The following is a 1,153,433-nucleotide window of genomic DNA, read 5'->3' as shown; positions in this document are numbered from 1 at the left end:
GAAAACACCTACAAATACAAACCCAAAACAATTAAGAAAATGGTAATTGGAACACACATGTCAATAATCGCCTTAAATGTAAATGGATTAAATGCTCCAACCAAAAGACACAGACTGGCTGAATGGATACAAAAACAAGACCCTTCTATATGCTGCCTACAAGAAACCCACTTCAGACCAAGGGATACATATAGACTGAAAGGAAAGGGATGGAAAAAGATATTCCATGCAAATGGAAGTCAAAAGAAAGCTGGAGTAGCAATACTCATATCAGACAAATTGGACTTGAAAGTAAAGACTATTAAAAGAGACAAGGAAGGGCACTACATAATGATCAAGGGATCCATTCAAGAAGAACATATCACAATGGTAAATATCTATGCCCCCAATATAGGAGCACCTCAATACATAAGGCAAATGCTAACAGCTATAAAAGGGGACATCGACAGTAACACAATTATAGTGGGAGACTTGAACACCCCACTTACAGCAATGGACAGATCATCCAAACAGAAAATAAATAAAGACACACAAGCTTTAAATGACACATTAGACCATCTTGACTTAATTGATATTTATAGGACATTCCATCCAAAAACGACAGACTACACTTTCTTCTCAAGTGCACACGGAACATTTTCCAGGATAGATCACATCTTGGGTCACAAATCAAACCTCAGCAAATTCAAGAAAATTGAAATCATATCAAGCATCTTCTCAGACCACAACGCCATGAGACTAGATATCAGTTACGGGAAAAAAAATGCAAAAAATACAAACACATGGAGGCTAAACAATTCACTCTTAAACAACCAAGGAATCACTACAGAAATCAAAGAGGAAATCAAAAAGTATCTAGAAACAAATGACAACGAAAACACAACAACCCAAAACCTATGGGACGCAGCAAAAGCAGTTCTAAGAGGGAAGTTTATAGCAATACAGTCCTACCTTAAGAAACAAGAAAATGATCGAATAAACAACCTAACCTTACACCTCAAACAACTAGAGAAAGAAGAACAAAGAAACCCCAAAGTGAGCAGAAGGAAAGAAATCATACAGATCAGAGCAGAAATAAATGAAAAAGAAAGGAAAGAAACCATAAGAAAAATAAATAAAACTAAAAGCTGGTTCTTTGAGAAGATTAACAAAATTGATAAACCATTAGCCAGACTCATCAAGAAAAAAAGGGAGAAGATGCAAATCAACAGAATTAGAAATGAAAAAGGAGAAGTCACAACGGACACCTCAGAAATACAAAAGATCATGAGAGACTACTACAAGCAACTATATGCCAATCAATTGGATAACCTGGAAGAAATGGATACATTCTTAGAAAAATACAATCTTCCAAGACTGAACCAGGAAGAAATAGAAACCATGAACAGAGCAATCACAAGGACAGAAATTGAGGCAGTGATTAAAAATCTCCCAACACACAAAAGCCCAGGACCAGATGGATTCACAGGCGAATTCTATCAAACATTTCGAGAAGAGTTAACACCTATCCTTCTCAAACTCTTCCAAAATATTGCAGAAGGCGGAGCACTCCCAAACTCATTCTACGAGGCTACCATCACCCTGATACCAAAACCAGGCAAAGATGTCACAATAAAAGAAAACTACAGACCAATATCACTGATGAATATAGATGCAAAAATCCTCAACAAAATACTAGCTAACAGACTGCAACAGCACATTAAAAAAATCATACACCACGATCAAGTGGGGTTTATCCCTGGGATGCAAGGATTCTTCAATATACGCAAATCAATCAACGTGATACATCATATCAACAAATTGAAGGATAAAAACCATATGATCATTTCAATAGATGCAGAAAAAGCTTTTGACAAAGTTCAACATCCATTTATGATAAAAGCTCTCCAGAAAATGGGCATAGAAGGAAATTACCTCAACATCATAAAAGCCATATATGACAAACCAAAAGCCAACATTGTTCTCAATGGAGAAAAAGTGGAAGAATTCCCTCTAAGAACAGGAACAAGACAAGGGTGTCCACTCTCACCACTGTTATTCAACATAGTTTTGGAAGTGTTAGCCACAGCAATCAGAGAAGAAAAAGAAATTAAAGGAATCCAAATTGGAAAAGAAGAAGTAAAATTATCACTCTTTGCAGATGACATGATACTATATATAGAAAACCCTAAAGACTCTACCAGAAAACTGCTAGCACTCATTGATGAGTTTAGTAAAGTAGCAGGATACAAAATTAATGCACAGAAATCTCTTGCATTCCTATACACTAACAACAGAAGAGCAGAAAGAGAAATTAAGGAAACTCTCCCATTCACCATTGCAACCAAAAGAATAAAATACCTAGGAAGAAACCTGCCTAAGGAGGCAAAAGATCTGTATGCAGAAAACTTTAAGACATTGATGAAAGAAATCAAAGATGACACAAACAGATGGAGGGACATACCATGTTCCTGGATTGGAAGAATCAACATCGTGAAAATGACTGTACTACCCAAAGCAATTTACAGATTCAATGCAATCCCGATCAGATTACCAATGGCATTTTTCACAGAACTAGAGCAAGAAATCTTACGATTTGTATGGAAACGCAAAAGACCCCGAATAGCCAAAGCAATCTTGAGAAGGAAAAATGGAGTTGGTGGAATCAGGCTTCCTGACTTCAAACTATACTACAAGGCCATAGTGATCAAGACAGTATGGTACTGGCACAAAAATAGAAAGGAAGATCAATGGAACAGAATAGAGAACTCAGAAGTAAGCCCAAACACATATGGGCACCTTATCTTTGACAAAGGAGGCACGAGTATACAATGGAAAAAAGACAGCCTCTTCAATAAGTGGTGCTGGGAAAATTGGACAGCAACATGTAAAAGAATGAAATTAGAACACTTCCTAACACCATACACAAAAATAAACTCCAAATGGATTAAAGACCTACATGTAAGGCCAGACACTAGAAAACTCCTAGAGGAAAACATAGGCAGAACACTCTTTGACATACATCAAAGCAACATCCTTTTTGACCCACCTCCTAGAATCATGGAAATAAAATCAAGAATAAACGAATGGGACCTCATGAAACTTAAAAGCTTTTGCACAGCAAAAGAAACCATAAACAAGACTAAAAGGCAACCCTCAGAATGGGAAAAAATAATTGCCTATGAAACAATGGACAAAGGATTAACCTCCAAAATATACAAGCAGCTCATGCAGCTTCATACCAAAAAAGCAAATAACCCAATCCACAAATGGGCAGAAGACCTAAATAGACATTTCTCCAAAGAAGACATACAGATGGCCAACACACACATGAAAAGATGCTCAACATCACTCATCATCAGAGAAATGCAAGTCAAAGCCACAATGAGGTATCACCTCACACCAATCAGAATGGCCATCATCACAAAGTCTGGAAACAACAAATGTTGGAGAGGGTGTGGAGAAAAGGGAACTCTCCTGCACTGTTGGTGGGACTGTAAGTTGGTACAGCCACTGTGGAAAACAATTTGGAGGTTCCTTAAAAAACTACAAATAGAACTACCATATGATCCAGTAATCCCACTCCTGGGCATATACCCAAAGAAAACCATAATCCCAAAAGAAACCTGTACCATAATGTGTATTGCAGCACTCTTTACAATAGCCAGGACATGGAAGCAACCTAAATGCCCATCAACAAATGAATGGATACAGAAGATGTGGCATATATATACAATGGAATATTACTCAGCTATAAAAAGGGATGAGATGGAGCTATATGTAATGAGGTGGATAGAATTACAATCTGTCATACAGAGTGAAGTAAGTCAGAAAGAGAAAGACAAATATTGTATGCTAACTCACATATACGGAATCTAAAAATGGTACTGATGAACTCAGTGACAAGAACAGGGAAGCAGATACAGAGAATGGACTGGAGAACTCGAGGTATGGGAGGGGGCGGGGGGTGAAGGGGAAACTGAGAAGAAGCGAGAGAGTAGCACAGACATATATATACTACCAACTGTAAAATAGTCAGTGGGAAGTTGTTGTATAACAAAGGGAGTCCAACTCGAGGATGGAAGATGCCTTAGAGGACTGGGGCAGGGAGGGTGGGGGGGAATCGAGGGGGGGGGCGTCAAGGAAGGGAGGGAATATGGGGATATGTGTATAAAAACAGTTGATTGAACCTGGTGTACCCCCAAAAAAATAAAATAAAATAATAAAAAAAAAGAAGCAAAGCACAAAAGAATACAAAAAAAATTCTCCAGTTCATTAAAACACTATCAATGTGATAGTTATTAGAAACTTAAAAGTGGTAAGGAGGTGTTTTAGATGAATTTCTTTTAAAATTTTTTCGAAGAATAGGACCATAAAGAGTTGCAAAAATACTTAATTTCTTGATATGAAAATAAAAAAATACAAAGTAACAACAAATCACTCATTTGTGATTTGCTATTTTTGAATGCTATAAGATAAAGAGTAAAAGCTCCCCCATGCCTACTTATCCAATTCCTCCTACAGAGGTAGCCACTGTTCACAGACTAATAGGCTTCCTTCCAGACTTTTTTCTACACTGGTACAAGTATTGCAGTTAGTAACTTAATTAAAGACATAATGCCATATACCTTATATTATAACCTGCTCTTTTTTTTTTAAACAGTTTAGCCTGGGCATATTTTCATATACATAAGTGTATCTCAATCTGATTAAATGTCCTATACTCTTCCCTGGTATGGATACACCATAATTATTTAAACCAGCCTGAATGAGAGTCGAATTTTAGGTGATCTCATCTATCCTTAAACCTCTTTCTGTTATTCCTTTACTGTACTTTGCAGCCTTGGCCAACGAACTTAGCTTTTTCAAATAATCATTCAAATAATCACTTTAAACAATCATTCAGAAAATTATTTTAGGTATAGTTTTAATTTTCATTCTTAAAACATCAAATGGATAATAAGCCAAACAAAATCTTTAAAGACAGGAATAATATTCTAAGCATCCTTGAACCTCATGGTCCCGAAGAGAATTTAATGTATTTTTCTAAAGAAGAAAGGGAAGGAAGGAGGAAAAATGAAAGGTGGTTTGGGTTTTCTGTTTCTGTTATAGCTACTGTCCTTGTAAGTATGAGGAGAAAGAGCACCACATAAGATGAGAGGGTGTAGAGAGCTCTGTGCAGGTTGGTGCTGTGCACCGGGGTGGGAGGCATGTCTGCTCATCCCTGGGAGGGGATCCGGAGCAGCGAGGCATTTAGCAGAAGGTAGGATTGAGAAACCACTTGTACTTTCAGAGGCCACTGGCCACCAGGTGCCATATGGCTGCTTCCTTGTTGTGAATTCCCTGAACTCCAGGCATTCCAGTATTCAAATGTCAGAACAGAACAGTTTTCAAAGCCAAACAGGAATTTTATTTGGATTACCCATCATATCAGTCTCTTCTGTTAGCTTTGATGATTCAGAGGGAATGCATGTATTAAATTAACAAGTATTAAGAACTTTGGATGTCTGTAACCTTTTCGTTAGCTAGTACATAACACACCTCTATAATTCTTGCTGTGATGTGTTTCTAACACTTGAGCGAGAGCAAAAATGAAGTGCATATGTGTTCTCTGATTAAAGAAGCAGAACCCCCATTTGCTGTAAGCAGAAGGGGCAGTGAAGTGAAGAAGAAAAGGAGGGGCATTTGGACAATGTGCCGAAGTGGTGGGAGAGGGAGTGGGGGGAGAATGTCAGCCTCGTGCCTTATTATGTGACTGGACCATCAAGAAAACCTGAACAAGAAGCCCTGAGTCTACAGGACCTTTTCAGTCTGCTCCTCAAGGCCAAATTGTTCACTTTCCCAATTCCTGGGTCCCAATCCCAGGTTCCTAAGTTTGGATCCAGTGTCCTCCCTGGACCTAACAGCTGTGGCCATGAACAGGGAATATTTGCTAAGAAAGAGATTCAGGCTGGATAGCAATAATGCAGCTCTCTTGGGGACAGAGTTTGATGCCATCAGAAGAAAGGGACAAACATGGAATGTGGCCTTTCCAAGGCATCTTAGAAAGAAGCTTGTACAAAGAGTTTCTACCCTGTCTGGGTAGGGTGACACAGCCCACTGAGCTGCTCAACCAGAGCAGCCAAGCTGTCTCTATGGGCCCCCCCTACCAAACCTAGCTTCGGCTTCCTTTAGTTTCTGTAATGGGCTTTGGCCCAGAAGAATAACATTCATCTTTCTTGGATGCTGGTATTATTAGCCACTGTGAAAAGTCTAGCTGACTGATTTCTCCAGAGCCTTCTTTCCCATGTATTAAATAAGCATTTGGATCCCATCTTTAGGCATCATCCTCTCCCCTTCCTTCTGTGTAAGCAGAGCTATAGCTAGTTGTCCAGCGTATAGGCAAAAACACCTGACTCATCTCATTGCACCTTTAGGACAACTGAAGCTCAGGCTTCAAACTGTCCTGCTTGCTCAGATCTTCTAAATTGGACATTTCTAATTCTGGAATCAGCAGCAAGGGGACATAGGGACAGGCCATCTTATTGTATTTTTGTTTTCTTAATTTGGAGTCAAGCCATCAAGGTTGCAATTATGAGAACACAGACTCTTCAGTCAGCTAAATTATATTTCCTCAAGAGCCTCATCAATGCCCTTAAAAAGGCAACAGTACAGCCTGGTACATACCACCCAAAATATTACATACAGAAGTTTACCATAAAACAAAGATGAGTCCTGCATGCCTATGAGAAGAAAGAAGCTGACTCAAGATCCAGGTTAGCCAGGCAATTACTGGGCATTTGCAAAGCAGAAGCAGAGATGTGACCAAAAAAAAAAAAAAAAAAATTAGTATTCAGAAGATGTACCGCAGCATGACTTTGCAATAGAAATAAAACATACCTGGATTTTTTGCCCCAAATCTGCTCCATCGTTTTGTGGCACTGGGTACCTTCAGTCTTCCTTTGGGAAAGCCACTTCTTTCCCACTTCCATGTCATTTTTGAGATAAAGCTGATTTCACACGCAGGACACAAGAACGGAACATGTGGTCCAGACTAGCTTTGTCACCTTATTCCATCCTGCTTGCTACCAGTGGTTTCAAAATGAGCTCATGACCCAAGGCAGGTCCCCCAGAGCCAAGAAGATACTACCTGAGGACTTCTATTTGAGCCCTCAGAAAAGCAGACTCTCCCAACTGCTGAATAAGGAAAAAGTAATGTAAATAAACTGAGGACCAAACCAGTTCTGAGGAAGCAGAGTCAAGAGATGGATCCAGGTATTTGAGCCCTGAATCAAGCTATACTTAGAGAAGGACTAACCCTGGATTTGTCAGTTTACATAAAGCAACAAATTTCCCTTTAATATAAGCTAATACACCAATGGCAGAAGAGGAAGTCCTATCAAGATTGGCATTTTTCAATTCAATAAGTATTACCTGAAAGACCTTTCTTACCCAAGCTTCTCTGCTTCTCATTTAAATTCTTTCTTAAATAGCCAATAACATTTCAATAACTCCTTGAATTAATCTGTGACTCTCCTAGGCCACCCAATGAGGCACTTGAGTATATTCAGTGTGTGTAGAGGTCTCTCAAAGTGAAATCTGAATATATATCCCAATTTCATCTAGCATGCCTATGTACTTGGAACATACACTGCAGTAACTGAGAGTGAACTCTGTGAAATGCTAAGTGCCTATTTATTACCTACCCACGTACCTTTTAAGAAAAACTTGAAGCCAATTTTGGTCTTCTCAACCCTTATCCCATTTGCTATGGCCATTGTAAATTTGTTAGTGCAATCATGTCTTCGATGTTATAGTAACAGACTAGATTAGAAGACAGATAAGTGATTTAGTTGCTAACTTCATATGTAGCCTAGTGGGAAATCTACCCAATAGTGTTATTTTATAACTAGAGGCAAAAAGCTGTCCTGGTTAAATCTATTCTTTGGGAAAATATAAATTCCATAGCGTAAAAGATGACTAATTTGAAGTGGTTCAACCAAACCATGATAAATTGCTTTGCAAGTTCTGCCTGTTGTCCATCTCAGTCTCAAAGGAAGTGAGGCATTTAGTCTGTCCATCTTCCAAGTCTACTACTTGTCCCCTTGTTTTCTTATAAAAATATTACATTTATGAGTGTAATTTATATGAGTATAGTATCAGTGTCTGGTCAGGAAGAAAGGAAACCATATGAAGTATTTCAACTAAAAAAAATTAATGTCAGAGTTTGGTTAAAAACATGTTATGGAAGAGAAAAGGTGAAAAGGGAATGTTGAGGTGACACTGAGATAGTTTTTGCAGGAAACAGCTACCACATCTTAGGAGGTCAACAATGGGAAGAGACTGGAGTTAACAGACGTTAGACACTTGAGGAAGAAACCATGTGGAGTTGGAACGAGACCTCTGAGAAGGGCTGCAGCCTAGCTGGTTCTATTGTCTGTGACATGATGAAGTTGGTTCTGAGATTGCTGAGGGAAATAAAAAAGCTGGAGCCTGGGAATAGTCCCCCGCTGCCAAGGCGAAGAGCCCTTGCCAGGGCAATGCTGGCAGGAAGAGCAAGCACATAGGAAAGGGCAAGTCCTCTCTCCCTTCCAGTCTCCTAGGGTCCCCTATTGATGGAGCCCAGAGGGAACCAGCTGGTAAAGGATGAATGTGGTGTGCAGAATTCCAGTTTCTGCATCACAAAGAAAAATATAGAACAGTGGTCTTGGAGCTGAGAGGCCATTACTTAATACTTGGTGCGTGATCATGCTTTTAACTCTAAAGGATTTGACCAATGCTATTATTCATATTAAATTAAGAATATGATATGTAAGCCAGGTGTCTGTCACTAGGGAATCCACTGGCCATTCAGTCTTCTGGGGATATTTTTTTCTTTAAGATTTTTTATAAAATGGTAAGGATGGAGGTTGGAGTTTTAACACATCTTACATACTGTGTGTCTGATACCCAGGGACTTCAAATTTTCTACAAAACTAAGGGGCTTTATTTTCCTGTTCACCTCTAATTCCAATTTTCTGTTTTTACTGAACCCTTCTTCTCACTGAAGTCTCACTTGAGGATGTATTTTATTTTCTCTGCCTTGCATTCCTCAATAAGGAATGGGACCGTTTCTCCTTAAACCCCCAAAGGAACACTAACAAAAAACAGTTATTATCAAAGGTTTGGAAGAAATGAGGAGTTATTATATGATAAACAACTAAAAATTATATATTAGATGTCTTTTTTTATAACAGCTCCTCAGTAGCTTCATCCATATGGAATTCCTTTCTGACCTTATTTCTTTTTGAAGGGCTCTCCCAACAAACTTCTGGCCCTCTGCCTCTTCCCGTTTTCTTTATTTCCTTATATTTTTACTGCTTCCCTCCTGGGATTCCCCTGAAAATTCAAAGTTCTTTATTATTTATTATTTTCAATAAATCAGCTCTTTATCCTCACTGCCATTTCTCCTTCTAGACCATACTCTTGGGAAGTCTTCACTTTTTATACTCAACTTCTTTGAAGGTTTGTTATTCTGCCCTGAGATTATTAGATTAATATTGTTATTTCTTGGGAAGAAGAACCAACTGCAGTTTCTTTCTTTCTTTCTTCTTTCCTTCCTTCTTTCCCTTTCTTTCTTTTCTTTCTTTCTTTCTTTCTTTCTTTCTTTCTTTCTTTCTTTCTTTCTTTCTTTCTTTCTTTTCCTTCCTTCCTTCCTTCCTTCCTTCCTTCCTTCCTTCCTTCCTTCCTATCTTCCTTCCTTTCTTCCTACCTTCCTTCCTTCCTCTCTCTCTATTTTTAATCTTTTTATTTTGAAATAATTATAGATTCACATGCAGTTGTAAGAACTAATACAGATAGATTCTAGTACCTTTACCTAATTTCCTCCAATGCTAACCTCTTGCAAACCTGTAGTACAATATCTTAATCAGGATATTGTCATAATGCAGAACATTTTCATCACCACAAGGATCTTTAATGTTGCCCTTTCATAACCACACCAGTTCCCTCCCACCCTGACTTCCTCTATACTCCTGACAACCATTAACCTGTTCTTCATTTTTATAATCATGTCATTTGAAGACCATTATATATAAATGGAATCAAACTATAACTATTTGGAATTGACTTTTATCACTCAGAGTGGTTTTAATTTGCATTTCTTTTACGGCTAATGATGTTGAACACCTTGTCATGTGCTTATTTGCCATCTGTGTATCTTATTTGGAAAAATATCTTCATGTCTTTTGCTCATGTTCTTACTGGAAGTTTTGCTTTTTGCTTTATTGGCTGTTGAGTTTTCAGAGGTCTTTATATAATCTAGATACTAGTCCTTTGTTGAATATGTGATTTTCAAATGTATTCTACTTCTCCCTAGTTTGTCTCTTTATCTCCTTAACAGAATCTATTGTGAAGTAAGATTTTTAAATTTTGATAAAGTCCAATTTATCAGTTTTTCCTTTTATAGATCATGCTTTTGGTTTCAAGTCTAAGAATTATTTGCCTAGGTATAAACCCTAAAGATTTTCTCCTGTGTTTTAATTCTGAAAGTTTTATGATTTACATTTATGACCATGATCCATTTTCACTTAATATTTGTAGATGGTGTGAGCCTTAGGGCAAGGTTTATTTATTTGTTTGCCTGGATGTGTCCAATTGCTGTCTCCTTCAACTCCATGTCAGGTATAGATGAGGCAAAAAGAAAACTCAAGAACTCACTGCTCTGTAGCTCCTCAGGTCCTAAGTCCCTGGATGGTCTGTTTTATTGCTGCCTTTCAGAGTTTTCTTGCATTTGTTTTAGGTATAATTATAGGATTTTAAGTTGTACTTAGTGAAAGGAATAGGAAAAAGTATGTCTATTGCATCTTCCCAGAGGTGGAAGTCCTTTGCCATTTTTTAAAATTGCATTTTTTTTTACTTTGTAGGTTAATTTTTGGTACCTACCAGGTATTAAATACTATCCCTTGCAGATAATCTAGCATCATTGTTTGTGATTGAGTGTCTTTAGAGTCACCCAGTTTCCAGCCAAACCCAACTTAAACTATGAATTGTCTTTGAATGAGCTGTCATGATGAACCTAGACAGATTCTTGCCCTGAGAGGACTCTGACTTCAGATGTGGGGGTTAATTATTTGGTGGACAGAAATTAATTATTTGCTGGAAATAGCACCTTCCAATACTCTTTCTCCTGTGTCTTTTTGGTACCTCCTCTGTCCCCACCCCAATCACAGAAATGACCTAATGGCTCAAACTGCCCCAGAGTTTCTAGTCCTCTGGCCACAGCATTTGGTTCATAGAGGGGAATGAAACTTAAATTCATCACAGTTTCGTCTGGGTTTTATCTGGATGGGGCTAGATGGGCCATTTTCTTTTCTCTCTGGTCAGGAGACGTAAAAACTGAAAAATAGGTATGCACATCCCCATATGAGGTGAAATCAACTAAGAGGGCACCAGTTTATTGAAATCATCCCTCTATTCAGTTCACTTTTCCAGTGCCTCATAAGATAAGCATCCATGTCCTTCATTTTCATATCCCAAGCACTGAGCACCTGGTTAGTGCTTAGCAAGTGTAGAATGAATGAATGAATAAAGGAATAAACACTTCTAAGTATTGCCTGTAAGACAATGCTGTCAGAAAATGGTGTGAGGAAAACAAAAAAAGACTTCAAACATTCCCTATTTTTAATTACTGAGGATTACTGAATCCAGCTGAAGAGCATGATTCATTACTGTTTGGGTGCTGTTATGCTGCTAGTTTTGCCCTGCTCTTCTTCCCTTCTGTGTCACCGTGGGAGTAAAGCTCAAGGTCAGACACTGAGAGACACAGACTTCCCCTTACCTGTCAGCAGAAAGAAGTCCTGCTCTCAGAATCATCTCCAAAGGGAATACTGTTTTTACCTCTGTCTCTCGCTTGCTCTTTGTCTGGGTAGCTGATGGCTGCTGGCAGTCCTGACTCTATTCCTGTGGCATTATAGCTTCCTCACCAAGAAAATGGTGCACAACCTGATTTTGTTAAGTTGCTGGCTGCAATGATATTTCACCTTGTAAACAATCTCTTCACTTCCTGATAGTTTTGCTTACCATGAGCTGTGCCTGATATAGGAGCTTGGAAAAATCACATAATCAACAGCTTCTCAAACTTTAAGGAGAATTACCCATGGATCTTATTAAATTAAATTCCATGTATTTTCTAGTAGGTCTGGGGTGGAGCCTGAAATATTGCATTTCTAACAAGTTCCCAGCTGATGTGGCTGCTTTACCCACGTAACTTTGAATAGGAAAGACATGCCATTTTGAGCCTCAGTGTTCTTTTTATTTTTTAAGCTCTTTATTGGAATGTAATTGCTTTACACCGTTGTGCCAGTTTTTACTGTACAACAAAGTGAATCAGCTGTATTTATACATATATCCGCATATCCCCTCCCTCCCATGATTCTCTCCTACCCTCCCTATCCCAGCCCTCTAAGTCATCACCCATCACTGAGTTGATCTCCCTGTGTTATACAGCAGCTTGCCCCGTCCTCAAGTCCAATCGCCACATCTGCATTTTTATTCTTGCCCTGTCATGAGCCTCAGTGTTCTTAATTGTAAACCTGGAAGAATTAACCTCTACTCTGATGACTTCCCAGGGTTATAAGAATTGAGATACATAATTTAAATAAAAGGTTTTTAGGATCTACAACTCATTATATAAACCTAAAGTTTATGCCCTTGTGATGACCTTAGCTCAACCATTCTCAACATCAAGAGTCACCCCAAGTGGAAATATAAATGTTAAGACTTGGGCAATGAATGAAAGACCCAGTGACTCAAAATAAACTTCCCTTCTGGCACTGGTTCCTAAAATTCTCAACTGTATTATGATTTATAATAGAATATTTAGACTGGAAGGAACATTAGGGAGTGTCTACAGGAGTGGATTTCAAAACTAGCCAAAGGTCAGAATGATCTGAAAATTTCTGAAAGTACAAGGACACATCCTGGAGCCACCCACAAATCGAAACTGGAGAAATGTCCACAAATCCGTGTCAAGTGTATCTTCCAGATGATTCTGATGCAGTCATTCTCATACTCAAATCTTAGATCCATTGAGCTCTAACTCTGTCATTTTGCAAATGGAAGGACCAAGACCTGCTGAGCAGTCTGTCCCTTTCTCCTGTTGCCTCAAGACAGGGAATCTGGGGAATAGTTCCATAGTGGTGCTCTAACAAATCAGAAAGCTGGAATGGGGAATTCTCATCTAGGACAGAAGAAAGTTCCCAAATTAATATCATAAACAAAGCCAAGTCTATTCACAGCAGCCAAGATCTAAAAAATCAAAGAAAGAAAGATTGAACTCTCCGAACAGGGACAAAATCAGAGATAATGGACTTGTGTCCACATCCAGTATCTTTCCCATTTTGGATGTGTCTCTGACTCAAATTATGGAAACTGAACAGCCAGACACTACCTTTTCCCTGGGTGCTAAGGTGCAGGCCATGGTCTATACTAAGCAAATCAGATTCTCCTGCCCAAGATATCAAATCTCAAATAAGTAAGGCAAAGGCAAATGGATGATTAGAACAATTTTTATTGCAGTGGTGGGAGCTAAAAGTGACAAAATCAGCACCCTCGCCAGACTGTTCTCCATCAAGGTGATCTTCCTGTTTCTGGATTCTGTAGAGCTGCTTTGATTCTTATTTGGTTGTCTAGTCTGGTCCTTCAGCCTCTTAGCTGGTCTGTAAGCCCCCAATATACTTTGAATAAATTCTCCAGTACTTAAAAAGTCACAGCCAATCTCTGTGGCTTGCAACTGAATGCACTCTGATGGATCGAGCAGATATTAAAACCATGGTGTTAAAACAGGAATCCACCACCATGGAGATGAAAGTAAGTTGAACATGGTAGAAACAAACGGAGATGTGAGTGAGACACAGGTTCTGACTAATAACCTATGAGAGGTGATTCAGTGGTTAAGAATCCGCCTGTCAATGCAGGGGACATGAGTTTGATCCCTGGGCCAGGAAGATCCCACATGCTGCGGAGCAACTAAGCCTGTGCGCCACAACTACTGAGCCTGCGCTCTAGAGCCCGCGAGCCACAGCTGCTGAAGCTCCCACGCCTAGAGCCCATGCTCTGCAACCAGAGAAGCCACCTCAATGAGAAGCCCGTGCACTGCAATGAAGAGTAGCCCCCACTTGCCTCAACTAGAGAAAGCCCACGCTCAGCAACAAAGATCCAACACAGCCAATAAATAAATAAAATAAATAAATTTATATAAAAAATAAATAACCTTTGAGAGTTACTGGTGTTACAGCTGGATTTATGCGTGGATCATACCTGGCTAGATTATTTGTCTTTTAAAAAGAGAGAGGATTTGCACTCAAAACATCTTACTGCCTATGCTTGATGCTTAGATTTCCCTCTTTCGATGTCATCTCAGGTCACCACCACCCTATCCATTTATTCAGCAAACATACATCAAGGCCTTCCCTGTGCTAAGGCTTCGTGCTAAGCTCTGAGAAACAAAAAAGAAGAGGCAAGATCCAGTCTCTTCACAAGCGCTCCATCTAGTGAAATATACATGTACATAATCATGGTTACAGAAACAAGTGCTGTATTAGGTGTTCGCACAACGTAAGAGGAATCACCGTGCCTAGGGGATTTGGGAGAGGTCAGAGAGAGGATAAGTCATTTAATTTAGATCCTAGAGAATGAGTAAATATTTTTTAAGTGGAGAGGATGGAGGATGAGGCTGATATTTCAGACAGAGGACACTAAACGTACCCTACATTAAAGGCATGAACGTTTTGAAGAGCAGTAAGTTTAAGGACAAGAAGGAAGTTCTACAGGGTTATGTAGAGGATGTGAATCAGTCTACAAACTCAAGTAGGCAAAATTGTAACATTTTTCTATGTGTGAATTCATTGTCTGTTTTGATTTCCTATTCAGCCAATTGGTAGAAATGAAATCTCAAATTCCGTCTCCCGCTTATACTCTTGGCTTGGATATAAGTTCTTGAGATTTATACAGTGTTAACCCACAATGGGGAGAGGCACTGGTCTGTTCCTATGAGCTCTTCCATCTTTGGTCCCTGCAGGTCCCTACTGGGTCCTCCTCTTCCCTAAAGGCTACTCTTTTCTCTCTGTCGCTTCTGTTCTCATCTCTAGTACACAGAAAATGTGTGGTTCCTTCCACCCCAGGCCACTGTGGGGCCTGAGGAATCACAGGAGGATTCTATGAAGGCCTCTATTTGGATTACTTACATAGCCTCTTTTACTCTACCCCTCCCATGAAGTAGAAAGTGATGAAAATGCAGGGTCTTCCTGGGTCCCCAGACTCTGCCTAAGGGGTCAGAGGCACCGGTCCTCTCACACTTAGATGGCCAAACCTATGTGAGCGTTCTCTTGTCCCCCATGTCTGAGGACTGCTACCTTAGTGGGTGTTTTTCTGTTTGTTGTTTTATTTTGGTTTGGTTTGGTTTTCTTGTTTCTTCTGTTTTATTTGAAGGAAAGGGCATTAGAGAAGAACAGAGGGGTGAAAAATACATCTGACAAATCACTCACTTCTTTTTTAAATATTTATTTATTATTTATTTTGGCTCTGCTGGGTCTTAGTTGTGGCACATGGGATCTTCATTGCAGCATGTGGGCTCTTAGTTGCTACATGTGGGCTTTATACTTGCAGCATGTGAACTCAGTTGTGGCACGCATGCAGGATCTAGTTCCCAACCAGGAATCGAACCCAGGTCCCCTGCATTGGGAGCGTGGAGTGTTACCCACTGGGCCACCAGGGAAGTCCCCACTCACTTCTGTATCACTTTTTTCATTTCCTTGAATTATGTGCAGCCTGTTTTTTTTTCTCTCTCCTGCATCCTGCTGTAATGATTCTCTCTTTTTGCAGCATTGAATATCTCTGATCCAGCTAGCCAAAAACAGGAGGGTCACAGGGTATCTGGAAGACACATGAGTAAACTTTAAGAATCTTATCTGCTATAGTTATAAATTACTAACGATTCCTCAAAACTTGATACACATCATGAATTACTATGTTTCTACATCATATGTGGTCTTTTTTTTTTTTTTAATTATTTTTTGGGGGGTACACCAGGTTCAATCATCTGTTTTTATACACATATGCCCGTATTCCCTCCCTTCCTTGACTCCCCCCACTGCAATCCCCCCCCACCCTCCCCGCCCCAGTCCTCTAAGGCACCTTCCATCCTCGAGTTGGACTCCCTTTGTTATACAACAAATTCCCACTGACTATTTTACAGTTGGTAGTATATATATGTCTGTGCTACTCTTGCTTCGTCTCAGTTTCCCCTTCACCCCCTGCCCCCTCCCATACCTCGAGTCCTCCAGTCCATTCTCTGTATCTGCATCCTTGTTCTTGTCACTGAGTTCATCAGTACCATTTTTAGATTCCGTATATGTGAGTTAGCATACAATATTTGTCCTTCTCTTTCTGACTTACTTCACTCTGTATGACAGACTCTAGGTCTATCCACCTCATTACATATAGCTCCATCTCATCCCTTTTTATAGTTGAGTAATATTCCATGGTATATATATGCCACATCTTCTGTATCCATTCATTTGTTGATGGGCATTTAGGTTGCTTCCATGTCCTGGCTATTGTAAAGAGTGCTGCAATAAACATTATGGTACAAGTTTCTTTTGGGATTATGGTTTTCTTTGGGTATATGCCCAGGAGTGGGGTTACTGGATCATATGGTAGTTCTATTTGTAGTTTTTTAAGGAACCTCCAAATTGTTTTCCACAGTGGCTGTACCAACTTACAGTCCCACCAACAGTGCAGGAGAGTTCCCTTTTCTCCACACCCTCTCCAACATTTGTGGTTTCCAGATTTTGTGATGATGGCCATTCTGACTGGTGTGAGGTGATACCTCATTGTGGCTTTGACTTGCATTTCTCTGATGATGAGTGATGTTGAGCATCTTTTCATGTGTGTGTTGGCCATCTGTATGTCTTCTTTGGAGAAATGTCTATTTAGGTCTTCTGCCCATTTGTGGATTGGGTTATTTGCTTTTTTGGTATGAAGCTGCATGAGCTGCTTGTATATTTTGGAGGTTAATCCTTTGTCCATTGTTTCATAGGCAATTATTTTTTCCCATTCTGAGGGTTGCCTTTTAGTCTTGTTTATGGTTTCTTTTGCTGTGCAAAAGCTTTTAAGTTTCATGAGGTCCCATTCGTTTATTCTTGATTTTATTTCCATGATTCTAGGAGGTGGGTCAAAAAGGATCTTGCTTTGATGGATGTCATAGAGTGTTCTGCCTATGTTTCCCTCTAGGAGTTTTCTAGTGTCTGGCCTTACATGTAGGTCTTTAATCCATTTGGAGTTTCTTTTTGTGTATGGTGTTAGGAAGTGTTCTCATTTCATTCTTTGACATGTTGCTGTCCAATTTTCCCAGCACCACTTATTGAAGAGGCTGTCTTTTTTCCATTGTATATTCGTGCCTCCTTTGTCAAAGATAAGGTGCCCATATGTGTTTGGGCTTAATTCTGAGTTCTCTATTCTATTCCATTGATCTTCCTTTCTATTTTTGTGCCAGTACCATACTGTCTTGATCACTATGGCCTTGTAGTATAGTTTGAAGTCAGGAAGCCTGATTCCACCAACTCCATTTTTCCTTCTCAAGATTGCTTTGGCTGTTCGGGGTCTTTTGCGTTTCCATACAAATCGTAAGATTTCTTGCTCTAGTTCTGTGAAAAATGCCATTGGTAATTTGATCGGGATTGCATTGAATCTGTAAATTGCTTTGGGTAGTACAGACATTTCCACGATGTTGATTCTTCCAATCCAGGAACATGGTATGTCCCTCCATCTGTTTGTGTCGTCTTTGATTTCTTTCATCAGTGTCTTAAAGTTTTCTGCATACAGATCTTTTGCCTCCTTAGGCAGGTTTCTTCCTAGGTATTTTATTCTTTTGGTTGCAATGGTGAATGGGAGAGTTTCCTTAATTTCTCTTTCTGCTCTTCCGTTGTTCATGTATAGGAATGCAGGAGATTTCTGTGCATTAATTTTGTATCCTGCTACTTTACTAAACTCATCAATGAGTGCTAGCAGTTTTCTGGTAGAGTCTTTAGGGTTTTCTATATATAATATCATGTCATCTGCAAAGAGTGACAATTTTACTTCTTCTTTTCCAATTTGGATTCCTTTGATTTCTTTTTCTTCTCTGATTGCTGTGGCTAACACTTCCAAAACTATGTTGAATAATAGTGGTGAGAGTGGACACCCTTGTCTTGCTCCTGTTCTTAGAGGGAATTCTTCCAGTTTTTCCCCATTGAGAACAATGTTGGCTTTTGGTTTTTCATATATGGCTTTTATTATGTTGAGGTGATTTCCTTCTATGCCTATTTTCTGGAGAGCTTTTATCATAAATGGATGTTGAACTTTGTCAAAAGCTTTTTCTGCATCTATTGAAATGATCATATGGTTTTTATCCTTCAAGTTGTTGATATGATGTATCACATTGATTGATTTGCGTATATTGAAGAATCCTTGCATCCCAGGGATAAACCCCACTTGATCATGGTGTATGATTTTTTTAATGTGCTGTTGGAGTCTGTTAGCTAGTATTTTGTTGAGGATTTTTGCATCTATATTCATCAGTGATATTGGTCTGTAATTTTCTTTTTTTGTGACATCTTTGCCTGGTTTTGGTATCAGGGTGATGGTAGCCTCGTAGAATGAGTTTGGGAGTGTTCCACCTTCTGCAATATTTTGGAAGAGTTTGAGAAGGATAGGTGTTAACTCTTCTCGAAATGTTTGATAGAATTCGCCCGTGAACCCATCTGGTCCTGGGCTTTTGTGTGTTGGGAGATTTTTAATCACTGCCTCAATTTCCGTCCTTGTGATTGGTCTGTTCATGGTTTCTATTTCTTCCTGGTTCAGTCTTGGAAGATTGTATTTTTCTAAGAATGTATCCATTTCTTCCAGGTTATCCAATTGATTGGCATATAGTTGCTTGTAGTAGTCTCTCATGATGTTTTGTATTTCTGAGGTGTCCGTTGTGACTTCTCCTTTTTCATTTCTAATTCTGTTGATTTGCATCTTCTCCCTTTTTTTCTTGATGAGTCTGGCTAATGGTTTATCAATTTTGTTAATCTTCTCAAAGAACCAGCTTTTAGTTTTATTTATTTTTCTTATGGTTTCTTTCCTTTCTTTTTCATTTATTTCTGCTCTGATCTGTATGATTTCTTTCCTTCTGCTCACTTTGGGGTTTCTTTGTTCTTCTTTCTCTAGTTGTTTGAGGTGTAAGGTTAGGTTGTTTATTCGATCATTTTCTTGTTTCTTAAGGTAGGACTGTATTGCTATAAACTTCCCTCTTAGAACTGCTTTTGCTGCCTCCCATAGGTTTTGGGTTGTTGTGTTTTCGTTGTCATTTGTTTCTAGATATTTTTTGATTTCCTCTTTGATTTCTGTAGTGATTCCTTGGTTGTTTAGGAGTGAATTGTTTAGCCTCCATGTGTTTGTGTTTTTTGCAGTTTTTTTCCCGTAACTGATATCTAGTCTCATGGCGTTGTGGTCTGAGAAGATGCTCGATATGATTTCAATTTTCTTGAATTTGCTGAGGTTTGATTTGTGACCCAAGATGTAATCTATCCTGGAAAATGTTCCGTGTGCACTTGAGAAGAAAGTGTAGTCTGTCGTTTTTGGATGGAATGTCCTATAAATATCAATGAAGTCGAGATGGTCTAATGTGTCATTTAAAGCTTGTGTGTCTTTATTTAATTTCTGTTTGGATGATCTGTCCATTGCTGTAAGTGGGGTGTTCAAGTCTCCCGCTATAATTGTGTTACTGTCGATGTCCCCTTTTAGGGCTGTGAGCATTTGCCTTATGTATTGAGGTGCTCCTATATTGGGGGCATAGATATTTACCATTGTGATATGTTCTTCTTGAATGGATCCCTTGATCATTATGTAGTGTCCTTCCTTGTCTCTTGTAATAGTCTTTACTTTCAAGTCTAATTTGTCGGATATGAGTATTGCTACTCCAGCTTTCTTTTGACTTCCATTTGCATGGAATATCTTTTTCCATCCCTTTCCTTTCAGTCTATATGTATCCCTTGGTCTGAAGTGGGTTTCTTGTAGGCAGCATATAGAAGGGTCTTGTTTTTGTATCCATTCAGCCAGTCTGTGTCTTTTGATTGGAGCATTTAATCCATTTACATTTAAAGTGATTATTGACATGTGTGTTTCGATTACCATTTTCTTAATTGTTTTGGGTTTGTATTTATAGGTGTTTTCCTTTTCTTGTGTTTCCTACTTAGAGAAGTTCCTTTAGCACTTGTTGTAAGGCTGGTTTGGTGGTGCTGAATTCTCTTAACTTTTGCTTGTCTGGAAAGCTTTTGATTTCTCCTTCAAATCTGAATGAGATTCTTGCTGGGTAGAGTATTCTTGGCTGTAGGTTTCTCTCTTTCAGGACTTTCAGTATATCCTGCCATTCCCTTCTGGCCTGCAGAGTTTCTGTAGAAAGGTCAGCTGTTATCCTGATGGGTTTTCCCTTCTATGTTGTTTGTTGCTTTTCTCTTGCTGCTTTTAATATTTTTTCTTTGTGTTTAATTGTCGTTAGTTTGATTAATATGTGCCTTGGTGTATTTCTCCTTGGGTTTATTCTATATGGGACTCTCTGTGCTTCTTGGACTTGGTGAATTATTTCCTTTCCCATGTTGGGGAAGTTTTCCACTAGAACCTCTTCAAATATTTTCTCAGACCCTTTCTTGTTTTCTTCTTCTTCTGGGATGCCTATAATTCGAATGTTGGTACGCTTAATGTTATCACTGAGGTCTCTGAGACTGTCTTCTAATCTTTTTATTCTTTTTTCTTTTTCCTGCTCTGTGGCGTTTATTTCCCCCATTCTATCTTCCAACTCACTTATTCGTTCTTCTGCCTCAGTCATTCTGCTGGTTAGAGCATCTAGAGTATTTTTCATTTCAGTTCTTTTGTTATCCATTGCTGTTTGTTTTTCTGAGTTCTTATGAACTGTTTCTTGTACTTTCACTATTTTGTTATCGAGATTTTGTATCATTTTTACTATCATTACTCTAAATTCTTTTTCAGGCATTTTTCCTATTTCCTCCTCATTTATTTGGTCTTGTGGGTTTTTTTTCCTGCTCCTTTGCCTGCATGGTGTTTCTTTGTTTCCTCATGGTTGTCCAACCTTTTGGGGTTGCTTGTCCTGGCGATAGAGGTGTTTATAGAAGACTGTCCAAGCCTCAGACTAATGTCCAAGTGTTGGATTAAACGAATATTACATCTAGGAAACACATACATGTATAAGACACACAATTACTGAATCTGTTAGGACATAAGGCTCTAGGAAGACCTGACAGAACCCCAGTGTGCTATCAGATATTCAAAGAGAAACCCAGCAGAAATTGACAACTGAAACAGAACAAATCAGAGACAAAAGCAAAAGCAAACAAACAAACAAATAACACCTTACACATACAAATATTAATCCAGGGAGATTTTGTAAGCTAGGATCAAATATAGAAAAGAGCCAGAGTACCACCAGAGAGAATGGAGATTCTCAGAATGTAATTAGACAACTGTACTAAGAACTAAGATAAAGACAAAAGCCTAATATTAAATACCAAGGCAGTGCGTCATCTGGAGAATAGAGCAAGGAGTCTGAGCAGACCGATAGTGTTGCTTATAAGTATGTTAAGATAAAATAAACTTAAAAAGGCTGGAAGAAAGGGGAACAGAAGAGCATAATGTGGTTGGAAATATGCAAATAAAAAGAAAGGAATAGAAATGTATAAAAGATAGGGATGAAAGGAAAGTATGAGAGATATATTGTCCGTACTACCAAAAACTTAGCTAGATATAGAAGTATATAAAAAGGCAAAAAAAAAAAAAAAAAAAGAATAAAAAATATCTTTAAAAAATTATGTTATAAAACTTGTAGATCCCTTAGGGCTAAGATCGTATTTAATAAAGAAAAAAAAAAAAGAGAGAGAGAGAGAAAAAGAAAAAGAAGAAAAAAAAAAATCCAGAACTAATCCCAGAATGGACCAGTTCAATAGGTATTGATACTACTATTTCTGTTTCCTTAGCGTCTCAGCTGTAAGTGTCCTTCTCCTTGTCTTGGGTTTTTTTGCATTATTCTGTGACCAGCAGAGGTTCCTTTATTGTTCATCTGTAAGCGTTGGTGCGTGGGGAGGGAGGGTACAATAGTGCCTCCTTCTCCTGGGAGTGAGTGAGCAGTGGCGCACTGTTGTTACAGTCGGGCTTGGAGGTGCCTGTTGCAGAGGGATGCTGGTGGCTTAGGCGTAAACAGAAAGTCTTAGAGTTGGGCCTCTCTCAGGGGTTTTTTTTTTTTTTTTTTTCTCTCCGCAGCCTCCCTGCTGCTGGCATTGCAAGGGGTTTTAATCTAGCCCCGCCCAAGCGCCCGAGGGTGCTTGTTATCCCTGAGCACCTTAGTTGGCCCACAGGGCATCTCTCCACTGCCTGTTGCAGAGGCGCGGAAAGAGAGAGAGAGGCTACGCGCGTGGCTCCTCCCCCCCGCCCGTGAGCCTGCAGCCTCCAGCCGCCATCATGGCCGGGCAGCTCTCAGGGACGGGCACTCCTCTCCGCGGACCTCCTCCCTCCTGTCCTCTCGGTCCGTCACCCTACCGGCAACAATGTTTCTCAACCTGAACCAGCTCTCTGGTTTCCCACTCCTGGAGCCTCTGTTCAGCCGCGGATCGATGTCTCGGTCCGGGAACACTGAGCTGCGCTGCGGACCCTCCGTATGTTTCTCACTCCCTCCCGTCTGCCACAGCTCCGCCGCTTCACCCTCTTTGAGCCGTCCTAGATGCCTCCCTACCGGCTATGTCAGGCTCCCTGCGGTCCTTTCTGGTGTCCGAGGCCGTCTGCTGGTGTTCAGCTGGTTCTCTGTGGGAATGACTGCGTCCTTCCGTGCATTCCCAATGCATCTGTGGAGAGGGATGCACTCCACGTCTCTCTACTTCGCCGCCATGTTTTCTCTCTCCATATGTGGTCTTAAAGTGTACATATTAAAATAAAAAAGTATTCATGATATTTCATTGATTAAAAACAGAAGGTTACAAAGCTATAATGTACAGCATGGTTCCATTTTTAAGTATAAGTATTTTGGGAAAAAACAGGAATAATTTACACCACTTTGCTGGTTTTCTCTGGAAAATAGAATTTAAAATGATTTTTAATTTTCTGATTTTTGTATTGTATATGATTATCATCTGTGTTTTCTACCTTTTTTTTTTTTTTTTTACAATTAGCATTCCTTTAGGGTTATTTTTTAAGTCATAAACACTAAAATTTTAGTTCTACTGAAGTATATTTACAAAGGTGGGCAGTGGCCAACTGTGCAGGACTTTGAATGGCACTCTGAAGTATATGGAATTTAATGTATCAATGAAAGAATAAAGTTTTAAAGCAGGTCAGTAACAGTTAAAAACTGTAGCTTCCAAACATTCACTTTGACAGCGGGGTGGTCCGTGGATGAGGGGGTAGAAAACAGAGAGAGGGAGAACGGTAACAAAGTGAGTGCAGAGGCTGCCTTGAGAAACAGTGGTAAGGAAGGAAGTGGCAGGAGGCTTGAAGACAAGGGGAGGGAGGGGAGAAGAGACAAGGACGCCCCCTGTGAGCAGCCATGCAGCTCATTTCCTTCGCAGCCCAGCCAGAAGAGTAGATGTTAGAACTGGAAAGGTCTTAGAATTCAGCCAGCTCAAGCCATTTGTATTTTAGATGAAACAAAGGAGACAGAAAGAAACAGTCGCTCACCTAAGGTTGTAACAGCATAGATGAAACTAAACCAAGTTTTCTGCATCTAAATGTAGAAGCTACTCTACTCAGCATCCTCCATGAGATAAAGAATGCAACTGAATAAAGATGTTAAGTTCATTTCTATTGAAAATCTCTGATGTGGCAGGCACTAATTCCAGGCTCTTTATAATTTATTATTTCTAATTCTCACAATCACCGTACTCTGTAGGTAGAATAATCTCCACTTCACAGAGGGGAAAGAGAAAATCTAACTTCACAGAGAGATAAAATAACTTGTGCAAGTTCACACAGGTAGTATATGGTAAATCTGGAATTTACACCCTGACTGGTCTGAGTTCATGAGCATTCACAGCTGAATAGTAGGGGGATGCATACAAACTGACCAGATGTCTTAGAGGACTGAATCGCTCCCTCCAAGACTCCAGCAGTGCCCTACCAGGTGAAGGCTTGGGCAGGGGAAGAATGTTTAAGTGCTTCTCAGCACCATGATCAGTTTTTCAGCTCTCTGGTGATAGACTGTCCCCTCCAAGCCATGCGGGCCAGCCTGGGTTCTTCCTCGATGTATGAGCACACCTAGAGTTCAGTCCATTTTTTAAAAAAACCACAGCTATTCCTACAGAGCCTCCGACACCCAGATTGATGTATGTATTATAGAGAGTTTTTTTAGGGAGGGTTAGCACCTAATGGTATTGGCAAAATCAGACTTGACTAATATCTTCTCCACAGCCCCTGTGCATGTGCATATACAAACACACACACACTTATGTGTGCACTCGCATTGCATGTGTACACACGCACGCACACACACATATACACACACATTAACATGCACATGCACCCACACTGGAGTTCAGCCTAAGCCCTCAGCTATAGAGGAGCTGGCAGAGTCCTCAAATGCTATTGAGAAATCTGTCTCTTTCTATATAAAATATTAATTTAGCTCTTCGTCTATGAGAGTAGGGGGCATCGCTTCCACAAGGTAATGCCCTGACACGCCTGAGGCAGGTAAAGCCATCTAACTCTCCCCCACTTGGCTTCTTCAGTCTCTGGAATATGTGTTCAGTCACCTGGGCACCTGGGTTCTCAGAAATCCTGCCTATAGCCATCCCTATGGTCTGTCCTTCTGAGGATGGGACTTCTTGGGTCCCTTGCTCCATATGCCAGGGTGTAGACCCATGCTGGTCCCTAATGTAACTCTCACCAGTCGCTGGCTACCTGAGAAAAACACAGTAAACACAAGTAGTTAATTTTTCATAACTAAAATATATTCAATTTAAAGGGTTATTTTTTCCTCCTGGGATTATATCATTTTTGTTGTTAAAAGATCTTTTTCTTTGTGAAATGATAATGATAGTAGATAGCATTTGTTTTTCAAAATATCTTTGCATTGCAAAAGAAATAGCTAACCCTCTCTCAGTTCTCCATGAAAATAATAGTCTATGAAATACAAAAATCTGAGAACCAGGGTCTCACCTATTGAGGAAGAGGAGAAGGAGAAGGAGGAAGAGGAAACTTTAGAGACCATGCATTAGTTTAGCAGGGCTACGTCTGGTAAAATACTAGGGAGGAGGCCGGAGAAGGAAGGGCAAGATATTGATTGAGAAAATGCTGTTTTCAGTGCTGTGATAGCACCTCTTCATTATCTCAGTTTATTCTTCCAGAGACTTCTAAGGAAGGTAGTATTATCTCTGTTTTAAAGAGAAGTAAACTAACATTCAGAATTTAAATGAGTTGACTAGGGTGACACAACTGATAGACTATAAGACATAACTTGTACCCAAGTCCAATGTCCTGATTTTTCTCCCCTAAAGTCTGTGACACTGTCAAGTACAACCCCGTTAAGTTTCAATGGTTCTGGCTGAATGACACACCACAGTGTTCGTGTATTGCTACAATATGTGACAAGAACATTATGATATAACCCCTTTATTTATATTGGAATCACTCTGGGTTGAGGACATTGAACAGCTTTGAAAATCCCATCAACTATAATTTACCCTGCTTTTTTGACACCCGTGTCGTTCGTTGTTTTTCTTAACTCCAAGGAATGAGTCCTTAATTGGATCTGTCTTCACCACCGCCAGAGTCAATTAAAGGGGATATTTCAGAGGAAAAAAGTCACCAATTAGAATGCACAGAGACATGGAATATTCCTAGGTATGAAATGCCACAAATAAATTTCATTCTAATTGTTCATAATCACAGTTTAGAGACCTCCAGAGGATGAGAGCTCTGAGCATTTAGAATCCCTAAATCTAGGTTAGGAGATCTGTGTCTTTGACATCAATTCTCATTTAATGAAATGACTGCATTTGCATAGTGCTGTTTTGCTGAAAAGAGAACTGTGGCATTATGAAGTAAGATTTATTTTGCATACTGAAAAGGGAAAAGGGTAGGTCTCCTAAGAGATGTAGAGTAGCTCTAATAATACTAAATGCAAGGGAATTTATACATTCAAATATTCACTTATTGAGTTACTCATTCAACAAACTTAGGGTAGATCAAATTGAGAGATTATGCCATTATGTTATTTCGGAGCCCAATTAAAGGACAACTGATTTAATTTGGAGTTGGGGGATTGTCAGGGGAGGTTACCTTGGGGAAGGTAACAGCTAATCTGAGCACTAAACAATAAGAGTCAGTTATAATGGGGGAGGCATTTCCAGCTAAGGAAGTAGAGTGGATAAATGTAGAGAGGTGAGGACCGCATATTGTGGAAACTCAAACTAATTGGTTATGACACAAGTCAGAGCTGGGCTAAATGTGAGGAGCACCCAGGGCAAGTGGTAATGTGGTGTCCCTTTAAGAACATGCTTCTCACCTATTTAGTGGTGATAGGGAGAAAAAAAGATTTTCAATTAATAAACCATTCATATCTCTTTTTGTATTAAAAATAAGACATTTATATATAAGGATGCAATAAAATATTTTCTTTTATATGGACTCAACAGTAAGAACTTTTTCTCCATTCAAGGATATTATTTAATTTGATAATAGCAATACCAGTAGTTATTTGTCCTTGTTACACAAGGAATGATAGGAACCTGAATTAACTGCCACCGTATTTTCTCATTTATTCTGGTTATGTTTAATAACACTGTATATATTAGGTATATATCAAGTTTCCAGGTGTTTTTCTCCCCTTGACCGTAGTATAGACTTTCCCCCTTGGAAAGATGACTTTGCTGCCCTTAATTAGAACTATTATAGATTCCCTCTTTAGGACTCATCTTCAAGCATTAAGCTGCAAGAAAAAGATAATGGACTTTGGAGTCTTGCTCTGACACCTGTGGGGCCTTCAGCAAGTTATTCAACTTCCTGAGCATTAGCTCTTACATCTAAAAATAGAGACAATGTCTCTCATAAGGTTTTTTGAGGTTAACTGGAAGGACGTCTATAAAATCATCTAACATCATGGAAAGTAAATTTTAGCTCTCTTCCTTCTTTATACACTTAATAAAATATCCAATCTTCTTAATTTCCCTTTTTTATGTCAAAAGTAACAAGGCTCAATTATATTCAGCGAATATGGTTTTGAATGATTTTTCACCTGTTCCAAAAATTAAATACACACACAAAACAAGATAGTAACTTCTGGCTATGAGACTGATCCCAGAAAGTAGTTCCCAAATTGCACAGTGCCATGACATCATCTTTTGAAATCTGTACACTACCTGTCTAGGGGTCTATAATGAAGTCCAGTTCCCATTTGAATGATTGATTCTGGCACATTTATGGAAAAGTTAGTCATGGTACCTTCATTCAGGTTCCTCTTCAGTCCCCGTTGAAGTTGCACTTCATAAAGATTGGAGGAAGGATATGGTGAAATCAGGAAAGAGGGTAACTGGCCCATTCGGTAACTGAAATCTTAATTCCATGTTTCCAATGTGCTTATTCATCTCTTACTCCTTTACCTATCCTGCAGCATAGGACAGGCCTCTTTATTATCTCTCAAACTCTTGAGCTTTCCAATCTGGGAATTCATGTATCCATTTAGAATGGGCATAAATGACCTCAAATGCAGCCAGCAGGAAATTTTGGGGAATTTTTTTGAAGCTAAAGGTAGCACTGTTTCAAAGTACAGAAAACTTCTTAGAGTCATTTTAGCAACCAAGCAGGGCTTTGTTTCTGATTTTCAGCTGGTCTCTCTGTTACGTTGGTCTCTCTACCATTCTCCTACTCTCTTCCTCTCTGTTCATCTTCTTAACCCTCTGCCTTCTTCAGAACATTGTATTTTTCCCCCCACCCTACAGAGGACACCGGAGGCAGAGAGTGGTCCGAGAGGAATACACACAAATAAGACAATGGGTCATGCACGCACATCAGAAATCACAGGTGAGAGGCACGGTCACTGTATCCTGGGCATTGTGGAGACCAAGCTCACCAATATTGGAGAGTTCAGGGAATGGAAGCGGCTGCATTTGAACTGGACTTCTAGGATTTTTTCCTTTTTTATAATGTTTGCCTAATTATTACAAAAGCCCATGCTCATTGATAAACATTTGGAAAATGCAGGTGAATATATAAATAGGAAACGAAAACTATCATAAACTCACTGGTCTCAGATAATCATTGTATTTCTGTGTCCTCATCATATGTAATAAATATCTTCTAATGTGTTAAATATTTTTCAAAAATATGATTTTAATATCAACAAAGTTGTTCATTATATAGATATATCATTCTTTATTTAAACAGACTTCCTAATGATTAACTCATTTATTCATCCAACAAACATTTACTGTGTGACCATTATGTGTAAGACATTGTTCTAGAGACTGGAGGTATAACAGCAAACAAGATAAACAAAGTCGCATTCCTTGTGGAATTTTCATCCTCTTGAAACTGGACAGAACTGAGCAGCCCCCCACCCCCCAAGTACCAAGGCCCCTACATGTCCTCTGCCTCTTGTTTGTAGAAAAGCTGAAATCTCCCAGGCCTCCCTGAGTCACAAAAGAGCAGGCTCAGGCATTAATGATTAGGACAGTAGAGTCACAGAATCTTTCAATGTCTGATGCACTTTCCTGAGTTGTCTTACAGACACCATAACTGCCACCAGAGGGGAAAAGCTAACTGCATGGTGACCAGACTATGGCCATGACATAAGCTACTCTGTCTTGAGCGATACTGAATCTATGGCTTGCACAATTCCAAGAGCTGGCCTTAACCAGCCTATTGTCCATCACTACATCAGCCAAGGAACTTAGAGACAGTGAGAGTCTGGAGAGTGCATCTCCTGTGCACTTACTCAAGGCACACAGGGTGCCTGACAGAATGCAGATGGTTGCCTCGTGATAAGCAAAACCTCCCCAAGGGGCCGCCAAGCCAATAGCAGCTCCAATATCTGCCAAGATGAGGCCAATTGCCCTTTTGTCCCAGGGGTGAGAAATGTTATAGATAATAATACTTAGGTCTGTTTGGTTACTCACTTGGCCTATCCTACACTGTTCCTTACACAGGGCATTTTCTATACAAGGAAAGGCCACAGCTTATCCTGGAAATGGGAAAGAGGGATTGAGGCTGTTTTGACAAGGTGGTGAATTTATATCTAGACCACAAAAGGAATAGGTATCCAAGAGGGGGCCATGCTTGACATACTGTCATAGAATTGAACCAATTTTGTAGAGAGTTTGCCCATGAAGGGGTTCCCTTACATTTTGGGGAGAGAGGCCCACCATTATAAGAGGGTGCATGAGATGTGGGGGTTTCCCCATAGGCTTGGGGGGGGCCGTATATTATGCACCAAGCAATTGATGTTTTCCCTGACCAGCAAGTACATGTTCCTTCTGGGCCTTGAAGAAAAAAAAAAAAAAAGAACTGGCCTTAAGAGAATGGGATTAACACTTTGCTCATAATACTCTATATATTTGTGGGCATCAAAATAATTGTAGCTTGTTCTGCCCATATACGTAAGTGGGCAACTAAAATTGTCAGGAAAGAGAAGCTTCAAACCCATGTTGACATCTTCCACTCTGAGAATACGGCGCCTTATGTCATCACAAAGTTACAGAAGATGGACCTTGGTCCGTAATCCCATAGGCATGGAATGGTGTTGAACAGTGGGGATTCTGTAAGCAGCTTTTTGCAGTAAAGAGCTCTCTGCAGGAGGCCACTTTTGTCTTATCACTTTAGCAAAGCTGTATTTTAACTAACCTCCTGCCCGAGCATACCTTTCAAATCTTTTGCTCACACAAAGTCTTGCCTAACCTGTTGGTTCTTTCCTTAGGTCAAAGAATTAGAAATGAAGAATAAGTAATTAACAGGTGACCAGACCTTTCCCCCAGCTTCGGTTTCAGTCATCTTGCAAACAAACTGTGTGAACACGATAGTATCTAAGGAAAGATTACAACAAGTCAACAAGTCTACATGTATTGGGAGATGGCAACGAATCTGACCCCCATCTCAATGATTAACTGAGATTATTTCCCCTTTTCCCTTTAAAATCTTTCATGGATGAGAAGAATATTTGGAGTTGGTTTTGGGACACAAGACCGTCTTCTCCCCAGGATGCCAGCTTTCTGATTAAAACAACCTTTCTGATTCTACCAGCCCTTGCCTCTTGAGTACTGACTTTCAAGTTGTGAGCAGCCACACCCGAGTTCAGTAACACTCTGGAGAGGAAAAGAGTAAGTAAGAAAAGATACATGTGTGCATGTGTGTGTGGGGGTGTGTGTGTGTGTGTGTGTGTGTGAGGTAGTGATAAATGTATGAAGAAAAAGTAGAGCAGGGTAGAGATTAGAGAGTGATGGGATATAGAATCTTTACAATTTTTCAGTATTTCAGGAATTCAAAAGTGCTGCAGCCTCTATTTTTATATATGCAATTTTATGTACCTATATTATTTATTGCCATAAAATAAACATCTGGATCTAGAATATCTGCTCCTACCAATAGTAAATGAAAATACCTGCATTATGCCTTCCTGAACAATACTACATTTCTTTTTAAATCTTTGCCAATTTTTTAGGCCTCAAATAAAATTACTTTGCTTTAGTATTTTATTCATCTTGTTATTTATTAGACTGAATCCTTTTCTTAGCAATTTGTATTTCTTATTTTTAATTCATTTGCCTGCAGCAGTGGACAGCTTGATAACATATCTTTGTATTGGCTTTCCTCCTTTCCCATTTCTCTCTCCCTGACCTTCATTCCCCTTCTCTGGAATCTCTTCTAAAACAAGGTCTTTGCATCCAAATCTCTGTCACAGACATGGGCTTTTGTGAAAATCCAAGCTAAGAAGGCCTGCAACCTTCTTCTTTGATCTCTGTGCCCCTCTTCCCACTACTACAGACTTTCCTTGGCAATCAGAGAAAGTGAACCCCAAACGAGAGCCTGCATAGCCAGGCTCTCTGCAATGTAGCAATACACCTAGAATACTGTATTCTCCTATTCCTCGTGTCTGATGTGGTTTGTGAAGGAAGTAGAAAGCAGAGAGTAGAGATGTCCTTGACTTTGTTAACTTGAAGACTACAGAAAACATTCTTTTTCCAAGAGGTGGAAAACTGCAGGCAGAAAAATAGGGACCAAAAAGAATTTTTGATGTCAAGACAGATGGAACTAGCTGCCATAAAGAGCAATATTCTTCAAAAGGGTCTGCATTTGCTCTTTGTAAAGATAAGGCTGCATTTCTGCTCTGCCAGAGTGGATGGCATATGCAAATCCTTTTTAACACCCCTTCTTGAGGAAGGCTGCTTATTGCTTTTATGTTTGTTTCCGTAAATTGATTAGCCAGGAACTTGCTTGTTTATACCCCAAATAAGACAATAGAAAATTGTAATTATATTTCACTGATGGACCACAGTTTCTGCCCTGAAGAACATAACAAAAGGATGGAAACACCCCTCCTCCCTTGGAACTGAGAGAGCTGTGCTTCAGGCTGTTGGCAAGATGTCTGTTATGCACACTCCACCAACCATCAAATGGGCCCTAAGATTAAGATTCCAATCTCCAGGCTGAGGGCCAAAGCCACATGGTAATTGCAGCATGTTGCTTGGAGTTGAATTTGATAAGGAATTAATGACATGTGAAACATTCTAACTAATTTTGAGTGTCTCCTGTTTCATTGTGATTAAAAGAATCAAAATGCATTCTGACTTGAGAGTGGATGTAGCCTAAATTGGGCAACCCTCCATCATCCTGAAAAACACAGTGAGGTAAGGAATTATAATTTTTATTTGAGAAACTGGGGAAAGGGAATCTCAAAGAAGAAATGATCTTCCCAAGGTCACATTCTTTACAGGTAGCAGAACTGGCATTCATGCTCCTAACTGCCTGACTCTTCAACACTGTGCTACCTATCCCATCTCACATAGTATTTGTGGAGTGCTTACTATGTGCAGGGTGTTCTACTATATGTTTCCATGTGTACCCATGGTTTCAGGTCAGAATACCCACAGCTCCTAAATTTGAACAGGGCACCTGTTCACCCAGCTCATAGGTTTATTTCTATGCTTCCCACCAGGTGTGGTCCAGGTTCTCAGTAAGGGACTATGAGTAGTAGTAAAATGTGCCACAGCTGCTCAAGTGGCCAATAGTAAAATGTACAAATTTTGCGTCACTTTCTTAGAAGAAAATGCTGTCCTATTTACTCTCTCTCTTTCCCTTTTCCCTCAGGCAGGAGCCTGATACTGTGTCATGGAGCCCAGGTCAACCACACAGACAAGACAACGTCTTAGGAGATAGCAGAGGATCAAGACAGATGGATCCTGAGTCTTTCGATGACTTCATAGAACAGAACCACCAACTCACTCTGGACCACCCTCCTGCCTCTGGGCTACTATGCAGGCAGAAATAAAGAGTCTCTTATACAAAACACTTTATTTAGGGGTCTCTTCATTAATATAGCTTAGCCTGTAAGCTGAATAGTAAAACTCCAAGGAGCTTGGTACACTTATAAAAGAAAAACTGGAATCAAGGATATTAAGCAATTTGTCAAAGTTCACATAGCTAGGAAGAGGCAGATCTGGGATTTAAACCAAAATCTTTTGTCCATTTTCAGAGCTTTTTCATCAAACTGTTAATTGACTTAGAAAAGTGCTTCTCAAAGTTTAGCAGACATTGGATCCTCCTGCAAAACTCGTTATGATACAGAGTCCTTCCGCAGACATTTGGATCAGGAGGTCTTGGCCCAGCCTAAGAATGTGCAATTCTAACAAGCTCCCGTGATGCTGAGATTTCCTGTCCGGGGGCCATGGCTTCTGTAGCACTGACAGCCCACTCTTTAAACAAGGATGGTAGACAAAAGAATTAGAGAAATTGGATTTTAATTAGGATATTAAGGTATTTAAGTTCAGAAGGCAGAAGCCTTGGGCAACATGACTAAAAGCAAGAGGAGAAAGAACTGAATAATGAGGACAGTGCTAAGAATCGTGATAAAAGCCAGCATTTATTGTGTGCCAGGCACTGTTTTAAATACTGCATGCATAGCAGACTCAACCTTGCATAAACTCTATGAGGTAATTTAAAAATTGCCTCTCATATACGAGGAAACTGAGGATGCAAGATGAGTTCCTGTGGTCACACAGTTATTATGTGTTCAAACTGGGAGTGCGAGCATACATTTGTCTGACTTCTGAACTGGGATTCCGCTTAATCTTTCAATTTTACTACTTCCATATTTGTTGCGGTGCCCAGTTTCAGAATCACAGCCCTCTGGTGCTTATTATAAAGCGAACATTACTCATAAAGGGGCACCTGAGGTGTATGCCCTAACTCATTTCTCTGGAGAAGCTGTAGTCTAATCTTGTATTGATCCAGACCAGCCAAAATACACCCTGGATTTCTCCATGCTTTAGTTTTGTCCATTTGTCACAGGGTGGTCCCTTGTAGATACGTTGTAAGAACTGAAGTTGGTGTGTGGAAACAGGCTCAGTTAATGGGAGAATTACTAGCATTAAGAAGCAAAGTTCCAAGGAAGTGAACAAAGACACATCTACTCCTAAATAGAGGTAAAAATCACTTTATACTGAAGGGAGGTAGAAGACAATCTTAAACTCAATTTCCTAATACTTCAAGGTCAGTGTCTCTTTCCAAGCTGGGGCCCGTCAGAATAAAATCACATTTCCCAGGGAATTCCCTAGCGGTTAAGACTCTGTGTTTCCAAGGCAGGGGGCAAGGGTTCAATCGCTAGTTGGAGAACTGAGATCCCACATACTGTGTGGAGCAGCCAAAAATAAAAATAAACATTTCCAGAAGTTTGAATTCCAAAGATCAGAAAAATTAAAATAATTTAAAAAAATCACATTTCCAAGCACATCTGACCCCCTTTTGCCTCCTCCAAAACTTCATGGCACTTGTGGTCCTGGTCCTCCTTTCAGACAAAACAGCTGAAGCAATCATGTGGAGAGCACTCTAATCCCAGGCAGAGTCAGAGCTGTGGAGACTTAGTAGAGATTGTCTTGTCTGATAATGTGAAGTTTTCTGAGGACTAACTTCAGTACCTCAGGACCCTGCTGAATGCTCCTTAAAAATAACAAGTTTAAGGAGAGAGGTGTACTCCACACAGAGTTGATGAAGTGATTAACAGAGGCATTCTGAGCTGCTGTTGGTTGGAGGACATGAGGATGTGCAAGAGTAGTTCCTAAGAGGTGTCACAGCTGCTCATGTGGCCAGCCTTGCAAGCAGCATGTTGGAGCCAACCCTAGAGGCTGATGGCGTTTACCCCTCAACATCAGGACACAGTGGACCCTTCTGAGGTCCAAATCTGGAACCAGAGACAAGTCCAAATGGATATGATTTTCTCCTAAACATCCAATCCTTCCTTTTTATACATAACTCTGTATGTTCTTAAGAGAATGATGGTTCTGTGACCTGAAAACCCTGGGAACCAGGCCTCGGGGCTGAAAGGAGCTGAAGCATTGCTGCCAAGGGGTGAAGAATCACCACCAGGTAAAAATAGACCAAATACTACACTATTTGGAGCTGTCTTTACCTCTTCAAGAGAAAACATGGCACTGGCTGTCTGAACAGTAGAGCCGCAAATGTTGTGAGGATGTGGAGAAAAGGGAACCTTCATATGCTGTTGGTGGGCATATAAACCGGTGCAGCCAGTGTGGAAAACAGTTTGGAGGTTTCTCGAAAAACTAAAAATAGAACTACCATATGATTCAGCGATTCCACTCCTGGGTATACATCCAAAGACACCAAACACACTAATTCAAAAAGATAAGTGTACCCCAATGTTTATAGCAGCATTGTCTACAATTGCTAAGATATTAAGCAACGTGTCCATCAACAGATGAATGGATAAAGAAGATGTGATATATGTATATCTATATATGTATAGATATATATATAGACAATGGAATATTACTCAGCCATGAAAAAGAATGAAATTTTGCCATTTGCAACAACATGGATGGACTTGGAGGGCATTATACTCAGTGAAATAAGTCAGACAGAGAAAGACAAATACTGTGTGATATCAGTTATATGTGGAATCTAAAACATATGAAAACTAGTGACCATAACAAAAAAGAAGTAGACTCACGGATATAGAGGAAAAACTAGTGGTTACCAATAGGGAGAGGGAAGGGGGAGGCGCAATATAGGGGTAGGAGAGTAAGAAGTACAAACTATTAGGTATAATATAAACTACAAGGATATATCATGCAACACAGGGAATGTAGCCAATATTTTACAATAACTGTAAATAGAGTATAACCTTTAAAACTTGTGAATTGCTGTATTGTACACTTGTAACATATAATATTGTACAGCAACAATACTTCAATAAAAATAAAATAAACAGTAGGGTCACATTATTTATTTCAGATTTAAACCTTGATTTTTTCCCAAGAAGACATGAGGTTTAGTAAAAATATGGTGCAAAATGAGACAATGAGTATAGAAGGAGACCAAGATCTCAGTAAGAAAGAAGAAATTTCAATTCAGAAAACTTTCATATTAGTCCTGATTGTTTGATCTTAGCCAAGAATGTTATCTGTCTAAGTGTCTATATCCATAATTCATAAAAAGGAGTTAAACAAGTACCCATTTTAAAAGGTTGTTAGTAGGATTAAGTTACAAAATGAAGATGAAAATCTTTCTAAGTTGATTTATTTCTCACAATCCTCTCATCTTTGAACCTAGAGTACACAAAGAAAGTCTTAAGATGTCAACTTAAGGCTTAAGATCTTTGAGGTTGGTGAAACCTCAACTTGAGAAGCCTAGTTAAGTGTGAACCTTTGCAGAGACGCACTCCATGTATCTTCTTACTTTCCCATCTCAACTTCTTGTTTGCCATGGTGTCATAAGACTGCTCCTTGGGATGAGCTCTCTGCATCCACATTATTTCTCTGAAAGAAACGTTCCATTTTGGTTCAGCTGAACTCATCTCTGCTTTCCTGAGCACCCATTGAAAAGTTGCTCAACATATCTATACCTCTCACAAACTGTGTTAGTTTTTATCTAGCTGCTGTAACAAATTACCGTAAACTTAATGGCTTGAAACAAAGCCCATTTACTACAGTTTTGTAGGTCAAAAGTCTAAATGAGCTCAAATGGTTTCTCTGTTCCAGTCCTACAAGGCCAAAATCAAGGTGTATTCCTTTATGGAGACTCTAGAGGAGAATCTATTTTCAACCTCATTCAGGTTGTTGGAAAAATTCAGTTCCATGTGGTTGTAGGACTGTGGTCTCCCCACTTCCCTGCTGGTTGGTGCCTAGAGGTCATGCTTAGCATTCTTAGCTTCAAGAGGTCATCTGCTTGGCATGTGGCTTACTTCAAAGCCAGCACTGCTGAGTTGAATCTTTCTTACTCTTCAAATCTCTCTACCTCTCTCCTCTTTGCCTTCCTTTTCTGCCACACCTCTCTGATTCCAGCAGGAGAAATTTCTGTAATTTTAAGGGCTCAAGTGATTAGGTTGGGCCCACCCAATAAACCAGGATAATCTCCTTATTTTAAGGTCTTTAGCTTTAATTATATCTTCAAAATTCCTTGACATCAATGACTAGATTAGTGTTTGATTAAATAAACAGGAGAATGGAATTTGGGGGGAGAGTATCTTTTGGAAGTAACACAGAGAAACCACACAGAGGTTTCCATTGTCATCCCCCTCCAAGTTTTGCCAGAACTTAACAGTTTCTCACTGGTCATCAGTTCCCTCTTTCCTGTAATGAAATAAAAGACCTAAGAACAACCTGTTCTGCCCTTTCCTTAAGCAAGTGCAAACCAGGACGATGACTTTCATCTTGGAATGAAGGAGTAGTGAAAAAGTAACCTGTTTTTTAAAACCCTGCTTTGTCATGTACTACCTGGAGTTCTAAACCTATCCACAGTTCCTTTCTTTCATCTGTAAAATGGGACTCAAAAAAGTAGCTATCTCTCAGGGCTGCAATGAAGATTAAGATGAGGCTACCAATATAAAAGCACTTGATATAATATAGAGCTATGTGTAAATGACAATGTTTACTATTATACCTATTTAGAATAATTTGATGTAAATAGCACAGAATAGCATGGGAACATATTAGTGTGATAATAACTGTACAAAATATTAATAATTTGATTTCCCACACTCACACATATATATACACACATGCATACAAAAACACATGGACATGCACCCAAAACAGAAAAAAATGTGCCCATAGATCCATCAGTTTGGATACTTCCTTGATCTCTCAGACTGGCCTGAGAAACAGCTCCTAACCTGAAATCTTGATATACTAGTTATTCATGATGAGCTGTGGGATAGGGCACTCAGAATATATGTGAGGATTCCTGTTGCCTGTAATACAACATATGCAGTACTGGGAAACCTCACATTCTGCAAAATTATGTGCTAAAATAATAAGACAATGGAAAACATAGGAGTGAAGTAGACCACCCAGTATCTATATAACATTTTAACTAGAGCTCTAACAGGAAAATGATGAAAATTTTAACAAAGATATGAGCAAAACCAGCCTGTTAAATTCCTAATACATAAAGAAATATTACTGTTGGACTTCTTAGGTGGTGCAGTGCTTAAGAATCTGTCTGCCAATGCAGGGGACACGGGTTCGAGCCCTGCTCTGGGAAGATTCCACATGCCACAGAGCAACTAAGCCTGTGCGCCACAACTATTGAGCCTGTGCTCTGGAGCCCATGAGCCACAACTATTGAGCCCATGTGCTGCAACTATTGAAGCCCACGCATCTAGAGCCTATGCTCTGCAGCAAGAGAAGCCACTACAATGAGGAGCCCATGCACCACCATGAAGAGTAGCCCCTGCTCTCAGCAACTAGAGAAAGCACCTGTGCAGCAATGAAGACCCAACGCAGCCAATAAATAAATAAAATTAATTAATTATTTAATTAAAAAAAATTATTGTTAAATATAAGACCCCAAAAATGAAGGTAACTTGATAGAAACAAATTTAAGTAAAGGTAGAGGCTGCTAGGTTTGGAGATAAGGGCCAAACATACAAAAATCAGAAGTAACTGTATAATAAGAACGTCTGAGACAGAGCATGTAGCTAGAACAAGCCAAGATGAAGCTCAGCTCAGGTTTATATATCCATTATCTATTGTTATAAAACAAACACCAAATGTAGTAGCTTAAGACACAACAATTTATTACTTCTAGTGAGTCTACAGGTCAGCTGAGTGGTTTTAATGAGCTGGGCCAGACTTGGCTGATCTCAGCTAGACTCATTTGTGCATCTTGATCAGTTAACAGGTCAGCAATAGCCTGACTGACTTAAGAAGACCTCAGATGAGATAACTCTTCTCTGCTTCAAGTGATTTTTCATTTTTCAGTAGGTTAGTGTAGGTTTGTTCACATGAAGTTCACATTGTTTTAAGAGAACAAATGGAATTGTGCAAGGCCTCTTGAGGCCTAGGCTTAGAACTGGCCTTTGTTACTTCTGCCACCATTAATTTGCTAAAGCAAGTCAGGAAGTCATTCCAGAATCAAGAGGTGTGGAACTAGACTTCTGTTCATGATGGTAGGAGCTACAAAATACAAAAAGACATTGCAAAGGTATGGATACAGGATGAGAGGTGATGGAGAATTGGGTTCATTTTTTTGCAACCAATAAATCAACAAGTAACTAGCCTGGGTACCACATTATATTCTTTTATCTGGATTCAGCTATGGCCACTAGGTGGTATAAAATACTAATGAGCTAGAAAAAAAATTTATCACATATGAAAAAAATGTTATTTCTACATTTTGTTGGCACTATTCCTTTATTTAGAATCACATATGGACTAATTCAGATTACAAAAACATATGTTGTAGCAGAACAGACCACCAAAATTTGTAAATGATGTATTTTACTAAAACACACTTCAGGGAAGTTTCAAGGTTATCCATATATTAAGAGCCGTCTCTCTCACTTGCATTCCAATATGTTTCCTTGACTTGGGAACAAACGTGAATTTACCTCTAGAGCAGAGTTTCCCATCCTCAGCACCGCTGATGTTTTTGACCAGATAGCTTTTTGTAGTGTGGGATTGTTCTGTGTGTTGCAGGATGTTTATCAGCATCCTCCACCTCTACCACTAACATGCTTCCCAGCTTATGAAAACCAAAAATGTCTCCAGACACTGCCAAGTGTCCCCTGGGATAGGTGGGAGTAGGACGCACAATCCCCCCCCCCGTTGAGAACCACTGGACTAATAGCATCAGGAAATGTACATAACCCACAGCCTGTTGTAAATATGTCACAACTACGTGTCAGTTTCTGGAAGTGTGTCCTCAGGTAAATACCATCCATTCATGTGTCACAAAAATGAAAAATTGAGGATCACTGTCTGTGAGAAAAGAATGAGTGTTTTTAGAGGAGAATAATGGTTCTCCTCTCTGTATATTACCTTCCATAGAGGGAACACTACTCATACCCCTGGCCTTTCTCCATACTCTTACTCTTAACTGATGACTGAGTTTGGAAGACAAATTAATGATGTGTTCCCAGATCCTCTCCATCTTCTTTACCCTTGAGAGCAAATGGTTCACCTTTTCTGCTCTACTCTTCCAGGGGTTAGGGTTTAGAGTGGCAGGCTTTACCCCCCAGGGGGTAGGATGGAGGAGTGAATGCTAAAACAAAAGGTGTTGTAATGTAGTGCATTGGTCAGGATAATTGGTAAATAGATAGTGAAATTTGGTTTGGGGTAAAATACTTGTAACATGACTAAGCATTTCAGTATAGTCAAGGCACATGACTTCAGTGGCCTACAGGAAACAACGTAGCTGGTTTTTATCGTTGTTTGGTTAACTTTTACCTATTTAACAGAGGAAGATGGCATTAGACCTTAAGCAATTGCATGTAGAATTTTGTCCATTATGGGATATTACAGCTTAAGGCAGCTTTGTCCCCAGGCAAGTGGCTTTTTTTTTTTTTTTAATAGAAACAACTGAAGGTGCTATGTCTGAAGGAATGAGGCTTATTTCTCTCTCGCCCCATCCAGAGTGCTAAGTCTTGAGCTGCATGACTGGGGGACAGTGCGTGACTCGGAGAATAACAGCCAGGGCTCCGATTATATAAAGGACGCAGATCCTACTAACTGCATCACAGACTCCTTCGAGAGGCCTGTCAAGGAGCCACTGGGATGCCTTGCCCATGGACCCCCTAAACCGCTTACAGGAACCTGTGGAGTTCTGCAAGCTTCATCCATACGCCGCCTACCCATAGCTGGCTCCCTAAGTGCACTCCCAAAGGTGAGGAGAGCAAGCTTTGATAAATGGATAGTGAACATGTGCAGAATGCCTGCTGGAATCTGCGTGCCTGGGAGAGACCACAACAAGCATTTAGCAACATCCTCGGGAAAGCAAAATGGAGGTTGTCGGCACCCAGCATGATATGTTGCAGGATCAAGAGAAGGCATACAATAGATCCATGAAAAGATGCTCAACATCACTAATCATCAGGGAATGCAAATCAAAACTGCAATGAGATACCACCTCACACTTTTTAGAATAGCTATTATCAAAAAGACAAGAGATAGCAAGTGTTGGTGAGGATATGGAGAAAAGGGAACCCTTCTACACTGTTGGTGGGAGTGTAAATTGGGATAGCCACTATGGAAAACAGTATGGAGTTTCCTCAAAAAATTAAAAATAGAACTACTGTACAATATAGTAATCCCACTTCTGGTACATATCCAAAGGAAATAAAATCAGGTTCTCAAAGAGATATCTTTAATCTGAGGTTCATTGTAGCATGATTCACAACAGGCAAGATATGGAAACAACCAAAGTGCCTATGAATGAATGGATAAGGAAGATGTATAAATATATATAATATGTATTTTCTACACACACACACACACACACACACACACACACACAATAGAGTACTCAGCCATAGAAAGAAGGATATCCATGTTTTGTGACAACATGGATGAAACTATGTTGCTTTGTGAAATAAAGCACATTATACTATGTGAAATAAGTCGGGCAGAGAAAGACAGATGCTGCATGATATCCTTTATGTATGGAATTTTTAAAAGCGAAACTCATAGAAACAGAGGTTAGAATAGTGGTTGCCAGAGGCTGGGAGTGAGAGAAATGGGGAGACGTTGGTCAAAAGGTATTGTTTCAGTGTAGAGATAAGTAAGTTCTGGGGATCTAATGCACAGCCCGGGGACAATAGTTACCAATACTGTGTTACATAGTTGAAAGGTGCTAAGGGAGTAGATCTTAAATGTTCTTAACACACACACACACACACACACACACACACACACGGGTAATTATGGAGGTGTTAACCCCATGGTGGTAATCATTTTGCAATACAGTGTACCAAATCACCATAATGTACATCTTAAACTTATGCAATGTTTTATGTCAATTATATCTCAATAAAACTGGAACAGAAAACAGATTCAAAGTGAGAAGACGGGGAAGTGGCAGGGAAAATAGGCTCACACAGAGAACAGATGAACAGAGCTCAACGAGAGGAAAGTGAGTGTGACACTCCACTTGGGAGCCAAGCTTAAGGGGGCACCAAAAATCTCAATAATCTAGATAAATAACATTTCAGTGCAATGCTTTAAAAATCAAAATTCAAAAAAAAAAATCCATGATGAACAAAATATCAAAGTTTAAAAAAAAAAAAAACCAGGGTCCAGCCTTCTACTTGTACAGCACTGCCTCACTCGCCTCATCCTAACCCTGGTCCTGGTGAATTCTATCTTTATTTAAAATTCTGATATATCTTTGTTCATCACAGAATTTTTTGCATTAATTTTGATTCTTAAAAATATTGCATTAAAACATTAGTTATCCTGATTCCTGAATTTATTGATGCCCTCTTACATTTTACACCTGAGGTAAGTGCCCCATGTATCTTACCTGGGTCCCAGCCCTGGACTAAGTTCCAGCTGTAGCCAGACCGTACACTTGCACTGTCATTTTAGAAAAGTCATTTCATGTTATTTATTTAATTCTATAAAGTAGAAGACTTAGCTTTGATGATTTCCAACATCCCTTCTAGCTCTGACATTCTCCAGATGGTCTGGGAGGGCACTGGAGAAGGAGCCTTAGAGAGCTGGGGCATTGTATGTCTATGTACGTGTAATCAAGCTGAAACTTGCAGGGGAAGCAGAGCTGATGGGTGAAGAGGGAGAGAGTTGAAAGCTAACAGTTGATTCCAGATGCCACTACTGAGTTCCTTACATTTAGGGCTTTGATTTTACTTTGCTTCCTAGATGCCGTGACAAACATTAAGCTGGTGTGAGATGGCAAAGGACAGAATGTGTCCCTGAGCAGCAGCTAAATGTCACTCTCGAGCCCTGGTATTTGAAACACAAACAGAGCACCCAAGTATAGGAAGTCACGACTGCTCTCGAGTGGGTGCTAAAAAGGCTCATTTTACATCTAGGGCCCCATTCCAACAGGGCAGCCCTCAGCATTGCACAAAGTTCTTCAACAGTGTCTCACTCCAGTGACGTTTCCTGCCTGGTTATGGGTTTGGTTTTTCAGTTGACTAGATTTCAAGCTATTGAAAAGCAATCAGGGAACAAGGACTAGGTCCCAGAGCTGAGCTACAGTAAATTTAATTGGCTATGAGATGCTCCGACTGAGAAGAGAGGCAGGAAGGCCAGCTCCAGAATGCTGATGTGTTGATGTAGCTGTAATGAGGCAGGAAGAACATTGCTTCAAGGGTGCTTCCAAATGGGTTTATTTTGTTGAAATAAAGTCAGGAAAGGCAGGACAGAGCCCTGCAAATTGTGTTTTCAGGCTTGGAAATGGTAACAGCTACCACTAATATGCATCTGAGAATCAGAGGAAACCTGCACTAATGTGCATCTCAGAGTGTGCTGGCAAGTGACCCCTGTCCCTATCACATCTGCTCAGTTTTTCTCTCCTGCTGCTTCCACACTTGCCTGTGTGACAAGGTAACATAAACATAATATGTTTAAGTAAGATAATTGGAAGCTAATGGCTTCTTCTTGTATCAGGTTTAAAGACATAAAAATGAAAGGCAAGAGACATTTGAGGGAAACAAAGGTGTAACCAGGTTCTACTGTGTGGAGGAGTGAATGTGGGAATTGCATCTATTGGAGAAGTGAGCTTGAATAAAACTTTTAAAGGGCTGCTCTTTAATTATACCCTCTTTGCTCCTCACAGTCTTACTTTTACTCTTTGAAAAACAATGTTATTTTGGTTGAATGTGGTAGCTTGAACATCAATGTTCGTTGCCACTCCATCTTGAAGTCACAGAAAAATGTCTATGAAAGGTTTTTCGTTTGTTTGTTTTAAAATTTTTATTGGGGTATAATTGATTTACAATGTTGTGCTGCTTTCAGGTGTACAGCAAAATGAATCTGTTATATATATAAATATATCCACTTTTTTTTAAATTTTTTTCCCCATATAGGCCACTACAGAGTATTGAGTAGAGTTCCCTGCGCTATACAGTAGGTCCTTATGAGTTATCTATTTTATATTGGGCTGGCCAAAAGGTTCGTTGAGGTTTGTCTGTACCACCTTATGGAAAAACCTGAACGAACTTTTTGGCCAACCCAATATATAGTAATGTGTATGAGTCAATCCCAATCTTCTAATTTATACCCCCCCTTACCCCCCAGTAACCATAAGTTTATTTTCTACATCTGTGACTCTATTTCTGTTTTATAGATGAGTTCATATATAGCCTTTTTTTAGATTCCATATATAAGTGATATCATACATTTGTTTTTCTCTTACTTCACTCAGTATGACAATCTCTAGGTCCATCCATGTTGCTGTAAATGGCATTATTTGGTCCAAAGGTTTTTAAAAAGATATTTTAAAAGAAGGCAACAGCTCACCTCAATTGACCACACAATTTTGGAAGACAGAAATTATTAGATGCATGAATAGTTATTGATGTAGCAATACAAAGAATACTGAAACTTCCCTGCAGGGGAAATGCAAGTGAGAAAGATATTCACATCTCAGCACGAGAGAGCGTATTGGAAATCGGAGGGTGCAGTTGTCTCTGACAACTAGGGAATAGTATAGAGCTGAAAGTAAAAGGTTTCGTTGAAAATATTTATGATACCCCTCACTCCCGGCCTCCTCCCTTAGCCTACATAGCCAGGTGACTATACTGGTTCTATGCTTGCTTCAAGAAGACAGAAACTTGGGTTTCTTTTCACATTAACAGATTTAGGGAACTCCTCTTTGAGGTGACTAGCCAGCTTACAAAAATAGACCTACACCTACTGGCATCTGGAGGTCCCTCAATAAAAGAGCCAGTTCCTCCAATCAATCCCCTTCTGGTGAGTTACATCATTCAACAATTTCCACCCTTGCTGCAGAGTTTCCAAACAACTTTTTGAATGACTCTTACCTATACCTTTGATGTAGCCTCTAAAATGAATCAGAGGTCAAAATAAATATGACAATAAAAAAGAAAAAGAAATACCAAGGAAAGAAAAGATAGGGAGCTAAATAGACATGCAAACAACCAATCAATACTATTCCCTGGGAAATGAGAAAAGATATTTCATCCATTAAAGAACAGGATACTATCGTAATTATCAGAGAAAAAGGAAGAACTTCAGTTCTCCAACTTCTGGCCAGGAATGAGTAACTGTATAAGATTTGCTCACCTGCTGGAAACAACTATGAAACTAGAAAAACAAATGAAGCACCTCTTTGTAGGAAGTGGACTATTGGCAGCTTAGTACTGTGATCTTTGAGATAAGAGAAGCAGAAGGAGAGCCCATGTTTGCCCAAGCTTTGAATCTGGAGGTGCCCTCCTGTCCATGGTGATGGGAGGTAGCCACCAAGCAAAGTGTGGCCGTCTTGCTAAGTTAAACAACCAGAGATTGGAGAAGAGGGCTCTTAAAGTGGTAGAATTTGGAAACAGTCTACCAGAGGGGAGGAAGCCGTAGAGCAGAGGGTCATATCCAGATTTTCTGTGTGGTTCTTCCCCTTAGACTGTCAAAGACTGGCTGCATGTGTGAAAGGTGAGACCCTGTGAGTCCCAGAAGAGAGAAACTGTTGCAGGACTGAGACCTAAATGAAACTCCCAGAGGTCATGCACGGCTGGAATATTCTGGAGAACCAATTCAGGCTAAAGTGAAGGAGGCTTGGTGAGCACCATGCTTTTCAGGAGACCTCAGAAATGCACTACCTTAGGAGTGGGACGTGTGCCCTAGAACTAATAACAAAATTGAAATAAACCCCTCCCAAATGAAGAGTAAACCCAAGTCTGATGTGGTCAGTAAAATCCATCATTAATGTAAGTGTGCTACAAGGGGAAAAGAAAACCCATTTTTTTAAAAGCAGACAACAACATTCAGCATCCCTACAATGTATTATCAACAGCGTCAAACATAATATAAAAATATGCTAGATAGTCAAAGAAGCAGCAAAATCAATCCGTAGTCAAGCAAGAAAATAGAAGTCAATAGACATAGATATCAAGATTATACAGTTATTAGAATTAGCAGAAAATAGCCTTTAAAACAAGCTACTGTAAATACTTTCATGGACTTAAAGATGACTATGATGAGAGAACACATGCAGAAGCTGAGCAGAAAAAAATGGAAGCAAACCAAAAAAAAAAAAGAAAGAAAAAAGGAATGACACAGAAACTTTAGAACTGAAAAACCATATATCCGGAAGGAGAAAGTCATATACTGGGCTTAACAGCAGGTTTGATATTGCAAAATAAAGGGTCAGGAACTTAAAAACAGATTAGTAAAAATTCCCCAACCTTAAGAACAAAGGGAAAAAAATAACAAAAAATGAACAAAACCTTAGTAGAGAAAGCCCAGTTCCATCTTCAAGAGATACCTCTTTATTTTGATTCAGTGTTTCACACTTATACCCACAGTCCCATTTAATCCTCACGATAACCCTGTAAGTACCATTCTTTCTATTTTGTAAATGAGAAAATTGAGAGCAAAAATTGTGACTTGGCCAAGTTCCAAGGCAGAATTTAAGTCCAGATGTTGAGAATCTCATCCTTTTTACTTTCCTTATGGTTTCCTCTTAGGTGCCAGATCCCCATTCTTTAGCAGCTTCTATTCCCCGTCTGTGTATCTAGCATTTCCAAACATCAGAACCTACTCTTCCTATCTGGAGGGCTGCGCAAGAGAGCCCAGAATCAACTACGAATCCTATCTACCTCCACCTTCCCAGCAATTTATTTCCCTGGCACTTATTTATTAAGAATAAAGTTGTCAGAGACAATTAAGGAGACATGTGGGTAATCTGACAGTCTATTCCAGACTGATTTCTGTGTGAGAAAGTATTAAATGGTCCTGCAATCCTGTTTCACCTTCATGTAACTTAACTAGGGTAAGACAGATGTAGCTCCCACTTAATAAGGCACTATATTAAAAGCTTATATTGCATACATTATTAATTTTCATTTTAGCATTAATTTTATGGTAGGCACATTGCCAGATGCAAGAAACACCACAGTGTATAAGATAATGCCCCTGCTTTCATTAAAATATATAGTCTCATTCAACCTAATTGAATCTTCAAAATAGGCTCATCTCTATCAGGGGGTATTATTATTCCTGTTTTACAGATTCATAACTGAGCCTTGCAGACGCTTGACCAGCTTAAAGTGATATAGATAGTAAATAAATGTTGCACCCCAAATGCAAATCCAGCTGTATCTGATTCAAAAACAGGTGCTCTTCAAGGATCATAACACCTGGGGAATCTGAGCAACCACACTGGGAGGGAACTTGAGTGGCCAAGGTTTGCCTGGAAATGGAAAACCGTTCTTCTCTCCACTGGAACACCAGCTGTGCAGCATTTTCCCCCATGTGACCCTGCTACTGTGCATTTCTCCTTCAAAATGTCAATCAGTGCGACAAAGAAGTTGAGTTATCAAATTCGGAATGTTGGTCTCAGCAATGCAGTTTTCTGACATATTAAAGGGACTAAGCATAAAATATGTTTTAAACCCTCATATCTGATCCAAAAGTAATTTTTCCGTTGGTTTAAGATGTTTTGGGAGGAAAGCCACTTAATCAATTTAGCTGTAAAACACAGTTCGATGTTAACACTGTCAGTAAAAAACTTTCATGTCAAAAAAAAAACACAAAAAACAGGTGCTCTTAAGAACTCTCCTTGTTGCTGATCTCAAAAAGAAGACGAAAATGACAAAATAGCCAGAAGATTTTAATGTATAAATTGGGGTGGGAATGCAGCTGGGTTAGTCTTAATAATAATCACCTTAGCCAGTGTCTACTGGGTGCTTTTCTAGGTTTTTTATACACATTGTTTCATATAGCCCTTCAAAATAACTTCATGGTGTAGACATTACAGTTCTCATCTATAGATTGGAAAACCATGGTTCAGAGGGGTTCAGCAAGTTTTCTCAAAGTCACATAGTAGATAACTAGCACAGCTGGGATTCAAGCATAGGCCTGTCCAACTCCAAATCTTTTGTTCTTTAAAAAGACACACTGTCTTATGAATAAGAGACTTTGCTTTGAAAACTTTGCCCCGTTCATGCTTAGTCCTGCTTGTCCAGGTCACAAGTGCCACAGGGCACACTCTTTCTTTCGCTGCCTTTCCACAGTTCCCTTCCATAAGGAGTCTCAAACAGTGAGAAATTCACCTGAGAGAAGTGAGACAGCACTGGCTTTGCAATCGGAGATTCCCACCCTAATCCTAGTCCTGCCACTACTTTGGTCTAGTGGCTTTCCCTTCCTGAGCCTCATGAGTTTTCCAGTCCAAAAATCTGGGCACCAAGAGGTCTGGAGCAGGTGCAGAGAAACCCTTAGACTGTGACCTACTGCTTTAAGAAGCTGATGGTCAGCCAGGAGCGCCTCACTCCTTAATTGAGGCAAGAACAGAAAGGGTTACCATGTTGTCCAGATCCTTGGAAGGGCACTGAGGGGGGCACATTTCAGCATCTGTGTCAAGAGGTGGGACCAGCAGCAAGGGAAGCTGCCACATCTGCAGGGAAGGAACTGGGACCAGGACTGTGGGTAAAGAACAGGGAGGACAGCGGTAAGAAACAAGCATGGTAGGAGCCTTGGGTCTTACTGGGTTTATCCTGCTAAGGTTTCTGTTAAAAATGTTCTTCCAAATAGACATTTCTCCAAAGAAGCCACAAAGATGGCAGAGAAGCATGTGAAAAGATGCTCAACATCGCTAATTATTAGAAAAATGCAAATCAAAACTACTGTGAGATATCACCTCACACCACTCAGAATGGCCACCATCAAAATGTCTACAAACAATAAATGCTGAAGAGGGTGTGGAGGAAAGGGAACCCTCCTGCACTGTTGGTGGGAATGTAAACTGGTACAGCCACTATGGAGAACAGTATGGAGGTTCCTTGAGAACTAAAAATAGAGCTACTATATAATCCAGCAATCCCACTCCTGGTCCAGAGAAAAACATGGTTCGAAAGGATACAGGCACCCCAATGTTCACTGCAGCACTGTTTATAATAGCCAAGACATGGAGCAACCTAAACATCCATTGACAGAGGAATAGATAAAGAAGATGCGGTATATATATACACAATGGAATATTACTCAGCCATCAAAAAAAATGAAATAGTGCCATTTGCAACAACATGGATGGACTTGGAGAATGAACTTATGGTTACCGGGGAAAGGGGGAAGGAGAGTGATAGATTGGTAGTTTGGGACTGACATGTACACACTGCTATACTTAAGATGGATAACCAACAAGGACCTACTATATAGCACAGGGAATTCTGCTCAATATTCTGTAATAACCTAAATGGGAAAAGAACTTGAAAAAGAATAGATACTCATATATGTATAACTGACTCACTTTGCTATACATCTGAAACCAATACAACATGGTTAATCTAAAAAAAATAAACATAAGTAAATAAAATAGTGTTTGGAAGCCCGGACTGCCAGCTTATCTGGCAGTGTATTTTTCAGGCTGGGAACTTGAGGGGAGAATAATTAACAGATCCCCCAAAATAATCTGTGTCCTTCATCACATGGACCCAGGCCCTAACACGGGAATGATACACAAGGCAAATCTCAACCAGCCAGGTAGGAAGCAATAACTTTCTGAAAACTCCTTTGTGTTGAAAAAGTGATTATTTTACTTTACTTTTAATGAATTAACTATTTTACTTAGTATAGTTCCCCCACTCTACTTTCTGCCTTTCCTCTGTGGCCAGTGGGTGTTGGAAGAAGAAAGCCAAATCTGATCAAAGCAACGTTGCTCCACTAGGCTATTGGAAGCATCTGATTTTTTGAAAACTCAGAGGCGAATCTTTTTTCAGTATGTACAACTTTCAAATAATTTCAAAGGACCAAATACACAGAAAGTTGAATATTGTATTACAAGGAAGGTCCCCTCTGAACTCCCAAAACACACACACCGTAAAGTTCTCAGGGCCTCAGTTTCCTTACTTGTAAAGTGAGGTGCTCCAGACAAATCTTATATCTAAGGTTCTTTCTAGTTCTGACACTCTGTACGTCTGTTAATGTGTTGGAGTTCATTTACCTCAGAATACCTGTAGATAATAAACTTTCACACAGTACCAAAAATAACCCACAAGGAAATCTTAAATTGTTATCTAATCTCAGGTACCTTTGAGAATGTGAGTTAGGAACAGGGATAGAAAATTGGAACCAAGAAACAACAGCCCTGATATTAATTGTCTTTGCTTATCAGTCTAAAGCAGGGCTGAGGAAAGCATACTTTATTTGCTTTAGTTCATCAATTTCTTTTGTTTAGTGCAAGTGCATGTTCAACGGTGTAAAAATGGATATTGTTTTATTTTCTACTAATAACATCAAGGATGTGTCTTGACGGTTGCTTTTTTGCTTCTGTTGTTTTCCACCATTTAGAATGACTGGAACAAAAGGAAAGGAACTGCTTACGAACGACTAAGAGCATGAAAAGCAATGCTGGGATTCTGTTCTACCTGACTCAAAACCTAAGCATGCAGAGATTGATGCTTGTCTACAAAATGCTGCAGTGAAACACTAAGAAAGGAGCCCAGAACAGTTAGGATGGTGAGCTGTGAAATCAGTCAAAGAGGGACTCATCCAAGGTGCTGGGGCTGAGATGGTAAAAAGAAATGATGCACGGCCAAGTCCTAGTCTCCAAGAGTCTCTGGAGCTTATGGTTTTCTAATGGGGGCCTCGTGTGTTTGCCCTGCCCTGCTAACACCCCGGGCTGGGATGGAATAGCTATCTATCAAGGCCATGTAATAAAGACCTGATAGAAAGCAGACACATTGAGATTAAAATCAATACCATGGGTAAAGTGCATAATACAGTGCCCTTTTCCTACGCTACATAGCTGTGCGCAATAAATAATACCAGAATAGCAGCAGCAACAGTGGCAGTAATAAAAGCAGTCATATTAGAAGTGGTGATTGGAGCAGTCATTGCTATCATCACGCCATTATTAAGTAAGTGGTAAGTGCACATCTGGGGGCAATCTCTTCCCTCTGTCTTGCTCTTTGGTATCAGTGGTCGAGGAGGACAGGCGCTCCACGAGAAGATACGAAGGGGGTTGGAGTCTGGATGCCACGTCTCACAGCAACTGTTTACACACACTGTCTTATTTCTCTACTGCTGCGGTAGGTAGTTTGAACTCTGTTACAGATGAGGATGCTGAGGGTCGGAAAGTTGAAATAAACATTCTACAAATTCACACAGTTACTACACGGTACAAGTTAGTATGAAAACCCAGATACGCTTGGCCCCATCATCGGCTTCACGGTTCCCCCTCATCTATATCCTCAAATTACAGGCATGGAAATGACCCATCTGCTATTCACTTTACCACACCACATTGCTATTAGGTGGGTATTATTATCCCCTTCTAAGACAGTGGTCCCCAACCTTTTAGGCACTAGGGATCTGTTTTGTGGAAGAGAATATTTCCAAGGATGGGGTGGGGGGAAGGGGTGTGTGGTTCAGGCGGTAAGGCAGGTGATGGGGAGCAGCAGGTGAAGCTTTGCTCACAGGACTGCCACTCACCTCCTGCTGTGCAGCGCAGTTCCCAACAGGCCTGCATGGGTACTGGTCCATGGCCCAGGGGTTGGGGACCCACTGTCTTAGAAGGGGGTTAAAAGCCCCACAACTGAAGTTCTGATTTCACTGCTCCATTATCCTCAAGGCATCCGCACTCTGTTTGTAGCAAATTCTGTGGGTGGGGGTGGTCATCCCACATCTGCCCGCCCCAAACCCCTTACCTAGCCTGCAGACAAAGCTGGCTCTATACGCTGCCAAATATGTGGTTTCCGGAGGATTATTCCTCCGTTCTTTGGCGTCCTGCTGGGCTTTATTGCATGCATCGCGACTGGAGTGAGGGGAGGAGGGGACACTTTGGAGCCTCTGATGCGCAGCAATGAGCCGGGTGGCAGGGACCAGGGTCACGGGAGACACAGCCATCAGGGCCAGCGGGACCGCAGGGTTCCTGTGGGAAGGAAGACAGACAGGTACGGCAAGCTCTGGAAAGTTCCAAAGAGCCAGCATCCAGGGATTCCTGACAGTAAAAATGACAATCGAAGCAAACTAGTAATCAATAATAGGTCAACCTTAAAATCAAAGTGGCAGGTTGCACCCAGTTGCCTATACTTCTTGACACATTTTTGTCAGTTATAAATTCTCCCTGCAATGTTAACTCTGGGTAAGAATTTTAATTGCTATTGTTTTTCTTAAGAAACACATGGCTGGCTAGATCGTGGGCAATTCCTCAGCCATCTGACAAGGTATACAGAGTGGGAAAGAGGAAGCTTCAGATGCTCGCTGTCTCATGCCATCTCCAATGTGCTGAGTTAACTAGGGAAGCAGCCCTACATGGGAAGACTCGGGTTCCCAGATGCTCAGGGAATCATCTATACATGTCAGCCCATCGGGCAAGGTACTGTAGTGTCAGATTGTTTGCTTTCAATCCCAGCCCTACCAACGACTCACTGTGACCCTGGGCAAGTCAATTAAATTCCCAGCCCCTCTTGGTCAGTACAATATGGTTTTCTGTGAGGCTGAAATGAGATAATCATGCTGGCAAAGCACTTAGCACATAATGAGTGATCAATGGGTGTTAGCTATTATTTTGATCATTGCCCTGCAGGGGTTCAGGATATGAAAGTGTGTTAATCACGCCATTGTGGTGATTTGGATGTTTATTAGATCTATTAAGAGGGAAGCATCTCAAGAAGGAGTGGAGAGTAGGTTATGAAAGCATCTATCAAGTCAAAGCTAATATTGCTTCTTCCTATAAAGACAGTATCCAATCCTTCTAAAAGGTCCCTTGTGGGCTATTGCTTGTCCCCAAGCTGTTGGTTTGGTTAAAATAATGTCTTGAGTCTTTAAAAAAATGTTTCTGGCTGGAAACATTGGGGCCTTTGTCTGAGGCAATGTGAAGATTTGTTCCTTTCGTCGTCCACCTCCGCTGCAGGCCAGGTATTAGAACCACTGCTGGCTACTTGTGAGTTCTGAGCTTGTGGATCAGAGAGGGCAATCCAGCTACCGCTCAGCATCATCCCTCCACCCCCAACAGAAGCCTCTGTCTTCACCTAATATTTTGGCCACTCGGAGTCTTTGTGTAGGAAAAAGGAGCTTTGATTTCTGTACCTGAACTGCCAGCCAAGGGTCAGCTTCTTTTGCCTATTCAGTAGCTGACAGGATTCTGGTAGCAAGGAAGGCTAACTCATTTTGTAGCTACCCACACTTTCACTGCCCCAGTGGGCTGCAGACTGTGGTGGAAAGTCCACTATATAGAAGAGTTCAAAGACCCATGCTCCAGGCTGTGCATCCTTAGAATAATTGTTTTAACTTTCTGGACCTCAGCTTTCTCATCTGTAATATTAGAACGAGAAAACCTGCTTCAATAGGGTAGTGAAGACCCATGTTAGATAACAGAGATGAAAGTACCTGCCCTAAGAACCTACTCAGATGCCCGTGGATCCAATGAAAATAGTAGCAATAATTGATATGAAGATATTTTTTGCTCATAGTGAAAGGAAACATCTTCTCATTAACTCTTCCTGGGGAACAGAGTGAGGGATACAATTTTTCCCTCCCAGCTAAAGATCCATCCTGCTTCCTAACAGGGCTTTGTGAGTCCATGGTCATTTTCACCTTCACCTCCCAGAGATGCCACAAGGGGGAGCACTTGCCCTTCTGGATGTGCCCTGGGCTCCATTGCTAATCTATCACCATTTCCTGGTGTGAAATGTTTGCTTCCTTAAAAGCCCATAGACACAGGAAGAATAAAGAGAGACCTAAACTGGGCGAGAAAAACACCATGGTCTTACCTTGTACGGCCACTCTCTTGCTAAAGTAAGTCACCTACACTCTTCTATATCTCATTTTTCCTTATTTGTAAAATTCATTGAAAACTTGCAAAGTGCTAATCTAGGTAATGATGATTCAGAAATGAAAATATTTAATCCTTGCCTTCAAAGAATCCACAGTATCAGTGGTTAAACAGACTTGCAAACCAACAGTTACAAAGTGATAAATGCTACTAAGGAATAAGCTTCAAGGAAGAAGCCCCTAGGGTTTGTTAAGAATCAGAAAAAAAAAACAAAACTTCACAGACAAGGCAAAACAACTTCAAATTTGAAGGAGAAGCAGCAGTTTGGTAGGTGAGAAAACAAAGATGGGTACTGCAGGCAGAGAGGGTAAAATAAAGACCCACGGACATGAGAGAGGAAAGGTTGGTTAGCTCAGGACACATTTGGGGTAGAATCAGGATTCTTACCCTTTGATCCATGAATACTTCTTTATGTATGACATTGTATATATGTGCTTCTCATCATATTCTCAAACTGGTTGGTGATAAGGAGAATATATAATATACATGTACATATGAAGACATACATACTTATATAGAAAGCAAGGGAGTTATATAATCTCTCGGTTTGTATAACCAGCTCTATCATTCCATAGTATTTATTTACAATAAAGAAATTGTGCATTTAAAACTATGCCTGTCTCAAGAGCATCTATATCCAAGTCCTTTCTTATAATGCAACAATTCTTAATCTATTGGTTAACTGTTACATACCCACATATTATATTGGCTCCTTTCCAACCTCCCTTGAAATCTGCGTTTGTTCCAGGACTCCTGCTTCCAACAATCTTGGGCAGTTTTGACACTAACTCTACATGTTGCCCAGACCCTTTTTTTTTTTTTTCATTGTTTTTTCTATATTAAAACTAAATTGGCCAATGAGTTTTAAAAATATGGCTGGACAGGGACTTCCCTGATGGTGCAATGGTTAAGAATCTACCTGCCAACGCAGGGAACACGGGTTCAGGCCCTGGTCTGGAAAGATACCACATGCTGCAGAGTAACTAAGCCTGTGCGTCACAACTACTGAGCCCACGTGCTACAACTACTGAAGCTTGAGCACCTAGAGCCCGTGTTCTGCAACAAGAGACGCCACCGCACTGAGAAGCCCATGCACCACAACGAAGAGGAGCCCCTGCTTGCCACAACTAGAGGAAGCCTGTGCTCTGCAATGAAGACCCAACACAGCCAAAAATAAATAAATAAATAATAAATCTTTAAAAAAAAAAAAACACAGCCCGTGCCCTCCCCCCAAAACCCAAAAACAAACAAAAATATGGCTAAGCAGTGGAGGGGAAGGTGACAATTCCACGTGATTTCCTCCTTTCTCAAATCTTCACATCTTCTATCGCCTGCCTTCCCTCAGCTAATAATCTTGCTACTTACTTCAGGGAGAAAAATGGAAGCACGGAGAAGAGGACTTTCCCATGCTGCCTCCACATCCCTGCCGTCCACGTGCATCTGCTGGCCCTCCTGTTATTATCTAAAGTCAGCTCCTCCACTTAGCACCAAATCCCCTCCTTCTCATATAAAGATATTTCTCTAGCATTGTCCATTCTTTTTCTGTTTCATCATTTTTTCTCTCTACTGGATTTCTTCCACTACCATTCAAGCAGTGAAATATCTCTGATCTTAAAAGAAAATCCTCCCTTTAAGCTCACATCCCTCTTCTATGATCACCCCATTTCTGTTTTCCTTTATAGCAAAATTCCTTAAAAGAGTTGTCTATATATATAAATTCTCTCCATTGCCTCACCTCTGTTTCTCATCTGTACCTGCTCCAAACGGATGTCTGTCCCTAGCAGAAACCAGATACAGTCACAAATTCTCAGCTTTCACATTTTTTCGTTCAACGGCAATATTGTCATACTCAACCATTCCCATTTACTGAAGCACTTTCTTCATTTTAAACAGACAGTACATTTTCCCATTTTCCTTCCTACCTCACTGGCCACTCTTTTTCTATCAATATTTCCTTTGTTGGATTATTTTTATCTTCTCCATCTCTAAATGATGGAGTGCTCTACAATTCATGCCTTGTTCCTCTTCTCTCTTCTCTAACCACATTATACTCACTCCCTGGATAGCTTCCATAAATCATCTGGGACACTTTCTATTCAGTAATGTTTCCAAATTTATATGAGTAGCTTGGACTTTGCCTTGAATTTCAGAATCATGTGTCCAAATGGTTCTTGACACCTTTGCTTGGATGACTAACAGTTATTTTTAATTCCTCACCTACACTACCACCCACAAACCTGCTCCATGCCCAGTTTTTTCCATCTTTGTAAATGGTACCACTATTCCCCAAGTTGCACAGACCAAATACCTTATAGTCATCCACAACTTCTCTTTTTTCTTTCATGGAAATACACATCCAATCTGCCAGCACATCCTCCCAGCTTCCCTTTTGAAATATACCCAGAATCCAACCTCTTTTTTCCATCTCTACTACCACCAACTTGCTCTAAGGCATGACATCTCTTACCTGGTCCCCTGCCATAGGTTTCTAACTCTTCTGTTTCCATTCTTTCCTCCCTAATCCAGAGCAACCAGTGTAAAATGTTTAAAATATAAATTGTATGATGTCATTCCCTGCTAGTAACACTCAAAAGGCTTCCCTCTAAAGTCCTTATAATGATCTACCAGGAAAAGTCTAGCCCCTACATTCTTCTCTGCACTCATTTTCTACCACATCCCCAGCTCCCACTCCTATTCCTTGAATACCCCCAAACATGCTCCTGCCTCAGTTTCTTTATGTTACAGCCTCGTCTACTAGCAATGTTTTCACCAATTAGTTATGACACTGTCCTTCACTTCATTTAGTCTTTGTCCAAATGTAACGCTGAGCACCTTCTGTGATCTATTAAAATAGTAGCCCAATTTTCTCTTTTTTTATCCTAGAATTATCCATACCTGATATTAACATAAATATATTTGTATGTTTGTGATCTGTCCCCTTCAAACACACAGTTCTTTAGAGGAGGGATTTCTCTCTGACTCACCACTGTATACCCATTCTCAGAACAGTGCCCAGTACCTGATTATCATTTAGTACATTTATATCCAATAAATACAAAAGAGCAGTGGTAAATGAGTCTTTGTGACAACCCGCAGATAGATAGGTCTTGTCCAAAAAGGAACTCTCACTGAAGCTACTGACAAGGACCATTTCATTTGTCTCTGGCCATTTGTATCCAGAGTATGTGAAATTTTCATAGGGTAAGTAAAATCTACCTAGATGAAATAATGTGTTGGGCAGAAAATTAGTCTTTAAACTTGGAGAAAGCAATAATTTTCAATAAAGCAGACACCATGGTATGAATCTTTAATAATACTATTAATAATGGTGATATTGATTTCTACTGAGTGCTCATTATACGTTACATGCTATTTTAAGTGATTTCTATGTATGACCTTAGGTAACATTACCTCAGAACATTACCATGAGCAAGGTACTTTTAAGTTCTCTATTTGACAGGTGAAGAATAAAAGAGCAATGGATATCACAAAACTAGTAAGTTGCAAAAACAGGTTTTGAGCTAGGGGTCTCAATTATTCTGTGATTCTTTTTCTTCTGTGTAATGCTGACAAAATCAGAAATCTCAGGAGAATACTCCTTATTCTAAGCCGTTTTACCAATCGTTATGAATCTGTCATCACTCACCTAATTGTATTTTTAAATGAATAAATATTTTCTATTTACAGAGACTTCAAGTATTTACATATTCATGTTCATTCATTTAAACAATAGATAATAGATAGATAGATGATAGAATGAGAGCGAGGAAAAGAAGTATTTTGCTTTGTGAAAGAACTTGTAAAAAGAGTGAAAAGGAAAACTACATACTGAAGAAAATATTTTAAACCATGCATATAACAAAGGACTTATATCTAGGATATATGCAAAAAATTCCTCAAAATTCAACAGTAAAAAGCCAAACCATCTAAGTAGAAAATGGGTAAAAGATATGAACAGTGATGTTCCATCAAAAAAGATACACAGAAAATTAGCACATGAAAATAGGTACAATATCATTAACCACTGGTGAAATGCAAATTAAAACCACAAGATACCTTACTACGTATCTATCTAATGGGTAAATTTTTTAAAAGACAGCACCAAATACTTACAAGCATGAAAAAAACTGGATCACACAAACATTACTGTTGGGAATGTAAAAATGATACAGCCACTCTTGAAAATAATTCAGCAGTTGCTTGTAAAATTAAACATGCAGCTAATATAACCTAGCAATTGTGCTCTTGGGCATTTATGCTATAGAATAAAAGCTTACGTTCACACAAAAATCTGTATGTAAACATTCACAACAGCAATGTGTAATAGCCCAAAACCAGAAACAACCCAACAATCTTCAATTGACAAATATCTAAACAAACAGTGGTACATTGATACTGTGAACTATTACTCAGCAATAAGAAAAAACAGATTATTGATGAATCTCAAGGGGAATGTGTTGAGTGAAAAAAGCCAATCCAAAAAAGGTTACATACCATTGGAAAACAGTCTGGAGTTTCCTCAAAAAGCTAAAAATAGACTTGCCATATGATCCAGAAATCCCACTCCTGAGCATATATCCAGACAAAACTAAAATTCAAAAAGATACATGCGCCCTTATGTTCATAGCAGCACTATTCACAATAGCCAAGACATGGAAACAACCTAAATGTCCATTGACAGATGAATAGATAAAGAAGATGTGGTACACATATACCAAAGGAACACTACTCAGCCATAAAAGAGAACAAAATAATGCCATCTGCAGTAACACAGATTATCATACTCAGTAAAGTAATTCAGAAAGAGAAAGACAAATACCATATGATATCACTTCTATGTGGAATCTAAAATATGACACAAATGAACTTATCTACAAAATAGAAACGGACTTGCAGACATAGAGAATAGACTTGTGGTTGCCAAGGGAAGGGGCAGTGGGGGAGGGATGGGTTGGAAGTTTGGGGTTAGCAGATGCAAACTATTATACATAGAATGGATAAAAGCAAGGTCCTACTGTATAGCACAGGGAATATCCTGTGATAAACCATAATGGAAAAGAATATTAAAAAGTATGTATACATACATATATATATAACTGAATCACTTTGCTGTACCACAGAAATTAACACAACATTGTAAATCAACTATACTTCAATAAAAAATTTTTTTTTAAATTTAAAAGGTACATACTGTATGATTCCACTTATATAACATTATTGAAAAGAGAAAATTATAAACATGGTGGGCAGATGGCGATTGCCAGGAGTCAGGGGGTGGAGGAGGTAGGTGTGGTTATAAAAAGGCAACAGGAGAGATCCTTGTAGTCACAGAACTGTTCTGTGCCTTGACTGTAATGATGGATACACAAATGTGACATAATAAAATTGTACAGAACTAAAGACACGCACACACACAAACACGAGTACATGTAAAACTGGAAATAGCTGAATAAAATCCTGTGGATTATATCAATGTTAATTTTCCACTGGGGACACTGGGTAAAGGGTACACCAGGACTTCCCTGGTAGCACAGTGGTTAAGAATCCTCCTGCCAACGCAGGGGACATGGGTTCGAGCCCTGGGCCAGGAACATCCCACACGCCACAGAGCAATTAAGCCCATGAACCGCAGCTACTGAGCCTGCATGTGGTAACTACTGAAGCCTGTGTACTTAGAGCCTGTGCTCCACAACAGGAGAAACCACTGCACTGAAAAGCTCGCGCACTTCAACGAAGAGTAGCCCCTGCTCACCATAACTAGAGAAAGCTCCAGCACAGTAATGAAGACCCAATGCAACAACAAAAAAAAAAAAAAAAAAAAAAAAAAAGGTACATCAGATCTCTCAGTGTTACATTTTACAAGTTCAAATTGAATCTGACAACATATAAAATGGGTAATAAATCATGAACAAGTGAGTTTTATACCAGAAATGAAAGGTTGGTTTAACGTCCAAAAATTAATCAATATATTTTACTATACAAATAGAATATCTTCTCAATATATGCTCAATATTTGCAAAAATTATTTGACAAAACTCAATATGCATGCACTATTTTTAAAAAACTTTCAGCAAACTAGAAATAGAAAGGAAGCTTCCTCAAACTGTTAAAGAGCACCTACAAAAAACCTACATCTATTATCATTATTACTGATATGATTGCAATAAAAATATTTTGGAATTAATTAGCAAATTCCAAGTCCATTTAGAAAGAGTAAGTTCAGTATACAAAAATCAATTGTATTTGTATATACAGGCATTGAACAACTGGAAAATGAATGCCCAAACCAGTGGTCTTGTAAAATGTCTCACAATATAGATTTGCCTGATTTGTTGCCTTGATATTTAATTCAAGTTAATATTTTTGACAACCATATGAATATCTTATTCCCCTATTAACTTTCACCCAATGGTTTTAGCACCCTTTGATTTCTCTGAATCAGTTATGACAGTGGTGTTTGCAAAATGGTGTTTTACGAACTTCCACGTTTATTAGCTGGCATTCTGTAAAGAATTGTTTTCTATCCTTTTTATTAGAGTATTACTACTGACTCATTTTTAGCAGTAGCAGTGGTATCAATGGATTTTAATCCATTACTACTTTTATTCTTTCTTATATATTTTTTGTTTTATTGTAACATTTTATAGTTAAGTATTACAGTCATACGCCAGAGTACACAAAATTTAAATATACAGATCAATGAAGTTTTGCAAATTATGCACAGACAAGTAAATACCACTCAAATCAACATAAAGATTACTAGTAGCCTCCAGAAGTCTTCTCATGGTCCTGCCCAGTCTTCATCCAATCAAAAATGTACCCTCTATTCTGAATTCTATCATGGTAATTGTGTTTGGCTCATTTTTTCACTTAACATAGATGGAATCATAAAGAGCTACTCTTTTGTGTTTGAATGTTTCTACCAACATTGTATCTGTAAGATTCATCCATGTTGCCACATGTAGCAGGAAATCATTGTTTTTGACACTACAAATTATTTATTCATTTCACTATTGTTGGAGACCTAGGTTGTTTCTAATGTGAGGTAATTTTGCCTCATGCTGCTATAAACATTCTTTTTAATGCCATTGGTGTGTGTAAGTTCTCTTAAGATTATACACCTAGGAGTAGAACCATAGGTCATGGGATATGCATGTGTTTAGCATTGGTAAATACTGAGGAATAGTTTCACAGTGGTTGTACCAATGTTATACTTTGATCAGCTGTGTATGAAACTCTTGATATGTATCCTCAATTTGTGACCCTTTTCTTTTTTCTTACTCTCTACCACAATAAGATATTTCAAGTTCATTTTGGACTTACTCTGCTAAAGGCATGAATTCAGTTATATTACCAAGGATCCCAGGTTCTTTTTGGTGATGAACGCTGTTTAGAAGCCATGATCTGGGAGGAAATGTGACATTGCTTCTGGCCCTTTCTGTGGCTTAATTACATATATTTAATCATCCCTACTAGTAAAAATTTACATCTAACACCATAGTGCTGTTCCCTTACCTTTCCCATTCCAGATTTACCCATTTGTTTTGTCCCACAGCACATAGTTTCAAAATATCTAAACTAATATGACTACCAACAAAACTTAGTAAAGTTCAAGATATCTTCATATTTCTTTTTTTTTCTTAGCACATGCTTTATTAAGGGTCTACATTCAAAATAATATGATCTAGTTACTTGCATTAATTTTTTTCTATGTGGATATGTTATCAATTGATATACAGATAAGCTCGTTTCTCTTTTGTGTTGAATTTGAAAATACATCAGTGAAGACAAATGTATGATTATTTGCTTCAGAACTATCAGCATGATAACTTATACTAATAGATTTTCTACTACTTGGTCAACCTTTGATTCCCAGAATAAATATCACTGGGCCATGGTGACACATTTTCTAAATATATTATTGGAAGGTTCCAGTCTTTTGCCCTTGTATATTGTGTTGTTTGCCTTCTTATTAGAGAATTGTAAGAATGTCACTCATAAAGATACTAAGAAAATCACTAAGATACATAAAATATATGGTGAAATTATATACAAATTGTATTATATCCATAAGATTGAATATTGGGGTGTTTGTTTACATAGAGAGAGAGAGAATATAAAATATTTTCTGCCAATCTATGACTTGCTCTTTTATTTTAATAATGGTACTTTTTGAAGAGCCTCGCCTGAAACTCTGCCTCTCTATCCCACTATCTCTGCTCTTTTCAGTTATGTAACACAAGAAATTTCCCTCTATGTAAAGCCAGCGTGATCTGGGTTTCTGCCAAGCAGAAAGAAGCCTCAGTAATGCCTAGTGATCTCAAGGCAATCTATCAAAAGCTTTCCTTGTGTCAAGATGTCAAATCAACAAAAATATTTAGTATTGCCATTTGGGAACTCAACTCAGAGTAGTGAAGTAGTTGGTTCCAGATCATACAGCAATTGCAACATTGACTTTTATTCTTCTCTGGGAAGCAGATGGTATTTTTCACCCATAATGTTCATTTCCCATAAATATGATATTCTTTCTAAGCTATTTCAATTTTCTTTATTAATTTAGATGTATGTCTCAACTCCCAACAAGATTGTGAATTCATTAGTACCACAATACATTTCACCACACTTGTAAGTACTGAAAAAAAATTCCGAGTACCCTAAACTTGTTCCTTTTCTGGTGTTCTATCAAAAAGAGTCACCAATTTTTACTCAGTTTTCCCTGTCAGCAATTTGGGAATCACTTCCTTCCCTTTATACATTTTAATCAATTAAACACCAAGCCCTGCCAATTGTTTATCTCAAAAATCTGTTATTCTCCATCCGCACTATTGTTTATTTAGTCCAGACACATCATTTTTTGCTTACTTCTTTTCACTTTGTTTTCTGGATTTTAGTGGGTGAAAGATTAAAGTCACATCCAAGACATCCTCTCCATTGCAATCAGCAGTACTTTCCACAAATCTATTTCATTAATTTATTTATTTACTATATGCAGGCACTCTGCTATGCTTTCTTGTTGTTAAGTTGAAAAAGGAAGAGCTCCCGGCTTTACTTTTATAAGTAGGGTAGACAAATTTAGAAAAAAACATAAGAAGTAAAAAAAAAAAACCATGAATCAATTTATTTGGGAGCACATAAATAAGGGTGAATTTTTGAGCTGAACTTTAAAGGACGAGAATAAATTTGTTTTTGTGTGTATTCCTTTGTTTTTTAGTTGGAACCAACTATATGTTCTGGGGGTGCCCCCTATACGTACTGCGTGGGCCCTTCTGTCGTGGCAGGGCTGACTACTGTTGATAGCTGGGTTCCCCCCCAACCCAGCACCCAGTTGTCTGCGAGTTCCTACCTAGGGCAGAGGCTGCTGGTCCACTGGTGAGCGTGACTGTGTCCAGGTATGGCTGGCTGCTTGGCAGGTGGGGTCCAAGAGCTGCTGCCAGCCTGCTGGTAGGTGGGTATGCCCTTGGCCCTAATCAGCTAGAGGGAGGACTCCAAAATGGTGCTTGCCAGCTTCAGTGACCTCATGTAGAACAAGTACCCAAGATTGGCTGTCACCAGCATCTATGTCCCCAGCGGGAGTCCCAGTTGCCTCCTGCCTTTCCAGGAGGGTCTTCAAGATAAGTAAGTGGGTCTGACCCAGGATCCTTTCAAATTATTGTCTCCGTGCTGGGACCCAGAGGGTGTGAGATTGTGTTTATCCTTTAAAGAGCAGAGTCTCCCTTTCCTACCGCCCTGTAGCTCTCTTGTACACAAGCCCTGCTAACCTTCAAAGCTAGATGGGCTGGGGGCTCATCTTCCTGCTGCAGGACCCCGGAGCTGGGCAGCCTGATGTGGGACTCAGAGCCCTCACTCCTAGGGGAGAGTCTCTGCAATTGTGATTCTTCTCCTGTTTTGAGGTTGCCTACCCAGGGATGTGGGTCTTAACTGTACTGCATCTCCGCCCCTCCTATCCGTTTTGTTGTGGTTCTTTCTTTACGTCTTTAGTTGTGGAAAATCTCTTCTACTCATCTTCAGGTTGTTCTCATAGACAGTTGCTATGTAAATAGTTGTAATTTTGGAGTGCTCATGGGAGGAGGTAAAGTCAGGGTCTTACTACTCCACCATTTTGGCCACCCCCCTATCTATTATTTGTGTATTTAGAATTTAAGACATGAAACTAGAACACTTTGATCACTAAAATTTTTCTTTTGTATGACTGTAGAGATTATTTGAGACTTAAGCAAGAAAACTCACCATTTAAAAAATTCAGTTTCTTTTTTATAGTGGAGCAGCAAAGCATCATAAATCAGATCTAATTATTTGGCAGAAACTGACTTAACAGGTCCCCTGGGAAACTAGTAATCAAATAGGCACCTAATACCTTAAATAAGCAGAACTCTGGTATGGGGAGAGTGCAGAAAAATGTGCACAGGGACTTGGGAACCTCCAGAAAGGAAGAGATTAAGATCCCAATCTATTTCTATTTGAAGTTCAATGTTATTTCCTTTTTACCCCTGAACTGATTATGGTCCACAAAAGACCCCCTGCCAGAGGAAAGGACCTGAAGGGGAGGGTTCAGGAGGGAGGGAGGAGCCTGGCTGGCTACTGAGGCTCAAGAGTAGGGCCTAAATGGAAATAAGAATGGGCATGTGGCCGACACTGGACACCCCTTCTTATCCCAGAGGAGAACTTTAGGCACAATGGCCGTGCCTTCAAAATAAACTAAAGAACTCTGACCCTCTAAATCCAACCCTGAGCATCTCTGGATGAAGGGCATGCTCATGGGAGGGTGATCCGGACCAGCAACAATGTCTGCTGCAGTCGATCTGGAAACACTCAGTAGCACAGCACTAGTTATCAACTGCACCATTTAGCAGCAAAAGAAAGCAGTCAAAAAGCTAGCATCTGCCTGCGGCCAGGTCTAATTCTTGAGTTCCCTTTTAGCCTAGAAGCAGGACTGGTCAGTCTGGGATGAAAAATTCCCCAGAGGGTTCTTAGACAATTATTGGGTATTGAGACAGCCCTAAAAGAGATACTCTAAAATCCTTGTTATATTAGTTTGTTGGATTGTCATAACGAAGTATCACAGACTGGATGGCTTAAACAACCAAAATGTATTTTCTCACAGTTCTGAAGGCTATAAGTCCAAGATCGGGATGTCAACAGAGCTGTTTTTCTCTGAGGCCTCTCTCCTTGGCTTGTGGATGGCCATCTTCTCCCTGTGTCTTCATATGGCCTTCCCTCTGTGTGTGTCTGTATCCTAATCTCCTCTTCTTATAAAGACACCAGTCATATTGGATTCTGAACCACCCATAGGACCTTATTTTAACTTTATTACCTCTTTAAAGACTCTATCTCCAAACAGTCATATTCTGCTGAAGTACTTGGGATTAGGGCTTCAATATGTAAATTTTGTGGGGGCGCAATTCAGTCTATAACATTTGCCAAGTTGAACAAATAGAGATTTGAGTGAATCTGAATGATAAAAAGATATAACTTTTGGTATATCTAAAAGTTATTGTTAAAGCAATACCCATCAGCCACCAATTTTATCATATCTAATACTACACTTGCTTCAGAACTTTTTGTTGAAAAGATAAATATAGAAGACACAATTGGGGCTCCCTGTGAGTTCTTCTCCATTCCCATTCACATCTGTGCCTCCACAGAAGCCATCAATATTTATCCCCAAAACATTTCTATGGATGCTTTTATTCTTATGTTGTAACCTTACCTGTACTCTAAGCTGGTGAAGTAGAAGACACCATTAGATCTGCTTAATATTCTCATATAAATGTCAACTTCAGACTAAATTCTCCACTCCCTAGCACGGCAGAGTCCTTAAAGACTGGTCCTCACCTGCCTTTCCAGTCCCACTCACTGCCACTCCCCTACACAATGGTAAGCTGAGCAAGTCATTTGCACTCATATATTTCCTTCCCTTGCACGTGTTCTTCTCTTTGCCTTGGTTGACCTTACCTCTTGGCATCTGGTTTCATGCCCCTCATTTATACTCTTGTATCATTGAATAATGCCTCTGCCACAACCAATACACATTATATCTGATTAAAACTGTACGTTTTCTTGTATGTTTTACCCAAAGGATTCAGAGTGCCTTGAATATGAGGAGTGAACCTTTCATAATTTAATGTTTAGAGCTTGGCACATGGAATATTATTAGCTCAACTAAGATTTGTTAAATGGATGTTGAATTAAATGAATTAATTTGCTGCTGATAATTTTGATTGTAATACACCTTGGTGACCCATGCTTATGCCATGAAATTGAGAACAATTTTAGTTTTTTTTTTATTGAAGTATAATTGCTTTACAATGTTGTGTTAGTTTCTGCTGTACAATGAAGTGAATCAGCTATATGTATACATATATCCCCTCCCTCTTGGACCTCCCTTCCACCCTCCATCCCTCATACCACCCACCTAGGTCATCACACAGCACCGGGCTGAGCTCCCTGTGCTATACAGCAGGTTCCCACTAGCTGCCTATTTTACACATGGTAGTGTATTTATGTCGCACCTAATCTCCCAATTCATCCCACCTTCTCCTGGCCCCACTGTCTCCACACGTCCATTACCTACATCTGTGTCTCTATTCCTACCCTGCAAATAGTTTCATCTGTACCATTTTTCTGGATTCCACGTGTATGTGTTAATATACGATATTTGTTTTTCTCTTTCTGACTTACTTCACTCTGTATGACAGACTAATAAATCTGAAAATAATGTGTTTCCAAGTTCCCATTCCAACAACAGAAGCAGCACCTACATAAGGAAAAAAGATAAATGTACTTTGCAAAAGCTGTTTCTCCTATTGAGAGTTTCACGACACCACCTCCTTCCTTCTGTGGCTGTGGTGTGTGTGGATGACAGGTTCCAGGCTCCCTGAGTGCAGCCTTCACTTGACACCTGACAGCTCGGTCCCTCCCTGATCCTGCTGGGAACTGTTACAAGCCAGCAGGTGGCAGGGACTTTTTATTCCTGTCTTATTAAGATGGAGAACCCAATTTTGGAAATGAAAGCCACTAAAACCCGTAACTCAGGGAAGGGAGTGGGGGCTTAGGGGAGACGTATAATAGACCCTTCAAACAAATTGAAAAGCTAGTCCAGGTTCTAAAATTTTAAAGTCCTTTTCATCACATCTATGTTCAATATCTGTCTCTTCTCAAGGAAAAAAAATATCTCTATCAAATCCTAGGTCATAGGCGTCCCAGGAGAAGGCAAATGTCAGCTTCTTCCCAGGTAACAAAGTCTCCCAGCTATAGCTCTCTCTGCCTGGCAGACAGCCCCCAACCCTCTCCTTACTAAGTTGAGCAGCCACTTTCTGCACACAGCCTTGCTCCATCACCAGTGTTCATTGCTTCCTTGGGATGTGTTGAGAAGCTGGGGCGGGAGAAGCCTGGCAGTATCCCGAAGAGAGTCCTGAGGGCTCTCTTCCTGCACTCATTACCCGTCTCGGACACGAGCAGCCTCCAGGTTTCCTTGGAACACCCCACATTGGTCCTGCCAGAGGATGGCACTGTGGGAAACCTTCTCTCCTGAATGATATAACTGGAGGTTAATTTCCAGGCACAGTGTCTGGGGAAGCCAGGGAGTATACACGGGGGACTGGTAATTCCCAGGCAGGTCCCTGTCTGCTCCTCGCCCTAATTAGTGGGAGTAGACAGAAGCCATCTAGGTTGGCAGACCTGCGGGGATACTGGCTGCCTGCAGCGTCATCACTAGAGAGCAAGTTACAGGAGAGAGTCAAGACCACATGGGGCAGTTTTGCCTGGAAGGAAGAAAGAGCTCAGGGAAATAGGACACTCGAGTGGTCTTCTTTTGTGGTCCTCAGAATGCCTGACCAAGGGCGCAGGACTTATTACATGGTGAGTAACTATCACCTGTCCCGGCTCAGAAGCTATGGACAGAAATGTTTCTACAGAAGGTAATGTAAGAAAATTCAACTTAATAAAGCAATAGCTAAGTCTGGGTAGCAATAAGCACTTGAAACACAAGTAACATGCGTTTTTAAATAAAAGCTCTCCCACCACACACACACACACAATAAGCAGTAAGAAAATTTCTTTTTTTTATTTGGAAAAGAGGAAGCCTGTGCAAAAGTGACATATCTGAGAGACACTGACTGACGCTAAAGAGATCAGAAATCATCTAATAGGACCATCTCTCTGAGACATGTCTACACCTGAATGTATATTGTTCAAGGATTGTTTTGACTCTCTCATGATCCTGCCTGTTTCCTCAAATAGATGATGATGCTCCTAGCCAGATCAGTTTTTATCTCACCCACTTGTGTGTAGTCTATGGTGTCTAATAAAGTGACAGGCATAAAGAAGGTGCTAAATCAGTGTTTCCAGAAAGGAAGGAAAGAGGGGGAGAAGGCAGCACTGGCAGGATGGAGGCTGGAAAGGAGATAAGGGTGAAAATAGATAAGGGATGTCTCAGGGTTTTCCGGAATTATAGAAAAATCCACCCTCTGGGCCAAAATATAGCTTAAAAAATTTTTTTTCATTCCAATAGATACAAAATGTTCAGAGGCCATGAAGCTAAAAAGCGTTCAACAGTTTTTGCACACAGCTCTTATTCTCCAATCAAATTCAATGATCAAACAATATTTGGTTACATTCTGCACTGCTTTTTACATTCTTCTGCCTGAAGCTGCCCATATTCAATAAATAAAGCTCTTGGGCCCAGAAGCAAATAAGCAGACATTCTAAACAAAGGACTTCAAACAGGGCATTTGAATATGTTTTTCAGCTTTTTCCAAGGTAGATGTGCAAATAGCAAAAGGAATGACAGCACTGGACTTGATCCACCTGCCTAAAACCAATGGTCTACCCTTTACGTAAGTGTCCTTTTTTCTTATAAATAGGACAGATTGCAGCATGGTCAGTGCTAGCAAATACCATACCCATGAGAGAGGTTTATCCCTTGATAAACCCCTGTTTTTGTTCCCCAAAACAATAAGGAAAGAAGAAGCTAAGACAGGGACTCAGAAGTTCTCAATCCTAATATTTTCTCTTCCATTAATTTTGAGGGAAACATGGAAAACCTTTATGTATCTAATTCTATAGCATCCTTATCTAAGTCTCCTCCCGCCCCCATCTCTCTCTCTTTCTCTCTTTCTCTGGAACATGAATGTATACATGCCCGCTCATGTGCACACACACATGCACACACAAACATGCGTACTTTCCCCTGGAGGATGAAAGAAAGGAAAAGAACACACTGAATCATTCCTGGAAAGTCTGCAAAGTTAATTTTATTTTCGAGCACTTAAAGATTTACTAGGAAGAATAATGTGACAGAATTGCTTTTTTAAACTTTACTATTTTTTTTCTCTAGAATTTACTTCCTTGGCCCATCTCTTGCCTCTGACCTTGCTCATTATAGCAATGTAAGAAGAGTCTTCTTTGGTTCTGGTTCTAGTTAAGATGGAGTAAGTACCCTTCACCTTGTCTCTCCCACTACAGACAACTATGAAACTTGGACAAGATGCATAGAGAAGATGCTTTGGGACCTTGAAAGATAAATGATAGCAGACAGGCTGAGGAAGAAGATCAGAATTCAAAGTGCCATCAAACTGTGGTATTTACCATTTGTTTTCCCACCAGTCTTCCTGCCACTTGTTGCTAGATGGAGGCACAAGTGTAGAAACACACAGCAGAGCAGGGCTGGAATTAAGGTGAGAGGAGTGAGGCAAGGTTATAAAGTGCAGAGCCAGATCCTGTCTTTAGTTAAAATTGTAATATTTCACTCCTTAAGAATTTTTACATTAATTTGGATTTTTTAATGATACATTACATGTTTATCTATCTTTATCACTGATTTTTGGTGCCCCCTTAAATTTTGCAGTTGTGGCATGTAGCTCCATTGTTTCCCCCTAGTCCTGGCCCTGTAGTAAGGTGGGGTACCTAAAACCCCAGCATTCTGGCTGGAGGACCAGAAAAGTGAGCCCCAGGAAGCTGGAAACTGCAAAGGAGATGAATAGAGAGGAGCTCAGGAAAGTGACCCCATGAAAATTGTATATAAACTCCTGGTCGAAACCCCAAGCTGTGCAGGTATAGCTCTGATGCTAACCAGCAAACCAAAGTCTTTAGTATTGAACCAAGATACACCACTGCCCAGGCCACAGACTGGCCACTAGGTGTAGCACACAGGACAGGCAGAAGCAAAGGCTTTGAAAATTTAACTGACGTGAGACTCACAGATGGACAGTCCCACAGAAGGCGGAATTGACTTGCAGCCCGAACCTACTTGAAACAAAATATCAACTTTCTTTATAGTATTGAAATAGGATACAAACCTATTTAAAAATTAGGCAGCATATGAAGAACGAAGAAAATCTTCACTTACATTGGAAAAGACAATCAACAGGTGCGAAGGCCAAAATGACAGAGATGTTGGAATTATCTGACAGTCTTTCAAGCAGCTATTATAAAATGGTCCAACAAACAATAATGAATACTCCTGAAACAAATGAATATAAGGTCTCAGCAAAGAATTAAAGGATATAAGGAGGAACTAAACAGACATCTCATAGCTAGAAAAAATACAGTAACAGAAATAAAGAATTCACTATACCTTGAATTCACACAATGTTATATGTCAATTATATTTCAATAAAGCTTGAAAAAATTTTAAAAAGTTCACTAGTTAGACTCAACAGTGCAATAGAAACGAATTGAGGAGAACAGAGAAAAAAGTCAGAAAACTTAAAGATAAACAGAAATAACCCAGTTTGAACAACAAATATTGAAAAAAAGAAAGAGAAAAAACAAACCAGTCTCAGAGGACTGTAGGACAATAAAAAAGGTCTAATATTTGTGTCACCAGAGTCCCAGCCAGTGATGAGAAAAAGTTTGGTGCTGAAAAAAATAGTTGATGAAATAATAGCTAAAAATGTGCAAATTTTTTGATGTACAGCTCTACAAATTTTAATGCATGTATGGAATCATATAACCACTATTGCAAACTGGATTTCAAACTTAGGTCTCCTTTACTCAAAAATTTATTCAGATCCTGTTCATGTGCTTCACCAGGTCTGCATCTGAACTTTCCAAAAAGATACTTTCTTTTTTAAAATGTCAAGGGAAGGGTATGATTTGGCCCTTGTAATTTCCTCCATTCTCAAAAGTTCCTGACACCAATCTATCAATGGTGCATTAACAACTATGCTCCGGGCAGTTTCCCTCAAAGCCAGTTTTTTTAATAGATGAAAATATCCAGTGGCCTGAAAGAAATTGAGGCCACCCTTCTGAAAATCAGGATGGCATGCTTTCAGTGTGTGGGGTCTCTTTACTTGCTGGATGTTTAGCTGACAAAAAAAGAAAAGGACGGGGAGGTTAATGTGAATATTATATGTCTCCACTACCACCTCTGAGAGATCCATCATGCAAACATGGAAGTCACCAGGCAGCGGTGTCCGGTGAGAAAAGTGGATCTTCACTCACCACAATGGTAAAGAAAAGAGAATTTAAAACCAAATGAGATCAGGAGGTTGGGGCCATGAGACCAAGCCTGAGAATTTAAATGAGTTTTATCAAAAGCTTTAATGACACAGAGGTTTGCCAAGGACAAATAGCCAATTTAGTTTTCAACCAGGTGTACAGTTAGAGAATGCTTAAGCATTTTCTTTCCACAGCAAAGCCACTGGTCAAGAAAAAGAAAAAAATCTGAATGAATGACTGAGATGAAAAAAGCATTCTTGTTTATGTCATTGCTTCTCATAGAGCAAGTATCCTATACTATGTGGTATAGTATAAAGTGCACCCACTTTGAAATCAGAACTCTTCGTAAATCTCACATCTCCCATTGTATGTGGGCAGGTCATTATACCTCTGTCTTGACCTCACTTTCATAAACTGTGGTGAATGAAGATATAATATGGTTTCACATGACTGCTGGGAGAATTAATGCATGTAAAGTGTCTTGCACAAACCAGGCTGTGTCTCTGAGAGCCTGGGTATTTAGAAGGAAGCACTTTGCTTGCATTTGGAGTGGCAGTAATGTTCGTTGAAAGGCCTTCCAGCTTCATCATGTTCTGTAAGGCTTGAAGAACCAGGCCAGGATAAAACCAGATCTCTTTGAATTAACTATTATCACTGGGTAGTTTGCTGCATTCCAACAGCCTCCAAGCTTTATATATTAGATGGAGAAATAAAATACATAATACTTCAACTTTCTGGCTTTGAAACACCTCAGTGAAGCAAGTAGGTCACCTGGAATATCAGTATGAATTTTAGAAAAAACCAAAAGGGTAATAACTATCATCCAAGAATGCCTCAAATACAGTTTGAAGCCTAAAAACCCTATTGATAGTTCAGCTCAAATAGGATTCACTGAACACCTACTGGATATGACATGTTCTCTGCCCTCTAGCTGCTAAAGCATACCTGGGCAGACAGAAATCTCACTGGACATCCTTGTGTGATAAATCTGGTAATGGAAAGATATACAAAGAACAGAAGGAACATAAAGGAGGATGCTAACTTTGTTCAGGAGGACAGGTATGCTTCCTGAACACAAAGATAGATAGGGTTTCTTTTATTGAAATATGGTGAATTTACAAGGTTGTGTTAGTTTCAAGTGTACAGCAAAGTAATTCAGTTATACATACATACATACATATATATACACATATATGTATGTGTGTATATATATATATATTCTTTTTCAGATTCTTTTCCATTATAGGTTATTGCAAGATACTGAGTATAGTTCCCTGTGCTATACAGTAGGTCCTTTTTGTATACCTATTTCATATATAGTAGTATGTATATGTTAACCCTAAACTCCTAATTTATCTCTCCCAACCCTGCCCTCATCACTATCCACTTTGGTAACCATAAGTTTGTTTTCTATGTCTGTGAGTCTATTTCTGTTTTGTAAATAAGTTCTTTTGTATCATTTTTTTAGATTCCACATGTAAGTGATATCATATATTTGTCTTTCTGTGTCAGACTTAATTCACTTAGTATGATAATCTCTAGGTCCATCCATGTTGCTGCAAATGGCATTATTTCATTCTTTTTAATGGCTGAGGAATATTCCATTGTATATATGTATCAATACCACATCTTCTTTATCCATTCATCTGTTGATGAACACTTAGGTTGCTTCCATATCCTGGCTATTGTATATAATGTTGCTATGAACATTGGAGTACATGAATCTTTTCAAATTAGAGTTTTCTCCAGATATATACCCGGGAGTGGGATTGCAGGATCATATGGCAACTTTATTTTAGTTTTTTAAGGAACCTCCATACTATTCTCCATGGTGACTGCACCAATTTACATTCCCACCAACATTGTAGGTGAGCTCCTTTTTCTCCTTATCCTCTCCAGCATTTATTATTTGTAGACTTTTTAATAATGGCCCTTCTGACTGGTGTGAGGTGATACCTCATTGTAGTTTTGATTTTCGTTTTTCTAATAATTAGCAATATTGAGCATCTTTTCATGTGCCTATTGGCCATCTGTATGTCTTCTTTGGAGAAATGTCTATCTAAGTCTTCTGCCCATTCTTTGATTGGGTTGTTTGTTTTATATTAAGCTATATGAGCTGTTTAATTAATCTCTTGTCAGTAGTACCATTTGTGAATATTTTCTCCCAGTCCATAGGTTTTTCAGGTTGGAGCTGGGAACATATTTTCCAGGCAGGGGGAACAGTTTGTGCAAAGGCAGGGAACCAAGTGATTTCAGGGAGTTATCAGATCTCCTTAGGTTTATCATGTTCCCAGAATAGAATAGTTGGAATGAGAATCTTTTGCCTTGAATCAGGATTGTCTAATTCTAAATTTCACCCAAGTGACATAATGTAAAGAATAATTTGTAGCAAAAGACCTAGACTGGCCATTTAATCTTGGACAAATCACTCTGACCGTTGGTTTCTTCATCTATGAAATGGGTTAAAGATCATTGCTACTTCATATGACTGTGAGTGATTTGCTGATATGAAAGCATTCTTTAAACTGTAAATCTCTATAGATATTTATTACTATGGATATTACCTTAGATGTGATCATTTATAAATCATCCATATTAGATTAATTTTAAATAGCTATATTTATAAAGCAACAGATACACAGTGCCCAGAATAACCTTAATATATAGGATATGATTATCACTAAAATATTCTAAGAATTGAGATAGGTATGAAACAATGTTTTTACGAATCTCTTTCAAAATGGTTAATAACTACGATGAGAGAAATCAGTCACGTTAGGACTTTCCGTCTAACAAAGTGTGGGGAAATGCTTTAGCATGAAAAAACATTGTTACGGTATAGAAAGAAAAGCACTGCCAAAAAGAGTGAGAAGATGCTGGAATACAAGGTTTATTTAAAAAACATAATAATTAGAATGAGAATATAAAGAAGTCTGTGGAGTGGGAAAACTTCATCAATGGATTGTGAGGAATAAGAAGGAAAAACCATGCAGCTTCCCTGGGAAGAACAAAGGACAGTGGCAGTTGAACAAAGCAGAAAACCTTCAGAGTGAGAAATCTGACGTTCAGACTGTAGCAACTTGGAAGAGGAGGCGCCAGAAATTTTGAAGGAAGGAACTACTGCAGTGAGCCAATAAAGAAAGGGCTTGGATGATCTCATAATGAGTACTAACCTATTTGTTTCTGTTTCGCTTTGTTTTGAAGACCCTTGTACTTCTTAGGTGCCGTCTCAGAACTTTCATCACTTTTATCTCTTTTTTGTGTATGCGTGTGGAGAAGGGCAGCTTATGTGTAACAATTGTCTTTAAGAACACTGCACAGTATTTTTTCTAGCTTTCCTCTGGATTGGAACTTCCTGAAAAGGCTTGTAAATCATCTGATAAGATAATCAAGGAGAGATAAAATATTTAATTAATCAATTAACTCTTTCATTCTCTTCACCAATCAACCCTCCTTTATACCAGGCACTTGGCTGGGTGCTGTAAATACAAGGGTGACTGAGAGCCACAGCCTCTGCCTTCAGGATGCTTCCAGAGAAGGGGTGGGGAGATGGCCTGCTAAACTGGCAATCACAGGAATTTCATAGCTGCTCTGATAGGAGACATACAGTGTTATAAGAATCGATTGGCACAAATTTTGTGTTTAGTTTGGGGTGGGGAAGAGTTGGGGAGAGGATTGTAGGCAAGGCCTCCTGGGTTAAATGCAGTTCTAAATGGTAAATTTTTAAAATTCAAAACACTGAATGTGTACCTAAAATGTTCATGCTGATTTGGGAAACATAGAAACTACCAAATCTAATACAGTAACATTAACTTCAGTTTTGTGTTTCTACCCAGTGAATAGTGAATGAATGTTACTGCCTTCTATGGGCCAGGCCCAGGGTATACAACAAGGAACAGACTGACCTGAGCTAAAATGTAGCTGATCTAAAATCTCCATGCACATCTGGAGAGAAACCTCAACCAAGAAGAACACTGATCACAGCTTAGAGGTGGAAACATTCTCTTCCTGGGAACGAGCATGCTCAGAACATAAGCTTGGAAACAGCCTGAGAAGACACTTGGCCCATTCCTCTGCCTGCACCAAGGACACAAAGCTTCAACCAGGTATTCCTGGGTGGATTTTGCTTTCCCACTTCCCAAACCACATATAAAGCACAGATACTCACTGTGAAGCCTCATTAGACCTAGAAAGCCTTAATGCCTGAGGGAAATAACATGTTTGAAGACGGAGCTAGGTTGAAACCTTGGCCTCAGAACTTCGCACCTGTGTAGCCCTAAGCACATGCCTGACTTCCCTGAGCTTCACTTTCATCATCTCTCTAAAGATGGGGGGAAGCACAGCTGTCCTTTGGGGTTGTGATGAGGATTCAGTAGCTACAGAAGAGCACATCATGCAGGGTTCAATAACTGCTGTTTCCTTTTGCTTCAAAATGCTGTCCAATTGCCAATGTCTCTATTTAAACTTTCTTAATTTCCCTTGGCAAAGTATGAAGCTCTCCTCTGTGTTTCCATCATAACTTGAAAGCAATTTTATAAAAATTAAATTTGCATGTTCTCCCCCTAAGCTATGAACTCCTTGAGGGTAGGAAATATGTCTTCTGCTTAGCCCCTATCCTGGTTCAGTGCTTGGAACCTTTTACCTGCTCTTCACCTTCACCCTCTGCATGAGGATTACCATGACTCTTCCCATCAACAGGAGATGGAAACATCAGGAAGTCGGGGAATGCCTTGGAGCATCCTCTCAAATGGAAAATATTACTTGGCAAATCTCTGCCTCAGCCAGAGGTTTTTACCTGCAGTGCTAGGTCCTATAAATTTTTGGCAGCCAAAACAAAGAAGCAAATGTGAATGTTTACATGATTCAGTGTGCAAAAGAGGAAGGCAAACTGAAGGCATTAGGAAAAGCACAATCATCTCTGATATTAAAACCAGAGAATCATTTCTCTGGGGCCTCACACAGAGGACTCTGTTAAATGTAATTAACAATGCCCACAAGAGCATCTTTGCTGTAAATACAACGCACAACAAAAAGGCCGTAACCATGAAATCTAGGGGCATTCCCGCTGGTCATTTGCAATCTAGAAATAGATTTTACGCTACCCAGAGGAACAAATGGACAGTATTATCTTTAGACAGTCCTGCATAAACATCATTTTCTCAGAGCCAATTTGATAAGCACAGAGCATCTGTGACTTTGAGGACCAGCTCCCTGAATAGTATAGCAGCAGCATTGCGTGGGGGTTAAGAATTCATACTTACCCAACTGCTTCCTATTAATTCTGCAACCTTGGGCAAATCACTTACCCTCCCTGAGCCTCAAAAATGGGATCTATATCATAGGGTTGTTGTAAGCACAAAATAAAATGCATGAGAAGCGCTTAGCTGAATGTGGGAGACATGGTAGGCATTTAATAAGTGTTAGTTATTAACGCATGCTTTGAAGGGAAAAATCATTAAGTCTCCTAACTAGTCACTTCCTTCAGTTGAATTTGGTTGTATTTCTCTGACTTACAATTTCTATTCGTTTCTAATAGAGGTTTCCTTCCAGCGCCTCTGCTAATGTGAGGAAATGAATCCACTTGATTTTGCAATTACGCCTTTTATGTGAAAACTTAAGCCTCACTTCTTGAAAGTGGCATTATCTTTCAGGAATGTTCCTGAAATGGTCATGAGTCATGCAGCTCAAAGGCTTCCACACAGGCCATATACCCCTCGTGGGAGGAGGCTGCCTTGGTCTCTGCCCAGAGTGTTCGCCTCAGGGTTCAGAGTCAAATGTTACTAGACTCACTCAGGAGTGTTCTGTTTCAGGGTTTCTGCAGGGCCATTCAGAAATCATTTATTGAACAGATGGCATCCTTGCTCACAGGGGCCATGGACAGGCTCCTTGGCTCCTATTTCACACGTACTTCAACATTTTCTAAAATATAATTTATTTCAAAAGAGCTTTTTGATCCTCCCTTAAAAATGGAACTCCTCCTTCCTGTTTGAAACCTCAAATGAATGTTAAGTATTTGGCCCAGTGGTCCCTCCAACGTCTCATCTATCTGGGTTGGTCTCATTCCACTGCAGACCCCTGAGCAGAGCTCTGATGCATAGAAAATGTGTTCCACCCGCAAAACCGTCCCACAGCTGGTCCAGGTGCCACAGGTATCAGTGAATCCCTGAAGTCACGTCGTTTTTGTCAGCAAGTCTGGACACAACTGGACACACGCCGGACACACAGACTGGACACATGGTTGATGTATCTCCAAGAGCCTGGCCTGGCTAACACCCACTAGCATTGGGCCTGAGCCTGAAGACTGGCCAGTGAATTGCAGTGGGCACACACGTGCTACCCACCCCGCACCCAAGGCTGTGCCCTGATTCTCTGGATGTTCCCAGTCTCCTTGGAGGTTTTAGCCTCACTATAATAATCTTGGTAAAAGTAAGCCTCTGTGATTCTATGCAATCAATTAGGCAAACATTGAATTGTGGGGATACTCACTGAGCTCAGCAAATGAACGGAATCGACATCTTCTCTGCTAGTGTTTTGGCATGCTTCAGCTTCTCTTAAAGTGGTCTGTCTTTGAGAGGCAAAGGCAAAAGTTATTCAGAGGAGCCACAAAAGGGAGAAAGCACAATATTCATTTTCCTTCTCTTTCTGTGAACACGCTTTTGATCAGGACCACCCTACTTTCTGTCTCCAAAGAACAGCCAGATCCCTGAGTCTTATTAAGATCCAAAGATCTCTGGGTCTGACAGATAAAGACAAATATCATACAATATCACTTATATGTGGAATCTAAAAACAGGTACACATGAACTTACCTACAAGACAGAAATAGAGTTACAGATGTAGAAGACAAACTTATGGTTAACAGGGGATAAGGGGGAAGATGTATTGGGAGATTAGGATTGACATATGCACACTACTATATATAAAGTAGATAACTAATAAGGACCTACTATATAGCACAGGGAACTCTACTCACTACTATGCAATGGCCTATATGGGAAAAGAATTTTAAAAAGAAAGAATATATGTATATGTATAACTGATTCACTTTGCTGTACACCTGAAACTAACAGAACATTGTAAATCAATTATAATGAAAATTTTTTAAAAATACAAAGATGTCTGGGTCCCATTAAAAAAGAATTTCTGCTTCCATCTACCTTTCTGGATCTAGATTCTATAACATTTCACAGCAGACAGAACTTTGGGAGTGCAGAGAAGTCAAGCAACTTGCCCAAGTCTACAAAGCAAGAGAACAACTGAGTTGGGACTGAAACTTAGCTCTGACTCCAAAGCTGTATTTTTCTGTTATACCAGGGTTTCTCAACCTTGGCACTATTAACACTTGGGGGCCAGATAATTATTTGTTGTTGGCATGTCCTACATATTTTAGGATGTTTAGCAGTATCCTGGACCTATAGCAGCCAGCTGCCAGTAGCACTCTTCACTTGTGGCAGCCAAAATTTTCTCTAGACATTGCTCAATGTCCCCGCATTAAAAACCACTGCCCTGCAATAGACTAAGGGAAACCATTTATCCAATCTAACCAGTCCTTCCTCCTGAAAAATTATTGAAAAATCAAATTACATAAGGCACTATGTTAGGGACCGTACTGCTGCAAAGAAGCCTGAAGAATTTACCTTTATGGAGCTTAATAAAAAGGCTCTCGCATCCAGGAAAAGATGTTGGGATTGCTTGTGGGGAGGGGAGGGAGCTACTAAAGAATTGTGTTTTATTCACTGATCCGTCCAGCATTATCAATACCCTGTAGTGATGTGATGATCACATGGGTAGTAATAGTCACAGTTATAACAACAAACTTGTGATAGTGAGATTGCAAACGAGGAAGCTGAAACCGAGAGGAATAACGTAGCCTGCCTCAGATCTGGCGGCCGTGAGGGGGAAAGGCCAGGATGGGCATTCAGTTCTGTCTGGTGCAGACCAGCATGCACGGGATCACCAAGGGCGGACAGTCACAGATGCTGCAAGAGACCTGAGGGCTAGCGGCTGGCAGAAGCTTCCGAGGTAAAATGAAAATAGCAAATTAAGCATGAGTTGCAGCGCTGAGTAAAATGAGAATATTACTCATACATATTTGGAAAAGACATCCCAGATGTCTAGAGATATTAGCCTGCTTGTGTACAATAAATGAAGACATTGCATTGTTTAATAAGCATTTAAGAATCAAATTTCAATATGTGTTCGCCTTAAAAAGAGGGCTGCTTGTAACTCGTCACATTTAACTGAGGCAAATTAGGAACACTGGGGCAATGGAAAGACACATTTTTTTTTAAACCATAAACCTAATTGCCCACAGGAAAAGACTCAAATGATGTAATATTTTATCTTAGCTTGCTCATACACTGAATCCACTCTGGAGTTTTTTCTGCCCTTTGTGTCTACAAGACATTTCTGCAGGCTCTGGAGAACTGCTGTGAATGGTTCAGCACAGGTGTGAGGCCTGATGTCCCCTCCTGTGACGACTAGCAGCACAGGAGGAAGGCCTGCCAAGCCCCTCCACTGGGAGCCCATCTGGCATCACACAGAACCCTCACAGGGAGAGTAAACGATCAGGCTCACTCTGCTGTCATCTTCATATGGCTGTAAGTCTTCATTTTAGTGACTGCAGGATGGCTTGCTTCAGTCCACTCTAAGACAGGGCCTTTTTTTTTGGGGGGGGGGTTGGAATTTTTATAGTTTCGGTGAGGAGAAGATCTTTTTTCATCAATTAAATAGATATCATAAAAAGTGTGTACTGGGAAAAATGACATGAAAGTATATAACAGATTTGAGAAATAGTTCTAATACACATGATAGAAAAGGACCTGAGGGTTTTTTTTAATAAATTTATTTATTTATTTATTTAATTTATTTATTGGCTGTGTTGGGTCTTCGTTGCTACACACGGGCTTTTTCTAGTTGCTGCGAGCGGGGGCTACTCTTCATTGTGGTGCGCAGGCTCCTCATTGTAGTGGCTTCTCTTGTTGTGGAGCATGGGCCCTAGGCGCGTGGGCTCCAATAGTGTGGCACATGGGCTCAATAGTTGTGGCACACGGGCTTAGTTGCTGCAGGGCATGTGGAATCTTCCCAGAGCAGGGCTCGAACCCGTGTCTCCTGCATTGGCAGGTGGATTCTTTACCACTGCACCACCTAGGAAGTCCAGGACCTGAGGTTTTAATATATAAAGAGCTTTCATAAATCAAGGAGACACAGATCATTAACTCAACAATAACAAGACAAAGTGTACAAGAAGGCATTTCACGTAAAGAAATGCAATTGGCCAATAAATATAAGAAAAACATGTTCACTGTCACAAATTGTAAACATTAAAATGAGATACATTTTCTACTTATTATCTTGCTATAAATATATAGCAAGAGGTAAAGAGAGAAAAGATGGCGGCGAAGTAGAGAGACGTGGAGTGCATCCCTCTCCACAGATGCATTGGGAATGCACGGAAGGACGCAGTCATTCCCACAGAGAACCAGCTGAACACCAGCAGACGGCCTCAGACACCAGAAAGGACTGCGGGGAGCCCGACATAGCCGGTAGGGAGGCATCTACGAGGGCTCAAAGAGGGTGAAGCGGCGGACCTGTGGCAGACGGGAGGGAGTGAGAAACATACGGAGGGTCTGCAGCGCAGCTCAGCGTTCCCGGACCCAGAGGCGGATCTGCGGCTGAACGGAGGGTCCAGGAGCGGGAGCGTGGGAACCGGAGAGCTGATTCAGGGTGAGAAACATTGTTGCCAGTAGGGTGACGGACTGAGAGGACAGGAGGGAGGAGGTCCGTGGAGAGGAGTGCCCGTCCCTGAGAGCTGCCCGGCCATGATGGCGGCTGGAGGCTGCAGGCTCATGGGCGGGGGGGGGGGAGGAGCCGCGCACGTAGCCTCTCTCTTTCCGTGCCTCTGCAACAGGCAGTGGAGAGACGCCCTGCGGGCCATCTAAGGCGCTCAGGGATAACAAGCACCCTCAGGCGCTCAGGCGGGGCTAGATTAAAACCCCTTGCAATGCCAGCAGCAAGGAGGCTGACGAGAGAAAAAAAAAACAAAACAACAACAGCAACAAAAAAAAAAAAACCCGAGAGAGGCCCAACTCTAAGACTTTCTGTTTACACCTGAGCCACCTGCGTCCCTCTGCAACAGGCACCTCCAAGCCCAACTGAAACAACAGTGTGCCACTGCTCACTCACTCCCAGGAGAAGGAGCCATTATTGTACCCTCTCCCTCCCCACACACCGACGCTTACAGACGAACAATAAAGGAACCTCTGCTGGTCACAGAATAATGCAAAAAAACCCAAGGCAAGGAGAAGGACACTTACAGCTGAGACGGTAAGGAAACAGAAATAGTAGTATCAATACCTATTGAACTGGTCCATTCTGGGATCAGTTCTGGATTTTTTTTTTTCTTTTTCTTTTTCTCTCTCTTTTTTTTTTTTTCTTTGTTAAATACGATCTTAGCCCTAAGGGATCTACAAGTTTTATAACATAATTTTTTAATGATATTTTTTATTCTTTTTTTTTTTTCTTTTTTGCCTTTTTATATACTTCTATATCTAGCTAAGTTTTTGGTAGTATGGACAATATATCTCTCATACATTCCTTTCATCCCTATCTTTTATACATTTCTATTCCTTTCTTTTTATTTGCATATTTCCAACCACATTACGCTCTTCTGTTCCCCTTTCTTCCAGCCATTTGAAGTTTATTTTATCTTAACATATGTATAAGCAACACTATCGGTCTGCTCAGACTCCTTGCTTTATTCTCCAGATGACGCACTGCCTTGGTATTTAATATTAGGCTTTTGTCTTTATCTTAGTTCTTAGTACAGTTGTCTAATTACATTCTGAGAATCTCCATTCTCTCTGGTGGTACTCCAGCTCTTTTCTATATTTGATCCTAGCTTACAAAATCTCCCTGGATTAATGTTTGTATGTGTAAGGTGTTATTTGTTTGTTTGTTTGCTTTTGCTTTTGTCTCTGATTTGTTCTGTTTCAGTTGTCAATTTCTGTTGGGTTTCTCTTTGAATATCTGATAGCACACTGGGGTTCTGTCAGGTCTTTCTAGAGCCTTATGTCCTAACGGATTCAGTAATTGTGTGTCTTATACATGTATGTGTTTCCTAGACTTAATATTCGTTTAATCCAATACTTGGACATTAGTCTGAGGCTTGGACAGTCTTCTATAAACACCTCTATCGCCAGGACAAGCAACCCCAAAAGTTTGCACAACCATGAGGAAACAAAGAAACACCATGCAGGCAAAGGAGCAGGAAAAAAACCCACAAGACCAAATAAATGAGGAGGAAATAGGAAAAATGCCTGAAAAAGAATTTAGAGTCATGATAGTAAAAATGATACAAAATCTCAATAACAAAATAGAGAAAGTACAAGAAACAGTTCATAAGAACTCAGAAAAACAAACAGCAATGGATAACAAAATAACTGAAATGAAAAATACTCTAGATGCTATAACCAGCAGAATGACTGAGGCAGAAGAACGAATAAGTGAGTTGGAAGATAGAATGGGGGAAATAACTGCCACAGAGCAGGAAAAAGAAAAAATAATAAAAATATTAGAAGACAGTCTCAGAGACCTCAGTGATAACATTAAGCGTACCAACATTCGAATTATAGGCATCCCAGAAGAAGAAGAAAACAAGAAAGGGTCTGAGAAAATATTTGAAGAGGTTCTAGTGGAAAACTTCCCCTACATGGGAAAGGAAATAATTCACCAAGTCCAAGAAGCACAGAGAGTCCCATACAGAATAAACCCAAGGAGAAATACACCAAGGCACATATTAATCAAACTAACGACAAATAAACACAAAGAAAAAATATTAAAAGCAGCAAGAGAAAAGCAACAAACAACATATAAGGGAAAACCCATCAGGATAACAGCTGACCTTTCTACAGAAACTCTGCAGGCCAGAAGGGAATGGCAGGATATCCTGAAAGTCCTGAAAGAGAGAAACCTACAGCCAAGAATACTCTACCCAGCAAGAATCTCATTCAGATTCCATGGAGAAATCCAAAGCTTTCCAAACAAGCAAAAGTTAAGAGAATTCAGCACCACCAAACCAGCCTTACAACAAGTGCTAAAGGAACTTCTCTAAGTAGGAAACACAAGAAAAGGAAAACACCTACAAATACAAACCCAAAACAATTAAGAAAATGGTAATCGAAACACACATGTCAATAATCACTTTAAATGTAAATGGATTAAATGCTCCAACCAAAAGACACAGACTGGCTGAATGGATACAAAAACAAGACCCTTCTATATGCTGCCTACAAGAAACCCACTTCAGACCAAGGGATACATATAGACTGAAAGGAAAGGGATGGAAAAAGATATTCCATGCAAATGGAAGTCAAAAGAAAGCTAGAGTAGCAATACTCATATCAGACAGATTAGACTTGAAAGTAAAGACTATTAAAAGAGACAAGGAAGGACACTACCTAATGATAAAGGGATCCATTCAAGAAGAACATATCACAATGGTAAATATCTATGCCCCCAATATAGGAGCACCTCAATACATAAGGCAAATGCTCACAGCCCTAAAAGGGGACATCGACAGTAACACAATAATAGTGGGAGACTTGAACACCCCACTTACAGCAATGGACAGATCATCCAAACAGAAATTAAATAAAGACACACAAGCTTTAAATGACACATTAAACCATCTCGACTTCATTGATACTTATAGGACATTCCATCCAAAAACGACAGACTACACTTTCTTCTCAAGTGCACATGGAACATTTTCCAGGATAGATCACATCTTGGGTCACAAATCAAACCTCAGCAAATTCAAGAAAATTGAAATCATATCAAGCATCTTCTCAGACCACAATGCCATGAGACTAGATATCAATTACAGGAAAAAAACTGCAAAAAATACAAACACATGGAGGCTAAACAATTCACTCCTAAACAACCAAGGAATCACTACAGAAATCAAAGAGGAAATCAAAAAATATCTAGAAACAAATGACAATGAAAACACAACAACCCAAAACCTATGGGAGGCAGCAAAAGCAGTTCTAAGAGGGAAGTTTATAGCAATACAGTCCTACCTTAAGAAACAAGAAAATGATCGAATAAACAACCTAACCTTACACCTCAAACAACTAGAGAAAGAAGAACAAAGAAACCCCAAAGTGAGCAGAAGGAAAGAAATCATACAGATCAGAGCAGAAATAAATGAAAAAGAAAGGAAAGAAACCATAAGAAAAATAAATAAAACTAAAAGCTGGTTCTTTGAGAAGATTAACAAAATTGATAAACCATTAGCCAGACTCATCAAGAAAAAAAGGGAGAAGATGCAAATCAACAGAATTAGAAATGAAAAAGGAGAAGTCACAACGGACACCTCAGAAATACAAAACATCATGAGAGACTACTACAAGCAACTATATGCCAATCAATTGGATGACCTGGAAGAAATGGATACATTCTTTGAAAAATACAATCTTCCAAGACTGAACCAGGAAGAAATAGAAACCATGAACAGACCAATCACAAGTACAGAAATTGAGGCAGTGATTAAAAATCTCCCAACACACAAAAGCCCAGGACCAGATGGGTTCACGGGCGAATTCTATCAAACATTTCGAGAAGAGTTAACACCTATCCTTCTCAAACTCTTCCAAAATATTGCAGAAGGAGGAACACTCCCAAACTCATTCTACGAGGCTACCATCACCCTGATACCAAAACCAGTCAAAGATGTCACACAAAAAAAGAAAACTACAGACCAATATCACTGATGAATATAGATGCAGAAATCCTCAACAAAAGACTAGCTAACAGACTGCAACAGCACATTAAAAAAATCATACACCATGATCAAGTGGGGTTTATCCCTGGGATGCAAGGATTCTTCAATATACACAAATCAATCAATGTGATACATCATATCAACAAATTGAAGGATAAAAACCATATGATCATTTCAATAGATGCAGAAAAAGCTTTTGACAAAGTTCAACATCCATTTATGATAAAAACTCTCCAGAAAATGGGCATAGACGGAAATTACCTCAAGATAATAAAAGCCATATATGAAAAACCAAAAGCCAACATCGTTCTCAATGGGGAAAAACTGGTAGAATTCCCTCTAAGAACAGGAACAAGACAAGGGCGTCCACTCTCACCACTATTATTCAACATAGTTTTGGAAGTTTTAGCCACAGCAATCAGAGAAGAAAAAGAAATCAAAGGAATCCAAATTGGAAACGAAGAAGTAAAATTGTCACTCTTTGCAGATGACATGATATTATATATAGAAAACCCTAAAGACTCTACCAGAAAACCGCTCGCACTCATTGATGAGTTTAGTAAAGTAGCAGGATACAAAATTAATGCCCAGAAATCTCTTGCATTCCTATACACTAACAACGGAAGAGCAGAAAAAGAAATTAAGGAAACTCTCCCATTCACCATTGCAAGCAAAAGGATAAAATACCTAGGAATAAACCTGCCTAAGGAGGAAAAAGATCTGTATGCAGAAAACTTTAAGACATTCCTGAAAGAAATCAAAGATGACACAAACAGATGGAGGGACATACCATGTTCCTGGATTGGAAGAATCAACATCGTGAAAATGTCTGTACTACCCAAAGCAATTTACAGATTCAATGCAATCCCGGTCATATTACCAATGGCATTTTTCACAGAACTAGAGCAAGAAATCTTACGATTTGTATGGAATCGCAAAAGACCCCGAATAGCCAAAGCAATCTTGAGAAGGAAAAATGGAGTTGGTGGAATCAGGCTTCCTGACTTCAAACTATACTACAAGGCCATAGTGATCAAGACAGTATGGTACTGGCACAAAAATAGAAAGGAAGATCAATGGAATAGAATAGAGAACTCAGAAGTAAGCCCAAACACATATGGGCACCTTCTCTTTGACAAAGGAGGCACGAATATACAATGGAAAAAAGACAGCCTCTTCAATAAGTGGTGCTGGGAAAATTGGACAGCAACATGTAAAAGAATGAAATTCGAACACTTCCTAACACCATACACAAAAATAAACTCCAAATGGATTAAAGACCTACATGTAAGGCCAGACACTAGAAAACTCCTAGAGGAAAACATAGGCAGAACACTCTTTGACATACATCAAAGCAACATCCTTTTTGACCCACCTCCTAGAATCAGGGAAATAAAATCAAGAATAAACAAATGGGACCTCATGAAACTTAAAAGCTTTTGCGCAGTGAAAGAAACCATAAACAAGACTAAAAGGCAACCCTCAGAATGGGAAAAAATAATTGCCTATGAAACAACGGACAAAGGATTAACCTCCAAAATATACAAGCAGCTCATGAAGCTTAATACCAAAAAAGCAAGTAACCCAATCCACAAATGGGCAGAAGACCTAAATAGACATTTCTCCAAAGAAGACATACAGATGGCCAACAAACACATGAAAAGATGCTCAACATCACTCATCATCAGAGAAATGCAAGTCAAAGCCACAATGAGGTATCACCTCACACCAGTCAGAATGGCCATCATCACAAAATCTGGAAACCACAAATGTTGGAGAGGGTGTGGAGAAAAGGGAACTCTCCTGCACTGTTGGTGGGAGTGTAAGTTGGTACAGCCACTATGGAAAACAATTTGGAGGTTCCTTAAAAAACTACAAATAGAACTACCATATGATCCAGTAATCCCACTCCTGGGCATATACCCAAAGAAAACCATAATCCCAAAAGAAACTTGTACCATAATGTTTATTGCAGCACTACTTACAATAGCCAGGACATGGAAGCAACCTAAATGCCCATCAACAAATGAATGGATACAGAAGATATGGCATATATATACAATGGAATATTACTCAGCTATAAAAAGGGATGAGGTGGAGCTATATGTAATGAGGTGGATAGAACTACAATCTGTCATACAGAGTGAAGTAAGTCAGAAAGAGAAGGACAAATATTGTATGCTAACTCACATATACGGAATCTAAAAATGGTACTGATGAGCTCAATGACAAGAACAAGGATGCAGATACAGAGAACGGACTGGAGAACTCGAGGTATGGGAGGGGGCTGGGGGTGAAGGGGAAACTGAGACGAAGCGAGAGAGTAACACAGACATATATATACCACCAACTGTAAAATAGTCAGTGGGAAGTTGTTGTAAAACAAAGGGAGTCCAACTCGAGGATGGAAGATGCCTTTGAGGACTGGGGCGGGGAGGGTGGGGGGGGGGTTGGGGGGGGGGCGTCAAGGAAGGGAGGGAAGATGGGGATATGTGTATAAAAATGGATGATTGAACCTGGTGTACCCCCCCAAAAAATAAATAAATAAATAAATAAATAAATAAATAAAAAAATAGTGAAGCCTCATAGGGTTGCTGTGAGGATTGAGTATATGAAGTGCTTTGCGTTAATGCTAGGTTCCAGAGGGTGAACCACGAATGTTATAGCACAATAAGACATTTCTTAGATTATGTCTATCATGACACAATGGGAAAATGTCCCTTTGATTTGATCAATTATCCTTTTGAAAATTTACAAAATTTTCAAATTTTGTAAATTTGAAAATTTACATTTCAGGTTCAGTTTTCAGTACCTTTTTATGGGCATTTTAATGGGAAGTCAGGAGGAGAAGTATTAAGCAAGGTGGTTGTAAATTTAAAAGCTGCTGCCTCATTTAAGGAAGAAATAACCCTGAAGTGACCTAAGCCCCTCACAGGAATGGCAGACTGCTTTGTTTTGTAATCACCGAAGCAGCCAGGGACCTTTGCTGACATTTCTGATTTGGAAATTTAAACATACGCTTTCTAACAGACAGTGAGATAACAGGTTTACTTGATTGATAAAGTCCCATCTTAGAGAGATTCCTGACTCCTTGCTGCCTCACTGCACAGCAGACATGGGCAGCAGCTTTCATACCAGAGAACTTATTGAGCTACTATTTGAATATGCTGCCTTGGTTATTGCCACCAAAATAGTACTCTCAAAATGCTTGGAAATGCATGCTGATAAGGGAGAGAAACTGATTCCACTGGATGTACCCTGAGTCTCATCCTTCTACCTAAACATTTTGGAACAGGTATGTTTTCTCTCTAGAGTTTTGTGTAATTCATATCAAAATAAGAAGTCGGATATTTTTAAGCATGTTGCTCTGTCTTAGTCTGTGTGATACGGTTACAAAGGATAAAATCATACAGTTTGAACGGCAAAACATGGCAGGATGACCCAGTCTCCCTGGAGGAAGTGGAGCCTTTAGGTTAAATTTCTGGGCTGTGCACTTAAACGTACCTGGATTTGACCTCATTACAGCCACCAGTAAATGTGAAATTGAAGAAATTACCTGAACATTGAGGTCCTCAGCTTTTTCATCTGAAAAAGTAGATGTAAAAATTTCTACTCCATGGGATATTTTTAAGAAGATTAATTTTTCCTCTCAATTTTTCATTGCAATATAATTTGTCTTCTATGAAATAGCCATATTTAATGTGTACAGCTGATGAGTTTTTCAAATGTGTATAAATTTCCATCAAGATATAGCACATTTTTATTACTTCAGAAAGTTCCTAAAAAAAAAAAAAAAATGGAGAAGAAGAAGAAATTTCCTTTGGGCTCCTTTTCAGTTAATTCCTGCCTGCCCCACCCCAAAGGCAACCACCATACTGATTTCTTTCATTATGTTAATTTTGCCTTTAGGAGGACTAACTTTGAAATAAAATAATGTATATTAAGTGCTTAAAATATTTTTGAGTATCTAATAAGTATTCAAAAAGTTGTGCCAATTATTATTATTAATATTTCTACACAAAGTTATGGTTCGGATGACATGCATAGAAGATGCTAGAAGAGAAAGATCCAAATTGACAGGGGATGAATTGTATCTAAAAATTAAGAAAAGGGGAAGGAGAAAACTTGGAATAAATATCTAAAAGCAGGGTAGTCTTTAACATTCATTGAATGCCTTCTAAATTCTGTGCCAAGAGTTTGCCATTTAATTTTCACAGTACTCTAAGATAGACAGTACTCCTCCGTCCGCCTGTTAACAAATGAGGAAATAGAGGCTCAGGGAAGTTAGGTAGCTTCCTAATATCACAAAGCACTGCTAAGTAATAGGGCTGGAGTTCAAGCCTCTGCCCAACGCTAGAGCTATACTTGTTCTCATAGACCACTGTGATCCCTATATTAAAGACATATATAAAGGGAAAAGAAAATAACATGGTTTTAAAACGGCAACGTATTAACCTTTGTGCTTTTCACACATTATCTCATCTAATCTTCAGAGAGGTTATTTCCATCCCCTTCCCCACTTTACTTTCGAGGAATCAGAGTAAAAATTTTAGCCTAACTTCAAATGACGGTATCTTCCCATTGTTTATCAAAAGAAAGAAGACTGGGTTAAATCAGGTCCCAAGTCTCCCAAAACACTCAAAAAAGGGCCAAATGAAATCTCAATATTTAGATTGGGGGTTAAAGAATGTAATCCAAAATTAAGTTGGAAAACATGGTATGATGTTAGATTTAGACAGAATACGCTTACTCATTGTATACACATTTTAAGCCATTGGTAAGTGTGAATAAAATATCTAAGTGTTGCTAACTGAGTCATATTTACTTCGGGTAATATATTTATACTCTGAGTGTTTTGTAGCTATTTAAAAATTTTGATATTTCTTTTATATATAGAGGCATCATCTGATCTTGTGATACAAAAACAATGCAATCAATAACTGAACAACTTATATAACCTTAAGGAACCTCGTATTAAACAGTAAAATTTAAGGCTAGGATGCAAACTAGGATTGAAACAGAGAATTAGGGATTTCCAGACCCTATAAGATGTCATTATATTTAAGCCATAAGTTTCTTCCTTTTCTTTCAACTAATATTTGAACAAAGCCAAATATTAGTTGAATGAAAACCAATACAGTGACATTTTTTAAAATAAAAGTCAAAAAAATTTTTAAAGCTATTATAGAAATACATGGACCCACATCAGCACTTTATATTATTATAAGCTTCCCCTAAAATGGCAAGTCAACTTTTTCAATCAGGCTGTGCTAAACAAAATATCGCTATCTATATCAAGGAATTATAAAATCAATAAATTGGGGGGACCAATTGAAGTCAAAGCACCTTTGACTCTGGCACCAATTCATTATAATTTGATGAAAATAAATCTATTAAGGCAATTTCCTCAGTTCACATAAGGATCTCTTGAGTAGGACACTAGGAGGCAACATGGACCCAACCCATATAAAAAAACTTCCCAGAAATTAAAAGTATATCCTTCTTTATATGACAGGCAATGTTTTCCTAAGTTTTAATATCACCTGAGAAAAAGAGATAGAGGGAGAGAACTAAAAAAAACAAAAAACAAAAAAACCCTGAAGATTGAGATCAAGAATGACATACCAACATACCACCCATTCACCATTGCAACAAAAAGAATAAAATACCTAGGAATAAACCTAACTAAGGAGGTAAAAGACCTGTACTCAGAAAACTAAAAGACACTAATGAAAGAAATCAAAGATGACACAAACAGATGGAGGGACATATCATGTTCTTGGATTGGAAGAATCAACATTGTGAAAATGACTATACTACCCAAAGCAATCTACAGATTCAATGTAACCCCTATCAAATTACCAATGGCATTTTTCACAGAACTAGAACAAAAAATCCTAAAATTTGAATGGAGACACAAAAGACCCCAAATAGCCAAAGCAAGCTTGAGGGAAAAAAATGGACTGGAGGAATCAGACTCCCTGACCTCAGACTATACTAAAAAGCTACAGTAATCAAGACAATATGGTCCTGGCACAAAAACAGAAATATAGATCAATGGAACATGATAGAAAGCCAATAGATAAACTATGGTGAACTAATCTATGACAAAGGAAGCAAAGATATACAATGGAGAACAGGCAGCCTCTTCAATAAGTGTTGCTGGGAAAACTGGACAGCTACATGTAAAAGGATGAAATTAGAACACTCCTTAATACCATACACAAAAATAAATTCAAAATGGATTAAAGACATAAATGTAAGGTCAGACACTATAAAACTCCTAGAGGAAAACATAGAAAGAACACTCTTTACATAAATCACAGCAAGATTTTTTTGACCCACCTCCTAGAGTAATGGAAATAAAAACAAAAATAAACAAGTGAGACCTAATGAAACAAAATCTTCTGCACAGCAAAGGAAGCTATAAACAAGAAGAAAAGACAGCCCTCAGGATGGGAGAAAATATTTGCAAACAAATCAACAGACAAAGGATTAATCTCCAAATATATAAACAGATCATGCAGCTCAATATCAAAAAAACAAACAAACAACCCAATCCAAAAATGGGCAGAAGACCTAAATAGGCATTTCTCCAAAGAAGACATATGGATGGCCAAGAGGCACATGAAAAGCTGTTCAACATCACTAATTATTAGAGAAATGCAAATCAAAAATATAATGAGGTATCACCTCACACTGGTTAGAATGGGCATCATCAAAAAATCTAGAAACAATTAATGCTGGAGAGAGTGTGGAGAAACCTCTTTCACTGTTAGTGGGAATGTAAATTGATACAGCCACTATGGAGAACAGTATGGAAGTTCCTTGCAAAACTAAAAATAGAATTACCATATGACCCAGCAATCCCACTCCTGGGCATATACCCAGAGAAAGCCATAATTCAAAAAGACACATGCACCCCAGTGTTCATTAAAGCACTACTTACAATAGCCAGGTCATGGAGGCAACCTAAATGTCCATCAACAGCTGAATGGATAAAAAAGATGTGGTACATATATACAATGGAATATTACTCAGCCATGAAAAGGAAAGAAATTGGGTAATTTGTAGAAACATGGATGGACCTAGAAACTATCATACAGAGTGAAGTAAGTCAGAAAGAGAAAAACAAATATCATATTGTAACACGTATACGTGAATCTAGAAAAATGGCACAGATCAACCGCTTTGAAAGGCCGAAATAGAGACACAGGTATAGAGAACAAACAAAAATATGGACACCAAGCAGGGAGAGTGGGGGGGGGGGGTTGTGGTAGGATGAACTGGGAGATTGGGATTGCCATATATACATTACTAATAAGAAAAAATATATCAAATTGTACACTTTAAATATATGCAGTTTATTGTATGTCAGTTATATCTCAATAAAAGTTCTTAAAAGAAAAAAAACAAGAAAAAAACAACAAAAAAAAGAATGACATACCAGTCATCTCTGCTTACCAGACATCAGGACATCAAGATGAGTACAATGGACAAAAATTCCACTTTTACTCTGGATGGAGAAAGCTGAAAAAGAATGTTCTTCCCATGCAAACAACAAGAAAAAAACAAGCAATATACAAAATTATAATTTCTCTCGAGGCCATCAGAGAACTGAGGTTTCAAGACAGTAAGACCTGGATTGAATTTCAAAGAGTGATAAGCTCCTTCAAGGAGAGACAGGACACACAAACTATGTCACTATTATAGAACACTGGAGGAAGAAGTGGCTGCCATAAAACTGGTAAGAAAACTTCAGCTAAAATTTAAATGAATTTTTCAAGGCCAAATGTGGGCTAGCATGAAAAGTTTAAAATAACTGGGAGCTCAAAAGACTCAAGAAGAGTTCACAAGTGCACACTCCAAAGCTCTTTCTCATGGGCCTTGACTATGTGCTCAGAAGAAAGAAGGAAGTAGGCAGGAGAGTGGAAACAGCCCTGCTAGGTAGTGCAGGCATGCAAGTCCCAATCGGTGCCACTGAAAAATAAGCACGAAACCTTTCTTGTCTTCCAGGACATGTCCCCCACAGAAGGCAAAAGCTTTAAATCATTGAGAGAGGGGTAGGAAAAAAGTTTTCATCCATCCATCCATACATATACACACAATCCCCCTGGGCTCAGGCAGAGATATACTACTCCTTAGAGAGGGATAAAGCAAAATCCATCTGCCCGTGGTAGAGGGATGGAAAACCTTCAAGTGCACAAGGCCTGACAAGACTTGCTGCTCCTGGAACAGTGGCAGAAGAAAACACCATCTAACCTTGGGAAAGGGGCAGGGGATTCTCTAGGGCTTAGGATCCTGCACCAATACAAAGCAGATTTCTGCCACCCCTGCAGGAGCAGCAGGAAACCCTCTGCATCCAAGACAAACCACAAATGAATGAGTCCTAGGAAGTTTACTATGTCATTAGGAAAGCAATTGTGAATCACACGACAGGCAGTTCCTTGTCAAAATGGTTCACATGTGAGGTAGTTTGGCTTAGTGGTTGAGAGGAAATTTAATCTTGAATTTCTGCTTTTTCTCTCAATAACTGAGTGGCCTCTGCATGTCTCAATAACTGTATTTGTAAAATGGGAATAGTTATTCCACATCATGGTATTGATAGAAATTAAAAGAGATTATGTATATAAAGTTCTTGGAATGCTTCTGGGTATGCATTAAATGTTAACAAAAATGGTAAATATTATTGTTAATATAGATATAAACAAAATGTTGATTTGTAAAAAAATAAGTCACTATATTAATCTCCTAAATCCTGAATCCCATGCTCAGTTTTCTACAAATTTCTTTAAAGTGCTTTAATTATAGACATTTTACTTGTTGAATTTTACTTCCATGCATTAGACTTGAATTTTGAGGTGCAATGGACTAGCTAATGGTGGGGCAGTGCTCTTGACAAGAGAAACTTAAAAAAAAAAAACACAATAAAATATAGAAAATGTCCGTTAGAAAGCTTCTGATGCAACTAGAACTAAAGGGACTGAAATTCTGGAAAGAAAAAGCCTCAATCACATGGACTCATCCTCTTTTACTTCCTTTATCCTGGGGAACATTCGTTGATTCTGGGCACAGACAGGAGGCTCACAATTCAGGCTTTGAATCTGTGGAGGGCGCAGAGGAACCAGCAAGGTATTTGGAGGAGACTTGAGAGGCTTCGAACCGACTTCCAACTTTCCCCTTGAGACTTGTGCTGAATACCAGGCTACATGGAACAGAAGCGATGACCCACGTGAAAAGTGTCTGAATTGCTGAGCAGGGGATTTCAGTAGTCTCAAAAACAGAAATGAGATTTCTGTACTCACAAGGAGGAAGAGTGAAAAATATATCAGGCTCCAAGCTGAAAATCCTGGGGAGAACCAGGGATAAATTATTAACCCCTAATGAGCTGCAACCCAGCCTTTCCTTAGAACTGCCCGTGATTGGATTAAGACCCCCACCCTAACTGCCTAGAAAGAAAAAGGTGAAAGATAACATCATCTGGAGTCTCTGTATTTTTTAATAGGCAATCAGAATTCTTTAAAAATTAATAAGACCAACCAAGTACAGTCTGCATAACTAAAAACAATAGAATAATTAAATCAGAGAGCAGAACCAGATCCACAAGTCATTCAGCTGCTGGAGTGAGGTAATGGGAACTTTACTATGATTAGCACGACTCAGGAAGAGAAAAGGAATGACAAAAAGATTAAAATTTTAGCTAAAAACTGATCTTATGAAAGACAATCAAATAAAAATTCTAGAATTGGCATATATAATATCTGAAATTAAATTGATTGGATTAAATTGAAATTTACAAAATAGAACTGATAAGACACATTCCTTTTCATTTGTTTGCAGTAAAATTGTGGTACTGGCCCTATAATGAATGATGATGCACTAACATTTTCCCCTTTCAGTGTCCTTCCTCCCAGCCTCCATGTCTCAGGCTTTGATATTAATTCAAAAATAAACACAGCCTCTGTGCCATATATAAAAGGCCCAGGCTGGGTGACTGCAGGTGGAAAGAGCAGCTGAGAGTTCAAGAGAAAAGATTGATAAGGCCTGGTTAATACCCTCAGAGGAGACCACTGTATAATGAAGAACCCCAGAATACACATTAGAAATTCAAGAGAGTGGCTTCTAGTCCAAGCTTCTTTTTAACTAGCTGTGAGACCTTAGGAAAGACTTTTTTCTCTAGACTTCCATTTCATTTTGTGTAAAACAAGACAGTGACCCAAATATCTATGTCTAAGATCCCTTCCAATTTTGAGATTTAAAGCAAATTCAGCCGATAAGACAATGTTCAGATATCTCCAATTTAATTGTAGGAGAATCTACTCATGGTTTTCTTAAAGATGTTATAAAATCAAGTTTCTTGAGGTATAACTTACTTAAAACACATTTCATCCATTTTAAGTATATAGTTTCATCCTTCTTGACAAATAATACATAAGTTATACATATTGAGTTCCCAATTCCCAATGCATCTATCATGCATAAAGCAGCTATGAACATCAGTGTACAATTTTTGCCTAGACATGTTTTATTCATTTGGGGTATATACCTTGATCTAAGATATCTGGTTCATGTAACAGCTGTACATTAAACTTTATGAAAAACCCTCCAAACTGTTTTCCAAAGTAGCTGTAACATTTTGCGTCTCAGCCAGCAATATACAAGAATTCCTGTCACTCCATATGCTCTCCGACACATTCATGTGGTTTTAATTAGCATTTTCTTAATAACTAGTGATATTAACTATCTTTTCATGTACTTATATGCCATATGTATATCTTTGATGAGATAAATGGCTGTTAAAATCTCTAACTCAATTTTTTCATTTTTAATTGAACTTTGTACTGAGATCATTATAGATTCAAATACAGTTGTCAGAAATAATATATAGTGATCCCTTGTAAAATTTGCTCAGTTTCTGACAACGGTAGCAGCTTGCGAAGCTGTAGTTAATGGCACAACCAGCATATTGACATTCATATATCCACCAATCTTATTCAGATTTGCTCTTTTTTATGTGTGTATGTGTTTGTGAAATTCTGTACAGTTACATCGCTGGTGCAGGTTTGTGTATCCATCACCCCTGTTGCCCTTTTATAATCACTCCTGCCTCCCCCACCTCCACCTCTCCCATGCCTGTGCCTAACCCTTAGCAACCACTAATCTGTCCTCCATAACTTTCTAAAAGTTATATAATTGGAGAATTCCCTGGCAGTCCAGTGGTTAGGACTCTGCATTCTAACTGCCAAGGGCCTGGGTTCAATCCCTGGTCAGAAAACAAAGATCCCACAAGCCAAAAATAAAATAAATAAAATAAAAGATATAAAAGTTATATAATTGGAATCATATGTAACCTTATGTAATTGACTTTTTTTTAAAGCTCTTTATTGGAATATAATTGCTTTACACTCTTGTGCCAGCTTATGAGGTGCACCAAAGTGAATCAGTTGTATTTATACACATATCCCCATATCCCCTCCCTCCTGCGACTCCCCCCCACCCTCCCTGTCCCAGCCCTCCAAGGCTGTAATTGACTTTTTCACTTAGCATGTTCCCTGAAGATCCATCCAAACAGTTGTGTTTCAATAGTTTGTTCCTTTTAATTGTTGAATAGTATTCCATGGTATGGCTAGTTAAACACTCACCTAAAGGACATCTGGGTTGATACCAGATTTTGGCTATTGCAAATAAGGCTGCTATGAACATTTGTGTATACAGGGGCACTGGTAGAGAAATACCACTGCACTCCTTTCCCACCAAGAGACACCAGCTGACCTGGACTGATGAAACCCCTTCCACCTCCTCAGGCAACGTCAGCAGGGTTTCTGTCATCTGTGCACAGCACTACATCTTACAGAGTGTTTTCTCTATAAGACATTTTTTGTCACAAACTCGCTTTGCTTCCTCTCCACTCTTGCCTCACATCCTTTGCAAAAATTATCTGAAAATAGATAATGGTCTAAAAATAAAAGCTAAAACTCCAAGTAAACATAGAAAAACACTTTTATGAACTTGGGTTATGCAAACATTTCTTAGGCTACAAAACATACGAAACATAAAAGAAAAAATAATAAATTGATCTTCAAGTAAATTGAAAACTTTTACTCTTCCAAAAACACTATAAATAATGTGAAAAAGCAAGCCATGTATTAGGAGAAAATATTTGCAATTCATAAAAGTGATAAAGGACTTGTGTTTAGAGAATTTCAAGCATTCTTACAACTCCCAAAGTCAGAATACAAACAATTAAAAATTGGGCCAAATCAGGGCAGCAAGAGGAACAAAAAAAAGAAACAGTTACAGCAAGGACCCAACCCAGGAGGTTTCTTTTACCTCATTGGCCCAAGATTATCCTCTCCCACCTAGAGAAAATGTCTCCATCTCCATCTCGAAAGGAATAGGCAGGTGATCACTGGAGCTTGAGTTTGCTCCATTAGCTCCATTGGTATATCCAAGTGGTATATGGTCATCTTGTTGTCCATTTTCTCCCATATTCATTTATCTCCTGGGCTAGTGTTCTATGCACCCTCATAACCCGAGGGAGGAGGGAAATAAGGAGAGTACTCCCTTTTCAGAAGTGCTCCCTTTTCTATTCCATTAACTCCTTTTCTCTATTTTTGCAACATTTCCCTGAAACAGCATCCCCTTAAGCCACAAGAGAGGGGCGGCCTCTGAGGGCATGGAGGCTGCTTATGCAATGAGTCCCAGCTCTAGGGGTTACCCTCAGTGGGGGCTTAGTCTCTCAGGCAAAATCAGGTGCTGGCATAGTCTTTTCAACAATTGATACTTGGACAACTGGACATCCACAGGCAAGAGAATGAAGCTGGGTGACGTCCTCAATCATACTCTAAAATTAACTGAAAATATATGATAGATCTAGACATCAGAGCTAAAAGTATAAACACTCAGGAAAAAAAATAGCTTTGATGTTTACATTGTGGCTACGTATGAGTGTCCTTTTCTGTGTGGAATACCCAGTGAAGTATGTAAGGGTGACCGGGCATCAGGCTGGCAACAAAAACCCAAATGGTTCAGGAAAAAACTCTTTGTATTGTTCTTATAACTCTCCTGTATATTTAAGATTATTTCCAATTTTTAAAAAATCCTAAAATATACATTAAAAGTCTCTAGAAATTTTTAAAAAAAGAAGAAAAATAATAGGAATAAGTCTTCAGAACTCTGGGTTAGGCCAGGCTTTCTTAGATAGGAGGTCAACTACATCAGAGAGAAAAGAAACAATAAAGAAATCAGATGTCCTCAAAACAAAAAACTTTTATGCTTCAAAGGATGCCATCCAGAAAGTAAACAGAAAACCCATACAATAGGAGAAAATGTTTACAAATCATATATCTAAGGGATTTATATATAGAATTATATAAAGATCTCATTTACAATTAAATAATAAGACAAGGGGCCCAATTTAAAATGGACAAATGATCTGAATAGATATTTCCTTCAAGAAAGATATACAAATGGCCAATAAACACATGAAGATACTTAATATTCTTAGAAATCAGTTAAAGGCAAACCAAAAAAGCAATGAGTTACCAATTCTCGTCCACTAAAGAAGCTATAATCAAAAAGAGAGACAGTAAGAACTGTTGATGAGGATGTTGAGAAATTGGAAGGCTCATACACTGCTGGTGGGAATGTAAAGTGGTACAGCCAGGTTGGAAAAGAATTTGGAAGTACCTCAAAAAGTTAAATGTAAAGTTGCTATATGAACCAGAAATTCCACTCCTAGGGTATATATCCAAGAGAACTGAAAACATATGTTCACAAAAAAACTTGTGCATGAATGCTAAGTGAAGAAGGCAGTCACAAAAGACAACATATTGTATGCTTCAATTTATAAAAATGTCTGGAATAGGCAAATACAGATAGAAGGTAGATTAGTGGTTGCTAGGGAATGGGGAGGAGGGTAGCAAGTGGGAGTTACTGCTGATGGTTATGGGGTTTGTCTCAGGGGTTAGGACAGAGTTCTAAAGCTGATTGCAGTCATCTTCAGACAACTTTGTGGATATACAGAAAAACATTTAATGATACACTTTAAAAAAACATATCTGCTGCAAATTTATACACTCACAGCCATTATTCTTGCTGATCGAGGCCCTTACCGATTCTTACTTGGATTATTATAACAACATCCTAACTTGTTTTCCACCTCTAGTGCTGCTTTCAATCCATCTTCCGTAAGACAGTCAGAAGCTTTCTAAAATCTAGACCTTGTGGTCACGTCTTTGTTTGAAACCAATAGTGACTCCAACTGCTTACAGCATAAGGCATCCTTACCATGGTTTCAACTCATGTTTCAGACCCAGCGTGACAGCGTCTATATTACTTACACAGTAAGTGCCCTGCCAATTAAGTCTCCCCTCACATTTCACTTCATTTTCATACACTTTCTATCTCTGCCAGATGCCCTAACCTCTTTATCTGGCTTGAAAGATACTCTTATCCTTCAAAGGGTGTCTTGCTACCTCACCAAGAAGTTTTCTCTAACTCCAACTCCCTCCACTCTTATGTTATTGCTTCCGTGTCTAGTTGATCACATAGAACATGGTTTTAATGATCTGTTTTCTATCCCTTCCATAGTCATAAGCCTGGGGAAGCAGAATCTTTCTTTTATTACGTGTTGACACCTCCACTCTCTGACACATTGGAGGACTCAATAAAGACCAAGTGAATGAGTGAATGAATGAAGCCAGCTTGAGTGTTTTTCCAACATACCACTATTCTCCCCTATTCCTAGAAAGACACAAAACTTCCCAAACTACTCTCTCCCTCCTTATTTAAAGATTGTATTCTGTGGCTCGCTACCACTTTTTTTTTTTTTTGCCATGATCAAAAGTTTTATTTTTTGACACACAATATATTGCATATATTTAAAGTGTACAATTTGATATTTTTTTCTTATTAGTAATGTATATATGGCAATCCCAATCTCCCAGTTCATCCCCTCCCAACACGCCCCCCCCAGCTTTCCCCACTTGGTGTCCATATGTATATTCTCTACATCTGTGTCTCTATTTCTGCCTTGCAAATGGGTTGATTTGTACCATTTTTCTATATTCTGCATATATGTGTTAATATAGAATACTTGTTTTTCTCTTTCCTACTCACTTCACTCTGTATGACAGTCTTTAGATCTATCCATGTCTCTACAAATGACCCAATTTTGTTCTTTTTTAAGACTGAGTAATGTTCCATTGTATATATGTACCACATCTTTATCCATTCATCTGTTGATGGACATTTAGGGTGCTTCCATGACCTGGCCATTGTAAGCAGTGTTGCAATGAACATTGGAGTGCATGCGTCTTTTTGAATTATGGTATGCTCTAGGTATATGCCCAGGAGTGGGATTGCTGGGTCATATGGTAACTCTATTTGTAGTTTTGCAAGGAAACTCCATACTGATCTCCATAGTGGCTGTATCAATTTACATTCCCACTAACAGTGCAAGAGAGTTCCCTTTTCTCCACACCCTCTTCAGCATTTACTGTTTGTAGATTTTCTGATGATACCCATTCTAACCAGTGTGAGGTGATACCTCATTATATTTTTGATTTGCATTTCTCTAATAATTAGTGATGTTGAACAGATTTTCATGTGCCTCTTGGCCATCCGTATGTCTTCTTTGGAGAAATGCCTATTTAGATCTTCTGCCCATTTTTGGATTGGGTTGTTTGTTTGTTTGTTTGTTTGTTTTGATATTGAGCTGCATGATCTGTTTATATATTTTGGAGATTAATCCTTTGTTGATTTGTTTGCAAATATTTTCTCCCATTCTGAGGGTTGTCTTTTCGTCTTGCTTATAGTTTCCTTTGCTGTGTCACCACCACTTTCTAATTACACCTGTGCTATAATCTTTTTGTGATTTCAGTAGGCACATGGATTAATTTTCTAGTATCATGGACCTCATCCTCTTTAATGACCTTGTTTCTCTACCTACCTCAGCCACTCACCTCTGAGGTCTGCCCTAGCCCTGCCTTTACCAGTAACGAGTCTCACTTTCCATAAACAACTCTACAGACCCCATCTATACCTATAATACCAGCTCCTTACTGTCCCTAACTCCTCACATCTTTACTTTCCCCCCTACCCACTTAAACTCCATTGTCAATTACTATATTAACCCTCTTACCTGCACCCTCATTTCCATTGCCCCTCTTTTCCTCTGTTATACTTTCTCATTAAATCACCAATTCAGGTTGAATCTAAATCTCTTCCGACTTGAACCTGAACCTGCATAGCAGAATGTGACTGGGAAAAAGACGCAACTGTACTTTCTGATCTCATTTTAAATTCATAACCACCAACTTCAAATGAGTTCTCTGTGCTGGCAGGCAATTATATATTTTTTTCATTGTCATCTTCCTTCCTCCTTAGATTATTTCACTCCTTTTCATTTCTCCTCAAACCTTCCTCCACTGCCACCCTGATTGAAGCCAGCTTCATCACTTCCTTGGATCATCACAGTGGTCTCCTACCTGGTCTCACTGCTGTTATCTTCTTCTCCATTCAGCACCCAGATGGCTCTCCTTAAGATGTAATTAGATCATGCCATTTTTCTCAATACTACCTAATCGCTCCCTATTTTATTCCAATTAAAAGTAAAAAGTATGACATCATCTCCCTCCACAGTTCCTTTCTTACCTCATATGCTACTCTTCTCCCTTTGCTCAGTGTCTTCAAGTCACACTGGCCTCTGAGGTTTTTTCAGACACTCCAAGTATGTGCAAATCTTAGTGCCTTTGCATTTCCTATTCTTTCTGTTGGGAATTTTATTCTCTCAGACATTTTCATGGCTTAGTTTCTCTTAGAAACTCTGCTTAGATCTCTGCTCAATTGTTGCCTCATCTAGAAGACTTTTAATTTACAAACTAATTTACAAATGGAAATCCAGCAGACATTCTCTCTCTCTCTTATGCGTCCTTATATTTCTCTGTGAAACTCATTAACTTCTAGCATATCATATACTTATTTGCATATTGTTCATTATTAACTGTTAGAATGCAACCTCCATGATAACAGAGACTTTGCTTTACTCACCGCTTTATCTACAGCAACTTCATACTGTTGACAATTTGTTGAATCAATAAATTGCATTTGAAGAAAGAATTCTATTACAACAAAAATAATAAAGGAGGAAAGTGAGGAAAGAAGGAAGGAAGGAAGGAAGAGAAGAAGGGAAGGAGGAAGGAAGAAGCACTGTTTTTGAAAAAAAAGTTTCTGTACATAGAACAAATTGTCCTATTATTTGGGGTGACAGTGTATATATAATTTGATATCAAGTTTTAAAATTTTTTAAAAAGAAAAGAAAAATGTATATACATAGAAAATAGTCCAGAAATACCATATACACACACATACACACACACACATATATATATATACCCAAATATCAACAGAGTATATCTTTCAGTAGTGTGAATAGGATGAAGGTGGTTTTTGGGGGGAGGGGTCTGTTCTTTTTGTCTGGCATTCTGTATTTTTTAAATTAAAAAAAAGAACTTTACCTGTGAAAATTTTTAAACAGAAAAAATTTTTTAAAAAAATAAGACACAAGAAAGAAAAAAAGAGACCTGGATCCCCTTATTTTAAAAATTCATTTTCTATACAGAAACCTCAAATACTGGACTGTCTAAATTAAAGCAGACATGGTTTTACACATAAAGAAGACTTTTCTTTCTATTTCCATTTCCATGGCTTTCCAGGCTATCCTTTAATACCCCCATGAAGTGGCTGTCACTCTATAGGGATCAGAGTGTTTCAGGTTGAAGTCCAGATGCACAGCTTGGGCAAACTCAATCAGACAATTAGCATACTTTCAGCACCTACTTGATTGTGAGCTAAGAACAGAAGAAACACAGCACTCTGTACCCCCAAAGACCTTACAAACTGTTGGGAAAAAAACCCCGAGTCTGTATTTGGAAAGTAAAACAATCTTTTTTTTTTTTTTTTGGCAAACACATATTGCTTTATTTAGTGTTTCTCTAGATTGCATAAAACAATCTTTGATTGTGAATAACATATATGCCTTGTTCTGCAGGAACACAGAGAAATAAGTAACCAAGAAAGCAGAACAGAACCCTCCACAGGGCACAGGTAGGATGCTTCAGGGTTGCTCTGACCCCTCGCAGTGCTGAGGGCTGTATGGTGGCCTCAGCTTTGTCACTCATAAAGGTAGAGTGGGGATGTGATGAGCACACCAGGACCAAATCCATTAAATGGTACACAAAGGATTTGAGTTTCTTCATCCTTTCATCCCCTCTGTTGGCTCTACATTTTCATAACCAACCTGTACCATATCCAAATTTAAGGAAATTCCTACGCTAACAGAAGGCCTGAATAATTAGAAAAGGATGGATGGGCTTCTGAAGGAGGAGAAGAAGTTCTGAGTATGTTTCTGAGTAACTGATAATTATGTTTAAGTCTCAGAGCCTCAGTTTTCTTATCAGTGAAATAAGTGGTCTTCATATGATCCAGCAATTCCACTTCCCAGAATATATCCTGAGAAAATGAAAACACTAACTGGAAATGATATCTGCACATCTGTTTCATAGTGGGCATTATTCACAGTAGCCAAGACATAGAAACAATGTACGTGCCCATCAATGGATGAATGGATAAAGAAGGGCTTCAGTGGTTGCAGCATGTGGGCTCAGTAGTTGTGGCTCACGGGCCATAGAGTGCAGGCTCAGTAATTGTGGCACACGGGCTTAGTTGCTCCGCGGCATGTGGGATCTTCCCAGACCAGGGTTCAAACCCGTGTCCCCTGCATTGGCAGGTGGATTCTTAACCACTGAGCCACCAGGGAAGCCCCCTCCCTGACTTCTTAGAAATTTGGTGTACAGCAAACCAGGCAAGAGCACAATGAAAGAGAGAGCAGGATGGAATAGGGGGGCTGTTATGAAGGAGATAAGGCAGTGTACCAGAAAGACTCTATGTTAAGTGTCAGAACTGGATTTGAACGCATTTTTACTTTTGTGTGACCTCATGCACGTTATTAACCTCTTTAAGACTTTGTTCCTATATTTGTCAACTGTGAATTTAAATCTACATTGAAAATTTGCAATGCCAATGAAGTAAACTAATGTGAGTTGAATGGCTGGTACCCAATGGAAGGAGGAGATAAGATTAGTGGAATAGTGGAAATGCAGCTTTTAGCCATTATTCTATATCTTAGCTAGTTGCATGAACTCGCATATGTCACTGAACCTCCTTGAATTTCAATTTCATCTGTAAAATGAATGAATTAAACCTAGGTCGGATAAAAACCTAAAGACATTTTCACTCTATGTTTTTACAGCAGCCTAGTTTGGGTGCAGGATGTGTAAAGAAGGCTTGATTTTCTATTTTTACTAATGTCTCACAAAAACACCTCTGGGACACAACAAAAGAATCAAACCCAAGGCCAGGGCTGTTAGCATACTTTTTAGCTGACCTCAGTAGGCTGTTCCTATTAGAATTCTGACTTAGCAGTTAATGACTAAGGGCATCCTATGTACTGTATTTATTTCTGGTATCTCCATCAATGTCCTCGAGAACAGAATAGACCCCTATATTGTTTAAAAACAGTCCATCTTCAATTTGTTTCTTCTTAAAAGGCATGATACTGAAGAAAAAAACAGATTGTAAGAAAATAGATTCTTTGTAGAGAAGTTAATCCTATCCTAAATCTTTCTTATTGTTGTTGTTTTTAATTGAGCATAGAAATTAAAATGCTTCTTTATGTGTTTGTTTTGTTTCAAACAAAGCTCTTTAATCATTTCTATTTGTTTTAATGATTATTAAAAACCAAATAGAATTATATCTGATCTAAAAAAAATCAAACCCAATCTCGATAGAATAAGAAATTGTCTAAGCAATTTTCTCTTACGCAAACTGATTATGTGTAATATATAAAATGCAATAAAATGAAAAATAGACTCTAGGATTAAAATGAAGTACCTGGTTTGTTTATTAAATATATAGTGACTTTTATGCTCTAGAGTTCAAGGAAATCTTTTTCCTTGTTCTATTATTTTGTTTTTCAATTTTCACAGAATTCATTACCTCCTCTTGAGTCTCTCAAGGTTTTTGTGTGTGTGACATTCCACAAATCACATGAAGGAAGGGGGAAAGAGAACTTCAATTGGACACAAGTGGGAATTCTGTTTAAATCACGTTAACAATCCATTGCCATCAGTTAGAATCTCCTAAGCAGAGTAAACTAATCAAACATGTAAGCATAGATGAATTAAAAGACAAAACAGGGGCACGTGTGCAGGTACACATACACATACACACATATACACACACATACACCTCACAAACACAGAGTTCCCATCTAGGAAGCTTAAGGAATGGAAGCACATGTTAAGAGATGCCAGATGAGCCTCCCCCAACACTTGGAGTGCTTGACATTCTTTTAGAACAAGAGTGTTGGTATCTAATCGCTCTAAATCTAAATATATTGTTGCCACAGAACAGACCCTTGACACATAGTGTCACGGTATGACTTTTGCCTTGTGATAATTTGAATTTTAATTCATATCAGAATAATAATAGTTAACATTTCCTTAGTTCAAGGTTTCAGGGACTCTACTTCAAATAGATTCTCTCATTCGATCCATTCAGCAACTCCATGATTAGGAATTTTATTCTTACTGTTTTATTAGAAAGTAAAAATACTTTCTAATAAAAGGTAAAAAACCCACCCTATCCTCTAACCCAAATCCCCAAATACGAGGATAGCACAGTACTGACAGATATCATAAACTCTGATTTAAGGTCAAAGTAAATTGAAAAGCATTTATGGAATGTCTCTTTTATGGGAGGCTAACATTCTTCTGAGGGAATGAAAGATAGCAAAGAGGATAATGAGATGGTGTGTAAACAAAAAATAAGAAAATATTATAAGAAAGTACTTTAAAATGGCATGTTAAAATTATAATTCATAGCCGATAGTCCTCGATATGCCATATTTTATGTTCCACCAATGCAATATATTGAAGAACCTGGTTCCCTTTTTAATCAAAATAGAAGAATAAATATTTCGAGGGGGCAACTGTCAAGTCTGTATTTATTCTGTTATTAGAGTTCTAGTTTATGCAAAGTTAAGGTATGAACAACCTCAGTAGTTTGGGGAAATACATTTTATTGCCATGGATTAAAAACAAACTAAGATAATTCAGTAGTCAAAATTGTAATGGCACTTTTGGTAGCATAGAGATACTATAACACTAATATAAAACACAAAGATGACTTGCTAATTTTAGCATTATTGATATTATGGGCAAGCAGGTTTTGCAAGAGCGTGCAGGTTTCATATTTCAAGTAGACAAAATAGTTCTTAGGAAATCTTGTTTTCTCTTAAATTTATTTTTATTTACTGCCATAACACTATTAGACTATTAGAGAACAAGCTGATCTCTTTCAAGGGTATTGCAGAAGAGGGGGAGAGAAGAGACTCACATTTGAATTTAATCTGATCTCCAATTGAAAGTGACATTGGTGTAATCTGACATCATGTTTTTGGAGTCTGCAAACCTTCCCCTTATTTTCATATATTTACCACCCTTCCCCCAAACACTTTGGAAGACCTTCTGCAGGATCTGCTGTTTGTGCGTATAAATAGGAGATATGATCATATCTTATTGTGCTCTCTGGATATTTCAAAACATCACTGATGAGAGTAGAAATTGGTACATGCTTTCCAAACATAATTTTAAGATTGCTTTAAAATTTTGCTTAACTTTTGATCCAGCAATTTCACTCTTAGGAATTTATTCTAAGGAACTAACATACGTGTGCATAAAAATTTATGTTTGTAGCACTATTTAAAGGCAAAGCTACTGACAATAACTTAAATGTCCATCATTAATGGTTTGGTTAAAAAAACACATGACATAAGTACAACAGAATTTTTATTCATCTTCAAAATTTATGCTATACAGAATATTTAATGAACTTAGGAGTATTTATTACCAATAATTAAGAGAAAAAATTGAGGACACAAAACATCATATTCAAAACAATTCCATGTAGGCAGAGCAAAAGGCTAGTTACTCTGGGTAGTGGAATCATTCATGACTTTTATATTAGTTTTACTTATTTTCCATAATACATATGTTTAATATTCATTATAAGAGACAATATGTTATAAAGAGATTGCTATCTTTCATACTGCAAAAAATGTTTTGACTCCCATGGACACAAGCTTGCTAATGTTTTCAACAGCTGGTTATCAGGTGACTGGTAAAGAAATTTAATAATATATATATAATTCTGTTATTTAAATTATATGATTTATAGTCATATTTTTAATAACATTATTAGATTTCTATTTCTGCCCATACAGAAATAATTGGACACTGACAATTATAATTCCCATGAGATTCAGAGAAAATAGAATGAAGTAAATTGCAGTGGTTAACCTGGGGATCATGGAGAAGTAAGAAAATAACAACAGCAAACATCTGCACTGGGACTTCCTAGGTGGCGCAGTGGTTAAGAATCCACCTGCCAATGCAGGGAACACAAGTTCAATCCCTACCCCAGGAAAATTCCACATGCCGTGGAGCAACTAAGCCCATGTGCCACAACTATTGAGGCTGTGTGCCGCAACTACTGAGGCCTGCATGGCTAGAGACTGTTCTCCGCAACAAGAGAACTCACTGCAATGAGGAGCCCGCGCACTACAATGAAGAGTAGCCCCTGCTTGCTGCAACTAGAGAAAGCCCATGTGCAGCATCGAAGACCCAACGCAGCCAATTAATTAATTAATTAAAAAAAAAAACACAAAGAAACAAACAAAAAAATCTGCACTTACTATGTGCCAGACATGTTTTTCTACAAGTGGAGCACTCAGAACTCTGCCTGGTACAGAGTAAATGTCATGTAAACATCTGACACAGCTATTGTTGCTGTTGTTATTTTTTCATTGAGTCTTTACAAGAAAGAACATTCAAGTATGGTACTATTATGATCTCAACTTTAAAGATTAGAAAAAGTAGAGGGTTACCAGAACACATGGTAGAGTTTACCAGACAACTTGAAGAGTCTCAACAGAATAGAATTTTTTCCCTTTGTCCTAAAAATACTTGGGTAGGTGATTCAAGATTCATGTGGCAAGTCAACATTGTCCAGGACCTGGAATCCTTCTATCTTTTTACTCTTCTCTTCTCTGTAAGAGGCTTCCATTTTGGAATTCAAGGTGACTGCTCCATCTCCCCACTTCATGTCTACATTCTGGAGATGAAGGGAAAAACACATTCTTTTCTTTGAAAGACAACACTCAGAAGTTACCTACGTAATTTCTGTTGATTTTATATGGGACAAATTTTTATCACATGGCCATGCCCACCTAAGAGTGGCTGGAAAATGTATTTAACTGAATGTTCAAATGCCCAGCAAAAATATATATATTCTCATGGAAGAAGGAGAGAAAGTTATTAGGTGGTGTCTTAGTCCATTTGCACTGCTATAACAAAAATATCATAAAATGGGTAGCTTATAAACATTTATTTCTCACAGTTTTGGAGGTTGGGAAGTCCAAGATAATGGTGCCATCAAAAACGGCATCTGCAGAGAATGGACTGGAGAACTCGAGGTATGGGGGGGGGGGCGGGGGGTGAAGGGGAAGCTGAGACGAAGTGAGAGAATAGCACAGACATATATATAGTACCAACTGTTAAATAGATAGTCAGTGGGAAGTTGTTGTATAACAAAGGGAGTCCAACTCGAGGATGGAAGATGCCTTAGAGGACTGGGATGGGGAGGGTGGGGGGGGAGTTGAGGGAGGGAGGGAATATAGGGACATGTGTATAAAAACAGATGATTGAACTTGGTGTACCCCCCAAAAAAAATAATAATAAAAAAACAAACAAAAAAAAAACGGCATCTGGTGAGAGCCCATTTCCTCACTGATGGCCGACATCTCACTGCAAGCTCACAAGCTAGAAAGGGCAACGGCTCTCTCTCAGGCCTGTATTATAAGACCTATAATGCCATTCATGAGGGCTCTGCCCTCCTTGATATACTCACCATCCAAAGTCCCTCGCCTCCAAATGCCATTGCCTTGGAGGTCAGGATTTCAACATATGAATTTTGGAGGGACAAAAACAAGCAGTCTCTGCCGCAGAGAGGTTAAGTAGATTGCTCAAGGGCACATGAATATTGAGTCATAAGACTGGAATTTGAATGTAAGTAATATCATTTCAGAACCAAAGCATTCAAACTTCATGCTCTTGAACTTCCTCTCAAGTGGACCAGTTAAGTCAAATGGGCATGATGATACAGGTAGGCAAACTCCTCAGGCAGACACCCAGCAAGCATTTAGGGCACTATTTCTCTACTTTCCTGAGCACATGCCCTTTCAATCAATTACGTTATCCCTCTCTTCTCTTTGCTCTTCTCTTTCACAAACACACACCAGATTCTGATAAGTCCTTCTCCCAACATCCTCTCTACTTCTCTGTATCACTCCCATCTTCCTGGCCCTTCCCATTGCAAATCCACTCTGTGAATCCACAAGGATTTTTAAGTCTTCTGAGATTCCTATTATAAAAATACTAGATATTTTAGTTTTCCAAATATAAAATTTTTGATTAAATACTTTTCCTACCATCACCATCTTTTTGAGGTTTTAAGGCATAGCCCATTCTCTCTTCTACCCTTGATGATGACTGATTTAGGGAATCTAATATTTACTGAGTATCTAAGTGTTTACTGAATACTAAACAGCAGGATCTAAGTTGTATTGATCCTGCTGTTTAGTGCTTTTTATAATATTTCTTTAAATCCCCTGGCATTATTTTGAGGTAAATATCATTATTTTTTTTTTTATTGACTACCATTTTATTGTTTAGTTTCATCATCCTTTGTTTCAAGTTCCTCCTTTTTTCTTCCAATATCATTATTTTTATATGATAGGTGAATTAATTAAGACTCTGAGAGGTACAACAACTTGCACAAACTTACCACTAATAAAAGACGGGACAAGCACTTGAAATCTCATGTGGCAGAAACAAGGCTACATGCTTACTCTTCATTGCATTTTTCTCTAGTGCATTCCCAGCTGCTCTTACAAATAGATGGAGTCTTCTGATTAAGTTATGGTCAGTCCACTGTGGGCAAATGTGATATATACAATGTACAGGATTGGCTTGAAAGCATGGTCCTCGATCATTTCTCGATCTATTATGTTCTCTCATTCCCATTTTCGCATCTAGAAACAAAGGAGTCTGATCTGATGGAGCTGCACAAGGGAAGAAGTCGAAATAGTTGAATTTCTGCATATAGAAGAATAGCCTTGTAGAGTCACCAGACCATGATTTCAATGAGAAGTCATGTTTATTATATGTCATTGACATTTTAGAGTTTTTTGTTCCCACAGTTATCATGTCTTACCCTAATTAATACACTATGCCAGTTATCAATGTACTACCTCAGTGCTCCAAATCTACCCTCTTTTCCTTGTTTTTTGATTCTAGAGCTGGATGTTGTAAATGTTTCTCCTTCAACAGCCATCATAATGTAAGGCTTTGTCAGTGGAGGGATATACTGCAGGAGGGATAGGATTCGGTGCCTGGAATCAGTGCTTTTCTTCTTGCTTGTATGGTGTGCTGCCAGAGGGCACCTTCCTTATCAGCAGACAGGTTTTTTTGCCAGAAAGCATTGGCAATGATGGAGAGCAGGTGGTACACTCCTTCCAGTGAGTTTCAGTGGTATCCCAGCAAGCAACTTCCCAGCGAGTGGATTCTTGTTCACCAGCCCCGGCATGAGGCACCCAAGTGAACTTCACCATCCAACGGGTCTCAGCAATTCCTTCTCCATCAAGGTCTGAATCGCAGTCCAAGGCAAGAGGTGGGAAGCGGGGAGGCTCTACTAAATGTTTTTCTTCTTTGGATGCTCTTCCCCAGCCACAGAAGTGGTGGCTTTATTCATGTATTCTTTAGGGTTCTTTTTAACTTTCTTTTTAATTAATCCCTTTTCACTAACTAATAATTCCTTACATTAAATGTTCCTTGTGCAATTTACTGTATGATGGCTATCTCTTTACTGAACCTTGACTGATACACACACAAAATAAATATACAATTTTAAAAATTGTTGCCATCTAAACCATGGTCATATGAAAATATGGTCACATAGAATCATGGTGAAACCAAGTCGTTTAAGTCAGCCAGTCTTGAGTTTGAGTGCTGGCTCTGTCACTTGCTAGCTATGTGACCTGGGGAGAGTCTCTGAATATCTCTGACCTCTAAAACTGGGTTGACTGTCATCTGTAAAATTGGGTTAATAATGATCTTGTGGTGTTGCTATAAAGAATACGTAGCATATATACTGTAGTGGGCACAAAGTAGGTACTAAATAAATAGTATTTAAATAATAATTTACTATGAGAGTTTTTCAGTCCATGTGGTTTAGCATTATTTCATTTACTTGTCATATTCAAGTGATTTTGTCTGCACACCCCACCCCGGCCCCGCCATATACTTCCTGTGGTTCTTTGTGTACTTATGTCCAAACTAAGCATTTCTGAATGTAGCTTAACCTTTGTCCTCTCATTTTTTTCCCTTTGCCAAAGGGGATAGCTGAATATCACTTTTCTTAAAATTAACCAGGATTTAAGTCATTTATCAAATTCCTTCTCATGCTTCTTTTGGGAGAGTCCATGATCCCACACTATTTTGCATTTTCACACGATTTTTATTTTCCATGTTTTTTGGACCTTCTCAGTATTCTCTCTCTCTCTCTCTAAAATAGAGATTCTCAGATCTTGCTTTATGGAATTTTAAGAATAACTATCCCCTGATTCTCGACTGCAAACACCATCTAGTTAAAACATTTTTTCAAATTTATTTTTTTTGAGGTACAGTTGATTTACAATGTTTCAGGTATATATATATATTCTTAATATATATATAAAAATATAATGGAACTGAGCAATAAATACAAACATTTATTATAATAGTAAAATAAAAATGAAGACTGTTATGTAGTAGAAACAGAAACAACCTTTTCTTGACCTATAATGGTACATATATTTTCTTTTTCAGATTCTTTTCCATTATAGGTTATTACAAGATAACAACTATATGAGGGTGAGTCAAAAATTATCCACATTCTGGCTGTAGAATTTATTTTGATTAACTTTTAGAAAAAACAAATACATCATTTTTTGACATAATCTCCTTGCTTTTCAATACACTTTGTCCATCTGTCAACAAGCTTTTGTATTCCCTCATTAAAAAATGTTTTAGGCTGAGCTGTGAGCCACAAATGCACCATGGTCTTCAACTCTTCATCAGAAGTGAATCTTCATCCTCACAGGGCTGCCTTCAGGGAACCAAACAGGTGAAAGTCTGATGGAGCAAGATCAGGACTATAGGGAGGATGCTTTAATGCCTCAAAACGAAGTATTTTCAGAGTGTAGATGGTGTGGGTAGAAGTGTGCGGATGTGCATTGTCATGCAAGATCACTATGCTCTTGGATAGCAGTCCTCTTCTTTAGTGCAAATCACAAGTGGGGCATCCATATTTGCTCACACCACAGTTACAAATGAACTGATGTAACACATTCACACCTACACAGCAGTGACTGGGGAGACAGTAGCCTTGAACAGAAAGTGCTGATAAGACAGTGTGGCTAACAGAAGTTTTAATATAACCGGAGTGCAGATAATTTTTGACTCACGCTTGTAGTTCCCTGTGCCGTACAGTAGGCCTTTGTTATTGTCCTGTATATTTTATATATAGTGGTGTGTATCTGTTAAACCCAAATTCCTAATTTAAATTAGAAATTTTTTAAAGATAGCATTTTTATATTGATTTTTAAACATTAATTTAAATACTGCATGTAGTATGGTATGCCTATTAGAACTTCCTCTATAGTAAGTTCACAATGTCATCTATTTCTGGAAAATATGCTTTATTTTTAATCTATAAGCCTCTTGTCACTGCTTACCTGTTTATTTGGGGGATTCTGACTGTTTAGTTACTATTAGCATAAAATATTGTCTTCCATCAGTAATGTCTTTACATATTTCCCTACTAGTAGATTATTTGAAATAAAGCCTCCAAAGCTTATAAAAACATTTTTAAGTGGGAGCTATCATTGTAAGTAAACTTTACAGACCTCAGGGAACCCTCATGTACTCTTGGTGGGAGTGTACATTGGTGTAGCTACTATGGAAAACAGTATGTAGATTCCTCAAAAAATTAAGAATAGAACTACCATATGATTCAGCTAGTTAACTTCTGGGTATTTACCTAATGACCATGAGAACACTAATTTGAAAATATACCTTCCCTCTCATGTTCATCATAGCATTATTTACTATAGCTAAGAGACAGAAACAACTTAAGTGCCCATCAATGGAAGAATAAATAAAGATGTGGGATAGATATATATATATAATGAATACTAATCAGCCATCACAAGGAGGAAAATCTTGCCATTTGCAACAACATGGATAGACCTTGTGGGTATTATGCTAAGCGAAATAAATCAGATGGGGAAGTACAAGCACAGTATGATTTTACTTGTATGTGAAATCTAAAAATAATTAAAAATAAATGAATAAAACAAACAAACACAGAAAACATAATAGTGGTTATCAGAGAGGAGGGTGGCGGGAGGGCGTGGGTAAAGGGGTCAACTGTATGATGATAAACGGAAACTAACCTTTTGGTGGTGAGCACGCTGCAGTGCATACAGAAGTAACAATATAACATTGTATACATAAAACTTATATAATGTTATAAACCAATAAAAATGGTTTAAAAAACATGGACCTTGAGGACCACGTACACAGATACATGGGTACAACTCTAGCTCCACTTTTAATTGTGTGGCTGTATATCCCATCTAAGTCTTATGGGTTTTCTTCACTTCTCCCTGCTCTCCTCTCTCTCAAGCTTGCCTCTTCATCTCTCTGTGTATTGGTATGTGCTCATCTAACTGCCACATGTCACATGGGGTAAGAAAATTATGGCCATTTCCCGTGGCCCCCTTTCCTGAAGCATTGGTGGGGATGGGGGAGGCACGAGAGAGGACTCTGAAAGCTTCAGCTGGATCACAAGCTCATCTCTGGATCTGTCACTTGAGCAGAAAGGAATGAGATCCTTTGATTAGGGGGCCAAAAAGGCAGATTCATTGACTAGAAACCCTGCCAGAATCACATAATACATGTGGATATTGTTTTTTATCATTCTGTTTTCTTATCTATAAAATGTAAAATCACTCTCCCCCCAATAAGGTGGTAGTGATAATGAAATGACATTATGTTTGAAAAATATAATATAGAACTGAGCAATAAATAACTATTAACATTATAATAGTAAAATAAAAATGAAGACTATCATGTAGTAGAAACAGAAACAACCTTCTTTTCTTGATCTATAATGGTATCTTTTGCCTCTCCTGTTAACCCACCCCCTCTCCCCAAGGAAAGAGCAAATTTAAAGAGCAGGGTCCCATGACTTTTATTCCTCACGTTTCCATGACAACAACTATCACAGAGAAAGGAAAGAAACTAACATATAGTAAGCACTATGCATTCTAGTAGAGACCTTGACATGTGATCTACTTAAATGCACCAAATACAGCCACTTGCTCAGAGCAGTCGTTTGATAGCTGTTTGTTCAGTGAATGCAAATTGATTGATGTTACACATCTGGCATAAGGTAACTTCTTAAAAATTCAGTTCAAGACAAAAACAGAACACATTGTATTGCATTACAAGTAATAGAAACTCTTTGATATTTCACATTTTAAAAAAAAGACTTTCATCAGGTTTCTCTACGCTCTTTTGAAAGAAATTTTTCTCCTAATAGAAAGCATAATCTGGGCGAGTTGGAATTTAGAATTCCAGAGTCTTATGTACTACCATTACAGCTTCAGTGAATACATTGCACTTAGCAACATACTAAAGCCTGTGCCTGAAGATTAGTATTCTGAAAACCTATCACACTGAACAAAATAAGTTGGTTTGTTGAAATGGTAAATTCCAGACTCATCAATGCAGTGACATACTGTGTATATGCTTCTCAGAGGCATTTGCTCTCATCGTTGAGAGTTACTTTGGCATGGTACATCAGCACTTCTGACCTGTTTATTGGGATTTCTCATGCACTTTTCTTTTACAGTATTGGAGAGTTCTTTGGTACTTGGGGATCCCATAATTCCAAGAGTATTTTCAGACAGAAAAAGCTGAGATGCAGTGAATTTAAACCCATGTATAATGCTAGTTCCAGCAACAGAGTGCATGTTATGAATGGAGAAGTGATGACTAAGTAGGCAGATGACAATAATGGATAAATGATTCCTAGGATTCTTTCCTATGGAATAACACCAGGACTATACTCTATAGTGGGGCTAGTATATTGCAATGGGAGAAAGAAGAACCTCATACTGCTTTCTCCTATGGCCCCACTTTTTTCTTGTCACAGCTTTATTCCTATTTATTTGCGTGCTACACATTTCACCCATTTAAAGTATACCAGCATTAGGCCGCTGGGTTGGAATCCTTGCTTTGCCAGTTAGTTTCTGCATGAGTTTTGCCAAGTTGCTCAATATCTCTGTACTGCAGTTTCTTCATATATACAATGAGGAAATGAGTGCTTTTGTGTAGAGTTGTTGAGAGAATTGAAGGACATAATAAAAGTAAAGATACACATCAGTGATCGTCCCATGGTATGTGTTCTATAAATAATAGTTGATATAGCACTATAATGCAGCATGTTTGATGATTGAACCAATCAAGATCTGTGCAAACTGGGGAAAAAAATTGGTCTTACCTACAAAGGTCGACAAGACTGTAAGGCTGTGACATGGTGCTGATCTTTAAAGAATGGGTGGGTTTCCAGGCAAAGAAAAGAAAAGAATATCACACATAGCAGGAAGAGCTAGCTGAACAAAATAGTCTAAAATGGCTAGATCCCAGTGTTCCAGGAAGAAGATGGTAGGAACACATATTCTATTTCCTTAAATACAGTTGGAACTGCAGTCCCCGCATTTATCTTAGTTTGAGCCTTTGACTTCTCTCGACACATGGTGAATTGTTTACATGTTTGAGTCCCCTACCTAATCCTAACACCTTAAGATCTGACACCATGACTTAGTCATTTATATCTCCACAACAGGGCCTAGCCAAGTTCTCAGAATCAGTCATTGTTCAATAAATATTTGTCAAGGGAGTGAAGGAATCAATGAACCCATAAGTATTCATTTTGAAGACTGTATACAATAACAATTTTCTGTAATAGGTAAGAGTTAGAAGATACTTAGTTCTGATCTTACCATACATATCTTAGACATCACATCACAGTGCATGTTTGGAAAGAAAAACCGTGGTAATGAGAGCTATTGTGTGGATGCTCAGGTGTTTCAAGAGCAACCGGCAATCGTAACTCAATAAACAATGAAAATCTCTGAATTGGGAGGTGATCTTTGGAAGCACTGGTAGAGGAGTAAAGAATTGAGACAGGGAAGGAAAGGAAACCAAAAAGGGTATAATAATGAGCAGGTTACCACCATGTGAAACTTTGCCTCAGTTCTGCTGGGGACCTCTGAGAGAGTGAAAAGAGCAAGCTCAGATTTATCCCCCCTGAGGGCTGAGGAAGCTGGAGTATTTATCTACCAGTTTATGTCAGTCTCAGATGAGGATGCTCCTGGAGGTGTTAACTCTGTAGCACTCTAGCCTGTCCAGCATGTAAGACAAATATGTTTCATGCACCCAGAGAACATTTAAAGGCAGAGTTGGGGGGTATTGCAGAGGATTGCAATGGAGGCCGTACGCTGAAGGCATACGGACACTTCCTTTGCTATGGTCTACCATAGTCCACACCTTGCACTACCCAGATTCATTCACTCTGCAGGTTAAGTTCATTCCGTCCTTCCATGGATTTTTCAGGAGGTCACTTGTTATAATTTCAAGAGAGAGAGCGAGAGAGAGAAGAAAGAGAGAACTTACAACAGGTGCCTTGTAGTCTCGACTGTTGTAGTTAATCTTGAAATCACAATTGACATTCATCGTTTCCCTCCTTTATTACTGCCATTCCCTCGACCAACCTGCTTCTGGTCTAGGTTCATTGCGTGATGCAGTAACTCAGACTTTTATCCCTGAGAGAGTGAGTCCCTGGTTACTTGTCCTCATCAAGGTGTTGTTGCTGCAATTGCCCTTTCAGTTCTCACCAGGGACGCATCAACAGGCAGGCCAGTGAGTTGCATGATTTCCAGACATACTCCTCCCTGCTCCATTATTTAGCAGCAACCCTATGTCCTCCTCATAATCAGGATGAATTACCCCTGTCTGTATGGTAACTGCCTTCTCTGAGTGCTGGCCTGTGGGCATAAGAGTCAAGAAGAATCAGGCAGCCACTGAAGCTGTATGTTTACTATGTCTCCTGGTTGACATATCAAGGCTTCTTAACTCTGCAGAAACTGAAGCTGTAAAAAGGGAAAGACCATATTCTTTTTCTTTTTTTAAAATTTATTTTATTGAAGTATAGTTGATTTACAATGTGGTATTAATTTCTGCTGTACAGCAAAATGATTCAGAGATATATATATATATATTCTTTTTCATATTCTTTTCCATTATTGTTTAGCACAGAATATTGAATATAGTTCCCTGGGCTATACAGTAGGACAAGAAGCCCACTTTCTTTTTTTTTAATTTATTTTTATTGGGATATAGTTGTTTTACAATGTTGCGTTAGTTTCTACTGTACAGCAAAGTGGAGTTCCCTATGCTCTACCAGCAGGTTCTTATTAGTTATCTCTTTTATACATATTAGTGTATATATGTCAGTCCCAATCCTTCTTGAGTGGATTGTTCAAAGGGCTAGTGGAAGTCTTCACTCCTACTTCCACCTTTTGATGCTAGCTATCCAGGACTCAGCACGACATATACTACCATCATTTACTAGTACAACCACATCTTGAACTTTAACCATGTAGGGTGTCATTCCCAGCAAAACCCAACAACATATCTACAACCACAAACCTGGTCTACAGAGAACAACTGCCACTGAGCTTCTCACTAAAGCTGGCATCCCTCTTTTAGGGACACTCCTTATTGCTTTAGTGAAGGGAGTGTCTTCGGGGCTCTCCTGGGGAACATAATCAGCCAATAGTTTCTCTGACATTACAAAATAAGTACATTATAACATGCCCACCTCTCTGAGACCTTGGAACTCTTCTCCAATGTTTTGCCAGGGTAGTTCTGGCATCTCCACATCATTTATTTTAGGCCAACATCGTTTCCAAGCTTCAAAGAGCTATTCCACTAGCACATTGGGATCAGCTCCAGGTATACTCGCCAGAATGTTAAAAATCAACTCATGAAAGAGTGCTCTCACACAAATAGATTGTTATCTGGTCTTACAGTCTGTCCTCCCTGATCCAGCATATCAAGACCAATTCGTCAGAAATGTTCTCCAGATTCCTACTAGCAGTTATTAGCCAGGTTCTGTAGTTCATTTGATTAATAATCCATTTCATCCTGCAAAGATCATACTTTTCCACTCAAGTCATACTGAGACTTGATCCTAATTATTTGTCCAGAAGCAGTAAGGGGAGATGGGAGCAGAACTTAAGAAGGGAAATATCACCTTATAAAATATCCTACTGAGGTGAGGCTTTAACATGGTAATTGACTGTTCTCCCACTGGAAAGTGTAAGGGCCTCTTTTTCTGGAGCAGAGTTTCAGAAGATTCACCGGATTCAAGACTCTTAAGAGCATCTACCCAAATATCTCCTTCTATGTTTCAGTGTCTGACTTTTTCCCCATAAAGATCCCGATTTTAGGGAGAAGACTTGCTAGCTCTGTGAATCTGGCCTCCTTTACAGATCTACTTTTCCTAAAGTCAAATCTTATGCCTGATTTTCAGCACGGTCTATCCTGTAGCTGAAGGAAATGAGGGTCATTTTGATCGTTGCTTGGAGGTCTTTAAACTTTTACACCAAATCTTGAGTTGAGTATTGGCTGATCCAAGTCTGTAATTTTTTTGCCTACGGAGTTTTATGGAAGTTAACTAACTCTGCAATCTTATGTCTTTCCAACCCAAGAGCAATATGATTCCACTTCCATCTGTATTCTATCCCAATCCAGCTGATAAGAGGTTTAGTAATCATGGTGCTATCGTCTGCCCGACATTATCCACTAGCAAGGAGGTCCCTGCTACCACTTAGGTAGTGAATCATTCAATTCAAAAGCTGATACTGAGTACCGGCTTCCTGAACAAACTCTGTCTCAACTAACTTAGGCTGGGTTTGGCTTCCCCCGTAAGACCCTGAAATAAGGACTTGAATGAAACTAGTTTATTTGGAAAGTGACCTAAGAAGTACCAGTAAAGGAGTGGGGAAGTGAGGAAAGAAGGAAAGAAAGCCAATAAAGGATGAGGCAGGTGGGAAGGTTTCCCCTGTGGGAACCAAGGGTTATTAACCTCACTGGGGATGTCTGAGAGGCTGCATAGAGCATGCCTCATAACCGGTCTTCCTGAGAGACAAAGAACCAAAAGTATTTATCCCCCAGTCCCTGTTATCATTGGTTGAGGGCTGCTCTGGAGACATTAACTCTCTGGCTTGTCTGCCTCATGGGTCAAGGGCTCCAGAGGCCAGAGAATGCCCTTAGGGAAAGGGTCACAAACACAATAATAGGAATCTGAGTGGTTGGCATTTATGGAAACAATGAATGCCAAGAGAACACGGGTAGGACACCCAAAAACATCTGTTACAAAGCTCCTGTGAGTGTATTATGAATATTAACGAAAAACCGTGCCTTTAAATAGTAGTAGCTACCTGCAGCATACCTGCACCACAGCCATTGTGTAAAGCAAGATATCACCACGCATATTTTAGTTGTTTCTCTGTATATTGATTGGCTTGGCACCTTTCCTGACCAGAACATATGAGGATATATTCCTCTGCTTAACCAAAAATGTGTATATGCATTGCTTACTTTCTTGGCCTAAATGCCAATATGAACTGTAGATACAGATGCATTGGACTCATCTCAGTTTTAATAGTACCATTCCTTTAAGTGCATATTTCACATCTCTCTTTTGAAATTAAATTTTAGAAATGGGTCATGAGAACTATGGACACACAGTCAAAAAAAAGTTCAGAATACTAAGAAACTTAAAGCACTTTCAGAAATAAGGAAACAGCATCTTTTAATGTTTTATTTTCACTTGTGAAAATATATATAATATATATTACACGTACAGAGAGTCCCACAGCTTGAGTCAGAGAAAGCTAACAGAAAAGCACATACAAGGGCAGTCTTTTCATAAAGTTTTCAGTTAAACCACAATTCAGGGCATGGCAAGTGACAATAAAAGCAACAAAAGCACAGGAAGCCTGTGTACACGACTCTGAAGAGCTAAATCGGAGACAACTCTGGGTCTGTTGAGAGTGGAGGTCATCTCTGGAGAAAGTACCGTTTCTACTTAATAGGCCTGTCAGACCAGCAGAGGATGTATTGAAATCTGGACAAAGACACCAGGGGCAAAGTGAAAGCCAGTGCTTAACTTGACAGCTAGTGTGCCTTTCTCTTTCAGACCTGAGGCCTTGGCAGATTCCAAGAAGCAGATAACAGGACCAACTCTGGCCCTGAAGAATTATGGTCAGGTACAAGACAGAATTTTGTAACAGACTTAATATTTTAAAAGCTTGTAAACACTGTGCTGATGCTAGGAAAAACGTATAAAGAACATTTGCTATTTCTCTTAGAGGAAAGATACAGGCATAGATCTTTGGCTTGCCCCAGGTGCAGCCCTGACATTTACCCAAAATGGTAAGAATTAAGACACAATTCGTGAGATGACTGAGTTGTTTCCATCATGTGCCAGCACAGGAGCCTACTAGGATTTGGCACAGCTAGAGCAGCTGACAACCCTGGGAGATGTGAGATGGGGCTTCACGATGTCAGGCTGAATGGACTCCATCAGGTCACACTCGTTCGCAAGTATATGTTTCACCAGGCATCTGGAGGCTTCATCAATGTTGATATTTTCCTAAGGGGAAGAAACCAGCTTTTATTACTCAATATTCTAGAATGATGCTATAGCAAGAGACTTATATGAGACAAAAGGGCAGTATTTAGATATCTTTTCCTAAACTCTTTCCATGCATCCTCTTTCTGTTCCCCTCACTCTCATTTATTCCTTCAGAGAAATTTACTTTTTAGTCCTTCACAAAAGTATGAAACTATTTACTTATTTTATCACTTAGGAGGAATAGTGTTTGGTGGGCTCAGTTAGTAGACTGAATTTAAATTAGAGGGCAATTTTCTTATTTTTACATACTCTCACACTATAGCATAATATTGTAGAAGACATATAAGTCTTCAATCTAAATTAGGTTCATAATTGCACCCTGCCACATACTACCTTTGTGACCTTGATATGAAATAGGAATAAGATCCCCTTCGTAGCAGCTGTTAGTGGTTTCACAAGTATTTCTGGCTCTCTGCCTTCCAGTCAAATGGTAAAAGTGAACTACTCTGACCTCTCTGGAGTTAGGCATGGACACGTGACTTACATGGGACAATGAAATGGGAGGATAAATGATGTGTCTCACTTTCACTTTCGTATAGAAGCAATAAAAGCCAATGCTCAATTCACAGTGTTCTTTTCTCCCTGCTTCTGCAAGCATGGAAAGCAGAGAGATGGAAATTCTCTTAGCCTAGGTCTATGAATGAGGTTCATGAAGAGCCAAGTATCCTATAATGATACATGTAGGATGACCGAAAATTATGACTTTGTTGCTTTAAGCCACTGAGACTTGGGGTTGTTTCCTACGGTGACACTACTTAGACAATCCAGATGGACATAACTCTTCAAAGATAAATATGAAATAAGAAATATGAATCTAGTTTCAACAATGAAGTAAGCTTCGGGACTTGCCTGGTGGTGCAGTAGTTAAGAATCTGCCTGCCAATGCCGAGGACACGGGTTCGAGCCCTGATCCAGTTAGATCCCACATGCTGCAGAGCAACCAAGCCTGTGCACCACAACTACTGAGCCTACCCTCTAGAGCCTGCGAGCCACAACTATTGATCCCATGTGCCACAACTACTGATGCCTGCACGCCTAGAGCCTGTGCTCCACAATAAGAGAAGCCACCGCAATGAGAAGCCCGCACACCTCAATTAAGAGTAGCCCCCACTTGCCACAACCAGAGAAAGCCCATGTGCAGCAATGAAGACCCAGTGAAGCCAATAAATAAATAAGTTTTAAAAAATAGAGAAATACTGCTTTAAAAAAAAATGCATGAAGTAAGCTTCAACTTGAAGAAAATATGGAGCAAACATTTGAATCTAAAATATATTGTTTATTCAGTAACTACAGATTAAGTTGCCTTTGCTAATCAGAAAATTGAGAAATACAGAATATTTACTACTAATACACTAAACAAAAAAAAACTTTGATCTCTAGTAAAGTCAAATTGGACTGTCTTTATCACAATTTGTAGAACTTCTCTGATGTGTTTCCTTATATTCGATGTAAAGAGATAAGGACTTTGTCAAATTGTTTTGCTACAAGGCCTTGTTGTCCAATCTGAAATGTAACTACTTATCCCTAATTTTCGTGTGTATGTCAAAGTTGTTGACTTATTTTGAGATCATTGCATGAAATCATATTACATGGAAAATGTAAGAAGTTGCGATGGTTTCCAAATTGTATCTGTGGCTAATGCCATTAAGTGTAAATATTCATTAGCACATTTCCTATCATTCAAGCCCAACCCTGAGTTCACTTGCTATGAAAGCTTAACGGAATTTTTCAAGTTCCAGAAACAACAAATCTCTCCCATTTACAGAGCCTTAATAAATATTCCTCTGAGGGTTTCTAAATCTAAAACAAGTTGCAGTTCTGGTTGCTTTTTTGTTTGTTTGTGATGTTGTTATTGGTATTACTGGTTTTTATACCAGACCATTCATGTCTCTGAGCTTCCCTTTCCTCATCTACATGACAGTCTTGATGATAATACTTACCTAATAAAAAATTGCTTTTCTTTATGGGATATAGGGGTCATTGGTGCTTTCACTGTTCTGGGCCCTTTATATACATAATCTTATTTAAACCCATTTAAAGCCCTAGAGGCAACGATTAGTTTTTTGTTTGTTCTTATTTATTTTGTTGTTATTGTTGGGGTGCAGGTGGGAGTGACATTTCTCCTTTCAGCTCAAGTACCTGCCTCATGCCACGGAAGCCAGTTCATAGAGAGTAACCGTACTTTTGCCCTCTTCCCTGCTGGGTGTTACTGTGCCTTTAAGTCACTGCCCAAGCTCACCATGCCTTCTGTCACTCTTCTTCCTTCTAATATCATGCCCAGGGGCCATACTTAAACTGCCTGCTCTCTGTAGGCAGTAATCTGACGTAGGCAGAGTCTGGGTCTTTGGGACAGACCCAGATCTATGCTTTGCTCTCGAGTCCAGCCACCTGTTTATGTGATCCATTAGAAGTCTTGTCCATGGTCCTCCATTGCCTCCTATTCAAAGAAAATAGAAAAGTGTAGCCTCACTTAGCCTCCCAGGCTTTGGCCTCATGGGGCAGCACATCTCACTAAAGAAGCTCTACATTTGGGTGGTCTGAAGGTGCTTTCCTAGCCATTAATAAACAAATACTTTGGTTCTCATTTGGCTATTGCTTGTGTGTTAGGGAAGGAGCAACAACATTCCACCCCAAATACCAAACATGGAACATCATCATATCTGTTTACAGGTAAAAATAAAACTTTTAGTTTAGAGAGATTAAGACACTTCCCCTGCAAGAACATGCAGCAGATGTGTTTTTTTTTTTTTTTTTTTTTTTTTTATTATTATTTTATTTTATTTTTTTTGGGGGGTACACCAGGTTCAATCAACTGTTTTTATACACATATCCCCATATTCCCTCCCTTCCTTGATGCCCCCCCCTCGATTCCCCCCCACCCTCCCTGCCCCAGTCCTCTAAGGCATCTTCCATCCTCGAGTTGGACTCCCTTTGTTATACAACAACTTCCCACTGACTATTTTACAGTTGGTAGTATATATATGTCTGTACTACTCTCCCGCTTCTTCTCAGTTTCCCCTTCACCCCCCGCCCCCTCCCATACCTCGAGTTCTCCAGTCCATTCCCTGTATCCAGCAGATGTGTTTGAGGGCCACAACTCACACCCAGCTGTTTCTAACATCAAAACCTGGCTCCTACCAAGCTTTATTCCTTTTCAAGACTGTTTTGAAAATCAAGAGCAATAACAAAAGTTCTTACAATGGTGTTAGGCCTAGTGGGTGCAAAATAAATCTTAGTTCCTTCCTCTTTCATGAAGCAAGTTTTAAGCATTAAAAAGGGCCCTCCTTCATATACAATGTAAGTTAGATTTGATAGTAGAATTTTTTAAACCTCCACTCATATATTAACATGCCAGTTAAATAGGGTTTTCTTTCATTAATGTGCAAATTGGCAAAATCTACTAATGAGGAGAGGGAAATGTGGACAAATGAATGAAAATCCATCATCTTTATGAGAAAAACAACTAAAACTTAAGCCCAATTAGTGGCAGCCTACCAGGATTATTTTAGTAAAAGATAAGATGATGCTGGTGAAATTGTGACCTTGAACACATCGAGTAAAGGCTAGCTGGTGTCAGGACTATGGCAGGAGATTATAGAGGATGGGGCTCTAGACCAAGCAAACCATCAGAGCCAAGCAGTAGCTGTACCGCTTTTACATCATATACAGCAACAGGGTAGCAGTTCATGATGACCGAGCCATAGTCATTCAATCTATATTATTTAGATTCTCACTAAGTATGAGGCATACAAAGATGAAGAGGACAAGATAAGCTCTGTCTTTGACTGAGCTTGTGCAAGGTAAACAGCAGAGGTATAACAAGGTTGGAAAGGGCATCTGGAGCCAGATTACTATAGAGCCTTGAATGCTAAATTGGCCTATAGATAGAGTCACTGAGGTTTTTTTGCAAGTCAAATGTCAATAAACATGATCCGATACAAATGCATTACTAGACAAAACTGCATGGATCCTTAGCACTCTTTTTAATTACTTAATCTTTTAGTGAGCACTTCGAAAATACCTATCATGTGTACCTTGGTGTTGGTTGCCATAGCATACCTACTTTATTTTATTTTATTTTATTTATTTTTTATTTTTTGGCACACGGGCTTAGTTGCTCCGCGGCATGTGGGATCTTCCTGGAGCAGGGATCGAACTCATGTCCTCTGCATTGGCAGGCAGACTCCCAACCACTGGGATCTTCCTGGAGCAGGGATCGAACTCATGTCCTCCGCATTGGCAGGCAGACTCCCAACCACTGCACTCCCAACCTAGGAAGCCCAAACATACCTATTTTAGATTGGACCTTTTAAGAGGAAGCCAGGAAAAGGAGCAACCACTTAATACTGACCATATGCTTTCTACAAAAGGGCACAACGTATAACGTCTAGTGCACAGGTCTGAGGCCAAACTCTTATCTCAGCTCCCACTTTCTGGTTTGTGTGACACTAGAAAAATCATTTCAACCATTCTGCACCTTAGTTTCCTCATCTGTAAAAAATGCATCAAGAGATCAACTTTACAGGTGCTTGTACGTTAATACATGTTAATACTTAGAATATGTGAGTCACTCCGAACAGTGAAGGGGATAGGGCACGTACTTGATAAATATTATCTACACATTCTCCTCATTTAATCATCAGGAAAACATGATAATATGTATATTCTGTTCCTTCATTTTGCAGCTGAGGAAACTGAGATTGAGAAGGGGTAAGTGGCTGGCCCCCAGACACACACTGGTCAGTGGTAGGGCCAAGTGTGACTCCAGGGAGAATAGTAAACATGAATTTGCCATGATATTTACTATACATTCACTACAAAAAGGCAAGATGTATAGTGTTTAGGGCATAGCCTTAGAGCCAGACCCTTATCCCAAGTGCCCCTGAATACTTCCACAAAATAAATAAAGGAACACAGTAAGGGCAGGGCATGTGTTTCCAGCATTAAAAGAGTAAGAAGTTGCAGTCAGGGCCTCAGGCAAGGCTGCTCCTCCTTGCTGGTCCTTCTGTCTTTCTGTACACCACTGAAGTCACAGCCAAGGCCTAGACTAGGAGAAAGAATAGCAATACAGAACTAACTTCCCTCTCCCCTTCTGTGCAAGATGAGCATGAATCATCAAACCCTGCCTGATAAAACTATAGGTTCAGACCTTTTGGGCAATTATACTGCAGTATAATTGATTGTGCTACTTGGCAGCCAAGTGGACACAGCCAAGTCCACATTTTCTAGGTGATTGTTACAAAGCAGAGCTGCTGCTGTAAGTGCAAAATACCACCTGGGGATTTTTATTGACATTTATTCTAGAGATTTGTAACAACACCTCCAAGAGCATTTTTTGCTGTAAAGCTAAATTATACATCCTATGACTTACAAGACACATACACTTAGACTGAATCTGACTGTGATTTCTTTACATGGTTGCAATATGACAAGATGGTCTATTGTGCAGATGAGTTTAGGCTGATGTGTGCTTGTCTTTATGTCTCTGCTCAGAATCTTTTCGTTTATATCAATAAGTGTGCCTGAGAAACAGGCTTAAAATGCCTACCAAAGCATTTTAGTAAAAACAAATGGTAGTAACTATCAGAGTATTATTGAGTGTCAACTCCATGCTGGGCACATAGCTGGTGCTTTACTTATGAGGTATTGTTCACACCCAATCCTCACAAAAATTATTAAAGAATAATAATAGCCACTTTAGAGACAGCAGTATCAAGCAGTATCAGCAGTATTTTGTCTTGCGGAACTGAAAACCACAGCCACAGAAACATAGACAAAAATGAAAAAGCAGAGGACTTTGTACCAGATGAAGGAACAAGCTAAATCCCCAGAAAAACAATTAAATGAAGAGGAGACAGGCACCCTTCCAGAGAAAGAATTCAGAATAATGATGGTGAAGATGATCCAGGACTTTGAAAAAAGACTTCATGCAAAGATCAAAAAGTTTACAAAAGACCTAGAAGAATTAAAGAGCAAACAAACAGATATATGCAACACAATAACTGAAATGAAGAATACACTAGAAGGAACCAACAGCAGATTAATTGAGGCAGAAGGGCGAATAAGTGACCTGGACAGAGTGGTGATAATCACTGATGCAGAAAAGAATAAGGCAAAAAGAATGAAAAGAACTGAAGACAGCCTAAGAGACCTCTGGGACTATGTTAAACGCACCAACATTCACATTATAGGGGTCCCAGAAGGAGAAGAGAGAGAGAAAGGACCTGAGAAAATATTGGAAGAGATTATACTTGAAAACTTGCCTAATATGGGCAAGGAAATAGCTACCCAAGTCCAGGAAGCACAGAGAGTCCCAGGCAGGATAAACCCAAGGAGAAACACGCCAAGACATATGGTAGTCAAACTGACAAAAATTAAAGACAGAGTAAAGTTATTAAAAGCAACAAGGGAAACAGGACAAATAACATTACAAGGGAACTCCCATAAGGGTAACAGCTGATTTCTCAGCAGAAACTCTGCAAGCCAGAAGGGAGTGGCATGATATATTTCAAGTGATGAAAGGGAAGAACCTACAACCAAGAATACTCTACCCAGCAAGGCTCTCATTCAGATTCGAGGGATAAATCAAAAGCTTTACAGACAAGCAACAGCTAAGAGAATTCAGCACCACCAAATCAGCCCTACAACAAAAGCTAAAGGAACTTCTCTAAGTGGGAAAGATAAGAGAAGAAAAGGACCTACAAAAACAAAATCAAAACAATTAAGAAAATGGTAATGGGAACATACATATCGATAATTACCTTGAATGTAAATGGACTAAATGCCCCAACCAAAAGACTCAGACTGGCTGAATGGATACAAAAACAAGACCCATATATATGCTGTCTCCAAGAGACCCACTTCAGACCTAGGCACACATACAGACTGAAAGTGAGGGGATGGAAAAAGATATTCTATGCAAATGAAAATCAAAAGAAAGCTGGAGTAGCAATACTCATATCAGATAAAATAGACTTTAAAACAAAAAATGTTACAAGAGACAAGAAAGGACATTACAGAAAGATCAAGGGATCAATCCAAGAAGAGATAATCATTATAAATATATATGCACCCAATATAGGAGCACCTTAATACATAAGGCAAATGCTAACAACTATGAAAGAGGAAATGCAAGGCAGAAATAGAGACACAGATGTAGAGAACAAACATATGGACACCAAGTGGGGAGGAATGAATTGGGAGATTGGGATACCAAATTGTACACTCTAAATATATGCTGTTTATTGTCTGTTAACTGTATCTCAATAAAAGTTCTTAAAAATAAAAAATAAAAAAAAATAATAAAAGTAACTAGGGACCAAAAAAAAAAAAAAAAAAAGAACTAATAGCCATTTTAAAAAAAATTTTTTTAGGAATAGAAAAGAGTTTTATTTGAGCCAATCTGAGGACTATAAAGGAGACAGCCTCTCAGATAGTTCTGAAGAGGTATTCCAAAGAAGCATGGTTTTCTTTCTTTTTTTTTTTAAGAACTTTTATTGAGATATAATTGACATACAGTAAATTGCATATATTTAAAGTGTACATTTGATATTTTTTTCTCATTAGTAATGTATATATCGCAATCCTAATCTCCCAATTCATCTCATATTTTAAAGGTGAGGAAACTTTAACCTTTAACAAGGTTAAGTAACTTAACCAGAGCAGAAAAAGATCTTGGTCAACCTGTCATTCCAACCAAGATCAGTCTAACTCCACTTTCCATCCTGCTCCCAGATATTACGTGACTGTATCTTCAAGGATTAAAACAGATATTAACATAGTTTTATTTGTAAATCAGTAGTTCTCAATCTTGGCTGCGTATTCAAGTCACTCGGAGAGTTCAAACAAATCTGTTCCCAGGGCCCGCTTCCCGGACATCAGTCTGGGATGAAGTCCAGTGTGGGCATTTTTTAAAAGCTTTTCCACTGCTTTAAAACATGCATCCAGATCTGAGACACACTCATATAATTCAGAATGCCTTTAAAGATGCTGCTTTTTATTTCAGTTGTGAACTCTCTGGAAATAACATTTAATACAGTGATTTTAAGCTGTGGTAATTCTGATCTTCCCAGAGAGGAAAGCTTATAAATCTATCTGAGGTCTTGGGTATGTGTCAGTTTTTTAATTAGCTCTTCAGAACGTCTGTCTGGTGGCAAATGACTTCATCTCTGACCCCCAGTGCCAGAGAGCAAAAACACCCTAGCAGAAAACCTTTACATCTGCCTAGTTAGAAGCCGGCAGAGAATTCATCTTCGCCTAATCTTTCCAAATACATCAACCTCCAACATAACACCAAGTGTACCAGAAGCGCTGAGGTTAGGGCACTAAATTCCTCAGCCCTGTGAAATTTTAATTAGAGCAGATGGCCCACCAGATAATAACACCAGTGTAAGAAGTCTTACACAGAATATGTGTTTTGAAAATACCTTCTGTAAGAAGATTCAGCGCTTGTTTATGGAGCACATAAGTGCCAAACTTTTTGCTAGCTCTACTTCACTATAGTTCAAGTTTAATATGGGGCAAGCACAGTGGACACCTGTATTTTTGTCTGTATAGCACTTTTTTCCTCACTCATTCCCCATATCACTCCTTTTCTCCTTTGGGTAACTGCTTCCTCCCACTGCAATCATGAGCTTCTACTGGGCCATGTCCAAATTGAGCCCTATATCTCAGACATTGTTCTCAGAAGTTGGCATTTCATTTAATCTTCACCATAAAGCAGAGGTGGGAGGTATTTCCCTCATTTGACAGAACAGAAAAGTGAGGTTCAGAGAAGCTAATGACATACTCAAGGCCTCAGTGACAGGAAGGGACAAAATCTGGCTTCCAATCCAATCCTCAGAGGTTCTATATTTTCTCTTTGGCCAACAGTCTGTAAGTGCCCAAGCAAAGGTCTACCTAAAGCCCATGGTTTTGCACTTTGCCACATGTCCTCCATGAAAGGAAGACAGACGTGAAGAGTGTGATTCAGACAAACCAGGTCCTAATGATGTCCTATTATCTGAAAGTTATCAGACTTTAGTCTATCTAACGGGCACTAGGAAGGATGGGGGAGCCATATTATCACTGATTTCAACACAGGATAGAGTCCCATTGTCAGCGTGGAGATATGGGGGAAGAGATGAAAGTTCACAAATAAAATCAGCTCCAAAGACTGTGTCCCTCTGACAAGGCCTCCTCCATCCCCACCACTGCCCTAGCTCAGTCCTTGTCCTTTATGCACTAGATGTCAAAGTCCATCTCACACCTCTATAGTCCCAGGGCCTCCTACCTTACAGCTCTCTTCTTTTATCTCCCTCCCCCACTCTAGCAGCATCTGGAAACCCACTTCAGCCATAGAGCATCTCCAAGCTCAGAGAGAACCACCTAGTATGAAAGAGGGAGGGAAATCACACATCGCTAATTCAACCTGCTATCTTTGATGCATCAGGAAATTAAGGCAACAGAAAAGGAAAGTGTCGTGCCTGGCATTGCACAGGCTACCTCTTAGTTCTTGCTGCTTGCACAACTCTTTGTTTTCAGAAACATTATCTCTTCGGAGTAGCCATCTCTCAGCACTGTGAAAAGTATCTTCAGTGCTCCCTGGCACTTTCTCCCCATCTGGCACTTTCTCTACCATTGAGTCATAACTGCCTGTTGTCTGTGTCCTTAAAGACAGGGATTGTATCTTATTACATTGGTGTTTCTGGCTCCAGTACAGTGCTTCATGTATAAGACATCTCTAAATGATGTTACCAAAATTAGCTGATAGCTGTTGATAACTTTTTATAGGCCAGGTACCTTTTAAGTACCTTAACTGTATTAACTAAGTCAACCATGAAAACTCAGGTGAGGAAACTGAGGTATACAGAGATTAAATTTTTTTCCCAGGGTCACACAGCCAACAAGCCAAACTTTCAGCACCTGATTCTCTAGCCCATGCTCAGCCACTGCTTCTACAATCCCAGAAAGTTCCAGTGCTATTAAATGGCAAAACCAGACTGAAGCCCAGAGCTCCTGGTCTTAACCTACTGTGTCATACTGCTCTCTACAAATGTTTGCTGAAGGAATGAAGACTCAGGTCTCCTAACTTGATGGCACTCAAAAATCAGTTTTGAAAAGAGAATATAGAATAAACATAAGAGTAAAAACTATCATTTAGCCTGACTTAATAAACCCTATTAATAAAGACGTAAAAGCCTTCAGTGAAAATATTTTCTCATTCATCAATTTGAAAAGATAAATGGCCCACTGGACACAAAATATTAATAGTAATAATTGCTAACATTTATTGAACACTTACTATGGAGCCCTCACTCAGGTCTTATGCATGTACGCGTCATATATAATCTCATTTAACCTTAGTACACCATAGGAGGTGGGTATACTATTAGCCTATTTTACAGATTAGAAAACTGAGACACATAGGATAAGCTACTTAGCCACAGTATTGGCTGAACTTAATCCAAAGTCATATTTATGGAATGCTATGAGCAGAAAGGATGTTTTACAATTCATTTCTATTGTAATTAAATGCTTTCATTCTGACATCTTTATGTGCCAAGTCCAAGAATTGAGACTAGAACATTGTTGTCCCAGGAAGTAATGGAAAGAGTATGAGCTTTAGGGTCAAGCTTTGAACCTTGGTCTTGCCACTTACTGCTGGACAAAGGGCAAGTTCAAATCCTGAGCCTCCTCTGCTTAATCTGTAAAATGAGGCTAATGTCAGCTACACGTCACAGGGTACATGTTAGAATTAAATGATACACACAGATGAAGCACCTAGACATTACATATAGGTCCTCAGATGAATACGTGCTCCCTTCTTGTGCCTGCTTCTCTTCACCTTCTCCCTTTAAGTCATTCTTCAGTGATCACCTCTCCTAAGAAGTTGCCTCTAACTCCCCTAGGCTGAGACAAGCACCCCTCTATTTGGGCACCTATCAATGGTCAATATGTGATGGCTTGTTTGTCTGTATCTGCATGGCATTGGGGGTTCCTTGGGGCCTTACTACTGTAGCCTAGTGTCTAGCACAGTGCCTGCAGGCAGTAGGCACTGGAAGATATTGGGTAAATGATGAACAAATGAATGAATGAACAAATGAATGAATGAACCAATCAGGGAGGCCCTGAGAAGAGTCACAAGTTCAGGTTTCAGCCTGAAAATAATTTCAGATGTGGGTGATTTCTTCAGGGAATGAGAAAGAAAACATATTCACAACAGAATTTACTTCACAAGTCAAACTGCATGTTCTTATCTTGTTTTCCAGCTATGATTTGACACCATTCCTTTTAGGTAAAATGAAGGAAGACTGACTGAACCAGTTTATAAAAACTGAGCTGAACTTCTAAAGGCTTTGCAATAGAGTGGACCTACATTGGAGTATTGATTTAGGTCTTTTAAAAATAATTCTTCACATCTTGGGCTTCCTAGGTGGCGCAGTGGTTAAGAACCCACCTGCCAATGCAGAGGTCACGGGTTCGATCCCAGCTCCAGGAAGATCCCACATGCCGCGGAGCAACTAAGCCCATGTGCCAAAAAAAAAAAATAAATAATAATTCTTCACATCTTGTTGCTTCAAAAACTATTTCAGGTGGCTTATGCTATTTAATAACTAGTTGAACTTAGACAAATACTTAATTTTTCTGGGCCTCACCTACAATTTAGAGAGAATAACACCCACTTGAGAGAACTACCAGGATTAGAAATGTCTTATTGGGGCAAAAGTAGAAGCTGGGTAACATTATGTATTTTTATGACTCTATATTACACATAATTATTTTAATATCATCTTTTCCTCCTAAGAACTTTTATGAAACAGAATGAAAGGTCAATTCTACCTTAACAACTTTAGTTTACCTTTTCTTTATATATGATCCTTTTGGCCAGCCCTCAACTAACTATTTAGTAGATAGTTTGAAATCCTTGCTCTTTCAGATAGTATCGTCGACTGAAAAGTTGAGAATTATTTTGTATTTGCAGACAAAACTGAGGACTTAAGCCCAAGACAGAGCCTCTCAGATAGCTCTGAGGGACTGTTCTGAAGAGGTAAGGGAGGAGCCTGGATACATAGGAAGTTTTGCAACAAAGACCAGGTGTCAGAACATCAAAAGATTACTGTTTGTTAAAGAAAACCAGATATCTCAAGTTAAAGAATTTAGCATTTTTCTATGTATGGGAAGATGCAAGGACCTGGACTCACTGAAATTATTCCTTTGATATGCACCTCAGCTGTCAGGGGCCAGTATCCTGTGCTTTCTCACCATGAGTCTCCTCAGGATGGACCATCACAGGTGGCTGCAGTGCCTGACTGCTACATGGTGGGCAGCCTGTTTCTATCCTGAGGTCCCTCAGGGCTCACTGTTTGGGCAGTTATAATGTGATGGCTTGATAGCTGCAACATCCTTTGTTTACTGATACAGCAGGCAACATTCTGCCACCATTGTTAGAATAATGATATCGTGGGTGAAAACATACAGAAACAAGAATTATGAGTAAAAGTGAATGTGTTGATAAAACGGAGGTTCCTTAAAAAACTAAAAATAGAATTACCATATGACCCAGCAATCCCACTACTGGGCATATTCCCAGAAAAAAAATGTAATTCAAAAAGACACATTCACCCCAATGTTCACTGCAGCACTATTTACAATAGCCAGGACACAGAAGCAACCTAAATGTCCGTCAGCATACGAATGGATAAAGAAGATGTGGTACGTATATACAATGGAATATTACTCAACCATAAAAAGGAACGAAATTGGGTCATTTGTAGAGACATGGATAGACCTATAGACTGTCATACAGAGTGAAGTAAGTCAGAAAGAGAAAAACAAATATGGTATATTAACACACATATACGCAGACTATAGAAATCAACCAGTTTGCAAGGCAGAAATAGAGACACAGATGTAGAGAACAAACATATGGACACTGAGGGAGTAAAGGGGGGGTTGGGGTGGGATGAACTGGGAGATTGGGAGTGCCATATATATATTAATATGTATAAAACAGGTGACTAATAAGAAAAAATATCAAATTGTATGCTTTAAATATATGCAGTTTATTGTATGCCAATTATATCTCAATAAAACTCTTTTTAAAAGAAAAAAGGATAAAATTAAACAAATCCATCTTTTACTCACCTTTTTGTATTTGGAATGTCCACGATGCTAGCTAGCTACCAGAACTCTGACCCCAACCCTAAAATCTATGTCTGCTCCTCCGTACTAACCCCTGCTGTCTAACTCCTAAATTCCTCAGTCAGATACCAAGTCATCCTTAACCTGGGCAACCTTCCCGAGGCAGCACTTTGCGGTGCTGCATAATTTTCTTCTTCCTGATGTGGAATAACACTATCCTTTTCTTCATTCTACAAACTTGTATTGGAAAAAAAAGGAGGAGATACATCAATGAAGTTCCTATCATGTAATATTGAAATATCATGTAACTAAATGAAATAATTCATTATTCAGCAAATAATCACTGAGCACTTTCCGTGGACCAGGCACTATTCATCAAAGTCCTTACACTCTGCACTTTCATACACTATGAAGTTAGCCATGCTTTGATTATCTTATTAGCCTAGGCCTCTTCTTCCTCTACTTTGAGATGATGATGGTGATACACTCCTTTCTCACAAGCATGCTGACATTTCACCCTGAGTCAGGCCCCGTGTAATCTCCTCTCTGATCACATGCCTCCATTCTCTTCTCATGGCAATTGTCTTCCACACTCCTGCCAAACTGTCCCCTGAATACTCTCATTAAAGTGTAGTGATGGTCATACCTTGTCCCCATTTCCAGCGCAAAAAAACTTTGTTGGCTCACCTTGCCTACTCAGAATCAATGCAGACCACTACACTGAGGGCCAACCAGCACGACTGACCACAACTTCACTCTTCTGTCTCATCTCCATGGGCTCTCCTTACCTGGCTAGGTTTCAGCTGAACCAAGCCGCAGGCCAGTCCCTCAATGTGCTTTGCTTGGGTTATTCTTACTCCATCTCTATCTGCAGGTCCCCTGCCCATCTAGAGCAAACACATCTCACTTGGAAGTATTCATCTGCTGACATCTACCTGATTTACAAGGATTTCATTTTATTGTGCTGTGAATTTTTGGGTGAAATTCAGGTACATTTCCCAGTTTTAGAATCTTCTAGTCATTTTGAATTTTTATTGCTTGTGTATTTGTTTATTGAAGAGGAAAGGTGCAGTAGAAAGACTCAGAACTATCCTAGCTCTGCCAGTGCTAGCTGGGAAACCTCAGAGAAGTCACCGTAATCTCTCTCTAAGCCTGTTTCTTTATGTATAATCTGTGATAAAAAATAATGCCAACTTCACATATGTATAATCTGTGATAAACAATAATGTCAATTTCACAAGGTCATTGTGAATGTGTGCAGAATGAGATGAGATATTTGAAAGAACTCAGCAAACTGTCCTGAAAAGAGAATACAACACTTCGGACATAATACAACATTGCATATTATTATTAAGTTTTATATGAGAATGTTTGGAGGGACAAACATCCTTCTTTGTTAAAGCAAGATATCTCAAAGCGAGTTCTGAAGTTTCATAACACAGTACAGCAAAAAAATAAAGCATCTTATGGTTAAATAATTTTAGGACTGTTAGGTTAAAAATAATTCAAGATGTTTCTTTATCACAGGATTCCTCAGAATCCTAGATCACAGAATATGGCATGTGATTGAACTTCTTGCATTCAATGGAGAAGAAGTTTAACATCACTGAGGGAGGACGTGAGAGAAACCAAAGCAACAGGGCAGAACTGCAAGCAGAAGAGAAAGACCTGCAACAGTAACATGAGAGTCAAGAAAAGGCAGGTTCAGGTTGGGAAGCGAGGCTTGGAAAGAAGAAAGCCGTTGCTCTTTCCGCCTCCCATCTCCAAGCAGAGAACGAGTATGCAGTGTTTCATAAACTTATCTGATCACAGAACACGGATCTCACGCTCTGTCTCACCGAGCTGGTGTTCCCCTTTGCATAATTCAGCAGCTTTTGATCAGGAGCAATGGTGGGAAAAATGGGAGTGGTTGTGGATGGCAGTCGTGGAGGGGGGTGGATGGAGACACTTACTGATTTTGTATTATATTTGTGGTTTTTTCAATCCTTACCTAGATAGTACTACCTCCATTTTTGCCTTTCTCCATTTTTCTGAGCCTTTCCTGAAATGAAGTCCATGTGTTTTCTATTTTTGTTTTTGTTTCAACATGACTTTAACAGACCAGAGTGAGATCATGCTCATAACAAAACTGTAAACACTGGGCCTGGTTGGTAATGACAAGGTCCTGACATTATCCCCTCTGCTGAGTCTTCTCTGACCAACGCCCCACCCCAACCCGGGCTAGGTAGGGTGGGCAGCTCTCTTAGGTGCTTCCAGGGCAGTTCCCTATAGTAACTGTAATCATGCACGATTGCAATGACTCCTAGAAATTTACCTTCTCACCAGAGAGTAACATTCTTGCAATCAGAAGTGGCACACACTCTTATGCACTCCTAGGATTAGGGCCTGTCGGCACCTACGTGCTCAACAAGGAAATTATGAATGAACTGGCTGGTGAAAGGGAAAGAAAAATGGACTAATACCAATTAAAAATCACAAAAAATACTGTGAGCTGCTCTGTGTTGAAATCCATTATCGGTAAATTTCCTTAAACTCAGGACAGCTTTAGACAGAGAATTAAGGGACCTGGGTCCTAGCCTTGATGGTGCTACAAATTAGCTCAGCCATTATAAACAGATCAAGTCTTCTCTCTGGCAACAGTTTCAACAGGAGTAGAAGGAGAGAATTCATACTCTGCCTTTTTGCAAACAGGACTGAAAGTGACTCTTGAGACTATCTCCAGCTCTCGACTAATGTAGTTAAACTCATGAGAGTCCTAAGAATAATGCTCCTTTAATGGGAAAGATTTTTCAAATTGAAACTATAAGTTTGAGACGTTTATTTAACCAGTCATTTACTAGAACGGGTGTGCTCCATCTACATGATTACCCATAAGTTTTGGTTGCAAAAACCAGAAACTCATTGAATTGCCTAGGTCCTCCGGAAGGTAGCACCCAGGAATAACAGAATTGCTGAAAGATTCAGGCCACACCAAGAACCTTAGGAAATCAAATTAGACTCTCAAATACCATCAAGTCAACTTCATTTTCTCTATCTGCCCAGCAGCTTTTTGCATATAAAAAAGGGAGATAGCTGCCAGCAGCCTCTGGGCTTATAGCCTCATAGCTTCGCCACCCAAGAGAAAAGGCCTCCTACCCTCAAACTCAGTTGGAGGAATCCCGGGGAAGAACATGATGAGTTTGGCTTCGGTCACATGTTCACACTTGAGACTAAAGCAATTTTGAGTCCAGGAGAGAAGTGGTACTAGGAGGGACCCCATTTAGGTCATGTGGACACTACTGGCCAATTACTGTTATTTCAGAGCATAATACATAGGAGACAGAAACTAACATTTGGATAACCTGTAGGGAGGGCTGAAGGAGAATGGCTGGGGGTAAGAGCACAAAACTGGCCATGGAGGAATCACTGCAAAAATCAGGAAACTCTCAGTGGTATATACTATTATCCTTTTATGCACAATTGCAGTCATCTACATCAATGCAGATGTAAGCATTAACATTTTAGACAGATGTAAGCAATGTATGACTTAGAAATAGAAAAATATTTTCCCACAAAGTTGTGCATTATCAAACAGATACGTATCTAGTGGCATCTGATAACTTCAACGTATGCGGAATAAGTGGACAGTTGAGGCTCTTATATTGGACATACAAAAGGAGAAAAGCAGGGACTTCCCTGGTGGTGCAGTGGTTAAGAATCTACCTGCCAATGCAGGGCACATGGGTTTGAGCCCTGCACGGGGAAGATCCCACATGCCGCAGAACACCTACGCCTGTGCGCCACAACTACTGAGCCCACGTGTCACAACTACTGAAGCCTGTGCACCTAGAGCCTGTGCTCCGCAGCAAGAGAAGCCACTGCACTGAGAAGCCCGCACACCACAACGAAGAGTAGCCCCTGCTAGCAGCAACTAGAGGAAGCCTGCATGCGGCAATAAAGACCCAACGCAGCCAAAAATAATAAGTAAATAAATAAATAAATAAATAAATTTATTAACAAAAAGAAAGAGAGAGAAAAGCAAAGTTGAAACCTAAATGCCCTAGCAAGAAGTACCTCTTCAGAAAGGCACAAAGTAACTGCTTAACAATTTTTCTGGCGGAGAAAAAGGGACCAAAAGAGGCCTCTTGGAGCTTAAAACTTAACCTTAGTTCTGATTTTCTGATTGTTTTTTATTAGAACTCTACTAAATTCAAAAGGACAATAACTTTTCCAGATAAAGGATGCTTCTGCTTCAAATGTAAACTTTAAAAATATTGACTTTGTTCCTGAGAACCACCTAAGATATATTACATGCTTTCCTGCATCATAAAATATTATTCAGAAGACAACTTAGTTCTTTTTGCTGACCCTGGGTACTTTTTACTTTTGTTCTCTTCCTCCTGCTGCTGGTATTGTGTATATGTAGCCATAGGTCTGTAGCTGAAAATACAATTCTGTGGGTGACACTTTAAGGATAAATATGGCTTAAAAATGGATAAGATGGAATTCTTTTTAATAAATATACATTTCTGACTAGAAAAGAAACAGACCAAATGTTAACAGTGAAATCAATTGGTGGTGTGATTACAGACCACTTTAATCTTCTATTTTATAATTCTGATTATTTCCTAAGTTCTTCATAAGGAGTATGTATTTCTTAATATTCACATGCAAAGGTGCAGAACAAAGAAAGTGAGTGATTAATTTTGAACCATGACTAGTGTAAGAAGTCCTAATATCTTTGTTTTACCCCTGAAGCCCATATAACAGGAAGGAAAGAGAACATCTATAAATATTTCATGAACTACGAAAATAGAAATATATGAGAACAAATGGAAAATTATATAGGTTTTCCTCACAGATGAAAAACTATCCATAAGACTGGGTCTAGTAAAAATAAGGACAGGGAGATCAGGAACAGAAGCTCTAACTATATACTCACGAGTAACTCAATGAAGAAGAAAGAGGAAAAAGATCTTAAAAAAACAGTGTGACTACAGGAATATCTCAGGTAAGATCGGGTTTAAAAATAACATGTATAAAAGATAGAAGGAGAAGGGAAGTGAACTCAGAACAGATTCAAGGGTGGTCTGAACTCATCCAAATTGGGTCAGGAAGCTCAAACCAAGTCTAAGGACATGCGCACAGAAAAGTGCTAAAGGCAGAAAAAGACAGTATTGGGGTTTATTCAGAGCAAAGTATTATCACAAAGGGACAGACTAATGCTTGAAGGATGTGGTATGAGGCCAATATAGATGACACAGAGAAGGCAGAGCTAACAACAAACTAACTTTGTTTTCTTCTGAAGTAAAGATTTCAGAGTGAACGATCCGAAGACTGCCTTTAGCATCTTAGGTTTGTGTAATTCCCCCTATAATGTCCTGTGGACAAGGTGGCTATAGATTGGCTCCAAAGTAAAACTGGGTGAATTTAATTATCGCAAATGGTGTTTGAGGATTACTAATTATTTAATTACGTTAAACAAAAAGTTTCTAAGGTAGTGGTACAAAGCTCAAACCTCTGACCTCATGAAGAATTAATCTCATTTTTTTATCAGAAGTTTGGTGGAAGTCATAAAAGGCATACTTAGCAATTTTTTGTTAGATATAAAGATAAGAAGCAGACTGACTCGATGATGAAACTGGGATTTTAGAGTGTTCTTATACGGATACGAACACTGCTATTCATGGTTGGAAAGTATAAATTAGTTCATCATTTTGGAAAGAAGATATGAAGTTATGTAATTAAGAACTATAAAAACATCCATTCCCTTCGATCCAGTAGTTCTACTAAGAATAAAGCCTAATAAAATAATCTTAAATGTATAAAATATTTTATGTAAAAGTACTCATCATGACATTTATAATAGTGAAAGCTGAAAGCTACCCAAATGTAGAGTTAATTACAAGGGATTAATTATGAGATATTATAGTGTACCTTTATGATGGAACATTATTCAGTTACTAAATTATATTTACAAAGAGTTTACCATGAAAAATGCTCATGATAAATTTAAAAGCTGTATATAATATGATATAGTTAAGAAATATGACAATGTTAACAGTGATTAATCTTGTGTGGGAGTTTTTTATGATTTTTTTTCATTATTAACTTCCATTTTCCCTAAACTAGACAAGATTTGTTTTCTCTATTTGGCATTTGCATTCATGCCCTGACTATTCTATTTATGTAATACACAACATCTCTTCTTCCTTTCCAACAGAATCCTGATTGTGTATGGGTAGCCAAAACTTGATTTTCCTGGTTTCCTCGTGCTAAGGGTAGTTGTGGCTAATGAAATATAAGCGAAAGTCAACTGGATGGGGCTTCTAGTAAAACTTATTTTCTGAACTTCAAAAAAGAGGGAGAGGGCAGACTCAGTTGTTACATGCCTTTTGCTCTTAGACTTTCCAGAAAACTTGTTACTGCTTGGAAACCATTACGGCAAGTAGAAGTCTAAGCTGTCCCCAAGATTTCCACCTCCTGGGGTATGTGACCACTGAGTGTAGATGGGACCTGCAAACATGAGGACTAGTCACTCCCTCGATTATGTTATCATATATAAGACTCCACAGTAGCCAAACGGAAAGAGAGTCTCCTTCTGCCCTGTTGTGAAAGGCCATGTGGCTAGGAACTGAGGTCAGCCTCTAGAACCTGAGAGCAACCCCCAGACAACAGCCAGCTGCCATTGTTTTTAGAGTCTCTTTCAAATTTAGATGGACATAATCCTAACTGAAATTCACACTTTACTTTGATAAGCAAAATAATAGATTAAAAGCAAAACTGGCATCATAGACTGAAACCTCAGAATAAAATTTAATAGACATTAAAACAAAATCTGACTCAGATTCAAATTATCAATAACTTAAATGCTTAAGACCTTATTTGACAATCTATTATTTGCAAAACAAGGGGGACTTTTACATGACCATGAATATGGCACATGTCAACAGTTTGATCCAACTGTTAAAAGAAATTAGTACAGTACAATACTATCTAAAATAGAAATGTGACTTAGACAAGGAAAGTTAAAGCCTCATTATACCATGATTCTACATCTGGTATGTTGTCAACAGATCTGGTCTCTACATTAAAAAAAGGCATATGAATAGATTACAGAATATCCAGGTAGGAGAACCAGATGCTAAGTGTTCTTAAAGCCATTTCACATGAACAATAGGCAGGAGCTCTTAACAAAGAGAAGTCTTACAAAAGAGTGAAAAATCTTTCTGTGCTGGGGACTTGTGAGAGCCAAATAAGAAAGCAGATGTTGGAAACATTCTAAATTTGAAATTACTATACAAATGTTAAATATTATCATTTTGAACATTCTTTGCAAATAACAGAAGCAGACTTTCAATCTACACGATGAACTTAATTTACAAGGTTTCTAAATATTTTGGCCCTTTCATAGATCTGAAACAACTTTGCATAATTGCTCTTAGAAGTTAGGTTTAAATATCTCCAACCAGTCTAAAACCTAGTGAAAGCCACGCTCCAATCATATCCTAGGCACCTCTGACCTATGTTAGAACTACCAGTGACTTAAAAGAAAGTGTACTGTTGACAGCATAGAGTCCTAGCTAATCTCCTGCTTCCAACCTTTCCTACTATAATCCAAGCTCAATATAACCACCAGAATGACTGTTTAAATCAAATCATATCTCTGATCACACACAAAGTCTTCCCATCTCACTCAGAGCAAAACCCAAAGTTGTTACAACGCTCTGCAGACTGAACAGGATCCCATCACCTCATACCTCATCTCTGTCATCCTAGTAAAGCACAGCTATCAGTTCCTGCCACAGTGCTTCACCCATGCTACCGCCTCTTCCTGGACCATTCCCCTCCCAGGCATCTATATGACTCAATACTCTCCCTCTTTCAAATCTTTAACTTTAAAAATACCCGAGTGAAACCTTCTCTGGTCAGCTGTCTAACACTGCTCTCCTCTCTGTGAATTCCTCCCTACGTGCCACGCATACATGCCACTCAAGCTCTACACTCCTTCCCTGCGTAATGACCTCCCTAGCACTTAGCTCCACCAGACAAACTATGCATTGCACTTATTTATCTTTCTATTACCTGTCTCCACCACTACAGTGCAGGCTCCAAGAAGGCAAAGATTTTATCTATTCTGTCCAGATATAGCCCTGCTGCCTAACACAGTGTCTGCCACATGGAGGAGAGGTACTCAATGATTCTTTAAAGAATGAATAAATGAAACCATAAAATGAGTTAGACAATAAGATGATTTTGAAGTGCTCTCCAAATCTAATTTTCCTGTGTTTCCATGCAACAGTAGAAGATATAATGACATGATAACTGGGGAGCTGAGTATGGGTTTCTATTACAGTGGTAACACAAGACCTCTTTAGACTTTGCTAATTTGAATTTACTGCTCACATATGTCCTTCTTTACAAAAATCTAAAACATAAGAACTACACTTATAACCAGATAAAACAGACAGTGATAATTCTCTCTCCAAAGGAACTCTTCCTTTCCAAAGGGACTCACCCAGGGAGAGCTGCCATAATGAGCCCCTTGAGGTAGCATTTAAAAAACGGGATTGACACACGTTTCAGAAACACACTGTGCAGATGATACTAGGCACCCAGTGCTGACAGCCTTTCTTTCATTTTGGAAACCCTGGAGAACATGAAAGCTAAATCACTGGGCTAATGGGTCACCAAAATTGTGCCTACATTAGAAAATTCAAAGTGCTCCAAGAATTGGAAAAGTTCTCAACAGAACTTCCTTCCCCCGAAGCAACCTGTGACAGGCGAATTTATTCTCAAAAGATGACTCCACTTCATTGAGTTCAAAGACATGGATTTACAGCTCTTGATTTTTCTGTCAGTGGCTTTGCTACATTATTCCTGGAACAATCTAATCACTTCAGAATAGCCCTGGACACGTCAGGCTAACCTCATCTTTGAGCAGCGCCCCAGCATGTTAGGTCAGTGAGCAGACTGCTGAGGAGCGGCTCGGGCCGCTTCCCACTTATATCTAACGGGCTATTGATTTTCCCTCCTCAATCCTAGCAAGTTCTCCCAAGAAATCAATACCTCACTAATCAATGAAGCAGACAGAGACGAAACAAGGCCTTGGAAGGGCAGGGCTGTCACCCACAAATCTAAGGGCTCTTCGAAGATGGCACACAAAACACATCGAAGAAGGTAAAGGACCACAAAACAGGGACAAACAAAACCAACACTGAAAAAATGAAGGGACATGAGGGAGAAAGCAAACATGTCTCAGTAATAAAACCCTTCCTGAAACAAGGAAGCAACCCCTTCCAGAAGGTTCTGACAATGGTTTTGAGAGAGGAGACAGAGCCTTTGCCCATGGTTTTTCTTTTATTTATTTTGTGTGTGTGTGCGACATTGGATTTATTTGGCAATGGTTTCTTAGATATGACACTAAAAACACAAATGACAAAAGAAAAGACAAATTGGACTTTATATAAATTAAGTACTTTCATGCTTCAAAGGACACTATTAATAAAGTGAAAAGACAACCTACAGAATGGGAGATATTATTTTCAAATCATATATGTGATAAGGGTCTAGTATTCTGAATAGCTAAAGAACTCCTTTTTTTTTTTTTTTTTTTTTTGGTTTTTCTTTTAGAAGTAGAAAGCTGGGATAGAAAGCACCAGGTAGATCGGAATCAATCAATCAGAACTGAGTTTAAATCCTAGCTCTGACATTCCTTTGGGTAAGTGACTTAAATATTGCTGTACTTTAGTTTCCACATTATAAAATGAAGATAAGATAACCTTAATTTTAAAAGAAATTGTAATGAATTAAATTATATAATGACTAAGATTGAGTCAGAAATAAACAATTAACAAAAGGTCAGAGACCATGGGCACCTTCCAGTTAAAGATGGCAGACTGAGGAAATATATTTACTTCCTTCCTTTACCAAAACTCTGAAAAAAATGATTTCAAAGAAAGCAAAATATTTCAAATGGAATCTCGGGAATTAAACGAATGAGAAAATGTGCACCAGCATTCAAGAGATTTCAACACATTTTTGGAAATCTGAAAGTAATGGAGAGTAGTAGTGGATTTACTAGGATGTACAAAGCATGGTCTAAAGCAGGGGTCCCCAACCCCCGCGATTTAATGCCTGATGATCTGAGGTTGAGCTGATGTAATAATAATAGAAATAAAGTGCACAATAAATGTAATGCATTTGAATCATCCAGAAACCAATCCCCCACCTCCATTCATAGAAAAATTATCTTCCATGAAACTGGTCCCTGGTGCCACAAAAGTTGGGGACCACTAGTCTAAGGGGTATGTAGAGGCAGACATGGACAATCAGAGAGCTCGATAATTCCCACAGAATCCAAAAAAGTCTCAAGGCTCAAATATTGGGAATGGTTGAAATCAGGAGGACCAGTTGAACGTCAGAATGGGAAATGTCAACCACACCCCTTCCTCACACCTCCATGTAGAATACCAGCAGCTATTCATCGGCACCCCAAGTCAAATACTGGTTTATGTTCTCGATAAACCAAAGAGAAAAAACTTGACACTGAAGAGATACCAACTAATTTCCCCATGTAAGTGGTGTGGGATTGAAAAAAGAATTAATTAAAAGTCTGTCAATATGGCAGCTGGGCTATTACTTTTCCCCTCACAGAACTCTCTCATCTTCAACCCCTCGCAGAAGAAAAGAGTTCTATTCAGAAAATACGTCTGAGAACTGATATGTGGAAGATTCCACAAACTACTGAACTAAAGTGAAACCCCCTAGTCAATAATCAACACAGCCACTAATCAGCAAGCTGACTTATACACACAGAGCTTAGTATCTGCTATTTTTTTTTAGAACTTTTATTGAGATATAGTTAACAGACAATAAACTGCATATATTTAGAGTGTACAATTTGGTATTCCAATCTCCCAGTTCGTTCCCCCGCAATCCTCCCCGCTTTCCCCACTTGGTGTCCATATGTGTGTTCTCTACATCTGTGTCTCTATTTCTGCCTTGCAAATGGGTTGATTTGTACCATTTTTCTATAGTCTGCATATACGTGTTAATATACAATATTTGTTTTTTCTCTTTCCAACTCACTTCACTCTGTATGACAGTCTCTAGGTCCATCCATGTTTCTACAAATGTCCCAGTTTCATAGTTTTTTACAGCTGAGTAATATTCCATTGTATATATGTACCACATCTTCTTTAACCATTCATCTGTTGATGGACATTTAGGTTGCTTCCGTGACCTGGCTATTGTAAGTAGTGCTGCAATAAACATTGGAGTGCATGTGTCTTTTTGAATTATGGTGTGCTCTGGGTATATGCCCAGTAGTGGGATTGCTGGGTCATATGGTAACTTTACTTTCAGTTTTGCAAGGAACCTCCATACTGTTCTCCATAGTGGCTGTATCAATTTACATTCCCACCAATAGTGCAAGAGAGTTCCCTTTTCTCCACACCCTCTCCAGCATTTACCGTTTGTAGATTTTCTGATGATACCCATTCTAACCAGTGTGAGGTGATACCTCATTGTAGTTTTGATTTGCATTTCTCTCATAATTAGTGATGTTGAACAGCTTTGCATGTGCCTCTTGGCCATCTGTATGTCTTCTTTGAAGAAATGCCTATTTAGATCTTCTGCCCATTTTTGGATTGGGTTGTTTGCTTTTTTGATATTGAGCTGGATAAACTGTTTATATATTTTGGAGATTAATCCTTTGACTGTTGGTTCGTGTGCAAATACTTTCTCCCATCCTGAGGGTTGTCTTTTTGTCTGTCTTATAGTTTCCATTGCTGCGCAGAAGCTTTGAAGTTTGATTAGGTCCACTTATTTATTCTTGTTTTTATTTCCATTACAATGGGGGTGGATCAAAAAATATCTCGCTGTGATTTATGGCGAAGAGTGTTCTTCCTATGTTTTCCTTTAGGAGTTTTATAGTGTCTGGCCTTACATTTAGGTCTTGAATCCATTTGGAGTTTATTTTTATGTACGGTGTTAAGGAGTGTTCTAATTTCATTCTTTTACACGTAGCTGTCCAGTTTTCCCAGCACCACTTATTGAAGAGGCTGCCTTTTCTCCATTGTATATCCTTGCCTCCTTTGTCATAGATTAGTTGACCATAGTTTATCTCTGGGCTTTCTATCCTGTTCCATTGATCTATATTTCTGTTTTTGTGCCAGTACCACACTGTCTTCATCACTGTAGCCTTGTAGTATAGCCTGAAGTCAGGAAGCCTGATTCCACCAACTCCATCTTTCCTTCTCAAGATTGCTTTGGCTATTCAAGGTCTTTTGCGTTCCCATACAAATTGTAAAATTTCTTGTTCTAGTTCTATGAAAAATGCCATTGGTAATTTGATAGGGATTGCATTGAATCTGTAAATTGCTTTGGGTAGGATAGTCATTTTCACAATGCTGATTCTTCCAATCCAAGAATATGGTATGTCCCTCCATCTGTTTGTGTCATCTTTGATTTCTTTCATTAATGTCTCATAATTTTCTGAGTACAGGTCTTTTACCTCCTTGGTTATGTTTATTCCTAGGTATTTGATTCTTTTGGTTGCAATGGTGAATGGGATTGTTTCCTTAATTTCTTTTTCTGATCTTTCATTGTTAGTGTATAGAAATGCAAGCGATTTCTGTGTGTTAATTTTGTATCCTGCAAATTTACCAAATGCACTGATTAGCTCAAGTAGTTTTCTGGTGGCATCTTTAGGATTTTCTACGTATAGTATCATGTCATCTGCAAACAGTGCCAGTTTGACTTCTTTTCCAATTTGGATTCCTTTTATTTCTTTTTCTTCTCTGGTTGCTGTGGCCAGGACTTCCAAAACTATGTTGAATAGTAGTGGTGAGAGTGGACATCTTTGTCTTTTTCCTGATCTTAGAGGGAATGCTTTCAGTTTTTCACCATTGAGAAGGATGTTTGCTGTAGGTTTGTCATATATGGCCTTTATCATGTTGAGGTATGTTCCCTCTATGCCCGCCTTCTGGAGAGTTTTTATCATAAATGGGTGTTGAATTTTGTCAAAAGCTTTTTCTGCATCTATTGAGATGATTATGTGGGTTTTATCCTTCAATTTGTTAATATGGTGTATCACATTGACTGATTTGCATATATGGAAGAATCCTTGCATTCCAAGGATAAACCTCACTTGACCATGGTGTATGATCCTTTTAATGTGTTGTTGGATTCTGTTGGCTAGTATTTTGTTGAGGATTTTTGCATCTAAATTCATCAGTGATACTGGTCTGTAATTTTCTTTTTTTGTAGTATCTTTGTCTGGTTTTGGTATCAGGGTGATGGTGGCCTCATAGAATGAGTTTGGGAGTGTTCCTTCATCTGCAATTTTTTTGAAGAGCTTGAGAAGGATGGGTGTTAACTCTTCTCTAAATGTTTGATAAAATTCACATGTGAATCCATCTGGTTCTGGACTTTTGTTTGTTGGGCGATTTTTAACCACAGTTTCAATTTCATTACTTGTGATTGGTCTGTTTGTATTTTCTATTTCTTCCTGATTCAGTCTTGGAAGATTATACCTTTCTAAGAATCTGTCCATTTCATCCAGGTTGTCCATTTTATTGGCATATAGTCGCTGGTAGTAATCTCTTATGGCGCTTTTTATTTCTGCAGTGTCCCTTGGAACTTCTCCTGTTTCATTTCTAATTTTATTGACTTGAGTTCTCTCCCTCTTTTCTTGATGAGTCTTTGCTAGAGGTTTATCAACTTTATTTATCTTCTCAAAGAACCAGCTTTTAGTTTTATTGATTTTTGTTATTGTTTTCTTTGTTTCTATTTCATTTATTTCTGCTCTGATCTTTATGATTTCTCTCCGTCTACTCACTTTGGGTTTTGTTTGCTCTTCTTTCTCTAGTTTCTTTAGGTGTAAGGTTAGATTGTTTATTTGGAATTTTTCTTGTTTCTTGAGGTAGGATTGTATTGCTATAATCTTCCCTCTTATAACTGCCTTTGCTGCATCCCATAGGTTTTGGATCATTGTGTTTTCATTGTCATTTGTCTCCAGGTATTTTTTGATTTCCTCTTTGATTTCTCCAGTGATCTCTTGGTTATTTAGTAACATATGGTTTAGCCTCCATGTGTTTGTGTTTTTTACAGTTTTTTTTCCTGTAATTGATTTCTAATCTCATAGCGTTGTGGTCAGTAAAGATGCTTGATATGATTTCAATTTTCTTGAATTTACCAAGGCTTGATTTATGACCCAAAATGTGATCTCTCCTGGAGAATGTTCCATATGCACTTGAGAAGAATGTGTAATCTGCTGTTTTTTGGATGGAATGTGTAATCTGCTATTTTTGGATGGAATAATAGATACCTATAGGTATCTATTAAAACAAGCTGATTTATTGTGTCATTTAAAGCTTGTGTTTCCTTCTTAAATTTCTGTGTGGATGATCTGTCCATGGGTGTAAGTGGGGTGTTAAAGTCCCCCACTATGATTGTGGTACTGCCAATTTCCTCTTTCATAGTTGTTAGCATTTGCCTTATGTATGGAGGTGTTCCTATATTGGGTGCATATGTATTTATAATTGTTATCACTTCTTCCTGGATTGATCCCTTCATCTTTATGTAATGTCCTTTCTTGTCTCTTGTAACATTTTTTATTTTAAAGTCTATTTTATCTGATATGAGTATCACTGCTCCTGGTTTCTTTTGATTTCCATTTGCATGGAATATCTTTTTCCATCCCCTCACTTTCCGTCTGTATGTGTGCCTAGGTCTGAAGTGGGTCTCTTGTAGACAGCATATATATGGCTCTTATTTTTGTATCTATTCAGCCAGTCTGTGTCTTTTGGTTGGGGCATTTAGTCCATTTACATTCAAGGTCATTGTCGATATGTATGTTCCTATTACCATTTTCTTAATTGTTTTGTTTTGGTTTTTGTAGGTCTTTTTCTTCTCTTATGTTTCCCGCTTAAAGAAGTTCCTTTAGCTTTTGTTGAGGGGTGATTTGGTGGTGCTGAATTCTCTTAGCTGTTGCTTGTCTGGAAAGCTTTTGATTTCTCTGTCGAATCTGAATGAGATCCTTGCTGGGTAGAGTATTCTTGGTTGTAGGTTCTTCCCTTTCATCACTTGAAATATATCATGCCACTCCCTTCTGGCTTGCAGAGTTTCTGCTGAGAAATCAGCTGTTACCCTTATGGGAGTTCCCTTGTAATGTTATTTGTCCTGTTTCCCTTGTTGCTTTTAATAAATTTTCTCTGTCTTTAATTTTTGTCAATTTGACTACTCTATGTCTTGGCGTGTTTCTCCTTGAGTTTATCCTGCCTGGGACTCTCTGTGCTTCCTGGACTTGGGTAGCTACTTCCTTTCCCATGTTAGGCAAGTTTTCAAGTATAATCTCTTCCAATATTTTCTCAGGTCCTTTCTCTCTCTCTCTTCTCCTTCTGGGACCCCTATAATGCGAATGTTGGTGCATTTAACATTGTCCCAGAGGTCTCTTAGGCTGTCTTCAGTTCTTTTCATTCTTTTTGCCTTATTCTTTTCTGCATCAGTGATTTTCACCATTCTGTCTTCCAGGTCTCTTATTCGCCCTTCTGCCACAGCTAATCTGCTGTTGGTTCCTTCTAGTGTATTCTTCATTTCAGTTATTGTGTTGCATATATCTGTTTGTTTGCTCTTTAATTCTTCTAGGTCTTTGGTAAACTTTTTGATCTTTGCACCCAGTCTTTTTTCAAAGTCCTGGATCATCTTCACCATCATTATTCTGAATTCTTTTTCTGGAAGGGTGCCTATCTCTGCTTTATTTAGTTGTTTTTCTGGGGTTTTATCCTGTCCCTTCATCTGGTACAAAGTCTTCTGCTTTTTCATTTTCTCTATCTTGCTGTGGCTGTGCTTTTCAGTTCCACAAGACAAAATACTGCTGATACTGCTCGATACTGCTGTCTGCCCTCTTGTGGAGGAAGCTATCTCAGTATTATTCTCAATAGTAAGTCTCTGTGATTTGTATTGACAATTTTCTGATGACTAATAAAGCTAGGTAATTGCAGTAGTGACACATTCTTACTTAGATATCTTAGAATAAGGATGATATTTTTCTTTCTCTGTCTGGCTTACTTCACTTAGGATGATCATCTTTAGGTCCATCTATGTTGCTGCAAATGGCATTATTTCATTCTTTTTATGGCTGAGTAATATTCCATTGTGTGTATATATATACATACATACATATATATACCACATCTTCTTTATCCATTCATCTGCTGATGGACACTTAGGTTGCTTCCATGTCTCGTCTATTGTACATAGTGCAACATTGTAAATCAACTATATTTCAATAAAAATTTTTTAAAAGATGAAAAGCCTTGACCTTGCTTTTTAAAACACCCATGGATTCTTGAAGGTAGCTTCCTTATGCCCCTCTGCACAGAAATGTTAAAAAGGAGCTCCTCCCAGTGGTCTCCTTGGATCTTTCTTTGGGGAATCTTGGCCTTGGTCACTCAGATCAAATATCAAGGAAGCTGCTTCATTCTCAGGTAGAGGCAGCACCATCTCCTTCACGTGCTCTCATAGCTGATAGAACCACCAGTTCTAATTGAACTTCCTACTGTATTGTAATTATTGTTTTACATGGGCTTTCTTCCAGGAGACTGAGAACTTCTTAATGGGAAGAAAGTGTGCCCTTTTCCACCAGTGCCTCAGTGCTTAGCAAAGTGCCTACCTTAATACATAGTAGGTATTCAAGGAATATACCAGGAATGAATGAATGAGTGAGTGAACAAAGTCTAATACAATGCATCTCAACCAGTGTGCACATCAAAATTACCAAAGGACTGTCTTCCAAAGACATACACTCTATGCCCCTGCAGACATCTCTGAGAGTAGGGCCAAGGCATCTGCAATGCACTTTAACAAGCTGCTCAGGTGTTCCTGATGTACAACTCTGTTCAAGAATCACATCATTGGCTAGAGTTCTCGATTAGATCTGAAGTCTAGGCCTAGTTTCTGCAATGAAAACCATTGAACTTTGGAACTTTATTAGTTAAAAAAAAGGGCTAAAATGATATTGTGTGGGGCTGAAATGACAGCTGCTAAAACAAATGAGAAGTACATGTAAAACAAGATTATGAGAATTTCAATGAGGAGAAACTGCTAAATTCTGGTTCTGGGGTGTGAAGGAGGAATACGCTGGCTAATAAAATCCACAGGCTGATGGTAGATTCTTGCGGGATGCTATGTGAAATTGCCAAGCAAAGAACCCTGCAGTTCCCAGTTTGGGCCCAAAGCACCAAGGGGGGCTGCCTTCCTCATCTTCATTTTTCTTCTCTACTTCCCCCTTCACACTGCAGGGCATTCTAATCTCCCTGTTGTGCAAAGTGTCTAGAGAGCTTTCCGGATGAAAGGAGTTACATAATGTGGAGTCCTCCTGGGAAATACAGCAGTAAATTAATTTTTATGCTTCTGCACAGTTCTCTAAGGACAGAAATACCCCACAGGGGGAGGGAAAAGTATAATACAGTAAAAGAATCTTCTGAATAAATGCTTGAAAAGCAGTGCTGCAAACCATTCTGTTCCATCCAATAAATATTGACCATGTGATCGTGTACAACCCAAGGTGCTGGCAGGTAACCAGGAGGATTTCACAGTGCAGTGCAGGGACCAAGCCCATAAGAAAGAAGTTTAGGGGACTTCCCTGGTGGCGAAGTGGTTAAGAATCCACCTGCCAACGTATGGGGCACAGGTTCGAGCCCTGATCCGGTTAGATCCCACATGCTGCGGAGCAACTAAGTCCATGTGCCACAACTACTGAGCCTGTGCTCTAGAGCCCATGAGCCACAACTACTGAGCCCAGGTGCCACAACTACTGAAGCCCGAGTGCCTAGAGCCTGTGCTCTGCAACAAGGGAAGCCACTGCAATGAGAAGCCCATATACCGTGGTGAAGAGTAGCCCCTGCTGGTCACAACTAGAGAAAGCCCACGTGCAGCAACAAAGACCCAATGCAGCCAAAAATTTAAAAAAATTAAAAATTGAAAAAAAAGTTTTAAAAAAGAAAGACGTTTAGTATGTGTGGTGAGAGATAGGAGAGACTACCTGAGAGCCAGTAACAGATAATGCTTGAGCTGAGTCCTGAAGGAAGAATGAAAGACAGGTGAATAACTGTAGGAAGCATGTTCCAAGAAGGGGGAATTCCAAGATGGGAACTTCATGCAGTTTAGTATCACCAGCGGAGGGATGAAGTAGCCAGGAACGGAGCCTAGAGGCAGAGAGGAGCCTCACTACAGGGATTTCTCTGCTCAGGAACTTGAGGTTTGTAAAGGATGAGTAACCTGGTTCTGTGGGTGTATGCATCAGATGTGTGGGTGGATGTGAGGTCTCCCAACCACATGATCTGATTTGCAGACAAGCTAATAAATTCAGTTTCCAACATACTGGATTTGAAGAGTTGTCTAGGTGAGATCCAGGCAAAGGTCCAGAGGGACATGGAAGTCTGAAGTTTGGGAAAGAAGTCACAGCTGCAGGTAGAGATCCAGGAAGAAATCTGACTCTAGAAGCAGAGTCGGGTTGTATTTAATTTTCCTTGAGTCTGGGAATGGGAACCACGGTCTAATAGTGAAGACCAGAGCCCATGTTCTGTCATGGCCTGCACCCCACTGCACCCAGGCAGGATTTTCATTCCCAAAGGCACTAGGATTCTACTTGCTTTTCCCATCCTCCTTCACCTACCCTTTTCCATACAGCTCACCTCTGCTGCAGATTAAGCTCACGATAGGATAGAACCTCAGTCGTATTCTCCCCTCCTTGAAATTCTGAAAGATAGGCCTTTTTTCCTTAAAAGATTTTTACAGAAAGAATCATGATGGGAAACTAGGACAGGATTTATAAAAAGTGTAAACATGGAAATCTTACAAAGATTTCAAATTCTCCCTGCCTCTAATTTTGGCTCCCTTTCTTAGACAGCACCAGGAAACTCATCAAGTCCTTCTGAACTCTTCTTCTGTCCTTTAGAATAGAGCTTATACCTCCTTCCCTTCAGTCTCGAATCTTCCTCTAGCTCAGCATTTTCTTGCTCTTGGTTCCTGTTTCCAGATCATGCAGAAGTACAACACACTCCCAGGGGCAACATCTCTCAATATACACAGTAATCCTCAAAGGGGATGGGTGGGCAGCAGTGTACTACCAACAGAGGCATTTTGCAAAAATCTCAGGAGACAGTTTTGTTTGAAAAAGCTCTCTGCACCCTTCTTCCTGATTCTGATGCTCTACGCCAACAAAGAATTCCTGCTCTAGTTGAATAGAACTTTTTCTCCAGGAATCCCTTACCTCTAACACATTTTTCTAAAGATACCATTAGAGAGGAATTAAGCAACAGAAGGCACATGGGCTGGCTCTAGAACAGGGTCCATGCTTCAGTGGGCAGGATTGCCTGGGAAGCCTCTGAACCTGTGAGCAATTTTTGTACGTGTGTATTTTTTTTAGAGAGACCAGTCATTTATTGCATACTCATCTTCCAGGCATTACATGCTTATTAACATTGATTCTTATAACAACCCCATAAAGTAATTATCCTCATTTTTCGTATGAGAAGTGGAGGCTCAACATGATTAATGGTTTGGCCCAAAGCCACACAGCTTTGGGTCCAAGGCCAGAGCCTGACCTCTGTCTGCGTGGCATCCAAGCCCACACTCGCCATGCTCTCGCAAAGTGCCCCTCCATGCTTCTCAGGGCCCTTTCTCAGGTTCAGAAATCCATGGTGATCTTACAGCCTGGGTCCAGCTGAGAAAAGTGTTATTTTTCTTGGATCAGAAAGATACAATCACTCAGAGAGAATCACACCTTGCCTCATCTCTCTAAGCAATGCCCATCCAACAGAAGAGAGGGCTGAACCACGTCATGTAAGCCAGCCCAACAGATAGCCATCTCCTAGCTGGTGTCAGACATGTAGGTGGGAGAGAGGAAGTCCTTTAAGGAAGTCTGTAGAGGCTGTTATGGTGTGGGTAGGAAGAGAACAAAGATGTGGAAAATCTGGAATTTCCTAAGGCAAAGACCAGAGAAGGATATTCAAGGCAGAAGGAACTGCATGTGAAAAGGCATGGAGGTGAGTACTGGAAATGCTAGAATTCAGAGATTAAACTAGTAGGTGTGTGGAGAATAGAGAAGGCAAAACTCTGCCACATGTCAGACCATGTCCCTTAGTGTCAAGCCCTCAGGCAGAGAATCCTTAATAGACTAAAGAGGCCTGAACTCAAAGACTCAACAGTTTCTTTTTTTGTTTGTTTGTTATTATTTGTTTATGTCTTTATTTAAAATTATATCTTTGTCATTGTAAAAGCAATATAATCAGTTAAAAAAAAAAAAAAAAGGAAACCAGAAACATGAAAACAAAATCACCTACAATCCCACAATTGTCATCACTTGGCACCTATTTGATTTTTCTTAAAACAAGTCAACTAACTAACAGGAACTTTTATTCAATTAGTACTTTTTCCTTAGAGGATTTAGAATATTCTAACATAAAGCATGACATCTGGGGTTTCTTAGCCTCAGTACTATTGACGTCTTGGGCCAAATCCTTCTTTGGGGAAAGGGGAGTTGGGAGGGTGTGTGCTGTGCACTGCAGGATGTTATCAGCATCCCTGGCCTCTACCCATTTGATGTCAGTAGCACCCTCTTCTCCCCAATCAGTTATGACAACTGAAAATAGTTCTAGACATTGGCAAAATCACCTGTTAAGAACCACAATTAAATAATACGAAAAACAATCATTGAACAAAAATATGCCTGTGCTTTATTGGGCCTGGTCTTTTCTGGAGGAGGGGAGAGGTCTGTCCTGATACTCTCTGAAAACAGAGATTCCTTGCAGGTTTGTTCTCATGAATCTCCAGAGGTAGAAGATGTTTGGAAAGTGAGGTGTCTTATCTTTGAGCCCATTGATGATTAATTCCTAAAGACTCCCTACTGTTATATCCAAGGGTTTTTCTCCCTTTCCTCTCTCACACCCAGTGCTGGACGTATCTGGACAAAATAACATGAACAAAGAATGGCAGCTGCCTCTGCCTCGTACAGTCTATATAAAGGGTATATCATGACAAGAGCACAGAGATGAGGGAAAGAAAGGTGGTTGGCAATGTACATGTGAGAAAAGGCCCCTTCATCATTCACTCCCTTCCATAATTCCAGATAAATTGCTCTACTTTGTGCATTTCCTGAAAGATCTATTTACATGTCTATGTATCTGTCATTAGACTTTAAACTTTTAGAGACCAGACTACATTTTACTTATCTATCTATCTATCCCAATCCCTGGCCAACCATGTATCAGTTGCTCCATAAATAGTATTGTATAATAAGGTCAGATTGGAAAAGGCTATACGATAGTGCAGTGTGGTGGTTGGGTGTACGATTAGCACATATGGCTTGAAATCTCAACTTTACTGCCTACCAACTATGAGATCTTTAGTTAATCACTTATGTTCTCCAACTTAAACTGTAGTCCCCTCGTCCATGAAACAAGAATAATGAAAGTACTTACAAAACAGTTTCAAGAATGAGCTATCGCATGTAAAGCCATGAACACAAAAGAGAAGCTAATGTTATTGTAAGACATCAGTGGCAAACTTTAATGAGTAACGGGCCAGATTAGATGCTAAATAGTTCAGGCTTTGAAAGCCATCAGGCCTCTGTTGCAACCACTCAGCTCCGCAGTTGCCATGGAAAAGCAGCCATAGATAACATGTGCACCAGTGAGCATGGTTGTGTTCTGATGACACTTTATTTACTATATAGAGGCAGGCCACATTCGGCCCACAGGTCATTGTTTGCTAAGTCCTGTTTTCAGGTGTCTAAATTTGAATCAAGAAGTAGAGCCTAAAGAAGATTCTTGAACTACTGTGACGAAATCAAAGTGATTTTTTGGGTAGGTTGAGGTTTTAGCACCATGCTACACAGACTACCACAAGCGAGGTCTGTAGAGTATTACCACTGTCTAAGCTCGAGACAGGAAGGACCTGTGTTGCAGGGAATGAAAATGTGAACCACACAGGAGAGGATGACAAGTGCAACTCCTTGCCTCCTGCACACCAAGCTATGGTTTTAGCCTCTCAGGGTCTGTTTCTATTTTCCTACAACGTCTCAGTCATCGTTGAATCTCATATTATCTAGGAAATTATTAGCATAGACCTAGAAAACATCTGGAAAACTAATTAGCTAAAGATAAAAATTAAAATGTTATTCTTCATTTATACTGATTCTTAAGCAGATGAGTTGCTTGAGTTTTAGACTCTTGTACTTAAGCTACTCCCGGTTTCAAGAAAGGATTCCATTTTTTGTGCAGAGCATTAAGAATCTGTCAGAAATGAGGATGCAAATCATACTACAGACTAGTGGTCCTTATATGAAATGATCATGACTGTTAACCATTGCCACCATCTCCTGTAATGATGCCTTCTAACTTTGCTCTGGTGTTGGATTTTTAGATTGGGCCTTTCCTTTCATGTTCCTAAGTACAACCAGCTCTAAGCAGATTAGCTGAAAGTACAGGGTTACATGCGCTGTATCCCAGCTAAGTCAGGGGAGGCACATCCTGAAACTTCATCCGAAGTCTTTGGGGACGGGTGCCTAAAATGTGGCATATCTACTTCCCATGGGGAATTCTGGCATTTTAAGAAGAACAGACACCTAATAGCATGCTCTGAATCCAGAAAAGCTTAATACTCTTTGTTCACAGCACAGACCTGAATAGTCATTCAGTACAAATTGTGTTGCATCAATGAAGGCACCAGTGACTATCAAGAATTTTTTCATGGATTGACATTTAAAAAGTAGGAATAACCAGAGAGAGCCTACTACCCAACCTAAAAATGAAAGGATTTTTAAAAGATGTCCTTTATTCGATTCATTAAAAATTGAATTAACTGTCTACCCATACTCAAGCGCAATTAGCTATGCATTTCCAATTTGTATACATGCATTATATTTCTAAGTGCATATTTTCTGAAAGCCTATAAAAATAAATGATGTGTGATCCTACCATTCAAGCAGCTTCTAGAAAACTAGCCACTTAACTGCTCCATATTTCAGCTTCAGAGTAATCAAAAAATAATAATAATAATGAAAAAAGCTCACTAAACAATGAAATACAGAAAACTTTCCCTTCTAGATAACTCTAGGCCAACATTTCCTAAGCATGTTCTATTAGTTTGTTAAGTGTTCTATGTGGCCAAAAACATTTACAAACTACTGCATGGTGTAGTCCTCTTTTGGAGGAGAGAGTGAAAAAACCATCATATGTATGACACACCATCATTTTAGAAATCCACACTGACTAGAGGACATACCTTGATTTTGAAATGTTAACATAGGAAGGAACAAAAATCACAAGTTAGAATCAAAGAAATAAGGTAGTAACTATATGCTTTTAAGGAAATCACCTGTCTTAACTTTTTTTTTAAATGATAACAATAATAATCATCTATTCCACAGGATCATGCTAAGGACTGAATGAGTCATACACATGAAAATTTCTGCATAAAGTTAACATAGAGCAAAGAGCAAGAAACATAGACATTTTTATTCCTGGAGATTCAGAACCCACATAGGTTATCAAAGGCCCGAGAAGTCCTACAGCAAGAGGAACAGTGAAGCTGGTTTTCTCCAATGCATTTGACCATGTATGTTAATTCTGATTCTCAGTTGCAAGATTCAGAAGCTGATGCTGGCTAAACATGAAATCATGTATTCAAGAGGTGTTGGGTAGCTTGCAGAATTACTCACTAGGCAACAGAAACAGTAGTCTAGAGAAACCAGATTGAGCCTAAGCTTCCAGAAACTCAGATCCCACATAGAACAGGCGTGATGAGGACACTCCTGCCAGTGACCACTGAGCACTGGGTTCTGTAATCTGCAAAGCTCCGAGGAACTCAGTTTGAATGCAACTATTCCTGGGGCCAGCAGTGATCCTGTTTCCATGTCAAGCATAGGACTCAACAAACGCCACTGTCTCCCAAGGATGGAGGTCGGTTCTGCCACCACCCTCCCCAGAAAAGAAAAAAAATGGGTTCTGCATTGCACCTTCTTCCTCTAGTTGCTCACTTATGAATCAGCATGTATGTGGAATCCAGGTCACATGCCTGTTCCCTAGCTGCAAAGAAAACAAAAGAAGAAAGTTTTATGGGCGCCTCCTGGGAACGTGAACCTCTCATGGCTAGAAGTTCCTCAAAGATGGCAAATGTGTTTAACCATTACTGAAAACCCAAAACACATGAAAAATATCCACTATACTGAAACTAATAACTTTTTGTAGAGAACATTAGTGGGTATGTTCCTTCTCTTAGCAGGACACACACCAACATTTTTCTTTTTAGCTTCAGGGAAGAGACTAAAATTCAATAGAGTTTAATGTTAGAAAGGTTCTTCTAGGGCACCCATTGATCTTAGAACATTCTGAGATAGAGGGCGGGCTTAAAAGTCACTATACATAGGATAAGAAACAGACAAGGAAATCCGCCAGGAGCAGGGCGAGGTGGAAGTCACATGGACAGAGGGCACTGCAGTTCTCTCTGTGATAATTGTTCTTGCCACTACTTGGGTAGATCCTACTTGCCCCATTACTTCTCATTTACGCAGGCCTTTTCCTGGTGTCCTGTTTCCGAACACAACCACATGAGAACTACCACAGCATAAGAACAGGGTGGAGCAGCCTGGGAAGGGCTGAGATATAGAAACAGACCCTTCCTCTGAGTCCATCTATGGTGTGCATCAAAGCCAGGTACAGATGGTGACACCCAGACCAGCAGATGGGCTATGGGACAGGTGACAGAGATAATGTGGCATGTGCGTGTGATGGGATCAGACATAACACATCCAGGGACCTATGTACATCATGTCACTTAATCACACAACAACTCTGAAAGGTAGTTGGATGTGGCCATAGAGTGAATCCAAAGGCAGTAGCTGGTAGAGATTCAGGCCATGGGCACCAAGAGAGCACCAGGTAAATAGGCCAGAAGGTTGTGGGGCCCCATCAGCCATTGAGATGGGCCTAGAGGACAGGATTCTCAGTCTTGGGAACACACTAACAAGAGCAGGCCAGGGCCCTCATTCTAAATAGATGAATCTACCAAGCATATTATAAAGACTTAGCTTGGGCACAGGAATGCATAAAAGAGCCATTATTAGAGTTAAAGTATGATGTGGACAGTGAGACAGATGTATCAGAGCTCCTGATCTACAGGTTGACCATGTAAATTAAATTACAGACTAAAATAATTATGCTAGGACCACAGGCATAAACAAGGAATGTTCCAGAAAATGGGACATATGATCACCCCAGTTATATATTTCCTGGCCCTAGTGAATCCCCAGGCAGAATTCCACTAAACACAGCTAAGAAAAAGAAAGAATGCAAACTAAAGAAAACCTGACTTAGGAGAGATTTTTTTTCTTTCCTTTCCTTTAGTTTTTAATATTCAAAGAGATGATGTGAAAAACCAGAGATGCTAGCATACATTTACTTTTTAATTTTTCTCTCTTAATTCACTTCCAAAGGCTACCATGATTATTCCAGGAACAGCACAAGGCATGAAAATTCTTGTGGAAAGTTTCTTTAGAAGATTGAAGAGCAAAAGGGTAAATTTCCCTCAGCAGTAGGGTCAGCAGCCAGAAGGAGGCTGGTCTCAGTGACAAACGTCTCCAACACCCCGCTCGTTTCAGCTTCAGGCATGGCCAAGCCGATGGTGATACCCACAGGATTTCTGCCGGATGTGGCCATGAGCACAAAGCCAGAGGTTGTGGACTTTGGCTCATCAGGAGTTTTGGAAACGTAATAAAAAGGAAATCAGATGTTTATCACCAGACTGATTATGATGTCACTCAAGAGGACTCTCATAGTTAGGAGATTAACTTTCTATGAGAAAGATCTTTATGGGAAATGTTCCCAGATCCCAAAGGTAATCAACGAATGAATTGGTAGCTGTCTCCAAATACTGCCATCTTAGCTTCAGGCAGACAGTTTGATCTGGGCCTCTGTTTTGTACATGCTGAAACGCTATCCTCAGAATGTAAGCAGAGTTTTATCTGAGATCTTTTTTCAAAAAAGACTTTTTGAACAGTTTGACACTCCAGCTTGTCAACGCTGCAGTATTGTTCCCGTGCATCTAGGTGTCGACTTCGAATACTAACCTGGCACTGGGAAGCCATTTTCATTATTAAGACATTCAGAAGGACAATTTCAATAGCAGTATGTTTGGAGGAAAGATAGATGTGGGTTCTAGCTTTTACAATGAGGCCTTGTACCCTTTTGGTCATATTAGCAGTTCAGTGCACTTCAGCCTTGTGAAATTCCCTCCACCCTCTCTCCATACAAAGCTTCTCTTCAAAGTTTACACTTGCAGGGATTTAGAGGATTAGAAATCCAGTATCTAAGTACGTGGTGGGTCAACCAGGCCTTAAGTTAATGAACATTATGCCCTTAAGCAAAGTTTGACACTGTAATTGTGCAAGGAATGTCAGAGTGAGGTGAAAGAAAATGTCCAGAACATCCTTTTTCCCACAAATAATTTCAACTCTCCCCACAAATTCATAGGTGTCTTCCTTCCTTTTATTTTCCTGTTAGCACTTATTGGCTATCTAAACCCCCCCCCCCCATATTTTACTTATGTTTTGTTGTTATTGTTACACATGATGTCAGGATTCTATTTTGTAAATTTCTTTATTCCCAGTGCCTGGTACATAGCAGGTGTTCCATAATATTTGTTGAATGAATGAATGAATGAATGAATGATGGAAGACTCCCTTCCTCATATAAATATGAGTCATTCAATGGATGGACCTAGAGATTGTCATACTGAGTGAAATAAGTCAGAGAAAGACAAATGTCATATGATGTCACTTATATATGGAATCTTAAAAAATGGTACAAATGAGCCTACTTACAAAACAAGAATAGAATCACAGACGTACAAACATAACTTGTGGTTACCAAGGGGGAATGAGGGGGGATAAACTGGGAGATTGGGATTGATATATACACACTACTATATATGAAATAGATAACTAATAAGAACCTACTGTATAGCACACGGAACTCTACTCAATACTCTGTAATGACCTATATGGGAATAAAATCTAAAAAAGAGTGGATATATGTATATGTATAACTGAATCACTCTGCTCTACAGCAGAAACTAACACAACACTGTAAATCACCTATACTCCAATAAAAATTAATTAAAAAATAAAAAAGTCATTCTATACAGATTGCTCTCCAGATATAAGGTAACTAACTGAGAAAAGGAGTTCTCCAAAATTCTACTCTTTTACTCCTGTGCCTGGAGGCTTCAAAGTATGGGTCTAACGAATAGGTAAATGGATGAATTCATCCACATTTTGGAATTTTTTTAAAAAACCAGACCAACATCCAAGAATCAGACTATTAAAATGTAATATTTCTTAAATTTCTATAACTTCATCATATCTGCAAATGTTGCTTGCTAATCTCTCTTTACAACAATAAATTCTTCAAACAAACAAACTAAAAAGGTTCAGTGACAGCCAGGAAGTAGAAAATGACAGATACTGTGTCCTGAATCAAAGGGAAAAAATCCTAAAAAATAGGGGAAACAAAGAATTTTAAAAGGAAAGAAGGGGGAAAACACATAACCACACTGGGGCCTCAAGAAGGAAAAGGAGGAATGAGAAGTAAAAATTTCTAAACATAAGGCCAACTTAGAGGCAGCACTGAGAAAAGGCAGGCACTGAGACTCTCCATGAAATGATTGAAACAAGAGAGCATCCCAACTAAGACAGAATAAGAAGTACCATCACCTTTTCCTTCCTCTCCATCATCTCCCACCTCAAGTTGTGGCTTACTCCTGCTGGTGGTTATACTTTAGAGATATTCTCATATCAGGTTTTTCTTTGTAATCTCTAAAACCTTTGATAACCTTAATTCAAGGCTTTGTCATTTTCCCATAAGAATGCAGTAACTACCATGTGACTTTGTCTCCAGGTTTACCTGCCTCCAATCGACCTCTCCATAGTCCCCAGGGCAAATGTGACCCATCTAATCTCTTGTGTAAAACTGGTCAGAGGCTCCTCCCCAGCCTATCTGAATGATGTCCATTCAAGCTATAGTTTCCAACCATTCTCTAATGATGTGCTCAAATATTCACAACACGCCTAAATGTGAATTCCACAAGTGCAGAGACAATGCTTATCTTATTCACAGCTGAATCCCAAACAACTAGCACAGTGCCTGTGTTCCACAACTACTTAATATGTGTGTTACACACACAAATAAGTGGGAAAATTGTGATATACAACTATGCAGAATGCAATCGTAACATGTAAAACATACACACACACACACATATACGTACACAGAAAACATCAGAAAAATATAGCAAACCATTTACTTTTTAATTTATGCTTTTTAAAAATTTTTCAAAATTTATGATGAAAGTATTTTTCTCTCTGATACTGAGATACAAAAATATAAACAGAGAAAAAGGGGAGTAGAGCAAAACTTGGGCCCCTGACATGTTAGATAGCAGCGTGGGGCATAACAGGAAGTGCAAAGCCCTCCCCACGCCACACTGGATTCTGCATCGTCCAGCCCTGACTCTGCCCCTGCTTCCTGCTACTCTTCTGCGACCCAGGAGAGTGAGCAGGGCCAAGCCACACTATGTTCTTCACATCTGTATTTGCCGTCTACTCTTTCACCCCACGCTTTCAGAATTCGCAATGTGCTAGTTCTGTGTTCTTGCCATCTTTTCATTTCTAGGTCAAAGCACAATTCCTGGTATACAGAAGAACATAATAAGTGTTGCTGGAGTAAACGAATTAATATTTGAATAAAGCAGTGACCCTGGATGTGTGGCCCACTTCTTTCCTTGATTCTAAAATCATACTCACCTAACAGGGTTGTCGTGAGGAGTAAATGAGAAAATGCACAGAAAACATGCCTGACACATAATAAGCACTCAACAAACGAACACGGTTGTTAAGTACTATCAGTGTGGTGGCGTACAAGTTGCTTTACTGCCTAAGCCACAGTCATCTTAAAATGTGGATAACTGTTCCACTCATCCCCTTGAAATGAGAAAGAGCTTAAAGCAGTTTGGGAACTATAAATCACCAAACCAACACACACTATTATCGTGATCATAAGGACGATGATTACATGCCATTTTCTTTGTGCATCTTGCCTACAATAAGTTTATCCTTTAAGGTCACATTACCTTTGCTGATGTTTCAAACCATCCTACGAAACCATGCTCCTTGCAGAACTGGTCCATCTTGAGGCCATTGTTCATGAGCACATCCTTCCCCTGGTCACATTTGTTGGCCAACAAAACCACTGACACTGGTTTGCCATTAGGGAGACTTAACTTTGAGTCCAAATCATTTTTCCACTTTGTCACTGCTTCAAATGTAGCTGGCCTGGTGACATCGAAGACAATAAAAGCACCCATAGCTTCTCGGTAATAGACCCTTGTCATGTTTCCAAATCTTTCTTGACCTATGACCAAAAAGAAACAGAAATGAAAAATTCATTACAGCTGTAAACTGAATCACATATGGGAACCTAATAAGGCCTCATATGAGCAGATCACTCAGTAAAGTGCTTCATTGTTCATCTTTAAAGGATGAACTAAATACACAGTCAGGCAGCTCCGTTTTGATCTTTGAGTCCCGAGGAGATTCATTCATTTAATAAACATTTATTGAAATGTCTGTGTACCATGTAACATTCCAGAACTGTGGTAATATAGTATCCCACTAGCCACATATTGCTACTTCAGTTTAAATTAATTAAAACTAAATAAAATTTAAAATTCAGTTCTTCAGTCACACTAGCTAGCTACATTTCAAATGTTCAATAACCACATGTGGTTAGTGGCTACAGTATTAGACACTCCAAGATAGAACATTTCCATTATCGTAGAATGTTCTATTGGGCAACATTGTTCTAAATTCTTGGGATACAATAATTAAAATATGAAAATCCCTACCATCATGGAGCTCAGATTTTAGTGGGATGATAGATTAGTATGTTACAAAGGCATCCACAGTCAACTCCAATCAGGGGTAATAGTAATAGGTAGCATTTATTGTATGCTCACTAACCATCAGAGATGTGGCTTCCATAAATTATCATGAAGGTGCAATTATTAGCCCCATTTTAAAGTGAGAAAATTGAGACCAAGAGAGGCTAAGTAACTTGTTCAAATTATACAGATGGTAAGCTTAAGAAGTTACAATTCAAATTTGAGCTTTTTGAATCCAGAGCCCATAATCATTTACCAACACTGAATACCCTCAACTACTAAACCACAACCGTATACTATCTCTCCCCCAGGTTTATATACCAGGGGTGTCCCATTCAACTCAGTTGAGCAGATAACAGATACTTATACATTGATGCCAGTCTCTGAGCTACATGCTAGGAATACGACAGTGAACTAGATGGCCTATACCCTTAACTAGCCTACAATCCATTAGATAATGAAAGCCCTCTGACGAAGGAACGAATGAATGGAAGGAAGAAACAAAGAAACAAAGAAATGGATTGGTCTTATTTAGACCAATCAGCTAGAATCAGTTTTGCTCTGATTCTTAATTTTCTAAATGAATACAGGCACATTTCTTAAACACACTAAGTTTAGCCTTCCTCACCTGAAAAATGCCAGTAATAATATGTACCTCACAGGGTTGTTATGTGGATGAAATGAATTAACACATGTAAAGCATCCAGCACAGTTCCTTACAACTAGTTGGTACTTGAGTTTTCCCTCCTTTCTTCAGCATGTTAAACATTATGAAAGACGATATGACAAAGGTAGTGAAATCAGAGTTCTAGACAGAGTTTAGGAAAGAAAATTACAGGTATTTGAGCTGATCAACAAAAATGAACAAAATCCTATTGCTTGTAACTCTATCCTCCAGTAGCTGCTAAAGATAGGAGCTATCGAAGACTGGGTTGATGTTTTCTGAATTCAAAACTCCAGAAGTGTATGACCAGACAAAGTTCTTTTATTCTGCTTTGAGAATTTCTTTGTGTTCAGAGTCTTAAAAAGTTTTAGAAATTAAAACAAAGTTAAGTGTGTATTGCATAAGCCTACTTATCTTAAAAAAAGGCCGAAATTGGCATGTATCTAGGAACATCTAGGTCAACATACGTCTAAGGACACTTTACACTTAAGTTTGAGCTCAAGGTTTTGTGATGGTGAGTTTAAATTCAAGTTACCAAATTCTTTTGTAGGTCATGTTCACACTGGCATTAGCACTGCGGATTGCAAGAGGAAATGATCCATAAGCACTTAATGGAAATGTATGAAGGTCAAGGCTTCCTATCCTAGTGTGTGAGCCTGTGTGTCAGGGCCAGCACATATCCATCCTAAAATATTTCTTACATGAGTTATACCAGCATTTAAAAAAATGTCCCATAGTCATCTAGTCAATGAAAGAAAGTGGTATAATACTGCTCACATGACACAAAACCCACAGATTAGCTTTCATTTTTCTTGATGAGTTCTAAATTTCTTTTTTTCTTCTTTTTTCTTTTTTTTTTTTTTAAGTTCCTTATGCATACAGTGATTTCCTTTGAGCAGGGTGGCCTTGACATTTCAGGAAGATAGGAGAAAAAGGTTCTCTGTTGTCATTCAGAATTCTGAAGGCCTCTAGGCTTTGTAAAGATGTCTTATGATCCCTTTCAGGGAAATAATCAGATGAAGGGCAAAGTCATGGGTTATTCAATAATCTGCTTGTCCAGGAGTTTTCATAGTACTGTAAGGCAGCCCTCAAGAAGAAAGATTTTACATTTCAAATACATGGCAAAGGGTCATTTTTAAGACTATGCAAAAAAGCACACTATAGGCTTACACTTTCATAGGGATTGTGTGTCTGTGTGTTTGAGTTTGTGAGGGTATGTGTGTCAGGTCAGAAACAAGAAGAAAAAGGTTTGTTTCTAGAAAGAAAAGACCTTTGTATATTGAGGTCACTGGGCCAGGAGACTTGGAAAGTTTGTATTTTTGGCATTCCAGCAAGAGGTCACATTCAGACCAGGGTCTTTCCAGCACTCGTTTTATCCTGCCTTCATCAGCTGACAGCCCTCTCTGCTGTTTCTTAAGAAAAGAATGAGAACCCTGTGACTCTTAGTGCCTACATATGGACATAGTAGAGACTTGATGAATCTATCATAAGTGATTTACTTCTTAAAAAAAGACTATAGTTCAAAAAATGCCATTGGGGTTAAATCACTCATTCAACACATATTTCTTGAATAGTTAATATGGCCCAGGTCCTGTGCTTGTGCTGCAGATACAGAATTTCTGTCCTCGAGAACTTCTAAACTAAGAAGTTTAGATGCACGGACCAAAAGTGACCCAGTTCACCATGTAGGTCCCCATTTCTCGTAGTCTTTAAACACATTCTATAGCCATGTAGACGTGGCTCATGATTCAGTTTTCAGCCTCAAGGGATGGTAAACCACAAAGCAATCAACTGAATCACAAAAGTTAGTACAATGGTTGTGGTAATAATGTGGATAACTTTCCACAGAAGGCACTAAATTGAAGGATGGGAACACAGGGCATCTTCATTTTAATCCCTCTTTACCACGCAGCCTTAGACAACTATATTTCTGTCCCTGAGACTCAGTTTTCTCATCTGTAAAATGAGGTTGTTCTGGATGATCTCTACAGCCCCTTTCTGTTTTCATGCCTTCTACCCCTATGATACCACCATTAAGTCAACATCTGGTCCTCTGTTCCAAATGCCTGAAATGGCCCATTTGGTGTCATGGACTCAGCTAAAAACATATGCCAGCAACACAGCCGTAGTGTGTATTTAATGATATTTTTCACTTGGTAGTTAGATGCTCTCAGTGGGCATAACCAAGCAGTGAATCTTCTAGACAGGCATAAAAACAAGAGGATTTTCTATTAACCAACTAGCTCTGTGACCTCACATTAGCCTCTTCAACATTCTGAGCCTCAGTTTCCTCACTGGTAAAAAAAAATGAGCTGGCTAGGATCCCTAAACTAAAGTCATTATTGCCCCGGCAGCCCTCTTTGATCAACCTCCCCAACACGCAAACATCCGGCTCTCCACCTGCCATTGCTCCTGTGCTCCCCGTGCTGGTTCACAGAATCACCACCCACTCTGTCACCCAGAGTGGTACCTTCCAACTCCTTCCCCCTCCCCATATCCAAAGGGTCTCCAACAGCCTACTAACACTTCTAGTCCAAAAGGGAATCTTGACTCTGCCCCCTCATCTCCATCAGCACTGCCACTGCTCCAGTTCAGGCCCCCATTGCGCCTCATCTGGACCCCTGAAAGCTCTTAACTGGGGCTCTCAGCATCTCAGCTTTTGTCACTCCTGCTTTCCCTTAAAATAAATATAAATATAACACAGGTCTTTAGACAGTTGCCATTCTGGCGGCATAAGAAATCACCCAATGGGTGATGGAAGGAAATGAAATGAAATGAAACCACTACCTTGAAGAGATATCTGCACACCCATATTCTTTGCAGTATTACTGACAATAGCCAAGACACGGAAGCAACCTAAATGGATGAAGAAGATGTGGTACAGTCATCCCTCAGTACCCGCAGGAGATTGGTTCCAAGACCCACTAAAGATACAAAAATCTGCGGGTGGTCAAGTCCCTTATAAAATGCCCTAGTACACCCCCCCCCCCATATCTGTGGATGTGGAACCTGCAGATACGGAGGACCAACTGTACGCATGTACAACAGAATGTTACTCAGTCATAAAAAAGAAGGAAATCCTGTCTTTTGCAACAACATGGGCAAATGCTATAAGAGCATTATGTTAGGGAAATAAGTCAGAGGAAGAAAAATACTGTACGATCTCACTTACATGAGGAATCTAAAATAAGCCATAAACAGTCAAAAATTCATTAAAACCCAGAGAGTGGAACAGTAGTTGCCAGAAGCTAGGGGATGGGAGAAATGGGGAGATGTTAGTCAAAGGGCATAAACTTCCAGCTGTAAGATGAATAAACTCTGGGAATCTGATGTACAGCCTGGCAACTGTAGTCCACAATACTGTATTACATAATAGAAAGTTGCTGAATGAGTAAGTCTTATACGTTCCCACAGTTACAAAAAGGCAATTAGGTGACGTGATAAAGATGTTAACTAACCTCATTGCGGGAATGATTTCACAGTGTACACACATATCAAATCATCATGTTGTACACCTTAGACTTACACAAAGTTATATGTCAATTCTATCTCAATAGAGCTAGGGGGAAAAAGAAAGCATCTGAGGTATTTATAGAAAACCCATTCCAGGGGCATCCTTCTCAGAGATTCCTTTGGTATTGGTTTCGTGCGGGGCCCAGGAAACTGTTTTTAAAGCCCTCCTTGGGAGAAGTCTTAAAACTTCTATCAGAATCCACTTTCAAAATGTAAATATTACCATGATTGTCTGCCATTTTAGCCCTTCAATGACTCTTACATTATACTTTTATGAAGACTACACATTTGGAGCCTTTGGCTCCAACCACCCTTCCAAATTCTTCTCCTATCCCTTCCTTCCAAGTGCTCCATGGTCAAGCCACACTGGACAACTTGTCCTTCCTAAAACACATCCTTCATTACTCCCTGGCTTTTCTTGCCTTTTTGCAGCTCTATTCCCAAAGCCTGAACTGCTTCCGCATCTCCCCTCTCACCTTCAGTCAAATCCTAGTAGCCTATCGTTGTGCCCTGAAATCTCACACATCCTGCCAGCTGGAACCGTGGCTCCCTTTTTCACGACCCCACAGCATTTTCTTTATCCTATTCCATTCACACTTATCATGTTGTGTCTTCATACTTCTGTCACCAATTTGGCACTGGAAAAACCTGGAAAACAGGTTGGTTGCGTTTTAATGTTGTAAATCTGAGGCATATTTCTCCACTTTGGGGATATGGTAAGAGCTTATGATACTATAGCAAAAACAAACTGAAATTAAGTTTCCTCCTTCCTCTAAAATACATTATCTTGTACCCGTGAGCCAGTGTCACATATTAATGCACTTAATCTATATTCCACTCTTGTTTTCAGTAAGTAATCAATAAGTGTTCACCGACAGAGAAAATTAACCTTATTCTAACAGGGTTATGTGCATATCTGTTGCAAGTAGAGTTTTAGACTGGAATGTTATGTTTTTGTAATCACTCTCATCCTCTTAAGAAATAATCCCTTGGAATCAGTTTATTCTATTCCAAATAAATAGTTTTTTGGGTCATGGCACAATCAGTAGAGCTAAAAGAACCACGAAGGCATGCTCTTTATTTCTAGAGAGTAATGATATGAAAAGCAGGAAAATAAAACCAAAAGTAAATATGAGTTTTAAACAAGGATCTGGAGGTAAAAAAAAAACTATCCAATTGCTTTGATGATCAAATGGTCACTGAACTTATAATGGCATAAGCTGGTTTTGAAGGCTCAGGGAAACCCACAGACTAGGATCAGACTCAGGCTGAATCCTGGTAAGCAAGGTTTTCTCCATCTTTTAAGAGCCCATCTGACCCTCCGGCAGTGGTTCTAAAACTTTGTCATCTTCTCTCCTCACTTCTTTGCTCCACTAAACCAGTGACAGAAGTGTCAATTGATCACCATTTTTCCAAGTCACCCAGGCTTCTAGTCTTAAATTAACCTTGTGTATTCTTCTCCTACAAAACTGCCAACCTCTCTCCTCGGCCAGAACCAAGTTTCTGCAGCCCCATGACAAACACTGCCCTGTACCCAGTAAGCGTTCAATAAGGACTCCTTGCTGAGTGAAGGAACAACCCCTAATTCTATAGTCCCTCCCAATATTACTCGCAGGCTTAACAGGTCTTTAAGAGTCATCTTATGCCATGTTTCTGGTATTCATCACTTTCTTTCCATTCCCACTGAAATCACTTTAGTCAGGTTGCCTCATCTCACCTCACCTCTTCCAGTCATCTAACAAAAAAATTTGAATGCCTGTTAATTTTCAGGTACTAGAATCATGCAACTAGAAAACCCAGAAACTAGGAAAAAAAAAAAAACAATTAAAAATTGTTGCCCTTATGAAGCTTACATTCTAGTAAAAAAAAGATAAATAGTAAACAAAGAAGCAAGATACATATAATACTACATTATCTGGTGAAACGTGCTATGTAGAAAACAAAAGCAGGAAAGGAGAAACTGGTATGCAGGAGGTGAGGGCAAAGTTAAGCAGGATGGATAGGGAAGGCTCACTGAGAAGGTATTATTTGAGTAAAGACTAAAAAGAGGTAAAGGAGCAGTCCATGTGGATGTTTAGGAGACTAGGGCTTTAGACAGAGGGAGTGGCAAGCATGAGGGTGAATCAAAAATTATCTGCACTCTGGTTATATTACAACGTCTGTAAATTCTACAGCCAGGTGCAGACAATTTTTGACTCCCCCTCATACAAAGATGGTGAGGCACAGATGTGTCTGGCAAGTGTGTGGAGAACAACAAGGAGACTGCTGGCTGGAGAGGGCTGAGCAAGGGGAAGAGTAGCCTGCAATGAGGCAGGCAGATCACAGGATCCAGACTGTAGACAATTCCAGGCCATTATACTGATGCTGCCGTTTATTCTGGATGAAAGAGGAAGGCACTGAAGGATTGTGAGCAGATGAGAAACAAGAACTGACAGAAGTAAATGGATAACTCTGGCTTTTGCATCGAGGAAACAGGAGTCAAAGTTGGAAGTGGGGAAAGCATAATCCAGGCAAGAGTTGATGATGCGGATCACAATCAGTGGTAAGGATGGTCCAGACTGGTTGTTTTCTAGATACATTTGGAGACAGAGAAGATAGGTGGGCCATAAATTAGGAGATGATTCAAGCATGACTCCCAAGCTTTTGACTTGAATTATTGAAGGCATGGAGTTGCCATTAGCTGAGATGGTGTAGGCTTTTGGAGGGACAGGTTTTGTAGAAGTAGACTGAGATTTTGACTTGTTAGGTTTCAGATGTCTGTTACACAGGTATGTCAAGTAGGCAGCCAGATATATGAATCTGAACTTCCAGGGTGGGGAGTCAGGGCTGGAGATTGACCTTGTATTTTAATTTCTGTACACCTCTGCCAGATTCACCATCCAAAGTCCTGTTTTCACGTACTTAAACCCACTACTGCCTAAAACAGATGCCAAAATTTGGAGGTTGGGCTGCTAACATGTTATGTGACCCACACAAGATTTAAAGCAGTTTGAACTATTTCCCAACTGTTATAAATTGGAAGATAAATACAAATATTAGAATGTCTTGAAAACTCGGAATATTCAGAAATCCAGGGTCTACATTAGATGAATAATGTTGTCAAGTTCATTTGAGCTGATCAGTACCAAACACAATCTTAAAGAAAAAGAAAATTGGCTGAGATACCATTCCTTTCACATTGTTAGATATCACAAAAACACTACCTTCAATTTATTTTTTTAAAAGATTCGTATTTCTCTTTGTTTAAGATTTATTTATTATTTATTTATTTGTTTGTTTAGTTTTGGCTGCATTGGGTCTTCGTTGCTGTGCAAGGGCTTTCTCTAGCTGTGGCGAGTGGTGGCTGCTCTTCATTGCGGTGCGCAGGCTTCTCTTTGCATGGCTTCTCTTGTTGCGGAGCACGGGCTCTAGGCACACGGACCCAGTAGTTGTGGCTCATGGGCTCTAGAGCACAGGCTCAGTAGTTGTGGCTCACGGGCTTAGTTGCTCCACGGCACGTAGGATCTTCCCAGCCCAGGGATTGAACTCGTGTCCTCAGCATTGGCAGGCAGATTCTTAAGCACTGTGCCACCAGAGAAGTCCCACAGCCTTAAATTTAAATGTATGTATCTATATCCATTTTATTAAAATAATTCTAACAAAATATTTGGAATTCAATGAAATTTATATAGTTTTATTTTAAAATAAATCATTGCTATTGATCCAGTTTCCTTATTGTAAGTTTCTTATAGATGGTTACATAGGATTCCATGATTGTTTCTTTGCATCAAAATACTCTTTAACACACTTGGCCTCATTCCTATACACATATCTAGCTCTAAGTGAGGTTTTGTGGAGAAAGGAAATGGGAGCTAGGATTAAGGGGAAGTTTTGTACCTATTTCCTAGAGACACAGGAAGCAGTATCTTGGGTGGTTCAGAAATAAGAACAGATTTTTCAGAGAGGACCTTCAAAGATGAACAAGTGTTTGCCAGGTAGAGAAAAGAGTTTATTTATTTTACCCTCTGGGCTCCTGTGGGATTTTTAAGGTTGCACACCTTGATCTACAAGTTAAAGGCTAATCCTCAGACTGAGGTCAGGGTCCTGCCCCAAACTATGCCTCGCTAGCCTCTGCTAAATTCTGCCTCTTGCTTTCATTCACCCTCATTCCATGGTACTCCCATCCTCACTGGAACATACCCTGTCTCTGATTCTCTGCCTAACCAAATCCTACCTACTCTTCAAAGTTGTACCAAGCCCTACCTTCTAATAGCTGTTTCTGACTACTAGGCCTGGGGCTCAATTCTTATCTCTGCTATACTCACATGGGGCTGACAATGTATCACTTGCTCCTCCATTCAATCAGGCCCTGCTTTGTACTGCTTTTTAAATTCTGCAGACCTCTGCAGACGGTGTCCTCACCGTGGACTCCTCGAGCCCACTGTTGAATTCCTCTAATACTGTCCCCTATCTCTCCACAGCACATGCACTCTGAGAGGCTCTTCGTCTGTGCTCACGATGGACTTGGGAAATAGAATTTAACTGGTAATACAGGTACTCTTTACATAATAAAGTAGCAATTAATATTGATTTCTTATTTACGAGAGGGAGCCCCAGCAGGGAGAGGAGTGGACTGAATAAAGCAAGACCTCTAATCCAGTTCATTTACTTTCCATGCCTACTAAACTCCTGCTCTTTCTTAAAATCCACTCTGAAAAACATCTGTCCCCAGTTCAGAACTGCCTCTCCACAATTTCTTTAGTTCCCCTATAAACAATGGCTCTCAATTCATCTTACCACTGGTTGTCACGTCTTATAGGCAAGTCTTGTCTCTATTTAACAAGAAGGTAGAGCCAGATGCAATGTATTGAACTAAGGTAAAGTGTGCAGAGAATAGGATGACATAAAAAGTAACAGTTGGTTTCTTAGGGTCCATAAGCAATAGTATTATAGAAAGCAAGGGTGGCTGGGTTATAGTGATCTATTTTTATATTAAATTTCAAAAATATTCTCATTAAATTCTGAATTTATATTTAAATTTAAAGGAGTGTGTGTGTGTGTGTGTGTGTGTGTGTGTGTGTATGAAAATGAGTATCCCAGTATTTCGGGAGGTTTTTTTTTTCAGAATAATTTTTGACTAGGGCCTGACACAACTCAGTTTAAATGAAATAATTCACTTGGATAGAGAAAAAACAAGATCATCTAGTAATGCAAATATCCAATATTGGATGCAGGGAGGGAATGAAACCACGCCACAGAAGAGAGGTTGGCAAGAATCAAGATAGAAGGATCAGCATCTCATGTTTTTAATTAAACCAATTACCACCTAAACAAATACCTAGCAAACAACCTAAAAATACATCCACTGAATTACAAGCTCAAATGTATTAAATAAAAAGCTCTCTTTGAATTACTCAGCATTTGAAACATCACCTCTAAGTAACCTTTAAAGATACTTTTATAAATAACTCACAAGGGGCCCTGGAGTCTCAGGGTTTCACTCTTAAAGAATTTCCAGATTCCTTCAGAGGTAAAATTCCCCAAATGTGTGCCAAGGTGCTCTGAGGTGCCTCAGTGAACTCACAGGGGTTCAACAGGATAGTTTTAAATTTCAAGGCAAACACCGTGATGCTCAAGATCAATCAGACACCTCGGGAACTACTAGCTAGAGGCAGCTCACAATTTTAACATCAGATTGTGCTACATTCCCTTCGATGTGATCGTATCTTTTTGAAGCTGGGGCTTTTGCAGTCTGTGTGATAAAAAGCAAGAGTCATGTGAAAATCAATGAGAAACAGGAAATGAGGATGGTGGTGTCCATTCTAAGATGCTATTCCATGGCCCAAAGCAATGTGTATACCAATAATAAGTAATTATCGTTATTAAAAATGAGATAAAAATCATTTTCTTTTAATTTATGTTTTCCATTTTTTCCAAACAGCTATTAAGTCCTTAGACAATAATACTTATTAAATTGTTTGGTGCTAACTACTTAATAAACAGAGCGTTTAGGTATTTCTATTGGCTTAGAGGCACCATGAAAAAATTACTTTGACACTAAAATTTCTGTGAACTGAGGAAGTTTGAGAACCTCTGCTGTAGCCTCTCGAGTCTAGTCTGGAAGATTGTTTTCTCTAAGTTTAAAACATACAGATACACACACACACACACACACACCCCTCTACCGCCATACAAGACATTTTTTATTCCAATAACATCAAGCATCATAGCCATTCTTATCTTTAATTTTCAAACTAGAGACTGTGTCCCTTAGGCACTGTGGTTTTCCTGTCTAAAAGTGGTATATTAGTACAGTTCTTCTTAAGCCCAACCAACCACATGGTCCAAGCAATGATGTGTGCAAAGAATTCAGCTCATTCAATTCTTAGCTCTACCCAAAGTAGAAAGGTTAAAAATAATAAATATTCCTTTAAAATAAATAATGTGCATCTTCCAAATGCAACTTAATCCATGATATGTGAAAACTGTTGCATTGTTATATTACACAGCAGGAAACAGCAGAGTGGAGTGGTTAGAATAGAATTTATCACCAGACAGATCTCACTTCATATCCCAGCACCATCTCTTACTGTCTGTGTGAATTTTGAAAAGTTTTGTGTGTTTATCTGTTTTCTAGCCCGTGTAAGCATAGTGCTCTCCTCTCTATGATGGGGTTGGTAACAGCACCTACCAGATCAGTTTCTTGTGAGCAGTAAATTAAATGAGACATAAAAATGCACAGCACCATGCCTGACACCCAATAAATGGTGGCTATTGCGGGGGGAAACAGTCCCCCCAACAAGTAATTTAAATCAATTTGTTTTCAACTTCACTCTACAAATTAAACTGAAATATATTTGAATCCCTCACACTACAGATAATTTCTTTGTCTCCAATAGGCTGAGGAGGTACACAAGAAGCTAAGTTTTCCATTGCTCTTCCTGAGAGAGCAGATTTATGCAAGGCTGATGAGGAAGAAAGATTAAATAATGTATCAGGATAACAGACTACGAAAAATAGCGACTCAGGGCAAAAATTTATAATTCTGATTTCTCCCAGACATTTGAAATGATTGACTAACCTCTTCCTGAACTCTTTTCCCTTTGCATCCCAAACCTGCTTTTGCTTCGTCGTCCTCCTCCACAGCACTTTCTCCTTCTCCACTTCTTTGCTAACTCCACAGTCATCTCATTAAATTGTGGGACAAATAACTGCAGCAAGCTCTGCTAAAAATCAGAAAAGATACCTGGAGAGGTACAGTGTAACTCTAAAAAACTGCTAAAGGGAGACGGCCAGAAGGGAGTGAAGTTGTGTGGAATTCAGAGACGGTCAGAAGGGAGTGAAGTTGTGTGGGATTCAAGGGAGGAGGAAGTTACCCCTGGAAGAAGAGAATTAGGGAAGTCTTTTAGAGGAGTTGCCCTTTCAGGTGGGTCTTAAACATCAGGTAGGATTTGGATACGTTGAAATAAAGGGAAGGGCATGTGAACCAGCAAGAAGGGCAGGAGCAAAGGCACAGAGGCAATAAACACAGGGTGTGAATAAGGAAGAGCAAGGAGTCCAAATAGCCACATGTGAAGCTTCATAACGGAGCACTGGGGGAAATACATGAGGCATGTCATTTGAAGCCAAACTGTGGGTGGCTTTGGTTCACCCCAATGCCATACCACCATCCTCTCTCTTTACTGCAGGAACTCCCATGGCGGGGGCCTACTAAATTCATTTATTTTCGTGCCCCAGTACTTAAGACAACACCAAGACACCTCGTGTTAAAAAAGAAGTTTTTAATTCTTCAAGTCCCATCATTAACAAACCAGAGAAGTCTGCTTTCTGGTTCTAGTTCTACCGCTAACTAGCTCTCTGAGAAACTAATACGAACTTCCTTTCAGAGCATAGCTTCCTCAGCTGTAAAATGATGGATTTGGTTTGATGAGCCCTCAAGGTTTTAATTGTGTGAAAATTACCTTCATTACTTCATCCAATCTATTCAAAAATCATAAAGAAAAACATTTTTGTCATTTGACCTCCAAATGAATGACATTTCATTCTGAATTACAAAGATTTTGTTAAATGAAGAAACAGTTTTTAAGAATGGTCTTTAAGGTCACTCCCCAGTTTTTTGTTGTTGGTGGTGGGTTTTTGTTTTTTTTTTAATTTTATTTATTTATTTATTTACTGGCTGCATTAGGTCTCTGTTGCTGCACGCAGGCTTTCTCTAGTTGCGGCTAGCAGGGGCTACTTTCGTTGCAGTGCACAGGCTTCTCATTGCGGTGGCTTCTCTTGTTGCAGAGCACCAGCTCTAGGCAGGCGGGCTTCAGTAGCTATGGCATGTGGGCTCAACAGTTGTGGCTCATGGGCTCTAGAGCACAGGCACAGTAGTTGTGGCGCACGGGCTTATTTGGTCCGCAGCATGTGGGATCTTCCCAGGCCAGGGCTTGAACCCACGTCCCCTACATTGGCAGGCGGATTCTTAACCACTGCACCACCAGGGAAGTCCCAACTCCCCAGTTTTTATGGTGAAAAATAAAATATAATGCCACCTTAGGAAAAGTGATTTCTCTATCGATTCTAAAATGTATGCATTTTTCATGTGTTAATGTTTATAAAATTATGAAGTCTTTCAAGCGTGAAAAAAAAATTTATTTTGTTCATAAACAAAAAGTTTCTTTTGTTTGTTGAATAAATGTTTAGGGCAATGATGAAATAGTTGACTGAAACTTTTTGTCGAATAAATACTTATTAATCACTCACTAATACCAAGTACTAGGGTTACAGTTGGGAGGAAAAAGCATTTCAGTGCAGTAGTAGAGGACTTCTAATCTGGAATAAGCATGGGATATTATGGGAGCAGATAAACAGTATCTTTCTCTGTCACATGGACCCAAAAGAGACTTCCTGAAGGAGGGTGAGATAGGTGAGTAACAAAGGACCCATAGGAGCTAAGTAAAGAAGAGGGAAAGTATAGTTAGCCAGAGGCAACTGTATGAGCCACAGTATAAAGGAAAATGTAGCTGAACTGAAGCCACTATAAGATATCCAGAATGGTGAAGAATCATAGGTATGAGAGATGGGACTGGAATGGGTGACTGAGGCCAGATCACGAAAGGCCTTGAATTTCACGCTAAAATGTTTAGCCTTTCATTCTGAAAGTGATGAGGGTCCACTGAAGGACGCCAAAGTGGAGAATACTTAACTGGAGAACGATGCCGTGTTGAAAAACCTCCCCTCTGTAGATTACAAGCTAATGGGTGGGAAAGCTGGAGGAAGGGAGGAGCACTGGGATGATGCTCCAGTAGTTCAGCTAAGTTGTGAGGAAGACACGGCCACTGAAAGGAGGGATAAGACAGTTATTTTCCAAGGTAGAAAGGATAGGATCTGATTAATACCTGAGAATAGAAAACTAAAGGAATGGTGAATCATGAATTTCAAAACCTGAGTTATTTTCAATGAGTAATTTAAGATCATATAACTTCTCAACCAAGTTCTCAGACAGCTGAAAAAAATTAGTGGAACTCAAGAATTTGAAACCCAGGCTTGAGTCTGAGACTTGACTTTGCAAGGTTGATGGAGATGACTCTAGTACACCCACCTAGAAGATGAGGGTCCTCCCTTGACAGAATAAACCTGATTTCCACCCCAGGAGCAGTAAGGCCACCATATCCATCTGGGAATGTCCATCCCAGAATCAAAGAGAGTAAAAAAATGAAAAGGGTTCTCAATGGTTTGAACGCTCAGCAGGATTTGCCAAAGTTAATTCTCAGAAGACGGAGCAATCGGGCTCTAAACCTATCACAAGACAACTGTCTTCAAAATTTTTTCAGGTGAGCAATGACTCTAATATCAACCCTACTGGCTATTTAACACTAAATCATTTTTATTGAGCAACGACAATGTGCTAGGCACCATGTTCTACTTACCCTTGGCCCAGTTTCCTCACCCATAAAACTAGAAATAATATGAGCCATTTGCCAGAATTATTGTGCTGTTTGAACTGCAAAGTTTATTTTGATAAATTTATAAATGTAAGAAATTATCACTCAACCATTGGCTTAGCAAATACATCCTTTCCTAATTTGTCCGCTGTTCCCTCTCACCCCTCCCTCCACACACTGTAATCTCCAGGAAGGCTGCACTACCCACAGCCCTCACCACGTCTCCTCACCTCCACATCACGGCTACAGCAAGGGCCATGGTTTGACCTTCTTTAGCACCTGATGTTTCTCCTTCAGGGCACTTATCAAAACATTCAGTAAATATCTTCACGATTACCTTCAAATATCTTTAGACTCCACCAGAATATCAGATTCCATACCAATGTCCATTTCATGCCCCCTAAAACACTATGCTTATCAAGTGAATGAATAATTTTTCCCAGGCAAGATCTTACTCCTCTCAAATCCTGAGGTTTTAAAATGACTTTTCAGTGAAATGCAATAAAATCAAACAAAATATTTAAGTACCATTTTGACTCTCAATGAGCATAACTGTGTTCTGACAAGGACACAATGGGACAGATCCTGGGTTTCCTTTTGACCTGGTCAGGCCTCAAAGACTCCACTTACTTCTTACTTTCTAGGACCCCATGAACTCCTCCCTCAAAAGCTCTGTAACTTAGAATCTGTCCTCCTTCTAGTCATCATCCCTCCAATCCCAACCACTTTAACTCTTTTCACCATGATGTTTATAATCTATAAACAATGGGGAACCACCAAAGTGATGCTCTGGGAAGATAAACTTGACCTTAGTACATATAAGAACTGGTGGAGGAAGAGATTAGAACTAGCCATGTGGCTCTGACAGCAGGACAGGTAAGTAATAATAGTACTGTCCCTGGTTTAGGGCAGTGACAGGAGAAAAATAATCATTAACTGGCCTGGAGATTGATAGCATGTAAGGCTCAAAGGAGAAGGAGAAAATATGACAGAGGTTTCAAGTCTTAGTGACTGGGTAAAAGGTAGTATAGTTCACATAAACTAGGAAGACCAGTATGTGGAGAGATATGTCTAATTAAGATTTACAAATAGCATCATTTACTACTTTCATTAAGAAGGGTAATGTTTGTATTCCTTTCTTGTTGTACTGTTGTTTTCTTTTGTATTTTCCATTTTTGCTACATTAAGTATATATTACTTTATACATAGAAAAAACAACAATCTTGTTTTTTTATGCAACTTAGCTGTGACATATTGATCTTGCAATATTTGTCAGTTATCATAAAGGTTATGTCCAGCAGGAAGACGAAATTGTATGCCTGAAGCTTGTGAGAAGGCAAGGTTATAAGCACCGTTTGGGAGTCATCAGCATAGAGTTTAAAGCCATGGGAATGCACGAGCTCCCCAGGAGAAGGAGACAGAATTAAAGAGGACCAGAGGATGAACTTCCATCTCCAGTTGTATGGCCCTGAAGTCCCTCACAGGGGGTTACTGGTGCTAGGTAAGAGCACAGGAAATATCACACTAGCTAGAGGCCTTTTCAGCCTGATCATGCTTAATCTCAGAGAATGAATGGATGTGGTGCAGACAGGACCCTCTCTGCATCACCAGAGTATTTTGGAGTTACCTGTATCAATACCCTTTACTTACCATTACAGTGATTTGCTATTGTGCTGTCATGCCCACTAAGCGTGAACGTTTTGAGGTCAGGAATCAAGTCTTATTCAATTCTTTAGCCTTCTTTGTTTCCCCCTCACCTAACACAGTGCCTAACACATACCAGACATTTAATATACACATTTGCTGAAGACACCAATCACACACACAGGAGCTGCTCCCCACATTCCCTCCTTCTCTCAAAAGACTTAGCTTCCCTTAGCCAGGCTGCTATGTGCCCGCCTGTCAGAACTAGTCCTCTAAACCCTAGATGAGGGGACTTGTCCCACAGGCCTAGTGCCCCTGCGTCTGTGAAGCACGAAGATTCTAATGACCTCCCTGCAAGAAGCCCTGAAGTGTGTTCCCCGCCCATCCCTCACCTCACTTGGAAAGTTCACTGTTTTTTTCAGTGTACATACTGTTTACTTGCAAGCACACAGCATGTTAATCCACATGGTATTTAGAAAATCTATAATTAGCCAGGCTAGAAACAAGGCAATAAACTACCCACCAGAAAATGGCCCAGACTTGCCATGCATTTTTATTTTTTTGCCTGACACAGTGGTTGCCAAATTTACCTCTTTCTCATTTTTAGATCTATTGCATGGATATTTAAAACGCTTCTTCTAAAACTTCCTGGAGAATTAGTCTTTTAGAAATAGATATTGAAGAGATGATCAATTCCAAACCCTTCCCTCGGTTGAATTTCACAATGCAGAAACACCTTATAAACACTAAAACAACACACCACTATGACCCAGATGAATCTCACAGCCACTGACATGGGGAGTCAGCGTCTCTGGGCTCCTGACTCTAGACCCAGGCTACGTCTTGCTGTCACTCGGCCTGTTGGGTAGTTGAGTATTCCAATGCTTCTTTGTCACACAGCTTAGATGGGGAAAGTTAACATAGATGTGCCCTGCAGGGAAATATTTTTCTTATAAGCTGGATCTTGTTTTAACTATTTAGGGGAATTCATTATTTAGGAGAGTCTTGCAATGAAACTTTCACATGAGGAAGAAGCACGCTCTAAATTACCTGCCAACTTAATTTATTTTCTACTGTATTTCTTAAATCTGGAATTGGGCTTTCTGATGAGCACCTGACGTGGTCATTTCTCTCATGTATATGCATGAAAAATGAAGTTAAAGAAACCTGCTCTTCCTATTCTCCCTTGCCACATGCGAGCTCTTGTGACCTTGGGTCTCTGATTCTTGATCTAATATAAAATAGGTTTAATACCACCTGCTCTGACAATACCCTCAGCAATGCTGGGAAGATCAAGCAGGAAAATGTACGTGAAAGTAGTTTGTAATAACAATTAAAACAACAAGAGTAATAGCTCACCTCCAGAATGTGTCAGGCACCGCTTCACATGAGTTAGCTCATTTCATTCTTTTAACTCTAAGATACAGGGTCTGCTATTGTCCCCAGTTTTTAGACAGGAAACCAAGGCATAGAAGTTAAGCAACTTGCACAAGTCACAAAGGTAGTAAGTAAAGAAGTTGGAATACGCTGCCACGTACTAACTGGACACAGTGAGACGATATTAGAGCTGATGGAGACTGCCAGAGATAACACAGCATGAAGATGTGATATCACAGGAAAACGAAACAATTGCCATTTTAAAGATGGAGCAACTCAGGTCCAGCAAGGCTTCATGATTTTCCCAATGTCAAGTATTACAGCTTTAGAATACCCATAATTTATAGCATATTTATTAGAATACATCTAAAGTATTCTATTTTCAAACTGTGGGAAGTAGAGCAAAGCTGTTAGGAACCGAGGTGCTGGGTTCAACGGCCAAGTTTTAAGTTCCAGCACTACCATTTAACAAACTATTTTACTGAGAAACTAAAAATTAAATATGCACTGACAATTGTAAGAATAAAGGCCTAAAAGATGTTAGCTACTGTTACTATCACTGTCCTAATTCCTGTAGCTGGTTCCCAAAGTACATCAAGAGGTCTAGCCAAAATTGTGTAGTTCTCTTTGAAAGTGCTAATGGAGTAATCATAGCATCAGGATTTGGAGAGGAGTAGGAAGGGAGAGTCTCAAGTGTGAACTTTTCTTTCTTTCTTTTTTTTCTTTTAATAATTCTATAAAGTGAAAAAACCCTATAAGCAAGAATCAAATTTTCAGAAATAGATTTCCATTCCATTTTCTTCCACTCCCTGCACAGTGGTACTGATTAACGTCCAAAAACATATTAGAAATAGAAGAGAGAAGGCAAGGATAACCGATCTACTAAAGAAGCCGTGCCCTTAAAGAGGACTGCCTTTCCAAGGCTCCTCAGATTTACACAAACTTATTTACACAAAATTCTGCAACTATAGCCTCCACAGCAACTTCAGAACTGAACCATGGCGCAGGAGGTATTTCTAAGCTTGGGAATGAAATTGCCCACGACAGCACGTTATAATATGGATAGAGCTGAAAAATGGTGCTGGATGTTTTGGAATAAATTATATGTGCTCATCATTTACTAGGAATTATCCTTGAATAAGGTTTAATTAGCACATTTATCATGTCCTTCTTGCCTAGCATTTATATATGCTCAATAAAAAAATGGTAGCTAGTGTAACAACAATACGTGCAGCTCTCCTAGGTGTAAGTACTAATGGGTTTAGCTAGCACTTGCTAGTTGTTCATCTCGTTTGCTCCTTTGTTGGGAGAAAGCATTCTGTATATTTACAGATAAGGAAGCTGAGACTAGGAAGTTAGGGAACTTGCCTAAAATTGCCCAGGTCATATGAGGTCAAACCAAGATTCAGAAGGATGCAGTTGGACTCTGGAATTCAGGCTCTTCATCTGTATACCCTACTATTGTCCCTGTTAGGTGAGGACACTGAGACCCACAGACTTTATGTAACATGCCTGAGGTTGCATCACTATTTGCTTTTCACATAAAAATCTAAATTGCAGCTGCATCCCCTTCCAAACAGTAAGCTAATTCTAAACCTGGGTCCTAGAGACTTTGATGCAGCTGGAAGAGTTGTCAGATGCTAAAACAAGCAGCAGCAAAGTGCACAGACTCACAGTGGATTTTCTAGATATAAAGCCCAATCAGATAGTGACTGATGATATCTTCTGGTCTCTTATAACTCCTGTACTACTAGAGATGCTAAAGACGACACCAAAGGCCTGAATCTGTTCACGTGCCAAGAGTTTTATCATAAGACCTGGCAGCTCATGATTAAAGAGGCACTGGAGTCCCCAGAACCAGAAATGCCCTTTCGAAAATTTTCCACATTTGTTCTCGTTTCAAGCCATGATAAAGAGTTTCCAATCAAATGCACCAGCTAAAATGATTATATTTTCTGAAAGAGAAGTGGCCAGTTTGGCTTCAGCACTTATAAAGGTTCCTAGTGCCACAGACTATGAAATAGGCAGAGGTGAAGTGACTGTCTGAAGGGGTTCACAGGGAATCCCAGAGGATCTTAGAACTTCTGAGCAGGAAGTTTTCCCGAGCTGTCAATTGTCCAACCACTCTCCACCTTAGCAAGGATGCAGCTGAGCTGAAGGGACTTGTCTGGAGCCACTGAGCAGCTTAGTGAGTGGCAGAGCCAGGATCTGTACTGAGGGGTTGGACGTGCCCAGGTTGCCAACAGCCTGGGTCCAAGGACTCACTCTTTATACCCCCATCTTAGACTGAAGGCCTAACTTCTGGTCCACACCCTAGGAATCAAAGTCTGATTTCAATTATGGTAAAGATGCTTCTCATTTTCCAAATCTCTCAGTAAAAACTTCAGGGACAGATCAAGAAATCTGTGGCTAATGTCATAGATTTTGAAACAAAAGTGGCCCTGAAATATATTCTCAATCTCCTTTTCACAGACGACAGAGAGCCAGAGAGAGAGAGAGAGAAATAATACTTTAACCCCAATACATACACAGAAAGGTCCTCAGCTTTCTCCAACTTGCTGACTGAAGGGTAGAAAAGGGGGTGGCAAAAGCTGGAATAAAGTGAGCGATTGGAAACAGGAATTGGGAAACTCCTGGAGCCTGGAACTCTCCCGGTTCCCGCTGTGAACCGGTCTAGGGACTTCCCCTCGGTGGCCCGGGCACGGAAGGGAAGGCAGGACACTCAGGGCCGCGTCACCGGCAGGACGGTCCGTGCCCAAAAAATGAGTTGGAGACCAAGAACTGAAAGCAGCTCTCGATAGTCTCCCTCTGGGTCCCCGGGGAGGCCCGCGCTGGGTCGAGAGATCCCAGGGGAGGCTGTGGGAGGGAAATAAAGCGCCAGCCCCAAAGCGCCAGTGAATGCGCTTGAAATTTCGGCGCGCGCAAGAGAAACTGTTTTCTTTGAAACCAAGTTTCCAGCCCACCAGGAAAAGTCTTGCGGCTCAGCGCTCTAGAGATCTGGGTCTCCCATTTGGCCGCAAGTCGCTGCCCGGGGACTGGAGAACCGCTGCGAGGCGCTCCCGCCCCCATCCCCTCCGCCGCTGCTCACCTGCGATGTCCCAGAGCTGCAGGCGAACCACGGTCTCCGGGTCCCAGTGGAGCACCTTGAGCGCGAAGTCCACGCCGATGGTGGCCCGGTAGTGCGAGGAGAAGTTCTGGTGCACGTAGCGCTTGATGATGCTGGTCTTGCCCACGCCCAGGTCGCCGATCACCAGCAGCTTGTACAGGTGCTCCTTCTGCGCGACCTGCATCCTGGCGGCCCGCCCGCCGCGCGGTGCAGTGCAGTGCGGGCCGGGGACGCGCAGCCGGGGCCTGGGCGGGAGAGACTCGGGGAGCGCGAGTGCGGGCGCGAGGGAGCCGCGGCTGCAGGGCGGGACGCGACAGGGGCGAAGGGCGGAACTCCTCCTCAGCCGCCTGCAGAAACGCCCAGACAGGAGCCCAGGGGGTAATCCTCCTTCCTACCCCGCACCGCGCGGCCTTGGAGAGAGATGGAGACCGGAGCGATTCCCCGGGCCCCGGAAAGTGAGGGGCTCACGTGCAAAGGCCTTTTGCAGAAGTTACTCCTAGAGCACTTTACCGTTTCCGAAGTGCTCTTCTCGCCTGTGATCTTGGCCACAGAGCTTGAAGGTGTGGATCTTATGTTCCAAGTTTTGCGAGCGAGAGCGTCAAAAAAAAATTAAGTGAATTGCGAAGACGGTAGTAACAAGCCTGGCTGAACACAGGGCTCTTGAGGTCATGGGACCCGCCACCACCCCATGTGGCAGAGAGAGAGTGGAGGCAGAGGCGCGGATAATACAATTTCAGGAGGCAGAACAGCTGGATTTGGGTGCGGCACGCCCTGGTTTTTCGAGGTGAGTGACCTTGTGCAAGACATTTGGGCTGTCCCAGCCTCCTTTCTTCCCTGACGTGGTCATGGTAATCCTGACCTATCACCAGCCAGGGAGTGTGAACACCGAGCACTCTCACACCTATTCAAGTAGCAATGATCTCACCAGGAGGATAATTGGGCTGTAAACACTGAGGGCATCCATGGCTTTTAGCCTCGGCCCAGCAGCATTGGAAGACAGCTTAAACAACTAGTCAGATTATTTTATGTGATAACAGCAAGCATCTATCCGGCACTTGCTATGTGTGGGGTTTTATACATATGTCACCTAATCATCCCAGCAGTCTTAAAAATAGATACTATTATTCTTCCCATTTTTACAAATGAGGAAACCAAGGCCTAGATATTTTAAGGAACGTACCTGGGTCAAACAGCAAACAGCTAGTGAGGAAAAAGCCAGATTCGAACTTAAGTCCTCCAGTATCAAAGAGGTTTTTTTTTCTTTTATTCTTTTAACAAATATATATTTGTGCTTGGGATGATAAGCCGTAACACAAAGATTCCTGGTCTCACAAGTTTTACCTTCTTGTGAGTAGAGACAGACAAGACAAATGAAAAATAAACCCAATTTGTAATATATTAGTTGGTTTCTACTCACACAGGGACACACCAGGCAGGTTATATCTAATAAACGGGCCAAGTGTTCTACCTGCTTAGAGCACTGACCAACACTGTGGTTTGGGGAGAAGAGTATTGGGAAGGGGGCAGATCATGGACCTGAGGTGTCTAAGCCATTCTGAGAGCCTGCAAAATTAGGGGTGATGGCAAAATAAGACCCCACTAGATCCACAATCCTGGGTCTGTAGATCTGAAAGACAAGCTTGGTCTGGGCAAAAAGCTAATGGTGTTAACAGTAGAATAAAATAAAAAAATAAAGATGAGAGTACAAAACAAGGACATAAAAACAAAGATAAAAAAGAAAATCACCAAATCCAAAAGGTGGTTCCTTGTAAAGCATAACAAATTGACAAACACCTAGCAATACTGATAAAGACCTAATTTGAGAAAACACAACTTGTCAGTATCAATTCCTACAGACATAAAAAATGAATGAAAATGTGTTACGAATGGCTTTATGTGAATACATTTGGAAATTTAAGCAACATGGGCAAATTCCTTGAAAAACACAACTAACAACCTCCCCCCACCCAAATGGAAAAACTAGATCATTTATTCTACATTGCTTAGAGATTGGGTCTGTATTTTAAAATGAATTTAAAACAATAAAGCTTTCAAGAGTTTAAAAGAAAAAAAAGAAAAGAAGCTAATGGTGGTAGAAGCAAAGAGGCGGTGGAAGTTTGAGACATCATGTGAGCCAGTTCTCAACGCTATGCCTGATCCAACTTCCTCACAGGCCCCAGCGTGTTTTCCCAGCCGGGTCTGGCTGAGTCATCCACACTCTCACCAAGTCTCTTCTAATCAGGAGCCTGTTGGAGCATCAAACATTTAGATTTACTGTGTGAGGCAGGCAGACCAAAATTCAGGTTTTCCGGGACCTGACGGTTATACCCTTGGGGGGAGGGGCTCTTTAAGCAAAAGAATGAAAAATTAAGGACCGGGTCCTGAAGCTTCAGCTTCCCTTCCCTGCCTCTCCAGGCACAGTGGTCAGCCATGGTGAGAGAATTCCCTGGCTAGGCAGGAAGTACTCCAGTTTGTTTCCAGAGTCATTCATTTAGGTCCCATGACAATTCTTCACAGTGGGAAGAAATGACTCTCGGTTTATAATTTTTAAATCTTGTAGACTAAAATGGCTTGGTGAGCACCCCAGGCTATCAGTTCGGTAAGATCCTGAAAGACCCTGAGGAAAATGAGGGAGATGGGTTGCAGGATCTCTGGAGAGTACTTCTGACCCTAAAACATCAGAATTCTGGGCCTTCTAGACATCTTCCAGCAAGAGTGACACCCCAGCCTTCTAACCACCCACACCATGGCACCATTACCCGAGAGGTGGAGTTTTCTATCCTGCACTCCATCCCCCAGCCAGCCCCACTTAAGGAGATTTGGGAGAAAGGCTGTGGAAGGGCCATTTCAAAACAAACATTATGCCATAGTTCCCTTCTGGTTTTGTGCCTCTGTTCTCTCTCCAGCTGCTGTATATTTCTCCCCCTGCGCCAAGATAAGGGCTCTCCAAGCATATTTTTTTGGAAGGCAAACCTTTCTGTGCTCCCTTGCTTTCCTTTGAACTGATTTCCTTTACTCAGAACTAGGTTGCAAATAGGAAGCCAGCTAGGTGGGGATAGAATATAAACTAGTTTCAGGCTAGAGCTTCTTTAGATGAAAAGGGCAGTAGCAAACAGGTAGACCATCCTTGTAGCAAACAGGGAGACCATCCTTGTTTCCTATTCTCCCTCTACCCCCAGATTATGAGGCTTCATAAGAACCCATCTGTCTCAACTTGAGACTGCATCTGCCTCAGACTGTACACAAGGATGTCCAGCTTTATCCTGAGAAGCCGGCTCTCCTCCTCTCCAGAGAGCAGGACTTGGGGTTGTGCCATGTGGCTCCTTCTCCCAGCAGCTGCCCTGCCCCATGGAAACCTGCTTCCTGCAGTAACTCTCAAAGCATCTCTGGGAATGTTTTGACAGTCTTACTTTCAAATTGCTAAACCACAGCACACCGTCCCCTGAAGAACAGGAAGGTAGGTGACTCAAGTCAATTAAAGGTGTATGAGACCACAAAGTTTCAGAATTCAAGGATGAATGGTATTCCAGAAAGCACAGAGTCAGATTTCTCTAAGGCTCCATTCCCTTGTTGTCCAGCTTGGGGACATATTCTCGCACATATTAAGTGGAAAAACTAATTTAAATGATTGGAAATTTCTTTGCAGACATAAACTTGAAACCCTCATGTTTTCCTTCCAGGCCTTCTGTATTACTTGAGCCCCTATGAAGTTACCTTATTTGCTTTCAACAATAAGAGAGCCAAAAGGAGTTATTCATTAGCTTGTGCGGTTCTTAATTATTACTCTGAAGAAACACTTAAATGACCGTAAGATAGGGTGCCAGATACTCTGTTGTAGGACAGGTAAGGTAATTTTTTCTTAGATTAATGCGATCTTCAAAGAGGTGAACTTTACTCTGAAAAGGCCTATAAGAGGAGACCATAAATTTTTATCATCCAAACCAAGACTCTTAAGAGTGAAAAGAGGCACTATTAATAATTACACCAAACCACAGGAACAAGCCAGGGCTGTCCTAAAGAATGTTCATTCCTGAAGCAGAGGGTTAGAGTTCTCAAATGAGATCTACAACTGAGAGTGGCATTTGAAAAATCTCCTAAATCACTGTTTTAATAAATAGTTCTGCCAAGTTAAGGCTGCAGCTCATTTCTCTGTTATCTTCAAGGAGTTCCCCTTTTATCCTGTAGGTTTGTCTAAAACCTGTGCTAACTTGCAATGGGAGTTACATCCAGTACTGATTCAGGGGTGCAGCAGTTGTCTGGAAGTACACAACACTTTTTAGATTATTTGGAAAGCGGCCAAGATGGATTCTGTATGGGAAGTGCTTGAAATGAGCACATTTCAGTCTACAGGAATTTTGATGTTTGACTTTTTCACCAGAAAGAAAAGCTATAAGAGGATATTTATGGATTACCATCAGAAAATGATTGCAGGTGAGTTTCTGAACCCTTCCATTAGTCTGGACCAAGAAAACCAGATTATGCCCTAAATCATTTTCAGCAGTAGATTTATTAATGACTAAAATTATGTACCATAGCTGCAGACATCAGGTTAGTGTTGGAGAGACGCGGTAAGTTAGGGCTCATTTTCCTCCTAACCCACCCAACATGAATGAGTGGAAATGAGCTATGGAATGGGCAAAAGGCAAGAATTTAGAAGAATATGGAGCAAAATGATTCTATATGAACTGAGAGTTTCTGCCTCTTTGTACTGGATGCCTACAATAGGCCAAGCCCCTTATCTTGGTTAATTTGTTTAACCCTCACAACCACCCTGTTAGTATATACCCCCACTTTATAATGAGGGAAATGAGATTCAAAGAATTTAAATAATTTGCCCAAAAGTGACAGAATGAAAATTATAACTCCTAATTCCTAAATCCCTGCTTTTCCTACTCCACCACACTCCTTTAGCATATGATAAAATCCAGGCCCAGGCTTCTACTCCAGCTTGGTTTCTGCAAAGCTACCATATATTCAGGCTGTAAGGAAAGGGGCTGACTGTATATTTTACAAAGGCCTAAGTATGTAGGGAAATATCTAAGAAAGGAGGAAAAGAAAAATGTATGATTCAAAGATAAAAGGATGTATCTCACACTCATTCAACAACTCAAGCAAGAAGACAGCTCAAGGAAAGATGGCATGCTATTCGTTTGTGGGAGTGACCTTACCCAGCATGTGTAGAGAGGATAAACCTAGGAGCCTACCTCTGTTACTCTCAGAGAAGTCAACAGCTTAATAATACTGAGGTTCTCCTGTGAGTGAGCCTTTCATTCTTAACGAGTGAGGACACAGGGACTGGTATGGCCTCGCTCAGAGGACAGCTCAAGAAAGTTACTGACACACCATCAGGGTTCAGGCAAGAAATATTTTATGCATAAAGCACTGTGACAGAATTTTTTGAGGGTCAGGGTCAGGAGTGGGGTCTCATTTACTGACAGAAATATGTAAAATATAAGCCCCGGTCATCAAACTGTCGGCATGCTGGTTAGAGTCACGGCATACACACACGTGGCCCTCTACCTTCTTCCCAGACCCCTTCACTGGCTTCACCCCTTCCTTGCTGCCTGCCACTCCAGAGGGCAACGCTCCACCCTTGGGACTCTGACTTTCCCTGCTTGAGCTCATCCACTCCTGCGACGAGAGAGCAAACCAGGCTAGAGAATAAACTCAGCAATCAGACAGGCTTATTTGATTTCACATTCAGGGTCAACCAGTAACCAGGTGTAATACCTTAGTAAAGTACTCTAACTTCTGTAGGCCTGTCCCTTCGTGTAGAAAATGAGACTAATAATGTCTACCTCCTAGAGCTGTCAGAAGCCTCAAGGAAGTAATGCAGTGAAAGGTTCAGCATATGGCCCAGGATATGCACTGAAGAGAAAGTGCTGTTCAACTGTCAAGTGTCTGCTGATGATTTCTGTATTTGTTCTTGAAACCCCAACCTCACTCCTGTATTCTGCACCCTTCTTCCAACTGCCCTTTGGGCATTTCTACCAGGCTCTCTGGAGGACATCTCAAATGCAACATGAGCAAAGCTGAAGTCATTATCTACCCTAACAGACTTGTTCCCTTTCCTGTATTCCTGGTGTTAGTCATCGGTCCCACCCTCCCCAAAGTCTACCAAGCCTGGAAACTCGGTCACACTTGACTCCTCCCTCTTTATTGCCACACATCGTAGCAACCTGAGTCTTCTGATCCTATCTCAGATCCCTTAGTGCATTTCTTCTACTCCATAAAAGTACTATTAGAACGTAGAGGTGAATATCTAGTCATATTATTGTGGGCAAAGGATTTTTAAGCATTATGCAAAAGGCAAAAATCATAAAGGAGAAAACATTTTTCACTGATGTTATGAAAAACCCAAACAAAATTTTTGGCCAACCTATGTATATATATACACACACATTATATATGTGTGTGTGTATATATATATATATGAAATCACCAGAAGCAAGACAAACAGCAAATCCAGAGTCGGGGAGATTATTGCCTGTTTTAAATACCTGACATTTAAGACAGGCAAAAAAGGAATATACCATACACACACACACACACACACACACACACACAGAGAGAGGACTCTTGTAAATTATTTTAAAATATCCAAATAGATAAAGGAACAGGGATATGAATAAACAATTGACCACACACAAAGCTAATAACAATCTAAAAAATACTTTTCACAGTAATAGAAGTAGAAAAGTTAAACAATAACGCGATACCATTTTTCACGTTTCAAACTGACAAATATGTTTTAATACTAATAATATCCAATATCAATGAGGATGCAAAGAAATGGACACTATCATGGTCCTGGGGGGACTAAAATTTAGAAAAAGCTGTTAGAAATTTGGTTGTATGTATCAAAAGCCTTAAAAATGTATGTGCCCCTTGACCTAAAAATTCTGTTTATAGGAATTTATGATAATCTATCATTGGAGAGAGAGAGGTTTATAAAAATTTAACTTCATAACTGCATATTACAATGTTGCTTATCACAGAAAACAACAGGCACTTTCTAAATATGTATCAGGTTTAATATTACAACATTATAAAAATGTGATGGTGTATTATACAAACTTTATAAATGATGTTTAAGAAAAATATTGAAATCACCTGAAAAGATATTCACAATGTTTTTTCATAGCACTTTAAAATTGGAAAAACATTACAAAATTATACCCAATTTGGCATAAAATACATAATTTCCATTATGCAAACACAGACATACACTCATGAAGATGTAGAAAATCATACACCAATATGTTATCAGAGATGATCTCTGGATAATGAAATTACTGCTTTGTTTTATATATTTTTCTACTTTTCTATATTTCTCATTTTATTTTTACAGGGAACATTATTGTTTTCAAAAGAAGAAAACAAATTTAAAAAAAAAAGTGTACCAAATGAATCTTAAAGGAGCATTCCCAGAAATCATCATAATGACTTTTTCTAGGTCTCTCCAGTAGGTACAGAGCATCAGTGTTTTAGGTTTCAGTAGTTGTCCAGCCAACCTTTTCTCATCCTAATTGCACTTATCTTATCAGTGCTGAGAGGTGTGCCTACCCAAGAAAACCAAAGCACCATTTCACGGGCAGCATAATCAGGCTGACACTCCAGAACCTCACACGAGGTCCCCACGCTGTCCTGGAGTGACTGCCACAGTAGCCCAGGCTTAGCTCACAAGAAACTGACTGACAGAAGCCTTCACCACAAAGTCCATATGCCTGAAAGGAAACTGATCGTCTTCCCCCAAAGATGTGGCGCTCCCAAACCTTGATGTCATTTTGCCTCCTTCCTGCTTGTGCCTTCTTTTCCACTCTGACACCAATTTTCTGATTCTTTCCTGCAGAATGTCTCCCATTCATCCTGTCCTATTCATTTCAGTCCTTCTTGACATCTCATCAAGTAGCTGTTTCCTAAGGATATCTCTCTGACTCCATTTTCCCTGCTTGGGAAACCTCTGAACTTATGTGTGAGAGAAATACAGTCTATCTTACTTAACCCTTTGTGGGTTTTTTATCGGAGTGCAGTTGATTTACACTATTGTGTTCTTTCTGCCGTACAGCAAAGTAAATGTTATACATATACATGTATGCACTCTTTTAGATTCTTTTCCCACATGTGCTGTTACAGAGTATTGAGTAGAGTTCCCTGTGCTATATAGTATGTTGTCTTTATCTGTTATCTATTTTATTTATAGTAGTGCATATGTGTCGATCCCAGTCTCCCAATTTATCTCTTCTCCTTTTCCCCCATGGTAACCATAAAATTGTTTCCCACACCTGTAACTCTACTACTGTTTTGTAGATAAATTCCTCTGTACCATTTTTTTTTAGATTCCTCATATAAGCGATATCATACAATATTTGTCCTTCTCCCTCTGACTTACTTCATTCAGTATGACAATCTCTAGGTCCATTCATATTGCTGCAAATGGCATTATTTCTTTCTTTTTTATGGCTAATATTCCATTGCACATATGTACCACATCTTCCTTATCCATTCCTGTGTCAACGGACATTTAGGTTGTTTCCATGTCCTGGCTATTGTAAATAGTGCTGCAGTGAACATTGGAGTGCATGTATCTTTTTGAATTATGCTTTTCTCTGGGTACATGCCCAATAGCGGGATTGCTGGATCATATAATACTTCTATTTTTACTTTTTTAAGGAACCTCCATACTGTTCTCTGTAGTGTCTATACCAATTTGTATTCACACCAACAGTGTAGGAGGGTTCCCTTTTCTCCAAAATGTCTCCATCATTTTTGCTTGTAGATTTTTTGATGATGGCAATTCTGACTGGTACCAGCACAAAAACAGAAATAGAGATCAATGGAACAATAAAGAAAGTCTAAAGATAAATCCACACACCCATAGCCACCTAACCTATGACAAAGGAGGCAAGAATATACAGTGGAAAAAAAGACAGTCTCTTCAATAAGTCATGCTGGGAAAACTGGACAGCTACATGTAAAAGAATGAAATCAGAACACTCCCTAACACCATATGCAAAAATAAACTCAAAGTAGACTAAAGACCTAAATGCAAGGCCAGATACTATAGAGCTGTTAGAGGAAAACATAGGCAGAACACTCTCTGAAGTAAATCTCAGCAAGATCTATTTCAACCCACCTCCTAGAGTAAAGAAAATAAAAACAAAAATAAACAAATGGAACCTAATTAAACTCAAAAGCTTTTGCACAGCAAAGGAAACCATAACCAAACGAAAAGACAACCCACAGAATGGGAGAAAATATTTGTAAACAAAGCGACTGACAAGGGATTAATCTCCAAAATATACAAATAGTTCATGCAGCTCAATATCAAAAAGACAAACAACCCAATCAAAAAATGGGCAGAAGGCCTAAATAGACATTTCTCCAAAGAAGACATGCAGATGGCCAAAAAGCACATGAAAAGATGCTCAATCACTAATTATTAGAAAAATGCAAATCAAAACTACAATGAGGTATCACCCTTTGTTGATTTCCCTTTTCTGTTCTATGCAGCCAAAGCAAATCCTGAATGATAAACTTCCCTGAATTAGACAGGAAGAGGTCATCTACCTCCCAAGCATGCCTATATAATAGCAATTTATATATATGCCGTCTCACTGGTCTATGTCCTATCAGCACTGTTTTTGTAGATTTCTTCCCAGTCTATACCCTACAAATTCTATGCCCTACCAGCAACTGGCACAGCCCCTGCCATGCCCCACCTATGGGCTCAAGACGTGTTCTGTCATTTAGACTAGGCTGCATTAAATGTCCTGACTGTCACAGACACTCAGTAAATGTTTTAATGACAATGGAAAATATGAACTTTGTGAAACCGTGTCTTATGTTACAGCCAATCACTTTGAGTCCTGGATGCTATATGCTGCCTGTTTTTTTTTTTTTCTGCAAGGAACTTGAGCATTGCTGCCAGCTTCTGCAGAAAGCAATGGGAAGGGGCCAGGGGTCCAAAGTCTGCTGGACTGGAAGTTTTAAGGACTATGTTTCATTTGTGACTCTCCTACTAACTCCCAAGTCAGCCTGGTCACTTCATCTCACGCCCCTGCAACTTCCTTTGAATAGCTTCTCTAAATTGTTCAGACCTTCTCAAAGATCACCTGGCCATATGCATTGAGTCTTAAATATAGGCATAGTTATCCAACAAATAGTAAATGCCATTTAAACAATTATTCCACTTGTAAGAATCCATCCTAAAGAAATAATCAGTCTTTCAAAGATTTATGTATGCACTAGCTATTTAATGCAGCACTATTTTTAGTAGCAATCTGAACACCAATCAATAGAAAATTGGTTAAAAAGACAAAGTCATATCCATAAAATTTAATATTTATATCCATTAAACATCATGTTTACGAAGAATTTTTAGAACCATGTAATGTTTAGTATATAATATTATCTTGGAAAAAGCAAAATATAAAATTACATATGAATCATAAATATGTATATATACATATATATGTATATGTGTGTATATATATGTATATACATATATATATATGTATATGTATATTTTCATCCCTATTTTGCAAACATATATGCATGATTATACATATAGCTGTGAGGAAACAACAAAATATTAATGATAGACTTATTGGTAATTTTTCTTCTTTATGCTTTTCTAAATTCTCTACAATATACATATACTGACTAAAAATTGGTGAAAATTAATGCATTATTATTTTGGAAGTCTTTTAGGATTTACTATTTATTTTTATTTACTTTTGGCCTTTTGAAATTTTACATAACATATCTTTGTTTAAGTCACTAAGTAATTTCTGACACCTAGATACTCATGCACTTGATTTTCCAGAGGCACTTTTGCATTATTTCTTAGACAGCTTTTTTCTGCCTTTTCCTAACTAATCTAACTCTAGACCAGCATTCTTAAAATTTTTTAAATTACTATTTTGTTATTATTGTCTCATTATTCTACTTTCTGGAAGATTTCTGCAGCTTGCTTTGCCCAGTCTTCCATTGAGAGTATTTTATTGTTACTAGATTTCCAAGAGATGTTTAGGTCTATTTACCTCCTTTTTTAAAGAAATGTGACAGCTTCCCTAAAACATAAATATACAGCTTGATCAATGAAGTTGATTTTTGATAGCAATCTCATAGCAGCTTCCTGAAAATTATTCGAAAATTTTCTATCCAGCACTTCCCATCCCCTAGTGCACCACATTGAAAGTGTTTAAATAGCACTGGAATTGTAGGTTGCCTATGGATTTGCAATCCCTAACATGCCCAGGCCTTAAAAATAACCTAGGTGTTTTGGGAAACAGATAATAAATGGCCTTTGGGGAGCAGGAATTCTTAAACTGCATTACTGTTGGAAGACCCTTTCATTGAGCTAAACTCAACTTGGGGCAAGCTGGGAGGCAGAGAGAAGTGCCTTGTTTCTGCTATCCCCAATAATCCCTGCCCCCACCTCCCATCTAATGACCATCTTTATTTCAGAAAGTTGGGTTAGGAAGAACTCAAAGGAAAGATAGAACATGTGGCAATGAGGAAAGATGGGAGTTTGTTTTTTTGTTGTTCTTCTTACCGAAAAATAAAAAGCTCTTAGCTCTGGTCTGTTTAGACTCAAGTCTACCCATTTAAGGTGTTTGGAAATATCTTTCTGTTGACCTGATCTTTGCCAGCAGCAAGGTTCCTGAGTCAGAAGCCATACTGACTGGTGCCAGCCTCCTTTGGCCAGTGCACCTTGGAGAAGAGATGCTTATCTAGACAGCTGGGATCATCTTCCCCAGGTAAGGCATAATGTTGCACAAATTGACCTATGTTATAGGGAGTAGAGACACAAGGAGGATCAGAGGCCTCCCAAACTTTTGCATTAGACTTCTTGAAGCTGATAATCCCATGATAAACTTTGCAAAACTGGCACCAGGACCTCCAGAAGCCTCAGGAAGATCAGGGCCAAACGCATCTGAAACTCCAGGCCCCACAGGACAAGTGTTTACAGCAGTGGAAGGTTTTTTGCTGCTGCTTCCTCCATTTGATGAAATAATACTTCAGTCAAACCTTTACCACTGACTTATTAAAGATGAATTCCTCCAAGGTAATTCAATCTGGGTATATGGTCTTGATAAACACATCTCCCAACAGTCTCAGCTGTTCTGGGATAAAGTTTGTGCATTTTCAGTGAGCACACCTTGGCTTTGCTGACTTGAGATCCTTCAGGAATGCAGTAGTTCAATCAGCTGAATCCTCTGAACCAGGAACTCCTGAGTCACTCTTGGCACCTCAGTTTATATATTGTTGTTGTTATTTTAATAAAAGGTTTTACAGTTTGTTAATTCTCTTCCATTTAGGAAAATTTTACATTGTCAGGAACTCTTCTTGAGTCATTTTTAAAGCAGTAACCTTGAAAAATATCCATCAGACAAGCAAGGTCCTGAAGCTTCCGTATCTCCGGCCCCATCGGGGTCGTAGCCTCTCTGCTTCATGGCCCAGTCTTCCAGCTGCTGGTATGCAAGGCTGGCATTCTTTCCTGCTAAAACAGACTCCTGAGGCTCAGCCTGGGGGATTAGACAGCCCCTTGCCCTCCAAAGAAACGGGCCAAATAAATAATAATTGAAGATGAAAGGGATTTTCACAGTTTCAACTAAGGCTAAGAAGATTACATGTATTCTAACCCTAATCACAGAGGTAGCTTTATTGCATCTGGGTTCACAGTGAGGTCACAAGTCAGTGGCAGTAAATAGAGGCCTTGGAAGAGTAAGAATTATGTATCAGTGTGCATTGTCTGCTGTTTGCTAATTAGCTAGTGCTGCCTGGCATTTATTATACAGAGAAGTTAGCAGAACTAGGAAAAACAAGATTTGGAACACTGGGCTGACAAGCATTAAAAAGGTTATAATTGCAGGTCCCAGTAAGGGAAGTAATGGTTATGTTGGCTGAGAGAAGGAAATATATATAGCAGATCCCTGGGGCATAGTAAGTTGGGAGGCCAATTGTACCACTTAACGTTGCATTCACGATTCTTCAAATTCCACTGAAAAAAGACAAATTGCTGGCTCTAGTCTCAGCTCTATAACTCGCCTGGAGTGTGACCTTGAGTTGTCAGTGGATTTTTCTGAGCTTCAGATCCTTTAGCAGTAAAATGTGATGAATATTATCATCCTCCCTTGTTGTAAAATTAAATCAGATAAATGACTAAGCAATTGTTTAGGAAATTGAAGAGATCACTGCACAAAAGGAAGTTATGATTTCTTATTACTCCTCTTGCCATACTATAAGAGGAAAAGAACTCTGCTATAAGACTGAATATCAATACTTTACTGTAAGACTAAATATAAGGTTTATATCAATACTATAGGGCCAAAAGAACTCTGTAGCTCATACTATAAGGACAAAAGAATTCAACTTCCTCTTAGAAAGCATCACTGAACATTGACAACCAGAAGTGATTTCCCAACCCCTCTAAGTCTAAAACACATGCTGCTTTTGCATCAAGCAGACCTGAGTTTGAATTGTGGCTCTGCCACTCACTACCTGAATAATCATGAGGAAGTAACTTAACAATGTGTCTTAGAGATTTTTTCATGTATATATCCAGTCTGTAATCCAAGCCCATTCTTTTTAATGGCTGACTAGTACCATTATTCCCATTTATTTGTGAAGAAACTCATGTTGAGAGGCTAGATCCCTTTTCCAAAGGTATAATACATGTAAATTCTTGAATTGGGATTTAAACTCAGAACCATCTAGATCTGAAGTACTCATCCTTTCCATTAAACAATGATGCAAAATCAAAAGTTCAGAACTCAGAGTAGACATTGGTAAGTGCAGGCAGAGGATACTGGTTCAGTTTGGCCGTGGAGCCAAATTGCCTCAGTTCATTCTGGTGTTGCCATTTATTAGCTGTGTGACCATGGGCAAGATACTTAACTTCTCTGTGCCTCAGTTTCTTCCCCTGTAAGATGGAGATAAAAATAATGCTACCTTGTAGGGTTGTTCTAAGTACTAAGTTAATGCATGTAAAGTACATAGAGTAGGTGCTCAAAAAATATGAACTATTATTGCTTAATATTAATAATTTTCTGAACTTCTCTTCACCAATCTATAACATACTCTTGTCCACTTTATGAAGGAACAAAATGTAATTAACAAAAAGAAAATTTATTTTTGGAAAGTTACTAGTAGGTCATAAATGCTTCTTCTAATATGAATATTAAATGTTGAATTTTCATTCACCACTCTGAGACAAATAGTAGCTATTTTTCTTTTTTTATTATACACTCACATAGGTGCATTTGCAGAAAGTCTGGCAAATATAGAAAGTAGAAAAATTAATCAGCCATAACTTCATCATCTAACACATCACTGCCAACATTATATTGCATGTTATTTTATTATTAATTTCCATTTTCAGAATGTATATGTAATATATAGATATATAAAATACAGTTGTAACAACACTATATGTGTACCTTGATTTCTTAATTCTACTTGTTTACATAATGGGGATTTCCTTCATTTCAAACATTATGAAATATATTTTTCCAATTATAAACCATTGTCCCTTAAAAGTGTATCTAAGATGAAGCTTAGCAAATTATCACTTTTCAACCCAAGTAGAGCTTGTAAAGTATAACATCACTAGAGTCTTAATGAGTTTTTTTCTTATTTTTAACATATTATGTAGGAGGTGATATATCATAGGAAATGGGATGTTAACAAAATATCATTTCCTTTTCAAAAGATAATAAAACATCTGCTTTTTTTTTTCAAAATTAAATATGGAGTAATAAAAATAGCCTTCTTGAGCTATATAAATTATCTTACATATAGTTTGGGAGTTCATCCAAAATGTGAATTTTACAAAAACTCAATGTGGTCTTCAAACATAATTTTTAGCACATGCAAATTTTCTGCATCTAATTATGCTTAGTACTTAGCGCTCTTTATCTTGAGTGCATCAAAGCATTTCACACATTTTAATAAAGACTCAAAGTTTTTTTTAATTAAAGATTTAACTTGGGGTGATATTCAACAAATAAATTATACAAATATATCCTTTATGTAATATATGATAATATATGATAAACAATTTCTAGAGCACTAAAATGAATACTCTGTTTCTACAGCAAATGGAATCAAACAAACCTATCTATTTTCATTATTCACCCATTATAATTATTTATTAAAATGAAATAGATCCAAAAAGTAATTTTTTATCAAGTATGGTCAATTAGACAAATAAACAGCTTTAGAAACTTTACTAAATCCTCATGCTTCTCTGTCTTCCATTATATTGTTTTGCCTTGCCATTTTTTCTAGTTTTTAGCCCTCTGTGATTATTATTTTGGATGTCTAGTTGCTCTCTATGGTAACACCTCTGTGAGATGTCTGGAAAGTAGCAATAGACATCATCCCAGTTGGACAGTGATGTGTTACTTTTAGAATCAGAAGAAAAAACTATCCCTGCAGCAGTCTATGAAGGAAAGGAAGTACGAATCTCATAAGGGTTTTTTTTTATTTATAGTCTTGATTAGACATTTAAAGGGCATATAGTCTGGAGTATTTGTGCTGAGGAGTATCTGTTGGGATTTCAGTTTAATCTTGGAGGATGGAAATTTAGCTATTAGCATGTTTACCTGGAAAAGGTAGTTAGGAACTTAGGGCATTGGAAAAGAAGGAAGGAAAACAGAAAATGAAGAAGAGAAGAAGAGAAGGTAAAAGAAAATAGATGGAAGGTGAGAGAGAAGAAAAAAAAGAGGAAAAGGGATCATTTATTATACTCCTACTCATTTCACTAACACTGTGTCATTTAGCTATTAATCTGACCTTGAAATAACAGTATTAGCCACATTTTTACAGTGAAGAAATTCAAGCACAGAAAAGGATACCTTAATTTCATGATCAACACAGTTTGTAAGTAATTAAATTAGAATATAAACTCAGTAGTATCTGACTTCGAAGCCTATATTGTTTCCCTTAATATTACAGTACCATTCAAGAAATTGCCTGAATGCTCTATGAGCTTTTCTCCTTCCTGATTTATGGAAGTTGCTCAATCAGGCTTTTTTCTAGCACACTGCAGAGTCTGACATACAGTAGCCATTCAGTAAATACCTGTTGACTGAATCGATGAATGAACGAATGATTCCCAAAAGCAGAAAAAGGAAATGGGAAAATGAGCTTCTCTTCTTATAAAGGAAACAAAGGGATGCAGACACCAGAAAGCGAGAGCTATGCTCAGCTCTATTTTGGCCTTGGAAAGTAAGGTAGTTTGAATTTAGTTTAAGACATGAGTTCAAATTGGGTATCATCAAGAAGTGTGGTTAGGACTCAGCTGATCTCTCAGCTGAAAAACATGGAGTCAAGTTTGAACCAGAGACTAATCTGTGGATTTTCTTCTCCTCTAGGGAAGTTCAAAGATGTTGCCATAGATACTGAGGCCTTAGTGGAACATCACACACCACATTCCTGTTACGAGATTAACTCTCAAATAAACTTGAATTCCAAGGGTTCCTTCAAACCTGGAATTAGCTTGCCCCCAAACTCTCATCTTATGTATTTCAAAGCCTCATCCCTTGGACCAAGCTGAATCTCCCAGGATGCAAGCCTGATACATTAGATGCTTTATTGAGAACCCAAGCATTAAACATTCTGACTGTGTTTTACACAAATAGATAACAAGAAGAATGCATCGGGGGTGTTTGGTTTGTTAGATGATGTTAATGGAAAATTCACCTAGCAACTGTTTTAATTACAATATTTGGTATACCAAATAGTAGAATATCCAAATAAAACCCTTCAGCAATAAAAAGAATGCTAGCTAACACTGTTGAAAAATCTAGTGATATAGTGACACTTGACTGAGTAGCTCAAGGATATCAAGAATCCCATTTTTCCAATCTTCTTACTCTACTTTCCACAGCATTGGTTTCTGTGCAGAAACTGGTTAGCTGCTCACCAAATATTTTACCTCTTTCTCCTGATCATGCAAGTGGACTGTATGATTTCCTAGCCTTCCTTACAGTTGGGTATGGTCATGTGACTGAGTTCTGGCCAAGAAGAAGTGGCAAAAATGTAATAGCTTATGAAAGGAGAAAGCATACAGAATCACGCATGGGCTACACATGGAAGAAGTCATGAACCAATACTAAAGATATCTTGACCACATATGCCTCAACACGTACAGGCTCCACAATTTCATGAACAGAAAAGAAGTATGAAATCTATGCAACCTCTGAGATAGGACCACTCCCAGACTAATTCCAGCTGTCACCATAAAAGATCAGGGAGGATAATTAATAGGAAAGCACCTCCCAGAGGGAGGAGTCAGGGTCTGCAGAACACAAAAGGTGAAAAGTTCTTTTCAGAAAGCAGAAGTCTAATGAAGGAACCTCCCCCATTTGTTAGGGGAGAGGGGCCTCCTCGTGCCTGCCTGACAGAACATTCATCATTGCTATGGGCCACTGAGCGCAGTGGAATCCCACCCTTTTCTTTGTCTGAACGGAAGTTTGAGCTGTAGCTAACCCATCTCTGCTACAATACTTTTTTTGGGTGGGCATGGGGGAGAAAATAATTTATTTTTTTTGTTTCGTATGCTGCCAGATAAGGAGAGGTGATATTCAGACTCAATGGAGAAGGAAGAGCATCCCAGAAGATCATAAATACCTGGACGGCTGTCTCCCTTGACACAGAATGTGTCTTCTCTTATGTGGAAGGAAGAGTAAAATGGGTATTTGGTGGCCATAAAAGTGCAGGGTGGCAGAAACTGGCTAGCCATTCACCAAAAACCCTTTTCTTTTTCAGTATGACTAAAATTTTCCATTAGATTTTCAGTCAGATGTGGCCATGTGATCGACATCTGGCCAGGGAGATGTCACAGACATGAACAGCCCCTTTCAGATTTGACTCATAAAAATCACCTACATGTGATCCTTCATGCTCTTTCTCTTTCCATGGCTTGATGGAAAAAAACACAGAGATCTTGCAAGCTTTGTGTTGCAAATGGAGGAGCCACGAGATGTAAGAAGACTGGGCACTTCCGCTTCTAACTGGGATGAAGTTAAGAGACTAGATTTAACCTCCTTCTTGAAATAATCAATTGATTGGACAAAATATTTGAAACAATAGTTTTCAAGGCATTGGTCATAGACATGAGGCAGTGAAGAACAGCGATCACTGAGAAACTGGAAACAAGATAAGCTCCTACAACCATCCAGAGAGAGGTTCTGGGACATGGTTCAGGGAGTGAGACTTCAGGCAGGGCCCAGCACACTGTCTGGAGGAGGAGTCAGAGATCTGAGTCTGGGTGTACCAAGGCAGCTAGAGTTCACAGGATAAAGTACTATAAATGACAGATCTGCACAAAGAGAGAGACTTTGGGAGACATGCAAAGGTACTGCTTGAGTGTTCCGCAAAGTACTGATCAGCTAGTGTGAGGAAACTACTTGGGCCTGGAAAAAGAATGTTCTAGAAGGAGCAGTACCTGGAGCTCACACAGGGCTGAAATCAATGTCTCTTCTCACCAGCTGTGCTGAAAAAACCTCATAATTCATGGCGTATTAGGTAGAGTTTTCAGAAGGGTCTTGTCTCAGCAGTGGGATTAAATTAGCCTGAAACTAAATGCTCTCTAATTCTTCCTAACAAATATTAAAAGTAATCCCAAAAGGATAAAACTGTTTCTAACATAACACCATCCCAGAACAAAGCTCAACAATGTTTATAAGAACACAGAAACCTTGTTGGCTGCTGGCAATTTTTGATTGGATGTCAGCAATAAAAAACTTAGACTTGATGTAAGTTAGGAACAAACCTGTATTGTATTTGAGCCATTTCTGTGTGTTTGTATGTTATATACTAATATAGTTTCCTATTGGGACTGGTCCCAAGATCTCATGGTCATATGACAGTAACCTGCATTAACTAAGCCTATATCTTTCTTATGCATGTCCAATGGGACCCAGTGTCTTTTTTAGTAGCTTCCAAGGAAGAAAAAGAATTTTATTTCCCAAAGCCTCCATTAATGTATCCTTATATTTAATTAATCTAAATTGATTCATGTTACAATATTTAAGTGAATGATGGTCGATGCCACCATAGACAATTGTGCATGTTACACCTTGAACAGGGGCACTCCACCAGGGGAAGAAATGGGGGTTCAAAACCAGCATGTGCCCTGTTTACCAAACTGTGCAATCTGCTGCTGGGCTGCATTCACTTGGAGAAGAGGGCACCTTTCTTTCATTTGCACAAAGCTGCCACACAGTCTTGTGTAGACCCTGATCCTGGTGATCAAGCAGGGAGACTCTAGTAGGAAAAGGGAAGAGAACTAAATGCTAGCCAGGAATCAGGGGAGCCAGAAAATGACTACAACAACCTTGGTGACATGATTGTTAGTACAGCTATCATTTCATTTGCTATATTTCAATTTATCTTTTCAGGTATCCTAAATGAAAGGAATCTCACTTATCTGAAATCTTATACAATTACATCTTATAAAACTCTCTTAGAGAGAGAGTTACCTTTAATTATAATTAATTGCATGCATGTAACAAGTAAGGGATGCAATACAGAGAGAGCCACGGATTGGAGGACTATGTGTTGAGACTCTTGTAGGACTAAATGGAGACACAGAATTCTTTTGACCAACACAGGAAAAGCTGGTTTAAGGAGAAAGCATTATATTTTGAGTGGAAAATTCTTAGGTGGCGAATGCAACTATGCTATCTTTCCTTTTCTCAAGACAAGAAATAAAGTGATATCTTCAGCATACAGTGTGTTATATCCAACAAAGACCAAGAGTGAGAAAATATCTTGATGGTTATAGTACTCAAGCAAGTTTCCTAGACACTTCTAAGATGCAGCAGTAAAGTCTCATTAAATCTGGGAGACGAAGCACAGGAGAAAACGGGTCATCTAGAGAACCAAATTAAAAATTAATTCTGTGCCCTGATCTGCTTTTGGATTTATAATCAGTTTGGTGCTGTGACAGCTGTAAGTTGTCATAGCATCATGTTAACAGGTCATGTTGAACTCACACTGATCTGTCCCCAAACAGTCAGTTCAAGTTGCAAGCAGATATATTAGGCAGATCATTTGTTTCTACATACCAACTTACATGAGTTCACTGGTAGTAGTTATAGTAGTAAATATAAAATGAAGAAAAAATTTTAAATGGTCCTTTAAATTTTCCGGTATTGTACTTTACAATGCAACATTAATTTAATTGACCCACTAAAATAATGTTTTGGTGGTTATAAAATTTTTTCTATTAAAAATGAAATTAAAGTGATAGTGAAAAATACCCAACAAATAGTCTGAGCAGTTCAAAAGAACAAAATCAAGCACACAGAAAGTAAAACATATAGCTAACCACCAAAGACCTACTGTATAGCACAGGGAACTATACTGAATATTTTGTAGTAACCTATAAGGGAAAAGAATCGGAAAAAGAATATGTGTGTGTGTGTGTGTGTGTGTGTGTGTGTGTGTGTATAAAACTAAATCACTGTGCTATACACCTGAAACTAACATGACATTGTAAATCAACTATACTTCAATAAAAAGAAAAGAAAACATACAGAAAGTAAAACAGAAAAAAAGCAAATGCGTGTTTGTACAATTAAATTCAAAACTGGCATTTAAATTTCAAAATCTATCACATTTAATTAATATTTTAATTCTAATAAAATAAGTCCTACATTTACGTATATAATCTATAAATGTGTTTTGGTGTTTTAGTTCTAGAACATGTATATTCATTGCAGCACTATTTATAGGGTTTCCATAAGATCTTACGGAAAAACCCAAAGGAAATTTTAGGCCAATCCTATACAAGATATAGAAGCAACCTAAGTGTCTATCCATAGATGAATGGATAAAGAAGATATGAGATATATATATATACACACACACAACAGAATATTACCCAGACATTAAAAAGAATGAAATATTTCCATTTGCAACAACATGGATGGACCTGGAGGGTATTGTGCTAAGTGAACTAAATCAGAGAGAGAAAAACTCATAGAGTATGATTTCACTTATATGTGGAATCTAAAAAACAATACAAACACACAAAATAGGAACAGCCTCTTAGAGAACAAACTGGTGGTTGCCAGAGGGGAGGGAGTTGGGAGTTGGAAGAAATAGGTGAAGGGGATTAAGAGGTACAAACTTACAGGTATAAAACAAGTAGGCGTGGGGATGTAACATACACATAGGGAATACAGTCAATAATGTTGTAAGAATTTTGCATGGTGACAGATGGTAACTGGTCTTATTGCAGTGATCATAATGTTAAAAATATTAACTCACTCTGTTATAGACTGGAAACTTATATAATATTGTATGTTTAATTATAAATCAATTAAAAAAAAACAATGGGAAACATAAGGTTTATTAATAAAGAGTGCTGGGGGAAAAAAATCTGAAGATTATGCCCAGTGCACTGTTCTAATTCTTCCCCTTTCTTTCCCAAACAGAATGCAAACGAGGGAGACATGACATTTAGTCAATCCATTCTGATCTATGTTTTAAAAGCAAGTCATTCCTAGGAAATTTTACTTGCCATTAAGTTAATAATATGTTAGATTGGTAATTTTTTCAGTATTGGTTGAGGACAGAGAAACATAGCAATATATACCAATCCACTCCCCTCAAGATTTTAAAGGGATTCAAACTACCGATGCAGATTTTTTTCAAACAATGTGACTAAAAAGCCTCCTCCTGAGCTGAGGTTGAAGGATGAGAGAAATACTGAAGGAAAGTATCAATAGTTGAGAATGCTATAATATTTTTTTCCTCACCCCTTGCTCTTAGATGAAGGAAAAGGTATACTTCTCCTTACTTCAGGCATATTGAGAAAGGTTTTAAGAAACCACCGCTAGGGACTTCCTAGGTGGCGCAGTGGGTAAGAATCTGCCTGCCACTGCAGGGGACACGGGTTCGATCCCTGCCCCAGGAAGATCCCACATGCTGCAGAGCAACAAAGCCCATGCACCACAACTATTGAGCCTGTGCTCTAGAGCCCGTGAGCCACAACTGTTGAGCCCATGTGCCACAACTACTGAAGCCTATGCACCTGGAGCCTGTGCTCTGTAACAAGAGAGGCCACCGCAATGAGAAGCCCACGCACCGCAAGGAAGAGTAACCCCTGCTCGCCGGAACTAGAGAAAGTCCGTGTGCAGCAATGAAGACCCAACACAGACAATAAAATAAATAAATTAATTAAAAAAAAAAAAAAAAGAGAAACCACCGCTGAGAAATCTAAAATGAATAGGCTGTGACTATTGTCCTAGTGCCAGAATGAAGCGCAGTAACTACATTGGGGAGCAGCTGAGTTCCCACTGATGACAGGTGAAGATGTATATTTGTCAAGAACCCAACAAAGACTGTGTAGTAGAGAGGCAATCTGAACATTTAAAAAAAAATAAACTGTCCAACAGTCAGCCTCATTATAAATGTGTTTATTAGATTCATAAAGAAAAGGGTAGGGATCATTAGCGGACAGCCAAGATGAAGACAAGGCCAACATCAAGAGTGTGGAAATTAAACGTCCCTCACAGGAAAATCTCTGAGGAACTTACAAATGTACTCCCTGAGAGGGAAAAGAAGTCACTGAATATCTACCATGCCCAGAGAGCACTAGCTCCTGATTACAGCCATTCAGTTAAAGCCTGGTATTTTCTGAATGTGACCTCTTTGTTCTTTCCCTATGCCAATCCTAGCCTCCAGAATCATAGCTAGTGAAAAGAAGCCCATCATGCTTCCTATCCCATATCTGGCTTCTCACCATGATGGAGGTGCAGGATGGAAAGAGGAAAACTTTAGTTTCAAATGGATTTCATAGTTCTATTTTTTTCAGACTAGACATTTCAATGACCAGAATGGGATTGTTCTTGGAACTAAAGTGATGCTTTATTACCTGGGAATGACTGGGATAGTCTTAAGACACCATCTAGTTTTCAGGTGGAGCAGGTAAGAAAACAGCTTCATAGGAGTTGTATGAATTGATATCAGTTGTGGGGAGATGCTTGACGTGTCACAGACAAGCTAGATGCTGATCAATTCCATTTCCTCTTCCAGGGAACACAAGAAAAGGAATCTTCAGCTTCTGTTGTAGTTGGGTTGGGGTCATATGACTGGTATCTGGCCAATAAAATGTGAATGGAGATATACTATTATGTACCCCTAGCTATAAACCACTCCAATGATTCCCAATCTAATTTTTTCCTGACCTTATGCCTAGAAATGAGGGCAACTATGTGTGAGGGAAATCATGCTGCATGATAGGAAATCAGCACCACCTCAAGATCTCCAGCAGATCACCTGACCCTAGGCAGACTGTAATACGAGCAAAATATAAACCTGAATTTTTTTTTAATCCACTGTGATTTGAGTTTGTTTTCCTCAGCAGCTAGAATTAATTATCCTGATGAATACACAGCCTAATTCTCTTTCCACAAAATTTTGAAAATATCAGCAATTATATGCTGATATTATCAGCATATTCACAACTGATTGTGATTAATCAATGAATGGTAACAGTAAGTACAGAATGATTTCCTTAGAGAACCAAGTATCCAAGAGTCTCTCTCCCTAAAGCCAGATGTGACTTGCAGAAATCTGTCCTTTGGTGAACAGATTATAACTATGTCATAAAGTGGTTGTGTGGAGAGAGGAGCAGAATTCGTCAATCAGGTGTCCATGGGAATGGGTAAGACCACCTAAGAATTTTAAACCCTATCTAATCCTAAAACAAGGTTACTCCTGGTTTCTCAGTGGAAAGAAGAAATTATGACTTCTGGTTGGATTAATCAGAAAAGAATTTGGTTAAGCATAAATTTGAGCTTGACCTGGAGAGGTGGGTAGGATCTGATTAGACTAAGAAGAAGAGAGAGGGTATTCCTGGAGGGAAGCGCAGCCCCAAAATGGCTGCAGATACAGGATGAGTGTGTTGCTAGGATAAAAAATGGACCAATCTAGGACTTCCCTGGTGCTCCAGCAGTAAAGAATCCACCTTGCAATGCAGGGAATGTGGGTTCGATCCCTGGTTGGGGAACTAAGATCCCACATGCCACAGCACAACTAAGCCCAGCCCGCAGGCCACAACTGAGCTTGCCCACCTCAACTAGAGAGGCTGCATGCCACAAACTACAGAGCCCATGCACTCTGGAACCCACGTGCCATAATTACAGAGCGCAGGAGCCCTGGAGCCTGCACACTACAACTAGAGAGAAGCCTGTGTGCCACAACGAAAGATCCCATGTGCAGCAGCTAAGACCCGACACAGACAAAAAAAAAAAAAAAAAGAAAGAAAAAGAAAACAAGAAAATGGATCAGTCATTCAAGATGATAGATTCCTATATTTGGACCACAGACATTAAGGGTAAAAAAGATGAAAAGGGATACAGGAGAATTTTTTTTTTGGGGGGGTACACCAGGTTCAATCATCTGTTTTTATACACATATCCCCGTATTCCCTCCCTTCCTTGACTCCCCCCCCTCGAGTCCCCCCCACCCTCCCTGCCCCAGTCCTCTAAGGCATCTTCCATCCTCGAGTTGGACTCCCTTTGTTATACAACAACTTCCCACTGACTATTTTACAGTTGGTAGTATATATAAGTCTGTGCTACTCTCTCGCTTCGTCTCAGTTTCCCCTTCACCCCCCGCCCCCTCCCATACCTCGAGTTCTCCAGTCCATTCTCTGTATCTGCTTCCTTGTTCTTGTCACTGAGTTCATCAGTACCATTTTTAGATTCCGTATATGTGAGGTAGCATACAATATTTGTCCTTCTCTTTCTGACTTACTTCACTCTGTATGACAGATTGTAGTTCTATCCACCTCATAACATATAGCTCCATCTCATCCCTTTTTATAGCTGAGTAATATTCCATTGTATATATATGCCATATCTTCTGTATCCATTCATTTGTTGATGGGCATTTAGGTTGCTTCCATGTCCTGGCTACTGTAAAGAGTGCTGCAATAAACATTATGGTACAAGTTTCTTTTGGGATTATGGTTTTCTTTGGGTATATGCCCAGTAGTGGGATTACTGGATCATATGGTAGTTCTATGTGTAGTTTTTTAAGGAACCTCCAAATTGTTTTCCATAGTGGCTGTACCAATTTACAGTCCCACCAGCAGTGCAGGAGAGTTCCCTTTTCTCCACACCCTCTCCAACATTTGTGGTTTCCAGATTTTGTGATGATGGCCATTCTGATTGGTGTGAGGTGATACCTCATTGTGGCTTTGACTTGCATTTCTCTGATGATGAGTGATGTTGAGCATCTTTTCATGTGTTTGTTGGCCATCTGTATGTCTTCTTTGGAGAAATGTCTATTTAGGTCTTCTGCCCATTTGTGGATTGGGTTATTTGCTTTTTTGGTATTAAGCTTCATGAGCTGCTTGTATATTTTGGAGGTTAATCCTTTGTCCGTTGTTTCATAGGCAATTATTTTTTCCCATTCTGAGGGTTGCCTTTTAGTCTTGTTTATGGTTTCTTTTGCTGTGCAAAAGTTTTGAAGTTTCATGAGGTCCCATTTGTTTATTCTTGATTTTATTTCCATGATTCTAGGAGGTGGGTCAAAAAGGATCTTGCTTTGATGGATGTCATAGAGTGTTCTGCCTATGTTTTCCTCTAGGAGTTTTATAGTGTCTGGCCTTACATGTAGGTCTTTAATCCATTTGGAGTTTATTTTTGTGTATGGTGTTAGGAAGTGTTCTTATTTCATTCTTTTACATGTAGCTGTCCAATTTTCCCAGCACCACTTATTGAAGAGGCTGTCTTTTTTCCATTGTATATTCTGCCTCCTTTGTCAAAGATAAGGTGCCCATATGTGTTTGGGCTTACTTCTGAGTTCTCTATTCTATTCCATTGATCTTCCTTTCTATTTTTGTGCCAGTACCATACTGTCTTGATCACTATGGCCTTGTAGTATAGTTTGAAGTCAGGAAGCCTGATTCCACCAACTCCATTTTTCCTTCTCAAGATTGCTTTGGCTATTCGGGGTCTTTTGCGTTTCCATACAAATCGTAAGATTTCTTGCTCTAGTTCTGTGAAAAATGCCATTGGTAATATGACCGGGATTGCATTGAATCTGTAAATTGCTTTGGGTAGTACAGTCATTTTCACTATGTTGATTCTTCCAATCCAGGAACATGGTATATCCTTCCATCTGTTTGTGTCGTCTTTGATTTCTTTCATCAATGTCTTAAAGTTTTCTGCATACAGATCTTTTGCCTCCTTAGGCAGGTTGATTCCTAGGTATTTTATTCTTTTTGTTGCAATGGTGAATGGGAGAGTTTCCTTAATTTCTCTTTCTGCTCTTCCGTTGTTAGTGTATAGGAATGCAAGAGATTTCTGTGCATTAATTTTGTATCCTGCTACTTTACTAAACTCATCAATGAGTGCTAGCAGTTTTCTGGTAGAGTCTTTAGGGTTTTCTATATATAATATCATGTCATCTGCAAAGAGTGACAATTTTACTTCTTCTTTTCCAATTTGGATTCCTTTGATTTCTTTTTCTTCTCTGATTGCTGTGGCTAAAACTTCCAAAACTATGTTGAATAATAGTGGTGAGAGTGGACACCCTTGTCTTGTTCCTGTTCTTAGAGGGAATTCTTCCAGTTTTTCCCCATTGAGAACAATGTTGGTTTTTGGTTTTTCATATATGGCTTTTATTATGTTGAGGTAATTTCCTTCTATGCCCATTTTCTGGAGAGCTTTTATCATAAATGGATGTTGAACTTTGTCAAAAGCTTTTTCTGCATCTATTGAGATGATCATATGGTTTTTATCCTTCAAGTTGTTGATATGATGTATCACGTTGATTGATTTGCGTATATTGAAGAATCCTTGCATCCCAGGGATAAACCCCACTTGATCATGGTGTATGACTTTTTTAATGTGCTGTTGGAGTCTGTTAGCTAGTATTTTATTGAGGATTTTTGCATCTATATTCATCAGTGATATTGGTCTGTAGTTTTCTTTTTTTGTGACATCTTTGCCTGGTTTTGGTATCAGGGTGATGGTGGCCTCGTAGAATGAGTTTGGGAGTGTTCCACCTTCTGCAATATTTTGGAAGAGTTTGAGAAGGATAGGTGTTAGCTCTTCTCGAAATGTTTGATAGAATTCGCCCATGAACGCATCTGGTCCTGGGCTTTTGTGTGTTGGGAGCTTTTTAATCACTGCCTCAATTTCCGTACTTGTGATTGGTCTGTTCATGGTTTCTATTTCTTCCTGGTTCAGTCTTGGAAGATTGTATTTTTCTAAGAATGTATCCATTTCTTCCAGGTTATCCAATTTATTGGCATATAGTTGCTTGTAGTAGTCTCTCATGATCTTTTGTATTTCTGAGGTGTCCGTTGTTACTTCTCCTTTTTCATTTCTAATTCTGTTGATTTGCATCTTCTCCCTTTTTTTCTTGATGAGTCTGACTAATGGTTTATCAATTTTGTTAATCTTCTCAAAGAACCAGCTTTTAGTTTTATTTATTTATTTATTTTTCTTATGGTTTCTTTCCTTTCTTTTTCATTTATTTCTGCTCTGATCTTTATGATTTCTTTCCTTCTGCTCACTTTGGGGTTTCTTTGTTCTTCTTTCTCTAGTTGTTTGAGGTGTAAGGTTAGGTTGTTTATTCGATCATTTTCTTGTTTCTTAAGGTAGGACTGTATCGCTATCAACTTCCCTCTTAGAACTGCTTTTGCTGCGTACCATAGGTTTTGGGTTGTTGTGTTTTCGTTGTCATTTGTTTCTAGATATTTTTTGATTTCCTCTTTGATTTCTTCAGTGATTCCTTGGTTGTTTAAGAGTGAATTGTTTAGCCTCCATGTGTTTGTATTTTTTTGCAGTTTTTTCCTGTAATTGATATCTAGTCTCATGGCGTTGTGGTCTGAGAAGATGCTTGATATGATTTCAATTTTCTTGAATTTGCTGAGGTTTGATTTGTGACTCAAGATGTGATCTATCCTGGAAAATGTTCCGTGTGCACTTGAGAAGAAAGTGTAGTCTGTCGTTTTTGGATAGAATGTCCTATAAATATCAATGAAGTCGAGATGGTCTAATGTGTCATTTAAAGCTTGTGTGTCTTTATTGATTTTCTGTTTGGATGATCTGTCCATTGATGTAAGTGGGGTGTTCAAGTCTCCCACTATAATTGTGTTACTGTCGATGTCCCCTTTTATAGCTGTTAGCATTTGCCTTATGTATTGAGGTGCTCCTATATTGGGGGCATAGATATTTACCATTGTGATATGTTCCTCTTGAATGGATCCCTTGATCATTATGTAGTGTCCTTCCTTGTCTCTTGTAATAGTCTTTACTTTCAAGTCTAATTTGTCTGATATGAGTATTGCTACTCCAGCTTTCTTTTGACTTCCATTTGCATGGAATATCTTTTTCCATCCCTTCACTTTCAGTCTATATGTATCCCTTGGTCTGAAGTGGGTTTCTTGTAGGCAGCATATGTAAGGGTCTTGTTTTTGTATCCATTCAGCCAGTCTGTGTCTTTTGGTTGGAGCATTTAATCCATTTACATTTAAAGTGATTATTGACATGTGTGTTCCAATTACCATTTTCTGAATTGTTTTGGGTTTGTATTTGTAGGTGTTTTCCTTTTCTTGTGTTTCCTACTTAGAGAAGTTCCTTTAGCACTTGTTGTAAGGCTGATTTGGTGGTGCTGAATTCTCTTCACTTTTGCTTGTCTGGAAAGCTTTTGATTTCTCCCTCAAATCTGAATGAGATTCTTGCTGGGTAGAGTATTCTTGGCTGTAGGTTTCTCTCTTTCAGGACTTTCAGGATATCCTGCCATTCCATTCTGGCCTGCAGAGTTTCTGTAGAAAGGTCAGCTGTTATCCTTATGGGTTTGCCCTTATATGTTGTTTGTTGCTTTTCTCTTGCTGCTTTTAATATTTTTCCTTTGTGTTTAATTGTCGTTAGTTTGATTAATATGTGCCTTGGTGTATTTCTCCTTGGGTTTATTCTGTATGGGACTCTCTGTGCTTCTTGGACTTGGTTAATTATTTCCTTTCCCATGTTGGGGAAGTTTTCCACTAGAACCTCTTCAAATATTTTCTCAGACCCTTTCTTGTTTTCTTCTTCTTCTGGGATGCCTATAATTCGAATGTTGGTACATTTAAGGTTATCACTGAGGTCTCTGAGACTGTCTTCCATTCTTTTTATTCTTTTTTCTTTTTCCTGCTCTGTGGCATTTATTTCCCCTATTCTATCTTCCAACTCACTTATTCGTTCTTCTGCCTCAGTCATTCTGCTGGTTATAGCATCTAGAGTATTTTTAATTTCAGATATTTTGTTATCCATTGCTGTTTGTTTTCTGAGTTCTTATGAACTGTTTCTTGTACTTTCTCTAATTTGTTATCGAGATTTTGTATCATTTTTACTATCATGACTCTAAATTCTTTTTCAGGCATTTTTCCTATTTCCTCCTCATTTATTTGGTCTTGTGGGTTTTTTTCCTGCTCCTTTGCCTGCATGGTGTTTCTTTGTTTCCTCATGGTTGTCCAAAGTTTTGGGGTTGCTTGTCCTGGCAATAGAGGTGTTTATAGAAGACTGTCCAAGCCTCAGACTAACGTCCAAGTGTTGGGTTAAATGAATATTAAGTCTAGGAAACACATACATGTATAAGACACACAATTACTGAATCCGTTAGGACATAAGGCTCTAGAAAGACCTGACAGAACCCCAGTGTGCTATCAGATATTCAAAGAGAAACCCAGCAGAAATTGACAACTGAAACAGAACAAATCAGAGACAAAAGCAAAAGCAAACAAACAACGAATAACACCCTACACATACAAACATCAATCCAGGGAGATTTTGTAAACTAGGATCAAATATAGAAAAGAGCTGGAGTACCACCAGAGAGACTGGAGATTCTCAGAATGTAATTAGACAACTGTACTAAGAACTAAGATAAAGACAAAAGCCTAATATTAAATACCAAGGCAGTGCATCATCTGGAGAATAGAGCAAGGAATCTGAGCAGACCAATAGTGTTGCTTATAAGTATGTTAAGATAAAATAAACTTAAAAAGGCTGGAAGAAAGGGGAACAGAAGAGTGTAATGTGGTTGGAAATATGCAAATAAAAAGAAAGGAATAGAAATGTACAAAAGATAGGGATGAAAGGAAAGTATGAGAGATATTTTATCCGTACTACCAAAAACTTAGCTAGATATAGAAGTATATAAAAAGGCAAAAAAAAAAAAAAAAAAGAATAAAAAATATCATTAAAAAATTATGTTATAAAACTTGTAGATCCCTTAGGGCTAAGATCGTATTTAATAAATCAAAAAAAAAAAAAAAGAGAGAGAGAGAGAAAGAAAAAAAAAAAAAAATCCAGAACTGATCCCAGAATGGACCAGTTCAATAGGTATTGATACTACTATTTCTGTTTCCTTAGCGTCTCAGCTGTAAGTGTCCTTCTCCTTGCCTTGGGTTTTTTTTGCGTTATTCTGTGACCAGCAGAGGTTCCTTTATTGTTCGTCTGTAAGCCTCGGTGTGTGGAAAGGGAGAGGGTACAATAATGGCTCCTTCTCCTGGGAGTGAGTGAGCAGTGGCACACTGTTGTTTCAGTCAGGCTTGGAGGTGCCTGTTGCAGAGGGCGCTGGTGGCTCAGGCGTAAACAGAAAGTCTTAGAGTTGGGCCTCTCTCGGGGTTTTTTCTTTTTGATGCTGTTGTTTTTTTTTTTTTTTTTCTCTTGGCAGCCTCCCTGCTGCTGGCGTTGCAAGGGGTTTTAATCTAGCCCCGCCCGAGCGCCTGAGGGTGCTTGTTATCCCTGAGCGCCTTAGGTGGCCCGCAGGGCATCTCTCCACTGCCTGTTGCAGAGGGGAGGAAAGAGAGGGAGAGGCTACACGCGCGGCTCCTCCCCCCCGCCTGTGAGCCTGCAGCCTCCAGCCGCCATCATGGCCGTGCAGCTCTCAGGGATGGGCACTCCTCTCCGCGGACCTCCTCCCTCCTGTCCTCTCGGTCCGTCACCCTACCGGCAACAACGTTTCTCACCCTGAACCAGCTCTCCGGTTCCCACGCTCCCGCTCCTGGACCCTCCGTTCAGCCGCGGATCGATGTCTTGGTCCGGGAACGCTGAGCTGCGCTGCGGACCCTCCGTATGTTTCTCACTCCCTCCCGTCTGCCACAGCTCCACCGCTTCACCCTCTTTGAGCCGTGGTAGATGCCTCCCTACCGGCTATGTCAGGCTCCCCACAGCCCTTTCTGGTGTCCGAGGCCGTCTGCTGGTGTTCAGCTGGTTCTCTGTGGGAATTACTGCGTCCTTCCGTGCATTCCCAATGCATCTGTGGAGAGGGATGCACTCCACGTCTCTCTACTTCGCCGCCATCTTTTCCCAGGAGAATTTTTAATAAAAGAATAATAAGATAGCATAACTATTAGATGATTCCCAGGGAAAATGTATTGAAAGATTACCATGTGCCAGTTACTGTACTAGGTTGTTTGTATTTCATTTAATTCTTAAATCCAGTGAGGTATGGACTTTTATTAGTTTCATTTTATAGGTGAGGAAACTGAGGCAGAGGAAAAGCAAGTAACTTGACTTCAGGTCGTAAGTATAGTAAATACGATATCCAGAATTGAGACTCAAGTAGTCTGACTCTAGTAACTGCTTTTAATCACTATACTATATTTTAAAAATAAGAGAGTGAATGTTGGAGGCAGTGAGGAGTAGTGGAAAGAGCTTTGACATTCAAATCATAATCATTGTGGCTTGAGTCCTTTCTCTGTTATATGAAGTCTTGAGCACATGAAACTTTCTGAGTCTAAATATTTTTTAATAGAGATGATACCACCTACCTTTATTTTTTAAATAAAGAGAACTCTGGTATAAAGGGTAATGTATATAGCACATAGAGCACAGTAGGTGGTTCAGTACACAGTAGGTCTTACAATAGTGCAATGTTGTATGGGGTGGAAAGAAGACTGTGTATTTAAAGTTAAGATATTTTTTATTTTGCAGTTAAATAACAGCGATGAGCTTGTCTAGAAAGTGCCTAGCAAATACTCAGTGGTTAAAGTCAGTTTAATAAACAACAAGGTCCTGCTGTACAGCACAGGAAACTATATTCAATATCTTGTGATAAACTATTATGGAAAAGACTATGAAAAGAATATATTATAATATGTATAACTGAATTACTTTGCTGTGCAGCAGAAATTAACACAATGTTGAAAATCAACTATACTTTTAATAAAATTTAAAAAAATAAAAAATAAAGTCAATTTAATCTGAATCTGATTTGGGGGTGCTAGTGGGGCATTCAAGGGGCACCGCCTGATGACATCTACAGATATATGACCGGAGCGTGTGATAAAGGTGAGTTTTGAAACAACAGCCACCTATATAATGTGCTAATTGGGTTCTTAACAATGGATGAGATTCGTGAGAAAGAGGTGTAAAGTGAGAACACTAGGGACTGTTAGGTTGTGGGAGATGAAATGGATCCAGGAAGGAGTGATTAGAGAAACAGTAACTGTGTTTTGTTATGCTTAAATTAAAAAAAGACTTTTTGCCCTTCTTAAAAAGAAATGGGCTCTAATCGGAATTGTCTCTTACCTGGATTACCTTGTGTCATGAATAGAAAGATTTCTGAAGATGAAATATTTGTCACAGACAATGCACAATGTGGGTTCACATGTGGGTAATATTTTTTAATTGCATTTTTAAATTAAAAGTTGTCTTTTTCTTTCCTTGAAAATAATTGGTAATTTAGAAATGTTGTTATTGATTCTCACTTGTTATCATGCAGACACTTTAAACTGTTTCTTGCATTTCTATTGGACTGTTTTGTTTTTTTTTCCAGAATAGCACACAAAAAAATAGTCCTTTCCCAGGGAGAGTTTGACTGCCTTCTCTTTTCAATTTCTAATTTCTATTGCATTTTTTTCAAAGTAATCTTTCTGCTATTTATTCAACAACCAAACGTTTGTCAAACACCTACTAGATGGAAGGCACTCTGGTCGGCTCCCTGGGGTTTACAAAAATAAATTTAAAAACAGTCACTGTCTTTAAGGCCTGTGCATCTCAGTGAAGAAGAAAGATATTTATACAGAAACTATGCATATAAATGACAACTTAACAGGCCTTAATATTCACACTATGTGAAAAAAATCTTCAAGGGGGCTAAGGGTGCATCACTGAGCTGTAAAGATATTTAAGATCAAGAGAGGTAGAAATGAGCAGTGGGGAGGAGGAAGCATTGCCTAAAAATGTGAGTAATTATAAAGAGGTAAATTTTGAGATTTTATAGTTCTGGTTTGCACAAAACTAATGTATAATTTTGATGTGCTGCATTAACTAAATATCAAAGAACCTACATCGTCCCTCTTCCTTTTGATTTTTTATTTAACCATATTAAGCAGTCTAGCTTATGTAAAAATTTTAAGACAAGTAGTCGTAACTTTCCATAATCATCCTATTGTTTGAAATATACCTACTCAGGTGTAATTCTAAAGTTCACACTAGTATGTAAAGGAAATTTTATCTTGGGTCTGTCCAATCTGTCACCTACTCAAAAGGCAGGAAGAGATTCCTTTATTGTAAATCCATTGACCACAAGAATCTAACCCATTCATGAATCCTCAAAGTACCATAAGTAAACTGCTAGTAACTAGCAGTTTATTTACGGTGCTTTCAGGATTGCTATCTACAAAATAAATTAAGGTTTTATCAGATGACTAACACACTGCGGGGATAAACCAGTCCTCAGAGTGTCACAGACATTTAAGGGTTTGTTATCATGGGAATATAGCAGAGGGAAAATAGCCCATTGTACACATTTTGTTAAATCCTAGCTTCTTTCACTTATTATCATAACTGTCACTTCTTGAGAGCAAAGCTTAGAGAAATCTATCTCTACCATGTTTTGCATTATCATTACTATAGTTTTTCATAATGTATGCTGCCAAGAAGAAGTAATCATTTGTTGGATAAGAGCTTCAGGTTCTAATTCATTTAAAAAAAAAAAGACAGACTTCTTATGAGACTGACTCAGTCATATTTTAATAACAAGAATAATAATAGAATTTATTGAATACTAATGATGTATCAGATACTGAGCTAGACATTTTATCACCCATCAAGTTTGCAAGCATCATGGTATAATGAAAAGAGCTCATGTTTTAGGGTCAGGTAAGTTTGAGTTCAAAACTGACTTTTGCTTCTTAACCATCTGGGTGTACCTTGAACAAGTTGCATATCCTCTTTGATTCTCATTCCCTTATTGTTAAAAAAGATACCGAAATATCTAACAGATATTATATGTGTAAAGTGCTCTTCTAAAGCACTTGACACACAGTGTGCACTCAATAAATTTACAAGCCTAACAGTAGGTACACAAAATTTATCCATGCTTTGAATAACACTGTCCTGATATTTCTCACCATGTGGCCTTAGTGCCACCAGTTAGAGGACAGACTATAAATGACTTTTACAAAAAAAGCTAGATTTTGGTACACATTAATGTTGAATCAAAAGATAGAAATCATTGTTAACATTTACAATGTCTTGGTTACAGATGAAAAACTAAGTCAGGTGACCTGCAGCTTGCCTTTGGATCTCCATGGTAGCTTCACATATATAAAAATTAATTTTTTCCACCAGCCCTCTGCATTTTCTTCACCATCCCTCAGCTGCAGTTTGAAGATCACTAGTAACATTATTTTCTTTAGCGCCTCTGATGTTCCAGACACTCATAAGACATACCTCAACCTTTCCTGCCAGACATGAATAAAGCTTTGAAATCAATGACAGTTTTTACAGAACTTTTTTGAAAACCATCCCATGATGAGCAATTAATAACTTGTCTCTTGACTGGGGCTTGCGTGCAATTAGTGCTAACATTTTATGGCCATTTTTGAGTGTTTTTGCTTTTGATCTGGATCTATCCGAGTATGTTTAAAAATCTCCCAATAATGTTTCATAGTGTTCTGTGTAGAGGGAGACCTTGCACATCATTCATTAGCTACGTAGTTAAAAAATTATTTTCTAATCACTTTTTGCTGGTATATAAAATGCAAATTGACATTTGTATGCTGAATTTACTAAATTCACTTGCTAATTCTTATAGATTATCTGGAGGTCCTTTCGGATTTTCCACATGTTATCCACAAATAATGTTATCCACAAATAATGACAGTTACTTCTTCCTTTCCAATACTCACGCCATTTGTTCTAACTGGATCTCCAGTATATTGTTAAACAAAAAAGGTGATAGTGGGTATCTTAATCTTGTTCCTCATCTCATGGTGCAAACTTCAGAGATTTTATCATTAACTGTGAAATATACAGCGAAGATTTGGTAGATGTTCTTTAACATATCAAAGAAGTTTCTATTTCTAGTATGCTACAAGTTTATAACCTGAATGCACGTTGAGAGGTATTTATGCTTTTATCTGCAACTATTGAGATTATCATATGATTTTCTCCTTTATTTTCTAAATATAGTGAATTTATTGATTTTTGAATATTGAAACAATCTAAAATAAACCCACCGTAATCTCACTTGATTCAGTTATCAGCTAATAAAATTTAGGATTTTTGCATCTATGTTTATGAGAGATATTAACCTATAATATTGCTTTCTTATAATGTCCGTATCAGGTTTTGTTATCAAGATTATACTAGCCTAGTAAAATTGGAAGTGTTCCCTCTTTTTCTATTCTCTAATAAAATTTAGAAGAGATTGGTGTCATTTTTTTCCTTTGTGGAAGGTTTTTATTTTCAGACACGTATCTTTACTAGATATAGAACTATTCAATTTTTATAATACATCTTGTGTATGTTACAATAAATTGCATTTTAAAGTAACTTACTCTTACTCATTTTATCAAAATTTCACTATTTGTTAGCAAATGTCTTTCATTATTTCTACAATTTTAATTTCTCTCATATCTAGTAATTATGCCCTCATTTTCATACCTGACATTATTTGTGCTCACATTTAATCTTCATAACAATTCTATGTAGTGAGTATTATTATTTCTCACGTTTACAAAGGAATAAAGTAATCTCAAAGAGCTAAAAAGCTGCCCATGTTTAATTAGCTAGAAAGCACAGAGCTAAGACTCAAAGCAAGGTCTGTAGCCTCAAAAACACATATTCTTTACAAACACATCACACTTATTTCAAACATACATTGTAGTTATGGCTATGCTGATTTCTGTCCTTTCAGGAAAAAAAAATGCATAAAGGTGCAGGACTTTTGTCCAAGCAAATGGAACAGGAAAATGATAAATGTACTTTCCTCAGTCTCTGAACACTTACACAGTTGACATCAGTGCTGTGAATCATTTTCCACTTAACATGTGCCGTTATATGCTCTTCAATTTCTCTGAAGAGCTCCTCCCATCCTATTAGAAAATGCTGAATTATTCTTTAAGCATCAGCTTCTATTCTGTGAAGGGTTTTTTCTATTCTATTCTTCTACAGTATTCTGTGTGTTTGATTTCATGAAGGATTCCTTAACTCTCCCAACAAAATAGATGTCTCTGTTGTATTACCACTGTAGTTACTGAAAAAAAAAAAAAAAAAAAACCTCTATTAGCTCATATTTATATATAATATTGTGAATGTGTTTATAAACATCTGCCTCTTCTACTGAATTATCACTCTCTTGAGGATAAGGTGTCCTGCATCTTTCTGTAATAACAAAGGAGGTGCATGGTGAAAACGTCTTCATTATTTCATAAGACTAATTATTTATACATGCTTTTCTCACCTTCCCTAAGAACTTTTCTCTCAAGGAATCTACTACAGCAGAACTTTGCTTGTCATGTACTACCTGTGTTCTCTACATATGGAATTTCTCAAAAGTAAGAACAGTTTAAACCAGTTTCATTATTTGAGGCTGCAGTTCTAATTATTTTAAATAATGATACTGATACAGGACTACAAAAATTGAATCACATTGTAAATGTTTACATTTAATTAATGCTTAAACATGCATTCACAAACTCAATAGCTGTCTATATTATCTCAATCAAAGATAATAGCAAAGTCTAAATTTGATCTAAATTTGAGGTTTTACTAAATGTGAAGGTAAAAATAAGTATTTTGCCTTCTCCCCTTCTTCTTACCACTCCCCTCAATTCTCCCCTGTTATACTAATTACTAAAATAGTGTGTAATGGGCAAACCAAAACTAACTGAGGCACCTCCCTGAAGCCCTGCGAAAACCAGGTAGAATTTAGAGCTGCAATATGGGGCAAAGCCACTAGGTGGAGCCCTATAAAATCTATGGTAATCTCCTGCCCATTATTAAACACTTCAGCCCCCAGGAAGCTGATGCTAGAACAGTGGAAAGCAACAAACCAACCCTTTCATTTTCACAGAGGGGGAATCTGGGGACCAATCAGGGAAAGAACGAACCTAGGTCACACATTCACATTAGTGAAACCGAGCAGGACCCTGTGGGGCCCTCCCAGATACAAATCCCTTCCATATCCCGTCTCTGTTTTGTAGAAAAGCTGTAGTCTCTCAGGCATCCCCTGAGTCACAAAAGAGTAGGCTCAAGCAATTAATGGTTAGGACAAGAGAGTCACAGAATCTTTAGTTCCTCCCTGAAGGACAGAGATAACAGTGTCCGATGCACATTCATTCCTGAGTTGTTTTGCAGATGCTATAACCACAGCCAGAGGGAAAAAGCTAACAGTACGATGACCAGACTGAAGCTATGATGTAAGCTGCTGCATCTTGAGCAGTACTGAATCTAGGACTTGCAGAATTCCAGGAACTGGCCTCAAGGAAATGGGAACAAACAGACCCTGGAGTTGAAGACTGACTGTGCTTAAAACAATCGAGACGACACTGATCAGACCACCATGTGACCAGTTTCAGAAGGCTTGTCAGAGCTGACTGTGCTGTTCTGCACACCCCTGAAACTTCCCACTTTTCCCTATAAAACCCTTGTCCCTCTAACCGGCAAGGGGGAGATACTTTGGGGGACAACAGTCCGCCATCACCCCACGTTACCAGCTTGCTGAATAAAGCATCTTTCTTTTTCCACCACCCCTTGTCTCTCAACATTGACTTTTTTTTTTAAATCAAGAAATGTTTTTATTTTTGTGTTTTTTGTTGTTGTTGTTGTTTTCCTTTTTTTTTTTTTCTTTTTTTTTTCCACCTCCCTCCCGTGACTCCTTCCCACCCTCCCTCAACATTGGCTTTTGAGGGATGAGCAGCTGAAGCTGAGCTGGGTTCTGGCTCTGGCTGGTAACAGTAGTAGAAACCCCAAATCAGCACCCAGAGTCTGCATTGCGTGGGTCTTTGCATTTGCAACAGTAATTATTTTGCCACTAGAGTTATGAACGGAAAAGGTGTACAGCTTAAATAAAAACAGGATACGTACCTAATCAATCTTCTTAGCAGCAAAGCAAAGCAGTATTGACACAGCGTTAATTAACTTGTGTTTTGGAGTCACATACATTTATACAAAGGAAGTGCGCTTCGTGGTCAGTGCCTGCAACAGTGTGCATTAGAATGAAGGTATCTATGCTTCTTTCTACTGCATAAATCAAAGGGACCTTATATTACTGTTCTGCTTCAACTGTGGGAAGGGGTTTGGGCAGAGTGAGTGGAAAGGACTGCCTGTAGCTTTTCCACTGACAAACTGTGTGGTCTCAGAGGCAAGTTTCCTCCCAACTTGTTTCCGTGGGGGGACATGGTGCAGGCTGCTTTGCTAATGGGCAAATCAGAACAAGAAGTCATGTGGATTTGGGAGAAGATGGTTCCAAGGCACAACTGATCATCTAAGGTCATCATTGGTAGCTTCTCCACCCCTTCAGTCTTTTTACGTCCCTTTTCCCACGCCTGTCCTCATTCTATCCCTCTGTCCTAGAAGGGAATGTGGCAAACAAACCACAATTACATGCAGCGATCTGCGAAATGGAAATAATACAATAGGGATGATTGTGACATTAGAAAAACGATGATTCAAATGTCTAAAAAACTCTCTGGCATATACACAACAGTGTTAAAAAAAAAAAAAGGTTGCTATTTCTATGTTGCTTCATTCCTCTCAGATATGTTTACAGTTAAAGAGAAACCAAAGTGAAAATATCTTATCTCTATAACGGAAGAGATCAGGTCTTCCGACAGAGAGCTTTTGTGTCAGTTAAATATTTATACATAATGTGTAATAGCTACTCTAATTAGAGATGCTCCAATCCTCCATACGTGAGGATTAATTAGGCTCTGGTACCTTCATTTTTAAAATGTGTAAATTGAAAGTAAAAAGTAAATCGGAAATTTCCTATAACATTTCAGAGAGGATAACATGCAAAGCAGGTTAGTGCTCCCACACTTTGTTAGTGTCATTCCATATTGCTAAAAACATTTGAGAAACATTTTTGTAATCTAGTAAAATTAAAATGTAGACAATAACAAAGTACTTACTTATTCTGGGCACTGTTTCAATTGCTATATATAAGGATTATTTTGCTTATTTACCACAACCAAATTTGTGAGTTAGGTAGCATTATCCCAATATTTCAGAAGAAAATGCCAAGACAACAACAAAAACAAATTGTGTCACAGGTAAATGTCAGAGTTGGAATTTGGCATTTGGTCTGTTTGGCTCCAAAACCTGTGCTCCTAACAACCACACACTTAGGTTCATTATTTGTTTCCTTGGACCCAAAGCTAAGAAAATTAACTATGGAAGAAGCTATTTGCATATAAGGGTTTATTTATAATAGTGAAAAGTTAAAAGCCAAATAAAGTTCATACAGTGGAAAACAATAGCAAATAGAGTAAATTATGAAGTGACATATCCCTTCATAATTTATATATATATGTAAATATATATATGTATATATATCCTATATCCTTATAGATAAAAACATGAAAATGCTTATGGTATAATAACTTTTTTAAAGTATGATATAAATCTATACTAATTCTTTTTGAAAATGTCTTGTATTTATTTCCGTTTGGGAGAGAAAGAGAACAAATGTCAAGTTTTTAATGTATGGCATATACTAGAATAAGAAAGTAAACATAATAAGCTCATTCTGATCAGCAAGTTCTAATTATGAGAATATTTTAGTTCCTAGTATTACTAAGCTTTGTCTCACCAAGCATGTGAGATAATGATAATTATGTCCTTGTTTTTGATAAGTAGATTTTAGAAATAATAAAGCCTGTAAGAATAAAGCCTGGGCTACTGATGTCCCTACATGGGAACCTAAGCAAGAGAAGAGCGGGCCCCCCTACCTGTGATGACAAGGTGGAAGGTGAGACCTGGAGAAGCAGTACTGCAGCAGTGCACCCCCTGCTTATTTAAAGGATACACTGAAATCTGACCACTTAGCTTCTCCTTTAAGAACATCGAGTAAAGAGCGTTCCATATGGTGAAATCATGAACTAAAAATTCATGGTAATATCACACCCATTATGAGTTATATCCACTCCAAAGGGTAATCCCAGGACCTTGAGAAGACCCTCATTTTGAATTTTCTAGCAACAGATATAAAAAAACAAGACAGGAAAAAAATACACAAACTTGTTACCGGAAAAGTAATTATAGAATAAGATCATCAGTGATGTGTGTGTGTGTGTATGTATACCTCTTTCCCTTGTTTTGTTTTCCATATGGAGTGACAATGCTTTAAAACTTTCTTAAAAGGAAGAGCATTAAAGAGACTGGAGAGCAGTTAATGCAAAAGGATCTAAGAATCTTGAAAAACACAGCAACTTATCTTTATATTCCAGATAAGTCTGAGACCATTTTTCTTCCCTCTGTTTCCATCCTCAGACTCTAGAGCTCTGACATCACACACACAGAGAGGGAGAGAGAAAGAGAGAGAGACTGCCACATTTCCTACCTTCTAAAATCAGCTCTCCTCCTCCTGGGTTCCCTCTTGCTATGGATCTGTTCTGTCAGTGAACTATCTCTCCCCCACCATTCCCCTCCTCGACTTCTACACTTTTTTTTAATCAAAGTATAGTTGATTTACAGTGCTGTGCCAATCTCTCTGCAACAAAGTGACTCAGTTATACACATATAGACATTTTTATATTCTTTTCTATTATGTTTATCAGAGGATATTGAATATAGTTCCCTGTACTATACAGTAGGAGCTTGTTGTTTATCCATCCTACATATCCATGCTTCTACACTTCTTTCCTCACACTTAATATTCTAGTAATTTGGATCCACATGCATTTTTCCAAACACAGCAGAATGTTCAGTAACTCTGTGCCTTCCTATGAACCTCACCTCTGAAAAATCCTCTCTTCTTCCTCACCCCAAACTACACATTCTTCAGGTGACCTCTTCCCCTTAAAGTGTTCCCTACATCACACTCTCTCTCCCCACATGTGAGAGCCTACCCCATAGGGTCTAAAAAAACAAAACAACAACCACAAAAAAAAACTAGTAATGAACACAGATTCTTGAGCTTGTCTTACAGAACAGCAGATAAAGAAACAACTTGTTGAAATCCCCCCTGCTTCTAACACAAGACTGGCTCAAACCAGTGGGAGCCAATATGGCTGATCAAAATTTGGGCAGATTAAACCCGCTTGTCTGATTGGTGACCCTTTGATATTGAGACAGGCTGGAACCTGGGACCTGGGACCCGGGACCCTTTGCTGCAGTGCTTGCACCTGGACAAGTGTATCTTCAAGGAACAAAATACAAAGAAACTATATAAGGAACTAAGAATAACTGGGTGCACGTGCAGTTGGGACAAATTGTGGACAACAAGATACAAAAAGAAGCACACAACACCGCCAAAGTGGTGTGCAAACCACCTAGGCCACCCCTCTGGCCCAACCCCTGGATGCACCCCTATCCTAACCTTATATAAGGACCCAGCTCACACACCTCCCCCACCCCCACCCCCCACCCCAGCAAGCAAGCAGGGATCCTATTGTTTGTTCTCGCTCCCCCAGCCCCTCCACCCGGGTTGCAGTAGAAGCCCCAGTAAAGTCTTGCATGAATTTCTTGTCTGGCCTCTGATCAACTTCTATCGATTAAGGAGGCCAAGAACCCCGGTAACAATATTATAGCCCAAATTTCCGCCTCATGCTTCATACCAACTGCCTGGAATTTGCACATGAAGAGAAAGGAAACCTGTTGGGCCTGTGCATAAGAATTTAGCACTTTCTCAGCCTTTGTAATCACCACTCCCTCAAGACCCCAGAACCCAGTCCTTAAATATCCACCTCAGCTTGCCATCTGGGAGACAGATTTGAGAGTTTTGCTTCCCATCTCCTTGCTTGGCTGCCCTGCAATAAAGCCTTTTTCTTCCTGCAAAAGACTATTGTCTCCGTATCTGGCATCGCTTTGTGGGGGGAGGGGGCGGGCGGTAGGGGGAGCAAAAAAAACTCTGCTCAATTCAGTAACACGAGTTGCCTGTTTCATCCTTAGAACCCAGTACTGTCAGAAGCCCAGTAGAGTCTCCATTTTATAATATAACTTTATTTATCTATCTTTTCCCTTGGACTATGAGATCTTTAAAAGCAGGAATTCTTGGTTGACGTTATAACTTCACATCCCAGCACAAAACAGATGTTCAGTATTAGTAGTGACGATGATGATGATGGATGGCTGAACTGAGGAATAAATGGAAGGCTGTACACCAACGGGAAGTAAGATGTTTGAAATTCCACCAACCAGAAATCTACTCTGGAGCCTGGGGTGGCTGGTGTGCAAACCCTCTGTCCTGTTTTCCTTTGCTGTGGATCCACCTGGGTTGGCTGCTCCAACGGAGTCTGCAGCCCTGCCTTACTGAAGTGGGGGAAGACTGGAGGTTGCTTAGTGTACCGAAAAGCCACACGATGTCAGAAACTAGCAGTCTTGGATTCTGCTTCTCAGAGGAATCCTGCCCTAAATTCTTAAGCAAAATTCCTTCTGTTTTAAATTAGCCTGGGATCTTCTGCAAGTCTGTAATTTTCCTGAGAAAATTCTGCTTCTTCAGCTACAGTGAGAATAGTAAGTCCCGTCTGTATTTATTTCCACGTTCTGTGGTTAGGAAGATGCTGGAACCGGAGGACTGGCTGGGAGAGGAGGATGCGGCTGGCCCTGCCCCACCTGGAAACACAGGGGAGCAGAAGCGAGCGCAGGGTGGCGGCAGCGGCAGGAGTAGAGCCCAGCAGGGGATGCTGGGCAGCCTCAGGCGACAGGCCCTGCTCTCTGCACCGCGCCTCCTGCAAGTCCTGTGGCCCTGAGCTGCCGCCAGATAGGTGATCAAGTGTGCCGCTGCCACTTGAACGAGGTGTCTGTCGTGAAAAAAAGGTTGGCTCCGGGAGCACGGTGACTCCATCGTGACCTGGAGGAGCAGAACTTCCTGCCCGTGATGGCTCCTCGCTAGATGGAAGGAACACCCGAGGCCCCGACCAGACACTGCCTCCTCTCAACAACGTCTCCGTCGCAGAACGTCCCTGATGAAGACCAGGAGACCGGGCCCAACACCTTTGTCACACGCTGCCTGCAGGGGACCACAGTCATCGAGAGGACCTTCTACGTGGACTCTCCAGAGGGAGGTGACTCTCTCCGCCCTTTGAGAGCTTCCAAGCCCAGTGTGAGAAGGGGGGCAGATGGACAGATTCCCCTGGATCCCTACTTAGGAGTTTCCCGTCTCAGCCCTTCTGCGAGCTGGAAAGAGCAGGGCTTCTCACGGACCCGGCTCTGCGTTCTCAGACTGCAGGGTTCCAGGGAATCCTGGGCGGAGCTTGTTGACAGTACGGAGCTGGGGAGGGGCCTCTGCCTGTCTGGGGATCTGCAGCGGGTCAGTGGCTGCATTTTTAATGAGTATCTTCATTGATTTTGAGACAGGTTGCCCAGAGAATCAGTTTTTAAAAGATTAATTTAATAATTAGAAGAGATGGCATAGAATCACTTAGTTCAAAAATCAAATAGTATAAGGAGGTGTCTGGTGAAAGCTTTGCTCTCACTTCTGCCTCATATGCTCTCAGCCCCGAGTTAACTGCTGTTCTTCCGTGTCTCTGAAGAGTTTCTTCACGCATGGACAGACTCACTCAGGTCCTTTTGGGTTCTACTCTCCTTGTTTTTCACTTTTGCACAAAAGGTGGCATTGTATGCAAACTGTTCTGAACTTGCTTTTTTCACTTATGTGATCCAGGGGAATCTTTCTGCTTCAATATATAGAGAACTGCTGCTGTTTTTTTTTTTTTTTTTTTTTTTCAGTAGCTGCACATGTATGTCCCCAAGTTTGCTTAGCAGTTATTTATTAATGGTGACTGGGGTTGTTTCCAAACAATGTCACAGTGAAGTATTGAGTTTACCAAAAAGTTCCTTCGGTTTTTAAGTAAAAACAAAAGACACATTTTTCATTTTCATAAATTATTTTATTGAACAATGTATTTGCCGTTTTGTTCCACTATCTTCTGCCATTTTCCAGGCAAACTCATAATTCCATCTTCCCAAAATTTCTTATCTTTTTGAGCAAAGGACTGTTCTAGACTTATAGTGAATTGAAATTTTTCCCATTAAGAGAATTTGGTCAACACCTAAATAAATGGAAATCCGAAGGTGCAATGTCCAGTGAATACAGCGGATGAATCAGAACTTCCCAGTCAAGCTCTCACAGTTTTTGCCTGGTCATCAAAGAAACATGTGGTCTTGCATTATCCTGATGAAGGATTATGCGTTTTCTGTTGACTCATTCCAGATACTTTTCGTCAAGTGCTGCTTTCAGTTGGTCTAATTGGGAGCAGTACTTATTGGAATTAATTGTTTTGTTTTCCAGAAGGAGCTCATAATAGAGGACTCTCTTCCAATCCCATCATATACACAATGTCACCTTCTTTGGATGAAGACCAGACTTTGGTGTGGTTGGTGGTGATTCATTTCACTTGCCCCGTGATCTCTTCCATTCCACATTATTGTACAGTATCCACTTTTCATTGCCCGTCACAATTTGTTTCAAAAACGGAATGTTTTCATTACGTTTCAGTAGGGAATCACATGTGGAAATAGTGTCAAGAAGATTAACTTCTGTGGAACCCAAACATCAAAGCGATTCATATAACCAAGCTGATGCAAATGATTTTCATTTCTTGATTTGGATATTTTGAGTATGTCAGCTATCTCCCATGTGGTATAATGTTGATTGTTCTCAATTAATGTCTTGATTTGATCACTATCAACTTCAACTGTCTAGCTAACTGTGGAGCATCTTCCAGAGAGAAATCTCCAGCACGAAACTTCACAAACCACTTTTGACACGTTCGACCCGTCACAGCACCTTCTTCATACACTGCACAAATATTTTTCTTTTGCGTTTCAATTGCATTTTTACCTTTCTTGAAATAATAAAGTATGATATACCAAAAATGTTGCTTTTTTCTTCCATCTTCAATATTAAAACGACTACACAAAAATTCACGAGTTTTGATAATTTTTTTAAAAATGCATACTGATGTGACAGCTGTCACAACACAATCTAACAAAATTGTTTCAAATGAAGTTAAAGACACTAAGCTTTACCAGAACATCTTACGGAAAAAAATGAACAAACTTTTTGCCCACCCAATATGTTGCGCTTATCTCACTTGACATATGTGCAGGTAAACCTGTAAGATGAATTCTTAGACGTAGGTTTCTGGATCACAGGGAATATGCATTTGTAATTTTGAGAAATGTTTCTATTAGGTCATGTCTAAGAGTGTTCTCACAGCCTTGTTTTCAAATGTTGGGTTTTTTACCAATCTGATCAGTGGAAAAGGGCATCTCAAGGCAGTTTTGGCTTTTCTTTCTGTGGGTGAGTTTGAGTGTCTTTTCATATGTTCAAAGGCCATGTCAGTTTCTGTACTGTCTGTTCATATCCTTCGTCTATTTTTCTATTGGACAGTTGGTCTTTTTCTTGTTTATTTTTGAAAGCTCTTTATATATTAGGGAGCTTAACCCTTTGTAATGAGTGGTGAATATTTTTTCCCCCACTTTGTCCCTTTGGACCTGACTTTGAGAAACACTCTCTTAGCTTATCTGTGAGATGAGGATTCAGCTAACCCTCTGGAGAACCCTAAAACAGTGCTGTTCAAAAGGACTTTCTGCCATGATAGTAATGTTTAATATCTGTGGTGTCTAAAAGGGTAGCCACTATTTACATGTGCTTGTAGAGCATTTGAAATGTAGCTAGTATGACTGAGAAATGGAACTTTTATTTTATTTAATTAACTTATATTTAAACAGCCACATATGGCTAGTGGCTGCTCTCTTGGACAGTACATTTCTAGACCATATACAAAACAATATCACATAAACTGTGTTGCCACAATCTATACTGTAATTATTGTTACCTACCTTCCTAAGGTTGAAAATATACTTGCCCCACCAAGGGGAACAGAATTACCATATCAAGGCAGCTAGCTGTTAGTCAGCTGAAAACCGGGGGCCAAAACATGGACTGCCAGTGAAAGCAAATTGAGACCTGTAAGTGCATAGGACCTGAGTGTTGGGCTGAGTTTTGAAGAATGGGTGTGAGTTGACCATGGAGATAGGAAACAGAAAGCAACTCTAGGAAAAGGGACCAGGATATACAAAGGCCAGGAGGTGAGACAGCTCATCTTCTAGGAACCACAGAGGGTTCTGCATCACTAAAGAAGCAAAGGGCCAGGAACCTTGGAAGAGGGGAAGTGGAAGCCTTGACACTGGAGAACTCAGCCAGGGACTGGACTCCAGATGGAGATCTCCACAGGGCTTGGCAAGCCATGAAGCAACTGGGGTTTGTCACAGGATTGCCAAAAGATTCAGGAGGTGATAAACCAGAAATCCTTGATGCAGCAGTACCTGGTACACAGTTTGCAAGCCTGGAAAAGCAGCAGTGGGGAGCCAGAAAAGCTTTTTAGCAGGGAAGAGACCTGCTTTGGTTTCCATTATAGTAAGATACCATGCTCTTCAGTGAAGGAAGAATTCCTTTCCTAAGACATGGGAGCAGGGAGGAGGGAGGGCTGAAGTGCCCCTACCTTCCCGTTTCTCTTAGCAACTCCTGCTGCCACTGGAGAGAAATCTGCTGCATCTTATCTGAGACCAAACTCCAGATTTCTGACCTTAACCCAAGGGGAGATGTGAGCCAGAAACCTAGCAAGAGAGATGCCACTCTGCTCTCCTTGCTGTCTTCTTTGCCCTGCCCCACACAGGCCTGAGGCAGTAGGCTGCTCCTGAGCCTGGGGAGAGGTGGGAGTGGGGGTGGGAGCAGAGGCCACACTGGTGACGGGTCCTTGCCCGGATGCTGCAGCGGCCTCCTCACTGGGCTCCCAGCAGCTTCTCCTGCCTTCCCCAGATGATGCTCCCCAGGGCAGCTAGAGCGATTCCTCCACCCCAGTCCCTGCAAATTTGTTTCAGATGTACAGAAAAGTTGAAAGAATAGTATAATAAATAAAAGTGCAAATCCCCTATATACCAACTCAACATCTGCTATGTTTATCTCATCTGACTCTATTTTATGCTGAACCTTGAACTTCTGTTCATACTTTCAACACTTTCCTCCCTAACACTTCAACAGGCATTTCCTAAGAATGAGGATTTTCTCCTACAGAATCACAGCGTCATTATCACACCTGAGATTATTTACAATATAGATTTACTAAATATCCTCTCCATATCCATGTCATACTTGAATTTACCCAATTGTCCTCAAAATGTTATTTTTCACACCAGGATTCATTCAAGATGCATGTTGTCTCTTTGGCCAATTTTAACCTATTTCAGCCCTTTGGTCTTTTTTTTTCCTCTCAGGACGTTGACTTTTTCTTTTTTTTTTCTTTTAATGAGCCAGGCTAGCTATCTTAGAGAATGTTCCACACTCCTATTAGGTGCTTTTTACTTTTTCCCACATGCCTATATTTCCTGTAAACCAGAAATTAGGTTTGGAGCCAAGCTGGTAAACTGCGACCTGATCTCCTGTTTTTACAAGTAACGTTTTATTGGAACACAGCCACGCCCATTTGTTTACAAATTGTCTATGGCTACTTTTGTTTTGCCCTACTATAGCAGAGTTGAATGGTTGTGACACAGACTATGTGGCCTGCAAAACCTGAAATATTCACTGTTTTATCCTTTACTGGAGAAGTCTGAAGACCCCTGATTTTGGCAGGTATATTTAACAGTGCATCACATTAGTGTGATCTTTTAAATGTAAATTTTATCATGGAATTTCTCTGCTGAGAGCTCTGGCTGGCTTTTAGTCCCCCTTGGAGTAAACTCCAAAGCTTGTATCGTATCCTACAAAGCCTACATGATCTGGCCTGCTCTCCAGAAGCATTTTCTCTGACTACTTCCCTCACTTGAGGCACACTGGTCTCCTCGCTGTTCCTTAAACATGCCAAGCACACTTCTACCTTAGGACCTTTGCATTTGCTGTTACCTTTGCTTAGAACCCTCTCCCCCAAATATCACTATGGTTCTGACCTTGAACTTCATGAGGGCTCTGCTCAAATGCCACCTTTTCAGAGTGTCCTGCCCTGCTCCCCATGACTCTGTTACCCTTACCCTGCTTTCATTTTCTTTCTTTTTTTTTTTCAATTGGGGTATAGTTGCTTTACAATGTTCTGTTAGTTTCTGCTGTACAGCCAAGTGAATGAACTATATGTATACATATATCCCCTCTTTTTTGAATTTCCTCCCAATTTAGGTCACCACAGAGCACTGAGTAGAGTTCCCTGTGCTATACAGTAGATTCTCATTAGTTATCTATTTTATACATATTAGTGTATATATGTCAATCCCAATCTCCCAATTCATCCCACCCTCCCCCTTTGGTGTCCATACATTTGTTCTCAACATCTGTGTCTCTATTTCTGCCTTGCAAATAGGTTCATCTGTACCATTCTTCTAGATTCCACATATATGCATTAATATATGATATTTGTTTTTCTCTTTCTGACTTACTTCACTCTGCCCCTATCTACCACGTGTGAGATTTTCTATGTATTTATTTGTGCTGGGAACATAAACAGTAACTGTTTGTTGAATGAATAAAAGAATAATTAAAACTATAAAAAGAAAAGGTGTTGCACTTGAGAGGGCGTGTGAACAATGACGTATGATGCAGATTTAAAGGACTGTTATTAAGTGTTCTTTCTCTTCTTATATATGCAATCCTGGGTTTTTCCTCTGCTCAGTTCTTGTTTCTGTCTTTGTTTTTTAACTTCAGCTCTAGCACATCCATCTCAGGATCCTGGGAATTCCACAGGATGAGTTGAAGAGGAGGCAGGGTGTGTTTTGGAAAGAACACGGACATTTGATTCAGAACATCTGTGTAGAAATCTCAGCTTCATTATTTACCCAACATTCTTGCTCCTCAGTTTTCTCATGGAAATGAGAAATATCACTGCCTTTATTACAGTTTCGATGTGAAAATTAAATATTATAATATAAGGATATAGCATATCCGCTCCTTGTCCATACATAGGAGGTACTTGCTAGATTGGAGCCCTGAATGGGGAGGAGACTTCAAGGGTCACACACACCCAAATCCTAGTGGCAAAAACTCCAGTTGCCTGAGTTAAAAAGTAATAATAATAATAGTAATAACAAATTAACCTTGACTCACTGCAGAAAATTAACCAAAATTTACTGAGAAATATAGGAAGGGTCAGTCCTACTCCTTGCATTTGAGAACTGATTGTTTCCTAACATTCACGAATGACATCGATAATCTTTGCCATATTTGAGTATTGTCTGTACTATTATTTTATTAATTAAATTTTGGTTGTTACCTAGCCTTATCATCCATGAAATCACAAGTTTATTATGCTGGTTAAATTTGCTCTAATACGCATGAATATAAATATTTTGTCTAAAACATAACAATAGAGAGCGTGCTCCCCCTCCCCCAAAAAAAGGTGTGTACCACCTAATGGTTTAGAGAATTTCGGCTTTGCAAGTTTCTTCCTGCAAATGCTTTTACCCTTAAGCCTTGCTCTCCATTCTCTCATTAATTGCATCTAAAATAACCACAGGAAGTAACATAACCTTATGTCCTGAAGTGTATAAAACCAATTTTAAAATCTCTACTTCAGGACTTCCCTGGTGGCACAGTGGATAAGAATCTGCCTGCAAATACAGTGGACAAGGGTTCGAGCCCTGGTCTGGGAAGATCCCACATGCCTAAGAGAAACTAAGCCCATGCGCCACAACTCCTGAGCCTGCGATCTAGAGCCCGAGGGCCACAACTACTGAGCCCACGCACTGCAACTACTAAAGCCCGAGTGCCTGGAGCCCGTGCTGTGCTCTGCAACAAAAGAAACCACCACAATACAAGAGTAGCCCCTGCTCCCACAACTAGAGAAAGCCCGTGCACAGCAACAAAGACTCAATGCAGCCAATAATAAAATTAATTAATTATTTTTAATTACAAAAAAAATCTCTATTACACAAAGAGTAAGCTTTTGCTTCCTGAGAATTTCAAAATTCTTTTATATAGGAGTGTTTCCAGTTCAAGCAAGAACTTGGTAGATAACTCAGATCTATAGGAATTTAATAGAGTAGATGCCTGAAGGGTAGAAATTTATCTCATGTGTATGTGCATTTAAAGCCACCTACACGCTGTGCATATTAATTTAATTACTAATTCATCTACTAGTTAATTAAACCAAAAGTTTCAATGCAGTGTGAGGGATAACAGAGGCTTGTGCAGAGCAGCCTGGGGTGCCAAGCAAAGGTATCCTACTCATCTGGTTGGGGGGACCCTCGGTGAGAGGGAGGATCCTTATTTAATTTCCCTATATCCTTTTTATCTCTGTTATTTGTTCCATTTCCAGAACCTCAGTTCAGACCCTTAGTAATTAAGGAAATCAGTTTCCTAAGTGGCTTCCCTGCCTCTAGCTCAGTTTATTGCCTCCCACCCTGTACACAACTGCCATGTAATCCTCCGTTTATTCACTGGATAAATATGTACTGAGCTCCTGCTACTTGCCAAGCAATGCTCTAGACCTCTGATCATGTTCCTAAACCCTCGCCATGGCCTTCCTGTTAGAGTTTACATCCCTTAGTTTGGCATTCAGGGCTCATGTTTATCTGGGCCCTGCTCGCCTCCTGACCAGTCCTTTTCCAGCATCTTGTACCCCAGCCCTACTGCACTGCTTGCTTTCTCCAGGGTACCCTGTGTTCACCGTCCTCACAGCCTTTGATTAAATACTTATCTTTCTTTGCCTGGCTTTCTCCCCTGGGCCTATTCTAAACTCACCTCTTCTGGGAAAAGGAGACTGGAATGGATGGACTCTCCAAAGGCTACTGTCACTGATCCCCAGTGGGTAGGTGACCCCTCAATGCATCCTTTGCAGGAAGTCGCAAATGCCAATCAAACAGACCTGTGCTCCGTATGACAGAGCAGAAACTTTACTCCTTGAACAGGGAGTGGAGAAGGGAGAGCTCTGCTCTAAAAATACCTGTTCCCAAAGGGAGGGGAGAAAGGGAATTTTAAAGGAGTAGGATGCAGTTGTGTCAGCAGGGCAAGGAAAGGGGCGGATTTTCAGGGTCAGCCTGGAGTAGCTGGGGCCTGCACAGTCTCCCAGGCTTCTTTGCCCACAGCATGAATTATTCCTGACAGAATACAAAAACCCACCTTGAGCTGACATCTTAGCATGGTAATCAGGCAAAGGCAACTTGCAGACACCTCCAGGCCCCATCTGTGCAGGCGAGTTCCTGTGGGCCAGTCAGAGCCGGGTCAGGGCCGTTGACCACTGCACAGCTCTTAAAGAACAGCTGCAAAAGGTCTCTGTCAAATACCAGGTGGCTTTGCAACAAACATCAAGGCAAAGATCCTTTGGCTCATAGAGGCTGATATGGGTGACAGCATCTACACTGATATTCTTTTAAACAAGCAAACAAAAAATAGTTTATATTACGTATGTTTACACACACACACACTCAATCCGCCAAAATGAAAGACACATTACAAGATTATCTAGCCATTTTTAAATAGTAAAAGTGGATATTTTTTATCTTTCCATATTCATGTAATTTCAAAAATGTTCTTTGATGATTATCTATTTACTTTCCTAATGAGAAAAAAAACATTTGTTTTTAAATAAAGAAAAGTGGAAGAGAGAGCAGAAGCAAGGAAGGAAGAAGGATAAAAAGGCAGATCTAGAAGCACTGCATACATTTCAGAATGCTAAATAACTTACCGAGCTTGCTTTTTTTCTTGTGTAATAAAAATCACCCATATGTCTCCCATTTATAGCCAAACTCAGTTAATTACAGCATTGTTTGTGGTTGCTTCTGGGCAGGATCAATACAGGTAATTAAATCTTTTACAGTCTTTAGAAAGTTACTCTCATTCTTTGTGAAACATCAATATCAGATGCAACGTGCATAAGGAAGGAACCGTGGTAAGTAACCTGAATGAATAACATGATGCCAAGGTCAGTGGAGTGAAAAACTGAGGCAATTAGAAAGATAACTCAGTCACAGTTTTTTGTCCCTGCATAACCAGGAGCAATAATTTCTATCAGAATTATTTAGAAAGAAGTCTCAATTCTGAGGCTTAACAAAGCCAAGTGCAGTAAAGAATCATGCACTCTTAGAGCTAGATGAACCCTTAGGAGTTGTCAAACTTTGTTCTAGAAATGAAAGCCTTTTTTTAAAATCAGCTCATAAATAGAAGCTTGATACTGTAAGCTTTGGGTAGTATGCAGAAAGAGCAAGAGTTATAAACTTAAACAAACCTGGGCTTGAATTCCAGTTCCATCCTTGCGCCAAGTAACTTGACCTGAACTTCTGCTTGCTTGTGAATAGAATAAGGATAATTAACATTGACTTCAAAGATTGGTTGTGAGAACAAATGAAATACAGCCTGGATATGGAGGGTGGTATTAGTAAGTGGGGACTGTAGTTTGTCAGTCCTCTCTAAACTAAATACTACGGAAATGAGTTTGCCCCTTGGAAATTAAAATTAGGGCTGACATATGCAAAAATCACTGAACAAGTCTGAATAATTTACAGTCCAGCAAACCTGGTCCTGTCTGATTGAATTTATTAACATTTGAAGAAAGAATGTGAGGTTCAGAAGGAGGAGTTGAGAATCTCAGAGGCATTCCATTTGTAAACATTTTCCAGAGGATTTTCACATTTAATCAATAATCTCCATGTCCTATTCATGAGGGGAGCCCCAGTGTGGAAAGGTTGGAGGGATTTTCTGCCAAGGAGTTTGAGATTGCTGTTTGCCTAGGCACTGTCACCCTTACTTGCAGATGTGGGTATCAGGATGTCTGAAACTAATGCCTTTAGACCTTGGGTGCCTCTGGCTCCCTTTGTCCTGATTCCATGCCATTCATATAACCTCTGATGTTTATTTGGAATCCCATATAGGTCAGCCTCTGGCAACAGTATGCAGTGGTCACTTGAAGGTTGAGAATTCCAATCCCTGTGGCCATTATTTCTTATGGTAAATTCATCAGATGGTATTTAAGTTTTACCCCTCTGTTCTATGAGCTTACTCAATATGACCCTGCCTAAGAGATGAATTTGCTCTTTGTGCTGACAAGATCAACAAGGCCTCAGATTGGGGAAAATTCACCAAGGCAATAAGTGTCCCCTAGTGAGGGAGGCTCTTAGAGGCTGACTGCCAGCCTTCTTTGATGGCAAACTCAACATCACTTTATGGCTAGGTTAAATATTGAATATTTTTTAGTTTTAGTTTCTGTATTAGTCACTCATGAACTATTCATTACCTCGCTTTTCTATCCCAAGGAGTTGTCTTTGGCTGGATACTCGCTGAAGTAGTCTCTGAGACAGATACTTGTGTGCAGATAATATATTTGGGAGGTGGTCCTGGGAAGCAGCAATAGAAAAGTGGGGGCAGGAGACAGGAAATGGAAGAAAGCCAGTAAAGTTTATAATATTAAGCAAGTTGATGTTGAGGGCAACTAGGGCCCCTTCCCAATGGGGACTCAGGGAGACATGAAGGGCATGGCGCACAGGTACCCACCTCCCCATCCTCGTGGGCAAAGAGGAGGTACGTTTACCCCCTCATTCCCATCTCTCTCTCGCTGACGGCTGTTCCCTGGTGAATCACCTCACGGCACTTCTGGCTGTTGGGGTCTGGAACCTAGGGAATACTTTCAGGTGGCAATCGCAAGGGTTTTCGGTAGGACTGTGTAGGTACGTGCTAGATAGGGGAGCACCAGAGAGGGGTGAGGGTGATGCCTGGGGCAACCAATGGTATCTGCTGTAGGAGGTGGGTCATGAAAGAATAAAGCACTACTGATACTCTCACATGCTTATAATGACTAGACATCATTCTAAATGCTAATCCAGGGGCTTCCTAGGTGGCGCAGTGGTTGAGAATCTGCCTGCTAATGCAGGGGACACGGGTTCATTCCCTGCTCCAGGAAGATCCCACGTGCCCCAGAGCAACTAAGCCCGTGCGCCACAACTATTGAGCCTGCGCTTTAGAGCCTGTGAGCCACAACTATTGAGCCCATGTGCTGCAACTACTGAAGCCCATACGCCTAGAGCCCGTGCTCCGCACCAAGAGAAGCCACGGCAATGAGGAGCACGCGCACCACAAAGAAGAGTAGCCCCCTCTCACCGCAACTAAAGAAAGCCCACGCACAGCAAAAAGGAGACCCAACACAGCCAATAAAATAAATAAATAAATTAAAAATAAAAATTCAAAAAAAAGCTAATCCAGTTCACCCAGAATGATAAAAGCCATGCAAGACTCACCTCTGTGGTTTTGGATTTGGCTCTCCAAAAAGCACCAGGAAGGAAGGAAGTGAAAGCAAATCTGCTACTGATTTCCACTTCACATTGTGATTTTTTTTTCCCGCACCTAATGATGAAACACTTTATTCTGCATCAAGGTATCTAGAAAATGAAGCTGCATTTGGGGCACATTACACATCAGGAACGATCCATATGCAATGAGCACAAAACTCAATTACGGAATTATTTCCTAGTTCTTACCAGATACTCCATTTCCAATGCCTCACTGAAAGTAAAACATAATTGACCATGGTAAAAGGCCAACAGTGAAATATGACAGCAGCTATAAATGCAGCACCTCTGTAAAAACAAACAAAACAAAACAAAAACAATTAGAAAATTCAAATGCTGAGAAAGATCTCTGACCTTAAGCAGATGACCAGAAGTGATGACTGAAATGATGCCTAGCGATTTATTCCCCCAAGCAATGCGGAATCACCATGCTACAACCTTGCCTTATATTAGCATTCCACTTTAATGTCTGGCATACACCAAAGCATTGGGGGGGTCTGTCAGCTGACCCCAGGATAATTCAGGCAAGCGTGATAGGTTTAGAACACAAGTCCAAACTTCTCAGTATTCAAAGTGGAAGTAACATCACATTTGTTTAAATGTTTCTGTTTTCTTTAAGATCTACTAAAGACTTCCCCTACTTATTCAAATGCATAGGAAATCCAATATCAGTTAATTGGAAGACTATTGGTGTGGGCCCCTTTCTCTCTTCCGCTGTGCAATACAAGAACACTGCAGGGCAGGAGAGAGGGAGGGCTTATGCGGGTCTGAGATGGTGTCTAGCAGGCATCGCAATCTGGAGTCTGGAGTCGGGAAAAGCAAGACCATTGTATGCCTGTCTCTGCGGTCCTTGCTCCTTGCAGCTGTGCAGTGCCCTGAAGGAGTAGTGAATCCCCTTCCTCTTCTGATCCAAGCCGTAGCAGAGTGTCCTTGTCCAGCGCTCTGCTCAGGAGGGAAGCTCTCTGGGGACTCCAGGACCTCAAAGCTAAACTGAACCCCAGTGCTTCTTCACACAGTGGTCTGAGGTCACAAGGCCCAGACCTGAGCTGCATTCTCCCTGCCCTTTTCTCCAAGATCCTACTGGCTACGGGTATCTCAACCTACCCCCAACCCACAAACTAAAAGTCAAAAGTGCTCTTCACTCTCCTGTTTTTTGGACAAGAAAGCCCAGTTACTACCCTGGAACTAGAATCTTCTTCCTTGGTTATTTTCAACTTCCCTTTTCTGGCCTATCAATAGGCATATATACATAAACGTGAACTCAGAGAGAAGTAGGGAAAGTGACTTGTGACAAGGGGGTTGGAAGTGTAACACACAGCTCCGAAGTTACTACTACTAGAAAGCACAGCAGGTATCTAAGGCATCTGAGTTGTTACAAGCAACAGAAATAAAATTTCCATCCTAGAATTCCACCAGAAAATTTCAGGAGTTATAATTGTTTACTCAAATGGGTTTCTGATAAAACAGTCCTTGCCTTGATTTCATTGGCTGTCACTCTCATTTCATAGGCATCTGATTTCAAGCAGTCTTTAAGTCCCAGACTGGTCCCCCAACCCCGCGTCTCATGAGCAAAGATTACCTTAGTCAGACTTTACCATTCATGTGATAGTTAGAGACACAAAGAATTCACAAAGGTTTTTCTTTTAGGTGTTACTGCTTTGACGTGTACATTGCATTCCCCCAAATCCTCTGTTGAGCTCACTTTGATTCACCTACAGTGCAGTGGGTGATACTTCTGTTGATGGTTCTAGGATCATTTCAGGATTCTCAATGGAGGCTTTTTGGCTCTCTGAGAAAAAATTATATATGCATGACAGAAATATTTAATGTTTGTTTAGTATGATTATTTTCAAATCTCAGGGAAGATTTGCTAAAGGAGTTTGTTAAAAATGTAGATCACACCTGAGATTCTAATTCAATAGGTCTGGTATGGGCCTCAGGAATCTCTATTTGTAATAATGACTTTCAGAAGCAGGGAGTTACAGAAAGATACACTTCCTGTAAAACACTTATTTGATATCATCTACATGTCAGACAATTTGCTAAAGGCTTCACAGGCCTTATTTTATCAAACCATCACATCGGTGCTACCATAAAAAATATTACTAGGCTCATTTTATAGGTGAGTAAATGGGGGCTGAAAAGGAGAAATTAAAACTCAGGGTCTTAAACAGGTATGGGTTAGCTCGGAGATTCAAATTAAATTATACATTTACGTGGTTGCAAAACCCTAACTCTTTCAATTATGTTACATTATAAAATAAATTCTGGTGTTAAGGATATTTCAATTCTACCAAAAATGGCAATTCCCTACTAATACTTTTTTGCGCCACTCAGGTTTGTGGGATCTTAGTTCCCTGACCAGGGATCGAATCCGGGTCCTCAGCAATGAAAGTGCTGAGTCCTAACCATTCAACCAGGGAGTTCCCTACTAATACTTCTTAAGTTAAAAATTAATCTCTTCTGGGACTTCCCTGGTGGTACAGTGGTTAAGAATCCGCCTGCCAATGCAGGGGACACAGGTTCAATCCCTGGTCCAGGAAGATCCCACATTCCGCACAACTACTGAGGCTGTGCTCTAGAGCCTGTGAGCCACAGCTACTGAGTCCATGCACATAGAGTCCATGCTCTGCAACAAGAGAAGCCACCGCACTGAGAAGCCTGCACACCGCAACGAAGAATAGCCCCCACTCGCTGCAACTAGAGAAAGCCAGCTCAAAGCAACAAAAACCCAACACAGCCAATAAATAAATAAATAACCAGTTCTTTAGTCATAATTTATGAATTAATCACGTAAAGTAGGTTATGCCATGATAACAAACAACCCTTGGAGAGTAGTGACAACACAGATTCCTTTCACTTATGTTCCTTGCTCATCTTTAGTTGTGCTGGAGGTTCTGTTCTATGGTGTCTTCACTTGGACAAAAAGTGGCAGAACCACTACCATCTGGAATGTCACTGCTTCCTGTGGCAGGAGAGGGAAGTAAAGCAAAAAGGCACCAGCTCTTCTGCTCCCATTTTATTAGCCAAAGCAAGTGGCATGGCCATGCCTAACATTAAGAGGGTAGGGAAGTCTATTCTGCCTTGTGTTTAGAAGGCAGAGAGCTGGAAATATTTGTGAACAGCACAAAGAGTTGCAGGTAGAGTTGGAAACTACCAGACTTGGAGAAAGAAGATCTGAGTTCAAATTGTGACTTCAAGATGTTACTAACACTGTGATTTAACCAAGTGAATAAATTTCAGTTCTCCATTTCCTAAATGGATAGGAAAATACTTACACCTATGGTTGCTGTTAAAATCAAATAAAACTAAATACATACATTCAAACAATTTAGTGCCTGAAGCATAATAGGCGCTCTCACTAAAACTAATAGAATTAGAAATAATCACTTTGCTGACTACAGTTACATATCCACATACCAACGATGTTTCAGATTTACAGAGTTGTTATTTTATTTGCATGTTTAAATTCAGAGATGGTGTCTAATGAAACTTGGGAAATCATTGTGTAGGGAGAATTGAAGGCAGTTAACTTGCTAGTGTGAGAAGCTGTCATAGGCTGGATTCCTCAGTACATAGACTCCAGGGTAAAGCCTTGTTTGTGGGAGTGGCACCTGCAAAGGGATGAGGGAAGTTGGACTGGACAAGAAGAAAAGTTGACTTGTGATGCAATATCAATAGAATGTCTGCCTGGGAGATGGGGAGTTGAGATGTCCCTTCAGGGATGTTCTGGATGGCAGCAAGGGAGGCAGGCCTGACTTTGGGCCAGGTTATGCCCTTAGAGGGCAATTTCTGGAGAGGGACTTAAGTAAGAGCCCTAACCAGGCAACACGCATTGCAGCCGGGGAAACTGGGGGACTGAGGGCTTCAGACCTGGACTGAGGGGTCTAAGTAACATACCATGGGATCCACCCTTAAAAGTAAACCCTGGAAATGGAACAGGCTATAAAACCGGAAGACCCCAAAGACTCTTGTCATTATTTCTCATTAAATCATGCTTCCACTTGAACAGTACAGTTAGGTGAGGTATTTAATGTTTAATATTCTAATATATAAACAATGAACTTGATACGAAAGACATCACTGGCGTAGAACCTGCACTCTTTTTCTCTTGCTTCTCTGTTGTCCTCATCCAGGAATAATTGGCCTCCCAGGGACTACTATTGGAATGTTAGGTCTAATGCCAAAAAGGAATTTATTCTCATGACAATCACCTCAGAAAGAGTTCCTAGAAGGCAAAAATCCTTGTTCGGCTTATTTCTACCTTGGTTGAAATACTTTCTAGACTTGTACTTCCTAGACCGAATATCAGATTTCCCCAGAACTCCTTAGGGATGTTTCTGCGAAGCATGAAGAGACACAAGATAAAGATGATACATCTTATGGACCATGGACGTGATTGGTGACAGGGGAGGGAGCAGGCTTAATAATTTAATGATTTTTTGATTAAAAAAGCATATATATATTAAGCACACCTATCCTTTAAATGAGATGTAAAGCAGCATTTAAATCTATTTAGAGCATTCAAACCACATAGATACAAGTTCGTTCTGCCATGCCTTTAAGGGGGCTTCACTGGAAAAGGTTGAGAAGCCTACGCTAAACCTTTACAGTTTTCCCACTTTTGGCTGTTCATTCTTTCAAGTTTCATAGTTTCTATACTGAAGGACATACCTCTAGCAATTGTTCCCTTGAGAAATAGAAAGGAGCCTTATTATTTCTGCAGAGCACTAAAGGTGAATGACAATGTGTCTTACCCTTCCGTGTTAGCAAGCCCAGTGGCACTCCATAGAGATAGGAAGAACCCCTCATCTCTAAACATCTTCCAAAATAGGATCATGGTGGAAGGTAAGTGAGAATAAGATGTGAAATAGTATTTATCAAGAATTTTCCACAAACCAAAAATCTTTTCACAAAGTTTATCCCTGTAATCCAATTTTCAAGAAGTGTTTATTTTTTTTCTTTAAGAACTTTTAAGATACAATTGACATACAATAAACTGCATATAAAGAGTACCATTTGATATATTTTTCTTGTTAGTAATATATATATGGCAATCCCAATCTCCCAATTCATTCCCCCCCCCCCACCTCCTTGCTTTCCCCACTTGGTGTCTATATGTTTGTTCTCTATATCTGTGTCTTCAAGAAGTATTTATTATCCCAATCTGATGAATGAAGAATCTGAGGCTTAAAGAAGTTAAGATAATAGGAAAGCATTTAAACTTAACTTTGCTGGTCTTCAAAGCTACAGCTCATTTATCCATGTACAAGCTATTGGCCAAAATATTAAATTCTTTTCACTAATATAGGAGAAGTCCTGTAATATAGAAAAAAGTGCCTGGGCTTTGGGATCAGGTAGATGTTTAGATCCTGGTTCTATTGTGTACTAACTCTATGACATTTGGAAAGGACAGAATATTTTTGAACCTCAGATATTTTATCTGGAAAATGCAAAATACCAGAGCTGAGTTGCTAGGATAAGAGTAATATATAAACGCACAGCAGAAATCAAATAAGTAATAGTAATTTTGTTAAATATTGTATTTGAGACACCTAAAATAATCTAGGAGATTCCAGATCCAGCTTTATATAATTCCTTGAATGATGAATTCAGTGAATATGTCTAAATGAATATGCCACTTCTTCCCAGTCTACTTAGAAAGAAACCTAGTGGAGTCTTGGCAGTCACTCAGGGACCCTGGGCAGGGGAAGGGAACATTCTGACTCAGGGGCCCCCGTCTGTGTAATTCAGTCTGGCCTGAAATGCTTACATTTCTCGCAGGCAGCTGCTGAGAATGTTCATCAAATATCCTCCTTTAGTGTTTTTTTTTTAAAGAAGTCTTGGTAATAATAGTCCCAGTATGCAGTGGCTGTTTTTTCCTTTTTTTTTTTTTTTTAATCTTCCTCTTTTACCTGACCCATTTTTGCATGGGATATTTTCTCCACCAATTGAGCTAGTTTTAATTAAAGTTGATAATTCTGGGATGCCTTCCACTTGCTCCCTGATGAATGTGATATAAATGGACACAATAAACAGACCATCTAATATTGATAGAATCTACAGCTGCATCTGCTAATTAGGGCCAATAAAGGCTTTCGGGGCAAGGGTTCCCATGTGACATTTGTTTAATTAAAGCCTTTGTCTGCCCAACTCAGAAGGGGGAAAAATGTTCCACTTAAAATGTACTGAAAACAAACATAGCCTTTAGAATGCAGAACATTCCATAATAGTCTCTTCCAGGCTCCCAGAAGAAAACTTTCAGGTCAAAATAATATTTTTTCTTGATAATACATACAATGTTGTTTTAATTAAACCAGATAATTTATTCTATTTCCCAATGCACATGTATACATAGAAGTAGATCTGGCCAATAAGCTCTAAGCGGGGAGTAGGTTCAGAGACAAGTCAGGAAGGATTCGAGCAGGGATCACGGGCCTACTGGCAAATTGTTTGTCTCGTATATTACCCTATGAGTGATAAGCTGGCCTTGACCAACTGTAAAAACGTTTTCTCTCAGTAAAAGGCTGAGTTATCTACTGTGGATTTTTAGTCACCTGTTATAGGTCAAGGAATAAGATGTATTGTATTAGGATGACACAGGAAGTGTGAGATTGGGAGAGACAGGAAATGTGGATTTCAGTCCTGACTTTGCCACGAATGTAGAAAATTATTCTTTAAGTCTTAGTTGCTTTATGTTGAGAAATGGAAGTGTTTATATTTAGGGAGGACTTGATTTCAAGACTTTCTTGCTTCAATTTCTTTGATTACACTTTCTTTGAGGGGATTTTTCCAAATGTGGTTCATATGAATTGTCAGTTTTTAAATAATTAAAATACAAAAGCTTATATTAGCAAAAAATTGGTAAATTGTTCTTTTATGATATATCCCATAGGGTTTTTATTAGGTTGCTTTTAATTCACTATGAAGAATTTAGATGATCAATGAATTATAGATACAAGGAATGAATAAATGGAAAGTATTGGCTATTAGAACCCTAGCTAAGGGGGAAAAATGTGATCTTTTTGCTGCGTAAGTAGAAGTCTCCAATCTATACGACTGTCCCTAGTTCATGATTTAGTTCTGTGTTTGGCTAAAAACAAGAAATACCACAGTGTCTTGATTCAAAGATTCACGTTATTCCTTTTCCACATTTTAATGTTTCTGAAATCAAGACACTTCTCAAAATCAAAGCCAAAAGGGCTAAGCCTAACTTGTAACATAGTTGTCATTGTCTATATGTGCACAAATTTAGCTCTGTGTGTGTATGTGTGTGACAGGAGGTAACTTTTTATCTGACACTCATTTAAGTTTAGTTACTTGCACTATACCATGGGTTAAATTTCAACTTTTGAATTTGTAACCCTAATTGTTACTAAATATGCCTTCAAAAATATTACACTAGGAAGCAATAATGCGGAAAAAAAAACAATTATTATGAATGTTGACACTTTCTTCTCATACATAGGTCAATAACTAAAAAGTAGCAGATTTTTCAACTTTCTCAGGGCAGCTAATGAAACACTGAAAGCTAGGAGAGATTGATCTGATCAGATCACATATGTGAAGGACTCTAATTTAGTGCCAGAAATCCATCTTTCTAAACTTTCTTTTCTCTTTCCTTTCCTTCTTTTCTTTCCCTCCTTCCTTGCCTCCCTCTCTACTTCCTTCCGTCTTCCTTTTTAAAATAAGTGACTTTAGTCTTAATATCGTCACATTATTAAAAATGTAATACATGTATAAAATTTCAAAGAAAGTAAAACACAGTATCTCATCACTCAAAAACAATGATCAGTAATATTAGTAGTATCATTCCAGAATTATCTATATATATATATGTACAGATAAAAAGATCAATAAAGATAGATTTAAAATGCTAAAGTATGTGGGTTGAGTTATGCATATTTTCCTTAATTTAATGTATTAAGTTTACTTTTAATTTAACAGAAAAAATGAAATAAGGCAAAATGCTTAGTCTACACACAAATGTTTCCTTGCTCTGTCAGCTGAGAAGACCTAGAAGCAAGGCTGTTACAGTTGCAACAACACACCTCACACCCAGATCTTGGTTTCTAAAACCATTCTCTAATAAAAGGAACCAGGGCTCCTTAGGGAAATGACTGATTCTAGATTTGGGGCAGGAAATATACAAGGTGATCCTAGAGCATTTTGTAGTGCCAGAAAGTAAGAAAGTGTTCCAAAAAACCCGACAATGATGGGGTATATTAAAGGGATACAGGAGCCACCTGAAAGGGTTTCAGTGGCCCAAGCTGAAATGATTTAAGCAACAAAATAAGTAACATAGTATTGGATTATAACCTAACTTATAAGATAAATATCCATTCACCATGCTGATTATACATAGAGAAATAGATGATTGCTAGATAGATAAGGAGTACAAACAATTCTCCTCTGCAGAAGAACTCTAAATAATTTTTTAAGCTCTTTATTGGAATATAATTGCTTTACACTGTTGTGCCAGTTTTTGCTGTACAACAAAGTGAATCAGCTGTATTTAAGGAATGAAACTGAGATATCTGTAGTGAGGTGGATGGACCTAGAGTCCGTCATACAGAGCTAAGTAAGCCAGAAAGAGAAAAACAGATACTGTATGCCAACTTATATATATGGAATCTAAAAAAATGGTATTGATGAACCCAGTGACAGGGCAAGAATAAATAATTTATGTACATACTTCACCCTCAAAAAGGTGAAACATAACTCCCAACTCTTTTGTTTTTCAATAAATAAATATTTATTTAGAGTGAAACTCATCTCCATACCTGAAATTTATCTCCTCCCATTTTCATAACTCCTAGATCTTGAGTGTGAGTTGTGTGCAGTACTTCCCTCTGAGGAGTAAAGTATAAGAAGTGGTAAGAAGAATAAGTTGCAGTGGAGAGACCTGACAACCATGACCTCAGCCAGGCAATTAAAGTTAACAGCGGTAAATCATGTTGACAGTAAGGACCCTTGTTTTATGTGATGAAAATGGCACATTACCCTTGGGATCTTTCTATCCAAAACCGATAACCTCAGTCTCACCATGAAAATACATCAAATATATCCCAGCTGAGGAACATTCTATGAAATACCTGACCTGTACTCATCAAAACTGTCAAGGTCATCAAAAACAAGGGAAGTCTGAGAAACTGTCAGAGACAAGGTGGGCCTATGATCACGAAATGTAATGTGGTATCCTGGATGGGATATCACGTTAGAAAAAGACATTGGGTAAAAATTAAGGAATTTTAGCCAAGGAATTAAAGTGTGAACTTTAGTTAATAACAATTATCTATATTGACAAATGTACCATACCAGTATAAGATGGTAATAACAGGGAAACTGGCTGTGGGGGTAGATGAGAATGCTCTGTATTATCTTCACGATTTTTACATAAATCTATAACTGTTCTAAAGGGGAAAAGGTTATTTTTTTTAAATTAGGTGCACCAAGGGAATTATTGTATTTTAAAACTCTTTCTGTATCCCAGAGATATTTCCTAAAATATATTTCTATTTACTACATGTGCACTTAATGCTGAGAAGTTAGGGTCATGGTTTTTAAAGTATTTTTTCAACTTCAGAATTTCCATTAACTGCCATCTGTGACAGGTGAGAAATTAGTTTGATTATATATAATTCCTTCTTCTTTTCTTCTGTCCCATTTATTTATACTTATGTCATTATATTTAAATTATTTGGGGAATTCCCTGGTGGTCCAGTAGTTAAGACTCTGGCTTTCACCTCCAAGGGCCTGAGTTTGATCCCTGGCCAAGGAGCTAAGATCTCACAAGCCACAAGCCCCAAAATATAAAATAAATAAAAAATAAAATAAAATATTTTATGTTTATAATATATAAATTCTGTCCTATAACAATAGCTGCTATAGACGTTTAACTTTAGTTCTATATTTAAATAATTCAGTGCTAGCATTTTTATTCCTTTCTTTTTTTATTTGAGATTTTTATTTAAAATACATCTGTGGATACTCTGGATTGTATTATCAAGTAGATTTTTTTTTGCTTTACAATAACAACTCATAGATTTTATATTTCCTGAGATCTGGGATGCTTGAAAATATCTATGCATACTTTTATGTATGAAGGAAGCACAGCTAGGGATGAAGTTGTGTTGTACTTTTATCTATATTTTTTATCTATGTGTTTTTAATGCAAATCATATGTATGTGTGTGTTGCATTAAAAAATAAGCTTATATTAAGTGTTTTCTTAACTGACTCTGTTAGCCTATTTGTATCTGTATAACAAAATAACATCACCTTTTTCAGTATCACAGTCTGAGTAAGACTTTTTACCTTTAGAATTCAAAAATCATATTGAATCAATTTTGTTCATTTGGCGTTTATATACATATGCATAGAAAAGAGAACTAGAAGAAGGGAAGAGATAAAATAAAATGGGTGACATGAGAGGAAAGGGAAATGTCAAAAGGGCATGACTTCGTTTTGAGCCACCAACAATTATTTAAGAAATTAATATCCAGTTTAGAATGTGACTTTCCATGCAGAAGTCTAGATCTTAACTGTTTTCCAGACCTAAAATTTGAGAACACTTTGTATGGGATCAAGCAGAACAAGGGTTTATCATGGGAATTAGTGGATGGGGAATGTAAGTTTGGTAAATATTGACAGAACATTTACAGTTACACCGCTCATCATCCTTGCCAACCTGGAGAGCAGCCTCAGTGCCCTGGGTACCCTGGGCTTGTTCTAGCATCATCGTGATTCTCTCTGAGACCTTATCAATTCTGTGTATTCACCTCAGCATTTATCTCACCAACAGCATGTGGCCCGCCTACTAGGCATGTGAATTAGTCATGTAGCAAAATATTCCAGGGAGATAGAAATAAAACTTCACGTCTAGAAGGGAAGGCTGCGAATCCACTCGGAATAAGTTTTCAATATTATGGGTTGATCTTTTTTCAGTAGCAACTGCTAGATGTATAAATATAAAGTGATGAGACTGCTATCATCCATTGAATTAAGTGATGAAAGATGGATAAGATCTCTCGAGGTTCAGAATAGGCTGTCCCTTTAAGTGCCCTTTGGTATACGGAGCTGGCATCTGTCTCTTGTCCTCCCTACAACAAAACCAATTCCTTGTTCAAAGACCATCTATCACACCAACTCTGAGACTTTAATCCTATGAATTCTCCCATACATTAGCAGTTAGGACTTTGTAATTTACATGGAAAAAGTCACTTATTATAAGGACACAGGGTAACTTCAGAGAAATTTTAGTGCTGCTGTGTCTCTAGAAGATATTGGAACCAAGATTAGAAAACTAAATGGCCTGTCTCTTAGCTCCTATCAACAGATATTCTCATTCTCTCTCTCTTTCTCTCTCTCTCTCATTTGATGTCCTGTGCTTGCATCGTCAAATTCATACGAAGGGATTCCTTGCTCTGTAGAATTGGAATAATACATGATGAAGAGAATACAGGTATGATGATGATGATGATGTTTATGATGATGAAGTACTTACTTCCTAGCGTCTGAAAACCAGAATAATACTTCTCCGCAGGATTGTTATGAATATTGGGCAAAATTATGCATGGAGAAACCCAGAAAAGTCCCTGACACGTACTAAATTAAAAGTCAAGTAAGGATCCAGACACCAAGGACTTTGCATTCTGTGTCAATGTTATAGTTACCATTCATTAAACACTGAGTGTGTGCCAGGCACTTTCTGAACAGATTTGGGTAAATTAGCTTCTGTAATACTCTTGACAAATGTAGGAGGTGGATGCTATCATTATCTCATTTTCCAGGCGAGGAAACTGAAAGTACAGGGCGATGAGTAGATATGTAGAGCCTAGAACTGAAGCTAACCGGTCTGACTTAAGGGTCTGTGCTCCTGACCTCTGCGACGCTGACTCTCAGCTTGAATTTTAACCCAAAGAGAGTGGTAATCTTGTGAAGCTTTTACCCAGCGCAGTTTTAGAAACAACGTGAGACAGATCTGGTTTTTATTAGGATCACTCAGGTGATAAAATAGAGAAATACTTCATCATACAAAGGTTAGCTCTTAGTATTGCTAGTAAAGTGAAGCATAAACTTTACTGTGCAAAAAACAAAAACAAAAGGAAATAGATGAGGCTCAAAATAACCCAGATGAATACCTAACAGCCCTGAAACCATTTGATGATTTTAAAGAGTTCAGAACAAGGTCAACCTACATGCCGATTTTTCAAAAAGCATAGTTTTCCCTCTTTTGTCTCTCGTGAGGCAAAATCTAGCTTAATGGCAAGACTAAGAATTTTTGAGTTACGGATCGCATGTCAAGCCTTGGGATAAAACAGCTTCAGATTCATGAAGAGATCAGTCAGGTCTCCAGCATTTCCAGGATCAGATTGTGAGGGAGCTCCAGAAGGATACGCAAGGACTGATTTAAATTTCTCCAAAGCACAGGCGTGCAGAGGAAGCATCCAGGTGCTGCAAGTTCTACACCTTCACAATTGTAACTGGAGGAAAACCTCATCAACGCAAAATGTTTCATCTTCCTATCAGGCACAGCCCCAGTTTCCATCTGTAAGTTGATGATAAAAACGTCCAGTTTCTCTTGGCAATTGGCCTTTACATCTCAATTTCTCTTCTCTCTCTTTCTCTCACACACACATACACACATGTGCATATATGTACATGTACATATACATGTGTATACATTTAAATACACATCCATGCGTACTTTAGTGATTAATTTTCCTTTGATATACTGTGTAAGTCTGCTCAGGATCTACCTCTATAAGTAGTAGATTCAGAACACTAAGAAATAATAGCCTTTTTATTTCTAGTAACCCTAGTCTGTTTCATAATATTTCAGGCTGTCTTTGCTTTTACAGGACATGAAGGCATTACTGTTCTGGTCACAAGAAAAAAGAAGTCCATATTCTCCCTCCTTGGCAACCAGCCTCTTTTTCAGAGGTGGGGCTGTGATCTGATCACTTCCCCTGCCTACATTTCCAGATGTTATTATGTGGAATATTACAGAACATCTAGATGACCTCTAAATATATCCCAAACCTTTACACTTCGGAATGTCTGTGTAGTAATCACAGCTCAACATGAGGTTATATAGCAATTATTCCCCACAAATTCATTACCACGACCCAGAAATAAAGCATGACTAAGGCACTTCATGCATGTGCGTGAGGCAAGGCAGAGAGATGTATTACCCACGACAAAGGAACTATGGGGATACTAGCATTTTTGCTCTTTATTAAATTCTGTAGTCATGTTTGGAACAAATCATCCCAGGGTATCTTTGATTATCACAAAGACCTGCCTTGTAGAAGGTTCTCCTTCTTTGCCCTTATTTACTAATATCCAGCACAACAAAAGAATTCTGTTTCCGCTTCAAATTCAAGGACATGATATGACAGAGTGATTTTTTAGTTTATTTCACTGTTTCTCTCCAAAACAATAGCTGGATTTAAGCACAGATGAAATTAAACAGTAATTTGAAGATGTATAATTAGTACATGGGACTATTCATATTAATCAACCAACAAATATTTTTTGAGCACCAGCTATGTGACAACAATTGTGTTAAGTATCATCTGAGTTCTATGTTTTCTTAGAATGTAGAAAGTTGTGGAGAATGTTGCTTCCACTCTAATAATGAAACCTAGCTGGATAACATACAAAACCATAAAAGTTTTTTAGTCTATTAGAGAACTGAGGGCACAAATTAACCTTGAACTGAAATGCACAACATGACAAGCCTCCCTGATGAGAGAAAGGAGTTGCCTTTGGCAGGGCAGTAAGAGGAAGAGAAAGCTGCCATACGTAGGAGTAAGAAGAAAGTAGATGGAATTTCAATTAATTTTTAAATTCTGAGGCACAAAAATCTCCACATTTACCCACCGGCTCTTTCTCTTGGGTCTTTACTGAGAGCTCACAAGAAACATTGGGGACAGCTTGATTTTAGACTTTGAAATAGTTAATGTACCTCTGCACATTTACCTTGGATTCTTATGCATTGGATTCTTACAAGAGCCTATGATGGTTTTGTCGTGTGTGTAAATGTTATTTATTTAGCATAGACATTAAAGATAACTTGCTGGAAAAAAAAAAAGAAACACTGGGGACAGAGAAGAGGATATAAAAGAGACTATGGTGCAAGTGTGCATGGCTACGTAGGTCTGATGGTGAAGAAAGACAATTGAGAGAAGGCTTCTGCATCCCAGGCACTGAGATCTGAGAGGTGGCATTCTATCACTGGAGGAAGGGCAGGAGTGCTGCAGGAGATCACCTCTCCTAAGAGATAGGTGCATAGGGTATACCTAAGTCTACAGAAGAGCAAGAAACTGTCCAGCACTCCAGGCCCCATAGTAATTATGAGAAACATCAGTCTACTCCTGGGGAATTTGAAGACTGTCATGCCTAGAATATAACTAAAGCAATAATAAGACCTAGATCACCCAAAGCAGGCAGCTAAGAAGGAACAGGGGGATATACAGCAGATGGGATAAGTAGAAACTAAACAACAAGATAGCAGACTTGGGAGACTTAAATCCAACCATTTCAATACCTATATTAAGTGTAAATGAATTCAATACACTAAGAAAAATTCAAGAATTGTCAGGCTGGATTTTAAAATGACCCAAGTATATATTGTTTACAAGTAGCACATAAAAACACCAAGTTAAATGAAAAATATATAAAATAACGTATTCTTCAAACACTAAACATAGGAAGTTGGATTGACTTCTGATGCAAATGTTGCCCACCTGATAACATGTTGCTATAGGAATCAATCAATCTTTCCCTTTTGACATATCTGTATCCCTGAATAAGACATCTTAAACCTCCATTTCTCAGCTAATGTCATGCTTTATTTGCTACACTTTCTATTTTTCACTGAACAGTATCCATGTATTTTTCTGATTGTTTATTATAAACCTAATGCTATGAAACATCTAAATTCATCAAGTACATCAAAGTCCACAATCTCATTAGGGAAACATAATACAGAAACAGATAATAAGTGTTAAAAGATTTGGTAAGGTATAGATATTTGGAAAAAGATGTCTGACAAAGATGAAAGTAAGACAGACAATTAATTGACGATATCCACAGCCCCGTAATTGGTCTCCATGTTTCCAGTCTTCCCTTCCTCTTAAACTTTCCTTAACAACAAGTGAAAGTATTATCAAAGTAAAGATCTGATTATATTCTTTCCCTGCTCAGAATCTTTTTCCCCAGTGATCCCAACCTCACCAGCAGGTGGGTCTATTTAGTATTAAGATCCATTAAATGTGGAGTGAAACCCAGGCCCAAAGCTGCAGCCTTTCCTCCTCTCCAGAACCTGGAACACTCTCCTAGGTTGTACCCCTCCCTCCAGCCTCCCGCCTGGAGTTCTGGCCCATTTTTCTGGGTCCAGATATCCTGCTTATCTATTATTTCATTGGGTCCTGACACTATGCCTATTTGCTTCATCCAGGCACTAACTGGGAATCTTTTGCCAAAATTTAGAACATGTTACTGCTCCCCTTGGTGCCCAGGAGGCTCCTGCCGCCATGTTCCATCAACTGTCGAAGATGCCCCCTTAAATATCAACGCTGCCTAGACCACATCACCATGGTTCATTGGAATTTATATATTGGACTGTTGCTTCCCTTTATTCCATGCCAACCCACCTCTGAGGTCCTAGATTCTGTTACAAGCATGGGTTTATAATACTGTTCCCTCTGACTTTTAATCAACTTCTAATCTCCCTTCTCCAAGAAAAAGAACAGGTGTGATAAGAAGCAATATGCACAAGATTGAAATAAGCCAGAATTTCAATTATCAAACGGAAAGACAGTGAATTAATGCTGTTGGCTTTTAATGTAGGGTAGACAGGCTATGTTCTTGTCTCAGAACAAAGACCCCATTTGGAGGTCCCAAGGCATTAAATGATATGAGGATATGGCTTAAAGGATGGTGAACTTACAGAGGTGGGGAATCCTGGTTAAAATAAATATCTAGGGAAAAAGAACATGGGTGATCCTAATGTGTGGCACCAGGACATATTTATTTATGGGCACATTTATAGACAACCAAGCCCGAACCTGTTTTATAATAACAGATCAATCATGGGTAGGATAATTACTTTCAAAAATAGTGTAAAAATACTAATGCTAAGGAAAGCATAAATAATTTTCCAAGTCATTATTGGCGAAAAGTGGTGTATAATTTTCTGTCAGGTACAGTTAAAGAGAGAATTACTAACTTTATGCCTGATACTTTGCATTTCAGAAAATAAACATTGAAAAGAATGTGGCAAAATAGAGAGTAAGCTTAAGTCTAAAGCTATGACCTTAAGTACTGGTTCTTACAAATACTGTGAGCCAGGCTTTTGGTCTCATGGAAACTCAGTGGGTTTTTTGGTTTGTTTTTGTTTTTTTAATAAATTTATTTATTTATTTATTTATTTATTTATTTATTTATTGGCTGTGTTGGGTCTTCATTGCTGCATGCAGGCTTTCTCTAGTTGCAGAGAATGGGGGCTATTCTCTGTTGCGGTGCACAGGCTTCTGATTGCAGTAGCTTCTCTTGTTGCAGAGCACAGGCTCTAGGCATGTGGGCTTTAGTAGTTGTGGCATGTGGGTTCAATAGTTGTGGCTCACGGGATCTAGAGCGCAGGCTCTGTAGTTGTAGCACATGGCTCAGTAGCTCCGAGGCATGTGGGATCTTCCCGGACCAGGGCTCGAACCCATGTCCCCTCCATTGGCAGGCAGATTCTTAACCACTGTGCCACCAGGGAAGCCCAAAATCTAAGTTTTTATACCTGTAAAATAGACTGTTAAAACCTATCCTATTGCAGGGATTATTTTGAAGAACAATATAAACAGTAGACTTCCATTCAAAAGGTTGTTATTTTGTCTAATATTATGGCCATTTGGACAGGCACGGTAATTCAATCAGGTTAACACAATGTTTCACTTTTGACATGTAAATGGTCATTAAGTGTTTTAAATCCTTTTTTAACACAGGAGATCGGAAGATCAGCTTTCAAGTCCAGAGTTTTGGGCAGAGACCAAGATAATCCAGCTGCCAGCTACAAAGTACTGCAGCAAGTGCCAGAAACACTACTCATTTTTCCATGGGAAAATATTTCTGCCAAACCAAGTCTTTGGGGTTTTTATAGTTCTTTCCCATATGTCCCTATGAAAATGTTATTTTTCATATCTCATTTTTGAATGGGGCTGTCAGGATAACAAGTATCAACTGTTTCCCAGGCCTGGGAAATTGATGCCGTTAAACTGAACTTACAGAAGAGGAGTATTTTAGAGAATCCTGTGAGTTATGTCTGGAGGGTATGGACAGCACAAATTAAAATAAGCACAGGTGTCTGGCCTCGAGTTTACAGTTGGCACATCAGGTCTGCTTCTGCATAGATAGCTCCCAGACAAACATTCCAGAACCGGCATCAGCGCCTTCTGGGGACAACAATTAGGAACATATTTAACAACCAATCACGTTATAACTGATTAGGAAATGCCATTTTCACTCTCAGTCATCCCCACCCCATGGCCAGAGTAGAAAAAGAGGCAGGTTTGTTAAAAGCAGACAACATTGCTGAATTTCCAAGCAACCAGGATCGAATATGGTCTGGGGAGAAATTCAGAGTTCTGATCTGATATGCACAGGTCCTTGCCTTTTTCAAGATTGTACAGGAACATCATTTTTCCTGTTCTTATATTATCATCCTGTGGGCTAGCAGAGACTCTGAGAGATTGAAATGTTGGAATAAACAGGTCTGAGTTTCTGAGAACTGTTATGAAACTTTTAATAAATGAAAATGCCTGGGTAGTTATATGGTTAGACTTTGTTATTTGATAGAAAATACCTTCAAGGAATTCAGGCTTCCATAAAAATAATGCTTTAAAGAAATATTGATGGCAGTTACTATAAACAGACACACCTGTTTTGACTTTACATTTCCCATGTTTGAAACACCACACTAAGCCACTTGCATCCTACTTAGGAGTTTCAGATAGAAAACTGTTTTCCTCACAATATTTGTCACTCAACTTCCATGTACTCCCATCAGCCAAGAAAATTTTGCTGAGTTTAAATTTCTGTAGTCTGCATTATAAAAACTACAGGTTTATTGAATTTGCATTTTTATACTACTAGCCTGTCCACCTGGAAATACTCGTGAGCTATGGGACGCCATTAAAGATTTTAAGCAGAAATATGACATTGTCCACATTGCTGAGGTGAGGATTGGAAGAGAGCATGGCTGGAAGTAGAGAGGTATGCTAAGGGAATATAGCAGTGACACGTTACAGATTATGATAGCTTAAGGTTGATGTGCGAAGAGACAGATTTAATAGGTAGTTGGAAATTAGAACTGGTAGGATGTCCCAACTAACTGAATGTTGTGGGTGAGGAAGAAGAGTAAATCAATGATAATACCTAGCTTTCTGATTTTGGAAACTTGGTAAATGAGGGTGCCAGTAACTAAAAGGATAGAAATTAGCTTGCTTTGGGGATGGGAAAAAGATGATGTATTCGGATTTGTACATTTTGCACTGGCTAATGAGACATGTACCATAATTTTAAACCCTAGTGGGAAGTGAGATATCTGGTTTAAAGTTATGGTAGGCGTCTTTATGATGGCCCCAGTGATCTCCGTCTCCTGGGATTCAAGCATTCTGTAATACTCTTTCCTTGAGTAATTTGCTTCTGACCAATAGAATATGGGAACATTGAGGAGATACCTCTTCTATGAATAGGTTACAAAGATTGTGAATCCTATCTTGCTAGTACACCCCTCTATTGCTATCATAGCTTGCACACTTAGATGAACAACCATCTTATTGGAGAAGCCCATGTGGCAAGGCACCGAGGGTGGTCTCTGGTCAATAGACAGTAAGGAACTGAGGTCTTTAATCCAAGAACCTCCAAGGAACTGAAGGGAGTGAATACTGAATACTGCCTACTAGAGGAGTGAGCCTTCCCCAGGTGAGCCTTCAGGTGAGACTGCAGACAATAGGCTGACACCTTGATAGCAGCCTTGTGAGAGGCCACGAAGCACAGAATCCAGTGAGACTGCACCTGGATTCCAGACCCACAGCAGTTGTAAGATAATAAATGTGTGTTGGTTTAAACTACTGTGGAATATTACTCAGCCGTAAAAAGGAATGAACTTGAGTTATTTGTAGTGAGATGGATGGACATAGAGTCTATCATACAGAGCAAAGTAAGCCAGAAAGAGAAAATAAACTACTGAGTCTTTGGGTTATGAGTTATGCTGCAACTAGATAACTAATACATGAGCTCTGGAGATACAGGATAGATTTAGGATTCATCAGCACATAGATGATATGTATTGACTGTGAAAAAGCTCAACTTGAGATAATATGTAGTGACGGAGAAAAGAGAATTGTTTAGAGGCTGGAGGAATCGTAAAATTAAGGAATGGGTGGAGCACCAGGAGCCTGAAAAGGGAACTGCAAAGAAATCGTTAGAGATCTGAAAGCTGAGAGGGGCAAGGCTAAGGAAGGCATGACTGAATATCAAATGCTGAGATAAAGACAGAAGACTGCTTCTAGTAACAAGGTGTTTTTTTGCTTACCTTGACGTGAACAACTTCAAGGAAGTGACCTGGTGGAAGTTAGATTTCATTAGATTAAGGAGAAAACACAAAGCGAGAAGGTGAAAAAAAAAAAAAAAAAAAAGCTTCCTTGAAGAAGCTTAGCTGTTAAAAGAAGGAAAGAATAATGTGATATTTGCTGTAGGGTGAAAAGTTGGTGGCTTTTTTATGAGGAGAAACTTGCATATATTTATGTGATGAGGGCTTCTTGGCCATGCAAATTTTGATTACATTTTCTGTTATTTATAACATAGCTGTTATAACAAAACCAATAAAGGAAATAACGTTAGCCATTCATAATCCCTCTGCCCTTTGAAGGTGCTTACATGTCCATTTCCATTTTATGTAACAAAACACAGTATTATTTTTCTAGGTACTATAACATAAACATTTCTTAATGTTGTTATATTGGTGGCACAGTTATTTTTAATACTGTATAATATATTGTCAAGCTTGTGTACTATAAATGACCTATTTCCTATTTCTTGGATCTCTAGGTTGTTTCCAACTTTTTAAAACTGTAAATAATGTTGTGATTAATCATGCAAAGTTGCTCCAAAACAAAAACAGAGAGGCTCCCCCTAAGAGATGTTTTCTGGAGGCTTGCCAAAGCCAGCACTCTTCATGCTAAAGGGCTCTGAGCTAAATTCAATAAAAATTTATGCAAAAATTGCAGAAGCCAATTTATTTTTTTATTATCCCAAACTTCAAAAGCTCAATAGGTAGGCAGTTCAAATATACAGAAATAAATCCTTGAGTGCACAGAGTAACTTTAAACTTTCTGCGAACCCAAATGTGTTCTGTGAACCATCCTGCATTGATGTCTTTTCTACCAACATCCCAAGGTACATGGAATACTGCAGAGAAGCCCTCAGTCATCTTTCTTCTTTAATTAATTAATTAATTTTATATTGGAAAGAAGTTACTGTCCTTATCACTCCAAGTAAAAGAATCCACTCTCCCATGGAGGACTGAAAGTACCACCAGAAAATATCTTCCATTTGAGGTTAGAGTTATTGTCGCAAATCTGCTAAATATTAGGTTTGCCAAATCCTTCCTGAAAATAGCTATCACATTTCTGGTGAGACACTTGTTGAAATGAAAAGCTTTCCCTGCTTTTGCAGTGGTCAGCAGAGATACAACATGTTTAAGATAGAGTATGTCATTCCTTTCTCACCGTTCCTCTCCTGGCTTAACCTCTGTCTCTGAGACCACCCTTCTTTTATTTATCCTGGTTTAAGATGCTGAAGGCATCTTTCTCTCGGGGCTTGAGCAAGTATAATAGTTACCTACAAGAGGACAAAGAAAAATAAAACGGACCAGGACCTGAAAAATCAACACACCACGAGGAATTACACAGGAAGGACATCTTGAGGGAGGAAGTATAGAGTACTTAAGAGCTGTGATTCTACAACCTAGAGACCTGGGTTCAAATCCCAGTAAAATGCTCTTTGTAAGCAAAAATAACACAAACTATCTTCTTTTTATCCTTATCTTGATCAAATGTTTGGTGGGTTGGAATATTGTGTTCATCTTCTACGGCAGAATTTTCTCACACACAAGGGCCTCTCATTATTATTCTACCTTCCCATTTGCCTCCCTCCTCCTTTTTTAAAATAAGGATTCATCCAATTTCTGATCCATCAATGAGACCCATCCTTATTATAAAACTACGTATTTAATAAGTTTCTATGGGAACGTATTGTATCAGTGGGCTCCTACTGGGTGGGGCCTACTGCAGAATGGGCTCAGCCTGTCGTCTTGAAACTGAGGGACAGTGCCCTTGTCTTGTCTAGCAACCTCAATTTGACCCCACTCCCTGGGCCTTGCCTGTCTTTTACTAAGCCTCTTGATTCTTCAAATTTCAGCTCAAGTTCTGCAAGCTTCTGAGATAACTTTAGCCCTCAGAATTCTCTCCCTCCTCCAGTCTATCACATATATTTGGTGGTGGGGAAGAAAGTGTAAAGGAGTTGGCATGTTACAGTGCAGACTTTTTCAACCTTGGCACTGTTGACATTTGGGGCTGGATAATTCTTCGTTGTGGAATGCATCTCCTCCCCCAGTGTGACAACCCAAATGTCTACAAACATTGCCCGATATCCCACGAGGGACAAAAATCACTTCTGGTGGAGCACTACTGTTGAAGCATGATTCCCATGTATCAGGTGATGCACTGGACTCTGTACAAACTTTATTCACAGCCACATCCTACTTTTCTACCTTTATCTTCTTTTTGCTTCAGTTTACTCACTTATTTCTAACTTGTTTTGTACTGCATCTTTATCTTTGTAAACCTTTTTTTCTTTTTTCTTTTTTTACAGAACAGGTCATATGTAAACATGCATGGTTTCTTGGAAACCTTGCCACAACCCTTGAATGTAGACATTGGCATCACGTTTTTAAAAAAATTGTTTGTTTGTTTGTTTGTTTTTAAGGGTGAGGGAGCAGCAGGGAATGCTTAAATTCAGAGGTCAACTTCAGATGCTCAAAATCCATAGACAAACCCCGGCCGCCACTTGCCTCCCAGCACACACACCTCGCACCGGCAGCGTCGGTGTCTCCAGCCCTGGCTCTGGCCGCACTGCCCTTGGCATCACCTTTTAACAAGTGAACACTAAAGACTAGACATCTATGTTAAACAACTGGACTAAGGTCTAAATAACAAATATTGGAGGAGCAAAGATTGTCTGATGCCAGTGTCCATGATATCTTTAGGACTATTTTGTTTACTTTCTCTCCGTAGACCCATCCTTGTTACTCTGCAAAATTTTAGTTTGCAGAACTGGGATTCTGTCTACCGTCTCTTGGGAATACTGTGCATTTCTTATGGTGGCATAGAAATAGTTATATAAAGGGAAAACAGGCTTTACTTTTAGCTCTCCAGAAACCCCACAAATGAGAGAATGAGGGGTATAAAAATCTGATACTAAAAGCATTCATTTTCTATCATTTATCTTATACTTCACTTGAAACTATTCAATACTTTTGAAGCTGCAGAAAATACATTACAGGAAAAAAACAAATCATCTCAATGATTACTTTAATGCACAGCCATAGCTTCCTGGCATTTCCCTTATTTCCTCAGGGGAAGGCTCTTTCTCCAACTTATTTCGTTTCGATTGATTGCTAGGATTTCAATCTCTTTAGAACTTTTGCATTAGAGAAAGAAACAAGTCTGCTTTCTTCCCCCTCAACATGGGGAGTTTGGAGTTTATCACAGTCTTTCCTTATTTAATTACCTATAGAATTGAATTTCAAAAAACAAATTGCTTTTTAAGACAGCAAGTTCAAAATCAAAGTATATCAGCACTGCATCCTCAAAATCAGAAAAGTAGAGGTTAAATTTCTTCTGCTAGCTCTTCAAAAGCATGTGGGGAAAAGGGATCTTAATAAATGGACTTCTGAAAGGAAAAAAGAAGACACCAACAAAGGCATGTGTTGCATGATCTGTCCAAGAGCTAGTTTATCTCCTGCAATTTTGGTTTGCTATCATCAAGAGGACTTTGTGCAGTGCAGCCATATGTCTGCTGAGATTTCAATTATTTTACAGTCCAGGCGATTTTAGGCAAATCCACTTTTAATCAGAACTACTGTTCAATGAGGTCAGTATTTTACAGCTAATGAAACTAACAGCAAACCAACCCACAACCAACCTACAATTTCAAGTCCATGTACTTCCCATCAGAGCTGAAGAATTTGTTATGTCTAAAGCTCTCCTGTCTTGGTCAGGAAGTTTCTACTTAAATGTAAGCCAAAAATAAGTCTTTATTACAGCTAAGAAATATAAATATTAATATCACCATATTTAGAGGAAAACTGTTAGATTGAACTTCCCAAAACACCATGCATCGATTAGAGGGCTTAGAGCACTTGCCACCAAGAGTTCAGAATAGGATTTCTGAGAACTGGGAAGGATCTTAGAAATGATTTTACAGAATGAGGTCAGGTTGTCTCATAACATTTATATTTCTTTCTCCATTTTTCTTAATTGGGAGGCAGCAGGTACAGTAGAAAGTTCTTGACACACTGGGGTCTAGATTTATCTTTAATAGCTGGAACCCCAGGCATGTTATTTCACCTCACTAAACCCATTTTTATTTTAATGACAGAGGTTGGGTAGATGACCTTCCAGCTCTATTCTTATGTGACTCTGTTATGCTTATCCTAATAGGAAAATCCTGATTAGCAAAATCAAATTGTTACAACATAAGCTTAACCTTTAGTCTTTTTTGCTCCAGAGTTACTTGCTCTCAGCTGGGGCCTGATTTTCATCTCTGCTGTAGTCATCTAAACCTGATCACCTCTCACACTTACTCTTTCCACACAGGCAGCAGCAGAGGCAGTGATGTGGTGGGTGATAGAAAAACCTCTGTACCAGAGAATCAAAATCGTCTCCCTAATTCATAAAGCTTTCGAAGATTTTTCTCTGTGGGTTTCTTTGTGCCATGTTCCTCTCTTGGTTCTTTTCTGCCTTTAAAAAAAGTCTCCGAAGCCCCTCCTGTACCCTCTTAGAGCAGACTAGAGCTTGTTGATTAATAGAATATATCTTAGCTGCTTCCTCATAGCAAAAGATTATTTTACAACTTGAATTGGGAAAAAGATGACTCAAACAGTAACTAATACTTATATATTCCTTACTGTATTCCACGCACTTGTTGTACGTACTTTCCATATATGGAGGTGTTTAATCCTCAGAGCTCTGGGAAGCAGATACATATATCCTTTACCATCCAAATCTACTCAGTTCCGGAGGTCAGTGGTTAGAAGTCAGGGTTCAGTGAGCAAGTTTGAGTGACCAGGAAACTTCATTATCTGAATTTACATTAGTTGACCCCCTCAGGATGGGGTAAAGTCTTACTTTGATTAAGCAAATAAATGTCATTCAAAAGGGCAAACCCATTTGTTTCCTTTATTTTAACAGCAAGAGTTTAGGGAGAGTTCAGACAGTGATAGATATTTATCCCATTATCCCCATTTTACAGATAAGGAAATGGAAGCATAGGTAAGTTAAGTAAATTGCCCAAGGTCTCATGGCTTGTGTAGCAAGGGGAGAAATCTTTCCCAGGCACTAAGGCACCAGGGTCAGGACCATGCTTGTGCTAGATGGCCCAGCTAAATTTGTGGCCAGTGGTATTATCCATACACATTACCATTGTAGCTTTTCTAGGAATATCTTTGGGGAGGTTAGCCAGAGTATCCAACCCATTTTTTTTTCCAGAGCTCATTTTCTCAACAGACTTTGATGATTATGTTGTTAGCACCAATACAAACAAGTCTTAGATAATGACACTTGCTACTTCTTGTACAGCTTAACAGTCAACTAGGTGGCTTGAGGAACCATGATGTTCTTCAGTCAACATCTTGAATGAATTTCACCACTGTGGATGAAATGGCAATCTTTTTCTTGCAGAGCAATAGGATAAGCAGACCTCCCACAGCAGAAAAATGCAAGTTGAAGGGCAGTGTAACTTGAGCTCTCTGGGCAATCCTGCTTGCACCTCTGAAAACAGGGCCTTTTCAAACCATTGCTTGTCCTCGACTAATCATGCTTGTAAGACCCGCTTCCCATTGCCAGTTACGTTAACACCTATTTAGTCCTTCAGTATTTCCTAAAGTATTTAGTGAATGATATGAGCAACAATTTTCCCTCAGAGCTCAGCCAGGGCCCTCATGAAATTGTCCAAACGCATGGGGGCTCTTCACCTTCAGGACTTGCTCTCACATGTGTCAGCTGACGGCTGTCCAAGTAAAAACCAGAGGATGAGCGCCTACTTACAGGGTAAAGAAAACCTTAGCTACGAAAAGGACAGGTAGTATCTTTATAAATTTTAGTGGAAAATAAATTCCTGCTTGATTTCAAAGTTTATTCACACTTTCATGTAGCAAAAAGGCTAGGCATAAGGCAGGGTTATTACATTCCATGTAGGCTGGTGCAGCCGCTATGGAGAACAGTATGGAGGTGCCTTAAAACACTCAAAATGGAACTACCATATGACCCAGCAGTCCCACTCCTGGGCATATATCCAGAGGAAACCATAGTCCAAAAAGAAACATGTACCACAATATTCATCACAGCACAATTTACAATAGCCAGGACATGGAAGCAACCTAAATGCCCATCAACAGATGAATGCATAAAGAAGATGTGGCACATATATACAATGGAATATTACTCAGCCATAAAAAGGAATGAAATGGAGTTATCTGTAGTGAGGTGGATGGACCTAGAGTCTGTCATACAGAACGAAGTAAGCCAGAAAGAGAAAAACAAATACCATATGCTAACTCATATATACGGAATCTTAAAAAAGAAAAAGGTACTGATAAACCCAGTGGCAGGGCAAGAATAAAGTTGGAGATGTAGAGAACGGACTTGACGGGGGAAGGGGCAAAGGCGAAGCTGGGACGAAGTGAGAGAGTGACATATATATACAACCAAATGTAAAATAGATAGCTAGTGGGAAGTTGCGGCATAACATAGGGAGATCAATTTGATGATGGGTGATGACTTAGAGGACTGGGATAGGGAGGGTGGGAGGGAGTCGTGGGAGGGAGGGCATATGGAAATATATGTATAAATACTGCTGATTCACTTTGGTGTACAGGAAAAAACTGGCACAACAGTGTAAAGTAATTAGATTCCAATAAAGGGCTTAAAAAATAATTATTATTACATTCTATCAGTGACAGTAACAAAGAAAATACACCTCCTTGGAGGCCTTCCAGATAAGGACTCTGGCTATGCCTTCCATTCAGAGTGTCTACTTCTTTGCCATCATGTGGTAAAAAGGTCACAGGTATGTGGCCATAGTACTAGTAGGCCCAGGAAGCCACAGTCTAAATACAAGGCAAACTCCTGGAATAACACTTCAGTTTAAGAGTAAAAATGTCATTGTCGTGAACTGCAACACAAAAAGTACATGTGGTTTAAGATAAAACTCTGAGACTTAATGTGTCAATGTGAAATTCCAACTATGCACCTAGTGTCCCTGGTGATTTTGGATACTCTGGTGGAAAGTGTAGAGGTTCAGTGTCTAAGGCACTCAAGGAGAATCAGACTTAGAAAATCTAGGTTCTAATCAAGATTCTTCATTTACCAGCTGTGTGATCTTGGATGAGTCACTAGCCCCCTGTATAAGTCTTGGTTTCTCTTTCTGGTTAGGAGGAACTTAGTCTGCATGATCTCTAGGGTCCCTTTCAGCTCTAAAAGGCTTGTGGTTCTTGTTTATGGTTTAGAGCTCTGATAATCTGCCTAATCTATCATTCCTAATGGAACCTATCTGTTTACTCAGCGTGGAGGTTTCCTATCTCTGTGAAACATCCCTTGGAGATTCCAAAGATCTGACCAGAACTAAACTGCTAATATTCCACTAATTAGGCTATTACTGCTCAACCAATGAAGGCTAACCAATACTTTCAAATGCAAGATATACCATAAGAAGGTTTAACCAATATCCAGACTCTTATCAAAACTCCTGTTTCTTTTCTTTAGAATCTCTGGCTCATCAAATATCCAGGAGATAATTTCAGGGTTCACCAGACATTAACTGAGTGTACCCTCTATTGTAAATGTTCATAATTGTGCTGTTTTTAGTTGAAATACCCTGAAATAATTTTCCTTTTTAAAGTACTTACATAAGTGAGACAAGTAAATACAACTGAAGGAGTCAAGAGTACAAATTCTCTTAAGCACATACATAAATTCCATAATACGTATCACTTGAATAGTTACAAAATTTTTTTTTAAATTTAATAATCACTGCCATATTTTCTCATGATTTTTACAATTTAAAAATAAGCCTGTGTGTTCACACTGATTTTTAAAAATACAGCATCTGTTTGAATCACAAATGATTAGCAAAATTCATTACTTCATAGTTCACCATTATTCATAAAAACCTCATTTAACTGAGCACTCAGAAAAAAGCAGGCTGGTGTTCGATGGGAAAGTATATTAAAATCAAGGGCAGTTTTAATTTTAAAGGCACAAATCTCCATAGGAATCTATTTGTAATTGTTTGAAATAGCAGTAGCAATAGTGTAAAAGTCTCCAGTCCGTGAATGCCAGTTTCCTTTCATGACGGATGGTGGTCGGTATGAAATGCTGAGAGGTACACCCTACAATTTAGGAATCGGTGTGGCCGCCAGTGCTATGCTTTCAATTGCACACTCATCGGTTCCTCTGCGGATCCGGAAGTAACCATCCTCACCCCAGGCAGTGCCCCAGCTGTTTTTAACAATCCAGTAATCCAGTCCAGAGGCCAAGTCAGTGCCATAGCCCACCAGCAGGACAGCGTGATTGGTCAGCTCAAAAGGGTTGAAAGGGTCTCTCAGACCAGTGTGGTGGTAGATCCCCTCGTGGTAGTGGAGGAAGTCATCGTAGACTTCAAAGGCAACTGACATGGGCCCATTATGGACCAGCTCAAGCTTCATGAGGGCTTCATTGCAGCCCCCATAGAAACCTCCCACGTAGTGGTACTCGGAGGAGTAGTAACGGAAGCAGTCCTCTTTCAGTTTGCATGGAGAATCTGTGCCTGTGTAGGGGAAGCAGGCCTCCTCCACCAGCCCAAAATCTTGGGCATACTTTCCTGCAATGAGGTATGGGAAGCCACCTGCACAGCCTGAGGAAGAACACACAGAGTTATTACCCTCTATTAGGAAGGGGTACAAGAGAAACTGTCCCATTGCATATTGTTTTTTTCTACTCCATTAATTATTCTTTATTTTTTAATTTTTTTATTCTTTTTCCATTAATTATTCTTTATGTCACCCCTAGAAGTTGTCCTTAGCTTAAATACCACCTCATTCATCCATCCATCAGCCATCTAGCTAACCATTCTCTCATCCCCGTGTACTTGACAGACATTTATTTGGCACCTGATGCGGAAGGTAGCTTCATGGTTAAGTGGGAGGCTCTGAAGCCTGACTATGTAGGTTCAAATCCAAAACTGTGTTAGGAATTTAATTTCTCTGTACCTCTGTTTACTTATCTGTAAAATATGGATAGCAATAGCATCTTCCCTGTAGGATTAATTACTTCATGTAAAAGCAATAAAAGTTCGCTATTATTACCATTATTAGTCAGATACTTTCTCAAGAAAGTCTTCTCTGACCACCTCTTGCAGAAAAGTCTAAATCAGGTCCCCATATCCTTCCTCCAGTCCTAGATATTACAGGCATATCTCAGAGACACTGCAGGTTCAGTTCCAGACCACCACAATAAGGCAAAGATCACAATAAAGAAAATCACACAAATGTTCTGACTTCCCAGTGTATATAAAAGTTATGTTCACAGTCTACTGTAGCCTGTTAAGTGTGCATTTTGTCTAAAAAACAATATACACATCTTATTTTAAAAATTCTTTATTGCTAAAGAAAAATGCTAACCATCACCAGAGCATTCAGGGAGTCATAATCTTTTCGCTGGGTGGAGGGCTGGAAATACTTTGAGAATTACCAAAAGGTAACAAAGAGACACAAAGTGAGCAAATGCTGTTGGAAAAATGGCACTGATAGACTTGCTTGATGCAGGCTGCCACAAACCTTCAATTTGTAAAAAAAAAAAAAAAGCCACACTGTATCTGAGAAGCTCAATAAAATGAGGTATGCCTGTATACACATCTGTAACCCTTTTTCTTCACTGTTCTTATAATTATTTAATTTCTGTTTTCCTCACTTAACTGTAAGCTTCATGAAGGTAAGGACTCTCTTGATACTTCAGAGTCCCCAGGGCCCTTGGTCACAATGTCGGTGTTCAATAAGTATTTCAGAAAGAATGAAAGGCTCACCGACAAATAGTCATTCACCAGCAGTTTCACTGGTGAACGGAGAAACTTTTAGTGGCCAAATCTGGGGTTGACAGCAGAAAACTTTAAAATGAGAATGTTTCTCCCTGAATCAACAGCAGCTGGTCTTTCTACACATCTCATGTATAGCCTGTTCTGAAAGCCTAAGTACAAAATTTTAAATCCTTCTAGAGAGAAACCAGGGTTCATGTGATTTTAATAAGAATTAGGTTTCAGAGTGAGAGCTTATTTGGAACTGAAACTCCTGCTTACGAGCTGGGTGGCCTTCAAAATACTGTAGAACAACTTCATGTCTGTTCCTTGTCTATAAATAGGATAATAGTTACGCTTTCAGGGTTTGAGCACTGTTGGGTAATGCATGTAAGAGGCTCCCAAGAGCCAGTGCTCATTCAAAATATAGCAATTATCGACATGCTGCTGGATGGTGCAGTGGATTCCACGAGAAACCACTCAATAATAAGCGATAGGACCAGAACTTGCACCCAGGTTTTCTGACAGCAGACATTGTGCTCTTTCTACTATCCCAACAATGGCAAACTACACACGGGGAAAACAGTGCCTGAAATACAGCACGTACCTTGAGCATACTGGCTACAAGACACAACCTCCTGAGGACTGAGGATCGGGGTCTGGGTATTGTTGGTTAGTATACGGATTCTTGCCTCCATCATCCCCATAGAAGCAAACGAGTAGCAGCTTCCACAAGACCCTGGTGATGGAAAAGAAAGACATATTAACCCAGGAGACCTTTGATGCACTCAAAAAGAATCACAGAAAGCCTGAGTGTGTGACACACACTTATATATTTACATTGAGTGTTGCTGCTTTTGTTCACAAGGATCAGCAAAATGAAGAAGATTTAATCAATAAATGCTATTGACCTTACAGGCAAACATTAAGATTTCAGTTTTTTCACCAAAAGGCAAACATTACTATATGGGGCTTTCCTTGAGAATATTTTGGGAGGAAAAAAAAAAAGAAGAAGAAGAAAACTCCTAACTTCTGCAAAGCATTTGACAGTATTCTTAATAATGAAGAAATGATTTATGCCTGCAACATTCTGAGCCATCAGGTTTGAGAGAAAATTATGGAGGGATACATGAGCTGAGCTTTTAAGTATCTCCAGAGAAGCATTTTCTAAAGCAACTCGTTGGGTAGAATTAACCCTAAGAATGGCTCAGGTATGGGTGTATTACAGTAGAGAGCTGGATTCAACCAAGGTCAAGGAGACAAAATACAACAAAGTCAAAGAAGGTATGAGAGAAATTGTAATGACAGATATGGTATTTAAGGTGGCCAATAAGGAAGTAAAGATATAAGGCAGATGGAGGTAGTGAAATGGAAAATAAATTGAAAAGTCGCTGGATGGAGGTAGGGGAGAAGGAAAAAGAAAACAGCTTTATTTAATACCTGAATGCTCTGGCAAGGACACAATAAATTTACTTAAGAAGCCTATGTTAGGAATATAGTTGCTGCTTCAAGAGAAGAAAAAATATTGTGTTATGAGCTAATTTATATAAAAATATTATTTTTTATCTGTTTCTTCGATATGTGTGAGTAGAAGAAATAAATCCATAGAATAAAATATGGCATGTATGTAACAAAACTGGGATTTCCACTTGTTACATTTCTAGAAAAAAGTGAATATAATTTTAATATATCTATTATGATATAGCCTCTTTCACCTCTGCCACTGATACAAATTCTACATGGAGATATGCTTGTACCAAATCCAAGACATTTGGATTAAATGAAGTTGATATGTTATTCAATTTACTATTAGTTACCAAATTATTTGAATGGTAAGCACTCCCTTATGCACATAAAATAAGATGAATGAATAGATAATATTACATTCTAAAGAACTCATCCTACATAAAGAGAATGCTGCCTTTGTTCTCTTTAATAAGTCTGAATTTAGTAAGTCAGTGACCGTCTTCCTCAGAAAAGTATTAAGAAGAACATTATACATTAAAAATATGAGGGGCACTGTTTTTCTCTTCTCCAGGTAACTGTTCATTCCTGTCCCTCCCTGAGTATAAAGAAAAGCCAGGATGCTCTATGCTCAGCCTCCAACATTCTAAAGTCTCCTTGAATTACGTAATACTGTTTTCCTCAAACTAAATTGTGAATTTCCTTGAGTGTTTACAGGAAATCTGTTTTCTTCAGCGTAATGCCTGATGCAATGAAGGAACTCAGTACATCTTTGTAGAAAGAAGAGTCAAATTATGAACAAGTGGATACATATTTACATCCAGGAAAGAAGGTTATTTCAATGGCAACACTTAATATTTACTTTTAGTCTATTAGAGCCCTATCACCCTTTAACTGACTGCTACAATTTTGGGATGGTTCCCAAAATTCTCCCCATAAACAGATTTATCCATACTGCTTTCGCTACTGAGGGATCACCTCAATTATGAGGATTAGAAGAGAAATATTTGGAAGGGGGCCTTGCAATTCATCCAGTGCACAACCTACTCACTTGGTAATACATACACAGAGATTCAAAAACCAGCACTGACCTGTCCAAAGTCACAAAACTAAAGGATGTCAGGTGCTAGCATCTAAATATCTCCTAATGCAGAGTACTTTTTCCATTTATAGATCTCTATCTACTTCAAAGAATTTTCACATTTCCTTTCCCTGTCTTCTAGTTACTAGATAGACCAAAATTAACGAATAGATTTTGTTTTCAAAACCACCCAAATGATAGTATCCTTAGGACTCTTCTTTCAAATGATGTCAAAGAACCAGATGAGTGACCATAAACAACTAAGGCCAGTGTTCCTTTCTTGAGACATCAGGGTCTTTCAATAAATAACATCACAAGAGTCTAGAAATGGCCCCAACTTGGCCATTTAGCATTCTTGGCCCGTGGCAGCCACAGAAATAATCTCTCTTGCTATTAACTATTAAACCCTCATCATCTGACCACCCAGCATGGCAGGAGGGACAGGCCACATGTACATTCAAGAGCTCAGAATGTGCTTTGTTAACAGAGAAATCACAGGAATGAGAAAAGGAGATAACCTGCCTCAAGTCCTTGATGTTCCCAGAAGGTCAGCTGCCAAGGTAATTAAAGCCAGGATTCTTTTTTCCCCTTCCCTCCCACCCTGTCCCTCAGCTATGTGACTCTGGGCAAGTCACTTGACCTTTCTGGCATTTCTTTTCAGCTTGTGTGTAAAAGGAATAGGGTGGAGCGATTTAAGGCCCCTGCCTTCCAGTTTTAGTATAAACAGTAGTTAGAACAAGACTTCAATGACCTAGATTTTAAAGTTAGGAGAACCCTCTGCATTTCCTAATTAATGTGACCTGAAGGACACTCCCCTTCTCTCTTGAAGATACAATAATAAATAAAGACAGCGCAGCTGGGAGAACAGAGAAAGTCCATCCCTTCCAACTTCCTAGCTCTCTTGCCCCTCACACATCAAAGTAAATCTTAGCTATGTGGCTAGTACTTAGAGACCTTAGCAAGCGGAAAGGAAGAACTTGCCCATCCACCCTCCGTATTTTTGTTCCCATTAACCTTGATTTGCTCTCTGGATGGAGAAAAGTTGTAAATTCCCTTAACTGTGGGTAATTTTGAATTCTAGGTTATATAGAACACTGGTGTATTTCAATTAGTGGAAATTTCCAAGTAGCCCAGTTAGTGGGAAGAGAAAATAATTTTTCTGAGCCTAAAGTACAGAAAACCAAGAGGAAGTCAAAAGAGGAACCACCAAGTACATTATTTTCTCAGACACTTGACAAGATACTACAGATGAGGGATCAATTTAAAATCAATTAATCTTTCAAAGCCCTCTGTTTTTAAATTGCCCATGTCTGTATAAACTGTATTTATAACACTCAAAGAATATGGAATACCAGAGATGACAATAGCTTTTACCAAGCTACGAGAAAATCACGGTCAAAGGATCTGGCTCTAGAAAGTCTAATTTCCTTCCCCTGAATTATTATCTCATCACTATTCAATCATATGTTTTGGGAAGTGAGTAGAACTAAACATTTCTTTCAACCTTCTCCTAATGAATTTTAAAAATGCCCTATTAAAGCAGTTATCATATTGTATTTTAATGTTTTGCTTGCAGGTCTTGCTAAACTGTAGTCTCTAGGATGAGGACCATGTCATATTAGTCTTTATATCCTTAGCCATTAAACAGAAATTCCTAGCATGTTAGATACTCTATAAACACTGCAACACAGTGGAAACAATCATGTGCCGAGCCCTCAATAATCAACACCTGGCATGCAGTATTTAATTCTCTTCCATAAGGATAGGAAACCTATTTGATGACAGAATAAATTTTAATCCTCTCTTAACATCAAATTGTTAATTGATTTTCCATTCATTTCTCAATTACCTTCAGATTTCTCTCATTTCCAATCCCCTCTTGCCAGAGAAGCCGTCCCCAGAAAAGAAAAGGTAGGGATGAGTTTCAGGACCCGCACTTTCTCTAGAGGCAAAGAGTCCCAGAATAAATGGTACAAAGGAAAGACAAAGAGATGAGACCTCTGGTGTCAGATGAGGGACAGGAACCCTGCTGCTCTAAGACCTGCTCAAAGCTCCATACATTCAGAACACTTTGTAAGAATTCAGTGAGGATGAATTGAAGGGTTGGTGGTGAATGCTGAGAAGTGAGAGAGGCTGATTATCACTGAACTTTCAGGAAAGGGGAAGGACACTTTATTTTTGGGTGTTGTTAATTTATAATTCTCTCAGGAGACACTAATCAGACTGTTTCCGGACAGCAAATACTACACCCACCTTATAGTAACAAATCAGTCATGTGCACTATAATTATCTTCAAAATGAGCTTCGAAGTAACAAAACCTGAGTCATATAAATGACTGGCCAATCACTGTTGGCTAAAATTTAAGCTAAGATAATTTGCTATCAAGTGCCATTAGAGGAAAAGTTATTAAAGCTACTCAATTCTGAAAACAACTGAAAAATGCAATTATAGTGATAATTCTGGTAAACCTGGGCTCTGCCTCCAGGCCACCATTCAGGAAGGTGAGTTAATACTTACCGTTATGTGTTATATCCTGATGTAAAGTTAATGGAAAGGTCCTTACACAGCCCAGAAAATCTACTTTACCAGAAAAAAATGTAACCATTCATTTTCTGTGCTCCTATAGTAATTAAAGACTAAATGATGGGGGAGGGAGACGGGGGTAGAGTGGGTGGACAAGTAGTAAAGAAGGATTCCAGCCTCAAGAAGATATGGTATATATACACAATGGAATGTTACTCAACCATAAGAAAAGAATGAAATAAGGCCATGGATGGACTTAGAGACTATCATACTAAGTAAATCAGAGAAAGACAAATATATGATATCACTTACACATAGAATCTAAAGAAATGATACAAATGAACTTATTTACAAAACAGAAAGACTCACAGAGGTAGAAAACAAACTTATGGTTACCAAAGGGGAATGGGGCAGGGGGAGGGATAAATTAGGAGTTTGAGATTAACAGACACACATTACTATACATAAAACTGATAAACAAGGACCTACTGTGTAGCATAGGGAACTATATTCAATATCTTGTAATAGACTATAATGGAAAAGAATCTGGAAAAGAATATATATATAAACTGAATCACTTTGCTGTACACCTGAAACTAATACAACATTGTAAATCAACTATACTTCAATTAAAAAAAAGATTCTAGCAAATCACTTGCAGAAGGAAGACAGGAAGACCAATTTTAGTTGCATGCAGTTCCTTGTTTCTACACAAGTCTCTGTGACTAGGAGGACAAATGAGTTTGGCTTATATATCACTCTGATTTCATTAGCTACCTGGAACATATACTGAGAAGGATACTGAAGAAATGCTGAGCTCAGCTGGAGGGATTATCTATTACCCAAGTCTGTCATGGATACAAAAGGAAGAAGGGAGTATTCACTGGCTACATAGTTTCCATTTCTTTACTAAAGTGGATCATACCTATTTCATCTCCCTATCCCCAGAATCTGAGAGCCTGGCACATAGTAAATGTTCAATAAATATTTCAGAATGAATTAATTAAAAAAAAATCAGACTTTTTCTTACCTTGGTTTCGAACAGGGGTAACAAAATTGGTACCACGAACATTTCTCCAGTCCCAGGATACCGGCAGATGCATAAGCTTTTTCTGTATTTCAGCAGTTATTGGTGCAGGTTTGGGCCTAGGATGGAAATAGACATTTGACATCAATATATATTCTTTCCTTTGAGGATGATTCCCTAACCTCTAATTCCATGATTTCAACCACCTGGCTGGCTAGGATGTAGATTCAGACCCAAAGAGCATTGGTCCATCAGTGTTTCAATGTGTCTATTATACAAAAATGTGTCTATTATACAGTGTGTCAATTATACAACTAAGTTGTATAAATTACCCATTTCTTTTTCAGGAGCTAGTAATTTTCCCATGTGAAACAATATTGGTGTTGTATATTGCTGTTGCTATTTTTAGTAGGCCTAATTAGCTGCATTCTCTTACTTTTAACAGATTTTGCCCAAGAAAGTAGAGGTGGGAAATTAAAGATGGCCTGCATAAGATTTAAAGAAAACAGAGGAATTACTGATGTTTAACTCTGGTGATGGTGGCGATGGTAGCTGTAAAAGAAGTGAAGGACAGAAATAAAAGATCTAAGCAGGACTGGGCAAACTAGCTCCATCAACAGATGAAAGACACAATGATGGCTACAAATGGCTTCACCACTTACCAGCTTGTGACATTTCATCAAAGAACTTAGCATCACAAAGCTATAATCACCTCCTATTGAGACGGGTATAATCATGCCCACCTCAAAGGACTGTTATGAAAATTCAATGTCATGATTAACGAGTGCTTGAAACATTGCCTTGTCTCTGATAAGTCCTTAGTAAGTTATTAAGCTGTTATGACCACCAGCACCACCACGAGCACCACCACCATGCACGTCATTAAGACTGAATGTGCTGCTGATACTTTTAAAGCAGGCAATGGAAGTGTTAACCCTTTCTTCCCTTCAGCGTGTAAGGCAGTGTTCACCACCAATGCACACACGGGTGAAACGAAAGCCACGTAGCAACTGAAGCTGAGTGGTGTGCAAATGAAGACAGGGAAAGGGGAGTTAGGGAGATGCAGAAGTGAGAATTATTGATACAAACATCACAGGCACACTATACATTACTGGCTCTTCTGGGTCCAGATTCTTTTAAGTGTCCGGAGAAAGCTCTGGACTCAGAGAGATGTCCATAAATAATACATTCTTTTGCAATTTCAGCAAATTTCAGTTTCTAAACCTCAGGTTAAGAATCTCTGTTTCTATTATGTCACTGGATTCTTTCAACAGATCTAATTTATATACACAAACGCTACTGAAAACCAGGCAGCTGCAATGTCTGCTTCACCATTTGTCACTTCACTGAACTCTTATCTCATCTTCAATCTTCTATGGAGATTTATTAGTCTTAAAAGCAGGGCTTCATCAAGCTATTTCTCCTCTAAAACCAAGGAGGCTGGGTGGAGGAAGAAGGGATTCAAGCACAAGAGTTCTTCAGAAATATGGTACCCGACACGTGGCAAAGCAGCCTGTCAGAGGCTCATCCTTCCAGACAGGAGCCCTGGTCTCCCTAGGTTCCAATGCTGACCCCACCTCCTCTGGGTGCTCCTTTCAATTGTCACTGAACAGGTCTCAACTTCCTGTCTCACACAGATACAGGATGGCTCTTTCACTTTAGTGAATCTGAGAAGGGACATGATATTCTCCCATTCCCAATTTTGACTAACTAGAGCATCTCATAGACTAGTCAGTCCTCAGAATACACCTTGAGAACCATTTTGTACGATTCTTTTGAGATAGATGTAGAACTGTGAGAGAGATCACATACTCTACTAAATCCAGCTACAGTTTTGAAGGAATAAAAGAAATCTACCAAATTCCTGACTATATAAATTCAAAGAAGGATATAATTTTCTGTAAGAAATACACCATGGGGTATATAAAGTAAAGATGGGAAATGCCACTTCTGGCTGAAGGTAGCAGAGGTATATTGATACATATGGAACATTTTTTGCTGGACCTTAAGACAGAGAAAGGATTTTGAGACTTTTACAGGTGGCAAATTTGACAGTTTTTATAGGCAAGTTCAGGAGTATCTGAGGCAAAGAGTGTCAGGAATGGAGGTAAATGAAAGACTTCAGTAATTTTTTGTCATATTATTTGAAAGCAGGTCAAGGTAGTAAATATAGTTATCGTCAAATTTAGATGGCTTTTTGATTACCAGGCTAAATTTATTCATTAGACAATTGGTAGTAACCCAATCATAGCTGGCTATAGGAAGATGTAACTGATAGTATTTCATAGAATGGCTAAGGATGGGGACATGGAGGGGAAGAGACCAAAGAGACAGAAGGCAGGAAGCTGATCCAAGCCCTAAGCCAAAGTGTAGAAAATGGAAAGAGAGTAAAAGAAGTGGCAGATGCTGTGAAAGCAAAACCTATAAATAGGACTTGGAGAACATCAGAGTGTATGTGAATAGGAGAGGGAGATGGTCAGAGAAAAGATAACATAAAAAGTCTAAGTTGGGATGACCAATTAAAATGGTGCGAAACCCAGGGAGTAGGATATCAACCGACACAAATGTCTCCACTAGTGATAAAGAGATGTGCTTTATTACCTTGGAATTCTCCGGCTGTGGCCACCACCTCTCCTAATCATCTCTTTCAGGGTAAGAGTCTCATATTCCATGTATGTAGTTGCAGTCCAAGACTTCTGAATGGCATTAATAGCTTTCACAAAGTTGTGGTTATATTTGTAGAGCCTATTAGAATACCTGCCAACAAAAGTAAGATAGCTTCAGATATACTCTTTACTGATGTAAACAGATCCCATTAAAAAAAGCACTCATACTGTGGGCCTGAGTGGAAAGTGGCATAATCTTTCAGGAAGGCAACTGCATATAACAATCTCTATATCTCTACATCTACAGCCTAGAATTGGAATGTGTCCTATGAAAATAAAAGTTCAAGTGAACTAAGGTGTATGTATAAGGATGTTCAGTGAAACATTTTTATACTAGTGACAGATTATAAACATAAATGTTCTAAGATAAAGGATAGATTAAATAAACAATGGTACTTCATTTGCTATATGGTTTATTCAGTAAATGTCTGGAGGATTATTTAGTGATATGGAAGAATGTTCACACTATATTGAACAAAAAACCAGAATATCAAAGTTTATACAGAATTAATCAATTTCTGTGAAAGTGTACATTTATATTTATACCATAAGTACATATAACCATGGTTATCTCTGAGTGGTGACATGGCATCCTCACCTTTCCCCCACCCTCTACAATTTCTACAATGTACCTTTTAAACTTTGTAATAATTTAAAAAAGGGGAGGGGGGAAGGACAGCAAAATTGTACACTATATACATAGCATGGCGAGCATTACAGCCACATGATGGAAAAAAAAATTGTTCCATATGAACATTTGGTTTATATCCTTGTTACTCAAATTTGGTTCTTGAGCCAGTATCAGCAGAAGCACCTGGAAGCTTGCTAGAAATACAGACTCTTAAGTATCTGATCTAGGCCACCTGAATCAGAATCTGCATTTTTTTTTTTTTTTTTAATTAACAAGATCCCCAGATGATTCACAGCAACATTAAAATCTGAGAGGCACTGGTTTACCTGATGCCAAATACTTGGGTACAGATGTAAACAAGTCTAACACACAAAGAGCATGTTTACAAAGCAAAAAAGAACTGAGGGAGTTGATTACTCATTTAACGTAAACATGCATCTCACTTATGTGCCAAGTGGCAGGAATTACAGAAGTCACCATGCTATTTCTACTAAAAAAGATTCTGTGACTTAAGTGTGACTCACTATCCAACTCCTTCATTAACATTCAATTATGCAAAGCAAGATATACCTAACATGAGTAACATCTTAGGCATGTTGTGAACTTTTCTTGCTCTAACTTAGCTATTTTGATACAGTCAAAAAACCGGGGAGCACTGAAAATAATAAAAATGTGCAACCACACTGACAATGTTTTAATGTTTTTATCAAAGTCCCTTCCCACTTGTTGCAAAGTGTGAAACCAGAGAGGTACCTTTATTAAGTAGATGATAAAACTGCCTGTGTTCTATTTCTGACAACACTGACACACAACAAAAACCAGTTACAGCTGTTGTTTCTTAAGACACGGGAGCACATTTTAAACTGTAAATGTCTTTCTTGAAATCAGATCATTAAGAGCTGACAGAGACCTTGACAGCAATTTAGGCCCAAATGCTTAATTTACAAGTGAGGCAACACAGATCCTGAGCACTCCGGTTAGAAGCTTCTTCACTACATGAGGCAATGTTTGAAATGTCAGAAAAGTACATGGTACACAGTATATCCTAAATGGCAGGGTGAAAAGCGAACCGCTTCATGGTAAATGTGTTGCTCAAGGATCAAGCCAAGCAAAGCAATTTAAAAGCCAAGTTCGAAATGAAGGGGATGAATTTGTCTAAATCTTGGGGAGTACTTCCCCAAACAAGTGCAATTTGTCCTCTTTGAATTCATGGTCCCCCACCTTCTCTGCTGCAGAGTCATTCACTGCCAGTGTGGCCTGGCTTTGGATCATTTGTTCATGTACACTTTCAGTGGACTTCACAACTAAATAAAACAGAAAATTTGCTGCCAATAATATTTAACTCTTTCTTCCAAACTAATAAAGTCTGAAATCTCCTGTGTGGTTCACAGGTACTTAAATTGTACCTAACTTAACAAAAACATTAACTGCATGTTATACACTGAACTGTGTCTTCTCCAAATTCATGTGTTCAAGTCCTAACCTCCAGTACATCAGAATGTGACTGTATTCAGAGATAAGGCCTTTAAAGGGGACATTAAAGTTAAATGAGGTCACATGTGTGGGCCCGAATCCAATATGACTAGTGTACTTATAAGAAATGGAGATTAGAACATAGGATGACCACGTAGAGACAACAGTGAGCTGCCATCTGCAAGCCAGGGACAGTGGCCTTAGAAGAAACCAAATCTGCTGACGCCTTGATCTTGTACTTACAGCCTCCAGAACTGTGAGAAAATAAATTTCTGTTGCTTAAACCATTCAGTCTGTGGTACTCTGTTACAGCAGCCCCAGCAAACTAATACACTACATAAACGCTAAGAACTTTAATTTCAGTTATTTATTGCCATGTTTAAAACTGTGTTCAATTAGCATCACATATTTGTCACAACATAAACATATGTATCTACAAGTATTATGTAACAATTATTACATGGCAATAACACAATGATTTTCCTGTATAAGTCACTGCAATTCTGTGGTCCTTTATATAAATACTCTTTAAAGTACCTTGGTCCATTACTTCTGAAGTACTTTGATAAAATACTTTCTTCTCTGTTATATCACTCAATGTATTTTTCCAGTAAAGTTGTACATAACATGGCTTATGTTTCTAAGACAAATAAAATTTATATATTCAAATTAAATTTTCCAAGAATTAATATAGACACATACTTATACATATGATAAAAAACTAAATGTATCTTTCATTTAAGACAACTTACTTTTCCTGGAGACTCTCAAGGTGTGCTGTGTTCACGTTCACATTCTCAAAGGTATTTCCCTTCTTCTTTCCAGTGAAACAAGCCCAGTTCCTGCCCAGCACATCATGCACCCAGCCAGTCATGGTCTCATGGCAGTAACTGGTTACCTTGCCACCCTCTTCTTTATACTGCAATCAAATAAGAAAAGGAAAAGCCAAGTGAATGTGCGTCCCTCTTTCAGGTCCGTTTCCTTGTCTCCCATTCACAGTAAAGATGCCCCTTTTACGTTGCATCTTAGGGACCAGCCTCTGCCAACCAAAACAAAAACTGAGAGGTTTCAGTTTGCAAACTATTCCAGAAAAGGAAGAGAAAGCAACTTTTCTATGATTAGCATCATTGATCACCAAGCAAAACTTACACAACAAACACTTCTGGGGAATGAAAGGCAGGGAAAGAAACTAACATTTTTAGAGCACCTGCCCCACTCCAGGCATTTTACAAAAGTTACCTCATTTAATCCTCACAGTAATCCTCCTCCTATGAGGAGACAGGCACCAATAACCCCATTTTAGTGGTGAGTAAGTGGAGGTTCAGCTCAGAGAGGATAAGTAGCACCTACTTAAGGTAACAGAGCTATGAAATGGCAGCAACAAAATTCTGCTCAGTTTGTCAGACTATACTTTTCCACCCAGAGAAGATGCTTTCCAGCAAAATAAAAGAACCACTGGTGAAAATTTTCCAAAGAATTTTTTTTCTTTTGTTAATCTCCCAACTTACTAGCATATTCTAATCATGAGGGAGTTAAAGTAACCTGATTATTGATTATTCTCTCCACTTTCCTTCACTAATATGGCCCGTTGTCTTATGTCAGTGTTAATATTGAGAAATAACTAGAATTGACCCTTGAACAATGCAGGGGCACCGACACTCCACAGTCGAAAATCCACACGTAACTTTACCGTCAGCCATTCCTATCCTGGGTCCTGCTTCCAAGGAATCAACCAACCTCAGCTCATGTAGTACTGAAGTGTGTATTTATTGAAAAAAACTCTGTGTATAAGTGGACCCGCATAGTTCAAACCCATGTGGTTCAAGGGTTAACTGTATAAAGTGATAGATCTAGGATCTGAACTCAGATGCTTTGGCTCCAGAGCCTAAAAAATATAACATGTCCTCATGGAGGAAGGATATATAATCCAGAATGAGAGTGGAGAACATGGGAGGAAGAAAGGAAAAAAGTGCACGCTATATTTCCTTAAGAAGGGACTTGGATACAGCTGATTTCAGGCATTGACTTAATTTAATGGAACAGAAGCAAAAAGCAGTCAAAGACAACACAAACCAGCACAGCAGGTGGCTGTGTTTCAATGCTTTTCTTTACAACAGTACACGGTTGGTTTTGGCCCTAAAGATGTAGTTTGTGGACTCAATCTAATACAATGGATGCTACTTTACCTGTTCTCAGGGGGTGGCAAACTTCTTTTAAATAAGGGCCAAACAGTAAATATTTTAAGCCTTGCAGGTTTTAAGGCCTCTGTCACTATCACTCAGCTCTGCCATTGCAGTGTGAACGGCACACAGGAAATACATAAATGAATGAACTAAGAGGGTGAGTCAAAAATTATCCACACTCTGGCTGGAGAATTTATAGAAGTTTTAGTATATCTGGAGTGCGGATTATTTTTGACTCACCCCTGTCCGTACATTGGGCTCCAATAAAACTTCATTTACAAAAACAGACCTATAGTCTGCAAACCCCAAGTTTAAAGCAATGTGTAGCCTAAACGACACTTAAAGGTAAAACGACCTTACTGCATCTGACACTGAATTCAAATCATATTCAGGCATATGGTTAAACATGCATGGTCTTAGAATTCAAAAGAGCTAGGTCTGAATCCTGGCATGCACTGCCCACTAAGCTACACAGGATGTTACTACGGGCTACTCACAGGTACATTTTGCTTCTGTCCTGGTGGTTCATCATACCGTGAAGCCTGTCTCCCTACCTCTGGCTAAGAATATCTCCACTAGCATGAGTTTGGCTCACCACTCCTCCTGTCCCTGACAAAGCCCCAACTCAGGATACAGGAACATTGAAATAAAGGCCCAGGATATGACTGGGCTTGCAACACTGGAGGGAATGTTGTGTAAGAAGGTTAATAAAGTTTATATTTATTATGCCAAACTAACTGAAACTATTATTTTTTAAATTATTTTTATTTTATTTATTTTGGGGGGCTGCATTGGGTCTATTGCTGCACATGGGCTTTCTCTAGTTGGGGTGAGTGGGGGCTACTCTTTGTTGTGGTGTGCAGGCCCTAGAACGAGCAGGCTTCAGTAGTTACGGTGTGTGGGCTCAGTAGTTGTGGCGCATGGGCTTAACTGCTCAGTGGCATGTGACATGTTCCAGGACCAGGGCTGGAACCCGTGTCCCCTGCATTGGCAGGTGGATTCTTAACCACTGTGCCACCAGGGAAGTCCCTGAAACTACTATTTTTATAGATCAAAAACTGTCTAATATTGGTAACCTCATATGATGCAGACAGGCCAGGTGGGGTTTGGCCACTGCTCTCCCCTCCACTGCTGCTATATTAGAAAGCAGTCTGACAAGGCTTTAAGAGTTTTTCAGAGCTACTTTGTAGAAATTGTCAAATACACATTAAAAAAAAGGGGGGGGCTAAACAAAGGAAGATGTTCATTACAGTAGAAGAGGCTGGGGAAGGCTGCTTGCTTTTATAAATACAGTGTTACTGGAACACAGCCCGGCCCACTTGTTTATAGTATTAAATATCTTGTCCCTGGCTACTTTGGTGCTACAGCAGCAGGACTGAGGAGCTCTTACAGAGACCAAAAGGATCACAAAGCCTGACCCTGTAAGAAAAAATCTGCTGACCTCTCTGTATAGAACAATAAAAAAAAGAAAACCTGGGAATTCCCTGGCAGTCCAGTGGTTAGAACTCCACGCTCTTATAGCCAAGGGCCCAGATTCGATCCCTGTTGGGGGAACTAAAATCCCACAAACTGAGTGGTGCAGCCAAAAAAAAAAAAAAAAAAAAAAAAGGAAAGAAAGAAATAAAAACAACCTTTGATGTATTAAGTGGAAAAAATTACAAGATAATACTTAAGTGGAATGCAAATAAATTTTTTATGAAATATGGTTTGTAAAAAAATGAACGGTAAAAATGGTCTTTGGGTGGGATTTTCTTGGTTATTTACAAAATGAAGATAGTTATGTAAATTTGGTGAAATTCGCCACTTTAAAAAATATTCCTATTTCCTAAAAATGAGAAACATAGCCTACAAAGTCCTAGAAGAGAACATCTACAAGGGATGGTCCAGATGATGCTAGAGGCTAACTTTGATCTGTCTAGGATTATGAGTACACTTCCTAAAAGAAACCATTATTTATATGACCTATGTTATATTTTGCTACGCTCTTTCAGTTATTTATCAAGTACTTACAGGTCACATGATATTTCCCAGGCATCATGCTAGGTGCTCAGCACACACACACATATGTACTGATGTAGCCCTGAAGATGCTGGGAATTCAACAAAATAAACTAACATGGAAATACTGTGGTTATTTATTTGAAACCAAGTCATGTGGTTCAGCAAATTAACCATGCTTGAAAAAGCCTGGGAAATTTCCCCATCTAAGCAGAAATTTAGATCACAGATGAAATGACTTTCCCAACATACCAAAAGAGTTAGGGGCATTCAAGTTAGAAGAAATGGGCCCCATGTTTCTCATCAGTGTGGTTTTTGTTCACCCAGTTGGCATAACTAGTCATAGTTATAAGCGTGATGGCTAACAGTAAATGAACTTCCCCTGTGAGGGAAAGGCTGCCTTGTTATTTAGATTGGGGGGGGAGGGAATCACTGAAGCATGACCAATTATGCTAAAGACCCTTACCATTCGTATTTGTTCAATGAATTCTATACGCTTTATCATCAATACTACAGAACTACAAGACCTTAACATTTACCTATCACATCATACTTTAGAAACATTTTACAGATTACTCATAAATCTTAGAGGTTCAAGAGAACATAAAGATAATACAGTTTTGGGGGACAAAAAAAAGAGACCTAAAGGAGATGCTTGAATTAAAATTTATAACCAAGCGTTCTTCCAAAATACTATGCATCATTTCTTCATACACTTTGCCTTCTCACAAAGTGCGAGAGAAATAAATACACAGGTAAATCGCCAAAAACACTGAGAAGCCATACAGGAAAGGCTTAATCAATTTGCAAAGGGATTTCACCTATATCATGTGAGCCTCACAATGATTCCTTGGGATAACAGGCATTATTTTTCTCATGGGAAAAAAAGAAGTGACTTTGCAAAGTTAAATAGAGAAGAGAGAATTAAAATATGAGTTCAAAGGTTGTAAGAATCATTGCTTTATTCATTATTTCCTTAAAAAAAAGTTGGAAACTGACTGTCATGAGTCAGATCCAGATTGTTGTCCAAGACCCTTTTTAAGGGTCACCTAAATTCTCCAGTAGCCCTAATTGTGTTTCCCACTCTTCAGGTATCTATGTTGTCTTGGCTAGTTTAGTCTATTTACTTTTTTTGTCAAGGGTTTTTGATACAGAGCAGAGGTAAAGGACGTGGTCTGCAGGCCTGACTACCTAGATTGGATCCAGCTCTGCCACTTACTGGCTGTGTGATCCTGAGCAAGTTACTTACCCTCCCTGTACTTTAAATGTCCTCATCTATAAAATTAGGATGATGATAACAGACTCAACCTCACAGGTTGTATTTTATATATACTAATCCATTTAATTTTCACAGAAGCCTGTGAGGGTTGTTCTTTCCACATAACCACTGTGAGAACAGCATTTTTTGTTTATTTATTAACTAGGACACTGGCACTAGAAAACAACTGGTTATTCAATGAGTGAATAAATAAATGAATAATAGAAAGAACAACAAATGCCAAGTCCTATTTAAACAACACAAGAAACTCAGAAAAGTTTACAATTAAAATAAGTGTGATACTTTTATAATTAAAAGAAGTGGGTCAGAGACACCCAAGTTCTGACTTCTAGTATTACTTCAGAAATGTCAATTTTCCTCTCCAAACCTCAGCTTCCCTACCTGTAAATTTAAGTTGACCTGAAAGTTCCAAAATATCTCTGCAAGTTTCCTAACTGCACAGTCTTTACATCTGTGGATTTCTTATTTATTATTGACAAAGCCAAGTGAATAATTTAGACATACTCCCTACTTATATAGAATATTTATATATTCTAAGTAATCTTAAATGATTCTAAAAAACTACAACTGTTTTTACTGAAGCAAATTACTAAGAGATGCTATCCATTCATGTACCATTTCTTATACATTAAATTGATGTAATTATTTTCCATAAAAAATTTTTATTTTATTTTCTTCTGTAGTTTTCCCAATCTAAAATAAATTGGTCTTCTTTTGGAACCTGAAATTATCTTATGAAAGGTAGGAGAGGGCTGTAATACCACTGTGCAGTACAGCTACTACTTAGTAGAAAAGAGAAGCTAAGTACTCAGTACCTTAATTTGAGAGGACCACACACTGTGGCCCCCATTATTTTCTTGATATGAATGTTCTCAATGTTTCTGTCATTTTCCTGCTATCGTAAAATACATCTTATGTGATTTCTGACATTATTACCAATTAAGAAGCTGAAGTTTTGGCCACACTATCCAGCTTGAAATGTAGCCAAATTTTTTTCCAAGGGTTTTCATTTATTTTATTTCTATAAACATCAGTCTCTGAATGCTGCCTTGCACAGATGGGATAATTTAAGTCTCTATTCATTTATGCCAACTTCTATTGCAACAAATAGATAATTGCATAAAATCTGAAGACATTCCAAACCCTAGCACTTAACTTTAGAAAACTACTAGGATTCAGTAACTATCCATTTGCTTCTTCAAAATTAGCGTTGGGTTGCCAAACATTCTCACAACTATGCTCCTTCAATTTCCCATGCATTTTATCAATTATCCAATTCCATCCAATTACCTAGAAATATTAACCAATTGAAAACGTTGGGATATTTTAGAACTTAAGTTATTTATCCTGGATCTCTTTCTCAACTACTTTTTGACACTAAGGGGGGAAAAAATCACCTATACCTTTTGTTCCAATGTTTTCCTGATTATACTTAGCAAATATCTGAATACTTCCTTTAGGTAATGCACTGGCTATGAGAAAAATACACTTTAGTAAAAAGGACTTTGCCCTTTAAATCTCTCTTCTGCCACTTATCATTTATGTAACCTTGAGACAGTCACAACTAAGGAGCCTCAATTTCTTCGGCTGATAACGGGAATGATATCTACTTCACTGCATTCCTATCAAGGATAAAGATGAAATTGAAGTTTGAAGCATATAAATAGTTATAAAACACTGAACAAGTAACGATATAAACACTGCCACCTGTTACCACGGGGGATACAAAGCTGTTTAAGACTTTATTCATGCCGTGAAAGAACTTATACTCTAGCCCAAACTGTCAACTGAGCAGTTGTTAATAGGTTTTATCCTGTCAAAATGAGAAGACAGTCCATTAAAATATTTGAAAGAAAAGCTTATAACTTCTATCATATTTGTAATATAGAAATAAAACTGAAAACCAGCTTCCACTATTATTTAATATACAAAGCAACGCCGATACCCCCACTCAGTTCCAATGTCAGATGTTCACCTGTCACATGCCATGTGCTGCCTATAAGATGGTTAGGACACAACACATTCTCCTCCACATGTGCCTACTTAAGCTCACTCGCTTATGCACACTCTGATGTAATTAAGCTAACACACAAAATGAACAAGCGGCTTAAAATAATACTTGCAAAGAAATCAGGATTTGCAAATACTAATGATGTAAATATTAAGAAAATAACCAAGCTTACATTTGCCCTATCCCTGGGATGAATTTTTGAAAACAGATATTTTGAAATGGTCCCATCACTGTGGTATTCACTTTTTAATGTTTCATCAATAAAGCAAATGTCTCCATTTTAAAAGTTGTCCATTAAATTGTCATCATTTAATACCAAACAGCATTTAACATCATTTAAACACCAAGAAGTAATTCTTCTAAACTCTACCTGTGACACTTTCATACTTTTAACAAAATGTGTCAAAACTAAAATTCTTTACTTAAAAGATTTTATTTAGAAAATTGTTTCCAAATGTTGAAAACTGGCAGTTAATAAAAATGATGGGTAACAGAAATCCAAATCCTTACATTGCTTTTGGCAACAGAATCACGATAATGAAACAGAGTTTTACATTGTTTCCAAAGACTATCATCATGAAATACATTTTGGCAGGACATGTTTTTGTGACAATAAACAAATCAAATATTATTCAATCTTTTAAGATTATTTCATGTTTGATAGCAAACATATTAGTATAGTAGTGTGTGTATATAACTTTTTAAATGTATGTATACATACTGTGGAATACATAATAAAAAATTTCGACATCTAGATCTAATCCATCAATATCATTCACCGTTTCAGAGAAGAATACCCGGCATGAAGTTAAATGGTTTGATGATACATCATACATGCAAAGAGATTACATTCCAGCAATACTGAAGAACAAACAGTGCTCGTTCAATTTTTTGCCCTTTGTTTACCATACATGTCTACATAAGTGCGGATTAACTGCTTCCATCTGCTGTCAGGTCTGGAGTGTGAATGAAGCCATCAGATGGCAACCAAGGTTGATCTCAAAGGCATATTTCCCTAAATTGATATTTTCTCCAACCCAACCAAGAGTGTCACATCTTACCTGAGAAACAAACTTCCCTGTGTCAGTTTCAAGAATTAGCTCCAGTTTTATGCCCACTAACCAGACTTAACCATTTATTTTAAAAGTTGAATTTAAATGAATTGTGAAACTGCCAGGAAATTGTTGCAGTGGTTGCACTGAATAACCTCCAGCATTTTACTGAAGGGACTGGCAATTACATTCACATGTGAAAACGGAGGGTCATAAACTTCTTTCCAGGGCTGAAAAAAATGTTCCTTTTAAACCAAAACATACGTTCCAGAACTAGTTAAGAAAACAGCTATTTGTCACTCAGCAAGGTAGCCAAAGTTCCTTGGCCCATTCCTCACTTACTTGCTCATAAATGCTTACATCGTAAGGTCGGAAGAAATCCTAGAGTTCATTGACTCGAACCTTTAGCCGGTGCTTCTCATGGGGTGGGGCGTGACCCCACAGCATCCTAGGCTAGTCTGAGTCCTTGATTACCCAGGCTTCAGGGAACCACTGCAGTCACAGATAAAGCTATTTCCCCTGACAGCTAATTTACTTTGTAGTAATTCTGAAAGTTAGAACTTTATGATTTTTAACTCTGAGCTTTATCCTAGCCTCTACAGTTTCACACAAAAATTAAAATATAATAAATAAGCAGAATAAAATGTTAACGTCTCATCTGTTTTCTACAAAGTCATTCAACAAATATGGCCTGAGGGTCCACCACAGCTTCCAAGGACACAAAGGTAAAAATACTTTCAGAAATACAGGAAAACAACAGAACACAATGATATATTATTCAATTTTCTTTTCTTTTACAAATATTTATTGAAGGCCTATTGTTTACCACATATTGAACTATACATAAGAAATAAAATGGTCAGTAATACATAGATGATCACTGCCTCAAGGAGTTTAAAGACCAGAGGAAAGGACAAACAGGCAGTTACAACAGAGAATGCTGAACAGTAATCTATGATGGGGCCTTCTAACACCTACACCTGCAATATGTACCCAAGTCTTCTCCTGCATAATCAAAACAAACATTTAGATGCAAAGTTACTCAAAGAAACAGGGTAAAAAACCATATACACTGGTTGCTTTGTCAGTATTTACAACCGGACAATCAGTTTGAAAATATACATTTATAGAGCCCTGGAGGCATGTAACCTGATTTTTTTGTTTAGAACAGAGGACCAAAAATATAAACATAGCACCATTGCTGATTTGTGCTTCTAGAACCCTATAGAATTAATTCTTTGTAAGCTGGCATTACTTCTGAAGTCTTTTAAAATACAAGAGAAATGTGGATGATTTCCAAACTAAAGTTGCAGCAAGATAAAGTTCTACATGCAGTAGCTGCTGAAGATACATGGATTTTCAGTCTGGAAGAAGATGACACACTATCAAGTCATTCCATTTACAGCAGTTAGTACTACCAGGGCAGAGATACCTACAAAGTACAATTGGAACCAACACAATGGCATTCCTCCCACTAATGGAGAGAGTTGGGGAATTTCACAGAGGAGGCATCAAGATCCTGAGTGATAAAGAATTACCGGGATGGAAGAAAGTACCCAGGTAGTAGTCGGATGTACTGTTACTTAGTTTTTATAAGATTCAACCTTCGCAGAACAGCAGATGGGTGCCTCTCAAGTGATATAAATGATTATCTGAACCAATAAAGTAATGATGACAACCTACTATCTAGAGAAAGACTCCTCCACTCAAGGAGCAATTCAAGGGATGCAGAAAAGTCCTCCCAGACTGTATGAATTAGGTGTAGCTACTCGGTTTGCCTAGGCTGATGTTTAATCAGTTCTAAACAACCAAGGAGGAAACTAGTTCATTGTTCAGCAGGAAAGAACTAAAAGATAGCAATCAGTCTGAACAATAGTGTAATGAAGTAAATTTGGCAAGGGTACTTGGCTTGAAGTTTACAAAACTCTCCTTCAATTTGGAGAACAACAAAGGGAAGGAGAAAGTAAATTTTTGTCTTGAATAAAGGGACTCGGCTTTAGGAAAGAGAGTAGCCTCTTGTGGTAAGGACATCTAAGCTTTAAGCCAACTCTTCTAAAATTTCAACAAGAGCCAATGCAGTGCACTGAACTAACACTGGTGATGCTTACAGACTGGGATTCTCCAGAAAATCTGCCCAAATGTGACTTCACGTACCGATGCTTCTTTGTGAAACAAACTTGACATATAGCCCATATCATTTTACAATTAAAAGCTGTGTGAGCTTAAGCACTGTATGAGACTAATTTTCCCTACCTGAAAATGGAAGCTACTAATATCTACTTCACAGGATTTTTGTAAGGTAAAGCATGTCAAATTCTCAGCACAAGGCTGGCACCTAATTTTAAAAAACACCAAAAAATAAAAAAGTATTAATCATACTGTCTTTCTGGACATGGGTACTATGGCAAAAAGGGACTCTTCAGCAGTTTGGCTTACCTCAGAAAATCCTCTCCCCCAAACATGTCCTCCCTGGGACTATCTTCCCACCCATAATGTATCTGTGCATCTCAAGATATTCTGAAGCCTCATTTTCATCTGAAAATAGGTGTTGGGGTTCCTCAAGGTAATTAGAGAAAGAGAAGGCACTTGGGAAGATCATTTAACTGTGAGTAAAATCTGCACTGTGAACGAAATAAAACAAATAATTCAAGTCCTGAGCAGTTTGAAAAAATCATTTCAACAGAAGAGTATTCAGAAGAGAAAAAATCTTGTGTTGCATATTGTTCCTTTTATTCACCTAAGACTTCCAGGTTTTTTTTCTTTTTCCTGCTTGGTCTTTGGTTGTTCACATTCCAAAATGGCGGTTGCTGCTTTCCAAGGAATTGTTCAGGAGGGCAGCTACCGTGGAGGTAGGTTATCAGGACTCCTTTGCACATTACATGCACATAAAGACTCCAGAAGGGACTGTAGCTGCCAGAGGCCTCTGCTAGCTGTTAGAGGTAGGTAGGTCCACTGCTGCATGCTGCTCTGTCTCTTAGCCCCAAAGTCTGTTTTTGGCTGTGGTTTTAAAAGAGCCCCTCAACAGATGCTCTATTTAATAACTAAAAGACAATAAAAACTAGAGTTACAAGCCAACAAGGATCATACCGTCTCTTAAAAAATGTTTAAGCATATTAATTTCTTTAAGTGGAAAAAAAAAATACCAGTACTTAGTATTTCGGATGCTGGTATTTTTTTTTTAACACTATTTAAGACATTCACAAAAAGCTGCCATTCTCAAAAGCTGAATGCTCAAGCAACACGTACTGTGCATGCAGCCAACATGCTCAAGAAGCACATGCAGAGGCATTTTAAATTAAACGCTACTGAATAAGCCTAATAGTTTTTGAAATGTAATTAAGAAACAGGCTCATCTAGCAACTGAGATATAATAACATGCATACCTTACAAATTCTAAATGTAGGCTTAATGTTACTTTCATCGATATTTCTAGGTACAAGGCTATTTATCCCATTTACAAAGCAAATACTAGGGTCTGTCTTTTCTACTGGTAGAAGCATCTCCCTAATTAAGAGGAAGAATGAGAGTTTTAAGACAGAATTTTGTAAACTGCATTCTGAGAATACCTTATTTTTGTAAGGAAAAAATGGAAAACTTATTTTGGAAAACCTTCCTATTAAATCTCCTTTCTCAGCTATCTCCATATAGTATATTAAAGATTCTGAGAAGTTCTGAAAAGAAACTATTTAAGGCAGCTTACACTTATTCAACTACCAGAAACAAATTCAGAAGAAAGAGCTTATTGGTTTCAGCTTTAATTTTCACTTTGATCTGTTATTAGCGGCTGCCTAGAACAACCTTTAAAGCTTAACAAGATGAAGTGACACAACTTATGAGCAATTCCTTCCTGGCAGATGTGTGGGCCACTGCTGGTGCATTAACCAGTTTGAAAAAATGCTGATACAGGATAAGGCTATGGTGCTTTCAACACTTGCCCCAGTTCCCTTTTTCATATCTCACTTCCTTACTTAAGAGCTAAGTAAAAGAGGAAGGGAAAGGGGAAAAACTGTTATATAAAATGCAAGGGAGCGTAAGTCCCTATCAGCTTTTTCTCTCTAACCACCCATTTTTGCATCAAAATTTTAGACATCTAAATTTATGGATCCAAGGAGAGCAATGACTTAAACATCTGTTCTTAAAGTGTGAGGAGAATGTACAGAGTGAAAAAAAGATCCTCTTCTTCCTAGCCAATTGTTTGTTCTAAGAAGAAACCAGTTTAAAAAAAGATGGGTGATGTCTCATAGGGATGAGTGACAGGTATGTCAATTTCTCTGAAAGGGCCACCTTTTCTACTGGAAGACAGAACTAAATGCGATGGCCTCACATGGGTTCCTCTTGAGTCTTTTTAGGAAAAGAATGAGCAACCTCAGGCAGCGTAGCTACTTCAACGATGTGAACTGAATTTGAGCCAACCTTTCCTTAACTGGGTCTTTATTTTTTTGGTTTCATGTCCATTTATGTTAAGAGCATCATGCTTGAGAGAGCTAATTTGATGTGTGCAAACAGAACATACTGAAGTGAAAATAGTGCAGGCAGGTGAGAAGTAGCAAATAAGCAGGCTCAAGCAAGAAATCTATAAGAAAACCACAATCTCTCTGTTCTCCATCTGCCTCTCCCTGATGAATAAACAAACATTAATATGCATAAGCCACCAAGGAGGAGGGAAGCTTGCTTTTAATAAGAAAGTTAAAAATATTTCAATGGAGCTCACCCAGTTTGTTCCTCAGATGTGGCATATCATATATCCCCACAGTTCCCAGCTGCATGAAAAACTGACTGATAAAATCAGTGACATCCTACGAAGGGTTTACAATGGAAAACTGAGTCATTACGTTGAGATTAAGCATCATCATAAAAGAAAACAAATAGCTAGATGTGTTAAGTGCTAAACTTCTGATTCTTTTCCTCAATTTAAACACTTAAAAGGAAACATCAAGTTAGTTTTTGAAAAAGAGACAAACTCCTCACCTTGGTGTACTGAATCTATATTAAAACAGATAAATCTATCCCAATAACAAATATTTCGGAAGTTGAATTGTTATACCCTACAAATGAACCCAGAAGGCACAATGGCAAAGTCGCATGACTCCCAAATCCTTTACTGTAGGAACACATGATTGACATTTCTAACTGTTGTGACAAGCTTGAAATTCACAAGTCACTAGCACACAAAATGGGCAAATAAATGCTCTGGTAAGGATTTCCCAACACACTGCTCTTATTTTGAGTACCAATCTGCTTTAGAAATGCTCAGTGTGTTTTTAGCTTACAGTTCTACTATGACTGGTAGGTCCCAAACAAAAACTCAGTTAGAAATCAGTGAAGTTTGCTTAACTATCACCAAATAAAAATTTCAGCCATGATGAGTCTACTTTCCCTTCTGTGCATCTTCTTCAGCCCTTGAGTAGCTTAAACTTCAAAATAAATTCTGAGTTCTTTCTCTAGTGCTCCCTTTAACAGCCTCAGAGAAAGTAAAATGAGAAACAGTAAAGGGTTAGAAAGCCTATTCACTTGAGGGTATTCTTTGAAGCTGTTTGTTTCATACTACTTCCTTCCTTTGGCAATCTGGTAGAGGATGGTGTAGAGGAGCTTGGTAGATGCTCATGGTAAAAAATGAACAAAGTACATAAAAGTATAAAGAAGAAAAAATAATCACTTACCCACCCATCACAGTCAGCCATAATCAAACACCCTCTATTTTGTTCTGTAACATTGTGTGTTTTTATAGAAGAGGCTGGTTGTTTTTCATCAGCAGGTACTTTTAAGAGGTGCAAATTTATTGGAGTATGCCAATTATAATCAAAAGGTACTGGTATTAAAATTTGATATGCAGATGGTCTTCTATTTTGGCCAGCACTTTAAAGGAAAATTGAATTTGAATGTCTCTAGGAAAGTTTCCATTTTGCCATAGGTTGAATTACTCCTTACTGTTTTACATGAAGTTGCTTCAAATGCTTAGGTATCTGCCTTGGTGAGCCCTAAATTCATTGGGCCCCCAAAGTGTTCTGATAACTGAATCTATGCTAGAAGTTGAGAAGAAAAAAATGTCTTTCAAAAATATAAACCTAGTGCTTCCTGCCTAACTCAAACTATGTATATAAACTTTTGGTGTCAAGATTTCCTTCCAAGCTTTTATCTAGCTTGAAGTCATATGTTAAAAAAAATAAAAAAGATCACTCCACTCCCAATTTCTTAGGCAGTTAAAACCAAGTAAGAAAAGGCCTAAGAACCTCAAATCATGAAAAATTCTGCTTATTTTCCAGGCGAGGCCTGAATAAGGAGAGCTTAATAAAGCAACTTCCTAGCAATACAAGTGGTACTACAATTGCTCCAAAGTTGAAACGCAGGGAGAATGATATGGAAGCTGTCTGTTTTGTTGAACTGCAGGCTAATGTGGCAGAACAGAAGGTGGAGCAGAAACCTAACAGAATACTTTGCATGTATCACTTGCTCAGCAAATTAGCAGGAACCACTCTAAGAAACAATCTCATGAAAGCATATCTGAGGAGGGCAGAAGGAAATAAGTGGTAGGGTCTGGTATGAGTTAGTGGAGAGATCTGGAAATGCAACTAATTTGTAGAATAACAATGGAGGGTATAAATGGCAAAAATTTGTCAGATATTTCTGCAATAGCAGTAGGTTGAGTGGATTATGATGTAGTTTACATAAGACACAAACTTGAATAGTAAAATACTGCTTATATTTTGATAATTTAAAAAAAATAATTTTCATTTAAAAGATACTTCTAAAATCTGTAGGAAAAAATCTCACATGCTTTCTTCATTAAACAGGTGAGCTTTCTTGAGGTACACACCCAGCATGGATTCCCCAGCATATACCGTAGGAAATACCCTGCATCTTACGGTAAAATCCAGCAAGCCTTTTGTGTTAACAAGTGTCATGTCCTGTTAAAGTCAACTCTACTTTATCATTTTTCTTAAATTTGTTAAATTCTGCTACTCCCCATTACTTTTTCAGTTGTATTTGCTAAAAGAACGTAGCATTTCCTCATTCTGCAAAACACGTTTCTCTACAACTACTTGATTATGTTAAGAGAAATTTTAAAACCAAGTATCTTGCCTATGTTCTGTTCTGCTTACTGGAATTATGATCCTTATCTACTGACCGGAGTGGCTGATTTTTCAGGAGGAAAAGAAAACATGGTCCTGATAATGGTTCTGGTCAAATGGACACTTTAAAAAATATATGGAAATCAGTAGCAGAAGAACACTCTTCTTACTTTTATTCCTAATAAGAGAACACAACAGTGTATATACACTGACCCTTCCCACATATGGTTGGGAACACTTAGAACCTCATTTGGCTTTAAAAAGTCTTTACTGACCTGCGACTAATGTTCTGAGGCTACAGAAAAATACCAAATCTGCTTAAACTGTGATTTAAAAAAAACAGAATTGACCCTTTAACAAAGGAACAACGCAAGGTTTGGGGCATCAACCCTCCAAGTAGTTGAAAACCCACGTATAATTTATAGCCAGTCCTCCACATACAGGGTTCCACCTCTAAGGAATCAATCAACCTTGGGTCCCCAACTGCAGATTCAACTAACCTCAGATCATGTAGTACTACAGTATTTACTATTGAAAAAAAAAAAAATCTCTGTATAAGTGGACCTATGCAGTTCAAATGTGGGTTGTTCAAGAGTCAACTTTACAAAGAGGTGTTCCGATTCCTCATTCAGCTACCAGCCATTCCCCCGTCCCCACCATCTCCGGACTTCTATTCAAGCTGAGAGTAGACAAATCCATGAGAAAATATTAACAGAGGGAAACTGCCCTTGCCTATTTCTGATTATGTCTCAAGTAATTAATGGAGTCATGAGAAGTTGCAACACCAGTTTCTCCAATTCCACAGATGTGAAGAATGACAGGTCTTCTAAGCCTAAGGGGTAAAACTATTTACTCATCTATTTACATATTACACCCTATCTTGTACTTAAATAACATATGCAACCTACTTCTCAACTGAATTCTACTTCATTTTCATGTTTTAAACAAAATCGATTATTTTGTATCAAAAAAAGGAGGGGGGAGGAAGAGGAGGGGAAAAGGAAGGGCAAGAGGAAAAAGGGGAGGAGGGAGAAGGGTACATGGTAACAACCATCTTGAATATTTCCTTCCTTGTGCATCAGTTCCATAGGTAAGTGACTCCCAACCTGAAGGCAAAGAATTTTTGAAGGACTGTAACAGAGTACCTACAAAAGCCCTAGGCTCATCAATATGCAGACTAAGAATTATATTCGGATAAAATCACATTTACTGTAATATATTACAATGTTTAAAACTTGTACAGATACTGTTATGACTTTAAAGAATGCATAGTATCTAGGGGTGATATTTAAAAATATTTAGTAACTCATCAAGCATGGGCTTCAACTAATAAAACAGACTGCTGGCCCTCAATGGCCAGCATGGATGGACTGGTTCCCACCAGCCAAATATCAGACAGCCAACCCAGGTGCCAGGTGAGGGGAGACAACTTTCCCTGTCTCTTTTCTTTCTCCATAGTAAGAAGGGGTCCTTACAGTAAAAAAAGAAAAAAAAAAAAAAAAAAAAAGGATTGGGCATTATTATTCTAAGAAATTTGGTTGACTCTGATGTTAACAACATATCCTAGTTAGTGATTATGTCACAACCCACACGAGGAATCACAATAAATTTAGAACTTACAGTCTTTTGCTGGTGCTTTGTCTTTCGTCATCTTTAACAGAATCATTCCCTCAGTTTCCCACGAATTCCTACAATTGGCCAACTCTTACTAGATGTTTAAAGGCTATTGACACTATTCCATGAAAAGCTCTGTCTTTATTTATTTATGCTTTATGATAAGAAACAGCTAGTCTCAGGCTTGTGGATCCAATCTAGTTAAACCATTTAATACTCTGCTAATAGGAAACATTCCAACTTCAGAAGGATATCTGGGATGGACTGCAATTTGTGCTCAACTATTTTACCCTAGAGTGTGCCTGCAATTAGAAGCAATGTGTAAGACTACATGAATGGACAACAGTTTTTCCCTAGTGAGAGAAGAAAACAAGCCGGGCTGGCTAGGCTACCTTTTACTTTAATAAACCCAAAGACTAACTCCAAGGCTCTCCATCTCTTTGTCTTAGTTTAGTCAAATAAGTCATTCACGTTAACATATTTAGTACATTATACTACTTCAATGAGTCATTTAGGTCAATTTCTCAGAGCTAACAAACAATAAGAGGGACAGTAGAATAACCTCAAGATAATAATAATAACCCTATCTTTCCTACAGATTCAGTACAAAGCCAAGTGACTAAGGCAACAATTAGAAATAAAGGTGTGGTAATGAAGAAAATAAATTAAGAATTTAGTCATACTTACCAAAATGTAAACTTAAATACAGATGGATCGTACATACTCAAACAAAGATCAGGTATGTTTCTTTTAAACCTACTAAAGCCATAATTTTAAATAAAGTGGCAAAAGTACATCATCTAATCTCTCTTCAGAAAATGGGTATCAATTCTGGTTATCTTCTTAATCTAAAGTTAAAATACTGAGGGTCTCCTCATTAGAAGAGTTTCAGATATAAAATCATTGAAAATATGAATGCATATCTCAACAAAACTAACCTTAAAAAAGGCAAACCACTTGTAGTCATTCAACACAATCTCAAAGCCTTGATTGTAAATAATGGTGAAATAGCCAGAATTGCCAAAGTCATCATAAGCTGTGTCCAACTTCTTAAGGTGCACCACTGCTTTTTTTTCTGGTGGTCCTAAAGAAAAGAAAACGCATAAAAAAGGAAAATGATTTGGACTTCAGCGGGAGGTAAAAACTCTTCTATAATTTCCATTATTTTTAAGCTGCTTTCCCTTCATGCTACTGAATTTGGGTGGATCTGGCTTGTGAAGGTATCAGAGTCTCTGTTTTGCTGCCTCCCTCTGTGTAATCCCAGAGATGTCTCAGGCAAACCTGTGAAGCAAAGTCTCAAAAGACACGTCACATAGCCCAACAGGCAGAGAGACCCCCAAAAGTACAGCCACTACCTTCCCAGAGCATCCAAACACTGAAGAAATTTTTCCACTGAAGAAAAGGAGAAATGAGAGATGTTGAAAATGACAGGCAGAAATGGGGAAAAGACAAAATGGTAGTTAAGAAATTTAAATATAAAAAGGCCTGCTATCAGATCATAAGAAGAAAGGAAATGATCTCTTCAGAGAAGAAATGGGTTATTTTTCCTCTAAATGGCTATACAGTTCAGAACCTTGGAATCTGAATCCTTCCAAAGCATATGGCAAACTCAAGCTTTTTACCCTATACAGCTAATTTATGCTAGTAGGAACTAAACTTTTAACCTTCAGAAAATGGGGACTCAGATCTGTGGGTGTTTTTAATGATTCGATTAAAGCCCAAGGTATGATATCTAGGCAGAGGCTGCCTGAAAAGGGTTCTGCTGTGTCCAATCTGGAGGTTTCGACACTCTGGACAATTTTTCCATGTTTCAGATTAATGCTCAGAAATAGGAGATTCCCATGTGACAGAAAAGTGCAAATCCTGATCTCCCTTCTGCTTTGGACCTCCAAGTTCAACTTTTAAAGGAGTGAATGGTTATAATGCCCAGTACCATGAAATGCCATACAGTCATTTGGAGTTGGACAGTTGAGTAAGTCTGTTCAGTGACACATAAAAACCTGGCAATCTCTCTTCTGTTAACAAGGAAATTGCAATTGAGAGCTTCACTCATTCTGCACAAGCCAGGGTGGTAAGGGTTTGGGCAGAACAAGAGTGCCTCTCCTGACCCAAGACTGTGTGTTTTTTTCTTCTCCCTTCACTAAATTCTTTGTTCTTGGGATGGCCATGTTATCTGAGGGCATATAGAATGTTCTAGGGTGTTCAACACTAGATATTTATTGAGAGCCTTCCATGAGCGAGGCATTGCGCTTGGCTCTGGGCATTTCAAAATATAACTATTGGCCTAAAAGCCATTAAAAAAAAAAAAAGAAACTTTTATATACTACTGAGACAACCTGGGACCCTTTGCCACAGAGCTTGCACCTGGACAAATCTCTCCCCGAGCCACAAAATACAAAGAAACTATATGGGACTAAAAATAACTGCCTGCATACACAAATGGGACAAATTATGGATAAAAAGATAAGAAAGACCAAAAAACTCAACTGCCACTTCTGAAGAGCCCAGAGCAAAAACTGGGTGTTGGGAGCAAAAGCAATGTACTGAGAATTCCTCCTGCAGTCAAAACCCCCAGAGGGGTGGGCAAAACACCTAAGCCACCCCTCAGACCCCTGGACACACCCCTACCCTCACCCCCTATAGAGAACAAGCTCGCCCAGCGCCCCCCTCCCCGCCCCGTAAAGCAAGCAAGCAAGTGAGCAAGCAAGGGAACCTGATCCTTGTTCTTGCTCCCCGCTGCTGCAGCACGGGCCCCAATAAAGCCTTGCTTGAATTTCTTGTCAGACCTCTAGTCAATTTCTGTTGCTTGCGGAAGGCCAAAAACCCTGGTCGGTATCACCACCCCCCTCCCCCACCCCCCTATAATACATGAAAATGTGTAGTGCTACCAGAAGCATCAACACATGTCCAAAGCAAAATCGCTGCGCGTAAGGGCTCTTTCCCACAACCTAATAAAAGGAGAAAACTTCACTTGGTATATTCTCAAGAGTCTTTGAGCTCATTTTTCACTGGCATAAATAAAATACTGCAGATTGCCAGGGAGATAAGACAGCACTGTCTCAACTCTCTTCCAAACCAAACAAGCCAAAAATCCAGGAGGAAGAAAAAGTTCTTGCAAAAAGTGCTGGGGGTCCGGGAATAACCAAGACCACGTGGAGTCAGATGTTCTCAGCAGCTCCACTTTGCGTCGCTGCCCTGGAGCGGGAGAGGGCACCCCCACGGACCCCCAAGTCCAGCCAGGTCGTCCCGGCCTCCCGCTGGCGGGGTCGCTGCGGGCAGACGGGCTCAGGCACCGAAGGGAAGGAGCCCCCGGCAGGCACAGGGAGGAAGCGGGTGCCAGGGCGCCGGCGGCTTACCCATAACCGAGCAGTTGACATCGCGCTGAGACCCGCTGGGGCCCACCTGGAAGACCCAGGTGCCCAGCAGCTCAGGGTAGGTGCAGTTGGCGGGAGTGTCGCAGTGTACGCTGCCGGCGCCGAAGAGGAGCAGCAGAAGGGCGGCGAGCAGCGAGCCGGGCCGGGGACCCATGCTGGCAGGGCCCGGAGCAGAGGCGGGGGAGGGACGGGAGCCGAAGCACTGCGGGCGGGGACTGAGGCCACCGCGGCCCTGCGCGCGCCTTAAAATAGTCAGAGGGGCCGGAAACCCGCGACCCGGCGGGGGCGGGGTCTCGCGGCGGCGGCGGCGGCGGCGGCGGGGTGGGGGTGGGGTGGCTGGGCGCCCGGCAGTGGCGCCGCCCCTCAGGTGGGGGCCCTGGAGCGCGCACCCGTCACCTGGCGGCCGGGGGACCTCTGGCCCAGGCAGCCCAGTGCCCGGTTCGGTTGCCGAGGGACACCTCGGAAGAGGACAGCGCAGCCACAGCTGGTCCGTGCGTGCCCCGCAGTGCGCACCTGGGGAAGTAGCGGAGAGAGAGAGACCTAGAGGAAGAGAGAGAGAGGTGAGGGGGACGGAGAGTAAAGGTCTGAGAGAGACCGGGAGAAACGAGCTGGCGGAGGCGGGGGTGAGTGGGGGGGCCGGCACCCAATGTGGGAAAAAGGCCCAGAGAAGGCGGTCTAACTAGCGGAGCTTTCTTTCACGTGCTGGTCTATCCCACTTAGTCCTCACTCAGTTGACGGTTTTCCTCAGAACTCGTTTACGTGCGACCCCCAGCCACCTCAGCTGTGTGAGAACTGCTCTTCCTTCCGTTTTCCTAAACTTTCACTACCTTTTTTTTTTTGCTGTGTTTTGTTGGTTTCCTGTTAATGTTGCTTGCCTGTTATGCACAGGAGAATTCAGTTGTAGTGCAAACTTGCAGTTTTTATGTATTAGGGGTTTTTCCCCCCTGCTAACTTTTTAGCATTTACGCGCTTGCGCGCGCACACACACACACACACACACACACACACACACACACACACACACACACACACACACACACACACACACACACACACACACACACACACACACACACACACACAAACATGCACACGCAGTAAAGCTCTTGTTAAACAGCTGAGAAGCAGGAGGCCCAGAGAGAGGAAGTAACTTGCCCAGGATGAGGAAGGGAGCTGGTGGGAGAGAGCTGGTCTTAGGAGCGGGTTGCACGGTGCCAATCTGATCATCAGTAATTTTTAGGTAGCACTATTTGCAGGTCCCTCCTTGTTCAGTTTAATTATCATCCTCTTCTGTGAGAGCTCCTCTATCTTTCCTGGCTGTTGGAAGTTGGGGCTGCTTTGGTGCACAGAGCCTTTTAGGTGTCAGGCCCTGTGCAACATCAAAGACAAGAGGTGAACAAGACAGACTTTCCTGTGTCCCTGCCCTCTAGCACACGTGCATTTTGCCCTCATCACACTGGTTACAAATAAATTCTTGTATGTCCACCTTTTCCACCAGATTCTAAGCATTCGAAGGGAGCAAGTCCACATTATTCACCTTTGTCTTCCTAGATTCTGGCTTGAAGATACTTAGGAAGTGTTCTGGGGTGCTAAAATAAATGCAGTTAGTAAATTTATCTTGGTTTCCAGGCCTGAAAGCCAATTTTGATTTGGCAAAAGAAGTTGCCCTTGAAAGCTCATAAATGAAAATGCTCTCTAATGTAATCACAAACTGCAAAGCAAGTGTGGGGCCAATACCCTACGTCTAGGTTTTATTGCCCTTTACTTAGGATGAAAAGCTGCAGCATATAATTAAGCTAGCACACTTACAGTTTAGAGACACACTGACAGAGTAACATTGCCTTCCTAATCTCTGGGAAAGTGTGTCATTGGTTGTTAAAACGTTAAAACTTTTACTAGAGCAGCAATTTTGAAGAGTTGAACAGTCAAGTTGGAAATTTCTTTGAGGGTGTAATCAAAGCAGCACAAACAGTTATGAAGAAAATTGAAAACACATGTCTATCCAATGAACAAACATAATAGAATAGGATCTTGGAGACCTCTCAATCTAATGGATTCATTTTACTATTGAGAAATAAAGATCCAGAGATAATAATAACTTGATGAATGTCACATTGCCCGTTACTGAGATTTAGGAATAAACGTCAGGTACTTTGAATTTCAATTTAGTTTAGTTCCACTAATCTAATAATTCCCAAACTATTACTAGCCCTCTCTCCATTAGGAGGGAGAAAAATTAGTGATTCTCAAATTGATCAGACCCAAAGTTTTATTTTTATAACAAATGTTTTCTAGAGACCTTTTGCTATTTGCTATTTTGAAATGAAATTCATATATAAGCTACTTACTTAAAAAAGAAAAAGAAAATACCAAATAATACAAAAGACAAATAAAAAGATATTTTAAAAAATAAAATAAAAACAAAAAAACTCACTAAGACCATGAAAAGTAAGAAAAAAGGGTGTAAATATTGAGTAAAAAAAGATACTTTAGATAAAGCTCTTATACAAACATATTTCATTATCTAAAATGCTCATGTATGAATGTACTGGAAAGTAGAATAAGACATTCAGATACTTGCACTTTATGTCTATATGTAAGGTTGTAGAATCACAATAAAATTGATCAGTACCTTTTTTCTGAGAACAGAAATTATTTCAGTGAGTTATAACTCAAATACCCCTTAGTCCAATGAATTCATTTTACTATTGGGAAATGAAGATCCAGAGATAAATATAACTTGATGAATGTCACCATTGCCTTATCAGATGGTCATTCAAATATCACACCTCTGTTATTAATGTTAGAAAACTCTTGGTCAAGTTCCCAGCAGAACAGAGTACATTCCTGTTGATTTATCTAGAAGTTGCATTCCTGAAAATCTGGCATATTTGAAATGATATAGAATGAAAGTCAGTTTATATGCAAACCAGAATTTGGTACTAGGCTCAGATCATTATAAGTTCGTTTATAGAGAAGCAGCATTGCTTAGCAGTAGTTCTCAAACAGTGGTCCCAGGACCAAAAAGACAAGCAGCATATGCATCTCCTTGGAATTTACTAGAAATGCACATTCCTGACCCCCACCCCATACCTACTGAATCAAGTCCCTACAATCTATATTTTAACAATCCCCTTTCAGAGGATCCTGACGCAGCTACAGCTTGAGAATCAGTGGCTTAGAGATGAACAGCAAGGAATGTTTTGCCAAAAGATTTATGTTATGCTGAAAGACAACTTTCGGTTTTAAGTTCAGAGGATTCACCAGCAAAATAACCACCCCACACTTCAGTCAGCAAGAAATTAGGAAATTTATTATATTAGTAGTAGTTTACAGTATAAGGACAAGCATATACATATGTATGTATATATACATCGTCAATTTGGGAGCATTTACATCGCCACATATGTTACTAGTTTGAGAAAACGTTCATCAAATTGAGAGAACAAGCAACATATCAACCTGGGAGAATTTGCATCACCACGTTGGGAGAACAAGCAATATATAAAGAAATAGAAGCGCATACATCACCAGTTTGGGAGAACTTCATCCAGATCCAAGCAATGCTGGGAAGTCCCTGGAACAGCAATCTGGAGTCCCAGTTGGGAAGGTCCTGGGCAGTGCGTCCACCCCACGAGTGAGACTTCAGAGTGCCTCTCAAAGGAGTCCTGCTTTTATCGCCAGGCTGCAAGCTGATAATCATCAGCTTACCTGTAAATGTGCACCTCTTCCTGTTATGTTAAATGCTTGTATTTCTAATCGTAAGTCTCAGACTGTTTGCTGATCCCTCGGAACTGGCCAGATTCCCAGGGCCCAAGAAGCTGCCAGACTTACTTCTTTTGCTGGTTCTCAAGACCTGCAGGACTTAACTCCCTTCTTTCTGACTTGCTCCCTTCCTTACCTGTTGGTTCTCAAAACCTACTTTCCTTGACTACACTGGACAGCAATTTGGCATGTAACTCTTTTCAGGGTCTGTGTTCAGTCAAAGGACTATTATTGCCTCTGAAGCCTGAGCAAGACCACTTTTATTAACTTCCCTAACAAGGACTTGTATCACACTGCCTAGGTTTAAAGCATGGCTCTGCTGCTCACTCATCTATAACTTGTGCATAATTTTTATAGACCTATGACTACCTCATCCAGTTGTGAGAAGACTAAATGAGTTCATACAGATTCTACAGAGAACTGACTATATTTTTTACTGTGTATATTTCTACTAGAAAACTTTCCTTATTAATTAGACAGTAGATTCCAAATCCTATTCTCCATGGTAATCCTAGCACCCTGAATAATTTCTGGCACACAGTAAGTTCTCTCATATTTGCTGAATGAATGAATAGTATCATGGACATAAGTATTTCTATATTTCATGGTATTTGGCAAGGAACATCATGATTCCCATATTCCCTGCCTTGTGGATAAGTCTGAAAGCCACTGTTCAGGAATGCATATCAAAACAAAGATCAAAGAAATAGAGAAAAAACTTGACATGTCACTATAGAATGCCATTTGGTATTGTGTACACCTCTGTCATTGGTAGACTAACAACCATAATAATCTAATTTATTTAGGACTTTACATTTTACCGAGGTAATTCAAATATATCATCTCATTTTGTTATTACACAGTTGTCTGAGAAAGATATTACCTAATTTCTATTTTATTGGAGATAAAACTGAGGTTAAGAGAGTTTATTAGGGAGTAATGCCTGTGAAAGAGAAAGTAGACAGGGAAGAGGAATGGGAAGGGAAAGTCTACAATATAGTTCTGACCTCTATGAAGAGAAGGAAGGAGGATCTGAGAGAAACTCAGGACTACTACTCTGAGATAGTGTAGCAGGGAACTGTGGTGCAATGACACCCATACAGGAGCTTGGCATGGGCAAAAATGCCCAGGCCCTACGATCAATTCCTGTGATCGATCCATGCAGCACTTACTAAGTCATTGGCCTGGACAGGAAAGCTGAGGTGGTTCCTAAGTCACCACAGCTGGAGTCTGTTAGCAAACTGCACTCCCATGACAGTTTCTTTCTTGAAGAGAAACGGGAGCAATGTACCACCATGGTGGCTACAATGGGACGCTTCTGTTTGAAATAAGAGGTTGATCCACAAGCGTAAAAAGAGGGTTAAACTGTTAGTTCAGGTCTTGTGATGTCCCAAGTACTGTACTTTGTTTCTGTTCCTCTGATCTCCTAGGCAGATGTCAAAACTCTCTCTTCTGTGACCTCATGTTCCTGTGTTCACAATTCACTGTAATTATTTGATTGACTGCCTTTTCCACTAGAGTCCATGCTTCTTGAGAGTGGGACTACATTATGTTTGTACCTCAAGGTTTTTGTCAGAGTTAGCCAATATTTACTCATTCATCCTCTCAATAAAATTTATGAGAGAAAGGAAGGCAGGCAGGAAGATGGGTGGGAAGGAAGCTCATCATCATTTGTACAGTACATTCACATATTATATCAATTTGATAGTAATCTCTCATATAGTATTACTGCCATTTTACAGATAAGAAAACTGGGGCTCAGAAAGGATAAGTGACTTTTCTGTGGTCAAACTGGTAGTGAGTATAGATCTGATAACCAAAAAAAGACTTCTGTTTTTAAGTTAGATTGTTAGAATGTCATTAAGCAAGTGAAGTTTTGTCTTCTTCTTGATAGAGTCAGATATAAAATTACGAGAAAGAAAAGTTCTACAGAAGATGCATGTTGAGGCAGCTGTGAAACTTGGAATTACGGAAATAATCTCTACTATTTGATCCCATTCTCACTTCACTATTTCCTTCTGTTAAATAAACCATGTTTTCGAAACAAAAATTCTGAGAAGCATTACTTTTTATTGATACACCCAGATTATCCTATAGGGCTCACAGAGTAAGAGCAATCCTAAAAAGCCAATAAACCTAAGGAATGTCTCCACTTTGCTCCTTGTCTACCAACACCACTCTGGTCCAATAGGCTATCATTTCTTGCTGGTCAACCAAAATTACCTTCTAATTTCATCCACTTTTTCTTGAATTTCATGTAAAAGCCAGGAACCTAATTGTCATCCTTGAGTCTTCCTCCCCACTGCCACCCTGCCCCCAAGCTGATCAGCCAGTGTATCATACTGAGTCTCCTCTCACCATTGTTATTTTTTATTCAGATGTGAACCATATCAAGGTACTCCCAATAATGACAAGTGGAATACTTCCCAATTGGTTGCCTTTTGTATCATCTTTGAATAAAATTCTACAAGACCCTACACAATATGCCCAGCTTATCCCTTCATCCTCCCATTTGTCCCAGAAACCCTTGTCTTCTGTTGATCCTCAAACCCTCTAGATTCCTTGTCTCCATTACCTTCGCTATCCTCTCTGCTTGCAATAATTTGCTCAGTTTTTCCCATGACTGATAATTCTCACTGTATGAAATTCTCACTGAAAAATATTTTATCTCCTCAGAAAGGCTTCCTCTAGCCATGCTATCTGAAATGACCTTCTTTAGCTATTTATTTTATTGGTACTCTGTTTATTTCTATATAACAATTATAAATGCCTATAATTTTTGCACTTCCTTGTTTATTATGTATCTGCTCCACTGGAACAGAAGCTATATGAGTTTTGGGCCTTGCCTGTCTTGTTCACCACTGTATCATCAGGACATAGTAGATGCTCAGTAAATATTTATTAAATGTTGATTGAAAGACCTTACTCTCCAACTTTAAGAATCAGGTTTATTGGAAGCAAATTTTCATGGGGCAAATGTTAAATCACTAGATGATACATTTCATGTTTCTCATCTCATACTGTTCACTTTCAGAGATATTCAGCTAGTATAAGGGATCAACTTTCCGGCCCCAGCAGCATCTGGAATTTTAAGTTTATATGCCTGTGTGGATTAGTTTGTAAGTTGTAGAAGTTGACCTAGAACCACTTCATATGCTATCAGGAAGTCAAGTTATAAACACATGTTGGACAATAGGAAAGCTAAACCATGTCTTAGCATTTTATTTTCACAGTTTTGCAGTTCAATTTGACTTCCCTTCTTTCTATAGGTTATTGCTGAAAGGAAAACATGAAGTCAAACAAGGTAAATTCTACAATAGCAAACTGTAGAGAGTTCTGGCATGAAAAGAACAAAACTAGAACAGGGGGACTGATTTAAAGGTTAAGACTATCATTTTCTCCAAATTGAGAAAGGGAATTCCTTTTCTAAGAATCACATTACTTACCCAGGTAATGTGTGTTAATATTTCATTTTAATAAGTTGAAAATAAGCTGACTTATTATTTATTATTACTTTTTACTTATTTAATTAACAAGATCACATTGATTTATGCATTTCTCTCATTTTTTAAACAAAGCTTAGAATTTAAAAATAGTTAAATACATAAATAAATAACTTTAATTCAGACACAGTTAAGGTAACAACTTGAGTAAAAAAGCCTTCAAATTTATCATCATTTTCCTTTGTTCCTAATCCTTTTTTATCCCTTCTACTTAACCATATTTATGTTTTTATTATATGAGATAATATTCAATAAATTACATTAAATATATTTTGCCATTGTGCTACAGATTTTTTCCCCCTACCTCCCCTTTTTCTTTCCATCTAATCCCTGCCAAGCAAGGCAACCTATGTTCCCAACCTATATACTTCCAAATTTTTTATTAAAATTACCCAACCATTTATAAATATGCACAAGAAGCAGGGCACATAATGTCTAGATCCAGAATGCCATGGTTTGAATCCTTCTTACTACCTGTGTGAGTTTAGAAAAACTATTTTCTCTAACTTAGTTTCCTTGTTAGAAAAACTGGGATAATAATAGGACCTACCTCATAGGGTTGTAGTGAAGCTTTGACTGAGTTAATATGTGAAATACTTAGAACAATGCTGTCACCTAGTTTTCATTCTTGCTTTCACTCTTGTCAACCTTATTTCACTCAGTGAAATTCTTTCATTCTGAAAAATACATAACAGAGATCTCTTCATATCAAGAAACTCAATTCAGGGACTTCCCTGGTGGTGCAGTGGTTAAGAATCCACCTGCCAATGCAGAGGACATGGGTTCAAGCCCTGGTTTGGGAAGATCCCACATGCTGCAGAGCAACTAAGCCTGTGCACCACAACTACTAAGCCTGCGCTCTAGAGCCCACAAGCCACAGCTACTGAGCCTGAGTGCCACAACTACTGAAGCCTGCATGCCTAGAGCCCAGCTCTGCAACAAGAGAAGCCACCACAATGAGAAGCCTGCACACCGCAATGAAGAGTAGCCCCTGCTTGCCACAACTAGAGAAAGCCCATGCACAGTGACCCAATGCAGCCAAAAATAAATTAAAAAAAAAAAAAGTTACTTATGGAAAAAAAAAATTGAATTCATTTTAAGGAAAACAGCTGCATGGTACTGCTAAAAAGAAAACCACAGGTCCAAAATGGCATCACATGTGCTAAAAGCCCGTGATACCAAACCTAGATTTAACAACTAACTTAATTGCTGTTTTGACTTTCCCCCTAGATGTAATCTTAATTAACCAGTTTGAAATTTTCTGGTAATCTGGGCTGTCTCCAGCCTACTCCTCAGAGGAAGAAAAGGTAGTTAGCATGATAAAACTCTTGCCAGTCCCTGCCCTCCAAAAAACATGTCCTAGCCCAAAATAACCATTTTGTTTTGCTTTGTTTTGTTTTGTTTTGCTAGTGAGTTTCTTGCCCCACCCTCCTTTCTATAAAAGCCTTCCATTTTGTGCCACTTCCCAGAGCTCTCTTCTATTTACTAGATGTGTTGCTACCAGATTCATGAATCCTTAAATAAAGCCAATCTCGTCTTCACATTTACTTGGTTTGTAGCAGGAAAGGGGACCCCTTCCAGGGCCCAAGTGTGGCTCTTGTCTAACACTCAGAAATGAATTGTTCAAGGAGACAAATGTGCTGACAAAGCAAGAGACTTTATTGGAAAGGGGCTCCCCACAGAGCAGCAGGATGAGGAAACCCAGAGGAACTGCTCTGTCACATGGCTCAAAGTCAGGTTTTATGGTAATGGGGTTAGTGTCTGGATTGTCTGGTCAGTCATCTTGCTTGGCCCATATTTGGTCTGACTTAGGGTCCTTCTTGGTGGCGTGTGCATCTCTTAGCCAAGATGGATCCCAGCACGAGAAGGAATCTGGGAGGCTGGTCATCTCCTCCCTCTTTTGGCCCCTCTGGAATTCTCCCATTTAGTTTTTGATGGCAGCACCAGATTCCTTATCAGAAGCTCCTGTTGTGAGACAACTCAGGCAAGCAGGCCTTGGCAAGAAGGGTGGTTTCCATTAACAGTTCTGTAACAGGTTGAATTTTGTTTTTAAACAATACTTAAGGCATGTAACAAATCTATTTAACTATTATTACATGGGCATTTGGGTTGTTTCCAGGTATTTTAGCATTATTATTTTTTGCCATTGCAAACAATATTGCAATAAGAATTTTTAAACATATATCCTTTCTATAGCTGCTTTTCTTTCCATAGGAAAGTGATATCCATGTCCCTTCCTTATAAGCTTAATTTCTTTCCTGAGTTGTTTTAAATCTTTTAAGTTGTAAATTTAAATATTGATATTTTTAGTTGCTTTAAATTCGTTGAAATATTTTAAATAATTGTCATTTAGTTTTAAATTTGTATCTTGGAAGCACCTAAGGTCTGCTGTTATATATGGTATCATATAGGTCTTTTTCTTTAGGCAATGGTAACAGTGCTGTTTATAAAATAAACCTTATTTTCCCTCTAAATTTAAACACCAAGTTTGAATATATTCAGTGTCTATAAGTACTGGAATATTTTGTTTTGTTTTGTTTTACTGATTGATTTTAAAGCAAATTCACCTCCTATTCTTTTTCATATTTTTCTCAGCTCCCACTTGTATAAATATTATAATCACTATTTGTTTAAAAATTTTTTATCACTTTCAAAATTGTATGCTTTTGCTACCCCCCTACTATTTTTTAACTTAATGGAGCATTCAATTAATTAAATTTGGAATATTACTTTCAAGTAACCAATTTTGGATATATTCATCCATTTGAATATTTTTGTTTATTTTTTAACTGATTTCATCTTTTATTTGGAATAATTTTTTTGTTCTTTATTTGGTTCATTTTATTTTTCTTTTCTTAATTTGTTAATATGAGTACTTAGCACCTAATTGTCAGTCTTTTCCTTTAATATAAATGTGTATTAGGCTCAAAGTTTTCTTCTGAGACAAACTTTAACTGTATCCCACAAGTTATTACATGACATACGTTTTCTACCTTTGTAATTTAAGAAGTTTATAATTTAGGTTTGATTTCCAGTTGATTCCATAGATTATTTAGGAGTCCATTTCTTATTTTAACTAGTTATATTTAATTTCTTTTTCTTTTTAATAGATTGTATTCTAAGAATATGGCATGTATAATATCAGCATTTAAAATTTTATTAATAATGTCTTTCTGGCTTAATGTATGACTGAGTTTTATAAAAGACACATTAAAAAATTATGTTTTCTCTACTCAAAAGAACTTAGATATACACTCAAAGTGATTGTCTCTCTATGACCATGCTTAATTTTTTATCTATTACATCTTTGAATTCTAAGATTGATTAAAATATCTTAATGCAACTTTATTCTACTAAACTTCTTAGTTACCTCATCATTTGTTCTTAATATTTTAGTTGCTTTGTTATTTGGTAAGCATGTAAGCGTATTATATCTACTTTGAAACCTACATTTTTTGCCTATTCATAGATGTCCCACAATGGCCCTCTCCTCTAGAAATTCTACCTAAGCCTGCAACCTCAAAAGTACCTTCTAAGACTTGCCTCTCCTGGATGTTGTCTTGTTCCAAGACAGAGTTTAGAGGGAGGGAATGCTTGAAATGCAAATTCACATTGCTAATAGGTGCTTTAGGCTTTTCATTTCTAATATATTTTTTTCCTTCCTGATTTTTATGATTTTAACAGGCCTTCTCAATAGTGTAGAATACAGAATACTAACGAGTATTAGCAGTAAACTAAGAAGAACAGAATTGAATGAAAAGTGAGAACATGGAAAGAGACAAAGTGTGCAGGTATAATTACTTTTTGTGATAACAATTACCATTTATTGAATATCTTTGGCTGATTCCCTTTGGCTGATTCCCAAATTATGTCTGAGTCTGTCCCAGTGCCCAGTTCTTTCCACTGTACCACACTACCTTACTTGAATGCAGACTTGAGAAGATATTCTGAATAAATAGTTGTCCATAAATAAAAACCATAGTACTTCTTTAACCACAAAACTGTATTTATTTAATAAATATTTATTCAACCTGGTACTAGTGTTGCAGGCACTAAGTAAGAGGAGAGGATGGTAGAGTAGGTGTTTTTGGAAGAAAGTAAAGACAAATGGAGACATGTATTTCACATACCTGTGGGATATCAGAATGGAGAGATCTAGTAATAAGTTGGAAATATTGCTGTCGGACTCAGGGAAGGGGTCAGTCATGCAGATTAATAAAACAGATATTTATTGGGCATCTACTCTATTTAGGGCATACACAGGCAATGAGAATAGCTACAAGGGTATTCAGACTACTTTAGGTATTGGCTGAATACACTTTTTATTAGTCCTCACCAAATAAATGAGAATTGACATAGGAGTAGAGATCACCCAAAACATGCCCATAGAACACAGGGGAAAGTAGGGGGAAGAGACTGAAGGCAGCTTAACAATTAGCAAAATGTAAGGGCTAAGCTAAAGAACAGGAGTTCATGAAGGAAAAAATTGAGAGAATCAGAAGGAGGACCAAGAAAGTTAATGCTATTTTGGAAGCAAGAAAGAGGAAATTTTGAGTCTAAAATTTAATGAATGAGTTTTTGCTTCAACCATCCCTAAGTTAGGACCAATTTTAGCTTCTATTTCCAGGACCACATGCCAAATTGGTGTTTTATTTCTTGGGTTCAGGGCAAAGACCCCAGCTCTTTGTGGAACTGATCAGAAACCTGGAGTTGACAGTCCTGAAATCCTATAGAGAACTGAGAGCTACCTGAAACTGCAGCATGGCCATTCCTGATGGACGTTACTTCAGGCCCTGGCTCATATTTTGTGGTTCTAAGATATAGATTGAGTAGCATCTTGAAGCTGTCCTGTTCCACTATACCACACTGTGGCACATGCTGAGAGTTGCCTTAAAAAACAAATTTCTCATATCGAGCTATTATTTGCATATCCTTATAAAAGGATGGAGACACATTACCAGAGTTTGAACTTTCTAGTTGCTTAGAACCTGAATAAAAAGGAATTATTGTGCCACGTGTGAATTTTTTTTATTGATTTATCTTTGAAAAACTTAGGCTGTAGGCAACAGACCTATTGCATAATCACAGAAGCTAATAAAAAAAAAACTCATTTGCACATGATTCACATGACATGTCTCAAAGTCAAAAAGAGTATAATTTCATTTCCTGTACAATGTTAAGTTCAACATTCTGGCTCCCTAGAAGACAAGGCAATTGTTCCCTCTATGGTTATAATTCCTGATTTGGTTCAGCTGAATCCATTAATAGGGAAATAATTGTTTCAGAGGTATTATGATACATCTCTGCAGAGACTGTAATATATTTAGAGAATCTCTGTGATTATCTCTAATTGAGATCTCAATTTGCATGAGATGTTATTTTTAATGATAAAAATATTCAAAAATTTTCTGAAGCATTGATTGTATTAGAAAAAGTATCTGCTAGAAGCCAGGAAAGCTGGGTTACAATTATATCTGTGCCACTAACTCACATGGTGATCTTGAGATCAATTCAAACTATCCCTGTGATTCTTGCCTTGAAACTTCACTGGATTGTTACGAAATTTGAAAAAGATGAATTGACTCAGGAAATATTTAGTAGATGCTTAGTGTGTATTGAGCTCTGTTCTAGCCCCAGAGATTCAGTGGAGAACCTGCCAAATGAGATTGCCGCTTTCCTGGAGCTTAAATTCCAGCCAGGAATAAAAATATTAAGCAGTTACATGTGGATAAACATCACAAAGGGAGGTATGGGATGTAATGGTAGTGGGTGGTAGTTTGGGAATCAGGAAAGAATTCTTTGAGAAAATGACATGTAAGCTGAGATCTGCAGGGTAAGAGCTGTATATGTCAACATTCTGTGTAGAAGGGAAAACATATAGAAAGGCTGGAAGAATTTAAGAAAGTATGAAAAGTTCAGAATAGCTGTCATGATGACTGATGGAGAAGAAATGAGAGATAAATAGTTATGAACATTTATTTTTGTGACATGGCTAGTGAGAATGTAAATTGGTTCAAACATTTTGGAAAGTATTTTGGTAACGTGAGATAAGAATCTCAAAAAATATTTCTAGCCTTTGATTCCACAGTTTCATATCTGGATATCTATCCTGCTAAAAATAATATGAAATACAGAAAAATTTAATAACAAAGATGTTGAAGTGCGTCTGTAACAGGAAAATCAGGAAAAAATGACTATACAGAGATGAGCGAAAATATTGTGCGTGCAAATTAGGAAATACATTCAGCTAATAAAAGTCTGTTTATGAAAAGTTTGTAATAATATTTTAAAACATGTTATAATTTATTTTATAGTACTAAAAGAAAGAAGCAGGGGCCGTGCAGGGGTGGGTCCAGGTAAATACAGCTCACACCGTGGATCTGGATCACAACTGAGGAACTCTCAGATGAGGATATCCTGATCTTATGCAGGGGTTACTGGCAAATCAGCCTCACCTCTCCTCCAAAGAAAGATGTTATCTTTATTATCTGGAATGTCTCCAGGAAGAAGAGGGAATTGTCTCATCTTTACTATCCTGGTCAGCAAGTAAATCTGTTCTTTGACCTCTAGGAAGACACTATTTCCAGCTTCCAAGGCTTTCTGCTAAAGGAAAAATCTTGAAAAGATGATCTATCAAGATGTGTAGAAATGCCATGGAGAATTGTCTCCTCAAAGCGCTTATTTTTATTATTTTTATCATTTTAACTGATAATAATTCTTAGTGTTGTTTTAGCAAGGATTATTATAATGAGCACATAATATTCATAGTCGCGTGAAAAATGGCAAGTTGACTACATAGTGACTCAGGGTTTCCTCCCCATAAGTGTTAGCCAATCTAGGGAAGTTTCTGCCCTAATTAACTGTAACAACGTCTCTGGGCTCCATTTTCTATTAAATGGCAGTTCAGGACTAGTGGGCTATCTAATCTCTAGTTTGTTTTAAATTCTGTCATGTGATTATTCCATATGTGTGTGGCGGGGGAGGGACACCCATAACTTAGTGAATAAAAACAGATTTAAATCACTTTATTTGAAGGAATTTGTCCAGTTATAAACTTGATAGTATATAGTTAATCAAGTGATCTAGTACATTATCAGTGTGCAGAAAGACCTCTATAAATAGATTTTAAAATAAAACTCAAGTAGTTTTTATGCACATATTAATTCCACAGACTATTTCCATAACAAAAACAGAGCTGTGATTTTAGAGATAGATGTTAACAAGATGTGATAATTAAAGATTACTGTAAACGTAAACATATAAGAACAAGCAAGAAACTAGAAAGCTGAAAAATATGCAGCTTATTATTTTCTCCATTCAGACCTAAGTATGATTTTTCTCAGTTTGTAAGTTGTTATATAAAGAATTTGGTCTCAATGTTCTATTGTGGAAAGAACACTACCATTAGAAAACTAAACATTGGCATCCGCTTACAAGTTGTATTATCTTGGGGAATTTCTCTGAGGTTTAGATATTCTTATTATAAAACAAAGACAGTTTTACCATAAAGAGCTGCTATTAGGGTCACATGTGATGATCTGTGTGAAAGTGCTTTTAAACTGTGAGATCTACAGTAGGAATATAAAGATTTATTACTATTAAATTGTATTAAATGGTGCTAATACACAGAATTATCTTATAAGGGATGTGTGAGGGGAAAGAGAAAAGCTGAGTAGTACACCTTGGGCAAAGGGAAAAATTAGGCAAAGAGGTATGAAAGTTCCTATTTTGTTTGTAAAAAGTTTCTGTGTGATAAGAAAAGAGCTTAGCTTCTTGGTAGCAATTTCCCTACGAGTTTATCAATGATGTCTGAAATTTCACTTGTATTTCACTTGTGATTAATTCCAAGCGCTTTCTGTTATACCAACTATACTTAATCATTCCTCCTGCTGTACAACTGCTTTGTAAGGTACCTGCTTCTACTACAGGGTTCATTTAATTCATTTGTTTGTCTGTGTCCCCAAGCATGCTCCTAGGGTTTGGCTTGGGGTGGAGGAGGGGCTGTAGCTAGTACTATACAGGCTTGGACTGGGCTTTAATAAAGGGTTATTGAATTGAATTGCCCCTGGTTAATATGCAAACACTTCTGAGAACTACAACAAAACATGCCTAAATCATAATCTCTCCACTCATAAAATTTAAAAATCACTTCTGATTTCACTGTTGACTAACATTATTTTTCCTCTTCAACCCCTTAGTGATACTAGGAAGAGGGGTGAAAAGGAGAGTCAGAGTTTGGTAAAGTGCGGAGAGAAGATCATAGCAGGAGAGCCCTCAAGAGTGGGAGGTTTCCTGAGAGCTACATAGGAGAAAAGGGGAAACGGAGCAAACTAAACAACATCCACCTTCCTCATATTTCTTCCAAGAATCTGCCTTCCCTGCCTTCAACAAACTCATGTTCTTAAAAAAAAAGAACTGTATTACTATGATTTCCAAATACAAATCACATGAAGTGATTTTACGGAATGTAGGGAGAAAAATGCATCGATATGCATGTAAATAGGTACTATGTCTCAAATTCATATGCATGGCTCTTTTTCATATGTATGTATTAATAGGTCCTGTTGTGATTAATAAGATACAAATTAGTATGAGGCAATTTATAGAAATATTTAGTCAAAATATATTCTTTAGCAACTAACTCTAAAGGCAGGGCTAATAAGATAGAGGTGAAATAAATGGAGGTTGTCAGTGACACTTTAAAAATTATTTAAAGTGGTTATGTTATATTTGAAAAGGTGGAAAGGACTACTGCATATCATCTTTGAGAAGCAACTTTTGGTATTCTCTGCCCAGGAGACAGGAAAACCAGATTTCAGACGAAATTTAACTACTATCTATCTAGCTGGAGATCTTGGGCAAGTCACTCTGCCTCACTGGCTCTGCCTTGTTCTGTGTGAATCAAGTGTGGCTTAGGATAATCAGGAAAGAGTATTTTGTAACCATGAAAGTCTCTGAATTAGATTTAGGAATGTTAATTCCCTCTATAAAGACATCAAAATTACAGCCATTTGAAATTTTGTTATTCAAATTTCAGCACAAATAGGATAGTACCTGCTAATTTAGGTACTTTGCATTAATTTTTAAAGGATGCAATCCTCATAAAAACCTGAAATGTGTAACAACGTACACATTACCACCCTGCATAAAAACAGCCCCCAGCTTGTAAGTCCTGGTAAGCGTTCAACCCAGGTCAGTGTCCAATCTCCATGCTCTTTCATTACACCACATGCCTTATGCACCCAAATTTTTATTGTATAAAAATAAAAGTAAACTTTCCTATCCTCCAAGACGGGAAAAATCTAACATTATTGTGAGCTTCTATTTCCCTCGGCATATTATCCCTTAAGAAACTGTAACGATTTAAGAAATATTTCTATTGTTTAACAAGTATCTCTTTCACACAGAAAACTTCAAAACAGTCTGGCAGAGCTCCCCAAACCACAAGATCTCTCACCTTTTGGACTTTTTGGTAAGTGGTGTCGTTTTTAACTTCCTTTGTTTTGAAATGGGAGCAACTACCACCCCAGTAGATCCCATAGCTCACAGGGGTGTACTGTGGCCCTTAGGGGTGCTGAGCAGCTCTGGAAGGTGCAGTAATGATCCAAAGGAAGAGTAAACTGACCCTGGAGTGGCTTTAAGAAAAGAGGAAATGGTTTCTTAGGTGCTGACAAAACGCTCGCATGCCCAGTCCAAATACATATGCCACCCAAACCCAGTAAGACTTTCCCTTTAACTTATTTTTCTCTTTTGCTTCACCTTTTGTACAAATGAAGGGTTTGAAAGAAAAAAGTAGGATGTTTATATATGGGAAAAGATTTTAAATTTTCGTGTTGCTTTCTTTCTCTCTAAAAGTAGAAAATTGGACTGTTTATTCTTTCAGTTTTGGTATGCTGAAATCACAGTTTTAAATTTAGAAGTTTATTTTGGTTAGTAATTTCTAAAACATTTTAAAACATTTTACATTTTTAGGGATAGACAGAAACAGGCTTATTTCTTCCAAGCACAGAAAGCATCAAGCATCTGTTATTTCTTTCTGACGAATTAATACAGCCCTGTAGGTTATTATGTTTTAAGAGTTGTCTACTTGAATGAAAACATCAGCATCTTTGAAATGGAGTGAGGAAAACGGGGCGGGGTGGGGAGGTGGTCTAACCCAAAGAAAATGTAACCAGATAAGAGAAAAACAATGCAGGAACTGTTTTCGATTACCTTTGCTAAATAATTAATAAAAAATAACTGGATAAAAGAATTATGGTTTAGGAACTATTTTACCATTGTTATGTTTGCTAATAACCCAAACATGTTCACCAGCTTTGCATCTGTCTCTCCCCATTCTAACAAGTTTCCCAGAATTTATCAGTCTGTGTGTTTAGCCCTGTCCACCTTTGCTCTTCATTCGATCCACCTGCCCTTATGCCCAAACCTCTGCTGAAGAAAAGGAAAAAGGGAAAGAAGAATTCTAATAATCTTTCTCCCCAGCTTTTGAGGACTAAGTCACAACTGTTTTATCCTGCAGTATCCCCATTAGCTAGCAATTACCTAATCAGTGGATGAACTGACATCTCTTCAACCTGAAGTATCTGAAACATTGGTAGAAGCTTCCTTCCTCCCAGTAGAAAACTGAGAGCTCAGTCCAGTCCTCAACTTTCTATTTTTGGGCTGAGATACTTGTTTTCAAGCACAGGAGGGTTTCTCTGCTTCTAGGGGAGGAATAAGGGCAAAGCTAGCTCTTGCTATAATTGTCAAATTGAATCTTTTCTGCTCCCCTTTGGACTTTCCTTTACTCCCCAGCTGTAAATGATTTATTTCTCCCGGGAAAAGACTTAACATTTAACAGTGCTCTTTAGTGATTTCATTTCAAACTTCCTTTTGAACAGATATGTGTTCTTCATTAATAGTGAAAGAAAATCCAATAGAAAAATGAACTAGGGATATGAATTAGCAGTTTAAGTGAAATAAAAATATTTTAATTTTTACCAATTAATTCAAAATGCATATTAAAATGAGATATCAATTTTTGCCTATAATGGTGATAAAATTGTAATAAATAGACTGATCACATCCACTTCAGGTGAAGATGTAGGAAAATAGGTACCCTGCTGCATTATTGATGAGCACAACAATGGAAATAGCCGTTCTTAAGAGCAATTGACAACATTGGTAAGGATTTTAAGTACATGTAGTGCTTTGACACTGCAATTCCATGGGTTGTTGGTTCATTATAGTGTTGCTTAGAATAATGAAATGGTGAGTAATGGAAGAGTGATTAAGTAAAGTAAGGAAAATGCATACTATGGACATGTTTGGAGCTGTTCCAAAAAGAATGATAGAGCTTTATGTATAGAGATAGAAAGGTGGACATAATGCATGATATGAAAACAAGTCACCTGGTAAAATCATACATATAATTTCATGTTTGTATATACAAAGAAATAAATTGTCTGAGATAACCAGAAAGCTCTTAACAATGGTTGCTTTGAGGTAGAGGGATGGGGAGGCTGAGATGCACGCACTGCAGTCTTCCAAATGAGGACTATCTCTAATATTCTATGAGGCAATGGTTTTTATCACGCCAATTTTTATATTGTAAACTCAAAGAAAACGTTTAAAATTTCAACCTTAATGCATTTAAGGTAATTTAAAAAATTTCTCTGTTTCTTTATTTGCCCCCTCATATATTATTTGAATACTTTATCTATGCCATGAACTTTGCCAAACTACAGTGTATATGCAATTACACATCACTCATGCACACGTGCGCGCGCACACACACACACCCCTCTGCTCTCATAGAGCTAACAGACTGTGCGCATATGTGTTTTTCTTCACTCTTGCGTAGAACTCATACCTGCTATTATTTTTCCTAACATATTTTATTACCTAATTTAATAATTATTATTTTGAATGTTCCATCAAAGAGAAGTCCCAAAATGGACATAATTATTGTCCTATAGGTGAACATTTAGCATATATATACTCTTTCTCAGTGAATGGTCTAACACAGGGAGACCCTAGAAGGGAAACAGTTGCATTGATACTTTTCACTTCTTGTGTCTCTCCTACTAACCAAACACCTTGCATGTATACCTACTTTCATTCTTCCAATAACACTACAGTATTAGTATCCTTATAGTACCAATGAGAAAAGTAAGTGCAGAGAAATTTTGTAAGGAGGATTTGATTCACTACTACTTTAAAAAAAAAACTCCTTGTAAATTACTTCTTTCAATTCAGGAACTTGATGAATGATTGTACAATCATTACGTTTAATCCTCCAAAAGCTCCGGTTGGATACATATCTCAAATTTATATTTGAGGAAATTCAGAGAAAATAAAGTATCAAGTTTGCATTAGGGACTGACTTGACAGGCTGTTAGCAAGGGTGTTAAGCAACACTCGTGAGTGATGTCATCTCACTGTGGTAGTAGATGCATCCCCGTCCGCTCGTGAGTGACGTCATCTCACTGTGGTAGTAGACGCGTCCCCGTCCACTCGTGAGTGATGTCATCTCACTGTGGTAGTAGACGCGTCCCCGTCCACTCGTGAGTGACGTCATCTCACTGTGGTAGTAGACGCGTCCCCGTCCACTCGTGAGTGATGTCATCTCACTGTGGTAGTAGACGCGTCCCCATCCAAGTACAGGGGTCAGGCGGGGATGAACTCCCTGTTGCCAGTTTTCCTTGATTGCTGTTACCACAACACTGGGCATTCTCAGTTGGTTCTCCTTAGGTAGGATCAAGTTGTTCTTCCTCCCTCATACGTCCCCAAATTTCCCTTTACATTTTGGTAGTAACCAGAAGGATGAAAAGAACACAGGACCAGACATTGCTGAGGTACTTAATGTGAGGGGAGCAAAGGCAAAGAGGAGGCATTAGTTTAATGGAGAGGCTGAGATCACCTCTAAATAGAAGTTTCCATTCCTTACACAAAGCATCACACATTCTGCCTCTGAAAAACTCCTCAATGAAGAACAGTTTTCTCCCCTGCCCAGAGGCCATAGCCTGGAATGTGTGGTCTTTCTCCTTCTCTTCTGCAGAATCCGTGGTTTTTGTTTTTTGGGGATTTTGTTTTGTTTTGTTTTGTTTTTTAGTCTACCAAAGAGGGTTCAAAACTGCTTCCCCACAGCATCTGGAATCTTGGAGTTCAAACTGTGCATTATTAAAGGACAGGCTTGTCACTTATTTCACTTCTGCCTAAGGATATTAAGTTAATATTAAGTTATGCCAACCTACTTTACTCCTCCAGAGACAGGAGAGTAGTGGTTAGGGGCATAGAAATCAAAAGATTTTAATTACAATCACCAGTCTGCTCCTGATTAGATTTTGGCAATGTATTACACCTCTAAGCTAGTTTTTGTAAAATGACAAAGCTATTATTATATTTTTCATAAAATTGTTGTGAATATTGTGTGGCTACCTTGCATAGGGGGCTGTCATCACCATCACCAATCATCATCACCATCGTTATTATTTTATACATCTAAAAACCTTAATAGCTTCCATGTTAGGTAATACCGTCCATTCTTTCTGATCCCAGGCTTGAACTTTTCAACTGTGAGTCGTTTCTCATCTCCCCTGACTTCCTTGTGAGGGCCTCCAGTTCACCAAAAAACAAAAAACAAAAACAAACTAAGGCATTAAGAATCCTATTCACGTTTTGATTTTTTTCTACACTTCTACATATACACCAGACAGAGGTACACATTTATTTATATCTTGAGGGAGAGGGTTTTACAACATCATCTTTATTGTAGGTACTTTTCCACATATTTGAGGACTTATACAGCCTCTTTGTCTTTCAATTCAATAAAGCCTCCCTAGTTATGGAAAACTGGCAATAAAGTTAAGCTTATTTAAGATGTATTTAATTCTTTAAGAAAAGCAGTTTAGTTTTTGTTTATAATCACAAGTTTATTAATAGTCTTGATCTAAGTTCTTTAGAAAATTATTTTGATGAATATATATATAATTTATAACTCATGAAGCAAAACCCTTTTTATGCGTCAAATCATGTCACTGTAAAATTATTTAAATTATTCTTGCGCTGATATATTGTCACTCAATAACTATCTTGCATATTAATAAGTCAAACCTGTAGAAAAATGGAGAAAGACTATGTACAGCCACTTACTAAAAGAAATATAATCAATAACACTTTTTAAATGCTTACAATTTGAATAAAAACATAAAATGTAAAATGAGACCTTATTAAATTTATTATATTGCCCAATATATAAAAGATCTATAATATCCAGTGTTAGCTGTTTTGAGTGGCACTATCCAGTAGAACCTTCTGTGATGATTGAAATGGTCTATATCTGTGATGTCTAATACGGTAGCCACTAACCATAGGTGGTTACTGATCACTTTAAATATGGCTAGTGTGACTTAGAATTGAATTTTTAATTCTATTTAATTTAAATTTAAGCAACTACATGTGGCTAGTGCCTCCCCTGTAGGACAGCACAGGTAGCAACATGGGCAGTCCATTAAACCTTTTGAGGTATTATAAATTCATATACCTGTTTTGGAGAGTGATTTGGAAAAATCAAAATTTAAAAGGCAGACACAATGCTAAGAGTAGTGATTATGAGCATGTGAATGAAAGTGTGCAAACATAGTCAAATAACATTTATTACAGTGTAATTTTTAAGAGTTGATAGAAACCCAGTTAAATGTCCATTAATTTAAAAATAGTTTGTTTATGTTTATATTATATTTATATTATATGTTCAAACTGTATAGTTTTATAGTCATTTATAAAAGTGTATGTCAGATTTGCAAATATTAACTTGACAATCCATGAGAGTCTGTTGAATTAAAAAATAGATAGCTAAAAATATGCATGGTGTGGCAAAATTATTTCTAAGAGAAAAAAATATATGTGGATATGTTTGTCTATGCATAGAAAAATATATGGTAATATATTAAAGCAAGTGTCATTGGTACTTTTCAATGGGAAGTTGGTTAGGCAACTAATGTGTTGCTTGAATATTCTAAAAACGTTTTCTTTTTGAAATAAGAAAATCTAAGGAGAAATATTAATTTTATTTTATGCACTCAAATTATGCAAAATTTGTATGCTATCTTTTTAAGATTTTACAATTCTATAGGGAACATAAACATGAAAAATAATACATTTATTAACAGTTGTGAAACTTGGGATGTTGACTTCACCAAGATAAGAAAGGGAGAGGATATATGACTGTGTATTTACTCCTGATTTGTAGAGCTAGTGTCGCTCAGGGTAGTTGTGATCTTTGTGCAGATGTGTGAGTGAAAGATTATTGTGGAATCAGCTATCTTTGAATGCCAAAATCATGTGATATTTATCCTGCATATAAACCATGGGGGTTGCTAACTAATCCTAGCCTTTTTCTGATTGGGATCTCCTATTTTAAGCTTTGGGTTATCACAGGACTTGGATCAAAGCGGAAGAAGCTCTTTCTAAAACATAAACTTGATCTCACTCAGTCTTTGACTTACAGAAACTTTGGAAGTCTCCACACAGCTTATGGAATATTATCAAGTTCATACTCCTTAGCAGCTTATGCGAAGACTTCCGTGACCTGATCCCAATTTTATTTTTCCTCCTTTATCTTGTAATGCTTCCCCATCCTCTTCCCTTTTGCAGCAGACTACTCATTCATTCCTGACATATGCCAACCACTCTCAAACCTTCATGCCTTTTTTCAGGCAATTTTTCTCAAAAATACCCTTAATCATACCCTCTGTTTTACCTACCCGCTGAACTCAAGCCCTAGATTAATACCACCTCTTTGAATGTCTCCTTGCTCCTCCTAGGCAGAACTAATCTCTGCCATGCTCTCTGTTTCCCAAAACTCTCTGTAATTACTTCTATCCTAAATTAGGTATAATGTTTGCACATTAAATTAGATAATTATTTGCATTATCCATTACCATTTCCCCTCTCAATGACGTGTTCCTCAGGCTGGTATCATGTCTTATTCATCTCTGTATGAGGTAATGCATGGATGACCTGGCAAGCAGTAAGCTCTTGATATAGGGAACTAGTATTTTGTTCTTTATACTCTTAGTACCTCCTCAAATGTATATTACAGATTTGGTATTTAATTGATTTTGCTCAAATTAATGAATTCCTATAGAACCTACTTTAAAGATTTATCTATCAACTAAGCCCTGGCTAAAAACAGTACTATCACATTGCTTACCTATGCTTTTGTGAATTCTAAAAGTTTTTATCTTCTCTGCTTTTAGCTTATCATTATTGCTTATTGTCTTTATATCTTCATTTAATTTGCTCATTCGTTGCAGAACCATTTATGGAACCTCTGTTATGAACAAGACAGGTTGCTGGGCACTGGGCATACAGAAATAAAACAGAAATCATTCCTGCCCTCATGAAGTTTTAGAATATAGCAGAAAAAATGTAAAAGATCTATAATATCCAGTATTAGCTGTTTTGAGTGGCACTATCCAATAGAAAAAATAGACATTAAATAAAAGATTATATAATTCAATAACCTGCTATGTAGGAAACAGAGTGTAATGAATGCTGGTAAAAAGGGATTGTAACTCTCTAAGGAACTAAGGAGCTAAGGAACATTTTCTTGAGGAAGTGATATTTAGACTGACATCCAAAGAATGGATATGAATTAGGTAGAAAAAAATAGTCAGGGATAGTGGGAGAGGTGGGAGAATGAGAATGTTGATGAAAATTTAGTCAATAGAATCTAAGAAAGAAATGGAAAATTTTATTAGAGCCAACCTGAGGATTATAACCTAAGAAACAGTCTTTCATAAAGCTCCAAGGACTGTTTCAGAGAGGTAAAACAGGAGGCCAGTATACGTGTGATTTTTGGCAGTGGGGTACATGCAATCACGCACTCATTTTGGTAGAAGGTTACTGCTATTCACGAGGAACAGATATCTTAGTTAATGGTTTTAGTGCTTTTTTCTAAATATGGGAAAATGCAAGACACTAGGTTCATAAAATTTTCTTCTGAAAACGTCCAACTATCTGAGGGCCAGCTCTGTCAGTTTCCCAGAGCACAAAGTGTCTCATCCTGATTCGCCCTGAATTCCTTTCAGGATGTGCTGTAGGTCAGCGACTGCAGTGGCTAATGACTTGATTTTTGTAGAACTAGATAGTGGCAACATTCTTTATTTTATAATTCTTCTCCCTTTCAGTCTTAATTTTGACGAAGATTTGGGAGGCAGTTCATGACCAATTTGTGCCACTGCACTAAGAATGCTCATCCCTAGGTCAAGAGAGGATTTCATTGATAGGCCACTCAATGTGCTATTATTGGACTAGGCTCTGTTAACAGTAACCAAAAGCCTCTGGACCACCTGTCTTACTAGTCTGTTATGGTCCAGAAAATGGTTCACTCTTCTTGCTTCTTCCTACATCTTAGAGTTACACTACGATTATTGATCTTATAGAACTTTGTATTTGATCAGTCGTTTAAAGTACCCAATCATCGTTAATTTTATCTGAGGCTCAGTCGCACATTTCATAATGCAAGAAATAATAATCTTATAAAACAGGTAGAATACAAGTAATATAGCTAGTGTTACTTTATATAATTACTGTATATAATAGTATTACTTATTAATGTCATAAGTAAGTATTAATAAGGTCATAAGTAAGTATTTAAGCTAAGAGTTTTCATTAGGTACAGCCCAGTATTTCCCCAGGTTGTCTGGCCAGTCTATTCTGCACCAATTGCTATCTTCAAGGGAAATGATATACTGGCATTGTACATAAAGTTCACCAAAGATGTATGCACACAAAATGAGTGATGGGTCACTGTGACCCCTTACAGGACTGAGAAAGAAATGTTATCTTCTAAGTAGATACGTGGCTGGTGCCAGAAGAAAAGTTGATCTTTATGGTCGAGCAGGTATTTCTGCCATTGAGGAGGTCTGGTTAATGCTTCATGCCAATGCACACTGCACACTAGAGGGGAAGGAGGTGGTCCAGATAGGCAGAGTAAATTTCATGTTTAAATTTTTCTTGTCTTACCTTAAAATATGAATTTTTATTTCATCCAGAAGACGGGGGGAGAATTTCAGACAAAGGGAATAAAATCAAAAAAGTAGATCCTGAGTGAAAAGAAGACAGTATGTTTTATGGAGTCAAGTTGTTCTATAATGAGCATAACTCCAGTTCTCACTGGTGGTGAAATTCCTGGCCTTTGCTCAGTATTCTTGGACCCTAATCTTCCTTTCCAAACATATCACTGAATATTTTCTTTAAAATATATACCTCAACCCCCAAGAGCTATGCCATTTACTCATATTCTTCTCTCTATTCAGAATATCCCTTTCTCTCTCTCCATGTTCAAATTCTACCCACCCTTCAAGAGCCAGTTCAAATCCTGAGGTTCTTCCTTATCCAGCTTCACTAGCAACAGTGATTTCTTCCTCTCCATCATTTCTATGGATTTCTTTCTCTCCATTATTTCCTTTATCTGTGCCTGCTATGTATATATACATATATATATATATATATAATACACACACATATATATATATCTGCCAAATGAGCTCTAGTATAATGCCTTGTGCAAGGTACATATTTCATATAATTTTCTTGAATAAAATGACTTTTAATGTGACTTAATGGGCCATGGATGAGACTGATGAAATAATTAGGATGGGGCATCAAAAGGCCACACAGTTCCAAAGTGAAACTATTTAGTGAAACTTTAGTCAGGGGTTGGGTATACATTTATCATGTTTGTCAGGTTTGCTTGCAATCTCTCTAAAGAAGGAATCGTGAAGAAATCAATACATTTCCTATAACCACTCTAGGAGATGAAGAGAATAAACTTTATAGCCTAATACTTCAGTATTTCTCTACCACTATACATACATACATCATGACAAAGACATTTATTTCTATTAGTTTTTACATTAAAACCCTAAAACTAACTTTTCAGGTTTTCCCCACTTGGTGCCTTCAAAAGTCTGTTTTGTTGAAGCTGTAACCCTGCTCTCTCCTTGTATAAGCTTCACACAATTCTAAGGAATAAGTATGATCTTCTCCCTTTGGTTCTGAGGTCTAAGGAGGCATGGGTTATGAAACCTACCTATTTCTTCTGAGTCTACTTGAAAGAGCTGATTCAACCATGGTCTTCCCCTTAAAGCGTCAGTACCATCCCTCTAACACAAAACTCTATTTTCCTTTGGGCAAACTGGGCATATACATAGTTTCTGATTTCAAAGCTGTGGAAATAAAATAACTATGTAGTTCAGGGGCCTGGACTAGTTAATTATGACCTTGTCTAGTAAAGACATGATGTTTTCAAGGTTTGGTGTCTGCAGAAGTTCCTTTGCTATGCATAGAGAGAAAAACTAATCTATGGTCACAGAATGAACCGCTAAGCTTGGCTTGCCACCTTGTAGATGTGAGTCTTTGGTAACAAGGTTGCAAAACAGGAAAACCATTGACAGTGGATCAGGAGGCTAATCTTCATGAGGGAGGGATGTAGAATATTCAAAGTGAGGAAGAACCTTCCTCCCAGACTTTCTCTCTCAAAGATAGGAAATTGTGTGCCAAGATATTTCCATCTCTCTTTGAATACAGGGCAATCAACAAATCAGGAATGAAAAGAGTGTGAATGGGGCAAGCATGATTGAAGTAATCCCACTGAATTCACTGAAATTACCCTAACAGCCACCGTTTAAGGAGTCCAGCTGATTGATGCTGATTCCTTAGGGATTCAGTCATCGGAGTCATAGGAGTACCTAAAAAAACAAAACAGAACAAAACAAAACAATAACCTTATCTCCACTAGGGAGGATACTTCATATAACCATGAGAACAGGAAATATGTTGCCCTTAGGTTCAGATTATATCAAATGGTTTATATTGTCATCTAAACTGATTCTGAACCAGTCAACTTTGCTCTCTCCTGCTTGCAAGTTCTGTAGCTTTCTCTGCAGGATTAGTCACATTTGCTTTTACGGTTCTGCAGCTTTTTCCTGAACCAGAACTAGGGATATCTTAATGCCAGAGAAGAGAGAGATAATTTCACTGTAACATTGTGCTATTTTTTAAAAATTTCCAAGAATTTTATGCACATTATCAAATGTGAGTGAAATGTGAGGTTTGCTCATGCTTTGCTTGTGGTGTTTGTTTAGAGATGGAAATGTGGAGGAAGAAGGTCTTGGAATCCACAGCACTCTGAAAGAACATCTGTTCACTTGTCTGACTTCTCCCGAATCTGTACAGTCCTCCAGAGCAGGATACATACTTGCACTTGCTCCTGTATTCCCAATGCCTTTCTTAGTGTCTGGTGCAACAGTGAATGTTACTAGAAAAAATAAACTGTACAGAAGATGAAGACAGGTGATAGACTTTGAGATGTCTTGCAGAACATAAAAGACCTAAAGGGGATAAGAATCTCATCTGTTAGTTTCTTAAGAGTGGACAATTGGAGTGGACTTCAGAGTGGTCTTCTCTGTATTAGCCATAGACAGCAGAGTCCAGAGTCAGGACCAGCAAGAGTTTGTTCATGAAAAAAGATTTGTTTCAAGGGTCTAATGCTTTTTAAAACTATCATCAAGGCTTATGTAGCAGCACCATCTGCTAATGTGAGTGAAGTATTTTGAGAAGATTGAGAGGAAGTCAGTGTTAGCATGTGATGATTATCATTCATTTCAAAGTAGACACATTAGGCCGTGCATTTTCTAGCACTGCAGACTCATTTGCTCTGTGTAGCTTTCTCTAACCTTCTCCCCAGTTGGGAAGACATAATTCTTCTGTGTTAGGATAGCACTTTGTATATCCCTTGTCATAGCACTGCTAGACTTATACATATTTCACTTGCACTAAATCCAGATCCTTGATGGAAGGGGAAGTGGAAAGGAAACTAAGGGTTAATTGAGTTATTATTCTGTCAGAAATAATACTAGATTTTTAAAATACTCTATATTTTGTTTTAATCATTTAATTATATAGGTACTGTTCCCCCATTTTTCAGATGAAAAAAATAAAGAGAGGTTAACAGGAAACTGACCAGTAGTCAGTGGTGTTTCCAAGTTTCCTAGATCTTACTGACGGCAGTCATTATTTTTTCTAAATAGTTCATATATCTCAGGAAACATAATGGGGGTGCCCTCCTTGTTACTCATTGACACTCGATAACCCTTTTCCACTTGTTTTTTCCCCAAAGCACAAGCTCTCAAATGTCAATTAATAAATGTAAAAGGGATGATGAAATTAGAAAAATTTGTGAACACAATAGTAGTGAAAATTTCAGGCAAGAATCATCAACTGATGCTAAAACTAGTGGATGAGGATTTCTGCTTAGGATGTAGAAAGTGGCAAGCAAATGTCAGTACTGTCTTAACAATGAGAAAAAGTTAGGTAATCTACAAAATCATGCATTTTCTTGAAACCATAGGAGAGCTGAGACTGCAAGGTAAACCAACTGAATTCCAATGAATGGCATATGCCTCTGAGAAGAGATGAGACTAAAGAACACTTTCCTCTCTGTCAGAACATTAAAAGAAAGTATTGCTGTCATCAAAGCAGGTAAAGAAATCAGCAACCAAATACTTAAAATCAATGTATAGGATAGCTTATCAGTTTAGAATGACTGCGAGAATCTAGACACAAGGAGAGTTCACCGTAACTCATAAGTTCTATTCCATAGGCCACCAGAGGTGTTCCTGTGTAAGATAGGGTGCAAAGCTGAAGTAGCACAGGGACGCCTCGGTGAAACTGATGTGCAGGTGTTCAGTTAGTGATTGGTTGTTATCGGGGAAAGTTGCAAATTGCCACTCACTTCCCTGGAAACCTGTCTCATATAAAACAATTCTTAAGCCATCAGGTGAGGGGCAGTATCCCCTCTGATGCTTAGGGCCCAGGAAGAGGTCCTCTTCTTACAATAAAGTGATGTAAAAGCTATCTGTTCCCAAGGAAAAATAGGAAATTCTCCCATTCCTGTGAACCAAGAAAAAAATCCTCTCCTTCTGGGAGAAGGGTAGAATTAGAAGACCTCTGCCTCTGGGAAATGTGAAAGAAAAACTCCTGGACCCTGGTTCCTAGACTGATACAGAGTTCGGCTACTGCTTGGATATGGGTGGGAAACTCTTTCCTGCCCAAGACCCAACATGATTCAAACAAACAAACAAACAAACAACAACAACAACAACAAAGTGGAGGGGAGCAGGGATGCTGAAAAATCATGGCTCCAAGGCCAGGCATATAGAGCCTGCCTTAGATGGAAGCATGAAGTTTATTCATGATAATTAATCATAGTAATGGTATTCTATGTTATGATCCTTTTCTAATCACTTAATTCACATGATGCTATGTGGCCAAGTTGTAAGCCTTGATTGTGATTTTCAGAATCCATTAGACATGCAGAAGTTACATCCAGGGTCTGTAATCACACTGGCCCACCCTCAGTCGACCCACTCTACCCACACAACACCAGCTCTAACAAGCCTTCTAGATATCAAACGTTACATCTTCTGTGAGGAGGTCTTTCCTTATCACCCTAGGCTGTATTAACTTTTCCCTCTATTCTAGAAAATGACAATGTTTATCACATTGCACTGTAATGTCATTAATTGTGCAAAGCTAAGGCTGATCCCAAGCTTATACATTTACAAGCTCTAGTATTCAAACACTATCTCACCACAAAAACAGAGTACCTTCTGACTCTTGTAAAATTCTTATCCCCATTAAACTCATTTAGAACCACATGTAAGCTGAGAAATAAAGACAAAATATATTTCTCTTCTTAGCATTTTCATTTTGATTTCTTTGGGATCATAAAATAAGCTGGGCTTCCTTTTGTGTCTGGTTTTCACTACTCTGGACAAACTGAAATAACATTACTTTGTCCAAATAAATAATGCTGCTAGCTTACAAAATGAGAATATACTTTTTATACTGGTTGGATATTGATATCCCTATCCAGAAAACTGCCTACTATAGCATGACAACAAGATATATGGAAACAAAAAGTCTAAAAACAGATTGCTTGGAACAAATAGACTTGGAACAGAAGCAAATGTTGTTGGCTCAGATTGCCGGGTATTTTATTTAGACCAATGTTTCACAAACTCTGTCTGTGTTTCTCAGGCTGATAATAGGTTTCCCCTGAAATGAATAATTTCCTGGTGAAATGTATTGGGGAAATGATGCACAGTGTGATTTACAACACAAATTAACAATTTCAAAGTTTTTGAGAAGTCCTACGGAAAAGAAATCCATTATACTTAAACACCTCTCAGATCACTAACATTTTCAGATCAATTTGGGAAATTTTGATTTCAACTATTTTTACAATTCTTCCTAGGCATGTTTTCCGTTCGTAAATCAATACTGTGTCTGGTTGCATAGTACTGAGTCCACTGTAGCTAATGCAAAGAGAAAGAAATTTACTAATGTGTATTAAGTGACTTACAGAAATCTGGAAACAAATAATGTAACAGACTGTAGGCTGAACTTTCAACAATGATTCCCAAAGCTTCAGCATAGAACTGTACCTCAGAACTTGCCTTGTGGTCCACTGGTTAGGGCTCCACGCTTCCACTGTCGGGGGCGTGGGTTTAATCCCTGGCCCGGGAACTAAGATCCCATATGCAAAAAAAAAAAAACACCAAAAAAAAAAAAGAACTGTACCTCGACATGCTGCTGCTTTCATCATGATCAGGAATCTTCCTGTTAAATCAAGAAGCTGCTGCTACAGCCTATTACGTAGCCTCCCTACTCTGCTGTGAGTCACGTCAGCAGAACGAATCCCGCACCCCTGGCCTTTCTCCCATTATGTTAACCCAATTTAAATTCAGGTGTCAAGCTTGTGCATCTGATTGGTGAAACATAAAAATATGCAGAATCTTAGCTTCAAGGGAATCTGGAAAAAGTGATTTTCAGTGATTTTCAGTTCAGGCTATTGTTGATTAGCCTCAACAATACTAGGAGGTGATTGAAGCAGCTGTTGAGAGAGTCAATCCTCAGTATCTCAGGCACCATTGCTGTTTTCTCCCAGCACACATTACATTGCAAAGTAATAGGGTTTCTGATGATGCTATGGGATGAAATAATAACAAAAAAAATTTTAAGAGCTAATTTTATAAAGGAAGGAACTACTATTATTACCAGTGTCTAGTTCCTTGGTTGTCTGCCACATTTCCCTACTGAAAATTACACCTTTGCCCTTTGTACATAATTTACCATGCAGAAGTACTGTGTGTCTATGTAAACATCACATTTTTCCTCAAATTATACCTGCTAGCTTTAGCATCTATTGATATATTTTGCCCAAATCAATTATTGTTATGATGGTTGACAAGTTGTAATTTTTGATTCCATCATTCCTTATACATTCACTTGGTGGCTTTCTACTGTAAGGAAAAACTTTCATTATCCCTTTGTATATTTATGTATTTTATTTATATCAGGGAAGACTCATGGATTCTTTATTCAAGCATTATAAACCTTTGCTGTCATTATTTTAATGTTTCAATTTTTCTAGATTTGGCCAAGAGGAGCCACTTAAAGCTGACCCCCATGTCCTTTTGACATGTCCTATCATTCTTTAGGAACCTCATTTTTGTCACCAGTACATGTTCTAGGAACATCTTGGCGTTTCCCTTACTCGATTCTAAAGCCAGCCCATTTCTCCCATGAGCACTTATTCCATTTAGTGAAGGATGGTATTTACAGGCCAAGATATAGGCTATTGTTTTTTGCTTAAAAATAATACCCATTAAGTAGCAGATGACATGAAAACAAATTGATATTATGTTGTTCCTGGAACATCAGAGGTCCTCAATAAAAATCTATTGAATGAATAAGAAAACAATTTTTAAAGTAGATTTTAATAAGTAGTCTGAATTTGGCAATTTTATCCCAAACTCCATTATTTCTGCTCTGCCTAAGTCATCCTGCAACTGCTGACAGGACAAGTTTAATTTTCCTGAATTTTATATCTAGATCTATCGCTCAGCTATTCAAATATACTCTCTTATTGTCTCTTGCATTTAGTCTAAACCCTTTTGTTCTGATGATAAGGCCTAAGACTCTAGTTCATGTGTAAGCATCCGTGCATCTACGTCATCTATTAATCATGTTCCAATGAAAATTTACCAATAACCAAGAATGTGTTTCTCTACCTGTTTCTTTCTTACACTGTTCCAGTGCTTGAAAACTTACCCACCCTACAAAACATGTTACTCATTCGTGACACTTTCCCTGATTTTCCCTGACTTGAAATGATTTACACATTTTTCAGACTCATCAGATGCTGATTGATTTATCTGTAATTGTCTCTTCTCTCACACTCATTTCATATCAGAAGCATACTAGTAGATTCATACTGCTTTTTTTTTTTTTGGCCATGCCACACAGCACACAGGATCTTAGTTACCTGACTGGGGATCGAACCCATGTCTGCTCCAGTGGAAGCAAGGGGTCAACCACTGGACCACCAAGGAAGTCCCAATTTGTACTGCTTTTGTAGATAACATTTAGACAGATTGACCACTTACTATTTTCTGGGAGTACGCATTATACTATCACTTAGCACCAGCTTCTCATCTTTGGGGGAGGGGGGAGGGGAATCCATTATTTGAAAATGATGAAAGTATACATTTTATCATCAGAATGTTTTAACATCTATGAAATATAGTAAACATAACAAAGATATGGTCTTATATTGCTTCACTCCTAAGATGTGGAAAGATGTACTTACACCAGTTACAAATGAAGCAATTGTAAAAACTGACATGAATTGTCCATCATATTACTTACAGGTGGTGGACCTAGTTCTCACTATCTAGACAATCTAGCTTCTAGTCATATGACTTAGTCCCATAGCAGGCTACTTCTCGAATACTTACAATAAGCAGACAAAACCATTAATGCCCATTAAATGAGGTGTGGAAGGAGTGAATAATGCCATGCTCTAGAACCTGCCCATTAAATGAGGTGTGGAAGGAGTGAATAATGCCAGGCTCTAGAACCTGCCTACTTACATCTATCTAGAGAAGGCATAGAGATTGTTAGATGATCTTGCAGCAGTGTTGGTACAACATATGGGCTTCACATAGAACTTCATATGCTGGATCCATCCTGGCCATGTTTAAGGGTATAAATAACCAGTGGGGATTAGCTTTGCAGCTCAAACTCACATCCTATAGAAAGCCTTTTCTAAAACCCCTAGACTGGCCTATATGCCCCTTTGTCTGGGCTCCATAGTACACTCTTTTATCTTTATACTTGTACTGATGGTGTTGCATTATTTTTGCTTTCCAGAGAATGTATGAACACCTTCCTTAGAGATGGATTACCTCTTATTTTTCATGGTGCTAAATATATAGAAGGCACAAGATAAATATTTGTTAAATTAACGTCTTTGTGATGTAAAAAGGTATATATACATCAATATATATACATCACTGCTTAGTGATTAAGAAAAATAGCTATAGCTATAATGTTTGCCATGATTTAGCTAGCACATTGTTTTCTAAGCATCAGTGTTTCCAAAATATTAGATTTGTTTTAAGAGGAATTAGTTTTTTAAAATTTACCCTTTGTGTGAAACACCAAAGCCTGTTAAACTACGTATGAAATATTATGAAATGTTATGTATTACTAGATACGATATTAAATGAGTTTGGCAAGTTCAAGTAATTTTTGTCACACTGGAGAATGCTTATACTTCTAAAAGAATCCTTGAGTATTTCCAGGATTTGTCTTGATTATAGTAAAGGCCAAATGCAATGATTAAGAGAAGCAAAATAGTGTGATGGGATGCTTTCTCATCATTTTAAAGCCAGAAAAGCCTTTTAATGGAATACTGCATAGAGGCCAAATACAGAAAATATATCTGTAGCTCCATTCTGCTCAGCTTGAAGTGGGAGTGGGGAGAGATTCAATACGAAGATCCCCTTCTACCTCCTTTCCATTTACACACACACATACACACACACACACACACACACACACACACACACACACACACACACACACACACACACACACACACACCCCCCTGAAGCTCAAGGAAACTGCAGTGCCCTGCATGAGACACATTGAAAATACCTGTGCACTAGAAGGAACCATTAACAGGACATCAGGGACCTGGATAAATAACAGCCTTTTTACCAGGATATTCATGTTCTTAATTTTTAAAAGTTCTCTGGGTGATTCCTATATTTAGTCAGACTTAGGGATCACTAGATACATACTCTTAAGGTCTCCTTAAAATTTATGACTTTATTATTTCTTCCCCAAATCTTTCATTTTTCTTTTTTCTTCCTCATTAACTTCTTTCTTACTCTTCTCTCCACTTTATTTTTTTTCTTTTCTTCCCTTTCTCTTCCTTTCCTTCCTTTCTCTTCCTGAATAATTCAGTTCAAAGGCATTAGGTGGGGCCAATAGTAGGTGTCTGCCATGGGAGGAAGGCCACCGTGGCACAGAATGGGGAGTCAGAGCTTGGGCGGGTGGCGTGGGTAAGAAGGGAAGAGGCAGGGGCGAAGTTCAGTATATATGTGGCTTTGGTGAAAGGGAAAAACATTCAATCAACACATGTTGTTTACTAAGAAGGTGACTGCTAGTCACGAGGAGCAGTCGTCACCATGAAGGATTTTAGTGTTTTTTTAGATATGAAGAGATACAGGAATTGGGCCCATAAAGTTGGCTCCTGAAAATATCTAACTATCTAAAGACCTGTTCTGCCAATTTTTCAGAGTGCCTTATTTCAGCCTCCACCCTGAACACCTTTCAGGGGGGCGTTGACAGTCAGCAGCTGACTAAACAGGATTTAATCTTTGTAGAGGTAGATGGCAAATGCCAATGGTGAGTGCCAATTGTCGCTGACAAAGGGAAAGTACAAAATGATGCTGGAATAAATATCTTGTTCTGACAGAAAGAAAGAAGTGCCCAAGGAGTGATGGAGACATGTCAAAATGTTGCAGAAGTCAGCTAAAATGGGCTCCCACAGGCCAAATCTGGGACAGCGTAAGCATCAGAATAAACAATGGTAGTAATGGAAGAAAACCCATTGAATTAAATAGGAACCTATGAGTGTAGTGTAAATCCTGACAAGTTTTTATCTTTTTTGTAATGCACATGCCTGTCTTAAGCTTTAATTTCTGAGGCATCCATTTCAAAGAGACGTTCCCGTCACAGGATACAATAAATGTTAATTAATTATGAAAGATTTCCTTTTAGTGCATATTGTTTTATTTCACTATTTTGTAAAATATAGGATTGCTAATGCTTTGTCAAGTTCTTCACGTGTTTTATCTCTTCTTGAAAAATTCCACTGCATTGAAATATTTCATGATATAAACATTCTTTCCATCAGTTTTAGTCAGTTTAATGTTGATTTTCTGTTCTATAATAATTTTTATATAAAAATATTTTTTATATAAAATCTGAATTATCAACATGCCTTATCTGTAAAGTGTTTGTCTTGGGAACAGGTCTTGTTGAGTTGGAGGCCATTAAATCAATCAGAGCAAAGGTGTATTGTGATGTTGGCCGGTGCATCACACAGCTCTCTTTTCTCAGGTTGTCCCCTTCACTGAGGACCTGCAGGTTGGATTATCATCCAGGATCTTGACAGATAACTTAAAACCCCAAAACAAAGTTGTTTGTCTCCAGTCCACTGGCGTTCCTGGTAGTAAGTTATCATTCTTACAACTCAGTGGTGTGCTACTCAAGGACCACTGTCTCTGTGTTCCTTCTGGAAACTGAGTGAATCGTTCTGGGCTAGCAGTGAAGATTGAAGATTCCTAACAAATAAAGTGTTACCTATTATTCTCAAATGATACCTACAATTCAAGGTGAGCTATAACTCCCACAGCACTTTCCTGCTTTCTCTGTGTCCTGAGTAGACCCTGGTTTTCTAGGACCACCTATCCAGAGCTCAACTTATAGGAATAGTACTGGTAAAATCCTGGCGGTAATGTAATTCAATCCCAGTGAATTCAATCAAACAAACCTGTGGAGTGTCTATTATAAATACGGTACTCTGGAGGATTATAAAGATGAAAAAGGATCTTGGCGGCGTAGCGATGAGGCTGCGACCGGGAGGCTGGTGACTGGCGAGGAGGAGAAGAAGGAGGCGGGTGGCGGCGTCCTGAACAGGCTTAAGGCGCGGCTGCAGGCACCCCAGCAAGCGGCCCACGACGGCACCGGGGCAGCGGTCACGGCTCTGGTACGTCCTGCGCCTCCGCCGGGTCACTGAGAATTATTTATGTAAACCCAAAGACAACGTGTACAGTATCGATTTCACCCGCTTCAAAATTCGAGATTTGGAGACAAAGACAGTGCTTTTTGAGGTTGCCAAACCTTGCATTTCAGACCAGGAGGAGGAGGAGGAGGAGGCAGGCGGAGAGGTGGATGTCAGCGCGGGCCGGTTTGTGTGCTATCTGTTCACATCGGCATTTCTCCGCCTCCGCACCAGTGGGTGCCCCGGTGGAGTTCACGGGGGGAGACAAACCTGTGTCAAACTTAGCAATGGTTGAGCGGCACTATTTCCGGGAACGCCTGCTGAAAAACTTTGATTTCAGCTTCTGCATCCCCAGCCGTAGGAACACTTGTGAACATATCAATGAGTTTCCCCAGCTTTCTGAGGATGTCGTTCATCTGATGATTGAAAATCCCTATGAGACCCGTTCTGACAGCTTCTACTTTGTTGACAACAAGCTGACAATGCACAACAAGGCTGACTATGCCTATAAGGGGGGCCAGTAGCTGCTGGCAGGAGCGGACGGGGAGGTGCTTTGCTGCAGCCCAAGGTCCTGGCGCACAGAGGTGGTTGAAGCTGCTGTCAACACACATCTAGAACCTGGCCCCAGGAAGCCAAGGCCGGGGTGGCAGTTTCCTGTGCTCCAAGAGAGCTGCCAAGCAGTGCAGTGTTTCTCTTCCCCAGTATTTTTTCTTCCCTTCTCTCCCTGCCCCTTAGGTCGCAGAGGTACTACAGGAAAACTTAGGATAAGACTCCTGGAATCCAGATAAAGAAATAAAGTTTATTTTCATGTAGTCATGGCTCCTCCGGGTTGTCCTGATGAGGCTGGGTCTCTCAGGGCACAGCTATGCCAGGCAGAGAAGGCTCTCCTGTAGGCTTAGGGACGATGTGGGAAGCCAAGACTCCTCCCTCGCCTGCGGGGTCGCCATCAGCACACTCTGACCTCAGCCTGTGCATCCTCCTAAAGCAGCTGGAGAGGACCTTGAAAGGGGGTGGAGGGAAGAGGTGGTGCCGAGAGTGGAGGCACTAGGATGGGCGAGACTGCCAAGCTGAAGGAGCCGTCTTACGCGGGAGCCATTTTTCTGTCCGACGTCCAGGACCCTCAGCCGTCTTCTCGGGGTTCCGCTGAGGTTTCAGCCTGGCGGTGCCTTCCCATTCTCCTTCCACGGGAAAGATGAGCTTGTTCTGCTTCTCCTGGCTCCTAACTTTTGAGTTTCTCCCGAAACAGAATGTGACAGTTTTGCTCTTGGAACTGTAGTATGTCTCAGGGCCAGAGCAGGCCTCATTGTTTGGTTTTTTATTCCTAGGCTTCTTGTGGGGAGATTTGATAAGACATATATATATACTACCAACTGTAAAATAGATAGCCAGTGGGAAGTTGTTGTATAACAAAGGGAGTCCAACTTGAGGATGGAAGATGCCTTAGAGGACTGGGGCAGGGAGGGTGGGGGGGACTCGAGGGAGGGTGGGGGGGGAGTCGAGGGAGGGAGGGAATACGGGGATATGTGTATAAAAACAGATGATTGAACCTGGTGTACCCCCCAAAAAATAAATAAATAAATAAAATTAAAAAAAAAAAAAGATGAAACATTTACGATTTCAAAAAAAAAAAAAAAAAAATCAGTGGCGCTTGCAGCATGTGTGATGTGTGTCTAGACTTCTCATCATATAGTCAGGCTCCTGGCATTAATCTGGCTCAAGTCCTACCTACTTTTGCACTGAAGTAGTTCCTGGAACCATCCTGGCAGGTCAGACCTAAGTAATGTGTATTCTGGTCCTTTAGGCTGTCAGTTGGAATGGTTTTGGGTGTTGGGAAAGGGAGGAATTGGCTGAGGTGGCCTGTCAGAGAGACGTGTTCTCAGAAGAGCATCCTCACACATCCCTCAGGCCCTCATTGGATGGACTCTCCCCGCCTCAGCTCCCTACCGTTGTCTGACTGTGTGGGTGGATTTAGGTGCTCAGGCCAAACTCCTGACCCTCTGATAAGACTGTTGCTGTGGCCAGGGTTTAGCATTGGTAGAAAGGTCGCAGTGGGAAGGGCCCAGGTACATGGTATCCATGACAGGAGAGCTGTCTCCCTAGGTGCTTGGGAGAAAGGCTGGTTGGGGCCCAGGAGAGAAGGGCCAGCGCTTTGCCACAGGTGTCCCTGTGCTTTCACTGACCAGTGTTGCTCCCTGTTTGAATTCTAGAGCGTGAGTGGCCTTGAACCTTGGTCAAGTGCTTTGTGCCAGGCCAGAGTCTGGGCTGTGCCAGATACTGGCAGCTTTCTCACTGAGAAAACCCTGGTTAGCCCTGTGTGCTGGCACTGGCTCAACCCCCGAGGGAGGAAGAGAGCGAGCTCCCTTCAGGGTGGGCTACTCACCCCCAGACCGGGTGAATCCCAGAACGGGAGTGGGCTGCCAGTCCAGGTGCCTTACGTGTGGCCCCATCTCCTATGCTGCCAGACAGACAGCAGCCCTGCCTCTTCACCTTCTCTTTCTCACTGGGGCTCCTTCAACAGATTTGTGTTCACTGAGCTTCAGAATAACCCCTTTTTCTCTGTGATAGAAGCTCAGTCAGGAGAGCTTTTCTACTATTTGATGCTTAATTATTATCTAGGATGTGGTTTCTGGAGCTGCCTAGAGCTGTACTCAGTAGAGCATGTCTTGGAAATGTGTCCCAGGCAGACCACGTCTGGTACGCTAGTGGGCTGTCTCTCACTTGCAGTGTTAGCTGTTGCAGGGAAGAGGGCCAGGAGGGCAGAGGAGACAGGCATTCTGGCTTGAACAGTGCTGTAGCCTCTTCACAAGAGCTTGCCTTAGTCTCACTGGAGACCATTTTGAGGCCAAGTGCTTGGTCTGTGCCCAACAACATGGGGATTTGCTGTCTTCCTCTCCTGAAGATCTGGTGTTCTGGACCTGGGACTCTGGGTTCTTGTGTCTAGCTACTCAGGAAATCTTGAGAAGCATTACCACTCTGGGATGTTAACTAGGGTTCGTCTGAAATTCAAGCTTTTGTACTCGAATTAGAAGTCATAGTTTCTCTGTATGTAGCTGCACTTATCAGAGGTTGAATCAGGAGGCCATGTTGTTAAGGGATCTGGACTGTTGGTAGCAGTTACCTGTGGGCGATACAATGCGAGGGAAAAACCTACCTGCCCGGGGAGACCGTGCCCTCTGTTCAGAGCTGGTACCTGAGAGGCAGCTCCTGAAGGGAGCACATTCCAGCAGACTGGCAGGCGCTGGGGGGCCTGCTGCCTCCACCCCTCCTTCTCCTGTCTTGCTCTTGTCCCTCTGCCCTGGAGTCTCCTGGGAGAGCGCCTCTCTTTTCCTGTGGAGCCTTTGGGCTAAGATATCCTTTTAGCTTCTGCAGAGAAGATCCTGGTTTATGTTATCCTATGTTTTAAAGAATAAACAGAGGACATAACTAAAAGTAGTTCTGGGATAAAGTAGGTCATCCTCTCCTCACGTGTTAGCTCAGAGCTATCTTGCAGGAAAAGCAGTTTTCAGGGCCACGTAGGTCTTCCTGAAGACACCCAGTCTCTGGGCCATCCGATCCTCACATGGGGGCAGCGATTTGGGGATGTTGGGGCTATCTGTAGACTGGGGATTCTTGATGTGTCAGTAGCTTGTTTTTTCAGTTGAAGTGGGACTCATTTCTGGAATGGACTTAATAGGCTGTGTCTAATGTACTAATTGGGTGAATCTTGCTTTAGTGTGTCTTGCCAGCCTTGATATGCTCCCAGGGTAGTCTTTTTTGTCTCTGTAAAGTCACTTTCTTCTGGTGGCCATTGTCACTATGATGTCATTGAAGTTGGGGAATGGAGACAGTTCTCAGAATCACAGCACAGACTCGTCTGTGCATGGGGATCCCTAATGCAGAGAGTTGCTGCTGTACCTGGTGTAGGAGCCTAATCGTTGAATCATGATTTCTCAACATTCCATGTCAGAGAACATCTTAGGCACAAGAAGGATCTGGTGGAGGTGGATTTACCCCTTGTTGTACAAAGGATCATGTAAAGTCATTGAACTTGTGAAAGTCTATTTTTTTCCCTGTATACCTATTTTTCACAGAATATAAGAAATGTTAATGACTGATCTGTCCTTCCTCCCCTTTCCTCTTCACCTAAGATCCTCGTTTCAGTTTGTACTGGCTTTGTGTCCAAAGTAAACTGGGTGACTTATTTGTATAAAATGTTAGTTTGCCAAAAGAGACCGTAATAAAAGATTTTCACAGTAAAAAAAAAAAAAAAAAAAAGATGAAAAAGACAACATCACCTTTTATGAACAGATAATTGAACGCATTTTCCCTTTTTGCAACCCCTGTCCTTAGCCCAGTAACTGGCAGGACGCTCCATAAATGTTTTTTTAATGAATTTTTAAAAAGCACATTGAGCAATAGCAAGAGGCAGAGCTCTTTCATAAATGTGTTCCTCAAGAAATGAGGCTAAGTTGTTTATAATTATTTTGAATAAAATGGAACCACAATTTCAGAATGCTAAAACAAGTCAAATAATTTTTGTTTTTTAAATTCCTCATGGAGAAAATACTTAACCGTGTTTAAATGTCGTGTACATTGCTTTCAATTCTCTGCTGAAAGTAGCTTTATTTTGCACACGAGCCATTTAGATACTTGAACTGGCATATCTTCTTTGGAAAAGGAAGCAGAAATTAAATTTGCCCCCAAGTCAAAGTCCGCAGGCAAGACTACATACAGGATGCTCAAAGTTAAGTACACTTGGCCCTCCACATCCGCAGGTCCCGTACCCATCGGTTCAACCAGCAAAACCAACAGACGTGGTTGGTTGAATCCGAGATGAGGAACTGGCAGATACTGGGGGCCAAGTGTACTATGCCGTTTTATATTGATATAAGGGACTTGAGAATCCACAGATTTAGGTATCCTCAGAGGTATGGGAGGATGTTCTGGAATTAATTCCCCCCAGATACCAAGGGACGACTGTAATCAGGTAGATCACTTTTCATCACCTCTCCTAAGGCAGAAATGTTGATCTTCAAACTCTGTTAGTTCATTCAGGATGGTGTCTGTCTATATTCTCTGAAGGAATCATTCAAAAGTAACTAAAGATGATTTTCAGACAAGAAGATGTCCCCTTGGAGTTTTGGAAAGATCTCTATCCCTGTCTGCCTGTCTGTGTTTTTATCTATCTATATCATCTATCTATCTATCATCTTTATCTATCTGTCTGTCTGTCTGTCTATCTATCTATCTATCTATCTATCTATCTATCTATCTATCTATCTTTCTATCATCAATCATCTATCTATCTGGTTTTGTGTGGAGTGTTGAAGATAGGGATAGTCTTCAGGTCCATAAATTGGAAGGTGTTCATCATGTTCATTCCATTGTAGACCTCTATTTGCTTCCTTTTGCTGTTTCCTGAGAGAGATGCAAATCTCTCAGCTATTTTTCAGGACAAGAAAATAATTTAATTCCTTCTTATTGAGAGAGCAAGAGGAATGTTGGCTCCTTCATATAGTTTCTTTCCACGTGTCTAGGATGTTCACCTTGTTGAACTGGAGTGATTTCAAGATTTAAGAATATGTGTGTTTTGGGACTTCCCTGGTGGTCCAGTGGTTAAGACTCTGCACTTCCTCTTCAGGGGGCATGGGTTTGATCCCTGGTCAGGGAACTAAGATCCCACATGCCATAGACAAAAAAAAAAAAAAAATTATGTGTTTTGATACAGCATGGTCACTAATGTAAGCCAGTTATTAGGCTGAATCATATAAAATTTTCATTTTTACAGGTCAAAACTGTCAAATTTTAGCAATTTTCTGTTGGGCCACTGTTTCGATCACCTCCTACTCACCCTGTTGGTGAGGGAGGGATTCCCCTACCCTAAGTAAAACAAGATGATCAAAGACAGGACAACCCAATTCTGGACAAATAAGATTGACAGCTTTTTATTAGTCACATAGACTCACAGCCAGGGAAGCAGGACATTACTGGCCATGTAGGGCTATAAGGATTGTATTTGGGAGGAGAGTGAATAAGTGGGGGTGGTGGGGGGTAGGCTTTATAGTAACTAGTGGGTGAGGGGCTCCTTGGTTCCTATAGGAGAATGTAACTGGTTAGGTTGAATAATTCCATAGATTGACAGGGAACAGAGTAGCAAGGCTGAGGTAGAGTGCAGCTGGTCCAGCAGACAAGGGAGCTAGCTGAGTGAGGAGACTTTCCTGCTGGGCAGGAGACATATCTGGTGAGAAGAGGGGAACTGTTAGAACTTTGGGACTCTATGAGCCATATCAAGGCAGCAAATAAAAACTTTTAGGTATTATAATACTTCAACCTGACTTCAAGAGGCATTCAATTGGAAAAGAAAAAGGTGCTGTATTCTATTGGTGGAGAAAATTTAGTTGTGTTATGTTCATATCTTCGCAATGTTAACTGTCAGTATCTATGATTTTCTGATTATATGGTGAGATAGTTGCTGCTAGTCGTCTACTCAATATTGGCTCTTTTCCTCTTCCTTACTAACATAACCTCAATCTTATTCAGGACAACAATGTACTCAGAAAATTTGATGTCACATCCTCCATTTTATTTCTGGTAGCCTGGCCAAGAAGCTATTACCAGGAGGCTACTGCGTGGATTTTTCAGAAAATCAGTGTTTCCTTGATAAAATGTAACAAATTTATCTGGCATACATCTTTTGTTCTAGGTATCCTTGTCTGTTTCCTTCCTTGCTCTCTGGCATGAAGGTGCAATGTCTAGAAACAGAGAATCATGACCATAAGAATGATGTAACTTATGTATACATGTGAAAAATTTCAGGAGTTAGTATAGCATAATTTAAATCTTGATTTCCACTTACAGACTTAGCTACATGAAAACATTATGTAAACTTTAAGGGTCTCAGTTTTCTTACCATGTAATTTTCAAGGTCACTGTGAAGATTGTATCTTAAAACACTGATTCATTTATTTAAAAATGTTTATTGTTTCAAGCCCTTACGACACAAGAGTATGAAAAAAATGAATATGGAAATGCTTTCTAAAGAGTTTCTAGTGAGGGAAGTCTGTACCTTAAAAAAAAAAAGAGCAACATCCTGGGTTACAAATCATTATGAAGTATAAGGTGTGAGTGGCAGTATACGAAGACATGTTATTAATGGAGACAAAATAGACAGTCAAGAAAATTTTGCTTCTTTCCTTCATCATTAAGCTTTTCAAAATAGTTATTTATACTTGTCTCCATTCTTTACCCTCCCATTCACTTCCCAATCCATTTTAATGTCTTCCCCATTTCTACTTTGTCACTGCATGGAAACAGCACTTATACTCACCAATGACCTCCATGTCTCTACAAAGAATGTACTTTTTTTGGCACCTGGTATTAATTATCTCTTCAACATCATTTGACCCAATTAAATTCTCCCTCTTTCCTGAAAGACCCCCTTCTCTTCTGTGACCCCACACTCCTCTAGTTTTCCTCCTTACCTCTTTGTCAGCCTTGCCAACTCATCCTTCTTTACTTTCCATCATATGTTGAAATTCCTCGGAGTTGGACCCAAGGTCACTTTCTCTTTTCTTTCTATATTCTTGATGATATTATCCATCCCTTGGGGTCAATAAATATTTATGTGTTAGTAATTCCAAATTTATATCTCCAGCCAAGATTTCTCCTTTGAGATACAGACTCAAATCCTGACAAATCCCTGCTATCGCATGAAAAATTGTAGTTAAAATCTGACTTGTTTTTAACTTCCCAGCAGGGGAACGCTCTTTTTTTGTTTGAGGAAATTAAGAGGGATAGCCCTTGTCCCACAATAGAAGTTTAAAATTCGAAATCCTTGCTTTCCCATATTTCCTTGCCATGAGAACATGGGGACACGACACAGGATCCATCAATCAGATGTACCTGCCACAGACTTTTACTGGAGAACTGGTGACATAATGAATTGAAATTTGTGAGACATTTCCTCTGGCCTTGGTGTGAAGGAAAAAATGATCTAGCAGCTGTGGTGGAGTTGGTGACAGGACTCACTGTTCAGAGCTCACAGGTTCAGGGGTGCATGCTACAGTATCTACAGCTGGATTCTCATTGGACCAGTTCTATGGCAAAATTCTGGCCACTGTTCCTGAGTCTATATTCATGGACCTGGCTCTGTACCAAAGTGGTGATCCTGTGAGCCACTAGATAACATTTCTTTTTCTTTTAAACTCTTGACTGAAACATAAGATTGATACAGACAAGTGAACAAATCCTAAGTGTATAGGCTTAATGAATGATTGTAAACTAAAAAGCAATGAATATGTAATCAACACCCCCAGAAGCATCCTTTATGTCTGCTTCCTTTCACAGCCTCTTGTGAAGGTAACCATAACCCTGACTTCTAAAACCAAAGATCTGAACTTTATATGAATAGTTTCACACAGTATACAGTTCTTGTTGTCTGGCTTCTTTCATGTAACATTATGTTCTTGGGATTTATCCAGTTTTTCAGGTAGTTGTAGATTTATTTGTTCTTATTGGTTTATATTTACCATCAGGTGAAAACACACAATTTATTAATCCATTTTCCTATACCCATGTAAGTAGTTCCCAGAGAGGGGCTCTCTCCACTATTATTTACAACAATATTGTTCTGAACATTCCTATTTTTGTCTTTTGGTGAAAATATGTATGCAATCCAATTGGTTACATATTTAAGAGTTGAATTGCTGGGTCATAGGGCTTTTGAATGTCTAGTTTTAAATATTAGGTACAGTATTTCCAAAAAGTTCTCTAAAGTGATTATAACAATTTACTCTTCTGCTAAAGTGTATAAGGATCCCAGTTCCTATGTACTCTAATCAACATCGGGTATTTTCTGGCATTTTCATCTTAGCCACTTTCCTGACCAGGTAGTAGTGTTGAACTAATTTTAGTTTGAATTTCTTTGATAAACAATTGTCTTAGTTCAGGCTGCTATAACAAAGATACTATAAACTGTGTGGCTGAAATGACATTTATTTCTCATAGTTTTGGAGGGTAAGTCTGAGATCAAGGCTTTGCAGATGCAGTGTTTAAGAAGGGCCCACTTCCTGTCTTCTGGACAGCCACCTTCTCCCTGTAGCCTCACATGGCTGAGAGAGAGAGGAAGCAAGGTCTTTCTTGTCTCTTCTTATAAGGGCACTAAGCCCATCATGAGGGCTCCACCCTAATGACCCAATCACCTCCTAAAGGCCTCATCTCCAAATACTATCACGTTGAGGATTAGGGCTTCAACAAATGAATTAGGTTGGGACATAAACATTCGATTCCTAGCAACAGTGAAATTGAGCATCTTTTTATGTGTGTATTTTTGATTTGGATAGCTTCTTCTCTGAACTGCTTATTCAAGTCCGTGATCATTCCTCTCTTGAGAGCTCTGCCTTTTTCATTAACTTGTAGATGTTCTCGTATATTCTGGATATATTGCTTTGTTAACATATGTAGTTTAAATATTTGTAAGTTGTCTTATGTTTTCTGAATATGATTCCTTTGAGATATATACATATATAAGATATTTTGTCTCAATCCGTGGGTTGCTTTTACCTTTCATTCTCTCAATGATGTCTTTTGATGATGAAAAATTTTGAAGGAGAGAATTTTCAAATTATCAGATTATTCTGTATGTTCAGTACTTTTTGTGTCCTATTTAAGAAATCATCGCCTACAAGTTCATGTATATTTTTTCCATATTTTCTTTCAAAGATTTTTTTCCCCAGTGAGTTATTTTCTGTATAAATCAGACAAAGCTTGTTTACTTTGCTTGCAATTAAGAATCCTGATATTTATAATCACTAGATGTCCCAAAAGCACCCCAAATTCATCAAAAATATAACAGAATTTGTTCTGTCTTCAAAAACTAGGTCACTGCCTGTATTATCTGTAAAAGCATATGAAAGCCAGAAATCTAGGAATTATCCTTGATAGCTCCCTCTTTCTCAGTTACAATATTCAATCTGTCACCATATTAATTATCTATTGCTGTGTAACAAATTAATGGTTTAAAACAACAGTAACCATTTGTTGTCTCACAATTTCTGTCATTCAAGGATTCAGATATGACTTGGCTGGGCAATTCTGGCTTGGGGACCCTCTTAAGGATGTAGTCAGATGTTAGCTGAGTCTGCATGGATCTGAAGGCTTGACTGGGGCAGAAAGATCTGCTTTGAAGTTGGCTCATTCACATGGTTTGCAAGTTGATCCTAATTGTTGATGTGAGGCCCTAATTTTTCTCCATGTTGGCCTCTTCAAAGTGCTGCTTGAGGGTACTCATGACATGGCTGCTGGCTTTCCCCGGGATGAGTGATCTGAGACACCAAAGCAGAAGTTGCGATGCCTTTTATGATCTAACCTCAGTAGTCATACATTGACACTTTGTAACATTCTATTGGTTATACTGGTCAGTCTGATTCAATATGGGAGTAGCCTATACAAGAGCATGAATACGAGGATGTGAGGTTCATCGGGAACCATCTTGGAGGCGACTACAACAATCATTGTCTTCCTTCTTTTCTTTTCTTTTCTTTTTTTTTTTTTTCAAGTGAGAACGCTAGGCCTTCGTTACAAATAGAGTTGACTGCTTAGGGCCCCCTCCCCAATCTTTTCTAACCTCTTCTTTCAATACATCCCTCCGGGGCAGGTCACTAGACCATTAGGGAAGAGGAATCTGGGGAGAGTGAAAAGGAGCAATGCTTTCTCCAAAGTCCTCTTGAACAACCATCGAGTCCTCCTGGCTTCAGTTGAGAATCTTCTGGTGGAAGGGGTGGGAGATTTAGCTCTTATCTTCAAGGTCCTCCATGTCTACATCTTGGGGGGGTTGATCTTCTCTTTCGATTTGGGCTGTGGTTCACTAGTCCTGGCTGGCTTGGTGGGGGTCTTCCACTTCCATGACTACTTTCTCTTTCTGGGCAAGCAGGATAGACTGGAGTTGTTTTCTGCACTTTTTCCCAAACAGAGTAATGTTGGCACGTGCACTGGACGCCCGCTTCTTGAGGTGATGCTGTATGATCAGCCCTTCGTCTATCACAGCCCTGACCACCCCGTGCTTCAGTCACCACTCCTGGTTCAACACCCGCCGTGGCTTGAACAGTTTCTTCTTCAGCTCTGTTCATGGCCAGTTGATTTTTCCACCCAGAGTACCCATGGCTGGGCTGCCAAGCCCCTCTCTATTTTCAATGAGAAATGTCTCTCAACTCTGCCACCACTATGGTTCAAGGAACCATTGTTTATCTCTTGCCTAATATCTCATATCCTCTCTGGACCTCCTCATATATCTTCTTCTCAGCAGCAACCAGAGTGATTTTTTTCAAAAGATAATCTGAACATGCTAGTCCTCTGCATGTATTCCAAAATAATATAATATAATATAATATAATATAATATAATATAATATAATATATAATCAGTGGTGTAAATACTTCCCAGTAGTTTTTTTTTCTCCCCAATAGTTTTAAGAAAATGTCTAAAACCACTGAAAGACATGCTGAGTCTTCCATCATCTGGTTCTTGCTCTACTTACTATACTGTTGCCTCACTAGGCCTCTTTCAGTCACTCTCATATTAGACACACATTCAACTTTTGAGCTCCTTCTCAGAATACTCTACCCCCTCCCCTTTCTTACTTGACTAACTGCTAATCATTCTTAGATACCCAGTTTAAATGCTGTTTTCTTAAAGTTTTTTTCTAAGTCCTCAAACTAAATTTGACCTCACTGTTATTCTCTCTCATAGCATATGATATCTTTCTACCAGAGTTCTTATTTTAGTACATAATTACTTAGGTATTTAAGTAACTATTTAATTACTATCTCTTCTACTAAAGTACTGTGAAAATAGGAACCATATCTGTTTTGCACCCCTTAAGGAAACACCTATCTCACAGGAAGTCAGTGAATACTTTTGATTCGTTTTGAATGGGTGGAAGAATGGATGAATGGATGAGAGTGACTGAGTACCTAAAAGGGCAGATGAGCAGAGAGCCTTAAATCTTGGGACAGGACCAAGGGTTATAGATTTAGTTGGCCATCTTTTCCCAAGATGACTGGTTTCAGAATTTCTTTTACGGACGTGTATGTGTCTGGTGAGTGGTAGAGAGGGTGGGGAATTGCACTCTGGCCAATAGGTATAATCTGCAAAGCAACTCTTACCATGCCTCATATATAGTAGGTGCTTAATATATCATTGTTATTATTGAAGGATTGCCAGTGCATACATGTAAAAGACTGAGCACTCGGCAGACGCATTTTGGTCCTAAATGTGTTATTGTTAATTATCAGAATCTGTTTTAGTTTAGTTACGTTATTTTTTAAAGATTTATTTATTATTTTATTTGTTTTATTTTTGGCTACATTGGGTCTTCATTGCTGCTTGTGGGCTTTCTCTAGTTGTGGTGAGCTGGGGCTGCTCTTCGTTATGGTGCACGGGCTTCTCAGTGCAGTGGCTTCTCTTGTTGTGGAGCACGGGCTCTAGGTCCATGGGCTTCAGTAGTTGTGGCACATGGGCTTAGTTGCTCTGCAGCATGTGGGATCTTCCTGACCCAGGGATTGAACCTGTGAACCCTGAATTGGCAGGTGGATTCTTAACCACTGTGCCACCAGGGAAATCCCTGTTTTAGTTTAATTAAGTTAGGTAAACATTTTTGATACTCTTGCATTTTGTTTAACTATGGAAGTCCTTACAGTAGGCAGGGGATCTTTAAGCCTGAAAAGACTCTGTCTCCTCCAATCTGTATTTAATCAGAAGCAACCTAGATTTCATGTTAGTTTAATACTGTACAGAATAAAATGACAATGATAGAAATATTTTCAACTAGGACCATAACATGAACTCTTAAAAAAAAAAATCACTTCAGGTCTTCAAAAAAATGAGGGCATGAAAAATTTTAATTGTCTTTATTCTTTATTTGAGCCCCAGTGTTTAATTCCATGTGGTAACTTTGTAACTTTTAGTTTCTTAGAAACACATAAGGAACAGCAGCCTCAAAGGTATAAATCAACTTCCTAAAAAGCGAATTTGGAAACAAGATCTATACAAAGATGAACATTACATACAATGCAAAAAGTTGGCATATATATTTTTTCCAGCTTCACTTATGATGGAAAAAAAATCTGTGTGTCTGAAATACACAAAACATGGTAAAGACCACTTATTTTGCTGTTGACCCTCAATTTCTGAATCTTTCATCAAGTTTCTCTCCTGTTTACGTGCATAATTCATCACATGCTGAAGTTTCTCACTGTTTGCTTGAACCGGATGCCCATGGGGCTTTCCTGAAGTATTTAGGAAAAAAGGAGCAGTTACAGAATTGTATTTGGCTCTATCAAGCAATTTTTTGGTGGAAAATGACCAATAATTTTAATTTCTCTCAATAGGCAATCATTCTGCCTCACTTTTTGGGAAGTAAAGCAGTAAAAAAGAAGTAGTTATGAACTGGACTCTTCATGGTAACTGGAAAACACAACATTTTAACTTCAATTTTATTCTACTTTATAATAATAATCCTCTGTATTTGTGTAATGATAGAGTTCATATAGTACTTCCATGTTTACTGAGATATATTTTGTGCTTGCTTATTCAGGATTCTTTCTTGTTAAAAAAGAATTTCTGTGTTTTTCTTATACTTAACACATTAGCTTAAGTCTTTTCACCATCTCCTTCTGGGATGAGAATCTCAGAACTTTTCTGATGAGAACACATTTATTGGATGTGTGTCATGAGTACATGTGCTCAGTACAATTAAGAATTCACTCACACACACACACACACACACACACAAGAAAAAGCATCTGCTCATGATCCAGAATCCAATAGAAAGAGAGGACAAGTACATATACACCAACAACAAAAGGGAAATGTGGTAATAGGTGAAAGGATTATAAAAATGCAAAAGAAGTTCTGAGCAGAAGAGAAATTTTCATTTAGGATTCCTGAGTATCTATTATACACTAGATACTTTGCACTTTTATATACTAGGTTTGAATAGTTACCATTGTTATGTAAACTAACTCTTATTTCCATTTTGCCAATGAATGAAGATCAAGATTAAAATAAATAAATGGAAGATCTAGAATCAAAGGGCATGTCTATGGCCCAGGCATTTGGTTATGATGGAAAAGCTTCCCAGAGAAGTGTCCTTTGAACTAAGCTGAGCCTAAAAGAATGAATAGGATCTTGAATAGACAAAGAAAAGATCAGAGGAAACCAACTATCTGAACACAAGCGTAAATCAGACGACAGGCAGCTGGATGGATCTCTGTAGAGGGAGTGAACTCAAGCACAAAGGTGAGCTCTTGATACAGAGCTGAGAGTTGATGGGGAACATGAACACTAATGTACAACTGAGAATGATGCCAAGAATAAGATAAAAAGGAAGACTGGGCACTAAGTGCGAAGGAGGTTAAGAAGGTGGGGGCATGAACCAACTTTCAGGAGGAGAAAAGAGAGATGAAGATATGTAATACATCATGTCACTGTATGAACTGATCTTGAAAAATTCCCATGTCTCTGTTTTTATCTTATACTGAAAAATATTCTGGTACCTGACTTTTGCCTTCTGTATCAGAGACTGAAAATGGTCAGCAATAGCTTTATTATCCTTATCTCCAGGACTTATTATTTCTCTATTCGTTTCCTCTGACAATTAGATGAAACAAATGATAAACCTCTGGCCAGTGAAATTTAAGTGGAAGTGGCTCATTAAAGTCTCCCATGTCTAATCCTAGCACTTTTTACTGTATCCACTGGATGAATGAAGAGAACTTCAAAGACCTGCAAGAGAGGCACGATAAAAGGATCTTGGGTGCCTGAGTGACTGTGTGGAGCAGAGACCATCATTGACCTACACATCAATGTCAAGTGAAAAACAAACTATTTTGAGGTAAGTCACTAGAATTCGGGGATTATTTCTTTCAGCAGTTATCCCACCCTGATATGCCTGGCTGAATAATTTGTGATGATCATTGTTTCTGACTGGGACCCCAATTGTCCACTGCTATTCCCAACAGACTGAACAGTGTTGGAGAAATTGTGCAGCCTTGTTGAATAATGCCTCAACAGGGCCCCCAGTGTTGCCATAGAATCCTTCTGTGTTCTGCTGGTCCTGAAGTGTTTTCATTCCTTTCATGGCCTGATGTAAAGTCCCATCTTTCTCCTTAGGATCTTCCTGCTCCTGCTCTCAGCAAATGAATTAGCTGTCTCGTCTTTAGTTAAGTGCTTATTCAAAAATCATGACCGTTTTTGGTTTTTTCATATTAACTTAAGTAGTTCTCTTTATGTATTAGAGATATAAGACCATTGTGGATATGAGATAGAAAATGGCTAAAATTTTAAAAGACAAGCTAAACCAAAAGTTGGCAAAGATGTGGAAAAACTGGAACTCTCATATACTCTTCGTGGGAATGTAGAATGGTACAATCACTTTGTAAAACTGGCAATTTTTTAAAAAGTTCATCTATCGTATAATCCAGACATTGTACTCCTGGGTAGTTACTCAAAGGTCAAAGAGGAAATCCCCAATAGTATTATGGCCAAGAAGGGGTCTTTGACTGTGGATTTTCTGTGGTTTGTGGTGGGGAGTGACATATAAACATTTTTCTCTATTTTTTCCCTTGAAATCTTCAGTAAGATCTATGTCAGTCACTAGTTATTGTATGTAAGTTGCTTTTTTTAATAAAAAGACTGCTGATACTTTGATTAGAATAGCAACATCTATTGACCTCTTACCTTAGTTCAAGTACTAGTCTATGCACATTCACATATGTTATCTTTTTCAAATCTTACAGTCATCTTGAACAGTAATTATTATTCCCCTTTTTACAGATTAAAAACCATGTGCCCCCATACTGAAACTAAAATGAAACAGATAACAGCAGAAAACTTGCTAAGAATAACATGTTGGAAGATCCCAACACTTGCCCTCTGCCCTCCAATTAAAGACAAAGCTGCTTATTTTTACCTCTCCTTGGAACTTTGATCATATTTTTATTTCTATTCTTGACCAGTCAGTCTCCAGTTAAGTATTAGTGAGAACCTACTGTGGGCTAGGCTTCAGGTTAAAAAAAAAAAGGTGGGGGGGGGATAAGACATGGTGTCTACACTCAGTGCTTTAAAGAAGATGAAGACTAAAAGATACTCCCTGGATGTCTATAGTGAAAGTCAAGACAGTGCCCAAAGAAACACAGTGGAAGGGTATTGATGGTGTGAGAGAAGCAAGTCTTTCCAGAGGAAGTGACACTTGAGCTGACTCATAAAGATATGCAGATGCAGAAGAAAGGTAGGGGACAGGGGCAGCGAGCCACTTCTAGTAGAGGGACTAGATGGTACAAAGGCATTGAAACGAGGAATCACAGACTCATCAGAGAGTAGCAGGTAGTTCAGAATGGCTGGAGCCTGCCACAGAGATCAATGCATGGGGCCCAGGAATGAGCCTGGGGAGTAGCAACAGAGGGTATGACCCCCTGAGAAACTACTCTCATGCCTAGCAAACAACTGGACCCCACACTAAACTCAGTCTCCAGGACTCTACCCACTGGAATTTTCCAACCATTTTTTTCCCTCTTAGATGTATAATGTAGAGCTCAGTACTCTGATTTTCATTTCTTTTTAATAAGCTTATACTCATTTTAAATCATAGAACAAATGATTTCATGGGGCAGGACTTCTTATGTGGACAAGGATTGGTAATATAACTGATTTTGTACACTATTTTGCAGGTTCTTTAATGTGATTTGATCACCTTCTCCAGGAATGAGTAGGCCCTAGAGGCTCTAGAGGACAAAACTTACACTAAAAATACTTACCTATTGAACTGACAAATTAAATGGCAGTTTATTTGTTTATAACACAGGAATGCCTCTCCATTAGCCAGAATACCAGATCTGGACGTGCTGAGTAATGGGAATATCATTTAGTGAAGAATGACTCCATGTGGCAATGGGCACTTCCTTGTATTATTTCAATTACTTGTCACCACAACTCAGTGATGTAGTTCTTACTTTATGCCAATTTTATAAATGAAGAATTTAAATGAGAAACATTAAATGATCTACCTTGATCTCGTAGCTAATAAGTTTTGGAGCTTAGATTCAAATCTAATGCTTTGATTTCTACCCCATCCAGTGGGCAGAGTGTACCCACACTGGCTGGAAAAGAAATGATTACGATGATGATTATTTAATTAAGATAATTATAATTTATTGGATGTTTACTTTGTGCCAAATACTTTCACATGCATTATCTTATGTAACCTTAACAACTCTATTAAGTGAGAAACTATTTCCATTTTAGCAATGAGGAAACCGATGTTGAAAGGTTTAAATAACTTTTCTAACCTTCAAACCTGGTTAATTGGTGGGGCAGGTATTCAAAGCAGGTCTCCCTGCCCACAAAGTACTTCTTACTGCCAGTCAAATAATGATAAGAATATTTGATGAATGAGAGTCAGAATGAAGATAATTTGTTAGTTGATAGAATATCCCACCTAGGATGTGGTAGAGGATAGAAAACCACTGAAGGGAATTCTCATAGTAGGGACTGATCATGTGTCTTCATAACTTGATGATGCAATAGACATTGAATATTTAATACTATTATGTTTTTGTTTTTGCTAATAATTCTTATTAGTCACAAAAAGCTTCTGTCACTTTGTTCATGATAGAGTATACATTATAATTTTCATTCACAATATAATGTCTCACCTTTTTCTGAGGATAAATTTTAGGAACTGGAAAAGAAATGAAGTGTCTCAAACCTGACAAAAAACAATTACCTTTTGATAATATACTTGAGCAATCTTTCATTACTAATTGGTAGTATATCTGATTAACCTCCAGGTCAGTGAAATTAGAGTTTAGCCTGCAAAATGGATATATGTATGACAGTCTTACAAATTCAAACCCTTTAAACAATCTTGGGACTAGATCAATAAACTTTTTTTAGAATTCCTTTCTAGCATCTAGACTAACAACCTCATCAAGACAATGTTTTTGTTTTGTTTTGTTTTATTTCTATCAATATAAAGATTCTCTTTGTGGACATGAGATTTGAACAGGCTTTCTTTGAAGTTAGTGCCCTTGTGCCAAGTTTGAAATAAATCTAGACCTTTGCTCAAAATCAATGCATCTGAAAACTTGTCTTTAACATTCTTTTGTCTCTTGAACCTGGACTCCTTGAGAAGTGTTTATTTCTTTCCACTATAGCCCATCTAGTATAAGGTGGGATGCAAATGAACGTGCTTTCTAAATGTCAGTTGAATAAATGAACATTTGAATGAATTTACCAACTGTGGACTTTTTTATTTTTACATTGCTTATTTTTTGGAAAGATATCCCAAGTGAGCTTTCTCATCCATTTATTTTTATTCCTTTGCAAAAAGTGTCCTTTGCGACCCCTTCACCAGATCTTGCAGGCATGTCCTATCCTTTCTGGCTTGGAATTTTCCAGGCTCTGGTATTTCCTCACTGGTCTGGGACACTGCACCTCCCCCCACTGCCAACTCCTGCCCTCCTCCCACAATCAATTCACATCATCTTTGACAATAGAGTTTCCAAACCCCCTTCTACTATGCACGATTTTTTTCTCCCTTCAACTTGAAAAGAATGGTAAAAATTTAGGCAACTTAAGAGAATACTTAAAACAAAAGAGAAGTAGTGGAAGGTCAAGAAAAGGTCACTACAGTTAGCAAGAAGAGTGTGACTCATTAAAAAACAAAACCACATAAACTGACAATAAAACAAATCAGAAAAAAAATCAAGAGAACATTTTGGGTGGCATTCTCATCACCTGTAGCATAGCAGAGCTACAGGTGACAAGAATGGGAAGTTAATCAGAAAAGACTACTTAAGAGGTGAAGAAATTCGCATGGTTCCTGGAGGGAGGTCTATACCTGCTTTTCCCTGGCTGGCTCTGTGACTTTTCTGTGCACATAACCCTCATTTCTTAAATAAGGATATTGGATCAAATGATATGTTAGATCCTTTCCAACTCTAACATTTTATTGAGGGCCAGAATTTTCTAGCAGATTAAATGGATACTTATTTTTTCAGTCCCATATGTATATTTAGTCTCACATAATTTGATTGCTCTTTGTATTTTCTTCCGTATTTAACCCACATTTATTGAGTGGCTGCCTGGTATTTGAACAGTGTTTTAGGCAGCGGGCATACAAGATGGGGAAGATAAATCACTGCTATCCACCTTACAGGCTGGGTGACCACAGCTTTATAAACAACAACAGGGCAATTGGAGCAGAAGCGATGGCTAGGGGAGGGAGGCAGAGATGGAGAGGAAACGAAAAGGACAAGGGCAAGAGAAAACATTTTATAATTTCCTGAGATACAAGTAAGGCCACCACTTAAAAAAAAACAACAACAGTAAAACCCGGTTATGACTTTTACTTTTACTCCTTCATTTTATGAGGATGGTTAGTGCTGACTGTATGACTGTGGCTACTTAGAAGGTTAATGAGGGATTCACTGGACTTTCCACATTGCCTATAAAGGGGATGGTTGATTTTTGTTTTATTGGTGTGGTCACTACCGAGCCTGGCCTATAGATTTGTGTTAACTGCACAGTGGCTGCTTGGAGATCTTCAAGGTTGCTCAGTGATTCTTCACAGAGTTTGATGCTGACATGAACATTTGAATTGCAGATGGCAACCCTGAGAATAGAAGATCCTAGAACTGGTTGGGGCCCTGCAAGTGGGCATAAGTGTGTGAAGCAGGTGGGCACCTGACACTGGCTAGTGGTATAGTTAGCAATTAACCAGAAAGAGCATGCTTCACCCCCAAATCTTCAAATCCTTCTTTCTCTGCCCACCTCCCACCTTTGAACCGTATGCCTGAAAACAGCACAGGCAGTCTACGTCTCACATTGAGATCTCTGATGGCCAAGAGACTTCTCCCCTGCAGTGTGACTTTTCATCTCCAGTGCCTGGTCCAGTACCTGGCACACGGTCATCTTTAACCAAAGAAGCCATTTTTCTTGTCACCGTTGTTGCTTACTTCTGTTTATCCCCCCTTTGTTGGACAAAGGTATTTAAGTGGGTCAAATGTTAAATATCATTAGGATGATTAAACAATGCAGGGAATTTAAAGCCAAATGTATGTAATTAGTCAAAGTTTTTTTTTTAACATTTTTGAATTAAAATAGTACTTATAGAATACAGAAATACAAAAAAATTCATATAGAAAAATGCACATAGATGCACAAACTGAGCATGCTGACATCAAGAAACACTGTCATAAGCGTCATGGACTGAGGAGCTTAGAGCTTCTCTCTAAAGATGATTTTTAATACCAGTTGGCAGTGTCTGCCTTCTAGAGTCATCTTCAGTATAGATCTGAATTATTTTATTTATCTTCTCCATCAGGCTGTGAAAAACATTAGTCAGGGACTGGTCTTTTTCTCCTTGTATCCATGTCACTATTTCAGCAGCTCATGGTAGGTTTCCATAGGAATTTGTTGAGCTGTGAGTTAACTGAAAGTACCCAGAGCCCAGACATCTAGCTAATGAGGAGCCCCAGAAAAATCCCATTTTCAGGTCACATCTTAGTTTCTGATTTTATTTCTCAGATTTAGCTCTTTAGATGTACTTAGAGCTCTCAGAAACAAGGCACATTCTGAATTTAGTCTCTCTGGTTGAACTTTAAAATATTGGAGTGGAAGAGTGATGGTAGCAAAAGGGGTTAATTAGCATTTTGTGTACATTAGATAACACAGCTGCTTCTAATTCAATGACCAACATCAGAAGTTCTCTGGAAATATGTTCCATGGAAATTCCCATTTCTGCTTACTTAAGTGGGTTGCTGAGACTTAGGTAAGCAAGTTGCATCACTGGGGAAAAAAAGGAGACAAGTACCAATGAAGAAATTACACTTGAGTGCTTTGTGGTTTGCCAAATAGCTCTGGGAAAATCAGGGCACGATCAGAGCTTTCTGGCAAGTAGCCACTCTATTCATTTCCCTGTCTTTCTTTGACTGGATTGTAGCACAAATTTTGGTACGTAGCTATTTCCTTTGCAGAGCTCTGATTAATTCAAATTATCCTTATGCTAGTCCTGTTGAAATGCTCCTGAGCACCAACTGCAAGAGATCAGGCTCTTTTACAAGATGGGGATCCAGCAAGCTGTGAAGAAAGGGTGCACTAGTCAGTCTGGAAACATCTGTAGGAGTAACCAGATGTTTTAATTAGAGGAGAATCGCAGGCTGAGTGAATGACAGAAAAGGATAAAAGAGTGGATGACTCACCTCTGAGCAGATGAGAACACGGATACTTGCAGATTTTCCCTTTTTTAAACACTGTGGTTGGATCAGGTGTCTGAAATCATCTCCCTCATGCCCTATATTTTTTGAAAGCTTTTTTTGTTTTGGATTAAATTTCTTGATTCATGGGTCCTACTCAAGGATGACAGTCTTTGCCTAGCAGATTTCTGGTGCCTGGATTGGAAGAATCAGAGCAAGGCCATCCCTCTATGTAGGCTGATGCTGTGGTAGTGTGATTTCAAGGAAACCAGGAAAGCCCTCGCTGACATTTTTCTCTCCCTGAAGTTCCTAATCTCACCATGCAGAATTCCTTTTTTCATCAAAAATCAGTCAATATTTCAAACTCGGTTTTAAAATGCAAATCCTGGTACAAGGATTAAAAAGTAAATTTCTGTCTGAATCTCTTAGGAAGCAAATAAGAGGCCTGGGAAAAAGCCGAAGTAACGTGTGTCATTGTTTCTTGAGAATGCAGCGCACTGGGATCTTCTCTGATTCCAGAAATTTGAAATTCTAGCAGAGAACCAAAAAAAGAAATGCATTTGAGGTAGATAAGAAGAAGTAAAAAGGGCTCAGAAAGTGAAGGAGGTAAATAGAGAAGGTCAGCTTTGGATTATGAACTGATGATTTGACCTTTTTGAGCCTCAGTTTCTTCATCTGTAAATCAGAACCAATAAGATTTTTCAGAAAATTTTGGGCAATGATCAGAAGAGACTCTCTTTCTTTTGCCAGACTTATTAATTAGCTAATTAATTTGTTCTTTTTATAAAACAGTGTAGCATTTGGAATTTTAAGAGATGTATATCATCAGAAGAATCTTCAGATATCTGTTATGTTTGTTTCTTGGCCTTCCCCTTGTGAGAATTCTTTATTTTTTTTCCGAAAGCATATTGCAAGGATATTCTTATCTTAAGTTGGGGACTAAAGTCTGCCCAGTTTTTAGTTCACGGACATGATTTGATCAGTACTTTGAAATGACAAGACGATTTCATGGTTTTATTCTTTCCTCGTTAATTAAGTAATTTGGGGGTGACACCTTTTTTGATATTGTACTCTAGATTTACTCCCACTAATGACAGTTGATCAAATTCAAATTTTTCCCAAAAAGGGAGGATGGTTTCATGTCAAGTGTCCATCAGTCTTGGCCCTACACGCCTCTAGGAACAGCTCAGGGTCATGCACATTGCATCTCTAGGTTGAGAAGAGAGACATTATACTGTGTGTGAAGTGCCTAACAGAGAGACTACATCCGATATGTATTCAGAACAATTTACATAATAAACAATTTTGAGAGTTGCTTTCCTAGATTTTTTGGCACCACTGTATTTCATGCTATGAAATTGATTGATTGTCCCCCTTCACTGATTGAATAAATAAAACATGAGCTGACAGAAAATTCAAATTTCAAGACACATTATATGCGTTTCTGTGGACACCCAGAAGTGCTGTTACTACTGAATTATTAGTATGTTGGATATTAGCATATTATTGCCCAGCTTAAAACAAAACAAAACAAAACTGAGTGATTCACTGACTAGGGACATTGGGATGTCATAATTTTTATTCATTCCTGGTTGGCATGGAGTCAAGTCCATGTACTAATTTAGACTTTTTCTGAAGCCAGTTTTCAGTCTCTACCACCTCTTGAAGCAATGAGTTTCAGAAGCTTGCTTCCTAGTATGTGGAATAGGTCTGCTCTTCTTCTTCCTCCTCCCCCTTTTCCTCCTCCTTTTTCTTCTTCTTGCAGTGAAATTAACTCTCAAGCTTAAAGCAGCATTTTCTAGAGCTGACAGATTAAAATTTCCAAGTTATGTTACCCATGAATACAATCAGATTTGGGGAGTATCGTAAGCATCCTGGTTGTCATCCTCTCCAGGCTATTCACAAACATTTCATTTCTTGTCATTTCTGTCATATAGAAAAATTATACTCCCCACCTACTTTAATATTGGACATAGTCACGTGATTTACTTTTCCCAATGAAATCTGAATGAAAGTGGCATATGGCCACTTCTGAGCAGAAATTTTAAGAGCCATGCTCAACTTGCCCCATCTTTTTCCCTGCCAAAGTAATTGTTGAAGATTAAGCCCTTATCAGTGTGGGTCCCTGAGCAACTAGTATGAGCAGTGCTGACAGGTGCTGGAAATGTACAGTGAAAAGAGAAGTCAGCTGTTAAGCCACGGATGTTCAGAGGTTGGTTGTTACTGGAGCATAATCTAGCCTATTGTAATAAAATATAATCACCTTATAGGTTCCTAGTCTTCTGAAAAAGTTTCTAATGATAGTCTTCAAGTCAATGCAAACACATGCCATATATTGATTATAAAATCTTCTTATACTTGTGGCTGGTGAAATCCTGGCTTGAATCCCTTTGCTTTTCACCACCACCATTAGAACCAGCATTACCAATGATATACTTAACAGTAAATTACAGACTCTTAAAGTTAGGGGATAAAATAAGTTATCTTTCCAACAGTCTTATTTCAGAAATGAGAAAACTCAGATTTTCCAAAGACAAGAGATTTATCTGGGAGCATCCAGGTAGGTTTCTTTTTCATTTACTTGTGATATTTTTCTAGATCCTTGTACTCTGTAACTCATTCCATTCATTCACTTTTTAAAGTTAAATTTTACAAAGTGAATATTTGCTGATTAACAAAAGAACCAAGATTAGTCTTAATAATTTTTGCTAGAGATCAGTGCTATTTCTAAGTGTGTTCCTTTGCTACGGCTGCCATAACAAAATACCACACAGACTGGGTGACTTATGCAGAAATTCATTCTCTCATAGTTGTGGAGGCTGGAAGTCCTCAAGCTGTTGGCAGGGTTGGTTTCTTCTGAAGCCCCTCTCCTTGGTGTGCAGATTGTTATTTGTGTGGGTGTCCTCATATGGTCTTTCCTCTGTGCACGTGCGCCCCTGGTGTCTCTTTGTGTGTCCAAGTTTTCTTATAAAGGACACCAGTCAGATAGATTATGACCACCCTCAAAGCCTCTTTTTACCTTAATCAGTTCTTTAAAGGTCTTATCTCCAAATACAGTCACATTTTGAGGTACTAGGGGTAAGAGCTTCAACATATCAGTTGTGGGGTGGGGACAAAGTTCAGCTGATAACACTAAGATATGACAAATTGAAAGCATTTTAACAAAATAAAACAAAACTTGTGGTTCGAATTCCGTTGCAGTCATTGGCAGCAGTGATGTTCATGGAGTATAAAGCAGTAGAGTTTGGCATAAAATATCTACAAGACTTTAATATTATTTGCCCATCTTATAAAAGATATTTAATCCCAGTGCCTAGACTATATCCAGCTTCGCATAGCTGACCACTCAGATGCTTGTGCTAAGTCATCCACAAACTGTAAGACTGACCACATCTCTGAAGGGAGATTCTTCCAGATGCCAAATCGAAGCAATTGTGTCGAATAATCTCACTCCCACGAAGGATAGTCATAATAACTGCTTTTCTCTTTCTTCTTCCCTCCCCTCCCTTTTCTTTTCTTCCATAAAGCTCCTGTGGGTACACTGCCAGCGTCATTTTCCTATGCTAGGAACTGAGTTTTGGTAAGCCAAAACCCTGCCCTGCAGAGCCTCACGTCTAGGAGAGGAGACAGACAAGTAACTGCATGATTATAATATGGAGTAATATGTAAATTGCTTCAGACTCTGTAAAAACATTGAGGAAGATTTCCTAAGTCACAATTAGTGGTGGGGGAAGAATCTCAAACCTTCCATTTCTACAACTCTTTTTTCTTTTTGAAGGGTATTCCACCATTCTATCCCAGGAGATACAGCATATAGTACGAGGCACAACTACAAAGCGTGGAACTAATGTTCTAACTAATGAACTGGGAAACAGGCTGCAAAAGAAGATTGTCCCTTTAAAGCCACCCTTGAGAGGCTTTGCATTAATTCCAAAGATGCTGCCTTTCATTAAAGCATTTTGGAATTTATATTTGGTCAGACTGTGAACTCGTCTAGAGCAGGACAAAGATTAATTTAACATATGGTGTGTGATTAAGGTTTATAGAACAAGTAAATTAATCCAGAGACAGAGGCAGATTTTAAATATCATGACTGGTGGGTAACACTTGTTCCTGGGTGTTTTGGGTGTCTAGAGAGTTAAGACTTCCAGATTCAACAAAATCATGATCTATATTTGGAGTTCACAGTGAGGCATGGCTGTATAATAACAGAACTGGATTTCTTGCAAACCAGCTGCAAAGGAAAGCAGAAGGAAGGTAAGAAGAAAAGAAAGCAGGGTTTGATGAATAGTAATGTCATCCTTAAATGTGAAGAGTGCTCGGTGTAATGTAGGAGGAGATTGCTGTATAAAACCACAAGTACTTTCTAAGAAAAGCAGATTGTATTAGAGGTGTAATTTCTCCTGAGAACAAAAGCACCATCCCAAGTTTACTCAGACCCTGTAGGATTTTGAATAAGCAAAAGTAACCTAGAGCTGAATTTTGGGACTGGGACTGGAGAGGACCACATTATTCTGAACAGTGTAAAAAGAATCTGGAGTTCCTAGGAGCAAGCCAGGGGGCCTACCTGGAAGGAGAAGGGAGTGGGAGAGTGGGAAGGGTAGATGAACACCCCCAAGATGAAGAATAAGCAGATGACACCACTGTGTCCTGGGGCCAAAGGACAAAGGTGGACTGGTCCAAGTGGGTCATGAGTTCTCACAGGGATTTGGTTCTTTGCCCCTTACACTGTTGTTACAAGTATGAGAATGCTACCAACATCATTTCATTGTTGGTACTTTTTAAGATCAAGGAAGAGATTTGAAATTCTATACCTGGGTCAAAGTGGTGTGAATCGGAGGCATTACACAAGGAAGATGAAGTAATCCTTAAACAGAGCTGATTTGTGGGAACAAGAACTCAGAGCTAGAAGTGACAGTGGAAACGTAAGTCCTCCAGGGATTCACAGAACTCTTAGAAACGGCTTTGATTGTGGCATGGGAGTTCTGAGCAGTCTTAGTTCAAGGAGTAGCATTACTCCAGTTGACATATGGGTATTATGTCAAAGATAGCCTTAGACAGGTCTTTTTTTTTTTTTTTTTAAAGGAGAACACTTGATTTAAACAAACAGAACTATAAACCCTCCCTTTAATCATTTTGTTTATTTTGTACAATTTGTTTGCGAGGATCTGTGGTACAATTTGATCCTGGTAAGGAATGTGATGTTATCTGCAGAAAAAATGGGGCAAGTTAGACATAAAATCTGAGCACCTCAGTTTTGATTATAGAAAGGTGATCCTAAAGTTTTTTGTCCCAGAAATTTCCTCCTCTTCTTTCTTTCTTTTGCTTTATTAAGAAAATTTCCCACCCAGCTACTGCCACTGTTACAGAGTTGATCATAGTGTTTGCTGATTGTTGGGACCCCATTGTAGTCTCTAAAAAAGTCCATTTTAGCACATGTAGAATTTTAGAGAATTTATATCTTTACATACACTTTCATATCCCTTTAGGTTATGAGCTACTTGAGGGCAGAGAATATGTCTTATTTATTTCTGTTTACTCTGAACCTATTGTTTATATCAAGCATTCAGTAAATGTCTATTGTATTAATGAATGAATTAGTAGTTAAATGTATATATGGATAAATAAATAATTAGTATCTATGTTCCTAGAATTTATAATCTAAATATAGGAAATTTTAAATAACAAAGTTCAAGTGAGGGTTCAAATCAAACTGAAACTTTTCAATGCTCAAAAGGAGTTTTGCTGGACTTCTTTCTTAGAGACTGTTTCAGTTTGCTTGTTTTAAGTGTAATTCATTTCCATGTCTTTTCCCTAGAATTTCTGTAAGCCACTACCATCACCTCCAACCCCCATCCAAAAAAAAAAACCCAAAACAAACAAAAAAAAACCCTTTTCTCTGAGAAACAAAAGACGAAATAAGTGAAGTTGGTTTGCATGCCATAATGAATTTTTAGGATGAAAGAATAACCTGGAATCACTTTCACTTGCACTCAGCTGAACCATTTTTCAGTCTACATAACCCGCTACCTAATTACAGGCTTGAAATATGGTTAGGAATGGAACAAAATCCAAAGAACCAATTACATCCCCAATCACAGTTACTGGCAACTTGTTCAGCAGCTGGTGAGGATAAAGAGGAAGTTGCTAAACCAGAAGATGCAATCAGTCTGTTCATCATGTGAGGGGATGATCATAAGCTTTCTTATTGCTATTCTCGCAGAGGCTCTGTATTACTCAAATGGAGAAAAGGATCCTCTTTAAAGAGATCAAAGTTGATGTCCGTGTGTATATCTGAACCGTGGGGAAGGATTGTTGGAAAAAAACTAGAAGCATCAATTTGCCCTGTTTCTGGCTTCTGAGACCCGTTTTGAAAGCTGGCCAGCAGGAGTCGACTATTGTTGCTTTGCGGGTCGACCAGAACACAGTCTGTTACTGGAGAAAAAGCAGTACATGTGGGAGGGAGCTTAGCACTCTTTGGTGGGCCTTGGATTGTTACTGCACAACAGAGGACCCAGACAAAAGGAAACTAGCTAGATTTGACTGCTTATTCAAAAAAGCAGAATGCTTGATTTGAACAAACAACGATGTTGTTCTTTCCTTAAATCCTTCTGTTTATTTTCTACAGTTTGTTTCCAAGGATCTGTGGTAAAATTTGATCCTGGTGAGGGAGGTGATGTCATGTGAGCTGAAAAAAAAATAAGGCTTATATTAAGAAATCATTTTAAGACTGAAAAGAAATGTGGGCTGGAAGAAGGAAGGGATGTGGCTTAGTGGCAAGGAGAAAAGAGGATGTGTTAGGTGAGAGGCATGTGACATGTGAAATCCTACGAGCCAGAGGGCCTGTTTGGGATGGGAAGGCAAGGCTGTCTGTGTAGAGAGCAAGACCAGGAAACCACTATGGGGGAGGGGGCAATTACAGCCCTGGGCAGGAGACAGATGGAGCCTCTAAAATCCAAGGTCAGAGCCACAGACATTGATTTCATTTGTTGGTTTGATAACTGGGGGTGCCTGTGCACATCTAAAAATGGTATAACATGATGCTTCTAACAAGTTCTCCACCCCGGCTATATATTGCAATTACTTTTAAATGAGCAAGGCCCTGATATTATATAAAGCTCTCTAGACAATTTTAATGTGCTACATGATAGAGAAAGCACGCACTTCAATCTTGTAAATGCCCCCCAATAATGTTTCTCTACTTCTTTTGCTCTAATGACAATCTGTAGCGTAGTCACCTGTTGGTACATCTGCCTCCCGAAACAGTGGTTTTCTAATCTAAGGTGCATAGGAATTTCCAGGGTATCTTGTAAAAGAATTTTGAAAAGACAGATTTTGACTTTGTAAATCTGGGGTGGGACTCGAATGTCAACATTCTAACAAGTTCCCAGATGCTGCCTCTTCCAGCCCTTTGAACACACTGTGAGGAACAAGGCCTTAAACTCTACCTGTTCAGAGCCTTGTTCTCACTTCAGTTTTGGTGTCATAGTTCACAGTCCAGGCTTTGGATTCAGACCACGTTGGCTTCTACCTTGTATTAGCTGATTGACTCTGGACAAGTTTATTAAGCTTACTACTAGTTTCTTCACCTATGACAAGAGAAACACTAGGGAATTCCCTGGTGATCCAGTGGTTAGGACTCTGAGCTCTCACTGCCGAGGGCCTGGGTTCAATCTCTGGTTGGGAAACTAAGATGTCGCAAGCCACACGGCCAAAAAAGAAAAAGAGAGAGAAATAAAGAATAAATCAAGCTAGTGTTTTCTGATTTCTGTTGTATAAGTGCATCCACTATGGCCAATTTCAAGCTACCAATGTGACATCACTCAACAAGGAGTTAGAAAGAGAAGTGCACATCAATAAATAGTGTTTCCACCACAGAGATACAATCAATGACAATAATCTTGAGAGAAAAGATAAGAGAAAATAGGAGTACAATAAATAGGAAGTGACAAGCCTGATTACTACATTTTAAAGATAAAATTTATTTGATTATAAATATCTATTTTTTAAAAACATTGATGTTTAGCAGCTGGATTGCAAAATGTCTGACTATTTAATGATAGGTACTTGTTAGTTGATACAAGCTGGCTCCAGCACATCACTGACTTGTGAAATACAGTAAGTCCGCTACATACGAACCTTCAAGTTGTGAACTTTCAAAGATGCAAACGTGCATTTGTGTGTCCAATCACGTAAGTTAGTTCTATTTGAGGCACTGTTAGTTTTTGAGGCACAGGACCAGAACGTAGAACGATACACGAACAACCTACACGAAGATTGCAGCAGCCGTTCAGAATGTAATCCAGTGCTACCGTGTCATCTCTGACAAGAAAAAAAAGAGCTACTACCCAGACATCATTGGATCGTTTTTTCAAGAGGGTAGATAGAATTGAATCCAGCATAGGAACCAGAACCTGTGCCATTGATGTCAGGCGTGAGTGAAACTTCAGCTTGCCCTCCATCTCCTATTGCTGACAATCCTTCAGCTCTACCATCTCCCATCTCCTCTCCCTCTTCCAATCAGTAACTCTTATATCTCACTCACTGGATGCCAGCCCCTATATGCCAGCTGTTGTACTGTATTACTGTACTCTTCAAGGTAATGTGCTGTAAGATTAAGAATGTTTTCTTTATTTTTTGTGGTTTTTTTAATGTATTATTTGTGCAGAAAGTATTATAAACCTATTACAGTATAGTACTATATAGCCAATTTTGTTAGTTGTGTACCTTGGCTAACTTTGTTGGACTTACTAACAAATGTGTGCTCAGAATGGAGCTCGTTTGTATATAGGGAACTTACTGTAGATGCAGTCACTGCCCTCATGAAGCTTAAAGCCCAGAAATGAATGGGCATGGGTCCTATAAGGACACTAAGCCAAGTTTGGAGTGATCAGTGGGATAGGCAGAAATTTGACCACCATGACCTTCACCTTTTCATGTTATATCTGTAAATATTTTATGTTACGTGGTAAAGGGCCTTTGCAGAGCTAATTGGGTTTATAAAGTAGATGACTGGAAATTTGCTGGCAGTCCAGTGGCTAGGATACTTTCACTGTTGGGGGCCCAGGTTCAATCCCTGGTCAGGGAACTAAGATCCCGTAAGCCACACAGCAAGACCCGAGAAATAAAAAATAAAGCAGATGATCTTAAGGTAGAGGTTAGCCTTGATTATCCAAGTGTGTGTGATGTAATCACATGAACGGTTAATACAGAAGAGGGAGGCAGATGCAGAAACCAGAGAGGTTCAAAGCACCAGAAAGATTTGATGCAATGTTGTTGGTTTGAAGAGGAAGGGAACCATGTAACAAGGAAATGGCAACCACTGTTCTCTAACCACCAGGAACTGAATTCTGCCAATAACCAGTAAGTTTGGAAGAGGAACCTCAGCTGAAGATGAGAACCTATACCCTGGCCAATACCTTGATTTTAGACCAGTAAGACCTTAAGAAGGGAACCCAGCCACACCATGCCAGACATCTAACCTAGAGAACCAGTGAGATTTGTATAAAGCTGCTACCTATGTGGTAATTTGCTACACATCAACAGAAAACTAATACAGTCAGAAAAGAAGGGATCAAAGTAATAGTTACTAAAGAAGAGCAGAGGAAGAATGTGCTAGCACTTTCAGGGTTTGGAATGTACAAGAAGAAGAGAAATGAGACATAAAGATGGAGAGAAGTGGGTCCGGTCATGAAGAGCCTTTTAAGCCAGGAGAACATTTTGAACATTTTCCAAGAGCAGAGGGAACCAGTAAATTGTTGAACATCATCAGTTTGCGTTTCTGGAGAATGATGAAAGTGGCATAGACTGGAAGCAGGCATTTCGGATCTCCTGCCTTGTCAGGTCAGGCAAGCATGGTGAGGAGGACAAAGAGTGGATGGAGGATGCCTGACCCTGGATACTGACCATCACCTGCTTGTTTGTTGTTTCTCACCCCTACTCCTCAGTCAGTTCAAGAGTTACTTACTTAGCACCAGCTATGTGCCAGGCGCCACACCAGGGACACCGAGCTCTCAGACCTCAGCAGGGATCTTGTTGCTGCTCTTTCTTTTTCAGAAGTCATGTGGAGTAAGATAAATACAGTTTATGGATTCCCACAACCAGTTCTGCCACTTATTAAGCGCACAAGCTGGGGCAAGTCACTTAACCTTTCTGAGTTTCCCTTTCCCGATTTGTAAATAACTATTATAGCTACTTCAGAAAGCTACCGTGGTAGTCAAACATAAAGTATATAAAGACTTTAAAAGTCATAAATGCCTTATTCGAATGATTCCTGACATTCTTCTGTTTGTCTCTCTATCTTCCATGTGCTCTAGTTGTTCTCATATTCTTTTTTCTCTCTCCTTTCATCATTTTCTTTATTAAATTAGTTCAACAAACAATTCTTGAGAGCCTATTCTATTCACTCATCTAAGCATCTCTCTGTATTTGTTTTATACACACACATTTCAACCCCTCATGGAGCTTACTCTCTGAACACTTAAGGGTTTGTAACAAAGCTCATGATGTAATTTCAGGTGGAAAATAAGAGTGATCACAGAATATGTTAGATTGGCAAGCAGGTGCTTTAGTGTATATGTGTGTGCTGTGTGAGAGGGAACAAGAGAGAAAAAAATATGAATCTATGCATAGAGGCAAAGATTGGAAAATATACCTCAGAATGTTAGTAGACTATCTCTAGATGCTTTCATTTGGCTTCCTTTTCATATTTTCCTGTATGTTCCAAATTTTCTGCAATAAATACATTTTATACATATTGGTAGTAAAGTAGCCCAACACATTTTAAGAAAAATATAAAGTGACAAGTGGTATGAATGTGTTATTCACAGGATGTTATGGGAGTGGATGTTTCTGAACTAAATAACGCCTGGGTAGAATCTCCGTGCTTAGCTTTCAGGGATAAAAAGTTCTTTAGGAAAGAACTTAGGGAATGACATCCCAGGAGAAGGACCCAGGGTGTGTAGAGCATGGAGTGGTCAAGAAACAATGTCTCGTGTGCAATTCTTGTCACCTGATGTGTGCCTTGTGTTGGACCAAGAGATGGAAATCGAATGCCATGCTATGGGTCTTAGCTTTTATCCTTTAAGTACAGAGGCATTTAAGCAGAGGATTCATTATAGTCAGACCTTCATTTTCTATAGATTACGGTGGTGGCAGTATGAAATGCATAGAATAAAGAGGTTAGAGGCAGACAGGTCACATGGAGATTTGTCAGGATGCTAGTGTCCAAGTAAAAGATGATAAAGTTCTGCACCAGGACCATACAGCGAGAATGGAGAGAAATATTTTAGAGATAATTAAGAACTATTTAAGGCTTATTTCCCATTCTGCCTATGTCACACTATACTTCTAAATTAGCAAGACTACAACTCATATAGGGGAGTATACTTAGGTGCCTACATAATATGCCTGCATGATTTTCCAGCTGGACGAAGAGTGCCAAAGAGCATGGGAGAGCCAAGACCCAAAGACCTTGGAGATTGCATAATTTGGCTTAGGCCTCACTTCTGCAGGCCCAGGGTTAGGAAAGGCTGCCCTCTGGCCCAGAGCAAAGCTGTGGAGAGATGGGAAACAGCAATGAGCCTGAGAGAGACTCCAGAGGGGGACCCCACCGGCCTTAATGGCAGACAAGACCAGATGAGCAACTGTGGTCACATGGGTGGTCAAAGAACAGGCTGTGCAGATATGTGACTTGGGAAGGGAGAGAAGGAGTTGTTTTTTGTTGTTGTTGTTTGTTTTGGGGGGATTTTTTGAGTCATGTTTAGTTTTTGTAACAGCAGAATTTCCAACTGGCATAAAGACCATCAGGAATGAAGAGAGAAAGCAAAGAGACTGAGTGTGTGAGAACAGGATGTCAGGGCAAGTTTACTGGCAGCTAGACACAGCTTGGCCGTCCATGCTAAGGAAGGACATAGGAACAGGGAAGAATAAATTCCCACATGCTGTTTGGCCCATGTTTTACCTCATCCAAGTTCTGCTTTATGTTTGCACCAAGTGAGTAAATGCTTTCCTGGTGTAATTTTGAAGTTTTCTCTTAAACCCTTCTTTCTGATCATATTCATGGGAAGTGTCTAAAATCCTCCAAGTGAGGGACAAATCTTCCATAAACAGAGTGAATATTGGTATTGAAATCCAAAGCAAGACATAAGTGATCTCAGCCTTCCTGCTAATGGGCTGGATGTGGGCAGAGACAAGAGAAGCCCTAAAACAAGGAGTCAGGAACACAGGGAGGCTTTGGGGTAGAATGCGAAGAGCCTGGGTTCAGAGGTCTGAAGCACTGACATCTGCCCCCTGAAGTCATGGCCAGAGAGGGTCACAGCATCTTTTCTTTGAAGGGCTCTCTGAGCTCTGCCGCTTGGGGAAGTCAAACCTCTGGTCAGACCTGAAGGAGCTGGACAGCTGCAGGTACTGTAACCTATAAGGTTCTTTCCATTTGTACATTTAGATTTCATGGACCAGGAGGTCTGAAAATAACTATTATTTGGAGCGTTTGCAGGAAATTAGAGAAACCTGCAAGAGTGAGCTTTGTGCAACAGGATAACAGAGGATTTAAACTGAACCAGCACAGAAAGCCACAGGTAAAAATCAGAGGAATGCAATTTTTTTTTTTTTTCCGTGAGGCCTGTTCTGAATTTCAAAGGGATGTGCCCCTCTGTAGCCCTACATTAAAGTATATTTAGGATTTGGGAGGGTGGTGTCTTTGTGCGTTTATTTCTTTTAACTCAAGCGAGAATTCTTTCTTAGTCGAAAAGTCCCAAAGCACAGGAAATATAATGAGGTGGCAGTGGGCTGTGGGGGTGGGGTGACACAGAGTTGTTTTTGGCCCCAAAGTCTTCAGATTGGCCACCAGGAAATAACCTGTCACATGACCTCCAGGAACCTAAAGACTTAAGGAATCACTTTTCTGAGAAGACTTGCCTAGCAAACACCTCGCCCACAGCTTCCTCTTGCCAGCACGTCCTAAAGGAGCTCACTGTTAGAAAGACAAGAGCATCTACCTTGATCTCCCTCACCCCACCCTCCAGAGTGGGCCAGAGAAGCCAGTAATTTCCTTTACTCTTCGGCAAGCAGCTCTCTCTTTTGGTAAACTCTCCCTCAAAAACTTTTTTTTTCTTTTGGTTTATTACCATTTTCCTAATCCCTTACCCTTAACAGATTTTCTTTTAAAAATAAAATTATTGCCTGTGAAATACAATGAAGCCTACTGGTTAGATCCACAGGGATATACAATAACATTTCTCTTGCCTTTTCTTTCTCTCGCTTTCCTTCTTTCTTTCTTTTTCTTTCTTTCTTTCTTTCTTTTTCTTTCTTTCTTTCTTTCTTTCTTTCTTTCTTTCTTTCTTTCTTTCTTTCTCTCTCTCTCTCTCTCTCTCTCTCTCTTTCTTTCTTTCTTTCTTTCTTTCTTTCGTGTTTATTTGGGCTACACTTCTGTTAGCTAGGTCTTTTTCTGGGAGTGGCTGAAATTGCCTGAGGGAGGGTGTGTGGGTGAAGTAAGAAAACCAGTCAGAGTAGGATTCCTGCATTGATGAGCAGGTAAAACTATGTGTGTTTGTGTGTGTGTGTGTGTGTGTGTGTGTGTGTGTGTGTCTAACCCTGATGTAGAAAAAGTTAATTATCATATTTCCAATTGTTTAAAGCAGAATAGATGATTCACTGAATAATTTTAAAATCGAATTTTGATCCTCCATTTGAAATTTCCCCAGAACACAGGCTTTGGGTCCAGTTCCTACATTGCCTCTAAGGGTCCCAGTTTGTGAAATCCGCAGATTACCTCCCCTCCCCCTCCTCCCCCCTTGCCTCTTTCCTACGTGAAAGGTTAGACTATTAGACTAACTTTTTGAGAATGACAGCTAGCGGGCAAAATGTACCCCTTTACTTCTCTGGGTTAAAAGCAAATTCTGAGATCTTTCTCTATGTCAAAATGACACCTATATTTTAAAACACAGACAACATACTTTCTTCATCATGAAGCTTTCTCTAATTCTTCCAAACCAAAAAATAGATTTAAAAAAATATGTAAGACTTTCCTAAACTTCCAAAGAGCATTTAAGTGTACATAGTTAAATTTCATTAATCTATGATGAGAATTTGGTGTATGTCAGGTGCTAGGTTAAGCGTTTTACATGTATTAATATTGTAGGTAAATGCAACTTTTATCTCCATTTTGTATCTGAGCAGAGATTAGGTGACCTGCCCAGGGCCACTGTTAATGGTGGAGCCATTTATTTGCTGTATTGATAGATAGTACTCCATCATTTGCTGATGTTTTTACTATGTTTTACCTACCTTTTTGCTTGCAACAATAATTAACATTTCTAAAAGGACTAACATTTTACCCATTCATCAGCTCATTAATGTCAAAAATACTTTTGTGATGTTGTTATTACTATTTTCGATAGTAAATCAATGAGTTTGATTCCCCACATTCCATAGGAAGTATGTGGCAGAGCCCAAATTGGGTCAGGTAATTTGATTACAGGGGTCTGTGCAATCAGAAGAGGAGTTGGATAAAGAAGGTGGTGATGGAAGGGAGGAACATGATGGAAGGAATGAGATACGGGGGAGAGTACTCCTGATGAAAGAAATAGTGTGCACATAGGACAGAGAGAAACACAGCAGGGTTGGAGAGGCCGTGGGTGGGAGTTAGGCACTCCTGGAATGCACTGGTACAGCAGGACTGGAATGCATACTGCCTCTGGAGGTTAGAGCAACTGCTTCTCAATGTACTCACCTCCCAACAACATGTTAAAAATAATTTATGTTCAAAGTGCCTACCAAGGATCTTGCTTCAGAAATAAATGGATGGAGAAGAGTATTCTGGTTACTGTGCTGTGTAAGAAACTGCCCCAAAGGTAATGACTTAAAATGACAGTTATTTTATTTTGTTTACAGATTGTGTAGGTCAAGAACTCATACAGGAGTGATGAGGAAGCCTGTCACACATCTGTGGCCTAAGGCTATCTCCCATTGAGTGTAGAATCTGTCTTGTGGTGGACCGCTTGGTCTGTGAAGTGTGTGTGGGGCAAGCCAGGGGCGCGTAAGAGTCTTCTCGGAGGCAGACTTCCTCCTCTGCTTACCTTGGTCCAGCCCATTCAGCTGGGCCTGGCATGAGCTTCCAGTTGCAGAACTGCTGCTTCGCACCAAGTGGTTTGTCTGGGCCCTTACTCTCACTCTAAACAAGCTTTTATGAATGGACTTTTGTGAATGGACTGATCTCCTGAGGCCACAGTGGCCCCTCTTGACTACATTTCTATCCTGTTTGCCCTCATCCTCTTTCCTTCAGCTCAGAACTAAGCCTGAGTTGAGATGCCCTGACACTTTCACAGGACCTAGAGCCTGTATCCTTGTTAGATTCCTGAGAGTTCTCAAACTTCTTGGTTTTTTTCTTCTCTTCTATCACACCAGCATAATTTGAAGAAGCTTATCAAGGATGAGAGTAGAACCATGTCTTATAGGTTTCTTTTTAAATTTTTACTTAAAAATAATTTACTTATTTTTTGAATATGCAATGCATTCACATAGATCAGAATTCTAAGATGAAAGTAAATAAATAATTAGGATCCCTCCCACATTGTCATGTGTCTCATAAACCTCTCCAATTTTTCTAGTACAGGATCTCAAAATAGTCACTGAATTTTAACAGTCAAGTTCCTAGCCAAGTACACTTAGCACATGAGATGGATTTCTGTGAAGATAATGAAACTTAAAAATCAGGGCCCCTTCCTTGCTTGGGCCCTGTCTTAGCCTGTTCAGGCTGCTATAACTGACTACCGTAGACTGGGTGACTTATAAACAACAGAAATTTCTCATAGTTCTGGACGCTAAAATGTCTGAAACTGAGGTGCCTACAGGTTTGATGTCTGCTAAGATCCTGCATCCTGGTTCACAGCTGTCTTCACTATGTCCTTACCTACGGCAGGGGGAAGGGAACTCTCTGGAGTCTCTTTTATAAAGGCACTAATCCCATTCATGCAGGCTCCACCCTAATGACCTCATCACCTTCCAAAGGTGCCACTTCCTAACACCGTTATATTGGGAGTTAGGATTTAGCATATGAATTTTGGGAGCCATAAACATTCAGTTTATAGCAGGCCCCTTCCAGGTTGTCTTCTAGGAGCATTATTAATATGTTGATATGCCTTGTAAAATTTGCAGTCATAATACATTTTAACCACATCAGTAAAGTCTGTTACATCTTTTAACTCCAGAACCTGCAGGGCCAGAGTTATTTGCTATATAAAAGTGCTCTATATATGGCACAAGGGATTGGACATATATATGGGGGAAGCACTATAGTGGTAGAAGAAAGTCTATTAATGAGAATATTATGTTATTTTTCTGGATTTTGTGATGGTTGTAGTATCTGTCAGCACTTTAACATTCATAATTTTACCCATTTCTTTTGCCATTTTGTAAACACTTTGTTACACATTTTTTATTTGTCATTTTGTGTCCTTTTTACTTAGGTGCCCCAAATTTAAAGAACTTTTGGTCCCACAAAATATTGATCCTCTCCTATATAAATAGCCCAGCAGGTGTCTCACTGCTTTGTTTACTGTGGTTTGCCTGTCTGTCCAGTGTGAATGGCCACACAATAGAAGAATGGGCTGTTTCTCACTATACAGTCTTGGCACTTTCTTGGCCTTTTGTCCATGTCACCAGATCACAACCTCCATCATTACTGTTGATAGCAAGAGATTAAAATACAACCATTAAAAGTCATCTTGGCTATACCAATGCCCGAGTTAATGAGTTGAGAGAGGAAAAGAACAAAAGGGAGAAACCTAAAGGCAAGGTGAGGTGGGGGGTGGGAGACAGCTTCTCCTTTTCTGCCCTTTCTCCAAACACTTCCCTAGTTTTATTTCCCATTTGCTCAGCCATGTGTGCTCACTTTACCTTGAGAGGTGACTGTTAGACATGCACAAGGGAAGAACATGAAGGCCTCCAGATAAAGTAGATACTGACAGGACACACAGAGTCAGAGTCATTTGTTTTCTTTGACAGGGCTTTACCAGGCTGGATGGAAGAAGAAAAGACCATCAGTAAAGCAAATGGCTCAAATGGAGTTATAAATCAACTCTGTACTCTTCAGGGGATTTTTTCAACTCAAGACGTCCAATTCAGGACCTTATGGCTTTTTCTTTTCTTTTGCTTACATGGAAAAATAACAGTTAATGTTGTTAACTATCCCAAGGCAGAAGAGTATTATTAAAAAAAAATACAATATTATTGATTTCTCAAGACACCATCAGATATTTTAAGATTTAGATTTAATAAAACATAATATGATTTCTTTTATGGGATTTTTATGTTTTCCCAATCTTTATCACCCTTGTGTGTTTCATATTTCAAAATGAGAGTATCCTACTAAGATCAGTTGAAAGGATCCTGATCCAAGTTATAAAAGCCCACGGCCTTTATAGCCACACCGTCATTTTCCCCCAGTTATCTCTTTCTGTAAGCAGATAGGGTAGGGGGTCCCTGGAGAAAGAACCAGACATGGCTTTCTTGACATCAGAGAAGGCATTTTTGGTTTAAGCCTTTTTGTAATCTAAGCCCGGCCACAATGCTTGATCTTGAACAGGTCTCAATAAATGATCTTAAGGGGACAAAAGAATGCAGAAACAAAGGGCTGTTACCAGGCTAGAAAAATAACAAGAGCAAAGATAATATATCAGTTGTAAAGACTCCCAGTTCTCTTTCAATGGTAAAGACTAGCCTGAAGCACTGTCTTGAGCAGTTTTGCAGAGTTGAAATTCCAACAACCAGATCAGCTGGAATCTAAGGGAGGATGATGTTGACATTTTCTGACCATCTTGACTTCAATCAACTAAAGCTTGGACTCTGCCTACCATCCAAGCCCCTTCATGAATATGCATGTATCAATAGCTTAAACTTCCCCAATTTTGCTGTTTAGAGAGACACTGCTTTGGGAAAGGTCCCCGGTGTTCTCCTTACTCGCAGCAAATAACTCCTTCCTTCTCCCACAATTTGGCTTGGTATGTCTTTTGGCGACAGCACTAAGAGGCTAACCTAGTTTTCAGGTAACATTTCTACATGATTGAGCCTAATTTATACTTATTCATATTTTTCTATATACACAGCGTTTATTATATATACACAGTATTATGTGATACATTGTATAAGAGGAAAGATTGGAGTAGCAGGGATTCCTAAGCTGGTTTGGGAAGAGGGTGAAGAAAACTTAGAAAGTCGTCTGAACTTGACTTTAAAACTTTTAAAGAAGGACCATGTCTGTTTCTTGTCTACTCTCTACCTAGCGCATAGGAGTTATTCTCGTTGGCAAAATGATGTGGAAGCGGAAAAAAGAAATTGTTTTAGGTAGAAATAATAGATGTCTTCAAGGAGGAGGAAGAATGTATTAACATTTACTTTTTATTGAGGCCCTAAAATGTGCTAAAAATGCTCTATGAGTAGGATTGAAGATAAGTTTGAGGAGTAATTATGTCCACATCTGCAGCTTCACAGTTTTCAGTTGTATTCAAAAGGAGGTCATTTACTTGGAAAGAACCAGGTAGTTGGCAACATAATTGGGCTACAGCTGAAGCCCTCAAACCTCTAAACTACAATTTGTATGAAGAAATAAATTCCCTTTTTTATTTAAGTCGGTTTCTGTTATTTGCAACTAAAAGCAGCTGAGCTTTATGTCAGATAAGATAAAGGTTAAAAGCAGAAAAAGTGACAAGTTCTCCCTGTTGCCCTCTAAAGTAGTCTAAAGAATAAGGGCAATAGTAACACCACCTTGGAACTTGTTAGAAAAGCAAATTCTTGGGCCCCATCCCAAACCTACTAAATCTCCGGGGTGCACCCAGGGATCCTTAACGAGCTTTTCCAGGTGACTTTCAGCATGCTGAAATTTGAGAACCAGTGCAGTCCGGAGAGTCTCCTTATTTGAATTTCTAACAAGTCACAGGTGTTGCTGATGCCCTTGGACGGCAGACCAGCTTTTGAGTAGCACCTCTGAAATAGTCTGTTTCCTGAGTGGACGATGAGGTCAACACTTCAGAGCTCTGAGGGATGCAAGTTTTTCTCCTCCTCAGAGGTAAGCTCTAACTAATTGTGAACTAATTCAAGTTGGAGTCTTTCCAAAGAAGAGGTGAAACAGCTGGTAGAATATTTCTTTTCAGTGATAAAGAAAAGTGTATCCTTTTGTTACCGGAAGTGGGGTCCGGCTGCTGGATGCTCTAAAGCCAGTAAAGAGGCAAAAGGTGAGGAGGGCGGATTCATGTCCAAAGGCCAACTCCTCCGCTGACAGCCAGTGGGCAGGAGCTTTTAAAGGGGAGTTTAGGGGTGTATAGGTGGAGGGAGGAGGCTACAGGCAGAAATAGCACAGTCAGCTCTGATAGTCATCTTGAAATTGATAATGCAGTGGTCTGATCAGCGTCATCCTGATTGTTTTAAGTACAGTGATCTTCAGTTCCAGGGTCAGTTTGTTTCCCCATTTTTTGAGGCCAGTTCTCAGAATTGTGGCAGCTTATGTCATGGCTACAGTCTGGGCATCATGTAGTTAATTTTTTCCACCTGGTAGGGGTTTCAGTATCTACAAAACAGCTCAAAGGATATGACTCAGAATGTTATCTATAGCCTGTGATGAGGAAGTAAAGGTCCTTGACTTTGCTTAACGACCAAATTATTATTTTGTTTTGTTTGACTGCTTTCCTTTGTTTCTGCATTTTCTCATTTCCCTGATTAAACTTATTCTTTTTTTTTTTAAATAAATTTATTTATTTATTTTTGGGTAGGTTGGGTCTTCATTGCTGTGAGCGGGCTTTCTCTAGTTGCAGCGAGCCAGGCTACTCTTCATTGCGGTGCATGGGCTTCTCATTGCAGTGGCTTCTCTTGTTGTCAAGCACCGGCTCTAGGTGCATGGGCTTCAGTAGTTGTGGCTCATGGGCTCTAGAGCACAGGCTCAGTAGTTGTGGCGTATGGGCTTAGTTGCTCAGTGGCATGTGGGATCTTCCTGAGACAGGAGACAGATGGGCCCCCAGGGCAAACAGTCTGCTTTCTTCCCTGTGGACTGATACTCTGAGGCAGGAATAAAGGGACAATTGCGAGAGGAGACTGGGCCCTGCCCAGATAGAAGATAAGAGACCACATATTCCTCATTCTCAAAGTCAGCAGACCTCCCCCGACCACACATGCACAGAAAGGCTCCTTGGAGATCAAAAGGGGAGTGATGCCATGTGGCCAAACCTACCCATAGGCCTCTTCAGTGGAATCCATCTTGGCTAAGAGATGCACACACACTTGGGAAAATCCTGAGATACACCAAATGTGGACTTTGAACCAGGCGAATCAGAATGATTGGTCAAAGGTAACACGGAAGAAATGCCCCATATAAGTGATTTAAATTGCCGCAAGGGCATGACTCTCTCTGAGCCCTCGCTTGTGTCTATCCACACGTATTCTGCTCCTTTTTTTTCCCTAATAAATACGTTACTTGTTTCACTAAGTTCTGTCTTTGTGGGAATTCTTTTCTGCAAAGCTGTAGGGCCAGGCCCTTGTCACTGGCCACAGGTCTAGTGACTAGTGCTCTCACCACCACTACGCGACCTCAGTCACTGACCGGAAGCTGAAACCCCGCTTCAAGCTGCTGTGGGCCGAGGCTACCCGAAGTCATTCCTACCTGAAATCATTCCTGGACCAGGGATCAAACACGTATCCCCTGCATTGGCAGGCAGATTCTTAACCACTGTGACACCAGGGAAGTCACTAAACATTCTTTGGCTCAGGTTTTTGTACAGATGAAAGACAGGCTGAAGCCTTGGGCGGGAAGGTGGGAGGGGGGAAGGACCATAGGGTCCTCCTTCATTTCATTATAGATTCTTTGGCTATTAGCAACAGTGTAGGTCTCTAACGATTTTAAATTAGGAAAGGGTGTTGTGGAAGTCTTCTGCATAGTTCACAGATAGAGGAATCAGTGCAGCTTATAGCAGCAGCAATATGTGACCCTACTTTTTAGTGCTGCCACTGGAATAATCAGTTACAACTATCTTGTGCTCTTGTGTGTCTTCACACAAGTGTATAAGCGTGTCATTCCCAGTAGAAAAAGACAGATTGACCTAGCTTTGGTCCCCATGATCACCCATGTGTTCAGGAGAGCAGGGAGCTACGTGAATGGCAGACTTGTAAAAATCACATGGAAGGAGCAGGTGAGATACTGTTCTTCCAAAGGAAGAGTTGCAGGACATACAAAAACACAGAAGTCCATGATAATGTTTCTAATACAGACAAGTGAAGAAAAAGAGGCATGTATGGAATTAAAGATTATATAAGGAAGCCAAAAGCTGAGTTACACGTGTAGACAAAAAAAAATGCCTCCTGCCACATCAGTAAACAAAGGATGTTGAGGCCATCAAGCCATCAGCCATGCAACTACCCCCAACTGTGCACCCTGAGGGGATTCAGGATGAAGAAAAACAGGATACTGGCCCCAGATTGTTAGGGTGCTTATCAAAGGAATGATTTCAGGGAGCCCAGACTCTTACATCTTCCCATACATAGAAAAGTGCTAAATTCATTAACTTGAGATGTCTGATTTTCTTAAATTAGCAGTAATCTTTTGATGTTCAACTACCTGTTTTTTTTGTTTGTTTGTTTGAATTCCTATATATCCTTGCTCCTCCTTTGGAGTAGTCCCTCGATGCTATCTGAGAGGCTGTCTTCTGGGCATAAGTCCTCAACAAGTTCGCTGAATAAAACATAATTACATTGTGTATTTTGTTTCAGTTGACATGAGAGTGAAATTTGAGAATCTGTAATACTGATCTAATGGGGTGTATATACTTAATAAGCAACAAAAATTATTAAAGAGCATATGATAGCTACTGTGTATTCATGGCAGCTGTGAGGTTTGTTTTGCATAGAGCAGAGTTTCTCAGTACCAGTACAATTTATATTTATTCTCTGTGCATTGTAAGGTGTTTAGCAGCATCCTTGGCCTCTACTCATAAGATGACAGTAGCACTCCTAGCTCCACTTATGACAATCACAAATGTCTCTAGACATTGCCAAATGTCCCCTAGATCAAAATTGCACTTGGTTTAGAACTGACTTAGAGATTTCAGATCTTTTGGAAAGACATGATCCAGTAAGCATGATTTTCTAGCACTATTGGGAAAAGGAAAGCTTGACATTGATCACAGGAGGCATGGGTAACTTGGCATGGCTGTTGGTACCTTCCCACTGATTCATTTAGATGCAGATGAATGTAAACATCTTTATCATTTAGGAGATGTCTTGTTTTTCCCAAAGCATGTATTGTGTAAGGGAAGGATAGCTTTAGCAAGATGGCTAACCATTTCTTGCTCTAGCTGACTTATACCAGGATTAAAGACATTTGAAAATAGAATTCTTTCTGAAGTGTTGGGTAGGAAGTTAAAGGAAGTAAAGGGACTACGGATCCTAGGTGGTATTTTCAACATATTTTTCTATCCGTAAGATTTTAGAAGAGAAAAACTGTCTTGAAGTTGAACATTTGGCTATACAGATGGTGTTGGCAATCATTTGGATTTTTGGACAATAGCTTAAGATACTGGAATAATGGCCTCTTGGATAATGTAGCCTTTCTCACCAAAGGGGGAACATTTGTTTGTATGGAATAGAAACAAAGGGTAGTCTGCATCAGAATTATTGCCTCAAATACTAATTCCTGGGCCCTACCATAAACCTCCTGAGCCCATTAGGAAAAGGGGATTGGAAGTCATTGAATTTGCAGCTCTAAATTCATTCTACAGGTGCTTGTTATGTACTGTGAGCTTTGAGAATTTATGGTCTACTAGATAGTTTATCTGTCAATTAAACAGCACCAAACCAGGGAGAGAGTGAGTGAAAATACATGGAGATAAAGTGAAGAAAGGAAAATATATCAAATATCTGCTAATTCTTAAAAATATAATAATAATAAACAGGATAAGAGTACGTATACCTATATATTAAGTTATGAAATTGAGATATTAATCTTTTAAGGATTACTGAGACTTGCTGTGTTGAAACTTGAAATCGTAATATGGTGATTTAAGTGTGAGCCTTATTATTATTTTTTTAATGCATCTTTTAAGCTGGGATTTGGAGTTATGTATATCAGGAGTGTATACATTGTGGAAATCTGCCCATTAGACTTTAGAGTCCATTTCCATAAGGATGGCAGGAGAGAAACACAGGTGTATCATAGTGGGTACCCATTCTAAGCATAAGCAACCAGCTACAGAAATGAACAACACATCCTAACCAAGACAGGACACAAAGCCAACATGTAACATCTGCCAAAACACTCCTTTGGCTCAAAGAAGAGTTTCTGACAAATTCTTTACTGTCTATTACTGTCTGGAGAAGAAAAAGTGTCTCAGGGAACTGATATTTTGGGCCTCAACACATAGGGAAAGGAAAGAGATTGGCCTTTGGGTAGAAGCTGCCATGTTTGTTAGTTGATCTCAAAGCCAGAGGAAGGAAGACTGAGCATAGTCTGAAGTTTGCTTTAAGAAGTAGATTTCAAGAAGTTCAGAGAAAAAAATAGTCATGACACAGCACCATGAAACATCTGGAAGGGAAGTCTACTAGAAAGATTGCAAAGCTCTCCAAAGAAACAATTCACATTGTATGGTTACAAGTGGCCTCAGTGAAGAACAGGACACAATTTAAAAAATCAGTGGCATTGTACAGAGTGCTGAAGTGACCAGATTTTGTTTAAAGTCGTATGTGTGTGGCAGAATAATTTATTGGACTATTAATTTTGTTCGCTTCTTGTTTTCTCATCTCCCAGTTCAAAAAAAAAAAAAAAATCAGGCTAATTCATTTCCTCATAAGTTTCTCTAAATTGGGAAAGAGAAGCTATGGTTCTTCTTTATTCTCATGGTCCATTGTCTCACGTCCAACTAATGACCTCCCTCCAGGAAGTTCCCCAGACTATAGAAAGAATGCTTGTGTGGTGCAGCTAAAGAACGTGGATAGCGACCATTGTCCTTACCCAAATTTGTAAGGATGCCTATGTCCCAGGAAATCAGCAGGGTGGGATTTCAGGTCAACGAGCATCTCAGAAGTCAACAGTATGAGCTGATAAACAAAAACCAGAGGGACATTCCTAATACTCTGGTGCCCTACATTGGAACCTTTGCACAAACTTTGATAGAAGAATAAAGAACTCTGATAAGAAGTTATATTGAATTTCCCAACATGTACTAGCTGTGTGACACTTGGAAACTTAATCAGCTTGTTTGTGTTCAGCAGCTGCTGCTTCTGTAAAATAAGTATAGTGTCTCGAAAAAGATGGCAGCGAAGTAGAGGGACGTGGAATGCATCCCTCTCCACAGATGCATTGGGAATGCACCGAAGGACGCAATATTTCCCACAGAGAACCGGCTGAACACCAGCAGACGGCCTCGGACACCAGAAAGGACCGCAAGGAGCCCAACATAACTGGTAGGGAAGCATCTACGATGGCTCAAAGAGGATGAAGCGGTGGAGCCGTGGCAGACAGGAGGGAGTGAGAAACATACGGAGGGTCCGCAATGCAGCTCAGCGTTCCTGGACCGAGACATCAATTCACAGCTGAACAGAGGGTTCAGGAGTGGGAGCATGGGAACCAGGGAGCTGGTTCAGGGTGAGAAAAATTGTTGCCAGTCAGGTGATGGACCGAGAGGACAGGAGGGAAGAGGTCCGCGGTGAGGAGTGCCTGCCCCTGAGAGCTGCCCGGCCATGATGGCGGCTGGATGCTGCAGGCTCACCGGCAGTGGGGAGGAGCCGTGGGCATAGCCTCTCTCTCTCTTTCCCCGCCTCTGCAACAGGCAGTGGAGAGACGCCCTGTGGGCCACCTAAGGTGCTCAGGGATAACAAGCACCCTCAGGCACTCAGGCAGGGCTAGATTAAAACCCCTTGTAACGCCTGCAGCAGGGAGGCTGCCGAGGAAAAGAAAAAAAAAAAACCCAAGAGAGGCCCAACTCTGAGACTTTCTGTTTACACCTGAGTCACCAGCGTCCCTCTGCAACAGGCACCTCCAAGCCCGACTGAAACAACAGTGCACCACTGCTCACTCACTCCCAGGGGAAGGAGCCACTATTGTACCCTCTCCCTCCCCACACACTGACGCTTACAGACGAACAATAAAGGAACCTCTGCTGGTCACAGAATAATGCCAAAAAACCCAAGGCGAGGAGAAGGACACTTACAGCTGAGACTCTAAGGAAACAGAAATACTAGTATCAATCCTATTGAACTGGTCCATTCTGGGATCAGTTCTGGATTTTTTTGTTCTCTCTTTTTTTTTTTCTTTATTAATTAAGATCTTAGTCCTAAGGGATCTACAAGTTTTATAACATAATTTTTTAATGATATTTTTTATTCTATTTTTATTTTTTTGCCTTTTTATATACTTCTATATCTAGCTAAGTTTTTGGTAGTATGGACAATATATCTTTCATACTTTCCTTTCATCCCTATCTTTTATACATTTCTATTCCTTTCTTTTGTTTGCATATTTCCAATCACACTACACTCTTCTGTTCCCCTTTCTTTCAGCCATTTTTAGTTTATTTTATCTTAACGTAATTATAAGCAACACTATCAATCTGCTCAGACTCCTTGCTCTATTCTCCAGATGACGCACCACCTTGGTATTTAATATTAGCTTTTTGTCTTTATCTTAGTTCTTAGTACAATTGTATAATTTCATCTGAGAATCTCCATTCTGTCTGGTGGTAGGTACTCTAGCTCTTTTCTATATTTCATCCTAGCTTACAAAATCTCCCTGGATTAGTGTTTGTATGTGTAAGGTGTTATTTGTTTGTTTGTTTGCTTTTGCTTTTGTCTCTGATTTGTTCTGTTTCAGTTGTCAATTTCTGTTGGGTTTCTCTTTGAATATCTGATAGCACACTGGAGTTCTGTCAGGTCTTTCCAGAGCCTTATGTCCTAATGGATTCAGTAATTGTGTGTCTTATACATGTATGTGTTTCCTAGACTTAGTATTTGTTTAATCCAATACTTGGACGTTAGTCTGAGGCTTGGACAGTCTTCTATAAACACCTCTATTGCCAGGACAAGCAACCCCAAAAGGTTGGGCAACCATGAGGAAACAAAGAAACACCATGCAGGCAAAGGAGCAGGAAAAAAACCCACAAGACCAAATAAATGAGGAGGAAATAGGAAAAATGCCTGAAAAAGAATTCAGAGTAATGATAGTAAAAATGATACAAAATCTCGATAACAAAATAGTGAAAGTACAAGAAACAGTTCATAAGAACTCAGAAAAACAAACAGCAATGGATAACAAAATAACTGAAATGAAAAATACTCTAGATGCTATAACCAGCAGAATGACTGAGGCAGAAGAACGAATAAGTTAGTTGGAAGACAGAATGGGGGAAATAAACACCACAGAGCAGGAAAAAGAAAAAAGAATGAAAAGAATAGAAGACAGTCTCAGAGACCTCAGTGATAACATTAAGCATACCAACATTCGAATTATAGGCATCCCAGAAGAAGAAGAAAACAAGAAAGGGTCTGAGAAAATATTTGAAGAGGTTATAGGGGAAAACTTCCTCAACATGGGAAAGGAAATAATGAACCAAGTCCAAGAAGCACAGAGAGTCCCATACAGAATAAACCCAAGGAGAAATACACCAAGGCACATATTAATCAAACTAACGACAATTAAACACAAAGAAAAAATATTAAAAACAGCAAGAGAAAAGTGACAAATAACATATAAGGGAAAACCCATAAGGATAACAGCTGACCTTTCTACAGAAACTCTGCAGGCCAGAAGGGAATGGCAGGATCTACTGAAAGTCCTGAAAGAGAGAAACCTACAGCCAAGAATACTCTACCCAGCAAGAATCTCATTCAGATTTGAGGGAGAAATCAAAAGCTTTCCAGACAAGCAAAAGTTCAGAGAATTCAGCACCACCAAACCAGCCTTACAACAAGTGCTAAAGGAACTTCTCTAAGTAGGACACACAAGAAAAGGAAAACACCTACAAATACAAACCCAAAACAATTAAGAAAATGGTAATTGGAACACATATGTCAATAATCACCTTAAATGTAAATGGATTAAATGTTCCAACCAAAAGACACAGGCTGGCTGAATGGATACAAAAACAAGACTCTTCTATATGCTGCCTACAAGAAACCCACTTCAGACCAAGGGATACATATAGACTGAAAGGAAAGGGATGGAAAAAGATATTCCATGCAAATGGAAGTCAAAAGAAAGCTGGAGTAGCAATACTCATAGCAGCCAAATTAGACTTGAAAATAAAAACTATTAAAAGAGACAAGGAAGGACACTACATAATGATCAAGGGATCCATTCAAGAAGAACATATCACAATGGTAAATATCTATGCCCCCAACATAGGAACACCTCAATACATAAGGCAAATGCTCACAGCTATAAAAGGGGACATCAACAGGAACACAATAATAGTGGGAGACTTGAACACCCCACTTACATCAATGGACAGATCATCCAAACAGAAAATAAATAAAGACACACAAGCTTTAAATGACACATTAGACCATCTCGACTTCATTGATATTTATAGGACATTCCATCCAAAAATAACAGAATACACCTTCTTCTCAAGTGCACATGGAACATTTTCCAGGATAGATCACATCTTGGGTCACAAATCAAGCCTCAGCAAATTCAAGAAAATTGAAATCATATCAAGCATCTTCTCAGACCACAACGCCATGAGACTGGATATCAGTTACAGGAAAAAAAACTGTAAAAAATACAAACACATGGAGGCTAAACAATTCACTCCTAAACAACCAAGGAATCACTAAAGAAATCAAAGAGGAAATCAAAAAATATCTGGAAACAAACGACAATGAAAACACAACAACCCAAAACCTTTGGGATGCAGCAAAAGCAGTTCTAAGAGGGAAGTTGATAGCGATACAGTCCTACCTTAAGAAACAAGAAAATTATCGAATAAACAACCTAAGCTTACACCTAAAACAATTAGAAAAAGAAAAAGAAGGAAACCCCAAAGTGAGCAGAAGGAAAGAAATCATAAAGATCAGAGCAGAAATAAATGAAAAAGAAAGGAAGGAAGCAATAGCAAAGATCAATAAAACTAAAAGCTGGTTCTTTGAGATTAACAAAATTGATAAACCATTAGCCAGACTCATCAAGAAAAAAAGGGAGAAGATGCAAATCAACAGAATTAGAAATGAAAAAGGAGAAGTCACAACGGACACCTCAGAAATACAAAAGATCATGAGAGACTACTACAAGCAACTATATGCCAATCAATTGGATAACCTGGAAGAAATGGATAAATTCTTAGAAAAATACAATCTTCCAAGACTGAACCAGGAAGAAATAGGAACTATGAACACACCAATCACAAGTACAGAAATTGAGGCAGTGATTAAAAATCTTCCAACACACGAAAGCCCAGGACCAGATGGATTCATGGGTGAATTCTATCAAACATTTAGAGAAGAGCTAACACCTATCCTTCTCAAACTCTTCCAAAATATTGCAGAAGGTGGAACACTCCCAAACTCATTCTACGAGGCCACCATCACCCTGATACCAAAACCAGACAAAGATGTCACAAAAAAAGAAAATTACAGACCAAAATCACTGATGAATATAGATGCAAAAATCCTCAATAAAATACTAGCTAACAGAATCCAACAGCACATTAAAAAAATCATACAGCATGATCAAGTGGGGTTTATCCCTGGGATGCAAGGATTCTTCAATATAAGCAAATCAATCAATGTGATACATCATATCAACAACTTGAAGGATAAAAACCGTATGATCATCTCAATAGATGCAGAAAAAGCTTTTGACAAAGTTCAACATCCATTTATGATAAAAGCTCTCCAGAAAATGGGCATAGAAGGAAATTACCTCAACATAATAAAAGCCATATATGAGAAACCAAAAGCCAACATCGTTCTAAGTGGGGAAAAACTGGAAGAATTCCCTCTAAGAACAGGAACAAGACAAGGGTGTCCACTCTCACCATTATTATTCAACATAGTTTTGGAAGTTTTAGCCACAGCAATCAGAGAAGAAAAAGAAATCAAAGGAATCCAAATTGGAAAAGAAGAAGTAAAATTGTCACTCTTTGCAGATGACATGATATTATACATAGAAAACCCTAAAGACTCTACCAGAAAACTGCTAGCACTCATTGATGAGTTCAGTAAAGTAGCAGGATACAAAATTAATGCACAGAAATCTCTTGCATTCCTATACACTAACAACAGAAGAGCAGAAAGAGAAATTAAGGAAACTCTCCCATTCACCATTGCAACCAAAAGAATAAAATACCTAGGAAGAAACCTGCCTAAGGAGGCAAAACATCTGTATGCAGAAAACTTTAAGACATTGCTGAAAGAAATCAAAGATGACACAAACAGATGGAGGGACATACCATGTTCCTGGATTGGAAGAATCAACATTGTGAAAATGACTGTACTACCCAAAGCAATTTACAGATTCAATGCAATCCCGATCAAATTACCAATGGCATTTTTCACAGAACTAGAGCAAGAAATCTTATGATTTGTATGGATACGCAAAAGACCCCAAATAGCCAAAGCAATCTTGAGAAGGAAAAATGGAGTTGATGGAATCAGCCTTCCTGACTTCAAACTATACTACAAGGCCATAGTGATCAAGACAGTATGGTACTGGCACAAAAATAGAAAGGAAGATCAATGGAATAGAATGGAGAACTCAGAAGTAAGCCCAAACACATATGGGCACCTTATCTTTGACAAAGGAGGCAAGAATATACAATGGAAAAAAGACAGCCTCTTCAATAAGTGGTGCTGGGAAAATTGGACAGCAACATGTAAAAGAATGAAATGAGAACACTTCCTAACACCATACACAAAAATAAACTCCAAATGGATGAAAGACCTACATGTAAGGCCAGACACTATAAAACTCCTAGAGGAAAACATAGGCAGAACACTCTGTGACATCCATCAAAGCAGGATCCTTTTGGACCCACCTCCTAGAATCATGGACCTAAAATCAAGAATAAACAAATGGGACCTCATGAAACTTAAAAGCTTTTGCACAGCAAAAGAAATCATAAACAAGACTAGAAGGCAACCCTCAGAATGGGAAAAAATAGTTGCCTATGAAACAATGGACAAAGGATTAACCTCCAAAATATACAAGCAGCTCATGCAGCTTAATACCAAAAAAGCAAATAACCCAATCCACAAATGGGCAGAAGACCTAAATAGACATTTCTCCAAAGAAGACATACAGATGGCCAACAAACACATGAAAAGATGCTCAACATCACTAATCATCAGAGAAATGCAAGTCAAAGCCACAATGAATTATCACCTCACATCAATCAGAATGGCCATCTTCACAAAATCTGGAAACCACAAATGTTGGAGAGGGTGTGGAGAAAAGGGAACTCTCATGCACTGTTGATGGGAATGTAAATTGGTACAGCCACTATGGAAAACAATTTGGAGGTTCCTTAAAAAACTACAAATAGAACTACCATATGATCCAGTCATCCCACTCCTGTGCATATACCCAAAGAAAACCATAATCCCAAAAGAAACATGTACCATAATGTTTATTGCAGCACTATTTACAATAGCCAGGTCATGGAAGCAACCTAAATGCCCATCAACAAATGAATGGATAAAGAAGATGTGGCATATACAATGGAATATTACTCAGGTATAAAAAGGGATGAGATGGAGCTATATGTAATGAGGTGGATAGACCTAGAGTCTGTCATACAGAGTGAAGTAAGTCAGAAAGAGAAGGACACATATTGTATGCTAACTCACATATACGGAATCTAAAAATGGTGCTGATGAACTCAGTGACAAGAACAAGGATGCAGATGCAGAGAATGGACTGGAGAACTCGAGGTTTGGTGGTAGCGGGGGGTGAAGGGGAAGCTGAGACGAAGCGAGCGAGTAGCACAGACATATATATACTACCAACTGTAAAATAGTCAGTGGGAAGTTGTTGTATAACAAAGGGAGTCCAACTCGAGGATGGAAGATGCCTTAGAGGACTGGGACGGGGAGGGTGGGGGGACTCGAGGGAGGTTGGGGGGGAGTTGAGGGCGGGAGGGAATATGGGGATATGTGTATAAAAACAGATGATTGAACTTGGTGTACCCCCCCCCAAAAAAAATAAATAAAAGGATAGTGTATCTCATAAGGTAGTAGAGAGGATTAAATGAGACAATGTAAATATAGTGGCACCAGTGTCAGAGATGTAATAGGGACTAATAGTGTTGATAATTCTCCATCTTTCTCAAATTAAAAAATGTTATTGAGATTTATAGCTGGGCTGACAACAAGAGGACTATTTGGAAGCCTACAAAAAAGAACTCAGTCCACTTAGGTCCCTTTCTCCACCAGTGAAGGACTTTAAGGTATATTTTCTTGAAAAATGAAAACAGAGAAGCTATGGATTTGGGGACACTGAGCGAAGAGGTGACGCTCTGTACTTAAAACAGTGATCAAGTTAAAGTCTACATATAGGAATTAAGATTTCCTATCCTAGTTCCCTTTGTCGATCTAGCTTCAAAAGTAGCTAGGCTTATATATCCCTGATAGATCTAAGGCTAGAGGATTCTTCTGCAGAGGAAAACAAAGCATTAACTGACACAGAAAAAAAGACCTACATGTATTGAAATTTGGAGAAGCCAAACATAAAAGACTGGAATACTTTCCAGTTAATTTAGAGTGATATATGTCAGTCAAGCGGTAAATATGTACACAGTACTTCCAAAATAAAAGCGAGAAACCAAAATAAAAAGTGAAAAAGAAAAGTGGTTCATACTTAGAAGAAAGCAAGCATCCATGTTTTGAATTGTCAGTGTAGAGGACAAGCCTTTAGCAGCCAGAAGTGATCTCTAACTGACAGTCAGGAAAGAAGCAGGGACCTTGGTCCTATGGCTTCAAGGAACTGCATCTGCCAACAATCTGATTGAATTTTAAAGTGGATTCTTCACCAGGGCTTCAGTTCTGTCTTATGTGACCCTAAGTGGAGGAATCATTCAAATTCACCCAGACTTTTGATCTACGGAGCTCTGATATAACAAATGGGAGTTGTGTTAAGCCACCAAGTTTCTTATATTTATTTATGGCAGGAAAGAAAACTAAGATATTGGGATAAAAATTCATTAAAAAAGAAACATATCAATAAAATGATTATACCTCTGCAGTCCTATTACTGTACTTAACTCAGTATATTATGATTAATTTTATTTATATGTGTACCCCATCCTAGACTATAAATTCCTTGAAGGCAGGAACTTTGCTATCTTTCTTTTCCTAATGCTAAATGTAGGGTTTATACTTAAAAAAAATGTTCACTATTATTTGAGATAATTTATTTTAATGTAAAATTGAGAGTCAATGTCGAAAGACTGTTGAGCCAGTGAATATCTCTAAGAGATTATAAAACATGGGATTTATAGTTCCACCACTGTATAAACTTTTTAAAAAAAGTTTTAAGTAAGTGGGAATAAATTTACTATCTATAGAATAGTAAATATCTGTCTATCTAAATATTAGCTATGTCTCATATCTCTAAATTAGAGAAGAATCTCTAACATTTTATCATGTAAGAAAAAAGTATTTCTATAAGGTGAATACTTTTTTTTTTTTTGCATCAAGAAGATTTGGGATACAATCATAAATTTAAAAAAATGGAATAAAAAAATCTTTTCTTTTATCCTGCCCGTCCACCTTGGGGAAAATAATCCAGGCTTTTTCACTTCTAGCCAATTCCAGAGGCTAGAAGTCTGAAATCAAGGTATTGGCAGGGCCACGCCACCTCTGAAACCTGTACAGGAATCCTTCCTTGCCTGCTCCTAACTTCTGATTATTTGTTGGCAACCTTTGGCTTTCTTTGCCTTGTAGATACGTCACTCCAGGCCTTCGTCTTGACATGGTGTTCTCCCTGTGTTTGTTTACATTTTCTCTCTGTGAATGTCCATCTCTGTGTCCAAATTTCCCCTTTTTATAAGGACACTGGTCATATTATATTGGGGCTCACCTTACTTTATCTTGACTACCTCTGTTAAGATCCTACTTCCAAATAAGGTCACATAATTAGGCACTGGGGGATAGGTCTTCAAGCATACCTGTTTGCAGGAACACAATTTAACCCACAACACAGTGGAAAGACATGGTCCTTGTTAATGTCAAGGGGTCATAGCACTAATCTTAGTACCACATTTTCTCTTGATTTCTCTGTTGTGTGAGACATTTTATTACCATATGGTTGAAGCCACTTTTAGATAGGTAGTCTGTTACTTTTAGCTGAAATCACTTTAACTGACACACATACCTTAGTCTTTTAATTTTTGTTATAGCACCAAAATATATTATACAGAATAATGGAAGATTTGAGTTGTGAGCCCAGATCTATCTGGCTCCAAAGCTAGAGCATTTAATCATTCTCCTATATTGCCTCATTCATTCATTCAAATATGACTCCATCTATCCTTTATAATTCCAGCTTAGTACAATAACTTTTATCCCAGTAGAAACCTAATAAATACATGCAGAATTGAAATTACTTAAAATGAATCCTTCTTCACAGTGAAATATTCTCATCCCAGAAAGACAATAGAGCAGTGAAAAAAACCATCAATCTAAGATTTTTGATATTCATGTCTTTTGAAGTGCTTTTTCTCCCTAAATCCAGCTTTCTAGATGTGTAGCCTCTCATCCCAAGGGAGGTATTATTGCAATATAAGCAGTACTAGATCCAACTCCAGCTCCCTTTACTGTTTACTCAGCCCCACCCAAGGCAGGCTAAGTCATCTTTCTCTGGGAGGCAGCTTAAAGCCGTTACTGTAAGTCAATGCGGTGCCAGATGCAAGTTGGTATCTATCCCATATCTTTAGAATTTTGATCCAAAGTCCTGTAGCTTCCTCATCATTTTCTTCTATGCAAGTCTCCCTCTAATGGGTAGAGGAAAAGAACGTTTTTGACATAACTGTTTTAAATCAGAAGAAAACATTCCCTGAGGTTATTCGAAGTCAGAAAAATAAAAATATTTAATATAGAACTCTATTTTAGTCCTTTGGGTTCAATCAGTGAGAAAGCTGAGTGTCTTTAATGGGTCCTGGTCTCTCTCTCCTACATTTAGTGTATTGAATAAGTCATATCCTTACTAGAAACTTACATTCTAGTGTGGACACAGCCATATTAACAAATAATAATAGTATGTAATAAGTGATATCTCTTAGGTATGTACAAATCCTATTGAGGCACAGAGAAGGAATAATGAACTGTGTCAGGGCCTGTAGAAGGGTACACTTAGCTTTTGAAATCTATGCCATGCCTTTATTTATTTATTTATTTATTTTGATTTTTGGCTGCATTGAGTCTTCCTTGCCCTATGTGGGCTTTCCCTAGTTGTGGCAAGTGAAGGCTACTCTTCATTGTGGTGCCCAGGCTTCTCATTGCGGTGGTTTCTCTTGTTGTAGAGCACAGGCTCTAGGTGCATGGGCTCCAGTAGTTGTGGCATGCGGGCTTAGTAGTTGTGGTGAGTGGACTCTAGAGCGCAGGCTCAATAGTTGCGGCACACAGGCTTAGTTGCTCTGCGACATCATGCCATGTCTTAGTGTTTGAAAAATAGTTTGTTAAGCAGAAGAAAACAAAACAAAACGAAGTCGGCTCCAGAGTGGGGACAGCATGAGCAAAGTCTTGCGGAAGAGCAGAGCGTTTTTCAGTATCTTCTTTCGCTGAAGGAGGCTAGCACAGATGGGGGCAAGCAGCAGGAGTTGAGGCTGGAAAGGGGTGCTATGTGGAGCCCCTCCTGCCTCCCTTACATTTTCTCTCTGTCCCACAACAGACAGGTGGTAGCATGTAAATGAAGAGCTCTACTCTCACACAACTGTCCAGCAGCTTCCTTGCTACCTATTCTTTGTACTAGTTCTATGTGTTCTGCTTCAGTTCCTTCTAATTTCATGCTTTCTCCCCTCGACCCTTCAAATTTGACACTAGGCATTTTTACTAGCTTCTACACACCCTCTTTTGTACATGACTCCTCTCCTCTCTCCCAAGAACATTTCTGAGAGTACTTCAGATAAGCACAACTCCCAGTCCTTGCAGGTTTCTTCCTTAGCCTTGCCGCTGGTGGAACTTCCTGGAAGCCAAAAGGCTTTGTGCAACACGCTAAGAAGTTTGGATTTTATTTTGAGGCTAATGGTGAACATTTTATGATTTGTAAACAAAGGAGTGACATAAGCAGATTTGTATTTTGGGAAGTATTTCTCTGCTTATGTATCAGAGAAGGACATACCTGACTCCATACTGGAACTATTCCTTCAGCTGTAACCCTTGTGCTCAGTTGCCTGTGCTTAGTCATGCTGGCTAAGAATGACAAGAAGAATGCTGCCTATAGCCTAAAATATACGTGATAGTCCATTCTCAAGACTCTGACCTATAACACTTTTCCTTTCATATAGAGATAAAAAGTTGCAGAACAGAGAGGGACATTTGTCTTGTTGCTTTACAGTAACATTGTGACCAGACCTCTGGTAGATAGCTATAAGAACAAAGGATTCCTACACCCAGAAGTTTACAACAACCGACTACCCCCTCTTCCCCTTTTTGTATAAAAGAAGGCTGAATTCTAACTCAGGTAAGATGGTTCTTTAGATCACTAGTCCACCATCTTCTTGATCTGCTGGCTTTCCCAATAAAGTCACTATTCCTTGCCCCAACACCTCGTCTTTCAATTTATGGGCCTAATGTGCAGCGAGCCTTATGAGCTTGGACTCGGTAGCAGTTGCAGTATAGAAACAAACTGAAAGATGATAAGAAGAGAGGCAGGAAAACCCATGGGGAAGTTTGTGATGGTTGAGGCAATGAATAGTGATGGGTATCTGATCAAAGGAAACAGGGAGATGGATTCAAGAGTCAGTCAGTAGGTACAATGTCATGTTACCACCCGTCACCATAGTCAACTTAGGTCAATTTCCTCTTTTATTTCTTAAAAGGACCTCCCAATTCCTACATATTTACTCTTGTTTTATCCCTTAAATTCCTCTCCCCAACTAAAATAAACAAGCAATTATTAATCCACAGAAATAAACTTTTAGGGCTGGCTTTGGCATTATTTAAGGCAATTCTCTCATTCATGACAAAATGGAGGTCACATGGTAAGAGGCCACACAAAGAGTTGTTCTCCCGCGCTCTAATCCACTTTTCATGCCATTACACAAGGACTTTTGTTTTTGCTTCCACTCCTTATTTTCACTTATGTAAATTCTCAAACAGAAGTACACATCACTCCCACATTCTGCATTCTTTCTCCAGGGAGTAGGTAGGGTTGGAGAGGTATTGGAAAAGGGACACAAAATCCATCTATAAGCAGCAGTGACACTGCTTACCCACTGAGTTCCATCCCTAAGTCACTGGGCTGTAGAACTCTCTCCTGCCTCTTGTTAGGTTCTGCACTATAGTCCTGCCTGCTTCCAGCCCAGTGGTTATGCCTCCCCTTGGAAAGCTCACACTTTTGTTTGTTTGGGGATGGCATTAAATGGAATGTCACCCCAGTGCCACCTTTGTGGCTTTCCATCAGCATCGTCCATTAAGTACAGCCAAGTGAGTGTCTGATGGACTGTGTGAAAGAGGCAATTCCCCAATTATAAGGAACTTCAATGGTTTAACAGCCCCAAACCCTGTCATACATTTCTACTGAAGGAAGATATTGCTTTTCAGCTTGTCACAGAGTGTGATTTCTTTGGTATAATAGCTTTCTGTACTTCAGTGTTTACCTTTAAAAGCCCACCTGCTACTTCCATATCACTGGCAGCTGTTGTTAAATTAAATTAAATTTCTAAGTAAAATAAACAGCTCGTCTTTGGGGGATCCAGGCCTAAGAGTTTTGTGAATGTCAAATTACTTTTTCTGGGTTCACTCCAGGAAGACTTCACTTCTTTTCATCCACCTCTATAGCTAATTCCAGAGTATGAAGACGTCCCAGAGTTCTGGAGTGAACCTATATTCTCTACATTCCATTGTCCTTGGTGCACTTTAGCATTTCTGTAATCTCTCCCATAAAGAAAAAAATTCCCCCAGCCCCCCCTTTTTTTCTTCCAGGAGGCTTTCTCCTTTGTACGAAATGAAATACACCTTCACAAATGTCTCAGTAAATAGTATTTCTCTTTCACAGCTGAATACTTTTACAGTTTTTTTTTTTTTAAAGCAAACATTGTCAGCTACAGCACATTACTAAGCTTTATGATTTGGAAGGGACTTTCAAGGTTCCATTGTCTGATATTTTGCAAAGCAAATCATACTGCAGAGTCAGTGGCCACCATCCACCAAGTGGAATATAGAATATGTGTCAGGAAGAAGGGATGTTTGAGCCTCACACTCCCACAGAGATGAATGGTGAGAGGAATAGTCCCAAAAGGGTAAACAATTTGCTGTGCTGGTCAGTGGATCAGTGGGATGGAAAACAGACCTAATTTGCAGATGAGGAAAATGGGACACAGAGAGAGTAAAGACTTGCACAAGGTCGCACAGCTAGCCATTGCCATTTGAAGATGCAACCCTGAGGCTATTGTTTATGCTCTGTGTACATTAAAACATAGCTGCTATTTGCCCATTATTTAGATCAAATGAGACCTTGTCAGTAAAGAAAGATGGAATCTGCCTTTCTTTCCTTAAAAGGAAACCAAACAAACAGCTATTAGAGTCTGAGAGGTCTAAGTTTGAATTCTTATTTCTCCACTGTATGACTTGGGAATATATGCTGTAGTTTTCTAAGCTTCAATGGTAATACTAACAGTACATGTACACCATAAGTATTCAATGATAAGTGCATGCAAACTTTTTTGCTGAAGCCTGACAGCATGCTCAATAAAAGTTGTCATTATTATTAAGATTTAAAATATTATATGTAATTTGCCTGTGACAGTGCAAAGTAAATAGGTACTAGATGACTGTGAGTCTTTTCCTCATTTTATCTGTCTTATAAGATAGAAGACTTCCATTGCTTCCATTTCATTCTTAGGGTCCTCAACAAACCCTTCTTTTCTGCTCTCACATTGGGATGACCAAAAAGCAATCTTAACTGCAGACTCTGAAATTCCCTTGAGAGTCATTAGTAATGAGGAGTGCCATCATTTCCTACCAATCGACCATGACATTTTCCTAAAATGTAATCAAATATCATCATTCTGACAAAACATTGCCAGATGCCTACACTGTCTTCTAATAATGTAATCAATTATCTTTATAACCACATTTCTGTCAGATATGAACATAAAATTTAAAATGCTTGGCAGGCATATTTTTACTAATTTGTCATCTTGAACTCATCTCTCACTAAGTCTTATTGATCATGCCTTGAGCTCCTTCCCTTCAGTGCCATTGTTATAGTGTTTTTAAGTCAGTGTTCATTTTTCCTTTACTCCAGTGATTCTCCCTGGAAATCAGGCCTTCCCACTGCTACCAGAGTGGTCTTCCTTAAACACAATGATGATCTCATCATCCCTTACTTCACACTCTTCAGTGACTCAAAATGGATAGTCCCACTGTCCACACCCAATGATTCACTTTGGGGTAAAAATCAACACCCTATATGAAGACTAACCCCTTATGTCTGTAAGCTGGCCCATGGCCACCTCTACAGACAGTTTGTTTCTTATCACTTTTTCTGACATCTGCATTCGCATCTATCCCCCAACACCTCCACACTGTTGCAAATTACATTTTATCTGTCTGAAATGCTCTTTTTACCACTCTGTTTGTACCTGTTCTCCCGTCGTCACTTTTGTCTTCTTATTTCACTCCTTTCATTCTTCACATTTTAAAAGCATCACTATGGTAGGCAGAATGATGGCTCTCCAAAGATGCTCAACTACTAATCCCTGAAAACTATTACGACAGGAATACCCTGGAGATATTGTGGATTCCATTCCGGACCATCGCAGTAGAGTAAATATCTCAATAAAGTGCATCATACAAATTTTTTGGTTTCCCAGTGCATATAAAAGTTATGTTTACACTACACTGTAGTCTATTAAGTGCATTATGGCATTATGTCTAATAAAGGTACATACCTTAATTTCAAAATGTTTTATTGGTAAAAGTATGCTAAGCATTATATGAAAAAACACAGAGTTGCAAGCCATTATTTTGTAAAAAGCAAAGTATCTGCAAAGTGCAATAAAATGAAGTTAGACTATGTCTGTGATTGTTAATTTTATGTGTCAGGCCAGATATTTGGTCAAATATTATTTTATATATGTAAAGGTATTTTTTTTTAACATGAGATTGACATTTAAATCAGTAGACTTTGATTACCGTCTATAATATGAATAGGCCTTTATAGAAAACAAAACTGACATCCACCAGTAAAGAAAGAAAAAAATTATGTATATAATATATATTCACACATATGTATATGTATGTGTGTGTGTGTATACACATATATGTCTTTACATATATATATATGTACACATATATGTATACATATATACATATATATGTGTGTGTATATATATATATCTTACTGGTTTTCTCTCTCTGGAAAACCTTCAGTAATACACTATGTTACCTGAGCTGACAAAGCAAAAGGAATTTGGTGATTAAGTTAAGGATCTTGTGATAGAAGGATTACCCTAGATCATCCAGGTACGTCTAGTACAATCACAAGGGAGGCAGGAGTGACAGAGTCAAGGAGAAGTTGAAGATGCTACCTGGCTGACTTTGAAGATGGAAGAAGGGGTAACTAGCTAAGAATTTGAGAGGATCCTATTAGCTGTGAAAGGCAAAGAGACAGATTCTTCCCTAGAGTCTCCAGGGGAATTCAGCCCTCCCAATACCATGATTTTAATCAAATGAAATCTATTTCAGATTTCTGATGCCCAGAACTATAAGATAATAAATGTGTATGTTTTAAATCACTCTTTGTCACATTTTGTTATAGCAGCAATAGGAAGTTAATACAGATTTTGGTACATGGAAGCTGGGTGCTGCTAGGTAAATACATAAAATATAGAAGTAGTTTTGCAGTTGGGCAGTAGGCAGAAGATGAAAGAATTTTGAGGCACATGATAGAAAATATCTACATTGCCTTAAACAGACTGTTAGTATAAATGTGGACATTAATGATTCTTCTAGTCAGGACTCAGAATTAAGTGAAAATCATGGTAAAGGAAACCTGTATTAGTGAACACACAAATCATTATAAATGGACTGCTGGTGGAAATATGAGCATTAAAGATATTGCTGATGAAAGATCAGGAGAAAATGAGGCTCATGTTATTGAAAACTGGATGAAAGAAAAGTCTTGTTATATAGTGGCAGAAAACTTAGCTGAATTGTATCCTACAGCTACGGGGAAAGCAGAACCTGTAAACAATGAAATTGGATATTTACCCAAGTACCTTTCCAAGCAAAAGATTGATGGCATGACCTGGTTCCTTCATGTTGCTTAGTAAAATAAAAGAAGGAAGAAATGGATTGAGGGAAGAACTGTTAAGCAAAAAGGAAAAAGGACTTCATGATTTGGAATATTCTTAACCTATCCAGATTGCACACAATGCAATAATTAGAAGATTCACTGTTAGAAATATTTAACAACACCAAAATAAAAAAATTTTAAATGAGTACAAACTTCTGTAAGGAACACAGAGTAAAATGCAGGGAATAAAACCAAGTATATCACTTGTTACAGCAAATGTGAGATGACTCTTCTCTTATGGAAATATAGAGCAATGGGGAAAAGACATCTTTTTCAATAAATGCTTTGGACAATTGAGTATTCATTCATAGGGAAATAAATAAAATTGGATACTTCCCACACATGAAACAAATGCATTTACTTTGGATAGTGTGTAGACCTAAATAAAAAATGAAAATCTATAATGCTTTCAGAAAATCACATGAGAAAATATCACCACCTAGTATTAAGGAAAAATTGCTTAAGCAAAACAAAAAAGAAAATAAATAACCACATGATGAAAGATTGTCATCTTAAGGAAAGTGAAAAAAGAAAAAAAGAAATGTGCAACACATATACTTGGCCAAGGTCTTGCCCGAGAGTATTTAAAAATATCTGAAAAAAAACGGACAAATAAGACAGGAAACTCAAAAGAATATTAATCAAAAACTTTGAACTATTATTTCCTTCTATAAGTAGGAAATCCAAATCATCAATAAATATTAAAAAAAAAAAACACAGTTGTATCAGTTCTCAGGAAAGAAAAATTACACTGCACCACTACACTGGAGTGGTAAACAAAAATAGAAAAGTCTGAGAATACTAAGTGTTATCAAGGATGTCAACCAAAAGATACTCTTAGTCACTGTTGGTTGTATTGTAAATTGACCCAATTATACAAGAAAATGGTTTGGCATTATAATAGTAAAGGTGAAGATGTACATGATCTATGATGTGGTCATTTCACTCATGCTATATATCCTAAAAACCCATGCATATGTGCACTGGATACTTAGATATTTATATCAGCCTGTTCACAGTGGGCAAAACTAGAAAGAAAAAGGCCATCAACAGGAGAATGGATAAGTTGTAGTGTATTCATAAAAGAGAATTCTATAGTTTGAAAATAGACTTGGGCTACATGAAAGAACATGAATGAATCTTACAAATATACTGCTGGAAAAAAAAAGGAGCAATACATGAAACAATGTATATAGTATAATTCAAAACTAGGTATGCTATTTCCAACTTAAGGGTGGTAACCATGCCCTGCCTTGGAGAGTACACTATTCCTCGCAATTTTAGTACACCCTACTTGCAAATTTGCAAATAATCTCTTGTAAACTCTTCTTAAAATTTGTAATTTATGTATGCCATCTCTGTTGGATTCCTCTCTGGTTCAACTCTTGAAATTATGGCATATTTAGTTTGGAAATACTGCTGTAGCTGACTGTATTTTCCAAAATCAGTCACAAAAACCTTCCCATCATACATGCTCTTCCTACAATGTGATATTCTTCCCAGAGGTAGGTGAAATTTATGTTCTCTCCTTTTGAAACTGGCTTGGCTTGTGACAGCTAATTGATGCTGTATGGCATCTGAAGCTAGGTCAAAAAAGGTGACACAGCTTCCTCCATATTCTCTTGGGGATTTACTTCCTGCAACTCAGTCACTATGCATGAGAAAGCCCAATCAGCCATACAGAGTGGTCATTTTAGGTGTTTGTATGTAGGAATGAGGTTTGCTAGCTGATAGTTAGCAAAATCCACCACCTGTGTGAGTAAATAATCATTCAGATGGCTCTAGATCTCACTTGCTGAGTCACCCCTAGTCATTGAGCCTTGCCATCCAAGGCCCTCGACATATAGAGTAGAAACAATCTACTCTTGCAGTAACATTTCTGAATCCCTGACCCACAGCATCAATGACTATAATAAGATGGTAGATGCTTTATGTCACTAGGTTTGGGGTTATTACAAAGCAAAAGAGTAACTAGAAGAGGGAGACAGTTCAACATGACAGAGTAGGAGGACATGCACTCACTCCCTCTTGCAAGAGCAATGGAATTACAGCTAACTGCTGAACAGTCATCAGCAGAAAGACACTGGAACTCACCAAAAAAGACACCCCATATCCAGAGACAAAGGAGAAGCTGCAATGAGACAGTAGGAAGGGTGCAATCGTGTTAAAATCAAGTCCCATAAATGCTGGGTGGGTGACTCACAAACTGGAGAACAGTTATACTACAGAAGTCCACCCACTAAAGTGAGGGTTCTGAGCCCCACGTCAGGCTTCCCAACCTGGAGGTTCAGCAATGGGAGGAGGAATCCCCAGAGAATCAGACTTTGAAAGCCAGCAGAATTTGATTGCAGGACCTCCACACGACTGGGAGAAACAGAGACTCCACTCTTGGAGGGCACACAAAAATAGTGTGCTCACCAGGACCCAGGGGGAAAGAGCAGTGACCCCATAGGAGACTGAACCAGACCTACCTGCTGGTGTTGGAGGGTTGCCTGCAGAGGTGGGGGGCAGCTGTGGTTCACCGAGGGGACAGGGACACTGGTAGCAGGGGTTCTGGGAAGTGCTCGTTAGCATGAGCCCTCCCAGAGTCCTCCATTAGCCCCACCAAAGAGCCTGTAACCTCCAGTGCTGGGTAGCCTCAGAGCAAACAACTAACAGGTTGGGAACACAGCCCCATCCATTGGCAGACAAGTAGATTAATGTCTTACTGAGCTACGCCCACCCATCCCAACCCACCATCAGTCCCTCCCATCAGGAAGCATGTAGAAGCCTCCTAGATAACTTCCTCCACAAGAGGGCAGACAGCAGTATCAGCAGTTTTTTGTTCTGTGGAACTGAAAACCACAGCCATAGAAAGATAGAGAAAATGAAAAGGCAGAGGACTTTGTACCAGATGAAGGGACAAGATAAAACCTGAGAAAAACAACTAAATGAAAAGGAGATAGGCACCCTTCCAGAAAAAGAATTCAGAATAGTGATGGTGAAGATGATCCAGGACTTTGAAAAAAGACTGGATGCAAAGATCAAAAAGTTGCAAGGAAAGCTTACCAAAGACCTAGAAGAATTAAAGAACAAACAAACAGAGATATGCAACACAATAACTAAAATGAAAAATACACTAGAAGGAATCAATAGCAGATTAACTGAGGCAGAAGGGTGAGTAAGTGACCTGGAAGACAGAATGGTGATAATTACTGATGTGGAAAAGAATAAAGAAAAAAGAACGAAAAGAACTGAAGACAGCCTAAGAGACCTCTGGGACAATGTCAAATGCACAAACATTCGCATTATAGGGGTCCCAGAAGGAGAAGAGAGAGAGAAAGGACCTGAGAAAATATTGGAAGAGATTATAGTTGAAAACTTGCCTAACATGGGAAAGGAAACAGCCACCCAAGTGCAGGAAGCATAGAGAGTCCCAGGCAGGATAAACCCAAGGAGAAACACGCCAAGACATAGAGTAGTCAAACTGACAAAAATTAAAGACAGAGAAAAGTTATTAGAAACAACAAGAGAAAAATGACAAATAACATACAAGGGAACTCCCTAAGACTAACAGCTGATTTCTCAGCAGAAACTCTGCAAGCCAGAAGGGAGTGGCATGATATATTTAAAGTGATGAAAGGGAAGAACCTACAACCAAGAATACTCTACCCACCAAGGATCTCATTCAGACTAAATGGAGAAATCAAAAGCTTTACAGACAAGCAACAGCTAAGAGAATTCAGCACCACCAAACCAGCCCTACAACAAATGCTAAAGGAACTTCTCTAAGTGAGAATCATAAGAGAAGAAAAGGACCTACAAAAACAAAAACAAAACAATTAAGAAAATGGTAATAAGCACATATATATTGATAATTACCTTGAATGTAAATGGACTAAATGCACCAACCAAAAGACACAGACTGGCTGAATGAATACAAGAACAAGACCCATATATATGCTGTCTATAAGAGAGCCACTTCAGGGCTTCCTAGGTGGTTCAGTGGTTGACAATCCACGCACCAATGCAGGGGACACGGGTTCGATCCCTGCTCCAGGAAGATCCCACATGCCGCAAAGCAACTAAGCCTATGTGCCACAGCTATTGAGCCTGCACTTTAGAGCCCATGATCCACAACAATTGAGCCCATGTACTGCAACTGCTGAAGCCTATGCACCTAGAGCCTGTGCTCCGCAACAAGAGAAGCCACAGCAATGAGGAGCACGCGCACCACAACGAAGAGTAGCCCCCACTCACCACAACTAAAAAGAAAGCCTGCACACAGCAAAAAAGACCCAACATAGCCAATTAAATAAATAAATAAGTAAATAATTAAATAAATAAATAAGTAAAAGAGAGCCACTTCAGACCTAGGGACACATACACATTGAAAGTGAGGGGATGCAAAAAGATATTCCATGCGAATGGAAATCAAAAGAAAGCTGGAGTAGCAATACTCAGATAAAATAGACTTTAAAATAAAAAATGTTACAGGAGACAAGAAAGGACACTATATAAAGAACAAGGGATCAATCCAAGAAGAAGAGATAACAAGTATAAATCTATATTCACCCAATATAGGAACACCTCTTTACACAAGGCAAATGCTAACAACAATGAAAGAGGAAATTGACAGTAACACAATCATAGTGGGGAAATTTAACACCCCACTCAGACCAATGGACAGATCATCCAGATAGAAAATTAATAAGGAAACACAAGCTTTAAATGATGCAATAAACCATCTTGATTTAATAGATATCTATAGGACATTACATCCAAAAACAGCAGATTGCACATTCTTCTCAATGGCACATGGAACATTTTCCAGGATATATCACATTTTGTGTAAAAAATCAAGACTTGGTTAATTTAAGAAAATTAAAATCATATGAAGCATCTTTTCTGACTACAACACTATGAGATTAGAAATCAAAAAACTGTAAAAAACACAAACACATGGATGCTAAACTATATGCTACTAAATAACCAAGAGATCACTGAAGAAATCAAAGAGGAAATCAAAAAATATCTGGAGACAAATGACAATGAAAACACAACAATCCAAAACCTATGGGATTCAGCAAAAGCAGTTCTAAGAGGGAAGTTTATAGCAATACAATCCTACCTCAAGAAACAAGAAAATTCCCCAATAAACAATCTAACCCTACATGTAAAGAAACTCGAGAAAGAAGAGCAAACAAAACCCAGAGTTAGGAGACAGAGAGAAATCATAAAGATTGGAGCAGAAATAAATGAAACAGAAACAAAGAAAACAATAGCAAAAATCAATGAAACTAAAAGCTGTTTCTTTGAGAAGATTAATAAATTGATAAACCTCTAGCAAGACTCATGAAGAAAAAGAGAGAGAGGACTCAAATCAATAAAATTAGAAATGAAACAGGAGTTTCAGGAAATTACAATGGATACCACAGAAATAAAAAGCTCCGTAAGAGACTACTACAAGCAACTATATGCCAATAAAATGGACAAACTGAATGAAATGGACAGATTCTTAGAAAGGTATAACCTTCCAAGACTGAATCAGGAAGAAACAGAAAATGTGAACAGACCAATCACAAGTAATGAAATTGAAACTGTGATTAAAAATCTTCCAAGAAACAGAAGTCCAGGATCCGATGGATTCACAGGTGAATTTTATCAAACATTTAGAGAAGAGCTAACACCCACTTTTCTAAAGCTCTTCCAAAAATTTGCAGAGGAAGGAACACTCCCAAACTCATTATCACCCTGATACCAAAACCAGATAAAAATACTACAAAAAAAAAAAGAAAATTACAGACCAATGTCACTGATGAATTTAGAGGCAAAAATCCCCAACAAAATACTAGCCAGCAGAATCCAACAACACATTAAAAGGATCATAAACCATGATCAAGTGGGGTTTATCCCTGGGATGCAAGGATTCTTCAATATATGCAAATCAATCAATGCAGTACAGCATATGAACAAATTGAAGGATAAAAACCACATGATCATCTCAATAGATGCAGAAAAAGCCTTTGACAAAATTCAGCACCCATTCATGATAAAAACTCTCCAGAAGGTGGGCATAGAGGGAAACTACCTCAACATAATAAAGGCCATATATGACAAACCACAGCAAACATCCTTCTCAGTGGTGAAAAACTGAAAGCATTCCCTCTAAGATCAGAAACAAGACAATGATGTCCACTTTCGTCACTACTATTCAACATAATTTTGGAAGTCCTGGCCACAGCAGTCACAGAAGAAAAAGATATAAAAGGAATCCAAAGTGGAAAAGAAGAAGTAAAACTGTCACAGATGACATGATACTATACATAGTCAGTCCTAAAGATGCCACCAGAAAACTACTTGAGCTAATCAATGAATCTGGTAAAGTTGCAGGATACAAAATTAACACACAGAAATCTCTTGCATTTCTCTACACTAACAATGAAAGATCCAAAAGAAATTAAGGAAACAATCCCATTCACCATTGCAACCAAAAGAATAAAATACCTAGGAATAAACCTAACCAAGGAGGCAAAAGACTTGTACTCAGAAAACTATAAGACACTAATGAAAGAAATCAAAGACGACACATGTTGTCTTTGGACATACCATGTTCTTGGATTGGAAGAATCAACATTGTGAAAATGACTACAGTACCCAAAGCAATTTACAGGTTCAATGCAATCCCGATCAAATTACTAATGACATTTTTCACAGAACTAGAACAAGAAATTTTACAATTTGTATGGAAACACAAAAGACCCCGAATAGCCAAAGCAATATTAAGAAGGAAAGACGGAGTTGGTAGAATCAGGCTTCCTGACTTCAAACTATACTACAAGGCTACAGTGATCAAGACAGTATGGTACTGGCACAAAAACAGAAATACAGATCAATGGAACAGGACAGAAAGCCCAGAAATAAACTATGGTCAACTAATCTATGACAAAGGAGGCAAGGATATACAATGGAGATAAGGCAGCCTCTTCAATAAGTGGTGCTGGGAAAACTGGACAGTTACATGTGAAAGAATGAAATTAGAACACTCTTTAACACCATACACAAAAATAAACTCCAAATGGATTAAAGACCTAAATGTAAGGCCAGTCACTATAAAACTCCTAGAGGAAAACATGGGAAGAACACTCTTTGACATAAATCACAGCAAGATCTTTTTTGATCCACTCCCTAGAGTAACGGAAATAAAAACAAAAATAAGTGGGACCTGATGAAACTTCAAGGCTTCTACACAGCAAAGGAAACTATAAGCAAGATGAAAAGACAACCCTCAGAATGAGAGAAAATATTTGCAAATGAATCAACAAAGGATTAATCTCCAAAATATATAAACAGTTCATCCAGCTCAATATCAAAAAAGCATACAACCCAATCCAAAAATGGGCAGAAGACCTAAATAGCATTTCTCCAAAGAAGACATATGGATGGCCAAGAGGCACATGAAAAGCTGCTCAATATCACTAAATATTAGAGAAATGCAAATCAAAACTACAATGAAGTATCACCTCACACTGGTCAGAATGGGCATCATCAGAAAATCTATAAATAATAAATGCTGGAGAGGGTGTGGAGAAAAGGGAATGCTCTTGTACTGTTGGTGGGAGTGTAAATTGATACAGCCACCGTGGAGAACAGTATGGAGGTTCCTTGCAAAACTAAAAATAGAGTTATCATATGATCCAGCAATTGCACTCCTGGGCATATACCCAGAGAACACCATAATTCAAAAAGACACATGCACTCCAATGTTCATTGCAGCACTATTTATAATAGCCAGGACGTGGAAGCAACCTAAATGTCCATCAACAGATGAATGGATAAAAAAGATGTGGTACATATATACAGTGGAATATTACTCAGCTGTAAAAAGCAATGAAACTGGGACATTTGTAGAGACATGGATGGACCTAGAGACTCTCATACAGAATGAAGTAGTCAGAAAGAAAAACAAATATCGTGTAACAAATATATTAACACATATATGCAGACTATAGAAAAATGGTACAAATCAACTGGTTTGCAAAGCAGAAATAGAGACACAGTTGTAGAGAACAAACATATGGACACCCAGTGGGGAAAGCGGGGAGGGATGGGGGGGGGATGAATTGGAAGATTGAGATTGCCATGTATACATTACTATTAAGAAAAAAAATACCAAATTGTACACTCTAAATACATGCAGGTTATTGTATGTTAACTGTATCTCAATAAAAGTTCTTTCAAAAAAAAAAGAGATTTGGGTACCAGAATTTGTGTACTAATGTAACAAAAACCTAAAACAGTGATCATTAACTTTTTGTAAAATTTATTTATTTATTTATTTATTTATTTAATTACTGACTGTGTTGGGTCTTCGTTGCTGTGCCTGGGCTTTCTCTAGTGGTGGCTAGCAGGGGCTACTCTTCATCACGTGCATGGGCTTCTCGTTGTGGTGGCTTCTCTTGTTGCGGAGCACAGGCTCTAGGCATGCCTGCTTCAGTAGTTGCAGTGCACAGGCTCAGTAGTTGTGGCTCGTGGGCTTAGTTGCTCTGAGACATGTGGAATCCTCCTGGACCAGAGATCGAACCCATGTCCTCTGCCTTGGCAGGTGGATTCTCCAGCACTGCATCACCAGGGAGGTCCCAGTGATCTTTAAGTTTGGAATTATGCAGGGAGTGAGAGTCAGAGGGCCTCAAAAAGAGTGTTTGTGGGACTTCCCTGGTGGCGTGGATAAGACTCCACACTCCCAGTGCAGGGCCCTGGTTTGATTCCTGGTCAAGGAACTATATCCCACATGCATGCTGCAATTAAGAGTTCGAATGCCACAACTAAGGAGCCAGCAAGCCGCAACTGAGATTTGGCACAACCAAATAAATAAATACATATTCATTTTTAAAAAGAGTATTAGTGAAGCTCACAGTTTTGAGGCCATCAGTGAAGGTCTGAAGGAAAGTAAGTAATGTTTATTGGTAGTTGGAGGAAAGGGGATCCTTGTTACTTAGTAGTGGAGAGTTTAGCAACACTGTCACCTTGCATCATTATGGAAAATTAGATACATACCAAATGAACTCTATGATGTAGTCATGGAGATTTCCAGGAAGACTATTGAAAGCACCACCTGGCTTTCTCTCAGTGCCATAATAAATGTGAGAGGAGACAGATGAGCTAAAGGAAAAAAAGAAAGAAAGTTAAATCTAAAGGAATCAGGGCTTGCTGGGTTCAAAAATATAACTGCATCTCATTCCCAGCTTCTCCAGATGTTGAACAATTCTGAATTTAAGAAATGGCTTCTAGTCAAATCAAAATTAGGGAGGACTGTGAGATCATTTGTTAAGACACCAAAAATATGTAAGGCAGTGTTTCATAGAAACTTTCAGAGAGACAAAAATTCATCTGAAAGAAAGTGCTTTGAAAATTGTCTCCAATAGGATTTGTAGACCCTCTGTGGTTAAGAATTTTTCCCAAGTTTTTGTTTTTTGACTCCTTTATTATGTGAAACTGATTCATGCTCTTTTAAAGATGTTTTCCTCATTGATAACTGTACATGTTCTTTACCTGAACCATAAATTTTAAAAAGAACATGAGTGGCATCCTGAGAGAAATAATAAATGCCTAGTACTTTCAATTATTAATGATAAAACTTTTGAGTGTCATTTGTATCCAAACTTTATGTTGCTAGTGATAATAAGTCAATCACATTTTTGGTTAAAATAATATATTAGTTTTTCTTCCCCCAAATACAAATTAAATTGTCTTTATTTTTTACTAACTTCATGTCACCAAAAGATAGTCCAGACTTTTCTAAATTTTGCACAGTATCAGAAAAATGTCTGGACTGTAACTCCTTATTAATGTCATTTTTTTCTCTCCTATACATTCAGAGGATTAATCTAAACTCAGAAGTATTAGTCGCAGCATAATTCAAGGATAGTGATGGATTGGAGCTTCACTTAAGGCACAAAGTGTTTCATAAACAATCTTTGGAGCAGCCTTGAGACTAATCATGATTTAGGCCAACTGGAAGGCAGTGCTGAGTATTTCACAGATGCCACCATGATGGAAATCCAATCCCCAAGCAGTCTCTGGCATCCTAATGAAAATCAGTGTAAACCAAAGAAATCATAGTTTATTATTAATTAACTTTGCTGCGTATCTCAAGTATGATTACATTAGTTACCAAGTGATATGAACAAATTTCAATTAAAAACAAAACAGTGTGGCCATTTCAGTACTGAAATGGTAAAATGAATTTTTGAGAACTTCAAAACCAAAATAGTATAAGGGTGGAAGCAGGTAGCCTTAGGTGGCTATTTTGAGTCCAGGCAAATAAGACAGGAAATGTATTCTATGTGAGATGCCTGGTAAGTGTTATAGAGAAAAGGAAGCAGGAGTGCTGGGAGACATTGAGTTTGGGGTTTCTTTTTCATACAGGATAGTCAGGGAAGGCTTCCAAAAAACAGTCATTAACAGTCATTCTTTTGTGATAATTTATAGAGCTGTAAACTCATAGTGTGTGCACTTCCCTACGTGTGTTTGTTATACTTCAAAAATGCTTTTAAACATTTAGTCGCCACCAACAATGTTTCATATGTTTCCTTGTTTTAAAAATTTACTTAAAACAAAATTCATAACTTTGGAGTTATTTTTATGGTTTATGTTGATCCTGTGGACTGGAAAGGACATTATCTGAAATAATATATCTAGTTTTATTATTTATGACAGGGAAATGGTATTATTGAGAACGTTGAAAATTGTATTAAATCTTTGTGCAGAGGGTACAGTATATGCTAAAGGGAAAGATGGGAGTTTCAGCCAAGATTCTGAAATTTTCCAGATGTTTCAGTTGGCACTATCTCCAAATGAAAGTATCTCTAGATCATGCAATAATTAGGTAAATCATTTCAATCATCTTTTTCAGTAAACTTTATATTTACTCCTAGTCAACACATAAACCAAGGAGGATTAAATATGTCTGAGGGTTTAGAAATTGGAAATTGGAAGAATATGTACGTAAGCCAAATTGACGGCTCCTTGTGCTCCAGCTGGAGAAGTGGTTTGGAGATGGTATCAGCCCTTGGATATTCAATTTGCTGAAAGTTATGAAATGGAAGTCATTAAAACTTTGAAAAATAAATTTTAAGCTAAATTTGGCTTTTCTAAATGCTATTTTCACAATATGCTAATTTTTTCTTCACCAAAAAGAAACATATCAATAATAAACCCCATAGATTAGTTCAGTAAACAGTTAAAGTAATTGAATGTATAAATCAAGATAAAGAATTCACGAAGGAGATGTGAAACTCTAGAAATGAAGAAGCATTACATACCATTTGAAACAAAACAAAGTAACAATTCCTAGAGGCTTATATTGATTAATATGAAAATGTGTTTGTAAGATGAGGAACGTGAAAGACATAACAAAATTTTGTATTTCTTTTAATTTATTGAGTTCTCAAAGTTGGCTCAATGATATCTGTAAAGCTCTTGAGTTATTAGTAAAATATAATTTAATAAAATTGAGGCAACTAATTAAATATGATATTCTAATAAATAATCTTCGTTACTTAGCATAATCTAATAAATGATTTTCTTCACTTAGTCAAAAGTAGAGAGATTGAATATATTAAAATCTCAGGTAGTATGAAAGGTAGTAAAAATTTTTTTTGAAAATGAGGAAACCATATATAAAAATATTACATGGAACTCTTTGGCCAAAAAACCCCCAAACTTTCAAATCTAGAAGAAATAGATAATTTCCAAACAAAATATGCTACAAAAATGACCCTCCCCCATATGTCACTTGAATCAATCAGTTTTCAAGAAGAGATGTGAATAAGATGCGTCATTTTATGCCTTAGAGGACTGGGGTGGGGAGGGTGGGGGGGACTTGGGGGGGGGAGTCAATGAAGGGAGGGAATACGGGGATATGTGTATAAAAACAGATGATTGAACTTGGTGTACCCCCCCAAAAATAATAAATAAATAAATAAAAAAAGATGAATTATGTGCTTATACAATTATATATAAAATAAAAAACAAACAAACAAACAAAAACAAACAATAGGACTAGAAGGTTTTGTAGCTAACATCTAAGTTTAAAATATACATAATTCCAATGGTCAGTAGTTACGGATCATTGAAAAGAAGGATAATGCCCCGGTTCATTTATTTATTTGTTTGTTTGTTTGGCTGCTGGTTGCAGCACATGGGATCTTCGTTGAGGCATGTGGGATCTTTCGTTGCGGCACACAGGCTTCTTTCTAGTTGTGGTGCGTGGGGCTTTTTTCTCTTTGGTTGTGGTGCGTGGGCTCCAGGGCACATGGGCTCTGTAGTTGTGGTGCACAGGTTCCAGAGCGCATGGACTCTGTAGTTTGTGGCACATGGGCTCCCTCCTTGAGACAAATGAGTTCAGTAGTTGTGGTGCAGGGGCTTAGTGGCCCCTGGCATGGGGAATCTTAGTTCCCTGGCCAGGGATCAAACCCATGTCTCTGCATTGGAAGGCAGATTCTTTACCACTGGACCACCAGGCAAGTCACCAGGGATCCTTTTAACTGTGAGTATTGGAAAACCTCACTATGGTGGGTAAACATAAATGCTATGTTAGCCTCAAAACAAGCATGTCCAAGTCAGGGGATTGCTGGCCTTAGTTCTATAGATTAGAAAGTTCAAACCAACAACTCTCCTATTCCATGGCTTTTCCCTCAAGACAGCTCCTGAACTTCCAGCCTCCAAGGGTTAAAGTGTGATGAAGGTTAAAAGGGGCAAGGGTGCATCTAAACTAGACTTCTGTTTATATCTCCTGGGCCAGTGTGATACAACTGCTCCTCACTAGAAAGAGTGGGAAATTGAGTAGGTAGTTTTTAGAGCCTCCACGGTAGAAACAGGCAAGAAATTAAGATTATCCAAGTCAGTCTCTTGTAACTGCTACATAAGCATAAGTAGAGAAACTGCTTAAAATCTTATAATGTATGGCAAAGTGGTATTTGACGGAAGAGATATTCTGGTGAAGGAAACTGAACATTTTAAAAAAGGGACAAAACCAAATTATGTAAAATGTCTAGTGTAAAAATTGAGAGAGCGTTGGGAACATTTGATACCTAACTATAATATGTTCATAAAAATCTGTCACAGAATTAGATTTCAGATATCTTAACTAAAACTAAGAATTGGGCAGGGAGTTACTATGGGCTGATGTATACACAGATGCTTGGAGTCTCCTTAAGACTGACACTCACCCCCAGAGCTTGCTGGTGCCCTGCCACCTACTCTGCTCTCAGTTCATATGTGGTTCCTGCCAAGTCTGTCTGCTCTTGAATACATCCAGTCTCTTCATTTTGATGGCGACTTCAAACCAGTCAGGATATGAGCAGTTGAAGCCCCCGAGTGCTCCTCCTTCTGCCGCTCTAATTTAGATCCCAAGGGAAAAAGAGCTGATGATACTATGAAATTGAAGTAGAGTTTATTGATCATGTACACGAATACTGGATTCAAATGGATATGAATTTGACCCTCTTCCCAGTGAATTGTTAGCTGTGTAGTCTTAGGTAAAAAGTTTAACCTCCCCAGAATTTAAGACACCACCCCTGCAAAATATCTCCTACACAGAGCAATGGGAGTTAAGCATTCACCTATTGGTTGACATATGGTAACTGGCTGTTACATTTTAGCTGTAAGTATTATTACTAGATGATTTTTATGAACAACTAGAAAGTAATTTGTTAGGGATTTTCTCGTGGCATAGTTTAAACCATTCAGTCATTTATTCAGCATCTTCAACTGTGCTAGAAACTTTGGGACTTACCAGGAATATGGACCTAACAGTTTATCACAAGTATTAATTTAAATAATACATACAATGACCCGAAGGTAATTTTCTCTCTACACAGAAAGAAGCTGAAAATCAGATCAGCTAAGTTCCTTTTCCCAAACTAAAAGATCAAAGGTAGGATTACGCTTCTATATTCTAAGTACACTACTTTTTCTTGAGAAGTTTTGAAAGGTGGTTGTGCATCAGAGTTCCCTGGGGGGCTTTTTTATTCTTTCTTTAAAGCAGAGATAGCTGAGGCCAACTCACAAAGTTTTCTGATTCAGTGACTTTGAGAACTACCATAATACCTTTACTGTCCAATAGCTTGGCCACTAGTCACATGTGGTTACTTCCATTTGAATTAAAATCAAAATAAAGTTTAAATTCAGTTCCTCGGTCACACTGGCTACATTTGAAGTGCTCAATAACTACATACAACAACTGGTTATTGTACCACTCAGATTATAGAATATTACTATCATCACAGAAAGTTCTGTTGGACAGAACTGCTGGTCTGTCTATTCTGTTCCCTGGAATCTCATAGTCAGCCTAACTGGGTAGAAAGGAAGAATTTTTGCTGCCATATACTTACATGGGGGCAGCACAATGAGTTACTCCTCAAAAACTTGGAAATAAGATTTTCCTCTGAAGAGAAGCCTGCAGAATCAAGGCCAGCTTGATCCTATCACAGAAATGAAAGATCTGGTGGAAGTGCTTCCCCAGTCAGTGGACTTAACTATAAGATGCTTGATTATAATACCATACTAATGATGGACTTTTAGAATGGTGTTTGATCAGTCACTAAAGATTAGTAAAGAAGAATCACAGAGGTAAGCTTTGGGCCATGACCATCAAAGTACCACCTAAGTACCATCTAAGTACTTCACCAAGTCAAGACCTTCTTTATTATGAGACTCCTGCAGCAGGTTAGTATATAATGTCATACTTTGATACTTTGCGTTCCTCATATTTTTAATTCCATATATTAAAATTATCAATATATGACATTATTAATATCTGTCTCCTTGTGAAAATCTGCCAGAAGAGAGAATATAATGGAATTTCTACTTCAAGTGTTTAATTCTCATTAATTATCATGTCTTGTTATAAATTAGAACATTGGAATTCTGGTCTTTTTCCTGTTTTATTCACTTGTGTATATGAGTCAGCCACTGAGAAATGAATCTGTTCCCCTGTGCTGAGCCTGCAAGGCTGAGGTCCAGACCTTGAGGCATAGTAAGTTAAACACACCACAGTGACAGTGAAACTGTGAGGTTTTTTGGTACCTAGGCCTGCCCTGTTTGGCACAGACACCAATGACCCACCAGTGACCTGGTCCCTGCATGTGTTAGCAAAACTGATCAGCAGACTACGAAATAATTTCTGCCTGCAATATCTCACTTATTTTCATCACAGAATCACAAAAAAATTTTAGTGTAATTTGATATGAGGAAATTTGAAGTTCAGAGAAATACAAAGATTTGACCAAAGTCATGAAATTAGTCGGAGAGCGTAAGCAAACACCCAGTTTTTCTAAGTCCTAGCTAAGTACTTTTTCCATCATTTCCTTCTCATTCTGTCAGAACTGAACAACTAGCCACAACGCCATCATACCGGAATTCTGCAGCCTTCAAAATTTGTCCTGGAAATTAACTTTTAACTGATTTATCAAGTTCATTTAATCATCACAGTGCAGTTTGGCTTATTATTTCTCTGATGACAGTGCAATAGAATCCTCTGATATGTCTGTGGTTTGATTGCATTGAGGCTCATTAAGTAAAGAATTTGTCATTGTTTTATGCAATCCAGTCAGAAAATCATCACTTGGAAATTACACTACAGGCTAGTCGAGTGTCATAAACATGGTATCATTCATATTTCTTGGAGGGAATAACAGACCATTTTAAGTTGTGTGTCAAATGATCCTTGTTATTCAGGACCAATGTTAAAATTGTATTCCTGCCATGCATGTTAGACACCTCTAATATATATTTATTGGATGGATGCATGCACTCTCTCTTTATACATAGAATTTTCTACTGATTACATCCCAAGCTGAAAATCATTCCTCATGATATATGAGGCTCATGACTTCAAAATCTACACCTCTCCTTAGGTTCTTGAGTCTGCTCTAGAGTGCAGGCTCAATAGTTTCTCCGCAGCATGTGGGAATTTTCCTGGAGTGGGGCTCAAACCCGTGTCTCCTGCACTGACAGGTGGATTCTTATCCACTGTGCCACCTAGGAAGTCCCTTGAGTCCCATATTCTTGTTTCAAGTGTCCAGCTGCATATTTCATGTGAATAGCCTTTCCATACCTTAAAATTCACCTAGCATGAATCAGACATCATTCACGGCCCGCATCTATAAACCTGCTTCCCCTTGTTCCTACCTCTCTTTGTAGTATCTTCTCAGTAACCTGAAATAGAAATGTTGGAGTCATCTTTACTTTCCTTATCTCATGGCATCAAAAATTTCCCCTAAATGCCCCACCTACTCTATCTCTGAAATGTCTCTTTCATTGATCACACCTTTATATGACTTCTGCCGAATACACATAGTGCTTTCTATCCACAAACCTTAACACATTTAACCCTCAGGAGATCCCCATGAAGGTAGGTGATAGTATTATCCTTGTTTGTCAAAAGAAGCCATGCTTTTAAGGACTGACTGTGCTGGGGGCACCTCTGCTGCCTGCCCATCCCAGTGCTTCTAATACCAGGTTCTGCAATCTCCCAGCTGGTCTTTCTGCATCTAGTAACTCTCTTCTTTCAAACCACTTAAAAAAGGACAGGGGCAAGAGAAATTCTTTTAACTTCATTATTTTATCTTCATTCCACTTAAAATCTTCAAAAACATTCATCACCTACCCCCCTCCTTCCCACTCTCACAATTTCCCCAATTTACCAATTTCCTCCATAAGATGATCCCCACCTCCTCATTGTCACCTTCCTCTAAGTAGCCTTTACACCAGTCTTACCAGTGTCTTCTGCCCTGTCTCAGTGCCCATATTGGTGCTGTTCCCTGCTTCTCTAATGCCTTTATCTGCATCCTGCCACATGTGCAACCCTACCAGTTCTCTAAAGCCATGGTATCTTTTAAAGCTTTCCTTGGAAATCTCTTGATTCCCGAATGAAGTGATCTCCCCACCTTCTCTCTTTGTCTTTCTGTCTCTTTCTCTCTCATTCTGAGAGGTGCGGGAAGATGGGGACCCATAAAACTGGAAAGAAAATTTCGAGGCATAATGTGCAAGAAGTTTGGAACATCAGCATTAGGTAGGTCACCTACTTCAAACTCCTTATTTTATAGGTAAAGACCTTTAAAAGGTATGAGAGAAAGGGACTTGTGATGAAGTGATAGAAATTGCTGACTCTGATTTCAGCGTATTTAATCAGTACTATTAACAAGCCTCATCCATACATACAATGAAATGCTAAGCAGACACTAAACATGGCAATAAAACTTGGAAAGATATCCATGGAAACTTGCAAAGAAATTAATAAAATGTATGTTACATGTGTTTGATTCCATTTATAAACAATTATGTGTGTATATGTGCGTGTGTGAGAGCACGTGCATGAGTGGGAGACAGAGAAGATAAATGTGTGCACACGAATGTTCATCAAAAGGCTAACAATGTTTGGGGACTTCCCTGGTGGTCCAGTGGCTAAAAGTCTCTGTGCTCCCAATGCAGGGGGTCTGGGTTCAATCCCTGGTCAGGGAACTAGATCCCACATACTGCAACTAAGAGTTTACATGCTGCAACTAAAGATCCTGCATGCTGCAACAAAGATCCTGTGAGCCCGTAACTAAGAACTGATGCAGTCAAATAAATAAATAAATAAACTATTAAAACAAACAAAAATGCTAACAATGTTTATGTTTAGATGATATTTTTCTACTTAATCTTGGTATCACAAGATATTTACAGCAAGAATGCATTATTGCTTATGATCAGTAAAAACACAAAAGGGCTGAATTGATATTTAGAAAAGAAAAGCAAATGACTTCCTCTAAATGTTTGCTTGGGAGATACAACAAAGATTTTCCTAGAGAATGCCTATCATTTTGTTTCCTTTTAAAGTTTCCATTTAATGATATTTTCAGGAAGAACTGTACAGCCAGGTAGTATAGACAGAACTAAGTAGTTGCCCTGCTCCTTTAAAATTCAACTTTAGCTAAATTAATGAAGTTGTTTTAGTAGCTTTACTCACAGTTAAAAAAGAAAGAGCGCTATTTCCAATAAAACATCTTTTATTCCTGAGGTATTCTGTGACCATATTAGCCAAGAGGGTTGAAGATCTTTTCCATGTTTTTTTTTTTAAACAGTTGTGTGACATTTTCATAAGAAATTTAAAAATACTGGCAAAGGAGACGTTAATGGACTGAAGGGTCACGTTTAAATGAGGCCCATTTAAAGGTCACTGTCTACTTAGGGCATAGACAGTGAGACCAGGCACACTATAACTGTGGACAGCATTCCTGATTGCCTCACTATCCATATTTCACTGAGTCACTGATTGCTCCTCATTACAGGGAAATGAGGATTCTACTCAAACAAGATGTTTAACATTTTGAGAGCAACAGATAATTTTCTTTTTCATAAGCACGTTCTTTGATTGTTTGTCCTGGTTCCCACAGACAGTACACATACTTCTGCCCAGTCTCAGCATCTGTCCCACCCCCTTTGCACAGCCCATGCCAGTCTGCTTACCACAACTCCATGTAATTTTAATTTGGGCAGCATCTGTTATTTCACGTGGCTGTAGCAGTGCCACGTGGTAAAGAGACCATGGGCCTTGGAGCCAGACAGACCTGGACTTGTGCCTTGGTCCTACTCATTGCCAAGTGGCCTTGGATAAGATGCTTAACTTCTTTGAGCCTCAATTTCTTCATGTGAAAATGGGAGAAATGCTAAACCCTGGTTGTTGTGAGAATTTAGTGAATCAGTGAATGTTTTTATAAAGTTCTTCACAATGACTGGCATACTGTAGATTCTCTATAATATGTAGCTATTAAGAATCTAACTAAAACCACTCTGGCTTCTCCCCTGAGTGATGCCACAGTGTTTCTCTGTAGTCTTTTAAAAAATTTTTATTTATTTATATATTTTTAATTAATTAATTTATTTACTTCTTGGCTGAATTGGATCTTCGTCGCTGCACGTGGGCTTTTCTCCAGTTGTGGCAAGCAGGTGCTACTCTTCATTGTGGTGCGTGGGCTTCTCATTGCAGGGGCTTCTCTTGTTCTCTGTAGTCTTTTCTGTAGTAAAATGAATCATTTGGATTTTAAAAGCATTTAATTTTACAGAAGATATCTGCATGCAGAATGTTACTACAGTAAGTCTTAAAAACATCTCCATTTAACAGATAATAATATTGAGGTTCAAAATGTTAAGCCTTAGGTAGGAAGAGGGGAGATTAGTAATAAAACTGAGGTATTGAGAAATGAAGACAAATTTTCCTTATAGCACATCCATACCGCCTCCCTGCTTTTAACTGGTAATTTACAGTGATGGCCACAAATCTTGAGTGAGGTTGGCCAGACAAGCACAATTACCTCCTTACATTTGAAATATATATAAACTTAAGTCTCTACTATATGTCAAGCATACTACTTGGAATTTGCACAAACATCATAATTTGTAATCTGGGTTGCAACTCTCTGGGATAGGAATCATCTTCACTTTACAGATAGGGTCAATTGACTTGCCCATGGGCATGCCATCACTAAGTGTTAGTTGAATAAAAAATGTTTGGAAAATATTGGGTCCAATGGGCCATAGGCCCTAACAAACTCTAAACTTCTAGGTTTCTTTTCCCTCAAGACAATGTTCATGTGAGATTCTTCTAACTTTTTTTTCTTTTACTTTCAATATTTTTTTTCACATGAAAAAATTGGAAGTATTTTAAGTGTACTATATAGAAAACCGACCAAGAAATTAATTTGGGTTAATGGAATTATTAAAGTAATTTCTTATGAAGAATTTATTGGTATTTGTATAATTCTCATTTAAATGTTTGTACTCATTAACACAGAATAGAAGTGCCCTTAGCATCATAATAGGGCAAAATAACAAGATTATAGTAGTGGGACAGAAATAGCTACTATTTCTCCAGCACAGAGGAAGCTTTTGATTAATGATCTTTGAATAAGCAAAGGAATATTTAAACAGTATGATTTTATTAATCAATTTCTAGCTATACAATCCACTAATTGAAATTGTGTGTGTGTGTGTGTGCGTGCGCACAATGAAATATTATTCAGCCTTAAAAAAAGAAAGAAATCCTGCAGCAACATTTGCAGCAACATGGATAAACCTGGAGGACATTTGGCTAAGTGAAATAAGTCAGGCAGAAAAATAAATACTGCATGATCTCACCTATGTATGGAACTTAAAAGAGCTGAACTCCTAAAGGCAAAAAGTAGAATGATGGTTGCCAGGGGTTGGGGTGTGAGAAATACCAGGAGATGTTGATCTTAAGTGTTCTCACCACACACACAAGATCATAACTATGTGAGGTTGTGGATGTGTTAATTAGTTTGATTATTGTAATCATTTCACAATGTTTTACATATGTCAAAACACCATATTGTATACCTTAAATATATACAATTCTTATGTGTCAAGTATACCTCTATAAAGCTGGACCAAAAACATTAGAAAATCTAATTGTATATTAAATATTGCATATTTGATATATGGGATTCTTTACCTTTGGAACTAAAACATTTTCATCATTTCTGAGTAGAAAACTAAGCAAATCAAGAGAGTGCTAAACTAAACAGCAATAAGAATGATCTGTAAATATTCCAAGCACATGAATGAATATCACAGACACAGTGTTGACTGACAGAAGCCAGACACAACTAGTATAAATTGTGTTATTCAATTTATATAAGTTACAGAAAGAGGAGATCTAGAATGTGAGAAGTCGAGAGAGTGTTAATATTTAGGAGAGGCAGAGACTAAAGGGAAGCATGAGGTAGGCTTCTAGGGTGTTGGTTACACAACTGTGTGTTCAGCCTACATTCTGATATGTACTTTTTAATGTATTTATTAAAAGTACATAAATATATCTGTACATAAATAGTACAAAAATTTCTAGAAACCCATGTTCTTGAAACCATAAAGCTGACGCTCATTGGCTATTAATTTGTTCAAATATGGTCAGACGTATTTTAGCTTGGGACCTCCCTTGGGTTGGCCTTTGAAACAACACAACCGTAGGAATCAAGTCAGGATGGGTCTCTGTGGGTACCAGTAAAAAAGAGAGGACTCTGAAATGCCTACAGGGAATATGAGCATAAAGGTGCCTTCTGCAGAGGCTCTGTGTTCAAGGAGCTGTTGGCGGGGAAGGGCATTCAGTGGTGAAGCTGAAGGTGAGGATGCAGTCAGCGGCTACCAGCAGGACCAGATTTGAGAGTGAATTGGGCTGATCCCAGGCACCGGCTAATACGAGTCAAAGAAACAGCATCAAAGGGAATGAGAGCTCAAGCTTACCTGCAATATCAGGAAAAATTACTCTAACTCAATGAGCCTCGTATACATCTTTTCTAAAGTGGGAATAGTAGCATGGTGGTGTTGGGGGGGTTACGTGAGATAACTACGTAAAGTGCACAGCATAGTGTCTAGCAGGTAGTTAATGATGATTCTCCCCCTTCCCCCATTTCTGCACTTTGGATTTTGAAATAAAGATTTCATGTAAATATTCGGAATCAAGACACAAGTGTTTTCCAGGCAGCAGCAAGAATACGACAAGAAAGTACAGAGAAGTGGTGAGACAGCCTGTGCAGGGAATACAGACGAAGAATAAGGATTTTGGTTGGGGTTGGGCTGTGGGGGGCATCAGGTTGTAAAGTTTGGACTTTGTGTTTTAGGCCTTGATGAGCTGCTAACAGAGTTGCAGTGAATGGATGTACTCAAGATGGATTAAGATTGGGAAGCACCTGAGGATGGAGAGACTGCAATGGATAGAGATACTTCTCTCACTCTAAGGATGGGGTTGAATCTGAGTGAGGACTGACTGTAAAGTGAAACATAATCATTTCCCAAGCTGCCCTGACTTTATGGACTCCACTTGAGAGACATCATCAAAAATCTGACATAAGCAGGATTGAATTGTCCCTCTTTCAACCAGATTTATCTGGTGCCAGCCACAGCCTAGCTCTCATGGTTTCCAAGTTCTGTTTGGGTTAAAATTATTCTGTACATGGGGTTGCGGGGGTGGGGCAGTGGTGTGCGAAGGGGAAGTTGGGACGAAGTCAGAGAGTAGCATAGACATAGATACACTACCAAATGTAAAATAGATAGCTAGTGGGAAGTTGCTGTATAACCAAGGGAGATCAACTCGATGATGGGTGATGCCTTAGAGGGCCAGGACAGGGAGGATGGGAGGGAGTTGCGGGAGGGAGGGGATATGGGGATATATGTATAAATACAGCTGATTCACTTTGGTGTACCTCTAAAGCTGGTACAAGAGTGTAGAGCAATTATATTCCAATAAAGAGCTTAAAAAATTAAAAAAAATAAAATTACTCTGTTCAAAGAGTAAAATTCTATTGACAATGAACTTTGGGGGAATCCCAACACATAGCCCTTGTTGTCCCCAGACACTGCCTCTGGGACAGATTTTCTGAGTTAGGGTCTCTGTGAAGACACTTGACTGACTTTCTGTTGGAAAACAAGAGTTTTGCAACAGAGATCAGAAGGAACATGGCACTGCAGTCTTCTACTTTGGTCAAAGAAAGAGGCTTAGGAGTTGAAAACCTTTGGGGGCAAGAAAGGTAGTATTTTGGCAGTGAGTAATATACTTTTAATTTTATTTTTTCTAGTAAGTTGGCTCAAATGAACTTTTCTGCTCTAATCTGTATGCATGCCCTTGGTGCTGTACTCTTGGAGCACACCTTACCCTCTGGGTGAGTAACAAATATTGCCTTTGGGGTGGGGTGAAATGAGGCTGGCATTCATCCTAGGTAACTGGGCATTGTTCCCCAACCCTCTCACCTGCTCAGCCAAAGCCATTAACTCAGTGTGATGGCCTCTGCTGAAAGGAGCCCGGGTTAGTAAATCAATGTGCCCATGAAAGAATTGTGCATTCTAAAGGAAACAGCCAGCTGTCCCACACCACATAGGAACACTTTTCAACTTGGGGACAGCCATCCTCTTAACAAGGACTTCTAAGCGCAGTCTTGTCATTCACTAAAAATGTGAAGAAGACTGATGTTAAACCTGTTTCTTTTCTCTGTGTCCACTGGAAATCAGGTCCTAGAAGTGAGTTAGGAAAAAACAGAAAGGAACAAGAAAAGAAATGCCCTGACCATGTATTAACAGAGTTATAATCGAGGCTTTAAGTGTTTACTCTTTTCTGTTAGCATCACATCACATTTAGGAAGATGCCCAAACACATTCTTTCTTCCAATTCCTCAGTCTCTGACCTGTCTACCACCTCCAGTTATGGCAGGAAGACCTCAGAAGATCACTGATTTATTCTCTCCTGTTTTCTTCCTTTAGAATATCCCTCATGTCAGTCCTTTCCTCTCTCTGTGCTCTGCCAACAACCTGGACAAGGGTCTCAATAATTCATACCTAGTCTGTGGCCATTTTCTTCTGGCTGGTTTCTCTACCTCCTGGCTGTACATCTCAGCTCAATTAATCTTCTTTAAATGCCAATTTCATCATGACATTTCTTAATGTAAGCACCTTTAATAGTTTTCACTTTCATAAAAGTCCATTGTTCGGCTTTCAAGCCTCTCCATATTACTTGGCCTCATCTCAATTTTGCATCTTCTACTTTCTCTAACATAGCTCTCCATTGATCTGTTCATAAAGAATGTATGGGGCTTCCTAGGTGGTGCAGTGGTTAAGAATCCGCCTGCCAATGCAGTGGACACGAGTTCGATTCCTGCTCCAGGAAGATCCCACATGCCGCGGAGCAACTAAGCCCGTGCGCCACAACTATTGAGCATGCACTTTAGAGCCTGTGAGCCACAACTATTGAGCCCATGTGCTGCAACTACTGAAGCCCACATGCCTAGAGCCCGTGCTCCACAACAAGAGAAGCCATAGCAATGAGGAGCCCGCGCACAACAACAAAGAGTAGCCCCCACTCACCACAACTGAAGAAAGCCCGCGCACGGCAAAAAAGACCCAATACAACCAATAAAATAGATAAAATAAATAAATAAATAAATTTATTAAAAAAAAAAAAAAGAATGTATGGAGAACACTTTCACACCTGTACATCACAGCACAGGATCTGCCTCATTAGAGAAGTTCAACTTAATACCTGTTGCATAAATGAAACTATGAATCAAAGAAACCTCCCCTTACCCACTCTTTCCTACATGGAATGGCCTTTTCATATCTCTTTCCAAATGTAGCAATACTTCCAGGACTAGGGCATGTCCAAACTCCCTTAGGAAGCCTTCTCCTACTACTCTGTTCATTTGGCTTCATTTTCTCCAAATTTTTATGGCATCTGCTATCTTTGCTGCACCATAAACTGTTTCAGTAGTCACTAATTTCTCTTTTAATTCTGTTTTATTATTTGTTTAGATACTCTGATATTTCAAAAGAAAGCTCAAATTTTGTGAAGAAAAATTATCTGCCTTGTGCTTTCTACCTTTACATAAATGCACAATTAGTCAGGGCTAGGGAATGGTGTTAGACAGTTTAGTGTGTTTACCAGCCACAAACTTTTCTAGTAGAATGTCCTTTGCCCACAGTCCTGGCTAAGGGAACACTGGGCACACCTTGAATATCTGCTTGGGAAACAGCTGATTAGGCCAGGGTCAACACCTGGATCAAAGTTTGGCCATCCAAACTGCTGCAGAAAGATAAGCTGAAGTTTAAATTTGGTTCATCCTTACCAATGAATTAAATTAGTTAAATGCAAAAAAGAAAGAGGCAAACTGTGCCCACAGTCACATTAGTGGTGGGCCTTCTGGTCAACACTCTTGCCCTTTTCTCAGAGCTCAAGTCAAGCGGTACTGCAGGGCCTGTACATCATTCTTTGAGCCCCACTGTATCATGACAACACCCTCGCCCTTTTCTCTTAATTTGGTAACTCTCCTATAAATAAAAGCTTCTTGATTAGTCTTTTTCAAGAGAGCATGTTCCTTTGGGAAGTGGCGGAGATTCTCCTCCCCTCCTGGCTTCCTGCCATGGTCCTTTGGCTCTTTGCTCCTTGAGTCAGTCACTCTTACCATTTTTCTCATGCTTTCCTTTTCTTTTGCCACGGGACGTTACTCTGTAACTAGAACTGAGTGAGACAGAGGTCCCAAAGAAGCAATAAATTATGCAAAATATTATGATTCATGAAACTGAGTGAATCCAAAATTTCTGATGGAGGCATCAAAATGTTTATCACCAAAGCTAAACACAATGTTTCCCAAAAGACTCCCATGGAATAATTTTAACCAAAATTGAAAACATTTCTTTCCTACTACTACCAAAATAGGACAACACCAGCGTACGAAAAACTTGCATAAACAAAGATCCAAATACTCAATCACATTTCATTTGTTTGATCCTCTGACCACAGCACTGTTTTCTGGTATTAAAATGAGGTGCTTGAGAATAATAACAATCTCTTACATTTGAGTCATGCTTTATAGATTACTAAGTATTTTCACATCCATGTTAGGAGTTGTTGAGAACATGGCCTCAAAAGCTGTATTCCATTGCTTACAGCTGTATACTTGAGCAAGTTTTTCTTCTCTCTGTTTCTTGGTTTCTCCATTTTTGAAATGGGAATAAATCAGCTCCTATCTCACAGGATTAATGAAAGAGTTAAGTCAATAATACACAAAGGACTTAAAATAGTGCTTATGCATGATAAGTACTTTACTTGCCTTGGCTATACCAGGAGGAGGAGGATGAGTTACTCTCTCTGGCCCTCACCATCACCCTGTGAGATAGGCTGGGCAAAGGTAATTATGGATACTTTACTTTTGAGGAAATCAACACCCAGAGAGAACAAATGATTTGTTGTTAATGGTATTTGTATAAAACAGATCTAAAATAAGGCCTTTGAAATTTCAAGTCCAAGGATGTTGGATGATAGAAAATTTTGGAACTCTGTATACAATTTACAGTGATTGTCAAGGAATAAAACACCTCATGTACAGAGATGGTCTCTCAAGCAGCTGTGTTAGTAGCCTTCCCAGCCCCCAATGACTAAACCACAGTTGAGTGTGCAATCATAGTTCAATTAGAATTCTTTTGCTAGGAATTTGGAGTCTAGAAAGAGGGAGTAAAAGTAAGAATAAAATAGAGAGAGAAAGAGTCAGAGACCCACTGTGGCTAAAACTCAGCCATGTGAACTTGGAAACTATGGGCAGCCATGTTCCTGCAGTATCACCACTCCCCCAGGTGGCTGTAAATGATGAGGACCACTTTATTCTCTATTGGTAGCCCTTCCTGAGCGTTGGCTGTATTCCTTTGGGGAAGGGGAGTATTCTGTGAGACAAAAATTAGCTGTGCCAAAGAAATGTTGACTAGTGATTAAGAGCACAGACTCTGGTCTGGGCTGTTTGGATTCAGACCTTACCTCTACCACTTACTGCTATGTGACTGGTTAAGAGCTCTGGTGTCACTTTCCTCGTCTGTAAAATGGGGATGAAAACAGTCCCCAGCTCATCAATACCATTATGGGGAGAAAATGAGATAACTATAATGCTTTCAGAGTTGCACCTGGCACTGTAAATGCTCAATAACTGTTAGCTGTTACTCTGCTTATAACAAATTCCCCTTTGAAGTTTATGCCAGGTCAAAATGACCAGCAACTAAAGTGGTTTAGGACGTCATCATCTTCCAAACAATCCAACTTGAAAATGAGAGTCATCTGCCTTCTCTTTTCCTTTAATTTTCCAAATCTAATCAGTTACTATGTCCTACCAATTCTAGCACTGTGATGCTTTGCTACTGTCCTCTACACAGCCTCACTTCATCACAAGCCTTGTTAGATCACGGATGTGTCTATCTGTCTTTTACGCTCCAGAGAGGTCATTGTAGTCACAGAACAGCATCGTTGAATGGGGCTGATCTGCCATATCTGAGCAACAAGTGACCATGGTAGGTAGGAAATGTGCTCTCCTGTTCCCCACAATCTCCACGTAGAGAGTAGTGTCTAAGCTTACTAATCTAGAGTCAGAATCCCTTTAGGATCTGGCCCCTACACAGCATTCAGTTCTCAATTTCCAGTGCCTGCTTGGCATCACTTACACTCTACCTTCTTTGGGCTGATTATTCACTTTCCTTAAATCTATGTATTGATAGTTCTTCCCTAGCTTGATAACTTTTCCCCTCTGGAATCTTTCCTGCCTGTAATAATCCTATTTATTCCCTAAGCCTGAATCACAAGCTTTGTCTTCCAAGAAGCTTTCAGTATGTCCAAGGCTGACTGATGATCCTTCCACTGTGCACCCACCTCTCATAAACCCTCATCATGTCCTTTCTTAATTCTGTTGGTACAGTGGTTACTTCCATACACCTTTCTCCAGCATTAAGCTACACTGTAAGCTTAATGAGACAGCTAAGCCATCCTCTCCTCCAGGAAGCCTTCCCTGACCCCCTCTTCTAGGTTATCTCCCCTCATCCACTCTCCCTTAGTACCCTGCACACAGTTACAGCACAGGCTTTTTGTGAGTGTTCTGGACAACCTCTGCTCACATGTTCACTTCTCTAAATTATAAGCTCTCTAAGGGCAGGAACTATATTTTCACCTTTGTAAACCTATCCTTAGTTCAATGCCTGGCACATATTGCTACCTCTCTCTGTTTGCTGATTTAACTGAATTTGAGGGGAAAGATCCTCTCTAGGTCAACTTTGCTTCTCTTTATTCATCTCAATGAACATTTGTAGGGTCCTTAGAGCAGCGGTTCCCAGAGTCTCCCAGTAAGCAGTATCAGTGTCACCTGATACATTTACTGATTAGAGATGTAAATTTTCAAGTCTTATGCCAGACCTATTGAAACAGAAACTGGGGGGATGAGGCACAGCAATTAATGCTTTGACAAGTCCTCCAGGTGATTCTGCTGCCCACTCAAGTTTGAGAGCTACTGCTATAGTGTTTATAACAGCCGCCACAAACATAATTTCCATACATGACTTTGCCTAAGAGTAGCCCCAATATCAGGTTAAGCTAACTTACCTGAGAGGGCAGGGTACAGAAAGTGTCAGGGGTTATTTTGATATAGATAGTGTTTTCCAGGAGGCAATGTATATCATCCCAAACTAAAGAGAAGAGAGTCAGAGTAGAATCCACAAGTACACCTTAGGTCAAAGGCTAGGAAAAATTAAATTAATCATTGAATTAAAAAGAATTAGATACAAAATCAGAAGACTCAGAAGCAAACAGCAGGGGGAAACTGAGGAAAAGGTAGGGGGTAAGTAAAGCCAATTATCTAGAATCTACATAACACAGGACAAATGCTTTTCATAGTGACCCTGATTGATCACAGTTGACTATGGATAGATCCATAAGGTGTGTAAAGTTTGTATGGTTATGACTATTTTCGTACTTTATAGATAAGGAAACTGAGGTTCAGAGTGAAGGCTAGAGTAAGTACAAAATCAGAGAGAGAGTGTTAAGCAGACCTACAGGCCGAGTATCACTATAAAACCCAGGTTCTTTCCTCTCTGTCCCACTGCCTCTTGTTTGCCAATAAATAACTATGGATTCAAATTGAACGACCTCCAGAAAAAAGAGCGTCCTTGTCCTTAGAGAGAGCTACTTTCTCAGAAGGCTACTCTGTGGGAAGTCTGCATTACATCCCTCAGCATGAGGTTGATTATATATCATCCTACCGTTTCCTACTTTTTATGTATTTATGGCCTCATTTTCTTGACTTGCTAAAAGATAAGAGTAATGGTATCCATCTGAATGTCATATGTCATAAAAATTCTTTCAATTAGGAAGTGACCTTTATTGCAGATGATATCAAAATAATCATTCAACAAATATTTATTCTGTGCCAACTGTGTGGTAGAGTCTAAAATTACAGTGATAAGTTGATAGACAAATCAACACAAACAACAAATTTCAATAGTGTGAAAGATTGAAAGTAAGAGAATAGTAGTGGTCATGTGGCTGATTTTTAACTCCATTCCACTCTAAATGCTTTGTCTTGAGGCAAAAATGGCAATAACTATAATCCCATTCCTATTCCAATCAAGGTTTGAGGAACTGATGTGAGCTGTCAAACCCATGAGCTGTAGGGGAAGTCAGCTATGGGCTCTGGGGAAGGCTTATCTGCCAGTAAGAGGGTGATCTATGAAGACACATTCCCTTTCTTTCTCTGGTCACGGGCATATCTAGTTGTCAAACCTAGCACTGCTGAAGCCATCTTACTACTTATCCAAGGATAAAGTTCTCAGAGAGGAAGACGGCTCCTCAGAGAACCAGAGTCACAATCCTGGTACCAGTCTTCACTCTGGATGTTTTGTTAGTTAAGATCATGCATTTCCTTGCAGTGTAAGCCATGTGCAGTTGACACTTTCCAGTATTTGCATCTGGCAGTATCCTAATGGACAAGGGGATAGAGAGCTATGGCAGGAGGTGGGGAAATTATATGGAAAGATGTTTAAGAATCTCATTGGCTTGATTTGGCCTGGGAAAGGGATTGGAGTCATTTCAATTATTGCCTCAAAGCTAAGTATTTAGGGTAGAATGAGATTGAACTCAGATCATTGGCACTCAATATATACATTCTGCTTTGATTATTGGGGAAATAAATGGCCTATGGAGTTTGACAGTAACTGTTTCTATTTTTGAAAAATGAATTATATCTAGCCTTTTTGTATACAAATAGATTCCTTTCTATTTCTTTTTCTATATGTTTCTGGGCATTCATGTGGGGTCACTTGTCTACCTTGTCACATCATTAGTGTCATATTTGATAGTATCCCATTGATTTTGTCACAGTGCAAAGGTCAGTAAAAAATAATAATAAAAGGAGAGTGATACTCAGTAATCCTTAAACCACCCAAAATATTCCTTTACACAGATTTCCAATAGACTACATCAGAATCAACTGGATTCTGTAACAAATACGGATTTTTTTTAGTTCCATCCCTAGAGATTCTGGTTCCATATTTGTAGGAGTTAGTTTATGTGGACATAGTTTCTTTTTTCTCCCTCCCTCTCCCTCCTTTCTTTCTTTCTCTCCCTCTCTCTCCTTTCCCTCTTCCTTCCTTCCTTCCTTCCTTCCTTCCTTCCTCCCTCCCTCCCTTCCTGCCTTCCCTCCCTTCCCCTCCCCTCACTCCCCTCCCCTTCCTTCCCTCCCCTCCCCTTCCTCCTCTCCCCGCTCTCTCTCTGGCTCTCTTCCCACCAGCTAATTCTGACTAATAGACAGATTCTGAAAATGAATCATGTATTATGCACCTATTATATGGTAGGCACTAGGTGTAGAGGGAGGATACAGCTATGAATGAGACAGATCCTGATTTCATGACAATTAAAGACAGTAGTTTCTTTAAAGTCATAATTTCAAGACAGCTCCAATCCTGGGAGAAATCCTAGCTGTAGAATAGACCCTTGTGATTCATAAGGGATGAATTCAGAGATTTTCACAAATTTCCAAAGACTTGAAGAGAGAATAACGAAATCAGAGTGAGGAAGGCTCATTCACTAGCTAAATAACGGAGACCTTCAAGTGTGTCAGGGAATAGTTGAAATCAAGACAGTCAAATTTGTGAATGAAAAGTTTCTATTACATTCACAGTAAGAGTTTGTCATTGCCTCATTTCTCTAGTATCTGTTCTCTGAGTACCATGCAACAACCCCATTCAAGACATGGATAACTCTACAATTGCAATTTTCCCATTTGTTTGTATAATAATTTGGTTAATTTATATTTATCACTCTACTAGATGATCCACGAGGGTGGCAACTGACATGTTTCCTGTTCACTCTCACATCCATAGTGAATAGCACCATACTTCACGCATAGTAAATAACCAAAAACCATTTGTTGAATGGATGAGTGAATGAACGAGTATTACTTTTGTCCTAGCCATCATACTAAAGCATTTACATTCTAAAGGATTTTAGGGCACTTTCAGGGAGACCCCTTGGGAAACTTCATGCTTCTTATGATAAATCTAGCATTACCATTATTTCTGGAAGTCTACAGAGCTTGTTGTGCATTTTGTTAGATAAATATCTTCAGTGGAAGTACATATTTATAATTTAAGACTGGACTTTATTTAAAGAAAGAGTCTAAGTTCATGCTTGATTAAATATTTGAAAAAAATAAAAACATTTACACTAGATATTTTGGTCTGAATTCTTGTGTAAATAGTCACTGCCAAAATTCTTTTTTAGAGATGCTGTGTATTTTATTTTCCCACCCTCAGTGGGACCTGTTTAATTATCTTTTGCCTAACATTAAGATTTATCATTTAAATATGTTTGCTTACTGTGTTAGAAATTATTACTGATCATTGTAATGTGCAATTCTTTTATTTCTCATAAAATTCAACTTTCCTATTTGTCTTTTGTATTTCTTTTAATTTTTTAAAATAATCAAATATATTGATTTTTTCCCCTCTGTGATCTCTTCTTTGCTTCTAAGCTTAGAAAATCCTCTTTTATCTCACAATTAAATCATCATTTTTTTCTGTTTTAAAATTTCAATTAATTTACATTTAACACTTTAATTGTACTTAAATATAGAATCGTGTTTGATGTTTTCATAATTCCCTAGTTTCAGTTTTTACTTGCTCTATTTTTGGGGTATGTATACATGTATGTGTGTGTGTGTGTGTGTGTTGTATGCACATTTCTTCTTTATTTAACCTTATAATATGAAGTTGCTGCTTTGGAAAAAGAGCCTTTCTTTTTCATTTTTCATATTTTTTCTCTGGCAGGGAAGCTATTTATTTCTGTTATCTTTTATCCTGTTTCCAGTGGGTCTTAAGGTTCTAATACCACTTCCACAGTGTGAGAGTGACTTTGAAAGGAAAGCTGAGGACAAGAACAAGTTTGGTTTGTTTGAATCTCATGTATGAGTGTTTATTAAAGATGAAGAGATCATTTTCTCCTGTGGAGATACCTGACTTGGAGAAAAGATTGGCTGTAGATTGGCAAGTGTTCCCTGCTAGACTGTAGGGAAGGTCTTTGGTTTTGGTTTATAGAGATGAAAAGAAGAGATAATTTAATTAAATCACCTAATTTTTAGATATAGAGAACCCCAAGCTTAAAGGCAAACAAGATAATATATCTGACAATACCTAGTACAATGCCTGGCACATAAAAAGTGTCAGTAGATACTAGTTTGCTTCTCCTATGCCAAATATAAAAGCAAAATATATATATATATATATATATATATTTGAGATCCTATAGCATAGATTCAAGAAAATTGGCCTTAGAAACATATTGCCAGGTGACTAATTTCTGCTCAATACTCACTAGCTGTGTAATGTCAGGTAAATTACATAACCTCTTTGTATCTGGTTTCCTAAATCTAAAATGAGAATCTAATTCTATAGCATTTTGGGTTATGTTTGGCAGACAAAAAGAAAATCCAAAACTATAGTGGTTTATTTATTTCTTTTGTAAAAGAATTACAGAGGGAGACCATCCAGGGAATATATAGTGTCTTCTAGCATCAGGAACCAAGCTTATTTCTATTCTGCATCCTTAGCAAGTAGCTTCCATCTTTAAAGTCATCTTAGAGTCCAAGACAGCTGCTAGAGCTCCATTCATTTTGTGTACATTCTGTGCATCGAGAACCCAAAATCAAATTGGGGCTCTTTCTAAGTACAAAGGAGAGAATTGCTATGGTGTAGGAATCTGATGGTATCTGCCACATAACTCTTTTGCAGGGCTGGTGGGATAATTAAACAGGATAACGTTTGTAAGATTTCAAGGGCAATACTTGGGACATAGGAGTTGAGTATATAAGTGGTACTTACTAGTGACCAATATTACAAAGCAAGTTAGTCACAGAGTCAAGACCTGCATTAGGTTTCCAGATCTTTCCTACTGTTCATTTCTCATATGTTAATTATATATCAATGAGTAAAGTGTGTTAGAGTACTTAGAGGTTTCCACCACTTACTAATGCATGGGTTTTTAATGGGGTAAATTTCTGCCTGGTCCTCTCTCTCAAGTCCCAGAGGTTTGCAGATTCAGAAACCTAATTTTGTCTCTCAGAACAGACTCACAGTAAACAATCCCACATAGACTAATGTGTAGTTACTAGGCTGACAATTTATTAATGTACACTGAGAAATATAACTTCCAAAGGAAAGAACAGCATAATCTTTGGTCCACAAATTTATTCCCTCTGGTGACCTAAGCCTAAACCAAATTTTTCCCCACCTCCAAGAGAAAGAAAATAAAATGAACTTCAATTGGAAAATTGCATTCTCTACCTAGGTTACCTTCTCTCTTGTGTCATGCTGAGTCATATTGATGACTTTCTACATGTACTTTTTCCTTTTATTTATTTTTCCTCTATCATTTGTAGCCCTCTTTTTCCCTTAAAAATCTATTAAAGTTCAACCCTAAGTTAGTTATTGCCAAACTTTGCTGATCATTTAATGCTGAATCTTATACCTAGTCTTGGCTCAAGACCTTAATCTGAATTAATCTTAATTTATACTTAATCTGAATTTCTAGGGACTTTTCAGAGAAGCAGCTCAGGAATCCAGGTATTAAAACCTACCCCAGATGATTCTGCTGAACGATTCTCCCTGACCTGCTTTTGGGAATTGCTGGTCTAGTCTACAGCCTTCAACGTCCTAATAGAGTCAGTGAATTGAAGTGAGACTGGGGGCAGGGGGAAAGCAAAGATCTCTTTGAGAGGATATTTTATCCTGCAGGAAATTGTGGTCTTCTCTCATCACCCTTTAATCCCCACTACAAAATTCTGAAGGAGCTTTTCCCTACTCGCCTTGAGAATTAATATTATAATGAGTCACTGTTACTAATTTTGTCTTCAAGGAAGTGACAATCTATCAGGACTTAGCCGACTTACTTAGTAGTTTAAGGTGGGGAAAATTATTTATAAGCTGAGAAGGAGAAATTTTGATGGGGAAGGGGAAGGAACAACCACTCTTGGCTGAATAGATTAGGTAAGGACCCAGGAAGGCACAGTTATATAAAGTCAGCCTTGGCCAGTCGGTGGGATTTTGACAAGTGACAAATGAGAAATAGCAGTCCAGGCCAAGGGAACACCACACACCTAGACACAGAGGCCTTGCATTGTAGCATGGTCTCTTTGGGGCTTAGACCAGAGGTCAACTCTGTTCCTTCCCTTGACTATAAAGTGATTCCCCTGAGCTTTAGAGGATTCCATGTGGGTGCCAGATGTTGCCTATATTGAAAGGTTCGTTTCTGAACATTGAGAGCCTCTTCTAAAGTCCTGTCTTGTAAACTAGCAAAGGAATAATAACAGATAGGAAACTGGCTTGAGATCTGTCCAAGCTCCACAGGAGGTTAAAGGTTTCATTGCCTCTTAGTTAGTCTTCAGAGATCAAAAATTATGCTAACATATATGTTCTGATTCATTAGTAAGATAGCTTTAAAGGTATAAAAAGACCTTGAAGGCTATTGTATTTCAGTTTCTATTCTTAGTAATATGGGAGAATCCCAGAAGGTTTTGAGCAAAGAGTATCAAGACTTGTATTGAAAGAAATTGCTCTGGCTAGTGTACTAAAAAAAATTGGGGCGGGGGGTGGGGAAGGGAGGGAAGGGGAGGCAGAGAGGCATAGGTGCAGGCAGAGACCTGTTGGAAGGCTATTGCTGAAGTTCAGACCAGAGATGATGGAAGTAGATTGGTATGAAGTGTTCTGATTCTGTATGTATTTTGAATGTAGATCAAATGACAGTTATGAAGGCATAAAAGAGGAAGGAAGGAAGGAAAGAGAGGAATCAAGGGTGCAGTTTTTGGCTGAGCAATTATAAGAATGGAGTTGACAGCCGATTGAGCAGAAACATTTCAGCATTTTAATGCCTACTATAACAGCTAACGGCTAATCATTTTATAGTTCTTTACAATGACAAGGGGCATTTGTATATTACATTATCATCTAAGCACCTTGAGATAGGTTTGGCTTTTCCTACTTTACAGAAAATATATTAAATTAATTGGCCTAAGATCTCAAACTCACAGCTAGTTGGTGATGGGACTTGAATTTTAACCCAGGTATGTTGGACCCAAATCCAGGTCACAGTCTGTCTGTTTGCCTTTCAATTTGCTGTTTATCCAATGTTTACTCAGATTAAAAGTACTTCTGCTTGCACGCTGTTTTCTCATACTCCAGCCTACAGAACCAAAGCAGCTGACAGCTAACACCATTCTGGGAGATGCAGAAGCAGGGGGAAAGGTGAGAGAGAGAAATGCTTAACTGCACGACTTTGTTTCTCTACGAAATTGACACATTTAGCCACACACATTTGTGACCTGAAAGTGCAACTTCTTTTGCAAATTGCCAAGATATAGCAAGAGTTCAGTTAAAAGGAGGAGGCAATGGATGTTCTGCCACAGAGGTAACCCTTACAGCAAGACTGAAAGTTAGAAGACCTAGTTCAAGTTTTAGCACTTTAGCATATTAGCTGTCTGATCACGTTCCTGTCAAAAAGCTGATGCAAGTTTTGTTTAGAATGGGATTGTATATTATTAAAATTAATCATAATAACTAGCAACTCATGAATGACATTGATCACAAACATTATTTTGCTTTAGCCGCCACTAATCCTGCAAAGGAGGGTATCTTCCTGATGAGAACTCTGAGGCTCTTAGTAAGCAGTGTTAGTAAACACAAGTGAGGATGTGTTAAGCCCATTGCTCTTTGTAGAAAACGTGTCACACTTTCTCCTCTGAAAAACTTGAGCCAACCCTCTCTTTCATTTGCAAGAATTTTGGCTACAGTTCATGAACTCTTGACCTATTGAAAACGCTAAAATAAAAATGTTAGCCAAAAACTTGCTAAGCTGTATCCTTTCCCTCTTCTTCCTCTCTTCCCATTCTTTGTCTAGACACAATTTGTCACTTGAGTCAGAGCCAGACATCTGGCAAGGTGAGTTTATATTGAGTTGCTTGCCTGGTTCAGATAGTTGCATGTTTCTCAGCACTCTGAATGTCCCTCTGGTTGCTGTGCATGTAACTTCCTGAGTAGCAGTGCTGGCAAAACTGCCTTCAGTTAATCACAGTGGCCCTGGGAGGGCAAGATGGGGTATGATGGAATAGTCTTGAAAGAAGATCGTTTTTCCTTAGTTTACAGATGCTATCCCATGCAGCCTTGCCTATCTGTTGGCAGAACAAATGTTTAGCATATTGTCCACAGATGGATTATGTTTGCAGTGGCTACAATCCCTTGACCAGGGCATCTGAGCCAGAAGTGTGTCAGACTCATCTCTGGAGAATGCTGAGGGAAACACTGCTATATACCATGTCTCACCCCTTTGCTGCTGGTGTCTTCTAAATTAGCAATTGCATAAGAGCATATGATATTCTCTAGTTAAGAAAAAGTGAGAAGTCATCTGGGACCATCCTAAATTATTCTCTCTAGGAAAGAAGCTGGAAGAAAGAAAGATTTTCAAAACTTATTCCAATATTCTAAAATCATTTGCATCTGAGTGCCTTTATGACCTTGGCCTGCCAGCTGCTCTGTTCTGCTTCTCCAGAATCCCATCCATTTATGATTGTCAAGCCACCTGTCACCATGGTAAGCAGGAGAGAGGCTGCAGCGAGAGGGCAAATTAGATGTGAATGTCTTTGTGGGCTTCTCTGTCGTTGGAAGCTAATGCAATTACATGTTGAGCAAGTAGAGGATCCAAAGCAAAGAGAATCAGTGTGCTGGAGCAGAAAGCCTCTGGACAGGGAGCTAGGAAGTAGGTTCCAGTCTAATTCACAGGGGCATTTGTATGGATTAAATGCCATTACGTATGTTCCATGTCCAGTTATAGCCACATAGCAGATGCTCAATCTTTCCCTTTCTTGGTCCTTGTTCATGAACTAATTGCAGCATTGGACACATCAGCAACACTCTGCAACAACATCTCTAGTGGAAAAATTGCTGGGTGATGGAAAGAGTGCATACTTAGGCACTATGTTGCCAAGCACTCTGCTGGGTGTCTAACAATAATTATTTCATTTCATCCTTATACCAACATTTGTGTTTAGGTTATCATCATGAGACAAATGAGACATCCAAGGCTCTGAGAACTTTAATAATTTGCCCAAAGTCATGCAAACTTTAAATTGACAGAGTTGGGTTTGTGGGCTCCAATATCAAGGCCAATGAGAGAAATAGAAATAACGCTTCTCAAATTTTTCCTCATGGAAGACGCACATGAACACATGAGGTTGTTTCAAATCTTCTGTTTTATCTTTGAAATTCATACAGATTTATTTGCATTCTACCTACAATGTTTGTGTGATTGTTTTATTACAAAATGAATGCTTTATAGTCGTGTTTATTTTCCGGTTCTATGTATCCCCTTTCCATGTTAGTTCCTAGACAGCATGCACATCCAGAGAGGTGGTAATAGTAAATTTTAGCAGGCGGTGTCTGTGGTCCCTCCTAATTTTGATGATTTAGAGGTTTAACTAATTGCACTGGTTATCAGACAGTTAGGATTATATAGATGAAAAGTTATCAGGGTTACTTGGAAATGTAACGCCATCTTAATGCAAGGACAATCGGTTCAAGTGTTGTTTAAGGGGGCAGTCTCCCTAGGCTGTTGCAGGGAACCAGCTATCAGAGTTGACTGATGACCCTCTGCTGAGTAAGTGTATATCATACAGTCAACTGCCATAGTTTTAGGCGGCCCATCTGAGATGCATGGGCAGCTTTAAATAGGGGAAATATGACATTGTCCAGCTCCCAAAGGCCACAGCAACTTTCAGGTGACCCTCTCCTACACTGCAGGTCTTACCCATTCCCTAAACCCTTTCTCCTCTTACCCCTGTGTTCTAGGGGTCATGGCCACGTCCTACTGTTACTAGTCCCTACCAATCCCTAGTTAGTTGCCTAGCCCTGCTCATGGCTTTGAAAATATTTCCTTTAGTGATACCTTTTCAATTACCTTTTTGCACTGGTCACTTGTTAGTTGCTGAGATCCTAGCTTTTTCTCTTTCCTGAGCTCTACCCCTATTGTCCACTCCTTACTGGACATGTTGACTGTAGCCTCACAGTCATCTCAGCTCCCAAACAGAACTCATCACAAACCTGCTCCTCCCAATGTGTTGCCCGACTCAGTAATAGATGCTACTTTCTATTAATTACCACCCCAGACACCCAGGTGTCTTCCTTATCCTCTCCATCTCACTTCACCCAGGCAGTCACTAATTTAGATCAATTCTCCTTCATAAGGCTTCCTAAAGTTACCATGTCTTCACCATCTGCACAGTTCCTGTTCTCGTTATTTGTCAAGTAGATTGCCTCCTAATGGATCCATCTGTCTGTCCCTAGCTCTTCTTCGCCATTGCTTTTCCATTGTCTTCTCTCCTCAGAATCATATATTACAAAAAACAAAACAAAACAAACCTGTCCATACCAATTACCTATAAAACCTTCAATAGCTTATTATCACCTTAAAGATAAAGTTTAAATCCCTTAACAAAGCATGTAAGCCCATCTTTCTTCCTTTCCTCCCTCCCTTCCTCCATCCCTCTGTCCCTCCCTTCCTTTTCTTTTTTCTTTTCTTTTCCTTTTTCTTTTTTTTAACCTTCTTAGCTATTTTCCTGATATTTTCTCATAAGCACTCTATACTGAGTACTATCAAATCCCTTCATGTTTATCATAGATGGTTGAACTTCACACTCATGCATTTGTACATGCTATTTCCTTTGCCAAGAATATCCACTGCATAGTAGTCCTTCAAGTCCTACCTCCAGCATCACCTTCTCTAGGAAAGTTTCCCAGATAACCACAACCCCCACAACTTGTTTGGGAGCATCTTAAGGATTCCAGGGGCCCATATCCTTCAGGTGATGGCATGTCCCAGGGCAAGGTGCTCTGTTCTGCTGGATGAAATGCCATTACACTCACAGTGATATGTAATCTCATAACAGTCCTTAGAATTAAAAAATCATAATTATTAGGTAGTAAATGATTAAGAAGTAGTTTTAAGTTAGATAATTTAATTTTGTTCTTTATGTATTACGTAATAATTACATATTATATAGCAGGATTTGTTCTTATCTTCAATTTGTTTGTTATCTTCATTAATATATGTTTTACAGCTCTAGTCTAGACTTCTTTCTTGAGTTCTAAACTCTAATACCCAACTATCTTCCTTAACAGACATCTCAGACTCAACATGTCCTGATCCTTCCTCCAAAATCTGCTCTAACTGCACCTTTCCTAACTCAGTTAAGGACAGCTCCATCCTGGCCAAAAACCTTCACCATTTTCTACTCCTCTTTCTTTAAAGTTCCACATCCAGTCCATCAGCAAATCTTGATGAGTCTGTCTGATACACATACACAAATTATGACCACTTCTTATGGCCTCCACTGCCACCACCATGGTCTATAAGTCACTCGCATTTTGCCCGTTTATTGCAATAGCTTCTTACCAACCTCCCTGCCTCTAACTTTGCCTCTTAACAATTTATTCCAGGGCTTCCAGACAGCTCCTCTTACAAAAAACCAGATGTTTTTCTTTTGCTCAAAACCTTCAACATAAAAGCCAATTTCCTCCTATTATCTTCCAAGGCTCTGTATGAGTTGACTCTGGGCTTACTGAAATCAGCTCCTACTACCCTATTCAAGGCTCAGTCTCTTTTCAGCCACAGTATACTCGTTGCAGTTCCTAACATTTCCAGACTTACTTCCTCCTCAGGATCTTTGCATTTGCTGTTCCCTCTGCCTGCCGTATTCTTTCCCCAGGTATGCTCGTGATTTGCTTCTGCACCTCCTTCAAGTCTTTGCTCATATATCACTTAGAAGTAGCATCTTTCCTGATAAACGTATTTAAAATTACTCCCCTTTCCTGAATTTATGTCTCCTTTACCCACTTTATTTTTCTCCATAGCACTTATCATTTTATAATATACACTAGAGTTTCCTTTTTAATTTTTGTGTTTTTTTATCTCTTCCACCAACACATATATATTCATGCACATGATAAAAACTAAGGTCCATGTAAACATAATTTTTGTTTTGTTCATTGCTGGACCCCCCAGAATCTAGAAAAGTGCCCAGCACATAGCAGACACCCATTAAGTATTTGTTGTGTGAATAAATTATATATAAAGGCAAATTTCAATTATTTTCTGTTTATCAGAAAGCTTCTTAAAATTTACTCTAAATTATATTTGGAATAAAAATCATGTTATGGTGACAAACAAGACTTGGGATTACTTCATGTGTAGTTTAGATATCGAATGTAACTTAAAGGTAGGTTAAAATGACACTACATATTATGGCAAAAACACCTTGCTTTCATGATCTGATGTTAGGAAGTATATTTGGAGTTTAAAAGATCAAATTGTTTATATTTATAATATTCATGATTTGTTTCTAAATTAAAACAGACATGTTTATGTTTAAACCAATGTTAAGTTGAAAAAGAGTCAAAAGCAACTCGATGCCTAATAGTGTAGTAGCCTGAATGAAGGTTTAATGAAGCCACACATTTCATTCTTAGCCGCAAATCCCCTCCTACGTTTCTTAGTGTCTGTGGCATTTTTGTGACTTCCCAAAATTTACTAGAGTAAATTTTTGTGCCAAAATGAGTGAGGCTCTTGGCGGCCCCTGGACTTTCCCCACCTCCCAACATGGGAGAATTGTGAAACTTTCCACAAGAAAATTGCCTCCCTGGTCCTCCCATCCTTCTCCTGGGGTCTGTTATTCTGGGTTTGACTCATGACCATGAGGTATTCTGTAAGGGCCCTGATAGGCTCACTCCATCTCCTGTCCAGCCCATTTTGGTTAGACTATGTCATTGTGAGGCCACCAGCCCTTTCACTTGAATTCTGTAACTCTCTCCCTGGCCTACTTTTAGGTGGCATCCAGACAGTACTGTTGCCCTCTGCATTGGTGGTTTTCTGTGAAAATGGCAGTAAACAGGTTCAGTTTTGCACTGGCCCTGAGGAAATCGGTTTGGAGTTTATATGGGCAAGAGGGAGGGATGAGAGCATTTAGAGAACTGAGAATGAATTTTTTTTTTTTGGTTTCAACATTTTCTTTGTATTACTAATAAGCACAGTAAAAACAAACAAAACAATTTTTCTGAACAATTGACAAGGCGGTGGAAGTGGAGCGGAAGAAGGCGTGGACCTTTCTCAGGTTGACCTACCGTGGTGTGGCCCTTGACCGGCTGGCTGCTGGACCTGTCGACGAGCAGCCAGTGCAGCCATACTGCACCCAGAGGCGGTCGGTACCTGAAGGAGACTGCAGAGGAGGCAGCACTTCCTGCCTAAGGGCCCACACAAGGCCAAGAAGGAGACGCCACCCATGGAGAACCCAGAGGTGGTGAAGGTGCACCTGCAGGGTGTGATCATCCTGTGGGAGACGGTGGGTGGCGTCGTGGGTGTCCACAACGAGAGACATTCAACTGGTGGAAATCAAGCCTGAGATGATCCACACTACCTGATCCAGCTCTCCATCACCTATGGGCCTGTGGACCACAGTTGGCTTGGCATTGGGGCCACCCATTCCTTCCCTTTCATCCCCTTCAAATAAAGTCACAGACTTTTTTAAAAATAAACAATTAGAAAGGTACTCTCTAGGAGGGTCTTAGGCAACATGGATTTAAATATTTAATTCTTTTTTAGTTATTCACAATGGCCAAGATGTGGAAACAACATATATGTCCATCAGTGGATGAATGGATAAAGAAAATGTGGTGTATAAATACAATGGAATATTATGCAGCCTAAAAAAGAAGAAAATCCTGCCATATGCAACAAACTGGATAAACCTTGAAGACACTATGCTTAGTGAAATAAGCCAGTCACACAAGGACAATATTGCATGATTCCACTTATATGAGGTATCTCAAATAGTCTAACTCATAGAAGCAGAGAGTGGAATGGTGATTGCCTGGGGCAGGAGTTAGAGGGAAATGGGGAGTTTCTATTCAATGGGTATAAAGTTTCAGTTATACAAGATGAATTAAGTTCCAGAGACCTGCTCTACAAAGTTGTTGCCTGCAGTTAGCAATTTTGTATTGTACACTTAAAAACTTTTTAGGAGTGTGGATCTCATGGTAAGTGTTATTACCACAATAAAAAGAAAAGAGAGACAGAGAAATTAAAATGGATGTTTATACTTCATGAAGGCCCTAGAATAACTGAAAATCTTGGAAACATTGATCGAAGACAACTGTTTCAGCTTATAGGAGAAAAAAGAAGATCTATAGAAGGGGGCTTATCTGAGTGGAGGAGGCTACAGAACTGAAGGAGGTGCTTGACTAAAGTCATATACAATGTAGTTTATATATTTCTAAAGTCCTTTCTTTTTTTTCCTTCCCAGTTTTAAATATCCTGATTCCAATGCCATGCCTTTGTTACATTCTCTGCATTTTCTGTTGTTATTGAGTATTATTTATTTACTTTTATTAATTACTAACCATAGGTGCTTTACTAATTCACTTTTTCATTTCATCTAATTTGATTGTAAATGTCGATATCAAGTTTGTTCTTACATTTAGTTCTGATATCTGCTACAGCAAACAGTTGTGTGCATGTGTGTGATCATGAATAATTAGGACCCTTCTGAGTTCTGAACAGTTGAATTTATTTGTGTTGTTAGACAAAGATACATATATGCTCAGGAATAAAAGCAGAATAATCAATTTTACATAGATGTATGATTACATGTATTTTGTATTTTATATAGTATATTTTTAAATAAATTTATTTATTATTTATTTATTTATTGGCTGTGTTGGGCCTTTGTTGCTGCGCACGGGCTTTCTCTAGTTCCGGCAAGTGGGGGCTACTCTTCATTGTGGTGTGTGGGCTCCTCATTGCCTTGGCTTCTCTTATTGTGGAGCACAGGCTCTAAGCACATGGGCTTCAGTAGCTGTGGCACATAGGCTCAGTAGTTGTGGCTCACGGGCTCTAAAGCGCAGGCTCAATAGTTGTGGCGCACAGGGTTAGTTGCTCTGCGGCATGTGGGATCTTCCTGGAGCAGGGCTCGTACCCATGTACCCTGCATTGGCAGGCGGATTCTTAACCATTGCACCACCTAGGAAGCCCCTATATAGTAGTCTATTAGATCTAAATATCTATCACTGCTATTACTACGACAATGACTAGTACTGCTATTAAAGCAGCTAGGATTGAAGGAACATACTCCATGTGCACAATACTGTGTACTTCATGTACATTTTCTCACTTAAGCCTCCCTAGGAGCCTAGTTATTAAACTAATGCTACTTCCCTGAACATTCCATGCATTTTCTTGTGTCAGTGTATGGGCCGTTCCCTGGGCCTCAGTGTTTTCTCTCCTGTATCCATCCGGTCAGCGTGTACTGACCATTTAAAATTCTATTGTTTGGAAATCTTTTAGGGAAGTGTGCCAAGATGTTTTTCTCACCTACATTCTTCCCCTTTACTTCCTCTTTGTCAAGCACACTTTACTGTATTTTTCACAATTAAAAAATTATTATTATATCTTTAACTTTTCCTACTAGTTTAACAGATTTTATGATGCTCTTGAACAACCCATGACAAGAAATTGCTTGCCTAAAGTCATGTAGCTCATCTAGTTATTTTTGCCTTTTCACATCATTACATTTAGCATTTTATTTTTAATCTTAATATTTTATTTTTAATATTTTAATATTTTATTTTTTGATTGTTTTAGATTTTATAGGCTGATGAATCTGCTGATGGTAGATTTACTTGTTTCTTCAAAGTATTAATATCTAGTTTCTTTTTCTTGACTTAGAGTTTTATCTAGGACACCAAATACCATGTTAAATAGTAGCGATTTAGAGTAGGCCTATGTGCTGGTTTGACCAGAACAGTGCAGGTTTAAGCAGTTGTCCCAAGTAAATCCACTGTCTCAATACAACTGATGCTTGCACTTTAACTCAGAAAATGTGTTGTTTGAGACAAAAATTTCATTGTCACTTTAGATTTGTGCATATATGGAATACATCTTTCTTTCTTGATTTAATGGGAATCTTTCTGATATTTTTCTATTAGTATCATGTTGGCCGTAGGTTTTTAAAATTTTTTTTTAAGCCCTTTATTGGAATATAATTGCTTTACACTGTTGTGCCAGTTTTTGCTGTACAACAAAGTGAATCAGCTGCACCTACACATATATCCCCATATCCCCTCCCTCCCGCAACTCCTTCCCACCTTCCCTATCCCAGCCCTCTAAGTCATCACCCATCATCGAGTTGATCTCCCTGTGTTATGCAGCAGCTTCCCTCTAGCTATCCATTTTACCTTTGGTAGTATATATATGTCTGTGCTACTCTCTCACTTCCTCCCAGCTTCCCCTTGACCCGGGCTCCCACCCCATGTCCTCAAGTCCGTTCTCTGCATCTGCATCTTTATTCTTGCCCTGTCACTGGGTTCATCCGTACCATTTTTTTAGATTCCATGTACATGAGTTAGCATATGGTATTTGTTTTCCTCTTTCTGGCTTACTTCACTCTGTATGACAATCTCTAGGTCCATCCACCTCACTACAAATAACTCATTTTCGTTCCTTTTTATGGCTGAATAATATTCCATTGTATATATGTGCCACATCTTCTTTATCCATTCATCTGTTGATGGGCATTTAGGTTGCTTCCATGTCCTGGCTATTGTAAATAGTGCTGCGATGAATATTGTGGTACATGTTTCTTTTTGGATTATGGTTTTCTCTGGGTATATGCCCAGTAGTGGGATTGCTGGGTCATATGGTAGTTCTATTTTTAGTTTTTTAAGGAACCTCCATACATAGTGGCTGTACCAATTTACATTCCCACCAACAGTGCAGGAGTGTTCCCTTTTCTCCACACCCTCTCCAGCATTTATTGTTCCTAGATTTTTTGATGATGGCCATTCTTACCGGTGTGAGGTGACACCTAATTGTGGCTTTGACTTGCATTTCTCTAATGATTAGTGATGCTGAGTATCTTTTCATGTGTTTGTTGGCCACCTGCATGTCTTCTATGGAGAAATGTCTATTTAGGTCTTCTGCCCACTTGTGGATTGGGTTATTTGCTTTTTTGGTATTAAGCTGAATGAGCTGCTTGTCTATTTGGGAGATTAATCCTTTGCCCATTGCTTCGTTGGCAAATTTTTTCTCCCATTCTGAGGGTTGTCTTCTTGTCTTGTTTATGGTTTCTTTCACTGTGCAAAAGCTTTTAAGTTTCATGAGGTCGCATTTGTTTATTCTTGATTTTATTTCCATTGTTCTAGGAGGTGGGTCAAAAAGGATCTTGCTTTGATGTATGTCATAGAGTGTTCTGCCTATGTTTTCCTCTAGGAGTTTGATAGTGTCTGGCCTTACATGTAGGTCTTTAATCTATTTTGAGTTTATTTTTGTGTATGGTGTTAGGAAGTGTTCTAGTTTCATTCTTTTACATGTAGCTGTCCAATTTCCCCAGCACCACTTATTGAAGAGGCTTTTTTCCATTATATATTCTTGCCTCCTCTGTCAAAGGTAAGGTGCCCATATGTGCATGGGTTTATCTCTGGGCTCCCTATTCTGTTCCATTGATCTATATTTCTGTTTTTGTGCCAGTACCCTACTGTCTTGATCACTGTAGTCTTTTTGTATAGTTTGAAGTCAGGGAGGCTGATTCTACCAGCTGTGTCTTTCCTTCTCAAGATTGCTTTGGCTATTCAGGGTCTTTTGCATTTCCATACAAATCGTAAGATTTCTTGTTTTAGTTCTGTGAAAAATGCCATTGGTAATTTGATAGGAATTGCATGGAATCTGTAAATTGGGCCATAAGGTTTTTGTTTTTTTTTTAATTTTTATTTTTTATTTTTTTTGGGGGTACACCATGTTCAATCAACTGTTTTTATACACATATCCCCGTATTCCCTCCCTTCCTTGACGCCCCCCCCTCGAGTCCCCCCCACCCTCCCTGCCCCAGTCCTCTAAGGCATCTTCCATCCTCGAGTTGGACTCCCTTTGTTATACAACAACTTCCCACTGACTATTTTACAGTTGGTAGTATATATATGTCTGTGCTACTCTCTCGCTTCTTCTCAGTTTCCCCTTCACCCCCCGCCCCCTCCCATACCTCGAGTTCTCCAGTCCATTCTCTGTATCTGCTTCCTTGTTCTTGTCACTGAGTTCATCAGTACCATTTTTAGATTCCGTATATGTGAGTTAGCATACAATATTTGTCCTTCTCTTTCTGACTTACTTCACTCTGTATGACAGATTGTAGTTCTATCCACCTCATTACATATAGCTCCATCTCATCCCTTTTTATAGCTGAGTAATATTCCATTGTATATATATGCCACATCTTCTGTATCCATTCATTTGTTGATGGGCATTTAGGTTGCTTCCATGTCCTGGCTATTGTAAAGAGTGCTGCAATAAACATTATGGTACAAGTTTCTTTTGGGATTATGGTTTTTTTTGGGTATATGCCCAGGAGTGGGATTACTGGATCATATGGTAGTTCTATTTGTAGTTTTTTAAGGAACCTCCAAATTGTTTTCCATAGTGGCTGTACCAACTTACAGTCCCACCAACAGTGCAGGAGAGTTCCCTTTTCTCCACACCCTCTCCAACATTTGTTGTTTCCAGACTTTGTGATGATGGCCATTCTGATGGGTGTGAGGTGATACCTCATTGTGGCTTTGACTTGCATTTCTCTGATGATTAGTGATGTGGAGCATCTTTTCATGTGTTTGTTGGCCATCTGGGGCCATAAGTTTTTAATAGAATTTTTTCATCTTGAGAAATTTTCCTTTTAGTTAATTTGTTTTATTTTACTAGGGAATTGATGTTTACTTTTATCAAATGTTTCTATCTTATCTACTGTGTACATTAGATTTTTCTTTTAATATATTAATGTAGTAAACTATATTAATCAATTTCCCGATATTGAACAGCACTTAAAATCCTTGGGTAGACTATATTTAGTCATGAAGTAATATTAGTTTATTAAATTTCATGATTTGATGTATGAATAGTTTATCTGGGATTTTAAAATCGATGTTTATGGTAATAGATTATAACTTTCTTTATGTCCTTCCTTGTCTGATTTTTGTACCAACGTTATAAAAGTCTCATAAAATGAGCTATAGATATTTCCATGTACTTCCATGATGAAATTCTCCTAAAATGTTTAGGCGTATGCCACTTGGAGTTAAATATTTTTAAATTCCCTTTCATGATATTCTATCATTATTGGTTTATCTGCATTTTCTACTTGTATTTGTTTCAATTTGATAATTTGTATTTTCCTAGAATATTATTTCATCTATATTTTCAAATTTATTAGTACAAAGTTTTACCTATTGCTTTCTTTCATGTGTCTTGTATGTGTGTAGCTATGACTCTTTTCTCACAGTATTGTCTCTTTTACTTTTTGTTTTTGGTTTCTCTTTTACTTGATTAAACTTGATAAATATTTGTCAATGTGTTGGTCTTTTCAAATTAAAAGGCTGTTTTTAATGATCACTTCTAATTTTTCATTAGATGTTTGTTTTCTTGTTTTAATTTCAATTTAATCAATGCTATTTATATTTTCTTTTTTTATTGTTTATTTTTCAACATCAACTGAATGTTTAGTTTATTTTTAGTCTACTTTTTGTTGTTTACATTTAGAGTTAAATGTTTTCTTTAGAGTACTGTATGCAGGGTTTTCACTAAGTTCATTTCTATATAAGATATAATTTTTCAGTTGTTTTCCTCTTTAGTCCAAAAATGCTCTTAGAAGAGAGATAACAGTATTTCTTTTGGATATAATTTTTTTTCAATTTCCAAATTTTATGATTTTTTAGTCGGTGAATGTAACCTTTGTGATTTTTGCCTTTTGGAATGTGTTAAAGTCCCTTTTGTGGTCTCAAATTCAAGGTTTATGAATGTTTCATGGATGATGAAAAGAATGTCTATTCTCTGTTTAATATGAACAAAGCTCTAAATAAATTTGATTATTTATGGTTATGTTACTCAATTCCTCTAAATTTTATTTTATTTTATTTTTATTTTTTGGCTTCTTGATGTATTTGTGATTTAAGTATGTTAAAGAGGTCCACTATGATTGTGTTATTTGTGTATATATGTGTGTTTCTATTAATCTTTACTTTGTATGTTTTTTTAAAGCACTCATATTTGTCTAACTCCTGAGTAGACGTTCATCAATTTAAAATATCCCTTTGGGCCATTTTAATAAATTTAATTTTGAATTACTTCTTGTCAGACATTAATATTCCTATACCCACCTTTGTTTATTTTGCATTTGCCTCTCTCAGTGTTTTGCATATACCAGGGCTGGATTAACTGATGGTGCTGGTTCAGCAAATAACATCACTCAGTAACAAAACTGCATTATTCTTTTTCAGGGCCTCTCAGCTTTCTTTAATTTATTCAGGCTTTTTAATCTGTTTATTAGCCTAGTCATTATTACTTGCATTTTTCTTGGGTTCCTCACCCCCACCTTTGTCAATTAGAAATGGTTATATCTCAGTCTTCTCTTATGTCTTAAAAATTGAATTTGGGGCTTTTTGTTAGCATGCAAAGAGCAAGAAAGCATTTTTGCTCTTATATGGACAGAAGGGAATTAGGATAGTTCCCTGATTTTGTTGCTGATTTATGCTGGATTATTAGAGTGGGTATTTGTATTCCCAGAATAAGACATTTCCCGTCTGCATACATTTAGATTGTTTCATGCATCCTTGAAGAGGTGGGTGAAGGCACTAGGGCTAATGATGTGATTTGAACTCTTTAGAGAGAGAAAGTATATGACAGAGAGTACCACAAAATACAGGGAGGTAAAAGATGGAAATCATTATTTTGAACATGCAGGAGTAGAAATGCATTAGTATGGTACATATGTTGCATGGGCCCATGTAATTTTGATTACTTAAGTACGTTAGAAAAAAGATGAAAAAGTTTCTAAAAGAACTGCTGGATAATATTCCAATAGCCTTCCACTGCTCTCGGAACACAGTTCACTGGCAAATTAACATCTACTAATGCTACTATCTCACATGTTGCTTCGTCCAAGGCTGTTGGGAGTTAAGGAAACCATCCAACATGTTGATTGAAAAAAAGAAAAAGAAAATCCACAGCTTGACCCCTGGGAGTAAAGTTAAGGTGCTGGTAGAGCTCTGAGAAATCAGAAAATAGGAGGAAAGTGGATAATAAAATGTAGCAAGGCTTTCCATGTTTCAGTAGAGTGGCTCTGAAAGTGATGGTATTAATCCATGTCTTCTCTGAAATCCTTAGGAGATCATCACGGAAATAGCAATTAATTTTCAAGACTGAAGGAAAAAGTGTCTACAAATTATAAATTTTATATCATAGCATTTCCAAAATTCATTCTAAAGTTTGACTCTGAGGAGACTACTCATAAAAAAAAAACTACTTTCAGGGTTAACGCATATTAGCATATTTAAAGAAGAGTGGCAAGTTCTGAGGTGAAGGCAGCCATTAAACTTGGAGTTATTACGACTTCCAAACTTCTAAAACTCTAAAAATGTTTATTTTATGAAACACCTATTATTATTGAGCAGTTCAGAAAAGACAATTTACTATATTAAATTATAATTTTCATGGACATATCAGTCATATAATTTATTATATAACATTTATCCTGTTATAGACACACACTAGTTATGTAAGGCTTTGTTTTATGTCAATGAGTAAAAATACAAGTTATATATAAATAAGCCAAATGTGTCTGATATATATACAACATAACTAGCCTATTTGTATAAATGTTCATACAAAAAGACATGTCATGACAAAAATAAATGTGTTAGGTCTGAAGTAAAAGCTAATTTAAAAATATTTATTCTTGTAGAGGTTAAACTAAGTTTTCCTGTAATACTTCTTGTTTAGGTGTCTAAACATCGCCAGAGAAGCTGAGTCTTTTATTTTCCTGTTTTTTTTTTCTTAATTTTGCTAATTATTTCTTTTTTAAATTTAAAAAAATTTTTTATTTATTTTTATTTTTTATTTATTGACTGCATTGGGTCTTCGTTGCTGCATGCAGGCTTTCTGTAGTTGCAGAGAGTGGGGGCTACTCTTCATTGCAGCGCGCGGGCTTCTTATTGCCAGTGGCTTCTCTTGTTGCGGAGCCTGGACTCTAGGCACGTAGGCTTCAGTAGTTGGGACGTGGACTCAACAGTTAGGGCGCGTGGGCTCTAGAGCGCAGGCTCAGTATTTGTGGCGCATGGGCTTAGTTGTTCCACGGCATGTGGGATCTTACTGCACCAGGGCTTGAACCTGTGTCTCCTGCATTGGCAGGCAGATTCTTAATCACTGCACCATCAGGGAAGCCCTGGTTTCTCTTAATATCAACTATTCAGTTTAGTGCAGGGGGATTCCCAGTGTGTACAGACCGAGCAGATCCGTACTTGGTATTAGCAAACTGCTCTCAGAGGACACCTTTGCTTTTAAATATATTGTCTACTATTAAGACATGTTTGATTTTAGGAATATTCCTGTCTTCCTTCAAAATATCTGCTAGCTTCTGATCTGGGGAGTACAGTGGAAGGTGGGTTTGAAAGCTTGACCTGCATTGTCTGCTGGGGTCAGAGGGTTATCCGCAGAGTCAGGGGGGCAGCTGTGGCCCACGGAGAGGACGGGGACACTAGGGGGGTGGGGGTGGGGGCTCGGGAAGTGCTCATTCCAGAGAGGCTGAGCCTTTAGGTATTTTCTTAGAATTTATCTACTGAAATTATTCTTAAAAAATAATGTACTTGCTGATTCTGAATTTCAAAATACTTTGAGAAAAGAATGTAATTACTATGCTTTTGTTTAAGGAGATTATTTCATTAATGTAATTCTATTTACCTACCTACCTGGCTACCATAAAAAAAAGCAAATGTTTGAGAAACTATTTTCAAAAACTGATCACTTATGTACAGTATAACCAAAAAATTGGCCAGCATTCAGCATAGACTATAACAGAAGAAAAGCATTCTTTCTCTGGTGTTTCTGATCAATTTACTAACTCATCCTAGATGGACAGTTCCAAGATTGTCTGTGAGTTCAAACCTCAATAGGCTTTGTCCCCAGTGACATATGCTTTAAGTTGACAAGAATTTGTTTCAGCTCCACAAGTAATTTTGGACTTAACATACATAAGATGCCTGCTGGATATTAACTGTATGATGAATACCATGTTGCCACTAACAGCTATCACCTGTTAAACATTTACCACCTACCAGGAATGCTGGAAATGAAGTAAATCTCACAGCTTATTGTAATTCACATCTGCATTTAAATAACGAGGAACTGAGTTATAGAAAAGTCAAGGTAATTTATCCAAGATCACACAGGACAAGGTGATAGAGCCTGACTTTTAATTCTATTTAATACTATTTTTATTGCATCAGCTGGTTTTATCTGGCCTTCCATGGTTTTACGGAGTCCTACAAAACTCTTTTGATCTTAAATAGATAATGTATGTAGAATAGATAACTCACTTCAACCTCAAGTTTATATAACCATATGCTCATTTGGATTACTTCAGAACAGAAGACATTGAATTAGAGAGTCTGACAAGAAAAATGGCTTTCTTTTTTAAGTTCAAACATAGTTTGTATCAACTTATATATGTGTAAGTCTATATATATATATATATATATATAAAATGTGTACAAATAATACAATGTGGGGAAGCAGACAGAAGCTATATTTTAAAACGTACATTTTCTCTTCCATACATCATTCATCTAGTCTACATTATGCTTTTATGTTTTAGTTAATTTGTGTTCAGGGAATGTAAATTTGCTTAAGAATCTATCAAAGTAAAAAGTGATTTGACAAGTAATTTTTTTTTCTGGCAAAATTATATCCACATGCCCATTTTTACACACACATACATACACATACAAACATATACAGATGGACTCAAAAGTAAAATATTTGTATTGATGTGTATGTTTGTATACATATACAGACACATATACACACACACACACACACATAATCTATATTATTTTTGTGATATTATGTCTATCAACACAGATAATTGTGGAACTAAACCTGTGGAACTATACCTATACTTTGTATTGGTATTTGCAGACACACAAAAAACTTACATTCCCTACATGCTTCCTTATTTTAATGTAAGTATTTATTTATATCTTAAAAAGTATTTATAGATGCCTTTGGGGACAGCATCTCTGGTTGGTTTGTGGTTGGTTTATATTTTTATTTTAATCTATTGTCCACAGGCTGCTTTGTAAACTCCATAACTCAAATGTGTAGATCATTAAGAATTTAAGCTGAATTAATAGTATGGCTCTTTGGGTCACAGGAAACACTGTTAAGACAACAATCTAAACATTTAAGGGGAAGAATCTTAAAGACATATCATAATTTCTTTTTTAATATTTTTCAAAAAGTAACTGACTTCACAAACACCAGCTCTAACATGATTTAGACAACTGAGAAACAGGCAAGTGTATTTTAAAATACTAAAATAAACCACATTTATACAAGTACAAAGCAAAACAATGCTGATAAAAATGTTAAACTTTATGAAAAAAATCATTTGCAATTCACATCAAAATAATTTAACATTCTCTATCATTTTAATAGCACAAGCTGCAACAACAGAAAAAAACAAAACAAAACATACGCGCACACTGTTTTAAAACCAAATCAGTTAAAGTGCAGAAGAAAGTAAGTACAAGCACTTGTAGCCCACACAAATCTTTTAGGATTGGCACCATCTCTCTAAAATATCTATATTCTATATAGATTTCTAATTACAACACCACCAGCAGCTGCCATTGAATTCTAGAAATACACACAATATACATAGTATATTTGTTCACATTGGGAAGATCAGTGAAATTCAGCCAATTATTTTATACATGCCTCATTCTTCAACAGATAGTAGAGCATTTCACAGGACTTAGACCTTCTTTAAAGAGAATTCCGACTTATCTTTATGCTTTTCACTGATCTGTATTTTTTCACAGTATAAAATTGTAAATGGTAACTATGGAGATTCTGACAGCTTGAGGGTTATTAATAAGCTGTGGCTAAATGTGAACTCAGGTAATACCTTTGAAGTCCCCAAAACATGTACATTTTGCTGGGAGACGCACAGGAAATGTTTTTTTTTTTTTCCTTAAAAAGTGTTTAATTCCTGGTTTGGAAGTCACAGAACTGCAGCAGAGCCATTACACAATTCATGGACAGTCAAAAATAGCTCCTAATCTTCCTGATCACATGCTGGTAACAGCAGAAACTTGGGAAGGACTGTTACTAACAAGGATTAGCACATTTGGGGTGGGGGTGGGGTTGCTTTTTTTTCTTTGCTTCATTCAAATCTCATATGGTTTTCCTTTCCACATTCCCTTTCTGTTCCCCACCCCTACCCCAGAGGGATCGTTCTCGTTCTTCCCGAGGCAGATAAGGTCTTCTCAGGCTGCCCCCACTCCTTCCCACAACAGAAGAATGGGAGTGCTTGGATAGTCCATATAACTTGATCAAACCAGGTCTTCTTTTTTTTTCATCCTGGGACCAAACTGTCCTTTAGGATCACTTTTCTGAACCTTAGCATTTCACTGTACTTTCCCCTTCCTTTTAGTCATGCTGGTCCCAACTGAGTTATATCACTGGGCACCAGGAACAGACTGTTTTCAAGGAAATTCAATGAAAATAGGTACTCAAATGAATTGTGAAGTTCATATCCTAGCCCTAGAATGAATATTCAGTTCCTTTGTATTGTAGATTTATTACTTGGAACCTGGTATTAGAATTGGCAAAGAGACAGAGTTAGCATCATTCCAAAATAAAAGATCCCAAGAATGCATTACTAATAATATTATATATTATACAATGTATTGAATGAAGTGGGAAAGGGTTATATAAATACACAGAAAAATACATCTTGTTCTCCTCTAATTGGATAAATTATTTTTCTTATTACGGTTGTCATTTCACATGGAATTATCAGATGGCTATTTGCATTAAATTTTAATTTCTAATGAATTTTCTCATAAGGTAGTATACTTTTAAAAGAAATATGTTACTAAAAAATTAGAAAAGGAATTTGATCATGGAGAAAGTTTTAAAAATGTTCTCTTGGTCAACACAGTGAAACTTGTACTTGAGAATACAGTGGAAACCAACATAAGGGATTTATGAAACAAATTTTAAAACTTAGAGCATACTTAGAAAGGTTTCAATGCCTAAGAAATCAAGACAGTAATCCCCAGGTGAATGTCACCCTTTTGATGAGAATCCAGGGATATTAATACTTCAAAATATTTACATTTGTTTTTCAAGTAGAGGCAGACATTTGCTTTCAATGAAACCATAAAACTTAGCTAGATTCACTGTTTCAAGAATCTTATTATAATATTTGGGATCAAGGGGCTCTGATGATGCTATTTTCAAATCTTCATGGGAGGTTTGATTTTAAAAATTTTATATTTTAGTAAATTAATTTTAGCTTTTAATGTTTTATATTGGGAGATTTGATTTAATATAATTTAATATAAGAACAGTTATCAGCAAAGTAAAGTGGAGTGGAATATTTAACTTTTAAAAGTGGAGAATGATAAATTATGTTAATTGATATATTTCCATTTCTCAATTCCTTTTTTTAAGTAGATGTGAAATAAAAAATACCAAAATAAGAATATTGAGCTAAAGGAAAAAGGTTTTTATTTATTTTTCTCTCTGCTAAAAATATACTTCTGCCTCACAGCAAATCTTTTTCATAAGGCTGTCTTTAGTATAAGGCTGGGTCAACTGAACTTTAAATTTATAGGACACCTCCTCCTTTTATTACTATCCTTATTTAAAAATCAAAAACATTTGGCACCTGAGGATAGCTGCAATGGGAGGAAGAAAGAGATGACTGGATGCAGGTCTTGAGCTATGAATTCTACCTATATGAGCCTATCAAAGCACAAGTGTTTCTATTATAACTTTAAATCTCTTTTCTGCAGTTTTTAAAAAGTGACAGTATGAAGTGCACAAAATTATATTAATAATTATTTTAAAAAGAAAAATATTAATAATTGCTTTGCCTCTTTTTGGAATGGCTAAGAAAGACTATGTGATTTATATTCATTAAGGTTCCTCTGTTTTAGTTTTCTGTATTGCTTTGAAAAATCTACATTTGTCATAGTTCATAGCTGCCCTGTTTAAGCAGCCAAGAAAAGTTAAAATCACTGCTCACTGGCATAGCTAAATCTCTGCTAAGCCGACTTGACACAGTTTAAAATTTCCAGTGTATTAAGATTGTGTTAATTTTTTGAACAACAGTCCCTCCAATCATGACAATGTCTTCATCGGGTCTATGGACCGTTCTTCCAGTGGTGGGGCTTGAAAAGAACAGAGGAGCTCTTTGTGCATCAGGTTCTCAAAAGAAAGGTATGAAGAAGCCCAAATGCATATTTTAAATATTTTAGCTGGCAATGCATTCATAATGAGGAGTGGCCACATTTCATGAAAGAGATAACCAAGCTGGAGCTCAAGAATTATTATTATTATTATAAAGAGAATTTCCAGCTACACAACGCACCCCAGTGAGGGAATTACAAAACAGTATTCCAGAAAATATTTTTTGCTACTCCAGTATTGATTGGCAACATGGTGAAATAGTCAAGAAATCTTCCACTGGTTTTCTTGGTTAATGGAGGTGAATTGAAATAACTAGGTGGAATCCAGGATGCAGGCTTTTGGAAGAGGGTGTCACAACCAAATTGGAGAGGAAAGTCTGGTAAAAGCCCTACATACGTCAGCGCAGCCCTCATCAATGCAGTTGTGTGTTGTGTATGGGACACACTCACATCAACGCCTCAGTAAACACTGGGCCCAAGTACTGCTTTCCAAGGTCTTTAAAGGAAAGAAAAAAGAAAAAAAAAAAAAAAAAAATAAGAGGAAGAGAAAGGTTGATGTTTTGGTCCCAGATTTTGAGTTTGTTAGAAAATGTACATTCATGTTTGGTGAATCAAAGGATCTTCTGGAAAAAGAATTAAAGTAAACAAACAAAACTTTTTTTTTTTTTTTTACAGTTGCTTATTAACTATGCCTTTCCCCCTGCGTTATGCTGTTTCACACTCATTGCTTCCCTAGAGCAAAGCACTTGGTATGTAACTGTTTCAACAGACTCTTTGTCAGCCCTCAAGAATAGAAGCAGTGTTTCTTAAAAGCCCGTGTTTTCTAAGGCCACGAGAAGAAAATCTGCCAGAAGATTTGTAGTTGGTGTCTGCGTCGGTTGCTGTTAAATAGCACTATTAATCTCTTGTTTCCATTACAGGTGTACTTGGTGTCTTCCACCTCGGGTCTTCACCAGCTGACTAGGTTTGTCCCTGTGTCTGCGGGAACACCGGAGGCCTTGGCTCCGTTCGGGAATCCAGCGTGCTTTCCAAGGGCATTCACAAGGACGAGGAGCTCTGAGTGTAATCTCTTATGATAAGTGTGTCGTATTTGGGAGACGATGGGATGCAGAGGGCCGACTCGGACACTGGCGAGTTGGGGGTGGTGCTCCCCGAGTCCACCGAGTCTCTGAAGGGGGACGGCGGGGTGAGTGCCACCAGCTCCTCCAGGTCTGGCTTGCAGGCCGCAGCCTCGGGCCCGGCCACCGCCGTAGGCTCCCGGGCGGCGCCCCCCGCCGGCGGGGCCGCAGCCGCGGGCTGAGCGCCGCCCGTGACCTCGATGGCGGGCAGCGGCTGGATCTCGGCGAACGTGGTCATGGTCGTGGGCAGCTGGATCTCTTTGGGGATCAGGTAGGACGAGCAGAGCGGGGCGCCCGCGCCGGGGCCCGGGGCCGCGGTGGACAGCATCATGGAGTTGAGCTCGCTGATGTTGGCCGTGAAGCGGGTCACCACGCTGCTGATCTGCTCCATGAGCGAGCCCTGCGACGAGCTGCTGCGCGCCGCCGGCTCCGAGTGCAGCGACGGCACGTCGTCGTCCGTGCGGCCGGCCGAGCCCGCGTGCTGGCTCAGCGTGCTGATGGGCGACGGCGAGCGCGGCCGCGCGGCCGCGGGGAAGTGCTCCTCGGCCTCCACCACGTCGTACAGCGCCTTGGGGCTGGCGTCCGGGGGCTCGGGCCCGCCGCCGCCCGCGCCCCCCGCGCCGCCCGCGCCGCCGCCCGCGCCCAGGCCGCGGCTCTCCGTGCTCTTGGGGAAGGGCTTGATGACGGCCGTTTGGTTGGGGCTCTCTTTCTTGTTGATGTGGATGGACAGCCGCTGCCACAGGTGCTGCCCCCGGCTGCTCTTCTCGTTCTGCGCCCACGTGACGGATTTGCCATTGGAGCTGCGGAGGGAAGAGAGACAAGAGGTGACTCCGCGAGGTCCCCCCCTCCCCGAGAGCTTCCCCCCGGTGGCGGGTGGGGGGTGGCTGTGGAACTCGGACGCTGGCGAGTTGGGGGGGGGGCGGTTTTCTTGTCTCAGGAAATGAGGCATCAAAGGACACTAGGGAAAGAGATCTTGGAAGTGGCTTTCGCTTGCTTGTTTTGAGTTCAAAGCTGCTTTCTTGTACCTGGCCTTCCGTTCATCATGACCAGGAAGGTGTGACAAAGGGAATATCAGTAAGGGTAGAGGGCTATGGGGATTCTGCAATAGTTCTGACCCCACGGGTGAGTGCAACAGCTGGTTAGGCTGCAAACTTAGAAGCGAGGGCTTGCAGTGTTGTGGTTGTGTGTAGACGTGGTTGTGTGTAGACGTGCGTGGTACAGGGCAAGGGCTTCCCAAAGCTGGCAGCCTCTGAAAGGAAACGGAGGCTCAATGCAGTTATCAGAGGGGAGGGAAGGGGTAGGAGTTTGGGGTTACCAGGAAGTAGATAGTGGTTCCAGATCAGTTTTTATTCCACAGGCCAATGGTTGGTGCATTTAATTAGGGATTAAGAACTCCTGAACATGGTTTTACTTAGTCTGGCATATCTGGTGGAAAATACAAATTCGATAAACATGTACACTAATTTATAATTAACTAGAACTTTTCTACTTAGTAGAAACTTTCCTCACACGTTTATTTTCAGGCCTAAAACTTGAGTATCAATTCTGTGAGGGAGCCTACAGTATTATTGTGTTTGGCACCTAGCATACTGCTTTCAGATTAGGATCTTGATGAGTGTTGTCTGCCTGACATGGTTTTTTAGGGCCTTTCTCCCTCTTCCTGAAATCTGAAATCTGGTGAAACTGAAAACTGAAATCTGCTCTGGTGGAGAAAGCCTCTAACGAGGCTAAGGCCTCAGCCTCTCAGCCTGACTGTACCTTCCTTACCTCTAAAAATGACACGGTAGCCTCTGGAACTACACACTCTCTATCAAGAGCCTCACCTATGGTCAGGTGATGTGCTGTGACCTTCAGGAATGTTATGTGGAGAAATCCTGGTGTGATTTCCCATCACAAAGGAATGCAAGGTCTCTGTAACTAGGCAGTCTGTTATGTCCAGACAGTTCTGTTGTAGGTGCTGTGACGGGGAGATAGCCTTTGGCAGTCACTGAACAAAGGCTTTGACCACCCAATTTTACCATCTCAGCTGGTGGTTATTGAACTTAATTGTGCATAGGACTCACCTGGGGCATTTATCAAATACCTGGGCAAGACCCCGGGAGATTCTGATTGTCCAGATTGGGTTCCACGGATCTATGCATTTTACAAGCACTCTGCCCCTGCTGCCTGAAGTGATTCTGAGAAGTTCTAACGAGAAGTTATCCTTTCTCTCTGGGTTCCCATTGCTCCCTTGGCCTCCTTGCTGGAGGCCGACCTTGCCTTTATCAGGCAAAGGGCTGAGTTGTGTTTGGAGCCCACCTGCCTTGGGACTGCCGATTGCGACTGCAACTTTGAGAGCCTCTCTCGCTTGAAATGTCCACTCCCTTGATAAGAGACCACTGTTTCTGCAGCCCCTATAACATGCTTCCTGCGTCTTTTCCACACCGCTTCCTGTGTTTTCATCTGTCCCTTTCCACTTTTTGGTCTTCTTTTCGCTGCTCCTTCCACTGAAATCTCATTCCATTTAATCTACCCAGTATATTGCAACCTGGTGTCCTTCAAAATTCTGAAATGTGAGATGTCTTCCACCCCCCACTCCTTTTCCTGAGAACAGGGAACAAATTATTTCCAGGTTTGGAGGTTTCTGTGCGTTCCCAGTAGCAGAAGGGGCCCTGCCAACCTGTTAACTTTCCAGAGAGTTTCAGGATTTGTTTTTGTTTTTACATTAACCTGATCTGCCACCTTTTATGTTTTCAGTGCATTACTTGTTTTTTCTTCCCAAGTGTCCAATAGCTTCTGGAACATGGCACAGAAAAAAATGGGCCAGATGATTTATGGGATTTGACTGGGAAGATGGTTGCCAGCAACCCCATTTCTCTCCTAAGGGCAGGATAAGAAACAGACATGTCCGTTAAGGAGGGGCAATTAGTCTTTCAGGTAAAGAGACCACTTTTAATACAAAGCATAAGCTAGAAACTAGAAGTATAACTGGATTTATTCTACCAAGCTCTAGGAACGTTCTTGCTCCCAGCTCAGAGGGGTTTTGATGGAATATAACTTTAACAGCGACAGTCATTGGAATCACATGTAGCCAGGCTCCAAAACATGATAGCATATTGAAAAACTTTTGGGTGAATGTGTGAGAAGGAAACTATCCTAACCAAGCAATCTGCACAAAGTACTGTCATCTTGCCTGGCCAGGTCTTTGCTCAGTGTCACAGGGTCTATGGTCACATGGGTGAGAGAGAACCAGACAATCTTAATAACAATGCAAATGAACACAGGATTACAGATCTGAGCACTTCATTTCTTGGGTCATGGAGTATTTTTTTCCTCCAAAGTAAATGGGAATTCTTAAGAAAAAACTGACCTACGACAGTAGTCTGTTAGTGTAATGTTGTTTCCATGAAGACAGAGACCTTATCTATCTCGTTCATTGGCGCACAGCAAGATCTTAATAAGTGTCTGATGGATGAATAGGATTCTTAAGCCAACAGGGATGTTGTGTGGTGTCCTGGAAAGTGCAGTGGACAAAGGATCCTAAAATCTGCATTCTAATTCTGGATCTGCCATTCTAGATGCTTGGAAAAGAATTATTATTATTATTTTAAGCCTTAAGCCTCAGTAAAAAAACAGATAGTATATCATTTAGTGAAGATAGTTGTGAGGATTAAAGGAGACAATGAAAGTGAAAGGTTCCGGTAAGGAGAAGGTATCTAAGATGTTATTTTTTTTTTGCATTCTATGTGAATACTAAGTTTCAAGAAACAAAAATAACATACTACAATTGGCCCTCCCTATCTGCAGATTCGCACCCACGGATTCAACCCAAAGCAGTCAGGTCTAAGGTTCGTTGAATCTGCAGATGCGAAACCTGAGAATACTGAGGACCGACTGTGTTCATTGTACTATGCAGTTTTACATAAGGGACTTGAGCAACTTGGGCTTTGGTCTCTGCTGGGGCTTGGCTTGTGGAATCAATGCCCAAGGGATCCCAAGGGCCGACTGTACCCAGTGCTGTTATGAGCTCTGGTTGAGGAACAGAGAATTCAGTGCAAAGTAAATATTTATGGTAAGGCCATAACATATTTTTGGTTGTTCCTCCTTAATCTCACCGACTGTACCCAGCTTTGGCGTTACATAGGGTTTTATCTGCGATGTCTTTTACTCACCCTATGCTGTCTCCTTGGGTGATCACCTCTACTCCCCTAAATTCAACGTTATTCCACTTGCAGAGTTTACCTCTTCCTGCTCTTTCATTGTGCTCCCTCCTCTGCCTTTTCCTTCCTTTTTGCCTAAGTACACCCCTATCTCTTTTTTTCTTTTTTTTTTTTTAAATGTTTTTGGACTCTACCTTAGTTGCTTTTTCTTAAAGGAAGCTTTCCTGACCCCATCCCGACTGAGTTAGATTCCCAGAGTTCCTGCCTTAGGCACTGAATAACTTTTTGTTGTTTGTGCATCTCCTCTGCTGGGTGGAGCGTTTTGAAGGCAGAGGCAGAGGGGTCTTCGTTCCCTGTGATATCCACAATACCCAGTGCATTGCCTGCTCAGTAATATTTTTCGCTAAAAGTTGAGTGAATAAATGCATTCCATTTTAAAAAAATTCATACTAATTGTTTTTCTGTTAGAATTAAGTTTTAAAAATAATTCAATATGAATGAAATTCTATTTCTTTTGTCTTGTAGGTCCACCTGCTTCTTGTATAACTCACTGTCATCATTAGTACTCAGTGTGTACAGATAAAAGATACTTCACAAACCAAGTACAAAAACACAAATCTTGATATTTATCATGAAAAACACAAAGGAAGTGTTGATTTCTTTTTTGTAGTTCGTATATATCTGTTTTAGTGAAACTTCTCAGTGATGAAAGCTTATTGAGGCAGAATGAGTAGGGGACCGAGAATGTGGCTCCAAGATCTGGCCCCGATTGATGTTGGACAAATCACTTAATACCTTTGAACCTCTTGGCTTATTGGTAAAAAAAAAAAAAAACAAAAAAAAAAAACTGAGAAGATGAACTACCCTTCCTCACCTCACATGATTTCTGGGAGGAACCAAAAGGGTGCTATACAGTAGGGCACTTTATAAAGCATAGCACCTCTGCGAGGGGTTATCACCATTAAACCTTCCATTCAATGGAGGTAAAATGTTTTTTATTAGTATTTAGACTAATTTTTTTTTCTTTTTTCTTTTTTTAGCATCAGAATTATACATTTGTCCTAGGGCCTGAGGTAAGAAAGAGGAACAAACTTTTCCTTACTGGTCTATAGCACTTCACCTTCCCCAGCTAATATTTTGGGCATTAGAAGAGGAGGAAGAGGAAAGAGGATTGGAGGAAGAGGCGGAAATAATGGTTTGCTACATCTGGGAAGGAGGACAAACTGGCCAAAAAAAGAAAACAAAACAAGAACCTTGCTCTTGCAGGCACCATTAACCCTTCTGCCATGTATATAATACTGTGTAGTCTAATGTTCTCTTTTTTATGATGGTTCTTTATTTCTGGAAAAACAAAAACAGTAACAAAATTCATCACTTCAATAATGTTATTGGAGGGTTAGGTTTTTTTGTTTGTTTGCTTTTTGTTTACATTTTGGGTCTGCCAAAATGACACCTTCTACCTTTATTCTCAGAAGTTTGTTTTCCCTCTTCTTCTCTTCCATGTGGGACACTTAAATAATTTATTCATTTCAGGCGTGCTCTGAATGTCAGCTCAGTGACCTCTCCCAGTTTCTCTATTCACCTGCCAAAACCTGCAGGAATTAGAGCATACTGCCATGGCACACCATCCTGAGGCAGCAAAGGCTAGTAAAGAGTTTGACTGTCAAAAAAGTCCATGGGATTTAGAATATTTGTGTTCATTTTAAATGGCTGCTAAATGGTCTACGTGGTTTTTTCTCTCAGAACTCGTTTAGGGTTTTATTAACAGCATATAAGCAATTAAGATTCTCAGAATATTTCACTGAATTTAAATAAAACAAGGCCCTTATCCTCTCTTTTGTTACATGGTTTAGTAATACCTTCCTAAGTTGCACAGTTTCAGGGCAGAAGAAAAATCAAATATATCCTATGAAAATCAAAAAATTCTTTTTGTGAAAAAATTATCTTCATTACTAAACCTCTCTTGCTTATGATTTTGAATTGAGCGGTAGCCAGGAGAAAGATATAGTAAGATTATGAGCTTCCTAATATAAAAATGTATTTAAAAAATACAAAAACCTTATAACATCATTAGCAAATATGTCTTTGGAAGGACATCAGACAATATTAGGTCAATAAAATAATTTTATGAATTAAGAATATTATAAACAGAAAATTTGCAATTGTAGTTCCATTTTCTGCACATTTTAACAAACTTAAAAATCAATCTATTTTGCTTTCAGTAATTTGTTTTAAACTACAGAGAATGGAAATATAGTCTTTAAAAGCACCTGGTAGGTGCCCTAGTTGTGAGGAGATGCGAACTCCGCATCTTCCCACTTTGCCATCTTGACTCCTCCTCCTAGTTTTTAAAAAATACTGAGGAATCTGATATTGTTTATATTCAGACATTCTAAATTAGGTGGCAGAATTTCTTTCTGAGCCTTGTCTAAAACCTGACATCTTGATTTTGATAATTACACTGAGAAACACACCATAATATATAAGAAAGTGGCAGTATCATCTATATAAATTTACCCTGTTTTTCCAAAACAGGATGTAAATAGCTATCTTGCTGTCAAAAACAATTTAAATGGCCAGGATGATGTATGCATTAGAGATGCACGTATAGAGGGAAACACTTGAGTAAATGGAAATGAAGTCAAGGACTAAATTACGTGATAGAGACATAATAATCAAAGCAACACCACTTGTTTTCATAGTGCTTTATAAAGCAGTTTTAGGAACACTGATTGTCAGAGGTTGATAGGATCAGTCTCTATGCTTCCAAAAATGAGAAAACTGAGGCTTAGTGAGATTAGGTGATTTACCCAAGGTTACACAGAAAATGGCAAAGTGGCAAGATAGTTTTCATTTCCATTTTCCATGACAGTACAGTGTCCATATTTGCTTTATGAAGTGAGCTTTCCTTATTCAGTGGAAGAGAGGCCTCAGATATTATCTGGTGATTATATGCGTTTTTAAGTAGATAAGTTATTAGTAATTTGATTTGTATTTTCTCTTACCCTGTATCTCTTTACTTCTTAATCTTGAGACTGCAATATATTTTGCAGTCTCCAGAAAACACCCTGCATCTATCTTTGGTTGCTAACTCAAATAGCACAGGTTGATTGAGCTCCTGTATGTGTTAAGGATAATGACTGGATGCCTTGATGATGAAAGCACTTGAAGCTTACAACCACATAGATTAATATTACAAGGCAATTTCAGCCCTTTTTTTTTTCCATGCTGTGATTTAACAAAAGACAGTTGTCCTGTGTATAGCACACTTATTTTCTCTCTGACTTATTATGGAATACCAGTAAATGAGAGTGGTGTAATTTCAGGGATAACCTTAAATCTGCCCTATTTTGAAAATTTTGGTATTTCCACTAGTATTGGTAGTAAGTAATTTGTGGTACCTTTGCCAGTGATTTTGATTCATCAGTGCTTTTTGATATTGTGGCTGGGAATTATTGATGTAAGAGACTTCCCTCAGAGAGGGTATAATTGCTTTCAAGAGAGGATAGTTATAGAAGAAGGCTAACAGTATGAGTTACAGTATTCTCATAGAGGTTGTTTTTCTTTTCGGTAGGACCTTGAAATGTCCAACCAGATGGACAGGAGGAAGGATGCTAAACATGAGGTGAGTGAGGGATGGTGGAGCTGGGAACAAGCAGTCAGTTCATTGAGTTCTTAGAGGGTACAGATCACAAGGGATTCAAAACTTCACAAGAAGAAGAAACCATTTCCAGTGGGAGGGCGTTGGCCTGGGAATGTTGCCTGCCTACAGGAGACAGATTGCATCTAGGCCTTGAATAATTAGTATGTTATGGCAAAATCCAAAAAAGAGAGTGCTAAGACTTGCTCTCCAGGAAGGAGAACAGTGACAGAAGTCCAGGAATCCACAGAGAATTTTCCAAGAAAGAATCCGTAGTCCAGTTTGACTGTGTGGGGTTAGAGTAAGAAGTGAAGGCATCAGAAGGTCGAGTTTCGACTTTTGTCTGCTGTAAAAATTCTTCCTGGCCACCCCTGACCTACAAGAATCTCTTTTCATCACTTTCTTTTGCTACTAACTTATTAGTAATCAACCTTGGACTTCTTATTAGTGTCTGAAATAGATGGGTGGTCTATTTAGACCAGAGAGATGGTCTGATTATTAGATGCATATGTAATCTACATGCTTGATCAATCAATAAATGAATATATAAAGAAATACCCATGGCTTTTCTGTGTTATTCTCCAACTGTAAGAATTCTCTGTTGTTATTTAATATTTTATGCATTTGATCTTCTTTCTCGAGCTCAACAAAAACAATTGAATACAGGAAACATGCAGGCCATAATCTTCTTTAAACCTTCACCACAGCTTCATCCATTGACCTTATTCCTTGTCTGGCCCCAGTCCTGGTCGTACTTCAGGAAAATATTCACGCCTAATTAGTATTTAAGTTAATTAGTCCCTCAGGCAGTGAGGAACCAAGATTGACACAAGCAATAGTGGTACCCAGGGTAGATTTAAGAGCTTGTTTTAATAGTGCGGGGATACTGTGTTAAGATGCTAACAGCTGTGGCCCAAATGAGCATGGAAAGGAACATACTGATATGAAAACTATTGTGAAATAAAGACATTTGTCCTTGCACATTGGGCTTTTCTTGTTAGTGTTAGAGGAATTCGGAGAAAACGTTGCTCACGGGGGAGAGAAGTTTCAAGGAAGGATTTGCAAATAAAGTGAAGCTTACCGAGGTCTTAAAGCCTGGAGAATGTTAAAATAACATGGGTAAACAAAATCCAATTAATATGCATCTTGCATATATGGCAAATAAACTAATTCCACATAGTTAATCCTGCGAAACCCTTCAACAACCCCGTGGTGGACTTTCGCCTCTCTTTTAAGTAGCTGGAGCGGGAACGTGGCTGCATGCTTCTAAGATAATTCTCCCAGAGGACATCTCTTAGTAGGAATTTAGTCCCTAATAAAATGCTAGCAGGAGGAGAACCATTCAGCCCTATTTTAACTTCTCTTTGGCCTAATAGCAGCAGGAGGAGGCCTTTTCAGAAAGTTCCACATCCATTCAGAGTGGGTTATTAAAGTGCCTGATGGTATAGTGTTGCTGCTACTTCCCGCAGGTTCTTATAAAGAGGAAACACCCAGCAAAGGACACGCAGGAGAGTGTGCCAAGCAGAGGCAGCCTGCTGGATCATCACAGAGTTTTCTTTCTCAAGTGAAGCCATTTCTTTCAATCCATAATTCGGTAACCTGGACTCAAAACTAAACTCCTCCTCATACTGAAATATAAGTTCTAGGCTTAGTTGAGGTGCTTCAACTAAGATTAGAATATTTCTTTTTTTCCAAAACAGGAAATGATTTTTTTTCCCCCAGCAATCACTAGAATGCCCAGACTGCAACTGAGTAAGGAGAGAACAAAAGAAGACACAGCTGTTTTGTGCCTGTGGCTGAAGCAGCCAGAAGACTTTGTAGAAGAATCCAGCTTGATTTAAACCTTGAATAAAACATGGGATTGGGATTGATGGCAAAGGAGAATCTTGGAATGATAATAGCTCCCATTTGAATAGAACTTTCCACTTCACGAGGTGTTTTCACCTATAGTATTATATTTGACCTCCACAACAGCTGTTTGACATAGCACTTATCGAATGCATTTTTAATGATGTGTTTATAGGTATGTTCCTGTACTAAATCTGGAACACTCCAAGGGCAGCAACTACATGCATCTTCTGTGCTTAGTGTGGTACCTGGTGCAGAGTAGGTGAGCTGGGAGTGTCAAGGAAATGAAGTAAATTCTTTCACCATGAATGCTTGGTATAGACGGGTAATATTAACCTTTATTATAAAGGCAAAAACTGAGGTTTATGGAACTTAGAACTACGCTGTCAAAAGGCAGAACAGTGCCTCAAATATGACCCTAAATCCAGATCACTGCCACCATGCAATATCGTCTCTGTGCTGAGGGCCAACATGCACCTTGAACTGACAAGACATACCTTTGAGGAGCAGCAAGGGAAACAGCAGTGCCCAAGTTTGTGTCCATAAATGACCTGATGATAATTTCCAGAGCTTTGTATCACCCTTCACCTGACCATTGCAGAGATGACTCCTGAGGGACTGTAGGGTAAGAAAATGTCCCTGGAATTTTATAATGGTTGCTGAAAAAATTATTTCTGTTTAGACATGATTCCTCTTGACCTTAGTTGAAGTACATCAGCTAACACATGTAACTTAAATCTTATGTATGAAGGGTGCTGCAGTTTCAACGCTTGAATCCTGGTTAGACAGTACTACTAACATGCTTATTATGTATACAAAGCTCCTCATTTAAGAACAATTTTTAGATTATTTTTTCTTATTGCATAACATGGGCATATGCCACAGATGTGAGGCACTAAGTCAGTTCCAGTTCCATTCTCTTTGCGATACTTCACATGCTTCATGATATATCTTTGCATCCTTTCTTCTCTCCCTCCCTCCCTCCCTCCTTCTTTCTTACCTCTCTTCCTCCCTCTCTCCCTTCCTTGTAGTATGGTAAGGATACTTAAAATGAGACCTACCCTCTTATATTTTTTAGTGTACATTACAGTATTATCACTTCACATCTGTTAGGATAATTATTAATCAAAAACAACTCACAAAGGATAACAAGTGTTGGTGAGGATGTGGAGAAATTGGAACCCTTGTGCACTGTTGGTGGGAATGTAAAATGTGTAACATCTGTGGAAAACAGTATGGAAGTTCCTTAAAAAATTGAAAACAGACTGCCATCTGATCCAGCAATCCCAGTTCTGGGTATATATCCAAAAGAAAAATTGAAATCAGGATCTCAAAGAGGTGTTAGCATTCCCATATTCATTGCAGCATTATTCACTGTAGCCTAAAGGTTCATTGATGGATAAAGAAAATGTGTCCCTTCTGAAGAGACATTTTTCCAAAGAAGACATACAAATGGCCAACAGGTACATGAAAAAGTGCTCAGCATCACTAATCATCAGGCAAATGCAAATCAAAACCACAAAGATACCACCTCACACCTGTTAGAGTGGCTACTTTCAAAAAGGGAAGATAAAACAAGTGTTGGCAAGGATGTGGAGAAAAGGGAACCCTTGCACACTTTGGTGGAAATATAAATTGTTGCAGCCACTGTGAAGAAGAGTTTGGAGGTTCCTCAAAAAAGTAAAAATCATACTACCATATGAATCCAGCAGTTCCACTGCTGCATTTTTATCCAAAAGAAATGAAATCAATATCTTGCGCCCCATCTTTGTTGCAGCATTATTTACAATAGCCAAGATATGGAAGCGACCTGAGTCCATTGGTGGACAAATGGATAAAGAAAATGTGGATAAAGAAAATATCGTTCAGCCTTGAAAAAGAAGGAAATCCTGCCATTTGTGACAACGAGGATGAAACGAGGGCATTAAGTGAAATAAAGAAAGACAAATACTGTATGATTTCATATGTACCATGGAAAGGAAAAATATCTTGTTTATAATGTTCTTGTAAGAATTTCATGTATAACATTTGTGAAGGAACTACCACAGTGTCAGATGCATAGTAATTACAGTAATGGCAGCAATTGTTATTATTAGTCTTATTTGTTTTAGAACATCTCTAAATATGTTAGAACACTAATTTGAAGTTGACTTTGGGGAGGAATGAAGAGGACTACTGCAGGCATCCTAACCTATCACCCAGCAACCAGCTGGCTTCTGCTGTGCTGCAAAGGCAGAAACTTTCTCTTCTGTGGACTCTGAATTTTTATCATTATATAGCATCCTTCTTTATCTTTCTTTATGGCCTCTGTTTTAAGGTCTGTTTTGTTTGATGTGAATATTGGGACCCTCGCTTTTTTGTCATTTCCATTTGCATGAAATATCTTTTTCCATCCCCTCACTTTCAATCTGTGTGTGTCCTTTGCCCTAAAGTGGGTCTACAAGAGTAGGCAGCATATTGTAGGCTCTTGTTTTTTAAATCCAGTCTGCCTCTCTATGTCTTTTGATTGGAGCATTTTATGGACTGTGAATTTTATGTAACTGTGTGCCTAGCCATTTCTGAACATTCAATTCAGGTTTATTATTATTTAGTTTCTGTTACTCTTAATTCTGTTTGCTGGCATAGGTTATTGTTTATGATATTAAATGAGGAGTTAACCTGATAAATAATTGTTTTATGGGGGAGGGGTTCCATACTGCATTGCAGTGATCTCTTTTTCTGACTCTGTTTCCCAATAGACAGTTGATTTTCAAGGGTGTTACTCTTGACTTGGTTATCCATTTATCTCCAGAGTTTTGTCAGTGCTGGGCTCATAGAAGGTGTTTAATAAATGATCATTACATAGAGGAAGAAATAATTGAATGAATGAAAGGCAAAAGACTCCTTACACAGATATCACATTTTGGGGTTACTTTCAAATCTGAGTTCCTTACTCATTTAATAATGACCATTATGACATCAGTGTTACCAGATTCTCTAAGGTATTATTGAACAGTTATACCTACTAAAATTAGATGCTGCATCTACCAGGTGAAAATCAGTTACTCAACTGATTGGGGGTTGATCTTTCTCATAATTGATATCATGACGTAGCAACAGTAAAAATAACCCCGTACCACCCTCCTTCCTTCAAGCAGTGAATGGGGGCTTTAGGTCTATGTCATTTGATTAAGAGGGCCCTTTCTCAGAGAGAGACTGGGAGACTCAATGTCTGTGCCTCTCCTTCATGGGTATAACATGAGCACATCAGAATGCAGACTCCAGGGAGCACGGGGTTGGAATCCCGCTGCTGAGACAGGCCATAATAACGTCCACTGTTGAGGATTTAGCCGTTCCTGAGAGTGGACCATCTCGGTATGAACTCCCACATAACAAGGCTTAGAGAATTTCTGGTTCTTAGAGCACCTCCCTGTTTAGGACTCTCTTTCACTTTTCCTGCAATCAGGAAGACTCTGCTCTGAAACACATTTAGATTGTCCACTGTGAAAATATGAAAAGATGACAAGTTATGCAATAGTCAGACAGAAAGAAAAAGAATATTCATATAAATGGAAAACAGGGACGTAGTATTTCTGGAAGCTAGAGTGTTACGGATACATACAATGTTCCTGTTCCTTTGCAAGTATGGGGGTGGGTGGAGGGAGGAGGGAGATGTGAGGGGGTGTCTCTAAGGCCCTGCCAATGTTGTAGATAAGGTCATGCTGTTCTGCTGCTATGACTGCATGCCTTGTAAAACTCCTTCTCTCCTGCCAGGCAACGTGGCTTTGCAAGAATCTCCCCAGGCATGAATTCAGAGGGTCTGGTCCCTTCTGTAGTTTCATCATAGCAAACAAATGAAAAAAAAAAAAAAAAAAAAAAGGCAAATGAGATGCAGGGAGACACTCCTAGTTTTCTGTGGTTGTTGGAGCTTCCCTTAGCCCCTCCCTGAGACTGGTTGTTTGGCAATGGCCACAGAAGCAGCCCAGATGTTTGCAGAGTAAATACGATGCTTGACTGTGACTCTGGGAACAACTTAGGGTGAGGGGGAGTGGATAAGAAAGTGGGCCTTAACAACTGATACTAAAATATCTATAAAAGTCTCAGTTATTCTTTTCGCAGTCCTTCCATTCAGTTCTAGAGCAAGCAAATTGGGATTAACTACTCTAACTTCTTATTTAGAAAGAGTTTACATTCAGTTGTCTCTTCTCTGATATCTTAATATTTTTCCCTTAATATTCATTTTAAACTTATTTCTTCTGGATAAATACTTTGTGTGTGTGTGTGTGTGTGTGTGTGTATTCATATAAACAAATAACAGGACTCCTCCCATACACTCTCTCTCTCTTTATCAGTTTTTACTTGATGCTAAAGAAATGGGAAGAAAAAGTAGGAAGGGAAGATCATTTGTTTCTACTTAACTCTGCTTATGTGTGGGGCTGAGGTGTTTGCTCCCACAGAACTGTCTTTACTACAGCATGCACTGTTCCCCTGTGCCTACCAGGACATATCAGTGTAATAAGCTTTGCTGTTACCTTGGCTATATCAAAACAAATGCTAAATGGTATCTTACTGTTATAGGGAAACTTAGACCATTCCAGTGCAGACACATTGAGTGGCTACCTTTGTAGATCTGGACCTGACCCAAGGAAGCTGGGTTCCCCTTACTCACTGTCTCCTGTCTGCCCCCCACCCCCATCCCGTTCTCAATCTGGACGACCTTGAGCAAATCTAATCGCTAGGCTGATCAGATCTCAGAGTTCCAAGCACTGACTAAACACTCTCAAGGATACCGCATGAAAGAATTGAGCCCTGATGTTTGCCATGAATAGCTCCACGTCATCTCCTACACAAATGGATTATTTCCAAATATCGATTATGGACTGACTAAATCTGAATGGCCTTGGAAACTTGTTATATTACAGATTCCTAGGTTGTGTTGCCCAAGATTTTGCCTTCGGACGTTTGATAGGCAGCTGAATTTGCTATGTTTGGGAACTCCAGTCTGAGACAGTGCCTCAGATCAGAAGTCATTTTGGACAGAGGTTCTGAGCTCATTTGATGTGTCATTTTCACCTTGTCCTGCCAACTCTGATGCTGTCTGAATGATTTTCAAGTAGAGGAATTGTGGCACTTAGTCATACCTGAATGGAAGGAAACTAGGAGCCCCAGGAGCGGTCTGTTGAGTTACCCCCTCACAAAATGATCCACTGAGGCTTATCTTCCAGACACACTGAGATCCAGAGATAGCTGTATAAAGGGATTGTGGGCATGAGGCTGTCAGATACACCAGCGTGTACACACGTGCCTGCACGTGCACACATCTCTCACTGCTTTGTCTCTGGGAGCCACGGATGAAGTTGGCCAGGCTCTGGGCCAGGGCCACTGTGAATGATGGCTCAGGCTGTACACTGCACAGTTGAGGGCACCATTTTCACAGACTGTGATATGAATATCTGCCCCCTCCCCCAATTGTGCAGTGTCCTTGTAGAGAGTTGGACATTATTTTGAAAACCAGAAGGAACCCATTACTGTGGAATCAAACAGTATTTGGGGGTGAAAGTTCACTGGATTAGATTCTCTTCTTGCTCTGCAGTGGGATCTCAGGCTCTGCTCTCAGCACATGGGCACACGTATGTACACACTGTACTTTGAGCACTTCCCTTTTCCTTTAATCCAGGCTGATTTGTGACAGCTTCCCTTCCACACTTCTGTACCACAGCTGGATTGGGAAATGCCACAACACATTAGAGGTGGGGAGTCAGTTCATGGGGGACAGTTTCCCAACCCAGGGCTCCTCCAGCGTTCTGAAACTGCTTAACGCCAGCCTTGGCGGTCTTTATCTCCAGAGCCCTTTTCTTGAAACCCAGTCCCATGCAATAAAGCACGTTTATTTCATGCAACACAGCTCAGTCGAGGCTTATAGTTCCAGCTGCCCCAGTTTCCTGGGCACAGCTCGGTTGGGAGGGCCTGGTATGATGGAACATGCACAGCGCAGCGACAGCGGGTGTTCACCACCAAACACAGAGAAGGAAGGGAGCTGCAAAGCTGTGGTAGCTAGAGGAGGACTAGCTTTCCTGATTTCAGTTCGCAAGAAGCGTCTGGCCTCTACAGTTCCCTCGTTTGGCCTGGCATTTGCCCTTGGCTGTGAGACGACGTTTCTTTCAAAGTAAGTCGGATGAATTCCCAGGCTTGTGGGATCAGGGCTGGAGTCTCCCCTCCATTGCTTTCCTTCCCTCAAAACCAGTCCTAGGCTTTTGTGTTTGTTTTGGTTAAGCGATTGGATAGTCCTGAAGTGTGAATTTCCTCCAATCTCTTCCACTTTGCAAACTCCACAGAAGCATTTGACCAGTAAGTTAAAACCCACAGGGGCACTGACTGTGAGCTAAGCCTTCAGACATGCAAAGCGCACAACCCTGGGGAACAGCAGCGTCCGGGACAGGAGGCTCCCATCATTTCACATGAGGATGGCGTGGGTTTTTGCAAATCAAACACACATGGAAACCGAGAGGTGGCCCAGGTTGGACACACTGCCTGGGAGGCACGGTTGAGTGAGGACCCAGACCGGGGAGCCACCTGTTCCTGTAGCTTGCGTACATTTAGTTCACACCACCTCAGGCCACTCACAATTTTGCTTACCTGCTCACTGTTGCTCTCCCACCATTCCCCATACTCCCTTTGGGGGTGAAACACTCTATTTCCGACTTGTGCTGGGCCAGTCTCCTGTCTTTGTACCTGGTGAGCATGAACAAGGACAGGAGCAAACAGAAAGATGTGATTGTGTGCGTCACTGGCCGGGCTGAGGGAGGGCTGGGGCTGCGAAGGGGGGCCCCACGCCCGAACGGTGCTCCTGCTTTCACTGCGGTGGCTGACCTCTGGTGCTGTAGATGGTTGTGATGGTATATGGATAACACGGGGGCCATTTTGTCACTTCTTGGTTAAGCCCTATGTGATCTACCCTTTTACATTGCCTATTGACCATATTTAATCGTCAGTGGCAAAAGGAATGTAATTCATAGCATCTGAGAAAAAGATGAATGTCTGTCAGTAAATTAGAATTTATTTAGTGTTTACGATGTGCCAGACACGGTGCTGGAATTTGACCTGAACGTAGTGCTGGCAACAACTCGTGGCAGAGCCTCTGTTATATCCATTTTACTGAAGCAGAAACCTCAGGTTATAAGGATTAAGTAGATCAAGGATTTTGAACACAGGAATCTAAGTTTAGAACCTTCACTTTTAGCGATTATAATGTGTTTGCCTTCTAGTTTCAAAAGTCATTCTTATCATTAATGAACCTTCATTGAGTGGTACTGTGTCTGAGCATTATATTAGAGACTGGTGATACCAAAACAAAAGAGATGTTCCTTGGATGTTAGAGGTTTATATAACCATTAAGCTGAAGTGTGACAGTCAGTATTGGGCTGCCTGCATTGTGGAGGGTGCCTCCAACGGCTTTTATATCAGAGTTGGCAGTTCACCACACCCGAAAGGTACTAGAAGTTTCATCTAAAATAAGTTATGAGATTTCCAACATTGGTCTGCTACATGGTGCATCAGGATGAACCCTTATATCTGCATGAAAGTTTTCAGAGCCAACCTGCTTTCTCAGAAATAATCTCTTTTTTTTTTTCATTCATCAGTTTAAGCCTGTGGGGTAAAGAGGCACTGTTATCCCTATTTGCCAAATGAGGAAGCTAAGACTTACTTAACTGACTTGACCAAAATCACAAGCCTGGTCAGTAGAGAATAATAGTCAGTAGAGCTTGCAAGGGTCCAAGACTCTTAAGGCTTATTACCTTTATTGCCTTTTCCCTTCTAAGTCTGCAGTCTGATCTGGTGCCACTTCATCCACGTCCCTGGTATGCAGCAGGCAGTGATAAAGTGACTATCAGAATCCTTGTTTACCCCTGATATAGTTACTTTTTTAAAAAGTTTCTTTTCCTGCTGTCTCAAAATTAATGTTAAATAAAACAAAAGGCAGCAAAATTAATATGATTACTTGTCCTGGGAGAAAGGGCTTCCTCGTAACTTTGTTTTCTCTTCTAAGATGTTAAAAGTATTTAGTATTTGAGTGAAAGTGAAATGGCTCATTAAATCAAGCAAAATGGATTACCTTCTTCAGTAGACATTAGTTGAGCATCTATTAAATTCTAGGCAGTGGGCTTTGTCCTGGGGATAGAGAAATAAATAATCCATGGGTCCTGCCTCATAGAGCTCATGGTCTCACGGGGGAAGGAAGGGGAGAAGACAGTGGGTACACAGTAACCTTAAGTCTAGGCCATAAAGAAGAGAGGAAAAGAACTTAAAAACTTTCTTCGAGAAGGTAAAGCATTAGACCAAACCAGGTTGAGTAGACTTTATTTCACCAAAGAAAACACCTTAGAAGGGGATCCCTTGTGAAGTACCAGTCATCGAAGAACATTCCACATTTCAATAGAAAATACTTTGTATTTATTTGTGAATTGGATTGCATAGCTAGAATGCTGCTCTAGAGCTTAAATTAAAAGAATGTTAATATGAATAGAATTGTAGCATTATTCATGGTTCCTTACAAAGAGGTCATTAAAATATTTTTGAATATCTTCTGTTAGGCTCATTTAAGTTAATTTAAATCTTTTCATAGATAATTTAGGACATCTGCACTCTTCATGCTCAAAAGCTCATCTCTCTGTCTTTCTCACATGTATACACACACACACACACACACACACACACTCTGCCAGGTGCCCCTGCTTATGAAACAGATCCCAAACATCCTATCCTCTCATAACCCAGTCTCTTTTGGTAAAAGATTTTACAAAACAAAGTAAAAAATACAAATCCCAATTTATTCCAATAAAGCAAGAGATATATTAGACTTGTTTGGAACTTTCAAATAGTTCTCGTATTCAAAGTAAGGTGAAAAATGTCATTTACAGATTGGGAAGCTCATCTTTGCTTTTGGATGGGACCCCTCTTCCTGTCTATAACTATAATTACAGCTTAACTGTGTTTACCAGATACTTAAATGGATCACATTTTCATTTGTTCACTTATTCTTTATTCCATTCACCAATAATGTACTGTTTAAAGTAGCTAATAATGCTTTTAGCGTCTCTGCTGCAGATGTATAATTCTTTCCATTTGGGCTTATTTGAGAAATACAGAACTGTCAATTGAAAGTTTTTCAGAATTTATAGCTAATATCGGTGAAAATTACTTCTCTTATATAATGAATTCATATATCTTTTAGGTACTTATTAAAACAGATATACGCTCACGTATGCGCACACGTACCTACATACTTATGAGGTACTGTTTCACATGCTTTACAAATAATAACTCAGTTTTCAAATAAAATGCTTTGTAATTATATTCGAGGTCATGATAGAAATAATAATAATAATAACAGAATATTGAATGTTCCAAGTTCTTTTTGGTATATTATCTTCACTTCTTAAAGCTTCCCTACAAAGTAGGTGCTGTTATCCTCATTCCAAAGAGGCAGGCATTGAGGATCAGTGTCAGTAAGCCCACGCTCACACGGCTTATGAGTGAGGAACCCAGGATTAGAAAATGTGCCTCTCTGATTCCAAAGCTAATCTTATTTCCCTTCAACTTCCACGTAAGTAACAGTGTCAGTACTTTTAGAACCAAAGCTATGGGAAGACTTATTGTTTACCTTTTCTCTTCTTGGCCCCATTTTCCAAATAAGCAACAGAGTTAATAAGGGTGGCCAGTGGAGGATCTGGTGTAGGATTTTAACTTGTGTTCCCTCATTTGGGTTTCTATAGATGCACTACATATGTTTAATTTACACCATGCAAACCATTGACTGAACACTCCATGTGCAAGGCGCTGTGGTAAGGAACACATGGGTAACTCTATGCCGCTGATAAGTTCACAGCCTGGAGTGGGAGGATGAAATGTAAACAGATAAGTTTTAAACAATGTGAGAAGTTTTATTATAGGAACCAATACAAGAAGGACTCCTTACCCACACTAGAATGGCAGGAAAAACTTCAATGAGGTACAATCCTAGGGTAAATCTTGAAAGATGAGTAGGAATGCAGTGTGAAAAGATGGGTAGGCAGGTGGAAGAAAAGTCAAGAGCAAACAGCATGGTGTATATGGGAAAGCAGTGCTTGGTATTTTTTTTTACTGTAATCAAGTGTAAATAAGACACGGTAAAATGCGCAGTGTGGATGGAGAGGATATAAAAGTATATAAAGGGTAGCTTGTAGATGAATTTATACTAGCTTGTGAGATTCCACTGTGAGATCTCAAGGCCAAGCAAAACACGTGATTAGAGCTGACATTTAGATAAAATACTATGGACTTGAGGGCACAGAACTAGAGATAGACCATTCTATTGCAGTAATTCATATGAGAGATGATAAGATAATTCTTTGGGGTAGTGGTAATGTGAAGGAAAACTAGAGAACAGTTTCAAAAATATTTAGGAGGTAGAATGAGTAGGATTACTGATGAGTTTAAGAGAGAGAAGTGTAGAATGCTACCTCAGTTACTGCCTTGGGTTGGTGCACTTAACTAAGTTAAGAAAATAGAGGAGAAGGAATATATTTGGAGGAAGAAAGAAAAAACTTCATTTTGGAATATTGGGTTTGAGATGCTGGTAGAACTTACAATTGGACAAATTCAGTAGGCACGGGTTTAAGAATCCAGAAGTTAGGGGACTGTTATATCCTTGGGAGCCATCAGCATACAGATGATTGCAAATTCCACAAGAATGGTTGAAAGTGCCCACCTGTGGGGTGGTGGAGGGAAGGGAATTACTGACTTGCTCATTCTACCTGTTCAAGAACTTCTGTAACACTGTTAATGTAAGCAATCCCTCTAAACATTTTCTGAGTATGTTGTATATGCTAGATACTGAATTCAGGTTTCTTCAATGTGCTATTTTTTTTTTTTTCCTTTACAGTCTCCAGACTTGTAGATCTGTGCTCAATATAGCTTTGACACTGGTTTCTGGGCCATAACATTAGCATGAAAAACTGTCAAAATAGTTTTAAAAGACTTAAGAATGATTTGTTCTGAAATTAGCTTTGGTTGCCTTCTATGAAGATTTTTTGTTGGTTATTTTTGTGCCTCCTTTGTGCAGGAAGCTCTAGTTCCTCTTTACTCAGTTCTACAAGAGCCCAGTTCAACTGGTGAATTTAAAAGATATGGAGGGGGACTTCTTAGGTGGCGCAATGGTTAAGAATCCGCCTGCCAATGCAGGGGACACAGGTTTGATCCCTGCTCTAGGAAGATCCCACATGCTGTGGAGCAACTAAGCCCAACTAAGCCCATGCGCCACAACTAGCAACAGACCCAACACAGCCAATAAATTAATTAAAAAAAGAGAAGAAGATATGGAGGTAATCACTCAGGATAGGATAGTAAATGTAATTTCTCCATATTGATTTGAATAAGAAATTTCCATTTCTTTCCTCCCTCTCCCCCATCTCTACCAATATCTGTTAGACATTGGATTACTGAAATTTCTCTAGAGGCTATGTGGTCCAGAATGGATAAATGAGTCCAGAATGAGATGAAAGACCAGAATAAAATGAATAAATCCAAAGAAAAATGTGTATTTTAGGTGAAATAGCAGGTGTTGTGGGGATGATGCCTGAAGCTAGAAGGAGAAGAGAGAGTTTGATATTAGAAATAAGGACTCTTTATGGGAGGGAGATTGAGGCAATACATTCATCAGAGGTAGGATGGCTAAAATGATAATTCTAATTGCATTAGCATTTAATCATTGCAGTTGAGAATTGATCCTATGGTGATGGTTTCCCCTTTATATCAGCACTAAAATAACCCAGAACGATAGCAGAACTTGGGGTAAACAAATTCTTTGCCCAGAAGTTGGCAGTTGAATAGTAATTTTAAACAAGGTTGAAACAGGGATAACTAGAGCCTCAAAGAAGGCGGTTTTTCACTTTTACATTTCTGTATGACAAGTGGAGTATGTCTGGAAACAGCATGGAGTTGCTGACCTCCAGCCCTGTGCCCGGAGGAACGTGTGACGTGGCAGGATAAGTAACCTTCTGTGAAAGGGCTAAGGGGGAAGGGATGTCCTTAGGAGAGAACTGGGTTTTAAGATAAAATATAGTAAGTGGAGTGTTTAGTGAAGAGGTTGAAGATGATGGAGGCGCTTTATCAAGAAATAGGAATTACAGGCAGAGCCTTCAAATAGTTTGAAAGGGAAAAGTGCACTGGGTGAAACAGACCAATACATGTAAGTGGAATTTCCCAAAACAATACTGTTTCTGAGATGATAGGAAGATTCCATGGTGCATTCTCTCACCTTCCCCTAATGTCAAGCACAAAGATTTTCCATCATCCATGAGTGAGGAGGCTCAGGAAACAAGTGCTGTTGTGGGAGGATATCCCATGGCATATTTGGAGGGATGTTTTCTGATAGATAGTGTAGACTCCCTGAGAATGTGGTTAAGATGAGGGGGAAAACAGCATTGACATCCTAGAGATCTTAGTAGTAGAGAGAAGGGACAGAAAAGGAGAAGGCTGAAGATGCCAGAGGCACATTTCCCTGACTCCACAGTTTAGTCAAGGCCTTGTCCCGCTCAAGATTTTTTCTTTCCAGTAGATAAAATTATCTTGAGAAATAATTTTCTTTTACCAACTTCTCTCCCATGCTGACTCACTCTATGCCCCATACTCCACTCCTTGTAGGAGCGTTGAGCTAATTCTTTTGAACTCGTAACAACACCCAGCTTGTTTTCTACTCCCACACTAGGTATCATTCAGTTTAGTGAAAACCACAGGGAGATATTTTCTCCTATGTGTAGAAACCATTGTACACATATTTTATTCTATCATCCTTTTAAATATTTAGAGGAAAAAAAATCCAACATGGTCTCTATTAGAAGTCAATGATAGGAAGATGGAAAATGTTGGAAGTTTCATGTGTGTTTTCTGTGTAGATTCAATGTGGAATGGACACCAATAGGCAGGAGAGAAGGACTGGGGAGATAGTGTGTAGGAGGGTGTTTTTTAAGGAAATCTCTCATTTAAACCATTATAAGTGCATCCCATTTACAAAGTAAATTTAAATCCTCTTTTTCCTCAACTACTTTCTGTTATTCAGAGTAGAAGTATGGTATGAGCAGAGATAAATGATATGGAAGGAAAGAGTCTTTTTGGCCAATAAAGTGCAGAAAAACAAAAGTTATTGAAGTAGTTATAGAACAAATCATTCTGAATGTCACAGAAAACCTAATAGGTGATTTTCATACCATAATTGCTGTTAAGATTAAACATAAACCTGGAAAACTAGAGAACTGAAAAAAAAGATGATGAGTGAATAAAACTTGTGAATGAATACAGGGATGAAGACATGAATTAAATGGAAAGGTAACTTGAGGGGTTATCAAATCTCCAAAGGGCTTTTTTGTTATTGTTGTTGTTTGTTTTGCTTGGTTTTGTTTTGCTTTTATTAAGTGGAAACTGAAGCAACTTTGTAGACTTAGGTCTTTGTAGACCAAGGAAGAGAGAAAAACAGATGTTTAGGGAAAGGGAATACCTAATGTAGAATTTGAGATAAAATAATTACAGAAAAGAAGGAGAAAAGAACACACCTTTTTTCACTAATACTTCATAATTAACCAATTGGTGTATACTGCAGGCTTCATCTTCAAAACATAGCCAGAGTCTGACCATTTCTTACCACCTCCTCTATTTACTACCCTGGTCCAAGCCACTATCTTTTTTTTTTTTTTAAAGCTCTTTATTGGAGTATAATTGTTTTACACACTTGTGCCAGTTTCTGCTGCACAATAAAGTGAATTCAGCTGTATTTGTACACATATCCCCATATCCCCTCCCTCCCGTGGCTCCTTGCCACCCTCCCTATCGCACCCCTCTAAGTTGAGTGGATCTCCCTGTGTTATGCAGCAGCTTCCCACTAGCTATCTGTTTTACATTTGGTAGCATATATATGTCAGTGCTACTCTCTCACTTCATCCCAGCTTCCCCTTTGCCCACCCCGCCATGTCCTCAAGTCCGTTCTCTACATCTGTGTCTTTATTCTTGCCCTGTCACTTGGTTCATCAGTACCATTTTTTTAGATTCCATATATATGAGTTAGCATACGGTATTTGTTTTTCTCTTTCTGGCTTACTTTGCTCTGTATGACAATCTCTAGGTCCATCCACTTCACTACAAATAACTCAATTTCATTCCTTTTTATGGCTGAGTAATATTCCATTGTATATATGTGCCACATCTTCTTTATCCATTCATCTGTTGATGGGCATTTAGGTTGCTTCCATATCCTGGCTATTGTAAATAGTGCTGCAGTGAACATTGTGGTACATGTTTCTTTTTGGATTATGGTTTTCTCAGGGTGGTAGTTCTATTTTTAGTTTTTTAAGGAACCTCCATACTGTTTTCCATAGTGGCTGTACCAATTTACATTCCTAACAATAGTGCAGGAAGGTTCCCAAGCCACTATCCCCTTTTACTATGAACATTATAATAGCTTCCCAAACTGGTCCTGCTTCTGTCCTTCCTAACATCTCCCCGCTCCAGCCCAACCAAACCAAATCCAATCTCCACACAGCAACCAGAATAATCCTATCAATACAAATATCTTTTTTTTTTTTTTTAAAAAACAACATACATTTCTTTTCTTATAGTTCTGGAGGTCAGACATCTGAGATGAGGCTCATGGGGCCAAATCCAGGTGTCGGCAGGGCTGGTTCCTTCTGAGGGCTCCAAAGGAGAATCCACTGCATGCCTCTCCCAGCTCCTAGAGGCTGCCAGCATCCCACGGCTTGTGGCCCCTGTTTGCATCACTCCCACCTCTTGCTTCCTTCTCATCTGCTCCTGCTAAATATCTCTTTATATCACTTCTCTGCTCAACCCATTTCCCTGAGTAAATCTAAATTTCTTATAATGGTTTACAAAGTTCTATACAGTCTTCTCCCTCCTCTATATTTCTCTGATCCTGTAACTTACTGTTTTTTGCCTTCCCCACTTCGTTTTGCTTGAAGACACCAGGCATCCTCCCACCAAAGTGCTGTTTGGTTTGGTCACTTCCTCTGCCTTCAGTGCTTTCCCACAAAATATCCTGAGATCACCTCTTTTAAATCTTTTCTCAAATGTTACTTTCTCAATATAGCCTGCCATGACCACCCTGTTTAAAAATGCAACTGTGACCTCACTCTTCCTGCTCTTCCTACCATTTCCTGCTTTTATCTTATCCAACATAATTTATATTTTACTTATTTGTTTTACTTACTGTCTGATTTTCCCAGTAGAATCTTCAAAAGAATGTGAGCTCTATGAAGCCAAGGATATTAGATTGTTTTCTTCACTGACATCTTTCCAGTGCCTGTGACATTGCTGAGCTTATTACAGGTGATTATATGTGTTGTGAATACATGCATAAATGAATGAATAAAAGGAGAACCATGTTATGGGAAAATGTTCAGGTGGGAAAGAGGAGAGATTAGCAAGCTCATGATAAACAATGTTAGATCTCTCCAAGTTGGAATGATAATCAATGAGAGGAGAATGGGTGGAATTTGAGGTTTGTGAAAGTATGGGTGGAAAAGTGAAACAGCCACTTTGGGCAGGAAGCTTATGGAGTAAGCAAAAAATATAGGAAAAATGATTGGCAGGTAAAACACAGAAGGTTGTACAAAAGATCCAACACAGAAGGTTGTTAAAAAAAGTATTTGCCTCTCTTTCACATAGCCCCATTCTTCATACCAAGCCATCTCATTCTTACATTTGGGAGTTAGATGCTGATTAGACTAAGATGATAATGGTAACTCTTTTACTTATCAGTTTCAGCCACTGATCACGAGAGAGCGTATTCTGGAGATTTCTAATGAATTTTTTAGTCTTATCAAGAAAACACTGGAAAACATAGGTCCTTTTTTGCTGTGGACAGTTGTTTGGATGTGATACTTGACAGTATTACAACCATGGTGCAGATATGAGAGAAGTTAAGCCAACATTCCCAAAAAATGGTGGCGTGGAAGATTTAAAGAACGCAGGTCCTAGACAATGTCTCTGAGCCACTGAATTAGCCTCTTTAACCTCAGAACTTCTTTTTATGTGAGATTGGTTTCCTTATGATGTAAGCCATTCTGAATTTGGTTTTAGATTCTCTGATGCCAGCATCCTCCTACCTCTTACCTTGCTTCATTACTTTCTCTACCAAGGCTGAGTCCAAGAATTTCTAAAGTTGTTTATAGCATTTACTTATGTTTAGGTATTTATAAAGGGGTGTGTGTGTGTGTATTTATGAAAACCCTAAAGTAGCAGTTGCTACCAAGTACTTTATCTTACGTAACCATTTGTATTCTTTTAAATACTATTCCTTTTTTATACATATTATTGTATGTAAAAAGTGAGAGTCTTCATAGAGTTAGATTTGTATAGAAAAAAAGAAAGAGGAAGATAGACTGGGTAAAACACCTTATTATGTTCTCAATAATCCACATTTAGAGAGTGCCTAAACAATTTGCCCTTATAGCTATGGTACAAACACTGCTGTTCAGTTATCAGAAGCTATGCTAATTATAGTCATAACTAGTGCAATATTGTGATTTATAAGATTTTAGATGACCAGAATATATTTTTCATATACATATGGTCTTTCTCCACTGTTCCTGGCTCACAGCTCTAAAAACTCTCGAAATTTCCTAAGTATTGAGGGTGATAAATGTGTCTTCTCTGATGTTAATGAGGTGACTTTTGGAACTCGTATGAGGATGGCGCCTGGTTACCCGCGGACCCAACCATGTGATTAGAGGGTTAGAACTTTTAGTCCCACACTTTTGACCTCCAGGGAAGGGAAAGGGGCTGGAGATGGATTTCAGTCACCAATGGTCAATGATTTAATCAAGCATACCTATGTAATGAAGCCTCCATAAAAACCCAAAGGACAGATTTGGGAACTTCCAGGTTGGTGAACTGTAGAGATGTTCACAGTGCAGTGCCTGGAGGGGGCGTGGAAGCTCTAGGTCTCTTCCCACATACCTTGCCCTATTCATCTCTTCCACCTGGCTGTTCTGAATTCTATCCTTTTGCAATAAATCGGTGATCTGGTAAGTACAATGTTTCTCTGAGTTCTGTAAGCCACTCTAGTAAACTTATCCAAGCCGAGGAGGGGATCGTAGGAACCTCTGATTAATAGCCAGCCGGTCAGAAAGACAGGTAACAACTTGGACTTGGGACTGGCTCTGATGTCCAAGGAAGGGGTCATGGAAACCTCCAATCTGTAGCTGGTTGGTGACAGCTGTGGGGGAGGGCAAACTTGTGGGACTGAACCCTTAACTTGTGGGATCTGATGTTATCTTCAGGTGGATAGTGTCAGAATTGAGTGGAGCTGTCGGACACCCAGTTAGTGTTCAAAGAATTGCTTGTTGGTGTGGGGGCACCCCCCCCCCAATAATTAGAACGGAGTCCAAGAATCCAGAGTGACCAGTTACTGTCTGTTCAGTGCTGTGTTCTCAAACTGATTAACTAGTGGGAACTATCACAGGTCTAAGCACGTATAAGGACTTAGATAACGTTTTTGATCACATATGTGTGCAGAATTGGTATTGGCTGGCATGGATTTGCCAACCATTTCCTTTAATTACCTTTCATGTCACTAGACTAGAAAAGTGTCAAGAAAAACAAAGAAGAGACAAATGAAGAAAACAAAGCTTAGTGTCCCTATGTACTTATCCATTACCTAGTCAGTTACAGATCCACATAAAAGTGGTCCTGGCTTTCCTCAGTGATGATTTTGGAATTCTCTTCCAGGCACCATCCTGTTTGAGCCGATTATAGCAAATTTAGGAGCCAGTTTTTATTTCTCAGTTCTCCCCTTCCCTTTGCCTCCCTGGCTTTGGACAGGATGTTTCTGCCTTTAGTTTTCAATCTTGACTTTGGTCTAGTCACTGTCCCCATTTTCCTCCTGTACCAGTACAACCTTTATAACAGCTCTGGGCACACTCAGACTTGTTCCCGTGTTGTTTTCTCAAACACCAGGCTAGACCTCAGCTTTTGGACTCCAGGCAAAGTTCGGATCGAACACCTACCCTAGGTGATATCTTTAGCGATCACCCAGAAACACAGTTTCTAATTTTAAAATATATGAGGCAGAGTGCACACACTGCATTTTATTTTTCAGATTTATTGCCACATTACCCTTAGGATCATCCTAACTTTGAATCCTGACAGTGATAAAGTAAGGAGAGAAACTATGATATATATATTTGAATAGCATTTAAAATATTGCAGAAAGCTTTTCCTATATCATTTAATTTTCTTAACAAACTAAGTACTTATTATTCAGATAAGGAATCTATGGCTCAGAAAGCTTCACAGTCTAGCCAAGGCCCCGTAAATGGTAAGTCACAGCAATGGGGCTAAAAACCAGATGTCTTACCTCCACATATCATGCTCCTTATTAACGCCTCACCTTTTTCTTCATTTTATGCTGGGAAAAAACCCTTATCTAAATAATCTGATAACGCATTTGAGAGACTGAAAAGGTCACACATGAAAGTAACAGTGTGTACTTAGTAGAGTTAGGTTCTGAGCACAATATAAACTATTTTTTCAAAGGTCAGATTTGACTACACAGTGGCCAAACGGAATCGGTCATCCTCCAGGCCCCTGCCATTCCTTAGACACGAGTTTGCGTACAAAGGAATACACAGAAGGCTGAAGGCTATAAGAGAGGCATCGCTGAGAAGAAGATCAGTGTTACTGTGTGGGATACTGTGTGATAGCAGAAGACAGGCAGGATGAAGTGGCAGGCTATTTCACCCACTCTAAGGTGTTACGAAGAGTGCTGAAGGAAAGCGCAAGTCATCCTTTCAAGTCAAAATGATCAAAGGAGGATTCTAGATGTAAGCAGAAGCAAAGTTCTTATGAGTGACTCTTCAGTTCAGAGAAGAGTAAGGCCAAGTTTAGTTCATTATCACAAAGTAATATTGCAAAGGAATTCCCTACTTCAGTCTCCTCCTGCTGACCTCTATGTGCCCATACAGAAGTAAATATATTAGAGTGGTTTACTACATGTTCCGGCAGATCTTGTGGTCTCCATGTGCAGAAAAACAGGATTTGCCCAGGCTTGAAACGTCAGGTTGATTCATTCAAAGATTTCAGATTAAAAACAAAAACTGAGCACGATTAATAGGCCCAGAAAATAATGTCAGAAATGAATTTACGTTGCGAAAGTATTTGAAAAGCTGCCAGGGAACATAGTGCTCTATCCTCTATAACATAAAAGGAACGTAGGAGTTGACAGGTGAGGAAGCAAGGTAAATAGCAATTAAAATGTAAAGAGTCAGCTATATTGACCCAGTAATTCTATTCAGAGGAATTTATCCTAAAGAAATAATTCAACCGAAGCTCAAAGGCATCTGTGCAAAGATTTTTCCTTTCAGTGATATATAAAATGGCAAAAACTATACAAAACAAGAACAAACAAACCACTAGAGAACAGTTTAATAAATTACAGCATAGCAATAGTATGGAAATATGTTAAATTTTGTATTGAGTAAAGCCTTTCATTTAGCTTGCAGAGAATTCCCAAAGGATGTATTTTAATCTCACTTATGATGAGAACTTGTTTTCAGATGTGAATCATCTTAAGTCGTTGCCTTTTCATTGTGTACTTTCCTTCGACATTGCTGTTTGTTTCACAATCAGTAGAAACTCAGGAAGGTACAGATTTTAAAACTAATTCCAAAGTGCTTTTCAGGCTTACACAACATCCTCAATAGGGAAAACTTTTCGGGGCCGGGGGCGGGGGGGCAAACTGTTGACCAGAAGGAGGGTCTCCATAGGAGAACAGGATCAGCTGAAAGAAACACTGCTGTAGCATTAATTTAAAATTGCTGGTTGCTATCTTAGGGTTGAGGAATTTTCAAACAAAATAATTTATTCTTCTTAAGACAGATGAGTAGTTTTCCAGCAGGAATTTTTCCTAACATTTTTGGGCACGGAAACGGGAAAAGCTTTGGAGTCAGGCCAAGGCGGGTAATCATGACAGTGAGAGCCAGTATTTACTGAGCACTTGGAATAGACCAGACACATTCTATACCCAAGTGTACTGACTTAATCATTGCAACAGCCCTTTGAACTAGGTACTTCTATTATCCCTATTTTACAAATGAGGAAGTAGGTACTTCTATTATCCCTATTTTACAAGTGAGGAAGAACTAGGACACAGGGATATTAAGTAACTTGCCCAAGGTTACTGGATTAGTTAACTGTGACGCATAGTATCACTAAAATTCTGGTTAGAAACACTAACTGGGCCCTTTGTTGGGCTATTCTGTCTTTAAATTTTAAATGGCTTAAGGTACACAGGAACTGTGCTATTTTTCAAACCCTTTCATCTTTTTCCTGATCTCCTGGCTAGAGCTGCTGCCTTTGCTCTATTTTGACGCTTACTACCCTAGAAGATTGGAAGCCTGATCCCTTTTCAGTGTTGACCTCGATTACAATTTGCCCCATTAACAACTAGGTTTTCTCCACCTGAGGTCCATTGGAGTCCACACCTCAGTGCTTCTCTATGGAAGCAGATTTGCTCTGAAGCTAATAGACAATCGGGGCCTCTCACTCACAGCGGTCTCTTGTAGGGCCCTGTTCCTACTTTTGTATTCATATTTTTCAACCTTTTTCTTAAATAGAACTCCACCCCGCCCAACAACTGCATGAACTTAAAGTCTCCCAAAACTTGAATCTATCTCATCTTCCCAGAGTTTGCCTCCATTTCATAAGGATATCATCAACTAGCTGTGTTATGTTAGGAGACCTGCTGATGCTTTCTGAGTTTCCTTATCTGCAAAACGGAAATGTTGGGGACCAGGTTAGGTAATTTATGTAAAATTCTTGATCTTAGTCATTCTAATAACTTCTATGTCCAGGCAGGTTTTCCCCAGACAGTTCTGATAAAAAATATTTTGTCCTGTTTTCTCCACACGTCCCCTAATACTTATGAAACCATGAGTCCTCGCATGGGATATGACCTGTATCATCTCCATTAAATCTTGCGGGTCAATGACTCCTTGATTTTTAGCAGCATCCAGACCTGTCTCACGTGCTCCCACGTACCCTAACTTAGGCTGCTGTGATTCAGGCTGGATCTGAGAATCATCTGGAGACAGATGGTGTTCTCTTTATTTTATCTCAGCCTGTTGCCACTGTTAATCTCAAATAGAACCCTATTCTCTTCCTTCACACCTTCATTTCAAATTATAACTAGATATTAGTTTGCTTACTAGTTTATGATCTATCTTTCTCATTAGCCTGTAAACTTCATGGGAGCAAGGGCACATCTGTTCTTTTCACAAACACCTAGCATAGGGCCTGGCATTTAGTTGCAACTCAGCAAATGCTTTTTTGCATGCATGCAGCCATGAAGATGGTAAGATGGTAAAAGCAAGAACGTTTATTGGAGGTGAGGCAGTAATATTTATCCAAACCTGACTCCCTCTAAACTGGCTCTCCCCTTCTGTTGTACACAGACGGTCATTCACCAGTTCTTCTTATCTCAACATTGTCGTTCTGTTAGTCAGCCTCCTTTCTTGGTCTAGTCCTCTTCCTTCACCTTGGCTATTCTCATCTCACATCCACACACACAACTTTTCCTCCTTTTTTCTATTCCTCTTCCCCTTGACTACTGAGGAACGCATAAAGTGTTTCCAAATATTGCAAAAAATCTTAGTTCCCATTTCTCTCAGGTTTTAAAATCAATTGATTTTGATACGACCAAGATGAGGTGGTGGTGGTCGAGGCAGGTTGGGGAGTTCCTGGTCACTGTACCTATGCGAGGGGTGAGGGCTGGGGAGGGCGTGCTTACTGGGGCAGTTACAGCTGCCTAAGAGTGGGAATGGCACTCAAAGAGGGGGAAGCAGTCTCAGCAAGTCCTGGGTCTCCCGGGTTGTGCTCTTACACAAGCTTCAAGACAACCATCTCCACTCCATTATACTGGACACAAGGTATTAATCACAGGTCTGTGGCTAGGAACTGCCTGTCCACTTTCCTTCTATTCTTCATCCCACTGTTTTAACAGTCTCATTTAATAAAGGGAATTATATTTCTCCCGGTCTTAGGATAATGTCTTATGGTTTATTATAATCACATATAATTACAACAGAGTCATTGACTAATTTTGCCATTTCTAAGCAGATTCCTCATTGTTCAGTGTTTATCACAATAAATGTAAAGTGACATTTAATTTTATAATGGTAGGTAACCAAAGAAACACTACATAAAAATGATGCTATAGAGTCTTATCTTTAGTGTTTTAGCCTCTTGTGTTTCTTCAGTACTTGTTATGTATGAGATACTGAACTAGGAGTTGCACGGTGATCTAGAAATCCAGGAGTTTATAATGATAGAATGTCATAAAATAATGTATACAGTTATACAACATCATGTATCCTACATGTATATACATATATACGCATACTACACATATACACACACATATGTCTATGTAATCATAGACAAATACACACATATAGGTAGATATACAATAGTTCTCCAAGTTTTTCTAAATGCATTGGGCTTGCTTGAGATAGGCAATACGTCATGGTAATTGTGTATACTGGCTTCGTAGTGAATCAGCATGGGTTTGATTCCAAGCAGTACCACTTGCTGTATGATTTTGGGTAACATAATTTTTCTTAAATTTCATCTTTGAATAATGAGAGCAGTGCTACTTAACTCACAACATTGATGTTTTACATGGATTTTAGTATTTATCTTCATAAAAACATAATGAGGTTGATACTATTATCGTCCCCATTTTACAGATAAAGAAACTGAGTCCCAGTGGTTAAATGACTTGCTCAAACTCACATGGTCAGAGGGGGGAAAGTCAGACACATATCTGGGCTGTTGAACTGTAACACTTGTACTCTAGAGTGGTTAGATGAAAGAAAATAACTGAAATTGCCAAAGGGATGACTAAAAGAGAAAATAAAATTCAATTAAAAAAAATCAAAGAGAAGCCAAAGAATAGGAAAAGAAGGAGAAAGAGCAAACATATGTGCCAGGCACTGTTAGGAGTTTTATACATTGTCTCAAACATCCTTACAACCCTGGGGAGGGGTGGTGAGCTTTTTAAAAAGAGAACTATAGTTCACATAGCTGTTGAATGTTGATGTTGAAATTCAATCTAGGTCCTTCTGATTATAAATAATATACCCAGACACATATTGTGCACCTAGATATGTAGCATAGTGCTTGATTCTGTAGTTAGCATTAAGAAAATACATTTCACAGCCTCTGAGCTCAAGGAGCTTAGAATCTAATGGGGATGACATGGGTGCTGTAAACAAGAAGAGAACACTGCACTCATGGTGAAGAGGACCACACCCATTGTGTGGGTGGCTAGGGTGGGAAAGAGCCTAGAACTAAAATGGAAAATATCATGGTGGACCTTGAACTTCACCTGGCCTGAGAGACTGAAGCTTGGCACACTGTGCACAGTTTTGTTGAATGCGTAAGTGATAAGAAGAATTAGTTAACTGAAAAGACATAGTTCTTTTTCTGTTACCTTTCCTCTTCACACAGGACCTAGTAGAACCGAAGGGCTTAGCTTTCCCCTTTATCCCCAAAGAGAAGGCAGGATCCGGAGAGGGGAGGAGGGGGAAACCAATAGGGGCAAGCTCCCTGTCTTGCTAATTAATGCCAGCTCAGAGACCACATTTGTATCTCAATGCCCACAACAGTGACTGGAGCCTGGTAGGGCTCAGTGAAGAAATGAGCTGAATGAAAGAATAAATGGATGAGAAAAAAAGATGGATAGTTTCAGGGAAGACCTACAGATATCAGAGGGGAGAGAAAAACAACATGACAACCAGGATCCATAGCATCATGCTATCCTTTCCTTGGGGCCTTTCCCTTCCCCTCTCATGTGACTGTTTCCTTTTCTGTGCCCCTGCAGACCCCCCTACAAAGACTGAAACCTCCTACAACTCTCTACTGACATTATTTCCTTACACCTCTGGCGCTACTACGGGGAGAGGAGTTCTCTAGGGAAAGGAAGGTATTGTATTCATCGTTATATCTCTAGTGCCTAAAATATCATCTAGCTCAGCAGACATCATGATGAGTAATAGATTCTCAGAAAGAGTACCTAATTATTATTGTTGTTTGGGTAATAAACATTACTGGGTAGAGAACCTTGCTTTGCCGTGACTGACGTCTGCCCAACTCTCTTCTTCCTAACTTGTTTTTGTTGCCGGGTATACAGCTTACGTCTTTCTCTCTCTTATATTACCGACTCCCTTTAATTCACTAAGTTTAATTTTGAATCCATTCTCCATGAAAGTGTGTATTGCCCCCTTGTGTCTCCTTTAGTGAATCTGTCCGTGAACCCCTTTTTGGCCTTTCTGCCCCCTCCTGTGGGGCTCTGCTGCCCTCTAGGGGGCCTTGTTCATCACATACTTCTCAGGACCCAGTCTGATCTGCACTAGGCGGCACAGTCCTTGGTTGGGATTGCTGTGCTGGGGGCAGGCTGCCAGCCCCAGAGGCTCCTGTGCCTGCTCCTGCAGCCCCCAGTTTATAAACTTGTGGCTGTATAGTGAAATGGGTTTAGGAATATGAACCTGGGGCAGAAGCAAGCAAGGAGGCTGTCCAGAACTGAAACCCATCACAACTGGAGGTTTTGAAGAGGCTGCCATGGGGTCTCAGTGCTCTTGGGGCCAACAGGATCCTCAGTTGTGAGTATCCCGCCTGCACTTGGTAGTTTGCATATTATGTCAGAGTTTATTCTATGGAATCCAGTATCTGACTAATGAGAATGTTCTACCTGACAAGTGAACGATGATTTCCATCTTTGCCTGGGCCTCTGAGATATAAAGAACTTCCTCAAAGAGCTGGGGCCTCAGTGGTTTTTTGTAAAAGCTGAAACCAACATCTGGTTACCATATCCAATGGTGATGTCTCTTAACTCTATCTGATTTGACTTCTCTGTAACATGGGGACTACTGATTACTCCTTCATGTATGGGTCATTCTTTTCACTTTCGTGTTATCACTTATATCTAAGTCTCAGATGTACTTAATACTAATATTCAGGAATTCTTTGTCTATTTATCAGACTTTCCTTTATCTAGTCCGTGGGCTCTGACCTTTGCTCTCACAAACTGTATTTCAAACCCCAAACTCTCTTGATCTGCAGGCCAGTGTTTTTAGAAGCATCTTGGATTTGTTCACTTAGATGACTCTTAGGATTCTCAAATTTAAAAATTCCAAAACGAAGCTCATTTTTCTTCAGACTTTCTCTCCTTTACCTTACCGTCCTTGGTCCCCAATTTCTGCTCATTTAGTCTGATTATCATCAAATGCAAATGGCTCTCCTAACCCTTTTATTTTAATGTATATCCTGGATTTCTCTGAGCTCATCGGGCATAGTATTGACATCTCCAAAACTTCACACTTGATTTTGTCTTTCAAGCTTCTCCTCCTCAAGTCTGAATTACACGGGTCCCAATCCTCCTGTTTATACAGGCCAAAAAGCTAGCACTCAGCTTTAATTTTTCTCTTTCCTTCACATACAACATAACAATGACTAAATCCCATCGTTATACTTTCTACTTGCAACCATCATGATCTCTTACCTATCCCGTCACAGGGGACTTCTAGCTAATTTCTCCTGTCTCTTCTTTCCGCTCCACATTCTATTCTGTGTAAACCAGAGTGATCTCTTTAACATATTAATCTCATCATTGTAACTTCTCGAACCTGCCAAAGCATCCCATCATATTCAGGACAAAGTACAAAATTCGTACCTTACCTCATCTGATCTCCAAGTGCCAGTCTATATTTTTCTCTCACCATCCTCTCACTGTCTTATTTTACTCCACACACAGTGGACTTTGCTTGTCCGCTAAAATGGCAATCCGGCTCCTGCCTCAACATCTTCTTACCTGCTGTTCCCTCTGCCTGGAATACTTACTCTCCACCTCCCCGATCTTTTTGTATCTTATTTTCTCACTTCAATTTGTTCTCTTTTCAACTGACTCAGAGAGGCCGTTATGACACCATAACTAAACATGTCTAAAATCACTCCCTATCCGGCCCACTCTAGTTCTTCACCTTTCTTAAAAGAGCAGTTATACCTCCATGGAGTTGTAGTAAGTATTTGTTTACTTTTTATTGTCGTTCTCTCTGACTGCCGTTGAAATTCTGTGAGGGTTGAGATTTTGTTGCCTTTAACACTTTATCCTCAAAGAGAGAACAGATCCTGGTACACAGCACATTCTCAGTGAATAATTGCTGGAGGTAGTGGTGAACAAAGTCAGGGGATTGAAATGTATTCCAGGTCCTCTGTCACGTAAGTTTTGCTTGATCTTCAATGGGAGTATACACGTACACACACACACACACACGTATATATGAAATATACACATATGATGTATTATGTTTTAGTACTTTTATTGCAGTAGAATAGTTAGCCTAATGCAGTTTGGCTGTCATTTGTCTAAATAAAACTTTCCTGCTTTTAGCAAGATGTTTGTATAAAAACTATAGCATTCAAAACTAAGACAGAATTTCTTCTGTGGACTATGGAAAATTCATAAAAATTGAAGATATGGAAGAAATTAAAATTTTTTATTACAGAGATAAGACATCACACATTATAATAACTATATGAACACACATATGTATCTCCATCTAAGCGAATGGTGAAGACATTAATAATGGGCTATATATGTTTAGAGCTTCTGTGGGCTACATGGTGAATAATGTCTTAATAAAGGGCATAAGCTGGATCCAGTAAGATGAGTGAGGATGAATTAATTTCATGGTCAGTAAATAAGTTCTAGAAGCAACAGTGTACAAGGAGTGTCTGGGGGCCGTGTGTGAGGCAGCGTGATTTATGCAGAAGATTAAAGCTCAGGAGGAGAGTGAAGCAAGGCTGAAAAGGTAAGAAAGATAATCTGAAGACATTCTGAAGAGCCTCGAATTGTCAGTAGTGTATTTTGTAACATGTAGGAACTGAGGAGGCACTGACTGTTTTTGAGATGGTCAGATGTATTGGATTTATCACTATTGCAGTAATTCAGAAGTACAGAGATAAGGTATCGGGTTTGTATAGCAGTTTTGGAAGTAAAAATGAGGATAAAAGTGTTTTAAAAAACATTTAAAATAACATGTAATATCTCTATAGCATCTAATCTCTAATTATGTTTAAGTTGAGAACAAGGACAGATTAAGCATGGCTAACTCTTTGATGGCAGGAAGTAACGTTTGTTACATTTAACAGAAACGCAGGAAAAAAACCTTTATAGAAGAATCTATAAAATAAAAGTGATTTTTAGGTATGTTGAGGTTGAGATCATGCCAGGTATGAAGATGGCAGTATCCGATTGCCATTCGGATACTCACAACCAGAGCTCAAGGAAGAATATCTGAGACTTGAAAGTACAATGATGGCTGAGTTCTCCGAAGAACAGAGCACACAGAGAAAGGAGCCAGGGACCACGGATTGACCTTAGTGAACACGGAGAGCTATGAGACGGGAAGTAGCCCCAAACAGCCCTAAACTCTGAACATTTGTGTCTGTTATTATCTCTTGCTGGAACTTCTTCCCCCACCTAATCAACTCAAACACTTCTACTTGTCTTTCTTTTCAATGTTACCTCCTTTGTGAGTTTGTTTAGTGTATCACTGAGAGTTGAAATTCTATAACTGATTCTCCCTTTGCAGATCAATGGGATTTTTTTCCAGCTAAGGAGTGATGGAGGATGTAATAAGGCCCAGCACAGGGAGCATGAGGAGTTGCCTGGCAGTCATGGGTTCACATCAGCTCAGTCACAAACTAAGTGTACAAGCTTAAAAAAACTATCTCATCTCTGGGAATCGGTACAGATTAACATATTACATGTAAGGTGCTTGTTCTCTTGTATGTGTGTATGTGTTGGGGAAATTGGGAGGCATGCCAGACAAATGGTGGGGAAGGGGTTACAAATGACTCAGGAAAGATAGAGAACTCATCTTAACCAAGCAGTTAGAGAAAAGGAAATTCCATCTTTACTAAGGGAAGAGATTTAAGGGAGGAGAAACAATTGTTAATTCACAGAATTATGCCTGTGACATACTCTTTTCTGGTATGTTCTGCAAGAGATATGACTTGCATGCCCCAGATATGGTGTAGCTAGGCCAAGCAGGACTAAGGCAAATAAAAGGAACATTTCTGGAAACAGAACTCTGAAAAAAATGCTTGGTTTACCCTACCATCCAACCATTTATATCAATTAATCAAAAACATTTAAATCAAATTCAAGTAGTAACAAATGAGACCACCAACATCACATGAAAATTAAAATTCACTGTAATCACAGCATTCAAGAATATCAATTCATTATACAAAGGGAGTGTTTTAGACGCAATTCATCAAAATCATCCAGACAGTCTTTTATAGCTCCACAAATATACTTCAATTATTGCAGAGCCAAACCATTTAATTAATCATTTCAAAGCATTTCTCTTCCCCCAGAATTAAACACCTGAAACGTACCATTCATAACACTATAACCCACCAGATCTAAATCTTCTTAGCTTTTGCTTTCTTCATGCCCAGTGAGAGACAGAAGTACATTTAAGTATATTATTAGGCAGTGGTAGAGCAAGACTTGAAAAGTTGACTTATGCTCTTGGAAAATGAACTACCATTGAGTGCTGATTCACCATTAGGGAAGGAACTAGGTCTTCACCAGAGACTAGAGAAGTGAATTTTTGCTGCTTACTCAATGTGTATTTACTGGAGAGCTTGTTAAAAAAGGCACTGTGTTAGTTGCTGGTGAAGGAGACATAGAAGGCAATGCCTACATGAAACTTACAGTCTAGCAGGGAGAAAGACACACAAACTAACAGAATAATATAACTTGAAGGGTTCTGTGTGAGGAGGTCCAGAAAATCCAGGGGAAATACAGTTTATAAAAGAGCTGTTATATTTGGGTTAGAAACTGGAGGGTAAGAAGATGTTTTCTAGGTAAAAGGAAAAGAGATAAATGCGGATATTAGTAGAGGCAGAAGGAATAGAATGCACCCAGCAGGAGTATGCCAAACAAAGAAATGGCTGAGGCATGGAGTATTTGGGAAACTGTGCTGTCTGGCATTGCTAGGATATGTGATGTGTGTTTGGAGGAGCACTCGTTGGAGGTGGGGGAGCGTTGGGGGATTGGTGGAGCAGATTGGTGGCTGGGCCTCAGGTTGAGAGGGTCAGGTCTTCAAGGGCCAGGTTAAAGGGCTTTGTGAGCCGTGTGACGGATTTTTTGATTTTTATATTTTAAGGTGTGTACACCTACTTATTTGAAGGCTGGGTAATGTGATCAAATTTGTACTTTCGGAAGATAACTCTGGCAGCTGTTGTGACAGGGTGTACATCAATAATAGAGATTTAGGACATTTTGTCAGTAGTTCAGACAGTAGGTGACAGGGCCCTGATCCAGAATAGTATCATTGAGAATGCAAAAGATAAGGTAAAATAAGTAGGGAAAATGGTTGAGGCACGTGAAGAGTCAGGAATGACACAGGGGCTGGGCAGGTAGGTTGAAGGTGTAGCTTTTATATAGGGAGGAAATGTAAGAGGAAGAAGAACCTTCAATGATAACTTCTCTCTCTCTCTTTTTTTTTTTGAGAAGTTTTCATTTTATGCAATGTCGATTTTTTTTATATGCAAGGTAATTCCAAAGTTTCCGTTGGTGCAATAAGTATTAAGTATTAATATTGCAGAAATATATACTCTGAGATAGTGCAACAGATCCGTTTTTAAGGCAATGAGAATTCTACATGGTTTCTGACAAGTTCTTGCACTCAGCACTTTCACAAGTGATGATGAAATCATTATTTAATTTCTTGGTCAAAATAATACTTTCCTCTGATGACCTCTCTTACATGTTGTAATTATCCAGGATGTCAAATACACTTAATTCTAAAAGTTTGACTAAATTATTTGCATAAAGTAGGTGCTTAAGAAGTGTCTGGTGAATTTCAACTGTATCTAGTGACAGGGCAAGAATAAGGATGCAGATGCAGAGAATGGACTGGAGGACACGGGGTTGGGGGGGCGGGGGGGGCGAAGGGGAATCTGGGATGAAGTGAGAGAGTAGCATAGACATATATACACCACCAATTGTTAAATAGATAGCTAGTGGGAAGTTGCTCTATAACAAAGGGAGATCAACTGGATGATGGGTGATGCCTTAGAGGGCCAGGACAGGGAGGGGGGGAGGGAGTCACGGGAGGGAGGGGATATGGGGATATATGTATAAATAGAGCTGATTCACTTTGGTGTACCTCAAAAGCTGGTACAAGAGTGTAAAGCAATTATATTCTAATAAAGAGCTTAAAAAATAAATAAAAGAAAAAATAAAAGAAGGAACAGAAAGAAAAAGAAATCTTCAACATCTCAAACAGTTTTAAATTGACAACTTTAGAAATAGCCTTCATTTGAGGAAAGGGGATAAAAGAAATCATAAAAAATTAATCATAACCGAGAAAAATGAAACCATGTACTTAATCTGAATCTGCCTTTAGGAAACATATCCCTTTCCTGTAGTAATTTAGTTCAAGTCAGTGCTGTCTGCCTTATGCAGACATTTTAGCCAAGAAACTGAAATGTCCTTCTCATGTGTACTTGCTCTGATGACCAAGCCAGATTGGCTTTGGGCCTTAACTGGATTATAGCTCAGCAGAGTGCTCTAGACAGTGGCTCTAGGACTCACAGAAAGAGAAAGTAGTAAGGGCATTGGATAGCAAAAGAAAATGGGGCAATGAATAATCATTTAGTTTATCAAGGAAGTTAAACAGGAGGATATCCAACCTAAATCAAATTAGAGTGATGGTGACACTTTCTCCAGTCTTTCTCAATCCTGACCTTTTGCTGATTCCTACAAGCTCTTTACTACCCTTTCAAATACAGTCTTAGTGTTTATAATTTCTGATGTGGAAGGCCACGGACTGCTTGGATTAGAATTTAAGGTCCAAAGTCTTTCCAGATATCTGTCCTTGGGCAACTGGCTTTACTGCACAGTCAATTCACTCATTTATAAAATGACGCCACTAATGCTGCCTACTTCACAGGGTTGTCTTAAGGATTCAGTGAATGTTTATGAGGCAGTGATAATGGTGCCTGCCACACTGTAAATGTTCAATAAAAGTAAGCTATCGTCAACATCATCATCATTGTGGTTATTGTTTTTTCTACATCCTACACTTCACCTTCTCTTTTCTAGGTTCTGCCTGTTTAAACTTTTGGCTGGAGTGCCTACAAGCTTGATTTTATTTTATTTTATTTTTTTATAACCTTATTATTATTTTTATAAATTTATTTATTTATTTTATTTACTTATTGGCTGTGTTGGGTCTTCCTTGCTGCACACGGGCTTTCTCTAGTTGCTGTGAGTGGGGGCAACTCTTCATTGTGGTGCGTGGGCTCCTCATTGTAGTGGCTTCTCTTGTTGTGGAGCATGGGCTCTAGAGCACAGGCTCAATAGTTGTGGCTCATGGGCTTAGTTGCTCCATGGCACGTGGAATCTTCCCAATGCAGGGCTTGAACCTGTGTCCCTGCATTGGCAGGTGGATTCTTAACCACTGTGCCACCAGGGAAGTCCTACAAGCTTGATTTCAAATTCAGCTTGATTTTAAATCCCATCCTTGATGTCCTTTCTCATCCCCCTCCCACCAGTAGACCCCCAACCGCATCGCACTTGCACTGAGCCCCAGATATAAAACGCTGTGGAATCTGACTTATTAATTTTCACTGAAGTAACAGGCTACTTGCCCCTTCACTATGCTTTGTTCCTCTCCAGAAATGGTGTAACTAAGCATGTGGCTTCTCATTCAGAAGGTCAAGCTTTAGAGAAAGCCTTAAATTTTAGTGCATTTTAAGGCTAAAGACCTTAACTGCAACAACTGAGTTCCAACCCTGGGTCAGCCACTCACCACTTGGGCCACGTCATCTCTCTAACCCTCATCAGTATAATGGGCACAGTGACTCTTCTCAGCAGGGTCGTTGTAAGAAATGAATTGGATGAAATAAAGAGCACTGATGGGCACTTGGTGCATCCTCAGTAAATGGAAGATCTTGATGGTAGTCAGTTTGATTCCTGTAGATATAACACTGGAAACATGACCTATTGGATTTGAAAGGCATTTCTGGTGGCAAAAGTGAGTGGCGGGAGAATATTTAGGCAAGGCTCCTCTATGATATATGAGAATAATATGTAATAAAAAGCTAGCATCCATATTCTAGGGAGTGATAATGATTTTTCCCAGCTGTATATGCCGTGCCATTTTTAGGGGTATCGAAATATGATAACAACAACGAGAAAACCAACAAGTTTGTATTAGGAATCTTCTTCAGTTGGTGCAGCTGGGAATCAGCACACCTACTGTTAGTGCTGCTTCTGCAAAAGTTTGCCTCCGGCTGTCTGTACAAGCCCACAGTGGCCATTCTCTTATCACTGCTACGTAAGTTGAGAGCATCTGGAACGGAAACACTCTCTTCCACCGGAGATGCCCAGAGACCTCCGCCTGCCACCTGGTGGCAGGAGAGGGACTTAGTCCGCTGACTGCTGGGGCTAGGGGTGTGGGTTATGGGACAAGGAAAGGGGGAAAGAAGGGGAGAGTCTGTAAACAGTTGACACATAGAGTCTGATCCTTCACTAGCATCACTAAAGATGGTTAGAAGTGCCCTGGAGTTTAAAGGCTGTCTGCTCCTTTCAGCCCACAGCTTGCGCTCTGTCTGGCACCATTCTCCCTGGAGAAGCAGTCACAATGCAGTGTCTGCACAGTGAATACAATTAAACGAAAGCCTCTGGAAATGTCCAAGGGGAAATTAGATAACATGTGCTTTGATGCAGGGATTTGGAGTTTGAAGGTGAAAGAGACAGGCAAGACATCAGAAGTCTGCATCTGCTCAGCTCCTGTTCGGCACATTAACATTCTGCTGATGTGTCTTTGCAAGTTCCTCACTGAAGTCAATTTGCTCACTTTTTCTCAAGTATCATCAGATATTTCAAACATCCTTTAGATTAAAACAAGTCCTAAAGTTAGACTCCTGTTGTGAGTGGAGGTTGGAATCGATTTTTTCTTATATTTTCGTTAGTTAACTATTGAAAGGGAAAAGTGCTTGCTGGTCCATCTGAACTGGAACATTTGGTTCTCATTTCGCTGTCCTGGCAGCCACTAAGTCTGTGCCTGGAGGAGGAAAGCCTACTCGTGCCCTGGTCCATTCTTCAGCGAGGGGCTGCACACTTGGCTGTACCCAGGGGCTGGATAGTCCCTGAGAGACGTGCCTGCGGTTCACTCTGAACTCAGACTCCTTCTCATTTCCCTCAGATGTTCCTTCCTCCCTCTCTCCCCCCGCAGTGTCACAGTGTGTCTGTCTGAGTCAGAACACACTATCCAGTGTGCCAGACTGTCACCAGCGAGTCAAGTGGACCCTGCTTCCCTCGGGATCCAGAGTGAAGTGGACAAGACATGATCTAGGGAGAAGTTGAGATGGATGTTGCAGCACAGTGGGGCCCTTTTATACTTTGAGGAATGAAAGTAGGGCCTCAGTAGGGCTTGATCTCCTTTTTATCTCCTGTGCGACCACGATGACAATTTACTGAGGAGTTCCTGTTCAGAGCCAACCTAGGGACGCATAAGAAAATGTTCTTGCCTCAGTGATCTCTGGTAGAGTATGTGTATATGTGTGTGTGAGACGTCTGACCAGAGTAAAACCTTGGAGAATGTCATGGAACCTCACAGAAGTTTTGTGTGGAGAAGACCAAAATCTCCCCCTTTCTGCCTGAGGCAAGATATCTTTTCGGGAGTGCTGTGGTCAGTGCTTGTGCTCCAGATCTTACAGAGGGTATATGTTTTCTATTGCTCCTGTAATGAATGACCACAAACTTAGTGACTTAAAACAATACACATGTATTATTTTACAGTTCTGTAGATCGGAAGTCCAAAATAGCTTTCATTGGGCTAAAATCATGGTGTTAGCAGGGCCTCACTCCTGAAGCTCTCGGGGACGATGCATTTGCTTGCTTTTTGTAGCTTCTAGAGGCTGCCTTGACCTCTAGACCCTTCCTCCATCTTCTAAGTCAGCAGAGCAGCGTCTTCAGATCTCTCTCTGACTCTGACATCCCTGCCTTCCTCTTATAAGGACCCTTGCGATTACATTGGGCCCACTTGGATGATCCAGGGCAATCTCTTCTCAAGAGCCTTAACACAGGCACATCCTCCAAGTCCCTTTGCCGTGGAAGGCAACATGCTCATAGGTTCCAGGGAGTGGGATGCTACCATGTTGAGGGGTCGTTATTCTGCCTGCCACAGAGGACATCCATGCTGCCGCTGTACCATTCCCTCACCTCCTTTGTTCTACCCATGCCATCTAAGACTGAAGAAAGTGTCTTTGCTTGCTTGCTTTTGTTGTTATGGCAATATTATGTGATGATCGCATACTGAAATTGTGGCCAATTTGTATCCCAAGGCCTTTTCACATCTCCCGTGAGTTAACCACATCCCCCCCTGCCCCCACTTGGCACTGATGCAATTATGTATTTGGACTTGAATGTAGAAGAGTGATGCCTGATCTCCTGATTGCACATTGGCTTTAGGAAGGAAGGTGTGTACTGCCCCACAGCTGAAAGGGAAGAGGGCAGAAGCACATTTTAGAGTCATCTCGGAGACTGCTATGGAATTTTACCAGATGAGCAGAGTTGGAAGTATGCTTAATACTCCAACCAATAGCAAGCCTCTTGTAATAGCAGTTTTCTAATCTCACCCCTAGGTAAGATAATGGGCAGGCCATGCCCTAGAGTTGAGTGAGTCTACAAAGCAAAAGTCCTAATATGGGGCAAACAGGAAGGAGGAACAATCACCCGTTTGATATATCTTCCTTTTCAGAGCTTATCAGTCATGCTGTTGTGGAGAAAAACATGGTGTTTAGACTCAGGGGATCTTGGGTGTGAATCCCACCTGTTTCCCTAACAGTTGTGCAGTCTTGGAGAAATCAATGAACCTCTCTGTGCTTCAGTTTTCTCACTTTTAAAACAAAATAATAATCGTATCTAATTCACATGGTGGTTGTGAGCTTAGCATATGGAAATTTGTGGTTTTCAAAGTATGAGGCCTGCGTCAGCAGCACATTAATCAATATTAACCAGTATTTCCTCTCTTAGGTGGTTGGGAATTGCTTCACAAATTCGGGTTGTAATTTTCCTCATCTTCCCTGGGAGCTTCATTAGGATTTCACCACATTTTGTTTTCAGTTATTGTTTGTTTCTCTGAAGAGCAAGGTCAGTGACAGATCTGTTTGTTTACCAAGTCATGGTCTCTCTTTTTCTTTCCAACTAAGAAAGCCACATGAATAACAAATTAGAGAAAATCGTGTTATTAGTTGGCATTTTTGGCTCTGCGATTCTAGCTCCGCAGAGAGTCGCGTTCTCTGGCAGCTCCCACCATTCAGGGTATCGGTTGTGTTGCCTCAGAGCCAGGCCGGGCAGCAAGCTTATGCTTGTGAGGGGGAGGGATTTTGTAACTCTTTCCTTCTGTTGCTTTTTTGTTTTGTTTTGTTTTATGTTTCTTTTGTTTTGCTAAACGTAAGTGAACAGTGTGAGCACACACTTGCCTCACCAAGGAGAGCTCCATATTATGTTATGTATAAAATCTACCATGGTGATTCGTCATCTTGTTTCTATACAATAGGTGAAATGGAGCCGTATGTTCTAGGTCAAGTTGAAAGTCAAAAATGTTTTTTTCATGAAGAAATATAAATGCACTACCAAAACTGCAAGGAGAATGAGAAAAATGGCTAAAACCTAAATCACCTGTAAACTCTGAGGAAAGCCTGACTTCTAAAAAGTAGTTTAATGGAAACTTCTTAACCTACTACCTAAGAGTATGATGGAAATTTGGAGGGCAAGGGCCCCCAGGATATAGCACTGATTTACTAGTAATTCAGGCCAGATTTCCAAGGTCAAATGTCTTATTTCAGTAACTTTCCTGAAGAATGATGTTATGGAACCTCCTCATATTACGTCCCCAGGACTGTGTGTGGGGTCAATAGGAGCTGAGATGACCCCACGATCAGGGGTCACATCTCATGAACCCGGACTGTGGGCCATCCCCTATGTAATGCTCACAATGACCCTGTGAGTGTAATACAGGGAGTGATGTGTACCATTGTCCTCACCGGCCAGAGGCTCTGCGAGGTCAGTGTTTGTCTAAGATGCCAGCTTGGACGTGGCGGAGCCAGGACTGGAACCCACGTCCTTGCCGCCCAGGCTTCCTTCCCCACACCACACTGTTTCTGCCAGGTTGGAACATAAGCGGCACCGACAGGCTGCCTTGTTCCATGACGTCACCTCGACTGGTCTGTCTGTGTACCAAAAAAAAAGTCACCTTTGGGGTCATTTCCCTGGGTATAAAATCAGAATCAAAATATGAATATTTTATGTGGCAGGAATACATTCACCATGAGCTTACTTATGAACAACAACAACAATAAAATGGGATACATGGTCGAGAAAAATGAATCTGTCAGGAAGGCAATATTAGAATGAAAGAAAGCTATGGAAACCTACGGACCTGGGTGTGAATCCGAAATTTACTACTTATTAAATATGCCCTAAATTAAAGTAGCTTAACCTCTACGCCTCTCACTATTTTTTCTTACCTGTGGATGGGGGTGATGCTTTCTATTATACAACATTGTGTGAAGACCCAATGAGATAGTATATATCAAAGTACCTGGCACAGTCTCTGTAAAAAGTAGTTGCACAATAAGTGTTAACTACATAAAGGATGAAGCAGGTCACTAATAATCATTATTGTAAAAGCACAAAGGAATCTGTCTGTTCTCCAGCAGGGAGAAAGGGTGAGGACATCTTAAGTTTTGCCTAAGGATAGGTGGGGAGGCGTCAAGTTCGTGTTGGAAGGTGGCTGTGAGTGTGAGGAAATGAGATATTTGAAGTGGGTGTTAAACAAAGAGGTTATTGAAAGGAAATTGAGAGAGCTGGGAGGTGGTCAGCAGACAGCTCCTCAGGCTAAACCTCTCCAGCCCATTTCCTGTCACCTGTTGACCCACGTTTTACACACTCTCATTCCCTGCACACACCAGTTGGATCATACCTCTGGGCTGTCATTCACAGTCTTCCCCAGAACAGTGTACCCCTTGGTTCTCACCTGGCTCGCTGCATCTTCCATCCTTTGTGATTCAACCCAGGTGTCACCTGCCCAGGAAGCCTTCCTGAAACCTCCAGATTGGACAAAGTCCCCTTTTTAGTGACCTCTGCCTCCCCTGTGCATTCTTTCCTTTATTACTCCATATGCTAGAAAAATTAATGATTTGTATATGGGTTGGCTTTCCCCACTTCTCTGTGAGCTCCTAAGGGCAGGGCTTGTGTCTTATTTGTCTTTGTAGTCCTAGAATTCAGCCGTGTTCCTAGTATAAAGGGATTAGTTTAAAAACTCTGGTTGGAATTAAACTGGACAGGACCAAGGTGGGAAACATTAGGATTCTTTGTCTGTTTCATGAGATTGTATATGAAATTAGACAGCAAAAATAAAAAAAAAAGGATGTGGAGGAAGAAATTATTATTATTATTATTATTATTATTATTATTATTATTATTATACAGGGAAGTAGTGTAAATCCTCATAATCCTAGTTATAATAAGTAGTAAAAATGGGTCAGTCAGAATTTTTTCCTTACAAGAAAAATCTGTATAGATATTTAAAAATCGCCACTCATAGAAAAGATTTCAGGCAGCCCTTAAAGTTCAAATTTTATCTCAAAGACTTCCATGTATATTATTCATAAACAGCATAAAAGTAAATCATATCAGGCTCAGCTGAAGGTATGACTGTGTTGAGAAAGTACGGTGTATAAAGAATCAGTTTTCAGGGAAACTCCTTGAAAGACAGTCGTTCTCCACACTAGGGGTCCTGGTCTGTGGCCAGTTAGGACCCGGGACACACAGCAGGAGGTGAGCAGTGGGCTAGCGAGTGACGCTCCATCTGCCGCTCCCCATCACTCCCCACTGCTCGCATTACCACCTGAACCATCGCACCCCTCCACCCCCAACATCCATGGAAAAATTGTCTTCCACGAAACCCATCCCTGGTGCCAAAACGGTTGGGGACCACTGCTTCACACCCTTTCAATCTGTTTTTCACAGTTCAGGCCATAATGTATAAGAGCTGGAATGGGGAACATCTGTTTAATGGTTACCCGCTTGGGCTCTGAAACCAGCCTTGCTTCTAATTCTGCCTCTTCTACTTACTTTGGACTCAAGCAAGTAAATTTGCCACTGCCTGCCTCAGTTTCCTCATCTATAAAATGAGGATTTAAAAGAGTTAATACTTGTAAGGGGTTTAAGTAGTGCCTGGCCCGTAGCAAGTGCTCAAAAAATATAATTATTCACTATCTTTAGTCCTTCTTTGTTCATTGTCAAATGCCAATGTATCAGTAGCTCAAGCATCATTATTTATGTATCCATCTGTCCGTCCATCCATCCATCCACTTAACAAATAGTTTTCAGTGCTGATTATGTGTCTGGTATACTGTGTTGGGTGCAAGTGGCACAGAAAATTGTGTTTAGTAAATTCATGGTATAGTGTGTGTGTGTGTGTACATGTGCACACATGTGGGTGAGTAAGGGAGTCTTACAGTTAAGCAGGTAATTATAACAAACTTGATAAACGCTCTATAGGGAGAAGCACATGCTCATCTAGACCATAAAGAGAGGGACCAGATGGTCAGGACAGGCTTTCCAATAGAAGTGATATTGAAAATGAGTATGAGTTGGCCAAGTAAGAGTTGAAGCTAAGTGGGGCAGGTATATTTTATACCAAAGTAGCCACCTTGATAGAGGCTTGAAAGCAAGAAAATTGTGAGTGGGTCGGTATGGAAAGTCAAGCAGGGAGTGACTAGATGCAAGGCTGGCCAGGGAAGGAGTTGTTATACCATCAGGGGCCTTTCCTGCCAGGTAATGAGAGTTTGGCTCTATCCTGCCATAGCCAGTGGAGAAGCCCTGAAGACATCTTAGCAGAAATTAAAATGTTTAGATAGTTTCTATCATTTGAATTGGTTCCTTTGGAAAGTTTTGCTAATTCCCAACGTGTAGAATTTACTGCTCTACCTTTGGGTCCCTCTGCTCCCCCGAAGACCCCATCACGGCCCTGTTATTGAACTTACTTGTTTTTAATTCTGTCTCAGGAGACAGAAAGCACCTCAAAGACTATTTTTTATTTATCTTTTTATCCCTAGAATCTATAACAGTGCTTGGCACAGAATAGGCACTTAATAGAGGCTTGATTTAAAAAAAAAAAAGGTTCGATTTTGGGAAAATGTATTCCTTCTTATATTTTAGAGCAAAGCATTATCAGCTAAAATCCGGGCAGTCAAGTCAGTGAAGTGAGTGGCAGTGTGAGCCCTAAAAGCTGCTGCCCACCAGACTCATCATCCATCTGTCACGGAGCACTGCAAGTGTCGGCGCTATACTCGGCATTGAGGGAGATATTTTTTAAATTGAAGTGTAGTTGATTTACAATATCGTGTTAGTTTCAGGTGTACAGCACAGTGATACAGTTATATATATATGTGTGTGTGTGTGTGTGTATGTTCCTTTTCAGATTCTTTTCCCTTAATAGGTTATTACAAAATATTGAGTGGAGTTCCCTGTGCTATATAGTAGGTGCTTGTTGGTTATCTAGTTTATATATAGTAGTGTGTATATGTTAATCCAGATGCTTTTAAGATCTCATTAGGTAGTTGTGAAATTACTGCTTGCATACACAAAACACACATCCCCAGGACCTAGCACAATGCCTGGCGATGTTCAGCTCTCAGTAAATGTTTGTGAATAAATAATAAATGAAGAAGGCGCGAGGAAGGTGTGCTAAATGTTCTGAGTCCAGATGAAGGAAAATCTGTGACATAGTTTAATCTCATAGGGTTTTACTGAGGAACCTGGGCCTTGGAAGATACAAAAGATCTGGAGAGAAAGAAGGAGGAGGCAGAGGAGTCTAAAGAGGGAGAAATAGCAAGAGCATCACTTCATAAAGACTAATCACCGCTTAATGAAATCTAAGCAACTGGAAATCATCAAAGCTCTGATAATAGTTGGGTATATTGGAATTCACACAAGAGAGCCAATTTTCCAGGCAAACTGTCATGTGGGCAATGGCTGTGAAAGGGCTAGCAGTTGCTTTAGCAAATAGCCTAAGTGGGCCTTCACGACAATGTTAATTAAAGCAAAGTTAATTAGTTAATTAAAACAAAAGTAGCACATGATAGTTTCTAAAATTAAGGTGGAGACAATGCTCATGTTTCTGCCACCTGACTAGAATCCCTGGGAAGGGTTTTACCTTCTGCGAAAATTTATAATTTAGGGCTATAGGCTTCTGTCATTCATTTAGCCATGAAAGGCTCACTGCTTCTCAGAACCTCAGCCCCATGACCCTGGAAATTCTAAATACCGTAGAGCCAGAACTTTAGACTCATCAAATTCAGTGCTTTATTTAGGTCAGAACTGGTTTTATGTTCATTTGTCAATTTGGAGCTGAAGTGAAGGCCCTAAACGGAAGCATGGCATTTTCTGCCTGACAATGATTTGATGCTGCACCACATCATGCGGGAAAATTAGTGTCTAAAACCAAAATGTTAATCACAGGGACCTCTATACATTGATGGCATAAATAGTACGTTTCTATATAAAAAAAATCTATAGTGACTCACTCCCTTTAAAATAAAAATCTCCCCTTGCTATTTCAGTGAATTGAATGACTGACTCCAGGCACTTTTCTTTTTTGTGCTCTAGGGTGAGCCTATTTAATTTCTCGGAAAACTGCTCGATCTGTTAGAATTAGCTCTCTTCTTCCCTTAGGTGCTCAGAGAACAAAAGTGATTCTCTCTCCATAATCAGAGGTGGAATTGGTTCTTTCTAGCCCCCTTCTCACTGAAGATGTGAGCTATTCTTCAGGCCCCCAGAAATATTTCTTCTCTTTTCGCTATGATGATGGTTTCCAAAGAGAATCACCCTTGTAGTATCACTTCTCCAGAAAATTCAGAGAGTAGCTTGAAAAAGCAGTGTTGTGTTTAGTAAGGTTGGGAAAAGATGGAAGAGAATTAACACATGGATGATTGGCTTATACACTGCAAGACTTCTGTGTTTATCTCCAGTAAAAGAATAGTCAGAGTTTTGTCAAGCTTGTTTGACCAAGTAACCTTTTTTCAAGGAGCAATTTGTGAAACTAGCTTTCCAAAGAATACATTATGAGAAGTGCTCTGCTCTGATGCTAAGGCCTGAGTTAAAAATTGCTCCATAACTTACTAGTCATGAGACAGAGGACAGGTGTTCTAACCATGCTGGACCACAAACCCTCATTTGAAAGATGGGAATGATCATTGCTTCTACTTTCAGTATTTCGTGACCACTAAACAATTCTATTAGTATTACTACTACCACTAAAACTACTAGGTACTGTCACTTTTCAAGGTAGACACTATTCATTGGTATATCCAACAAGCACTTGACACCTTCCTCCCTTCCAGTCTCCATTACAGAAGTTGTAAAAGCTAAATGCATGCTTTCCAATACTCTTTTGCATCCAGGGGGAACTATATGAGACAGTTTGGGCCGATAAGACATAAAGGCAATTCTTAGGGGACTCTGAGAAGACTATTGTTTTCCGTCATAAAGGGGTGCAATGCAGGGAGCTCTTGTGCATCCATCAGTGAAAGGCCTAGAGAACAGCAGAGATGTTGGCTCTGGCATCGCTGAGCCCTGGGGGAATGCCAGGAGCAGTTTATCTGCATATTTCTTCTAACATAAGGAAAATGAAATGCAAACAAGGCATATAAGTCTCTGAAAAGCAGGTTTACTTGCAGCTGGTAGGCAGACTTACCTACCATTTATTGAGTGCTTTCTATGTGCTGTTAGAAAACATTTAACACTTATCAATCCAATTACTTCTCACAACAGGTGTCATTATCTACCATTTCACAGGTAAGGAAACAGACTGAAGTACCTTGTTCAAATTCACAGAGTATGTACTAACTTTTGGAAATATAATCACTATAACCTCAGAAGTTATGTTTTTCACTCTAAATTATGCAATTAGTGTCCTCTTTAAAATGGAGCCCTTGGCATCTGCCATGAGATGTAGAAGGGACATGGATAACCCTTTTGAGAAACAGGGCCCAAACTCAATCTGGATTTACAGCAGCCTGCTTCACCATACACTAGATGGACAGGAACAGAACCAGGCTAGGCCCAGCAGAGCAGCTGCTTCTCCCCAAAGACCTACATCCAAAGATTTAAATTATGTATTTAAGCTCACTCTAGATCCCAATAGATGGGCTTACTGGCATATTACAGAATTCAAGCCTGATAAGCACAACTAATGAAGGTAACTTAGACCAGAATATGAAAATATTAGGAGCACCCAAGCTAACTTGTTCCCCATTAATTAAGCCCCAGTGTGAAAGGCAATGTGATATACACTGGCATTTATAAAACTATAAACTAAAAGGAGAGCTAAATCCGTACATAAGCAGTTATATCTTATGTACGAACATCTTACATATGAACATCTTGATTTTGGATCACAGAGAAGGAATACTTAGTTTGAGAGCTCATGGGAGGTATAGAGGAATTTTAGTTTGGATCTAATTTATTTCTTAGAATTACAGCTTCAAAGCGGGGCACAGCTATTGGATGTATGTGATGCAAGGGTATTATAGCTTTCTCGGGACTTTCTTCTTCTCTATGTCAAAAGCAGGTTACAGCCTGAATATCTTAATGGCAAAAGGAAGTCTCTATATAATCAGAGTATAGCCTATCTTAGCTTTAATCATATAGGTAGACCAGCATTTGCCAAGACCGCACACAGAAAAGTTAACAATTGCCAAAGGTCTCTCTGTACCTTATTTGATATTCTAATACCCAGGTATACTGACTACAAAATCCAATCATTAAGAACTACATGACCCTGTAGGGAAAACAAGTTAAAATATTGCCCCAAATGCTAAGAATTCCTATTTTCTATTGGCATTATCAGAGAATTTTGTTGCTTATGTTGCCCCTTTATTTGCTAAATTAGAAATGAAATAGTTGAAGATAGTAATCTAATGTTACTAGAGGAATATTAGAATTATAGCAAAAGCATCAGACCAATGAGGGGATTAAGGATCCTATACTTGAGCAGAAATTGATGACCACAGGAATGCAGGGGATGTTTGTAATGCAGATCACTGCAGGCCTTGTTTATGGTTTCCTTTGCTGTAAAAAAGCTTTTCAGTTTAATTAGGTCCCATTTGTTTATTTTTGTTTTTATTTTCATTACTCTAGGCAGTGGGTTGCTGTGATTTATGTCAGAGTGTTCTGCCTATATTTTCCTCTAAGAGTTTTATAGTATCCAGACTTACATTTAGGTCTTTAATCCATTTTGATTTTATTTTTGTGTTATGATGTTAGGGAGTGTTCTAATTTCATTCTTTTACATGTAGCTGTCCACTTTTCCCAGCATGACTTATTGAAGAAACTGTCTTTTTTTCATTGTATATTTGTGCCTCCTTTGTCATAGATTAGGTGGCCATATGTGTGTGGATTTATCTCTAGACTTCCTATTTGTTCCATTGATCTCTATTTCTGTTTTTGTGCCAGTACCATACTGATTACTGTGGCTTTGTAGTATAGTCTGAAGTCAGAGAGCCTGATTACTCCAGCTTTGTTTTTCTTTCTTAAAATTGCTTTTGCTATTCTGGGTCTTTTGTGTTCCGTGCAAAAGACAATCAGAATGGGAGAAAATATTTGCAAATGAAGCAACTGACAAGGGATTAATCTCCAAAATATACAGACAGCTCATGCAGCTCAATATCAAAGAATCAAACAACCCAATCAAAAAATGGGCAGAAGACCTCAACAGACATTTCTCCAAAGAAGACATGTAGATAGCCAACAAACACATGAAAAGATGCTCAGCATCACTAATTATTAGAGAAATGAAAATCAAAACTACAATGAGGTATCACCTCACACCAGTCAGAATGGCCATCATCAAAAAATCTACAAACAATAAATTCTGGGGAGGTTGTGAAGAAAAGGGAACCCTCCTGCACTGTTGGTGGGAATGTAAACTGGTACAGCCACTGTGAAGAACAGTATGGAGGTTCCTTAAAAAACCAAAAATAGAGCTACTGTATGACCCAGCAATCCCACTCGTAGGCATATATCTGGAGAAAACCATAATTCAAAAGGACACATGCACCACAGTGTTCATGGCAGGACATGGAAGCAACCTAAATGTCCATCGACAGATGAATGGATAAAGATGTGGTACATATATACAATGGAATATTACTCAGCCATAAAGAGGACCAAAATAGTGCCATTTGCAGAGACACGGATGGACCTAAAGATTGTCATACAGAGTGAAGTAAGTCAGAAAGAAAAACAAGTTATTGTATAATATCACTTATATGTGGAATCTAGAAAAATCGTGAGCTTATTTGTAAAGCAGAAAGAGTCACAGATGTAGAGAACAAACTTATGGTTACCAAAGGGGAAGGAGGGGGTGGATGAATTGGGAGATTGGGATTGACATATATACACTACTATGTATAAAATAGATAACTAATGCGAACCTACTGTGTAGCACAGGGAACTCTACTCAATGCTCTGTGGTGACCTAAATGGGAAGGAAATCTAAAAAAGAGTGGATATATGTATACATATAACTAATTCACTTTGCTGTACAGCAGAAACTAACACAACATGGTAAAGCAACTGTTCTCCAGTAAAAATTAATTAAAACAAAAAACAACTGATCACTGTAGGCTTAGTCTTATGAAAGTTAGTAGAACCACTAGGGGGCAGTAGTGTGCACACTTGAAGAAGACAAGCAGAAAATAGCTACCACATTACTACCTTTCCACTCCATTCATTCAGCAAACATTCCAACGGATGATTATTGAGTGTCTTCTTTGTGTCAGGCACCCTTCTCAGTACTTCTAGGCCATGGAGGCACAATGATGAACAAAGCAGACAAGGCCTCCACTCCAAGCTCACTCTGCTTAGATTGGGACAAAGGGTGTACTCTACAGAACAGCAAGGAGCTGGACAGTGTAAAAATGGAGGTGCTCTAGAAAGCCTAGGCTATATAATCAATAGATCTATAGGTCTGTTCTGCTTTTTATGATGCCCTCTTTGTTATTAAGATCGTCCTTGTTGCATACTTGACACAGGGACTTTCAGGTGTGGAAAAAGACTGACAGTTGTTAACTTAGTTGATAATAATAGCAAACACTTAAGAAATACTTACTGTGTGGCATACAGTTACATGTATTTACTCATTTAGTCTTACAGCCACTGTAGGTAATATGTATTTCATTAACTCCATTCATCAGAGGAGGAAATAGAGGCACAGAGAGGTTAAGTGATTTGCCTATGGTTATATAGCTGGTTAAGTGCTGCTGCCCAGGTCACTGGGATGTTTAATCCCAGTGCTGCCCAACTCTGCACTCTGCTACCTCCAGTAAAGTGTCTACTGTGTGCTTGGCCTTTGCACACATTATTTCTTTCACTCTTGACCATCCTATGAGGTAGGTGATATAATCGCAGTTTGGCAGATGAAGAAACTAAAGCTCAGAGAGAAGAAATGGCAGTGCCAATGTTCAAACTCTGGGCAAGCTGGCTACAAGGCCAGTGCTCTTCACCATTGCTCCACGTTCTCTCAAAGGAGCCTGCCCTGGTGAGTTTTGGGGGTGTTTAGCCACAGACTCATGATTCCGTCCCTCTAGCAACTGGTGTGTTTTATCTATCAGGATGCCCTGGAAATTTTATTTGAAGAGAGAGTTTAAAGAAAGGCTGATAAAATAAAAGTTTGGAAAAATAAATTTTCTTAGGCAAAATAAAAGGCTGATCTTGCAGAAGCTGCAGAAAAAGAATGTTTTAGAAGTCAGGAAGGGAGATGGAAAATATGCCTGCAGTTAGATATATGGAAGGTATTCTGTGTATAGACCATGACATTGCCAGGATTTATTGAAGAAGTAGGAGGTTATTTTTCCCAAGGTTTACAATTTGGTTGAATACCTTGCACAGTGTACATGGAAAGAGATGAGAGACAGGAATCAGAAAAGAGTTGAAAGAGGCAAGTTAATAATGCAAATGAATTGGGGCATGCGGATAAACTCCAAGTATCTTGTGAGTCCTTTTTGGTCCTCAGCAGACACAGTACCTTTACCATCACCCGTAATTCACGCTTTGAAGAATTAGGGCAGATAGGAAAGTAGGACTTTTCAGGCAGGCTAAATGAGGGTATAAGAGAATTGTTTAAGGATTAGTATTTTATATTAGCTATTTATCTTCCATTTGAAAAATATTTATCTTCCACTTATTTATCTAAATTTTAGGAAAATTCTCAAATCTCTGTAGTTTGCAGATTGATGTTCCGACTAGCTATTTTGATGTGTTCTCCTAAATATTATTCCAAGTAACAATCTATGTAGCCTTTTTAATACCTCCAAATTTGTTCTCAGGCCACTGATAAGATGATCTTTGTCTTTTGAAGTGCCTCAGGGGGCATTTACCACATAAGAAGGTCCCCCACAAGGGGGGATATAATTGGCTGTTGGCTTCAGATTCTTTTTAGATGGCAGTTGGCCAACAACTGCTACCTGGGATACTGACCTTGGTGGATGGGAGGGGACTATGGGCCACAGAAAAAGTGGGAAACTGGCTGGTTGTTTAGAAAGATTATATGCAAAGTCTATTTGTTGTTTTGTCCCTTTCAGCTGCTTAGACATTTTCCAAAAAGTTCAAGTTGCCCATTAAGAAAGAAAATATAAATTCTACATTCTACAAGAATGTAGGAGAAAGGTTCAGGCACATGTAAGTGCAGTCATATGTGTAAGGCTCTTGGCACTCTGCTCTCAGAATAATCTTTGTTAACACTAATCTTCTCTAGTCTATTCTGGTGAATTAGAATTTAGTCCACAGTGTATCTCTGTCGCCTCAGGACCTGGAGGTCTTTGCCTTGTCTCAGTGACTTAGCTGTGCTCTCCCTGTCCTTCTGACTTCGCTTCCCTTTTGTTGTAAGTCTTTGCTTTTTTTCTTTATCTCAACTTTTATGTTTCTAGCCTTAGACTAAGTCACTAGGCCCCTATCCAATTTACTCCACAAAAACCATTCAATGCACATACCCAAGGCCCTTTGCCAGCACCCTACCTCCCCTAGTTTCAGTCAGTTAGGCATTTCCCACTTAAAAGACCCAGGAAGCAAATGCCACTGCCTCAGCCACAACACCCCCATGGCTTTTACCTTAGAGTTTCCCCAGAGGAGCCCCTCCTCTTCCACAGGTTGACCAGGCTGCTGGATCTGCTGGCCGCTGAGGAGGACTTGCCATCCCCCACGTGCATGCGCACCACCGTGGACGTGGTGAAGGCGCTGCGCACATTTCTCTCCGGTTTGGCCAGGATGATGTACACCTTCGGCACAAACATGCAGCCGAGCGCCACGGTGGCGCTGAGGCTGACTGAGAAACACATGGTGATGATTTTGTAGTTGCTGCCAAAGTAGATGGGCACAAAGGCCAGCCATATAATGCAGGTGGTGTACATCGTGAAGGCGATATACTTGGCCTCGTTGAAGTTAGCTGGAACATTTCTGGTCTTGAAAGCATAGAAGGTACAGCTCAAAATCAGCAATCCATTGTATCCGAGAGGAGTGACAACTCCTAGGTTGGTGGTGTTACAAATCAGGTAGACTTCTCGAATGCTTGGGTAGTCGTGCATTATATCGGGAGGCTCCATGATAAAGAGGGCGACGATGATGCCCAGCTGGATGCAGATGAGAATGAAAGCAATCACTAGCTGGGCACAGGCACTCATGAATCTGGGCTTTTTGGTACAGATCTTCTTCTTGCTGCCAGCCAGGATCCTTGCAATACGATTGGTCTTGGTTACAAGGGCTGAATAGCTCATGGCTGGGGAGAGACCGATGCCTATTCTCTGAAGGTAGCAGTAAATCTGTTTGGGCTTTGCAATGAGGCAGAAGGTACATAAGTAGCCCAGGCAGATGCCAGCAAGGATAATGTAGCAGAGTTCCCTGCTCGAGGACTTGACTACTGGTGTATCACGGTAAATGATGAAGACTGCGGTAACAAACAGGGTGGCCAGCAGGCCGAGGCAGGCAAACGCCACAGCTGCAATGGGCTCAGGGTCACCCCAGCGAAGATACTGCACTGGGATCAAGTCACAACCTGCAGAGACACAGACACACATTGACAAAGAAGGAAGACATACTGACTTGGGTCACTTGTGCCTAAGTTATACGCAGGTGATTATGACCCTTTCAGTGTGTCTCCAGCCTCCCCGTCTAATCTCAGTATCCTATACTACTCCTTCTTCATATATTCCGTCATAAAATACTTATCTTTAGATTATCAAATACATACTCTGTGATAGGAGCTGTTCTAGGTTCTGAAAACAAAATGGTGAAGAACTTATTCCCTGCCTTCAAAAAAAAAAAAAAAAATTGGTGGGGGTAAGGAGGACTTTTAAAGAATTACTTACAGGTGGGATAAGAGCCATGAAGAAATAGAGCATGGACCTTGACTCAGTCTGTGGAAGCAGTAAAGCCTCCTTCAACAGGAATTAACCAATGCAAGTATTGTGGTTTGGCTGAGTTTGTACATTTGGTAGGTTTGGCAAACAGAAATTAATTGTAAGGAAAGAGCTAGGGGACACTGGAGGCATGAAAGGAGGTCACATACGGTAATGTGACGAGTGGCCTAAGATAAGTCTGGGACGTAGGCAAGAGGGGATCTTGCAGGGCATTAGAGTCTTAGATCATTGGGAAGTCATTGAAGGGATCTATGTAGAGTAGAGGAATCATGTGGTCAGATTTGTGTGTGTGTTTTAAACATTATTTTGGTTGCTGTGTGGATTTTGGATGAGATAAATGTATGGAGAGATTTGAGAATTTGCTGAAGCAATATAGACTGTATAAATGGATGTGGGGGTATGTGAAAGGTAAAGGCATCAAGGATGACCAACATTGCTCCTTGAATCCATTGCAGAAAACCATGCCAATTTGGCATCATTTGGGTTATGTGCCTTCTTTTTAAATTCCCCCAGGACAGTGATTCTCAAACTTGGCTACACACTAGATTCAAATATCTTTAAAAAATACTGTGGCCTGGGTTTCACTGCCAGAATTTCTGATTTCATTGGCCTGGGCATCAGGATTTTTAAAAGGCACTCCAAGTGCTTCTAAATGTGTAGCCAGAGTTGAGAACCATTGCTCTGAAGGATCATTCCTGTCAATTAGATTTTTAAAATAGAATTGGGATAGCTTTATTGAGTGAGTAGGAAAGGAATTAAGCAATCTGGAGCATTGGACACTTCAGCAGTGTGGCAGAGATTACTGTCTGCCTGCAAATATCCATTCTCCCCTTTATCCTCAGCAACAGGTGTCCATTTCATTTGGGGTGGTAAAGGATGCAGGTAAAAGGCTACATTTGCCAGCAACCTTTGCTGTCAGATGTGCCATGTGATTAGGTTTTAGGTAGAAAGATGTAAGCAGAGAACTCCTTCGAGGAAAATGATTCATCTTGGAAAGTACCTTTTTTGCCCTTCCTGGCTTTCTCCTTCTGTTGACTGGACTATACACGTGATGGCTGGAGCTCTAGCAGTTACCTTGGACTATAAGGTAACATTACAGTCAGAAAACATGTTCTGGGCTTTGAAGACAAAAATATAGGGAGCCTGAGTCCCTGTTAACCATGGAACCACTGAGTAGCTCTGGACTGTGTTTGTCATATTTACCTTGTTTAAACTATTTTTATTTCCCCGATATATGCAGCCAAACCAAATCCTAATTGATATAGCTGTAACTTCCTATATCTCATGGTCAAGGGTGTTGTAGTAAGTGGCTTTGAATGTCAGTGGTTACTAGGAGGTAAGGGAGGCAACAGTAATAGTATGTGATGATGGTGTAGGGGAGCAGAATTTGCCACCCCAGAATATGTCTCTTTGACATTAATTACTTTAAGCTGGTTATTTTCTAAGAAACAGCAGACAGGGGAAGAACACTGAAAACCAAGGAGGAGAGACACCCTTTTGTAAGAAATATTTGCATTCATAAGGGAAATCTCCATTTGGAAGGGCATTTCTCTCACTGTACAGAAGAGGAGGATGACCAAATCTCTAGAAATTCTTATCAGTGGAGAAGGCAAAGACTGAAATCTGCGTAACAACCTTTACGCTGACTGTGCTTTTCCTCCCCTAGCTGACTATCTCCACCCTCTACATCCTCTCTTGTCATTAGCTGAGGATGGTATTTATGGTGAGGGCTTTGGCCATTTTGGTGAGTTACTCATTTTTCTTGAGTCTCTCCCATGTTTACAGGTTGTTAGATTCTTTGATTTCTCTTCTTAATGCCAGGTGTCAATTTAATACTCTTAATGTCAGCCAGAAGAACCTAGAAGGGTAGAGGAAAATTTTTCCTCCCTGACAATGACAAAGAAACATGTGGTTCTTTCAAAATATGTCTAAGGGCAGCTCTGTTGTAGAAAGGAATGGAAACATTCTTTTTTCATTCTCTTATTTCTGCCTTGGTTTTTTCTTCAAGATCTTAGGTTTCAAATAGTATTTTTAGTTTATTGTAAGATTCATTACAGGTTTATTAGGATTAGTGAGTTAGCCTAGGATCCTCAGCACACTTTACAAAAGAGTTTCTGTGGGAACATATATGCTTGGTTTAAAAACCTGTGCTTTTAACTTTAAAAAATGTATATGTGTTATTTTGTATAGTGTATGGGATTATAAATAACGCATATCTCATTGCTAATGAATATACCTGTATCCATATTTTTAGGCACCTGTGTTCATATATGCTGCTTATTATGTAGGAAATCAACTCCCGAGACTTTAGTATACCAGAAGGTTTCGTTTCATATTTACAGATTTGTTTTTCATAGTGACTATTTTACAAGAAAATAGGGACTAATCATTCCTATCTTTAGTCTTCCATGATAACTTATTTATAACACTGATATGACAATTAAATTTATTATCTACTGTAGTTAATTCTGTAGGGGTCTGCTTCCCCTGCTACTAAACATCCATAGTAATTTGTTGATATAGGAAAGATGTTATGTGGTACATGAGGCAGGAATCCTTTCAGTAGCTAAAGAGAATCACCTGAAAAAATATATAAATATTTAAGGACTTTCACTTTACTTCCTTTTTTCCCCCTTGCTGTTCTGCTAAATCTTAACTGCTTTTATCTAATGTAATCAGCACCCTAATTACTAAATGTTTTCCATATGATAACATTCACCACTATTTTTATGTCAAATATATTCTTGAACTCTTCATGTGCAACCTATTAACATCATGTGTGAAACTAGAGAAATCTCCATTAGATATATGTGTTGGGAGAAATGTGTATGAGATGCCTCTGATGTGATTATTTTCACAAATTTGCCAGAATTTATATATTCAAATGAATGTTTTTTCATTTAACGTGAACCACTCAAAGACTTTATGTTTAGTTTAATGATGCTGCCATTGCACAAAATACTTATGAAACTATTCTCTTGGAATAGCAAATTGGATTCTGATTAGACTGTTATAATCATTGAATCTTATAATTGGATAAGATTTCAGAGTTTCCAAAAATGGATGTGCTTCACAATCACTTGGAGAGTCTACAAAAGTACAATTCAAGAGTCTAAACTCAGGACATTTTGAATCAGTACATTTGGGGTGGGACAAAGGAATTTTACTTTGAATGAGCAAGCTCAATGACTGTACAACTGGTCCTTGGTTGGCAGCCCAACCTTAGAGATTATCAGGCTGACTTCTTATCCAGTGTGTGAATGTCTTATATGACGATTCCTAGATGCAATCACCCTAACCCTAATCTAAGGCTTTCCATGAGCTATGTTGTCTCAAGGCCAGGACTAATAGTGGGGGAAGATAGATTGGAAAGACGGGAGGTCTGGATGGCAGGTAGAGACTGGAGGTAAATAAAATGGTTACAAGGCTGTCACAATAGGACAGTGTAGGGATGATAGGGCAATAACTAGAAGCCACTGTCCTGAGAATATTCAGCTGGTAAAGACATTTCAGAGCTGGAACTGAAAGAAATGATGAGGTAGACAGATGGCAGAGTCAAAAGAGAAGCTTCTAACCAAGCTGACAGCCAGTGCTGTTAGCTAAGATGTGGGCTGTTGGAAGAAAAGGACCACATTTTATAGGAATGATATCTAGTTCCAGTTTGGACATATGTTTGAAATGTTTATGATGATTACAGCAGATAGAAGCAGAAGCTTAGAAGAGACATCAGAGTAAAAATTATAGCTTTAGGAATCATCAGTTTATAGGTGGAAATAAGATATGGAAGTAAATGTAATCAACAAGGAAATTCATGGATATAGATGAGAGCAGAGCCTGGAAGTCTGGTGTGACACTGACCTTAAGGCATGGCAGAGGAAGGGGGTGTGTCAGGGAAGACATAACCTAGATCAGCTAGAAGGAAGGAAGGGTGTCAAAAGCCAAAGGAAAATGATTAAATGGATGGCCCACCATACCCTCTTCTAACAATATCACTTCAGTTTTTCTTTTTCTTTTTCTTTTTTTTTTTAAATCCTTATCCAAAGAGCTTGCACAAAGCTTTGAGCTGCAGTTTTCCAGATATCTCTCCTTGTGGCATATCACTCTCTTATATTTTCCCCCTTTGCTACTTTTAGATCTATATCCTTTGAACAAGGGGTGGTATCCTCCATTGCTGTATTCCTATCATGGAACAAGTTCTATCAAATCTCAGACTCTTGAGATACTGCTAATCTGATTATGATATAAGCTTAATTCTCATTAATTAAGCTACCCCTACTTTGCATTGGTTTACAGATATCTGAATGCCCTGTTATTCTTCCTAAATCTCTTCCTTATTTTTTTCTGTGAATTAGGGCCTTTTCTGCATTGATGGTTTTCTTTTTATCCCCGTTTCATTCTTAGTGTAATGGTTAATTATTAGAAGTACTCGATGTACTGGTAAGTTACAACTGGAAGAATATGTAGAAGTTAACTGAGAATTTATATAATATACATTTTATAGTTTTATTATAATCAATTTAGCATATGCTTTTTATATTTTAGATTAAAGAATCTTGATTGTATTGGTGAAGTTCCCTCCTAACAAGCATATTAGAGTTTCTTAGAAGATGCGCAATATTATATTCCTTTCTGGAAATGCACACGAGGCATAAATTATAAAATCAAGGCCTGTTTTCTGATGACATCTATCTAGGTGGCTGTCCACGTCTCACTTTCCTCCCCTTTCATGCTTGATCCATATTCTGATTCTCCAGTATAATCCATCCTTTCATAGCTTGAGGTGACATACATTGAAAACACAACAGTTTTTTTCTTTTCCATTATAATTTATTACAAGATGTTGAATATAGTTCCCTGTGCTATATGTAGGCCCTTGTTGTTTCTCTGTTTCATATCTAGTAGTGTGTATCTGCTAATCCCAAACTCCTAATTTATCCCTCCCCCACCCCCTCCCCCCTTTGGTGACTATAAGTTTGTTTTCTATGTCTGTGAGTCTGTTTCTGTTTTGTAAATAAGTTCATTTGTACCACTTTTTAGATTCCCTATAAGTGATGTCATATATTTGCTTTTCTCTATTTGACTTTCTTCACTTAGTATGATCATCTTTAGGTTCATCTATGTTGCTGCAAATGGCATTATTTCATTTTTTAATGGCTGAGTAATATTCCATTATATATGACACATACACACACACACGTATACATATATCACATCTTCTTTTATCCATTCATCTGTTGATGGACATCTAGGTTACTTCCATGTCTTGGTTATTGTAAATAGTGCTGCTGTGAATACTGGGGTGCATGTATCTTTTTGAATTAGAGTTTTCTCTGAATATATGCCCAGGAGTGGGATTGCTGGATCATATGGTAGTTCTAGTTTTAGTTTTTTAAGGAGCCTCCATACTGTTTCCCCTAGTGGCTGCACCAGTTTATATTCTCACCAACAGTGCAGTGAGACCATCTTCACACCCTCTCCAGCAGAAAACACAACAATTATTTTTAAAGGGAAAGTAAGCTGCCAAAACTGTATTATCCACATTATCCTATGATCCCACTACTGTGCTTCTTGTATGTCTAATGGGAGATGGACGGCTCACTGATTTCCTGGACACCTAAAAATGATATGACTGCTTAGCAGTAACTGGTACTCATGCTTACTGTTTGGGTATTAGTCGTGCAGGATTAATATTCCTGTAGCTAATACTTCTTAGACTGTTGCATTTTCAAACCCTCTTCCAAGTGTCTGTTCAGGCATGAGGAATGGGGAGTCAGAGATCCTGGGACAGTTGCCTGATGTTCTGTAAGTTGACTAGGCAGGAACTCCTTAACAAACTCCACATTTCCTGTATAATTTTGGAGGAAAGGAAGTTGCAGCTGAGAATCTTTGAGAGTCAGATATATGTGTCCTCTGCTGCCGGTCAGGCCATTTCAGGTATACAGAACTCATCCGGGGCTGTTGTGGAACTCTCCTGTGATACATAAACAGCAGATCTGCCTAGAGCACCAGGTGTCGACTGGGGACTAACAGCATCACCAGGTTTCATTCTGTTCCACCAACACACCATGTGTCTGCCTTTCCTTCTTTCTTTATGTGTCTGGATTTGGATCTCTAGGGTGTTGGTTTGAGGTAGTAGAGTGATGTATACTCAGTTCTTTCTGCATTGTTCATAACCCTGTTCATTTAATATTTTCTCTTCACTTAGCCTAAGCTAAAGTTTTTCATTACTCCCATACTTGAGAAGAATTGGAAGTGATTGTGTGTGTGTGTGTTATATTTAAGTACCTTATTTTTCTTTGTAGTACTTACTACAATTTTAATCTATTCTGTGCGTGTGTGAGAGAGAAAGAAAGGTCATATTGTTTAGGTCTATCTTCCTTACTTCACTATAAGCACCCTGATGTCAGAGACTTTGCCTCTTTTGCTCACGAATGGAACCCTGGTACTGAGCACAGTGCCTCACTCATGTGGTTAGCGTAGCAATTTACAAATTAGTATATGGACTGTGTAATCAACGTGTATAATTCTCATTCTGGTGTATGGATCAAGTCATTCTCAGCAAACCTTTTTGTTGCTTTTAGGAAGACCTAAGTTGCAGAACTGTTTGTACTGTTATAGGTAGAAATCTAAATTCAGTGCATTATACCTGAATTTTAGAATCAGGATTCGGAACCAGAGAGGGCAAAACTAAGGAAGCACCTTCACGCTTCCTTCTGCATAGAGGTGTGACATGTGTCACATTAGAAGTATCCCTGGTACTAACTTGGCAGTGATCGATGTTTGTGACTGATTAATCTAATTCTCAGTAATTCATTGGATCTGGGAATTATGAGTAGCAGAAAGAGAGAGGCAGTAACAGAAGTCATTCTTTAACAAGTGTCATTTACTATAGAGTTCACATACAGTGTTCCCAAAAAGGCTGTTAATTGCAACATTTTTTACTTGAGCCCAGAACAGAAAGCCCCCCAAGTCTTCTTCAGGGAAGGCATATTCTAGAGTTGATTGATTTTACCATTACCTTAGCATGAAACAAAACATAACCATGATCGCGTCATCAAATAAAAATTTAGTCTCTCTCCAAAATGTTTGGTAGGTTTTATGGAAACTGCCTCAATGGGAAGCCACTTTATTCCTGTTTATGCCAGCATTAAAAAAAAAAAAAAAAGAGCAGAAACTAACATTTATTGAATGTCTACTAAATGTCAGGTGTTATCCTAGATATTTGAGGTAATCTTCATAATAAACAAGTGAGGTAGGTATTATTAACTCTGTTTCACAGAGGAACGATATGAGGTTTAATGTAACTTGCGGGGCTGAGATTAAAGCCCTGTGAAAGTTTTGATTGATGAGCTGATTGACTTCTGTTACATCAGGGGAGACAAACTGATCAAAGTGTTCCTTTCAAAGGGGCCCTGAGGTTACTTAATAGGAAGGAGAATCATGAATAATGAGCCATGTCTGCCATGGGCAAGGAGGGGCTAGTAGTGGCATAAGTATTGGATATTTGTTATCCTGACATAAATCCATGCTCCCTTCTGAGAAATCTCATTGGTTCAAATCCTTCAGCAAGGTTCTCATCCTGGCTTATATGTCCTGAGGGTTGCTAGCCAGACACTGATTGGTAAGTTATTACTTTTGTGTCCCTAAAATTTTCTAGTGTGGAAATTTTTTTCTGAATGCGCACCAAGTACCTATAGCACACAAGAACAAGGATTCATTGTAGGACATTCCTAGCATTGCCATATAGGGACTCACAGCCACACATTTACCACTGGACCCAGCCTATTTCACGCTCTTCAAGGTTTATTACATATTTTTTTGTTTTAGATTCCCTTAATAAAATTTCCTCAGAGAGCTGACAAGTCAGGGCTGTAGTTTTTATTTTGCTTTTTTTTTTATTGGTTACATTTTATAGGGGAATTTGAAATTGTATGCAACGCTTAATTTCATAATTAGGCATAAAGAATGATTTAGCAGTTCTGCAGAGTGCTAAGGGGAAGGATTATCACAGATGCACATTTGTAGGGAACAGCTTTGAAAAATATAACTTCCGGTCATACTGCAGATGAATAAGAGAGGAAAAACACAGCCCGTGAATTTAAATAATGAAATGTGCTGACTGAAATACTTTGCTCCATTTTTACTTTTCCCCTCTCCTCTCACTAGCTAATTCCTTACTCTTTCATTTTCCGGCTCCTCTTTGAGGACGGCTTTTCTGATTCCCGGAGCCTGAGTGACAGGTTCCTCCCATGTGGTCAAACAGATCCCCGTGCCTGTGCCTATCATAGCGCTTGCACAACATTTTTTTTGCACATAATAGCACAATTATTATGTCATAGTGAGCTTGCTTGTCTGGCTCATGTAATAGACAGAGAGCAAATTGAGAGCAGGAGACTTTGCCTTTTGCTCTGCTGTGCCAAGCACAGTAGCTGGCACATGACAGGCAGTTAAACAGGTTGAATGAATGAATGATTATGTCAATGGAGAAGAGAACAACTGAGGAATAAGGAGCCGTGCACTTCATTTTCAGCTTGCACACGAATATTTCCTGTGAATACGAGACTCTTCCTCTATGTATTTGTGTCTTCATTTTTCTATACATAAGATAGAAATAATGTAGAACTCCCTTCCCTGTAATGAGCGCTTTAATTTGGAGAAAGCCTTATAGAAAAATTTGCACGTAAGAAATTAAAGACTGATTACCTGAAAAGCAGCAGTGAAGCAATTTCTCAGGACTGAGAAAATAAAACTATTCTTGCATTTTACTAGAACAAAACATTAAAGTCATCACTTTAAAACCAATAGATGATCAGTGGAATTCAACACACATGATTTGAGCTATAATGAGTGTTTTATAATTAATTTCTATTAACTTCTATTAGTTTCCTGACCTGCCAGACTCTTTTTGGAGTCCCTTTCCTCTGGTTTTAGTCAGTCTTTTTTTTTTTCTTTTTTTCTTTTTTTTCAGATAATCTGCATAGTAAAAAGCATTTTCCTCCTGTGGTTGGTCTTCCATCCAAATGTTCAAAGGCTTTCTTTTGGGTTTTGTGACTCAGAGTTCTCACAGCTACTCTAGGGCCCACGGTACTCCTATGTTCCCACAGACCCTGTGACATAGTCTTGATCTTTTTGCTTTGAGATACACCAGACTGTTCTAGGGCTTGGGTTTATATTACCTTTCCTAAGGTTGGTTGCAAAATTCTGTGCACATGCTACTATGGATTTTACCTTCTGTTTCTCCTCCCAGACTACTAGTTTCTGAATTTTAAGTATTATAATAGTGTAAGGATTCCTCAGTGAGCTACTGATATATATTTAAGTAATGACAATGCTCATGTTTATTGTAAAAAGAAAATTTGAGAACAAATCACACACATGAAAGTATACAAGGGAAAAGATGAATGCTTTGTCCTACCTGTTAAAGAGACTGAAAATTATTCACCAAGCAAAGCTAGAGCAGCGGTCCCCAACCTTTTTGGCACCAGGGACCAGTTTCGTGGGTGAGGGGCATGGTTCAGGCAGTAAGGTGAGCGATGAGGAGTGATGGGAGCAGCAGATGAAGCTTTGCTCCCCTTGCCTGTGGCTCACCTCCTGCTGTGCAGCCTGGTTCCTAACAGGCTGCGCATCTGTAGTAGTCTGTGGCCTGGGGGTCAGGGATCCCTGAGCTAGAGCATTGCACCCCCTTCTTACAGTTCAGTTCACATTATTGAGCACCTACTCTGTCCAAGGCCCTGGGCCCGCACTCGTGGCTACACAAAGGCAATTGTTTATCCCTTTAAAATAGTATACTGGTCAAATGCTCAGGCTCCATGACTGCTCTGCTGGGCACTGAGCACTGGGCTCTGCACACTTATTCCTTCTTTAAGACTCACAGCCTTCTATGAGGTGGGCACCATTGTTTCATGCATTCTCAGTTAAGGAAACCAAGGTAGGATCGGAACTGGGGAGCATTTGAAGTGAAAGGAACCATAGGAGGAGAAGGAGAGAAAAGGGGGAAAAAAGAAGAAAAGTAAAGGAAGCAGCCCAAATGCACAAGTCAGATGTGCAGAGGAATCCCTGTACAGCACAGTAATAGAATGTCACGAGAGAATTATAATATTTCTGGGAATTACTAACGAGAGTTCAGATGGGAAATCGGTAAAAGCTTTAGGAGGGAAGATAATACCTTCCTGCCTACATCTCAAGGATTAGAATGAGGACCATATATAAAATAACATATGGCTTGAACAGTGGCGTGATAATTATGAAGTGAGAAAAAGAGATGTATATATGTAAAACAGTATGGAGTCAACATCTGCTAAATTGCCTGTGTTTTATTAGATTGTGCTGTGTTTTTCTGGGGAAAGCTAGGCCAGTTTTATCTTTGAGGCCTGTTTATAAACACACAGCTCCAAGTAAATGGTATACATTGTCTTAAGTTGCTTGTAAGTACAAGACAGCACATATGCTCTCTGAATTTTTCACTTGACTTAATGTGATTTTTTTAAGAGGTGGCAAGATAGACATTTCTCTGCTTCATATTACTCATATAATATACCAGAGCTTTATGAAGCATTTTCTAAGTGAGTTAGATAATGTTGTGGTAGGCACTGTGTTATATAATGTTTTATGTTCTTGGGGGGAAATGTGATAATTTATTTTGGCCAAGCTATATTTATCAAAAACTGAAATCAATGAAACCACATTGTTTTCTTCAGTTTGGTTATATCAGAGTGATTTTTGACCACGATGACACTGTTTTTAGCCAGATCACAAATTTATCATTGTGAAGAGGAACATAATGTACATTTTTCATTGCTCGGTTTCTGGCAAGATGCAGGTTTATGTTCTCTCTGAGGACCTGTTTTGAGAGGTTCCACTGAGAGAGGGCATTTTAGCATTTATTTTTCCTGGAGGAAATGGTGTTTACATTTATAAGGATACCATCTTTTCGACTCATCTGGTGGGTTAAACAAATTTATAAGTTAATGAGAAATGAGAAATTGGAATAGTAAGAAGGCATTTTACAATTTATCAATATATGAGCGCTGGCACCTCATTGAAAAAAAGTATTTTTCTTTTCAGCATTAACTAAAACAACTTCATCAAGGTCATTGTTTGAAAAGGACCGCTGCACAAAATTTTTCACTGGATTTCAAAGATTCTTTTAGAGAGAACCAACAATTCATGGCCATTTCCACATTGCCTGCAGCATCCTATCAAGGATAAAGCATGAGTTTTACAGGAAGACTTTTACCCTGAGGCTTGAGCCTTACCCCTGCTACTTACTGTGTGACCACAAGCATGGATATTTTACATTTTCAACCTCAGTTTTTTGTATAATGGAGATAATGATTCCAATCTTTCTAGATAAGGAGACCTTTCAGTAAAGGGAAGATTAGCTGGCAGAACAGGAAGTTCCTATTATAGTGGGTGACAGGCGCTCAATACACGGGGATTTGTTTCCTTTCTTCTATTCTGTAATTTATTTCTTAGCAAATATTTATTGAGTGTCTGCGGTGTTCTAGAAGCTTGTTATTCCCCAGTGGACAAAACATGCAAAAATCCCCTACCTTTTAGCTTGTATTCCAATTGGGGAGACTGACAATATATGATTAGAAAAAATTCACACATTAATTATAATAGAATAAAAGGTTATATATGAAGTGGGGAAGATATGAGGTAGAAGAGGGTAAAGGTGGACAATTTGTAGTACTAAACAAGTTGGTCAAGGTAGACATATGAGCAAGGACTTGAAGGAGGCAAGGATAATAGTAGTATGGGTGTCTGGGGTGGAGCATTCCAGGCAAAGAGAACAGCTAGGGCCATGACCCTACGATAAGAGCCTTTCAGGTATTTTAACAGAAGAACAAAAGGACCAATGTGTTGGGGGATAGAGGGAGATGAAGTGAAGGAGAAAGTAGTCCAGATGTATAACAAAGGGCCAGGTCATATAGAACAGAAATGCAACTTTGAATGAGAGGAAACTATTGTAGGTTCTTAGACAATGGAATAACATGATTTGGCTTACTTTGTAAAAAGGTATCTCTGCCTGGGCTGTTGAGAATGGGCTGTAGGTAGGGGCAAGGGCAGAATCAGGAAGATTAGTTAGGAGGTTATTTCACTGTAAAGGTGATTAATCATGATTACTAGGACCAGGATCTTATAAGGGAGGTAGTGAGAAGTGGTAAACTTTTGTATTTGAAGGAAGAGTCAATGGAATTCCTGACCAATTGACTAAAGGATATGAGAAAATTCAAAAGATGATTCCAAAGTTATTGGCCTGAGCTTTTGAAAGAATGGATTTGCCATCAGGTGAAATATAGAATGCTAAGGATAGAGCAGCCTTGGGGATCAGGAAGGTAAAGAGCTGGATTTCAGTTTTGGAAATCTAGAATGAAATATCTGTTGCACACTCAAATAAATATGTCAAGTAGGCAGTTGAATATTCAACTCTGGAGATTGGATGAGAAGTCTGGGCGACATAGTTAAATTCAGAATTTTTCAGTGTATAACTGAGAACGAGTAAGATCACCAGTGAAGTGAATGTAGATAGAAAAGAGGATGAAGATTGAGCCCTGGGACACTCCAAAACTCTATCCTTAGTTTTATTTCAAACACATAGTTAGATAGAAATTTAAAAATACTGAAAGCAATAGATGCTAGATTCTACTAAGAAGGTTAATTTTATTTCTTGTCATTGAGGAAAATAGGAAAAGTGGATAATGATGCCATTATTATCCACTGAAGCCAGAAAAACTTTTGATCAGGGACAGTGATTAAAAAAAGATGGAAGAAAAAAAAAGAATTCAATTTCAAGCATAAGAGGAATAAAACATCGGTCAGTAATAGATTTCAGTCTGGAATGGAAGACAAAAATAGATGCATGTATTAAAATATGTTAATTTTAAGGTTCACATAATATGTTTTTAATGTACTCTGGCAAACTGGAAACAACCAACATTAACAGAAAATAACAAATGTGGTTAGTTTATGCATCCAGTTGTTAACGTACAAGCAATGATTATTGTACTTCTTGTCATGTGTGCATTTATAATGAAATAACAACAAAATAAGTTAATCTAAAAAACAAGTAAAGAGTGGGCACTGTAGTTGAATTTCTCTAAAAGAAATAAATGGGAAACAGCAAGAAATCAAAAAAAAGAAAAAAAAAGATGGCAGATGCCTTTTACAATAGTATTGTTATGGCTCATGACTGTCTTTCTGGAGTTTCCAAATCACATTAACCTTGTGTAATCCATTCATTTAGAATTAGAAAGCTAAGAAGATAGCCTAAGTGGGACTTCCCTGGTGGTCCAGTGGATAAGATTCTGAGCTCCCAATGCAGGGGACCTGGGTTCGATGATCCCTGGTCTGGGAACTAGATCCCACATGCTGAAACTAAAAGCCCACACGCCACAACTAAGAAGTCCGCTAGGAAATCCGAATGCATAACTAAAGATCATGCATGATGCAACGAAGATCCCATGTGCCGCAACTAAGACCCAGTGCAGCCAAAAATAGATAGATAGATATTTTAGAAATGAAGATAATCTAAGTGACTTTAAAAGAGATGTTTATAGTGAGTGGTAAGTTAGTTCAACAAATGCAAATTCATTGCCTATTCTGTGCCATTCACTGGGCTAGACAGTCATTGACTTAGAGGATCTTATTTCCAAATGCGAAGACATTCAATAGAGGTTGGAATTTCTTCCAAATTTTCTCACTTATTTATTGTTTTATTTTTATTTTTTTTAATATTTTATGCTTTGTTTTTGTTTTTTTTTAATTTATTTTATTGGCTGTGTTGGGTCTTTTATTTTGCTGTGCGTGGGCTTTCTTTTTAGTTGCGGTGAATGGGGGCTACTCTTCGTTGTGGTGCGCAGGCTCCTCATTGCCGTGGCTTCTCTTGTTGCAGAGCACGGGCTCTAGGTGCATGGGCTTCAGTAGTTGCAGCACATGGACTCAATAGTTGTGGCTCACGGGCTTTAAAGTGCAGGCTCAATAGTTGTGGCACATGGGCTTAGTTGCTCCGCAGCATGTGGGATCTTCCTGGAGCAGGGATCGAACCCATGTCCCCTGCATTGGCAGGTGGATTCTCAACCACTGCTCCACCTAGGAAGCCCTCTCATTTATTTTTAAATCAGTCTGTCTATCTCTATATTCATTTCTCATCACTATACTTAAACTTAATTAACACGAGTGATAATCATTAATACAATTGAACTGTTAACAGGTAGCAAACAATTTGTGTGCTATTATAACCTCTCTAATAATTCTATGAACTAGTTACTTCTATTACCTCCATTTTATGTAAGAGGAAGTTGAAGCTCAGAGAAGAAATTTATTTTTGCTTAAAGTCACACAGTGAGTCATTGGTGGAGTGTGGATTTCAACATGAATGTGTCTGACTCCAACCCTTTTGATTTAAACCACTATGTTATTGGAAGATAATAGAGATGAATTGTTCCAGACGTGTCTCACATGCAGCCAAAAATCTCAGCTGTATTTTTTTACACTACATTTGTCATAAATTTCACCTTCCTTAGATAGTATTGGCGAGTCTATGTAACAAATATAAGGAAAATCTAGAAAGTGCTTAGGGACCTGGGAATTCTGCTGTTGAACAAAGTAGTCACTTTCTTTTGCAGCTGGTCACCATTATGATGATTCGTCTTTAGAAAAGGATGATTTCCATAAATAGGCTTTGATAGGAAAGTGAATGTCAAATAGTGATTCACTAGCCTCAAAATAGCTTGGTTATTTTGGAAAAAATATTTTGCATATATATTCCTTAGATATATTCCTTAGGGTTTTTTTTTCTCCTTGAAAATTCTTTCCCCTTTTACTTGATTAACTTCTCATTTTGACCTGCATTAATTCCATTCCCTCCCAGAAGGTGCCATTGAACTTCCAAGACCGGGTTAATTTTCTCTCCTCAGTGTAATCAGTGTTTACTCTCATGCTAGCACTTTCTTTCCTTCCTCCTTCGTTCTTTCCCTTTGTTGGTCTATTCATTCATTCTTTCTTTCCCTTATTCCTCCTCTCTCTTATTATTTTATTGGACAAACATTAAATCAGTTTCAACTATATCCCTGGCATACTTAATGTATTGAAATTGCTCTTTATTTGTGTGTGTGTCTGCCCAGGCTCTGGGATACTCGAGGGTAGGAATTGTGGCTCCATGATCACTGTATGTTCGGTGCTTTGTTTGAACTATGTTGGAGCTATTTGCTAATAAGTACTTCTATCCTTTGTGCCACCAGTGCACAGTTCAATTATTGTATGTACCATACGTTATACTCTTAATGCAATTACTTGTCAGCCTTCTCCTACTGTGGACGTTTGATTGCATAGAAATGGAAGGTCAAACATGTTCCATTTGTATATTTATCAATAGAACCTAGCACAATGTTGAAAACAATGTAGAAACTTGATTAAAAAAAAAACTTTTGCTGAATGAATGAGTGATAGGATAACCAGCTTGGATAGCATGTGTTCCTATTCAGATTATCTAACCTAGAAGCCAAGAAAATTAGAGGTCGCCATTATGAAAACCTGTTCCTTTTAAAATATTAACAGAAACTATTTATTACAATTGTAATAATAAAAAATAAACATGTCTCATCTAAACTCATAACAGATTTCCCCTGAGGAATAAGAAACACATAATAAATGGAAAAGGTTTTTTTTACCCTCTCCTCATCCACAGTGAATTGTAATAATCAAATAGGCAGCACTTTTTACACACATTTGAAATGAAAAACATCAGAGCAACCTGGAGATAATTAACATGTGGCCAGCTTGAAAGCTGAATTTTTTTCCTCTTTTTATAATTTCCTGAAAATATGGGGATACAAAATGTGATTGTGAAGAACGGCATGTGGTGTAGCGTAAAATGGGGGAGTCACAGTGCCTGGGCTTGATTTTCCACTAGTGTTGTGACCTCGAGCAATAGACTCTTCCTGGGTCTTAATTAATTCAACTGTGAAAAAATAATATCTACCTCTTTGGATTCAAAAGGATAATGCTTAAGATAGTTAAAGATATTGGTGATGGAAAGCAATTCTCCCCATTTTTATTTACTTATTTATTAAAAGGTAAAAAAAAGTCCCAAGAAAAGTGGGACAAACTGAGGAACGCAAACGAAGGAAGTATTTGTAAGAAGAGAGTAACTCAGATGCCGGAGTTGTAAAACTTGTCAGTGGTTCTGCCTCCTTGGAGCTCATCCTCCATTCCCTCCTAGGTTCCCACCAACTCCCTTTTGTTTGACTCTGTTCTCATTTTTTCCCCTGAAGTGAAGATATAAAGGTTCCAACCTCCAAAGCAATTAGGTAACTTAGGGAACCAAAAGAACTTCCTAGAGAATGTTCCTATTGACATTAAAATGTTGATCAGCGCCACCCTCCTTCCATTTTACAGCTTTGGAGTTGAAATAAATAAGATACATTTCTTTACCAGTGAAAAGCAGAAAATCATTCTAACTTTCTATCATAAAGCTTCCCACTGAGTTACTTTTTGAAAGCTGTGTTGTTTTTGCTTTTTCCTTTTACTTGGGTTTGTTGGAAGGTTGCCAGAGTTGGCAAACCTACGTGAAAGGGTTTCCATGGCTTTGGCTTTGGACTGGGCAGCTAAAGATCTGCTACTTATAACCCATCCCAAATTCTTTGAGAGAAAACAAATGAAAGATTCTTTCTAGGACAATTTGTGCGTGTATCTAGTGGGGAATGGTGTGCAGTGAAAAAGTTGTCTTGGCAGAAGCCTGTAGGGAATTCTCTGAGTGCCTAGCCAAACTGTTTCCTTCTAGTATTTTTGCCTCCTTCCTCTTTCAAACCAGACCACATTGCAGTAATAGTCTTCTCTCAGGGAAACAGTGACCGCCTCCTGTTGATTTTAATTTCTGATCTCTTCATTGCCCTCTATTCCCACTACATCATCACAGTCCAGATCACCAATAGATACACATTGTGACTTGTGAAGTTTCCTTACTGTTGTTTTCTCACTTCCTTCCTTTAAAGTCCCCAATTTAGTCTTTATTTTAAAATTTTACCTTTTGGTATTCAGTATTTAAGTAGCTCAAATCATATGAAGTATTTTAAATTATAAAACTTTTAAATATGCAGGGAAGTATAGAACAAACATAAAAATCCAGATTTAACAAATGTTGATATTTTGTCATATTTGATTCAAATTACAGATATACACACACACAGCTTACAGATATAATTGAAACCTCTCTTGTAAATCCTACCTGACTCCCTCCCGATGAAACCATCATTCTGAAATCAGTATCCTTTCTACTCATGTTTTTAAACAATATTCACACTTTACATTATGACTGTATGAATAATATTTATAAAGTAGTCCATCATGATTGTATTTCCTTTTCTTATTCAATTTTTGGATATTCCTGGAGATAGTAATTGCCTTGTTTAAAACTGCTCTCTCTGCTAGAATGTAAACATCATAAGGGCAGAGAATTTTATGTTTTTGTCAGAAAAATATTTTCATCACTTAGAACATTGCCTGGGACATAGGAAGTTCTAGTTACATATTTGTTGAATGAATGACTAGATGACTGAATGAATCAACAACGGCTTTTAGTTTCCCTTAGGATAAACTTTAAAGTAGTTACTATGGCTTACAAAGCTCTGCAAGAGTTGGCCTTTGCTTGGCTTGCTGGTCTCAGTCCCCTGCACACCCCTATGCTCCCAGTTCCTCCTCAATTTCTGTATTCTATGTCCAAAACACTCCTCTCTTTCCTTTGAATTTGGCCAACTCCCATCTTTAATTCTTGCATGTACGTAGTTCATTGAAGAGGCAATTTTAAATCTTATCTAAGTAGCTTCCACTGATACAGGCTCCTACACCATTCTGGTCTTCTGTGTTAACACTCAGCATCTTATTATTATTAGGTTGGCCAAAAAGTTCATTCAGGTTTTTCCAGACGATGTTATGGAGAAACCTGAATGAACTTTTTGGCCAACCCAATACTTGTCAATATTTAGGATGATAATCATTTTGAGGACAGGGGTCCTGGGTATCCTGTTCACTGCTAACATGGATACCTGAAGGTTGTTAGAGAGAGAATAACTACTTGCGTTCCCTAATGAAAATAATTTGAATTAGGAATATTATTATGTTCTGCCCTCATCCTCTATTTAAAGTCTTCTTTCTTTCTTTCCTTCCTGATTTTCATGCCAGGTTTTCTTTCTTTCTCTTCTTAATTCCAGGTTCCTGGTTCCTGCCAATTTATGATGACTAATAAAAAATATGGTTTAAAATTTATTTTAATGCATTTATTGATGAAAATACATTCTCATAATATTCAATATTATATGCATATATGTGTGTGTGTACAAAAAAGTAACCCACAATCTCACTACCCATGAATATTTTTTCTTAACAGTCGGTAACGTTTTCAGACATCTTTCTGTGAATATATACAAGTAAATGGCTAAATATAATATAGATATTAATGTCAGTTGATTGACACTCCTAGTTGTTTTTCTAAACAATTATTCAATTCTAAGATCTCTAACTTGTGCTAACAATCTTCTAGAGTTGTGTTGTGTATAAATGAATTAACATTTATAAGGTGCTTCAAAGAGTTCCTGGCACACAGGAAACATTATGTATGTGTTAGTTGCCATTATCACAATGAGGGCACTGACCCAAAGTGACCTGAGCCGTCATGTTACAGGCTGAAGTGGGGTAACTGTAAGCCAAGTGGGTAGAAGAAAGACTTACAGTATCCTCTGAAGCCAGTCCCAAGCAGCTCTGTGGCGGCATTGGAGTAGCTGAAGCCATCAGAGCAGTCTTCTAGCTTAGCTAGCAGTGCCAAGTGCCAAGTTACTTTGAATCTGAGTCAATGAGACAGGGCTGCAAACAGCTCTTCGGGAAAGTGCTGTAGATCTTAATTAAAGGTTAAACTTCACATAATATCAGTGTGGAGACCTTTCCAGGTTTGGTATTTATTCTCCCGTTTCCCCTCCCACTTTCTTCTCCCTGCCCCCACATATACAAACACACACTTCCATATATGCATGTAGCCAGAGGAAAATCATTTCATTCTTCTGTTTGAAAAACTTCACTGGACCCATGCTGTCAGTAGGATAAGGTCCAAACTCCTTAGTTAAAGGCTTTCTTCAGAGGATGGCCCTAATACTTACTTCCATCTTCATTTGTAACACTCACCATCATTTACTGCAGATTGACACATGTTTACTGAGTGCCTGCTCTGTGTCAGGCATTGTGTTAGATGCTAGGAATGCAGATATGACTGAGACACGGTTATGTCCTTGAGAAACTAATGATTCAGTAGGGGAGGCAGATAAGGATATAGGCCATTAAAATCCAGTTTGAAAATGATGTAAAGAGGGAAGCAGAATTTGCTTTAGAAATGCAGAATAGCAGACTTATTAGTCTAAGTACAACAAAGAAGGTATCATAGAGAAGGTGACATCTGGGCTGAGAATGGAAGGCAAGCAGGAGTTATTCGGGTAAACAAAGAGGAGTAAGTGCATTCCAGGCAGGGAAGGTAACACATGTATGGACATGGAGGAATAAAATAGCATTGTGTGCAGATGAGAATTGTAAGCAGCCCTTGATACTAAGATGTAAAATGAGAATTATAGAGTGGTGGTGATTGAAATTAGAAAGATCATAGGAGGGTGAGGGAGAGAGGGAATTTCGTATGCCGTGTTGAAAAGTTTGGATATATCCCGTAAAGATGTGAAAACACTGGTAAGTGTTGAGCCATGAAATAAAAGAGACAAATCTGTATTTTGGATACATTATCAAGTAGCAAAATAAAAAACAGACTTAGAGGCATGGGGCATAAATTTGGGAGTAGGGAAGTAAACTGGGAAATTACTGCCATAGTCAAGTGTGAGTGATAACTTAGTCAAGGGAAGAGTTGCACAAATAAATGGAGAGGAGAGGACGGATAAGAATATTTAGCAATGCAAACAGGCAGACTTGCTAAGTGACGAGATATGGGTGGCCGGGAAGAGGAAAGGGTTTAGATGGCTCACTTCTTTTGGTTTGGGGAAATTAGGAGAATGATGGCGCCATTCATAGCCTCAGTGCTGCATACTCTTTCCCGTGTGATCTTCTTCACTTTTTTAAAAAGTGAGCTTAAAGATTATGCTTCAGGGCTGAACATTCTCTAATTTCTCCAGGGTTAGGGGTGCCCTTCTCCATTTTTCCATAATATTTTGCTCGGTCCTGACGCACGACACTTGGTCTACTGCATGATTACTTGTATACATGCTTTTTTCCCACTAGATTATAAGTTTCTTGGGAATTTAAACTAAATTTTATATTTCCAGTTTCTATTACATTTTCTGGCACAAACTAAGGCCCTAATTTGTTAAATTAATTCATACTTGAAAATCTCAAAGACATCTCAAGCTGATCTTGTCTAAAACCAAACTATTGATGGTTATCAAAGAATGCATTTATTTCTTTAGTCCTCAAGGCAGGAAATTTGGCAGCCTCATTTAATATCTATTGGAACCAATTCATCTGTATGTCCTGTTGATTCTACTCCAGGGTATATCTGAAATCTTCCAGTGCACTGTGTAGCCCAAGACATCAAGTACTCTTGGTGCCTACAGTGGCAACCTGCAGGAACCACCCCACCTATCTCCCTGCTTCCACTTCCCATTCCTCTCCACACTGTTCTGTCTCACAGCAACCAGAATGATATTTTAAATATATACATCCAATCGTGTTTTCTTCTTCTTCTACACTCCCTGCAGAGGTTTCTCATTGTGCTTAGTATTAAACACTCAAATCCAAAACCTGTTCTACAAGGCTGTATATGAACTAGCCCCTGCTACCTTTCTGATCTCTTCTGACATCATTTTTCCAGTGGCTTATCCATAAACAAGCCTTCACATGTGCTCTTGCCTCAGCAAGAAATGCCCTTGTCATCACTTTCTGCTAGCTATTTTTTGTATTTATCATTTAGGTCTCAGCTAATTTTCACTTCTTCAGAGAGATCTTTTATGACCACAAATTTAAATTATGTCTCCCCTAATATTTTCACTTGTTTTTTTTTACTGTTGTTCCTTTACTTCATACTGCTTAACACAATTTGTCCATGCCTCTGTGTGTGTGTGTGTGTGTGTGTGTGTGTGTGTGTGAGAGAGAGAGAGAGAGAGAAAGAGAGAGAGAGAAAGAAGAGAGAGAAATGTTTCTTTCCTAACAGGATGGTAAATTATATAAGAGAATCATGTCTGTTTTTTAACCCCAATTTCTCCAGCACCTATTATAGTGCAGATAATAACAATCAAATACTTTTCTGTGGAATGAATGAAAAAGTAGACTATGTCCATTGTGATAGTTTTATAAAGCATAGGACAAAAAATTACATCTGTATATTGACGTTCAAGGTGCTTAGCCATGTAGATGGTTGAATCTGTGAAATAGTTTTTCAATTTAATGATAATCCGTATTGCAATTAGAAATAAGGTAAAGAAATAGTATAAAGGAAGAGATCACCAGTACTGCTCTTCATTTCCCTTGCAAGAGAACCGATCATATTTTTTTTCTTTCTTACATATTTTATTGTGTGTGTTTGTATGTGTGTGTGTGCTTTAGTTCATCTGTTTAACTAAATTTATTAAAGACTTTGTGTTCAGCACTGACTTGGCTCTGGGGACACCAGGATGTATAAGTATCAGAGAGCTCATCATCTAATGGTGAAAATAGGGTTCAAATGCTAACCCAAGGTAGTTGGGTGTTTTATTAAATCATACTTTTTAATTTTTTTTAAGCAAAGGAGAGTCTTCTGCCTAAATATCAATCACTGAAAACAAATTCTTAATGTGAGCTAGTCTCAAAAGGCCCAGAATCACAGGATTTTTAGAACTGGGCTTTTGGAATAAGCTAATACAACTACCACGGATAACATCTTGTCCTATGAGGGATCGAGTCTAACACTGATGATGTTATAATCTTCTAGCCTCTAGGAGTTTGTACTTAATCCATCTTAATTGTAAAACCACTAGATGACCTGACATACCATATGGTGGGCCCTCTGCCTGGAATGTCTTCTTATTTTCCTGGAAAACTTAGTTTCATAGGTCCCCTCCTCATACTCCATGTCCACAAATCTGTGTCCTTTATTTTATTGTAATCACATTTTTACTTTTTGCCTCTCTTATTAACTTCTTGACACTAGAAGGCATATCTTTATTTTCATATCTTTATTTCAGTGGTAGGCAAATAGGCAAGTAATTTGCATTTAATAACTGTTTATTGAATAAATTTGAAGGAAAGATGGAAGGTATCCTATTCTGTTTGCATACTGTAAAGATTAGAAATAGCTATGACATATCATCTTGAGAACACAATGACAATAATTCCTTAACATTGTTGGAGAAAAAAACTCTTAAACCAAAATATCACAGAAACAAACAAAAAACCTGCAAATCCCCCAGAGCCAAGCAGAGATGAGTCTTGCCCTGTGTTGACATTATTTGAAAACTCATTAGTTGGAGGTTTCTGGTTTAGATTAAGGAAAAACACTAAGAGAAACAAAGAGTTTTAGACCAAATTCTACCTGATTCTGTGCTACCTTTCTTGGATGTGTCATGTCATATTTTAGTCTCTTCCTGGCTAATACTTCTCCCTCTCCACCCCAAATCACAGTTACCTGGGCCTTGCTTAAGAACTCCAGGGGGTATCCTGAAGATGGGCTGAACATGCACAATAGAAAACCTAAGGATTCTGATCTAGTTTGGGAGTGAGGGCAGGAATATAGGCTGATTTCTCCCTGAAAGCTAAAGATTTTCATGGTTAGCCTAGGTGCTGGGAGGGCATCTGTTCATAAGGGAATTCTTCATTGCATTAACATTTCCACCAAGATGAGAAATGCTTGGAGATGTGACCCCCTTCTCCCAGGTCTGTGTCCTTTTTGAGTTGATTTTGGGGGGATGTACCTATGCTGACATTGTAATACATGTACCTGTAAGGTCATCAGTGGGCCAGGACCCCAGCTGGCATGCCTTGCAGGTGTACTCATCAAAGACATACTCATTCTCTTTACAAGGTGTGCAGGTCCAACAGCAGCTAACTTCTCCCTTCCGGATCACCTAAGGCAAATATTTAAAATTTTGATTATTTTCTCACACAGATAAAAATCCAGCAATCCTTTATTCTGATGTACTGCTTTACAGAGCAGAAAGGGGCTTTCACATAAATTATTTCAAATGTTTTTGGATAGTCAGTATAAGTATTAATATTATTTTATGATTAAAGAAAACAGGCTGAGTTTAAGCAACCAGCCCAACATCATAAAATTGGTTGGTGACAGGGTCAAGAATAAAATTAAGTGCAAATCTGGATAAGTAGCTTTAGATACCTGTATTAATTAAGTGTCTGTGTTTCTGTTCACATGTACATTTCTGTATGTGTGTATGTAACTGAATTTTTCCCAGGTTTGTGCCTCTCTTTGCTTCAAATTAAGAACTTTTGCTCTCTGAATTTACCTTGGCGTCCCTCCACTAGTTAAATAATTGTTAGCAAAAAAACCCTCATTGTATATCTGCTGAAGTTCAAAAATCTATCAATATTGTTAAAAATAATTAGGAATTTGTTTTGAATTAAAAGGCAGAAGATGACGTTTTTTTCTGGAGATCACTTCTTGGACTGTTTCTACTAAAAATCTCGTTCAGTAATTCAGCCCATTCCTTCCTATTCTAGTAGTTTTGATTTGCTTGGGATGAAGATGGATAAGGTCACTGAGACTATTATATACCTCTTCATCTGTTTGATTTTTTTAAGGCAATGGAAAATAATTGAAATAATTTAACCGTTGAAAGAGTCCCAGATGTTACTCTTTAGAAATGGATGCCTTTAATTTTTTTCCACCACTGGTGCATGAATAGCCTCTGTGGAATAGAGATAGCATTCATTAAACATTCCTATAAATAATTAAATCGTGATTAATAATCAGACGCAACAGTGATTACACTTTATGTTCCTTGTCTTAGATGCTGACTCTATTAATGACCTTTGATAATAATGTCTAGATATCTATAGCCAAATACAATTGTACGCTGGCACCCCTTTCTTCTGTTTTGTACTGTCCCGTGTGCTGACTATTGACACTGTAATAATACAAGTAGGAGATGATGACAAAAGGGCCTGAAACATCCTTTCCCTAAAATAACCACATAAATGAGGCAAAATTGCTAATTAGACCTGCTTAATCTACCTAAAGCATTCTTCATAATAATATTGACTGTTTGCTGGTGATTTAGGGCATGCCATATGGTGTCGTCTCATTGAAACACTGGAACAGCTCTGTATAAGGTAGCTGGTTTTATTTTATTCATTTTTTTAGGGAAGAAAACTAAGGCTTAGTGAGTTCACATAACGTGGGTAAATGAGGGATCAAATGAAGTGCCTGTTGGACTTCAAGGCCATGCTTATGAATACTGAGCCTTATTGGTCTATATAAAAATAGAGTTCATGATATTTTGAAAGATGTGGAGGAAAAAATACTGGCTTGGAAATCAAGAGGCACCAAGGTTCTAGTCTTACTTATACCCGTAAATAATTGTGCAGCCTTGAGCAGTCTCCCAGCTGATCCCGTTTCATCCAACCAAGGCTAATGCTTTTAAAATAATACCTGCCTTTATAGAGTTTCCTGAGGATAGAATAGAATATCACGATGATTTTGTAAACTGTAAAACACTTAAAAAATAATAACTATTTTATTAGTAATATATATATGTAAATAGACATATAGAGACGTGAATTGCATTTTCAAGGGTAATTTCAACCACACTTGGTAAAACTCTCATTGGACTAGATTTTGTAATGCAAAGAGGCACATTTCAAACGCTAAAGGATTCTTTCTTAGCAGCCTGGCAAGCAAAAGCAGTTGCATTTTCCTTTTAGAAATGTGCTGACTTTCTGTGATTCAATTCTCATTGCTTTGTAAATTTCAGTTTTTTTACCAGAATAAGTTCATGTCCTTTGCCAAGATTAATTCCAATATTACAGTCTTTTTTTGGAATAAATAGTGACAACTTAATGTCTTCTTCTGATCATTCGGAACTGATTTGTTTTACTTTTTTTCCCTTGTTATATATGTTCTGTTTCACACTCATTTTGAATACAAGAGGTGGTGACAATTCTCTTTCAGACTAGTTTCCATTCCTTTTGAACACCCTGGAAGTAGTGGTGCTTTCTTTATGAATAACAATATGTAACATATTTGAACCTTTGCCAGACTAAGTGTCCTTTCATGAACACTAAGTTAACAGATCTGAACAATGTGGAGAGGTGTTGATATCATTAGTGAAGTTGTTCAGTGACCTTTTTAAACCATATCAAGAAAAGGTAGTCAATTGTATATTTAATGGAATGAAAATGCGATCTAGTTAGGAAAATAGAATTTGGGATTAAAAAAAGACTATATAAACATTATAACAAATTAACTAGTATTGAAAATATGATAATAGGGAGTTAAATTCTTCCATTGGGTAAGTTATTCCCAGGAGAAGGGGCTAGAAAAGTATATATAAGGAAATCTCTTGAAACAGACATTCAACATTTTGAAGTTACAGGTTCAAACTGTATTGCTATGAAGGGTCAAAACAGACAACTTCCATGTCATAATTTATACAGGCTAATCTTTCTATGGGAAGAACTAGAAATTGTGAACAATTGATATTCGAAGTGAGTCTAAAAAGAATTTCACATGAAGAGTTTAATTGCAAGGTGATTGGCCAAGATGCAGACTGTCACTGAATATTAAGCGTTGACAACATTTTTCTGCAAAGGACCAGGTAGTAAATATTTTAGGCTTTGTGGTTAATAGCCAGGGCTGATTGAGGCTACCTCTATAATGCTTCTTTCAAATACCTCCCCTACCCCCTTTCCATTCTCACCGTTTCTTCCATAATTCAGGGCTCTTGTCACCACTATCACAGTGTCCTTCTAACTTGTCTCTTCTTTCTTTATTCATGTTTCATAACTCTACTCATGAATCTTCACCTATTATATGTCAGCATCTTGGTCAAAATTATTCTTAGACTCCTGGTTAATAAAAATTAAGTTCAACCTTTTTTAGTATGGCATCCAAAACTCTCCACAAATGTGGCTTCAATCTATCATTGCAACTTTCTCTTTTACCATTTAGAGCAATGCACCCTAGATTATTCACTGTTATTCCAGAACAGTCTGACCACTTCTGTACCTTTCTTGTTATTATTCCCTCTACATGAACGATCATTTCCCTACATCTATCTCTGAAATCATATCCATTTTTCATGGATCAATGTATGCCATTTTATTCAGAAGAAATCTGTCTATGAACTTATTTAGCTACCTTTTCTCTTTCTTAATGAAGTCATCACATTTTGCATGACGTTACTTATCTGTGCCCATGATATTTTTCCTCATTTAGACCATAAATCTTCTGAGAGTAAATGTGTCTTACTTATTTTTGCACCATTGATGTAAACTTTTACATAAGTAGGAGTTTGGTAAATATTTGTTAAGTTAATTAGAAATCGATGTGATTTCCAACTGTGAACTATTTATTCCCAGGAAGCATGTCTTTAAAGGCTTATATGAGTAGAAAGGGTGTGGACATGACTCATCAATAGGTTCAGCCAGTTTGACTACTAAGACCATTGTGGGTTTAACTAGGTATCATAAGGAATTAATGAGAAAAGAATTTTAAAAAATTTTCAGACATTAGAAGCTTACAGTGGAAAAGGCAAAACAAATATCTAAACTGGTTAAAAACAGTCAATGGTAATGAATACTTTGAATTCACAACAAAAATTAAAGAAACACAGACTCCATTTTACCTTTATCTGGCCTTTCTCACATGGTTCACTGCACACGGATCTGATGATGTGGCTTTTCTTGGACCATACTTCATCATCATCCATTTTTAATTCTCCATTGTCCCAGCTTCCAACATTGATATAATCAAAATAATCTTTTCCCATTTCCTTGAAATTCATTATTTCATACCTTAGGAACAAGAATATAATAATTATTCAGCTAAAATATAAATATTCAGCTATGAAAAAGCAATAGATTTCTGTCCACCAAAATGTACCTATTGTCATATTAGTGACACTGGGATTTTCCATGACAGTACACTCAGAATAACAAAAAGCCTGTCTGTTTCACTTTCTCTTCAGAGACCTTTTTTTTTTTAAACTTTCAAGCTTACACCTGAAATAGAAAATAATCCCATGTGAGAAGGTGAGTTGACCACAGCATGATGAAAGACAGTTTTGGAATAACTTCAAGAAGTTTAAACAAGTACCACTTTTAGGCTTCTTAAAAAGATAGCAAAGTTTTCATCTCCACTCAAATAAAATGATAAATTTTCCTTTGCTAACCAAGTGCGAAATTTGGTAAATCTTTAATCTCATCTTCAGCTTTAGGAAAGATGGAGGTAAAGTGGGTAGGACCTGGTTTTACCTTTCTTATTTTACCCTTTATCAATGGCTGAACTCATTGTATAAAGATGCTTTCAGGAATGATGTTTAAAATAATTCTGAAAATTGATAGCTTCTAAAGCACCTCATGCAATGTAAAAATGCTGGAAGATACTAGTACCTCATGAATTCACAGCCTTTATCATCTAGTGTTCTTATTTTGAGTATGGGGATAGAGATGTACAGAGGGAAAATTAATGTGGTTATTTACAAGATTTTTCTTATATATGAGAACATTTCCAGACAAACATTTCTGAAATAATTTTCCAATCTGAGGACACTAGACATATCTGTAGGTATGTCTTAGGTATACAATGTCTTCATATAGTACCCTTCGCTTTTACTTCCCAGGACTTATAGATTGGTAGCTGGGCTCTAATAAATGCCTCCTCCAACCTCCATGCCCAGCATATTTAGCTATCTGAAAAGTGATACGTATGGAAAACTTTCTAGCTTTTGGGTTCAAGTGACCAGATTACCATACTCAGCCCAATGCTCAGTACAGAAATGCTAAGCACAAACCTAACATCAATCTGTTTGGATCTACATTGTAAAATGATACTATTCTGTTTTCACTCCCAATCACATTTTTTACTGTTTTTTTTTTTCCCCAGAATGTTAACTTATTCTTAAGTTTGGTTAGCTGTTCAGTGGTTTAAGGATTATCCTACAGTGTTTCATTTGCAGTCAGTAACAATTCTGGGTAACTGTCTAAATTCCACTTCTAAATCAGAGGTACCAATCTGTGGGATACAGAACTGAGTCTTACACCTTTCCACTCTGTCACAGATATCCAGTGGCTACTAAGCATGCATTGAGTTGAGACAATAAATAGAACACAGAGAACTGAGGTAAAAAGAACTCATGTGTTATGGCATTGGTTACTTCAAATTGGCTACATGGGCTCCTAAGGCTTCAAAAGGTGACTGCCTCTGAGCAAATGACCTTTGAACATTCTAGGCTAGGAGAAAGAAAGAAATGTCAGTGTCAGAAAGTCTTTTTCTTTGCTGCTACTGATTTGAAGAGATATGAAGAGGGTTTCATTGCTCACCCCTAAATGAGCCATCAACCCATTTCTACCAATTGTTAACTTTGACGAGGTCTAATCCAAACTGTTAATTGTACAGATAACAGACCTGAAGCTTTAGTGAGGTAATGAGGGATAGATTGGAAAGTATGCAAGTCTACACTCAGCCTTAATACTTCAAGTCTGCTGTTGGTTGTTTTCCATTAGACTACTCCAGATACACTTAACAGAGCTAAGAGATCAACTTTCACTGCTTAACTATTGCAGAAATCTGTTTTATATTGGAGAAATGGTAAAAAGTCAAGGGATCCAATTTTTGAAAAATAAATATGAAAACGCTATAGAATGGAAAATGTCATATTTGACAGGGAAGTGATTTTGAGAAAAGTTAAACCTTATTTTTGGTTCAAACCAATCAACCTACTTTTAATTTATTAGAGATACTGAATCTTCCCTTTGGAATTAGCCCTTAGATTTATGGTAATTATTTCTTACCTACCAGACAACTACAGAGATATTATCACTAGTGGTTGTAGCTGTGAAAATACAACATTATTGTAAAAATTTTTAGTAGCAGTACATTAAAAAAAGAACTAGCTAAGAATAATTCTCCATAAAAGAAGACTCCTCCCTTCTCTTGTCAATTGATATGAATTCTTTTAGAGATAGGATATAGATTTTATTCTCCATCACAAGTGAGAGTGAGTGTTTGAAAAATACTCTCACTTGTGATGGAGAATAAAATTTTAGGTAAGAATTAAATTTTAGGTAAGAATTAAAGCACATAATGGCTTTTTCTGCAGTTGTCACTCATTGTTTAATTCTCTCTCATTCTCACTCTTGCTCTCTTGGCCTCTCTCACTGGGCACCTTGGTTTCTCCATCTCTGCTCCTGACCCTTCTCTCTCATCACTAAGTGTGGGTTTGTGTAATCTGCCTTCTTTAATATCTCTTCCTTCTTTCACCTTTCTCTCTGCCTCCCCACATCTGTGTCTTCCTTAACAGGTCACAGTTCAGGGTTGAAATATACTGAAAATTTGTTCAAATGAAGTTCCTACAGCATTCAAAAACAAACAAACAAACAAACAAACAAACCCCCCCAAACCAAAACCAAAACCAACAGATAAAATGTACTGTAACCAAACAGAAAAAAAGTTCTATTAAAGCATGAAATAGAAACTAGAAGGCAGGGTTCAGTTGAAAGAAATAACTTTCTAAGTGGTGATAACTCTGAAAATTAGAGAAGCCTTCCTCAGAAGATAGCCAAGGGGCTGAAGCAAGGTTGTTGTCAGGGGAACTGAAATGTCATTTTGGGGGAGGGATTGTGGAGAGTATTAGATTTACATGACCCTTAAGGTCCTCTCAGTCTACAGTCCTGAGGCTAAGGTGTTTTTTTAAGTCTTTCTGTGGACAAAGACACATATTAAGAATCTGTGTGCAAATCCAGCTCAGTATCTGCAAATTTCTAGTGTTCCAGCCTTATTTTCTACTTGTCACATCTGTTTTTGTCCATCTTTTCCTCTTTTCCAGCCTTATTTTGTATTAACCAATTTTTTTTAATGTTTTCCTCTCTTGACTTTTTAGCTTTTCCTCTTGTATTAAATTTTAGTTGCTCAAGGGATTTAATAGACATTCTTAATTTATTTTATTCTACTTAAAGTAATATTGTGACACAATGTAAAATATAAGAAACTTGCTCCTCTACAATATTATACCCCATTCTTTTATGCCACGTTGTCAAAAGTTTTACATTCCCATATTTATAAAACCCACAATATAATGTTAACATTTTTGCCTTAAATAGTCAGTTGTACTTAGTTTGACGTTGACTCTCCATGTTTCCTCTGCTCATTTATGGTCAGTCCCAGGCAGCAGTTAGGCCTCTTAAACCTTAGTTGTTAGTGGACTCTCTCTATATCTATCAGGGGTCAGAAAACTTTTGCTATAAAGGGACAGACAGTAAATATTTTAGGCCTCTGTTGAAACTACTCAACACTGTTAGTATACCGTGAAATAGCCGTAGATGGTATCTAAATAAATGAGAGAGACCATGTTTCAATAAAACTTTATTTACAAAAACAGATAGCAGACCTGATTTGGCCCCTAGACCATAGTTTGCCAGCCTGTGATCTATCCCACTGAAGGTAAATAGTGAAGGTCCATATTTCTTATCTATAATCCTAAAATCCTTAGAGCTCTGAAAACTATATTTTCATAACTCACTTGGCAGCAAAACATGACCCATTCTGAACTCATCTAGTGACAGAACTTGACCCTTACTGTCATGAGACTATTTATACTCTATCACACTTCCTGTGAATATTCATATGTTTTGCTGTAGAAATATGAATGCGTTGTTTAAGAAGTGTGCTCCACAGTATGCTGGAGGCATTATATGACTGTATACTTTTGTAAAAGCAAAAATTCAGAATTCTGTTAACACACTTGGTCCAAGGGTTTTGTTAAAAGACTTGTGTACTGATAGTAGTCTGATTATGTGAGGCTTAAAAACAATGATTAAATCTGACTCTCTCACAGTCCCTAGGTATGTGTGCCAGAGTAAGCTGTCACCTCTCCCAGCTTCCTCTGTGACACTAGCATTTTAGGGGAACCCCTAATCACCCTAGTCTCCTCTGGTTCCTTGCCCAGGTCGGAATGCCTCTGATTCAGCTGAGCTGCAACTTTTACTCTAGAGAAATCATAACATAGTGCCTGTAAATATATTTCTAGGAGAATAGTGGCTTTTTGATTTTGATACTGTAATTGGCAGGCTGTTACTGTACAGAGTTAGGAGTTGAAGCCCACAAGACTGAGTTAGAATCTTGACTCTGTCATGTATTAGACTGTGTCTTTGGACAATTCATTTAACCTCTGTAAGCCTTGGCTGGAAAAGAAAATGATAATATTACTTACCATGTAGGATTCAAATATAGAGGATTTAGCTAAATATTTGGCTCAGAACACACACTTGGTAAATATTAGTTATAATTACTTTGTAACTATAACTGGATTAATTGAAAAAACAGAAAAGTTGCAAACTACCTTTTCCTGAGTTTGGCTTATGCCCTCAGAGGCTGATTCTGATAATTTATTCGTGGGTTAATGTAATACCCAACCTTAGTTATACATGAAAAGTCTCTGAACAACTGTGAATTCCCAGAAATTGTTTGAAAAATTTTATGGATATTGTCTTTGAGGGAATATGTATAAATTTCATCTAAGTCTTAAAGAGATTCATGTTCCCCAAATGATTAAGAACCAATGTCCTAAATGTACCCCCATCCCAGCATATTTGGAGGACTGTGAATGAGACAGCGATGTTCGGATCTGTTAAGGTTTCCCACTAGAATAGCACTGAGCCATCTGAGCCATTTCCTCACTGTCTGGTTTGTGGAACTGGCTTGGGTACATGACATGAAAACTATTTGTACTGATGGAGCTGCAGTCAACAAAGTCCATGAACAAATCCCACGCTGATATCAGTGCTCTAGGGAGGCACACAGGAATAATAAATCCACGTGAAGATATCAGAGCCTAGGCCTTGACCTGAGCCTAAAGACTAAGCTCATTCACTGACCTGCCTAAGAAGCCTTACAGCAAATGTGAAGTTCTCTTTGGCCCTGGGAAAATGCTTACATTCCTGCCCCTATCCCCATGAATATACTGAATAGCCAAAAAGTAGAAAACAATATATGAAAAATCTTATCTTGACAAACAGCTTGCTTGGAGCAGTATTCTTCAACTCTCTAGAACAGAGAAAATATTCAGCTTTCCTCTTGGCTACAAGACTCGGAACTGCTGTCACTTAAAAGTTCAGCTCGTGAGACAGTAGCAGCTGCATTAGGGACAGACTCCAGCTCACATCAGGAATATGGAAACAAGCTAGAGTAAGGTGGCTTGTATAGTGTGTGGGCATGTGGCGTGTGAGTCACGGAGGGACTCATGAGACCTTCTCTTGGCAGGATCAGCTGCAAACAGAGTATAAAAACACCCTCTCCAAGCACACCTGTCAAGCAAAAGCTGTTGCTGGAAAAATACCAGGGATTTTACAGTGGGCGACCAAAGGACCCTGATTGCCCTAATGGAGGGCAGATTGAAGACCCAGCCCTGCTACAAGTTAGAATATCATTTCAATGACATTATCCCTCACAGATTAAAAGTCTCATGTGAAGAGTCACTTAAGAATTTAGAGTCTGAGCTAGATGTGAATGTTGGTAAGTTCTAGGTACTTAATGACTTCCCTGGAGCCTGACCTATAATTATGAGTAAGTTCATATTTCTCAGGTTTCTCTCTATAAATAATGAAAGGTAAAATTTCAGAGAAAAAGGCAATTTAGTCCTTGAGAAGGGAAAAAGTTTTCCAGCTGGAGGATACTAAAATAAAATGTGACTTGTAACTTACTATAGGTACAGAAAACAGTATAACTCCTCAGCCCTGTTTCTGGATTACCAGAAATGGAATTGTTCCTATTTCAGAATAGTTCTGTGACCTAAGAAGAGATCAGAATACATGGAATAACATGGCAAACATGTACAGGGAAACCATAGAGCTGGCTTTTAATTATCTATGGTAATGTGAGGCTCCTGCCTCTACATTTGGGTCTCTGAAATGTGGTGATGGTTCCAAGAGCATGTTTTAGACATCAGCATTAATATCTTTTCCTGGCTACAGGAAATGGGGCTTCCCCTCTCTGACTTTACTCACTTTGTGATGTCAGAACTAGCCAGACATGGCCAGGAAGGCTAGATCACCACAAAGGAGAGAAGCAGGCTAAAGGATCAAGAGATAGCTTGATCAGGCTCTATTGTCCAGAGGAGAATTGTAACAATACCTTCCTGGAGAGTCTCCGTTCTCATCAAATAGGATCATGTCTCCAGAAACCCCAGTAAAATTTGTTTTCATCAGGGAGTCCAAAAGTTTCCGTCCATCAATTGGCTTCATGGCATCACAAAGGCCCGCATAGCCCGGACAGAGGGACGTCTGCATGTTGTGGAGCCCGTAGGCCATGGAATAGATTGCATTGATCACAAATCCCATTTTGGAGTCTTGAACATGATGTGTTCTCAGAGTCAGAGAACCTGTTGGAAAACAAGTTAGGGATTAACTTTGATATTTATTTCTACTGTAGCTATCTCTATGGATTCTGAATAATTTGAGCATGCACTGGAACAATTTATCAGAGTTAAAACCAGAGGAAATACTAAGAACAGGTGCCAAAATAGTATGTCTAATAATTGTCTTCTGTAGCCAGTTTTTTTTTTTTCCCAAAAAACTTAAAGACCTGAATCCTCACCAGTACCAATATTCACTTCCTCTGTTACCACACTAAAGGGATGGATGCTGGATAGCACTCCATTTCTGTACCACGAAACCCACAAAATTTATCTTAAAGACAGCTTAATCCCCAAAGTATTTAGCTGGGATAATATACCTCCTTGGTTTAGAGATCCTCAAAAAATCTCCAATTTCCAAATTATTAAGTTGTAGCCGAGCAAAGTAGATCCCCTACCATCTTGCCTCCACTTACCTATTGGGATTTATCACTCACTACTTCCACCCTCAAAGCATATGTGTTCCATAAACTGAACTATTTGGAAATTCTGAAATATAATGTAATATTTAAGCCCTATTAATTCATTAATTAAATAAACATTTATTGGAGTCTGAGTATACATAAAGCTCTGTGTAGGATGATCTAGGGAAAATACAAAGATGAATTGGACATGGATTTTGCACTTAAGAGGAAACTTGTTCAATAATAGAGATAAATTATATAACTATAACAGAAATGGAGTTGAAATCTACAGAGGCCCAAAGAGGGAGTGATCACTTTCAATGGAGGCCCAAAGAGGAAGAGATCTCTTCTAATGGAGGGCTCTTGGGAATGTTTCATTAAAGAACTAATATTTGATATGAGTTATTGATTAAACAAATATGGAATGAGTGACTGTTAGTGCTGACTGCTTAGAACTTGCTGGAAGTGAGGGACATAATGTAGAATAAGATAGACATGCTTATTGCTCTTGTTTACTTAGAGTCTAGAAGGCAGATGAGCATCCAAGCAGACTAAGTGCTAGGGCAGGAATTAATATGGAGGGGCACTAGACTAAGAAACTCACTGAAGCTCAGCATTTTGGCTGAGTATCAGCTGGATGAAGAGTGGAGAAAAGCATGTTTGAAGGTTCATAGATGAGGTAGAGCTCACTACATTTGGGAAGCTTTAAGAAGGTTGGAATGTTTGGAACATGGGGTAGTAAGTAGGAGAGTGGGGAGAACTGAAGTAGTAGAGGAAGGCAGGATTGCTTCAGCCAGATTAAGATTACTGTACTTTATCATATGAGCACTGGGATCCTTCATAGTGTTTAAAAAAGGAAGGAACATGATCAGATGTCTATTTTAGAAAGATCAGTCTGGCCACATTAGAGAAAGATTTAAAGGACTATAGGAGTAGAGTCATGAAGATCCATCAAGTGGTAATGCAGCAATCCCAGTGAGAGGTGAAAATGGCTTTGCTCAGGGTAGAGGCCAAGATTATGGATGGAAGTGTTTAGGAGGTAGAATCTACTACCAGGCCTGGTGATTGAGGAATGGAGAGGATTGAAACATATAGGAAGAGAAGGGGTATAAGGTAAAGGTAACAGTGGAGGTAAAGACAGAGCATGTCATTTGGGGAGAAGTTTTTTTTTTTAAAAGAGATAAATAGGAACTCTCCAAGGATGACATGAGATTTTTTTGACTTTCAAATTGTAGAGGCATAGAGGCTCCTAGGGAAACCAGCATGGTTCATCTTGACATAAGTAGAAGATGCGAAATCTTGTTTCCATCTCAGGACTAGACAGTGGCCCTAGGCCACTTTCCAACCAAATCTTACAAGTTTCCTTTTCTACACAGACAATTCACACTTCCACATTTCACCTCGTACCACTATAAACTCCATTCTTCTAGGTGCAAGGACAAATGCTTGGGAGTCACTTTTGACTTTTTTCTTTCCTTCATTCCTTGTCTACTCTTATTTGATCTATCTTCAAAACATATCCAGAATTAAACTATTTCACACAAATCTGCTTCTGCCAGGTTTAAGATATCTCCTGTCTGGATTATAGCTGTGGTCTTTTAACCAAACTTTTTCTTTCTACCTTAAACTATTCCCCATCCACTCCAGCCAATTTTTAATGCAATAGCCATGAGAGTCAGATTTATGATACTCCTCTAACCAGCCTACAATAAGTAGTTATGGATACACAAAATTAAAAGATGTAAAATACAACATAAAAACCCTAAAATTGTGGGGGGTAGTGATGGTAAAAGCATAAGGTTGTTAGAATGCATTCAAATTTATGAGATCATCAACTTAAAATACTTCTCTTTAAATAGAGGTTGTTATATATGAACCTCATGGTAACCACAAACCAAAAAACTATAACAGATACACACCAAAAAAGAGAAAGGAGTCCAAACATAACACTAACAACAGTCATCAAATCATAAGAGAAGAGATAAAAAAGGAACAAAAAAGAAGTAAGAAACAACCCCAAAACAATTACCAAAAAGGCAATAAGTGAATACCTACCAATAATTAGTTTAAATGTAAATGGACAAATGCTCCAATCAAAAGACATAGAGTGACTGAATAGATAGAAATACAAGACCCATCTACACACTGCCTATTAAGAAACTCACTTCAGGTCTAAAGACACACATGGAGTGCAAGTGAGGGGATGAAAATAGGTATTCCATGCAAATGAAAATGAAAAGAAAGCTGGGGTAGCAATACTTATATCAGACAAAATAGACTTTAAAACAAAGACTGTAACAAGAGACAAAGAAGGACATTACCTAATGATAAAGGGATCAATCCAAGGGGAAAATAAAACAATTGTAAATACATATGCACCCAAAATTGGAGGACCTAAATATATGAAGCAAGTACTAACAAACACAGAAGGAGAAACTGACAGTAATACAATAGTAGAAGAGGGTTTTAACAGTTCACTTAAGTCAATGGACAGATCATCTGGACAGAAAATCTATAAGGAATTACTGGCCTTAGATGACATATTAGACCAGATGGATATAATAGATACATATGGAATATTCCACCCAAAAGCAACAGAATATGCATTCTTCTCAAGTGCACATGGAACATTCTCCAGGACAGAACACATGCTAGGCCACAAAACAAACCTTAATAAATTTAATATTTATTAAATAAATAAATAAATTCTGACCATATCAGTAGAAGACTAGAAATTGACTACAAGAAAAGAAAAAAAAAAAACTACAAAAAATATAAACACTTGGAAACTAAAGAATATGATACTAAACAACCAACAGGTCACTGAAGAAGTAAAAAAAATACCTGGAAATAAGTGAAAATGGAAACACAATGATCCAAACTGTAAGGAACACAGCAAAAGCAGTTCTAAGAGGAAAGTTTATAGTGATACAGGCCTAACATAGGAAACAAGAAAAATATCAAATAAACAACCTAAATGAACTAGAAAAATAAAACAAACAAAACCCAAAATTAGTAGAAATATTGAAGAATAGAATGAAAATAGAGACTAAAAAAAATAGGAAAGATCAATGAAACTAAGAGCTGGTTTTTGAAAAAATAAAAAAACCTGAGAAACCTTTAGCAGATTCATTAAGAAAATAAGAGATGGCCCACATAAATAAAATAAAAAAGGAGAATGAGTAGAAGTTACAACTGACACCACAGAAATACAAAGGATCATAAGAGATTACTACAAACAATTATATGGCAATAAAATGGACAAACTGAAGAAATGGATAAATTCCTAGAAACATATGATCTCCCAAGACCAACTAAATAGAAAATATGAACAGGCCAATTACTAGTAATGAAATTGAGTCAGTCATTAAAAAAAGAAACCAAAAAAACCCTCCCAACAAACAAAAGTCCAGGATCAGATAACTTCATAGGTGAATTCTACAGAACATTTAAAGGAGAGTTAACACCTATCCTTCTCAAACTATTCCAAAAAATTTAAGAAGAAGGAACACTTCCAAACTCATTCTTCTCCTCTAATGAGCAGAAGGGAGACATCTAGGTTTAAATTCCTGCTTGATGTTTTCCTAGTTCTGTGACTTGGACATATTACTTAAATTCTCAAAAATTCCAGTTTAATCATCTTTAAATGGTGACCTTTATCATGCAAAGGGGATGTAAGAATGAACTGTTATAGAAAAGCCATACATACCTTGCACAGAGCTTGGCACAAGGTAGATGTTTCATAAATAGTAATTGTACCAAAATGTAAATCATAATAACCTTTAGCTACTGTGTTTTGTGGTTAAGATTTTGGAGAATGAAAGCAAGCCAAAGGTCTTTTCTGATGGGATGCTCAGGAGAGCTCTCTGGCAGTCATCTTTCAGGCTCCCTTCCTGATTTTTCTTTATGCCTTGTGGACAACATACAGCAATTGGCACAAAGGTCAATTGAGGCTTATTCGTTTGTAAATCAAATCACAGTGCTCAAGGCCTGGTTACTGTACTGTTTGTTGCATTGGATGGGGGCAAGTATGAAAATTTGCATTTGTATGACACTTTAAAAGATAATTTCTGCTTACATCAGTCATGCGCATCAATACTATACCCACACTATAGATATAAAGAAGCGGAAGTGTAGACAGGTCAAGTAGGTTTTCCAAGGTCACATAAATAATAAAAATCAGAAGTAGACAAGAAATTCTAACACCAAGATCAGTGTCCTTTTTGCTATACTATTGGCTTTTCACTGGACATATGCACTCCCTGAACAGCATTACTACATCACCTTTAGAAATACTCTGATTAAGACATAAAGTTAGGGAAAACAAACTGGTAGCAAGATTAGATCTTTCCTGGAAAGTGCTGTGTTTCTGTTTCCTCAAATGATGCCAACTGGCGCTGCCTGAGACCTGGGCCCAGGATATACAGAAGGAGCTGACTGAGAGCAAGAGTTTGAAAACCAAGTGACACACAGGATGCCGAGTCCTTTGGTGTTGCTGGGCCTCTGGGAACAACTGGCCTCTTTGGGCAACATCAGGGTCTTGTAGAGGTTCCTGGCGACTATATTTCCCTTGTTACCCAAACATTCCAAATGATTGCAAATTCAAAAAAAAAAGAAAAAAATCTCCCAGAATAAAACTAATGAAAGTTTAACCTTTGTAATTTCTCCTTATTTTGATGCAGTGGTTTTCTCCCCCTTCACTGATTTTATCTGTCTGTCTGTCTATCTATCTATCTATTTTTATGAAGTATAGTTAATTTACAATATTATGTTAGTTTCAAGTGTTCAGCATAGTGATTCAGTGTTTTTGCGTGTGTTTTTAAAGAAAGGTATCTTAATCTGTTTTCGCATTCAGGATGCAACCGGGGTCAATTCAGGGAAATTCAAGTTTGAATTCTGCTTGCACCATTTCATCTACTTTCCAGTCTTCTTCCCCCATTAGAAGAAGCAGCTCATGGCTGGGCTATGACCTTCAGGTAGTTAAGAGAGCGCTATTGAAATGTGTGCTAACAAAATAAATATTTTACAAAACACTTAAATATCATAAAACTCAATGAACTAGGAGGAGCTATTTCCACTATAGATGAAGAAACTAAGGAAATCTAGATGACTGTCAGTAGTTGACAAGCTTATCTTTTTGTGGATGGGGGTCTGGTACCCACATTTGAAAGCAATTTATGCAATAGGCTCTATGTTTGTAGCTCTGAGGGTGATATTGGCTACTTAGGGAATTTTTGTGCCTGCTATCTCTTTAGGCTTAGATCTCTGTCTATCTCCATCCCCTCCCTAAATCCACACATCTGAAGGGGGTGAATCTGTAAGATGTTGTCTTACTTTGTGTTAGAGGGTGCATGTCAACTCTTAAGAGCAGAAGAGCAAAGAGGATAAGAGTACAGATTCTAGAACAAGACGGCAGGTTAGAGTCACAGCTCTGCTACTTAGTAGCTGTGTGACTTTGGCCAAGGTCATTAGCTTCTGTGTGCCTGAAAGAATGGGTTTAATAATAGTATCTCACTAATAGATTTATACAAGGATTAAATGAGTTGGTACTTATAAAGCATTTGATAAAATAGATTGATCTATGTTACTTGGTCGCTGACCCACAGTCTGTTACTAATGATCTGGTTTGTTTTTTTCCATTCAGAATATAAAGATCTGGAAGCATTACATTGCTAAGCAGAGACATTAGCTACTGTGTTCTTTGAGGAATAAAAGAAAGGCTGAAACTGAGTAAGGGGCAGAGAAGCAGGATCCGAGGTAAGATATCTAGACAGGGCTGTATGATATAGGACTTTGGAGGGTTTTTATCAGAGAAAGATCATGATCTCATTTTCATTTTAAAAATTTTACATTGAGGATGGAAAATAGAACGAGAGTGGGAAAACCAAGGGAATGATGAAATAGGATGCTAAGAGCTGATGGTAGCTTAGTCCAGGGTAGGATTCTTATTATACATAGAAAGCAGGGAGAATAGTATATGTTAGTGGATTGGATGTGAGGTATTAAGAAAAAAGAAGAATCAAGGATTAGTCCAGGTTTTCATTTTTAAGCAACTAGATGGATTAGATCTAGACTTTGAGTGTGAGAAATAGGTTGGTGGGGGTGTGGAATCAAAAGTGCTATTTGACATGTTAAACAGGGAGATCACTCAGTGGCCAAAGCAACTGACCAGACAAGAGACATTGGTGGCTTAGATTAGGGTGATAGCAGTCGAGATGGTGAGAAGTGTTCAGATTCAGGACACGTTTGGAAAATAGAACTGACTTGACCAGCTGACTGATTGGATCTGTCTCAGATATCAGACTTCTTTTTGAGATCCTGATCACTCCTTTAAAATATGTAGAGATGCTAGACTAATTTTATTGACTGTATAGTGTTGCCTGTATGGATATATTTTTACTGGTTTCAGAATATCTTACAATTTCTTGCTTGGGTTACTACAACAGCCTCCTAACAGATCTTACTGCCTCCAATCTTGCCCTGCTCAAACCTGTGTATTTCCAATGTAGATATACAGTGAGTACTCTTTCTTAAGCACAAAATTGATTTTGTTAGTCTTCTATTAAAACCATTCAATTGATAAACAAATTATTCCCTAAATACCTTGTCCTAACCTTCAAGACCTTTCCTATCCTGCCCTCTATTGCCTGTCTGTTCTGATCCATCATACTCTATGCACTAGCTATATGGAACTTCTAGAAACCACATAAGAAACTCTTCTCTCTTGTATCTGGGCCTCTGTGCATTTCACTTCATACATCTGAAACATACTTTCTTGTAGATTTTCTGCTTATTAATTTGTGTGTGTCTAGGACTCACATCCACTCAGAAGTTGTTCATGACCCTTCTCTCCAGTTCAGTATTAAGGATTTTCTCTGTTTTCCTGTAGCACTGGTGCTGATGTTTTTCGTACACTAAGCACCCTAAAACGAAGTTGCCTGTTTATGTATCTGTCTCTAATCTAGACTTAAGGTTCTACTTTGTCCTTTTGTAGTACTCACGGTGATCAGTGGCTGATTTCTAGTATACTGTGGACTCCCTGAGGACAAAAATTCTGTGCCATTCACAGAGGCAGCCCTTATGGCCACCACAGCATCTGACACATAATTGGCACTATTAATATGAGGGTGAGTCAAAAATGATCCGCACTTTGGCTGTGGAATTTACAGAAGTTTTAATATAACTGGAGTGCGGATCATTTTTGACTCACCCTCATGTATATTAGGATATGAATGAGACCTGATGGGTGACAGGATGTCTCAAAGGGTGTCACCAAATACCAGGTCTGGTCTTCAGATTGTCAAGTCAGTTTATGAGCAATCATTGCTTTGTGGAATGGCACTAAATAAAACTAAATATCAATGCCAATTTACAACAAAATCTGCCAGGTGGACCATACAATCCCATTAAGCAATCTTCTATGCTTTCACCATCTAATAAAACTTCATGGGAAAAATTCTGATCTAGTCAAGATAGAGTAAGCACTCTCCACCATGTTTCTCCCACGGAATGCATCTAAAAACCCTGAGTGGAATGCCTGGAGCAGCTTTCTGAGGATTCTGCAAAGTAAATGTTAACAAGTGGATTGGGGAAGGAAGCCAGAATTGAAAACACCACTGAACCATGCATGAGATTCTTCGATCTCTTCCTCCAGGCTCCAGCCTAGACTCGAAGGCAGCCTGAAACTTGGAGCTGTGCACCAAACAGAAAGAGCTCTATGAGAAGCCCTCCTTTCTGGCCTGAAGATTGGAAAGGGGCACCCTACAAGTCAGAGAGAGTGGGGGAAATTCCACTTTTGTTTTTTGTTTGTTCGTTTTCCTATGCAAGTCCCCAGGCAGCCCTGCAGAGGTGGTGGCGGCAGCGAAGGCCATGGTGGCTGTGCAAGCACCTATAATTCAGGGTGGAAACCCTTCTCTGTGACCAAAGGAACTGTCCCCAAAGTATGGGGAAACTCCCTGTTGTTTTTTTCTTTTCTCTAGCCTCTCCCCACTTGGCTCTGATCGCAGTCTAGTTGGGGAGCAGGATGTGTGGGGCGGAGGTGGAAACTAAAGCGTCAGATGTTTGCCCAGAGGACCAAGAAGGGAATGGGAGAGGCTAGGAGCTGAAAAGTTTCAGGGAGACTGTAGAGTGGGGGGAGCTCAAGAAAATGATCACACAGAATTGAATATGAACTCCTGGGCTCCCCACTGAGTCGTGCAGGGTTTTGACCCTAGCTAGCACACCAGAGTCTTGAGAAGTGAACTACAGGATAGAAAATTGCCTAAGTCCAAGACGTGCCGCGCAGTGAGGCACACATGCAGTAAACTGATAAAACTGCAAAGGCTTTGAGAACTGCACTGACAATGGAGCCACCGCCCACAGAAGGCAGGTATGAACTTGTAGCCTAAAGCAAACCAGGTTGGTTTCCCGTTTTTTAAAAATCAGTATTCTCTATAACATTTTATTTGAAATATCCAGAATCATGAGATGACATCTGGAGTAAAGGGACTGTCTTTGATCACTTGAGGATGCCCTAAGAGTCCCACCACCTTTTACTGATCTTCTGTCTACATTTCCAGCCTCTCTATACTCCTTTGGTTGTCTATAAGACAGCCTTTCTTTAGCTGTCTTAATAGAACTCAGAATTATATTCAATTCCTTTGTTCTTGCTGCTTAGGCCCTAGAGAGAAATTCTGGCTCATTAGGTAATTTATTTGTTGTCTCATTCAGTGATTAAGTTATTGATTAAACAGACACTTACTGAGTTCTTACTGTATGTCAGACATTGTGCTGGATGCTGGCGATACCAACATGAGTAACAGGGTGTCTCTCTCCTCAGAAATACTCAGCCTGTAAGGGACTGGCTCAGTGATAGAAGTTTGTGATGGGCCCAAGGAGTTTCACCTTATTAGGCAAGTTTTACAGTCCTGAGTGCTTGTAATGAAATGGCTCATTTTATCCAACCTTCTTTTCTCATCCACTAAGTGGCAGGAAAGAGCGGGCATGTTAATTAGTTGGCATGCTAATGCACAAAAGAAATAAGACTTCATTCAGCAGTATTTACTTTGTTCAAGGATTATTTCTTAGGGTCTACTAAAGGCCCATGCCCAATGTAGGCATGAGGATTTGTGCCAGCCCAAACTTGCCAGCTGCTCTCAGGCTGGATCTGCCCCACAGCAGCCTGGAGAGAGGAAATGGAAGCAGGGAAGAATGGCAGTTTTCTCTTTGTTTCTTTCTTCAAAACTGGATTCCCTGATTTAGAACACTTAACATTCAATCCTAATTTTACTATTGTTTAATCAAATCAGAAGGCTCCAAAGGGATAAGCAGAAACTGAAATCCTTCAATCTGTGATTACAATTTAATTTTACAGCACTCAAAACATGTTCTTTAATTTATCTGGGGAACCGGAACTTTGAAGTCGCTGTTAAACAAAGGGAAATCAGACTGTCTTAATGCAGAATCAGAGAATGTCTGAGATACAAGGGATTTCAGAAAGCATCTAGTTCTAGAAGCTGCAGAAAGCAAGTCCTTGGGTTGAATTTGGTCTTTAGTTATGTTTTGTTTGGCCTGAGTGCTATTTTCTGGAAATTTCACATAAAAATCCAGCTTTGTAGACTCTCTTGGAAAAATCAGAAGATATCACAATACTGGCTTCAGATTCTCACATGGCAGATGCTGACCTGCTTCTGTCTTTTACATACCTCTTGGGTCCTGTTCTCATTGGAGATTGGGACCTTGTAATATGGTCCAGTAAACTCACTGGAGGAAAATAAGGCCAAAGGGGAAAATACTTCCCTAAAGTCATACTTTTGGTTAGTGGCAGCTGGCGCCAGGCCCTTTGTGTCTGAACTCTTGGACTAGTACTGTTTTCATATGGGGGTGGGGGGTGGGCAAAGGAAACCGTGATTTAACATTGTTTTCAGCAGATGAACTTATGACCATAAAGTAATGAAACCAGCAACAATTTATTTTAAAAAACCCCAAGTTAGTTCTTTGTGTTAGCCCTTATTCCAGATACTGAAATACTTTGGGATTATCTTTATTATTTCCTTTCTACCTACCGGTAGGGGAAAGATAGTAAAGGGAAAGACGATGTGTAAGAGAAGGGATTCAAGGGAAGGACATTATAAATCTACAAGAATCCATTGGATAACATGTTGTCACACTGCAATGAAAAAAACAGCAGTGAAACATATTCTCCCCACTCTCATTTATTTTCCAAATCCACCCATTACTTATGCATCTGGCAAATGGATTCCATTTATGCTCAGTGGATGAGACAATAATTTGTTTCCTGCTGTGACAGAAGGGCAGAGCATCCCCCAAGCCAGAATTAATCTTTTGCCATTACATGCTCCCACAGAAATGTGTTTATACCTCTGTTACAACACATGGCTTTCTGCCATGCTTTAGAATTATCTGTGTGCTTCTCTGTGCCCACCACAGAGGATGAGCATCTTGAAGACTAAAACTGTCTTGTGTACATTGTATCCTTCACAGTTCCTGACACAGTGGCATAGAGTGAGCAATCCATTCCTTCCTTCAACATTTACTAAGCACCTCTTTTGTGCAGAAGCCTCTAAACAGCCATGAGATTCAGGGATGAGTTTTGACTAGACCGTCAGCTTCATGCAGGTTGGGCCCACGTGGATCTTGCATATATTGTATTTCCAGCACCCATAACAAAGGTCAACATTGTCACTAATGTATTGGTGGGTCACGAGGATGAATATGAATAGACTTACACTGTAGTGATCCAGACAGAGAAGTGAATGTTATAGGGAAGATGCAGATGCAGGTAGCTTCCTGGGAGCACAGGTGAAGATTAGTAAAATAAAGAACTGGTTAGGTGATGTAGGGCTTCGACGGAGACTAAGTGATGTCAAGATGGAAAGAACAGCCTACAGAGGGTTGAGGAAACTGATGACATCATATCAGTCATTCACCCTTTTTCCCAACACTATATGTGCCTCTTCTGTGTCAGGGAGCATGGCAACACTGGGAACCCAGAGCTGTAGCCATAAGCCCTAGAGAGACACCAGTTTGTAATATCTGTAGCTACTCCAATTTAAACTGTGCCTGAAATATAGGCAGTTGACCCCGAAATGCGCATATCGAATGCAAATGAAGGCAGCATCTGCAGAAAGAAGACATGTCTTCAGGGAGCTACAGAAGCTCAACAGAGATTGTACACTTTTGTGTGCAGTACACCAAATTTTAAATTTAAATGATTCACTATGAACAGCCAGTTGGCAGCTCTCTGATGGATATGCTACTTCAGCTAGCATATCTCTTTCATTCACATTACAGTATTTTGAGGAACTCCCATATGGTGTGTAAATGAAGGAAGAATTCCACAGGGATATGAAGGCTGGTGGTTATGATATTATTTAAAAGACTGTGTGGCAAAAAGCCATAGTATTCCGTTCTCCTTTCTATACTAAGACCAAACTCCTGGGCCAGACCTTTCCTACTTGGCTCTACCCATTGGTCCATCTTTACCACTATTCTTTTCCATTTTAATTGTATTTCATAATATTTCCTGAAGACTTGGCTTTCCCATCTCTGTATGATGAACTTCCTATCGTATTTTAAAACACGGTTTAATGATCACTTTACTGTGAAGCCTTGCTAGAGTTTCTCAGGTAGAATTGGACAGTTCTTTTTCCAGGGATTCCTCATTTGGAAAATAAAGAAAATAATACCTTCTTGTAGAGTTGTGACAGTTAGAGACAATACATGTAGAAGTCAAGACTCCATAACGGGTATTACATAGGAAACTCTTGCTCTTGTTGTATACCTAGTACAATTTAATACAAGAAGTCACTAGATTAGTCTAAGATATTGTAAAATTAGCACTCCCCACCTTGGAAAATTTGAGAATTACTGTATTTTTTATTCACAAAATGTCCCAGAGTTTATGCTTCTGAAAATAAGTAATGATAAAAATTAAAGTTCCGTTAAGACTTTACTTCTAATTAAAAATAACAAGTATGCTAAATGAAAACCCCATCTCACGTAATAAGCACTATAATTGAAGTGAAGTAGAAAACTGAAAAAAAAAAAATTACATCACAGTGTATAAACCTGCAGATAATTCAACCACAAAATGCAGAGTTCACAAATTGTACCCATGGAAGATTAATTATCATGTCTAATACAAGAGATTTGATTAGGGTAGAAGGATTTTTATAAAATGATAGACATTGGATCATTTTTATCAAAAGGTATTCATGAAGCACTTTCTTCTGAGGGTGCTAGTTACTGTGCCACTTGTACTAGTTTCTTTATTATAGATGTTACTTTAAAATCTAAATAATGTCACTTTCAACCATGACAATGATTATTTTCTATAAACCATTTTATTTTGAATTATTCAAAGGCAGTCATTAAAGGAGAAGAGATGGGAGAAGAAAGTATCCCACACATGCTAGATGCTATGTGCTTGACATTCCTTACCTTATTCAACCCTCACAGCAAACATGAAAGCTAAGCATTATTTTCTGCTTTTGTTTAGATGAGAAAATTTGGGCTCAGAGAGTTAAAATAAAATGTCCAATAACATAAAGCTAAAACTTAGTAAAGTCGAATTTCAAACTCAGTTTGACCTGGCTCTACAGACTGACCTTTCTGCACCAATATCTCCCCTTTTTGTAAACATAACAAGGTTACTTTTGTGAGTGTCATTTTCTTTCCCTTGAAAATGAGAATAATCATCCCTACTAACTTCTGAGGATGGCACTGGAGCAAATAAATGAGAAGTTATATGTAAAAGATTCTGATTAATAGTAATGGGCAATATTTATTGAGAAATTATTGTTATTCTAATTTAGCCATTGCAGAAGCCCTGTAAGTAGCTACTACCATTAGTCTCATTCTTTTTTTTTTAAACAAGGAAACTGAGATTCACAGACATGAAACAATTTGTCTAAGGACTAACAGATTGAAAACACATCAAACTGTAAAGCATTGCTAGTATCTGGACTGAAGATTTTTCAAACACTGTAGCACTGTATTAACATAGAGAATCATGGATGGGTATAATATAAGAAAGCATTCTTTGAAACATTGTCTCCTAGACTCAGTCCCAACTTCACTCCATGCCAACATGTCACCAGACATGCCATCAGAGCACCAGACGGATACAACACACCCTAGGTCCTTTCCAATGGATTGGTATTTAATACAGTGTGTTGAAAGCAAAACTCAATAACATGGGAAGCACTAGACTAAATCTTCTTGAGACTACTCAGTGAGAGGCTGATTTCTCTTGTTTTCCATCATTCTGCAAAGTTCTATATTAGATTCAGTGGTGGCTCAGTGTTAGCAACTGGACAACCACTTACTAATTACTGTATTTGAGTTCCAACTCAACTATTCATTTTTATAATAATTACTGGTTTGGTTCTATCTAGTGTCTCATGGGTTTCTTTTGCACTTATAGAAGGCAGCACAATATAATTAAAAGAACATAATGAAAAGAACATAGATTCAAATTTTAGCTCCTTATTTGTCCATTTTGTGTCCCTGCCTGGGCAAGCCAGGAACCTTGTTTGAGGCTTTGCTTTTTCATCTATAAAATAGCAACAACAATAATAATATCTGAGGATCAAGAGAGAGCAAGTGAAGGAAAGAGCAAGAGGAAACCATGAACCATTTTAGATTTCTAATAAGTATTATTATTTTATGATATAATCTATAGATCTGAGAACAACTTATACTAGTTCTCCAAAGAAATCTGTGAGCTGGCTCATTCTGGCCTGATAACTATCTACAGTGAAGCAATTCAGAACTGAGACTTTATTGTCCTTGGAAAAGAATTCCTGTTTCTTTAGTCTAATTATTGTAGGAGGTCAAGGTGGGACCTGTCCTTGGATATGTTACCTGTGGCCCATCCATAGATGTCTCTGCCCAGTGTCTGAAATATTCTTCTCTGCTTAGTCTCCAGGATTGATCCAGTTTTTAAAAAGCAGAGTGGAAAATCACAGAGTTAAAGCATTGAATGATTCACAAAGACATTTCAACTGTATACAATCTCTTTTCTAAAAAAGCCATTTTCTAAAATATTATCATGTGTAAGAAGTAATAAAAATAAGCAGCTGCTTAAATACACAGTCTATCTTACCATTATAAATATGCATTGATTTCATCATAACCTGGACTTCAGTTCCTTTGGTTCATCGGATCACCAACTCAGGACAAAGCTCAGAACTGCATGCTGGGGGCAACTATGGAAGGGAGGAGACAGCTGGTCTTTTGGTACACATGTAAAATACATTCCTTTACTCATTCAACAAGTATTTATGGAGCACCAGCTGTATATCAGAGCTGTTCTAGCCAAGTTTTCAGCAAGTATTTGTTAAGCACCTAGTGCATTTAATAATCTATAAAATTGCCTAGTGGCAGCAGAGAAGTCAATTCCATGTGTGTGCACATGGTTTAGCTTATTTGGAGTTACACAGCCTAAAGTTTGAGACTGGTTTGCTACTTACTAGCTGCGTAATCTTGGGCAAGTCATTGAACCTTACTATGTATTTTTTTCTTCCATTTTCAGTAAAAGCACACTAAGAGTAGCTATCTCATAAGATTGCTGGGAGCATAAAATGAGATAGAGCCTAGCAAGCAAATAATGCTTACTAAATGTTAATGATGATGATGATGGCAGGGAGACCACTCACATCATTTCTAATTACTGAATTAAGGTATAGTCATCTTACTATTTGGCTGCCTAGAGTCCAAATCCCTTCCTAATATTGATGAACTCCGCATTGTACTTAGAGTCTGGAAGGCTATATACTCCTTTCATTAGGGAAACTGAAGTAGCCTTATCCTCCTGCATTCTCCATGCCCTGGTTGCTGGGTAATATGAATGTGACCCAGGCTCACTGAATTGGAAGCTCCTTCCCAGGAATCTGGAGAAAGTGAAGTAAATCAAAGGATGGACAGTATTTATTTACAGTGAAGTGAGTGGATTGGGTCCAAGGACAGTTATACTCTGGCCAAACTGCTAAAAGCTGAGCTTCTTGTTTCATGGCCCTTAGGAGCTGGTCCAAGCTTCCAAACTTAGTCCTCCAGCTACCAACAGATGCTGGGAGGTCACAGTATTCTTCCAAATAATAGTATTTATTTATATTTGTATTTATTTATTTTACTTTAGAAAGCCAAGCTAAAATTGGTTTCCAGTGATTATAACCCAAATCCTGACATAAGTCAAATTCTTGTTTGGAAAAGCAACCTGTATCAGCTGGGCAAATCCTTACTAATTATTTGAATTCCAATTCTACTATTAATTTTTATAATTACTAGTTTAACTCTCTCCAGTGTTCCATGGGTTTATATGGGTGCCTAGAGTCCAACAGAGGCAAATTATTTAATTTTATATTAAAGTAGAACCATGGACCAAGAGATTTCCGGAGCTGAATTATTTGACAAAAAGCATGCAGACATCAAATTTAATTCACAATTCTGCATCCAGGACAGCAGATGTCTTGTACCCTGGAAGCTGATTTCACATTCTCCAGTTACCTGTACTATTGGAACCAGCTAATTAAGTTTAGAGAAAGAATCACCAGATGAATTTTCTTCTCTCTCATCACTAATTGAGGTTTAATTAAGTATTGCCTGAGAGCATAAAAGGAAACCCTGGTCCATGCCTACTTCTTTACCTCCTCCAAAGAAATTAAGAGACATGGAAGGAAGGAAAAATAACAACAGAGAAAGTAGAATAAGAAACTGAAATTTTCAGGCATCAAGGGAACTCCTACTATAGAAAATTTGCCGTGTACTTCTGAGACAGTTCAAACACCAATTTTGTTGTTCAGATCTTCCACATGATGTCCGATTACAGCTAGTTATCCAGGATTTAAAAAACACCCTCCCCATTTTGAAGCAATTTACTATATGTCAAATAAAGTGTTCTAGAACCATAAAATACCCTTGAATATTGTTTTTATATTTTGCTAGAATTTCCCAGATGCAACATATGCCAATTCAAGAAGAATATGGAAAATATTTTAACCTGGAACATTTGTGGAAGCAAGCATCTTGCACGTGGTTTATAAATGCACAAACCTCTTATGTTTCTCTCAACTGTGCCCTGTAGAGTTTTGTGACTTACAACTATTTGAATTGCATTTTTCATACAATGTGAATTTTGGCTGAATTCTTTCATAGAATCACATTCTTTTATTTATTCTGAAGTGTTAAGATTCTAAGCTCTCTGAAATTGCTAGAGAAAAATATGGTGCAGAAGAAAAATGCTAACAATGATAGAATTTATTGAATTTTACTCTATGCTGGAGACTACGTGCTATGGAATGAATTGTGTCCCCTCAAAATTTACATGTTGAAGTCCTACCTGCCAGTGTGTTGATGTTTAGGATGTGGCCTTTGAGGGGTAATTGGGATGGGGCCTATGAGATTCGAGGCTGGGCCCTCATCATGGGATTAGAGTCCTTATAAGAAGACAGCAGAGAGCTTGCTCTTTCTCTCTGTCATGTGAGGAGGTAGCTGTCTGCAAGCCAGGAAGAAGTCTTCATCACAACCCATCCATTCTGGCACCCTAATCTTGGTTGGGCTTAAATATTCCATTCTATGCTATTTTGTTATGGTAACCTGAACTGACTAAGGCACTGTTAAGTGCTTCATAGGTACTAGTTGATGTACTTCTCATAAGACCTCTATCAAGTAGGCATTTAGTATCACCCCAAACTTACATCAGAGGAAAGTGAGGAAAGAGAGTTTCAGTAAGTTGTCCAGTGTAGCAAAGCTATTAAGTGGCAGAAAAGCCAGGATATAAATCTAGCCTGTAAAGTGCCAAAGCTTACCACTCTACTATGATGTCTTAACTTTCCATTTATGTAAATCCACCATCAAGTATCAATATAATCACGTTGTGATATTCATCAATATATACATTTACCGCATAATTTCTTTGTGAAACTTTTTTAGGTCTCTAATGGTCCCTGCTCTTCCTGTAGTTACTGTCTGAAACATAGATTTTAAGGACAGTTTTCATTGGCTTCTAGCTTTGAGTTCTTCATGCTTTCATCCAGGTTTCTAGTCTTCTACTGACTTAGTAATTTTGCTCCAGGGGTTCTTCATTAGCACTGCATGTCACTAAGGTACCAGTTCCACTTTTCTAAATCGTCTTTATATAGTTCTACCTATGTAACTTCAAACTTAAAATATTTTGAGTGAAACTCATCTTCTTTAAGCACTCTGTCCCCCTTTTCTATTTTCCCTATTAATAGAATATTCTCAATAACCTATAATTGAAATCTTTTTTTTATGAGTAATCCAGTTTTCTTTATTAAATCAGTAGTGGGAATAGGCAAAAGGTTCAAATTCCACTCAAATTATTGGGTTCAGTATAATCTTGTAATAAGAGAAATTTCCTCACCTATTGGTTGGTCTAAACTTCCTTAAAAACCTATTAAATCCTCTTAAAGATGAACTTGATGGAGTGAACATGAACACATTATTATTAAAGCCACTAACAGTAAATGAATGAAAGTCTTCTGGGATATTTACTTTACTATAACTGAAATCTTCAAGTCACCCTTGGCCCCTCTCCTCCCCTCAGCCTTGCAGAGGATCACCAAGGTTATGTCACTCTTCCATCATCCAACAGTAGGTGCTGCTACACCCTCAAATTCCCAGTAGCTTAATGCAATAAACGTTTATTTCTTGCTCACATTTAATACTAATCTCTATTTCATCCAATAAACTCCAAATGACACTGTCAGATTAAACTTTTTAAATGATTTTTTATTACATAATTTTCTTGCTCAAAATTTTTCATCAATTACTTAATATGTAGAAGAAAATTCTCCATAACATGGCCTAGCATACACAATCCTTAAATCTTTCCCCACTTTCATTTCCAGGCTTATCTGTTGTTACATATGACACTTTCGCTCTGGTTGAACATGTGTACCCTCCATCCCCTGAACAGGCCTTGTATTTTCTCAACTCCGTTCTCCAATTTTTCTAGTCTTCTAAGGTTGAAATATTCTGCCTCAGATTCTCCCTCTGACTGTCCAACCAAACTTTAGGATTCACCTCAAATGCTAACCATATCATTAAGCCCTAATGTCCCCAGACAGAGGCATTCTCGACCTTCTCTAATGCCTAGAGCTCTTAAGACCCATTTCATTTTCTACTTAACATGTATAACCTATTTTAAAGGTATCCCCAGATAAATTATAATATACCTGAAGGTGGCGATCAACCACTGGCTAATCTTTGCATCCTCTCTTGTAACTCTTGAACTAGCTCATGATCTTGCTTAACGGATGTTCAAAAAAATGATGATTTAATAAAGAAGCTATAATAGAAGTTTAATAAATGCCCTGAATTTGTATCAATACTTTATTTCTTGAAAAGAAATCATGTAGCACTTAGGTCATATTTAATATCTGCTCTGATAGTCATGAAGCCTTGAATTAATCAGTAAATATTTTGGAAGCAACAGCTCAGTGGGAGTCACCATGGAAACAGATGCATCCTCTAATGACTCATTATTGTTCCTAAACAAGTAGAAGCCCTCTTCATAATGGACTCTTCTACCCCAGCACTGCTTTCTCATTTGCTCAGGCTATTCTTTTGGCTTGACCCCTCCTTTCCACTTACCCCTATCACATCCAAGTTGTCCCTTCCAGTTATCCTTGGCTACTCTGACCTGTGCTGATTTCTCCTATCCATAAACTTCCATGACTCTTACTAATTGAGTCATACATTCCCGCAGTTCTTTAAACCTGAGAGACCTTGTGGCAGAGTGAGCAGAGCATGGACTCTGGAGTCAGACTGAATTCAGTACTTGTGATGCAACCTGTCTTAGAAAAACTAGCGAGCCTCCCCAAGCTTTAGGTTCTTATTGAACAAAATTGTTATGCAGCTACTACCCAATAGAATTATATGAAGAATAAATGATAGAACTGTACTTGAATCTCCATTCACAGGGCCTGGCATAGAGAAGAACTCAGTACATAGAGGTTCCCCTGCTTGACTTTCACTGATTAAAAATACCCCCTGCTTCCACTGCTGCTGCGTGGATCCAGGGCATCACCTCTCATCGTGTTACTCCAGTAGGCTTCTAATTGTCTCCTTGCTTGCTATTTTGCCCACACCTACCATCTATTCTTAACATGACAACCAAAGTGATCTTAAAAAAAAAAAAAGCCAGTAGAAGTCCTTCCTTTGCCTAGATCCTCTAATGGTTTCATGTTTCACTTGAGTAAAAGCCAAGGTCAATGGGATGTTAATGAGATCTCACATTTCTGTTACCTCTTTGCCATCATCTACTAGTTTCCTGAACTTACTTTGCTCTAGCCATACTGGCCTTCCAACTGCTTTCTCAAATACGGCAGCTCATGCCCCTTTCTGGACTTTGTACCTGTGGTTTCCTACTCCTGGAATCATCTTCCCCTGTGTCCATCTGTTGCCCCCATGTTGTTCCCCCATCTCCTCCTGGGATATATACAAGTCACTTTCTCAGTAAGATCGTCCCTGACTACCCTATTTTAATTATGCTCTCTCTAGCGTTCTAAGTCCTGCTCCGCTAATTTATCTTTCTCTTAGCAACGATCATCATATAATATAGTGTAACTTACTTATCTATTTTGTTTTACTCTATCTTCCTCTAACAGAAATGTAAGCTCTATTAAGGCAGGTATTTTTGTCTGTTTTGTTTACGCCTATAGCTCCAGCACCTAAAAAAAATTATGCGGGGCACATAATAGGCATTTAGTAAGTATTTGCTGAAGAGATAAATAAGTTATCTAGTTTTAATAGTACACTTCTATTCTTTTATATTTATAGCCTGAAGTCAAGTACCAGATCATATGCTTCCCCTGGTTTCCACCCCAGCATGTTGTAAGGGTGCAACAATAATTTACTAATGCACATCATTTAGTAGTCAAGCTCTCTCACATCGTTTTCCCAGTGGCCATATCTTTGACAGACGCTCTCTTGTCACCTCAGTGCCCATCACAGCTGTAGGGGACAGTAGCTTCTTTATTTAGTAGCCGTATGGCCTGGGTGCCAGTTGTCTACGATTTTTAAAGGTTGGGACACTGGCAATTACTGAAGTGTCAAAATTCCAGGCCAACCATGTGGGTGGTGGCAACAACCATCCCACACAGTTGCTGTGGTGATGTGGGTAAACTCATGTATAGCATCTGACACTGAGCCGTAAGATTACAATTAAGATTAGCTCTATATAGTGCCTCAGGGAATGGCACTTGTTATAAGGCAGGTATACTATACCAAAATACTTACATTAATATGAAGACTAGGGCCACCAAGAGCCAGAGGAAACATTTGCTTTTTTCTTTTTTTATATTATATTCTAATAATATGCTGTTAACCATCACTTCTAGCCATGAGATTATTGGAAAATATATTTAATAATACCACATAGTACATTTCTTTTTCACAGTAATGTAAATGCAAGTATTTTCTAAAGCATGATTTATTGTGATAACTTTATAAGCATGAAGTACAATAGAAAATTTCTAGAGATCCTTTTATAGAATCTTTACATATACCATCTTGTTTTTTCATAATGACTCTAAAATATAAGAATTATCTAAGTTGTATAAATAAAGAAGGCAAGGCTAAGTAACTGGCCCAAGGTGACAGAGCGAGTGAGTGGTGGAGCTGAACTTAGCACAGGTTCTCATGCTGAAGCTCTTCTGTCCATTAGTCAGCACAGCCCCCTGAGTCAGCTCAAGGAGACAATGCTGCACTGGGCTGATCACAAGGGATGAGCTTAGGGGTTAAAAGCAAGAGGAAAAATATCCTTCTATAAAATAAATCTCTGTTTGGCTATGGGCATCAAAATCACGAGATATAAGAGAGAAAGGATTCGTTATTTGCTAGAATTCTCTAAAGCCTGCGACTAAGTCTGTAAAAAAAATTATGATATATTTTTATACAATATATATTTTATACATATTCTAATATTATATATTATATAATTTTTAGAAAATATATATTGGTATATAATTTATATATAACATATATGTACTTAAATACCTCTTAAAGCTTTATTAAAATAAAATTTACATATCATAAACTGCACATATTGAAAGCGAGCAACTTGGTAAGTTTTCATTTATGTATACTCTTGTGAAATCATTACAACAAACAAGATAATGAGTGTATCCATCATCTCCAAGAGTTTCCTCATGGACCTTCTTAACACCGCCCATCCCCAGGCAACCACTGATCTGTGTCCTGTCACTGTAGATCACTTTATATTTTTCGAAAGTTTCATAATAATTGAATCATGCAGTGTTTATCTTCCTTTTCCTGGTTTCTTTCATTCAGCATAATTATTTTGAGATTTGTTACACTGATAGGTGTTATCAATAGTTTATTGCTTGCTCTTATGAGTAATATTCCATTGGACTAATGGCTATCCAAATTTTCCAGTGCCATTTGTTAAAAAGCCTATCTTTTCTCTGAATTGCTTGTATACCTTTGTCAAAACCAGTTTTTTATATACACGTGGTCTGTTTCTGAACTCCCTGTTGTGTTCTGTTGATCTATTTGTCTATTTTTATGCTGAAACCACACCGTTTTGATTACTCTATTTTTAAACTGAGTCTTGAAGTCAGGTAGTGTTAATCTACCAACTTTCTTCTTTTTTTCTTTTTAAGAGTTGTTTTGAGTATTCTAGATCCTTTGCATTTCTGTAAACTATATTTAATCAGATTGTCAATTTCTGTTTAAAAAGGACTGAGATTTTGATTGGAATTCTTCAAATCCATAGATCAGTTTTGGGAGAACTGACATATTGTTATTGAGTCTCCTGATATGTGCACACAGTGTATCTCTTTTTAAAAAACTTTGTCATCTTCAATTTTCTGAGCAATGCTTTGTAGTTTTCAGCATAAAGATTTGCATATCTAGTGCCAGATATACCCCTCAGCATTTCAATTTTTTTCATATTATTTTAAATAGTACTAATTATTAATTTCACTTTCTGTTTACTGTTATTGCATAGAAATATTGTAAATTTTTTTGTTATTAATCTTGCCTAATGCAAACTTAATAAACTCACTAGAACTTTTTGTAAATACCATTGGGTTTTCTAGGCAAGAAATCATGTAATTTGTTAATAAAGACAGTTTTATCTTTTCACATCTGGGTGCTTTTAATTTATTTAGTTGATGTATATTTCACTGATGAGAACCTCTAGTGGTAAGAGCTAATCTCTTTGCCTGATCATAGGGGGAAATCTTATTAGCTTGAGGAAGTTTTTTGTCTAGTCCTAGTTTGCTGAGAATTTTATCAGAAATAAATATTAGGTTTTGACACATTTAATAGTTTTGTAGGTTTTTAATAAAATAAATTACATTGATCGATTTTTGACTATTTAATGAATCTTGCATTTGGGGATAAATCCTACTTGGTCATGATATAGTATATTTTTTACATTTGTAGGATATGATTTGCTAAAATTTTGTTTGGAATATTTATACCAATGTTTATGAAATGTATTGGTTTGTAGTTTTCTTGTGATCATCTTTGTCTGATTTTGGTATCAAGGAAATGCTGACGTCACTGATCAAATTGGGAAGTATTCTTGCCTCTTTAATTTTCTGGTGGAGTTTATGTAGAATTTATATCAGTTTTTCCTTAAATATTTGGTGGCAATTTATCAGTGAAACCATATAGCCTAGAGGGTATTTTTTTGTGAGTGGTAGAGCTTTTAACTACGAATTTAATGTCTTTAATAGATATAGGACTATTCAGACTGTCCTTCTGTGAACTCTCATGTCATGGTTTGTGAATTTCAAGGAATTTCTCTGTTTTATCTAAGTTGATATTTATTGGATTAAGGTGTTTTAAAAAATATTTCCTTATTTTCATTTTCGTATCTGTAGACTCTGTAGTGATGTTACCTTTCTCATTTCTTTTTTTTTTAATAAATTTATTTATTGGCTGCATTGGGTCTTGGTTGCTGCATATGGGCTTTCTTTAGTTGCGGCGAGCAGGGGCTACTCTTGGTTGTGGTGCACAGGCTTCTTGTTGCAGTGGCTTCTTTTATTGTGGAGCATGAGCTCTAGGTGTGGGCTTCCGTAGTTGTGGCACGTGGGCTCAGTATTGTGGCACATGGGCTTAGCTGCTCTGCAGCATGTGGAATCTTCCTGGACCAGGGCTCGAACCTGTGTCCCCTGCATTGACAGGCAGATTTTTAACCACTGCGCCACCAGGGAAGTCCCACCTCTCTCATTTCTGACATTGGTAATTTGTGTTTTCTCTCTTTTCCTGATCAGTCTATTTTTTCAATTTCATTGACCTTTTCACAGAAACAGGCTTTAGTTTCATTGATTCGCTCTATTGTGTTTCTGTTTTATATTTCATCAATTTTTCACTCTATTACTTTCTTTCTTCTACTTACTTTGGGTTTAATTTGCTCCTCTTTTTCCAAATTTCTTAAGGTTGATCTGTGGTCACTGAGTTGAAATATTTTTCTTTTCTAATATATCCAGTTAATGCTATACAGTTTCCCCTAAGTATTGTTTTAGCCCAACAAATTGTAAGTTTTTCCAGTCTGATTGCTGGGGACAGACACTGTTGTCCCATATGAGTGCCAGGAGCACTGTTCTCTCTAATCTTTTGGGGTGGTTCTTTCCCAGTTCTCAAGTAATATCCTCACATGCATGTAGTGATCAATATTCAGCTGAATACTCAAGAGGGAGCCTCCGCATATCCCCCGAGTTCTCTTTTCATGCAGTTCTCTCCTCTTTGTTCTTGTGCTCTTTCAACTCTAGCTTCTTTGGTCTCTCTGAACTCACAATTCCATCTTCTCAACACAGAGAGCTCACCTCATTTATTTCCTGTCTTTTAAGAATAACTGTCCTCCACTGCTCAATGTCCAATGTCTTGAAAACTATTATTTCATATACTTTGTCTTATTTTGTTGATGTTGTTATTTCAAGCAGGAGAATAAATCCAGTGTCTATTATTTCATCTTTGCTGGAAGCAGGCATTTTCTTCCCATACATCACCCTATTTAAGCCTCTCTACAGTCCTGTGAGTTAGGTGTTGTTTTTAATAATCATCCCCATCTCACACATGAGAAAACTGAGACTCAGAGACACCTAGTATCAGCTACAGGTTTTTAGATAGATCTTCTGGGTCTAAATCCAGTGCCTCAAGTGACTGATTCAGCAAGCTTGTCAGGTTTATTTTACATATCTTTAATAGTCCAGTGTATTAAGAGTTTGGAAGCCTTTGCAGTTTCTAAGGAAGGGCTTTCTTCTGGGGATTTCTCTGAGTACTTTTCTTTTTTTTTTTCTTTTCTTTTTTTTTTTATTATTTTTTTGGGGGGTACACCAGGTTTCTCTGAGTACTTTTCAATGGTGGGTATTCATCATGGAAAATTACATGCACTAACACTTACTTAGATGGATAATTACTCTCATTTCTTAAACTCTGGAATTGAAATAAGCATTGTGACAGCTTATGTTTCTCAAAACTTTGATATGTTAGTATCTGAGGCCTTGATCTGGCTCTGTGTTCTATTTCCTTAAAGCAGACTCCAAGATAGAAAAATTTTTATTTCCCCTGGCAATGAGAAGTATCAAAGTGTAAAAAATCCAAGAATTATATTAAGCCAAGACTGTCATGTCGAATTCTAATTAACTTAATTCTTTGGCTAGTACAAAGACAGACATGGGCTTCTGTTCAGCACTTTCCACCACACACACTAGTATAATGTGATGAAATTTATTCTTTAATGTATGGTTATTAATATTGTTCTAGTAAAGTCTTTCCTGAGGTATGTGCTAATCAGCATTGCCTAAGAAGGTGAGTTCATACATACTAAAACAAACAAAAAGGAGATGCTGGATTAAAGAAAGATATGTAATTTTTTTTTTACAACATAATTTGTCCTTTTTCAATGTGTTGGTGTACATTATGACGAGAAGTCTCTAATTTGGGGGGTGGCTGTGACAGTTTATTTTGTTTGGCCCTTGTGATAGTTTTCCTATAGTCCAGCTACTCTTACCAGACAGTTCTTTCCTCTCAATGTACTGTTTCGGCTTTTCCAGTCATGTTTTCAGACTGAGAGATGCTGAAGTGTTTTGAGCAATGGCTAATAAGTGAAAGTGGAAATACAGTGATCCAAAATGTAAGGAACACAGCAAAAGCAGTTCTAAGAGGAAAGTTTACAGTGACACAGGCCTAGCACAGGAAACAAGAAAAATATCACATAAACAACCTAAACTTACACCTAAAGGAACTAGAAAAGAACAAACAAAACCCAAAATTATTAGAAATATTGAAGATCAGAATGAAAATAGAGACTGAAAAAAAAAATAGGAAAGATCAATGAAACCAAGAGCTGGTTTTTGAAAAAATAAAATTGATAAACATTTCGCCAGATTCGTCAAGAAAAAAAAGAGAGATGGCCCAAATAAATAAAATAAAAGATGAGAATGAGTAGAAGTTACAACTGACACCACAGAAATACAAAGGATCATAAGAGATTACTACAAACAATTATATGGCAATAAAATGGACAAACTAGAAGAAAGGGATAAATTCCTAGAAATATACACTCTCCCAAGACTGAATCAGGACTAAACAGAAAATATGAACAGACCATTTTAGAAACAAACCAGATGGCAGGAAAAAAATTCTGATGCATAAGGAAGTATCCTGTAACTAACCCACCTCAAACCCTCCTGAGACATTTTTATGAGAGAAAATGTGGACACTTCCAGCTGGATACTTACTGTAACAGAAAGGGAAAAGAGACAACTCCACGCTATTGGAACCAGCCTTTTTAAATAAAGGAGATTGTTTTAATGTCAAAGAATTATACGTACTCCATAAATGTTATATGTACTTTTAGTATCTTTTGTTGTAGAAAATACATAGTAGCAAGAAACTACTATGGTTTCAGTAATTAATTAAAAATTAACTTATGATTTGTTAACTGCAACATCTTGTGCATAAAAATAAGGTGTAGGTGTGTATAAACATATACATGTTCACACAAAGATATGCAAGACATAGTTCAGTCTGCTGACAGTGCCCAATCACGTAAGAATTCTAGACTCAGTCAACAAATCATCAGTGACCCCTGGCACCTGCAGCCCACAGATTGGGAACCACTGTTCTAGGTCCTCTAGCTGCTGTAACCCTACCTCGGTCTAAGAGAAAGAGAGTCACATTTATTTAACAGTATTTATCAAATACTTGCCATATAGAAGGCATTGTACTAGGAATTTGGAAAGCAGAGATGAGGAAGACATTTTCTCTTCTCCAGAAATTTATAATTTAATGAAGAAAGAGGAACATAACATGTTTACATGCTGGTATAACAATGTGAAATTTCTATTTGTATGTTGGAATTCAGTGGAAAAAGTTACATTGCTGTAACTGCTTTATCCCCTGTGGGTCTGGCATTGTTTTTTCTCTGGAGTAAATGGCCTTCTGTGTGGCAAAGTAACATTTATTCTGGTGTGTAGAAATATGGAGAAGAAAAGATGTAAGGATTACAGAGAAAGAAAAGGAGAAGAATCAGTCAACATGGTGGCAGAAAGCTGGTGGGGGAGTGGGAGTGTGTGGGGGGAGAGTACTGTGGAGAAACGTGGACTGGAGGAAATGTTAGACTGGATATAGTGGCCCTAGGACTTTGTATGGAGAGTTAAGGTAAATCCTTATTAAAACATTAACACAGGAAAGTGTAAAAATCATAACCATTCATTAATTTTTCTCAAAACAAACACATCCCGGCTCAAGAAATAGAACATTATTAGAACCCTGGAAATGCCCTCAGGGCCAAAGTACTTTGATGTTGCCCTGAACCCATTTATCTCATCCTCGTCTTGTTGGTAGTAGTTTGGCACACACAACGATGCCTGTGTGAGTGGTTACTCTGTGGCATAGAGCTAAAGGAAAGTGAAGTATCTGTGGTCAGCATCAGGATTGTATGTGACAAGACAAAATGCACAGGAAGTGAAATGTGAGGGAAACAGAGTTTCTTTGAGAATGGGTAACTGGAGTGATTAGAAACCAGGAGAATGTGACCTCAGTGGACTTGACCAATAGCTTGAGGTAGGCTTTTCACTGAGCAAGACTTAGCATGTGCAAAAGCACGGCGACTTAAGTAGGCATGCGAATTTAAAATGCAGGAGCACAACTGGTGAAGTGGCTGGAGCATAGATTTTATGGGCTTAAGGAATAAAAGATGAGATTTGAAAAAATGTAAATGATGAATTTGAAGAGTTTTGACTGGAGCAAAGGAGTTGGGATTCCTTTTTGTAGACACTGGAGAACCAAAGAAGCTCTTTAAGAATGGGAGTAATGTGATGAGACATATTCTTTAGATGGACACTTTGGGGACTATTTTCAGCATAAAATGGAGAAGGAAGAAGCAGGTATCAAAAAGAAGAATAAATAGGGAGATTATTCAGATACCCAAGGTGAGAGATAACGAGAACTAAACCACAGCAGTAGCATAAAGATTGGAATTTAGGCAGCAATGTGAAGGAGAGAACAGATGTGGAAGATGTTCAAACAGTAGAATTAACAGTATTTGGTCATCAGTTGGCTATGAGATGAGAGAAGGGGAATGCAAGAGGATCCCTTAGTCCCATGTCTTGGGAGACAGGGTGGATGAGTGTGTCATTTACTTAAATTGGAGATGCAAAAAGAAGGAACTCAAAGTTTGGGGCTGTGGTTGGAAAAGTTATAATGAGATTACTTTTAGATAGATAAGTTTGGGGTGCCCTCGGGTCATGTAAGTGAGAATGTTTGTGTGTTAATGTCATAAATGACACCTCTGAAAGTTACTGGAGGTGACAGGGAGAAACCATAGAAAGGAGATGGTAAATGAATGTCAGTGGGTGACAGTATAACTGTAAAGGAAATGGGTCCTTAAATTGGTTCCAAAATAGAACAGCATACAGTTGCTAGAAAACACTTTTATTTTAATTCTCTGTAGCTTCTATTACTAGGTTATTTAAATGAACAATTAGAAGAATTAAATTATATTCTTAATATTTTTAATTTATTATTATTCATTTAATTTATAATTTAGGTTTAACATAATTGTGCAATTCAAGTAAAATTTGCTGAAATCAGGCTCACTGTTAATAGTAGATAAACCTGTGTTCTAACAACACCACATAGTTAAATGCTTAAGGGCTATAGTTATATTTTGATTTAAGTTTTTAAATGTTTCAAAAGAAACACAAATTAACAAAAGTATAAACACTTTAGACATTATAAATTACAGGCTTTATTTATACATCAAAATTGGGATCGCAGGGTAGTGGCAATTAAGAACAAAGAGTAAAGAAGGAACTTCTGGTGTTAGGATGCAGAAGAAAGCAAATGAAAATTATTTTACTGCATAACTATAAAAGGTCAAAGAAATACAAAAACCAAAAAATTTAAAGGCATTGAAGATGTGTGGAAGCAACAAAGACAAAATCAACTAACAAAGAGGAAGCATGCAAAAGTGGACAGGTATCACCATTTGCTTTATTGTCTGAGGCCATCTGCAGATTCTGGACACAGACTGATGATCCAGCTTGGTTTAAATGAAGGGATATTAGTTTCCCAGGGCTGCCATTCAAAGTACCACAAACTAGGTGGCTTAAAACAACAGAAATTTATTCTCTCGCAGTTCTAGATGCTAGAAGTTTGAAGTCAAGTTGTCAGCAGGGTCATACTCCCTCTGAAGATGCTGGGTAGAATCTTCCTTGCCTCTTCCTAGCTTCTGGTGGTGGCTGTTAATCTTTGGCCTTCCTGGGCTTTCTGCTGCATCCCTCAAGCTATTGCTGGGTCTTCCCATGCCATTTTCCCTGTGTGTGTGTCTGTTTTTGTGTCCCTTCTCTTCTTCTTACAAAGACACCTATCATATTGGATTACGAGCCCATTCTACTTCAGTATGTCCTCATCTTAACTAATTACATCTGCAATGACACTATTTCTAAATGAAGTCACATTCTGAGGTTCTGGGAAAGGATATGAATTGGGGCTGGGGGAGGGGGAGGTGTATTTCCACCTAGTATATGACACTGCTGGAAAAAAGAGAAACCCGAAAAACATTTGAATACTGAAATGATCGGGTATGTCAATTTGTAAACTCTAGGAGCCCTAAATGAATGACAGCCATTGGACCTCATGCTTCACTTGCTGATCCTGGAAGCTTCATGAGATGCTTATGCCTTTTTTGTTTTGTTTTGTTTTGAGTTTTTAAAACAGATTTATTCACAGATATAATTCACATACTATATGATTCAGATATTTAAAGTGTACAATTCAGTGGCCTTTAGTATCTTAACAGATATGTGAAACCACCTCTATAGTAAATTTTAGAAAGCTTTCAATCAGCACAAGAAGAAATCTCATACCCTTCAGCTGTTATCCCCCTATTGCCCCATTCACCCCAGCCCTAAACAACCACTAATGTGCTTTCTGTCTCAACAGATTTACCTACTGAGGACTTCTCATATAAATTTCATATAAATGGAACCATACAAAATGTGACCTTTTGTATCTGGCTTTTTTTCACTTAGAATAATGTTTTCAAGGTTAATCCATGTTGTAGCATTAGTACTTCATTCCCTTTTATGGCCAAATAATATTCCATTGTATGCATAAGGAGAGGTCATGACTTTGAAGACTGAAATCTCCCATTGTTTTGTAATATTTGGAAGAAAGCACCACTTGAGGAATGAAAACTGCTCAAACTTCAATTACTTTTTTTCTCATGCCCAATTTAGAAACAGTGTAGTGCAGGAGGCTAGAGGGCAAAACTCAAAAATGTAAAAATCTTACTGAGTCAGTCATCCAGGGCAGGGGACATACTAGCTAAGACTCTCAATCAAAATTCCATGCTGATTGTAAAGATATTCTTAACCAGAGGTTGACTGTTTCTATCTTCTGCTGCAACCTACCCCATCTCAATTGCTTTGAATCTGGAAAAGGCAAAGCATAAAATATAAAAATATAAAATATAAAATCCATTCCTTATGGTTACTTTATACTCAGTGTCTGGTATAAAAGAAAACATATTGCAGGTGTGTCAAGAAGCTTAAAATGTGACCAGTAACTAAGAGAAATAAGTCAATAGAAATAGACTGACAGAAGATCTTGGATGTTAGAATTTGAGAAAAAGGACCTTAACTATAATCAATAGTTTCAAGTAAATAGAATAAAGCATTGAAAAAATGGATGAGAAGAACTTTTCAACAGAAAATTGGAAACTATAAAAAGAATTAAGTGGGCATTCTGGGATTGTAAAATGCCATATCTGAAATTAAGAACTTTTTATTATACTTAACAGCAGACTGGACATAGGAGAAGACATGATTAGTGAAATTAAAGAAAGAATAGTACAAAAATTTAAACTGAAGCACAGAGAGAAAGAAAGATGAACGAAAGGAAAGAAAGAAAAAGGAAGGAAGGAAGAAAAGAAAGGGAAAGAGAAAAGAAAGAAGAAAGAAAGGAAGAAAGAAAGAAAAGAAAGGGAAAAAGAAAAAAAGAGATGTTACATGTGAGACAGTCAAATGATGTAACAGGTGTAATTGGGTAATGGAAGAAGCAGAGAGAGAAATGTGGCAGAAGGGCTGTTTCAGGAAATAATATCTGGGAATTTTTCAAAACAGATGCAAGTCTTTAATCCACAGGTTTAAAAAGCTCTGAAAACCCTATAAAAGAAATATACAATGGAAATCACACCTACTTTCATCACAGTCAATAAAAACTTAAAAAGAAAAGCTATCTTAAAAGCCTAGAAAAAAAAGACATATTGCTATCAGTGGAACAACATTAAGAATTATGGCTAACTTCTTAATGAAATCATGGAATTCAGGGGAAAAGATTGAATGTTTTTAAAGCAAAAAAAAAAAAAACCGAGATAAAAACTAAAGAAAACCTGCCAATATAGAATGCTATACTAAGTAAATATATCCTTCAAAAATAATGCATTTAAAAATGTATAGAAATATCAAATCACTATGTTATATGTCAGGAACTAATGTAGTGTTATAGGTCAATTACACTTCTAAACAAACTCATAGAAAAAGAAATCATATTTGTGACTACCAGAGGTGAGAGGAGGGAGGAGAGGGTTTAAGATGAAGGTGGTCAAAAGGTACAAACTTCCAGTTATAAGATAAATAAGTACTAGGGATGTAATACACAACATGATAAAGATAATTAACACTTCTGTACATTATAAATGAAAGTTGCTGAGAGCGTAAATCCTGAGTTCTTATCACAAAGAGAAACTTTTTATTTCTAATTCTTTAACTTTGCATTTATATGACAAGATTGGTGTTCAGTAAACTATCGTAGTAACCATTTCACGATGTATGTTATTCAAATCATTATGCTGTATACCTTAAACTTATAAGCAGTGCTATATGTCAATTATCTGTCAATAACACTGAAAAAAAAGGGGGAAAACAAAAATATTCTGAGAAAAACTGATATAATTTGTCGGTAGTAACCTACATTATAAGAAACACTAAAGGAAATTCTTCAGCTTGAAAGAATCAGAGATGAAAGCAAGGAAGTAGCAGAAGGAAAGAAGAACACTAGCGTGGGTAAATATAAGACTATTGACCATTTAGAGCAATGATTTTAACAAATCAAATCATAACAAAGTAGTATATATAATACATATAAAAGTAAATTATATTGCAATAGCAAAAAACAGTGAAAGGGGATAAATAGACTTAAATATGTGGAAGATTCTTGAATATAAACAAGAGCCAACTTAAGATAGTTTGTATTAAATTAAGGATTCATTTAGGAATTTTTATTGAAAACTAAATGAATTGTACTGAGATGAAACAAAAATGTTCATAGAAGTGACAAAATAAGATAATAAAAACTACTGATTAGGGACTTCCCTGGTGGTCCAGAGGTTAAGAATCCGCCTTCTAATGCAGGGGACACGGGTTCGGTTCTTGGTCAGGGAACTAACATTCCACATGCCGCAGGGCAACTAAGTTCGTGTACCACAACTACTGAGCCTGCGTGCTCTGGAGCCCATGTGCCACAACTAGAGAGAAGCCTGCACGCTGCAACCAGAGAAGCCCGTGCACCACAACGAAGAGCCCATAAGCTGCAAAGAAAGATCCCACACGCCATAACTAAGACCCGATGCAGTCAAATAAATAAGTAAATATTAAAAAAACTAACAATTAAAAAAATTGATTGATCCAGAAGAAGACAATAAGGAAGGAAGAATTTAAAAATTAAAGAATCAAGTAGACAAACAGAAAATAAGTAGCAAAACAGGTAATATATGAGAGAAATAGGAAATAGTAATAAGCTACACTCTAGTTGGGTGATTTTCATGATATATATATCTAACAAAAGACTCAAATCCATGGTATATGAGGAACTCTTAAAATACATATTAAAAAGTAACCAAACGTGCAACAGACTGTAACAGATACGTTACAAAAGAGGATGCCCAAATTTCCAATAAGCATATGAAAAAAAGCTTAGCTTTATAATGTATAACGGAAAAGCCAATCAAAATCACAATATGATAACCCAACATTGACAGAATGTTTAAAGTAAAAAAGCTATACCAATTGTTGTCATAGGTGCACAGCAACTTGAACTCTCATGCATTTCAGGGGAAGTTTAAGTTAGTTCATCTAGCTTGGAAAACTGATTGGCAGTATCTGTGATAGCTAAATACATGGTTAGCTTATGACCTAACAATTCCATTACCACCTATACATCTAACAGGAATCAGGATATATGTTTGCCAGACAATGTGTACAAGAATGTTCATAAAAGCTTTATTTATAATACTTAAAACTGTGAATAATCCAGATTTCCATCTATAAGAGAACTGATAGATAATTTCTGGTATATTCATGCAAAGGAACACTACACAGCAATGAAAAAGAATAAACTATTGATACATGTAACAACGGGGATGAATCCCACAACATTATTTTGAGGGGAAAAGGTCAGACACAAAAAGGAAATAATGTAAGATTCCATTCATATGATGTACAAGTGTAGGCAAAACTGATGGGCATTGAAAAAATTTAAATTAATGGAGCATGATATTGATTAAGATTGGGTATGAGAGAGCTTTCTGATATTGTTGCTTTGGCTGGTAGTTACAGAGATGTATACATATGTAACAGTTCATAAAGCTTAAATTCACTTAAAATTTGTGTGTTTTATGTACACTACTATACATACATTATTCCATAACATACACACACACACACATAAATGAAAGTGCCTTCCTTAAAAATGTGCGTGTGTGGGGGGAAGCATCCTAAAATGATAATTTGAAAATGTTATTTTTTTCTTTTGTTTTTTTGGGGAAGAAAGAACTTTTTCTCATTTTAGAATGTTTCAAAAATATAGAAAGATAAAAGAGAACATTTGTATTTTTGCGATTAACAATGAGAGTGAATTTTTCCTTATGTTTCTCACTCGTTTCTAATTGTTCTATGAAGCATTTGCCAATATATGCATTGTACATTTCTCTATTTTTTAACATTTATATTTTAAAGTTGGATGAGTTTTTCTTGTAAGAAAATCAATATTTAGACTGTCATGTTGGCCTTTTTTTCCCTTTTAACTTTATGTTTCTTAACACAAGGACCTTAACATTTTTTATTTAATTAAAATCAGCAAATATTCCCTACCTCATATACTCTAGTATTGTTTTCTGAGTAAAACCTTCCTTATACTCCTACAGTAGTTTCTTCTCTCTCTGTAGCTTTCTTTTTCACACTTAACTATTTCACTTATGGGGGTGTGTATATGTATACGAGTGTGTGTGTATTCACGTGTATACACATTGTGACATGAGGCTCCACCAACATTTTTTCTCAATAGCCAGTTGCACCAACATCTGATTTCACAGGCGTTAAGGCTGTTTAGTGGAAGTCCTCCAGGCAATGGCATTCTGACGGCTGCCCTTCTTAGTTATGATTGTTGTTCCATGAGTTTTGTTTTGTTATGGATGTCTTCATCAGTACTTTAGTGAGAAACTGTACGAGGCTATATGAAAGACTGCTATCCAGGTGTTACTATAAATCATTAGTCTAAAGAAAAATAAACTGCACTTGGAAAATTATTCTAAGGTAGTATTAGTGGTTTTGCCATTAACATTGCGCTGTTATTAGTCACATTGGTTTTCCATCCAGATTTTTTTTTTACTGGAGTATAGTTGCTTTACAGTGTTGTGTTAGTTTCTGCTGTACAACAAAGTGAGTCAGCTATAATCACTTAGCTATAATCTATTCAGAATTAATTTCTAGGAGTTGGTCTGTTTCCAGGATGGCTCTGTTACTTATTCAATACTGAGTGTTTTCCTTTACCTTTCTGGTTACTCAGAGCTTTTCTATACCTCATTCTCTATCAGGCTACTGCTAATTCTAGACTACCAGATTCAGATACCTCTCCTAGCTTTTATACTTTGCCTTTTAAGAAGCTTCTAAGAAAAATAAGCAGAGATTCAGCTATGGGTATTTCCACTCTTTGTGTCAAGCCATTTTACTTACTAAACTATCTATTAGGTTTTAGGTACTGTAGCCAATGAATAAGGTGAAGATTTCTTGCCTGCCATCCATGAATTATAAACTCCAACTTATGACCCCAACTCAAAAATGGTTGTCTTAGGCACACTGCTTGATGAAAGTACATTATATTTAGGAAAACACTAGTCATATTCAGTACTGTTACAGATAAGAATAAACTACCTGGGGTCTTTCTGAAGATATGGAATGCTGAAAGGACATTTGAGTAAATAAGGAAATATGGTCAAACGTAGAGAGTACTGAATACTGGGGTATCTATTATTGCATTCCACAGTTATATACAAATAATTTTAAGATTTATTTTTCTTTTTTGTATCTTTGACCTATATGTTAACTATTACAGAATGCAAATTCGATAGTGATTTTTAAAACTATAATATTCTCTCTCTTTAGTATAGCATGTTGGTTAAACTTTAGATCTGAGTTCAATTCTAAGTTCTAATGTTTTTCTGAGCAAGTTGTTTTGTTTCTCTAAATCTTAGTTTTGTTATCTTTAAAATATGGATATTAATAGTATTCCTCTCACTGAGAAGAATAGCAGAGGTATTACATTTGTGTTCATTTTTATGTACAAAATGACATCTGTTGACAGATGAGATTCCAAGGGGGTGGGACTAAAGAATGCTTTTCAGAACTAGAGTAAGCAACAGATCCTAGGCAGAGAAATCACCTCAGGGTGCTCATGTGAAAGACAGAGAGCTATAACAACAAGTCCAAATGGAGAACTTTATAGAACAATTTCCATAGAAATAATGTTTCCATGGAAATCAAAGAGTTTTTCAAGACTATATCTCAATAAGACCTCCAATAGAAACAAAAAGGTAAGAGACACAAAGAATTATTTCAAGAAGACATTTCAAACGAAAAGGAGTGGGGAAGGAAGAACATTAGTACAAAAGAGGGTGAAGACCAACTGGAAAAAAATCACTTAGTCACACTGATTAGGGGTTGTCACTAACTCCTTAAAGAGGAACTGAGAGGAGACTGGATCTATTGCTGACCCTCTAAAACTCCTCCAGTGTCTCTACATAGAGTAATCTGTACACAATCACAGAATCGCTACACAGAGACTATATGCTCCCTAAAGCTCAAGAGAAGAAAGAAGTTTGTGTCCTTCAGAAATTAGATGGAACTGTGAAAAATATAAAATTGGCTATAAAAATCAAAATTGTGAAACACAAGTCACAATCCTGTGTATTCACACACATTTTTTCATGAGAATAAAAGATAAAAACAAAGGAAACAAATAAGCATTTGAAGATTTTGGACAAGAGTTAGCAGTATCTAAAGCAAGAGAGAAGCAAATGTAGTCTCACACCAGGCTTCTATATTCCTGGATTTCATTGGGCAGTACCATCCCACACTCCAGCATACCTCTCCTCCACCATTGCTGAACTAGGAACTGACACAAGGTTGCCACGTTCTCATTTCACCAAGTACTGACAAAGTTTAAGAATAATTACAAATCATCACTTACTACCTCATTCATTTCACAAAAGAAGGAACTGATAGAAAAAAAAAAAACATAGTATGGATGTGAACTCAGGGAGGAAATGCATTATTAAAACTTCACTACATTGTTCCTGTTTTCCTCATTTTGGTGCTGGTGACAACTTCTCTGTAGACTGGAATTAGTTCATGGGCCAGGGTTTCAGCCTCACTGCTCCAGTACACTCTTGTGTTCCCTCACCAGTTTTAACAAACCTTAACCTTCGCACTTTGACTTATGGATCAGTATTGACCCTACCTGGTTATTAGAGTCAGGATTCCCTTTGGATGTGCTACAAATAAAACTAACCAAATCCTCCGTTTAAAACCCTTATTATGTTGCTTACAACACTGAATTGCAGTTTTTGTTGGCATGACGCTCTCCCTAGCTAGACACTAAACCCCTTGAGGGCAGGATCTAGTTTTCCTCATCTTGGTACCCTGACAACTAAAGTGATGTTTGGCATGTTGTGAATCCTTATAAGTATTTATTGCATAACTGAATGAATGGCTCTGCTTAGGTATGTCTCCTGAAACATCATATTATACATAGCAAATCCTTGCTACTATTTTATTATAATTTATTGATGGAAGTAGGAGTTGGCTCTGTCCTTCAGCATTCACTCATTCATTCTTCAGACATGTGACATGAAACCCTTGCTCTGTGCCTCACACTGTGCTAACTGCTAAAGATAATCAAAATAAGCAGAACGCAGTTCTTGCCTTGAAAGATGTCAAGAGTTCCTCTCTGGAGTTCACGCTATCTTTTTAGCACAGTGCCAATTTCTTGAATGATATAAATACAAATATAAAAATTGTTTGAAATCTTAATAGAGTGAACATTTACTCTCATATGTTTTTCTTATCACCCTAAGAAGCAATACACACTCTATGTGAGAGTCCTCCTCTCTAATAGATTACAGCCACTATCACCATGACACAGTTTACTTAAATTGAAGCCTTAGCCATATCCACTTTAAATGAAACAATAAATCTGCTTACTATTACAAGTCTTGTTGTATTTGCTGTTCTCCTGTGCAAACCCTTCCAGTCGGCACTGAAAGCGATGCTGCCAAAATTCTTGAAACCAAGGGTTTCGGAGGTTTGTTTCTGGCCGGAGCTTCAGATAATAATCATCAAACCACTTGACATCGGGAGACTGGAGCTTGATTGTGATTCCACCAACAGCTTCTCGCTGGTATCCATCTGTCACATCATACCTGTCAGCCCAGCCATCACTGTGGGGAAACAAAAAAAATCCCTCAGCTTAGAACAGATATCTTCTAAGAAAATGATTCCATTTGCTATCATTTTGAAAACAGTAGTCATAAATGGCACTCAGGCCACCCTCACTATATGGTCTTACCCTATACTATGTGATTACTGAGATAGCAACTTGTTAAGATAAAAAGTGCAAAACACAATGGAAACTTTGGATCTAAGAATACTGCAAGGTACCAGTCTCACTTACCTTGAACTGCGGAGAATAACCGTATGCTTCTGGCAGAATTTTACTGATTGTAAAATATAGTCTATGCATGGAAGCTGCATAATATCACCATTCACACCACACTACTTACTGAATGTTTAATAGCTAGGTCACATTACCTTTAAATATATTCCTTTCCTTTACTTAATAATAATCATTATAGTGATCATAAAGTCAAAATGAAAAATATTTCTGAAATATACCTAACGTTAATATAACCATCCTATGACAAGATATTCTTTTGTTTCCCCATTTTACATATGATGATAGAAAGGTTAAAAAGGAAAAACTTTCTAATTATAGTCATTCTATTAAATATTGATTCATCAGAGCCTCCAACTGAAGTCCTTATAGCCCACATCCTCTTCTCTATCCCATGGTACTTCTCTGATACGTTTCAAATACACATATGAAATCATGTTTTACATTAGAGTGACTGAAAGAACTTCTTAACAATAGGCCATGGAAGATGGTGACAGGGATCATAGTCCTCAACATGAATACCATTCTATGCACTGAGCACTCAAAGTAATGTAGGGATTTTAAAATAAAAGAATTTGAAATCAGAGAGTTCCTGTTATAATGGTATAAGAGTATAACAGAAAAAGGAAAAAATATTCTAAGCTTATTTGGAAAATACATGAGACACAACACTGGAAATAAAAGACATGAAAAGATGTTTCTATCAAAATCTGGACACACCTTGGGGCATTCAGGAATAAAGGGTCTCTGACTTCCCCCACCCTCTCTGTCATTTGGAATATGCACAACTTGTGCTATATATCTGCTGGGACCCAGTGGTACTATTCTTCCTTTGAAGAGGTACAAGTTCTCTTTCAGGAGAAGTAAAGAAGGTCAAGGGAAATTTAACAATGGAAAAATAAGTAACAACAAAGAGGGAAGGGAAGATATGGAGAGAGCTGAAGGGCAGGACAGAATGGAGCCTCCTGAATGCGAGGTAGGAAAGGTTTTGAAGATAAGCTGGGTGAGTGGGTGTGGGTACTGGGGAAAGGGTGAGCAAAAGGATTTACATTAACAATCATTGTTTATTTCATCAACATTCAGATATTTCTATTTATTGGCATGTTAATTTCTTTTTATCTTCATCCCAATGCATTTTTGTCCTTTATACTTTTTTTTTGGTAGGCAGAGAGCATGCTCCAATATTTTGCATATAAAATCTGTGCCAGGGAAGGTATTATGTAAGTAATTAATTAGAATAAGTAAAAAAAGCATGTACTTTTTTTCAGTATGCTCTGACTTAAAAACTGATAATGAGAGTTGTTCCAAAGGTCATACATTACTCATTAAGATATCATAGGGGCTTGAGATAACTTGAGATACTTCCTAAGGCATCAGTGGGTGGAGGAAGAGAAAAAAAATAAACAAACAAAAAACATGTTTCTTCCCTCTAAGCCCTCTTTGACAGGAGGAGACTTCATTAAAAATGATCTATGTTGAGATTTCAAAAACTTTTGTGGCAGATCAGGAAAAAAAAAGAAAAAGTAATGCAATATGTTTTGTCCCAGTGTTGAATGTGGTTACTTCACACATTACCTTCCCTCAAGTTTCTCATTTTCAGCTGCAGAGATTTTATTTAAAGCTGACAAGTTGAAATGAAGTGGGCTTGTTTGCTTCATTTTCTTGCTCTGTTTTGGAGGGTTTATTGTATCACTGATAGGAGAGTGTGGGTCTCACTGGCACTGGAGGAGGTGCATGGGCGTGCTGCAAGTGGGACAGGAAGCCCTGTTTGTCAAGCAGAGCCCCGTTCTCCAAGGAAGTGGGAATTTAAATTGCTCCTTTTGTTAATGCTAGCTCGCTCTTATGTAACGCTGTGATTATAAATATTACATGAGAAATGTAAGATTATAATGGGTCCAATTTACCCTTCACAGTTCATTCACTGAATTTAATGGGGAGTGTAAAAAAGCCCGTCTTGATAAACTTTTTTAGAGGTAATATTTCCATTAAAACAAAAGTGTCAGGACCATCGTGTGTTAATTTACTCATCTCTCATCATGTTCTTTAGCTTTTTTTTAATGTATATATTTCTACATTTAATTTAGCAAAAGATGATGTTTTTCAGTTGTCTATAGGTTAGAGTGGTGATTTTTAGAACAGTTTTGTTCCAAATATTTCCATTCAACAGCAAAATAAAAACAATAAAGAGTTTGTATATAAACAGAAAATTTCAGTGTCTGTGTGATAAAAAAAGGGTTCTTTTATTTAAGCTTGGGGGGAATATCTGCTATGTAAGTCTCAAGAAAGTTCAGTCCATATTGACTAAGGTAGATATTGCTATATTGACTTTAGCTTATTAAATATTAACATTTTCATAAAAATGTGCTTTTAAGATTTGCATTTAGATGATAGGGTATCTCTGAGTAAGGAATAATAAATCCAAAAGTGAATAGCCAAGAAAACTTGAGCTTAGCTTTCTACTATTTAATGCTTTCCACTGCATTGTTAGAGTGGACCATCAAGATTCTGGCACTACTTTAATGCTTTTGGGTGACATGTATTTTACCAAATCAGGAAAAAAGGGGGGAGGAAGACAAGGAAACAAACTGAAAATGTACCACATTTAAGGCAATTTTATAGATTTAGTTTATCTGTCTGTCTGTCTGTCTATCTCTTTGTCCATCCATCCATCCATCCATCCATCCATCCATCCATCCATCCATCCATCCAATTTCTTCTCATTGGTGGGCATTTTACCTATCTCCTCATAATCCATTTCATTATTTTCTTTCCAGTTCTTTGGTATACAGTCATTTCTCATTATTTGCAGAATCTGTACTTGAAAATTCACCTACTTTTTAAAATTTACTTGCAATCCCCACACCAATACTCATGGCACTTTTATGGTCATTTTCAGACAGGTACAGAGTGGCAAAAAATTTGAATTCTTCTGATATGCATGTTCCCAGCTGAGGCTGAACAATGTGAACCTCTGCTTTTTTGTTTCAGCTTTGACACTATAAAGAAGTGTCCTTTTCATGGTCTATTAAGTGCTAAGTTTTTGCATTTTTGTGTGTTTAATTGATTTTGCTGCCTAAAATACCCCCAAGTATAGTACTGATATGTTATCTAGAGTTTCCAAGTGTAAGAAGGCTGTGCTATACCTTACATAGAAAAGCAGCTGCATTCAGGCATGAGTAACATGCTGTTTTCTGTGAATTCAATTTTAATTCATCCACAATATTATGTATTAAACATTAAATAAAGTGTCTTTAGACTGGAACACCCATAAAGCAAGGTTACGTAATGACTGATGAAAATGTGACTAGAGGCTCACAGCAATTTAAACCTATATCTCCCCTGGGAGTAATGGTCAGTATTCACTAATTCAGTGTTTGGTGCCTGTTTATAGAACATAACTACTGTGAATAACAAGAATTAAGTGGAGACACACACCCACAAACACACACACACACACACACACACACATATTTGAATGCTGTTATAGTCAGGTTTCCAGTTTTTTAATTAAAAAAATTTTTTTTGCTATAGAGACAGAGTACTTTAGACATTTGAAATAGGAAACAAAAAAATTAAACTTACTTAGGTTGACATAACTAAAAGAGAAATCTTCAGTATGTACCCATTCTCAAAACACCTCCTCAGTAGAAACCTCAGATTCCTTTAAATCTTGCCTGCACACATCTTAAGGACATGCTCGTCTAGCAAGAATTTACATTCATTTTCTTCTCAATATTGCATTATTATATATATACTCTTACTCTATGATCTACTTTTTCCTCTTTCTCCTCTTAACCCCCAATTTCCATTGTTTCTCATAATTAGCAATTCATGAAAGTTTAATTTTTACCTTTTTTCAAAAGAAGGTTCTTGTTTAAAACAAAATTGACATTGGAATTCTCCAGCCGAAGTTCATCTTCTATGTCTCTGTGACTTTCCTTTTCTTCAATTACTTATTAAATATCTACGTATCTTAGACTAAATTATTTTGTGGCAATAAACAGTTCCTGTATCTCAGTGGCTTAGAACAAAAGTTTACTTCTTGCTCAGCCTTTAGGTTCACTGCTCCATGTCACCTTCATTCTGAGACACAGACTGAAAGAGCCTTTTCCTTCTGGGACATGGCTTATTGTGTAGGAGGGAAAAAGAGAGAGTGTATTGGACCCATGCAATGGTTTTAGAGTGTACTGGACCCACGCGATGTTTCTCAAGTATTCTGCTCAGAAGTGGCACATGTCACTTCTGCTCACATTTCATAGACCAAGGAGAGCTATACGGCCAAACCTGACCTGAATGGGACAGGTGTGTACAATTTTTCCTACAGAGAGGATCAGTGCATGTTGTGAAGGAAAATGCAATCTATCAAATTTACTGTGTTGAAATTGTACTTAAATTTAGAAAAACATATGTTAACTAGGTTTTAGACACTATACTCCAGGTGTTCACAGTCTAGTGGAGGTATAGGATAGGCGAACAGATATATTGTAAATAAATGACCACTTACAAACGAGTACGAACGAATATTCAGTTACAGGTATGAACTGAACGCAATGAGAAAGATCAGTAAATGAGTGATTAACTCTTCGTAAGAAGGTAAGATTTGAATTGAGTTTGAAAAATATGATAATGGAGTGATAACTGTATTTTGAAATGTTATTTTCTAGATAATGAGAAGGTATTTTTGAATCAGGGAATAGTGAATATTAAGCCTTGCAGCTATATGGAGTACACCAGATAGTGAACTAATGAAAAGTAAGCTGAGGAAGACTAATTATGAATGGTCTTTTGTGCCACCTCAAAGGTTTTGAATTTTATCATTCAGGTGATGGGGAGCCAGTGGTGGCTTTTAAAGTGGGAAGTGATTCGAAGAGACGATGAGAATTGGATGAACTGTGGTAGTGGTGTGAGTGACAGATAAGAGATGTTGTGGATGAGTGTTAGAGGAACAAGTTAGAAAATGTGTTACAGTGGTTAAGGAAACTAATGGATGTTTGTATTAAAGGAATGGGAATGAAGAGCCTATCTGTGAGGAATTCTCAGTCCCTAGGACTAGATATGTGGAGACTAGGGGATAAAGGAGGATGTTTATGGTTTATGGGAGACTAGTGATATTGTAAGTGATCTTGTAGCTCCATGTCCTAGGTTGTAAAATAGGTTTGGGGTGCAAAAGGAAGAAAATGAATACAAGTAGGGATCTGCAATGATCAGATTTCCCTTTATATGCTTTCTAGCACTTTGTTTCTCCTGAATTTCTGTTCTCTACATATAAGATTAATTTGAGTGTTAAAAAAATACAAGTTAATTTTCTTACCTGTGATCCAGTACCATATTGACCCACCCTATTCTATTATGTTTAGGGTTTTGTATGCTGAGCAATAGCTGTTGGCACTCAAAAAAAAAAAAAAAAAAAAGGCGAGAAATAATAAAAATTATAGAACTCTAAAGAACTGATGCTCTATACAATTATATCTTTATAAACATTTTAACTTTAGAATTATTGTTTTTATCATTTTTGTATTGACTTATAGATATTTAAAGCAGACCAATGGTTTTGGTTATAATACACTTACTGCAGGGTTTACAATCAGTAGATTTAATGTCAAAATATGTTTCTGGACCATAGAAGCCACTAAGGATACAGGCATAAAAAATTCTTGGAAAATTATGAAGAAAAAAGTTGTCCTAATTATCGAATGTTAGAATAATAATGCTCAATAATTTAAAAATTTGTCTCATCAAAATCTAAATCTATACAATACAGGCAATATACTCTTTCCTTCCTTTCCTTGTTTCCTATCAATATATGTTTTAAGTTTACTGCTATGGAAAAAAATTTATGTAGCACAGAAAGTTGCACTGGGTGATCCTCTAGTAACAGTCTCCACATTCTTTTCATTCCAGTTCATTAATGCAGTGAGCCTGTTGAATGCATATTCTGTGCATTCAGCCTGCACAGACACTGTGGTAGGTTCCAGTACGTGTCCTCAAGGAGCCAGCAGTCTATTAGGCATGACCTGCCTGAATGGGCACTGCTGACTTCTAGCCCCTTGGAAGTTTCCTCATTTATGCTCCAGACTGAACATCCTCTTTTCTTTTTATTAAGTCTTCCCATTAACAGTACAATTCATTAGGTTCCCAGTCACTGAATCATCACTGACTGAAATTCACAGTCTTGTCCTGCCTTCATGAGATTATTCCCCCATCACCTCAATTAGTACTCTGGGTGTTTCCAAACTCTTAATTCTTACATTTACAGTCTCTTGATTTATTTACATGGGAGGCTAATCACATACAGTGGGTACGGATTTCATTAGTTGAACTCTCAAATGGCAATGTGATTATTTCGTATAACTCCACAGAGTTCTTGGGGGGCATCTGTCATGGGCAAACAACAGAAATAAATCATCTCAGTCTGCTTCGAAAGGAGCTATACCAGATCAAAAATGCAGACATCAGAATGACTATTCCTACAAGTTAGCAGTCATTAAATTTGTGTCAGGAGATGTGTATATTGCGGAGGTATACACGGGGGGCGTGGGTATGCCAGGCACACACAGTTATTCTTGATCACTGGAATCTTTAGACCCACTGAGCATGATGGTATTGGTACTGATGAGACTGTCACACACGTTGTGTATTGGAGACGTTGCACTTAATTCTTATTCCTCAAATGCGTCAGATGTTCACACCTCTAAGCCTTTGAGTACGCTCTTCCCTCTGCACAGAGAGTCATCCCTCCAACTCCTTACATTTATCCTGATTGGATAGAATCCAAATCATCTCTTAAGCAGACAGACTGAACTTGAATACAACTTACTAAAACCTTTCTCAAGCTCCTCTGGGCTTAATAGTTCCTTCCTCTCTGCTTCCAAAATACTGTGACATTTATTTATTATTCACTGAACAAGTATTGGGTAACTAATAACTAACAACTTGTCAGTTATGTGAGAATAGAGCAGTCAACAAGAAGACAAGATTTCTGCTCTCATGCACGTAGCATTTTGATGCTTTTAGTTTTGTTTTTGTCATCATATTAAAATTAGGTGCATTTATTTATGTTTTCCCTAAATTGACTATAAATTTTATGTTTTGGACATCTCATCTTTATGTTTATTATAATGCCTTGAACATACTAAGGACTGTAATAAATGTTTAATATAACTTTTAGAAAATTAGACTTGAAAAGGCAAGTTTCAAATTATAGAGAATTCATTTCAGATAACTGTATATATTCATTTTTAATTGAAAAAGCAACATTATTTGACGTGCCTTATAAAATGACCCTGAAAGGCTGAATTCATTCCCCCCTCTAAAATGGTCCTCTCCCTTCTCTACCTGGTGCTATTAAGGTTAATGAGTACATTCATTAGGCTGCATCCCAGCATTTTTTTTTTTTTCAAAATCTGTTCACAGCCCACATAATTATTATGGAAACTGCTGTTCTACTCACATGTAATCATCATCCTGTCAAATCTTTTACCAATAGCATTCTAACAGATATTTGGGATTTTTTTTTCTAATAGTGGGAGTCTACTGACTGCTTGGCTGTCTTCATATAATATTCCTTTTTTTTTCCTCCCCTGAGGGAATAGGAGGTCTTAGAATCTCTAAAAAATAGTGAAAACAAAGAAGGATATTGATCTTTTAAGTAAAAGTTCTTATGAATAAACACCAGTCAACACTAATGAATTAATTCCAAAATGAAATACAATGTAGAATTTTTGAGAAAATTGTTAGGTTATTTACTGAAAATCACTTTATCTCCAGGGCTTGTAAATCTTAATTTTTCCCATTTCCGAGGATAAGTGGAGATGATATTGGAGGAGCTATATCACAACATTGAAAAGAAGGAAGAAAAGTCAGGAATCTAAAGTTTGCTCTTACATAAGGTGTTTTCTATTATATTACTTTCCTAATTCTCTGCAGGCCTTAGAGGTAATTATTAGCCCTAGTTTTTACCATTGAGGAAATTGAGGCTTTGAGGAATTAACCTACTCAAAATCCCACAGCTAATATAGAAGGGATTTCAACCCAGATCTTTCTAGCTCCAACACTCCAGTACTTTCCATACTTCATACCTCCAAAGTAATGACATACAGTGACAATAGCACTGAGAAATGTTTGTTAAGGAGATCATATTTAAGAGGCACGTGATGTAGGACAGGAAGCAGAGTGTCGGGCTGGGAATACGCAGGCAAGATTCTCACACTCTGGTATATTCACACCTTCTACTTTTTCAATCAAACACTAATCTAGATTGGTGCTGCTAGGAAGGGATTTTGAAACTGTAATTAATATCCCAAGAAAACTGACCTTGAAATAGGGAGATAATTCTTTTTTTTTTTTTTCAGTACTCGAAATCTATTTTTTTTAGTTCTTTATTGGAATATAATTGCTTTACACTCTTGTACCAGTTTTTGAGGTACACCAAAGTGAATCAGCTGTATTTAGACATATATCCCCACATCCCCTCCCTCTCACGACTCCCTCCCACCCTCCCTGTCCTGGCCCTCTAAGGCATCACCCATCATCAAGTTGATCTTAGGGAGATAATTCTTAACAGGTCTGAGCTAATCAGGTGAGTCCCTGAAAAGTGACCAGCTCTTCCTGATAAAAAAGATTCAAACATGAGAAGGATTTGGAATGAGAGAGCTGGAAGAGACACTCCATTATTGTCTTTGAAGATGGAGGGAACTGTACAGTAAGGAGTGCAGGTGGCCTTGAGGCGCTGAGTGTGCCCCTGGCTGATGCCAGCAAGGAAATGGGGACTCAGGCCTACATCTAAGAGGAACTGAATTCCACCAAAACTTGAATGAGCTTGGAAGCAGATTCTTCCACAAAGCTTCCAGAAAGGAATACATCTTGATTTCAGCCTGTTAACCCTCAGTGGAGAACCCAATTATGCTATAGATGGACTCCTGACCTCCAGAAAGTATGAGATAATAAATGAATATTGTTTTAAGTTGCTAAATTTGTGGTAATTTGTTACACAGCAATAGAGAGTTGTTACTCACTCGCTGCTTCTTTTCTGCATTTCCTCACTTGGAAGGCCAAAGCATGTTAATATCAGAAGTGATATAATCTTAGGAGGTCTGACCTAATTCTGGGTTTGGTCAGAGTAGACTAACTTCTAAAGACTTTGGGCTTTAGAAATTTAGGCTTTAAATTGAGGTAGGCATTTCCCCCTCTGGTTTAAAGTCTTGTCCCTCCAGGGAAGTTTTTTCATCATACACATCCTTCGCAGAGAAGAAGCTGAGAAAAATCATTGTAAATAGATTATTTTGAGAATTACACAATCTATCGTTTCTCTTGTCCTATTATAGCCATTTGGAGAAATGCAGAAATTGCAGCAGTTGTGTGAAATATGCAATACAGGGAGCAAAATGATTCAGTTAAATACACAAAGCAGTTAAATAGGTAAGCTATTGTATCCACCCCTTTACATAACCTTTTCTATGTTTTTTCCTGAAGCTTCCGTACTTAAGATAACCTTCCAGTTTTCAGTCTGCAAACCCCTTCCCACTGAATTGCGCTAATTTCTTCTGTTATGCTGTTAAACTGAGCACGATGTTCAGCCGAATAGTCAATAATTATTCATTGGACATCTACTAAATTCCAGGCAGTAAGGCAGATTTATGATGATGTTGGTGAATAGAACTCCCTGTGTCCAATTTGTTTTCTTCCTTTACCCCTTATCACAGGTCACCAGGGAGTTCATAATTTCAGATCTAATGTTTTTCTCATACTTTCCTCAGCTTCCTCCAGTATTTGATACTATTCTTTCATTTAGCCAAATCTAGTAACCAGCATTGTACATGCCAGTTTCCCTACAGAGTACTACATATGAGGAATAAAGAGAAGAAACACTGGCATTCCCTACCAACTCTTGAACATTAGAGTTAGGCAAACGAAAACTTACAGAGTGACAACAGTGATCATGTATTTAGGGTTTACTGTCTGCCAGGCATGTTCTAAGCACTATATATATATATATATATATATATATATATATATATATATATACACACACACACACACACACACACACACACACACACACACATGCTTACTCTGCCTATATATATATATATGTATGTATGTATACATATGTATCTATATCTATATTTTTAACATCTTCACATTTAACTTTAGGAAACTTCAGCTTGAAAAGTAGGAAATAATCCTGAGTTAAACAGAATTCAAACTCAGTCTACCTAAATTTAGAAACCAAAGCTGAACCAGTACAACCTATCGGTGTGGCCTTTGATCCAAATCTGTGTCCAAACTTATCTGATTTTGTCTGTGAAAGTGTAGAGGGAAGAGTTATTTTAATTTCTGTTACACACACACACACACACACACACACACACCCTGGAATTTTTTTCTTTTTTTTCTTTCTGAGACTATAAACAAATAATTGCCTTAAACCATTGCATTTGTCTTCTGAAAAATGCCATCTTTGTAGTGTTAGAATACACTGGCAAAGTTATTGAGTCTCTCTACTGAGAAGGTAAAGAGCTATTAGAAGATACTCAAGAGACCTTGATATCTATATACTAAACACAGAGTGAACTCTCTTCAGTTCACGTTTCACTTTGAGGCAACTTGTTCTTCCTTGACAAATTATCCCCATGACACCCACTGAAACCAAGTCTATTGTTAACTTCTCACATCTATCAGATATGGTTTACAAATGAACACTTATAAGTTGTAGAAGACCAGTAAATAATCAAAAATTGTTCAGGGTGTGAGATTAAGTATTAGAAATAGTCATTATATAAGAATCCAGACAAAAATCAGAACATGAAAGCCTGAAAAATTGAGATGCCACATGCCCAAGAATTAATCCAAATAGACTAAAACTGTAAATCACATATTAGAAACTGAACAGCGACTTCTATTTCTAGCTATGATAGATTACACAAACCTTCCTCTGAAGACAACTAGAAAGGCTGAATAAACTTTAAAAAAAAAATCTATTTGAGCTATCAGAAAGCTATCTAGGCAGCTGGGACTCAAGTGGCCAAGATCCTAGGGAGAAGAAAAAATGTACTGAGCATGACTTTCCCCTGAGGTATGTGACAAACTCATGGAAAGGCAAGGGTGGGAGGCTAAGAAGTTGGATCAAAAGCAGTAGGTGAAGCTCAAGAACTTATTCTTTCATAACTGAAACTTTGTACGCGAGCAGTAACCTCCTATTTCTCCCTTTTCTTAGCCCCTGGCAATTAACCATCTTACCTTCCACTCTATGAATTTGATTGTTTTAGACACTTCATATAAATGGAATCATGCAGCATTTCTCCTTTTGTGACTAGTTTATTTCACTTAGCATAATGTTTTCAAAGTTCATCCATGTTGTCACTTATGGCAGTACGGTACAACTACCATTGAAAATAGCTTGGAGTTTCCTAAAATAATTAAAATATATTACCATATGATCCAGCAATCCCACTTCTGGGTATTTATCCAAAATAATTAAAATCAGGATCTCAGAGAGAGATGCACCCCCATGTTCATTATAGTACTATTTACAAAGGCCACAATGTGAAACAACATCCATTAATGTCCATCAATAGATGAATGGATAAAGAAAGTATGAAGTTTAAGTTCTAAAATCAACCAGTTTAATTTACCACATTAACAGAATAATGGAGGAAAATATTACAAATTCAACATTATTCTGATAAAAAGTCCTTAGCAAACTGGCTAAAAAAGAGAACTTCCTTAATGTATGCAAGAGTTTTTATAGTAAAGATTATACACAACAATGAAATGTTGAAAGATTTTTCCTGATATATAGAACAAATAAGGGATATCTTCTTTTGCTGCATTTCTTCAATATTTTATTGAATGTTCTAACCAATTCAATAAGGAAATAAAAGGAGTAAATTATCATTATTCAAGGACAATTTGATGGTTTACACAGAAATTTGAAATTATATATAAAATACAGATAAATTATTACAATTAGTAGTAAATGAATTTAGAAAGTTTGGTGGACATTAGTTCAGCCTACGTAAATAAATTTCTATATACCTGGAACAAACAATTAGAAAATAGTATTTTAAATATACTATTTAAAAGCCACCAAATGGTTAGAGATAAATCTAAGAAAGATATTTAAGATTTCTCCATGCACGTAAAAGGAATTATGGAAGACTTAAATTATTAAAGGAAATGCCACACTCATAAATTAGAGGAGTCAATAATGTAAAGTTGTTAATTTTCCTGAAATTGATCTATAGATTCAAGGTAATCCAAATCAAAACTCCAGCAGGTTTTTTTGGGGGGGTTGGGGGGGTGAGGTATGGATGATATTTATAAACAAATTCTAAAATTTGTATGGAAATATAAAGGACCAAGTATAGCCAAGATAATACTGGTAAAGAACAAAGCTGGGGAAATAAAGTATTATGAAGTTGCAATGATATACAATTTGTAGAGATAAATAGACTAATGGAACAGAATCCTACATGTGTACAGAGACTTGATTTTTGACAAAGGTGACACTGCAAAGAAGCAGGAAAAACAGTTCTAATAAATAAGTGATTCAGGGTAAATTTATATTTTTTGGAAAAATATATTGAAACTTAATCCACACCATTCCTAAAAATCAATTCCAGGTAGATTGTAGATCTAAATGTTGCTGATTATACAATAAAGCTTTTAGGTGATAACAAAAATCTTCTAGATATAACAGAAGAAGAATATCTTCATTATTTCTTTAGGATAAGAAAGATTTCTCAAACATGATATATAAAGGACTAATCATAAAAATCAAGATTGTTAAATAAAATAATAATAAATAATAATAAAATTGATAATGTATTTTCATCAAAAGACACCACTAATTGAGTGAAAAGGCAGACCACAAATTAGAAGATCTTTATGTGGTGAGTGGGTGGGTGTGTGTGTGTAGGTGGATATATAGATGACAGATGGATAGGTAGGTAGGTAGATAATTTGGAAAGGATTCATATCTAGAATATATGAAGAATTTCTATGAATTAATATAAAAATAATAAGTCCTCTAGAAAAAAAGGGTCAAGAAGTTTGAATACTTTACACTTGGCAAAATAGGACTGAAATGACCGATAAAAAAATGCTCAACTTTATTTATTACAGCAACACAAAGTAAAACCACTATGAATAGCATTACACACAAACAAGAATGGCTAAAGTCAAAAAGACTGACACAGTATAGAATAAAATCTGGAGCAACTGCAATTCTCAAACATTGATAGACACGTATTGGCTGATGTAAGCACTTTGGTATAGTATTTGGCAGTGCCTATGGTAAGTGAATATAAGCAGACCCTATGATGGAGCAATTCCACCCTTAGATATGTCCCCAGTAGAAATGCTATCATAGACACACTAAAGGCATGAAGAAGAACATATATGTTAGCACTATCTGCAATAGGGCTATATTAAAAACAACAAAAATGCTCATCACCAGTAAAAAGGATAATAAGCTGTGATTTATTCATATAATGGAATACTAGTTAGCAATGAAAATGAACAAACTACTGCTATATGAAGTAAAATAAGCATAAGATTGACTGAAAAAATATAAACAAAGGAGAAAAAACTTATTCCATTTATATAAAGTTAAAAAAAAGACAGTACTAACCTATAGTGTTAGAAGTTAAGATATTGGTTCCTTTTGATGAATGTGTTCCAGCTTTCTTACTATTATGGATTTCTTGTTGCATTCCCTTGCCATATGTAAAGATACTTGATATAACTTCTACTGTCTTGAATTTGTGGAGACTTTTTTGTGGCCTAACATATGACCTGTCCTAGAAAATGTTCTGTGTACACTTGAGAAAAATGTGTAACATGCTGCTGTTGGAGGGAATGTTCTGTGTGTGTCTGTTAGGACCATGTGATCTATCATGTTGTTCAAATCCTCTGTTTCCTGATTGATTTTCTGTCTGGATGACCTATGCATTGTTAAGAGTGGGGTATTAAAGTCCCCAACTATTAATGTTTGGATGTTTATTTTTCCTTTGAGTTCAGTTACTATTTGCTTTATATATTTAGGTGCATAATACCTGTTGGGTGCATAAATATTTAAAATTGTTATATCTTCTTGATTGATACCCCCTTTTTTAATTATATAAGGACCCTCTTTGTCCTTTTTGATAATTTTTTAACTTACAGTCTATTTTGTCTGATATAAGAACAGTTACTTCTGCTTTCTTTTGGTTACCATTTGCTTGAAATATCTTTTTCCATTCCTTCACTCTCAGTTTATGTGTGTTCTGAAAGCAAAAGTTAGTCCTTTACAGGCAGCGTATCACTGGATCTCTGTTCCTTGCTTCTTCTCTTGCTATCTTCCTTTGTGATTTGATCACCTTTTGTAGTAGTACGCTTTGACTCCTTTAACATAATCTTTTGTGTGTCTACTACAGGTTTTTCCTTGATGGTTATCATGAGACTTACATAAAATATCTTACATTTATAACATCCTATTTTAAGCTGATTACAACTTACCTTCAATAGCATACAGAAATTTTAGGCTTTTACTTCTCCTTCACATTGTAGGTTATTGATATTACAATTTCCATATTTTTATATTATATATCCAATATGAAATCATTGTAGTTATGGTTATTTTTAATATGGCTTTAAAAAAAAAAAAACCTTTAGACTAGAGCTGTAAGTGAAGATGGGTGGAGTCACTGGCTGGGATCTCCAGTGGGGCACAGGTGCTAGGAGGAATGTGATTTGCCAAGATCTGAGCACTAGTTGCTTCCCCATCATCCTTCTCTCTGTCTGATCTTCAGTGGTTAAGTCCTGCAGATTTCCCAATGATCTCTGTGAGGCAGGACCCAAGTGTACCTGCTGGGAAGTATCCTGCAACACTGGGGGAGTAGGATGTCCACCTTGGGCTCTTTTTTTCCCACTGGAGAAGCTGTAGGCTCAGGGAGGCCCTCTCGCTGTGGTACTATTGCCTGCCTGGGGAAGGGTGATGCAGTCAGAGTGAAACTGCCCTCTTAACCTTCTCTTGGGGTCCTTCTCAGTCTCTGTGCTCTGAGAGAAGAGGGAGGGCTTTAGCCTCATTCCTAGGTTCTGAGATTTTCACACTGGTGTCTTATCTATGGATAGTTGCTAGTTGGTTTTCTTGGAGCATAACTGAACTAAGGAACTGCCTGTAGCTACAGCCTGCTGGTGACACTCTGGCCAGCAATTTAGTTTCTATAGAAATTTTAAACGTGAACATGACACAGTTCAATTTATAGTTTTGCTAGATGGTTCTTCTATACAAATAAATTTGAAGAAAGAAAGGCAGATGTACTTATTAGGATGTTACTGCAATAACTCAGGTGAGGACTGATGGGGGTTTGAAAAAGAGAAGTGATCATAGGATGAAAAGTAATGGACTAAAGTAAGAAACACTATTTTTAGAGGTTCAAAGAGACAGTGTTGTTGATTTATATTCTTTGAAGTGTGAAGTAGGAAAAGGAGTCTAGAATGACCGAATTTTCTTACTAGAGTGATTAGTACCATTTACTAATGAGAAATGTTTAGTAGGGGAGTTCAGTTTTAGTTATGTTGACTTTGAAATATTTGTGAGATATCCAAGTGGATTATGTCAAGAATACAGTTACATGTGTAACCTGAAACTTAGAGAAATCTGTTCTGAGATATGTAAATGTCAACAAATCAATACTTGGTAGAACTATTAGAATAAATGTCAACAAATCAATGCTTGGTAGAACTATTAGAATAAATGCAAAACGAGAGTGTTTTGCATGATGAGCAAGGGATAAATGTAGACGTCCAGATAATACCAATACTTAAGGAATACGTGGAGAAGAAGATATTGTTTTAGGAACTTGATAAAGAAAATGTATAGAGGGAAGAGAATACTTATGGGGAGTAGTGATGGGGAGTGGAGTGCTACCACAAAGCCAAGAAATGCAAAAGCTTCAAAAGGAACAATATAGACGACAATGTCAGATCCAACAGAGAGCACAGGACTTAAAACTGTTTTTAGGATCTGGCAACATGACTGGGGAGTTTTGGTGGAGAGGTAAGGACAAAAGCCAGATTTCAGTGGAGGAAGGAGAAGTGAGTAAGAAGACAGAGCTGATATGGATAACGACAGAATAGAGCTGTCTGTTTTACTCTAGTAGTTCTAAATGGTTTAGAAATAGGGGTGCAGAAGATGGATTATGGAACAGATTTTGCTAAATGATCAGGTTTGTGAGAGATCTGAGGGTTTGGCTGAGAAAGTAGTTTGGATAATTACCTGGCATAGGATCACTAATAAAGTCTGGCTGGCCTGGAAAGAGATGAGATATTGGGGGGAAATGGAAAAAGTATGAGAAGGCAGTTCTGTGAGAGCAAGGGGTAGTGAAAATAAGGGATGGTAAAAGCAAAAACTAGATGGTAAAAGTGGAGTTAAGAGCTGCTAGGAGTGTGCTTATTCAGAGAGTAGGGTAGTGGATTCATGATTTCTAGGTGATGGAAGAACTGAGGATGTGCCATTATGCATGTGCTGGCATAGACAGGATGTTTATTTTCCTTACCCATCGTGTAACACTATTCTTTTCAATTAAATTTTACTTCCACAAATTATTTTTAATCACTCATTGATGATCATGTTAAAATAAAGAAATTTTACTTGACCAGGCATCAGTAAACATAATAACAAGGAGGTAATTTTGTTTGTTATTATTGTTACTTGTGGTTTATTTCTTCAGTTATTTTAACCCAATCTAATGTTCATCTGAGGGACAGAATATTTTTATCTAACCTGGTACAAGACCCTCTTGCCTTTTCTGCTAACCAGAAAAGCACTGAATAGTATCTGTCCTGTAGAGCAGTCGGGAATTTACACAAACAATCACACACATGCATACACATCAATACACATGCTAACACATATAGACACACATACGCATGCACACACACATGGATGCACATACTTTCGTGCAAGAAAAACGGAACCTGTTACTTTCACCTCATTTGAGACATTATTTCTTATAGGATATTTTGGAAATGGGCAAACAGAAAATCATTCGTTCCAAAGAGCTGGGACACTGTAATGATCTGCAGTTGTGAAGTTACTGGCAATGAGGAGTACAAGATTTTAGTCAGAATTCAATACAGAAGGGGCAACAATAACAACAAAATAATGAACACTGTGAATTGAGGCAGTTCAGTCATTCTGCTCCGGATGCATGTCTGTTATTAAAGTTTCCCCAGAAAAGCCTGGCAACTTAAGAGTAATTTATTTCTGAGAAATAGACTCATTTCTTCCTCATCAAATTCATTTATTATGGATGCTTTTTAGGCTAATGAAATCATTTTTCTAGTTTTCTCTTGTCCCTAAATGGTTTAAATGTACTAGCTGTGCATGCCTGAATATCCAGTTAGAGCAAAAGTCATGTTTCAGAAGTAGAAAGGAAGAAAGAGGTGTTAAGAGAAGTGTATTTTATCTTTAGTAGAAAATATGAACCCAGACAATGAGAAGAACAGAGAGGAGATGGACAGGGCCAAACGGTTCATAGTTTAATATCTGTAATTTCAGACCAAGAAATACCACACTATTAAAAAAAATAAAGAATGTAATTATCAAGCATCTATGTAGGGTTGTGTTGCAGCATTTGAAACAAGCAGATGTGAAGACAAGGCATAGCCTTATAGATACAAGTATTGAGAAGATTCAGAGAAGTATGAGGGAAGAATCAGCATGTCGTCTGGGTCTAAGAAATATTGGAATGCTGTGGAGAATCATTCTGTGCTACTTTTGGGTGGGGAAGAGGTGCTGATGGTCACCGACCTCTGCTGCATTTTAGATGACTGATCGCTTTCTCCCTGAAAATCTCTTATCTTGTGGCTTCTGTGGTACCATACTCTTCCTGGCATTTTTTTTTTTTTTCATTTCATAACATCGTATTTCGATCTTTTTCAGTACCTCCTCAAAGTTAAATCTAATAACCACCATTGATAAAATATTTGAAAGAAACAATCAACAAAATGTGAGATAAAAAATATATAGTAAGACAAATGTTTCACTTATTGAGGAACAGCAGGTCGAACAGAGGCCTCTAATGTCTTATCCATCCTGCGCCCTGCCTTCTCTATCCTTGGGGTGAGCTTCTCTTCTTACAGCTGCACCTTAGGAATTAGTGTTCGCTGGGGTTTTGTCTTTTTTTTTTGTTTTTTTTTTTAATTTTTAAAAATTTTTTAAAGTTCTTTATTGGAATATAATTGCTTTACACTCTTATACAAGCTTTTGAGGTACACCAAAGTGAATCAGCTGTATTTAGACATATATCCCCATATCCCCTCCCTCCTGCGACTCCCTCCCACCCTCCCTGTCCTGGCCCTCTAAGGCATCACCCATCATCGAGTTGATCTCCCTTTGTTATAGAGCAACTTCCCACTAGCTATCTATTTTACATTTGGTAGTGTAAATATGTCTATGCTACTCTCTCACTTCGTCCCAGCTTCCCCTTCGCCCCCTCGCCCCTGCAAACCCCATGTCCTCAAGTCCATTCTCTAAATCTGCATTCTTATTCTTGCCCTGTCACTGGATTCATCAGTACCATTTTTTTAGATTCCATATATATGAGTTAGCATACAACATTATATTAGTTTCAGTTGTACAACATCATGACTCAATATTTGTGTACATTGTGAAATAGTCACCACAATAAGTCTAGTTATATCCATCACTATACATAGTTACAGAATTTTGTGTGTGTGTGTGTGTGATGGGAACTTTCAAGATCTACTCTCTTAGCAACTTTCAAATATGCAATACAGTATTATAACTATAGTCAACATGCTATACATTATATGCCCATGACTTGTTTACTTTATAACTGAAAGTTTGTACCTTTTGACTCCCTTCACCTAGTTCGCCCACCCCACACCCTGCCTCTGGTAACCACCAGTCTGTTCTTTGTATCTATGAATTTTTTTTTTTTTTAGATTCCACATTTCAGTAAGATCATATGGTATTTGTCTTTCGCTATCTGACTTATTTCACTTAGCATAATGCCCTCAATGTTCATCCATGTTGTTGCAAATGGCAAGATTTCATTCTTTTTTTTTTATAGCTGAATAATATTCCATTTTCTTTTGTCTTTGGTATTTTTTTACCTGCACTTTTATATAGTCTCTCATTTACATTTCATGCTATAACTTCAACTGCTATTTTTTTTTCTAATTACTTCTAAGTATCTATGCCCAGGCTTATTAGTCTTCCCAAGCTCTAAATCAGAGTATTCAACACCTACGAGACAGCTCAACCCAAGGGTACCTCCAATACAACTTCTCCCAAACTACAGTCCTCATTTCTCCTGACAGAAAATGGTTGCCTTTTCTACTGTATGTCCCTAGATGGACTCTACCTTTATTCCTTGGATTGTTTAAACCAGAGCCTTAGGGGAGGGGCCATGTCACTCTTTCTTACCAGGGATTTTCTCCTTCCAGAGACAAAGTCATGGTGAGTTCATGTCCTTTCTATCTTGGGCACCTATTCCTTTTCTCATGATGAGTTTATTTAGAAATTCATCCTCTCTCACTTGGAATAGGTGCTTCAGGTCTTCCTCTGCTATTATCAGTGAGATTTATAAAACACAAATTTAATAATACTACATTTCTGTGTAAACATTTTCTTTGGCTCTCTCTGCCTTTAAAGTCCAAACTCCTTAACAATCACGTAAGATCTTTCATTACGTTGTCCTTGCTTAATATTATGTCTCATCATTCCCCTGTTCTTTTTGTGTGCCGTAAGTTCCTAGAAGACATCATGGTTTCTTATTAATCCTTCCAGCTACCAGTTTTACTAATCATTCATGATTGCTTAGTCACACTCTTCTTCTCTTCATTTTATCAACTTCTACCTCATTTTTTTAACCTCACTTCAGAGCCTTCTCTTCTAAGCCTTTTGTGATTCATCAGCCTGAACGGGATATACATTTTTATACCTTAAAACTCCCAGTGTTTAATTCCAAATTTAGCATGCGTTGCATTGCATTTCAATTGTTTATGTGCTTTTTTGGGGGGAGGGGCATGCTGTGCGCCTTGTGGGATCATAGTTCCCCCACCAGAGATTGAACCCTTGCCCCCTGCAGTGGAAGTGTGGGGTCCTAACTACTGAACTACCAGGAAAGTCCCTATACACTTCTTTTCTTCAAGAAACAGTGAACTTCCTAAGGATGGTGTTTTAGTTCCACAGCCCTGGTACATAACCCATTGCTTGTCAGTAAAACAGGGAATCCCTAGTATTGGATGAAAGGAAGGAGTGTGGCACCTGTTACAGAAGAAGAAGAAGAAGGACTTTATTGTGAGAAGCAAAAGAGAGATATGCTAACAATTTAAATGGATAATGATTTTGGAAGACAGGTTTAGGTTTAAGGCCTGTGGGGGATTTGTAATATTTTCTGTCTTCAAGAAAATTAAAGTCTTCTTGGTTGATAAACTTTTGGTACACAAACTAATTTAGAACAACCTAAGGCTATCTGTAAGCAAATGACAAGTGTTATGATACACACTAGAAGAGAAGTTTAGCAGTAGAGAATATTTATAGGAATAAGGATAGGCAGAGCAGGCTCTAAAGAAGAGAAAGGACTTGAACTGTGTTTCGATATATCCATAGGTTTTGTATAGGCTGAGAAAAAAAAAGGAATTTTTCAGACAAAGGGACCATCAGGTACAAGGATGGAGATTTTTATAGCATGTGTGATTGGTGGTGAGAATTCCATCTTAACTATTGCATTTATGAAGATCCAAATTCTCTCCAAAGATTCTGACCCACAATTATAACTATTTTCCTGATAGCTCTATCTGGGTGTTCCATCCTTACCTGAAACTCTAGACTTAAACTCAATCTCATCTTTCTTCCCTAGTCAGTTGCTCCGTCTAGACTTCTTTTAAGTCACCCAGATGTCAGAGCTTGGACTTATTCTCACACATCCCTGACAGAGTCAAGTAATGGTTTTGGCAAATAATAGGCATTATATAAATATTTGCTGTATCAACAAAAGAATTGGGAGTCCAGTGTGACCATGTGAAGGTTAAACATAGGGATGGATGGATTGGATTTGGGAATGCACAAAGAATAGCTGGTCATAACTGAGGGTCTGGACATCCTCACATGCAAGAGAATCAAACAGTGTTTGGAGAGAGAAACATCAGGTTCTGGGAACCGCAGCTCTGTTTTCATGAACCCTTGGATAAAAGCCCTGAGGTTTATTATAACAAAGAACTTGGCAACCAGGATCATTAGGAAAGTCAAAGTATTTTGTCCTTTAGGGAATTTACCAGCATTCCATAAAACTTAATTTAATGTCTTGAATTTTATTATAACACTCTCATAAAATTCAGTCTATCTAATTCAGTGTTTTATTCCCCTAATTGATTGGTTTTATAACCACGATTGACTGGAGTTCGACTCTAATCCCTTCCAGAAGAATTGAGTGAGCTATAAAATTCTCCAGAGGACATTATTAATTCAGTCTTCAATGATTATATGTAAACTTAACAAATGTTTATTAGGCACCTACTATATAACTATGCTATCAGTTGAGTTACAATGACAAATAACATATTCTTTATCCACCTTCATCCCCACCCTACCCACACTTAAGTTCCTTAGGGACAGGTATTGTATCTTTGTTATATTTATATCCCAGTACTTGGCAAATACTAAACAATGAATAGGGACTTCCTAGGTGGCGCAGTGGTTAAGAATCTGCCTGCCAATGCAGGGGACATGGGTTCGATCCCTGCTCCGGGAAGATCCCACATGCCATGGAGCAACTAAGCCCATGTACCACAACTACTAAGCCTGCACTCTAGAGCCTGAGAGGCACAACTATTGAGCCCGTGTGCCACAACTACTGAAGCCCGCGTGCCTAGAGCCCATGCTCCACAACAAGAGAAGCCACCATTGGGACTTCCCTGGTGGCGCAGTGGTTAAGAATCCGCCTGCCAATGCAGGGGACACGGGTTTGTTCCCTGCTCCAGGAAGATCCCACATGCCACAGAGCAGCTAAAGCCCGTGCACCACAACTATTAAGCCTGCCCTCTAGAGTCTGTGAGCCACAGTCATTGAGCTCATGTGCCACAACTATTGAAGCCTATGCACCTAGAGCCCGTGCTCCACAACAAGAGAAGCCACAGCAATGAGGAGCCCACACACCACAACAAAGAGTAGCCCCCACTTGCCAACAACTAGAGAAAGCCCAGGCGCAGCAACAAAGACCCAACATAGCCAATAAATACATATATACATAAGTAAATAAATTATTAAAAAAAGAAAAGAAGCCACTGCACTGAGAAGCCTCCGCACCACAACGAAGAGTAGCCCCTGCTCACTGCAACCAGAGGAAGCCCACGTGCAGCAATGAAGACCCAACGCAGCCAATAAATAAATAAACAAATAAATTTAAAACAAACAAAAAAATGAGTATTTATTGAAATATTGGATGACAAATTAAATGTTATAAATGTTATGATTTACATATTCACAGGATGCTATAGGAAATATACAAATATGACTTTTTATTATGTATGAATATTACTTACTTTATTACTTATTACCTAGAATAGTGTATTTCAGAGAGCAGATTTTCAATTTAGTTGATGAATTTTAGAATAAGTAAGTGAATAAGATACAGTGAAATCCTCAACTCAAGTACTCCATCACTATCAAGCTGCTAGATAATAAAAGTTATTATTTTTTAAGTGGAGATTCATTAATTTAATCAACACCTATTTATTTATTTAGAACCTACTGTGTGCTAGGCAAAGCACTTAATGTTTGTAGTCAACTGGTGACCAAGACATGGGCATTTTTGTTGAAAGAACTCAGTGATTATTCATCTGAAATTATATAAAAGCAATTTATCTTTGAGAAATGAAAATAATCTCTTCTGATTACCTAACTGCTTTAAAACATACTTGAAATCTGTAGAAATGCAGTTAGAGTAATGAGATGATAACAAGTTGCTATATAACTTAATGAATAACTTTAAAAATTATTTTATTGGTGGACAACCTATAATTTCATATTTTTATTTATGCTAATGTCCAATAAAGTTAATTTTACTATATGCATTCATACGACTAGAAGGTGTGTGTGTGTGTGTGTGTTTAATTTTTTTTTAATTTTTTGGGGGGTACACCAGGTTCAATCATCTGTTTTTATACACATATCCCCATATTCCCTCCCTTCCTTGACTCCTCCCCGTCGACTCCCCCCCACCCTCCCTGCCCCAGTCCTCTAAGGCATCTTCCATCCTCGAGTTGGACTCCCTTTGTTATATAACAACTTCCCACTGACTATTTTACAGTTGGTAGTATATATATGTCTGTGCTACTCTCTCGCTTCGTCTCAGTTTCCCCTTCACCCCCCGCCCCCTCCCATACCTCGAGTTCTCCAGTCCATTCTCTGTATCTGCATCCTTATTCTTCTCACTGAGTTCATCAGTACCATTTTTAGATTCCGTATATGTGAGTTAGCATACAATATTTATCCTTCTCTTTCTGACTTTCTTCACTCTGTATGACAGATTGTAGTTCTATCCACCTCATAACATATAGCTCCATCTCATCCCTTTTTATAGCTGAGTAATATTCCATTGTATATATATGCCACATCTTCTGTATCCATTCATTTGTTGATGGGCATTTAGGTTGCTTCCATGTCCTGGCTATTGTAAATAGTGCTGCAATAAACATGATGGTACAAGTTTCTTTTGGGATTATGGTTTTCTTTGGGTATATGCCCAGTAGTGGGATTACTGGATCATATGGTAGTTCTATTTGTAGTTTTTTAAGGAACCTCCAAATTGTTTTCCATAGTGGCTGTACCAACTTACAGTCCCACCAGCAGTGCAGGAGAGTTCCCTTTTCTCCACACCCTCTCCAACATTTGTGGTTTCCAGACTTTGTGATGATGGCCATTCTGATCGGTGTGAGGTGATAGCTCATTGTGGCTTTGACTTGCATTTCTCTGATGATTAGTGATGTTGAGCATCTTTTCATGTGTTTGTTGGCCATCTGTATGTCTTCTTTGGAGAAATGTCTATTTAGGTCTTCCACCCATTTTTGGATTGGGTTATTTGCTTTTTTGGTATTAAGCTTCATGAGCTGCTTGTATATTTTGGAGGTTAATCCTTTGTCCATTGTTTCATAGGCAACTATTTTTTCCCATTCTGAGGGTTGCCTTTTAGTCTTGTTTATGATTTCTTTTGCTGTGCAAAAGCTTTTAAGTTTCATGAGGTCCCATTTGTTTATTCTTGATTTTCTTTCCATGATTCTAGGAGGTGGGTCAAAAAGGATGTTGCTTTGATGTATGTCATGGAGTGTTCTGCCTATGTTTTCCTCTAGGACTTTTATAGTGTCTGGCCTTACATGTAGGTCTTTCATCCATTTGGAGTTTATTTTTGTGTATGGTGTTAGGAAGTGTTCTCATTTCATTCTTTTACATGTAGCTGTCCAATTTTCCCAGCACCACTTATTGAAGAGGCTGTCTTTTTTCCATTGTATACTCGTGCCTCCTTTGTCAAAGAGAAGGTGCCCATATGTGTTTGGGCTTACTTCTGAGTTCCCCATTCTATTCCATTGATCTTCCTTTCTATTTTTGTGCCAGTACCATACTGTCTTGATCATTATGGCCTTGTAGTATCGTTTGAAGTCAGGAAGCCTGATTCCACCAACTCCATTTTTCCTTCTCAAGATTGCTTTGGCTATTCGGGGTCTTTTGCGTTTCCATACAAATCGTAAGATTTCTTGCTCTAGTTCTGTGAAAAATGCCATTGGTAATTTGATCGGGATTGCATTGAATCTGTAAATTGCTTTGGGTAGTACAGACATTTTCACAATGTTGATTCTTCCAATCCAGGAACATGGTATGTCCCTCCATCTGTTTGTGTCGTCTTTGATTTCTTTCATCAGTGTCTTAAAGTTTTCTGCATACAGGTCTTTTGCCTCCTTAGGCAGGTTTATTCCTAGGTATTTTATTCTTTTTGTTGCAATGGTGAATGGCAGAGTTTCCTTCATTTCTCTTTCTGCTCTTCCGTTGTTAGTGTATAGGAATGCAAGAGATTTCTGTGCAATAATTTTGTATCCTGCTACTTTACTAAACTCATCAATGAGTGCTAGCAGTTTTCTGGTAGAGTCTTTAGGGTTTTCTATATATAATATCATGTCATCTGCAAAGAGTGACAATTTTACTTCTTCTTTTCCAATTTGGATTCCTTTTATTTCTTTTTCTTCTCTGATTCCTGTGGCTAAAAATTCCAAAACTATGTTGAATAATAGTGGTGAGAGTGGACACCCTTGTCTTGTTCCTGTTCTTAGAGGGAATTCTTCCAGTTTTTCCCCATTGAGAACGATGTTGGCTTTTGGTTTTTCATATATGGCTTTTATTATGTTGAGGTAATTTCCTTCTGTGCCCATTTTCTGGAGAGCTTTTATCATAAATGGATGTTGAACTTTGTCAAAAGCTTTTTCCACATCTATTGAGATGATCATATGGTTTTTATCCTTCAAGTTGTTGATATGATGTATCACGTTGATTGATTTGCGTATATTGAAGAATCCTTGCATCCCAGGGATAAACCCCACTTGATCATGGTGGATGATTTTTTTACTGTGTTGTTGGAGTCTGTTAGCTAGTATTTTGTTGAGGATTTTTGCATCTATATTCATCAGTGATATTGGTCTGTAGTTTTCTTTTTTTGTGACATCTTTGCCTGGTTTTGGTATCAGGGTGATGGTAGCCTCGTAGAATGAGTTTGGGAGTGCTCCGCCTTCTGCAATATTTTGGAAGAGTTTGAGAAGGATAGGTGTTAACTCTTCTTGAAATGTTTGATAGAATTCGCCCATGAACCCATCTGGTCCTGGGCTTTTGTGTGTTGGGAGATTTTTAATCACTGCCTCAATTTCCGTACTTGTGATTGGTCTGTTCATGGTTTCTATTTCTTCCTGGTTCAGTCTTGGAAGATTGTATTTTTCTAAGAATGTATCCATTTCTTCCAGGTTATCCAATTGATTGGCATATAGTTGCTTGTAGTAGTCTCTCATGATCTTTTGTATTTCTGAGGTGTCCGTTGTGACTTCTCCTTTTTCATTTCTAATTCTGTTGATTTGCATCTTCTCCCTTTTTTTCTTGATGAGTCTGGCTAATGGTTTATCAATTTTGTTAATCTTCTCAAAGAACCAGCTTTTAGTTTTATTTATTTTTCTTATGGTTTCTTTCCTTTCTTTTTCATTTATTTCTGCTCTGATCTGTATGATTTCTTTCCTTCTGCTCACTTTGGGGTTTCTTTGTTCTTCTTTCTCTAGTTGTTTGAGGTGTAAGGTTAGGTTGTTTATTCGATCATTTTCTTGTTTCTTAAGGTAGGACTGTATTGCTATAAACTTCCCTCTTAGAACTGCTTTTGTTGCATCCCATAGGTTTTGGATGGTTGTGTTTTCGTTGTCATTTGTTTCTAGATATTTTTTGATTTCCTCTTTGATTTCTTTAGTGATTCCTTGGTTGTTTAAGAGTGAATTGTTTAGCCTCCATGTGTTTGTATTTTTTGCAGTTGTTTTCCTGTAATTGATATCTAGTCTCATGGCGTTGTGGTCTGAGAAGATGCTTGATATGGTTTCAATTTTCTTGAATTTGCTGAGGTTTGATTTGTGACCCAAGTTGTGATCTATCCTGGACAATGTTCCATGTGCACTTGAGAAGAATGTGTAGTCTGTCGTTTTTGGATGGAATGTCCTATAAATATCAATGAAGTCGAGATGGTCTAATGTGTCATTTAAAGCTTGTGTGTCTTTATTTATTTTCTGTTTGGATGATCTGTCCATTGATGTAAGTGGGGTGTTCACGTCTCCCACTATTATTGTGTTCCTGTCGATGTCCCCTTTTATAGCTGTTAGCATTTGCCTTATGTATTGAGGTGCTCCTATATTGGGGGCACAGATATTTACCATTGTGATATATTCTTCTTGAATGGATCCCTTGATCATTATGTAGTGTCCTTCCTTGTCTCTTTTAATAGTCTTTGCTTTCAAGTCTAATTTGTCTGATATGAGTATTGCTACTCCAGCTTTCTTTTGACTTCCATTTGCATGGAATATCTTTTTCCATCCCTTTCCTTTCAGTCTATATGTATCCCTTGGTCTGAAGTGGGTTTCTTGTAGGCAGCATATAGAAGGGTCTTGTTTTTGTATCCATTCAGCCAGTCTGTGTCTTTTGGTTGGAGCATTTAATCCATTTACATTTAAAGTGATTATTGACATGTGTGTTCCAATGACCATTTTCTGAATTGTTTTGGGTTTGTATTTGTAGGTGTTTTCCTTTTCTTGGGTTTCCTACTTAGAGAAATTCCTTTAGCACTTGTTGTAAGGCTGGTTTGGTGGTGCTGAATTCTCTGAACTTTTGCTTGTCTGGAAAGCTTTTGATTTCTCCCTCAAATCTGAATGAGATTCTTGCTGGGTAGAGTATTCTTGGCTGTAGGTTTCTCTCTTTCAGGACTTTCAGGATATCCTGCCATTCCCTTCTGGCCTGCAGAGTTTCTGTAGAAAGGTCAGCTGTTATCCTGATGGGTTTTCCCTTCTATGTTGTTTGTTGCTTTTCTCTTGCTGCTTTTAATATTTTTTCTTTGTGTTGAATTGTCGTTAGTTTGATTAATATGTGCCTTGGTGTATTTCTCCTTGGGTTTATTCTGTATGGGACTCTCTGTGCTTCTTGGACTTGGTGAATTATTTCCTTTCCCATGTTGGGGAAGTTTTCCACTAGAACCTCTTCAAATATTTTCTCAGACCCTTTCTTGTTTTCTTCTTCTTCTGGGATGCCGGCTATGTCGGGCTCCCCGCAGCCCTTTCTGGTGTCCGAGGCCGTCTGCTGGTGTTCAGCTGGTTCTCTGTGGGAATGACTGCGTCCTTCCGTGCATTCCCAATGCATCTGTGGAGAGGGATGCACTCCACGTCTCTCTACTTCGCCGCCATCTTTTTTTCTCTCGTGTGTGTGTGTTTTAATTGTACATTTGCAGCATTATCCAGAAGCCCTGATTTATAGTGTGTAGTGTTTTCCTGTCAATATTCACTCTTTTCCTCTCCTGTATTAAACACATTTTTTTAACTCCAAAGCTGTGTGCTGATTGGTCACAGTCAATCAGGGCAATCTCTCTTATTGCCACAGCTATTGATTTAGGTAACCTTAGCCAATATAATTAGACTTTATATTTCTCCTGACCTAGTCAGAACCTTTGCTGGGAATGTGGGATGCACATATTCTCTTTGTCCATGTGGACAATGTCACATGAGATTGTAAAGCTGCTAAACGTTATTCTGCCACCACAAGAGAGAAACCAGCCTGAGAGTGGAGATGAAATGTGAAGCGTCACTAAGAAATGGAGTCAGAGTGCTGGTCACACCACACCAAACCCTGACCACCTTGGACTTGTTAATTACACAAAATAATTAATCCTGTTTAATGCTGAAACCAGTCTATGTTGAATTATGTACTATTTGTATCAAAAACAAAAACATTGAATGTTCTAAGTAGGTGTTAAATTGAAATGTGGCTGTTAATTCATCATTGCTCATAAGGCTGTGTCTCTGTGCTTGATTTGCTATATTAAATGTTTAATTGGAAGAAAGAGACTTTCATTTTATTGAATATTAAGTGTTGGCAAGGTTTTAGATTAATGTTGCATATTGTCAAAATACATGGAATATTATTACTACTTCCAGATAATCACTTACTGACAGTTATGCTGTATATGTTTCAAAATATTGGAATTAATATGTAGTATCTAAAATGAACTTGTGATCCTTACTAATAAAAATTACAATACACTGAAGAATATGGACTTAACAAACATGATAGGTTTTTAATTAGTCCAGCCCATCTCTGAACCTCTCCTCACTTGTCCATTTTCTGAACCACACACCATCCAAATTGTTGCTTCTTTAGTCTGCTGGCCATCAGCACTCATTTTCAAGCTTTTAACATACTTCAGCAGTTGTCTAATTCTTTCCTCTCTATAATTTTCTTACGTATTTATTAATGCATTAATTTAACGCATTTACTTAGCAGCTCCTAAATGCTATGCAATGAACTTACGTACAGAACACCCAAGATCACAAAAAAGATATATTTGAGGCCATAACAGTGAATATAAATATTAACATCAAAATCACATAATAATTTTTAACTACAAATTGATTACAACAAGGGAAAGAAGGACAATGAAGAAATATAAGAAGCTGACATGAACTTGTCTGGGGACCAGGAAGACTTCTATGAAGCCAGTGTTTAATCTGAGCTCAAAAGATGAGTGATAATTAATCAAGTAATGAAATATGCCAGTAATAATTAACCAGGTAAAGCAGTATCCTAGGAAGAAGTATCCTGTTTGAAGCCATTATTTGAAATCCTTAAGATAGGAAGGAGTATGACTCATTTACAGAAGTGAAGGACGGCCAGTGTAGAGAATGAGAGGGTGGATGGCGCAACAGGCCAAAAGCCATATCATAGGAACCTCACAGGCCACTTTAAAGAGTTTAGTCTTTGTCCTAAAGACAATGAAAAGTCACTGAAGAGTTTCAAGTAAGCAATGACTCAATCAGATTTGCATTTTAGAAGATGCATTTGCAAATGAAGATGCAATGGCACTGATTCAGGAGAGAGGTCACTGTAGTTTGGATGATAGTAGTGGAGATGGAAAATCGTGAAGAAATTTGCGAGAGAATGGAGAATAGAATTGTAGGATCTTCAGACTCATTGGCTATGTGGAGAAAAATACAGGATTATATGGCTTTCAAATCCCCTGCTTTAATAACTGGAGGGCTATTTGTAGCATTCATTGAGAGAAGGTCCACAGAGAATAAGCAGTTTTTGGGAGAAGATTATAAATTCTATTTTAAATATGGAGACTTTCTAATATACAAATAGAGATGTTAGATATGCTAGCTTGGAATTCCAAAGATTTTGCATTGGAGGCATGAATCTGAGAATGAAGATTCTAGACTTTCAGGTAATAAAAGAAAAATACAAACTCACTGCGTAAGTACATGTATGTGTGTACGTAAATACATGTATGTGTGTACGTGTCCCAACTATTCTATCTGCCTGCCTATCTATCTCTCTGTCTCTATTTATCTATCTATCTATCTATCTATCTATCTATCTATCTATCTATCTATCTATCTGAATTCCGTTGCCTTATGTTACTGAGAAATCCACTCATAGAGTTGGCTTCACATTGTCACTATAACCTGGGGCTCAAAATATTTTATTAACTCCTTTAATTTAGAAACTGGGAGGGAAGCTGGATTAAATTGGTTCGAAAACTATGTGGAAGGTGAATAAGTTGACTAAGTGACATTATGCTGATGAACAACTCTGTTGATGCCACTTAACTTCACCATACTCAATTTGTATTAATTAAATTCAGTAAAACACAAGGTCGACCACAGACTGGACAAATCCATTTTAAGTAAGGCAATTTTCTGCTTTTGAGGTCTTAAACTTGGAACTCACTCCCTCAACCCTATGTTTCATGGCACCTTCCTTACTCTTCACTTTTTTTTCCAATTCATTTATTAAGAAACAAAACCCCCAAAGACCTGAGAATTGCTACAGTTTCAATGATTAAACTACTAATTTACTTACACAAACCTAGCCCATTACCTTTCTTTTGGCTTCTTCAGATGCTGTGCTGGTGTTCTATGAACAGTCACTTCAGTGACACTCAGCATTAAACCAAAATTTCACACCTTCTTGATCTTTCATCATGTTTACATCTCACTTCTGTCACATCACACACACCATTTTCCTTCTTGAGCCTTCGTGATGGTCTAAAAAGCACTCAGAAAGAAGTGTATAAGGAAGGTGGTGAAGGAGGAATGATGATATGGGTTTCACTCTGTCTGGAGTACCTCATGCTGTAAGTGTCCCACTAGATTCTTAGGAGGTCCTTGAAGAGTCTACTTCTTTATGCATAAGATTTTTTTTTCTAATCTAGAGCTGGATTGAGAGACCCTCGAATGAAGAGGCCTACATCACTTAACAAAAGGGAAGAGAGTATGTTGGAACAAATTTGGAAATCAGAAATTCATCATGGTGTCAAATATTATGTGAAAAAGGTAGCTGAGAATTATAGATGAGATTACAAGAATTTTGCAAGATTCTGTGGCTTCTGTAACATGTCTTCTTGACTAATTCTAAGCCTCATAGTCAATGTCTTTCATTGGCTCTACATCTTAGACCCTCTTCTTCAAGATGCTTGAGTGGACTTGCTCTCAGAATCCTTGTCAGCATTTCAGTTTTTCTCTTCGTATCCCTTCTTTCTTGGATCTTCAAATTTGCAGAGATCTCAACATCTCAAAAAATATAACCATTTTAATGTGCTCCTATCCCCGCCTATTACGTTGTATTTATTCTTTTTTATTCACTTTCAAACATCTATTATGAAGCATACTTTATACTTCCAGTTCTTCACCAATTCCTTACCTTTTAGAAGTCTTCTTCCCTTCTACTCTTCTTCCACAAATCACTTTGTCAAAGTAAATAAATGTTGACTTTCTCTTTGCAATTTTTGTCCTTTTTGCCTTTGACTTCTCTGGAGCCCTTTCTTCTTGAAACTCCTTCCTCTCTTTGGTTTCATGATCCAGTGCTACCTGACTTGGAACTGCTTTTCTCCTCCTCTTCTTCCTTTTCATTTCTGGATCATATGTCCCCTCTTGTCCACACACTCTAGAAGCTGAGTACCTCTCTTTTTGTTAATCATATCACATGTTCTTTCTCTTGAGAAATTCTACCATTCTTATGATAATTGCTTGTCCTGCTTATTGAATTATCCAAATTGTAGCCACCAACTGCCTATCACATATTTATCCATGAAACATCTAGTGTTCATGTAGAACAAGTTTACATATATTTTTAGTGCAATTTAAAATTTATGGTTACTGTATGGTTTAAATCCAATAAACTGATTTTAAGTAAACTAGAAGTCAGGGCACAAAATAGATAACTTATTTCCCTGTGTATCACTACACGTCTGTGAGGCTACTGGAAAGTTGGCTGAAGTAAAGAGGCAGAGCCTGAAAGATGCCAACGACATCATGCAGCTTTCTTGTGAAAAAATATAAAAATTTATCGACAATCCATCCTTGGAGAATAATTATTTTAATAAAAATACTGAGCTTACGACTCAAATCAGTAAAAAGTAAACATTGATTATAATCAGGTGTAGCATTATATATACTCATGTGTTGCAATAATACATAGGACTGTGGACTACCTATCTACTTAGCTGTATGGAAACTACCACCATAATATCTATCAGTTATAAAAAAAATGTTTGTGTACCATTTTTTCTCTTTAAATCCTACTTATCCTTCAAGGATACATTTTGGTATTAATTACTTCATGACACTTTATCCAGTCCTCCCTTCTGTCTCAGTAATGAGTCAGTTTCTCATACACCTGCTTGTGATGCTTTGTTTGTATGCCTATTGATACAGTCACTTCTAATTAGAATTGGGCAGGGTAGAGTCAGGTGTTTGTGTATACTATCACTAATTTGTGATCTCCATGAATTAAAGTAGCCTGCCTTCCTTCCATCTTTCCTTCTTTCTCTCCTCTCCTTCCTTGTTCCCCTTCTCCCTCCCTTCATTCTTCTTTCTTTCTTCGTATTTTCCCCATGCATGGTTCATTATAGCTGCTCAACAGCTTACTGGTGTTTAAATTGAATAGTCTTATTAATCAGCTGACATATTAGACAACCATTTTGTATCAAGCATTTTCAATGATGTCAATTTCACTGCTAACTTAAATAGTGAATTTCTCAACTCTGAGAAAACAAAAAAAAAAGCAAAATACTGCCTTCCCAACTCATGTAAACATTATATTTTTCATAAAGTTTTAATCCTATTTTCAAGGTTCTTTTCCTCCTAACAATTTCTGACAATGAGTCATAGCGACAGTGCCACCACAGGTGGGTCTCAGGGGATCACTGTCGCCACAAGGCAGTGCATTAATTTCACACTGTGGTTTATTAATGGTATTGTCAATACCCCCATGAGGTATGGGTGTTTGTGAATCCCTGATGTTTCTTGATTACTTGGCTTGCACTCTAGTCCTTTACCAAGAAGTCCTTCCTACTGAATTGTCAACAGGAAAAACTGCGCCTAATGGCACATCATGTAGCTATGCACACAATCATCTTATATCACCTTAGCATTTTATATTGTACCTGTTAATTTTATTTATTTACTTCATTTTTCTTTTGCTAGACTAAAACATGTTAATGATTTCCTAGTTATAATTTGATAAGCTCGGCATGGAATTATCAACATGGAGTCTGTCAGTTGGCATTGTCCTCAAACTCATTAATACCCACTCAGAATATCTTGATAAGTTTTATTACTTGTAAATTAGTTTTCTGTGTAAATTAACTTATGATTGGTATTTTAAAAAGAAATCTTTGTGTTTTCATGCAGGATTCAATAACTACTTTGGATAAATGAAAATTGATTACATAGGACAAAATCATTCAATAGCTATAAAGGTATTTAATGAGCCCTATTATGTGCCAAGCACAGACCTAGGCACTGGCAAATCAGGGGAGAAAAGAAATAAGAAGGGTGGCTTCTCTTATGAAATGCCTTACAGAGGGATTGGCAGAAAAAACAAATACAGAGACACACGCATATAATACCTTTAGATAGCAGTATTTGCTGTAATAAAAGAGAGTAAAGTGCAGTGGGTTAAATAATATGGTGGAGGGGATTGTGGTACTTCTTTTAGAGTGATCAGGAAAGAGCATTCTGAGTTGATGATATTTGAACTCAGGCCTGACTACTGAGAAGGAAGCAGTCACACAGAAGTCTGGAAAAGAATATTCTGGGCAAAGAAAATACAGGGGCTCTGATGCATAAATAAGCATTGTATCCTAAGAATAGAATGAAGAACAATATAGCTGAAGCATAATGAACAAAAGGGAGAGTGGGTTAGAGATTCCTTTGAAGATACAGAGAGGGATCCAATCACATTGAACTTGTAGGCCATTTTTATTCTAAATGTGATGTGAAACCTTTTGGATGTTTTAAGCAGAGGAGTTACATGACTGATTTATGTTTAAAGACTATTCCAGATACTCTGTGGAGACTGTGCTACAGGAAATCAAGAGTGCAATTAGAGAGTTCATTTGGGAACCTAATACAGTAGTCCAGGTAAGGAATGATGATAACTTGGAACTGAGAGGTACAAATGTTGGTGATACCAATTATTGCACTGAATGTATATTTTGAAGCTTAAACATAGTACAATTTATTGTTGGATTGGATATGAGGAGTGATAAATAAAGAGGAGTAAAGGGTGAGCCCAAAGGTTTTGGCTTGAAGAATGCGTGGTAGAAATAGAATTAAAGTGGAGATGTCTGGGGGTGGAGCAAGGTTTAGAGGCACAGATCAAGTTACCTATATTAAGATGCTAAATATAAAACAGCTATTAGACATTCAAGTTGAGATGTTGAGAAAGCACCTGAGTAGACGAGTCTGGAGCTCAAAGGGAGAGTTCCAGCCTGGAGACAATAAATTTCGGAATCAGCAGCAAGATGGTCTTCAAAACCATAGGAAAAATGAGAATATGAAGCAAAGAGCATAGGACAGCTGTACTTGGCTTTTCACAAAGCCTCCCTCTTCCTTCCTCCCTCCCCTCCTTCTCTCTACCCCTCCAGCCTCCTATACCCTCCTCCCTGATTGCTCAGCTGGAAGTGGTCCTTCTTCAAACTCCCTTCATGGCACTCTCATAGCACTGACTAGATTTTGTTTTTTATTACAGTTGTGAATTTCTCTTTATGTCCTTTATGATACCCTGAGACAAGTGTCCCACCTGGAAGCTTGTGGACTTTGTGATCAGTTTGTCTGGAAATGTTATTTTCTTTCCCAAGCCCTGCTCTTGCCCCAGCATTTTACCTAATCTGCATGTATTCATTGGGCAGGACCTTTCCTTCCCCCAAACCTTCCCTCGCCTCCTAATCTATTTGAAGCTCTGGTATGACTCCAGACTAAGGTTCTCCCAGGGCAGTAAAGCCAAATCAAATGTCCATCATTAAAAAATATGTATTTCACACCTATCTACACATCATGGTGGAAAATGAATTATACATACTTTGTGTCTAACTGTATTTCTATATAGTTTCACTAAGAAAAATGGGAATTTTCAATTCAATATGTATATCTGTATGATGCTTTATATTTAGAAAAGTCCCTTCACCAACATTATTTAATTAAACTCATTAGAGTTCTCATGCTAATTAACAATTAGTATCATTATACTACTATGTATGAGAAAAGTAAACATTAGGAACCTTTAAAAATTTTATCTAAATTACAAGATAGTGACAGTACTGAGTCAGATCCAGAACTCTCCTATGATTGCAATCTTCCTTCTACTCTAACAGCTTATTCAGAAGTCCCCAATATTTCATTTTACCCTTGATTTAATTTTTAATCTTCCTTCTTTTCACTATGTGTATTTACATACATTCACAGGCATTTGCATATATATACTTATTTACATTATGTGGTCAAATAGCCTGGACCATCTGGAAACGTCTTGGATGAGAAGTGAGAAGGGCAGTGTGACATGTATGATTTTAGGCCTGTAAAGTGAAATGCTATAAGATCTACCTTCAGTACTGGACTCAAACACTAAAGACTTAAACTCTGAGGATCAGATCACTGGGTATTTAAGTAAATGTCCCAAAGGCACTAAATAGTGAATAAAATAAAGTTTACATCTTAACACCTCATTGTTACATAATCTCTTTCGAGTTTCTTTAGCTGACTTTAATTCTAAATCCTTGTATTCCCAGTAGCTGTAATTAAGGTGCAAGTGGACAGTGAACAAGTTATTTTCTGATGCTCAGACTATATAGGAGGCCCAGAAAAGAACCAACTCAGAATTATATTCTCCAAATTTCAGTACAAACCTCAAGAGCATTCATAAAATATTGACCAAGAGTGGGATGTCTTATATATTTTAACAAAGTTTATTTTATTTCATAATTAAATATTGCCTAGTGAAAGTCAATTTTTAAGGCACAAAGACATATCCAGTTAGAAAACTTTTCAATTATCCTGAGACTGTTTTTTTTTGTTATATAGACAAATTCTAAAGGAAAAAAAAAATACCCAAATATTTTATTCATTAGTCCCAAAGACATCAAAGAGGGACACAATCTCTATAATTTATCTGCTCACCAAGTAAGGGAATTATATTAATTATAATAAATATTCATAGATGTATAGTAGAAAAATAATTGACTTTGAATCAGAGCGAAGTTTGAGTCCAGCCGCCTCCTCAACTTATTAGAAGATTAGATCTTCAGCAGTCAGTTAACTTCCATGAAACTCACTTTCATCATCTGCAAGATATGAGACAAAAGCACCACCTCTACATAGTCGTTGTTTATAATTGTTAAAATACAAAAAGCATCATACAAAATAGACATTACATGAAAGGGTCATTGTGTAGGTAAGATAAAACTTCATACCATAATGCTCTTAGTATCTAGTACAGTACCTGGCCCCTAATAGGCATCTGATAAATATTTGTTGATTGAATGAATAGTAGAAACTGCTAACTGCCATACTGAAAAGACAACCCAGTGTTTCAGTTCTCCACATGTAAAAACAAAACATGTTTTTCCTTATTTCATTCAACAAATATATATGAAAAGCCTGCTCTGTATTAGGCACGGTGTTAGGCTCTGGGTATAGTGAATACATGTAACTTTCAGACAAGTTAGTAAAACACAACCCTGAATAGGCAATTTCCAAACACTGTGATGAGTTCAGTAGCACAAAGAATAATACAAGCTTACGGGAAGTACCCAACCTAGTTTTGAGGAATTTGTTAAGCCTTTAGAGAGAATGACTGAGATGGATGAGCCTGTACAAAAATAGCAGAAGAACTGAGGTGATGAAAGCCTGTTATAGGTGGAGGGAACAATGTAAACACTAGAGAAAGCCTGCTCATTATGGATCTGTATAGCTACAGCGAGGAAATTACACACTTCAAGTATACTTGCTAATTTTCTTCAGTTGGTTTCTCTCTAAGCTCTCTGGATCCCTCAGCCAGTATTGTTCTCACTTGCACCTGGACTGAGCTTTAGTAGATCACGTTCTGATCCCCAGCTCTGTTTGTCCTCTACCTCAGCTTTGAGGTTGCGCCTATTCCTGCTGGTGTCTGACATCAGTTCATGACCCTTTTCTGGCTTCCTTCCTGTGCACTGAGATTGGAATGAAGACAGTGGCTCAGCTGTGAAGCCTGGTGATATACTTGATCACCAGACGTCATCCAAGACTAAGTTGGGGAGGTAAAAATGGTCCTGATGCCCTTAGTCTAGGAACCTTTTTAGTTTTTTATTAATTGAGATATGTTTGAAGTTTCTTCTTTATGCTAGACACTGTCATAGATACTGGGAAATCAAAACAGCCTGTTCTTCAGGAGCTCGTTATCCAGCTGGGTAAATGACATGAAAACAAATGGATAGCACAGCAAGAGAGGCATTGATGAAAATCTGTGCAAATGTCTAGTAACAGAGATGATTCTTATCTAGCAGTCAGTTTACTAATGCAGATAAATAAGAGTACAGTTGAGCATATATAACACAAAGTCATGTATCAAGCATCACAGTGTTATTTTCTGTTTATTTATGGCTAAATCAACCCTTTTATATTACGGAAATAATTTTAGAATATAAGCAGCTTTCTTGACCCTAAATTTCAGATAAATGATTCAGAATATTTTATTCTAACTTAATAGCTCACATTTTATTTTTTTGAACAGAACTCAATCTTTTTTTTGGGAGAAGAGAAACTCCATCATTGTGGGAAAGCATATTATAAACCTTGAGCAAAGAAACTGACATAATGAAATAGATTCATTCATTAAAATAGGATATTGTATGCAATTCGCCAATGACATTTTAGTCACATTGATTTATCTTTTTAAAGAAATGAATTCTGGAATGAATTACAATTTATTAAAAAAAATAGTTCCTAATTCACATGACTTGTCACCATTTGGCACTGGTAGACGAATAACTAAATTCCTATTTTGTATTTGATGCCACATGAGGTGCTTATGGAACCAAAATGGATGGCATGGTCCCTGTCCTCAAGGAGCCATTCATCTAGTCACAGAGATACAAGTTGTTCTGGGGTGGGAAGGTAAAGGGCTCTTCTAAATCAGGCTGGGGCTGGGAGTGAGAGGAGCCATGGAAGGTTTTCTGGGCCAGAGGAATAACCTGAATTGAGCCTTGAAAGCAAATTCTACAATCACTGAACCCACATTCAATTTTTTTAAAAATTTAAAAATTTATTTATTTATTTGCTGTGTTGGGTGTTTGTTGCTGCATGCATGCTTTCTCTAGTTGTGGTGAGCGGGGCTACTCTTTGTTGGGGGCCTCTCATTGTGGTGGCTTCTCTTATTGCAGAGCATGGGCTCTAGGCACGCAGGTTTCAGTAGTTGTGGCACATCGGCTCAGTAGTTGTGGCTCACGGGCTCTACAGTGCAGGCTCAGTAGTTGTGGCATGTGGGATCTTCCTGGCCCAGGGCTCGAACCTGTGCCCCTGCATTGGCAGGCAGATTCTTAACCACTGCACCACTAGGGAAGTCCCCCCTACATTCAGTTTTGACCTCACATGTTTATTCATCTCTTTGTTGAGTGGTTTGGGTTAGCTTTACAGATGAAACCTGCAAATGTGGAGTTTGGAAGAGAACCAATTTAAAACCAACATATAGACACGTTTACTTACCCTGCTGTGTGAAGGTTCTGGAAAGCAAAGAGGACCCTGCCCTTTTGGTTCTTCTTTAAATAAGTTGCCACTAATACTTGAAGACTAATACTTGAAGACGGGGCTACAACTGTAGGGCAGTTCTGCAAATTGCATATGGTGATAGGATGGGACCGGAGGAGGAGGAGGAGAGCAGTAAAAGAGTGCTAGGAGAGGATATTATATCTCTAATAAAGTTAAATAGGGGCTTGAGTCAAATACTTATTCTGCTATAACCATAGTTTTCTTTTTTTCTCTATTACCAGAGAAAGGATCACATTTAACATATTTTAATTATTGTCCTTATCCAGGTAGTCATTTTTCTGTATTCCTGAGAATAATGTGTAGATGTGTCATAATTCTGGTATTTGGTATTTCAAAACAATAATAGTTACTTTGCTCAGCCATGTAGGAAGACCCAAGAGTGACCTGGTTATTATATTTTTAATTATAAGTAAGAAGCATTATCTATGCAGTCAAAGCAATTAGAAATATAGTTGCCTACAAAATAGATCCCACCTACATCCACCTGCTAGTCACCACTATCTCTATATAAATGGCCATTTCATACTTCCTGACCACACTTCTCAGCTTCTCTCTACTATGTTTGCCCACTGCAACTTGGATATTTCACAGACACTGCAATCTCAACATCTGGACTTATCATTTATTTCCCCAAACTTACCCATCATCTTGTGTTTTGTAATACTGTTAATAGATGCTACTGCCTACCAAGGTATTTAAGCCCGAATTTTAGGAGTTATTCACAGTTCCCACCTTCTCTTCTACTGTCTTTCCAATGAACTTTCCTATGAACTCCCAATAAAATAGGCATTTAATCAGAACCAAGTCCTGTCATTTCTATCATAAATGTCCCTCAGACAAGTCTCTTCTCCATCCTGTCGATTCTGATTAGACAGGAATACTACAATAGCCTATGATCTAGTTCCATGGTTCTATGGTGAAAGTTTTATGATGTAATTGATATCATCCTCCTGCTTAAGGCAGCTCCCTATGAGCAGCAGAACAAAGTCTAAATTACTTAGCATGTCCTATGCTGTTCTTCCTAATCTGGCCCCAGCTCCTACTCAGTCTTCATCTGCTCTCCCTCTTCCCAGAGGGATACTCTGCTCTGGAAACACTGGAAGCTCTGCACCATTTTCTCTTGTCTCTGGATAACTTCTGTGAAAATCCTCAATGTTAGCTCAAACCTGATCTCCTTTAGGAAATTTTCTTAGACTCCAGGCTGGTTATAGACCCTCTTTCATCCTCCTTTAGCACATTTATCTCATAGCTAGTGTGCTCTAATACTTCCTTTTCTCATCTGTCCTTCCCTAAGGGCTTCTTAAGGGCAGGAGTGATGATTTGGTTTTTTGTCTTGAGCACCTCCTATTGGTTTTGCATAGTACAAGTGCTCAATAAGGGCTCTTTGTGTTAAGGCATGGATGCATGAATGGATGAATGAGTGAGTAAATGAATGGCCTGGATTATGATTAACTGCAGAATAACTTCAAGTGAAAAATAACGCTGAATGAACAGAATGCAATCTTCACACAAGGCCCTTATGACATTCTAAAGGTCCCGTGTTACTGATGTTCTCTGTGACCGCTAATGAGTCAGTCTCTCATCTGTAAAGCTTAATTAGTGCTTCAGCAATAAATACAAGCCTCTAAAATGCTAGGTGTTCAATTCATTGCTTCAGAAACACCGTCACACACATATTCATTTAGAATAAAGCTATAAGATAGGCAACTATACTTCATCTTCAATTAAATATGCTAGGTTCCCTCTTGCCTGAAATAGACTTAATGGCAGCTGTCTCCCAGCTGTTCCTGGAGATGCCTCGTCTTCAGACATGGGGATGTTTCTGAGATACAAAGTCCCTTCTCTTAATTGCAGGGCAAGCTTCCATTATGGTTGCACCTGGGGGCTGGTGCAGGATGCGTAACCAGAGTGAATGGGAGAAAGAGGCAAATAGGCAGTTCTCCTAATGGAAACAGTCGAGTGACTCACTGTCAGTCAGCAGGCTGGTAGTTTGACAGTTTCTTTGCTGGACCTGATCACTGCCCTGAGTGGTCCACTGCAGAGGAGAGAAAATGCAGTTTGTATTTCCTACAGCTTTTAACCAACTAGGAAATTAGGAAAGTGTACATTTAAAAAAAAAAAGTTTAAAGCTACATACAAAGATGGCATAGAAACAATTCAATTCAAACTAACTCAACAAACCTTTTTGAGGTCCTACTATCTACAAGACACTACATTTGGTGCTGTGGGAGGAACACTGATGAATGGATGAGAAATAGTTCCAAGCCTCTGAAGCTTCACATAAGTAGTAGTAGAATGTGTCACTGATACAAATGAACCTGCTATAATGGCTATATGGAAATACAAAGTATGGTGGGACTAGGAAAGGGAAAGGTGATTTCTGATTTGGGATTTGGGAGAAGCTTTGCAGAGAGTACAGAATCTAGTGGCCTGGGCAGACTTCCAAAGTGAACTCCTCATCCTTGCCTAATTCTGAAGAAATTGAGAAATAAAGAGTAAGAGTGTCAGGCAAAGTATCACCGTAACTACTGACGACACTAAGCTGGGAGACCAGTTTAATGGAGAGCCAAGGGGGGTTGCTGAAACCTTCCCAGGAATTAGGCAGACTTACCTGCCTACCATGGTAGTGCTGGGCTGGGCACACCTATCCATGTGGATGGGCTGCCAGGTAAGCTTTAGGAACCCAGGACAGCTCTTGCCCTAAAAAAACAGTCACTCCCTGTGAAGGAAGGTGAAAATGAGCCGATCCCAGTTATTCCTCCCAAACTTACCAATCAGAGAAGTCACTCTACTTCTTCAGAGAGAAGCCCAGAACCACACTAAGCTCCCTCTGAGGAAGGAAATCTTAGCAATTCCCAACATATGATAGGAGCTGAGTGATGAAAGATCAGGAAGGGACATCTCAGGCAGGGATACAGCTGAATGTGAACTTTGTAAGCAAGCTCTGAGCAGATGGAATAATGTAATGACTGAGAACACTCTGCAGAGTAAAACAGGGGTTTAATCCAAGTTTTTTCTTGATCTAAACAAGTCACCTACATTCTCTGACCCTTGGTTTCCTCATCTTCGAGTTGGGGATAATAGTACCCATTTCACTGAACTCAATAAATAGTAGCTGTGATTAGTCAACTGCCAGAGTGACTGGACCCCGGGGGTATATTAAATAATTGGGCAATTTTCTCCACAAAGTGATTTTGGGATTTTGAGTTTTATTAAATGTCTATTTCTTCCTAATTTATCAGCCTGGTGAGAGCAAATTCCTGTGTACTGGGTTTTCTCGAAGTGGGTTGGACCTATTAAACACATTTAATCCACCATATTTCTGTAGCATATTAGTATAGGAAGACTTGGGTTTGAATTTGTGGAGCAGGAGAGAAGAGCAGCGTGAGCACAGGCAGACAGTGAAGAGCACCAGAAAGTGTAGAGATAAGAGTGAGGATGTGACACAGCTGAAGTGAAGTGGTGTGCATGTAAATCAAGGCTGCCCAGGGGCATGAGGGTGGAAAGAACACTGGGAACAATTCCATTTTCAGTTCAACCCTTCTCAGAGCTTCTCACTTGTTTGATGGGACCAGGCTAATGAGCCTGAACAAGCTTTAAGCCAAACCAGCAAAGGGGATCTGCAGTGCTTCAGGGCCCTAAATGCCTGTAAATGCCTGTTTGAACGTTCAGAAGACCATCGTGACCACCCAGGTGAAGATTAGTCAGGAGTACACTTTCTTGGTCTTTTAGAAAGCAATGTGTATTTTTATCTCGTTATATACATATGAATGTTTATGGCTATAGAATCATCTTAGGCTATTGATTACCTGTGACTATTAGGGGAAAATGAACTATTTCTCTGGTATATGAATATGCTAGAATGCTTTAAAGGGCATCTATCACACAGATTATTTTCAGAAGGCTAAGTGACAAACTGAGATCTTCAAATGGAAATGTTTTTACGCTTCCTGATGAAGTACCTGCTCTTAAATGAGCTCTGAGTTTAACCATATAAACCTTGCCTTTGTGTCAGTTTAATGGCTGAGTTCAGAGAGATAAGTTATGTGTCTGGATCAAAGGTTATAGAATAATTTGGAGGGATTATTTGCAGCCCTATAGATGTGACATCTGACAAGGAGAAAGAAGATAGCAAAGAGTTTGCATGCCTCTCAATTTCTATCAAATACAGTTTTAGAAGGAGGCTGAAGGGACTTGTCTGATTGCAACTTAACCTCTGCAAATAATTCTGTAAAGTGTGGGAATGAGTTTTTCTTTTAAAAATGTACAGTCCTTAGTTGCAAAGATGTACTTCTATTGCTTCTACAGTGCAGGTGTCCCACTAGCTTTCTAATATAAAATACTGACATTCACTAAGAAGGAATTTTTCACACAAAAGCTTATTTTGACTTTGTGAGGTCACATTACTGCTTTGAAAGGCCCTAGCTTAGTATTTTAAGGAAATAACCATGACTTTTTTTTTTGTTTTGAGGAATTCTTCTAGATCCCAAGTAATTCTTCCTTTCCCGTTCCTAAAGAAGCATTGATGGGATTCTAACATAGTGACTTAGACTACACTTGTGTTTAATATTTGAATGTTTCCTGGTAGGTTTTTTTCCTGTGTCCTTCAATTATAATGGTCCTAAAAGAATATTTGTAATCTATTACAAATATCAAGGAATCAACATATATTTTTGGTAGTTGTGTTACAATAATGGTTAAGAATGACAGATGATTTGGATATTAAACTACTCATCATTATTTCCCCTTGGGTGGGATGTGTGGTTTGGGTGAAATGGTCATTTAAAAGACTGTGCTTGGGCAGTCCAAGTCAGACACACCTGGATTTGATTATGGCATTTGATGTTAGATAATGGAGCCCCGCTGGGAGAATTATATAACACTTCTGAGCTTCAGTTTTTTCCTCAGTACTGGGGGCTTTATAATGGTACCTACCTCACAGAATGATGGTGAGGATTAAATGGGATAATGTATGGCATAGTATTTGGCATGCAGTAAGCCCTCAACATGTATTTGGAGTTAAGACCTTTGAAGGAGAGAAGCAGAAGAAATCTCTGAACTTCATCAAACTCATCCCTAAACTCCAGAGAAGATTATGGTTAAATTTCACATCAGATGATTGTGTGATTTTAAAAGGTTCTCTGAAGGTGATACTGTATCTCCTTGTGTGTGATTTTCCTTTAAAATATTTTTCCTTTCCAAGCCTGCCAGCTGCAATTTAAGCACTTATTTTTTTTCCCATTATTTCCGGATTGGCACAGGACCTGATTTAGCATATAATTTGTGTCTTGTGTGTATACAGTATGTAGTGTATATAACTGCTATATATAGTATGTTTATAAAATGCTCATCATGGAATCAGATCCTAAGTCAGCAATTCTTTTTCACTTGCAGCTGCATCCAAGTGACTCTTTCCCTGGGGAAGGAAATATTTTATTTTCCCTCCAAGGCCACATGAAGCCAGGAACATGAAAAGGAGCTGACAGAAGGCAGTTTTTCTCTCAGGGAGAGCTGCTTTTTCCTGACAGTGGTGCTGGAGTGACCCTTGTGTTTGGTTCTGTCATTAAGGATTGATGTACTTTTGTATGGGTTCCCAGAGAAGCATTTATGCTTTGTGACTCCCTGTGAGGATTAGAATAGCACTTTTCAAGTGCCCATTCAATACTCAATTGTTAACCAGTAGTAAAATACAGTAAATGGATAACTATAGCAGCCATGCAAAGCCATGTTCCCTATCTATCAGCTTTGGGTGGTGCAATGTACAAGTGACAGCACAGGGCACATGTTATAAAGATTTCGTAGAGTATTTTTGGCCTCAGACCCATGGACTGCATAAATGCCATATGAATTTAAATCTGCATGGATGAAGCTGACCACAACATACAAGAAAAATTATGAGTCAATGGGAAAGTGCTTTTGTCTGGACAGAGGTTTAATAACTTTCATCAATTTCTTATAGCATCCACAATTCAAAAATTAAGGACCATAATTAAGACCAAGGCTCTAGGGCTTCCTAGTTGGCGCAGTGGTTAAGAATCCGCCTGCCAATGCAGGGGAAACGGATTCAATCCCTGTTCCAGGAAGATCCCACATGCCGCACAGCAACTAAGCCTGTGTGCCACAACTATTGAGCCTGCGCTTTAGAGCCCGTGAGCCACAACTATTGAGCCCGTGTGCTGCAACTACTGAAGCCCACATGCCTAGAGCCCGTGCTCTGCAACAAGAGAAGCCACGGCAATGAGGAGCCCGTGCACCACAACGAAGAGTAGCCCCCACTCACCGCAGCTAAAGAAAACCTGTGCACAGCAAAAAAAGACCCAACACAGCCAACAAAAAACAAACAACTAACCAAGGCTCTAAATCCATAGAATTCTCTCTGCATGCAAGTCAACTCATTAAATATTTAATCACATTTTGCCTGGAGATGTTTATATGTCTTGGCACTACTTCCATTCAGTTATGATAACCAAAAACCTAGAAAGTCATTCTAGACATCACCTCTCCCGTATGTAATCTAGCATCAACTGCTGTCGTGGTTACTGATTAAATACTTTTCAAACTCATCCACTTTTCTCCAGCTCTACCAGCTGAGTCTTGTCTATGCTACCATCATCTTTCATCTGAACAGCTGCAATTAGCCCCATAATTCTCTGCCATCCTCCAGTCTTGTCCTCTGCCAATCCATTCTCTGTAGGGCAGTTAGCGGACCTTTTAAAGATGCAAATCTGATTACATCCTTCCCTGATTAAGATTCTTTAGTAATAAGTTCTCTCAGGGAAAGACAAAAGTCCTGAACATGACCCTGTATGGTCTGGCCCTTGCTTATCCCTGCAGTCCCGCTGTGCTGCACACTGCAGCCAGAATAACCTTCTTTTAACCCTTCATATGTGCCGTGTCCTCTTCTGCTAAAGGGTTTCAGCACGTATTGTTCCCTCTGCCTTGAATACTCCTTTTCATTTTTTCATCCAGTTAGCTCTATTAATGCTTCATTTCTCCATGCAGTATATGTTACGTTAGCAAAATCCTCCGTGACCTCCGTGATTAAGTCAATTCCACTATATACACATTCACAGAACCACACATCTCTATTTCAGAGCACTTATCACCATTGTAAGTTTTTATTTACTTTGTGATTATTTGATAAATGTGGATCCTTCCAATTTGACTCTAGGCTTCATGAAAGTAAGTACTCTTTATTGTTGAATTTCCACAGCTTGGCATTCTGCTTGGTACAGAGGAGGCATCAATAAGTATTTGCTGAGTGAATGAATGGATGGTCTCTTCTATTGAACTATTAGGTTTTTAGAAGTAGAAACTATGGCTATGCAGTAGACTGCACAAATTGAAGGATTTCTAACCATTTTCCCCAAGATCAAATGCCCTCTCCATTTACTTTCTAGCTATGTGGTCTTGGGTCCCTCTGAGTCTCTGTGTTCTAGAAGTGGTTATAACCTATAAGTAGGAACTATTGTTATTTCAAGTTTACAGACACAGAAAACTGAGGCTTAGTAACAGCAAACAGATAAACCATTCCTCCTATGTGTTAGTATCCTATTCTTACAAATAAAAGAGTTGGATTAGTTACGCTCTAAGGACATTCTTGATTATGATGTCTAAAAGCTTTTGGGATAAAGGTTTCTGCAGCTTGAGATAGTGTATTATCTACATTCAATACATCATTTGGGAGAGAGACTTAAACCTGTAGATAGAAACAGAAGCTCTGGATCTGACTTTTTACTGAAGCTTCTTTTTTTCAAGTATATAAGTAAAAAACTGATCATGGAATCAGACCCCAGGCAAGGTTTAGAGTTACCAAACTTCCCTCATTTCCTAGCCCTTATCTCTGTCAGTATCATCCTTTAAAATATGTGCAGCGATTGCAGTGGGGTGCCATGAAGATCACTCTCCAGGACCAAGGTGTTCATTCTCTAACTTGCCAGGAGTGTTGACTGCTGACGACTCACAGCTGAGCCCCTCTCCCGGCAGTTATCTCAGCGAAAGGAACTAGGAAGCCTCACTCACACCAGGCACTTAACATCCATGGGAGCAGCCTGCTTCCAGTGACTGGTAGATGTGGAGGTACAAAGGCAGACTCTTACTCAAAATGGGGACAACTCTGAGGGCTGAAGTGGCAATCCATTGTAAGATGAAAAAGTGGTACATTTTGGAGGATGTATGAGCGAGGCCAGTAAGCACTCATTGCCAAATAAGTAGATAGTCCAGATGCCATGGCATCCACTACTATTAAATCAGTAATTTTCCCAAAGCTGATACCCATGGCTGCATGGGGAGTCTCTCTTGACCCAATGACAGAAGAGAAAAAAGCTAAGCTTGCTTAATACATGAACTAGTGTATGGGTACAAGGCAAAACTGGGCTGTTGCTATACCACAGACCTCATTAGGGTGGCTGTGAAAAATGGTGGTGAGACCTCCTAGAATAATGGAAATAAGAACAAGAATAAACAAATGGGACCTAATGAAACTTAAAAGCTTTTGCACAGCAAAAGAAACCATAAACAAGACAAGAAGGCAACCCTCAGAATGGGAGAAAATATTTGCCAATGAAGCAACTGACAAAGGATTAATCTCCCAAATAGACAAGCAGCTCATGCAGCTTAATACCAAAAAAGCAAATAACCCAATCCAAAAATGGGTGGAAGACCTAAATAGACATTCCTCCAAAGAAGACATGCAGGTGGCCAACAAACACATGAAAAGATACTCAACATCACTAATCATTAGAGAAATGCAAGTCAAAGCCACAATGGGGTATCACCTCACAGCAATCAGAATGGTCATCATCAAAAAGTCTAGAAACAATAAATGTTGGAGAGGGTGTGGAGAAGAGGGAACCCTCCTGCACTGTTGGTGGGAATGTAAGTTGGTACAGCCACTATGGAGAACAGTATGGAGGTTCCTTAAAAAACTGAAAATAGAACAACCATATGATCCTGTAATCCCACTCCTGGGCATATAGCCAGAGAAAACCATAATCCAAAAAGAAGCATGTACTACAATGTTCATTGCAGCACTATTTACAATAGCCAGGACATGGAAGCAACCTAAATGCCCATCAACAGATGAATGGATAAAGAAGATGTGGCACATGTATACAATGGAATATTACTCAGCCATAAAAAGGAATGAAGGGCTTCCTAGGTGGCGCAGTGGTTAAGAATCCGCCTGCCAATGCAGAGGTCACAGGTTCGATCCCAGCTCCAGGAAGATCCCACATGCCGTGGAGCAACTAAGCCCGTGTGCCACAAAAAAAAAAAAAAAAAAAAAAGGAATGAAAATGAGTTATTTGTAGTGAGGTGGATAGACCTAGAGTCTGTCATAGAGAACGAAGTAAGCCAGAAAGAGAAAAACAAATACCGTATGCTAATACATATATATGGAATCTAAAAAAATGGTACTGATGAACCCAGTGACAGGGCAAGAATAAAGATGCAGATGTAGAGAACGGACCTGAGGACAAGGGCCGAGGGGTGAAGGGGAAGCTGGGACAAAGTGAGAGAGTAGCACTGACATATATACACTACCAAATGTAAAATAGATAGCTAGTGGGAAGCTGCTGCATAAAACAGGGAGATCAACTCGAGGATAGATGAGGACTTAGAGGGGTGGGATAGGGAGGGTGGGAGGGAGGGGATATGGAAATATATGTATAAATACAGCTGATTCACTTTGTTGTACAGCAAAAACTGGCACAGCAGTGTAAAGCAATTATATTCCAATAAAGAACTTAAAAAAAGAAGTGTAAGAACAACACACACACACACACACACACACACACACAATGGTGGTGAGAGAAAACCTCCCAATGGGCACAAATATGGTGGATATTCAATTATGTGAAAAGTGGCCTAAAGTAGACTATATATAGATTACTGGACAGTGTTGAATGTCTGGTTAATCAGGGGAAAAAAGGGAGGTCAGCAGCAAGGATATCTGGGGAAAGACACGTGTATGGACCTATGAGAGTGGCCAGAGTGTGAAGAGCTTTGTGGTGCAGGTTAAAGTTCATCAGAGAGCATCCACCACAGAGGAGGCACCATGCAACCACTTGATAGCAGCCATTCTCTATCACAGGCCACCCCTTTGCTGGCAGAAGTGGCTCAAAGGAGGGTAGCTACTGATTATGCATGTGTCTAAAAGCATGGGCTCTCGTTCTTCAAGATTGATCTAGCTACTGGCAGTGTCCAAGGTTTAACCTATAAGCCACAGAGACCATGTTCAAGTCCCCAAATATGGCAATATTGCTCAAGGAGACTCACAGCCGCTTGACGGCATATTGTCTGTGTTGTACTTCTTCCATCTTGAAATGGGCAATGACTTATTTCCACTGATATCAACACTTAATGCATTTATGGATTTACCTTTCCTGCCTACAGGACCTCAGCCAGCATCAGTAACTGATGATTCACAAAATATCTGATCCACCAACATGGGATCCTGCATAATTTTGCACTAGAACAAGGGACTCACTGATCAGCCAAAGAGGTGTGGCAGTGGTCACATATTCATTAGATTCACTGGTCCTATCACATACTGCACCTCCCAGAAGCTGCCCACCTTATAGAGTAATGGGATAGCAGCTTGAAGGTACAACTAAGGTATTAGCTTGGGTACAATGCCCTGCAAGGATGGGATGCCATTCTCTAAGATTCAGTGAACGTTTCTGATGAATGAAGTGGTGCTCTGTCTCTAGTAGGTAGAATACATTGGTTCATCAACCAAGCATTGGAACTATAAGAGGTCCCACTTACCATCACTCCAAGTGTCTCACTTGAGGTATTTGTGTTTTCCCTCCCTGGACATCCCTAGGTTCTATTACTCTAGAGGTCCTGGCTCCTCAAGAGGGATGCATCCAGCAGGGGACAAGCAAGTATCCTAATAAACATTTAGCTTTAGCTGCCACTTATTCACTTTAGGCTTCTTGGATAAAGAGATCGGCAAGCAAGGAAAGGCACCACCATCCTGGCATGGATAACTGACCAATCACCAAGAAGAGGAAGAGCTGCCAATGCACAATGGCCATAATGACAAGGAAGACTACGACTGCGACTTGGGAGAATCACTGAAGTGTCTATTGGTACCTCCCTGTTCCATCTTGACAGAAAATTATCAAGTGCATGGACTGTGAAGGTCATGAGGCCCAGGAGCTTAGATCCTTCAGGGATGAAGCTCTGGATCACCATCAGTAGGTAAGCCACTAAGACAAGCATAGCCAAGGATGCTTGCCAAGAGTGAGGGAAATCTAAAATGGGTAGTAGAAGCAGGATAGAGGATTGAGGAAGGATTGAGTCAGTTAAGGATTCAAGGTCAGCTTCATAGGTGGGGCCTATAGTTTGTTCCACCAACCTCCCTTTGTTATGTTTCCCTAGGACAACAGACCAATCGAAACCTTGGCACAGCTATTTCTGGTAAACTCAGCTATGATGCAACTAGATCCAAACAGTACAGGGAATAGACTGTGGTGGATACAGGGAAGCTGCTTTGTCCAAAGTACACCACATCCATAGGAGCAATCGTGTGATTCAGAGGTGCACAGGGAGACAACTTGCTTCAAAAGGGGAAAAGTTATCAAGCTTGAGTCCAAAAGCATCAGAGGAAGTGTTCTGTTCCACCTGCCTTGCAGTCCAGCTGCTCTTTCCATCCAGTCCTGCTTTGCTCACCCTTCATAGGTGCTGTTACCAAGAACACTGACAGTAAAGCTCCTGCAAAATCCTCAGATTTTTGGTGTCTGTTTCCTGGAAACCCAGCCTATGACATTGTGTTACAATCCCCAAGGGAAATTCAGCTGCTCTTAAATATTTGGTATTTACTTGACTTTATGGGAAGGTGACATGTACTTGAGGGTAACTTAAAAGGTGCTTTGGGACCATTTCTTAGGGTCAAAACTATACGATTCATTGAATTAAGAGTCATTACTAAGGTGTTATTGGCTGAATTATGTCCCTTCCAAATTTATATGCTGATGTCTTAACCCCCACTATTTAAGGAGTATCTAAGAATATAAATATATTTGGAGATAAGGTTTTTAAAGAGGTAATTAAGGTTAACTGAAGTCTTGGGGGTGCTTAATGCAATTGGACTCATATGCCTATAAGAAGAAGAGATTAAGACACACTGAGAAACACCTGGTGTGTGTATTCACAGACAGATGACCATGGGAAGAGGCTGCAAGAGGGTGGCCATCTGCCAGCCAAGGAGAGATGCCTCAGAAGAAACCAAACCTGTGGCATCTGGAATTCCAGCCTCCAGAATGATCCTTTCTGTTGTTTAAATGGCCCAGTTTGTGGTATTTTGTTATGGCCACTCTAGCAAACTAATACATACAGGGATGTTTTAAATGAGAGATTGCAGATCCTATTTGATTTAATCAGCAAATATTTTCTCAAGACGGTCAAGTCAAAATGGAGAATTCAGTCTAAAATCTTGCTGTATATAAACTCTAAATCATTAGTAGATGTCTATATCCAGGAGAAGGATTTGGGTCCCACCACATAACCATTCCCTGGCATGTGTTGTGACCTCCCTTGGAATAACCAAGATCCCTAAAGCAAATACTTAAAGAGAGAAGAAGCCTCTCTTCAGTCAGAATATTCCCTACTTATTTGATTATATTCTAAACAATAAGAATTGCAATCTCTCTCCAAGAAACTTATCATCTTGTGTCCAGGATTGGACACCTGAAGAATGGGATAGGAACACTTAGTATTACCTTAAAACACCTGATCTCCAATCTGTGATCACATTTGGACTACAGGCAGGCCAAACCAAGCCCAGTTAGGAGTTTTGAGTTTAAAATAAACGGTTGGGCAAAGGACAGTAAAGTTGCAGCTACCTCTATGGGCTCCTTATAATAGCTATAGTTTCTCATATCCTGCTTCTTTACTTTCATCAGTAAGAAGTGGACTAGGTCAAACTATAATGATTAAAATAATAATATAACAATTACAATAATACAACATTTAACATTTATGAACACTTACTATGTTCTGGCTAAGGTCCTAATAACTTTATATGCATCCCTCATTAACCTTTATTATAATCTAAATATACCAGTCAGCCCCTTTGGGCTGCTATTCCAAAATACCATGGACTGAGTGGCTTAAACAGCAAACATTTATTCTCATGGTCTGGAGCCTAGGAAGTCCAAGATCAAGTTGCCAGCAGATTCTGTGTTTGGTGAGGGGCTGCTTCCTGGTTTACAGAAAACTGTCTTCTTATGCCCTTCATGGCTTTTTCTTATTGTGTGCACAGGAAGAGAGAGAGAGAGGAAGGGGGGGGCTGGCGAGAGGGAGGGAAGGGGAAGAAGGGGAGAGGGAGAGAGAGAAGGGACAAAGAGAGGAGGGGGAGACAGAAGGAGGGGGAGAGAGAGAGAGGAAGAGGGGAGAGAGGGGGAGGGAGGGAGGAGGAGAGAGAGAGGGAGGGAGGGAGGAGGAGAGAGAGAGGGAGGGAGGGAGGAGGAGAGAGAGAGGGAGGAGGGAGGGAGGGGGAGCGAGAGAGAAAGAGAGCTAGCTCCTGTCTCTTTCTCTTTTCATAAGGGCACTAATCCCATGATGAGGAATCTACCTTCATGACATAATCTAATTTTAATTAATTCCCAAAGGCCCCACCTCCAAACACTATTATATTAGGGTCTCAACATATGAATTTGGGTTTGGGTGGGGGGTGCGTGGGGCAGGGCACACAAGCATTCAGTCCATAGAACTATCCATTTTAAGGAAACTGTTCGTAAAAGAAGTTAAGGCCCTGGCCTCAAGTCACATGATAAGCAATGGGGTCTGATTTTAAATCCAGAACTTATTCTCTACTGAGCCTACACTTTTATACACAGAGCATCAGTAAATATCTTCTCTACATAGAGCATCAGATTGAGGACAGGGACCATCGCATATTCCTCTCCAAAGAAGCTGTTTCTGGCAGAAAGAAGCCCAGAATATAAGAGAAACTGAACATTTTGAAAGTTATTTTCTCATCACTGCCTGAGGCTGTTCAGAAAGATTTAATAGGCCCCCAAGAAAAAGTGAATGTGTGGTTCTGTCTGACCCTTTTGCTCTCCTTCCATTCCTTCCTTCCTTTCTTCCATTTATTTAGTCCTTAGAAAAGGCAGGTAACTAGTTTATTTGCAAAGTACTGCTTTTGAAAACTAGGGATACAAAAGTGAACAAGACAGACACAACTCTTTGCTTTCATAGGACTGTTTTTCTTCTTATCGCTATGCTTTTTCTATTCTCTCCTAACTACTTTTTCTCAGCCTACCAAAGGAAAAAAACCAATTATGCGTAACTTAGTAAACCCTGTACACCCTGGGTCAGTGGAATGCATAAGTGGTCTCACTTTCTTTTGTTTGCATAAGTTTCTTCCTCTCTTTGTTTTCTTATTTTTAAATTTTCTTTTCATGTCTTATTTATTCTCCCGATTTCTAGCATTATTTATTACAAAATACTTTTCATACCCAATGTCCAGGAGGTTCTGGTCTTGTTATAAATACATAAGAAACAACATTTATATATTATAGGTAAGACTGGAAACACGATTGCCACCCACATCCTAAAAGAAGTCTGGAGCTCACCTTCTGCATGTTTCCAGAGTGGGGGTGGGATGAGATCAATAGTTGATCTCTGTCCTGGCTGCTCATTACAGTCACCCGGGGAGCTCTGAAGACACATCAGAGCTTGAGCCCCACTCCCTGGGACACTTCCTTAATTGATCAAGTGTGGGACCTGGGGATGGGTGTTTTGTAAAATCTTCTCAGGAAATTTTACTGGTAGTCAGTGTAGACAACCAGTGGACTGGAGGATATTTTTTGGTCCTTTATGGTTTTAACATTCAGTCACCCCTAAATGTAACCTTTATAAAGATTTAGATGCTAAAAGTATTACCGTGTGGCAGGCTCAAATTTCATCTCCACATGCCTAATGTGGTTAATAAGCTTTTGTGGTGAGGATTTGTCCCCAGTGTTGTGAAGGTTTTGACGTGGACTTAGGTGATGCTGCCTCAACGTTTCCTAAATAGAGCAGGGGTATTTTTCTCCTTGCTGCCACTCATCATCTACTGCAATAGCTTTTCTCTCTGCCTCCTGCTAATCTCATCTCCAATCCATCCTCTGTACACTTGCCAAGAAAGATTAATCTTTGAAAATCCAATCTGATCATATCTCTCCTCTTTATGTCACTCCCCTTCAATAACTGCTGTTTTCCTCAGGATCAAGTGCAAACTCCTTGGATATGTCACACAAGAAACTGTCCTTCTCTCCCAACTCATATTCACATGCATATACTCTACATATTTCAGTCTTATTAAATGAGTTTAAATGAGTAATAACCAGTCTTTTATAGTACTTATTATGTGTCTAAACAAAATTTTCACATACATTAATTTATTAAAGACTCACAACAGCCCTATGAGTTAGATACCATTGCTCTCCATTTTTATCCATGAAAAAACCAAGACTCAGAGAGGTTCAGTAACTTCCTAAAGTCACACAGCTTGAATTTCACAGACGTGGGATTCAAAATCCGACACTTTGATCCCAAATTCTGTGCTTCTTGACCACTATGTGTCATCACCTCCCTCACATCTCTTATCAAAGTTTATTTGTTGTTGTTCTATTTGAAAGTTCATCTTTCACCAGATCCTCAGATATTGATTAATAACTTTGAACCTTTAATCTTCAGCTAAGGTGCTTTCTGTTTCAGAAATTGTCTCTAAGCCCTCACACTTCACTCTCCTCTACTATCCAGGCACTTGGTCTCAAAATCTCTATCCTGGCATTTATTGTACTTTATTATAATTTTTATGTATCTCCCTCAAAGTGGAGTGTATCTCCCTCCTTTATTATAATTTTTATATATCTCCCTCAAAATACAATTTGTGAAATCTTTGATTGGGGGACGGTGGTCTTCCATCTGTGTATTGCTATCATCCACCGCAGCTGAGAGTGAAGTCCTGGATGGGGGTGTTTTTATAGAGTAGCCATATCATTTATCATCCAACCCAGGACATTTTTGAGGGTGAAAGGGGGCAATATTGACAGTTGTCCAGGGATTAGTAGGCATAAACCTGGATGTGTAGTCACCTTATTTTTAAAACTGCTTCCTCCATGTCTTAACATCAGATTCTCTCAGACAGAATATAGAAATTGATCTGCCTTCAAGTAAATCCTTTTATTTTGCAGGAAAGGTTGTACCAGTTCTCCAAGGTACAAATGCTTTTAATTCTACAACATCTATACTTTTTCTTATAGCTAAGTTTAAATTAAAAATTAGTAGTTGTGTATAAAATTGGTGTCTCATTAAAGGACATGGTATTTAGCTAGTGGTGATGAATTATTGGCATTATTAAAAGAAAGTGCATGAAATTGGTTTTCTTGCAGTAAAGATAATTGCTGACTGACTTGGTATACAGATTGCAGTGTTTGAGGATTGATGAAGTGGAACCCTCTCTCTCTCATATTCCTGCCAGATGAGGTCCAAGGAATAATTCTGCATCTCTCTGCATGACCTCCTTTCTGAGTCCCTCAAGGGGAACACCAGTGGATAACCTGATTGGTCCTGGCTTAGTCATTCACAAGGTGGTCACTGCTGCTTGAATGTCTGGGGTTGACTCCTAGTTCTGCTACCTGTTAGCTGTGTAATCTTGTGGAAATTATTTAATGTGCCTGATTTCCTCATCTATAAAATATTAGTAATACCTGCCTTGTATAGTTATGATGTCAAGTTAATATCTCAAAATACTTAAATCAATGCCTGCCATTTGGTAGGTTATATATATGTTTAGATAAATGGGCAATGTCATTGTGAATATAAAGGCCATGCACATGTGTGAGACCCCGTTCATTTCTCTATCATATTGGAGGGTACGAGTTGGCTAAGCCAACCAAGCTGCCCATCCACAACTACTCTACTTCCCTCATGTATGACACCTACCCATGTATTTCCCTCTACATCTGGCTGAGGATGCTGGATATTAACTTCAGATGTCTGTACTGTGGGGCCTCTGGTAGATGATGCAATCATGATGTTTTGATTCAAGCTAAGGAATAAGGAGGACATTTAGGTCTAAAATTCCAGCTGTACATCAGTGGTGCTATGGGCCATGACCTAATTAATAAAACATGGTACTTTTCTTCTTTGTGTGTAAGTTCTTCAGGATTCTTTGGAGAGGAAGAACATTTGCCAGTAGGGGATGTGAACATTCTTTGTGCATTTGAACAACCTCCATATATATTTGAAACCGTACTCCTTTACTGAGTTGATAAGAGAAGGCCAAAGAGCATTAAGTTGTGGTGGATCAATGCAAAGGAAGTAGCCTAATTGGGCACAATTGCCTGCCCACATGTGGAGCAAAGGGGGAGTATCTCCTTGATATGATCTAAAAGATTGAATGAGGAAGGGTATATCATGAGATCAGACCTATTTAATGATTTTTCTTTGTATCAGTCTCTTACAGACATCTCACAGTTTGGGAAACCCTGATGGGGGGAGGAGGCAAAGAAATGGCATAAAGACTAAAGACGTTGAGATGTGAGTATTGGATTTGAATTGTGTCTCTGCTGCTTAACATGTGACCTTTCAAATAGTTTTCCTTTTCTGAACTCATTTTCATCTGTAAATGTGTAAGACCACCTCCACCACAAGGATTAGTGACCATCACATTAGACAATGTACATGAAAGATCCTGCCACACATAGCCTTGCATAATGAAGATGTTCAGGGTTGAGTAAATGACATTGTTTCTAAAGTTATTTAAAAACTTTTATGGGAAAATTGATTTCAGCTCCCAAATTTTAGGAATTATAAAGACTGGCTTTCCTGGCTCTACTGTATATCATACCTGGACACTTTAGAGACATCACCTGGTTGACCTCCCATAAAATCTCACTTGCTTAAAAAACAGAAAACATTTACTGAGATCACAGTATGAACCAGATACAATGGTTAGAACTGACTTATGCAAATGAATTACAGAATAGTTGCCCTCAAAAGGTCTAACGGGAGAAGCAAGTAAACAGAAAATTATGATACCATATTTTATCAATTCTAGTTTCCATGATTTTTTTTACATTTTTATGAAATGTAGCTTATATTTGATAGCACCTTGTACATGATAAACATGGTAAGTACTGTTTTGGAAAGAAGTCTAGAGTGTTCTGGGAAGGGTAGGAGAGATTAGACATCAGAGAAAGCTTCCCAAAGGAGAAGATGCTTAATTATGTGGAAGGATAAGTGAGTGGACTAAGGAAGGAGAAAGTGGCAAGGAAGAGAGTGGCATGTGCAAAGATGCAATCAGATTAGTAATCATGTTCAGGGTCCCGTGAAGCATTCTGTGTAACAGTAGCATGCAGGAGAATGAAGAAGGAACTGATCATGAGGCTAAAAGTTAGTTGGAGGTCAGGTCATGTAGAGCCAGGTTAATTGATTTGGACTTTATCTGATGAGCAATAAGGAATCTTTTAAGCAGGGTCTGACAAGCTTGCATTTGCAATATTAATAGATTTCTCTGGACTGCTGGCATGAAAGAAAGTAGGCAATGACAATAAGGACCAGAATGAAGAAGGGCGTTCTTGGAAATGGAATTCAAATCCAGTTGTCTGGAGTGAAGTAACCAAGGACGTACTCTGGAAAGGAAGCTACCTAAGTGTCATCCTGACTGGTCAGAGCAGAAACCAGCATGTGTTGGGTTATTTGCGTAACCAACCCTAAGTCAACAGAAGCTGTGTTTCCATGACCATACCTAGGCAAATGTGTGCTCCTGGCATCATTGCCATGTGCCGTGAGGGCAAATTTAAATGGGCTTTGAATGTGTGAATGCCCCATTATATCTGAGTGTCTGAAAATCTCTCTCTTCACAAACACGCACTGTACAAATGGCATCTGCTCTCAGTAGGAAACAACTGTGCCACTGGAGTTGGCAGGACGAAGTTGGCAGCTAACAGTTCTGCTGCCTCTTCCAGCTTCTTGTTAAAGGCCCCTTCGGTTTTCCTTCTTCCACTAACCAGAGGGAAAGTGCTATGTACTCACATTCACAACTCCAAACATTTCAAATTAAACTGCCCCAGGAGCTGAATTACCTCAGCTAATGTTTCTCAACATTGTGGCACTCTGCAGTTAAGAGGTTTCAAACAAGATTCCCTAAAGACAGGCATTGTGCCTTCATCTCTTCAAAAATAAAGCACTTGCAAAGTTCCAATTGTGTTCACCACAGAAAGTGTTGTTTGGTTTCATAAAAATGGTGGGTGGGAAGAACATATCGGCAAAAAGATAGAAAAAAAAAAAAGGTTTGGAAAAGAATAGTTTCCAGCACATCCCTAGGAAAATTTTATTGAAGCCCTTTTATTTTTGGGGTCTGCAAGAAACTTTTGCTGAGCAGGTGACCATGTTGCTAAACAATATGTGGAGGCTAAACAATACGCTACTAAACAACAAATGGCTCACTGAAGAAATCAAAGAGAAAATCAAAAAATACTTAGAGGCAAATGAAAATGAAAGCACAATTCAAAACCTATGGGATGCAGCAAAAGCGGTTCTAAGAGGGAAGTTTATAACAATACAATCTTACCTTAGGAAACAAGAAAAATCTCAAATAACCTAACCTTACACCAAAAGAAACCAGAGAAAGAAGAACAAACAAAACCCAAAGTTAGTAGAAGGAAAGAAATCATAAAGATCAGAGCAGAAATAAATGAAATAGAGATGAAGAAAACAATAGAAAAAGATCAATGACACTAAAAGCGAGTTCTTTGAAAAGATAAACAAAATCAATAAACCTTTAGGGAAACTCATCAAAAAAAAAAAGAGAGAGGGCTCAAATCAGTAAAATTAGAAATGAAAAGGAGAAGTTACAACTGACACCACAGAAATACAAAGGATGATAAAAGACTACTACAAGCAACTATACACCAAAAAAATGGACAACTTAGAAGAAATGGACAAATTCTTAGAAAGGTACTATCTTCCACAACTAAACCAGGAGTAAATAGAAAATATGAACAGACCAATCACAAAGTACTGAAATTGAAAAATTTTCCAACAAACAAAAGTCCTGGACCAGATGGCTTCACAGGCGAATTCTATCAAACATTTAGAGAAGAGTTAACACCTATCCTTCTGAAACTATTTCAAAAAATTGCAGAGGAAGGAACACTCCCAATCTCATTCTTTGAGGTCACTGTCTCCCTGATACCAAAACCAGAAAAAGAGACCCCCCCCCCCAAAAAAAAGAAAAAAAATTACAGGCCAGTATCACTGATGAACACAGACACAAAAATCCTCAACAAGATGCCAGCCAACCAAATCCAACAATACAGTGAAAGGATCATATACCATGATCAAGTGGGATTTATCTCAGGGATGGAAGGATTTTTAGATACCCACAAATCAATCAGTATGATACACCAAATCAACAAATTAAAGAATAAAAACCATATGATTAGCTCAATAGATGCAAAAAAAATCTTTTGATAAAATTCAACACCCATTTATAATAAAAACTCTCCAGAAAGTTGGCATAGAGGGAACATACCTCAACATAATAAAGGACATATATGACAAACCTACAGCTAGCATCATATTCAATGCGGAAAAGCTGAAAGCATTTCCTCTAAAATCAGGAACAAGACTGGATGTTCACTCTTGCCACTTTTATTTAACATAGTTTTGGAAGTCCTAGCTACAGCAATCAGAGAAGTAAAAGAAATAAAAGGGATTCAAATTGGAAAAGAAGTAAAACTGTCACTGTTTGCAGATGACATGATACTATACATAGAAAATCTTAAAGATTCTACCAGACAGCTACTAGAGCTCATCAATGAATTTGGTAAAGGATATAAAATACACAGAAATCTGTTGTATTTCTATTCACTAACAGTGAAAGATCACAAAGAGAAATTAAAGAAATAACCCAATTTACCATCACACCAAAAAAGAATAAAATACCTAGGAATAAACCTCCTAAGGAGGCAAAAGACCTATACTCCAAAAACTATAAGACGCTGATGAAAGCAAATGAAGATGACACAAACAGGTGGAAAGATATATCATGTTCTTGGATTGGAAGAATCAATACTGTCAAGCTGACTATACTACCAAAAGCAATCTACAGATTCAATGTAATCCCTATCAGATTACCAATGGAATTTTTCACAGAACCAAAGCAAAAAAATTTTTAAATTTGTATGGAGACACAAAAGACCCAGAATAGCTGAAGCAATCCTGAGAATGAAAAGTGGAGCTGGAGAAATCAGGCTCCCTGACTTCAGACTATACTACAAAGCTACAGTTATCAAAACAGTATGATACTGGTACAAAAACAGAAATATAAATCAGTGGAACAGGATAGAAAGCCCAGAAATAAACCCACATACTTATGGTCAGTTAATCTACAACAAAGAGGCAAGACTAAACAATGGAGAAAAGAGTCTCTTCAATAAACAGTGCTGGGATAACTGGACAGCTACATGTAAAAAAATGTAATCAGAACATTCTTTAACACCATACACAAAAATAAACTCAAAATGGATTAAAGACTATAAAACTGTTAGAGGAAAACATAGGGAGAACACTCTGACATAAATTGCAGCAATATATTTTTTGATCTGTCTCCTAGAGTAATGGAAATAAAAAAAAATAAACAAATGGGACCTAATTAGACTCAGAAGCTTTTTCACAGCAAAGGACGCTATAAACAAAACAAAAGGACAACCCACAGAGTGGGAGAAAATATTTGCCAATGATGTGACTGACAAGGGATTAATCTCCAAGATTTACAAACAGCTCATGCAGCTCAATATTAAAAAAATAAAACAACCCAATCAAAAAATGGGCAGAAAACCTAAACAGACATTCCTACAAAGAAGATACACAGATGGCCAAGAGGCACATGAAAAGATGCTCAATATCACTAATTATTAGAGAAATGTAAATCAAAGCCACAATGAGATATCACCTCACACCATTCAGAATGGCCATCATCAAAAAATCTAGAAACAATAAATGCTGGAGAGGGTGTGGAGAAAAGGGAACCCTCCTACACTGTTGATGGGAATGTAAATTGGTACAGCCACTATGGAGAACAGTATGGAGGTTCGTTAAAAAACTAAAAATAGAGCTACCATATGATCCAGGATTCCCACTCCTGGGCATACATCCAGAGAAAAATATGAAAGGACACATCCACCCCAATGTTCTCTGCAGCACTATTTTCAGTAGCCAGGATATGGAAGCAACCTAAATGTCTTTTGACAGATGAATGGATAAAGATGTGGTACATCCATACAATGGAATATTACTCATCCATTAAGAAGAATGAAATAATGTCACTTGCAGCAACATGGATGGACCTGGAGATTATCATAATAAATGAAGTAAGGCAGAAAAAGACATAAGTGAAGTAAGTCAAAGACAAATATCATATGATATCACTTATATGCAGAATCTAAAAAATGATAAAAATGAACTTATTTACAAAACAGAGACAGACTTCTCAGACTTAGAGGGGGGCAGGGTGGGGGAGAGTGATAGATTGGGAGTTTGGGATTTACATGTACACACTGCTGTATTTAAAATGGATAACCAAAAGAGACCTACCATGTAGCACAACAAACTCTGCTCAATATTCTGTAATAACATAAATGGGAAAAGAACTTGAAAAAGAATAGGTAAATGTATATGTGTAACTGAATCACTTTGCTATAAACCTGAAACTAATACAATATTGTTAATCAACTATGCTCCAACATAAAATAAAAATTTTAAAAAACGATACAACACTTCTTAACCACAATTTGTGGGAAAAAAAGAAATATGTGGCAGGTAGGTTTATGTAATTAGGTATAAGTGTGGGGGGAGGGACTTCCTAGGTGGCGCAGTGGGTAAGAATCCACCTGCCAATGCAGGGGACATGGGTTCGAGCCCTGCCCCAGGAAGATAACCACGTGCCACAGAACAACGAAGTCCGTGCGCCACAACTATTGAGCCTGCGCTCTAGAGCCCATGAGCCACAACTGTTGAGCCCATGTGCCGCAACTACTGAAGCCCACGCGCCTAGAGCCCATGCTCTACAACAAGAGAAGCCACAACAATGAGAAGCCTGTGCACCACAATGAAGAGTAGCCCCCGCTCGCCACAACTAGAGAAAGCCCATGTGCAGCAACGAAGACCCAACACAGCCAATAAAATAAATAAATATATAAATAAATAAATTTATAAAAAAAAAGGTGTGGGGGGGGTGCAAAAGGAGAGAGGTTAGTATTAAAAAGGGGGCATTCCAGGTAGAGGGAACAGGGTGTGCAAAATTCCTACAAAAAACACCCAGACAAGTTTGAGGATTTTAAAAGGCCCATGTTACAGGAGCACTGAAAATTGAGATAGAAAAATTGCACTATTAAGGGTGAGTTAGGGCCAGAGGTGCAGATTTAATGCCTTATAAACCCAGTGTATTCATCTGCAACTCAGGAGGGAACAGATGGTACACTCAGATTAGGATAATTAGGAAAATTTGAGGAAGATTAATAAAGGGGCTGTTTATGAAGGTGTAGGCAGGATGTGGTGAAATCATTAGCAGTACTGCAGTGCCCAGATCCTAGTAATAGTGTGGCCCAGTTACCAGCCCTAAAGCAATGGAGCGAGGGGAAAGAGTTGTGACCTTACAGAGACCCAGGGATAGGGATGCCTGAGTAAAGAGGGCCCCTAGCAGGAGATGCTGGGAAAGGATGCAGCCAGTTCAAAATAACTTCACAGAAAGGGAGTGTACCAGAGCTGTAAACAACCTGATCTCTTTCTCTTTCTTTCCTCCAGCTTCTTGCTGGTGCCTCCCACTGGCTGAATCCTTCTGCAGCCAAAGGCAAAAAAAGCCTATGATGCAGTCGTGTGTATCAGCTCTCAAGACATTGGATGAGACAACTGTGAATCTGGAGTGACAAATGGAAGGGGTGCTCCCTTTAAAGGAATGTGTTTTTAACAGCAATGGAAGCTTCTGAGCTTAGAAACCTTTGCCTTATAAGCTCACAGGGTCCTCATGTTGGCGTGCACTCCTCCAGTACAGAGGCTTTGGATTCTGATTGCTTGGGTTCACAGTCTGACCTACCACTTGTTAGACCATGGGCAAGTTATTTAATCACTCAGTTTCCTCATCTATAAAATGGAACTAATAATAGTAAGTTTTGATTACGACTGTTGAAAGGATTAAATGCAATAATACATTTACAGCATTTAGAGCAGTGTCTGGCAAATGGTAGGCATTAAAAAAATGCTTATTTTCCTGATTCATGTTATTGACATTTCAAAGAATATAGAACCGAAGTTTAGAGACTTTTCCAAAAATTACACAACTAGTTGATGACAGAACCGAGCGGTAGAGATTCTACTACAGTACAGCAACTCTAACAATGGCAATCTACACTTTTGCTTGTCACCCTTCCTCCCCACAAGATTGTCAATTCCTGAGGGCAAGGATTATTTTGCATTCAAGAACCCATCATAGTACACAATTTTTGCTCAATAAATGTTTGATGAATGAGTATATAAAGCACTGTGACAGAAGGTACAGAAGTAATTACTGGAGGAGAGAGGAGAGCATCCCTTGCAAGCCTATAATCCTTTTCTCTTGTCCTGTTTAAATAATGCTATAAATAACAAAATGTAACTTGGCTTCTTCAAGAAGGTACTGAGATTTAGTAATAAATTATAAACAACCGATATATTGTATGCCTGCTCTGAGGTCCATTACTTTGGCAGAAATATTTTAGTCGCGATTTCTGAAGCCCTTCCCCTTCCCCATACCATGCATATCCAGGAAGTAGAGGTGCTCTATAGCTTGTAGGAGCTCACTAGAGCCAACATTCTCTGCAGTCCAGGGTTTTTGTTATTGTTTGGTAGAGGAATGATGCATTATTCAATGTATCATCATTCAGTGAGACACTTTCAGTTGTCTCATTGGAGTTTTATTCATCTGGCACTGAGTGTGGGGACAGCCTGGGGCTTCTACAGGAAAATGAAGGCTGTAACAGTAGAACCAGAGTTGTGATTTAATGTCTTACTTGCATGGGAGTAAGATAGGTATCTTAAATGATAACAAAAGTCACTTAGTAATCTGAAGTTTCAGAATGGTCTTAGAATGAATCCTATTCATAGTTTGTTGTCAATAAATCCATAAGGAAAAACAGACTAGGAGTCAGAAGACTTTGGCCATATCATTGATGGTTGGACAGGGCAATTTCATTAAATTATAAAATGAAAATAATAACTTGCCTTGCCAGCATCTCAGTAATGACATTAGAATCGGATGCAATTTTATCTGTCAACATGCTGTGAATAATATAAAGACCAATGAAAAACCCAAAAGTTATCTTTCTGTTTTGTAAAAACTTGACAGTTATACATTGTTTTTCCTATTTGGTGACTCTGTTATTTGTCGAGGTTATTTTTGGATATAGAAAGGTCCCTAGTGTGGAAAAAGAAATGCCTGCCTTCCATTCCTTTCTAGATTTGGGCAGATCTTAGTAGATAGCAGCAAAATTTGGGAACACTCAGAGTTTGTGATTGCATTCCAGAAAACATAGTGACACATTGTACCTCTAATTCACTTTGAACACTTACTCAAAATAACAAATATATACTAAGCATGTATTAAGAGCCACTTGCTGTTAGCCAAGTAGGATCTAAATAAATATTAATAAAAAAAAAAAAAAATATGTTCTCTTTCCCAAGGGAATTCATGGTTTATTACAGTCTAGTGCAGCAATTAAGAGTAAGAGCTTTGGGTAAGTAACCTGATCCTTTCTCTCCAAGCTTCCAGTTTTGTCATGCCATATTCCATGTCATGGGATAATAATTGTATCTACCCCTTAAGGTTGCTGTGAAGATGAAAGAGGTTGATAATTATAAAGCTTGAGCACGGTGTCTGTCACACTATAAGTGCTCAAGTAATGATGGCTTTTTAAATGTTAGGAAAGGCACATACAGAAACAGATCTCACCATGACACATGCTACATAGTGACAGAACAGAGGTTATGTGGTCATCTAGAGAATCTTTACCCATCATCTTTTTCTATACTGGGGTACAGACATGGCTTGCTGAATACCAAAGATTACAGTGTTAGAGCCATGAATGTGATGTGGTATATGTTCCATGGGAGGAAGAAGAGTAGTCTTTTTCTCTAGTAGGAACAATGCAGCTTCATCTCTGCAGCACATACAACTTGGCTCAGGCACCCAGGACCATCTTTGGAGACTTTGATTGATTCAGGGGCCTAAATGGTTAAAATGCTACAGGAGACAAACACTCCCAATTATTTCTAAAAATCCCCCAAATTGTTGATGGTTATCCATAAAACTTTACAAATTAGTATTTTTTTTCTTTCAGTTGAAAACAGTGCATTTTTTTCAAAGACAATACAAGAACTAGATTGACACTGTGAAATTTTAAGATTTATGAAACTTTAGGGCTATAATTAACTTATCAAAGATTCTTTTTTAGATTTCAAATAGGTGGATATTTTTTGTGCAAAGAACACAGATTTTAGTTTTTACCTCTTGCAGTCATGATTCCTAATTTGATATATATCTAAGGGTTTTATTTTATAGCTTCAGTTAACTCATGAAGGAGTAACACAGAGAATAAATTTTGGAGAAATTTAGAAGGATGGAGGAGCCACCAAGGGTTGCAGGGGGCTGTGGAAGGTTTTCTAAAGGTCTTGAGGCACAATTAGAACAGTGGTGGGTAGGAAGGGAGGGGTAGGAAGATTTCTCAAAGAGTAGGAAAGGCATGCCTAACGTTAGGCATGCATAGAGGTGCTGGAGTGGGAGTGTCAGCTGGCAAGTCAGCTTGAAAATGTGACATCAACATCACTGACTTTAGAAGCATAGTATTCATTCTGGGTGAAAATGGAAGAAAATTATTTTGATGGAGACATTCTGGGAAATAGTGATGGAAATCTAGAGCATCTTATAGCTCACAGGTACGGCCATATAACATTGAAGAGCCAGGCAGTTTTACAAATCACTCTGGTCTCTTCTTTGAGATGCAGTTGCAGCTCGATCATTACCTAGACGGTAATCAGTTTGCCTCTGCTGCTTCCAAGCGCATCCACGGTCACTTCATAAATTACCTTGTGAAATGGAGCTTCATGAGCAGGAGAATGAGTCTGGGTGTGTGTTTTCTGTTGATGTGTACTGAATGTATCTATAGTGCAGCTGCATTCAGAACCTGTAAAGATGTGACTACTTGCTTGCTCTTCCCCTGGGACTAGTCAAGTTGAAAAATTCGAAACATGGCTGTTGATTCCACTAGTTCTGCATGGAAGAAAGGGCCTAAATACAGGTCAAGGGACTTTTTTTTTTGGACCTCACTCTCTGCCTGATTTTTCTTCAGAATTAGAAGATACTGGAAAAGGGACATTAGGGAGAATTATTTTCTCAGTGGTATTTTGGGGTGTGTATATCACCAGAAGAGAATCAAATGTGGGGAAGAGAATTAAGATTAATGAAATGCTTGTGAATATATGAAACCTTTATGTACATTTCACCCTCATAATAATCCTCTGAAATAGGCATAATTATATCTTGTAGAATAAAAGCATCATGAGAGTAGTAGTCATTGTCTGTTTTGTTTCCCAAGTGTGTAATATAGTACCTCACATATTAGATACTCAATAAATATTTGTGAGATATAAATGATTTGAGTTGAATCTTGTGTTTGAAGAAATAGTAGTAAAGAACAGTTACATATATTCTCCAGGACCTCAGAGCTACCATGGTCTTGGCATGGTAAGGTAGAGGAATATTTGAATGTAGGTTAATCTGACTGCACAACACATGATGTTTCAACTATGTCATAATACCTCTCCATGATGACATTTTTTTATGAAAGAAAAAATATATACAGTTCTCAGAAAGGTAGATGTTACTAATTGAGAATTAGAATTTATCTAGGAAGCAGACAGAGCTGCTGATCCCTCCTGGATTATTCTACAATTGAATCGTTTCCTGATTCAGAATGGAAAGAGATTTTACGTGAATATTTGTAAGCTGCCTTAAATCCTTTTTGAAACAAGGATGAGTAAACACAATACACAGATACGTAATTCCGAGAATATACTGTGGTTTTATATTCATTTTACAGGTATTAAGTGCCAAGTCTGTATTTCTGCACTGGGTATGCAGGATTAAGGATTAGGGACATAATGGAGGAAAGATGCAACTCCTGCCTGAATTAGCTCACAGCTTTATTTTAGGCGGGAAGATGGATCAAATCAGTATCTTCTAAACCTGGTTGTATATAAGAATAACCCATGGAACATATTAAAAATACACAATTAGGCTCTCTGGGATTGGTCTCAGAATTTCTGTTTTGATCATAGCCCTAGATGATAATGATTCACAGCCACATTTAGGAAGCACTGAATTAGATGCACATTAAAATCGCTTCACAGCTTTAGAAGTCTGTGATTTTCTATTATTCTAAAAGTTTCTTACAAAAATAGTGATAAAAAGATGTATGTTTCTGCCAGCAGAGCATTGCTCTAAGAAGGAACATCAGGGCAGAAAGGATGAGAGTTGTTGATAAGGAGGAGAGTTTGGTTTGGAAAGTTACAGGAGTTATAGGCAGATTGAGCCAGCACCAGCCCAAACCCTGAGTGGTTTAGGCCAGAGGTAGATTCCCTAGACTATTCAGGTTTGGCTAACTTGGAGTGATTTAGACTAATTATGAAAACTAAGCCACTGAGCTGAAGGAATCAGGCTCCCTGACTTCAAACTATACTACAGGGCTACAGTGATCAAGACAGTATGGTACTGCCATAAAAACAGAAATATAGATCAATGGAACAGAATAGAGAACTCAGAGATAAATCCATGCACACATGGGCACCTTATCTTTGACAAAGGAGGCAAGAATATACAATGGAGAAAAGATAGCCTTGTCAATAAGTGGTGATGGGAAAATTGGACAGCTACATGTAAAAGAAGGAAATTAGAACACTCCTTAACACCATATACAAAAATAAACTCAAAATGGATTAAAGACCTAAATGTAAGCCCAGAAAGTATAAAACTCCTAGAGGAAAATATAGGTAGAACACTCTATGACATAAATCAAAGCAAGATCCTTTTTGACCCACCTCCTAGAATAATGGAAATAAAATCAAGAATAAACAAATAGGACCTCATGAAACTTAAAAGCTTTTGCACAGTGAAAGAAACCATAAACAAGAAGACAACCCTCAGAATGGGAAAACATACTTGCCAATGAAGCAAAGGACAAAGGATTAATCTCCAAAATATACAAGCAGCTCAATATCAAAAAAGCAAATAACCCAATCCACAAATGGGTGGAAGACCTAAATAGACATTTCTCCAAAGAAGACATGCAGATGGCTAACAAACATATGAAAATATGCTCAACATCATTAATCATTAGAGAAATGCAAGTCAAAGCCACAATGAGGTATCACCTCACACAGGTCAGAATGGCCATCATCAAAAAATCTAGAAACAATAAATGCTGGAGAAGGTGTGGAGAAAAGGGAACCCTCCTGCACTATTGGTGGGAATGTAAATTGGTACAGCCACTATGGAGAACAGTATGGTGGTTCCTTAAAAAACTAAAAATAGGAACTCTCTGTTGGTCCCTGCATTGTAGGACTGTAGCAGATTCAGTGGTTTTGTAGGGCAGTGCCACATAAATAGCAGGTAACGTTGAGATTTCTGTCTGGGCCATGTGCTAAAATGAAGTCAGAAACCACATTCACAGTATGATGAGAGTGCTGTGTGGAGGCAAGCCTGGACCTGGGTCGGGTTGTCATCTCTGCCTGGTTGTGACATCTACACCTATTGCTTTGAGAAGAAAGACAGCGGCAAAGTCGAAGGATGTGGAATGCATCCCTCTCTACAGATGCATCAGAAATACACCAAAAGATGCAATAATTCCCACAGAGAACCAGCTGAACACCAGCAAACAACATTGGACACCAGAAAGGACTACAAAGATCCTGACATAACTGGGTAGGACAAAGGGAAAAAAAAAAAAAAGGAGAAAGAGGAGGAGAAGAAAGGAAAGGGACGGGTTCCATACCCTGAGGCAGGGGATCTGAAACAGAGGGGAGATTGCCGCATTCGGGGAAATGTCCCTTATTCAACGGGGAAACCCCTTCTCCAACAGGGAATTTCCCTGGTTCATGAGGGTGGCATTTGGGATGGTTCAAAGAGGGTGAAGTGGCTGATCTGGGGCAGACAGGAAAGAGTGAGAAACACACAGAGGGTCTGCACCACAGCTCAGTGTGTCCGGACTGAGATGTCGGTTCACAGCTGAACAGGGGGTCTGGGAGCTGGAATGTGGGAACCGGAGAACTGGTTCAGGGTGAGAAACATTGTTGGCAGTGGGGAGACGGACTGAGAGGACTGGAGGGAAGAAATCCACAGCGGAGAGGGCCTACCGCAGAAAGCTGGTAGGCCATGGCGGTGGCTCAATACTGCTGACTCACAAGCAGAGGGGAGGAGCCGCGGGTGTAGCCTCTCTCTCGGCACCTGTGACAGACAAAGGAAGGACCCCTGTGGGCCTGGCTAATGCACTCAGGGATAACAAAGGCCCCCAGGCAGGGCTGGCCTAGAGTGCCTGCAGCTGAGAGCGAAAAGCCTGCAGAGTGGCCCAGCTCTGGAGACATTCTGTTTACACCTGAGCCAGCAGCATCCCCCTGCAACAGACACCACCATGGCTGACTGAGCTGCCGTGACCCAGGCAGGGCTCCACTGCTCACTCACTCCCAGGGGAAGGAGCCACTATTGTACCCTCTCTCCCCCCACACACCAGCTTACAGATGAACAATAAAGGAAGCTCTCCTTATCTCAGAGTAATACAAGAAGCCCAAGGCGGGTAGAAGGACACTTACAGCTGAGACCCCAAGGAAACAGAAATATTATTATTAATTCTATTGATCTGGTCCATTCTGGGGTCACTTCCAGTTTTTCTTTTCTTTTTTTTAATTAATTACGATCTTAGTCCTAAGGGATCTATACATTTTATAACATATTTTTTATTCTATTTTTATTTTTAGCCTTTTCATATATTTCTATTTCTAGCTAAGTTTTTTGTAGTGCTGACTGTATCTCTCCTACCTTCTTTTCATCTCTTTTATACATTTCTATTTCTTTCTTTTTCTTTTCATATTTCCCGTCACACTACACTCTTCCTAAGGGATCTACATGTATTATAACATATTTTTTATTCTTTTATCCTATTTTTTCTTCTGTTTTTTTTTTAGACTTTTTACATATTCCTATTTCTATCTAAGTTGTTTGTAGTGCTAACTTTAACTCTTTTACCCTCTTTCCTTCTCTATCTTTTATACATTTCTATTTTTTTCTCTCTTTTCTTTTTCTTTTCATATTTCCAGTCACACTACACTGTTCAGTTGCCCTGTCTTCTATCCTTTTTAGTTTATTTTATCTTAATACACTTCTAAGCAATGTTATCGGTCTGCTCTCTTTCCTTGCTTTATTCTACAGATGACACACTGCTTTGGTTTTTATTATTAGGTTTTGTCTTTATCTTAGTTCTAAGTATAATTGTCTGATTTCGTTCTGAGAATCTTCAGTCTGTCTGGTGGTACTCTCGCTCTTTATTATATTTGATCCTAGCTTTCAGAATCTCCCTGGACTTGTGTTTGTGTGTTTTGTTTTGTTTTCTTTCTTTCTTTTTTTTTTTTTCTTCTGGTTTTGAATTTCCGTTGGTTTTCTCTTTGATTGTCTGGTGGCATACTGGGGTTCTTCTGTCAGGTCTTTCTAGTGCCTGATGTTCTACTGGATTCAGTATTTGTGTGTCTAATACATGTATGTGTTTCCTTGACTTAGTATTTGTTTGACTCAACACTCTGCCATTACTCTGGGGCTTGGACAGTCTTATTGAAACCCCTTTATTGTGGGGACAAGCAACCTCTGAATTCTGGACTACTCCATGAGAAGTCAAGTAGGAGGCTCTGGGGAGGGAGCACTGATCCAGGATGCTGGACAACTAGGGAGTCCTCAGCCACAGGGAAGATTAACTGCAGAGAACTCTCACAGAGCCCTGTATCAGAGTCTAGGACTCAGCTTCATCCAGCTGTCTGCAACTGCCAGTGCTGGACATCTCACACCAAACTACAAACAAGACAGGAACACAAATCCACCCATCAGCACACAGACTACCTAAAGCCATATTAACCTTACAGATACCCTAAAAAACACCACCTGACACTGCTCATCAGAGAGAAAAGACACAGAGCCACACACTAGAAAGCAAGCACCAGCCCCCCCCCCCCACACCAGGAAGCTTACTCAAGACGCTGGACAAACCCCACCACAGCGGGCAGAAACAAGAGGAATTACTACTAGGCAGCATAGGGAAAGGAGACAACAAATCCTATAAATTAGACAAAATGAGAAAACAAAGAAACACCATGCAGGCAAAGGAGCAGGGAAAAAAACCACAAGACTATATAAATGAAAAGGAAATAAGAAAATTGCCTGAAAAAGAATTCAGAGAAATGATAGTAAAGATGATCCAAAATCTTGATAACAAAATACAGAAAATATAAGAAACAGTTAATAAGGACTCAGAAGAAATAAAGAGCAAACAAACAGTAATGCACCACAAAATAACTGAAAGTAAAAACATTCTAGATGGTATAAACAGCAGAATAACTGAGGCAGAAGAATGAATAAGTGAGTTGGAAGATAGAATAGGGGAAATAACTGCCACAAAGCAGGAAAAAGAAAGAAGAATAAAAAGAATGGAAGACAGTTTCAGAGACCTTGGTGACAACATTAAGTGCACCAACATTCAAATCATAGGCATCCCAGAAGAAGAAGAAAAAAATAAAGGGTCTGAGAAAATATTTGAAGAGGTTATAGTGGAAAACTTCCCCAACAAGGGAAAGGAAATAATTAATCAAATCCAAGAAGCGCAGAGAGTCCCATACAGAATAAACCCAAGGAGAAATACACCAAGGCACATATTAATCAAACTAACGACAATTAAACACAAAGAAAAAATATTAAAAGCAGCAAGAGAAAAGCAATAAAAAACATATAAGGGAAAACCCATGAGGATAACAGCTGATCTTTCTGTAGAAACTCTGCAGGCCAGAAGGGAATGGCAGGATATACTAAAGTCCTGAAAGAAAGAAACCTACAGCCAAGAATACTCTACCCAGCAAGAATCTCATTCAGATTTGAGGGAGAAATCAAAAGCTTTCCAGACAAGCAAAAGTCAAGAGAATTCAGCACCACCAAATGAGCCTGACAACAGTTGCTAAAGGAACTTTTCTAAGCAGGAAACACAAGAGAAGGAAAACACCTACAAATACAAACCCAAAACAATTTTAAAAATGGTAATAGGAACACACATGTCAATAATCACCTTAAATGTAAATGGATTAAATGTTCCAACCAAAAGACACAGACTGGCTGAATGGGTACAAAACCAAGACCCTTCTATATGCTGCCTACAAGAAACCCACTTCAGACCAAGGGATACATATAGACTGAAAGTAAAGGGATGGAAAAAGATATTCCATGCAAATGGAAGTCAAAGGAAAGCTGGAGTAGCAATACTCGTAACAGACAAATTAGACTTTAAAGACTATTACAAGAGACAAGGAAGGACACTACATAACGATCAAGGGATCCACCCAAGAAGAACATATGACAATTGTAAATACCTATGCACCCAACACAGGAGCACCTCAATACATAAGGCATATGCTAACATCCATAAAAGGGGAAATTGACAGTAACACAATAATAGTAGGAGACTTGAAAACCCTACTTACATCAATGGACAGATCATCCAAACAGAAAATCAATAAGGACAAATAAGCTTTAAATGACACATTAGATCATCTCAACTCAATTGATATTTATAGGACATTGCCTCCAAAAACTACAGAATACACTGTCTTCTCAAGTGCACACAGAACATTTTCCAGGATAGATCACATCTTGGGTCACAAATCAAGCCTTGGTAAATTCACGAAAATTGAAATCATAAGAAGTATCTTTTCTGACCACAACGCCATGAGACTAGATATCAATTACAAGAAAAAAACTGCAAAAAATACAAACACATGGAGGCTAAACAGTATGCCATTAAACAACCAAGAAATCATTAAAGAAATCAAAGAGGAAATCAAAAAATATCTAGCAACAAATGACAATGAAAACACAACCATCCAAAACCTATGAGATGCAGCAAAAGCAGTTCTAAGAGGGAAGTTGATAGCAATACAGTCCTACCTTAAGAAACAAGAAAAATATCGAATAAGCAACCTAACCTTACACCTAAAACAATTAGAGAAAGAAGAACAAAGAAACCCCAAAGTGAGCAGAAGGAAAGAAATCATAAAGATCAGATCAGAAATAAATGAAAAAGAAATGAAGGAAATAATAGCAAAGATCAATGAAACTAAAAGCTGGTTCCTTGAGAAGATAAACAAAATTGATAAACCATTAGCCAGAGTGATCAGCAAAAAAAGGGAGAAGACACAAATCAACAGAATTAGAAATGAAAAAGAAGTAACAACTGACACTGCAGAAACACAAAAGATCTTGAGAGACTACTACAAGCAACTATATGCCAATCAATTGGATAACCTGGAAGAAATGGATAAATTCTTAGAAAAATACAATCTTCCAATATTGAACCAGGAAGAAATAGAAAATATGAACAGACCAATCACAAGTACAGAAATTGAGACTATGATTAAAAATCTCCCAACAAACCAAAGCCCAAGGCCAGATGGCTTCACAGGTGAATTTTATCAAACATTTAGAGAAGAGCTAACACCTATCCTTCTCAAACTCTTCAAAAATATTGCAGAAGGAGGAAAACTCCCAAACTCATTCTACAAGGTCAACATCACCCTGATACCAAAACCAGGCAAAGATGTCACAAAAAAAGAAAATTGCAGGCCAATACCACTTATGAATATAGTTGCAAAAATCCTCAACAAAATACTAGCTAACAGAATCCAACAGCACATTAAAAAGATCATACATCATGATCAAGTGGGGTTTTTCCCTGGGATGCAAGCATTTTTCAATATATGCAAATCAATCAATATGATACATCATATCAACAGACTGAAGGATAAAAAACATATGATAATCTCAATAGATGTGGGAAAATTTTTGACAAAATTCAACATCCATTTATGATAAAAACTCTCCAGAAAATGGGCATAGAAGGAAATTACCTCAACATAATAAAAGCCATATATGAAAAACCAAAAGCCAACATCATTCTAAATGAGGAAAAACTGAAAGCATTCTAAGATCAGGAACAGGATAAGTGTGCCCACTCTCACCATTATTATTCAACATAGTTTTGGAAGTTTTAGCCACAGCAATTAGAGAAGAAAATGAAATAAAAGGAATCCAAATTGGAAAAGAAGTAAAATTGTCACTCTTTGCAGATGAGATGATATTATACATAGAAAACCCTAAAGACTCTACCAGAAAACTGCTAGGACTAATTGATGAATTTAGTAAAGTAGCAGGATACAAAATTAATGCACAGTAATCTCTTGCATGCCTATACACTAACAACAAAAAAGCAGAAAGAGAAATTAAGGAAACTCTCCCATTTACCATTGCAAAAAAAAGAATAAAATACCTAGGAATAAACCTGCCTACGGAGGCAAAAGACCTGTATGCAGAAGACTATAAGACACTGATGAAAGAAATCAAAGACGATACAAACAGATGGAGAGATATACCATGTTCTTTGATTTGAAGAATCAACATTGTGAAAATGACTGCACTACCCAAAGCAATTTACAGATTCAACGCAATCCCTATCAAATTACCAATGGCATTTTTCACAGAACTAGAACAAGAAATCTTATGACTTGTATGGATACGCAAAAGACCCCGAATAGCCAAAGCAATCTTGAGAAGGAAAGATGGAGTTGGTGGAATCAGGCTTCCTGACTTCAAACTATACTACAAGGCCATAGTGATCAAGACAGTATGGTATTGGCACAAAAATAGAAAGGAAGGTCAATGGAACAGAATAGAGAACTCAGAGATAAACCCAAAAACATATGAGCAGCTTATCTTTGACAAAGGAGGCAAGAATATACAATGGAAAAAAGACAGCCTCTTCAATAAGTGGTGCTGGGGAAATTGGACAGCTACATGTAAAAGAAGGAAATTAGAACACTCCTTAACACCATACACAAAAATAAACTCAAAATGGATTAAAGACCTAAATGTAAGCCCAGAAAGTATAAAACTCCTAGAGGAAAACACAGGCAGAACACTCTATGACATACATCAAAGTAAGATCCTTTTTGACCCACCTCCTAGAATCATGGAAATAAAATCAAGAATAAAGAAATGGGACCTAATGAAACGTAAATGCTTTTGCACAGTGAAAGAAACCATACACAAGACAAGACAACCCTCAGAATGGGAAAATATACTTGCCAATGAAGCAACGGACAAAGGATTAATCTCCAAAATATACAAGCAGCTCATGCAGCTTAATATCAAAAAAGCAAATAACCCAATTCACAAATGGGTGGAAGACCTAAATAGACATTTCTCCAAAGAAGACATGCAGATGGCTAACAAACACATGAAAAGATACTCAACATCACTAATCAGTAGAGAAATGCAAGACAAAGCTACAATGAGGTATCACCTCACACTGATCAGAATGGCCATCATCAAAACATCTAGAAACAATAAATGTTGGAGAGGGTGTGAAGAAAAGGGAACTCTCCTGCACTGTTGGTGGGAATGTAAGTTGATACAGCCACTATGGAAACTATTTGGAGGTTCCTTAAAAAACTGAAAATAGAACAACCATATGATCCAGTAATCCCACTCCTGGGCATATAGCCAGAGAAAACCATAATCCAAAAAGAAACATGTACTATAATGTTCATTGCAGCACTATTTACAATAGCCAGGACATGGAAGAAACCTAAATGCCCATCAACAGATGAATGGATGAAGAAGATGTGGCACATATATACAATGGAATATTACTCAGCCATAAAAAGGAATGAAATGGAGCTATATGTAATGAAGTGGATAGACCTAGACTCTGTCATACAGTGTGAAGTAAGCCAGAAAGAGAAAAACAAATAGTGTATGCTAACTCATATATAAGGAATCTAAAAAAAAAAAAAAAAACAATGGTACTGATGAACCCAGTGACAGGGCAAGAATAAGGATTCAGATACAGAGAATGGACTGGAGGACACGGGGTTCGGGGGGCAGGAGGCGAAGGGGAAGCTGGGATGAAGTGAGAGAGTAGCATAGACATATATATACTACCACCTGTAAAATAGATAGCCAGTGGGAAGTTGCTGTATAACAAAGGGAGATCAGCTCCATGATGGGTGATGCCTTAGAGAGCCAGAACAGGGCGAGCGGGAGGGAGTCATGGGAGGGAGGGGATAAGAGGATGTATGTATAAATACAGCTGATTCACTTTGGTGTACCTCATAAGCTGGTACAGGAATGTAAAGCAATTATATTCCAATAAAGAGCTTGGAAAAAAAAAAAAAACAACTAAAAATAGAACTATCATATGACCCAGCAATCCCACTCCTTGGCATATACCCTGAGACAACCATACTCCCAAAAGAAACATGTTCCCTAATGTTCATTGCAACACTATTTACAATAGCCAGGACATGGAAGCAACCTAAATGCCCATCAACAGATGAATGGATGAAGAAGATGTGGCACATATATACAATGGAATATTACTCAGCCATAAAAAGGAATGAAATTGAGTTATTTGTAGTGAGGTGGATGGACCTGGAGTCTTTCATACAGTGTGAAGTAAGCTAGAAAGAGAAAAACAAATACCATATGCCAAGGCATATACAATAAAACCTTGGATTGCGAGTAACTGGTTCTGCAAGTGTTCCACAAGACAAGCAAGCGTTTCTAATAAATTTTAATTTGATAAAAGAGTGATCTTGCAATACGAGCAGTATGTGGCACCGAACATCACATTATCACATGAGCCAATGGTTCTTCTCTCTCTCTCGCTGTGGGATTGTGGGTGATGGTCTCCTATGCTTGGATGCTCAGTCTCAGGCCACAGTGTTTGGCAGACATTAGTAATTTTTCAGCATGTTGGAAGGTGCCCACAATTGGCACTAGCGTATTTTTCTCGCTTCAAAGCACCTATAGGCAGTCCTTTGCTTTTCCATACAAGAGTAAGCTTAGGAATGCTTTGCTTCATTCTAGGTCAGTCTGCCTGCAGATATAGACCCTTTCCTCTGCTGCCTTATTGCCAGTTACATTAAATACAGTATACGACAAGAGTTTATTAATATTGTACTGTAGTCAACATCCGTGTCAACTATACAATGTCCCCATGCAGAAAAAGGTTGAAAAGAAAGGGGGTAAGAAGAAGGAGATGATTACAGTAGAAGTTAAGAAGGACATCATCAAGAAGTATGAATGAGCAATGCGAGTGGCCGAAATTGCAAGATTCTATAAGAAGTCTACGTCGACCATTTGCACAGTATTAAAGAGGAAAGAAGAAATAAGGGGGACAGATGCAGCAAAAGGAGTCAAGAGAATATTAAAGCAATAGCCATGTGTTCTGGAAGATGTAGAAAAGTTGCTTCTGGTTTGGATAAATGAGAAGCAACTAGCAAGTGATACTGTGACCGAGAACTTTATCTGCGAGAAGACAAAGGCCTTGTACGGTAACTGCCAGGTATGTCAACAGGAAACGAAGAAGGCTTCAAGGCAAGCAGGGGATGGTTTGATAACTTTAAGAGGAGAAGTGGCATCCATGGTGTTGTGAGGCACGGAGAGGCTGCGAGTTCGGATGCTAAGGCAGCTGAGGCGTTCACTACCAAGTTCCAGAAGCTCATGGTTTCCGAGTGTTACCTGCTAGAGCAATTTTTTGACTGTGATGAGACAGGGCTTTTACTGAAAAAAGATGCCAGAGGACGTACATTACAGAAGAAGAGAATGCAATGCCCGGTCACAAGCCCATGAAAGACCATCTCACCCTCTTGTTTTGTGCTAATGCAAGCAGGGGTTTCAAAGTCAAGTCCCTGCTTGTGTATCATTCCGGGAATCCAGAAGCCTTCAAGAAATGCAAGGTGTAAAAAAGCCAGTTAAACGTTATGTGGAGGTCCAATAGCAAGGCTTGAGTCACTTGTATCTTGTTCGTTGAGTGGATCAAGCCTTCGGTCCTGCAGTGAAGAAATACCTTTTAGAAAAGAATCTGCCACTCAGAGCCTTGCTGGTTATGGACAGTGCTCCTGCTCATCCTCCAGGCTTTGAGGACAACTTACTGGGGGAATTCAAGTTCATTAAGGTCACATTCCTTCCTGCCAACACCACTCCAATCCTCCAGCGCATGGATCAGCAGGTCATTTTGAACTTAAAAAAGCTTTATACCAAAGCACTATTTAAGCAATGCTTAGAGGTGACCGAAGGAACAAACCTTACCCTCTGAGAGTTTTGGAAAAATCATTTCCACATCACGCACATTGATAAAGCCTGGGATGGGGTCACCAAGAAAACCTTCAATTCTTCTTGGAGAAAACTGTGGCCTGATTGCGTTCTTGGACATGACCCAGAGGGGCTTGCTCATGAACAGGAGCCGCCAGTTGTCAATGAAATTGTGTCCTTGGGGAAGACCATGGGACTGGAAGTGAATGAGGATGACATTCAAAAGCTGGTGGAGGAATGTGGCCAGAAGCTGACCACCAACGAACTGATGGATCTGCATCGCGAGTAACAGCAAGAGGTTATGGAGGAGATCTCGTCTGCAGAGGAGGCGGAGAAAAAGGCGGAGGAATCCCTCACTTCAAGTGAGATTAGGGAGATCTGTAAAATGTGGGAAACAGGACAAAATTTTGTGGAAAAGCACCACCCTAATAAGGCTGTAGCAGTGCGAGTGATGAATCTGTTTAACGACAATGCAATGTCACATTTCCGTGAAATCCTCAAAAGGAGGCAAAAGCAAGTGTCATTGGATAGGTTGCTTGTTAAAGTTGCATGAGAAGAAAAAGATTCCATTGAGCCAATAAATAGCAGTGATTCCGTTAGTGATAGTGAAAGTTGTCCTACACAATAACCCGCCTCTCTCATGTCTCCCTCACACCAGCCACGAAGATTTTAAAAGGTAAGTGCAGGTTAATTTGTTTATTTTCTTTATATTTTGTATTTTCTTTATTATTTTGTATTATATTACACTATTGTAATCATTTTCATATGAATATTTTGGGGTTGTGGAACAAATCATCTAAGTTTCCATTATTTCTTATGGGGAAATGTGCTTTGATACACAAGTGCTTTGGATTACAAGTATGCTTCTGGAACAAATTATGCTCGCAAACCAAGGTTTTAATATATGGAATCTAAAAAAATGGTACTGATGAACCCAGTGACAGGGCAAGAATAAAGATGCAGATGTAGAGAATGGACTTGAGAACACAGAATGGGGGGCAAAGGGGAAGATGGGACAAAGTGAGAGAGTAGCACTCACATATATATGATACCAAATGTAAAATAGATAGCTAGTGGGAAGCTGCTGCATAACACAGGGAGATCAACTCAATGATGGATGATGACTTAGAGGGGTGGGATAGGGAGTGTGGGAAGGAGTCATGGGAGGGAGGAGATATGGGGATATATGTATACATACAGCTGATTCACTTTGTTGTACAGCAGAAACTGGCACAACAGTGTAAAGCAATTATACTCCAATAAAGAGCTTAAAAAAAATCCATGAATGATCCAGCAATAGCAATATAGAAATAAAAGTCTACTGTCTTTTACAAAAACAAACAAAAAAAAACAAAAAACAAACTAAGCCAGTCCAGTTCCTTGTATTTCTAATGTTTCCTATTTAGAAAAGTAGTAAATCATCCTGTATGTCTGTGCCTTACTAGCAAAGCTACACAATGCAACTGCTTCCTTTCTTTAGAGAAAAAGAACTCAATACAAAAACAGCCTTCTGCACCATAGACTACTGGCACAAAAACAGAAATATAGATCTATGCAACAGGATAAAAAGCCCAGAGATCAACCCACGCACCTATGGTCAGCTAATCTATGACAAAGGAGGCAAGATATACAATGGAGAAAAAACAGTCTCTTCAATAAGTGGTGCTGGGAAAGCTGGACAGCTACATGTAAAAGGATGAAATTAGAACACTCCCTAACACTATACACAAAAATAAGCTCAATATGGATTAAAGACCTAAATGTAAGACCAGACACTATAAAACCATTAGAGGAAAACATAGGAAGAATATCCTTTGACATAAATCACAGCAAGAGCTTTTTTGACTCACCTCCTAGAGTAATGGAAATAAAAACAAAACTAAACAAATGCAACCTAATGAAACTTAAAAGCTTTTACACAGCAAAGGAAACTATAAACAAGATGAAAAGACAACCCTCAGAATGGGAGAAAATATTTGCAAATGAATCAACAGACAAAGGATTAATCTCCAAATTATATAAAGAGCTCATGCAGCTCAATATCAAAAAAACAACCTAATCAAAAAATGGGCAGAAGACCTGAATAGACGTCACTCCCAAGAAGACATATGGATGGCCAAGAGACATGAAAAGATGTTCAACATCGCTAATTATTAGAGAAATGCAAATCAAAACTACAATGAGGTATCACCTCACACCAGTTAGAATGAGCATTATCAGAAAATTTACAAACAATAAATGCTAGAGACGGTGTGGACAAATGGGTACCCTCTTGCATTGTTTGTGGTAATGTAAATTGATACAGCCACTATGGAGAACAGTATGGAAGTTCCTTGAAAAACTAAAAATAGAGTTACCATATGACCCAGCAATTCCACTACTGGGCATATGCCCAGAGAAAACTATAATTCAAAAAGACACATGCACCCCAATGTTCATTGCAGCACTATTTACAGTAACAGCACATGGAAGCAACCTAAATGCCCATCAACAGATGACTGGGTAAAGAAGATGTGGTACATATATACAATGGAATATTACTCAGCCATAAAAAGGAACGAAATTGGGTCATTTGTAGAGATGTGGATGGACCTAGAAACTGTCATACAAAGTGAAGTCAGAAAGAGAAAAACAAATATCATATATTAACACATACACATGGAATTTAGAAAAATGGTACAGGTGAACTGGTTTACAAGACAGAACTAGAGATACAGATGTAGAGAACAAATGTATGACATCAAGGTGGGAAAGAGGGGGTTTGGGGAGGATGAATTGGGAGATTGGGATTGACACATATACACTAATATGTATAAAACAGAAAAAAAATTTAAAAAGGAATCAGTTATCTTCATCACAGAAAGCCAATATTAATGGCTATTGAGTATTTTTACATACTAATAAAAACATCTGTTAGTCTTTGTGCATGTTAAGATTGCTTTAGAGACACTGAAACATCAGGGAAATAGTTGTTAATATTTTATTACATAGGACAATTACACTTGTTAATATTGTTAATGATGATAGTAGTTAACATGTATTTATTGAATGTTTACTATCTCCAGTCACCACGCTTTAAGACTTTTTTCCACAATTTATTCAGTCTTCATAAGAAGGCTACAAACTAGATCCCTCTGTGATCTCCATTTTATTGATGAGGAAATGGAGATTTATAGACATCGCGTTGCTTGAGACATCCAGCAGGTAAGTTCCGGGCAAGGACTCAAGCCTACTTCTATTTGACTCCTCAGCCTGTGTTTTTAAACTCCACTCTAAATTATTTCCAGGTAAATAAAATAGATCTTTCTATACAACAGAACATTACTCTCTAGTCATTAAATTGTGTTTCTGAAGAGTATTTAAAGATGTGGGAAAGTGTCCATGGTACAGTAGTAAGTTCACACGACACACACTAAAAAAAGTATATAAACATTTAGGAAAATGTGTGCTTCAAGGAAATACATCAAAACATTAGCATTTTTGTCTGTGTGGTTGAATTACAGATATATTTTGTGTTCTGCCCAATACTTCTCTGTGTTTTTCCATAATTTCTATAATAACTATTTATAGTCAGAGGGATAATTATATGTTACTAATTAAAATAAAATCTATTAGTGTATTAGGAAGATTATAAGGAAATTTATCAAAATATTTAGAAGGCTTTTATTTAAGCAAAAGAACAATGAACATGAAATAGTATCACTCTTTTACTTATAATTTCTAAAGGCTTCTGACAGAAAGTATTTTTAAAATCCAAATGCCTTAAATACTATACAAGATCCTTTATAACCTAGACCTTGGCCACTAGCCCCTGGGCATCTTTTAGCACAGACATATATATACTACCAACTGTAAAATAGTCAGTGGGAAGTTGTTGTATAACAAAGGGAGTCCAACTCGAGGATGGACGATGTCTTAGAGGACTGGGGCAGGGAGGGTGGGGGGGACGCGAGGGGGGGGCGTCAAGGAAGGGAAGGAATACGGGGATATGTGTATAAAAACGTTGATTGAACCTGGTGTACCCCCCAAAAAAAAATTAAAAAAAAAAAAAAGGCTTAATCCCTTAAACTCTCTTTGAGATGTATTCTACTCTCTGGTTTTATCAAACCACTTGAAGGTGCCATATTTCTTCCTAAGTCAGTGCCTGTACATGTGCTTCCATTTGCCTGGAATCACTGAACTGTAAGCTTTTTGAGAGCAAGGATCATGTTGTCTTAAGACTGGTATTCAGTTATCCAACGCAGTGCTTACTGTGCAGTAAGCCTTTAATACATATTTATTGAGTAAATAAGTGGTCTTCTTTTACCTACTCCTCCCTCCATTTTCAGCATAATGAAGTGGTTAGATCCAGGCTGTAAAGCCAGTGGAACTGGAAGAGTGGTGTGTAGCTTTCACATTTACTCTATGTGTTTCTGTTTAGAAGTTTTACAGTGGAAATGTATTCATATACTACTTAGGTAATTTGAAATATAAAGATGAGAAAACATGTTTTATTGAAATTTTCTCTGACAGAAAGAAAAAGATTAGTTATTATTGGGTGTTATCTTTTAATCCTCTGTTCAACTAGCACCTCTTTTCTGAAGCCTTCCCGTATTGGGTTGGCCAAAAAGTTCATCTGGTTAGTGAATATGTTGTTCCATAAAGTTCTTCATGAAAATGAAAAATGTGTCTTTTATTTTTACTTAAAACCAACTGAACTTTTTGTCCAAACTAATATTTCTCCTGGGCCCAGTTTGCTTCTCTCTCTTCCTATTTTCCATTTAGGTTTATTTGTCTCCATCTCTACATATTTCACTGCATTGCAGTTATTTATTTATGACTGTTTTCCATACTCTTACATGAGGGAGAGCACAAGGTCTAATTCACTTTGACTCTAAAGACTTAACTCACAGTGTACATTACATAATGACTCAACGTGCACAGGACTCCTCTGTCAGATTAGGCACAGACTCCGGAAAAGACCTCGTCCAGGAGATGACATCTGACTAAACTCCTCATGTGCTTCCAGTTGTTATTCCAATGCCCCTACACAGTAAAGCATGCCCAGCCATCCTGTTTACAGTGGCCTCATCCCACCCCTTGTCCGTCACTCTCGTCCCTTCCCTGTTATATTTTTTCTCCTTAGTACTTATTATCATCTAACATAGTACACATATTACTTATCTCTTTACTGCTTGTCTCTCCTTACTAGGACATCAGCTGTATGAAGACAGAGATATGCCTTTGAGCTGTTCAGCAGAAACGAAGACCCCCACCCAGTGGAGTATGGTGACTACAGGCTGACCCCAGACTGGTGTGAACCAGAAGGTTGATGATTGAGATTCCTGAAACATTACCCTGTTACTTTACCACCAACCAATCAGAAGAATGTACATGAGCTGCTCAGGTACCCTGCAACCCTCACCTCTAAGGTTGCCTTAAAAAACCCTTCCCTGAAATCTATCAGGGAGTTTGGGTCTTTTGAGTGTGAGCTGCTATTCTCCTTGCTTACACCCTGCAATAAACACTGTACTTTCCTTCACCACACACACACACACACACACACATACACACAAAGACAGAGATATGTGTCTTGTTTTGTTCACTTCTATTTCCCTAGAGCCTAAAACAGGCCCTGGTATACAAAGCATATCAAGTTGATATCTGTAGAATAAATGAATGCCATGTACAAAATTATGGAGAGATGCACAGGAGGTGGGAAGAGTAGCATGGCTCTGCTATACAAAATCTAAGCCAGAGAAAGGAATGAAATGGAGCTATATGTAATGAGGTGGATAGGCCTAGCGTCTGTCATACAGAGTGAAGTAAGCCAGAAAGAGAAAAACAAATATTGTATGCTAACTCGTATATAAGGAATCTAAAAAAAAAAAATGGTACTGATGAACCCAGTGACAAGACAAGAATAAGGATGCAGATACAGAGAATGGACTGGAGGACACAAGGTTGGGGGGGGGGCAGGGGGCAAAGGGGAAGCTGGGACGAAGTGAGAGAGTAGCATAGACATATATATATACTACCAACTGTAAAACAGATAGTGGGAAGTTGCTGTATAACAAAGGGAGATCAACTCGATGATGGGTGATGCCTTAGAGGGCTGGGATGGGGAAGGTGGCGGGGAGTCGCAGGAGGGAGGGAATATGGGGATATGTGTATAAATACAGCTGATTGACTTTGGTGTACCTCAAAAACTGGTACAAAGGTGTGAAGCAACTATATTCCAATAAAGAGCTTAAAAAATAAAAAATAAAATAAATTTAGTTTATTTATTTATTTATTTATTTATTGCTGCTGTGTTGGGTCTTCGTTGCTGCACACAGGCTTTGTCTAGTTGCGTGAGTGGGGGCTACTCTTCATTGTGGTGCATGGGCTCCTTGTTGCCGTGGTTTCTCTTGTTGCGAGCATGGGCTCTAGGTGCATGGGCTTCAGTAGTTGCGGTGCATGGGCTCAATAGCTGTGGCTCATGGGCTCTAAAGTGTAGGCTCAGTAGTGGCACATGGGCTTAGTTGTTCTGTGGCATGTGAGATCTTCTTGGAGCAGGGATCAAACCCATGTCTCCTGCATTGGCAGGCAGATTCTTGACCACTGCATCACCTAGGAAGCCCCCCTAACCCTTTTTCTTGAATATTGTTTTGACAACCAATGAGTGGCAATGAACTCAAGATAATACTCTGGAAAGAACTTTGAGTGGGAGTCTTCTGTATTGACTGATGAGTGCAGATCTCATCAGAACCTTAGTTTTCCCTAGCAGACAGTTAAAGGGAAGGTTGAGCATCCTCTCATTAAATGCAGATGACCTACTAAGAGGCCACTCCCAGCCTCTTATACAAGGTACTTGAGGGAATATCTGCCCGACAGCCTGACATTCACCTTAAAAAACTCTTTAGACCCTGAATCTCACACAATCAGCTGGGTAAAGAAGGCTATAAAGTTGTACCCCACAAATCATGGCCAAAAGAGTTTTAGCTTGGAATATGCTTAATGCAGGTATAACCAGATACCCATCCTAGACAGGGTACAATCTCAACAAAGCCCCTTTTAAAGCACTAGGCTTCCTCCCTGCAGTCCACCAGGAAAAACGGAATGAGAAGCAGACACTGAGGTAACTAGCTGAGGTACCTTACTGACAGCTTGGGCAACAGTTTGGGAGCAATAAGAAAAGATACATTTGTTTTACAACATTTGCTGACCCCCTTCTTTCCTTTTGGCAAAATGAAGCTAATGTGACTTATTGCTTGCTCAGACCTTTCCCATTTTTAGTTAATAAAACCAGACTGTCTGCTAGAAAAGACCACTGGGCATTCTTTTCTCTGTAATGAGATATATCCAGTTTATCCAAAATGAAGTCAACACATTTTAGAAAAAGTTAAAAAGAATGTTGGAGAGCATCTTTCTGGTCAACCTCTCTGAAAATTATGTGTCCTATCCAAAGACCATTCTATGGACTCAGACTCATGCAGTTTCCACAGGACAGTCATTACTAAGAGTGTGTGTGTGTGTGTGTGTGTGTGTGTGTGTGGTGGGGTGTTCCCTGTTGAGCTTAAAATCAGTCTTGGCTCAAAGCCAGTCCCTATCGAGAGCAATGAATGTTTAGTAATGTGTACAAAACCTGAGATGTGTTTTTCCATAAGGTAGAATGAATACACAGTGGTTAATATGGGATAGCCATGAGGTAGCTTTTTAATATGTGGGTTCAAATCCTGGCATTGCCATTTTACCTCCTGCATGGCCTTAAGTACATTTTTTTAACCTTTTTGAAACTTTTCCTCCTTAGCTATAAATTGGTACTAATAGAACTTTAATATAGGATTGTTGGAACGTTAAACGAGAGAATACATGTTAAGACATTTAGCAGCATGCCTGCCACACAGAAGTGCACTCAAGAATGGTTAGCTATAACAGTAGTTCTGTCATGAAAAAGGCAAGTAACTTTCCCTCTTCTAGGAGCTGAACCTTTATTGGTGTGAACATAGGGTTAAGAAAGGTCCACAGGCCTTTCTGATCATTACAGCATCTGATCATTACAGCCCCCTCAGCAGCATTTGGGGATCTGAACATAAGAATGCATTGTTTCATATTGATTTTACTAACTGAGGAATATTTTGTAGCCCTAGGGACTATTCAAAAGTAGGAGCATTTTTCCTAATTCAGAAAAAAACATGTTTAGTGCAAATTAGCAACTACAAGAACATAGTTTTACATAGTTGTGGCATTATCTTTCATTGTAATTGGCATTAATCACGCATACTTATACTTTTAAGATAAATATCAGCAATTGTTCCAAACAAGAATAAACCTCTCCAGAATCATACTGTTACAAATGCACATCCGCAGCTTTATCATGGGCCATCTACGTAACTGACAGTCTGTGACTGACATCCAGCCGCTGACAGTTTATTGGAAATGAGTGCAGAGCATCTATGAAGTCTCTCTCTGTAGTGACAATTTTATGCTTCCGAGGTTAATGTAGACAAGAATGTCCTATTGTACTAAGATTACCAAATATGTGAAAAGAAACTGACAAAGGAAAAGACAGCTTTTGTTCTTCACAATAGTAGATGCAAATTTGAAAGACGGTTCGCTTTTATGAAGACACACCTCATTGCTTCCTAATTTCTTCCCAGAAAAACAGACTGGGGATGTAAGGTGTGACTGCATGACTAGTGATATCTAATTATCACAAGCTGAACACATGGCCTGTCACTGAGTATTGGGTCAATTCACATTTCTAAATCAATTAGCAAAGCAACGAGAAGAAAACATCAAATAACTGAACATTCTCTTGGCCCACATTTAGTCAAGATTATATGGTATGGCTGAGAACTGCTAACAATTAGCATCTGTGCATTGAGCTTGTAACCATGTTTGGCATTGTATCTGTACCTTTCTCTGGTTTTGGCCTTTTTTGGGGAGAGGGGTGTGGAATAGCACGATGATACTAATAAGCTGCTCCTGTAAAACTGTGATGATTTGAGTTGTGATAATTTGAGTTGGTACTACCACAAGGGCCCTGATGACCTCATGTAACATCTACCTGCAACATTTATAGCTTCCTGGGGAATCTGCCGAGCTTTTTGATACTGCTCCATCCTGCCCCGGGCCCTTGCTGTGACTGTCTTTTGGACACATCTCTAAGTGCTGAGCAGAAGGAAAACCCAGAAGTGCGAGGAATCACTTCATGGTAGCGTTTGTATTTTGCAGAGACCATAATATGCAGAACTCTCAGTGCAGCTGCTGCCTACCTCCTAAATCTCTCACATTTGTCCGGGAGGAACTAGCACAATAAATCTCTCTGCACTGAGACAAGGGAGATCCCTGAGCCAAAAGTGAGACATTTCCCATTGTTTGCCTCATGACAAAATTGTCTGTTTCCTTTGGGCTTTCTAGCAATTCGTGGCTATGCCATGATTTATTTATGTTTTTAAATTACTAGGCTTTAGTTTTTTAGAGCAGTTTCAGGCTTATGGAAAAATTTATCAGAAAGCACAGAGTTCCCATACACCCCCTCCTTGTACCCCTGGCTTCCCTTATTATTAACATACTGCGTTGGTGTAGTGTATTTGTTACAATTGATGAACCAGTATTGATACCTTATTCTTGACTAAAGTCCACTAAATCTTACATTAGACTTCACTCTTTGTATTGTACATTCTATGAGTTTTGGCAAATATATCATGACGTGTCCACCACTATAGTATTTTACAGAACAGTTTCACTGCCCTAAACATCGTCCATGCTCTACGCATTCACCTCTCTGCCCCTTCACTCCATCTTCACCTACTGAAATCATACTCATTCTTCAGGGCTCCACCAAACTGACCTTTTCCCAGGAAAACTTCCCTGGCACTCTGCTCACATTGGGCTCTACAGTTACTGGCTTCCTAATACCCCATACTTCCTCGTCACAGTATGTCTCATAATTGTTATTTCATAGGAATCTATTTGAATTTATCTCCCTCTCTAGACAGTATGTCTCATGAGGGTCGGACTGTATGTATTTTACTCACAGTTTAATTCTTAGAACCCATCACAATGATGGGGCGTTGCAGGAAACCAATACATATTTACTGAGTAAATGAATGGATAACAAACATAAATATTATACTTCCAGATAGTAACTATAAATTAAAAAGAAAATCTTTATCAGTGCACTACTGAAAACAGAAACTTATATTATCCATAAAAATTGCCATCTTTTAAATGGCTCCAGAAAGTTGATAAAATCCTTTGTCAGCACACCTAGCCGCACGTACAAGGTTCTTCATGACTTCACTCCTGCTACTTCTCCAGCCTCATCACCTGACTTATATGTGATGATCTAGTAATGCTGGACTGAGTTGAACTGCTTTCTATTCCCCACAGGCACTATGCTGTTTTATAGCCCGGTGACATTGCTCAGTCTTCTTTTACTGCTTGAAAGATCCTCATTGCCTGGCAAATCACCTGTGATTCTTCTTGATACAGCTTGGGTGTAATCTTCCCCAGGAAGCCTTCTATGAACTCCCAGCTCAGGCCAAGTGTATCTCTGGGCTGCCACATCACTCTGTGTATATCATGGTGCAGATGTTCAACAAATATTTAACATATGAGAATGAATATCCTTTACCAAATTACACCAATATCATTGGAGTATTTCTCTTTATCTTCCTATCTTCCCTTGAGACTGGGAGTGACATCGGTGATAAGACTGTCTTGTTCACTGCTCTGTCTTCAGTGCCTGGCATGGAATAGGAATAGCCACCTGACCTAAGTGTACTGAAATAAACAGAATGATCAATGCCAAACAATATTAAGCAAGGTCATATTTGCTCAAGAGTAGTCTACTGAAATATTCACAGTGTCCTTTCTGTTCATCCTCGAAAATTTAAGGGCTTATATTAGGAATTTGAGATTAACATATACATACTACTATATATAAAATAGACAACCAACAAGGACCTACTGTATAGCACAGGGAACTATACTCAATATCCTGTAATAACCTATAGGGGAAAAGAATCTGAAAAAGAATATATATATATATATACACACACACATACATACACACCTACATATGTACATATGTACATATGTAGGTGTGTATAACAATCACTTTGCTGTATACTGGAAACTAATACAACATTGGAAATCAACTATACTTCAATAAACTAAATAAATGATATATATATTATATACGTGTGTGTGTGTGTGTATGAACTTGCTGACTTCCCCAACAGCTGCCAGCATGTATATCTCCTAGACTATAAACAGAGTGATTGTGTTCCATTATGTCCCAGCTCAGTCTAAACTGACCTAGGACCACTGAAGCATGGCTCCTGTTGTTAGACACCTCACAAAAATGAGACCAAAAGTAAGATTTATCCAACCTCTCTTGGATAGCATCCTAGTTCTTCCCTCACTGACTGACACAATCAGTATTCATCCATTTCCTCTTTGAAACATCCCTGCTTGCCACCAAATTTGAGCACTCCTTCCTCTGAGCTCTACCACACACTGTACATGCTACCATAACAGCTCTTACCTCGTTGTCTTAAAACTACTTGTTGAAATGTATATCTCTCATGTTTGATTTCAAGCTCACTCAGGGCAGAACTCTGCTGCATTAATCTTTAAATTCCAAGAATCTATTCCATGGAGACATTAATCAGTGTTTTTTGAATGAATGACCAATGACCTTATGTATAATAAGAATAAGTAGAATGTAGTGTTATAAATAGGTGTTATAAATATATAAAAAGAAAGAAATCCACACTATTTGCAAAATACAATATAATCTTCAACACTGGCTCTGGGGAAGAACTGACACTTACTGAACATCTACTATGTACTGTGCTGGGTTCTAAGTACTTTGTCAATATTACCTTGTTTCATCTTTATAATAGCCTGTCAAAGTAGATACAATCACCTTGTTTTTCAGAGGAGGAAACATGAATTCAGAGAATGGAGTTATACATTTAAGAAATATCTGAGAACAAAGTTCCTTTTCCTGCTATTGAGAGACTATTATTTGAAGAGAAAAATACTCAGAATGGGAGAAAATCCATGGAGAAAGATGAAGGGGTCTCTGATTAAGGGTCAAAAGTAATCCTCCCCATGCAAAACTTTGTTAGCCTCAGAACACAAAGTCTCATTATATCACCTTGACTGTCCCCGACCATCTCTCTGTATCTAAGCAGATAGAAATCACTCCACCCTAGAGACCCTGGAAGGCCTGTCCTGGCGATAGTTTTCTAGGACTGTGTGACATCAGAGACCCCTAAATTATGATCCTTGTCAAAGAATCCTTTCAAAGCTGTGATTAAGTGCATTTTTTTTCCCCGTGCATTTCCTGAACATTTTAATTTTAGTACAATTTATTGGTCTTGCTAAATATATTTCATAGGGATGGCCCAATAAAACTATTTAGCAATAATAGATACAATGGTAGATGAAAACTTTTTAGTTTCTATAGGATCAAGCAATAGTTTTCTATAGTATGTCATTTCTCTGGGGGTTTATACATTATTTTCCTTATTATATAGTAAGCTTTTTGAAAGCAGGAACCACATTCTGCTTAGCTGTGTATCCCCAGCATCTAGAACAGTATTTAAATATAATAGACATAAATAAAATTCTGTCATTGAATAATGAAAACATATATATTAGTCTCCCATCTGTTCCTGAAGTTTCTGGAAAGCCTCATAAAATTACACACTTTGAGATAAGGAATAATTTTCCCATTATACACACACACACACACACACACACACACACACACACACGCGCGCGCGCGCGGGCACGCACGTGCGCGTGCGTGTGTGTGTAAACAGATTTCATATATTATGAGGGCTGAGATCCACATTTTCTGACTCTCAATCCCCTCTGTTTGCAATTTAAGCATCTTGGAGGCTAGGAGTTGTCATACATGGCATACCTAGAGAGCCCAGCAAATTTCTAATTGTGAGATTTTTCTCTTTTCAGAGAAAATGAGCAATGCTGCCATCTATACTATGGTAGTTTTAGACACATTAACAAGTGAAAAATTAAAAAGCTGGAAATAGCAAAGCTTTTGTGGTTAGATATTAAGATTTCTGGGAGCTGACCCCACAGGACTGCAGATGTTTTCTCTGATTGTCTATGTTACATAATAGCAGAGAAACGTCTCAGAAACCCAGGTAGATTTTATTATTGCAAATGTTTATGGTTCTGGAGAAGCTCAAGGGAATTAATAAGCTTTAGAGAAGGCAACTGGCTTCTGTAAGAACAAAATGCAGTAGTGAAAGAAAAGTACAGAAAAAAAGAGTGCCTATAACCAACCGTACCCTTGCCTTAGAGGTTTCCTGCACATTCTAAACCAGCTGAGTCTCCTGATGCCTGTGTGCTCTGCATTTCTAAGACGGTGGGTGAATAACGTTTACCAAAGTGTGGTGTGAAGACCACTGGGGATATACAAGATGATTTTAGGTACTTACTGATGAATATTTTTATTTCAACAATCATGTATTCTTTTTTTTTATTAATTAATTTATTTATTTATTGGCTGCATTGGGTCTTCGTTATTGCACACAGGCTTTCTCTAGTTGCTGCAAGCGGGGGCTACTCTTCATTGTGGTGCTCAGGCTCCTCATTGTAGTGGCTTCTCTTGTTGCGGAGCACGGGCTCTAGGTGCATGGGCTTCAATAGTTGCGGCACTTGGGCTCAATAGTTGTGGCTCACAGGCTCTAGAGCACAGGCTCAATATTTGTGGCGCATGGGCTTAGTTGCTCTGTGGCATGTGGGATCTTCCCAGAGCAGGGCTCGAACCCGTGTCCCCTGCATTGGCAGGCAGATTCTTAACCACTGCACCACCTAGGAAGTCCAACAATCACATATTCTCACGGTTAACTTATGTTTATTAAGATTACTGTGTTCGTCCATTTCTAGAAGTAAAGCAAATTCTTCTAAGAAACTTATTTCAATATAGAAGTGATTTGATTCAGAAGCAACAAAGAAACTAATAGTATAGGTAGCACATGGCTATGAAAAACCATTTCTGATCAATGAGATAATCATGACTGGCATTTAAGAAACAGTAGGTTACAGATCAGTTGACCAAGGTAGTCTTTATCTTCCAACTTCCTTTGTGAAATAAAAGGATCCCACAGTTGCACTTCCTCATCATGTGAACTTGATTTAAATTTGAGACTATTTGGATCATTGCTTTTAGTGGCACAGATGCTAGAAACCTAAAACAAAAGTTTTCTGTATTATTTTTTAAAAACCCCATAATACTTGGTATAGTAGGTGCTAAATAAAGGCAGCCAGTTATGCATTTTTAAAGAGCCTGTGACTGATGACTTGTACAGAAAATTGGAAACAGATTCCTTGGTTCTAATTGATAGTTTGGGAACCAGATGGCTGTGCTGGGTGACCAGAGAGTGACATCGTAGATGGAGTCTAGGTTCACTAAATTAACATTTAATAATATAACAATATATGCAAATAAATGAATTCTATAATATACTCATAAAATGGTCTCATTTTTGAGATTCTACACTCAATATGCACATTTAAAGTAAACCTATTTTAAGCTATTACTGCTTTTGTAACACTTGAGTTATTCACTCTAATGAAATCATCTTATTATATAACTCTAAGAAATATATTAAGTTTAGCTGCATTTTTTAAAAGTTGATATTCACCACATTCTCACCTTTGTCTCATGGGCATTTCCTTCATTCGCCCAAAGATAACTGTTACTTTAACAGTGAAATGAAATCTCTCAGCTTCCCTGGCACTCTATGGTCAGTAAACTTAGCCTGAAAATGTAGTTTTGCCAGCATTCCATTTTGCTGGAAAATGAAATAAAACAAGTTCTCAGTAAAAATATTTTCCATACCCATTAACTTGTTTGATTTTGCATGGGTAAAACTTTTATTTTGTCCCATGTCACTTCTTACCTGTCTCTATTCATCCCTGCCAGCTTTATTTCCACATAGCAGTCTGTAATAAGAGCCTGCCCAGAGATAAGCTTAGTTCCCTGGACCCTGAGCCAAGAAGAATCTGAAAGTAGATTGGGGCCTCCTTCCCTATGACAGGTAAACAGGATCTGAAATGTGTCTGCTGTCCCCACACCCAATATCCTGGGTATCGACGTAGCCCCCGGGTGTACACTGAGCTGCAGCTTCATACTTGCATAAACACCTGTCTATGTGTGCTTTTGTCCTTCCCTAGTTTATAACTTGAAAACAATTCATCATCTTTTCACCCTATCCTCAAATCTGCAAAGTCATAATGTCAAAACGTCAGACCGTGCAGGTGATATAGCCTGGGGTAATGCCATTCTCCATCCTACTGACACACAACACACACATCCGGCCACAGGCTCTACCCCACAGTCCAGAAGGGGGTGCACTTGCAAAATTGTTTGATAATCAAATTCAAAAGACACAATTATTAATTAATTTTATGTCTAGAGTGACCATATGGCCTATTTTCCCTGTGATATTTCCATTTATGCCTGTTCTCTCAGAGTAATAACACATTTGAGCACTCCCAAAGTTGTACTGATTTAGGCAATAAATTGTGGTCACTCTATGTCCTTAGGAAAACCTATTCATCCCTCTTAGCCACAACCAAAGGGACTGAACACTGGGATTTCTAAAGATCCTTACAGTTCTAACATTCTACAAGAAATAAGGCCCACCTCAAGTGCACAGAAAAACAAACCAGGAATTTTGAAAACCAAAACCAAAACAAAACTTTCCTGAAATCCACCCATTCTGAGTGATAACATGAAATTTGCTTTAAATTTGGACTCGTAGAATAACTGTTCCAGGGAGTCTGTGTTTTCATGTGCAAACTTATTTTATGTCTACCCAGCCTTACACAGATGAAGAAAGATAAGTTCTGATGGCCCTCAAGGCTTATTTTCTATCTCTTGCTCAGAATTACTTTGCAAGAAGCTAGGTGTACAGGTCTAAGTCAGCTCAAAGACAGAACAAGCTGATTCCTGTAGCTTCACTCTGGAGGTCCCCTCTCCAACAAGGCTATTTCCTCAAGCAAGAAGTCTTTGTTATTACATAGCGGAGCTGATGTTCCCTGCTTTCCTTTCCAACTTTCTCACAAATATGTGAGTGTGAAGTAGGCAGGGTCCCACTTTGGTAGCATTTTTCGTGATGCCTTCAGTTGGCCAACTCAGGCAAGTTTCTCTTCAGGATGACAATGGATAGGGGAATGGTATAATTTGCTGATCCTCTGTCATTAAATCCCCTTGCATAGCAACAATATAATACACCATGACAAAACTGGAGTGGTCCTTTCATGGTATCAGTAGTCATTCTATTGGGGATTCAAAATTATCTTCGATGTACCAAGAATGAGGTAGCACAGTTTAGCAGGAGTACTAGAAAACCTCTGGCCCCTGTTCCAAGGCTCCCATGTTGAGGCTGTGCAGCTTTGTCACGTAGCCTCCAAATCTGTCTCTTCATCTAGGAAATAAATGCATTGGGTAGATCAAACTAAATTCTGGGCCATTAAGCTCCCTAAATAAATTGATTGTGGAGTCCAGGATTTTAAAAAGAGAAGGCCACTAGAGAAAGAATGCCAGATAGTATGTCTGGATATGAGCCTGCAACCTGAAGTTCAAGTCGTGAAAAAATTTCTTGTCTGCTAAGAGAATAGTCAGTTCTCAAAGTGCTGCTTCTAATATTCAGATACAGATCTCATTACTGACCGTTCTTTCAAACAGTATAATCCATTAGGGGCCACATCTAGGTCTCAGCCTTGTCACAGAGTTAAGAGTTGAATAGACTCTGCATGTCCAACTTCCAGAACTAAGCTGAAGTCAGGAATGTTGTCTTTCCAGGGAAGCCCTAGTGCCTTACATCCAGGAAGTATTCAACAAATACTTAAAGGTTGATGAAAACTGATGAAATTTAGGGGCATGTAACATACATTTTTTCTTTAGATCTTTATTGGAGTATAATCACTTGATAATGTTGTACAGTGTCCACTGCACAACAAAGCAAATCAGCTGTATTTATATATAAACCCCCAAATCCCCTCCCTCCCTACCCACCCTCCCTATCCCACTCCTGTAGGTCATCACCAAGCATCAAGTTGATCTCCCTGGGCCAGGTAGCAGCTTACCACTAGCCATCTGTTTTACATTTGGTAGTATATATATATGTTAATGCTTCTCTCCCTCTCTCATTTCGTCCCAGCTTCCCCCTTTCCCCTTCCCTCTCCCTGCCACGCCGGGTCCTCAAGTCCATTCTCTACATCTGCATCTTTATTCTTGCCCTGCCACTGGGTTCTTCAGGACCGTTTTTTTGTTTGTTTGTTTTTTAGATTCCATATATATGCATTAGCAGACAGTATTTATTTTTCTCTTTCTGACTTACTTCATTCTGTATGACAGACTCTAGGTCCATCCATCTCACTACAAATAACTCAATCTCATTCCTTTTCATGGCTGAGTAATATTCCATTGTATATATGTGCCACATCTTGTTTATTCATTCATCTGTTGATGGACATTTAGGGTGCTTCCATGTCCTGGCTATTGTAAATAGTGCTGTAATGAACATTATGGTACATGTATCTTTTTGAATTATGGTTTTCTCAGGGTATGGGGCATGTAACATATATTAAACCTCTTCTATATGTTGTTATTTCACCTTTTCTTTTTTCACTAAAAAGCTGAGCCTCAGATATTTCACAATGCCTATAAGTGGTTGAGCAAGAATTGCTGTTTTTTAATTCCATGTGTAGTGATCTGTCCCCTATACTGATATGTAAGTATCAAGGCATATCACACGAGGCATGTCAACAAGAGGAGAGCTACATGAGAGACTTGTAAAGAACATCTTGTTGTATTTTATTCCAGGTCTATGGAAAATAAAAGGTGGGGGGCATCTTGTCATGATTTTAATCTCTAATCTTTAACATCAAGCTATACTACCAGATACACATTCCTTTTTAACAGATTTTAAAAGACTAAATGAAATTCAGCTTTAAAATATTTTTAATACTATCTGGGAGCTTTATAAATGGGAGCAGCAGTTATATAACTCCCAAATTGCACAGTTAGCTACTATGTCCATGAACATTTCAAACAAAGGTAGCTATACAAATGAGCTACTACTAGAGACACTGGTTTTAATTCATGGAGAACTTCTAGTATTTGCTTTTGACACAGGAGTATTTTCATTGGAAACTTATGTTTTCCTTCTACCAATAACAATACAGGCCAGAATTTTTAACTGCTGCTGCATAATTAGTGTCTCCACAGTCTTGATTTGCCCAGCATGGCTGGATTTAAGCCTGCTGTCCTGGCATAATTATTAACAGCACTTTCAGAAGTGAAAGTGGTCACCCTAAGGTACGCCGGTTGGCTCATCTTGAGATATGGATCCTCTCAGCCTTGGGCAAAGCATGGGCCAGGTACTTCCAGCCATCCATATATGCATTATGCCATGAAAACTACTGTTTTTCTCAATGTGCCATGGGGTTAATATGGTTGACACACCAACTGGACAATGCAGGGCTAGATGAAGACAAATGATGGCCCAATTCAAAAGAGAAGGGCACAGGAGAAATGTGATAGATTTGTAACTCTCCCTGAGAAGCTCTAGGGAATTAGAGACCTATATTTCAAAGTCTATTTGGGGAGTTATAATACTCTAATCAACAATGCTAGCTTTCAAACCAAGCTCACAGATACAGAACACAGATCAGTAGTTGCCACAGGGAGAGGGTGGGGGTGGGAGAAATGGGTGAAGGGGGTCAAAGGGTACAAACTTCCAGTTATAAGTCATGGGGATATAATGTACAGTATCATGGCTCTAGTTAACAATACTGTACTGCACATTTGAAAGTTGCTAAGAAAGTAGATCTTAAAAGTTCTCATCATAAGAAAAAAATTGTAACTATGTAAGGTGACAGACGTTAACTAGAATTATTGTGATCATTTCTCAATGTATACAAACACTGAATCATTACGTTATACGTGTGAAACTAATATAATGTCATATCTCAATTATACCTCAATTGAAAAAAGTTAAAGAAACAAGTCACAACAGTGCTGGTTTTTCAATAATAAAAGAGAATTTGGAGTCATGAACTTAGGTTTGAATCTCGACCACTGATGTGCCCTTTGGCAATTTACTTGCCCTTTCTAATTCTTGGTTTCCTTAGCTGTTAGATGGGTCTAATTTTACCTATATCTCATAGGATTATTATGGGGATTAAAATCACACATCAAGAATCTAATACCAAACACTCAAATTGATATTAATAATTACTGTCAAATGATACCTGGGTATGTTCTTCTAATAGTACTTACTACACTAACAATGAATGTTCCTGCTCATTTTCCACTGTAGGCTGTAACTTTCTTGAGGGCAAAGACAGTCTTACTCATCCTAGTATCTAAGAGATGGCAATGATGATTCTGAGTCAGTGTGCAGTTAAACAAATATTTTGAAAGAAAGGTTAAACAAAAAGTAGAGACCTTAGTTTACATTCCTATCTTTTGTTTGAATTTGCTGCATATCTTTGGAAGATTTCCTTCTCTGGATGTCAGAACAGATGTATTCATTATTTTCATAATTTCCATCAAACTGAACAATATTATCAATAATGAGAATCTAATTATAAAAATGCCATATATTTTTTGATCAGTTAAATAAACCAACTTTACTTTTAGGAACTAGAACATACATCACTTTAGAAGTGGATGCTTCTAAATTCTTAATATTTTTTAATTAAGGAAAAAGCTATTTACATGCACAAGGGTATTTGTTCTAGAATTGCTTATAAAATTAGTAAAAATAACCTATATCTCCAGTGACAACAGTGAAATGATTAAGGTAAATATGTTTAGCTACACGATGTAACATTTTGCTGTCAGTGAAACCAATATATAAGAAAAACCATAACACATGGAAAAATATTAAAAATGTTAAAGTGATAAAAAGAGGGATGCAAAATTCATAATTACAGTATTTTTGAAGCGTACATGAAAATGAATAAACTAGAATGAAGAAAGTTGGAAAGTTTTATCGAGTGAAAATAGATTTTTAAAAATTCAGTTATTCAGAGAGTAATTTTGAAGCAAAACACTGTGAGTTATTACTAACATTTGAAATCACAGGGCATTTTTGAAGTGTTTAAAGTCATGTTTCTGTATTTTTATAGTGTTATTTTATTATTTGTATTTTAGCATAATTATAAAATCTCTTCTGAATATAAAACATAAGAATAGAGTATAAAAAGATTTATCATATAATCTTAAGCTGGTAACCTAAGCATTATATTTCAACATTTGTGCAACAAATGGGTATTTAAGAAATGTTATAGAGAAATCAATGGTCAGAACTTCAGTAAAATGGTGTCCTCTGGTTCCTGAATTGCATTTGACGTGCTGCCTTCCCTAAATTTGCATTATTATAAAATATTCATGCACTTCCAAGCCTTTACTTAAAACTGCCCCATATATTTTTTGGGATAGCTGAGTACCAAATGTATTAGTGATAGGGAGCTCATAAGAGGACTCTTTTCAATTCCACCAAATGCCTCTGCAAATGTGAAGATCTCTGAGTTCATAATTCTTTTTTTTTTCTTCAGCTATTTATTGGAGTATACTTGCTTTACAATGTTGTGCAGTTTCCACTGTGTAACAAAGTAAATCAGCTGTATTAATACATATATCTCCATATCCCCTCCCTCTTAAGCCTCCCTCCCACTCTCCCTATCCCACCCCTCTAGGTCATCACCAAACATTGAGTTGATCTCCCTATAAAATTTCTTGTTAGTTCTGTGAAAAATGCCATTGGTAATTGCACTGAATCTGTAGATTGCTTTGGGTAGTACAGTCATTTTCACAATGTTGTTTCTTCCAATCCAAGAACACGGTATATGTCTCCATCTGTTTGTATTGTCTTTGATTTCTATATCAATGTCATATAGTTTTCTGTATACAGGTCTTTTGCCCCTTAGGCAGGTTTATTCCTAGGTATTTTATTCTTTTTGTTGCAATGGTAAATGGGATTGTTTCCTTAATTTCTCCATCTGATTTTTCATTGTTAGTGTATAGGAATGCAAGAGATTTCTGTGCATTAATTTTGTATCCTGCTACTTTACTAAATTCATCGATTAGCTCTAGTAGTTTTCTGGTGGCATCTTTATGATTTTCTATGTATAATATGTCATCTGCAAATAGTGACAATGTTACTTCTTTTCCAATTTGGATTCCTTTTATTTTGTTTTCTTCTCTGATTGCTGTGGCTAAAACTTCCAAAACTATATTGAATAATAGTGGTGGGAGTGGGCACCCTTGTCTTGTTCCTGATCTTAGAGGGGGTGCTTTCAGTTTTTCACCATTTAGAATAATGTTGGCTGTTGGTTTGTCATATATGGCTTTTATTATGTTGAGGTAGCTTCCTTCTATGCCCACTTTCTAGAGAGTTTTTATCATAAATGGGTGTTGAATCTTTCAAAAGCTTTTTCTGTGTCTATTGAGATTATCATGTGGTTTTTGTCCTTCAATTTGTTAATATGGTGTATCACATTGATTGATTTGCATATATTGAAGAATCCTTGCATCCCTGGGATAAACCCCACTTGATCATGGTGCATGATCCTTTTAATGTGCTGTTGGATTCTGTTTGTTATTTGTTGAATATTTTTGCATCTGTGTTCATCAGTGATTTTGGCCTGTAATTTTCTTTTTTTGTTGAGTTCACAGTTCTTGATTGGTCAATTTAAACATGAGCAACTATTTCACATTTAAGAAAGAAGTGCTTACACCTGAAGACTACTTTTCCTTCTCTGAATGTTGTACCATATGATTCTGTAATTCCACTCCTGGGCACATATCAGGGGAAAATCATAATTTGAAGAGATACATGCATCCCAATGTTCATCCCAATATTTACAACAGCCAGGACATTGAAGCAACCTAAATGTCCATCGACAGATGAATAAAGAAGATGTGGTATTACCTCTTACATTACATATATACAGTGGAATATTACTCAACCATAAAAAGAATGAAATAATGCCATTTGCAGCAACATGGATGGACCTAGAGATGATCATACTAAGTGAAGTAAGTCAGACAGAGAAAGACAAATATCATATGATATCACTTATATATGGGATCTAAATACATGATACAAAACAGAAACAGACTCTTAGACATAGAAAACAAACTTCTGGTTACTACAGGGGAAGGAGGGGGAGGGATAAATCAGGAATTTGGCACTAACATATACACATTCCTATATATTAAGATAAACAAGGACCTACTGTATAGCACAGGGAACTATACTCAATATTTTGCAATAACCTATGTGGGAAAATAATCTGAAAAATATATATATATATAAAACTGAATCACTTTGCTGCATACCTGAAACTAACACAACGTTATATTGATAAATCAACTGTTTCAATAAAAAATAAATTTTAAAAATGCAAAATAAATAAATAACATAAAGTAGCCCGTGGCTTATGCCATGATCCTCACTTCCACCTCATAACATAGTCACCCTTGTACCTCTCTACTTAATGATCTTGACATCATCTTGTCCAAAATCCTTCTGTGGCTCCTTATTGACTACTGGATGAAATTACATTTTTGTCATTGTATGCAAGGCCCTTTTCAATGAAACTTTAATACCCTTGTTCCACTTACCTTCTACAAACACCCCATGCTCCACAATGAACCTCTCACTGAAATTACCTGCCCTTGGCTCTTTGGTAATGCCATTGTTACACTGAGACCTCTCTTTTTCCCCTAAATTTACATGCTTTGATTCCAGATGTCATTCAAAGTGCCACGAAAATGCTGCCTTGTTTATGAAGTACTTTTATTCCCATTAGAAGAGATTTCTTGATTTCTAACCTTTACATAGAATTAAAGTTAAATATTTCATAGCATTTAGCACCTTTTACATTATCATTTTATATCTTTACCTAGACTATTAGTTCCTGGAGTATAAATCCCTATGTCTGCTTTAAGTAGCTATCACAGAAGTAGAACTAGTACCCTTCTTGGCATATGATGAATAAGTTCAGACTTAAAAAACCCCTGCTAGTAGTACAAATAATTCTCATATAGCCCTCGCCCAGATTCTCCAAGTGCTGACAGGTTACATAAGCAAGTATAAGTGTCAAGACCAGGGAACTGACTTCAATTCTAAACGGATAACTAGTCTACTGAATTTTTTCAACGTTTTTCAGTTTCTCCACTAAAGACCTTTCTCTGGACAAGGACCCAATCTAGAATCGTATACAGCATTTAGTTGTCATGTCACCTTAAGTCTCCTTTAAGACAGATCTCAGTCTTCTTTTATTTTTGATGGCTGTCACTTTTGAAGAATACTGGCCAGTCATTTTGTAGAATATTGCTCAATTTGGGCTTGTCTGCATTTCTTCCTGATTAAATTTAGATGGTGTATTTTTGGTAAGAATGCCACAGAAGTTATTTTGAGCCCTCCTAGGGAATCACATCAAGAGGCACATGATATTGATATGTCTTATTATTAATGCTGTTCATCACTTGGTTAAGGTGATTTGTCCAGCCTCTCTGATATCAAATTACTCTTTTCTCCTTGATAATAGCTAAGTACATTGTAGAGAGATATTTTCAGAATAAGAAAATATCCTATTTCTCATTACTTTAACACACGAATTTTAGCATCCACTGATGATACTTGCCTGAAAGAATTATTACTATGATGTTTACCAGATGATTTTTTTTTCTATTTTCATCGCTCTTTCAACACACACTAATTCAAAGTCTACCATGAGGAATATCTTTCTACCTCATCCCTCATTTACTCATATTCAGTTATTTAATTCCATTATTTATTCATGAATATTTTCCACTTAATATTTTTAATAGAATTAAATATATGTTGGAGCAGCATATATATCTTTAGAGAATATACGGTTAGGATTCAGACGGGAACTGTTCTGAATGTTCCACACACTTCAACACATTAATCTTCAAAGTAACCCTATGAGGTAGGTAGTATTTAAAGATGAGGAAACTTATATAACTTGCCCAGATCGTTCAGAGTTAGGATTAGAACCTCAGCCATCTGGTTTCAGAGCCCATGCTTTTAACCAAAATAATACATTTCCTCTATTAAGTTTTGGTGAAAATCAGGAGGAGTTCTCTTTTTCTCTATCTTGTCACTCAAATATCTGTAGCCAAGATCAGTAAGTGCATAAGGCCTGCTAGGATCTCAGTATCATGAGACCAAAAGGCAGAATTTGCTCACAAGGTTGAGGGACCTGGCAAGCTGGAGGATGAAAATCTAGCTGTATAGGCAGGTGCTATCAAGGATGGTAAAGCAATCAGAGATACAACAGAGGATGGTCTGATCATGTCCCAAATATGGTCTATTGGTGTATCTTCCTGCTGTGCTGTCTTAACCATGTTCACTTGTAACTGATCGGGAGTGTGTACCTGCGGGCAAGATGTGAGAATGGCTATACCTGTGGCTGTCAGTGAGTCAAATCTAGAAGGCAGACCAAGAGCTGGGAAACTAGGCAGCAACCACTTACACTTAAAAGGAGTTCAGTGGTAAGTAATTAAATTTGACAAGTAATTAAATGATATTTATGATGAAAAGAATTAATATTCAAGTCTAGAAACAGGGCTAGAAATAGTCAAAACTAGGTGAGATCGATGGTCTGGGATATCAGGCAAGCAATCAGGCACACTAGAGAGTAGAGAATGAAAGCAAAATTTCAGTCCCATACCTGGGCCAGCACAGGAAGAGCAAAAGGAACATTGCAACTTGGAAACCACACAACCTTCAAGTCACCTGCTTCTGCTAGGTCACAGCACAGTAATTTCACAGCCAGGGTTAGGCTTGGGGTGATTAGACTTCACACTGAACTTCTTTTGGTGGAGCTGAGACTACTGACATTCTTACTGCATCTACCAGGAAATAACTCAAGAACTGGACAAGCTGAACCTATAGATGGGACTATTTCATTCATTTATTCTTACATTCGTGCATTCACTCTATATCTAGTGCCTATAGCGAGCTATGCATAAATGCAGGGAATAGACCATGATCAAGATGTGATCTACACCCCCGAAAAACTCAGATTGTAGTGAGGCAATGCTCCAGTAATAAACAGAGGGTGCACATAGGAGGGAATAGAGACTCAAACTTGTGGTGATGTGTCTGGGTAGGAGGGTTAAGAGAAGAATTCATGGAGGAAATGGATCCAGCTGTAAGGATAATCGAGGCTAAGAAATGGAGACAAGCATCCACAAAAGCACACACTTGTTATAAATGCAAAGATATTAAAAAAATGAAGTGGCCCAGCAAGCAAGATAACTGTCTCAGTATAAGAATTAGAAATGATCAGAGACTGAACTCCATGACCACCCCCACTACCATCTCTGACGAGCATGCTCAGCTATGGGAAGGTGGAAGAAGGTTAGACTGTGCCAGAGATATTTACAGACCCTTAAATAGCTGTAAAGCATGGCACTGAATGACATTTGTATACCCCTTCCCTAATAACAGGGATTAGAGCTGTAAAAGATCTAGGTGGTCATGGAGTTCAATCTCTGATCATTTCTAATTCTAGACAAGGTATGATAATAATTATTTATATTTGCATAATACTTTATAAAGCACTTTCATAACCATTATTTCATTTGATCTTCACAACAATTTTGTAAGATAAGCAGAAACAATATTATTAAAATCCTTCTTTCCCAGAAGAGGACAATAAAGGAGCTAGAAAATTTAATGGCTAGAGAAGAAAAGGTTAGGAAGTAGAGCCAAATCTGGCATCAAGGTTCCTAACGTCGTATCCAGTATTCTCTCCATATACCAAAACCTCCAATTTGCCAGTTAATCAAAGACCAATTTATACTTTGAAGTGGAGAGTCTGATATTCTCCTTTAATGACTCCCTATTCATCTACTGTCTCCTCTCTATGGAGAGGTTATGAGGAGAAGGAGTAGTAGCATCATATAGAGAAAGTCTTTCAAAGTGTGACCCCTCTGGAACACTTATCTGAGCATCTCCTCAAGAATTTGTGAAAAAAGACATATCCTTACTTCAGGCTTTCTAACTGAGAATCTGGGGCTGTGAGGAATGCATTTTTAACAAGCCCATCTGGGAATTTTGATGCATGCTGAAATTTGAGAATGGCTTCTACAGAGATTTGGAAGATGTGTCACAAAAAAATTCCCTCCTCCCAATCAGAATAGATGAAGCAGAAGAAAGGTGAGAAGGTAGCACTCAGCTTCTATTGGAGAGGCCTTAGCTCTTCCACAAATTCCATCAACCCTTTTGTTTTGTCTCTTTTGAAAAAGTTTGAGATATAATTGGCAAATAACATTGTGTAAGTTTACAGTATATAACATGGTAATTTGATGCATTTATATATTGTAATATGATTACCATCATAGCATTAGGTAACACCTCCACCAAGTCACATAATTATCATTTTTTTTGTTGTGAGAATATTTAATATCTAGTGTCTTAGCAATTTTGAAGTATATATACACCACATCTTCTTTATCCATTCATCGGTTAACAGACACTTAGATTGTTTCTGTAGCTTGGCTATTGTGAAAAGTGCTGCAATAAACATGGGAATGCAGATATCTTTTCGATATCCTGTTTTCAACTCTTGTAAAGACATATAAAAACAGGAAGCTTGCTATGTAAACATTGCTTCAAGAAAAGTCTTGTAGGCTCTCCTTCTAATGAGATCGCCACCCATTTCATCCTAATTTTATATAAACTGCATATCTGCCTCTGCATGGGCTGTGACATCAAACCCAAGGTTTTCAGAGAAGAGCATGAGGAACCATCTCACCTTCCCCATAGCACTCTGATAGGTAAGTAAATGTACAAAGCTCTGAGGAAAATCCCAACAGAAAATAATCACCCTAGCTCCCACTGCTTGGCACAGAATCTCAGTACACGATAGGTCTCACAATTTAGAAAACAAAAGTTCTTTAGTGGCACAAGATTCTGGGGGAGAAAGAAGAGAAGTGGGCAGATTTTGGTAACCTGAGTATGTTAGATCTTTACCCCACCTCGGTTTCCAGACATCTGGGACCTGCACACTTTGCCTCCCATGGGAGACAGATTGCCTCTCCACTGCTGGGTATGCTCAGGATGACTGGAAATGACAAAGCCAGGGCCTTTCCAACAATGAGCCTCAATGGTGACCTCTTCGAGGACACTGTCTCTTTCATTTTGTGGATTCCCCCGATCTGAGCAGGCTTGCAGGATTCAGTGACAGTGAAAGGGATATGATTACCAAGCCTTTGTAAGGCTTTGGGCCATTTTGCCAGAATGCAAGTTATCAGTGAACTAAACAGCCTGTCTAGAAGAGATGTGAAGCAAGTAAAATCACATTGCATCATATCAGAAACCTAACAACAATTTTCCACAATTAATCACTAACCAAAAATGGCAGATTGTAGCCCCAGAAGCAGCAGATACCTCTAATTAGTTCTAGATGATTGACCACACACACCAATTTGACTATACATGCTGGAAGGAACTGCAGTTAATTGCCAATGGTAATGAAGCTTATATTGACTAGTTAGGCAAATATCAAAAGCAAAATTCAAAGATGTTTCAAGAAAAGATTGAGATGACACTGAAAGTTGGTGGACAAGGGAGCTATTTGCAGGTCTGTTAAATGAACCTTAGTATGAGAAACATGCTAGTAAGATTCTCTTCTATATCATAATTACAAAAGGAGAATAATTGTGCACCCTCCATTTACTAAGGTCTGAATTTATAAATCTAGGACCATAGTTAGATAAATATATTTGCATCTCAGCCTAGTGGAAAGTGAAATGAGAGCAATTTGATTTATATTACATATCCCCAACTGAATAATATTAATGAAAGGCCAGAGGAAAAAAAAAGGCAGGACAAGAAAAAATGATACTGAGACTTAATAGCAATGCATTACAAACAGACAGAGAGACATTAACAGCCAGACGTTCTGTGCAGCAAACCATTATTTATGACAAGGTCACCTTTGCTATAAGTAGATTCAGCAACCATTGAGTTATAGGCTGGTGGAGACTTTAAGAGTTACAAAATCCATCCCCTTCATTTTACAGCTTCTGCAACTAAAGTCCAGGAATAGGGAAGGGAAGAGGAGGGAAGAAACTAACAACTGTTAAGTATCTATCATGGAAAAGTGCACATTTTATGCTTTTCCCAGACCCCAGTCATTCAATCCCCACATAAGCCTTGAAAGGCAGGTGTCACAGTCCCAGGGCACAAAAGAGGAAACCAAGGCCTCAGAGAAGTGGCAGAGCTTGTCCTGTCACCCCATGCTGTCCTTCAGGAATGGAATCACGGCTCATGCATTTGATGAACCAGTGTGAGCGCTGGGCCAGGACTCCAGTCTCGGGAGTTTGTTTATTCTTGACCCAGGAATCAACCCATAACAATTCTATCAGAGACACTTTCTAGAATCTCAAAAATAATATATAGGAAACATTTAAAAAGTGCAAGCATTTGACAACCACTGGGTTTTAAGACGGGAAGTTCTAACTATCCCAGAATAGTCATATATCTATATGCCAATTTAGAAATAAGCAAGTCCACTAGAGTACGTGAATTAATAATACTGGCTCCCACTGATTGAACACCAAATATATGCTTGGCTCTATACTAGCAATTTACTTTTATTAATACCTGATAGTATAACTATTATTAGGCCTTGCAGATGAAAAGTCAATGTACCGCAGAGTGGTTAAGTGACTTCCACAAGGTTACATGATCAAGAAGTGGCACAGCCAGATTTTCTACCCAGGTCTATAGGCCCCAAAGTCCCTGTTTTTGCTTCTCTACCACTCAGATCTCTTGACATTCCCTAAATCTGCACTGAATTCCCATAGTATTCTCAGTCTGAATAATTCATTTGGACCTTGAAGTTGTTATATATCCTATTATATAAATCTTTCCAAGGTTTTTTTTTTTTTTTTCCTGTGCCAGCCCTGTGTCCCCAAGAAGATGGCAAGCTTGGATGCCTCTTTATATTCTCCCCAACACCAAGGATGGTACCGCACATACTGCTGACACAGCCTGTATCAGTAAGTGATATGGGTGGCAAAGGGCTGCTACAGGCAAGCTCTGGGCAAAGTGTTCCCAGAATCCACCCTCAACCCTGGCTTTTTTTACTTAAGTTAGTTTCTGCCCATGCTGAGAATGGTCTGAAGCATTCAAGAGGGAGGCATTCTTACAAGGTCTAGAGGAAGTGGTCCATGGATAAACCATAAGGGTCTGATAATATCCAGTTGACCTGGGACCTACTTTTGTCTGTAAACACCCCAACCTTTGTAGGATAGATGGGAACATGATCCAACTGACTTCAACTGACAGGATCTACCAAATGATTCTGTTTAAAAGATCGGTAACCTTTATTTATCTCATTTCATCATCTTTCTCATAATTATATCACATTTCTCTCAACTACTTTTCTCCTTTGCAGGCACTCCACAACCCAGAGTCCCATCTAGAGGAAAAGCTAGTGACAATGAGCCCTGATCCCTGGGGAAGGCAACAGAAATTAAGAAAACACTTCAAAATACAGAAGCAGCAGATTGATCTTCCTCCACTAATGAGACCAAAGTAGAAAACTGTAAGTAGACAAGTACTTAATGACACCAATCAGTGGTCTAAGGGCAAGGACTAATAAAACTTAGGAATAGATTTAAATTCAGAATAAAATCAAATTCATTTTGAGAAACAAGCTTGAAGAGAAACTTCCTTGAATTAAGTGATTTGAAATTTAAGTTCTCCTTACTTTGGCTTCCCACTGGGATTAGAAGCAGAATATTTTAAAGAAATAATATTTTTCAAAAGTTTTCCTTTTCCTTTTTTAGTTTTGCATACAAAAATTCTGTATAATTTGACCTTGAAAATATTCAAGTATCATAAAAATAATTGTATTTTTCTAGCCTTGCTCGAAAATGGGTATTCTTAGCTATAATATTTGATATGTTTAATGGGTTTTAATATATGTTAAATAAGACTTCACTTCCAATTATCTTGCTGAATTGAAATCTTTCGAACAGACACCTACTGTTTGAGATAAAATTACCCAACTCCATCACCAATAAGCATAAAATCTTGAAATGAAACCACTTTTCTTTTTAACTTTTTACTTACAGAAAGTTTCAGACATATACAAAGAGAGACAGGATCATATAATGAATCCCCATTTATCCATCACTGGCTTCATTACTCTTCAAAATGTTGCCAATCATCTTGTCCCACCTAAACTATCTCTTTCTCTTGCTCTAGTATTTTAAAGCAAATCCTTGACATCAAGGCATTTTACATGCAAATACCTTAGTATTTATTTCTAGTAGATATTTTAAAAATATACATTTTATAATATCTAATCACACCTAATACCTAATAAAGTATTAAGAATCATTTATTAATATTACTTAATACTTACTTGATATTCAAAAGTCAGTAAAACCCGTTTTCATTGTGAAATGTAGTCAGGATGTCTCTGGTCTGGTAAGATGAGGAATTATCACAAATGTGGCCAGGGTTAGCCAGACAGGGACACTCGACTGAGAAGCTTCTTTAATTACTTATGTCTGGGATAGAAAACAGCTGACTTTATTTCCTGGATGACCTAAGGTCACCCACCTTGCTTTATTCTCTGTTTTCTGAAATAATGTTCCTAAGTTCCAATTAACCATTGTGATTCGACTTTCTATTTTTTGACATACACTCCTGTATGAACACTTATTGTAGATTGCTTCTTTGGTTCTAGCATTTCAGTTAACCTTTGATCCTTATTTTCTGTGGAGACAAAATAATCAAATGGTAAGTCTCTGGCATTAGCTTAGGTTAAACAAGTTTTGGTTTCTCCATTTACTACTTGTGTGACTTTGGACAATTTTTCTAGCCTCTCTGTGTCTCAGTTCCTTCATTTGTAAAATGAATATAATAAGACTGCCTTCTCTCAAAGATTTTTTTGAGAATTAGAAGAAATGAACCTTTGCTGAGAGCCTGGTATACAGTAAGCACTCAATAAATGTTGACCATTATGGCCCCCCTTGCTTCTAGCCTTTGCAGTGAGGTTGATTCCCTCTGATTGCCTCTACTTCTCTTTGCCCTCTTTAGCATGTCCCAACAAACACCTCAACTCAGGTGTTATTTCCTCTAATCCTCAAAAAACTCTTTGAGATAATAAGTAGTCTTATTATATGCATTTTACAGTAAGTTTCCAGAATTCCTGATCTCTTGTTATAGCCAAAGAGAGCTTCTGTTAATATGCCTAGAATAACCATTTACTATATACATTCACACATCAAAGTTAATTGTAAGCAGAGAAAATATATAGCATGTAACCATTTGAGAATGAAGGAGAATTATGGTTGCTGTTGCCAATATAAAAATTTTAAAATGATAACAAAGTCAAGAAATCTAGCCAGGAAAATGCAAACTTTGTAATCATACACTTTAGAACTTAGATTTGCCCTGGAATTTTTAGGTACAGAGATTATCCAATTTAAGCAGAATTTTAAAAAATGTTATACATTTCTTTTTGAAATTTAGAGATTAAAGTGATGGTACATACTAAATGTACCATCAATGTAACGCTGTGATTCCACAAGCACGATACCCTCTTTAACATTTTTGATGAGAAAATGCTATCTGTATTCACTTTCTGTTTCTCATTGAAACCACAGGCCCCTAAACCAGCTTTTCATTTCTTGGTAATGAAAAGTTAAGGCATCAAATATCTTTCCAAGAATGTAGATATATGCTAGAGAACAGTGTCAAATGTTTCTCACACATATGCCCAAGAAGAAGAAGTCTTAGGGAAATAAAAAAATATTTTTAAAATGAAAATGAAACATCAGAATCTGTAGGAGGTAGAAAAAGCAGACCTTACAGTGAAATTAATAGCATTGAATGCATATACTAGAAAAGAAGAAATATCTAAAATCAATAGTCCCAGGAGTCCCTAGTGGGGCAGTGGTTAAGAATCTGCCTGCCAATGCATGGGACATGGTTTGATCCCTGGGCCGGGAAGATCCCACATGCCGCGGAGCAACTACGCCCGTGTGCCACAACTACTAAGCCTGTGCTCTAGAGCCTGCGAGCCACAACTATTGAGCCCACGTGCCACAACTACTGAAGCCTATGTGCCTAGAGCATGTGCTCTGCAATGAGAAGCCACTGCACTGAGAAGCCCATGCACCACAACAAAGAGTAGCCCCCACTCTCCACAACTAGAGAAAGCCCGTGTGCAGCAATGAAGGCCCAACACAGCCAATGAAAAATAAATAAATAAATTTATTTAAAAAAAATTTTTAATTAAAAAAAATAAAATTAATAGTCTAAACTTTTACCTTGGAAAACCAAAGAAAGAAGAGAATTTAAATCTAAAGAAAGCAGAAGAAAAGAGGTAATAAAATTTTAGCACACTTCAATGAAATTGAAAGCAAGACTCAATAGAGAAAATAAATAAAACTAAAAGCTGGTTCTTAGAAAAGACTATTAAAAATTATAAACAGCTATTCAAGCTAACCAATAAAAAATAGAGAAGACACAACTTACTAATATCAGAAATGAAACAGGGATAAAAACTGCTGATATCATAGATATTAAAAGATAATAAAGTAATATTATGAACAGCTCTATGCCCACAAATCTGATAATTTAGGTAAACTGGAACAATTCCTTGAAAGTTACAAACTACCAAAATTCACACAAGCTTATGCAAGGAGAAGTATTTGTGAATATGTTTATGACTACTAAGGAAATGGAATCAATAATTAATAACCTCCCCCCGGAAAAGCCAGAAGATTTTCATGTATGCAAGGCTGGTTCAACATTTGAAAATTAAGTGCTGTAATCCATCACATCAACAGGCTAAGGAAGAAAAATCATATCATCATATCAGTTGATGCCGAAAAAACATATATAGTTGTTTTAAAGTATAATTGCTATGTGTTCCTGACTAATTGACCCGTTTATTATTACATGGTAACCATTGTCTCTTGTGACAGTTTCTCACTTAAATTCTACTATATCTGACATAAGTGTAGCCAACCCTGCTCACTTTTGGTTACCATTTACATGGAATTTTTTTTTTTGTCCCTTCAATTTTAACCTCTGTATGCAAGATATTTGTGGATATCAAAAATTGATTCTAAATTTTGTATGGAAAAGCAAAAGACCCAGAATAGCCAATGGAATTAGTGAAGAATAAGAAAAAAGTTGGAGGACAGACATTACCCATCTTCAAGACTTCCTATAAAGCTACAGTAGTAAAAACATCATAGTACTGGTAAAAGAATAGACACACAGATAAATTAAGTAAAACAGAGACCAGAAATAGACCCACACAAATAGAGACAACTTACTCTCATAAAGAACAAAGGCAATTAAGTGAAGACAGTCTTTTCAACAAATGGTGCTGTAACAATTGGACATCCATTTAAAAAAATGAATGGAGACACAGATCTTAACACTTTTCACAAGAATTAACTCACGATGGATCATAAACATAAGTGTAAAATGCAAAAATATAAAATTTTTAGAAGATAGTATAGGTGAAAATCTAGGTCATCTTGGGCTTGGCACTGAGTTTTTCATTACAACACCAAAAAACACAATCTATGGACAAAAAATAAAAGATAAATTCAACTTTATTAAAATTTAAAACTCTGCTCTGTGAACAACACTCTTAAGAGCATGAAGAAACACACCATGTACTGGGAGAAAATATTTGAAAGACACATGTCTAATACAGAATTTGTATCCAAGATATACAAAAACTCTTAAAACTCAACAATAAGAAAATAAACAATCCAAATTAAAAACTGAACAAAAGATCTGAACAGACACTTCACCAAAGAAGGTACACAGATGGCAAATAAACATATGAAAAGGTATTCAACACCATTTGTCAGCAGGCAATTGTAAATTACAACAACAAGATACCATTATATACCTATTAGAATGGTTAAAATAAACAACAACAACAACAAAAGCTGACAATACCAACTGCTTGTGATGATTCAGAGCAGCAGAAACTCTTATTCATTGCTGATGGGAATGTAAAATAGTACACTTTGGAAGACTGTTTGGCAGTTTCTTATAAAGATATCATGTTATCCAATTGTATCCCTAGGTATATTCCCAAATGAGTTGGGAACTCAATTCACATAAAAACCCACAGCCAAATGTTTACAGCAACTTTAGTCATAGTTGCCCCAAATAGGAAGTGGCTATAATATTCTGCAATAGGAGAATGAAAAAACTGTGGTACATCCATACAATGAATATCATTCAATGACAAAGAGAAATGAGCTATCAAGCCATGAAAAGATGTGGAAGAACATTAAATGACTATTGCCAATGAACAGAGCCAATCTGAAATGCTAAATACTATGTTATTTCAACTGTATTACATTACAGAAAAGACACCCAAAAGTACAGTGGTTGTAAGGGTTTGGAAAGGGAGAAGGAATGAATATATAAAACACAAGGGATTACTAGGGCAGTGGAACTATTTTGTATGATCCTATATTGGTAGATATAGGCCTTTATGCCTTTGTCAAAAATCTATAGAAATTTATAACACAAAAGTGAATCTTAATGAAAACAATTAAAAAAATCATTTAGGATTTTGGGGATACCAGGAAAGAATGCAGACTATAACAAGAGTATCTAACTTTATTAAAAACATATGAAACAACCTCCCTGAAGGAGGTACTGGCCCAAGTATATCTGGAAATAAATGGAGCCCATAAGGCAAAAGGAATTGCACAGAAGTACTGTGCTGTAGCCAACGAAGATGTTTACTGTGGGAATATGACTTAAGTATGATGATACTGATATATAAGTATTCCTCAATTGAAGAATTAAGTAAATGGATAGCAGATGACGAAAGCCAGGTTTCTCACTGCTGAGGTGGGATTTTACAGATCAGCAAGGTGAGGAGGCTATAAGGACCCCTATGTAATAGATTGGAACTGGAAACATCAATAAGAACTCATGTTTAATTTAATAGACATACAGATAATGACATACAGAAATATTTATAGCTATGTGTATACACAGCTTAGTATCACACACATATTCCTTTGCTTTTGCAGCTGAAAGGGCCCAATAGTAAGGAACACACCTAACATCTGAATCTTGATTTCTATTACCATTCTCCAACAAAAGTAACAGGGCTGCTTGGAGACATGGCTGATTCTAGGTGCAGAAAATATTTAAAGATGAGCCTGGAGCATCCTGTAGTACCATCATAAATCAAGGAAGTGCTCACACACACACACACACACACACACACACAGACTGAAAGGGGCACAAGAGCCAAGTGAAAGTGCTCCCAATGGACAAAGCAGGACAATTTGAGCAACAAAAAAGTATTATTAGATTATAATATAAAGTATAAAATAAATAGCCACAAGTTCATATTAACACAATGTAAGTAAATAATTGAATAAATTAATAAGCGAGAGAATCGACAAATCTCCTCTATAGAGGAATTCCAAATAAATTATGTGAGTATTTCACCATAAATAAGTGGGAGCAAAACTCTACAGTCTTAAAGTGAGAGTATGTACAATGACTTTCTTCTAAAGAGTAAAGTGTGGAAGTGGGAGAGGACAGTAACTTTACAGTGGGGAAACCTGATAAATGCTCCTTCACCCAGGTGAACAAGGTCAACATCAACAGTCATAAATCGATTCATGCTGATAGTCTGCATGCTTGATATGATATCATTAAAATGGTAATTTGTCTCTATGTTCTACCTTCCAGAAATCAATAACCCCAATTAACCATGAGAAAAACATCAATCAAATCTCAATTTGAGAATATTTTACAAAAGACCTGACCAGTACTCATTAGAATTTTCAAAGTCATAAAAAAACAAGGAAAGTATGAGAAACCATCACAGCCATGAGGAGCCTAAGAAGACATGACGATTAAATGTAACATGCTATCCTGGATGAGATCTGAGAACAGGAAAAGGACATTAGGTAAAGACCAAGGAAATCTTAATATATGGACTTTACTTAATAATGATGTATCAATGTTTTAATAAACAAATGTACCATATTAATTTATAATTAATATATTATTTAAAGATGTTAATAGGGGAAATTATGTATGTGTGTGTTTCAGAGGTAATAGAGAACTCTACCATTTGCTCAATTTTTCTATAAATCTAAAACTTCTAAAAAATAGTCTATTCATGAAGAAATGTATTGAAAAAAATTCCTTGCTTTTAACTAATAGATGAATATTCCAAATAGTTTCTGTTCTAACATGGAAATCAGAAATTGTGTTGGCTTGGTTATATGTTTGTTTTATTACTTTGTGATTGATAGTATGTGTCACTAAAACTGAACAGAATTTCATCACATGAAAGGAGTAACAAGAATATGCTTCCAGCAAAGAATGTATTCTTGACAGGAATTGATAAGGGTTACAATTCTGGGGCATCTAATGATTTAAATCATTTACAACACATGTATTAGTAGAATTTGGCAGAGTGTTAATTTAAATATAATCATTTTATAATGTATTCAGTTCTAAAAAGAATAACAGAGGGACATTTGTCACTTAGCCTCAGAATGGATTCCTGGACAGATATGACCATATTGCCACTCAGCAGTTGCTAAGCAATTTAAATGTCCTTTTCTCATTTTTAACTCAGTTAAATCAGAATTTCATCCCTCGCTCCATGTGCTCATGAAAAATAACATTCAATAAAAACAGAAAAACAAATGGGTACCTATATAGTTAATACCATAGAATGAGAGATTTTTAGAGATCGCCTAGCCCTGAGCTGTTCACTATGGTAGCCACTAGCCATTTGATGTGTGACTGGCAGTCTGAATTAAGATGTGCTGAAAGTATAAAACACATTCATGATTTTGAAGACTTAGTACCAAAAAAGAGAAAGAAAAATAGCTTAGTAATTTTTATATTGGTTACATTTTGAAGTGGTAATATTTTAGATATATTCAGTATAATATTAAAATTTTCACCTGCTCTTTTCACTTTTATAATGTTGCCATTAGAAAATTTAAAATTATACATGTGGCTCTGTTGGACAGCTTGTTTGTTTTTTGTATGAGAAGAAACTATGGCCCGCAGAACTTATATAATCAATTCAAAGTCCTGTTCTTAGTCAATCTGGGTATTTTTAAACAAAGACGTTTCTCTGTTAAAATGGAGAGAGGAGTGGCTTCAAATTATGTGTCATTTAGGATAGTTTCATGCAGTTTAAATACATTTTATATAACACATTCGCTGCCCTCTACCGAGGCAAGACCTTGCCTGCTGCTCTTCTGGGTTAAATAAAATGAGCTACCATTTATTGAGTGCTAACTCTATTCTAGACCAGGGCTGCATTTTCTATAATAAATAACTTGCAGAATTTATGGAGTTTAATTCTCACCAAAAATCCTTGATGGGTGAAGAATCTGATGCTCAGAGAGCCACTGAAGTAACCGCATTAGTCAGAAAGTGGTGGACAGGGTATTCAAAGGGGGGTGTTCAGTCTCAAGTTGTGTTCTATCCACTGTTCTCAACTGCCTCCTGGTTACATGGGAAAATGTCTAGCTAAGCTGCTGGAGCTGTAAATAGGAGCCCTGAAAGGATAATTTAGCCTTCCACAGCTATTTGGGAGTAGCAGACAAGTTGAGATCCCTTCGATTCTTCATCTGGCTGAATCTAGCCACAGTGCCGTTTGCTCTGAAGACAACAAGTGTACCATCTTTTGTTCTCTGGTGTCTTAAATTTATCAGGTTGTGCTGGGGATAAAGGATCACACTGCCACAGAGGCTAAGGAAACAGGAGAACACTGTTTCGAGTTTGGATTGCTGTTCAACTTTCCTGCTACTTAGAAAACCCCCAATTATCTGAAGGTTTCAATAATAGCATTTTGTTCTGTGCTCTTTCAGGAGAAAGAGGAAATGACATCAGAACTTTCTAATTTCAGAATTAAAGAAATTAATATCCTCACACACCCACATTCATGCCCACCCACACATACAGCTCTGGAAGAGGTTCTTCACCCTTGAAACCGCTCCTCCTCCTAACTTCTGTATTACAGCTAAAATCTTTCCTTATTTGGGTTCTTAGTCACTAAAAAAGCAAAAGACACAGCTCATCTGCCACAGCTCATCAAAAGCCACAGCTTCACATCAACCCTCTTCACTGTACAGGTCAGCACTGTGCATGAATACCACCTCCATGATGTCTCTTGCATCCTCTCCCTCTTCAGCATGAGGACCACCCTAGTCACGGCCCTCATCACCTGTTCCTGGACGAGTGCTGCTAGTGCTTCTGCCTCTTGCTTCCCATGTTCTAGCCACTCTGGGTTTTTCATTTCCTAGAAAATGAGCTGCTACTCCCTATGCTTGGAATGTTCTCCCTGTATCTCCTTCCTCTAGCAAAGTCTAACCCATTCTCCAGGTTTCAATTCTTCTGCAGAATTCTTTCCTGCAGAAGGAAAGGATTTTTTCCTTATTTCTCCAAGATAAGGGAGATTTGAATAGGCTCTTATGGTATCCTATGTGTTTTCCTTGTAGCACTTAAAATAATAACAATTAATTGTGCAGTTATATTTTAGTACTGTCTTCCCTGCTGGAATGTTCTTAAATATCATGCTAGGCTGCTTCTCCACTATACTGTGTTGATTTTTCTAATTGAGGGTTTCCTCTATTACATTCATCTTTGAAATTTTCCAAAATACTAGTAAAGGCACGAAGTGTTTTTTTCTTTACTTTTTTTAACTCCTACTACAGATAGTTGTGAGCATGGTTTAGACTAGTTATGGTTTTAGACTCCTTTTCTTAACCTATTGAGATAGGGTTGACCAAGCTACTTTCCAGTCTTTGTGGATCAGTTGTCCAACTTCATTGTCCCCTGGACAATGGGGACAATAATACCACTGAATCTATTTTAGAGTGAAGAGAGTGATATATTTGAGGGTACGTACCTAATGTCCATGAATGTTATCAAATATTAGTTTGAATTTTTGGAACATCTATATGTTTAGGCGATACATAAGTCTATCTCACATGAATTCTTAGAGACATAGAGAAAATATTACAACCTCTTAAAAATAAACTGCCATTACCAATGGGAGCAGATCTCAAGAGAGAGACACATTTGCATCATTCTTTGAGCTATTGCACACATTTCTGTAGTCATTAAAACATGGAGTTTTGTGGGTATTTTTTTTTACTAGGAAATCTTAAAACTTCTTGAAAATCACTTTAGGATGATCCTCGTCTTTCTAAGAAACTGTACATATGGCATTCGGAGCTGGAAAAACAAATTAATGGGACAGTAGAGAGGCTATTGTGTTCTGTGTTTTCTTTTGATGTAACCTTTAGTGCAAGGCTTATTTTGAAGAGTGTATGGGGTAGGAGTGGCTAAGAAAGGAAGCATGACAGGGAAGAGAAGATTCAACATTTTTAAGATCTGTCTCTCTATCAGCATCTTTAAATCTGACTCCAAAGAGTCCCAGAATGGGTTCTGAGCATCTGCAGCAGGGAACTGAAAACACTATGTACACGGAGACAGACCTCACAAGATATATATGAGTACTTGTTGCGTAGGCGTGCATCTTTCATTTGTTCACAGATGCACGCAGAACTCAAACCACTCTATCCACACCTCTGAACACATATTATGTTGGATATACAGTTAAGTGAAATAAAGGTGTACAGCCCTTTGCTTGGAATTTCCAAGCAGGTTGGATTTTCCTGGCGGTGATTCCAGCCATCGTAACTACATTTGATTCTCACAGATGGTCCCCTGGTTGCTTCCAACCAGGCCCATTTGTCAGGTAAATAGTGAGCTTGTTCTGCTGCCCAGTGACTTTCAGAAGGGTCCCTGGATTCCTGCTAAGTGTGAACATAGAAGAGAACCTTCAAGGTGCTGACCACACAACAACCCAGGCATGGCATTCTGGCCCCACAGGGGAACTAGCGTCCTGGGTCTAATCGCCTCTTAGCTCAGTGACACCTGTTGGAACTGACAGGCCAACCGAGCTGAGATCCCATGCTGTGCAGAGGAATTAGGGACACTCCTAGCTGCCAACAATGTGGCTGCAAGACAGCAGGAGTCTGAGAATCACATTGACACGGTATTGGATTTACACACGTCATTTCCAAACCTTTCATATGCTGCCCCTCTTGGATAAAAATCTTGCATTTATGCAATGACAAAATATTGTGATTCACAAAATCATAATTTTTATTTATTTGGATTTTTACAGATTTTTCTCCTTATATCACATGATATTTATGAAAATATATCATTAGGTCTATTTTTTTTCAAAAACTAAGAAAAAACTGAATTTTTAATAAGAAAACATCAATTACATGTGTAGTAGTAATAGTAGTAGTAGCAGTAATAGCAGTGGGTAACTTTTACTAAATATATATTTTTTTGCCAGACACTTCCCTATGATCTTACATGTGTTGGCTCATTTAAGATTGTTCTTATTATAAATGAGGCTGTACCTCTCTATGTTCTGCATACTGGGATATGTTAGATTTCACCACGTTATGGGGAGAAACTGTCTTTATTACCATAAAGCCCAAATAATTAAAATGTTAATTCGAATGGTTCAAGACTGACCAATGATGACTGCAACAGGTTTCCGAGGAAACATCCGTGGTGATAACGGCACCACACACTCATGGACCACTTGGTAAGTATGGTGGGCAGAGTGCTCAGCCCTTGATTGACATTATTGGCTTTTATCTTTGCAACAAATTTATTAGTTAAAAATGAATATTGTTTCCATTTTATGGAGGTTTGAAGATTAAGCCATTTGCCTGGAATCACCACGCTAGACTGTGGCAGAGCCAGGACTGAAACTAAAGTCTTCCTGACTCCAAAGGTTGGACACTAAATCACTATGCTGACTCATACTCAAATTAATTATTTTCTAAATATTGTGTTTGTTTCTATACTTTCCAAAATGGAGTGAAGGCATCTTTACATATAAAGATATGGATGCTATCTGTTAGATTTAGTGAAGTTTAACCATCCTTTTATATAATTTGGAGCTATCTTCAAATTAAACTCAATCTAATGGACTTAGTTCAAATGATTTGCTCATTAGAATCATCCCTGAGTCTTCAGATCTTGAAACAATCCAGCATTAAATATTGGGTCACTTCCTCATTGCCCATAGACATTATGACTGAGCATCCATTATGTAACAATGGTTTGTCACCTCAGATATTGCCTGTTTGTCAGTACAAGCTATTTAAAATTCAGAAGGCTCTATAACACTGCAAGAAGAAGAAAAAAGAATGCAGATATGTAGGTGCATCTGAGCAGAAATCAGAGTAAAAGCAAAGACAAAGGAAGCAATGAAGCAGAAGTAGTAGTCTGAGCAGTGTGTGTATCCTAGAGTTAGGTCTACTACACAATAACCATGACTTTCCAGAAGCCTGACTTCTAATTCTAATGTTTTCTCCTTTTCCTCTCTCTGGGTAAGGAGCACAGCTCTACCCATATTCATCTTGGGTGCTAGAACATTCTCATGACTGAGGCAGCAGCTGACATATTATGAAAGAATCGAAGGAGCACTTCTAGTTCTTACTTTTTCACTTGCACGTAGAAAACAAATGTCATACTCATCTCTAAAATGTATAAAAACACCCACTTTATGGGGTTTTGGGAGAATTAGATGAGTTCAGTGCTTGCAAAGCACCTTACATGCTGGGGCACACAGGAAACACTAGTGATTACTTTTACATTCCATCTTTTGGTCCCATTAATCTGCAAGCAGTGGATCCTTCTATACACAAAAGAAAAAACAATTTCCCATAATCAGTGAAGTGCTGTGCCAGCCTCACAGCAGTTTACAGGAGTCCATTTTGATGCACATTGCTCCCAGGTTCTCATAATTTTACAAACCAATCTTCCTCCATGTCACCTCCCTATTCCCTGTTTTTCTCCCAGAGGTCCATTTGTTACACATTCACCAGTACGACACACAATTTACCTTCCATATTCTTCCATCTAGGAAATCGTAGAGCAGCAAGCAGGTGGAAAGCAACTACTGGAAAGCAAGCAAGCAGATATCCTGTTTGGGTTCACAGCAATCTCATGCTTTGCTTAGGTGTCAAAGATAAGGCAATGTCACCTAATAATCACATACCAACCCATTAGATAGGATCCCAGCCCCTCAGTGTAAAAATCTGCTCATTCAGAACCACCTGTGAGAGCACACTTCCACTCTCCATTCTTGTGCCCACTGGAGGACTACTTGATCACTGCTCTCTTTCCACTGAACCCACTCTTACTTAGATGCCAGATTTTGTACTGAGTGCTTTGAATGCGAATCACGTTTAATTACGACAGTAATTTTGTGTGGTAGATATCGCCCTCTACAAAATACAGAGGAGGAAAATGAAGTTTAGAGAGATTAAGTGAATAACCCAATGTCAAAGAACTTGCCTGGCTAGAACACAGGTAGTTAGACTCCAGAGCTTAGATCTTTTATAACTATATTATATCCTCTCCCATTCTGCTGAATCAAACTGTGCTGACATGGGCAGATGTTATTCATCTTCCAAGTGAAGATAACAGAGGCATTAGGAAATGAAAGTTTTAAAAAAAATGATTCCATAAATGCAGAATGTCATTTCTCCTTTCAGAATTATCCAAAATACAAGGCAAGGCCATAAACCCGATTAGCAGATAAAGGGCTCTCTATTTTTGCAAATGTTAATCTCTGGTCACATGCTGCAAATATTTAACCGTTATCTGCATCACATAATCCCTTCTGGCAATTTTATCTTGAAATATTTGTACAGCTCCTTCTATGACGTATAATTCACAAGAGAAGACCCAACCTAAGCTAATACGTTGAAACCATTCTCAAGAAATCTTCAGATGTAAAATGCTATATTCAATTTATTGCACTATGGAACTAACACACTAAAAAAGCAGAACATTTTGATTACTAGCATTAAACAGAGCTCTTAAAAGATTCCAAATGTATTCTGCAGAGGATTGTCAGTGGAGGTGGAGTGTATGGGATTATCTTTCTATCTCAACTGAAATGATTCCATGGTAAGCATTTGGTTACTTAGTAACATTAAAATTGCAATTATGTTCCCTTATAATTAACGACCTTCAAATAAATAGTTTTGTGAACAAATTACATACTTCACCAGAATTTTATTCTTTCTGTATTGGTAGTTATTTCACTCAACTTCTAAATGTAGAGAGAGCATGATGTTCTCTAAATGCACTTCTACATTCTGAAGGAGAAAGGTTAGCTTATGCTAAAGCTCAGTGTGGAGCTGAACAGAGCAAAAGGAAATGGACTAAAATCTTTTTAAAAAATGAATTGAGAAGCACGGAATGAAAATTTGTACTGTCATATTCCTTGTGACTTCAAAACATCTATACTTTAAGAAAAAGAATTAGGTACTTAATTAGGCACAATCATGTCTAAGAATATCGTGTGTGTAGTTACATGATTAAAAACACATTTTGGTAAATGATATATAATTCTCATATACATGACATTATGCAGTCAAAGCATTCATTTGCTTGACCCAATTAGTCACTTTTACTAAAGATATTTGCAAATAATAAATGTCTAGGAAAGGGTTGTTAAAACTGATGAAGTGAAGCCTCAAATTTTTATTGACAATTTTAGCATTAAAGAAATTAACAAGAAAAAAGAACAGTAAGTCCCCTACATACAAATGAGTTCCATTCTGAGAGCGCATTCATAAATCCAATTTGTTTGTAAGTCCAACAAAGTTAGCCTAGGTACCAACTAACACAAGCAACTGTATAGGACTGTACTGTAATAGGTTTATAATACTTTTCACACTAATAATACATAACAAACAAACACAAAAAATAAAGACAACATTTTTTATCTTACAGTACCTTGAAAAGTACAGTGGTACCAGCTACATCACCACTGCTTTTACACTTGTTGCTGGACATTCTGGGCTTGAAATAAAGATATTGTACTACTGTACTCTATACATTACTGTAAAGTACACAAAAGCACAAGCACTTGTAGAGGATGCACGCACATGACAATGTATGCCAGACACATGAACTAACTTATGTGACTGGACATGCGAATGCACATTTGCATCTTCGAAAGTTTGCAACTTGAAGGTTTGTATGTAGGGGACTTACTGTATCTATATTTTGTCTTTTTTGACATGGCTATCAACAATAATTATGAACCATTGGGCTACAGGCAGGATGAAAAGTAACTACTGGAAGGAAAACAAGCTAATACTGTGCTTTTATTGGCAGCACTGTCACATTCTCCTCAGGTTCACAGATAATGCACTATCATCTAATCATATATTGACACATTAGATGAGATGCCAAATCACTTAGTTTGAAAATCCACTAGTTCAGAAGCACCAAGAGGAAGGACACATTTTCTCATCTCCACTCTTATGCCTATTTGTCCATGAGACTTCAAATGTTTGCCATGCACTATGCCAGGTTGTGAATATACAAATATGAATGTGACTTGGTCCCTGGCACCAAGAAGCTCATGTCCTAAGAGAGAAATAGGTTATAAACATGTGGCATAATGAAATGGAAGTATGCATAAGATGCAGTGGCAACACGAGGAGGCAACACTTGGGATGCATTTTGAATGATGTATAGGAGTTTGACAGGTAAATGAAAGTCATCTCGGCCATCATTTCCTTCAAGAACTCTTTGCTGGACAGATAGGATTAAGATGGTGGAGTAGGAGGATGTGCACTCATTCCCTTTTGCAAGAGCACTGGAATTACAACTAAATGCTGAACAATCATCGACAGAAAGACACTGGAACTCACCAAAAAAGACACCCCACATTCAGAGACAAGGGAGAAGCTGCAATGAGATGGTAGGAGGGGTGCAATCGTGTTAAAATCAAATCCCATTAATGCTGGGTGGGTGACTCACAAGCTGGAGAACAGTTATACTGCAGAAGTCCACCCACTAAAGTGAGGGTTCTGAGCCCCACATCAGGCTTCCCAACCTGGGATTCCAGCACCGGGAGGAGGAATCCCCAGAGAATAAGACTTTGAAAGCCAGTGGGATTTGATTGCAGGACCTCCACAGGACTGGGGAAAACAGAGACTCCACTCTTGGGGGGCACACAAAAATAGTGTGCTCACCAGGACCCAGGGGGAAGGAGCAGAGACCCCATAGGAGACTGAACCAGACCTACCTGCTGGTGTTGGAGGATTGCCTGCAGAGGTGGGGGGCCAGCTGTGGCTCACCGAGGAGACAGGGGCACTGGCAGCAGGGGTTCTGGGATGTGCTCATTGGCGTGAACCCTCCCAGAGTCCACCATTAGCCCCACCAAAGAGCCTCTAAGTTCCAGTGCTAAGTAGCCTCAGGCCAAACAACCAACAAGGTGGGAACACAGCCCCACCCACTGGCAGACAAGCAGATTAAAGTCTTCCTGAGCTCTGCCCACCCAGACCTACCCACCATCAGTCCCTCCCATCAGGAAGCACGCACAAGCCTCCTAGATAGCTTCCTCCACAAGAGGGCAGACAGCAGTATCAAGCAGTATCAGCAGTATTTCATGTTGTGGAACTGAAAACCACAGCCACAGAAAGAGAAAATGAAAAAGCAGAGGACTTTGTACCAGATGAAGGGATAGGATAAAACCCCAGAAAAACAACTAAATGAAGAGGAGATAGGCACCCTTCCGGAAAAAGAATTCAGAATAATGATGGTGAAGATGATCCAGGACTTTGAAAAAAGACTGGATGCAAAGATCGAAAAGTTTACCAAAGACTTAGAAGAATTAAAGAGCAAACAAACAGAGATATGCAACACAATAACTGAAATGAAAAATACACTAGAAGGAACCAATAGCAGATTAACTGAGGCAGAAGGGCGAATAAGTGACCTGGAAGACAGAATGGTGAAAATCACTGATGTGGAAAAGAACAAGGAAAAAAGAATGAAAAAACTGAAGACAGACTAAGATACCTCTGGGACAATGTTAAATGCACCAACATTTGCATTATAGGGGTCCCAGAAGAAGAGAGAGAGAAAGGACCCAAGAAAATATTGGAAGAGATTATAGTTGAAAACTTCCCTAACATGGGAAAGGAAATAGCTACCCAAGTCCAGGAAACGCAGAGAGTCCCAGGCAGGATAAATCCAAGGAGAAACATGCCAAGACATATATAGTAGTCAAATTGACAAAAATTAAAGACAGAGAAAAATTATTAAAAGCAACAAGGGAAAAACGACAAATAACATACAAGGGAACTCCCATAAGGGTAACAGCTGATTTCTCAGCAGAAACTCTGCAAGCCAGAAGGAAGTGGCACAATATATTTAAAGTGATGAAAGGGAAGAACCTACAACCAAGAATACTCTCTCCAGCAAGGATCTCATTCAGATTCGATGGAGAAATCAAAAGCTTTACAGACAAGCAACAGGAAAGAGAATTCAGCACCACCAAACCAACCCTACAACAAAAGCTAAAGGAGCTTCTCTAAGCGGGAATCATAAGAGAAGAAAAGGACCTACAAAAACAAAAACAAAACAACTAAGAAAATGGTAATAGGAACATACATATCAATAACTACCTTGAATGCAAATGGACTAAATGCACCAACCAGAAGACACAGACTGGCTGAATGGATACAAAAACAAGACCCATATGTATGCTGTCTCGAAGAGACCCACTTCAGACCTAGGGACACATACAGACTGAAAGTGAGGGGATGGAAAAAGATATTCCATGCAAGTGAAAATCAAAAGAAAGCTGGAGTAGCAATAGTCATATCAGATAAAATAGACTTTAAAATAAAAATGTTACAAGAGACAAGAAAGGACATTACATAAAGATCAAGGGATCCATCCAAGAAGAGGAGATAACCATTATAAATATATATGCACCCAATATAGGAGTACCTCAGTACATAAGGCAAATGCTAACAACTATGAAAGAGGAAATGCAAGGCAGAAATAGAGACACAGATGTAGAGAACAAACACATGGACACCAAGTGGGGAAAGCGGGGAGGGTTGGGGGGGGGGATGAACTGGGAGATTGGGATACCAAATTGTACACTCTAAATGTATGCTGTTTATTGTCTCTTAACTGTATCTCAATAAAAGTTCTTAAAAAAAAAAAAGAACTCTTTGTTGACTCTGGGCTCCCTGCCCCACCCAGAGTGAATTTGAGGTTACACCTCTGAGCTCACAGAATTATTAATGTATTGCACTGTCATGATTTGGTATGATTAGGTACCACCATAAAATTCTCTAAGGGCTTCCCATGTTATTAAAAGTAAAAGCCAAATTTGTCATAATTCTTTCATTATTCAGTCCACTCCCTTCAGATTTTTGTACTTTTTGCTTTCAACTCTTCTGATCCTTCATGCCAGGTCAGCCACCCTGGGCTTCTCACTGCTCCTGAGACATACGGAGCATCTCTACCTCTGGGCCTCTGTTCTTGTGCCCTCAGCCTGGACAGCTCTTTCCACAGATATGGACATAGCTCCCTCTCACCCATCCTTTAAGTCTTCTCAAACATCACCCTCTCAATAAAGTCATACCTGACTGTCTTATTAAAAATACCATTTCACATGCACCCTCTAAATGTCTTTTCCCTGCTTTATTTTACTTACATTATAGACTTTACTTTTTGTGTCTATTATCTGTCCCCCCTCCCTACTGTTAGTTAGGGGTGGTGGAAAGGACTTTTATGGATAAGCAAATCATATTTTTATCCAATAATTCCATTTACCATAAATTAGAATTTAAGCTTCATGAAGTCAGCAACTTTCCTTTGTTTTGCTCATTGCTGGATTTCCACGGGCCAGCAGGAGTTTCTGGCACATGCGACACACTCTACATATGTTTATAGGATAAATTAAAACTAAAATCATGTATTTATTTATTGAAAATACATATTAAGCCCTTACAATATTTCACAGGCTCATTAGAGATGACCTTTAGATGGAAGAGACTGACAATATACAGGAGAGTAAATAAAAACATATTAATTACAGAGTATAATTAATACATAAAGGAAATAAAGAGTTCTTTACTTAAAAATATATTGTGAGTGTGTGTGTTTTAATTAGGGCCATAATCTCTCTTCGAGGAGATGATATTTTAGCTGAGATCTGATGCCTAAAATGGAACACTCATTTATAGAGCTGATGAGCAGTGATCGGTAGCAATCAAAATAAGGGATGAGGCAAGTATAAATGTCCGGGGAGGAAAGGTTGAAAAAAACTTTTTTAAATGCCAGGACAACTGAAAAGGGGAGGCATGGATGACAGTAGGATGAGTAAGGCTTTGGCAGAGGCTACATCAGGCAGGGCTTTAGAAGACATGATAAGGCATTGGGATTTACTGAAGACTTTTTAGAAGGTGTCAAATAGTTTTGATTAGGGAAATCAATACCAATGGTCTCATTATTTTTAAAATAAGTATTCTGGATTCTATGTGGTGAGTAAATGGGACTATTGAAAGGATGGAGCTAGGAAATAGTGATGAGGCTCCTACAGCCATCCAGGTGCAATACAACAGTTTGGGTTAAGATAACAGAAATGATGGTGAGAAGGAAATATATTTAAGATCTACTTTAAAGATAAGTTAACAGATGCTGCTGATGGATTAAATCTGAGAGTTGAAGGAAGAGATAACTTTCCATTTTCTGGCCTTGGTAATGAAATAATAGTATTTAGTGAAATAGGGAATCTGACCTGATTGGGGGAAAAGATAGAAATCTAGTTTCTTTTTTGATTTAAGTTTGAAAGGCCTGTGTAATATCCAAGTGGAGATGTCAAGTAGTTAGGTGGATGTATAGGTTCCATCTATGCCTGTCTTCACCACTGAGCTGTGAATTTCTTAAGGGGAGACAGTTTACTTTATTCACCTCTGTGGCAAAGTGGGTGTTTTATGTGTTGCTGCACATAACATTCTCTTTATATCCTGCTGTCTTAGCAGCTGAAGCTGCTGAACATTAGGTTTGAAAGAAACATCTCCTTACTTATTTCTTTAATCCTTAGATCAGAATATCTTTTTAAAAAGATTTTTCTGTTTTGTAAAATAAACCTGATGGGCCTTTGGATATGACACAATAAACCTGATAGTAAGTTATTAGATGAAACAAAACAGATCAAACACGGGGGTAAAATAAGAAAATATGAGGGACTTCCCTGGTGGAGCAGTGGTTATGAATCTGCCTGCCAATGCAGGGAACACAGGTTTGAGCCCTGGGCTGGGAAGATCCCACATGCTCCAGAGCAACTAAGCCCATGCGCCACAACTACTGAGCCTGCGCTCTAGAGCCTGTGAGCCACAACTACTGAGCCCATGTGCCACAACTACAGAAGGCTGCGCGCCTAGAGCCTGTGCTCCACAAGAGAAGCCACTGCAATGAGAAGCCCGTGCACAGCAATGAGTAGTAGCCCCCACTCACCGCAACTACAGAAAGCTCACATGCAGCAACGAAGACCCAGCAAATAAATAAAAATAAAATTAAAAAAAAAAACCACAAATAAAAAAAAAAATGAAGACTTTTAGATTGGAGGATCGTAAGATGGAACAGAAAAGAGTAAGAATAGAGTGGGGAGGGGCAGGAATAACGTGCAATGGTAAAGCATGTGAAAAGTTGGGCTAACAGAATGGACTTTTATGAATAACTAAATTATATTTATCTAATAATTCCATTACCAAAAATATTGAAATTATGGTTTTATACTGTGTTCCACAGAATCTGTGTTTCACATGATGGCTCTTCTAATTATGAACAAATTGAGACATGGTCCAACTTGGCTGTAAAAGTAGTGAGAGTAAATTACTAAATATATGTTTAAATTATCTGAGATCTCAGAAAATGTGACTATGATAGGAACGGGTTAAAGATTTTTCTTAATTTCCAGTTCTGTTTAAAGCAACTATGTTGTTTTCCAATTCAGTCAGTTGCTAGGGAAACTGGAAAAGGGGCTATTAAATTGTATATGGAAAGCTATATTACAAAATACAAGTGGAGAGGTAAGCAGTTAGATACAACTTTTCAGAGACAATAAAATGCATAATAGCCTAAGGGAAGAATGAAAGCTCATATATAATTGAGGTAACATTGGTTTATAACATCATGAACGTTTCATGTGTATAACATATTTTGACTTCCATACTAAAGCATGCTCACCATCATTTATCCATTTGTCGGACCCTTTTACCCATTTCATCCTCCCACACTCCCACCCTTTGGTAATTCCTACTCTTCTCTCTGTATCTGTGTGTTTGTTTTTGTTTGGTTTAGTTTATTTTGTGTTTTTTTTTTGTCTTGTTTTATATTTCACATGAGGGAAATCATACAGTGTTTGCCTTTCTCTGTTTGACTTACTTCACTTAGCATAATACCCTCAAGTTCCATCCATGTTGCCACAAATGGCAAGATTTCCTTCTTTATTTATGGCTGAATATATTTCATTGTGTGTATATGTATGTTTCACACACACACACACACACACACACACACACACACACAACACATGCACATCCACATCTTCATCCATTCATCCTTCAATGGGCACATAGGTTGTTTCCTTATTTTGCTTATTGTAAATAATACTGCCATGAATATGGAGGCACATATATCTTTTTGCATAGTGTTTTTGTATTCTTCAGATAAATACCAGAAGTGGAATAGCTGTATCATCTGGTAGTTCTATTTTTAATTTTATGAGGAACCTCCATATTGTTATCCATAGTTGTGTCAATTTACATTCCCACCAACAGTGTAGAGGGTTCTCTTTCTCCACATTCTCTCCAAGACTTATTTCTTGCCTTTTTGATGACAGCCATTCTAACAGGTATGAGGTGATATCTTGTGATTTTGATTTGCATTTTCCTAAGAGTGATGTTGAACATATTTTCATGTTCTTGTTGGCCATCTGTGTCTTCTCTGGAAAAATGTCTACTCAGATACTCTGCCTATTTTTTATTCGGTTGTTTGTTTTTTTGTTGTTGAGTTGTATGAGTTCTTTATATATTTTGGATATTAACCCCTTATCAGATATATGGTTGGCAGATATCTTCTCCTATCCAGTAGGCTGTCTTTTCATTTTGTTGATGGTTTACTTTGCTGTGCAGGAGCTTTTTAGTTTGATATATGCCAAAATTGACATTTTGATGGAGAGTCTATGGTACCTTTACCATAGCATTATTGGTAATTTTAGGTTGGTATCCATCTTATTGGCCTCTTGGGGAGTATATTGGTAAAGAGGGTGATTAAACTTGGAAGAAAAGCCAAGGTCTTCTTGTATTAATAACATCATTACAGGAAATACCATTGGACAAAGAATTAGAACCATGCTCGAAACCAGGCCCAGTTGTGAAATTAATAAAGTTAGTTCTCCTTTCTGGTCCTCAGTTACAACATCTGGATGAGGAGAAATACAGGACAAATAATTGCCAGCATTTCTTCTAGCTATCATAATCTAATTATGATTGACAGATGAATGGCAACCCAAGAGGGAAAGGATATATCCTTAATAAGGAGGAAATTGTAGGTAGTGAGATAATGTCAGGATTTAGAGGCAAAGTTCAGTTTAAGTAGCACAGAAGCCTCACAAAAATAATCTTCTTTAAGTGAAAATTTAAGAGTGAATTACTTAGGTAAAGCCTATCTTTCAGTTAAGCTATCTACCATATATAATGCTTTTCATTTTGTGTCATAAATTGAAACACTATTTATTATTCAAGTTTAATCACATATTTAGCAATTTTAATGATGTTTTTAATATACAAGAGAATTTGTAAACATTTCTAAAATTTTGTCATGAGTCCTATCTTTTGGAGTGATAGAAATCTCTTAACTACCTCCTTCTGGTACCATATTAAAGACTCAAGGGAAAACTTCTAACTCTTCAAACCAAATACCTGTGGTATTCCATAGTCTACAGAATAGCTATTAGACAAAATTAAAAGTTCACCAATTCCAGAGATCTTTATTCCATTTCTCCCCATAATAAGTTCTCTGCTGTAGTGATTTCAAAGTACTTGCTGCTTGCTAAATATACAATGCTCTTTTTTATTCCCTCATGTTTTTGCACATACCATTCCTTTGGCCTATACCATACTTCCTTTCCTGTATTTCTACCCAAACGTTACATATTCTTCAAGGTTTAGTTAGTACCACATACCAATAAAGTTTTCCTTGATGCTATTAAAATCACTAACTAATGTCCAAAACCAATTCATCTCACAATTACTTATTGACCATTTCTTATGTGCCAGGCAACTTCTATGTGTTCTTCCACAACTTCGATGTGGTTTTTGCACTATATTTTATTTTCCCATCTATCTACCCATTAATTCACTCATAATATATGATTCATATTACTTGCACACAACACCACTCTGTACTGTACTTACCAATTTATGTGACTATTTTTCCCACCAAATTCTAAATTTGTTGAGTACCTAGATTCTGTCTTACTCATCTTTACCAAATAAGCAAATACACAAAAAACCTACACATAAAATAATTTTATATATTATTATTCTGTAACAGCCACATTGGTCAGCAAAATTCACTCCATGAAAAGCCTCACGCTATGAGATTTATAACTGTAGATGAAGCATGAAACTTTCAAATTACAAAACATCACTGGGAGATAAGGCGTAACAAGTTATTTTGAAAACAAATATATGGGGTTAAATGTCTATGACATAGAAATAGACTTTTAATATAGTATGAGAGGACAGGATGCCCAAGATGGAAGAGAGAAAAATCATGCAGTAAAAATGAAGAATAAAGATAAAGGGAAAGGTCATTTTAGGCAACAGAGGTAATGATCTGGATGTAGGGAATGATGTGATATACTTGGAAAAAGTGAAGTTGGAGCATGTAACAGCAGGAGTGAACACAGCAAAAAGTAGGTTTAGAGAGGATGGCAAGGCCTAGACTATGAAGAGCTCTAAACGCAGTGACAGATAATTTGAACTTTATCATGTTGGCAATGGGGGCACCTCTGGAAATTGAAACAGTAGAATTAAATTTTAGAAAGATCACTTTGGCAGCAATAAAGAAGACGAATTGCAAGGATGGTGGCGGGAATGCAGGAAGACCAATACGGAACAGTAGCAATGGCCAGAGGTGATGACGGTCTGAAAGCAGCCGTGCTGTAAATGCAGAGGAATGAACATACAGGAATGAATTAGACTTTAGGGTGAAGCTTTTTAAAAAAGTTTCTATAGTGACTTTCATTTTTCAAGATTGAAACTTCCAAAGAAGAAGGCAGGTGGAGCTTTAGATGTTAAGATAATAACTTTGCTTCATTCTAGCCGAGTTAGAGGTGCCTATGAAAAATGAACTGAAAATTGCATATGTGGGTGAAGATCTCAGGAGAGAATTGTGGTGTGAAAACACAGATATGGGGAAACATAATAAGATGCTTAATAAGATCAGCTTTGTCTTATTTTCTCTGCATTCTTAATTTAAAACCTAAAGCCTGGAACCTTCAACAAATGCTAAGCTGCTTCCATGAATGTTGAGCTGATACCATCACCTACCTCCAAGTTCTCTTGATTAGATAGGTAACAGATGCAAATCTCCTGCTACAAAGTAGCAGCTCAATAAATGGACATCCCATAGATAAACTGGACAGCTGGGTTTTTTCCTATTATCTCAGAATGATGAAATATCAATACACAATAAATGGTTATCATTATAATATATACTAAAGTATATGGGGACACAGTACAATTAAATAAAGGAAGTTTAAATTATTTTAAGGCATTATATCAATCTTTTAAAAACTTACAATTTTGTGGCCCAGTCAAAAATGGAATTGATGTTAATTCATGTTTAATCTATGGACAGAAGTTTGTATTCCTTCATTTAATTAGTGTTTACCTTATGATCTGTAAACTCATTTGTTTTTCTCTGGGCTTTTATGTCACTTATTTCCTGTTCAATTATTTGTAACATCCCATTTTAGCTTAGCTGAAAGAAGAGTAAAATGGATGTGAAGGCCTCCATTGGTACACTACCTGATCATGTGCAAACTAGGCAGAAAGACATCTGTGGAGATCAAAGAAAGCAGGGAGAGCAAGTGGGATAGAATGGAGAATCCCAAGAACAAGACAACACTTAGGCTGTTTCATCTCGGCACCAATTTTATTACCAAAAATGTGATTTTTCTCTTGTTCTTGTGGAGGAGTTATGGGGTTGAGTCCTACAATCAAACCAATAGCACTATTCACTTAGTAGGGGCCTGACAAAGTTCACAGATATTTTTGCTCCAGAAACAGCCCATCTTATGCTTACATAAGTCTGCATGTATGAATCTTACCTGGGCAAAATTAGTCCTGGGGAACTTGAGATGTTTGTCCCCTTATTCTAATTTGAGCTATTTATGGGCCAGAATTAGCAGAATTGGTGCCAAATCTCAAAGTAGAAGAGGACTCAACAAATGTCGTGGCCAGGGAAACTACTCTTTTTTGTGACTTGCCCTTAACATACTGCATTCAAAAAAGCAAAACATGTATACAACAGGACTTATATGATTTCTGGTACAGATGATGGTGACACTGAAAATAAGGGGAGTTTTTAGATATCAGACTAATTAAGCTCCAACTTACATCTCTGTTGTACGAAGGAAATTTTAAAGTCAGGAATTTCTATCAACAACTCAATCACTACCCTGTTGGTACCCAAAATTTAGCCTGTCCCACCTGATATATTTTGGTACTTTAGGAAAGGTAAGAAAAGTATAAAACATGATTTGATCATAAAATATTGCCATCGAATAGCACTGTCTTGAAAAAAGTTTCTTAGGGTCTTGTAAGGAATCATACCACTCCCTATTCTCATAGAATTAAAAAAGAATATATGCATGCATTTTAAAAATTCCTTAAAAATTACAAAGTGCCAATCATGATACGGAGATAAAAATTACAGTGTATTTCTGTGTAAGGCTTAGAATCTCTTTCTATTTTATTATATAGTCATTGCTAATACTTTAGAACCAGAGCCAGGACAAACCTACCAGGAGAGCCAACCATGTTTGCTCACATTGGAACAGAGACATATTCAGGCAGTGAGGCAAAAAGGAAGTGACTGAAGGCACCAGGAACAGGTTGGGAAAGGACAGAGAAGGATGAAAAATTAATATTGGTCTTGGAATCCTCGCCGTGTCTGGAACATGCCCATTTTTATGTACTCCCATCTGTATTACCCTCCTTTAGGGCACAAGCATCTCTCACATGAACGAATGCAACAACCTCCCAAATGGTTTCACTGACTCTCACATTACCTATTACCCATATTCAATCCATTCTTTGCACTGCAATTAAAACAACCTTTCTGATACTGTTATTTTACTCCCTTCTGAAAAACTCTTCTGTAGGTACTTTTTGCTCTTATTAAGTCAAAATTATTTGCCATGGCTTAAAATTCTCTGGCAGATCTGGGATAGAGTGGTGAGTCTGGAGAATCCGGTTGGGGTTAGATCACAGACTTTCAGATGAATGATATTTTGAGAGAAATATTCTGCTAGAACTCCAGAAGATGAACTAAGGTGAAGACACCCTGAGCAAAGTGACCAGTGAAAAATTTATTACAATTGAGATGTTAAGAACCTGAAGTAAAAGGATTCAGTGGGAATGGATGTGAGAAGCATTATGGAGGTAAACTCAACCAAATTTGACAACAAAATATATGGATATTCCAGGAGATTCAAGCCTGAACAATGAAGAGGATGAAGGTAACATTAAGGGAGGGTATTAAGGTGAGGAGTCACATCCCATCACTGTTGGGTCATTGTGCCTTTCCCACTTACATAAATAGGCCAAAAAGTACATTTGCATCCTCATGGATCTGCCTGCTGGATGGGCTACATGAAGGGCCCATATTCTCTGTGAGTCTGGAGCCCAGTTGGTATGAGAAATAGCAAAGACTACTGTGGATGTAAAGCCCAGAGACCTCTGATAGGGCCTGATTATCATCCTCCAAGGTGCATTACATAAGAAATAATTTTGGCTACGTGGCTCTAATGACCAAAACAATGACCAAAGACCAAACTGCAAGGAGTAGAATTTACAAAAATTTCAGATTAGAATAAGCAAGAGTATTTTAATACTCAGAGCTAGAACACATGGAAAGATGGTAGGATTCCCATTAAAGGAATATGAGAATGAGTTGAAAGGCATGGGGATCCTCATCTGTAGAATTTCACAAGAGAGAAAACAGCAGTTTGGAACTGGAGGGGCCTTTATTTCACAAGAGAAAGCAGCATCCCAGAGAGGAGGAAGTTACTTGGCCAAGGTTATACAGCTGCTGACTGTATCTGATTCAATTTGATGCATGTCCCAATGCCCTCCATACTACATAACAGTGGCTACTCAAGTTCAAGCAGCAGTGTTGTGATTGCCACAGGGACACCACAGAGGAAAGGCTCGAACTGGACAATGCAACTGGAAAAGAAGGGAATGTAACTTGACCATGAATATAAATAATCTATTAAGATGGATTATATAATAGGGAAAGGTAAATAAAGAATTGTTTTTTCATGACATTACTGCTTGAAGACATCTGTGAAGTCATTAGAAGTAACTAATTACTGGTAATAATAATAATGGTGCCTACAGTATTGCACACTTATTTTGTGCAAGGTTCTGTGATATGTTCTTAGCCTGGATATTACTCTATTTACAGCAACCTCATCAGTTAGATCTTATTATTACTCCTCATTTTACAAATGAGTAAAGGGAGACTTAAAGAGATTATGTAACTTGCCCAACATAATTTCTCTAGTAAGTGCATGAATTGAGACTTGGAATTCAGTCCATGTTTTTAGCCATTTTGCTATACTGCCAATGTGCTTACCATGGTGGGTCTCTTAGCCTGAGAAAACAAAATATTTCATAGTTATGTATGTCTCTACTGTACAGAAGGGCCCTAGAGAGACATTTCAGAAGCTTTCTTGGTAAAAACAAAACAAAACAAAACAAAAACAATTAGCCGATCTTTTGGATTGTTACTTATTTAATGAAATGGATTAGTAATTTGAAATGGACTACAATGAATTACTCAGAGAAAATGGGTTCAACTAATTGGTCCAGAAAATCATCTCAAGGATATAATTAAATTGCCTAGTGTACTATTACTGTTAGCATAAACACTATTACTGATCTTCAGGACTGCTTGCATTTCCAGAATAATTAAAAATAAGTGGTGGGAAAGACAAGATCCATGAGCAAAATGTGGTTCAAGGAATGAGTCCTGTGGTTAGCTAATGAAAGCAAAGCAAGGTCGGTATTTGAATTGTTTCCAGCATTTGGGTTTCCTGCTATATATTTTAGTTCTTAGGAATCATCCATTTAAAATAATCATCAAGCTCTAAGGGTTTGTTTTTTTTTTTTTAGGACAGCTACCATCTTTTTTAAAGACTTTACTTCTGTGTCCCAGTATGTTGTTGGAACAAAAGATGTTTAACAAATATATGTGGAATCAATGAATTTGATTTTTATAAAAAATAATATTTTCTTCCAAATTTTATGGAAGACAATTTAAAAGACATAGTGACACTCACCACATTATTTAGTGAATTTATGCAGTTTTATTCAACAGAGAACTGGACTGGAAAATCAGATATGGCTTCAATTCCATATTGTCACCTCTGTAGAAATTCATGATGATAAAAAAAAAAAGTCAGGCAATAAATAGCAAGGAATGTAATTATTTTTTAAGTGCCAGGATGTTTTTCATGACTGATTTCCATTGTGCATGAGAGGTCACAAAAGAGGGATCAACTTTATCTGCCATGGGTCCTGCATTATACATGCCTGATTCATAGCCTAAAAAAAAATTTGAACTTGGTGGATGGAAAACAATATCCTTGGGATTTTAGTTAGGGTCATATGTGTTTCTCCTTTGTCACACGTTATCTCCTGTGAAGGTCATGAAGTACTGCTGCTGTATAGGGAAGATGCAGAATAAACAGGTGACAGGTGCCTGCATCTCTTTTCCTGATTACTTAGGTGGGAGGAAGGTATACATATTTATATTAGGAAAGGGGCATAATTTTATTACACTCTTAGAATCTGGATTATTTCTCGGTATATTGTAGGCAACCAAGAAATGCTTGCTATTGAATTAATGAATGCCAAATTAATTCCAGTGGCATGGGCACCATCTCTACAAAATTTAGGTGTTCAACATGAGAAGATGGAGGTTTTCATTATCGTCAGTTTTCTTTAAAACAAATGCAAATCAAAGAACTAATTCCTGATAAATGCCAAATACAAGTATGTTTTAAGTGATCTAAGCAGTAGCCCAGAGGGTCTCACCATTAAATTCTTCTAAGAGTTGCTTGAGACCATGCCAAAAACTCTGTAAGCCACCAATTCTGAAACGTAATAAATCAGGCAACACTAATTTCACAACACCAAGTCTCTTACCTTTTAAAGTAGGTTCTAAATTTTCTGGTTTCTCTTGCTTGTCATAAAGTAGGATACTAGTGTGGTGTAAGACATTCGAGCTGTCAGGATACCTGTATTCCTATCTTGATTTTGAAAGTATAATTTATAGTATATACTAAAATGAACAGTTTCATGAATTGCTATTGTTAACATTTACAGGCATATTCTCTCTCTCTTTCCTCCATGGCCCCACTTGTCTTTAAATTTAATTGGGGATATGACATAAGCATAGAAAATAATAAACCTAAAATATTGTGGTGTACGATACAATACCATGTTGTTTTTTTCTTCTATGCTTTTTATAATACTTTTTAATGCTGTGCTTTTCTCATCCACTGAAATCCCATTACCTTTCTTCCCTGATCATTCCTATCTCACTTAGCAAATAACAAACTCCTATTCAGGCCTTAAGGCCCAGGTCGATATCAGTTTCTGATGGAAATTTTTTCTGACACTAAATGCTTTCTTTCCACCTAAATCAGTGTTAGGCGGTATTCAACTCCGCTCTCAATGTTATCATTGAATATAACAACATCATTTAATTCACTTTTCTCCTTCTGTCTTCTCCATTTGTCTGAAATATTATTTGAGGGTAGGTACTATGTCTTACTATCTTTTACTGACTCATTCCAAAGACTTTTATTGAACGTGTATTATGTACAAGGCAGTGTATTTGGGCTAGGCATCTTGACCCGAAGTTTGGTATATTACATAGAAAATAGTTCTGTGAAGTGAATGAGTGGGAACTTGCAATAAGTCAAGGACATTTTAAAATGTAGCTCACTTTAAAGGTAAATCTTACATGGAAAGGTGGTCATTGTGGGGGGATCGATTGGGCAGGACAGAGAACAACAGTCTTCTCACATCATTAAATTCCTAATTTTCTGTTCAACAAAAGTGAACTTTTAATCTTTATATGTCACAACTTTTCTACAGTTTTAACAACAGTGGTATGGAAAATAAAGGAGAAAATAAATACGGAGGTTTTTGAAAAGCATATGGTGCTGTACAGAGTTATTAAGGTGGTCATAATTATTTTATACATAGGAACCTTTAGGAAAGAGTTGGGATTTAAAATTCTGCCTTTTCAGTCAAAGTTGTGTTTCTGTGCTCTTAATCTTATAAAAGCATGACAAAAGTACAGTGTGGAACCTATTCTATATGAAGAACTAGAGAAGACTCAACAGGAGTCAACCTTGACACTTGTTCTAAGATAGCTTTGCATATATATTAAGGGAGAAAGGGATAAATTAAAAAACAAAAGTAGGCTTTTGTTTTCTTAAAATTAACGGCTACTTAGTATCCAGTGTTGACAAAGATACGAAAACAGAACTCTCATGTCCTTTTTTTGAGGGCAAATTGGTAATGTGCATAAGAGTTCTAAAAAGTAAATAGCCTCTAATTCAGTTTTCTGTTAGAAATTGATCTTAAAGAAAACCATCTGCATTTTTTCATATGGGAACTTTCATTGCATTTCTGTGTATAATAGTAAACATTTAATTCAACCTAAATTTTCGTTATTGACTTTTTAAATTGCTTGTGAAGATTAAAAGTGAACATTTAAAACTAACCATTTAACATGGAAACTCATGAGCAATAATTAGGAACTACAGAGCAGTATATATAGTGTTACCTCATTTTCGTAAAAACCTATGTGAATGTATACTTCAAGAGAATTATACATTATTATATATGATAAATTATGATAGCTGTATGTATGTACATAGAAAGCTTTGAAGGATAACCTCCAAATTATTAGTCCTGTTTCTTTTGAGGGAGTGAGGTTATGGATAATATGGGTAAACAGACAATGAAATAAATAAAACAAATAATTAGAAGTGCATACTGTAAAGACATTCAAAACATAAAATATGACACTCAGCACCTTTCATGGAGAGCAGATATGATTTCGGTCTAAGTTTGCTTATGGACATATATGGCCATCTGCCTTGGGTTTCTCTGAGCAATGTTGACTTTCTTTCTTACCGATGGTCACAGCAGTTCTAGGATAATAGAAGTCAAAAGATCTCTCAATCTACACTTTCTTATCCTTTGCCTACAGAAATGAGAATGGCAAGAATAGTTTAGAAAGTGCCCAGCTCAAACCAAATACTGGATAATGCAGTGAAGCACATATCAGTAATCCCAATTGAAACAGTCTGGGCTTTGGTCCCAGACTTCCTGGCAAACAACAGGCTCTGTGGGCCGATAGACAATGGGAGTTAGAGCCAACCTCCCAGTCAAAAGAGACACTGACATCCTGAATGAGTTCCTACTTGAAAAAAATCTAAGAAGCAATTTCTGAAAACAGCCCTACAGGGAGTTTATGTATATCTGTGAGAAAAGCAAAAGAAATAACATAAAATAAAGCCTTAGGGCAAGAAAGGAACTTACCTATCATTTAGCTTAATCCTCTCATTTCACAGATGAAGATACTGAGGCCCAAAAGGGGAAAAAGTTGCCAAAGTCACTCTGTAAATTAGTTCTTTAAAATCAAATCTCCTGATCCCCAAATTAGTACAGTTCTTATCTAGGACTCCTAAGCTAAAACATTACTGTTTCTGTGGGCCATGTAATTCTCTGAACAAAAGGAGATTACGTGATATCAAAGCCTTTCCAGATCATCCCAGGCAGAGTTATGTAATATTTTGTGGTTATATGGTACTCTTTTTGAAACCTTTGTTAGATTATTTGCAAAACACAATCACATTATTTATTTATTTATTTATTTATTTATTTATTTTTTATTGTCCATAGCAAATCATGTGGTCCTTGAGGATAAGATTCATATTTTATTCACCTCAAATCCCTAGTGCCAATTACACTGTCCAGAATATAGCAGGCACTCAGTAAATATTTCATAAATGAATGAATGATTTTTTTTTCTACTATAGCTGGTGACGGGAGGAACTCTTGATGGATTAAATAAGGGATATCATGATATGATGGAAAGAGTTGGCTCTGAAAGTTAAGAGCCCTGGATTTAAGTCTCATCTGTATCACTCCCTAAGTGCAAGGTTTTAGGCAAGACTACTCCTCATTTATAAACCTGAAGAAATGATAACTGCTATTCTACCTCCCACTTTGGCCATGAGGATCAAATGCGAAACATCTGAAATTTAAAAAAAATTATTTATTTATTTTATTTATCTTTGGCTGCATTGGGTCTTCGTTGCTGTGCACAGGCTTTCTCTAGTTGTGGTGAGTGGGGGCTACTTTTTGTCATGGCTCACAGGCTTCTCACTGCAGTGGCTTCTCTTGTTGCAGAGCACAGGCTATAGGCACACGGGCTTTAGTAGTTGTGGCATGTGGGCTCAGTAGTTGTGGCTCATGGGCTCTAGAGTGCAGGCTCAGTAGTTCTGGTGCATGGGCTTAGTTGCTCTGCGGCATATGGGATCTTCCTGGACCAGGGTTCAAACCTGTGTCCCCTGCATTGGCAGACAGATTCTTAACTACTGCCCCACCAGGGAAGCCCCTAAAAATATTTTTATTAATAGCAAATTGTTACATGAGTAGAAGGGATGTGGGTATAGGCAGAGGGCTTTTAAGCATGGTCTAGCTTTAAAGCATGGTCTAGCTTTTATAGGACATGCCATTATACGAAATACAACATTTACAACTATTTCTACTGGTATATGACCTATGTCTCAAGTACGCCCTGCTGAGAAATCCAAAGTCACTGGTTATATAGTCCTGAAAGAATGATGGTTCAGAGGCATATCAGTCAACCTCTGACATTTGACAGTGATACTTCTACAGATTTTGGGATTCCCATAAACCTGAAAGACTTTAAATCCCCCACCCCTGCCAAATTTTTTTTTCCTAAAATGCATAAATAATTACAAGCGGAGGATAAGAAAGGATGTTGCCATGCAGGTACTTGGCAATTAGCCCAAGGACTTGTTCCTCTCTAACTCTGGATTAGGCATTCCTGTCTGTGTCTCAGTACAGCAGTAAACTGCTCCATATCATAGGTTTCTGGGTTCCCTTTTTCATAGGCGACATTACAAACGCTAAATTCAGGAACATCAACATCTTGCTGTAACTACAGAGACCAATGCAGTTTTTTGGAGCAAATAAATCTGTTGTAAATAATCATCCATCCATGTCCTATTGGAAGAAAAATTAGGACTCACTAAGTATAGCAACCAACCTAAATTCTGTGAATTGATCTCTAAGCCTCATTAGCTTTTTCTTAAGCACGAAAGGCAAGTAGCAAGAGGACAATGTGGGGAAAGTAAGGCATAGTAGGAAAATTAGCTTTCTTTCACACAGAGAGTAAGTGCAGTGAAACAGAAGGCACATTGGCTATGGAGACAGACCTTCCTAACTTTGGATTGAAATTCTGATCCTACCATTTACTAGATATACAGTCTTAGTAAATTTTATAACCTGTATGAGGAGAAAAGCTCATACAGGCCATGCTGACAGGAGCCAGAGATTCTGAGCAGAAGTTAAACACTTTCTTGGTTGCTTCCATATGGATGATGCAGTAAGGGCCAGGAATATTCCCAGGCTGCAGAAAGCCTCTTCCCTTGGTTGACCAAGCAGGGACAAGTGTGGGGAAAAGGAAAAGTGGAAGGATGCTTGAGGATAATTCTTCTAAACTTTGGGGAGACAAATTCTCTCATTTTTCCTTGGTTTCCTTGAATTTATGGTTGCTGTTGTTGTTGTTGGTTTTCAACTCTTACAATGAGAGTTATAAGAGACCATGGATCAAGACTGAAGACTAAGGACATAGAGGACAAAAGACTAAGAATAATATTTCTTATGCATTTGGGCTAGGCTAACGTTCAGCTCAGCTCAAAAAACAGATATTCCAAATAGAAGTTGATACCGAAAGCTCAATTGGAATACATTCAGTGTTTTTAGGTCCAGTGTCTTCCCTACAAATGCATGCAGTGGAAACCTAATGGGGACGACTGCAACCATTAGTTGGTGGAGCCTGAAGCTCTCCTGTACTTCACAAGCTTTCGCATGCATCAGCTCATGCATGCTGGCATTTCTCTGTGTAATGATAGAAAACAGAATATGCTGCTGCTTAGTACACTCAGTATTGGTTTCCAGAAAAACAGGGCAGGTTAACCACCTGCATAGCTTTACTCATGCAAAAGAGAGACTTCAAGACAAATCAAACATTACTGATCTATGAATCTTCACCTTTCCAGTAAAAAATACTTTTATTTTTTAAAAAACTAAAACCCCAGAGAGTAAAGCCTAGGCTTTGTCATTTGCCTTCTCCTTTGTCCTGTTCTCAGGAATCAGCACATAATAAATGCTCAGTAATGTTTGTTCAGTGAGGGAATCCATCTCTTCACTTTCTTTTGTTCCAGTTAAGGGTTCTTTGACCCTTTGGGGGTAGTCTCTTCTCTTTGCTTTCCTGCTTCATTGACACTACCATTTTAAATTTCTCATCAGGGTTTCTATTCTGTAATTAGCTTTGATTTGCTTGTTCTTCCCCATGTCTCTAGAGGTCAAGTCCTTCAGAGGCAGCTGTCAAGTACTGCCAAGAGCACTGGAAAGGAAAATAACAATTCAAATCTCAGCTCTGTCATTTACAAGCTATATGGCCTTGAACAATGTACTTAATCCCTCTGGACCTCAGTTTCCTCATCTGTGCGATGTAGAGAATGAATTTTAACGGTGGTTCTTAAACCAGGAAGGCATATTGAAATCACCTGTGGGACTCTATTAACATACACAAGCCCTGGTCCTTCCACAGAGATTCTGAGTCAGTGGGTCTGAGGAGAGGGAGGCAGGATGAACATCTGAATTTCTAAGATGATCCATAAATGTCTTTCAAATGTAAGTCTGAAGTCCTAGAATTTCCAATCATGTATTTAACAAGAATGTATTAAACAGGAAGGGTGTGCTCTGTATTATTCTCAATCATGTATTCAACAAGAATGTATTAAACAGGAAGGGTGTGCTCTGTATTATTCTAAATCCTCCAGAGGGAATGCAGTGGCTGTTTCAACATTAATTTAACCATTAATTTTAATTATCCTATTAATCATTAATTTTAATGGCCAATTTAATTATTAACAGATGAATTCTAATTCCTTTGGTCTCTGCCTCTAGCTAATCAAGTTCTGGAGCCAAGGAAGCCATACACAAAGTACACTCTCCATTTCAGTTGGCTTCCACTGTGAGCACTAACTAGCTCCCAGGAATCGACTGATGATGGAGGGGATAGAGCTCTGTGGCTGATACTCCTCAGGTCACTTTAGATGGAGCTGGATTTATACCTACTTATGGTGTGGATCAAATCCATCAACTCTGGTGCCCTTTGTTACCTTCTACATGCGTGTTCTGAATTTCCACAATGAAATACAGTGTCTTGGGCTATCTTTTCATGTCCTGTGATGCTCCCAAATTCTTATACCTGCATTGGTTTAATATGTTATGGTCCTAAAAAATCAACTGTTCTGCAGGGTCGTTAATGTTTTGTACTGTTCCCTCTCCTCCTCTTCATTTCCCTGCCCTAAACTGTACCCTAAGTGTAAATTTTAATAAGAACTTCAATACATCAATCCTCTTTCTTCAAGACTTTATTCAAATGTTATTCGGTGGAGTCTTTCCTGACTTGGCTCAACAAATCAAAGTTCTATTTCCTTTGAGCGGCCTCTGCATTTCATATGTTTCACTAATTATCTGCTGACATGGATTTCTCACTAGAGTATAAGTCTCTCAGTGGTAAAGACATTGCCTTTTTATCTCTGTATCTGCACTGCCATTCATAATTGCTGAACAGAGTCAGCATTCGAAAATTGCTGGTTGGACAAATGAATGGATGGGTACTATGAGAATTTCAGACAGCTTTTACAAACTTTCATAACACTTCAGGCACTCTATGAAAAGGAACTTTAAAAATCTCCTCACAATTGAACATATTGGTGAATTTATAGTCTACATTTTCTGAAAGAAAAAAAAATTGTATCCTCAAATGATTAGTTTGTTTAGTTACAGACAAAGCATCCATTCACTCATGCCTTTATTTATTCAGGCCCACGGCATCTGCAGTCCCATTCAATGTTAGATACAGAGATGCGTCTGAAGTAGCTTCTCCCCTCAAGTAATTTATGGTCTAGTGGAAGGATAAAACATGTAAATGAATAATAGTAATACAATGTTGTAATTCAGGTATAATGAAAGTTCTACAGTGATTATGAAAGCTACCAAGAAAGGAATCACAGAAAAAATGAACTTTGAATTGAATCTTCAAATAATATAGTATTTGAAGATAAGCAGAGAATTGGGAACGGTATTCCAAGCAGAGAGAATACATATACAAAAGCAAGGAGGGGAGTAAAACATGTATGGGGTTCACATGTGTTTCCATTGGTGGGAGAAAGGTTTGAATAAGTGTAGGATGGAAGCAGATCACGTACAGCTTCGAGGGTGTGCAACTGAGTTTGAACTCTGTCCTCTTGCATCAATCGGAAACCACTAGATTTCTCATCAGGGGAAATGACATTAATAGAAAGAGAAAAGCCTCTCACAAAAGACAATCCTAAATTCAAATACCAGCTCTGCCATTTATTAGAGTCACCAGAAGGAAGTTACATAAACACTCTGAGAGCCAGTTCATAACCTGCTTTGTTAGTTACTGTAAGGATTAAAGAAGCGATCCCTTTAAAGCACTGAACACCGTTCTTGGGTCCTAATATTCATTTAATAAAATTTTGTCACTGTATTTTAGTTTAGAAAGATTGTCCTGTTTGCAGTGAGGATGCTATTTTGAAATCTGAAGAGAGAGGAAAAGGAGACTGTTTAGGGAACTTTCGTTCAAATGGGAGGCAATTAAGGCTGGGCTACTGCTCCAGGATAACAAGACAAGGACCTACATTTCCCATTCCTGGGAAGATAGTCCTGATACTGTTCTGCTATTGTTCTATGAAACACCTCCCTACTCTGCTCAGGGCTAATGTGACATTTACCATCAATCATACCCACAGCCAGAGAATTCCACCACTGCTGGGCCACTGCGTCAAGAGTGATTGATGTTTGTCATCTTTTTGAGAAAGCTACAAACTGCAAGTAATTATTGGCCATCAGGCTGTTAAGCAAGTCTGTTGCCAAAAGAGAAATCTGATGTGCAAATTGCATTCAGTTTTCCCCAAAATTATTAGAGAGTAAGCAGGAAGTTTCTTTTAATTTTTAAGAATTTGAGAGTTAGGAAACGCAGCTTTCAAGTAAGACCTTCTATATTATTTGAATATACGGTGCTAAGAAGGTGAATTATATCTACTATCCAATTTACAAGCTGTATCTCACTTGCCATGCAGTTTTTATAACACTTTATAGAACATTTATTTCTCAGTATTTGTTATCATTTGTTGAGTGCTAATTTTAATCCAAAAAAGGCACAATGGACATTTTATATCATATATTTTGGTAAAATATTCAATTATGAATTTCTAGTTTGGGGTTATTTATTCTATAATATGTATATATACAAATAACACTGTAAAATATCTGTTATTTAATCATATTGGTTGTTATGGTATATACACTATATATGGCAATTATTTATAGCAGAAACATATTTACATAGTATATATATAAACATGGAATGCACTTGTTCATATGTACTAAAGCCTTGTTACCTAATACCTTATATTTGAATTTTCTACCAGAAAAGAAACTTTGGAATGACATTATTTTCTAATTTCCAATTATAGCACTCTAAAAATTTAGCAACAGATAAGAAAATCTGTCATTAGACACTGTATATATGTACTTTATAGTCATAGAATTTTAGATGCAATACGTAGGGTGTGTTTACTATGCAAGCTGCTTTTTGAAAGAATATGCAGGCACACAAAGACCTGAACAAAAAACATACTAAAATTATATGCTGTATTTGCATTATTTTATATCTCCACTTTAAAAGGGAGAGAAAAGCAGAGAATGGCATAGATCTTTAAAGTCAAATGCTTGACATTGTGAAAAATAGCTTTTGTAAAGTAAAAAAGTAAGTTTCCCTAGACTTTATTAAGAAGTGACCAACTTCTCAAAACACATTTCAACACAGTGACTATAGAAGATGACACTCCCAGGCACCAGCATGATATGCTGGAATCTACAATATCACTGCAGGAATGATACTAATAGTAACAGCATTGAAATTAGCTATTTTAACAGCTCCTCTTAATCTCTCAGTCTTCCTAGATGAATTGCTGGCCTGGCAGAGATCTCTGAATTTTGCTCGTGCCCTGTTCACGAATACTAATCAAGTATGTTGAAATACGATCCTTGAACATGAATTCATTCTGCTCCCCAGGAGATATTTTTATTTTTCACATTTCACAAAGATCTATGAGAGGCAGCTCTTTGGCATGTGTTGGCATCAGTGTTTTACTCATTAACATTCTTGTGTATTCCTGGAGGAGAATGGACACAGACTTACAATCTACTTCCTTTATCTTTGAATAGCCTGCTTGCTCCTGTGTGGAGACTGTTAATTAATTTAACCCAAAACTCCTTAAAAATATGTTTTTTTAAAAAAATTCTCAAGTCACTGAAAAGATTTAAGAATATTATTTCATATATTTCTCATAATTGAGGAATTAAGTGGAAAATAGTCTCACCCTAAAGACAGGGGAATATCCAAGGGAAGGAAAGAAGGTGATGAGTATGTGTATTTTCTTAACCTTCATGTCGGACTTTTACTCACTGCGCAGCATATTACAAAAAGTCTTTAACTATGACCAGCTCATTCAAGTTTAAGCCCCCAGCTTCCCCATGTGTTGGCTCTGTGGTCTTAAGCAAGCTAATTAGGGTGATGGCAGAGAAGTGTGGAGGTTATATAGGTTCATTTCATCATTTGTTTTCTTTTATCTATCATGGGATTTGTTTTATGTAGTTCATCCCATTTAATCTTTGTAACCATTCAACAAAGTAGGTGTAATTAACTCTATGTTATAACCTAGAAAATTGAAACCATGAGATATTAAGCAACCAAGTTAATAAGTGGTAAAGATAGTAACCATACACTTGGGCAACTTTGAGGAACAAATAAGGTAATAAATGTACTCTGAAAACAATGCAACATTACTGACACGTAAGGTATTACATCAGATAAGGTCACTAAATCAAGATTGATTTAGACCAGGTATCATGCAGTTAATATGTCAAAAAAGTCAGGAGAATTCCTCAGGGATAGAGTTGCCAGACTTAGCAAATAAAAATATAGAATTACCGGTTAAATTTGAATGTCATTAAAATAATGATTTTTTCAGCATACTTATTACCCATGCACTATTTGGCATAGTTTATACTATAAGAAATAGTAAAAACTATTTAAACAAGTGTTTCTTTTTTTAAACCTGACATTCAGATTTAACTGGGTATTATTTGACAGCCCTTCTCAGGGAACTTCACCTGCAAGAAATAAAGGTTAGAGAGACCTTTGCAACTGAGGATAGAATCCACCGGAGAAGGTTATATAATAGGATTTCTATGTTTGGGTTAGACCTCTGATATGATGACCCTCAATCTTAGGGATGAGGCCCCAAGTATTCACAAGATTTCAGAGCAAAATATTTGGATAAAACTATCTGGATAAAACTGAAGCCTAGATCAGCATGTCTGAGTTAATGGGAGAGTACAGCTGTGGTCTCATCAGGATCCAGGAAAGCCAGTAATTACAAGGTTTGGGAGTTGAGAAAGGCTTTGATGAATAGAACTTCGACAGAATCATGAACGATGCATAGGATTTAGGAATCTGAAGAGATGTAAAGCAGGATCAGTCTCTCCCTGGCAGCATTAGCAAAAATCAAAATATGAGACTGAGTTTAAACATCAACGCTGCACTAATATCCTCTGTAGCTCTGTATTGTAAGAAGAAACAGCTAAAATGAGAGTAAATGCTCATGAATAATAGGCAAGTTAGAGTGGGGCTTTTGGAAACCAGGGGTTGGCTTAGGAAAGAAGATTCTGAAGATCAGTTAGGGGACTGAGTAAGCATGCTGCAGAAGGCATCAATTGACAAAATGAATCTTTCCCATTTCTCCAGCAAAGAGACTAAATAGGAAGAAAAGAAGCAACTTTCATTGAGAGCTTATACGTATGTCAGTAATTTTATACATGGTCAGATAGAATACTCATGATGAAATTCATTGTAAAATATAAATATAGAGATAATCAGTGTCACCCAGGATCACTGTATATGAGTTTTTTCTGATCCGTTTGTCACCAACCATGTCCAAGAGGGGAGTCAACACTGGCAGATGGTCTCTCTGCCCTCAAAGAGTTTTTAAAATTATCTCACTATTTGAAAGAAAAAGAACTAGAGTCTGGAAACCTGACTCTGCAACTAACATGTTAACAGACTCTATTCATCTGAAAAATGGGAATAAGATTACTTTGAGAAAGACGATGAAGACTAAATTAGATATGGTTTGAGCAAAAATTATCTTAGCTCTAATAGGTTCTTTGCTTTGCAAAAACCATTGATCTAGAAATGTCTCTTGCTATTTCCATACTATCTTCTCTGAGCAACTAGGACAATTTTGAAGTTAGAATACTTAGAAGGGCAACAATTCGATTATTCACACTTGTCTCCAGCAGGACATGGACTAAGCTGGTGTCACTAAGGACAAATAAGGAAAGATCTTTTCTGAAAATCATTCTGAATAAGTTTTAGTTGACTTTACGATAGACTGAAGAAAGGGAACAGAGAGAATAAAAGGCTTAAGATGGAATCTAGAATATAAAGAAACAAGGAGTTTGATAAACTGAATAAAGAATCATAAACTCAGACCTTTTATGGAACCCAGTATTCTCTAGTGTTCTGTACATGTAGAAAAACTATGACTCTTGGTCCTTCCAGATGCAGAGGGAAGATAGGATTCCTGGAGGCCTCTCCAAGAAGCAGAAAACAAAATGGTTTTGTCTGACATTAGTTCTGGTGCACTTTTGCAGATGGGATGGGCCTACTCTGTCTTGAATAGTGAAAATAGAATGGATTTTTCAGAATTAGAGAGATTAACCTCTGTAATTTAATACCTATAGAACAAAATACAGATTTGACAAGTTGGGGAAGTAATAATACAGAAGATATATACTGTTGTATTATTAAGTGAGCTATCTTATACAGAGCATACCATAGGCACACAATAAATGGTGATTTCCTCCCTTCTCCAATCAGATTTACCCTTTCAGACCTAATGCCTCCCTCCTTCCATGGATACAACATGCCAAAAAAACAGCACCCCAGCGGTACAAATTTACACTTTCAGAGATACTGGCCAGGAATGACATGATTCTTTCTCTGAAGAAAGTCTTTTTTTTCCAGAGAGAGGAGGTAGAAATAGGTCAGTTATATGACTCAACGTGAAATGAGCACACTCTAAGCCACTTCTAGGCAACATCTGGGTGTTACTGCTAAGTGGTAATAAGAGGAAGGTTAATTTCCCTTGCTTCAGAAGTTATATGTTTTATAAGTCTGAAGGGTACAATACTATAATGATAACCTACATACAATATTAACCATCTTCTGCCAAAAGAAACACGATATTTCAAAAGTAATTCCATAAATATCTAAGACAAACTGTCCCAATATTCACATATATTGTAGTTAGCTCAGCAGGAAAAGCCATTTAAGTGATGAAGCTCTGAAGAGTCCCCACAAACTTGAGATAATTACATGTGATACATCAACTACCTAAAGCATATTGGTGAGAACTGTTCAATTATATATGAATAAGAATCATAGAATTTTAGAATGCTCTCATTGAAGAGGATCATTTGTAGTGCATTCTGTGGAGAGATAAGACAACTGATACCTTGAGATTATTTGTTTAGGATTGTTCAGTAAGTGGAAGGGATGGTTCTGAACCAGCTCTTTTGACTTAAATACTTTCTAGCAGTAAACTATTATTATTAATACAAATACAGATGACGCTGTGTATCTACCTTGAAGATGTTTATAAGAAGATGCAAACAAACAAACAAACAAAAACTACAAAACCCCTTCAATAATAGAAGTTAAAATTACAGTTTCCCCTCAAACCTAGATTTTAACACAAAAAATGCTGAACTCTAGGAATTAAAATGCTCCTTTTGAAGCTAGAATAGAATAATACACACCCAATTTCACATATGGGGAAATGGAAACACTAATATTTTAAATGTTTGCACATGTTTTCACATTTAGAAATGACTTAAATTCAGGGTTTCTGAATCTCAGTCTATGCATTTTATAGTCATCATTCATATCCTTACTTACCTAAATGCTAGCAAAGTCCTGCTTTCCTGTCCCACCTCCTTATTTTCATCCACAATTTAGTATATTTATATTTGATTTTTGTTTTAACTCCACTATAAGACTTTATGCTTATCGCACTTTAATATTATTTTTTCCCCTTGTTTCAGTACTTTGCTTTAGCCTTCTAATATCGCACAAAATCCTGAATTTCTTACCCATGGGAATGGTGATTTTACCAGGTTGGCATCAGTCATAAATGGGTTAAACATTGTCTTTCAGTCCTCCAATAAGACACTGATATTTTACTAATGTTTGTGTCTCCTGTGACTTGTAGGTAGGGGCTACTACATACAACCTGCTAAATGCATGAAAGATTAATGAGACAGCACCAAGGACAGCACCCCAGGCTTGGCTTTTTGAGTTTGTTATTTTTTAATCAGCACACTTCAGGTACCACTTTACAACCAGCTCCAGTCTAACTTTTTCTACTGTCATTTACATCCCTTTAATTTTCTACAACTAATTTTTTTAAATGTCAAAGAAAAGTCTGCCTTATGCTACAAACATTTTGAGGCTCATATTGGTAGAATGTCTTCTACTTTCTTCACCTCTTTCCAAAGCAAGTCTTCTGAATATATCTTGACACATCATGAATTTATAATGCAACTGCTTCATGATAAAGTGAAATAGACTGTGAACTTTTTGAATTATTTCAGAGTATCCTTAGAAATTAAGCAAAGCAGATATACATATATGTACTTACACATTTCCACATGTAATACACGATTCATGTAAAATGTTGAATTATCCAGATAGTTCCATATTTGAGCAAGAACGTACAATGTGCTACAAAGTAGCTACAAAATATTTAGTAAAGAAATATGCTGAGACTTGCCTGGTGGTGGAGTGGTTAAGAATCAGCCTGCCAGGCTGCCCAACCTGGGGATCTGGCAATGGGAGGAGGAATCCCCAGAGAATCAGACTTTGAAAGCCAGCGGGATTTGATTGCAGGACCTCCACAGGACTGGGGAAAACAGAGACTCCACTCTTGGAGGGCACACAAAAAATAGTGTGATCACTAGGACTTAGGGGGGAGAAGCAGTGACCCCATAGGAGACTGAACTAGACCTACCTACTGGTGTTGGAGGGTTGCCTGTAGAGGTGGGGGGCAGCTGTGGCTCAATGAGGAGACAGGCACACTGGCGGCAGGTGCTCTGGGAAGTGCTCATTGGCATGAGCCCTCCCAGAGCCCGCCATTAGCCCCAACAAAGAGCCTGTAAGCTCCAAACAACCAACAAGGTGGGAACAGAGCCCCACACATTGGCAGACAAGCAGATTAAAGTCTTACTGAGCTCCACCCACCCAGCCCAACCCACCATCAGTCCCTCCCATCAGGAAGCACCCACGAGCCTCCTAGATAGCCTCCTCCACAAGAGGGCACACAATAGTATCAGCAGTATTTCAATCTGTGGAGCTGAAAACCACAGCCACAGAAAGAAGGAAAAAAGTAAAAGGCAGAGGACTTTGTACCAGATGAAGGGACAAGCTAAATGCCAGAAAAACAACTAAATGAAGAGGAGACAGGCACCCTTCCAGAAAAAGAATTCAGAATAATGATGGTGAAGATGATCCAGGACTTTGCAAAAAGACTGGATGCAAAGATCAAAAAGTTGCAAGAAAAGTTTACCAAAGACCTAGAAGAATTAAAGAACAAACAAACAGAGATATGCAACACAATAACTGAAATGAAAAATACACTAGAAGGAACCAATAGCAGATTAACTGAGGCAGAAATGCAAATAAGTGACCTGGAAGACAGAATGGTGAAAATCACTGATGCAGAAAACAATAAAGAAAAAAGAATGAAAAGAACTGAAGACAGCCTAAGGAACCTCTGGGACAACGTTAAATGCACCAACATTCACATTATAGGGGTCTCAGAGGGAGAAGAGAGAAAGGACTGCAGAAAATATTGGAAGAGATTATAGCTGAAAACTTCCCTAACATGGGAAAGGAAATAGCTAGCCAAGTCCAGGAAGCACAGAGAGTCCCAGGCAGAATAAACCCAAGGAGAAACATGCCAAGACATGTAGTAGTCAACTTAACAAAAATTAAAGACAGAGAAATGTTATTAAAAGCAACAAGGGAAAAATGACAAATAACATACAAGGGAACTACCAACAGGTTAACAGCTGATTTCTCAGCAGAAACTCTGCAAGCCAGAAGGGAGTGGCACAATATAAAGTGATGAAAGGGAAGAACCTACAACCAAGAATACTCTACCCAGCAAGGATCTCATTCAGATTCGACGGAGAAATCAAATGCTTTACAGACAAGCAACAGCTAAGAGAATTCAGCACCACCAAACCAGCCCTACAACAAATGCTAAAGGAACTTCTCTAAGCGGGAAACATAAGAGAAGAAAAGGACCTACAAAAACAAAAACAAAAACAAAACAGTTAAGAAAATGGAAATAGGAACATACATATCAATAAGTACTTTGAATGTAAATGGACTAAATGTTCCAATCAAAAGACACAGACTGGCTGAATGCATACAAAAACAAGACCCATATATAAGCTGTGAACAAGAAACCCAACTCAGACCTAGGGACACATACAGACTGAAAGTGAGGGGATGCAAAACGATATTCCATGCAAATGGAAATCAAAAGAAAGCTCGAGTAGTGATACTCATATCACATAAAATAGACTTTAAAATGAAAAATGTTGCAAAAGACAAGAAAGGACACTATATAAAGATCAAGGGATCCATCCAAGAAGAAGAGATAACAAGTATAAATATATATACACCCCATATAGGAGCACCTCAATACATAAGGCAAATGCTAACAACTATGAAAGAAGAAATTGACAGTAACACAATAATAGTGGGGACTTTAACACCCCACTTACACCAATGGACAGATCATCCAGACAGAAAATTAATAAGGAAACACAAGCTTTAATTGACACAATAAGTCAGCTTGATTTAATAGATATCTATAGATTTTATAGATATCAATCAATGTGATACACCATATTAACAAGTTGAAGGATAAAAACCACATGATCATCTCAATGGATGCAGAAAAAGCTTTTGACAAAATTCAACACTCATTTATGATAGAAACTCTTCAGAAGGTGGGCATAGAGAGAATCTATCTCAACATAATAAAGCCCATATATGACAAACACACAGCAAACATCCTTCTCAATGGTGAAAAACTGAAAGCATTCCCTCTAAGATCAGGAACCAGACAAGGATGTCCACTCTCACTACTACTATTCAACATAGTGTTGGAAGTCCTTGCCACAGCAATCAGAGAAGAAAAAGAAATAAAAGGAATCCAAATTGGAAAAGAAGAAGTCAAACTGTCACTGTTTGCAGATGACATGATACTATACATAGAAAATCCTAAAGATGCCACCAGAAAACTACTTGAGCTAATCAATGCATTTGGTAAAGTTGCAGGATACAAAATTAACACACAGAAATCTCTTGCATTTCTATACATTAACAATGAAAGATCGGAAAGTGAAATTAAGGAAACAATCCCATTCACCATTGCAACAAAAAGAATAAAATATTTAGGAATAAACCTATCTAAGGAGCTAAAAGACCTTTATTCAGAAAACTACAAGACACTAATGAAAGAAATCAAAGAAGACACAAACAGATGGAGAAATATACCATGTTCTTGGATTGGAAGAATCAACATTGTGAAAATGACTATACTACCCAAAGCAATTTACAGATTCAGTGCAATCCCTATCAAATTACCAATGGCATTTTTCACAGAACTAGAACAAGAAATTTTACATTTTGTATGGAAACACAAAAGACCCCGAATAGCCAAAGCAATCTTGAGAAGGAAAGACGGAGTTGGTGGAATCAGGCTTCCTGACTCCAAACTATACTGCAAGGCTACAGTGATCAAGACAGTATGGTACTGGCACAAAAACAGAAATATAGATCAATGGAACAGGAAAGAAAGCCCAGAGATAAACTATGATCAACTAATCTATAACAAAGGAGTCAAGGATATACTATGGAGAAAAGATAGCCTCGTCAATAAGTGGTGCTAGGAAAACTGGACAGCTACATGTAAAAGAATGAAATTAGAACATTCCCTAACACCATACACAAAAATAAACTCCAAATGGATTAAAGACCTAAATGTAAGGCCAGACACTATAAAACTCCTAGAGGAAAATATAGGTAGAACACTCTTTGACATAAATGACAGCAAGATCTTTTTTGATCCACCCCATAGAGTAATGGAAATAAGAACAAAAATAAATAAGTGGGACCTGATGAAACTTCAAAGCTTCTGCACAGCAAAGCAAATTATAAGCAAGATGAAAAGACAACCCTCCGATTGGGAGAAAATATTTGCAAATGAATCAAAAGACCATGGATTAATCTCCAAAATATATAAACAGTTCATCCAGCTCAATATCAAAAAAACAAATAACCCAATCAAAAAATGGGCAGAAGACCTAAATAGGCATTTCTCCAAAGAAGACATACGGATGGCCAAGAGGCACATGAAAAGCTGCTCAACATCACTAATTATTAGAGAAATGCAAATCAAAACATCAATGAGGTATCACCTTGCACCAGCTAGAATGGGCATCATCAGGAAATCTACAAACAGAAAATGCTGGAGAGGGTTTGGAGAAAAGGGAATGCTCTTGAACTGTTGGTGGGAATGTAAATTGATACAGCCACTATGGAGAACAGTATGGAAGTTCCTTGCAAAACTAAAAATAGAGTTACCATATGACCCAGCAATCCCACTGCTGGGCATATACCCAGAGAACACCATAATTCAAAAAGACACATGCACTCTAATGTTCATTGCAGCACTATTTACAATAACTAGTACAAGGAAGCAACCTAAATGTCCATCAACAGATGACTGGATAAAGAAGATGTGGTACATATATGCAATGAAATATTACTCAGCTGTAAAAAGGAATGAAACTGGTACATTTGTAGACACATGGATGGACCTAGAGACTGTCATACAGAGTGAAGTGAGTCAGAAAGAGGAAAACAAATATTGTTTATTAACACATCTATGTGGAATATGGAAAAATGGTACAAATCAACCGGTTTGCAAGGCAGAAAGAGAGACACAGATGTAGAGAACAAACATATGGACACCAAGTGGGGAAAGTGGGGAGGATTGGGGGGGAATGAATTGGGAGATTGGGATACCAAATTGTATGCTCTAAATATATGCTGTTTATTGTATGTTAACTGTATCTCAATAAAAGTTCTTTAAAAAAAAAAAAGAATCAGCCTGACAATGCAGGGGACATGGGTTCAATCCCTGGTGTGGAAAGATCTCACATGATATGGAGCCACTAAGCCCATGTGCCACAACTACTGAGCGTGCTCTGTAGAGCCTGCATGCCACAACTACTGAACCCATATGCCACAATTACTAAAGCCTGTGCACCCTAGAGCCTGTGCACCACAACTACTGAGCCCATGCACTCTAGGGCCTGCATGCCACAACTATTGGCTTGCATGCTGCAACTACTTAAGCCCATGTACCTAGAGCCCGTGCTTAATAAGGGAAGCCACTGCAATGAGAAGGCTGCTCACCGCAATGAAGAGTAGCCCCCTCTCACCACAACTGGAAAAAAAAAAAAAAAGAAAGAAATATGCTGTATTCTATTTCAATTGACTCTACCTCTTTACCTTAAATCAAATCTTTATAATAACACTTACTTTCTCATTTAAGCATTAACCCAAAAGATAAAGAAAAGCAAGATTTTGTTTTGTAAATTCAAGTTGCTTGTAGGATGAAACAATACTTTCAACTAGTAAATTATTCAGAATCAGTGCCATTGGACTCTCGTTCTGACCAAGATTTAACAAAGATAAGATATGCCATTCCATCTGAAATAGCAAAAAACTGGACAAAATATATAAAAAAAATTCAGTAAACTATGTGTCAAATGATAAATGACAATGATCCATGAGAGATGTGAAAGAAGATAGGCTTTATAATTTCCCCAGCCTACTGCCTTGAGGGAACTTCCAGGCCATTGCACAAGGAGCCTGGGGAGACAAAGGCTGCTCAGATTCACAAGACAGAGGATTGGAGAAGAGGACCCTGGAGATCTACAGAGTGTCGACCTCAAGTATTTAGCAGGGTATTGATCAGTATGTGCAAATTTTAGCTATCTACTAAAGATTATGGAATGTATCATCCAAAAGTATTAGATTGAACAGTACCCAGTGAACATTACATGGCCTGGAATAGTGCCTGTTCCCATAAGTCAAATGAGAAAACTCATAATTCACAGGCATTGAGAATACTCAGAAAGTTCTTGCCTCTGTAGTGGAGAATATTTACCTGTAAACTAAACACAGCTATAGCTCTGCCTAACAAATTTATAAAACAAGACCAATAAGATCAAGCTGCTTCCAACTAACTGAATATTATCTCCAAATAACAAATACAACAAATAAAACAACAACAACAACAACAAATATAATAACAATGGAGAGAGATCCAAACACCCAGCACAAAGGTAAAATTTATATTATCTATATTGCAACAACAAAAAAAGTTACCAGGCATGCATAATAGTAGAAAAACACAATCCATAATGAAAAAAAAAATTAATCAATCAAATCACACCCAGAGTTGAAAAAAGTATTATGATGGATCAAAGTGTCAATTTATCAAGTGGACATAATAACCCTAAACATCTATGTAGCTAATATCAGGACTTCAAAATATATGAAGTGGAAATGGATGGAACTGAAAAAATACACAGATAAATTTAAAACCATAGTCAAAATTTCAAAACCCCTCTCTCAATAATTGATAGAACAAGTTGACTGAAAATAGTAAGGGTAGAGAACACTTGAACTGAGTAAACCAACATGAACTAGTTGAAATTTATGGAACATTCTGCCAAACAATAGAATAAGCATTATTTTAAAGTACAGATGGAACATTTACCAAAACAGAACATATTCTAGGCCATAAAACAAACCTTGTGGGGGGAGAGGCAGGGAAGTGGGAGGTTCAAACTATTGGGTGTGAGACAGGCTATAAGGATGTACTGCACAACATGGGGAATATAGCCATAATCCTGTAATAACTGTAAATAGAGTGCAACCTTTAAAATTGTGTAAAATTTAAAAAAAAATTTTTAAACTCAATAAATTAATTTTAAACAATTTAAGTTATGCAAAGTATATTTCTGGCTAAAATGGAATTAAATTAGAAGTCACTACAGAAAGATATTGGGAAAATCACTCTTTATTTGAAAAATAAATAACACACTTAAAACAACACATCAAAGAAGGAATAATAGAAATTAGAAGATATTTTGAAATAAATGAAAATAAGAACATAGCATATCAAATTTGTGGACATCAATAGAGAACTACTTACTACTTCAGTGGAAATTTAGGGCATTATATGCCTGTATTAGAAAAGAGGAAAGGTCAAAAATCAAAAGCCTTGTCTTCCACCTTAAGAAATTAGAAGAATGAATGAAATTAAAAGTAAACAGGAAAAAAGAAAAGAATAAAAATCAAAGCAGAAATCAATAAAAGAGAATACAGAAAAACTCCTGAGAAAATCCATGATACAAAAGCTCTTTATTAGAGATCAATAGAATCAATAAATCTTTAGCCAGATTGATCAAGGAAAAACAAGAACAAGAAAGAACACAAATTACCAATATGAGCTATAAGAGAGGTGGCATCATTATGGACTTCACAGATAATAAAAAATAATAAAGAGACATTATTAATAATTGTATTCTAGTAATGTTGGCAAAATAGATGAAATGGAAAAATTCTTTCACAGCTCATTCAAGAAAAAATAGGTTAAGTCAAGTAGACACAGTGATTTAAAAATTGAATTTGTAATTTAAAACTTTTTGAGTAAACAAACAAAAAATAGCTCATTGCTTCACTGCTGGAGTTTATTACAGTAACTTGAGATTGGTTTAACATACAAAAATCAACCCATGTAATAGTATATACTAACATACTGAAAAATAAAAATAATATGATTTTTTAAATAGACACAATAAAGGCATTTGACAGAATCCAGCATACATTCTTGACAAATTCTCTCATTAAACTAGGAACAGAAGGGATCTCACCCAACCTGATAAAGGGCATTTACAAGAAAATTAAAGCTAATATCATATTTATTAGTGAAAGACTGAATACTCTCCTCCTAAGATCAGTAAGAAGAAAAGGATGTCTGCTGTCCTCATACCTATTCAACATTATAGTAGAGGTTCTAGCCAATAAAATAAGATAAGAAAAACAAATTAGGGGCACATAGTTTGGATTACAGATATGCTCATTTGTATATTTTAAAATGTGCAGTTAATTGTATGTCAATTATATCTTAATAAAGCCATTAACAAAATATTACCAGGAAACATATTCATGTATGTACACAAAATAAATTAATGCCTAAAAAATATAATAACAAACTAAACAACCAAATTATCAAGACAAAATTTGGCTCCGTAATGCTCTGTAGTTGTGGTTCACGTAGCTGATTGGTCTTAAAATGTCCTCGAATTGTATTGGAAGTTTACAGTAGAAACTCAGATGGGAATTTTCCACAAATAATTTTGGATATATTTGCTTAGTTCTGCCACTGAAGTGTAGCCAGTGTACAAAATGTCCTTTTGATTTAAGAAAGTTTAATATTGGATAATATTAAGCAAATTTTTTCTTCCCTTTTTACCCACTTTTTTGTGTTTTTTTTTCTTCCTAGATGGCCTTAAACTTGTGACCTACCTCTCAGCTGTACTTAAAACAATTCCCAAACCCTGAAGAATTTATTTCTAGTTTGGTGTCATTATATCAACTTAAAAAGTGTTAATATGTTACCATATTTAAATTTTTATTTTGGGTTCTAATTTCTCTGACTAGTGGTTCTAAAAAAATAATATCAATTAATTAAGTATATATTTATAATCACCTGCCAACCAATCAAAAAAAGCAAAAACATCACTCTGCATGTGTGAGGAAACAAACTCTAAGCTCCTTGAGGGAAAAATAATAATATTGAATTATTTATCAAGTTATTGAGTGTCTACTTTATGCCAGGCCTTGTATTAAGTTCTTTATGTTTTTTGTCTCTATTTACTACAAAAAAATATGAGATGAATTGATAATCATCCTTAAATTTATGAGAAAAATGAGGTTCAGATTAAAGAACTTGCCTGAATCTCACGTAATCCACAGAGCTAAGAACTGAAATCAGCTTTGTTCTACTTTGAAGTCTGTATTTTCAGCCAGCATCCATTTCCTTCATTTCTATAGCCTCACCTTTCATGGATAGTAAACACTCACAGAATGCTTATTATAATAATGAACAAGTGGTACACTACCATTTCCACTATTTAAATAGATCAAAACCTCAATTCCTCTTCACTTTGAAAAGCAAGATAGCTTATGAAACATAAACATACAAAACAATAAAGCCACCTCCATTATAAAGTATTTAAAAAATGAAAATGAAATAATAGTCTAAAGGATCTGTGATAGTCCCATCTTGATGATGCTTTGGAAGACACATAGAAAGAATTCTGCATATCTAAGTTGGACTAGCATATTTAATCTGCCACCATTATCTCTGGCTTTATTCAGCAATAGGTTATATTCAAGATATTGACAGGGAAAAAAAATCAGCCTTTGACATTCCATAAATGCCTCTATTCTACGCAGAAGTATGGTCAACCTACATTTTGAAAGTATGTTCGTGAATGATGAATGTATCTTTCAAATGTGATTAAGTCATGCCCTTTTTGGTAACAAGATTAGGGCTATATACATATGGCTGCTTTGATATTCATACAATTTTCTCATTGCTGTTAAACGTTCATTACATAGGAATTATTGTTTCACAAATTGTAACAGAATGACATATTCAATTTGTGTGTATGTAGTAGACATTATTCAACCCTAAGTCATTCTATATCAAGTTCTTAGATTGTTCTCCTCAAAGTAGCTATAATCAATCAGTTCACTTGCAGAACAAAGCTAATAATCATATAATATGTCTCCAAATCATGGTTTCCTATATAAATATTAAATAAAAGCAGCAAAGTATGTATCAAAGGTAAATATAGATTTCAATTCTATAAAGTACGAAAGGACATAAAAAGAAAGCATTAAATATTTTATGGACTCAAAAAATTCTTATAGTTGGATAGGACCTCCGAGGTGGCTGAATCTATTAATTGAACATAATTGCTAGAGTTTATATTTATCTCTAATAAATTCCAGCTTTCTAGTTTAACTTTTCAGTCAGGAAGGTTTTTTTCTTTCAGATTTTGATTCTGTCATTAGTCACATTAGTTGAAACTTGCAGCTCTGTGTGAAGGACAAATTTGATAACCAACACTTCCATGACTTCATACAAATCACTAATACAAATGTTTCCAAGGAAAGGAAGGCAGTCTAGAGAGGGAAGAACATAGATCTTGGAATCAAAATAACTAGGTTTGAGGTTTGATGCCGTAATTTTTGAGCTTGTGATCTTTGGTAAAATGTATGACATTGTGAGTCATAGATTTTTCCTCTGAGGCAGAGATAATGTGAAAAAAATATGAAAATACCTCGTCAACTGCAAAGGACTGTATAAATGTACAGATGGTGTTCATATCATACAGTAGATATATCACTGAAGACATCTTTTAAGTTGATGTTAATGTATAAACATTATTTAAGTAATGAATTCATCTAAATTCCCATTTATCTATCAACTTATCTAAACTCATATTTTTATATCATCTTGAATAATATCTGTACAGATATTTACCAGATATCTTGCTATATTCAGTATCTCAAATGCCATTTTTTGAATGAACAATTGAAAGAATACATGCTGTTAATGGCAATACCATTAAAAATGTAAAGAAAAAACCGATTACCTTTGCTTGTCATTCTTAGTGAATCCATGTGATTCCTGTGCATCATGTAATTCCTTTTTAAAGGGCCCAAAACCAAATTTTTGAAAATAAGCCAACATAAATATAATCAGTAAAATTAATGTTTCTGTAAATTCTATCCTTCTCTCTCAGCTACACACCTTTTGAAAATGAGGCATTCACTGGTCAGTTAACTCATTGTGCAGTTAGATATTAGGAAAAGAACTTTGGAGTTTGAAAAACTAGGATTTGAACCTGGCTCTGACATTTATGATATTAATCATGCAAGTAGCCTGGCTTCTCTAAGAATTGGCTTGTTCATCCATAGAAATGCAGAAAATTTTTAATTTGACTGTCTTGTATGAAAATTAAATGAAATAACAGGTGCATTTAGCTAGTATTTAGTTAACGTCTGACCTACACCAAATGTTACCCCCTTACATTCTCTCCACTCCACTTCCCCCTTTCTTTTCTGAAAGAGAATGAAATATTTCCAGGTATATCTTTTGAAGGCATGGTTTCCTAAATACATATTCTAACTAGGAAATACAGTGAACATTAAGAAAATGATTTTTCTAAAATTTGCATAAGCCAACAAAAGCACCAAATTGGTTTTGTCAACAGCCCTTTTCCTTGGAACACTAGACAATTTAGCCTCATACAGGAAAGGCAAAATTCTCTTTATTCAGACATGTAGGATCTCATTTTAGAAATATATACAAATAGAGGGCACTGCCTGCAGACACGCATCATTGAAGTCAGGAAGTTTGTCAGCAAAGGTAATGATCCGATGGCCTCAGCTGAGTTCCCGAAAGGTCTCTACATCAGTGCTAAAATGGCCATAAATAACAAGATAATTAAGCATCTGTCCTGAGAATCCATTTGAAAAGGGCTGTTCTAAGTTTCTGAGAGTAAGTCATCAAAAAGAGAGAAGTGAAAGCACAGAATTTGGGCTCCTTAAATTCGCTGGCTTCCTGTTTCCTATTAAAAAAAGATGCTCATAAATCTTTTGAGTTGTTTGCATCTTTGGGAATTTTCCTGAGGAGCCAAAAAGAAAGAGAGGAATAAGGCAAGGGGAGAGCGGGCATAGGTCTAAAATGTTTACCACCTGAGCAGGTAGCCCTCAGTTCCAGGACCAACCCTAGACAGGTAGAAGCTCAGTTCTCACTGCCACCTTCCTCCATGCTGTACAGCCACGATCCCACGATCCTCAGTTTCTCTGCTCTTATTACTTCTATACCTCAGACCCTCAGCAGATCCTGAATTACTGCAATGGTATCCCAGCTGACTGTCCCCGTCTGTAGTCTGGCTCTCCTTTTGCTCCACTTCCATTTCACTGCTGGAATGATCCTTAAGATACCAAATCTGCTCCTGTATTTGCCCTGCTTAAAACGTTCCATAAGTCCACTGCCTTCAGGATGAAGTTTAACCTGGGAAAAAAATAAACTCTAATTTTGAACTTAGTATATGTTTCCAGAATCTTCTGCAGCCACAGGGTATTTGGACCTGAAAAGGCAAACCCTTTAAAAACTGGTAGGTATTATGGAGAAGAGCAAAGGTACAGTGTCCCCAGTGAAAACAGTAATGGAAACAAAAATGAGCAACAAAGTCCCCAGTCTCAAGAGAGATAGTGGGCTTGACATGAGAAGATTTAGACCCGTAGGGTGACTGTGAAGGACAGAAGAACTAGATTAACTGAGATAACTGGTGAGAAAATTCCAGGACACCAGGACATGAAAGAAGTTCAGATATGACTCTGGAGGCAGTAGACAGAGAGGTTCAGTCTGCATGAAATGACCATAGCGTTTACCCACATACCTCACCTTTTTCCCACTATGAACTCATTTGTCCCTCTTGGACCTGACACATGGTAGGTCTATAAGAAAGACATGGCCATAGACAGATGAATGGGTAAAGAAGATGTGTTTTATACACACACACACACACACACACACACACTGGAATATTAGTCATAAAAAAAGAATGAAATGATGCCATTTGCAGCAACATGCATGGACCTAGAGATTATCATACTAAGTGAAGTAAACCAGATGGAGAAAGATGAATATCATATGATATCACTTATATGTAGAAACTTAAAAAATATATACAAATGAACTTATTTACAAAATAGAGGGACTTCCTAGGTGGCACAGGGGTTAAGAATCTGCCTGCCAATGCAGGGAACACAGATTTGATCCCTGTCCCAGGAAGATCCCACATGCTGTGGAGCAACTAAGCCTGGGCACCACAACCATTGAGCCTGTGCTCTAGAGCCCGTGAGCCACAACTATTGAGCCCATGTGCCACAACTACTGAAGCCCACACGCTTGGAGCCCATGCTCCACAACAGAAGCCAGCACAATGAGGAGCCTGCACATCACAATGAAGAGTAGCCCCCACTCACAACTAGAGAGAGCCTGTGTGCAGCAACAAAGACCCAATGCCGCCAATACATACATAAATAAATAAATTTATAAAAAACAAACAAAAAAACCAAAAAAACAAAATAGGAATAGATCCACAGGCACAGAAAACACACTTATGGTTACCAAAGGGGAAGGATGAGGGGGGAGGGATAAATTAGGAGTATGGGATTAACATACACATTACTATATATAAAATAGATAACCAGCAAGGACCTACTGTATTGCACAGGAAACGATAGTCAATATTTTGTAATAACCTATAAGGGAAAAGATTCTGAAAAAGAACACATATATATTCACTGTGCTGTACACCTGAAACTAACACAACATTGTAAATCAACTAAACTTCAATTAAAAAAAAAATTGCTTGGTGATGAATGAATTAGTGAATAATAGATTCCCCTTACTTGATACACAAATTTTATTATGAAGCAGCTTGTGTCCATTGCTCTACAGAGAAGCTTGCCTTTTTTGATGTCTTTTTCATGGGAAATAATTTCAGCAGAAGTTGTTACTCTAATATCTTTTGAGTTTCTCTCTCAAACTGTTGTTTGGATCAAATGTTTAAGTGAATTCATATAACATATATTCTCTGAGCAACTACTAAATGCCAGGCACTGAGAATGCAATGGTAAATATAACAGACATAATCGATGCCTCATGGAATTTATGTCTTATCTGGAAAGAGGATTATAAAAATCAATAATTTCAGCACAGGATGACTCATAATTTGATAGTGGATCATAATTTGATAGGTGGTCCTAGCCATGGTACTAGGTTTAGTGGAGTTTATGATCTCGTGAATAACACTGAAGATAAAAATGCCAATTCATATATAATTACAAATTATATAAATGCAATGATTAAAAACTACCAGATAATATGAGATCACGCAACAGGAGCGAAGTTATTTTAGGTAATAAGGTAAAAATTCATCGACAAAGTGACATCTGCACTGATATTTGATGGATAAGTAGGAACTAACTCAGCTGAGAACTATGAGAAAAGCATTCAGATTGAAAGAATAGCACATGCAAACACTCTGAGGCAGAGAAAGGCTGGGTATATTTAAAGAACTCAAACAATTATAGCCCAGCTGGTACATGGTGAGAAAGCATGGCAGCAGACAGAGCTGGAGCAGAATTGCCATCTTAACAATACTGACTCTTCCACTCCCTGAATGTTGTATATCTCCTCATTTCTTTAAGTATTGTTAAATGTTTCTCAGTGATTTCTAATTTCTAACTCTTTAAATTATTTTTTTCTCTCTCTCTTCTCTCCACCCACCTCCACTCTCTCGGCTTCTCTCTCTGGAAACTTGATATATCTCCTCATTTTTTCTCAGTTATCTGAAATTTGACAAAAACATACCTCAGCATCAGGAGAAGGGGGAGGGATTCCACCCACTGAGCTATTCAAAGGACCATTTCAATCTTGAAATTCACCTTCTGTAGTTCTGGGAAATTTTCTTGAAATATAGCTTTAATGATATGTTGCCTTTATTTTGTCTATTCTTTCCCAAACTCTTCTTTATTTAAATATTGGGGCATCCTGGATTAGTTATCTAGTTTTCTTGTATTTTCTCTCATATTACCATTCCTTTGCCCTTCTGTTTTACATTTTCATATATTTCCTTGATTTGTTTATTCATACCCTTCTATTAAATGTTTTATTTCTATTATTACATATGCTTTTATTTCTAAGTCTTTTTCTTATTCTATTCCTTTGTGCAGTACTTTCTTCTGTCTTTGAAGCTACTATGGTTAGTTCTTTATTTGAACTTGTCATCTCCCTGAAGAGTCACTATTTCCTCCAAACAACCTTTTATCTTGATTGGGTCTGTGCTCTGTCTTCCACGTTAGAGGCTTTTCTCAGATGTCCAGGGGTGTACAAAGGTCTTTTCATAGTTAACAGTGGAACATTAAAAAAAAAAAAGATTGCAGACTCTGTGTCTGAGGCTGTCTAGAAAGACTGCGGAAAATGGAGTTTTTTAAAAAAACTGATTTATAATTGACATACATTATTTTAGTTTCAGATGTACAACATAGTGATTTAATATTTGACAAAAGCATCAGGAACTACAGGGCTAGACTGTATGAAGGGATCCTTTCATCTCTTTGAACCTCTATATGCATTGCCCTGCCTCCCACCAGCCCATAGACAAGCACTGCGGTTTATTTAGAGAGCTCTAAATCATTAACCAGCTTCTGCATGTATGTATGTATGCATGGATATGTATGTGCATACGTTAAACTGAACATACTTAACTACCATTATCCGTCAGGAGGCTTGTATTTATTATGTCTCATTTTCAGTAACAGATCTTGCATGCATAACCATATCTGTAAACCTATATTGTATATGTTTCAATCTTTGATATATAAACATATTACTTAATACTGAGTTCATGTGAAAACTATCACGTGTGACCATGAGTGCAGTCTAAAACTTTGTATCCTACACAATTCTTAGTGCCTTAGTCTGATGTGTTCATTTGTTTTTTCCTTATATTTCCATCTGCAACGTTTTATTTTTTCTCTCTCTGTTGGCTATTCAATTTACCTTCAGGATTATCCACACTTTCAATTAACAGGATAAAGATCAACTAACCTGGATCTTTAATCCTTTGTTTGAGTTAAGGTGTATTCTTTTCTTAGTTATTGCTGAATTTCTTCTTCCTTGACTTAAACTGCTTGTGCCAGTGATAACAAGGTGAATGCCACCCAAATGAGGTCGAAAGGTTTTCACTATTTCATCTACGTTATCAGTTGCCTTCAGTTTTTCCGTCCAGAGGCATTACACTAGCATTACCCCAATCAGTTCAGGAATACTACAAGCAGTCTTATTTGCATTATTTACCACTCTGTCATCATAATTATGTTAATTCAGAAATGAGTTATGTCTTAAATCAGCAAATCAACCTTTTCTATGACTTTTGTCAAGATGAAGGACTAGATATCATTTGACATACAGCTGTGGGTCTCTCTCATACTTCAATGATCCTTATAAAATGAGACTGACAACATAAATCACAAGCAGGGTGCAATGAATGCTAGACATTTGAAAAAGCTGCTTTGTGTTTTAAATATGAATAAATCACTCAAAATATGAACAAGGAAAGACAAGCTGGACTGGAATGATTACAGCTTTTGGAATTAAGATTAATTAGGGTAAATATTAGCTCTAGCCATAAGAAAGATTATTACTGCATATATATATATATATATATATATAACTGAAGGAACACTGGAAGAAATTAAGGCAGCTTGGGTTTTAGTGTGAATGATGCTACATGCTTTCTTCGATATTTTCATTCGTCCTAACTTTATTTCACCTTTAACATTGTATGATGGAAGCACTATTGTAAATGTTTACCATACTCTGCACTCTAATTTAGAACACAAGAATATCATATTTTCTAGATAGTTACTGGATTATTTAAGAAGAAGTAATTATATTTATGTAAAAGAAAAGGACAAGTCTCACTGTAGGTGTCGAGCTGGTTCTTAACTCATCACTGCTTCCTCTGGATAATATCTTTAAAGGTACATGCACAACACTGGCAGCCTTGAATGGTGGTTCACAAATACCATTATGGTTATAAATTATTTTAGAGCCAACAGAATATTGGAAATTCAATTTTCTATTTTGAAAAAAATTAAAAAAAACAAATTGCCATTAATTATCAGCATCACTTAATATAAAAAAAAATTTATTTCCAAAAATAAAAAAATGATTTCTTCGCTGTACTTATTAAACCTTGCTTCTGCATGGCAAAAAAAAAAATATATCAGTACATTGAAAAGGCATCACATGGGGCTTCCCTGGTGGCACAGTGGTTAAGAATCCACCTGCCAATGCAAGGGACACGGATTTAATCCCTGGTCCACCAGTAAGATCCCACATGCCGTGGAGCAATTAAGCCTATGAGCCACAACTACTGAGCCTGCGCTCTAGAGCCTGTGAGCCACAATTATCGAGCCTATGTGCCACAACTACTGAAGGCCATGCGCCTAGAGCCCCTGCTCCACAGCAACAGAAGTCACTGCAATGAGAAGCCTGCACACCACAATGAAGAGTAGCTCCCGCTCTCTGCAACTAGCGAGAGCCTGCCTATAGCAATGAAGACCCAAAGCAGCCAATAAATAAATAGATAGACAGATAAATTTATTTATTAAAAAAAAAAGACATCATATGGAATGGGAGAAAATATCTGCAAGTCATCTATTTGATAAGGGGTTAATATCCAAAATATACAAGGAACTCATATGACTCAGTAGCAAAAAATCCAAATTACCCAGTTAAATGGGCAAAGGACTTGAATAGACATTTCTCCAAAGAAAACATACAAATGGATAACAGGTATAGTAAAAGGTGCTCAACAGCACTAGACATTAAGGAAATGCAGATCAGAGGCAAAACTAGATAGCACCTCACACCTGTTAGGATGGTTATTATAAAAAAAACAAAGGATAATAAGTATTGGCAAGGATGTGGAGGAATTGGAACCCTACACATTGTTGGTAAGAATGTAAATTAATGAAGCCACAAGGGAAAACAGTATGGAGGTTTCCCAAAAAAATAAAAATAGAAGTATCATATGACCCAGCAACCCCACTTCTGAGTGTATATCCAAACTTACTGAAATCAAGATCTTGAAGTGATATCTGCACTCTCATGTTTACAATAATCAAGGTATGGAAAAAACACGAATGTCCATTGATAGACGAATAAAGAAAATGTGATATATATATTCAATGCAATTCTATTCAGCCTTAAAAAAGAAGAAAATTCTGCCATTTATGACAACATGGAGGAACCTAGAGGACTTTATGCTAAGTGAAATAGGCCAGTCACCGAAGAACAGATACTGCATAATTCCATTCAAAGTCATAGAAGGAGAGAATAAAATGGAAGTTGCCAGGGCGTAGGGGATGGAGAATTATTTTTCAATGGGTATAAAGTTTCAGTTATGCATGATGAATAAGTTCTAGAGATCTGCTGTACAGCACAGTATCTATAGTTAACAATACAATATTGCGTTGGGACTTCCCTGGTGGCGTGGTGGTTAAGAATCCGCCTGCCAATGCAAGGGGACACAGGTTCGAGCCCTGGCCCAGGAATATCTCACATGCTGCAGAGCCAACTAAACCTGTGCACCACAACTACTGAGCCTGCGCTCTAGAGCCCGCAAGCCACAACTAATGAGCCCACATGCCGCAACTACTGAAGCCCGCACACCTGGAGCCTTTGCTCCGCATCAAGAGCAACCACTGCAATGAGAAGCCCGAGCACCACAACGAAGAGTAGACCCTGCTCACCGCAACTAGAGAAAGCCTGCGCAGCAACAAACACCCAACACAGCCAATAAATAAATTTGTAAAAAAAAAAAAATACAATATTGTGCACTTTAAAATATGTTAAAAGGGTAGTGTTCTTACCAAAACACACAAACACAAGAACACTTCTGCAGGTGACAGATGTTTAGTAACTTGGTTGTGGTGATGGTATCACAGGTTAGGTGTATGTCCAAACTCATTAAGATGTATATATTAAATGTGTGCAATTTTTCATATATTGATTACACCGCAATAAAGCTAAAAACCATAGAATTAGAATTAAATATTTGCTTCTTATTTGTTGTTTCCTTAGACCTTAAGCTGCAGAAGCACTAAGGTTACACTGGTTATTTTTGCTACATTATATTGAGTGTGTAGTGCCTGTGATATAGTATCAAGTAAATACTTGCTATAATAAATAAATGAAAAATGTCTTTTTTAACAATAAGGGCAGGCAGCAACTATACACACACACATGCATGTACATACAATTGTTTTGTTTATGTATATATTTGTATGTGTATTTATTTATTTTCACTTTGGACTTTTGAAACTTTCACTGAAAGCTTTCTAAGGGCCTGTAGTGCTGTATCTGGTAGCCACTAGTCTAGCGTTTATTTGGGTGGCTGATGCCCATTTCCAGCCATCTGGACCTATTTTTACTAATGACTATCATGCATTTACTGGAAAAGGAGGACTGGATGGCAAATGCATATAAAAGCATTTGTAATCTGTAGAGCACCACAGAAATACAAGGTATTAGCACTGTTATGGTTATGATATTGCCTCAAATGCACAGTAGTAAATTCTAAGCTAAAAAAAAAAATCCTCCTTGTGTACTTAGAAATCAAGATTATGTAGCATTTTTAGAAATGAAATTTTCCCACAGGAGTTTTCACCACTGCCTTTTTCAATTGTTTTGCCACATAATGTAGCCTGCTATAGAAACTGCAAAATGTAAAAATGGAATTGTCAAGCTATAACTATCTCTTGAGACTACCAAAGTAAATGTATAATGATACATCTTTAAAAGTTTTGGGGCAGATCATCTGAACTAAGATTCTATTGTAGGGAACAAGAGGTTTATTTGTAGTGGACTTTTTAAAAAAATAATGCTCTCTTCTCAGGCTAAGTGATTTGTACAAACGACACGTGTCTTTTTTGTTTGTTTGAAATATGAGGACATCTGAACACTAAAAAAACAAAAAACACAGACACCCCTAGCAAATTCAACATTTTATGCAAATAACTTAAACAGTGACCTAATGGCATTATCATTCACCTCTACACTAATTCAGTCACCCTCTCCTACGGCCACCTCTTGGGCCATGACCTGGGCAGTGCTCCACATCAGCACTGTTGCATTTTCATCCCCTAATCTTCAAGCACATTCCATCTTCATAGGACTCACACCACTCATCCCCACATGCACCCTCATATTTCATGGAGATCTCTAGAACTCTTAGCTTTTAATTTTCTGCTAAATATATCATCCCCCTCCTCATATCTAAAGCTTGTTTGGGACAAAGGAAGAATCAGCTGGTCAAAGAGATTTCGGGTGAGATGAGGCTGGTGAGAGCATGAGAACTAGCTCAGCTGCTCTGAGATCATAAAACTACATGCTTGTCTGGTGATGCTTGACTTGCTTCTTCTCCCAGCTCTGCTATCTCTGATCTCAGCTCATTTGGGGTTTTAACCAGGAAATTAAAAAGAAAAATTCTACCTCCCAAAATACGGGTTAAGGGTTCTCCAGCTTGTTTAAGATGATTTTATTAGATGTTTATTATGTACCAGGTATTTTTCCAGGGACAGAGGATAGAGCAACGAACAAAACGGATAAAAATCTTTGCCCTCCTGGAGCTTAGCTTCTAGCACAGACTACAGTGACAATAAACTGAGTGAATAAGAAAATTACATAGTGTATTAGAAGGTAATAAGTGCTTTTGACACATATAAAGTGGGTAGGGTGTGGCAAGTGTGGGAGGGAGTTTATGTTTCAAATTTAAATGTAGTGTTCAGGGAAGATTCACTGAGAAAGTAGTGTGTGAGTGAAGACTGCAGATAAAGAATCCAGTGATGAGCTTTCTGGAGGAAGACTGTTTCAGGCAAAGGGAATAGTAAATGTGCTGGCACTTAGGTGGAAATGGGACTAGGATTTTTTGAGGAACAGAGAGAAGACCATTGCAGCTGGACTGGAGTGAAAGAGGAGAGGGGCAATAGGACATGAGTTGGGGAGGCGAAGGGATATATTTGGGAACCTAGTAAAAGAAGGGATATATTTGGGAGCCTAGTAAAATATTGTAAAGACTGTGGCTTTTACTTTAAATGAAATGGCAAGTCAGTTCAATGGATTTTTGAAGCAGGAGCAAGGGTAAACGTGTGTGTTTAGGTTGCCATCTTAAACCAGAATCAAATGTAATTTTTAAAACTATCCCTTGTGATAGAAGAAATTATAAATTGACCACTTAGGATCTTAACTTCACATTCAATTTTATTTATTCTTGTTTGAGTATGTGTGTGTGTGTGTGGGTATGTGTGTATTGTCTTTAATTTGTGTTTATGGGTCTGAAGATATGAGCACCCAGGATGACTAAAATAACAATGTAAGAAGAAAAAAATAAGTAAATATGCTAAGGACAAAAATATAATATTTCATTCTAAATAATAAAATAACGAACTAATCTCATTAAAATCAAGTACAGAAAAGGATACTTGTTATCACTATAATTATACAATGTTTTAGAGATTTTAGTGAATGCAGTAAGTTCAGGAAACGGCATAAATTAGTATAAGTAATGGAGAGGAAGTGATTCAGTTAGTTTGCCTTGATAAAATTGTTGCATATCTAGAAAATCCAAAACTTCTGGAAAATGCTACAAATAATTAAAAAGTTACTTGAATTACACAAACATCAAGTTGCTTTTCTCTATACTAGCAATAACTAGCTAGAAATAAAAAAATATGCTAAGAAAAACTATAAAACAGTAGTAATTCAAAAAATACAAAATCTTTATAAAGCAATCTATCTTTATGGACATATGCAAAAATATAAATAAAACTTATTTCCTATTTTTGGATTAGATTTAACATCATTAAAATATCAGTTCTTCAAAATTAATATTTAGAAACCTAATTTTATAATTAGAAAAATAATCTTAAAGTGTTTATAGACAAAAAATATTTAATAAAAAAATTATGTAAATAAGAATAATTAGGGTAGCATACCTTACTAGATATTAATGTATACTAGAAAGACAGTGTAATAAAAACACTATGCTACTAGCATTAGAAAAGACAAAACAATGGTACCAAAGAGAGAATCTAAAATTATGTACTAGTATACAGAAAATATATAATTTTTAAAATGTAAAATTTAATATATGAAATATTGTTATTTCAGTGTGGAAGGACTATTTATTTAGGCACATCTATCTTGAAGAAAATAATGTTGGCTTTCTCACTGTATAGATTTACTTTTAAAAATTCTGGTTGGATTAAATGAATAAAGGTAACAAACAAGCAATACTCTCCTGGTTTCAGAGAAATCTTTTTGATCAAAGAAGGAAATCTGGAAGCTATAAAAGAACCATATTTGATTATGTACAAAATTTAACATAATCAGAGTCAAAAATCCCCCAAATTGGAAGGAAATACATATGTCAATGATTATAAGACCAAGAAGAAATGTGAGAAGAAAACAGCCAAGTTATTCATATTGGTTACCTGGGAGGAAGGAAAGGAAGGGAGTGAGATAGGGTGAGAAGGAAGATGTAAGGAAAAAAAGAAAAGAAATACTGGAAAAATGGAGCAATATGCATTAGTCTAATGTCTACTTACATTACTACTGCACGTTCGAATGATGAATAGGCACATTTCAAAGCCTTAAATTTGAAAAGGCAAATGAAATGAAAACAAATATTTGATTTTGAGATTGGATTTTGGAAAATATTCTTCTTGACATTGTTACATCTGCACAGTATCTGTAAAAACATATTAAAATAAACAAACACAAATTCCAGAAACTGACAAGACCCAATGCACGACTGTGGAACAACAAAAACTCTCATTCATTCCTGATAGAAATACAAAATGTACAGTCACTTTGGAAGACAGTTTGGCAGTTTCTTACAAAACTAAACATACTCTTACCATACAATCCAGCAATCATGCTCCTTGGTATTTACTCAAATGAACTGAAAACTGATGCCCACAAAAATCTGCACATGGATATTTATAGCAGCTTTATTCATAACTGTTGAAACTTGGAGGCAAGCAAGATGTCCTTCAGTAGGTAAATGGATAAATAAATGGTGGTACATCCAGACAATGGAATATTACTGAGCACTAAAAAGAAATGAGCTATCAAGTCATGAAAAGACACGAGGAAACTTAAATGTATACTACTAAGTGAAAGAAGACAATCTGAAAAGGCAGCTTACTATACGATTCCAACCATATGACATTCTGGAAAAGGCAAAACGATGGAGATAGTAAAAAATATCATCAGTTGCTAAGGGTTAGTGGGGAGATGGGGATGAACAGGCGGAGCACACAGGATTTTTAGGGAAATGAAAATACTCTGTATGACACCATAATGGTTGATACATGTTATTATACATTTGTCCACACCCATAGCATGTACAACACCAACAGTGAGCCCTAATGTAAACTATGAACTCTGGGTTATAATGATGTATCGATGTAGGTTCATCAGTTGTAGCAAATGTACCACTTGGGTGGGGGGTATTAATAGTGATCCCCCCCTCCAATGTGTCTGGGCAGGGAGAATATGGGAAATCTCTGTACTTTCCTCTCAGTTTTGCTATGAACCTGAAACTGCTCTAAAACCATGCTATTAAAATAAAAAAAATAAGAAAACAGATTTAGGGCCCCAAGAATGTTAAACTGAGAAAGTCTCTATAAATCATCTTGAAAAATAAAGATTTGCATTTATGTCTTTTTTTTGTTTGCTTTTTAAGGACTTTTATTGAGATATAACTGACATACAATAAACTGCATATATTTAAAGTGTACAATTTGATATTTTTTTCTTATTAGTAATATATATATGGCAATCCCAATCTCCCAGTTTATCCCACCCCAACCCCCCTGCCCCACCTTCCCCCTTGGTGTCCATATGTTTGTTCTCTACATCTGTGTCTCTATTTCTGCCGTGCAAACCAGTTGAACTGTACCATTTTTCTAGATTCCATTTGTGTTAATATACGATATTTGTTTTTCTCTTTCTGACTTACTTCACTCTGTATAACAGTCTCTAGGTCCATCCCTGTCTCTACAAATGATGCAATTTTATTCCTTTTTATGCCTAATATTCCATTGTATATATGTACCACATCTTCTTTATCCATTCATCTGTTGATAGACATGCATTGATGTCTTGAAAGAGGGTAGAAGACAATAAAGCTTTAAAGTGTTCTGAACAAGGAATTGAACCATTTCTAATCAACATTCACCTTCTTACTTGCCAAGTCTAAAGTAAGTTCAGAGTACTGAAGGAACTAAAACATTGATTCCCTTTGAATGGAACTAAGACTTTTGAAGCCTTCCTTTGAAACAGCACAGACATGTGTTCAAACATGTTTTTTTTATTCCTTGTCTCACCATTTTACTAGTAATTTGACTTTTCCCATTACAAGTGACTGATTGGTTGACTGCCCGTTTTAACCTCATAGAAAGTGCCTCATTTTTCATTGGCATGTTTTGTGAAGGCCAGAAGCTCACCACTCTGTACTAAAACCTATGAAATAGACTTTTTCATAAAATCATAGGGAGTGGGTCCTAGGGATTTACCTCCGTCCTCTAACGTGGGCTTTTAGCTGGCTTTCTTGCAGAGTGGCAAGCATTCATTCTGCCTTTCTACTCTCTTAGAGCCTGAGAAACAGGCCTTTTACTTAGGCTGGAGTTGGAGAGAACCTTCTCCTACTTCTATATAACTGCTACATTTAATTGTCCTTTACAGCCACAGCCATTCTCAAATATATACAATGTACTAGGTACTAGAGGAACAAAGATTAATAAACCTTTGCCCACACTTCAAGGATCTCACATACCAGTGGAGAAGAGGAGGAGGAAAACAGAAAACTAGAAATGAAAGTCACAGGGGTTTTAAGGGATCAGTGGAAGTCCCAGTAGAGTTCAGGAAGTCTTCAAAACTGCTGGGGAATGTCTTCCATGATAAACTTGAGTTTCACCGGTAAAAGACAAGGAGGACATTCCAGGGAGAAAACAGTGTAGGTGATACTGTCAGCCTGATATATTTGGGAAATTATAAGAATTCTGATGTAGGGGAGGTGAAGACTTGGCAGTGGGGGGAAGGGTAGAGAAGTGTATCAGTTCTGATACTTAAGTGACGTGCATCGGCATGGACTTACCCACTGCTTGTGATCGCCACCTGTTCTAATTGGACCCATGTCTTACTAACTGTTAAATATTTTAATATCACCTCTGAGTATAATGGGTAATAATTGGCAGACTGGGCCATATTTTAAAGTGCCATGGCTGCCAGGTGAGGGATTTGAATGTGAAAGAAAAGGAGAGTCAACTACGATTATTATGCAGAAGGATTACAGAATTAAATTTGTTTTTGAGAAAAATAACTCTCAGGAAAATGGGGAAGATGGATAGAGAGAGAAAGGATGAATTTTTAACCCACGTTATCAGCACATGAGAGGAGTAAAAATAACTTTATTAGAAAGACTAACATTTACACCCAAACAGTACATTCCTTAGTAAATTTAGCACATTCTTTTCAGATAAAAGTAAATCACTCAAGATTGAATAGGTATTCAAAGGAGGTATTTCCAGTGCACTGTATGTTCCAGTTGCTTTGGACATTATGCTTCAGGATGCTGAAATCAAAAAAGGCTCTTTTGTTCTTGGCCTCCTATCCACTGTTAAACACAGCACTCAGACCTTTACCCCTGACTTGACCAACACTCGTAGAATTATCTTATCCCATGAACCAGCAGGCACCTTTAAACCTCAAGGAAAATTGAAAAGAAAGTGGAATTTATGTGCAAATCATGAGTACCGCGGAATAAATATTCAAAGCTTAAATCCTAATAAGTTGTGTAAGTAAGGAGAGCCAGATTCACAGATTAAAAAAACCTCTAGATCAGGGGTCAATAAAGGTTTTTTTGCAAAAGGCCAGATGGTAAAAATTTTAGGCTTTATGACACACACAGTCTCTGTTACAATTACTCAGCTATACTATTGTAGCCCCAAAGAAGCCATAGGCATTGTGTAAATGAGTGTGGCAGTTTTTCAATAAAACTTTATTGACAAAAATAGGAGGAAAGCTGGATTTGACCCATGGGCCGTAGTTTGCCAGCCACCGCTTCAGAATGATTTATCACAGTGTCCTCCAACTAACAGAAGCATGTACACAAGACAGTCACTCTACCAAAGCATATTAGTCTTCTGGAAAACTCTGGAAGAACAAATGAATTTCACCTGGTTTCACCACAGAATAACATTTTATGTTTGCCTTTGTTTCTTCACAGATGTTTGATCATTCTTACAAACAACTTTAAACTTTTCTCTTTCCTGAAAGCTAAATGTTACCAGACTGTCCTAATAAGCTGTGCATGGAAAAACAGTAATGGAGCTCCATAGTCCATCTGATCATTGAATTTTTTCAGTTTACAGAAGGTTGGATTGCTCCAGGCTTTATTTATCTTACTTAAAAAATGAAATCTTTCAGAATCATCTTTAATTACTATTATGTATTCATTAAAAATGGAGAAAAACAAAATATTTTATACCATATGGATTCAGTTTATACTGAAGTTAAGGTTTACCAAAGATCTAGATAGTTTAGCACAGTGGTTAAGGATACGGATTACCACGGCCCTCTCTGCACTTCCTGCTGTGTGATCTTGAGAAAATTCATTGTCTCCCTGTGTCTCAGTTTCCTCAGCAATAGAATGATGTTAACAACAATAGCTTTCAAATCAGATTGTTATGAAAAGTCAATAAATAAATACATGAAAACCAACCACTTAGAACTGTGCTTGCTACACAAAGAGCACGCCATAAAGAGTTATTCTTACCATGCAATCATTTTAAAAATTCATCTAAACAAAATTTTAGAAGGGCAATCACCCTTAAAGCTACCAGACAGACCCCTTTGAGATGCAGATGCCGCTAAAGCACAAGCCCAAGTACTGCAAGAGCCTTTGAAGACATCAGTTAGTTTCATCTTTCACAGAGGAATCCTTTTCTGTCCAATAATACCAAGACTTTCTGTTCTCCTGGGTGTTTCCAGTTGTCAGATCCATAGCACCTTACAAAGCAACTGGTTTCATTTAAATTTCAGATGGTGACATTGATGAGACAAGTGATGTCTCTGGGCTTCAGAGTCTTCATCTGAAAGTGAGGTTAATATTATCTCTCTGCTTCAGGAGAATATACCTCACTCTTCACATTTCAAAAAGGAGTATTTCAGAGGGCTTTCTCACTCTCCAGGAGAAAAGAAAGCATGAAAGGAAAACACACAGCTTTTCTCTTCCATTGCCCTCTCTTCTGCTCAGGGGAATGACTGACATCTGTCTGGTGAGGCTGGAGAAAGGGTTGAGCACATGGGACTCAGCCTCTTCTTTTTTGAAGCCATCTGTCACTCTGAACCTAAGAGTTTTCCTATTATTATTCTTAAGCCCATCTTCTAAAGCAGGAAAATTCTGCATTGTCCAGCCCTGCCTATGACTCTGAGGTTTCAGGGCAGTGTTAGGAGATCCATTTGGTCACAGACCTAAGACTTGGTCTTTAATTAGCTAAGGTACACTTATGTCCATGACTCGTTCCTGTTGGATTTTAATTTGAGATCAAGGCTTTGTTTAATCAACCTTTAAAACCCTAACACAGGGAATTCCCTGGTGCTCCAGTGGGTAACACTCTGTGCTCCCAATGCAGGGGGCCTGGGTTCGATCCCTGGTTGGGGAACTAGATCCCACATGCATGCTGCAACTAAGTCTGCATGCCACAACTAAGACCCAGAGCAACCAAAATAAGTAAATAAATATTTTTTTAAAATAGAAATAAAACCCTAACAGGGAGAATTTATTACAATACTTGATATAACAATACATGTACAAATGTCAAATTTGCTGTTACTTTAAGAACATTTCTTCATTATAGCCCATCTTCTTCCTCTCCCCATCATTTATAACAAATGGAGTAAAAAAAATAAAGACAATACATAAAATCACTTACTAAAAATATAGTTTTCCTCATTCTCCAATCTCTACTGATAACTTCTCAGACCACTGGCACACCACCCCTGCAACACACACACACGCGCACGCGCACACACACACACACGCGCACGCGCACACACACACACACACACACACACACATATACTCCCTCTTGCCTCCAAATTTACAAAGGAAAGAGGGGTTACTACATGAGTTTCCTATTTTCAAACTTTTAAACATACCTACTTTTGTTCCTGACATACTTTTTTATTTCTGTTCCAATTCTGGAGTTAGCCTTCTCAGCTTCCTCCCTGCACCTATGTTTTAAATGTCACTCGTTTTCACATTTTTAGGGATTTTATACTATAAATTCTCCCCCCATTTATTATATCCTTCTATTCTACCTGGATCCTAAAATTAAACAACCAATTAAACAAAAAAAACCCTCTGTGACTGGCCTTTGTATGTAATATACAAACCATAAGAGTCATAAAAGAAAAATGTTAAAAAGTAGCTAAAAAAATAAAGTTTGGTACTGCCCAAAATGTTGTAAGTACAGTAAAATTAAATGACAAGGGAAAATATTTGCGACACATGTCAGTGTTCTACTTTCCTTAATTTATAAAGTACTTTTATATAAACCAATAAGGAAAAATAAACAGAAAAAATGGACTAAGTGTATGATTAGGTAGCTTGCAGAAAATATATATCACTTATTGACTGAAATATGAAAGATGTACAATCTCACTCATAATTAAAGAATTACAAATTAAAACATCATGATGGCAATTTCCACCTATCACATTAGTAAACACCAAAACATTTAATAATACCCTGTGTTGCTATAGATGTGGAAATAAGTGCTTTTAATTGTACAGCTTTGTTCATTGTTTAAATTATTTTTCATAAATTACATTTTTGGAAAAGATTAAAATATTATGTTAAAAATCTCTCTCTTGACTTCATTTTCTCTCAATAAATAGTTTTATCTTTCTTCACACCTTATTAATTTCACTTCCCAAAGCAGTGGCTTACATGCCCGGGGTTCATTTTCTCCTTGCCTACTCACTTCTTAGCTACTTCATTCTGACTCTGTTTTTATTCCTCCATTCAGCCAGCTCTTGCTAAATCATCCATTACTTCTACTTCGATAAATCCAAAAGGCCCTCTCAAAATTATTTGGACTTGATCTCCTAGAATCATTTGACACTGGTGGTCTCTTCTTTAAAAATGCTCTTCCATTGGTCACAGCACTCTCTGGGTTTTCCTCCCCAGTCTCTGAATTTGCTTTTTCTCTATCTCCTTTGCTGAGTTCATCTTTTTTCCAGTCATTCAATTTTGAGGTCCCTCAAAGCTAAGTTCTTAGACTTCCTCTTTTAAGTCTACACAGCCATGTCTTCCATTAATAAAGCTAAATTATTCAGATGATTTGGTCATTTTTATTTATAGCCTATATATATCTTTTGAGCTCCAGATTTACATATTCTCCTGCTTTCTTGGCTATTTTTATGTTTGAAATGCACATTAGGTCAACTTACCCAAAACTGAATTGATGATATGCTCTCTCCCTCATACCTGGTTCTTGTCAAATTCTCTTCATTTCAGTAAAGATACCATCATCTATCTTGTTATACAATGTAAGAATCTAGGAGTCACTGTTGACATCTTCCCTATACTCCTTAATATCCAACACATCAGCAGCTCCTACATATTTTTTCAACTGTATTGAGTTGTGCATAATATACAAGAAGTTGCGCATATTTAGTGTATACATTTTGATGAGTTTGGACATACATATATACCCCTGACACCATTGTCACAAACAAGGTAATAAGCATATTTTAATTAGTAATAAGTTCATGGTCTGCCTCCTTTTCATCCTCCACACTGCCTTAAAGCCCTTGAGAGTATAATTTTTGTTTAGGGATACTTGTTCCCCTATATCATATTACCTCTTCTAATCCATAAGCCAGGGTCATCTTTCAGAAAATAACACCTACTACATTCTCACACCCATAAAAAAAAGGCTTCTCCAATGATGGAATGAATATCAAAATACTATAAGGCTGAAAATATTGTCTCCTAGGTTCTTCTCCAAATTTCTTCACACATGCTTCCCTTACTTTCTGTGCTCAACCCATATGGTTCAGAGAGTTTTGCATATGGTCTGAGGCAATGCATCTAAACAACGGGCTGTTTATAGACCGAACATTATGCAATTAGTCTGGTCTTCCCAATTCAAATGAAGATAAGGAGGAAAACAACTCCAGGCAAAGTGGGACACAGTTTGGCTGGCTTTATTTGCATTACAAATTCATCACAAAATTTCCAACAATTTTTAAGGCATTTTACTAGGTTTATTTAATTTTCAAAGGATAATCTAAAACAACAAAAACAAAACTGAAGCAAAATTAGATTGAAGTTATCATAAATGTACAAATATTTCTGTTGCTAAAAGACTTCTCTTTTTGTGATACTGAGAATGGCTACTAGGAAACTAGTGTGATCTTGTCCAGTCATTTAACTACTTTAAATCTCAGTTTTCTCCCCTATAAAATGGGGATATTATTACCAAACTTAAAGGTATCTAAAACTTGACACATCCAATATCTCTTAGATCATTAAATTTCCCTCTCTCTCTCTTTCATCTCTCATCATCTCCTCTCCTCCCTTGCTCCCAATCCTCTCCTTCCCACTGTTTCCTTCTCTCCTTGTCCTCTAACACATAATGAGAACTCAATGAAAATAACTTTTTTAACCTAATAAAAGATGGACAAAAGATGTATTTAGATGGTTCACTAAAAAGTATACAATTGTACTTTAGCATAAAAAAACAAAGTGTAATCTTGTGTATAACAAAATAAATACAAATTATACTACTTTGATACACCATTTTTCAACTATCAGATTTATAAATGAAAAGCTTGACATATATCTGGTCAGAAAAGCGGAGGGGAAAGAGCTACTTTCCATATATTACTGAAGAGAAAACAAAGTTGTTCCACCCTTATGCTGGGGAATTTGACACTATCTAACAAAAGTACATATGCATTTATCTTTTCATCTAGCTAATCCCACTTCTGAGAATCTACTCTGAAGATTCATCTCTACAAATATGAAAGAGAATATGCCTGTCGTTATATATTACAACATAATTTATAGTACTAGAAGACTGGAAACAACCAAAAGGTCCATGGAGAGGGGCTAGCTGAATAAATTGTGATATATTTTATGATAAAGTCTTAGCCAAGCCCTCCTCCTTTCTGCCTGAGGATTTAACTTCTGCCTAACTGTTCAGCACTGTACTCCTGGCAACTTGGCAAAAGTAGAATGTCAACTATTTCCCAGCATTATTGCCTCTGATAAAAATGACCCCTGACTGCTACATTACATCTGGACTGGGGGAAATTGTAAATAAATTATGAATATCTTCCAAAAAACAACTTTTTTTCCACACTACAATTAAATTACACTGAATGGCCCAGTGGAAGACAAGTATACTTATTTACAAATAACTTTAATTTGGAATGAACACTCTGGTGATATACAAGGATCAAGATTAATGTCTACTTCTGTGAAATAGCTACTATCATAGTTTTACTAAAGCAATAGTTTGTAATTCTATCCACAAAAATATTAGAGTAAGCTCTTATCCTTTCCATCTTGAAAAATACTGATGTATCATGACCTCTATTAAGAAACACTGGTAAACATCTCATGCAACTCAACAACAAAATAACAAACAACCCAACTGAAAAACGGGCAGAACCCCTAAACAGACAATTCTCCAAAGAAGACATACAGATGGCCATCAGGCACATGAAAAGATGCTCAACATCGCTAATTATTAGAGAAATGCAAATCAAAACTACAAAGAGGTATCACCTCACACCATTCAGAATGACCATCATCAAGAAATCTATGATTAACAAATGCTAGAGAGGGTGTGGAGAAAAGGGAATCCTCCTACACTGTTGGTGGGAATGTAAGTTGGTACATCAACTATAGAAAACTGTATGGAGGTTCCTCAAAAAATTAAAAATAGAGTTGACATATGATCCAACAATCCCACTCCTGGGTATATGTCCTGACAAAACTATAATTCAAAAAGATACATGCACCCCTATGTTCATAGCAGCACTATTCACAATAGCCAAGACATGGAAGCAGCCTAAATGTCCATCGACAGGTGAATGAATAAAGAAGATGTGGTATATATATATATATATATATATATATATATATATATATATACACACATATATACAATGGAATACTACTCACCCTTAAAAATAAAGAATGAAATAATGCCATTTGCAGCAACATGGATGGAACAAGAGACTATCATATTAAGTGAAGTAAGTCACAAAAAGAAAGACAAATACCATATCATATCATTTACATGTGGAATCTAAAATATGACACAAATGAACTCATCTACCAAACAGAAACAGACTCACAGACATAGAGAACAGATGCATGGTTGCCAAGGGTAAAGGGAGGTTGGGAGGGATGGAATGGGAGTTTGGGGTTAGCAGATGCAAACTAATGCATGTAGAATGGATAAACAGCAAAGTCTTACTGTATAACATAGGGAACTATATTTTATATCCTGAGATTAAACCATAATGGAAAAGAATATAAAAAAAAGTATATATATATACATACATATGTATATACATATATATATTTGAATAACTTTGTTATACAGCAGAAATTAACACAACATTGTAAATCAACTATACTTCAATTAAAAAAACATTGTAAAAGCTAAAAAAAGTAGCTTGAAATCAGGAACCTCTGGGAAAGAAAAACGAAACACTGGTAATAATTCTCAATTAGTTTTGAAATTTAAGTACATTTCCTCCTGTGTCCTGGTAACAATCATAACATTGAAGGGGAGAAATTCTTAATTCAAATAGCTAAAATAGTTTTAGTTAATCATAGACAAGATAAAATGATCTTTAAGTTGTTAATTTGCTAAAAACTGGTCCTTGTTTCCAAGTTAATATTTAGGTTTACAACTTGTAAATAATACATCTCAATATTTTCCCAAGTAAAGATCTAAAACACTGTATCCATTCTAGAAAAATAATTCCCTTTAGAAATGTCATTACTGTTCAGATTATTGATCTCATCCTGCTGTCAGGGCTAAAGTGTTAAGCAAGACTATTTCCGGGACCTGGACAGGACATTTTTATTTGCAATGAGACAACAGATTACCCAGAGCTCAAATGAGAAGACCCAGTGGCCAGGTCTATATCACTCTAACATTCTACAGATGTGCAACACAGATGGTGAGATATGTTGATAGATGAGGTTGTCTCAGCAGCAGAGTTATCTTAGACCTGCCTAACATTTTAGTTGAATGACCTATTAAACATTCCTGTCCCAAGTCAGTTTGATAGATTTTTAAGTAACTATAGCTGTTAAATGTGGAACCCTCTAGGAAGTTCTGAATATGCAGTCTTTTCTCTTAGCTTTGACTTCTAGTTTATAAGAGCTATCCATCCAAGTTTGAGTTGGGGGTAGGGGAAGGAAGGAGCATAAAAAGAGATTGGGCAGTATATGCAAAGAATATTATCTTAAAATAGTAGGAGGAGTTATAGGGTGAGTTGAATAGGATATTTTTAGGAGGGAACATTAATATAAAAATGCTAACTTCAATTAGAATTATCTAGGATAGTTTTTTTTTTTTTTTCCTACACCAAGGATCTATGAAGAACCAGGGATCTGCTATCAGATTATAACTTCTCCCCTGTTTCTATGCTATAGGAGACAGATAAGTAGAGAAAAGCACAAGATTTTGAGTCATGGTAACTGGGCTTTTGTGTGACCTTAACTATGTCATTCAAACGTCTGGGGTATCAGTTTGTAAAATGGGAGGGAATAGATGCTCTAAATTCTCTTACAACTATTAAATTTTGCTTTTCTGCTCAGTGTCCTAGACCTCCACTTTTATGGATAGGGATATTTTAAACTTACTAAGAAGCAGTAGAACACAGTGCTAACTCCATAGTCTCTAGAGTTACATAGACATTTTAAATTTTGCCTTCAAGGCATACATCTATATACCATATTATTATTTCTCAGTATTTATTGACTTTTAGAGTCCTTGTCTATAAAACAGAGATGATAATAGCACTCATACAAGGTGTTCTTAGATTTTTTTCACAGCACTTATTACCTCCTACCTAACTTATCATCTGTAAGCTCCATAAGTGTAGTGATTATTGCCTATTTTGTTCACTGATATATTCCAAGCATCTTAACAGATACTAACCACTCAATATTTGTCAAATGAATAATTAAATGAAACAATGCATGTAAAGTGGTTAGTGCAGTAATTGGCAGATAGCAGTTGATAAATGATCCTATAAATGGTCTTGATAAATGGTTTTATTAATACCCACAGTGCCTTTTCACTATGAAGAAGCAGAATGGAAGAAGTGAGGATTTCAAAGAGAAGATGAAGGGGACTAAGGCCCATACTGTTATTTCCAAACATTTGAAAGAGTATCACATGTCACCTTCAAAGAAAAGAATATGATCCAAGATATGGAAACTACAGAGAGACATTTTTTAAATTCAGAGGAAGGAAGATTTTTCTAACAAAATTGTTCAAAGATAAACTGGTGCTCAAGAAAATGTTGAATTATTATTAGCCAATCAATGAGAGAATTAAGAAGTCTAATTAAAGGTTATGAATCATAACTGAAAAGAACTTATAAATAGCATATGCAGAATAAATTTTAAAATATACAAAATATTGAATTTTTGCCTTGTGATACTGCTGGCAAAAAATATAGATGGAAAATGGCAAATATAATAAATACTAATCTATTTTTCTTAGGTACATGTGATCAAAAAACATTTGTTTGTTGACATAACATATGGCTGAAAAAGAAGTACTGTTGATTTGTTTTATTAATGTAGGCAATGTGGCAGATAGCAGCTATAGACTCCCTTATCACCCCCCACCCCCACCCAAGAAAAACAGGACTGTTTAAAGCCAGCTTCTTTCTTTCTTGTTCTTTTTATCCCGCTGGTAACAGTACACTTTGGAATTTCAGAATATTGGCAGTGAAAATGTTCATAGATTGTATGAAACTAACTGATGCATCACTCTTGCCAGCTAGGGATGATTTTAGACAAAATGTATGACATCGATGAGAAAGGAATCTCACTCAATATCATTTTTATGAAGGATGGTTGGCCTCATATAAAATAGTCCCATCAATCTACTGCCATCAGCTCAGACAGAAAAGAATTAGGTACATAAACTGGCTGTCATAAAATGTAGCCAAGCAGGAGCTAAGTCTGAACACAGAAGGTCAGTTAAGCATTTGGAAAATAAAGGAAGTATGTTTTCTTTAATGAGCCATCAAAAGTTAATAACAAGTGAGTTGGCTTTTTATTTTGGACAGTAACACTAAGAAAGATGCAATGGTTCTGAAGGTTTTCTCTGTTCTTTACATTGGCTACCTATTGAGAAAAGATACGTGATAACTTTTTAAAGGTATAAAATGGTGAACTGCATTCACCTGTTCACACTAGGTGTTGGATTGTGATGGTTAATTTTATGTGACATCTTGATTGGGCCACAGGGTGCAGAAACATTTGGCCAAACATTATTATGTCTATGAGGGTGTTTCTGGATGAGATTAACATTTGTATGGGTAGACTGAACAATGAAGTTTATTCTCCCTAAGGTGGGTGGGCCTCATCCAATCAATTGAAGACCTGAAAAAGGCTGAGTAAGAGGGAACTCCTCCTTCATGACTGCTGGACTTGGGATATTAGTCTTTTCTGGCCTTCAGACTTGAACAAAAACACTGGCGTTTCTTGGGTCTCAAGCCTTCCAGCTTTCAGACAAGAGCTATAACACTGACTCTCCTGGGAATCTCTCTCCACAGATATACCTTGTTGTTTATTTCTTTGCAGAACCCTAACTAATATATTGATTCAACAGGATCAGGAGGAAATGAGCTGAGCTGTGCCAATCAAGTGCATTATCCAGATAATTAAAGTCAGTCCCTGCAGAAGTTAATCTTTTAGAAACTTGTCTGGTAACAATGTGAGTGATCAGGCAATGCGAAAACACTTTTGCAATATAAAATAACAAGCCAAATTACCAATGCTTTTAAAATTAGTTCTAGAAGCAATTCTTCACGTTCCAGCCCCCAGTTCTAAGATTCTGTATTAACAAACAAGCTTACATAGCCATTCTCAGAATCAGTTTCAGAAGCATAAAGTTTCAAATGTGTTTACCTCCGAAGGGATTATACAAGTATTTAAAAATCCTTCTCATTTCCTTACAATTATTTTTTGAGGACTTAAGGACTCATCATTTTCAAATGTTGATTTCTGCTATCATCAGTAATCAGCACATGGCATATCTACTTGTTTTCCATGATTATTTCCAGGTGCTAGTGTTTTCATGATGTTTAAGCTCTACTTGCACTACACAGATTAAGGTTCCAAAGCATCTGTCCAAAAGATACCAAAAGATACCCTTTGATGCTGCCAAATTCCTGACATTACCTCCATGTGAATTTTCTCCTTGTCACTTACCTGCCCAGAAGCAGAAATTCTCCTGCCAGCCCCAGGCGCCTCATGGCCATCAGCAGACCTCTCACCGTCATGCCCTCGCAGAAGCAGGCCACCACCCGGGCCTTGGGCAGATGACTCATGAGCTTCTTCAGCAATTTATCGAAGCTCTGCTCCCCCGCGTTGCTATAGATTTTGTAAGAGTGAGCGATGCAAATCCCTTCCTTGGCTGACATATCTTTGAAAGCTTCCATCCCACTTTCTCCATAGTTGCCTGTGTGGAAACAGATAAGCAGAGGGGAGAGTGTTGGATCCATTAGGTAGAGTCGGAATGCAGAAGTGCTGGGAGCGTGAAGGTCACCTGGCTGTATTGGATATGGAACCTGAAGGCCTAAGTGAGATTTTGCTCTTTCACTGACTTGCTTATTTGGGCAATTTACAATGAAACTACAGTACACATGTATGCATTCATCTTTTAAAGTTTTTTCACTGAGAGAATAACACAAAAAGTATAAGCAATTCAGCTCCCCCTTTGACAAAAAGTTCAAATTCTCACATGAGATGATGGAAAATATTTATCTGCTGTTTTTAAATTGTCTCACTTCCTTTTGCTTCTCATTCTATGATCTTCTCACCCCACTGATTGAGATTTTTGTGTCTGAAGACATAATATATAGATGCAATACATAGATTTTATATAGCATAGATGCTATACAAGTATCTTAGAGAGTATTATATTTTATAGAATATTATGCATATATTTTATTAATAATCAGAGTTTGTGGTTTTGTCTCAAGTGAAAATTCCAGATCCTTGATTGAGATTTTAGTCTTGTCACAGATAAATGTATAAGCTTATTTAAAAGATTTAAAGTTTCATTATACACACCATAGGTAAGTTAGTGATACGGGGGAATAATTCCAAAGTCTTTTGCAAAATTTTGGGGTTAAGGACTGATGGTGATCTTTTAAAATTACGGAAAGTGGGGATCAATATTGACAATCACTTATAGGCCAGGAAGTGTATCAAGATTTATACACGTGACCTCATTTAACTCTCAGTATATTGAGAAGTATATTACGACCTCCTTCTACCGATGAGGCAGTTAGGTTTACAGTTGTCCAGAGTTAAAATCCCCAGTAGGTAGTAAGTTGCATTCCATTCACAGATCTAAGAGTGCAGATTCTGCTTCCTCCATTCTTTTATGGCTTTTAGGAAACTCAGAAGCCCAATTATATCTGCATTTCTCTTTCCCATTTAAAGGCCATGATGCTTCAATTTTAGATATTTCTGGAGCCTTTTGAGGCCCCACAAATCATGATAGGTTCTTTTTCTGAGTTTTCAAAAGATTAGGTGGGTAAGGGAGATTGATTTGAAGAATACAAGGAGAGTATTACAAGACAACCAAGCTATGGGACCAAGCTGTGGGATGTAACTTGCCTAGATATCAACTAGACCGAGGAATGGAATTTCATCAGGAGGAGTTGATCTCGAATAAAGAAGTACATACACTTCATTATATGATGAAAATAGAGATAACTTGTAAATAACTATACCCAGGTAACAATATGATCTTTGGAAATTTAGTTCATGTATATAGGCTCCCTGCTTCTTACGCCAACTCAGTGATAAAGGTACTATTATCTTCCCTTCGCAGCTGATAAAACTGAAGTTCACATTCAGCAGAGTCTGGGTTTGAAAATCTATCTTCTCCCTCCTGGCCCTGTGTATGCTCCACCATAGCACAGGTGCCTTGCTGCAAATGAGAACCTCAGGCTCTGAGGGTGGGTTTTTGTGTAGTTTATCTTCATGAACAAACTATAAAGGGCAAAGCAGAGCAGGCCACCTTGAGTTCCAGGCCAAAAATACTGGTAGGCCAGCTGCATCTTTCCTTCTTCTCCAGAATCAAAGCAACGAGAAGCCTCCATGATGATGGCAGGTAGGCAATGCAGTTATTTTGCAATTAACAAAGTTTAAAGGGCTCTCCCTGAAAAATGTGCCAAGGGGCCTAAATTACTAGTCTTACACTAACCTAAGTAATTTATTATTCTCTAATTATTTTTAGCCAACTCTTGTTTTCAATTGACTACCTTGCACTTGATGCTTTAATTAATGCTGGGGCATTTGGATAAATAATTTCATATTAGGTACATAGTGGTTGTGATGGCAATAATGAAAATTCTCAATATATTCATAAACAAGAAAAAATACCTGACAAATTTAAAATCTTTAGCACCTCGCCAAAGAGCCTTGTTTTAACTTATTTTTTTGTTTGTTTATACAGTAAGTTATATATAGAAGTAGCTTGTAATAGAGAACTTTGTTATTAGAGAGATATGGGTTCTAATTTAGCTTGGGTTGTTCTAAACCTCAGCTTTATCATCTGAAAATCACAGATAATACTGCCTAACATATGGGTATTTTGCATATTATATTTTACATACATAAAATATGTTATAGGTAGCCTGAAGCTAATTAATTGCACATATTGGGGTTATAAAGAATATTCTAGACATAGTTAAGATGCTCTGTCTTGGAACATCTAAAACAAATCATGGAGCAAACAGCATTAATACTGAACATCAGACTAAAAAATAAGCTTAAACTAGTGGGGGAAATATGATTTTGTCATAGGAAAGCCCAAGCTGTATTCTTTAAAATTAAAATAGGAAACAGTTGTAATATATGTGTAACATAAAAATTCCGCATAATACTAATTTTGAGTTAATAAAAGAAACCCGTTGTAAGCTGGGAATTAAAAATGGGAATATGCGTTCCAATAAAATTGGGAAGCTTGAAGTGTTTACATTTTCAGTAGTTAATATAATGACTACAACTTTGCTGTACAGCAGAAACTAACACAAGATTGTAAAGCAATTATAATTCAATAAAGATACAAAAAAGAGTAATTACAAAAAATAAAGGAGAAACTATAAATAATTTCATAGGCTTCTTGAAGAAATTGAAATAGACTTTAAGCAACGTATAGAATGAGAAAAAAAGGTGAGGAAGCAAAGATTTAATTTTCCAACAAGGAAACAAAGGTGACTGAGAAAGGAAGATATGGTGTAAAGCGTGAAACTAGTCTGTGGCTTCATATTAAGCAACCAGTAAAAGTAAGAAGGAATCCATTAGACATTCTTCTTTAAGTAGCAGAGGGTCTGTGGCTTGGAATTATGAGAAGAAAATGTAGTCATAATCTGACTTGACTCTTAGCTCACACTTTATAGCTATAATGATGCAAACGTCAATTATTGATTTTTAACTGTATAAGTTCACATACAGACAAGGTACAAAACTTATTATGCAATAGAAAATACATGTTACCAACCTTTCCAATGAAAATTAAAGAGAAAGATTTTAGGTTGAGATGTGGAAGCAGGGAGAGCTGACGAGAAGCGGAAGGAAAGTATAATACTCCACTCACTATTTGGAAGTCAAGATATACAGAAAACAAAAGAGAGAGGATTAACAGAATTATTTGAATCTGAAAAAAATGAGATCAATCTAATAATACAATTATATTGAGAAGAAATAAGAATATATGTGAATTTAGAGATGTCTATTTTCTATAAATTAAAAAGCAGGCATTAAAAAAGTAGGCACATATTCATACTAGTAGAAATATGAAGGTGAAAACCAGAAAAAAAAAAAGTAAAATGCTCTTTCTTACTTTAAGCCATTCTGCATAATATAATTTTGAAAAATATTAAAGTACAAATTTGATAAAAAAATTTTAAATAACAGACTTAAAAGTTATTGAAATTGGAGAGAGATATGGAAAATTTTCAATGGAATGCCAAGTGAACATCACTAAATAAATTCAGCATGCTGATAGTAAGGATAAAATTATCCTATAATTTCTTTAAATCAAATGCAAAAGAGTAAATATTAATTTATAACTTTTAGATATCTATATTTCTGGTGAGATATACTTATTCAATTATTACAATACAATCTATAATGAAAATAATTTGAGAATTTGGGGGTAGCTAACTTTGTAAATAGCATTATTATAGAACAAAATTGATCAGAATCCAATTTTACCTCAAACAATTGCTTAAATAACACTTTATTTTGGTTCTATGTTTCTATCACATCAGTTACATTTGGCTGCATTGTTTTTCAAAACTGTTTAATTTGTACGCATTTTTTTCCCCATTTCAACCACAGAATGCGAGCCCAATGGATGAAAATGTAAAATAGGATCAAGGTTATTCTTTTTCTTATATTATGAAAGATACCAACCCTGAAGCCATGGCAGAATGCTTAATTCACATTTATTCTAAGAGCAGATGCTCTACTTAAAATCATATGAGTCATTTTTAGTATGCCAGAAAGACTTTACAATTGAGATGGTTTCCACAAGATGTCACACATCTAAATTAAAATGGAAAAGTCCAGTTAATTGTCCTTCCTCATGTCAAATCACCTTCTACTTACTGTTCCTTTACTATCAAGCTCAAGGAATTCCTCTGCAAAATCTTCCCAACCTATGTATCCCTTCCTACGTTCCTCATTCGACCTTACAACAGAAAACTGTCTTTACTTGTGTCTGCTCCTATAAGACTGTATACCTTCAGGATGTGAATATTATTCTCTTTGTATTCCTAACTCTTTAAAGGGGTCTGGAAGATAACTAACACAAGTTGAATTTTTAAAAATGTGAATGAATGAGTGGTACAAAGTAATCAACACCAAGTTGGAATTTGCCAGATGAACATATTTGTGCAATTAATGATCCTACCTGTGATCAGAATTGCAACATTTGTGATTGAGTGATTATATAATATTACTTCACTTAAAACCTGAAGGACAAAATTGTACTATAGTCAAAACATCTAGATTTTTTTTCCAATGGCTTCTATGTTCCCCTGCATAATAAGAGATTCTAATATCTCAACTTCAAATGCTATTTAAAGCTAGTTGCTTTCACCAGTACTATTTGACCTGTATTATGTCAGCTGAGATCTGAAAGCATCTGCCCCTATTTGTGCCTACAAAGTACACAATGAAAACAAGACTCGCTTAAGAATAACTTTGTCTTTCTTCTAACCTAAGAGCGATTATTTATTTGAACTTCATGTTTAAAAGCACAGGCATGGAAGAATCATTTACTGTGTAATACATAACCATATACCACTATTATTTCAGGTGGCACCAATTCACTATCAGTAAATACTGGGCTACTGTGGCTTAAACATACTTCTGCATAAAGATAATAAAGAATGGCAACATAGATAGGCTACATCTGGTAAGTGAAGTATTTTTTTGGCAAAATATCTGTTGGAGATATGGTTCAAATTTATAAATATATGTTGAAGAAATTGATTGTAAGAATAAAAATTAAGTTAATAGAATCATACTAAAAAGATACAAAAATTTTTCCTTTCTCTGACATTTGTTTCCTTTTTTCCATTGTACTCTTACTTCTTGCACCATAATAAGACCCTCATTTTTCCTTGCATAGAAACTTACTTGGTAACATAACCTCTTCTCTCCTATGTTTCATTTGGGGGTGGGGGAGGTCTTACCTCTTACTATGCTCTTTCATGTGTAGCTCAGATGTCTCACATGTTCCCAGTTATTTACTCTTATTCATGATGCTCTTTCTACTTGGAATACCCTTTTCCCATTTCTCTATGTTGAAATTTTACCCATTCTTTCTTGTTCAACTCAGTTGCCCAGACTGTAACTTACTCACGATGTAGACCACATCTTCTCCATAGCACCACCTAGTGAATGCTTGTGGAACTGAACTGACCTACTCCACCATGCTTTTCAAGGATCTCCTACAGGGATAGTAACCTAGTCATTCATTTGATAAATATTAATTAACTATGTACAGGTATAATACTAGGCACATGGTAGACTACAGATATTTACACATTTTAGCCTATTGATCTATTTTATAATACTGAAGAGCATAATTTTTGTTACTTGTAATTGCTAGAAAAGTTTATAATTGTAGTTCCTTCCCTTTTTTTTTTTTTTGGCTGCACCACAAGGCATGCAGAATTTTAGTTCCCCATGCAGGATTTTAGTTCCCCATGCAGGATCTTAGTTCCCCATGCAGGATCTTAGTTCCCTGAGCAGGGATCAAACCTGCCCCCTGCAGTGGAAGCGTGGAGTCTTAACCACTGGACCACCAGGGAAGTCCCTCCTTCACTTATATGACAAGGCTGATCATACTAATGATCTATTTGATATTGAGATTTTGATCAAAACTATAACCCATGATATTAACATTTTTTCCCCCTTAGGAAAACATAATCCACTTCATATAATGTGTTTCATTAGGGATTTCTAAGATTTCCCAGAGTCAGATAATGAGTTAGGGCGCTAAGTATTAGCATTACAGTGCTAATACATTAGTATTAGACTTAATTTGAAACAAAAATTATGCATTCTATATTATGTACCTATATTTATGTTACTTGCTATATATATATATTTATTTATTATATTTTGGATATATTTATATATTCCATTTTCCAAAGCCATAAGCCGCTTGAGGGTACTAAATGCACTTATATAACTACGTATCATCACATAATAGGTACTCAGGGATTTCTTGAACAGAAATGAGGGACAAAAAGATAAGAGTAAAATTTTGGAAGAATAAATTTATTTGTTCAAATACAATCATCAAGTGGATGCTAAAAATATGTAAAAACTACTCTTTCAGATAGTATTCACTTTAGGAAATTTAATTCACTTAAAAAAAAAACTATTGAGTTTGGCCTTCCACGTTAGAGCTTTTTTCCCTTTTATTTGACCCCAATTATCTTTTTTTTTCAAAAAGGAAATTAAGATTCTCAATATAAATAACAATTTATAAATACATTCCAAATGGCTTTTACTCCTCATATCCTGTTGCTATTATAAACAGTATATTTTGTTGACAATGACTAGTGAAGGAAAATGCTGCCATTTCTCATGGGAGTTACTGCCTGGCATGATACCATCCCCCCAAAAGATGTGTGGGCAGGATTAATCACTCAGTGCCGAATCACCACTTCCCATCCTTTCATGGGGCCATAAATGTTCATCAAGGGATCTTAGCCAAAACTGCCCATATTGAGTGGGCTGTGTCTTAGTTAAGCTAGTGGTTAAATAGCAGGAGGGAAAAAAGCCAGAGAGATAAACACCTCTTCTTATTTTATTCCTATCTCTTTATAAAGATGTTCCCCTTTTCAAAAATGTATGTCTTTTCCCATTATAGCCACATGTACAATGAATATTAGCAATTTCAAACTCTATATTGCACTCATTTGTTTATGTTTACTTCCTGGCACTAGACAACAAAGTTCTTCAAGGTAGGTATTTCTATCCTCACAACAAAACTATATATAAATATATCATATACTCTCATCAAGACTCCACAAATTATGGCAAATGGCTTTGCCATGAAAATCTTTGCTAACAGATTTCCAAGTTTTGGCTACTCCCCCCCCCCCCCCCGCCAAATCTTACCCTGGAGTCTTTCTATGACATGATCCATATAGCAGAGTATTCAGTGTGAGGCAGGACATTATTGAATCCCATCCAGGGTGTTTTCTTATTGGAAGTACTAGAATGATTTCATTTAGTGAATTCACTTTATGTATTACACTAGGCATGGGGTATGTAAGTAACATTTGAGCGATACTCCAATAGTGAATTCAGAAAAATAAAGCTAATATAACATAACTTAGTAACTTGGATTTTGAACTACATGCAAAAATATTATTTATGGGAATACTAACTAGGGATATCAGATATTGTCAGAAAAGTAAATGCCAAGTGCATTGCTGAGTGGTTTGCTATGTTGCTGAATTTTTCTTTTGGCTACCAGGAATGGGGCTAGAAAAAGAAGTTTGATCTTCTGAGCAAAAGTACAAGTTGACCACACAAATTCATATGTGGCAGATTACATGAAATCAAGTCAATGTAATAAAAATATATGAGAGACCTTCCTTGGTGGTCCAGTGATAAAGAATCCACCTTCTAATGCTGGGGATGTTGGTTCGATCCCTGGTCAGGGAGCTAAGATCCCACATGCCATGGGGCAACTAAGCCTGAATGCTGCAACTACTGAGCTCATGTGCCTCAACTACAGAGCCTGCGTGCCACAAACTACAGAGCCCACACGTTCTGGAGTCTGCGTGCCACAACTAGAGAGAGAAAACCCACATGCCACAACTAAAGAGAAGCCCTCACACTGCAATGAAGAGCCCGTGTGCCACAGTGAAAGATCCCGCATGCCGCAACTAAGAACCAACGTAGACAAAAAATATATATATATATGAGAGTTATAACTGTCACACATGTCAATTACATCTTTGTCAATTTGCCATCTTTGGTTCTGTAATGTAAGTTGCTGAGCCCTGGAATCAAAAGTTGTGATACCTACTCCCTCCAGTAACTCTACTTCATATAGCTGGGTTGAAGTGAGATAGACCAAACTGAAAGAGAATCAAATTTAGAAAAAAAATCAAGTTTTAGAATTTATTTTTAATTTACTTTTAAATTCATGCCAAGTAGAAATGCCAAATCGGAAATTGAATAAGGACATTCTGGCTCAGAAAATAGAAGTTAAAATTGGAACTACTTGGGATCATCAGAATATGGATAGCAACAGTAATAGAGGAAAGTGTAGATGAAAGAGAGCTCTGATTATACCCTAAAGAAATCAAATATTCATGCATTAATTGAGAAGGCAAAGCTGACAAAGACAACAGAGAGGAAGAAACCAAGAGAATATATTGTTATGGCAACGAAGGTAACAACATGCTTTTCCTTTCCTTTGGACATTAACAGTGTGACTGCTAAAATGAGATGCATAGTGAAAAAAATCTACTGATTTTGGCAACATAGTCGAAGCCATAAAGGAATAGGCTATGTGTGAATGGGAGACAGAGAGTGAAGGCAATATATTTGTACAACTTTTTTGAAAGATGCTTGGCAGTGAAAAAAAGCAAAGATGGTAACTGGAAGAAAATGTAGACATCAAAGGAGGGATTTTGTTTATTTCTAGACAGGGGTACCTTAGGGAAAGTGCTTAGCCCAAAACACAGAGCAGGGTAAGCACTCACCGTACATGACAGTTTTCATCCTCCTCCTCCTCCACAACAACAACAACATTTATCTAGATCCTGTGGAATTAACTGTCAAAGGTTAAGAATACAGATTGGGGTTGGCCAAAAAGTTCGTTCAGGTTTTTCCGTAACATCTTATGGGAAAATCCCAAATGAACTTTTCGGCCAACCCAATGCCAAGTACTGCACTATCACTTCAAATAAAAATAGTAATAATAATAACTCATATTATTATTATTTAAACCAACCAATCCTATGAGGTAGCTATTATTTTCTGCATTTATAAATAGAGTTTATGCTGAGAGAATTTGCCCAACAATTGATAGCTAGTGAACAGAAGAGCTGGAATTTCATCTTTCATCTGCTACATTTCAAAACCCATGCTCCTTTCCTACAGTATATTATTACCATTGAAGTACTGAGAGAGAATTGCTCAATTTAGTTCTGTGGTTCTGCCAAAGGTGCTCACCCACAACTAAGTATTTCATTTGAATCCAATTCCAGATACTACCAAATTGAATGCATCTCAGAAAACATAGTATTTAACAAATAAGTTTTTTGTCCAATTACTAGAAATATTATAGACATGTATGATTTAGCACTAAATGATCCAATCCACATCATTAATGAGAATTGTTATTTAAATATCAGAGTCTTCCTACAAAATATACAATGCTTAACTATAGCTTTTCTATAGACAAAGGCCTGTAAAATAAAAGGAGGCTTTCGGAAATAGGCACGCTATAGCACCTGTTATTAATTACTTAACTAAATCTTCGCTGTGAAGGGAGGAAGGACTTCAGAGGAGGGACAGCAGGAATGGAAAAACTCAATTTTGATATTAAAAATTATCTGGCATTTTAATTATTACTTTGTTAATATAGCTTACATTGAGATCTGCAAAATGAAAACATATCACTTCATTAATCTTCTCAAAAATAATGGTGTTTTTGCCTTGATTCTTTTTCTGGCTATTCTTCCTAGAGGAAAATAAAAAATTGAAACAGAAGCTATGACCCAAATTCCCATTCTTACCCTCCAGAATTCAACTTTCTTTTGCTTTTTTTGTAAGCTGTCAGCTTCACAGCTGAAACCTGCAGTGCATGTCTCATTAAGAGTGATTCCGTTTCCACAGAAAGGACAAATCTCTATACGGAACTGTGTGTCAATGGGTTGGGGGGGCTGGGTGAGTTATTCACTGTGCTGCTGTTTTAGCTCACTAGTCACCTCTGATCCTTGATTCTAACTGGATCTAATGACAACCCAGAAATTCTCCCACTACCAGCTGAAGGCAGAAACTGCTCTGCAGCACAGCCAAAACCTCTCAAGCTTGACAGCCTCTGCTGAAAAGAAGTAACTTCTTTGACAGCAGCTCCCTGGCCTGCCACCACCTTCTCCAGTTTAGATCTGCACGGTGTGGGTTCTGTGGTTGCTAGAATCCCTCTGGAAGGACTCGGTGACTCCCGCAGTACTGAGAGGAGGAACTCAGTTTGGAAATATCTGTCTGGACCATCGTTCACTGTTGGATTCAGAAATGAGCAGAAAGAACTGAAATGCAGTATAATGGCTGTGCTGTTGTTGTTGCCAAATTCTGAGCTCCATTCAGGAGGGGGTCAACCATGCTGTGTTCTGGGGTTACTGCCTTAGTGACTGTCATCTGTAGATAAGACCTCTGCTGTCCAATTTGGTAGCCATTGGCCATATGTGGCAAAATAAGCATTTGATATGTAGCTAATTCAAATTGAGACACTGCCAGCATAAAACAAAATAGATTTCAAAGACAGTATGAAAAAAAAAAACAAGGTACAATAAATATCCCGTTAATATTTTATAATATTGATTACATGTTGAAATGATACATTTTTGAATGTGTTGGGTTAAATAAAATGTGGTTTAAAATTAATTTCACTTCATTCTTTTTACCCTTTCTTAAAATCACACACATGACTAGCATTACATCTTTATTAGAGAGTACTGAATTATGCATACAAAGAGAAGATTTATATCCATTTATATCCATGTGTACATTTCAGGGTAGAATCTAAACTTCTATGACATCTAGGACTTTTTATTATCTAGCATCTAGGCTTTTTCTCCAGCCTCACTGCTTGCCGTTTCTTTATGTATATAGCACATTCTTCAGCCATATCAAAGAATATACAGACCACTAACGACACCATGCTTTTTCACATCTCTAAATTTCACAACACTCCTCGTTCTTGAGATCTTCTTCTGTTTAATCCCTGCTCATACTTCAAGACTCAGCTGAAGTGACAGAATTCTCTAGCGCTTCAATTCAAAATGGATATCCTCTACTGTGCTCTCATTGCCGACCCCCACTTCAATGTCACAAGAGTCTTCATGTTCTATTGTAGTTATTTATATGTTTGACTTTCTAAGAGGCTGTGAGCTAATCAACGAAAGGGATTATATCGTTACCCTTCTTTCTCCAGAGGCTTGGCGGCCTAAGTATTTGTTGAATAAATGCATTTTAGAAAATGAGTATCGACTTTTTCACCAGCTTTATAGACATATAATTGACTTATTGTGTACATTTAAGGTGTAAATGTGAGTATTTGATATACATATTTATTGTGAAATTATTAGCACAATGAGGTTAGTTAACATAGCCATCACATCACATGGTTACCTGTATTTTTGGTGAGGATATTTATGATCTATTCTCTTAGCAACTTCCATGTGTATAACACAGTATGGTTAACTACACTCATTATGTTATATATTATATTCTCAGAACTTATTCATCTTAAAAGTTGAAGTTTGTACCTTTTGACCAACATCTCCCCATTTCCTCCATGCCCCTAGCCCCAATTTACTCCTTGTGTCTATGAGCTTGGCTTTTTTATTCCACAAATAAATGAGATCATACAGTATTTGTGTTTTTCTGCTTGACTTATTTCACTTAGCATAGCCCTCAAGGTTCATCAACTTTTCATTCATAAATTATTATTGAGCATTGACTGTGAATAGCCATGCAAAGAAGCTCTGGTACTGAAGCTACTCTGCATCCACTGTGACCCCAAAGGGCCAGAGCTGGACCTAGATGAGACCTATGATAAAGGGCAGCACAGTTCAGTAACCTGTGCCTTGTACAGAGTGAGGAGACAGTGTTTGAAATCTTGTTGTATTTATCACCTGCATGGTCTCTGTGAATTTGTCTCTTTATCTATAACATTATATGCACAGGATCCACAGACTGGGATTTTAGATCTGTCTCCTACATGTTTTATCAAGTTGTAATAATTATAAAGAAAATTTTAGCTATTTTCTTCATTTTTTATACATGCTCAAATTTCAATTTTCCATTTCTCAATATATACTCCATTTCAAATTCCATCTCCCATTTCTCAATATACATTCCATTCCAAATTTCATTTTCCATTGCTCAATATATATTTTGAGTCTTATGGATAACTCCTAAGCTAAGCTTGCTTTGTAAAATTAAATATGTTTCAAGAGTCAGAGATTCTACTTAATGCAGAGTTACTGGAAAGGTGTCTGGTAACATTATGAAAACTAGTCTTCACTGAAGTGGGTAATTCTGCAACTTATGTAACTACTCTTCATTCTATCACCCATTCTACCTAATTTCTCAGACATTATATCAAGTATTAGTTGGTCTTTTGAGATATTCCACCCTTCATTAGATCTGCTTAGTCTGATAAAGATTTTGTTTTCCTCCTCCATGTACTTATGTCAATTTGTTAAAAGATTCCAACAATGGGAATAACTTTCCACTAGACACAAGACATGCATTTTCCCCACATGTATCAAGCCAAAGAGAACAAAACTCCCTAAATATATTTATAAAAGAATTAAAAATTTTGCTGGTAATAATTGGAACCCTTTGGGGAAGAAATGTACATTTCCTTGTAAATCAGATTCACCAGCTATTGTTTTTGCTTTGTTTTGATTTTGTTTTTTATTTTCTGTTGTTTTGTTTTGTAAAAATATCAAAAATTCCCAAGAAGTATCTATTCTAAAGCAAGGGCAAAATCTCCTGGGTCCATAAGGGTTGTGATTTCAGCTTCTCTTCAATTTCAAGCACTCATGTTGACTCCAGGGTTTTATATACTTACAAATGCCACTAAAACTCTTGCTTAACCCGGGGAAAAAAGGGGTAGTTGGAGGAAGACTGACCAGTTTACTAGTTTCCTAATCTTAGGTAGTTTCCATTGATCCCAGATTCAATACCTTTAAGAGGACTCCCACTCAATGTCCAAGCATTTATTGAAATGAATAAAAAATAAAAACCATATAAGGCTGGGGAGCAGGTACATAAGTAAATATGTCTGTTAATATAATATTAATAAGAATATAGAGGGGGCTGATATAAGAGTGTCTATATATATAATTATAGACATTTTTATATATGTTTGTATATATATGATAGGTATTCATATCCACATGTGATATACACACATACGTACATATGTATACATATCTATGTAAATACAATAAAGGTGCATAGTACTGGTTGGACATAGGTGTTAGAGTTCAAAGGAAGAAAAAATGACTTCTAACTGGACACAGCAGGTGATGAGACCTATATACTACATCCTTTTGCACCTTCTGTTTCCCTCTTCAATTATGTCTGGGTAGTTTTAATTTTTATATTTGACATGGCAAAGAGCTTAGTTATGCCCTATTTCAAAGGACTAGTTTAGTCAAGTGGAGTAGATGTTCTCAAGCTTTTCTCCATCTGCATCACATGATTATGAGAAGTATCTTAGCCTCGGTTCTCCACAACGCAAGGCTGAGGGAAACCAAGAGTGATACAGGGGAGGAGAGGAAGCCAATACAAGAGGGGATTACTGAGGCAACTTGATGGCTCATTTCATGGGACCATCTTTCAAGAGGTCATAAAGACTGCTTCTCAAGGCTGTGTTGAGGAAGAACGAAGAATACGTCCTCAGTCTCTTATTTGCCAATGGTTAAAGATTGTCTCCACAAGGTATTATTCCCCATATTCTTTCTTATCGTGAATTGGCTCCAAGCTACCTTAGCAAGGTAGCTCCTAAGTAGACAGTCAGTTGTGTATGTAGAGCAGACGGGAGGCAAGACACTACTGAGTTGCACACATGTGCAATTATTTCAAGTCCATGCATCATTGGCCAAGAGTAAAACAAAGAACAAAGGCCTAGGAATACGTGAAGTCAGGATCTGAAGTGGTATCTTAAGTTATATTTGTACAGAAGAGGGAAAACACTGGAGTTATTTAAACGATTTGCAAATGTCTCTGTTTCTTAGCTTTGGACAAGGAGTGTCCTTGACTCCCACGATATGAAGGACATGTGGTGATAAGTGGAGGGGGTGTGTGTGTGTTATAAATTTTACTGATTATAAATGTAGCACACAATTTACAAATAATAAAACATACAATCCTCTTTATTATAAAATGCCTTCACTGAATTTGGCCAGAATCTTCTGACATGAATGGTGACTGAAATTTTTATATATGTTAAGATGTCTGATGAAAGTGAAACCAAATTAGTTGTATGTCAGCACTATGCTCACCAATCAATGATACAAGTAACTCTTTAGCTAAATGGAAAATAGTTTCAAAAACTAGAATATTCCTTTATATTCTTATATTGTGCTATTCCCAATGTGATGGTTACAGACGTGACACTCTTCTACATTTAATCTGAATTGCTAACATTTTCTTCATTACTTTAAGTCTAGACAATAAAAATCAAGCCTTGGTTTTTAGCATGCCAATTTCCATAGTGTAAATATTTCCACCATGACTAATTTCAAGCTGCCAACATGAGGTGACAGAACATGTCACTGGAGAAAGATGCACAGCAGTATACCAATATATAGCATATTGACCATACAAATGTTATGGCTGTACATAGCTTAAAAAGTACAGAAAACAGTAAAACGTGGTCAAATAATCACTAATAATTTATTTTTAATTGGAATTTCCTGATGTTTTACTTCTTTAAAATAACTTATTTAATTGTAAATTTATACAATTTAATTTTTAATAATGGCTGTGCTTAACAAAAGGCTAATGAAAATTTAACAAATCTCTTGTGCATATTCCACGAGTTACTACCGGCACCAACACTGGTCTATGCCAAAAAAGTCTCCTAAGATTCTGCTAACCAATCTCTTTCATATTTGCAGTTATTCTAGGACTTTTAAAGGGCCAGTATGCTTACAGTGGCCATAATAGAAACTTTCTCTGTGAAAAGATCCAGTACAATAAAGTGAAAGTTTAAAGGTGGAGAGAGGAAGATTACGTCACTTCTGATTGAATACGTCAGGAAAATGTCTGCATATAAAGTAGAATTTAAGTTGGGTCTTGCAGAAGCAGTGGACTTTGGCAATCAGGAGATGGCATTCCTGATGGAGCACAGAGAATGACACACAGAGGCAGTGAGATGGGTAAGTGTGTGGTAAAGATCCAGTCTTCCCACTGCAGAGGCTATAAGAAGGGAGGACCCGAAGTAGGCTAGGATCACAATGGGGAGACCCCAACTTATTAGATAGAAAGGTACAATAGAAGGGGTTTGAGAGAGTAGGTGACATTATGTGAATTGCACTTAAGAAAGCGTATACTAGCAATAATGAGACAAGAGAGTGGAGTGATGGTCCAGAGAGAAACAATAGAGTTTTACAATTACAAATTTAGTAGTAATAAGGGACTGAATTAGGATGGGACAATGGAAGCAAAGACATGATAATACGCAGGGCCACTTGGTAACATCACTTGGAGGGTGTTGATATTCACATGGAACACAGTGAAGATGCTCTTTGGGATTATGCCATGTGGTCTTTTAAGACAAAACGCTGACACATTATTAATTCATGTGAGATAAGAGAAAAAGCAGGAAGCTTAGTCTGGAGTTTAACAGTAGTCCAGGTGAGACGTGGTGGTAACTTGCAAGTGGTGGCAGTGGACATTACATCCTACATGGGCTGTTCAGTTTTGGTCATGATCCCAGAGCACTCGTTACCTTTGTTGTGGGTTGAACTGTGTATTCCCAAAGTTTATATGTTAAAATCCTAACCCCCAGTACCTCAGAATGTTACTGTATTTGAAGACAGGAACTTTGAAGAGGTAATTCAGATAAAATGAGGTCATATGGGTGGTCCCAAATCCACTATGGCCGGTATTCTTTTAAGAAGAGGAGATCAGGACATAGACATGCACGGAGGGAAGACCATGTGAAGACATGGGGAGAAGACGGCCATCCACAAGCCAAGGAGTAAGGCCCTAAGGAGGAACCAACCCTGCTAACACACTGATCTTAGACTTCTAGTCCCCAGGACTGCAAGGAAATAAATTTTTGTTGTTTAAGCCACCCAGTTTATGGTTCTTTGTTATGGTTGTCCTAGCAAATTAATATAGCCCTCTGCAGCTTACCAAAACTTCCAGGCACAAAAGGCACCCAAATTCTTCAGCGCAATAACAATGAATATAATTTTGTTGTCAGAGGCATCATAATATTTGGAAAGGACACTGGCCTTTGCAATATATAGATGGAGTTTGAATCTTGCATTTGCATATTCCTAGATAGATGAGCCTAGACAACTTATTTAAATGTCTCTGAGCTTCAGTTTTTAAAATCTGAACGGTAGGACAACCACCAGCATGTCTGGCAAAAAAATAGATACTCAACAAAAGTTAATAAGTTAGCTCCTGTCCTATCTCTTAGTTTGGTTTTTGGTTTTTGGCTTTTTGTTGTTGTTCCTAATGTGCAGTCACAAAACAGGCCTTGAGAAAATGGCTCCAAAGTTAGATTAAGTTTAAATCTCATTTGAATTAATCAAACCTGGCTCAAATCCTAGTTCCTTCACTCACTTATTTCAGTATCTGGGCAAGTTGCTTAATCTTTCTAAGCCTTTGTTTCTTTATCTATAAAATTCTTATAAAGAGGTTACAAGGATTAAATGTGATTTTGCATGTGAAATGCTTAGCACAAAGTCTGGCACATAAAAAAGCCTCAGCAAGTATTGCTATTATTAATCATATGCAATTTTATACATTCTTTTTCTATAAGTTCTTTTTTTTTTTACATGCCAGTATTTGCCATCACTGTCTATGAGCGGCTCCTCTTAATAGAAACTCTCCCCGTGTTGTCACCTCTATTCTCAATTCTTCAGCTAATACCTATGGCTCCCAGTTTATATCTCCAGTTAGATACCTGGAAAATGTTCATTCAACTGTAGCCAAGCATTCTTTCCGGAAATGTAAAACTAAAGCTGCTCATTAGATAGGGTGGTACACTGTGTGTTCAGCAGTATTGCTACAAAGTAACAACATTTTAATGTTTCTTAAAAACATGATCCCTATCCCTATTGGTTATGTAGGCACCTCAAAAAGAAAATTAGAACAGATATAACCTCTGTCAACAGGGACCTTAATAGCCAAAGCATCTTGATTGGATTCACCCAGTGTTTTAATAAAATCACTCATGGTCCAATTCTCTTGTCCTCATTTTGCTGCAAATGAAATCCCAGGATAGTACCAAAGTGCTGGCTTTTTCTACTCTGTTGCACTCATGTCTGCTCTTTCCCCACACTCCAATCCTTTAAGCATAACTTTGGGATGCTAGAGTGTAGTAAACCATTTGGGATTACCTAACACAAATTATTCTCTGAAGCGTGTGGAGGCTGCCAGCGTGGTTATTTCCTCCTTGTCCCTCAAGATATCTTTGATTCTTCCCAGGCCTCCAGGGGGCACTTTTGGCTGAGAAAATTCCCTGGTCTGGGAGTCCTTTGTATTCCTAACGTGCGCTGAAAAGTGAGTCAGTGCTACAAATAATCCTAGTATTCAAGACTATGTTGGGTCATGAACGCATGGAATTGTAGGCCAGCTATGAAAAAAAGGAAGTGACCATGGTCATGTTTTAAGTTTAATAAGAACCTATTCTTGTTGATACAAACATGGTATCTGCCCAGCTTCCAAGAAGTGCCTTAGTGCCATGTCTGCGCATAGTCCCTTTTCCTGGCAATAGACTCCCCTGCCTCTCTATTTATTTGAGATGAGTATACAGTCCACTTTACACTTACAGCTCTACAGCACCCTGGCCTTGGTGATTAGTCTAAAAGGGTGAAATGTTACCTTAGCTGGATTTTTGGTTGTATTTTTTTTAACTCAAGTTAATATAGGGAATCTCTTTATTCTCTGCAAAATTGTGAGCCAAGCGAAGTCAGCAGCCATGGTTCTAGACTCATGAGGAAATGAAAGGAAGGAACAATGCCCCCATGAAGAAAGAGGAATTAAGAGGTGAAGAGAGTGAATCTGTTTACATTGAGCTCTGGGTTGTATTTGTTAGTTTCTCCTACTACATCCCTGGCTTTCGCCATGACTTAAATAAATTCCCCTTATTGGTTAAACTGGTTTGACTTCAATTCCTATGTGTTTACAATGAGAGTGTCCTGACTGGTATTCTGGTCAAAGTAAGAAACAAATATAAGATAAAGGAATAAATCATTTCATAGAGGTGTTAGAATATTAGATAAGCCACAAAGGAAGGGTAGAGAAAGTAAATAGTTTAGTAGATTATAGAGAATTCAACATACAAAGCAGAACCTTATACGGAGCTGAGGGACAGGCTATGGAGTTGAATTATGTTTGCAGTTGCCATCAGGTTTTTCTGAATCACACAGTCTCTGTGGGTTAACAATGGGATAAAGCCCTAAAATACAGAAAGGATTCAAAGCCAGGTAGAGAGTTTCAACCTAATGCAGCAGACAACAAAACCATTTTATACATCAAGCAGGAAAGTTCCAGAATAAAAAATGTATTAATTTCTTTTTTTCTGGAACAGGTTTGTAGCGATCATTGGAGGCAAGAATAGTAAGAGATCTCATGAGAAGTTACTGAAGGAATTAACTGTGAGATGACAAGAGCCTGAAATAGGACACGGGCAGCAAAAGTGGAGACGAACGAGGCACTTCTAAGAAGAAAACGGTGTTTGGCATCACAGAGAGCAGTGGAGCACAGATCAGACTTCAGAGCCCAAAGGTAAGGTGAGGAATAGGAGATACAGAGAATCTCTACAGACTGAAAATTCTAGTATATGGGGTTGAAGGAAGGAGATAACCAATCTAAGTAAATCAATACTAGCAAGAAAGGTACTAGCATGTCAGGAAAGCTTTCATCCATGTGATATTTTCATTCCTCAGAGTAATATAAAATGCCATTTGCTAAAAAAGAATTTACAGAGAGTAAACCAATGGTTATGATTTTAAACTAAATGACTTCACCTGCATTTTCCTGGCAGTTAAACATATTATAACTCCATAATATCCATGGGAGAACGAGGATGATTACATCCAATATATACATAAACCGAAGTTCAGAAGAATTCAATAACTTGCTGAAGATCACAAAATTAATAAATATTAGGAATCGAAATTAGGATTCTGGAATCTGTCAAGTGCTATTTCCATTTTATCACAAAGAAACTTATAAATCCAATTGTCATTTTGCTATTAGGAATACCGACATTATCACAAGGAAGAAAAATGAGGACTGAAAGGAAGATACTTACTTAGCATTGTCAGGGTATTCCTGGAGATCTTTGTGAGACTAATGAGAGCTACATGTTCTAGAAGATATTACATTATCATATATGCAAAGAATAATGAGAAATAAAATTAATAGCCAAGGAAGAAAAGCATATCAAGATACAGGAAACAATGCGCAAACACAATGTGATAAGACAAATTCAGTCATCCAAGAATTATAATACAGAGAAATGACAGAAATCAGGGATAATTTAAAATTTGCATTTTATCAGAGTGAGTCTTCTAAATGGTAAATTCATAATTTAAGGTGAAGCTGCAATTTTCTTTCCTTCAAAACTTCTATATTTTAGGACTTCCTTGGTGGTCCAGTGGTTAAGACTCAATACCTCCAATGCGGGAGGCAAGGGTTCAATGCCTGGTTGGGGAACTAAGATCTCACATGCTACGTGGTGCAGCCAAAAGAAAAGGAAAAAAAAAAAGGAAAAAAACCTCTATATTTTATAAGACCAGAAACCATAAAACTCCTAGAAGAAAACACAGGAAGTATGCTCTTGGACATTAGTTTTAGCAATATTTTTTTTGGATATGTTTCCTCACACAAGGAAAACAAAAGCAAAAATGAATGAAACTTCATCAAACTTCACTTTGCACAGTGAAGAAAACTATCTACAAAACAAAAAGGCTGTCTACTGAATGGGAGAATTTTTTTGCAAATGATATACCCAATAAAGGGTTAATATCTAAATTATATAAAGAACTCATATACAAGGAACTTCAATATAAAAAAAATCAGATTAAAAAACGGACAAATGACCAAATAGATGTTTTCTAAGAAAGACATGTAGATGGCCAACAGACACATGAAAAGATGCTCAGCATCACTCATCATCAGGGAAATGTAAATCGAAACCATAATAAGCTATCACCTCACACCTGTCAGAGTGGCTATTATCAAAAGGCAACAAATAACAAGTGCTGGCAAGGGTGTGGTGACAAGGGAACCCTCGTGCACTGTTGGTGGGATTGTAAATTCCTGCAGCCACTATGGAAAACAGTATGGAGGTTCCTCAAAAACTTTAAAATAGAACTACCAGATGCACCAACAATTCCACTTCTGAGTATTTATCTGAAGAAAACAACAACAAAATAATTTCAAAAAGATATAAGCACCTCTATGCTTTTTGCAGAATTATTTACAATAGCAAAGATATGGAAGCAATCTAAGTGTCCATCTATAGATGAATGGATAAAGAAGATATATACAGATACATGCACACATACACTCTGAAATACTACTCAGCTCTAAAAAAGAATGAAAAACTGCCAACTGAACAACATGGATAGACCTAGAGGGTATTAGGCTGAGTGAAATAAATCAGGCAGAGAAAGACAAATATCATATGATTTCACTTACATGTGGAATCTAAAAAGCAAAACAAATGAACAAACAAAACAAGGGAGAAACAGATTAATAAATATAGAGAAAAACTAGTGATTGCCAGAGGGCAGGCAGTGGGATGTTGGGCAAAATAGGTGAAGGAGATTAAGAGGTACAAACTTCCAGTTATAAAATAAATAAGTCATGGGGATATAACATGCACTAAAAGGAATACAGTCAGTAATACTATAATAACTTTTCATGGTGACAGATGGTTACTAGACTTATTATGGTGATCAAGTTGTAATGTTAAGTGCCTATGTTATATATCTGACACTAACATTTTTATAACAGCTATACTTCAATTTAAATGAAAGAGAAAACACCTCTATGTTTTAAATGGGAAATATTTTAGAATAGATCAAAATAATTTCATGTTAATTATATTCTGAATATTAATGAAAGCAAAATAGACCATATAAAATATTTTAAGGTAATCATATCTATCTTATAGGACCAGGCATGCTATTATAATGCTTTAATATTAAAGTCTTCCATTAAATGACAATAAACTGAAAGATGGACAGATCAGAAATTAAACAGTAAGTATTTATTGAGCATTTACATTGGGAGGCCCTGGGTACTGAGATGCATATACAGAAGATTGAGACAGTCCATGATTTTGAGAGGTTTACATTGAAGTAAAAAAAGAAAGAAAGAAATGCTCACTTAAAAATGGAAATAACAATTCAATACAATATATCATAAAAGAAGCAGACTGGAATTTGGATACTATTTCATAAAACTTGAAATTCAAGAAGGAGACACAAGATGAGAGGGTATAAAATCATTCTTACTCAGTATTGTATCATCTAGTTTGGCCTGAAGTGGAATAACCCCATAGTATAAGAGAAGGTCACTAGCCTGAAAACACAACTTAAAGGCAAATTATAGAGGATTCTGAATGTGTTTTGAGTAAATTAGCCCAAAACCAATTGGCCTGAGAATCTTTTGCCTTGATAGCCAATTGTCATTTACTCTTACATGGATAACTCAGAGAAGAAGAGATGCTTTATTTGCATTTCTTGGTTTACTTCACATTTACAGAGCTTCTCACCCGGTCTCCATGGCCTCAAAGGGACTACAGGTAGAATTCATTGTATTCATGAATATGGTTAGGCAAAAATGATATGGAAATTGTGGAATGCAGTAAGCCAGTGCTTAGAAGGGAATTAACAGTATTAAATGCTTAAATTTGAAATGAAATCTTAAATCAATAACCTAAGCTTCAACCTTAATAAACTAGAAAAAGAAAGGGCAAATTAAACCCAAAACAAAAAGATAGAAGGAAATAATATAGACAAGAACAGATATTGATAAAATCTAAAACAGAAAAAGAATTGAGAAAACTAACGAAAGCAAAGGCTGAACCATCAGCCATATTGACCATGATTAAAAGGGAATGACAGAGAGGCTCCTAGATAGCTTCCTCCACAAGAGGGCAGACAGCAGTATCAAGCAGTACCAGCAGTATTCCGTCTTGCAGAACTGAAAACCACAGCCACAGAAAGATAGAGAAAATGAAAAAGCAGAGGACTTTGTACCAGATGAAAGGACAGGATGAAGCCCCAGAAAAACAACTAAATGAAGAGGAGATAGGCACCCTTGCAGAAAAAGAATTCAGAATAATGATGGTGAAGATGATCCAGGACTTTGAAAAAAGACTGGATGCAAAGATCGAAAAGTTTACCAAAGACCTAGAAGAATTAAAGAACAAACAAACAGAGATATGCAACACAATAACGGAAATGAAAAATACCCTAGAAGGAACCAATAGCAGATTAACGGAGGCAGAAGGGCAAATAAGTGACCTGGAAGACAGAATGGTGATAATCACTGATGTGGAAAAGAATAAAGAAAAAAGAATGAAAAGAACTGAAGACAGCCTAAGAGACCTCTGGGGCAATGTTAAACGCACCAACATTCACATTATAGGGGTCCCAGAAGGAGATGAGAGAGAGAAAGGACCTGAGAAAATATTGGAAGAGATTATAGTTGAAAACTTCCCTAACATGGGAAAGGAAATAGCTACCCAAGTGCAGGAAGCACAGAGAGTCCCAGGCAGGATAAACCCAAGGAGAAACATGCCAAGACATATAGTAGTCAAACTGACAAAAATTAAAGACAGAGAAATGTTATTAAAAGCAACAAGGGAAAAACGACAAATAACATACACGGGAACCCCCATAAGGTTAACAGCTGATTTCTTAGCAGAAGCTCTGCAAGTGAGAAGGGAGTGGCACAATATATTTAAAGTGATGAAAGGGAAGAACCTACAACCAAGAATACTCTCTCCAGCAAGGATCTCATTCAGATTCGACAGAGAAATCAAAAGCTTTACAGACAAGCAACAGCTAAGAGAATTCAGCACCACCAAACCAGCCCTACAACAAATGCTAAAGGAACTTCTCTAAGTGGGAAACATAAGAGAAGAGAAGGATCTACAAAAACAAAACAATTAAGAAAATGGTAATAGGAACATACATCTCGATAATTACCTTGAATGTAAATGGACTAAATGCACCAACCAGAAGACACAGACTGGCTGAATGGATACAAAAACAAGACTCATATATATGCTGTCTCCAAGAGACCCCCTTCAGACCTAGGGACACATACAGACTGAAAGTGAGGGGATGGAAAAAGATATTCCATGCAAATGAAAATCAAAAGAAATCTGGAGCAGCAATAGTCATATCAGATAAAATAGACCTTAAAATAAAAAATGTTACAAGAGACAAGAAAGGATATTGCATAAAGATCAAGGGATCTATCCAAGAAGAGACGATAACAATTATAAATATATATGAACCCAATATAGGAGCACCTCAATACATAAGGCAAATGCTAACAACTATGAAAGAGGAAATGCAAGGCAGAAATAGAGACACAGGTGTAGAGAACAAACACATGGACACCAAGTGGGGAAAGCGGGGAGGGTTGGGGGGGAATGAATTGGGAGATTGGGATACCAAATTGTACACTCTAAATATATACTGTTTATTGTCTCTTAACTGTATCTCAATAAAAGTTCTAAAAAAAAAAGGGAATGACAGAAATACTCAGGAATGAAACGAGGACATCACTACATACCCTACATGTATTAAAAGTATACTTAAGGAATATCACTAACAACTCTGAACAAAAATTTGACAACTTCGAGGAGATGGAATAATTCTTTCAAAAATACACCTACCAATACTCTCTCAAGAAAAAAATGGATAATTGGAATAGTTCTATCTCTGGAAAAATATTAAGTTAATATTTAAAATTTTTCCAAAAACAAAGCTCCAGGCTCAGACCATTTCACTTCTGAAACCTTCCAGACATTTAAGGAGGATATAATACCATTTCTACACAATATCTTCCAGAAAATAGGATAAGAGAAAGCACTTCCCAATTCATTTTATAAAGCCCGAATTGTCCTAAACCAAAGTCTGAAAAAGATATTACAAGAAAACTATAGACCTGTCCTCCTAATGAACATGGAAAAGAAAAATTCTCAACAAAATGTTAACAAATAAATTCTAGCATTATGTAAAAGAGACAAACATTACAGTAGAGTGTGGCTTATTCTAGGAATGCAAGGCTAACTCAACATTAAAAAATCAAATAATATAATTCACCATAATAACAGAATAAAGAAGAAAAATAATATGATTCTCTCAATATTTGCAGAAAAAAAACTTTAGATAAGATGCAACAACCACTTGTAATAAAACCTTTCAGCATATTAGGAATAGAATGGAACTTCATCAACATGATAAAGGACATTTACCAAAAACAAACAGATAATACTATGTTTCATGTAAAAGACTGAATACACTCCCTCTAGATCAAGAAAAATGAAAGCATGTCCCTTCTTATCATTATGATTCAACATTATACTGGAAAGTCCTAAACAGTTCAATAAATCAGGAAAATAAGATAAATTTAGATTTGAAATTAAGAAATAAACATTTCTCCTTTTACACAGATTGTTTCACTTAATTGTCTAGGTAAAACATCTTAAGGAGTCTACAAAGAAGCTCCTAGATTAATAAATGAGTTTAGCAAGATCAAAAGAAATCATTTTCCTAAATATTAACAATGAATAACTAGAATTCACAGTTTAAAAAAACAATGACATTTATAATAGAATCCCACATAAATTAAATACTTAGATATAAATTATATCTGAACAAAATAGTGTAGGATCTGTATACTAAAAACTACAAAACATGGATGAAAAAATTATTAGATTTAAACAAACACAGATATACTTAGAGAGATATATGTTTATGAACTGGAAAGCTCAGTATTGTTAAGATGTCATTTTCCCCCAACTTTATCCATAGATTCAACACAATTCCCATCAAAATTCCAGCAGAAGTTTTTTGTAGATGGTGACAAGTTCATTTTAAAATTTACATGGAAAAGCAGAGGACCTGGAAGAGCCAAAACATTTTTTTTAATGGAGTACTCATGCTGCCTAATATCAATGCTTATTATAAAGTCACACTGACCAAATAGCACTAGTAAAGGTATAGACACACAGATCAATGGAAGAGAAAAGAGAGCCTAGAAATAGACCCTCAGATATATGGCAAATCGGTGTTTGACTTTTTAGCAAATGGTGCTGGAATGTTTGGGCATCCATATGTAAAGAAATGGACCTGTACTCCAAATTTATAGCTTACTAAAAATTAACGCAAATGGATCATAGGCATAAATATAAAACCTAAAATTATAAATCTTCTTAAAGAAAGTAGGAGAGTATCTTTGTGACCACAAGTAGGTAAATAATTTACATATCAAATCAGGATGTGATTCATAAAATTAAAACAACATTGATATATTGGACTTCATCAAAATGAAATACCTTTGATCTGTGAAAGATATTCTTAGAATTTAAAGACAAGCCATCGATGGGAATAAAGTATTTGCTAACCAGAAGTCTGACAAAAGACTTGTATTGAAATATGGAAAATACTCTCAAGACTCAACAATAAGAAAACAATTCCAGTTTTTAAAATAGGCAAAATCATTTAATTTGTAATTTATCAAAGAAGATATATGAATGGTAAATTAGCACATGAAAAGGTGTTCAACATCACTAGTCATTAGAGGAATTCAATTAAGAACAGAGATAATTTCAGGGAAATATTAGAAAAGCTAAAGTCAAACAAAATAACGATAATAAGTGCTGGCAAAAATGTGAAGCAACAAGAACTCTCATACATTGTCGGTGGGAATACAAAATGGTATAGCCACTCTGGAAAGAGGTTTGTCAGTTTATCATTAAGAAACATACTTATCTATCCAAGACAATTGATAACTTATGTCCATAGAAAATTTATGCAATGTTTATTTACACCAAGTACGTATAATAGCCAAATTTGGAAATAGCACAGATATTCTTCAACATGTGAATCAATTCACAAACTGTGGTGCATGCATACCGTGGAAGACCAATCTTTTACAAAACAGATTAAATTATGAACACATGCAATGACCTGGGTGAATCGCAAATGTATTATGCTAAGTGAAAGAAATCAGATTCAAATGGTTCATAATACATGATTCCATTTATGACTTTCTGGAAAAGGTAAAACCATAAGACTAGCAATCAGATCAGTGCTTGTAAGGGACAAGGGAAGGGGTTGGTCACAAGTCACATGAGGCAATTTTTAAGGAGTGAAGAAACTTTTCTGTGCTTTGATTTTGGTGATGGAAATCTGTGCACTTACCACAACTTATAAAGAATGATTTTATCAAAACGAATACATTTTACTGGATATAAATTTAGAAGCCAGTATGGAATAAGGAGTACAATGTAAAATACAAACAAAAATAAGAAAAGTGAGGGAATTTTTCCCCTAAATATTTAACTGAGAAGGACTCTCTAAATATAAGCACAATAAAAAGGATCATGAATAGATTTAAATGGATCAAAACATAAAAAGTTCCTATGTTACAAATAACATAGACTTGGAGAAAGTATCGGAGTAACTGTAAATATAACAAAAGACTTGTATCCAGAACATAGAAAGTACTCTCAAAACCAATAATAAGAAAACAAATTTTTTAACTGGCAAAAATTTTGACGAGATAATACCAAAAGGAGTTTAATTCTTTAACTTAGAAATGGATACATTAATTAATAAGAAAAAACATGGCCATAGCACTAGAGAAGTGGGAATGGAAAATAACAAATTACAAAAGATAAATTGAGAGTAATGAGTAAATGTAAGAAAAATGCAGTTTTTGAATATCTAACAAATATAAAATTAAAGCAATACTGAGACACTTTTTTTCTTTTCAAATTGGTCAAGACTTTTCTTTAATAAATTTGGAAATATTTTTCAAGATTCTTAATATTTTTTATATCTTTATACTAGTAATTCCACTTCAAAAATTACTATTAGCTTTATCTGTATTTATAGGCAGTAATGGATTTCTTTCTCATGGCTGAATAGTAGTTTGTGTGTATGTGTGTGTGTATGTGTGTGTGTGTGTGTGTGTCTGTGTATATATCACATCTTTATCCATTCACCCACTGAAGGGCATTTAGTTTGTTTCTATATCTTGGCTACTGTAAATAAATGCTGCAATAAACACAGAATACATATATCTCTTTGATATTCTGTTTTCATTTCCTTTGGGTGTATATACCAAGAAGTACCACTGCTGGATCACATGGTAGTTCTATTTTAATTTTTTGAAAAACCTCCATACTGTTTTTCACAGTGGCTACACCAATTTACACTTCCACCAACAGTGCACAAGGGTTCCCTTTTCTCCACATCCTTGCCAACATGTTATCTCTTGTTATCCCAAGTAGAACACACTTTCTGAAGGAACAGATCTAATCTTATATTTTTATTCTCCCACATGTGTGCACAGAATTTGGCAGAGTGCCTTGCATCTAATGTTGTTCAGTAAAAAATGTATGATTGAACAGGGGCTTAAATATTAAAAAAAAAAAGAAAAAAAAGTACAACTCTGGTATTTAAAAAAAAAAGGAGAAATGATCATTAAAGACTTCTGTGTTGTCAGAGAATTTTAGCTCTTTGAGAACAAATGTTAGCTTTATTATTCACTTCTGAATAATAAGATTTGAGGTACATTAACGTAATGCATAGCATTTTCAAGAATATAGAAGATGTGAATGCAACCATGCGTGGGCAAATGTATGTATCTGTAAGTGGGAAATTACCCCAAGCAGAGTACCATATTTTTTTAAAGCAGATTAAATTTGCCTGCAGGAAAACTTATCATTAAAGAATTATATTTAACTGAAAGGAAATTATCAAACTTTATTAATTATACAATTAAAAAACTGGTTTGGGACATTTAAAAGTAAAATATTACAATGTAACTAAAAGAAAATCTGCATACTAAAAAATTCAGGCGACATTCTTCCAATATTTCTTGGATAAAAAGCAAATTCATTATATTTTAAAATTATATTATCAAGTCTATGTCAGACAGTATTTTAATATGTAGGTAAAAATGGGACCCTTAAAATAAACATTTAGTATAAATATAGATGCACCAAAATTATGGAATTGGTGGATGTCAGTAATGATGAAGAGTCATGTTTTACTGGAGAGATTTAACATAATAAAAAATGGAGTTATACCCTTGGTATGAGGTATGTAAAGGGTCAGTATCTTGATAAAAAAAATATTTAAAAAAAGATTTGGGATACTTGGTAGATCTTCATTGAATGCAGACTGACTAAAGTTTGTACAACTCTCTCCTTGCTGTGGCTCTGGTCAAGGCAGAAGCAGGCTCACCTACTGTTGAGATTTGTAGTCGCAGGAGGGAGGGCATATGGGGATATATGTATAAATACAGCTGATTAACTTTGATGTACAGAAAAAAACTGGCACAACAGTGTAAAGCAATTATATTCCAATAAAGAGCTTAAAAAAATCATAAAATGTGAGCTTCCAGGACCCAACCAAACTTCAAAGGATTGATGACAGTGGCACCCCTTTCAGCTATGACAAATGTCTCCAGCTGACAAATACCCATAGGAGAGCAAGGACTCCCCACTGAGAACCACTGCCATGAAGCAGTAGCTGATGTTCACTTGCTAATAGTATTGCAAGAAAACTATTTCATGGGTCACCTCACCTGATGAGTAGTAGTTGCCTGACATATGGTACTAAAAAGCATTATTAGACTTTTTAAAGACTAGAGAGGAAATATTTTATTATCAGTTAATCATATCTGCTGTGGGCCCAGAGGGGAAAGTCATGGGCTTTACTGTAAAGTATTGACTTCTAGCTAGAAGTTCTAGGTAGAAGAAAAGGACTGAAAACCCTTTGCTTTAAATTTTTAAACATTTTTAAGTGTTCTTTTGTTAAACTACATATTTTTTTCTTGCCTGTTCAGTTCTCAGGAGAAGTTTGAAGTTCCTTTTGCAGCTCCTCAATTTTGTCATTTTGGTAAGGCTGCTTCCTTCCAGATATGAAGGTAATCACTAAGGAATAAGTGTTTGGCTTTAGCCATCATGATTGACCTGATGTCGCATCTTAGATTTCAGGAGCACTAGTCAGTTAGTTCAGTTGATTGGAGCACAGTGCACTGGAGCTCATGATGTGATGCTTTTTTCCTTTTAGAATGTTCTGGGAGATTTAAAACACTTCTTTAAGAATTGCTTTATTCCTATAGGTATGCCAGTGGTTCAATGCACACATGTTGGAGACAGACAAGCTTAGATTTTAACCTTGGCTCACCATCTACTAGCTGTAGTTATCTGATCAAATTCCTTAAATTCTCTGAATTCTTATTTTTTCACTTATGAAATTGGAGTAGTCATTCTCTAAGTGATATATCATGTATAATATTCCCAGCACATTGCAAGTACTCTCTAACAGGCAGCTGGTAATGCATTTTGGAATGTCTTTGCTTTTTTTTTTTTTTTTTTTGCCTGGAGAATTCCCATTCATTCTTTAAGTCAAATTCTAATGCTATCCTAATATTTCACAATTTTAGTGCTGCTTCCTTCACAAAGCTATGGATAGAGCCATGCCATTTTTACCTCTACATCCCCAGAATCTAGCAGAGTGCCTGACACACAGCAGATGTAATAAATATTGTTGAGTTACATTTGATCACGCAGACCTCCTACACATGGTTTCTATAATAGATGTGAGAGCTACAGTACTGTGTAGTACATGCCATTGAGCAGCAAATATTTTCACAGCAGAGACAATTTATAATAGTTCAGAATGTTGACACTGTTATTAATTAAAGATTAGCATAGATGCCAAGAAACCAAGTAATAACTATACATTGGTTCCTCAGATTTGTCTCTGTTCATTTTTGCCTGAATAATAGGCAGAGTAGCTTGTGGAAAAATAATAATGGTGAATAGCAGTATTCATACACTTTATAGCTCAAAAATATTTTTACAGCCCAATTATGATAGTTGAAATATACTGTTATCTGTGCAAAATTCTTTAATGTATTATTTTATTTACTCCTCATGGTATAACTAAGAAATGGGGATGTTTATTATCCCCTTCACAATGAAAGAAACAGCCTTCCTGAAGTTAAATGATATGCTCAAGGTCACAAAGCTGCAGAATGGGATTCAAAATTCCAATCTGCTTGTTGTCAAAGCTCATTCAAGTTGATCACCCCTATAACCTAGCTGAGAAGTAGTTTTCAGGATTATCTCCACTTTACAGATGATGAAAGTACATCACAGAGTTTGTTATATTCTGTGATACAAATTTCCCCAACCTAAAATCACTGGCATGTACAAAGAATAAATCAACTCAGTTTTTCTTTTCACTATATTTTGTGAGGGTTTGTTTTTAGTGGTTCCTGTAAAGCTTACAATATACACCTTAACTTGTCAAAATTGACTTCAAATTTGTATTAACTTAATTCCCATAAGACATAGAAATTTTCCCCCCAGTTAACATTACTGTCCACATTTACTTGCCTTTCAAATAAATGTTATTTCATTTCAACTTTTGTTTGTTGTTTGAAGTTTCACAACTCAAATCTTGAGAAATTATAAAATGCCTCTTTCACCTCTGTATTTGAGTTGGCATTTAAACTTTTCTGCCTGCGAAAGACAGAATAATGGCCCTCAAATATGTCCAAGCCCTAATCATCAGATCCAAGAAATATGTTACCTTATTTGGGGAAAGAGACTTTGCATGTGTGATTAAGGTTAAGAACCTTGAGATGGAGAACTTATCCTGGACTATTCAGGTCATCTCAATCAAATCACATGAATCCTTAAAAGTGGAGAACCTACTCTCTCACTTAGTCCCAGCTTCCCCTTAGCATAGACATGGATACAATACCAAATAGATAGCTAGTGGGAAGTTGCTGTATAACAAAGGGAGATCAACTCGATAATGAGTGATGCTTTAGAGGGCCAGGACAGGGAGGGTGGGAGGGAGTCGCGGGAGGGAGGGGATATGGAGCTATATGTATAAATACAGCTGATTCACTTTGGTGTACCTCAAAAACAGGTACAAGAGTGTAAAGCAATTATATTCCAATAAAGAGTTTAAAAAAAAAAGTGGAGAACTTTTCCAATGGTTGCAGAGAACCAAAGAGATGACAGAAAAAAAAAAATAAGAAATGTATGTTCTAATTGGTCATATTGCTATTACAATGACCAGAACAAGCTATGAAATATCTTAAATGGTCAATAAAGTAATAAAGAATATTATTAAAAATAGTGATTTTTATCAAATAGAAAGAAAATATAAAGATAAAACTTCAGTGTATTTTTCAAATATTGATAAAAACAATATAATTAAGATGTCTTTTTTTTCCTGCAGTTTAATATATTAAGATATATTTTGTCATCTTTAGGAACAATACCCACTAGGATAGTAAGAGTAGAGTCTGTGATAATTTTCTCATTTATAAATTTATTTCTATGTTAATTAAGCATGAATATTGCTAAATATTTGCATTTTAAAGAAAGATTTAAAAAATAAATCAAAATACCAAAAGCATATGTGTTCTGGTATTTTGCTTTTTATGTAAGGCACATTATTAGTACAATGTTTGGGAATCCTAAAATTGTGCTTATATATTTCTACACATAATTACTGTATATTTCCTTCATGTGGTCTCATAGAAGTTTTTTTAAGTTTTCATTCATATATGATTTTAAAATTTCTTCTATTTTTGGATATAAAACTGAGTAGAAGCATTAGATAATTAGTTTTATCTAATTATCCATAGGAATAAAGGGGAAGAAATTCTTCCCTTCCTTAGAACAATAAATCCTATACATATTTCAGGACACTGAACACAAGTGCACCAATGACAAAAATTTGCTAGACTAGTTGTCACGCAGTCAACATGGGTTTTAAATTTCACTATGTTGGACTCTGAATAGGAAAATAAAATATATAAGTAGAGTCTGGAAACATTTGAGGAGTGCTCAGTAAAACATGGATAGGAAGCCAGATATACATTTTTAGAACAGTTACAAGGCAGGATGCTGTGGTTAAAATTGTGGCATTTAGACAACAAGTACTTGAGTGCTGAGGGTCAGGTAACTATGATTGCCTGGAATGGTCAGAAAATATCTTGCTTTTAAGCTTAACCATCCTACATACCAGTCAACTGAGTCCTTACCTTCATAAATTTAAAAATAAAAACAAAACAAAATGACAACTCTACGGACTAACAGCCATGTTAACAACTTTTTCATATTTAAACTGAGATCTTCAAAGACTCCTTAAGACAGAGCCGATTTCATAGTTGGGTCATTCTTCAAGGCCTTTAGATTTAGCCTGAACTCACAGAGCTCTCTAAAAAGGGAAGCATTTTCTTTACTTTTCCACCTTAAACTCATCCTTAAAGATGTCGGTAAAAATCACTTCCTCTGTGTAGGAGGAAACGTGGGCCTTGGAGCCAGAAAAGGATGATTGTGAGTCACTACTTACTAGCCTTATGTTTTTGCCCAACTTTATTAGTTTCCTAGGTTGCCATAACAAAGTATCACAAACTGAGCAGCTTAGTACAACAGAAAGTTATTGTCTCACAGTAGGCTAGAAGTCCAAAATGTCAGGGCCATGATCTGCTGAAATCTGCAGGGAAATCCTTCCTTGCCTATTTCTGGCTTCTGGTGGTTTGACAGCAATCTTTGGTGTTTGCTTTTCTTATAAATGCATTGCTCCAATCCTCCATCTTACATGTGCGTCTTCACATTGTCTTCCTTCTGTGCATGCTTATCTGTGTAGCCAAATTTCTCCCATTTATAAGAGTATCAGTCATACTGAATTAGGGTCCACCCTAATAGCCTACATTTAACTGGATTATCTCTGTGAAGACTATTTCCATAAGGTCGCATTCTGAGATACCTGGGGTTAGGACTTCAACACATCTTTTGGAACAGACACAATTCAACCCAAACATCAACTTAGTTAATTTCCCTAAGCTTCAGTTTCTTCATCTGTAAAATGCAAATAATACTGTCTGCAGTATTATTGAGAAGAGTGAAAGAAGCTATAGAAAACTGACTAGCATAGCAGCTGGTGTATCACAGGTGCTCAAATATATATAATTTTCTCTTTTCATTTACATTTCTCCCAGATATTTATATCTCCTTGGTGTTCACACAAAGTATGATACAATTTTATTTCCATGTATTACATTATATTGAAACTGCATATCTATTTGTCTGTCTGGCTTGCTACTATTTTTGAGCTTAGAGCCTGTCACAGTAATTTTTAGATACCCAAATACATAACTTAGTCTACTCATTAAGGATTTACTGATTAAGTAGAAGGAGGAATGAACAATGGATGGATAGATGAAACATGCCTAGACTTTACCAAAATTATTTCCTTTCAATCTCAATTTCTCTTAGTGGGTCAGAGTTTAGGTAGTATCAAAAGAATATTGGGAATATACATATTTTGCTCTGTTATTACTTTGTTTCTGTTTTCTCATCACTTGTTAGTTTCCTAGTTATCTGATTAAGACCTTTAGATTTTTTCACTACTTGGATTTTTAAAATCCTAATGGTATTCACTGCAGTTTCCCAGGAGTTTCCTTTTAGAATATCTGCCAAAATAATTCATTGTTCTCTCAGGTTATTTCACCTTCAAAGACATCAACACTCTGTGTGGGAGGGTGTATGGGGAGAAATCTCATCAGTAATGTTGCTGGTTATAATTCAGACATCTATCAATCACAGTTAAATGTTATCTCATACTCTGTGAGATGGCAGAGATACAGAACCAATTTACATTTTGCAATAAAAATTATTTCTTTCCCATTTACTATATTTGGAAGAAAAATATATTAGCTTCACTGATTATTTATGAGTAAAAGGACTGAGAACAGTATTGTAATAGAATTTTAAAACACACCCATATTCTTGAAATAACGACAGATGAAATGGACTGATTTATCACTACAGATTGCTTTACAATAATGACTTGCAGTTCAAAATCCAGGCTTCATTTAGGGACATGAACCAATTATTCATAATACTGGAATAGCCTGAAATAATCTTGTATCATCTTGCATACAAATCTGAAGTTTAGGGGGGAAAAGCCCACTCCTTTCCTATGTAAAGAGGTGTAAAACAATCTCAGCCCTATATTTTCCAAAAATAATTCGAAGAACCACCTTAACTCTATATTTTTTGGGTCCAAATAAACAAGGCCAAGAAAAGGTTTGGTCAGGTAATTAAATTCATCTACACTTTTAGCAATATCACTGTCTTCTAGTTCCACAAAGTTTTTTTTTTCCGGTTCACTGAACTTTAACCTACTCACAAAGCTGATCCCCTCAACTACTATTTAATAAACCTAAGAGACTTCGAAAGATATATTAGGAAAAGAGCAAGTTAGATATGGAGACTGTTTTCATATTAATTCATTGTTTAGTTTATGGGTGTCTGCTATACACGCAAACAACTCTGCCCGGAATTATTTATGAGCATCTAGGTGGTATAAAGAATGAGGTGGAGCCAGAAAATTAGACATAGTTTTTACCTTGGATAAAACATTGAATGCAAAACTACACAAATTCTAGTGGATTAAGAATCTTACATACAGTGATATTCTGGTAAATGTACAACAACCTGATCTCTGGAAAATAAAAAGCCCTGATGTGCAGCATCTGTTGATTGCCATGGCGTAAAATACTCCAACTATTGCCAATTTCAACCTGTCACCATGAAGTCGCTGAACATGGAATTGGATAGAGAAGCACACAATTGGACCTTGTGAGTTGGGGTGAACAAACTGTAATGCACCACTGCTTAGATATAAATGTGTAGAGAGAATTATTATTTTGCCAGACATAATATTAAGGAATCTATGTGAACTTTTAACTAAGATAGAAAATTCCAAAAAAAAATAATAAAAAAAAATAAAAAGAAAAGAAAATTCTATACATCCAAAAGAATGGTGGACAAAATTATCATTTTGAATATCTACATTTTTATAGCCATCCTTATAATATGGGTATTATTAAAACACAGTAATGACTTTGTCTACAGAGCTCATAATAATTGCAACAAAGTACATGTTAGATTATATTACATAGAATACATACTATGTATCTGACACCCTATGAACAGGTGATTCAGAGGACAGTTGGGCACTGCATCTGCCCTGACATTCTAGAGAGGACCACTACTGAAATAGATAATTCCAGTAGGTATTGGAACAAATAGTAACATGGAGGTAACCACCTGTCCTTCAGTACAGAGAAGGGATATTTAGCCTAGTCTGGTTGAGGACGGCTTTCTGGGAAAACAGCGCTGCCAGAGCCACTTTATGAAATAGATTCTGTTACTTTAGAATCATTCTAGTATTGCCAACCACACCTGGCCCTCATATGTGAAGTGATCTCTGAAGACTTACTTGAAGAAGAAGCAAGTCCATGATTTTGTAAGGACGATAAACATAGGCTGAAAATCAAATAGAAATTTAGTCATATATTAGATCCTTAATGAACCTAAAGTCGGGGTGATGGTGAGATGGAGAGGTTGGTGGACCAGGTAACTAATGAGTTCCACGTGTGAGCTCAGCCAGATCATTTTTCCCTCATCTGTTTCCTTATCAGTGAAATAAATGGTTTGGGCTGGATACTAACAAAATAACAGCTATTTTTATTGTGTGATTTCAATGTTGTTAAGTCCTTCACATACATTAATTCACTTAATTCTCTCATCAAACCTATAAAGTGGATATCTTTCTTTCTCTCCTTATATTCAAAAATTTGAGATGACTGTAAGCTACATAAAATCCCCAATTTAAGAATGGGCAGAAGTAGAATTCCAGCCTAGTTCTTCCTGACTCAAATCTCTTAGACATCTCCTGAGGTAGCTCCTAGCCTCAGTGTTTTTTGATCTCTGAGTCATCCTGGAATGTTCTCTTAATTGGTGTATTGGCAATACAGCAAAGCCAGGAGTAACCAAGGATCCAGGCTATGCCTCATCAGGTATATGCATTCCGTGAATGAGCTCTGGAAAAGGCAGGGAATTTTGCCATCAAGTTTTCACATTAACTTTTCAGCAATATTCCCCAGTTTACTAATTAGGAGGGAGGTCCATCATCTCCTTGGCCTTTGAAAAGTGATCATCTGCTTGATTGCTCTCATCAGAGATCTTCCCATAGCTTCTGATATTTTCTTTTTATCTCTTCTGGGTTGTTTATTTTTAATTACTTAACATTTTTGAAACCTCCTCTTCTGAATGCATCTCAAATCTAGGGCTAAACAAGCCAAATGCTTCAATTTGTTCCCCCACCTTCTATGCAAACAGCCAAAATGAATTCTACAAATGAGCCATGTTTTCCCAAAACTCTGGAATTACACAGGCTGTGCCCACTTCTGGGAGTGGTCCCATCCTTTCACTCATTTTTCACATGGCTAGATGCTCTTTATTCTGTGTGATTTAGATGATCCTTTGAGAAGCTCCCAAAGGATCCCCATTTTAACACTGTTAAAACACTCATCCTATCGTATTGCATGCTGCTTTCTCTTTCTCTCATAAAGCTACACACTGCCTAAAAGCAGAGAAGAGTTTTTATTAACCAGTTTAGCTCCTGTACCTGATACAATTCTGCAACCTGGTAGAAGGGAAGTGATGGGTGGAAGTTTAGGTGGGGAATGTTAGGAGGAGATGGTGAGGATGATAGTGTGACAGACCTTTCGGGTTTATTGGCCAGGTAAGAACTATGGATTTCATTCTGACTGAGATGGAGAGCCATTTCAGAGTCTGGAATAAGATTATGACATGAACTGATGATGCTTCAATTGAGAATGAAATAAATAAATGGGAATAAGGGCAGCTTCAGATAGACAATTAAATGTCTACTAGCCAGCTGATATAAAGGATGCACTGAAAGAGATGAAGTTCAGGAAAGGGTGATGAATTGACGAACGAGACATTAATAGTAAAAACAAGACTGAATTTGTGTAGAGGAAAATTAAGACAAAGATACTATGATCAGTGCAAGATTGTGAGTGTATGTATGCATGTCTGGGTTTAGTTATTAAGACTTTACCATCTAGAGGACCTCTGACCATTTATTTTATTTTCCTCTTGGAGCCCATATTTTAAAACATTTTATTCACCAAAAAGAATTTATAATTAATTCATGCTACTGTATTTTATTCACCAAAGCCATAAGTAACCATCAACCTGAACTTCTGATTGTGGGGAGCAAACCAACATCACCCCTCCCAGAATCACCATTCTAGCCAAGAGCAAATCCAAGCAATAGCAAATGAATTTCCGATTTTCATCAACCCATGTTACCTAATCACAAATATAATATGCTATCTCTTGCATTCTTTTAAATGTTGAAAATAACATTATACTCCCTTTACTTCTTTGATGGAATCCTAGGAATCTATGAACCATAGGTTTGAGAGTAAATACACATGTAAACCAGCAAAATAAGCAAACAAACAATATATATATACCTGTGTCTTGTGTAATGTAGTATATATCTTATTAAATCACATGCATGTAGGATGAATTGTATCTCAAACATATGTGCATATTGTGTACATAATGCTTCCAAATAAAGTAACATTCACAGGTTCTGGGGTTTAGGATGTGGGGACCACCACTCAAATCCTACAGATATATATGTATACCCATTCCAGTTTATATATTAGGAAAAGAGATTGGAAAAGAGAGCTATCAGGCTATATTACCTGTTAAGCACCCAGGATTATTATGTTAATAATATTGTCATTTTTTATTGGTATATGATTGTGCTAGTGAATCATGGGTTCCACGGGGACCATGAATGTATCATACATCTGCATGCAATCAGAAGATGTAGGCCTGTTGTGTTTATATGTCTTATCTGTTGATTTTACAAAAACTCTGTGGGGAAAAGAAAATGTTACTCTTGCAGATAAACCATTCTCAGTTGAAGGACGATTAGAAGGTAGGAAAGAGTAGAAAAAAATATGCCTGGGTATATATAACAATAGGGCAATATTTATTTATAAGGGGAAAGCAGAGATTGCCAGAGAGCAGAAGAAATGCCACCAGAACCAAGAAGATAAAGTATCGATATTAGAGAGGTCGGGATCTCTCGTTAGATTGGTCTCCTGGGGGATTGTCTTAGTGATTTTGTCTTTGAGTGCTGGGCTCTTTTACTATCTCTCAAAAGCTCATTCCAAGAGGCATGTATTAGATTCCTACTAAATGCCAGATACTGAGATGAGCAAATGAACACAGCAGAGTCCCTGTCTCTAAAGGAACATAAAGCCTGAAGTGGGCAGGGCTGGAGCGGGTGGTGGGGCCTCAGGGAGAAATGTACACATTCACCACCTTCAAATCTTAGCGTATTTTAATTTTTTCAGAAACTCAAAAACAAAAAGGGGAGGCAGAAACAAAGAGCATTATCTAAAGACAGCGAAGAACTTCAAAAATACATTCAAAATGCTGAAGTACCCTTAAATCTACTTAACACATAAAAGAGTAGACATTGAATTATATTGGCCCTCCGTGTTTGCTAAACATGAATTAATTTGAAAGCATCTCTGTAAGACAGATAAAGTAACTGATATTTATTGACAATTAAATCAATGACATTTAAGAGTATTAGCTTACTAATTTCAGCTACTCGCCTCTGACATTGGAATTGCCAGCATTTATACAGGGCCATTTTGATGAAAGACACAATGGGGCAGCTGAAACAACTGTCTATCTCAAGTGATTTTTCTAGCAGGTGAGACATACTTATTACTTTATTAGTTAATTCAAAATTTATACATAAATCCAAGAGTTATTTTCAAGAGATTATCTCACTAGGTATAAGAAGCATTATAGAAATAATGCTTTCCATTTGGGAGAAAAACATTTTTAAAAGCTTTTTATTTGTTTTCATTTTACTCTCTAGGCAGAGGCAAACCCACATTCCTATGAAAAACAAATATGAGTAAGTTTTTGAAAAATAAATATATGCCAAAATACTGGGAATTACCTTTGTTAAAAAGGACCACAATCAGGGAATAATGACTATAACATCTGAGTTGGAGTCGGGAAATGGGGCATAAATTTTGAGCTTTGTCACATATTAGCTATGTGACCTTGAGCAAATCACTTAATCCTGCTTAAACATCATCTTTCTCTGCTCAAAACTGGGTGAATTAGCATGGCACAATTAGACGGATTAAAACACACTGCCACATTGGCAAGCGGAAAGGAAACCACACCAGATCAAGCTAAGGTAGGAGATAATCAGTTACTTATTATTCATAAAAAGAAGCAGTAAGTAATTCCAAGTGCTCATTACTATTTTGAACACTTATAACTGCCAGTAATAACCTTTATTTTGTCTGGCTGTTCTAGTAATTTAAGAATTACTTTGAGGAGTTAAGGTAGTTCAGCTAATGGGTGGAGAATGCTGGCTTGGAAGCCAATGCCACAGTTCAAGTACTGGCTGTCCTATTTTTCCAGTGTGAGACCTTGCACAGGTTATTCGGCTTCTCTGTACTACAGTGTCCTCATCGGTATAATGGGGAGATTTATGAGAATTAAGCAACTACACATAAAGTGCTCAGAGGCTCGTCTGGCGTATAATGCTGGCCCCATTAATGTCGGCTAGTAGTAGTCATGGTAGAATTAGGCTGAAACCCTGCTAACTGCCGGGAGGTCACAGCTGGTCACAGTGCAGCCTCCCACAAAAGCCCACAAGGACCTCCTGTGGCCTTCTGGGCTCCAATTTTGTCCAGGCCTGCTCCTCATGCCAGGCATGGACATAGAGAGAGACTGGGAGAGAGGAGACTGAGAGACGGAAAATGGCGGAAATAGAAAAAAGTGCTATTTCATCGCAATAGAATGCGGAGTGCTGGCCCACAGCTCGAGACGTGGCCTCTAGTGTTCTATCTTATCACTAAATGTTTGTATCACCTGAAAATGTCACAACTTCTCTGCAGCTGTTTTCATATATTTGACATGATTATATTTGACATTATAATTACATGAGCGTTTGCATTAGATTTTACCATTTAGGTTTTACGAGAGCTTTGGAATCAAGCAGATACGGACTGAATCCCAGTTCTGCCATTTATTCCCTGTGTAATCTGGGTGATTCACTTCATGTCTCTAGGCCCCAGTGTCTTCCTTTGGAGAGTAGTAATTATGAAGTGTTCCTCATGGAATGATAAAAGATATAAAGAAACCTGTATGGGCACATATACAAAGTTTCAGAATCTGATAGCAGAAAATTTGAAAGTGGTGGCCCTCACAGCTTCAAAACCATTCCACATGTTCTGTCTGTTGTGATTCATACCATTGCACATGATTCCACCACTATAAGAAACAATATTATCTGAGGTAAAAGCAAAAGAAGACACTACTGTGAAAGTGTATTATAAAACAGTACCACACACACACACATACACACAAAATAGAATATGCCCTAAAATACTAACTGTGGTTATCAAAATGAGATAAAACTGGGGCAATGTTTCTTATTTATACTTTTCCATATTTTGTCATCTTTCTACAAATACTGTATTTTCAATATTTGAGCAAATAGCATGTGCAATGCAAATAATTGTGAAAAGAGTCCCACGTAAACACTGCCCATTTTGCAGTGCCGTTCAGAGTCGAGTAAACTTGCTGCTCCCTACCTTCTGTCTGGCAGCTGTAACAGGAGGGATTTCCCCTGAAAAGCCTAGGATTGCATGATAGGTTTTTGAAAATAATGGTCATGATTTATCATCTCTTCTTACATGATAAAAGAGAAAGCAAAATATTAGACTCTTCCCTAGTAATATGAATAACAATAATTTTGGGTCTGATCAGTAATGACTGTATCCTTACTACCCTTCCTGTTGTAACCTCGTTCCTCTGCAATCCATCGTTCACATCTAACACCCAGATCAGGTAACCATTTTCCTCTGAACTTGAAAATGATTGTCCAAAGCATGAAGACATGGAGGCTAATTTTTTGGCCTATTTTCAAAAGTAATATGGCTTTAAATTCCATTTTCAGCTTCTTATCTTACTGTACTTTCTTTTACTACCATATTTTATTTTCTAGATATATACCCTCAAATCTTTGGTCATTTTCTCCCTCTGGTATGCATCATTCTTCCCGTGTTATTTGCCTGAGAAAATTCTTTTCACATCTCAGATTAATCTAACGCCACCAAAGAGTAGATTCTAAACCAATAGATCAGATTTCAGGATACCTACTGAAGGGGTGATATTAACAAAGAGTCAGTAAAGTCACCCCAGAGCATGTGGTTCTCTCTTCTCTCCACTCCCCAGGAAAGCCCATCACCTTAGCTTTCTTTGCCTTTTCTTAATACTGGGTGCTTAGGAATTCTCATCACTTTGAACTTGGCAGCCAGATTTGGCTTGGTAAGATTTGAACTTTGAGATAGGAAGCTTAGCTTGGGAATATTGAGACCAATTCACATACTCTGATCCAGATTTTTCAACAAGTTTCATTGGCAGTTATAGACATTAGCTTAAGTAAAATTAAAGTGGAGCTTTGATTTCTCATTCGTCATTGTTTGTTGAGTATATAATTGCCTTCGAAGGCTCAAGGGAAATAGATTATTTATAAGACATGATTCTAGCAATCCTGGGTTCCTCTGGCCAAATACTATTTAATAGAAATCTAAAACTCATCTTACATTTAACATATTACTGAAGCTGGCATCTTGCTCTTGCTCATCTACCTCCTCCCTCCATGTGGCTGGTAGGTGAGGTACACTGAGTCCCAAGGTCCGTTCCTATTATTCTTTCCTTTTCACCTGCCACTACCACGTGGCTGAATGGCTAGACTGACCTGCCATTCCTATGTCCTGTGACTTTGGTTTTGATTTTTCATTTCTGAATTCATGTTTCTTTAGAAAGAGAATCCTCCTCCACCCCCATCCCCAGCAGCACACATGTGCACACACACATGCTCTCTTTCTCTCCCCTGCTTCTTTCCATCATGGCAGTTACTACTATTTTTCTCTTCTGTGTTTGTTTGCTTGATGTTTCTCAGCCTTCCTCACTGGTACCTAGTTCAGAGGGGGCAGAAGGTGTGTCTTATCTTATTCACCTCTGCATCCAGAGTCCCCATTAGCAATGCCTCACACAGGTAAGGAGCATGATAATAATAAATACATTTTCATCTAATATCAGGTGCCCAGAGCCCTGCGGTGGGCAGCGCCAGATATTTCAGTCATAGTCATCTGGGGTGCAAATAAAATTTTCCCTGATGTTTTTCTTTCTTTTTCATCTAGAGATGGTAGGTATACTTCAATCCTTTTTTTAAATTATGGTATTTTTAAGTGTAAAACTCACTGGCATTCATTACATTCACAGTATTATACAGCCATCATCACTATCTCCAAAATCTTTTTACCCCAAAGGATACTCTTTACTCATTAAGCAATAATTTCCCATTCTCCCTTCCCCTTCCCTGGTAACCATTCGTCTACTTTCTGTCTCATCAATTTACCAATTCGAGACATTTCATATAGAATCACACAACATTTGATTTATTTGTGTCTAGCTTATTTCTCTTAATATAATGTTTTCAAGGTTCATCCATGTTGTAGCATGTAGCAGAACTTCATTTTTTATGGCTGAATAATATTCCATTGGATGGATATACCACATTTTGTTTCTCCACTCATTTGCTGAGGGACACTTGAGTTATATACACCTTTTGGCTGCTGTAAAATACTGTAAAATACTGTTTTTACAAATGTTGGTGTACAAGTATCTTTTTAAGTCCGTGTTTTCATTTCTTTTGGGTATATACCTAAAAGTGGAATATTTGGGTCATATGGAAACTCTACGCTTAACTTTTTGAGGTACCACCAAACTGTTTTCTATGGCAGCTGCACCATTTTACATTGTGGTGGGTGTAATTTAGATCAGCTTTTCCTTTAACTGAGATTGTGAGGAGGGAATGAATTAAACAAAAGCTTGAAGCAGTTCCTCATATATATGTCTGAAATTGTCAAGCAGTTAGACAAAGCGAAATATTGCCACCTATGCCATTTGAACCAGTGACAGTTATGACAAACCAGCAGAGGTATTTAATACCTATTTTAAGCAGAAACCCAGTAGCTGAAATACCCACGCACAGAAATATATATATATTTACATATATATATATGTATATATATATATACATAAAATACAGGACATATTTTATTTCAGTTTCAAACAAAAGTCCTAAATCCCATGCAACCTGAAATCTAAGAAATGCTTCAGAATTCCTAGTTCCTGTCCTTTTTGATGACTAGAGGGAAAACTAAAATTCCAAGTCTTCCTGACTCTTAAGGATTAAATCTTCTACCGGAATGAGCACATACCCTAAACTAACACGTAAATACCTCATGTCATATTTAGAACAAAACAGTTTCTTTATAAATAAGAACACATTTTTCCCAGCCTCTTCTTGATTTTTCAGTGTGACTCACCTACTCCCGAAGAGATGAAAAAGAAAAAGAAATTCACAATATACAGTCTACTAACAACAAAAAGAAAAAAAAAAGGCAATAAAAAGGGACTGGTTCCCATTGTGTGCACAGCTCAATTCCAGGTACAGGGATAACTAGCTGAACTCTCTGGGGACTCATAAAAAAAGATTCATTTTTACCAAGTCCTTTACCTACTCAGTACTGTAATTGCTTAGCTTGTGTCTGTATTTTTATCTTTATTTATTTATCTATCCTGTTTCCTGCTCATTTCCTATTGAAAAAAGAAGTAATAATGAAATAAGCCAGGTGAAATTAACACAAACAAATTAGAAGGCATGTAGATTTTTTTGGACTTAAAAGTGAAGCTTTCCCTCATTGTTGGAACACTCTAAACTTTTCTATCTGTATGACTGGCAGTATGAGTAAGTTCACTCATGTACGGTCAGAACTTTAGCCCAGGTAGTAAATTATACTCAACAAAGCACTGAGGTTCACAGCCTTGGTTCTGTTTCTAATAAGCTGTGTGATGTTGAATGAGCTACCAAATCTCTCTGGGCTGTGTTTCCTTTATTTGTAAATTGAGGAGGTTGAACTAGATTGTTGGTTTAAACGCTGGGTTATCTCAGAAGTTAAAATTAGATGTGAGCGGCTGGTAAACTGGTGGGGCTCTGGGCTCCTTCTCTTTACTTCAAACATAGTGGTTTTACTTTTATTTATCCCATGCTTTTGGAGTCTATGCACAATTTTGTTTGAGGAGAAGAAAAAGTCTTCTTCTTGGAGGTAGTAGTGGGGAACCTACAAATATGAACTATTTAGCAATAATAAATTATTCGTTATCCAAGTATGAACTTTTACTCACTTAATATAAATCAGCTAAACTGACAGCATCTGCCAGTTGGGGGTGCTGATGAACAGTCGTAAGTGCTTGCACCATATGCTGTAGGTGTGTAAAGTGAGGTTCGGAGGATCACGTGTCTACGTGACTTCCTAAAAGGACCAAAACGAAGAGCTGCAGAGTGCTCAAAAGTTGAGTTTGTGGAGTACAAGTCACAATTCTGTTCTTCAACAGTTTTTTAATCAAGGTAACACATTAAATTATAAATTTACTTTAGTATAATTAAAATAACAATAATGCTATATGGACAATTTATTGTCATCAAACAAATCCATGTTTATTATTTTCAAAAAGGGTCTGGCTTATCCTGAGGAACTCTGTTCCCTCATATTTTGTGAAAATAACTTTAGGCCGGAAATCAAGATGGTTTTGAGTCTCTAACTTTACAGTCAAAGGCTAGCATTCATCCTCTAAGCATTTACCCAATATTTCTGTACATTGTCACTTTTTGCCATAGTGTAATTATATGAATATAATAAATTGGAACCAACAACAATAATAATGTGAAGCAAATGTCTAAAATGTTGGCATCATGAGTATATAAGAAAAAGACCTACATGACCTCTCCATAGGAAAAAGACCACAAAAGCGTACTTCATTGCTCCTATCTATCTATCTATCTTTCTATCTATCTATCTATCTAATCAATCTCAAGTTAATCTGCCTCTAATTAGGATAATACATCATCTCCTGATAATATTTTCATCAAATGAATATGTTAGATTTATAATCCTTGGAGTTGCAAACCCCCATATTGTTCATTTTGTCCAATATCTTGCTTAATATGAAATCTTTTCCATAGCACCTCTGACAGACTGTAGCTAAATTCAGCACAATTATAGCTTATAGGAAGGATATTCTGCTGTTAAACAGATCAACTTGTTTTAAAAAAAAAAAAAAAAAAGACAAAAACAAGAATGACCACAAGCAGAGAATATTTCATAAAATGCCCTTCCTTGGATGTGAGTCGTACCATCTTAAGACACACACTGAGCTTTACCCATTGACCCCATTATCTACATGCCAGTCCTTCAAATGTTTGATGGAGGCTAACAAGTTCCCAGGGCTGCCTACATGGGCATACAATCTGGGAGTGTGACTTAGAATGGCAATATGCTTGGTTTAATCCTCTGCCGTCACTGTCCTGATAGTTTTAATGATTCTTGAACAACGATCCCACAACTTCATTTGGCAGTGGGCCTCGCAAACTGTATAGCCAGTTCTGCATGTTCTCTTAAACGTATTTTAAAACTCAGTAACCCCAGTTACTACATCCACAATGACTTGCACTAAATAGCTTGTGTTTGTCTGTCAATGACTATGCAGGAAATTGGTGCTCAGAATCAAGCACAGTGTCCCAGGTGTGGTTTGATCAGTGAGAAAATTAGAAGCGCAATTACGTTCCATGGTGAATATCCACTGCGTCTCCCTGTTCCCCCACTCCAGGTCCAGTCTCTACACTTCTCTGCCCTGCTCTGTGCCCAAGAAGGCTGACCCCTGAAGAGGGCAGTGATTGGGATCCCTTCTTGCCTGGCTTCTAGGAGCAGGTATAGGAGAGAGAGTTTAGGATATTTCATTTTCCTCCTTTCCCATTTCAGAGCTGTACCTCTGAGAGAAGCTGCATCCCCTCTTCTTGAGTAGACTTCCCACTGGTTGGCCCCTCTTCCACAGCTTCATATCTTACTGGGCTCGTATTGCTAATCCTCTCCTTGTTCCATCAGCTCTAGTGGGTAGTATTGGTTTCCTGTTGCTGCTGGTCCCTTGACCTTGATCACACATCAGTATGTCATCCATTCATTAAAGCATTTTCTTTTGAACCTTATGAGGTAAATTCTGCCAAGATCCTAAAAGATAAACCATATGGCATGAAGAGACCAAGCATCAATTAGTGCAACCAGTTTGCATATGTTTTTGGAAATTTCTCTGGAAAGCTAAAGTTGACTTTCTTTGATTCATTAAGTAGCTAATCTGTCTCCTTCCATGTTTTCAATCACCATCTGTAGGCTGACAATACTCAAATCTCTATCTTTGGAACAAACTGTTTCCGGAATTCATTCATTTGAACAAATATGAAGAAACAGTTATTATATGTCAAATATCCTTCCAAAAGCTGGGGAGATAGTAATGACCAAGCCCATAAAATTCACTTATCTTAATGGAGCTTATATTCTTGTGAGGAGTGACAGACAATGAACCAGAGGACTCTGAGCAGCTAAATGATATGACTGACACAATTTAGAAGAATCATCCGGGCTGCTGTATTGAGAACAGACTGACAGAAGCCAGGGGCAGAAGCAGGAGGAACAGTCAGAAAAATCCAGGTGAAAGGTCATAGCAGCTCAGACCAAGGTGATGGCAGCAGGGTTGCTAAGGGCAGTTCTGGGCCTCATCACCCATCTCACTGCCTCTGTTGCCTTGTTCCACTGAATCCTAAGGTAGCATCTATACCCCATCTGCACTTTACTTGTTTATTTCAAACAAGGTCTATATAACTACATAGCGGATTAAAGGTCAATAATGCCCACTTCAGAAGGACAAGAAAAATAATTTTCCTTTTTCTGAGCAATATTTATTACTTTTTCTCTTCTCAAATATAAGAAAATGAAATTACAACTAGCTGCCTAGGGCCCATGACAAAATTAAAAATAAAAAGCAAATGAAAAACCTTTTATTGAATTAGTCATTGAAGGTTTTCGAAAACGAAATAAAAAGATCATCATCTTTAATTGATCTCAATGTTCAGGTAAGAGCAAGAAAATATTCAGATAATTGAAGTTTCCCCAATAAGATTTATAATGGCTTTTCAAAAATCAACTTTTAAGAAAAAGAGAATGTCCACATTTTTCAGAGGACAGAGTAATTGATAATTATAATATTCAGAACATTGGGTATGGCTAGTACCGCTTACTCTTGATGGAATAAAAAATCTTAATCTCAAATTATGCTGAGAGCCAAAGAAATGTACGGGGAGGAGGAGGAAGAAAAAGAGGAGGAGGAGAAATATCAACAGCTATCCTCTGAAGCAGCTCTCCAATCTGCCCTGTGAAGCTTTTCTAAAGTGACCTCATGTTGCGGGTTCACACATAAATCTCAGAGCAAGTCACTCCTTTAAGAACCTCAAGCTTGACCCCACAAGAACATAAGTTCCACGAGGGTTGCTCCATGCTCTGCTCACTGTTGAGCCCAAGCCTAGAACAGCTCTTCACCTCAGCAAATATTGTACAATGAATAAGTGAATCTAGCCTCTCTGCTTGAAATAATTAGATATTTAGCACTATTTCAACTTTTTAATATTTAATTAAGTTAAATATAATGATGTAACTGTTTGCATATTAAACCATTTACACTAAAATGGCATGAACTATTGCTTTCCTATTTCCTGTAGCCTTTTTTTTCGCCTTTCTTTTCAGAAAGCTAGAACCTTAAACATACCATATTAATTCCTTTTCAGGCTCATGATGTCTTGAATAAAGAAAGCCCTCTTTATCCCTCAGTGGTTTGGAAGAGCTTAGCTGAGTCCACCAGGACAGAAGATGTACCAAAAGGAAGGAAGTCAGTATAGTGGTCCAGGAAGCTCTGTCCTCCTCTTGGCCCTCCCCCAGTTCTGCTGGTTCTTTGCACAAAGCCAAATACCCCAGGATTGAAAATTCAAGCCTTCAGAATTTCTGGCAGCAAGAATGTATTCTAGAAGTCAGACCTCAGTGTTAGGTTGTTTTGACTATCTGGGAGAAGGCATCATTATTTAGAATTGGCAATATGAATGCTAAACCAAAAAAAGAAAGATAAAAGAAAAAAACCCTCAATTTGAAAGCTGCCCATATATGTCATTATTTAGAAAGATTATATTTTAAAAGGCCTAAATGTTTTAAATAGAAATTTTTCTACCACAAAAGACTTAGCATTTTATCATAAATTTGGCATTTGTCAGACCACTGAACTTAATTTAAATGGGCCAAACTTTGTCTCTTGGCAACCGGAATCCACAGGAATTGGTAGGCACTGTCTCTAGAGGGAGATCACGCTCCTCAATATTTATGAGCTACAGTGTTAACTCCTCCATCTTTTCTCCAGCCAAAGGCTGGTGTTATTATCGAAAACACCACAAAGTTAAGCCACCAATGTATCAGGAAGGATTTTCAGTCTCTGTTTTCTCTTGTTTTCTTTATTTTGTTTGCTTGTGTGTGTCCAATTAATTTTAATGAAATGAGAGTGAGATTTAAATTTCTTAAAAACATTCTCCAAGACATTACTTATAGCTCAAATGAAGCCTCTAATAAATGCACATTATATCAAGTGCTTCCTGTTAAAATCGAGGGAAAAAATATACTTAAAAATATGACCTGAAAACTTCCCTTAATCATGGTATTTCATTTTAGACCCAGGTTCTAGGAGTCCACTCTGCCTCTCAAACTACCTGGTTTTTGACACAGAAATGATGTAGTTTTGAAGACGGTTACTACTTGGGCTTGTGACTGTCCTCTAACAGGTTTGTGACTTCTCTCAGGACTACATGCAACCCTGCATGTAGGTGGGCACATGTACATTTTCCTGGGCTAACAGTCCATCAGATTCTTACAGGGGCCATGAGCAAAAATGATGAAACATTTTAGTGTGGAGAAAAACATGTAAGACCAAAAGCACATCGTACTGTGCTCACAAATTATGAAAAGGTGAACAAATCACATTACAGTTACTTCATCTGAAACAAGAATAACAGGCTGTACTGTAGCAGTGATTCCACACTCTGGGCTACAATCAACTGCAGCACCAGAAAGAGCAGCCGTGATTGTGTGAATCCATGTGTGCACAAGCTCCATCTATGGACTGACAATTGATCTCACACATACATGTTTATAATGAATGGTGATTGTACGGCAATGAATAAAATACAAAAGCATTTAAAAGCATCCCTCAATTCATTCTAGTTTTTGATCACTATATGTTTTCTGAATCAACCAATACTGAAAAAAAAAATGACAGCTAAGTGTAGGCTCTGCTAAAACATACTGGAATGGATAGTCCAGATAACCCCTAAGCTATGTATAATTCAATAAATATAAAGTTCAAACATTTAATTAAGAATTCCAAATGTAAGCCTATAATTTTGTTTTAATTTTAAAGTTTCTATTTAACATACATTGACCTGACTCTTAAATTTTAGACCACTTGCTAGCGTATGGCTTTGTAGATTGTAGTAAAAGGATATTAAGAGTTGTAGATGGAAAAATTCTTTTCCCTTAATGTTATGTAAAGGTGTGTAACTATGTTATACACATTCAAGAATTTGAATATAAGATTCAGTGTCAGAAAAACTTAAGTTTACACTCTAGCTCCTTTGCTAACCAAAAAAGTGACTACGTAAATAAACATTTCTAATTTCAGGTCCATCATGTGACACTGAGATGATGATTATAACCAAATCATGGCACAGTAGGTGCTCAAAAATTAGACTCTACAGCCCACCTCTAAGAGGTCCTTTGTTCCAGATTATTGGTTCAGCCTCCACTTCCATGGATACAGGTACCCAACTAAGACTCGAGTAAGCTCTTATACTCCATTATCCTTTTAAAATGAAATTGTAACTAGTTAATTACACATATTAATAAACCCAATATTGAAAAAAGATGCTTTCTAAAGCAAGATTTAAAGAAAACAAACAATCATGTACAATTTCCTTTACCACTGTTAAGCATAAACTAAATACTGGTATTATACATATTTAATTAGGAAATTCATTTATTCAGACTCAGATTTTCCTGTGTATACCAAAAGCAAGATGAAATTTTGAAGTCATTCTAATTTATCATGAAAAGTGTTTGTTCAGGCAAATGGTCTACTCAAAACTAAGAAAGAGCCTGGCAATATAATTTGAGTTCATTAATGTTTCTTTTTGTGACATTGACACGTTGTCTCTTTATCAATAAGTATTTTATGATCTGGTAAAGTTAACCTATATTTACCAATGAGACCTCACAGATTCTTTTTTTTTAAATAGGTTACAAATGATAACAAATGAAATGTATTTATCATTAGCTAGTGTTATAAATGTCTTCTAATGAAATATAATCTGATCAAGAGAATAAAAGAGAATGAAAAACGAGGACAAATTTCCCCAATTAATCGGGACTGAATCACTATATGTATAAGTGATGTATGCATTATTCTCATCTACTTCTGTTATGTGTAAACACACCCAGGATCTTAGTTTGTTTTATTACCCAAGTTTTCCTTAAAGTAAGATTACTGGGTCAGATTTATATTTCAAAGAAATAAATTAATATCTAAATAGTTGAGTAAAGTTGTTAGACACAAAGAAGAAACTGTCCTCTCCCCAAACTTTACTACTGTCCGTGTTTGTCAAGACCCTCAAAATAAGACATGCTGAAGAAGGATTGGCCGTGTTAACTCAGGGAAAGAGAAATGATGATTAAATAATAATTCTCCACATGATACAAAGGAAAAGAAGCGCAACTTGGATGATATGGCCCTCAAATACGGTTTCATGCCATATTCCTAAACCCCTTGCAAGTCAAGAACAAAAGGAAATAGACATAAGAACCATTTTGATTATAGACAACATGAAATGGTGGTAGGTTTTTCTGAAAAAAAAAAAGAGAGAGAGAAAAGTGAAGAAGTGTGGTTTCTGATTTAATTATTTCTAGCTGTGGAAATAATGACGGAATGAGAAAAATGCTGTTATATATGCTACCAATGTGCATATGTGCTATAATAGTGCAAGTGTACTTTTCTTTGAAAGTAGTCAAATGAAAAATTGAAAGCTCTTCCTGACAATTATTCATAAGAACAATCCAAAACCTTTAGAATATTATAGGCTATAAAAATAAGCATTATAAATAAATGCTATATCTTATTCATTCAATAAATTTTTTTAAAAATTTATTTTATTGAAGTTAGGTTGATTTACAATGTTGTGTTAATTTCTACTGTACAGCAAAGTGATTCAGTTATACAAAAATATACATTCTTTTTCATATTCTTTTTCATTATGGTTCATCACAGGATATTGAATATAGTTGCCTGTGCTATACAGTAGGACCTTGTTGTATATCCGTTCTATATATAATAGTTTGCATCTGCTAATTCCAAACTGCCAGTCCATCCCTCCCCCACTACTCTTCCCCTCTTCGCAACCACAAGTCTGTTCTCTATGTCTGTGAGTCTGTTTCCGTTTCGTAGATTCATTATTCAACAAATAGTTTTAAGTATGTGCTTTGCCAGGCAAAGTTTTGGTTATACTGTAAAGGTGAATAAGGTAGATCCTACTTTAAGGAATATGCACCCAAGTAGGAGAAATGACCTTATTAACAATGAACCATACAAAATTAAAACTAAAGCAAACAAAGATAAAGTTATATATCAGTCAATCAAAAGGGGAAAAAATCAATTCTAATTAGGAAGATGAAGAAAGCACCAAAGCAGACACTGGTATTTGATCTAGTTCCCCATGATAAGTAGAATATAAATAGGCAAGGAAGGAACCTAGCATGCCTGGAAAACCAAGGTGAGGAAATAGTGTGAGCAAAGACAGAAAGGTATAAATTCTTAGCCCTCATCTGAGTTGTAGAAGACATACGTTGCAGTAGTTACTGCTGTTGTTTTTTTCCCCTGTATGAGTTCTATACCACAACCTGAGAACTGTATTGTATATGACATCATACTCCATTTAGGGAATAAATACCTTATACCTTATTTCTATTGTCATTTGTTATTTGTGAATATACAGAAAGTATGCTGCAATATTTTTGAGCCTTTTTTTATGGTTCATATTTGAACTAAATTGATAATCCTGTTTAAATCTTCCCTTCTGTCTCTTCTGTCTCTAGCTACAAAGCACTGTATACATTGTGAAGGCCCACTACTTGGTCCATCTATTAAAATTTCCTAATATATAAACCCACTTATTAGGAGAGAGTAATAATTCAGTGCTTCCAAAATAGATCCACCTGGACGGGCTTCAAGGCTGACCAGCCTCATCAAAGATTGAAACACATGATAATACCACTGTCAGCAAGGATGTAGGGAAAGAAGTATCATGAACTACTAATGGGGGTATAAACTGACATGAGATTACTGGGTGATAATTCATCAATCATGTCAAAATCTCACTATTTTTACACCTTTCTGATAAAACAATAAAATAATGATGTTTCAATGGAATATGTTTTGATTCAGTTATGCTTCTAACAACTTATCCCAAAGTAATGATTTAAGATGCACGAAAGATTTGACTCAAAAAAATCATATATATAATATATCACAAAATATTTAGAAATAAAATAAACGCCTAGAGATCGTTGTGACAGAGTCATCTGTACCATACTGACCTACTCCTACTACGCAGATATTAAATTACAATGTATCTACCTATAATTAGTGACAAGGAAATGTTCATGATACGTGTTAAGTGATGCTTAGCATAGTTCCTTGCATAGTGAGCATTTGATCCTGCTTAGCTATTGTTATTGCTCTATTTGTAACAAAATGGAAAATATACAAACAATAAGAAGCAAGTTTTATATCTGTATATACAGGATGATCATAGATAAATAGCCATATAAATAACAACATGTTAAGTGTCATCATATTTAGGCCATGATATTGAAGCAATGCAAATAGAAGTGATTTTTCCTTTTCCTCTTGAGAGCAAGGAAAACAGAGAATGTCGAACAGGCTAGAAGAGAAAGATAACCTGGCCTGAAAGATTTAATCATTCCTTGTTTTACTTTAGCTGTCACTAATCTGTAGTTACTAGATTTTTACTTCACAAAGCTAACTCCCTGATACTTAACTCTGTGTGAGTTACATCCTGTCTCTCACTTGCTAAACGTATTTACAATTTGGAAGCTGCATTCCATATGACCATTGTGACAAAATCATTCTTATAGTTTGTTTTGCATTTCAGAGAGGAGGTCCCCAGCCAACAAACCATAGACAGACAATCAGCAAAATGCTAGACCCCAGCCACCGGGTGGCCTGACACCAGCTATGACTGTTTTGAAATAATGCAAGAGAAAAAAAAGAATAATGCAAAGGAACAAGAATGCAAGACCTCCACCAGCTTGATCCTTATCACAGACCCCAGACTGCAAGCCCCACGTATAAAATCTTCCCCGACTCTCAAGGACGGGGAGGCACAGTTCGTGAGGCGCTAGCCTGCTGTGTCTTCCCTTTGCCTGGCGAAGAAAAATAAAGCCATCTCTCTCTTCCTCCAAAATCTCTGTCTCCGTATTTCTATTAGGCCTCGGTGTACAGAGTGGCTGTTATTACGGCAACAATATTACAGTGATTTAAAAAAATCATTCTTTGTTTCATAAATAGCTGATACTCTCTAGATATTTTCTAAGGTTACTGGTGTTTTTAAATCACGTTGGCTCACTTCAAATTGAAATCCACCCTAGAAAGAACAGCGTTTCCTGGAAGTTTCAGTGCCTTGTTCATTCCTTAGGTAAAATGTCTTTAAAACCTGATGTTGCCAAAATGCCAGGTAGACTTTTCTCAAAGACTGCCTAAACTGTTAGCATTTAATTTACAATTACTTATCTACTTGCCTTGATCCACATGTCTCTAAATCATGTAGATGACCTTTTTACAAATCAATTTTATTTGGAAAAACATATTCTTTGAGATTCCTTTAAGTTGTCTCAGAGAGAAGCCTTCCAAATGGGCAATTCAGAAAGGTCATTCATAGGTAATTAACATTTAAACTTTACATATTACTTCCTAACCTTTAATAAACTAGAAAAATTGGTAGGTTTTCAGAAAATACCTCACCTCTGAAATTCAAATGTTTTGGGCCATTCTTTTTCCTAAGCATATGCTTTGGTTTGCCAGTGGAAAAGAAAAATGTCTTCTTTTCCCTCAACTAGCATCTAACTGAATGCTGGGCTCAAGAATAAAAAATTAAATAACAGCAGTGAATGTTGAAGTAAAAGTCCACAAGCTGGCATTTTCCTATTTGTCAAATGACTTTGCTACCTTAGCTGTGACTCTCTTGTCTCACTGTTCATTGGCAAAGTTTTTTTTTCAACTGTTCATACATTCTCATTTCTCAAAATCCATGAACATGCTATTCTGCGGACATTTTTCCTCACTTTTAAAATTTTAAATACTTTCATTACTATTCTCATTTATCATCCCATGTCATATATTCCACTCAGTCTCACTTGTTGGATCTATTTAGTTTGAGTCTTAAAATCAATCTAACACCACACAATCACCTAGGTCAAATTTGACATTTTTCTTAATCCTATTCATTACTCACTCTTGCATTAGATCCAAATCACAAAAACCTAGAAATCATATATGTTTAAAAATATTATTTAATTCATTCATTTCCTTATACATAAGCTGCCTAAACTGCTCCAGGGAGATAAGAATAAAGCCTCTTTTAAAATAGTCTTCAGAGATTAAAATCACTACTTCCTTCAGTAAATGGCTTGAAACATCTATTACATAGGCTAGGCATTAAAGCGAAGATAAAAGTGAACCAGACCTGGACCTATTAAAATAAAAATGTACCCTGAGATACTAGCAAAAAAGGAAAGAATTTTACAGATGTAGGGTAATAAGACAGGTTTTTATCTTACGGATAATTTTCTTTTTCTTCTTTTAAAAAGGGGCTTAACATAATAAAAGCCATGCTTCCTTTAGCATGACTAAAAAACAATAAACCAAAAGAAAACAAACAAACAAAAAGCCCTTCACTTTACACTGCCACTCAACTTGCTGCTTGCCTAGTTTTTCTTATCTTAATAACATCATCAATTACGAGAGACTTTATTTTTTATTCTTGTATTGAATAAGGAAGGATTTTCAACTGTGATCTGCTATTCTATGATAATAGGGTTCACAATGAAGTCTATGAATTTGTCAAACTATGTCAATTGATTTCAAAGATAACCCCCAAAGTCAACAGCTCTTACCTTTTGGATAGTAATCTAACAGCCAAATACTGTTGCATATTTCAGTGGCCAAGCCACATCTGATTTATTTGCTGTGTGTTTTTTGAGGGAAAAAATGTGGCAAGCAGTATGTAGATAATGCATTTGTACCAAGTGAAGCTTAAATCATACTAGGACCTAACGCACAAATAAAGAATTTGGATAATTAAAGAAAAGTAACAGGAGACTCATTGTCACATAAAACAATGAGATAGAGTCATGCTAAATGCAAAATCATATCCAGTATTATACTCATGTAGCACGCCATAATTTAATTTCAGAAAAACAGCATCATCAATCACAATAAATGAATTATTTTATTTAAATTTTATTGGCTGTTAATCTCATTTAAGCTTTATTTGAAAATCTGCTCTACTTATAATTGAATAGGCATTGTAAACATTAGTATTTAATTCATAACGTCCTGCTTTTATATTTGAAATATTATTATAATTTAAAAAATGTAAATCAGTGGTAAGGTTCCAGGTGAATGCTTTTCCTTCTAAAGGAATTGAAAGTTAAGTATGAAAAACACTGGGCTACAGAAACAGACCACCAATATGCAAGATGCTTTACCAAACTCTACAATTTAAAGCTCTGGCAAAGGAAAGGGAAAGGGCAAATTAACACGTCAATTGCCTATTATAGGCCTACTATGTGCCAAGCAGTATTAACTTCTACTGTAATTAACAACTTCATTTAACATTCACATCAACACCATAAATCTGAAACTATTAATAGCCCCATATGATAAAAGAGGAAACTGGAGTATAGAAAGATTAGGTGACTTTGCCAAGGTCCCAACCTAGGAAATGACAGAGCTGAGAGTCAGACTCTGATTTTATTTTTCTATAAGCCCATGTTTTATTCCAAAGGAACTGTGCTGGCCATCAATTTTCAGGTTAGAGGGTGCCAAAAATAAAATAAGTGTATAAGATAACAAGTGTGAATAGAATAGTGGAGAGAGGAGATGACATGGATGATGATAAGAAACATACACACACACACACACACACACACACACACACACACACATATGTATAAATGATCACTCATCCAATCCTTGTAATGAGTTCCCATTTTGGAAACAAGATAACAAGGCTGAAAAAGCAACACAGTTCTAAAACATAGAGTAGGAATTACTAATCATGCTTATCTAGCTGTAAAGTGGCACTCTAGTTATAAGCAAACATGCTTCCAAATAAATAGGCAGGAATTCCTGCAAGCTATCAATGGGGTTTAGGTGTTAAGTTCTCCCATTACTAAAGTGTGATGGGCAGATGCCCCTTCCCAAGATCAAAGAGTAGATGGGTCTCATTTCAAGTCTTACTCCTCCATGGAATTAATGGAAAAGGAGATGCTCTAATCAAAAACATTAAAAATAGAAATTTTATAGAATGAATAACCTTTATATGTAAACTATATATTTCATGTTTTTCATATGCTATTTTCTGTTAATTACACTTTTTCTAAAAAGTTTTTTAAAAACATACATTCTGTGACTCATGGAAAGATAGGGTTGGCTGATTAGTATAACATATATTGGGGACAGGGATAACTGAAAATAAAAATAAACTCCAACTAATCCTGATCTCTTTTGGCAATATTTAGATGACATAAAGATTACAGCTATTTTAAGGTTCTGTTACATCTTCCTCCTCAAAGTAAATCCCACATTTCCTTTTTCTGATTACTGGTAGTTAGGAGGAACTGCTGATTATTAACAGATACAAGCAGCAAGACTGTAGGCAGTTGTGGAAACAGTGTCAGAAAGACCAGTGTTCAAATCCCTTCTCTGCTACCTAGTAGCTCTGTGACTTGATTAGGTTATCTAAACTCCCTAAGAGCTAAGTTCCTCATCCAAACAGCACCATCCTTGCAAGGTGGCTGCATAGATTAAAAATGACATATATAAAGTACTTAACCAAGTGCCTGGAATTGGCAAGAAGCCACTATATAGTGACTACTATTATTGGTCAAGAGACCATTATTTTAAGCATAAGCCAAAACAATGAACAAAAGCCCCTGTGGAAGGCAGCACAGGCTTGGCTATCAAGGCCAGTAGCAGTAAGACACATCTGAGTCATCCAGCTCTTCCTCATTATCATCTCTCACACTTTCTTCTGTTTACTCTCATGTCAAAGAAAGAAATGAAAGTTGTGAAAACATGAAAAACAATGTGAAATGAAATGGCATTTAACATACAACCCAGGAAAGCGGACATAACTAGATAAGACTTGTGGCAAGAACAAGTACTTTATACAAAGGATGAAAATATGAGTTTTTAGCTTTTATGGATATTAAAGTCAGAATTAAAGGTCCCTACCTGTAATATTTTAACTTGCTAATTTTAAGTCATAATTATGAATGGTAATAGAAATATCATTAATTCACAAACAATTACCAAGACATGAGGTGCTTAAAGAGCTCAATCACTTCATTCAGGCAGTTTTATTTGAACCAAATGGACTGTTAAAATTTAACCCTACCATTGAGAGAAGGAGGTAGCTCAGATACGATTTACTAAATATTAGTCAGTTTGAGCATTAACAGTATCCTTAACTCTTCTAGAATCTGAAGTACAGATGGGGGGGTTGGAAAAGTTAGAATCAGGAAGATTACTAAAGAAAAAGTAGTACCAATCTTCGTCATATTATAATTTATAATTTATCATAGAAGGTAAGAAATAAATGGCATTGGAATGAGTGGTTAAACACACACATACACACACACGCACACCCCAAAACTCAAAGTCATCAGGGGAGGAAAATGTTTATTTGGACCTGAAATCTCTAAGAAAGAAGGTAAGTTCTGAGCTTAATTTGAGCACAGAGGAAAAAAGTTGCCTTGACCTTCATGCATGGAGATGTTCTCATGATTTCTTGTACCAAATATGGTACTTATCATACATGCTTGCCTTTCAGGTGCTTAATATCAAACAGTAAATGACATTACCATAATATTCTCTGAGTAGAACAAAGAAAACATGAAAGTAAACTGAGGAGCTGATAAAGCAATATTTACACTTGTTATTCTTAATAATTCTCTCTTTCCATCATTTAAAATGACTTGGAAATCTAATCGATAGATTTCTCATGTTCAAAACAATGACAACAGAGCCTTCTTAATTTTTGATATGAATCTGTATATCACCATTTATCATTATATAATAAATGAACAGTAGTATAATAAATGAACCAAATGAAAATAATTCTAGCAATGCTTCCTTTATCTAGCATTCATATGCCTCAAACTCTAAATTAAAGGAAATACACTCTCAGTAACTAGAAGGAAAAAATATTTCTAAACAAATTCTGTGCCACAAAAATCCTTCGACTCTGCACATCTCCTTCAAGAGAACTGTCCAGGCACTCACATTAAGTATATGTCCTCCTATTTTATAAACAGATTTTAAAGCAAATCCAGTCCAAGCATACTGTGGAATAGAAGCAGAAAATTAGAAGAGATGGTTGTTAGAGTCACACACTATATTGACAAGCAAAGGAAATGAGTACATGGACAAAATGGGAAGTAATGAATAAAACTATATGACATACAATCAGTGTCATTTACAAAAGAAGCAAACAGTTGCAATGATTCAAAAAATTTACACAGCATGGTTGTAACAAAATAAAACATAATTACCAATAATCATAACAATGAGCCCTGTGAATAAGATTTTAGCCTTTGCTCTTTTTACTCACTTTAGGAAGACAGGCAGGTTTGCAATATGTTACTTTGTTTTTTAAAAAATAGATTATTATTTAAACGTTGAAAAATAATTTTTTATATTTTTGATCTTTGAAGGATTGACCATCCTTTATGTAGAAATTTACCTAAAAGAAAGAGCCTGATCTTCAACAAGAAAATAAAATGATCATTACTGGACATGTATTATATTACAAGTCTTATACTAATGCTTTTCACAAATTTTCTAATTTCACAATAATCTTGTGAAAGAATTTTTATTATTCCTTTTTTTTTTTAAAGAACTATGCCTCAGAGAAGTCAAGTAATTTGTTTAATTCAGTAAGTGGTAGAACCAAATTCAGTCTTTCTGACTCTCAAGTACCTCTGTACAAAACATTTTGTATTTATTTACTGTTTCTTATCCCACCTGCAACAAAACCCTGTGGTCATTTGAAGGTGATTTATTAACCAACATTAAACTTTGGTTATATTTTTAAAGCTGCATGTTGGCATTAAATATATAGTTTAAATTTGTTTTAGATTTCCCAAGTTATGTTAGCTTTGCATTTTGAAATCAAACCATCCCCGTCAATACGTTCCAGCATGGATTCTAGTCCATATTCTCTTTTATCCCCATAACTGTGAATTTGTGCTGTGTTTGCTACCCTACTGATGTTTGCCTAAAAAGTGCTTGATTGCACTATATTTTAAACTCACAATTGCCCCATTTTTCATCTTCTGCAATAATTTTCCTTGCATATTCTATATTTTTAGTTGATGACTAATTCTTCTGTGGATGACTCAAGAATTCCTTCTTATTCTGGCACATCTGAAATAATTTCTCTTCTCTTGAGATCACCACAAGATATATTCTAATTTCACTCCCCAAATGCCACTGCTAAGGTCTGAGCTGTTTACTCAACTGTATTTTGTTTTGTTTTTGTTTTTAATCATCAGAACTTTGGTGCCAGGTGCACTTATGTTAAAATAATATATTTAGAATACAAAACAATTTTCACATCAAACAGCCAAGGTTGCCCACATTAATTGTATTTCCATGAAGCTCAAACATACAAGATTATACCAAAATAATACTATCATGGCTCACGGGGATAGCACCAGAGAAAAACAGGCCAAAAATGATCAAAGGACAATTGAAGCTAAGGATTTCTGAATTTGTAATTTGTGTATTTTATCTCCACATACAGGCTACAAAGGAAGAAATCATGATCATTCCTTTTTGGTAATTTTCACTTGGTCTCTTAACAGATATTTATTTTACACCCCTATGTGTTAGGCATTATGCTAGGCCCTTAAGGCCTGCTCTCAAGGAGCTCACAGTTTAGGACAGATAAGCACAAAACCAAATTATAATAATTGCGAGTATGTGTGTGTCTGGTGAAATAAAACGAGCACAGCTGACATTTAGTAGGCACTGATTAAACACATATTGAGACAGAGGAAGGAAACAAAATATTCAATGTCTAAATTAATACTTCTATTTAAAAGTAGTAGCTTCCCAGTTGAAAATATAAGTCAGAGGAGGGGCATTCTAAGCAATGGATAGAAGCAGAAAAATGAGAAACAAAGGAGTGTGTGCAAGGACCAGGACATAAGTTGGAGTGGCTTAGTGGAAACAGCAAGTAAGATAACATGAAGAGTTCAAATGCAGAAATAGAAGGAGCCAGGTTGTAGAAAGTCTGGTATATTTTGTGTTGACTTGGTCAAATACCATTCAATGAGGTTTAATAATTACTCTCAGACCTGTGTGCCCTAGTTTTAAACTTGGAACTTCTTAACACAAAATTAAATAAGCCTGTCGGGATATATCAGAACAGGCCCTATCAGTGGCTCAGGCGTTAGCTGACACACTCCAAAATTCTCCAAAATGAACCAATTGCGATTTTCTTTCTTCTTTGTGCTTTAGCTTCAATTTGCAACATTATTTGAATGGCCCTTTTTTTCCTGTTCTGAATCACCCCACATACTGTGATCTCATCCCAGGTTTCTATCATTTTGGAAGAACTTTAAAAGCATTTCAACTTCCAGGGAGAGTCAGGAATTATCTTTTACTTCATTTGCTTGGAAAAAAAAAAAAAGAGATTTTTTTTTTTTATTGGAATAAGGATGGGAAAAAGCATTCCCTTAGTTTATCATTTTATATAGTTGTAACTTTTGAACAATGGAAATTTTTAATTGTTCAAAAATAAATATAAAATGAAAACAAACTCCAAAAGAGAATAAAAATAGAAATAGATAATTCTATTTCCATGCAAAACTGATGAAATATTCACACAGGGAAAAATTAATTTAAATAACTTATGAACACAGTATTTTGACTGTAAAACTTGTGTGAAATATAACAGAAGAATAAAAAGAACTGAAAATCAGTCAAACTTTATTTAGATGACTTCGTTGGGGTGGTCTTGGTGGTCTAATTTGAAACTATTTGGGGCACGTTGTGGGATTAAAAAGATGTGTAAACAGGGATGTTTGGGGGAGCTAGAGTAGTAACTATAGGAGAAGAGAAACAGAAACATCAAACGGAGGAAGGGGAGAAAGTGCTCTGTGGTGCTGGATTTCAGCGTGAACTATCAGCATAAACACGTTCATGTGTGTGCTCATGTGCACACGTGTGCACACGTTTGTTCCCTAACTAGACCCTTGAAAGGGCCAAAAAGCAGTGACTCACTAGAGGAAATAAACATCCAAAATTTAGATCTTTGCTTCTAATCAGCATTTTCTAAAAATAAAACCAGAGCTTCTTGGAGAAATGGCTGATTCCAGTCTGGGGCAGAAAAAGTACAGTATGAGCTCGGAACACCTTGTTGTGCCAGAAAATTAGGAGCTGCTCAAAGTCTAATGGGGACATTGCAAAAGGACATGGAAGCCAGTTTAAAGGAAATCCCACTAAAAAAACTGGAACAAACTGAGCATCAAAAAGAATAATGATGATAATGGAATATAACATATTTGAATTGAAACAAGAAAGAAATGTACATTGCAATAAGTAAGAGACAGACAGGCAGAGAGAAAGAAAAGAGAAGAGAAAAGAAGAGAAAAGAGAAAAAAAGAGAAGAGAATGAAGTTCCTTTATAGAAACATGCCAACTATAAATGCAGAAGCAATGTGGTAGTAATTACTTTAGACAAGGTCACTAAACCACAGGCTGAAATGTTGTTGGGGAACACAATATCAATTTTAACTTTACAAAGTGGAAAAACACCTTTGCCATGGAGATACCTAATGGTCTTCATCTTAACCAAATACCGGTAGGTCTTGTGCACGCAATGTCATGCTGTGAGAGACATGCAACGTTACCAATAGGGTTCATGCTTGAAACGTTTGCCTAAAATTTACTCATGAGGAGACAGTCAGATGTGCCTAGACTACAAGATATTTGGCAGGACAACTGGCCTAGACTTTTTCGGTAATTCAATGATATGAGAAACGATGCAACTGAAGGAGACTGTTGCTTGATCAAGAGAGACTGATGAGAAATAATGTGAATATATTATTCACATTATTATTATTATTATTATTATTGATGGGATAGTATACATAAAAACAAAAATAAAAAACACAAAAAGAGTATAAAAATAAAATATAGCCATGAAGAACATTTTTTAGACCACTGGGGAAATTTGTACAGGCTGTGTATTGGTGATGGTATTGAATTAATATTGACTTTCTCAGGTATTGTAAGGGTGCTGACATTGGCTGAAGTTGCTCATTCTTGAAATATGCATACTGAAGAACTTATGGGTGAAATGTTTTGACATCTGTAGATATTTTCAAATGATGTGGCAAAAGGGAAGTACAGGATAAGATGTTAACAGATGGTGAATTTGGTGAGAGATGTATGAGTATACATTGTACCACTCTTTCCACTTTTTTTAGTTTGATAATTTTCAAAATGAAAAAAAATAAGTTAGAGACCATATTTGAACAATCACAGTCCATCCTAAATCCCAAAGTATATATTCATTATCTATTTCCTTCTCGCATGAGAAATGCACTAGGGGCTGGCTGCTCTTTTCCCCCACCACCAGTTTCTTATGTCCCTCAAAGGTTCTCTCAGAATTATATATCCATAAATTAAATCTGAGCATGTCACTGAATTATTTAAAACACTTTCAGGACTTCTGTTGCCCTGCCGGACAACTTTTAAGCTTAACATAGCATACAAGATTTTCCATTTGAAGATCTGATGACCTAGATATCTCATTTTTCCTTTAAAATGACAGTATTGAAATTCAGAAACATAACATGACACTGCTGAACTTTGAAAGTACTCTGCTATTTTGGGTTTAATTGATTTTCATAATATGCCACTTGCTTGTTTAGTATCTCAACAAATAGGTTTCAACGCAGTTGTCATTCCAGGTCTCTCATTCTTTTGTTCTAATTAACTAGAGGATGAAAAGTAGAGGCCTAAGTCAAAAATTGTAGGGACTTCCCTGGTGGTGCAGTGGTTAAGATTCCGATCTCACAATGCAGGGGACCTGGGTTTGATCACTGGTCAGAGAACTAGATCCCACATGCCTGCTGCAACTAAGGGTCTGCATGCCACAACTAAGGAGACTGCATGCCACAACTAAAGAGTCTGTAAGCTTCAACTAAGGTGCCCACAAGCTGCAGTTAAGGAGCCCAAGAGCCACAACTAAGGAGCCCACCTGCCGCAACTAAGACCCAGTGCAACCAAATCAATAATAAATTTTTAAAAATGTTTAGATTAATACATGTATCAGGTAAACAACTTCAACTGCTTTATCAATATGGCACCATTTCTTGAATCCTTACAACTTCTTAGGAAGTAAGGGGCAAGTGGTATCATATGAGCACATTATGGCTGTTATTAATAACTGCTATTACTTTGAGGTTTATAGAGATTAAAAGTAGTCTGACACGGCTTTTCATAGCTGTCATTAGTAAAGAACTCGAACTTTATGACTGATATGATCTCTCCTCTCATATACTAGGTAATAACTTTGATTCTTTACAGTTTTAAAATTTATAGTAGTCCTTTGATCAAACCTAACTTTCATTCATGAAAATTACATGCTGTGAACATTTGTCTGGACAACTAGAAATCATCACCAAATGGATCTGGGTCTCTCTTCTCTATATCACACTAAGAGTCTGCAGCAATTGGATAATCTTTTTCTTTTTTTAAAAATGTTTTACAGCTTTTACTCTACTTGATTCAATTGGATAATCTTATCCACTCTTCCACCACATAAATGCATAAAGGCAATTAATTCTGAAATTTGAAAGTCGAGGTCTGACTGGGTATGGCCAATTTTCTATTGTCTGTATCCATCTCAACGATAGTATGTAATATTGTTATTACTCACTGATAACATTTCAAAATAAACACAAAGGTTATTTCCTTCCCATGGAAACGCTCTTTGTTCTGTGATTTCTTCATCAATGAATGATGTTTCACCAGTCTTCCAAGTGAGAACTCTTGATGCCCTCTCCCTCTGCCCCACGCATCATGGGAAGAAGCTTAGCATAGAGGAGATAGCAAGACAATAGGTACTGATAGGTCTGGAATCATGTCAACAGATATGCATTCAAATTCTGGTTGCATCTTGAACTGAGCCCACACCCTCACTTGTTTAGGGCCCCAGATTTCTCTTTACTAAAATGGATGAGACAAACCTTACCTCAAGAAGTTGTGAATAATAACTATGAATAATCAGTGTCAAATGCTTGGCACTCTGAGAGTGTTGGGCAGAAAGCAGATGTTCCTAAAAGTTGTGTGACCTGAAGCAAGATACATGCGAAGGTTAAATTGATCACTGCTCTGACCTCATGAAAAGGCTTTTTAGGAGTGGAATGTTCCATCCTTATAGGCTTATCTTGTGACAGGGTGAGAAAGGAGATTACTTTGATAGGTGCAAGGGATGCAGGGATACAGAGGCTAAATTTGAAGATGGAACAATAGGGAGAGGCCAGATTATAAAGGCTCTTTTAGGACAAACTCAGGATTTTGGATGACAGAGAACCAATGAAAGTTTATACATGGGAAAGAAGCATGGTCAAATTGTGTACATCTATGTGTGTGCGTGTCTGTGTATGTGTATGTGTGTTGGCTCAGAATGGGAGAACAAATTAATTGTTTAATTATTCCTTTACTTTCTAAAAGAAGACAGCTGTATGTGGCTTGTAGCTGCATTTCTACTCTAACAATCTGATAATTCTTGTTAGCCATTTTGACTCAAATTCCAGACAGAAAATGTACTGGATTATAAAGAGCTAAAAACAAAGACTGCAATTCATGAGGATGCTTAGAATTTGTAAATTATCAGTTAACTAAATACAAACACCAAATATACGTGCAATGGCTTCCTTAAATTATCTATGTCATCTATTCTGGCTTTGTACATGCAAACAAAGTAATCAATTATTTTAGAGACCAAACCGTCATGACCTTTCAAAAAATATTATTATCATTGTTTTAGGTTAGTTATTCAATCTGGCTCCTCTACAGGATTCTGGGAGTAGATGACAGCAGGATGGCATTCACGTTGCTGACGGAATGACAATCAATGAAATGTTATCACCTGGAGCATTCTTACTCTAACTGCTTTATTACTTCTCGTGCTTTAATAGGAGTGAGAATGTTTACCTATGGGAAAAGTCTCTGCACTGGTAGAGTCACTGAAAAATCTTACAACTCCATCAGTAAAATGCTCTCTGGCTTTAAAAATGGATTGAACATACTGAATTTTTGAAACGAAGAAATAGGAAATATTATTGATAAGACTTTTAATAGGATGACTAAGTGAAAGATTATAACTAGAATTCTGAAAAGCGATTCCCTTTGGTTGCATCACTTGTGAAGCCTCATGTATGACTTACACATACAGCTTTTCCATTTTATGCTACCTCCTGCATAAATATTTTGATGTTCTTGCATGTTAAATAGAAATCTCTATTTTGAGCATGTGGGTTCTTTTTGTTGAAAATGTTTGCTCAGTTAACATTGGTTAAACAGATTTCTCAAAAAAGTTATATTTACTCATATGCCAGTGCCTCCCATACAGAGACAAATGCAAACTCCTCATTAGATCAATAAAGTCACTCACAGGCCTTACCTCCTTGACTGAACTCCTGTACTTACCAACGCACATGCACACTATGGAGTTTTAGCCACATATAATGTGTTATTTTTATACTTGTGCCCTTGCAACTGGTATTCCCTTTTTCTATTATCTCTTCCACACTCTTCGTTGGGTGAAATCATCATTTAAGTCTCTGCTTTAACTTTCAAACAACATCTCTCGTTTTTAAGTTGACTACCCATTCTGCTGTTGGTGTAGTTCTGGTGGGTTCATAGATCAATGTCACCCATGAGTAACGCAGGAAAAGATCTGCTTTTATTGCATGGATGGGGTGGGGTGGGGACACCAGGGCTCATCTCCTCTTTCTTAACAACCCTGTTCAGAGTTAAGGAAAAAGCAGTAAATAGCCTACTATTGCAAATCACCTCACCTCTATCCAAAAACTACCAATAATAACATCAATAATTTGCATGAATGTGAAGATGTCCCTTGGAAACAACTATAATATTAAGGGCTGAACTCTGGAGCCAGAACTAGAAAATTAGACTGTGCAGCCCTTGGCTTTCAAATGTGATCAGAAGAAACCCTGATTCCATGGAAATGCACAGAGATGACTGGGAGACTGGAAGGAGGAGGGAGGCCAAAAAGGATGGATAGAGGGAAAAGCAGGGGGCCTTTGGACAACCCAATTCCATCTCAGCAGAGAAGTCCCACATTTATTTGTTTTATATATTGACATTCTGTATAAGATTCCCTTTCTAAAAAGAAAGAAAAGGAGAAAACTGCTGATTTTTTTTTTAATTACTGGTATTAAGATTCTGACTTCCCATATTAGTGGTTCAAAGCATTAGGAACTTTACTTTCCAATTAATGAATCAGGAATTGGTATTCAAAGCAGTTTGAGTCAGGTGCAGGTTTCTTTAATTAAGCTCCCAGTGTGGTTCACAAAAGACAGATGGCTATAGTTTCAGTGCTTTGGTTAAGGATGACATGCTGCTTCCACTTTACACAATTCTCCAATGACAAGAAACAAAATTTTACCCATGATAGTAAAAAAATGAAACCTTAGTAATTCTTTCCTTCTTTAACACATTAATGAAATTCACCTGACACAGGGGAAAGCACTATGTTTCTTGTTTAACTTAGGTATAACCTAGCTGGACACAGAATCCAAGTCTCGAAGATCTCATAAAGTTCCCAGAAGTTTTGAGTCTCTATTACATGGAGCAAACATGTTGTTCAAACTATTATTCACCTCATACCCTGTCCACTAATATGAACAAACCCCTTTTTTTTATCATTGTTAAGAACAGGTTAATTTCCAAAAGACAACACAAATTCAAGAAATACTGGTCTCCTATTGTACAAAATAACACATCTCAAAGAGACAGGAGTTAATCATGTAAATCATTCAAAGAGCAGAATAAAAGGGGAAATAAATTTGAACCTAAGTAATATCATACAAAAAAGAAAGAAGAGCAATAAAGGCAAAGTGCAAATAAAGTGAAAAGGGAGTAAAAAAAGAACGATTGCTTTCAACTGGGGCAAGTGATGCGAAATGAAACAATGGCTGCCTTCCCATTTTATACCTGGAACGGCATTACTTTGTGCCCAACTAAACATCAAGCCCAGAATCAGCTTTCTCTGCTCCTTCATTACTGTATGGATGACAACTGATCTGCAGATACCTGATTTCCTGGCTGTCCTTTGAAGCTACCCTCCTAAGATGTATGAGCAATCTCTGGCCACTACGCTTAGGGTTTTATAATAAAAATACAAAGGATAAGGCATCAGACCCCAATTTAAATCTGAGTGCTATTCAGAGTGAACTCACCTTCCTTCATGCATCAGCTCACACTCTCCCAACTGCTTTCCCTTCACTGTTGTCCTTTTCTACCTTTGTGCTCTTTCAGCTCTGAATTTCTTCCATCAATACAGTCATCACAATATTGTAACTGCTGGTTTACTATGTCTCTTCCATTACCATAAACTCTATGCGGGAAATATTTTGTTCTAGTTGATTTTTATTATATCCCCAGTGTGTATCCCAGTTTTTGAATTGTAGTAGGTATACTAAATAAACATTTGTTAGAGGAACAAATTTTACCATAGAAAGTATAATCATAAAATATTTTTCTATTTGAAGAAATAAGCAACTGATCAGATCAATGGTTGAGCCTGAGGTAGTAACATGGGCAATTCATGAAGTACCACTTGTGAATTATGTGTTATTATAAGATACCAGATATAAAAATAACAGGGCACAGGCTTTTAGTTTAAAAAAACTTAAGGCTAAACTTAAGGACACCTTTGAAATATATTTTTTAAAATAATTGTGGATATGTTAAGGAATTATCTACAAGGATATTCATCACGACATTTAAAAGCATCCAATACATATGCCCATACAATGATAGTACATAATCATTAGAAGCCTAAAATGATGTATGTATCACTTATGATTCAGTATTTCTTCTGTTTGTTATCCACTGGACTCCATTAGAACAACTACTCTTTCTCATTTACAACTCTATAACTGTTCAGCAAAATTCCTGGCACATAGTAGAAGCTCGCTTGAATCTATGTAGTATTGTTGATTGAAAAATACAGATAACAGAAAATAGTTATAAAAAGAGCCTATTAGAAGACATACGTATGTGATATATGCACATGTGTGCATATAGAGCTATGTATGTATGAGATATGCATGTAAGTGTGTGTTTGTGTGTGTATAATATGCATGGAAAGACAGACAGAGACAGAGAGGGAGACAGAGGTGGAGAATGAAAGAAAAAGTAGCAAAATTATCCATGGGAAATTTTTTTTTTTTAGAACTTTTATTGAGATACAGTTAACAGACAATAAACAGCATATATTTAGAGTGTACAATTTGGTATCCCAATCTCCCAATTCATTTCCCCCCAACCCTCCCTGCTTTCCCCATTTCGTGTCCACATGTTTGTTCTCTACATCTGTGTCTCTATTTCTGCCTTGCATTTCCTCTTTCATAGTTGTTAGCACTTGCCTTATGTATGGAGATGCTCCTATATTGGGGGCATAGATATTTATAATTGTTATCTATTCTTCTTGGATTGATCCCTTGATATTTATATAGTGTCCTTTCTTGTCTCTTGTAACATTTTTTATTTTAAAGTCTATTTTATTTGATATGAGTATCGCTACTCCAGCTTTCTTTTGATTTTCATTTGCATGGAATATCTTTTTCCATCCCCTCACTTTCAGTCTGTATGTGTCCCTAGGTCTGAAGTGGGTCTCTTCGAGACAGCATATATATGGGTCTTGTTTTTGTATCCATTCAGCCAGTCTGTGTCTTTTGGTTGGGGCATTTAGTCTTTTTCAATTCAAGGTAATTTTTGATGTGTATGTCCCTATTACCATTTTCTTAATTGTTTTATTTTTGTTTTTGTAGGTCCTTTTCTTCTCCTATGTTTCCTGCTTAGAGAAGTTCCTTTAGCATTTGTTGTAGGGCTGGTTTGGTGGTGCTGAATTCTCTTAGCTGTTGCTTGTCTGTAAAGCTTTTGATTTCTCCATCGAATCTGAATGAGATCCTTGCTGGAGAGAGTATTCTTGGTTGTAGGTTCTTCCCTTTCATCACTTGAAATATATCATGCCACTCCCTTCTGGCTTGAAGAGTTTCTGCTGAGAAATCAGCTGTTAACCTTATGGGAGTTCCCGTGTATGTTATTTGTCATTTTTCCCTTGTTGCTTTTAATAACATTTCTCTGTCTTTAATTTTTGTCAATTTGACTACTATATGTCTTGGCATGCTTCTTCTTGGGTTTATCCTGCCTGGGACTCTCTGTGCTTCCTGCACTTGGGTAGCTATTTCCTTTCCCATGTTAGGGAAGTTTTCAACTATAATCTCTTCCAGTATTTTCTTGGGTCCTTTCTCTCTCTCTTCTCCTTCTGGGACCCCTATAATGTGAATGTTCGTGCATTTAACATTGCCCCAGAGGTCTCTTAGGCTGTCTTCAGTTCTTTTCATTCTTTTTTCCTCATTCTTTTCTGCATCAGTGATTTTCACCATTCCCTCTTCCAGGTCACTTATTCTCCCTTCTGCCTCAGTTAATCTGCTATTGGTTCCTTCTAGTGTATTTCTCATTTCCGTTATTGTGTTGCATATCTCTGTTTGTTTGCTCTTTAATTCTTCTAGGTCTTTGGTAAACTTTTCAATCTTTGCATCCAGTCTTTTTTCAAAGTCCTGGATCATCTTCACCATCATTATTCTGAATTCTTTCTCTGGAAGGGTGCCTATCTCCTCTTCATTTAGTTGTTTTTCTGGGGTTTTATCATGTCCCTTCACCTGGTACAAAGTCCTCTGCTTTTTCATTTTCTCTGTCTTTCTGTGGCTGTGGTTTTCAGTTCCACAAGATGAAATACTGCTGGTACTGCTTGATACTGCTGTCTGCTCTCTTCTATGGGGCAATTTTTAATTTTATTTTATATTTTATTTTATTATTTTAATCAGAATTACCTTCTAAATTTTCTGCAATGAATATATTAATTTTAAGGAAAAAAATCAAGACAGAAAATGAGTTACAAACTTTGAAAACAATAATAGTGTTTATAAGGTGATATCCTTTGACATGGAACCGTCTTTTGTTAGAAGGGCAAATAGAAGTGCAAGACTAAGAAATTAGAAAAATACTAAGAAAAGCTATTGGGGATTTCACCAGATAGTCCAAAATACCATCCTGTCCTGTTACAAGAAAACAATTCTTTTGGCATTATTTTCTTTCAGAGTACCTAGCTAAAAAGCTATTTTGTAGCGAATCCAGTTCTATCGTGATCACTGAAGAGAATTTTCACCTCACAAGTCTAACTCACATTCAATTCACAGGTTTATTGTTAGGATCAAAGGAGATGCTATTTGTGAGAGAAGTTGGAAACGTCCAAGTGTACAAATGCACCCGTGAACGCTATTCCAGCTCTTTGATACCATCATCGCTGGCAAAGAGCCAGGACTGCAACCAGAAAATGAATTTCTTTACTACAGAAAATTGGTCTAGGAATTTCTGTTTCACAATTCCTCTTCCTCAAATGGCAGGTGTGTGTGCGTGTGCGTGCGTGTGTGTGAGAGAGAGAGAGAATGAGAGACAGAGACAGAAAATGAGTTTGCCTCATTTTTTAAACCAGTGAATAGAGATTCATATCTATTTCTTTTCTCCTTTGCAGGCAAACTATGTTGAATCCAAACCAGAAAGAGAGTGGTTAACATTTCCAGGATTAATTCCATTTCTAGAGCACCTCAGCTTTCAAATATTTTATTGAAGAACTATGAGGTAACAGCTAAGGTTGGAATATAGGAAAATTATCTTTGGACGAATCGGGGTATTGAAAAATCAGATTTTGAGAAGCATGACAAGCTAAAGGGAAAGAGCTTTAACCTTCTTTGGGAGCTCAGGCCTCCCTGGATTGGATGGCATGTCTCTGCCTCTTGGCTGGTTGATCCCTCTTTTTTACTCTGTATGTTGGGAGGTAAGAACTGACTCATGTTGTGCTTGCTTTCCCTCAACAATGGTTCATATTAGTTCTCTTGGGTCAACACTTAAATAGTGAAGAACCATGGTATGGTATGGTTGACACAATATGGGTTTTTGATAAAGAGAAACCTGTGTCATTCATTTAATAGAGAGGCCCAGTCAAGAGGCTCTCTGAGATTCAGTTTTCTCTGAATTATAATCAGCGATATCTATACTGCAGGGGTTTGGAGAGGCTAAAGATATTCCATGCGTAATTGTTGGTAGGCATATTAAATGCTCAATAACTAAGTGCCATTATGATTAGTGATTACTGATTGTCCACAGGTGTGTGTGTATTTATACATCATTAAACAGACTATGTATTAACTCATCTTCCAAACAGCAGGTTCATTCAGTCTATTCAGATTTGATTGTTCTGTATTGACTCTTCCTATCACTGTTTAGTTTAGGAATAACAGAAGACACTTGAAATGATCTTTCTAAAATGCAATTCTGTTCTTGCCACTCCTCTTCTTAGAACTCCCTGAACTTTCCCAACTTTGTTTGCATGCCTTTTTAATAAGGTGATATAGCTTCATGGCCCTTTGGCTTATGCCCTGCCAATATCTCCAGTGTTAGCGCTCAGCAGAGTCTACCTCTCCATCACACACACACACACACACACACACACACACACACACACACACACACAATATAAAGCACCATGTTCTCTGCTTTTCCTTTGTGCTTACTATTTTCTCTTCCTGGAACACCAGTCTCTGCACCTTCTCTAAAAATCTCTTGTTCATTTTTCAAGCTTCTTCATTGAAGGCTTTCCTGACCTCCTAAATTCTTTAAGGGGCCCATAAAGCTCCTGGATTTCTACTGTCTCTGCAATAGCATGGCTTGCACTGGATTGTAATTGCCTGTGTAATTGAACGTCTCATACGCAAGCCTGGAGGCCAGACAAGAGCAGAGAGTTTTCTCCCCCTCCCACCATTTTATTGCCAGTGAATCGTATAGTAAATGGTATGTGGTATGTACTCAACGATTACCGGTTGAATGGCTGAACAAATAAATTAATACTCTAATGCACAATTTCTATTCCAAAACGTAGAGAAAAACTTCTATCATCAACTTCTTAGTCAACTATCTCCTCTAAATTTCATAGCAAATGAGAAAAGGACCACTGGGGAAAGAGAGCTTTTTTCACCAGCAATTCTAACCTGGAAAGTCACAGGTGCTCAGGTGCTGTCAGAATTTCTACTATCCTACCAATGCATATGTCTAGGGGAATATCAGACAATAGGTATCTTTTCAAAAAAATAAATCAGAACAATTCTCTTCAGCCTTGGGCATCTGTTTCCATTTCTTACATGAGAATAAAAACAAAACAGAGGAATAGATATCTATCTCCATCCATTATGCCATGATTGTTTTTATCTGTAAGATATCTCCTAACATGAAGAGAGAGAAGATGGAAAGAAAAACATAATTGTAATGGTCACTGTATTTGAGTGTTAGGACTATAGATGATCTTTTTCCCTTATGTTTTCCAAACTTCTTATAATCTTACATTGTCTTTACAGTAATAGATAAAATGAATAGAAAGTACAGAAAGCACCCAGGTTTTTGCATTACCACTTCCTCTGCTACAAAGAAAATAAAATAAAACCCCTGGATGTTATATTTAGATAAAATCCATTGTATCCCACCCTGCAGTTTTTGAGTCCTATGTTTACTGACTGAAGACTGTGAAAAAAGAGGAAGGATTAAGACATGAATATCAACACTCCAGTTTCGAAACTAATTTTACTCATTCACTGATGTGCACGCACACACACATATCTCTGCAAGTGTATCAAAAGCTCATAACTTAAAACGGGGCAGGAAATAAATTCTCAGAATGACAAGTTAAGAAGAATTAACCTGTTTTTTAAATTGAAAAGCCTATTGTATCATATTTTCTTCATTAATAGAGTATTTTAAAGGAGTACAAGAAATATAACCTGAATCTATATCTATATGACCATATATATATAAGACCATATGAGACCATATATAAGACCATATGAGCCTGCGCCCTCATTTGATTCCCTGATCCCTTATTATGGGCATTTCTACAGGGCTCTGAGGGATGTTCTGGCCCCTGAGTAAATATCGTCCTCCAGCCTCCATCAGGTAAGCCCAAAATGCACAGAGTCCTCAGTATCCACATTGTCAACATAGTCTAACTTGGCAATTTGATCCCAAATCTATGCTACTTAATCACAAAACTCATGGGAAAAAATTCAAAATGTCATTTTACAGAGAAAGAAAAAGGTACAAATTCACAGTGAGGCAGAAAATTATATAATTGAACACTTCAGGCTACTAAAGTTATTTCAGCAGCTATTTGCATATGACCTTTGTAATGTGACATCCTGCCTTGCAAAGTTTCAATTGTGTTTCACCTAAATGTGCATGTCATGGAGCAAAGGCTTCTGTAAACACCACTGAAAGAAACACATTTGGTTTCATGTTAATTGTTTTTGGGGTCATAAATGGTGTAGACAAAGTTACTATTGAAAGAATGGTTATCAACATGCTATTCAAGTCTGTTAGGGTAGGCTCACATTTTAGTCATTTTTCAGCAGTTTTATTCAAAGTTAAATATGAATCTGTAGTTTAGCTAAAATGCTTTCCCTTCCCAGTTGAAGAGTGAAGAAAGCACAATAGCAAATCATGTTGGGACCTTTCATATTAACTGTACCAAAAATGTTCCATTTAAGAGGCAATGGTGCAGAGCTAAAAGGAAATCAGTCGAAAGTAAGTCAGAATATGTGGAATATAGAAAAATGGTACAGATCAACTGGTTTGCAAAGCAGAAATAGAGACACAGATGTAGAGAACAAACATATGGACACCAAGTGGGGAAAGCAGGGGGCTGGGGGAGGTTGGGGTGGAATGAATTGGGAGATTGGGATCGCCATATATACATTACTAATAAGAAAAAAATATCAAACTGTATACTTTAAATACATGCAGTTCATTGTACGTCAATTATAGCTCAATAAAAGTTCTTAAAAAAAAAAAGGAAATCAGTGCAGGACTCAAAAACTGCCATCAAACTCATGAGTTCCCCCACCTGACACTTTATACTGATTTTTAATACAATGTTGAAAAAGGTTTTTAGCTAATATTTCTTTGTATTCTCCCTCAGGTAACTAAAACCACTGTTATTATTGTATCATAATGTTATATAAAGAGAAATGATGCCCAGAGAGAATAGATAATTGATGAATGATTATTTAACAACTTAGTACTGCAGGAAGCCCTAATGTTAGAGTGTAACACTGTCCAATAGAACTTTCTGCAGTGATAGAAATGTTCTATAAATCTGAGCTGTCCAATTCAGTGGCTACTGAGCACTTGAAATGTGGCTAGTACCAACTAAACAACTGAATTTTTCATTTGCTTAGTTTTAATTAATTTAAATTTAAATAGCCACATGCGGCTCATAGCTACTGTCTTAGACTGCACAGTGCTGGCCAGTCCCTCTTTGATCAGTCCTGTTATCAGCCGGTTGGTTTTGTTACCATTGTTGGGAGCTCAGTTTGCTTGCAAAGATGGTTCTTCAGCCTCAAAACCTAATAGTGTGCTTGGGGGAGAAGGCTCTGGGGATGGAGGAAGGTTCTGATGGCAAGGGCTGAGGGATCAAAATTTAAACAGGGCAAAGAGAAAGGAACCTTAATCTATTATGACTTCCAAAATAGTATGCCTTTTCTAGTCACCAAGTTTCTGAAAAATGACGTGGACAAATTGTATAATGATTTATGGCCTTCCCCACACTTTAATTGCACATTAACAGCAATAATGACCAAAAAAGGGAAAAAAAAGCCTGCAAGCAAGCAATTTTGTATTGTTTTCATACAGATATAAACTAAAGCTAAGAGAAGAGAACTTGCTCAGGGACATAATCACAAGGGGTGCAATATCATGATTCTTCAAGAATACGAAGGATGGAGAAAAATCTTTAAAAATCGGCTATGCAAAATATTTTGAACAGTGCAACTCACACTTTAGAATTGTACACTGATCACTGCTGTGTATAAATGATGATACTGAAAAACCTCATGCCAAGTATTCAGGTTTAACACGAACAGTATGTATGTTTAATTATTCTATCCTGAAAATCAGTAAATTTTGTATGTCACGTATATTACCTCTTGATAACAAAAACTGCATATATAATATGTAATTATAAATTTTAAAATACCTGCATTTTCCCAGCACATAAAAAATAATTTGCCACCCTTCTTCCTCCACCTTCAACTTCTTCATTAGTTTAAAAGCCTATATTCTTTCTATCAAATTTCTTCACATTTCACCTACTCTCTAATTAGACCTCGTTCCTCTTCATGTTCCAAATTTACCCTGAACTTTCTTGCTTTTCTGCCATTATGTCAATATATGGCGTTCTCTTCCCACCTGCCCTCCACCTACTAAATCTTACATTTTTCAGCACCTAGATCAGATGCCTCCCACTAAAAGAAAGTCTTTTCCTTCGTCAGAATTCATCACTCCCTCCTCAGTGTTTCCTTAGCAATTCTGACCTTGACATCATGTTCTGCACAATAAATATGTCTGAATGCACTTGTTACTAATTAGTAGTCAAAAAACAGCTTGAGGTGAGGACCATTTGAATCCCTCCAAAGTGCTTGCCTACAAAATTAATTCTTACATAACACCAGTTGTAAGGAATTCTTCAAAAAAATCAAGAGGTGAAAACAGCACTTGCGTTTCACTTGTTTTTGTCTTACTGACTACAGACCATCAGTTTCACAAAACAGCATCAAAAGAAATTCAAACTCAAGCATTCTTGATACTACTCATAAGTGAGAATGTGAAAGTACAAAGCTTAGAGTAGCAGGTTGGCACAGGATCCCCTCAGCTTGATAATTCTGTCAGAATAAATAATCACCTAACACTTTGCCTTAACAATCTTTGCACGTAAAAACTAGAGTGTTCAGGGTGCAACTCCCTTAACAGAATTTTTAAGTAAAGCAGTCAAAGAATAAAATAAATCCTAGTGATAGGTGACATTTATCATAATAAAACTTTCCTAATTAGTGAATTACTTGGTTGCCCAGTTATTATTCTAAAAAACATATTTACCATGACTTTCTTCTTTTATTTCACAAACATGGTCTTCATTTATTCTACAAATATTCATTAAGCATGCATTTCTATGATAGGTACTCTGCTAGGATAGAGATCAATTATAAATATTACATTGTCCCATTCTCAAGAACTCAAAGTCTGGAAGGAGGGGCAGAAGCACATAATAGTTAAAAACACAACTTTAAGTACAACGACTTCCATTTCTTTCCTGGCTTTATCAACTAATCATTTAACTTTGGGCAACTCCTTTACTTCTCTTGAGCCTATGTCTTCATTTATTAGGATGTGGGATACTAAAAGAACAACCCCCATTGGGCTATTGTGAGGATTAAATAAGCCAAAGTACATAAACATAAAAAATACTTAGTCCAACGTTTGGAATTTAATAAGTGCTCTGTAATTATTAGTAACAATAATTGCAATTCAAGGTGAAAAGTGCTATGACCAAGGAATACAGAGTCTGCTATGCAAATGTGAAAGCACAAGGACCTCATTCTGTCAGAGTGAGTGGAAGAAGCTTTCTCAGAGGGAGCAATGTTGAAAGTGAGACTTGAAAGATGAGTAGGAATTTTCCAGGTGACATCACTGGGTAAGGGATGGCTGTTTTCCATTAAGAAAACATACGCAGGAGAATATATTCAGAGATCTGCAAGCAGCACAGGATAGCTGGAGCAGAAGACATATGGAGAAGGAACGGCAGAACATGGCAAAGGGATCCAAAAAACATTCAGGAGAGGAGGGCTGTGAACGGATTTCCATTCTACAAAGATCAGCATGGGTACAGTTTACAAAGTACACTGTAGAGAGCTAAAGTTTGAACTATGAAAATAAGTTGAAAGGTTACTTCAGTGACACCAGGCCATCTATGATATAACTTCAACTTTAGTTACAGACTATGTGGTTGGAGATGAGGGAGGGATGAGGAAGAGTTAAATGATGGAATGATGGTAACAGGGGTTGAGATATCACCATAATAACACACTGGAAGAAAGTATATTCCTCAAATGAGCTATTTTTTCACCCATTTGCTATAATGAAGATGGATATACAAACGCTTGAATGGCAATTACTAATATAAATAGTATATTTCAATCATTGCTGGAACCTAACTAGAACATGTTAGAAACAGTGGGGAGAATGTAGTCCAATAAGATGGGTGCTATTCTGATTAAGTTATCAAGCATGCTGCTGCATGAGAACTTTCTCAAGTAGTATACACACAAAAATAAGACATATTTCTGAGTTACCAGGACTTATATACTAAAAGTAACAAAATATTAACTAAGATTACTCAAAATAAAAATAAAAAAGCAATTATCATCCCCATGGGGGAAAATCTTTTAAAGCATTATCTAATCCTGTAATACTCTTCAATTTTTTAATAAGCACTTACTTAGCACCTATTTATGAATTGAGAGAGTTTGGTCTAGTGGAAAGAGCAAGCTTTGAAGACTTGAACATGTTAGTGATTACGTGGTCTTTGAGGAGGTCACCTACCCTTCCTGTTCATTCATATAGAAATTGAGAATACCACTACTATCATGCCAAAGTAATCTGCAAATTTAAAGTAACTGGCATAGTCCAGCAATGTATTAGGTGCTAAATAAATGTAAGTTCCTTTTCCAAATCATCCATTGTAGGGAGAACATGTACCCCAGTTTCCCCAAAACTGTCCCAGTATATCCTTGTTGTCTTGGTGTCCTTGGTCTAGTATTTCTCTTGGGTTTTTTATTTTTAAATAAAGTATTATTTTAATGATTTCATTAAACCCCAAGGAAAATACTGTAGGAGCCCTTGGGCATATTTATGCATAAAGTAAGATATTTAATTTAATACAGTTCTGAGGAGAATGGTGAGAATTATCCTTCCTTCCTTTTGACAATGCAGTTTATGCTTCGCACAGTCTTGGTTTCAAGTAGTGAGTTTGTGGCATTTTCTCCATAACATTTCCCAGCCTATATTTCTTAACCTTACTTGCAGCTATGCTTGTCCATGGATCATACTCCTTCAAATGGAATATAAGCAGAACAGAGGTGCAGAGCTTCAGTATTACCTCCTTAAGAGAAAATTGCTTGTCCTGCACTTTCTTTCTTTTCCCTTCCTACAGGCTCAAATGTGGATGGCGATCATCAGCCAGCTTCAACCATGAGATGAGGGCAACACCCTAAGAGGCTGGAGGGCAGACAGACAAATGCAGCCTATGTCCCCCAGTAATCTCACAGGGCAGAGCCACCTACTTGCTCTGGACTGCTTATCCACCTCTGAACACCTTTCTTACCTGCATGAGAAAGAACAAAGCATTTTTCTTGTTTGGGAAAAAAAAAAAGCCTATATTAAAGGTTTTGGGATGGTTTAGATGGATCTCTATTTTGTATTTCTACCTTTGTCCATAATCTCATCTAGTAAAGTGTTTAAAAAAGTGTGCAGTTAGGGACTTCCCTAGTGGTCCAGTGGCAAAGAATCCATCCTGCAATGCAGGGAACGTGGGTTCGATCCCTGGTGGAGGAACTAGGATTCCACATGCCATAGGGCAACTAAGCCTGCGTGCCACAACTAGAAAAGAGAAAACCTGCACACCACAACTAGAGAGAAGCTCACGCACCACAGTGAAGAACGTGCACTGCAACGAAAGATCCCACATGCCACAATGAAAGATCCTGTGTGCCGCAACAAAGATCCAATGCAGTGAGAAAAAAAAAAGTGCAGTTAACAGTTTTCACTTTAAATATGGTTAAAAATGAAAGAAAACAGTTCCTCTCTCCTCTGCTGACTTTTCAGATACAATGATGTTACTAACTTTTCTTTCAAGGGTAGCATGTAGGACCACTGCTGACAACACAGAGCATATCTTGACATGAGTGGCTAGGGATAGGTAACTTTTTCCAGTCTGGGGTGATTGTAGGGCATATGTTTGATGCTACTTGGTATCTGTTACACCAATCAGTCAGCTGCATCGGGAGGAAAGTGGAAATGAATAAGTTAAGTGTATGTGGGATATGTTCAGTAAACAGAGGTCAAGCAGTCTTGCCGATGAGTGTAACAGCAATTTGAACTCTTTTACAACAGTGGTTTGGTCATTTGTAAATGGGATCAATCTGCAACTAGGCATGCATTTAATTAAACTATAATGCTTTTTTATTTTGTAAATAAACTGTTTCAGCAGCAATGACCTAAAAAAACAGAAGGGCATGTTTATTGAAAAGTTACTGAGTTTCCATTTCTATAGAAATTGATGTATAATATAAACTTACTTCAACAAACTTTTTTTTGAATGTTTACGATCTGACACGACAGTCAGTCATATCACTGAGCAGATGAAAACCTGATGACACAAATCATCCTAAGAAGCCAGCACCTGCTTCCTACACTAGTCATTAATTTAAGAATACTATGCCTGAGATAATAATGCAACCCACATATAGATGCAGAAGTGGCATGACTTTTCATTTAGATCAAATAACTGTGTTCTACATTAATTTGTCCATTTTCATTTCAAGTTGTCTTGTGTAGATAAGAAATATAAGATGGTAGTGTTAAATAGGTTAACTGCAATAGGTAAATAATGCAGTTCACAGCAGAATCAGTAGAGGCTTCTTATTTTTTCTTCCATTTCATGGAATAAACTTTTCGAAGTTCTTCCCATTGAGATGAAATATCTGGCAGTACTGTGAATGATATCATAAATTTGGTTTAAAAGATAAGCATTTGAAGATAAAATGGCTTGTTTCTGTGATGCTAATAAAAGTACAAATTTTGAGCACAGTACCATGAAAAAACAACATTCTTACTATATATACTATATATATATACACACATATATATTCTTACCAAATAAAGAAAAGTAGGGACCAGAAATATACTTGCAAGGTGTTTGGATATACACATAAATTATAACAGCATGAAAACAAGCTGCTATATTCTATCAATTCAAGTAAAATCTATAGTTGTCACAAACACCATTACACATTCAAAGGGTGACTGCACTTCAAAATATTTGTAATGTAGCTGATAATGAATTTCTAAATTTTCCGCACATTGTGGTAATACCCTTTGTCTTTTTGCTGCTCATCATAAGATTTAGAAATATTTCAGCTTTCAGAGAGCTAATTTTACATAAATCTCCATTTCCTTCCTTGATACTGAATGAATTTTACAAATGAGTTATATAAGTTTTGGTTGCATTTTGTGCAAAGTCAGTTCACAATCTGTGATTCAATAACTGGAGAACTAAAAACACTGAATTTTAAAATTTTAGAATTGCGAATGATAATAAAGCTTACCAAAAAAAGTATTTAAATTTATCCTACCAAAGCAAAAAAGAGGAAAAAGGAAGCTCAAACATGCATGATGTTCTGATTTTTAAATTCTATAATCGTTCTTTGTCCTATCCCAAATTGTGGGAAGAATATCTTTAAGTACTCCTATTTTAATTTGGGAAATTTATATTTTATAACACAAAGGATTGAAATTGAGAAGATAACCAGTAGAATTTTTCAGAACCTAAAGTTGCTAAAATAATTAAAAGAATCACGGAAACAACCTGTTTGATGAGTTTGTCTTATAAAAATATTTGTTAAAAAATATTCTTAAGAAACAGAAAAGACCATACCTATAAGATTATTTGGGCATAAATATATACACATTTCAATGTAAAAATATAACTGAACACTTCCTTCATTTAGCAGAATTTGTTCTGATGTCTATCAGGTATACAATTGAGAATCAAGAATGACTTTTATTTACGTGGGTAGTATATATTGATATTTACCAAATTAGAAACTGAAACACAATATTTATTTATTAATTTACTTAAAATAATAATAGAACCATTACATGTCACCATAAATATTTTGATAAAGATTGGCATATTTCTATATGAAAACTTTTAGTAAGAAGAGTTGGTTTTTTTTTTTACATTTTTCAATTTTTGTAAAGTATTTGATTTACAGAAGACAGTTGAATTCTCATATTTGCTTCTGATTCAATCCATTGTGATATCATGTCAAGAAGCCTACAGAAAACTCTACTATGTATACATTAGGGGATGAGAACAAAAAAGGTAATGACGTATATGTGTGTGCGCGCGCGCGCGTGTGTGTGTGTGTGTGTGTGTGTGTGTGTGTGACTTTGATTTCAGGGACCCTATGAAAGGATTTTTGAGACTCCCCAGAAGTTTTTGGACCACACTTTGGTAATTGTTGCTCTTCATGAAAAACTCAACTGAAGGTATCAACAATTTAAACTTTAGTAACCCAAAATGCAATTTTGAGATGACTGTATCAATTTTACAGAAAAATTAAAAATAGTGACATCATATTGAAATAAATAAATATACTCAGATAAATAGCAGTGACTATTAGAGACAGATATGACTAAGACTGATAAAATTATATAAAAATTTACCAATAATAATCATTCAGTTTATATCATTTTTAATGTTCAGAAACTCAATATAAAAGCTTTTTTTTAAATTAAAAAAAATTTATTGGAGTATAGTCGATTTACAATGTTGTGTTAGTTTCAGGTGCACAGCAAAATGAATCAGTTATACATACATATATATCCACTCTTTTTTTTTTCTTTAGATTCTTTTCCCATATAGGCCATTATAGAATATTGAGTAGAGTTCCCTGTGCTATACAGGAGGTTCTTATTAATAATCTAACATATCACCTAGTAATCCCACTCCTGGGCATATACCCTGAGAAAACCACAATCCCAAAAGATACATACACTCCAATGTTCACTGCAGCACTATTTACAATAGCTAGGACATGGAAGCAACCTAAATGTCCATCAATAGAGGAATGAATGAAGAAGATGTGGTACATACATACAATGGAATATTACTCAGCCATAAAAATGAACAAAATAATGCCATCTGCAGGAACATGGATGTACCTAGAGATTGTCAGACTGAGTGAAGTCAGACACAGAAAGACAAATATCATATGATATCGCTTATATGTGGAATCTAAAACAAAAGGTACAAATGAAGTTATTTACAAAACATAAGTAGAGTCACAGATGTAGAAAACAAACTTATGCTTACCAGGGGTAAGGCGGGAGGGATAAATTGGGATACTGGGACTGACGTAAAAGAGTTTTTAAAATTAACTTTAATGTATATGAATATTTTTTCAGAAATGTTTACATTTCACATGCATTTTAAATTTCAATTTTAAAATGTTAAGTCCCAGAAAAAAACAAAGTTTTACAGGTATGAATTGAAAAATAGACACTACTTGTTTCAAAACTGTGTTCTTTTATAGCAGTTTTGAGATCTTCCTATTTTGGGAATGAATCAAGAGGCTCTACTCCCCCCATACACGCACATACACAAACACGTATACACACAAGGTTTTGCCTCTTATTTGGGAGAGTGTTGAGGTATTGACCTTGGTTGAGTCAGCCAAAGACACAGAGCTCTGAGTTAGAACCACTGCCCAGTCAAGAAGAAGGAAATGTGATAAGAGGTCAGCGTGTTGCCATTAATCATGGTACTGACTTCTATGCTTAGATGAGATGTGGTAGCATAAATCATAAAAGGAAATAACGCCTTTCTGATGGGAAAAAATACACTTGGAACTTGGAAAGATTTTCTTCTCTCATTTGCCATAGAACATTTTCAACTCAACTTTAAATACAAAGGCTTTCATCGATGACATTTGAGTAAATATCTGGAGAAGAGGAAAGAGGAAGCCAAGCAGTCTATTTGGGAGAAAGCATGCTGTAGGCCAGTGGTCCCCAACCTTTTTGGCACCAGTGACCAGTTTCATGGAAGACAATTTTTCCACAGAGGGGTGGGGGGTAATGGTTCAGGCAGTAATGTGAGCAATGGGGAGTGGCAGATGAAGCTTCACTTGCTTACCCACCTCGCTAACAGGCCACCGACTGGAGGCGGTCCACAGCCTGTTGTAGGCAGAGGAAACTTGACTTGCAGAGGCCCTGGGCCAGACTTGTACTTGGAGTTTATGAGGAAGACCAAGTACACTAATTTGCCTAAATGGGTGAATGAGTGGAGTGAGGGCATGAGGTCAGGGAATTAGGATCGGAATGTACGGGTTGATTTACATTTACTATGAATGAGTTTGGGAAAACCTGAAAGACTGTAAACACAGCAGAGATATTATCCAATAATTAACACATATAACAATTACTATCTGTCAGGCACTATTCTAAATACTTTATATAAGCTTATCTAATTCTCACAACAACCCTAAGTAGGTACAATGACAATATTGATAAATAACTGCAACTTTGTTTGCTAAGAGAATACAGTTCCTATCACAATAAAAGAGGTAACTATGCGAGGAGATTTGTTAATTATCTGGACTTTAGTGATTTTATACATATATATATATATAATATAATCTATTGGATTGGCCAAAAATTTCATTCAGGTTTTTCATAAGATGTTAACCAAAAAAAAACAAAACAAAACCCAAATGAACTTTTTGGCCAACCCAATATATATAATCATCTTGTACATCTTAAATACATACAATTTTTATTTAAAAAGAGTATTGCTATGTACTGAAAGAGCTTTATAGGGTTCTTAAGATTGGCTTTCTAAACCACCTTTAGACAAAATATTTTAGGAAGGAAGATCCACTGCCAGCTGAAATTGATTTCTGGTTAATGCTTCAATGCAACAGAACTAATTTCTAATGTAAAAGGACCACACTGTATGTTGAGAATAGACAATTGCAGAACAAATGTGGAAGCAGGAAGAAAATCTGGTAAACAACATCCAAGAATTTTGAGATAATCGGGAAACTGTGAGAGATGGAAATGTTTTGGTTGATTTATCCTTTATCCTTCATCACTGCTGGTGACCCGAGTTAGTTGCATTTGATAGCATGGGACAAAAACAGCAGTAAAGCAATCTAGGAGAATGAGAGCCCAGATCTAAAACCAAGTGAGCCTACAGGTTGTAGTTAATATAAATGGTAATCCCACAATGGATTCACCTTTTCTGATTCCATTGGTGTAGGGGAAAAAAAAATCTAGACCCATCAGAGTAAATGAGTCAACAGATACTGGCATTTCTGTGATACTGATAAGGCTCAGAGATATCAGACAGTACATACTACACGACACATAGCTAACAACTTATCGAATTTGGATTTGAACCCATTTGGGTTAGACTTCAGGGCCTAAAATAACTGCTAACTTAGATCACTAACCTTATGATTTATAGTTGTTCAGGAGCCTCTGGATCTCTGGGTTAGAAATTTTTCAGGAATAACCTAAGTAAATAAATCAAGTTAAACTAGGAGGCTTGACCAGAGCCAGGGTGGGATGAAAGGAGAACACTGAGACTAGGCACCATATCTGAATTCACTGCTTTAGAATATTGTTCACAGCATTTTGACAGGTAGATAAACAAATGGGTACAATGTATAAGCACTTCAGCTGTTCTCAGTGATTTATTTTTTTAAGTCAAAACAATTCAGCCAAGTTGTCCTCCGAGAAATGTTACAGCATTAAAAAAATATTTTGCTTGTTTTAAGAAAACTGGCAAATCCTAAGAGATACAGCAGCCAAGAATTGAGGCTGCCATTTGCAACTGTGCCAGGGTCAAAGTCACTGTCTGTCCTTGGGCTATTCATTCAACTCTTTTGAGATCTCATTGTTTTCACAGTTAAATGAAACTCCTGCTACTTATTCACTTTAACTTTTAGATTCTTGAGGTAAGTTGCAATATAATAAGTACGGGCAAGATGTTATCATCTGCTCCCTGCTAATTTAATCCTCCTTCTCCCTACCTCCCAAACTCCAACATAACATTCCAAGACTTGCTTGACGTTTATGATCCTTTTCTTTTTTCAGTTCCTCATAAATCTGTCGTCTGGTACTGAGCATCCATTTCATTTTAATGGTGGGTCTCCTCTAATGCATGTGTCCTATCTACCTAGAGCAACTGGGAGATCCTAGAAGGCGGAGCCAAGATTACATATATATGTCCGTGTATGCCCAGGATCAGTCGAATGCTGTGTGGGAAACAAGAGTTGGCTAAGTGTCTGATGATGATGATGATGCCTGCAGCAGCAACTACTGTTTCTGGAACACATGCTTTGCACCCAATCACATTACATGATGCCTTTATTTTCCCATCACGAAAAAATTTCAAGGTATCCATTACCTTGAAATACATAAAAGGCAGAGTAACAGGATAAAAAAATCCAGGGCCCCTGATGACTTTGTGCTTTTGAACATCTTCTAGCTTGGGCTTTTGCCTCATATCTTATACCACCTATAATTTATTAATTCAGATTTTTTTTAAGGTATATGAACCTGTATTCTAAACAATTTATACTCTGGTACCCTATAATGAGATAGTTCTCTAACAGCCTATAAAATGTGTGGCATTGTCTTTGAGAGAGTCAAATAGGCTGTTAAGGCACAAATAATACATTCTGGAAAGCTGACAATTTGATTTTAGAGATGAAGAAATTGAGATGCATAAAGTTTAAGTAACTCGGGAAAATCAGAGAGAAAGTGGTAGAGGTATTCTCAAAATCCAGCCAGACTTTTCTATCTCCCAAACTAATCCAACATGGCAGAAGTGTCCATTTAGATATCTCTATCTCTATCTCTATGATTCATTCATCATTCACTCACCGATACATTTATGTATCCATTTACCCATCAACTTTATGATTCATCCATTCACCCACCTTCCCTTCTATTCATACATTCATCCATTCATCTCTGCATGCATCTACTCAACCTGTCACCCATTCATTCACTCATTTACCAAGTCTTTCATCTAACTCATCCATTTATCTAACCATTTATGCACACACTAAAAAATCCATTAATTCATCGATCTTCTCACCCATCCAATTATTTCCTAACTCACTCATTAATTCCACCACTCATCCATATACTATACCTCTTGCAAATTTGTACACTTATTCAGTCACCCATTCATGTGTTAATTTACTTATTTCTAATCTATATAGTCATTCATTCACTCACTCATATTCATCTATAAATTAAAAATACATTAATGCACTACCATTATTAAGCTTCTTATTTGTAGCATATCTTTGCTAGACACGTAGAATACCAAATGAGTAAGATATAGTCTCTGCTCTAATTTAAAGAATCTAGAAAAAGTATTGGGTGGCAGAAGAGAAAACAACCATGTTCTATGGAGAAAGGAGTTAGTTTAATAAAAAAAATTTCTCAGAGTAGGTGTATACAAATGCAGTTTCAAAAGAAATATGAGTTGACAAGTTGGAAAACAAGGGGAAACAATCATTTCAGGCAATGGGAAATATGAAGACCAGGCAAATAGTCACATAAAATCAAATTTACATTTTCCAGCCTCTCTTGCAGTTAAGTATTGCCATTAATATAAATTTTGATAATTGAATGTGAGCAGGAGTGATGTATGCAATATCTATATTATGCTTTAAATGGAAAGAATCATATCCTTCACTTTTGTCTTCCTTTTTGCTGGAATACTACTGTATTCTGGATCAAGAGATAAAAGCAATCTGCTAGAGATAGCAGAGTAGTAGGATAAAAAATCGAGGGTCCCTAATGACTTTGTGCTTTTGAACATCTTCTAGCTTGGGCTTTTGCCTTATATTTTATACCACTTGTAATTTATTAATTCAGATTTTTTTAAGGTGTGTGAACCTGTATTCTGAACAATTTATACTTTGGTACCCTATAATGAGATGGTTCTCTAACAGAATATAAAATGTGTGGCATTGTCTTTGAGGTAGTCAAATAGGCTATAAAGGCATAAATAATACATTCTGGAAAGCTGATAATTCTCAGTATGTTGTGGCAAAATACTTGGTGAAACTTGCCCCAATATCTAGAAAGAAGATTACTTTCTGAGAGTTCATACTGAAGAGGAAATGATTGGAAGTATTCAGAATATTGGTATGTATTGGTTTCTCCTTTAATATTTTACTAAAGGCCCAAGAGATATGGATGACACTGGGCTGGAGCTAAACAGTTTGCACAGATTGAAGACTATACAGATGTGCTAAGGAAGGCACTCTGTTTATGCAGCTTGTAATCTAACTTGATAGAGAACCTTGTAATTTATGGCCTTATGGATTGGAAAAGTGAATTGATTTTTTTTAATCTTAGATTGAAACAGTCAAATTAGACAGTTTCAAAAAAGCACCTTAGTGGAGAAAAGAATATGGCACCAAATATTTTTAATGAAAAAATGTGACTACTGTAGTAAAAATCAAATTAAGGGAATTATCTTCCCATTCAAACCATTATGTCAGATGACTCCAAGATAGCTGAACTATTTTAAGATAGAGTAGGATGGACAGGGCTTATAGAGGGTTAAAAAAAAGATCAAATTTTCCAGACTTACTACCAGACTAAATTCCACATTTTGCTCAAAGATGTAGAGAGCTAGAGTGTGCACAACTCCCAACCTAACAACAATAAGCCAAGCAAATAGCAAGTTCACAAATTTTGTTGAACACAGGGCAACCAACTGTCCCTAAATCTACAAATAGAGATACCCACAGAGATAAAGTAAAACATAATAATTTTTGAAAATTATTGAGACAATAAATCACAGATCCAAGAAGCTCAGAACAACAAGCAGGATAACTCCCCAAAATACTATATTTATACACACCATATTCAAGCTTCTGAGAACCAAAGACAATTTCTTCAAAGTGGCCAAAGAGTAAGGTCAAATTATATACAGTGGAATAAGAATAAGAATTACAGATGATGTTTCTTCAGAAATCATGCATGCTAGAAGACAATGGAATGAAATCTTTAAAGTGGTGAAAGAAAAAAAAACTGAAAATTCCCTTAAAAAATGCACAGTTAACCAAAGAGGAGTGAGAAAAAGAAGAAATATCAACAAAAGAACAGATGGAGCAAATATGAAATACGTAGCAGATTTTTAGATTTTAATTCAACCATATCAATAATAACACTAAGTGGGAATATTCTAAAAACATTGGTTAAAAGATTGTCAGATTAGATAAAAATCTAAGTCATATGGCTATATACTATCTACAAGAAACTCACTTTAAATAGGGAGCCTTATATATGACAAAAGTATATAAGATAGCCACAAAATACAAAAAAAAAAAATTATAGAGAGGAGAAATGGGCAAATCTACAATTGTGGTTAGAGACCTCAATAATCTTCTCAATAACTTATAGAACAAGCAGGCAAAAAGTCAGGACACTTGTAGAAGACCTCAAAAAACACTTGTAACCTCCTTGACCTAATTTACATATCATAGAATGCTCTAACGTTCTCCAAACAGGAGAGTACATATTGTTCAAAGGCACACATGGAGCTTTTACCAACACAGACTACAAACTGAGAAATTCAATAAACCTTAAATTTACAAAAGTAAAAGTCATATAAAGTATATTCTTGAACCATAATTGAATTTAATTAGAAATAAATAGAGAGATATCTGGGAAATCCCCCAAATATTTGAAAATTAAACAGCACACGTCTAAATAACATATGAAGGTGAGTCAAAAATTATCCGCACTCTGGCTGTAGAATTTACTTTAATTAACTTTTAGAAAAGACAAATACATCATTTTTTGACAAAATCTCCTTGCTTTTCAATACACTTTGTCCATCTGTCAACAAGCATTCATATTTCCTCACTAAAAAATGTTTTAGGCTGAGCTGTGAGCCACGAATATACCGCTGTCTTCACTTCTTCATCAGAAGTGAATCCTCGTCCTCGTAGGGCTGTTTTCAGGGGACCAAATAGGTGAAAGCCCAATGAAGCAAGATCAGGACTATAGGGAGGAGGCTTTAACACATCAAAATGAAGTTTTTGGAGAATGTGGACAGAAGTGTGCGGATGTACATTGTCATGCAAGATCACAACGCCCTTGGATAGCAATCCTCCCCGTTTAATCCGAAGTTTAGGCTTCAGCTCTTCAATAAGCATATCTATCTATTCATACACACTTGTTCATGACAAAACACTTTCTCCACACTGCACACAAAGTCTTCGAAAAATAACAGCACCACATACACCCTCAGACCACAAAAAACCAATCACTGCACGCTGCTCTTCTTTTGTTCAAATCACAAGTGGGGCATCCACTTTTGTTCACACTGCAGTTACAAATGAACTGATATAACACATTCACACCTGCACAGCAGTGACTGGGGAGACAGTGGCCTTGAACAGGAAACACTGATAAGACAGTGCGGCCAACAGAAATTTTAATATAACCAGAGTGCAGATAATTTTTGACTTACCCTTATACTTTGACAAAGGCCAAAGAGGAAGTCTCAAGGGAAAAAAATGAATTGAATGAGTATGTAAATAAGACATATTACAATTTGTAAGATGAGGCTAAACAAATTTTTAGAGAGAAAGTTATAGCATTAGATGCTTACCTTGTAAAAGAATAAAGATCTTAAATCAGTAATCTAAGTTGCAACTTGAGAAATTGGAGTAAAAAGAGACAATTAAATTCAAGATAAGGAGAAAGAAGGGAATAAAGTTATAAGCAGAAATCACTGAAATTGAAAACAGAAAAGCAACAGAAAAAAATCAATTTAACAAAAAGCAGCATATTTAAAATTTTTGTTTTAAATTTTGATAAAACTCTAGTCAGCCTGGTAACCACAAAAGAGAAAAGATACATATCAGAAATAAAATAAGGGACTTTATTATATACCCTCAGACATTAAAAGTATGATAAGGGAAAACTGAGCAACTTAGTGTCCATAAATTTAAGTTAGATGGGAGTCTGTCTGTAGCTATTCTGTTCCTATTCCAGTGTTGCATTTTGGGTATGTTAGGGGTCACTGGATCATGAAGAACCTCAGTTAGACCTGTTATAGATGAGTAGTCATAACCTAGAGATCATGAACTTCAAGCCAGGTGCAATAACTGAATAAGACTTTGAGGTTGTCTCTCTTGGATGTGAGGTGGATATGTTCTCTAAGTGTGAGGCAGTGTGAACAAATATATTTGGGTGACCAAAGAGCACCCCATGGCAGCTAATGCTGGTTGTCCTTTAATTTTCAGTGTCCTCTTGTCTCAGAATAAGACACAAGATTTCTAATTGTATGCATGGCCATTCAAAATAAAAATTATATTCCCCACCATCATTTAAAGCTAACTGTGGTCATGCAGCTAAGCCAACAGAAGTGCAAAAGTGATGTGTAGAATTCAATGTCATCCTATCAGGGATAGCTCAACTATTAAAACAGAGACCAGTCCATGTGTTTCAATCAGAAAGCACTTTGCAGAATGAATTTGTTATACTGTGAGAGAAGATCTGCGAAACCAACTCCAACTGATTCCTTAAAAATCACAAGCTATCCAAACTCACTAAAGGAGATATAGATAAGCTGAATAGTCCTATTTCTATTAAAGATTATCAATAAAAGGACACCACTACAACTCATAGAGATACAGGGATAACAGGAGGAGTCCAAAAACCAAAGCTCCCTAATGATGGCTGCTTGCGAACTGAGAGAACCAAAAGAAATGGGAGTGAGGACTAAGTTATGGGGTCTGGGCCATCTGCCTGAGACCAGGAGCAAGAAAAAACGCAGCACTATGAATACCGCTCAAGGCAGACAGGGAGGGGAGAACTACCATACCTGCCTAAGTCATCTACCAGATTACACAGCAGAACAGGGAAAAGAGGAATGCACCTTAAAGTATTAAATGAATGACCAACAAATATACATGGAAGGGATAGCTGAGCCTTACCTTTCCTTTAAGTTGGAATTTGGATTCGATGGAAAGCCACCTGTTGACGGTAGAGCAACAGGATAGAAAGATCCTGGGTCCCTGACAATTTAATGGAGGCTTTTATATGAAAAAGCTCAGCCCAGTCTTTTAAGAGCAAAGGAAATACATGTCTTGTTAAAGCCATCGTTAATTTTGAATGTCTTATCCAGTACTCAGTATAAATAAATATGGTGTGTTACAATTAGAATTGCATAGATGGAAAGAAGGGTATGAGAGATGGGGTATAAAAGAAAAGGAGTTTAAAAGCAGGCAGGGAAAAATTGTATGGAATCCTATGCAATGTCCAGAGTTGATAAATCTCCAGAGAAGGAAAATAGATCAGTGGTTTCCAGATGCCAGGAGGACTGACTGCTAACGGGTTCCAGGTTTCTTTTTGGAGTGATGGAAACGTTCTGGAATTAGATAGTGGTAATGATTGTACAACTTTGTGAATAAACCAAAAACCACTGAATTATACACAAAAAATAAAAAATAAATTAAAAAATAAGTAGGCAAGAGGCATAATCAAAGGGCTTATATGCTATGCCAAGAAATATTGAATTTCTTCTATAGGGTATGGGTAGCCATTGTAGGGGTTCTTAGAGGTAGTAACAGTAAGATTGGATTTTTTAAAAGAAAATTTTAGAATCCATGTAGAGAGCAGAAGACAATTGGAAAGGCAATATAGTTGGTTAGCCCACTTGGGAGAAAATGAGGACTTAAATTAGGGCAGCCAATATACCCAGTGGGGAAGACAGTGAGCCTAAGACCAAGCTTTCTTATGTCATGGTAAGGAGTTTGGTAACAGAGAGACAGGACTGAACAAATGAGTAAATCCATGAAGGGTAATGGAAGACAAGTTTCTCACTATTGGAAACTGGATTTATGAATATGGAAAAGAGATAATGTTGGAAAGCAGTTGGAAGCATCAGGGTGAAATATGATCCAATATGGCACAGCCCCAGTTAAAATTAAGGTAACATATACAAACATACAGATATATGCATACACACACATAACTTACATACATTTTTTCTTATCTCACTCTGTTGAAAAGGCATAGATACAACAACATCCCAGTCACAAAGAGCATACAGAGTGTCCAAGTACTTGTTTCTAAATGCCAATGATGAAGAGCTTCCTGAAGATATATAACTGACTCCAGGGCTGAAGCAGGAAAAATACAAGATAATCTGAGAACATCACGTTGTGCCAGAAATACTCAAGGGGCATGTTAAAAGCACACAGAGACCAGCTTAACTCAACTCCCACTAGCCAATTCCAGGACAATTTGAACATCAAATATATAATGATGATGATAGGTCGTAATCTTTTGAGTAAAATAAGAATCCATGAGACTATATTAATATAAAAACATAAATGGGTACACATCTAAATGGGAGAGAATGGAATGCTTCCATGCCAACTAAGAAATCTAAAATGAATTATGGAATTAGAAGGTTTGACAGTCATTTGACAATAATCATAGTGATAATTGATTTGGGCAAATATCATCAAATGGATGCTAAAGTAACTTCTCATAAGATACATTTTGGTTATTTATTAATTAACAATTCTCACATACTTATTAATGGATCTCAGTGAAAAAACTTGACAGACACCATTAATCAAAAGATAAATGTTAACATCACCAATAATGGCACATATCAACATTGTGTGCTTCCTGATATGATACACTGAGAAGAGCCCAGCATCACTTATGTGGTAATCTCACCCAGAATATGCAAATTCTTTCATCATAACAAACATCAGACCCAACTGGCAGGACATCCTACACAGTAACGGGTCTATATGTTTTAGAAACATTAAGAGCATGAAAGACAAGAAAAGACCAAGGAACTATCCCAAATTGAAGGACATTAAAGAGATATAACAATGAATGGAATACTTGGTCCTGGATTGGCTCACAGACTTTAAGCATATATTTGGTATTATTATAAAAATCTGAACAGGGTCTATGGACAAAATAATAATATTGAGTCAATGCTTACTTCCTCATTTTGATGGATATATTATGCCTACATGAGACAATGTTCTTATACATAGGAAATATATATTAGAGAATCAAGGGGTATGGTAGACAGAATAATGATCTTCTAAAGGAGTCACGGCCTGATATCTACAACCTGTAAGTATCACCTTATAACAAAAAAAGGGTCTTTGCAGATGTGACAATTAATTATCTTGAGATGGGGAAATTGTGGATTATCTGGGTAGACCCTAAAATGACATTACAAGTGTTCTTACAAGAGAGAGGAAGGGGAAATTTGACATAGACAGAAGAGGAAAAGACAATGTGGAGACAGAGGCGTTTATTGGAGCAATGTGGACACAAGCCAAGGGAAGCTGGCAGCCACAGTGGCTGGAAGAAGCAAAGGAACAGATCTCCCCTAGAGCCTCTGGAGGGAGTGCTATTCTGCTGACATCTTGATGTTAGCACAGCAATGCTAATTTTGGACTTCTGCCCTCCAGAACTGCGAAAAAATAAATTTCTGTTGTTTTAAGCCACCAAGTTTGTGGTGATTTGTTATGGCAGCCACCCTACAAGGGATAAGAGGGCATCATATCTGAAACTTGTTCTCAACTTTTTCAGAGTGAGAGAAATGTTAATAAACATATCTGGGTAAAAGATATACAAGACCTCAGTATATCTTTTCAACTTTTTAATAAATTTGAAATTGTTTTAAAATAAAAACCTTAAAAATTAGAAGATTAAATTGTTAAGGGTTAAGAGCTATTACTCAAGTAACATGAAAATTGAAGACAAAAAAAAATTCTAGAGAGATTCAGACTCCTAAATTTCTACTACTTCATCCTTGGAATCTTGGCCTTTATCCTAAAACTCTTTACTTCCTCTTTTTAAGGCAACTGTAATACCTACAGATATATTTGTCTTCAAGATCACCAGTGTGGTGAAAGAGGAAAAGGCATCATCCCAGTTGAGTCTGTCCTTTTTATCGAAGAAAGCATACGTTTTCTAGCTATCCCCAGAAAATTTCTGTTTCAGTCTCAGTAGCTGGAACTGTATCTAGCTGAAGAGAGTCTGTGGAGGTGAGCATTCAACTTCCCAGCTTCTTGAGTGGATATCACAATGGAGAAAAATATTAAAAATGTCTGTTGAGTTGGCTAGTAAACCATGTATCTTACATGTAGTTGCCTATCTCTAGACTGTTAGCTCCTTGAAAATACTTGTATCTGCATTTAAAGACCCTGCCATAATGCTTTAAATATGTGCTCAGTAAACGCTTTTAGAAGTAATTTGTGCATGTATGAATGAATATGTGAGTGAATGGATTAATGAATCTAACACTCTGAGCTCATGTTAACCATGTAAATAAATATCAGTTTTATTAGAACATCATCCCCAATGCAGAATCATTTTAAAAGTACCAATATTTCACAATACTTTCACTCCTATGTTATCATCTGCCTTTTGTTACATTATGTTTTATATTGTATTATGTCGAGTTGTCTATGGGTTCACTTTTTGTGCCCACTGTTATAGTATAGGTTAAAATCATATTAAGTTCTTGCTTGAGTTATTGAAATACTCTCTTAGCTCTCACTTCTTCAATGTCTTGTCTCTCACCTCACTAAATGAGGCAAGTAGGCAGGTGCATAAAGGAGAGGGAAAATGGGAAAGGCAAATCTTGGTAAAGAGCTAAGCATAAGAAGTGATTAGTAAAGTACTCAATAAATATTCTGAAGATCCTGTCCTTGATAACTAAGTGGATGGGAATACCAAACACAGGAAAAGAGATTAATTGACAAGAAATAGATTATGTAAAATTGATGAGTGATATTTAGGCAGAAGAAGTTTGATTTGCTTGTGGGACATCCTTCTACAAACAAATAGTTAAGAATTAGACATTTGGGTCTTAAACTAAGGGAAGTTTGAACATGAGATATAAACTTGGCATTCTTTTGCATGTAAGTGATAGTTGATGCTTATGAACAGAGAAGATAAAGAAACCATGTAAAGTGTGGGGAAGAAAAACTGTGAATAAAACCCTGAAGACTCGCAAACCCTAATGGCAGGTAGGGAATTGAAACAGAAATTATAAGGACATAATAACAAGAGCTGCCATTACTACTACATGCAAACCACCATAATGCTAGATTTAGGTACAGTTTCTTTATGCACTGTACAAGATTACTGTCACTGTCTCAGTTTTACAAATAAGAAAACAGAAGCCAGAAAGTGTAACTTATTTGTCCCTGGTTAGAGACAGAGTTGAGAGTCCACTAGCCATTGTCACTTGAACAAAGGAAGGAACACTGAAATAGCAGGAGGCCATGAATGCCACAAGAAGAAAGACCTTAGGGATTCTTAACCAACCAAATGGTACAAGGATATTCCACAGGTGAAGGATCAAAAAGAGGCCTTGGATCTGAAATTTGGAAACCACTGATGATCTCTGCCCATGAAATGTCAGTTGAAAATACATGAAAGGGAATTTGAATGATTAAGTTTGAATGTAAGGAGAAGATGTAACATATGGTCACAGATTTGATTATGAAATACATTAGTTGGAACAATGGTACATGATATATGAGACAGACAGATAAAGGGACAATATTTTGTGGGAGCAGAAATGAGGAGATGCTGTGGGAAGAGAAAAGGCATGCACCAAAATTCAGTTTAGCATGTTTGCTCAAGTAAATCATATTGCAAACTAAAAAATCTCCAAATCAAATAAAACCCATCACTAGAAATAAATATGTAGGATCCAGTGAATGCGAATTTTTATTTCTGGGTACCTGGCTATATTAAATGAGGATACAACAAAATAATGCCATGGTGAAATTTTCAGGGTCAGAATGTAATGCAGGAAAAGACTTAGCTTGTAATGCATATGTTGTCCTTACCATGATCAGTAAGAGAAGTGAGGGTTATAAAAGTTGATAAGAGATATATACCCTAGATAAATATTTCAGATAAGAATAGTTAGCACTTACTAAAAGTTTACTGTGTCACACTTTGTTATATCCCTCTTATGGCTTATTTTATATGGCTTTCAGAACATTCTTTGACTCAAGTACTACTCTCACACCTATGAACAGATGAGGAAACTGATGCTGACAGGTATATAATAACTTGCCCATGTTACATAGCTTGTAAGTGACAGAGCTTTGATCCTAACTCTGGCCTGACTGACTTTTGATAATGCACTTTTAATTACACAACAATACAACCTGCTATTTGTATCAGGACCTCATCAATAACTCTCAGAAGGCAATAATTATAGATCAAAATATGCACACCTCTGAATATAAGGGAAAAGAGTATAAGCAGGAGAAAGAAGTATAGATGCTATAAATTAGAATTTAGAATTTCAGGGGCCTTGGAAATCATCTATTCTGAACTTGCTCTTGAAGCAAAATCCCCTCTACCATATACATTCTCAGGGCACCTAACCTCAGCTTGAAGAAGACCCCACTTGACAGGCAAACACATTTGATTTTTGGTCAGTCATCTCTCATTTTTGTTTTAATTACTCTCTGAGCAACAATCTTCCTCCCTCCAACTTGGCCCCAATTTTATATCAGTTTTTAGATATTCATTATCTTTAATCAGCCAGCATCTGCACACACTCACTCTATATATTTTAAGTTGTAATTACCTAGGAATCAATTTAATTCCCTCTTCTTGAGGTTCAAATCAATAATCATTAACTGGAATCATTTCACTTAAAGCATCATTAAATTTACCAAATTAACTAATCAAATAGGTGGAACCAACGTAACAAATAAGCAATTTCACAAACAGTTCTGTAGTAGCTGCATCCTAAATATTCATGCAAAAATGAATGTCAGACTGTTCAAACAGAAGCTAGACACATTATAGTCACAGCATTACCTCATTTTTACCACAACCAAGAGAGGATGCTGGTATAAACCCCCATTTTATCCATGCAGACACTAAGGTTAGTGGAAGCTCAATTCACTGCTACATATCTGGCTTCAAATCCTAATTTTTCACCCCATTGTAAGTTGGATTCAAAATGAGATCAATACTGCCATTTCAACAGATGAGACTGAGGTCCTGATATGCTGAGCAATACGTTCTAGTTTGCAGTGCTTGTCAAACTTTAATGCCCATATGAATCACCTGGGGATAACGTTAAACTGCTGTTTCTGATTCAGTAGATCGGGGCTGGAGCCTAAGATTTCACAATTCTAACAAGCAACCAGGTGATGCTGATGTTGCTGGCCCATGGGCCACGTTTGGAGGAAGCTAGTTCAATTAGAGTCTTGAGATTTAAAGTTGGTCCCAGGATGGCAGCATCAGTGTGATCTGAGACCTTCTTAGAAATCCAAACTCTCTGGCCTTACTTAAGACCCACTGAATTAAATACCTGGGCATGGGATCTGGAAATGCATGTTTTACCAATGCTTTAAGGTAACCCAGAACTAATGAACAGAATGCAACAGAAGTGATGATCTGTCACTTCCATGATTAAGATATAAAAAGACTGAAGTTTCCATCTTGGGCACATTATGTCTCCCAAAAACTAGCTGACATGTTGTGAGGACATTCAGGTTGCCTATGGAAAGGCCCACGTGTGTGGGGGAAGGAGGAGGAGAGGGGATAACATCTCCAGGCATCAGTTATTGAGGACCTGAGACCTTCCAAGAAACACATGGGTGAGCTTGGGAGTGACTGCTCCCCCGGCCAAGCCTTCATATAAGACTCATGAGAGACCCTTGGGCCTGAACCACCCAGCTGAGCTTCTCCTAGATTCCTGACCTAGAGAAACTGTGAGAAAATAGATTTTTGTTTGTTTGTTTTAAGTTGCAAAATCAGGGATAATTCATTACACAGCAATGTAAAACTAATACAGACCCTCAGCAATTGGTTTCTTTGAAGTGATCATGATAATAGACAACTCTTAAAACTTTCTGTATTTTGACTGTTTCTTGAAGAAGGAATCCATAGGACTTTCCCCTTCCTGCTGCTTTTGTCTTCACTTTTTACATCAATTGCCTCAAAAGAATGACCATATTTTAAGAGTGATTTAATGTCTGGAAATAACACTTCTAAACTTTACATAAAGTTGGGGTTTAGGCAATTCTGTTGATTCACAAATCACAGAGTAAATGAATCAATCATTATTAAAAAAAAAAAAATCCCTAGGTCATCCCAGCCCCAAATAGCACATTTACTCACTAAATGTGCACGTTTTCCAAGACGTAAGAGATGAGATTTTACCATTTAAAATGGATTTCATGAAATAGGAAATATAAGTATTCAATTAAGTCCAGAACACCAGAAACTTTAATATTTAAATTAAAAAAATCACTTTCCAATTCTGCTTCTGCAGTCTGACTTTGAGTTTCTCTGGGTTCAGTTTCCCAACCCTAAATAAAAGCACTGGGCTGTTCTGAACTCCATAGTCCCCCACAGTTCTAACATACCATCCCTTTCTACAGAAATGGACCTTTAATTTACACAGTGAAAAACAACTGCAATAACACCTCAACTCTTAGCTCTAGTTAGTCCCCTAAAGGTGTATTTTGAACCTCTTATTCCTGCGGAATTAGTCAAATAAGGTTACAAGCCTTTTGCCTACTACTATCATCAAAGCAAAACTTCATATTATGCAAAACATCCTGCAAAAGTTAAACAACTCTCTGCTACATTAATTAACACATTTATTGCACTGAATACATTAACAGGGTAGATCAGCACATTACCAGGGCAATGAAGAGAATTGCCTCTTGAGTCACCCACCTTGACTTCCTGTCATCTAACAAGGAACAGTCAGCGAGGAATATGGTTGGACTGGGCTATGAAGAGATGCTACCTACTGAAAACATCATGCTACTTTGTTCTTACAAAGTGCAAAGGGAATTTTTAGGTTGTGTCATTTTCTACTTTATTCTTGTCAGATGATCATTCATATTCTGCTTAAATACTTCGTGTTATTACACTAAAGGCATCTCATTCCATATTTCATCATTTTTACCTGCTCAAAAATCCTGACAGTTTATATCTAAATACAGCTTCTCTGAAATTTCCCATAATTGGGTAGAAAACACAAAAGATGAGCACAGGTTGAGTTAAAGATAGTAAAAGGACAGTGTCTGGGACATGCTTTGCTCTAGTAGTCTGGAAGACTGTGTAGCAAGAGCTAAGATGGGGAGCTAGCTAAGGAATATAATTCTGGTGAAGATCTCAAATGTAAGCCTGCAAAGGGTCACATCAGAAAAACCACCCAAGACCTGAGAGATCTGGCTCATTCGAGATTTAATGAGTTGACAAGCTTCAGGGTCTCATGAGGAAAGGGAGTTAGTAAAAGCATGAGAAGAAATGTTAAATAAAGCTGACCCTAACTCAGCAGTTGTTTGCCTTCACTTGCCCCTTCAACTTTTATATTGCTTGAAGGAACAATGGATACAGCTAATACTAGGAAAATGCTCAAAGGTCTTATAGGTAAAGGCTGCCATTGCTTAAAGTAGGGGCAGATTACAAAATTACTGACTATCTCTTTGAAGAACAAGTTATTGAGTCAATGCTGTTGGACCCAAGGGTATTACACTCAACAAATGAAATCTAACAGGTTTTCTAAAATTTTTTCTGTGTTCTACAAGATTCAGTCACTGCTACGGCTCATAGTATGCATTGGCTCTTTTCTTCCAATGATAAATGCATATGTATTCTTTAATAACTTGTACGTAAACTTCACAGTATTAGATTATCATTGTGCCAGCTGAGGTTTTGAAATGATATATGAGGTTTACCAGGAATTCAAAGTGAATATCTTGGGGGGTGGAGTCAAGATCGCAGCATAGGAGGACGGGAAGTTCCCGTCTCCTCACAACTAGGGTACCTACAAGGCAATGGTGGGGGACTTTGGGCACCTAAGAGGATAGCAGGAACCCCTGTGCAACTGACGGAGTAGGACATGGTGGGTAGGGAGGCGAGGAAGAAGTGGAGGTGGGATGGAACTGGAACCCCTGAGGGGCAGCTGGGGGAGGGGAGTGTTCCCATTCACAGAGGGGCCCACTCACAGCAAGGGATTCAGCACGGACATGGAGAGACCTTCCGGGGATGGGGGGATGGGCGGGGAACGTGGCCAGCATTTCCCCTGCCCACTCAGGCCTGGCAAGCCTGCTGGGGTCCTAGGCCTAAAACTCTGCCCTCTGAGGCCCCCTCCAGCACACTGAGCCTAAGCCCAGTGCTCACCATCCCCCCAGGACCTTTTCCAGTCATGAGGGTCCTGAGCCTAGGCCCTGCCCCCACCTAAGCTCCATCCCACCTAAACCCCACCCCACCCCCAGCCAAGGCCTTTTCCCTTGTTGTTGTTATTGTTTCATTTACATTTTTATTTTTTCAATATATTTTTTACTTTTCTAATTTTATCTTATTTTTATTCTTTATTATTCTTCTGTTGTTTTTTGTTTGTTTATTTTGTTTTTTTTCTGCTGTGCCATGTGGCTTGTGGAATCTTGGTTCCCAGGCTGGGGGTTGGGCCTGAGCTCCTGTGGTGGGTGCACCAAGTGCAAACCCCTGGACTAACAGAGAACCTCAGACCCCAAGGAATATGAATTGGAATGAGGTCTCCCAGAGGTCATCATCTTGGCACCAAGACCCAGCTCTACCCAACCACCTGCAAACTCCAGTGCTGGATGCCTCAGGCCAAACAACCAGTAAGATAGGAACACAGCCCCACACACCAAAAAAAATGAGACAATGAAAAAATACATTGCAGATGAATGAGCAAGGTAAAAACCTTACAAGACCAAATAAATGAAGAGGAAATTTGCAAACTACCTGAAAAAGAAACTCAGAGTAATGATAGTAAGGTTGATCCAAAATCTTGGAAATAGAATGGAGGCATGGACCAATGAGATACAAGAAATGTTTAACAAGGACCTAGAAGAACAAACAAACAGTGATGAACAACACAATAGCTGAAACAAAAAATATACTAGAAGCAATCAATAGCAGAATAACTGAAGCATAAGAACGAAGAAGTGAGCTGAAATATTGAATGGTGGAAATAACTGATGAGGAACAGAATAAAAAAAAAAGAATGTAAAGAATTGAGGACAGTTTCAGAGACCTTGGGGACAACATTAAATGCATCAACATTTGAATTATAGGGTCCCAAAATAAGAAAAGAAAGAGAAAGGGTCTGAGAATATATTTGCAGAGATTATAGTCAAAAACTTCCCCAAAGTGGGAAAGGAAATAGTCAATCAAGTCCAAGAAGTGCAGAGAGTCCCATACAGGATAAACCCAAGGAGAAGCACACTGAGGCACATATTAGTCAAACAAAGGCTAAACACAAAGAAAAAATATTAAAAGCAGTAAGAGAAAAGCAGCAAATAACATACAAGGGAATCCCCATAAGGTTATTAGCTGATTTTTCTGGAGAAACTCTGCAGGCCTGAATGGAGTGACAGGATATATTTAAAGTGATGAAAAGGAAAAACCTACAACTAAGAATACTCTACCCAGCAAGGATGTCATTCAGATTCGATGGAGAAATCAAAAGCTTTACAGACAAGCAACAACTAAGAGAATTCAGCACCACCAAACCAACTTTACAACAAATACTAAAGGAACTTCCCTAGGCAGGAAACACAAGAGAAGAAAAATACCCACAAAAACAAACCCAAAACAATTTAAAAAATGGTAATAGGGACATACATATTGATAATTACCTTGAATGTAATGGATTAAATGCTTCAGCCAAAAGACAGATTGGCTGAATGGAAACAAAAACAAGACCCACATATATGCTGTCTACAAGAGACCCACCTCAGATCTAGGCACACATACAGACTGAAAGTGAGGGGATGGAAAAATATATTCCATGCAAATGGAAATCAAAAGAAAGCTGGAGTAGCAATATTCATATCAGAAAAAAAAAAAGACTTTAAAATAAAGACTATTACAAGAGATAAGGAAGGAGACTACATAATGATCAAGTGATCAATCCAGGAAGAAGATATAACAATTAAAAATATTTATGCACCCAACATAGGAGCACCTCAATATATAAGACAAATGTTAACAGCCATAAAAGGGAAAACTGATAGTAACACAATAATAGTGGAGGACTTTAACACCTCACTTACACCAATGGACAGATCATCAAGACTGAAAATAAATAAGGAAACACAAGCTTTAAATGACACAATAGGCCATATATATTTAATTGTATTTGTAGGACATTCCACCTCAAAGTGGCAGAATACACTTTCTTCTCAAGTGCACATAGAACTTCACAGAACTTGATAGATCACATCTTGGGTCACAAATCAAGCCTTGGAAAATTTAAGAAAATTGAAATCATATGAAGCAACTTTTCCAACCACAACGCTATGAGATTAGAAATAAATCACAGGAAAAAACTGTAAAAAACACAAACATGTGGAGGCTAAACAGTATGCTGCTGAATAACCAAGATATTGCTGAAGAAATCAAAGAAGAAATAAAAAAATACATAGAAACAAATGACAATGAAAACACTACAACCCAAAACCTATGGGATGCAGCAAAAGCAGTTCTAAGAGGGAACATTATAGCAATTCACTCTCACCTCAAGAAACAAGAAAAATCTCAAATAAACAATGTAACCTTATACCAAAACCAACTAGAGAAAGAAGAATAAAAATTAAATAAACCAAAGTTAATAGAAAACAAGAGATCATAAAGATCAAAGCAGAAATAAATGAAATAAAAATGAAGAAAACAATAGCAAAGATCAATAAAACTAAAAGTTGGTTCTTTGAGAAGATAAACAAAACTGATAAAACTTTAGCCAAACTCATCAAGAGCAAAAGGGAGGGGACTCAAATCAATAAAATTAGAAATGAAAAAGGAGAAATTACAACTGACACTGCAAAAATACAAAGGATCATAAGAGACTACTATACTATAAGCAACTATATGACAATAAAATGGACACCCTAGAAGAAATGGACAAATTCTTGGAAAAATACAACCTTCCAAGACAGAACCAGGAAGAATTAGAAAATATAAACAGACCAATCACAAGTAATGATGTTGAAACTGTAATTGAAAATCTTCCAACAAACAAAAGTCCAAGGGAAGATGATTTCATCAGGGAATTCTATCAAAAATTTAGAGAAAAGCTAACACCTATCCTTCTCAAACTCTTCCAAAAAATTGCAGAAGGAGGAACACTTTCAAACACATTCTATAAGGCCACCATCATCCTGATACCAAAACCAGACAAAGATATAACAAGAAAAAACAAAATTACAGACCAATATCACTGATGAATTTAGATGCAAAAATTCTCAACAAAATACTAGCTAACAGAATCCAATAACACATTAAAAGGATCATACACCAGATCATACACTTAGAACAAAATATTTTACAATTTGTATGAAAACACAAATAGCCAATGCAATCTTGAGAAAGAAAAATGGAGCTGGGGGAATCAGGCGCCCCAACTTCAGACTATACTGCAAAACTACAGTAATCAAGACAGTATGATACTGGCACAAAAACAGAAATATAGATCAATGGAACAGGATAGAAAGCCCAGAGAAAAACCCACACATCTATGGTCACCTAATCTATGACAAAGGAGGAAGAATATACAATGGAGAAAAGACAGCCTCTTCAACAAGTGATGCTGGGAAAACTGGACAGCTACATGAAAAAGAATGAAATTAGAACACTACCTAACACCATACACAAAAGTAAACTCAAAATAAAGATCTAAATGTAAGACCAGATGGTATAAAACTCTTTGAGGAAAACATATGAAAAACACTGTGACGTAAATCACAGCAAGATTTTTTTTTGACCCACCTCCTAGAATAATGAAAATAAAAACAAAGATAAATTCGACCTAATTAAACTTAAAAGCTTTTGCAGAGCAAAGAAAACAATAAACAAGATGAAAAGACAATTCTCAGAATGGAAGAAAACATTTGCAGACAAAACAAAGGACAAAGGATTGATTTCCAAAATTTACAAACAGCTCATGCAGCTCAGTACCAAAAAAACAAACAACCCAATCAAAAAATGGGCAGAAGACCTAAATAGAGATTTCTCCAAAGAAGACATACAGATGGCCAAGAGGCACATGCAAAGCTGCTCAACATCACTAATTACTAGAGAAATGCAAATGAAAACTACAATGAGGTACCACCTTATACTGGTTAGAATTGCCATCATCAAAAAATCTACAAACAACAAATGCTGGAGAAGGTGTGGTGAAAAGGAAACCCTCTTGCACTGTTGGTAGGAATGTAAATTGATACAGCTACTATGGAGGACAGTATGGAGGTTCCTTAAAAAACTAAAAATAGAACTACCATATGACCCAACAATCCCACTACTTGGCACATACGCTGAGAAAACCATAATTCAAAAAGATACAGGTACACCAATGTTCACTGCAGCACTATTTAAAATAGCCAGGACATGGAAACAACCTAAGTGTCCATCAACAGATGAATGGATAAAGAAGATGTGGTACATATATACAATGGAATATTACTCAGCCATAAAAAAGGAATGAAATTGGGTCATTTGTCAAGATATGGATGGACCTAGAGTATGTCATACAGAATGAAGTAAGTCAGAAAGAGAAAACAAATACTGTATATTAACACATATATATGGAATCTAGGAAAATAGTACAGATGAACCTATTCCAGGGCAGGAACAGAGATGTAGATGTAGAGAACAAACACATGGACACAGCAGGGAAGGGGAGAGTGGGATGAATTGGGAGATTTGGTTTGCCATAAATACATTACCACGTGTACAATAGATAGCTAGTGGGACCCTGCAGTATAACACAGGGAGCTCAGCTCCATGCTCTGTGATGACCTAGATGCGTGGGATGTGAGGTGGGAGGGAGGTCCAAGAGGGAGGGGATATATGTATACATATAGCTGATTCACTTCATTGTACAGCAGAAATGAATACAACATTGTAAAGCAATTATACTCCAATTTTAAAAAAAGTGAATATCTTTTAAAGATACAGAAAGGATTGCTGTGTAAAATTTACATTTTAATAATTCACTGCTTTCCCCCATAACCTTAAGCTGGTTGAACAGTATAATTTTATTCCATACATACTTCTAGTATGTGTGTGTATGTGTACATGTATGAAGACGTGTGTGTGTAATATAAGTACTGTATATAAATGTGTATAAATTTTCAGAGGGAAAGTAACATGAAGTAGGGTCATCTCTCCAATAATTATTTACTCTCAAACTTTTCTTATATTTTTGACAGTCATCTGATATCTGCTTGAATGTTTCTCGTAACGAGAAGCTCAGTACCTCATGAAACAGTTTATTCCAATTACCCAGATTTTCTTTCTAATGTTAAACTTAATTAACTTACTAATATTTGGGAGTCTCTCTTACAGCTGTGTAGACACTATCAAGACAGCCATTAATCAATTTTTCTTTAAGTTAAATATCTCTAGTCTCTTCAATCTTACCTAAGTGGCATAGTATTAAAACCTGTTCAGTTACTCTTCTCTGAGACATTACCAATTTGTTCGGATCCTTCTTAAATAAGAGCCCCTGAACTCAAAATGAAGTACAATTACACTGGCTGCTCAGTGTAAAGAATCAACATCATTATTATCAACATCACACCAGTTATTAATTGTCTCCCACGAAGCCAGGCCTAAGGTAGACAGCTCCTTTACAGATTACATCTACTACAATTCCTAGAGCATTCTGTGGTTATCATGAAATTACCACCATATTATTGATTCAGGTTTAATTTACAGTAAATTAAAGTCTTTGATTTTTTTTTCAATGAGAGCTTTAGGAAGCCACAGATACTTTATTCTATTCATACTCAAGCACAGTATGTTTTAACCTAAAGTGAAATTTTTTTATTTATATCTTTAAAATGTCACCTCATTAGGGACAGCAGAATGTAACAGAAAGATTTGAGTTTGGTGTGAAATAGACCTGCACTGTGAACTGGCTGTGAACGCCATTCCCCAGGACTGCTATGAACTGGCTGTGAGACCGAAGGTCATTTCCTTGACCACTCTGTGCCTCAAGTCCTTCATATGTAAAAGATGGACAATAACGTTTACCCTTCTGGGTTATTGTGATGATTACAGATAATATATAAGAAGTATCTGACATATAATTGGGGCTCTACAAATGATATTATACTTTCATTGTTATTGTTAGTATTATGTCTAATATTTTTAGTGATCTCAAAGATTTGAATCGGTTCAAATTTCATCAGTATTCTATCTCTGTCAGTATCCAAATCAATAATGCATATGTCCAGCAAGACATGGCTGAGATTAGAGTTCATGGTGTACAACTAGATAACTTCCAGGTTGTCTTAGATTCTTTAATCTAAAATAGCATCTCATATGTATTGAATCTCAGTACAATCCAGGACAAATGTGTTACGGCTGTTCAATAAGGGAGGTACCATAACGATTTGTTTTTGTTTTTTTTTTAATTAATTTATTTTATTTATTTATTGGCTGCATTGGGTCTTTGTTACTGCATATGGGCTTTCTCTAGTTGCTGAGAGTGGGGGCTCCTCTTCCTTGTGGTGCACAGACTCCTCATCGTAGTGACTTCTCTTGTGGCAGAGCATGGGCTCTAGGCACGTGGGCTTCAATAGTTGCTGCACACGGGCTCAACAGTTGTTGCTCATGGGCTTAGTTGCTCCGTGGCATGTGGAATCTTCCCAAAGCAGGGCTCGAACCCGTGTCCCCTGCATTGGCAGGCGGATTCTTAACCACTGCACCACCTAGGAAGTCCACTATAACGATTTTACAAAGAAACTGAGTCATAGAAAGGAAGGCAATTATGATTCCGGATATGGAACCCAAGTCCTAACCAGTACAGACTCTCGATGTTTATTACCACTAGCAAACAACTTATGAATTTACCTGAATCTTCCATTAATATTTTCACATCTTAGATGTGAGAATATTATATCTTGTAAAATGCCCTTCCAAAATCCAGACAGTGTGCCTACAGATACTCATAACTTTGTATTTCTAAACGTTCTATTAAAAAGGATATGAGCTTTATTTAAACTTTATTACTATTTCATTATTGTTTCCCTTTCAGAGTTCTCAAAATTTCTTGAATAAGTTCTAAATTCTTGTTGAAATGTAATTCAGTCTAATGAGTCTTGTGAATCTACTATTACCTCTCCTTTTTTAAAACTCTAATTTCTTTAATAGGACTTTGGTAGCCTGAATCTTATTTTCCAAAGGCTTGGTTTCTTTACCTAATAAAGGGAGATAATAACATCTAATAAATTGGATTGTTACAAGAAATACACTTAAAAATCCAAGTGATGAACACAGGGCTTGGCACAAAAGGAATCAATAATAGCTGTTATTATGTAAATTTCACCCACAATGGATCTGTGAAGAAATTGATGATGCTAAGTTTTTCAACACTATATTCTTTATTAGTAGCACTCTATTATACACAGAAGCAACACAATAATTGTTTGCTGAATCTTAATTCAGAGAAAGTTTTTATGTTGCACCAGAACAATTTAGCACTGAATCCAAACATATAAATTTCTCTTTTTTCAGAAATAGAAATAGAAGTTCTTTTACTGAACTGCTAGTGAAGACTTATTTCCACTAAAGTTTTCCTATAAAAACACTAAAAATACCTGGGTATGCTGATTTTTCCTCTAGGCTTAGCATATTTACCCTAAATAATCCTGCTTAGAAACAGTAAATGCATAATTTCATCTCTAGTAAACTAGTCAGTATTGGAGCACTCTTTGTTTCATAATTTTCTTACAGACTGAATGAAATATTAAACAATTTTCAAACAATATATCCATTTGAAAATGTTAAAAAAATCCCTTTGCTAAATGACATAACATTTTAAATGAACTAGAGAAATTCATCCCAGATGCTTTCAATATGAGATACCTTTAAATATCTGATAATTACTGATAAAGTCTTTTAAAAACTGGGCTCAATTTTTAAAAAATAAGTTCCACCCAGAATGCACAAGTTTCAATTTCAAGGGTATTATCTACTTACTATCTGATATGGAGACCCTGAATACCTGAAGTAGTGTCATGTGCTAGAGGTTTAGACTAGCTCTAGTAAATGACCACAGCAGGTAAGAAGCACACTTTCTGCAGTGACAAGATTGAGATTTTAATTTAGGCTATCACACTGTGTCACCTTCAGAGTTTAAGGAGGGGTCATTTGCTACGGAGGGAAATCTTGCATAGAAAGACATTTAATAGGCATAGAATTCTTTCAAATTATTAAGCTCTAGATCAGCATTTGATGTGAGTGTTGACTTCAAAAAGCCCTGGTAGAGATAGAGAGATTTGTTTTCTCTTGCCCATCAGCATAACTCCACTCACAAGACATTCAATCTCATAAAAATCTTGCACAGAATTTTTAATTTCCCCTGACATTTATCATTTCTGTTCATAAATTCTTAGATTTATAATAATTCAGATCATCTGCTTTATTTACTACTGTATAGAAAACTCTGCACATTTTCATTTGTGGTAGTTAAGCTCCTTCACTTGTAGCAGATCAATCTTCCTCACAATTAGTCTGGTCTAAAAGCTTGATGGTGGAGAGAAGGCAGAGAACTGCTAATACTGTGAGTGCCTCATATGTGTCAGTTACCATACAAGGAGCTGCAGATCTGTTATGTCTTAGAACCCTCACACTCTCTATTAGGAGTATATCATCTCCATTTTACTGACGAGGAAACTGAGGCTCGGAGAGAGTAAGCAACTTGTCAAAAGATGCCAACCCAGTGAGTGGAAGAGCTGAGATTCAATGTGTGATTCCTAACTTCAACTTATAGGCCTTTAAAATCACAAGCTCTTTACTGTGTTGAAGAAGGCATCACCACAATAGGGTGTCTTAAGGTCCTTCATGTACCTTACCTCCTATTTTCTCTAAAATAGTCCCAGTTCTAATAAAAATCCATTTCACAAAGACCCAAAAGAAATTCATTTTCTTGTTCAGCAATGCAATTTCATCCCTGATGCTGTTAGAAACTCTTAAATAATCTAAACCTAATGAATGACTTTCAATAGTGGCAGGAATCATAGGCAGGTGACAAAAGAATAAAGGCCCTGGAGTTCTGTGATGAGTGCTTATCTCACCCTGAGAGCAAACAGTCTGCTAAAGCAACAGAGCCTCTGACGTCATGGAGGGTCAAACTAGTCTCATCATCATGCTTTCATAGCACCTGGAGGATCTAACTCTTGATTCCAAAAAATAAACCAAATGGTTTTTTGAGACACTGGACCAACCATGTATTGGAATAAGGAGCGAAACATTTATTCTTTAACTTAAATATAAATATGCATATCAAACATAAATGTTCTGTGAGTCTGATATATATTTCCAAATCATTTCCTTACAGATATTTGAAAAAATAATAATTCTTGCTAGCACAAAATTTTCCTCCGGTTGACATTCATTTTTATGCAAGTCTGATGATTGCCGGGCATCTCTTAAGGTCCCCATGCCATTTGTACTGTCTCAGGGACTTGCCTACTATTCGAAGAAAGTCCTTCACCTTTGCTCAAAGTTGTCTTTTAGTTCATCTGCTAAACACTCTGGTTCTGCCGTTCTTTGTGCTCAACTCTGATGCTTCTTGTGTGTTCCTGTCTGTTGCTCTCCTGTACTACAGTATGGAGGAGCCATTTTAAACTTCTTTTGCGGGGAAACTCACTTCCTGATAAGGGTTTGGACTGAAATTGATGGGCAACTAGGCAGACACATGGAGGCCTGTAACAAACATGAATATATTTTCCAATCTAGCCTCTTATTGTGGAGACCACATGGAACCAAGCATGGCAAAAAGCCCAGAAATCAAAGGCATTCTACTGTATAAGTTACTTGGTTGATAAAGGACTATGAAATATTAAATATTGGCTAAAGAGATTTAGGAGATCCTGGATATATGAACGTTGGGAGGTGAAAAGAGGAGGTTTTCCTGTGCAGAGATATGAATCCTGCACACTTATTATTCTATTCACTGACTAAATCTTCTCTGCATGTTTTGATAATTACTTCCTAGCTCCATATTTTTAAAAAAAATGGAAACATTAATGAAAAATATAATATCTCAATTGCCCACTCAATTGAAATAGTTAAAAGCAAGGATTTAAATTTAGATAATACTGTCTGATTAATAAGACATAAATTATATTTAGATAATTTTTAATGTAATTAAGAGAATTCTTACCAAAGTTGTTTTCTGAGCATTGAGCATTGAGCTGGGCAGAAAAGTCCTGACATACTCAACTGAAATGACTACCTGATGTTGGTGAAAAATAAAGGTCTAAGAAGCACATCCCAAAAGATTTATGTTGATGAAAGTAAAGGATTCTTAGACTTCCTAGTAGTTTCTACATTATAAAAATGATACGACCAGTGGTAGTTTAGTTAATAGTACTGCATCATGTTCTTTCCTTGTTTTGACAAATGTAAGATGTTAATATTAGAGGAAATTGGGTGAAAGGTAGACCGGAACTGTATGTACTATCTTTGCAGTTTTTCTATAAATCTAAAATTATTCCCAAATGAGCTTTTTTTTAAATCTATGAGTAGGAACTATTCCTCTCACCAGTGCCTGCTTGCCCTCGTCTCCTCATCAATGCATGCAGGTGCAGATTCTATGCCCTTCACTTTGTTAACATTTTAGATATATCATCTCAAAAATTTATATGTCTTATTATTAGCTGCATTTTACAGATGAGGAAACTAAGGCTCAGAGAGATTAGGTAACTCACCCTGTGTCTCATATAGTCAATAAAGCATTAACCTGTGCAAGTCTATGTGACTTTAAATCCTAGATTCGAAACTGTCCATCTTGAAATGGTAATAAAACAGTATACCTTAAAGTTGAATTCTAAAAATGGCATGTATTTCATGTGAAAGATTATTCTAGCTAATAGTGATCTTTTACCATTTACATACATAACACTAGAATGAATTATCAAAGAATTGCTATCCAACCAATGAACCAAAATAGTCATTTGTTCTGGATGATTTAGATATTTATTATCCTCAAACAGTATGTTGAACTAAAAACTTTTTCAAGTCACCGTACCACTGTACACACATCAGGTTCTTATTTTAAGATTATAGAGTTAACTGGCAATATGTTTAAGTAAAAAGAACCAAGTTCAAATCTGGGCTCTGCCCTTAATTTGTAACAGACTGTTGCCTTCTGTAGGCCTCACTCTCTTCATTTGTAGAATTAGGATAAGTTCTTATATCATAAATGGATATGAGGGCTAAATGAGATCAGACAGGTGAAGTGTTTAGGGAGAAACTGGCATCTGGGAGGCTGAATTAAGTTTGAAACTGAGCTAGGTTCTGATACTGATCAGCCATGCTGGTTTCTTATTCTCCTTAGTACTCCTACAATGAAAGAGACATGCATTTTCTTTCCTAAATTTACCGAGATGTATTGTCTGAAGATGTAAAGACCTTGGGGAAAGCTAACAAAATGGGATTTCAAAATCATGGTGTTGGTATTCATGTTGGGTGACCAATACTTTTGAAAATTAGATGGAATATAAGTTTCTGCTTTTATCAAAACGGAAGGAGTATTTATCAGGTCAGTTGGTCACTAAAACTACTTTCTTATGTTAATCATGTGGTTTTTGGCAAATAATTCAGAAGGAGTTCAAAGAATTTTCTGTCATTGGAATAACAGAACTTCTTCTAGCCCATATCTTTATTTACATAAACAGCATTTCATAGTCCTTATATTTATAAACTTAAAAAATAAGAAAAAGTGATACATAAATCTTTTGCTAACCTAATTCTCAATCCGAACATTAAATAATATTTAGCCATGGATTCATGAATAATACGGGCAAAAAAGCTTCATCCAGCTTATAAAAAATTAACATTTCCAATAAATTATTCTTTTATATGTGTAATAATTATATTTCATAATTTACATATATTTATAATGTTCTGATAAATTTAATACTAATATGTTTATGAGAATAACTCAAACCTGGATCATTTTTAATCACAGGAGAAACACACACATACAACTTTGCATTTTTTGTTGTTTTAGAGACATACAATAGATTAAAAATAAAAATATACTACAGTAAGATAAAATTAAAAATATATTACATTAAGATAAAATTTTGTGAAAAAATTAGAATGGAAATACAAATGCAAGAGAAACTAGGAGAAAAGTTAATTTTATGGATATTAATAAAAATTTGTATGTATATATATAATTTTTTACATTAAACTGCATATATTTAGAGTATACAATTTGGTATCCCAATCTCCCAATTCATTCCCCACAAAGCCTCCCCTCTTTCCCCACTTGGTGTCCATATGTTTGTTCTCTACATCTGGGTCTCTATTTCTGCCTTGCAAACCGGTTGATTTGTACCATTTTTCTATATTCTGTATATATGTGTTAATATACGATATTTGTTTTTCTCTTTCTGACTCACTTCACTCTGGATGACAGTCTCTAGATCCATCCATGTCTCTACAAATGTCCCAGTTTCATTGCTTTTTACAGCTGAGCAATATTCCATTGTATATATGTACCACATCTTTTTTATCCAGTCATCTCTTGATGGACATTTAAGTTGCTTCCATGTCCTGGCTATTTTAAAGTGCTGCAATGAACATTGGAGTGCATGTGTCTTTTTGAATTATGGTGCTCTCTGTGTATATGCCCAGCAGTGGGATTGCTGGGTCATATGGTGTTCTATTTTTAGTTTTGCAAGGACTTCCATACTGTTCTCCAAAGTCGCTGTATCAATTAACATTCCCAGCAACAGTGCAACAGCGTTCCCTTTTCCCCACACCCTCTCCAGCATTTATTGTTTGTAGATTTTCTGATGATGCCCATTCTAACCACTGTGAGGTGATACCTCATTGTAGTTTTGATTTGCATTTCTCTAAGAATTAGTGATGTTGAGCAGCTTTTCATGTGCCTCTTGGCCATCTGTATGTCATCTTTGGAGAAATGCCTATTAAGGTCTTCTGCCCATTTTTGAATTGGGTTGTTTATTTTTTTGATATTGAGCTGGATGAACTGTTTATATATTTTGGAGATTAATCCTTTGTCTGTTGATTCCTTTGCAAATATTTTCTCCCATTCTGAGGGTTGTCTTTTCATCTTGCTTATAGTTTGCTTTGCTGTGCAGAAGCTTGGAAGTTTCATTAGGTCCCACTTATTTATTTTTGTTCTTATTTCCATTACTCTAGGGGGTGGATCAAAAAAGATCTTGCTGTCATTTATCTCAAAGAGTGTTCTGCCTATGTTTTCCTCTAGGAGTTTTATAGTGACTGGCCTTACATTTAGGTCTTTAATCCATTTGGAGTTTATTTTTGTGTATGGTGTTCAGAAGTGTTCTAATTCCATTCTTTTACATGTAGCTGTCCAGTTTTCCTAGCACCACTTATTGAAGAGGCTGCCTTTTCTCCATTGTACATCCTTGCCTCCTTTGTCATAGATTAGTTGACCATAGTTTATCTCTGGGCTTTCTATCCTGTTCCCTTGATCTATATTTCTGTTTTTGTGCCAGTGCCATACTGTCTTGATCACTGTAGCCTTGTAGTATAGCCTGAAGTCAGGAAGCCTGATTCCACCAACTCCATCTTTCCTTCTCAAGATTGCTTTGGCTATTCGGGGTCTTTTTTGTTTCCATACAAATCATAAAATTTCTTGCTCTAGTTCTGTGAAAAATGCCATTGGTAATTTGATCGGAATTGCATTGAATCTGTAAATTGCTTTGGGTAGGATAGTCATTTTCACAATGTTGATTCTTCCAATCCAAGAACATGGTATATTTTTCCATCTGTTTGTGTCTTCTTTGATTTCCTTCATTAGTGTCTTGTAGTTTTCTGAGTAAAGGTCTTTTAGCTCCTTAGATAGGTTTATTCCTAAATATTTTATTCTTTTTGTTGCAATGGTGAATGGGATTGTTTCCTTCATTTCACTTTCCGATCTTTCATTGTTAATGTATAGAAATGCAAGAGATTTCTGTGTGTTAATTTTGTATCCTGCAACTTTATCAAATTCATTGATTAGCTCAAGTAGTTTTCTGGGGGCATCTTTAGGATTTTCTATGTATAGTATCATGTCATCTGCGAACAGTGATAGTTTGACTTCTTCTTTCCCAATTTGGATTCCTTTTATTTCTTTTTTTTTCTCTGATTGTTGTGGCAAGGACTTCCAACACTATGTTGAATAGCAGCGGTGAGAGTGGACATCCTTGTCTTGTTCCTGATCTTAGAGGGAATGCTTCCAGGTTTTCACCACGGAGAATGATGTTTGCTGTGGGTTTGTTATATATGGCCTTTATTATGTTGAGGTAGGTTCCCTCTATGCCCACCTTCTGGAGAGTTATTATCATAAATGGGTGTTGCATTCTGTCAAAAGCTTTTTCTGCATCTATTGAGATGATCATGTGGTTTTTATCCTTCAGTTTGTTAATATGGTGTTTCACATTGATTGATTTGCATATATTGAAGAATCTTTGCATCCCAGGCATAAACCCCACTTGATCATGGTGTATGATCCTTTGAATGTGTTGTTGGATTCTGTTGGCTAGTATTTTGTTGAGGATTTTTGCATCTAAATTCATCAGTGATATTGGTCTGTAGTTTTCTTTTTTTTGTAGTATCTTTGTCTGGTTTTGGTATCGGGGTGATGATGGCCTCATAAAATGAGTTTGGGAGTGTTCCTTCCTCTGCAATTTTTTGGAAGAGTTTGAGAAGGATGGGTGTTAGCTCTTCTCTAAATGTTTGATAAAATTCACCTGTGAATCCATCTGGTCCTGGACTTTTGTTTGTTGGGAGATTTTTAATCACAGTTTCAATTTCATTCCTCATGATTGGTCTGTTCATATTTTCTATGTCTTCCTGATTCAGTCTTGGAAGTTTATATCTTTCTAAAAATCTGTCCATTTCATCCAGGTTGTCCATTTTATTGGCATATAGTTGCTTGCAGTAGTCTCTTATGGTGCTTTTTATTTCCGTGTGTCCGCTGTAACTTCTGTTTCATTTCTAATTTTATTGATTTGAGTCCACTCCCTCTTTTTCTTGATGAGTCTTGCTAGAGGTTTATCAGTTTTATTTATCTTCTCAAAGAACCAGCTTTTAGTTTTATTGATTTTTGCTATTGTTTTCTTTGTTTCTATTACATTTATTTCTGCTCTGATCTTTATGATTTCTCTCCATCTACTCACTTTGGGTTTTGTTTGCTCTTCTTTCTCTAGTTCCTTTAGGTGTAAAGTTAGATTGTTTATGTGGGATTTTTCTTGTTTCTTGAGGTAGGATTGTATTGCTATAAAATTCCCTCTTAAAACTGCCTTTGCTGCAATCCCACAGGTTTTGGATCGTTTTGTTTTCAGTGTCATTTGTCTATAGGTATTTTTTGATTTCCTCTTTCATTGCTTCAGTGATCTCTTGGTTATTTAGTAGTGTATTGTTCAGCCTCCATGTGTTTGTGTTTTTTACAGTTTTTTTTTTCCTGTAATTGATTTCTAATCTCATAGCGTTGTGGTCAGAAAAGATGTTTGACATGATTTCAATTTTCTTGAATTTACCAAGGCTAGAGTTATGACCCAAAATGTGATCTATCCAGGAGAATGTTCCATGTACACTTGAGAAGAACGTGTAATCTGCTGTTTTTGGATGTAATATCCTATAGGTATCTATTAAATCAAGCTGATTTATTGTGTCATTTAAAGCCTGTGTTTCCTTATTAATTTTCTGTCTGCACGATCTGTCCATTGGTGTAAGTGGGGTGTTAAAGTCCCCCACTATTATTGTGTTACTGTCAATTTCCTCTTTCATAGCTGTTAGCATTTGCCTTATGTATTGAGGTGCTCCTATATTGGGTGCATATATATTTATAATTGTTATCTATTCTTCTTGGATTGGTCCCTCGATCTTTATGTAGTGTCCTTACTTGCCTCTTGTAACATTTTCTATTTTAAAGTCTATTTTATCTGATATGAGTATTGCTACTCCAGCTCTCTTTTGATTTCCATTTGCATGGAATATCTTTTTCCATCCCCTCTCTTTCAGTCTGTGTGTGTCCCTAGGTCTGAAGTGGGTCTCTTGTAGACAGCAGATATATGGGTCTTGTTTTTGTATCCATTCAGCCAGTCTGTATCTTTCGGTTGGTGCCTTTAGTCCATTTACATTCAAGGTAATTATCGAGATGTATGCTCCTATTATCATTTTCTTAATTGTTTTGTTTTGTTTTTTTGTTCTGTAGGGCCTTCTCTTCTTTTGTGTTTCCCGCTTAGAGAAGTTCCTTTAGCAATTGTTGTAGGGCTTGTTTGGTGGTGCTGAATTCTCTTAGCTATTGCTTGTCTGTAAAGTTTTTGATTACTCTGTCCAATCTGAATGAGATCCTTGCTGGGTAGAGTATTCTTGGTCGTAGGTTCTTCCCTTTCATCATTTGAAATATATTGTGCCACTCCTTTCTGGCTTGCAGAGTTTCTGCTGAGAAATCAGTTGTTAACCTGATGGGAGTTCGCTTGTATATTATTTGTCATTTTTCCCTTGTTGCTTTTAATAATTTTTCTCTGTCTTTAATTTTTGTCAGTTTGACTACCATATGTCTTGGCGTATTTCTCCTTGGGTTTATCCTGTCTGGGACTCTCTGAGCTTCCTGGACTTGGGTAGCTATTTCCTTTCCCATATTAGGGAAGTTTTCAACTATAATCTCTTCCAGTATTTTCTCAGGTCCTTTCTCTCTCTCTTCTCCTTCAGGGACCCCTATAATGTGAATGTTGGTGCATTTAACATTGCCCCAGAGGTCTCTTAGGCTGTCTTCAGTTCTTTTCATTCTTTTTTCCTTATTCCTTTCTGCATCAGTGATTTTCACCATTCTGTCTTCCAGGTCACTTATTCTCCCTTCTGCCTCAGTTAATCTGCTATTGGTTCCTTCTAGTGTATTTTTCACTTCCGTTATTGTTGCATATCTCTGTTTGTTTGCTCTTTAATTCTTCTAGGTCTTTGGTAAACTTTTCTTGCAACTTTTTCATCTTTGCATCCAGTCTTTCTTCAAAGTCCTGGATCATCTTCACCATCATTTTTCTGAATTCTTTTCTGGAAGGGTGCCTATCTCCTCTTCATTTAGTTGTTTTTCTGGGGTTTAGCTTGTCCCTTCATGTGGTACAAAGTCTTTTGCCTTTTCATTTTCTCTTTCTTTCTGTGGCTGTGGTTTTCAGTTCCACAAGATGAAATATTGCTGATACTGCTTGATACTGCTGTCTGCCCTCTTGTGGAGGAAGCTGTCTAGGAGGCTTATGGGTCCTTCCTGATGGGAGGGACTGATGGTGGGGTGGGCTGGGTGGGCAGAGCTCCTAAAACTTTAATCTGCTTGTCTGCCAATGGGTGGGGCTGTGTTCCCACCCTGTAGTCATTTGGTCTGAGGCGACCCAGCACTGGAGCTTACAGGCTCTTTGGTGGGGCTAATGGTGGAGTCTGGGAGGGTTCACACCAGTGAGCACTTCTCAGAACCCCCACCGCCAGTGCCCCTGTCTCCTCAGTGAGCCACAGCTGCCCCCGATCTCTGTAGGCAACCCTCCAACACCAGCAGGTAGGTCTGGTTCAGTTCCTATGCGGTCACTGCTCCTTCCCCCTGGGTCCTGGTGAGCACACTTTTTTGTGTGCCCTCCAAGAGTGGAGTCCGTTTCCCCCAGTCCTGTGGAGGTCTTGCAATCCAATCCTGCTGGCTTTCAAAGTCTGATTCTCTGGGGATTCCTCCTCCCATTGCTGGACCCCCAGGTTAGGAAGCCTGACATGGGGCTCAGAACCCTCAGGACTTCTGCAGTATAACTGTTCTCCAGCTTGTGACTCATCCCCCCAGCATTTATGGGATTTTATTTTAATGTGATTGCGCCCCTCCTACTGTCTCATTGCACCTTCTCCTTTGTCTCTGGATGTGGGGTGTTTTTTTTTTTTCTGGTGAGTTCCAGTGTCTTTCTGTCGATGATTGTTCAGCAGTTAGTTGTAATTCCGGTGCTCTTGCAAGAGGGCGTGAGTGCATGTCCTTCTACTCTGCCATCTTGATTCTCTATCTCCCATACTTATATTTTTAAGTGGCTCAATGCTGTGTATCAAATCACTATAGTTTTTAGATTTCACTGATTGAGTTTAAATCAATGATGTTATGGTTTATTTTAAAATGTAAATACAAGATAATGGATTACATCCTTTGTAACTACTGAAACATAATTAAACATTTCAGACAACAACATAAACGTGTTCAAAGGTGTGCATGTATATATAGAGAGAGAGAAAGAAAGAGAGAGAGAGTGTGTGTGTGTGTAATTCTTTTAGGGTATATATGAGCAAGAGTTTGAAAACAAATGAGATAGTTCTAGGTTGGTGCAGTATGTCAGTTCTAAGTAAGCTAATTCTGGGGCAATTTTGAAAGGTAAAGATTCATGAGCCAACAGGAGAAGGACGTTGAGGCTAGAAAATTAATCCACCTTACTTGCTATTCAATCCCTTGAATAATGCCTAGCACATAGTAGGTACTCAATAAACGTCTTGAATCAGTGAATAATTCATAGCAGATTCCATGTTAATTCACACTGTTTTAGGACCTAGTTCTCCTATATCTTTCTCTGCTTTCTTTCTTCTTCCAGAGAAGTTAAAACTGTAGCTAACCTTCACAACCACGGTTAGCCTGCTTTTTCAATTATTTGGCAAGGTATTCACATTCACATTGTTAAGTGTATGCTATAACTGTAACAGACAAGTCTTTGCAATGTGAGCATGATAACTTTTGGATTAATTCATTATAAACTTTTCTCCCTTATAGCAATTCTCTGCCTACTTTAAAATGACACGCAAATAAAACTCTATTTCCTCCTTGGTTGTTTTCCCAATTTATCTTAATTAGCACCTAAAGTTACCATGTGCATAGCATAACTATATGTATATTATGCAACTAATTAGCAATATCTTTACTCTCTTAACTTTAAGAGAGTTACTGCCCTAAACTTAAACAAAGATTATAAAACCCAGCTAAATGAAGTTCACTTTACATTTGTAAGAGATATATTTTTTTAATCTAAAGGGTTTAAAATCTACGTAATGCAGAGAGGGTTTATTAAAAGCACCAAGAGAAAGGAAGGCTAAGATCTGAATTGCAGTATTACTGGGAAAACCTAAAGACAGCCTCTAGGCACTTTTACTCGCCAGGGCATAGCATCTCAAAGAAACATTCCATTTCATTTCTTTAAATCTAAGAACTCTTGCCTGATGATATCATGAAACTTTATATTTATATCTAAGATTTTCTGTTAAATTGCCATTTTAACAATTTGAATCATTTTCTTTTGGATTGCATGATTATTTGTAATTTAAAATCTGATATTCAATTTGACTCAATTCAACTTAATTATTGAGTGCTTTTGACACTCGGCCCTGTCTAAGGATGAAGTACACAAAGAGTCATAAATACTACCTTCCAGGAAGAAGGTCTGCTATCCCACTCTTGCCCTCAATTCCCTTAGCCTTACATGTTTTTTAAGACCTGGTAGCAGTGTCATCATTTTTCTGGAAATTATTTTCTGACTATCCACATGCCCACAGCTTCCAAAGGTTAAGTGCCCCATCTCATGCCACCACAGCAAGACAGGATTCATTTTATTTATTTATGTATCCCCAGAGTCTGGTAAATTGTAAGTATACAATAAACATCTTTAAAATTATCTCATTTTAATAAAGATTATGGGAGTGGATAAAATAACAGGTGAATGTCCAAAGCATAAACTAAGGCAGTTCTCTAAGACGATTAAGATAATTAAAGCTATAACTCATTTTAACAGGGGAGCTTTGTGGATCTCAGTCAAACCCCACCTCACCAGTCCTTGGATCTGGATCCCATGGAAACTCATGCACACTTGGGACAATGGCTTTAATAAACAAAGCCTTCTGATACAAAGTAAATTCAATTTCTAATCTTAACCAAATCCTAATCATACTAAGAACACGAATAGAGCATTCTCCTGTTTTATATAATGCTTTAATTCAACATTTTTCAAAGAATGGCCATGCACCCCTGGGGTGTCCTGAAGACTCTTTCAGAGGATCCACAATATTGAAATTATTTTCATAATATTACTAAGGCGTTGTTTGTGTTTTGCCACTGTGTGGACACCTGCATTGATGTTACAAAAGCAGCAGTTGGTAAAACTGTCTTAATATGCGTATGAATCTAGACAGTAGTATCAAGCTGTAAAAGTTTGTTTTTTTCACCACCACACACTTGTAATAGAAATGTAAAAGAAAATTCCAGTTTTACTCATACCAACCCTTCTTTTCTTTCTTTCTTTTTTTTAAAAATTTATTTATTTTATTGGCTGTGTTGGGTCTTCGTTGCTGTACACGGGCTTTCTCTAGCTGCGGCGAGCAGGGGCTACTCTTCACTGTGGTGCGCAGGCTTCTCATTGTGGTGGCCTCTCTTGTTGCAGAGCACAGGCTCTAGGGGCATGGGCTTCAGTAGTTGTGGCACATGGGCTCAATAGTTGTGGCTTACAGGCTCTAGAGCACAGGCTCAATAGCTGTGGCACACGGGCTTAGTTGCTCCGCAGCATGTGGTATCTTCCTGGGGCAGGGATCGAATCCATGTCCCCTGCATTGGCAGGTGGATTCTTACCCACTGTGCCACCTAGGAAGTCCCAACCCTTCTTTTCAATACACATCTTTTAAATATTCTGTATGATGAAATGGTAGGTACTCACGAGGTACTTTGCTGCATACCAAAGCAGGGTAGTTTTCACTAGGAACAGCACTTGTGAGATTGAAGCGTGAGATGAACTAGCCACATTTTTCATGGAAGTGCAACTTTATTTGAAAGAATAACCAATACACAAATGATGGTTATTTAGACTTGGATATTTAGCTGGTATTTTCTCCAAGTTTTACTAAGTGACTTAATCATTTCAAAGAAAACAACTGACCGTATTTTATGCCAATAATAAAACCTGAGATTAAAAGAAAAAAAATAATTTTGGAAAACTTTTACCCACTACTATGAACTTAATTTCTCAATACTTAAGTACCATTCTAACGAGACCAACGGTGATATTAACAAATGAGACATTTGAACATATATAACAAAATATGTCAACATTTGGAAAATCTCCACAACTCAATGAACAAATATTTTCCAAATGATGAATGGATGCAGTTACAAAAGCATGCAAGGGTAAAGATTCACTCAAAGTACAAAACTGGCCAATGGATTTAATGTCAAAGAGCATAAAATTTTCATTGCTATGCCTATCAGATGCTATATTGCAACTAACCTTTTAGAAGCTGCCACTTGTATCCTTTTATTTAGAATCAATGAGGAATACCCACAATCACTTGAAAGACTATTAAAATACTCCTCTCTTTTCCACTTATGTTAACTACATGATGCTAGAATTTCTTCAAATATTTAGATCAAAGCAACACACTGGAAAGACAATGCTGAAGCAGCCATGAGAACTGATATGTCTTCCATTAAGTCAGACATTTAAAAGATTTGCAAATATGTTAAAAAAAATACCACTCTTTTCAATAATTATTTTTGTTTTGGAAATTAATTTTTTTTAAATTTTATTTCTTTCTTTCTTATTTTTTGGGGGGTACACCAAGTTTAATCATCTGTTTTTATACACATATCCCCGTATTCCCTCCCTCCCTCGACACCCCCCCCACTCTCCCCCAAGTCCCCCCCACCCTCCCCATCCCAGTCCTCTAAGGCATCTTCCATCCTCCAGTTGAACTCCCTTTGTTATACAACAACTTCCCACTGGCTATCTATTTTACAGTTGGTAGTATATATATGTCTGTGCTACTTTCTCGCTTCGTCTCAGCTTCCCCTGGAAATTAAAATTTTTAATAAAAATTCTTATGATTTAACATACAATTGTTATATTATTGTTCTAAAATTAATTTATGAATATTTTAAAACATTTCTCAGAGTTAATTTTTAATATGGTGAATATCAATAAATATAAGCCACAAAAAAGCTTTTCAGGGGCCTATTATTTTTTAAGAATGTAAAAAAGTGTGGAGACAAAAATATGAAAACTGCTTTCTTAATTTATCTTACTTTACAAATTCCAGTGATAAGTATTTTTAAGGAAACAAACCTACAGTGTTTAAGTGAAATGATGAAAATCACAGAGCCAGAAAACAAGGAGGTAGAATTTAACCTAGATTTGTGTCCAGAACTCTTTACATTATACCTTGTTGTCTCAATTCCAGAGTTTTAGAGTTAGTAAAAAATCATTTGCCTTTGGTGTGAATTCATAATACACAATACAAGGAGAAAATATAGTCTTTGCTTTATCTCTTTAAAAATCTATGGCTAGTGATATTAAGATCTACTATTTAGTTACAGTATCTATCAAGACGGAGTGGTATTGGTGCAGGGAGAGACACATAGGCCAATGAAACAGAATACTCAGAAATACAGCCACACAAATATGTTCAACAAATTTTTGACAGAAATGCAAAAGCAATTCAACAGAGGAAGGGCAGCCTTTTTGACAAATGATACTGGAGCAAGTAGACATACATAAGCAGAAAAATGAACCTCAACCTAAACCTCATTCCTTAAACAGAAACTAATTCAATAGTTAAGAGGTTTACATGTGAAACACGAAATTATAAAACTTTTAGGCAACAAGCCACAAACATAAGAGAAAATCTTCAGTATCTAGGGCCAGGCAAAGAGTTAGACTTGACACTGAAAGCATGATCCATGACATGAAAATTGATAAACAGGACTTCATCAAAATGAAAAGCTTTTCCTTTGTAAAAGCCCATGTAAAGGAAATGAGGAGACAGTCTATAAACTAGGAAAAGGTCTTGGATTGACCAAAAAGTTCATTCTGGTTTTTCCATAAGATCTTACAGAAAAACCCAAATGGACTTTTTGGCCAAGCCAACATTTGCAAACCATACCTGACGAAGGACTAGTATCTACAATACATACAGAACTTTCAAAAGTGAATATTAAAAAAATAATAATAATGCAATTATAAAATGGGCAGAGGATAGGAACAGATATTTCGCTGGAGAGCATATACAGATGAAAAGGTGTTCAATACCACTAGTTAACAGAGAATGTAAATTCAAACCATAATGAGTTATCACTATACAACTATTAGGATGTCTAAAACAATGACAACACCAAAAAAAAAAAAAAAAGAGGGGGGAATTCCCTGGTGGTTAGGACTCTGCTCTATCACTGCTGAGGGCCTGAGTTCAATCCCTGGTTGGGGAACTAAGATCCCACAAGCCGCATGGCATGGCCAAAAAAAAAAAAAAAAAAAAAAAAAAGACATCGTCAATCATTCACGCATTGCTAGTGGGAATTTGAAACTAAAGTTCTGCAAGATGTTACTATTGGTGGAAACTGGGTAAAGAATACAGAATTTTTGTTTATATTATTTTTTACAACTGCATGTGAATTTACATTTATCACAAAATAAAGAGTTTAATTTTAAAAATCTATGGGGAAGTAATACTCTTCAAAAGTATGACAAGGTCACAAAAAACAAGGAAATACTGAAAAACTGTCAAATATTGGAGGTATCAACACTAGTAAACCCTATTAAATGCAACATGATATCTTGAATTGGATCCTTGAATGGGAGAAAAGGGCATTTGTCGAAAAACTGTTGAGATCCAAATAAAGACTGTCGCTTAGTTAACAATATTAAACCTAAGTTAATTTCTTACTTTTGACTAATGTATCAGGAGTATGCAAAATGTTAACATTAGGAGAGACTGGGTCAAGGGTGTGTGGGAACCATCCTTGCATCTGTTCTACAAATTTAAAATTATCCCCCAAAGAGATTTTAACAAAACTATGGCTAGGAGATGTACCCTACCCATTGTTTCTCATTAAACAGTAAGCATTTTATCTAGGCATACAAGGTACTCTGTGATTTAGCTCCTGTCACCCTTCCAAACTCATCTCCAGCAGTTGGTTTGCTGCCTTTGAACCTTTATCAGCATGGAATGCCTTGCAATTCCTCAAATGTGTTCTGCTGGTTCAACACTTTTATGTCTTTATACAGACTAGTCACTCTGTCAAGAGTGATCTTCTGTTCTTCCTGTTCTTTGCACTTGATAAAACCTAGTTATCTTTCAAACACCCAGCTAAGACAAAATCTTTTTCATTAATTATTCCTTGCCCATGTTCACGACAGTGTTGATGACTCTAGCTTCCCTACCTTACACAGAAACAATGAGATACCCTTACATGACTAACAATTTGGTACCATGGTTTTCTTCTCCATGAAACTGATGAAGTAGTAAAGTAGTGTAGGGGGGAAGCACAGGCTTTGGATTAAAATATGCCTGGATTTGGGTTTCTCCTTCACACATATTTTAACTCTATAACCTGTGGTATGACACTTAGTTCTGAGCCTAGATTTCTTCTTCTATTAGGAAAAAAAAAGGACTATTATTCTTACTTTATAGATTTGCAGTGAAATTAAATGAGAGAAAATACTTCAAGCATTTGGTAAGATGACTAACACAAAAACTCAATTATATTATTATTAATTTTTATTGTTATTTTTAAATTATTGTCACTATTATATATGTTTACCATGTCTAACTACTGCTATAAAAATAATTTTGACATTGTACATCCTCTAAAAAGGTCTTCAGGACCCCTCCAGGTGTCCATGACCATTATATAAAATAGGAAATTCAGATTTCCCTGGTGGTGCAGTGGTTAAGAATCTGTTTGCCAATGCAGGGTACATGGGTTCAATCCCTGATCTGGGAAGATCCCACATGCCAGGGAGCAACTAAGCCCGTGTGCCTCAACTACTGAGCCTGCGCTCTGGAGCCTGCGAGCCACAGCTACTGAGCCCATGTGCCACAACTACTGAAGCCCATGCAGCTAGAGCTCATGCTCTGCAACAAGAGAAGCCACCACAGTGAGAAGCCCGGGCACCGCAACAAAGAGTAGCCCCAGCTCGCCACAATTAGAGAAAGCCCCCACACAGCAACAAAGACCCAATGCAGCCAAAAATAAATAAGTAAATAAAAATAAAAATGTATTTTATTATTAAAATAAATATAAATAAAATAATAAAATATAAATATAAATAAATTTTTACTTTATTTATTATAAATAAATAAATAAAATAGGAAATTATATAAAACAAGAAAGCACTCTGTTGGTATTCTTGGTATGATTAGGATTTGATTAAGATTAGGATTTGAATTTACTTTATGTCATAAGGCTTTGTTTATTAAACCACTGTCCCAGGTGTACATAGGTCCCATAGGAGCAAAATACAAGGACTGGCAAGGCAGTGTTCAACTGAGAGCCACGAAGCTCCCCAGCTGCAATGAGTTATGACTTAAGTTATCTTAATTATCCTGGGAAATGCTTCACCAATGACTTGCCTCTTAATTATACTCAGAGCATTGACCTATATTTTCATTTATTCCCAAAATCATTATTAAAATTAAATCATTTAAAGGATGTTTATTATGCATCTATAATTTGCCAGACTTTGGAGATACAGAAATGAACAAAACTAATCCTGTCTAGCTGTAGGGCACCTAAACTTTGAGAGTTGTGGGTATGAGGATAGTCAAAATTTCCCAGAAAAATGATGACACTACAACCAAGATTTTAAAAACTTGGAGAGATTTGGGAGTCAGACTGGGACAGCAGGACTTTTAGCAGAGAGAATAGAAAACAATTTACACCTACACAGGAAAGGACCTAAAACTGAAGAACCAAGAAATGGTTGGACAGAGCAAAGGCTATGTGTGAATGTGTGACTTAAAATAAGGCCAGGGAAGTATAGAGTGCAGAGTAGGAAGAGGTGTGCAAGCTACACGTTGTAAAAGATATTTAATGCATTAATGTTGTAGGACATAATTCAGGTAGAGATGATTTAACCTCAGGACTGGCTTGATTAAAAACTATGATGGCAACTGAAATATCAAGATAAACAGGGTGCAAATCATTTGGCATTTTCTAAACACAGTTCTCATTTCTAATAATACAATTGAAAAATAGTGTATAAGCTGTATCAAATATGGGAAGGGTGCCCAGCAAGTCCTAGATATTGAAATTCCAAATGATAAAACCTGTACAAATGCATAATGAGAGATTATAAGCTGAAGTCTTGGACATGGAATAGGGAAGAACCATATAATTGCTTTCTTCACCCGAATTCTTCACCCACAGACTGTCCAGAAATTGACACCCACCTCAGACATGGTCTTTAAAAACAAAGACAAAATAAACAAAAACAAACCTCACAGATCAGAGGGACGATCATATGTAGTCATTAGAGTAAATACACACTTGTTGAGAGCTCGTAGCCTCATATTTTTTCAGGGAAATTTTAATTATCATTCAATTTATTAGCTTCACAGTTCAATTCAGCATGAAAAACCCTATGGGAGAGTTTTACTACAAAATGGCCTATTTTCTATGCACAAATTTTGATTAAAACTATGTCTTTGTCTCTGAAGTCCATGAGAACATCAATCTCCATTTGGAAAAAATACTCTATTTTCAAAAAGAAAAAGAAAAATGCTGAGGAACTTTCAAAGGACTCCCTTTGAGTGCCTCTGAAGAGAAGAAATGATGCTATTCAGTGCACCTGGGCTTCATAAACCATGCAGGATAGTTCAAGTTGAAACAACACATCCTTAACACACACAAGCACATAAACACACATACACTCAAACACCATGCATGACTGTAACTAATTACTGAACAAATCTGAATGGTAATGGATTCAAAATGTCATAAATAGGTGCTATCTATTTCTCTTTGCACTTAAAGACAAAAATAATAAAAGGAAATTTCTACCTCTTTGAAAAATCTGAATCTTCCCCCTTATCTCTCCTCACTTGCTCTATTTTGTCTATTTCAAGCTATCTGGGGCATGTCTGAGACAGGGGCTATATTGAGATATATGGAATATCAAAAACTGAGAGAGTGATCACAGGTCACACAAGAAAGTAATGATGCTAGAAACCAGGAAAGATTCCACATGGTATCAAACCAAAGGGTGCCAGAGACAGATATTAGAGCTAGTGTCTGAAGCCAAGAGTCAGGGCCAGGTTGAAAGAAACAAATGCTATTGAGATGGAAGCACAGGAAAATGGGAGGAAGGGTAAGTGTTAGCATCTAGTAGAATTGTCCAGTAGAGTTGCTATGGTTTAAACACTGTAATTATGAATGTGTGGTGTATGGCTTAAAGCTGTGACTTGCAACTTCATTGACCCATGATAAGAAACATATTTTAGAGTCCCTTCCATCAGGAAGCACACAGGAGGCTCCTAGATAGCTTCCTCTACGAGAGGGCAGACAGCAGTATCAAGCAGTACCAGCAGTATTTCATCTTGTGGAACTGAAAACCACAGCCACAGAAAGACAGAGAAAATGAAAAAGCAGAGGACTTTGTACCAGATGAAGGGACAGGATAAAACCCCAGAAAAACAACTAAATGAAGAGGAGATAGGCACCCTTCCAGAAAAAGAATTCAGAATAATGATGGTGAAGATGATCCAGGACTTTGAAAAAAGACTGGATACAAAGATTGAAAAGTTTATCAAAGACCTAGAAGAATTAAAGAGCAAACAAACAGAGATATGCAACACAATAACGGAAATGAAAAATACACTAGAAGGAACCAATAGCAGATTAACTGAGGCAGAAGGGAGAATAAGTGACCTGGAAGACAGAATGGTGATCATCACTGATGCAGAAAAGAATAAAGAAAAAAGAATGAAAAGAGCTGAAGACAGCTTAAGAGACCTCTGGGACAATGTTAAATGCACCAACATTCACATTATAGGGGTCCCTGAAGGAGAAGAGAGAGAGAAAGGACCTGAGAAAATACTGGAAGAGATTATAGTTGAAAACTTCCCTAACATGGGAAAGGAAGTAGCTACCCAAGTCCAGGAACCACAGAGAGTCCCAGACAGGATAAATCCAAGGAGAAACACACCAAGACATGTATTAGTCAAGCTGACAAAAATTAAAGACAGAGAAATGTTATTAAAAGCAACAAGGGAAAAATGACAAATCACATACAGGGGAACTCCCATCAGGTTAACAGCTGATTTCTCAGCAGAAACTCTGCAAGCCAGAAGGGAGTGGCATGATATATTTCAAATGATGAAAGGGAAGAACCTACGACCAAGAATACTCTACCCAGCAAGGATCTCATTCAGATTCAAGGGAGAAATCAAAAGCTTTAGAGACAAGCAACAGGAAAGAGAATTCAGCACCACCAAATCAGCCCTACAACAATTGCTAAAGGAACTTCTCTAAGCAGGAAACATAAGAGAAGAAAAGGACCTACAAAAACAACAACAAAACAATTAAGAAAATGGTAATAGGAACATACATCTCGATAATTACCTTGAATGTAAATGGACTAAAGGCACCAACCAGAAGACACAGACTGGCTGAATGGATACAAAAACAAGACCCATATATATGCTGTCTACAAGAGACCCACTTCAGACCTAGGCACACATACAGACAGAAAGTGAGGGGATGGAAAAAGATATTCCATGCAAATGAAAATCAAAAGAAAGCAGGAATAGCAATACTCATATCAGATAAAATAGACTTTAAAATAAAAAATGTTACAAGAGACAAGAAAGGACATTACATAAAGATCAAGAGATCCATCCAAGAAGAGGAGATAACAATTATAAATATATATGCACCCAATATAGGAGCCCCTCAATACATAAGGCAAATGCTAATGACTATGAAAGAGGAAATGCAAGGCAGAAATAGAGACACAGATGTAGAGAACAAACATATGGACACCAAGTGGGGAAAGCGGGGAGGGTTGGGGGGGAATGAACTGGGAGACTGGGATACCAAATTGTGCACTCTAAATATATGCTGTTTATTGTCTCTTAACTGTATCTCAATAAAAGTTCTTAAAAAAAAAAAAGAAACATATTTTACATCATGTCCAGTGTGTGTGTGTTGGGGGGGTGGTGCATTTAGAACAGAAAATGATGAAATATATTTATTTTTACTACATTTAATGCACTCATACTTCTATGCTGTTGTGTTCTATACTTTTTTGGTTCATTAAAAAATTGTTTTTGTTCACAAAATTGTTTCCAAACCCACTAATGGGCTTCACCTATCATATCCACTAGCTAAAAGAAATAGAACAAATTGAATATCCAAATGTAGGAAAGAAATGTGGTTTTCTAGAGGAAATATAGTAGGTGAAGGATATATTATTTATTTGCATATTACTTTAGAATGTAAAATCTAAAATTGGCCTTAGGTATTATCTAATTATAGCCTTGATTTGACAGGTGAAAAAAAAAAGTCACCAAATGAAGTCACTTGTCCAAGTTCTCATAGTTAATGGCAGAGCTGTATTTAAAACTCAAACTTACTGTCTCTGGGACTCTTTCCACTTTAGGTATATATGCATGTTTGTCTAAGAAGTTTCATAGAGAAGCAAGGAAGGATGCATTGGAATTACATTTAAAAGGCCACAGAATTCCAAGTTAAAGCATGCTGAACTCAATCTTCTGGGTAATAGAAAGTCATTAAACAGTTATTATCAGGGAAACCATATGAAGATTTTTGTGTTTATAAGATACATGTGGCAATGTCATGTGGGTGGACTGATAGAGCAATGAGACAGAAAGACCAATTGGGCAACTATAGTATTCCACGAACAAAAGATTAGGGACCTGGGTTACACTGACTGACAGAAGTAGAATGGTAAATGAAAACAAAGGTGACAGAGCATCGTGAAGAAAGAATTGGCAAAACTTGGTTGGTAATGAGGTACAAAGGGTGATGGAGAGAGCAGAATTAGGTCTGACTAATATTTCAAGTCTTGTTGGCAGGGATAAAGTGGTATCTTTGACATTAAAGTTGGAATCAAGAAAACAAACATATTGTTTTTAATAAAGAGGTGATTGGTTAAGTTTTAAGATGCGCAGATTTAGGGGTGATGGTAGATATCTAATTTATATGCCATTTTAACAGCTTTCTTGAGTTACAGTTGATAGAAAAACAACTTCACCTATTTAAAGTGTGTAATTTGATGAGTTTGGACATATGTAAAACATGTAATACCATTGCCACAAAGTAAGGAACATATCCAACACCTCCCAGAGTTTCCTTATGTCCCTTTTGTTTTTGTTTGTTTGTTTGTTTATTGCAGTAAGAGCACTTAACATGAGACCTACCCTCTTAACAAAATTTGAAATACACAATATGGTATTGTTAGCTACAGGCACCATGTTGTACAGCAGGTCTCCAGATTCTACTCATCTTGCATAACTGAAATTTTATACCCACTGAACAACAACTCCCCATTTCTCCCAACCCTAAGCCCCTAGAAATCACTATTATATTCTCTACTTCTGTGAGTCTATTTTAGATACATCATATAAGTAGAATTATGTAGTATTTGTCCTTCTTTCACTTAGATCATGTCCTCCAGGTTTATCCATGTTTTCATAATGTATATGTCTTATAAGTGAAAGCCTAGAAATAGGGTAGAAGCTGGCATGGAATTGAACACTTGAGAGGCATTAAAATGGATAAGATCTCTTTGAGAACAAATGTTTTGAAACAAACCAAGCACACCAACTCAACCAGGCAAATACTTGCAACCAGAGGTCAAAGACAGGGCCTATATGATCAGAGAAGTTCAGATTATTTAATTACATTTTTTGAGCACCTAATATATTCTACAGATTATACTAGATACTAGGGACAGAACATAGTGAAAGATGAAGTAGAGTATCAGAAATAACAGAATAATGTTTCATAGTCACTACATAAAGGAAGAGTTTCAAGAAGAGAATTGGTACATGAATTTAAAACTTTCAAATGTTGCCTTTCTATAAATCAAATAATCTATTGTCTTATCAGCTATGAGAACACAACTCTCAATTCACCCACTTTTATCTTCCTAGTCAAATGAGATTCTTCATTTTACACATGAACTCGTATAGGATTACAAAGATTTATATTTTCCTAAATGATTCAAACTGTCAAAATTTTCAAAACCAAGTCCCAAATTTTGCTTTTGGAAAGATGCAATAGATGCACTTTATCTTACTCATCTCATTAGGTAAAACTAAAATGTTAGGCATCATATAAAAAACAAATATGAAGAAAAAAAGCATCTTAAAAGTAGAAACAGGAAGAAAGATTTGCTATGGACATCAAGACTTAAGGAATAACATGGTGGTGGGTTCCCTGGGTTTTCTTTTTGCCTCATGTATCCCAGAATTGGAACTTAAGAAGGTGGTAACTTGGAAAAGCCAGTGGGCACAGTCAAAAAAGCCTTAACAAAAGCCTGCTCTCTCTAGCCATTGGACCAGAAAAGGGGTAGCCTGACAAAACAGAAAACTTTTAGGTGATAGTCACTCTATTCCATCCAAAAATCTACAGCAAAAACTGTTCCTCACTCAATCTACGCTACCAAAGGCCATGTGAGAGACAACACCTCCGCTCTTGCCAAGATGTAAGGAGGGACCTAATCCCCCTGTCACTCATGTCATCGGAGTCCTGGAAAGAGACAAGAAAGAGAGTGGAACCGAAAAAGTATTAAAATAAATAATGGTTTAAAACTTCCCAAATTTGGCAAGAAACATAACCGTACAGATTCAAGAAGCCTACAAATCAAGAAGAGATTCATGGTCTCCACTAATGGGAAACCTCATTGGAGCAAACTCCAAACATTATAAAGCCAATGACATTCATCCCAATGAAACCTGGAAACTAAAGACAAAAACCCTTAAAAGCAGTAAGACAATAAGGGCAACTTACCTAAGAAGAAAAAGTAACCTGACAATAGATTTCTTATCACAAACCAATGAGGCCAGAAAGAAATTACAAAATATTTTTCAAGGACTGAAAGAAAAGAACTCTGAACCTAAAACAAAGAAAATTACCAGAGATAGGGCAGGACATTATATAATAATAAAAAGGGCAATCCAATCCTAAATAGATATGCAACAAAAATGATGAAGCTACTAATTATGTGAAGCAAGAACTGACAGAATTGAAAGGAGAGTTTGACAAATCCACTTTAGTAGGAGACTTCAACACCCCTCTCTCAACAATTAATAGAGCAACCAGACAGAAAAGCAGTAAAGATAGAGAAGACATCAACAACACCAACAATGAACATATCAAGAATCTAATGAACACTTACAGAACATTCCACTCGACAACAGCAGAACAAACTTTTTTTTTTCAAGTGTCCTTTGATCATATAAGAGGACAGACCTTACTCTGGTCCATAAAACAAACCTCAATAAACATAAAGGACTTGAAATCATGCAGTTTATTATTTGATTATAAAGAAATCAAGCTATGGTGATGACCTAGAGGGGCAGGAATAGGGAAGGTGGGAGGGAGGCTCCAGAGGGAAGGGATATGAGGATATATGTATAAATACAGCTGATTCACTTTATTGTATAGCAAAAATTGGCACAACATTGTAAAGCAATTATATTCCAATAAAGATCTGAAAACAAAAAAAGAAATCAAGCTAGAAATCAATAACAGAAAGATAACAGGAAAATCTCCAAACACTTAGACATTAAATAACACACTTCTAAATAATCTAAGGGCCAAAAAGAAGTCTGAAGAGAAATTAAAAATATACTGAAAAATCAAACAGAAAACATAGCAAATCAAAATTTGCAGGACACAGCTAATGGAGTGCTGACCAATGCATAGCACTTAAACGCTTACGTTAGAAAAGCAGTAAAGTCTCAAATCAATCACTCAAACCCCCACCTTCAGAAGAAAAAGAAATGTAAGGTAAATCCAAAGCAAGCAAAAGGAAGAAAATAATAGCAGAAATCAATGAAATTGAAAACAGAAAAATCAAAACAATCAATGCAACAAAGAACTAGTTCTTTAAAAAAAAAAAATCAGTAAAATTAACAACTCTCTAAGAAGGCTGATAAAAAGAGATGATGCAAATTATCAATACCATAAATGAAATATGGGATATCAATACAAAACCTGAATACATCATAAGGGTCATAAAGGAATACTATGAACAACTTTATAAATATAAATTTAACAACTTAGATGAAATGAATCAATTCCTCAAGAAACATAAAAAACCACAGCTCAACCAATTGGAGGCAGATAATCTGAATACTTTATAACTGTTAAAGATATCGAAGTCAAAAGAAATCTCTAGATTCAGATGGTTTCATTAAAGAATTCTACCAAACACTTAAGAGAGAATTAAAACACTGTTTACACAATTTCTTCCAGGAAAGAGAATAGGAGGAAACCCATCCCAACTTGCTTTATGAACCTAGTAACCTATGAATCTATGATAACCAAACCAGGGACAGTATTCCTCTGATATCAAAACCAGTGCCAAAATTAAAAAGAAAAGAAAAAACTAAAGACTAATACCCCTCATAAATATACACACAAAGTGTTTAAACAAAACATTAGCACATAGAATTCAGCAATATATAAAAATAATTAAACACCATAACCAAATGGTGTTTATTCCAGGGATGAAAAGCTGGTACAATATTTGAAAATCAATCAGTGGAATACACCATATAACACAACCATATCAATCAATGCAGAAAGATCATTTGGCAAAATTCAACATCAATTCATTAAAAACAAAAACAAACAAACAAAAAACCCCTCTGGACTATATGAATACAGGGCAATTTCCTCATCTTGATAAAGAGCATCTACAAAAAAGCAACAGCTAATGTTATACTTAATGGTGAAAGAGTGAATGCTTTCCTCTAAGATTAGGCACATAGCAAAATGTCCAATCTTATTCTTATTCAACATAGAGTTAGATGCTCTAACCAATGTGATAGGCAATAAAAGTAAATAAAAGGTAAAAAGATTGAAAAGGAACAATTAAAATTATTCTTATTTGAAGATGACACAATTGTCTAAATAGAAAATCCCAAGGAATCTACAAACATACACCTAAACTATTAAGTGAGTTTAGCAAGGCTACAGGATATAAGATTAACATAAAAAATCAACTGTATTTTTATATACTAGCAATGAACATGCAGATACAAAAAGCAAAAATGCTATATCATAATCAGTGAAAAATGACATACTTAGGTATAGATCTAACAAGATGTACAAATTTTTGTAGATGCAGGCAAGATAATTCTAAAGTTCATATTGAAAAGTAAAGGAACTAGAATAGCTAAAACAATTTTGGAGAGGAAGAATAAAGTTAGTCTACCTGGTTTCAAGATCTATTATACAGTTACAGTAACAATGTTTGGTACTGGCAGAGGGATAGACACATAGATCAGTGGAAGAGGAAAGAGAACTCAGAAATAAACTCACACAAACATAAATATGCCAACTGATTTGTGAGAAAGGGGTAAAGCAATTCCATGAAGGAAACAGAGCTTTTTCAACAAATGATGCTGGAATAAGTCATTATCCATAGGCAAAAAAGGAGCAGGAGAAGGAGGGGGAAGAGGGAGGGGGAGGGAAAGGGGGGAGAAGAAGAGGAAGAGGAAGAACTTCCACCTAAACCTCACACCTATACAAAAAATAATTTAAGATGGATCATGAAGTTAAAAAGTAAAACCTGAAATTACAAACATTTTAGAAAAAATAGGAAAAAATTTTCATGCCTCGTATTAGGCAAAAAGTGCTTAAACTTGAAATGGAAAGCATTAAAGGAAACCTTGATAAATGTGAATTCATCAAATTAAAAACTGCACAAGACCCTATTAAAAGAGTTTTATAAAAAGGACAGCTATAGGCTGGAGAAAATATTTATAAACCACATAGCCAACAAAAGAATACTATCTAGAATATATAAAGAACTCTCAAAACTCAACAGTCTAAATAAATAAATAAATATTCTAATTAGAATATGGGTAAAAGTCCTGCTGAGACATTTCACTGAAGAGGATATACTGATGACAAGCATATGGGAAGATGTACAGCATCAACAGGCATCAGGGAAATGCTTATTAAACATTAAGACATTATCACACACTTCACAGAAGGGCTAAAATTGAGAAAATGAATAACAACACAATCAATTATGTATATGTTACTAGCGGGAATGTAAAATGGTACAGCCACCCTGGAAAACAGTTTGGAGGTTTCTTGGGGGAAAAAAAAAAGACTAAACTAAACTTTCCATTATCATACAAACCAGCAATTGCACCTCTGGGCATTTATTCTAGAGAAATGAAAACTTAAGCTGACACAAGAACCTGTACAGGAATGTTTGTAGTAGTTTTATTAGTCATGGCCAAAAACTGGAACCAGATCAGATGTCCTTCAATGGGTGAATAGTTAAATGAACTAGATACATCCATACCATGGAATACTGCCATCAATAAAAAGAAACGCTCTTACTGACACATCCAACAACCTATATAAATCCCCAGAGAATTATGTTAAGTGGGGAAAAAAAAAGCAACCCCAAAGGATCACATATTGTATGGTTCTATTTATGTAACATTCTTGAAATGATAGAATTACAGAAATGGAGACCAGATTAGTGGTTGCCAGAGGCCAGGAGGTGAATGTGGGAAGGGAGGTAGATGCTGCTAGAAAAAAAAGACATGAGAGATTTTTGTGGTGGTGAAGCTTCACTATATCTTGACTGCATTAATATCACTATTCTGGTGGTGTTTACCAAACATCACCATTGGAAGAAACTGCATAAACAGTACGAAGGTCTCTCTGTATATTTCTCACAACTGCATGCAAGTCTGCAATTATCTCAAAATTAAAAGCTTGTAAAGTCCTTAACATCAGCATCTGCTTTATTAAAAATAAATCAGGCAGGGCTTCCTAGGTGGCGCAGTGGTTGAGAATCCGCCTGCCAATGCAGGGGACACGGATTCGAGCCCTGCTCCAGGAAGATCCCACATGCCATGGAGCAACTAAGCCCCTGTGCCACAACTACTGAGCCTGTGCTTTAAAGCCCGTGAGCCACAACTATTGAGCCCATGTGCTGCAACTACTGAAGCCCACGCGCCTAAAGCCCGTGCTCTGCAACAAGAGAAGCCACGGCAATGAGGAACCCGCACACTGCAACGAAGAGTAGCCCCCACTCAACGTAACTAAAAAGAAAGCTCGTGCACAGCAAAAAAAAAAAGACCCAACACAGCCAATTAAATAAATAAATAAATAAATAAATAAATAAATAAATAAATCATGCAAAGACTTTAAATAACATCACATTAAACACAATGTCAACAAAACACAATATATATTTTAGGCAGATTGGCATTATTAAAACAAAAATGCCACATCTATTTGTTCTTCATGTTCTCATTTCAGTGCGACTTTTACTTAAATTAAAACAAGAAGCATCTATATTTCTTGGAACTGGAGCTATCTTCTCCCCCAGGAGAGTTCTGAAAATATGGTGATAAGATTTTAAAAGGCATGTGGATGTAAAGCAAGTGCCTGGCGTACATGTTGTCTTCTAAACCTCTTGGATTCAATGCATTGACTTCTATTTCAAATTTATCTATTTTTGACTTTTTTTTAAAACCGGATTTAGGTTAAGAAAAACGTAAGATGCCAAAGTAGGGACAATTAAGAATTCCAAAAGATTATACTTTATATAAACTCATAATGAAGAGCTGAAGGATTTTATGAAATTGTGTAAGATATTTGCATGGAGGAAAGAGCTGGTGGATATATTTAGCCAACCGGATGTGCACTGATCTTGCCATTTAAGTACATTAGGTAAAGTATGCAGAAAATCCTTTTCTGGAGTCCTTACTTACTAAAAAGTACTGAAAAATGAGAAGCTGTTAATGCTAATAACTAGATTTGTTGCCTCTGATTCTTTCATAAAGACAGAACTCTTTTGCAATGAATCCTGCTGAACCCTTGGTAACCTCTCATTCAAGTTCATTAGCCCCTTTAGTCATCAATTATAAGATGAATGTATTTGGTGAATGTATTCACCAAATATATTATTTGCAACAAGAGCAACTTTGTTTTGCAAGTGTCCAGCATCAGTAAAATACACAGAAGCAACAGAAATTGATATTTAATAAAAGCCACCATTGTACATTTTTACAATCAATGTACTTTCTTGTATTTTCATTTACATAAATGTATATACATACAAATGTACATATGTATATATGTGTAAATATGTATTTTAGCACAAATCAGATAATCTGTCTTCTGTTTAAAACTCTCCAAAGGCTTCCCAACTCTACCAAGGATTCTGCACTTTTCCCCACTTTTCAGAATGCTCTTCCCCAGATAGCCACATACCTCACTCCCTCACCTCCGTGAACTCAAGACTCCGAAGACCTCTTCCCATCGAGGCTTGCCTAGGGAACCTTACCTAACGTTTGATCTGGCCTACCCCACGCTGATATACTTCAGCATTCATTTATTACCCTTATTGTCCATCTTCACCACTAGCATATAAACTCCAAAAGGCAGGCATTTTTGTTTTTGTTCACTGCTCTATCTTCAATACTTTTTTTTCGTAATTTGGAACAGATCACGTCCTCGAAAAAAAGGTGTTAAATAAATGAAAGAACTTATGCTTTTCTGGCCTTGCTGTATTTCCACAAACATTTGCTTAGTATCTATTACGTCCCTATCCTACTAGCACTGGAAGCAACTATGCTTGACACAGCCTTTGCCCTAATAGTTCTCATTGTGGAAAAATAAGTCGAAGTTGGGTGAGGGGAGAGTACTGAAAACAGACAGACAGTGCAGTACTTCAGTCCAATAAGTGCTATAGTGCCAGTCTTCTTCCTCTTGCTAAATCCTGGAATACAAACACAAATAGAACACAACATAGCCCTTAAGATCCTTACCCTTAGGGATCAAACTGTCTACTGATTAAATCTTTTAATATGGGTAATAGATATTGCAGCCTCTTTCTTAAAAGCCAAGGAACTGAGATTTGAAGAATTTACTTTTACCTACTTCCAAAGTTACACAGCTAGTTGATGACAGATATACAATTTCTGCCCAACTTTTCTGATATCAAGTCAGGCACAGTCATCTGTTTAATACCTACCATCCCCATTAGCTGGTACATTCCATGAGTAGAGGACTCCTACCTCTAGGAACATAATTCTTAGGACCTTGTGCACAAAGGAAAGCAAAATCCATGGGTAGAATTCCAGAGGGCTTGATGGATGTGTTGGTGAGTGAATTAAGATTTCTCCTTTCTCAGTGAAATAAGAATCAAGGTCATCACTGAGAATAAAAAGTAAGAGAAATAGTACAGATTCCAGAAGAGAGGAGCAGGTGTGACATTGTAACCTAGGACAGTGGGAGAGTGAATTGACTAACAAAATGTAGTTGCAGGATTGACAAGCAGTAAATGGAGGCCACGTAAGTTTTATGATCATAAATTAAAGTGAAACCAGGCAGTGTCACTGTGTGTTTTCTCCAGCCCTGTTCAGCAGTTCAGGTGCAGGTATTAAACAGGAGATATTTGGATGCGCCAAGGCTGGACTCATGCCAGTCAAGTATGGTGGTGGTGGGAATGATGTACAAGGAAAAACAGAGGTCCGCCCATGAGTGATTATAAAGTTGAACTTGAAATATAGTTTAAATAAGATGGAAATGAGGACTTAAGAAGGATAATCGACATTAAAAGGTAAGTAAGGCCATGAGTTGTAGGTCCTCATGGAACCAAAGAGTTACTGGAGTTGGGAATACTAGAGGAATACAACTAGAAAGACAGAAGGTATGAGAGGTCCTGGCAAATTAGTAGGTGCTAAATGCTGTTTTTTATGAATGAATATACCACAATTTTCTCCTAAATGTCAGAGGCTGGACCAAATGATCTATTACCCTTTATGCTAAATTGCAAGAGAGACTTCTAAGATAAGTTTCTCACTTCACTCAGGAAGAAAATATAGCTTGTAATATTTTGATATACAATTTTATCAGGAATAGATTATTAAACATTAAATGCAAAGAAGCCTGAAAAAGTCTCTAATATTGACATTTACATTCTGCACGTTAAATAAAATTGAATTTCTCACATTATTTTATGTTTATACTTTTGATTGTCTCTCTTAAAACTTTCTTGCACTCAGGTTGGAGGGCTATCATTTTTTCCCCCTTGTTAACCTGGATTGGGGACCACTGGTGAAGATGGAACAAAGATACATTGTAAAAGGAAAAATTATAGGATATGGGGATATTTAACCTGAAATCCGAAAGAGAAAATATAATAGTCCTAAGATATTGAAAGAAAGCACGTATAGGACAAGGTCTTAAGAGCTTAGGATCTGGAATCATTCACTCTTACGTTTGAAATCCAGCTTTGCAACTTGGGCAAGCTACTTATCTTTCTAAGAATCATTTTCCTCCTCTATAAAGCATGACCAAGGAAGCCATTTATAAGGTTGCTGAGAAAAGGAGTTTGACTACGTGAACATTAAGATCCACTCCAAATCTACAATGCTTTGATACACTGGATGCAAAATTCATGTTTTGAGACTAGAAGCCTGTTCCCTTTCGTAGAGAGAGGTTGTCTTTCAAACAGAGCTCTGCCCAGTTCCTCAGTCCAATCAGAAAGCTAATAATCCTGGAGAGAGAATATATGGGTTACATGCAACTGAGAACTCAATGATTCCACCTCAAAAACTGGAACACACTCTGGCAGACTAGACTGCTTCTGGGTTTAGGACACTACTTCTATGACTGCAGGATTTTACGTGCTGAGAGCAGGGCCAACATTTAGCAAAACTTTTACACAGGTGAACTCAATCTTTAGATTTATGCTGACAAGTAAGATTCCACAACTGGTTTTTTAAATTTTTTACTATGCCTTATATTTTTAAATTCACTTATAAAAGGAATGGATTTATAATAGCTGTTGTCCGGAGCTTATTGAAAGATTTCTCATCATTTCAGCAGAAGTTAAATGTGTGTCATTGTATACCAAAAGCAGGCTATTCATTCCATAAGTGGAAGGAGTTACAGCAGAAAAGACAGGGGTCAGAAAGAACCACTTATTTCTATCAGGTTTGTTTGGCATGGAGAAGATATGTAATTTGTGAGGCTAGGGTCAGGAACGTCAAGGTGCTATATCCCATCTAGCACTGGATAGCTAAAAAAGACCAAATAAGTATAATAAGAATGTATGCATTGTAATTTAGGTCAAGGATCTCTGAATTCAGAGCCATTTAAGTTTAAATTCTGGAGCTGGTGACCTTAGGTAAGTTACTCAGTTTCCTTATCTGTAATGTGGATGTAATCATAGCTAGTATTTCATAAAGACTTGTAAGTATTAAATATAATGTAATACATGTCTAGTTTTGTGCTTGAGACTTAGAAAGTGGTCGATAATGTATTATCAAGGGCAATGGCAGATGTCTTTAGTGCCCATTTGGCAGGAATGCTGTACAGAGGATCCTCCGGGTATTTTGAGAGCTTGATCTAGATGTTTATCATGAGTATTCCTTTAATTTAAATGTTTTTGCTCACCTACTATACACTTGACATCTTGCTAGGCATTGGGGCTATAAAAATAGAAGTTCTACTCCCTGTCTTTAGGAGCTCATAAACTATTAGAGAAAGAAATAAGGAAATAACAGGGAAGCAAAACGTGCTATGAAATCATGAAGGACATATTGACAGAGACTGGGAGCATGAAGAGGCGAGCGGTTAGAGAAGAATTCCAGGAATTCATTGAATGGAAGGGCACTGCAATTTGAGGAAATAGTAAATGAAAAGTTATAGCAACGTGAGAAGCCCAGAACAGCAGAATATGGAAAAAGAACAGCATGGTTGAAAAAGAATATGATTTAGAACCAAGAGACCTGGTTTCTGTGGCCTGACTATGCCACACATCCCTATGGGACTAAGTAAATTTATATAACACCTTTAAGCCTCAATTGACTGATCTGTAAAATGGGCTTTATAAGATCTACTTCATAGCATTGTTATGAGGCTTAAATGAGATTGTATATTTTACTCCGGAAATATCAGGTTTCTTTTTATACTCATCATTTCCAAACTAGCATATGTATAAGCTGACATCCTCTCTGTTGGACTCTAACCATTATCTCTAACTCCCCCCTGCATCCAATTGGACCCCTGCTTCTAACCTATTCTTCATCACGCAGGCAGAGGGGTCTTTCAAAATAAATACCAGATAAAATTATACTTACATTTAAAATCTCCAAATGACTTCTCATTGCCCCCCAAACCAAATTATTAATGATGGGGTTACTGGCTCTGCATGATTTGTCCCGACTGTCTCGCTAAAGTCACTTTCATGTCCTGCCTTTCCCCATTCTCTGTGTTCTAGCCACTTTGGCCTTCTTTCAGTTCACACACCCTACTCTGTATTTTGCATATTACCTCTACATTGCACTTCTGTATCTCCCACTCTGCCTACATAATTTCTAGTCATTCTTCAACTCTTGTATCAAATGTACCTTCCCCATCCTTTCTAATTAGTCATATGCCCCATCAAAGAATCTCCCAGGACTTGCACCCAACAGAAATGAAACTTTCCATTTGCTTGGGTGATAACATTATCTCGCCACCCCCATCACCCCCAGATTGCAACTCCAGGAGGGCAGGGAATGTACTTGCTGTTGCTTGACCTGTATAACTAGTGTTCATTGTTTGCCAATGGGTCTCTACTAAGTATAATGCCAAATATATGGTAGGCATTCAGGAAGTATTTTTTGATTGGATGAAAAAATGAAAACTCCAAATCCAGTGATTGATCACATTGTTGGTAATGAATCAATGCATGTGGTTTTGTAACTATTATTGTTTTGCTGTTACTTCATGTTTAGGTTTTTTATAAATAAAGCACAGATGCAAGTCAATGAAGGAGGAAAAATGATGCTTGGGGATGTAGGAAGGGACCAGATAATGGAGCATCTTCTATGCTTTGCTAAGTAATATGAGTTTTATCCAGGTGTATAAGAGGAAGCAGTTAAAGGCTTAAAGCAGAATAGTGTTGTGAGCAGATCAATGTTTAAGAACATTCTGGCTTCAGAGTACAAAACTAGTCGAAAGGACAAAAGGAAGGTAGGGAGGCCAGTTAGAAGTCTATTATGACCTTCTTTTACTCCTCACTAATCAAAGTGAGAAGTAAAAGAAGATGCTGAACTAGGGCTGTGGGTCCTGAGTTTTTCAATTCTCCAATCACCCTAGATTCACTGCTGTGTCGTTAATAACTGCACGTGGATGGTTACAGTGGCAATCTTTCATTCATTAATTGAGCTATTACTTACAATATTAAAGCATTTATAACTTTAAATAAAGAAAAGCAGTCCTGGGACCATTCAGAAAACAGAATTCTAAATTTTAGTATGATTACTATATACTCAGAAAATACCTATCTTTGCTATTAGATATGGAATAAAATTATAGTTTTCTTTTTGTTGAGTCTTGATTAAAAAGGAATCTGTAGAGTACTGCATAGAGAAGCAGAAATCTCTTTGGATCAAAATTTATTCTTTGAGATCCTATGTCGCAAAAAAGCCTCATCCAGTGCTGGTAAGTAAACAAATATTTACTACCTAAATGCTGATTTTACTCACTAAAATAAGAGTTATAGTTAGCTGGATAGTTATGCAAATATTTCAAGTAAAACTAAATTTGACTATGTTCAGATTTCTATCATAAGTAACACATTTTCTACCATGTTATTTCTCTCTGTTATATGTGAATAAACAAGAACTATTTTCCTGTAAAATTGTTTTACTACACAGTCTGTATTCAACCATCTAAATGCTATTCTTCATGGCTATGATTTATAGACATCAAGGTTGTAAAAGATTTGTTTTTGATAATAGCATATACTCAAAACCATGGCTAGAGTAGACATGATAATTCACCAATTGTTAGTCTTTTCAGTGGTAATTGAATTAAAAAAAACACAATAGTTTTGTTGTTATTGTTTTCATTCTAAACTTAAGTTCTCAAGTTTCACACAGTATAAAATTTCACTGTAACTGCTGATGCTGGAGAAACTAGTTTGATCTACTCCACTCTCATATTTCCTGGTTTAAGTTTAAAGATGTTTTATTTCTGATTCAAACCAAAGACAAATTTTGTTTCTTCACATTATAGGATAAGTTATGATTTCCAACCGATCATACATAAGCAAGGGTTTCAGTAAAAGCAATCAAGAGAAAGTACATTTAGAGGATAGAAGGAATAAACATGCACAGGTTAAAATCCCTACACTTTCTTTTGCCTCTGTTATTTCTTTAGTGTTTCCCAATTAAAGGCATTTGGCATAATTTTTTAAAAGTAACTGACAAAGGATACCACTGTTTTTCTCAGTAATGAAGAGTCTGAATTGTCTTTAGGCCTATCACTTTAAAAGACACTGTCAATGTCTCATCCCCTCTATGCATCTCTTCCTCCTTTGCATCCCCCAACCAAAAACAAAATATGAACAAAGCTAAAATGTATAGGATACTCTCAGTGTTAATAAGTTGATTTCAAGCTTATAAAATGAATTAATTCATCAAGAGAAAGGTAAACTGACATGTTAGCATACACGGATGGAAAACACTAAATCGTAAATCAAATAATTACAGGCTTTTTGTTCTTAACTCTTTTCGTTCTTTGATATTTGACTTTCCAAGTTGAATGAACTAATTTTAATTTTGAAAAGAAAAACTAAAGAGTCAAGAATTAGATCATTATTTTCAGCTTCATTTTAATCACTAATTAACCAAAGTTTCCTTGAATGACAAAGAATTTTAGAAAACTAAAGCTCAGAGAATTGCAAGCATTTACCCAAGATCATCTAAGTTAATAGATAACAAAAATAGGACTCAAACCATAACCATTGTATGTGAGGTGATGGATGTGTTAATTAACTAGATCAAAGGAATCCTCCCACATTGTACATGTATATCAAATCATCATGATGTACACTTCAAATCTTTTATAATTTTAATTGTCAATTATACTTCAATAAAGCTGGAAAAAAACAGTAGTCATTGTATCCATTAGGTAACAATAAAACACACATAAAATTGTAGAGACTACCAAAAGTGCATAAGACTTAAACAAAAACAATTACCGTCTCTAAGCCATAAAATAAAAATGTGAAATCAAAAGCCTATGATTTTCATGAATTATCTGCAAATTGAAACAAACACCAAGTAATTAGCTACAAGTCTCTCCCCACAAACACACATATTACACATCTGTATACACTTATATGCATGCACATATTAAGGTGACAAAAAAACAAATTTTTGAAACTCAAACCTCAGAATTATAAAATATAAAAATAATTCCACATTTTTAGAAATAGAAAACTTTTTAAAATGTGGAAAGTAAATGTATTATACTATGACTGCTATATTGGGAAAAAGTAGTTCTACACATACGGATGCCCAGGGCTTACAAATATCTTAAGATGGCTTTGACATGTATTATTACTCCCATCTAAAAATTCAGAGCTACTGTGAGCACACCGTATCACAGTTTACACCTTGATCCAAAATAAAAAGTAATGGGGAATTCCCTGGCAGTCCAGTGGTTAGGACTCCATGCTTTTACTGTTGAGGGCCCAGGTTCAGTCCCTGGTCAGGGAACTAAGATTCGCAAGCCAAGCAGCCAAAAAAAAAAAAAAAACCCAAAATAACAAAATAGAAAATGATGACTTGAGGATGACTTGTGATGAGTTGAGAGAGGACTGGGATTACAGACGCAAAGAGAGTGGAGGAAAAGTAGATGCAGGGCTAACCACTGTAAGTACCTTCTTAGATTTGAGAGGGCATCAGTTGCAAGGAATTGAGTAAATAATGGGCAAATCGTTTTTAAGTGAGACTTTTTTTAAGCCTCAAGGCTACAAACTATTAGACAGATGTATATACAGTGAAAACATGCCTACAGAGTACTTTCCCTTAAAGCTGCAGAGTGAATATGTGAAGGAACCAGAATCTGGACTGAGATCTGCCTGATTCTGAAGACCAAGATTTTTCCACAACTACATTACCCTATGAAGACAACCCAGAGAAACTGTGTAACTTGACCAAATCTCACAGTAAATCCAAAGCTAGAGGAAGTACAAAATGTCAAAATTCTCCACTAGAGCCTCTTTACAAACATTTTCCCACTAGGCCCTAAAAAGCATAAGCTACTTGAGGGAAAAAAAATTAAATGCCCAAGGATCACAGACTTGTGAAGTTATAATGGATAAGAGCACTCACCCGAAGTAAGGGTTCTTAGCCTGAGGTCCATGCACTTGGAGAAGCTTTAGGGTGGCATAGAACTACTGAAACTCTATATAGATATATTTTGTAAAATTTCTGGCATGAAAATTCATAGGTTCCATGGTACTCTCAAAGGGAGTTTTGTTTGAAAATGTTTAAAGAACTAGTGATAAAAAATAAACAACTTTTTTTATAGATGAAAAATTGGAAGCACAGAGAGCTAAAGTAACTACGGGGAATGGACTGAACAGCTGGATAGTGGAAGAACAGCATGAGAACACAGGTCTTTTCCTTACTATTCCAGTACTCTTTCCCATATCATAGGGCCACATGTAATACCCCACAACATGAGTTTGCAAAATTTAAGCCGTATCCTCAGAGGATGGCACGCAGATATGACAAAGTAAGAAGACTTAGTGGTGTTAAGGATCCTAGGAGGACTCTTCGTCCCTCCTTCCTTTGCTTTCCAAGAGACTAATAAGAAAATCTGTGTTCAATTTCACATGGTTCAATTTGTAGAGAAAAACAATATCTTCTGCTTTATAAATTATGGTGCCAGGCTAACTATGGCCATTTTCTAAGAAACTCAATGACTTAGAACCTGCTAACCTCAGTAAACAAAACCTCAGTGCGCTATAATTAATGTTCAGAGTGCCTCTGCTTAATTTTCCTAATGTATTAGTCTTTTTCCCCCCATTTTACAGCTCCTGTAATCCTTCATTAGCTTTATTTTCAGTAATTCACAGTCAGGTTTCTTATTTTACAGTGCAATGTTACTTTGGCTGTTGGTATTTGAGGGTAGAGGATGGAAAAGCAATTTTTTTGTTTTGTTTTGTTTATTTATTTATTTATTTATTTATTATTTTTTGGGGGTACACCAAGTTCAATCATCTGTTTTTATACACATATCCCCATATTCCCTCCCTCCCTCAACCCCCCCCACCCTCCCTCGAGCAATTTTTTTAAAATGGAGACATTCATTAAGATTTTTAGGCTAACACAGTTATAGATTTTACAGGAATAACTTAAAGGAGAGATGACATCTCCACTATCAGCTCAGTGGTGTCTGAGTATCTGTGAATTGCAAAGAAAATGGCAAGAGCTATTACTGGAGAATGCTTCAGCTTGTCCACATGTAAAAATTAATCCTACCTCATCTTTTCAGTCATGATGGCATCACAACGCTGATGACTTGAACTTTGCAATGTACTTTCAAAGGGCACCAGGTATGATACACTTGAAATCTGCCATCTTTGCCATCCTTGCCACCACTACCACCACCAACACTACCACCAGAGCAGCAACAGTACTCACAGCATCTTAACCACTATTTGAGATTTTACTGCAAGCCAGTCTGCTAAATGTATTGTATACATTATCCTATATCATATTCATGACATTGCTATTATAGAGATGCTATTACTCCTATGAACATGTACATAAGAGCACTACCATTGCATAGATATCTTTATAGATGAGGAAACTTGCATTTAATAAGGTTAAATGATTACCAGTTATGTAATCATTTAACCTTCGCACATAACTAATAAGGAATAGAGTCTGGATTAGACTCCAAATTACTTTGATTCCAAAGTTAGTTCTATTAATCACCAAGTTGTTTTGTCTTCCACATTACGTATCTGATAGCAATAATGCATAGGTTAACTAATGTGTTTTCCACATTGATTAAAAAAGATGGATGGATGGATGGAAGGGAGGGAGGAAGGTAGATTATGATAAACTTAAAATAAGTAAAGTGGGAATTCTATGATCAAAGGAGAAGAAGCTGCAGATAAAGAGCCGACTAAAAGTGGACTTTTGCTGCAAACGAGTTTTGGGCAAAAGAAAACAAATATGCCTGCAAATAATACTTGCAAGTGAATATCTGTACAGGTAGCAAGAACCTAACAAACTGGCTCATATTCTCTAGGTCAGAGCATTCAGATCCAATCCAATGAGCTCTGTCATCAAATTACCATGAGCAGAGTCTGGACCATTTAACCCAGCATGCTAAAAGAATTTGGTTATCCTGCTCATTGCAAATTGGGGCCCATTTGGTACAATCCATGGTAAATGGAAAGATATAAGTGCCTTGTAATTATACCTTGAGTGCCTACAGAATTCTATCTCCAGGGCCAAGGCTACTAAAAGAAGCAAGAGCTACTGTTGCACAGAAGCTTCTGACAACCCACACCCTAATATTAAAAAGAAGGAAATGCGTAGGAGACATGCACTCAAAGAATACACAAAATTGAACAAAATCTGAAGACACTACATAGACCAAACATTAAAATTTTTAAAAGCATTCAGTGCATCAGCCCTCCAGCCAGCCCAAATAGTCAAAGAGCTAGAAAGCAATACTCAAGAACAACTTTAAAAAATCATTCCATACTGTTTGAATAATTTCATAAATTCACTTGGTGCTCTATCTATTATTAGCCAAAGCACTGAGAACTTGTTTGCCATTACAGATGGTGGAGAATTTCTAGTTTGCATAAAATCAACATCCCATGAAGTCTTGAAAAAAAAAACATATGTTTGCAGATGATTACCCAAAGATAGCATCAGAACATTCATTATTCATTAGCTGCATCATTACAAATGTAATATGATCCATTCTCCATATTTCACTGAATCGAAGTCCCTGTGGACCAAGTTGATACACGCAGTTTTATTTCCCTTTTCAATTCAGATTAGATCAGTCTTTAGGATGACATGTTAGCTCGCCTTATGTGAGAGTTTTGTAAATGTGGTAAGATAAATGAAAAACGTAAGAAGTAAAACAGCCACTTATTATTTTTCTACATCTGTCAGTAGCTATTTTAGGGAAAAATATTTAGGCTCTCCTCACCCATGTTCCTGCCTTGGCCCAAGAGGAACAAAACGTCCACGAATATTTCTGTCTTCTGGGGGATATTAGAAGGAAACATCTATATTTGTCTCCAATTCATCTTTTACTTTTCAAAATAGCAAGGGGGATGGGGGAAGGTAGAATCCTCCATGTGATGCTTAAATGAAGCTGATTTATGGGTTTCTTCATGGCACTTTATGGGCATCATATTTTGGTCAGGATAGTAGTGGAGAAGAGAGTGAATAATAAAACTCAGGTACCAAAACCCCACCCTAATCCCCCGCCAACTCAAAATATTTTGAAGTGCTTGCAGATCTTTACTCTATGAGGGCAGAATTACCCCCACATGACTTTTAGGCAGGACTCCTTTGGCTTCTGGCTGCAGTAATTTTAAGCTGTAAACTGTGAAGGCTGCTCATCATCCCATGTCAACATCTTTCTCACAATTAAGGGTTTAGCCAAATGTCGTTTCTACTGAGAAATGGTTTTTCCACCCAAATCTAAATCTAAAGTCCTTCTTCTGTAGTGCTTCAGCAATTGTAACCCTTTTACAGCACTTATCACAACCTACCAGATAATCATTGAAATTTTCTGAGTATGTGCTTTGGCCAGTGCCTAGATGAGTATGTCTAATGAGTAGAGGTGATGCTATAGATATCTGTGGGATCTCTCAGTCCTTACCAAGTACATTATATGTGAAAGGTATGGACCAATTTGAATTTGTAAGGCCATATATATATTTTTATTCTAGTTCAGGAAAGACACAGTGGCCAACAGCAATAAATCAGGTCTTCTCCTGGAGACATTTGCTAGCATAGCCACTCATGACATCCCCAACCACGTGCATATATATGCATATGAGTGCATACGTGTGTGTGCATCACACACATGCACATATACCCACACACAGCATCACAGACATCTTTCCTTAGCATTTCCCAATAGTTGCTAGTAACTCAACCTCTGTTTTTTAATAAAAAATTAGCCTGCTTAAGGAAAGAAAATTTCAAAGGTCATGGACCATTTCTGTGATACAGTATCACATCTAGTATAGAAAACAATTTGTACCCCTGGCCAACAATGCTGGCATATTATATGAGCACAAAGAAAGTTTCCCAAACTGATATAAACTTGGCTTAGAAGCTGTTGCCTAAGTTAATTTTTCCTGCAAATGGGGCTGCTTCTTTCTCTTTGCTTCAATTACTCTTGAATATCTGGTTCTGGCTCTGCTAACTTTTTGTGAGCAGAGTACCCATTGCAGGTGCTCACTCAGGTAACCTGCACACATACATCTTTCACCAGGGCTGGTTCACAGCATGGCCAGTACCTTGTTAAGGACCATAGCTTGTTGTTCATGTCAATCAACCGAATTACACAAAACACAATATAACATGGTTCAGTGAGGACGTGAAGAAAAGGGAACCCTCCTACACTGTTGGAGGGATTGTAAGTTGGTGCAGCCACTGTGGAAAACAGTATGGAGGTTTTCTCAAAAAACTGAAAATAGAATTACCACATGATCCAACAATTCCACTCCTGCGTACATACCTGAAAAAAATGAAAACACTAATTCGAAAAGATACATGCACCCCAATGTTCATAGCAGCATTTTTTACAATTGCCAAGATATGGAAGCAACCTAAGTGTCCACTGGCAGATGAATGGACAAAGAAGATGCGTGTGTGTGTGTGTGTGTGTGTGTGTGTGTGTGTGTACATACATACACACAATGGAATGCTACTCAGCCAAAAAAAAAAAAGAATGAATTTTGCCATTTACAGCAACATGGATGGACTCAGCAGCATTATGCTAAGTGAAATAAGTCAGACAGGGAAAAACAAATACTGTGCAATATCAGTTATAAGTGGAATCTAAAAAATACAGCAAACTAGTGAACGTAACACAAAAGGAGACTCACAGATACAGAGAACAAATTAGTGGTTACCAATGAGGGAGGGAGGGGCAATATAGGCGTGGGGGAATGGGAGAAACTGCTGGGTGTAAGGTAGGCTACAAGGGTGTATTGTACAACATGAGGAATATAACCAATATCCTGTAATGAATGTAAATGGAGCATACCTTTAAAAAGTGTTCGAAAATAGAAAATAAACACTACTATACAATGTTTTAAAAAATAAAATGAGCTGATAGCAAAAAAAAAGAAAAGAAAAGAAAAGAAAGAAAGCAGAACTAGGTGTCAAAATATCTTGGTTTTAATAACATTCCATAACTTAATATTTATCTGAACTTGGATTGGCCACTTAGCTTGTCTAAACCTCAAATTCCTTATTGGTTAAATGAGCACCATTCTAAAATTCCATAAATTCACTTCATGAGAGTGCTACATTATATAATTTTCTAAACTTCATTATACTGCAGTCAGTGATATCAGATATAATTTAAAATTTATAGACAAAAGACAAATACCATATGATATCACTTATAAGTGGAATCTAAAATATGATACAAATCAACCAACTTATCTACGAAACAAAAAAAGACTCACAGATCTAGAGAACAGATTTGTGGTTGCCAAGGGGGAGGGGGACGGGAGGGCAGAATGGGACTTTGGGATTAGCCAATGTAAACTATTATATATAGGGTGGATAAACAACGAGGTCTTACTATATAGCACAGGGAACTAAATTCAATATCCTGTGACAAACCATAATTGAAAAGAACATGAAAAAGAATATATATATATATATATATATATATATGTAACTGAGTCACTTTGCTGTGCAGCAGAAATTAACACAACATTGTAAATTAACTGTACTTCAATAAAATTAAAAAAAAAGAATAGATACTTCAGAAAACTAAGCTAATAATATTGATGATAAGTCTGGGAAAATAATTCATCGCGAACAATATAAGATAAAATTTGCAGACAGATATCTCATTACTTTTGTTTCCCTTCACTGTGAGATAACTCATGATATCACTTTGGTGCCAGCTCTGAGGGAATGTGTTGGCTGTTTATTTTATTGTGCTTCTTCCTGCCACTCAGTGCTCATGACTGAAAAGAAATCAATGAGGGTCCACTGGCAGGATTCAGAAGGTGTATTCTGTAGGTAATATTTAGAGGTAGCTACTCATGGGCAAAAAGAAATTTTTCTGGATATGAGTCTGCCCTCATGTGGATATCTGAGATCCTAATTCTGCATCAGGCAACTGTCAGTTCTTTTCTTTTTCTGATGCTATGAAATAGAGCACAGGCAAATACTTTCTCCTGTGTATTTTTTAAAAGCATAGATAGCGCTAACTGCCACTTTCTATTATATGTGTTAAATATTTTGGAGGATGTTCAATGGAAGCTATCCATTAGAATAGCTTCCTGACTGGATAAAAGTTATTTGATTGAAAATAGCTTCATAAGTTCTCATTAAAACTTTGAGTGTGACTACATAGACTAGTTTGGAAGAATACCAGGCAGCACCTGGCTAGTCTCACCTTGAATCTACCATTAGCTAACAATGTGATTTAAGAAGCATGTCATTTAACCTCACTGCTTTCATTTTTTCCCTTGAAATAAAAGGCATGGCATATTTGCAATTGAGGTCTTCCTGCTTCTAAGAGTGATCTAATGTAGCTTATAATAAAAGGAGCAGATCGCTAAAATTGAACAATCAAAATTCAGCTAGAAGGAAAAAGAATTAAAGGTATCAATCATCTAAGGGAAAAATAATAGTGCGTTTAAAAACTTATTTTAGCACTGAGTTCCCTGGAAGGTTAGGTAACAAGAAAAAAAAAGATCTCTCTTTCTCTATCACCATTATTTATATGTTATATGCTATATTTATATACTTATATACATCCTTATATATAACATATACCATGTATATATAACATAATAATATACAACATGTGCTGTATTTATTATATGTGTTATACATATATTTATATGTTATGTGTTGTATGCTTAGAAAAATACATTGGTTTTTCCATATAGACATATTTTCATAAAATTTGTTCCAGTCAGAATTTGTTCATACTGATGTACCTTTATATGAAACTTTGAACAAGAAGATTTATATTATCTTTAAAGATAGTCTTATAGGGAGAAATTATTAACAAAAATTTTTAATACTTTGAGGGCGTGGCATTTGTTGGCCAATGTGTAGTCCTTTACATATACTCTATAGTCATTCAAATAGCTCTGAAAAATAGATATTGTCCTTTCTACTACTTGAAAGGAAGAAACCAGCATTTAGCTTATAGTCAATGAGCTGGTAGAATATAAAGCCATTATCATGCGACTGTTTCTATATATCTGGACATAATTCAGTAGACATGCTTCTTTTGAGAGGCCAAGCCAATGAGGAACATATAGAGATTTGGTACATGGATACCAAGTTCTACCTGTAGAGGGATAGAAGGCTATAACAGTCTTGAACATACCATCCAAAAATAAGTATTGCTTCCACTCAGCTTTTCACAGGCAAACGGAACTGGATAATATCCATCTGCAGATAAAGTTTCTGATGAGATGATAAAATGAGGGTATTTAAAATTGCTGGCAGAAAGCAAAGCTACATGTTTTTGCCATCAGATATAAGTAGAAAGGCTGACACTAGCAATAAACACCAAGAAGTCATTCATATTCTCATATGGATGACTCCACAGAGGTGGATATAAAGAGAATGAACTTGATGAGCTATTAGATCCCTTCCGACTTTAATATTCCATCCCTGCAGAATAGACGATGTGTCAGAGTAAGCCTGTGTTTGACTCTATTCACAATAAAGAATTCATCAGTGAGTGCATCCTGGTTCTAGTATGACCCTAAGACCATCCATGCCGAACTACAGGGCTTCCGGGCACGAGCATGGCTCTCATCTGCAAACAATACACAGTGAATGAAAGATAAGTTGACACATCTGTTAATACTACTTTCTCCCTACAAAATAAACCCTATTGTGAATGTTATTCATGGCGCAGCCTCATTCAATAAAATTAAAATTCAAATAAGGTCCAAGAAAATATATGGAAATTGAAAGCTGATTTGGCACAACTCCTCCTCCCACCAGCCACTGTGCTTTCCTTATCTCCCCATGTGTAATAAAAATGCCTTTTACCCCTTATCAAATATCTACCATACACCCAGTGTTTGACACATATCTCTAATCCTTCCCAACAACCTTGCAGGAGAAGACGGAGAATTTCCACTTACAAAGAGGAAGCTGAGCCTGACTGGGCAAGGTAACAAAGCTACTAATTGCAAACCCAGGACACCAGTTCAATAATCTATCTGATTCCAGTTTGAACCCTTTAAAATAACAATGAGCTTTCTCTTGCAAGCACTACCAGGTGCACAGTTGTTATGTAGTGTTTGTTGAGTACTTAATACTGAATTTCTATTGAAGAAGGACACGAAAAGCTTGAGAAGGAAAACTACAGAAGGTTTGGTTTCTCAGTTCCCTCAAAGAAAGTGTCTAAGTGATCCAAATTTTCAGGTGAAAATCCAGGTCCATATATTCATCAGTAGCACTGTGTTTCTGCCTCTTCCCGTCCCTCTCCCCATTCCCCCCACCGCACTCTTCCAGTTGTATATCCAGTGCTTGGAACATAGGAGACTCTTCCTATGTACCCTCGGACAAAGTTACTTAACTTCTTTGCCTCAATCTCCTCATCTATAAAATAGGACTAATAGTATTAATCTGTATCCCAAAGTGTTGCCTGGATAAAATCAGCTAGTCCACTATAACAGCTAGCACAATATATGGCTGTATATATTTACACAGTAAGTGTTCAATAAATGCTACTTAGTAGTGCTGTCTTTGTCATTATGCAGTTGTTGAATGAATGTGTGAATTAATGAATGAAACCTACAGGCAGGACACGGGGAGTATCTATAGATGAAACATCTATGCTTAATACCCACAGGCATCTGTGTACCATTTCCAACCCCTAGACTGGAGCCTTGCCCCTCAGAAATGAACCACTTGTTAGTAATGATGGTATCAGTGACGTAACAATATTTGAAATGTGCTGTGGGCTGGACTGTCAGTCACTTCCCTTCTCCAACATCATCTCAGCACATGGCAGTTCATGGCATCTACTGGCTGTACCATCCCTGTCCCTTCAGTTTTTCTTTCATTTTAAAAACTCATCTATTCATTTTAACATCGATTTCTTTAATTTTTTCATCTATTCTACTACTTACTGAGTGTTTATCTATCATGTACCCCAAGCACTGTGGAAAGCACTAGAATATGGAGATAAAAGACCAAATTCCTGCCCTTCAGGAGCACTTGGTCCTGTGAAACAATTATAATACAGTAATATAGAATAGATGGGAGAAGCTTATAAAACCATGGTGGTAGAGGAGAGAGGGAAGATATGAGATTACAGGATTACATAAAAGGAAGGTTTCCTAAAGGAGTGACCTGAATTTTGAAGGATAAGTTAGAATAATGATGATTTTTAAAATAGTTTTAGATTTATAAAATTATTGTGAAGATGGTACAGAAATCCCTACATGTCCCATAGCCAGTTTCTGCTACTGTTAACATCTTTAGCATGGTTAATTTGTCACAAATTTGATACATTATTATTAACTAAAGTCCATACTTTACTTAAATTTCCTTAGTTTTTACCTAGTTTCCTTTTTGGCTTTAGGATTCCACCCAGGATACCACATTATACTTAGTTGCCGTGTCTTCTTAGGCTCCTCACGTCTGATTGATTCTCAGATTTTTCGTTATGTATTACCGTGGCATTTTTGAGGGGTACTAATCAGGTATTTTGTAGAATGCCCATCAACTGAGATTCTCCTACTGTTTCTCTCATGATTAGACTGGGAGTATATGTTTTTGGAAGACCACAGAAGAAAATGCCATTCTCATCACATCATGTCAATGGAACATACTTTCAATATGACTGATGACTTTTTATGTTAAGCTTGATCACCTGGCTGAGGTAGTGTTCATTAGGCTTCCCCACTGTAAAGTTACTCTCTTCCACCCTTTCACGTTATGTGGGCTTAATGCAGAGAAAAATGCCATCTTAAAAACATTCTCAAATACTTCCCAAATTTCCAAATGGGAGAATTACATCTGATGCTGGAATCTGCAGAGATTTTTCTGCCATAAAATAGAGTGATGAATTGGTGACCTTTGGTTTAACTATTCGAATGATTTAATGGAAGGTGGTGCGCTGCCTGAGAGAAGTGACGTGACTCTGGAAGCCCCTCTTATTGCGATTTTCTTCCCACAGACGCAGAGCTCTGTTTTATGGGCTGCAGCTGTAGCATCTTTAGGACGTGCCTCATAATCTCATCAGTGCAAAATCTGGGCAGAGCGAGGACAGTGTGCAGCTATACGTGGTTTGTGGAAGGAGATAAACAAAAGCATTAACAGTTATTAATTTCTCAATTTCAGGGTGATGAATAAACATTATCTTATTTAATTTAACCTACATAATAACCTTGTGGAGTAGGCATTACTGGGCTTATTTTATAGCAGAGAGTAGTGCAAGTCTCAGATCATACCAGATGGCAAGCAGTAGAACCCAGGTGTTTGGAGTCCCAGTCCCATGTTTATAGCACCAAAACATATTTTAAGCAAAGACCCAACTTTAATAATATATTCTATTCTTTTTTATCACCACATAAATTATACAGCATGCTCACTTGTAAAAAACATTCTTAAGCTAAGCCTTCATCTTTCCTGGGAGTAGAGAAAAATAATAGAGGTTCATATTAAAAATGTGAACCAGAGCACAATTTAGTGATAGACTCTTGGAATTATGAAAGATTAGTGGATTTAACAGTTAGAAAAATTCAGCTATAATGCTAATATCTAGAGGAATAAAACCAAACCGAAATATGGCCATGATGGTCCTCATTCAATTAGACTAGTACGCAGCCTTTTTAAGGACCTCAAGATAATTTACCCTACATGACCTTGACACAGAACCGCAGGTAGCATCAATTCCAGCTCTGGGCCCTAGTCTAGGTTCGAAGTATTACCCACCCGTTATACCCAGGAGCTCATTCATTATATACTATCCTGTGTTAAAATAATAAGTCCTTGGGGACTTCCCTGGTAGCACAGTGGTTGGGAATCTGCCTGCCAATGCAGGGGACACGGGTTTGAGCCCCAGTCCAGGAGGATCCCACATGCCATGGAGCAACTAAGCCCGTGCTCAACAACTATTGAAGCCCGCGCGCCTAGAGCCCACGCACTGCAACAAAGAGTAGCCCCTGCTCTCTGCAACTAGAGAAAAGCCCACGCAGCGAAAAAGACCCAACGCAGTCAGTAAATAAATAAATAAATAAATAAATAAATTTACTTAAAAAAGTCATAAGTCCAATACACCTTTACACCATAACTACTATGTGTCTAGCATGGTCCTAAGGGCCTTCACAATCATTATTTCACTTAATTCTCAAATAACCCTGCCATATAATCATGATGAATCTCGTTTGACAGAAAAACTAAGGCTTAGTGAGGATAAGGGCTTTCCAATGGTGGCAGAGCTAGGATTCAAATCCAGAACGTTCTTCCTATTAAGACTTTTCCCTTCCCAAAGCACTGTAAGAGTCCCGTGAAGAAGGAATTGCCTCATTTCACCACCTAAGTTCCCTGTCATAGTTATCTTTATAGAAACCCATTGGTTTATAATCAGTGAATTTGTTAGTATAACAATCTGATCATCAATATTTAGAAGCTAAGGAGAAAAAGGTCAGATTTAAATGCCTATACTATAAAAGGATTAAAATGAATGAGATTCAATTGATATTTGAAGTCCTGTTAAAAAAAAAAAGTTTCCTAAAGTTTTTCATAAGCCTTCTTCTCTCAATATCATGAACAGAAAGCAAGCTATTCAGAAAAGGGGAAAAAATTATCACCACCAAGAAGGTCACCCCATCACCTGCACAGACATCTTTAAAAACAACCCCATAGCCAAGGTTCTTGCTGTCAGTTCACTGGACTGGCAATACATTGGCTAGCTGCTTCCTTAATCCTTTCTGCTTCCTTAATTCAGTTCAAGGAAGTTTCCACAAGCTGGGGCTGCAGATACTAAAACTATTGGAAGAACTGATTCTGTGCAAGGTTGTGGCATTCCTAGGTACTTTAATTCATAGAAATGCTTAATTGCAAAGCTCTCTAACATTTTCAGCAGAGAGTTTTCAAGCACAGGCAATCGGTAATAAGAATTGCAACTCAAAATCCTGAGCACCCTTAAAAAAAGAGAGACAGAGACACTAAAGAGAAAAACATCATGTGGAGACAGAAGGCTCAAGTAAAGAATATAGGATTCTGAATTAGAAACAATTTAATTTGAATCCTAGACTCTACATCATTTAAATTCTTGAAGCTGTGATGTCTTCCTCACAATATTTTTCACCCTGGATGTCATGCATCCATTCAAAAATATTGAATGAATGGCTATTATGTACCAGGTTCTCTTTTAGGCATTGCGGATACAGCTGTGAACATACTGGGCAAAGTCTCTACCCCGATGAAGTTGGGAGAGGGGTAGACAATAAACAAAAGAACAACAAGAAAAACCACAGGAAATTTTGAGATGATAAATGTTCTTCAGAAAATAAAACAAGGTTAGGTGGTAGATAGTGTCTTGAGGGTTTGATTAGATTGGGTGTGGCCTGGCATGGATGGAGTGGTATTGAGAAAGCTACAGGAGAGCTGTAAGTAAAGACAGGCTGTATGTTTCTTAAGGGCAGATGCCATATCATAATATTCCCCAGTACGCCACGTGAGGCCTGGTTCGTAGCAGTTATTCAATATAAATTTTAAATGAATTTGTGCCTAGCTCCCAATAGGAGCTCACTTCATGAATTTTCTTTCTATACTTGTGAAAGCTGGTTTCCAAGGCCTAAAGAATTCAATGTACACTATACAGGCTAACTGAACATTCAAGCATTCTGGCATTACAGAACCTTGACTCCATAATCACCATTCACCAACTATTTAATATGATCCTTCACAAGCTAGGAGCTATGTAAGATTTAAAAACAAACAAAAACACAGTAAGTAGGACAAAGTAGCTCTCCTTATCAGTGTGGCTAGGGACATTAAATATGTGCAAATGGAACTCTAATATAAGACAGCGCCTTATAAGGTCTTTTCATGTGGTATGAAATGCTCTCAGTATGTCAAGAGGAAGAAGGGCTCTTCCGGTAATGGGGTTCCAGGAAGGTTGAAGGAGGAAGTGAGTTTTGAACTGGGTCTGGAAAAATTTTTAAATGAAAATATAGGAGCAAATGCTTCTCAAGAATTATGTTTAAAATGACATTCCCAGAAAGTTAATTCAGTACTTCTCAAACATTAGCCTGCATCAGAATGCTTAAAATATAAGCTGGCCCCTATACCCAAGGTTTGTGATTCACTAAGTCTGGGGTAGGGCCCAGTAATGTGTATTTCTAATAAGTTGCCAGGTGATCCTCATGAAATTCTCCAGGTATTTCTCCCAAACAGTGATGTATGGTATTCCAGGGTGACATCACTACATCCCTTCAGTTCTATTATGGGGCAGGAACAAAAGAGATGTAAGGGATATGTGGGGTCGTGTGTGTGTATGTGTTTTCATTATGTGGATAGATGTAGAATATTGGAATAAAGTTGGAGCCTGGTCCATACTGCACTACTAGGGAAAAATGTTACCCCTTTCATATCTCTCTGTTTCCATTTTATACAACATGGACCTATCAACTCTTCTTCTGCCCTGTTCTGTCTACTTCCAAGACTCATACTACTTTACATTAAATAAATAGAATGTTGCTGTTAAATTGGGATCAAGAGCCACTGAGGTCATTAGACACTCTCTAGTCTCAAGGTAACACAGCCTAGTTTGGAAGTCCAGTTCCAGACATATCAGGTCTTTCCTTGACCAGCCATATGTGTTCCCTCAGTTCCTTGATGCTCTTTCTCCCTAGGGTAGGTTCCTTAATAAATTTTAAAACATTCATCTTACTCTTGAGGTTGCCCCTCTCATACAAAATGTCTTTCCTCTTAAACTGATGATACTCATTGAAAAACTACACAAATAAAGACTCAGGCAGCTAGCCCTGCCATGTTAGAGATACTGGGGGAGAAGTATGCTGAATGGGCCATCAACTGCATCATCAATACTTTAAAATATCTCCCAGCCTGTCTCTGGTTTCAAAATCTATATATCACAAATAATTATGATATTCTACCAACTAAAGAGGCAGCCTGTCTCAGCATTAAATTAGTATTTGATTTAATTGTTCCAATAATAGAAATTTGTTTTTCAATTGATACAAAACTTACTAAACACAAAATACCAGCAGACATGTTCACTCCCATCACAATTTCACTTTTTTTAGCTCAAAGATCTCAAAATCAAAATAACAGAAAAGATTTGTATTCCATTTCAATATACTACGGCCAAAAACATTGGGAAAACAATGTGTTCTAATTTGTTCAGCTTTTTAATGACATATTTTCAATTGTTGTTTGTATAACAAATCTAAGAGCCTGGCCTATAAGCTTGAAATTTATGAATCAAGGCTTGTAACCTAATACTGGGCCCTAACACTCATAAATTATCTTCTACACCTTGGCGCAGCCCTGCTTTACAGTAGATCCCCTAAATAACCAGAACTGGCTGTGCTATGGATGACTATTTCAAATGACAAGTAATCAAATCAATTCTACACCATGCTTGGGCAAATCTTCCACCAAGAAAGATTAATTTCTCTCCTCCTGATGTCTTTCTTTAGCTAGAAATCTATCACTCATTGGCAGGAGTCACTGAAAGCTGAAATCCAAGTATAGTGAGAATGTATCTAGAAAGTCTTATTTATGTTATATAGGCTTCCATATTCCCTTCTGAATCTTCTGACATGAGGATATGTAGAGTAGTAGGCCATGGGAAAAAGAAACATGAACAGTGCTTTCCTGTTCTGAAGGGTAAACCTCTGTTTGTGTCCCTGATTGCCAGTGAAAAAATGTAGTCTGCTCAAGTGATAATACTTTGTTGGCAGAAGATGAACTGTGAGCTCAGAACCTGAGATGGATACAAACTTACGTTTAGAAGTTGCTGAGGATGGCAACAAGAAACATAGTGGAAAGGAAAGCATAGGTCAAATGTTAAGAATTTCACCAAAAGTGAAAATATGAGACAGGTAATACAGACATAAAGAATGCAGTCAATAAAATTAACAAAGGAGCAATGCAATAGTGCTTGGACAATGACCTGAAAGTGATTTACTCTTAAAAGATGCACCAAAAGATTTGAAAAAAGTGTCTATAATACATTGCTGTTGCTTTAAATATTAAGCTATAAAAGAAGATAAACAGAATTGAATTTTTGTTAAAAATATTACATAAAGTATAGAGAAAAAGAGGGAAAGAGAAAAAGAAATTGATTTTGAAAAACTATAAAGAAAAGGTGGAAAATTGTACACAAAACAGTCAATAGTAGTTACCTCTGTGAGTGGAACTGGCAGGTCAGGGTTTCATAGATACACTTTATACTTCTGTAGCATTTGAATCTGGGACACTAAGTATAGCATGATGTAATGAAATGAGTTGTGGGAATCAGAAATGCCTAAAATGAAATTTAGGCAAAATAAAAAAAAACAAATTTACAGTATGGTTCAGCGATACTGTAACCTTATAAAATTGTTTTCTCTATACTTTCGCTTCCTTGGCTTCTATAAAATGACAATCATTGTATGTGCATTACAAGTTAATAGGAATATCAAAGGAGATCATACATATGAAATAGCATGCACATGATCATCATTCAGTGTGGGGGATCTGTTATTTGTCATATTCCCAGACCCTGTCGGGATAAAGGAAGAAGAATACAGCAGATTAATCATTCTTTTTTCCTCTGTGAATCAAACACAATTTAAGAAAAAAAGAAATTCACAAGGTAGTATGGAAGCTCATCTGGGCAAATTAGTTTTTATGACTATTTAAATGTCATATATATTCTTACAATATTTCATATAATATTGAACCCATATGTTGCAAGTAACCCGCAGGACAAAGTGGAAGCGTTGACGTAAAGAATGGTCAAGTGATTGCACATGGGATAAAAGGAAAAGCTCTACATTCTATTCCTTCAAGGGACAGGGACCAGCTTACTCTCACTCCTCATCTTCCACTTTCTCTTTCATAATGTTTGATTGCTCACTAGCTGTGCCTGGAAATACTTTTTTTTTTTTAAAGAACTTTTATTGAGATACACTTGACATACAATAAACTGCATATGTATGAAGTACACAATTTGACATTTTTTTCTTATTAGTTAATGTATATATGGCAATCCCAATCTCCCTATTCATCCCACCCCAACCCCCATCCCCCTGTTTTGCCCATTTGGTGTCCATATGTTTCTTCTTTGCATCTGTGTTTCTATTTCTGCCTTGCAAACCGGTTGATTTGTACCATTTTCTATATTCCGCCTATAGGTGTTAATATACAATATTTGTTTTTATCTTTCTGACTCACCTCGCTCTGTAGGATAGCCTCTAGAACCATCCATGTCTCTACAAATCTCCCAATTTCATTCTTTTTTATGGCTGAGAAATATTCCATTGTATATATGTACCTCATTTTCTTTATCCATTCCTCTATTGATGGACATTTAGGTTGCTTCCATGACCTGGCTATTGTAAATAGTGCTGCAATGAACACTGCAGTCATGTGTCTTTTGGAATTATGGTGTTCTCTGGGTATATGCCCAGCAGTGGGATTGCTGAGTCATATGGTAACTCTATTTTCAATGATTTTCAAGGAAATTCCATACTGTTCTCCATAGTGGCTGTATCAATTTACATTCCCACCAACAGTGCAAGAGGGTTCCCTTTGCTCCACACCCTCTCCAGCATTTACTGTTTGTAGATTTTCTGATGATGCCCATTCTGACCGGTGTGAGGTGATACCTCATTGTAGTTTTGATTTGCATTTCTCTAATAATTAGTGATATTGAGCAGCTTCTCATGTGCCTCTTGGCTATCCGTATGCCTTCTTTGGAGGAATGCCTATTTAGGTCTTCTGCTCATTTTTGGATTGGGTTGTTTGCTTTTTGATATTGAGCTGCATGAACTGTTTATGTATTTTGGAGATTAATCCCTTTGTCTGTTGATTCGTTTGCAAATATTTTCTCCCATTCTGAGGGTTGTCTTTTCCTCTTGTTTGTAGTTTCCTCTGCTGTGCAGAAGCTTTAAAGTTTCATTAGGTCTCACTTATTTACTTTTGCTTTTATTTCCATTATTGTAGGAGGTAGGTCAAAAAAGATCTTGCTGTGATTTATGTCAAAGAGTGTTCTTCCTATGTTTTCCTCTAGGAGTTCTATAGTGTCTGGCGTTACATTTAGGTCTTTAATCCATTTGGAGTTTATTGTTGTGTATGGTGTTAAGGAGTGTTCTAATTCCATTCTTTTACATGTAGCTGTCCAGTTTTCCCAGCACCACTTATTGAAGAGGCTATCTTTTCTCCATTGTACACCCTTGACTCTTTTGTCATAGATGAGTTGACCATAATTTATCTCTGGGCTTTCTATCCTGTTCCATTGGTCTATATTTCTGTGTTTGTCCCACTACCATACAGTCTTGATTACTGTAGCTTTGCACTATAGTCTGAAGACTGATTTCTCCAGCTCCATTTTTTCCCCTCAAGATTGCTTTGGCTATTCAGGGTCTTTTGTGTCTCTGTACAAATTTTATGATTTTTTTCTAGTTCTGTAAAAAAATGCCATTGATAATTTGATAGGGATTGCATTGAACCTGTAAATTGCTTTGGGTAGTATAGTCATTTTCACAATGTTGATTTTTCCAATCCAAGAACATGGTATGTGCCTCCATCTGTTTGTGTCGTCTTTGATTTCTTTCATGAGTGTCTTATAGTTTTCTGAGTACAGGTCTTATACCTCCTTATGTAGGCTTATTCCTAGGTATTTTATTCTTTTTGTTGCAATGGTGAATGGGATTATTTCCTTAATTTCTCTTTCTGATCTTTCATTGTTAGTGTATAGAAATGCAAGAGATTTCTGTGTGTTAATTTTGTATCCTGCAACTTTACCAAATTCATTGATTAGTTCAAGTAGGTTTCTGGTGGCATCTTTAGGATTGTCTATGTATACTATCATGTCATCTGCAAGCAGTGACATTTTTACTTCTACTTTTCCAATTTGGATTCCTTTTTTTTTTCTAAGAACTTTTATCAATATACAGTTGACATACAATAAACTGCATATATTTAAAGTGTACAATTTGATATATTTTTTTCTTATTAGTAATGTATATATGGCAATCCCATGGATTCCTTTTATTTCTTTTTCTTCTCTGATTGCTGTGGCAAGGACTTCCAAAACTATGTTGAATAGTAGTGGCAAGAGTGGACATCCTTGTCTTGTTCCTGATCTTAGAGGGAACGCTTTCAGTTTTTCAACATTGAAAACGATGTTTGCTATGGCTTTGTCATATATGGCCTTTATTATATTGAGGTAGGTTCCCTCTATGCCCACCTTCTGGAGAGCTTTTATCATAAGTGGGTGTTGAATTTTGTCAAGAGCTTTTTCTGCATCTATTGAGATGATCATGTGGTTTTTATCCTTCAGTTTGTTAATATGCTGTATCACATTGATTGATTTGCGTACATTGAAGAATCCTTGCATCCCAGGCATAAACCCCACTTGATCATGGTGTATGATCCTTTGAATGTGTTGTTGGATTCTGTTGGCTAGTATTTTGTTGAGGATTTTTGCATCTAAATTCATCAGTGATATTGGTCTGTAGTTTTCTTTTTTTCTAGTATCTTTGTCTGGTTTTGGTATCAGGGTGATGGTGGCCTCATAAAATGAGTTTGGGAGTGTTCTTTCCTCTGAAATTTTTTGGAAGGGTTTGAGAAGGATGGGTGTTAGCTCTTCTCTAAATGTTTGATAAAATTCACCTGTGAAACCATCTGGTCCTGGACTTTTGTTTGTTGGGAGATTTTTAATCATAGTTTCAATTTCATTACTTGTGATTGGTCTGTTCATATTTTCCATTTCTTCCTGATTCAGGCTTGGAAGAATCTTCCAAGAATCTGTCCATTTCTTCCACGTTGTCCATTTTATTGGCACATAGCTGCTTGTAGTGTCTCTTATGGTGCTTTTTATTTCTGCAATGTCCACTGTAACTTCTCCTGTTTCATTTCTAATTTCATTGATTTGAGTGCTCTCCCTCTTTTTCTTGATGAGTCTTACTAAAGTTTTATCAATTTTGTTTATCTTCTCAAAGAACCAGCTTTTAGTTTTATTGATTTTTGCTATTGTTTTCTTTGTTTCTATTTCATTTATTTCTGCTCTGATCTTTATGATTTCTCTCCGTCTACTAACTTTGGGTTTTCTTTGCTCTTCTTTCTCTAGTTCCTTTAGGTGTAAAGTTAGATTGTTTATTTGGGATTTTTCTTGTTTCTTGAGGTAGGACTGTATTGCTATAAACTTCCCTCTTAGAACTGCTTTTGCCACATCCCATAGGTTTTGGATCATTGTGTTTTCATTGTCATTTGTCTATAGGTATTTTTTGATTTCCTCTTTCATTGCTTCAGTGATCTCTTGGTTATTTAATAGTGTATTGTTTAGCCTCTATGTGTTTGGTTTTTACAGTTTTTTTCCCTGTAATTGATTTCCAATATCATAGCATTGTGGTTGGAAAAGATGCTTGATATGATTTCAGTTTTCTTAAATTTACCAAGGCTACAGTTATGACCCAAAATGTGATCTATCCAGGAGAATGTTCCATGTACACTTGAGAAGAACGTGTAATCTCCTGTTTTTGGATGTAATATCCTATAGATATCTATTAAACCCAGCTGATTTATTGTGTCATTTAAAGGTTGTGTTTCCTTATTAACTTTCTGTCTGCATGATCTGTCCATTGGTGTAAGTGGGGTGTTAAAGTCCCCCACTATTATTGTGTTACTGTCGATTTCCTCTTTCATAGCTGTTAGCGTTTGCCTTATGTATTGAGGTGCTCCTCTATTGGGTGCATATATATTTATATTGTTATCTCTTCTTGGATTGATCCCTTGGTCTTTATGTAGTGTCCTTTCTTGTCTCTTGTAACATTTTTTATTTTAAAGTCTATTTTATCTGATATGAGTATTGCTACTCCTGCTTTCTTTTGATTTTCATTTGCATGGAATATCTTTTTCCATCCCCTCACTTTCAGTCTGTATGTGTCTCTAGGTCTGAAGTGGGTCTCTTGGAGACAGCATATATAAGGCTCTTGTTTTTGCATCCATTCAGCCAGTCGGTGCCTTTTGGTTGGAGCATTTAGTCCATTTACATTCAAGGTAATTATCGATATGTTTGTTCCTATTACCATTTTCTTAATTGTTTTATTTTTGTTTTTGTAGGTCCTTCTCTTCTCTAGTGTTTCCCACTTAGAGAAGTTCCTTTAGCATTTGTTGTAAGGATGGTTTGGTGGTGCTGAATTCTCTTTCCTGTTGCTTGTCTCTAAAGCTTTTGATTTCTCTGCTGAATCTGAATGAGATCCTTGCTGGGTAGAGTATTCTTGGTTGTAGGTTCTTCCCTTTCATCACTTGAAATATATCATGCCACTCCCTTCTGGCTTGCAGAGTTTCTGCTGGGAAATCAGCTGTTAACCTGATGGGAGTTCCCCTGTATGTTATTTGTCATTTTTCCCTTGTTGCTTTTAATAATTTTTCTCTGTCTTTAATTTTTGTCAGTTTGACTATTATGTGTCTTGGTGTGTTTCTCCTTACGTTTATCGTCCCTGGGATTCTCTGCACTTCCTGGACTTGGGTGGCTATTTCCTTTCCCATGTTAGGGAAGTTTTCAACTATAATCTCTTCCAGTATTTTCTCAGGTCCTTTCTCTCTCTCTTCTCCTTCTGGGACCCATATAATGTGAATGTTGGTGCATTTAACCTTGTACCAGAGGTCTCTTAGGCTGTCTTCAGTTCTTTTCATTCTTTTTTCTTTATTCTTTACTACACCAATGATTTTCACCATTCTGTCTTCCAGGTCACTTGTTCGTTCTTCTGCCTCAGTTATTCTGCTATTGGTTCCTTCTGGTGTATTTTTTATTTCAGTTATTGTATTGCTTATCTCTGTTTGTTTGTTCTTTAATTCTTCTAGGCCTCTATTAAACTTTTCTTGCAACTTTTTGATCTTTGCATCCAGTCTTTTTTCAAAGTCCTGGATCATCTTCATCATCATTATTCTGAATGCTTTTTCTGGAAGGTTGCCTATCTCCACTTCATTTAATTGTTTTTCTGGGGTTTTATCTTGTCCTTTCATCTAGTACAAATTCCTCTGCCTTTTCATTTTCTCTATCTTTCTGTGCCTGTGGTTTTCAGTTCCACAAGATGAAACACTGCTGATACTGCTTGATACTGCTGTCTGCCCTCTTGTGGAGGAAGCTATCTAGGAGGCTTGTGAGAACTTCCTGATGGGAGGGACTGGTGGTGGGTAGGGCTAGGTGTTGCTTTGGTGGGCGGAGCTCAGTACAACTTTAATCTGCTTGTCTGCCAATGGGTGGGGCTGTGTTCCCAACCTGTTAGTTGTTTGGCCTGAGGCTACCAAGCACTGGAGCTTACAGGCTCTTTGGTGGGGCTAATGGTGGACTCTGGGAGGGTTCATGCCAATGAGCACTTCCCAGAAGCCCTGCCGCCAGTGTCCCTGTCCCTTCGGTGAGCCACAGCTGCCCCCCACCTCTGCAGGTAACCCTCCAACACCAGCAGGTAGGTCTGGTTCAGTCTCCTATGGGGACACTGCTCCTTCCCCCTGGGTCCTGGTGTGCACACTACTGTTTATGTGGCCTCCAAGAGCAGAGTCTCTGTTTGCCCTAGTTGTGTGGAGGTCCTGCAATCAAATCCCACTGGGCTTCAACATCTGATTCTCTGGGGCTTCCTCCTCCCATTGCTGGACCACAGGGTTGTGAAGCCTGACATGGGGTCAGGACCCTCACTCCCGTGGGTGGACTTCTATGGTATAACTGTTCTCCAGTTTGTGAGTCACCTACCCCGCAGTTATTGGATTTGAATTTATCATGATTGTGCCCCTCCTACTGTCTCATTGCAGCTTCTCCTTTGTCTCTGGATGTGGGGTGTCTTTTTTGGTGAGTTCCAGTGTCTTTCTGTTGATGATTGTTCAGCAATTAGTTGTAATTCCAGTGCTCCTGCAAAAGGGAGCGAGCACACGTCCTTCTACTCCACCATCTTTAACCATCTCTGGAAATACTTAATTGTTCTATAATACATCTGGCTACTCACTCAAGTATCTCAAAGCCTAGTAGCAATTATTAACTAAGTTACAGTGCCCAACAGGCTCCTTCAACAAAGAAAGCCAAGAACAGTTGGTTTATTAGATAAAATTAGTTTGTGACAAAGTTTCAGATTTTCATACTGGTAGGAAACCCTGAGGTTGCAATACAGACCAAGCTTTCATAAACAAGTTGCCAAGTCTAGTCTATGAAATATATTGTGACTTCTAGGTCCTAAAAGGAAAAAATGTCTATATTATTTAGCATATTTATTAGAATATATGGTGATATTTAAATTCAACTTTGAATAAATGTAACTCAACATGTATTCATTCAGCACCATATACTCAGCACTATGACAAACGCTGTGAAAGACATCAAAGAAATTTGTTATCCTTTACTGAAAGAAGCTTCCACTCTCATTAATTATAATTAACATCTATCTAACACCTTACCCCAATAGAATTTTTATTACCTAATTTTTAACAATTCAAATACCAGAATTGAATTACCATACTTTTTAGCTTATATATCAATGACCAAAGTATTTACTGGCATTAAATAAACACACAACATAATGTTAGGTGTTAAAGAGAGAAAGTGTCCTGGTACATTTCTAATGGAGGTTTTTCTGATCAAAACATTATAGAATTTATAAAAGAAATAAACCTAAGAGGTTAATAAGGAAAAGAAAGCTAAAAACTATTTGGTAAGAGCACTACTAAAATATTTTTGGATTAATCTGTCCATATAGCATGTTTTGAGGAATAATTCAATACAACATGAAGCATGCAAAGTCGAAAGGATTAGTGACATATAAGAAAGTTAGATATGTTAACCCACCCATAAGTGGGAAAGTTAATAGAAAGCTTAGGTTTCCTTACTAATCAGTGCTTTTTTCCTAAGATTCTGACACCATTTGATCACAGGTAACATTCATTTTTTTTATGCAAACATTTTTTAATAAAGGGATATTTTGTTTTATGTGAGCTAAGCCTTTTCTTAGCTTTCTTAATAAGCAGATGGTTCTTATTTGGAATATTATATACAAATATGCAAACTGATTTTTCAACAATAAATATGCCTGATAGATGAGTGAGGTTTGGGACTCCTTTTTCTGAAGATGAATCCAAGTTCTAATTTTACAAAGTTTTTTTCAGGTGTATAACATAGTAATTCAATATTTTTACAGATTATACTCCATTTAGAGTTATTACAAAACAATGGTTATATTCCCCTCCACTGTACAACACATCCTTGTTGCTTATATATTTTATATATGTACATATATATATATGTTTGTATCTCTCAGTCCCATACCCTTGTCTTGCCCCTTCCCTTTCCCTCTCCCCACTGGTAACCACTAGTTTGTTCTCTATATCTGTGGGTCTGTTTCTGTTTTATTATTTACAATCATTTGTTTTATTTTTTAGATTCCACATATAAGTGATAACATACAGTATTTGTCTTTCCCTATCTGACTTATTTCACTTAGCATAATACTCTCTAGGTTCATCCATGTTGTTGCAAATGGCAGAATTCCATTCTTTTCTATGGCTGAATAGTATTCCTCTGTGTGTGTGTGTGTGTGTGTGTGTGTGTGTAAACATATGTCACATCTTCTTTATCCATTCATCTGTTTATGAACACTTAGCCTGCTTCCATATCTTGACTATTGTAAATAATGCTGCTGTGAACATTGGGGTGCATGTACCTTTTCCAATTAGTATTTTCCTTTTCTTTGGATGTATACCCAGGAGTGGAATTGCTGGATGTTATGGTACTCCTACTTTTAGTTTTTTGAGGAACATCCATATTTTTTCCACAGTGGCTCACCAGTTTACATTTCCACCAACAATGTACAAGGGTTCCCTTTTCTCCATATCTCCATCAACATTTGTTATTTGTGTTCATTTTGATGAGAGCCACTCTGACAGTTGTGAGGTGATATCTAGTTGTGATTTCAATTCACATTCCTCTGATGTTTAGCAATATTGACCAACTTTTATGAGCCTGTTGGCCATCTGAATAGCTTCTTTGGAAAAATGTCTATTCAAGTCTTCAGCCCATTTTTTTAAGCTAGCTGTTTGTCCATTTGATATTGAGTTGTACAAGCTGTTTATATATTTTACATATATAATCCCTTACCGATCATTTGCAAATATTTTCTCTCATTCAGTAGGTTGTCTTTTCATTTTGTCACTGATTTCCTTTACTGTTCAAAAGCTTTTAACTTTAATTAGGTCCCATTTGTTTATTTTTGCTTTTATTTCTTTTGCCATAGGAGATAGAGCCAAAAAAAATATTGCTACAATTTATGTTGAAGAGTGTTTTGCCTATGTTTTCTTCTAGGAGTTTTATAGTTTCAAATCTTACATCTTAAATTTTTAATCAATTTTGAGTTTATTTTTGCATACGGTGTGAGAAAATGTTCTAATATCATTGTTTTACATGTAGCTGTCCAGTTTTCCTAGCACCACTTATTGAAGAGACTGTCTTTTCTCCATTTCTCCAGACTTTTTTGCTCCTTTGTTGTAGCTTAATTGACCATAGCTGTATGGGTTTATTTCTGGGCTTTCTATTCTGTTCTATTGATCTACGTGTCTGTTTTTGCACCAGAGGTTATATTCATTTTGAATGGTAACTGCTTTTATCCCTGGACATACATATTTAAAATAAATATTCTAATAAATTTATAGAATAAATTCCTAGTCTCCTATCACAAACACTCTGATATTAAAATTATACTTGTTAACACTTAAATGTTTAGTTCCTTGAGGGTTTTTTTAAGTTTTCTCATTACAAGAATAATGGGTACTTGGTTATTCTGGATGCATCCCTAATCAGATTTCATTGAAGTCACTGAGGTGGTGCACAGTGACGATGAGGCATGCACGAATTTATTTCTTGTTTCTTAAATACCGTGTATTAAGGAGCCCCTAGATCACTCAGTCAAAATTTCCTACAGAATCCCCTACAAAATTTCCTTACTGCCTCATGACAGTAAGGTGGTAAGCTGGGTAGCAGACGTCAGTGAATGCTCACTATCTGCAGGGGATAAAAAGCAGAGTGAGTAATATTCCATTGTATATATATGCCACATCTTCTGTATCCATTCATTTGTTGATGGGCATTTAGGTTGCTTCCATGTCCTGGCTATTGTAAATAGTGCTGCAATAAACATTATGGTACAAGTTTCTTTTGGGATTATGGTTTTCTTTGGGTATATGCCCAGTAGTGGGATTACTGGCTCAGCTATAAAAAGGGATGAGATGGAGCTATATGTAATGAGGTGGATAGAACTACAATCTGTCATACAGAGTGAAGTAAGTCAGAAAGAGAAGGACAAATATTGTATGCTAACTCACATATACAGAATCTAAAAATGGTACTAATGAACTCAGTGACAAGAACAAGGATGCAGATACAGAGAATGGACTGGAGAACTCGAGGTATGGGAGGGAGCGGGGGGTGAAGGGGAAACTAAGACGAAGCGAGAGAGTAGCACAGACATATATATACTACCAACTGTAAAATAGTCAGTGGGAAGTTGTTGTATAACAAAAGGAGTCCAACTCGAGGATGGAAGATGCCTTAGAGGACTGGGGCGGGGAGGGTGGGGGGGACTCGGTGGGGGGGAGTCAAGGAAGGGAGGGAATACGGAGATATGTGTATAAAAACAGATGAGTGAACCTGGTGTACCCCCCAAAAAAATAATAAAAAAAATAAAATAAAATAAAAAAATAAATAAATAAAAAAAAAAAAGCAGAGTGAGGAGGCACAAACAGAGGAGACAACAGAAGCCACATATGTGTTATGTTATATGACAATTTTTACTCCCAAGTTGTTTTTTTATAGCTTATTACTCTAATTTATTTTTTGTTTCTTCTTTCTAAAAAAGACATTGCCTTCAAAAATTCTAAAACAGACATCACTAATAACACAGGAGGCATGACATTTACCACAAAATCCAGCAACCAGAATTCACCCTTTTTCCAAATCATACTACTATAATGGGTGCAAATATGGGACTTCATACTGGTTTTAATTAGCTGACCCTGACACATTTTCTGAATGGTAAAATTTGGATATTTGGGCTTATTCCTAATGCTTCTAGTCAATTACAAAAAATTGTCTTCAGAATAGTTTCACTTCATAAGAGTGCCCAAATGAAATTTTTTGTGTAATTGTCTCTTTGGCTCCACCAGTGGCTACAAAGCTTTGTGGCAATATCAAATCTCAACATGCATCCATCCTGGGGAAGTCTTCTCAAGCAAAAGGAGAAAAAGCGAGGCAGCAATAATCACAAGATTGCGCCACTGAGTATTTCAGGGAGCATTTTGACAAATATGTTCTTTTATTTAGGCTTTTTATGCCTCTATTTCCTCATCTATTAAATGGTAATAATAATTATACCTAACTCATGAGGTCATTGTAAGGATTAAATAAAATAGGACCACAATTCCTAGAACACAGTATGTACTCAGTTTTTGCTACAGTAATAACAACCACCACCACACCAGTAATCTTATTCTTAAAGAACAACCCTTTTAAAATATATAAACAAAGACCTTAAGATGGATTATGTGATGTTCCCAGGTTAGTATAAAATTGAGAATCTTAGATCGAGATGATCTGACTCCAAATTCTATGCTCTTATGCCTTTCTATATATCATTAAGACAATAGGACACAGACACAAAACTACAGGTAAAGTATTATAATAATGTGGACAAACACCGCGAAGTTTAAGGGAGAAAATAGAAAAGAATGAAACACATGGGTCTGATTAAGTAGCCCATGGAGGAAGCAGGACTAAACATGGCCTCAAAGATGGATAAAATGTTGTTGGAGAAAGAAGGTCATTCAGTGTAGGTGGATTTAAAAGATGGTCTCACAAACTGCAAATAGCAAATATGTGCAGCTTTTTGTATATCAATTATACCTCACTACAGCTGTTCTTAATAAAGAGGAAATATCACAAGAGTTGCAATAAAATGTATGAGTGGGACTTACGAAGGAAGATTAAAGATGACTTACTGTAGAGATGAGGTCTCTGTGGTAGTTTAAAAACAACCTCATACTTGGTGCATGAACACTTTATATATTTAAATCTTCAAAATTTATTTTACAGCACCAAAAACTTTATGTTGAATGCAACTTTGATAGGGTTATACATGGGCAGGGAGAAATGCAATGTTTTGCTTCCTAAGCAAGCTAGTAGCTAAATATATTTATATTACCTGAACTTTTTATGCCAGCAATTATTTATGTAAAAAATTGTACAACCCTGCTGTATTATAAATATAAAGAGTCTCATAAATATTGAGTCTTAAAAATTGTTCATACCCTTTCAAGTTTACACAGGAATTTAATCTTCTTTCTTACTTGTGGTCTTTATAGTTGTTGCTGTTAATTTAGCTAAGAAAAAAATTTTTTTAAATACAAAGGTAGGTAGAGAGATGTGGAGTGCATCCCTCCCCACAGATGAATTGGGAATGCACGGAAGGACGCAGTAATTCTCACAGAGAACCAGCTGAACACCAGCAGACGGCCTCGGACACCGGATGGGACTGCGGGGAGCCCGACATAGCCGGTAGGGAGGCATCTACGAGGGCTCAAAGAGGGTGAAGCGGCGGAGCTGTGGCAGACGGGAGGGAGTGAGAAACATTCGGAGGGTCCGCAGCGCAGCTCAGCGTTCCCGGACCAAGACATCGATCCGCGGCTGAACGGAGGGTCCAGGAGCGGGAGCGTGGGAACCGGAGAGCTGGTTCAGGGGGAGAAACATTGTTGCCGGTAGGGTGACGGACCGAGAGGACAGGAGGGAGGAGGCCCGCGGAGAGGAGTGCCCGTTCCTGAGAGCTGCCCGGCCATGATGGCGGCTGGAGGCTGCAGGCTCACTGGCGGCTGGGAGGAGCCACGCGCATAGCCTCTCTCTCTCTTTCTGCGCCTCTGCAACAAGGAGTGGAGAGACCCCCTGTGGGCCACCTAAGGCGCTCAGGGATAACAAGTACCCTCAGGCACTCGGGTGGGGCTAGATTAAAACCCCTTGCAACGCCAGCAGCAGGGAGCCTGCCTAGAGGAAAAGAAAAAAAAAAAGAAAAGAAAAAAACCCCCGAGAGAGGCCCAACTCTAAGACTTTCTGTTTACACCTGAGCCACCGGCGCCCTCTGCAACAGGCACCTCCAAGCCTGACTGAGACATCAGTGCGCCACTGCTCACTCCCTCCCAGGAGAAGGAGCCACTATTGTACCCTCTCCCTCCCCACACACCGATGCTTACAGACGAACAATAAAGGAACCTCTGCTGGTCACAGAATAACGCAAAAAAACCCAAGGACAAGCAACCCCAAAAGTTTGGACAACCATGAGGAAACAAAGAAACACCATGCAGGCAAAGGAGCAGGAAAAAAACCCACAAGACCAAATAAATGAGGAGGAAATAGGAAAAACGCCTGAAAAGGAATTTAGAGTAATGATAGTAAAAATGATACAAAATCTCGATAACAAAATAGAGAAAGTACAAGAAACAGTTCATAAGAACTCAGAAAAACAAACAGCAATGGATAACAAAATCACTGAAATTAAAAATACTCTAGATGCTATAACCAGCAGAATGACTGAGGCAGAAGAATGAATAAGTGAGTTGGAAGATAGAATGGGGGAAATAACTGCCACAGAGCAGGAAAAAGAAAAAATAATAAAAAGATTAGAAGACAGTCTCAGAGACCTCACTGATAACATTAAGCGTACCAACATTTGAATTATAGGCATCCCAGAAGAAGAAGAAAACAAGAAAGGGTCTGAGAAAATATTTGAAGAGGTTCTAGTGGAAAACTTCCCCAACATGGGAAAGGAAATAATTAACCAAGTCCAAGAAGCACAGAGAGTCCCATACAGAATAAACCCAAGGAGAAATACACCGAGACACATATTAATCAAACTAACGACAACTAAACACAAAGAAAAAATATTAAAAGCAGCAAGAGAAAAGCAACAAACAACATATAAGGGAAAACCCATCACGATAACAGCTGACCTTTCCACAGAAACTCTGCAGGCCAGAAGGGAATGGCAGGATATCCTGAAAGTCCTGAAAGAGAGAAACCTACAGCCAAGAATACTCTACCCAGCAAGAATCTCATTCAGATTTGAGGGAGAAATCAAAAGCTTTCCAGACAAGCAAAAGTTCAGAGAATTCAGCACCACCAAACCAGCCTTACAACAAGTGCTAAAGGAACTTCTCTAAGTAGGAAACACAAGAAAAGGAAAACACCTACAAATACAAACTCAAAACAATTAAGAAAATGGTAATTGGAACACACATGTCAATAATCACCTTAAATGTAAATGGATTCAATGCTCCAACCAAAAGACACAGACTGGCTGAATGGATACAAAAACAAGACCCTTCTATATGCTGCCTACAAGAAACCCACTTCAGACCAAGGGATACATAGAGACTGAAAGTAAAGGGATGGAAAAAGATATTCCATGCAAATGGAAGTCAAAAGAAAGCTGGAGTAGCAATACTCATATCAGACAAATTAGACTTGAAAGTAAAGACTATTACAAGAGACAAGGAAGGACACTACATAATGATCAAGGGATCCATCCAAGAAGAACATATCACAATGGTAAATATCTATGCCCCCAATATAGGAGCACCTCAATACATAAGGCAAATGCTAACAGCTATAAAAGGGGACATCGACAGGAACACAATAATAGTGGGAGACTTGAACACCCCACTTACATCAATGGACAGATCATCCAAACAGAAAATCAATAAAGACACACAAGCTTTAAATGACACATTAGACCATCTCGACTTAATTGATATTTATAGGACATTCCATCCAAAAACGACAGAATACACGTTCTTCTCAAGTGCACACGGAACATTTTCCAGGATAGATCACATCTTGGGTCACAAATCAAACCTCAGCAAATTCAAGAAAATTGAAATCATATCAAGCATCTTCTCAGACCACTACGCCATGAGACTAGATATCAATTACAGGAAAAAAACTGCAAAAAAGACAAACACATGGAGGCTAAACAATTCACTCTTAAACAACCAAGGAATCACTAAAGAAATCAAAGAGGAAATCAAAAAATATCTAGAAACAAATGACAATGAAAACACAACAACCCAAAACCTATGGGATGCAGCAAAAGCAGTTCTAAGGGGGAAGTTTATAGCAATACAGTCCTACCTTAAGAAACAAGAAAATGATCCAATAAACAACCTAACCTTACACCTCAAACAACTAGAGAAAGAAGAACAAAGAAACCCTAAAGTGAGCAGAAGGAAAGAAATCATAAAGATCAGAGCAGAAATAAATGAAAAAGAAAGGAAAGAAACCATAAGAAAAATAAATAAAACTAAAAGCTGGTTCTTTGAGAAGATTAACAAAACTGATAAACCATTAGCCAGACTCATCAAGAAAAAAAGGGAGAAGATGCAAATCAACAGAATTAGAAATGAAAAAGGAGAAGTAACAACGGACACCTCAGAAATACAAAACATCATGAGAGACTACTACAAGCAACTATATGCCAATCAATTGGATAACCTGGAAGAAATGGATACATTCTTAGAAAAATACAATCTTCCAAGACTGAACCAGGAAGAAATAGAAACCATGAACAGACCAATCACAAGTACGGAAATTGAGGCAGTGATTAAAAATCTACCAACACACAAAAGCCCAGGACCAGATGGGTTCACAGGCAAATTCTATCAAACATTTCGAGAAGAGTTAACACCTATCCTTCTCAAACTCTTCCAAAATATTGCAGAAGGCGGAGCACTCCCAAACTCATTCTACGAGGCTACCATCACCCTGATACCAAAACCAGGCAAAGATGTCACAAAAAAAGAAAACTACAGACCAATATCACTGATGAATATAGATGCAAAAATCCTCAACAAAATACTAGCTAACAGACTGCAACAGCGCATTAAAAAAATCATACACCATGATCAAGTGGGGTTTATCCCTGGGATGCAAGGATTCTTCAATATACGCAAATCAATCAATGTGATACATCATATCAACAAATTGAAGGATAAAAACCATATGATCATTTCAATAGATGCAGAAAAAGCTTTTGACAAAGTTCAACATCCATTTATGATAAAAGCTCTCCAGAAAATGGGCATAGAAGGAAATTACCTCAACATAATAAAAGCCATATATGCAAAACCAAAAGCCAACATTGTTCTCAATGGAGAAAAACTGGAAGAATTCCCCCTAAAAACAGGAACAAGACAAGGGTGTCCACTCTCACCACTATTATTCAACATAGTTTTGGAAGTTTTAGCCACAGCAATCAGAGAAGAAAAAGAAATCAAAGGAATCCAAATTGGAAAAGAAGAAGTAAAATTATCACTCTTTGCAGATGACATGATATTATATATAGAAAACCCTAAAGACTCTACCAGAAAACTGCTAGCACTAATTGATGAGTTTAGTAAAGTAGCAGGATACAAAATTAATGCACAGAAATCTCTTGCATTCCTATACACTAACAACGGAAGAGCAGAAAGAGAAATGAAGGAAACTCTCCCATTCACCATTGCAACAAAAAGAATAAAATACCTAGGAATAAACCTGCCTAAGGAGGCAAAAGACCTGTATGCAGAAAACTGTAAGACATTGATGAAAGAAATCAAAGACGACACAAACAGATGGAGGGACATACCATGTTCCTGGATTGGAAGAATCAACATCGTGAAAATGTCTGTACTACCCAAAGCAATTTACAGATTCAATGCAATCCCGATCAAATTACCAATGGCATTTTTCACAGAACTAGAGCAAGAAATCTTACGATTTGTATGGAAACGCAAAAGACCCCGAATAGCCAAAGCAATCTTGAGAAGGAAAAATGGAGTTGGTGGAATCAGGCTTCCTGACTTCAAACTATACTACAAGGCCATAGTGATCAAGACAGTATGGTACTGGCACAAAAATAGTAAGGAAGATCAATGGAATAGAATAGAGAACTCAGAAGTAAGCCCAAACACATATGGGCACCTTATCTTTGACAAAGGAGGCAAGAATATACAATGGAAAAAAGACAGCCTCTTCCATAAGTGGTGCTGGGAGAACTGGGCAGCAACATGCAAAAGAATGAAATTAGAACACTTCCTAACACCATACACAAAAGTAAACTCCAAATGGATTAAAGACCTACATGTAAGGCCAGACACTATCAAACTCCTAGAGGAAAACATAGGCAGAACACTATATGACATCCATCAAAGCGCCATCCTTTTTGACCCACCTCCTAGAATCATGGAAATAAAATCAAGAATAAATGAATGGGACCTCATGAAACTTAAAAGCTTTTGCACAGCAAAAGAAACCATAAACAAGACTAAAAGGCAACCCTCAGAGTGGGAAAAAATAATTGCCTATGAAACAACGGACAAAGGATTAACCTCCAAAATATACAAGCAGCTCATGAAGCTTCATACCAAAAAAGCAAATAACCCAATCCACAAATGGGCAGAAGACCTAAATAGACATTTCTCCAAAGAAGACATACAGATGGCCAACAAACACATGAAAAGATGCTCCACATCACTAATCATCAGAGAAATGCAAGTCAAAGCCACAATGAGGTATCACCTCACACCAGTCAGAATGGCCATCATCACAAAGTCTGGAAACAACAAATGTTGGAGAGGGTGTGGAGAAAAAGGAACTCTCCTGCACTGTTGGTGGGACTGTAAATTGGTACAGCCACTATGGAAAACAATTTGGAGGTTCCTTAAAAAACTACAAATAGAACTACCATATGATCCAGTAATCCCACTACTGGGCATATACCCAAAGAAAACCATAATCCCAAAAGAAACATGTACCATAATGTTTATTGCAGCACTATTTACAATAGCCAGGACATGGAAGCAACCTAAATGCCCATCAACAAATGAATGGATACAGAAGATGTGGCATATATATACAATGGAATATTACTCAGCTATAAAAAGGGATGAGATGGAGCTATATGTAATCAGGTGGATGGAACTACAGTCTGTGATACAGAGTGAAGTAAGTCAGAAAGAGAAGGACAGATATTGTATGCTAACTCACATATACGGAATCTAAAAATGGTACTGTTGGACTCAGTGACCAGAACAAGGATGCAGATACAGAGAATGGACTGGAGAACTCGAGGTATGGGAGGGGGCGGGGGGTGAAGGGGAAACTGAGACGAAGCGAGAGAGTAACACAGACATATATATACTACCAACTGTAAAATAGTCAGTGGGAAGTTGTTGTATAACAAAGGGAGTCCAACTCGAGGATGGAAGATGCCTTTGAGGACTGGGGCGGGGAGGGTGGGGGGGGCTTGGGGGGGGAGTCAAGGAAGGGAGGGAAGATGGGGATATGTGTATAAAAACGGATGATTGAACCTGGTGTACCCCCCCAAAAAATAAATAAATAAATTAATTAATTAATTAAAAAAAAGAAAAAAAAATACAAAGGTAAACACCACATAAAATATGTTCATTTATATGCTTTTTATAATTGTGAAAAAGAAAAGCAGTCTAAGGGTGTCTAAATTTGTAATTTGTGGAAAGAAGGATATTAGATAGCCATGATTAATAATGTTCACAAAGGGTATGGAAAATACAGGAAAATGTTCTCTTTACAATGCTAAGTTTAAAAATGTGAACAAAAAATACAAAATTACGTATAACTAGTTTTAAAGTTAGTTATAACTAGTTATTAAAATTGTGTATAAAAAAGATAAAAAGTAAAGGTATCAAAACATTTTATTTCTGTTGTATTATTAAATGATTTTTTAAATTATTTTTTACCTTTTTCTTTTCCGAATGTTAAATAATATCTATGTATTACTTTTGTATTTGGAAATAAGAGATGTTTTTAAATATATCATTTGTGCCCTCCTTATTTTCACTGAGTATCATTGAAGTTGTTTTTAGATACCAGAATGATAGGATGGGAATACTTCAAAGTGCAAATGTAACCCAAGAAGTTACATTTGAACCCATTAGTAGGTCCCCCCAAATAATTATAATAACCAAATTAGTACTAACAGATGATATTTACTGACTGCCTATTGTGAATTGCACATGATAAATAAATGTTTTATATATATTTAAAAGGTTCATTTAATTTGCACAACAGATAGTTGATGTAGGCCAACCATTATTCTCATTTTCCGTGACTCAGTTTCCTCATCTATAAAACTGAAATAACAATAGTACTACCTCATAAGATTGATGTATTAAACGAATCCATGTATGTGCAAGTACTCAGAAAGATGCCTGGACACCTGGTGAATGCCCTGCAACTGTTCTCTATCATCACCAACCCCGCAACATCATCAATCATTGAACAACTGATGAAGCTGAGATTTACAGAAGTTAAGTAACTTGTTCAAAGTTTGGTCTATTTAACCACGGAGTCTAAGTCCTTAAACTCAACAGTCAGAGAATTAAACAAATAAATCTTTCAATTTTAATAAAAAGACAATTGCTTGTAAAACTGAGTGTTCTTAAAATAGAAATTCTCTGATTATTTAAGCTTACTTTCCAGTTGGTGTCCTGGCACCAGGAGCTGTGTGACCTTAGACGAGTTGCTTAAACTTCTAAAACCTGAGTTTCTCTTTTCTAAAACTGAGGTTGAAAAAAGAACACAAAATAACAACACCCAAGATTTTTTGAACTCATTGTTATTGTTACTGTTTTTATTGTGGTGAAAACATCATTAACGAAGTCTTTGATTAGCATCTAATTTTCACAGTACTGTACTCAATATTTTGTAAAAGCATAGTCCAAACATATAGATCTTGGCACACAGAGAGTGTTCACTTAATATTCAATTAATTAATATATCAGGCAGCTTTAGATTTACAAAGTGCATTAACTGATTATTCAATTGATCATCGTAACAAAACATGAGTACAGAAAGTGCAGATATAGCCTTCTGTTATCTTGCAAATGAGGATCCGTGTACTCAGAAAGGTTCAATGAACTGCCCAAGGTCATCCCAAAGTGGGAAATCAAATATGGTCTCCGGAACAATTCCAAGATTAATGCTCTTTCTACTGACCTCAAAACCAAATTCTTTGATGGGCTACCTGGATCAAAAGTCAAGTTTTCCATATTCAAATTCAATCACTTCAGCATGAGTTCCTGCTCTTCTTCAGAAACGGTTATAGCTTATTTCAGTTGCCTTTCATCAGAAACCGCGTACAATTCTGAAAGTCCACTCATGGCCACTTTAGTGTATTGTATATTAAAAACTTGAAAGCTTATTTTTCTTCTTCATGTTTCTAAATGATATTCTTTCTTCCTATTGATGGCACAAGTGTTATACTTTCCTCAGCCTCTTCAAACCTTCTAACCATATACAATAATTTGCCATCTTCTGACAGGGTGAAGGTAAACAAAGGCACTTAATAGGCTTTGAAGCTAGGAGAGAAATTTCCTGACAAATAAATCCAAATCACTGTTCCCTATAGTCACAAAGTAGCATAGCCTCCATAAAGGAAGGCATTTTTCAAGTAAGTGAAACCAATTCAGTAGAACCACTAATTCTACTGATTACTCAAAAGAACTTGATGCATTTTAGAGAGTTAAATCAGAAAAGACTCAGAGAAGATGGAGAGGTTTGAGAATTTCAAGAAAGACGCAGATCCTAAGTAACATCAAAATCAGAGATAGGTTTGCGATTATGAATAACTTCACTCAAAGAATGTTAAGTTTGTATGAAGAAAAATGTAGCATGATTAAAAGGGAGAAAAAGTGTTATTTACGTTTTCCTATGGTTCCATATAATTAGATAATTATCAGAAGCTAAAATTCATAAAAAGAAATTATCTCAATTTTGTTAAATAAGCCAGAGAATGTCTTAATTACTAGTGATAATGTATTTTATAATTTATTGTTTGAGGTTGTCTGATATATACATTAGTGAGGGAGATTAAAAACTTTCCTTTTTATAAAAAAAAAATTATACGGGCAACTAAATCAGATTTCCTATCTTGAATGGAACAAAATCTTCATACTAGACCAAGGAGCATAAAATAGTATAAACAAAAGCATAACTAGGTCACCTATGATGCTTCACACGCCTCCCTTCAGTTTCAGAATATTGAGCACAGGCAAGTATAAAATCATATTGTGTTAAACAAAACGATGACACACTGCTTTTTTCTTTTTCTTATTTTTTTTCTTCCAACAGAGATAGCCATCCCTATTCACCTTAGTCATGTAAATATCCTACTTCTAGGAGCACATATCTCACTTTTATTATTTGGTAAGGAAGGGTAAATGGAAATTGTTTTGAGAAAAAAATCGTTAAACTCTATAAATTTCTGTTTCACTAATAAAGACTTCTTTCTTTCAATCTTGTTGCTTAATACACTCATCCCTTGCCATACAGGTGTCGCTTTATGAGTTCCTGCTTACACATAACCCTATTCTTTCTATGAGGGTACATTTTATATTAGTATGAGACCAGGGCTTGGTATGCATCTGAGAAAAGTCACGTGCTGACAAGTGCTCCCATCTTACTTTTTTCATAGTGTGTACGACAGAGTCTAGCACATAACGTATTCCCAATAAATGTTTAAATTAATGAGTAAATTAATTCATTTGTTGTAGCATCACATGGACCTCAAGCTCTATTAGGCATGCTTTTATATACTATATAGTCGTCTTGAAATATATTGTACTTTGGCAAAAATTTATAATATATTTTGCATAAAATTTTCTCTCTAATCATCAAAAATGTTGCTACCCATTTTTAATTATTTTTATAATTTCCTGCAATTCAGCACATGAAGGTACCTCCAAACTGCCAAATAACTTGGAATTTTCTCATTTTCTGAGTTATCAATAAAGTTCACTGTTATCAATTGTATATAAATATAAGTTTATGTAATTAATATTGCCAGCTTGATTCTTCAGCATATATTTTTTAATAAAACCTCGGGTTTCAACATTAAATGTAAGGAAAATTAATTATTGTTTATATTTTTTATTCTCACAAAATGTGAGAATTAATTATGCTCATCTAATAAGGGATGAGTGGACTAACTTGGGAACGGAAATCAAATTAAAATTGATTATAAATAATATAGCCAGATAGCTTGTTTAATTTTTTTCAATGTCTTGATATAGCTTTTCTCGCTTTTCTCAATTTACTTCAATGAAACATATCATCAGCTTCATTTTTAATTTAAACTTTTTCAAGTTCCATGAAAGTGAAATTAAACTAACATAATACTTCAATATGTCTTGCTTTATATTTCTCCAGCTTCTTTAAAGGATAAAAAGGCATCATATGGCAATGCAATAATACAGTTTTCCTTAATAATAAATGGCCCTCTACTCATTAGGCAGAATCAAGGCTTGAAATCCTAACCCGAATCTGATGAAAAGCAGATATATAACTTTCAAAAAGAAGCTATATAACCAAAGAAATATGAAGAAGGTTTATGAAGAAACTGTCAAAGACACAAATACTTCTGTTTTTACAGTCCTTGAGAAAAGGAACACAGACACATGCTTTTTATTTATGTTCTATCTACTTTTCATTGTAGCTATGGTTAGGGCTGACTTTCAGATAGTATTAATAATAACATACTAATAATAGCATAAACATCTATATCTTGATACCACATCATAGATTATAAAAAACATAATTTCTGATAACACATTAAATACTTGATAAATAAGTTATTATTACTGTCATTGTTATATTTGAGCTATAATGATGTATAAGGGAGCATCAGTTTTGTTTTCAAACTAGCATAGCTATTAAAAATAGTCTGTTTTATTTCCAAAGGCTGTATTATATCCTTTTGGCTTTAAACTCAAGCCTATGGCATGCCTCAATGTGCTACAACTTAGCTTTCCTTAACAAAGTTGCAGTTAGTGCCTAGTGAAGGTGCTGGAGCATGTCCAATTTGAAATTTACAAAGAAGTTATATAACCATTGTGCTTTTTTTTTTACTACAAAAGATATTCATGTTTTTTATAAAAGTGACAATTCAGAAGTGCTTAAAGTACAGCATTAACTTTCCATCTTCAATCACCTGTTTCCACACCCCCACACCCCCTCCTTCTGCCCTCCCCACCTCCCCACATACACTGAAGATAAGGTGTTAACAGTCTAGCAGCTCTGGGACTTTCCAGACCTTGCTCATTTTACTACAACATAATGCATCTCAGCAACTGGAGGAGAGGTAGTGGGATCTAGTTATAAAGCACTCTATGTTGTAATATGTGATTACAGACTCAACTTCCAAAAGGAAAATTGGGAAGAATCTAAAACTCACTACATTTACTGGTCACTTTCCTGGCTAATTTTCCATTTCATCCAATAATCAATTTTAACTAAGCAAAGCCAGACTGAAACATTATTGATGGGGTTTTTTTAACGTCCAAAATAAGGCAAGGCAAGTCCTTGGCAGGCTAATTTAGAAGGTACTTATTGAGCACTTCGCTTTGTGCCAAACATAACATTAACTGCTTTATATTTACTTTTCACAACGGTCTTATGAGTCAAGTATTATTATCTCAGTTTAATAATGATGAAATTAACTTACTTGTCCAAAGTCCCTCCAACTAGCAAGAATATTAATCAGGATTTTCATTCAAATCTGCCTGTGTTCACACTACTGCTTAGAATGATTCCAAATGGTTAAGCAGCGTAAATTCCTAAGATGTCTTTGCAACAAACTGAATTTAAGGTCATGATGCCACTGCAGCTTGCCTATGTCATGGAACAACTTTTACTTCTAAAAGCACTCTCTCACATCTTACCTCACTTTATTTTAGTGATGGTATTTGGCCTGATCTTCATACTCTAAAGAGACCTTAAGTTTAGAGTTGACTATATTATCAAATGATTTTAGACATATAATCATTGGAAATGCAGAGAAAACTGAAATAAGACTGTCACTTTATATGATTAAACTTGTGCCTTATTACACACCACATCACATGGTGCCTCATGATTTATTTTATGTAACCAAGGAATCACTTTATAAATAGCATAAATACATCACATTGTATTTTATGAGTTTATGTGTATGTATGTGTTGGAGGGGGTTAGATGTGTTCATGTGTTATATGTAAACTTTTAATACCAAAATTATATAATACCCTTTGGCATTTATTTCTTAATACACTGGGCTGGGATACTCAAAAAATAAAATGTTCCTAGGCTTGTCTTGATCTCTGATAAAAACTAGAACTGGGGACTTGCCTCCAACATCCTGGACTAGTGTCCTCGACCTTGTCCCATATTGATACTTATGCCATTCATCATTAACCGTATATGCATTATTTTTATTTTGTTCAAAGTCTCTACCATTTCCCACCATGGAGGCTTTGGAATTCTTGCTCGTTTTTAACAATAAGGCTTAAAACCTACCCATCTAGGAGAGACAAACCAAATGACATTGTCACAGAAGAATAACCTGTGTATGGAACTGCATTTCTCTAGAAAAAAAAATTATTAACAATGTTAAAGAGAAAAGAAGAGTAAGTTGCTTTTAAGCTTTCTTTTTTAGTTGTAAGACATAGTAAGAAAAACACTGCAAATGGTAACCATAGTACACATATGGCCATATGCAACTAAAATAAAAATTTACAAAGCAATATCTACTCTTACTATCATGTAATATACTGATACTTATATTCTACTCTATCCTATTTTATTCTACTCTATACTAACTGCTGGTTTCAGGCCACTGAATTGGTTTTAAGATTAACTCATGGGTTGTGATGGAATTTTTGAAAAAAAAAAACACTGACTAGATATTCTCTCTTTTTAAAAAATCCTTTGTGTATGTGTGAAAAATGATGCACAAAATGCATCTCTGGGGCACAATCTCTGGTTTTAAAGTCCTCTAAGAAGAACATATCTATCACATCTCCTGCCAAAAAGTATCCTCAATTCAACATTTGGTTAAACTGAGAAGTCTTTCTGGAGTATTTGCAAATGTGCCAAGATGAGATTTTATAACTCCTAGTTCTGATGAATTCCAAAGAAGTTTTTCATACATAAGGCTACAGCATTTAACAATATGTCTTCCTGCTCTTAAAAAATCCGTACCATACGGCTTCCTCCCATAATTGGCATCTGAAGGATGGATTGTGGCGTCTGCGATGGAGATGAGAATAGAAACAACCAGGTACAGTCTGTACTTATCATCAGACTCACAAAAAGGCCTTCTATGAGGTCAACTTGTTGCCACATGCCTCCTCCTTAATTTATTTTCTTTTTACTGTAATTAAATCCTTCCATGGGAACAAAGAATAGTGCTGCTTTCAAAGCCAGATAAAAAGACACATGAAATATGCTCAAAAGATTTTCTCAGAAGAGAAATGAATAGTATCTTCTTGTTTCCTATGGAGGGAAGAGAATCAATAGATGTGCATTCTGCTTTTCCTTGAAGCCACAACTACCCCAGTATAAAGGGAGGGAGTTTGGACTTATTTAAAAAGCGTTGGCCTTGGGTCCAAATCCTTGCTCTGTCACTAAGTAGCTGCAGTATTATGTGAAAGAAATTACTTTCTCTTTCCATACCTATTCTTTAACTTAAAAAATGGTAACTTTATCAGACTGTATTATGCGGTAAATGAATCAACTAGAAAATTAATGACGTATTCTATAGTAAAAATGACCATGTTTTAACTCACAGAATAATAGAATCTCAATTAAACAACATTTGGTTGTCAAGAAAGGGGGTTATCAAAAAAGACAATCCAATTCCCTCATCTCCCAGCTAAGGTTTAAGTTCATTTTTCCAGAGCACCTCTAAGTAGCTATTTATTTCAGGCTTGTGCACAGGAGTTATCAAGAACTTACTAACTCCAAAAAGAGGCAATTCTTTCATTGAATGTGGAAACAAAATTTTGGACAGGAATCTTGAGTTGTAAGACCCAACTTTGTTAACGATCATTTACATGTAAGGCCAAATTGCTTGCCCTTACTGGTTCTGTTTCCTCAAATGTAAGATAAAGGGGTTATTAAATGCTTACATAAACACTTCCAGTGTTAACATTCTATAGGGCTAACAGCAGATTTTCTGTCTGAACTATCATCATGACCATCTGAAAATCATCTCAACTCTCAACACTGTTCAACCCCTGAAGAAACAAAATGAAACCCCCTTAAAAAGTACTCAGTAGGGCCCATACTGACGTTTCTCATCTTTTCAAACTAAATTGTTGTCTTGATATAATCCCAATTAATAGAAAAGGTGTGATGGAAAAAGTGTGTTCCCACTTTTCAGAATGCAAACTAAACACACAGACTATGAATCACATTGAAGGTCTTTCAACCAAAGCCTAATTGTTACCAACTTTTAAAATAATTGATGGAAAAACCATATCATAGCCTGAAAGTTAGCCTGAAGACAATGTTTTACTGATGTCCCATTACCAGTACAACTTACTGGTGCATTTTTTCCCCCAGAGCATCACTGAGATGTGTTTTTGGCTAAAACAAATTAGCATTCTTTTATCGTTAGGTGGAAGTAACAAATTTAAGAACCAGTACAAACAAAAAAGGGAGTTAGGTGTGAACAGCATTTCACAATTAATCAAGGGAGGCATTTTGGCACCTCATTTTTCATAAAGAAGCAAAACTGTGAAAAATTACAAGTGCCTGCTATCTATCCACATGGTATAATTCATTAATAGTGAGCTGGATACTATTTTAACACAAATACATCCATTCACCAAATAGTCTTTGAGCACCTAGTATGTGCTAGGCACTCTGACAGGCCCTGGGCATGTACAGTGGAGTCTCAACTAAAGTCAGCAAAAACTGTGAAGTGTGAAAATCCTGTAAGTCATCCATAAAGTACAATACATACGGTTCATGCATAAAAGCTGACTTGCAATTACTTTTCTCAATGAAACTGAGCTACATCAAGGGGAAGCATGCAATAATGGAATATTTGCAAGTGTCTGAGTGTCTGACTACTTAAAGCATCCAAACTTTAAGGAAATTATCAAACCTCTAGCTTTGAACCAGAAGTAAGGGTGAAGCATTTAAAATATTATTTTTCTCCCACAGCTTTTATTCCACTGAAATCTCAAAAATATTAATGTAGGTTAATACATTTATTGTGCTTTGATTCTGAAGCTTAAACATTGTGGTAGTATCCGATTGGGGGAGGGGGTTCAAGTTTAAAGTCATTGGGATGAAAATGCTTATACTGGACTCCATCTTGAAGGTATTTATTATTGTACATGAATTTATGGTTAGGTAGGTAATGTTTATAGTTTCAGTTAGAATCTATTATGTGATTGAAATTGATCATGGGTCAGGAAGGCAACTGTGTGGCTCTTCACTGGGTGCTCTCACATAGTTAAGGTCAAGTGGCCTCATTTGGAAACCCTGGCAGCACTCATCCTTCACATGGGGGTGACAGGGTCCTAAGACAGACAGACTAGGAAAAATGTCTTCCTTTCCACCAAATTCTATTGACTAGAGTAGTCACATGGCCAGTGCTGCCTGAGAGTGGAAGGGAACTATCAACTTATAAAGCAAAGGGGTCATTAATGGAAGTCATCAGAGCCTAAGCAATTGACCTGCCACACCCCTGAACAGGCAAGCACCACTGACTCCGTACTATCATGGGCACATGTACCAAGGTTTCCAAATGCATGGAGGCAAAGGACCCCTTAAATTTTCTTAGAGCAGAGAGACTGGCAACTAGAGTCCTTTACAAGCAGTACAATTGTTTCTTCTCAGTTATTACATGTTCCTTTCACAGTTGGAGAGCTAGAGTGGTTTGCCTTTAAAAATATATTTTTTTCTTTCTTTTTTTTCTTGTTTTCATACATTTAATCTCCGTGCCTTGAAGGTCCGGGCAATATTTGTGCATAACAAGCCACAGTAAATATATAGTCCTGAAGCCTACAAAAAAGCATAAATCAAGGAAATGCAAGTGTAGGAGATTAACCTTGAAGCTGAAACCCAAGTCTCCTTGTGCTCTCCTCTGAAATTCTGTGATACCCACACACGTACTCAAAGGAACATCTTGTGTTAGCTGCCAAGAGGACTGAGAAACAAAGTACTGCACATTTAAGTATAAAGTAAATGGGCAACATGGGGGAATAAAGAGGTTTTTTTTTGAAAATAAGACAATATCTTTGTACAGACCTCAGTGCCTTGTGTGAAAGTATTTGGAAATTTCCACACTATTCAAGAAAGAAGAATATCAACTGAGTGAAAGAAAGTAATTATATAGACATGGGAAGAAGTTTGAGATGCCGGGGTAGGGTGATCTAGGGCTAGAGAGAACTGCCCCAATCCAGCCAAAGAAAGAGGCTCAAGTAAGAACTGGTATTATCACTTCAGGGAAAATCCCACAGGGGCTTCCTGAAGGGCCAGGCAACAGAAATCGAGGCATCACCTTGGGGACGTCCACAGTACCCAACAGAGCTGTATGTTGTTACACTCTAGCACTTTTCTGATCCTGGAGGTAAATTTTACCTTGTAAAACTTCCTACCACATGGCTCCTATGATAATAAATTTCAAGATACAACACGATGTAACTTCATTAGCCACTTACTTGCTGAGGATCCAAGCAATATAAACACCTCTTGATTAAACCACAGAAAACAATAAACCAAAGAATATTTCTTCCGATCTTCAATGTTGGTATTCAAAGTTTGTCCTCTCCTAAATTCTGGTGGTATCTTCCAAATATTTTGCCCAAATCTGTCAACAAAATTTCTATTGGCCTATTTTTGAAAAAATAATTAAGTTTGCCTGAATTTGGCAATCTAGTATTTATTGACTTTTTTTTGCCCACAAATAGAATATTTTCTTTTAATTATTACATCATAACAGGTAGCCTATGCTTGTAATACAAAACTTCAAATGTTTGCATGTAGAAATTATAGAAGAAAAGAGTCTCTTCCATTCCACCCTATTCCTTAACTCCTTAGAATTCCTCCCCAGAAGGAGCAGCTGTTATCAGTTTTGCTCTTCTCTGAGAGCAATTCTATGAATATTCAGTCAAATGGTTTTTACAAACTCCATTTTATACAAATAACATACCATTTACATAGAACTGTGCCTTGCTTTTTTCACTTAAAATGGTCTTGGAGATCATTACGATCTCATTATCTATACAGTGTCTCATTCCTTGTAATAGCTATGTAATAATATATTGTGTGAATTCATTATAATTTATTTTATCATATCACTCAGTAATGTGTACATTTAGGTTGGAAAAAAGAAGTTAATTTAGTAAGCGTCAAAGGTCATGATGATGAGTTTCTCTGTGAACACAATCTTGCAGTAGCATCTCCTACAGACTGACCAAGACCTACTCTTCTGAAGCTAGACAGAAGTTTCTAATGAAATTTATGATTGATTTAAAGCAAACCAAAACATAGCTTCACCCTTGGCCTCTTGCAAACATATTTTTTTACTTTCTCACCTTCTCACAATTTGACCTCTGTAGGTCAAACCAAACCTATCCCAAACAGCCTTGGTTGAGAACTAACAAATAATGTATACAAAAGCATTTTTAAAGCACCATCAACAGTAATAAAAGCTAATATTATTATTATCTGGTATAAAACCTCAGTCATATTTTCCTTCCTCACTATGTTTTCAGCATACAGAAGCAAAAAATTTCAAAACAAACTAATGCTGAATTACTAAAACTTATACTTCCTGAGAATGTCCTATACAAGGATAGAAATAATTCGTACACATCTCCATTTCAGATTTAACTATACACTCCGCTGAAAAATAGTTATAAGACTAAACTGTTTGGTAATTTTCTATTACAGCATACATGGGCCAGAACTAACTGCCTTCAGGCCTTATGTGTATTCATGTGCACCTCCCTTTAACTATCAGAAACTCTCAGGCACTTAGAGCAAACTTACAGTGTTAAAAATGTAAGAAGTTCAGTGAAGATCTAGAAATCTTAAAAATCCCTAGCATCATTATAGAAGTACGAATAATGTAACACATAAACTAAAAAAAGTATCCATTTTGCCAACTGATGGTCACATAATCACTCATATTAGCTTAAATCTATATTGCTTAAGACATCTGCCATCCTGTCCCTTCTTCTGTAACTGGTATAACCGAGCCACTCAAAAGATCGCAAATAATTGAGACAATTTTAGCCCTCCAAAAGCTGGAAGTTTAACTGGGAAGCTATCAGGTGCACAAGACATACCTGATGTAAAGAAAACTTACCTTCCGTGTGCACCGCTGACACATAGGTCCAGTTGTACCTCTTGACTATGTCCACCATGGCCCGCGCCTGCTGGGCATCTGAAGGCACAACCCTCATGAAGTACTTGAACAGAGTTTTGTCGCTCAGATCCATGCTTGTTGCCGAGTAAGCAATTTGAGGTATGTTGAAAAGCTGCAGCAAGTTCTGGACCTGAATGGCCACAGAACTGGAGCCAGGCCCGATGACCCCTACTATGGGCTTCTTGGAGCGGAAGGAAGAGGAAGAGCCATCCACGCAGCGCACCAAGCCTTCTTCTTCTTCTGAAGAAATGAGGGAGTCCCTTATAAACTCAATACTCTGCTCTAGGGCCACAGCCGAATGCCAGCAGGAGTCCCTGATCTCGCAGCCCAAGGTGATGTTGGGCAAAAGCGTGGGGTCTGAGTTGATCCTTTCCAGGGTGTGCAGCATGGCCTCCACCCTCTGAATGCCATACTGTTCACGAACTGCCCCACACTTCCGCTCATGAACTTTGTCCACAGTGGGCTGGTGGTGGACAGAAAAGAGAGCCCCGATAATGATGTCACCCGGCATGTGAGCCACCACCCTCCTCTCATTGGACTGTGCACTCCCACGGACATCTTCTTTCAAAAGCAGGACTGACAGGATCAACAGAAGGACCATTTTAGGAAAGGAGTTCAAGCTAATAAAGACAGCATGGTGGGGAAAATTTAGGAGACTTCTGACAGAATCCAACAACGTCCTACAGCGAGTGGCAAACCGAAAAATCAGCCAGTAATTTAGATGTGCTCCCTAAAGGACCACCATGTCCCCAGGGACCATTTAGTTAGCTGTGTCCATGTGATCATGATCTTCAAAACCTGGGGGGAGAAAACAGAATGGGGATTTAACAACGTAAGTGCAACTTGTTTGGAAAGCTCTAACAGTCTATGCTACTGGAGAAAGAGAGGTCTTCGTGATGTAGATAACTTGAAAAAAAGAATCCCCAAATCTTTCTGACTCTTCTTTGTCTGTCTCCTTTGTGATTCTGTGATTTGATAAAAGCAGCTGATGGAGCTTCCTGATCCTACTTTGCTTAGGTTAATACTTTTTTCATTTGTTCATCTCAAGTACACAAAACCAAATCTTATGTGGGGGAGGCTGAACTATACTCTGACGTGAAGGTGAGGGAAAGCACCTGAAAGAAGAAGTTTGCCATAAACAAAAATCTCCAAAATCCCCCAAAATATTAAACATGGGTGATCTCCAATAATAATGATGGTATTTTTTTGTTTTAGAAATGTTCTTTGTTTCCTTCCAAATTTTCAGCACTGAGCATGTATTGATTATGCAATTAAAAAATAAAATTGCTTTAAAATACACCCCCCTCTTCAAATGCAATGTAAAGCAAGTTGGATAATCTTCCCAACAAGTAAGTATTGAGCTTAGTTTCCATACAATATAGAACAAAGACAAAAGAGGCCAGATCAGTATTTCCACGCTAAATGAACTGTAAGATAGAAGGAAGAGGGTTGGAAGATTACAAAACAAAACACCCCCAAATACACAGGCATAGTGAAATGGGTACCAATTTCTGCAGAAAAGAATATTCAGGTTCAAATTCCAGTTCTGCTACAAGGAACTATTACTAAATTGTTTAACCTCTCAGTACCAGAATTTTGTCATTTGAAAAATGCGGATCATATTTGCTAGGCGGCCCTTATGGAAATCAATATAAGATATCAGCTCAGTAAATGTTTTGTATGTTGAAAAGGGCTATATATATTCAAGACATGATTTTTTTGTTATTAAATTTCCAAGGGCATTCTGTGGCTAGATGGTGAGAACGGAAAATTCTCTGGCAACCCACTTGGTTCTCCAGAGTCTTCAAAGTAATTACAGAGTCTTGTAATAAAATTGACAGTAATCAGTCCTTTACCCCTGATCCAGGAAAAATTTCCACATCCTGAAGATTCAAAGGGCTGGAGGGATGCATATTTGGAATTATACTTCCAAGCAGAAACTTAGTAGAGCTATGAATACAGTCATCCGTTTCGGTTTAAACTGCTGGGAAGAAGAAAATTTTGTCCCAAGTTGCCAACAGCAAATTCTAGCATGATTTGAAGAAGAGAATTGACAAATTGGTGATTTGGGTTATTTAAAAGATTGTTTAAGAGACTTATTTTGTAAGTTATCAGCTCTGCCAGCCAAAGATCTCAAATTGTTTTAAGTGACTAACTCCCTAAGCATCACCATTCAAAGATAGGTGATGTTGCTTCAGGAACTTATGCAATTATGATGCTTGTTCAAGAATACTAATGGTTTTCAAAATTTATCAGATCTGCAAAAATTCTAGTCCAGACACAAAATGAATATAACCTGAATCACATTTCTAATCACGCTCACCCTCATTTTCACCATTTCCTTTCACTGTTTCCTATGGCAACAGAGAAAGACTACCTCTGTATAGTGCCAAACACTAAAACACACACACACACACACACCCCTATCAAAGAGCTAGATGTTCCAGAATAACTAGATTTTTTGCAATATTTAGGGGAAAAATCAGCTTAGGTATGGAAGCTGGCATTGTAGAGGAGGAAGGAAACACAGACATATTAATTTTCTCATTGGGAAATTATCTGAATATTCTCAAGCTTTCCCTTCACTTTACTTAGACCAAAGACTTGGGGACCAATGCTTATTCTCATGATCATGTGAATTCTACTGCAAACAAACAAAAATCTGAAGTAAAAGGAATCACAATTTCTCATTAAATCCAGAATGTTAGCAAATCCAGTAATGAAACAGGACTCACTTTTATTACGTAAGAGCATCAAAGTAACATGAGAGACTAGAAGGGGCCCGTCAAACTGATGAACCCAAAATATAGATCTCATACATTTTATTTGAGTTATTTCCAGCAAGCGCCATGTATTGAGAATATAGATACACACATATATATATCTCTAACTTCCTGTGACAGGCTAAATTAATTATTTAACTCATTTAACAAGTATCTACTAACTACAGAGTGGGAGAGACTAACATAAAGAAGTACAGTGATATACATTGATAATTACCATAATTATCTTTCACCGAGCACCCAAACACAGGCATTTCTTCACTAATTCACTGAACATATATTTATGGCCTGCCTATGCTATGACTCTCTCCTGGAAATCAAATATTCAAGAGAGAACAGGGTGTACATGTTTCCTACACTCATGGGGCTTACATATCAGTGCTCTAAAACAGCGGTCCCCAACCTTTTTGGCACCAGGGACCGGTCTCATGGAAGACAATTTTTCCACTGATGGAGTTGGGGGGTAATGATGGGTCACGCGGTAATGTGAGTGATGGGGAGCGGCAGATGAAGCTTTGCTCGCTAGCTCGCCACTCACCTCCTGCCGTGCGGCCTGGTTCCTAACAGGTTACAGTCTGGTACTGGTCTGAGGCCAGGGGGTAGGGGAATCCCTGCTCTAAAAGGTGACTTCAGCTGGAACCTGATGAATGCAGAGAACAATAAAGTGAAGAATGAAAAGAAGTCAGTCGTGAAAAGTGTGGTTAGAGCATAAATAATGGGTGTAATTATGGTACAAAATGAGGTCAGAAAGATAAGAAAGGGCCAGACCATGGCTTGTAGGCTCTTAAAAGGAATTTGGAACTTAAGTGCAACAGAAAGCCATTGAGGAGATGTAAACAAATGACTGGCATAATTCAATCTTAGAAAAGATTCTCCTAGCTGCTCATTGTTCTGGATAATGGACTTGAGTAATCTGAGACTCATAATACTCTAGGTAAGAGATGATAGTGGTTTGGCTGTGATTGGTGACAGTGGATATGAAGAGAAGTGGACACAATTAGATATCTTTTGCAAGCAGAATCAACTGGACTTGCTGACAGATTGGATGTGGATAAGGTAGAGAGGAATCAGGGTCCCCTCCTAGGTTTTGAGTCTAAAAAACTAGTATATTCGGGTATCATTAAAAGGGACAGGATTGACTGGAACAGAAACAGATGGGGTCAAAGGAAAACAACGATTTTATTTTGAACATGTTAAATGTGAGGTGCTTTGGGAACATCCAGGTATAGCTGTCAACGAGGAAGGAAAATATGTAAGGACAGACCAAGAGTATTTTGGCTTAAAGATGTAAATTGAGGGTCACCAATATATAAACCTTCGGAATGAATAAAATTACCTAGAGAGCAAGTATCAGTAAAGAAAAGGTGGGGCTAAAAGGTAAGCCCCACAGAGAGATAAGGCTGTGGGAAAGCCAGCTAGGGAAACAGAGGCAGTTCAGAAAGTAAGGAGAGAAAGCAAGAACATGTGATGTCAGAGAAGCCTGGGCAGAGAATGTCCTCGGCACTTTATATTTGCAGACATATGCAAGGCTTTCATGTTTCTCGTTCCCCCAGGATATATTATATTCTATGTGCATTGTGTATGTGGGTATGTCTCTGTATGTGTGGTATGTGTGTGTCAATAATCCTTGCAATAACCCTGAGATACAGGTATTATTTTATTCCATTTTCCTAATGACATAATGGCTTTTAATAACTTAAAAACAAGCCAATCACTTACAGAGTGACAGAGCTAGAATTCATGTCTATGCCTAGTGACTCCATAACATACTCTTTTTGTCATCCCTTGTCACCGTACTGCCCATTCTGTAAGAGAGGTATTTCTGAAGTCCAGGAAAAACGAGAGGGCCCACCCAAACACAGTTTGAACTTCCAAAGATATAGAATCTAACAGGAGTTTGCTTAAAAAATACAGAGTGATGAACATTTCAGGAAAAGATATGATCCAGCACATAGAATGTAAAAATGCATATGACTATCTAGCACAAATGTATTTTTATTGCCCTGGCATTCCCTACTAGATTATGACCTGCCAGATTATAAATCGATGATTGCTACATAATCTGCCTTGAATACACACAATGACTATATTTTATTGATACTAGCTACAAAGCTCAGACACCTGGAAAGTATATTTTGAAATACATTATGACTTAGGAACTAGACAGAATTGTGCTACAACTCAGATTATTATAAGGTTAAACAACGAGTTATCCCACGTGCTCCCAAAATATAAGAAATTAATAGAGCATAAATTCCAGATACACCAGTAGAGTATACCCTAGCTCTAACAGCATCACTCATTTGTCCAGTAAGTCTCTGCTTAGTAACCGTTCTGTACTAAGCACTCTTCTAGTCCCTGAGGATTCAATTATGGGCAAAGCAGATGCAAATGCATGCCCTCATGGAGCCTGTAATCCACAATGGTCTGTCAGACAGGAAACAAGCTAAGGAAGTAAAATATTGTATGCTATACAGTAATAAGGGTTAAAGAGAAACAATAAGGCAGGGAAGGAAGATATAAAAAAATTTTAATAATGTAGCCAAATAAATTTAAACTGTAAAAGTAAAATTTGGGTAAGTAACTAAAAGAAGTAAGAGAATGAGTCATGCAAATAACGAGGGAATGAACATTTCAGGTTAAAAAAAAGAAAGAAAGAAAAGTAAATGCTAAGTCCCTGAGGCAGATTTATCCTTAGTGTGTTGAGAAACAGCAAGGAGGCCAGTGTGACGGCAGTGAAGTAAAAATGGGGGGAGAGGAATAAGGGAGGTTTGAGAGCTAGTGTGATGATCAAAGTCTTTTCGGACTTTAAAAGACTTTGGCTTTAACGCTGAGAGTGACTTTCTGGAAGAGTTTTCAATGGGGGAGGGACACACAATGACCAACTTTTCAACAAGAATAAGGGCAGAAAGGCAGAACCAAGAAAGCAATTAGGAAACTACTGCAATAACTCAGGTGGGAGAGATGACAGTGGCTTGAATCAGGAAGGTGGTAGTATAGGTGGTGAGAACTGGTAGGATTCTGAATGTATCTTGAAGATAGAGTGAAAGGGTTTGCTGTCAGATCTGACTTGGGCTGCAAAGGAAAGAGAAGAATCAATGAGGACACTAAGGTTTTCAGTCTGAGTAAATGAAAGACTGTGTCATGTTGACTGAGGCGGATAAAACTGTGGAGGAACAGATCTGGGTGGAGTTAACTGAAGTTCAGTTTTGATATATCAATTTTTAATACTTGTTAGAAATTCAAGAAGAGATATTAAATTAAGTATCTGATGTAAGAGGTCAAAATTCTGGAGCGAGGTGTGCATAGGAGATACAAATGCAGGAGGCATCAGTAAGTAGATTTTTTTTTTTTTGTAAACCATGAAACTGGATAAAATCACCTCGGAATTGGAAAGAGAAAGGAAACTAGTTCTGACACTGAGCCCCACGGAACTTCAATGCTTAAACTCCCAAAGACCCAGGGACAAGGAGAAACCAGCAAAGGAGACTGAAAAAAATTTTTACCAAAATCTTTATCTTGTAAAGTGTATGTGTGGTGGTGAGGGAGCGAGGCGGGTGGGCTGATGAAATGTGAAGTATTCACGCTATATTAAGCAAAAATTAAAAAAAATATGGTTGTGTTTTCACAAGAAATGTTATGAGTGTGTGTGTATGCACACACAGTCTGGAAACATGCACTGCCATTAATGAGATGTCCTCTGGGTGTGGGAATATGCATCATTTTTAATTTCATCTTTGCTTTTAACTGTTTCCTAATGTTTTGAATTTCTACTATCAAAACTATTTGTTACTTGTGATATTTTTTAAGTGTGGGACTGAAGGATCTACTTTCTAAATTTCTGCCCCAGTTTCTCTTATGGCCTTATCTCCTCTCAGTCTGCCCTTCCTTGGAAGTCTGCTAGTCAAGTTAAATTTGGGTATCCTTCAGGTATAGACCCCCGTGCCCCAGTGGTTCTGTTCATGCTGCTTCTTAGCCCCGATATGCTCTTGTTTCAGGGCCTTAAGGCAGAGTTTTTAAGAGCATAGGCTTTGAGTCAAGTAGACCTGGGTTTGAATCCTGGCACTGCCATCTGTTAGCTTTGTGCCCTTGGTCACTCAGCCTCTCTGAGCTTAACTGGAATAAGAATACTTCCTACATCAAAGAGTTTTAATGAGGATTGAATAAAGTAATATTTTTAAATAGTCCTTTTACAAAATTTTCCCAGGTTCCTCACCTTGAAGTATGTGCTCTATTCTCTGAATTCAAGTGGCATTTTGTCCATACTTTTTTATGTTATTTATTATTAAGCTAATATTATAGTTATTTATACACACGTTTTGTCTTCCAACAGACTTCAAATCCTTTAAAAATTAAGTTAGTGCCATACACAACACCTGGTATAATCCTTACACAAAACAGATACTCAATAAATCCTGCTGAATGAACGAATAAATAAAGGGAATTGCCTCCACTTGGCTTTCTGGTCAGCTACTTGATTGTGGTTTGAAGATAGTAGCACCTGCCCCACTGTGGAAAATTGAAAAATGGATACTGAAACTCCAATGGGTCCAGGTCACAGAGGACATCAAAAAGAGAAGTACGGACTAACAAAGTAGGAGGTAGAAAGCTTTGGTGTTCCCCATGGCTTTTGGATATATTAAGGAAAAGAGCATCATAGAACTAGACAGAGTCCTATAGATGATTCAGTTTAACTCAGACCCATGGAGAATAAATGATTTTTCCCAGGACCAGAACTCAGAAAAATATCATCTCAAAGCCCAGATTTAATCACATCCTACAACTTGGTGTCTGCTCTTCTACAATTTTCTAAGCGTATAAACTTTAATACATAGATATTTTTATTTAAATGGAATATTAGTATGAAGTCTATATTGCAATATATTTTTATTCTTCTCTATATAATGTATTATAAGTGCCTTTTGATATTAGTTCATTTTGACGATGGGGTAATGATGAGAATAATTAAAATTCACAGAGAGCTTACTATGTTCTAGGCACTATAATTAGCATTTCTCATGAAATGTCATTTAACTACCATTTTAAAAAACTGCAAAATAGATCATTTTATATGTACTTTACACTTTAAGTATCTGGGACTCAGAGAGAGAGAACAGTTTGGCTAAGATTCTAAAGAACATGAGTAGCAGAGCCAAGATTCACACTTAGAACTTCCATTTCTTTTTAACAGCTGCATAGTATTCGATTATATGATGCACAAAAAGTTATTTAATTATTGTCTATTCTTGGATATTTAGATTGTTTATAGATTTCACTATCATCATAAACAATGTTGTACTTTAATTACTTTTAAAAGTATTTCTATAGGATAAATGCATGATACTGGCATAAATCTTTCCACATTTTACAATCCATTAATTTAGATTATAAAAGGTGCCATTAACTACACTCACTCCTTTCTCCTTAAGCTTGTGAATTCTGAGTACTACACAAGGTTCCTTCCATAAGAACCTGCTCTCTCTTGCTTCTATACAAGTTCATGAGTGAGGCCATTTCTCCTTAGCTATCTCACCAGGAGGTTCATTCATTCATTTAACAAGGGTCTGGTAGAAAAAAAAAAGGAGGGGAAATAGTAAAAACATATTATTTTATTTTCAGTATACAGGGCCTTTTCCCTTTTACTCCCATTTCAATCTAAAACAAAATTACCACTAAGAAAGTCTGATTATCCCCATTTCATATATCAGAAAATAGAGTCATTAAAAGAATAAATTATTTGCTTTGGGTTATAACTTTGATGGGGTAGGGGTCAGAGGTTGGTAGATATATTTTTTAAAATTCGTATATATGTGAATATATATATTCTATACATGTATATTCTTTTACAGATAATGGGAAGAAATTAATACAATAATATTTAAAAGTTTTCAAAATGTTATAGATCTATGATCTAAAAATATGGAGTACTTTAATTCAATCAAAAGCAGTAAATGATAGCAGTTTACATAAACAGTATAACATGATATTTTGGTTCAGGGTCCTATTTTCAGAAGCACTAGGCTACTTTATTCAATGTTCTATATTATATATTCTGGGTTCATAGCATAATAAAGTTAATCACTACCCCATTATAGAAAATAATAGATATATATATTTAATATGCATAACAGTACTTTGCCTCAGGTAATCATATGGTCCCATATTGTATCCTAAATGAAGAAATATTGGTGGGTAGAATTTACCATAAAAGACAACTTAGTAATCAGATTCACAGCTCACACTGTCTTTTATTTTCAACAATATTCTCAAACGCTGACCATCTTTCTGGCACAGATGTCTCTTATATAACTTAATCCCCACACAAGCAAATCACACAGCTCAGGACATCAACACGAAAATGATTCCTTCTGCCTGAGCAACAGCCTCATCACAAATAGGGGTGTCAGTATTGCATACACCATGGATGCCTTTGATACATCTTCCTGAAAGCAAGTGCACCCCATAGATAAGGGACACTCTGAGGTATAATGTTACCGAGAGTGTTATAGTCTGAGGAAAGCTCCATTGTCATGGCTATCTCAAGCACACATCTGTGACCTTGTAAACAAGAAAGTCCAGCACCCCCTCAAATTAGCCCAGGAAAAAATTTGCCATATTTTAACTGAAACCCCCTTAAAGCAAAAAAGGGCCATAAAATAACATTGTACAAAAGTGAAATCTGTAATTGTATGTATTAATTAAAAGGTGCTGGCAGTAGAATAAAGCTCACTAAATCATTGTAAGTCATTGTAAAGCTCACTAAACCACTGGTTTAGTAGTCCATGAAGACTTAAAACAGCCTTCTACAGCAAAGCAATAAAAATGATGTAATCCATTGTTAACTAGCCTCAATTTAATTATCAAGCAGGGATTCTCAGCTTCTCATTTTGCAGCCTTCAGCTGCTTTCTTTTTATTTATGGTACACCTCTCAAGACAGTAAAGCATTATTGTGCATATTATACTACCTATCATCAGGTAGGTGCTTGAAAATGTGGTTTTGCATTTCTAACTCAATCTCTAGTTACTTATTAATAGCTAATATTTATTGAGTGCCTACTTTGTGCTAAATAATATATAAGCATAATTGAATGTAAGTCTCACAACGACTCTGTGGGGTAGGATGATTACTACCTATATTAAATATCTCTTGAAATTGAGAGGTGAAGAATCTTGCCAGAAATCTCATACATAGAATAATGGCAGGGTCAGGACATGAATCCAATTCTCTCTGGCTCCAAAGCTCACACTCAACATAATCAGATGATACTGCTTCCCATCTGACCAAATGCGTTGGTTAGTTAAACCTTATGCATTGGCTGCAACACCTTCTGGAGACTCTTCTTTCCACTAAATTCTTATGTAATGTCAATCAGCCACATTCGGAAACCATACAAGCAAATCAAATAAATACAGGTAACTCTGTTTCATGGAATCATTTAGATCAGAGTTTCTCAGCCTTAGACCTGTTGACATTTTGGACTAGACACATTTTTGGTTTGGGGTGGACTGCCATCCTGTGCAGTGCAGGATGTTTAGCAGCATCTCTGATCTGCAGATGCCAACAGCACACACCTCCTCTAGTTGTGATGAATACAAATGTCCCCAGACACTGTCAAATGTTCCTTGCAGGTTAAAGTCATTCCCAATTGAAAACTGCTGATTTACTTGAAACTCATCTTGTCAAGGTCTATATAATCAACAAAAAAAGAAGACAACTAAGAGCCATCTGGATGTGTCAGTCCCACAAAGCATTTTTCTGAAATGTCCTAATAATTCTAAGGCGAGTAGTTTGGAGAGTAGTAGGAAAGGATACTTGTCTTACTTCTTCTTTGCATTGTAATTTGTTTCTGGCTGCATTATCTTGTTTCGAAGCTTGGAATTTCAACTTGAAAAATACAGATTAAACTGTCAGAGTCAAAGATGATATTACCTTGCATTAAATAAGCATAGTTCTGAGTATTCACAAATTACAAAAAATGAATGTGAGAAGAATATCCTATGATACATGTCGCCATTTCAAAGCCTATGTGAAATACAAAGTCCATTATTATTTTTTAAAGATAAAGAATAATAACTTTGTATAGTAATTTTCACATTGGTTTTTCAAAATCTTATTTTTATTTTAAAAAAAGTAATCTAACAGTATTTACCTTTTACCTTTCTTCTGGATCTTTAAAGGACTCTACTACATTACCTGTATTATATAATACTTTGTATTAAAACAAATTGATTTTTTAAAATATTTAAAAATTATTCTTCCACAAAATATTATGAATGCGACAGGCTGCATTATTTATCACAGGGCTCGTCAGTGCCATTATGATTATGAACTTTTAATTCTCCTCATAAAATTTATGCTCAGAAGTTTAAAGTCAGTGGCCTATACCTAGAGTTGCTGTGAAAACTAATCATTATGGAATTATTCTTAGGTTTTTACAAGACCAACAGAATCACATCAACATAAAATACATTTTCTTGCATCTAACTCTTTCCTTTAAATTTCCAGAATAGCTTGACTAAAATAAGAAAAGCTATTTGAAACAGCAATTATGTATCAATCATAGGGTTGTTGGGAAGATTAAACTCAATAACTTAGGAAACCTAGGAAACACTCGATATTCAAAGGCCTGGATGTGATTAATAGTCACAACGACCAGTTCTGTACTCTTCACTCTGGGTCTGGCACTTTACTTATATTTGTGTAATTAATTCACCATAATCACTCAATGAGGCTAGCAGTGCTACAACCTGTTCCCCACTTTAAAAATGAGGAAGAGAGGCAGAGCAGTGTTAAGCAACTTGCCCAAGGCCACACAGCTAATAAGCCACAAAGCTGGGATTCAAACTCAGGTAATCTTGTGTAAGGGAAGTCATACTACAAGTCACTGGAAACCACAGTGAAACAATCCCATGGTGTTTAGCTACACCACAGATTAAAGTTACCTAATATAATAGAAAAAGGATAATCCTGAGTTCCAAGCAAATCAGATGTATGTATGTAAGTGTATATATATTTATATTTATGTATATATGCATACACAAATATATATGTGTATATGTATAAAATTATATATACATATAATTTTCTTTTTTCCATTTCCCTGTTATATGACAATGGAAGGAAAAAACCCTCACTTTTAACAACAGAAAAATCATTGCCCTATATGATTGTTATGAGTATTAAATAACATATAGTGCTTGGCATGGTGCCTGATGTGCTCAATAAATGATAGTTATTAGAGCAGAGATGAATCTGCACCAAGACCTTTGCTTGTTTTCCCAGCTAAGGTACATACATGACTAAAGGTACATACAATTCAAATGAGATTAGAATTGGTAAAATCTACATATTTTTTCTCTTGTTGGGAATTTAAAGGAAATGAAAGCAAGCTTATGGTATAATGTTTTTTAGAACTACATTTTAAAACTACGTTTTAACCAACTGAGAGAAAGGAATATCAAGAAAATATTTTCTCAGTTACAAATAGTTCAAATGCAAAATCAAAATTTAACTTTTCTTGGATCATACAAGTGCACCATAAACTAAAAAATAATTCTTTTGATGCTCCTATATTCTTATATTCTCCAAACTCCACGCAATAAAAATGATGACTAAATGATGCCTCGGGACTAGGATTAACATTTCTGTGAATATTAAAAATAACACATATCTCTCAATTGTAGAATGTTCCTGCTTTGTAGTAACACACCTTCGGTTTATCCAAACTCCAAACTGATCAGCTTTAGCATATATCAACACACATCAAAAGGGAGCCTTCACCATTTTATGAAGTCAGTTTACACTCTACCTGCTAAAATAACACAGCAGAAAGTATAAAGAGGAATAATAGTTGGATGCGTCTCTTCATCTCATGAGGAGAGAAATCCTGGGAGAAAATGGAAACTCAAATAAGTGCAATATTTTTCACGATTATCTTTTATTTTTCTGCTTCTAATCTCAGCTGCCTTTCACTGGCACTTAATTTAGTTTTTCTATATAAAATGCTCTAACAATTCCATGAGAGACAATGTAATACCACTCCTGTAAAATCTTCAACATGTTTTGAAGAAATATCAGAAAAATTAGAGTTAGTAAAATCCTTTAGTCATAAAAGTAAACATGTTTAATGAGATAAATTATTGAATAGGGAACAAAACAATGTCAACAGAGTAAAAACTCAAAATATTATGTCACTACTTAAATATTCTCAAAGTCTGTATATTTTGTACTGGTTGGACATACTACCTATGAGTGAATTTTTCAGTTTTTACCTTGGCATTTGTCATCAGGTCCATAATGTGTATACGATGTAATGGCAGAGGCTCGTGTCTACCTATGAATGTAAAGTGAAGAACTGGGCAAGTACTTGAATATTCAAGTACCACTCCTCTCCTCCAAATAATCTCAATATGCCCTTTAATAAGTGAACATGAAAGAGTTTGGTTTCTTTTTGAGCGTAGCCTACAGCCAAAATATTACCATGGGATAGCAGACATCTAGAGGGTGCAGTGAAAATAGCTAAATTATATATATATTGGCAAGCAGATTCTAAATGACCAGGGAAAGCTTTTGTCTTAAAGAAGCAGTTAAGCAGTTATGTAGAGAGTACTATATTCTATTCACATTCTTCAAAAAACAAAACAAAACCCCAAACCTTGTAGGATCTGTCCGGAGTGCTGAAAAGGTTTCCGTTGGAGAAGGCTGGAGGCTGGGATGTGAGTTAACCTGATGAGTTCACGAGGCAGCATTTTCAAGTCCCAAACCAAAGATCCTTTCAAACAGAAACTGACATCCATAAAGGACAAAGTAGTCACAACTGATTTTTCAATGTGTAACTGCATGGATGTAAGAGAGAAATTAAAGGAGGAAATGTCCTGTCCTCCATGAGAGGGATGAGGAGAACAAAGCGCACCTAACAAGAGGCCGCATACCCGCACGCTCCAAAACTCAAAAGAATGTCTAGAATGTTGTATAACTAAGAGGAGTCCACCAAAAACCTCCGCTTAGCCCCAGAGAGGGATGTGGTGGGGGGCTGCACACAGCACAAGGCAATGCTTCCTTGGCTGCCTCAAAAGGCCAGCAGTAAGCATTAAGGACACAGATTAGCTCTAACTCAGTCTTAAGGGACTTAGAACAATGAAACAATATGTAGGGAATGAAGAAGGTGGAAGGAAGCCACTGCCTTCCCACTGGCCTGTGTCAGTTTCTCAGTGGCAAGTAAAGTGTGGGAGAATCTTTCTGCCTGGCTACTCAAGCTTTTGGTTCAGCTGAAGCAGCACCAAGATAGTGTCTAAATAAGCACATGCACTTGTTAACCTCTCCTGAATTTCCCTTCCCCACAGCACCCGCTCCTGAGGGAAATGGGAGCAGCTGGAAATTCAGCACCAGTTCCAGAGCCCTCCAGGCAGACTCCTCACTTCCCCCTGCGAGGTCCCAAGTGCAGGGCAGGTTCTGGTCACCCGGCTAGCTCGTGGGCCTGCCTCGGGTTCTTTCCCAAAGTCGCTGTAGCCTGGGCTCTCTCTTCGGCATGCCGCTCAGGCTGCCACTCCGGGGTAACTAGCAGGCTTTGTGTCCGAAGGGAAAGCTACGTCCACGGGAGAGAAAAGAGCGGGAGGACGCAGACGGGGGGTTCAGGCACGCTAGCCTGAGTGCTTTCAGCACCACCCGCTGTCCCCCCTTTTCCTGCAGCATGCGCCTGGGTCGCGGCAGCTAACCGATCTACTGGGGAGAGATTCTCCTTCCTCTTCCTCTCCACCTTCGCTTCTCTGAATTCTGAGCCCTCGGATGGTTCGGAGGAGTCCAGTCTGAATTCTGAACGCACGCACCTGGCCTTAGGGAGCGGGAACTGGCATCCGAAGGCATGCAGAATCCCTTTCTCAACCCTTGCGGCCATTCCTCATTTACCCCATTGCTCTCGCCCTTTCTCCCCCATCCGCAAACGGAGAGGACTTCAGTCTCGAGGTTCTGGCCACCCCCGCTGCTCCACCCTCGTCCCCCTCCCCCAAATCAAACTGTGAGCTCCCAGGAAGCTTATAGCTCTCACACATCCTTCCCAGGCCCGGGGACACTTAGGCACACAGACACTTAGCAAGCTTACCCCCCTGTTGGCGGCGCAGCAAGCAGTGAGACGCGGTCTAGCAAGCCCCCCACAAAGTTGCGCCGCGCGGATCAGCGGGGCAGAGCTGGCCTCTCCAGTCCCGGGCTCCCCCCTCAAGATGATCCTAAGCACATCTCCTGCGCTCGGTGCGCACGGAACAGCAGAGCTGAGGGCGGCGTGTGCAGCAATTCTCCCTGGTACTGAGAAAGGGGGGAAGGGGGGAAGGGGAGAGCGCGGAGGAGGGAGGGGTGGTAGTTTGTATTTATAGAGAACAGAGTTCTCAGCGCAACTTTTTGGTGCCACCAAGTGGCACAGTGAGTTCCTTTAGGAACACAGACTTCGGGTCGAATCCGGATGGATAAACCAGCTCTATAGCCAGATGCTCACATGGTGGGGGGATTGAGGGATATGCCTAAGACTTGAGTTTTCCCATGTGCACTTTCTCATCTCAATGCCTGGGATTCAGATCCTTAAATTCTAATAATGAGCTTGTATTGAGGGGGAATGTGCACCTGTGCCCTCTTCAGACAAGTGGCAGAGATGTCAAGGACACTGGGCAGATGCCAGTAGCCTCCTAGGAGTCTAAAAATCCTTCTCTGAGGAAAAATATGTTTCCTCCTCTCTCCTAACCGTTTCTGCGCAGATTACAGTATTCTCAAATATCACTCTTAAACCGTCCTGCCATCCTGAGTGCCTAACCTTTAAAGTAGGATGCCATTCATTTTCCTTGTGCTAGAATCGATCCCAGATTTTTTCCCAAACCCTCATTCAAAGAAAATCACAGCTTGCCACCAAACCTTCTTCTATAATTGCTACCTGTAAAAAAGCATGTGACTTTAGACTCTGTGGATCCAAACCCTTCCAAATATCACTCAGAACCCAGGTTCTCTTGGCTACAGGCTAGGTGTCTAATTGTCCTTCTCACCCATTTCTACAGACCTCTCAATGTGCATTACACCAACAGCACAGTCAAGAGCTTGCAAATGCCTTTGATACTTTGAGGGGAAATGCCTTGAAGCCTCCTTTATCCAAATTTTCTGGGTGCTTTTCCTTCCTTGTATGCAGATCCTCAAATCCATAAAATCATAGACAACTACTACTGCATGGGACCTTAGTGACCCAAAACATAGAAGAGCCTCTACATTTTGCAGATGGAGAAACCAAGTACACAGAGGTTAAGGGACTTGTTCAAGGTCACACACTTTCCTAGAGACCAACCCAGAGACTACCCAGGGCGATACTAAATGAACACAGTGACGCCAAACCTGACTTCCAGGCTCCTGCTCCTTCTACCACCTGACACAGTCCATTCAGTCATATGCAGCTCTCTTCTCTTGCCTCTCTCTCCATATCCCTCTCTGACCCCATCCTTTGCCAAAGTCCCATAAAGGAACCTAGAGTAAAGATGTCTTCCTAGCCCCAATGGGAGTACATAAACTTGAGCTTAAAGGTCCAGAGTTGCAGGTGTACCCCCTTAAAATGGCCCCTGTTCTAGAAAACCTCTCCTTCTCGGTAGTGTAGTCATGGAAGTGTCATTTTCGAAACGGAACACTGGCATTTACACCCAACCAGGTCCCTCTTTTGCTGTCTCTTTTCAGGGTGAAGCATCAGCAAATGCTCTTATCAGCCTTCCACCAACATCTAATGGCTTCAAAAATAGAAAGGCCCCCCTCCTCTGCTAAATGCACCCCTTTGTGCACATGTACCGGTATGCAAGAAAAGAGAGAGAGAGAGAAAGAGAGGTGTCCAAATGCTCCCTTTGGCTCAGACCTCTATTTTTTTTTCTCCTCTGATTTTTTTAGTTCATTTTCTATGGAAACAAGCCCACTTAAATTCCTCACTTATGCAAATACAAGCATAATGATCTTCCTAAACCTCTCACTGGAGCGACGCCGCGGTAGCCTGGGCTCCCGACTAGAGATTCATGTCTGATTCGCACAGCACACATCCTTGTAGGGTGACTTTTCTAAACTTGCAGGACCTCGCAGCGTCCCTGGCTCCACCAGTCCTCCACCTGCCCACCAACCTGCCCTCCCGGGTCCCCTCGCCCAAGCTCCCGCTCCGCGCCAGACTGCTCTCCACCCCTGCGCTGGGGGAGGGGCTCCGGAGGGCTCCTACGGCCGCGGCGACCCAAGAGCCGAGAGAGAGAAGAACGCGCGGTGCTTACCAGGTGCGCGCCCCGGAGCCTGGCGCCCCCAGCCAGCCGCTTCTCGCGGGCTGCCCGCGCTCGCGGCGCGGCCTGGGCTGCAGCAGGGGCGCTAGCGGCGGCGATGGAGGCGGCGGCGGCGGCAGCAGGCGGAGCGGCTCCGCGGCCCGCGGCGTTGGCGCTCGCGCTCTCGCGCCAGCGCCGGGAGCACGTGCCGCGCTCGGGCAGACGCAGCGGGAAGCGCAGCGCCGGGCGGGCTCCTACTCCCGCAGCGCGCGGCGGGGGCGGGAGAGCACCCGGGCGCGCACACACTGGGTGACCAGGCTCTTGAAGCTTTGCCGTGTTGGGGTTCGGGAGAGGGTAGCCTCGGGCTCCGTCTGCAGCTCCTCGGCTTCCCTCCGGGAGCCGCGGAAGGAGAAGAGCTGTGCGGCCAAGGCGTGGGTGGCGTGTCATTCAGAGAGAAGCTGGGGGAGCAGGTAGATAATGAGCTTCTCCCTGACGATGGCACTTAAACCCCTGACAGGGATTGGGAGAAGGGGCGTCAGTGCTGGAGGGTAGAGAGAACCAGGAAGTCGGGGAACCCCAAGATGATTCAGAGGTGTGAGTGGTTAGAAAGAACGGTCTCTTTAATGGCATTACTTATTAATAATGCCATTTTGCATTTGTCTGCACTTCTGACAAACGAGTCTTTCTACGTCCATTAAAATTTCTTCCTCCTTAGCAGTTAAATATCTTTTACTTCCTTAAATGACTTTGCTTCCCTTCCCCCACTACCCCCATAACTGACCAAGATTGTAAAAAAATGCCGAGGTTATCTTTAAATTCCAAAACCAGACTTCATTTCTGCCTATGACAAGAATAGATAGGTATAAATTAATTGCATGTCTTAATTTAAAGAAAGGAAAGACATTGCAGCAATATGATTATCATTATTTCCCATTATATTTCCCTAGCCATGTGCTTGCTGCAGTTGGGTAAAAGGTGAAAAGATGAGGACACTGAAGTCAGGGGGTTGGTTATAATGAATACATTGCTAGTGTAGGTTTCCCACAGGACCCTTGAGAAGCAAAGCAAGTTGTTCTTTGGTAGCTTCAGGATCAAGAAGAAAAAGATATGTCTATCACACCTTGTTGATCTTTACAATGGCATCTTTCTTCTCTCCATTTTCATGTGTACTCTGATGGTGGCATTGTTCATTTTTGAGATTCTTTGATTGCAATCAACAAAGCAAGTTTTAGTACTTTGTAGAGAGGCCAGCAAAGATCTGGTTGACCTTCCTGAATAAGAATGATGAGAAAGATGGTATAGATGAGAAAATGCAAAAATAGTGAGGAAAATAAAGGCTAAACAACTAGATGATTCTGGAAATGTGATTAAGTCTGATGTATAAAATGATTTGTTAGCACAGTTGACAGGCATCGGTGATGAAGACGTGGTCATAGATTTAATCCTTGTGTGGGCCGCTTAGCTTTGAATGAGCACGGGACACAGTAAATTCCCCATCTTTTTTCATCGTTTGGAACTAGCTCAGAGCACACAGTGAGTGGGCTGAGCCTATGTAAGAAGGCGTTCTCACGGTGGCTACACAGTCACTTAAATTCTTCCATTTCCTACACATATTTCCTGCCCTGCTGTCTCCTAGGGTTATGAAGAGGACGGGATGCAATAAGATATTTCAAAGCATGTCAGAAATGACAAAGCACTCCATAAACGTATTATATAGTTTATCGAGACATATCCACTTCCTGTGCTCTAAAAGCTAGAATGCAAAGGACATTCCCTGTGTTGAATAATAGTGATATTTTCAGGTGAGAAGAAAAACAATATTATGTAATCTTAAATTGCTCAGTGACATTTTACAATATAGTTTTATCTCAAAATTGTAAAGTGCTGAAGTAGGTAAAAATTAAAATTAAAAGGAGCATTAAGTCCCAAAAGCAAATTCTGATTGTAAATTGCTAAAGGGTAAGACTTTTGCCTTAGGATAAGCTATGAATAATAAAAATATTGTAATTCTGTGTAGAGTAATAAAGAAGAATGAAAAAGCTATTTATACTTATAATTAAGTTTAAAACTTGGAATCTGCATTGATTCCTTTCTTTCTTTCACACATGACAATCTGTCTGGAAATCCTGTTGGCTGTACCTTCAAAATATATCCAGAGTCCTACCACTTCTAACCACCTTCACAGATACCATGTTGAGTCAAGCCACCATCATCTTTTGCGTGAGTAGAGCAGTAACTTCCAAACTGAACTTTCAGCTTCTTCACTTTTTCATGACAGGCTAATGCTCAACACAGCAGCCAGTGTTCTTTTTAAGAAGTTAGCTTAACTCAGAATCCTCCAGTAACTCTCCATTTCACTCAGAGTCAAAGGCCAAGTCTTTACCATTACTCTACAGAATGTGTCCCCACTCTCTTACCTTTCTGACCTCATCTCCTAGCACTCTTCCTCTTTGCTCATTCTAATGCAGCCACCAGGACTCCCTTGCTATTTCTTAAAACAAGCCTGACATGCTCCAACACCATGGTCTTTGCAGCAGCTGTTTCTTCTGCATGAAATGCTCTTTCTCAAGTAATCATTGTGCTAACTCCTCTCCTTCAAATCTTTGCCAACATCTTACCTCCCTAATGAAGCCTTCCCAGACTAGCGTATTTAATACTGTAAACTATTCTCCCTTAAAATCTCAGTGCTCCTGATCCCCTTTACCCAGCTTTCCCTGCCCCCATATCTCAATACAGTCCAATGCACTCTATAATGTACTCAATGTTATGATTATTGTTTATTGTCTGTGTCTTCCCTTCCCTTCCATTAGAATGTAGACTCCTAAAGGAAGGACTCTTTCTTTCTTTCTTTGACTGATATATTCCAAACACTCAGAAGATAATTCTAGCACCTAGAAGCCGCTCAATAAGTATGTTTAAATGAATATTATGAAAACAGAGGTATGCATGTTACATGCTACCCTTCATTTTCCCACCTGACCTCACTGACAGTAAATCATGTTTGTAGGAGGTCTGCAAGACTATTAAGTGACAGCGCTTTTCTCCAACCTGGGCACACTTACCTATCTTTTGCATTCTGTTTTGCATTTGTGCTTCCTAGACTTAACCAGCTCATGTTCTAGACTTCAAAGGCATTATTGCAATTCTAAAGGTTTTGCAACTATATGTTTATCTACACTCACCAATAACAGATTATGAGTGGCTTCCTAAAATAATTTACTTGAGGGAATTTTATTTTCATTCATTTAATGAATACTTATCAAGACTTTTTTTTTTTTTTTGGCCAGTTACTATACAAGGGACTTCAGTAGAATGATGAACAAAATAAGTAAATACTGGCTTAACTTTAGAAAAGTTATAGTTATTAGATATGTGCATATGAGTGTTTATATGTTTATTGATTTGTTCATGACATTGATTAGGTATTTATTAAACTACCATGTGCCAGTCATAGCTGGATATTGGGGATACAATGGTGAATAAAATAGAGTTAGTCCCTGTCCTCATGGAGCTTAAAGTCAAGTAAGGAACACACTAAGTAATTTGTCTTGCAACTTGTGGGTGGGAGGCAATGAAGAATTGGACAAGGTAAGTTATAAAGAATAGTATGGCATGAGGAAGGGCCTGGGTATTTTGTTTGTATAGAATATTAAAAAAAATTCTCTCTGAGCCCTTAATAACAAGTAAAGATCCACTAGAGTCAACCATACAAAGAACGTTGTGTGTGTGCTTATGTTTGTGTGGGTTGCTGGCGGAGAGGTATGGTTGACCAGAGAGAAGGAAGGAAGGAAGGGGGTTTACAGGCATAGGGAATGACAACTGGAACTCCTGAGGCAATAGAACACTTGCCATGTTTTGAAAACCAAAAAGACATTGGTGTCAATGAAGTAGAGCTTGGACAATCTTCAGTATATCTCAGTTTGCTCAAGTACAAGTGGAGCTTGTTACTTTATCTGATTGTATTCAATACGTTTAATCTGCCTACTTTCTAAATGTGAATGAGACAACTATATATAAAAGTCATTAGAAATATAAAATGAAAACCATGCAGAAAAAGGAGCTGATAAACACCCAAGTGGTTTTGACTAATGTAGTAGCCATAGTCTATGGAAAATACTTAGCAATGAGTTCACTAGCAAACGAAAAGAAAATGGAAACTGTCTTAACTAATTATCATTATCTAACATAAGAAAGAGTCCATTATTAGAAAAAGAATTGTGTTGTTCTTGCTGTTTCTAAATGTTAATATTATTACATAGACCCCTATATAAATGACCCTTAAAAACTCACTGCCTTCAATGAGAATTTTACAACAAAGATAGTAACATTTTTCATGTTATGTTATCTTATATAAAACTTCAATCTAAGTTCCAGGCATAACATGGAAATTTAACTCAAAGCAGTTGTTACTTATGGGTCTAGGGTCACTTATATCTCTCTTTTCCAGGCAGGACAAATTTAGACTATCACCCTGGGAATCTTTTAATTTGTCTTGATATTGGGTTAAAATACAATAATAAAAGAGCTTTTTTCTCTCAGTACTTGTGAAACTACAAGAACTTCAGTCAGTGTTTTCCAGGATAAAGCCCTTGTCCAACCAGTGCTCTTGACACACGTGTGGCAAACACAGAGCCTTATCTTCACTCTGTGATCCTTGGCCATGCTTACTGTCATTACAATTGGAAAACACTTCCCTGATAGCCCAAATTGGATACCTAGATCCGCTTAGATTTTGAGCCCCAACCCAAAGCGGGTATCGTCGTGCCTAGTGGATTTCAAGCCTAACAGATCGGTGTTTGAAAACTAGTTTTAGCTCTTACTTGACTAGGGGACTTGGCCAAGCTATTGAATCTCAAAACCTAATTTCCTTACCTGGAAATGGGAAAACAGAAAGCATAATTTTAAAAATGCCTATTTCTCTTGGTTATATATAAAGTCACTTTGTAAACTAAAAAAGTATTATAGAGCTCTCAGGTGAATCATGGTTCTTTCTTCTCACATTCCCTCACAATCTGGTTCTACAATATTATATGGAGGTGAGAATTTTGATAATGGCATTGGATTATTGGATTATTATAAATAACAAAAGAAAATTCCTCTCAATTTTGTTTTCAGATTGGCTAGAAATATCTTATTTTCCTTCTCTAAAACATAAATAATAGTATCTATCTAGTGGGGTTGCTGCTAAGATAAGCAATAGTGGATGTGAAAAATTGTACAGCCCCCGACGTGTGGTAAGTGAGTGATATTTGGTGAGGATAATGATGGAATGAGGATTAGTTTATTTTAATTTCCAGCTATTTCCATCCGTATATTAGAATGGACAAGGCCCTCAACATGTAGCTTGGGACTTGAGGTCTACTTTTTGAGACACTTGGGAATTTGAAAAACACCTTCTAGTCTACTAGAGTTTATCTCTGTTAATGCATTTAGATTGCAGGGCAAAGCCTTGTAGTACTCTTAGTTAACACTTTTGGCCAAGGCAGTGATTTTTTTCATCTACAATCAAAAATAGATTAAACTTAATGGCAGCAGCATTCTGTTTTGCATTTAAATGACCAAGTAAGGTTATACAGAGGATTTTATCCTTCAGAACAGAGTCTTGGAATCATTGTTTCACAGAATCCCTGGAAACTTTGCACTGTATACATAGGAGACAATTATGCTCTCAATGGTATACATACAGCTGTTGTAACTCTTCATATATGTTTAATTATAAAGCATCTTAACCTCCTGAAATCCAACACTATACCTAACATTCACTGTACTGATTTAAGAGATTTCTGCTGCTTTCAATGTTTCATATTCTTAGAAGTAGCTTATTGAGCTAAAGTAAATTATTTAAAGCTACGTAGTAATCAGCGCAATGCCAGAAACTTGAAAATTGATGAACTAATACCCTCTTTTATGTTTCTAAATATTCATTTTTTTTACATTTCTTTAAGATTTAGCAGGGATGTTGAGCTATGCTAGACGAATGTATCCATCACAAACTCTGACTGATGGACCAAGAGCACATGTGCTACAATTGAAATAATAAAGCATTCAATTCTGTTCCTTAACCTCATTATCTGTAAAATGGGGAAAATCCTAGTTCTGTAAGTTAATTGTGAAGACTAAATAAGTTATACTTGTAAAGCACAGAGCTTGGTACACAATAAGCATTTGAAACGTCAGTTATAATTATTGTAGATGAGACGCTGTATACTACATAAGTAAGAGCACACTCTCTGAAGCCAGTCATCATGGATTTGGTTCTTGCTTGTGTAGCTTACCAGGTGTGTGCGAACCAATATGTTAACCTTTCTGTGCCTTAGTTTCCTTATTTATAAGTAGACAGAGAGCAATGGCAACTACTTCATAAGGTTGTTGTTAGTATTAAAGGAGTTAACTACTGTTAAGTCTTTAGAGCAGTGCTTTGCACACAATTATCATGTAATATTAGCTATTACTAGCATATAATAATTTAGTAAGTAGTTTAGATCCAGTCATCATTCAACTGAAAAAGCTTCCTATAATGCAACTTGTAATCCAAGGAACTGTGAAACAGTGGGCTTTCTAAAATTTTATATTGGAATGGATTCAGGACACTCAAAATTACTAATTTAAAAAAACAAAACAAAATTCTGCTGCGTATGCTTTCTACAGTGCCCATGGGATAGAGTTCAAATTCTGAAGCACATTACCTGGCTCTCCTCCTTGTTTGGCCCAATCCTCTTTTTTTTTTTAATCTCTTCTTAACTGGCTTGCTGTTCCCTAGCACAATATGTATTTTTACCATGACTTTGTGGAAAATCTTTTTGAAAGACTCTTATTTTTAATCTTCCTCTTTTACTAATGAATGCATACCAATTCTTCAAAATCAGCTCCATTGAAACACTGCCTGACCGTCTTGAAGGACTGCACACCATTTCTTTGTGCTACCATTGAACTTTGCTTTAAAGCCATGGCATAATATATATAATATTAAATCATAGTTACTCATTTAGGTCCCCACCTCCTCTGGTAAAATGCAAACATTTTGGGGGTAGGCATCATATATTTAAACATTTCCTATACCTAAAATTGTGCCTGGCATGCAGTGGTTACCAGACATATATTTAATGAATAATTAATGAATACATTCTATCAATCAATCCAGATTCTCATAAGCTAGATTCAAAAGTAAGCTAAAATGAGTTCAGATCTGTAGACTTGCTAGTTTAGGGATTCTGAACTTTGGATAAACATTAGAATCATCGATAGCTTTTAAAAAATCACTGACTTAATTGGTATCAGGTGGAGAGCCAGGGAATTAGATGTTTAGAGAGCTTCACAGATGATTCTAATGTGCGGCCAATAGTCAGAACTACTGCCAGTCTATTTAAACCCTCTGTGTTTACTTTGAAATAACTTGGCATAAATTATATCAAATAAGAGTATAGGTGCCATGTTTTTAAGCAAAGCATAATTTGTCCACAAGAAAATAAAATGACTTTTATGAGATCAATGTGCTTTTAGCTTCTTCGGAGTACAGGAATCTTTTTAAATGAACTCCCGCATTTCACATTTATAAACACTTAAAAGGCATACTATAAATCAGAAACACACATATATCTAAAAATATTTTTCATATCAATCATGGGAAGTAGATGGTAAAACCCAGAGAGCTGAAATAGTTTTGTCCTTATCACACAAGTTTAAAATAGCAACTCTAAAAAGTAAAATAATGTCCTGAAACCCAAATTATACTATATCCAGTATGTTATGCTGCCTTTTATCCCTGTAAACATCCCTACCCTTTGACATGTAAATTGCATAAACTTTAAATATTGACATACTAGGTTCACATATTCTAGAATAAAATATTTTTAGCATAAACTCTCAACTAAATAGGTATCATTTCATTTCCAGGAAAGTGAAAGAAAACAGTCATATTAACAATACATTTTATGAAAATATGTTCAGGAATAACAGTGTTCAAAATATTGCAAAATCATTGATTCAATGTCCTAAGTAAAAACAAAGAAATGAAGAAAAATATTGTTATTGTCCAGTAACTTGAAATAAAGTAGCTTTTTTTTCTGACATTTTATTTTCAACTCCTTAAAATTATGTGTGTGTTTCTGTGCTTGTGTGTGTGTGTATGTGTGTATTTTCATGTATCTATAGACTTCTTAAGCAAATATTAATTGAGCAGCTGTTACATATCAGTTCTTGTACTAAGTACAGAGGTTAAAAGGACAATAACCTCAACGTTCTAAAAGTCTAGTTACACTTATATTATTCATGAATATAAATTGTATTTTGATTGTTTTACTTGAGATTGTTTTCTAAACAATCTCCTGTATTTATAAATATACCAACTGATGATTATTTTTCACTATATATTATTCTATTTTACTCACATACAATTATGTAAGGAGATCCTCAAAAAAATCAACATTAAAAAATTATGAGTTCACTCTGAACTAGCTAGAATATTCACTCAGTTAGAATATTTAAGTGATATACTTTCCAAGTATTGCTCTCATCTTAGATTTTAATACGTTGTAAGATTTTCCACAGTTTTAGTAATATTTTAATGTAGAAAAACCAAGGGAGTTTTCTCCCATCTTCTTTCTTTCCACATGTCCCACCATAGATTATTAATCAAAAAATGAAGAAGATGATGAAGAAAAGAAGAAACAGAAGGAGGAGGAGGGTAAAGAGCAGAAAAAAAAGGAAGAAAGGAAGGAAGGATGGACAGACAGAAGGAAAGAAGGAAGGAAGGTAGGAAGGAAGGAAGGAAGAAAAAGCAATATAGGGAGAGAGAAAAAAAGGAAGGGAGAAAAATAAAGAGGGAAGGAGAAATAAAAAGAGAAAGAAAGTAGCACAGAGTAGAATTTTACAAAAAAAAAAAAAACAACAAATCCCAACATTGTGTAATCGAAGACAAATCACACAATTTATGAAGTTATCCTCAAATGAGGGTTAAAATCTGTCAGCATTCCAAATTTAAGACTCCGAGTCTCAGCTCAAGACCTCTCTTCTGATCTCTTGATGTTCCATGGACTCATGTCTGGTTTCCATGGTGACCATTTTCATGAGTCTTTTAAACAATAAGAAAAATCTATCTTCTCTCATCACTTATTTTCAGAATCTTGGAATTAAAGTCTTTCCTCCTTCCTGACACCCCAAAGAAGATTGTCTTTAACTTATATGCCCTTAACTTAGGTAATAAATTATCATCTCATCTAAAAAGTGTGAGAAAGAGAAGTAGACAAGAGGTATGGAGCTCTACGAGTTAAATTTTTAGATAGTAGACAGAGTAGAATAGCCTTGTGTTTATTTCTCTCATGAAATGCATATAAGCTTATATGTCCTTCTTCCATGGAAATATAGGAACTACAATAAAGAGCCAGTAAGGAAACAGAACTATATTGAGGGCATAAGCCGTGCTTCAAGAGGATAAAGTTAATAACCCATAACCAACTTTTTAATTTAAAACATTCTGAATATGGCTCTCTTGCATCAAATAACATGCAAAATACAATTAAGAAGTTTCCCTAGAAACCTTGGTATTTTCTACTATAAACATGTTCTATCTAAATTTAAGCTCTCAAGTTTTTTGATCCATAATTCTTAGCTCAATGTTTTAATCCAATTATTTTTATTTAATAATTTTATATATTTTCTTATAAAGAATCAGTTACCAATTGGAAACAGGTAAATAATGCATTGAATTTAGATATGAATAATAGGAAAAACTAAAGGCTTTCTTATGTAACCTTGATATCTCCACCTCATTCATATCACTTGACCACTTTCCTGCTCTGAAGTAGTTAGCAGACCTCCTATTTTGTTCCCAAAGTTCCACAGATTTTTATAATCACAGGATTCCACAATATAGGTATTAACTGTTTATTGTTTGGATCATCCACTGTTATTTCTATGAACACATGGCCAATTGTATTTCTATGAGTGCTCATTTTCTTCTCACTGTTTATGCCACCTTCTTTGGTTAGGACTTTGCTCAGGTTAGGACTGGCACATTTTAGCAGCTTAACAAATCTTTACTGAAATGAATACGTGAATTGATTTTCATTTATTTTGATAAATGATGAATTCATGAAGAAACTGAAATTATTACCTATCAATACTATGGTTAAAAAAACACATCTTATAATATAAAATCTATAGCTATATGAAAGAAAATTTTGGCACAAAGTTTTTTCAGTGAATGGACTTATACCCAATGTGTGATACATATCAAATTGTTTAACAGACCTATAACATTAGTGTTTCTACAGGCTACTTTATGCTGCACTAAACCCAGTGTTCTAAAAGCCAATATATATGAAAGCCTATCCAATTGCATAAAGACTTGCTCCCATGTTTTACATATTTATATGTCCCAGAATACAGTATTCAGTAATAGGATTTATGTAATTTTTAAAATTCCCATAGCTACTGATTAAATTATGTCCTTTAATATTAAATAATATTTAAAAACAGAATTACAGATCCTCAGATGTTAAGAGATTTTTAAAGTAGAATTGCTAAACAAAATACAGGAAGCTGAGTTAAATTTGAATTTCAGATTAATAAATCATACTTTTAATCTAAGAATATCCCAATTATTTCATGGGACATATGCTACATTTTTTTTCTAAAATTCAAATTTAAGTGGGCTTCCTATTATTTTATTTAATAAATCTGGCAATTGTAATTTTAAGCCATATATTCAAACTACTCTTCTTATTCTGGGAATCTCACAGTCTGGTAGGCAACATGAGGGAGAAAACAGTGACAATATGGTCAGATGAGTGCCAGGATAGAGCAATGTAAAGCTGCTACCCAAAGGCATCCAGGAGAAACAAATTTAAGATCTTGTGATCAAATGTCAGAAAGCTACAGTAACACATAATTACTTATACTAAAAGTCAAATACATAAAACTGGGAAGCAAAAGCAGTAACATGAAAGAGGGTCATGACAAAATCCTTTCAGGTGTTTTGAAACAGCCCTTTCTCTTCTTTAAAGTGCCTCATGGACCTGTGGTTCACGATATCAAAGTAATCCTGCAGAAATTACTTACAGTAGATATCAAAGAGGCATCATCAAAAAGCAACACCTAGATGAATACAACATAGCCATTGATGATTTTTTCAAAATGCATGAAAGCATCAGTTATGAAGCCTCTGGCACTTTCTGTGAAAATCTGGAAATAATTTTGATGAAAGTTACTTTAGTAATACCGAGTGCTTGAGAATAGCAACCAGGCTTTAGTTCTCTCATTGCTTCTAATATAGCACAGTGCCATACACTGAGCAATAGAACAATACTTTTAGAATAAATAAATGAATTCTTCTTGTTATTCTGCGTATTGTCTCTGCTTTGTCTATTGGTTCCTTTCTTATGCTAACTGTGATTCTCAGCCAAGACGCAAACTCACAGAGACTATGGAAAATGACCACATTGTAGATCTTGCCTCAAGGAGTAAATACAACTAGGATTTCTGCCTACAATGACCAAAGAATGGTGGCAAAGCTGTACTGGGTTTGGGTGTGCATCACCATCTAGAGGAAGCAGTCTCGTATATACACAAGGATGCTGAAGTGGCAGATAATACTTGAAGTCAGGTAGATGGACACATTTTAGTTCCAGCTGATCTGCTGGGGCTCTAAGAGAAGCAAACATCCTGAATGCTTCCATTGGAAATGGTAGGCCAAGGTCATGCAATTTTCGTTGTAAGACAAGTGTGCTGGGGTTCATAAAATTCAACTCTAGGAAGAAACTTCAGTGTGGATACTATATGGTTAATATGACATAAAAGTAGAGGGAAAGAGTGTCATCCACAGATAGTGGACACCGGGACAGATTAATTCCAGGATGAATTAAGAGGTCTCCAAAGAATCAAATGATTAGTATACACACTCAAATAAAACTCAAAATAAGATAAGTAACTATCTGTTAAAACAGTACAAAAAGTCCTACATTGTTCTTACTTATTCCCATGAAGTCTGCCTCAATATTTATTTTCAAGTAGCAAGTACAAAATATAAAATCATTTTATACTACAAAGCTAAAAAGTAATCCAAACAGCGTGGTATTTTTGGCACAAAAACAGATATGTAGATCAATGGAACAGAATAGGGAAATAAACACACACACCTACAGTCAATTAATCTTCCACAAAGGAGGCAAAAATATACAGTGGAGAAAAGACAGCCTCTTCACCAAGCTGTATTGGGAAAACTGGACAACTGCATGTAAATCAACGAATATTTAGAACACTCCCTCACACCACATACAAGAATGAATTCAAAATGGCTTAAAGGCTTAAACATAATATGTGACACCATAAAACTCCCAGTAGAGAACACAGGCAAAACATTCTCTGAGGTAAATTGTAGCAATATTTTCTTAGGTAAGTCTCCCAAGTTAAAAGAAATAAAACCAAAAATAAACAAATGGAACCTAATCAAACATACAAGCTTCTGTACAGCAAAGGAAACTATAAACAAAAAGACGACCTATGAATTGGGAGAAAATATTTGCAAACAATGTGACCAACAGGGCTTAATTTCCAAAATACACAAATGGCTCATACAACTCAATAACAAATAAAACAAACAACCCAATCAAAAAATGTGTAGAAGACCTAAATAGACATTTCTCCAAAGAAGACATACAGATGGCCAACAGGCACATGAAAAGATGCTCAACATTGCTAATTATTAGAGAAATGCAAACCAAAACTACAGTGAGGTATCACCTTACAACAATCAGAATGGCCATCACCAAAATGTCTACAAATCATAAATGCTGGAGAGGGTATGGAGATAAGGGAACCCTCCTACACTATTGGTGGGAATGTAAATTGGTGCAGACAGCATAGAAAACAGTATGAAGTTTCCTTAAAAAACAAAAAAATAGAGTTACCATATGATCTAGCAATCCCATTCCTGGGAATAATCTGAAAAAGACAAAAACTGTAATTCAAAAAGATGCATGCACCCCCAACGTTCATGGCAGCACTATTTACACTGGAAACAACCCAATTGTCCATCAACAGACAAATGGTTTAAGAAGATGTGGAATGTATATATATATTACTAACTAATATTCCTTCACAAAAAAGAATGAAATATTGCCATTTTCAGCAACAAAGATGGATCTTGAGAATACCATACTAAGTGAAATAAGTCAGACAGAGAAAAACAAATATTATATGATATCATTTATATGTGGAATCTAAAAAATAGTACAAATGAATTTGTTTACAAAGCAGAAACAGACTCACAGACATGGAAGACAAACATGTTTACCAAAGGGAAGGGCAGGGGAGGAATTAATTAGGAGCATGGGATTAACAGATATACATTATCATATAAAAATAGATAAACAAAAAGGATTTACTGTATAGCACAGGGAACTATATTCAGTATCTTGTAATAATCTATAATGGGAAAGAATATAAAAATTATATATATATATATATATCTGAATCACCTTGCTGTACACCTGAAACTAACCTAATATTGTAAATCAAATACACTTCAATAACATAAATAAATATATAAAATATAAAATTTACTTTCTTTTAATTTTTATGAGAAATGAGAATCTTACTCTCATTATATTTTCTTAACGTACTTTGTTTTAAACTAATTGGTTACTCTAAATTAACTTTCAGCTTAATACATTCTCTTATCCTTCACAGATACCTTTATTTGATTTTAAAAATTTCTGAAAAAAGATTTGTTTTTATAGGTAAACAATTATATGATCTACAGAGAATAAGAGTTTTATATCCTTTCTAATTTGTATAACTTTTTTCTTCCTTTGTCTAATTGCGTTGTCCAATAACTCACGAATGATGCTACATAATAGTGGCAGTAAAGAATAGCCTTATTTTGTTTCTGGTTTTAATGAAAATACTGTTTTCTGCTAAACATGGTACATCTCTATCTATTGCTACTTTATCAAAAACAGATGCTTAATTCTGATAATTTTTATAACATTTTTGGAGATTATTTGTGATTTGTCACTCGGTAAAATTACCTAATTACAGGTTACCCAATAATAAAATATTCTTTCATTCTGGACGAGGTTTCATTTGGTAACAGTTTATTATACTTTAATTATTCTGTTGGATTCTATTTATTAATCTTTTATTTAAAATTTTGCATTAATACCATATTGTATTTGATTAAACACTTTAAACTATTATATTATAAACTATAGAATCATTTTTATATTGTGATAAATACACATAAAATGTATTATTTTAACCACTTTAAAGTTCATTGGCATTAAGTATATTCCCGTTTTGTACTATATAATCACTTTAATCCCTCTATTCATAATTTTGATGTAATACCTGAAGTTATCTATTGCTAATTTAAAAAAAATTTATGTGGATGTTTGACTTCTTCTTTTTTCTTTTCTTTCTTTTCTTTTTATGAACTTTGATTCTTCATTAAAATAATCTTATGAACCATTCCTAAATTCTCATGTTTGTACATTGAAGTAACCAGAAGAGCGGAATAGAATATCACAAATATAACATGTGTCCTCTGCCTGGTGTTTTATCCATGTCTCTTTCACATTTATTTTCTCATTTGAATCTCAAAACAGTCCTTGTAGGACATGTAGGATGCCTGTTGTAAACAGTAGTTCATTGTTGTACAGGTGATGTAACCGATTGCAATGCATATGGTCATATTTGATTAATATACAATAAAAATGAATCAACTATTTGTTTAGAAAAAAAAACGGAATTCATCTACTTGAAGATAAGCATAGCACAGCCATAAGTGCAGCACTAACAGGGACATTGCTGCCTTCCCCAAATTCCTTTCTATTCACTAGAACACTGACTAAATATATAATTACGTGTAGTCTTTGGTTGAAAGGTCTTTGGAAAGAATCAGGAATTTAGAATTCTTACATTATGTTCCTGCACAGCATTTTAGTTTTCATCCTTGAGTCACCTTTTTAATGTAAAAACTATCTGATGCCCAAGATAGGTTTATCCAATAAAAACAATGTAAATGACAGCAAATAATTAAAATAACAGAGATTTGGTGAATAATCCTGAAGTCAGGCAAAATAATTACTGACTCACACCTATTCATCCTTCAGGTCTCAGCTTAAAGCATTACTTCAACAAGGAAAACATTCCTAACTCTTCAGGCCAGGTGAGGCCTCCCTGTTATGTACTCTTGTACACTCTATTCATTACTTTTAAAACTCTTTTTACAATAGAAACTAAATAAGCTTTCGTATTGTTATTTATTTATGTGTGTTTCTCCTGCTAGAGCAAACTCCATGAGGACAAATAGTGTGACACTGGTTAATACATGGTGATATATATTATATATTATTATATAGTATACTATTAGTTTTATATATTGTTAGTATATCATTATTAATCCAGAATCTGATACAGAAGTTAAATAAGTGAAGTGTCCACAACCCATAAAGTCCTATACTGAGGCAGCGGTGAGGGACAAGTCACACAGATACAGTTTTTACCTTGTAGTATTCATGAACAGGGATGCAGAGGACATTCCTGTGAAGTAGATTCAATAAACACTTAATAAACATTCATTACACGTTTATTCTGAATGACACTTCCATCTCAGGACTGTGAAACATGCAGAGGCATCCAAAGGGTATAGAGATATAAACTACAGATCCAGTTAATATACCAGAGTGACATGATATTTTTCAGAAAATACTTTTAGCTTCTGAAGGAGCAACGAAATGTGACTTGGAAAGAACAGAGTGATAATAGTATGTGTGCAAGGGAGGAAATAACACGTTCTTTGAGGCAGATGAAAAGAATATTGGTTTGGCTGGCTCAGTCTCCCTAGCGGGAAAAATGAGAAATGGGGTTAGTCAGCTTTGTTCCGTCAATAATACACGTCATTTATAACAAGAAGGGAGAAGGAGATCTAGAGAATTTAAATAAAACAAACTGATTTTATTTTATATACATAAATATACACCACATGTAACACAAACACACATAAACTATCTTAAAATCTCGGCAATGAGCATGTCAGATAATCTCGCAAAGATTCCTTTGCTTCTCAGAAACTTTGAGTAATGGGAAACCCAGACCTGAGAAGCTATCATCAAAGTTTTCAGGCTTTGTCTAGCTTCACCAGGATCAATCAATTATAACTACAAGCATGGTTTCTGGAAGCAGGTGTTTGTTTGTTTGTTGTTTGTTTGTTTTAATAATCTAAAAGGTAACCATGGGGAGAAACAGTAGGCACCACCACCACAGGTGACAAAGGATGTATAATGGGGGCTTCCTAGCCTTATGCTTTAAAATCTAGCAGGTTGATGCTTTGCAGTGTTTTCCACAAGTATGCTTCTCAGGCTAGCTAAAATATGAAACAGAGCTTTAAATGGCTCAAACAGCAATAACAAAGTATCTATAAAATTAAACACAAAAATATATAATACAAAACTACTGTATACATGACTCCATGCTGACCAGTGTGTTTGTGGGTTAGAGAGATTGGATTGGCATACAGTGTAGAAAGAAAGAGATAAAGAGAGGAAGAGAGGAAGAGAGAAAGAAAAAGAAAGAAAGAAAGAAAGAAAAGAAAGAAAGAAAGAAAGAAAGAAAGAAAGAAAGAAAGAAAGAAAGAAAGAAAGAAAGAAAGAAAGAAAGAAAAGAAAGACGGAAGGAAGGAAAGAAAGAAAAGGAAGGAAGAAAGAAAGAAAAGGAAGGAAGAAAGAAAGAAAGACAGGAAAGGAAAGGAAGGAAGCAAAGCAAAGAAAAAAAGTTTCTGCATTCTAGAAGCTCCTAATCTAAGGCCCAGGAAAACCTTTCCTGTGTCTCAAGGATTCCTATCTCAAACTGACTTTTGTGAAACCATGGAATTATAATGGAGAATAGTAACAAGGGAGAAAAAGGAAATTCTAAACTTACTGAGAAAAATAGTTTTTGTTGTACTATGTAGGAATGTTACAGTGTTCGTGTAATATGCTACTAGCATCATAACTTCTACCCTATGAGATTTGAACTATACGTTTTCCTATCTAACAATGTCATTGCTTTGAAAAACACCAAGAATCCATAGACAAGTTAATTATCATTAGCATGACTAAGCCGAGCGTCTGTAACAGATCCTTAAATCTCAAAAAGACTTATTGGTTGTTCACGTTAGCAGGGACAGCAAGGCAGTTGGGGACTGAGGTGCAGGAAATTGTGTCTTTTCTGCTGCATATTAATTTAAGACGCAAGTAACTTCCAGCTTGTGACACTGTTATTTTCAATACATGGTTCCCAAACGTCTATGGAGTGGAAAAAAGGTAGGTGAGGGTTTTTTGATCAGACCTGAATGTGGTATCAATTCTACCCACATTTTGTTCACCAGAATTAAGTCAAATGGACAAACTTAATTATAAGGGAGGTTGAAAAAACGTAATCTTCCTTTATACCCAGGAGGAAAATTAAATGAGTGGTTGGACACCTGGCAGAGAAAGCTTATCATCTAACCTACAAGAACAGTGAAGGATGTGAGAAGAAATAACAAAACAAAGAAACAACAATAGCATATAAGGTACACACCTTAACTTCTTTCCTATGTCTGTTTGTGATATACTTTCTAAAATGCTGTCTTGATCCCATTTTGAGGTCCTGAAGAGATGCCAGTGAGTTCCCCTTCAGCAGATAATCAAGTCCACACTTTCAACCTGCTTCCATATCAGGTACTCACCTTCTGGGCCACTCTACACCTGCTTGTCCCAAGACCAGATACCAGACAACCAGGGGCAGCCCTTACGTCCTAAAGCCTGCTGAAATTATTCACAGTAGCCAATCCTAAACTTGCTCACCATGGAAACAACAACAAGGACACTATCCACAGCTCCCCTCTTTCCTTTTGCCTCATGACCAACTCAGGTGCTTCCCCTGAACGGCACTGCGTGTCACATTGTGTTCTTCCCAGGGAACAGTGAGTAACAAAATCATAAAACTCTTTCCGGTTTCTCTCTCTTGATCTGTGGCTAACCTCACCATACCTCACCCAAGATAATATGGTTAAAACACTGTAAAAAGGGTACGTAAATGTTTGATCCATTTTCAACATGAGCATATTCAGTTTCAGAGCCTAAACAACTGACACCTCTCAGAGCATCTTATTTGTCAATATAGCACTAATAGTCTGGATCCAAACTGACAAAGGAAACAGAGACATTTTCATCATTTATCCAAGGGAGAGAGCTGGAAAAGTCGAACCAGTTGAATGTCTCTGTTCAGGCCAGTCCTTAAATGAGAACACATGCAGTGTCATCAGCCTATAGGAGGACTGCACTAAATTCTGGAAAAGATAGAGGAAAATATGTTTCTAACTGGCAAGAACATTTATGTTCTGTTAGTTAGAAAAATACATCAAGAAGATTTCCCTGAAATTGTTGTAAGCTCTTCCCTCTAAAATATGTGAATATAAGTGTATCAAAGTAAGAAAATCTAATGCACACTAAATGAAAAAATGGGTGTGCAGTTTATAAAAGTAGCAGAAGGTTGGGTGTCAGTTCATTGAGTAGCTTCATTCATGTCTTATTTCAGTGCATTCTTTTCTGAGGTTTATTTTTGAAGTGACTTGAGAGGAGGGAAGCAAAAAGGGGACAGAATGTGGTTTTGTCCTAGAGTTTGCCATGAATCTATCCTGTAGCCATCGTGTTTCTGAGGCATCTGTATGAACCCAGGGAGGTTTCAGGTTTGAAATAATAAAACCATGAATTACTGTGAAATGTACTTATCATTGTACTGTTAACATAGCTCTGAAGAAAGATTTCTGGTGGGAAAGCACTATCCAAATAATTTATAATTTTGATTTATGTCCTACTCATAGCATGGAGTATTAGGTAGTATTAACTCCTTACTCTACTAGATAAGCCATACCTGATTTGTCTGGCACCTTTTTTTGTCAAATATTATTTATCTATTTTTGCTTTTATGGAAAGGCCACACCAGTTTCCCTGGGGAAAGGACAAAGTAAAGGACCTCTAGATTAGTGTGCAGCTGGACATCAAGGAGGTGACCTGAGTCTGAATTCTAGATCCTAGACTTAAATAGCTCTTGCAAGCTTCCTCTGATCACTTAAAATCTCTGAACATCTGTTTCATACCTTTAAAATATTAACAATGATTGTTTTTCTTCTCAAGGGATGTCAGAATTTAAAGTGTTAATGCATATAAAACACTTCACATAAAGCATTCTAGACAGGAGGTGCTAAGTAGTTGGAAGAATTGGGGTGAAATTCATCCAGACTGCACATCTCTGCATCTTAATGTCAATTTAGGTCAACAAAGGACCAATTAGTCTGTCTCAGTCTATCAATGCCTTACCATCATTGATGTCATAGATCAAAATATACCATCTCAGACACACTGCAGACCATGTTTCTGGATACATTTAACACTTGAGTGCTTGCCTAAGCTTTTGACATGGAAATAATTGTTTTTAGTCTGATGAAACAAAAAAGTAATAATGCTACCATTTACTGAGCATACAGTAAGTGCCTAGCACCATGAAGAGCTGCCTGCTTCAATTTTCAAAACTATCCCATGGGTAATCATAGTAAAATTTTCCACCCTCCTTCCCTCCCTGTCTCTTTCCTTCCTTTCTTCCATCCTTCCTTCTGTCCTTACCACCACCCCATTTTGATGTGACATGTAGAATTTACACGGAAAAGAACCACTGGGTGCACAAGTTAGAACTTGGTCTGAGAGTCTAGTCGCCTGATTTAACAATCCATGCATGCTAATGCATTTGGTTTACAGTGTTCCTTGTAAAAGTGAACACATTAAAATAGTAAATAGTAAATTTTACCATTTAAGACACCTTCAGAGGAAAACTATGTATTTTCCATGAAATTGTTGCCTAGGAAACAATGATTTCATCTTATTTTTGGCATAGAACTGTAGGTGTCTAGAAGCTCTGAATCAGTCCACACACAGCATGAACCACTGATATTTATGAAGCCAGCAAGACAGTAAGGGTACTTCTACCTTGTGGTCTCCAGAGAGGAAATTTTGTCTAAGAATTTTTTGGACAAGAACATACCTTCAAGTTACTGGGAGAAGGTAAGGAGGACGTCAGTAGATATTTCTTCAAAGAAGATATAAAAATGGCCATTAAATACATTAAAGGTGCCAGGAGGAGCTGGAGTGGAGGCTGCCACGGAGGCGGCACCAGAGTTAGGAAGGGATTCGGTCTGTGGTGCCAAGTGAGTGCTAGACCCCCAGTGGGCCAACAGATATTTAAAACATTTTTTAATTCACAACATCACTAATCATCAGAGAAATACAAATCAAAACCATAAAGAGATATCACCTCATGCCAGTTTGGATGGCCACTGTCAAAAACACATAAAATAACAAGTGTTGGTAAGGATATGGAGAAATTGGAACCCTTGTGCCCAGTCGATGGGAATGTAAAAAGGTGCAGCTGCTTTGGAAACCAGTATAGAGATTTCTTTAAAAATTAAAAATAGAACAACCATATAATCCAGCAATCCCACTTCTGAGTAAATTTATCCAAAAGAATAAAAAAAAAAAAAAAACTCAAAAAGATACTTGTATATCCATGTACACTGCAGCATTATTTAAAATAGCTGAGATGGAAACAACCAAAGTGTTCATCAATGGATGAATAGATAAAGAAAATATGGTATATATATACATGGGGTATATATAATGGTGTATATATATACATATATATACATATATATATACACGAATATTATTCAGCCTTCAAAAAGGAAATCCTGTCTTATACTACAACATGAATGAACCTTAAGGACATTATGGTGAGTGAAATAATCCTGTTGCTAAAAGACAAAAATTGCAGGATTCCACTCATGTGAGGTATCTAAATTAGTCAAACTCATGGAAATAGAAAATAGAAAGGTGGTTGCCAGTGAGGGGAGAGGGGAATAATTGCAAAATGGCATCAAGAAACATTTTGGGATGGTAGTAAGCTTCTGTATCTTGATTGTGGCAGGGTTTATACAGCTAAATAAAGTTGGCCAAATTATCAAAGTACTACAAGACAATCACTGTGAATACTAGATAAACCTAACAGCAGTAGAAGGACCATAGAGAGTGAATTCAGGAATTCTTTCATCTGACTCAAAGCTCACCTCTTTCCTATCAGTGTGAGCTCAGGATCTTATATATAGTGTGTGATTCTCACTTTTCTCATCTGTAAAATAATGATCATAATATTTACCTCTGTGTAAAGCTCTTTTGGCACAGAGCTTGACATCTGCACATAATAGATTTTTTTTCAAAGTTCCCTTTCCCTCCCTTTACGCCAGTATTTTTCAAAGTATGACTTTTGGACTTCTAGCATCAAAATCACCTGTTGTATATTAAAATGAAACCCTTGAGAATAAGATTGCAGAAAGTATGTTTTAACAAGTGCCAAAATTGAGCTTACAGTGATGCTCTGATATCCTCAGTCTCCACTGTTCCCAGGCTCTGCAACCCTTCTTTTCCACAAGCAAAATTCCCATCTGAAGGATCTTTTTCAATCTCTAAGAGTAATTTTAATCTTGAATCATGAAGGACTTATTTTTATGTGTTTTTTCTCAAAGTGTCATCAGTGGACTTCCTGTATTAGAATACCTTGGGGTGCTTGTTAAAAATCCAGATGTTGGCTATAATCCATTCCCTCTGAATTATAGTTTCCAGGAGTAGGAATTCAGGAATATGCATTTAAACAAGCTTCCTAGGTAATTCTTACAAACTTTGAGAACTATAGCCAAACCCACCAATCACACTTACTGAAAATGAGACTAATCTTGGGCCCAGTTTTAATAATTCAATTCATATCTACTGCCCTGCCTGTGGTCCTCACTTCTAAGCAGCAGGAATGGAGGGCTTCGTTGTATTTGTAATGGAAGATTCTGGCCCCAACCTGTAGTCCAGTGACCAGGTTCTTACTCCTACTGATATTTCTTTATTCTGAAAGTGTTTATGGAGCAACTAATAGGTGTCAGGCCCTAATCTAAGTATTAGGGAGATAGCAGCAACAACAGAAAAAAGAAAAGAAACCATGCTTTCCTGCTTTTCTAACAACATTTACAGACAATTAACAAAATCAAACAATTAAATATAGCCGCTTAGATGACTAAACATTATGGAGAAGAGTGAAACACAAAAGGAAGTAGAAGTGATAAGATTATAATTTTAAATAGAATGATCAGGAAAGGAGTCATGAGAAGGTGCCGATTGCCTGCTGCCTTAGCTTTCTAATGTGGTCTAATGAAAAAATAATCTTTTTGTTACTAACATCTTACCTGTCTTTTTTGGGGGGCACACCCATGATTGAATGGGTCACTGAATGATATAGACTGTTTGTCTGAGTTTACCACCTGAAATCTCTTACCAAAGCCTTCAGATGTCAAATTCTGGGATGGGACTTGCTTTCCTAAAGCCTGGATCTGGGTCTGGCTATGAGGTCCCCCCAATGTCATTTTTTTCCAATTTGGCCATTAATAACCATACCTATGGATGATAGATTCGCTGGGATTTGAAGGGCTAACTGCAGTGATAGACTCCCACCAGAAGAGGGTAGCAGAGGGTTGCAGAGTAAAAGCTGCTGCTGGCATAGGTCTTCCCCCCACGGAGCTCTGTGCAAGCAAAGCATTAAGGTAGTCAAAGTCAAGAGGTGAGTTCACTGGGGAAACCACTGGCCTCAGTGATGTCATTTATAAAAGCTGGGACTAGTATAGAATTGCACATGCCCTGGAAGAAAGGGGGAACATAGTATATCAAAGTGACAGTTTGAGAGCACTTTTCTAATGAGCTCTCTTACCTACTAACAAGCATTCAATTTCTTGCTAACGTCGTTTCCATGACATAAATGTCTATCCCTACCATGACCCTCTTTACTCAGTCCGTGTTAAATTCCACCCCATTAACAACACAGCGGCCTAGAAGTGTTCTGAGAGAGCTTAAGACTCAAACCTTCTTTTCCTTCTCTGGTAAACATTTATGCATCTTGAGTCCCCAGTCTACGTTGAGCCTATACAGAATTAAAACTGGAGTCTCAGAGCCTCCCCTTATTTGAGAATAACGTGAAGGCTGGAACAAGACCACTGTGTGGGGTTCTTTGCAATCCCAGCAAATATCCTAGTACCTGGTACCTTATAGACACTCATTGCTATTTATTGCAAGATTTCATATTATTACAGGAGGCAGTTTAACCCAGATGGCAATGTTTAAAGTTCTTCTTTCTAAAAAGGGGCAATGGTATGACAAATTTCATTGATACCTTATGCTCAGTTAGAAACCAGATATAATGCCTCCCTTGTTAGCAGCACCAAGCAGGAAGCTTCTCACCTACTGATCTCTTCGGGCGGCAACCTGACAGTGACACTGAACAAATGAAGCTAAAAATGCATTAGAGGAAAGCAGAATGTCCTTAGAATGATTATCCCTCTGATCCTTGGTCCAAATAAGGCCAAAGGTCAATACCATCCTCTGTGCTTCTGATGGCCAGGATACTGCCACCTGTCAGCTGCAGCAGATTTACCAGCATCTCCCTCAGGACCAGAATTAACAGAATTCTGGGCAAGATGCAAGACAATATTCTTGACTCCCAGAGCCAAATATATTAGAAAGGAAAAGGAATAGAATTCACTGAGTTTTTTCTTTCCATGCTGTAAAAAATATATTCAAAGCATTATTTTTCTTAATTATTATAACAGATCTGTAGAAAGGTACTATTACTTTCCTCATTTTTAGGAGGCAGTGAGGTAAAGGGAGATAAAAAGACCCATTCAAGGTCACTTACCAAGTCTATTGATGTTAGGGTCCATGTTTTTTCTATTATTCCATGTTTCAATTCAATGTAACCCATGTATCATGTTTTAAAATTTATAAAATATATTAATATTGATTTTCTACTTTATTCATCACAAGCACCATACTGGACAGATAAATATTAGTTCTCTCATTGGACAGATGAGGATACTAAGGCCAGAAAGGGAGCATATGAATTTTGACTGTAAATCCTATCTTCCTTAAACAAGTGGCCTGCCCTTATAAAGTAGGTCAGACCGCTCAAATTATAACTAAGAACAGGCCAACAGGTCTTTGCAAGATAAGATCTGTCCTTTTAGTCTTGTTAGGTAGGTGCTTAATAGCAACTCAACCTGCCCATTCATAAGGTGATTAAAAACATACAAAGTTGTATTTACTCAAAATGCTGAACAGACATCAAAAATAAACACAAAATAATCACAATCCTTGCTATTTTCTAAGGTGTGTGGAGGGGATAGGGAGTTAGGTGGCAGTGACATTATTATCAGATAAGGAGGTGAGAAACAGAAATCAAATGGTGGGGCAGTCCTGTTTGTCTGGTGGGATATATTAAAGACTTTTTAATGATAAGGTTATACATACCTGAAATTTAGGGCTGAGTTTGGCAGTAGGCTCTAGTAAGAACTAAATTTGTTATAGAAGAAAATCAGGGGGATGTGCTTTATTTTGCTTGAATTAACACTAAATAGGAACAAAGGGTAAATCCTGAAATTCACACAGAGGACAACATTGAACAGACATGAAATCCAAGGTGAAATGTGACTCTGAGAATTGACTTCCCTCAGAATTTCAGAAATATTGGGGAAGAAATTTGGTATGCAGCAGGGGGGTTCAAGCTAATCTAATCCAGGTATTAAGAAGAAAGGAGAGCCTAACTGATGTCTAGATTATACCTGTAATCCACAGTATGACGTCCCAGCGTTTATTGAGCAATTACTATGTGTCAGCTTTGCTTAATGCATTTTCCATACATGGTTTTATCCAATCCTCACAACTCTATTAAGTGAGTATAATGATCATCAGCATTTTACAAATGAACAATAAGACAGAGATATTATGTAATTTTTGTCAAAATCCCATGGGAAATAGAATTAGGATAGAATCAGATAGGTCTACTTGATCACCATGACTGTGACCTTAAAAACTGTTCTACTCCACAATTTCAAGAACTTGCAAATATAGTTATAGTTACAGCAGAGACTTTTTATCTCTAAGTTATTCATTAATTCAGATTCAACTCTGTCACATAGAGTTAACATGACTTCCAAGAAATATGCTAATAGAGCCATTAGTTAGGATGCTTCCTTATTATCACCATTTAAAGTATAATCGAAATGACCTATTCTAATGAAACTCTCTCACAGTTTGCAAACTTCTCTTCATTATACCCAGGAAATAAATGTGTATGTCAAGGAAAAGCTTAAGTTCCTATTTAACTTTTAGAAATTTTAACTTCCAAGTATAAACTAGTATGATAGAATTATTTAACAAAAAACTCTCAGGTTTTTTGCATTTATGTCATGGAAGCAGCCTCAAATATGTAAAGGAATAGTGATGCTTTTATATCTAAAGGTAATTTGGAAATATTCAATTGGGTAAGCTGATCTTTGAGCTGGGCTCTGACTGATTAGCAGGTGGGATTGGGGATAAGAGAAAGGGGTCAAAAATAGACTATTTGGGTCCTCTTATATGTCAAATAAGAAACCTAGTTTCTTATTTATTAAATAACGGGGGAATTTTTCAAGAAACTCCACCAGGAAACGATAAGATGATGCTATAATAACAAACAATTACCAATTAATGAGTGATTTCTATTGCCAAGCAATATAGAAGAAAATTTCCGTACATTATTGTATCCCTCGAGACGGCTGTATAAAGTCTTTATTATTTATTTCCATTTTACCAATGAGGAAACTCAGATTCTGTCATGGAGATAATGGGAAGGGGAGGGGAGGGCTTTCAGTCTGAATCCAGGAGGCAGTAGTCTTTACTCCCTACCTGAAATCTCGTGGGCCTTTTTGTAGTATTATCTTCTAGAACAAATGGGACTACCTTCACCTACCAAATTCATCATGCCATGTAGTGTCGCCTATGTCTTAATCATTCTAGAAGGGCTTTGCTGGATAGTTAATAGATTAGCCAGGATTGTTTTGGGATGCAAGTAAATAAAATTTGTTAACTAGTGACTTAAAATACATGAATTATAACTCTCCTATAACAAGCATCTTGTAATAAGATGCTGATGGCATGGTTAAAGGTTCAATGAAAACAGGGTGAACGTCTCTGTCATTGTATCATTCTGTTGGCTTTTTCTCATCATCACATGGAGACTGCCTCAACTTCAGGCATCATACTGGTATCCATAGCAGTATGAAGGAGTAAAGGGATAAGTTCATCTTTGTGGGTCTCCAGGTAGCTATAAGAGTAATGATATTAATATTAATAACTATTACAGGAGCAGTAATAATAACTTCAATGCATTTGTAGCTGCACATGTGCTAGGTTGTATAATATTTTTCCATAGATGGTCTTACACAATCCTTCTGACAATTCTGGGTGCAATTATTATTATCCTCATTTTACATATGATAAAGTTGAGACCCAGAAAGGTAATATCATCTATTCAAGGTCATTTAATAAGTAAGAAGGAAAAACATGATTTCAGATCTGTTCTTTCCGGCTCTCTCTGTGATGCTTTTAATCCTATACTCTACTGATTCTTATAATCGTTGAATAAGTGTTTGAATATATCAGTGTGTAAATATACTTCAAAACCTCTTTCAGATGCCACATTCTCCATCATGCCCTTCATTTTTTTAATTAATTAATTAATTAATTTTATTTATTTATTGGCTGCGTTGGGTCTTCGTTGCTGCACACGGGCTTTCTCTAGTTGCGGAGAATGGGCGCTACTTTTCATTGTGGTGTGCAGTCTCCTCGTTGTAGTGGCTTCTCTTGTTGTGGAGCACGGGCCCTAGGCACGTGGCCTTCAATAGTTGCAGCACATGGGCTCAGTAGTTGTGGCTCATGGGCTCTAGAGCACAGGCTCAATAGTTGTGGCGCACGGGCTTAGTTGCTCGTGGCATGTGGAATCTTCCCAGGGCAGGGCTCGAACCCGTGTCCCCTGCATTGCCAGGCAGATTCTTTACCACTGCGCCACCAGGGAAGTCCCATGCCCTTCATTTTTAATTCCTCTTTTGCTCTTTTCAAATTCTGTTTATTTGTTACATCTTTTATGGTGTCTTATCCATCATTCTATCAGAGTCATTTGCCACATTTCCTTATTTCTTGTATTCTGTAGTAAGAACCTATTGAGCAGTGTCCATGCCCATTATTAAGCTCAAGTTTGTGGTAGGTGTGCTGAGTAAATGTGTGCTGATAAGTCAACTAAAACTTTCTCCCTGGCCCTACTGCCTGCGATTTTATGAAGTACGCTGGAATCTGGGATTCAATTTGGCTGAGTCCTGTTGCTTGGCCTCTCTTTTACCATTGTTAGATGTGCCAGTCATGAAACAAAATTTATGATCTCTGGGAATATAAATGGGATACAGCAGCTTTATAACTGTAATATTCAACAAGCCCAACCAATAGTCTTCAGAGTAGAAAATACAGCTTTTTTTCCCTGCAAAAATAAGAATTCAGTCCTATGTTAAATCAAGGGGTCTGTCTTTGTGATATGTTAAATATTTGTATTTTAAGGTAAGAATACATTTAGAAACAGTATAATAAAAATTGTCACTTCCTAGTTGCATATTACATCTCTTTATTCTAGAACTTAAGCTTATTAAGATTTATTGTATATTTCCTATTCATCAGGTATCCTGAGAGTGTGCTGCCTCATCTGTTCATTCTTTCCGTAACCCAGAAAATATTTAATAATAACACCTATTCCGTGCGTGGCACCATAGGAAGCACTGGGAATAAAGAGATATTGTTGTATTATAGATATCAGGAAGAAATATATTCAAGGTACATTAGTAGACAAAGAAATGAGCCAATTTTCTTGAAAGCATTATAGAAGGCATTATAGAAGAGGAAATATTTGAAGAAGGATGAGAAGGAATTTGTTAGCCTGACAAGAAGACAACAGGAAAAATCAGATACAAACATCTAAAATATGACACATTGGGGAAATATGAGTAATTCTATGTGGATAAAGTATGGATTACAACATGAGAGTGATGGAAGCAGAGTTGACTTAGCATGTGGGCAATAAATCACAGTACATCTCACTTACCGAGTGTCTGTAGCCCTGTAAGGAATAACTGAGTGCAAATTATACAGCAAAAGCCATGTTTAGGTGCTACTGTTGTTCAGTAGTTATAATAGATTCTACCATCTCCTCCTTTATTTTTTATCTGGTGAGACAATAAGACAGGGTGATACTCAGAACAGCTATACCACACCCCATTACTTTGCATAGGTGGTGTATTAATTACCTATCTTTGGCTAATAAAGTACTCCCAAACTTATCAGTTTAAATCAGCATTTTTCCCCCCACACAGTTTCTGAGGATAAGAGATCCTGGAGCAGCTTAAGTGAATATATCGGATTCAGGGGCTGTCATGAGGTTTCTGTCAAGCTATCAGGTAGGACTGCAGTCATCTGAAGGCTTGACATGGGCTGGAGAATCTTAAATATCAGTTCCATAGTATTACTCATGACATGGTAGGTGGTTTCCCCTAGTGGAAAAAGAGAAAGAGAGGGAGAGAGAAAAATGAATATTCAATGTCTTTTATGACCTACAGTTTCCAAAGTTTCACAGTGTCTCTTCTGTTTTGTTCTATTGTATACACAGAGCATCTGTCATATAATGTCAGTAGGGAATGTACAATGACATGAGTACTAGGAGGTGGGGATCTGGGGATCAGTAGAGGCTATTTTACAAGCTGGTACCACAGTCTGCCCTCTGGATCCAATGATTCATATCACTTCTACATGGCAAATACACAAAAGACATTCAAGGCCCCCCAAAGCTTCATTCCATTATATCATCTGCTGTCCATACTCTTGTCATCTAACTAAAGTCTCAATGCCAATAAAGATCCTTGGATATAATTTCATATGTTAAAATCCTGAAGTTTAGTTCCATTCAATTTGAAGTCTTATAAGCTAATGAAACTAGTTACCTGCCCTCACACATCCAACCTAAGTATAGAACAACTTCTACATACATTTATTGATACATCTCTCTTCAAAAAAGGGGGAAATGAGTGACACATAGGAGTCATATTTCCTGGAACCTCTGAGATGCTGCTGGGAAAATGTTGAAAGTATTTTCATTATAAATCAGTCCTACTCCTGTTCAAGAGTTATTCTCCACAGTGCTTGGGTTTGCCTTCTAAAATCTTGGTTACACTAAGTCATTCTTCTTATCCATAAGACAACCATGTATTTACAGGTAAGCAGTCTTATCAGTCTACTTCCTACTTGTAAAGTTTGGGAGTCCAAAGGCCTTTCATTTTTTTCCTCTTTCTGTCCCTTTTGCTCCAAGCTGACATTGTTTCTACTGATATAATCCTCTCAAAAACTTTTTGGATCCCTTGTGAATCTTCTTGGAGTTCATTCCATTAGACAAAAGCTACAATCACAAATCCCTTTGTGATAAGCCTTTCTCTACTGTGGTTTCCTGTACAATGCTGGGTAATGCTGAGGCACAACACCCTTAGTTTGTCCAGGAGCCCCAATCTGGAGGGTCTTCTGCCTGAATTGTACATGGTGACACCACCTTCAGTCTATCTGAAACCTTATCAAAATATTTTTCAGTTACAGTATTTGTTGTATCTTTGGTTTTCTTGGGAGATTGCTTAATTTATAAAATGAAGACATCATTTCTTAATTTTAACATTCTTTGCTATCTTCAGAGGCTTAAAGATTGCAAAATAATCAAGTTCCAACTTTTTCATGTGTAACAGCCTTTGCTTTTATCACTTTTCTTTCTCATTTATGATAAGCAACAGGGAGGAAAACATTTTGTCCAGCAATCTCCCTAACTGGATAATTTAGTTCAATAAGCATATTTTCTACTTTCCACATTACTGTAGACAAAAATTTTGCTAAAATTTTAGCTACCACATAACTAGGATCTTCCTTCCTGTTTTCCAATATTATCCTCACCTCCCTTTATGCCATCACAGGAAACCTTCTCAAAATCCATCATGTTTGTCAGTTTCCTCATTATTACTCTTAATATCATTCCAGCTTCTCCTCAATGCCTGGTTCCAAAGCCACTCCCAATTTTTTGCATATTTGTTACAGCACTCCCACATCCAAATACTGAAATCAGTATTAGTTATCCAGTCTGTATAAAAAATTACTCCAAAACTTGGTGATTTGAAACATTTAATATCTAGCACAGTTTCTGAAGATTGGGACTCGAGGAGCAGGCTACCTGGGTGGTTCTGGTTTAGCAGCACTGGTGAGATTGCGGTCAAGTGTGTGCTGAAGTTGCAGTCATCTGAAAGCTTGACTGGGGCAGAAGGAGCCATTTCCAGGTCACTCGTATAGCTGTTGGCAGGAGACCTCAGTTCCTTGTGACACTGACCTCTGCATATGACTTCTCAAACAATTGCAACTGGCTTTCCCCCAGAGTGAATGATTTGAGAAAAAGAGAAAGAAAGAGTGAACAAGCAGGAAACTTCAATGTCTTTTATGAACTATGGTCTCCAGAGTCAGAGGTTGTCATTTCTTTGTTTCTGCTTTATTCTACTGGACATACTACCAAACCTGATATATTGTTGGAAGCAGGTAAACAAAGTTATGAGTATCAGGAGGGAGGATCTTTGGGGTCCATCTTAGATGCTGGCTACTACATAGTCATAGACTACTTTCAATACCTTTATATGTGGGCAGCCCACTTATATGTGATGTATAGAGCGTGGTGAAGCAATTAACCACATTCATTCTGTTTAATTTCTCTGCAATTTGGGGAGAAGGGTGGAAGCTGTGAGTCAAATCCAGCAAAGCTTAGTGGAAAGTATGTCTTGCTGCTATATTTTTAAGACAAAGCTTTTAAGCAGGCAAATTGTCCTCTGGTCCTTCCTTCTAAAAATAATGTTATCCTACAGGCTAAAGTGCATACTTAAACCATCCTCATTTATTCTTGAGTAAGGAGAAAAAATAGAAGACAGGAGCTAACATTTGGTAAATCCTTGGTAGGTAGGGACATTATACCATATCTATATCATGGTCAAACTCATTTGACCATCACAACAACCCAGTAAGGTAATGATTCCTTACCTTCATTTTACACTTGAAGATGCAATTTGGGGCTGCCACACATGAGCAGGTGGAAGAATCTGTGGCGATCACAAAAGGCCAGAAATAGTTTGTTTCCCACTAGCCAGAGTGGAAAACGTTACACTTTATGAGGCATTGGGTAGAGCAGTCAGAGGGTATTACCTGAATAATATGGAAAAACTTGGCCTTGCTCTAGAGCAGCTTCACAAAGGTAAAAAACAAGCCTCACAGGTTGAAACTGATCCTAAGAAAATTAACTGCACTGCAGAATAAAAGTCAGGAATATTTAAAGAATCTATTATTTAGTACTCAAGAAGATAAAGTCCACCATGTCTGCCATCTAATTTAAAAAATATGAATGAAGCAGGAAAATATGACCACTAACATGAAGAAAAATTGATAGAAATGAAAAAGGCACAGATAATAGCATAAGTAAACAAGGATATAACAGCGAGTACATCTCATATGTTCAAGAAAGTAGGCAAAGCCATATTAAGGAGAAACACAGAAAACAGAAATATACAAAACTGAATTTCTTGAGATAAAAAATATACTGTCTAAGATGAAAACTGTATTAGGTTGCGTTAAGAGAAGAGTATACAGTGTGGGGGAAAATATTAGTGACTTAATGCATAGAAAAGAAACAATCAGAAATGAAACCAAGAGGAAAGTGGAGTGCTCTGGTGTTATCACTTTACATACTTACAGGATTAAAATAGTTTAAGGAAGTTAAAGATGCATAATATCAACTCTAAAAGAACAACTGAATATACAAGTAAATAAGTAAAAGTAATAAGTTAGTAAAGAAAATAAAATGAAATGATGACAAATATTCAGTTAATCCAAAATGAGGAGGAAATTGAGGGAAATTGTGATAAACACAAAGGGGACCAACTGAAACAAATAACAAGATGGGAGGTTTAATCCAAACCATATCAACAATCATGTTGAATGTGAATAATGTAAACAAGTAATCAAAAAGTATAAAAGGCATATCAAATTTTATAAAGAGACCCAGCTCTATGCTGATAAAACGAAATGCACTTTAGTTGTAAGGACACAAATCACATGAAAGAATGGAAAAAAGATATGTCACATTAACACTATCAAAAGGAAAGTAGAATGGCAAACTTAATATCAGAAAAAGTATATTTCAGAGTAAAGATTATAATCATGAATAAAAGGATAATTTTGTAATGATAAAGGAGTTAATTTATCAAGATGTTATAGTTTTAAATGCTTCTGCACTGAATAATAGAACTTCAAAACACATGAAGCATAAACTTATACAAAAAAAGAAACAAGTCCACAAATATAGTTAAGGATGTTTCTCAATATTTTATAGAACAAGGATACAGGAAATCAGTAGAGATATGGGAGATTTTCACTTCATTACCAACTAACATGACCTGTTTGACATTTATTTAACATTCCATTCAACGACATCAGGATACACATATTTTATAAGTGTACATGAAATGTTACTAAGATAGACCATATTCTGGTCCATAAAACAAGTCTCATAAATATGTGTTTTGACTAATAAAATTTCAATAAAAATCAATAATGAAAAGATACCTAGAAAATCACCAAATATTTGGAAACTAAATACCACACTTAAAAATTATACATGGTTCAAGGACATCAAAATAGAAATTAAGAAGCATGTTAAACTGAATGGAAGTGAAAACAAGGTATATTAAAATTTGTGGATGCAGCTAAAGCAGTAATCGGAGTAAAATTAGAGCATAAAAGCCTATGTTAGATAAGAAGGAAGGTCTCAGAAAATGACTTCAACTTTCATCTTAAGATGCTTGGAAAGGTTGAACAAATTAAATCCATAATAATCAGAGGAAAGGAAATAATAAACAAGTGACAAGAAATTGTACCAGTTTACATTTCTATCTGGTTGCTCTCCCACACTTGGCATGGCTCATCTTTAAAGTTATGAGCATTTGAGCAGCAGTGTAGTATATACTCATTTTGGTCTTAATTTGCATTTTCCTGATGATGATCTTAAATGTCTTTTCATGTATTTATTTTCCATCTGTACATCTTTTATGAAGTATATGTTCAAATCTTTTGCCTACTTTAAAATTGGCTTATTATTGATTGATGTGTTCTTTATATAGATGTAAATTTCTTGGTCAAATGCATATTTTGCAAAAATTTTCCCCCAGCCCATGGTTTATTTTTTTCCTTTTGTTAATGAGTCTTCTAAATAGTAAAACTTCTAAATTTTGATAAGATTGAAGTTATTCTTTGATAGTTCATGTTTCCTTTTGTCCTATTAAAATATCTTTGCTGAATCCATGATCTTCTATGTTTTCTTTCAGATACTAAGTTTTTAGCTCTTAAATTTTAGGTCTGTAATCCATTCTGACAATTTTTGCAAGTGGTATGAAGGAAGTGTCTTTATGATATGTTGCAAACATTTTCTCCCAGTTTGTTTATAAACAGACTTTTAACTTTGTTTATTACGTACTTTTTGGTCATGAACAATGTGTTTTTTAATTGTGTGCAGTTTAAATTTATCTACTTTTTTTGTATTTGTATTTTGATTCATAGTTATAATGTCTTTCTCTACACCTAGGTTAAAAAGGAATGTATTTTAAATTTTAAAATTTTAAATTAAGGATGAGTAAAACATTTAAAAAGGATTTCGTCTTCTAGTACTTGTTTGTTTGATGTTTGCTATTATATTGCTAATTCATTTAGACATTTTTGTGTATAGGCTGAAGGACTGATTGAAGTTTATAATCTTTTCAAATGGTTAACCAATTTTTCTAGCACCATTTATTAAAAAGCTCATTTTTGAAGCAGTGTTTTGAGATGCCACTTTTATCATATACTAGGGTTGCACATTATTCGGGCTCTACTTTTATTTTTATTCTATTTCACAGTCTTCTCGATTCTTGTTCCAGTACCACACATTCTGTCAATTTACATTAACACATAATTTTATGCCTCATATATGAAAGATTTTATCTTTTTTCACTGACCTACAAAAATGTCTTTACTGAGTTTACTGCTATAACATTATCTCCAAAATTTAATATTTTACTTGTTTTCTTCCCTTTCTCCTCTCTGAGATACTAAAAAATAGCAATCTTGTAACTTAATTACTTTACAAAAAAACCAGTTACCATAGAAAGAATTCTTTTCTCAGGTGAGATGGCCTTGTCAGTACTGAAACGTCTTCTACATACTGTCCTCTTCTCAACATCCTTGCATTGCTCTCAGTGGTTCAGCCTTTATCCAGCATGGATTTCTAGCACATGAAATTCAGGGCTAGTGCTTTCATCCTGAAATAAAATTTGAAGTAGTGATCCCACAGATTTTCTCTTTTGTGTTGTGCAGATGCAAAGGGAAAATCTGGACACATGACTCAAAATGACTTTTGTTCACTTGTTCTTTGATAGGTGATGCAATTGCTTCTTCAGTTGTTAGCAAGCAAAAAGGGAGTGGTCGATTTAGCAAGATATTAAGCAGCACAGAAAAACTAGCCTGTGGCATATCCCTCTGCAATATTGGTTGGTCTCACAACTGTCATGGACGAAATATAGGTTGTTTAGATAAGGTGTTAGGTATTTTCTATCGTGTTGTTCAGTGTCTAAGAACCCATGAATTAAATTCTTTTTGATATTCAATGTCAGGAAAAAATATTTGCTCTTTCCAAGGCCAGATGTATTGTACATAAATGGATTACCTCGCAAGCTATATCAAAAAATTTTGGAGGGGTGAGGAGCAGGGGGCATGAAATACAAAACAACCAACCAAATAGATAAATGTATATTTATATGCTATCTGGAAAGAGGAAAATATTCCTTATTTAACAATAATCATTGAGAGGAGTGGAATGGTAGGAGATTAAGGAAAGAAATCTTCCCAGAGAAAATTAAATGGACCATGAAAGGTAAAATTAAGCAAACTGATTATTCTGACACGATGAAGTCAAACACACCTAAAGGACAACGTCATCGTATAAAAAAAAACTTTCTCATAAAACAAAATTGCTCTATGTTTTGAATCCACTGGAAAAGAATTAGTCAAAATGTTAAATGATAAATGAATTAAACTTCTTGTCTGTGCTCCCCACATGGCAGAGGACAGATTTTCAAATTGTCGCATGCAGTATGAAGATTAGTAAAAGCACATGAAATCAATTGAGTGATTATGCAAACTTGCTACTCTAGGACTAGACATGTCACTTGATAATTAAAGTGTCAGTGAAATCGAGATTTCTAAGTCTTATGTGATGAAATTATTACCTGAGAGTTGTTGATTTTCCATGTGAATGGTGTCTTAAAATATGTGCAATTGCCACATATAACCAAGTTCATGTTTACACTCTCAGTGGTGTTCTAAACCACTTCAGGATCATACCTTTAAAACAGAGAGGATGAACACTGTAAGAAGTATTACATTACCTTGTCAAAAGCAGGGGGAAAAAACTCCAAGATTCTAGCATCACATATCTCTTTTTCTATGCCCTTTACTTGAGAGAGCTCATCCACTTAATATTACCTCTATCCTATCTTCCAAATTGATATCTTTAGCCTTCACGTTTTTGTGAACTATCAACATCAACTTTTAGTTGTTTGATGGATGACTTCACTTGTGTACAAAGCAAAACCATCACATTTTACTAAGGCAACTTTCAATTTCTGGTCTGTCATGTAAGGAGCCTGGAAATTGTCATTTCATCCTAACAATATATGAAAAGCTGAACAAACTGAAAAATCAGCAACTCCTTTCATATCCATCAGGAAAGTGAGGTCACAGGAAAAACTGTTGTCCCCAGACCTGGAGAGACAGACAGGCAGATGCAGAGAATTACAACTTACCAGAGCAGAAACCTAAGAGCAGAGACCTCTGAAGAAACAAGCACTGGGATAGGAAAAACTAAACTGTAATGGATGAATTACTGGAGTCTCAGTGTGGTAAGTTCGAGAGTCAAAAATTCCAGAGGCCTCAGTCATGCAGAAAGGAAGGCCCTACACTTTTCTAAATTTTAACTCAGAAGCTCAACCAGGTTTTCACGGTAAATATCAGAGAAAAATTCCCTCCAGCTTTCTAGAGAGGAAGGGGAAAAGTCACTGTTTTGAGAGATGAAAGAGCACTCCTTTTCTTACCACATTCTGCCTTCAGGAGAACCTATCTAACCAGAGGCTAATGTGCTAGGGGTTTTATTACAGCCTAACTGACCTGGGAAAAGAGAAATACCCAACTCCAGCCAGTTCTAGCTTCCACAGGTAGGAAGAGGAATACCTACCTCCAGATCCTTCTAGCCTTCCATGTGGGAAACAGGAAATACCCACCTCCAAACCATTTGAGCCATCCTTTCCACCTGAGGGTAGGGGGAACTGAGGAGCACTTGTGAAGTGCACAGTTCAGAGGCACAGACTCATGGAAAGATCAAATCCTAATCATAGGACCCTGCAATGTTTCCCGTCCCCTGAACCCTCACCACTATGTTACTAAAGGCCTATTTACAGGAGTTCCTTAACCCAATACAGTATGTCCAGGTACCAAGAAAAAATTATAAAACATACAAAAGGGGAAAAAAATACAATTTTAAGAGACTGAGCAAGCAACACAACCAGAGTCTGATACAGCTGGCATGTTAGAATTATCATACTATGAATTTAAAACACCTGTGATTAATATGTTAAGAACTCAGATGGACAAAGCAGACAGTGTGCAAGAATAGATGTGGTAATGTAAGCAGAGAGATGGAAATTCTAAGAAATAATAACAAAGACATGCTAGAGATAAAAAAACCCCAAAAAACTGAAGAATGTCTTTAATGGGCTTACTAATAGAGTGGATCCCTGAGAAAAGAATCTCTGAGCTTGAGGACATCTAAATAGAAATTGCCAACAGTGAAAAGCAAAGGGGAAAAAAGACCGAAAAAAAAAAAAAAAAAAAACCCTGCAGAATACCCAAGAACTGTAGGACAACTATAAAAGGTGCAACATACTTGTAATGGGAATACCAGAAGGAGAAGAAAGCTAAAAAGGAACATTAAAAATATTTGAAGCAATATTGAGAAGCTACTTAGTATATGTGAGGAGCATACAGTGCTAGGAAACGGTGCATTTAGTAAATCCAGGCCATACCAAGTTGGTATTCTCCAAACCCCGGTATGTAGTGACTCCTTAAAGGACAACCTTCAATTGTTTTCCCAACCCCCTTTCTTCAGTAGTATTAAAGTGTGTGTGTATGATGTGTGTGTGCACATGTAAATATCAAAAAAGAATCAAAATGTTTGTGAATTTCACAATAGTCCTGGAAATAAAATTAAAAAGAAAGGGAAAAAATTATTTGAGGCAATAATGACTGATTTCCCAACTTAATGCCAGACATCAAATCACAGATCCGGGAACTCAGAGAACATCAAGCAGGATAAGTGCCAGAAACTTTCAGCTAGGTATATCGTATTTAAATTGCAGAAAATCACAGATAAAGAAGAAATCCTGAAAGAAGCCAGAGGGAAAAAACAATTACATCCAACTTCTCAGAAACCAGGCAAGCGAGGAGAGAGTAGAGTGAATACAGTGTTGAGAGACAAAACCGACTAATGCAGTACTCTTTACCCTGAGAAATGATCCTTCAAAAATGAATGACATATATACTACCAACTGTAAAATAGATAGCCAGTGGGAAGTTGCTGTATAACAAAGGGAGTTCAACTCAAGGATGGATGATGCCTTAGAGGACTGGGACGGGGAGGGTGGGGGGGAGTTGAGGGAGGGAGGGAATACGGGGATATGTGTATAAAAACAGATGATTGAACTTGGTGTACCCCCCAAAAAAATTAAATTAAAAAAAAATGAATGACAAATTAAGACTCTTGTGTTTTTCAGCATGATGTATAAGGCAGAGAATGGCGAGAAACAGTGCTTGTGAGGTGGATAAATCCAGATTAAAGGCTGTTAGGTGAGTCAGGTGAAAAATTAACTTAATCCTATAGTCAATAGTAATAGTCAGTACTTGTGGAATGTTTACCACTTTCTGAACATTGTGGTATTTTTTACTTAATCTTACTTAAATCCTCACAACAACAGAAGTAAGAAAATTGGGACTCAGGGAATTAAACAATTTCTTAACTGCAATGCTATACTGTAATGGGGAGTCACTGAAAGATTTTAAGCAAGAAAATGTTACTGTATATATATTGTTTGTCTTCTGTTATTGACTCCTAATGGGTTCAAGGGATATTAAAGCTGAAATGGACCTTAGAGATCACATAGCTCAACCATTTTGCTTGCACAATAAAGAACTGAAGCCCATAGAGGACCATTAATCTGCTCAGCCCATACAGATTTGGTGGTAGGGTACAACCAGAATTAGGACTCCAGATTTAGTCTATATCTTCACTGTATTCCTTTCTTTAACAGTCTCTTCCTGGGTTTTTAAAGATCATTAATGCAAGCCAGTAGTGATGATTATAACCCTAACTCTAATGACATTACCTTCTGCCCTTCTTTTTCCACACTTATCATATCTGACATGTGGTATGAGACAGAAAAGAGGCAGACATTGGTTTTCCATTATGTGGAATTAGAATAGTTGACATTCTTTAACGCTCACTTAGCCATTTCAAACAAAATTGCTTTCATCCTATTAGAGCTTTTAGCCTAAACTCTTGGTAATCACCTCATTAAATTTCACTCTTCCAATAAGCCCCCTTGCAAATTGTTGAGAAGTCATCTCTGAGGTGATATTGGAAAAAGATTGAGGGCTTATGATCCCAATCCACTACTTATAGGTCAAGTGATCTTGGACTAATTACTTAAATATTTTGGTGAATTAGTGACACATTAATACCAACCTTGCCAAATTGTTGTGAGGATTAATCTTCTATCATGATAAATAGGCATGTTTTTGATGTTCAACAAATGTTTTAGAGGAAACTAACTTAATTTTTCTGTTGTTCATTAACCTGTTGAAAGAGAAGTGATAACGTAAGTAGATACTGAGAAAGTTTAAGGCCTTGGTTGTTTATAATAATTAACATATAGCAGGGCAACTGGTGATGTAAAATTTTTAAAAATTACTTTTATTGCAGCACTATTTACAATAGCCAGGACATGGAAGCAACCTAAATACCCATCAACAGATGAATAGATAAAGAAGATGTGGCACATATATACAATGGAATATTACTCAGCCATAAAAAGGAATGCAATGGAGCTATATGTAATGAGGTGGATAGACCTAGAGTCTGTTATACAGAGTGAAGTAAGCCAGAAAGGGAAAAACAAATACTGTATGCTAACTCATATATACGGAATCTAAAAAAAAAAAGAAAAAAACAGGTACCTATGAACCCAGTGACAGGGCAAGAATAAGGATGCAGATGTAGAGAATGGACTGGAGGACACATGGCTGGGGGGATGTTCAAAGGGGAAGCTGGGACAAAGTGAGAGAGTAGCATAGACATATATACACTACCAACTGTAAAATAGATAGCTAGTGGGAAGTTGCTGTATAACAAAGGGAGATCAACTCGATGATGGGTGATGCCTTAGAGGGCCAGGACAGGGAGGGTGGGAGGGACTCGTGGGAGCAAGGGGATAAGGGGATACATGTATAAATAGAGCTGATTCATTTTGGTGTACCTCAAAAGCTGGTACAAGAGTGTAAAGCAATTATATTCCAATAAAGAGCTTAAAAAAATTACTTTTAAGTGAGAGATTTTGCCATTTTAAAGATTGATTTCCTTCCAAAGGCTATTATTTATGCAGCATATAACTTTGGAGTAATTAAGATAAAATTATTCAAAATGTGGAAATAACACAAAAATATTATTTCAATATTTTAAAATGTCATACTCAGGCACTAACAGACCCGTCCAAGAATTCAAAGAGTACTTGAGAAATAAAGACCTATATAGTCAGTAAGGAAAAGAATGCAGAAATAAGTTTGCTAAATTAGACAGAAAACCTAGGATTATCTTACTTCCTACGTGAATGTGTATTTGACTTACTATTTATTATTGATTAGGCCCTGTTCATAGATTCTGTAAAGTACTGTAAAATACAGTTGTAAACTTTTTAAACTATCAGAAATTTCCTAAATTGAAAATTATTTTTGTCCATAAAAAACAAAATAATTGTTGTCCTGTAGAAAAGATAACTCCAAATGTTATAGTATTATTGACATGTAGGATATTAGCCGGTTTTGTATCTAACTTAGCAAGTGTATTTACACATTTCTCTTCTAGCTGAATAAATAAATATGTTTTACAAATGTTCTTTGGTTTTTTGAGGAGAGGGGTGTTAAGAATAAGTTCAATAAATTTTAAAAAATTGAGCTCACTCAGCGTAGCCAGCACTCAAATCAGGCTTCAGACCATGGCAACCATCCTAGAAGCCCCTCCAATTATAGCTTAGACACAAAAGGATAACGACTACCTGACTTCTTGCCATGTAGATTAGTTTTGCAATATATATATATATATATATATACACACAGCGAATGTATGTGTGTGTGTGTATAAAGTACAAATTATATGTAATGCAAAACTTACCTATATTATATGTATTATATATCATTATTATGTATATAGTCATAGAGGATTGTTCTTTCCTATCTGAAAGCTTTAATTCAACATTAAATTTGTGAGATACATGCGTATAATCATAGTTGGTTTATTCTCGTTGCTCTATAGGAATCCATTGTATCAATCTTTTTTTATTGATGTATAATTGACACATAACATTATATTAGTTTCAGGTGTACAACATAAGGATTCAATATTTGTATATATTGTGAAATGATCACCAGAATAATGTGTCCATCACCATACATAGTTACAATTTTTTTTCTTGTGATGAGAACTTTTAAGAACTATTCTCTTAGCAACATTCAAACATGCAATACAGTATTATCAAACATGCTGTAGGCTATATCACTATGACTTAGTTTTTTTATAACTGGGAGTTTGTACCTTTTGATCCCCTTCACTCATTTCAGCCTCTCTGCACCCCTTGCCTCTGGCAACAACCAATCTGTTCTCCGTGTCTATGAGACACAAGGAACAAATGTTCTTTGAACCAACTTTACCACCCTGCTGGCTTCCTCAAAGAATTAAATTTTTTAAATGTGTTTGATATATATTTGTACAAGAATCACCACTTTTTAACGTTTAAAAAATTTATTTTGACCTTTTTGATGTCATTGTTGTTCTAGGAAGAATCTCTTGAATGCTCTCCTCCAGCTAAGGTCACAAAAGGAAAGGGGGCCCTTGCAAAAATCACTCTAGCAAAAAAAGTGGACTAAACCATTATTGGTAAGCTGTGGTGGTGAACTGTTAACATCTATCTATTTCATATCACTGGTAAGTGAGTCAAAAAAATATCTACATAGAGGCAAGGAGCCTCAGAGAGGAAAACATAAGCTAGAGCCTACATTCAATCCCTCTCCCTCTTAGGCTCAGAAAGAGCCTAAGATTTTATAAAAATCTTTCTGGCCCCATGGCTTGCAATCAACCAGGTGAGGAATGCTGGCAGAAAGGAAATCAAGGTCATCCAAGGGCTACTCACTTGGAACTGTCCAGGCAAGGGAATCAGGCTCACTTCCAACACTGAAGGTTTATGGAGAAAAGGAGTGTCACAAAGAAAAAAAAAATGTGTGGATAAGGCTGAAAACCTTCTACTCTCACCTCTGACACCCCAATTACTTGGTCCAGAGGGAGTACTCTGGGAATAGTCACTTAGCATTTAAGGCCAAATAAAAGACAATAATTCTGGAGACCCAAAGGCAGAGTGCTTGTGGCTATTCTCCAACTAAGAGTCACTACAGACTGTGAAGGGATCTATATCCACATGGGCTGTGCAAGGACAGTCAGCTTGACAACCCAAACTGTCCATATGGCCATGACTGGCAAGCATAATACTTTGTAAAAACCTTTTCCTTCCTGGCTTATAACTTTAGAAACTCCTGTCTGCCCAGTGGAGGAGCGCACTGGAGTAGTGGGTGATGAGAACATCCTTAATCTGGATGAGGTCTCCTTACAAGAGTGACATTGTGTGCCAGTGGAAGAACAAATGGCAGCAGGGAAAAAAGGCCACTACTAGACTGATCAAAATCATTGGCTTTTTTGCTCTGAATATTGTCCAGCAGTCTGGTCTCCAGGTCTAAATAAACTGTGGGATTCTTAAATTATGCAACTTAAGGGAGGAAGCTACACTAAAAGAGTATGTTTTTCTGCTAACATAGGAAATGTAGAGAGAAAAGTGCATTACTAAAAAGAGATGTGAACTACATATATCTGTAACTAAAGTTTAAATGTGGACCTATTCTGGGTGTTATGGGTTGAATTGTGTCCCTCAAAAAATCATATGTTGAAGCCCTAACTCCCAATACCTTAATGCCTTATGTGGGTCTTTACAGAGGTAACCAAGTTAGAATTAGGTCATTTGGTTGAAACTTTATCCAATATATCAAGTGTTATAAAAAGGAAAAATTGGGACACGAACATATATGCAGAGAGAATTCTATGTGAATATGAAGATGGCCATCTACAAGCCTAGGCATCTAATACTCCTCCTTCTCTGGTTATAGACCAAGACTCTACTGCAAGCACAAAGTCTTGATCAAGGCTTGCCAATCATATTATTCCCTGAACCTAGTCATTATGTTCATCTGGTCATGAAAGTGTTCAAAGAAAAATGCCTCCATTGCTTTCCAAGAACTCCCTCTTCCACCTATTTTGTTAACTTATTTAACATTATGTTTCTGTTACTTGCCATTAAAATTACAAAATTTTCATCAATAAATTCTTTTAAAATTGCTTCCTTCAACTTAAGACTCCTAATGGTTAAATATAGATTATAAATCATAGATTTTAGAGATGGGTCAATTGACCTTACAGAATTGAAAATTTGCATGATGTATCCATGATCACACAGTTAGGAGTGGAATTAGAATTAGAATCTAGGCCTTGTAACTGATAAAATAATAAATGAATGAGATTTTGGAGCTGAAAGGAGCAATAAAACTCACCTATTCTTTTTTTTTTTTTTAAGCTCTTTATTGGAATATAATTGCTTTACACACTTGTACCAGTTGTTGAGGTACACCAAAATGAATCAGCTGTATTTATATATATATCCTCTTATCCCCTCCCTCTCGCTACTCCCTCCCTCTCTCCCTGTCCTGGCCCTCTAAGGCATCACCCATCATCGAGTTGATCTCCCTTTGTTATACAGCAACTTCCCACTAGCTATCTATTTTACAGTTGGTAGTGTATATATGTTTATGCTACTCTCTCACTTTGTCCCAGCTTCCCCTTTGAACACCCCCCCAGCCACGTGTCCTCCAGTCCATTCTCTGCATCTGCATCCTTATTCTTGCCCTGTCACTGGGTTCATCAGCACCTGGTTTTTTTTTTTTTTTTTTAGATTCCATATATATGAGTTAGCATACAGTATTTGTTTTTCCCTTTCTGGCTTACTTCACTCTGTATAACAGACTCTAGGTCTATCCACCTCATTACATATAGCTCCATTGCATTCCTTTTTATGGCTGAGTAATATTCCATTGTATATATGTGCCACATCTTCTTTATCCATTCATCTGTTGATGAGCATTTAGGTTGCTTCCATGTCCTGGCTACTGTAAATAGAGCTGCAATGAACATTATGGTACATGTTTCTTTTGGGATTATGGTTTTCTCTGGGTATATTCCCAGGAGTGGGATTACTGGATCATATGGTAATTCCATTTTTAGTTTTTTAAGGAACCTCCAAACTGTTTTCCATAGTGGCTGCACCAGCTTATATTCCCACCAACAGTGCAGGAGAGTTCCCTTTTCTCCACACCCTCTCCAACATTTATTGTTTCTAGATTTTTTGATGATGGCCATTCTGACTGCTGTGAGGTGATACCTAATTGTGGTTTTGACTTGCATTTCTCTAATGATGGGTGATGTTGAGTATCTTTTCATGTGTTTGTTGGCCATCTGTATGTCTTCTTTGGAGAAATGTCTATTTAGGTCTTCCACCCATTTGTGGATTGGGTTATTTGCTTTTTTGGTATTTAGCTGCATGAGCTGCTTGTATATTTTGGAGATTAATCCTTTGTCCATTGCTTCGTTGGCAAGTATTTTCTCCCATTCTGAGGGTTGTCTTCTTGTCTTGTTTATGGTTTCTTTTGCTGTGCAAAAGCTTTTAAGTTTCATTAGGCCCCATTTGTTTATTCTTGATTTTATTTCCATGATTCTAGGAGGTGGGTCAGAAAGGATCTTGCTTTGATGGATGTCATAGAGTGTTCTGCCTATGTTTTCCTCTAGGAGTTTGATAGTGTCTGGCCTTACATGTAGGTCTTTAATCCATTTTGAGTTTATTTCTCTGTATGGTGTTAGGAAGTGTTTTAATTTCATTCTTTTACATGTTGCTGTCCAGTTTTCCCAGCACCACTTATTGAAGAGGCTGTCTTTTTTCCATTGTATATTCTTGCCTCCTTTGTCAGAGATAAGGTGCCCATATGTGCTTGGGTTTACCTCTGGGTTTTCTATTTTGCTCCATTGATCTTCCTTTCCATTTTTGTGCCAGTACCATACTGTCTTGATCACTATGGCCTTGTAGTATAGTTTTAAGTCACGAAGCATGATTCTACCAACTCCATCTTTCCTTCTCAAGATTGCTTTGGCTATTTGGGGTCTTTTGCGTTTCCATACAAATCATAAAATTTATTGTTCTAGATCTGTGAAAAATGTCATTGGTAATTTGATAGGGATTGCATTGAACCTGTAAATTGCTTTGGGTAGTACAGTCATTTTCACTATGTTGATTCTTCCAATCCAGGAACATGATATGTCCCTCCATCTGTTTGTATCATCTTTGATTTCTTTCATCAGTGTCTTATAGTTTTCTGCATACAGGTCTTTTGCCTCCTTAGGCAGGTTTATTCCTAGGTATTTTATTCTTTTTGTTGCAATGGTAAATGGAAGAGTTTCCTTAATTTCTCTTTCTGCTCTTCCGTTGTTAGTGTATAGGAATGCAAGAGATTTCTGTGCATTAATTTTGTATCCTGCTACTTTACTAAACTCATCGATTCATGCTAGCAGTTTTCTGGTAGAGTCTTTAGGGTTTTCTATGTATAATATCATGTCATCTGCAAAGAGTGACAATTTTACTTCTTCTTTTCCAATTTGGATTCCTTTTATTTCTTTTTCTTCTCTGATTGTTGTGGCTAAAACTTCCAAAACTATGTTAAATAATAATGGTGAGAGTGGGCACTCTTGTCTTGTTCCTGTTCTTAGAGAAAATGCTTTCAGTTTTTCACCATTTAGAATGATGTTGGCTTTTGGTTTCTCATATATGGCTTTTATTATGTTGAGGTAATTTCCTCCTACGCCCATTTTCTGGAGAGTTTTTATCATAAATGGATGTTGAACTTTGTCAAAAGCTTTCTCTGCATCTATTGAGATGATCATATGGTTTTTATCCTTCAATTTGTTGCTATGATGTATCACTTTGATTGATTTGCATATATTGAAGAATCCTTGCATTCCAGGGATGAACTCAACTTGATCACGTGTATGATCTTTTTAATGTGCTGTTGGATTCTGTTAGCTAGTATTTTGTTGAGGATTTTTGCATCTATATTCATCAGTGACATTGATCTGTAATTTTCTTTTTTTGATATCTTTGCCTGGTTTTGGTATTAGGGTGATGGTGGCCTCATAGAATGAGTTTGGGAGTGTTCCTCCTTCTGCAATATTTTGGAAGAGTTTGAGAAGGATAGGTGTTAGCTCTTCTCTAAATGTTTGATAGAAGTCACCTGTGAAGCCATCTGGCCCTGGGCTTTTGTTTATTGGCAGATTTTTAATCAGTCTCAATTTCCATACTTGTGATTGGTCTGTTCGTATTTTCTATTTCTTCCTGGTTCAGTGTTGGAAGATTGTACTTTTCTAAGAGTTTATCCATTTCTTCCAGGTTATCCAATTGATTGGCATATAGTTGCTTGTAGTAGTCTCTTATGATCTTTTGTATTTCCGCGGTGTCTGTTGTTACTTCTCCTTTTTCATTTCTAATTCTGTTGATTTTCATCTTCTTTTTTTTCCTGATGAGTCTGGCTAATGGTTTATCAATTTGGTTTATCTTCTCAAAGAACCAGCTTTTAGTTTTATTGATCTTTGCTACTATTTCCTTCATTTTTTTCATTTATTTCTGCTCTGATCTTTATTATTTCTTTCCTTCTGCTCACTTTGGGTTTTTTTGTTCTTCTTTCTCTAATTGTTTTAGGTGTAAGTTTAGGTTGTTTATTCGATATTTATTTTGTTTCTTGAGGTAGGACTGTATTGCTATAAACTTCCTTCTTAGAACTGCTTTTGCTGCATCCCATAGGTTTTGGGTTGTTGTGTTTTCATTGTCATTTTTTTCTAGACATTTTTTGATTTCCTCTTTGATTTCTTCAGTGATATCTTGGTTGTTTTATAGTGTGTTGTTTAGCTTCCATGTGGTTGTATTTTTTACAATTTTTTTTAGGTAATTGATATCTAGTATCATGGTGTTGTGGTCAGAGAAGATGCTTGATATGATTTCAATTTTCTTGAATTTGCTGAGGCTTGATTTGTGACCCAAGATGTGATCTCTCCTGGAAAATGATCCGTGTGCACTTGCGAAGAATATGTATTCTGTAGTTTTGAGATGGAATGTCCTATAAATATCAATTAAGTCAAGATGGTCTAATGTGTCATTTAAAGCTTGTGTGTCTTTATTTATTTTCTGTATGGATGATCTGTCCATAGGTGTAAGTGGGGTGTTAAAGTCTCCAACTATTACTGTGTTACTCTCAATTTCCCCTTTTATGGCTGTTAGCATATGCCTTATGTATTGAGGTGCTCCTATATTGGGTTCATAGACATTTAAAATTGTTATATGTTCTTCTTGGATGGATCCCTTCATCATGATGTAGTGTCCTTCCTTGTCTCTTGTAATAGTCTTTACTTTAAAGTCTAATTTGTCTGATATGAGTATTGCTACTCCAGCTTTCTTTTGACTTCCATTTGCATGGAATATCTTTTTCCATCCCCTTACTTTTAGTCTGTATGTGTCCCTTGGTCCCAAGTGGGTTTCTTGTAGGCAGCATATAGAAGGGTCTTGTTTTTGTATCCATTCAGCAAGTCTGTGTCTTTTGGCTGGAGCATTTAATCCATTTATATTTAAGGTGATTATTGACATGTGTGTTGCAATTACCATTTTCTTAATTGTTTTGAGTTTGTTTTTGTAGGTCTTTTCCTCCTCTTGTGTGTCCTACTTAGAAAAGTTCCTTTAGCAATTGTTGTCAGGCTGGTTTGGTGGTGCTGACTTCTCTTAACTTTTGCTTGTCTGGAAAGCTTTTGATTTCTCCATCGAATCTGAATGAGATTCTTGCTGACTAGAGTATTCTTGGCTATAGGTTTTTCTCTTTCAGGACTTCCAGTATTTCCTGCCACTCCCTCTGGCCTGCAGAGTGTCTGCGAAAAGGTCAGCTGTTATCCTTATAGGTTTTCCCTTATATATTATTTGTTGCTTTTCTCTCATTGCTTTTAATATTTTTCCTTTGTGTTTAAATTTCGTTAGTTTGAATAATATGTGCCTTGGTGTATTTCTCCTTGGATTCATTCTGTATGAGACTCTCTGTTCTTGGACTTGATTAATTATTTCCTTTCCCATGTTGGGGAAGTTTTCCACTATAACTTCTTCAAATATTTTCTCAGACCCTTTCTTTTTTTCTTCTTCTTCTGGGATGCCTATGATTCGAATGTTGGTGCGCATAATGTTGTCACCAAGGTCTCTGAGACTGTCTTCCATTCTTTTTATTCTTTTTTCTTTTTTCTGCTCTGTGGCGGTTATTTCCCCAATCCTATCTTCCAACTCGCTTACTCGTTCTTCTGCCTCAGTCATTCTGCTGGTTATAGCATCTAGAGTATTTTTAATTTCAGTTATTTTGTTGTTCATTACTGTTTGCTTGCTCTTTATTTCTTCTAAGTCCTTATTAACTGTTTTTTGTATTTTCTCTATTTTGTTGTCGAGATTTTGGATCATCTTTACTATCATTACTCTGAATTCTTTTTCAGGCAATTTTCCTATTTCCTCTTCATTTATTTGGTCTTGTGGGTTTTTTTCCTGCTCCTTTGCCCGCTTGGTGTTTCTTTGTTTTCTCATTTTGTGTAATTTACAGGATTTGCTGTCTCCTTTCCCTATGCTGCCTAGTAGTAATTCCTCTTGTTTCTGCCCTCTGCCCCCTGTGGTGGGTTGGTCCAGTGTCTTGAGTAGGCTTCCTGGTGGGGGGGGGACTGGTGCCTGCTTTCTGGTGTGTGGCTCTGTGTCTTTTCTCTCTGATGAGCAGGGCCATGTCAGGTGGTGTGTTTTAGGGCATCTGTGAGGTTAATATGGCTTTAGGTAGTCTGTGTGCTGATGGGTGGGTTTGTGTCCCTGTCTTGTTTGTAGTTTGGTGTGAGGTACCCAGCACTGGCAGTTGCAGAGAGTTGGACGAAGTCAGGTCTTAGACTCTGATACAGGCTCCATGAGAATTCTCTGCAGTTAATCTTCCCTGTGTCTGAGGACTCCCTAGTAGTCTAGCAACCTGCATTCAGCACTCCCTCCCCAGTGCCTCCTACTTGACTTCTGATTGAGTAGTCTAGACTTCAGAGGTTGCTTGTCCTGGCAATAAAGGGGTTTAAAAAAGACTGTCCAATCCCCAGACTAATGGCAGAGTGCTGAGTCAAACAAATACTAAATCAAGGAAACACATACATGTACAAGATACACAAATACTGAATCCAGTAGTACATAAGGCACTAGAAAGACCTGATGGAAGAACACCAGTATGCAATCAGACAATCAAAGAGAAAACAAACAGAAATTCAAAACCAAAAAAAAAAAGAAAAAGAAAAAGAAAAAAAAAAACACACACATATACAAACACAAATCCAGGGAAATTTTGAAAGCTAGGATCAAATATAATAAAGAACAAGAGTACCACCAGACAGACTGAAGATTCCCAAAACAAAATCAGACAATTATAATTAGAACTAAGATAAAGACCAAACCTAATAATAAAAACCAAAGCAATGTGTCATCTGGAGAATAAAGCAAGGAAACAGTGCAGACCGATAGTATCGATTATAAGTATATTAAGATAAACTAAAAAAGGATAGAAGACAAGGCAACAGAGAGCATAGTGTGACTGGAAACATGAAAAGAAAAAGAAAAAAATAGAAATGTTTAAAAGATAGAGAAGAAAAGAAAGTAGGAGAGATACAGGCAGCACTACAAAAAATTTAGCTAGAAATAGAAATATATAAAAAGGCCAGTTATGTCGGGATCTTTGCAGTCCTTTCTGGTGTCCGAGGTCTTCTGCTGGTGTTCAGCTGGTTCTCTGTGGGAATTATTGTGTCTTTTGATGTATTCCTGATGCATCTGAAAACTCACCTATTCTAATTCCCAATATAACACAAATACTTTTGATAAAATCTCTAACGAATATCAAATTAATGTGTCATGTTTACTCTGATGGTTTTCATAGTATTAGCGAAAAAAAATCATATTTAATTCTAAGTATACTAAATAATGGAAATAGTAATGCTATTTGATGCCAGACATGTGGTATGTTTATAAAGTAGTAGATCTGATTTCTTATGGGGCTTAGAAATAGATTTTATGACATTCAGAACCTTCAAAGATGTGCCATCTTCTTGATGAGATGGCTAATCAAAACCCTATGTAGAACAATATCAATAATGATAATGGTAATAATAATACTTATATGCTAATAATTTCTTAAGATAGTTTAGAAATGTTGACATATAATACCCCACATCTCTACTTTGCGATATACAAAGCTATATTTCTTTGGTCTGAGAAAATTTTTAAAAATATTAAACCCTGCCTCTTGCATTAAATAGAGCAATGTGGGTGGCATAAAATAATCACTGTAGAGCAATTACTCCTTTAGTCCAAATCTAGAATATCTGTTCCCATGTAGTAGAGGAAAAATAACATCTAGGGCTGAAGTCTCACACCAGGCAGAATGCTTTTCAATGATCACAAACTAAAGTCAGCACTCTGGAACTGTGTCAGCCAGCAAGTCCTTTACTGCATCTCTAACACTGTGGAAGAAACAGCTATGGGTCCCACTCTATAAGATAATTCTTATCAAGGCAGAATTCAAACAAATTATAAGACAGAGAAGGCAATTGTACATGGAGTAGTTAATTTATAAAACCATATTATCTTGACTCCTCTTCTTCTACCACTTTCTTTCCAGCCTTTATAAGATAGAGCTCTTTAAGAGAATCCATGTTTGAAAGAGCTAATATTTATTTATTTTACATTTATTATGTACCAAGTATTGTTCTAAGCACTTTACAATGCATGTTTGTGGCAGAGACTATTGATTCTCCCTAATATCCATTTTTTATCTCCCGTAAGATAATAGAACACTTGATATTTGGCTAGATACATGGCAACTCAGAATGAGGACTTTAAGTTTTAATTAATAGGGTGTCCATTGAAAACATGGGTGTTCACTGAAAGCAAAATTTTCAGGTTTGCCTTTAAAGGGAAGGGGTCTCTTTATTGGCTGAAATGCTGATCTATTTATAAGCCATCTGGAAATTAATATCATAGAACAGTGGAACAAAAGATAAAGGGATCCTGGGTCTGTCACCATTTCAGAATGTAAATTCCCCATATTAGCCTGGAATTTTAAGTGAGGAAGAGAGAAATTCCTGTCATGTTAAGATTTCAAAATGTAGCTTTTCTCTCATATTTAGCTTTATATATGTCCTATGAACCAGTATAATCAAGCATGGTTCTATAGAGTTATAGATCCTCTTTACAGAAAAGTGCATATCCATGTAAATTTTGCTGAAATTTTAGATATTCCTAAATAAGCTGAAGTTCATCCATCTGCACTTGAATCTCAGGTTATGAAATATTTATAATGGATGGCTTTCCCATTAACAAAATATTTCCTTAAAAAAACTAATCCTGACTACCCTTACCTTTCAAGACTTGATAGTTGATACTGCAAGAAGTTGGTCATTAAAACTTACACTGTTTTCAAATAAATAAGTCAAATTGCTTGATAAGTGATACTGCCAAAAAATAGTCTGTGGAGGACGTTAGCACCCACGCCTAAATAATCTCCAAGAACACCCAAATCACAACACCAAATACTAATTTATAAAGACAATGGACATTTTCTCAATTTTATATAAAACTGAAAAAAGTCATTTTTAGAAAGTGTACATACGTTTTTTTGTGTAATTGTATTATATAATCTAAATAAAAACTGTGTGTGTTTTATGCACATGCATATTTAAAACCACCTTGGTCCATCCATAAAACCACCTTGGTCCATCCTTCCATCGTATGGCTGCTCTAAAGACCAAGCTGTATGGGAATTCTGAGCTGTTGCTAGGAATGTCCTGGTAAAATGTATCAAAGCAAAGACAAGTTGGTAGGGGTAATATGAGTGCTTGGCATCACAGCTGAACACAGCTGAATTCTAGTTCTCTTCCTTTTCTTTCTGTTTTCTTAATGCAGAATATAGTGAAAGAAACAGCTCTCTGAGGACAATGGGGCAGAAAAATGAATTAAAACCTTCCCTGTGATTAGGTCAGGCAACCCAGGCTGGGTGGACAGAGCCTGTGGCCAAGTCAGAGAATATCTGACTGCTTCAAAGATAAGCAGCTCTGGTCCTTTGATGTTCAGCAAGGCCTTCCAGCTCTGAAATTCTGTAATTCTCTCATAAAACCAAAGGTTATAGTCAAACTAATCAAAAAGACTCCAATCGAAGACTCGCAGGGAGATGATAAATAAAAAGTGAAAATTAATGAGAATAACATAAAGTTTGAAAATATTTAGAATTATTTCTGAAAAAAAAGTGCTCTTATGATGAAGGCTGATTTATATATGGTATATAATAGATTACATATGTTTCATAATAAATTATCATGTAGTAAGATAAGAAATATAGTATACTACATTATCTAATACAATACCTGAAAAGAAAAATGTAATATATATATATATATATATATATATATATATATATATATATACACACATGCATACACACACACACACACACACACACACACTCTCTCTCTCTCTCTCTATTAGGTTTGAGTTGAGAGCTATGCACAAAGACCTTAAATAGGTTATGACTTAGCATGTAAACCATTGCCCAAACTATAATCTGATATGTTAATTATCTATAATTATGTGTGTGCATATGTATATATAAAATCTCCTAAGTTACAGATACTGCTGTCAGTAATTACTAACAATTCAAACCCTAAGAATGATCTATTTAATGTCTTTGTATCTAATTGATTAAATGGGTATGTGTGTGTTTGTGTTTACACATATGCATGTATGTATATCATAATTTCTTTTCAGGTATTATATATTACATAATTATATATTTTAAATATAATTTTATATATATAATGTTTTAATAGAGTTGTGTGCAACAAAAATTAAGAAAAATGTCACAGCATGGCTATACAAAATTGACTGATTAATCAAGCCTAGAAAGTTAGAACAAAAGAGGCCAAAGCAAGACAAACGTATGAATTTAGAGAGACTTGTCAGATGAAAATATTCTGAAAAAGGGACATTTGGACAGAGAACAGAATGAAGAAAAGGAGTAAGCAGAGTAATATCTAGGACACAAGCACTTCAGACAGAAGGAACCGCGCCTGTCTTCAGCCCTCCTCTTATCCACGTTCCAAATAATAGAAACAGTAAACACAGAGGCAGTCTAGATGGAGATCAAAGTATAAATTTATTAACAGAAGTTAATGCTCAATTATCCTCAAGTGTAGGATTTCTGGAATACTTGATCAGGGGGTATGGACTTAAATCGGTATTATAATGGGCCAGCTCGCTCCCTCCTTGACGCTAAACCTTGGGGCACAGTGACGGGGATCAGGGATCTCTAGTATAAGCTTTATCCATTTTGTCAGGCATCGGCTCTTGGACCAAATTTCCTGCAAAATGGAGAGCTCAAGAATGGTTGGTCAGATTCTAAGGGGGAGATAGTAAAGTCAGGAGATGGATCTGTCCTTTCAGATGGTATGCTTATTGCATGGAAACAAGGCATATTTGAGAAGAAAAGAGAATATAAGTACCCACTGTGCTTGAGAATGAATATAATCCAAGTAAGAGACCATCTCTTACATGAGGGTGAGTATGGACACAGAACACCAACTCGTAGAGGAGAATACAGCTTATTGAATGACAAATTCTCACCAGTCCAATTGTGTGTTCTTATTAATATAGGCTGAGTGAATGAGTGAGAAGGAAATGAGTGAGAAGGAAAGGTGGGGTTATAAGACAGAAATTTCCCTACAGCACTTCGTCAGAGGGGCTAAAGTTATAATATCAGAAAAGAGGTTTCCTTTCACATTCTTCAGATTTTGTTCTTTCATCCCAACAGTCAATAGCGACATCTCTGGTCAACCAGGGGTATTCATAAGCCCACCAAGGAAAAAGACCAGCAACAAATCATGTTTGGTCTGCACTCACCTTCATCAGGCTGCTACTTAATCTCTGCTCTCCTAGAACAAATTACCTTTAGTTCAGTGTTTATTTTCAGATGAATCTAAAATGGATGAAAAAAAGGATATTAATTACATTCTTTTCCAATTCAATTTTCAATCTTAAATTTTACTTGTCTATAATCAAATGGGTCTCACAGGGCATGTAGGACAGAGTGCTGTGAGGCAGCATAAGATTATTTGAAATAACACAGTTTTTGTAATATAAAAAATTCATGTTTAAACATTATTAATTCTCTCCTCTCAGTAAAAGTCCAAAAAATAAAATCGTCCACTCATTCTAGCTTAAAGAAATTCAAATCAGAACTTTTCAATGACTTAACATCTTAATATGTTCAGTCTCAATTCAAAGAATTTCTCTCAAATAATATCTGGGTTCCTCAGCATAGCTATAACCCTTCAGCATCTTCAGAGTTATAATAATCCTACTTTAAGACTCTTGCAAGTTTCACTTTTCTATAAAGAGTCTAAAAAGTCAGTAGGACTCAAAGTATATCACTTAATCTGTTCTGCAACTAGACATACATTTTCTCTCTAAGAAACTGCAAGAACAATACAGTACTTTAAAAAAATTACACTGAGCAAAATTTTGCTTCTAGCAACTAGGACTAAGAACAGTTCAGACTGTCATTACAAAAAAAATAACAAAAATATATAGATGATATTTGGGGAGATGAGAATTAGAAAGGAAAACCATATGAGGAATCTCAAATGCTCTTGTATTCTTTCAAAATTAAAAAATTTACAATAGTGTCATATTTAGACACCAGATCTTACTGAGTCTGCCCCATGTTGTCTTCCTACATCACACCCAAATATCTTCCAGCATCAAAATCTTAGTCTTTTTAGTCTTATCCAAGGCAGGTCTTATTTAAATGGAACATGGTTTCCTTTATAACAGTTGCCTTCTGAAGACCCAAGGTTTTTTATTTATTCTGCATTTCTAAAGAATCAAAATCAATAGAGCTACTGCCATCCTCTTTCCCAGCACTCCCTGTGACCATCAATATACCAACATGCTGGAAATCAAGTGGGAGGGTTCCCTGCAAGTTTTTTTCAGGAAAATTGAAACAATAATCATGAAAATAAAAACAAAGTGAAAACCTTTTGATCAGCCAAGAAAAGTTCCCTATAGCCCCAAAGAACAAGTCTCTCAAGGTAAAAGTATACTGAAGAAGGTGGCCTAGGTATAAGTCAAATAGAGTCTTTTTATAATCCACCCATATTTACAGCCTGGAACACCCACCTATGGGAAGAGTTGACTTCACCAGCTGCAAATAATTCAGGGCTTCCACACTTACGAGTTACTCACAGGGAAAGGAGGGAGGAAGACATGGAGACAGAGAATATACAGACAGGCAAGGAGAAAGAGGAGGCAGAGAGAACCTCTCACACACACACGTAGACAGAGAAAGAGAGACAGAGACAAAGAGAGATTGAGATTACTACCTTTAGACGGCAGTTTTAGGACCTTGATCCAAGATTCTTATCACATGGAGGAAACAGAGGAGAGTTCTTCCACTGATCTTCCTTCTCATCTACAAGACTGGCAGTGCAAGGAAAAAGGAAGAGTGTCTTTTCTAATATTTAGGTAAAGTAATCCTAAGAGCTAGTAGAGCAGTGTCACTCATTACATGCCAGAGTCTCACAAATTAGATTAACTATTCTTTCTCTTCTGAGCTGCGATAAGTAGAGCCATTCACAGATGATGGAAGATGCTTTCTCAGCATTATGCCAGAGGACACATGGTCTACAGAAGTGCTCTTTTCTAAGATCCCAGATGGGAATGTGGGGAAGGGAAAAAGATATCTCCTACTATTAAGGAACCATTGACCTAAACTCCCACCCCAGCCAAGCAGGATAATAACCACTTGGATGAGTCATCTCACAGCAGGAGGTCCTGGTAAGGAACACAGTGCTACTGCTGAAAACTAACCCAGAGAATTTGGGAGGGGCCAAAAGGAAGGAGGAGACACCAGCCCATAATATGTCCTGCCAACCTCTCAGAAACATGCTGGAATCCATCTTGGCTGAGAGATGTAGGCACCACTAGGAAGGACCTTGGGTCAGACCAAATATGGGCACAAGCAAGATGATTGGCCAGAAACAACCTGGAAAGCTAACCTCATTACCATAAGACCTGAGACTGTGAGTCACGTGGCAGAGCAGTTCTCCTGGGTTCTCTTATCCTGCTGCTCTCTGCTCAAGCGCCCTTTCCAATAAAGTCTTTTGTTTTGTTAGTACAAATGTCTCCTCAGACAATTCATTTCTGAGTGTTGGACAAGAGCCCACTCTTGGGTCCCGGAAGTGTTACTGAGTCCAAGCTCACTCTGCTCGCTGCATGACAGACAAATGAGTCAGAGATGAGGTGTTGAGGCAAGGAATATGACTTTATTCAGAAAGCCGGCAGACAGAGAAGATGGCAGATTAGTGTCTCCAAAGACCATCTTATCGGGGCCTGGATACCAGTTTCTTTTATAGAATCAGAGAGGGAGAGGTGCGGGAAAGTAAAGTAAAAAGGCAGAAAGTCAGTGAGGAAGTCAAGTAAGAGGGCCATCAGTCTTGCAAAACATCTCCGGGAATGACCAGCCTCTGTGAGAGGATGTGTTAATTTCTCCTTTTTTGCAGCCATTTACACACACAGGTGGGCAGGGCAGATTGCCTGTCTGTGAGCTGAACAGAGGCACTTTAGTTTAACATTCAGGCAGAGGGGCAGGGTTCCATGTGGCAGCCCATCATATATGATTATAATAACAGAAGCAGCGAAAAGCAAAGGTTAAAGTCAAAGAAACGGATCAAACATGGAGTCCCATTTGGCTCTTCCCTGTTACAGAAGGGGTCCCCATTCTGGCAACACTACCATACCCACCATTCATTATAATTCCAAGTGGATTGCTGCCATGAGTGGTATGAGTCTGAAGCCATGAGCAGAAAGAAGTGACTGATAGGTAACAATGTTGGAGAATTTTTTGCAGAGGAGTCTACACTTGACATTTGTAAGATGTTTTGAAAGTTAAGTAGGATTTTTATTAGGCAGTCAAGTTGAAAAGGGTATTCCAAGTCACAAAAGCTAAAAGTTAGAGATATAGAGTATATGTCATTTGACAAATAATAAAAATTCAGTCAGAAAAGGCTCATGTTACTAAAATTGACAGAGAAATGGAAAAAGTATGTGTGTGAGTGTATGAATGTGTGTGAAAAAGGCAAATTGTTCACATATTATGGTTCTTTTTTAAATGTCACACTAAGGATCTAGATTTTAATCTTTAGCAAAGGGAAACCAGTAAAGTATTTTTTAGTAGAGGAATGACATAATCTGATTAGTGATTTAGGAAAACAATACCTCTGGTGGACATGTGGAAGTTGAGGATGGAAGGCTAAAATTGATGTGATCGCAATACATTGTGGTCTGGCCCAGGTAATTCCATCTGCATTGTCGGTAAAATGCTCCCCATCAGCTATGAAGTTTTGTGACCTTTTCACGGGCAAAAACCCCTCTGAGAAGTTTGAGCCTCTATAGCTCTTAGAAATGCTCTAAAGGAGGGCTTGACAAATCTAGAAATGGCACTAGCAGGGATCAATGTTTTACATAATGGACCAAAGACAACAAGAAAGATACAGACCAATGTCAACAAGACCGGAGATTTGCAATGAGAATTATTCCCAACTGGTAAACTTAACCTCCCCTATTCTTTGTGCCTAATGACCAACTAGTTATTGGATAGCTCTCAACCTGGGGTAATACCACCTCCCTCACAGTGTTAGTTATTTATCAGGATATTTTAAATTACCCAAATCACTAGGGAGTGCTGCTGACTTTTAGTGAACAAGGATCAGGGAGGCAAAACTTCCTGAAATGTGTGGGACAGGCCTTTAATAATAACTGCCTTTATAACTATACCACCCAAAATAACCAAAATAATGTTTCTCTGTGAGAAACATTGCTATATCAATATTTGTGAAAGTGTATTCTGTGGAACATTTTAGTCCCAGGAGACTCTATGAAAAATAAACCAACAAGGCAAAAAACAAAATAATAGTGTTCTGTGATAAGTGAGTTTATTCAGTTCTGAATAGCATACCAGTGCTTAGAGAGACATTTCATAATTTGCATATTAAAAGCACTAAACAGTTCTGTTTAACTTTGTATAATTCAATACTCCTTAAATATATTTCTCTGTAACATCCCCTGGACCACTTTCAGAAATTGCTTCAGAAACACAGAATCACAGACCACATTCCAGATTTTGCATTTCTAACTAGCTCTGAGTGTAATACTGTTACCAAAACCAAGCAGGACCCTGTGGGGCCCTACCAGGTACAAATCCTACCCATGTCTCCATTTTTTGTTTGTAGGAAATAGGCTTCATTCAGCTTCCTAGATGTTCCCTGAGTTCCAAAGGGCAGATTCAAATAGTCGCGAATCAAGGAAGTGCAAGAATGCAGACAGAAAAGAGGAGCTGTCAAAAAAACAATAGTGCAGCCTTGGGGAAGGGTCCTGGTTCCTCCTGACAAAATATATATAGCAATATCTTTGAGTTCTTCTGCAGAACTAAGGCCTCCACTGAGGTGAAGGATGGTAACTTCAGGCTGAGAGCAAGATTCCCAGAGCAACACCCTGTTACCTTACCGCCAACCAATCAGAAGAAAGCTGCACACCCTGCAGCCCTCACCCCAAATTTTGCCTATAAAAACTTCTCGCTAAAAACCATTGGAGAGTCTGAGTTTTTTGAGTACAAGTCACACATTCTCCTTGCTTGGCCCTCAATAAACATTTCTCTTCTCCAAATGCCAGCATTTTGGTTTGTTTGGCCTCACTGTGCATTGGACTCAGGAACTTGCATTTGGTAACATTAATGCTAGTAAGAGAATCACGCTTTAACTGGCAAAGGAGACTGTTGATTCTCAACCTTGCCTGTGATTAGAATCAACTGGGAATCTTTTATATATGTGTGTGTGTGTGTGTACATATGTGTATGTGTGTGTGTGTGTGTGTGTGTGTGTGTGTCAGAGCCCCACCTCTGGAGATTCTGGTGAAGCTTATGCATCAACATTAAAAAAAACAACAAAAAACTCCCTAGGTGATTTTAATATCCAGCCAGATGGACAGCAACTGTTTTGAATTATTAGTGCTTCTTATTTAATGAGTTCCCATTTATCATGGCAGAGACCAGTAGGATTTACTTATTTTTTGTTTGTTTATTTGCTTATTTAGAAGCTGTACGAGTTTGAATAAGTATAACTAATCGGCATGTTAAACAGAAAAATTGAAATCTGGATTATAATCATATTTTCTGATCTGTTTTCAGATCTGAGAGCAACCTCAGGCTTATGTCTCTCAAGTTTCATTTTTGCTATTGGAGAAATGACAAAATATGCAGACACTGATTTATCACATGATAAAAATTTGAAAGAGAAATAGAGCCTACATTTGTTTAGTGGAGGACACTTTGAAGAACCACTGCAAAAAGCTCTACAAGCAAAAGAAAGACAGGTTTAGGCATATTTTTAGAAAGAATACTCTAGCAAAGTATCTGTTAGAAAAACAGATGTGGGGATGAGAACGTAAAGGTGCGGAGAACAGTTAGGACAGTTTCACATGTTCAGACAAGAGATTATGACTTATTAAAGAGAAAGCAATGCACTCAGGATGAAGAAAATGAGTTGAGGAGAAGTATTTCTTTTTAACTTTTTATTGGAGTGTAGTTGATTTACAATGTTGTGTTAGTTTCAGGTGTACAGCAAAGTGAATTAGTTATACATATACATATATCCACTCTTTTTTAGATTCTTTTCCCATATAGGCCATTATAGAGTATTGAGTAGAGTTCCCTGTGCTCTACAGTAGCTTCTTATTAGTTATCTATTTTATATACATTAGTGTGTATATGTCAATCCCAAGGAGGAGTATTTTTGAGCTAGAGTCTTGATTAGATGTTGTAGAGGAGGAAAAATAACCACCCCCACTTCTAGGTTCTTGGCTAAGACCCTCACACACCCTTAATAAAAAGACAGATTAACAGGACACAAACGAACAGTGGTTCATTAACATGTATACCTCCTGTATACAACAGAGATATCCAGGAAAACTGAGTAACTGAAATGGTCCAAGCCAACACTTTAAATACTCTCTCCATTTAAAGATAAAGGAAGATGTCGAGGGGTGGGAAAAGCCAGCTATGGAGGGCTATCAGGAAAATCCAGTTAACAAGTGTATGGTTGTTACATAGGTTTAAGTCCTTGCCTTCACCATTGATAAGAGTTTCTAGAGAATTTGTCATCCTACTCTTCCCATTACAGAGGCAGTTGCACTTATAAATGGAGATTTCCCTTGTAATGATGTGTCCTTTACAAAAGGATAACTTCTACTTGGTTTTCAGAGCTTTTCTGTATCTGCTGTTTCCAGAAAAATAGCCCATTTAAGATAACCTTTATGCATATTTTTGGGTGGCAAGTTCTGCACCCCTTCAATGTTCATTGGTCTAAATAGAAAGAATGAGAGAGTGGAAAGTTTTACAAATAGCTCCTAGATTTTTTTTTGCTTAGGAAGCTAAAATACAAGAGAAACAATTTAGGAGATATAGATTTGGAAATATCTTTCAAAGAATAAGTACTTAAAACTATAAAAGTTTAGATATCCTCCCAGGGAGAGAAAAAAAGTAGATTAAAGGAGGAGGCTGAGAATAGAACCTTAAGAAACTTCCACATAAATGATGATAAAAGGAAGAAAAGCAAATGAAGGAGTAGGTGGAATGATCAGAGAAGGAAGAAACTACAGAAAACCAAAGTGGGGAGATTTTTAGTAGAAAGGAGGAAGATAATAGATCAGTGTGCAGAGAGATGTCAAAGAATGAGAACTAAGGGAAACCTACTGTTGTAGCCACTAGGGCTGTATTGCTGACCTGTGAGAGATATGTTTTCTACCTTAAAGGGAGCTGTAGTCAGATTAGAGGGTGAAGGAAAGTGAGCTGTGAAATGAAGGCGAAGAAAAGCCACCCTGAGAGAGTCAAGAGAAATTTTTTCTTTGAAGCTCATCAGTTTCTCCTTCTACAACTGAAGGAAGAGAGATTTGATGAGTTTCAGGGTGGAATGCAACGACCACCAAAGGGTACAATATGGGGATAGGGGCAGGGCTTCGGAGGAGGTACAAAAGAGCAAAAGTGCAAGTTTCAAGAAAGAATGGGAAGAAGGGTACAAAGTCTTCATCCTCTGAAAAAAAGGGGGAATTTTCTAGCTAAGGTAAAAGGTCAGATATTCTACCAAGAAGAAGCAAGTTTAGAAAAATTTTTTAAATAAAGGTTTGAAGTATTTGTAGGAAAAATGAATAGGAACACTGAAGGTCCAGCTGAATAAATTTAATTTGTATTTGACTAGAGGGTCACAGGCCTGTGATTTTTTTCCATAGCTATGTCACTCTGGGAATCTAAGAGAGCAATATTATTAATGAATCTCACTGGATTTTGAGTAGAAAAGGATAGGGAGGAAGTACTTAGGAGATTAATAAGAATGCTTTCTCTGTATTAAAAGATATGAAAAATAAATCCCAGTATTGGTACTTTCAACACTCCACCTTCTTCATGACCACAAATCAGATGACAAGAAATGTCTTAAGCATTTGATTTGAATTGGATCATTAGTTCAGTAACCATTCTATAACTGGTGTGAGTGTGAAAGTTCTTGCCATCTGAGGGGAAAAATAATCCCTGTCATCAACTTGCTATAAAAGTGATTTTGACACCTCTTCAAATACAGTAAGAATATCAACTGATTTATTATGTCATAACAGATTCAGGCTCAAACTCTGGATACACCTTACTCAGTGTCAATCTGATCTGTAGAAGATAAGTGGTTCTCTTGAGGTTTCATGGTCAGGGAGGGAGAAAATCAGAAAAGGGGGATTTAACTATAAATAATGCAAAATTATTTTTTGTTGCTCCAGTGTCTACTGCTGTAGCATGCTTGAAAGAGGTTCAGAAAGTAGTGTGACCAAGAGCATCACAGTAAGTGAAAAAAAATAATACATGGTGGCTTCAGTGACAGATTTAGGGCATATCAGTCTTTAAACGCTCAGAGATTTCTTCATTCTGAAGTCTTCAGAAGCCTCCATTCAAATGCTCAGTTCTTTCACCTGATGAGGTTTTACTAAAAATAAGATGAAGAATTAAAGTTGATTTAATAATAATATTGATGTATATAATGACCTATAGTGGTTACAGAATTAATCACTCATTTTTTCCACTAAGAACCAAGTGTGTTTCTGTTGCAAGTACTCACTCCATCCCTTCTCTTTTTAGCAGATACGGCCTTTTTGAGGGGAGGGGAGCATCCTGGGATGGAAAAGTAATCTAGAAAGGAATGGAAATCATTTGCCTGGAAGATCTTAGGAATTTTTCTTGATACATGGCCTTGCCTAGACCAAGCCCAATTGAGAAAGAGTAGATTTCACAAAGAGTTAATATGTGGAAATAGCTTAATAATACCTTCAGAATCCCCCTCCCCAATTCTTTCATCTTCTCATTGTTATGGAAATCCATATAATGCAAAGGATTAAGAGCAAAGATTTATAATGCTAACTTTTCCAATGGCCTCTCCTCCTCTTTCCAAGACTTACTCCTTTATCAAAAATGTAGGCACTGGGCTCTGAAGAAAAAAGAACTATATTTTACTTTTTTGATGGGTTGATTCCTGTGAAAGGGTGAGGGCTAACAATGCAACAATGGTGTTCTAAAGCAATTTTTTTTTTAAAAAACAGAAAGAATTTAGGAATATCCATATAAACTCTAGTTCCAATAGCCATAGTCACTTCTATCCCTTAAGAGTCATGGAAAAATTGGGGAAGGGCAGTTAACATTGATTCAGAACATGTTTCTTTAATACTCTTTAAAATGTATTTGGAGGGCTTCCTAGGTGGCGCAGTGGTTAAGAATCCGCCTGCCAATGCAGAGGTCACGGGTTCGATCCCAGCTCCAGGAAGATCCCACATGCCACGGAGCAACTAAGCCCGTGTGCCACAAAAAAAAAAAAAAAAAAAAAAAAAAATGTATTTGGAAAACATGGAGAAAACACAAAAAGTAAAAATCTATTATAATCCCAACATTTAAATTTTAGTTCTAAAAAGATGTTAAAGTGACCCCTTCCAATACTCTATATCCAGTAGCAATCACAATTAACAAGCTCAGTGTTTATTCTCAAATTTTTCTTGAACTCAAAGAGGTTTATTTATGTAAGTAATATATTTGCAGTTGCCAATCTGCCATTCTCTATTCACTTGAACCAGTGAGGCCTTATGACTGCTTTTGCCAATAGAGTATAAGTCGAATAATGCTATTCCAGTTACGGGCTCAGCCCTTAATTAGATTGGCAGCTTTTACTTTCTCTTTGGGACACACCTCAAAAAGCTCTCTCTGTGAAGTGAGTTTCTAGGCTGCGAGAAGCACATGCCATGTGGAGAGGTTATGTGTAGGTAATCTATTCCATAGTCCCAGCTAAGATCTCATCCAACAATCAGGATCATCTGCCATCCGTGCGACTGAGCCAGCTGGGACATCCAGCCAGTGATGCCCTTGAATTACATAGTCACAACTCTCATCTGAATGCAGTTGCTTGAGAAAATTCAAGAGGGGATGCCTCAGTTGAGCCCAGTCAATGCACGGAACCATAAAAGCTACTAATGAATTTTTATAGTAAGCCGCTAAATTTGGGAGTGGATCATTACACAGCTATAAATAATTGAAGTAGCCTTTTTCATATTTTAAAATTTTTGCTATTGGGATCATAATGAACGTGCTAAAAAGGCATCATTTCATAGTGTAATTTGCTATAATGAATTTCTCTCATGGTAGTATGTAAACTAGTGGTGCTACTGATAAGGCATATGTATCCTAGAGTCAATGAAATATAATTTTTGAAGATGCTATGAATGAAAGGTCTGATAGTTGAGGTAGTTAAGATGTGTTGTGGTGTGTGAGGAGCATTTGGTAAATACATTATGGATGCTCTAAATAGCTAGATTTTCAGGACCGAACTTCAGCAGGGAAAAAGAGAAGGGTTCAAGTATGGTGGTTCAGTAGCATGAATATAAACCACTTACGCCAAAGTATCTGGTTAAACTTGTAAGCCAAAGTGTTTGTAAGAAGGTAGGGAGAATGTTAAAAACACTGATTCAAAGTTAGAAATATTATATTCCAAAAATTATATCTATACTAAAGTGCAATCCCCTAATTATTAATAAAATGAATACACTGAGAACTTAAGCAAATCACTTATCTTCTGAAATTTCAGTTGCTTTATCTGAAAAATGAGAAAAAGAATATCCCTCCACAGTTATTGTGACAATCTTATGAAATAATGCTTATGAAAGTAATTTTAAAGTGTAAATGGATGATAAAAGCAAGGGATTTATATTAATATTGTTAAGATGAACAGTGATGGCTTAGAATGAATCATATCCCATATTCTCAGCCAGAATTTAGCCTAGAGCTTAATAGTTTTCTTATTCTATAAGATTTTAACCTATGAACTCTACTATAATATTTATATAACAGGGGTGCAAAAATTCCTAGGAAAATATAAGCATATCAAGCACAGTAACTTATAAATAGTAAAATACATCAAGTGGAGTTTATCCCAGGAGTATAAGGTTTAATTGTACAGCAAGTGAAAGAGATAAAAACATGCAGATTGGAAAGGAAGGCATAAAAGCTGTTGTTTTTTCCACAAATGACATGATTGAATAACAGAAAATCTCAAAGATGCACGAAAAATATTTGTTGAATATTTATACAGTAGCAATGAGCATTTGAAAAAAAATGAAATTAAACAATACCATTTATGACTGTATCAAAATGCATGAAATTCTTATGAATAAATCTAACAGAATATGTGCAAGAAGGTTGTGCAAAATTTTTATGCTCCAAACTACAAAATATTGTTGAGAGAAATCAAATCTGGTTTCATATCAGCATCAGCTGGGGAACTTTTCAAAAATAAAGTTTCCTGACTTCTGCCTGGTTCTCCTGAATGAGAAACTTCAACAATGGAGCCTGGGAATCTTCATTTTACCATAGTTTGCAGTCAGGTCTGCATTCAGGCACAAGTGTTGTACATTACTGAACTAAAGTGGGGTTATTTTTTTGTATTTGTTTGAAAAGAGACTTTTACTCTCTCTTTCTTCCCATCAAGTACCTCTTCAATACGTTTCTTATTCCCCAAAGCATTTAGCAGATACGTTTATCCAATAAATAAATGTTGACTTGAACCGAATGTTTTCACAGTAAGTACCAGTGAAAGGGTAGGATCTAAGAAAGAAGAGGGTATTTGGAAGGTCCTGGTTTGCAATAGTGCTCTATTTTTTATCACTCTAAAAGTATACTCTGGATTGAATCTAGAGTCTCACAAACTTGTCAGGAGTGGCAACGCGATAGCCACTGCACAAGGAATCCGATTGTTGGCAGACTAGCATCTGGTGGTGAGCAGAGAGATCTCTGGGAAGAGGTGAAAGACTGCATGCATAGCAGTCACATTGAGTTAATCATCACTGTGGGTTAGAGGGAGGAATAAATGGGGGCGAGAGAAAAAAATATCACAATGGAATGGGCTCTGGAGGTGCCTCATAAGAAAACATACATGGGAAATTTGCTCTTGGTTTATAGACATGGGAGACAGACAGTTTTCGAATTATCTTGAATTCTTTCAAGTTTCTCACAACAAGTAGGGAATAAAAAGTTTAAAGAGCATTAAATAAGGGTCAAGAAGATGGGTTCTATTGCTTGTTCGGCTCCTATCTGACTGCAATTTTGGCTATTTTATTACACCTCTTTTGTCCTTATTTTCCTGTTCTATGTGAGTGAATGGAACTAAATCATCTTTAAGTTCCTTCACTGTTCCAGAAAAAATCTGTGCTGCAAAATTTTTTGATATTTATACTGAGTGTGAGGTACATGAAACTGAGATTCAGGTGAATAAGAAATGTGTCACTAAGCTTTAGAAAATGGACACCAAAATCTTAAGGAATTCTTTCAACTTCAGTAAGTATAAATATTTCCAGGGAAGAGAGAGACAGAGAGACAAAGAAGGGCACAGAGCAGGTGGGGAGAGAAAGAGAGACAGAGACAGAGACAGGAGAGAGACACAGAGAGAGAGAGACTAGAGGAGACAAAATTCAACTCTGGATCTTGTGACAAAAATAATATACTGTAATGCCAAATACTGATGGTATCATAGTAGTGATAATCTCTACTGTGGCATTAAGCATGATATAGTGTAAGCTAAATCTTGAAAAGCTTGAAACAAGGGAAGCAGACAATTGAACAAGAAGGAGTAATTTGTTGCTGTTCAAACTGCACTGACTGATGTATTTATTCTCTTTTCTATGTCTCTTTTGGTTTGCAAACTGGGCCCTGTACACAGAGGTCAAGAGAGACTGAAAAAAGAGACAGACCACTCCAGATTTGTAGGTGGCAGTCTTAATAAGCAAGAGAACTTACATATGAGGCTTGTCTTGGGTGGGTGCAAGATGAGTAGATTTCTGTATTTGCCTGCCAGATTTTTATATATACACGTAACTCTAAAGGCCTTAATGTGAACAACCAATCACATATACCATCCAGAAGGTACATGCTCACATGGCTCTCTCAAAGCTGTGTTCTTGAACATGGCTCCCACTGTGGAAATGTTGGGCAGAATGTATATTCCAAGGACAGGGGAGGGGTGAGGACCCTCTGATTGCCTAGGTCTAGCTCGAGGGTCCATCAATGGTCTAGTCCTCTCCATGACCTCCAACAATCCCCACAGTGCCTTTAATGGTCTGCAGGTGGGAAGGATTGGTGTTAAGCAAGTTTAAATGAAGAGACTTCATTTCCTCTATTAAATCAAATGTTGCTGTCTTCTGGAGTTGCTTATTTCTTTTCTTTTACCTTTTTTGTTTTCAGCTTTTCCTTACATTTCTCTTCACTCTGGTAAATTTATGAATGACAAAATAATCTGAATCAAAGCCAGTTGCATAGCCTTATATTTTCTCAGAAGGCCTATGATCTGAGAGATGTGGGTGAAGATTTTAGACAGAGACTGAGGGACAGTATGCCTTGTGAACAATGCAGTTCAGGTCAACGGGAACTGGTGATGATCACGGTCCCAACTTGTTTTAGATCCCTCATCCTCACTGTCTCAGGACACAGGTACAGAAGCATGGACGTGTATCAATCCTTTCTTTGGCTGGGTAACATTCCAATGTAAGGATGCACTGCATTTTGTTTACCCATTCGTCTGTTAACAGATATTTGGTTTGTTTCTACTTTTTGGACTGTTTTGAATAATGATGCTATAAACATTTATGTACACATTTTGTTGTGAACGTATGTTTTTATTTCTCTTGTGTATATACCTAGGATTAAAATTGCTGGGTCATATGGTAGCTCTATGTTTAATGGAAACATTATGCTAAGCGGAAGAAGCCAGTCACAAAGACCACATACTATATGATTTCACTTATTTGAAAGTACAAGGAAACTATAGACAGAAACTATATTAATGATTGCATAAGGCTGAAAGTGGAGGGGAGAGTACAGGGGAGTAATGGCTAAAGAGTATGGGGTTCTTTTTGAAGTTATGAAAATGTTCTAAAATTGTGCTGATGGTTACACATCTTTGAATATATTAAGAACTAATACATTGCATACTTTAGATGAATTGTATGGTATATGAATTGTATCTCAATAAAGGTGTTAAAAATTAATGGGAAAACATATTTTCATCAAACTAAAAGAAAAAAAAAAAAGGAAGTATGTGGGAGCCTTTTGTCTTACTTAGAACCCTCTGTCCATGCTTGACCCTGGTTATTCCTTCCAAGAAATGCTCTCTGATTCCCTAGGTTGGGGTATGTGAGGCTACTCTTTGTTGACCACTATTATAGCTCCTTCCATTCATATTGGATTTCATGTTACATGGCTGTCATCACATTAGATTGTCATCCCTTTGGGAGGTGAAGTAATACCATATTAATCGTTATTTCCCTAGGGCCAAACACAGAGTCTGGGATATAGTGATAAAAAATAAATATGTTATATGGATGAATACTTCAAATCACTTTCTTCCACTGGAGAGTTAGAGAGTTTTAGTAAGGATGATAAATGTTTAATTTAGAATGTTTAATTTGGAACTGCCAATTTTATTAAACAGTGACTTAGACTTTTCTTTTAAAGTGGCACTTGACTAGCAAGCTCCAGACATAGCCTCTTAAACTTACCACCAAAGTACTCGTAGGGACATGGACAAAGACAAACATTTATACTGTCATTTAATGGACTCTGACAGTTTAAGAGCTAAGAATTCCCACTAATTATAAGACTGATAGAGCTGGGTAAGATAAACCAATACACAAACAAATATCATCGTGTCCTGTTCCTGAATCACCTCTTAAAGTAGATAGTCCTCTTCATCTGAAGAAGCTAGGGAGGTAATTTCTCTCTTTCTGATATTTCTTTTTTTCCTCTCACTTATAAAGTCTTTACAAAATTCTGATCCTTCCTATGAAGATGAAAAGAATCTTGTAAGAATCCAAACAGATAAAATAAATTATCTGTAAAGAAATAAAAATGAGGTTGGCCTCACACTTCTCTGTAAAAGCTAATGTCTGAAGTTCATGGATATTCATCTGTATATTCTGATGGAGAAATCTTCTGACATTAAGAGTTTCTGGAAGACAAAATCTTGTATCAGTTAGTTTAGGGTCACAGTTATTGTCACCTCTTTGCTTTTGTCTCTTTCACATTAAAGATTTCTTTGGGTATTGTGTGATCTTTACTTACATTTCAACTTGAATTTAAAAAAAGAAAAAGAGCTAATTGGAAAACATGAGCCTCTGGGAGGGGCTTGTAGCCTGTACGATTAATCACAGGGAGTCTGAAGGAGCTTTTCATTTGGAACCCTGAGCTGTTTTCCAGGGCTAATCAGATTTTTCAGAGAATATATCTAATCTCTTCTTTAAAAGAAAAAAACAGTTCAAAATGTATGAGCCAAGGAGAGGATGAGGGTTATTTGGGGGCTCCTCTTTCAATAAGTAGCTAGGTTTTTCCCATTTCCTGTTTTCGATACAATATTCCACTCTCAGCTGTGCACTTCCTGCCTCAATGCAGAAGCTGCTGAGGCCCTTCTCAGAGAAGAATCATCTGGCTTCTGCTGGCAGGACACTGGAGCACAGAGAAGACCGTGTCTCAGAACTGGGGTTAAAGATCTTGGAATTAAACTGCATCTTCAAAAGACTTTCACATAATCATGCTGTTTTCAGGTTACCCTTCACACCCACTTCCAGAGAAGCACTGTGCTGTCAATTCCTGAGCCTTTCAGAATTTCCACAGTCCGCATTCCACAGCTTTGTTGATTTCCTTTCTTCTGGTTTAGATTCAACTTGGTCCGTCTGCTGCCTTTACCATTCATCCTTTACATCCCCCCTTCCCAGATGTGTCACTGTCTCTCCTTTTAGTCATGTCCTTGTGAATTTATTCATTTAAGAATCCCTTTTAGAGTTTGTCTTTCATTTTAGCAGTAAGTGGTTATGTTTTAGCCAAATCTAATAATGAGTTTATAATTTGAAATTATCTTCTAATTACTAAAATAAGTCCTAGTTTGTCATAACGTATTGTTTTTTAATTACTTTGTTAATTTTCTTTGCTAAAATTGCAATTTTTGCGTGATTTCCATAAGTAGCATTCCCCTATGTTCTTCCCTTCTCATATTGTCTTGGTTTGGTTTTGAAATAAACTGAACTAGACTCATAGAATAAATTATAGTATTGTTTCCCATTTTTATTATCTGTAATGTAATATAGGGGGATATGTGTTCCTGGATGTTTTAACAAAACAATTATAAAACCATCTGGGTATGTTGCTTTTTTCAAATACATAGATATTTTACTACTGACTAAATTTATTTAATGGTTTTAGGGTTTATTCAGATTTTCTATTTCTTATAAAGTCAATTTTGTTTATTGTATTTTCCCCTAAATGTATACACTTCATCTATAGCTTAAAAGTTTTGATCATAAATGTTTACATAATTCTTTTTATGATTTTGTTTAATGCCCCCTGCATTTACAGTTATACTTCTTTTATAATTTAACAGAGTTAACTTGTGATTTTGATGAGGAAAAAATTTGGAGTTCATAGCTTTCTGCCTGTTCTGCTTCTGTAAAACCTGCTTGCTGCACTAGAGTGAGGATAAAATGCTTTGACAATCAACTGCAACCTAGGAGATGATCAGCTGGGTATGGGATGTTCTGTTTCTGCTCCTGCTTGCCTTTGTTTGAAAGCCCTTTGCATGTGACCCCTAACAGCTCCCACGCTCTGTAGTCACCTGTGGCCTATGGAAACTGAGTAGCCAATCAATTAATCCAATCAATTAATGCCAACTGTAGCTATGTGTCTTAATCTATATAAGGAGAGAATTCACCTGGCACGGAGGCCCAGCATTTTGGAGTGTTAGCTCGTCTGGGACTGCCGGCTCAGTAAACCTGAATTCTCCAACCCTCCGAGTGTGGTGCTTGCTTTCTCGTGGGATCGATTTCTGCAACAATTTCACTTGAGTTTCTTATCAATCTTCTTAGAAAGTTAACTACTTTACTACTTCTCAAACAAAAAGGAACCTCTTTATTGTTTCATTGTTTTCAAAATCACTAATTTAATCTTATTTATTTTGTTCTACTTACTTTGGCTTCCATTTTTCCTTTAACTTCTTCAACTAAATACTTAAATTACTAATTCTCAGTGTTACCTGTATTGTAATATACGCATTTTGAACCATAAATTTCTTTCTAAGAAACATTTTTTTCCTGCATTCTCCAGATTTTGTTACATAAAGCTTGTGTGTTCAGTTCTGAATATATAGTATTGTCTATTTTGATTTCTTCTATAATTTGCACATTTATAAATATGTTATGTCATTTTGACTTTCTGTATCTAATTAATTTTATTGCAATATGGTCAGAAAAGACATCTGTATGATTTTGTTTACTCAATACTTGTTGAGATTTAATTTTGGGCCTGGTTGATGGTCAGTTATTAAAATGTTTCATATTTTACTAAAATGATGAACTTTGGTGTAATAGTTTCTGAGTGATCTCTGCTATGATTTTTGGACATTTCAATATCCATGTTCAATGTGGTTAATGCTCACTATAAGTTTGGGGGAGTATAAGAGCACAGAGAATTTGTGTGTTGCTGGTACAAAATAATAAAATACTTAAAATTATACAACAAAAGCATTACAATTAAAATTTATGTTATACAAATAAGATGCTTCTAAATATAAATAATAATCCTGAATTTATATGGTAAGAAATTGTTCCTTTTATTGTCAACAATAGCTTTCTTTATCCTTAATGAATCTTTTTGACTTAAACTCTGTTTTATCTGATAATAATAAAGTTAAAACAGATTTATTTTGGTTAATAATCTCCTGGTTTTCTTCTTCTTTTCTCTGTATTTCATCTTTTGGTAACTTCAATTTTGGGATTTTGGTGTGAGCAATAAATAGGTATATTCAAATTAAGAAAACTTTTAGCTTTCTGGTAAATGAATTGACTCTTCCATCTTTATTAAGGATAAAGAAATGATTCTATCCTTAATAAAGATTTTAGCTTAAAGTGCCTGTTGTTTGTTATATAATGTTATAACTCTAACTCATTTTTAAACCACTCAAGTTATTCAGTATGGTGATTGATTTTATGGTCAGTGTATTTATAATTTCCCACATCTTTTACCTAGTTGGCCACCATTGCATCTTTCTGGGTTTTTCCCTCTAAATGGCATACATTTATTGTTTACTCATCCTTTCATTTAAAAGCTGTGGTGGTGAATATTCTCAGCCTTTCCCCCAAAATGGCTTTATTTGACTTTATTCTTATAATAAGTTAAACTATGAAATTCTATGTTTTGGGACTATTTTATTTTAGTACTTTGGATAAATCCTTTTATTGTTTTCTGTACTTTATAATTGTCTAAGTATTGTTAAAAGTAATCTGTCTTTTTTTATAAAGTTCTCTCTCAGGATTTGTATTTTGCTTTGATTTTCTTTTACTTTACTATAATATTTTTAGAAGTCTATTTTATTCATTCTTCTTGCAGTTCAATGTGCTTCTTAAGTTGAGAACTCACATTGTTCTATAATTCTGTAAAGGTTTCAGTCATTTGTGATTGTTAGTCATCTTTGCAGCTTCCCTGTGCTGGTGGGTGTGATGTCCCATCCAAACTCTCCCTGAGGGGCAGCCTTTTCACGTTGCCAACTTTGTGCAAGGTTTTTCATTTCATCTCTTTTTCTTTTATAGGCCAAAGGCCAAATTTCCTGTCTTACTTGGGTGTTAAAACCTTATCTCCTTGCATTAAGTCCATATCTGTATTACTGTCCTCATGGGCACTAAGTGCATCAGATTCATAGATTACCACACTGGCTTTTAATTCTGTATTCATTTCTGGAACCAAGTATTTCCCTTTCTGCCTTCTCTCCATCCATCCATCCTTCCTCCTTTACTTTCTTTCTTTCTGAGGGGGAGCAAAATGCATCACCCCAAAATATACCACTTTGGCATGTTGATTATTTTGAATTAAAGTTGCTTACCCATATGCAATTTATTGTATGTCAATTGTATCTCAATAAAAGTTCTTAAAGATAAATAAATAAATAAATAAATAAATAAATAAATAAATAAAGTTGCCCAATGCAGGAAGGACACTTTGACCTCCCTATGTCCCCTGAAAGCATGAAATAAATCTCCCATGTGAAGATATTCTCCCTATGCCTTATCACCAGAGATAGGACATTCAAGGCCCAGAATGCTGTATAAACAAACTTTGTTACTTCTTAATTAATTTGCTACTTCAAGCCCAAATCCTTTTGTTTAGTCAAATCTTCATGAATAATTGTTTTTTGTCTAAAATGTATAAAAGCTCCCTGCTTTGGTTACTTCTTTGAGTCTCATATTTTTATGAGCTTCTGCATATACAACATTAAATTTGTTTTTCTCCTGTTAATCTGTCTCATATCAATCTAATTGGGCCTAAGAAACTAGAAAGGAAAAAGGAAAAGGTTTTCTTTCCTACATTCATTTTTTTCTTTCTTTTTCTTCCCTCCTTCCCTTCCTTCCTCCCTCCAACTTCTCCTGTTTTCTTTCTTCCTTTCTCTCTTCTTTCTTCCTTTCTCTCTTCTTTCTTTCTTTCTTTCTTTCTTTCTTTCTTTCTTTCTTTCTTTCTTTCTTTCTTTCTTTCTTTCTTTCTTTTTCTTTCTTTCTTTTTCTTTCTTTCTTCTTTCTTTCTTTCTTTCTTTCTTTCTTTCTTTCTTTCTTTCTTCCTTTCTTTCTTTCTTTCTTTTTCTTTCTTTCTCTTTTTCTTTCTCTCTTTCTTTCTCTTTCTTTTGACTTCTACCATTTAATGTATTTTTAAATATTTTTCTCAAAATTTAAATTTATTTTAAAGCAAGCTAAGAGTCTGCATCAGTTTTTCACTTCATGTTTCTATAAATATATATTACATGTAAAATCTGGAAAAAAAAGAAAAACTCACATATATCCCTAAGAATCTAATAACAAAAAGCTCATGTCTGACATATTCTCTTATTTCTTTTATACTGAAAATCATATGACTCTCACTAGGAAGATAAATCTGTTAGGCCAGCTCTTGGCAGCAAAGATTCTAAGCCACTGAGTAGCACAGTAGACAAGGTAACCTGATTCTGAGGTAGGGCCTAGGCTGTCAAATCAAAGGAAAATTGCCTTTTCTTCAGTCATTCTGACACTGCCCTGATGTCCTTCACTCACCCTTTGTAGAGGATGGCCTTCTTTTGACTTTGCATTTAATCATTATTCCTCAAGGAAGTGAAACCAAGTCATGTAGTTGGCATGAAAGTCTGTCTGAAAGCTATCAGTGCTATGTTCCTAGTTTATAACAAACTATCATCTCGACAGGGTGAAAGAAAGGAAGCAGGTTGGTTTTACAGTCAAGCCATTGGGAAAACACACTTGAATTGAAGTAGAACATAATGTAGGTGGAAGTTCCTGCTTCTATGGAAAATTAGCAGTTTTTCTTTCCTTAGTTCTAGTTTATAACATGAATTGGATGTGAGGCAAATGCCTCATCTCCAGCTTCTTCCAGGCTAAGATAAGGCCAAAAAGTTGAGGCTGCATCAGAACTGTTTGCCTTTGGCATGAAGCATGTTTTCTCCGTGTTTCACTCTTTTGATCATATGATATAAATATGCCTTTGTGTACAGTAGTGATTTTCATCTGATGCTATCAAAGGGTTTTACGAATATCAGATCCTTAAGCAGTAGTGATCAGAAAGAATGGAGAATTCTATGCCTGGGAATTTAGTTACAACTATGAAGTACGCAGAGGATCAGGGAAAAGTTTCTTAATCCTTTAGACTGTCTGATTCTCTAGCATATAAAATAGAAATAATGTGATGTATGATCTTAGTAGCATAAAGATATATTTATCACTAAACTCAGTTATTAATAAATTCAGATAATGTGAGATGAGAGTTGATAATTCAAAATTCTGTATAATTCTTTCATATTCTTTGCCTAATAATCTTTTAGAATTGCTTAAAAAGAGGAACAAATCGAATGTATACAAATTCTACATTTTAAAACATTTACCTGTCTTTTTAAAGCAAGTAATGGCATGTCCTCCAGAAAAGAAATGGATAAAATACAAAGGGGAAAATTATGGAAATTTTGAGGGGCTGAGAGAGAGAAGTCTTCTGTTTTAAAGACATTGTCTAATTTAGTTCTTACAGTAATGCTATGGACAATTTTATTACCCTTATTTTACCACAAATAAACAAACAAATAAACAAACAAACCAGGGCCCAAAATGAGGTCAATGGCTTGTGTAAGACAAAACTTTGTTTTTGTATGATGGACTCACTTGTTTCAAAACCTATTTTTGTTTGTATGTTGGATTTTGCTATGTACCATGATTGAGTCTATATAGAAGGCTATATCATTGGCCACTGGATAAAAGGGAAATGTTTGACAAAAATGATAGAGTTTATATCTAAGTGGTGCAGGGACCAAACTATAACATATGTGTTATTATAAAACTTGGGAGTCAGAAGTCTTATTAATCTCCTTATAGATGTAGCATTCTTGATTGATTTTTTTCACATATGTAATATTTTAATGTGTTTAAGTTTCTCAGCCACATTAATAGGCACAAATTATTATACTCTGGGCAGTAATAAGAATCATAAATTTTATCATGATGAAACTTCTAGAAAGTGATGGCCTTATCCTTGAGGGTGATGAATTGAGGAAGGGCGAGGGTTGGGTTTCAGTGATGAGGAAGCATGCTGTGTCATTGTTTGTAATGATCTTTCTGTATATCTCCTTTTCTCTTATTTTCATTGAAAATAATCCCATTCATTTGTCCATATGAACCACACTATCTATTCACAATGAGGTAATAGCATCCAGTCTTTAACTCACCTAAAAGACCCTAAATCCTAAAGCCTATCAATTTTTCACACTGCTTGTATAGAAATCATATTTTCTCATTATTTCTGTTTTGTCTGTTTCAATCATAATCAATTAACTGCATCTGTCATCTCTGCATTTTGCTGCTTCCTCTATCTGCACTTTCTTCCCTTCATCTGTTTATTTATACCAATCTTCCTTCAAAGCTCAGTTCAGGCATCATCTTTCCCCAGGAAGCATTTCCTGACAATCTTGTCTCCACAGGCCTCTTCACAAGATAGCATGGGTTATGTGTTTCCACTGTATTCCCACGATTCCCTGCCCATAAATCCCAACATATAGACCTGGTGAAAAGAACAGAAATAGTGTAAGCGCACTGGTGTGTTCAAGCCCTGGATTCATCAGTTATTGGTTGCATGTCCTTGGGTAAGTCATCTATAATTTCTGAAGCTCGTTTTTTTTTTTTTATCTGCAAAATTAGGATAACCACTTCATGCAGGTTTGTTGTAAAGATGAATGACATTATGTGAAAAGCACAGAATAGGCATTCATGCTAATTACCATTCCTTTGGCCTCCTGGTCCATTCTTTGCCTTCTCTATGCTGTTCTGGACCCCAAATAGCTGATTTATAAGATCTGCATGAATGGCTTCCTTGCTCCTCTGGCCTGAGCTTGGCCTCATCCGTAGAAGTGCACAGACAGAAAGATTAGAAGGCAGAAGGCAAGTGGAGTCAGGGGTCAGGGTATTTAGTCTCCCAATTCTTCTTTGCCACTTAGCCAGGGGTTGCCTGCATCTTCCTACAAGGCCACAGCTCCTGCCAGCTGGCTCAGTCAATACAGTGACTTCCTCTGTCTTCCAGTAATTGTTTCCTCCCCTTGCCCTTCATGCCCAGGGTACTGCATTATCCTGTGTTCGTTTTCTTTAACACTGCTGCCAATATTGTAAATAGTTCCTTTATTAAACTCTCCTCAAAAAGTCAACTTGAGTCAACGTGAGTGTGTCAGCTGTTTCCTGCGAGGGCCCTGACAGATACCACATTCAATATTATTAACAATAGGCACTTAACAAACTGTTCTGTAATTGTCTCTCGATTTCTTTGAATCCCTTGCCAAACCGTGAACTACTTTGGAGCAGGGACAGTGGCTCATTTGTCACTGTTATCCTCCATTGTCATATACATTGCTTGGCAAAATATAAGCAATTAAAAAATATTTGTTTGTTGATTAAATGAAAAAATTAAGGAATACGTATTATTCTGACCTTTTAAAAGTAGGCACTGCCCTTTATTCTTCTAAGTAAAAGGCTTCACACTGTGTAACATAAATAAATGTTTGCTGCAATGAATGTGAATTTGTCCAGAAGTAAGAGCATAAGATGATTAAAAGGAATGTTTCTGGGCAAATTAATTTTGGGAACAGTCAAACCGCTACCAGATTAAATGTCATATAAAATTAGTTTAAAAGGATAGTCACGACTCACTGAACTCTAAAAAGAGGGCACAAAAGCTGAGATTAGGTGAATATGTTCATAAATCCATACTTAGTTTAGTAATCTATGCAACTATTTGGAGAAAAGTGAATTGAGAAGGACAGCATTCTATAGATCATTTAGGTAAAGAGTTTTTTCAACCATTATCTTGCATACATTATTCTGGTGCATCCATTTGGAAAGATACCTCTTGAAGCCTAGTCACTAGGTTAATTTTTTCTTTTCACCATCAGAGATATGCTAATTATGTTAATTTGGTGGGGTAAGACTGATGTTGGGAATTACATTCTTTATTTATCACAGGGATCATGGGATACCCAGGAACAACAAGAGCTGCTCAGGAAAAGATGATTGGTTTAAAATGGCCAATCAGAAACTGTGGGCTGTGATGAGGGCTCAGATTTTGAATGAAACAGTTTAAACTTTAAGAGACAAGGAGATTGAACTTTTGTTATGTAAAGTTATATAAAAGCAGCAGGATATTAACAGGTTTTCGAAGTAGATAAGGCAGGCACTGTCACTTTTAAACATGGAAAGTTAAAATCAGAGAGGTTAGGTGCTTTGCCCAAAGTCACACAGAACATGGCAGCACCATAATTAATTTGAACTAAATTGTGACCCGGTGCTTTCCGCCTTACCAGGATGACTCTTGTCATCTAGTGTTGAGTGTGGTGAGTGCAATGACAAAGGTGAATCCACGGTACAATGAGAGAATAAAGTCCCCCAACCCATCCTTGAAGGAGGCCTGTATGTCAGCAAAGGCTTCCTTAACATCTGAGCTGAATCTTATAATGTAACTAGATTATGGAAGTGAATTAAAAAAGGAAGCATTTTTAGTAGGGGAAAGAGCATGTGCTAAGCTCAGAATCCTAACGAAGCATGACATCTCAGTATAAAGACAAAGTTCAGTATCTTAGAAAATAAGGTTTTAATTGGAGGAAAAGGGCAAGTGAGGTGGCTGGGCAGAGAAGAAGGGGCCAATTTATAATAATGATATTTAATTATATCTAATAAAATAGCTATTTTCTATCTCTTTACACCAAAAAGACATAGAAGTAATGAGAACCCTGTAGCAATGAACCCAATCCATACCCAGTTTGTGGTCTTTAATAATAACAGTTTCAACATTTATTGAGTACTTAATAGGTGTCAGACCTTGTGTTGAGTGTTTAACATGTATTATACCATTTAAAACTCAAAAGAGCCCTATGTGATATGGCTGAGTACACTGAGGCTGCAATAAGTGGAATTATTTAACAAGTCCTAAGTATATGCTTATTCTTTTTCCCCTTCTCTGTTACCATGGGGCCTAGGAACTAATAATTCATAGATCTCAGATAAAAATTCAGAATCTGACTCTAGGCCATCAAATCCAGGGGCAGTTGAGGCCTGTGACTTATACAACTTTGCATCCCTCGGGTATTAATACAGGGTCTTGGGCATGGTAGACGCTCAATATTTACTGAATAAATTTAATGAGTTTAAACTTAAATTGTAGAGGTCTAGTGGCTACATTTTCCCCTTTCAACTCTGCATGAGCATAGAGCTGAACACAATCATAATAATCGTTTCCTCACATATCATAATGTAGCTTGGCTAATGGCCACAAATCAACTCAATATTGGGCAAAGATGCATCAATTTTTACCTCTAAAAGAAATACAACAAATACATAAAACTCCAGAAGTCTTCATGATAGTTAAAAATTATAGATTCTGTTTAGAGGTTGATAGGGCATCAAAGCATTATTCTGAAAATTGATAAATAAAGAGTAAGAATTGAATATTTTCCCCACCTTTCTTGTACAGAATGTATTTCAGAATAGCCAAATAGTTGATGAGGAAAAGTTACTCTTTACAAAAGAATCACAGTTAAGAAATGCAAATAGAAGGATAGAATTACAAAACTCACTATTCTTGTAATCTTTACCTGAAATGCTGGATGTAAGAAACAATTATCAGTGAACGATAAAACCATGAGATAAAAGTTTTTTGGAGAACTACATAACAGACAAGAAGGTCTGACCTCACCTCCCACCACTGATCCATTTAAAAAGTAATAGTGCAGGGGCTTCCTAGGTGGCGCAGTGGTTGAGAATTCGCCTGCCAGTGCAGGGGACATGGGTTCGATCCCTGCTCCAGGAAGATCCCACACGCCACGGAGCAACTAAGCCTGTGCGCCACAACCATTGAGCCTGCGCCTTAGAGCCCATGAGCCACAACTATTGAGCCTTTGTGCTGCAACTACTGAAGCCCACGTGCTCCGCAACAAGAGAAGCCATGGCAATGAGGAGCCCACGCACCACAACAAAGAGTAGCCCCCACTCACCGCAACTAAAGAGAAAGCCTGTGCACCCCAAAAAAAGACCCAACACAGCCAATAAAATAAATAAATGAATAAATTTATAAAAAAAAAGTAATAGAGCAAAAACCAGACAATATGTTCCTCTGATGTCTTTGAATAAGTAGTAGACAGAAACACCTATAAGTTATTCTTAACAAATACAAAAGCAAAACAACCTGAATCTAATCGTCTCCTATATCTAGTTCCCTAATTGTAGAAAATGTGAGATTATTATTGAATATTCATGAAGTGATAGGAAATATAGGATAAAGAATCATGCTAAATGATGCCACAAAGAAAAAATTAGTCAACCCTAAAACGTGGGGGATTCTATAGGACAAAATCTGGTTTCTTCCTTTAAGTATATTACATTAAAACAAACAAACAAACAGGAAGAGAAACATTGATTTAAAAAAAACAAAACTAAGAAATATATCAGTCAAAAGCAAAATATAGGCCTTGTTTGGACCTTGAAAAAAAAAAAACAAAAAACAAAGAAAAACCAGTTTCAAGATAATTAAAGTAAATTGAGCATAAATTTGAAGTCAATGATATTAAGGAATTATTGTTCTCTCTTTTTGTCTGAGACGTTGTACTGCTACTGTGGTTGTATTTTTAAGTCCTTAATTGTTAACTATTTACTCTGAGATATTACAGACAACATATGTTATCTGAGATAAAGAACTTTAAAGAATTTCTTGCTTTTTTATGGGTGGGACTGAAGAAACAGTGCCTAGAGAAAGATGATGGTTTAAGAAGCTTGATGATGGGTACATGCTAATTCCTTATATTATTTTTCCTAGTTTGAGTATATTTATTTGCATAGTTACATTTATTTTAAAAATGGTAGCTACTCAAAATGAGCTAATTGTGTTATTTATATTGAATAAATTGTAGTTTCTGTTAAAATTGAGAGAAAGGGGGCTAAAAAAGCTAGAGAAGACAGTTCAAAGCATTATGAAATAAAGAAGCAAAGGCAAATGATCAGAGTGAGGGAAAAGAGCAAAGTTGGCTAGGTCAAAACATGTAGGTAGGTGAATTATCAGTGCAAACAGCAGGAAAGAGAGGACAATTGTTTGTGGATAGACTATAACTTAAACTCTCGAATTCAATATGTCTAAAATTTAACCGATATTCAATTCCCACTAACATTTTACCCTCTATCGTTTCTTATTTTAGTTATTGGTACAAAGCAGAAACCTAGAAAGCAACGCCAAATCTCTTTCTCTCCACCTCTCTCTCCTCTTGAAGTTATCACTTATCTATCTCTTAAATTCCTTCATTTCTATCCATCACAGCTATCATCACTCTGGTCCAAGCCACATAATTTATTGCCTGGGTTACTCCAGTAATCTTCTAAGAGTTATTTCTACATTTACTCTTGCTCCCACCCATCTGTTCTCATCTCAGCAGCTTGAGTGAAATGTTTTAAATGTGCATATGATTATATCAAAATTCTGCTTCAAACCCTTCAAGGACTATGATCTCATCCATATATACACCTCTGCACATATTACAACTCTATAGCTTTTGGAGGTTTTGGCCACTTTAACTCCTTAGGGTCCTTAAATGTGCCACGCTGCTTCCACATTGGAATCTCTGCATATTGTGTTCCCTGAGCCTGGAATGCTCACATTCCCAATATTCTCTTCACTAAACAGATGTCTACTATATTTCACTTGAAGTATATCTTCTACCAGAAAACATCCCTCGACTATGCATTGTGATATGAAATAGGTCCCTCTGCTATCTTCCCTAATAGGTTTACAAAATTTTTTATATCAACTTAAGAAGTAAATTTGCCTACTTGCTAAAACTGGAAACACTCAAATCAATCCTTACAACATTTTTACACTCATTCACAGACAGATGTAGAGCCTCAAAGAATTTGGAGTCACCCAGTTTGCGTGAGCTCTTCAGCTCTCATACTGTAAGCAAATGTTCTTCCCATGATCTAATTAGTGCCATGTTTGTGCTTTTTGTTGGTAATTTTATGGTCCAAAATTGACTCCAAGCATGGTGCTTATGTGCTCTCTAGTGTTTCTAAGCACAAAGAATGTGCCTTAAAGAAAATATATATTAGGTAAGCATTGTTCAGACATGAGTCATAGTGCCGTTGGCCAGGAATTCACTGTTAACAAATCAACAATATATAGTAAATTTAATCAAGTAAAAAGTTATTTAAAAAATACATAGTTATAAATACTATTAAAATTACTAAAATTAAGATATTATTCTAATAGGCTATATGTTTCATGAGGGTAGAAACCACTCTGTTGTGCTTACCATAGCATCCCTGTTTCTCATCATATTCCTGATAATTGATGCTCCATAAATAATTGCAGAATATTTACAGAGGCAACAAACTCCCAGGATACAACAGGACACTTTCAAATTCTGTAAATTAGTGAATATACATAGAGAGTGCAGGGAGGAACCAAACTAAATGGGTTTGACATTTAAGAAGTTTGTATTTTTTTTAATTGGAATATGGTTGATTTACAATGTTGTGTTAGTTTAGAGTATACAGCAAAGTGATTCATATTTACATATATGTGTGTATATATATATAATTTTTCAGATTCTTTTCCCTTATAGGTTATTCTGTGCTATACAGCAGGTCCTTGTTGTTTATCTACTTTATATGTAGTAGTGTATATATGTTAATCTCAAGCTCCTAAATTATCCCTCCACCCCCTTTCCCCTTTGGTAACCCTTAGTTTGTTTTCTATGTCTGTGGGTTTATTTCTGTTTTGTACATAATTTCATTTGTATCATTTTTAATTTTTAGATTCCACATGTAAGTGGTATCATATGATATTTTTCTTTCTCTGTCTGGCTTATTTCACTTAGTATGATAATCTCTAGGTCCATCCATGTTGCTGCATTATTTCATTCTTTTTTATGGCTAATATTCCTGTGTGTGTGTGTGTGTGTGTGTGTGTGTGTGTACCACATCTTCTGTATCCATTCATCTGCTGATGGACATTTAGGTTGCTTCCATGTCTTGGTTATTGTAAATAGTGCTGCAATGAACACTGGGGTGCATGTATCTTTTCAAATTATGGTTTTCTCCAAATACCAGGAGTGGAATTACTGGATCATATGGTAGCTCTATTTTCAGTTTTTTAAGCAACCTACATACTGTCCTCCACAGTGGCTGTACCAATAGACATTTCTCCAAAGAAGTTTGTATTAATAATTAGACTGTTTTACAAATAGGCCAGAGGACAGTGTCCTATATTTGAGAGTAATAAAGAGGTCTGTCAATTTAAGGATATCAATTTTGTGAAGGAAATTAAGAGGACACAGTACATTTTAGGCATTCCTCTAAGCATGCTCTGAAGATTATGAAAAAGAAACTTGGGAGAGTAGACGTGGAAGCCCAGTGGTGTGATGGAGGCTTTCTAAGTTATTCACTGGAAGCCTGATGCAGGGCAAATATAAAGTAAAATTCTTAATTAAATTGAATGGAGAAGTTAAATTCTGTCTGCAAGTAGGTGGAAGAGAATTATAAAAGGCCATATGTGGTTATAAGTAACACAGAGCCAAGACTCCCCAGCGACAAGAAGCACTGTGTTAATCTCTCTGTGGCTCTGAAAGAAGGAAGAAAAAAGATTAAGCCTCTTTGTGGAGATCATGTGATAACTTCCTGATCCCAGCCAGAGGCAGCATTTCCATGGAAACTTCTCTTCTCTTCCTCTTCACACACGCACTTCTCCTTCCACCTAAAAAGGCTGCTTTGTCTCAAGAGAGTTGTAGGGAGGAGTGTGATGTTTTTTCTAAATAATGAGACAAATTCCATCAGAATGGGAAGAGAGCAGAAAGGCTGACATTCCGGCATCACATGTAGTGATGACCTTCCCTGGATCCCAACAGCTAAGAGTCCAGACACTACTGCTGTCCTCAGAGTTTTCACTTTCTCTCACTTGTTTCTCAGTTTCAGGGGACCACCAGCTTTAAGTATGGAGCAGGATAAGGAAGGAAGTCTCACAGGGGCAACTTTGACTTGACTACTTGCATTCTCTAACTCTTCAACTCACCCTAGTTCAAAACACTTAGTTTTTAAGTCCCTGCATGGATTGGGCCCAGGTTTAAACCTCTATAGTGTGGGGGAGTATCTGAAGCCAAAGCTCCAACTCAGGAGATGAAACACAGCTCTCACCTCGCTACGGTTTCCCCTGCTTAAAGTATTGTCTCCATTCTCGTTTGTCTTTCCAACTTATGCCAGTCCTTTAAGGTTTCACTCAAGGGGTACTCTCACAATAAAATCTGCATACTATTATCCAAAACTATGCAATCCTTTCCATTTCACAAATATGTCCATCCATTAAAAGTCTGATATTCTTATTTTCTATACTGCTCATTTGAAAACTAGTGTTATGGTAAAATAACATTTTTATCCGTGCATTTCAATTTATCTAGCTCACTATACACACAGAAAAAAATCTTGAAAGAATTTGCATGGTCCATAAATATTTGTTGAATAAATATATCAGTCCTTATTTATTTATTCACTACACTGAGAACCCCTTTGCAAGACATTATTGCAAACAAAATTTCAGATGAATTCCTGATTTCCAGAACTTATGGGCTAAACAAGGTGGCTATACCATTAAAATAAGAAAAGTACAAACTACTATATAGAAAATAAATAAGCCAGAAAGATATACTGTAAGCACAGGTAATATAGCCAATATTTTATAATAACTTTACATGGAGTATAATCTATAAAAATACTGAACCACTATGTTGTACACCTGAAAATAATATAATATTGACAATCAACTATACTTCAATTAAAAATAAAAGAGTTTCTTTGGAATATTTACATAAAAGTTTCCAAAATAAAGCAGACCACCCAGCTGTCAAAGCGACTTATCCTTAGTAATAGTCAGAAAATGAGCGATTAGACTGCTGACTAATGTTAGCAAGCAGCTAGCATCAAGATAATCAGCAAGTGTATTAGAAAAAAAATTTTCTTCTGACACTTTGTGTAAATTAAATAAGCTTCAGATATAAGAAATAATCTCTAGGCTCTGAAAAGTGTCTCTTTCTGCAAAGCTGAATTCTACCAATGCTGTGGCCTATTTATGGTCTTTAAACAAACCATCTTGCACCCAAAATCTCTAACACTGCCTGACTTTTCTTAATAAAAGAAGCTCTATTCCTGACATGACTTCTCATTTTCAAATTCAAATCATCACTAATTTTATAGCCAATTCAATGGGTTTATTTAGATTTGGTGGTATTATTATTATCATTCTAACTATAAGAATTAAACTATTAATGTTGAATAGTGTTTCTCACTTTAATATAGGCCTATCCCACTGGTGGGATACATGCCAACTCCAAAGAAAAGTGAGTCATGTGGTTTTCAGAAGATGAAAGCTTAAGATAAAGACTGAGAGTGTTTGATGCTGGAGGTGGGAGTGGTATTATATAGGTCTTAGCCAAAACATGTGATAGTCAGTGAAGGGGTAGCTGGAAAGAGAAGTGTGTGGCTCAATTAACCAGCTCAGGCAGACCTTGTGAGAAGTAGAGGAAGAATGCTCCTGGCTGCTTTGTACTGCCTGCTGTGGAGTTTCCAGACCTCCGCTGGCCATTTCCCTCGAGCCTGTGCCTCCTCCAAGAACCTGATGGAGAAGGAATGCTGCCCCCCATGGGGGGGTGACGGGACTCCCTGTGGCCAGCTCTCAGGCAGGGGTTCCTGTCAGGACATCATTCTTTCCAAGGCACCACTGGGACCTCAGTTCCCCTTCACAGGGGTGGATGACCGGGAGTCTTGGCCCTCCGTCTTTTACAATCGGACCTGCCAGTGCTTTGGCAACTTCATGGGATTCAACTGTGGAAATTGTAAGTTTGGCTTTTGGGGACCCAACTGCACAGAGAGGCGACTTTTGGTGAGAAGAAACATCTTTGATTTGAGTGTCCCAGAGAAGAACAAATTTCTTGCCTACCTCACTTTAGCGAAACATACTACCAGCCCAGACTACGTCATCCCCACCGGCACCTATGGCCAGATGAAGAATGGATCAGCACCCCTTTTTAATGATATCAGCATTTATGACCTCTTTGTCTGGATGCATTATTATGTGTCAAGGGACACACTGCTTGGAGACTCTGAAATCTGGAGAGAGATTGATTTTGCTCATGAAGCCCCAGGCTTCCTGCCTTGGCATAGGCTCTTCTTGCTGCGGTGGGAACAAGAAATCCAGAAGCTGACAGGGGATGAGAACTTCACTATTCCATACTGGGATTGGCGAGATGCAGGAAATTGTGACATTTGCACAGATGAGTACATGGGAGGGCACAACCCTGCAAACCCTAATCTGCTCAGCCCAGCATCCTTCTTCTCCTCTTGGCAGGTAAGGTGTGCTGGACATACACTATGAGAGCATAAAAGACCCTTCACAATCACTTCTTCTGGCAGGTCTTTATAAACCTCCTTTCCCATCTCTTCATCTCTTATCAAGCCTAGAAAAGTTTCTCTGTCAAGAGCTCTCAACATACCTTGTAGTTTTCCTTTATAGCACACTTCACAATTGTAGTTCCATAGAGATCTGCGGGGTTATTTGTCTAATGTCCTCTCTACTTCATTCCTATAATCTAATGAATAAAAGGTACTTGGTTCATCACTGTATCTCCTAGCACCTAGGATCGTACCAGGTAAATGTAAGACCTCATGAAGTACCTATTGAACCAATGGATGAATGAATATTTAGATGATTAAGTGAATAAATGATTTAGGTCAATGTTTCTGAAATTTTCATCACAATAAAATTCACACAATGCACAAATTAGAAATACAAATTCCGGGCCTTATTCCAGGAATCCCATTCATAAGAATCTTCAAAGGAGGGTCCTGGGAAGACATCATTTACTAAATGTCTATGGTGATTGTTACCATCAGGAAAGTTTGGGGAATATTACTCAGATTAAATCTTCTTTTAAAATAATATATGAAGCCCCTGAGACTCAAACAGGTAAATAACGAAAATAGCTGATATTCATTGATTAATTAGCATGTTAAGAGGCTATGTTGTGAGTGTTTTTGTTCATTAATTCATTTAATACTCTTACTAACCTTTTCTTATCTTAAAGATTTGAAAAAAACAACCTGAGGCATAAAGATATTAGGTAACTTGTACAAGATTGCAGAGCTAGTAAGGAGCAGAGACAAAATTTGTTCTCAGATAGACTGGCTGCGTGACCATTCTATAACATTGAATATTTCCAAGGACATGTCTGCTATGATGTCTTTAGCCAGAGGATCTGGCCCATCCTGCCTCACTTTTTTCAATAGGATACAGAAGAAATTGTCATTTTTCCTAATTATGTGCAAACTTTTGAGGTACAGGATATGGGATTGCTATTTTGAAATTTAATTTCTATTTCTCCTATTCTGATTTTTTTCACTCTGGATTGGGGCAAAGGGTAGCCAAAGAAATATGCTTTTAATTATTTATCATTTTAAAACCATAAAGTGGAAGGAATGCTTTTCTGCCTATATTCCAAACATTTCTAATACAGCACTTTTGACTAGCAGTGCTTTATGGAACTAAGCCCAATATTTAAATGAGATGGGAAGAATCTTGCATTCTCGCCCAGAACTCTGCAATTTTGAAATGTGGATGGCTTCCCACCCACCATCCGTGTACCTAGTTCACACACCTTCCAAATGGAGCCTGTTGAAGCTTATCGAAAATGGCCACTGTAATATCTGGTGTCACTAACGTCAGCTGTTTACCAAGAACAAGGAGTGTATTTGTGCAGGAAAGGTTGGAAAAAATGTGCTTAAAAAAAAATCTATTTCAATAAGTCTTCAGACCTCCTACCTTAATCTATAAAGTGCAAAACGCTCATCTAACTCTCACATCCTCTGTTACTGCTTAAAATACTGTTAAGCTTGGATGCGGGATTTTCAGTCACTTATAATGCTTTCCTTAACTGTACAGCTTTCCTTGACCCCAAAAAACTGGAGGATTATCTAAATTACCAAAAAGTTACAATATCCACACTGAAGCTTAGTAAAAAAATACTAATTGATATTTAATTACATGAGATGTAGTCTTCTTGGTAATGCTCAAATTATGTTTGTATTTTTTTCTATTCATTTATTGGTTATTGAGTGGAAATTTTTTCTTTTTCTTTTTCTTTATGATTGTGTCCAGCTTTACTTCTAAATAAAACTTTTTGGGTCTAGTAGGTAAACTCTAGGTTAAAATTGCTGCAACATTAGATTCTATATTGATCTATGATGAAAATACTGTGTAGTAGCTGGTGTTAAAAATAAGATTAGGAAATACAAGGGACAAAGACCACTGAAGAAAAATGAGCAAATGACAATTTAAATAGGAAGGTGAAATGAGTAAACATTTATATACACCTACTGTGAGTGGTGTTACCGTCTGAGGTGACAATCAAACCCTATTCTTGTTGACTGCTTCCATTCCTTTGCAGAGCATCTCTGGTTACAGTCCTTTAAAAATGAAGGTCAGTTATTTATATTGGCTTAATTCAGCAGTTCTCAGTATCTTCTAAATCACTTAGGAGCTTGAAAAATTGCATGTGCTCCACCCATCTACCTTCTGCCAGAAAATCATATTCAGGGGATCCACTGTGAATTCCAAGCTTCTGTTTTTTCAAAAACTTCTACTGTAGGTCTAATGCACAGCCAGCACTAAGTATCACTGATTTAATTAATATGGAAGTTGTTTTGGTATCTCTTTCATTTTACAAACTCAGGTTTTGTAATAAACACACCACTAGTTTAAATGATTTTGCTGAATTGAACACTCAAATCAAGAACTAGACTGTTTTATGTGAGATGGTGAGACCAAATAGCTTCCAGAAATGGTGAGTTCATTAATATCTTCCTAATTAGTTAGACTCAGCCCCTTTGGTACAAAGCCTCCTCCTTTTTCTTGATTTCAGATATCTTTTACTTGACACACAAAAAATAGAGTTTTTAGAAAGTCATAGGATTTATTAACTGAGCTAAGAGACCTTCAGTGGTGTGTAGTGTAGTGCCTACATTTTGTAAAAGAAGATAGTGAAGCCACAAAAGGTAGGATGATTTGTCTAAGGTCACATAGCTGAGGACCAAAACCCAGTGCCTCTGACTCTAATGCTATTTCAAGTCAACCATATTGTTTCCTACTTATAAGGAGCCATTTAGGTTCTGAAGGGATCAAACAGGCCACTAATTTATAGATGTAAATTCTGACTTGTAGTCACTTTAACTCTCTTAAAATTCAGTTGCACAGACAACTGTGGCAGATATTCTGATGTAGTCCTTTTCATTCATGTTATAGTGAAAATATTCCATTAGATGTTCATTTACCCACATCCTTTACTCAGGTAAAATTGACCCTTTTGCACTATCATTACGCTTTATACAGATTTATATCATAGTACCTATAATTCTTCAATACATGTAATTGTTTTCAAACCTGTCTTCATCTAACAGGCTGCCAGCTGTTCCAATGTGGAAACCATTTCTAATTTATCTTTATATCCACAGAGCCCAGGAACATAATATGTACATGGAATGGGCTTTACCAATGTATGTTGTATTGAGCAAAATTGAAAATCATAGAAATGTTAGCTCCAGTGCTAACATACATAAAAAATTAAACTCTGAATAGACATAGCTAGATTTCTAGAATCTTAAACCATACTTTATAGCACTGGATCCCCAAGGCCAAGAACACAATGATGCCAAAATAAGCAGTAACTCATAGTCTGGAATAAAACCTTTTGTGTAGCTCTCTCTAGGCCTGTGCGTGTGCGTGCATGCAAAAAAAGAAAGCACACATAGAGAAGACCAAGCAAGTTACAACCTGAGTGTTATTAAAGTGACATTAATAATATTTACTGATAAGGTTTTTTCTTAAATAAAATAATATATTAAAAATTATGTACTTAATGTTAGGTTTCATAGAAAGCTTGCATTCAGAATTCACATGCTCTTTTTGTATATTTGTTCATTTATTTTTTGGTTTGTTTAGTGCCCAAAGCTGTTAAACTGGAAGCATGTTTGTCATCAATTAAAGCAGTCCATTATTTTTGGAGGTGGGGGGTGAATATTATAGTACAAATACCTATGCTCAACACAGTTTGTCCAATGTTATGGAAGCAGCAGATAAGCTAGCTATGAGAAGAAAAGGTTTATCAAGGGTAGCTGTCATGATAGATCAAAATAAAGAGAAAAAATATTTCCAAGATGATGGACATGAGTGCAGTGTGGCCAGGGAATTACTCATCAGGTGAAAAGCACATCACATGGAAGCAAACAGTAGGAAGGAAAAAAAAGTTACATTTCAGCAGAGAGTCATGGGTTTTAGGTAACCATGGCAACAGCTCAGTGAAATAACAGCTTTTCTTTTTTCTTTATGAAAAAGATTCTGTGGAATGTCGTATGGTTTACATTTCTTTTTTTTTTTAGATAAATCTCAAATGCCATAATAGAATTTTTGCTCCTAAAGCTGGTTGTTTGTTGCTATTTATTTAAATTTAAGAGAACACTAAGCTCACCTTCTCCATTAATACATCTATTTCTTCTTTCTATCTCCTTTTTTTTCATTTGACTTGGGACACTTGACATTTTTCCCCCATCACGTTTTAAGTCACCCGTGTTGAAACAAAAAAAGAACAAATTCCTCATCAGAAGACTTCTGCCACTTATCAGATGATATTTGACAACTTATTTAGAATCTTTGACCTTTGGTTTTTTTCTCAACAGGAAAAAAATGGGGTGCAATTATCATATATGTGTGTTTTCTGTGTTAACGAAAATACTTAATGGAATGGAAAGCAGAGTAATGCAGTGGAAAGAGTATAGTCTTTTGAGTCATAAGAAAACATGATTCTTGTAACTTAGCTACAAGATCCCGGACAAGTTACTTAATTATCCCGAGACCTTTTTTTCTTAAAAATTAGAATAATATATCTTAAAGAATTATTGTGAAGGGATTCAATGACATCTGTTAATGTAAAATGATGGGTTTAGTATCTGGCATAGTGAGTTTCATGCATGGAAATTATTATCATAAAGTATTTCTATATGATATATTGATGATAGTTATTATAATAATGACTGTTCATCCAGTGTTATAGTCAGGGTTAACAATTTGGTGGCCTGCCCAATAGTCTTGTGTTCAATAATAATATAATTTCTGTCATTATTAAGCACTCTGTACTTGGCACTATATACTAAGTGCTTTACATGGGTAAAATTATTTGATCCTTCATAAAAAGTTGTTATAGTCCCCATTTACAGGTGAAAAACCTTGATATTCAGAGAACTTAAGTAATGTGCTCGGTTTGGAAGCCACATCTGACTGCAGTCTCCATGACGATAACCATAGTAGGAACGCTTTCTCCTACCCTGCCTCCCCTTCTGTATCAAATATAAAAAGAATAATTTGAGATTAAGTTTTTCAAATTATTTCTGGAATTAGGGTAGATTTCCTCCTTGTTACTAATACATTCAGTCATCTGAACAGTTAGTCACTTGGCAGTTGGCATTTCGGCAAAAATAGTTTCATTCAAACCTTTCTAATTTAATTGAGTCTGCTGTAGGAGTCTTTTAGGTAGTAGGATCTTTTGAAAATATCCTGATATGGTTTATTATTCAAACAGGAATGAAAATGATTTCATCTTTAGACCCACTGTGATGTCTAGTTAATCGACATTATAAAGGAATCCAATATATTAAATTCAATGCAAAAGTCAGGTTAGCTTTATTCAACCATCTCTAAGCCATTTACAGGCATTCATAAATGTACTGGATACAGCTTTGAAATCAGGAGGACCATGGATTAATGTTCTGGTCTTGGCTCTGAACATCATATGACCTTAGATAAGTCACCCAATAATTTAAGTTCTCAATTATGCATGGATAAAAGGATTGAGGAATGCCATGAATTATGAAGAAAACTAGGAAATGACATCTGTTAAGCCAGAAATGGTTTTATTTTATTATTAATTATAACATTATATTTATTATTTAATTTTATAGTTGAAGAAATTGAGACTCAGCAAGCCTAAATAACATACTCTTTGACGCATTGCTAGTAAGCAGCTGAGCCAGAATTGAAGTCTACACCTACATGAATTTGGAACCTAATTCTTTTCCACACACAACCCTTCAATTCATAAGTGATATCTTAGTGACCAGAAATTAAAAGCTTGTCTAAGTGTGTGTTGTATAACACAGTAGCAGCCATTCCTGGGGGGCATGGCTCATTCAGGTCCATTGATGGTGATTTAATTTGTATTTACATTCCTGTAGATTGTCAACTCCCTGGAGCAGGAGACTGATAGGATTGTTTTATTTTTAACTGTGATGCAAGCAGTTGACCAAGAAGACTTTTCACTTTTAAAATATTGTTCCATGTTATGGGCCTTGCCTGTTGCCCATAAAATTATTAATCATAATACAGGGCTTTAGATCCTACTAGGCTTTTATACTCTTCTACACTCAGTTGCCACAACATTAACATGGAGATAAAATCATATAAACCTACAAACTCACTTGTGAATTTTAAAAAATGTACAAGAGATGTCTTTCTTATTGAGAGTGGGGCCTCAGTATATGCTTAATAAAAATGATATATTATTGGAAATATCTTCTAGGGCAGATGTTGTTACCAATAACAGGACTAGGAAAAAAATCATGTTCAGCACATGTTGGTCACTGAAGATTCACTGGTTCTCTTGTTTATTTGTTTATTCTTCAATCAAATATTTATAGAGCCTCTATTCTAGATTCTGGGAATGAACGATAATGAAAAAAAGAAAGTTATCCTCATGGAGATTACATTTTTTTTTTAAAGGAGGTGATGCTGACTGTTTATCAAGGGAGATCAAAGTGAATCAAGTGTGAGTTTGACAGACAACCATGTTATCTGCTCCGTGAGCACAGGCCTCCTATGGACTAAGTGCCCATTGTGAACAGTCACTGATGGCAGGGTGGGTCTCTTGCACTTCATATTTTGGTTTAGGGTTGATATTTTGCTACCTGCTTAATTGCCCTCATGGAACCTAAGGCATCAATGATTTTAAGATGAAGAATTAACTTAGATACCACTGAGAAAAAAATCTGCCAATTAAATTATAATGTGATCTTTTAATCACTTAGCATTTTTATTTTGTATTTATTGAAAGAGTTCCTTTTGACTTATTTAGTTAAATAATTTTATCATAGTTTACTCATCTGCCTACATATAAGTGAAACAGTAGGCAAGATAATTTGGTGAAGGATTTCTAAAACTTCATATTTTAGAGTCAGACTTCTTTGATTTACTTTTCTTTTTTTTAAATGTGTAGTTGCATCTTTATTTTCCCAGGAAATTGTTTTCTTTCTTTCCTAGAACTGTGACAATGTTGTATTTTTTAATTAATTAATTAATTTATTGGCTGCATTGGGCCTTCGTTACTGCACACGGGCTTTCTCTAGTTGTGGAGAATGGGGGCTACTCTTCATTGTGGTGCGCAGGCTCCTCATTGCAGTGGCTTCTCTTGTTGTGGAGCACGGGCTCTAGGTGTGCAGCCTTCAGTAGTTGCGGCACATGGGCTCAGTAGTTGTGGCTCATAGGCTCTAGAGCACAGGCTCAATAGTTGTGGCTCACGGGCTTAGTTGCTGCACGACATGTGGGATCTACCTGGAGCAGGGATTGAACCCATGTACCCTGCGTTGGCAGGTGGATTCTTAACAACTGCACCACCTAGGAAGTCCCTGATTTACTTTTTAAGTCAGAGTTGACAATGTCTGTTTTTTCAAAATACTGGTTTGGTCTTGAAGACTAGGTAGAATATCAGATAAATGACAAGGAGTGGACATGCTTAGGCAGGAACAAAGGCATGGGATGGAGAAGCACAGGTGATGCCCAGAGAAAAGTAGCCAGTCAGACTTCAACAGTTGGATTACAGAATTTGTAAACAAATAAAGATTTAAGATATTTTCTAGAGGTAGAATTGAAAGGATTGTCTGATGGTTTCACTGTGAAAGATAAAGAGGAGCAAAATACAAATGATAACAGTCTTAGCATAAAAGAAGATTCCTGGGCTTCTGGTTTAAGCTACAGGATAGTTGATGTGATAAGAAATAGAGGGAGAGGAACAGATATTCTTAATCTTTTTAAGTTTTTTTTATTTTTTAAATTTTTTTAATTTAATTTTTTAAATTATAGTTGATTTACAATGTTGTATTAGTTTCAAATGTGCAACAAAGTGATTCAGTTATACATACCTTTTTTTTTTTTCAGATTCTTTTCCCTTATAGGCTATTACAAAGGAACACATTTTTTATTTTTAAGTGTTCCATTTGAGATGCCTGTGAGATAATGTTGAAATATGAAGTTGGAGGTGGATATACAGGGTTAGAGTACAAAGGAGTTCTTTTGAACTTGGGATAGGAATTAGAAAGTTCTTATCATACAGTGGCATGTAAGCCATGAAATTGGTTGTTACAGCCACAGAAGAAGATATAGAGAAGAAAATATAAAAGAAGACAGTACAGACCTAAACTCTGGGCCATGGCTAGCTTCAGGGGCATACAACCAGTGAAGTCACACAATGGATGTTTAACAGATGTTTGTCAAATTAATTTTCCCACAAAATAAATATCTGACAACAATTATATGAAGTAGTTATTATTATCCCCATTTGCTAGATGAGACCTATGGAATTTATCTTCTTAAGTGGTAGAAGCAAAACTAGAACTCTGTTCTGAATTTTAACTTTTATGGGTTATTCTGCAACCCTCTGAAAGCTGCTTCCTTCAACAATTTTCTTCAGAACATGAATCGCCCAATGATTAGAAATCCAAGTATGGTAATTAGGAATCCCAACCTCCCTATCTTCTCCCTTTGACTTAGGAGTGGAGTCACCCTCCTTTAACATAAAGGTGTTTTGTGCAGATCGTTTGCAGCCAATTGGAGGAGTACAATAGCCGCCAGGCTTTATGCAATGGGACATCCGAGGGACCATTACTGCGCAATCCTGGAAACCATGACAAAGCCAGGACCCCACGGCTCCCCTCCTCAGCTGATGTGGAATTTTGCCTGAGTTTGACACAGTATGAATCAGGTTCCATGGATAAAGCTGCCAACTTCAGCTTTAGAAACACACTGGAAGGTAATCCCTTTTTTCCACTCATTTAAATTTTCTTTTTTTCTGAGTGCATGTTTACAGTCCTTTATCCAAAACTCTGGGACCAGAAGGGTCTGAGAATTCAGAATTTTCTGAGTTGAGGAAGCGCATGTGGTATGTAAACACATATGGCCAGCAACTCTAGCAGCGTGTGGATGGCACACGTAATCTGAAACATGAATGACTCTTCAGCACCATGTATGGATGCGAGCACCTTTGCAATAAATAGAGACAATAAGCAGCCTAATGGAGAATAAAGTCAGGGTTTTTCCGCTAAGAAAATATTGGTGCCAAGCAAAATAATACATTTTTAGACCTTTGTGTATTTTGGAATTATAGATATAAGACTGTGGACCTATCATATTTTTCTAACTTTTAGTATTTTTATCTAGTTTAAAATATTCTGAAAACTAGCCTCTTTGAGACATGTCCATTCTTTTAACTATATTAAGGGTAAAATCCCCATGTCAGGTTAAGGCCCCATCCCATTATCCCTCAAGATTTCTGTACTTTGTTAGAGATTCCTTCTCATAGTCTCTCTGAGGCCTATTCACTTCTCCTGCAAAGCTCTCAACCTTGCTTGCATCTTCACTTTAGCACCTGTTCATTCTTCTCTGCTCAGTGGTGTCTCAGTCATGAAACTCATCTCCTCCACCTGAATTTTCATTATGGAAACAAACCTAAAAACAAAAAACAAGAACATCCACTCAGGTTACAGATTTAATCTGAGTTCTGGGAAGACATAGGGGGCCAATTCCTGGTAAGGCAGTTAACGGCAAAATTTAATAATAGACATTCCACCTCCTGAAAACTCTTTGGCACCATCCCATGGAGACAAAACTTTGTCTTTTCCTATTTCTTCTTCCTTAACTTTTTTTGTTGTTTCTTTTCATTGTGATTGTTGCTTTGTCCTCTAACTTCTGTTGCTCGGCTGTGCAGAATAGTTTCACTGTCTCTTTCATTTCCCTGTATTTTTCCAATCCAGGAGGTCTTAGGGCCTTGCTCTAACCCAGAAGCAATTTAAACAAGGAGAGTATCACCCTAAAGAGGAAACTTGGCGCAGCTACTAAAATAAAAATGATGTTTATTTTCCTTAAATATTATTAGTACTTAACCTTTTCCAAGTCATCACTATGTGCAAGGCACTGTGCCAAAGATTTTGTAGAGCACCGTCTCACTTAACACTTACAACCATCCTCTGAGGAAGACAGCATCTTTATTCCCAATTTAAAGAGAGGAAACAGGATCAGAGACATTAAGTAATTTGGCTACCACCCATTTGGTAAGTGGCAGAGCTAAATCTGTTCCTAGATTTGCTAAGTGCCAAAATCCAAGAGTCCTTTCCATTGTACTCTAATGACCCTGAGTGGGTTGAGTGTTTCTTGAAGGTTGAAAATATCAAGCTGGTCCTTCAATAATATAACACGAGAAGGCAATGCATGCTGCCCAGGAGTCTCTGAGCCTACAGACACAGACAAACGCATACAGACAAGTTGGCAGTCACTGCGTGGGAGGATTGGGTATCCTATTCGACTGTGCAGGGGTTGCTAGCAGCATTCCAGATGCTGACCTGAGTATATTATAAAGTGGGAATCCATCCTTAAGGAAATTATAGTACATTATAGGTTATTCAGGCAGATTTTCTAACAGTGAGATAGCATAAACTTTGTTATTAGGGAACATGGGCTCATCACGGAAATAAGGTAGGGGAGTCTCGCTTCTCTGGGTGTCAAGTCAAGAAAGAAAACTGGCTTGAGCCATGTCAACTCAGCCAGTGGCTTTCAAATGAGTTTCTAATATGCAGAGTCAGTAGAGGACAGCACGTTTATTGTAGATAATTTGCTAATACTAATAAGTTATGTTTGTGAATTATTTTCTTTTTTTTCCAATAAAGTATTCTTATTTAGACATAGTCTGGGATGTTTTCTTGAGAAGAAGAGAAAAGATATTATAGCACATTACCTGGCACATAATAGGTGTTCAATATATGTTTGATAAATGAAAACATAAATAATATCTAGGGCTCTTCCAATTGCATCTAACCCATCACTTAGTTTGTCTATACCTGTTGTATGAAGCCTATTTACTGGTAGAAAAATGTTAGAAAACATTGATCTGAACCACCAAAGAGAGCTTTTCCTGACCAGGGACACATTTATTTACTCTTTTCTTTAGAAATAATTTTAAGCTTGCATAAAAATTACAGCAATAAAAACTGTACAAAAAAAAAAACCTGTACAATGCCACACATAATACCTTCTATCCAGATTCACTCACTGTTTACATTTTATCTTGTTTTTTTCTTTCTCTCTCTTTCATTCAGAACAATCTGAGGATAAATTGCATAGATCAGAACCTTTTACGCTTGGATATTTCAGTGTGTTTTTCCTAAGAATGAGAATATTCTCTTACATGAGCACAGAACAGTTATCAACTTCAGTAGCTTCTATATAGGTGTGATGCTTTAATCTAATCTGTTTATGTTGCAATTTTTTCAATACACTAATAATATCCTTTATAGTATTTTTCTTCTCTGTAACAGAGTCCAGTCAAGTGGCATTTACTTGTCACATCTCTTTAGCCTTCTTTTAATCTGAAATATTTCCACAATCTTTTTTTTTTTTTTTAACGAGATTCACAGTTTTGGAGAACACAGTCCCCCCCATTTTTAACAGAATGTTCCTGCTTTCAATAGAATTTTTAATAGAATGGATCCAGGTAATTTAATCTTAGCCAGAATTTTACAGAAGTGGTTTCATGTCTTTCTAAGAGCATATAACATCTGAATGCACATGATGACCATCTGTCTTACTTTGGTAATATTAATTTAATCCTCTGCTCTAGGTGTGGCCCAGATTCCTCACTGTACAAAATAGTCCCAGATTTCACCATTGGGCACAACTTCAAGCTGATTCTTATGTCTCTGTTTCATGACCCTATCATTTTTTTAGCTCTTTCTTTTTTTCTGGTACAACAAAATATTCGAGTCATCTTGTACCTACACTGCCCAAAGCCTGGAATCAGCCATATCTCCAAGAAACATTGGTCCTTTCAGTGGGGAAGGACAAAGACAAAGATTGAGAGAACATTTTGCTCACTTGAGAGACAGATTTGATCTCCAAACAAGGAGGCGAGATGGGGATGTGGGATGTCTTCGTCTACAAGGAGTGCTCAAGTGAGCGCAGCTGCCAGGAGACCAGGACTGGAGAGTCAGGAGCATAGGCAGATACTGCACTGCACTCCCTCAATATGCAGGTGGAATTGAACTGTCAGTTTTGATTGAACCTCACAGTTACTGTTGCTCTTTTTTCTTTTTGGTCTTGTGAGAGGTGAGGTATGCAATGTACTTCCCATGGAACAAATTCCCACAGCCCGTCCTGGAATGGAGGAACTGTTGCATTTTGTCTACTGAAGTTATTTATGTGACCTCAGCTTTCCTCTTGGATTTAAGTGCAGAAGTAAAGATTGAAAATGTGCAATTTATGAATTGCATAAAAGAGACATGCAATACAAAGAAAAATTAGTATGCATTATAAAAGGTAGTCTTCTGATTAGGTGGTCCCTGTGGAGTATGGGCTATTCGATTCAAAGAAGAATCTTTTCATGTGCAAATCTCTGACTGCCCATGATATCCTGTATTTCATACTTTATAATAATGATAATACAAAATCAGTACTGCTGTGTATATTGGGAAATGGGATGGGCTGACAGTTTAGTGAAGTGGTTAAAGGCACTCAGACTGACTGGGATTTGATTTAAACTCTGCTACTTCCTAGATCTGTTGCCTTCAGTAAGCTGTTTAACTTCTCAGGGCCTTAATTTCATCATCTGGAAAACATAGATAAGAATAATAACTAATAGCGTTCATGTAAGGATTAAATAATATAATACATGTAAGAAATGTATAACATTTCTTCAATAAATGGCAGCTATTATTATGTCAAACTGGAATTAGTTTTTGACAACTCAGTTATCTGTCATTAATTTTTCTGACAATTAGCTTAGAAACTAAGTGTAGACTGCGTCATGAGAAAATAGATCATGATGTGCTAGGTGTAGAGAAAAAATAGGGAGGAGGAAGGATAGAAAAGAAAATTTCTTGAGATAGACCCAGGGAGGGAGCATTTCTGGAGGTAAAAGCTATTGCTTTTCAGAGCGAATTCCCAGAAGCAAGGAGACAAGAACAAAGGCAGCACCTGTTACCTAAAATGAAAGAAAGTACAGGAACAAGGAACAACTCTAATTTAATGCTATGTTCTCAGCCCCAAGCACAGTGCAACTTGGAACCATGGAACATATTTATAGTTGGAAGACTCTTCTCAGCGCATTGAGTTCAACATCCTGCATTTTGCTGAGATGTCCACTATACTAGTATCTCTATGTGGTCTTCCAAGGACAAAGATCAACCTGCCTCATAAGGGAGAACAGGAAGTTCTTTAGGTTAAGACAAAATCTAATTGCATTCAACCTAAAGAGTCCTCCATGAACTTGGTACTCTGGGAAATTATGAAAGTCCAAAGATGTACAAAGATGTCTATTACACAGTTTCTGACCTCGAGGAGCTCATCATCTAGTGAGAAAACATCACACAAACCCATAAAGAAAACATAAGATAATGCTCAATATAAAATGAGATAGGAACCCAGAACTAAACCAGAAATATCTCCCAAGCTGGTGAAAGTGAAACTGGATCTTGAAATGTCAATAATTTCTCACCAAGAAGAGCAGGGAAGGAAAGGCATTTCTAGCAGTGGAAACAACATATGCAGTGGAATAGAAGTATGAAAGCGTAAGATTAGATACAACAAAATAAGAAAATGTATGTGGCTAGAATATTAAGTTTGTAGTGGGAAATAACAAAGTGGTGTATAAGGTTTAAAATATGCCATGAATATCTGTGTTTCTAAATCTTCTCCAGAGAGGGTGAAATAGGCTCCTAAGAATATGTCCACAGATCCCTAGGGAATTAAGAAAATAATGTTTATTCTTTGTAAATGTCATTCATATCTTCCCTGTAAAAGAGATATGTTTGAAAACCCAAAGTTTAAAAATCATGATATAATGTTCATATCTTCAAGAACATGTCTCAATACCTTGTGTGAAACACCGCTATAGACAAGGAGAGTCAAGAGAGGTTTTTAAGCAGGAAATTTATATGATACTATCTATCTTTCAGAAAAATATGAAGCTAGTGCCCATAGTAGAAGGCAGAAAAACTAAGCAATGAGCTGTGGGAGGATGATGAATGCTGAGGGCTTTATGGAAGGTAGGTAGAATGAGTTGAAGTTGAATTGGTTAGAGTATAGAAACTCTTATAGACTCTAACATATGGAGTATCAGAACCTCTTGATGACTAAACAGGAGGCAGAAAGGTAAGCATCGCATTGAGGATGATTATGAAATGTCTGCCACTGACTTCTAAAAATTGGTCCTTGTTTTGTCCACTTAAGCTATACACTACTAAAAAATCTAGTTTATCTTTATGTAGCAGCTCTTCTAAAAAAATCCTTTTATTATGATTCTATAGAACATTTTTTCATGCAGCCCTGCCACTCCTTCTATTTTATTGTGACTACCTGGGAAATATCTTACCTCTTCATTTGCCAGAATTTCTTGAGGAGCAGTCTAGGGAATGGTAAATGAGCTCTGGGCTTTCATGAAAGTTAATTGGGGTTTTGAAATTTTGCATAAAGTCTTAAAGTAACAATATGCATACTTGAAGAGAAAGGCCAGTGGCCAGTCACAATGACGTCTCAGAGGATGATCTAGTTTGCAGTCTCCCAGTCTAGGAAATGGACTTTCTTAGCATATCCAGAAATGGTCACACAAAGTCAAAAAATAAATAAAATTGAGAATGGATGTGTAAACCAGAATGCTAAGGAGATTCAGTGGGGTGAGACATTCTAGTGATGGGAAGGCTCAACCCCTCCCCTACACATCTTTACCAATTCTGAGAGAACCAGAAAGCTGAGTAGCCTGGTATAGATTGGTGTACACTGACTCAAAATGAGGTGGAGGGTTTTGAGAAAGAGTTCATCTAGACCAGGAAAACATTTCTGAGCCTGGATTACTTAACTCTGCAGAATTACCACCTTGCCAACCTCGTAGATAGTCTGAACAGGCAATGATCCTGATCATAATAATAACAATAGCAACCTCTATGGGCAGGACTTTTTCATTTCCCATGAGCCTGATTACTCAATCCTCACAACAGTCCTGCGATATTTCGTATTCAACGATGAAGCTGGAGCACCACCTTTCAGTGGTTATGTCAATGAGTTTAGGAGACGACCTGTCTTCTTCTAGTTGAATGAACTGATTCAACTCATTTGACCAGAACAACTTTTTTCTCTTTACTCCAAGTTCTCAGGGCAAATAGGACCCTTCCTATTACATGTAAGAAATTCAAACAAGTCTCCTGCATATTATTTTCCAAGTGGGTTTGCTCTGAATTGAGATTCTTTTATTAGGAGATAATGTTACCTTTTTAAAAAGCTTGAAATAATACAGAAGTCTTTGTGGATATGAAAGCATGTTTTTAATATTTATAGGGAAGAAACTGCTCTCAGGGAAGAGTTAATACTTATGATTTAGGTTCACAAAGGACAAGTCAAGCAGAATATCCATATAAAAACATGCCTTTTAAATTCCTAATCAGTGTTTTGCTTCCCAGAGATGAAGGGTAGCAAGACTAGAATATATTGTTTTATCTGGCCACTGAAAGTTCTCTAGTCAGGATGAAGTGAGAGCCTGCTAGAAACTATGACTATTTGAACATTAGGGAACATTTTAATCTTTGCAGAGACAATTTTTTTAGACCTATTGACATTGTTCAGACATCTGGGTGGTAGAAACTCACAGTTTTATATTTTTTTCAGGAAAAAAAAGCCTTAAAAACAGAACAAGTAGTTTAAAGTTTGGGGATATTATTGCTTGATACTCAGTAAAATTTTAGCAACAAATGTGGTAATGATACACCCGAGCTGTCTCTGTAAAAAAAAAAAAAAAAGCCAGTCCCCGTGTATTTATACATTTTTAAATGACTCTTCTGATTCTTTCCTCTTCTACCAGTTGTACTGGCATGCAAATTGTTCTTGCCAAATGTGAATGTTGAGAAAGAATATTAATTTATTTTAGATGCATGTCATCTGGGCTATGAATTAAAACGCTCTGGTATAATGTACGGGCAAAGACCATTTCAGAAAGCTACACTAGAGAAAGAGGAAAAACATTCCATATTGGGCCCTTTAAATGGGCCTTATTAAAGTGGATTGAAATACTAATTTTGAAGGCATATAACAATATATTTGAGCATCAATTCTAACATTACAAGTATCTTCTCCCTCATTTAAAAATGCATTTAATAATTACATATTTAGGCTACTGTGAAGATGTACGCGTACCTTGCTCCTACTATTTACGCAAGATATGTTTCCCTTTTTCCTCACTCTTGTCTTCTCTGCAATCTTCAATAGTCATCCCAGCTTCCCTCATAGTTTGGCATAGGTTACTCACCTTCAAGATATGTATTTACTCATAATAGACAGCTTTCATTTAGTTTTTCATCATTTGAATTCACTGCTGTGGAAAATGGCTATTTGCTAAAGGATAATATCATTTTCCAATAACTCAACTTAAGGTCCTAGAAGGTCTTTAAGGAGCAAATTAATAATGTACCTCTTCTAAATATAGAGTCAGGCATTTGGTCTATGGAGATATCACTTCTTTGGGACAAATCTTGGCAAAAATGCCACCATTCGTTAGCAATAAACCCTGAAAAGAAAAAGCAGAATTCTATTTCATGCATGTATTCACTTAACAAATATGAATTGAGAGACTTCAGGAACCAAAGACAAATTGGCTATGCCTCATGTATATATAGGACTGCTTTATAACCTTCTACAGTGATCAGTCTAAAATATTTTGGTTTCAGTGTCTATTTACAACTCCTACAATATATGGAGAACTCCCAAAAGCTTTTTTTAATGTGGGTTATATTGATAGCTACCTACCATTTTTAAAACTAAAACTGAGAAGATTTGAAAACATTTTTGATTTGTTAAAATAATAAACATTAATCATTACACGCTAGTATAGATAACAAAATTACAATATATTTTCAAAAATAGTAAATGGCATGGCACTGATATATATATTTGCAAAAAAAAAGACATCTGTCTACTTCTATACTCAGTATACTATCATATGGTATTCGGTTGAAGAACTTAAAGAAAATATATCTTCACACATATAAAATTGGAATAGGAGCAATATTTTAAAGATATTTTCTAATAATCCTGGATCTTCTTTTTCTTCTTCTACCAAAACTTACCTAGTGGTAATTTCTTAAATGTTTAGTTGCACTGTCAAAGATGAAAGCATATCAGTAAACTTCTTGTATTTGTCATATTAAAATTCATTGATCTATCTTATATTATGAATAATTTTTTTCCTATAATTAGTTTGTAATAGCAAGCATGGATCATTTGCAAAATACTGGTTCACTGTGATATGCAGATCTTTAAAATGTTGAAATATCTCATTATACACTATTTTAAAATCACATTTATTAATATCACCAACAATCTCTTCAGAAATGTCTTTAAATACCGAGACTCTGGCAAACTTATAGTGATGGAACAAAATTTTCCAGAATTCTAATTTTTGCTTGAAAGTTCAAATTTTCTATAGACAAAAAGTATCATCAGTTTTTTTTATTCTAAGTGACATACTTACTTTCAAGAAATTGTCTGCCAAATGCTTAAATCTGAATAAGCATAGTTTACCTCTCAATTGTGCATTCAGATAAAAAGGGCATTCCATGAAAAGTATGGTTACTTCAGCTCTCAACACAAACACAAGTGCTTTTTCTCTAAGTAACCATCATACTTCAAAATGCAGCAGAAATATTACACATGTGTGTCCCATTCTGGCTTCCCTAGGTTGCCAGAGCAGAACTTAGATCTTTGATATAATTCCAATCCTGCATCTGTTATATGGCCTAGCACTATGTGGGAATCTTAGAAGAAATTCCTATGTAAAAACAATGGACATTTTAGATGGCCAAAAATATAGAAGAATCATAGTCAATACACAAAAGTACACAGATTTCCACTGTATATTATATACAGTATTATATGTATAATATGTATATTAGATATACATATTTTCCCTATTCCCCTCTGCTTTTTGACATCAGTCTTACCAATATCTTTCTGGATACGTCTCCTCAGTGGAAGGAAGCAAAAGCAAAAATAAAAAATGAGACTATCTCAAACTAAAAAGCTTCTGCACAGTAAAAAAAAAAAAAATTAACAAAATGAAAAGATGACCTAGTGAATGGGAAAAGATATTTGCAAATCATGTATCTGATAAGAAGTTACTATCCAAAATATATAAAAACTCATACAACTCAACAACAACAAACAACAAAGAACCTAACTTAAAAATGGACAGAGGAGCTGAACAGACATTTTTTCAAAGATGATCAACAGGCACATGAAAAGATTTTCAACATCAGTAATTATTAGGGAAATACAAATCAAAACCACAGTGAGATATCACCTCACACCTGTGATAATGGATCTTATCAAAAAAAGCAAGAAATAGAAAGTGTTGGAGAAGATGGGGAGAAAAGAGAACCCTCTACAACTGCTGGTGGGAATGTAAATTGGTGCAGCCACTGTGGAAAACAGTATGGAGATTCCTTAAAAATTAAAAATAGAACTACCATATGAACCAGGTCTTCCACTTCTGAGTATCTGAAGAATATGAAAACACTAATTTGAAAAGATATATGCACCCCTATGTTCATATGTTCATTGCAGCATTATTTACAAGGTATGCAAACAACCTAAGTGTCCCTCAGTGGATGAGGAATAAAGATGAGACACACACACACACACACAATTGTATACTAATCAGCCATAAAAATATTAAAATTTTGCATTTACAAATACATGGATGGACCTTGAGGGTACTCTGCTAAATGAAATAGAGAAACACAAATACCCTATGATTTTACTAAACAAACAAACACAAAAGAAAACAAACAAAAAAACCAAAATAAATCAACAAACAAAACCAGAGGAAAACAGATAGATACAGAGAACAAGAGTAGTGGTTACCAGAGGGGAAGGGGTTTAGCGAGGGCAGAATGGGTAATTGGGGTCAACCATGTGATGACGGATGGAACTGAAATTTTGCTACAGTGTATACAGAAGTTGAATATAATATTGTACATGTGAAATCTATATAACATTATAAACCAATGTTACCTCAATTAATTTTAAAAAATAAAACTTTTAATTTATAAGTCTCAAAGTCTTGTCTTAAATTAAAATATCACAGCTACAAATACCAAGGGTTAACTCTAGTCTCCATCATTTTAGAGCCAATCAATTTCATGCCAGAGACTATGAGTAATTATCCTTTCCTTCTTTACAGTTAAATTTAGGAGGCTCAAAGTGATTGTTTATTTATTTAGGTATCAATTTCAGCATAAATTTCTGTTACAGCTTTAGCTGGGCCCAAGAGAATACATGTTAAATAGAAGCTTGTGTATACGGTGAGATACCACTTTCCTCTAGATAAAAGCCATTTAGTTGTTAAAAAAATTTATTAAAGTTACTGCATTGTACAACTCTAGAGGCACCATCCAAATTTTATTGTATTTGCTCTAGGGAATGAAATTATCATAGAATATAATGTAAATGGTACTTCCTACGGTTGTGTATTTTTACTGTACTATTTTCTCTTAAAAATTGAAACTTAAAAAATCTAATAGGTAACATTTATTGCGAGGTTACTAAATGTTAGGTATTTCAGTATACAATTTATCTACCTTGTATCAACCATATCCTAAGTGGTGAGTTGTATTTATTATCCCTATTTTATAGGAAAAAAAATGTCAAAAGGCAATGTCATCAGCTTATAGCAACATAGATCATAAGAGCTGAAATCCAAACATAGATCATAAAAGCTGGAATCCAAAGTCAATACTAATTTCTGAGCTCATAACCTCATTGGGAAATGCTTAGAAATATGATAAGGATACCTTGATCCTTGAAGAGCAATTGTTACTAATCGAAAGTCCATGTGCCTGATGCACAGTGAGGCCAACCAATACCTAAAAGTCAGAGTTTGGAGCAGAGAAAGGTTTGTTACAGGAGCTGGGTGGCTCATGCCTTAAAAAAACAGAACTCCCCAAAGGCTTTCAGCAAAACCCTTTTAAAGGCAAGGTGAGGGAGGGGCATTGTTAGTTGTTGCAAACTTCTTGGTATTGGATCCTTTGTTCTTGCAGCTGACCGTATCAATCAGGTCACGGTCAGGTCACGATGTTCCTGTGAACCTCCAACAAAAGAAATAATATTCTCTGTTCTGCAAATTTTTATCTAAAAGTGTAACACTCTTAAAGGTTAATAGCCAGAGAAGGGGCCCACAGAGCAACCCTTGGACGTCTTCCCAGATGCATGTCGCACCTGCTGGGCAGCTGGTGCTGGGCCAGGCTGGAGGTCTCCTCCGCCGGCGTCATGGCTCCTCACCGTAGCCCACAGGCTCTGCTCCCAGGCGGGGCTGCCGGCCAGCTGAGGGCATCGCTGTCCGGGAGCTTTACAAGCCAAGGTAAAAAGCCAAGCTTTTACAAGCCACGCCATCTGATAATTGAGCTGGAGAAAGGTGAGTGTGCGAACAGGCCGGGTCCCATGGACCGCGACTCAAGGAGACTGCTGCCATGGGGACCGCTGAGACACTGACTGACCGTTGGCGGAGCGGGACCGCTAACGGCCAGCCTCGCACTAATGGTTGCACACTAACGCCCCACCCCTATTGCACGCTCTCTTGGACTCAGGACTTAAGACCCTGTGTAAGTCATTTAACTTAACATAGCACATCTTTTCATCTATAAAATAGAGATAATAATTCTGTACTATTTATCTCTGAACATTCATGTGAGTATCAAATAAGATAATGTTTTGTTAAATGTGGGAAACTGCTATTATTTTACAATGAAGAGTATTTTTTAGGGTTTATTCAAAGTATTATAATTTTGTTATCTTTTGTCAATAATTTTAACCCAAACTGTATTATTTTTCTTTTTCATGCTGTAGTAAATTCACAATCTTCTGACAGTGACCTCACAGTAGGTGACTTGACAATAAAACTTTGAAAGCTTATGACCTTGGAATTATAACTTTAGTGCCTAATAAGTAGAAGAGAATGTATTAATGCAAAGGATCAGTTTTAATAAATACTTGAAATATGGTAATTAATCAGGATAAGAAGCATCACCTGTATGTACTCCAAAAGAAACTGTGGTTCTAAGTATTCTTTCTGAGATTCCATATGCCATTAGTTTCATAGGACATTGCTGAATTAGTCTATTTCTCCTTCTGTTAAAATATTGTAAGAAAGAAAATCCAAATAATGTGGCTTTAAAAAGATAGATATTTATTTTGCTTTCATGAAACAAAGCAGAGGTAGTTGATCCGGAACTAGTGGCACAATTCTATGGTCCTCAACCCCCAACTTCCTCCTCTAGATTTTCATTCTAATGTCTTCATCCTAATCACTGGGAAGAACACAAAACGGGGAAAGGAGTGCATTACCATGTCTCTTTAAAGACCTAAGTTGGAAGTGTCTCTCATCAATTCTATAATATTTTGTCCCAACGGTCACACAGACATGGCCACACTTAGCTCTAAAGGGAAACTGGAAAACGTAATCTCCAGCCAGTGGCCATGTGACTCACATTTAGTATATTCATTGTTTGATAAAAGAGAATTAGCATTGGTGAAAAGAGTAGTGTTTCTGTTACAATCTCTTTTCCTAGTGTTCATGGAAATGTGTAAAATTAAAATCATATGGCTTTACCACAGTATTATGTCTACTAAGCTTCATATAAAATAACATTAATTCTATAGTGGTAAGTAAAGTGCCAAAATATTCTTTTACACCAGACCTTTCAAGTTATTAAACTTCTGAGCATTTATTTTATAACATGAAATTAGAATGTATCAGAGTAACATGCTAGGATGTTATAGACTGAACGTTTGTATTCCCTCTGAATTCATATGTTGGTCCTACCTCCTCCCTAATGTGATAGTATTAGAAGATAGACCTTTGGGATTTAATTAGAACTAGGTGAGGATGGAACCCTCATGAATAGGCTTAGTGCCATTATAAGAATCACAACAGAGCTTGCTCCCCTACTCTGATCTCTGCCATGTGAGGATACAACCAGAATTGTATTTACCAGTTTACAGCTTACAAAGGGGCTCTCACTGGAATCCCACCTTGCCAGCATCCTAATCCCAGACCTCCAGCCTCCAGTACTGTGAGAAATAAATTTCTGTTGTTTATTAGCCACTCAATCTATGGTACTTTGTTATAGTAGTCCAGACTGACAAGATATAGATGCTGTAACAAACAAACCCCCAAATCTAGTGGCCTAACAATAAAAATTGGTTGATTTCTTGCCCACGTCAAGTCCAGTTTGGATGTTAATGGTTGGTGAGTGGCCTTTCACGTGGTAGTTTCGGTGACTCCACTATCGCTCTTCTGATCGGTCTTCTGCATCTTCTGGGAGACAAGGGAAGAGAGTGTTTGGAGGATCCTACAGGAGGAATATATGGATCAAGCCTTGAAGTGTTCTACCTACCTCTGCCCACATTCCATTGCCCACAATTCATTCACAGGGCCATATCTAAATATGAGTTTTGTTGTGCATACAGGAGTGTGAGGTAAAGGGTTTTGTGAACATATTGAATGGAAGTATGTTAGGTCTTTCTGCTTGAGCCTTTTCAATTTTTTCCCCTCTTTTAGAAATTGCTGGGGCTTTTAGTTTGGGACTGAGATGCTTCACTTACATCGAACCTTCAATTCTTGGCTAAGAAAAGGAATTGATTTTCTCTCACTTGCCATTGCTTTTTTCTCCCTTTTATATAATATTTTCCCACTTTTATCTCATTTTTTTACCAAGTAGAAAAAGGCCTTGAAATTCTGTTTTCCTTAGCGATTCCATATTCTTCTTTCCAATGACACCTCCCAAAATATATTCCTTGATTTATGGAGGAATAATTATTCTATTAACATGCTTTCTTTGAATGAAGAATTGCCTTTCTCTTCTCTCCTAACATCTATTATCATCTCCTTTATGCAGAGCAACACCATAACTATTTTTCATATAAGCTGTTCAAGGCTTTCTCTATATATAATTAATTATTCTATCAGGAGAACATTGAGAGAATCACCTATTAAATAAAAACATAAGAACCAGAATCAGGGCCATGATCCATTTTACTAAATCACAAACCTTGGAACATAAAGGGCATGTTCCAAAAAATTTTAGCTAAGCTGATTTTAAAATTACGCTAGGAATTGGAGTTACATGTTTTAGAAAGAGAAATATTTCATATCTATTCATTCAACAAACTTTCATAAAGCATCTACTGTGTGCAAGCACTTTGCAATATACTGGGAATAACTAGTGAATATGATGCAGATCTTTCTTGGAATTTACAGTCTAATTAAGAACTGGACTATGAATAAATAATTACAATCTAAAGGAAATAAATGATTTAAAAGAGGGATTTATAAGTGTTATTAAATAGAGGGACCTACCCAAGTGTTTATTGTCAGAGAAACTCTCAGGATCTGAAATCCTCAAGGATTAGTTGGAATAGGTCAGGTAAAGTCCAAAGAAGAAAAATGGGAGAAACACAAATTCTTTCCAGTTTCCTAATAAAATAGTCTGCAAATTCCCAGAGAGTCCCTGTAATTAAAAACAACTGCTGATATCAATATAAGCCCTACTTTTTCAGTTCCTAAACACTTTCCACATCCATTATCTTAATTATTCCTCTCAAATGTTGTATACCGTATCTATTATTACACCCATAGATGGAGGAACTGAGATTCAGAGAATTTAAATAACTTGACAAGGTCACGCAGCGAATAGGTAGCAAAATTAGATCATCACCAGGGGCGGTCATGTCCTCGTCTTCCAAACAGAGAAAGTTTTAAAGGAAACAGAGAGTAGTGGCTAACAGTCAGATTACCTGGGTTAAAATTCCGATACTGTCACTTACTAACTGAATGACTTTTGGTCACTTTAACCTACCTTGAAGTCCTTCATTTACAAAGTAAGGATAATCACAATACCTACCTCATATTTGTTATAAAGATTATATGATCTTTACAGATATCTGTAAATGACTTAGAACAGTCTCTGTAATGGAAAAATTTCATTAAATCATAAAGTCACCATCTTGCATCTTGATGCATAGTCTAATTTTCTAGCTCCATATAGAAACCAAATTCTAAACAATGGAGTAGACCAGAATTTGAGGCTTCCAGTGGACAAAAATGTTTCAGAAAAGCATTAGTCCTAAATTGAGCTCATAACCAAAGTGTAAAAACATGACAGTATTTTCTATTTAGAATGACCCAAAAGAGAAAAACAAATATTGCATATTAACACATATATGCGGAATACAGAAAAATGGTACAAATCAACTGGTTTGCAAGGCAGAAATAAAGACACAGATGTAGAGAACAAACATATGGACACCAAGTGGGGAAAGCAGGGTCGGGGGGGAGAGAGGTGAATAAACTGGGAGATTGGGATTGCCATATATACATTACCAATAAGAAAAAAAATATCAAATTGTACACTTTAAATATAAAAAAATAATATTTAGAATGACTCTTTAATTAATTAATTAATTTATTTATTTATTGGCTGCATTAGGTCTTCATTTTCGCACACTGGCTTTCTCTAGCTGTGGTCAGTAGGGGCTACTCTTCATTGTGGTGTGCAGGCTCCTCATTGCAGTGGCTTCTCTTGTTGCAGAGCAGAGGCTCTAGGTGCATGGGCTTCAGTAGTTGTGGCACATGGGCTCAATAGTTGTGGCTCGCAGGCTCTAGAGTGCAGAATCAATAGTTGTAACGCATGAGCTTAGTTGCTCCGCAGCATGTGGGGTCTTCCTGGAGCAGGAATCGCACCCGTGTCCCCTGCATTGGCAGGAGGATTCTTAACCACTGTGCCACCTAGGAAGTCCTAGAATGACTCTTAAAAGCAAACTTTGAAATGCAATTATAGCTACACTTTACAAACTTTTGACATTCGGTAAGGGAATTACATTTGACAGAGACAAACATTGGGCAAACACCTGGCTTTATATATTGGTGGCATTACCTAAGGATTTCAACCTTCTCTGTGTTTTATGGCAGGAATCTGATTGATTCTGCTGACTGCATGCACTTGAAGTCCCAAGTTATGAAGCTTATAAGGTACTCATCCAAAAGAAGATGGAGAGTGGGAACCTCCATGATATTAAGGGCCCTCTCTACCCTGAAAGAGTATATTATACTAGAAAGGGACTGGATGAGATGCCTCAAGTTGTTTTTTTTTTTTTTTTTTCAGCTCTTTTCATAAAAAGAATTAAGGGAAACAAGGGTACTGTTGTAACTAGAAAAGAAGATCTGTTGTCATCTTAATGATTTTATATTTTAGTGCAATTAATAGCTCTACACCAACTAAGAGAGTGTAGCAGAATGATTGAAAACAGAAATCTGGTAGATAATTAGACCAAATTCTGGCTTCACCACTTACCAGCTGAATGACCCTGGATCAACCACCTAGCCTTTCTGAGCATTAGTTTCACCACCTGAAAGTTGCTTTCATTGTGTCCTCTTTACAGTCTTACTGCGAGGATTAAGTTCCATAAGGATGTAATAAAACAGCCTAATGCCTGCTACACAGGAGGTGAGAGTGTAGTAATAGCAGTAACCTTTGTTGCCAAGTGATAATTAAGTCATAACAAAGATAAACAAGAAAATGTATGAATCATATTTCCATTTATAATTAAACTGTGAAGTTGAGGCTTTGTAATCTGCTAGCATAGGGAACACCATATTCGAAATTGAAGGTTGATGAATGCAAACAAATCTGTGAAAAATTCAAACAAATTTTCAAGTGATTTTAATAAAAGCATTTTAAAAATAATCACCCTCAATTTAAGGAGAATATTAATTATGCTTCCCTGTAGCTAACTTTATTTGATATTAATTTTTTTATGCATGTATATGTATACTCATACATTCACAGCCATAACCACTATATACAAATTTATAGATATGAGAGATAAAAACAGAATTGTAAAAAGGGGGAAAACACGGGATTTTGAATGAGATGATTGATGCAGTTTTAGAATTAGCCACTCAGAAGACATGTGACTTTTAATATGTCATCTAGATTGCCAATTTCAGTATCTTTATTTGTAGAATAAGCATGTTGATATTTACTTTCCTTTCTGTGAGGAAAATCCAAAGGTGTGCTGACTCATATCTGCTCTGAGAGTTGACAGTATCTTTTCCCAACCCTTTACTCAGTGACAACAAGTTGGTACTTTGAAATCAACAATCATGGGAATATTTACACTATGGAAATTGACAGATGCTACAAATCAACACATTTTCCACCACCCCCATTTCCTTCTGAGATCTGGTTATATTTCGCTAGTACACTACCAGGAATGTCAGATGAAAAACTGTGCCAGAAAGTGCTTTGTGAACTATAACATGTAATGCAAATATGTTATAATATTCATTATGGAAAATTATAGATATAGAGACAATCTGTGACTTGCATATGAAAATATCATTAAATGATCTTGCCTAATTAAAAAGCAAAGACATAAATTAGCTTGTAGGACACATTTAAATGATTTAATAGACTTGTATATGATAGACATGCCCTACCAAAGCAAGCCAATGAAGGGAGGTTATATAGAATTTTTTCAGGGTGACTAAACATCCTTGTGTGCCCAGGACTATGGGGTTTTCCAGAACTAAGATGAACTATATAATTTTTAGGATCCAGCACGAAATGAAAACAGGAAACAGCTTGTTCAAAAATTATTAAAAATTTCAAGATAGCAACAGTAAAACACTATCCATGTATGGGCAGGTCTGGGTGGGGAACACTCAGCTGCACCCTTATGAAGCTGGCTCTCACTAGGACTCAGGACTTTCAGTGCTAAATCAGAACAGTCTGGGACAAACAGGGACTAAAATGGTTGGTGACCCTACTTTTGCTTCAAAAATAGTTAGCATTGATATTAATATATTATCAAAGATTTAGCACACCTAATGAAATACACCAACTGTAGCAGGCACTATCAATTCAGTCACCAGTAAGAGCATATAGCTTAACTCACACTTGGTCTATAGAGATTTTCACTTGGTTCAGTCTGTGCAATTTAGTGAACTAAATGAACTGCTGTGATTCCTGAGTCTTCCCAAATGTACAAATCTAATCTTAGAATATAGAAAGCCATTATAAAATTTTACCTTAAAACAAGTTTCAGACAATTTCTTTAAAGAATTATCTTATTTATGTATTTATTTATTTACCTACTTCTAAATTTTTAACTGTGTTGGGTCTTTGTTGCTGTGCATGGGCTTTCTCTAGTTGTGGCAAGTGGGGGCTACTCTTCATTGCAGTGTGTGGGCTTCTCAGTGCGGTGGCTTCTCTTGTTGTGGAGCATGGGCTCCAGGCGCAAGGGCTTAGTTGCTCTGAGGGATGTGGAGTCTTCCCAGCCCAGGGATAGAACCTGTGTCCCCTGCATTGGCAGGCGGATTCTTAACCACTGAGAGACAAAGGAAGTCCTCAGACAAATTTTAAATGAAGAGTGGACCATTATTCTTAATGTGTAAGATCACTTTATAGGTGTGTTTATAAACTGGAAATAAGATCTAAGAACTGTTGAAAAAAATCACTGGATGGTGTACATCACGTATATGCTGTGTCTTTATAACATGTAATTACATATCATTTTCTTTACATACACAAACACACACACATATACACACACAGACATTGATGTTACCAAGAGGAGAAATTAGTCTGGTGTTTAAAATAATAAACAATTTCAAGAGCTAACACAGGAAATAATTCTGTTCTTTTGTATTGCGTTTATGCAGATGACTATAACTAATTTTGACTGATTCACCATTGTCTTTGGGCAAACAATGAAAATAGCAGAACAGCGATTCTCTAATGCAAATTTTAGTGTGCATTAGAATCACCTGGAAGACTTGTTAACACAAATGGTGCATCCCAGTGACTTTCTGATTCAGTAGTTTTCGGTAGGGCTACAGTATTTGCATTTCTAACAAATTTACAGATGCTGCTGCTGGCTCTGGGACCACACTTTTGAAAACCACGTAATTTGTGGAACATCTGTGACCTTGACTGTCATCTAATAATTATATGGTAAGAAATAATTACCCACCACAGTATTTGCTTCATTGCTTTGTTCCCAGTAGATAAAGGAATTTCCTGAGTCAAATTAAAAGTATTTTCTAACAAACATAGATTCTAATTAATTAAATCTATGGTTGTAGAGCTAGCACTTTATTTGAGAAAACTTGAAGGTGGGTGAAAGTTAAGGCTTCCATTATATCTAGGGATTTGCTTAGATCCAAGGGTCTTTTGTGATCTGCAATATTACATTTCTGCTGCAAGTAGCTTAAATTACAAGCTTTTAAAAAGTACTCAGCCATTAAATACAACCTCATAAAATCATTGTGTGTAACCTTGTGAGGCTATGCACTTCATAGTTCTAGAATAAATTGCACATTAGGAGAATGAATTAGAGGGAATATAGCCAGGGGGCCTAACAGTCCCTTCACTTCAATCTTTAGATGCATCAGTGTACATTTTTCCATCTTTTTTTAGGTTTCTTTTCTCCAATTATGTCCCTGAAACTCTATGAAATGTTAAAATAGGTTAGAGATGCACTTAAAATAAAATTAAATCAAATAAATTAAATGTACTCTGTTCTGAAGATTTAACCATGTACTTTCTCACATTTCAAACTCCAACAGGCGTGATAAAGTGCAACATCTATAGCTCAGCTTCCTACAAAGGAGTATTCTGTATTTAAAAAGATGATATATCTGAAATTGCTTACCCAGTGTCTGCCATGTAGTAGTTGCTCAATTTTTTTAAACATCATTTTCAAGGGTACATGTTGGAGCAGTTATCAATATGAAAATATTTCAAGGCAGAAGTTCATGATGTAGAATTTTAAAGGTAGAAGCATTTTTAGACTGTCAGAATATAGGAGGAGAATATTTCAGGTGAAGGAAATGGTATATTCAGAGGTAAAGTGTTTAAAGTGCAAGTTCAGTTTAGAGATAGAGAGCAGTTTTGCCTGAATCAGTGAATTTAAACCCTGGTTGCACATTGACATCACCTGGAGTGTTTTTAAAACTCCAAGTGCCTGAGCTCCACGTACTCTGTACCAATTAAATCTGAATCTCCAGGGATCAGAGATAGGTATCAAAGTTAAAAAAACAAACAAACAAACACAAAAACTCTCCAGAGTGCTATTGGGAAGAAACAAAAGAGAAAAGGAGATAGAGTGACAAGTGGAAGTTTCCTATTGTTATCATCAGCCTGAAACTGTGTTTATTAATTTCCCATAGGAATATAGCACGCAGACTTGAAGGCATAACACAAAATAATTTGGGCAACTGTCACTGCCCTTCACAAAGAACTATGAGCCATTTTGGCATCTGTGACTGCTAACAAGGTCCCTGCTGGCTTATTAGATTTCCCATCCGTGGGGAATCCTTGGACAAGAGAAAGGCAATAATGCATTCTGCACTTTGCTGATATTCAATGGATGAAAATAGCAAGTCACTAAATTCATTTCACAGTGCATAATAAAAGGAAGTTTTCAAGTGTGTAAGCAAGTCAATATAAACACTACCCCACTCTAGTGTACAGAAGAGAGCATGGGATTTGAAAGCAATCAGAGCCATGGTCAATTCCTTGATTGCCTCAGTTTCTAGCTTGAATTTAGGTGTGCTTTTTAACTTTGATGAACTCAAGTCTTCTCATCTGTAAAATTAGGACAATGGTAATATTCATATCACAAGTAGCCCTGGGATTCAAATGAGATCATGTACATGAAAGACATTTGAAAAATTTGATGCATAAATTATTATTATTTGTGCCTAGAATTTTGTCTTTGACTTGCTTTTCCAAAAGGGAATAAGATCTCAGCAAGAGAAACTACTGATGTTGGTGTAATCATTTCTATTTTTTCAGGATGATTTACCAGCCAAAAAATGAATTGTGTGAAGAAGTAAAATAGAAAATAATTTATTCACATTTTTTATATTATTCACAACCATGACACTTTATTTTGTCACTTAACAAGTAGCAGAGTAGAGCTCTTTAAAGGTCCCTTGTAGATTTTACGGAGAGAAATGTTATCTTTCCTACTCCCAATCTTTATAGGATGGTATTAGGGAAGGATTGAGAAGTATTTTTTCAAGTCTTTTTTTTTTAATTGAAGTACAGTTTCTGTACCATATTATATAAATTATAGGTGTACAATATAGTGATTCACAATTTTTAAAGGTTATCCTCCATTTATAGTTATAAAATATTGGCTATATTTCCTGTGTAGCACAGTATATCCTTGTAGTTTATTTTATATCTAACAGTTTATACCTCTTGTTCCCCTACCCCTGTATTGCCCCTCCTCCCTCCCCTCTCCCCACTGGTAACCACTAGTTTGTTCTCTGTATCTGTGTCTGCTTCTTTTTTTGTTATATTCACTAGTTTGTTGTATTTTTTTTAGATTCCATGTGTAAGTGATACTATACAGTATTTGACTTTCTCTGTCTGACTTATTTCACTTAGTATCATGACCTCCAATTCTGTCCATGTTGCTGCAAATGGCAAAATTTCATTCTTGTTTTATGACTGGATAGTATTCCACTGTGTGTGTGTGTGTGTGTATACCACATTGAGAAGTATTTTATATTTGCTTTTCTTTTAAATACAAAGATGTACAAGGCTCTGTTTTTGACATTACTAGTCTATTTTAAGAGACAAGATATACATAGTTCACTTAAAATTCTTAATATAATCAGATTTTCTATATTAACAATCTCATACCTATCACAAGGAGGTTGGGTATTTGTCCAACCTGTACCTTTGACCTATTTCTGAGTGTATAACACAATGTGTTCTGACAAACCTCACATGCTTCTTATTCGCATAACATTGGAGACTTTCCTAGGTGCAACATCTGGCAGGTTAGCAAAAGAAGTGAGTAAAGAAATACTAGCCCTCCTGAAAACACTCTTAGAATAGCAAATCTAGTTTCCAGGATCACCCTGAAGCATCTATTGTTTGCTGAGGGCAAGCAGCAGGCAGCTTTCTGTAGAGAAATGGAGTTCAGGAGGAGAGACGCGTCTGCTGGGATAGACCCTGATGGTGGAGATTTCTGGCAAAAAGAGGCTTTTCAGTAGTGGGAGCGCCCCATATTCTTAATTAGCAGCTCTCATGGCAGGCACCCATTTATCAAATGCAACAGGCTTAGAGAAATGATAGCTATTACTCAGGAAGCAGTCATTTTGTGCCAGATTCTATACTAGGTGCATCACACCTGTTATCAAAGAAGTCCTCACCAGAATAAGAGAGATGGGCATTAATTATTCCCTCTCTTACCAATGAAGAAACTGAGGCTCACAAATTATAACTTGACAACGGTAACACTTTCAGTAAGTAACACAGAATTTAAACCCAGGCTGCTTAGCTCCAAAAATCTTTTCTCTACAACAGTATCTTCAAATTTCGGTAGACACTACTACAGGTTCACTAAGACTCTCTGAAGGGTACGTGGCACAGAGAGTTTTAAAGAAATTTACTACCTCCAGATCTTCCTCTCATCTATTTTTTCTAAAATGAATCGGAATGAGAAGGCTCCTGAACATTCTCCTTTACCACCTCCCCTTTCACAATCTCCCTTTGACTTTTCAGAAGAAAGGCATACCTCTTACCTATACTGAATCCATTCTCATCACTATGCATTCCCAGAATGGGTAAAAACTTACAAGGTATCAAAGCAGTGGAGAACACAAAATAGGCGCCAGCGTCGTGGAAGTGAATGACTTAAGTGACTAGGTAGCAAATGTCTTGAAACTTGGGTGCTTTGTAAATAGATCCATACATTATAAGATTGCTTTCATCCAAAGAATTCTTGATTGAGTTGTCACTAATGGATCAGATTATTTTGATGTTGAATCAGTTATGTCATTTTTGGCATATGTAACTAAAAAAAAGAGTTCAAGTAATTCAGTGAAATTCCTACAAAAATCTTTTCATTACCATCTAGATTTTTATGAGAATAAAGTTTCTCAGGACTCTGTTTTTTAAAACTTAGAATAGAAAATATACTGAGCCTTATCTTTTCTAGCAATAAGTGATGTTCATCCACAATATATGCCATAAGTTTTAATTAACAATCTTTCATAAATATTACTAAGAAAAATTTTCAATACAATTTATATTTAATAGCTTATTTTGTAAAATATTTAATGTTTACCATTCTAATAAATTGTGTATTACTAGGAAGCATAATGATAACAATCCAGATTATATTAATGGTCACATGAAATTTTTAAAAACTAATTTTAATTTTTATACCTATTTTGTTGTAGAAAAGTATGATAGGCTGATGAGTTTTTACAAAAAATATTTCAAGAATGACATATAACATTTAGGTATCATTGTGTGGGAAAATAGAATAAAAACATGAAATCAAGTGAAAAAAGGAAATCCCATAAAATTGCAGACTATAATAGAAGTTTGTTTAGGTACTTTTGATACGGATGATGGTAAATATCAAATAATTAATGTGGATACATTTTTATAAAGTGATAATAAATTTTATTTTAAAACATACTGTTAGAGGCATCTACCCCTGAAATTTTATCCTCTGCAACTATTTATAATTACGACAAAAGCAATTTAGAATCTACTTAAAAATATGTGAGAGCCTACATAAAACGGGGTTTTAAAACTTTCATTTGGTGCTACTCAAGGATAAAAGCTTAAAGACCATTGCTCTACAGAACTTTTCCCTCCATGATGTTTATTGCAAATAGGAAAGACCAGTGCATTTAAGAGCATAAGCTCTGGAATAGAACATGCTTGTGTTCCAATCTTAATTTCTCTTATTTTTAATGTTAATCTTTTTAATACTAGATAAGTTACTTAAGCTCTCTAAACTGCTTTAACCAAATCTATATAATGGAGATTATGAAGATAATTTGTAGAATCATTCTGAAGGTCACATGAAATTAATCATATTAAGCTTTTAGAAAAATTCCTGCACATAGTAAGTGCCATGTATATACAATCATAAAAGTTTTCACAGTCAAGCGCTTTCAGAGGGGAGATGGTGTATGTTCTTGGGCTATGGTTCCAGAGGGAATCGGGCTTGGTATGGTTTCTGAGAAATAGTACATAAAGCTCAAAAGGAGGGGAAAATAATCATCAGCTGTGGTGCAGAAATACTATGAGCCACCATGGTGGGAGAGCACAAAGCATGAAACACACAAGTGAAGAGGTGCACTTTAGAAATGAAGTTAACAACAAAATAATCCTAACTGTGTGAAACGGAGTCAGATTTCCTCTGCACAAGTCCTAAAACCTGCACTGTTTCTATCCTACTTTTTTTTCTTTAGTTATAATCTTACAGTTTCTGTTTTCTTGATATTTCTGAATTTTGAAATTCAGTATGTCCTTGGCCATATTCCCTCAACTTGGCTCCTGCTTATAATTTAACTCTGTTACTCCCACTTTTTTATCTGGCTCTGAATCTGAGTTCTGCTTATGTTTTGCGTTTTCCCTGAATGGACTCTGAAATGAGATCATACTCTACCTCTTCCCTGAGAGTATGTGGGAGAGAACACAAAATATCAGGAGCTCAGATGTTGAAGTCTAGCCCATATGTGTTAAAATCCCAACTCTACCATGATCTGTGTTGTCTTTGGAAACTCAGAATTTGTCTGAGCCTCAGTTTTCTCTTTTTTTCAGTGGGGATAATTTCTAATCAAGAGAGTTGCTGTAAAGGCTGAAGGATTTATGTCACGAAAAGCAATAGCTCACTTAACTTTCAGAATACAATAATAATTCTTATTATTTCGATAATTACTATTTCTCATGCAATGAATGGAGCCATTTAACAGAGTCCTGCTTAACTCTGAAGTAAATATTTTGCAAAATAAAACATATTTCCTGATGTCCTCCAGACTGTTGAAGATGAATTGTAATGTCAAAGGTCACAAATTTCATGTTTTCTCTGGAACCAGAAACAAAAATTAAAAGTAACCACCAGAACTGGAAAGCAAGGGGACACATAAAATCTGGAAAGAGCTGTTTCTAAGTGTTGTTAGGCTGCAGTGAGAGTGACTGTGCTGATTAATATAAAAAGGTTTTACTACTTTTCAGGATCTAAAGGAGGAGTAATAGACAGAAGCAACAGAATGGAACACAGACCGGCTCCGCCTTTTCCATCTGGTTAATCAGTCCCTTGTGACCAGAATAACACCATTCAACTCTACAAAGATTTATTAAATACTCATCAGGCACCTAGAATGTACAGAATCCCAATACAGAATGAATTTTATGATTGATTTTATTACTTTGAACCAGGCTTTCAATTGTAGTTGTAAACCAAATGAGAAAATCACTTAGATTTTCAATCACTAAGACAAACTAATTTTTTTTTTCAATTTTCTTTTTGCCAACAGGATTTGCTAGTCCACTTACAGGGATAGCAGACGCCTCTCAAAGCAGTATGCACAATGCCTTGCACATCTACATGAATGGAACAATGTCCCAGGTACCAGGATCTGCCAACGATCCCATTTTCCTTCTTCATCATGCATTTGTTGACAGGTTGGTGGACACTTCTTCATAAAATACGTGGTTATTGGTTTTAAATGTAGTGGATGTCAAGAAGATATACAAGAAGCCAACAGGCACATAAAAAGATGCTCAACATCACTAGTCATTAGGGAAATGCAAATTAAAACCAAAATGAGATAGTACCACATGCTTGTTAGAATGGCCATCATCAAAAAGACAAAAGATAAATGCTGGCCTGGGTGTGGAGAAAAGGGAATCCTTGCGTGCTACTGGTGAAATTGTAAACTGGTATAGCTACTATGGAAAACAATGTGGAGGATCCTCAAAAAATTAAAAATAAAACTGCCATATGATCCAGCAATTCTAATTCTGGGAATATATCCAAAGGAAACAAAAACACTAACTTGAACAGCATACCCCCATGTTCATAGCAGCATTGTTTACAATCAAGATATGGCAACAACATAAGGGTCCATCAATGGATGAATGGATGAAGAAGTTGTCACCATCTCCACCTCACTCATGTTCCCAAGAACATGGACATAATATCAAATAAGTAAGTGACAGTTAGCCTGGAAGAGTATTAGGCAGATTTTTATTGCCTTTTTGGAAACTCTAATATTATAAGAATTAAGTAATATCCCAAGTCAAGTTTTATTCAGAAATTAGTTTTTAAGAAAGTATATAAGCACCAAAATTATGATAGCAATATAACATCAAAACAACCAAACCTGTATGTCAAGGAAGGAAGAAGATTACTGGGAAAAACATCTTACCAGAACAGATAGATTGAACTCTGTTTAGTGAGTCATTTTTATATCATATTGTCTTTGTGAATTTTTGGCATTATTTTAATCTTTAGTGCTATCCCATGAACTTTAAAGAAGCCTAGATTTCCTAGATACTCTGATGCCCCAGGCAAGGAATATGCAAACTATGGTCTATGGGCCAAATCTGTCTTCTACCTTGTTTGTAAGTAAGGTTTTATTGGAACACAATCACAATCATTCATCTGCATAATGACTATGGCTGCTTTCACACTACAATGGCAAAGTTGAAACAAGACTGTTTGGCACCCAAAATAGAAAAATTTAGTTTCTGGCCCTTTACAGAAAGTTTCCTGACCTCTACCAAACCACAGAATTGCATATTTATATGCCAGGTCAGAGAAAAAAGGTTGATCTTTATCTAGCCCACCTATATTTATATTCATAGAAAATGCTATAATTTAATTCAATGTCTGGAGGCATTTTTTTTTAAACAGAGATAAAGCTATTAAAAAGATATACAGCTTTTAGAAGCCACTCTCCCACCTTTGAAAATTAAAATTTTCTTCTTTCTTAGAATTCTTTGTGAATCCTATCTTACTGTTAGATGCCTGTATGATTATTAAAGTAGCTCAAAAATAATAAGCAAATGTCAAAGTAGTTTCTCATTCAGCCCACATAGCCAACCTGATGAAGATTCTGGGGATGGAGAGGAGGAAAGAAGCATCATTATAAAGAATGAAAGAGACCTGTAGATTGCCACAAAATACTGTGGCATTTGAGCTCTCCTCTCAAGTCTTTTCTTACAGAGATGCATTTGTCCAATCAGATGGTCTATTTACTGCTGTTGTTATTCACAAATATATTTATTGAGCACCTACTGTGTGCTGAGTACATTTGCCTGAATATTCCACATTCATTATTGCTGCTGTGCATTGCATTTACTAGTCTCCATATCTGGAACATTTTTTCCTTGACTTATCTAATTTCTATAACAATCTTCAAAACCAGTTTCAATTTTTAGCTCTTCCATGAAGACCAGACCACGCCTATCTAAAACCATTTCTCTTATCCAAGGGTGTGTTGGAGCTAGCCCAAATAGGCTACCAAGATTGAATTATGTACATGTTTTCCCAACTTTGCATTCAGTGACCTCAGGCTGTAGTTTGAAACCAGTAATGGTAGGAGTATTTACACCAAGAAATTGGCAAACGTGACAAATTGGGGCTTTCACTCTGAGAGAGCTGGTTGTTAAAATAATGGCCAGCATACCACTGCCCCCATCTGTTAACTCACATCACTTTCTCCCTCTACTTCTTATTTTGGACACATCATTTATATCATTCTTATTGATTATGTGCTTTTCTTATTGATTATTTGTGCTTTGTCTCTACCACTAATCTCTGAGCTACTTAATGGTGGGACCCACACCTTGAACTATATTTGTTTTTCTCACAATGTTTTCTCTAGCTTGTGATTAGTAGATGTGTAATAAATTTCTATCAAATGAATAAATGATTGAAAAAAACCTTAGCAAGTTTAACATTTATCATAGCTACAAAGGAAACTACAGAGAAGCCATTTAAACTAAAAAAAAAAAAATTGCAAGTCTTGTAAAACACAAATCATTCAATGCTATAAACATGTTTTAAGATTTAGCATATTTCAGATTTAGTGAGGTCTAAACCATTAGACCTTGTTCCAGGCACTGATTAAACAGAATAATGAGGCAAGATCACTGGCTTGAAAAGCTTAATCTAGTGGGAAATACAAACAAGTAAACAACTATAGTACATTATAATTCATGCACAGTCATAGGAGACATTCTTGGAAAACTATGTAAAAAGGATGATATATGAACTGAGCCCTGAAGAGCAGCAGGCCTACAAGACAAGAATGGATATTCAGGGAGGGAACATAACTCTTACCTCGTTGAAACCAAGTACAAGCTCAAAATATGAACTGAAGAAGAAAATGGAAATTTAGGGTCCAAAATAAGGAAATATGCCTCAAGGCTCATATGCAGAGAAAGTGATAAGATACCAGTGGCCAATTAGCTCACCACCAAAATGTACCATTTTTGGGCAAATAAAAACATAAAGTAATTTCAATTATCTCTACCACTTTTAAGTAAAAAAAAAAGAAAAATCAGAGAATGGATCTAATACAATAATTTTAAAAGATAATATGTATTTAGTTTTTACTATGTGTAGGCACTGTTCTAAACTCTTTACACGTTTTATTTCATTTAATCCACACCAACAAGTCTGTAATGTTCTAGTATTAGCCCTATTTTATAGATTAAAAAAGAGAGATGGAGAAGTTCAATAATTGTTGAACTTCCCAAGATTACACAGCTAGTAAAGGGCAGAGTTGAGAATTAAACAATGCAGTCTTACTGCAGAGCCATGCTCTTAACCACCGTGGAGAATTCCTTGGAAAGTCCAAAGGTGTGTTTTCCTTCTGACTGCTCTTAGACTGAGGATAAATCATTTAAAAATTCATTCATTCATCAAACATTTTAAGTTTTTACTATATTCTAGATACCATGCCAGGTACCATGCTTTTTTTTTTAAAGAACTTTTATTGAGATACAGTTAACAGACAATAAACTGCATATATTTAGAGTGTACAATTTGGTTTTTTTTTTTTCTTATTAGTAATGTATATATGGCAATCCCAATCTCCCAATTCACCCCCCCCCAACCCTCCCCACTTTCCCCACTTGGTGTCCATATGTTTGTTCTCTACATCTGTGTCTCTATTTCTGCTTTGCAAACTGGTTGATTTGTACCAGGTACCATGCCTTTTTATTTATTGGCTTACAGTTCTTCCAAAAACACAGAAAAAAAAAAAAAAAAAAAGCAATGTAGCACTGTCTATAAAAGAAGGGTAAGAGGTATATGAATCCAGAGAAGAAAGATCTTAAATTTGTCCTGAAAATTAAGTGCTTTCTAGAGAAGGTTATGCTTAGGTTGATTCTTAAAGATGAGGAGAAATTACAGACATGACAGGAAGGTAAGGAAGTATATGTCATCCTTAAGGAACAAAATAGGAAAATCATAAGATAGAGGAAAGCAAACTGAAGAAAATTTAAAGTATTTAGCCAGGCTGGCTGGAGAACAGGATTCCATGAGCAAATAGTGAGAAAGCTAGGATGAGATCTGAGGGAACTTATATGTCTTGTTTTCTTTGAAAGACTTCCTTTAAAAATATATATATATTTATATATAAAAAATATAAATATATATATATTCTAGCAAATTGAAGAAAATTACCTAAAGCCTATTCTACAATATAAGTAGAATGAATAAATTTTAAAAGTTTAGAAAATTTAGAAAAGTAGAGAAAGGAACAAATTAACAAAGTAAGAGATGCCTCACATCACCATTCTGCTCTTGTATTTCTAGAAAAAAAAATTTGTCTTATATACACAAAATTGTATTTGCACGTGATTCTGTACTTTTCCCCCTACCTAATAATCTGTATTAGGTATATTTCTACAGAAGTGCATACAGATCTATCTCTTTCCTTTTAAAGGCATTATAGAATTTCATTGTATATCAATAGAATGGGTAGAGAAGACACAGATTGGGAGAAAATATTTGTAAAACACATATATGATAAAGAACTGCTACTCAAAATGTACAAAGAAGTCTTAAAACTCAACAATAAGAAAATGAACCCAATTAAAAGATGGGGCAAAGTCTTAACAGACACCTCACCAAAGAAGAAACATAATGGCACATAAACATATGAAAAAAATGCTCCATATCATATGTCATCAGAGAAATGCAAATTGTAACACAGAGATACCACTATATGCTATAAGAATAGCCAGGACTTCCCTGGTGGCACAGTGGTTAAGAATCCGCCTGCTAATGCAGGGGACACAGGTTCGATCCCTGGGCCAGCAAGATCCTACATGACACAGAGCCCGCAAGCCACAACTACTGAGCCCATGCTCCACAGCAAGAGAAGCTACTGCAATGAGAAGCCTGCAAACCACAACAAAGAGTAGCCCCCGCTCTCCTCAACTAGAGAAAGCCTGTGCACAGCAACGAAGACCCAACACAGCCAATAAAGAAATAAATTAAAAAAAAAAAAAGAAAGGCCCAAGCTGGAAGCATCTGACAACACCGAATGGTGGTGAGGATGTGGAGCTACAAGAACTCTAATTCATTGCTGGTGGAAATGCAAAGTTAAACATACTCTTACTATACGATCCAGTAATCATGCTCCTTGGTATTTACACAAAGGAGTTGAAAACTTATGTCCACAGAAAACCCTGCACATGGTTGTGTATAACAACTTTATTTATAATTTCCAAATCTTGCAGGCAAGCAAAATGTCCTTCAATATGTAATTGGATAAATAAATGGTGCATGTCCAGACAATAGAAATTATTCAGTGCTAAAAAGAAATGAGCTATCAAGCCATGCAAAGACGTGGAAAAAACTTAAATCTATATTATTAAGTAAAAGAAGCCAATTTGAAAAGGCTATATATTGTATGATTCCAACTATATAACATTCTAGAAAAAGCAAAACAATGGAGATTATAAAATGATCAGTTGTTGTCAGGGTTGAGGGCAGGAGGAATGAGTAGGCAGAACACAGGTTTTTTTAGGCCAGTGAGAAACCTCTGTAGGAAGCATCATGATGGTTATCTCATTACACATTTGTCCAAACCCATAGAAGGTACAACACCAAGAATGAATCTTAAGGTAACCTATGGACTTTGGGTGACCATGCTATGACTTTGTAGGTTCATCAGTTATAACAAATGTACCATTCTTCTGGGGGATGTTGATAAGGAGGAGTTTATGCATGTGTGGGGGACAGGGGTATTGGGAAATCTCTGTATCTTCCTTTTCATTTTGTTGTAAGCCTAAAACATCTCTTTTTTAAAAAGTCTTAAAAAAGAGATAAGTATGGCTGTGGCCTACTTGACATTTTAAATAACTGAAGTTATGACTGGTAACACTATACTGTTGTTGCCTAATATCAGGCATTAGGAATTTGATAAATAGAAACGTGACATGGACAATTACATATACAAATTTAACCTAGGGAAGGCTGAGTAGCTCCTCTTATTTTAGTACTCTTCCCATGTAACTCATCGATAGTAATTAACAAATGAACCTAAGTATTTCTAGCATCTCTCTTTGTAAGGTGAAACAACGAACCTTTGTGATTTTCCAGGAGCCCTCTAAGAAATCACAAAGGTAATTTAAAAGATATTCTACAAGATTTATTTCACTTTTTCTATATTTAGGATCTGATTTTCATAAGGCAAAAATCAAAGAAGTTGTCAGAGGAAATTTGGACATGATTAAGTAGGATTATGAGTGCCTGATAAATAATACTTCATTATATTTTTAATCTGTGTCAATAAAGCATTTTAAAATTAAAAAAAAGAAGGTAAAACCTTTGCTCTTGTTTTCTTTCTTTAAATAGTCAAGAGTATAATAAAGGCAACATAAAGCTCAGGAAATTATTCTAGTTAGACAAAATATTTGCTATCTAAAAAGTAAAAAGAAAAAAATCCTTTATATTGTAGGCAAAGGCCATAAGCAATGTCAGTAAGTAAAAATAAATGAATCAATAAGTCAGTAAGTAAGGCAAGTTAGCAAAGCCATCTAAATTGAGAATATTTTAAGGTTTTTAACAAATTTTATAGCTTATTTTTCAAGCTTAGGTATTATAAACCAGGTCAAATAAAATTCACTTTCCAAATTTTGTCCTTCATTGGCTCCTCCATATCCTGGAAACCACTGGCACTTTAAGACAGATTTTAGGGGCTCCACAAGATCAGCACTAATTTCATTATAATATTAAGATGTTATTAACATGCAACGTTAATAAAGATAATCATTATCTTTAAATGATTCAGTAAATATTTTTTAAAAAAAGAATTCCGTTGTATGGATGCACCACTCTTTAGTAATCACTTAATCACTTATTAACAGGCATTTTGCTTCTACTTTTTTTTCTATATTTTCTTTGTTAAACAATACTTATATATATATACACACACGTGTGTGTGTGTACATATACATGTATAAAATTGTGAACATTTGTGAGTATTACTAAAGAATAGATTTTTCACATTGGAATTGAAAGGTGAGAGGTTAAATACATGTAAAATTTGTTGCTATTTCCAAACTGCCTTCTAAAAATGATTGTGCTAGCTGCATTTCCGCAAACAGAGAATGAAAGCATGTTGGCCACCCTGTACCCTCATTTGCACTAGTTGTCATGAAATGTATTAATCTTTTTAACTCTGAAAAGTAGAAAAATATTTATTTGTATTTTTCTGTTTCCCATGCATGTTATAGATTAATTTTTTTTTTCAAAAATGTCTATGTATATTCTTTGCTATTTTATCTTAGGTTAATTTGTCTTTTTATTATTGAATTGTATAGGCTCCTCATAAATTTTTAGATGGCACTTTTTGTCATAAACATTACAAATATTTTCTGCAGTTGTTAATCATTTAAATATTAATGGTATCTTTCTTGGTATTCAGAAGTTAATATATGATCTTTTTATATAATCTTTTATATTCAATCTTCTGTTCACAGCTTCAGAGTTTTTAACTCTTTGTTCCTTAGTAGTCTCATCTGTAACAATGGATTGATCTAAAGCTCCATGATTCTTTCTGGACTTTACAATTCTCTGGAAAATGTGTTTTTGAAGAAATGACAATAGAATGCATTAGCACAATTACAGGGCTTTAGTGGGTTTCTTAGTGACAGCTTAATTGTGCTTCTAGTTATGATTAATAGGTAACTGACAAATAGATAAGTCCAATTCATAGTACAAATTCTTTTTTTCTGCTATTCAGATTAAGGTCTGCCAAGGGACTCTGTTCTCAGATTTGTAAAAACTTTTCTGAAGAAGAGAGGATTGAAGAGTGACACCCTAAAAGAAGGAATAGGTTGGAATGTTGTTTATTCATTTTCTCTAAGAAGATCAAATCTCTAAGATTTGGGGCATGCTAAAAACAGAGACATTTGAAACTTTAAACCAACCTAACACAACAACACCCATCAAGCAAAGCTGATGGAATTAGGAGCTTTTATGCTTATAAATTCCTCAGGAAAGAAGATGAATATTGGTGCCAAATGGCACACTATGGATAAATGTCAGAGCAACAGAATGAGGGCTTTAGAAATACTTCCTTTTCTTTAATACCTCATTGCTCAAGGAAGGCTCACATGGACAAAAGCAAGCATATCTCTGCATGCATGTGTTCATTCAGCTGTTAATTCAACAATCGTTAAGTCCTCTCTATGCTTTGTGTGCTATATTAGGCCATGGGGATGAAGCAGTCGTTAATATTATTCCTTCCCACCTAATGCCTCCTGGTCCAGATATGTAAAAAACTAAGTAACATAAAACAAAATGTAACTTCTGCAGTAATAATGGTTTAACAGCCCAGAGTATGTTGGAGTGAAGAAAAGACCATCAAGGAAGTAGGGACCACAAGAGCAGTCCTCCTCAACCCCTGAGTCTGCAGCACCTAGCAGCCTGCCTGGCAGAGTGGGTATTCAATGAATAGTTGTTAGATTCTCGTATTTGGAATTCTCTATGACTGGTGGCTTTATGAAGAATGCGTTAGATTTTGACTTGTGAAGTTTGGTAGTAAAAACTTTCAATTTGGAACGAAACAAGAAAAGCTCAGAAGTGTGAAGTTAATAGGAACTTCAGGAAATAGGTCAAAATTAAAACCCAACTAAAATACTGAAAGCACAGCTAACGTTTGAGTGCTTAGTGTGCACCAAATGCTAAGGGCATCAATGGACCGACCGTTTAATAGTTACAACTGTCCTACCAGTTAAGTGCCATTATCATCCCCATCTTAGAGACGGATGGACTAAAGCACAGAAAGGTTACCTGTCAGGATATGAACCCATGTTCCTAATCTGTACTATTTGCTGCTTCATAAATGGTTTGGAGAACAGAAGAAATGCATGTACTCTTACTCCAACACAAGAGCAAGAGCTAACAGTGTGGGTGGTTATTTTGAACACTAGTCAAGCAGAGTGGTTACTGCAGCAGGAGCCCTGGCGACCAAGCAGAACAAGTTGGTGAAAAATGTAGCAAGCTCAAACTGGGCAGAGTGTGGGGGTGGGGGGAGGAGGAGTGCCGGGGGCAAGTGGGGGCTAGGCAGTGAGGGGCGGGGGATGTAAAGGCGAATAAGAACTGGGCCAAATATTTGGAGTAAGGGTTACAGTTTAGAGTGCCCAGGAGCCTCAGCCTGCAGTTTTAACTGATTCTCTTTTTACATAAATTTTATTGAAATATAATTGATTTACAATTTTGTGTTAATTTCAGGTGTACAGCAAAGTGACCCAGTTGTATATACATATATAACTGAATATTTATATATATTCTTTTTTAGATTCCTCTCCATTATAGGTTATTACAAGACATTGAGCATAGTTCCCTGTGCTATACAGTAGGTCCTCATTGTTTATCTATTTTATATACAGTAATGTGTATATTTTAATTCCAAACTCCTTATTTATGCCTCTTTCCATTTCCCCTTTGGTAACCATAGATTTGTTTCCTATGTCTGTGAGTCTGTTTCTGTTTTGTAAATAAGTTCATTTGAATCATTTTTTTTCAGATTCCACATATAAACTATATCATATGATATTTATCTTTCTCTGTCTGACTTCACTTAGTATGGTAATCTCTAGGTCCATCATGTTGCTGTAGATGGCATTATCTTATTCTTTTATGGCTGAATAATATTCCATTGTGTGTATGTATGTGTATGTGTATATGTATACATATATATCTGTGCATATATATATATTTTTCTTGTACAGAAGTTTGCAACCTCATTAGTTCTTGCCCAAAATAGAACTGATCCTAAACTTTGCAACGGTTTCCAATGTAGGTTCAAATTCTTTAAACATCCTTTGACATATCCTGTGACATATTATGTAATATATTTTGATGCTAGGTTTCCATGCATTCCATGCATGAAGATATGTATATATGTAAGTCATATCAATGAAGATTTATATATATATATATATATATATATATATCTCACATCTTCTTTATCCATTTATCTTAAACCCTCTTCCGATGTGGGCGAAGCTCTCCTTGGCTGAGTAGGCACCGACTCAGGAACTGAGTGAGGCTCACTGGAGAAGGCAGGAAGGAACATCCAACCTCTAGAAGCTCATAGTCTAGTTTCTAGACTCTAAGTGTGGATGAGAAGTCCTCTAGGGGAAGAAACATGAGACCTGGGCACAAAAGGCCTGTGAACGCTCCTGGCTCCACTTTGAGATACTTGTATGACCCTGGGAAGTTCACTGAATCCCTTTGCTCATAGGAATGTGAGTTTACAGTTTATAAAGCATTATATGATGGCTAGTTCTTGTAAAGAGAGTAGAGTATAAGAGACTTTTATAAAGCACATGCGATGCTTTTGTCCTGTACTCACTATTTCGTATGTGCTCTCCAGGGTCAACAACACTTCCTTGGTTCTCCTGTAGCCTGTCTCTTGAGTACATGGGAATCCCAGCTAGGAGCTAACCTGAAGCAAAGCATTCCAGGATTGGCAGGCCTGCCTCACTCCTCAGCTACGGATTAATTACATCTTTTGGAGTGACTTCTTGGCTGTAATTGCTGATGAGGCTTCCTTTCCATTCTATTCCCCAAGCCTCGCCTCGGCCATCCTGCTAAGAACGCTGCTCCGACCCACATGCCTGCAAACTAAAAGCCTTGCCAACTTGGCAGCTCAGAAATAGTCCAGGCAGAAGGCAAGTCCCTGGAGCTCCAGGAATGAATAGCAGATTGCCTGCCTGCTGGTGATAGCAAGGCCGAAGCTTGCTCAGAAAGACAGAAATCTCAGGGTTAGAGAAGGAGGTGAACTCAGAAAACAGAGATGTTTTAAAGTACGCTCTAGGAATCATACCGGATGGCAGAGAAGCCCCTCTCTGTTTCTTGGTTTCTTGTCATACTGTTGGATTCTGACCAGCTCTAAAAATGCTTCCTAAACTTAATTTCCTAGAACAAGTAGCAGTTCTACCTGTTCTTAACCATATTTCCACAGCTGATTTTGCTGTTGTTGTTATCACTGGATTTAGTTCTGATGCCAGTCTGCTTTGGCTAGATGTATTTGTAGTTTGTCTGTCTCTCTCACTCAATCTTGAGCTCCTTTAAGTTTGGGTTTGTATATTAATCATCTGTAGCCTCTAAACACAGACCCAAGCACCTAACAAAGACCCTGGCATATAGGGGACATCATTAAATACTTATTAGACTACAGTGTTGCTGCACTTGATTAATTGATAAAGAGGCCATGTGCTATAACTAGTAACCTAAAGAATAGTCCTCCTACAATGTGGGGAATCTCCCAACTCTTTGCAGGATTAATATGTCTTAGTACTAGGGAAATTAAATTGCTTAGATTAAAATCTTGATAACTTAAAAATCCCAAATGAAAGAGGATAAACATGAGTTGTCATTATTTTTGCTGAACTTTTAAATCTGAAAGAGAATTTTAAGATCGTAATTTAACCCCTCATTTAACAAATAAGGAAATTGAGGCCCAGAGAGGGTGACCTACCCAAGGACGCATTTTTCTGCAAAGTAGAGGGAGGAGTTTTAAGGTCTTGTGGGGCAGAGTGGAAGGTTTCAGAGGCAGAATGGAATGTTTAACATGACAGAGGATATTCAACCTAGGAAGGCAGAAGCAGTGTGACTATAGGAAGATCCTTACCATTAACATCATTTAGAGATCCAAAGTTCAGATCTGCTGAAATAGCACCAAATATCAGGTTCAAGGGATGAACAGGACTGTAAAATCAATCAAGAGGCCAGAAATCAGAAGACTAGGAAGCAGTAAATCATGTGATTAAGATCACAGGTTTTCAGCATCAGACATGCTTCATTTTGAATCTCAAGGCTGCTACATCTAGCTACATAATCTCTGGCAAGCTGCTTATTCTTCCCCTAAGTCTTCCTTTTCTCAGGCATAAAATTCTGCTAATATTAGTACCTATCTGAAGTTGTAGCTTTAATAGTTAATATGATATTTTTATAAATGCGTATTAAATTTCTCAGCACACAATTACAAAACAGACAAGGTCCTTGCCGTTAAGATGCTTTCACTTTAATTTTCTCACAATCCTGGCGTCTGTAAGTTTGAGATCACGGTATCAGCAGGATCAGTTTCTCTCTCCTTGGCTGGCTGTCTTCTCACAATATTTTCACATGGTCTTCCCTCTCTACACGTCCATTTCCTAATTTCCTCTTCTTATAAGGACACTAGTCAGATTGGGTAAAGGACCACTCTAATGATGGTATTTTAATTTAATTACTTCTACAAAGACCCTATCTCCAAATAGTTTCATTATAAGTTCTTGTGGATTAGAACTTCAGCATATGAATTTGGGGTGGGGTGAGCATGATTCAATTCATAACAAGTGGTGAGGATGAAAGTCAAACTGTAGTAGAATGAAAATAGAATGGGAATTGAAAATGTCAAATTAGACCAAAGTTTTAAAAATGTGATGACAAACTAAAATTGAAGGGACAGCAAATTGTTTGAGGGGAAAAAGAATGAAGAAAAAGAGCTTTTTAGAATGGCTTTTTTTTCCCTTTAACAATAAGAGATACATGCCTGAATTTATAACTTCAAGGAAATATTGCTAAGGGAATGAGAAAAAAAGCATTAAAAGTGAAGCACATTGAAATACTTCAAAAAGTAAACTAAAAAAAAAAAAAAGATGTGGTTTCAATTCTAAAAGAACATTATCTAGGAGAAATTATCCCATATTTTCCCCAGAGGAAAAATTAATCAAAGAATAATAACTGATGTTCAAAATGTCCATAGGAAATGCTCTATTCAAAACCTCATTTGTCAAATTATTCATAAACTGTCTTTTTATCATATGACTGTTTTATTAAGGTAATTTAGATAATGTGAGGGTTTCTGGAAATATCAAAACAAAATTTCTGCATGTAGGATTGGCAAAGCAGAGAACAGAGAAAATCAAGGATGTACAATACAAATGTTATTTCCATCCTGGAGTCAGCAAGGCCCAAGATAACTATTGTCAAGTACAAATGTCACAATAATCTAGAAATAACAGTGAGGATGTGAATCTGTTGGAATCTCAGGAAAGACACATTACTAGATTCACAACGTCAAAATGGCAGTAATGAATTTTCTGTAGCTGTGTCTTTATACAAAGCAATCTATCAGGAGAAAGATAAATATTTACCAAAAGAAAAATTGTTTTTTAAGAAAAGTTCTTATCCCTCAAAAAAAAAAAAAGGGAAACAGCAGAGCCCCCTTTAATTTCAGGGAGAAAAAAAGATAGCAGAACAAGCCTCCAGCTTCATATTGTGGGGTTGTGCTAATGTCAGTACAGCATGAAGTTTGGTGGCAGAATTCTTAACTGTCTCCCAGAGGCAGCTAATTTTGGTCTGGCAACAGGCAGAAACAGGGCAGGGGTGGAGGTGAAAATGCTTCCCCCTGTTGAAGGTCATCGAGGAGATACAGCCTCTGTGGTTTGATCTTTGAGCTGAATCCAGGCAATCAGATGCTCCTAACCTTCTCCTCTGTCCTAGGAATGTACAGTCTGCCTACCATTTGCTCCCACAGAGGACCTTATTCCAAAGACCTAGCCTTGAGAGAGTGAGGTGCTGCTGAGACCATCTGGACAGTGTATATGACTGAATCCAGTTAAAGCCTCTCTATAAACTTAAGATTCTGGTGGGCAGATGTGGAGATCTACTCATCTTGCAGCCCCCAAGACAAGCCTCTGATGTAAGTTCCCTTGCTTATTAAACCTGCCACCTACCAAGCAGAAGTGGTCTGCCTCTTTCTTCTGTCTTTCCCTGCCCTCTGCTAAGGGGGCCAGTTTCAGATTACACCTAGCAAGTTCCCAAGGTGGTCTGTGAACCAACATTTTCCATTACCCAGTAGCTGACGTCTTTTCTTCATGTGAAAGAAAGTTCTGCGGTCTGAGCAGGTTTTCTGCCACCTCTCACCAGCAGCCAATTAACATCCTGTGCTCAGGGGCACAGTGGGCCTCTCCAGGTAAACCTCCTTCACCTTCAGACTGAGGCAGGCTTCCTAATCCTTCAATGGGTGCCCAGCAGAGGTCTGGGGAAAAGAGCTGGGAAGTAGTTGTGTATTTCTCTGTGTTTTGGATTCTCAGGAATTCTAAACTGTTCCGGAGCCCACACGTAGCTTAATCACTATGTTAAAATTTCAGTAATTTCTTTTTTTTTAAGTGGACTAGCTTATCCACAGTGACTTTGTTTTGTTGTTGTTGTTCATTTTTTATAAATGTATTTATTTATTGGCTGCCTTGGGTCTTCATTGCTGCACACGGGCTTTCTCTAGTTGCGGCAAGCGGGGGCTACACGGGCTCTAGGCGCACAGGCATCAGTAGTTGAGGCACATGGGCTCACTAGTTGTGGCTCATGGGCTCTAAAGTGCAGGCTCAGTAGTTGTGGCGCACGCGCTTAGCTTAGTGGCTCCGCGGCATGAGATCTCCCTGGAGTAGGAATCGAACCCACGTCCCCTGCATTGGCAGGCGGATTCTTAACCACAGCACCACCTTGGAAGACCCAAGATTTCAGTGATTTCTGTCTTACTCAGTTTAATGGCTTTTACCCTTTCCTTTCATATTCTGCCAAAGTCGAAACAGTTCACATATTCAGTCTCTCTTCAACATGTTTTGTCACCCATTGGAATCATTTGCCTGGAATCATTGTGACTCTAGCTCTTGGATGGGGCAAAATTTTTCTTTTTTTCAAATTATTGTTAAATTAGGAACGACATTTTTTCTTATTGTTAAATTAGGAATGACATTCTCTAGCAACATTTTTGCCTCTTAAGCCAAAACAGAACTGATTGCTGACAAGTATTAATTTTCTCCTCCCTTCCCAGTCACAAAGTGAAAGCAATACTAGTGTCAGTGGTAAGTGTCAAGATGGAAGTAATCGAGCAAAAACCTTGGGGCAAAGAATAGGGAGTGAGGAATGGATCCTGAGAGAGCAGCAAATAACAGCTAAGACATTAAAAAAAAAAAAGTGTTCAGATGCTGAGACAGAATTGATGTCAGAGGAATTGCTGAAGCGGAGTGCTGTAAACCCAAGAATCAAAGTTCATAAGTATCAGAACTTAGAAATAAAAAAAGAAATAAAGATTCAAGTGCTGCCGTGGTCCCATTTTCCATCCAGAATAATTCTCATGGAGCACTGTTATTACTGTGGGATTGACGTGGGAGAGCTGTGCTTCCCTCCTCAGACAGTCTTGTGGGCACATGAAAAATCAGAACAAAGATGAACAATGGAAATATCATTGGATAGTGGCATTTTATTTGTACTCTGATCTTTGGCATCATGCAGCTGTCACATATGGCTTGAAATTTATATTCAGAGGTTGTTATATCATCATAGTCTATTAAGAGTAAGAAAGCTAGTGATCTAGGTCTGCAAATGTGGCTACTGAGCAGTAGAAATTTCACTAGTGCAACCCAGGATGTAATTTTTAATTTTAATTTGAAAATGCATTGTGCATCAGTTATTGAAAAACTTGTATGTTTGGAAAAACTTGACTCTGTGAACATATGTTTTCATCTGTAAAATATATGAAATCTGACTATACCTCAAGTATTTCTGGTACTGTCCTATGTCTTATGTCCTCAAGGTACACTCTATAATAACTGCCTGGATTTTTCTTAACTTTGTATGAGAAAAAAATTAACCCATGACCAATTAGCCAAGAAGAACTTCATTTTCTGTAGGTTATTATCAAAAATGATAGAGATTTGTGTGTGTGTGTTTCATATTAGCTGTCAGGATTGAGTGAGAGAAATTGGAAACAATGCCAGTTATCTTAACAGAAATAATTTAATGCAAATAATAGGTTAAATAGATTACAGAATTGAAAAGTGAAAAAAGAAACTGAAAGAATATATACAGGGAAGGAGCTGGAGGAAGCAGTACTGCCTTTAGGGCTGGGGAGAGATAAAGAATGGTTAGAGATGGTGGCATTTGGAGGTCCTTCACGGAAGTGGACTCAGACTTCTGACGGGGATATTCAGTTAGTGTAGGTACCTTGTGGTATTTTGACATTGGAAGAGGAGCCTCATAGAGCAGGAATTCAAACCTCTGAGTGGGGGGCTCTAGTCAGCTGACCCTGATACTTCAGATGTTCAGCAGTGTTTTACAAAACTGAATGTCAGACTTCTGTGAGGGGTTATAGCCCAACTATATTGAAACTTCTTAGAGGGAATGATGATGACATTGTTGGGAATTCAGACACAAAAAGTTGGAGGATAGATGCCACTGCCCTTCTGGGGATAATGAGCAGTTGCTGAAATAAACAAGAAGGAGCAAGTCCCTTTTTCTTCTTCCAGTCTACTGCCAGTGTCTGTCAGGGATCCAGCTAGCAAAGGAGATGTGCAGCTTACAGGGTCTCAGCCCCAGTATCGCAAAGTAAAGTAAGATATCTTTGGGACTGAAAAACAGCAGCTAATGACTGAATCCACCCATTGCCTATTTAGCTTCAAACTTTTATCCCTAGAGGATCTGAATTTAAGTTATTTTGCCTTTCTTTGGTTGGTAAGGTCTTCCATTAAATTTTGCTATTGAGTATAGAAACACTAAAAACTCTCCAGAGAATTCCCTGAATTTCTTACCCAGTATTTCTGTCACTACCATGTGGCAGAAACCCAAATATACCTTGATAATCAGAATCATTCAGTATAGAATCATTAACCAATGTAGAATCCCTCTTTCATAAACATATGCTCAATGGCATGAAGCATCTAAAATATTCTTCAATTAAATGTCCAATTCAGTGCATTTCTATATACCCATGTGGAAGCAGTCCTTCTACTTTGGAAATTAATACCTAAAAACCAGACAATTTCAAAATTATGCTGGCAGGAAAAAAAATTTGTAAGTGGGCTATAAGATGTTACTGTGAAAGAAACCATTCCCATTTTCACTCTTATTTCTAGCACCTATAGAGGATGTACACAGGAGAAATATTGGTCAGTATATCAAAGCATACACTGTCTTTGTAAGACTAGACCTCAACTCTTTAGGATGTTTTCTCCCAACTGGTACCTTAACTGAATCTTCAGTGGTGAATTCATTATTTTATTAGGCTAGTTGCTTTTAGGTAGGAGTGCATGGTAAGACTAGTGAATTCCATAGGAACTAACTGTGTTGCATTGCTTTTGCTGTGAGATGAGTTCTGTAGTCAGAAGCAATGCTGAGTGGGAGAATGTGACAATAAGAAACATTTCATCAGTCCATGGGTGGTGGGACTGGCAGAAGTACAGAGAAAGCAAATCCATATGCAGATTTTCATCTATTTTGATGAAAGCAATTTTGGTATGCTTTATGATGCTAGGAGTCCAATATAATCAATGTACTGGGTGAGTGAATTATCCTCTGCTTCAAAGGATGTTACTTTATTAGAACCTCATAGTTGATCTCTGGTATTAGCAGATTTGGCACTCAGTGGTGGCAGGCAGGTCAACCTGTGTGAGAAGGAAAGCTGTGCTGTTGAACCCGTGCCAGGCCTCCATCTCTGTCACTATGGCTACTTTGTACATGGATTTATTGAGCAAACATTGTTGCAACTTGGGAAAGAGACTAAATGACATCAACAGAATGTATCAATTTGTCCACCTCATTGGTAGGTAGGTGATAATGGCAGGGTGTATTTGGGTCTGTAAAACAATAGCTAAATAACTATCACAGGTTCTAAATATAAAATTCTATTATTCTATAGCATCTATTTCTCCCCCAAATATAAATTCCCTCAGAGACTCCTCCCTCGAGAATTATTTCTATGGAGAAATGCAAGTAAAATATTTCTCAAAGTGTCTTTCACTCCCTCTTAGACTGAGAGACCCCAAAGCTTTGGGAATGTCATGATGAATGATGATGCTCCTTCCCAAGTGCCTATAGGCCTCTAAATGCAGAGAAGGGCAGTAGACAACCTTTGAGGAGAAAATGAAAAGATACCTTAACTCAAGGAGCTGAGGGTTGAAGGCAAATTATACTCATCTACCCCTCAACTATGGAGAATCAAGATATTCCTTAGTGGAATCATCACAAATGTGCCCTACTCCAGGTCGCCTTTGTGCAAACTGTTATCTCTTTCTCTACCAGCTTCTCTCTCCGTCTTCAATCACCACCTGGGCTTCTAGCAACCTTTTGAGCCCCAGCTCAAACATTATTCTCTTTTTCCTTCTCTTCAATTAAAGCTGATCATGTCCTCCTTTTTACTATCTTTTAGTTATCTCTATCCTAGTGTACATTAAAATTACATATTCATGTATCCGTCCTCTCCAGATGGTGGTGCTTTTCAGTGCAGGGACAATAGTTTTGAGGTCTTTATGTGCAAGAATCATAGTAGCCACTCAGAAGTATTAGCTGAATTTTCAGTGGGGGCTTTGTGTTTGGGGATTAACAAATTCTGACCCTTAATTTCGGAAGGAGAATGTGCCAAACATAAGGCTTCTATTCTATGCAGGGGATAGAGAGATACCATACAGTTGAAAGGGACAGTTGAAAGGGACAGTCTATTTGAAAATGAAAATTGCTTACTCAAATAGGTTTAATTTGGGGCAAGACGTCCAACTGTTAAGAGAAGTTTTATTTTGATAGGTAGAGACTCAATTTTAGAAGAATTTCACAAATAAGTTAATGTTAGTAGCCATATCAAGGAAATATGGCAGAAAAAAAGCACAGTTATTGAAATGGAAATAAATGGTCAAGGGCAGTCCATGATAGGACTTAAGTACTATTGTGGTCATCTAACAATTCTTCCTGCTGAGATCAGTTCTTCCTAAAAACTGGGACAACCCTGAACCCCGGGTGGAAATTAAGCAAGATGTGGGTGAAAGGAGCTTGTTGGGGCTGGAAAAAATAGGTCAGTGCTTATTTATTTTGTTTACAATTAACTTTTTAACAATTACTTTGTATGCAATAAAACACTGTTTTTCTTAAATCCATCCACTTATGTTTTGCTTTTATTTATTGATTGATTTATTCACTATCCCAATCATAATTTCATGAGATATTTTCCTCCAATATAGTCTGTGATACACATCTTCAAAGGTGCCAAAGGAGATGACACTTAAATCCTCATTTGTTCTAGTGTAATATCTAAATTTAAAATCTTTTCATTTTTCACACTAAATAAGCACCACCCTAGCTTATTTTACTGTCTTTCCATTTTGCACATTTTCCTTTGGCCAGATGTTGGCATATAGGTGGTGGAAAATTTTCCTTATTTTCTTCTTTAAAACAAGTTACTATACCCATCAAATTTCTAGCAAAGAAATCAATTTTCTTTTTATTCTTGCTTGATTTGTTGCAGACAGCTAATATGAAAACACAATTTTTCCTTTTCATTGCCCTCAAGATATAAGGGGTCATAATTCTTCAAGTTATAAATAGTAAAATAAAGACAAAAAAAACCTCAATTTTTTTCATTTGTGTTCAGATAGAGTCCATTCAAGAAGGTTTTTTATTTTCCACCACAGCAATCCCCAACTGTCACAATGCTATACCCTCAAAATGAATTAAAAGGCATAAAAATAAATACTGTGGAAACAATTAGAGCAACCTCTTGGGATTTTTTCACCAAAACACAATTACACATTTTTAATTTTATGAGAACCATGAATGGCTTATTTTTAAAATATCAGTTAGCCAGTAGCTTTGCCAGTCTCATTCAGCTTGAGATACTTAGTACATTCTGCTCAATGTCTGTCTCATTCATTTCCTAAATCAGACCAGTTGGAATAGGTAGTCTACTATGAAAGTGTTCCTCAATCCTTGCTACATCAATCCATGGGATGCTTTTTAAAAATACCCAGGTACAGACACAAGAAATTCTTATTTTATAACTATGGAGGCCTGAGCATCAGCATTTTAATGGGTTGAGAACCACTCTGTTCATGCCAATAATGAATGAGTTAGAGTTAGCATATTTACATAACCATAGACATGCCAAAAGTGAATTTTAAGAACACATATATCCACCAACATACAGCATTCTATTAACCTCTTTTCTGTACATCTGGACTTCTTTCTTTTAAGCTTAGTACTCTTTATATTAAGAATCAAATTCTTCTCTTCTGTGAAGAGAATATTTAACTAGGGCACTAGTATCTTGCTTAACACTTCTTAGCCTCTTTTTCCAAGAAGTCTGACACTAGTTAAACCTCTATTACTGATAAAGAAATGTCAAGCAGACAGGCTATCTAAAACTATAACCTTATCACCTATCTGTCCCTGACCTACAGATTTCACACTAAATTAGGTCCTTCTGCAAAAAAGAAAAAAATGTAAATTGTATCAAATATGAATTTATTGAAGTATCTAATGTAGCTAGGTTTGGTTAAAAAAAAAAAAATGTCATTAACATGAAGAGTTGGAAGAAATAGGACCAAGGAATGAATTTCCAAGACCTGTGAATTTGGGTAAGTCAAAGTCAAACCAGAGTACATCACATCCCTTTGAATGTTCATGTTTAGATCCCTGGATTCAATGTTTAGGGGTTTACCTTTCTAAAGCAGGATAATTTCCAAACTTGCTTTACATGTGACTCAACATTCTTTTCTTCCAAGCTGAAATTCTATCAATTTTCCCAAAATATCTGCTGATCTAATCTAAGTAAGTAATAACAGAAACATTTGGAACTTCTTATAATATATTCCATTATTGTTACACTCAATTTCTCCTAATGTTAATTAGAAATTAATTTTATTATTTAATACTATTATTCTCTTTTGTTAGGAGATTATGGGTGAATTCCGTTAACTGATTTTGGGATGTTAAACCAACCTTGAATTCCTAGGATAAATCCCACTTGGTTACTATGTATAATTACTTTCATATGTTTCTGGATTTGGTTTGGTAGTATTTTGTTGAGTATTTTTAAGTTATATTCATAACAAACAAAAAGAAAAAGGAGTATCCCATACATAAGAGAGAAAAAACAATTAATGGAAACTGTGACTAAGGGAAACTAGAAGTTAGACTTTCTAGGCAAATGCTTTAATAAACTATTTTAAATTTGTGCAATGAACTAAAGGAAACCATATAGAAAGAATTAAAGGAAAGTATGAGAATTGTATCTTGCCAAAGAAAGAATGTTAATAAAAAGATAGAAATTACTGAGGAAATTTTGAAGTTGAAAAGCAATAGATAAACAATGTATACAGGTGTCAGTTTGGGACATAGCAGCATAAAGATAAGGAAGTGCTCTATAGGAGCAAATATTTTGCACAATATTTCAATTAAGTTGGTATTAATTTGAAGTAGATTGTAATGTCAATTGTAATCCCCAGGGCAATCACTGAGAAAATAATTCAAGATAATATAGTAAAAGAAATAAAGTATTAAAAGAGTAACTAGAAAATATGTATTTAATGCAAGAGACATCAGTATTGGGAGAATTAAGGAACAAAAAAGGCATGAGACAGCTATAGAAAACAAATAGCACAATAGTGGGAGTAAGGTCTTCCTTATCAGTAACTACATTAAATATAAATGGATTAAATTATCTAATAAAAAGGCATAAACTGGTTAAATGGATAGTGAAATGCCCCCAAAATATGTTCCCTGCAAGAGACTCAATTTAGATGCAGACACAAACAGATTGAAAATAAAAGGAAGAAAAATAAATACTTCATGTGATCAGTGCTCAAAAGAGATATAAAAAAGCTATACTAATAGACAAAATTTACTTTAAAAATTGTTACCAGATACAAAACAAGACATACAGATGATCCCCAACTTATGATGGTTTGAATTACGATTTTTCAGCTTTACAATAGTGCCAAAGCAATACGCATTCAGTAGAAACTGTACTTTGAATTTTGAATTTTGATCCTTTCCCAGGTTAGTGACATGTAGTATGATACTCGTGATGCTCTGCAGTAGTAGTTAACCACAGCTCCCACACAGCCACACAATCACAAAGGTAAACAACTGATACATTTACAACCATTCTATACCCATAAAATCATTATTTCACTTTCAGTACAGTATTCAATAAATTACATGAATATCCAGCACTTTATCATAAAATAGACTTTGTGATTTTGCACAACTAGAAGCTAATGTGCGTGTTCTGAGCAAGTTTAAGTCAGGTTAGGTTAAGCTATGGTATTCGATAATTTAAATACATCAAATATATTTTCAACTTACGATGTTTCAACTTACAATGGATTTATCAGAACATAACTCCATGTATGTTGAGAAAAATCTATAATTTAATGACAAAAGGAGTAATCAATTGAGAATATACATAAACATATATACACCTACCAACAAAGTAACAGATACATGAAGCAAAAACTGACAGAATTGAAGGTAGAAATACAAAATTCAACTATAATGCAGACTTGCAGTACTTATTAATCATTGAAAAATAATGGATAGAATAGCTAGACCAAACATCAGCAAGGAAAAGAATATTTGAACAATACTATATACCAATGAGAGCTAATAGACATATATAGATCATTCCACCCAATAGTAGGAAATAGACATTCTTCTCAAGGGCACATGGAATGTTCTCTAGCATCAATCATACGTTAGACCATAGAAGAAGTCTCAAAATTTTAAAAGATTGTATGTGAAATGTATGTCTTCCAACCAGAATAGAAAGAAATAAGAAGATAATAATAGAAATTTGGAAAATTTATGAACATGTAGAGATTAAGCAGCACACTCCTAAATAACCATTGGATCAAGGAAGAAATTACAAGGAAAATTAGAAAATATTTTGCGGTAAACAAAAATAAAACACACAAAAACATATAGAATGCAGCAAAAGCAGTACTTAGAGGGAAATTTATAGTTGTAAATGGCCACATTAAAAAAAGAATAAATACTTCAAATTCATAACCTAACCACCAACATCAGAAATTGTAAAAGAAAGAGCAATCTAAACTCAAACAAGAAGGAAAAAATAATAAAAAGTACAGTAGGAATAAACAAAATAGAGAATAGGAAAATAATAGAGAAAATCAATGAAACCAAAATTTGATTCTCTGAAAAATTGACAAAAGTAACAATCCTTTAGCTAGATTGATCAATAAAAGAAAAGAACGGGGATATGTGTATAAAAACAGATGATTGAACTTGGTGTACCCCCCCAAAAAATAATAAATAAATAAATAAAATTTAAAAAAAAGAAAAGAAAAGAAAGGAGACTCAAGTTACTAATATCAGGAATTAAAGAGGATATTACTACTAACTTTACAGGGGGTAAAACAAATTATAAGGGAATACTGTGAACAACTGAATAGCAGCAAATTAGAAACATATGAAATGAACAAATTCCTAGAAAACACACATATTACCAAAACTGATTCAAGAAGAAATAGAAAATTTGAGTAGACCTATAGAAAATAAAGATATTGAGCTAGTAATAAAAAATAACCTACAAAGAAAATCCCAGGGCCAAATAGCTTATGATGAATTCTACCAATCATTTAAAGAAAAACTAACACCAACCAAAGTCTTTAAATAAATAGAAAGAGTCTTTAAATAAATAGAAAGGAGGCAACATTTCCCAATTCATTCTTCAAGGCTAGTATTACCCTAAAGAGAAAATCATAAAATGGTATCACTTACAAATATAAATGAAAAAATCCTCAACAAAATGCTGGAAGATAGAATCCAACAATATATAAAAAGATTTACACAATGTTCAAATGGGATTTATTTCAGAGATGCAAGGTTCAACATATTAAATTCAATCAATGTGGTAAATCATAGAATTATAATGAATGGAAAAAATGCCACATGATTATCTCAATAAATCGAGAAAAAGCCAACATCCTTTAATGATTAAAAATAAAAACACTTATGAAACAAGGAATAAAAGTGAACTTTCTCAATCTGGTGAAGAATATATATGAAAAAGCCACAGCTAACATCACACTTAATGGTTAAAAACTAAAATAATTTTCCCTAAATTCCAGAATAAGACAAATCTGTTTCTTTCTCGCTACTTCTTTTTAACACCGTACTGGAGGTATTAGTCGGGGTAGTTAGGCAAGAGAAGGAATAAAAGTTGTCCAAACTGGAAAGCAAGAAGTAAAACTATCTCTGTGTACACAAGGCATGATATTATACATGCAAAATTCTAAACAATCTTTAAAAAAGTAGAGTTAATGAAGGAGTTCGGCAAAGTGGCATGATACAAAATGTATAAAAATCAATTGTATTTCAGTACACTAGCAATAAACAATCTGAAAATGAAATTTAAGAAAACAATTCCATTTGCATCAGCAACAGAAAGGATATGATGCTTAGAAATAAATTTAACCAAAAAAGTTTAAGACTTGTACACTGAAAACTACAAAACATTGTTGAATGAAAGTACAGATCTGTACAAATGGAAAGACATTCCTTGTTAATATATTGGAAGACTTCTTATTGTTAAAATGTCAACATTCTCCAAGTTAATCTACAGATTCAAAACAATCTCTGTCAAGTGAGGAGTGAGAGGGTTATGATTCAAATGCCACACACTCTCGCTATTCTTATCAGTTTAGAAGATTTTCTTGCGTAAGTGTTTCTTCATTTGTGCTGTGCTTTTAGAAAAATTTTCAGAAACTTTAAATTGTTAGGGCTGTTTTTCATAATTTTCAACAGTTATGTTTGTTTTGCTAGAGAACAGGACCAGAAGTGGAAGTCAAGAACCCTTTAAAAAATCAAATGACATTTTTATTATTATATTATAACATATAAAAATGGCATTTCAATATGTAAAACAGATACAAGTGGAACTGCTCTAATTGTGATTGAGCCCATTTGGATGGCAAGATTTCAAACAGTGCAATGACTCTAAGCTACTCATTTATCAACTCCTGGGTTAGATCACAGCATTCTTTTTTTTTTTTTAATAAATTATTTATTTATTTATTGGCTGCCTTGGGTCTTCATTGCTGCGCATGGGCTTTCTCTAAGTTGCAGCAAGCAGAGGCTACTCTTCCTTGCAGTGCGTGGACTTCTCAATGTGGTGACCTCTCTTGTTGCGGAGCATAGGCTCCAGGTGCTCGGGCCTCAGCAGCTGTGGCACACGGGCTCAGTTGCTCTGCAGCATGTGGGATCCTTCTAGACCAGGACCTGAACTCAATATCACAGCATTCTTTCAAGTCCTAACATGTATCATATAAACATGGGGATAACATGTGATTTCTTCATCTATGAAACCTTCTCTCTCCTTTCTAAGGAAAATCACTTTTCCTAAGTGTCATTTATTTCCACTGCTTCAAGAAATCAGCTAAATACCTTTTTCTTCCCTTCTCACTCGAATCTTCAGTAAATGATAACTACATAGCGTATGCTACTTTTTTTTTTCAAACTTCCTTTATTCTTATATTAGTTTTGAGTCCAGATCTGTTAGGTAATCAGATCTCTGAGAAATTTTAAATTTTTTTGAGTGATTATATCTAATAATATTTTCTTAATAGCTAGAGATTCTCAAATGTTTTGGGCACAAAGAGAAAGTGATAAACCCTCACTTAAATATTCAAGACCAACTTTCAAAAGGAAACACGGAAATCATAAGAATTCAGGGACATGAAGGATGAATGGAATTATTAACCCTTGCTGTCTAGGAATGTATCAGTAGTTGGGGAAAAGTCTTCAAACAGGAATTTCATTCCTCTGACCTTGGAAAAGAAGAGAGAGATTGTCAACTGGGCCCAAGGAAGAGTTTGCAAATATGGTTGTCATGTTCATTCCATCCTGCAGAATTCCTCTCTCTTTGATACTTGATCGTGGAGTGAAACATATCTCCATAGCTCCTATTTCCCTTGATGTTCCCTAGTAGGGTCCCTCTCATTTCATGAATTTTTACTGCTAATCACTTGGGGAAAATAGGTAATAAGTGATAACTTGGGACATTTATAGAGATTCCTAAATTTTTACTGTCATAGACCCTTTGGTTTATATTCCTGACCCTTTCTGAAATTGTCTATGTTTGCTCCTTTGGTCTGTTACATTCTGTTATTCATTGTTTTCAGGAGGGTTTTCAATAATATCTCACTTTTTTTATAGACCATTGCTTAGCATAGAAGATAGGGATTTTTTTTGTTGTTGTTATTAACTCCCTTCCCATAGTGCATATCCAGGATCCAACAGATTTCCCCTTTGCCTGAAGTGGCAGTTTATATTTTTGACTCCAGATTCGGTGACACTTAGATCTCTGACCTTTGTAAGAAATACATTTGTCAATTTTTCTCAAATGAAATGGAAGACTAGAGGAGGAGAAAAGGAAAGAGATTTGGAAATATTCGTAGATAAAGATTTCGGATACAGAAAAAAAAAGTGAGTACGTGGATATATAACTCCTATTTTAGAGAAAATCACACAGAAAATAATCTCTTTTTCAGCTTTTGACCTATCTTTTCCTGGGCACTTTCCTTCCAACAGTCAGAATCATTTGTTGTGATTAAGATGTCAGGTTGTCAGCTCCACATGAATTTGCTTTCTGAAGGATGTTTTACATTATCTTCCTTGTTCATTAGGCTAGACTTGAACACATTATATTTTTTCTCATCTAAATGCCTAATGATATTAGCATTGTTACTTCATAAATTATTTATATATTTGTGTTCCATATGTTTCTATAATTGTACATCATAAATATTCTTAGGCATGCATGGAATATTTGCTGTTCGTTGAAAAGAATCATTTAAGATCAAACTGAAATTTTCTTTCTTCCAGATGGCATCCCTGGTGTTCAAACATTTGTGACCTTCTTTGCTCCTCTTATGTCATTTTCATACATTACCTTTGATTTTTCTTACCTTTTTAGTAGAGGCTCTAGGTACTTAACTACCCATAAGGATATGTTGTTCCCTTGCCTCTAATCTCTCCAACAAAAAAACTTCTAATTTCTCCAAATAAAAAAGTGCAACACTTTTGTATAAAACCCTCTATGCACAGGTTTTTTCATGTCATTCACCTTCTCAAATGGCAACAGAGTCTCATTACATATGGAATAAATTCAAATGCCCTAGGCTGACATCCATAGATTTTTGCCAATACTTTTTTCCTGTCTGCTCACTTTCCTCACTACTCCTTTTTTTTATCCATATGTACCAAATTAACCTATTCATTTTTCTCATTATATGTTCTCGAGAAGAGATGGAGACCAGGAGGTATGCAGGCCAGGTATGGGTATTGATAAATTGACAAATGTCCTGTTAGTGATCCAAGATGAAGAATGAGGCTCTTAGTGATTTCTATTAACAGGGACTCTTAGAGCCAGCAAGGGAAATAAAATTGATTAATGGATTTATAGCCTTTGTGTAACTGTGAATGCAAGTATCTCTAGGTTGTAATGTAGGCTATTAGGTAAAGGAATAATTCCACAACTTCTCTGAGTTCCCAACAAACCAATACCAATTCCTTGTGAGGCTGAAAGTGTAGGAGTTTTGTCTGAAGGGCAATATGCCAAAATGGTAGTAATATCCTTTCGTCTGGAAGAAAGTTATCATTCCAAATAAAGGAGTTCTCCATCTGTACAGGTAATACAAGTACGATGGACTTTCCACTGTAGCTGTCAGAATCAGGTGAATCTTGTTGTGACTGGGGAAAGCAGTAAACCTGTTTATGGACAGCAGCGTTTAATATGGACACCGTGTTGAAAGTTGGTGTTTAGGGCATAGAGATGTGGTAACCACTCTCTGTTTATATAAGTTCTTTAAAAATGAGAAATAAAATTCACTGACATAAATATTTGTTTAGACAACTCCATCCTGCTTGTGGTACACCAACAATCCCAAGGAGGAGAAATATAAAACCTCTGCTTTAAGGGAATTAAAATTGGCTTCTCGTATTAAGCTGCAGAAATGATAGTTTCTGACGTGTGTGAGAATAACAGCAACAGTTAGCCACTGTTGGGTGCTTCCTGTGTGTTGGCACCGTCCTGGCTGTACTGCATACCTAATCTCTGTTATAGCTCACAGCACTTTGAAGTTGGTTATTATCCACATTTTTCAGATGAGTAAACTGAGGTTCACAGAGATTATCCCCTCACTCCTCACAAAACCAATACCAGAAATTTGAATCAAGTTTTGTCAAAAAGTGGTTTTATATTTCCGGCTTCTTTTTGTGCCCCCAAATCCCAAGGCCAAAATTAAGACTCCTTATTAAACCTCTGCTTACAACAGGTTGAAGTTGGATTTTGCCCTTTTGTTTGCACATCCTGTAGGGCTCTCCTGTGTTCTCAGCATGTACCCTCTTCTCTCAGCTCCCCGCTCTCCCACATGCCTGCCGTGAATGTCAGCTGCCTAGATAAGACTCAGCACTTTCAGAGTCACTTCACAGGTGCTCAATGGCCTCCTTCAGGGAAAATTCTAAGCTGGTCCTCACGGATAGGTCAAGGCCTAGACCTGCAATCCCATGTCAAGGCCATTCTCTCTGCCCCCCCTTCTCGGTTGCCACTTTGTTACTTATGAAGCTGGTGCTGGTCTATGGGTCCTCACATTCTGTGGAGAGAAGTAGAAATGATTTCGGGTCCACAAAGAAAAATCGCATATCTTTAGACTGTTGATGTTAGTATTTCGCAACTGTGCATTTCTCCCTTCTCTGCACTCTTAAGAAGCTGTATAATCAAATGTTGATTTCCAGTTCCCACTTCTGTGTGTAGCTCTAAAATGCTTAGAGCAAAGCATTAAAGCTTTGTGCATCTTTCTGCTTTAACTACTCATTACTAATTTTTTGCTTGTTAGTGGAAGAATATTTTACTTGGAATAGAACAACTGAGGTCTGGCCCTAGCTCTCTGCAAGCTGGGTATAACTGCAAAACTCATATAAATCTGCCATGAAACACCAGAGTTTCTACTACTTCTAGTTGAGTGAGCGTTGGAAAACCTTCAACTCTTTGACTCAATGTTCTCTTCTGTAAAATGGGATGAATAAAATAGTTTACCTCTTTGATTTGCTGAGGCTTAAATCAATAAGCAAGATATATCCAGAGGTTTTATTATAGAAATTGCTTTACAATGACCTCATTCTCCTGCATTAGATTATAAACTCAAGAGAGCAGCACCAATTATCATGTAAATATTGAACACCTACTATGTGCTAGGCACAGAGAAAAGGAAGATAAAAATGATGTGGTTTCTCAGCTAGTTGGTAGCACTGATATTCTTCAGTGTTATTGTGCCTGCCCTAAAAGCAATGTCTCTGCCTCAGTTTGGATTTCTTCCCCCCACAGTGAAAGAAAGCAGGATGATGTGAGATAATTTCTGAAGTAGGTGGAGTGTTTAATTGATATTCTAGCATCTGTTTTTCTGTACCTTTCCAGCCTTGTTGACAAACCCAGCTCCCAGATGTAAGGTTTCAGTCAGGGAGTAACAGAAGGAATTCAGGACCCACCCAGGGAGAATAACAAGGGAGGAAAGCAGAATCCCAGGCAGGGATGAGAGCAGTGTCAGAGGAAGAAGCCCAGGTACATCAGCCAGAAGACCTGGGTTCTCATCTACCTCAAGTGCCTTCCCAACTTTGTACACTGTTTCCTTTTTCTGCTTTCTTTTTGATTATGGTTCCACTTTAGCCAGAAAATATAGAGTCTTCTGTGATGCCTCGCCCCTGAGTTGTACTACTTGGATATGCTCACATCATCTTTTTACCTGGATATATTTTTCTTGCTGATTTCTTTATCTTTGTTCCCTACACATCAGCTCTGACTATCCTTCAGTCCCTTCTCCACAGTGCAAACTGTACACTCTTTAAAAAAGTTATCTGTTCATGTTATCTCTCACCATCACAGATATAAACAGTGACTTCCTATTGCTCTTAGGAAAAATCAAATATTTCTCGCATGTCCTCAACTGCCCTTCTTGATTTGGCCCCCATTTTCTCTCTAGCTTCGTCTCAAACTGTTCTCTTCATAGAAACACTGATCATATTTTACATTTTCTGGCTGTACAGATATTTTTATTCCCAAAGATATAGATCAGTGCAGAAATGTAGCATGAGGAAGGGATGTTAATTTGATTTTTGAAGATGCTGTGTGCTGTGCTCAGAGATGCTCTTGAGACATTCCAATGGGGTGACAGTTGGACAGCTGGATATTTGGGCTGAGATTTCAGAGCAAGATTTACTCTGTAAATATAAACTGAGAAGCCATTAGCTTGTAGATAATAAGTGAAGCCATGGGAGTAGTGAGACAGATAAGAGACTCTAGCCTCCCATTGAAGGTGCTTGCAAATTCTATTCTCTTTCTCAGAAACACTCTTATACCACTTCTCAAAATACTCATTCTTCAACACCATGAAAGACTTTCCCAAAGGCTGCAGAATCAATGAGTCCTTCTCACTAAATTGTATTACCATGTTGCTTTCTTCTTTAGCATTTGCCAGCCTGTAATTATGGATACATTTCTGAAATTACTAGTTAGTATCTATTTCCACCACTAGCTCTAAGTACCACAAGGACAGAGAATTATATCAATACCTGGCAGAAAACCAGTTTATTATAGATGTTCATAATATATGTATTCAACTAATTACGAAATGGTTGAATAAATGAATGAAAAAGAATTACATTGTATTTGTGCATCTTTTATTTTAGCAGTGAATATACTAAAGCAAATCAGTTCCATAATATCCAACTATATTAGGCTTCTCTGTTAGTTGTTCTGTTTTTAAGAAGAAACTTTAAGAATAATTTTCTATTTACATAAAATTTGCAGAGCTCGCATATACCTCATACCCAGTTTCCCCTGTTCTTAACAATTCACATCACTATGGAAGGTTTGTCACAGTTAAGGAAATAATATTGATACGTTATTATTAACCACAGTCTATACTTTATTAAGATTACTTAGTTGCTATCTGATATCTTTTTGTGTTTCAAGATCCCATCCAGGATGTCATATTACATTTAGTGATCATATCTCCTTAGGCTCCTTCCTGGCTGTGACAATTTTTCAAACTTTCCTTGTTTTTGAGGAGTACTGCTCAGGTATTTTATAGAATGCCCCTCCGTTGGAATTTATCTGATGTTTCATGTAGACTGGAGTTACATGTTTTGGGGAGAAAGGCAACAGAGGGTAAAGCACTATTTTCTTCACATCATATCAAGGGTATGTGCTATCAACGTGGCTTACCATGGGTGATGTTAACCCTGATCACTTGGCAGATGTCGTATTTGTCAGGTTTCTCAAACTAAATGATCCTACCATTCTTCCATACTGTACTCTTTGGGGGAAAGTTAATATGCACAGCCCACACATAAGGAGTGGGGAGTTGTGTATTGCTGCTTTATGTACTAAGAGTGTCTACATAATTATTCGGAATTCTTCCACATGGTAGATTTAAGTACGTATGCATGTATTTATATCAGTATGCTTTCATCTGTATTTATTTTAAACTTTTGGTTATAATCAAATATTTATTCTACGTCTCAAATTAATACTATTCCTCAGAGACTATCTGTCTTGCAGATCTTTTAGCTATAATTCACTGTTATTATACTAGAGCTCTGTTGTTATCATGGTAAAGTATAGGGGAGGGAGAGTGTTCTACAAGATTTTGATTAAATGTCAATCTTCAGTTGGCTAATGTCCTGGGGCTTTCATGAGTGTTTTTTCAGTAGTATAACTTTCTTGATTTTTTTCCCCTCTGACTTCTACTCCCTTTTTTAGTTATAGCATTCCCAGTCTATTTTCTTGAAGCCCTGACTCATGTGGGCTATGTTTTATTTCCCCTTAAGTGAGACAGAAGGCTGAAAGAGGCTGGACTGAGAGGAATTCCCTTCTTCCTACTGGAATAAGGCTTTGGTAGTTATTTCTTCTGGATTAAAGGACTTTGGTGTGGAGAAGACTCTGGGCATATTTCACAATAGTCACTCTCTCCATCCCCCGACAGAGCCAGGAGAGGATCTTTCTTAGATATTCATTGTGAAAATCTGGCAGAGTTCCTAGAGGTAAAACTCCCAAATGTGTGGGAATCCCGCTAAAACTATGGCTCCCAGGAATTTCTCTCATCACTAGTTGTCCATACTCAACCTCCAGCCATTCATCAAAGTGTTTAATTTTATGGATCCAGCTGTTTCTCCTCCTGGTAAGCAAATAACAGTCGAGTTCCTCTGGTTGCACTTATCTCTTCAGTTTTGGGGGAAGTAGTTTGCCCTGTGACCTCAGTTCTTTCATGAGTCCAAGAAAAGTTGATTTTTGCACTTGTCTGGCTTTGTCTTGTAAGGATGGAAGTGACCAGACGTCCGTGTTATGTTTATACATAAAACATATCCCTTCTTGTTTCGATCTGTGATCATCTTAACCTTTTCCCAAATCCTATATTGTTCATTTCATTGTTACTCAGACTTCCAGAAAACCATCTAGATAGAGTTTAAATAAATCTTTGGTAAGAAGATAATTTTCTGCCCAAAATGTCACTGTGATTATCCAAGTTGAACATTAGTATTCCGATGTGAGCCATTCTAGACATGGTTTAATGAAATTAACTGAAGATGAGAACCACTGATGAAGGATTTAAACAAGATGAATACCTTCATTTTAAAAGGTTGATAAGGTGGGTGAGCACATTATGGTTTCATCCATTACATCTTTTGGTACTAAGAATTGATGTCCTTGTCCTACCTAGGTAAAGAATTTTTATTTCTTACCAGAAACAAGATTATTTATAAACTGAACTATAGGAGTAATTTTTCTCAATTGACAAGAGGCACAACGTTTGCCTCAAGCTCTTCTCTAGTAACTCATTGCATATTGGGCTGTCAGTTTTAAATCAGTCAAAGTTTAACAGGGATGAGGAAGAAATTAATTATCAGAGGGCCTCCTCATTAAAAGATAGTTTTACCACCGAAAAACTGGAGAACATTGTTTAAACATGTTTAAATATCATGTAAACATTGTTTAGTACAAATAAAATGTCATAAAATATTGTTTATAATATAATTCTCTGTTTGTTCAAATATGCATATAATGTTATATTTGCATTTTTTAAAACTGTAACAAAAATATGGAGAAAGTACATGTGCTTTTTTCTTTTCTCCTTTTTGCTTCTTTATATTTTCTGAATTTTATATAATGAACAAGTAATGCTTTCGTGAAAAGAAGAAAACTGTAGACGTCAAAATAAAAAATAATAATTCATAAAATTACATGACTTGAATAGAATTTTGGATTTATTTGTTAAGCCAGTTAAGCCAGTTCCTAATTTCTTCAGTTGAGGAAATGAAGATATATACAGAAAAAACAATCTTCTGTTTTCCCCTTTCTGTTTAAAGAATAATAACCATTTTTAAAGAAACAGCTCAAATATACGTGCCTTTAGCATTGCTATTACAGCATGTCTCATGTACCAATTGTAAAGTTCTTCCAGTATAACATGAATCATAAGGAGACTGAAGAAGAGGAAGAGATGCTATGGGGATGATGGTGGCTTCTGCTTACCATCTGTCCAACACTTAGCCATGTATCTTACTTACAGTCATTTTAATTAATCTTTTTTAAAATTTTAAATTAATTTTTATTGAGCTATAGTTGACATAGTGTTTCAGGTGTATAGTAAAGTGATTTATTTATAATATACATGTATGTATATATATATATATATATATATACATACATATATTCTTTTTCAGATTCTTTTCTATTATAGGTCATTACAAGACATTGAGTATAGTTCCCAAGGACCTATGTATAGTAGGTTCTTGTTTATCTATTTTATATATAGTAGTGTGTATCTGTCAATCTCAAATTCCTATTTTATCCCTCCCCTTCTTTCCCCTTTGGTAACCATAGTTTTTTTCTATATCTGTGCATCTATTTTTGGTTTATAAATAAGTTCATTTGTGTCATATTTTAGACTCCTTGTATAAGTGGTATCATATGATATATGTCTTTCTCTGTCTGACTTACTTCACTTAGTATGATAATCTCTAGGTCTATCCATGTTGCTACAAATGGCATTATTTCATTCTTTTTTATGGCTGAGTAATATCCCATTATATATATGTGTATATATATATATTTAAGCTTTTTATTGGAAAATAATTGCTTTACACTCTTGTACCAGCTTTTGAGGTACACCAAAGTGAATCAGCTGTATTTAGACATATCCCCTCCCTCCCGCAACTCCCTCCCGCTCTCCCTGTCCTGGCCCTCTAAGGCATCACCCATCATTGAGTTGATCCCCCTTTGTTATACAGCAACTTCCCACTAGCTATCTATTTTACAGTTGGTAGTGTATATATGTCTATGCTACTCTCTCACTTCGTCCCAGCTTCCCCTTCACCCCCTGCCCCCCAACCCCGTGTCCTCCAGTCCATCCTCTGCATCTGCATCCTTATTCTTGCCCTGTCACTATATTTATGTATATACCACATCTTCTTTATTCATCTGTCAAAAGATATTTAGGTTGCTTAATTAATCCTTATAATACCTTCAAGACATAACAATTACTCCCATTTTGCAGATGAATAAAAGGAAAATTAAACAAGTTAAGACATTTTACAAGTTTCCCTTGTCACAACCCACAGAACTTGGGTTTTTATACACATTCAAGTTTCTCCAAAACTTAATATATAGTAAGTACTCAGTAAACATATATAATAATTGAGCTATTTAGGGACCATTTGGTATTCATGGACCAGATTTTCAGTTTTTATCAGCAGCCTGCTGATCCCTCAGTTAATTCATAATTAAAAACAACTTTGACCACAACTAGAATTTGAAGTCCAGATTCTCTAAGCAAATAGAATCGTTTTTCATCACAAAAAAAGTCATCACCACTGCTGCCATCTGGCTTCCTTGTTCTCTTCTTTATTGTACTTCAAAATGTTTTTTCAAAAAATATCATCATTTTCTTTTTTAGACACCATCCTCTTGACCATGTAGTAAACTTTTACCTCCAAGCTTAAATTCCAAGGCCAAATAACAATAGCTTATATATTTAGCATTTTCATAAAAATTATCACATTAGATAATTTGGAAACAGATAGGATGTATATTATTACTTTCATTTTACGGATGAGAAGGCTAAGTCTTCAAGAGGTTCAGTGATTTGCCTATGAGCTTATACAACTTATACAGCTCTTAAACCATAGAATTGGGACTCAAGGAAAGTTTTCTGACTCCAGATCCAGTGTTCTTCGCTCTATGTTATATGGTCTGATAATTCTCTTTGTCACACCTTTAATCATCCACTATAAATTCTGCTGTAGCTTAGTTTCACTTCCATTCTTACTGGACCTCTTCAATCGCTTAGTTTTTTAACTTTTGTTCCAGTCAGAGTTTTTAATTGCATGCAACAGAAACTCACTCTGGCTGATTTAAACGGGAAACAAATTTGCTGAAAGGATATTGGATAGGTCAGGAAATCTTGGAGAAGCAGGTTGAGAAACAGGTGGGAACAAGGGAGGAGGACAACAGCCAAGTCATTTGCCAAAACCATGCTCTGGGGTACAGGGTACCTCTGGACAGCGGACACCTTTACTAATACCTCTGGCCTCGCTGCCCTTAAAAACAGGATGTTGCTAGCACAACTGCCATTGCCCACAGCTAGAATGGTTTTCCATTGTCCTTGTTTCTTTGCGTCAGTGTCTCCTGTTCCAAAGTCTTGGATGGGTATGTCTGATTGGCTGAGTATTATCATATGGTCATACTCTAGCTTCTGGGGAAGTTGGGAAACCACAAGTGTAAATATTTTTAGCCTCTATCATGGAAGGTGACCTCTTACTCCCACCAAGATTCATTAAGCATGCACTTCACCAAACATAACAAGGGGGTAGAAATAATTGAAAGTCCCCTACCATGACCAAAAAATGGCCAAATTCTAGTGCTGATTCCAATTTAGTTTTGTATGTTCTTTCTTTGGGTGAACATTCTTTGAGATGAGAGACACTTAATTTACAACTATGTCTCAATTGTCACTCAACCAATAATTACACTTGTTTTGCAGCATTCTGAAGGATCTAAACTTGTCATGTAAGTTTCATTTATCTTCTAAGAAATTTCTCTTTCAAAGTTATCCTCTAATATTTCTCTCAAATGAGTGAGTTTCATCAGGGCCTGAAAGCGTGAACTGGTGCTTTACAAAATATTTTCAAAGCATGAAACTATATTTGGCATCTTTCCATGGCTTTAGATTTTAAGATATGCCTCGTTATTTTACTTTGAGAATTCCAAATATTTCTTTTACAAACAACATGTTTCTGATTCTGAATAAATCCTTTCCTCTGCAGTATTTTTGAACAGTGGCTTCGAAGGCACCATCCTCTTCAAGAAGTTTATCCAGAAGCCAATGCACCCATTGGGCACAACCGGGAATCCTACATGGTTCCTTTTATACCTCTCTATAGAAATGGTGACTTCTTTATCTCATCCAGAGATCTGGGCTATGACTATAGCTATCTACAAGATTCAGGTAAAGCTCAGTTTCTTTCACATGATTTGCTGAGTTTTGTGTGACCAGTTTCTTTTGAAAGAGGGCAAAACCTTAGGTTTTTACAATGTTATCCCCAAATTCTTTAAATTGGTAAAGTGCATTATAATTCTTAACTAATCATTGATTTATTATCACATGGACCAAGCTGTAAGAATCTTAAATTCCTGTCCATTCTGCTTAATATAGGGCATTTTGTATATGGCAACCACGGGAAGAGTACTAGTATTAAAATTAGAAAAAAAAATGAGTGTGAGAAATGACACTATAAACTGACTTTTGTGTGACCTTGGGAAATTTGACTTCAATTCCCTGAATCTCAGTTTCTTAATCTAAAATATTGGGAATAGAATACCTCAAAGAGATACTGTGATAATTAAAAGCATTAAGAGCCCTGTGTAGTCAGCACAAGATAAACATCTAGCAGTTTTGGAATCATCTTTGGGAAATTCCTGCTAGGGTTATCAAGAAAATTTGCAAAAATTTTAATGTTAAAACCAATTAATAATGATAATGATAATCTCTATTATAATAATAATTGCTATGACTATGATTAAGCCTAGGATTGTAATTAGGTCTAGGCTTTAAATAATCTTCCTTAGTAGAACTATGTCCGTATCTTCTTGATAAATGAGGAAGAGATTGTAACATCTCCCTCTGCCTGTGAGCCTGTTACATACTATACATGCATTATTAATTAACCATGCATTAGGTAAGTATTATTATCCCTAGAATGAGGTGAGGACATGGATGCTAAAATAATTTAAATGACTTTCCCAATATTAAACACCAGTATGAGGAGGAGCCAGATTTGAACACTACATGTTCTTCTCCACTGCAAGATGATCAACAACTGAAAAACAGTAAAACAACACAGAGCTTGTGGATAAGGGGTATTCAACAAGCACCGATGTTTCATTATATTCATTGATAATTCATGGAAACATAAACAGATTAGTAAAATAAAATGAACAAATGGATGACACTTACCAACATCCTACCTCTTGTTAGACTTTAGTGACACGTAAATGAATGACATACCTCCAGACCTCAAGGAGCAATAAATTCAGTATGGAAGTCAGACAGTTGTGCAAAAAAGTGTGCAACATCAGGCTGTGTTAAGTGCAATAAAGGAGTCATAAACCAAATCCTACAGGATCACAGAGGAGAAAGCAATGACCTCAGAGTAGTTCAACCTAAAAAGACAAGACAAGGCCTTGAAGGATGAGCAGGCCAGTAGCAGATAGAAAAGGGTAGGGAATATTCTAAACTAATAGAATAACAGAAATAGAGGTGTAAAGTGTACTATGTATTTCTGGGATTCTAAATTCTCCTATTTGAGTAGTATGAACAATGAAAAATTATATTGAGGAGATAAATTGTCGACTCATTTTCATGATAGCTAACACATAACGAATCTTTTCAGGTACCAGGAACTCTTCTAGGTGTGCTGTGTGCATTGTTTCCTTTAATTTTCATAGCTACCCTATGGAGTAGGCACTATTATTTCTTTTTGCTGATCATGGATGAGAAAACAGAGGCTCAAAGAATATAAATAACTTGTCCCGGGCATCTAGCTAGTATGTGGCATACTAGCAGAACCACATTTTAAGGCCAACAGGAGAAACTGTATTTTATCAACCTTTCCCTGCCCTTTGGGGAACCATTAGTTGGACAGATATGGGTTTGACTGACCTGTTTTGCTTTATCTGAAGACCATAGCCAATGTAAGGAATATTAAAATGGCCAGTAGAGGAGATCAGTTCTTTGAAAAGCTTGAGTTCACTAAGAAGAGGGGATTTTGCAGAGGGTGGAGGTATGGTACGGGGAGAGGCTTCCTATGAGTCAAAAAAGAGGGACAGTCTCAAGTAACATATTTTCCCTTCCTTCTAAAAACATCCATAATATGTAAGGAAAGGGGAATATTGGTAATAGTTGTTCAGAGATTCACCATCAGGATTTTATAATTTCCATTTCCAGAACATAAGAGACTCTTTCATGGGCTCATGTTTTGATCACACTATTCTCTCCGGCTAAATTCTGACCCATATCCATCTGTCACACTCTCAGATATGAAATCATTCTATACACATACTAGTCATGTTTAATCACTCCTTTATTAGTTACATAGCAATTTTTCTACATATGAATCTTTCCCCTCTCTACCTTGGCTGTGAGCCCTACCAAATCAGAATTGATATCTCACAAGCTTCTCCAGTCTAAGTACCAAATGGTATCTGGTATGGGGCTAAATCAATGACTTAACTTGAATGCAAGTGATATTTATTGTGAAGGATTGTGTCTCTTAACCAATACATATAAGTAAAGTTTGCTAGAAAAATATTATACCTCTTATTACTCAGGTCAGGTTTAGATATTTTTTAACATATTTCAAGTCTTCTATCACACTAGGAGATTTTATTGGTTTATTTACTCTTTCGACATATGTTTAGTAACTACCTTGTACAAGGCATTCTTTTAGATGCTGTGAATACACTGGTAAACCACATATTCTCTATCGTCACAGAACTTACATCCTAATGAAAGAGAAAAACCTTAAACCACTGCTTAGCTAATGACTCATTTATTTAGAGATGTCCTGTCTCTAGGGGTCAATGAAGTGGCATTTCAGAGAATTTCAGTATGACAGGAAGAATTAATAGTTGAAAAGGGAGTCAATTAAGGATTTTGGGCATATTGGTAGAATAACAGAATTACTAATGTGTTTTAAACCGATCAAGGTCAGATTTGAGTTTTCGTAAGATTACGGTTGCTGCAGCTCATAGAAAGTTTTGTGGCAGTTGCAAAGCACATTCCGGGAGGCCAGTGAAAATGCTGTTACAAGTATCCTGGGGAGAGATGAAGGAAGTCTGAATTGTGGTGGTGGTAGGGGGCAAGGCAGAAAGGACAAAAGAATTTGAAATTATTTTGAAAACAAAATTTATGGAACTTGGAAAACAATTACATAATAGGTGAGAAAGAAGGAGATATTAGAGATGCCTTTAAGTTTTCTGGACTGTGCAAAAGATGAATGGTGATTGAATTCATTGAAGTAGAAACAATAGGAGCAGGGCCAGCCATGGAGCGAATCTCACGGTGGTGTCTGTTACACAGTGAAATGGGGTGCATGACACATCAGGATGAATATGTCTTTCAGGCAGTAGGATAGCCTTGAACCTCAGAAGAGATTCAGGTCTGCAGATACTAATGTGAGAGACATCAGCATATAAATTGTGTCTTTTCCAGTCTTTATGATTGTGTGTAGTAGTGATTTTATTCTGTTTTATAGGTAAATAGATTGAGAACAGAAAGATAAAGTTATGAATTCTAAGTCACAAAGCTCGCAAGTGGCAAATATTGAATCCCAAATGAATTTCTCTGCATTACTCCACAGGAGAGGGTTCTCTTTATACTTGCCTTGTACACATATGTTCCACCTCACTGTCCCTTCCCTAGTGTCCAAATGGGTACTTTTTGCTGAAAAGGCAACAAAAACCAGCAGAGGAGAAAAGGGAAAGAAGGCTCAGAGTCACATTAGGGGATTAAAGGTATTATTACTTATTTCTAGCTAAATTTTAAAAAATAAAATTGATTTGAAAAGCTTTTTCTATTTAGAGTCCTTTTCATACAGCTGTGAATTTACATACTAATCTTAGAGAAGTTTTGCTTTAAAATAAGCAACAGCAATTGCCTGTTTTCTATTTTATGAATTATTCTATTGCTCCTTCTATTTTACTCTCAAGGAGTTTAAAATTTATCTCTATTCATTGCTAAACTTTAACCTTACTAAAAAATTCTTTAAAATTTCTTGATATAATTTAGTTTCAGCATTTAATTATTCATCATTTAGGCATTCGTGTTTATAATTACTTAATTGTTTTCCGTAAAAGGCAACTGATGTCTTCTTGCTTTAGTCAAACATTTCCTCTTATAATCGAATTTAGCGATTTTTAAAAAATTGAATAGCAGATGATTTTGTTGCATGCATAACTAATTAAAAGGTGAGACCAAAAAGCTTTGGCAATGAAGGGTTGAGTCCTTGATGCTGTTGGCAAATGTAATTCAGCTTTCTATATGGTGCTGCTTTGTTAAGAGCTTCCTTCTAACAATATATTTCAAAAGATCTGGACATTTGATTTTAAAAATGAGAGGAGGAGACGTTCACAGTAACTGGAGTGTCTCATTCTGCACATGGGATTGATGAGGTCTCTATCATTCACAGATGCATTCACTTGTGCTTCCCTATATGTATACACAGGTGCCTACTGTTCCTTCTGCCTGGGATGACTTGCCATCAGCATCCCACACTCAAGTTCTAATTCATTCTTCTACTCAGTGAGATAGTCTCCTGGGATGCCTTCTCTGACTCCCCAGACAAACATAGGTGGTCTTTTCCCCATGATCCCATTGTATCTTTTACATACTTTCAATGAAACAGCATTGCTCTTAAAATAGTTTGCTTACTTGTCAGTCTCCTTTTCCAGTTATCATTTCCCTCAGGCCGGGGGCTCTGCTTATTCATTCTTTCACACGCAGTTCCTGGACCACCACCTGGCATTTATTGTGTCTCAATAAACGTTGTTGTACCAATGAATAAATGAATGAATAGAAGAATGAAAGACAAATTAGACATACTACTTGCTCTCAAGGGTTTGTGATCAAGCCTGAAAAGTGAGACGTACATATAAGTAATGACAACATGCAGACAACTGTGCCAAGTGTCACAAGGGAACAAAGAAAGAAAGAGCCTGGGAATCCATAAGGGAGGGCTGAGCAGAGTCAGTGATCAAAGCAAGTTTGAGAGAGAAAAAAATCTTATTGGAAGCTGGTTCAGTTGAAATGTTGATGGAATTATTATGGAATAAAGACTCAGTAACAGTTATAAATTGTGTTTTATGTGAAAGGCATCATACCAAAGGTTATACATACATTGTAGAGTTTAAATATTACAGGCAAACTTTCTAAGTTACAGATTTCGAATTGATTAAATTAGGATAATAATTCCTAACTACCTCACATGTTTGCTGTGTGGATAAAGGGGCATGTGAATGTGCTTTGGAAATGACAGGGCACCAAACAAATATTAGACTATATGATTATTCTGAAGAGAATGCGTAACAAGAAAAATGCGATGTTAAGTAGGTAAAAATAATAGAAAACTTTGACATTAAGAAATAATTTAAAGATACACTATTGAGGCTTGCAAGTAAATAGTTATAGTTAGAAAGAAAAGTCTAAATTTTAGGTTGAAGCCATTGAGAAATACAGAGTGTTTCAAAGAAGACAGTCCATTGGTAACAGTAAAATTTAAGACCACTTGAAATGAACTGGAGTAGAGAAATAATAAGAGAAGCTGGAAAACAGAAGGACAGACATAGAAATAGTATTTTAAAATTGTGAAAGCATTTGAGCTGAGCCTTAAACAATAAAGAAAATCTTATTTATCATGTAACTTCTACGTAATCTTCATTTTGTCAGACATTTAAAATGCACTATATATTGAAGTGACTAATAGCAATGCAAACTAAGCATTTGTAGGGTCATTTTCAGTATAATTTTTAAATTTATTAAAATGGTAATTTTTATGTTTGATGAAAATAATTTTCACATTTTAAAATTTACTTTAGCTTTGTTAGCTTTCATTTATTAGATTTAAATTAATATTAATCCAAAGTTATAAATCTTTTTTAGTATAATTTATTTTATAATGTTAGTTCTTTGCAATTTATTGTCCCCTCCTGATGAAGAGAAATACAAATCTGCTATAATGTTTCAAATTATGCTTAATGGATCCTAAGACTTTTAGAGGTATTTCAATGACAGCTGGAAAAAGACAGTGCTAAGGACAGAAAAGGAGAAAGTAACAGGAGAAATGGACAGGGTTTGAGCCCTGTAGCCCCACTTAAGCAAGGGAAGCTCCACTTTTATCTTCTTTGATTGAAGATTGAGATTTAATATAAAATTAATTTTTAACAAATTCTTCTGCTTTAATTGTTCTGAGTTCTTGGGTTTACAGTGAACAATGAGACTTGCTTTACATTTCACTTCATGTTGCTACCCATCCTTTCCAAGATATTTTATTAAATATCTGTTTTCTTTTTATTTTGTTGATCTAATTTTTCTGATATATGAAGTTTATATATAACTGTAATTTCAGAATATCCTAAGGTACTTACTCTATCTTTCATTGTTGTAGGAATCTAATTAACCTTTAAAAATAATTAGGACTTTTTTGAAGTGCAAATGGCAGAAGCTCCATAGAAACGAGATTAGATAAAAAGATAATTTATTGGTTCACAAAATTCAAGGGTAGGAATGAACATTTGAAATGTAAGAAAGACAAAAATGCAGCTGAGACTGAGGAACAGCGGGAACCAGGAAACTAAGCACCCTAAAGATTCATTCTCTATCACTCTCTCTCTCTCTCTGTCTCCCTCTCTCTCTCTGTCTCTCTCTCCCCTCATCCCTACCCCCTCTCTAGCTCTAAGACTGTTAGCAGCTCCTGAATCACCTCTCACTTTCAGCACAGTGAATTCAGCCTAGTAATTCTGATTGGCCCATCTTGACTCAGTGGTTCACTATGAACTAATCAACTGTAGCCAAGAAAATAGATCATGAAAAAATGTTATAGTTCCCACATCAGCAACAGTGGGAAGGCAGAGATGGGGAGCAGATACAGGCTCAAAAATACATGGCCTAAATAATTTAGTTTATTTATTGCTCAAATAGCAGTCTTGGTATGTTGTCAAATACAAGCTCCATAATTTCAGGGACCTGAGCTACTTCTTTCTTGTAGTTCTAGAAGACATAGGGTTTACCCTTGATCACAAGATCTATGGTGGCTCACCAACATACTATCTGCATTAGTTGAAAGGAGAAAAGGGGAAGGCATACCTTTTCTTTTTAATGGAACTGCCCCAAAGTTACACGTATTACTTTTACTCAGGACTTAAATCACATAGCCATAATTTGCTGCGAGGTAAGAAGATACTCTCTCTTCTTTCCTTTGTATCACAAAATGTATATAGAGTATCTCAGAGTGTCTTATAAATAGTGATAGTTACTTTAAAACTAAGCAAATAGATATAATAAATTATAAACTCTAAGGGGAAAATAATGTAAGAAAGGGAAGGTAATATTTGGTTCAATTGTGAATAATATTTAAATACTAAAAATAATGAAGATCCGAGATGTGGATTTGACCCCAAATCATGATGTTATTATACTGAAAAGATGGAGGAAAGAAAAGGGAAGTTGTAAGAGAGCTCAAGTCATTGTTTATACGTGAGGAACTTCAGAGACAAACTTAATGAATCACGAGGTAGTAATATTTGCCTATTATTTAGGAATATGGAGTCAAATAACAGAATAAATAGCTAAAAGAGTTACAGTAGCTGACTTGGGGGCAGGCACTATACAATTTACAGATCAGATATTATCTATGAAGTTTAAAACATCGCAACAAGGTGGTATTGTTTTCCTATTTTCCTGATGAAGAAACTGAAGCCTAGGAGTATTAGGTGTAACCTTCCCAGGCTCTTATAGCTAGTAAGTAAGCAGAGCTGGCCATCCATACCCAAGCATCTGACTCCAAAATTCTATGCAAGGATGGTGATGATGGTGATGATGATGGTGATGCTGGTGATGATGGTGATGGTGGTGATGATGATGATGGTGATGATGATGGTGAAGATGATGATGATGGTGATGGTGAAGATGATGATGGTGATAATGATGATGATGGTGATGGTGATGATGATGATAATGGTGATGATGATGACGGTGACAGTGATAGTGATGGTGGTGATGATGATGTTGAGGATGATGGTGAGGATGGTGATGGTGATGATGGTGATGATAGTAAAAACATTGGGATGTTTTTCTATTTCAGAACCAGACATTTTTCAAGATTACATTAAGCCCTACTTAGAACAAGCAAGTCAGATCTGGCCATGGCTCATTGGGGCAGCCTTGGTAGGATCTGTCCTTACTGCTGTGCTGGGAAGACTCACTAGCCTGTTGTGTCGTCGAAAGAGAAAGCGGCTTCCTGAAGAAAAGCAGCCGCTCCTTATGGAGAAGGAGGATTACCACAGCGTGTTGTATCAGAGCCATTTATAAAAGGTTTAGGCACTAGCGTTGGGTCAAAAAAACCTGACCTCACTCTAAAATAAATGATGTTAATGTCCCCAGGGTATATCCCAGCAGAAATCCTTGGAATGTGTCTATGAAGACCATTATCAGAATTGTTATCTTAATACAAAGAGTATCCCTTCTCCTACTCAGGTAGAAGCCACCTGTGCTTGCTTCGCTATGTTTTGATCATTCCCTTAATAGTTTTCCTCAAGCCCATATTTCCAAGGAAAGGATGCCATTTGGTAATGAGTAACTGCTAGTCATATCTGAATGAAAGTGCTCTTATAAAATATGAGAACAGTTGTGATTATTTTCCTCCTGATTGCTTAGTGACGTTTCTTTTATTATCCCCTTTCTTTGACTTTAATAAAATAGTAACAAGTTTATACTAATTGACTTCTTTGAGCTTGAGATATACATTTTAATTTTCCTAAGAAAGCATAATGTTTCCCTTATATTTTACATTCCTGCTCCCAAGTATGTTATGCACTTCAAGTAGAAAACAATTTTCAACTCTTTCTTGCCGTAGTTCTGACTGTACATTCGAAGGTCACTGAAATCAAGGGCCCTTCCCCCGCAAAGAATCTGGTTAAGTACCTGTCTCAAGACGTGCTCATTAAATATGTTGACAATGACAACAATAATCTTATTATAGAGCTTTTTTATCTTCTAAGAAGAACTTTATTTTGTTAGAGAATGTTTAAAGTGCTGTAAAACATTTGACGGTAGAGAACAATTATATGAATATCAGCATGTTTGCAGTTCTAGTAAAATAACTTAATTCCATTTTTCCTGGCTATTAAGACCTTAAATTAGAATGTCCAGATAATTTTGGTACTTGAATTTTTATGTCCAGTTGAATTTCTAAAAATAGTCCAATTGATATTCCATTTGTATCGTCATTATGCAGAGTGTAAAAGACTAGCAACCAGTGGGTAGAAGTTATAGGAGACCCACTTTGGTATAATAAAAGGAAAAATTGTCCAATATTCAGAGCTTTCCAAAACCAACATGGACATCCTTGGAAAATAATAAGTGGTTGCCTCTAGATTTCTTCACATAGAGGTTGAATGGCTGATTTGACTTGAATTCTATAAAGAGAATTTAAGCATTGAGTCTATAGTCATACTTATTTAAACTGGCTCAGGGCTCATAACAACTACCCATTCAGAAGTGAGGCCAAACATGCTCTATAAAAAGTCCCTGTGATTCTGCCACAGCATTTAGGGTGTTTCACCAGATTCCAACTTCTACTCTCTCATCCAAGCTCAATAACTCTGTCCTGGTATCTCCATTCTCTTTAGTTCTCTTATGTCTAGTTTTTATTTATCTGCTAAGCATTTTCAAATATATATCTCAGTTTGACTACTTGACTTATATTTCCAGCTTCATCCTTAAACACTGTCTTTTTACTCTCTTGAGATGGCCAGGCTTTTGAGACAGACTTGCCCAATCCAAGCTCCCAGAAACCTGCCTTGGTCTGACACCCAAACCTCTACACCTCTGGGATGGTATTTAAAAGGTTACCCACGGACCTGTGTGGTACTTTTTGATTAAAATATCTCACAATTCCTGTAAGGCCTGCAGTGTAGTGTTCAGGCAGTTTATGGATGCATTTAGAAATTCAGAGAAAAGCAAAAGTCATCTTATTATACACATTAGTCAAATGATTTTGGCTAATTTTCATCTAGAACCATCTACAATTCTTGTTGAAGTAATGCCATCAACTCTCAGAGATTACTAATAGTTCATAAACTCAGTTATAGAACAACATTCATCTTCTAACTCAGGTTAGTTGTCAGTTGTCATTTGCTGGTTTATCTACTTTCTGATGCCTAGAGGAGAAAAGTCAGGTAAGGAATGGGGGGCAACATACTTATCAACACAGAGAAGGCCTGTGGGATTACAGTGCAAATACTAGCGATTATATCCTCCAGTTGGTACATAACCAGAAATACAAGACTTAAAATAAAGTAGCAATAGCATTTGAAGATTGGTTTCAATTTCGTTGGGAACAGGAACTAGTAAACCTCTCAAGGAGTGGGAAAAAAAAATTTGGATAAGGTCTGAAGAAGATTCTGGAGAAGAAGAATTAGTGATTGTGGTTGCCTTTAATCTAACTTCAGGACACAAAATAATTACTTAGCTAGGCTTGATCTGAAGGCAAAATTTCAGCCTAGGTGGTATTTAAATCATTTTTTACAAAACATCTTGAATAAAACTCTACCCAAGGAATTTTCATTGTTGCTGACAGGGTTCTGTATAAAGTCATTCTCTTCCTTATCCAGAAGGCAATTCCCTCTTTTATCACTGAGCTTCAACATAGAATATCATTTTGTTTCTCTAGAGGCTCAAGTTATCTACTTGTGTAGTAACAACATCTATGATAAAAACCACCACCACATTGATCCCATGGTTTTCTCAATAAGGTACCAAAATTACATGACTGATATTTCAAGATACTTGGCAGTTTCATTAAATTCTAATCAACATTATATTCTGTGGCATTGATTTATAGTGGGATTTTATAAATTGCTTCGTTTTCAGCTCGGCTCTATTTCCACTGCTACATTGGAAGTCACATTTTGTTACAGAGAAAGAAATAAGCAGCTGCCGCTCTTTTTGTTCCTCTTTCTGTGTTTTTTTTTTTTAAAGAGTATTTTTAGTACTCAACCTTTCCAACAAGTCAAATATATAATTCTCCATCTGTAGAAATAAATATGTGATGGGTACAAGTCATTTCAACCAGTGTCTCTAGCAGGCTGACAACTGGCATTGACTGTGAATGTTTTTAAATAGGCTTTTCCTTGTTTATATGGGCTTTGATTTGTAGGAAGAGTTTTCTTTGTCATCATAAAAAAAGGCCTCATTGGGGCCACCTATTGTGAGCCTGTGCTATTTTGGAGGGCATGCCAGTAGAACAAAGGTCCACTCGCCTTCTGATTAGACTCCTTCTGAAAGCTGTTAAAATGCATGTAAAAAGAGTTTTTCTCTTTTTTAACTTTGTGTTGCTTATTTTCAAAAGCATTTCCCAGTTTGTACAGCATAATGAATATAAAATTCTTTCGCAATCACTGGAAGACTTAAGGCTTTCAAATCCTTCAGCTATTTAGAACTATATAGAAATATTTTAAGTATTTTCTTTTAAATAAAAGTTTTATTAAAACTACATAGCCCATTTTTATCTAATTGTTTTATGAGTTCTTTTATTAATAACAGTGTAAGAAATTTTTCTTGTAACTTCATGTTAATCTACCAATTCTTGTATGTTTCATAATCATTATTATGGTGATTTCTAATTTCTTATTTAAAAATAAATAACAAAGATGTTAAATGCAGTGAGTGGTTATGATATCCCAAGAACTGTGCTAAACACATCATATATGTTTACTCATTTAATCTTCGTGTTATCGATAGGAGAATAAGTATTATTTATGTTTTTAAATGAAGAAACTCTGGCTTAAACAGGAGACATGCCTTCCCTGTTTACATGTCTGTTCAGTACTTTAGGTAATTTAGCTGGGATTTTAATCCAGTAATTCTTCATGATTACAGATTTCATTATTTTTTATTCAATTATATAATTTACCAATTCCCTGTTACTGAATATCTAGGTTTCATTTAGTTTTTAAAGTATGCTTAGTGCTATAATGAAAAGCCTGGTGCATTTGGCATCTGATTTCACTTAAATTATTTTCCAGGAGTAGCATCTCTGGGTCAAAGCATATGAATACTTTCATAGCTTTTGTAATGAATTGCCACAGTGCTTTTGAAAAGTGTTGCATAGATTCAAAATGCAGAGATGCAATCTAAAAATAAGAGATCAAAAGGAATGAACAAGAAAACGAAAAAGTGAAGAACTTTGAAGAAGGAAGAGGTGTTGCAAGTCTCTTTGAGAGGAACTGAAGATCCTAATTGCCACTTTATGTATTGCTTCTTCTCATAAATCTCTTTTTCAAATTACAACATCTGTTTAATGAGCATTTTCTCTCATTAAAATTAGAAGAAAATACAAACAAGCCATTTCAGAAAGATAAGGAATAACACGCTTGTAAATTGATTCTCAAAAAAGATATTTTTAGAAATGTGTACATCTTGGCTAGGTAGAAGCATGTGAGTACCTTTCAGAGTCATACAGGAATAAAAACAGCAAAACCAGAAATCCACACTTGGAAAAATAAGCACAAGGCATCAAAATAGTCTGAATCAAAGCAGAGTCAGTGTCAGCTATTAGGACAGACAGGAGATCATGTGACAGGGTAGGGAAGGCTGCAAAGGCCCTGGAAACCAAGCTCAATTCAAGTTTGAACCATTTATTTATACTGCTTTTTGAAAAAGTACTGCATTCTGCCTGGAATTTGGTCAGTGCTCCTTATTGAACCATGTCATTTTTAAACACTCTTGCCAAAGGAATTATAAAGAGTAGATCTGTCTGTATGAGTATGTATGTGTATGTGGAGAGAGAAAAAGAGAGAAAGGGGGACAGAGAAAATACAGAAAAAGTGAAAATTTTCCTCCTCTCTCTAATACTGGAGAGAACTTTGTTGCTGATTATATAGGTTTTCTCTTGCTACTGCAGTAAGTTACCACAAACACAGTGGCTTATATCACTACAAATTTGTTATTTTGAAATTCAGTAGACCAGAAATCTGATATGAGTCTCAAGCAGCTGAAATCAAAGTGGCAGTGAGGCTGTGTTCTTTGTAGAGACTCTAGGAAACAACCCATTTCCTTGCCTTTTGCAGCTTCTAGAAGCCACCTACCTTCCTTGTCACATGGCCTCCTTCCTCCATCTTGAAAGCCAGATAACGTTGTATCACTCTGATCATTATTCTGTAGTCACATCTGTCTCTGGCTGACTGCAGCCAGAAGTTTTCTGCTTTTAAACATCCGTGTAATTAGTTTGGGCCAAGCTGGTACTCCTAGAGACTCTATCTCAAGGTCCTTAACTTTAATCATATTCGGAAAGCCATTTTTGCCATGTTGGTAGCATACACACAGGTTCTGAGGATTAAGGCAGGAATATTTGGAAGGGAGATGGGAGAAAGCATTATTCTGCATAGAGCACTGGCCTAAAATCTATCAAGAATTGTCCAGAAGATAAATTGTTCTTCCTGTGTGATTAACATGGCACAGACCGTGATATTCAGTACATTAAAGATATGAAAAATCGTTAACGTATGTGGGATGTGAAGCTGGACTCTATGAATTTGATTCCTGGCTCAATCTCTCATTAGCTGTATGACCTTGTATGAATTATTTTACCTCTCTCTTCCTCGGTTTTTGCATCTTTAAAATGTAGGTAATAATAGTATTTTCCTCAACATAGTCTGAAGAAGAAACATAAAGCATTTACAATAGTACGTAAGTGCTCAGTAACTTATTTAACAAATTCTCACAGAGCATATTAACTTAGCACAAGTTAACTGTCTTTAAAAAAGAGACAAAATATAATCACACATTTTATTTTTGCAAAACATTTTGCATAATCATGAATGTTAATATAATATATCTATTTATTGAAATGATATCATGATAAATACAAGTGTATACCTTTAAAACAGAGAAACGTTTGAGATGTAGAAATATAAATCATGCCAGTAACAGGCTCACAGTTCATAACAAAAGCTGGCCATTAAACCACCTGTGAATGTGGTACTAGACTTGACTTAATAAAAGTCTTAGGCCAACTGCCCTAGCAAGAAGGACTTCTCTTTGAATCGTACAGTAATGGTTCATACTTTGTTCATTCATTCAATGAACAAATATTTATAGGACTTCCACTCTAAGTTAGTACTGTGCTGGGGATACAAAGATTAATAAGGTTTGATCTCCATTCTCAGTAAAATCAGAGTAAAATATATAAACAACTTAATGCCTAATAAGTACTATCACAAAGGAATATTGTGGGTACTTTAGGAATACTATAATAGTACCATAGAGGTGCAGTTGTGATGTTCATGGGAGATATAGATTTAAAAGATAAACCAATCATTGAATTGAACTCATCAAGTTCACCCATGAGATGAGGTGATTGATAGTCTCAGTAAAATCATGGCGTGGATAAAAGCAAGTGTGGACAAAATGATGGCCCATGGCATAAATCCTGCCTGCCATCTGTTTTTGTATGTGAGGTTTTATTGGAACACAGCTGCACTCATTTATTTATGTTATATACCATCTATGGCTGTTTTCATGATACAATGACAGAATTAGGTAGTTGTGACAGAAACCATGTGACTCATAAAACATACAATATTTACTATCTGGCCCCTTATTGAAAAAGTTTGCTGCCCCCAGCCTTAAACCAAATCAAGAAATTCAGAGTCGCTGAAGAGAGATGAATGTAGTTATGAAATCATGAAAGCGTTCTACCTTAACAATTGTGACAACAATAGTTCATTGGTGTTCTTGTTATGCCACTATTTTGTTGGTTTATTAAGATATAAATTCCTTTGGTACAGATAGAAATATAGCTATAGCTATAGCTATAGATATATTAATAGTTACAGATGCAGATATGTATATAATATTAATATTATACACAATATTAAATTTTGTGAAAGAGTATATAAAACTGCCAAATAAAGAGCCCCCTATTTTTCTGCCAGAAACTCTATAAACATCCTATATTCCAGTTTTACTCTCTTCTTTTTATCCCCTGCTGTTTCTATGTACGGTCCTTTCTGTCCCATCTCTCTGTAATCTTGGGATCTCAACCCCTCGGAACTTCCCGGGGCTTTACTTCATCTATTTTCCTCATGCCTTCTTGCATCTTCAGCTCTTCCCATGCTATAGGATCCTTACCACTGCAGCATTTAGACATGCTCGTCTTCAAAAGAAACTTGCTTTTCACTGGTATCATTTCCACTCAGCTTTTGCCCTATTTCTTGTTTACAGTCAAGCTTCTTAACTGTCTTAAATTTGTGTCTGCTATCTCTGTCTCCTACGTACTACTTGACCCACCCCAATCTGTTTTCTATCTCCACCTCTCCATGAAAATTTTCTTACTAAGGTCGCTAACGGTCTCTACGTTGCCAAATCAGAGGACATTTTGTGACGCATTTACTTGATCCTTGGGCACCATTATAAACTTCTTATTGCTGTCTTCTTTAACACTTTTCTTGTGTTTCTGAGAGATAATACCCTTGTGATTTTTCTTCTTCCTCCCCTGGCTTTTCGTTCTCAGTACTCTGCATAGGTTCAATTCTTCTACCCCTAAATATTGGAGGATTCTTAGTTGGGGTTCTCTGAGAAACAGACTATGGCAGAAATTTTCACATGGGAGATTTGTTAGGAAGTACTTGCAGAATTAATACCTCTAAAGGAGTAAGGGAAGCAGGATGTGGAAGTAAGAGAAAATGTGATACAACAGAGTTCTCAGCCAACCTTACATGGAGCTCTGCACGTAACATGAATATCTATCTATCTCTGTACCTGTATCTACATCTACATGTCTGTTATCTATCTATCTATCATCTATCTATCTATCATCTATCTATCACTTATCTATTTGCTTGTTTATTATAAGGATTGTCTTACACAACTATGGGAGGCTGATGAAATAATTCTGAAGTCCTTAGGGCAAGCAGTTAGGAAGGGAAGATAAGCAAACTAGAACTTGTTTGCAAGGGGGAGGTGAAACTTGTTCACAAGGGGGAGTCTCTTTACTCAGCAAAAGCCAAAACCCTGCTTTAAAAACTTTACAACTGATTGTCAGGCCCACTGAGAATAATCTCCTTTTTGATTAACACAAAATCAACTGATTAGAAACTTTAATCATATCTGCAAAATCCCTTCACAGCAGCACTTAGCTTAATGTTTGACTGAATGACTGGAGAAAATGTATGTATGATACAAAATGCTTCCTTTGATTCTGTGAGAGAACATTCTTTTTGGTCCATACTAAAAAGTAGATTCTGGGTACAGCAGTTCATCATAGCCAAGTTGACACAGCAAAAGCCATCACACATGATAAGACCCAGCCCTCCATACTCTGAGACATTCTCAGGCCACAGCTGCTGTACTTATTCATTTACCATCAAATGAACAAACCAGCAGCTTCATGGTGGTGAATCATTGGATTCCATGGTCATGTGTGCACTGTCCCATCTTCTTTGCCATACAGTATTAGTATCCTACTATCCCCACTGGGATCAGTGATCCCAGTTCTAAAACTACATCTCCTACAATTAGCTCTGACTTAGAGAGCACAGACACCACTGAACTACTGGTGCCCTTATCATCATTCTTTATCACTTTGGTAAACAGAGATTTCTTGAAGCCTTACCATGCAACATAATCAGCGGGTGATTTTCCCAGCCTTATCTATGATATCCATTCTGACCTGCTCTTTGATCTTTCCTTCACCATCAGCCGTGAAAGTTCTGACGTTGCTCTTTCATTTAGTGTGGGCCATAAATTTCTCAAATATCCAAAAGTGATCCTAGCAGCATGTAAGCACCATCTTCTGGGATTCTTTTGAAGCTGTTAAGTTCTGTAGAGTAGGGCATATTCCCATTTCAATGAATTCTTCGTCATCCAACTTTATGGTTCTTCCCATCTTGACCAGCTCACTCAGGATCCAGACCCCTATACACTCTTCCAGATCTTCCTGGGTGTATATTACCTACACCCTGTATCTTTCCCCTCTTTTAAGTTACCTAGACTTCCCCAAGTAGTTTATGTTGTCACTTGACTCTAATCATCGGTCTGATGTCCATGAAGAGAATTGGGGGCAATACTGAAAGAGGTGTGTGTAGTCTTGCAAAGCAATTTGGCATCATTTTCAAGCAAGAGGGGAGGACGAGCCTTTAAGAGGGATGAGTAGGTCACTTCTGCAGCCAAAGGGTTAAAGGGAAGCTGATGGTTCAAGATTTCCAAGTTCATCAACCCTAATGTCTCCATCTTGACTCAGAATCCCACTTTGTTCCTACCAGAGCCTTGATCTTTAGGTATCAGAATGGATAAGTTTGAAAATTCAAACTTTATAGCAACTCACCTCCCCATATAATTAAGTAAGTCCTAGACTGATCATCAGGTGTTTCTCTCCTGCGGTTGCAGGAGATGAGATTCTCTTTGTTCTGTGGAGGATCTCTAGCTTTCACATTGCAGCTTAAATTGTAGGCTCATTGACTTTCACAAGTCACCTTAAAGTAATTATCTCCAGCCTTTCATTGTCTTTTTCAAAGTATTAACAGTACTTAACAAGAGCCATTTGCCTTGAACTTCTCAAACCCCTAAATTATGCTTTGTTACAGTTACAATCCATTCTACTGGCAGCCTATTCCAGTTAAGACTGGTGAAGTTTGTAACAACTACTCACCACAGCATGCTAGCGCCACACTCCAACCACTACTAGTGATGGTGTCTTCGTTGCCAATTAACTGGTAGATTATCCAGCAGCAAGATCCTATTTCAGAAGTTGCTTCCTAAGACCACATCTGGTACCAGCAGTCTTCATGTGATTTCCCCACAAATCTTAGCTGATCACACAGCTATCAGGAACTGGGGTGGTCCTTCAGAAGGGGCTTCAGTTTTTTTCCACATTACATGTGACCTGTCCCAGGGAAAGAGGTGTAAACTGGGACAAAGGACTTCTTTCTGAGAGCACAGTTCCTGGGGATGGACTCAGCTATGATCAATTAATAGCCAACGCTGATAGTAGCTGTGGAAATAAGTGCCTTAGTCCTGAAGAAGCAATCTGTTCACAGCATCTACTACACATGGATTCTCTTCTTTCCATTCTATTTTCTTTTTGGAGTCTTATTTTCCAAAATATTCATCATTGTTGATGATTCTCAAGTATTCATCTTTAGTTCAAGCTTCTTTTCAGAGTTCCTGAATGATATATCTAGCTGAGTATTTTTAAATTTATTTAAATATCCTGCAAGAATTAAAAATTACATCTAAAAGTGAAGTCTTTATATCCTTCTAAAAATTAGTTCCTCCTCCAAACTTCCACGAGTTAATTAATTGCACCTATACCCGAGCCATTTCTCACACGAGAAACTTGAAGTCCCTTCTAATACTTCATGCTGCTTTACACTCCACATCTAATCTATGAGTGGTACCCTTGATTTTACCTTCAATATACAATAAGTTTGGAATGCCTCCGCTGCATTCTAACATGCCCTTGGTATTACAGTAATCTCCCTATTTTAGTTTTGTTCTAAGCCATCATCATCTGTTGCTGAAACTACTACAATAGCCTCTTGGCTGGATTCTACTTTCTTCACCTGCATTTTTCTAATCCACATAGCAAATGAAGTGGCTGTTTTCAAGCATGCTTATAACCCTTTAGAAGGTTAACATTTTTATCCAGTTAAATTCCAAATCCTCAACAGGCCTGCCCAGTTTGG

At 37.7% G+C, this 1,153,433-nt stretch overlaps 4 protein-coding genes, 4 long non-coding RNA genes and 2 pseudogenes across 12 annotated transcripts; 6 read left to right on the top strand and 4 right to left on the bottom strand.

Annotated features, from left to right (window-relative positions):
* Positions 1-119,804: 119,804 nt before the first annotated feature.
* On the bottom strand, positions 119,805-184,533 carry RAB38 (RAB38, member RAS oncogene family). Its single transcript, XM_057748286.1, has 3 exons — positions 184,005-184,533; positions 163,001-163,281; positions 119,805-120,664 (listed from the first exon to the last, which is right to left on the bottom strand). The coding sequence occupies exons 1-3, from the start codon at positions 184,204-184,206 to the stop codon at positions 120,512-120,514; spliced, it is 636 nt and encodes a 211-aa protein (XP_057604269.1). The 5' UTR covers positions 184,207-184,533; the 3' UTR covers positions 119,805-120,511.
* A 156-nt stretch (positions 184,534-184,689) lies between these two features.
* LOC130860303 (uncharacterized) lies at positions 184,690-222,038 on the top strand. Its single transcript, XR_009055401.1, has 4 exons — positions 184,690-184,806; positions 188,208-188,453; positions 195,683-195,787; positions 221,645-222,038. It is a non-coding gene; the product is annotated as an uncharacterized LOC130860303 (long non-coding RNA).
* Positions 222,039-265,888: 43,850 nt separating this feature from the next.
* CTSC (cathepsin C) lies at positions 265,889-299,815 on the bottom strand. Its single transcript, XM_057748480.1, has 7 exons — positions 299,530-299,815; positions 297,112-297,257; positions 279,720-279,886; positions 276,799-276,954; positions 274,201-274,316; positions 268,709-268,840; positions 265,889-266,946 (listed from the first exon to the last, which is right to left on the bottom strand). Exons 1-7 carry the CDS (start codon positions 299,699-299,701, stop codon positions 266,444-266,446), a joined length of 1,392 nt encoding a protein of 463 aa, XP_057604463.1. The 5' UTR covers positions 299,702-299,815; the 3' UTR covers positions 265,889-266,443.
* Positions 299,816-299,888: 73 nt separating this feature from the next.
* Positions 299,889-313,169, top strand: LOC130860379 (uncharacterized). The gene is made up of 4 exons (XR_009055434.1): positions 299,889-300,107; positions 306,582-306,616; positions 310,500-310,606; positions 313,130-313,169. It is a non-coding gene; the product is annotated as an uncharacterized LOC130860379 (long non-coding RNA).
* A 22,579-nt stretch (positions 313,170-335,748) lies between these two features.
* Positions 335,749-337,448, top strand: LOC130860902 (protein unc-119 homolog B-like; annotated as a pseudogene).
* A 9,248-nt stretch (positions 337,449-346,696) lies between these two features.
* LOC130860377 (uncharacterized protein C11orf98-like) lies at positions 346,697-347,189 on the bottom strand (annotated as a pseudogene).
* Positions 347,190-349,372: 2,183 nt separating this feature from the next.
* Positions 349,373-382,081, top strand: LOC130860378 (uncharacterized). Its single transcript, XR_009055433.1, has 4 exons — positions 349,373-349,445; positions 350,037-350,283; positions 350,724-350,878; positions 381,486-382,081. It is a non-coding gene; the product is annotated as an uncharacterized LOC130860378 (long non-coding RNA).
* A 71,894-nt stretch (positions 382,082-453,975) lies between these two features.
* GRM5 (glutamate metabotropic receptor 5) lies at positions 453,976-962,445 on the bottom strand. 5 transcript variants are annotated; one of them, XM_057748477.1, is made up of 10 exons: positions 961,785-962,445; positions 770,334-770,583; positions 583,320-583,555; positions 545,593-545,839; positions 539,090-539,258; positions 535,228-535,354; positions 510,967-511,906; positions 470,298-470,393; positions 454,741-454,855; positions 453,976-454,167 (listed from the first exon to the last, which is right to left on the bottom strand). In XM_057748477.1, the coding sequence occupies exons 1-10, from the start codon at positions 962,443-962,445 to the stop codon at positions 453,976-453,978; spliced, it is 3,033 nt and encodes a 1,010-aa protein (XP_057604460.1). The 5 variants fall into 5 exon arrangements, with proteins under 5 accessions (XP_057604460.1, XP_057604457.1, XP_057604461.1 ...); XM_057748474.1 differs by having other exon boundaries at positions 453,976-454,855; XM_057748478.1 differs by lacking the exon at positions 454,741-454,855 and having other exon boundaries at positions 453,976-454,127; positions 470,347-470,393.
* Positions 458,663-487,677, top strand: LOC130860380 (uncharacterized). Its single transcript, XR_009055435.1, has 3 exons — positions 458,663-461,819; positions 478,931-479,030; positions 487,585-487,677. It is a non-coding gene; the product is annotated as an uncharacterized LOC130860380 (long non-coding RNA).
* Positions 962,446-1,063,238: 100,793 nt separating the features above from the next.
* Positions 1,063,239-1,143,458, top strand: TYR (tyrosinase). The gene is made up of 5 exons (XM_057695297.1): positions 1,063,239-1,064,173; positions 1,072,733-1,072,949; positions 1,098,588-1,098,735; positions 1,134,740-1,134,921; positions 1,142,831-1,143,458. Exons 1-5 carry the CDS (start codon positions 1,063,355-1,063,357, stop codon positions 1,143,055-1,143,057), a joined length of 1,593 nt encoding a protein of 530 aa, XP_057551280.1. The 5' UTR covers positions 1,063,239-1,063,354; the 3' UTR covers positions 1,143,058-1,143,458.
* Positions 1,143,459-1,153,433: the final 9,975 nt, after the last annotated feature.

Source organism: Hippopotamus amphibius, chromosome 9, assembly GCF_030028045.1.
Source record: "Hippopotamus amphibius kiboko isolate mHipAmp2 chromosome 9, mHipAmp2.hap2, whole genome shotgun sequence".
In the NCBI taxonomy this organism is placed as follows: Eukaryota; Metazoa; Chordata; class Mammalia; order Artiodactyla; family Hippopotamidae; genus Hippopotamus; species Hippopotamus amphibius.
Note: the sequence above shows the minus strand (reverse complement) of the source record. Positions and strands in the feature narration are given on the sequence as shown.

Excerpts from the sequence above, each read along its gene's own strand:
- RAB38 (XM_057748286.1), bottom strand. The coding sequence starts at position 184,206 with ATGCAGGTCGCGCAGAAGGAGCACCTGTACAAGCTGCTGGTGATCGGC. Across the intron at positions 163,282-184,004 it reads GCAGCTCTGGGACATCGCAG|GTCAAGAAAGATTTGGAAAC; the intron begins GTGAGCAGCGGC and ends TTTTGGTCATAG. Across the intron at positions 120,665-163,000 it reads GGTTTGAAACATCAGCAAAG|GAAAATATCAACATTGATGA; the intron begins GTAATGTGACCT and ends TCTTCCCCTTAG.
- CTSC (XM_057748480.1), bottom strand. The coding sequence starts at position 299,701 with ATGGGTCCCCGGCCCGGCTCGCTGCTCGCCGCCCTTCTGCTGCTCCTC. Across the intron at positions 274,317-276,798 it reads CACAGCCGGAGAATTCCAAG|GCCCAAACCTGCACCAATAA; the intron begins GTAATAAAGCAC and ends TTTCCATCCTAG. Across the intron at positions 268,841-274,200 it reads TACCCCTGTTCGAAACCAAG|GGTCTTGTGGAAGCTGCTAC; the intron begins GTAAGAAAAAGT and ends TTCCATCACCAG.
- GRM5 (XM_057748474.1), bottom strand. The coding sequence starts at position 962,445 with ATGGTCCTTCTGTTGATCCTGTCAGTCCTGCTTTTGAAAGAAGATGTC. Across the intron at positions 545,840-583,319 it reads ATACAACAAGACTTGTAATA|GTTCTCTGACTCTGAGAACA; the intron begins GTAAGCAGATTT and ends GTTTTCCAACAG. Across the intron at positions 454,856-470,297 it reads GGGAGAGCAACAGTGAGCAG|CTCCAATGGCAAATCCGTCA; the intron begins GTAAGCAAAATT and ends TTCCCTCCGCAG.
- TYR (XM_057695297.1), top strand. The coding sequence starts at position 1,063,355 with ATGCTCCTGGCTGCTTTGTACTGCCTGCTGTGGAGTTTCCAGACCTCC. Across the intron at positions 1,072,950-1,098,587 it reads CTTTAGAAACACACTGGAAG|GATTTGCTAGTCCACTTACA; the intron begins GTAATCCCTTTT and ends TTTTGCCAACAG. Across the intron at positions 1,134,922-1,142,830 it reads TAGCTATCTACAAGATTCAG|AACCAGACATTTTTCAAGAT; the intron begins GTAAAGCTCAGT and ends TTTCTATTTCAG.